The sequence below is a fragment of the Neodiprion virginianus genome, chromosome 2 (assembly GCF_021901495.1).
Source record: "Neodiprion virginianus isolate iyNeoVirg1 chromosome 2, iyNeoVirg1.1, whole genome shotgun sequence".
NCBI classification, from domain to species: domain Eukaryota; kingdom Metazoa; phylum Arthropoda; class Insecta; order Hymenoptera; family Diprionidae; genus Neodiprion; species Neodiprion virginianus.
Window position 1 is genome coordinate 24,870,353 of NC_060878.1, and position 1,153,433 is coordinate 26,023,785.

General features: G+C 38.3%; 9 protein-coding genes and 7 long non-coding RNA genes across 46 annotated transcripts in view; 6 read left to right on the top strand and 10 right to left on the bottom strand.

Moving 5' to 3' along the window:
- Positions 1-255: 255 nt before the first annotated feature.
- LOC124298042 (ubiquitin-conjugating enzyme E2 variant 2) lies at positions 256-12,625 on the bottom strand. Its single transcript, XM_046749599.1, has 4 exons — positions 12,370-12,625; positions 9,469-9,611; positions 2,444-2,569; positions 256-671 (listed from the first exon to the last, which is right to left on the bottom strand). Exons 1-4 carry the CDS (start codon positions 12,392-12,394, stop codon positions 531-533), a joined length of 435 nt encoding a protein of 144 aa, XP_046605555.1. The 5' UTR covers positions 12,395-12,625; the 3' UTR covers positions 256-530.
- Positions 12,626-15,899: 3,274 nt separating this feature from the next.
- Positions 15,900-31,630, bottom strand: LOC124298030 (zinc finger CCCH domain-containing protein 15 homolog). Its single transcript, XM_046749586.1, has 8 exons — positions 31,309-31,630; positions 27,866-28,073; positions 24,515-24,762; positions 24,120-24,323; positions 23,027-23,201; positions 17,262-17,459; positions 16,368-17,062; positions 15,900-15,948 (listed from the first exon to the last, which is right to left on the bottom strand). The coding sequence occupies exons 1-7, from the start codon at positions 31,375-31,377 to the stop codon at positions 16,947-16,949; spliced, it is 1,218 nt and encodes a 405-aa protein (XP_046605542.1). The 5' UTR covers positions 31,378-31,630; the 3' UTR covers positions 15,900-15,948; positions 16,368-16,946.
- On the bottom strand, positions 19,933-23,003 carry LOC124298046 (uncharacterized). Its single transcript, XR_006906714.1, has 3 exons — positions 21,347-23,003; positions 20,935-21,169; positions 19,933-20,820 (listed from the first exon to the last, which is right to left on the bottom strand). It is a non-coding gene; the product is annotated as an uncharacterized LOC124298046 (long non-coding RNA).
- Positions 31,631-36,795: 5,165 nt separating the features above from the next.
- On the bottom strand, positions 36,796-39,097 carry LOC124297790 (cleavage and polyadenylation specificity factor subunit 6-like). The gene is made up of 4 exons (XM_046749104.1): positions 39,003-39,097; positions 38,807-38,936; positions 37,001-37,257; positions 36,796-36,939 (listed from the first exon to the last, which is right to left on the bottom strand). Exons 2-4 carry the CDS (start codon positions 38,811-38,813, stop codon positions 36,796-36,798), a joined length of 408 nt encoding a protein of 135 aa, XP_046605060.1. The 5' UTR covers positions 38,814-38,936; positions 39,003-39,097.
- Positions 39,098-53,878: 14,781 nt separating this feature from the next.
- LOC124297586 (zwei Ig domain protein zig-8-like) lies at positions 53,879-237,020 on the top strand. Its single transcript, XM_046748772.1, has 7 exons — positions 53,879-53,995; positions 160,750-161,031; positions 216,816-217,006; positions 217,190-217,403; positions 228,264-228,450; positions 231,787-231,908; positions 235,970-237,020. Exons 2-7 carry the CDS (start codon positions 160,875-160,877, stop codon positions 236,095-236,097), a joined length of 999 nt encoding a protein of 332 aa, XP_046604728.1. The 5' UTR covers positions 53,879-53,995; positions 160,750-160,874; the 3' UTR covers positions 236,098-237,020.
- A 1,501-nt stretch (positions 237,021-238,521) lies between these two features.
- Positions 238,522-358,483, bottom strand: LOC124297587 (tRNA dimethylallyltransferase). 3 transcript variants are annotated; one of them, XM_046748773.1, is made up of 11 exons: positions 358,315-358,483; positions 322,684-322,821; positions 321,205-321,641; positions 289,222-289,357; positions 270,638-270,688; positions 257,001-257,116; positions 242,289-242,385; positions 240,968-241,081; positions 240,562-240,750; positions 240,255-240,378; positions 238,522-240,160 (listed from the first exon to the last, which is right to left on the bottom strand). In XM_046748773.1, exons 1-10 carry the CDS (start codon positions 358,432-358,434, stop codon positions 240,262-240,264), a joined length of 1,515 nt encoding a protein of 504 aa, XP_046604729.1. In that variant the 5' UTR covers positions 358,435-358,483; the 3' UTR covers positions 238,522-240,160; positions 240,255-240,261. The 3 variants fall into 3 exon arrangements, 2 of the variants coding, with proteins under 2 accessions (XP_046604729.1, XP_046604730.1); XR_006906638.1 differs by having other exon boundaries at positions 240,147-240,160; positions 240,480-240,750; XM_046748774.1 differs by lacking the exon at positions 270,638-270,688.
- A 23,078-nt stretch (positions 358,484-381,561) lies between these two features.
- On the bottom strand, positions 381,562-382,597 carry LOC124297561 (uncharacterized). The gene is made up of 2 exons (XR_006906632.1): positions 382,448-382,597; positions 381,562-382,415 (listed from the first exon to the last, which is right to left on the bottom strand). It is a non-coding gene; the product is annotated as an uncharacterized LOC124297561 (long non-coding RNA).
- A 1,523-nt stretch (positions 382,598-384,120) lies between these two features.
- On the bottom strand, positions 384,121-409,031 carry LOC124297562 (myc protein). The gene is made up of 3 exons (XM_046748725.1): positions 408,869-409,031; positions 403,678-404,520; positions 384,121-387,181 (listed from the first exon to the last, which is right to left on the bottom strand). Exons 2-3 carry the CDS (start codon positions 404,492-404,494, stop codon positions 386,436-386,438), a joined length of 1,563 nt encoding a protein of 520 aa, XP_046604681.1. The 5' UTR covers positions 404,495-404,520; positions 408,869-409,031; the 3' UTR covers positions 384,121-386,435.
- Positions 409,032-458,983: 49,952 nt separating this feature from the next.
- LOC124297616 (uncharacterized) lies at positions 458,984-460,866 on the top strand. Its single transcript, XR_006906647.1, has 5 exons — positions 458,984-459,105; positions 459,369-459,473; positions 459,738-459,899; positions 460,161-460,275; positions 460,844-460,866. It is a non-coding gene; the product is annotated as an uncharacterized LOC124297616 (long non-coding RNA).
- A 12,070-nt stretch (positions 460,867-472,936) lies between these two features.
- LOC124298141 (uncharacterized) lies at positions 472,937-473,934 on the bottom strand. The gene is made up of 3 exons (XR_006906735.1): positions 473,906-473,934; positions 473,530-473,644; positions 472,937-472,961 (listed from the first exon to the last, which is right to left on the bottom strand). It is a non-coding gene; the product is annotated as an uncharacterized LOC124298141 (long non-coding RNA).
- A 9,033-nt stretch (positions 473,935-482,967) lies between these two features.
- Positions 482,968-954,725, bottom strand: LOC124299065 (tyrosine-protein phosphatase Lar). Of its 12 annotated transcripts, XM_046751947.1 has the most exons (24): positions 954,238-954,725; positions 876,314-876,363; positions 786,071-786,113; positions 697,808-697,948; positions 601,830-601,868; positions 593,012-593,143; positions 591,949-592,107; positions 519,365-519,547; positions 501,902-502,012; positions 501,523-501,798; positions 500,844-501,128; positions 499,213-499,236; positions 498,751-498,851; positions 497,826-498,155; positions 497,558-497,708; positions 495,610-495,906; positions 490,193-490,201; positions 488,761-488,900; positions 488,461-488,660; positions 487,910-488,076; positions 486,266-487,626; positions 485,909-486,135; positions 484,005-485,811; positions 482,968-483,914 (listed from the first exon to the last, which is right to left on the bottom strand). In XM_046751947.1, exons 4-24 carry the CDS (start codon positions 697,866-697,868, stop codon positions 483,846-483,848), a joined length of 6,129 nt encoding a protein of 2,042 aa, XP_046607903.1. In that variant the 5' UTR covers positions 697,869-697,948; positions 786,071-786,113; positions 876,314-876,363; positions 954,238-954,725; the 3' UTR covers positions 482,968-483,845. The 12 variants fall into 12 exon arrangements, with proteins under 12 accessions (XP_046607903.1, XP_046607905.1, XP_046607904.1 ...); XM_046751949.1 differs by lacking the exons at positions 876,314-876,363; positions 954,238-954,725 and adding an exon at positions 788,164-788,385 and having other exon boundaries at positions 499,213-499,218; XM_046751948.1 differs by lacking the exons at positions 876,314-876,363; positions 954,238-954,725 and adding an exon at positions 788,164-788,385 and having other exon boundaries at positions 486,266-487,623.
- LOC124299070 (uncharacterized) lies at positions 700,821-782,244 on the top strand. Its single transcript, XR_006906938.1, has 5 exons — positions 700,821-700,917; positions 701,157-701,262; positions 770,473-770,692; positions 771,436-771,593; positions 780,942-782,244. It is a non-coding gene; the product is annotated as an uncharacterized LOC124299070 (long non-coding RNA).
- A 26,449-nt stretch (positions 954,726-981,174) lies between the features above and the next one.
- Positions 981,175-984,362, bottom strand: LOC124299067 (opsin, blue-sensitive). The gene is made up of 8 exons (XM_046751958.1): positions 984,045-984,362; positions 983,447-983,638; positions 983,135-983,350; positions 982,924-983,054; positions 982,328-982,500; positions 981,791-981,948; positions 981,623-981,718; positions 981,175-981,551 (listed from the first exon to the last, which is right to left on the bottom strand). The coding sequence occupies exons 1-8, from the start codon at positions 984,098-984,100 to the stop codon at positions 981,440-981,442; spliced, it is 1,134 nt and encodes a 377-aa protein (XP_046607914.1). The 5' UTR covers positions 984,101-984,362; the 3' UTR covers positions 981,175-981,439.
- Positions 984,363-1,012,353: 27,991 nt separating this feature from the next.
- LOC124299068 (uncharacterized) lies at positions 1,012,354-1,113,973 on the top strand. 18 transcript variants are annotated; one of them, XR_006906937.1, is made up of 11 exons: positions 1,013,032-1,013,523; positions 1,014,188-1,014,327; positions 1,014,857-1,015,395; positions 1,068,475-1,068,550; positions 1,079,055-1,079,181; positions 1,095,393-1,095,528; positions 1,096,298-1,096,431; positions 1,108,598-1,108,710; positions 1,109,115-1,109,188; positions 1,113,308-1,113,505; positions 1,113,637-1,113,973. XR_006906937.1 is itself a non-coding variant. In XM_046751974.1 (10 exons), the coding sequence occupies exons 3-10, from the start codon at positions 1,015,350-1,015,352 to the stop codon at positions 1,113,391-1,113,393; spliced, it is 792 nt and encodes a 263-aa protein (XP_046607930.1). In that variant the 5' UTR covers positions 1,012,354-1,012,813; positions 1,012,963-1,013,006; positions 1,015,014-1,015,349; the 3' UTR covers positions 1,113,394-1,113,973. The 18 variants fall into 18 exon arrangements, 17 of the variants coding, with proteins under 17 accessions (XP_046607930.1, XP_046607918.1, XP_046607928.1 ...); XM_046751974.1 differs by lacking the exons at positions 1,013,032-1,013,523; positions 1,014,188-1,014,327 and adding exons at positions 1,012,354-1,012,813; positions 1,012,963-1,013,006 and having other exon boundaries at positions 1,015,014-1,015,395; positions 1,113,308-1,113,973; XM_046751971.1 differs by having other exon boundaries at positions 1,014,188-1,014,620; positions 1,015,014-1,015,395; positions 1,113,308-1,113,973.
- A 16,565-nt stretch (positions 1,113,974-1,130,538) lies between these two features.
- On the top strand, positions 1,130,539-1,132,304 carry LOC124299072 (uncharacterized). The gene is made up of 3 exons (XR_006906940.1): positions 1,130,539-1,130,773; positions 1,131,104-1,131,222; positions 1,132,176-1,132,304. It is a non-coding gene; the product is annotated as an uncharacterized LOC124299072 (long non-coding RNA).
- A 20,356-nt stretch (positions 1,132,305-1,152,660) lies between these two features.
- The window catches only part of LOC124299071 (uncharacterized), a 2,106-nt gene continuing 1,333 nt past the window's right edge, over positions 1,152,661-1,153,433 (top strand). The window contains exon 1 of the long non-coding RNA XR_006906939.1: positions 1,152,661-1,153,030. This is a non-coding gene — a long non-coding RNA (uncharacterized LOC124299071). The remainder of the gene's footprint in view (positions 1,153,031-1,153,433) is intronic.

Below are 1,153,433 nucleotides of genomic sequence, written 5' to 3' on the forward strand. Positions count from 1 at the left end.
GTACCTAATTGTTATCAAATAACCATAGTTTGTCAATATTCATTTATCAAATTGTCATATATTACTTATTGTTTATGGTCTGAACATGAAACCGCAATGCTCTCTAATGTTTCGAAAAAGTAAACTATGTTTTCCTCTTTGCGGAAGGAAATATAAAGAATTGTAACGGCGACGAGAAGACAATAAAATTGTTGTGGAAACAATAATACAACCCGGCTACTTACCGCCTACAAATATAAAGAAATACCATACAAGTCTGATTGATAAGGTTTATTCGATGGCTAAAAACAATAACTGCTACCATCATCATTATTAAGATTAGTATTATAATTATTAATATTACTTAGTTTAAATTTAAATTTAAAAAAAAAAAAAAAAAGATCCGAATCTGATATCATCTTTACAAGCAAATATGTACCATTTGAATAAACTTCACCAGGGATTACCAAGAGCAGGGCTCTTTTATAACTTAATAAGGCCTGCCTTGTACTACCGGTAAAGGGTGAGACAACAGCATGCGCTTGGTTAAGCTAAAAGGTACTGCCTTCCGGTGGTTGAGAAAGTTTCATGTTTTCCTTAAGTGTCATAAGACGTCGAAGTTCTTGTAGTACAGTCTTGATTGTGTATTCTCGTTGCCACTTTGCAAGTACTGGTACACTGCGATTATCAACCTGTCACAATAATATTTGAATTTCATAAAATTTCGAGTTAAAGATTTTTGGTAATGACAAAACATGTGTCATCTTATTTAAAGAGGTAATATAAATTACGTGTCTGAAGTTTAGGTCGATCAAGCTTGATCGAAATGAATTCGAATAATACAACAACAAATCAATGCAATTTTCAATTCAATATTTCACCATTTTGCACTTTCAAATAGCAACCCAGGTTACTTTCACTCAGACATTCACCATTCATAAATTTATCATCTAATGGCAGTGTTAGCATCAATTTAAATTTTCCATCAAACTTGATCGACTGGAACTTCAGATACATTATCAATCATTTAGCATTTGAAGTGTTTGAACTTAAAGCCATGTAAATATACTTCCAATCTTTGACATTTATCGAGCAGAAAAAAAATATATTTTCTTATCACTTTAGAGGCGATCCACGGTAAAATTCAGGCGAGTTTTTATGCTATATGCATCGATACACAAGCACGAGTCAATTTCACGAACTAAATGAATAATTTTATTTGACTTGCTCCAGCTACCATTTTCTTTCACGTCGCAAAGTAGTTGTCAGTTTACGAATACTGCAAATTATCAAGGTCGTTTCCTACCAAATGTTACAATCAATTCATGCCCATATCCTATAACAGGCTGATTTTTTCAACTTCCTTTAATAATATGCAAAAAGATCTACCAAATATTATATTTTTCAACTTAATTGTGACAGAAATACCAATTTGAAACTGGTTTAGCGATAACAATGGCTTGTAAAATGTGACAAATGCTTATTCTTCTAAACTGAGAAAAGTGATCCCAGATCCAAAATTTAATTTCTCGGTTTCCAATACTAAAAAATTTCCAGCCAAGGTATATTTTGCGAAAGTGTGTACAAAAAAAAAGAAGATTTTTTTCAAGTAATTATTAGAAATACAATATAGTCACAATGTTTCCTACTTTAAATATGAAACATATTGAATCAGTCTCAAAAATAGAATTTGTTTGCAATTTCATCGATGTTTGAACTAAAAACTGAGAAAAACTTGCATTTTGTAGTTTTCTAAAGTTGTATTGATATTTAATGAAAACTAGATAAAATTTGACTAGAAAAACTTTGTAAAAGGTGTTCTCGGGAGTCAAAATGTCATTGTCAATTTGAATAGTTAATGAATATTACATCCTTCTGTGGTTAGAAAACTGATATTAACATAATAAAAAGTTAAGATAATTTGAGTGAAATAAAGTAGTGTTTGATAGTGTAATTAAATTCAGTAAAAAGTGCTCGTTTAATGTTTCAGTATGAAACATATTTTAGAATTATTATACATATCTTACAAATTCTCAAATTGCAATGTTTGTACTAAGCTGGAAAACTGAAAATACATCAGTACGCATACACAAACAAACTTTACTTGTATGTGTAAAAATTTCAAATCTTCATTTTTAGTATTTCAGAATCACAATAAAGTAACAAGCAGTTTAGTTATTTATTTGTGCTACTTTGTAAGAAAAGACGATGGTAGTGAAACAAAGTAACCACTGTTTTATTATTCGATATATCAAAGTTGAAGTACATATTTCAAGCGAAAACATAAAACACTCTTTTTCTAAATCAATGAAATTATCGTAAAAATACAGAACATCAATGAATCGAGAGAGCTTCATTGGTCTCTACTCTGATTGTGAGTGCATTACTTTGAAACCCATCCAACAACCAGAGTACGATTTCTAAATTCTAAAAGTATGTGGGTAGTTTGAGAATGATTACTTACGGCACCAGTAGTACTGTTAATACAGTTCATGTTGATTCGACTTAAGAATCTTACAGTAGGCGCATCGTCCGGATATCTTTGACCACAGTCAATTTTTAAACTATACATTCTATTTTCATAAGGTGTCTGAAAAAAAGAATGTTGCAATTCACTTTTGTATCTATGACCATTATTTAAAGGGGATCACCACTGTGTGGTGCAGAAGAGCGGAGTATTATTTTTAAAATGTATATTGCGGGTCAGGTTTGCGATTTGGATTAAAATTTGTGTACTACGGTTGTAGTTTTACTCAACCTTTCATGATATTTACTATTGGGTGTATTAATCTTTAGAGAGCTGAAATTTTCCCCTTGAAGTTTGATATTTTTTAAGAGGTATGATTTAGGCATATTTACTACAGTTTCCTCGTTAACTGCTGACTCCAAAAAGAGCCAGACCAGCTCTCCGAAGGTTAAATTTATGAAAAATATACACCTTTAGGGTGGGTGCGATACCTTTCTGAATTCGATATTAATTTTGTAAATCTTCAACGACTTTTAACTGGTCGTAACTCTTGTACTTTCACATCTAGATTCTCATAATGTTCTGAAAGCTAAGCGAGTTATAAAATACCTTTTGTATGTACAGCAAGTCTTATACGCAATTTGCTAAGGGTATTTTCTAGATTCCATGCCATGAGCTTATGCAAACATTCTGTATTTACTTTCTCATCGTCGGTTGCTCAATTACAAAAGTTGTTTTTTGGTTTTAATTTAAAGTTTGAGGTTAAATTTGCAATTAAACTTTTTGGTAATGCAGCTCAGATTTAATCCATCTTAAAACTAAGAAATATTTTGTTTTTTCATATTTGACAACGCCATGATACGAATACATTTTCCACTTTACAAGATTGGCATTAAATTTGACATGTTAGACTGACTTTGAAGGAGTGGATGGCTCTATTAAGATTACTAATTTCTAAAAATTGATATTTCTTCAGCAGTTTTTGATAGAATAAGTCATAAAAAGAATTTTGGTGAAACACGAGAAATTTATGTAGTTATTCAAATTTAGAGAATACAGCATCCACAGTAGAGCCAAAAGTATTTTTATTTAACTCAAATAACAGCTTAAGTGATATACTTTGAGATGAGAAACCCAAATTTTTAACCCTATCATAGTACCCTATCATTCACGTTTAAAACAATGCTTTGAGTTGGCTATTCATTTCTTCTAAGCAATATATATGTTCATAGAAATTTGCCTATCCAGTATGAGTGCATTTGCTAAGAATTAAAGTTCATTAATACCAGAATATAGCATCAAGAAAAAAAAAAGAAAAAAAGTTCTTTTTAAAACGTGATTGTGAATATTGATTTACTTGCCAATGAGCTGTAAACAATTAAACGCAATGGTGTTTCCTGAATTCAGACATTAACATGACGAGAAAAAAAATTCGTATTAATTAATACATCTCTCTTACGTTTACCTAGGTATTTTCACTGTCGCGATTCGTGTTGATTTCAACATGAATTTGCTTTGTGATTTCCATTATCTCTTTTTTTGTTTTAAACATTTTTTAGCTCATTCTGTGAGAGAAGTATTGCCCTTTAAAAAATTGACCAATGCATAAGTTTTGATTCACCTTCACATGGACAGATTAATGAGTGATTAATTGTCAGTAATATGTCAGTCGAAGCTGTATTGTTACAACTTCATACGTAAAGTATAATAATATGGTATAATTGAATACCGCTGGATTATAACTTTAGCATAAATAAAATTGCCACTCAACATGAGAATATAGTCAACAATTGCCAAAAATTTAACTTGTTTAATTCCAATGTATTCTGAAATTTATCTAAGAAACAAATTTTCGAAAAGTACTCACAGTTATGAAATTATCATGTTATTCATATATGTAGGTGGTAAATTCAAAAATTTTAGCCAACTAGAAAAATTCAAAAAACGAGAATCAAACCTGGCATTTATGTTTGCTTCGCTGCAGACTTAGCCCACTATACCACCTAGCCATCCTTATCACATTGACGTGTATTTTACATCACCTGGTTCCGAATTTGTTTTTCATGTGCATGTTAACTTACAATTAATAGTTTGTCGCATAAGCACAATATTGGCACTTGTTGGCAAGTGGAGTACACACGATGCAATACCTACGCATATTTTAGTCTTCACTGTGTAATAAAGTTTATTTTGCGAATAAGATATATCATATGTACATCAAGCCAAACAGACAGCCGTGTACATCCATACTGGCATAGGTAGTTTATCCTATGTATTATATGCACACTTGCCAACAAGTTTCAATATTGTGCTTATACAAAGAACCGTTAATTGTTATTTAGAGGATTTGCGTTTTTTTCCACAAGTTACCAACCATATTTATTCCATTTTGCTACACAGTAATGCCTCACAATAGTCAACTCATTGGGGCCTTCAAGCCCCTCAATAGTTTGCATATCCACCCCAATAGTCGAAACTCTCACATACACACAGTCTAGTAAGTCCCCGACGCGCCACTGACTACAGAAACCAAACGCCAAGTCACGCCGAACATATACACATCCATATTTACATACCCACTGCAGCGAGTGGTGAAATGCAAATAAAAAAGTATGATCGTGGAAGAATATAAATAATTGAAAGTAAGTTGATTAATTTGTATTTTTTGCTATTATACCAAACTGTGGCTCCGTCTGAGGTATTTGGGAAATATAAAAAGTATATTACAGTCTGCAGGAAAAATGAACCTTATCCAATGTAATCTCACTTTGTTACTTTTTCTCGAACTATGAGTCCTTGAAAAAGAATTTTCAATGCAAAGATCACGCCACATTTTACACATCTATATGAGAACACACTTCTAGTTTCTATCTTTTTCACTCAACCCACTTGTATTAATACTGAATAACTATGAACACTTGTATTAATACTGAATAACTTTGAATACATATTTTTCCGCTGTCTGTTTAAAATTGCAGTTCCAGTTTATTAAAAACCTCTCGAAAAACCTCATACGGAGGTCCTTTAATCCCAATATAGCCAATAATTTTTGGAAACAAAGGAAAAGAAGAAGGCTGACCATGGATGAGCAAGAAAAATTATTAATTGGTTGAATACTGGTAAGTCGGGCCATAAGATAGCGCGTGATTACGGTATCAAAAGATTGATTGTGACAAAAGTAAAAAAAAACTAGAAAAAACATAAATCACCAGCACCGCTTCCTTCAAGAGCAGCATGGACGTATAACGAAGAAGAAAATCTCAAACTTCGAAAATAGTGGTTTCGAAAAAGCAATTTACGAATGGTTCGTGCAACAGAGAACCTTAGGCCAATCTGTCTTATAGGAGATTCTAACTGAAAAAGCTTTAATATACCACCAACAAATTTTTGGCGCAGAATATAAGTTCAAGATAAATAACGGTTGGCTTGATCGCTTTAACAAACATCATGGCATTCGTAGTTTCACGATGCAAGGGGAACACCTATCAGCTGATTCTGCTAGCACTCAGGAGCTTATTGAGTCTTTTTCTACATTTCTATTAAAAAACGAGTATTGTCTTGATCATGTCTACAATGCAGATGAGACTGGTCTCTTGTGGAAAACCGTACCACCTTAGACATTGGCAGGACAATTTGAGATATCTGCTCCAGGGTGTAAGGTGATATAGGATCGTGTTATTATAATGGTGTGTGCCAATGCAAGTGGATCCCACAAAGTTTCTCTTTATTTAAAACGGTCACAAAAATACCTGGATGGACCGAGATCTTTTCCCAGAGAGGTATAGAGATGTTTTCCTACCTTACTGATAAAAGAGATTCTTCAGATAATTCTGCCTTATTTGACGGTGAGGAACCCATATGAGTATGCCAAACATGGTCTGAGATTACGAAGGCTATTCTATCGAGGACACACATGGCTAAATGAAGATGCAGCAGAGCCAGGATGGCCATGTTCAACTGACACCAAAATTATAAACAGCATGTTGGGGGAAATTACTGATGACATAGCTGCCGAAGAGATAAACATGGAAGAATGTAAGGAGAATGAGACTGATGAAAACAAAGATGTATCGCCCAAAAAAGGCGTAGCTGCAGTCAAGAAATCATCTAGATACATGGAAATTGGGACTCCACGCATAATCACATTTGTAATTTAAGCATTCGTGCAGTTATTAAAAACGATATTACCAGCGTAAATTTAATTTACGAATTTTGAAAGCTACTGATTGGGCGAAAGAATAGTAATTCAGTTTGACCCAATATATACAACCACATGCTGATTTTCAATTACAAAGTGCACGCATAAGTACGACTTTACGTTAAAAAATTATTTAGTCCTATGATAACTTTTTATTGTACTCTCGGAATAAATACTGTTCGATTCAGACAACAGCACCCTTTTACATTAGTACAAAACGGAAACAAAAACTGTTATGTGGTGGTATATGGAAGAGAAAACTGAAAATAATAAACAAAAAAATAATACATTTGCAATCATTACTTATACAAAAACAGTTTTTGGGATTGATGAGAGAGGGAAACAAAGTAGAATTACCTCCAGCCAATCAACATTATTGTACACAGCAAAGAAAGCCTATAAATAGACAAGCGAGAATCATAATTGTAATTAGAGTAGAAATACAAAATGTTGTGTCGCAATAGACGATTTAGAACGAAGAAACAGAACTTACGTAATACTTCACTACAATCAATATTATTATTCAAAATTTTGAAAACAAAAAATGCAGTGTTACTATAGTCATGATCTCAAAAATGCATGGTACTTCCCGATCCTATAGGCCACAAATCACAAAAATAATGATTTAGTTTCTCAAGTTTATTGATAACAGTGCAGGCCAAGGGCCTCCAGATAACTCGACAATAAAACAAACCGGGAAAGATGAACAAATACTATAGGGTAAGGAAGGTAATATCATTTTTGACCAATACAAATAATCACTTGACGATGTTGATCTTCCTAACAGATTTGGAGACAACGTAGTCAAGATATTTATTAAATGTCATTCTACTGTCAAAGTAAACCCCCAGGTCCTTCGCTTCTTTCACCTGCTTCAAAGTCGAATTGCCGAGTTTATAATAGGTTATGTCAGAAGTTGACAAGTGTTTGCCAAATGTAAGACAAAACATTTATCAACATTGCAAATTAACCCATTACGGCCAAACCAATAGAACATGCGGTTTAGTTCCTGCATGAGAATCCTGTCGTTACGATTTGCAATGACCCTAAGAATCTTGCCCTCATCAGCAAAGTATGGGAATTTGACAGACTTAAAAATCAGGTTAATATCACTGTAGATAAGGAATAACAGAGGATCCAGGTGTGTACGTTACCCTACTCTAGAAGTAACCAGAATAGCTGAGGATGTAAAGTTTAAAACTTTAGCAAACTGAACCCTATCACTAGGAAATTATTCGACCCAGTGGAGAAACGACCCTGCTATACTGCAAGCTGCAAGCTTCCTCACAAGTAATTCCTTGTTAAAAACATCAAAAGTGGTGGTGAGGTCAGTGTAACCAGAGTCAACTGTATTACCATCATATAAACTAAAGGTAATGTAGTCAGTGTGGATACCAAGATTTATTGCTGTGGAACGCCCGGACGAAAATCCAAGCTACTCAGGCATAATAAATTTATGGAAAAACGGCGTAAATGATTGTAACTCTAAACTAAATTATCAAATAGCTTACAGAATATATTACATTTACTAATAGGCCGATAATTGTTAGCGATTCTCCCTCTGAACAGTGGCGTGACAAAGCACTGCATCCAACAGACTAGAAAAAACCCAAGCACCAAAGACAAGTTAAAAACTCGTATTAGGATAGGGATAAATAAAGATGCACACCTTTCGACTAATAATAGGTGAACCCCATCTAGGCCCGCACAGGAAGTTCCATTTACATCAGAAATAGTCTTTAACACCTCACATTCATTAAACTGGAGAGTATTGAAACAATTAGGATGATAAAAATTACAATTTGTAGATGAGAGATTACTTATAAAATAAACATTACCAAACTTTTTAGCATGAAATTCTCGAATAGCTCGACAATTTCATGCCCCTCTTTGGCAACTTCAGTACCGTAACACATTAAGGAGGACAAGGACCGACTGTTATCAATCGAGTTGATAAGAATGAAAAAAATACTAAAGGTCACCAACAACAGAGTCATTCTCTGTTCATTCTCATCCTCGATGTTACGGATGTGAATATTTTCATCATGAGCACATATCATCTTACGCAAGGATCGCTTTTCTTTAAATAACTTTTAATAATATTGGGAATCAAACATCTTATACAGCCTGTAATACTTCTGTTTCTCTCCAAGCGAATTAATAAGTTTGACAGAGAACCACTTAGGGTAAGCACGGCCTAATAGTAACTTTAGGAATATACTTATCAACTAAATTTGATATCTGTGAATTTTTTTTTTTCAGACAGATTCAAAACTTGAAAGAAGTGAACATTCATGATTTGTTTCAGGTTATGCAGCACCTGTATTAATTTGATTATTTCGTGTAGGTTACGTTATTATTTTTTAAGTTTTGTAACTGCCATACACTTGACTGCTACGAAATTCAGTTGTGCGCATATTTTTATAAGCGTACTATGGAAGCAGAGCATCAGTGGCCGATTTCGGGGTCCTGTGAGAGGAAGTGTGAGTTGATTGTTGAGGGGTTGACTATTACGGAACATTACTGTATGTGCACATGCAAGAGATTTTCGTAGTTTAAATTATCAGTTATTGGAATTTAGTTGGAAGTGAAATTATACTTGAGCTGTTTTAGCTGCCATCTTGTTTGGTGTAAAATGCCATTTGCTATTTGATCTACAATTGCGAAAAGAAGCAGGTATGGTTGGCTTTTAATACCGCAACTTATTGGCTTGTAACATATCTATTATCCTGCAGGTAAATTCTTATTATCAGTCACAGAGTTTTTTGCTTTAAAAATGTTCTCCCGTTGACTAACAAATTATCACTAATCAAAGTCCACTCACTCTCGGTGGTCCAATTATCATTCCAGTCCAATGTGTTAAGGTCATATCATCGTCGTTTTCTAAACCCCAACTAATAGTTCCATCGCCAACACCTTTTTGCCCTTGTTCTAGCTCCTCGAGTAAGCGGAAATTTCTAGGGACAACTGAAACATAATGTGATAGCTCGTTGAGGCTGACAAATTCACATTTACAGTAAATCATTACACAGTGAGATATTTACATCCTCTTATTGGTGTTTGTGTAACTGAGGATTAATAAATCTTAGCATCACTACATATTCACAAATCTTCATGGGAATATTTAAGAATTTCCAGTAACACTACGCAAAATTGTATATCGTTTTATTAGAAAAACAGTTGGAAGCTAAAATTATGAATAACGAGATCGGGTTGAAATTGGTGTTAAGTTAACATAACAAGACTAGGGTCAAATGTGAATCATTAACTTTCAGTTATAGAAAAATGTAGTCACTGCAGTTGTGAAACAAGTACAGCTTGCTGTTTCAATAATACCGGTGATAGGGAATAATTTTGCGAAAAAAAGCAGTACCCTCACTCTCGATGTGAAGCAGTGACAAAAACATTTCAATCACTCTCTTTCAATACTGTCACAAAGCACTTAGCATAGGGCACTTTTGTAAAAGTCGAAGAGCTTGGCCATGAGTGAGGGAAGCACTCGAGCTCAAAATAGGGGAAGCGGCACTATTGTCAGAGCACATTGTACATCGCATTTTTGAAATTCTCAAGTTACAATATAGCTATTTTTTTAACATGCAAAAAACATGCAAGTAAAGTTAATCGAGGTGAATTTCAGTGAAAACGTAATTTTCACATAGAAATATGTAACAAATGTCAGGTAGAATAACCTAATTGCTAACTCCATAGTTTTTTCACCATCAAAAGCGTACTGAGCATTGTGTTGCTTACGTTGCAGAGTGACGAGATACCTATTGTTTACCTTATTAACCAACACTGTCGGATGTTTTAGTTACTTAATAACCCGGCAAGACATGTTACAAGGTTAACTATAGATAACTCGCTATGCTGCAACATAAGCAAGAAAACATATAGTGAAATTTATTTATCTCAAATGATACATACATAGTTCATTTTGTTCATGAAAAAATGAATTCTCTATGGTTCATTAAAGATAAATTACTGGCTCTAGTTACCGAGCAACTCTAAAGTTGTCTTACAAAATTCTAAGCTTGTGACTTTAAACTTTAAACTTTATCTTTCTGAAATTGTTGATGATATAATTTTTTTCGGTGTAATTTAAATTTCCAGTTTTCAAACTCTTTTGTGTCAAAATGAAATTTTCTCAATTTCTGACCATTTTCATAATGTATATAATAATGGGCTTATACAAGGGTAATTGTTTTACAAAACTTCTTCAGTTTCAGACAGATTTTTCCAAAGTTAGTACACATAGAAAAATATGTGATATAATTTTTCTAAAAGTTGGTCAAGCAAGTTGGTGTCGAAAAGTTGGTTGTATATTTGTTTTAATAAATCCTCGAAACTTCAGGCCCCTTAGGGGCGATTGTGTTTATTACACTCACATTGATTAACTTCAATTGCACCATTTAAGACATTTGAGATTTTTATTTGTATTGATTTTTGAGTAGATGATACAAGAAATGCGTCTGCAAGATCATTGGATGTTTAGTCGTTTATAAGACAATGACTTAAAAATTTTGGAAGAAGTTTAAGTAAGATACATTTGGTTCTATATATAAATTTTACTGAATTTGATAGCGTCATTTGCAAGTAATTAATCCTGAAAGATAATCAGTTATATGCAGGCTCTAATGGTTTGTACTATTTTAGTTTCTACATGATCAATTGAACTTTTCATTTACAACTCTCTATAAATTACCGCCTTATATTACAATTAAAACAAACGAAATTTAGAATAATTTAAAAGTTAGACAACTTTTATTATGTAGAAATTTTTATACATTATTCTCCACCAGTTGAATTGACAATGTTGTATAAATGAAAATGATATCGTCGATGGTAAATGACGTGGGTACAGATTGTAGCATTTGTAGCTTAGTTGCTAGATAAATAATTGTGCAAAATTGTAATGCAATTAAAATTTAATTAGTCAAGCATACTGGGAACTAGGACATGCCATTTCCTATACTCTGATCTAGTTTCATACAAAAACAAACATATCCATAAAAAATAAAACTGGACGGAAGGCCACTGTGTGCCACTACGTTTTCTATAGCTCAAAAATACATGAAAATGTTAGGCACGTCGTTAATAACATATTTTAAATATCAGATAATACCTAACATTTGTCTGAAATTAAAAAGCATATCAGAAAAGTATAAGGAGAATCGGTGATTAAGATCAAGGAAATAAGACATTTGGTTATTTCCAAATATGGAACAACTAAAAGGTAACGTTACAACACTAATGCTCGCAGTTTACGATACTAGACCACAAAATAATGAAAACATGTGTAATGGAGCGGAAGATGTTTGATGCATTTTGGTGGATACCAACGATGTGGATTCTTGACGTCGGAGATATACGTCAACTACGACGACACATAGAGAAGACTGATCTAAACAATTTGACGGGTTGAACTGGTAAAGTATGAGAAAGGGGGTCGTCAAATAGACGCAAATGCAAAATTATGTATATTCTTCATTCGACTATGGTTACTTACGAACTAAGGAACGATATGCAATTAGGGGACAGGGAAAAAACGTGATCTGTCAGGTGACTAGTACTCATTATTGTGGAATTAGTAATTGGTTTCAGGTGGGAATATGATTATTGGATAGTTCGTGAGACTCTAGAATGGTCAGGGAGATCATTGAAAATGTACAAGTATAAATAATGAATCACGAAAATACGTGTGGTTAATACCACGGTTAATACTGACCAACACCGGCCGTGGGTACCGCCATGATCTCAAAATTTGTGCGGCTTGATAAATGTTGGTTTTACTACGGTGTACAGTAATATTTTAGCGATATAACCACGTAATATTGAGTATTACTTTTCTTACGATAATCTCACGACAAAACCTTCCATTACCTATACCGGAGGCTGACAAAAATCAAGCTCTCAATTTCAAAGTAAACTCACGTCGCAAAACTTCGGGCAACCTCCGGGAGGTTGTCTAATTACGTTGGTTATGTGGCAAGTGGTGATAGGCGAGCTTACTATCATTATCTGGGCCGACATTTTGTCCATATGTATTGGTGATGCTACAGAACTGTAGATGGCATTACTTCACTCACCTGTAACATTGACAGCATTCCACGATGATTTCCAGATACTAGATACTAGGTTTGTTCGTGCTAGCTACACTTTCTACACTTGCGCGTTTGTTTTAGCGGACGTGACGTCGGATGGCGCTGTTTGTTTTACAAATGTCACTAGACTTTCGTTACACTTTGGTCGTGTTCGAAAATTGACAAACATTACTGTCAGCAATCTTTCATCTCTTTTGCGCTTCCAAGTTCGTGGATAGCTCTGACTCTGGCCTAGGGAATTTTCAGTACTATCAGTCAATTTACGAACACGGCCTTTGTGTACACTTTTTACACTCGGTCGAGACTAAAGCACACGAAAATAAAATAATCTCGAATACAGGTGATGAGAGAAATTAATGACACTGTAGTCAGGGCAGCTAGGTGGTCTAATGGAGTAAGTCTCCGGTAAAGCATCTCTAGATACCAAGTTCGATTCCTGGCTCCGTCGTTAATTTTTCAACTCACCTGAAAATTTTCGAAATTGTACTCTTTTGAGTATAAATATTACTGTTCCAGGTTACCGCCATTGCGAGAATCTTCGGAACCGATGCTACAAACCTATATGCAGGAACCATAATCCTTGTTAGTCATAATGCACCACTCCTAAGTGCATTTAGACATCGTGTGACGACGCATGGTCTGGCCGATATATCGTGGACAGAACGCCACTGCCTATACGACGAATCCGGTCGAAGCGAATACCTAAAGAGTATAGAATAGCGTAAAGGGCAGATCGCAGCCTGCCATTCCCCGACTTCCCGGCCAGGCGCCGGACCGACTTATAAGATCGCTGCTCCAGCGTTGAGCCATCGCTCCGAGGACCGATTCCGCGTACCTGTCGATAGTGACTATAATCACGGAGTATGGAGCCATACTCCACCACTCCAAGTTGAGAGTTACTGCAAGTTGTTGCTCCCCATTCGGCAACTTTGACCGGGAGGTATCCTCCTTGCTCCACACATGCTTTTGCCATAGGGTCCCCAACGATAGGCAACTTGGAAAGTAAGGTGCCGGCAACTGAAAATTTTGTGAGAGCTGGTATCAACGACGAAATCATGAGCGGAACATTACGTGTCATCTATCGGTAATTTTTGAAGATGCGTAACACAATCACAACTGATATTCGCCACAAGAGGAATGACCCAATTATAGTGGGGAATAAACGACCAATTACAGGAAGCAGGATTACCTGACGACATCAGCGAGAACGGCGAGCCAAACCCCGACCTCCATCTATTCTACGCTCATGAGATTGAGATAACTCTTTCTATCTCGCTCGTTACGTGTAGAAATTTCCTTCACTTAATTTTCCTTTCCTTCTTCTTTACTGCTATCGCTACCGTTTCTCTATCGTTTTATCGTTTTATATGACCGTTTAGCTCCTTTCCTTTTCTATTACCTTTTTTTTCTTACTATCGATAAATTTTATTTAAATTTAAATCAGTGCATGCGTGCCCGAGTCACCGGCTAAGATAAGGGTTCTCCAGTTGTATTGTTTCGTTACGAAGTTGCTCGTATCTTGTTTTCTTATATCTTAATTCTCTATTTTGGTTGCATCGTGTTATGCCAGTTTCTCTGTGAATCATGGTCCGCGTCTCTGAGTTGCTGTAGACCGTCGCGTGACTGCGTGATTTCTTTGATTAATTAATTCCGTTAAATATTATTGTTGAGCGACCTCGTAGCTACCGAATAAATATCTCTATCATCTGAATTTCTTATAATTTCATGCTGGAATCGCTTCCGTAATTTCTACCATCTTTTGCCATCGCTATTTATTTTTTCTCTTAATTTTCCATGCCAATAATGCTTACTGTGTTTTACTGTTTATTGTATCGTACTGCCGATTATAGTATATTTACTATCGAGCATGTTTTCTATCGGAAATCGTGATTCTTGAAGTACATCAGAGCGTAGATTAAGCCGCTGAATACTACCATACCCTTTCCATCGCTTATTAACAGTTTTGTATTGCTCTTACCTGCTAATTTTTTTTTTGTATTTCTCTGCAATACCGTATTTCTTTGTTAATTTAAGTTCTGCTTATTATGGCTGACTTTATTGTAATAACGTGTATTTAGTTTATTTGTTTATCTTACGACCCCTTGTCTAAATTTCTCACCCCCTCACAATTTTATATTTTGAATTTTGTTTGTGAATTCTCACAGTTTCTAAGCTTTGTAAATTATTAAATCTATTATCTATTAATAACACTGTAAATTGTCTCTCATACTTTACAGTAATTTATATTCTCTCATCTAAGCTAATTTTGTAAATTGTTAATTAACATCAATCTTTCTAATTAGTTAAAATCTATCATAAAGTCTGTCTTACTCTTTTGTTACTACCGTCTGAGTTATCGTCAATTCTGCTCTCAATTACTAATGAAGTTCTCACTCGTTATTAAAACGTAACAGACTGTTGATTACCGTAGCATCGTCTTTGGAAATTGGGTGAAATCATGTTGCCTAGTGACGCGTGGTTGTAAGTAAATTTTTGCATTATATTGCTTCGCTTGATCTACGTTCAGTTCTCTGTTAATACCTATCGACTTTTGGTCAAAGCTACCACTTTAACTTTATTCCATCAAAAATCTGGTGATTGTCGGATATGTCCGACTTATTGATCCTTGCTATCTTTTGTAATCTAACTTGACTGACTCGAATGTGTAAACCAAATCGACAATATACGAATAATTGACTTGTTAGTTTTTCCTGACTTGATTTTATTCTTTATTTCTTTAATTATCGTTAGCTGCCTTGAATATCTCCACTCTATGGGTTCGTGTGAGTACCTGAGCCTAGCCAGCCATACAATGGGTTCTCTAGTTATTTATCATATCGTATTATTGATTAAAAAACCACGCTGAAGCGTCTGGTGCCCAACCGTTATCATTTTGTTATAATTAGTTAGTTCAGAATAATTGGAGAATTGCGCCAAAGTGTAAACGGCAAGTCCTCATCTGAGGGTAACATAATTATACAATATATACAATGTATAATTGCCGCATCCCCCCACAGAGCTGGGTAATTGATCATTGAACCTGTCGTGCTTGATCTTTTATAATCGAAGCTCTTTTATCTACTGTCTAGGGTACAAGCTGTGACTGTCCGTGAGACTTGGGGTCCTCAAATAGTTGCCGTCAGACACAGATGACTCAGTTCTGTACACATATATTTGTCTCACCGTGCTGTAACTATCTGGTCCTATTCGAGTTTTACAAAAGCAACGTGTTGACGTTGTCAGATAAAATAACTTTGGTTAAATATAAATTTTAATCAACTAATTGCATTCTGTGCTTTTAGTTCTATGGTGTCACAAATGAATCATAAATGGAAATTACAATAAACGAATAAGAAAATATAAAACAAAATTTTTTAAATTAAATAATTAACTCACGCATAAACTAGACGATACAATTGTGTTTTACGCTTCTTTGTGGCTACTGTTTTACGTAAGTTAAAGTAGATAAGAACTGTACAGCGAGATTTCTGTACTCTTTTTTCAATATTCTTGTTCGGCTGTGTCTCATAAATATTGATCTTGTCGTATCACGAATAGCTGACAATTACTGATCAGTCACAGTGGTTATCATTATTATTCACCAATCATAGAAAATACCTACCGTACAGGGTGAGTTTGGGCAGATCCGAACGAGGGAGGGACTTATCTTCATCATCATCGATACCCCGCCCTTCTCTCAATGAAAATTTTATCAAAATGTTGATACTAAGCCTGGTGGTAGGACTTGAAAAAAGTATGATACAGCAAGGGAGCGAGTCATTCGTGGTGATGAGCCCCTCTTGCATTCAGGCCTGGAAAAAGCTCACCATGAACATAATAAACTTATACATGACTATAGTATCACAGGTTATTTTAATCGGTATAATTTGTTTATTCGAAAATTGATTTGAGCATATCAACGATTTTGCGAGTTACTGTTACCCATAGAACTATATATTCGTCTGTAATTGTAGACTTTCTTAAATTGTTGTTTAATATCTGATTATTTTGACGGTTAATAACACATGAGAGTCTATGCTGATTAAATACAGGAAATTGTTTCAATAAATATTTCTCGAAAAAATATCTTTACAGACTGTTAACATCGTAAGCAGTTTTCAAAGACCAAGAAAAGATATGAATCATCCAATCCGTTGAAGAAAAAATTTTGTGTGAGGAGAATATAATTGAGACAACTGGATTACTCCTCGAAATCCAGGTCTCCTAATTCTTCTTCAAGTCCTTCCAGATCTTCGTCAGTAAATAGATTTTCATTGATTGCCAGGGCCGTTGCGCCTTCACCAAGGATCGTTACTTCTATGCAACAAAAATTATTACTGTATCATTATCAAATAATCACATAGGTACATTTATATATTTAATATCTTTCTGATTCATAAGAAAGAACGTCAAGAAAAATTTTGATGATTGATAAAATATCTAACAATAGTTTTTAGTTAGACAGAAACTAATCATTCTCAACACGACTAGATTACCAAGATTTCAGTTTTCATACCTGTCGTTTCTCCATTCGTTTCCGCAGCCACATTACTTTTGAGTCGATCGTCAGTAGCAACTGTGATACCTTCTGTATCGGCTTCTATAGCATCGTAAACTAGTTCATCCATATTCAATTCTCTGTATTCTATTCCTTTACTATCTTCATCATCGCTCAAATCATATGAAGCAAATGCTTCGTCTCCATCTTCAATACCTGTAAGAAATTTTAAGAGAAGCAATGAAAATATTTTGTTCCTTTTGAGATTTCTTGGGCCTTATAATAGAGTCATTTCGCGCCGAACCGAACATTCTTGAAACATCACCATGTTTAATTTGCCTGAATTTCTAAAAATAATCGTCACAAAGGGCAATCAGGAATTGCACTGATAATGAAATAAATGGGTCCTCTGTGCTTATCAAGTAAACGTTAAACTAAAAAAAGTGCACAGCAGAGAAATATCAGATATAATGGGTATATAGGTCAAGTAAGTGTTCTTGTGTTCAAGTCTCGAAACTGACTGTTTTTTACAATAATAGCTTGGCTGATTGTGACTAATAGTACACGAAGAGAAAAATGATAGAACAGCCGATAAGGGACACAGATCGGTGATGGTATCAGCTGTGCCAGGGTGTACAAGGGTTGTAAACACAATTTAGTTATATTATCTGCTAACAAAAAAAATTGAGTATCGATATTATTGACTTTAGAATATTTATTTACATATTTAGTTAATATTTCAACGGGACAAGCCCAAATGCAACAGAGTTTAAAAAAACACTTTTGATAATACAAAAAAATATAAATATTTAAATATAGATGTATCTATAAGTTTCTTAACGAAAATAAACAGAAGTTGTACAAATCCAACCAGTTAGAATGAGCATTGCACAATAAACTTAATCTAATTACCGGTGAATGTGAACAAAAATCATTCCTCAAAGAGGAAATCAGAAAGCAATGGTTATTGTTGTTTAGTAATCTGTTAGAAATATTGAAATTAAATATAGAAAATAGATGCACACAGTCGATGATATTGGTAATAATTTGGAAAATTAAAATTAAATCAATTCTAACCAAGGCCGATCAATACTGGGGATCCCCAGGGATTTAGAAATTGATGTACAATTATAATGCAAGTAGCTTATGGGTTACCAATCTTATACCCAACATACCTTGAAAATAAACAGTTTAACTTTTTCACAGAACCGATCTGGTAGCGGAGATAGGGTCTCTGTTTGACAGGGCTATATGTCAGTTTCAGGTAAATGTAATCATAGTAGTGCATTAATAAAGACATCCCGATCTCGAAAAAATTGGGCGAATTTAAACAAAAAAAGCATTCTCAGCACCACGGTTCTAACACACTCAATATAAGTGTTGAAAGATATCCTTTTATCAAAGACGATGAATAAGTCCTTGATTTGGTTAACATGCGATAGACTAATATTATAAATAATAATAAATAATTAATTATAATATCCGAATTGTACATCAGATTTTCCAAAACGAATGCTATCACACTTTCTCAAATTACATTGATGCCAGCTATACTCTGGATCAAAAGGTGTGGAAAAGATGACCATACAAAAAAAAAGTGACCAAAATCCCCAGAGAATTATGCTTTCTGGCACTCACAAAGCATGAATGAGCTCAATAACTTTAAAATAATTGTATGGAAAGTGGTTTATAATAATCAAAATGCATGGTACGTGACACAACATAAATTTATTGGTACATACATACATACATACATCTATATTCAATACACGTAACATACACATATAAAACAAGTAATATTATTTTTTTTAATTCAAATAATATGTTTGTTCTGGTCGCAATTATTCAGTACGATAGAAATATCACATTGTTATTGCAACTCTGCTACTCACTGATACTACACTTGGAAATATTTCAGACTGCAATGTTATAGAAACTTTGTTTTCATACTTCTAATGTAACGCAACTGTATCAATTTCAATTTCAGAGTAAAACGTAGAAATATTTTTTTCTCTTATAACACGAATAATGTTATAACAGAACATAAATAAAAATCATTAAGATTAGAGGGCCTTATTCAGCATTCAACCCATATATATCTTCCTTATTACCACTTTGTTCCAGTTCTAATCGGGCCTTTTTAAAGAAGCTAGTGATAAGGCTTGACTTACCTTCTTCAATAATACTATGTAGTGACTTAATTTCAGAAGTGTCAAGGCCGACTTCATAGCTTGAACTCCTTTAAACAATCCATGAGCGACTTTGACTCATTGATTGTTATTTCGTTTCAGAGCAGTTTGAAATCGATCGACTGCTTCTTCCAATAGTTTTTCTCTGGCCTCTCTGCTGCTATCATTGTATTGCCTGTTTAGCTTTCATCAATTTATCTTCAACTTTAGTGATATCTTTTCTGTTTTTCCCGGTCTTTCAGTAGCTGCTGCTTAATTTTTTCGTCGTCTTCTTTTTGGTCTGCCTCTGGTGTTTCAATCAGCTTTTTTTGTCCTTCTTTCTCTAAGTACACCTTGTAATTACAGCGGGCTGAACGTCAAATGGCGATAACCTCTTTGGTAAAAAAAAATATGGCTTACCGTCATATGTCTTTAGACCATCTTTGATGACCATTCTAGCAGTTAGTGTTTTTATTGACATGGAAGCTCTATCTTCTGTTAGTTGATTGCCAGAGTCACTGAAACGTCTCTCTACATTGGCACTGCCATGTACAAGGCACAAACTCGCCTTGACAACTTTTGTGATCAATGGACACTTTGTTTCATCCATATCATTTTTTACATCGAATATCTTCCTCCAGTAGTGATCTATATGTTCTCACTCACAAGCAGGAGGAATTTTTTCTAGCTGAATAAGCCTCTTATCCAAGAGCTGTGCCATGGAAATGCCAAGAGTGTACACTCTATTAATTGCTGCGATATTGACAGTGCTTATCGAATATGTTAACAGTTGAGGTTGAACAAATCCGAAATGTTCAGCTGTAACAGATCTTAAAATAGATTTGACTGAAATGTGTTCAGTTGCTGCCGCCTTGCAGTGCAGCTGAGCACTATATCAAAATTACTGAATTTCTCTTTCACTCAATTTCTGGAGAGCAGTCTCAATCTTTTCAACACATAAAACATTTTTCACTTATCGCATGTTCTACAGCAAACAGATTGTTGAATTGCCAAAAGTTCTTTACTGGCTCTGGTTTACATATTTCATTTACAATGATGATAAACAAATTTTTATCTTCTTCGCAAAGAATATAAATAAGTAGTTCTTGTTTTCGAAAAATTTTGCAGGTGCGCTTAAACAGCTGGGTGCTTTTAATGACCAACAATATTTCTGCTATAGTGGAAGGATTTTTTAGGTCAGCGAAAATCTTGGCTAACCTATTGTCTTCTTCCAGTTGCTTTACTGAAGCCTTTTTGGCCACTGTTTCAAAACAGAAATGCTTCGCAGCTGGATATTGCTCGATTTTTTATTTTGACACTGGCCCTAATGAAAACCAGCGACATGCTTCATCAATGCATGCATCGGTACTCTCATCACTGCTTCACTCTTTCGATAATTTTCGTTCTTCCTAGAATAGAATAGTAGAACCAATTGATGTATAAGTCTTCGCCTTTTTTGCCACATTTATTGAGGCTCTTCTTGAATGCCTTATGTATGATATGAAGATTGCAGGTTCCAATACTTAGCAGACTTTTTTTTTATCATTTCGACTTCGAGCAAGATAACATTGACAATTTGGAACACTTTTAGGTTGATAGTAGGTCCATCGGATCCCAGCATCAACATGCGGGCCGATGGTAAGTTCACATTTGTGATAGCCTCCAATATAAGTTCATGGAGCACTTTTCCTGCGGCATATTCGATGAACAAAGTTTGAAGAAAGTTTAACGCAGTAGCATTCTCTACAAGACCAATATCTAAAATATAAAATACAATTTCGATATTTATTTTTTACTTTTATCTGGGTCATAATGGATGATTGAGGTAACTCAATTAAAAAATAGTTTAACTACAAAAGTGAATATTGAAAATTTAATGGTCATGACAACGTACAGGAAACAAAAAATGTACTGTGAACTGTTATCATATCACACCTTATGGAGACCTGATATTCTTCCATTTCTTCTTCAGACATACACTAATCAAACGCTATTGAGTAAAAGACGAATATCGTTCAGTAGTCACTGTCCGAAAAACAGTTCTATAGCATCGGTCATATAGTTGGTAACTTTTGTCCAACACAAGTTGAAATTTGTAGTATTTTTGAACATGGCTCTCAGGACATTGGTTATGTTATTGTATGCTGAACTTGAATTATTATGGCCAACTCCATTCATGGTCCATATTAGTTCAGTCTTAATAGCTTCATCTTTTCCAGAGTAGATATCTAAAAGCCTTGGGCCTGCATGTTACTGTTTTTGTTCAACTGTAGCTGCATTTCTTGCTGCAAGATGAAACTGAGTCGGGTTCAACTTTATTTTTACATTTTTGTTGTCCTTTCGCTTTTGGGTACACTGTGTAATAGCTTGGAATCCCTCGTTGCAAGTTAGAGACGTTTCACAGACTTTGCAGAAAACAGCATGTTTGTTTTCTATAGCAGTATGCTCGCTAACTTTTCTATCATTTGGGTCAGTTATTCTGAACTAGTCATTGTTCACATAACATTTCCTCATTTTACTTTCATTAGCCTAGTTCAAAAATATCGATATTCATAATCAATAATTTACCCAATGCAAGTTTTTACTAAAATATAAGTAAAAAATTGGGTAAGCGGCGGCAGTTGGTTTAACCTAATGTTGACTTGACAAAAATTGTAATGTGGTTAGTTTGTGAAAAAAAAAACCAGGACATACCATGTGCACATAAAATACATGAATAATTTAGGATTTTAAGATATACTTTAACCTGTATACGTACCTTTCGCAATCTGACAATTGTTGACACGACAATAGCACAATTGAAAAACCACATGACGTAATGTTTATGTATGAATATATATGTGTATAACTGACATTTTGGTGGCAGGGTATGCGTGCGAGTTGCGCGTGTCTAGTAAAGCTATGCCACACTAGCCAGGCACTATGGCGCGAAATTTAAAGCTATCAATATCTCTACAAAGCAATCAAATCCCAAGAAGAAGGTGTACTTGATTTAGGATTCGAATTTCAAGAACAAGAAAATGACCAATAGATAAAGAAAGTGGAAAAAGTGACTTGCTGCTAGCCCTGGAATTACCTTCTGACGCAGCTGGACACTCAGGTGCCACATTTGTACGTGGTCGTAAAAACTTACGCACGCATATCTCACGTATTTTTTATAACAGTGAGCGTATAGTGCTACTTTTTGGCATACCGTGCATAAAGTGGAGTCGTATCGATACTCGCACGCTGTTATACAATAGTTATTTTAGTGGCAAGTGCACATAAAATGGGGATTCCTTGACAAGCATTCAGTGGTGCACGAGCTGAAGGCTAATGGAAAACTCACACGAGTCAAGAAGTCCCTGTATGCGCACATACCGTAAATCTTATTTTCTGCGCTACCTCCTGTCAAACACAAAAATATTGTGTACAAATTAGTCGAGTTGTTGATAGAGGAGCACAGAATAATTATTATATTCTGACACAAACTACGTTTTTTTCGTCAACCACTTATTACTTTTTTTTTTTTGTTATTATATACATAAAAAAAATTCAAGCTTATTAAACTTGCTGATCGATATTTCAACTGTAAAATGTTAGGTTCAACATAGAATGACTGAATATCATGCTCACCGTCACCAGCTGCCAACGTAGGATCGAAGCTGAACATTTCTCTACCAGAAATGCCTACTTGATGACCAGCTTTGTAGTCATTGCGACGTTTTTCCTCGTCTTTGACAGCCTGATCTGCCTTTTGCTTCAACTTCCTCTTTTTCCAGGCCAAGAAACTGTTTAGAGTAATTTTCGTCTAGTTGGAAAATAAATATTAAAGAAATTATTATTCCGCGAATGCTGGATCTAGTACTTTTTATTCATTGGGTCACATTAAGGGGGAGGCCACTGTGACGGCCGAAAAATTAAGATTTTTAAGAATTTTTTCCACAGGAATAACTAATTGATAAAGAGAACGAATTGTTAATATCTTATTAAGTGTATATTAAACTTATTTTATATAAATTTTTATTAAAAAATATTTTAAGTCAACAAAGATATGGGCCTTGACTCAACGACTAATAAAAAAATTTCCCCTCTATCCTGGAATTGATATCTCGGTGAAGGGTTATCTATAGTATAAGGTAAGGGGGTATGTCAAATATCGGTGACAGTTTTTTTTAATATTATTATTTACAAAATGACGACGGCTGAATAAAAAAATGGGCCTTGGAAATAAACAATTTTTGGAATCCGCCGTAATTTTGTGAATAGAAAAAAAAAAAAAATGTATTGTATAGATTTGTATGGATATTGGTCAAATTTTTTTTTTTTTTTTTTGAGATAACCACGATACTATATGTCAGTGAACTGGGGACTGCGTTCATTTCTGACTTATTTGATGATTCTCATACCGTCATCTACTGCGCACATGGCATACAGCTTTGCCGGCTTTAGTATGGTACAGGGTATTTGTATATACATAGCGGTAACTGCTAATATATCTCGATAAACGGTCGCAGATCCACGCACGGAATGTGGGGATCCCAGGATGATGAAGACAGTGACAGTGCTGATAACAAGGTCATAACAGAAATACTAATACATAGTTATCTTAAAACGTTCATGCCAGACTCTACGAAACTCAATCCTAAATTAACGATAAGCGATTTCAGAATTGCAAGAGAGAGAGAGGGAGAGAGCCTTTTTAAAACATTTCTATGCAATATCTTACCTGATTTGGACCCAAGTTAGCCCTTTCTCTTTCGATAAGATCTTCAAGGGAGATTTCGTCTTTTTTTTCTTCCTTCTTTTTGTCTTTTTTCAGTACAAATCCTGGGGGCAGAGCATGCCTATATATGCATTTTAGGCCAGAAGGACATTCCCAGAACCAACCATACTTGGACTTCTCCACAGCTTCCAAGAAATGTTTGCAAATCTAAATACAATTAAATAGACGTATCAAACTGTCTACAGGGACCAAAATTATAAATAAAAGTGTGAACTATTTTCACATTCTATTAGTTGGATATTAAAAACAAGTAAGCTCATACAGCTACACTGATCATGTCAAATTTCGTCAATCAATAAAAAAATTATTTTTCTGGTATAGCGTAAAAGTAATATTACAATGTCAGTTGTAGGCTTGTTAGCTCCAGCTGCATGCTTTTTTTCTACAACTTCTTTGAGCTTATCTTCATCCCAGTTGTCCATGGTATCACCTTCCTTATCGTCGCCATCGTCACGCATATCACAGTAAAGAGATCGTTTTTCTGCCTTCCTTTCGATTGTCAAGTCATGGGAAAACTTGCATTTATCCCCTTTGGTGCACTGACCTTGCTTAAAGAATGCGCAGATCACAGACTTGGGATCGGTTCCTGAAAAAATATGATAGATTGAATCGAATGAAAAATAGAATATCACCGCTGTTTTGATTCAACTTATTTTTATTAGTAATTTTTTTTGTTATTTAGTCCTTAACTGGTTTTTATATACCTCTTCTCTACAAAGAAAGAGTGTCGAGCTGTACGTACTGATTGAGATTAACATGTATAGGGGATTGATCTGTGTTCACACAAGGACGCAACTCCAGAATGGGAAACAACTGGCCATTGGTTCACAAGAAATGAATAGTAGATTGGGTTTACTTTAACTGCCGAAATGATGCATTCCCTAACAGGTGCATCGGTGGTTGAGTGCATTAAAAAAAAAGCAGGAGGAATTGATCAGCCAGAACGGACCAGATTTAAAACTTGCAACTATTTCTATTCTTTGACATATATGAATAACTTGGGGAAAGCTAAGTCGATTTTCTTCAAAATCTTATTATTTCTAAATTGAAGGAAACCAAACTGATGCCATAGAGTAGAGATTAGCACTGGTGATGAAAATTCTCAGTCATTTCTGCCGTTTTTTCGATGGAATATAGAACGATGTATATACACATGTGAATATGTGTTACCAAAAACTAGCCATCTCTGAATTAATGTCCACATGTGTGCATTGGATTACGTGTAAACTTCTTTCATTTCAATAAGACTCAACAGTTTGTCTTGCCTCACCCTTGATTTAGAATAAAGGTAGGTACAGTGAATATGCGTTAGAAGGCAAGTGTCTGGTGAGTTTGTTGTATGATGATACTCCCATTCTTCCACAGCTCATTTGGCAGCGAAAGTAGGAATGAACACCTTTTGTTCAGAGAGAGCGCAGCTTCGCAAACTTGTTTTTAATGTGTAATATTAACTCGATCAACTCACTTTCAATAAATTCAGAAAACTATATTGTACTTTAATGATATTGTGATCGTTTCAAAAATGGCATGGAAGTTTTATAAAACAAGTTGTAAGCTTTTCTGAAGAAAATTTCAAACTGCCATAATAAATCTAGACCAACTTTGTTATACTTGCAATCTTCTCTTTGATTTGCTCTTGAACAATTCAATTATCATTACTCTATAATCAGAGTTCTGTTTTACAATGGTGGTTATCGCAACAACAGCGTGACGCAAGGTTTTTCGCAAGAGCGACGGAGTTCGCCTGAATGGTTCACACATGAGTGTCATATAATATTTTTCGACCCCTGTGAATAAAGTTTGTATCTATAGTGCCGATTTCTGAGTGAAAATGAGCTGTTGCACGCATTTTTGTAAAGTGACGATTTTACACTTTATACTCAGAAACACCAACTTTATGGACATGGGGAAGAAAAGATTATATAGCTGAAAATTAATTAATTTTCAAACCTTTTGGAAATAATAGATATTAATTTTTAAAATAAGCAAACATTAATGTTTTTCAGTGGTGCATCAAGAATGGTCTCAAATTTAATGCTAAAAAATTTGAAGGGATATCTTTCTCTAGCCCTGTTAGGTCTGACTCGGCTTACATTCATGACTCCTTGCATCTGGAGTCTATCAATAATATCAGGGATGTGGGAGTGATACTCGACTCTCGGTTTACTCTGTATTCACACATTCATTCCATCAAGAATTCTACTCTTAAGAAACTGTGATTTGTATCGACTTGCTCTAAATCCTTTAAATCTGTGGATACACTTGGGACTCCATATCTTACTTTAGTCCATCAACTAATGATGTACGCCAGTGTAATTTGGTATTTCTACTTTGAATTGCATGCTGTCATTCTGGAATGAATACAACGTAAATTTCTTAGGTAAGCTCCCTTCAAGATGGGGAGACCATTATTTGTTATTGGTCATAATTATTCTCAGGTCGGTGCCGCTATAGGCCTATGCTTGCTTATTGTTAGAGCGTACTCGGATATGATCTATCTGTATGAAACTCTCGGGCTACACAGTGGGTCCCCTATTACCCTAAAAGTACCCTTAGTACAGTCATATGAGATAAACAAAGGGCTGAACCTCAGAAAAAAAGATAACAAGCTATAAACTCGTATGAATCTTTCTTTTGACATTTTATAAGTTAGCTCAAAAGTCATAGAATCTCCTGTACGCGAGTCTAGATATTTAAGATCAAAGATTGCAAAAACTGTTTTTTGTTTTTTTTTTTGTAAATATCTTGTTTCTTTTGCTCTAAATGACATTTGGTGTTATTAGGAAAGTTGTAGAGCACAAAATTCTCTACAAATTTGGTCCGAAGCAATATTTTATACAATTAAATGTTCGTGAGATAGAGCGCAAAGAGTGCGAAGCTTCTAGCTGTATGTATGATAACGTTAGGTTAATTGTGGAATCCAATACATGATACGTTTTATAAAGTTAACTATTTACTAAAAATATTATAATTATGACGGAACTTTAGTTACTTACTGATAAAATAATTAAATGGAAATGAAATCGTACTGCACGCCATTTTAAAATTTATTCTCTCCACCTATCTCTTCTCATTCCCAGAGACCTGATTTTGCAGTCTGTTATTTGCCGTCACTTTCACTTTATTAAGCGGGTACCGAGTCATTTCTAATCTACCTTCTGAACTGTACACTTGGTCTCCACATTTCAAACAAATCGCCTCATACTAAATATTAAACTGATATCCTAATCATACCCATATTTATTCAACCCTATTTCTCAACATCCAGGTTATTCCCCTAATGTAGAAACAAATTAACAAATCTAAGATCGTCACAGTTTGCAGAACTGTTATTTTTCATGATCATTCCGGGAGATTGAAACTTAGTTTTTTATGAAGGACGTTGGACAGAAAGAACAAATAAATCGAAACACGCTAACAGACATTCATTCAAACATATTCAGAAATTATTCGGAAGGTTCTAAAATGTGAGTTACAGTGTCGATTTAAAGTTTTCTTTTAGTTTAGTACAATCATTCAGTTGTTTCGTCGAACCAGGAGTTGATTAATTAAAACAGTTACGACTAACAAGCACAGTTATGTTTTAGTAGCCTTTTGGACCTTAATTGGCTGGGGACGGAAGGCACTTGGCAATCTATTCATGTCGAATATCTTTAAGGATGTTTAAATTCGTATTCGTTGAAAATTACCTTTGTCTACCTTCTGTACTTGAACAGGTTTGAATATCAGGGCAAGTTCCTTCTGTTCTTTGAGCTTCTTTTCTTTCTCGAGTTTCTTGGCAGCCGGATCTTCGATCTTTCTCGGGTTGAGACCTCCAGTTTTAACCTGCTTCTCTACTTGCTGAATAAACTTTTGCTGTTTGGCTCCTTTTTTATTTTTTATACCAAAAGTTTTGTCCTGCAACATTGCAAACAGTGAAATACGTTAAACTTGAATTCCATTAAGAAACTAATGCAAACAAACATATACCCATAATTAGAGCCCTATAAATTTTTAGGCAACAAAACTGACCAATTAATTTATTACAGGGTTCAAAGTGCCTTCACAGACCAATTGAATAGGAGTAGGCATGATAACTGATTGTGAGATTTGAAACATACAAGAGTATCCCAGGTTCCTGACGGAATGGTTCAATTTTTACTCTTACTGTATCAGAATGAACTTGTATTTATGGAACATTAGACTGATTCTGGCTCATTCAAAGCCACCGATGTAGTCTGCTGCCACATGTTTAACATATGAAACAGATGCCACCCATGGCCTTGAATGTGTTAGAATCAATCTAAGGGGTCGTACATGATTACAAAACAATTAAAATTTTTGCTATTCAACTTTTCTAAAATAATTTTCTCAAGTTTTACAATATAATTATTTCAAAATTGGCATGATTTGAGAGACATCCATTGCCGTGGCTAGGTATAGTCAGATGGTTCGCATCGGGACGCCTTCAACCAAGGGGCACCTGAAAGCCATAAATATTTGGAAAGAAATCTTTATAAAGTATCCGCTCTTTTGAATTTTATTTGCTACATGAACATCGCACAGTGCTATCTTACATATTGTAATCTCGAATGAAAATAAGGATAAACCCACTCTGTGCTGGTTGTCAATTTTTAGTCAATTGTGCATCAAGAGGACACATACGTGAAACTTTATAATTTTTCGATCAAATCAGTTTTACTGATGACTGCCCTTGACGATGAAGCCAAAAATGAATATTGCAAAGACGTTAAGGGGTACAAATCTGTGCTTCTATGGTGCACATGATATTTCGTGTAACTCAAGTATGGTTCGCACACTTTTTTTAAAGATTCTCATTTAATGGCAAATGTGCACACGCAGACTACAAACTTAAGCATTTTCTAGTACTAGGACATTTTTTTTTTCTACTGTTGCAGAAACTGTTATTTTGAGTATGAAACGCAGGCACGAGAAAACACGTAGGACATGCTTGCGATACATGAAACATGTTTAGACTACGAGATGAACGTATATAAAATGGTTTAGAATGCCTAATTACTGTAGAATCGACGCAGTATAGGGTTCATTTTCTATGCAATAACTATATATGTATTCTTTAGTCTTTTTCTTATGGAAAGAAGTGACATGCGATCAAACTTCAGTTATGACTCGGAAGTTAGTAGCTATAAGCATTATTGTTGCTTGGAAAAGAGTAACGAATCCTAAAAATTGATAATTTTGTTGAATCTTATACAAATTTAACATCTCCATACAATCACGAGAATCGAATTGTCCTGCAGTATTCAATTAGAAATAAATTTAATGCATATTGCTACTAACTGCAGCCTCTTACATAACTTCAGCTTCAGCTCAAAATTTCTGTTATGCTTGATGGCAAAATAGTCTACCTAACACTAGGTAAAACAGTCGCTTTTCTGTGTGATTGCGCCAGGTCGCATTAGTCCTTGCCATGACTCACGAGACATCTCTCACAATAGCTAACGATTTCAAAAGTTTAAAACCAAATCAATCATATGAAGATTGTAAAATTGGGTAAGAATATGGTATAATAATATAATTTCAAATGGAGTAATTCACAAGTAGAAGACTTAATTTTTCGTTTACAAAGCATACAACTAATATTTCACCTGACATTATACAAGCATCTTTATTTATTGAAAGATCAAAATTAAAATTATACAACTCTCACAGAGTGACTATGACATATTATATTGGCATATTTTTAAAAAATGTCAAAGATTTTTAGGGAACGAAGAAGTTTAGGTGGAATGTATTTTCTGAAGTGACTACCATCAGTACGAGTACAAGTATGATAGAATACACGTCTTATTGATCAAAAGGTTTGATAAACTACAATTAAAAGCATAAGTAATTTGCTGTAATGGAACTGGGTTTTCTAAAATATTTGTCAATAGAATCTGGAGGTTATACCTCATAAATTTTACATAACCTACATGTGAAGAATACCGAAAATCTATTCCTAACAACTGGAAGTAATCACATTTTGGTGACTATTTGACCTCAAATTTTTTTTTTAATGAACATTATCTCTACCTTTCTCTATTATTAAACCACATTAAAAAGCCTGAGAAAAAGAAAAAACCACACATTTCCCTTAATATCCGAAATCTATTAACTGAAGACTAGTACAGTTAGCCAACCTTACTCAGCTTATTGTGATCGGTGATTTAAATACGAGTGGTGATGAACATTGAAGTTTCTTGTTGAAATCAAAATACTAACTCAATTCACACAAAGTATTACCCAAGTAGGTCTGAAATTGGAAAACTGGTCAAATTAGGCAGTCTTTTTATGGCTAACCATCTTTAGTATTTCTGTGTCAATTTAAGGTTACGAAAAGAAATAAGAGTTTGTTAATCGTACATTTAGTGTCGAGACATAAGAATCTCAAGAAGTTCCCATTTCTCAACTACTTACTTAGCCAAGTCGTTATTTATCAAGGGATAGAATTTTGTAAAACTTGTATTGCTTAACATAACATGTCAAGGGATGAACACAATGGAAAAGCCCATTCAATTTGTGTTTTGTAGTGATTGATATAATATAACAGAGAAAAGGTCTGTAATTTAGCTTACTTTTCATGTTGCGAGATAAGAGTATTGAGTCCGTGAATTCAACGCCGGTTGATGACGTGAGCGGACATAGTTCACTGTCGGCAGACTTATTCACCATACGAGAATAGAAAGTTAAAAAAATTGAGAAAACGAAGATTGCTGAGAAGTAACAATGTTAAAATGTACTTCACTTCAGTGGATATAGCTTCAAGAGGTCAACCCCACGTTATCGGGTGTTCGCTCGATCTTACAGAATTCGGACAGTTCATATGAACGCACATAGCAGCATCAGATCAAGTAGTCACATGGTGTAAGTCCAACGACAGCCTACGTAAAACGATATTCATGTAGACTTACAAATATGTGTGCATACATAGATATATGTTTGAAAATTTAATGGATATGCATTACTATTTCAAGATATCGTTATACAAGTAACCATGATAATGTGATTGTGCTCTTAGGAAGAATTGGGATTCAGAATAACTAAAGATTTCAAACAGCGAAAATTGTGGGGCAAATTTGTCTAGTCTTTTTTAATTCATTACTGGCATGCCTCTGCCCGAGCAGCTCACCTCTATCACTTTCTCCTTCTTTTTCATCTCCGTTTTTTTGTTCGGGGCTGGAACTTTTTTGGGTGGCATGTTTCACTCCTACGCAAAATTTCCGGGTTAATGAAAGTATGAAATCCACCGTCTGCACTTAGGACTTTTCGTACTTCTTCTTTTCATTAATAGCTATCGTTACCGCTGCGATGACACGCTCACGTATTAAACAGCTGACATACATGTGCCATCTTACTGTAATATCCAACCGGAAAGACCGTATGTTTTATTGATTATTATCATTAAATGTCATTTCTGCCAACTGATCCACTCTAAAGCTGAGATTTTATGAACAGCAAAAAGTAGCAGAAGTGCGTAGAGCATATAGGGACCGAGCGTGAATATGTTTAGCGCCGCGAGTGGCCAAAATTGTCCTTATCGACGGGACTTGCGTTAACTTTGACAAATGGTCCGGCGGTTGTTTGTCATCATTTTTCCGAAAAAACAAATATTTTTACCGAAAAAATGCCTCCTCCCGGTATAAGAAAAGTGAAGGTTAGCTGTTGCACTATCGGTTGTACCGAGTAAACTGTTATTAGCTATCCCTATGCGACTGGACGGTTCAAAACGATTGGTTAATTTTGTGCCATGGCATAACCACGGAAGTTTATGATTGAATGAGTCATTCAGTGTTGCCAGATTGAAATTCTTCGCCGTATTAGATGGCGCCACAAAACGTACCAGAATGGAAAATTTCGTACAAGAAATGTAATTATAATTATGACAATGGAATACTATAATTATCGACCATATTGATACCCATACTTGTCAATAATATCCTTTATGTTCTCTAAAACATAAATCAATTAAATACATGATACAGAGGTACGTGCCACCTATTATAAGTCTACAGGTTAACCCATATGGAGTACAACCATGAACGGACAACGTCCATGACTGTGTCACACTATACTCAAGTTGGAAAGGACGCATTTAAATGGCTAGTGGGCTAGTCTAGTTAAAAAAACAAATTTTTAACGCAATTACGAAAACGTACTAGATAGGAGAAAGTCGTATCAGCGTACTAGATTCCCCTGAATCCTACTAGATCTTGTACAATTGTACAAGACTGGCAACACTGGAGCCATTGGCGTAGACAGGGAAAAATGCCCGTCGGTTGGGACAAATAGAATCGATTTGGTGCAGCAATGAATTTTGCGCACGGTCTCTATATTACGGGAGGTAGTTACCCACGCCGTCAACCATGAGGAAACTGTGGCCGTAGTGATGAGAGCGAGATATAGATCCCCACTGAAATATCCCCAGGTTAACCTGGATTTTTCGTCTCTCTCACTTTGGATTTGATTGGCTGAGAGTAACTACCTCTAGTAGTATATGCTCTAAGCAGCAGTGTAATATCCTGCCAGAACGCTCATATGATTACGATTATCATTATCCTATATAATTATACTGACCCCCACAACTTGAATGTAAGAATCCTCCGACTAGTATCGAGACAAAATCGTCTAGCTAGTTAAATATCCCTAGATGCGATGACATTAAAATACATTAACTAAGAACTCAATATCAAAATTCGCAAGATCCTAACATCACGGAGATCTATCATATATATTATATATATATTAATATACCTTCATTACCATACACCTATGATATTGTTACGTGCCAGCCGGTATCTACGGCGGCACCCTTTCTGTGCCCTACCTTATCAGCGTGAAGTTACCATAAGAGAGCCTTACGTGCTCCTACCAATAGTCGTAGATCAATACCAACACACATAGTTACCATCGTAACGTCCAAATTCTTATATCGATAGTTCTCATACGCTAGATTAAACGTTATTTCATCAGTCAAATTCATAACATATATGGTATATATATTATTTCCCATTTAACCGTTATACCTTTCAACATTAGCTTTCACGTAAAATCTTTGATTTACAATCTCAACCGCAATAACCCAAAGTAACAAACACCTGCAATAGTTAAGATAATCGAGTAGACTAAACACCGGAAACGTGGGAAGAGAAATCATGGATAGCTCACAGAGAAAGAAACCCTTATTCTCAGAATTCAGGATAGCGCCTTCATTTTAATGACGATAAGACCAATTAGCGCTTCGCCGCTTGCTTCCCTAAACCAACCACCTCGCGCTAATCCACCACCGAGATCTCATTTGCTAACCAAAAACCTTACCCTCAACTTTTTCTTCATCCTTAACCAATCATCCGAGACCCGCGAAAAACCGCGACGCGGTTTGAACTCATCCTACTTTCCCTCTAATTCAACCCTTCCAGAGAACAGAATAGAAGAGAAGAACTTCAGACATCATAGAGTACACAAGAAAAGATTTAGACATCATAGAGAGCAGATCAGAACTTTACCGAAATCCTAGAATCAAATCATATTATAATTAATTCAGAATCTCCGAGACTTATTAACAGTTTGTGACTGCGATAGTGACTAACATTAGTTTGTACCACAACTGTAAACCTACCATTGAGAATTAGAAGAATTAGATTGTTAATAAATGTGTAGTTAACCCAAGTGTCTCTCTATCTAATAAAAAAGTTTCAAACAAATGAACGTAGAAAAATATTATAATAACAATAGTAAAAAAAAGACTATAATAACCATAGTATAAAAAAGATTATAATAACAATAGTATACGCATGAAGTTGGCGGTGGGGTGAGATCCCGAAAACAAAACAAAAAGCATCTAGCAAACCCTTTGACAGCTGTCATCGGCTGTTTATGACAGTCTTTGACAAATATCTTTATAGGTATCTGTTTCTGACGCGCAAAAAATGAACATGCAAACGAAAATTATCAAGATGATTCCCGACGGGAATTGTCTTTTTCGCGCGTTGGCGTATCGTGTATACGGCACTCAAGATCGACACGCAGAGGTGAGACTGAGTATCGTTTCAAATATAGTGGATAATTGGTCTAGATTTGCGGGTTTTATTACAGGTAATGAGTCAAACGGTGCTGTGATTAGGTCACCTGGTGATTACAAATCACATATGAATAAAAATGGAATATTCGGGGGAGAAGCAGAATTAGCTGCAGGTGCGGACATTTTTAAGATATGTTTAATCGTGTATCGCGAAGAACAAATTTATCCACACCGGATCGGATCACAAAATGAAACACAATTCTCGCTACTCTTCACCAGCGACGGAGACAGTGGACACTTTGATGTCTTGCAGAACCAAAATAAAATTCAGATAGTGAGTAATAAGTATGAAAAGTAACAATCAAATGATAGTAAATCTAAATATATCACCGAACAGTCAAAACGACAGCCAGGGTTTACGATGACAATGGAGAAAGGAGGAGTTTCAAGCAGCAGACAAGGCGATGAAGATGGTGGATGGTCGGAAGTATCACAAAAGAAAGAGGAAAATAAAATTGTAAGTGCGAAGAACCAAATAAGCCATAGAATAATATCCATCAAATATTCGTATAACCAGGCAAGAGGACGACCAGGATCGATGTTGACCACAAGAGAAAGAGGTGTTTTGCGGAATTAACAGTTTACAGCAACGCAAATATAGAGAAAAAAATAATATAAAGAAGGTGATTTTGGAGAATAACGGGCAGAGCGGTAGCAAAAATAATTCAGCAAGTCAAGGAGATAGATCGATATCAATAGAGAAGGAACACCAATTTTCAACCAGCGAATGGAAGCTTAGATTGATGAAAAAAAGAAAAGTAAGCACAGAAGGAATTGAAGTGGACAGCAAGTGCAGACCTGTCATCAAATCAACATGAAGGAATTCGCCTGTCTACTAGACAATGCGTAAGGAAATAGTGAGGCGCGTAGCGCCGAGATGGGGTTGGCGCGCGAAGCGCGCAGGGGCGAAGCCCCTAGTTGTTATAAATAATTATTTCAATCACGCGTAGTGATGGTTGGCACGAGCCTTACCTAACAAACTGTCAGAATTGTAGGCGAGTTGAACGAAGATCTGAGGAGCTGATCAGCGGATTCCCAAGATTTAGATATACCAACTACGTAAGTTAGGAGAATAATTTAAATCACGCAGCGAATCAGAATCGACTCAAAACGTTCCTCTCAGAACGTAACAATATCCAACTACAAATATCTATAAATTGTGATTGCAAACACGGAGTATTAGAGCCGTGTTATAGGCAACCTATATCGCGCCATATAATCTTAGGAATAAGACTGGAACTGTGACCGTCAAAAGCAGTCGACGCCAAGAGTGTTATCTAACTAACAGTATCAAATTTATAAGCATTATATTATAAAGATATTACGTACTATACTTAAATATAGAAATCACAACCGTAAAGCTTCCGAACTCGCAACTGGATTACCTAATGGTGCCGCCCCATGTATAAGGGTCGAATCAGCCCCCTCCGACGCCTAACGAATGCCGTCTTCAGTATGTTTACGATTATACTTGTTGTATACGTAGGTGTATACAACAAGTTTCGTGTTCCGTTCCGTCTATTTGCATCTCCCTAAACTCTCATGTACTCAGATTCCGGAACGGTGTGCCAGAGTATCAACTTTTATTCTATGAAATAATTAATCATAGTTGGAAAATTTTATCTTACATAAGAGCTAATTAGATAAATCTAGCTTTATCGAAACAGGCAACCGAAGCCGTATAGCACAAATATGAATCTAGGCCGTTCAATCATTCCATGAAATGTTGGTACACTTGGGGACCATGAATCTGAGACGGCTAATTTTTCACACTAGACAGTTATGTTGGAAACACAGAGAAATTTACAGAGCCATGGTCGGCCGAGCGCAAAACAAACTCAATCTCAATAAACAATATAACCCATGGCTGTCGAATCCAACCTTAGGATATGTGTCAATGAGTGAATCACGCTGAACTCTAAAGTTCAGTGGTGTCAATCTAGTTTTACAAAATTATATTTTATTTGAAAAAATAAAATTTAATAAAAATTGAACGTTCGCTGGTTGCGCCCCCCACTCCCGGCCCTGCGGTTTCCCCTACCACCTCCTCGACGGCGGCGGTGCCGGTTTCGGCGGCTGCCTTCCCCTCGAGGAACGGGACCGCCGGTGGTCATAGCGATTGCCACCGCCACCCGGACAGCCTCCGTGATCCGTTCCTATCAACAACCAAATAATTGTGATCCAATGTCACGAGCATATTTGACCGATGAGCAACTATTCTATATGAAATTATAAAATACGAAAACAGTGAAAAGTAAAACTGTTTCGCCACGGCAATAACAGTATATAGCGGTTCACACGCGGCGAGGGTATAACATCCCAACTCCTTGGGCAATAAAAATGTGTCAGAAAAATATGGTATGCTTCGCGAAGATATCTACTGACGGTCATCGTTACATTATACTGGCTACTGCGTAGTTTTTGAAAATTACACAATTAAACCACTTTTCAATTCTTAGACAGACTCTTTCAATAACTGCAAAAAAAAAAATTGGAAACAATCAAATATGTAGTTGAGGACGTACCTCTAGCGTCGGGCTAGCCGCGCGAGCAGGCCTCGCCACCGAGAGGCAGCAGGAGAGGGCGGCGGAACAGCATCATCGGGGACTGGAGTGGCGGCGGTGGCGGCTGAACAGCGGCCGCCATCAACAGCCCCTGTCGCTCGCCGTAGAGTTCCGGAATCTAGGCAAAGAAAATGCATAAGCACACGCATAATTGTGTACGAAAACACAAGATTACTTACCGGCGTTAGGGGCTGTTGAGGCTCCTGCCGCCATCCATACCACTGGGGCGGCGCGTTGCCCCAATGGTATCCCGGACGTGGGGGATTTGGGTTGACCCCCCACGCCACCCCCGGCTGCTGTAGCGGGACCGGGGGCCTCAGCCGCACACTTACACCTCCGGGACATTGAGGTTGCGCCTCAACGCCCGGAGGTGGTGGCTGGTTCGGATCCACCCGAATCCCCGCTGGATTCAAAATTCCTTCTTGATTGTTGTTTACTAAAAAATAAAGTTCGCAAAATTAGTCCTATGCCAAATCAACGATTTATCAAAATCAACGCGAGCGACCTTCCCTACATCCGCTTTGCTAGTGCGGCAGTTGCCAGGTGTTTAGGTATACATACAGTACTTGGAAATACAGAAAAATATATCGCTCACGAATAATAAAATTCATTCAAAATCTTGGTCCCGAATTCCCAGCCTATGTACCGCATCGCGATGGCCACTAAGCTAAAAATAATCGATGCATCGGTTAATCGAGTCGAAAAAAATTATGGAATAAGACTCGATTGAATCGGTAATAATTTATCGATTAATCGATCATTTGATATTTTATTGAAATTGTGCATTCGAATCCCTAATTTAGAGCGGTTTATAAATATTCTCGAGCTGCTGAAGCTGAATAGAGGGTGGCTCAAAAAAAAAAAAAAAAAAAAAAACAGAAAAATTAACGACCCAATTCAAAACCTGAATAAACTAAGATCGCGTTTCTCTATCCGCAAGATCTTTTTGAAGCGAAGGTTTCCAAATTAAAGCTCTTACGCACGTTTGTAATGGGGATCTAACTCACGAAAAGTGAAACGTCAGAAAGGGAAGTTGCAACGCGTATTGTTGCTGTGAGTAAAGCGAACCAGAGTACTAGAGAAGGTAACTGCGAAAGTTTCAGTGTAATCGGATTATAAATATTATAACTATGAATGATTTTATAAAAAAACGCTCGGTGCGCGAGCGGCTTGTACAGCGTTCGTACGCTGCGGTAACGGAATATTACGCGTTATTCGCAAATTTTGCTAACACTGCGATGGTACATTGCAAAGTTCATTGTCATTTAATTATTTACAATGTTTATGTGTATCGTTGATCGTACCCACGTACCATTCGTCTCGCCGTTAATTATTTTCAGACATGTGTGAAAATCAACATTTGTCATATGTTAATAAATATTTAACAACAGAGAGCGTAGAATAGGTATGCGAAAAAAATGATTAACGAGTACAAAATTATTGATTTCGATAATTTCGCGTGGATTTCGATGTAAAAAATGTTGAATTTTACAATGAAAACAGTGGGACGTATTTTTATAATAAAAAACATAGTTAACAATCCCCTGAGTTTCCGAAAAAAAAATCCATGACAGTTCCATGACTATTCCAGAATTTCCGAATTCCCAGGCTTTTACAGGTTTTCCAGAATTCCCTGACCAGTAGCGACCCTGTTATTTATAGCTTAAATGATATACATTCATTACATAAATAAAAAACCTAAAAAGATGTAGGATCAACGTTTTTCACGTATTATGTGAGGATTAACATAATTTTGATTATTATGGAATTTGGCTTTTTGCGAGTGGTATTGGGCCGGAGCTGCCATACATAAACATAGGCTCATTTCCCACCGCCCGTTACTCGCGGGCCCAGACCTACTAACTTAAAATATTTTGTACGCTATTGATGTTTTTCGATAACACCAATAATGCGAAAGAATGCATTTTCTGCGTGCAAAAAAGTATTTACGCGCCAAATATTATGATTGGTGACAAATTACTTACGGTTCATCGTTGCCGGTGGTTCGTGAACGACTGACTCTCTTCTGAGTCTTTTGTCGACGCTTGCGCTTCACACACGCCACTGTCCCCACTATCCGCACGGCCGTCACTTCTGCGTTTCCTCGCGTACCGTCTACATCCACGACTGTATAATGTATATATATGTATAAATACTCACCAGAGATAATCATGTATGTACCTCATGGAAAACCTCTGAAGAAGAATGAGAAATACTCTTTATTTTCGAAATACAAAATGTTCGAGCACAGTCGTCTGACGACACAAAGATTTTTTTTTCTCGCGCACAGCCGCCCGCTATCCGTGGACTGAGCGAATAATCGAATACAATGTTATGCACGGACGGAAAATAAACATGTCTATTCAAGTTTGCGACAAGGAGAAGCGGTGTTTGGGGGGGGGGGGGGGGCGACCGATGGCGTAACTTCGTAAAACGAGACCACAACGATTCGTACCCGTTTTGTTTCAATCGTATTTTTCGAACATATTTCCAAATATCTACAAATGGTGAATGGTGATATTTATGAGATCATTTTAAAATTACGTCGTGCTGTGTAAAACTAATATTGCGCGATATGATTTAATGTATATGGGACATTCGTTTACAAGCGAACACCTTTGTGACCGACACATTTTTGATTTAGCTGAAATTATTTTTTGACGGGTTCTATATCGAAAAAATAGGGATACGTATTCCAGGATTTTTTATTTCACATATTTCGTAAAATAGAGGGGATCGAAAGTTTGATAATTTGGTATTTTTTGGCTTGGAAGACTCACTTTCAAAAATTCATAACGCCGGTTCAATTTGAGCTGGAAAGTTCGTTTTTTTTTATCCCAAAGCTTATAAAATGAATTTTATTACAACAATTCTTTCATTAACGACTATTCCGAAGTTTATACTGTTATAGACAATTAATATGTTTCGATCGATTTTTAAAGATTGCCTCAACCTCGTAGCGAGTTCTTCGCACAACCATCGTATTCTACGTCAAATATTTTAACCATAACGTATTTTTAATTGATGGAGAAATTATTATTACTGGAGGAAAAGAATTTATCTAGCGCGGCACGTCACATCGGCGCGCGGGTTCCATTGCACGCCTCATAATCTTGCCTCGTATCGTTTTCCTCTGTAATATAAATGATTACTCAATATTTTTAATTGAATAATATTATTTATTAGCATATAAGACTTTATAAAAAATGTAACAAAAAAATAATAAAATACAAAATATTATTGTGGCAAATAAAAAATTAATTTACCAAGATTTTAATACATTATTATTAGTTAATAAACACCTCGTTCTGCATTACGTCTCACAATATTTACATTCAAATTTAATATGTATAGTATTTTTCGTTTAAAAATTTGTACAACCGTTTTTTTTTGACACAATTAGAATTGCTTTGCTTCCAATTCTTCAGGAGAGGTTGGAATCATACAATTTTTCAAGAATAAATGTAAATATTGTACGACGTACTGTAGGACGAGGTACTTATTAACTAAAAATAATGTATTAAAATCTTAATAAATTGATTTTTTATTTGACACAATAATATTTTGTATTTGATTATTTTTTTGTTACATTTTTTATAAAGTCTTACTTGCTATTGAATATTATTATTCAATTGAGAATATACAGTAATCATTTATATTACAGAAGAAAACGATACGAGGCAAGATGATGAGGCATGCAATGGAACTCGCGCGCCGATGTAACGTGCCGCGCTGGATAAATTAATTTTTTCCTACAGTAATAATAATTTCTCCACCAAATAAAAATGCGTTATTGATAGATAATTTGACGTAGAATACGATGATCGTGCTGAGAACTCGCTACGAGGTGAAGGCAATTGCTAAAAATCGATTTAAACATATTAATTATTTATAATAATATAAATTTCGGAATAATCGTAAATGAAACAATTGTTGCATTAAAATTCATTGTATTAGCTTTGGGTTGAAAAAACGAACTTTTCAGCTCAAACAGAATCGGCGTTATGAATTTTTGAAAATGAGTTCTCCATGCCAAAAAATACCAAATTATCAAATTTTCGATCCCCTCTATGTTACGAAATATGTAAAATAGAATAATCCTCGAATACGTATCTCTATTTTTTCGATATAGAACCCGTGAAAAAATTTTAAGCTACATCAAAATTGTGTCGGTCGATTTTTAACTAAATCTGTCCGATTCGTCAAAGAATGTCCCATATTCAAGGGTGTTTCACGGAACAATAAATTGAATTTGCTATATTCACCGTAAAACTATCAAAATAATCAGTTCGGTCGTGATGCAATCGCTACACACATAACGTCATCATTTGCATGCAAAATTCGGGTCAATCCTGTTGGTATGGTTACCGACTCAGATTCAGGTCTTTTACCGACCGCGTTTTGTCTAATATTGTGTTGCGCTACTCCCCGGTGGAGAGTACCACCTTCGAATGGTTCGGAACCGAGGAAACTTACGCAGAGGGCGCTTCGATCGATTACAACTTTCAGATCCAGGTCAGCGGCACCTTAGCTAAACTTGAGACTGCGTTTTCATCCATTGACTCTTTACCGTAAGTTGTTAGGAACTACTATATCACGTATTATGGAGAGTAGAGGTAACGAGGACTGTCTCCATGTATGTAACGTGTCCGTAAAGTAGAGGCAAATTAAGATGGTGTTGCTGCAGCAAAAGTTCCACGGAGCGCCAATCAGATTGGTACTCTTATTGCTTACGAGCGCAATTCTGGTGACTTGTTAAAGCACTATTTGCTGCTTTTTTCGGGCACGTTTTCAGTTGTTAACCCATATGAAATACTTTTCTTTACCTCTACCCTCTATATAACGTATAAAATGTGATTGCGCGTCTTTCCGAGTTATTTTATTGGCTAAGGATTAGCATCCATACAGCTGGTCTGCGATAGAGTACCAATGCTGCACTACGATTGGTATTAGGATATTAGTGTAGGATATCAACAAAAACAGATCACTTATTCTTTTGTATGTTATTCTTTATTTTATACCTTCTTAGTTTACGTACTGTGACACAACTGAACTCTGACTGACCGACTGACTAGCTTACTCTTTCCTTCTGTTTTATATATCATCCCTCCATCCAGAACTTTCTTACATCTCTTCTTTCTACATCTTTCTACACTGTTCCAAGTTCCTATTCGTACTCTACTTTACCGACTATTTTATAGTAACAGAAAACTTTTGTATTGCTCTTCTCAACAAGTGGGAAGCGAGCTACGGTATCTATAACTGTGCTTACGATTCACTACAATATCGTGTCAACATTTTAGCCCAGCACTTTATCAACATTCCGCGAGAGTATCTAACTGCGGTAGCGTTTTGTTCCAATGCTGTGCCGACCGGCGACCTTTTGAGATAGTACCGGTCAAGTATTTACTACCCACCGGTCTTTTCCTAATTGTAAACTTTCACACGGGTAATAGTATAAACCGATTGTTTCCGCATCGTCTTTGCACGCTTTTTGTTGAATCCGCATCCTTCCAAAGTGGAACTACAGAAAGTCTTTCAGGAAGATCTCTTTGACTAGAATTGCGTCGGAATATTATTCGGAATTTTACCCAAGCCATTACCGTTGCCTTATTTTTTTCCTGTTTCAGCGAAGATTCTTCCGGATATACTTTCATTGTAAGCGAGAAATCATCCAGGTTATCCCCGCAGCGTTCAGAATGGTGTGTTGATCATATCTATCCTTTATCGCACCTCTAACTGTCGTCAACGCCAGGCACAAGGGAAGGCAGCCCTGCCAGTCCTTTCGAAAATATTGGCGACCCACGTGTTTACGCCAAGATGGACAGTTTTTCTCTGTAACAATCATATTCTGATAAATTCGCGACCATGTCTCTCATGATTTGTGAAAGTTCGATAGGATCTTTTTGACCTGAAATCGGAGAATGTGAAGAGGTGCAGTCACCGATTCCAGAAAACAGTTTGAGTCGTTCTTGCAACTGTTCTTGCATAACAACTTCCACAAGCCATGGAAATTTTTCAGGAACGCTACCGGAAAAGGATCAACGTACTTTTCCCAGCTTGAGTGGGGTAGTTTATCCACTAACCAGTCTATAGTCTAGACATAAGTCCTTGACAGAAATAGATTTTTTTGCTCTCAGCAACTACTAGGCAACAACTTTCAAATTAAATCACGAATATTTCTTATAATCTACAAAAACCCATAATTTATTCAGTGCACATAAGAGTGAAGATAATTTGTGCAACATGATAATAATGTAATTGTTTTGCTGTTTGCCCAAGAAGTCCATAATCCTTATCCTTATGTTAAAAGACACTATGTATCATCCATTGATGAAATTGCAGCGAGGAAATTGTTAAAATTGTACATTCAATCCAAGCCCGATTCCTTGTGGTTAAGGATTCACATCCTTTACCACCTCCCACAAGTGGTCGGAGATCTAGCGAGGTGCAACAGCTGTTGCTTTCCTTTTTCTGATGATGATGAGAACTAAATAAAAAGTATGACGAATAATAAGATACAAAGTACAAAAAAAGAGAGAAGTATCTAAGGAAAGACTGGAACGGCGTTTCTATTTACCGAAAATTGTTTTCGAGGCTGCAGGTGCCTCGGAGGGTCAAGTCATCTCTGCGGGCTGGGATTCAAGCCCATTTTTGTAATAGTCCATTACCTCTGTAAGCTGTGATCATCAAAGCGATTATCCCGGGAAGCGTGTGTCGACTTTTCAACCTCAACGTCGCCGTCCATTATCAGGGTTTTCCGAGATGATTGCTGCTTTTTCATTTTTCCTCAGACGCCTGTGCTGACTAGAGGCTCAATTTGCTGCGTTCATTTCAGCGTATTGTATATTTCCTTGTATGTATCACAATGAATGAATCAGTATGTGCAGGCGCAGGCATGCATTTTACTCAGGCACCGATAAATAATCGTGGAAATAATAGTCGTTGTAGTTTCAAAATCAACTTAATCCAATCTACACCAGAACAGAGCCCAAAATTATGTTTGCATAATTGAAGCTTGCATATCAGGCTATGAAGAAATTTATATCTCTGTCAGACGGGTTTACAGCGAGGATACCAACGTACATGTCAGCTGTAGTTTAGGATAGATATGCGTGATACATTTTATCAAATTTTTCTTTCTTTGCTTTAAATTTCATTCATTCATCAGGATATTTTCGTGATAAGTTTTTGGTAAAGTTTGTGTGAAATTTATTTTATGCCATACACCAAGAAATTGAAAAAAAACATTGCGCTTATTTGACGCTACATTTATTTAATCAATTCTTCGTCAGTATTAATTTTCACGTACATGCAAGGCATCTTTCAAAAATTGTATTGCAATTATATTGTGAAAATTTTCTTATTTACTAGAAATAACCACATACTTTAGAATAGTAAATTAAAATTGAAAAGGTGAAGACAGTTTCACTTCACAATCTTTTTAAATATTGCAAATTTTATATTATAAAAATACGAATTTATGAAACTGCTTCTCCTGCTATAAGACGTATTTATAAACACTCATTGAACTAAAAGCTATACATGCGTGAAAGAAAAATTGATTTCAGTGGATTGTCACGCACGTTTGTGCACTAAAATAACTATGCGAAATGATTACGAGATGACCAAATGGAGCTACAAAGACGTTATTAAATGAAATTTCTCAGAATTAGTGCTCTTTCACAGAAAACATTGCACTGAGACAAAATTCGTCTGTTTGTCAATAAAAATCTAAAGAATACGCTTTCATATTAATTTTTTAGCGAAAAGCCGCTTAGAAAACGGATTCACATATTAGGTAAAAGATGCATTTCTGAAAATTGAGTATTCTGTGGATGAACATCAAGTTTATTTCACATGATCTGGGGTGCTTTTACGTTTTATAACTCATTGAGTAACTCTGAAGAAATTTCAAACAAATGCGAAATATTTGAACGTTCGAACGAACTTATCTTGAATGAAGTTCGATCGTAATTATATAAAATATCTTTTCCGAATAGATCACATGGTTGTAGCACTTGTGTTGCAAGTTTGTTCACAGTATTTAAAGAAATAAAAATAAACTGTACTTAGTTATATCGGTTAATAGTTCGTCACTTTAGAACCATCGTTGAATTTTTGAAGCCAGCGAAGTACAACACTCTGCACTACCTTATGCCGAAAAAACGTACACTGCCGTCTATGTGGTATATATGTATATGAATATAGCCGAGTAATAAATGATACTAACCAGTATATTTGGAAATGTTTGTGGCTTGAAAAAGTACCCGGCATCTATGGTTACTTAGCCGGAGACTTACTCCTCTAGAATACTTACATTGAAAGAAAAAAGTCGTTGACTGAAAAAAAAAAAAAAATGTTACGATCTAGTGAATGCGGCGTTTGTGGGCGGTGATATTAATCGACATACGTTTGTTGTTTGACATCCTCATTGTATAACTTTGTTAGTTTTAATTTTTTATGCATCTTAGTAGTCTTTAAAGCGTTTGTAACAAAATAAACAAAGTAGTGGTTATGCCACGTTTCAGCCGGTAATCGCGGTAGCATCCTCTTCGTGCCACTAATTACCGACGTGCGATTACCATAACAGCGTCTTGCACGCTGTTACCATTAGTTCTTAGATCCGTATCGATCTGCGCAGTTACCATCACAGCGTAAAGCATTCTTGCATTTATAATTCTTATGATGCACCATATCATTCGTTAGTAAGAAAAACTAATCTCGTAGCTATGCAATGGTAGCAGTTAGAGTGGTCCAAAAAAAAAAAATTTTTTTTTTTTCTCAAGTGCTATTTCCTGAAAACCTTCTTTTAGGTATAAAAAAATTCCCTCAAAAGTGCAGCTCGATATCTCAATTCTCCACTAAGCTCAATGAATTTTTATTTTCCCATTTAAATAACACGTATAAAATTTTTTTTCGTTTTTATCCGGTAAAACTACGAAAAATTTTTTTTTTTTAATTTCTCATGAATGATTCTTGTAGGAAATTTAATTTTCTACAAAACAGTCCTGAAGTAGTTTTTTCGTAATCCTAACGGGTAAAAAGTTATTAAGGGAGACTTTGCCCTTGAAATTTTCAAAAAATCAATTTTTTTTTTACTACGGATTCTTAATCTATATGTAAGTAGAAATAAATCTGTCGAAGCGTTTCCCGGATTTCGAACGTTTACGATATTTTAAAGGCGTTTGAAGTTGACACCGTCAGCGCGCTCTGACCGTCTCAGCAGAGGCAGGTGACCAACGCAGCAAAAAAGGCCCGGATTGAGTAGCGGGAGATGTTAGCGGCTCAACATGAGCAGCTAGAAGAAGAGGAGGGATGCCTCTATGGATCAGGCATTGCCGATTAGCGGTAATTATAAACACATTTGTGTAAACACATTACAAAACTTTAAACGCGTTTTTCTCGAAAACACGTTTTTAAAATTGGCCGCCATTCTCCTGATCGCTGTAATTAACATATCGACCTGAAATTTGGAGAGCATACTCAGAAAATATGTCTTCACGGAATGACGGATCGTTTTTTCGATAGATACATTTTTGCATTTATTATTTATCTTTTTATACGAAAAATAACGCGAAAATTCGATTTTTTGCTTTTAATTGCCGCCATTTTCCGAAATTTGTATTAAACGAAAAACCTATCCGTCATTCCATGACCAGAGGGTCACACATTGATAATATGCTTGGAATTTGGGTTTCAGATCAACAAAGAGGGGGCAGTGATGGCAGCCGTTTACTTGTTAACTTGTTTTCGCGGAGCTGCAACGGCCGCCATTTTGGTTTTTTTTTTTTTTTAATTTTTTATTACGTTCTGTATATCATGAATAAAAGCGAGAAAGAAACCGCACTCAAAAAGCTTTACTCGTTTCTTTAAAAAAAAAAAAAATGTAAACACCTGAAATATGGCACTCCAAGGGCAAGGTTTCCCTTAAGCTTCAAATACTTGCTACTTGGTACATTTGAAGGAAGATCGTTTCAAAGCAACTTTTTGAAGATATTGACATTATTTAGTACAGATAATTTATTTAATTTTTATAAATTTGAAATAATTTTCAACTTTTTGGAAATATTTTTGGTGACTGCATGTATTTATTTCAAAATTTATCAAACTCTAGACTGTTTATTATAATTGAATAATTTTTACGATTTTTTCACGGGAGCTCTATGGGACTTAAAGACTCGAATCAAACGGCATTCCCCTTCTCTGACCTTGTATTTTTAATAAAAAAATAGAGTTTCACTCCAAAGAAAAATCCAGTTTAATTAGGACCCTTTTCACGAACTACTATTTTAGCAAAATTTCGCATAACTTTGAAACCCTGCCAAGTCAAGAATTTTCCAAGTAGACGGCCAACCGACGGCTCAAATTTTTCTTCTAGGTATACTTTGTCACTATCTACACGAATTATTATTAATTATCGCGTTCCTTTTTATATACGGCTTCGCAAAACCAACTGATTTCTGAAAAATCGCTGTTTTCAGATAGCTGTAACTTTTTTCTATCAACTCGAAATCGCTTGAAATTTTCAGCGAAAATACTCCATTCTATCCCCAAACAACGCTGAAAATTTCCAACTAGGAGTCGAAGTTGTTAACGAGCTGTGAATTTTCAAAATGTTCAAGTTTCCCACATAATATTTCATATTTCATGGCATTATCAACGACTTCTTGAATTGCGCGTGGAAAATTTACACTTAGGACGTAATATATGGATCCGATTATACGCACAGCGAGTTCAAAGGTGGGCAAAAAATTGAGGGCCGGAATCACAATTTAAACCAAAATGTATTTCATTTTTTTTCCGCAGCTGCACGAACACCAACAAAGATATCAGAAACTGGCAAGATCCTTCTTTGTAGTGGACAGTAAGACGAACAAACTGAGCTTAAAATCGTTCTCCGAAAACAGTCAAATGATGAAAGATGCGACGTCAAAACCCGGTTTTCCATTTGTTTAAAATTCAAACGACAAATTCGTCACATTTTTCAATCGACAAGTATCTATAGGGTGTGGTCGTCCAGGTCATATTTTTTCTCACCAAAATCGCACTACCTGTGACTCTGCTGCGGAACAGAACTCATGTCTAATTTTGACGGGACTAAAAGATCGAAACACGATCATAGTCTCAAGAAAGAAAATTATCGAAAGAAGAGAAAATAAAAAACGTACCGGGTTAATTGTTGGTAGATCATTTGCATACATGGGCGCACAATACTTATTATCAGAGACTGCACGTGGTCTATGAAATTCTTTATTAATGTGATATATATTCAATTAATAGAAGATCTCTAAGTCAGGCTACTGCTGGATGATTTGTAACATTTCAGGACATCGTTGACGGTATAAAACAGAAGACCTATGTACATTAATCACAGTCTCGAACTCCTTCGAAATTGCGTTTAAGTAATTACTATAGCCCTACCGTATCACGCCTAGTCATTATAATTTTGCGCTTCTCGCAAATCAAAATGAAACATATGGAAACCCAGTGCAGCCATGATAATTCATTAAATGCTACGCTTTTAATTAACTTTCACTAGAATTTTTTAAACGACTACCTCCAGGAGAATGGTGCTTATTTGCTGACGAGTATACTTCAGACAATTTCCGATGATGATAAAGTGACCAATGGTAGAAGAAAAAGAACAACACATGATCGAATACCTTCATATAACAGCAATGAGCAGCAGGCCTGGCCGTCTGGCTAGCAAACGAATTGATAGAAGGTTCAATCCATCAAAGGTAATTGGAAAAAGAAGATAAATACGAAAAAGGAAAGGGATAGAAGAAAGTTCGCGTCAAGAATCTGCTCCGTATTCCTATTCCGCAGCCTTCTCTGACGTACGAGAGTATCATGTAGAAGATTGCTCTTTTGTGTAGCATATTATTCCACGTGAAGCAAGAAAGTCGGGTGAATTTCCCATTAAATTTACCAAAATTGCACCAAAGGAAATATTCAACGATTATACAAGTACAACTTTTTCATTCATAGTCGCTGAAGAACAAGTAGACGCTCATCAAAACACAATGTCACAGAGCTTTTATTTGCGGCAATAATTGATCATCCTCTGAGTATCCTTTTATTTGGCGTAGGACGTTGCAGCCTGCTCATAGGCTAGTAACTTTCATGCATCTCAACGCAACACAGAAATTGAAAGATTCAGTATTTGCAATTATTTTTTTTTTTCATCTATAAACCATGCTTCAAATCGTGGCATAGTCAGTATTTGGGTGGGGTTGAGGTCATGAAACCGCCTATTATTTCCTAGATTGATTGGTCTAATAAGGATGGAAACCGTGAACTTCAAGATTGAGAGAATCCTGCCAGACAACTGTTACAGGATCCCTAAATCTCTCCTCAAGGACTGTCACGTTCAGTTAAAGCACCGGAAGGGGATAAAGTTCCGAAAAGTCCATAACTCTGATTGATTTGAAATTTGGCATGTCCACGTATTTTGACGCTCCGATCGCGAATACGATAGTGAAAATAACCGCAAATTTGATTTTCAAGGTAAAAACTCACAAAATATTTCATTATGTAACAAGGGAATAAAGTCGAATTTTATTCCTCTGTTACGTTATAGAACTTTATATCCGACTCAACTCTGGCCGTAATATTTATTCGAAAATTGGGACTTTTAAATTGACTGAGGCTTAGGCGTTGCGATGCGTCTTGTGGGCAATTGTTTGGGCTCGCTTCTTTTGTTTTTTTAACTTCAGACGACACGAAAAATAAATTACAATTTTGTGGAGAGCCCCCCTAAAAAAATTACCTCAAATTTCCCAATAATTTGTATCTGCGTGAAATATGATCTCCAAATGCGCTTTCATTTTATTTTTAAAGTAAAAAAAGTTTACTTTATGGTTGAGTCGGAAATAAATTGATTTTCAAACAGTTATTTCATATTATTTTGATAAGTGTTGATCTTAGAGAAAAATATTTCCAAGAAAAGTTGTAGCTTATAGAAAGACTTGTCTTTTATGTGCCGTACAGTTTTTGCCTAAAACCATTCTGTTAAAAAAAAAAAAAAAAAAATGGGTTTCACCAAAGAAAAGTCATTACTTTCCATCAGTTTCGATCTTTTGCACTGACGTGCTTTACCGCGGGAAGGTTGGAGTTTGGTCTTTGAAGTGGTTTTTTTTTTTCTTACTTGTTTGTGGTTTTGTATTTTGTCTTGTTTTAGCTTTTTCCTTTGCAATTCATTTTATTTTTGGCTTTTCTTGCATCGTATTTTACTTCCAGAATTTTTTATAATTCATTTAATTTCACTCGTTTGTGATTTGTTGCGTTTTATGCGGATATGTTAAGCCTACATTTTTTTTTGATAAAGAGCGTAATTGGCGTCTTTTGGTATCTTGGCAAATTTGAATACGATAACTGTTGTCCTCTGTGAATCATTTTCAAGATCCTTTCGTACTTTCGACGACTTATCTTGCATTCGGCGATTTCCACGATTTCACCATTGCCGCATGTTTTATCTTCGTTTTCAAACTATTGGCCAAAGGCAACCTTCAAATTTCTCGACAAAAACAAACGCGATCGGTAATCGTTTCTATGGATACTTGTTGATCTTTCGCTTACAACACTACTTATTTCGCCAATAGTTCAATCGTTAAATTGACAGTAAAGCTGTACGTAATGGGACATCTTTCGGGTCAAGTATTTTCAGCCGCGTTTGCACAGTGATTGTGCTTGCCTTTTTTTACACATAAATTCACCACATATCAATCGCGATTCGTGTATAGTCATGTTTTTTTACGTGTTCCACAATGTCTGGTGCTTGGAATTAGTTCCATGTTGAGTAACCACTGGAGGGTTCTATCACGAAATTCGATCCATTATACACTGAGAAAAATTTCATTTAAGATGATTTAAGATGATTTCATTTAAGGGACTCTTTTAAGATGAAAAGGTTTTGACATGATACTATGCCCCCGTCATACGAATGCCGAACTTATTCCAACCTCTCGACTAAAGACCAAAGCCAAACCTTCCCGCGGTAAGGTGCATAAGTATACGGTATCGAAACTATTGGAGTTTTGGCAAAATGTAGTTACTGGAGCATCATCCCATTTTTCTCGAAACAGAATGGTTTTAGAAAAAAACTGTACGGAACATAAAAGATGAGTCGTTTTGTAAGCTGCATCTTTTGTGAAAATATTTTTCTCTAAGATCAACACTTACCAAAATAACGTGGAAAAACTGCTTAAAAATCAGTTTTAGTACGTTTTGACGTTGGAAATCAAATTCGCGGGTATTTTTACCATCATATTCGTGATTAATGCGTCAAAATACATGGGTCTATCAAATTTCAAATCGATCGGAGGTATGGGTTCTTCGGAACTACATCCGAAAAATCTCGACCTTACCCACGTAACAATGAATATTTCAGAAAACTTTCTGAAATCTTTCACGAAAGGAAAGAAACATTTCAAAAATATTTCAAAAAAAAAGGTTGCTGTAAGTTGAAAATGTCCGCGCCAGAAACTTGCAAAAGATTTCTTGATTGTTGTTGTTCTTGAAAAGGTTCTCGTAATCTTTCTACAAAATGTTTTATTGAAAGTTTCTTAGAAAGTTTTCATTTTATATGGGATAGTCCAAGCCTGGCTAAAAGCATGGCGCATTCAAATCAGCGAAACGAAATTAACGCCCGTAACCTTCACCGTGAAAAGGGAAACATGTCACCAGTTTATCTTAGCAGCCATCAACACCCAGAAGAAGACCACGTTAATTAATGACTAGGCTTACACCTGGATACAAGACTAACCTGTAAGATATACATGTGGAAGAAGAGGAAACAACTTGACTAAAAACTGCTACAGATGTACTGTCTCCTCGGTTGAAAACCTCAACTGTCAATCGACAATAAACCCCTCGTGTCCAAGCCATGTTGAAGCCCGCCTGGACCTGCCGTATACAACTGTCGTACACCCCGAACAATTCCAACACAGAAATCCTGGAACGCTTTCGGGCGAAGGTCCTGAATACCATAGTCAACACTCTGAAATACGTTCTCAACCAAGTACTGAGAAAAGACTCGCGTAAGAAATCAAAAATTACAGTGGAAAATGCCTGGTACGAATTGAAAACAGTCGTAAACGGTTAGCAGTACGATTACCAACTCACAAACATGTAAAGCGTATCAAACGACAAGATCCTCCAAACTTAACCGAAAGATATTTATAATATAGAAACCAAAGAGCTAGAAGAAAAAAACATTCATAAACCAGATAAAATACGAACATATGTTGAGTAAACAATAGAAATAATTGCCAACAAGGAATCCTTTCGAATGTTAATCACTCGCTGTCCCGATGCCAGTGGTAGGACCAGTCACGGATCCAAACTATTGGTCGAGGGGGTTATTAAATTGAACTTATTAAAATTGCAAACCACTTTGGAAAACAGTCGTTTTAAAATCGCGTGAAATTTCGCTTGAAATCACAGTTGACGTCGTATCAAAGCATGGAAATCATTGCAACCGCTTGTCACCCGATTTATGAGTGAATAGCCCCTCTCTAATCGCCTACGTCTGTTCTCCGCGATTAGCTTCTTGCTTCTCGATTAACTCTTCAAGCAAACACTGGCCGATCTGGACCTATACCTCAATTGTATGAATCGAAAATAACTTTTAAGCAGATTTATGTAAATTTTTACAAAATACTAAAATTTTTTCAATGCAAATTTTTTTCTAGAATACTTTTTCTCTTCGTAATTTTAAACTACTCTATCACATTCCAAGATGGTGAAAGTATGTCGCTGAATTTTTTCAGCTCTATCGAACGCGCATGTTTGGAGTGAAAACGTATGAAAAATGAGACAGGGTAATTTTGACCCAGAGTGTACTTGATGCTCGGAAAAAGAGACTTGTTCGTGAAGGGTTGAAAGGAAATTTATAAGCAACCTTGGCGGGGAATAAGGTGCAAAAGTAATCAAATCTAGGTGATAATTATACCTGTGCAAAAGTCGACACAGAGTGAAATAATAATTGTTAACAATGGTTTGACATTGCGGCCGTCCTGCTGTTTCTTTTTCGTCTGGCAACCCTTTGTGCTTCTGTTACCTCTTTTTCTCAATCTTACTTCGACGTCCTGGAGCTGGTGAACTGTTTTACTGGCACCAGGGGAATAGAGTGATAAACTGCGACTCGATTTTGCACGTTAGTTTACACAGTTTTATAAGGACAATCTATACGTCAAAGGGTTTTGTAATTGCTTACGGGGTCGGGAAACTTTTCTACGATATACATTTGGAAGAAAAAACTCTACCTGAGATCATTCTATTTCACTCTGATTTATTGAGAGTAAGCTCGTTTATTGGGTTTTCGCTCGAATATTATCATAACACTGCACCTTCCGACAATTTCGTTCATTTAGTGATAATTTTAAAGCCGTCCAGAATGAAGTATGTTTATGGGTATCGTAGACAAGTCAAGTTTCAAGTAGAAGGTTCTGAAGATTAGACAAAAATCGGTACGAATTGAATAGGTAAATATCGCGAACGATGCATGTGTGAACGGGTTGGGAAAAGGTGTGAGAAAATGATTCTTAAGAAAACATGGACGAGTCACCTCCTAATCCGATTTCTATTCGAAACGCATCTGCTTAAAAGATCTTAATTGGATTAAGTACTAGCGAAAATTTTTAAAAATCGATTCTCTGATCCGTTTTAATTTTTTTTTTTTGTGCACTACTGCTATGGAAGTACGGTTTAAACGGCTGGTGTAATGTTACATTTTTTAACGCAACTCATAATCGTTTGTGATAATTAGTGGTTTCTGCCCGGATTCGGAACTCAAAATGATTCGATCCTCACAGACATCCTTTCTGATTCTAGCTAGAACGCTGAAACTCGTTTACTAATTTTTTCCAACCGATCTAGGGTGAGCAGATTTAAGTCCAAAAACGACTTTCTTCAGAACCACACCGGTGCACATCGTATCAACTCGTTTGCCAAGTTCTGATAATTGCCGAGAGAAGCGCTGCTCCTGCCGTCTGACCACGTGGGGTAGAACGAAGCTTGCAAGCTCCTAGGGAGACAGTAGTCCGCGGACCGTCACACGGGTCTCAAGTTTGTCGTTCAAAGTTCGCTGGTTTTAAATGTAAGTTAAGAAAACAACCTGCGCCGTCAAATATTCGACGTCGATAATCGTCCGCGGACGGGATAAGCTGGTGAGTTTAATCGTACGTCGTAATTTGAGGTAAAAATTTGATCCGGATGAATGTCATCGCCTTGAGTACACGATGATAACGAGAGTTGTGATTATCGTGACACCAAGTATATAATTTACCCGAGATCGTAGACGTGATGGGTGAAGTATGCGAAGAGCAAATATTTCAGGATTAATTATGGAACGGTGTTTGTGAGTTTTGACAGGGATTGACATGCTTGCGATATTGACGTTTGAACGACGATTATTATTCCATTAAGATTATCAATTGATATTCGAAGTACTGTACTGGAAAAAAATTCGGTGTATGATATACGTTCAGAACAGCCGAGCCAGAATCACGAGCGTAAATTCTTAAATGTGGAAACAGCGGTAAAGCAATGAATTTATTCCTCGACTGATTAAATAGGCCTTATCGAGAACTCGTGGTCCTACAAGTCATTAGCGAATTATATAATAACATTTTAGAAAGAGAATGAATGAAAAATGATGAGCATAAAAAACGAAGAGTTTAACCCAGAAGAACGGTTTAATAATTTCATCAGGAAATACTGTTTTTTAAAACGTGTTTGTTTGATTAAAATAAAGTATTCTCGAGCAGGAATTATAAATATTGATTTCTCGCAACTGAGATGCCTATTTGTCTCAAATAATACATTCGAATAATGATTTATTACCTCTGAAGAAAAACGTTTGTTTCAGACGTGTTTATTTGCTTCAAATAGATCGTTTTCAAGTGGGACACCAATGTTCATTTCCCGTAATTAGTGATATTCACTTTTTATCAAGTCAGACAATCTGTTCGAAATTCATTTAACTACAATCAAATAAATTAGTGAGAAATATATTTTCACGAATTAGATATTTATTTTCACGTTGAATTCATGAATGCACGGAATGAATGAATCGAATATTCCTTTCTTAAAGGTATTGTATTTTTTACGAGGTTCGCGTGAATTTCAAAAATAATTGAAATTAATAATATTTCATTGACTGAAAGCATATCTACCATTTGTCGAAGAGCTTTTAGATAGTTGAAGAAACTGACGACACGTTAACATCCGAGCATTTTTTTTTATGAAATCCTCGAATATCTTCACGTGACAGCTTCGTATCATCGATATAAGTACGACTCGCAAAATGAATGAGAAAAATTTGACGCGGAGTTTGTGTAAAAGTTTGGTGAAATCGGCAAAGTTTCCTAAGGAACTCAAATGGTATTTTTTTCCATTTTTCGATCAACGATAAGTAGTTTCCGAGTCAAAAGGCATGTACGACGAATATTAAGTAACGATTGCAACAATCAGGTCGGAATTTTCAATTTTATATTCAATGAAACCAATTCCCTTTAATGTTACGTTCAGGGTATTCAAATGCAATATTTTTTCCATTAACAAAAATATTCATTCACTATAAATAAAATATTTATTTCGTATCACGACTTCCTGCTACTAAACATTTATTTACCGTATAGAAGAGATTTCAAATAGATCTTCACAGCAATGAGATGAATACATGTTTATCAGGTTCATATACTGACCTTTTTTTTTTCTTTGTGGTTAAAATTTATTTGAATGCACGATATTTCTTTATGGTTGTAAAGACAACACCGAGCCGTATCCATTTAAATCCGTCCACATTTATACGTATTCAATCAAGTGCGGAGTATGCAAAATAATAATCATCCTGTAAAAATTAAGCGTAATCTAGAATAAAATATTCACTCGATTAATAATTATTTTACGTGTTTTTCACGCGAGTGGAATCCGACCGAACAGAAACTTTGCGCATTGTTTTTATCTGAGATGGATACACAAATTGCGTAGCGGAATACTAAAAATGGCCAAAAAAAGAAAAAGGAAAGAAAAACGTGAAACAGAAAGAAAAAATCAATCCGAGAGGTGGAAAAAACATTTCGCCTACATTTAATTTTTTCCCGATAGTTGCAACGCCTGCAGCGAGATTGCACTGATAAATTATTTTCATATACGGTGTTGTTGCTGAAAAAGTTGGCGCGATCTCGGCACAGAAATTTGAGTAGGTACGGGAAATGAGTGGAAATGGAATGATTGTATAATTGATTCTTTGCATGAGAATATTTTATAGATGCTTATTATGCAGAGAGATAAAAACTAAAAGGACATGTTTCTTCTTTTCTCCACGAGTTAACAATAATTGAAGCAAAGACGGCAGATTGAAAACTGCAACAATGCGCTTGTACAACACCTGAAAATACTTTTTTCAACGTGAAAGACAAAATATGATCTCATGATTTTACGTTTTTTCTGCTTTATACACATCGTATCTTCCGAATGGATTTTTTTTACACGCGAAGCCTCGAATTCAAATTACTTCGATACCCGTAGCAGACGCTTGGCCCAAAGACTAACTAATTTGAACGGAGTTTGTCTTCACTGCGCGCTATCTTATTGTAAGAGCTAGACGTGATGTGAACAAGGATGCAAGTAGAATTAATATGCCCAGAGTATTGAATTGCGTGTATCGCAGTTGAAAATTACGTGTACACCGTGGCGGTAAAAAACTATAAATCATCTTTCGTCGAAGAATGTTATAAATTAATTAGATGTTAAAAAGAAAAAACGAAAGTCAGTCGAGTGATGTGACACCATTTTTATTATTTGTTTATTCAGCAAAGTTTCAATTCTCTTACGTAGTTCTTAGTTGAGAAGCCGAAAAGCAACGTCTTCTTAGAATTTACTACTATAAAATTCCAAAGTCTTACAATTAGTGTAAAACAGAAAATCGGTATATGCATTTACAAATATACCAAAGTTGTGTCGATTTCTTATTGTCTCATTTTATTATATTTTATTGTAAACTAAGATTCTGCGTAATGGCTTACAGAGGAATAAATAAATAAACGATCTCATTCGTCAGAATTTCACGACTTTGTATTAATTGTACCACTGTTTAGGGTTGATAAATTTCGAACCTGTAAGTTTAGAAAGTTTTGCGTGAGAAATTGTCAAAGTCTAATTACGTTTAGCTTTATATTTTTCTGAATCTATTGATGAGAATATTTGAGCTTCGAAAGTGAAATGAGATATGATTATGGAATCGTTTGAATATTGCCCCATTAATTTTCACCATGTAAAAAAAAAAAAAAAAAAAACGTGTTCAATTATATATCATATCAACATATAATATACCAACATATCGCGATGTAAAATAATTCTGTAAAAATGTCGAAATGACTTCTGACTCTATTCTGACAATGATACTGAAGGCTTTTGAGGCTGTTTTACAGTGCAAAACTTAAAAATATGCAAACATGACGAAAACTCTGTATAGTTAGCCAGAAACAAATAATAAGCAAGAACTTGGGGGATAAAATGAACGGTCAGCTTAGAGCGAATGAAAAATGGAAACAGTTAAATCAGTGGTAATGTATTTTCAGTCCGGCGGTTTTACTGTGTTTCCGTATAACTCTGTCGTTTTAATTCATCGTTACCGATCAGAATACGGATCTAGAAAACAGGGGTGCAAAATATAGCGCTTAACGATTTCACTCATACGTTTTTGTACTCAATATCTTGGCCTCAATTCCGTCGCACGGTGATTTTTGGGGTCGTTGGTCAGAAATCTGAAGTCAGAATTTGATGATTTCTGAATCCAAGACGGCGGATCCAATATGGAGAATGTAAAATCAACAAGCTATCAAAATTCGATGATTCTAGCAAAAAATGCCATATTTTCATATTGTTTGAAGCTGTAAATAAACTGTTATAAAGCTAGGATATGGAAATTTTTGAGTTGGGACGCTGAGTATCCGACTAAGAATGAAAGCGTTAGCTCTAACGGGACAGTTTGGTTAGGTCTCACGTTTTACGTCCCGGGGATTTGCACGTCTAATCCTTCAGGTCCGTGTAGATGTGGAAGCTAATTTCGAATTCGCGTTTTCGCGATGAACTTCCGGAAATTACCGAATGACGTCGAGCTGTCGGATGGACGTCGATACACCGTTTGAGAAAAAGTTTCTCTTTGCCGTGAGTTTTCGTTCCGTTTTTCCTAAGCCCATTATTAATACATTCACGTTTTCTACGCCAAGAGCTTCGCGTTGGTAGTTTTATCGTATAATGGCCCAGCTAGCTACACATTCGTTTTAATCAAGCCGGCTAACTCAGCTCGCTCACCTATTGACTGACTCGGATTGGATGACCGCTAACTAAACTCGTTCGGCTGAATAAACACGGAAAACATTCGTACTCGTTGCAGACTGCAGTGCAGCAGCCCTGAATCTGGGAACGCGTTTGTCTCACTGCACGGCGGACAGTCAGATTCGAAATTTGTTTGCCGTAATCGATATACAGCAGACCGGATCCTCTTGTTTTACATTGAATTCGACTGTTTTTCAACCAATTAACACTTCGACCGATCAGGCCAATCTACGACCGATCCAGTTTGACCAAAATTTCACTGCAAGTTGGACAGGATGCGTATCCCAATTGTTTCGCAATTGAATAACACGGCTCTACAAAAAAATTTTTGTTTTTCGTCCTAAAGTTTATTTTATGATATTCTGGTTAATTATGAACAAAAACGAAAATAAAATACCTTTTTTTGGTATAAAGTTTGCTTTTGTAATAGTTATAGTGAAAATACTCATTTTTAATTATTTTTTTTAAATATTAATTATTTTAAATACATTAAAAAATACCGCGCGATCAGAGTTAGGTTTTAACGTTCAGACAGTGCTTCTAGATGGCACTCGAGTGATAAACAACGATCAGGTGTTTTGTAGAAGTCCAGAATAACTGAAAATGTTCTCATTAAAAGTACATATGCTGCATGCTCATTTAGATAAATTTAAAAACAACATGGGAGCGTATTCAGAAGAGCAAGAAGAACGTTTTCATCGGGACATTTTGAGCTTCGAACAACGTTGTCAAGGCCAATGCAATGGAAACATGATCGGAGACTACATTTGGGGTTTATTGAGAGAAAGTACTTACGAACATAAAGGAAAAAGTAAAAGCGTGCACTTTTAAATTATTTTCTACTTTTTTGTAACTTATTTTGATAGTAAAACTTAATAAAAATAATAAAAATGTTTATTTAAATGGTTTCATCTTTAATTGATAATTAAAACCACAGATTTTGAAAAATATCGTTCAATCGGTCTCCTAAATACAAAACCAAAATTTTTAAAGCTATATATTTTTTTTTCGTCTAATTACGAACTAAAGAATCGAAATCTAATACTTTAAAGTCTAGGTAAAATTTTTTGTTGATCCGTGTAATAGATACGGATTTGCGGGAAGAGCTTTTTTGATATTTCAAAATAGCGCAGGTGTAATAAATTTTTCGCTACGAACAATATCGTCTTGAAAAATTCACGCACCGTGAGAAATTTTTAAATGTCTTTACCGCACGGTTCTTGACTATTTTCACGTTTTACCGTAAACGAAAAATGTAACGAAATAAAAACGAGTTTTTTTAGATGTTAACAGGAAATCTGGCGCGCGTTACTGTTTGCATTATGATCACTTGTGGTAGGTTTTCTTGTGACTATTGCAATATAATTTATTGCTAGTTCATCAATGAATTGACGTCAAGGCATTGTTTGACGTAAAAAAATTTAGCCAACTCAGCAAAGAGATCGAATGTCGCATTAACCAGAAAATGTAGCATTGATAATTATAATAACACTAAATTAGTAGGTTTCGGATCATTGAGGTTCCTTCACGGTCTTTTTACACTCAGCGTAAGATTGCAATACGAGTAAATAAAAAAAAAAAAAACAAATTGGAGAAACCCCAGTTTGATCATATCTGTTTCCAAGATAAGCAAACTTTTTCTGTTCGTCTCGCCTACACTTAAAAGTTCGAAAATATTAATTAATTATTTGATACTACGTGATCTGTCGTTTCATTAGAATTGAATTTGTTCACCAACATGGAGGATCAAACATATTCCACTCGACGGAACGAATGTTTCGTTCAAGTACAGACGTTTTCCGATACATTAGGAGCCTGATACATTTTTTAAAAATTAATTTCTGCATTAAATACGCGTTTCGATGATCATAAAATCGGTGACTAATTTCTCACCGAAGGTAACTTAGAATCAACTTCCGGCTTAAACCAGGCAGTTTTAAATCGGATTAATTTAGCTTTGCTCGTGAATCGGTTAAATGGAACTGAGAACAGTTTAATATCTTGGTCAATGTTAGCCTGAATATAAAGAACAGAAGATATTTTATTTTTTTACTTGAATTACAGAGCTCGGTTCTTTTTTCCAGGTATTGCAGGATTATTGTAATGTTCTGTAAAAAATTACGAGTTACATTCAAAATTGCACCAACAATGTCTACTCCGATTTAGTAAATTTTTCTTAAATTCGCTTCTGCATTGTTTTTTTTAACAAAATTGTGCAAGAGTAATCTGACACTTGAAGATTCAATCTTAGAAGCATGCGAAATTCCGTCTCTGCAGAAAATCCGCATTCATGAATTAGTTCAATGCGGGCGGATTCGCAAATAGATGCACATACTCGTATCATGTTCTGTTGTCCGTAAAAATTCGGTGCTTCTGCACTTTCATTACACATTTTTGCAAATATCCTAGAGCACTGGAATAGAAGAATGATAAAATTACGCCGTAAATTTATCGCCGTATTTCACCGTGGATTATTTGATTTATGGCGATAGCACAGTATTGAACGGTTATACCATGGAGTTCAATTCGCAGAGCGTGAATTATATCCGTTAGCGCTGAGTGTGAACGATTTTTCTTCCCTAACGGCAAATCACTAACAATGAATTTCAATCCTCAGTCATACTCGGAATTGAAAAACTCGGTTTTTTCGACGATATTTCCCAAATTCAAGTCAGTTCAAGATTCTATATTTCTCAAATAAACGTTCGCAATTTCATCATGATACTTCTTCGGAAATAATTATGGCCGTGAAAAATGATGTGCATAAAATCGAACACTGGGAGAAATTTTTAGTCCGGTTACCGCTCAGTCCTTGACTATCATCATTTTTTACCACAATCGAAAAATACAGTTCTTAGTTGTTTTACCGAATTTTTCTAGTCGTTGTAAAAAATGAAATTTTTCTCAGTGTACAATAGAAACACCAAAGTATCCGCACGCGGCAATATTACACCCCGGATAGTAATGAGGTGTATAAAAACGTGCAGGGAAATATTCTGCGAGTTGGCAATATTCATCGAATGGAAATTTATTTCTTTCACAATTTTCTTGCGCAATAGTACAGCCGGGATTCATGGTTCTACAGAATGAGAAATCAGCCCAGGCTTCTTTGACACTCGTGTATTTCAAGGGGTGGAATAACGAAGTGTGAAATTCAGAGAAAGAGCACAAAAACGTCGGGCATAAATGGAAATTCTTTTTTCACCTCGCCCCAAGCTGCAGTGGATTTTCAATTTCTGGTATACCTTCATCCTGCACCTGCCCTAGGGCACTCGCATTTTTCCCCTCATCGACAGACGCCAGTTTTCCGGTCAATTTTCCACCCAGGTATACGTTCACTTACATGTATAACGCCTCGTTGCTGAAAGACGTCACGAAAATGGATCAGCAATCGAGTTTGAGAAACTGAAAAACACCGGAATTTAAAGCACGCGTACATGATTAATTCGTTTCTTACTCCTGAGCCATGTTCCTCAATTAATTCGGTTTTTTTTTATTTTTCTTTCCCGACTTTTTCGCGTATCTATTATTTTCTCTTTACGTCTTACGTCACGATCACGCAGCGGAGCGCGTCTCTGACGTTACGGCTGTAAAAATTGGACAAATAACCTGTGAGATACGGAAATATTTTCCACTTGTAACGACCAGCAAAATATAAAAAAAAAATCACTATCGACATAGTTTTCTACATCGAACTGTCACGGAATTTTGAGAACGTATTTTCCAGTATTTTGTGTCTTTCCAAGGTATTGACAGAATATCAATTCATTGCCCGTGTATAAAATCATCCACGTCGGATAAGAAGTTCGGTAAACCAAAATTGCCGCGAATGTTTTGAAATCCTCGTCATTTGCAATCTGAAAATTGGCTATGTCCAAGGAACTTTCCGGAAATCAACAATTTTCACCTGTGAAAAAGAGGATTTTTGATTGCTCCCGTCTTCGAGCGTTCTTCTTCTTTGTTTTTGTTCGTTCACAGGTTTTTACTCGCATAATCTGAAATGAGTTGTTTGGCAGAGGCCAAGATTTAGTCGTGAAATGTTTGAATGACGCATGGTTCGCAGCGCTTTTGCGCAAAGCTTTCACCATTAACGGTAATAGGACAAAGACGTTTGTTGAATATAATCGGCTCGTGAGCTTGACTGGAAGCCACGCGGGTACCTACCGTTCTAGAGCAGACAATTAGATTAGGTATTCCGTTTGTCAGTTTAACTGTTAGAAATTCAACAGACGATGGAAATTGACGTCCTCAGATAAGGAACGACGCTCAAGCGACTCCGTCGTTCTCTGGATTTCTCCGAATTATCATTCGTCAGGTTATTATTGATCTTCCGAAATCGACAAATATGCATTTGACATGGTCGGAAATGGATACTTTTTACTGTTATCAGTATTCGTTAAATGATAAAGATCTCTTTGAAAATACAAAAATATTAAGTACTGGGATTACGAATAAGTGTTGATATCCACGCCCTATTTCAACTCATTAATTGCTAAAAATCTAGTAGATTCGTTCGTTTTCACTCTACGGTGGCTCAGTTTATTCAGAAGACTATTTTCTATAAATTCACTAAGGCAGATTCTAGCCGAGAGTCAACCGAATATGGCGGTTTGTTGATCAGAACTAATGTCGGTACAATATTGTCAAATTAATTGTTCAGCAATGCCAACATGATAGAAGAAACGTGTCTCAGTAAATATAGAAAAAGTAGTTTCCTGAATAAAATGAGTCTTATAAGACTTACTGCACTAATGTGAAATCGAACAACTCTACTAGATTTTAAACCATTTTCAAGTGATTAGAAACGAAGCATCGATATCTCGAGTTTTTTTATTACTATTTCAGTATTTTCGTAGCTATGACGAGATAAAATATCAGGAAATTAATAATTCGATAAATGTCCGGTTCACGGCTGCCTCATAATGTGAATAAAAATGATGGAATTTCAGCGAATCAGCCTCCGTTATTTGTATTTATTTTTGTTCAATAGCAGAATGCACTGAACTGTAACGAACATCGCGACCGCCTTTTTCATACATCGCAAGTTCGCGTTCAATTTTACTGCCGATGTAGTAAAACTCGCAATTAACTTTAAGGCGAGTGCAGTAAAGGATGAATTAAAAAAAAAAATGAAAAAAAAAAATAAAACGAACGAATCAATTAACGAGGGTGAGGCGCAGTGATCAGTCGTTTGTTTCAATTTTAGTATTTTCATCATAGCCGTTGTCGGGGGGGGGTTGAGTTTTTTTCATTAACTTTTTTCCCCCCGAAACCAGACACGCACGCAATTCCCCAAAAACATTTTCACGAAAATGAGAATTGTACACGCGGCACGGCGAGGGTCTAAACATCGAACCTCGATACATGCGGCTATTGGTGCAGCTTGGCAAATATACTCCGCGTAAAACTGGATCGTTTATTTTGATTGAAGCGTGATTGAGTGGGGGGGGTTTACCCAGCGTAAACCAATTAACGGTACACGGATCGATGAATGGAACCCTTTTCTAAACGAAAACGAATCGATTTCATTATGCAGTAGTGCAATTTCAAGGTACATCGCGATACTAAATTTAATTAGTAGCTTCAAGTATTTTCCTCGGTAAAAAAACAAGTATCGCGAAAGCTGAAATGGAATCCCAACGATTTTTTCCCCGAGGGTTGATTGCCTATTTTTGGGGGTTGTTTTCACCCCTTTAAACCGTTTTTTCGCCGACAAAAAAATATGCGAGTCTTTTAGTTTTCAATGTTCCACAATGTACATGTGTTATAACGAATTCGATGGGTGTCATCAAACTGGTGCTCCCTGTAAGTAGTTCAATGCACAATTACAATGTTTCGTTGAAGAATTCATTGCCACGTTTAAATCGTCGATTTCCTGGAGGTGTTTCACTGCCATTCAAAGAAATTTTCTAAAATATTGTTTGAAAAAGGGAACTCCCTCCATTATCATAAAGTTGTATCATTCTATCTTGGTGTTTATGATAGACTACACTGCACTAGAAAGATATCTCACCTCTGATAAGAAAAGTCATTTAAATTTGGAAGAAACACTTCGTGATATAATTGTAAATTAGTTTCGGGATATAGTGGATACACTTTTCAAAGGGATTACACACATCTTAAAGTTCACGTATTGGCCTTTTTCATCGGTACTTTCATTAGATAATAGTCTTTTCATAGTCATATTCAAAGTCAAAATAAACATTATTTTTTCAAAAACGTTCTTAGTTCGTGAAAAATCAAATCTATACAAAGAAATAACTCAAAAGTGACTCGACAAAAATGTTTTCTATACCTTATGGCTCGCATCGTAAGTTAGATCCATGCATCGATCCGAGATGAAAGATTATGGATAACTCGGTTTCTTTCAGATTATTGGTTCATGTGAAAACTGGTAAGAGGCCTGGAAAAGGACGTGAGTCTGATATGCGATATAACCGGTTGAAGATTGGATAAATTTTTAGTTATAGCCGTATAGTTTTGTAGAAAAAAACGTTACGTACAAACATAATAGTCGTTTTTATATAAATGCATTTTTTTTTCTCCGACAAAATCAAATTCTTGATCGCGGCCACGAAAATAACAGTTTCGGTAGACGTTCTAATATATATTCTAGATTTCTCTGTAGCAGTAAAATAATTGCGCGAACAGTTCCGCCGTACAGACGCAAATATCCACGCCTGCCAAGGGTGGATAAATTTTCGTATTACGAAGATTTCGGGTGGTGTCAGTAATTTGAAATGATTTTAGAAAATTTAAGAAAAATTCAATATTTTGTGCCATTTTGAAAAGGTGTTACTTGATTTACGTAATTTTCTAAATTTTCAAACATTCAATGGTATTGGACAAATTTTCAACGAACTTTACAGAAGTTTGTATGATTTGCAACAATTTGACACGATTTCAATCATTTCTTTTCGCATTCAAAGAATGCTTTGGCTTTTATAAGATTTCGGCTCATAATTCTAAGTGATACCTAAAGGTCTCATCGAAAAGTATGCGCAATATTGAAGAGTTATACCCAATTCTGCGCACTTTTTCTAGATTGAGTGAAATGAATCAAATGAACCGACAGAAGTATCTAATTGTGGTTATTACATATTCAATACTCAAGGGACGAGTATGGTGAAATTTTAATTATCTGTTGACAATTGTCGTATAACAAAAGCTTTCCACCAAATTTTGGATTAAATTTTTAGCCTCCTGCAATGAAAGTATATAAGCAAGGAATTTTTATCAGCGGTGGGCAGAATCACTTTGGAAAGGTTCCTTGTCCCCAATTGAAAAATTGGTGCAAGTATTTTCTTATACAACTATTTTCAATCAGTCAAGTATTAAAAATCGTTTTTTCGCCGAAATTTCGGGGTGGAGTCGAAGTTCCGAACCAAAAAAGCTCCGAGAGTTCAAATCCCTGGTATTATAAATTTCTTAAAGTAAAGTCCCGTAATCACGAAGCTTCGACCGGTGGAAATGCCGAATGCTCGAAGTTCCGAACGAAAAAGTTTCGAAATTGTACAGCTTCGACAGCTCAATGTTCCGTAATAAGCAAGCGCCTCAAGTAGTAATGCTGGTGCGTGTGTACGAAAAAACTGGTTTTCAGAACTTTGAATCGTCAAGAAATCGACGAAATCAATATATTCGGTTAAAGTTTCGATTCTTTACGTTTTGTCGAATTGCTGATAACTACATAAATGGGACTTTCTTTTAAAAATCCGCCAGATTTCGATAAAAATTGACCGACACATTCTTAATTTAGCTGAATTTTTTTTTACGGGATCTGTATCGAAAAAAAAGAGATACATATTCGAGGATTTTTTTCCACATATTTTGGAAACCAGAGGGTATCGAAAATTTGAGAACTTGGTAATTTCGGCTTGGAGACTTATTTTCAAAAATTTCATAACTCCGGTTCTAATTGAGCTAGAAAATTCTTTTTTTTACATTTTAAAGCTAAAAGAATGAATTTCAATACAAAAAAAGTTTTATTGAAAATTATTAATAAATTCATATTGTTATAAACAATTAAAATGTTTAGATCGATTTTTAACAATTGCCCGTCTCATTTTCTTGCCGTTGATTCTATATTTTTAATTAAATAATATTATTTATTAGCAAATAAAACTTTATTAAAAATTGAACAAAAAAATAAATAAATAATAAATATTATTGTAGAAAATAAAAAATCAATTCACTAAGATTTTAATACATTATATATTATTAGTCAATAAGTTCCTCGTGTTGCATTACATCGTACATACATGTTTGAAAAATGAGTGATCATGAAAGATATGAGTTTAAAAAAAATCCATCACTCCAAAGGCGTGACGGGTAAGATTTTGAAAAAAATCCAGAAGTCTTATTTCACAGAATGCAACAGGACAGCCAACTTTCAGCCATATCGTAAATATCAACTTTTAAATCCTCACCAAGTTGGCACGGGAAGCTCCGTACACAATCAAACCAAACAGTCGATTGTACCAAATTTATTTTTGACACCAACATACAATCCCTAGTTCATTAAAAATTTTCTAATAACGACGACAAATGCAATCAGGTAACACGTCTTGCGGGTAAGATCGATCATCGCGAAAGCTCCGACAATCAAAACGATCTCTGCAAAGGCGTGTAATTTCTTTCAGAGGTCAGAGTTGTAGTTAGCCGGGTCGAATGAACCGAAGCCGTGAATCACGCCCTTCGGTTCATTCCGGACGTGTAAGAAACTGGCCGTGGAATCCGGACGCGGTAAGGCAATCGGAATCCTTGGTACTTTCCGTGAGCCAAAGCGCTTCCTGCGGCCATACGGTCGGTCGGACTCGCGTTGGGCCGGCCGCAACACGAGATTAGATTACCTCACGATGGGATTAGGCGGGCCGGATGGGTAATAGATTTACCCGACCCGTGAAACCTCGCCAAAAACAGTCGGAGGTTCACTTTACTCCTTATTGCCTCGTCGTCGTCCCAGTCAGCGGCTCTTTCTTCCCAGCCAAGATAAAGACGAAGAGAAAACCGGAAGTGGAAGTGGTGGTGGTGGCTGCGGAGACGGAGATGAAGGGTAGCCAACCTCGCGGGAACCGCCTAGCTGCAGTTTGCAGAATGCTAATTGTCCCTAGGACAAAGGAACGGGAGGATTCCGTCTTCGCGGGTCTCCCTGCAATTACGTGCTCTCGCTGTTTTCCCTCTTTTTGTCATAACAGTTGCTCTTCTTTTTTTTTTCTCTTTTCTTTTCGTTTTTTATCGCGTCTTTTATTCACTTTCAGATATTTTGGTCTACCGAGAAAATTTTATCCTCCCGCAGGGAAAATTCCCAGGCCAGATAATTGCTTGTTCTACTTTGTCGCTTTAGAATTTGTCCCGTGGTAATTTTCAAAGGCTTAATATACCGCATGCTCATCGGTTTTCTTTCTACGTTCAGGTTTAGTTAGCTCCTTTACGAAGGTGGTGAAGAAAATCTGACGGAAATTAGCGTGCACTTTTTTTTCTTTTTTTTTTTTTTTTATTTTGCGGTAATTGCGGTTGCTGCTCCTTTTTCCTGTAAAGATATTCGAAACTCGCGTTGATTTCTGCAGATATTATTTTACGCTGTGCAAAATCTTCGACCAGATTCGTTGGTTTGTTTATATTGTTACAAAAGGTAACTCGCTTTGCGAAAACAACTATTTAGAAGATTCTTCGGATCAGCAATGTAATAGTTAGTCAATTAAAATAAAGACAATAACAAAATCTAGTAAAAGATATGAAAGGTACGATTTATACAACTTTTTATTATTATTTATACAACAATAACAGTATAGTCAAGTTTTACGATATTACGCAACCGAGAGTCTTAGAAGTTTAAAAAGTATTGTCGCACCAAATACTTGATGTGCAATTAAAATTACTCTCAAATCGGCGGAGCCATTCCTTTATAATTTAGATTACAGAAAAATAATTATAGAAACATTGAAAAATTCAACAAATAGTAACCGGAAGCGGTAGAAGCTTGGCAAATATTGTAGATCATCTCTAGCCCTTGATTTTTCACCCAATTCTCATTCGAATCGATGAACCTATTTTTCCTGGAATTGATGATTAAACATTCTCTATGCACGCACAAACACACACATGCGTACGTTCATTGGAAAATACCTACTATAAAACAATTTTACCAGTGATAACTAAAACGTTGTCAACAAACGGAAAATTGATTAATTTTTCAAATCAACATCTTTCGTAACGACACAAAGAGTTAATGGACACTTTACTTTTTGCGATCATGCCCGAGAAGGTAAAAAATTGGCACATTTTTTATTTAGCAAATTCTAGAACGTGTGCAAAACTTGCATCCGAAGATTAGATCTTATCAACGGCTTTTAGCCAAATCGAGCCGAGTCATGGGAAAGTAATATCTCGACGAGTGGTACGTGCATAGGAATTAGGTGTGATGTGAGTTCGTCCGAAAGATGGACATTATGATCACCTTCATCCCTTTCTGCCTGAGTTTGACGAGGGGCATCGCGATAGGGTCATTTTTTGCAAAGAAATATGCAGAGTGGTGTACAGACTGTATATCTATACAAATCTGGAGAGAAGAAGAAGGCATAGGAAGAATCCCTTCGTCGCAAGTACCATTCACACGCCTAAATAATCTACCTGAATAATCATTTCTATATTCACAAGCGCGCAATTAACAATGGAAATTCCATCTCTGGAAAAAAACTTAATCAAGCTTGAATATCCGCAACAATCACATTGAAAAAACGATTGTGTACCTCGTTGGTGACTTTGTGAATTACTATGTTAAAGCGTAATACCCACTTCCAGAGTCGAGTTAAAACTCAGCACTTTTTGATCGAGCTTAATGAGCAAAGAATCGTAGAATTTGTCAATTTTTCTAGACGAGATGAAAATACCTCGTTACCGTCGTCGATAATTAATTTAATAAAAATATCACTAATTTTAATAATGACAGTTAAATGTCAACATTGTTCGAAATCACGGTCGCAAAAATTTTACCACTCGTATCGGTAGAAAATTTTTCAACATCCCTTCTGTGCATGTTCCGAACGTGTAGTTTTTCCTGGCGTAGCTGCAGTTATACCGAGCATGAGGGATTATTAATTTATCCGTAGTCCTGGGTGATTCTTCACGGTGCAGATTACGCGGATAATGAATCGCAGGACGGCTTGCGCGAGCAGCAGAATCCGGTATAAGCCTTGTACATTACATACGCGTAGATGGAAAACCCGCGAAAATTTTTCCGAGTTCTATTTACTGCGCATTGTTCAGCGACTGTAACGCTCCGAATCAGTACGCGAAATTGTCGGCCCTAATTTTCGTATATCTCATCCATTGTTTCCAGAGAATCGACGCGGGTCTCTGTCGTCTTTACGCTTCATCGGTTCCATTCAAATTGATAATTTCAAAACCGGGCTTTCGCCCTTTGATCTCCTGTCGCTCACTTCCTGCTCTCGTACATGCACTTGGGGACAATGAATCTGTTACGGCTAATTTTTTACACTAGACAGTTACGTTGGCAAGACTGAGAAACCTACAGCGCCACAGTCGGCCGAGCGTGAAAACAAACTCAATCTCAATAAACGTAACATAACCCATGACCGTCGAATCTAACCTTAGAATACGTGTCGATCCAACAAGTCATTATCCCCGCGGTATTCTTAGGTTAGATTCGACGGTCATGGGTTATGTTACGTTTATTGAGATTGAATTTGTTTCGCGCTCCGCCGACTGTGGCGCTGCAGGTTTCTCAGTGTTGCCAACGTAACTATCTAGTGCAAAAAATTAGACGTCTCAGATTCATTGTCCTCAAGTCCTCAAGTGTATATTTCCAAAATTGAAGACATCGTCTTTACCTATTTTATAAACAAGGGTAGCCTATCTGCAGATACGATAAGCAGAAAATTAACACCGAGGAGAGTCGAATGCTGATTTGTACTTTTTATGCACGATCGTAAAGCGGAGTGCCTATCGTATTTGTCACAGGGAAAAATGTCGCTTGGAAAAAATGAGAATTCTCTTCGGCTTGGAAATATGTTTCATCACTCTCACAATTGTTTAATAGCATTGTCCAACATGCGAATGGGCGTGTATGTATGTGTGTACGCAGAAAATGTTTAATTCTGAGTGCCGGGAAAGCAGATTCACCAATTAGAATGAAAGCTGGATGAAAAATCAAAGGTTAGTACTTAGTGGATTAGATGATTCATGGAACTTGCGAAGCTTTCATCGCTTTCGGTTACCGTATGGCGAATTTGGGAATTTTTCAATAACTATTTTGGTGTAATTTAAATTACAGAGGAATAGCTCTACCGATTTTGAAATAATTTGAACGGGTCATCAAGTATTCGATATAGATCTGTCGCGAAAATTTTTAAACTTTTACGACTCTCGGTTGCGTATATTCTCAATATTGAGAAAACGGCCAAATAAGTTCGAATAAAATTTGGCAAGAAGATCAAGTATTCGGCCATGCATGCTGCAAGCAAGCTTAACATTTTTTTACATATGGCTGGATCTGTTCAGGCTCACCACCTGATATACAAAAGATGCAAAGACGAAGGTCTTATTCTAGCGAATGTTCACATTCTAGCTTGAATCGACCCTGGATTTTTCTTTATCTGCCTGATCACTCCAGCTTATTACGCCGAATGAAAACTTTTTTGCCTTTAATTTGCGGCTTTCACTTCAGTTTGAAATTATATAGTCCGTAAAAGAACTTGTGATATTTTAGATATACGTACGGTCTTTAGTGAAAAATTCAATTGTAATTTGTTCTTATCTTAAAAAGTGAAAAAAAAAAAATACTTGGACTACATAATACGTAATATTCATTTTGCAAGGAATTTTGACTTCCGGGGTACAAAAGTATTTGGCTAGTACTACGAGAGGAAAGTTGTATTTATCGCATATCGAAAATTATATCTCAGCTGAGAAGCGAGATGCGGCGTTCATACCGATAGTGAATCGGTTTTTATTAAGAAAATTATGAAATTATTTCACCAAATATCCTAGGACACCGTCGATAAGTAGAATTTCTTTTTTCTTAATTTGTTAATCCGACTCCGTTTCCGACATACGAGGACATAATTCGATGTAGAATTTTCCGTTTTACACAAAGATCAAATCATTTTTCATATATGGATAGTAGTTTTTACGGAATACCCAAAAAAATGTCAAATTCAACTGTTTTCTCGAAACAGCGGCTATGCAGCTCAGTGATGACTTTAGATTTGAGTTCCTTAGGGTCGAAACATTCCTTTACACAAAAACGCAGCCACATCACGAATATTTTCAATTCAGACCTATCTTGACTGGACTATTCAACTGACAATTAGACCGTCAGGCACGTGGTTATATTTCGAGTCCCGAAAGAAAGAGCAGAAACCACGCTGCCGGTACAAACGGTTCATGAACAGATTTTATTTCAGGCACGCTAACCCAAGCTGACCCTGTCGACTTTAGTTGACCTACCCTACACGGAAAAAAAAATTCAGCTCGTGGAACTAAATATTAGATAGTTACTTGTAAACAGTTCGTCGAACTAAACGTTCTGTTATTGGAAGAGCACTGCATGGTTCGTATAACTGACTGTTAGTCAGCTGTCATAGCTGTACGTTGTTCAGCTCTCTCAGCTAAACAGCTTCGTTCGAAGAGCTAGACCAGAATTTTTCGGCTCCGCTCACAGCGCTTATTATTAAATAGTACAATTATATTGCTATTAGTATTATTTTTCATCCTTATTATCATTATTTATTCAGTGTCATTTACATATTTGAATGGACTATTTAAACAATTATCTATCAACTGTATTTAAATCATACTCATGAAATTTGAAGGTTATGAAATATGTCAACGCACCAGAGCACAGCGCAACTTACAGCTCTTAGAGCAAAACCATTCAGCTGTGAGAGCTGAACAACTTGCAGCTATCAGAGCTGACTAATATATAGTTGCTGTAACTACAAGATAGACCGTAGAGTGCGTATAGTTACTGGAGCTGTAGAATACAGCTCGACGAACAGAATTTTTTTTTCCGTGTACTCGCAGCCTTTGTTCTTTCACCCTGTAATCGACTCGACTCATAGTTATTGTAGCAACTCTCTTCTCGGTTTTTGTATCCTTTGTTCTTTTTCTAGGCTCCTCTTTTTATACTTTCTCTTCCCGCAAGTGCCGGGTTCGCTATGTAAAAGCTTTTATCGATTCAGCCGGTGTCTTCAAAGGCAGTGAAAACATTTCAGTGTGTATGTATAATACATGTACATATACCACGAGCGTACGACGTTCGGCAACTAATGTATACGGTATATCAATCAGCTGCGACGTGAGGTAACGCGGTTGAATTGAGTTATCGGGTTTGTTATACGGCTATTGGCACTTTGGAATACCTCGCTTTTTTATTCGATTTTCTTGTTTCTTTTCTTGCGTTTTTATACATTCGTTTTAAAATCTGCCAGTCTGCTGATAGACAAAATTAATTACGTCGCTTTCAGTCTCGCTCGTTCGCAATTAAATTTCTCGTTTCCGTGAAAGCATATAAGTATGATATATGCGGCATTCCACGTGTGATCGTTCCGACCGAAGCCTTCACCCTCGCAGAACTAGTTCCAACTTTGTAAAATGTTTTTGTCAGCTGCGGACGGTTATGTATCATACAAGAAAAAGTTAAAACTATAAAAGTTTTGTTTTCAAATTAATTTGGAAGTCATAATACGCCAAAAAACCGCTGCTCCTGAAAGTGAATAAAAGAATGAAAAAATACCTCAGCTTTGTTAGATATCCAAAAAACAATACTATTTTTCGGCTAAACTTTGAAAAATATTCGTATGTATAAATTTTGTCATATAGGGCCGAATTTAGTTCAGAAATTATGAATTTTTTTACGAATTATATTCCGAGAGAATGAATACTGTGAAGGTCTCAAAGGAAACAAAATACACAATCAAAAGTTGTGCTTACTTCACACTTCCTGAGAACGTCGTGTTTCAAGACAAGGTCAGCTGTATCTCAAGAACATGCAATCCTGATCAAATAGTCCCATTTCGGATTCAAACTTTGTATCTATCCGTAAAATCTTCAGAAGTCATGAGCCAACTAAAACTTTTGATAACTGTATTTTCGTTGAAGTCTCACAATCCGAATGCTCTTCCTATGCTGAATATTTCTTCTCTTTTTTTCTTAGTATTTAAATTAAAACAAAATCAAAGCCTCTACCTGCATTCAGTTCCGCAATTGTCTAGAAGCTGGTGGTCATTTGACATACATCATGTCGTAAAAAAAATTTTCCATCTTATCTTACTCTCTTAATATCGCTGATAATTGATTCGGAAGTTTGCATGGCGTCCAGTGTTGGAGAGCGCAGCGGATGTCCGCTAAGGGTTAAAAAAAAATCAATTGAAAAACGTAATTTCATAAATTCTAGTCTTTGGTGTGGCAGCAGAGAATGATATTCCCAGTTGAGTAGTAAGAATGGCAGACCATTTGGTTTCTGGAAAATGGCGGCAGGCGGCAATAAAGCCTCGCGAAAATGTGTCTAACTTACTACGTGCCATAAGGGCTGGAACAAAGATAAATATTTACAGAAAGTTATACAAATTCTATATCCAAAAAGGCGGACCAAAATTATGATTCGAACGCTCTGGCATACGCCGAAAAAGAACGGTAAGCCGAGTAGATTCAGTCCAAGAGCCAGAGCAGAACAAGTAGGTGTTCATAATGGAATCTTCCACAGAATTGATTCTCTTATTGGAAAATGTTCAGGGGTGTCGCCAGAATGTAAATTCAACTTGTTGAGAAGGGGGGAAGAAGCGGAGGGGGGGTGAGCTTCAGCCGCCATCTTGAAAAAAAGTGTTTCATCGAATATCTCGTGAACTGTGCATCGTACGACACAAAACAGCAGAAATTGTTTCCGTATATAATAAAATCTTCTACAACTTTTATTGGAAACCTTTTCTATACAGTGCATAGGGTTTTATTTATAGCACACGAAACTTTATTTAACGTGGTTAATGCTAAGTATACAGTGAACGATCGATGAAACATTAAAAATGGTAATAACTAAACTTGTAGGACATAAAATTTCCAGTACTAAGCTTTGTTTCAAGTTTTTTTCCGTAAAATTTATTTACATATATAATTCTTATACCTAATCAAGAGCTATAGCCTGGTAGACGTTGAACCGCGTGAATTATTAGTGGAAATGTTGCTCGGAGTAGGTACACGAAAAATATTTCATAGCGCATAAAACGGCAAAAAGTGTTGCGCAAAATGATAACACTGTGTAGTGGATCTATTAAAATTATAAATAGTGTGTAGAACTACTAATAACTTACATAGATCCTTCTTACTTGCAAGGGTAGAAGGTATTATCATCAAACATTGTCAATGTATCAAGATACATCATGCTTTTACATCACGTTACATCGTAAAAATTAATAATGATAATAATAACAATAATAATAATAACAATAATAATAATGCGAAAGAAAATGTGGCGAAGGGGGTAACGCGGCGCAACGTTTACCAAGCTATAGCTCTCAAAGTATCAATTTTATGGAAAAAAACTTGAAACAACGCTTATTGGAAATTTTATGTCCTACAAGTTTAGTTATTACCATTTTTAATGTTTCATCGATCGTTCACTGTATACTTAGTATTAACCACGTCAAATAAAGTTTCGTGTGCTATAAATAAAACCCTATGCACTGTATAGAAAAGGTTTCCAATAAAAGTTGTAGAAGATTTTATTATTTACGGAAACAATTTTTGCCGTTTTGTGTCGTACGATGCACAGTTCACGAGATATTCGATGAAACACTTTTTTTCAAGATGGCGGCTGAAGCTCACCCCCCTCCGCTTCTTCCCCCCTTCTCAACAAGTTGAATTTACATTCTGGGGACACCCTTGAACATTTTCCAATAAGAAAATCAATTCTGTGGAAGATTCCATTATGAACACCTACTTGTTCTGCTCTGGCTCTTGGACTAAATCTACTCGGCTTACCGCTCTTTGTCGGCGTATGCCAGAGCGTTCGAGTCAGAATTTTGGTCCACCTTTTCGGATATAGAATTTGTATAACTTTCTGTAAATATTTATCTTTGTTCCAGCCCTTATGGCACGTAGTAAGTTAGACACATTTTCGCGTGGCTTTATTGCCGTCTGCCGCCATTTTCCAGAAACCAAATGGTCTGCCATTCTTAGTACTCAACTTGGAATATCATTCTCTGCTGCCACATTAAAAACCAGAATTTATGAAATTACGTTTTTCAATTGATTTTTTTTTAACCCTTAGCGGACATCCGCTGCGCTCTCCAGCACTGGACGCCATGCAAACTTCCGAATCAATTATCAGCGATATTAAGAGAGTTAGATAAGATGGAAAATTTTGTTTATAATTTGACGTATGTCATATGGTCACTAGCTCTCCGTCTACAAGGAAATTTCCACCCGCTTTTGTGGCCTGACAAAAAAGTGTGATCCGAAATTTCCAAAGATAAAAATGTATGGTTTTCGAACACTCTGAAAATTTATACACTTTTGATTATTTATCGACTTTGAAGAGCTACCGTATTGTTTTGCATACTTATTATGACTTCAAAATTTACTCAAGGCTAAAACTTTTTGATTTCCAACCTTTTTTCTCCGATGTAAAACTTTCAAGTTATGCTAAACTGAAAATCAGAGGTTGTCAATTTTCTAGTGTCAAATATTTTCCCTAATTTCAATCCACTTTGGATCACATGCAATTTCGATGAATAAATCAGGTTTTCCATATTTACGTAGATACATTTGCCTCGTATTTCGTGGTCAATCTACAAACGATAATGTAAAAATGAATGTATCATATTTCCAACCTCACCGTTGACATTACCTGCACTTTTTTTCTAAATAATCTCTAAAGCCTTAATACGATTCTAAATCTAGTTCCTTCTAGTGACTTTCCCGATATTCTATTTCATCTTTTTCGTATAATATTATGCAACTATAATGTATTGATTGTTGAAATAGTCACCACTCGTAATGAAAAAAATTAAGTTCGTATACATGTATTCACATATACTGATCTGCTTATAGGTTTATCAATGGTTTCATTTCCACTGATTCGCATTATAGTCCTATGCCAGCCTTGAGGAGGTGCCGTAAGCACAAACACCGAATGAGGTTTAACATTAGGATCCAATGAGCTACTATTTTTTACATTTTTTGTAGCTTTTATTACAGATAGTAACATAAGATTCTGAATTTCTCCAGCTGCTGTGGTTGAAAAATTAGCAGCAACTTTGAGTCACATCTTTGAATGTTGTGACATCGATGATCTTATCCAGGCTTTATTGTGAATAACAATTGTAATTCTCATAATGTTATTCTTGCTTATTGCTTGTTAAAAATTTGCGTGTATGTTAACATCTTCACCCGATCATTTGAAAAGTTGTCGAGCCTGAAGTACGCTATGAACGCGCATCGACATTCAAAGCCTGTGCAGCTTGCGGAAAGTGCTTCATTTCCAAAGAGTGCGATAAAACAACTTTGACGCATGTGCACAAGGGAAGAGCTCGATTTTACACACTATGGCTTTCTTTGATACACGCGTACTTTCGAATATCTCAATTTTACGTTATTTGATGTCATTGAACGTAAGTTACTTAACCCCAATTTACGTGATGTCAGTGACACCTTGAATGCTTCTTGAATCAAACTTTTCTTCATAGGTGTTGGAAGAAATAGTACGTGTCGCACGCTCAACCATTCTCGAGCTATAAATTTTCTGCGATTCAACATTTCACCAATTTTCCTTTTCTATTTATTTTTCTCCTCGTCAACTAATTTTTCACTATCGTCATTTCTTTAGACAATGACGAGCGTATTCCCAGATTTAATAATCGTCATGAACTTTTGCCACATTTTCCCTTTCAATTATTGTCAGCTATCATCTTTATTCAAAGAAATGGAATTATATGATCTAATTATTAACGGTCATGGGTTATGTTCCGTTTATTGAGATTGAGTTTGTTTCACGCTCGGCCGACTATGGCGCTGTAGGTCTCCCAGTGTTGCCAACGTAATTTTCTAGTGAAAAAAATTAGCCGTCTCAGATTCATTGTCCCCAAGTGTACATATTGTACGTTTATGGATATATAGTAAGATTTTGCAGTTTATCGTTTATTTCTTCATTTCCCTTCTTCGGATTAATCCCGTTCAGCGAAACCTTTCACATTCCCTTCGCTCTAAATTTTCCTTATTTCATGTTTTCCTAAATACAGACACGCAGTAATGTAATGCCCGCCAAAAAGCGGCGTTAACTTACTTGCGGACCAATTATGGCTGATCCTGACGATCGTTCACTTAGTAATTCTATATCTGGAAAACAGGGCCAGAGACAGCGGTCAAGTGCGTGGTCGACAGTAGTTAAGAAGACCCTAAAATAACCACAAAACTAATACGTAGGTATAGATTTATATCTGATTGAATAATTGGATTACAGAAAATCGACTGCTGTGTGGACAGAAATGTCTAGCACCTTGAGCATATATTATTTATGTCGGAAGTAATTTCATTTCATGTATTTGTATTATTCAAAACATCAAATATTTTGTGTCAAAAAGATTGCTTAGGCAAAAATCGATTCTTTTTTATCAATTATACTATTTAACAGTGGTTTTGTTGCCTTTGATATTTGTGTGGCCTTATTGTTTATTGATTTCAACGATCCTCGGAGTAAGCATAGTTTCCTTAAATTAGCTCTAGTTATTCATTTTATCGACATTTTTATACATGACTCAAAAAAGCAATATTTAGATGAAGAATTCGATTTTTTTAAATATCTAAGGTCTATCAAAAAAATTTTGCCGTTTGAGGACGAAGAATTTACGAATAAAATCATGACGTGTTGTTCGTAATCAATATCAGCGCAATGTTGTAAAATGAGGTATTTTACGATTCAATTACGATAAAACAGTGTCTCACATTCAATGACCTTGTGGAAAATACTCTTCCGAATATTACAAGTGATTGTGAATTTCCCTAACGATAATAAATTTCTAATGCAAAAATACAGTGTTTATTCATTTATATTGTAATAGATGAAATGAAAAATTCATTTGCAACAATCTTCCAAGTAAAGTTTAGTTTATTTCTTCCGACGTTCCAAACCAGCATGTCTCTTCATTTACTCTCGTCTCTTCACGAGAGCATCCTCTTGGGATTTTGTTTATATCTGAATCTTTTAATACGAATGCTCTCGGAGCAGTCTAGAAGCGAAGTATTTTTCTGACAGTTGAGTGAAACCCAATCAATCAACTGTTGATTACGACCAACAAACGTCGAGCCGGTTGAAAACAAGCCGGAAAAATAGTATTTTTTCTGTTAGTTTTAATCACTTCACAAACCAATTTCATTACTCGGAGAACCATCAAGTTTGATTACAATGTTTTATGGTTAATATTCTTATTTTTTTTTTTTTTTTATCAAGTGGTTGCTTCATTTTCCACGAAATTGTTTCCTATTACATTACTTCATTCGTTATTATAGCAACTTTTATAAAATTTTCTATGGTAATTATAAATGCCCATTAACCAAATCAATAATTTTCGTACATCATCCTAGGTACTGGCCGGGGTTTGGACACGCGAACTCCAGATTTGGAGACAGCGTGTCTAGCCTCTGAGCCACCGTAGATCTGATGAAAGGAAGAAAGAAAATAAAAAAAAAAAATGTCTAAATCGGTTTAGTATTTTTGGAGTTATAAGCGAACATACGGTTTTACGTACGTTGAGAAGAGAAGAGAAAAAGATGAAACGTTACGTTCGTCAATTCGACACTTCAGAATATCATCCATAGAATATATTTGGTACACCGCGAGTAAACAGGAAGGTTTTGTAGAGGAAAGTCTTGTGAAAGTTGAACGTGACGGAAAAATGATGACAGTGTTTATAGGCTTGCGCAACAAAATGTGCGTGTGTCAAAAGTAAGGAACGTATGGAAAAAAGCTCAGTGCTTGAAGGCAACTGTTGTCAAAAACACTACAGACTTTAACGACTACTCAGATCGTTTAAAAAATATGATTACTCGGTATAGAGGCCAATTTAATTTATCATTCGGTCTATTGCTAATTTACGTGTAACACAAACCGTCAAGCAAGTCAAACTAGCTCTTGATTCTTACGTCGATAAGCGATACTTGCTACCTGATACCGCAGACACGTTACCTTGGCGTCATTGTGAAATGAGAATCTTAACGGGTGTGAACACGGATATCTAGACAACAGAATTCGGAGTTAAGGGGAAATATTTTTAATAATTTTTAAGCGTACCAAGCTGCATGATGCGACATGTTTTATAAAATAAAGATTGCCATTCGATATTTCCTAGCGGTTTGATTGAATCGAAAAGAATACTCACCGGCGGATTCCTCTATGCAACTATTTGCGTGTTTTGACCTAATCTATCCACATCGAATATCGTTTCTTAGATCCTTTCCGAGTACCACTTCCAATAGATAAATGTTCGGATATCAAACGTTGAGAATTTCCTCTTAGGGGAAACTAAACCCGATAAACTCGATGGTCAAAAATGTATGATTCATCCACCACAAGATGTAATCGTATCCGCAAAAAGTATCTGTATGAGTATATTCAGTTTCTATTCATGAAACTGATTTCGAAACGCCGAACAAACGCTTTATGCATATTTCTGTTGTTTTCGCATCAGAACTCAAATCTCCACCAGAGAAGCACAGAAAAGAGCATATTGAAGTGGATGTTCCGAATGATGCGGCACAGGGGCCTGAAATATTCAAGGATGAGAAAGGGAAAAAATGGAAACATTAAGCGAAATGAGAAAATAGAAAAAGACATTGCGGGAAGTGGGGGAAAAAAAAAAAAACACTGCCATGCCGTTTGCGATCGATACAGTTTTCAAGGTATGTAGGTATCAGTCTCATCTATATTTCAGAGACAGATATATATGCCTTTCTTCGTTGATAACTTACATGTTGTATACGCTGGGTATAATACCGGTACTTTTTTTGGTCACAACAGGGAAACAGGAATTCGAACAATTTATTATCATCCATATGCATAGAATTCTCTTCTGACTGAAAATCATTCATTTTATTCGTTTCTAGGTTAACGAACGCGTTTGGCTCGATTCTAAATAATGGCAGGGATTGAGTATCAAAAAACTGTACAGAGTTTGCGACTAGACGTATTTTGTCGATAAAATTATATTCTAAAGTGTTTTCAAGTAACAATAATTCGTTGTTACCGCGGAATAAGAATTTAGACCCAATTTACAATCAATCATTAATTTTACAAAGCTATCTTTTCCTGCCCTCGAAAATTGTATCGATGAAAAAAGTTGTCATAGAACGGGGGTGACTCGTAAAATTGAGAACACGGATCATTTTTTATCAACATTGAAGGTTGTATGTTTAGTATAAGGGTCAGCTTCGTAAGTAAAAATTTCGGTTTCGTTGGAAGGCTACGATAAGCATAGTGAATCGGTCCGAGGAGGATATCTGTATCATCTTTTGAGGACACGTTGATACTAATAAGATGCGTTGATCCTACAAAAATTCCGGACCTCTGTCTATTTTGGTTTTTAAATAAATCGAAAAAACGTAAAATCAGAAAATAATTTTTTTTTCGCAAAAACGGCTTAACCGATTTCAATGAAATTTCGATATATTATAGAGGTATACGAAGGTTATACTCGTAAAAAATAACAACTCATAATCTTTATAACGATCATTAGAAACAGGTGATTTTTTCCGAAATTATTTTTTTTCTCTTTATGATAACGTTCTAGAACAATTTTGAAAACTAGCTCTTTTTTCTGTCTTCTTTGGTGTAGAATAACCCCTTAAATCTTTAAATTGATCAGAAGGGTATACCATATCGAAAAGAAATAAGAACCAATTTTTTTTTATAATAATCCATTTATTCCACTGTTGATAACTTCGTAACAACAGAAACGAAGCTTATTTGATTAATTTATGAGTGCGAATAACATTAAATATTATATTACAAACAATGATGTGAAAACAATTTTTTTTTAATCAATATATTGAAATATTCAAAAATGAATTATAAATTGTGTTGAAATGTTAATAATTTTATTCGAAATAAATAACCTTTTGCATTTGAAAACAAGAATATAAATATTATTTCAATCAGATTCAATTTTAATTTTTTATTCAATTAAACTACGATTTAGAGAATATTATAAGGATTCCCACTCGATTATAATTAATTATCAGTCTGTTCGAAAACCGTAAGAAAGTATTAAACACGTATAAGTAGATAGACGAGGGGATGTTATATGATAAAGATATTAATCTTATAAGTAGGTAGAAACGTTGATTTTAATAAATAAACATATTGCAGCATTAGTGTGTATAAACAGTGTTACCAGCATTAGGAAAACAGACTCCAGTCAATCGCCTCCATTTTGGCCGCTATTTTCTGATGAACCGGAATCGCGGTTATAAATAAACATATTACAATCTAATTCTTAATGATTACTAATTGTTGACATTAAATACAAGTTTTGTTTGAATAAAAATATATCCACGTTTAAAAGTTCATAATCCGAGTCGTTCCGTTTATTCGAAATTGACAAAAAAAAGTATCGAGTACTTCGAAAAATATAGATGCTAAAGATTTTTCGACAGTCTTTAAGCGTGCAATTGTAGTTGGTGATGTTGTGTGACCAAATGGCTGGGTAATGAAGTGCAAGAGAATAAAAATTGATGATGAGGAGCAGGCAGAGTCTTTGGGAGATGAATCATCTTCGGATACATTTGAGTTATTAGAAAAAACTGAATCAAGCTTATCATCGATGAGTGAAGCTCCGATGATCCATCGTTTAATCTGAATGTTGTACGAAATGATACCGAGTGTATTGAAGTTCAAATCAAAAGAATTGTTATAGCTCATAAATATTATCGTGTATGTTTTGCTCCAAATAGAAATCTAGCAGTTGTTACTCAAATTGCTCGTATGCGATCCATGATTATACGACGGATTATGAAGATCTCTATCAATTAAAAGTTCATTGTAATTTGAGCATTTTGAGGTCAACGGAGTTGACGAAAATTATGGAAAGCTTTCCTGCTGAATGTGACTCTACGCTGATCGATAAGATGGATGATTTCCGTATTCTTGATGAACAATTCGAGATTTATTAACAGCAATGAAAAATGCAGATTCTCGTACTGTAACTCAAGCTTTAATTCTATTCTTATTTAAACTTCGTGCCGGCAATTCAAACAAGTTTATGTCAGTGACTTTACAATTAGGAGATGAGCAGTTGGTTTCAAAATATTGTGAACAAGTGATGCAATCATTCGAAATAGATGCATTATCTCGTTACTTCGGTTTTCGATCTATGTCCAGAAAATAACGATCTCATTCAGGATAATTCAACACTATTAGTAAAACGTGTGTACGATGATTTTAATGATAAGCTTGTTTTGATTTGTGATGGAACATATGCTCGCCATTGGAAGAACTCTAATATCGAATATTAAAGCAAGTCTTTTTCTGGACAAAAAAAAAAAAAAAAGTACCACTACGTAAATCTTTTAATATTTGTACAACAAGTAGATACATAGTTGATAAGTTAAAGCCATATCACGCCAACCTAAATGATGCTGCTATAATGAAAAAAATTATTGGAACCGGGTGACGCTTTTGTTGTTGACCGAGGATCGCGTGACGTTCAAGAGCACTTGGAAAAAAATGGTTATCGAATACTAATGTCAGCATTAAGAGGAAAGCGAAAAAACTGCTGAATTAAACGCTTCAAGATATGTGAATAAAATTCGTTGGATAGGAGAAGCAACTCACAGAATGCTGATACAAAAATATCATCTACTTGATGAAAAATTCCACATCACTCCTGACTCGGAGTATTGAGATGAAATACACTAGCTGTTGAAGCAGCGAAATATGGTTGGCAGTGAAAAAAAACTTCTATTTGAGACAATCTCATTTTGTGATTTGATGGGATAGGAAAGGAAAGTATATGGCAGAAAAAAATGTGAAACTTTTAATAACTGGTTCTTATCAACATAAACAATTGGCAATATCACACTGAGCAGAAATGATAGACGAATCGGATAATATAACTATTATGTTTGTTACAGACGAAACCAATATACCAAAGGCTCAAGTACAATCTAGTCGTATTGTTGGAAAGGTTTATAGGTGTTTCATTGAATATACACTAAATACGGTTGGGTGGAGTGGAATATCAAGATATTGGTGTGAATGTGCAAATGGACCTTGTTGTTCACACGTTGCTGCAATAATTTTTCATTTAGCATAGGAACGATATTTGTCTAAAATCTCTAGACCAGCTGCAATACCTACTCAACACATTACGTAATAGAGATAATATTTCAACCGTTATTGACGAAGATAGCGACGAAGATTAGTCACGAAGATTAAAGGTAGTTTTATTATATAAGAAATGAAAATTGATCTGATTGGATCAGTATGATGATAAATGATATTTATATTAATGTTTTCATACGCAGAAGGAAGGAAACTTATTTCGAAAAAAATGATTAACATCTCAATATGGTTTAAAATAAATTTTTTAATATTTCAATACTCTAATTAAAGAAATAAAAAAATAAAAAATTGTTTTCGATATTTAATGTTATTTGCACTTATAAATTTATCAAATAAGCATTGTTTTTGTTGTTTCAAAGATACAAGGATTCAAGTAAATCGATTTTTATATAAAAAAATTGGTTCTTATTCTTTTCCAATATGGCGTAGCTTTCTGATCAATTTGAAGATTTGAGGGGTTATTCTAAATAAAAAAAAAAAAAAAAAAAGCTGAAAAAAGTTAGTTCCAAAATTGTACTAGAACGTTGTCATGAAGAAAAAAAAATAATTTCGAAAAAAATCACCTGTTTCTAATGACTGTTTTAAAGATTATGAGCTGCTATTTTTGTCGAGTATATCCTTCATATATTTCTATAATGTATCAAAATTTCGTTTAAATTGGCTGAGCCGTTTTTGGGACAAAAATTATTTTTTGATTTTACGTTTTTTTCGATTTATTCAAAAACCAAAATAGATAAAGGTGTGATACTTGCAGGATTAATCTTTGACTTTTTTAAATTTTCTTATATTTTTTTTTAATTTTAATAAATTTATTATAATTTTAATTAATAATTTAAAAATAATAAATTTGGATATGTACGGTGTAGGCATACGCGGAATCGCGAAAATCCTGTAATTTTCAGGTTTCTAAGCCTTGCTATTTACGAGAAACACGTTGATCGATTTTATCGCTTCATCAAATTGGACTTTCGCTTTCGGCTTCTTAACACTTTCTGCGGCCGGACAAATATGTGTTTATTTATACAGGATGAGTAAAACAAAAAAACTTGACCGATTTAAATCGTGTATAAAATCCGAACGCGTCGATCGATTTTTAGAAGCTTTTTCTCTGCTCGAAATTGGAAGAATAAGCCTTTCACTTCACGAGTGAAAATCTAAAAAAAAAAAAAAAAAACGGGATCTGGAAAATTCCTTGTGAGGATGAAAAAAATTAATATTAGAAAACGTTCAACTCAATTTCCACCCTAAATTGTGAATTGAAAATTAATTCTGAAATGTCAGCAATTCTTCTAGATTCTATTGACATGACATGAAACGTTTCTTGTAATAACAGAGTCAAAACACACGCTTTAAAATTGAGATTTTGTTTTTGGGACATTATCAAAAACGTCGACTGTAAATGATGTCGAGAAGTTACCAAAAACGATACGCCTCATATTAATGATTTGAATACTTCAGCCAACAGTTAATCAAAATTCAATCGGAATGAAATTGAGAACGAGTAACCACCGGGCAGGCGAAACGAACATTTTTAAGATTTTTTGTCACGGTGTTTTGCCTAATTTTTTTTTTAATATTGGTGAAATATCTAGGGCATCACATTTGCGGTCGAGGAAGAGCATTATTCAATGATCTGGGAAACTTGAAGTCACGCAGCCTGTTTTTACTCTTCAGTGAAACTTTGTTAAGAGCAGCATTTATGCTCTACTTTTTCACATCTCGTTTCAGATCACGTGAACAGAATCTAGGAGAGTTACTAAAATCCTAGAATCAAATTTCAAATTACAATTTAAGATGGAAATTAAGTTGAACATTCCTTAATTTAATTCCTTAACACGACTTTTCAAAATCGGTTTCCCTAAAGTTTATGTCTGAGCAATAAATAAAGAATTTTCGGATTTTCACACGCAAAATGAAAATATTATTCTTCTAATTTTAAGGAAGATGAGTTTCTGAAAATTGGTTCACGCGTTCGGATTTTATTCACGTTTTAAATTGGTCTGGTTTTTTTGGGACACCCTATGCAAAACCTCGTGAGTTTTTTATGTAAAAAAATAATCTGATCTCTCCGTTTATTAAATTCATTCTCAGGTATATGCTCAGGAAGCCCTGAAAAATATACTATTTTAATTTTCTTCTGTCAAAAAGTAGACATTTTGTAGTATATCCCTCATCTCTTCGAAAACTTCATTAAATGCCAGAAAATGTGTAGAATATTAAAAAAACAGATACGAAATTTTGGTTTTTCTTCGTTAATTTAGTTTTTGGAAATTGAAATATTTTCGTAAAATTTGAAAAGTTTTTTTTTTCATAAAGTTGGATTCCAAACTCTTAGAAAAAAGACTGGGTAATGTCGTAAAAGCGCAAAGACTTGCTTTGAAGCAGCCTGGGGCATTATTTAAAACAAAACAGACGAATCTGTTGACCATCTTTTTGCGTAGATACGACATTTCAATCCCGAGATAACATGGATAAAAAATTATCGGATATCGTAAACCAACAAATTTTGACTCTTGATAATTCACAAGCGGAGACCAAAAATATTCGGGCCATTGCATGAATGATCTTAATTTAATAACATAAAATTAATTATACGGCATATTTCTAATGATTAAAATACTTATCTCGATTAATATGCGAATTAGTAATTGTTAAATATATACGATTTTTTTTAGCAATTAAGTAATAATAATAATAAATTTAATTAATATCAAATAATTTTTTTTTTCATTTTTGTTTTATTAAAATTTATTCTTACTTCGTGTAAAAAAACAACCCTTGAATAAAAATCGAAGGTGTCGAGGTCTGGAGGTGGCCCATTTCACGCGGAAGGTTCCATATGCCGTTTTATTGTTAATAGTCACCACATTTTCGATATGCTTTAAAAATTTAATGGCATCCTCGAAATGTCTGCTTTTTCAAACAAACAAAAATTGAATAATTCAGTCTTTTGGGTCTTGGCGTACACGTGACTCTAAATATAAAAAATAGTGTTTTTTGCCATTACCTAAGGATCTACATGAGAATGAATTTCATATTCGGAAATATCGGACATGTTTATGCAAAAAACACATACAGTCATATTTTTTACGACGCAGAGTGCTAAAAATTCAAAGACCAAGTTCCAATTCATAAACGTAATAAAATGATGAACGTATTTTTTGTAAATGACGTATCCAAATTGCAGTCGGATCAAAAATTTTTACCTTAAAAGTCGAGCTCAGTCGATTGATCAGCCCGTACAAGTGTGACCGTAAGATTGAGCTCGAAGAAAGTATTTGGTAAATTCACATCTCAACTTCATTAGGACTAACATCTAAGAATGTTGTCTACATGAGTAATTCAAACAGGACATTTATTTTTATAAAAATTATCGTTGATTTTTGCGTTTGGCGTTTCACGTGGAAAAAACCGAATTACTTGTTTCAATGAAGTGTGAAGCGATCGCGTCCGTTCCGTGAAAGCTGAGTCTGGCTTGTTTTCGTAATCATTGTAGGTTGTCGAAATTTAATATCCACAGAAAAAACTCACACCAGTCCTGGAGTGTCCTGTTGAAGTATGACGCTCAAAGTGTGGGATAACCAGAGGAATACGGTTGACGATAAATGATTAAGTTTCGCGAACAATTCTACTCCGAGTTTCCAAAGTACTTACATAAGTACCTACGTGTACATACGCAACTTGGAAGGTTCGCTTGTACATATGTGACTACAAGATATATACGGCTAGTTCCGCGAACTGGATATGTAACTACAGCACCGTCTAACAGCTATCTAACGTGAGCGATGCCAGTCAGAACTAAACTTGTATGCAACTCGAGCCGCTCGCTCGCATCCCTGCGGAATTCTGTTTACTTGAAATACTGGAAATTCTCATCTAGCACCAGCGTCTATTATATTTCTCGGGCAAGTAGGCAGAACCGTGTTTTAATGAATTCCATCCTTCCGAAAGAGCTTCGTTCGAAATGTACAATCTTTCAGAAGCTTCGCTCGAGCGTTCTTAATTATTTTACAACCAAGTTTTGAACCAATATTTTTCCAATTTTACCAGCTGCTTTTCACTTACTTCAATTATTTGTCGATGGCAATAAATCGGATTTTTACAATTCTGATTTTTATTCAAATGGATTCGGACAAATCGACCAATGACAAATTTAGATTATAATCAAGTACCGGGACGATCTCTTGAAATTTGAAAATCAGCCGCGCATGCGCCAAATAATTCGATCTCATTGGCCGGCGAAATCTTCCCGCAGCCGCGCAGCGATATTCTTGTCTGCGATGCAGGCGGGCCAACGTACACGAAATATGCACGTTTGAAATTTCAAAATATTTTTTTTCCAATCTACAAGAATATGAAATAAAAAAATTTCAGTCAAATACTCAATTATTTGAGATTCTAACCTCGATAATTCGTATCAACTACTTTGCCTCCAGAAACAGTTTGACAGCTGAAACTCGGGATGGCCAGCCTGCACGAACAGCCGATACAACTCGCGCATGTGCAGTTGATTTTTAAGTTTCAAGAGATTGTCCCGGTATGAGATGAAATTTCGATAGCTGCATGAAAACGGTTTTATCACATCAAGAGTTGAAAACTAAAGGGGCGTAACTCACTGTTGTTTATTTTTTTTTGTATTCGCCGGACAAGTCCGCTTTTCTTGAATATTGTTAGTACGCCTTTATGGTAGTAATGTATTGATCGTTGAAAAACCATGTGTTAGAAACGCTATTTTGGTTCTAGCCTTTGATATCTTTCACCTCGAAAAATAGTTTATCGATTGTATGTCAATTTGTGAAAAATGCGTTCTGGCATTATTTACGATTTTTTTTTGTCGCTATTAATAACCAATCGTTGTTTGGTAGTCGTGACATTTATTATTCCATTACAGGAATCGAAATACCAGCTTCATTGAAGTACAATATCTTACAGCTTACAATATTTTTTCCCCTTGCAAATGAAAACTTATTCCTTGCAAAGAAGTTTTCCGATAGATTAAAATATTGTAGCTTCTTCTATTCTCTGACTGTAAAGAAGTAGCAAGTCAAACGCGCATTGTGTACAAAAAAAAAAAAAAAAAAAAAATTTACACATTGTCTTTAAATTTGATTTCAAAATACTCTCACTGATTTTGGTCGACAAAACTAAATTCGTTGCAGACAACTTCTGTTTCGATTCGTGTTATATTCATCTTGAACCTGTTTTGTTTTTCGTCTTGCCGTGAAGTCCAGTTGCGAGATTCATTTCTTCCCACATTAGTTTCTTGTATTCAATTGATATTTAGCTTAATAAATTACGGTACAAAACTTTTTGTTCCATTATCGAGGCTACGCAGATCAAAATTCTCACAAGTTTCTGACATTACTTATTTTCTGAATTTATTCCACATATTTTTCGTACAACTTACATTCAACAATTTTTTAACCTTCTGCGGCAAATTTTCACCACAAACACTCACTTTGTGATTCGACTTTGCGGTTTCACAATATTTACACAATTTTAATTGCAATGATTCAAGTGGCTGTGTCATTACAGCTGGGGCAACGTACCGTGGTTTGAAAGCCCTGATATATTCGTTGATAAATTCTGCAGTGTGATAAAAAGCTATAGAGGTGGTAGAAAACTGCACTGAGAAAAGAGTCTTGTTATAGTGAACAGGATTTATTTACTGTTAAAAAAATCGTATATTTGAATATGGTGAAATAAATATTTAGATATGGATAAGAAATCGCGGATTTGCTTATACGTCTTTGTGTGAAACGAAGAATTATTAATAGTTAATAAGTCATTAGTTTCTTTGGGAACAGTATCCTGTTATACAAAACAATCGAACACAATCTTCGACTACTTAAATATTGGTACCGAATGAATATTTATTAATAGTTAATCAATCATCTATTTTATTGAAAATCCTATTCAGTGATGGCAAACTACATGCTCGTTGCCTCGTTACCGTAATACGGATATAGCCGTTGTTACTTTTTTCAAACCGATTCACTCTGAAACGGCCGGAAAGCGCACATCGTTCTTGGAGCACGAACGTTACGTAACGTACACTTGGAGACAATGAATCTGAGACGGCTAATTTTTTTCACTAGACAGTTACGTTGGCAACACTGAGAAACCTGCAGCGCCACAGACGGCCGAGCGCGAAACGAACTCAATCTCAATAAACGTAACACAACCCATGATCTAACCAAGGTTAGATTCGACGGTCATGGGTTACGTTACGTTTATTGAGATTGAGTTCGTTTCGCGCTCGGCCGACTGTGGCGCTGCAGGTTTCTCAGTGTTGCCAACGTAACTGTCTAGTGTAAAAAATTAGCCGTCTCGGATTCATTGTCCCCAAGTGTACGTTTGAATCGAATCGGTGAGACGAACGTCCGAATGTCCCCCTGTGAGTCGGAAATAAATCTTACATCGCACACACCTAACCTCGAACATAATTTCGCATATCCGGATCAGGAATTTATAAATAAAAACACCCTGCACTAACATTTAAATATTGGAAGCAGCTCGGATAAGCCCCAAGATTGCAATATCAGTTCCGTAACATTATTGTCGCACTGACGGACTGGCTTTTATTATAAATCAACTGCTTGGCCTACGAACTGCGGCCAAAATGTAAAGAATGTGCTTGGAAGGTGCGATTGGTGGGCTTATGAACTTTGAATCTTCAAATAAGATTTGTTGACTGTTAATAAATCTTCATTTGTGATAACATGGTGTGAAATTCCTTACAATTAGTGCTAATTATTTGGTAAGAGAAAAAAACAAAAATTTGAATCAATTCTCACTTTATTCGCCACAATTTTGCACTATGTTTTGAATAATATACATATTTTAGTGAGAGGTTAATATTCAATTTGCTTCAAATACTACAAAATTTCGATTTTAGTTGTGACAGCACACATATTTATTACATGTTAATAAGTTTTCTAACAGTTAAAAAATGTTTCCTGAAAATAGTCAACGAAATATATTTATCTTTTATTCCACGACTCTTTTCTCAGTGTGGAACGGTCAATGGCTTGAGCCAAGTATTGGTATTTGTTTAGAAGACGTATCTCCAATGTTGTGAAAGTAAACTGTACCGTGTGCCCACATGAATTCGCAGATTGAGCTTCATGTACATTGTTATCCACACATTGAGACACCGCAGCCAGCACGAAATTTGTCAAGGTGCGCTGGTGCATCAGTCGTCGATGTGCAAACGTCTAAATTGCGCGTGGTATCACGTGCATTGGGTCACTGATCGTGAAACTCGAGCAAATAACTGATCTGCGGTATGATTCGTGATTTTAAGTTGGCAAATTCTTCCTGGGATATCAGACAATGAGAATGCTAATTTTTATTATCACGATTCGACATTAAGGTTTCAAGAACTTGTAATGCATGCAAAAAAGTTGCAGCTACAATGCAGCCATGTTTATAATTAATAGAACTTGTTGAAGATGTCGGCAAAAGCAGGACAATAATAGTCTAAATTCGTGGAAAGTATTCATCGGAAAAGTAATCCAATGTTAAACGTAGTAGAAAAGAATGTGCGAAACAAACGACCAAGTGATAATTAACTGCAGCTGTCGCAGTTGAGGAACTCGTAGTATTGCAACTGAAACGAACAGCAAACGTCGCTCAGGGATTCTATTTCGGGTATAATTGACTTTAGTAATTATATTTGCATCATATTCCAGCTATTTCAAGGAACAACTCGGTCAATTGTATTCAACTTTGAGCGTTCAAGTGTCCGATTTCACTTTGTGCAGCTTTCGAATGTGGCAGGTTTTTCACTTAACAATGTTGAATATTCGTAAACAGAGATGGTAATTTCTATTCCACGTGAAAAACTGTAAATGCCTGTAAATGAAAAAATAATCAAGCAGCGTCTGATCATTGAGAAAAATTCAGTTGATTTATTTTCAAATCTTATCCATTCGAGTATTTGGTAATATTTTTCACCTATCGACAAGGCTTACGAGGGTCAATTTTCTATAATTTGTACAGCAAAAGCCGCGTGATAATATTGACCTTATCCCCCTCTTCCTTTTTATTTTTCCGTATGAAATCTGATTTTTCATTCAGGGTGTCACACACTTTTGCTTCGAATGATGTTGAAGTATGATATTTGTGCTTGCTGAAACTTGGAATTCAGAAGAAAACGATTCTCGGATTTATAAACTCATTTTGCCATTCACAAAGAAAAACTGGGATTCAGGTAAGACAAGAAACGCGGAATCGTGCATGTATTACAAAACGAAACTTTTTTCGAAAGTAATATCAAGAAATTAATGAATACAAATGATAAAACAACTGAATTGATCTATCGTTCTTCGAGTTCCATTTCTTAGGAATAGAAGTCGCAAAGAAATCGCATCTTTTTGTCGTATCGCTGCTACTGTATTAAACATTTGTTTTTCTTGTACCATAATCTTCACTTCAAGTTTGCTTTTCGAAGAAATATTTTTCCGTGGCATCCTTGTACACGTGTAGAAAAAATTATATTTAATCGAGGACGTAACATGGAGTTAATATCACCCTGATTGTGAGTGCCAAATCACATTTCATAGTAAAAACAAATGTATCAAGACGCATTGTTCAAAAAGTTTTGGAGTTATTACCGAGTATATGAAAGACTCAGTAAAGTTACTTGAAAATATTGATTAAGAATTTCTGTTGTCTTAAATAGGAGGTATTTGTTTAGTTTCTTCATGTGATTATCGTCAATCGTGGTATGATCTTTTCAATTAAAGCTCAAACTTCACGATTTCGAGAGATTGGAAATTTTTTTTTATAAATCTCATAAAAAAAATATTGTTTTTTTTTTTTTTTACATAAAATATGCCGTCGGAGTTATCGTGGGATCACATCTCGTTTCGTTTTTATTTTTTTTTTTTTCAATTTGAAATTTCGTTCTGCAGAATAAGGCTTCTGTATCAGATTTTATCAGAAAACGAAGATTTCGTTAAATTTTGATTCCCTCTGGAACTCTTTCGACTTATTTTTACTGTTTTGAAGACTAGGGACTATTTTTCACTCATTAACTTTATTTTACTATTTCGTAAAATAGTAAAATTACTCGAATTAGTTTCAGAGGGAGTCAAAATTTAACGAAATCTTTCGGTCTAACTTTATACAGAAACCTTATTCTGTAGAAAGAAATTTCAAATTGAAAAAAAATAGACTGAGTTGTGACACGATAAATACGACGGCATGATTTGTAAAGAAAAAAAAAACAAGGTTATATATGAGTTTGAAAAAAAAAAATAATACAATTATCGGACATCTCGATATCGTGAAATTACACCTTTAAATAAAAAAACCATTCCATAATTTATAACAATTGTATGCAATTTCGTATACCGTTTTTCGTGTCTCTTTTTCTGAAATTATAGTGAATAAGAAAAATTTTGAAAAAAATACCTCGTTTGGTCAATTCTTCAACAAGTTGTGACTTGTCAAAAAAAAAAAAATTAAAAAATTCATATCTGAAAAACACATGACCAAAAAAAATCGAAAAAAGTCGTGAAAACTCCTATCATTAGGCGTAATCACCCATAAAAGTTTTTATGGAGTGAAAAATTTCGAATTATTATTTCCGTACGTTTTGACGGAAAATGCCCCATAAGTTGATTAATCTGATTCCCTTGAATCTTCAATTCATTTATTGTTTGTATCTTATATTAGGTGTTTAGGTCATTAGACTACAAATACAAGACTTTGGGCACTGTAACATTATCAATCACGCCTATAGACGCAAGGATGTATAAATAAGAGGCATCAATGGTTCTGCTCATCATTTTTTTTTCAGCAAATAAAAGTGGATCCTAGAAAGCAAAATTTCGTAAGGAACCAAGACTATTATTTTCCATGGATAGGAATATCGAGCTACTATACGACAACAATTACGATAAAAATAAAAAATATTCAGTAACCGATAAAATACAAGATTCGACCAGGAGTATTGAATACCACGATCTGATCCTAGTTGTGTTTAATTGCGGAGTGACCATCGAAAAAATCCCCAAACGTCTACCCTATCATCTTGAAAATGAAACTCTGGTTATCATTCCGTCCGAACTTCGCTCAGGTCAGATCATTTTATCAATAAATTACTTTCGTGTTTGAGTTGCCGCGATTCACCAAGCGCTTGAGCTTGCGGATTCCTGCAAGCGCAAATTCGTACCTACCGATCATGCAGAAGTTCATTAACGAGGTTGCGCTGTAGCAGAGAGATACTCTTTGACTGTACGTTCCATGTCGTCACTAACGTGCCAGTGTATTGAAACGTGTGAAAGGCACGGCAGGGTTCCACCACCAACAATTCCAACGACTCGGGAGCTTCCAGATTAATCAAGCGTTACCTTTGATGCGAAATAACTCAGGGTGGATCGGAAATCCAACGGGGGGGGGGGGGGGGGGGGGGGGGGTGGGAACACACGAGTAATTTTTGTCACAAGAAAAATTCAGTAAAACAGGTATTGTTAAAAAAACTGTTTGATAATTGTTGGAATTCCGAAAAACGAGGTACGCCTAATCATTTTGCGCTATTGTCGATCCTTTTTTGGTAAGTGCAACGCAAAATCAGTTTCTGAGGTTTACTCTACTTTTTTAGCTAAACAAGGCTTTAACGTCAATTTATTCTTGCACAAGCATTAAATTTTCGCAACAGTTACAAGAAAATACAGCAACAGTGATCGTAATGAAAAAGAGTAGTAACGGATACTAGACTTTCCGGTAACAGCTAGAAAACTAATTTTCATTTTCTACCCGGAACTATATTTTTCGATTCTTGTAAAAAATGAAAAAAGTCAAGCGCTGAGCGGTAACCGGAATTAAAAATTTCTCTCAGTGTACTCTCGGATTTGACACATTGACAAAAGTTTTGTTTTTTGTTACTTTTTCAACGTAAAACCATTTTTTTCGGACTTACACATTTCAGGTAATCAATGACCGACAATTGACCACTCACGACTTTCTTTTCCAAAGATGACTCAGTGTGAGGAAAAAATTTCCAAGACATAAAACGTTTGTTTTTATTTGGAGTTATCGAAAACAAATAATTTGAACTCCCAACGTAAGCAGTGACTAGAGACTTTCGAATTCAAACATAAAATGGAAGATTTACAAAATACGCTATTTTTCGTTTCGGTATTTTTTTCTTAAAAAAAAAAAAAAAAATTAAAGGAAAACCAACATTTTCACCCCTGCTTTATTGAAGAGGTTTTATTTTCGCATGTTTGAATTTTCGATATATCGGTCATTCGAAATATCGACCCTTTCAAGTTTTGACCCGCATCCAATTCTTCTTGATTTATTAGTCATTTTTTAATCAGTGTGTCTTCGGAAATAAAACTGACTAGGTATTGCATGCAGAATTTCTAGACATTCTAGTTAAATTTATCTGCAACAGTTTCAATTATAAGTATAGACAGTTTTTCCTGACCTTTACATATCCAATTAAAATGTGAACGTTTTTTGAGTCAAAGGTTGAAAATGACACGGCAAGATATGCCGACTTTTCGGCCCTTTGAAGGGAGCCTCCCTCAAAGTTAAACAATTTATTCAAATAAGAAATATAAAAAGCATGCCTTTGTTATAAAAAAGAGAAAAGAAAAGATGAATATATAACATCACAAGATGGCGTGCGAATCTATCTGTACTCGACATAGATGAACGAAACGACAAAAGTGACAAAAATCAATCATTTGATCGTCTATCTCGTTATTATAACCTTAGTGGAAATGTTTTTTATCCTAAAAATTTACCAAGAAAAGAGGACACCATTAATTTACTTGTCGGGATCTTTGAAAATCATTTTTTGGTTATGAAGGGAGTAAGAAAATCAAAAAGAGAGAGAAAATTATTTCTTTCGTTTCTTAAAGATTAAATTGTGTTATAAACTGCTAACGATAAGATTATCAGTGTTAGATTTAAGATTTAGCTAAACCTAACGCTAGTATAGTGGCCTAAATCCTACCGTTATTTTAGTCATTTTGAAATTTTTCCGACTCCCCTCAAAAATATGTTCATATTATAGAAACAAAATTTCCTGTGAATTATATAAAAATTTTCGGTCAATATTAACACGTGCTGTTCATCCTTTAGAATGTTCAATGCAAAACACATAAAAATTTCCGATGTTTGTCAATTATTTTTTTTCGTCAACGAAAATGAACTGAAAAAATCAAATCGATACTTGAAAACAATGTTTAGACTTCCAACTAAACGTAAGAAAAAAAACTTTAGAATGAACGCACATATTCCGTAAATAACAACACTCAATCAAACCAAAGTAAAACATTATAGATTTGTGAAGCATAAGAAAGTTTTCAGATTCGAAGGTAGAAAAAACGCACTCCTGGCAACGAAATTTCAGGATTAATTTACGTCGGACCGAACATTTTTTTCACCCAACCAAAAAGTTCAGTTTATTTTATATAGTGCGCAGAAATCGTAATATTTTAGTCATTTTTAAGAAGCTGTTTGCCAGCACTATCCCATAGATTCTGTTGCGATTGCAAAATCAGATCTACACAGCGAAATCATTTTATAAAAGATCGAAAAATGATAACGCGTTACAGAGATTATTTCACCATTTCGTGAAAAATTTTTGTAGATTTACGATGTAACATAATGTATTGTTTGATAGCGGTAATCAATTAGTGGATCTCGTAATTTCGTAAATTTTACCAATCTTCATCCACCGAACCAATTTAGTCAACCGTATGAAGCGATTTAGTTGAATCAACTAGAGCGTATTCAATATTTTGATAATACCGTGACGAAACTATTATTTCATTAAACTGACTATACACAGGTATTAAAATCGAGCTTTCGTTTTTATAAGTATATTTTGTTCAGTTGAATTTGTTTGCAATTTTGAAACAATTGCTTCATTAAATTTAGTATTTAGAACAAAATATTGTATTCCCGTGAGAAAATTCTCTAAAAAATGAGTTTACGAATAAATATTTTTACAAAAGCAAAAAGTTTTCTCTAAGTGAATTTTTTTTTTTTTTTGCTTCTCTCTTGAGTTGGGAGTATAAGCATTGTTCTGAAGCGTCGAGTTAATTTTTTCAGTCCATTTTTGTTTCTGAAAAATAATAATTGAAAAACATCGAAAATTAAAATGTATTTTACAATTTAAATTTGAACCATCCACCGGGGCTGATGGTGTTAATATCATCCAAAAAAATTTATGTTCACAGTTTTTTTTTTTATCTACAACGTGAAAATATTTTTGGGGGGGAACTGAAAAAATTCCAAAACAACCAAATCAACGGACACCCTAGTGTTTAATTAAAGCTGTCTGTTGTTCCGAAACTGCAAAAATGTTTCGCTCATGATCATTGATTTTAATTTTTAAAAGCGTTCTAGTTTATCATTGTAGCATTTATCACAGTCATTACACGGTGTTTCATATACCAAATTGGAACGATCTTCTTAACGAACTTCATCTTTTGAAAGATCAAACAGCCTAGACAAGTTAATAACGTTTTATACAAACACATTCGTTATCGAATGTCTTTAAAGCTCGTTCTATTCACTGCCGATGAGATAAACCTTAGACATAGGGGAAACTTCATGACAGAGTTGATCGCGGGAATATCATCATCATCATTTCAGATGATACCAGACTTAGCATGGAGTTTGTGACGCAAAAAAAAAAAAAAAAAAAATATCCGTCTAATCGTAATTCGGTACATTGGCCAATCAAATATAATGGATAACTTTTGGTTAGTATAACCTATCAAATTGATATTTTTGTCATGGAAGATACTTGCCAATGAAATCCCTCCGTTATACTGCAAATAATAGTTAATTTTTGTTTCGGAGGATGATGGAAATCGAAATTCGAATATCTTTGTCACTGTGTTTCTTTTTGGTACCAATCAGCAATTGTTGAACAATTATGTTTCATTATAGATACTTCTAGGAAACTGATCTTATCATTCGACTCAACTTCTGACGTACATTAAAGCCTATCATGAAAGCTATTGAGGACTTCAATAAAAAAAATCCAAACGGCCAGCTGGGATTGTTATCAAAATATCATGAACACGTGTTTAATAAAATGCCATTAAAACCACAAAGACTACAAAGATCTTAATTCCAGTTGTGACGAAGTTCAAGAAAATTGGCGACAGTGGGAATCACATCGCCGAGCCGAATATCTGTTTAAGTAAGTTGTCTTGTCAAATGTCGAAACAGCTGCATAAAAACACAGCTTAAAGGATTGCAGAAACTTTTCTAAAGGAATTTCTATATTATCTTTCTTTTTATCCCATATTTTGATAACAGAACTGATAGCCAGCTCTGTCGGAATATTGATAAAGATCGAAACCACATCGAAAGATCAGTTATAAAATAAAAAATTGGGATATTGCTATCTGCTCTAAAACTGATTGCATAATTTATACTGCATCCAGACTAGAGATGAGTTTTTAATTGTTTAGCTTTTTATTATATGCACTATCGGATGAAAGTCAGACTATACTCGTTAGGAACACCGACTGTATGTTTGTCACGTCTGTATCGCAGCTAGCTGCTCATCCGCGAGACACGAAACCCGATTCAATTACGTTAAACATATTTGCATTAATCAAGCTTTCTCGGGGGAAGAACGTAGAATTCATTCGAAATAAAATGATGAATTGTGTGAAAATTAGCCGTTAATCACGAGAGTTCGTTATCCTCGTTTGAAATACACCGAGTGGGCGGCTTCGCTTCGTTACAAAACATCCTGTCACCCAAATCCGGCAAATTAGTTGGCAGAGAAGCAAGGTGAGATACGATTATTAGTAAATTTGTCTTCGTCGCAATCTATATGAAAATTTTATGAAAGAAGAAATTATGTAAATACATTATCGAGATCGTTTCGATTTAGCCCGTTCAATTTAAAATGAAAATATCGACTCAAAACGCCTTTATCTCAGTAAACACTTTTTGGACGATATTTAAATGTTTTGATCATGTTTCAGAAATTGAATTTTTTTTGTCCAAATTTTGGGTTTTTTTCGCAAATGTGAGAATAATTCTGAGAAATAAATAGCGGCAATTGATTTGTAGGAAAATTTTATCCTCGTTTCATACAATTTTCAATTATCTCATGTGCAGTAAATCTCGGGAAATTCGTAAAAAACGAAAATCAAGACTGTACACTACAGTGTACAAAAAAGCGAATGGGTTAAACGTGAAACGCAATCACCGTAAAATTCTCATTCTCGAGTTCGATGTGTCAACTACATAGACTCGCTGCATGGAATAGAAAAACGTTTTGTCAACCTGACAAACGGGATAGGATATCAGTAGCGTGTGTTTTAAACAGAAAAACAGCCTGACGAAATTGATAGCAATACGATACGATACGTTGATCTCACAGTCAAAAACATTTTCCTGGGAAATAATCAGAATTCAATATTGCGGATTCTCTCACTGCACTTATTGTATTCATTTTCATGGATCAGCATTTTGAAGATTTTTGGGGTCAAACTTAAATTCACCGATGTGTTCACACCGAAATAAACTTTTAACTACAAAAGGTAAATTCGTATCGATTCGTGCCCAGTGCCCAGGATTAGGAGGTCACATTAAAATTATGGATTTATTCCTCGAGTTTTCTGCACCCTCTGTGATTCACGTGTATATAATGCGTACGTAACCAGTCGTTGCGAATTGATAAATTTCATTGAAAAATACAGAAATAGATGGAACAATGTAATATTCTGCATCAGTTTATAGGTATAACATCCCTGAAAAAGATGGAATGATGTCTTTTACGTGCAGGGACAATTGTCTTACATTAATGCAAAATATGGCATTATTAGTAACTTAATGGTTAATTTCCGAGATTAGAAGAAATCGATTTTAATTCCTACTGGTGTTTTGGTACAAATGTCATGAATGCTAATTCCAGTTGAATCACACTAGGTATGTAATATTCCCAACTAAACTCGAATCGCTCCGATTTAAGGGTATAAATCTTAACCATTGACGCCTACTCTCATTTCGTTTATTCATCTAATTAAACAGTTAAATTTGATATTTAATATTGTAAATATTTTTGTACAGAATGTAACCTGAGAATATCCGTAAATTTTATGGCGGTAGTGCGAAATATAAAGAAATGATTGTAATGCCGTAATTTAATTTCGGCCCATCTTTGCTGGGCTTCTGAGAACTTTACGTTCATTCACAGAATTTTTTGTAAAAAGTTTCGCAAAATTGAAACGAGGTATCGTTGGAACCCAATTTTTTTTTTTTTGGAGCCATTGAACCTTATCGTTATAAAAAATTGAATAAAACAAAAAAAAAAAAAAAAAAATAAGGACTCTACAGATTTTTCATACAAGACATTTTTCCATCTGACGTTTCGGTAACGAGTTAGAATCGTTCGAAATACAAACGACTTCCGAAGGTACAGATTTTGGAATTATCATAACTTTTAAACTAAATCACTAAAATTTCTGAAAAAATTGTTCAGTACTTTGGGACTTTCATACGGAAAACCAATTCGAAAATTGGAAAGACCGAGAATCGGAAACTTGTCAAAGTTTTCTTGGATTGTCTCATAGATACTTTCTAAGATTTTTGTTTTATCTCCATTTTCTCGCACAAGTTTATTAACCAAGATAGCAAGTACCAACAGATTCGCCTCAATGTCCCCCAACTTCCCCGGATATGCCTACGGTTATTTTCTTTCTTCCACCGAGTCCACTACAGTATTAAGAACGTTTCAAATAAATCACTATGCTCGGGCGAAACTGTGAACTTTACGACACTCGTTATTTTTACTTTCTTCAAAAGTTGTCACTGCAGTTCCACAAGCTGAAGAAAAAAGCTACAAGATCATGAAACATCACAATTACAAACCGATAACGGTCGTCTGCGAAAAGTTTTCCGTGTCTAAATTTTCTGAAATTCATTTTTGAAAATCATGCAGCAGGATAGATTTTCTGTTGTCCATTACAAACGCGAAGGTACAGCGATTTTTCGTTTGGAAGCTTTGTGAAAAAAAAAAAAAAAACCTCTTACAGTCCAAGGTCCGGATATCAAGGCGTCGCCATTAATATGAATGACTTACGCTCCTCTTGTCGCCCCAGCCGTCATTCTCTCTTCCGCCCTACTTCCGAATTCATTGTTACGCACTGTTATCATTCAGTGATATGCACCACCCGCATGTGTCATTTATTTCGATAGGATGGTTTCGAAAACGATTTGATAACGTTGGCGCGATCGAATGTACGCCGCTGTTTGATGCATTGCGACGCAGATATGCGGATATATAGATTCGTATGACGTACGAACATTGAAAAACAAACGGATTCAAACGTGTCCGCCGTTTAGTTATTTCTCCAACAACTCTTTTATTCGACGAACACGCGTGCGACTTGAACAGCCAATTCCTGAAGGAATATTTGTATGAAATTTCATTACTATGGTATTTTGTTTGATGAATTTTTCTACCGATGAATGAACGTCGGATCGATTCGACGATAATACTGGGAATTATTTGGCGGAGTACAAAATTCTGTACAATTGAGCCGACTTTAAATATCGTGGAAAGTTTTTGGGCGCAGGGTTGAAGTTCCGAATTTCAAAAGTTCCCAAAGCGTCTGATTCCTAATTATTTGGTGGTGAAACTTGAAGTAAAGAAATCAAACTTTTACAAATCAACAAGTTCGAATGGTCAGAAACCCGACGGCTCAAGGTTCCGAAATGCGAGATATCGAAAATTCAAGTTACGATAGATGAAAATTGTGAAAAATAAAGTTTCGATAGAGTAAAATTTGGAAAAATTGAAATATACTCACACAACGAGTGGGTGTAAAAAAATCAGAAAAACCGAAAATCAGAATGACCAGGATTCCGAACGTAAAAATATTGAAAATCCAAAGCAGAGAAAACTTGGCGGGCCTATTTCAAGGTATGAGACTCACATGAAGCAATAATGGTAGAATTTGATTTATTTCTGAAGGTATTTTTCTTTACTTTTTATACTTATTTTTCATTTGAAATGGGAAAAGTTTGGGGTCAGTCTGACCCCAGTGTGGCAGTGGTATGATTCCAGATAGATGTAGAAGCTAAGGGTCAAGTTTCAATCATGTTTTTATTGAGAATCAACAGACATGTACTTGACAGTAGTATGTGATTTGAATATTTTTTGATAAAGGATGAGATGACACATTTTTAATATACTTGGTGAAATGTTTTTGCACCAGGAGTGCTTTTTGGGAGGATATCACAACTTTTTGTATAAATTTATTTGTCACTCGTTCCTTAGTCTTATGTATAAACTACTTTTGTCAGACATTGATAACTTCGAAATCCAGAGAATTGTTTTGGCAAAAAATCATGGTTATTTTAAGATAGTTTCATTGCAGCATCTAGTTGGTTCAAAGGTGCTATATATAGTCAAACCAAGTTTACCTGATTACATGAATGTAATCTTAGGTTTTGCAAGACTATCAGCTCGTTATATTGTTTATATTGTATCGAAACAATTCTTTCGATGAAATTTATAAGTTTGTGCTGAGATTTATATTGCTGACTTTGCTTGTTCGAAACTTTATTTGTGCGGTGTCCCGGAAAATAAATTCAATTGGCAAGATATACTTTGTTAGTTCGACTTTATCCACCTGACTATGTTCGATACACTGAGCACTCAGTGCTACGTATATCGCTTCGTATACTTCAAGTTTCGATCGATCAAGTTTATTTGCAGAGTTTCAAGCTACCCAAGTTTCCGTCATTATTCAAATATTTATCACGGAATCTGGATATCAACATCAAATTGAGTTTTTGATTAAAGTTTATCGATCAAAACTCAAGGTAAATCTCGTTTCTAAATCAGACACTGTGAAATAAAAGATTTAGATAACAAAAGTCACATAGTACAAGACTTCATCGTTGAAAGCTATACAACATCAAGAGTAGACACGTTGGAACCAACTTCAATCCTGTGAAGTTTTATTTTAAAGAGACCAACACTTAATTACATGAAAATCAACACTATAATTTTTCTGAAAAACTCGACTTCAATTTCCGAATGTGCGAAAGTTCCAAATTTTCCTAAACCGATATTATAAAGCTACTTTTGATGCACTTTAAAGTTGTACGAAGAAATCTGTGGACTGATTCTACGGTGATGGTCGAAGGGGCAACACGCTTTGAAAATATCAACGACTGACAAGTGATTTCTCGATGATTTCTAATATTAAAGAATTATTTAAATTTCACTAGCCTTCAAGTGGTTCTCAAACGTTCGAAGATGTTCGACGTATTACTTATTTCCAAGTGATGTTTAATATTAAACTATGTTTCGAATTGCAGTGATTTCCAGTGATATTTAACTAATTCCTCAAGTAAATAGTCTCTCGATGCTGGTGTTTGATCCTAGCTGTCCATGCGCATGTCACACAAATTCTGTTTGAGTCGAAGCTTTTAGCATCTATAATATAGAAGGAATGTTTTAATGTTCAGGATAGATAGAAAAATAGACTACGTAAAACAGAGCACTGTACATTTCATACATGTTTTCACTCAGAGTTATGTCTTGAAGAATGTATTCAAACCATGAATAGTGTTCAAGTAATCATCTGCCGACCTTACAGCTTGCATTGTGTAGCACAAAAATTTCCAACCCCTATAATGATAAATGAATGAACAGAAACTGAACAAGAACAGACCTGGGACTAGCTCGCACAGAACACAATACAATCAACTTTTTGAGGTTACAAGGCCGAGAAAGGAGACACCAAGGCCAACAAATACTTGTACGATAACTCATTTGTTATACAGAATGGCGAACATCGTTTGCATTATGTGTCACGCAGCTAATGGATTGTTTACAAAATGCGTTGTTCTATGAGAGCATAGTTTTCTGTACATTCCAACCTTTGTCCTTCGCTTCTTGCCGGTATCAGCTGACTTCTGTAGGTGCCGGATCTACGCTTCTTCGGTGAACCCACATGAAAGAGGCGATAGCGTGCGTGCATCCACCCGCCAAATAAGATACTAAATTGATGATAGTTCACACATATTTTATGCCGAAACGTATAGCTTTGTACATACCATCAGTCACCGCACACTCGTGACATTCGGCAGATTTTATTGATTCTTGACCTTTGTCCGCCATCGATGTTCCGACTTTTGATTTGCGACGCACTTTGTGCTCTGGAGTGATTTTTGTTCCACAGTGCATGCTGAGCTCAGCGACGTACTTTCTCCTGCAAACCTAATTATATACATATAAGGTATATCTGTCGGGTTACGTACGTGGAAAACGTGGATGCTAATTGATATTAATAAATAAGTAATTTCTGTACCCTCTCCTGGGTATATAGAAGTATATAGAAAACACAATTAATGAAGCAGACTGCGATTCACGTTCATTGTGAAGTTATAAAGCACTTTCGAGAACTCGAAGCAAAATATTGAACTTTTTCATGAAAGAGAATCCACAATTTATGCCACTTACTTGCCGGTTTTACTCCATGTATTTGATTGTCAGCTCCGGCGGACTCAAGAAAAAATAATCGGATATGATCACATTGATCATATGTGGATTGATCATATCTGATCATGTACGAAAAGTTAAACAATGGATGCTTCTCTATGGTCGTATCAGCTCGTACACGAGGAAATATGAAGATACATCTCATGAAAAAATTTCCTGATGGGCACGATATGAAAATTGGCCCGATCGGACAATGGAAAAATTATTTTTAGTCAAATTTTTTTTATTCTTGATTAATAAGTAGCAGAATTTTTTTTCACCAGGGATGATTTTATATGATCTGATATGGACATATATACCTTGATTTTCTCATACATTTCTATATTAGAAAATATTTCGCAGTCATATACAAAACCACATGCGGACATATCTGGCTGTATGTATCAAAACTTGATTTTTCATCGACATTTCCGGACGTGAACATGTATTGAAACTTAAAGTCGTATACGATCATATCAGAAGATCTATTGCCAAGGAAAAAAGAAGCTATATGTAGCGATATATAGCCGGATTTACCTGTAAATGACGAAGTTGAAGTTAATGACATTATCGTAATAATGCACGTTTCCAAGAAATCGCTATTCCTCAATTTTAGGAATGTCTGAATTGCAGTAAATTATAACAAGACAAAAGAAATTCATATTTCAAAAACTTACCACTTCAAATTCACTGTAAAATTGCCAAATAGTGACTTTTTTTTGCAGCTGGAGTAACTAAACGTTGCATAGTTGTGTCAGCAAATATTTTCAGTTACGCACATTCGGTTCTGTATGAAGTTTCTGACATACCCTAAATTAAAATTATTGCCACAACGATGTTCACTACAGTTATAGACGCAGTTATTATTCACAACGAATACACTGCCGGCCATTACCTTCATTTTTGAGTACACTCTCTAATTTTTTAGTGCGGCAAGATATCTTAACTGGTGTACCCAAACTTTTGGCCGGCAGTGTATTTTACACAATTTATGACAATTTACAGATTCGAAATTTGTTCTAATCGTGAATTTTTCATGCCCTTAAACCTTCCATCAGTAAGTTCTTCAAAACCAAGTTCCTGTTTTCAACTTATAACAAAGCTTGGTCGCTGTTGAAACTACTGAATGAAAATAGTTAAAATTTATTTAGTTTTTATCATCCATTAGTGAATTCAATCATCAAAACGTTATTTGTATACGGGTAGTTATATTTCCGGTTAATTCTTCTCTCAGTGAACTGTTTTGTCACGGTATGCTAAAGCGTTCGGCCATCGCAACAAAATAAGCGACTAAGTGGTGGTTTTTCACGGAATGAGATTCAGCAGTAAAATCTATCGACAGCTATTTTTCAAGCAGTCTAATTATGCGATATAAATCAATAGTTTTCTTCACAGTGTGCTGATTTATTCGGCCCAAGATCCGTAAAAGGGTCTTAGGGGTGATTTTTCGTGGAAAGGGATGGAGCAACAAGTTCTGAAAGACGTTGCTCGAGGCGCAACTCTGTTCTGAGTTCTGAAAGAATGTAATTTCATACACTTTGCCCAGCTGTTTGGTCAATTTTCAGTTTTTGGGCCACAGAAATCGAGAGTTGTGAGTTAAAATCAGGCTAAGGGTTTTTTTTAAGTACTCTAAGCCACGAGCAATTCATTGGCAATAAAATATAGCATATTGAAAATTACCTCCGAGTCTCACGTTTTCATCGTATTTCCAACTTTTTTAATACCCAGAATTGCCGACGATTGCAGGGAAACGGCAGCAGCGACAAATTCCGGAGTATGGCAACTAATTAGCAACGAAAGAGGACTAATTGCCTGTATAAATCTGAATCGATTATGCTCGAGTGGTCGTGTCAGGTTTATAGACGTCGACTACGTCCTGAAAGTCTAGATCCCGGAATTACGGAAGTCATTTAGCTATGTGATAGCTAGTTTGTTGTAATAACGATTGGTTTCTCCCAGAAGCTTTTTTTTACATATTATCTTATCTTTCGACGGAACAGTGATTTTCATTGCTAAGAATTGTAACTGCATTTTCTAATGACCGCGTGAAAATTTTCTCAATTTTAATCTGTACTATATTACAAATTAAATGAAAGATGTCGAAAATAATTCTTGTTTAATTTCGTACGTAATATTGAAAAAAAAAAAAAATGTTGAAAAGCGTGTTTTTGGGAAAAAAATACTAATTAAATGCTTAACCATTCGTATAATTTTCATAAATCTATAATGTAAGTAATCTAGGAGTTAAGAATGGACTAAAAAATCAAAAAAAGAAGAAATAGTACGTAGACTTGAAATTGATTTTCTCGGAAACGGCTGTCCATTCGGAGTTTCTGCTTTGGGCAATTGAAATTTGAGTCATGGCCCACACGAGACATAAGTTTCATTGAAATCGGTGAGCGACGGACTGTAAGGTCTCCTTTTTAGAGCAATACCTCTAACGTCCACTCTGTTCAACTTCCGTAGAAGCTTACCGTGGTTCACAGCATCCAAAGTTTCACAATTAGTCCGATCCAGGAAAGCAATGAGGATATTTATTTACTCTTCTCAAGGCACAAGCATATGTATACCGTGAATTTTTTCCTATTGAAATAATTTCACACTCCGTTATAAACGCATATCAATAGTTGAGGTATATGCAAGTTTTTTAAATGCGAACAGAAAAAATTTAAAATAATACAAATGAATCAGAATTACACTGGATATTGGAATAAATGAAGCTGGGATCTTATTCCAGTGGTTTATTACTCAAGGAAACATTTTTCTCATTTGAAAACTCTTTGAATCAGCCATCTTTGATTTTGCAAACTTCTGAGTTTCGTAAATTTCAATTGCCGATCTTGGATACTGACTCATTCAAAAATGCTTAAAGAGGTATTAGCTATACGTTCTCAACCAAAAGTGAGTCTCCTTGACAATATTGAATACTTTATGATAAGATAAAAATCTGAAAAAAATCAATAACAATAAGAAAATTCAATTTGAATGATAATAATAATGAATGTTGATCGTGGTTATCGATGTCGTTGAAAGCAAAACAATCGGATAGTTGTTAACGTTTCGGCCCGAGTGGGGGCCCTCTTCAGAACGAAAATTAATTAGTTTATTGCCCACATCTTATCTGAAGATGTGTGTTGGATGAAAAAGGAGCCAAGAACAGACGAGCATCGCAGAATAAAAGGCAAAACAGGATGATCCGCCAACAATTAAAGAGCGGAAATATAACGAGATAATTTTCAAAGTAATACATATTGGTCAATTATTATTTAAAATTTGGCGTAGGTCAACTTTATAAAATGTTAAGTCGAAAATTTTAAAAACTTTGAAAATTATTATGACACCAGGAATGACGTAATTAGAGTCAGCAATAAGATTTTTATCTTATCATAAAGTATTCAATATTGTCGATGAGAGATTCATTTTCGGTTGAGAATGTACAGCCAATACATCATTAAGCGTTACAAGTTTTCAAAAAAACACCAGTCGGGTGACTTGCTTTCAAATGCCCACATGGGGAAAATTCTTCAAGAAAACAAGACTATCCAATCAATTGCAAAACTCATTTCCATTTTCAAACTCATTTACAGTTTCTTTTCCTCATTTGTTTTATACAATTTTCATTTCTCTCGTGTAAAAGCAAGCGTGTCGTATTTCCCAAGTCTCATTTTTCATTCGCATTTTCTTCATCCGAATACGTGAAATTTGTCCGAAAATGTAAGTTTGAAAAATGTTACAAAAACGATGAGATCGAAGTATATGTTGTCACAAATTGTGAAATAATGAAAGAAAGTCTTGAAGTATCCAGGGAAAATCGGTAAAACGTATTCTTGAAAGTTTCTCGAATTGATTTAGTAGTATAGCAAGGAGAGTTCTACACAGATTCCTGTTACCGACACTTACCGACATTCTCTCCAGACTCAAACCCTTTTCTGCGATGACGTCACAGTCTGCCGTACCGACTTGAGGTCAAAAACGTGCAGCCTTACCGACACTTACCGACATCCTCCCCAGACTCAAACTCTTTTTCCGCGATTTTTACCGTCGACCGATACAACTGTCGGTAAGGTTGCACGTTTTTGACCTCAAGTCGGTACGGCAGACTGTGACGTCATCGTGGAGAAGGGTTTGAGTCTGGGGAGAATGTCGGTAAGTGTCGGTAACAGGAATCTGCGTGTAGAACTCTCCTTGCTATACTACTTGATTTGTCGCTGATTTTTCACTCCGAACTGGGTACAATATGGACACCAAAAAAAATTTCTTGAAAAAGCCTGCAAGATTCTTAAGAAAAACACGAAATTTGAGATCCGCTATCCCGATGTTCTTGCTGCTTTTCGAACAGCCACGTGCCCAGGAATACTTACAGGAGTAATAAGGATTACGGGAGTATAATTTCCATGCTGATATCTCAAAAATCGGATAAGACGTTGAGCGAGGGTGACGTGCCGAGGTGGGGTAATCTGTCAAGCGACTAGCTACGCGTCATCGTTCGGTAACGAAATTACCCACACGAACGTGCGGCGGGGATGAAATGAAAATGCCGCTCACGAGTTAGGAGCGCTGCCAAAATTTGGTAATTATATCAAATCCACGCCATTGTCGGGAAGATGCGGTGACTGCTTCCACGACTTTGTCACCTCCGTGGGGCGCCTGTGTAATTCTAATCGATGGATACACGTATGAGAGATTCTATGATAAATCGATCATCTCAAGATCCCAATAAGCTAGAGGTAAGTGGTCATTACGAGTTAGAGGGGAAAGTAAGTTTGTTTTTGATATTTTTTCTTTAAACTCCGAGATCTTCTACGAGTGTTAAATAAATACGTGAAAGGTACATTATGTAAGATCTTTAATGAGAAGCATCGAAAATAAACATAATTTGGCCATTCTTCCGTAGGTCCTTGAAAAAAACCAGTTTTTCAATTACTAACTTTGCTCAGATTTTGATCTGAAAATAAAATGACTGATATTTATTTTGTATATTAAATTATGCTGTTTTTGTATGATTGGTTTTTCGAAATCTCGATTTGGGACCAAATTTTAATGGTGGGTGTTGTTAGTTGAAACTTTCGATTTTTGACGACAAAATCACTCGATTTCAGTCATAAAAAATGCAACGATGCATGATTACGAATATTTCTCGTTTTACGACTAGTTTTTTTGATTGTTAATTTTCGTCTATGAAGAGGTTACAAAATTCGAAGTAAATCAATGCAGTAGTCTTCCGTATGGGTATATTAATTTATGCTTAAACGATGTACTTGGCAACAAACATCGATGTCAATATCTTCTACAGCAAGAAAGTATTTTTGTGGGTGGCTATTTTCATGGTTTTTAACACAAAGAAAAACTGTTTTTTCACTCTTTCTAAATTCTGTCAGAGTCACTGAAACGACGTAATGAGAATCCCTCATCCATTTTGTCGATTCAATTGTTACTATCGGGTACAAAGTGATGGATATCTTATAATAGAGCACAGCAGATGTTGCAAATTTGGAATAAAAAATTTCAGGTCGGTCCGGTACCTAGATTGTTCAACCAGCTTATTGATAATTTATGAAAGGAGAAGAGCGCCGTACTCAAGCACCAAAAATGACTATCTAATATAAGGGGAGGTTCACATTGATTAGAATAGACTCGAGCTTTTCTAAGTAGCCCATCCAACCTGACGCTTTTCCCCTGTTTACCCTTCGATTTATTTTTTTAAATTTTACTCAGTTTTTCTTACTATCCAGTTCTTTCGTAACTTGTTACTTTGCATTCACGCCTGGGAAATCGTTTCACCACGACGCTGGCTAACAAACGACACTCCATCATCTGGTTTGTCTTTTATGGCAATGAATTTGTCCTCCATTTTGTAGCATCCAATGCGCATTCTTGAGTATTCAGTTGCGAGAAGTCTGATGAATGGAATAAACAAATGTTTCCAAATAATGAATATTCACCAGCTAGGGATATTTTTTTATCCACTTCCGAATAATGAAGCCTGGAAATTGTGGTTTAAAACTTAATGTAGTCGATTCTCTAATATAGCGTGTGTTACGTCCGCCACAATACGATCTATTGAATACCTTGCTAACAATAAGTTGTTCTCATTCTCTTCATGCATTTCTATATTCATATATTTTCGAATATTCGCACCTCCACTTTTGAAACTAATCACTCTTTTTAATCCTCCCTTATACCTACGAACCCTTCCTATCACCATGCCCAACGTTGTCCTTGCATCACATGTATTCTGGACTTTCCCTTCCTCGCTAACACTCTTACGTACTTTTTCCGCGAACACTCCACCCTATTCCCCTCATTTTCTAAGACCATATATTTGTAATTCAAAACTGGAAGGGTAGTCGCCGTTTTTTCATTACGATATAATCTAGTTTCAAGCTCGGTATTTTCTTATTCTTTTCTGGCATCACCCAATGATTTCTCTGGGTAATTAAAATTGGAGATCACTAGGCCCGTTGCATTAAACAATTGGACATTAATCTATCAATGTATCGACCTTGTCTCTTTCGTATCCAAGGAATCAGCCGGTGGATGTCATTGCGCAAGTTGACGGCTAACGGCAACACAAACCACCAACATCTCCAATGTTTTGAGGTTACGGATTTTCGATCCGACTAGTTGTTGGCAGATCCAGTTAACTAGCCTTGAATAAGTCAGGCTATCACGTACTGCCTCCACTCAAATATAACGACGAAGAAGAAGGAAAAAAGTAATTGCTAAATCTCAAGCTGGAACGAGAGGAGAAAAGTACGAAAGGGGGATCCCCGTAACTAGAATAATTGGCGAATCGTTGGCATCGGGGGATTACTTTATCGATACTCGCCGACTGGCTGGAAGAGCTTTAGCCGTTACTTACAACATGGCGAACTCCGTTGTTTTATTGCCAATCAAACCAATCCCGGTGAAAGCAAGTTGGATATGTACCTATATACGTCAGTGAACTTCTTTAATTATGGACGACTCGTCCCATTTATCCGAGCCTCCGATGGTCTTAATTTGCAAAAAACTAGAAACCGGTAAAATATACGAGGGTTAAGAAGTCTGAAGTGATATCCGATAGCAGGAAAAAAATTTGCATTGTTTTCGTCTGTGAAAATTTTGCTGTAAATCCGTATCTGTATACAAATATGTGTGTTTTTTTTTTCAAGACGCACTTTATGAAACGTTAAGATCTATTCTGTACTCTTCTGTGACTTCATTTCGAAACTTTACCGCGCTTTATGTTTTTGGGAAGTCGCATTTTGCTTATACCTACCAATCGGAAAAACGTCATTTCTCTACGAACTTCTTTGCAAGTAAGATCCATCTGGGAACATACCCAGAAGGAATTCCTTCAAAATAAAAAGCAAACAGATTATTATCACTTCGTTTGAAAATAAAATAAAAAAGTAGCTTTTAATTCTAAGCCTCAATAAAAAATGTCTAATTGACGTTAATAGAATCCGTTTTGATAAGGGTCATTTATGTGATATTTTTAATATTTTAACTCTGAATCAAGAAAATTCTATGCTCGGGACCGTATAATCGTTGATGTATATTGGCTTGCAAAAACTGTTTTTGGTAAGGCACATTTTTTTGAACACCCCCAAGCGTACAGAGTGTTGGATGAAAGTATTCCCATACTTATATTATTAATATTTGTCGACTTTTCGAAGCATTCACAAAACACGCGTGAAAATGAATCGATAGATTGAAGAGGCCCATTTGAGAAAACCACTAAGATATTAAAATCTCCGAAAATGCGTGTATTTGAACAGATTTAACTAAAACTAGTTAATTTTTCACTGGGCATTTCTCTTTTTTACATCTCATGCCGCACAATGGTTTCTGTTAAATTACACCTTAGATCCACAGTGAATATGCCCTTTTCTTAGCCGCAATATGAAACGTGAATTATTACTTAGGAAAACAGCAAAATTTACTTTAGAACCACCGTATAAATTATACGAAATCTTCATGCCTGTTGAAATTTTTTTCCGTAAATAACTCCACTGAAATATCTTTGCATAATTTTGGGTAGTGAGACTCCTAACTGCGGAGAAATATTGCTAAGTTAATAATGTAAAAAATTCTCGGAGAATTTTTGAGCTTCCCTTACGTGCCCTATCATTTCTCTGCATTCGACAATGATATTTTATTTTTCTCTTTAATATTCGTAAAATTTCGTATTGTTTCGAGGGTAACCTTATACGTATTTTTAGTAACATAGGAGGTATCTGATTACATTAAGTTTGTTGAAAAGTTATAGGTTTGAAAGAAATTTAAAGTTGCTCGTCGCATATTTCATGAATAAATAATACACATTGTAATTGTCGTGATTTGGAAAACTCATATCACGGTAAGAATTAAGTGGAACGTAGATTCGATATGGAAGTAGATGGTTAGTTCAAAAAATAGTCTTAATTGAATCATGAAAGTTGAAGGTATCCTCGAAGCTTTTCAATTGCTTGTACATTATTGGAAACTGAAGTATGTGAAATCTAAATTATCAATGCAATTCGACTTGATTATCTTCACTATAGTATTTTGATTCCTGTCAGTCATTCGTAAATGTCCTTCAATTTCGGAGTTCATTTATTAGTTTTAAAAAATACTTCTAACAATGAAACACAGCGAATTTAAGGTCCACATTCAACCCACATAATTTTGTACTTCAATCAAGTTCTAAAAATCTACAAATTTCTTATAATATATTCAAAATATTTGATTCCTTAAGTTCAAAAGTAACCCTCAGATCACAGATCTTCTTGGTAATTTCGTTTATTGTACACATATAGACCGTCATTCTGGCACGACTAATTTTTCGGCCCAGTCGATAACGTTGGTAATGCAGAATCTGCCCGCAGCGCCACCACCGGCCGGTTTCGATCGTGAAATATTCTCAATCTTCGTAAACATAGCATAACGCAAAAATGCAAAATTCGGCCGGCGGTAGCGCTGCGGGCAGATTCTGCATTGCCAACGTTACCGATTGGGCCGAAAAGTTAGCCGTGCCAGAATCACTGTCCACATGTGTACATAGGAAAAGAATCATACGAGGTTTCAAGTTCGTCGTGATCTAGGAATGCAGGTTATACAATAGAAAGGATTGTAACCTAGCAGAAGTACAGTCAAAAAATTATGTCGACAGTCCAATAATTACTATCGTCGATTGAGCAACAACAGTGTTAATTATATTCGACCAAAACATACATACATGAGCCGAATGATTTCTTTGACTCGGTATATTTGGTTATTTAAAAAAAATCGTTATTCGGATACTCAAAAAAATTCTAAGTTTTCATCAAAATGGCGAAAATTTGCAGTACCAATGACCTAAAGGAAAAAAAAAGTACGAATGGGTGTGAAACATGCTCAGTCTCTCTTCGGAGTCACGACTCATTCTTCGTCTCTCCTATCTAATAGACTCCATTCCACCTGACTATCGCCTTACATTCCTAGAATCCTGATCCTGCACTCTGCTCTTTGCATTCCCCAACGCTTCATTTCACTCGTCCCAAGACTCTACTAACCTATCCTTTGAATAGCACACCTCCTTTCAACTGTTCCGTAGACTTCCTTACAATAAACATATAATTTATATTCTAAACATACCTAGAGTTATTTATTCAACCCTTATCCTAACCTCCAAAAGCGAAACCGAACCAGCTATCTATTCCTTACCGCTTGGGAATAAACGACCTTCGGGTTATTACAGGTGTATGTATGCAAGGGTGAGAAACTTTACCAGTAGAAATTAACGATAACGATTTTCTTCTCTCTCTCTCTCAGTTTTCCTCTATCCCTGCTCGACGGAGGTACGGCGTCCATTTTGCTACCAGCAGTAAACTTTTTCTTTTCATTCTACTTTCCACCCTCTCAAGCGGCAAAAAATAAACAAATTTCTCGTTTCTCAATACCAGGGTCGGGGGTTCGCCCTTCCATTCGCCTACACAAATTTCTGGAGCTTTGCAATTTCACCATGTGGTCCGTGAGATGGGATGTGTGTATACATGTATGGAGCATTCCACGTCAAATTGACCTGGGTCTGGGACTCGATTTCTCCGAATTGACTTACGACTTTTTGTACGATTGTTTTGACTCTTGAAAGTACTTATATTTTTTCGGACTTTTAACAATTCTTTGCAATCAGCTAGAATTTTTCAAAATGACTATATTGATCAGCACAATTTAAAATCGGAAATACTTCAAATATTTTTATACGTAACACCAGATTTTTGAAATTTTTATCAAATTTTTCCAAACTGATTAATTGTTTACCATTTTTAAAAATAAGCATATTTTTCGGCATAATTTAAAAATTTTTAAAAATTCTTAAAAATTCAGGGTATATATACAACCTTTCAATCAGCAACTCATGGCGGATTCTTCTTTTTCACGCAAGAAAAATTACGAATAAAAATTTACAAAAATTACAAAATTTTCTCCAATGAGAAGGAAGAGTCACCGTGGTCTGTTGATTGAAAATTTGTACACGCAACACTGGATTTATAAGAACTTTTTCATATTTCTGACACTTGATATTTGAGAATTATTTCAGATTTTCAAATTGTGGCAATCAATATGGTCATCATCAAAAATTGTAACTAAATTCCACGGACTCGAAAAATTTCGAAAGAATGCGCTTTTAAGTGTCAAAACAATCGTATAAAAAATCGTGAGTCAAATCAGAAAGGTCAAAGTTTATACCCAGGTCGATATGACATTTAACGCCCTATAGGTACATGTATGTTACTGCTCGAGGTGATGTAACGTCGATACCGTGATTTGCACTTTGGTTTTAATCTCGTGAGGTCCGTTGCACGAATCCGCACATATTGCACCGGACGCAAGAAATCCGATATGTTTCATCGCATCGATAATCAGTCAAATTTCAATGAATAAAAAAGATTCATATAATAGACTAAATATTTTACATCCAAAAGAGGTTTTTTTTTTTGTTAGCGATCCAATTTGATAATTGTAGATAATCGTAAAATGGAGCGATTAGTTGAATACGACTGCACAACTTATTAATTACGTTCAAAAATGTACCGTTCAAAATATGCAACACATGAAGATATACATATGGGGTATTCCATGACAGCTCGATCAAGATTCTACGTCGATGTCTCAGTTTGTCTTTATAATTTTCTGTAGGAAAGTACGTAACGAAAAATGCAATCGTCATTTTTTCAGAATTTTTCGACCCAGTCTGAAGTACGATTTAAAAATTCAAAAAAAGACCCCACTTTCTAAAATCTAAAAAAATTTAGAGAAATCTCGTAGAATGTAAGAAAATTTTTTACACCTATTAGAAGATGGATATAATAAAAGAACAGCAAATAATAGCCTGAATTTCGTATCAGTCAAAATAAAGTTCATTTTCCATATCTTATCAATTTCAAAGAACTTTGGTTTCTTCCGACACCAGAAAAAAAAATTGCACACCTTTCCTGCAAGAAAAGGAATTGCACAACGGTTTTTATTTAATTACAGAAATATATTTCTTTCCGACGTGAGTAATTCGTATAATTTCCAATGAAAATCACCACGCCTTTGCTTTTCCGCCATCGTTTCTTTCATACATAAAACGTTACCACAGATATAATCATTTGTATAATATTGCAGAATTAGGTGTTCAAAAAAACAAACAATTAGTCTTTGCTTCTAAGAATCACCTATTCATATAAAGGTGAATTCAACAATATATGCCATAGATATTGTCTAAATACGCCAAGATCATACTCAAAAGATATAAAGTGTAACAGTCTTTCAATGACGTTCCGCTCTGTCCGCCAAGTACTGTGCTTCCATTCGGTAAGTTTTTCTTACGAGAGAGATACACTATCCAGAGGTATTTAAAAAACACTGTTTCATAGTTCGCGTGTCTAATGGCACAAGGTCGTAACCACCAAAAATGCGATTCTAGTGACAAAAGGGGGTATAATATTTTTTTACACCGTTCGTTCTGAAAACTAACTAAGTTATACCGTGAGAATTTCGATTTTCTGATCGCCAATTATGCAAATCGTTAATCCGATTACTCCAGCGGGAGGGGGGGTTTATTAGATCCAGGCCGGAATCGCAAACCTCCCCTACTGTCAGATTGAGCAAGGGGACGGGCGTTTTCTTCCACTTAAAAAAATTACACTCTCGGGTAGAAATCTCAGGCAGAGTTTCGACTCTCCACCCCCTATCAGTCAGCCATAGCGAGCGGTCGAATCTCGGTTCGGATCGATTCCACCCCCCACCCCCTAAAGTTAACGGTTACATTGTGACAGACAATAGTTCAGGTAAGTTTGTCATATCTCGTTTTTTTTTTTTTTTTGTACTAGTGATAGTACAATTTCATCGGATATTATTCAAATTAAAAAATCATGTCCCTGTGCGGTCGTGATTTAGATTGAAAAATGGCGAGACGCTCTGGTGACGATGTTGGTCGAACACTTCATACGTGTGAAGCTGTGAATTATTTTTAGGGCGAGAGCAAAGACGACTTTGATTTCGTAGTTGTAAATAGTTTTGGATCGAAAAACGTTTATAGTTTCTATTAAGACCTCCTTTATTCACACCTAAAAAAAATCAGGTGTTCGTATGGAAAAATTAAGGGTTCCAATTCGATCAAATTATTTTGTAATATTTTTTTCTTAAAAGGCGGGTGAGGGTCAAAATCACGAAAGACCAAATGTCGACTGGTTGGAAAACTGAAATTTTTGAGATACGAATTTTAAAACAACGAATGAAAAGCGTATCGAAGTTGGGATTTTCCTTAAATCATCCAGTAGAATAACTATTTTCCCAATGCACAGATTAAACTGATATTGAATTTCAACTTTTCTGTCCATATTTTCATGTTTCAAGCCTAAATACGATCAAAAATAATATATATTACGAGTAATTGATGTGCAAACCTAATTTTCCACGAAAATATGTATATTAGAGTTGTTGTCAAACAATGATTTTATAAAAATAACAAATTTTTCGATAAATTTTTATGAAGAAACGTCGATAAGAATAAATGTTGTCTTGGATTTGATGAATAACAAACTTCAGCTGTTAGATTATTATTTATTTGGCGTCATCATGCGATTTGCACATCAATTACTCGTAAGCCTTTGATTTTACAGATAAAAGTCAAGAGACATTTTTTGTAGAGAATTCGATTTCCTATAAAACCCTATAGGGAAAATACCGTACGATTTAATCAGACTTGGGAGAACCAATAATAGTGGAAAAAAAAAAAAATTTCCCATGTTAATCAAATGGGGAAACTTGAATGCCGTTCAGCTACGTCTAAATATTTTTTGACAGCGCTCCGATTGCGCGAGGATTTGTTTTTAGATTCGAACTAAAGACTTTTCGGGTGATGAGCAAAAAAAAAACATCGCCCTAAAATGACACACCCTAATATATATATGTACACGCGCTTTTCTCGTGAAAGTTTCGAAATCTTGCAGAAACTCATTTTCAGAAGCTGCTAAATTCCATAAAATATAATTCCCTTATGTTTGAGTGGTAAGTTTTCAACCCTTGTAAGAATTCACAGTTTTCTATAATTATCTTATTAACGTTGTGCGAATTTTGTCATTTTTTGTCGTAGAAAACTATCGGTTATCGTAATCTTTTGTAGAATTTTGTACACTTTTTCTAAAATTCACCGAATTTAGTTCCAGTTTCTTAAGGCAGTTGAATATTTTTCATTTTCATATAGATAATTACAACTTGTGTAGTTGTAAATGATAGTAACTTGGCATGATATTTAATCGTTTCTTACGAAAAATTGACAAAAAACAACGATTTTATAGTTTTCCGTGTTTTCTAACATTCTAATAGAAATTATTTCGATCAAGGTTTATCAAAAGTTTTGCATGACGGGTCGGATTTGAATTCATCTCTCAAGTTATGAAAATCTCACATGATGACCAGAATATCGAATTGACCTTACATCACACAAAGAATAGAAATTACCAGCAAAAGATCCAAAGAAATTTTCGCGACTCTTGCGGAATAAATCTCAAGAGCAATGATTACGATAAAATTGACAAATGCTGGGCGATTTTTTACAACTTTGCAATTAAATTCACAGACATATCTTCACGCACACAGGTTGGCATAAAGTTGTAACCTTAAGGCGAGAAATCAGGAAAAATCGTTTCTTCTAACTCGGAGTATAAGTTTTTAGCGTAGCGAGTTAACCCGGGGGTTGAAAAGCCGAGCCTTTTGTAATGAATTATAATTATGAAAAGCGCGTTCGAACTCTATCTTCTCTTGGCTTTCCTTTTTTTCGCTTATCTAACCCCTGCCTTTACCGGCAGCCATGCAAAACAATCGCTGGAAATCCTATTCCCCCTATCGAAACCATGAAACAGGAATGAAACTTCGAATGCTTTTTCAATTTAACTTATAAGTAAAATATCTCAAGGTGAACATACAGAAACATCGGTGCTAAAATTGGGTATTATATTTTTTTAAATACAAATGCTGGCGAAGCGAATGATTTACTCATCGTCACGATTTGATTTAGCGATTAAGCGGAGATCTGGGGACGTGTAAAATTCTGGTTAGTTGTTGTTTGTGCCGGTGCAGCAACTCTAGCAAAAGTCCAACGCAACCGAAAAAATGAGGGAGTTCAATCTTGCGTCTGAATGATCGGAAATTTAAACGAGAGAAAGAGCAGCGTGGATATCGCGAGAATCTATCCCCTTGTTCTATTTCGATACCCGATAAAAACAATACGTCGCACATTTGGCACGACTTTAACGGCACCTCATATATATGTATATTGTGCACGCGATACCAGAGTAGGTATCAGGAAACCTTTGAGGAGCTGAATTGATTTTAGATTGAGCCAAACTTCGACGTTCCCGTTCACATGATTACCTACTTTATATCCGACAATCGATTTCTGGCCGATGATTCAATTTGTGACCCACGAAACGAAAAACATCAAAATTGTACATCGTATGATCCACGTTTTATAGGTTTCATTTTCGTTCGTTCAGAAATTTGGTAATTGGAGTGTAAACTTATTGCATTAAGAAGAAAAAAAAAAAAAAAAAACAAATCGACAACAAAGTCAGTAGTTCCGGAATTTTTCACATCTCGGGATTCCCGATAAAATTTTCCATTGCCCCAGAAAGGTCCCTTAAAAAAACACTGTAAAAATTACCAATTTTCAATGAAATTCGTATACCAATCTTCTAAAACTTCACACAACTTCTATAAAAAATGTCTGCAACAATTCTTGACGCGTCACGAAATCTTCACGTGAAGAAAAATTTGTATATTTTTAAGATTCTCTGTGAATATATAATTGAATGAATTATCGGTAGAAGCATAAAATGATAACATTACGATTGAATATGCGGCGGTTTTTAACAAACAAAAGTGATCACGGCGAACAAAATTAGGTAAAATGGCGTGACATCGCCCCTTTAAGTAGGATAAAATGTATACAAATAGTTGGATTAAGGGATTTAAAAGCTTTGCAGCTTGGATATATTCTTTCCAATATGCGGTTAACGTTGCAAATTTACTTCAACCCACGACGCCGGGGCAACTACAATCAAATACGTGTTCCTATTTTCCTGGCTTACTCGAATATAACCTCCGTGAACAAACATTGCTAGCCTTAGCTCGGAGGATTTTTAGAGTAAATTCGATTTACGTAGACTAGACACAGATGAAAAGAAAAAGATTAAGAAAAAAACACAACTATACTAAACTTATTCGTAAACTTACAAGAGCAGTTTAGCGCTTCTATGAATAAAGAATTCGGGTGACTTAATACGAAATAAGAATTCCATCTTCGTCTTCAATTTTTCAGAATTTGCACAATTTATTTTTGATCGAAAATCTGTTCCGAACGAACAGGCCAAATTTTATGAGTACACATTTTTAAATTGAAACTTTTTCACCCAAGAAATCGGGAAAAAAGTAATTTTCTCAGAATCATTTTCGATGAAATACCAGATGCGTTCCGATAATGTTTGACGTTCGGGTCGGAAAGCCGGATTGAATTTGCTGTGGAAATTTTAAACAGCGTATAATTTATATTTGATAATTCTTTAATCGACTTTAAATTTCACAGAAATAATCTAGGGACTCTGACGGGTATAATTTAATCGCCCCCAAATTGAATTGAAATTTATCTTCTTTGTCGTCTTTCCATCATTTTCTCAACTTTGGTTATCGAAACTCTGAAGGGAGCAATACGGCGACTTTCAAAAAAAAAAAAAAAAATAAAGACTTCACACAATCGAATTATTTCTTGAGCAAATTTGTTTCGCGTCGAAAAAATGTTGGAAAAAAAATTTTACTATGAGATTTTTTCAACACCGATGGTCCATATTTTCATGTAATTTCTACAAATTGCAAGGTAGAAATTTGAACGAAACTTACCAACATGTATTTGGAACTCTTTTCTTCAGAACTGTACCGAATTAATGAATTTACAGCAAAGAATTATGTTTAATGTTTATAACTACACCGTCGGCCAAAAGTTTGGGTACATCATTCGAAATTTCTTGCCGCACTAAGCTCAGACAGCGTACTAAAAAATAGTATTTCTTAATATTACTGCAAGCATTAACCCTTTTTTCTATTCTGCTCAACTTTTTTATTCCTATTTTCTAATTCTTGCATTGTGATTAAGTATTTTTCCTCTTTTTCCTATTCCTTCTTCCACCTTTCTGTTCTGCCTGGTTTCCCACCGCTCTCATTTCTTTTCAAAAACGTTTCCTCCACGTCTTCACACTTATATTCATCAAGATTCCTGATCTTCTATCTCTCTGTTTGTTATTCATGTTACCGAATATTCTTCTTGCTTTGTCTTTGTTTGCTGTTTCCCATTCTTCTTGTGTCACCCTCTGCTTTTTCTCTTCTATTAATTCCTTGCATTTTCCTTTACTTTAAAATTATCCTTTTTTTCTTTCGTTATCTTCTATAAAAGCTGCCCTTTTTCTTTTTAGTTCTATTTTCGCATCATGACATTCTTTGACTGGACACTTTCTTCTCAAATTTCTCTCTCTCTCTCTCTCGTATTCTCTATTAATCAGCGCTTTGTTCATCCTACTTTTTAGTATCTCGCATCCTTCTCGTTTGCATTTTCCCTGCTTAGGTTTTCCTAATATTTTTCTATATCTTCTACCTTGAAGTTCATTCTTTCTTCTTTCTCGGTGTTTCCACCTTACCGGGCTACCACTTTTCTTTATATTATTTACGTTAGCAAAAAATAAAAAAAAAATAACAACTGTTTTGTACCGTTTAACTATTCTTTATACTTCGTTTTTGTTTTTTACTACACTCAGTTTATCTTCCATTTTGCTTGTATTATCGTAATGATTTATTTCTGGTTTTCTCTCTATCTTAATACGTCAATCATAGCTTAAAATTTTCTCCATTTAGTTATTATTTGTTATTCATTTTTTTCTACTTTATTGCCTTTTTACTTCTTCTCACTTTTATTTCTGCTTATTGTTAAAGTCTCGTTGTTGGTTCAAGTGAGTCTCCTGTTTCCTCCAGTTTTCCTTCTTCGCGACGCTTGCGTTTTGCATCTCTCGTTTTTTTTTAACTATCTTGGAATCTCTTCTATACTGCTGTTTTTCTCTACGTCGTATATCCTCTTCTTTGCTTCTTCTAACGCTTTCCTCTATTGACTAGTATGCGTTTCCTGCTCCGGACCCATCTGTTTCCTCTTGTTACTTGTTATTTCTTTGAATTCATCTAATACATTCGCTCTTCGCTTTTCTTCTTTTTTAAGGCAGGATCCCAAAGAATTTAATTTACTTGTTTTACTCTGTTTGATTTCTTCCTCGTGTTTATACGTTCTACTGCTTTTCTGCTCCCTTCACGGTCGTATTTTGAATTCTGAAAAAGTCTTGATCGTTTTGAAAAATATGAGTTCCAAAATTTTCAAAATCTGTTCCGTTTCACGTGGAATTTCCAGCGTATCGACACTGCGATAGTCGAGTATTCAGGATCGTCGTTTGCCTATTCATCAGTTGATTTTAAATCTGAAAACAAAAGTTACCAACAAATTTACTCGGGCTCGTTATACATATTGCACGTATATCCACGTACCTACCGTTGCGCTCGTAACCCTGGGCAAAATGTTCTCAAAGTTACAGCTCTGCTGCGATATAACAACAGATCAAAGTATTAATTAAGGGGGCTTAATATCAATTTCGTTATTCAATAACAACCGTAGGTAATCATGGCTCACTGAATTTCTCAATTTTGCATATAACGTCACAATGGGTGATTTTAGCAACGATGTAAAAAAGGTAACTGCCTGGCTCGTGCTCGATTCACATTCACGAGCAACATTCTTCGTCGGAATGAGAATTGCTTAACGCGATAAGAAAGAGACGCGAGTTATCCTGGATGTGTAGGTTCTTGAGTAGAATCAATTATGCAGCAAATTTTAAAAGAAAATCAATATTTTACAACAACACAAACCTAAATCTTTGGCATAATAATTTTTACTTACTCTCATGGTTTAACCAGTAGAATATATTCAGTGCAATATAATAAATAAAGTAATATATTTGGTATAATTGTTATGTGATAAAAGTTCGTGAACACAGAATATCGTTTCAATGGTACAATTTTGAGCTGAATCTACGAGACGTCGCAAGTATATGTTTTTAATTTTGCAAGCTGGTAGTTTTCCATGAGTCAAATTCTGCGTCAAAGTACAAACCTGATGCCACAAGATTCATCGAAATACTTAAAAAATATAGATTCAAGAGCGGTATCCTAAAGTTGATTCTTCAAATTTTCATTAATCAGCCAATCATTGAGCGAGAGTATTTTAAACATTGAGCTGGACGTTCGAAAAATCGGGGAAAATTTGGTCCGATAAACTTTAAGATGCATCAAAGTTCGAGAATCAAGAGCTTTCGAAAAAAACCAATGTTAAAGATCGCGCCAGGCCATAACTGGCACGCTAAGTTTCATTGATTTTCAGAGCGTCCTAAACAATTCAAAACAATGGAAAAAGTTGTACGCACTTGAACAACTAATTCGAATAATACTGAGATTTCAAGAATGCGGGCGCAACCGTTTTTGAGTTCCTACGATTCAAACTTTTCTGACGTGAATGGAAAACACTCCGTCTCGACAATACGTGATACTCATTTTCGAAAAAACATTGTTGATAATTTCAAGTTCACAATTTGAAAGTATAAATGATAAAAGGTTAGATTCGGCAGCGAGGAAACGTGGACTGGGGAACGTTCATAAATTACGTCGTCGAATTTTGAGGGTTTTTGACCCCTTCTTGTCATCTTCTGTCCAATACAAAGACCCCTCCCTTTGTCACTGAATTATCTGAAATTGTATTTCGTATTTAGAAAGATTAGAAATTTTATTACAAAAGAGCAGTCTTATCGAGTCTCATACTCGAGATGCACGTGCGATTTATGTGATCCTAAAACGTTTAAACTACAGATTTTGGGCTGCAATCCTCACCGTAAAAATTCGTCCCCGCTATGTGAAAAACTGCAAATTGTGTGGCTATGCTTTGTGAAATGCATGTACGATTCGTGTGCTTTGAAAATATTCAACCACCAACAAGTCGTTTCTATACTGTGCGGAAAAATTCGTGTATTCTATGTATATTACATTTATGAATTGTATAGATGAGGGCTTTGAAGATATGGCAAGTCTGTGAAATGAAAATCGGGACGGAGAAAAGTCGACAAAGCATAAATAGCGATGAATTCCTGTTGATTAGCAACGCGGCTTATTTCTGTTTGAAATTATTTTTTACTTGGTGTAAAATTGTTTATTATATTTTTAGGATGGTAAGATTTGGTTACGTCCCTCCCAGATGTTGGTGGTGGGATGCTATCTAAAGTTCACTTAGCGCCCCCACCGAAAATCGCATTTTCCCACTTATCTGTGAAAGCAAAAAAAAATTTGGGGTCAAAGCTGGTACATAAATAGTAGCAAATTTTAGTCCCAAGTTGTTTCGAATTTTCGTCAAGTGGGTACGATAATCTGAAGGATCCAGTGATACCTAAATTTCGATTGGTACGTGTATGTTGACTAATTTTTACAATACGATTCGTCATTTCGCATAAAAATCTAGCCCCCTTATAAAGATTATCGGTAGGTAGGCGAAATTTCAAAAACAATTCAAATCTCGAACAATCCATTTTGCATGGAATAGTTCACATACAATATCGATGGTAAAAATGTTCTTCCAATTTCGGATGATTTTTGCTATTGCGGGAATAAAAATGAATGAAATTCTGTGGTGAAAATTTATACTCTACATCTATCGGCGGTAGACTTTCGGGGCTTGAAATTATTGAAATTTGTTCAGGTGATGCAGAAAGAGTATTTTCTACCGCACGGCTTTCCCCACCAAATAAATAAAAACTCGATCGGTGAACGAAGAACAAGAATTTCCCATTTGTATGCATCAATGAGTATCAGTTCAAATCGCCCGAACGTCGACCAACCGTTCTCACATATCTGCGAGTATCGAATAATTTTCAGATTTCACGGGTTGTATGGCAGCTTGAAGTTTCTTTCTTCCACTTGCCTTTCTTTTCAAATAGAAAAGGAGAAAAAGGATAAAACCTCGTGTTGCAAGTGCTATAACATTTTATGACGGCAGTGAAAATATCTGTTTCAACCGTATCTGGTAATGAAAAAGCTACGCTTTGAAACGATTTGTGCACCTGTGATTTTATAAAACGACACGTCGCAAAAACTATACAAACTTTGTTTGAAAAATTTTAATAAATAACCATGCTCATGAAATCAAGTATGCTCTTTGTTTCTGTTTGAATTCGTCGTACTCAATATATTTCTAGACGGCAATCCCAATAAATTCGAGGAGCCTTTCACAAAAACATCGTACATCATAATTTTAGTTGCATATAGTCGTATAAATTTCACATTCATCACAAATAATTTGTATTTGTGTACAGTCAATGATATTCGTTCGGAAAAAATGACAATTGCAAGTGATATAGTGATATTCAGAATGGGATTAGTGGTTAGTTCTAACTTTGGATAGTAGCTTCTATTCATGGTTCTACGATGACTGTGGAATTAATATGAGTTTGGCTGGTGAAAATTTTGAAGAGTCAAAATATGTTCGTTACAGTGCTATTTTTAAAGACATGGGAATACAAATATATAAAAATATATTGAATTTCACCGATTCCCGATTCCGCCTCTAAATATTCCCATTAGTAAAAGACGGATTGTGGCGGTTGACATGATTCCATTACTTCCGACACAAAAGTCTGTCAAAAGTGAATATTTAGTATTTGAAAGTGAATTACTAAGCATTCTCATTAAATTTGCAACCAGTTTTCTTAATTTTGCTCAACTTGGTTAGAGAGACGCAATATCAGGTTTTATTTTTTTTTTATTATTTTTTTTTTTTATTATTTAAATAAATAATGTATCATGGCAAAAAGAATGAATACATCTCTACTAATGGTACTCAGTTCATCCCTATTCATTTCGCTCTGCGATTTCAAATACCCCGTAACTAGATTCAGGAATCACTTATGGTGAACTTTGAATTCCATCGTAGTCTGGTTTCGATTTTCCTAAAACTGAATTCCAAAATCACCACGAAGAATTTTAGTTTTACTTCATAGTGTATATTAAACGTAAATCATTTGAAAAATTGGCGAACAGTTTTTGGGAATCACGGTTTTTTTTTTGTGAATCTACTCAACCTGTCAGGTATCAGTTTTATTTATCGAAAAACAATTTTTTTGCACTTTAAACTCTAACGTCTATACAACGCCAGCATGGCTTCCATCCGAGGATACAGCGGAACCGAAAAGGGGAACACACACGATCCGTTACGATGTGTAGTAAATTGTATAGTAAATTCACAATAACAAAGGCGAATAATGTTCACTATAAATTTTTAGTAAATTTACAACAGGAATTTTGAACACTGTAGATTGGAATATCCCCTTAAATGACAAAATACTGTTTTGTATCCATATACATGTTAAAGATGGACAAATTATACCCGCGTGGAAAGTCCTCACCTCACGCATAATTTGATGCCACGAAGATAGGACGATGAAATACGATGTACATTTAGTTAGCGATGAAGTTATTCGCCCAGTCGACGCTATCCTCTCAATTTGCTTGACACGGTACACACAATACTCGACTTTTGTGATCACCGACGAGATTAATGCGCGTAAAGTGAACCCTGCCCCCAGGAATAATTCTCACGCACTTCGTCAGGGGAATTCGAAGGAAAATTTTGACAACGTTGAACAATTTGGTGAGTTCTACGAAAGACTTGTTCATCCAAAGCATTAATTTTATGTAGGTAAACGATTCTTATCTTTTGGTCTGTGTAGTATAGTTTTTATCTCACATCATATCATATATTCGTTCAAAACTCATTAGGTGAAGCTGAGTGAGACTGAAGTGTGATGAGTAATCAATAGTTCAAAAGAAGAACAAGAATTTTTATTAGATTCAAAGACGAAGATTTCAAAACCAAGCAAGTTAGGAATTGACTGCTGAATGTTCAGAATCCAAATCGAAATTTATCACCGTAGAAATTATAACAATCATCACTGATGTGTACTTTAATATTTCAATCTCAAATTCAAATCACATTCAACTTTAGCAGCCCTAGTCTAGATTTTGGCCTTAACGGTAGACATGCACTTATATGTACCAAGATCTCATTGAATCCTTTTTGGTCCTTGGTCCTATTCAGAACCTTGAGACCGACCTACCTACTCGTTATTTATATCTACTACGTTCTTCGATACCCTACTACAACATATTTTAGCTCTACATCTTCCAATCCTCCTTTTATTCATGACACTAATCCACTGGGCTTGGGGTGCACCCAGTGCGAGGTGTATCACTTAACGGCATTGCTTCAATTGCTTACACTTTACAGGGCGTGGCTGCGAGTGAAAAAGTTTTGGTAGATCAGGCCCCTCGGCATTTTCTCAACGCGGACTTGGGCCCAGCTACAGTGGCGACCCCTGGTTAGTTAGTGCGCCTCCTTCCAGGGGGCGTAAGGTGCCTAAACTATGAGGGTCTCACTATCCAGTGGCTTATTGTTTCACAATCACTATCAGTTTCTATCCCGTATTGTCTGTACTGTCTCCTTTCTGTCCTGCTGAATTTCTGTGTTTATTGTTCTCCTCTCTTCAGGACTCCCGGCTTTGCGTTATCGCGTCCATCAGGTCGTTTGAGCCCAGTAGTCCATGAATGCTGTCTCTCTGGTCGCCTCCGCTGCACTACGGTGAAATATCGAATGTTTAGCATCGTCATACTCTCCGCATACTCTTCCGAAGCAGTAGCGGTAGGCTTTGAACCAGCCATGGCCATTCAACGTCTGTGTCAGAGGGTACATGACATTTTGTTTTCTCTTATGCCATCGCCTTAGATCCGGTTCTAGCGTGCGTGTCTAGGTGCCTCTATCTTGCCCTTCACTGCTGTTACCAAATCCTCAGGGTCTTCTGTCGTTTTTCTTGGCGAATCCATTTCCCTTCGGCTTTTCTCAAGGACTATAAAGACGCGTTGTCGTTTTGTAAGTACCGCAAGCTGGCGGTATCGTTAGATTTTTTCACAGTATTTCAGGAACAGAAGGATTCCGCTTTGTTGAAGAGAAGTTCTTTCACACGGTTAATTTGTTCTTTTGGAACCCACCGCAATTTAAAGAAAGGATGGTTGACTGAAGCTAGTATGGCATCATTGATTTGTCACGAAAAAGAATGAAAATCGTGAAACTTCTTTAAGTTTTCTTAAAAGATCGTCACCAAATGTGAACAATACTTCAAATCTCGGAAATGTAACTTCCATAGCTGTTTTTGCATTTGGATCAGTATCGGAAACAGTTGGCCGTAAAAACAATTTTTTTCCCTTGTAGCCTATCTAAAGCTTCAACCAGTTGCGTAAGGAAAACTTGACGCTTTTCCCGTTATTTCTTTGTACTTCTCAACTGTTTCAGGAGATCTTGCGGTACGATTCCATATTGCAGAATGTTTTCCAAATGCAGAATGTTGAACTCTCTTATTATCGAAAACACCATCAACGTTGGATTCTATTATAACAGCTTTGATATACACGGAAGCTATGAGATTTAGTATACGGCTCGCAATGGGAGATTCACCCAGTGTGCAGTAACTTTGAGAAAACTTTGCTCTGACGATGACTAAATGTCTGCGGTTGTACATATATTAGTGAAAGAGTTCTTATCATTTCGGTATACATTAGGGTGGTCCTTATTCAGGGTGTCTACGAATTTTTGCCAGACCATCTGTAGCTTATTAATACATACAATATTCAATAAATCAATCTTCAGAAATATTTAAATAAGAACTTTCAGTGAATTAATGATGACTTGTGAAAAAGTTGTAAATACTTCAATCACAGGTATTTAGATCATTGTCTACAGTTGCATAGAGTTTCATTTCATTTCATAGTTATGGCTGAATTACTTCGATTATACAATTATATTACATTCACCAGAGATCAATTTCTTGAATGCTGCATATTCGACGATAGACTTCGGCGGCTTCGTCTCAACTACAAAAGAAAGGATTAATACTGAAAGTACTCAGAGAATAAAATGTTTTATCTTTGTTGGTGAAAAGAAAAACTCGTCATTTTCTGTTCAAAATGCACAAGTTTATCAAATGGTTAAAACAATGATTCGCACAATGTTCAAGAAAACTACATACATTACCTTATCTTTTCATATGGATGGATTGTCGAGACTGAGAGCCGTCAGGTGTACGTATATGTATAGTAGAAAATAATGAAAGTATTATGAATTAAATATATTAACATAATTGATTGTTATTAGCAACTTTTAATATAACCCGATTCTGTTGAATCTAGTTACGGAAATTGTAAAAATCACAAGGTGTCTTTTTCATCGAAACGATCTCATAATTGGTGAAGGAGGACAGTAAAAGATGAAATGAAAGTGATCGTGAGTCCTTCACAATTAACAGAATAAACTGAAGGCTCGGCTTGACAAATATACACGAAACTTATGCCAGTCACAATTAGGATTTTCCAACGCTACTCTGCTCGCTAATCTGGATAATCCAACGGTTTTCAGTCTCGCCTATTTTATAATTAGAATATTGACGAAAGATATTCTATTATAACTTTCATATATGCACTCACACTGTTTACTAATTACTCTTTTTTAATTTTGTGCGTCTGGCGTAAACAGTTAGTCCTGATTATGAATGTGAAAGAGAGATCTCGTAGTTGAGCTACAGGTAGCTATCTCAACGTTTCTTAGTTTAGTTCTTCGCATTTATTAACTAATACTGGCTAACTTGGCCATTTATGACATACTAGCTAACCCGTCCCGGCTTCGCACGGAAAGATAAATCTAAGTTAAATGTACACTTAATCACGTAATTATCTCTCCGCTTGAAGCTTGCACAAAAGATGGCTTTGCAACCCTGAAATGTAAAGTTATCCATCACATCACGCTAATGTTATATTTCACGTATGTCCAACCATTTGGTTAGCGCACATTGATATAACAGTCAAGCATTGCTTTTTCTTCCGACTTAATTTACTAATATTGAGAATTCAAACTAAAAACTTATTTTATCAGAATGAATTATAGCCTATGTTACTCAGTGATAGTTTAGCTTTTTATTAGTGACAGAATTTTCATAATCGGTTCAGTAGTTCAAGACGTTACTCCCTACATAAAAACACACAAAATTTACCTCGTTATAAATCAACGTGACTTTAGTGAGAGGGGTGCTTATGACTGTTATAAGAATATGAGGTTGAAAGTATTTGCGTAAGAACATGCAGCGTGCGAAACTATTGTGAATAAAACGGAATTTTGAAAAACATACGTCGGGATGTAACACGATAAATGCGCGTCACAGTTCATTCTGCTGTTAGTAGTCCTGCTAAATCTTATGAAGTTGGCTCAAATTTTGCAACAATTATGAATTTTGATAGCGATGTTTCACGATTTGTGGGTAATAACAATCAAAAACATGAAGTCTATCGAATCCGGAAATCGATCCATGTCGTCGTCCGGTGAATTTATCGTTGATTTCACTGTGTTTCATTGGCATAGATACATGTACACTTGGGGACTATTAATCTGAGATGTCTAGTTTTTTTTTACACTAGACAGTTATGTTGGCAACACTGAAAAACCTACAGCGCCATGGTCGGCAGAGCGCGAAACAAATTCAATCTCATTAAACGTAACATAACCCATGACCGTCGAATCTAACCTTTAAAAATATTTAATGTTACGTTTATCTTGAATGTTTGATTTGTGTAAATGCCGATTTTTTTTACCGGTATATGATATAAATATAGCATAATGTTTATTTTATACCCTTGTAACTATATTTTCAATGCATCCAATAGTTACACCGCGTGCAATATCTGAAGATTTTATTATTGTAATCGCGATTTTTATTCATGCGTTCTGCCGATTCATCTTCAGAATCAATTTGATTACTCGACATTTGTCCCTAGAATTAACTCGTAAATACCAGATCGGTGCAAATTCGCACCACCTAAATTTTCTTTCGTTGTGGTTCTGATTCTGAATTGTTCTGACTTTGATGGATTTTCAGTAAATTAATGTCATTTTTCGCATTCGAGACTATTATCATTGGATTCCTGGGAAAATTCAAACCCCAAGAAACATTGGTTATCGAATACTTCCCAACTGTATATACGAGAGTTATAGTACTTTGAAAATGGACTACTCCAAATCGCACTCGTGTGGTTTGTATGTATCCTCAGTCGAGGTGCGGTTACTACGGGTTAACCCTAGGACCCTACACTTCTGTGCGAAACAAATAACCCATCACAAGGGTTACGCGCGCCCCAGAACTGCAAATCAACGCTACTAACGAACCGTTTGTCGCAAAAGGGTCTTGTTTTTTTTTTTCATTTGAGAAGTAAACGACTGAATAGTAGAATAGTATATGCGACAATAACCTAATATGAATTTTGCACAGTGAAAAATCCGATCGAACGAAGTAAGAAAAATGATTTTTGCAGGCCGTAAGAATTATGTGGGGTTAGGGGTATCCATGTGTAGGGTCCTAAGGTTAACTACACATTAGTGTTCACTGGAAACTAGGAACTGACAATCAGTCGTAAAAAATCGATAAAAAAATATCGACCAAGAAGTTTTTTGGGAGAGTGTTACGGGGTAGAACACGTAGACGTTGATGAGCGGTAAACGAAACCTACTCTACGCCAAGCCAAGGTGTTATTTGGCTATTTTAGGATTCTTAAACGTCGATTACGCGCTAACGTGCCACTACTCCCAATGCAGGAAGTGATTGAAAAGACGGTTTAAACGGTATGGTTGGTTTATTATGAGTTTGAGAATTAATGTTCGTCGAAATGTAATTTATTTTAAAAAGTTGATCTGCAGATTATGTTATGAACAGAATTAAATGTAAAGTCTAGAAATGTGTCTTGAGAAAGACTTGGTTTTAGAGTGAGATGTGTGGTTGTTAAAAGTTGGAACACTAGTGAGCTTAGAGACAAAGCGAATGAGTGCAAGAAAGGTGTGAGAATCTAAAGTAGAGGGGAATAGAATTACCTGAGTAAAGGCGATAGCGAGTAGTGTCAGGCTGGATGAAGGTAGGAGGACCAGGATAGAGACTACAGCTTTAATATAATAAATGCGGGAAAGTTAGCAAATAGGACCGATAGACGAGAAAGGCATGTGTCGGTACGCCGGACGTAACTCCCGAGGGATAATTTTCACTAGTGAATTAACCCTGGCTAAAACCTTGCAGAAAACTAATTCAGACAGACTCATAAGCCATCTTTTAAAAAATGTCTCACTGATCGTAAATTTTTCAATCAGCTATGGTAAAGTTAGGATAGGTACCATAATTCGCTAACAATAAGTCACAAACCGACGCGAAAGAAGCTGAAATTTCATCGTGACGAGTTGGATAAATGTTATGAAGTACTCGGTGCCCCTGCTCAATTACTGTACTTAGTCATTGCCGCTACCGTTTTCTTTATTATTGTCATTGTTATTATTGCCATTACGATGATTATTATGATTATTATGGTGATTATTATTACCCAGAAACTGGCGAATATACTTCGTGCATAAAATAAGGCGAAAATTGAGTTAGAGTCTAATATGCGAAAAAGGGAGTCCGTGCTGTGAAAATTTTCCGCAGTATCGTCGCGTCGCGTCTCTTCACACCGGCTCTCCTCTGCAAGGTGGACTTAAAAAAATGACTTTAGAGACAAGGCCGGTAAAGTAACGCCAGCCTGTAGCTAAAGTGGGTTGGACGGTGTTAATTGATTGTGAATAGAAAGAAATAAGCATCGCAGAAACGTTATAGCGATGTCTGGCTCCATTAGGGGAATATTGCCTTGTGCATATTTTGTTAGCAGTTCGGTCAGGATCGAGTTCACACTTTGGAAGGCACATCACTTTTAGATATTCCAACTTGAGACTGGAGGAAAATTAATTCTGAAATCATTGCGAAGTAGGATTTGATGGACAGTGTTTTACTCCACAGGTCAAACTACACTTTACATGGAGTAAGGTTGAATTCTTGTTGAAAGTGGTTGATTATTCGAGTTTGCGAAAGTATAACTATATATTTACAGATTGAATTTAAAAGATTTTATTACGAAATTACAAACTGTCGTTAATACTAGTTGGTTGCATATAGCTTTTTTAAAATGTAAGATGTTGTTTGTTGAATAGTCTGTTTGACGAAATTTGATTGAAGTTTCGAACAGAAGTTTGATGTGGTATAAAATTATGTATTAGACAGTTGCCGATAATGTGACTGAGACTTGTTAGTTAGTTAGTTAGTCGTTGATGGTTTGAAAGATTGATGTGTACTAGTTTTCGTTGACAAATGACGTCAACAATAACAATAAAAATTGAAGGTTTAGTGCATGTAGCATGCAAAGACAGTGACAATGAAATCGTGAAAAAGATTCGAAATGAAATGGAATTTCAGAATCCTCATAGGATATAGATAAAAACCCTCATGGGAATTCTTGATACTTCAGAAATATGACTGAAGCTTGATTAAAAAATGTCCTAAAATTTCACAAAAAGAGGTGCAATCTTGTGGGAGTTTCGTTAAATTCCCGCAGGGCGATTCTTGGAATTTTAACACAATTTCTGATCCTACCATGAGAATTGCATTCCTTGTACCTCATGGAATCTCCATCCTTTGGGTCTCTTGAGTAAAATTGAAGGAAAAGTCGTCACAAAAATGTACGATTGATTAATGAATAAAAACAGAGCAAAATTTGAGAAACTATTAGTCAGTTACATCTATGAAATTATTTACCCAAATCAAACCACAGGAAATTTTTCGATGAAACAGCTAGTCCTTTTTCTTCCATAAAAGTCAAAAATCAAGTTTCGAGATTTTCGAAAATGACGAATCTAATTGATAGAATTTTGATCTTTCTCTTTTAAATCAGTTTCTGGTAGCCAAAATTTTTTCGTAAAATCCCAAATTTTTTGTCATTCAAATTTGCATTGAAGATAAATTTCTTAATTACGTTTGTTTTTTGACACGATTTTCTGACCCCGAGATCACGTCAGTTTCAAATTCTTGCATTTGATAAACCACCAAAATTTGACTTGTTTCAAAAGTCATATTATTGTACTAATCGTCTTGATTTGGTGAACATCGATGATTGTTTTTAGTTTTGTAAAAAAAAAAAAAAAACAGCTGTATTTCAATAGTGACTGCAGATTACCTTAAGGATCCGCAAGTTAATTCTTCAAGTAATTTTGATTGAATCAGTTTCCAGCTTTCTAAGTTTCTATATAAAATATTACAATCGTGTTCTCTTACTCTGGTGGAAAAATCTGCTTAAAAAATTTATAAAAGCACCCTGTCCCTTTTTCTTAATTTTCATTAAAATTCAAGTAATTCTAGTGTTTTTTGTTTCAAAATTTCGGTCAATATCAAGATTAAATATCACTGCCAAGTACCTGTAGGCCGGCTAGCGCTAGCCGAGAATCAAGTCAGCCCAATTCCTGCCCACAATCAGGGTCCCACATCTCTGGAAAAATTAAATATTTTCAAACAAAACTCCCACGATCCAGAGACCTTCCCCATCTGATCTTTATTGTTTTATAAATCTGATTGAAATCTGGACTACAGTTTTGATAATATTGGCGGTCAAAGTTGATGTAAAATGAAAATTTTTCCTCTTCTTCTTCTTCTTCCTCTTTCTCTTCTTCTTCTTCTTCTTCTTCTTCTTCTCCTTCGGCCCTGGTGCTTGGGACCTCAATAAGTGATAAACGGCTACATGCGTTGAATTTAAAATTATAAGACGGGTTAATGCCATAGAAACCTCACCTCTTCTTGAATCTGAAGTGAATCTGAACTCGCATTCGGACAGGAATAATTAATGAAATTCTGAGACATAAAACGCTGCCTGGGACCTCACTATGTATCGAACCGCTATGCATAATAAACTTCAATTTTGAAAAAGTAGTAAATGCCATCGAAATTTTGCTTCTTATTAATTTTGAAGTAAATTAGAACGCCTAATTAGACGGTATTATCGAAAGAATAAGTATTATCATAAAAACGGCCGCCCGTGAGCGCGGATGTAGCGCCACTATTGGTCATTTCCTAACCCAACGTAATCCTGCGCTCCATTCATCGACGCGAACAAGTCCTTGCTTTGGAGTTTCCATTCCGTCGACCGAATCAACCCTTAAGTCGCTATATAATACTCGTTTCACGGATTTATAGTTAATATTGTATCTTGCAGAGGATATGGGATATCTGCGTTTATTGTAAAAAATAGTTGCCAACGCAGCGCACCTTACATATTTATCGACAACACTGTTCACATACCTACTCATGATTCGGGATAACTAGAGATAACTGCAGCTAGGATTATATGCTGCAGTCGACATTAAAGAGTGAGAGACATTTAGTTTTGGAGATCTGCAGCTTTTTATTATGTAAAAATGTGAAGCTCATTCTAACGCCCTGGAACCGCAGGACTTATGTAAGTAAGAAAAATAACTGTCATAATGTTCAAACCATGGTTTGTTATGTAGACATATGATAATATGGAATAACTGTCTTGACTGAATCCATCTCGAGTCATTCAGGCCAGCGGGGGTAGTATTCCATCATTGCTCGTAACCGAAGTATATTATTCCTCGCCCAAAATACCCCGACACGTGTATTTTATTATTACCCGAATAAATTTTTGACGCTCGGTAATGATTTTTTAAGATTGCAAGATAAATGTGGGTTTTTTCTGATACTGAACGTATAATTTTCGGAACATAACCGCCAACCTGGCAAGTTTGGTTCCTTATCCACAAACTCGTCGTTACTCGTCGATATTCGTCGGTACTCGTCGTTACTCGGCGGTACTCGTCGATACTCGTCGATATTCGGCGGTGCTCGTCGTTACTCGGCGGTTACTCGTCGTTACTCGTCGGTACTCGTCGATACTCGTCGATACTCGGCGGTACTCGTCGATACTCGTCGTTACTCGTCGGTACTCGTCGATACTCGTCGATACTCGGCGGTACTCGTCGGTACTCGGTATCTCCTGCGTCTTCAATTAAAGTAAAATCATCCATTTCTTTATCAGTTTATTTTCATAGTCAATAGGCACGGATAAACGCAAAAGCGTGCGATACATTGCACCCTGGATGCAAAGGCTCAAGCGACGATTGAACATTTGGCGAGCAAATATTGAGTCATAATCTTGATGATACCTTCAGAATTAGAACTTCTCACTACATTCCTACGTGACTTTCTCGCAATATCTAAGGCTTCGCAAAAGCGGATAATAGCACATAAGATACATAACGGATTTGCTTTGAGACGGACAGGTAAATATTGCACGCGAGTGTGAGTGCATATGTGAGGATGATTTCAAATAACGAGTGAAATGAGAATGTGATGAGTGCGAAATACTTTCGTTCAAACTTACACATCCTTATTTTGCAGCAACAGTATCTTTATACACTGTTAGCAATTAACAGAGTCTAACTGAAATATACCTACAATCCATTAATTAATTAAAGTTTGGTATCAAAGTTTCTTTTGAAATCAAAATTTCCCAGATCATCAACTTTTTCGCAATTGAAAATTTACGTAGATTTTCTCAATCGTACATCAATGAGGTAATTCGACAATAAGTCACTTGTTGTGAAATTGGATAGCAACTTTTATTTTGAATGCAATGACTTGCAGAATAACTGTAGAATTTTTTCAAATTTTCCGGAGGAAAAGCACGACGCAGGCTAATGGCTTTTTGAAGAACACCAATTTTTAACGTTATTTGAAAAACATGATTTAGAAACAAAATAACACAATAGATTCAAACGGACAGGTTATAAATAGTTGCTTTATAAAACTTTGTTGCCAGATGAAATTTCAAGTCGGCCGAAAATTTCGGTATATCAGTGGCATGTGCCCTTCAGAGAATAAAAATAGGTACTTTTCTACAACTCATTTATTATCATATATATTAGGGTGGTCCTTGTTTAGGGTGTTGACGAATTTTTATCGCCCCATTACTGAAATCAATTTCAAATCATTTAAAAAGAGTCAACAAATTTTTTCAGATTCTTACAGCAAGTCTGAGATAGCCCGCATTATGATCGAAGTTTCTTATGGAAGTGACACGAGAAAAACTTTTTTTCGCACTATATATTTTATCGTGAAAGTAATAATGTTCTAAAAAATCTGTAACTGCGAGGTTTTAGTCGGCATTAGTGATGCTATATGAAAAAGAATACACATCATCGTACGAGGCAATCTAGACGAATTGCACTTCCTCTGAATAAAAAAAAAGTCAGGTTTCGAGGTTGTGCAATTCGTCTAGATTGCCTGGTACGATGATGTGTATTTTTTCCCACATAGTAGCGCTAATTCTCATCAAAACCTCGCGGTTACAGATTATTTGGAACATTATTACTCTTGCAATAAAATATATACTGAGAAAAAAAGTTTTACCCATGTTAATTTCCATAAGAAACTTCGATCACAATGCGGACCATCTTAGATTCGATGTAAAAATCTGAAAAAATTAGGCGATTGTTTTCGAATTATTTGAAGTTGATTTGGGGGATGGTCTGGCAAAAATTCGTCGACACCCTGAATAAGGACCACCCTAATATATACACAACTATCTACCTTAGGGGTATGGTAATGCAAGAAACTGAGACACAGATTTTTATTTCAAGTATATATATCAACAAGTAAATTGGCATTTATTAAAGACGACACTAATATCATTGTAACAAGAAATTGACAACAGCAGCAGGTTTTATAATAACTGAATCGAAACCATCTGTAATGTATAAAAGGCCGCCAAGTACCATAGCTACATTATAATGAAAAACTTATCGTCAATCTTTGTCGTGAAATCAGGAACAATGCCAAGCATGACCTCTCCGCACATATATATACGTCATAAAGTCGGACCTCGCTGTTCGTGTAGAGCTATCGAAACATCATCCCAAGAGTTACATTAAATTTCGGCATTTTGCCGTCAATACGTTTGTTTCTTAGCTGCGTTAATAATTAAGGAGAGGCATTAATAGATACGTTGATTGATTTTTCCATTAAGAATCTCGAGGTTCGAATAGCGACACTCTACATATCAAATAATTGCTGACATCTTTTCTTTAATGAGATATGTTTGGGTACCTAGCAGGATTTAAGATACACTACTGCCAGTACGACTTTTCATTTTTATACTTATGGTAAGTGGTTATTTAAAACTGGTTTTGTACATTTTTCACGTAATAGGTAGATTTGAATGAATACATTGATATTATTCATTGTTACTAGTCAGTGTTCATTCGGTAGTAAAATTGGAACGTGTTTTTCACCGATGAGAGATTCTGTTTTCCTATCTTCCAAATATATTTACAGTTGTTCTGGAAATTCGCAGAATCTTTTACGCGAATCATAAAAATCTTCGGGACAAACCCCACGTGATCCTGACTCTCACTCAGATGTACGAGTACTTCAAAACAATAGTAAACTATCGTGATAGATTTGCGTTGGGGGTCAAAACTCGAGACTATTTTAAAGATACACATTTTAAAGTCGAAGAACCTTCAGACTTTCATCAATAGACTCTGTGAAAAGAGCGAAAAAAATTATTCACGCTACTTGCGTGCCGGCATTCTGTGACGGAGTTACCTAAACTCGATTATAGTGGTAAAAAAAAGTTACAACCTTGCCCGAGAAAATACGTTGAAAAAAATTCTGGAATTAATATAATAATATAAAAAGTTGGTGTGAATAATAAAGGTGAGTACAGATTATCATCGATATGCGACGGATTCACGGTGAGTCTTAATATTTTTAAATGAAAAGTTCGAGGACCCCAAAGCTACGATTGGGAATTTGTTATAAATCGTCTCTATAATACATTTTTCATTAACTTGAAATAATCCCCTGGGCCGTTTTTTTTATTTCTTAAAAATTCGTCAAAATTGCTATGTATAATAACTTAAACGCTAAATAATAACAAAATACATACACGTTGTAAGTTCGTGTAACTTTTTTCAAATAAAAATTTCTTTTTCAAAAAAAAAAATTATTTTATTAATTTTATAAATATGGCTAGTTTTTAGTGATTGTTGAAAAATACTTGAATAAAATATTCATGTTACTATTACAATAATGATTTGCAAGTACTTTAACTTACTTAAATATTTATTCAAACTCGTATCATAAGAATGAACCAGCTTATTTAGCGTTTAAGTTATTATACATAGCAATTTTGACGAATTTTTAAGAAATAAAAAAAACGGCCCAGGGGATTATTTCAAGTTGATGAAAAATGTATTATAGAGACGATTTATAACAAATTCCCAATCGTAGCTTTGGGGTCCTCGAACTTTTCATTTAAAAATATTAAGACTCACCGTGGATTATAAGCCAATTTCAAAAAAAAATTACTGACTTAGTCTTTGATAAAAATTCTTCCGGCTGTGTATAATACACATAATTTTGAGAAAGAACCGATCCTACAGAAATCATTTGTACAGAAATACAATTCTACAGAATCTAGAGAACGTGCTTTTCATCGAATAATTCATCAAATCATAACGACTTCTTTTACGTTCACCCTTATTTGATGTTTGACAGAAGTTTTAAGGGGGGGGGGGGGGGGGGATAAGGGTTTCAGCGTAAAAAAAATACTTTTTTTGTGAATTTTTTTTAAAAGTATGGATTGAGCAAATTTAGTCAAATCTTTTGTACATTATTCAGTATATTTTTAACAATATTCTGTAATTTTTTCATGCGGAAATATTGAAAAACAAACTGGTGACAGAGCTTGCCCCAGAACGTCTCAGAAAAAAAACAATTTGCGATGTTCACTATATCTCGGTCGGAAATTATCCGATATCAAAAACCATTAAAATTTAGTCAAAGTATCATCAAATCCTCCCCCCAACGTTCTTTGATTCTTTTTTTTTTCATTTAAAAATTTTTGGCGGCCATCCAAAGTGTAAACTGCTATTTTCCACGCAAAATTCCGTCATTTTGTGGGTGGGAAACTCCCTTGATGTAAAGAAAAAAATTTAACTAAACGTTGGGGGGAGGTATTTTATATGTATAAAATGTGTACCAAGTTTGAAATGAATCGGTCGAGTAGTTTTCAAATTGCAGTGAACACGGACTTTGAAAAAGTAGTTTTGAGAAAAAATCACAAGCGCACGATCGAACGTACAACGACAAACTGACGCTCGTTTCTCGTTTTAAAATATTGTACAGTGTATAGTATATATACAAATATAAAAAATGTCTTTATGGCTTTACTTAACTGTCTTTACTAAGTAAAATATTCTCGAAACAGGATAGTGGACCAGAACGATAGAAGTATATAAGCCGTATACCTGCTGTCAGAGCTATAGTGTTAAAAGGCAGGAGACTAACTAGACAATAACTTCAAGAGTTGTGCTCAGATCGACTTAAAATTTTGGGAATATATTCTTGAAATGTTTAACAATAAGATAAGACAAAAAAAAATTCTTCAAAAGTGCAAACCCTTACCTCATCCCCCTTAAATCGATCAGGTTTGCTAGTCTGAAAGATATCGTTACCAGCAATGTTGATCGAATGTAATGTACGGAAACGTATTTATGAAGTTTTTTCCTTTCTTTGTGTAAAATGTTTGAGATTTTTTAAACGTCAAACTTGGATGCAGTAATAATTAAGCGGAGAACTTCTTGGCCGTGTTCCCATTTTCGCAGAATATTTATTCAGCGGATTTGATAAAAATCATCCATTGAGTAAACGTCGTTAAGACTTCTGGCTCTCGGAATATTTACACTATATATGTACCGATGGAAGCAAATTATCGGGATTCAATGGAAACCCTCTTAGGTATCTCGCGAGGGAACGGAGTTCATAGGACCGACGGATGCAGGACGGAACAAATCTTCTGATGGTTTTATTCTGCCAGGGAGAAGTTTGTTTAGAATTCAATTAGAGGACGGGTATAATTGCAGACAAGAAACGGGATCGAAAGACACGAAGAGAATCCGAGAAGGAATTGAAAACAAATTTTGAGTCTAGTGTGCGAAGTCAAGAGCCGGGTTCTGCGACACACCGACAACATTACAGCACAACTTTTGCAATTCTGATTTTCAAATCGAGTACGTTTCGCTCGAAATATTCGCAGACTTTGAAAGAAATATACTGAGAAATTTTCGCCTACTTATAAAACAGCAATACCTGCATATTACACTCGTTCATTCATATTTATATGGCGCCTGAAGGAATAACACGTTTCAACATTCTCCCTCCGTCAAAGGTATTAATTAAGTTTGAATTCTTCTGACTTGTTTGAACATTTTATTCGAATCACACTCAACGAATTTTGTTATGAATATAATTTTTGAAAAATATGTGACACGAGTTCTTACGATTCTTGTAAAAAAATATAACACCAAAAAAAAAAAAAAAGAAGAAGCTGGATCATAGGATACGTAAAAACGGATGGCTAAAAGAAATAAAGGATTTAACGAAATGTTGTTTTTTGATATTCCAAATCGAGTTTGGATTCAATTCTTTTGATTCATTAGTCAGGCAGTTAGCTAATTAGTTGAAAACCTATACGGTTAAACGACAGACATTCGGAAAAAGTGATATGTAGTTAGATGATTAGATATTTGGATGAATATTCTATTAGATAATTATTTATGCTTTTTCTTAAGATAATTTGATCTCTCGGTGGCTACCAATTCAATATTTCAGGAAAGAGTATTTATCAGAATTGTCCAAACGTGCCTAGAAAGCACCAATGTTTCTTAATTTTGAAATCTGACCCTTCGGCTGAAAGCGTAATTTTTCAACTGACAAGTGTTTCGAACATTCACCAATACTGAACATTTACAACGTGATTTCGTTATATTCATAGATGTGTTCCGGGTGAAAAACTCGACCCGTGAGAGGTCAAATTCAATAGAACTCGCACATCACCGAGCGAATACATAAATTTTTTAATCGTCATGTCACGGATCTGGGAGACAGTTCTCTGAACAAAACTTCTCTAAACAGAAGAAAGATTTTTCGAAATTCGATTCGATTTGACACCATTTCAAATGAGGAATTGTTACATTTGCAAGCTTCGAAGATATTTTTGAAAAATATAAGTATCTCGAATACTGGAATTATCAAAAGTCTGGGAAATCGAGCCTTCATTTCAAACCGCTCCAAAATTTTTTTAAATCTGGTAAGTGTGTTTTTCACTTTACGAATTTCAAAGCCATTTGAAACGAAGTATCGATACCCAAGTTTTTGTTGACAATTTTAGCTTTTTCTAATTTTATACTTTCATTGCTAATTTTGCAAATTACGTGTGGGATGACTTTCGATTCTGAGAACGTACAGGGTGGAAAGCTAAAGCTTTGAGAAAAATGATGTTACCGGCTATTTCCAAAAAGGTATAATTCAAGTTCTTACGAGAGACTGAGACGGAGAAAAATAAGAAGAAAGTAGAGCAAGAAATGGAATGAAAAAAGGGAAACGATTATAAATGAACTGCGTTCCACGTAATGCAGGGGTGTCAACAGCCCCTTTTCCTTTTAGCGCGTGGCACGATCTCTCACTTTTTCTTATCTCCTCTCTTTGTCTCTCCCACATATCTCTCTCTCTCTCTCTCTCTCTCTCTCTTTCCCTCGTGATCCGAGGCGCAGCACTCTAATTGACGGAGTCCACGTCCCGTCGAGGTTCTCAAATTTTGCTCAGTCTTGCTTCTCAGTCGCAGATAATGATAAGTGAATTTTTTGCCGTCGAGTCAATCGGACATTTAGATATTATATTAGAACAGTGTATTATGTTGTATGAAATTCTGTATTCCCATTTTACGAACTTTCTCAGAAAGATCGCCCAAAAATGCGAGTTTTCACAAGATTCACAGCGAAAAACACACCTAAGAACGAAATATAGCATGACAATATGGAAGAAAAATTTATTTTCAATTAATCACGTTTTTGAATCAATAAAAAGAATCATAAATAAAAATTATCACCCAACAGAAAAAAGTTTATTGAAAAAATTTACAACCTCGCAGATTTTTATATATTATTTTTAGACACGATCACTATCAACCGAGTACCTGTAAATACATTAAAGTATTTGTTGCTGCTGCTCCACGAATCTTCTTAACATTTCGGGAATTTCGGTGATGAAATAGCAGCAGGAGTGAATTTTCAGTAATCCGTAATTTCCCTAGTTTATAACGAATTTTCATGCACCATGAAAATATTTTGGAGTGTCTGTAGTGACAGTATTTGGAAAAAAAAATTGTATCAGCTGGTTGAAATGAATTTCTGACAAAAAATCATGTGTCGAACAGATGAGAACTGACATCCAATTATTTACACCTCTGTTATTTCGAAGGAACTAAATTTTGCCATTGTTATCGTTAACATTAACGAAATAGTCATTAATATTGATAAGCCTCGACGCGATCATGTCTTCTGCAAGAAAACAAAGTTTCTCCGTTCAGCTTCCAACTTGTTATTGTTTTTCCTGCTCTGAATGGATGAAAATATTGTTGTTACTAGGACCTGAACAGAAAACATGATGCGCCATACGGCAGGCAAAGTTTATATTACACAGGTTGGCTTTTTGAATCGCTTCAGGCTAATATCTCGAGTACTCGAAGAGATATCGGCATCATCTTTCCCCCTCAAAATCCTTTTTTTATTTGTATGAAACTTTGTTTCGTATCTTCTCTAGTTTCCGAGAAATGCACTTGAATCTTGAAACCTTGGTGGCAAAAGCCATTTTGCAAAAAAGCTGTCCGAGGTTCATACGATTTCGTGTAATATGGCAAAGTGCTAGATATTCTTTAATAATTATATTTTTGTACAAAATGTAATTTATATGATACTGATTTTCTCTCATTATCGCTTGGAAAAATTACGTCAGTCACAAGAAAGCTAATGATGTCGACTTCTCGTTTAAAATTAATTACCAACTCCACGTAATCTGAAGGCCTTCAGTTTCGACGAACGACTGAAATGCAAATCGTCGTATATTTTGCAAGTTGAAACGAAACTTTGTTGGAACGTCTGTGTAAGGTGGCAATGAAAGTAAGCAGAGTGACAATTTCATTAAGAAGAAAGCGAAAAAAAGTGTACTTGACTTCGGACACTGGGAGGGCTGAATTTGATTATGTCCTAAGTACAGCAAAAATGTACATCTAATGGCTTTGTAGGATGAAAAAATTCATGGTTAAATTAACAAATAATCACGTTGACACCAAATTACGCATTAGGTCTCTGATATAAAACATGCGGCAGTTACAGGGCGATTGTTCTTGAAAAATTCGTCGTGACATCTATATTTCAGAGCCAAAAATATACCCAACATTGAATGATTCGATCGTAATAACAAAATGAGATTTCAACCTTAATTCACGTTCATAGATCAACCTGTAATCATCAAATGATCGCTGCGAAGAAATAAGTTTCTCAGTACAACCTAACATCGATTTTTGTGTGTCGGTATTGCACAAAAATTCTATCTAATCACACTCGTATTCAACGTTTGCTTTGACCTTCATCCATTTGAATAACTATTTCCAACTCGCTTATCGGGCAAAAATACAAAACTTTTCGCATATGATGCGGAAACAGAATTAAAAGGGCCTCGTGTAATATGTTCGGATTATATTCCCCAATTTTTCTATCTCAAATCAAATCTCTTCTCCCTCTTTTACGGAAATATCTGCAATCCGGAAGTAATTCTGTCAAATGAACATTCCTGGAACGAACTCATATGCCATATATCATGAAGGGAGTATGCTGTTTTTCGTGAACTGAAGTACAGGAAAGAAATGCTTTCCACTCGACTCAGAATTTCTCTTGTTGTCATTCCTCACGCTGATTACTATTTTCCCGTATATTGTAACCTAAGTGGCGAACTAAATATAAAATTGCAAAGATTAGTCAATCCATCAGATTAACTAACAGTAAACGATCTGGTCGTCGGCTGAAATCATAACGGTTCGGAAACATTCGTGAATTTCTTGCATACTCTTTTAGAATTGCTCTCAAATTCCAGATGTAGAAAATATAAGTGCCTTTTAATTCAATACAAATTGTTATTGAGAATATTGAAGTTTCATACATTTCTTAAAATTTTTGTTACTGATAAACACCGACTTTCAGAATTGTATTCGGAAAACTTATTATTATCCATCTGTATCAATTTTTCACACAGATTCCTAACAGTAAATAATAGTATTTTTAAACTTACAGTACTACCTCTGGTTCGTTCGGATTTCAATAATTCATATATAAGTACTGTGATCTCTTATTATTGTAGAAATGACTATTACCGTACCTTGATTATCTCTGAATTAGTATATTTTATTGTAATTATGTATATGTATATATGAGGCTTTCCACGCTAACTCAGTAAACAGTTGACCATGATATTTTTTAATTTCACCAAGGATTTTTTCTACCTTAAGAAGACCCTGAAAAGCTTTCAATAATTTTTTCAAATATTTTTAATCACTCGTCTTTACCCTATGAATTTTTAAACCCATCTTAAAAACACCTAAGTTGATTTTTATGAAACAAGAAAAAAAAACATTTCACTTCCGAAATAAAACATTTTCACCCGAGGTTCAGAGTGGGATCTCGTTAATTCCTGTTTTTATTTTTAATCATTTCTTCTACTTTCATACCTGTTAAAAATATGTTATAATACATACCCCATCTTCGGTTTAATTACTGATTTTGCATATTGTTTCTCTAGTACTAAAACATACTATCATTTTTTTTCAACATTTTTTCAGAACATTTTATGTCAAGAATAATAAACAAATATAGCCAGAGGGAAAGGTGAGAATGAGAATTAACAAATTAACGAGAAAGGTAGTGTGTGATAAGTGAGAAATAGATGTCTATGTCTGTGATACTATTACTCGAAACAACAATAAGGAAGGCTTACAATAATCAGTTGAAGGTAGGCTAGCATTTAATGCACAATCTAAAATCCTTAAAACAAATATTAACAATCTAAGCAAAAGTAGTCTAATATATTGCGAGCATAGTATTATCACAGTAGGAAAACGGTCAAGATTATTCTCAGGTAAGACAATAAGATATTAGAAACGATACAGAAAAGCAGGAATTACAAGCCAATCAGGTATTATCGGAATTAAAGCAGAAATTTACAGAGACAAGGTAATCAAAAACTAATCAGAAAATAAATACTAGATCGTATATTATAAAATATAAGAAATAGCGAGAACAAGTAGAAAAGAGAAAGATAGTCGTAACGTATTAAGAAAAGAGAAGAGAGAAAATTATTATACAATATATTACAAGTTCGAGGGATTACGGACAGACTACGTGACAGAGGTATCAGAGAAGAAACGTAATTAGGAAATATGAGTTTCATCCTATTTGAATCTGGCGCCAGCCGCCATATTGTTTCTTGGGCTTTCATCGAGAGATATTGATTGGGTCAGGACCACTGTCTTATAGACCGATGTTGTGAATTTTCGCCGCTAGCGCTAGTGAGGGAGAGGCCTACTTAGTACGCATACACCGGCCTCGGAGATTGCAGCGCTTCGGTCTTTGGTGCACAAATTGAGAAACACAGGCTTCAAGACGGTCACTTTTATCAGACATTCCTTTTGAGGTTAGCAAGCCCGCGTGCAACAATGCAAATAACCAAAAATGGAACCTGAAGTGAGTAAAATCAGGAAGTTAAAAGATGCGGAAAACTGGTCACAATTTTCTCTCAGTCTTAATGCGAGATAAGATTGACATGAGGGTGGTTACTGGAGACTTCGTCAGGCTTACGCTCGACGACGAGCCAACAACGTCGCAGCAGCAGCAGCTGAGTTCCTGGATGAAAGCCGACAGTACTGCTTAGAAGATTATTGCATCGAGTGTCGCAAACTCTCAGCTGAATCATATCATGAAATGCACCTGCGCCAAGGATATGTAGAAAACTTTACACAAACTTTACGGACAAAAATCTGAGACAAGCATCCACATACTTGATCAAGAATGGTACCCGATCACCAAACAACAGACGAATGGCATGGTATCTCACATTGCAAGACTAAAGGACCTTGCGCACCGCTTAAAAGCACTAGGTTAGTCGATTGCAGATTCAGTGATAGTAATCAACATTCTTATGATACTGCCTGCAGCGTACAATCACTTCATTAGTGCGTGAGAATTCACCGCTCAAACTGACCTTACCTTGAGTAACCTGATCGAGAGCCTACGCGCAGAAGAAGCAAGATTTTCAACTCGAGAAAAAGGACAGTGAAGCAGATGAAGAAGAACAACCGAAGAGGAAAGCGAAACTCCAAACCCCCTCAGAAAGACGACCCTGAAGACAAAGCCAACTCAGATGTCTGTTACAAATCTAATAAACCAGGCCATTAGGCGAGTGGATGTTGAGCAGACAAAACGCAGAACCAGGGCCGAGAGGCCAAGACAAAGGACCACGCTCTTGTCAAACAAGCAGCGTTGCTTGTAGATCATCCCCAATGCAACACAGAGGTATGGTACGTCGATTCTGGAGCTACCGACCACATGTCGAATCAAAAGACGAGGTTTATTAATCTGAAGCTTTTTAATAAACCACAATCTGTCAACATTGGGAAGAGAGGCGAGACTGTCGGTGTTTTGGGTAGAGGACACATAAATATTCTAGCCTACGACGGAAACAAATGGATAGAGAAATATCTCTCTCAAATTCTTTTCATACCTAATCTACGCTACAACCTGTTTTCAGCCTTCTCATTGTTAGCGCTGGATAAAGCATTGCTGCAGATTTCGGATGCCAAAGGATGCCAAGTCAAACATGATGGGACTACTGTTACAGTGGGAGTACGAAAACACAAACTCTCTGAAATACTTTATAAAATATTTTAAACAGCGGACGATGAGATAGTAGCAAATCTTAACACAAAGGAAAGTTTCAAGTTATAGCCCGAGAAGTTGGGGCATTGGAACATCCCTCACACGAACCAATACTTGAAAACTCACGGGATTAAGGTAGACGATCAAGAAGATTTATTTTGCGATGGCTGCGTTTTCGGTAAAGCACACCGACTACCTTTTCCAAAACGTAGAACGAAAGATTGAATAACAATAGCTCCGGGTGAGCTTGTCCACACAGACTTGTGTGGACCTATGCAGAGGGAGTCTATAAACGATTCTCACTACTATTTATTGTTGAAAGATAATTACTCTCACTAAAGAACTGTATATTTTATCAGATTCAATACCGAGGCTGTTGCGCGAATCATGGATATCGTCGTCATGGCGAAAAACCAAGTCAGAAGAGACATGAGGGTTCTGCGAACAGATAACGCTTTGGAATTTGTAAATTCCGAGGTCAACGAACTACTGATAAATCGTGGGATATGACATCAGAGGACAGTAGTCTATACTCCGGAATAGAACGGCTTCGCCGAGAGGGAAACCGCACATTTGTCGAGACTGCGAGGGCTATGATACACGCAAGGAATCTTTTCGTCAGACTGTGGGCCAAGGCTGTAAATACGTCAGCTTACTTTCTTCACCGCACAGGTACAAGGACCATTCATCGAAAGACTCCGTATGAGCTGTGGTCCGATCAACCTGCTGAGCTGGATGAGCTAGTCAGTTTTGGAGCACTTGCATACGCATACATTCCAAAGCAGAAACGCCAGAAAGTTGACTGCAACACGGAGCAGGGATACTAAGTGAGCTACGACCAAGACGTAAAGGGATTAAGAATCTGGTTCCCAAACTCGGACAAGGTGAAACCCAGAAGAGACGTAGGTACAGTTCAGAGAAGACTACCGTTACCCAGATGACTTCAAGCAAGTCGCAGAAGCGGAACAGATACGTTTCTACGAATCTATAGAAGAAATCGCTGTCGAACCACTGGATTACGAGTTACAAGAACTCCAAGATGAGCTTCAAGACGAGCCTCTAGAAGAACATCAAAAATCAGGTCTGTCTGGCGATGAGGAGCCTGAAGTTCCCTTCGCAGATAAGGAGTCTGACGGTGGAAGGGAATGGGATTCGGCTAACGATGCTCTTGAACTACCAGAAGAAGAGCAAGAGCAAGCACCCCCAGACCTCCGGCTGCGAGAGCCTTGTTCGACACAAACGTGATCAGGCATCTAAGTAGATACCAAGACGGTGTCGGTCCCGAGACTGTCCTTCTAGCAGAAAAAGAAGAGCCGAAAACTTATCAAGAAGCCACCAACGCGCCATATGCAGCGCCGGGGAAGTGCGCGATGGGCGAAAAAGTTGCATCACTGAAGAAAAATAAGACTTGGAGTATTGTGAGACCTGAAGGCAACTGGAACGCGATAGGCAATTGTTGGGTATTCAAGTTGAAAAGGTACCCCGATCGACAAATCGATAGATTCAAGGCTAGACTTGGTGCCAAAGGCAGGGCAGGGGTCCATTGACATGACACCTTTAGCCCAATCGTCAAATTTAACTCAATCCGAGTCATCTTGGCCTTAGCAGTATCGAGAAAGATGATCTTGAAGCAGTTCGATATAAAAACTGCTCTCTTCAATGAAAAACTCAAAGAAACCATTTTCATGAAGCAGCCAGAAGGATACGAGAAAGGAACAGAACATATTTACGAACTGGAGCGAAACTTGTATGGACTAAAACAAGCTTTCAGATGCTCTCAACTCCTTGAGCAAGTTCAACCTACAACCAACGAAGTCGAACTCGTGCGTCTTCACCAATAATCAGGATGAAAGTACGCTAATCTTGGCCATCTACATAGACGATGGACTGGTTGCAGCGTCGAACAGCGATGGCGTGAATGCGTTGCCCTCTGAACTGAAGAAGTAGTTCGAGTTAACCGCTGGAAACTTTAATTTTTTTTTAGATTTCCCGATAGAATGTGGCACTGACGACTCTATTTTCCTTCACTACATGGACTATGCTAAGAAGATCCTTGAGCGTTTCAGCATGGACGATGCGATTACTGTAGCAGTTCCTATTGACAAGCATCAGGAGCTGAACGTACTGGTACATGGCAGACAGGAGTGAGCGGATTACGAGCCTCGTATAGAGAAGTCGTTTATTCGCTGATTTACTTGGCGATAGGGACCAGTTCGGATATGCTGTTTGCGCTCAGTACCGTAAGTGAATATTTAGAATCACCTGACGAAATTCACTGGAACGCTGTTAAGAAAATTCTGAAATACTTGAAAGGAACCGTGAATTACGGTTTAATGTCAAAGCAGGCGTGGATCTAAAATTACTAGCTTTCAGGAATGCTGATTACGCAGGCGATGTTGAAACACGTAGATCAACGACTGGCTACGTATTCAAGTTAGGTGAAGGCACTATCTCAGGGTGTTCGAAGAAATAAAAAGTCGTTGCACTTTCAACGACTGAATCAGATTATATAGCTGCGGTTCAGATAATCAAAGATCTAATTTGGCTAAAACGTTTGGTTTATGAGATCACTGGCGAAGAAATTGCAAAACCTATGGTTAAGATAGAAAAGCAAAGCACGATCAATCTTCTTGAAAATCCAGAATTTCACCAGCGATTAAAACACACTGACATAAAATATAATTTTGCTCGCAAGATGTATCATAAGAAATTTTTTAACTTGCTTAGCGATCCTACTGAAGAACAGCAAGCGGAGATCTTTACAAAGCCACTGGCAAGTTTAGCAATTTTGTTATATTCGTAAACTATTAAACACAGTTCCTAAAGCTTAAAGATAAGTTTCGATATCAACAAACCAAGTGTATTTCTGCTAACGTTAATAAGACTGATAAAGTTTAAACAAGAAATTGGTGGTAATAGGAATGATTGAAATGAATGATAGCACGAAAGATACCATGAAAAGTGGGAGTATTACAAATATGATTTTCATGCTATTTGAATCTGGCGCCAGCCAACATTTTGTTTTATGTTGTCATCGAGAGATATCGATTAGGTTAAGATCTTTTATTTCTTGTATCGATCTGTACTCTCTTCTTGGTCTCAGTTTTTGATAACGAAGACCTTTATATGGTTATCCAATAAATATTAATCAATCAACAACACGTGTAAATTAATTCATAACTCACAATAAAAAAGATGTTATTCAATACGGCGCCATACTCAAAAGTCTAAGAACGACGTATGATGCCGCGCAGCGATATAAAATCGCGTACATGGCACGCTTACGATATTAACTACTAAAAGATATTGAATAAGAAAGCAACTTATTTTCAAATCAGAAAATAAAGAGAAAAGATAGAGACAAAATAATAAGAAACGGAGATAAGGTGCGAGAATTTATAGGGTAAACAATTTATTAATCACTAATGAGCATCAATAGATAGTCAATTTCAAGTAAAGTAAGGCAGTTAAAGATATTCTAATCAAGCACGAGCAAATGGATAGTAAAGCGCTACTACTCAACGGTATTAGACAATTAGATAACTCAACAAAGCAAGATCCAGAAATTAAAAGAATAGCCGCTATTAAATAATTAAGTAAGCGCGAACCAGTCACGAAGTTGCTTCCGGTATTAGAGGAGAGAAGAAAAGATAAGGTACGAGCTCACGTGGCTCACGCCGAGCAAATTGCGAGAAAAGATAAGGAAAGAGAAAAGATATAATGCAAGTAGCTTCGTGGCTTCACAAAATAACAAAAGAAAACCTCACTTACCAGAACAGAAGATGAGATATAGAGAGAGGTAGAGATAGTACAGTAGAAAAGAAAATTATAGAAGGAAACTGATAGATATTAAAAGAAGCGATATGTGATAGACTGAAGTAACGATAAGTAACATTGAGCGAAACGAAAGCACGTCTGCGATGTAATTTCGTTGAACGTAGAATCTGCCGGGTCGAGCGGTGATTCTGGCGATCCTGGCCAATTTTCAGCGTCATGCTAAGCTATCACGTGATTGTCTCCGTGTCCTGAGCGATCGCTAATTGGACCAGCAGGTCACGTGCGACGAGTCAACAGGTAAGACGGGCGGTACCATCTTCGCTCGTCTGCTCCTGTTTCGTGGTCATATTTTGAATTATCGATCCGTTAGGCGATACTTAAGGAGGTTGAGGTCAGCTGCTTCGCGCTATGCGTGAGAGAGGAAGGCTTACCCCTCACAGTATTGTGGAAAAAACCAAACTGGTGCAGCTCAGTACTGGTCCAAGACAAGTATTGTACCGAAACATCCTGGTGGCGATGGCCTTCATACCAGATACCCATGTAGAATCTGCCAGGTTGACGAAGTCCAACACTTACGAACTCTGGGCTTGCCCTCACGCTGCAGCCCTTCGATAAAATGTGTGTAACAAACTGACACGTTCCTTTTGATAATTGACGGAATAACAGGCGGTATAATGGTTGGTTCAGCTCCAGGCTGACAAGTGTTGACGACGGAGAGCTCAGCCCATCGACGACGTATCCAAACGGTAGTAGCGTTATTTCTATGGTTCGGCTCTTGCCCGAGAAGTCTGATCATTGGAGGTCTGCTTTGGGCATTTTGCGACGTACACCAGGCATGGACCTTTTCATAATCGCTACATGTATCCACCTGGAGTCGGGTTGGCGATATTCTGTACTTAGTAACTGACGGTATGACGCTGTTGACACAGCTTCGTTGTTTTAAGCGCTGTTCTGTAGAAGAGGTTTTTTATTATAACCCATGTGACGGGGTACCTATAAAATACCACATCGCAATATATAATAATACAGTGTGTCTTAGAACCGGGCCCCTGGCACTTGACGAGATTCTTGTATAGCAAGCCGTCCCATTAATGTCCCCCGCCACTACGTGGCGCTAGTAGTCACCTATCACAATGCGTTCCTATTGGTGACACGAAGGTTAGAAACAACGCAACAAAAATGATAAAAAACGCAAAGAGCAGATTTACGGGTCGGTCGGAGGCGTCGGGGGTAGAGCAGGTGACTACTAGCGCCACGTAGTGGTGGAGGACACTAACGGGAATACGGTAAAACGAGGAGTGCCAATGACCTACCCAGAACTAACTACATAAAATGATAGGGGTTATAGAGGAAGTTGCGTCGAGTAAATAAACCTGTAGAATATGTGGTTTCCGAAGACACGTTTGCGAGATAAGACTGGTCAAAAAATCCCAATAAGCCCTGTCATGTAGGTAACCTAGTACACAGGAGCAGTCTTGGGCACCACTAATTACTTTACGTAATGAATTACATCCAAAATACTGCTAAAAAAAATGGACTCAAATATTGGCACTTTTGTGTGTCCGATATTGACCTAGTCAAGCTGTAAGTCAACACAAACTAAATGGTATTTTGGTTTCTCTTCCCTGTGCTAGTGTGCTGAAATCTCTTGCGCCACGCGGTGATCCCAATGATTTTCTTTTTCTCATATTCACAGTAAATGTAATATTTTCTTCTTCAATTTTTTTCCCAAGTCCTGTGTTAATTATTTTACCCTTTTTATCGCAAGAATTTCAACTATAACATACATAATACATTTGTAATTTGTAATTAGAATAAGATCCCATACTAATTACATTCTTAATTCGTTATTTGAATTTTTCTAATTAAAAATTACAATTGTAATTGTAGTATTTTCGTTTTACCAATGTAATTTGTAATTTATATGTAATTAATTATACAAAGTAGTAAATGTTGCCTAAGACTGCTCCTAACCGACACTTGCGTGTGTACTCGGTTACCTACACAACGACGCCTAGCGGGATTTTGTAATCAATCGTATCTCGTGAACGCATCTTCGGATACCGCATGTTCATCAGAATACTTTACTCAACTCGACCTCCTCTATTACTCCTATCATTTTGTGTACTCAGTTCTGGGACATCCTGTGTTCTCAAGACCTTCAAGACTCTGCTATACAACCACTAGTTCTTTTACTCTCAATAGTATTTGGATAAAAATAATCAAATCATTTCCAATCCAGTTGATTAATTTTAATATTGTGCATCTTGTTTATAAACTTTAAGTCGTCACACTTTGTATACTTGTACTATTCTTCATGCAATAGTACTGTCATTATTTTCATCTCTTCAAATGTATACAGTGTATGCTCCTTGTCCTTTGCTACACATAATCCAAGGACATAATAATTATGCAATTTATTCCAATTCAATTCTCATCTCTCTTCACATCTCTCCCTTCCGGATCGGTGCTCGTTACACGGGTAAGATACGCGAGCTTACAGCAATCGCGTAAATTGAAAGGTCGAGTGCCCATGCAACATTACTTTCGGAAGTTCCTTCGTGAATGGATGTGAGGGATTGAATGCACGCATGTGGGTATAACAATTTACGTATGTATTGGTATCTGTTCGTGTGAAGCCCTGCCCTTATAGAAATACCATATATTTGAAAATGTGAAAAATGGATATAAAAAATCAGAACATTTCTGAAGGTGAATTGGATTAATATTGGGATAGGATATACTGATAAAAATTATCTAATTTTGAAAACTCATACTACTCACGCAGAAAGCGGAAAGCGTAGCTAATGAATGAAAGTGAATGGATATAAATGGCATGAAACGCGAGCCTTGGGCAAGCTTTCAAAGGGTCTAAATTTATGTCCACCTGATATTTGGGTGTTACTGTGTACACTGTGTGAGGCGGTATTTGACGGATCGTCACAAGGGTGGAAGTAACGAACTTCCTCGCTTACCTTCAAAGCGATAAATACGACCAAGTTACGTCTGAGGCTAATACTCCACAGAAACGACTATATCCTGTTGAGAAAATATTATCAAGTAAGCTTAAATTTTGTGCGTGTTCGAACTTTAAACATCGCATCACGAAAACTGTCTTACTGGCTTGGATTCTTCGTAAACGGTGAATAGGGCAGTGCCAAAAATATGCAAAAAGCTTCCCGCTATCGAATATTATCGTCCTCGAACCGAACCATTCGTACCACTAACTGTTTTGTCGATTATCAAGCACGTCATGATTGTCTTATCTCACATGACTTGTAAATGAACTGTAGCGTGATGACAAGTGTTATGGGCCGGATTGACTCTAATTGTTGTTTATTTACGAAAGAACAAACCCGCCGCAATAATTTAACGCTCGTACTAGAACTGAACTGCTAAACACGGTTTACCTGAGAACGAATGCAAAGTTTTCCTCTCTTGGTTGAGGTCGTGTTGAGAGAAGATGAGCTGCTACGATAAAAAGACGCCACTTACTTTTCGTCGATCTTGATGATTCTGGCTTGATTACGATAAGAATTATCACTATTTACTCGCGATTGCTCTGGTTACGGCGACTGAATTATTGTTTTTGGCTGAATAAATTTCCTACAACAGGGTTGTTGTGGAAAGGTTTTTAAGAGAAAGAAGGATAATTCATTAATGACAAGCAGGCGTCGGTGGATTAGGTAAAAAGGATTTAGATAGGTAATTCAACGGGCCAGGTACATCCAAAATTCACGAATGACAAACAGGCGCCGGCGAATCAATCAGTGATACAAGAGCTATTACAAATAAAAGTAGAGTAAATAAAAGAATACACTAATGCGAAACAGGCGCTGGTGATGATATTAAAATGGATACGGAGCCAGTTTGGTAAATGTGCCAGTTTGATTTACTTACGTTGAAGGTTATTAATTAGGTTAGTCATTATTTAAATTGAGCACAATAATTAGTTTTATTCAAATTGAACTGAATTGAAATTATAATGTTTGGATATTGTTATGAAAAAATAATATTATTCGATATAATTAGAAGCACGGAATTTCTTGAGAGTTATTTACTCCGTCAAGATTTTAAACGCTTTTGTGAACTACTGTAATCGAAGGTTGACGAAGAACTTGCTCTGTTCAATGGATGATTTTGAAGTACCTAACATATTTCGTTAAAGGACATTTGATGAACTATCCAACGCTTCTGTTCACAAGGAAAGGTATCGAAGTGCCCCCCCCCCCCCCCCCCCCCCCCCCCAGGTTTGGTTCATTTTGGGATATGTTATTCTTCATTAAAATCTAAGAGACGCGTTTTTTTTTTCTTATTGGCTGAAAAACGGTTTAAAGGGGTAGATTCAACCCCCAAAGTTGGGCATCCTCAGTGGAAATTTCGCAGTTTCGCATGCTTCCAGTTGACATATTTGAATGAGACCAATTGGAGGATAATTCCCACAGCGAATAATGAAAAATGCATTTCGTCCAAATACGATGGGGTTAAATGTTTACAAATTACAGGGGTTGAAAGTTACAAATTAATTATAACCAAAAAACGGTTGCTCGTATTTGGCTGCAATTCATTGCATTTGAAAGAGCAAAATAAATTAGTAGACGCGTGTTTTTACGGATTCCGAAATAATGTCACATAGGGGGTGAACTACCCGTGTACACGTGCAACCAAGTTCCCGTTAAATTGGTACAACTTTGCTTCAGTTCGTCTCATTTAATATTACAAAGCACTTTATAAGCAACAATGGAGGAGCTTATTCGTTTGAATAACATTTGGTTGCATTAATGACAAAAACCACCCTCCGAAATATCCGACCGCCTTCGTGCAGAGTTGATTTCGCGATCTCGAAGTATTGCGGAACCCAGTATTTCAGGCGTTTCTGAGTTCACCGGAGTAGATTCTGACCTTGCAGTTTTTAAATTGAACCTGGCCAATGCTGTAAAAATGAAGGACTTTACTTCTTATTTCTTCCAAAGGGTTGCAAGAGATCGTCAAGTTAACCCTTTATTGCACGGTTCTTTCACCTATTTCATATCCATGTTTTGTATATTTAGAGAGCTTTTTAACATATTTCTTTGCTGTTGTTTGCTATTTCTAATCGTATACTAATAGGTTTTCAATACCCGAGAGTAATTATTGAGATATAATATAAATTATTATTGTTAGAAATAAATTGATTGAAAAAATTGATGAAAATTGAAGCAATACTTTATTTCCGAGAAAGTCACCACTCTACACATATACATGTTTTATATGAATTGCATATTTTCAGGACCTTTGATTACGAATCTGAAATCGAATTTTGAAAATCCAAGATGGCGAATCCAATCTCTCTCTCTCTCTTTCACACACACACGCATAATGGTCGCAGATACTTTGTCCGGAAATCTCTATGGAATTAGATCCTCGTTCATAAACGAGAGCTTCCTTACCCTTTCATCCCTAATTTATGAACAGTATCCTCGACCTAAAGGTTAATTGTAATACCCGAACTTTCACCGCCTACATAAATAGGAGAGAATTTGACTCAACAATTCCGATGCATGATTAAAGAAGCCAACCGAAGACTTTCTATAAGAGTTTGTTCGAAGTGCGCTCCGCATATTTAATCTGAAGAAGTTGAGACTCTGAATGACAAACGGAACTTAAGACAAGACTTGAAACCTGAAGCACGTGTGCAAGAACTCTTTCAATAAGACAGACAAACGATTAAAGTAGAATTTCGGCTTTTAGTTACTCTTTTCCGTGAATCTAGAGTCACACGTCAACATCGTCTTTATGTGACTGGTTCAAAAAAGATTCTTTTTCATAAACAAATTGTTAGCACTAATATTAGGATATCAACTAAAACTTTCGTACATATCCTTTAACACTGTTTAACACTACATAACATGTTTGAAATAATGTTCACGATATGCTGGATCGGCGGCAAAGTTGAAACTTAAATACAGTTTCCAAACCGAAAGTTTCAGTAGTTATATTCGAATTTATTATGTGTAGAAACTTAAATTAGTCAACGGATCGAATTATTGCTCAAAGAGCTTTTTGATGTTAAACTTTGTAGAGTTAGCGGAAGACTGACTTTCTATTAGTCGACGTTGAAAGGGAATTTTTTCGGTAATGATAGGAGTTTCTTTAAATTTGTAGATTGGTTCGTTATTCTGATACGTGAATTTTTAGGATTGGTCAGGATTTTTACAGTAGAATTTCTTATATAAAGAAAAGGTATGCCGATGAAAGCAACAAGAGAAAAAGTCGTCGGAAATTATGTACGAGGGTTATAAAAAGAATGGGAAATTTTCGTATTTATGAGTGCACATTTGCTCGCCAAATTTGCAGCTCCGAAGCCGTGCGAAATTATTATAATTGTTAAAATTATTTGACGATTTCGTTTTTGGATGATGGTCGGCTTTTTACGAGCTGTCACTAAAGGTACTTAAGCAATTTGCAGCTAGGTATGTGTGAGTGATACGATATTTCAACTCAAATTGTTCACAATCAGCTGTCAAGTCAAATATTAACGACGTTTATTCCCTAATATGCTTTTTCAAAAACTGTCATACCTCAAACTCAATAGTCAGAATAGAAAACTTGGTAGGTTCATCGTCGGATGCACTTAAAATGCAATGCAATGAAAAATATTTCGCGTTGATTTATCAATAATTCAACTATTTAAGGTAAGTGTCTCCTATTCAGTACGTCCTGTTTAAAGAAAACTAAGGATTCCAGGATTGTTTAGGTATGTATTAGAATTCTGCTGACAATGAGTCAAATACTACCGAAAATTTAGCTATTTCTCAAATGAAGTATTAAAATAAAAATTCAACATTCCGTTCATCGTTTGATGCTTGAGGCGTGTTGGAATCTCGCGAGCTTTTGACTATTTTAATATCAATGTGGCTTGTAAATAAATTTTAGCTCAATTCTGTGCGCAAGCTTTATTCACACGTGCATTTTTGTTTACGTAGAATTTCGTCCTGAAGACAATTTGGTTCGGTTTATTCTTGTCAGGCTTGCCTTTCATTCGGAAAAAAATGTCTGTTGCATTTGCTACTTTTGCAACCAGCGCCCTTTTGTTGTTGACATTACTACAATTCATGTAATTACAACTTTTCTCTATGATAAATTAGACTGTCGATCTAGTAACTCGGAGCATTTCTGCAGTAACTATGCGAATATAGTGTTTTTCGATACTAGTGCGCGAAGGTGACAATGCCCGCACAAGCGTGAAGGCGCAGCACGAGTCCGGAGACGAGTTGAAGGGCGAGTGTGGCGCATTCACGCGAGACAGGCATTGCCAACTTTCGCACTAGTATCGAACTCTATTTTTTGCTACACCTGTAACGGAAAGTCCGACATACACGATTATTTTTACACGAAACCACGGCACGATGTCTGTTCAGTGACGATGTAGAGCACGGCAAAGAGTGACAAACTATTCCGTCGGTGGCGCTAGTGCAGCTGTTTGCGAAATGCGCAACTGTGGATAAAAGCGCGACCGTCTTTTTCGCACACCGCTAGCAATGTGCGAAGGTTTTTTTCTCACACCCCTAGCAATGCGCGAAAGTTTTTCCCGCACATGTGTGTAAAAGACTACTTTCGGTGCTTGTAAATGGTGCATAAATATGGAGTTTTCGTGCAAGTGTTGCAAAAAACTATATATTAACTTCAACAGAAAACTGCGCCGGTACGTCGTTTTGCCAGCGGTAATTTTCTTCTCCGTATACCGATTTAATTAACGTTGGAGAAGAAAATTTCGTTTCCATTGTAAATTCGAAGCGAAAACGAGTAAAAAAAAAAAAAAAAAGAAAAAAAATGACCAAGTTTTGTTTTCGCAATCCCTGCATTTGTACGTTATATTCCGCGCAAGGCAGTTTAAACTCAGTTCCGCTCCGGGGTAGACTCACTCACACTAGCCAAAGCATGCGAAGGTCTGCAGAAGCCGCGGTTTGCATATACCTACCGACCATGAAGCCCGCTTAATCACTCTTTAAGTCACGGCTGAACTTTTGAAATTTCCGCTAACAACCGGGTTAATTACGGTAGCTCGGGACTTGCGGTTAAGAGTTAATTATAATAGAAGAATCATGCGCGAGGTTTGCCACCCAAAAATGCTAGGTATTCGATCGAAGAATCTGACAAGAAAATATCGTCTTACCGCATTGAAAAGCAGGTTGAAAGAGATAAGAAGTTCTTACTTATAAATTATTAGGAGTTTCCACACAGTCCGAATCCTAGGTCCGCAGATCCTACTCTTTGAATCAGCTCTTTTATCAACTGTTTATTCACGGTTGCTCCTTCAGCCAAAATTATTGTAAAAACAATCGTACTCTAAATCTCAACAGCAGACAACGCATTCCGAATATATATCGCATTTGCCGGATTCATCTTTGTCCGACTTCTATGGTTCATTTGCATTTAATTTACGCGGGAACCCTTTCACAATATTACTAACGCAATCTCAGAATGCCTTTTGTACCAACATATGTATCCTAGGGAAAAAACAAGCCGTAAATATAGCATTTTTTGCAATACTTTTCGAAGTACGATCGAATATTTTACTACCAATATTCTTTTTTCTCATAAAGTTCCTGTATTTTTTATGACATTGTTTACTATTGCATTATTTTATTCATTTCAAAACAATTTTTATGAAATGTTCTATTAGGATACTGTGAACTGTGTCGGAGTCTTTCAAGTTTAGCGAATATTTTTCTACATAAGCATATGGTCACAGAAAATGAGACACGGCAATTTTTAGTGCTCATCATTCGATTCTAAAATCGGATGAATTTGACATTTTTTCACGGGACTTTGTCGAATACAGAAATTTTGAATTTTACGCCAACGATAAAAGCACATTCAGAAAAAAAATGTGGCACGGCAATTTCTCACGTTCATTATTTTAATATGAAGTCGTGTGAGTTTCAGATTCAGAAGCCCAAAAACGCAAATTTACAGAAATTGAAAAAAAAAATCATTTTTTACCGAATCCAATATTCACCTTTGCATATATCACCATAGAAAAGCAATGAAAAGATAAAAAGAAACGCAGTCGATTCAGTAGCTTTATTTTCCTTTTATTTCATCAGTCTCGCAAGAAAAGTGCTTGTAGAAAAAGTGAATTACGCAAAATAAATATAATGTAGAAAAAAACGGTTATTTTTTTAGACAACCGACAAGTTTTTTGGTTTTTTTTTAATCGATGATTCTTCAAATTACCGGACAGAGTGACATGAATCATTTACCTTGATTTCATTCGTGTCACACCAACGAATGCTTTTCTTATTAGTTCTTCTTTTTCAAAATCCACAACTGTCCTCATTTTCAGTGCTAATGATGAGTCCTTCCCACCTTATTCACTTCAATTATTGCTAAACATTTACTCATTTTCTCTTGTTTTCGAATCATTTTTCCCACATGTGTACGTCTTGACCATCACGATAAAGAACGAATTACTCCCAAAAGAAAAAAAAAACATTAGATGAAAAAGGCCAGTATTTCATTACGAATCAAGATTTTTTCAAATTAACGAAACCCATCTAACTTTTTTCATTTCCAGTTTGTGAAGCGGAAGGATTAAATTTATCGAATCCTCGTGCAATCCCGTAAGGCCGGCTCGATCTGTGATTAACGGTCATACCGAAGCCGATAGAAAATTTCGGGGGATGCGACAGCCAAGGGACGATGCTGGGACCCGGGACGTGGGAGCCGTGGTTTCTTCTCCTAGTGGCCACCCTCTCCATCGTCATAGCGAACCAACATCATCAGTTCGATAATCACTCGGTTCATCTCCACGAAAGGACCACCACCAGGAAACCGAGGAACGAATCCTACTTCCAAGGCAAGTGATCATATTTCGGGGGCGCGGGTGAAAAATCAGAAAAATCGAATATGAGAATGGTCAGAATTCCGAACATAAATGTATCGAAAACTCACGATCACGAAAGAACACAGTGGTGAATCTTCATTAAGAGAAAAATAATGGAAATGGAATGTAAAAGTATCGAAATTCGAAGTTATAGAATTTAGAATACACAACTGGTGAAAATTCCGAAAGGCCATTAGCGGAATGAGGCAAATGCGGTTGCTCACAAACACAAATAAGTAACCTTCGGATGGATCATAAAGTAGAACTTTCATCTATCGAATTCACAAATGCGAAGGATCGAGAATCAGAATGGTTAGAACTCCGAATAGTAATCTCATAGAAGGCTCGGAATATGGAATTGCAGTATATGAGAATCGTCAGCACGAAGAATCGCAATGTGTGAGAAGAGTCAGGCGCGTCGTTGGCCACACTCTGAAGGCCTAACCCAACAGCTTTAACAACTCAAAGTTGTCCATTTGCATTGCCTTCTTTCTTCTTTATTAAGTATCGAGTAAAGAATTTGTTTGATTCTGTATCAAAAACATTTTACAACTCAGAATAGATTAGTTGGATAGACTCGGAATGTGAAATTCTGGTGATAAGCCATCGTTACGGTTACTTTCGGAATACCGATATTCCTGAATTGTAGGATTCTGAATAATGACCCTTCTACATTCTGGATATCTGTTTGCCGCAGTTTCTAGATGATCATGTTCTAAGTTTTAATTTCATAATAATTGGACATTTGAGAATATGAAACTTTCTCCAAATTCATTATCTGGAATATTGACTCTATACATTATTAAATTCTATATCTCTGAATTTTTGGAATAACGTTTTCTGAAGTAAGTCGGTTCGGATAATAAAGCCCTCTACTAAATACATTTCAGGTAAGCTGCAGTTTTTTATTGGTCACCATCCGGGACTTAAAATTTCTGATAATATCTGTTCTCTCATATTTGTTATTCAAGTTTATTAAATTCGGAATTCTGGCCATTCTGATTTTCGGTTTTTCTGATTTCTCACCCCCACCCATATTTCGGATAAAATAATTCAAACACATTATTTTTACAAACAAGACAAAGCTTCTAGAACATTATCAATTCGTCTAGAAGATATTTCGTACGTCGTGGTGAATCTCTGTTTTTGTTTCGTGCTCTTAACTTTCATTTTGCCTTCACTTTGTACCGCCAAGGATATTCAGGAGAAAAAAAAACACGCAAGCGTCAATAACGCCGCCTCTCAGACGGTTTAGTCCAGCGGTATAGTCGATCTTCAGGATCGAGACTCTTGGAGTATGAGAGCGGTTCTCCGACCCCTGTCGGAATCTTGCCTAGGACACGTCGTGAAATATACTCTTGATGCCAGCCTGCAACAAAACTGTAACAAATATTCGCGGACCGAAAGGTTTCGGTAACGGCGCAATTCGGTCTGGGGACAAATTAACCTTCGGTCTGCACCCTATTGCCCAAGTCCCGCCGTATCTCCCCCATTACAGATGATACCGCTGAAAAGTTGGACCCAATTTATTTTTTACCACCTATAAAATCCTAAATCAACTATTCACCCCAAATCAACCTGATTCACTGGTCAATTTCGGTACAGAATTTCAAGTTTTCAGTTTCAGTAAGTTCCTTCGTTTGGTGGTTGTAATCAAATGCATGGTAAATTTATATTCAGAAATGGTTTAATAAGTTCTTCCATATTTTTTCCCCAGGAGATGACGAGTAATAATTATGAATTCGTTGTCAGAACTTATAAAAACATAGGTGTAAAAAATTCAAATGTGTGATAAAAAAATACAGATTTTCTCAGGAAACAAAATCCAACGCATCCAACGTCAATCGATCAAGATTGATCAAGTTGTTCTCAAGCTGTGACATCGAGCACAACGAACGTCGTTTTTTGGATTAAACTTCAATTTTCACGCGTTGTTAGTACGAAAGTGCAAAAGAAAAATGAATGTCGATCATGGTGGAGAAAATAAGTAGGTAATGTACTTCGTTGCAGGGACCCTAAAAGGCTTGTAATTCTTTTTCACACGACCAACGCCTGGTCGAGGAAAGAATTGTGAGAAATTGATGTGCACAATTTGAGCCCTGCGTATTATGTGTCGAAATAAACGAAATGCAATCTCGTGTACCGTTCGTCGAGAATTTCTGTGTAACATGTTTCATCCGGAGCGAAGGTAACTATAACTTGCTCGACGTCTTACACACGTCAAACAAGGGGAGCAATTCAACCGGGGGTAACTTGACGTTTTAATTTATTAACCAACCCCGGAGGGAATAAACAATGAAATCATAAGACCTCTGTCAGCTGCACGCTAAGCCCGAATCAACTGTGGATACAAAGGATGTGGGCCGGTAACGTGGAAGTGTGATCCAAGAATTCAAGGAGAAAAAGTACGAGGCAACTGTAACAAATGAAGAGAATACAGACTTAGTCACACGATCAAGTTTTTCGGAACGGTTTGTTTTATGAACGGGTAAAAGAAATGGTTACGGGCGTGGAGGATCACGTTTTTTTGTATCTTTTTTCAGTCCACCTATAATCCACAATTCATGAGAGTCATCGACAGAGACGAACTGACTATCAATCTTGAACCAAGTATTTCAATTTTCGTACCGGTTAAAGTTATTCGTTCGCCTGAGTGTCGAAGAATCTAACTTTCCCAAACAGATGCTACCAAACTTTCAAATAAAATTTTAAATGCACGAACGATCGTGATTTTATCAGACGTCACTAACGTTATGGTTCTATCATTTCCATGTAGATTGCTACGGTGTCGTATGAAACATTAAAGGCGATTAATTACACGATTAAAAATATTGTACATATTTTACATTTCTACGACTTGTGTTGAGATTTTTTCTAATTCGAAAGCCTTTCGGAACCATTAAATTGTGACTTTAGGTTCAACACAGAATTCAGTTAAAATTCGAAATTGTATGCACTAAAATGTACTAAAATTTCAACCAATTCTACCGAGACCAATTCCCATACGGATTCTGCGGGGTCCTTTACAGAATATATATAAATGTGATGTGATGAAATTTCATATGGAACAGCTAAAAATTTCAACGATTGACTTGAAACTGACGATTGTCTTAAAATCTTACGATCAACGTGTTATTTTTCTGAAGATAATTTGCTGATGTCCATTTTTTTAAAGCGGAAGCTTGCCTCATGCCCTTGACTCTGCTTCTTTCATGTTTGACTTCACTTCACACACGTTTTACATCAGACGTTACGTGCAATTATTACACATAATCACCATTTTCTATACATCCATGAGAGCGCAGAACGCGTCTATTGTCCTTTTGCCGCCTCTCCACTAATTCTCCATACACAAAAGTGAAAAAACTAAACACGTATTTCTATACAGTGCGGAAAGTTCGCGAGCGTTGCAGTTGACGTGAAATGCGCGGGGTTCGTCGAGCACGCCGTTGAATCATATTTTATTAAGAGAAATGGTTCAAGTTTAGTTATAGATATCGTTCTTGTTGCCGTGACAGGTACGAATGCGATATATCTCTGCTAAAATAAATAAGCTCTTCGCGCTTTAAATATATTTCGCAAATAAAGCTAACCTCCGGCGGTTTAATCCCCGTGACGTTATTTTGTTTACACAAAACTTCAAATTGCAGTGCATTATACTGCGGTAAAATTTAAATCATACATTTGCTCGACTTAAGACTCGGCTTTTTTAGACTAAGACTAAGCTTTCAGCGTTTAAAACAGCTGTTTCAAGGTAAACGCAACGCAAGATTCACACACATCGAGTCTTTGGATGTATTGTTGATTCTTTGTAGAGAGAAAATTCCTCTCAAGTCTCCAAAATTCGAATCATCATCCGGCAGTTTAAAGTACGTTTACTGCATAAATTTGTGGAAAAGGAGCTTGAGGGCTCGACAAGTTCCTGCGAAATTAAATCTTATCACTTATGATACACGGTGACAATTTTCTAATCCTGAAAAGGATATTTGTCGCACAGGAAATTGTTCGCTGAATTTGTAAAATCTTGACAATCTCCGGTTTCTAGAGTTCTCAGATCCGATCCGTCTTTTTTACGTCGATTGCTGAACTGTAGGTACTAATTCACCTTGTTATCTTGGATCTTGTTGTAATTTACAAACGCTGGAATATTCTATTCGAGTCTTGAAAAAAACAAGTTGGTGTATTTATCCCCCAGAAGCGAAGTATCGAAAATATACATTTTTCACGGTACCTTTTTTGTTTAGAGTATTATTTGCGAGTGGCTTGATGAGGATGAAAAATAACGAGATATCATTTCTGCCATATTGTGTTAGCGGGTCTTTGCAAAAAAATTTATCCTCGTTATTTTACTTCAATACTTCGTTACGAGTTGTGATATTGAATCTCTGAAACAAGCTTTGATGCCGACAAATTAGACAGTTTTTTTTACGTTGATTGAATTTTTTTCTTACTGCACTGTATGTATCATAAGCAATGAATATATTATTTTTTATAGAACAGTTTCACTTCTTGTTGTATTTCAAAATAGTACTGTCCTTTAATTAAAGAAAATGAATTTTTGGATGTTGTAATAATGACGAAAAGTCTAGTCCGGTTATCTTGGAAAACTTTTCGCTTCACACCTGGACTCACATCTAGTATTATAAATATTCCAAATTGCAAAAAGAATGATATACAATGTTTTAAAAAAGAAATAAACTATCTTTAATGAATAAACGTAGAAAGTAAATTGATGTGATTTTCCCTGAATGAAATTGAAAGCTAAGGCTAAACAAATTAATATTTTATTAATGTCCGTTCATTCAATCATTCATTCACGTTAAAATATCCATTATCTGTTCGCAAAAAAATGCATGTAATGTTAAAAATGTATAACACAAATCACTTTCTTTCAGTTATAATTATATAAATAAATCGTTCTTCTTAGTTTTAATTGTATATATAAATTATCATTAGTTAGTTCAATTTGTCTGTGTAAATTGTCTTCCTTTGATTTAAATTCTCTCTGCTACATGGCGGTTATTTGAAAAAATTCTCCCCTCAATTTATATTTCACCTTGAAATTTGATCCGATGATGGGAACTCAACTGACTTAATTTTGTGATGCTCCTCTGTCGACGATCTCCAGTGACGACAGGTTCGTTTAAGATGTTTTTACCTAAAGGTGTTACGTTTCCGAAGAAACACCATAAAATCTCAAGATATTACTCCATCTTTTATTTAATGAGCATGTAGATCCTTCATACATAAACTTTGTATTAGAAAAATTTTTATGGTTCTTATTCACATTGCACTTTAGCAAGACATTCTATTGGAAGACGATTCAATACGTCGTGTTTCAAAGAGATTTTAGCAGAGAGAGAGAGAGAGAGAGAGAGAGGGGGAGCGCCTGTCTCTGGGAGGTCTGGTGAAGGCGGAAACCACGTGACAGAAGACACTCAGAGTCAATTCTAACTGAACGCTGGTTTTGACTTGAGGCGGACTTATTTGAATTGTTACAATGTGCCTGGACGTCGGATCATGAGCTCAATCATAATTTTGAAGTGGATGAGTTAAGGTGGGTTAGCTAACACGCAGAATGTCGGTTGAACCTTACGCTTGGTGCTCGTCAGTATTCAAATCGGCACTTAAGTTGATACGAGGGCAAACCTGCGGGTAACGACGGCTATACCCAAGACACGCTTCAGAACGAGTTTTGGTAAACTAAAGTGAGGAACTGAAGAAAAAAACTGGACAAGTGCGAGGAGGACTCGCGCCCTGAGGATTGCGGACAAACTTAAATATTTTTTTCTATGTGATATAAGTACAAATGAACTATTTTTGGACTTTTTCCTTCACTTGCTTCTCTGGAAATTTCACGATTCTAGGCCAACGGAAAGTATCCTGTAGGTTTTGACGAGTGAATCTGCGAGTATCAAAATATGTGACATAAATGGCCGTATCTTTTGATTGCGATGACTTGGAAGCTTGAATTTTTCACACCTCCAAGGGGCCGTAAACCTTAGCATTTGGTATTAATTTAAATTCGATACCTGTATCCGTTCCTGAGAAAAAGGGGTCTTGGTAGACGGACAGACGGATAACAAAGTGGTCATGTAAGGGTTCCGTTTTTTCGTTTCGAGGTACGGAACTCTAGGAACGTTAAATGTCGGTTTGAAGGATGACTTCGTGTCGATAATCGATTCGAAATTTTCGAAATAGTAAAAAAAAAGTACGCGTACTCAAACTCCTTGATTACATATTCAAAGAAAGAGAAATTGGAGTGATTATTTCAAAAATTTGGAATTCCCTTCTTGATTATCGAATTTGTTTCCTCATCGGGTGAAATAAATGTCAATAAATTTCATAATCGACAAAGCTTGTGTAAATAACCACCCAAGATGAAATGCCAAATTTTCAGCAAGACGAGAATTCAAATCAGTATTTTATTTATTACCAATGTTTTCCAATTGTCTAGAAAAGAGTTTCTCTGAAACGAAAATGTTCACGGTCGTCAAGGTTGTTAAGAAAAGAAGAAAGCAGCTGAAAATTCGGTCTGAAATATTTGAAATATCCTTAGAATATCAAGAGATGAAAAATTAAAAACTAAGCTAAAAAAATTTTGACCAACATTCAAGAACTGTGTTGCGAAGCATCGTTAACATTTTTTTGGGAAATGCGCATTATGCGAAGGAAATGAGTAAAATTTTTCCGTTGTACCCACTTTCCACAACCTTTTAAACGTCAAATAAACTTCCGTGAGTGAAAATACTTGAAATTCTTAGGAAGAAATTTATACGTAAGAACATTTTCGCTCGGCGTATTGTCGCGAAAGCTTTCTACTCCGTGCACAATAACCATCCTGTGCACAATAACCATTGTTGCAAGCTCAAGCTTATTTCGTACCAAAAATGGCGTAGGTTGATCGTTCTTTCGTCTGAATCGATTTTCAAGCCTGACAAAAGCTCTGCGCACAGTTTGTTTACGAGTATTTCCAAAGCTTTTCAAAGGCATGGCGAGTGACGCGGGGAAAGAAGGCATACGAGTGTGGGAAAAGTTTATTCTATTAAGTGCCTTGTTGATCGATGTTTTTTTTTTTCCCATTTGTTTTTTCTTCTACTTTCTTTTTCACAACTCTGCCACGGATTCTGCAGGATCCTCAAACTCGACTATTTTTCTATAAAAAAAAGTGCAGGTGGAAACTTTTTATCCACCTTTCCGAGTTGAAGATTCTGATGATAGCAGCGCAGTTTATTTTAACGCGTTACATCGGAACAGCAACATTTTTTTGCGCATCAAAAGCTCAACCGCGATTAATCAAATTAAAGCTTAGTTTTAAAATCTGGATTCACAGTCGACTTCAGAGTTCAAGAGAAGTAATTCTATGATTATTTGATTATTCATACTTGAAACATGTTTATTTTCAAGTTTTTCACTGCGTCCAGTAGTGTTCTATGGTAAAATAACCACACCCACGACACTTAAATTTTAGATTCAGAATGCTTCTACATTTTTCCCACGATAAACCTGCCTTGTTTTTTGTCTTTTGAAATAAAATACAACATAGGACTTGTAACCGAAACTTTGAGTTAGATTTTCAGTACCAGGCAACGTTTTAAAATTTGTCAAAATTCGTAATTAGATCGTAATCGATTTTTGATATTTATTGAAAGCGATTTCATCTCAGCCATTATCCCTTCCTTGGTAAGATTTGGGGCTGACGGAACTTTCATAGCATTCAGGAATTTTCTTGTTACTCAAAATTCATGAAGAAAGATGTAAAAGCTCTGGCTTGATAGTTATAATACAAGGCTCCAGAGTATGCAAACTCTGCCATTAATCTGAATGAATAATGGTAAGAGTTTTGATATCACACTCAATGCTCCATCAGTCAATAATTCAGATAACCGACGATGCGATGGGGTGCCTGCCACCCCTGTCACTTTATCGATCCTGCAAACAGTACGTTGGTTATTTTTTGAATTGAGGAATATGTGGAAAAAATTATTCCAGTAACAGTGGGTAAGTACATAAATCGTTACCGATTGCGAGTATTTGATTATTTTAGTAGTTGGTTGCATATTTTGACAAAAAATGTGTCGTTTTGTGCTTTTTTGTATTCTTTTAGCCACGATTGTAAAATCAAGAGTCTTTATACAGATGCGTTATTGTTGATGAATACTTTGATTTTCAGTGACTTTCATTATTATAAGATAGCTGCAAAGTCAACTTTGAAAGAATATATTATTCTTACAATTCACAATGAATTTACCCAGAATTTGATAAACGAGCTTTTTTTGCCGATACATGTCGTTTTTAATTCGTTGAATATCCCTAATCAACAGCTTTCGAAAAACGACGTCTCTGTTTAACGCTCTTGTCGTCTCTGGAAAAACAAACGCATTTAATACATTTAGATTTTTGCCAAGACTCCTGTGGAAAAGCAACACGGAAGGAAACGAATTCCGGAATCAACACAATAGATTTTGTCGGAGTCCATTCGCTTTAATGTAGTATCCCTTATTTGTTCCAAATACGATAACGACATTCCAACAATTTCGATGTATTTATTTTGTTAAAATGATTTAGTCGAGCAAAGATCGAGTGAAGTATTGATTCGAGTGAACCTTTTAACGTGTTTCCGAAATTAAGTCAACTAAATATCATTTCATTTGAAGATTATGTATTGTTTCTCCGAGTCGCATGCTCGTTGACTGAAGCAATTCGGTACCTATTTGAATTATAGTCATTACACGAATCTGGCCGACAAAAAATTTACATCGATCGAACGCCATACTTTGTTGATCCAACCGGAGCTTGTTTCGCGTAACTGGTTGAATCAGTTGCAATAATTTGTTCACGGTGTAAAAGAAACACGACATGCTCCGGAGCAAGCAGAGAATATATTAATCGTGAACCCCGGTATATCAGTACTACAAACGGCCGCTAGGCGGTGAACTTTCTCGCTACGGAAGTAACTTCAGATATAGTTATAAAATCAGGCAGTTGGTTAGGAAGTCAGATAAGGATAACGTTAAACAACTCGTCATCGGACCTGTTTAATAAAAATGAAGAAAGGATGATGCCAAGTTTCGATTCATCGAAATTAATACCGACGACAAATAAACATAAAAGTTTTCCGGATTTATCAATTTAATATCGAGTAAATCCCACAAAATTTGGAGTTGACAGAATTGTAAATGATATCACTCGAAGAATACGGTTTTGTGCGCTTGAATAACTCTTAATGTTTAGTCAATGCAAAATATTGTTGTAACAACAAATTTCCATTACCTGTTTCAACCATGGAACTCTATTGGCTGAACGATACATGATATAGAGAACAAGCTTAATTAGTTTTGATAAAAGAATTTCGAATTTTTTAAACAAATTGATTGTCCTGCGTTGTATCACATTTTTAGGCATATTCAATGGCACATTTTCTTGATGCAAAATTCACATTACCGGAAGGAAACTCGCGCTTTGTGATCTTGAATAAATTGACAGTGTCAGTACGATCATCGTTCAAAGGCTTGATTCAATTCTATATTTTAAGTTGTCACAAGTGTGCACCGATTCGTTCCGGTGGAGTTTGAAAAATTTGCGAACGTACATCAGAATATTGTGACAAAAACCGCGTTTCATTTAATTTTCATAAATTCTCTCCAGCCGTCATTTCACGGCCAAGGACACAATTACGACAGGCACTCTTTCTTTTTCCAAGATTAACACTGTGATGTATTTGTTTTACAGCCTTATGCCGCTGCTGGGTAACCCTGTTCACCCCTCGGGGATACCACGCCTTTGTACAACGTCGCGTGTGTAATAATTTCACGCACCTTGAGCCACCGTGAATGCAGAATGCGAAAAGGGAAATTTTTATTTTTTCATCTCTCCCTTTTTCACTGCGCAGCCATACATTTCTTTCATCCCATTTTCCTTTCATTTTAGCTTCGCTACACGATATTATAATCTTCCTAATTTCCTTGTCGCTTAAATACTTGGCTGGTATAAATAAGGCTTGAATAAAAGTGATTCACTGAGTAACGATCAAACCTCCTATAAGAGCTTCAAGCTGATTATTAATAAACTAAAAAATATGCTATAATTGTCAAGCTGCTGGTAAAATTCCAGCCAAATACGGTCAAATTTATTCACATTACACTGTTATCAATTGTTTACATAGTTATATATTGGAAAGAAAATAACGAAATTCTACGTTTAAAACTTTAATGTGTTTACTTTTTGCACATAATGTTTAACTATCGTTGTACTGTTAAATTTTTATTAATGCGCTCTTACACTTCACGTGAACGTGAAATCAAAAATTCGCAACATCGTCTACTCATTTATTACCGTTCAGATTAGAGTCTTTTGAAGCACATCACGGCGGATGTATAAGATCAGTTTAATTATAATGGACGTTATACCGCTGAACGAAGATTAAATCTCAACGTAATTGATAAGAGAAATTTGACGTTGAGCTGTGAATTTAATATCACGGTGTTAATTTTGCAGAAAAATATTAATTAAAAATTTCCGGAGCTGTTCCCTTTTACGAGTCCTAAATTTGAGTGAAAATTAGTTTCTTTACTTCATGCATGTACTAATGAATCAAAGTTTGGTGAAAAATGAGCACACTTACATGCCCATGAAAAGTTTGAAGCCTCGGCCGTATCCTCAGCAATTAGTGAGATATAACGTCTGCCTCGGTAATCGTACAGAAGGCAAAAGCGAGAAAGCTCTGGCAGCGGGGTCTCCACAGTCGGCCGATGTTGAAGAGAAGTAGATGCTCATTCGCGATGCAGCATATTTTTTACCCACGTTAAAACCATCGCCACAAATTTTTCCCTCAATTGCCACAAAAGAACTTAAATTATGCATCGCTCACCAGTAAGCTGGAATTTTGATTGAAACGATACACTAACGGAACAAAGCTAGAGCTTTATACGGGATAAGAAAACGGGAAATCGAGGCAATTTTTTCGTCGTTTAAGGTCATGTAGTACTCCGACATTTACCGACCGAGCAGACTCACATTGTTTCTTTCTATATTAAATAACCAATCGAACGGAAAGGGTTCAAATTTCGTCAATGCATCGCTACTTTGTAACGGAATTCAGGAAAGTTACTCATATCCCGAAAATCGGTACTTTTTGGTCAGTTTATTACAACGCAGTCGTACACTGAAATATTACGGTTTGTCTGGAATTTGGATATGTAGCAAAGTACATTGAATTATGAAAATTCTACAATCTTTAGGTCTCTTGGGGTTATCATTAACGAGACGTTGACGACGTTATTCAATTTTTTGACTTTTTCGGATTGGACCTTAGTTTTAGAACTTTCGATATTCCTTGTCAACCAAAAAAGAAAAAAAAAAAAAATTTGACCCAATGCATTTTTTATGTAATCGAACATGTCGACGGGATTCTAAGCACTTCGAAGTAACTCAAAACGAGGCATCACATTTAAACTTCTCTTTATAATTCCCGTGTTTTGTATTTCTGTATTTTTGAACAGATCCTTTAAGCTTACGAATACGATAATCCGATAAATGCTTTATGCACGACTATCTTGTAACAACATTAATAATAAGTATCAATTTTTTGTAAACGGCACACCACTGTCATAAATTAAATATTTTTTGAGTTTTTATAATATTTTTTTGCTCACCATTATCGTGCAAGATTTCATCCGACAAAATAGTTTCACCTGTTATTAATCTAAAAAGAAATTTCCCCAGAAGAAAGAAGGATTAAAAAAGTTCTTAAAAAAAAAAAAAATAAAAACCGCTCAAAGAGCATAAAAAGCTAGGAACTCCTTTTTTTCTCTAGTGCAATAAAACCAACTGTATATATACGCGTTGGGAAATCGCAGCAGGATGCTCGAAACTTGCAACTTTCCAAAGATATATTGTTGTTCGGTCCTGCAGGATTTGCGAACGAGTACCAACCGCCAAAGAGCCGATGCGAGTTTCTCCGCTCACGTCAGCGCAATGTATATCTATATTGTATACACGTTCTATGCTTCAGACGGTTTAATACTTTTAAGGGATACAAATCGGGGCCAGCTACAAACTTTGCGAAAGTTCAGACGACCTTACCTCAATCCTCTATATGTATAAGGGGATCGTCGGTGGGAATTTCACGATATTCTTATATTATACCGTGATGTACCCGAGAATCCAACGCGCTGTAAAGAATATCAGAAGAAGCCGCTTTTCCCTGCGAGATGAAACTCAATCTGCATGATTCAAATTTGCACTTAATTTTAGGGGGCACTTTCAAAGTTTCCCGCCATTCTCAACATTCATCTTATCGACGGAAAAATTTTCTCATCTTCTCCTTCCTCCTTACATCTTACGATATAGCGAATACACTAACAGTGTCGCGTAATTTCTGACCAATGATAGCCTTGATTAAAAAAAAAAAAAAAAAATACAACCAATACTTTTCATTTGAGTAATAAGTATTTAATTATACTGTAATGTTTTTGTGCACATACAGGTTGCGGTTGCGGAGATAAGATATGATTTATATTGATAACAAGATTATACACTATTTAAGAATAAACTTGTAATGCAGGAAGTGAGTATTACGAATGGAAACTTTTCTTTTTGATTTTGTCGGTCGACACTCGATTGCACGAATGATATGGCAGATTCCTATTTTTGCCGCTAATATTCAACAACATGCATGCAGCGGATTATTATACAAAAATTTTCTCAAACGCATTTCATTATTTCGAACAACTAATTCGTGTGGAATATTATTAGCAAGGCTTTGGAACGGAGATAAAATTTGTTCATTCTTCCATGTTTTTTCTATCATATTTGTATTTGAAAATTGTTTTTCTTCTTATTATATTGAATGAAAATAATGTTGTCACAGTAGTTGCCATTTCTTTAGAAACCATGCCTGATTAAAAGGACACGAAATAAAATAAAAAATATCTCATGTATTCGTGTATAAAAGTGTTTAAGTTGTCAGGTGCTGCACATAAATTCAAAGCCCTTGACTATCTTATTTGTTTCACCATCATGGAATGTTTTCCGGCAAAATTTCATCCTTTGTCTGAATTTGGTACTATGTACCCCGGATCCCGCGGTAAAGTGAATAATAATTGCACGAGGCTAATTGTGTAAGATCTCAGAGTAAGAACCCGGTAAACGCATGATTGCGGTGCAAAGAGGGTAATTAAGACGAGAACGAATTAGCACGGGACACGGCGTAATTAGCATTGAAACAACAAATAAGACACTTGCAAGCGAATTGTTGTCGCCGGAATAACAAGCGGTGCGGATTAATTTCCGACATTCGCAAAGTGCGGTGGAATTTACAGTTTGTCTCTTCGCTTGGTTTTAAACTCACAATCGGCTAACAATAAAAGATGTTTGAAAAACCTGGCAATGTTTTCTATTCATCTGAAATCTATTTTCAAACTTTTCATTTTTACTTGTTCATAAATTTTGATTTGAGACAGCCAGGTTTTTTTGAAAATACGTGCCTCGATAAATAGTTCACGTGATGAATATGCATGAGGAAGTAGAGCGAACGGTGCTGTAGCGTAAAGTAGGTGAAATTAATGCGAAATTTGTCAAAAAGTTTTGTTCAAATCACTCTCCCATGTCATAGAATGACTTACTGAAAAGAACGGTCACACTCATTAAAACTTGACAGATTTTAATCAAGACTGAATTTTAATATTTTTCTCTACTCGTTATCAGTAATTTTTCTGTACTTTAAAATATTTATTGACGTTTCTCAGGAAACAATTGAATCAAAGAAAAAAAAGGAAAGCTCTTTACTGCGGTTAAAAGCGAACGCCAAATCATTACACGGTTTTTGAATTTAGTGGCATATTATTGCTCACTTTTTTAAAACTAAATTCTGTACTTATCGTGTTGGTCAGATAACGCAGTTTCACAATTTTAATTAATTCTTTTTCAAATATAACAACAATATGACTTTACCGTTACAAACCTTAAATGATAATTTGATTTTAACCTGTTTTTTTACTACCCACCAGGTTAGGTAAATAATTAATTTCAGACAATGAGTTTCAAATCTACATGTTTCAGTTACAGAATACATAAAAATTGAAAAATCGACACGGTTTTTTTGGTTGCTAAGAAAAATTGCATTCGAAATTTCATACCTACTTTTCGTCAAATACAATTTCTCCACAATTCAGAATTATAGTTACTCGTTTTTGTTTTTTTTTTTCCTTAAATTCTTTGAAATTGTTTAACCTCATATTAAGATTTTACTTCTGGAAGAAAATTTGAAACAGACTTAAAATCATATCCATTTTATGTAATTAATGTAACTACGAATCTCTTTGTAATCATCGAAACGATACTCACACTGCTTCAAAGTTCTGACTAAAAAATGAAAAGGGTCTCAAGAAAACCTGAATTTTCCCCAACAATAGTAGAATCGAATAGAAGAACAAATACTCGTCGCGTGATTTCTTTTGTGTAATCTGTGATAGTACCAACCACCAACACGCGTTACAATAGTGGACACGTGGCAAAAAATAAAGCTTTCGAGATTTTTTCACGAGCTGTTGAAATATAGGCAAACATTGTTCAGTGTCTTGTTTCGAGGTGAGCTTTTAGTAACGCAATGCGTTAAGGTCCAAGGGTTTGCGGTAAAGTGTACGATGGCACCACTCGTACAATGTACACCTCCGTAAATATAACGCCTGTATGCCAAGTCATATAACGAGACGGCGTAGCTTACCGATAGACGTACATACAGGGTGTCCCATTTTAATCTTACATCTAAATTATCTCGAAAAATATTGCTCTGATTAAATTTTGTTTGAAACAAAAGCTTTAGAGTTCAAAGGAGGACGTTCAAAAAAAATTTTGTTGAAGGTCCCAAATTTACAATAGCGACGCTACGATGGCTGACATGGTTTTTTTTAATGGAAACCTAACTTTTTTTTATAACAAAACAATGCATTGCATTGAAACTAACAACTTTTGTGAGAAACATTTTTCGATTCAGATTGTGGTTTTCATGTAGGAACTCCATTTTTGACTATTTAGCGCTGTCCGGAAGCTACCATACAAAACCCAAACAAACCTGCCCACAATCGTGCAACCTCAGACACGCACACACAGATGCATGCACACTTTTGTTTCGGTTTGTTTGGGTTTGTTTGGGTTTGTTTGGGTTTTGTATGGTACCTTCCGGACAGCGCTAAATAGTCAAAAATGGAGTTCCAACATGAAAACCACTATCTGAATCGAAAAATGTTTCTTACAAAAGTTGTTAGTTTCAATGCAATGCATTGTTTTGTCATAAAAAAAAGTTAGGTTTCCATTAAAAAAAACCATGTCAGCCATCGTAGCGCCGCTATTGTAAATTTGAGACCTTCAACAAAATTTTTTTTGAACGTCCTCCTTTGAACTCTAAAACTTTTGTTTCAAACAAAATTTGATCAGAGCAATATTTTTCGAGATAATTTAGATGTAAGATTAAAATGGGACACCCTGTATATGTATGGGGCATTCGACATGTCGTCGAGCTGACGGATAATTTTTTATGATTTTTGGACATGTTCGTTAAAACTATAGATCGTGCATTCAAAATTCGAGTCTAATGAAAATTTCATTCCGAAGTTACAGTAACTGTGCAAAAAGACACGGAGACCTTTGAAAGTTGATGAATTTTCCGAAAAAAAAACTGAGTTCCTTGGGTTTTTTGGAAATCGCACATTTTCCCTTTGTTTCAGTGGATATTACTTACCGTGTCGGTGTAAGAAATTAAATACTTGACGAACGATACAGCGTGAGATTACAATTTCTATGAAAATCACGATAGAAAATGACTTGACAGTTTCTGAATTAATTCCGGGCCTGTTACGAAATTTATAAATGTTTTACACTGACACACACGTATTATCTAAAATTTCAAGCGTTGACAATTTACAGTTTTCGAGAAATCAAAGTTTTCAAATTCACCCAGCATTGAAACTTATCGATTCTCAGATTCTTCCTTTTTTATGATCCGCAGTTTTCTAACCCATACTCAATTGAAACTCGTGATATTTTATCAGCTTACCGTTTTTGCACGAAAATTCACAAGAAATCGCGCATAATCGTCTTAATCCAAAAGAAAAAAAATCAAAAAAAATGTGAATCCATTTAAGGAGTGTCAGGGTTTTGGTGAAGTGATTACACGTGGAATGCCCCATATACAACGTTGGGTTTATCGTTGGTTATTTTGAAACCGAGATGTGTATGGATGGTGTACATACACGAGCATGCATGTGTAATATCCATGAGCAGAGTCGTATCCTGACCAAACTACACAGCAGGCTGATGGCATTCGGGCTCAACCCTAGTTTCAAGAGGAAGTCCTTAAATTGCCGGTTACATCCCGAGCTTGCTCTAAAGTGAATCTTTAGCGTCATATCACCGCCGTATAATAATACGCCAGAGTTGTTGCCCCGTAGCTGGCAGAGGCGTAACTAGGCATTTAGGGGCCCCGGGACAAGGACGCAAATTGGGCCCCTTGGGTCGATAATGAAACACTTTTTTCCAGAGCTTCCCCTTTCAGGGTTCATAAATTTCTTCCCATTAAAACAGCAAGATATTCGCTTTATGCATTATGTTCATTGTAAAACAAAGTTACGATTAATCCAAAGAAGATATTTTACATTTTTGACTATACAGTCGATGTAACTATTAAAACAGTCACAATATTGAGATAAAATAAGCATTTCAAATGGAAAATATCAGAAGCACACTGACACGTTGTTAGATTGGCTAAATGACATGCTGACATCTGATGGTAAGCTAATGAACTATAAACAAATTTTGAGAAAACAAAAGAGCGAAACATCACGATCACGAATCCGAATGAAATATTTCGACTTCATTTTTTATCCACTGACTTCGTTACGCCTCTGGTAATTGGCAAAGTGAATGTGTAAACTACGTATGAAGACTCTGAGCAGAACACACTGACATCGAAGTTTGAATTTCCGGTTGACAAAAGCTGCACCGATTCGTCGAGGTAGGCATTGAAAACGGACTCTGTTCTCGCGTTGAGTGATTTTATTACCTTTTCCGAACGATATTGCGCCAGTTCTCAGAACTTATTTTGCAATAAACAATTTAAGAACAATACGGCGATATCGAATGTCAAACTTCTAAAATTTCACAGGTGCCGAATACGGAGGTATTGAATTTGGAACTTCTTGCGTCAAATTGATAAAATTGTAATAAAAAAGTTCTCACTGATGCTTAAAGAATATTTCCGGGTGTATCTTGAGCTTTGTTGATTCTTAGAATTCCTTGCCGGCCAAGTTTTACTGGAATTATCATCGCCAGTTTGAACCTGACTTAAAAAATGCTGCTTTGGATTGCGCGCATCAGTGTCAGATTTCGAACAAGCAGCAATTTTTCTGATGATTTCGTCACACCCTTGCCTCCAAACCGCTATCTTTTCACGGGTTACGACGTGTTTCTCAAAAGTTTTCAGAAATTACGTCACCAGCTTGGTGAAATCATCCTTGCAAGTTTCAACTTACTCGTCAGATCAAAAATTGACTATCCGAGGTATCAAATTACAGTTAGTTATTAACGTCGAACAATTTAAACTTTACTTTAGAGTTGTCTCCCAAAGTATTTTAAGGGAGTGTCAATGTCGATTTCGATTTTGTCGTATATGCCTCCAAATATCGATGTCCACGTATCTCAAACGCGAGAAAGAACTTAACAGCTCCATTCTGTACTCAATTCTGAACAAAAAATCTTCAACGTATTTTCACTCGTCACAGAAAAATAGAAATGGCATGAATTCTACGAATTTAGTATTGCGATTCCGTAGAATCCGTGCCATTTCTTTTCAGATAGTACGTGCCTACTTTCAAAATTTCTAGTCTAAATTTATAATGGTTTGGCTGGTGTTATGTTTTCTAAGGGCAAACTGCGACTTGCTATACAATCAATTGCTTCGTTGTGCGTCGTTCGATTTTTCTCCTAATCAGTAGGCTCTGATGTTTGGATTATAGGAATCTACTTTTTCAATTTCATGTTCACACTTGTCACGGTTTGATAGATATTGTAACGCAAAGAGCGATTTAAAGATTATCGAGTACGCGTACTCTTGATCGAGAGAGGAACAGCAACTAGTGAAACATCGATAATTTGGATTACCATAGAAATCAAATAGCCACCTTTTTCGTCTAATTAGGAAATCAGTTTTTGACACAAATTCCAATCTCATATTTTACCCTTAAATTCATTTTGGTTTCCTCTCAGACCAGCTATTTCACCAGAAAGCTGTTCACTGACTAAAGAAAACCGTTTTATTAACTAGCTACCCAGCCACCATTATCAATATTATTAATAAAAAGTCTGTATTGTTGAATGCATATGCATCCATGTTAAAAAAAATTGTTCCGCGAATAAAACAAATCAGCCAAAAAAAAAAATGATGTCAACGTGCTTTTCGCTTTCTCAGGTGATTTCTCAGGTACCCTCCCTTAAGAAGGTTGGTTGACCAAAGATCAACGTTTTTTTCAGTCAATTTGCTAACGAAATATCAATACTTTCAAAACTCATTAAATCATTATATTTGTGGGTTAGAAAGGTCTCTTCAAAAATTCAAATGGAGAAAATACTGAAATTACAAACATAAGCTCAGATGTCCATGTCTCATTCCAAATCACTTCGAAGTGGCTAACAATCTTGTGTCCTTGAACGTCTTTCAGCTATTGGCACTGGATTGCGTGTTTTTTCACAAAATATACCACTGTCTTCAAAGTACAGAACTGCGTATGGGGAGAAAAAGAAGAAGGTGAATATTTTCTCGTCATCTTTAAAGCTTAATGAATCGGGAATCACTGGGCCCATTTGTTCGGAATTCATAGAGAATTCTTCTCTGCCCTTCCCGATTGTGAGACTTTTGATTATGGAAGTTTGGCCGAAAAATATCTGGTCGTTTTCCAAATACGATGCATTATTTATACAGGTACGATGTAGCAGCTAGTTCGGCCGAGTAAACGATTCTGGCACTCATATCAGACAATTGTGATCTAGTATATCTAATGATTCGTGCTTTCGTAAATTATGAGGTCATTTCTTATATATATACTTCGTCGAATTTACAAGATAAATAAGTCTAATAAATTACATGCCGAATTCTTTCAAAATATTTTATGATTCAACATACGAACATTTTCAGTAGGGGATCCCATATTTTCTTTTTCGTAACTGATGTCAAATGTCGTTCTTTGCAAATACACGCTCCTCGGTAATGAGATAAAATCACCAGGGAGCACACCACGCGCTGTTTCTCTTCAACGCGCAGTCAATTCTTCGCCTCTCACCCGCAGTCCATACTTCACACGTTTGCTTTCGACGCTGAGAGTCCATCGATTTGACCGAGGATCTGAAAAGTTGGCACAACCGCGACTCACCGGGGTTTGAAACCGCGATTATGTTTGCCTGCAATCAAGATACGCCTGGGGTGTGAAAAGTGTTTCCCGGAGGTATCGAGCGTTCTGTAAAGGATGCCACTGTACCTCGGACAAAGGTCCACACGAGGTCCTAACCCTCCTCGACGGCCGCCACACCGTCATTATCATTGTTGAATATACTGCCGCGACATTGTTGGGGGTGCGGGTAAAAAATGAGAAAAATCAAATATCAGAATGGTCAGAATTCCGAACATAAATGTATCGAAAACTCACGATCACGAAAGAACACAGTGGTGAATCTTCATTAAGAGAGAAATAATGGAAATGGAATGTAAAAGTATCGAAATTCGAAGTTATAGAATTTAGAATATACAACTGGTGAAAATTTCGAAAGGCCATTAGCGGAATGAGGCAAATACGATTGCTCACAAACACAAATAAATAACCTTCGGATGGATCATATAGTAGAACTGTCATCTATTCGAATTCACAAATGCGAAGGATCGAGAATCAGAATGGTTAGAACTCCGAATAGTAATCTCATAGAAGGCTCGGAATATAGAATTGCAGTATATCAGAATCGTCAGCACGAAGAATCGCAATGTGTGAGAAGAGTCAGGCGCATCGTTGGCCACACTCTGAAGGCCTAACCCAACAGCTTTAAGAATTCAAAGTTGTCCATTTGCATTGCCTTCTTTCTTCTTTATTAATTATCGAGTAAAGAATTTGTTTGATTCTGTATAAAAAACATTTTACAACTCAGAATAGATTAGTTGGATAGACTCGGAATGTGAAATTCTGGTGGTAAGCCATCGATACGGTTACTTCCGGAATGCCAATCTTTCTGAATTGCAGGATTCTGAATAATGACCCTTCTACATTCTGGATATTTGTTTGCCGCAGTTTCTAGACGATCATGTTCTAAGTTTTAATTTCATAATAATTGGACATTTGAGAATATGACACTTTCTCCAAATTCATTATCTGGAATATTGACTCTATACATTATTAAATTCTACATCTCTGAATTTTTGGAATAACGTTTTCTGAAGCAAGTCGTTTCGGATAATAAAGCATTCTACTAAATACATTTCAGGTAAGCTGCAGCTTTTTATTGGTCACCATCCGGGACTTAAAATTTCTGATAATATCTGTTCTCTCATATTTGTTACTCGAGAATTTATTAAATTCGTAATTCTGGCCATTTTGATTTTCGATTTTTCTGATTTCTTACCCCCACCCTCATTGTTGACGTCGTTAAATATTGAAACGCGCCCTCCTCACCCTCCAAACTTGCCACTCCTCGCTTCTCTGCTGCAACGGTCTTTAAAAGCTCTGCATGGCGATCGCGGAGATCAATATTAATCTTGGGAGCGTGACTCGCGACCATTTGTTTAGACCTTACGCATTGTCTTCCGAGGAGACAGGCAAGGCTGTCCGCCATGAGCCGGAGAAGACTTTGGAAGTGGTCCATCCGTCTTCTCGACCCTGTCGCCTTGACGCCCTGTCGCTCTTCAGAATAAGCAGCTACCCCGACCGCCGGGGTTGTCTCGTGGCAAATGTTTTCACCAAAGATCACCGCCTGACCCCGTTTCCATCTTCTTTCGTCGTACTTTATTCCCGCGAGCCTCTCATGCCTGGAAGTACATCGTCGCATGGAATTTCCTGCCCTTCGTTCATCCCCAAGACCTTAAGACTGTGAACTGGGCTCAAATCGGTCATCGAAGACCGATTAGTAGGTACGGTACTCTATTTCAATCTTCAGAATTTGATCGTCTTTAGTTAGTTTAGGAGTGTATTTTTGTAAGAGCCTTTTAACTATTCCAATGAATAAAAATAAAAGTTTATTGTTTCTGTTGCACTAATGTGCCAGCACGTGGGTTTAAATAATATCCACAAGTTACGTTTACGGAGGTATTCTTTCATCGATAATTTATTTGTGGCAATCGTGAATTGTCGATTCTGTTTCATGATTATAGAAATCAAATTATCGAACAGTAATTCCGGTAGTCTTGTACAAAATCGGTTTTTTTTCCCTTTAATAAACATTCATACATACATTCATTTAGACGAATTACAAACGATTACTTTTGGAAAAAACGTGAAATGTTTTTTACTAATTAGTTATGTTAAAACGAGAATGTGACATTTTTATTATTCTTGCTTCAATTATGAATATAGAAATACGAAAAGCAAATTGTCGATCAACTTAACTTTTATTGAATATTTATTAAAGATGGTCGGCGATTTGTTTCTCATGGTGAGCTTCGTCAATTTCGTTTTCGTAGCTAATTATTTATTATAGTTAAACTGGACCAGATGTTATGATGGTATTATTTGGAGTTAATGTAAACATCGAACCTCCGACACGTTTTGACTTTGTTGGATTTAGATTGTTCGTTCGAAATTTAGAATTTGCACAGGTTTAAATTTTTACGCCTGACCACAAAAAGAATTAAAATGACCTATTGTTTGGGATTTTCCACATGAAATATTTTGGTAGATTAAAAACCTAAAACCTTCTTTTTTTTACTCTCAAGAGTTCAGCTACCTCTTAAATTCACGCCATCTACATATTTATATCAGCTCGTCTGCGAACTAATCATTTCTTCAGAGGAATTAAAGTTTAAATAGACCGTCCACTCAGCCTAAAAGAGCAAAAAAAAAACAACATCGTTATCATTTTTTTTGCTTCTCTCTGGCAGATCTTTCGTATTTATGTGTCCGGTTTTTTTCATACTGATTTTCATACATTCAACTATACGAAAGATATTTTTGTAAGTTGTTAAAATTCGTGGCTATGACAGCTGGTTAAAACCGACTGGTTTTTTTTTTTATCGCTGGTAGACATCTTTTTGGCCTAACGGCTGATCGGGTAAAACAGTCACCAGATGGGATTTCAAAGCTAAGATATGAAACTAAAAACTCGAGTTAGCCACATTTTGTATACATTTTTTTGGCTCTACTCTCTTAACTTATACAAAAATATGAAAAGTGAACCAAAAACCAATGTTTTTTTCCAATCAATTTGCTAACGTCATATCAATACTTTCAGTACTCACTAAATCATTATACTTGTGACCTGAAATGATCTCTTCAAAAATGCAAATGTAGAAAATACTGAAATTACAAACAGAAGCTTGGAGGTCGATGCTTCATTCCAAATGACTTTCAAGTGGTCAAGAATCTAGTCATTGGCTTCGATGGGCTTACTTCTCTGATCCCATCGGTAGCACATTCATCGCACACATGCATCCCAGATGGTAATTTATCGGTTGAGCTACCGGCTTTGACGTCTCACTGCCGATAGCGTTTGAGCATCGCATGTTCCCGATCAAATCAACTTCGAGGTTGCAGATTTCACTGATAATCGTCTGTCTCGAGGAATTTGAATTAAGTGCAACATGTAAGGATGATCTTTCGGTATTCCGATTACAGACAAAAGGTTGTTTCGTCGGCAAGTAGCTGGAGCATGAATTGAAGAGTGAAGTAAGATGGGTATTTTTTTTCCTCATAGGATTATTTGAATAATGTCAAAATGTAATAACGTCAAACCCGGTAAACTGTTCAAACAAGACTTCTGAAGCTAGATTTGAGTTGAAAAAAAATTGAGTGCAATCCCAACGATATATTTTTAAAACACTAAAGCATTTTAACCTCGCTTAATTCGAATCAAAGAATCCAGATGATTCAACATTAGTAACAATGAATAATTAAATTTCTTGAAAATCGATTTGTAGAGAAAATATTCGCAAACAAACTCAGCTTCTATTCATTCAAATCTGTCAAACAATACCATGAAACTTCTAAATTTACTAACAATTGATCTTTCCTCATCAGATAATGCAGTCTTTATATTTTTTCCCCCACGAAAAGGTAGAACATAAAAATTCAACACGATGAACGTTAGTTTTATTTTCCAGGGCACGATTGTTTTCCGTGTTTTATTTTCCGTTATAATGAATTTCCATCGTACCGTCCGGTACTGTGACGCAAAACGCGTTAAATAATCAATAAAAAATAAAAATAAAGTAAAAAGTAAACAACGAATGAAAACTATACTGAAATTGATCCGAGAGAAAGTGTATATCTCTCTCTCGCTTCGATAACCCCGCCTTCCCTGATGGGGCTATAATTTCCTTCTCGCGGTATCATTCCGCGGACAATGAATTCGGCCGGCGTTACGCCGAACCGTAACCGAATAGCGGTGTGGGTGAATTCGCTTGAGTGTTGATTACGACAGTTCGTATAATTGCTATCGGGAGACGGGGGGGGGGATGTGTACCGAACGATACAGGAAAGTAAATAGCGGGGTAAAAATGAAAGGGAGAAATGAAAATAAACAAGAACATGAATAGAAGGACAGAGGTAAACACAAATTATGCTTGCGACCAGCCGATTTTGCGGTCACTTTATCCTACCGGGTTCAATCGGTCGTGTAATTTGACCTTTCGATAACTCGCGGGACTCGCCTTTTGAGACCTGGGTAAGGGTTTCGGATAACGCGAATACCTGCGTAGGTACGCATAGCACGCATGTTTCGCGCCCTGAGCTTATTGCAAATACTCCGCTCAGCTTTATTCGCCACTTCCGGACCCCGCACCTTTGGAACTTCAGAAACGATGTAGGTATGATTGCACGTTCCAAAATTACGGTGTACTGTCAAAACTGCACGATTATCGTCAGTGTTTATATACCTTTTTTTTTCAACACGAAATAGGCCCGATTTTAGCGCGTGTAAAGTGGAGGGAAAATTGCTCATTTCGAGCATGGATTTCATTACGTCCCTAGGGATTTAACGTTACGCGATTTGGCTACAAAGTCACTTCTCCAGTTTCACGCCTTCGAACAACATCTCGATGCGTTAACAGAAGTCAAATTTTAACCGATGACGGATGCTCGTTCAAAGGTTGAAATCTGTGAGAGATTGTTATTTGAACAGAAATTTGTCGTGAAGATTTGTTCATCCGATCGTATAACTTGGCGAATAAATATCGTACCAATTGTGCGGTGAGCTGTGACTCCGATATGAAAATATATTTCTCGAAGCTTTCGTATCGAAACCTTTTGTTTATGATACCTTTGCGTACATGAAATAACACACCGTTGAGATTAAATACGTATCAGTGCATTGCTTCCAATATATAAGTTGACTTACATTACTGACATCCAGCTGAAACGATACCAAGCACACTATATTACGACGGAATGGAATGAATAGACATTTTTTCTATTCTGCGTACTATTTCCACTATCCTGTCTTGCAAGCTTCAGTCCGCTGCGAATCGATGCAGTTTTTAAACGAGGGAGAAATCGCGCAATGCATGCTGATTAGCTAGGAATTGATGTGGAATTTCTTCGAGGCGAGATTAGTTTTTTCCGCAAACAGTAAATTGATTGCGTTTTCCCAAGAGGAAGATGAACAATTTTAGTTTGTAAACTGTAAAACAAATTACCTACTTTTACGAGGTTTAATTTGCCTACGCTGTATGCAATTCCGTTATACGACCAATACGTTTCGAAATTGTAGCCCTGAATGCATTTCATTGTAAACAAAGCAATTAGTGCTTCAAAAATTGCTTCTATAATACGGATTTTTCATCAATTGTTCACAGTTCAAGTAAGCTTATGCAGACTTTAAGTCACCAGCTTGTCGGATTTTTTTTTTTGTTTATTTCACCTACATCGCTCAACATTCCCGATATATCGATCTTTTCAAATGATTATTTCAATTCATTATCACATTTCGATTGTTCTTTCAGATTTCACAAAAGCTTCGCAAATTAATGGAGAATTCACATTAAATTGTAAATGATTTGTAGCATTTTAGAATTGAAGAATATGCTTACATAGTACATAGTTAATGCAATTTTGGCGCTTTATTTTTAATATTCGAATATAGATATCATTATTATTTTCTTCATTCCGAAAATACAGAAGGCATCGGCATTGCTGGAAATAGAATCATTCGAATGGCAGAACCTGTATCATATAACGTTGCAAGAAAATTCAAACGTTTTTCGTTTTCGGCCTAATTTTGTGCAAACTATCGCTACTTTGTATGGTATGTTGTGAAATATCATTTGAAATGTAAGCAAACTATATTGACAGCACATCAGACAAAATCTATAACGAAATATTTTTTAACATATAGCGAAAAATTTCAGTCCTACAATGTGCGACCATCTCAACTCACGAAATGCAGTTTTCTGAGTTTTTATTGAATTCTACCATTGGCGAGAATGATAAAACATATTCTACAGAAAATTCAGATAAAGTGGTACTGAAAGTGTGATCGAAAAACAAATATGAACTTTTTTTTCAGATGCTAAAAAGATACAGCCTTTGTCTCAAAAAACTCCCCAATTAGCGGAAGTCAGAAATTCAGAATCCATGCCTATACCGATTGTGAGTATGAGTAAATGATGAGCAAATCCTTATCGTCAGTTCGGAGTCCTTGTCGATTCATTCGATCCCCAAAATATGCCAATGCATTACTGCCTTTTTCCAGACCTTTCTCGATCATACAATCCAATTTGAGTTCGTATATAAAATACGAAGTGCATAAATACTCAGCAATTGCGAAGAAGCCAAGGAGTCTCGAATTTTTCCAACCATGAATCCCTGCCTTTTTTCCCGGAGCAAATCGTGTGAATGGTAGAAACGGAGCTTGCGCTTTTGCCGGTTTCACGCCGATGTTAAAGTACAATAGCTTGTAGCTCGAATGCGCACCCTTAATTCCTGCATCGCGTGGAAACGTGCCCGGAGCCAGAGGTGCCTCGTATCGGATTACCGATTCAGTGAACGATGAACGTATAAACGCCGAACACCGAACGGAGAGTGAACAGTAACGGCACGATCTAAGTGCTAAGTCGAGCTTCTATACACGGCGGAGATGTTTTACGGGCCATTTTCTGATGTCGTATATATCTTGCACCTTTTCGCCTATCTCCGTGAACACGATTACGGATGTAGGTATGAGTAGGAGGGTTGGTACCTGCTCTGCATCTTCAATTGAGCGGCAGGATTTGAGCGACCATGTTACCGAGATTCATGTAGTATTGTAGTGTCGTGTAGAGTATGCTTTTCTACCGTACGGTTTCAGAAAAGCAGCCTCGAACTATCGACACTTGGTTTACGCAAGTACTTGAGCTTTTGTTGAGGTATTATCGGCTGAGTTTGTACCGACTGGTACATTCGATCGATCGAATGGTAGTAAATTTTTAAGTTGCCGTTGTATTGTTACGGAATATATGAGCAGCTCCGATGAGCCGTGATCGATGCTACCTCCACCCCCAGCGATGATGTTACTTTGGTCACCTTTTTTGCTTTTTATCCGTTGATTCGTTTTTTCCCCGTTTCTACCGTCGATACAGCGAAAGAAGAAAATTGGTGGAAATTAATCTTCAGGAAGGTGAACGATTGAATCGTGTTAAGGTTTACTTTATTGTTAATGGCTTGAGGCAGTGTCTTGAAAAAAGTCATTTTTGTTGATTTTTTTTTTTATTGGGAGAGAAACTGTAACATTCGAATAAGCCCGCCTAAATCGTATCAAGATTTGAATGTCGGTGGATGTAAAGGCTTGACCGTCGTAGCTAGGCTTATAAGTTTCGTCCTCACCATTCCTTGCTCTCACTTCCTCGACTAGAACCGAACCGGTGACACGTATCAAAGAAAAATATAATATATAGATGTATAAAAGTGGAGTAAACTCTTCGAACAATAATTGTCTGTACCATAGTGACCAGTATATCAAATTTAAACAAGCACCTGAGTTATTAAAAAAGAGAAACATATCTAATCAGTAAACTACGAAAAGGCAATAAGGGAAATTGAAAGAAATCAACGGACGAAACTGGACAAACACGAGGACACAATCATACTCGGATCGATATTGATAAGTTTACATTACACACCTATTTATATTATTTTTACACATATTCTACACATTTTATACAAATAATCACGAATTTACCATATACACAATAAGAAATAATATTTTAAACGATTTTATCAGCCGGTTATACGTTCTGTTTTTAACTTCTTTCTTGTTCTTTTATTAAACGTTGGCACGGAGATACGGCGAGTGTGATGAACAAAATTATTTGTTAATTTAATTTATGTATTGTATTGTAACGGAAAAAGGGCGTTCCGTTACAAAACGACGAAGTTTCTAAAAATTTAGAGTGTATTTTAACACACATATTAAAGAGGAAAAGACAATCTTTTCGTCATCGTATTGTCGCAAAATGGCGAAGTTATTAGCCGACCATTGAAGCGCCTCACCGCTGGAGTATCGAAGTAATTCTTGTCTGAAACGTAAAAACCAAAATTGTTTTTAATTGGCACATATTTTCACCATCGATATACAGGATTTTGAAGTTGTTATAAAACTTTTCAAGCTTATTTCTTCAGAATCCTGAGGACTTTTACAAAAATCACTATCCTTAATTTTTCATCACGTACACGTCACTTCTTCCAGACCTTAGATTCTTTTCCCGGACTCTTACAGCTATCTTATACCCTGCATTATTTTCTTATCGTCACCTCACTGCCTCGGATTCCATAACGCATCAGCATAATGCTCTCTTTACTAGTGAACTGCAACTAGCCAGTCAGTAGCATCCTTCCTCCCATGTACTTCATGTCAAATCATCTCCCGTTCGGTCAACATCTAAATTCAGCGCTCTTCCCTTTTTTCTCTTCCACATCTTCTCACTGTACTCTCCATATCTTTGACAATAAATCAATTATACATTGAAACATTCAACTACTCAATGCAAGTTCCTCTCATTTCTTCTGATCCTTCGCACGTACGCGCAGTCGACGGATTACGAACCCAAAATAGATCGTGATCACAATCGTTCAACTCGTAACCTAAAAAAAAAAAAAAAAAAAAAAAAAAACACACACTGAGAACATGGAATGATTCCGATTATTCAAAAAATCCGACTTTTCATGAGTTTGGTAAAGCCTGGAATTTCCGGTAAATCCTACACGTACCTCCGATTAAAGAGTTGAAAATTAATTCCGTACGAGGCTTGTACTTTTTCTTTTTCATCTTAAGTTTGTGAATAGCCTGTCCACGATCCCGAAGCCGTTGCGTTGGTAAACATTAATTTCACTTTGCATACAGGCAGGCTCTTTGATCGAACTATAAACAATCCGTATCGTAGAAAATGAAATTTCTTTTCTTCTCCTCCTCTTTTCTCTCTCGTCAAACAAGCAGCTGCACACCAACAGCGTAACGGAGCAAAGCCTCCCTCGATATTGGACTTGGAAAACTTTTTTTTTCATTACATCACAAGGTATGATTTTTGAACCAAAAAAATAACCATCAGAAATGCGAAGAACAAGTCATGGACATTTGTTTTCGGAGTAAAATAAATATTTGATAAAAAAGGACTATCGGTTTCAAATAATCTACAAATGTCCCGTTCCAAGATACTTCAAGATTCTTTTCATCTCAATATTTTCCTTTCCTCTCTCACTGTTTGCACGTTACCTGTTTTCTGTATTATGTTTTTCAACATCGTTGATCGGATTTGCATACCATGGATGATTAACATGGCCAAGAATACCAAAAAAAAACAAACTAAAGCTCTTTGCAGAGCTTATCTTTCGCTACGTGATCAAGTGTTTAAGCAATGTCGAAACAACGGTCGCACAGGTGTTGCACAATGTGCTTTGTGGTTTATTCGGGCTTAATCCCCGCAAGCTCGGCATTAGTTGTTGGAGCCGAACTCTGTTTACGCCTTGCTGTATACCGCGCACTGCGATATAACGAAACGAGGTGCATAAAGACCATAATGATCAGCAACGGCGTAATGAACCAGCAGCTTATTTCAGCTGGCTACTGGCGCAGTTTAAGCCCCATCCACAGACTATAATACACTACCGAAACAGTGCCACTCTACTGGTAGAGGTATCCACTCGTATTGTGTATACGATGATATGTGCCTTGAATCTCGATGAGGATTATTCCGGAACCGCAATTGTCAGATAACGTGTCAAATCACGTGTCTCGCGCAATATGTATAATTACCTAAACCGACTGTGAACGAAGTGAAAATATTGGAAACTAGTAATGTTCTTGATAAAAATACTAACGACATAATGGAGGGTCACCTGTTATAGTTCGATGCGCATGCGCTAAAATTCGAGAGCAGTTGTTTTCCAGGTTGACCAACCGTCGTGAACGTAACCTTAAAGTTTCGACAGTTGTCGCAGGCAGTTGTGTTCAACATCCGACAGCTTCTGTCAAAATTTTTGATCTTACATACATCACGACGAACTGTCGTCTAAAGGACCCTACGGAATCCTTATTGCAGGAGTCGGGGGGTTTCGTTTTTCATGCGAAATCTGACGTTGCAACTCCTTCCAGTAAACCAACGATGGAATTAATGGAATCAATCACAGCTTTCTGCCTATGTTTGAGGACCAACCGTGCAGTTTTTTTCAATGATTTGTCTGATTTCAAGTCCTCCTGAAGCTTTCTAATTCATGAACACCACGAGATTCATGGATATCAAAAAGCAGTGCCAAATCTATGGGGGCGCCGCTGTCTGGTGCGATGATAAGACATAGGAGACGAAGCCATTTCTGTTTCTTAGAAACATGGAATTTTTTTACAATATTAAAAAAATCTCCGAACGAAAAGAACTTGTAGCTTATAGGTTTCTGTGCTAACCTCAAACAAAAGCTTGCTCTTGATTCCAATTCTGACATGGACGGAAATTTATTGTGAATTAAGCTCGTAAGCCTCAACTACTTTCTTCCCGACAATTATATTACTTCCACTTGAATTTTGAAACTATCAAGCAGCGTAACATTCAGGAAATGTATCGGAATGTGGGGATAGCGTTTCGCATTTTGGTTGCTATTCCTGTAACGTTAGCCAGTGAAAAACGCAGTTTAAAACTTAAATTGATAAAAAGTTACCACAATCAGCAATTACACAGTCAAGGCTTCCTGACTTAGCGACGCTTTTCATTGAAAACGAAATTGCCGAATAATTAGAGTTTGCTAATTTGGTTTGCGTATTTGCTGATAAAAATGCCCGGAACGTGAAATTTCGTTAAACTCTTCTCATCTTTAAGAGCTTTGAGTCAACCTTGATTCTCTTAACAAAACAGAACTTGAAAGATACAGGTGTAAAAAAAAAAAAAAAAAAAATGTAAAACATGTGGAAAAAAAAGAATCAACTTGTAAAAAAGAAACAATCTAAAAGCAGAAAAAAAATACCATAAAGTTGTAAAAAAGGAGATACAAAACTTTCTACGTCCAAGTCGTTAGCTCTGGGTAAAGCTGAGAGAAAGTCTTAAAAATTCTCACATCGGTTCATTAATTTGTACCCGCTTGAATGGATCAAACAGAAAGCTGTTAATTTGTCCTGTAGGAAAGAAGCGCCACACAATCTTGGCTCGGGGCGTCGGTCATGGTAAAAACCGGCTCTGTCAAAAACTCTGAACACCCTTTTCCCGAAGGCTGTATCTCGAAAACTACTGATTTTCGGGGCTTGTATCCACGAGAACTTCGAATCTGGAGGTTGTGTACCATAACATACTGAAAATCCAGCTCATGCGACCGGAAGCCAATGTCCATAAGAATTCTGCGGGGTCCTTTATGACTACCGTTGGCTGCCCTGCCAAATAGCTTCTCTCGGATTGTAACGCATACGCATTAATCTATAGCATACGACATACCATTCAGTGGTTAGCAATTCGCACTGTATATGTTCGTGCCGATTAATCAATGGATGCACTTCAAAATTCTGACTGTCAATTATCTCGAATCACGATGGTTGAATTGGGGTCCCGCGAAATTTTGACCCTTTGTTAATTTTAACCCTCCGCAGTCACACTTCTTTTTGATCCCCTTTTACTTTGTTGCCAGGTGCATCACTGCACCAATTTTTAACTCTACTTCGCACATTCTATTCGCTACGCTTTGGATTTCGCCGTATGGTGGTGAGGGAATGGATAATTTGGGAAAAGAGAGAGACTCTTGACTCCACTCGCTAATTTACCAAAATAAAATAAAAATGGTATATTCTGCGTATTGGCGATGCAAAAAAAAATTATAATAAAACGAACAAAAGTTTTCGGAATGCTACGGCAATGCAAAAGAAATTAAACCGACAAATAATTTCGTTTTTTGCGAATTAACAGAATCAACTGCCGTAATCTAAATAATGAATTATCCTAATTAAGCTGATTAATTTGCGTTTCAAACGCGATACTAACTTCTGACTCAACACAACTTCAACAGAACTCGTCCTACTCATTGTCAGCCCAACTTAACGTAATGGTAGTTCCTAAACTTTACCAAACGTACGCAATCGTAATCGTAATTCTATCAAAGACAGAGTAATCACTGTCATCAATATTGTCCAACCAAGTATAATCCAAAGATATGTCAAAATTCAATTCACTATACTGTAATCTTCATCGTAATTGTCCTTAATCGTAATGGTAATTCTTTACTGCAACCTAATCGTCAGCTAAATCCGTAAACGTAACCAAATGAAATCGTAATCGTAGTCGCAAGCTCCTTCAAACATAGCGTAATAGTAACCGTAATCGTAATGTTCGTAATACGAAGCATGATCGTTGCCGTGAATTGTTGTTAACAAATCGTAATCGCAACGGTAACAAAATGCAGCAACGTAATCGAAATCATAAATTCAACCAATCGTAAACGCAATTCATCAGAAACTCGTAATTGCGTGAATTTAATAGTAAACTCAACGCATCAGAAATTCGTAGCACATTACTCGTAATATACGAAATAACTCAAACGCCTCTTCAAACTCTCGCACGTGATCATATCCGCGACACTAAAAGAAACAAAAAGCCTGAAACAAATCTTATTCGATACTGTGTAAATTATCCCCTCACGGAATTTCGGATGCTTGTTAGTAGTTTTGGGCTCCGTCTAAGGAAAGGGAGCTTTTTGTAACGTGCATTCGGAACGACACATTGCAACATACAGTCACGAGGTTTAACAACGGATCAATTTTATCTGTGATGACTAAGACGAGGTGACGCCTTCGGAGTCTTGACCCTACGGATTGATAATAGACATCGTAACATTCGCTCTGAACTTTGACGAATATAAGTTTGTCGTTGAAACAGTTTTTCAGTTACTTTAACCCGTTGAATAAATCATTCTGTGCGAGATTTGAAATCTCTACAAAAAATAAATATTTTAGTCTGGAACACGTCTCGTCAAATTTCCAGAATATTTTAAGCTTGAAAATCGTATACCATTCCACTCCAATATTCAAGCCGTACTTGACTTTGATTTCGGATTCTTTGCGACCAAAGGTGTATCATTGTATACTCCTACACGGTTGGAAGGATGTCGGAAATATTTCAGAAGTGTTACAACTTTTCAGATTCATTATATAATTTCAGGAATTTTTCTGAAAAGCGTCTAAAATATATAAATTACAATATAAGACCTTCGATACTTCAGAAGCGTTTCAGAAATATTATTTTAAACGAAACAGTTTCGTTATTTAAAAAGTATTTAAAAAATCTGATGATTCAAATACGCCGTTTCCAATATTTCTGAAATATTCTAGACGTATTCAAAATGCTACCCAACATTTACATTACTTTGGAAAACTTCGCTTGAAATTATATTTCTATAATATATTATCCATTTAACATACTGTGCCGATAGAATTGAATTTTTTTAAATAATAAATTATTTTATTATCGATGGACTTCATTATTGCTTCGGCAGAAATTATATAGGGAAAATTAGAAATGATTTTTCATCTCGGTTCAAATCCCGACTAGGACATAACATTAATGCGAAGTATTCACAGCTGTCCGTTGAACAGGCATTTTAATCGACATTCGGGACCAATGACAGATTACAATAATCTAAAAATCCCGTTGTCGCTTCATAAATACGTTTTCATTCCGCATGTTAACCACTCGCATGGCACAAAAAAAAAACATAGAAATGTTTCTTCAACGTGTCAAAAATATGTCTATTTCCGCATTTACAACTTGGAAAATATTTCCCAAGTTATACATACACTCAGACATGGATACAATCCTAACATATTTCTCAAATGTTGCAACAGAATATATAGCATGACTCGAATGTAGCATCTTTGAAACGTTTCCGTTATACTTCTGATATACATATACGAGTGAAATATTTCGACATATTTCAGACGTATGTCATCTATGCAACGTTATCTATACATGCGGACATGGACGTATCTCTGACATATTTCTGTAATACCGCATTGAACTATACCATGGTTTGAATTAAACATTTCCGAAACGTCTCTGAAATATTTCCGTGCCGTGTGAGTTGCGCCCACCTACGTAATATATACCACATGTTTGTTCTCATTTTCTAGTCTTTATTTCTATTCACAGGAATATATTATGCATGCACGAGAAGGGAAATCCTCCCGGTGTACATTAATACTCCTTTGAATTATTTATCCCTCCGTGCTGCACCTCGTACGTACTCCACAATACACGTCTCCAGTTCTGCACCAGGTTCCCTACCTTCTACTATATATATAATATATATATATATATATACATGTAATCCCCGTTCAGAATATTTGTCTTTAAAGTGTGTGCATTGATCTTCGGTTTGAGTAATAACGACGAGTCTGTACGCGTGTGCGTGTACGAATAAATAACATATATGCAAACCAAAAAAATATTTCTTATACAGAAATTGCCGGAGAGAGTAAAATACCCGTACCTTTATTTTGATTGACAATTTATTGAATGATTGATAAAGGCTTGGAATCCTAACGGTATGAAAAATGAGACTGAAATTTACCCGACACATCCTGTAGAACGAAAATTTGTTAGAAAACTTTCAAAGTTAACTGACAAAGTCAAAGATCTATTCAGTTTGTATTTCACGCATGGTTTACGTTTTTCAGTATTTATGGATTCTTTTTAAGACATAATAAGACATATTTGACTGAAATTAAAGCTTTCTTTGTGAGCTAAGAGGTTTTTTCCGCCTCATTGAATCTGCAGAATTATATCGAGAGTGTGAATTGTGTTGATTTTTTTTATTCAACCATTTCGGAAATGCTATATTTTTCCAAATTAACGTCGCTTGAAGACCATACAATCTGAAAATTTACTGTATCAAGAGTGAAATCCTACATGTTTTGCTGTCATATTTTGAAATTTTTCGGTATAAACGTGTGAATTAGATTTAAAAAAAAACCGTTCAGGTCGCCCCGAGTCCGCTTCTGGAGTAAAAACATCGAAATGATACATAAATTGTACCTCAAATTTTTACTTGAAGAAATCCAACATTTTTCAAACGGTTGGATTTAACAATCTTGAATGATTTACAGGTACTTTGATTTGCATTTAAAACTTCTTCAATTATACCGCTACAATGTGATAAAGTTTCAAAAATTTCATTTCAACGAAAAATTGAAGCTCTACTCAGAATCCTATTAATGATTATCGATTCCCCGATTCGTCTGAGGCTACGTTTTCCAAAATTAATTAAATCATTAACCGATGATCAAGAAAAGAGACAACTTGTCGTCTTCTGTAGCGGTGTAATTTTCTTTTTTTACTCACAGAATTTTCTGCGTTTGATCCGACTTTTTTCAGTTGCTTAAGAATTCTCCCATTTTTTGTTTTTACTCGAGCTTTGAAGTCCTTAGTAAATTACAAGGGTGATGTTATTCAAATGAAACTGAACAATAAAGAAGTTGTAGGATTGTTATTGCCACAGAAATATTTCCATTTTCGAAGAATGAATTTCGCTTAATGTTTACTCATACGTTTCACGCACGAAAGCGTTTCAGTTCGAATTTTACGTCGTTGTGTCGTAATTTTTATTGACATCGTTTCTCGCCGAAGCGTTGATTATAAAATGGCACTTACGAAATTATCGAAATTTGAGAATTCAGTATGTTACAGCCAGCATAGCGATTCTTTGAAAATTGAAATCACAAATGCACTGAAAGTATTCATATTCATTAGGGTGGGCCAAAAAAATCGAATATTTTTTTTTTTCACTTTGTAATCCGAAAACTTGGTTGGTAGAGACCTCAAAAACATTCTCTCCAAGTATGAGCTCTTAATTCAAATAGGAAGGTCCTTCGCCTCGCAGTTTTCTATTTTTTTCTTATGGCGAGGAAGAAAAATACGTATCTCGGTATCTACTATTTATAAAAAAAAAATGGATATCATATTTTCGTAGGAAATTGAATTCTCTACAAAAAAGGTCTCTTACCATTTTTTTGTATACCTCACTGTTCAGAAGATATTCACCGTCAAACTTCAATGCACACTATTTTTAACAAAAATAAATAAATAAATAAACAAATTGTTAGTCACGTCTCTCACCTCATCTGTACGAATTTTTCGTTGTGAAAAAACAATCGCATTTGCGTCAACCAGCCCATATTTATCGTGATATTCATTTTTTTGCAATAATCAGATGACATGCTTTGATTGCACAAAGTAATAATCATGCATCGTTTTTTAATACGATATGGGCTGGACGGTGCTGATCAAAATTTTTTTTACAACAAAAAACTAATATAGACGAGGTGGGAGCAAGTGTTAAAAATCAAGTTCAAAAGCTTCAAGTTTTTTCTTTTTAATGCGTAGTCGTAAATCCGATAGTTTTCCGGACACAACAAATCAATTAACGATGATTCTCCAAATTCCACGCGAAAAAATTTTCCTTGTACAAAAAAAATTTTGTGCGGCAAGAAATTTCGCATGGTGTCCCCAAACTTTTAGCCGGCAGTGTGCGTGAATGAAACCCGAGCTGTATCCGATGCTCAATAGAACTGAAGTAACCCAATCCGGAATATGAGCTGCAGATTTAGAACGGAAAATCAGCAAAAAAGTGCCACCTGGAAAAAAGCCGGGAGGTTTAACGCGTCAAAAAGTTCTGAATGATCTGCACACGGTATAAAAACGATTTGAAAGGGTGAAATTTTTTTTTTTTTTTTCTTTGTGACCCTATAAAACGCCATGTTAATTGCAATTTCCTGTCTCTCGTTTGTTTCGCTTGGTGTTGGTAACTCTAAAGGTATGAATTCCGCCGGATTCCACCATGCATATATTACATACAAAGATTTGAAAGTATGTTGAAAAAGGAATCTAAAAAACAAGTTAATATTATATAATTACATAGAAACGCGTAGAATTCATTTATATATTGCAAGTATCAGATATAGGCTCTTGCACATTTTTGTAAATCAATAATTTTCTTGTAATACCCATTTTGAAATTAGGATTACAGTTAATTGGCGATTCAGCGTTCGGAGTATCTTAAAGTCTCAGAGACCCATGAAGCAGGTTCTTACAAAGATATTTCGCAGTTTAGTCTGAAATTTTGATTACCTGTTTAAAAAGACATTCTTTTCGTCGGTGAAGTTCACGTTGTATAGAAAATATGCATAAATCATTTTCACCACAAAAATGCCGTGATCAATTTAAGAAAAATTTATACAGAATTCTTCTAATTCCGTAAATTCTGCGTAAGGGATCCTGTAGAATCCTTACAAGAAATTGGCTTCCGGTCGAATTGGCTGGATTTTCAGTATGTTGTAGAACACATCAAAATTTCTCATTACACAAATCCCAAAAATGTGATGGTGGAAAAAATGGAATTTCGCGAGTCGATATTCTATAAGGAATACCCCATACATTGTAATAATAAATTTACACTCTCAAATAGGTCCAAAGTTTAATTTCCAGCTTTACTTTGCTTCAAAGTTCCGAAAATGAGGTTGACCACTTTTTAACCTAATGTGGATTTGAAAGAAGTCACCAAAATGAGGTTCACAATCTATATCGGAAATTGACAAAGTTATATACATGAGATACATTTCGAAATTGGAAACAGAGGAAAGATTGTAACTTTTTGAAGTAAATGTTCTGCAACAATAAATTTAATAGGCACATGCTTCGCTGAATCATATGAAAAATTGGTCACTAGAAATCAAAGATTTTTGAAAAAATTTCGCACGTTATAGCTTCTAAACCAACTCTGCAGAATTTTTGGATCAGTAAAATTCGATACGAGGACAAAATAAAATACGTACATTCTTTTTTTTTAAGGAAGGGTACGCGAAAGACATTCAAAAATAAGCCTCGGGTGAAACTGTGCTGCCGGCTAATGGCCGGGGACATACGCAACTTACCTTTATTATACTCGGCCAAATAGAACAGGAGCGATCAATTTTCGCAAAGCTTATTGACCGTGAAACTCGACGCGATATGTAATAGAAACTGGTCAATAATGGACTATCGTTATTTCAGTCCACAGTACGGTGCTATACTAGTTTGTAGCCTGCGGTGACTCTGCGAATTCAGCCCAGCCAGGTGGCGCTAGTGCCGTTAGTCCATATGGGACATTTCAGTTGAAATCGAACGCATCTGTTCGGATTCAGTTTTGAATTTGATTTAGAAATTCCACTCACTCTGTAATGATTCGAATATAACCGCTCAATGAGCACAAGACGAGCGGATGAGATTAGACCCATGGAGTGGGACACCTGGTCACCAATTTAAAATCGAAGAAGAAAGGCTCTTGGTCAACGTCTCTCTAGGATGAAGGAGGTGCGGAGGTTCCCATCTCCGAAATTTTATATTAAAAACCGAAAATCGACGAACGTATATTAAAAGTAAATTTTACCACAAAGAAGAACATTTAGAACTAACTAGTAAAAACTCCAAAAGCCAAATAAAAATTAAAGAGAGACGATTTAAAACGAAGAAACAATTAAAACATAGTCCAATCCAAGAGTATAATGAAAGACAATTCTTTCCAATTAATTCTAGGTTTAACAATATACACCATTTTTAAACATTTAAAAACGACATTTTCAAGAAAAAGTAGCGCCAAAACGTGAAGCCTGACGATAAAATTTAATTCAAATAAAATACTCATTTTCAATTTGGTTCAAAGATTGATAAAATACGGTAAAATAATCCATAACCACCCGAAAAGTGATTCGCTTCGTTCTAACGTAAAAAACCAATTTTTTTGTCAAGTATAGAATGGTTGATTTGGCCCGAATTTTTTTCATAGACAGATTCATTGGTTACGAACATTTCAAGGTCCCGAACATTATGCCCCGACTCTTCGTTGAATAGTGGAAACGATTTCAAATCGATTTGGGAGAGTCATCGATATTCGAGACTAGAAAATATTTTGTGAAAAAATGTATAACCTGTCTCGGATGACGTAAAAAAGGTTATTAAGTCTTACTTTATATGGTAACATTTGAAAATGTTTTGGAACGTTTTTTTCTAACTTGTAGAATGAACTCGGGTAAGCCTGGAAAACGTTTTGGTAGTATCTAGAAACGTCAAGAATCCTCTAGGAACCTTTGAAAGTGATCTGAAACCTTGTACGAACTTCGGGGATACTCCGGTAACTCATAAAAATGTAACATTCTAGATCAGTTTCAAAGGTTACCAGACGATTCCCGACATTTCTAAATGACACCAGAACGTTTTCAAGAGTTTTTAAATTGGTTATTCGAATGTTTATCGGGCGTTGTTCGAAGAACTCTCACGAATCACGATTCAATATTGTGAAATATATAAAAAAAAAAAAAAAAAAAAAACACACGAGTCAGACGTTGAGAAAAAAATGACTCCGTTACATTTGCCACAGCTCTGTAGCGACCTTTTGAAATTAAAACTTCTCGGATGTCAGGTATCCACATCTGACGCATCCAGTCCTCTCGACACTGCACGCGAGCATATGTAATTTAGACCTTGCGATGTGGCGGACGGCCTGGAGCGGTAAATGGGATGAAAAGCCACGGGTACACAAGTAACGTGTGATATATGTGCCCCTATGTATACATGTGAGGTATTCCATGCCAACTGAGAGGACATTTTCCTTGGCCCCCGCCAATTTGCTTAATTATTTTTCATATGATTCTACAACCTAAAAAAAGCACTCACCATTTTTTTCAGATTTTTCGTCCCAACCGTTTTTTTTTTTTAAATGTTACAAACATAACATATGTTTTGTATACGTACAAAATAAGAAAAATTATTCCTCTAAAAATATTTTTAAAAAATACAAAAAATCAATTCTCCACTCTGAACTATGTCTCAAAATGTTTGTTTTGGGACTTGGAAATTATGTTGATTTTTGTAAAAAAATAAAATTGGCGTTATTTTTTTAGGACCATAAAAGGGTTTGTAACATTTTTTAAAGAAGAACGGTTGGGATGAAAAATGTGAAAAAAATGGTGAGTACTTTTTTTAGGTTGTAGAATCATATAAAAAATAATGAAGCAAATTGGCGGGGGTCAGGGAAAATGTCCTCTCAGTTGGCACGGAATACCTCATATGTATACTTATACCCTGAAGGCTCGCAAACGTATCAACGGTTACACGGGCTTCTTCCATAGCATGCGTTTCGTTTTACCCACCTCGCGGTCGAAATTTCATTCAAGAACAGCTTTACGCCGCTCCGTTTGAGCTGCGATAAATCCTGCAGTTAGAATTCACCCTCTATCTACGTATACCGGGCATTCCATGTCAGATCAGCTGACATGAATTTTGAACTATTACAAAGCTGGTTGATATTACTGGCCGTATCATTTTTCGGACTTTGAAATCTGAGTAACATTTTCTGTGCACTTTTTTTTGCTAATTATTATTTATTATTAATATTCCGTTCAACCGTGAGCTATATTTAAAATTCCATTTCTTCTCGCAATTTCGAAAAATTTGATCCGGTATGAATATATAGTGCGAATCGATACCATGGTTGTGGGAATATGGTAGAAATACTGACAAATACGGTTTATGATGATAAAAATTGTCGAACGGAAGAGATTTCGAAACAAGAGAGAAAGATCTTTTTAGAACATGTCCATTTTTAAATGAAATATCCACGATAATTTCTTCACAAAATTTTTTGGAAAGTACCATTCGGCGGTAATTCGTCCATTCTGAAAAAAAATCTCGAGACCTATTGGTACTACTTCTTTTACATAAAATCGGTAGTTATGAATAAAGTGAATTAAAAGAAACGTGAATTACATTCAAGTTCAAATTACGTAAAACACGTTTAAAAGTAGTTCAACGTAATGGACAATTGAAATATTTTTCTAAATATTCTAAGATTCCAAGAACATGGTTTGTTTTTTCCTTCAGCTTTAAATAGCTTCATGAACAATTTTCGAAAAAAGACTGAATGCCGCAGGTGCCTTCTAAGGTCCGCGAACGAGTACATAAAAACGGAGATAAGATCCAAAATCATCAGGATACAGAAATAGTGTGAATCAAGCGTGGAATGCCCCTTATGTACATGTATATTCACGTCACACATGTGAGTATGCGTGGCATTTGGAATATAGCCTCGGGTAAAATTGCAGCAAGCAACTCTTTCTCTTTCGATATTATGCAGTATACAAGAAATATTTTATCACACGTTGTCCAGAGAAAATCATCTTCTCGTCTCGCGAAGAGTGTCTGAAAAGATTCGAGAACTGTGGAATTATTAATTTCATGGTTATCAAGCTGTTATATACATTACATTGCTGTTTTGAAAACTTTCGTTTACTTTTGTCTTAGAAAATGTTGTTTTTTGTTGGGAAAATTTATAGCATAGTAAATATTTCACCACCGCTCTCAAGCAGACGACGTGTGTTGGAAAAACAAAAAAATTTATTCGCTAATTTTGTTTCAGGTTGAATTCTAACGATCGATTTGAATAGTTAGCACCGTTTTACCGTGGACTTTTGTTTCGAGCTTGGTTACGCGTTTTGGTTTCGCCGAGGGGTTATTCCCTCAAGGAATCACCGAAGAATTTTATGAGAAATTGCAAAGAAATAAGAAGAGATCCATAGGAAATCGTGAGAAATCGTTCTAAACCAAGTATAACGGTAATCCGGAATACAGATGATTTTGGTCAATTTCCGTCAACTTCTTGTGATTCCCAGTTGCAAGAAATCGCACCGAAAAAATTTGACAATAATTAATGATTCCCGATGCCACCCGATGGATCCTACCTGGAACGGAGACTACCTGGGATTTTCCACTTTCACTGATTGCCTACGAGTCTTCGGTTCATTCTCGATTGAAAACCTGAGTTTACCAAGCATATGCCCTTATCTTGTTGTGATTTATATTTTATATATATTCAGTGCACGCCATAAGGCTATAACCAGTCCTGACTTTCACGTTAGGTTTTTTCGTTTATGTATAAATCTCAAATTTGGCCACTGCGAAGATTTTACAGATCTTACATATCACTACCGAATTATTTTCAAAATGTGTTTCAATTATTTTCGGGGATGTTGCGACGAAAGAATAAGCCTTAGGCATCGCGTTTTTGTCAGTTGGTAAAACAAATGCTATAAGTTGGTTTGATCGCGAGTCATATTGAACTTTCGGCGTTTATGCGAATTGCATCTTCGCTCAACCAGACATACGGTCATAAGTTTCTGTCTTCTAAAAATTTTTTTAATTCGTTTACTCTACACGCGCCTTCTACAATGGAAATTGAACTACTATGGATAAAGCGACTAATGGAAGTGAGAAATGGGATTAGTAAATTTGCATATAATGTATTATAGACATGTATGCTAACAACAATTTCAATGTGTATTCGTATCGACAAGAACCTTTATTTTTTGTTAATTTTTGCTGACTAGTACGTATTAATACGTTTAAAAAAGTTGATCCGTACCTATCACTACCTATTTCGCGAACATGTTCCTCCACCTTTTCATTTTTGAAATTCTCTGTTCGAGAACTATTTCGAATGGTTTTCATGGATTCTCCTGTTACAGTTGTAGACGAGGTTGTAGACATAGTAGATAATTCACCGGAAGGATGGTTTTTCGACAGATCAAATATCACTCGAAATATCCAAGTACATAGTATGTGCTACATCACCAACTACGCTCGTTTACATTACAGTATAGGGCAAATCATAAAGTAATACATGGTGTAGCTTTCAAACCCCATATTCGGCTGAAAATTTTCAATGAATAACTCTAAATTTATTATATCACATGCAATTAACAATTTTTAATCACAAGTTCCGATACATTTGTAAAAAAAACTCTTTTAAATATTATTAGTACCAATGTTCAGGAGTAGATTCAAATGCAATCAACTTGAATAGGATGGAGAATTTAGTGTAGCATCCGTTTAAGCCTTAACTTCGCCATGTCACCCGGCTTTCCCCTAACTGCTGTAAATCTTACAACGTGGCTGTATGAGGGTAGGGTGAGAAAGTTTCAAGACTATTTCGCCAAGTTTAGCGTGACGCTAATGCGCATATATACACCAAGATGGAAGTCTTCTTCAGGTGACGAAAGTTCACCCAGCTAGTTTCCCCAGAACTTACATACTGTACGTGATTGCCGACACTTTTTTGCCGGAAGTCACAAGTCGCAGCTTGATACCAAGGGCTCCTTTCGTCTTTTCATTTTCAGAGGTGTACGTGTTTCCTTTGATTATTTACGCGTGAAGTTATCGCTGCAAAAGAATATTTATTCAAAGGTACATTCCTGTGCAATTCAACCAGCTTTAGAAACTGTAATATTCTTGGACGTTATAAATACTTGTATTGTTTTTGTTTTATTTTCTGTAACACCAATATGGGAATAATATCGCCCCCCGTGTTACGGGATTCCTCACTTAGGGTTTTAAAACAAACGTTATTTTTCGGAACGTGGGATTTACTTGGATTTAAAGTTTTTCGAAAGGACTTGCACGCGGCTTATGAAAAAATCGTATTCGTTATGAGGGACAAAATGATCCTATTTCAAGTGTATTCTTGATCGTTCTTGCGGGCAAAATCTCATTATGTAGAATTCAAAAGATGCATGTGTCGCAAAAATTTTATATTATACTTAATTTGAAACATAAAGAAAAATTTCTGTGTGACAAAATACAAACCTTCAGTTGCATTTATGAATGACATCAAGACCTTAAATTAAAAAATTGAAAATCTTCAGTGAAGTACAAAATTCGAGTACATGAACAATTGAAATTTATTAAATTCTCTAAAAAAAATGTACTCACTTCCTCGTATTTCAAATTCTTTCAGCAATTATTTGATTGATCGTGACAAGTTATCTGTTCTCAGAACGCAATCAACTTGGTTTGTAAGAAATATGTGTAAGCCTGGTCACGTAAGACTTGTTACATAAAAATTCATTTGATAAAATCTAAGTGCTACACATAATTTTTGCTTCAAATTGTCGGCTAGTCGCAAAATTCAATGTAAAAAGGATCTTAAATATTCCAGGCTGACACATCTAATGTGAATTTGAATTTATCGCGTTTAGAGGTTCAGAACTATTGTTTTTCGTATATACTTCGTGCCACAACGGAGGGACTAATAAGTACGTGATACCTGAAAGAAGTGAGCAGCTAAAGATTGGTTTAACTCAGAAATATAAAACAATTCTGAAAACACCTTTCACCCAGCATGTCGCAATCAGTCAAAACACCGTTATAAATCTTTGTCTTGGATTTAAACAGTTTTGGAGGCTGTTATCGAGTGAGTCGGGACGAATCTTCAGGCTCCTGTCAGCTCCATAAATTGAACTCTTGGGATGCGGACGTTGAAAGTTTCATCCAAGTAATTTTTTCCGCGACAAGCATACGAAATTTTCAATTCATTTCACCTTTTTCACCTCGCAATGGTCGTTTTTCCCTCCATTTCAAAACAGTAAATCACTCCTCTCAACGCTGGCTATACCCGAAAGCGGTGGGAACAAGACGTTTGAAATTCCTTATCATACAAATTATAATAAAACTCCTGTATAATCACTTTCACCGATCGTAAATCTTACGGTTCGCAGTAACGCCACGCATAGAAAAATGATACCGATTGTGTTGACACTGGTGCGAACCGCGAGCAAAATGAACGATCAAACTGGCTCGAAGCCAGAATGTCTCAAAAAGGTGGAAACAGTAAAAACTGTTTGATTCGTGGAGAAATCCCAGCATAGATCAGTGAATAAAAACGGGACATCCGAAGACGGGTCGGGAAGAGAGGCGCCGCTCAGCCACGGGAAAAAAAGGAGAGTGAAAAGATAGTTTTTTGCAATTTCTTGCCATTCATTGACCCACTTCTAGCTTCTCACATTTCGTAAATCTACTGGGTGACTTTCGTCTGTAGAAACGTCATCGTTAGTTCGTCACAGGTGAGAAAGTCTAGCTTAGTTTTGTCACAAGTGCACGTAATAAATTATTCCTTACTTTTATCCAAAAGCAAATAATTTCTTTTAATTGAGAAGAATATCGTTGACCAGACGTGGTAAATATGATTCATTGGTACCTATGAGAAAACACTCCTTCAATGCCGTGGAATAAAAGTATTTCATAAAATTAATCATTCGGAAGAAATTACTTGCTGTATAATAATGTCAATCTAATGGAAAAGCCATACAGGAAACAAAAAATACACACATGTGTATGTGCAGGCCTGAATTTGGTATATATTGTGAGTTTTCGGTAAACGGTCACGACACGAACAATGTGTTACTTGCAGGTAGACAACCGAAGTTACATCTCACACGCAGTAAGTACCTGTGATGTAACCTCGTTTACCTGCCGCCAACACATCGATCGCGACGGAAACCTTCACCGAAAACTCACGCTATAATGTATAATGTACGTGGTTGTGCAGAAGAAAAAGGTGACGCAATTTGTGGGCAAGTAAATAACCTCAGGCTGCATGTGGCGAGAAAAAATGCAATTCCGTGTTCATACAGGGTGTTTCCGGGTAAACGCCACAAAATGTTGGGTTGCCTAACACCAAGGTGCACAAATATAGGTAAAACAGACCTGCCAAGTTATCGGTAGGTAACTCGGTAGGTAATGCGTTTAAATCCCTCGCGAGTGAGCCGCACAGAATTTGGCAAAACCGAATCTTCCAGCTCACTCGCGAATACTTTAAACGCGCTACCTGCCGATAATTCAGTAGATCTGTCTTAACGGTATTTGTGCCCCTAAGCGGTAGACAACCCAATCGTGGCGTTGACTCGGAAACATCATATATAAGTAAATATGCTCTTGAGAAAATCCCATAAAATGATCGATTTAGGTAGTATTATGAAGAAACGGATATTTTCCGAAATTTGAAAAGCCTAATCCAGAAATTAAGCTCAACTTTCCTTTCCTCTATCTGTCTCTGGTGATGCTTGTAAAATAATAGGTTTTTCATTCATATCGCGAAGCCCGAAAACGTTGAACGAATATCGAGGGGAATGCTGTCGTGGCTTATTGATGGTGCTTTGAGATGCTGGGAAAATGACGATAGAACGAAGCAGGTTTACACAAGAAGCACGCTGAGTGAAATTTGAAATATACGAGAACTTTAAACAAGAATCCAATAACTATATTCAGTTCTAAGAATTTCGGCTCCAGTAATCACTTTGAGGAACTGTTTAGCCTCCCATAATTGCAGATGATCTGGAATGACACAGTTCTTCGGCTCCTGTTACGTCAACTTCATGAGCTTTCCTGTATTGACGACAAAATCGATTTCCACTATACAATTTTAATGTAAATTTTAAAAAATTTCAGAATTATTCGTCTCGCGAGAATTATTATTCTCACTGAATTCTAGAAAGTCAATCAGATATCGTTATGCACTGAAAAATTAACCTGGACAAGAGTCGAGAGTGTTTTGTTATTCGTCAATTTCTGAATTCATATGACTTGAATTATGAAATTATAGTGGCAATATCCGACATTAATAATTCTAAACTTGAAAAGTAACGCGGTTTGATCTTAACTCACACTTGGGTATATACCTTTAACTTTGCACGGGTTCTTTATTAGGTTTGGCAAATTATATAGCCGTTGTACGTGAATGAAATATTGTTCACCGCACCGAACTATAATTACAGATTATAACAATTGAGTGCCTTCCTGGAAGCTTGGGCTTTCAAAAGTCATACCTAGACGAGATCGTTTCGGATAAGGAATCGCCTCAGTGTGGATAAAAACGTTACAAGTTATGAAAAAATACGAGAACCTAATCCTCTGCAGTCTCCGCAATCGATATATTTACTCTTCAATGTCAGTTTTACGAGCGGTCTGATCCTTAACTAGATTTACTCACGCATAGCTACTAAAACCGCCGAGCGAATTTTAACTTCAATACTGCAGAGCTTTAGGATTGGTGGATAAATCATAAAATGTTCTAAGTAGCGAATGAGTATTTTCGACCTTCCGTAGAAAGAATGATCGGAATCTTAAGGATGCACGTAAAAAAGGAATGCTTAACGTAATTGATAAAAATCACTGTAGGTCCCGAGCAGAACTTACATCTTATAAATAACGCTACGAAATCTAGATAAGAACAGACTAGGTGAGACGCTGAATGATTAGTGCGTTACGATTTCCAAAATGATCCCGTTTGAAGTTGCTTCACGTTTGTACTTTTTGATTCATAAGTATTTGTTTTTGGAATGGACACGAGAAGCTTCTACGACCTTCTAACAGATTCTATGACTTTCTGTTAACTTCCAGGGTATTCTTCTTATTCTGGATGCTTCTATGTATAATCTTCTATGGGCTTGATTGTCATATCGATTTGCTAGAACGTTCCAGATTCGTATTGTGGGCATATTTTCTACATGTGGTGCAATATGTTCACGTCACAAAGAGGATTAATTCTTACTGACGAAGAAGCAGCTACTATTTAGCTACTATCTATCTTCTTGGAATGGCCATGGCTATTATCCTAACAATATGAAATGTGAATGAAAGAAATAAAAATCATCATCAACGCGGAGCCTCAACTGATTGAAAACCCCCTTCATCGGGCCCAGAAAGAGTCTACTCTGTATTATATACAACGTAAATGGACACAATAGGAACTGAAGGCATTGAACACCTTCAGGGAGTCAGTCTGTCAGAGGTTATAATAAATTATTGAGGAAACTAGAAAACTGACAAGAAATCCAGTTTGATGTTCCCCTCCGACTTCGTTGGAATGATTTTTTATGCGCTTGATGTATTTGAATGGAAGCAGCTCTGAAATGTTTTTATTGATGAATCAAACATTTCTATGTCAGTTTCATTCAAATACATCAAGCACTTCTATCTGAAATTAAGAAATTACACCATTGGGTGGCCATTTTTGGAAGTTGTTTTCCCTCTTCAAACCTGTTTTTTCGTCAATAAAAAAATACGTGTCATCTAGTTTTTAATTTTCTACAACATATAATTTACCTACTCAATAAAGACCGATCAGAGTGCAGTGGGGGCCGAGAAGTAAATTCAGATTCGTCAGCAATGAAATTTAGAGGAATGATTGAGGATTATGCAAATGGATGAAGGTAGATATCGAGTCACTACGTTTATAAATAATAAAAATTATATGAATGAAACGTGGCCCGAAATCATCAAAATTACGCGATGGGGTAGCTAACACAGTTGCAGGTTATCAGATGTGAGGCATTAATAAAAAATTCCGTGAGCCATACTGACAATGGATACATGAAAAAAAAAAAAAAAAAATACCGAATCGCCGTAGAAATGTGGATACATCAAGCAGGTGAATCAATACTCGAACTCGTTCAGAGTTGTCAACAGTTAAACGAAGTCTCGCGTGTCACCGGCTCGCAGTCCTGACGGATAAATTGAAGACGAATAACCTTCGCAGTTTGTATGTTTTCGAATTACCTGTTCTACGCGTGATCTGATAGTTGGTAACGCGATATAGCTGGTCGTGAAGAAAGCTTTAACAGCAAATTCGACGAGTGAAGTAGATAATGGACGATTGGATGGTAAATGACCAATTGGTTCAGAAACGCGTCTCCAGAAACGATCTTCAAACACAGAGGAAGAGAGTGTTGCAGGTCAATCTTCGACCGTCTTCCGTCACTCGAATCTAGGTGAAAAGGAAGGAAGGAAGGAAGGAAGGAACGAGAGTGCGGACAGACATTAGGAACCAAGAGACTCCTCGTCTAATTATCTAATGGAAGACAATGGCCCGGTATAAAACGAGTAGACCGTCTTCATCCCCGTCCTGGTATCATCTTCCTTGACCTAAAGGACCGTTTCGAAATACCCTCACACTCCGAATGCTCGATCCTACCGCAGCTCTACCCAAAGCCGGTTGGGTACTATCGTAGCTCGCCGCGTCGTCGACTTTTCCATCACTTATCTCGGTCACTAAAAGAAGAGAAACATAAAAGGGGAGTACAAGAGGAAAGGTAAGGAAAAACAGACACACACCGACACACAGATGCTTTCGAACCTCGAGGAGTGTGAGGCACTTTCATTCCTTCTCTTCTTTCCTCCTTTCATTTTTTGGTTAGAGCACTTGGCTTGGAAGGTCAGTTGGGGACCATTTACACCCCTACCTTTCGCCCCACTTTCACTACTCGGGCGGTTTTCTTTCTATCCTTAAAACGTGGTGCCAATTTGAGAAACAGCTCGCAGCTAAGTGGTCCAGCGATAAAGTGAAAACTTTTAACAAGATTCGGAGCATTGACTAGTTAAGAGGGGTAAGGTGTACGCACTCACTGTGATCTAACCTGTGAGTCTGTGACTAACAAGCTAACTTCTGAAAGCTTCGGAGCGGACTGTGTGGGGAATTCTCATCGTAAAGTCAATGAAGCAATATCCGATGCCAAGACTTGATGCTCAGATTATTCGAGGATCACCGCTCTGTAATGGGGGGGTAAAGCTCGCCACTTTATCGCATCCTTTCTTAATGCTCTAAGAAAATGACCAAGATCGGCATTGAATATGGTTTTATACATGCGCGAAAATGGGTCTCATAGCCCGGCTTCGGATATATCCTGACGATCGTACGGTAAAATATGAATTCATCGTCGTCAGGGTCACGAAGGAACAGATATTAAAAGTTTTTTTAAATTTATTTTCAGCCAGATAAATTACAACCTAGCATGAAGTAGTTAGAATTGATTATAGATTTGTTTCGAAACCGACAAGTTGACCTCAATTTTGAGGTTTCTAAAACTACGAAATATCTAGAATGAACTTGAGACATAATTATGGGATAACTTGATGGATCGAATAAAAGATGTAAAATGTAGAGGATAAAACGCGCGAGAACATTTTCAGCTAAGTATTGGAATGTTTGGCATTCTCTCTGCAAGATAATTCCAAATTTGTCTTATAATTTCATAGTTTTCAAGTATTTCTCGACAAGATATTTATGCAATTTTATCTTCGAAAATAATTTACGAAGTATTAAATTTAGCTATGAGGAGTGGAAGAAAATGGCTTCAACAAGTTCCAGCAGTATCAAATTACAGATGAGATACACAGATTCACCGTTCGTATATCACAAGCTCCGTGTGAAACGATTGATCAAATAATAACAGCTTTTTAGTGCATCCATACGTGCAGGAAATAAATCACACCCATTCAGATGTATTCCAAAGACGACTCGGCTTTCTTTCTTACGGTTCGTGTTACGACGGTGATAAAATTTACTCCACCCGTTAACATCGCAGTAAAACGACGTGGTATGAGGTTTCAGGCTGAAAAGCTCACCTGAACAAAGAAATACAAGTAAGACAAATCCTGAGACTTGACGCGCTACTGATGGTTTGAGAGATGGATTTGTATCAGACGCAAACTCCGAAAAAACCGTCGATACAAAACAGATAGTGAAACAAAAGTCCAAAGGCTGTGATTGAACTCTAACACGTTTCTGTATTCTGGACTAAACATTATCTGCAATGAATAACGAAAATTTAACACCTAAAAATGTGAACTGGAATGTGAGACTACTCGTAATTTATCGCAATTTCAGTTATTAGATTACTAGATAGTTTTTCCTATAATAGGCATTCATTGTAATACCTGATTTTAACCGTAACTCAATTTTCTGAAAATTAGCAATTGTTATTTTCCTCGAACCATCAATTATTCACAAAAATATTCTACGCAAAATCATCACAGACTATATTCAATAAACTTGAGCTTCATTAAAAAACTTTCTTTCAGAATTATCGTCAATGGTTTCGATACATTTTTATATTATAGAAAACATAGAAAAATTTATCACCGAATTGCACGTTTTAAAACACTGATGTAATAATTATATGAAATATGGTGTAAGCTTTAAAGCCCAAAATTATTGTTACAAAGGGTGAAATCACCCGTCTTACCTCCTTTTCTAATGATCCAGTAGTCATCATAGATAAGAGTAGTTTGTAAACGTCTTGTGTCTTAAAATGAATAAGGTTGCTGCGTCAACCAGCATTCTTGTAAAAACACTCTTGTTTCAGACTTTAAACGAGTAACACCGTTTTCAGCAATAAACATAATTTTCCCAAAATTTTCATTTTTCGCCACTCATTTGCCACATAAGCTCAAGTACCCACATTTTTATTTCATAACTCCAACGAGAGTTTCATTATCATTTCACGAACAAACTTTCCCTCCCTGATAAATGCGACTCTTTTGCAGAGAAAATAATTATACCTATTCCAAATCCCTGCGACGTTGATTCCACCCATCAACCGAACTTCGTGAAAAATTACACACCAAATACTCCCCTTAACGAATCGTTGCGGTATAAAGGTGGATTATATACGAGGAATTGGAGTTTTGAAAATATTAGTTCCCCCAGCATCGACATGCGGTTAAACTTCGGAAAGCAATCGACGTTTTCTTGTATACATGCCGGTAATGTATTTATGCTAATAACGTAAGAGTGGCGCTCTGGGCTGATGGCTGCGTACTTTACGTTATCTTTAACGCCGGGCGTATAGCGCTGATACAAGTACACGTGCCTTCCATTACGCAGGAAACTTTGCGGTAAATTTCACACCCTGTTTAGATTAAATAAAGTCGAACACGAGGCGGCGACGTGTTTCGTTGCGCTCTGAGCTCTTTCACTTTAAGCCTTACCGTACTTAAGCTGATGCTACAACCTGGACCGGGACTACCACCAAGTTTAATTGAAATTTATTTTACACGGAGATAACTGCATTTTCGGTACAACGTTAATTTCATGCTAATTACAACTTTGCCGTGTAACTGAAATTGTTCTTTCCTCTTACGGATGAATCGACGACCGTGTCTGGTCGCTGAAAAGAAAATACGTAGTGCAAATTTTCAGTATCTTCTTCAAAATTGTAGTACGTACTATAAAGTACTTGCAATTCCATTCAAGAGCTTTGAAATATTAAAATTATAGCCTATTTCGCAAATTGGATGGTTTTTCAATTACCTGCATAACCAGAAAAATAATATTTCGAACACATTCACAGTGGTTTAAATATGAAACATACGTTGTTTTAATTATTCTGTAATTAATTTCCTGTTAATCTATGACTTGTCTAGTTTCTTTCATGAAATTTTTTTCGCCAGCAAAAACGAAGGTTTTCTGTCAGAAGAAACTGCAAAGGGTCTTTTTTCGGTGATTGTTGTTTGAAGCAAATGAAGATTCTTTATCAGTAGATGTCTGTGAAAAGTTCAATTTCGGGAGTTACTTTTCTTGGAAAATGAGATCAATGTCTGCCAGTAGCTTTTATCGTTCCCTTACCGTCTACTTTTTCTTGTTAACGTTAAGTACTGGCTTTTTCATCTACTGTCACATGTAAAATGCAATATAGAGAGGCGAGTAAAATTAGCAAGATACTTGCAAATAAATTTTTAAGTGTATTTTAATCATTAAAGACTGATATCGTAATTCTTTTTGAGTCATTCCCCAGGCCAAGTAGCTGACTTTTAAATACAACTTCAGGTCAATCTGACTTTCCTAAACCAAAACCAGATCACTGATTAATGATATTTATGCTGATTCCGACAAAGGAAAGCTATTTAAATCAGCTACTGTCAGACAAATACCAGTCGCTTTCTTTTACGTTTACTTGACGTTTGCAATTTAAGTAAAATTATTACCCTAATCCTGAACTCATTGTCACGCACGTACACAGAAATACCGAATATTTTTACTGGCCCAGTTCACAAAATATGTTTAATGAATTCCCCTTGTGGAGAGTATGTAAGTTTCTATTATTCCCAACTCAACCATAAAGTTGACTTTTTTGACATCAAAAGTGGGACGAAAGTGGCGTATTTTTCGCTAAAATTCATTTGCGGGAAATGTGAACCCAACTTAAAAATCCCAATTTTCAAACAAATATTGCGGCCTGAGTCGAGTACTATTAAGTACTTACTTTATCTTGTGGCCGTTTTCCATCGTCGCTATACCTCTTCAGCCAAAATTCACCCCAAGATATTTCGTAAAAATTGTGCAGTAAAGGTATCGTCGTCATGCTGAAAATAGTAACAACCAACGAATTCCGCATTTGTCAAAACTAAGTCCACTAAAAATTTTTCGATGCGTTGTTAGGTTTTAAATAGAAATTCTGCGTAATTTTCTTGAGGACTAAGAATCCCGAACGCACTGATACTCACTTAGAATTAGTTCATCAGGAAGCGCAAAATCTCTGAGAAGAAATTTCGGACATAAAATTGATGGAGTTTTTCTGAAATGAAAATCCGATATATTTGTCTACGAAATTACGTTGCTTGAAAGTATTTCGGTGTAAAAATTTTGGCCAGGTCTCGGTATCTGCAGCACGTATCAAATTTCCTTCGCAATATTTAAATTACACATGACGCATGTTATGCATACATTTTTACACGTTGAGCCGCGACACATTGGACAAAAAACACGAGGCATAAGCTCATGGGTTTATACGTGATATGCCAAAAGTTTCCTCCAGTCGATGAATTTAAATGCTTAAATTCAAAATTCTCTACAACTCCATCAAAGTGTTTCGCGTTTCTTTACCGTTCGGCTAATCACCGTCAGCTACGCGAAAATAAGCCAAAAGTTTGCAGTCGATAATTTTTTGTCGAATTTAGATGGTTCTATCGGTAATATTTCTGAACTTTGAAACATGTAGAAAAGATATTACATAATGGTGTAAGATGAAAGTTTGAGATGCCATTAAAACAAATTATCGACATGGTAAAAAATCTTAGATGAATGTTATCGTGGTTCACGAAATGTTATTTTCACAGTATTGTTACGGTTCAGTAAAAATTATTATGCGGATATGAAGAATTTACGTGACCTGTGGAAACTAGACATCATCGACTGAAACTTGATGCCTTAGAAATTGAAGCAGTTTGAAGAAATGCGTGATAAAAAACCTCCTGAAGAATAAGTATTAAGTTATTTCATCGTAATGTACTCAAATACCTCAATTTTATATGTTTCCCGTTTTTGTGCCTCAGAATATTCGTTTTCTTACTAATATTTCACTGAACTATCAAAACCAAACCGTACTGTATACCTTAATTGGTTTTTTTTTCCAAATATCAGTTAAATCCAATCTTGAGTAATCCACCCGTCGATTTATCCTAAGCTGCGCTAGCAAATATGCGACTGAAGTTACGTTTTAGGTCTGTACTGTTATTTTTGAAATGTAAGCTTGGTTGCCTGTCTGCTGGCGAAGCTTTGAGAAAATTAAAGATAATAATCCGGTATGTGTGCATGGTACTTTAAAATAACATATATATTGCAGATCCGTCAGGTAGTCACTTATAAACAGATCAGAAATTTACAATTCGCAAACAAAGAGTGTAGAAATCTTTATATCCTAACAATTGAACTATTCATCCTCCTTTGATATTTGAATTGTCGTTTCTGATCTTCTTAGAAGTTTTAAATTCCAGTTGGCTCTTGAAGACATACTCATAAAAATTGGATTCAAGAGCAACAGTTTCATCGTCCAAAAATTTTGAAAATTAAAAAATTTCAATTTTTTGTCTTTGCCAAAAATTAAGCAATTTTGAAACTCGCTCAAATCAATTGTTTTGGAAAAGCAAGTCACTCGTTATTTCCATGCTTGGATTGTCGGATTCACTTCTCACAGCAACTCTGAAGATGTAAATTACGGTGATAAAATCGATAATAGGGAAATCCGTCAGTTTTACAGCCTCTTAAATTGATTTTTATTTTTCATTCTTATAATTTAGTAAAAACTTTGAATTAGCTACATGCGAAATAATTTAAATACATATTGATTCTCTTGAAATCGCGCAACTTTTACAATGTTGTACCTGAGGCCAAGGCTTCGTTAACTTTGCTTTAATTATGACGCCGTTTATTGTCAAAGAGATTTTATGTTCAACTCCTACGAGGTGTGGCAATTAGAAATAATCGCTTACTGTAGCATGTTGGTATATTTTAATCCCGTGAGTGAAAGAGCCCTGGTATTCGGAATCATCGTAGCTTAACATCGCAATTAGTTTCCACGCATGATTAACTCCTAATTTCGGCCTTCCGCGTACTATAAATTGTTGGTACAGCCGGACGTACCCATATTATACTTTATAACTTCTGTAAGAATAAAAAAAAAACGCGAAAATCACTTATTTTTCCTGATGATAAAATAAAGAGCCGACCCATACGTAACGGTCCAATAACAGATTAGAAACTTCAATGAACTACAACTGTGCGATCGTCAAAGAAAAGTACGTCGATGTTTTTGAAAATTGTGGGAAAGAAGCAAAGCATTCTCAGTATGATCAAGATGTAACTGACGCAGTCTTTTCACCATTAACAGCCATCATTTATTGTAAGAATATATTCACAAAAACGTGTCAGTAATTGATATAATAATATAGTATAGAATAAAATTATATCTGCTAATACGTAAATCTATTTTGAATGCACAAGTAAAGAAGAAGTTCTCTTGGAACTAAAACTCTTTCAAAACGATTGACGAATTAACACTTACCATTGGCATCAACTACTTATCAGTCATCTTTATTATCATCCGCCATTTATTAGTTGAACATTTTTTTTTACTTACTCACATCTCGTTATCCCATATCTTATATTTGGTTTTACCGATGACCACGACGCATTACGAAAAGGAAGCGAGAGCCACGTTACATGCGAAGTGTTCGCCCCGTTGGAAAATATTCTCATTACGTCGGAGTCTGGTTGTCGGCGCCATTTTATCACCACATAACCTAACTTTTTAATTTTAACGAAAGCAAATCGTAATTCTTGCGGTTTCAAACAACTCATGTCACATAAATTAATGAAACGTAATCAATAATATACCTGTTCTACCGTCCACGTACAAACAAAACACGGTCAACGGTCAGCTGTCAGCCTTGTTGCATCAGTTTCATTTTTTTACCACCAGATGACGCATCGCAAAGTGACAATCCCGATAGCAGGGATGGCCAACTTGATCAGACTCCAGATCTTCCGTTTATTCGCCAGACTCCGTGTGATCTACCAATCTCAACTCTTTGCCACAGAATTAAATCAAAATTTTTTTATAAAGTCAAAAATGCGTGTTTTCTAATCATTTTCTGTATTTCAAAGATGAACCGAGCCTGAAACTTCCTCCAATACGAATCCCGCACCTAAGGCATCACCACGTCACCCACTGGGGACCCTACTTCGAGAACGTGAAGAACGAGGATGTCAGCACCGGCGGTGTTCGCCACGTCGCTGTCCATCTAGGCACGACAGCAATGCTCGATTGTCGAGTCGCCATGCTGTCCGACAAGACGGTAAATATTTTTCCAAGCTCTCGTCTTCGCTTCTTTGCAACGTCGTTATTCGTCTCCTTTTGCTGTAATCTCAGTTGAAACCGTAATTGAAAGAAAAAGTGTCACTCGAATTCTGAAAATTTCTATTTATAATTCATGCAAAATCGAAGCTTACAATTAGTGGTAACTCTAGTATGAAATCAGGTTATGTGGATGAGACGAAACGGGGAAAGAGTTTCCCTGCTGACGGTCGCGAAAAATACCTACAGCTCGGATCTGCGGTACAGTTTGTACTTCCAATACCCGAACAACTGGAGGCTGGCCATATCTTCGGTGCGACGAGAAGACCATGGACTCTATGTCTGCCAGGTGAATACCCATCCCCCAAGAATGCTCACGACGAACGTCACGATTTTAGGTAATTATTAATCATCATTACTCACTAACATATCTTTTTCCAAACGAATCTTATTCGGGGTTTGAATTATAGACGAAAATTGATATTTTTTATGAATTTTATTACAAGATATTCTTATTCTTACATTGAGCGTTCATGTAATAATTTCAATACATTCGTAGGTTACGAAGGTGTCTCAGAATATAAGAATAAAAATGCTAGAATGATAATCGAAGGGTTTGATATCGATGCTTGGTTTGAATTCTTTTGAAAGTGGTTCAGCATCTACTGGATTCGTTCGACTTCACGCCTCGATGGCTCTTTTTATTCAGAAGACTAATTTCTACAAGGTTGATGAAACAGATTTTCTTTTTTTTTCAGTAGTCTCTCGAATATTGTCCTTTGTTAATCACAATTAATATCGACGTGATGTGGTAATATTAAGTATTTAACGATGCCAACATGATAAAAGTAAAATATTTCGGTGAATTTGTAGAAACTGGTCTTCTGAAAAAATGAGCCATCTTGGCGTGAAACAGAATGAATCTACTAGATCTTCAACCGTTTTGAAACGTTTTATCTAAGATTTTATTTATATTTCCAATGAACTCTATTCTTATCTTTTTAAAGAGATTCTAATGACCTACGAATATAATATTTTGGCAATCACTCGATGCACGACTATGAGGCAATAAAACCAATAAAAAGCATCGATTTTTGGCCGATTTCAAATAACCAACTGATTACCAATTTCGGCCAACTTCTTGATTAGTTCGATCTTAAATATCCGGGCATAAGTACCTCGGGTATATTAGATATATTTTAATATATCTGAATGCGTTTTGTACTCGTATATATTATTCATAAGTCGATCCATAAGTGAAAATACCGCAGAGTAACAAGTGGAATGAAAAATTTCGCAAGCAATTAAATTTTTCTAGAAACTCTTTCAGCGAAATATTTTTATAACGCGCCAAATCTATTTTATGTGAATTTTTTCACAATTTCAATATCAGCGAGATCTTTTTCAGAGCAGTGCGGCAAACGGACGTGTTCCAGGCATTGGAAACTTTGTTAAATCAATTTCTTAGCCTCTTCTTGCTCTCGTCTGGTCCAGATCACACAAGTCTGCAACTTTCCGTGTACGCAACTTTTCACACTCCGTTACCTCTCACGCGGCTATTCCTGCATGGATAAATTTGAATTTCTCTCAAACATTTGATGAATTTCAAGTATTGCCAGGGTATCCGGTGCTGCTGTGAAAACCGAACGGATCGAGTCGGTTGGCCGGTGCGAACGACGAGGGACAACTTTAAATTGGCCCTAAAGTTACACGTGCTTCCAGAGTTTACAGGATTTATGTGGGTGTACATGTATGGACGAATATACAGGGGAAGGTGCCCGTCTGCTCGTTCACGCTACACGCGACATCCCGGGATCAAGCATCCAAACCCCAGTTGGATCAGTAACATTATTCGAATAACGCGTCGAAAACGACACGTGTTCGGATACGGCAAGGACAAGAATTACTTCTGCATGGTCCTTCGGTGATGCCTCGCTGTGACGCAGTTTTGACACTTCTATCCTGTTTTTTTTTTTTTTTTTTTGCTGTAGATTGTAGCACGTGAAATATTACCAACGTGTTCACCGAAGCGAAGAAAATCGGGCGCCGAAGGAAGTTGGGCGCGAGAATGTGACAAACTAAAACAGAAGAAGATACGAAAAAAGAATCGTTCTCCTAGCTGTGAAGATCATTCTATCACGCTAGAACTGAACGACTGAACGAACTTACCTGTAACTTAAGTTCTATCGTTATTGTATGCAGGGCCTGTTTCTCTAGATCACACACGTGGATGTTCAAAGCTCGTTACGGCAGCCACGTTTCAGTTCAAATATACATATAGTCTCCAATATAATTCATCATTTCGTTAATCGTGCACTGTTATGCGATCATTTGAACTGACTGATATAACTTGTTTTTCCAAAATGGAGAAGCAGCAGTATCCTTGTCATACTTTACATGACGATTGAAGAGACCTGACTAGTTATCGAAAGTGAATAATTGATTCACGTTTGCATACTCGTGCACACATCTTGATGTAACCTGTAAGCTCCCGTCCTGTAAGATAAAGTTCCAAATCTGAGCAAAACTCACAGGAGTGCAGGACGAAATTGCCTTTTCTCCGATGGGCTGCGCTTCTGCCAGCGCCGAGCGCGACATTCTTTGTTTGACAAGAGACTAACTTTCCTTCTCTCTGTTCTACTGCTCTGCTACAGCAACCGACTCCACTGGCACAAGGCAAAGAATGGGGTTTTTACTCCTGGAAGTGGGTGTAAAAAGCTTAAAAACTGCGACGCCTTCGGTGGGAAAAGGAAGTAGTATGTATGTTATGTAGAGCAAGAGGTATGAAATACAATTTTTGTGTACGTAACTCAATGATACTTTTTTCAAAAACATGTGATTAATTTGAACACAGGCTCGAATTTGTGTGGAAAAATGTTGTAATTCTTTACTTGTATTATTCCGTCGTTATTTTGTTGGTTTTTGTATTTTTACGCAGGATTTTTGTTCCTATACGCTTCAGGGGATTCTTATTATTCGGAGTTTGACAGCATGCACCAAGTATATTCGTTGGTGAAAAAATAAAAAAATTCAATACGATCCGTCCATAAAAAATTCAAACGACCAAATTTATTGAACATATTGAAATGAACGTCACTTGAATCAAATAAATCGGAGAACTTGGCGACTGTTAGTTTTTTGCTTCTCGTTGTGCTACAGGTGTCAAGAGAAAAATAATTTTGCCAGTTTCGATTATTCGTAAGTTTCCGGCAAAATATACACAGTTAAAATTTATCAGTACAGGGCATAAATGTTTTAGACAAACATTGAGAAAAAATGAAAAAAAAAAAAACAAAACTTATACAGAAATAAAGAAAGTGTAAATGTAACCGATGTACGTGGAAGTTTTCACAGAGAGAAAAATTGTACGGAAATACATGAATATCTATGCGAACAATTTTCCCACGATTTGCCGAAGAAATGAAGAATTCTATGGAATGATTATTGAAAATTTAAAAATGAGAATCTATTGGTTGAATATGTATTCCTGTATGTTTTCCACAATCTCATGGAGCAGAGTTAAATATACAACTCATATTAGTTACTTATTAGAAGAGCTTAAGCAATAATTTACTCTGAGACTAATATACACGGAGACGTAAATTTTGAACATTTTCCTTTGAACAAAGTTCTACGGCACGCGAGTAGGGGCAAGCAGATTAAATCTCGTTCGCTTAAGATAATCAGGCTAATTCCATTCTTCGCTATGATTAATAGTATCGCCGTTTTCCGACTACAATAATTTATCATTTCCTATGTAACATTAAATTTGAGAAGCTCAATTTCGCTTTCATACACACACATAATCCGGTGACCGAAATTAAGGTACATTTCACGGTACCTTTTTTTCTCCTTTTACTGTACTAAAAAAATTGTTAAGTATAGATAACAGTCATTCAGTATACTATCAGTTTCGAAAAATTATTTTACTCTTAAGACTACAGCAGATTGTACAACGAAGTGTGAATTTTTGGATCGATGTTGTTCGCTACCGATTTAAATTACGGATAACTCACTGTTACCATGAAATCCTAAGCTGCAATGAATGCAAGTTAGCGGTGCAGAATTCGATCGGAAAATTTTAATCACTATCTTATTTGTAAGTTACAAGAAGTATTGATTAAATAGATATGGAACGTACTGACGGGTCGACAAACCGTGTTGACACTAAAACGTGATACAACAAAGTTTGGAATAGTGACACTGAAGCTAGTCTAGTTACATCCAACTGAAAAAGTTCCCGTAATACAGGAAAATATTTGAAAATTCTTAATTTAAACTGTAAACACCCAATCATCAAGAATCGCAGCCAAGTTCACGTAGTCCATGCCATAAGACTGAAACTTGCAGCCATAGTTAGCTTGTAGATAAAATTATGTAGCGCGGTTCAATGTTTACGAATTGATGAAAGTTTTAGATTTTCATGAAATTGAATGAAATTTTGCCTTATGCGATTCATTGCCCGCCTTTTTTAAAAAATATTAATGCGTATGGCCGCTAACTTTGGCTACTGATTTCAACTTCATGGCCGGCGCTTGCCAGCTGTTCCCGAGCAAACTCGACAGTGACGTCCCCACACGCGAAATCTCTCGAGACACTGAATATTTTTTGTAGAGATTCACACGGTAGCAAGAACTCGTATAGTATAGTATTACATTGATTTGATCCCGAAATTTTAATGCAATCGAACAAGTATGCCTTGAGTTATTTCCAATTGAAGATGACAAGTGGCAGACCATTGTAGATGTAAAACATTACTGCCAAGTTCCAGATTAATTACACCAGCCATAAAATTAAAACCTAGATCCTGGATGGCAAAAAAAGGACAAACGTATACCACTGAAAAACGAAGTACAAAAAGTTGTAAAATCGGGGTATGGCACCAAGCACACTGCGTCATATTAAAGTTATGCTTTATCTGATCAGAAATTGCTTTTGGATTACAAAGTAATAGGTGCAACCAACATTTGAAATTTCATGCATTTAATTAAAAAATTTCGTACTGATTGTTTGATTTCAATGACCAATAGTTGATTTCATTTGTAAGTGAATTTTTACCGATTATCCGAGTTAAACTGGGCTGGATGGCAGCTTTGTTTTTGTTCTGAAACACGAGTTTTTCATCTGTAAATCGAGACGACTATATGTATTCGATTTTTGTTTTACCAACTCACGAACTCAAAAAAAACCGTTTCAGACAATTTACAGGGTATTCATTCATAAATAGAATGAGCTATTACAAAAATAGAACCATGTGTTTTCTCTGCAGTTGTTATTAGGTATCAATATGTTTACAGTTAAAATACAATATAAAAAAAAAATCTGGTCAACAGGGACTTTTTCAATTAAATTTAACTAATTTGCTTCAATCGCACTTTCCAAGCCTTTGTTTTTTCATGTTTCGATTGCAACACATTTTTTATCAGGCTGTCTCTTATGACGTCTCATACATCCTTACGAATAAAAAACGGTATTCAAGTCGAGAAACAGCCCGATCGATAAAGAGCCGAAGGCTGACCTTTCTGTACAATGCCTGTTTTTGATCTGCCTTTTTAGGGCGTATGTCGAGAGTGCTAAACGTGGGTGAAACCACCTATCCGCACTCATATGGAGAGTACCAGACCTCCGGACCACAGATTGATCTGAAACTTCTAGGGGTGTGTTTCTTTCACCCAAAATAAGGAGCTTTTAAATATGAAGTTCTGTCCATTGTGCCTTCATTCGCTCTGTCTTCAATACATCAGATTGTAGAAAGTTCGCAGCTTATACTTCACTAGACTGTAAAAAAATGCGCCGTGAATTTCTAAAGAATATTTTTTAGCGTCAATCTAACACTATCTGACATTCAAGTTCTGAATTGACCACAAAAATTATTGTTCTATAGTAGTTCGCATTGGTCACTATTGGTAAACTTTAACACCGCCAATTTTTACAGTATATGACTCTGAAATGATAATATATCCGTTTACACTTGAAACTATGAGAACCTGACACGGACACTTCGAGAGAGGACAGTGAAAAGTAATACTTTAGCTGAAAATTCAATAGTACATAAGAATTTCAATTCCGAAAATTCAGATCCTTGAATTCTGACGCTGTACGTCCGTGATATTTTCCCTACAATTAGCCTTTCACCCTAACGCAATAAAACGAAAGTAAAGCCAATGGTTCACATGGAGATTGGATTTATTAAATTCACGGATTATGTTAACAATGTCACGTGGGCAATAATAAATCCAGAATAAATGATAGCATCCCGATTAAAAATGTGTCCATTCGGAAATTTTTACCGGCCTCGCAGCCCAATTATAAATCCATTTTTTACTCTTCATCTATACTTGGATACTTGCTCTAAAACATTTAGGTCGGATTTTCCGCACTTTTCGCTTCATTAGAGTACATGCATAAATATCTGGTAGGAACTTCGACTGTTTTTGCTAATTTGATGTCACCTCGAATTATTCTCTTTTTGGTCGTCAAATTAGAAATTTAGATTTTTTTTTTTTTTTTTCAACTTGATAGGCCAGTCATGGTAATTCGAGTGCATTAAACTCAACGAATAAATTACATTGACTGCCTGTTGTAGTGTTCATAATAATATGAAGCGAAATATGCTATTAATGATGCAATAAATCACTACGATAACGATTTATGATCGCGATTATACGGTAATAAAATAAGGATTCGTCAGTCGAGTCTTGAGATAAAAAATCGAATGCATGAAATGTCATTTTTCATCCCCCCCGGAGAGGGTGGAGGAAGTTATTAAGTTATGAACAACTGGGCAGATGTTCTTCTGACCTAAGAAACATTTCTGAACGGTTAGTTTGACAACCCCGAGACAGAGGCATTTGGCACCTTTTTTATTTAATTAACCAGGTATACCCTTTGGGAGGGTGGCTTTCGTCATCAATGCAACCGAATGTTATCTAAACGAATAAGCTCCCCAATTGTTGCTTGCGGAGAGCTTTGTTATATTAAATAAGACGAAGTGAATCAAAATAGTACCAATTCAATGGGAACTTGGTTGTACGTATATAGAGGTAGTTCACCCTCTATGTGACATTAATTCGAAAAACGCAAAAATACGTATCTCCTACTTTTTTCTGCTCTTTCAAATGCAATTAATTGCTTTCAAATACGAGCAACGGTTTTTTGCTTACAAATAATCCGTAACTTTCAACCCCTATAATTTTTGACCATTCAACCCCCGCCGTGACCGACAAAATGCATCTTTCATTACTCGCCACGACAATTATCCTCCAATTGGTTTCATTCAAATATCTCAATTAATAGCATGCGATTTTGGCCGTTTTAAAACGTTTTACCGTAGATAAAAAAACAAAAAAAAAAAAAAATACGTGATTCTTAGATTTCGATCAAGAATACCATATCCTAAAATGAACCATAGCGGTGGAGGGGGGCGTCTCGAGACTTTTTCTCGTGAGTCTGAGATCCGTATCTTATAATGTTACCGTAAATCAAGAAACGACTCTTTTCCTTTATGTCGTACACAAGAAATTTATGTAATCACGAAAAATCGTATCTAGGTATATTGTTCGTGTGTTCTCTCGACATTTCTAACATGAGTTTTACGGTACGACCTCTTGCAGAGCGATCGAACGTCCCGAGTCCGTTAATTTATATTTTTGCTCTCAAACGTACATCCTGTTCATTGACATTTCGCGTCTTGATCGCTCATCTGTACTCTGACGTCACGTAAACATTTCATTCCGAACGCAATGGTACAGAAATTGCAAGGCGAACAATTTCCGGCATACGTGACATATCGGATGCTTTATGTGCGGTCAATAGCGATGGATGTTAAACGTCATAACCAACAGATTACGATCGTCTGTCTATATTTATAATAAGATACGCGATGTTCACCGGGATTCCCAGATTAAAATAAGGAAACGATGGAAACTAGAGGTTAAATCGTAACACGCGTTACAGTTGCCAGGCGAAACTTATACGGAATGAAATGGAGAAAGACGGTCGAGATGGGTATGGGTATACATTTCTTCCGGGTGAATATATGCAGAAACGGTCTAGGCGGAATATCGTGCCCAGATACTGCCTGAAGGGGAAGCAGAATCACTCGGGAACGAGAAATATCAGACGGCGACAGAAAGCTCGCGAATTACAAAAAAAAAAAAAAAAACGGGGGGATAAAAAATATATTCGTCCGCGTCGCACGACGACGATGGTAAAAGATATTTGCCTTGAAGGAAGAAGGGATCTTTCATTTCTCTCGTAAAACGTCTATCTCGTACAGGTATGCAATGTAAATACAGACGTGTGTATATGATACACGTACAGGATTCTATAAATCTGTACCTACGTCGAATGGCAGATCCAAGTGTGCGTGAGAGGATTTTTTTTTAAATGGAGATGAGAAAGCTGAGGGATAATGATGGGAGTAAAGGTACGAAGAAGGTGGAGATATGGGAACTTGAAAACGAAAACGAACTTGATCCTGCGTTATTATAAAGTTGCCAGTTATTGATTATAATATCCCGTTAACAAAGCGGTTCGGATGAATCGCCAAGTAGGCCCGTAACTTTTCTTCTGTACGCAGTTTGAAGTAGATTTTTTTCCGCCTGCTCTTCTTTTCTCCTCCTCCCTACTTCCTGTCTACGTAATTCGGAAGCGGCAACGTAAACGCGGATGCTCACAAACCGCCGGAGTACCTGCGAAAGTAACCCAATTAAAAGCTACGCTTTGCTGTGCAGCGAGCTGATTTTATTCGATTAGGACGGAATTAATAAGAAGCAAAGCAAAGAGAACGGGGGAAAATTCGAATAAAATACGGGCAAACGTTGTTTTCATTGACTCGAGCTTAAAGCTCCGTGCGTAGAAATTTAGCGATGATTATTTGTTACTAGATTCAAAACCGCCACTCGCTGATGCTTTTTCCGGGTCACTTTACACTCAAAGCTCGAAACTTTGATTTCATTGCGTTACTGTAAAGTACATTGGACAATCGTTAAAACATTTTTGAAGACGGATTGCAGATCATAGATCTAAAATTAAATTTTAAGATTCTGACAGCTGTGCACTTGCATCCCATTTTCTTGTCTCAGGTCATAAGTTGTCAATCCATCAGTATCATTTGTAATCTCGACGTGAAAAGTTTTTCTGGAACATAATATGTAATAATTCACCACCTAGTTTGCAGATGTTGGGATATTTATTTTTCATTTCGCAATATTTAAAATTTCGACACACATAACCTCAATGATACGTTATAAGCTTCGATGCGATCAAAATTTTGCGAATCACACTTACTTTATTCAAGTTTGAATTAACTGCTCTGATTAACACGAATTTCGAGTCTAGGTTCTAGATTTCAAATTTTGATTTCTTCTACGTAACTAATGCATGAAAAAATAGTTTTATTAGATGAAGTTTGCTTTTTATATTTCAATGTGCTGCCACCTGCTGTTTATACTATCAAAAAAAAAATTAAAGACTTATTCATCAACGTAAAAAAATCAAACGCAAATTTTCCAAGTAATAAATGAATATGTTGTTTATTAATCTATATGTATAAAACTAAAATTTATTCATTTAAATATAAACTGAAAACAAAATTATTTTTTTTCTTTTGTGTTATTTCTATACAATGTCAAGCTAAACATTCAAAGAAAATATTAGAATTTATACAATGTTTTTCTAGCCTGAAGACGAACGGATTTGGAATACGATTTATTTAAGTTTCTTTATTCATGTAGGTTAAATTTAACACAAGATAAAATCCATTCAACAAAACAAACACATCTTTCCGGAATTTTCATTCAACAGAATTCCGTCAATTAACTTCATTTTTCATCTTCATCTAGATAAATCAGATTTTCATCTCCATCTTTTTTATGGTATGAAGACAAGATAATCAGCTTGTATTAAAACGACGGTGATACCATTCGGAGTCATTCTGCGAAAATAAATGGTTCAATGAAAACGTCTTTCTGGAAGAAACGCTTCGCAATCTACGATCATTGAGAGAGGGAGTCGAAAGATAATTTTTTTTTCAGTCAGTGAAAAAAATATTTTGTTGCTTGAATTAAACACTGACATGATCTCACCAAATCCTTTGGCGCTACGAAAGATCTGCGCTGTCTAATTGATCCTGCCGAATATTTTTCTGCCTCTGTAAAATGTTATTCGCAGAAACAACATTCGTTCGTGTGATACGCAAAGAACTGTTTTATGAAATAAATAATTATTGTTTTTTTTTTTTCAATTTTAATCTTGAATTTTTTAATTTTATGGAAAATTATCTTTCACCTTACGTAGATGAATTTTTATACTATTCGTATAACTTATCTTCCTCTAGACGATAACACTCATCATTTTGTACCACTGGCTGTTCTGTTGCGTAACCTATAAATTTGTCGGAAGGATTATGTACTTGTACATAGTTTAATTTCTTCATTGATTGTATCTACACAAACCGAGGTAAATGATAACCAATTCAAGGCCGTCAGTGTCGTCTGCTACCATCTATTTAACCCGCATAACAGACGCATGAGCGACTTTGAATCGGCAGGATCCACCTCTTCGTTTACTCGCATGCTTCAGAGGTACAGAAAATATTCATCCTCGCTTCAACACTGATTCTGTGTGAGATATTGACGATGAAGAAGGAGAAGACAAAAATTCCACGTTCATTTACGATCTAGGATTTTTGTCATCAAGAAAACAAGACAAAGTTACCGTATAAACACCACTGGAATAATATTGCACAGAATAGTTGAAAATTGTTATTATTGACTTGCGATGAGGTCTTGTTTTTGTTTGTATGTGCAGTTTTTATGGGGCCCTGAAATAGAGATGAAACTTCAACCCTGTTAATCATCTCCACACCCCGCCTTTAGCGCTATAAAATATATACTCAAATCATCACGGAAAATCATGAGAGAACCTTAACTCTCGTCTGACACTTTTAATTTTATTTCATACTGTGTTTTAGAACGTTTAAACATCATATCTCGAAATAATCAGGTCTCATTCTTCTCATTGTCAGTTGTTGCAAGATTTCAGGCTAGCGCGTCATCATTTCAACGACAGATGTTGCTGAAACACCAAAATTCGATCTATTATGTTACTATTGATATTAAATTTACGAAATTGTGCGTCACGTATCCTGAAAACGTTTCCTCGATTTTTCTCAAAGTTTTAGGCTTCTTGTAGTATACCAGCTGTAAAATTGTTTGAGCAAACCCTAACGAAAGGAAAAACAAACCTGATTCCAGCACCCGAGATAAGGATTCTGGACGAAGCGGGTCACGAGGTGAAGGACCGTTACTACAAGACAGGAAGTGGAGTGGAGCTTGCGTGTATTGTCCGAAGCTCGTGGCGCACGATTGGAAACCTGGTTCCCACGTGGTTGAAAAATGGTGCGAAAATTCCTGACCACGTAAAAATTTACCATGTCAACGGGTGAGCAAAACACTTTTAGTCATTTTCGTGTGTTAATGTATTCCGGTCAAGTTATTTTTATAGTTTGTAACCTAGCATTTCTCTGCATTTAACGTTCTTGCTTTCCAGAATCAAGAATTTGGTTGCACGAGGTTCCCTTTTTTCTGTTTTTTTCTTGGTATTTGCTCTTTGCGTACGGTAGACAAAAATGTTTTTTTCCAATCAAATTTTACTTAATTCATATACGTTAGATTGATTCTTTGTGCACCTAGAGAAAATTCGTAGTTGTTCCAAACCAAGTCTGAATGGGATTTTGCGAATTTTGAAAATAAAATTGGAAATTCCGACTGGACTATTTCTTTGTTTGTGTATCAAAAATTACGGTTCATTTTCAGGCATGATTTTGAAAATATTGAACGTTGTCGTAAAAAGTTTATGATGTAAAGAGGATCGAGGTTCGAATAGAGCGAAAGCCCGCAAAGTTGTGAAAAAAATTTATACAGATTTATAGCTTACAATTAGAAGTATATTACTTCGCAGTTCATAAAAATAGATTGTGGCAAACTCACAATCAGTAATCAAAAATTTGATAACCTTTACGATTTTTCAGAGAACACCGGTGTCAATTTTTATAATTCCCAATTTTTAAATACCATCAGTCATAATTTGAACGAATATTAGACGAAAAACACTATCTTGGTTAAAATTGTATTACATAACTTTTCAACCCTTCATTACTTCTGGATAAAAATTGCGAAAGTTTCAATATGATAAAAATATGTACATGCACATACCTACATAAGTAAAGCATCATCTCTTTTATTCTTCTTTTATAAAACAACAATTGTTTTAGACCAACAAAATATGTATGAAAAATTGAAAAGTCGTCAAACGTCGCAATCAATGTTCTGTTATAACTTTTTTATTCCACCAATAATCAGTCTTCCGATATTCCATCTCTGGTTAATCATCAACGGGGATTCTTCCGTCGAAAAATTAACAAGAATATGTGAACTCGTCGGTTACATTTTGCAATAAGTATAAAATGTTTTGGCATAGCTGTTACGCACATCCGTTTGACGGTGTGTCCGCAAAGTTCGTTGATTAGGTAACCCGTAACTTTTACATTTATACGGTGTGTAACGAAAATGAGACGGTCAAGAGCTACGGACGTGACAGAGAAAGAAACTCTCCAAAAAAATATTTGCAGGAGATCCCTCTCAGGGATCTCCTAGAGGAAATAGGTCAGGGATCGCCTGCAAGTATAAACTCCAAATTAAAGGTATACAGAGATAAATTCGTTTTCAACTTCGAGTAAAAGTTAGAAATTACACCCAACTTCTGGAGGTCAAAGAAGGAACATCGGTGTGGTGTCCCTCTTCGATTCCGTTACATCTCACGTGTGTTTCAGAACATTGAAAACTAAAGGACGCGTATTTTTTTATCGGATGGATTTTGTGAGTGATATCTCGATATGTCTTTCTGACAATGAGAATAATTTATCAAAATTTTAGACCTTTCGCATACTCGAAGTCAATACCAGCGCGTCTAGCAGAGCTGTAGATGAAAATTCCATGAATTTTCCAGGTTTTTCGAATCTGAAAATAGTTTTAACCTAACCGACGATGCGATATTACTTGGAGAATCGCACATAATTTACGAGTACGCGCTGTGCATCAGTTATTTAATCAAGTCAAATCACGAAGTCTGGAATCCTTTTATCTTGAGAATGTGGGGAATGAAAAAAAAATTTAACCGTGGAGATCGAAAATATATCTCACATTGTTCACGGTAAAGGAAATAAACGTGTATACATGTATAAAAAATGTTCGAATAATTCAGAAAATTATAAAATGAGAGAATTATTACACAATTTTCTTTAAATCTATAAATATTAATTAACCCTTTAGCAGTGTTGCGAGAATGAGATTTTCATGCCACTTTTGCGTGAAAAAAAAATTTGATAAATTTATCCTGTAATCTCAGTGTTACGGTTTCTGAGGCCGCAGAACTTGAATCTGAAATTAGATTTCCAAAATTCAAAATGGCCGATCCAAGTCGGATTTTTGATTTAGGTCTGACAATAAGATTCAGCTTGATACATCGCTAATCATCCTTTAATTAAGCATGTCACTAATTCAGCTATGATTGTTTTTGTATTAATTTGATAATTATACAAAAAATATTTATACAAATTGTTGAGGAAATTCTTGTTGAAATGATATATTTTTACGAAAAAATCATAACTAATCGCATCGTTATAGTACCCACCTAGATTATTCTTCAACATTTTGTGAGTTCCCGTTACAGAGTTTTCAGCAGCCAAAGTTCGATAGTTCTCAAAATCCAAGAATCTTCGACAACTTGGACACTTTTAATAATTTTTTTTGCGAAATTCTTTAAGGAAAGCAAAATATTTTAAGCGATTACTCGAGGATTGTACCTTCAATGGTTGACAAGTTATAAATTGTCCGTCGTATTTCGCTGAGAGTTTTCAAGATGAACGTTTTGTCTCTTGTTACATATTTTTCAATCGTTAGGTATTGCCTTTTGATTAGCGAATGGAGTTACTTCGAATTCATAGAAAATGTAACCATATGGCGAGAATAATCAACATTCCTTTCCCGTTTGTCTGAAGTGAACCAACGAAAAAATAAATATTGTGCGGCTTGGAGTTCACTTAAAAAAACCTCACGAAATCCATTCGACCTTACGAATTGCTCTAGGATCCATCGAATCCTCACGAAATTTAGTCAGGATCTTCGGGCCCGTTTCGCTTGATTCAATCAATAACTGAGATTGCATAAAATTCAAGGTACATACACGTATAGCAATTTTGTTGCAGTTACTTGTCGTTAAAGTGCGTGAAGTTCTTTTTTCGCACAAATTAATTACAGAGTACGTTAGAATAACGGCATAATATTCTTTAGTAAAAAGCATTCATTTTACACATAGTTACATATGCGAAGAACATTTTGTACAATTTATTTTTTCTTAATTACTTAAACTCGCTCATCAAATCCGGAAATCGTTGCGTTCGAATGATTCTAATTAATATCCCATGTACCGATGAAATATGTTCCACGGAAATCGTAACGTGACAATCCAATTACCGATTCTGTGCCAATTACGTAATTTCGTTTTCAAATATTCTCCAATAGGCGAATAACCAAGAATAGTTATTCTTTCGTCTCTGGATTTTTATACAATACCGGCAAAAGCTTTTGAAAATATTTTATTCGTCATTCGTCATCTTTCAAAATCAAATCCCTGGTGATAAAAATACTTTCCTGATACGCATTTAAACATAGCCACAAATTGGTGATCCCAATTTTTCATTCTTTCCTTTTTCATCAGATCTGCTGAAAAGCTCGTCACCAGAATCTACATAGAAAGCGCAGCAAAGAGCGACAGCGGTGAATACACCTGCAGCTTTGACCAGCACAGCACTTCTTTGGTGCATCTGCACGTTTTGAACGGTAAGTGATAGGAGTAAATTACTGCATCGTGAACATGGGAAAATACAATTATACGTCAAGGTCTTGCATTTTTTGGTTTCTCTTAGGTTGTTTAAACATTAATTTACGAATTCAAATGTCATTTTCTACATTGACCTTCGGTGTTTCTGACTTTTCAGAAACCATGTTGTATGCGTGTTTTTCTCACGATATAAAACTCGCCACAAAACCTGAGTATTGATGAAATTTGGAAAATAAATATACGATCAGCGATGAATTTTACACTTTGTGCACAATCCACTATTTCATTCAGTGAATTTGATAAGTTAACAGACAACCGATCATGCAAAAATTATTCACGAGAATTATATGTATAAAACGATAAAATCTGTGAGCGTTTGTCCATTCGTCCGGTAGTTTTGCCCCGAATATAAGGAAAGTTTCTTAGATTTCCGCAGATTCTCCGCATTGAAGCCGCAGAACTTTGCAGAAAACTTCTACAATTCAAGTTAAAATCATACGTAACCGTGGACTTCTTCCAGAAGTCGCATTTCATGCTTTAAGTGTAATTACGATTGATGTTCTTGTGATTATCATCGTTATTCTTATTAGTACTTGTATTTGTACTACTTACGATTTAGACTTAATGACTTATTATCGTTGACGTATTGTATTTCGGGTGGGTGTTAAAATCTCGAAAGACGAAAAAGTCGACTGGTCGAAAAGCCGGAATTTTCGTGATACGAATTTTGAAGGAACAGAATTTTGGCGGTTCTGTCTTCAGCGAGTTTCGGAATTTCGATCTTTCGATTCTTTGGTCAGTTCTTATTGATAAGATCGGATTGGTAGATTTTTGACAAAGGCACAAGTCTGACTTTTTGACTGTTCGGTTTTTCGCAATTCAATATTTTGCCCTTCATAATCTTGGCTATTCTCAAAAAAAGAATGTCGGTATAAATTTATTTATACATTTTTGCGTTATCAATTTTTATTTTTCTACAAGTCATGTTTTCGGATTTATGGTCTTTCTACGGTTTCAACCGTCGGTAGTTTGACTTTCAGGATTTCGCATCGTCGACTTTTTGATTCTTCGCCTTTTTATATCCCACTCTTATATATGTCCATCTATTGTTTTCCTTTTCTTTTTTTCTAATTTTCAAGGGGAATAAACCGTTGGTTATCAAATCATTAAATCCTGTTTCCAACGCAACATAATCCGTAAAGTCAGTTTTTATCCTGTCGGCTGTACGTACTAAGTATTTACTTCATGTACACAGTGTATATCGATCGGTGATTGAAGATATATATTCTTATCAACGTTGTCTAAAAGTACGTAGATCTACTTCACCTCTCACAAGTATACTTTTATTCCATATTCTAATAAGCCAATTTATAACTCATTACTCATCAAGTTCAACTCCTTTTATTCTCCAAGTTCTAATTACTCTGGAAGTATTGATCCTCAGAATCAACTTTCTGCGAATAACAATTTCACGCTCAACACTGTTTTCTTGAATGTTCAAAACTAATCATTGATATCAATTTAAACTAGTTTTTCCCGTTGATACTAATTGTTTTTTTGACCGTCCATTTAGAGGGTACAAATTTGTTGCTCAAAAAATTATGGCTAACCTCTTTGGATTTCTGCTGGAAATTTTGACTTTTGAATATCGAAATCAATTCTTGAGAGAAATCAATTGCACGCAGTCCGAATACGCTGCGAGCAACGGATCGAGAGTTAAAACCGAAAATCGAGGTAATCCCGCAGTATTTATCCAGCTGTTGGTCTAACGCTGTTTCAGATGTCTCATTCGCATCCCTCAGGAATCAATTAGTCTAATTAAAGTCGTACAAATTGCTTCTTGGCAGAAAAATTCCCGGGTTCTAAAATCGCAAAAAGCAACGCTAACCCTTTTGAACAACGGATCAAAAGTGACAGCAAAAACACATAAAATTTGTCTAGGATTTTTAAAAACACGAGAGAGTTAAATCACAAATTTATTGCTACCGAGTTTCAGCTGTTTATTCAATGTGCCCTAAATATTGTTACAAGTGTTCGGGTGTCGGTGTGTAGTAATTTAACAAGTTGCTGTATAGCGTAAAAGTAAAGACAAAAAAAAATGCAAAAGTATGATGAAACATTAAATAATAATTCTGATTATTGTAACATGAAAAGGGAGTGCAATACACATTATCTTACAAGCGGAATAAGAAAAATATTACATTCTCGTAGTTTGTAAGTATAGTTCAAGTTCTGTCTTACGTTATACAAGCGCAACGCACCTCTGCATGATTAAACGATATATTACGTATGATGTTGTATTGTTACTGTTTTCGTGTAACCTGGATTAAGATGAATAAATTACCGAATTATTCCATGTTTTATTTGTATTTTCTCAGCTGTTGGTCTCACGACGATTTAAACGCCCCTTTTGGAATCCTTGAGGTCGAATTAATCTCGCTCGAAAGAGTCTAATACCAAAAATTTTTTGCTCCTACAACCGCGAAAAGCAAGGCTAACCCGTTTGGATATTTTCTGAAAATTACAACGATTTTGAAAAATGCTTATCACTGTTCAAAAAAGTTTCATGAGTGTAACGAAGGACCGACGTGCGTTAAATTACTTTCAATTTTCATTTACTTCACATCGGCGAAACCTTATTTGTATACTATTTATCAGTGTGACTTTTGGTCTGTGTATACTTGGATTGCATGTTCCAACAATTGGATTGATACTGTAACTTTTTTCTTTTGTACTTCCAACATTTAACTAATAATTGTCTACCGAATTGGTCAATGAATGATTTTCATCGAAGTTGATCCATAATAATTTATAATTCTCACATGCTCAACACTAAAACACTCAGTAAACTTTCAACTTTCGTCGTTAACAACGGAATTGTAAATTATATCATTATTGCTATACGATGAAACTCCTTGTGATGAAAAATTTTTCACCTTGTACATTTTGACGATATTCCTTCGTGAAAATAGGAAAAGCTAATATTTTTTTCATAAATAACATCATAAAAATACCAGCGTTTTCTATAATTACGAGTGAAAAATATCGTCAAGGTTTACGGGGTGTCCGCGAATTTTCAATCAGTATGAGGATGTTCGTTACAAAAATTTTCTCGATGATAATATAGTTAACTATCCCACAGGCAAGATTCAGACAATGAAATTATTACAAAATTGTATCCTTTGCGTAATACAACATATTCTCAAACTCGAAATTCTTAATAGTGAACACGAGGACTGCCTCAGGTTTATAATAAAGCAGGCAAATATGAGTAATTCTCCGGGCCATTTAACCAATAAATTACCGAACAATCTTATATTTCAAGGTCGGTAACAGATTTCACCATTCAATAAAGCGATAGTAAAGGTGAAAGAATTTCAAAATTCAAGATGGCGGATCCAATATGGCGCAAAGTAGACATAAAAATTGATCGTGTTCACTTTGAATATGTTACCCGGGGGTTTTCGGGGTCGCTGAAAGCGGGTATGACGTCACAATTTCAAAATTCAACATGACGGATCCAATATGGCGGACAGTAAATATAAAAATTGATCCTATTCAGTTGAAATTTGTACAGATTATTACGTGCCAATAATGTATTCGCTAGCATGTTTTTGACTTGCTGTAACATCGGGTGATATTGAGAATAACTATTCACACAAACGTTGTATTGGTTAGTTTTCGTCCATGCGGCATCATTCTTGTATCTAGCAAAGTTCTCAAGTCTATAATGACTGTATAAACTGTAAAACTATACATGACATGGAATAGCTCATTTTCTGTGGAGAAGGGTTAATTGTTAAAATTGAAATCTCAAATAATTAACCGATTTTCTTACTCATTTATTTGGAACTAATTTTGACTAAGTTTGAATAGGTCGAGGGACTTGAGATTTTTAATCACCTTTTTTACATGATTTCGGTTCGCTCATCTGTGATGCGAGAAAATTGCAGCAAATTCGATCTTGTTTCGATTATAACAGAAATGCTCTATGTATGGAAGAAGAAAATATTTTCAACTTCTGTTGAACCTACAAATTGTTAATTTTTTCTGTTTGCAGGCGAGAAGCAAGCTGCTGTACACCATGACCAATGGAATTCCGGCAAGACGGAGAGACCGAACAGAAAAACTATTACAGTGTTTTTGGCTATCCTGTTAAGTGATTTACTCGCAGTGATCCAAAAGTGAGAAAAACTCGTTTTCGGCTTACCAATGATAGGGGAGCGTCCTTTATTCTACGTAAGATAATACACTGAGAAGAACATTCGTTAGATTCAAAGGAATAACGATTAATAAAAATTAATTGACTTCATGAGAATATTTTATCTTCAACTGAGCCCTACTTGAACTTATATAAAATCATTTCTTCTTCAACTACGAAACAACAAGCTATTCGAGTACCTTATTGAGTAAAGAAAATTGATCGCTGGTTGTTAAAAAATATTCTACAAGAAAAAAGTCTCAATTTTAGTGGAACAGAACCAAATTTGTTTAAACAATCAATACTCACTCATAGAGCTAGGTAAATATTTTGTGAGGTTGTAAATAGCGTAATAATATTGACTAAATTGCATTGACAGTTTGTAAAACAAAGTGGTTTCATTAGATAAAGGTGAATTTTCTCAACCGTGTTGAATTATTTTTTTATCTCATGGGTATAAGTAACGTTCAGTTGAAGTTGAAATATTTCATTGAATGCAATCAATTAAATGCTAGTCAAGTAAATTTTTTTCTCGTCGTGTATATACACGTAATAAAAAATAATATAACAGTATTATTCCATAAGTATCATTAAGTAAGTTTATACTCATACATGAACAAGATGAGGCATACGAGTCGTTGCAAGTTAATGTCTCAAAAGATCTGCGGAGTGTTGAAAAAATAAGCTGTATAAGTCGCAGAGATAAATGTGTACTGAACATGTTTCCTTTCTTTTTTTTCTGTTCAAATTTAAGTCGCACGCTCAATTTCTAATACAGAATTGTAGCACATGAACAACAAGTTAGCAATAGACTTAAAGTGTAAAAGCGAAAATTTTTTCAAGTAAATTTAAATGGACTACGAAAATTCCAATTCGGAATCTATTACACTGTAAGCAGGGATCGGCAATAATGATTTGAAACTCATTTTTCAGGTAACTTGACTTGTTTTTTGATTATTCAATTTACGAGTACCGATAAAATATTTGCCCGTGTAATTGTTAACTTTTCAGGCGACTGATCAATCACTTCAAGTAATTAGTCATTTTCTAACTAATTAAAAGATGAAAAATAATCTTTTTCAATCCTGATTCCGGACTGCCAATTTCCGTTACGAAAGTTTTTAGAGTACCGTGTTCAATTATAAAAGTGATTGTTCATTCGAATTTTCATTCCATGTCAGCTATGCGAATCGACGTAACAGCTTACACAACATTTTCCCAATATATGCTCTGGTATGATTCATCCGAATGATTCGATTGATGAGCATCTCTCTGATTAAAGTTACGGTCTTCGTCCAGCTATTGATATTTTAGCATAAACTTTTTTTTTTCGTTCCATTACCGCGACATATTTCGCAGGAGTTAACTCGTAACTTTTTCTGAGCCTCACTTTGTACATACGTATTTTAAAATCGTATGCGTATTTATGTATACATAGAAAGAATGCAAAAAAACTACGCATGAATAATTGACGTATTGACGGTAAAATAAGTGGTGACAGAATAATGAGAAAAAGAATTAATAACTGTATAATGAATTGTACATATTCGTGTAATCGAAAAAACGCGATACTTAAACGGGGCTTGATGAACTTGTTTTTGGTTTAATTGAATTCAATAAATGGGCGAATTGTTGGCAAAAACACTTCAATATTTCCAACTGATTTATGGTACATGAACTTTTGACAAACTCTCGAAGTTTAACGCAAAAAAAAAAGTGATCAGAGCGCTTTGGAGATTCACGTTTCAAGAGAACTTATAGTGATAGAGAACTACTATCCTTGGAATTGATGCCAAACAGTTTCTACTCATTACAAATGATTTCTGACCAACAAGACTTTAAATATTAATAACTGACAATCGTTTATCCGGGAAAACGTGACACAAGCTCGAAACCAACTTTGTGATTTATTCACTGAAAAGAATGCTGAACGTCAGAATTTGACTAACAAAGGATGACATAACTTCGAAAATTGAGCAACTCTGTAAGTAACGGATTTTTCTACAAATTTTCACAAAAGCAAAAGTTGCTCCAAGAAATCTGGATTTCAATTAACTTTAAAACATGGTTTATTGCATTTTGTTTCCTTCCATGTTATGAAAGTTTTCCTTGTTATCGAATGTGAAACACATTGCGTTTATTTACAACCACCCTGCGTATGTATCTGATGTATATTAAATTTAAATATATAATTACTGTGCATAAGTATTGTTAACGGATACGTTATTAAATTACGATGAATGTAATACGGACCATTCATTTTCTTACCTAATATATATATTCATATCGAAATGATATATTCCCACAATTGTACTCATTCGTCAAATATTTCGCTCACGTAGTACGATCGTTATCAACTAATCATACTACCTGAATCATAGGAGAAGGGAAACGAAAAGGAATACCTGTGATAAACAGTAATATTCAATATATTTATTTTGGTATTCATTCAAACAATATACAATAAATTTCAATACATATACATACATATACATACATCCCACATATGCGAGCTGTGCCAAATCTGTTGTTGGGAAAAAGCAAATTTCCGTACATGATTCAAACTGGCAAGATATAGAATCAACCTTTCTGGGTTTTTTAAAACTTTTGCAAGGCTATAAACGATTCATTTACCACAGGGTATTTTTCTTAAGCATAATTTTCTTTGGTGAATAGAATGTCAATAACAACGGAAAAAAAAAAAACTTGTTTGTTTCCAAGGGATTTTTGACCAACGTATTTAAATGCGGATGATTGAATGATACCTACTTCATTTTCGACTTAATTTCTTTCAATTCACAGTACCTCTGGACTCATCAATGATTTCAATGGTTTAGAAAAATGATATTTCAGATCTGAAATAACTATATCTTATTTTAATTGGTTCGCTCTTCTCTTTTTTATGATAGTATATGATTTAAAAATCCAAAAAGAAGAACTGGGTTTTATTTGATTCAAAGGACTTGAAAATCGAACGATATTTTTAAGACTGTTAGGTCGTCGGACATTATAATATTTCAAATTGAAACCAAATAGTTCCGTTGCCGTTATCAAGGAGTTACCCATCCGATTGTGGTTAATATGCCGACTTACGGTACATGCGGCCTTGTTTTACCGGCGGTATTTCGTCAGTCGGTACATGTATAACTACAAACGGTACTCGATTGTCGTATTCACTCCCGGGGGTTGATACAATGAATTTCAGCACTGTTTTACCGACTATTGGTTACAAAGCGAATAAATTCTAGTCGATGATCAAACCAGCAGATCATCATTCGATCAACTGATCTGAAACATGTTTAAACAAAACACATCGTTGATTGAAGATTGCTAAAGTCAGCCAGCTGAACGGGGTTATTTTGCAGCTTATTGTTAATGCAGTTCGGGAAGGGACGGAGCAAAGCGAAATTTAGTCCGGAAATTTTCTACAGTTACCGACTCAGTTAACACTGCTTAAGCGAGTCGGTAAGTGTCAAGTACTGCGATTACTTCCGCGCCCTTTTCCTTGCTTCCACAAAATACCTACGGCTTCCTGTTTTTAGGAATCTTTAGTAAATTGCCCCATTCAACTGAGGCGTTGACGCAAGGCAGATGGCAAGCGTATCAGACCCAGATTTAGAATCTTGTTTCTCGTTTCCACGCATGTCATATCAACTTGAGATAATAATTTTTATAAGATCTGGATTCAAAATTACTGAAAAAAAAAAATTAAAACATTGAAAGCGTGAGATTTTCGGTTATTGAAAGAAATTCTGGGCAACTTGTAAAGATGATTAATGCATCTGATTAATGCATTGATATCAAGTTTCTATTTCATTTTGTTCTCTAATCCCATCTCGGACAGATAAATTTATCACGAAAACGTCATATGCATAATTATATTATAAATTTGAAGAATTCCTGTTTTTTTCAACTCCGTTTTCTTAGCCTGAGATTTTTCTCAAGTCAACCCTGAGCATTGAGTTGATTGCGACCGGTTAAAGGTTTCGAAAAACTGAAGTTTGAGTACCAACCATCACTTTTACTCTGTACGTACATCACGTACGATTCCTGGTGATAATAAATCAAATTAGTAGAAACACCACGGTAAACAGTTTGTGAAAAAATAAGAGAGCTAGAGAGTGAAAGGAAAAATATATCGCACCTTTCAGCTACTTTGGATCCTGCATCAATTGGTTTATCTTCTTTCGTTTCGCCACTCTCTGATGCTTCTTGCCTTCCATGTGCGCCTTCCATTGAAAGTCGCCGACGAAGACCCTCTCGCACGTCTATATGGAAGTGTGAAAATTGATTTCCTTAGCATTGTTTTTCTTTTTTTTTTTTTTTTACTTCTTATAATTTCTTTCTAATATTACAATATCGTTTGAACCTGAATTTTATCTGACGGAAGAAGTGACGGCCAAAATTTCTCTCTTTTTATGATCAAATGAAAACCGTAAGGTGAAAATTACTTCGCAATAGCGAGTTCGCTCGGTGTTGCTGTCAGGTATCGCGAAGTTTTCAGTCTTATTGTTGTTCAGGGATTTATGGCTGGGCGTTTGACCCTCAAGCCTGTCGGTTATTATGGACATCGCAGGTCCCAGAACTTTCTGATCCCACTGAGCTACGTCTGTGCAGTCCAAGGGATAAACCGGGGGCACCTAAAGCACAGTTTAATAATATTCCCAATAAAGTTAGAGGATGAAATAATTTACTGCAATAGAAGTGCAGGTGCCAAGTTGTTACCCGTCTATGGGAGGGTGGAAGGAAACTCTTTTTTATTTTTTTATTTCACGTTATTCGTTTTATTTAATCATTTTCTTTCAGTTTTTTTTTAATAAATCGATACTGGCAACGGAAATATTGAGCAAAACATACCTGCCTGTCGAATCGGCGTATGAATCGATTCGTCACCCATCGCTGCTGCCTCCTAGCGTATCGCCTTGTGCGTAGTTTCAAATTCTCGATACCTAGTTTCAGCAGTTTTTCACCCTGGAATAAATGATGCAGGCATGAGAGGTATAAAAGTCAAGAAAATGAAGTTGTATTCTTTCCGAAATTATTGCGCAACGGTGCAAGTTTTCATTTATTTCGGATATCTTATTTTGAGCACGGTGACGTTTTGCAGTTAAAACTAAATATGCGGTCATGGAAAACAATTGTAAACCTGTATCATTGACTCTTTTCTCTAGATTTACTAAGAGTAACAAAATTAATAAGGAAAAAAATATTTTGCACCGAGAATTCGAGCTGAAAAAAAAATTAGTATTTCTCACAAAGCTTAGTGTTATTTTCCAGTCGAGACTGAGTGTCTCTAAGTATGCTCAAAGTGTCTCATTTTGTGGATAAATATTGTGAGGTGAAAAAATTTCAAATAATTCAATAAAACGTAATCTATGGTCGCTTCAAGGACCGAGTTGCGTGCTGAATACAATCCGTCTACAATCATTGTAACAATGGAATGATAGTAATTTTCCAGTTTACATTTTTAAAATTGTATTCCATTTGTTTTCTCATCCTAAAATCGAGCCTACAATAAGAGGTTACAGCGTTTATGAAATTCGCCTTTTCAAAATTGTTTTAGGTGTAACTATGACGATCGTTCAGCAACGTGATTATTTTAAGTTTTCTGATCGGATGACTCAAAATTTCCATCATGTTCTAAAATCGCAATAACAAAACTTTTTTTAGTGACTCGAAATTTCATTCCAATTCGCAATTACACGTATATGTAACGTTTTGAAAAGACCAAGTGACAAAACTCACAACCGTGTGATCAATATTACATAATAACGCTCGCCATAAATTTTATTAGATAACCTTTTTTTCCTTTTTTTTTTTTTTTTCATGCACCAGATTCTGCGTTTTAGTCTTATCTCTGAATAAGCCTAGTTACATACTTGCGGTATAATTATGCATGCGAATACTGTTTGCGCGGATCTGCAGATCCCAGAATACATAAAATACATCGTATTTTTTGTCATCAAAACTTAGTAGAATCATTCTTATTCAACCGTTCCACTATTTAATTATCTTGATGGGATGATTGACTTTGTTTGCAAATAAACACAAATATAGGTATACACCCGCGGAAAAACCAAAAGATGAAGATAGTTTTGGAAATGAATTTGAAGAGTTGTTGTTAAAACAATTTTATTGCGTTTTAGCTGTTTCTAATTTAAATAAGAATATTACTAACCATATCGGAGCTTCTCTGATCCTCGGGTAGGATCAAGTAGTCGTGAAACTCCTTGAAACCGATGCTCTGAAAGATCCCTTTCGTGTAATCGGGTAGTCTGTAATTTAAAAATAGACAACATAAATACAATGTCGTCAATAATTGAACAATCAGAGCAAAACACGTCTGGCGTGCATGTAGCAACGACCTTCGAGATAAAAATGATATATGCATCGCACGACAACAGCATCATTGTAAAATTTGATTGTTACTTTGTACTCGGTGCATTAAACCCGATCGATACATTATTTCCACTGTGGAGTTCATGTGCTGACGGGTCGGTTTGTAATCGGCATCGTGGTATTATAATACAGATACCATAGTACATCACATTCTGCTCCAGATATTCCATCTTTCTATTATGGAGATAGAAACTGGTCGCCGCTCTATTTCCTCTGCATGATCAGCTCTCGACCCGCATTCCCCGCATGAACTTACAGTCACTTCGTGCCGGGAGATCAAGCTTTGATTCGGTCATGCGAACCCGAGGCAGATAGATAGTTAGAATCAGAGTAGTTATAAATTTTTGTTAACAATTTTGAGTACGCTCGTCGTGAAAATACGAAGGAAAAACCTGTGAGAAAATCGTTACGTAATAATAAGATCGAAGATAATCGTAGATTTCCAACCAGTGATTAGACGGAGGCTGGAATTTATTTGAATTAAAATTCGTAGAAATAGATTTTTCACTTTCCTCGGAATATTTATAACGTATAAATACGCATGCCCATCTTGAACGCGCGGATAATCAATTTCGAATGAGCTTAGGATTCGCGGATCTGTATGACTTTTTGCATCGGTATCGCTTAACTTTAATTAGGTGTATCATATCTAATCCCACGTTGAAGTAGGTCAAGCGTTATCGTTACGCGTAGTTCACGAATTTGGCCCGGACTTAGTTACGGTATCGACAAAGCGACTATAAAATTTCGCGAATTCGCAGCATTTTTCTTAATTTGTTTAACTTTTCTGATTACAACTTTGAGGACGATCACGTGATACATCAGCAGCGCACGTCTCGTTTGCGATTCAAACGTTCGCGTTACTATGTCGAATATGTCGATACGACCTCGAACATAAATAATTAATGCGTCAAAACTTTTTTTAATCAAATTTATTACTTCTTTCTTTTTCTGTTAATCGTTGCTACTAATTCTCGTTGAATTATTTAATCAACTAATTATACCCTCAATTGTTGACCCGCATATTACTTAATTGCCTATATCATTTGAACTTCTTCAATTCGGCCCCTAACGCAGCAGAGCAGATATATGTACACTGTGACGGGTTTTCCCCGCAAGGAGAAAAATGGAATGTATGGATGGTATGCTGTGTGCCTGCATATAGACGACGATTGTATTGTCCTAAATTCGATTTGGATCGAGAAAGTTTATTACCAGTGAACTTCGTCAGGGGAAATCGCGAAACGGCGACAGGAGGAGATCGGTAAGCCGGATGTTGTACAAATCAATCGCGCTTGTCTAGCGATCGGCGTACAAGATAAGGATTAAGATTAGAAGGTGTTGCCTTAAGATAGCGATATTTGGACGTCCTATTCAAACAGCATCCGCAAAATGTGATGCCATGTGATCGTCTTGTTCTCATTTTCGTACGGAAACATTCACAAACTTACTTTCGGTCAGCTTTTTAGTGATAAAATTTCCATTTAGCTATATTTTGATGTATGCTGCAGTGTAGACTAAGATATAACTTTGCCATAATTTATAAATCTTCAAAAATTAACTAAGAACGCGTTTTTTTTTACGAAATTTTCAGTCCTGTGCATGCGAAAAACCGAAATAATAAATAATTTTATTTTTGTGTGGAGTATATCAAGTTTTCAGAGTAAAATGTCAATAAGATTGTAAAGAAATCGGTATGAATAAAAAATTTCTTATTGTTCCAAAAAATACTCCGGTATGTCTACTTTTTTACACATAAAAATAAATACAATTTATACCTTCGACGTCTTTTATAAGCACATAACTGAAAATGCACAAAAAAAAAAACGTGTTGTTTGGCAGTTCAATAAGGTCTATGTTAAAACGCACTCTGATAGATTTGAATTTTTTTTTTTTCACTCCGTGAAAACAAAACCAATGGTAACAAAATTCCCGTACATTCATTTCTTTTTTTCGACAGTACTTAAGAATGCAAAAGTCATAACCAAACGTACAATTTTTTTTATGTTAGTTTTCAAGTTCTCAAAAAAATTCAGACAGCAAAAAAGCGCGACAAATTCGCAGTTCTTATACGTCAAGTTTATTATATTTTTAATTACCATTGGCTTGAGATTGAACCGGTTCTACCGCAATTTATCCTACAGATTTTAAGTCCTACAGGGAACTGCCTCTATAATCGATCCGATGTTGAATTTATATTCTACAGAACTGTGGTATGTAGGGTAAATTTTCTAAAGAAAAGATCCTGCAGGATATTCTCGGTAGGACTTTTACTCTGTCAGATAAATTTCTGTAGAACCGAAGACCTCTCACTGGCTCTAATACGCCAGAAGGTGTAAAATAAATACAAAAGAGAGAGCATTAAAAAAAGAATTGACAGAAGTGGGTACAAGACTAGGATCAGGCGATTTGGTTGAACCGGAATTCCCCATTATATGTATGGGTGTACCCATGTTTACGATTGAAAAACGTTATCGCGAATAGTAGGAGTACCAATGAGATATATTTCGACGAAAATTGAGTCAATTGAATTACGTCACTGATTGCTATCTGACTTTCACATCTTGAAAGCGGAGCTAGTCTAGATGTCGAGAGGATTCCTAGAAGGGAAACGGTGCGAACGACGACGCGCCGGCAAATAGGCAACCAAAGTTGCATCTAATTTTTCGTAGGATGGTAAACGTGGAACCGTGCGCGCGCAACTATCGCAGTTGACACGGACTCCGTTAACAGAGGTTAGTTCGAGCTTTAAAGCATTGTGTTTCGTAAGATACCCTCTAAAATCACGCAATTTCGGAAAACTACTCAAAACTATGATACTGATGCAGCATCGAATCTAATAAATTTGAACATGACTGTTTGACGGCAAGTTGGATCGAAAACGGGTTCGTTAAAGTGGCAAATTAGTCGGAGAGTTCGATTCTTTGAGGAAACAGCGTCACGACCTGAACCAGGTCAAAAACTGTACCAAGAGACTCACCACTGGAATTTTCAAGGTCATAGGAGATGCCATACTCAACCGCTGATCGATGTGTCAAGTACTCGTAGATCGATTACATGCGCGCCATACTAAAGGTAGGTTAGTGGCACGTATCAATTTTTTATTTCAATGGATTCGATTGCCACCAGGCAAAAGAGATACCTCAAGTCGACTGACTCCCGTCATCTTCAGTTTTAAGAAGAATGATGGATTTCCTCTTGGCTCCTCTTGCTCATCTGACGATGATATAGTTTTACTGAACGTTGATCAACGTATCCTGCTCGTCGAAGCTTCAACAACATTTTTCTATTTGTGATCGTTGGAGGATTTGGTTTACTTGGATGCACTTCCGCGAAATGGTCGGCGATACGCTGATAACTAGTTGAAAGCTCTTGATGATCTTCTCCACTTTGTACGATGCTAAATAAAAATTCACAAACCGCAGTAAACAAATTTTTCTTCATTCACTGACTACAGATATGGTTATAAAACGATACATATAACTTGTTGAATTTTTTGAAGTTGGGTATATTAAATACTAGTTTCATTTTTTCGCGTCATTCAGGTTATTACCGAATATAAATCTACGCCCTGAGTCGACGATGGACGGGGATGTGTGATAAATTTCTAGCATTTTTTGCGTCTTTTCTAATTGATTCAAGTCCGATATAAAAGTTCAAATATTCAATTCAAGTCTTGTGTCTTATGTAGCAGCTTTGCAACAGCATCTGTAAGCTGGCCCAGCATCTGCTGACGTAGATGCCGAGACATTGTTGACCATGGATCGGAGCTTATACTAACTTATTGTTAGAAAAATATTATTTCTGTCCAACCTGCACCGAAAGTATGCCTTTTCGTGCATGTAAAGTGCACGAAAAGTGGCCTTTTCCCGACCGGTGACGAATGCCGGGCGCAAAATGAAGTTGTGTAGTGCACTCGAAGGCAAACTCGAAGGCAAACACAGTTTGTGGACTAAAAGTACCGTGTGCACCATGGGTGGAAAGCGATATACGCTCGTGCGTGTTTCAATCGCTCACTTTCCGCCCTAGATACATAATGTACTATTCCTTTGCCTGATCACAATCAAATCCATTGAAATAAAAAATTAAAACGCGCCAGTAACCTAACCTTTAACATGTCACAGTTGCAATTGACCTAATGAGTACTCGGACAAAAACACAAGTCTGTAACCAATAAATTGCACAGTTTTTTTATAATACCGTTTCTTATATATTTTCACTTACTGAAACCGGAAAAAATACTCAAAGACTTCCATCGCGTCAGGTTTTTTCTTTAACTCGTGTTTGTAGTTTCATTTACATTGAAACTCCCTTTTAATTCCAATTCTGGTATCCTATTCTTGATTCTAAAAATCCTATGCAAGAGTGATTTCTTACTTCCATTTAATACGTATTAGAGTGAGACTCAAGATTAAATACAAAGAAGGAAACAGAAAACGTTTAATTTTATAATAAGCATTGTTTAGTTCATTGTAATAAAATGGTGGTTTTTTTAATTATTAGTAATGCTTATTTTTTTATCTAAACATCTTGTATTTTGCAAGATTACGCGATGAAGGAAAAGCGAAGTCATTTTTGGATTCAGCACAACGAAGTTGAATGCATTTTGACATCGATCAGCGATTGATTATGGCATCTCCATGACCTTGCAAATTCCATCGGTGAGTCTCTTGGTACAGTTTTCGACCTAGTTCAGGTCGTGACGCTGTTTCCTCAAAGAATCGAGCTCTCCGACTAATTTGCCATATTAACGAAGCCGTTTTCAATCCCACAGGCCGTCAAACAACCATATTTAAATTTATTAGATTCGATGCTGCATTAGTATCATAGTTTTGCGTAGTTTTCCGAAATTGCGTGATTTTAGAGGGTATCTTACGAAACACAATACTTTAAAGCTCGAACTAACCTCTGTTAACGGAATTCGTGTCAATTGCGATAGCTGCGCGCGCACGGTTCCATGTTTACCATCCTACGAAAATTTACACGTAACTTCGGTTGCCTATCTGCCGGAGTATCGTCATTCGGATCGTTTCCCTTCTAGGAATCCTTTCTGTATTTTCCGATTGACGCTCCATGGAATTGTATTTCATCAATTTTTCGCAATATGTTCTCCTTAATTATTTTCTTTGAATAATGCAGACGAAGGTATTTAAAAATTCTGCATTCAACATTTTCTGATCAAAAACACAAATTGTTTTTATTTCGATTGATCGAACAATTTTTTTACACATCACCATCGACACATGTCCCTCAATGTGTATGCGGTGTACAGCAATGTATAGCAATAACAAAAGTGGTGACATAATGCATATGGTAGGTTCCCCGAGACAATTATAGAAAACGTAGAATCAATTGTGCAAAATCCGGACGACAATTAAAGCTGACGGATATTAAATATAGATTACAGCTGAATAACGTGATTGATCGAATAACGGTCGACTCAGTCAGATAAAGGAATGCGAGATTGTTGGGCGCCGTACTCGAAGATATAAAATTTCTTACATAATCGGCGAGATACGACGTATGAAATAATGTATTACACGGAAAAAAATAAGCAGTCCGACTCGCTATGCATCGTACGCGACTGTCTCAAACCCAGCAATTTTTTGTTTTTCTTTTTGCTATCACGTTGAGAATATTTATTAAATACATTGATAATAAAAGGTCGATAGCAGCACATACATTGTTTAATTGGTTTATAGCACGGGTTTTGATTAAAATTACTACTTAAATTCAGCAGAATTAACAACGGCTTCCGTCAATCGATTAAGACGATGATATATGTATTTGAGTGAATGCCATTGAAGACTTTTGGATTACTTACTCCGGGAATGAGCTATAACGTCATTTCAAATCTCCTTTTATCAATCAACAACTTAAATATTGTAGAATACCGCTTGCTATAACATGTAGATATGCATATCTATGATAACAATAACCTGCAAAATGTACTAAATGTCTAACAACATTGAAGGGATTGAAACTGAAACTGAAACTGAAACTTATAATTCCATTATTTTCTACTTAACTATTTGGGAGATCATCGTAGCTTACAAATGTAACGATTTGACGAATATTCAATCTGTGACTATTAGCGAGTGAAATTAATGAAAATTGCAAATTTTTTATCAACCAACCTCCGTAATATTCATTCGGCACAAGTCCATGTTACAAAATATTTGTCGAGCATTTTATATACATAGATGCACGGTGCGTAACTGGACTTCGTGAGAAAATTTCAACCTTGATCGATTATATGCAGGCAGACGGTGTTCGAAGAGCAACCAAATTTGGCACGTACAAAAACACGAAACGATTTCACAAGGCGGGGTCAAAAAGAAACGAAAGCCAATAAAAATGAGTAATCGTATGTACATTTGGGTATACATGTATATATAATATATTCATTCGGGACCAGTTTTTTGGCGACTCTCAATCACCTGAAGCAGTTTGTTCAACAGTGCCTCGCACTTACTTTTTATCATTCTCTATACGTATCTTCGATGATCTCTGTAATTTTTTTCGGCAATATGTTGCAAATTTTTTTTTTGTCTTTTTCTCAAAGTAAGCTTGACGGATTCGTTGGATGTAAAATAATCATGATGATGACGAGGATGATGATGATTATAATTCTAGAGTCAAGAGACGTGAAGATATTAAATTTATTGCTTTTACGAATGTACGTTTTACCAAATTTTGAATGTTATGCGATACCGCAATAGACGAACTTCGAATATTGAGACACTCCGGTTACAATAATGAAAAATCGATGATGTCGAAGGTTTACTAAAAACTGTTACAATAATGACTTGCCTGCGGAAAATGTTTAGTTTCTACTTCCTCTTTTTTTTTATTCGTGCACCTGCCAAAGTCGCTGAAGACGGAAAAATATTTTTGCAAAGAACTAAATATCAAGACTGAATAGTGCACACTCTATGAAAAAAAAAAAAAATGCAGGTGGACAAAAATAGGCTCGTCGGTGAAAAAAGGAAGCAATGAAAAATCGGCGTTTATCAACTTCAAAAAATTCGTATAAAAACGGGGTGGGAGAGATCATCGGGGACAGGAAAAAAGCACAAAAATAACCACGTCGATGATTTTTCGAAATCCAAGATATGAGTAATTCCATGTCAAACCACACGCTTCTGTTTCTCCATCCTCCATTCTCTCATCTCTCCGCCGCTTCTCCATCGTGAAAATTTCAGATTCTGTTAGAAATTGGACGATGAAAAAACTGGTATTTTTTTCAAATTTCGGGTAGCGTAGATCATGAAAAAAAAAATCCATTCGAATGTTTATAGCAATGAAAAAACAAGTTTGTTTGCAAGGAAAGTGTAATTTATATAGATATCATGACGTACATTTTTATGATCTTGAAAGTGAGCCCTATTCGAACCTTCTACGATGTATAAGTTTAAAAATATGAGAGTTTAAAGATCACTGTGCGCGACTATTTAGCTGGTTTTTTTTTTCAGCTTTCGATTCTGTGCAAGTCCGAAAATATTATGACATAAAAGTTCGCGAGAAGAATCAGCAAAATTTTCTCCTATCAAAGACAATATATCAACGATCTTTGATAAAATTTTCATACCTGATCGTTTCGAGAGGGTGCGGTTTGAAATTCGACGTGGAATGAATCATATGTGAAAATAAAAATGCTCCACGCGTGCAAGTATATATACATTTGATTGTCAATTTAAGTACCTATTATATGTATATAAGCGAGAAAGATGAAGGTGTAAAGTTGAATGAAATTGCTAGCAGATATCAACTTTAAATACGGGATGTTTCCGAGTAAACGACGCGGTATGTTGGGTTGCCAACGGCTAAGGAGAACAAATATCGGTAAAACAGACTTACCGAGTAATAATCTCTTTGGTCGAGTCAGGTCGTATAATTACTTCAACGTTACTCCGAAACGCGATGACTGATCGCTTTAGGATAAGGTTATAAATTAAATGCCCTACCTGCCGATAAACTCGTAACAACGTATGTTCCCCTTAGTGGTAGGCAACCCAACATACTGCGGCGTTTACTCGGAAACACTCTGTATAAGAACGTTATATAACCACATAGACGCGTGCGGATATTCGCTCGATTTCAATGCGTGATGACTAATTTCATTCGGAAGATTATTTTCTAAAAATTCACTGAATACTTGTCGTTCATTGTATGGATATTAATTGATATATAAGTAATTTGACAACATTTCACCAGTATCGATTGTGATCAATAAATGGCAATGTTGAATTGACTCCGGATTAAAAGAAAATCTGTTACAATGACACGATGAAAAATATTCTTCTGAATAGGATGGACGATCGTAGAGTGAAACTGATTTAACAGATTTTCAACAGTTCCGAAGCGATTCGAGATGAAATCGATACAGACATTTGTATCGCATTTATTTATAATTCGAGTATTTTCTATTTTTGTCCTTTTTAAAGTGATCGCAGCTTACGATTAAAATACTTTTTGCAAACACTCAACGCTCGACCAATCTCGTGGTAAAATTGATAACAATGATCGATTTTTGGCCAACCGGTCTCTCTAATTGAACGAAGGACGCTGTTCTGTGGCTGTGAAAAATATTTCTACATTTCTTAGCGAGTCGGCAGGGGTATTCAATGCACGGAGGTAAAGGTCCGGGGATCCAATGAACGAGAAAAAGGAAAAAAAAAAAAAAAAAAAGAAAGAAGGAAAGAAAGAAAAAAAAAACGTAAGAAAGTGCAAGCTGTCAGGCAGGATTTCGACAGCCACCCCTTTGTCACGCTCCTGCACTGTCAATTGTTGTGCCTTGTTACAGCAACGTAGGTAGATACGCGCTTACGCGCAGATATACGTGTATTGAAGTACAAAGGGCATTATTATACCTGTAAAGTGTTTAACAAGGAAAGGAAATAGAATCCTACACATTTATACCCTTGCATTTCCGTGGGAAATGAGAAGGATAATAAATCATTGCTCCAAGTCCAAAAATTTTCGTTATCGTATTACCAGGCAGGTATCAGATTGCAGGCCCACCCCATATTGCTTACCAGGATATGCAGTTCTGGCTGAGGGAAAAGTGAGAGAAATTAACGGCGGACGTTCTTCAAAATTTCAGCTGAATAGTCCAGTCAAATTGGATTGAAACGAGGAAGATAAAAAAATTAACCGGTAAAAAGCTAGAAATTAGTGGACACCTTTATTTTGGCATACTTTTGAAGATGTAATAGAAGATAAATATAAAAAAACTTGTTAATAACAGTGATTGAAGAATACCATGCTTTAATTTCAAGATCAACATGTAGCAAGGTCTAATGTTTAGTTCTTTATATCGATTTAGCGAAGTAAACGTTTACTACTTTAAAAAACTTATGACAAACAAACGAGGTGCGTAAAGATTTACAAAATTACAGCATAGTCGTAATTTATTTTGAATCAAACTTTATTGAATACGAATTTTTTACAGCAGTTGAGCTTATCGTTGTAATAATTTGTTCGGAAATACATTCCCTAAGAAAAAAAAAAAAAAAAAATTTACCTGACCGAATTTACACTCGTAAGAATTCTTTTTAAGAAGAGAGAATCGGCAGAAAAATAACCCAGTCTCGTTGTGAACTGAGCTTTAAGTAAACAATTAACGCGCAGTAAAAATTCATGCACAAAAAGAACTTGGGTCTGTAAAAATAATTACAAATTTCATTAAATCACCGGTTTCAAATTTTATAACGATTCAACCTGTGTCCGTAAGACTAATGAAACAAAATAAAAGCTCGTATAAAAACTCGACCAAATGAATGCGTCGCTGTAATAACCGCATTGCATTTATAGTCGTTACATAGTTATAACTAGTCAAAAGTTATAACCTACTCCGCTGGAAAAACGTATGCGTGAGGATAATGAGCGTGGAATATCTGACAATAAGGTGTTGAGGCGGTAGAAGAAAGGGAAGTTCAAAACTGTTTGGTCGACAGCTGTTTAATGCACGTGATGTCTGGTATGGTATTAAACAAATATGTACACAGAGGTGATGGTGGCGCCTAATAATTTTGCAGTTTGAATATTTATAACAAACATGCTTCTCGAACGGTTTTATAATATCCACGTATGCGATTGCCGTACAGAAGCCACGTAATAATTCGTACGTTTCGAAGAAAAAAATGCCGATTTTGATACGCGGCATTTTGCATTGATTATTTTATTTCAACACCAGCGTCGTGAAACTTGGTTGAAAAAATTCTTCACATTGTCTACATCTTCGATAAGGCGATACATATATCGTGTGTCTAATTACATAAGGTCGTAACCGCCAAAAATGCGATTTTAGTGACAAACGGGCGTATAATTTAAAAAAAAAAAAAAAAAAATTTATCCAAACGTATGATTCAGTCGAAATCAAACGTTTGAAAATATAAAGGCAAAAGATCGTATGTAAAGCAGATATGACCTTTTTCCATTAATAAGTATACGTGAAAAAAAAAAGATCAAGACGGAAGGTCGTAACAACAATTTTTTTTATGTTTCTGCAATCGCTCTAGAAACTATTGAAACGCATTTGAAATCTGTAAGAATTCAGAAATTTTATAAAAAAATGATCGAAGATAAGAACAAAAGGTCATAAGTGCCATTTTTTTCTAGCAAAAGCTCTGAAAACCACGGAAACGCATAAATAAGTCAAAATCTGTGAAAATTCGAAAATGTTGTGAAAAACAAAATTGTGGAAGGTAAAAACAAAAGACTGTAACCGCAATTCTTTTTTTTTATATATATTGCAAACGCTCTCAAACGGATAAACAATTGATACTAATAATATCATACAGTGAAGATATGTCATGGTGGAAAGGGAGATTTGTTGAATTCTGTTTTCCTTCATGTTTTAGTCGATTTCCACACTTTTCCCGAATATGAATATTTTCTGTGGTGATATAAAAATCGGATTACATACGTCCATGATCCATTCCGATCCAATAAAAGAGACTCGTTTGTAAAATTGAATAAATTTGTATTAGAGTCTTTTAAATTATTCAAGTTTCAAAATTTGGAACGGTAAGTTGTGAATTTTTCATGTTTCTCGAATGCAAAAAAAAATTAACAGGCCTAGAATAAAAGAATCCTATAACTTTACAAAAATCCATGAATAAAAATTTTTCTTATTAGCAGCATTACCCAGCGAACCTTCCTTGCTTTGGTTGATTTTTTCCGGAAACGTTGATAGACACAGCATTAAATAATAAACAAAAAAAAAAAAAAATGTTTACCTTCACGAATAAAAATGCAAATAATTTTCATCCCGACTATAAGCAGGATTATTTAGTGATCCGATACTCTGCCCCAAGAAATTTTTAATGAAAAAACAAATTATAAATACGAAAAAATCAGTGTCAAATCCTGCCATTTAACAGACCAAAAGTTTTTGAAAATAGAATAAGAAACGAGGAAAAAAGTGTCTCTTTCGGTAGCTCAAGGATCGGGACGTGAGGGCGCGACTCTTTATAGTTGAGTGTTCGAAAAACGTTCTCAAGCGTAGCGTGGATAGCTTGACAAAGTTTCCCCATAGAGAGTGGGAAAAAATCATTTCGATCATCTACGAAATTCCCGGCGAGGCCCCGACTGGAACCTCGTGGGAAATGTTTTGTTAAACAGATTTCGGGACACATCAAAGAACGGAAAAAGTTTCGACAGAAAGAAGAACTCTGATATTGCACCGAAAGATTGTTTCAACTAAGATAGCAAAATAGAATGCTCGTTGCACGTTTCAAATTGCAAAAAATTTCGATCTTTTCAAATAGAGATATTCTCATTTACGAATTCGTCAATGTAATTCCGAAAATTTTCGGACCACCGTCATATTTATTTACAAAATGGCCAAAATGGTGGTTAAAGTTGGAAACTATTATCACGTGTACACTAGACTGCCCCTTAACACAACTTTTTTTTTGTCATTTGCCACCTAATTTGGTTCAAAATAAATGGAAAAAAATGATGAGCCCAATCGGAGCCCTTTATTCCAAGGGGAAGGGCTGCCTGTGATCACGAAACTTTGTCTGTTAGAATAACATGATATTTCGACATATTCTGGTTTCTAATTTTTTTTTCACAAATCCTAGAGATATTAAAAAAATTTTGTACAATCATCAGAATCTACTCTATAATAGTGATAAACGTGGAAAAAACGTTGATCGGCTCCTCGTGAAATATTTTATATGATTTTAAACGCATCGAAAAATCGAGAAGAAAAATATTTGGCTAAAAACAGGTTTTTTCTAAACTGGGGTAAAATTTAAATTGTATCCTTGACGTTTTCAACCGATTCGACGTTATTCTGTTCAATTTCCATACTATTTGAGTATTTCCGAAGTTGCGTGGACTTGCGAGCGGAGCGAGCAGGGAATTTGAAATTAATATTACTTCGAATTAAATAGTAATAATTTATATTCAAATAACAATTGTTATTCAATTTTATTTCCTTTAACTCCCCCAGTTCAGAAAAACCCTGTTTTTGGCCGATGTTTTTTTTTTTTTTTTTTTGATTTTATACATACGTTTAAAATCATACGAAATATCTCACGAGAAGCCGTTCAAAATTTTTCTCGACTTTTTTAAACATATTTGGATTTTGGTAGAAATTAGTAGGCGAAGGTTTCTTGGATCAGTGATAACGAATCCAAGGTCGGACTTTCAAAATTCGTAACGATGAATTCATTAAAGTGGTTCAAAATAATAAAACGGTCGCAATATTTTCACGTATATTAACATGAAACCAAAGGGCTTTCAAATCGTTGATCTCGAATCCGAATTTGTAGTACGAAATTCCAATCGGATATTAATATTTTTTTCCTGCGAACTTCGAACCCGCGGTGCAAGAACGGGAAGTTCGAGGGTTAACTCATCGTCAGTGTAAAGCAGCTTGTTATCATTCATATCGCAAGTTGGACTTCATCGCCGAATATTATTCGTCGCAAATCTCCCACGAAATATTACGTATCTGGGTTTCGGAGTTTTGGAAAAAAAGGGTATCAATTATAGGATTTCGATTCTCTTTTTTTTTTTTCACTTCCAGCAATCTACTTGACGAGGGGAATTTAACTAATACATACACCTGTGGCAACAATACGACGTGTTTCTGACAACTTGATATAACCCAACTTGTATGTATATATATATATAGATACAACGTGTGTGTGAAACTCAGGGGTCACCCTGTAGTTAAATAAATTCTCCAAGGTAATCAATTCATTGTGAATATCATTGTTTATCAGTAGAATATGCAGCTAGGCAAGTAACGGAGGTAGGTAAAGGGTGAGAAAGTAACTTACAGCGGTTACTGGAATTTCAAAACTGTCAATTCGACGGAGAAAAAGGACAAGGGAAATCCGAGGTCGAAATTCTTTACGTTCAACGTAACCGATATTGATTTAAATATAATTTTTCTATTCAATAATGTGTAGTTAGAAAGCAAGTAAAGTATCCGTCGCTTTTTAATCCTATTGCGATTTGTAATTTTACTGCAGTTTTGTCAAGTCTAATTCTGAAAGTGGGAAGTGGCAATTTTTCCATCTTCCAACCTCCACCTTGGCCTTGTAAGGAAATTCCATCGCCAGCACGTACCGTCGACTTACTTCCCGTGTAACAATAGTGTGGGAATACGTAAAGTAGGCGTAACGTTTGGACAATGCCAACACAGCCAGGCCTCTCCGATAAATATTAATCTTAGGGGACTGCACAGACGTGTTTGACCTACGGTAAATATTAATATTACGGTCTGACCCATATATAACGAAAACATTATTTTCAAAGTGATTGGTAAGAATGAAGGGAAAATAAAAAGAGGAGGAATGCCTTGAATAAATAATTCGCTCTCAATTTTTTATTCCTCGCGAGGGACGTGCCGGGTCTGATAATAAATTCTGTACGATAAGCCTGAAAAGAATTGAGGATATTTTAATGAAAGAGGAGAATCGGTTGGAGAGTTTTCTGAATTTTGGAAACATTTCTTGAAATTAAGACGCGGAATATTTTAAGATCGTCAAAAGTTTTGACTTTATAGAATTTATATCTGATTGGAATTATTGATATTCGTAGAATAGAATTTTTATTTATTTATCTAATTTTTAATTTTACAATATGGTTTTCCAGTGACAATTCACGGAATAAAGTTTCAAACTAATTTGGTATGATTCTAAATTGTACGATCAAAGGCGATAAAATCGACATCGGTGTAAGTTTTCATAACCGAAATGGATATTCGGAAATTGATCTGCAAATATCATAAAATTTTAAACTTCACGTCAAGATTTTATTCACAAGCGAAAGATTCGAGACTTCTGACCCTGTTTTTCATTTTTTTCCATTGTCTTACAATTCTTCTCAAAATTTCCGTGAGACTTGAGTGTTTTTTTACTGAACTTGGAACAATCTACCAATATTTTTATCAGCTTGTGCGAAAAATTGCACACACATGTTGATATAACAGGTTACTTATTTCTTACTCATTTTTTATACTCACGCATTTTCCTTAATCCTTCCCTCGTTGTATCTGCGGTGAAAATCCAGCAGTTCCTCGACTAATCCTGCCTTCAGCATCGAATCTACTCTGTGATCGAGTCGTTTGTCCAACACCGCCTACAACAGAAACGAGACGCGAATCGTTAATAATGAAAAAAACAAAAAACAGAAAAGTATATATCGACGTATGATAGTCATTAAAATTTTTCGTAAATTTTTCATTCATATTGACTTTCAGAATCAAAATCTGTAACCAAATACATTTTTTGACCACAATTTTCCTCGGTTTTTGTGTTTATTGAATTATTTTAATTTCACTTTTTTTACGATCGCAAACAATTTGTTAAAAATATTTTAGCTGACAGCAGGAGAAAAAAATACAGACTCTAAATATCCGGTTCGAAATTTAATTTAAGATACCGACAAAGAAATTCTTTTCAGCGTCAAAACATTAGAAATTATTTCCAAAATAAGCACGCTGGAAAATGTTAGAACAATTGGTTTTTTTTTTTTTTTTTTCGGAAGCGACATTTTTCTCGATCAATTGGCGTAAAATCTTTGCATGCTTCGCGATCGTATCGCCACCAAATCGGTTGATTTTAAAACCTTCAAAGCTGACATAAGGTTTGAAAAAAAAATATATACAATAACTGAACACGTACGTTGTTCAAAAGTACAATTTTGACTCTTAGCAATCTCTAAAAAAAAAAAAACTTTCGTTCTAATAGCGCCAAAAAATCAGACACATCGTTTAAATATAAAGTGTAGTACAGGTTGAAAGGGGTATATTTTTTTTGCTTACGACGAAGAGTAACTGAAAAAAGAGGTATCCAAGTTTTCATTTACTTGGCGCGATGAGTCTGATGGTGGTAAAAAAACGCGATATTTTAAAAATTTATAAACAAAGTTCAGAGTTTCAATTAAAAAACGCTTTTAAGGTACGACTTCTGATCGAGAACTAAAATACGACTGGAAAAAAAAAATAAAAAAATAAAAAAAAAAAGGCAAGAAAGTCCGTCCGAACCAAAGGCTGAAACGTTCTCCTTTTCACAGAGAATGCTTCACGTATTATGCGAACATATATTGTACATTCAATTGATTCAAAAGTGGCCATCTCGTATCGCCAGGTGCGAGATATTGATTTAAGATTAAAATCTAATTTTTTTTTTTTTTTTTTTTTTTCTCCTCGTCAAGAATTAAGAAACCTTGAAGCGCCTATCTAGCATACAATACTCGCATAGTAACACCCGGTATGGCGGATTCTGCAGCTGCTACGCAAACTTTGCGTAAGAACATAAAATATCTGGATAAATAAAAACGGTTTTCCTGAGTAAACCTGTCCGAATCGGCACGCGGATGGAACTTTACGTCATTGAAGATGCGGCGAGAAATTGCCAACATTCATAATTCGTTTGGGAGTCGTATTTTTATACTTGAATTTCATTTTTAACAACACATTTTGGCGAGGATAAATGATGGAAAATCGATAAAACAGAATGACAGTCTAAACGCGATGATGTAAATAATCTATGGTGCTGAACCGACTCGTGTCAGACATTTAAACTTATGAGAAGCACGCTCACCTTTTGGTAAAACAATTTTTATCATTAATTAACGACTTTACGTTGCTCCGTTGCAATTCTTTTTTCCTCTTTGTTCGCTATTGTTTTTATAATCGCAATTTTTTTTTTTGTTTTTTTCAACTTCCCAAGAGTCCCGAACGTCGAATGACCCAGAAAAGTATATCTATAAGTGTGAAATAACAACGATGAAAAAGTTATCGGAGGGTGAATGATATTTTTATAGTTGGTTTAAATATGTACACAACGTTCTAATATTAGATGCACGGTCTGTTATCATCGAACGGAGACGCATATGCGTCGAAATTTGTTTGTGCCTGCGCGTGGTTGTTTACGAATTGAATGAACTGAGAAAAATTTCATTTGTTACGGTAACTAGAAAAATTACAGTAAAACAGGTATCGTTAGAAAAGCTGTTTGAATTACGAAAAACAATGTACACGTAACCATTTTGCGCTATTGTCGATCCTTTTCTGGCAATTGCAACGTAAAATCAGTTTGTTCGGTGTACTCTAATTTTTTATTTAAAATAAGGCTTTAACGTCAATTTATTGCTGAACAGGCATTAAATTTTCGCAACAGTGATCGTAATGAGAAAGAATAGTAACGGACACTAGACTTTCCGGTAACAGCTAGAAAACTAATTTTCATTTTCTACCTAGAACTGTATTTTTCGATCGTGTTAAAAAATGAAAACAGTTAATGACCGAGCGGTGATCTGAACTAAAAATTTCTCTCGGTATGCGATACGATACGAGGAAGTACGATGGAACTATTAGACTAACAATCACGCGTTGCACTTTTGTCGGAATTGAGATAAAATCGCGTTACAGTAATAACGTAGGCACGGCTAGGCGTATCAGTATACAAGGATTGAATGTTGATAAGCTAAATTTTCACAATAAATAAAAATTGGTAAAAACGAAAATAAATCGTGACATATCGATCGTTGATCGCAGGGATAATCGATGTAACAATCTTTTCGAACCACGGGCAGTGCGACGTTCTGATTATAGATCGATTAAATAGCCCTGATTATTCACACGTAATAGCTCGAGAATCAAGATTGATCAATTTTCGCGTCAGCCGACGAGTGCCTGTAAATTAATTACATCGACCGTTCTAATCCGCACCCTGTCAACCGTATCGATCGGCATACGTAGCCAATCGGACCTTAGAATCGATTGAGAAAACCCGGTTATTCTCAGTCGCGGTCGCGCTGACTGTTATATCTTTATCTTTACGATTAGACTTTATAGACGAGCACGCCGTCATCGCAGGAGAGGGATGCTGGTAATAGAATTCGCGTGCGAAAATGCGGCCAAGGACATTCTGCGCCGGCAACGCACGTGGACGATTTACTACGATTTTCGAACCACATAAATTTCATTCTTTTTCTCTATTTCTCTTTCTCCCCCCCCCCCCCCCCGGCCGCCGCCGCTTAAACATTATACACGAGTGTTAAATAAAATTTATTACTTCGGTTATCTGGCACACCTAGGTTTTCGTTTAGTGTTCGGAAAAATGAAAATAATTCATCGCTACGAATTCTGTTCCGTGTTTTATTTTATTTATTTATTTTTTTCTTCTATTCGAAAGTTGTTTTTTTTTTTTTTTCTTTTTTATTATTACCTCGGTTTCGTAATTCAGTATTTTAGGATTACAGTAAGCGTAGCTCGTGAACTGTATGCGAATAGAGCAAAAAATTATGCAGCTGTTACAAATTACTATCTTTGAGGTTGAACTAGGAATTAGGAAGAAAAGTTAACAAACACCTGGTTGGGAAAAGTGATGATTTTCTTATTATGTTCCAACAATTAGAGCATGTTGTGCACAGTGAAATTGTTATTTTCCATTTACGGGGGATTTGCGGTAAACTTTTTAAGCCTGTAAACGTTCATCGTATTCAATTGTTTGATAATCTAAAAACACGTAAACATGAGGGAATATCAAATTTTACACTTTTTTCTTTTTCGTTCTTGAGTGACAGAATCCTCTCAATCTTTGTTAAATGATAGCAGGTGCAATTGTGCTTGTACAGTCACGTAGAGAAGTTCAAAAAAATTACTGGCAACACTGTAAATAATTATTTTTCACTCGATTTTAGGTTATGTCATTTCTTGTGTGAATTTATCGAACTTAATCGTGTCATTTTTCAAAACTCGAAGTGATTCTGTCGTTCAGTAAAAGGAAAAGTTTAATATCGTACATGCAATTTGCGAAATTTGCTGAAAAGACTTGAAACTCTCGCATCGCCTTAGAAATAGATGAAACATCAAACATAGCGTTCTTTTATTTCACAAGCGTAGAATTAATAAAAAAAGAAGCAAAACGTGAAGACGACGAAGAGCCGAATTTTGCAAACGAGATGTACGTACACTCTTATCGCGATCCCAGCCAGCTGATAGCTGAATATGATCTCGAGAATGTGTCTAGAATACTATTTGCAAACGAAAGATTAGATACATTTAACTTTATACGCCCAAAGTCGGGTTCGCTGATTGTTGCACCGGTATCGTTACATTATCTCCGAAGTTATGTTGCCTTGACACAGTTACTTAAGCAACGATCTATATCATCGTGATAACTGATTACAACGATATTATACAAATTTTTCAGTCATCTATCCAAAGTTCACACGGTTTAGTTTTTCCTGCACGCTTCATATTTGTTTGCTTTTTTTTTTTTTTAATATATCTATCGTCGAGCAAACCGCGTCGTAGCGCTATTGTTACCTTTAAGCGAGTTTTAGTTTTACCTCGATTGCTGAATTTTTGCTTCTACCAAACACATGCCAGGAAATAAAATCTTGCTCCAAGAAAACGATGGGAAAAAACTATCATGGACATTGTAATAATCTGTGTGCATATTTGATAAGTTCCTTTCTTATTATTTTTACTTGCAGGTTATTCACAGCTACATCGTTCGATCGAGACTTGCGTTCCACAAATGTTTCCTGTCTATATTACCATATTTTTCCATCAACAGAAATTACGGTACTACAAGTAGGAACGTTCGATACACTTCAAGTTTCAATCGATAAAGATTGATTACAAGGCAGTTTCAACAATAAATACCTAAATCAATACAATATTTAACAATAAGTATGCCATTTCGTTTCGTTAAATAACTATAATCAGTGGCAACAAAATTTTTCGTCGCGTCTTGTATATTTGTTCTATGACATCAGTCCCATTCGCTGTGAATGTAATCAGGAAACGAAAACCGTGTAAACATTTGAAACAATAAGTTGCGGTCAAACGCAGCATTGAAAGTCTGGGGAAATATTTATCGTTAGAAAGGTATTCTAATCTGTACGTAACGATTATTATTATAACTGTTAAAACCTATACAAGTACAATTTATCCGTACAACGATGCGAATATCGTTGCGCCTTTCACAGATTTAACTAACGTAGAAATTTGTCTCATCGTACAACGAACGTCGATTGAATTTATCGCGAATAAAAGTATGCCTGAAAAAGATACGAATCGACGATATTTTCGCGCAACTTTCCGCCAAAAGTATGCAACGACACGACTTGAACGGACATAGAGAATAACGCTAAGACGGGTTACGACGGCGAAACAAAGAGGGCAGGTTGGCTGGAGGGTTTAGGGTTTCAAGCGAGAGTAAAAAAAAAAAGGCACAACAATCGGATCTTTTTATCGCCGCAACAGCGGGCCCAGTCTCAGACCCAGAGCCAGACGCGGTCGCAGACGGTGAAAATAGCGAGGAAATGAATATGGCGGGGGGGGGGGGGGGGGGGGGGTGAGAGGAGGCTCATTGGGCAAGGGATCAGGCATGGACACGCAGACACGGTTCCAAGGTCAAAGTTGTGCCGCAGCGAACGCGTGCGGTCAAAGTTTGTGGAATGCGTGTCGCGCTGCCTACCTTTATCGACCGAGTTGTTTTTCCATTTCCTAAGCATATTTGAATAAATGGTAAGTTAGCGTAGCGGACCCAAAAAGCTCGAGAAAATTTATCTCAGTGCGGCAATAATCTTATCGGAATTGGGTTTGCAGTGAAATTGGTTCGAATTTTTTGCATATCGTAGATCTCGTTATTTTGAACAAAAAAAAAAAAAAAAAACGTCTCCGCGGGCAAGAACCTCTGCTACGAATAGTTTAGGCGCTAAAAAAATGTTTATCCTATGTCCAGTATTCGTTTGTGTTAAGAAAAAGTGAGAAAAAAAATTATTGTTTTTAACAAATAAAACCTAGGCATGTAATCGGGCATGGTGACATTAAGTTTATGGACTCATCCCCCCGCTCCAACGTCAATGATTTTGCGACGAGAGAGGTAAACTGTGGTAGAAATTTAGAATTTAGTGCAAGTAAAAAATTAGCAACCGTGTTGAATGTCATTTATCTCAACTACTATCAACATTCCACAGTATTATTTACTTAATTCACACCCAATGCCGAAACCAATATCTAGAAAAACGTTTTTTGACACACAACGAATTGCGTGTAGAATTGGGGTTTATAATGAAATTTTTTTTATTTCACATTCTTGTAGATTGGAGAAAAATATTTTGGACGTATTTTTTTATTTTTTCGATTGAATCAAAATTGCCGTTAACATAACAGATTGAAAACTATCACATTGTGACGTCACCCACGTTAATATATATCTATATATATTAAAATCAATGAAATTCAATCACCTATGACATGGAAAATTATCATTTTTAACGAAAAACAAAAAAATACGTCCTCATTATTTTGGCTTGCGCTGCATTATGCACCCCTAAAAATGGAAAGAAAAAAACTTTCATTCAAAACCCCAATTGCGCTGACTGCGACATTTTCACATCGGTGTTGCGTGAACTGTGCTACTGGTAAAAAACAAGTGACATTTCACTCAGTCGGTAAAGACAGACCACAGCATCCTCTTAAGAGGATACTATTATCGTATAGTTCATCCACCACTGATGTTAAATTTCGGCAGACAGTCAAGTTCTACTGCATTCAATGCCGAATGAGAAATTTTTAAAACACACTTGTGGCATGCAAGAATATTACCAGAAAATACATTCATTCCTGCGATTCGTATGGCAATTCAAATTACGAGAATACACTTTTTTTTATCGTTACTATTACGCGATGCAAAACTTTTCGTATATTTATGCTCGGGATAATTTACATGTAACGTTTAGCGAGCCGCGACTTTTCGAGCCGACAATGCATGGCATACGCCTTTATAATAGCTAAAATAAGTGAAATTCAACGCGGTCGGTAAAGACAGACTGTACGGTATCCTCTTATTTTTAGCTGCGTCACTGAGACTTTTGTTTTGTATTTTTTTTTTCTTTTTCTTTTTCTTTACTTTTGTATTCTTGTTTGGGATCCCAAACTCATGAAACTATGTAGCCACGTCAGAGCCATTGATCAACACTATAATGTAGAGCGTGAGGTTTGAGGTAGGTAGAGGTCGACTTAAGGTTGCTTTATTAAGTGGCTGTGAAAAGTAAAATTTCGAATTCCCTGAATTTTCCATGAATTCTACAGTCAGAATTCAAGTTTTCACCCGATTACTTTACAACGAGAATTCCAAAGTACCTAAATTGAAGAAATTCGTTGTTTTGCGGATTGGAAAAATTTTAAAACTGGTTATTCGCTTACATTGTTCGCCGTGAATTTCAAGCCAATGCGGTATTTTGACGGCCTAAAGGTATTTTGGCGATCAATTTATTGAATGAGATGAATGGAATTTCTGACAAAATGTGGACCGGCTGTTTCATATTTTTATAAACCACACTCTGACTTTACGAATCGCAAGTTATTTGTTAACTCGATAAAGACAACAGTTTTTAACTACAGCTTGTTACACTTTATAATTCGTTAAGGATAATACAGATCATCGACATTTTGAAGTGGATGATAGTGACAACGCAGACAAACAATACGATATCTGACACAGTCTGGGTATATTCCAGCATTGCACATTGTTAGATGTTGACTCATCGTGCCACGCGTAGACTTGCACTGGTGTGCTAAGAATCTTCTAATCACGACATGTTCATTTATCCAAATTGGTCCATATATGGTCCTTACGCCAAGTGCAGAAGGATGAATGTCGAAGAGAGTTTTTGAAATTTTCAAGTACCTACGTAACTCGAAAATGTCCGAGAAGTGAAAAATTGAAGAATTCAATTGAAGACAAACTAGCAACGTTAAAATTCAAATTGAAAAAAATTCCGTTTAACGAATCGATGTAACGAACCTCAAACCTGACAAGACTCCAGTAATTCAATATATTCACAACGATTGAGAATGTTGAAATTTGAAATCACGATCTATTTTTAAATTAAAAGCGTTGCGAAAGTGGCCCTTTTACAGTATCTCCGTACAAAAATGATTGTAGAGTAAAAGATTCGCTTCCAAGCCTCATTGAAGATGTACAAATAATAAGGTGAACACGCCTTTCAATCTATGTTCGTAAATAACTGTTTGTAGGAAAAGCAATGTCTGTGTAGACATAGAAGAGAAAATGGAGAGGTACTTTTCGGGACGGGCAGAGGCGGAACCGTATCTCGTAGGACGTAATTCGTATAATAACATACGTTGGAATGGGTTACGAAGGCGTAAAACGGCTGGGGTGCGTCCCGTTCATCGCCATGGCTTATAACCTACACGAAAAACTAGAATGCAAAAAGTTGCACCACATCCTGCAACGCCGGCTGTGTTTTAATACTGGCGACGTAGAACGACGGCCGTCTACAATAGCTTGCACCACGTTTCGCAACGATTGTATACCATACCGTATCAAGAATAGCGACTCGTCGTTCGTGCACAATGTGTCGGAAAGACCTTCGGTTTGTTGATTGTGAAAAATGTTGAATCTTTGATCAAAAACGTATAGAGAAAGTACAAACAGGAAGATGGAAGCGACGAAAAAGCTCATTTGTTGAATTTTTTATGTTCTAAAAACCATTTTGCCACCACGATTGAACTCCTGTACCGTCCGTGACAACTTCGGGTTTAAAAAAATTTAGCAACATGCAAAAACAGCCTGACACGTTAAATTCTGTTATTCCGTGACAGGGATCATTGAGTAAAGTGGCAATTTCGAATGTTACTAAAAATTCGAAGATGAGAATCGCGGTTCGTTTTTTACTTTCCGAAAAATTACGTGACAAAAAATTGCTCGAAGTTGAATGTTATTATCATTGTTATGCAACTTTTTTCAAATTAATACGTAGCTGTAAATATCTTGGATTTCTTTTGTAGAAAAAGTCGATTGAAAAAATTCTATCATTTAATTATTGAATTTTGATTAAACAAATTTGGCTAATAATAAGCGCCAGTAACGAATTTAAAACTCTATAAGCTTTATCGAAAATGTGTGTATCGGCAGAAGTTAGCCAATATAATTACTAGATATAATTTTATCTTGCACACTACGAATGTTACCCAAGATCTTGTCAATGTGAGAAAACACAAATCTTGTCTACACCGATAATCTTAACGACTTTAGAGTAATTTTCGAAACTTTTCATTGTTTATATCTAACATAGGAAATTACAACAATATCGAATGCAATTTTTTCACACCTATTATATCCTTGAAATCGTTATTAAATAAGTTAATCGAAATATTCGAGATACGAAAGAGTTGATAAACAAAAAACAACTAATATTTACCAACCTACGAGATTTCGGATCATCACAACTTATTTCCTTATCATTCATCTATATTGGTATATTTCGATGAACTTTGCAGATTCTCCACAGGCTGCCAAAAAATCACGGTAATAATTTTCAGTAACCGCATTCAGAATATGCTAAAAAAAAATTTTTCTTCTATTTCCGAAAGTGTGTTTTTCAAGGAAGTAAAATTTCGGCTTATAAACGAATGGAAATATCCAAGTCAATTTTCAAGTTATCAGAAATACTCTTGAAGGATCCGATAGATCTTTTTGGGACGCTTATTTTTAAAACAAAATCATCCCTTAATCTTCTATTACAACTAAAAATGCAGGTGGTTTAACCTTTTATTTATTTATAATTTTCTTATTCAAAATTTTCGGTTAAATCAAAATCGTGAACGGCCTGTAAGCCTTCCGGCATCATTAAGATTATGTTTCATATTTCTTGCAAGTCCCGCCGGGCGGCGCCATTAATGATTATTTACAATTCTTACAATTCTTACAATAATTAATTGCGAGAAGAATAATAGAGGAATCTGATTACCGGTATAAATGTTGTAAGTAATTAAATTACAATAAATTTTGCAATTTGTTATCGTGTTAGTGTTAAAAAAAATCTGCCCGCGCCCGAGCGTTTTTCATAAAATCATTAATAGTTGCAATATTTATGACCCGATTACATTGAAATTTTTGGAAAGTTTTCCTCGAACATCACGAAAAAACGGCTCACTACAAGGTTTCTCAATAATTTCATCGCATACGTTTTTCCGCCAAACTTTCGGAAGCCTGGTTACCGATATCCCGCTATTTGTTATTAAATATAAGTAAACATATGCAATGTTTAAGTGTTTTATCGACTTTGAAGGTGTGACGTATGAATTCTGAAAAAAACTGTAAAGATTTCAAATCATTTCACCAGTTATTGAGCTGGAATCAACGAGTTGAGTTCTAAAAAACATCGGATTTGAATAACAATCTAATTTAAAAATTATACTGGCAAAGAATATCGACTTCTGACAGGTTTGGTTGATGGGATTTTCAATTTTTTTATTTCACACCTTTTTTTCAACTCGCTTTCTGCCTGCGGACAATACTTTGCGTGTTAAATTTGAAGCAAAAAAGTAAAAAAAGAAAAAGCAGCATAAACATTTACTGAAAATGGCAGTCTCTCAGCCGAGGCCAAATTGAAACCTTAGATTTTGACGAGTGTCGTTTCCTAAAAAAAAAAAAAAAAAAAAATAAATAAATAAATAACTACTCATCAGCGGTAGAAGATAATCAACTGTTGAATCCGGTTCACGATTACCCCATAAAATAAAGTTCATCGCAGAGTTGCAGATTCTGTAACGGAACACCGTGCAGCAGGCTGTTACACGGGTACGGCAGTGCGCAACGTATAACATAGTAAGTTCAGATTTCCTCAACATGAACGCGAATTAACGATCGCGGTGAAGCGAAGCGGAAGTGAGCAAGCAATGCACGAGCCGAAAGGAACGAGAAGAACGTGTGAAAGGAATGTAATATTGGCAAATATATGCGGCCGGGGCAGAAGGGGGAAAAACGTGAGCCAAAACGCGTCGCAGTGCGCAGAGAGAGAGAGAGAGACCAAGAGTAAGCGAATATCAATCTGCGCGACATGTGCCGGAGGGAATTATTCGCCAGGGCACAGCACGCGGTAAGCTTGCGTCTTCGTAAGAGTTCGAAATCCAAGACCGCAGAGCGAGGAACGCCCGACGTTTCCGGCAATGCGACGCGATGCCTCCTCCTCCCGCCGTCGTGGACCCGGCAAAACCGTGTTCTCAGCGCCTGGAAGAACCACTGAGAAGGTTCCCGAAACGACCGCAGCGCCACCGCTGCAGTTTGCGAGTGAGATCATCGGCCTGTGAGACTCACGTGCTCTTCGCGCCGGAAAGCGGATCTACTGCGCATGCGTCTCGGCGACTCGAGCCGTTTAAGGTCATGCAGTACTCCTACCTTTACCGACCGAGAAAACTCACCCTTTTACGCGAGCGATGCATCGTCGAAATTGGAAAACTTTCCGTTTGTTTGTTTGGGTAATGTAGGAATAAAGGGGGTGAGTTTGCTCGGTCGGTAAAGGTAGGAGTAGTACATTACCTTAATCACGATGTCAGCTACACCGATGGCATTCAAGGTGCGACGAGGATGCTCCGAGGAGTAATTAACTTGGAAATCGTAATGAATAATTCCTAATAATCGATATTGATTTCGACTGATTGTTATCAATTTCTGATTTTCGTCGATTTTCATTGATTTCGAGTGTTAGTTTTTATTTCGAGTGATATCCCATTTGGATACAATCACAGAAAATCATCTGCGTATGTATAAGAATGCTCGGAAGTAATGGAAGTCACTTGGTAAACTGGAAATCAACGACAACGCATGACAAGATGGAAGACAATGGAATGTGATGTACTTAAACCATTTGGCGTTTGAGGCACGACTTATGATTCTCATGATTTGCAACCCTTTCCGGACGATTTTTTCAACACCATTGTGTACAATTTCAAGTAATTCGCAACGATTTAGGTTGCTTCCAGCTATCTCGATTGATTCCTCGTTATTTCAACAGTACATTGTGTGACAAAGGACGAAATTCGGCAATCACACAAGCTACGATTACCAACTTTTGACCCGCGTCTAACACCATAGTTTCTTCAACAAGCGAATGAAAAGTGACGGGGCTTTGCGCAGCAGTTTGTAGACCGCAAATGGCCAATTTCTTCCCTGTAGGGATGAAAGTGAAGCAATCCTGGACTGCGCATGCGCGAATCCATCTTTACATCACTGAGATAAAATTGACCAGTTTCTTTTCGCCAAACTGCTCCGCAAGGCCCTACTTTGCATGCGCGTGTGATAAAAAGAATATTCCAGCCATTCAAGTTTTTTTTACTGACAATTCCATTTTAGAACGTCAAATTAATAACTTTCTTGGGTGAATGTTTGTCGGCTCCGGAGTAAACGCGCAGATATTAATGGGCGTCGACTATCATCCGTTACACGATGCATCGCGAAGATGACACTCTGCAACTGCGGTTTATAAGCTATTTCGGGAATTTGAATCAACGTTCAATCTTAAAATACATTTCTCTCCATTACTTGTACGAGCAATTTTCCTGCAGCGGTGAGTTTCCATGTTCTTGTCGGATTCCCCACGGTTTCGAGTGTGTAAAATTTTCCGCATTTTACCGGCATGATACTTAATTCGGGGAATCATACTTGCTGATAATTTGCCCGAATAAATGTTCTTCGAACTGTGTTTTGTTCGACACAAATTTATTTACTAATTAAAATGATGCATGCCCCATTTTAAAAGTGGCAAAAATAATACTTTAACAGCTTGCTTAGAATACTTTTCAAAGAATTACAGACAATCAGAGGAACATAAATCAAATTTCAAACTCCTGACTATAAATGGCCATATATTTTTGTTCACACTTTTTCCAATTCTGTGTAAGTTCGTGCCGTTTTCTTAAAATTCTTCCTTCGTCCTGTTCCGTTATTTTTCTCCGTTTCGTAGGGTCCCGTTCGTCGATCGGGCAAATCTTCTGAAAACTTGTGCCGACAAGCAAAAAGATAGGTAGGCAGGTAGGTAGGTAGGTAAGTAGATAACTTCAGAACTCGTTTTGGGTTGCAAGGGTCGATCGGTTAATTTACCTAGGTATAGGTACAGGAAGCAAACAAACAAAGAAAAGAGGTCTGGTCACGGTCGATGGGTGCGGCAAAAAACGTGTCTGCAGAACTGTTCACAGACCCCGAATAGACTGCAGGTATGAATTTCGAAGAAAGGTAAAAATACGTAGAGCCAAAAAAAAAAAAAAATTATAAGATTTGAAACCGAAGTGTAATGTATATATGAATAACCGAAATGAAAGATCCTATAATAGTACCTAATCAGACCCGTATATATATATACTTGAAGATTTGTAACAGAGAACTAAAAAATTTCACTCAAAACAAGCGAAGTTTCAGGCCCAAGCTTACACAAATTAATGAAAACTGAATGGATTTAAATTTGCAGAAACAATCCTGAACTTTGCACCGGATAATGTGAAATTTTGCGGCTAATTTCGCTTTAAGCTTTCCACCGTCGAATTTATATTAAAGAAATATCGGTTTTCGATAAATAATCAAAAATTGGATGGTTAAAACTTACTTTGGAAAAAAAAAAAAAATAAAAATATCCAATCGAAGGTCGAAGAGAAAAGAAAGAGTCTCAAACACAAGATTAACACATCAATTATTCAGGTTTAATTAATCCAAACTACATAGATAAGATTATAATTCAAATAATTTCAAACAAAAAATCCTGTACCGTGTTTGAAATATTTCATGTGAATCTTCGAAAATTTAATATTAGATCAATACGGATAATTTATGTACATAGGTATAAGCTTTGCCTCAATCCCAAATAATTTCTGCATTGATTGGTATTGTTCTGCAAGTAAATAATAATAAATAAATAAATAATAATAATTTATTGTATCCATGACAATGTTGGACAAATATGACATGATAAGAAAAAAGAGCACAATTCCTAAAACTAATTATGGTAATAAATAAGCCGAGTAAACGAAGAGTCAACGAGAGAAGAATCCCACGTGGGTGTGAATGGTTAAGGTCGCGTAGCACTCCTACCTTTACCGACCGAGCAAACTCACCCTTTTTCTTCCTGTATTAAATAAGCGGAAACGTTTCTTCGACGGTGCATCGCTCGCGAAAAATGGTGAGTTTTCTCGGTCGGTAAGGGTAGGAGTATTGCGTGATCTTAAATCAAGAAACGGCGAGTCCTCGCGCTGCAATTTACTGAATGATTGTGAATGCTTGCAAACGTCAGCTTTGTTTACGGATCGCGTTACGATCTCCGTAATACAATGTCGAGATGTAAGGTGTGCGTATCGAGGGTCATGCCACTTGCCGCAACCGCGGATCATTTTCCGCTTGCATTCGCTTTCGCACTTACATGGGTAATTCGATATTATGCTTAGCTCCGCTTAAATACGCTCTTCCGCCAACCATAATATGACTCTTTGTTATTACTGTATTCTGGTATTTATCATTTTGTTTTTATTAACAAACGTTCGTTGAATACGTGAGAAAACTTATCGTCAAATTTCGTAATCAACAACTAGCCGAATTATCTTGACAGTTTAGAAGTAATCTCGTTATTGAACGGCTTCCTCGCCCTTAAAAGCGAGGAATCGTTTCGAGTATCGTTCGTTCAATTTTGATGAATAAAAGATCATTTTATTCGTAAATCAATTATTCTCAAGTCTTTTAAAATTTTTTTATAACATCAACGGGTTTTCTACTAAAACATTGTATATAATTGTTTATAATTTGTAAAACTAACAAATATTGTCTCTTAGGTTAACTGAACAGTTGTAAAAAAAAATCGACCGTCGGTAATTCGTATGAAAGTCATTTGTGAACGGAATGAGGTATAGATCACGAAAATTGGGCAACCATATAATTTTGGCGTTAAATTGTATGATTCAGTTTCCACGAGAAGTTTTTTTACATGTTTTATTCGACTCCACTAGTCGCAATTTTTCTGCAAAACAATAGCGGCAACGTATCATTCAGGGAAGAATCGTTTCAATATCGGAAGGTTACTGCATTAAGCGATCTACACTTCCTCGCGCTTAAGGGGGTATTCTAGTGTAGAAATTTGAAAAAATCGATTTTTTTTTTTTTATATTTTCAAAGCTTAACCTTTCAAGAATGTGTCCTTAAAAGGACAAGTCAAAATTTCAATTATTTTCAGAGATATAGCTATTTTAGTGACACGTCTTCAATACTGGCGCGGCGGGAACGAATTTTACTCGAAACTTTAAACGCGTTTTTCTCAAAACTACATTTTTCAAAACGGTTGACATGATTTCTCAAGTTCTATTAAACCGATTTACTTGAAATTTGGTGAGAATCTTCTCAATACATGTCTCTATCGCACGAACTATTATTATAACGAAATAATAATTTTTACTATTTTTAAAAAATTCAGAAACGTCCAAAAAAGTAAAAAAAAACGTTATATTTTTTCGGACAGCCGTAATTTGGCAAAAAAAATAATTTTTTTCGACTTTTTTTTAGTTAGTACGATAGCTGCATTCATGTAGATTAATAATCTTTTTTTTTTTTTTTTTCTGATTTTGAAAATGCTTGCAATCGTGACAACATTGGCGCGCCATTTTTTTTGTACCCCCCACTTCAACAACTCATAGCACTTTCAATTTTGTATTTTTTGACTTGTTTTTTTTTTTTTTTTGTAATCGTGAAATAATAATAAACGCCTGATAAAAAAATGGATGGTAAAAATATTTTTTGTTTTTTGTTTATAGCACTTCAAAAAACACCTCAAATTCATGCCTCTACACTAGAATACCCCCTTAATTAGAGCTTTACAATTTATTACTCGCCTGAAGATGAAGTGACTCACAGATATTCGCTGTTAATCATCATCATAGCTCGTGAGCCGCCTGCAGACAATTTTTTACTGTGAGTTTTATTCCAAAACAGTTTCGAACACAAAACAAGAATTTAGATAGTACAAAAAAAAAAAAAACATATTTCATAAACTAATGTGCCTAAGTAGTAGTTTCATATCTTCGTAAGTTTATTTTGTCGTTTAACGTTTCTTTATGCATCTTTACAATACATCGTCATTCAAATTTCATGGATCATCCGATGATACCTACCGCAATAAATCTCATGACTGAATAATTATTTATATTTTTCTTCGTTTCTCATTTAGTAAACAAATTACATTAATTGTATTCTTCGAAGAATTATGATGTCACATTATTGAGGCAGTCACCGTGAAACTGAAAATAACCTTTTTATCAATGACTAATAAAATTCTGGAAACTTTTAGGCATTATTATACTAAATGAAAAGTTTGTATTTCTGGATGATTAATCGGCCGACTTTAATTCAGTAAACTTTGTAAAAACTACATGGCATAAAAATTTGAAGACGACTTAATATTTTCAAGTAAATTCCTTCTGCATCGATGAATTCAGAAAAGTTATTTAAACTTCGAAGGTTACTAAAAAAGTGTTTAGTTTCGTACCACATTTTCTTACTCACAGATTTTCTGGATTTTTGGGGTCGACGAAGTCCACTATAGTCAGATTTTAAGATGGGCACATAAATCAAAAAAACGCCAATCGTCATTTATGGCAAAAATTATTAGAAACTGTAGATCTCTTTTAGCGCATCTATGACATTAAAATACTACTGCGATGGCTTATCAGCTCTTCATTATCTTAAAAATGGCGCAACATTTCTCACCTATAGGCTCCGTTGCCCCAAAATGAAAAAAATTTCATAATAGAGTAACCCATGGCAACAAAACAACATATTTTCTAGTAATATTCCGGCTATAAATAATCTGTCCGAATTCAGTAAAATGAAAGTCATGTACTGTCCAAGTTTCAAGCTACCTCTAGCCATTTGTTAATTAAGTAAACAAAAAATAAGCATAAGATGACTCGGTTGGTAGCGCTTTAAGAGAATGTTAGTCACTCTTTAATGACCGCGTTAAATGTTGCTTATTTGGACTGTTATCAAGGCCTGATAATCATTCATGTAAAACTACCGTAGCCAGAGCAATTCCACACGCAGTGCCAACTACAAATATCTAAAAACGTTTATTTTTGCGCAAGAATAATGTTAAAGAAATGAATTCCTGTTATTGAAGTATCACTTATTGCAGGAATACATTTCGTCGCACTATTCTCGCGTAAAGCCAGAAAGTTTTTGGATAGTATTTGATACTGGTCAAAACAAGTGACGTTTAACTCGGTCGACGAAGACTGACGATATCATCCTCCTAATGCACTTCCTTTGTTGTTGGCACGATGGGAGGCGACTCCAATCTTTAACGATCAAGTACAAAGTGTAATGGTGTAATTCTCCGAAAAACCGACCAAGTCTATTCGTTAGGTCAACACCAGTTGGCCTCCTGACCGTGAAACGTGCAGAGGAAAATAAAAAGAAATTAAGAAGTAAAAAAAGCAAAGGACGGATACAATTCTGATACGTAAAGTAATGCGTAGAATGAAAAAAATTCGGGCTTTCGTAGCTGTATTCTCAGAGTTGAGGTCGTCAATTCGACTTTGCCAAGGATTTCGTTAATCAGCGTCTGCGACGGTTACCATATACACATGTTGTCGGACGTTGAATCTTACGGTCACTCGTAACGTGCAAGCATTCGTACCGCATACATAGTAGAAGCTGTGTAATTTTCCGCTACTATTTATTTACAAAGTTCAACCGTCAAAACTGATAATTTTTTTTTGTGTCACGCGGAACTGAGCTTGGGATAAACCTGATTCTTAAAAACGTGGTACATGAACTGTACGATTTGCAGGTTATAATCACCTTATTACAATGTGCCAAAATATAATTTGTATTCTGTGTTTTTCTAATTACAAAATACAAATGTAATTTTAACTACAACTTACTAATAAAATTATGATTTGTGATTGAGATGAAAATGGAACATAAATCGTATTGGCAATTCATGTTTGGACGCACGCAAAATGCAAATGTAATTTGTATTTTATTCGTTGTCCTCAGAATTACAAGTTGTATTTGTAATTTGTAACAGACTCCTTGAAATCACGCCCAAAATGTAATTTGCATTGTCTCTGCCTTTGATTACAAATTTCAAATGTGACATTTATTTCACTGTCGTCGCAATTACAAATTGTATTGGTAATGTGTGACAGACTCGCTGAAATCAGGCCTCAATGTTATTCGCATTTTGTGTGCCTTGAGTTACAAATTTCAAATGCGTCACGTATTTCACCGTCGTCTCAATTACAAATTGTAATTGTAATTTGTAACACTCATTGAAATTATGCCTAAATTTAATTAGCATATCGCGTGTCTTCAATTACAAATTTCAAATGTGACATGTATTTCACTGTCGTCTCGATTACAAATTTTAATTGTTATTTGTAACAGACTCGTTGAAATCAGGCTTGACGCACTTCGTGTGCTTTCAATTACAAATTTCAAATGTGTCGCGTATTTCACTGTCGTCTCAATTACAAATTGTAATTGTAATTTGTAACACTCATTGAAATTATGCCTAAATTTAATTAGCATATCGCGTGTCTACAATTACAAATTTCAAATGTGACATGTATTTCACTGTCGTCTCGATTACAAATTGTAATTGTTATTTGTAACGGGCTCACTGAAATCAGGCTTGACGCACTTTGTGTGCTTTCAATTACAAATTTCAAATGTGTCGCGTATTTCACTGTCATCTCAATTACAAATTGTATTTGTAATTTGTAGCAAACTCATTGAAGTTATACCTGGATGTGATTTGCATTTTTTTGTGTCTTCAATCACAAATTTCAAATGTGACATGTATCTCACTGTCGTCACGATTGAAAATTGTATTGGTAACGTGTAGCAGACTCACTGAAATCGGACCTGAATATTATTCGCATTTTGTGTGCCTTGAATTACAAATTTCGAGTGTGTCACGTATTTCACTGTCATCTCAATTACAAATTGTAATTGTGATTTGTAACAGACTCATTGTAATCATGCCTGGATGTAATTCTCATTTCGCGTGCCTTCGATAAAAAATTTCAAATGTGTCGTGTATTTCCTTGTCGTCCAAATTACAACTTATTTTTGTAGTTTTCAGCTTGTGACTGAGTAACAGCAGTTGCACCGATCACTGGCCCTGTAATCGGCGTCCTTCATCTCGTCTGTTCCTAACCGCGATTAACGTTGAACGGAAAATTCATGAAGGTTCTACTGTATCCATCGCACGCCCATGCACATACATTGTGTAGCTGGCTGCACACGGCACACATGCATGGTGAAAAAAACGTGTTCAGCATGTGGCAGTCGAAAATCCGCACGTATCCTCCTTGCCGCAAATACCGCAACGCACCACACCCATGCAGTAGTTCCCGCAAGCAGACATCGGCGGCCTCTGATAAGGACTCCGCATCGCGTCTCTGGTCGCGTCGTCTGACCGTCACTCCGACGGGGCGAAAGGGAGGGAGGGCAGCTGCGGCTCCGACGTATCAAGGCATCCGATGACGTCACTTCCCGTCTACAGTCCCCGTAATGATCTTACTTCTGCTGTTTCTTTTCTCACTGGATTCCCGCTCCTATTGCAGCTCAGCGCTTATGCTACTAATGCTGGTTACTTTGTTATTTATGCACGCGGACACGTGGAAGGTGGTGCATGTCACACGTGCAGGTGGTCCAAGGGAACGGATATATATCTTAAAATGCTATATGGATGCTTGCCTCCGTTCTTTCTCATCTGTGTAGGTGAATTTTTTTTACACTCAACACTACGCGGCGACAGGGGATTACGTTCTGGGAACTCGATACTCTGCTTTAAAATTCCGTGAGGTTTCTCGATTAGGTAAAAGAAGAAAACAAAAAAAAAAAAAAAACAGACGTTTCTTTCAGAATGCGTTTTAGGCCAGCATGACTGACAAACTCACTCGTACGGTGTAAATATCATTCACAGAACTCTCAGAGGCGTAGAAAATCGTAATTCTTTGACAATAGCCACGGTTTTCCATACCTATCAAAATTTCTCCCTTCAAAGAGCGAAACATCGTGTTTCTTTTAAACATAATCGTATGTCTACGAAAAGTGAATCCTTTCTTCTGCCTCCAATTGTCAGATTTACGCTATACTTTTGACTACGTTGCAAACTGCCAAATGGTGTATTTGAATTTTATTTGTTCAGATAAAAAAAACTGAAGAATCTCAAAACATCGTTCCCGATCAACGACGAATGATGAATGTTTGAGAAAGCAAATCATAGAACAAAGAAGATTCGATATAAATTATAATTTCATTGCTGTACGTAGAATAAAAAACTTTATTGGTAATAAAATTTTTTGTATCGTGAGTGTAATAGTCATTCCTATACTAAATTGTACGCCTTGCAGCGATAACTATACTTACTTTTTTTCAACCAGCCGATGTATGCCAAATACAACGAGTTCGATTTAAAAATTAATATTTACTCAAGTAACCGATCGATTCCCAGAGGTTATTTTAAATCACAGTTGAATCAGCGAGTTCAAAAATCTGTGGCGTAAATAGTTAAAACCCGATACAATGTTTACAGAATTTCCGAGAAACGAGTTATTTCCCTTCTTTCATCGCTTCGACAACAGATTGACGCGATGGCATAAATAGAAAATAAAAGAATCGAACGTGAATTGAAAGGGTGTTTCGAAGAGGCTCGTCGAGTAAAAGAAAACTAACAACGCGTTGCACGCTTTCGCGCCGTAGTCCCCAAATGTTTTCCTCGTCGGGCCCCGCGTGTCGCTGCTCTAGCCAGTCCCCTGTGTACAAGAGAGTTCGTGGTGCGAAAGATAATACGTTGGAGGATATTCTTAGAAAAGGCGCGGTTTCTACGGTTCCCCCGTAAAACGTCCTAGCTAAATATTTGACAAGTGAGACTGCATACCCACACTTTGCATATATGCAGAGGTACAAAATGTATAGAATCAGTGAATGCCGGCGTTTGCCGTTGCCATCGCAACGTAATATATTATACGTATATAATATATATATATACACATATATATAATATACATATGTGTGTGTAGGTATATATGCTGCCGTATCGGCGGTTCGCACAAGCCATTTTAACTGCAGCCACCGAAATATGAGATTATTTATTTATAAATTTTGCAAAATCAGTCTGTGAGAAGAGTAAGGTAATAATAATGGAGAGAGAGAGAGAGAGAGAGAGAGAGCCCTGACAAATATACTATGTATATTACGTATGTGAAAATGATACATTTTATAAATACATGAACTTTGGTGTTTTAAAATATCTGTACTGACATTGTTTAGAAATTCATACCGAATAATGTACTGTTTTAAATTTTGGAATTGAGAATAATCTTGTCAAATTTTTACTCGTAACTACAAATAACCGAAAATATATTGAAATATAAAATCGTAAGACGCAAAAGGACCGAAAGCATCTGAACAGCAGATGTAAGATAGCAAAAGAAGAACAGAACAATCGATGGATTCGATAATTAATTACATTGAAATTTTAGAATTTTGTACTTTGAGAGGCAGTGAAAAAGCATTAAATCGGGTTGACCCTGTAACTGTGATGAGGAAAATTCTGTTGTTTCATTCAGTAACATTAAAAAATGTTTGTTTTTTGTTTTTGCAAATTCATTTTAATTCATCGATCATCGACGATTCGTCTGTTATAATAACGATATAAATAAATCACTATTGAAACCTAGAGAATAATAACGGGTGCGTCGCAAGAACGCGACGAGTTGAACGTCAATCAGATTTCTACAACTCCAAGAATATCAGTTCAACTTGACTTATCAAACTAATAAAACAGATCAACGAGTAGCCAAATCTCTAAATATAAGTCGTAAAATTTCCGTACCAACAGCGAATTGCGCATACAATGTGCGTAGTAGACATGCATAATCCATGCGTTAAACCGTGTAGCGTCGGGGACCGCAGTGGCTGCACACGTGATCCGCATCGCAGGTTGAGTAAGAAGGCAGTAAAAAGAGAGAAGGAGGGGGGGGGGGGGGGGGGAGGTGGAGAAGAAACGAGGCAGCGATAAAGTCGGAGCGAGAAGAAAGGAGCAGAGCGCACAGCTCTCCCGTCATTCATAAAAATCTTAGAACTGCCGAGCGTGAGTGCGAGCGAACTTTGCGTTACACATGCGCGCATGCGCGCTCGGAAACGTCGCACGGCGAGTGCAGCGGGTCGCTGCGCTAGCGTACGAATCGCATGCAGCGTCGGCGCTTGCGTGCTTCGACGATCCCGTAAATGGGTCGAGAAAGGGAGACGCCGGCTAAACGGCAGCTGCCCACGCGCGTGGGTGGATGCGGGTAACTGGATGGGAGCCTTTGCTTCGCCCTCCGCGATTCTGCCTACTTCGAGACGAGAGAGACCGAGGATCGGCGGAGAAAATAGAATAGAATAGAGTAGAATAGAATAGAATAGAATAGAACGGAATAGGTATTGAGAGATTGTTCGCCACGGTGCCATGCTGCTCTGAGACCGAAGGAAGGGTGGAAGAGAAAGCCTGCGTGCCGTGGAGAATTGTGTCGGTAATAAATGGCATGTACGAGTAAAACTCCAAGCTTTTTTTACTGGCATAATATGTAACATGTAATTAACAAAGTTTAATGATAGAAATGTAGGGTTTTAAATTTACTCGGTAACTTTCCGGGCATTCGTTGCGATAACGTCGAAGACTGTGAGGCTGAAGTTAGTAACGTTGACGTAACGATAGATGGGAAGAAAAATTTATGATTGGACAATTTTGGGATGACTTTATAGGAGTTTGCTTTTCGGAATTGGTTTTATATTTTGTTTGTAATGATTTACTAAATTTCGAAGTCACGAAGATAATTAGCGATTTTTACTCAACACGCATCTTTACGGTAACGTTACTGAATTAATACTTATCAAAGACTGGGCTTTTTTAAAAAATCCCTCGAATACAACGCAATTCTTGCGATTAGAATTTAAAATATTTTGATAGTAGTTATCGTAGCATAGAAAACGACGTTCGATATCCAAATTCCAATTTGCTGAATACCATTACTTTGCAAGATATTTCATGATGTATTTCAATAGGTTTGTTTATTTTTATTTTTATTTTTTTGCTAATAAATGGCACAATCTAACGATAAATCATCGGATTTCACAGTGAGTGCGAGCTTCTGTTTTCTATTCTACCAGAATAGCTGTTGAATCATTTCACATTTCCTTCAGCAGCTCTCCGAAGATAACATAATTTTAACCCCGGTTAAACTTTACATTCAGGAACTTACCGAATAAGGTTAATCCAAAGAGGCAGAAAAATATTTGTGTAGTGAAACTTTTTGAATAGTTGAACTTTCACGCCGATGACAAAAATTTGGAGCTTTATTAGCCTGCCCCCTTAAGGGTGCATAATGGGAGGTACAGTCAGAACAAAAATATACCAAAACGAAAACATGAAATAATAAAAGTTTGAAAAGTTCAGTTGAAACGAATCAAGTTAAATCTGATGACGAATGAAAAATAAGTTCTTGCAACGCAGAAAAAGTTTGAAACGGAAAATTTCTAGTGTCAAATTCTTATTAGTAACAACATCACTACCGTAATCGCATTATTCTACTAATTTTTCGCCGAAAAATTCCTGTACTTAGTTCGTCCGATTTTAACGAAAAATATAGGTAATTTTAATCATAATTTAATTTCTTATAAATCGTTCGAAACAGATTTTTTCTTGATTTCGTATTGATTTATGGAGAATTCATTCATCATATTCAATTTATTCCTCGATTTATTCATATATTCACAAATAGAATCAGTTATCATTCATCAAAATCAAGCAAACAAAGTGAATTTTTCAGAGAAGAAAATTGCAATGTTATCAACACATTAATTAAAATTCAATGCGTTTACATTTTTTTTTTTTTTTTTTTGCATAACTAGGATTTTTTTTTAGTTTGATGTAACCTTTAGTGACGCTTTTAGACCTTCATTTGCACGTTTCTGCTTCGACACTTTTACAATCTGCCACATACATCAATACATCCTTAAGAGAATGCTGTAATCAGTTTTTACCGATCGCGTAAAATTTCACATGTTCTGACTATTACCCAGATTTACAAAGCGTCACTAAAGCAAAAAAGCTGAAAATAGCACTATTCTATACGCAACGTTGAGTATAAATATCCAACAAAAGTTGCCTCAAAATAAGCGAAACTTTACTCGGTCGATAAGGTGTGACTATACAATTCTCTTAAGATACAAAAGAATTAACGTATAGTGAAAATTATTGATTCGTCGTTGATATTGCTGTGCGAGAAAAAAAAAAAAAGAAAAATAATCTTACTGCATGAGAATAAGATGACGTAATATGATGTTTTAGTACGTATATGAGAATGAAATGGATTCACGAACATGGATGACTAAACAGAATTTCATTTCCAGCAGACAATGATACAATCATTTTGTTTCAAACCAAGTTGACAATTTACTATCTTTTCTACGTATTCCTAAAAAAAAGCTCCAGTTGTTTGCGGGTGATAGCAAGCTACGAAAAATCATAGGCGAAAATTGATATGCTTTCATACTAGCAATGTCAAAAATAAAAAAAAACTTACCGGTTGTTTCATCCGCATGAGAATAAATTTGTAAATGGGAGTAAAAACCAGTTTAACCCTTTAATACGTACATTTTTTCTTACGTGTGATTCACACTTCGCTGATTGTGAGTCTGAGCTCGAAATTCAAAAATTCATAATAGCGGGTCTAATATAGCGGACGTAAATTCAAACGGATTTTTTATTTTGATGAAATTTCATATTACATAATTTTTGGGATCACCGATTACGAATCTGAACTCGAGATACGAAAGTTCAAAACCGCGTATTCAATGCGGCGGACATAAATTGAAAAAGTTACGTGATTTCGATAAAAGTTATAGAACTTTTGGGATCACTTGTAACGAATCCGAACTCGAAATTCGAAATTTCAAAAATTCAAAATCGCGGTTCCAATATGGCAAAACAAACAAGAACATCAAAAAGAAAAACTTGAAAAAAAATTCTTTAAAACGTTACGATACGAATCAGGATTGCGTAAAAATTGTCATCCAAATTTTCGCGATAGATTGTCAGAAGATACTTTTTCCCTTATATTTTTTTGAGACTTGGAAATATTTAAGAGACCATGTGGTGCCAAAAAAAAAAAAAAAAAGTAGTGTAATAAATAAAAGTCTGTATAAAAAAAAAAAAAAAAAAAAAAAAAAGTTAACAAGAAAAGCTCTTCCATGCAAGAATGTTCGACGAACGACACTGTGCGAATACGTCTCGCTTGGCTTGCATGTAAATCCGCAATGTGCGGCATAGGCATACCGGGAAAACAAACTTACAACTTTGATAAGGCAGCCGAGTAACTTAGCCCGAGGGGCACTGCTCTCGTGATATCGTGAGCCACGTTTACGACTTTCCGGCTTAACCACAACGAGGTGCAATGCAATGCGGCGCGAGGCGGGCTGAGCTGCAAGAATTATTCGCGTATAACCGACGTAGGCAAGTCGCATTTATTCCTTCGCCAGACTTTCGCCCGCTGCATTGCACGCGCGCTCCCGTATTGCTATCACAAATTTCCCCCTCTTGCGCTCGTACATAAAAATAGTCGAGGAAATAAAGCAATGGACTGTCGATTTTTTGAGCAGTAAGACGGATTTTAATGCGGTTTTTTGCATTCGCTTCGTAAGAGCGCCTACAAACTTTGTGAACTAAATTGATTAATTAATTTTTTGAAAATGCATTACGGCATTAATAATATGCATTTTGCAAGTGCACTTCCAAGAGACACTAAATAAAAAATTTGCTACTCGGGGGTTTTTGGGGTCGCTGAACACGAATATCGCCACGGCAACCGTCTCCGAGGTACCTGGTGCCCAGGATGGACAGTATCAACGTCTTCTCTTAGAGTTTTGGCGAAAATTGTGATCGAATTTGTCGAAACTCGTTGCTCGGGGGTTTTTGGGGTCACTGAATACGAATATCGATACGGCAACCGTCTCCGAGGTACCTGGTGCCCAGGGTGAACGTTTCAACGTCTTTTTCTGGAATTATCTTGAGTATTATCATTTTTACCTCAATTAAAGTATATTGTTCTTAATTCAATCACAAATTCGATCACAATTTTCGCCAAAACTCTAGGAGAAGACGTTGATACTGTCCACCCTGGGCACCAGGTACCTCGGAGACGGTTGCCGTGGCGATATTCGTGTTCAGCGACCCCAAAAACCCCCGAGTAGCAAATTTTTTATTTAGTGTCTCTTGGAAGTGCACTTGCAAAATGCATATTATTAATGCCATAAGCATTTTCAAAAAATTAATTAATCAATTTAGTTCACAAAGTTTGTAGGCGCTCTTACGAATCGAATGCAAAAAGCCGCATTAAAATCCGTCTTACTGCTCAAAAAATCGACAGTTGGGCCGTTTTTAGTGCTTTATTTCCCCGACTAAAACGTGATATATACGCGCGCGCCTCGAAATTCTCAACATAGTTCGATACTTGAAGGCACACTTAACCGGGATCAGGAAATGTGTGATCTTGCAATAATTTAACAGTAAGAAAATATTACTGAATCTTTCGTATTCGACATTTTCGGTTGTAATTTAACCGTTTGTCATTTTTATTTGCAAATGGAATGTCTGGAACATCTGCTTTTGATGATTCCGCAATTACAGTCGGTGAAATTCGATAATAATATTGTTGAAAGTTATATTATGACATTTCGTACGAAAGAGGCCAATTTTTTTTTTTTTTTTTTTTTTTTTTTTGGATTTTGGGAGGTTAAACCGAACTTTGATTACATAGAACATATTTTCTCTAGAGATTGAACTACTGATTTTGTAAAAACAATATCTTGTAATATAAACAACTTGCATGTCTTTGTGTAAAAAGAGATTCGAAATAAAGTTTGCTAATTTTTAGTGAAATTCTGCAGCTGTTTATGAATCATCGACACTTTCGCCTTCGATTTTTTTTTTTTTCCACTTTTCTTCGTCTCCCCCTTCAGTTTATCTTTTCATCGCCAGTTTTGACAGGGTCTTGAATTCTGACAGTTTGAAAGACAAATGAAAGCAGCGACGACATGCAACGAACTTTTTCTGTCTTTCTTAATCTCTCTCTCTTTTTTTTTTTCATTTTGGCAAGAAATATAAATAAAAAAGCAATTTGAATTTTTGCCAAACTTCTGGAATACAGTCGATAAAAGTATTCTAAGGTCATCTTTACTTCTACCAACGCTTCGACGTTTTTGCTTTTGACTGCTGTTAGAATACTTAAAATTTGTACGCAATTGAAACGGGCTTTTATAAGTGGATTCATAAACAGTTGCTTGTTGGTCTGTTTTTTTTTTTTTTTTTGATCCATGAAAGGAAAGATGATCAAAATTCATTTTATATTGCAGAGATCTTCGTCGATCGAAGCGTTTCAGATTTTCATCTCTTCTTCAAACGAATCGTAAGAACTACGTAAGAAAACTACTGTTAAAAAATCTACTTCAAGACACGAAGTGTAAAATTTACTCAATGCTTCCTTTTGATGATATTTGTAAGCAAAGAATGTTTTCATAAATTATATTTTAAAACGTTTAAAGGATGAAAAAAATGACAAGAGTTCGACTGTAAAAAATTCTTCCAGAACTTTAACTTCGAGGCGACTAAAAAATAGATTGTCAATTATGAAAAAAAAAAAAAAAAATAGGATAAAAATTCTAATTCAAGTGAATAATTCTCAGCAGGAATAAGAATCTAGAATGATTGGACGATGGAATATTCACGATATCAAATTTTCAAAGAGGCAAAATTCTGTGTTTTAGAATTTCATAATGCAGAACATCGATGTAAGGAAGAGTCGAATTACATAAACAGAGAAATTTTTATGTACAGTTACTGTACAATCCTCAATTATGTTCATTTATTACCGTAAATGAAAAACATAATTCCAACTACAAATTAAACATAAATTTTGTAACTGTAAAGAGAAGAGATCTCTAAGTTTTACTGTTCTTCTTAATTCTAAATCGTCAGACATACACTCTATTTAAAATACTATGTGTGAAAAAATATTCAACTATACAGATTAAATGTTAAAAGCGTAAAGTTAATAACGTAACCGTATCGAAACGTTGAAACAAAAATTACTATTTCACACTTTTGGAATAATTAAAAAAATTGAATTTGAAAAATCTGAGTTTATTCGTGCTTTATCAACAATTTCCTAAATTTCAGATGATCCTCCAAGGTTACAAAATATAGAGTTTTTCTAAAGATGCATGCATATGTTTCAATAATAATAACCACATTCTTCAACAATTCGAACAATATCAAAACCAGCGATTGTCACGATACCCATTTTCCCATAATTTTCCAGAAACAAACTAAGATTGGCTTGCCAGGTCTCAAATAATATTTTGGTATTCCATACTTTGACCATTCTCGCGTATTCGAAAATGAAATATTCCAACCCTCCCATTTTCCAATCCTCCCAAATTTTCACCCGAATCCAATAAAAATTCCGTTCAATAATTAACAAATTATCAAACATCGACGCAGGTATGATAAAAGTCTGCGATACGAGGATAAAAAAATACACCGTCTGCAGCGGCTTGTTGCAGCCGCCAAAACCGGTCGGTGAAACTACCGCATTATACACACGAGGTACGGGAGCGCGGATACTTGCACGAGATACGTTGCGTTATATGCATGGTAATTTAACAGATTGGAATTTTCGCATTTGTCCGCAGGTGGGTCAGGCCGCGGCTGCGTTTATCGGTTGGTAATGCAGAGTGAGAGGCGAACCCGTCGTCTGTCCGTTGATTCGTCTGACAGTCCAACAAGCAAGTCGGCTACACTCTCCTCGTCTCTATCCGTTCCCCGGTCAGATTTCACGTCGGCTTATAATTATAACAGAGCCAATCTATCCGAGCCGAGCGTTGCGGCATTATAGACGCAAATGGAAACCTTGTTCGATTTTTGAAGGGTTAACCGTTACGAGGGAGTCGGACGATATCGCGTATAAGGAGAAAGTGCCGTGCTGCAGATTTTGCGCACCCGAGATTCCCGCTCAAAGATATTTACACCTAGATTCGACTGCTCCGATTAGTCGGAAACATTATTCTTATGTGACACGTATTATTCAGACCTCCGATATTGTTACGTATGAAACGAGATTCGAAAGTCGAACGGTTTTTCAGCGATTGGAAAATAAGAGAAAAAAAGAGAGAGACGAAAAGAAGAAAAAAAAAAAAAAAAAAACACCGTTCATTTGCGATTATTATTCTCAATCGTCTCGAATGAAATGCGAATCATTGTTTTAATCAATTGTCGAGTTCTGGATAAAACCGACCGCGGGATTATCGCGCTCTGCGTTACCGACCATCGCACGCTACGAAATAACGTTACACGAAATAACTCGTGTTTTATCAAAATGCTGTAACTCGCGATTGGTTTGTATGGAATTTATCAAACAACCAAGAGTCGACGAATTTTTCTGGACGTCGGTTGCAAGGAATAAATTTATATAGGTGATTTTTACGACGGGAAAGACGTAAAACGGTGAGATAATCTTGGTTCTGGCATTACTACTTGATTCTATAGACGAGATCGTAAAAGTGACAAGGAATGTGTATTTTTTATTCAGGGCATCTACTCAAATTCACTACTAAACAAAAACTTCCACATATTTCTAAAGACGATATTCACAAAGCACGGGTAAAATGATTCAATTTTTAGATGGTAATTGTATTTTCAATTCAACAGAGGCAGGACAATGTTGTTCTTTCCAAAAATCTTCCCGTACCTTTCCGTCTCTTTGGTTGTTCGATAATTGTTTAGAAAGCAGCCTTCGCTTAATAAAAAAAATTTCGTCGCGTGAAAACGTCCAATAATCTCGGAAGCGATTGATCAGAGATCGTTGATTCGAGTTCGTTAAATTTGTATGCGGAAGCTTTTCGTGAAAAGATTTGATTCTCTTTGTCGCGTCCCAAATACCACCGAACCAGCCAAATTTGACTCTTGTCACAAAGCATAGTTCAATCAGGGTCACATTTTCAAACGCGCTTGTGATTGACAAGTTTTCAACAAAAAAAATCACTTCCAATGTACACAGAGCATGCATGCCGATACAGCTAATTATCTGTTGACTTTTCGTGTGATTAGAAGGATGAAAGGCTTCACTTCTGTTCGGTATTACGAATAAATGTGACGTCACACTAACTCGGAACATTTACAACAGAATGAAGTTAAATAAATCGTCGCATCTTCGTGTTAATTAAATGGATTTCACGAGTGCGGGGAATCGTATATTTTTCTCAACTTGTAAAACTTGCATATTAAAAAAAAAAAAAAAAAAAAAAAATGTTCAACATGGAAAGTTTGATGATGTAAAAATTTAAAACCGTCCCGTTGTGACCGAATACGATAATATTGTACCGTCAAAGTTTGAATCTCTTTTGCAAAGTTAAATCAGAAACAGACTTGGCTCGAAAAATGTTGTAAAAAAAAAGAAAAAGAAGAAGAAAAAGTACTTCTCGGAATACACGATTATTCAAAATCAAATGTCGAAAAAAGTATAACGATAGCTGAACTTATACGTCACGCATACCATTTTGATTTCTCATCGTTTCGTTTCTCTCAAGCCCCCCCCCCCCCCCTCCACCATTTCGGCGGTAAATTTAAATGACGGTTGAAACGAACGCGCGTCGGTGCTTGAAATAATACGGAAGTTCAGTGACACCTCGTTCCGCGATGGTGACTTATTATTAGCCAGCGTGTGCCTCCGAACCTGACCTAGTTTTCTCCTGCGGGTTATTCCTCCTAGTGAGAGGGTTGGCCACGGCGAAAGATTTTTTTATTTTAGTAAACAAAACCAAAACGTCGGGTCAGGCACCTGTGCCTTGACGCAATTAGAGTCGGTCTCTGATGCCTCGTCTATTTTTGAGTCTCCGAAAATGAGTTTACTACGCTTTCCTTTTCGGTTTCTTTAAGGGAGCTTTCCAGTGTGACAGCCCAAAAAATCGCTGTTTTTCGCGATTTTTTTTTTTAAAGAAAAAATGATCTAATCGGTCTGGTTTTTTTTTTGTATATTAATTGGGTATTGAAGAATACTAAACAATTTTTTAAAGATCGATTTATTTATTAATTAATATCTATAAAAATGATGAAACAATTGTTACAGAAAATGCACTTGGATGTGGTGTCCACGTTGGGGGTCACAATTTTGATCTGAAACAAAAAACACAAAAAGATTATTGATCGGTATATAATTGGCTTTCGTGCTATGGAGGCTTTTTTCTTTTTTTTTCTTTTTGCAAAAATGGCGCCGGTTTGAACAAAAAGTATCGATTTTAGCATTTTTTTTGGCAGTTTTTTTTACAAAAAAATAGGAAGATGTCAAAAAAAAAAAAAAAGCTTCCATAGCACGATAAACAATGACGTTAAGAATATTGTGTAAAAAATTCAACTCGATAGCTTTAAAACTCTGCCCTCCAAGTTGGACACCGTTTTGAAAAATGCTGTTTCGAGAAAAACGCGTTCAAAGTTTCAAGTCAGGAAATTTTACATAAATCGTTTACTTACGGTCAATCAGCGATGCCAGGTCCGTACAATATCCCTTCTGCTTCTTCGAAAAGATCGTGCTCAATGGATTGTTCAGTCCGACGAGCTGTCCTCGCCTCTTTGCTGTCCAGGGACGCCTGGCGGTTTGCTTGGATGATGCGCGCATTCTTGTACTTAGCGGCGAAATCTGCGGCGCTCGGCCCTATCGTGCATCCCGTCGTCTCCAAAATTTTTAAAATTGGGTCGTAACCTTCATTGAAGGTGCACACAGCACACTGCGTAGCGATTTCTACTATCTGCTTGCCGCAGAATACGTGCTTTGGGGCTAGTTGCCACACACAGTGATTGATTGATTTTCAAGAATTTAGCACGCCATCCGCTTTTTTTTTGAAAATTGAGTGCGACAAAAAAATAAGTCGCGCGACTAATTTACGGCTAATTAACGGCAAATTATGCAATAGTCCGAATTCACATTTTCGACAATTGGCGAGCCAAGTTCATGTACGTGCAGGTAGGAACGAGACAATAGAAATAACAGTCGCACGGGCAGACGGCCGACGCGGCAGCTGTAGCGCTCCGTTGCCTTCTTCCAAAAAATGCTGTACAGTAACCGAAATAATCTGAATTTCGGCATGAAAATTTCAGAGAATATTCGGAAGAGTGTATACTATTCGATAAAGCAAAAAAAAAAAAATCGATTTTTTGAAAATTTCACACTGGAAAGCTCCCTTAAACTTCCGCCGTTCGATATTATACTTAAGTTTGAAGTGAGTTGAATTTTTTTCATCCCCATCGTTGATCTGGGAAGCGGATGACGCCGAATGACTCACCTGGTCGCATTGCAACCACAGTATGACGGAGTTGTGATAGCGAAGCGGACCTCCGAGGCCGGAACCCCCGGCAAGTTGCTGCTCCCTTAAAATTTCGGAATGTTTCGTACCAAACTGATCGAAGACCTGCAGCGATCTGCAAAATCGAAATTTTAACCAGGCATTAATTGTCGTGTCTAGTCGTGATTGACTCGGGTTTGCAGGGCTGTAGACGGAGCGGGGTTGAAATGTCGAATTTTTTTTATAACGAAACATCCAAGTTTCGAAAATTTAAAGTTCCGAAAGGCCAAAATGGCAAAAATTTCAAAATCTGAAATATCGAAATTTCACCACTTTCATCTTTCTTCGTGTTGGATTTTCTATATTTTTGCGTTCGGAATCGTGGTTATTCTGATTTTTCACACCCACTTGTTGATTAAACTACGCTGTGTGAGTATATTTTAATTTTCTGAATTTTACCCTATCGAAACTTTGTTGTTTTGCAAAAGTTCGATATATTCAATTCAAGTTTCGCCATCAAATACCTGATTCGGAATAAGACGCTTTGCGAACTTTTCAAATTCGAAACTTCATCCCCACCCTGGCTGTACGATCAATCGGTTATGGGATCGAACGATGGATCGATTAATTATTATAAGAAAAAAACTAAATCAAAGTACGGATTAACGATAATCAAGTAATGAAAGATACAAATTACTCGTTCTAAATATAAAAAAGGAAACCATTGTTGAAAAATAGCGATTGATCGGAAGAACATTTGATTGGAACCTTTGTTATAATACAGATTTGATACATCTACGCATTATTTTTGTTTATTTCATTTTTAATTTATTTTTTTTTACTTACCAAACATTCTGACTTCAGAATACGAGAAAAAAAATTGCCGAGGAAAATTACTACCTGATACCAGTAAAAATTTCGTAAATTAAGAAATTAAGAATACTCGAGTAATCTTGAAATTGTAGTAAGTATGATAAAAGGAAAAAAAAAAAAATTACAACAAGTTTATTTTTTGAAACAGGAAACCAGTTATCTGGATTGTCGGATGTTGCGTTAGCAAGCGTATCATAGCCAGTTTCCTGAATTGACGGAAGTTATAAGATCACGAATCAGAATGGCGAGTAACCGCTCTGACGATTGTTGCTCCAATTACGGATGTTAAAACTTAAAAAAGAAGCAAACAAACCAACGTACGCCGAAAGTACGTTGAAAATTTGAATCAAGGTCGTCGTGAAAATGACTACGTCATATTTTACTTGTTATCCAGGATCTTATAAAACGAAAATTAAACTTCTTTCGTCATTGTCTACAATTATACAATAAACACAAATGACACTCGAATAAAATGCTTGTCGGTTTCGATGCAATTTTCGAGTACTTTGAAAATTCATAACTTTTATCCTGGCTCGATACCAAAGTTGAATATAATAGACGAACTTTCCTGAAAATTTTTAGCAAATCGAAGTTCAAAGAAAAAAGTTACAGCTATCTGAAAATAGCGATTTTTCAAAAATCGATTGGCTTTTTGTGGCTGTATATTAAAGAAATAGAAGCAATTAACGAAATGTAGGCCGGATATCGATAGAATAGACCTCGATGAAAATCATCAGCAGTTAGTCAACCCTCTAGATTGAAAACTGTAGATTACAGAGCCTTTAAAAAAAACAGGTAAAATTTCGTTAAAACAGTGACGCAGTTGGAAGCTGGCCTCCAAGCCGGAGTTTGAACTGAAAATCTATTTTTTTCCTGAAAAATAGAAGGTCTACAGAGAAGAATACCGTTTCGAACGAGTCTCCAAGTTGATTAGAAGCTAAGATAAAAAAAAATGTTAAAATGACTAAAGGATCGACTTTTTTAAAATTTTTTAAATTTCTCCAGCGGCCAAATTTGATCGTATCGGGCTGAAATTTTCACGATCGTCTCCTTTTCTGCCGTACTTTCGAAGAAAACAATTACCATCAAAATCGCTGACCCAAGTGCGCACACTTTCGTCGAAAAGTAACGTATCTGCCCACCTATATATGTATACATACATAACATACAAGACTAATTTTTATTTTGCCATTTTTACAAAAAGTAAAATATACATAGGGGGGGGGGGAGGGGAAGGAAAAAAAAATCCGAAAATAATACATAGAGAAGAGCGAAAGGCCTGGAAAGAGAAGAAAAGGAATATAAACGAAGAAAATGCGTGAGAGCCAAAGTCTTCCGCGTATTACCCGCGATGGGAAATTGTTGGGCGGTCCGATGCCTCTGAACCGAAATAGAAAAGATGCGTGTTCGTCGGTAACCGTAGACGACGCCGGTTTCCGTTTCGTGTAGGAATATCACCAGACATCTTGATAAATCTTGCGAAGTAATCGGGAAAAAGGAATTTCCCTACTCAATTTTCACGTCCCATCGCACAACGAATGGTTATTACAGTAAAACCCAACGACCGGAAATCGCTGGATGACAATTTTCTTTCGTGAATATTCAACGCTTTTTATAACTTTTTTTTTAATCATCTCTTTCGTGCTTAAAATTCCGATAAATTTGTATTGTTTTATACGGTATTTTTGGAACGAATGTTTTCAGGCTGAGAATTTTTAGAAATTTCTGCAATCAAATTAGAAACATTAAATTATATGCTTTTCGATGTGATCGATGTATCAATTTTGAGTCACGATTTCATGTTGATAAAAATTTTTAATATGAAAAAAAGAATCATAAAACAACAATACCGAATACCGGAAAATGAATCAATCTACTCATTTTTAGCTGAAAATTGACCGAGTAACCATCAAGACGCAGATGTTCAGGAAAAAAAAATATGGAGATACTGCGCGATGAAAAATAAGTATTCATTTGAGTGAGTGAAGTTGAATTCTTGGAAGAATAATGAATTAACGATTTTTACGATATTTCATTATTTAGCGTGGATCAAATCAGACGATTTCAAATGTTTTTAGTATCGATTATACGGTGAAGATATATTTGGGGTCATTTTGATCCTGGTGTAAAAAAAAATGTCAAATTACGCAGGTAGACAAAAAAAAAAAGGTTTAAATTTTTTTTTTTTCTCTTTTATATTTAAATAGATATATTTTGATTCTATACATCGAATAATAACTAAAATCTCCATTCATTACCTCTAAAGTTTGCTCTTGTCTTTTTTACGTTGATAAATAACTTCGGTCAATACGAATTTTGAGTCTAGGTTCTAGATCTCAATTTTTGATTTCTTCCACATAGCTGATTAAAGAAAAAATAGTTCGATTGGATAAAATTGACTTTTTTTAAAAACCAGAACAATATTTCGTATTTAACAAAGAAAAAAAAATTACCTATATTCTCAAACATTTATTGTAAATAACAATTAGACGAACTTCGGTTTCGCATTTAGATGACTTTCGAATAAAACAGAAAAAATTTTGTATAAAAGTGATTCAAACGGAAAACAAAATTTTGTTCAACTGTCGTGTCCAATGAATATTTGTAAAAAAAATAGGTTATTTTTATTAAAATCCGAAATATCGTTCCGTTTTCTACAAAAGCAAACTTTACCCAATGAAACTATTTTCTTCTTTCATTAGTTACGGCGGACAAGATGAAAATTTAAGATCAAGAACCCGTACTCAAAATTCGTGTCCACCGGTGTTGTCAATATCTGAACGTGTGTCGTTCGAATTTGCTCAGACTTACTTTCGTTAAACTTAAAGAGATCCCCGCCATAAGTGTGTAGCGTTAAAGTCAAACATTGGTCCGCAACCGCAGGCGTGTAATAAAAATTTCGAAAGAACTTTCTTGCGATAGTAAGTTTCGTGGTTGGCGGTTAATTGAACGCCAGCAGCGTTTAAATAGACTTATCGCGGTTTGGGGCGGAAAAATAAGGTGGCGCAGTGTTTCCTGGAAACTGGAAGAAACCGGAAGTCCTTTGAAGATAGCTTGCTCACAGGCAATCGCTCGTACGGTACGCAACAAGATATCCTACATCGACCGGTACTTCCAAGGTTAGAAATGCGATAACAGTGGGGATGAGTTGGTGGAGTGGTGGTCAAAACTTGGAAGGATCAATATTTCGAAATTTGCAATAGCCGATGCATCGAAATTTGAAACATGCGGAAATAAAATAACGAATGATGAATTGTTCGAAATATTGATTTTCGAAAGTTCCACCGATTAGAATGACACATTTTTATTTCGAAAATATATTTTCAAGTCAGTTTTACTTTGACTAACGATAAGGAAGATATATGTTGTAATCAAAAATTAAGATCTCGAAGGAGCAAAATTTCTTGAGACCACAATAACGAAAAATTACATTTGTAACGTCTTTCCTTTGCAAACCACAATTTAGATATCGTTGAATTTATTGGAGGTGGAGGTGAAAAATAAAATAGAGAATGGCCGAATGATAGAAGGAGAAAAATGTCGATTTTTCAAAGACGCGAAAATCTAATTTGTAGTATTATACAAACTTGGAAGTTAACTGTTTAGAAACTCGATATACGGAAAAACGAAACTTGGAACACGAAAATCTAGAATCTGTATACGATTCTATATTATCGAAGCTATTTCTAAAGATTCTACATTTTGGCATTCTATAATTCTGACTTTTCTGTTGTTTTTTCTTTTTAATTTTTTGAAGTTGTACTTCTTTAGGCGCGTTATGAAAAACTGATGAGAGTGAAATTTCAAAATGCGCGCGCATCACTGTAATACAAAATTAACAGGATGAAGTTGCCCACTCAACCGAATTCATTAAGTCTCGAAAAAAAGCTAATGTTGGTACGCTTGTCGCCTCTGATCACTGTTTTCATATTTATTTATAATATTTATCCACATGGTTTTAGTTTTTACAGTCACAACACGTGTTTTATTTTAATACAAGTGCGAATTATATATGTGGCAATAAAATATATTCAGTAGTGATTTAAATTGAATATTTGGATTAATATTATTTACTATTTGTGAATATTAGTGAAAAAATTGTGCTAAAATACTTTTTCAAGTGCTCCAATATAATTGAGGTTAGTTATCCGTATGTATTATTTATTGATATAAATTAAAATATCATTATTTAATATAATTAATACTAAATATTATTAAATTATCGATGTTGAATATTTATTATTGGTTTTTTAAAATTTACAAAATAAAGAAATAAATTTAATAGAACATTTAATAAAAAGTTCGTGACAAAATTTAATAGATTATTTAAATATAATGTAAGACATCCGTTATTTGTTTTATTGTTTTTTAATGATGCCAAAGAAGTATAACTTCTCACGCGCGTACATAAGTACACGCACCCATTTTTTTCTTTTTAATTTTTTTAATTTTCATTTCCTACATTTCTCAGTCTTATAAATTAAATTTTCCTCCTAATTCCTGATCTTTTCACCTGCTTTTTTTCATATTTTGACTAGATGATAATAGGAGGATCCATCTTGCAAACGGCTGTTTCTGTCTATATAGTGTTCAAACATCGAACAATCACCTAACCGAGTGACTTATGAGGTGCTCAACCCGATAAGTCAAATCTATCAAACGCATGGAGAAAGTCAAGCAGCCGAAAGTTCTGCCAAAAAGTGGCATCATTTATTTTACAATCTGCAACTTTGGCTTTCCGATAATAATGGAAATAGTTTATTATGTTTGTTAAAAATTTTTAAACTCATGTTTTCGAAAGTTGATTCTCTTTTTTCGCCTGGATGTTTATTTGAGATTAGCACTATGAAACATAAAACTTGGCAAAGAGGAAAAAATCCACGATTTTCAATAATTATTTACACCGAATGAAATACAGTTCATTTTATTGAAAATACGCCCCGAACATAAACCGGACCGTTTTTGAATCAGACAAAACCAACACAGATTATTTTTAAAAAACTATCCGTTTGTCCAATATTCTTTATACTTTTGAAGGACGTAAAATAATTCATTGCGATATTTCTCAAACAAAAAGACATTTATATCTAGTTATTTATTTTTTCTACCATCAAAAAAATCAGTCATCATTTTTGAACGAATCAAGAATAGATGTTAAAAATTGTGTTAAAACCACCTTGAAAAAAAAAAAAAAAAAAAAATAAAAAACGACAAAGAAACTTCCATTTCCCTAGTGCCATACGTTGGGTATGGGAAATGGTTCGCTCTTCGACTCCGACGATACATGTGATCCGTTGTATACTCTAACGGAATTCGAATTCGAATGACAATTTCTTAGAAAAATCCAAGTTACAGAGCCTGGGCGAGACACTCGAGGTATAAATGGATATAATGTGTAATACGACGACCGTACGTATAAATTCTTCGGGCCGGAAGCGTGATTCGAATTGTTGAATGAATTATTTTGATCACGAAACTAGATACGAAAGACAGAGAGAGAGAGAGAGAGAGAGAGAGAGAGAGAGAGAGAGACAGACGTCGTGATCTGACTCACAGTCTTTTTCTTCCAGCATCGTCGAACTCGTGAAATGAAATTTAAAATAATTCTAACGACCGTATGGTGTCCGTATGTGTGTGTGTATATATATATATATATATATATATACACGGTTGCACACATGTTATTCGGGACACTAAAGCTCCTGAAATAAGAAGCATTTAATTTCGTGTTGCTGCGATTTATTGCTTAAAAGAAGAGAACGAGCCTCTAATTTAGACAAGTTCGTGATTTTTTCCATGCGACAGTTGCATACCTGTCAAGCAAAAACTTACGTACTTATTTATCAACGTAGAGTGAGAGAAAAAAAAAAGAAGGCAAATTTTATACGCAACGAATGAAAATTTTGATTATTATTCGATGTATGGAATCAAAATTTATCTATTAAAATATTAATTCCAAAAGATGAGATATTTTCTGCTCATCTCTGCGATAACTCATATGCGATTTTTATTGCCTGAAAAAAAAAACATGTTGGTAAAATTTTTTTTTTTAGATCGAATCTCATATTCTCCAGCAATAGGCAACGATTGTTTTTAATAATTTTACCGCGCAAACTGGTACATGCATTTTAAATATATACATTGATGAAAAAAAGGTAATTGGATCTTGAGGCTTAAATATAGCATTGTAAAAAAAATTCAATTCCAAACAAAGGTTGACTGTTTTTTTTTTCAAGTTTTTTTTAACAATTTTTTACAATGTTCTAAAATCGATCAATTGAATGGAAGAAAAATTAATTCCTTCGTTGAAAATGGCTCGTATAATTATTATTGGTCAACACAGAGTTTTTGAGAATTTTCTTTCTACGTATTCGAAATCAACGTACTTTCTTATCGAGGTATCCGGTATACTCTGCTATCCCTGTTGTTTCAATATCAATAGCGCGTAATTAATAAGGCGTGATCATTTTTAACACAGAGAATCTTACGAAGAAACTAAGAAAATTATAAAACGAAAAGACAAGATAAATACTCAAGTCTCTAAGAATTAACACTTTACATTTAGCGACAAATTTTAAGTTACAAAAAATGAATTCAATAATAAAATTCATTGACGAAGACAAAGTATTAAGTTCATGCTGGTCAATAATGTTGTCATGAAAGACATTTCTCTTCGACTACACATTTATATTCACCAATAAAATGAATTTGAAAAATCAAACGTTCAGTTCTGATTATGTCTGTCGTACGTTGAAAAAAAATTTTGAAATTTTTGTTCGCTGCACTGCAATCGAGACCGACCACAGACATTCGCTGAAAAGCATATACATTATGTGCATAAATTGATAATTTTGGTTAAACTGTAAAATATAACGATAAGAATTAAGTGTCTGCGGTCTGTGAGGTTATCTACAAATTCGATTCGAAACTGGACATATTATTTCGACCGATTGCGTAATACGTGGGTAATTAGCTCAGAATGCAAGTAAAATTCCAGTATATTTTCATATTATTTTACATTGCTATTTTATTATACATATGCAAGATTCAAAGATATTTTTCAAATTATCAGTAATTTTACGATTGCTGTGCGGAAACACCGAAGAACTACGAGAAAAAGTTTTTAGTTAACATTCCAGCGTCAACGATAAAAGAATAACAATTTAAACAACATGGGTTTTAAAAAAAAAAAAAAAAAAAAGAACATTCTCTATTACTTGTTTTTTTTTTTTTTTTTTTCATATCCACGATTCGCAAGCACGTAATGCTTTTTCATTAAGGAAAACGCTCGCCAGAACTTTTGAACAAAACTAACTCTGCGCTGAATAACTCTAAAGGGGCGTGTCGATGCTGCGTTAGAATACAGCTAGAAGCGATATTTCTACGGCTTTGCCAGACTCGAGTCATAACTCAAGCTCCAAGGCTGATAATGGCCGATAAAATTTGTATATATATAACGGATTGTCGGCAAGGGTGAAGTAGATGACGAAAAAACGAGCGTGATGGAAAAACTTCTTCGTATAATTTCATCGACGAGCCTGCGGGAAAATTTCCGCAAAATTACTGCAGACAATAATTAACAAAAAGTAAAATACAATAAAAAAAAAACAGTTGAAACGCAGTAATGGCGACATGTAAATCATTTTGGCTCTCGGCCATCTTCTGCCACAAATAGCGTTAAACGGCTTACAGATATTAGTCATAAGATTTTGGCTATTCCATTTTCTCTTCTCTTCTCCTCTCCACACGCGTAAAACTTAAAACTCCAGAACTACCGAACCGATTTTGATTTGTACTTTTTTGTGGATAACTGCGGAGTTTGGCCAAGTTTTAAGCCACATTTCGTTACAATTAGATCAATAGTTTTAGAGATATAACGATATATGTAAGCCAAGTCGAAGTGGGGTGACAAAGTTGTCACCTTTCAGTCACACATTTTTCAACTCAATATTTTTTTGCCCGAGGATTTTTGGGGTCGCTGATCACGAATCTGAAGTCGGAATTTCATAATTTCTGAATCCAAGATGGCGGATGCACTATATAGGATGTAAAATCGAAACACTATCAAAATTCGATGATTCGGGCCCAGACTTGTTACTTATTATTAATATTTTAACAGTCATACGAAGTAGCAAAGATCATTTTGAAGTTGTAAATAAGCTGTGATAAGGTTGTGACGTGGAAAGTTTTCCAGTTTCCTTTTCGTTTTGGCACCGTCCGATGAATGCGAGAGTCGCCAACTCCCTGCGAGACTGATTGTTTCATTTAAAAGTTTTGTTTTTATTTTCAATCCTTCTTTTCATCGGTCTTTTCGTGTTTCAATCTGAATATCGATGAGAAAATCGCCCGTAACTGGTTAACGTTGATAAAAGTAACAGTAAATTCTCGATTCTCATTCGTAACAATTATCTTTTACTCCATTTTCTATTTGCAAAAATACTGCTAACTCGACTAACAATAAGTTTCAATTCTCTGGGTATAAATCATTTGCAAGGTACGCCATAAATATCGTAATACGAGATTTTTCGCATTTTCTGTAACAATTGGATTTATCGGTGTATACGTAAATAGCACAGGTCAAGACGAGTTTCGATTTTGATAAGAAGGTATGAAATTTCGATAGATTTATCGACAGTTGGACGAAAAAAAAAATGTATATTCCCTGGAAAAGTTTGCTTTTGTATCCAGGAGAACGGTGGAAAAGTATTTTAGAAAATCCGTAGTTAAAATTTTTATTTATTGACAATTAGAAACAAATATATTTATATGTAATTTTTCATCAACTTTTCACTATCGTATCAAACAACAAAATAGTGGAAAAAAGTTTAAAAGTGAACCCTATTACTTTTTCTTTCATGTTCACAAGTACTTTCTCTCACTAAACCCCCAAATGTAGTCCCCCATCATATTTTCGTTGTATTAGCTCCCTGACAACGTTGTTCGAAGTTCATAATACCTTGATGAAAACGTTCTCCTTGTTCTTCAAAGTATGTTGTGTTCAAATTTATCGAAATGAACATGCGGCATATGTACTTTTGGAGAAATTCTGCAACCCGTGGTTTTAAAATTTTTCAACATGTTTTCAACTAGCTCTTGGTAATTTTCAACTTTGTTATTCTCTAAAAATCCAGAGACTACTTCTTTAAAATTATTCCACCTTTTTTTTTTTTTGACGGTACTTTTAAACATATCAGAATTATCAAAAATATCGACGATTACTAAAAAAAAAAATGTATCATCATGAAAACTACTACAAAAGCCAAACTTTATATGAAATATGGGTACTTTTCCTTTATTTTGGAGCGCAATGAATAGAAAAATCATAAAATAAATTTTAGAACAAAGACGAAAAAATTTCTTTGCAGAGTTGTGTAATATAACAAAACAGAGAAGCACGCGACGAGTTTCCTGCGTCAAACCTGCAACAGGTACATTTATTTCGTCCCCAAAGATCTGCTCAGCATCCGGCGGGAATCCGTACGACTGCCCATCGTTTATACACGAACGTCACGTGATATTCTACGATATACGTGAGGTTTATAGATCATATAACGCGACATTGATAACGTCAAGACAAGAAAATCAGGCTAGCACCATCTCCAAAGCCAAATTACGATATTAATCGTGTATAACTAACGTACAATACATGCAATATCATGCGATGTGACCCAATTATAAGCATCAACAGCTGTCAGCCAAAGCCAGTATTCGGCAGCTTGTCTGAAGCCAGCGAATTTCGCTTGCTTATCGACACCGCGTGCGATACGGAGTAAAAAAAAAATGAAAAAAATTTAATTAGCGCAAAAGACAAAAAAAGAAAAAAAAGAAAAGAGAAGAAAAAAATAATCAATTGATACGAAAAATTGATAACCGGAGAGAAAAAGATTCGTTCAAAGTTATTATTATTTTTTTTTTTTGTTCATTTCAGGTAACTTCTCTCCAAAATTATTTGTAATTAATTGTTTAATTTTTGACGTCACAGATTGGATGAGAGAAATTTGAGGAAAATTATAATGCGTCGGTAGAAATATCCTGACAATTATAATTCATCCGAGATTTCTGATGATTTCTGCGTTGTTTTAGTAACTAACGGAGGCTGCAAAAGATAGCAGCATATTTCGCAATCATACCGAAGCAATCGTGCGAAGACAAGGACGGTTCCTTATCTGAATGCCTCGGATTAAATTGAGTCCAAAATTCGTAATCAGCTCTCATTTCGGTATAATTGAGGATGAGTAAAGATAATCGCGGGTTATCGCACAGGCAAAAAAATAAAACGCCTCGTTTCTGACGCGTTAAAATTCATAATCATCTGTATCGGCTGCCAGATTGGCCGTTGCATTTAGTTATCGCAAAATACAGCGTCACCGTTATGAAATGAATGAAGAACCAGTTTGAAAAAAACATTTCTATAACGAATTTGTAGATTTGCAATAAAATTGAAAATTTAATTCTTGGTGTTCAATTACCTGTATATTCAATAAATGTAACGGTAAATTATTTACGTGCCGATAAAGTTTAGAATTACATAATTAAAAGCACATGCAAATGAATCTGCAATAATAACAAACAAAATTACTTTGATTTGATTAACTGATATCGAGTCAATAGATACGATATTAATAATAATTTGATGATGTAATCAAGGTATAATCTCACTATCGGTACTCAATCGCTGTAAAGATATTTTTTTAAATTGTAGATGATAAGCAAAAAATGATATCTATGGGGAATCATCTTTCTGCTTATATTTTCTGAAAAATTGCTGTATCTTACTTACCATTTACTAGGTTTAGATAAGCGAAGATACCTTCTTTTAATATTTGCGACGATGCTACGATTGATTTCATTGAAACTGTGAAAAATTTCAACCCATCAATCGTCCGACATATCTATGAGAACCTATACATTTCCATGACGAACGCAATCTGAAATAATTTGAATCAATAAACGCCGAACTAATTTAAACTTTGGCATAAAGTAAAATTATTAATAAAACCCAAATCGGTTCTAATTTATAAAATATAAAAACTTGATGAACCAACAAAAATTCAATTCAATTTCCCGCGAAAAATACGATAATACAGTTTCATGATTGCACAAATTAAAGTCTCACACGCTCCGTATCGAACACATACTCGGTAATCATCCAGAATTATTACATTCCGGTATCGATTTGTCGGAAGCGACTTGTCACGAAATTTGTCACAATTTCTTTCCGTTTATTGGGAATACATTTACACGTGACATGCATAACTATCATTATTTAAAAATATAGATCTTCGTTAAGAGGTGCGAAACGCGCGACGAAAAATGAGAAGCAGCTACCAAATTATGTCGGGCAATTATCTAAACTACATCTTAGTATTTCGCTTGATATTTGCTGCGATATCCACTCTGCCAGAGTTATCGACCAGCCAGATCTCTTCTCATATCTCTAACAGTCAGTCAGTCGGTTAGTACTGTATTCGGTGTATTCCATTCCGCGTAGAAAAATACGAGCTCTACGTAAGCTTTTCAAAAAGCCAAGTGTTTCGATTTTTTTATTTTTTAAATTTTATTTTTTTGTTTCAAGTACCAATTCCAACCAAGCACCAATGGCAGTGGTTAAGTCTGTACGTAGCCGATTTAAATTTTTTTAATCATTACTGTTATTACGAACTATTTGAATGAGAGAAAACGACCTTAAAGATACAAAAAAATTTTAATTCATCACCGTTTTGTAGATTGAAAAAAAAAGAAGCATAATAATAACAATAATACGGCTACGCATAACGATAGTTACATTTGTATAAACGTTGATAAAATTTTGTTTTTTATTTTCAGACCACCCTTCATCAAGATGTCAATGCCACAATGGAGAGGCGATTTTTTTATTAATCGTTAGTCAAGGCCCGCATGCTTGTTAATTTTTGAAATTTATATGAAACAAGTTTCGTATACACTTGATAAAATATCAACAATACGATGTCTTTGTTGATTAGTTATCTTCGTGAAAAAAATTCTTAAACATCTGTCATTTTTTCGGCCGTCACAGTGGCCTTCCTCCTTAAAGTGTAATTGCGTACATGACATATCATGACTTGTAATAATTACAATATAAATTTGCTCGAGTTGATGATTTATTAAATAACATGATTTTTTAAGCGATTAGAATGCTTGACAAAGAAATATTTTGCGATAAGTCGAGTATTTTCGCTGTCGGTCTCGGATAAAGTGAATTTTTACACGATTTCAACTTTAACCTTGAATAACTTTTGAAAGAGTTTAGTTGTCAAAAAATTATATGATATTCGTTTTGAAGAGAATTGTATTCCTTACAAAAACATGTATCGGGCATTTATGTACATTGCCTCGTTACCGGGCTACGAAAATTTCACAAATAACTAACATTAGTTTCTAACTGGAAAACAGAAAATTTCGGTCAGCAGCCAGTAAATATTAATATTAGTCTTATTTCCTCTTGCTACATTAATCATACGTGTGATTTAAAAAAAAAAAATATTCGATTTTTTGGACCACTCTAACGGATACGGCACAGTAGTAAGACAAAGACAACAAAATCTTGGTATTGTTGTTTTCAACGAAGAGAAAAGAACATAGTAGCGGGTCGGTCGGTATCGTTTTCGAAATGACTCATCATTTTTCACGACAGAACGATATGCCGCAAGTAATTAAAAGGACAATTAAGCAAGCGACTTTCTCTCGAAAGGGTTTCTCTTGCGGCGGGCATTCATAAAATTAAGGTCGAACTCGGGGGATGGTAGATATCGCGTGAGATAAAGAGTGGCTGCACGGATGGGTCCGCGATCAACATCCGGCGTCTCATTCGCCGCTCAAATGATATAAAATAAAAAAAAAAAAAAACACACACACACTAACCGACTGACCCTGAAACAGCCATGAAACGTGTGGGTGGGCGAAACTTCAGCCCACGGAGACGATATCTTTTCAAGATACTTCCGGACATCGCGTTACGGGACTCGCATAGAAGAGAATTACGAAGGTAGAATAAAAATTGAATATACAAATTTTCAAGCCCACTGGCTATGTAACGGAATGAGATTAAACTCTGCAAGTTATACAAAAAAATTGACCAAGGAAACGGGGGGAAAAAAAAAACAGACCAACTTTGGTAATTTTCAAGCATGATGAAAAAGAAATTAAGCGATTAATTTCAATGTAAATTTAATGAACCCAGAAAAAATAATAGAATACAAGCTTCCGTGTTTGCAGTGAGAAATTTCAAGATAAAATGATTCAATTTTTTTTTTTTCTTTTTTGTAACAAATCCGAACTAAAAGGGAGCATTCCATAAGTAAATATTCTTAAGCGCGCCAAAATAGTATATTGTGTTAAAAGTGCGGGAAGTGCGCTTGTGCCAAGAAAAGCCCTAGTGTGTAAAACCGAGCGATACAGTTGTGCGCATGCGCCAACGTAATTTCGCCGCACCGTTCGGAAACAGCGAATTTTGCGCACGCTCCAGAAGCTTCGTAAAACCGAAAATTTCAGGCAGATATCGGATAAACCATATTACCATTTTTGAAACTTTTAATTTGCTTTTGTTGGAAGCTAAAATATTATCTAGTAATACTGCAAAATCATTTTTTTATCGAGTCAACGTTTACATGAAACACTTAGATAAGACAAATATTGTAAGAATTCATGTTACGTAAGACAATAAATTGGAATCCATTTCCTTGAAATCATAATCGTCAAAATAGCTTGTACGTGATTAATAAAATGAAACGACCGGAATTCAACGATGAATGATGCTTTTTTTTTTATTTGTTTTTGCTGTCGTTATGTTTAAATATTTCTTGTATGGAAACCATCATCAATGTAGAAAATTTTAATTGATAAACGTCTGGAGTTTGGTAAATGATCTTTCGGATTGATGATCGATCGATATTTTACTTTTAAATTTTTAACTGAAAACCGTTAATACGAATGAGCAAACATTCGATTTTCCATGATGTATTTTAAAAATTGGAAGAACGCGCATCAATCGCCGCATTAAACCGTACGCATTGAATAATTGAATACGGTCGACGCTCTTTTTATCTGTTACAAGCGTCTTTGAACCTGACCTGCGCCTACGTATTTATGCTAGAAAAAAATCCTTGACGGAAGCGATAAGAACTGTACGTTGGTATTCAGTGGCGGAGAACGGAAAGTAGATGATAATTTTTTCGATGGAATTCGTTATTCATTGATGAAACGACGCTATGTATACACGTGACACAAGTATTTCATATATACATACTAACAAACATTTGATAGGAAGATTGAGCAACAATTATCGTCTATATTATCATTTTAAATGTCTGTAGATCCTTTGACTAGCGGCATATATCGCCCAGAGGATCAATTAAATAACCAAACCGAATTAGCTAAGACGCCGTTGTTGAGACAAATATGAGACGAACGATTAATTTGTGTTTATTAATGTGATCAATTTGAATGAAACAAAACGTTATAAATAAATAGAGAAATAAAAAACCCGTACCAGAAACGTTATGTGCATTTACGTTATGGTAATTTATGAAAATCGAAAAAAGTAAAAATTTTTTTGCCCCATCACTTTGCTTTTGAAGTTAGGGGAACGTGGAACACGACGGGCGTTGTTTTGATCTATCTCGAACAAATTGATCATTACATTGCCATAAGTTCAAAAAAAAAAAAGTTCTGGGACACGACGTATCTCTTCCAAAACATGATGAAAAAAAATTTTCATTTTTCATCAATGACCCTGCATCCTTTAATTCTACGACGATTTGTCTCACGATCAGCAGTGAGAGTTTCGATAAGATGAGGTAAAAGAGTTGAGAAATCGCGTGAAACTTGTGAATTTTCAAGTCTACGAAAGCTAGTGATATGCACGAAACCGGGTAAAACTCTTGCGAAATAACGTATGTCACAGGTACGAGGTACAAAAGGCCAAGAAACCGTCAAGTTTTATCTAAAGATCGTAATCACCAGGTGAAGCGGGGAAAGGCTTAGAAGAGCCGAAGTTTTCAGTTCGCCGGATTAACCGAGCACGGTCTATGGAATGAGCAAAAAATGGATGAAAATCCGTGCAAAAACGGCAACGATTCTTTGGTGCAGGGTGAACGGTGAAAGCAGGTGAGAAAACTACACCAAGTTTTACCTTGGAGGCCTGAACTAGAAAAGAAATGAGGGTTACGCTCGAAAGATCGAGGGATTTGGGTCATCAAGGTGGACTAAAGCAGTCCGGATACGGGAACAAAAAGCATCAAAGCTCGATCCGAGGATTTGAGGATGGCTGGTTACACTGAACTGCGTTTTACGGGGTCGAAATATTATTAAAGACTTTCTTGTGGATCCCATAGAACTACCTATCGATAGTTTCGATGTAACCAGGTTCGTAAAGTTCGATATTTGGTTAAAACTTTTTACGAAATGCAGACAATGGCAATGAAATTTGTTTGAGAGCGTTATAAAGAAATAATAAAAAGATGAACTTGTGTCCAATTGCCCAGCACACTTTGTACAACACTTTGTAGAATTTTTTCTATGTCCTAGAATTTGAGAGATTCGAACAAATTCAATCCATTTGAACACTGGATTACATTGAAAGTTGGTTTGTTCGGAATATTGCCGTTAAGTCGATACACCGATGAAACACTTTCGTGAAATGTGCCTCTTACGGAATGATAAAAAAACTGTGCAAACAGAAGGAATTCTTTTTCTTAACATCGAGTACCTACTTGAATTATAATGACCAAGCTTGTGATTGCAATATTGTACCCATGCCTGACGACTCGAACTTGAAGAGAACATTTTCATCCAGAATCTGAGATACCAAATCCAAGAACAAAGAACATTTACTTTACAATCACCCTGTATGTAACTTATGACGCCACAGGCAAGGTAGAAGCATTTTATAATATATATGTGTCTCGAAAAGTACCTGGGTGAGGTAAAAGGTAGGAGAGGTAGGGACGGTGCGGAGATTTATATGGCGAGAAGGATGAAGCAATAAGAAGGATGAGCAGGGCGTTTCATTATACGTGGAATGAATTGTCGAAAACAAGAGCCGGTTCACTGTTATAGAGGATTTCGAAGCCTAGCCGGTTGATTGTAACGAATGCATCGGGCATATTAATGCAAATTGGTGCATACACGCGACGCGGAACGATATCCAGTACTACCCAAGTACCAAAGGGCGTCGCGTCGTCTCTTTCGGAAGGAAACTGACAGAAGAAAGGTTCACGGCCCTGCAGGAGAGGCGGAGAGGCGTTGGGGCCCTCGAAAAAGCAGGGCGATTCATTTCGCACCTGGCCCTGGTTCTGGGGCCCGTGAAAGCCTCTTTCTTCCTTCTCTTAGGCCACGGTAGTGGGCACGGGTAGGTAGCAAGGTTGTGTACCTTGTGCCCACCCATTGCACTCGTCCGTGAATACCGTCAGGGTATAAAAATATTGGTGCGCAGTTAGCTGGGGCGAATTGCGGAATTCGTGGAAACATTGCAGTGCGAAAATGGAGCGAAGAAAAGAATACAGCCTCGAATGTAAAAGTTGCCGTGGTATCATTCGTACGCTCGAACACACTCTACCGAATCTGCACATTTTTCCGCATCGATCTTTGAACTTGGCGCATAGTGAGAAATCAGCAATTGGAAGTCTTGGTTGTGAGTGTCGTTTGGTGTTGTACCAGCTGATATCGAACGATTCCAAATTTAACAAATGATTCCAGACTTCCGACCATCGATGTGCTTGTTTTGAACGTTTCCATTGACGTTGCAAGACATAGTTGTGTAATTGGATGAATGCGTATTCTAGTACCGTACAGTATTAACGCGAATTTCATGTTTCGTATTACCAAGTTCCACGGCGGAGAAACACGTCGTTTTCCTTCCCAGAAAGTCCAACGTCCCAAAGTCCAACGTTTTCATCTTCTTATCGGACTCTCTACTCACGATGCGGTATAAGGTTACAAACCTGCGGATGGCTTTAAGAATGTTAATGTGAATGTTACTGTTACTGTGACCGTTAATTATTCATCGTTGAGCGTGTAAGATACCTCAGTTGGAGAGACGACAAATCCTAACGATGAAACTTTCACTAAATGCAATTTTTAGATTCCATGTGCTGTTGGTATGGTCCAACAAGTGATCCTCTCTTTATCAAAAGGTACCTTCGGGTATCTTCATGTTTATCATTCAAATTATCGAAGGCTACGACACAGGAAATCAGTCGATAACATTGAAATTTCCTGTAATTGTCGACAGACTGAAGGATCACTGTAAAAATTTTGAGAAATTCGTAAAGAATTGAGAAAAAATATTATCACAGTTATCTCGAAATCGATTGGAGTTGAGTCCAAAAATCATAAAAACGCGTTAAAGCCCCGTCAAAAATTTACTATAATCTGATAACCGTTTGAATTTATCTAATTAACAGAGCCTTGTTGTTTCAAAGATATTAAAATTCGTACGCTGAGACTTAATTACTGTCTGTGACTGGGCAGAGAGTCGTAGAGGTTTATCAAAATTGTAAAGGTTCTCACCACACCTCCGTAAACTCACAATCGTAACTTCGTCCCTCTATTACGTAAATTATTCCAAAACAATCACCGATCAACGAGCAACTTACAAACTCAAGTTGAACTGATTCCAGACGACTCGTAGTCACTTCTCGACAACGGTATTTCCGATTTGTTCGCTAGCATGATTATTACGTCAAATACGTTTTTCCGTAACTCTAAATCTGTTACGAATAAAGAATGAAACAATGAATAGAACATGATTGATTCGCACTTCATAAAATCGAAACAACTATACGTTATTACGAACAGAAATGGTCGTACAATTAATTGTTGGACTTCATAGGTGTGGGGAAAAAAATGGACCGAGAAATTGGCTCGTGGATGTAAAATGTACCATCGTACTAGATGCAACAATGTTTAAATTTCTCTGAAGGTTTCTTCCGTTTTTTTCGACCTTCTTTTGCAGACTAGTCGGCATACCTGCGGTAGTTCAAGGAATACTTTTACACAAATACAGCCAACTCCAGGCATTCGTGCGTATAGATTATTGTAGATACATACGTACACGTGTACACGGTACGTACTTAGGTACTTTAGGTGCAAGTATGCGCCCTCGGCCGTCTCCTCAGCAGCATTGTTGCACGGCCTTTCTTCGCTCATTCAGGTTTTTCCCTACCTCGCTTTTTCTCCCTGTCGCGACATCCTTCTTCTGTTCTTATTCTTATTCGTCTTCTTCTTCGTCTTCTTCTACTGCTTCTTCACCGAGGAGTCGCCGAACGGTAAACCGGTTCATCACCATAACGTATAAGTCATAGCATGCACCTTCCTCCACCACCGGGTATTACGTGTTGATGCAACTTCCTTGTGAACCAAAAGATGCGCCGCAATCTACAGGGTGACTTTTAATTCACCGGGGTGCTATCCAAGTGATTACATTAATCGTTAACTATTTCTACTGGCTTCAATTGTTTTAAGATTTGTCTTGTGAATAAATATTTAAATGCATCGAAGATTTTCACTTCTGATTATTCTTAAATTGATATACCAATAATTATACGTTCAGTTCCAATAACGTTCATTCACGCTATTAGCCATTATTGGAATTCCATTGCTCTGTGATGATTCGCAACGTGGTTTTCACATTTTTGAAATACTCATTTTCAAACACCTAATCACGTTTTGCATTTTTGTTTGATTATCGCTATAATTTTTAGCAAGAAATTGCTCTCCATAATTTCAAAACAAATCCAGGACTTGGTAAACCTCGATAATCTTCAAAACTAAAATTTCACATCGTTCTTTGCAAACTGAATGACGAATGCGGAATACGGTTGCTTGAATACAAATGTAAGAACATCGTAAATAAACTGTATAGTTCCAATTAAACCCACTGAGTTCATGTTAAAAAAAACATCTATAAATGCTGTATCTTCACGTTCTGTAAAGGTGCTTAATTCCTTGTAGAAACCAAGTATGGTTTATAAGATAAATTACTTGTCTGATAATTTCATTATTGTAAAAAAAAAAAAAAAAAATAACGATTCTGGTGAAAATTCGAGATAATTTCGGGGAAACATTACCGAAAAGGACACATGCAAAAAAAAGAATACACAGAATAGGATAAAAGAGACAAGAAAAAAATTTGCCTTTCCAAAATTTGCAGGAGAAACGTGGATTTCGTGAATCTTTGAACAGGCGTGAGAGGAAAGTCCTTGAGTTGACCATATTGGTACATATACATAGAAATATATCCATTGGGTAAGCAGGTAGGTAAGTAATTTTTGTTTAGCGCGGGTAGGCAGGATTTACGATCAGGATATAAGAATGAGAAAAGCATCCCGTTACAAAAGGGAAACGCGCATATTCTCCGTACTCGGCCTCTTCCTCGGTTCCCATTTTCCGAATCCTGTTGTTCCGTAAGTAAAAAAGAAAAACCTAACCGAGACCTTCGTCGTCGTCGTCGTTCCGCACCCTCGTCAACAAAAGCGACAAAGGTTCCAGGACCGCCTGGTCCGCGTCTTCCGACCTTACGACCTGCCATTCTTACCTCCGGATGTCATCGTCGCAGAGCCGAAACAGCTGCTGGCCGACCACCGAATTCAAAAGAATGGACTCTGAGGATTTAGCTGCTGCGCACTTTCGTGGTTCTATTTAGTGCGTGCACGCGATGCGCTGCACATACTTTCCAAGGTGCCCATATCAGGGTTTGGTACACTTCGATCCGTAGTTTTTATCTTGACGATCTTTCGATTGGGATGCACTGGACGACGCTCTCCGGCCGGTCGTCATGAATTTTCATCTTTGTTAACATCGGGCTTTCGGGAATGGAACGAGCATACACCCGTCGCATAGCGCATCAGAATTGAAAATACAACTGACTCCAGGTGTTCGTTTGACTAACACACGCTAGGATTGCCACCCCCAAAATCTGGAACGGACTAGTCAATATAATCCATTCCAGCTGTTTGAAAACCCTGAAGGTCCCTAAACTCCGTGACTTCAAATCGGGTGAAGTATTATTCGAATGTTTTCAAATCTCCGCAAATCCACGCGAAATCGGTTTTCTCAATTTCTCAAAACCTTTCTTCCATTCCCACGAGATTTCCTAAAACCATGGAAAAACCGTGGGAAAGCGGTCTAAGCTGTAGATTGAAAAATAGTTTGAGGTCATTGGATTTGTCTGAATCTTAAAATAGCGTCAAAACTTTTTCGAGATGCTTCAAAATCATCCGAACAACATTGCGAAACCATTTTAAATTCTTTCGAAATCCAAGAATCATTTAACCTTACGCGAATTGGTCAGACTGTTACATTATGATCGCAAGGATACTGCTTATCCGTTTCAGTAAAGGCCATATCCGGTTAAGAACGGATATCCGGCCTCCTCGCGGTTCAATCTGATTACGCAAACTGTCAGCTACCACTTCACTTGCGGTAAGTTCACTCTGAGTTGTAACCCCAAAACACCTCCCGATAAAGAACTAACAAATCAGATGTCAGTTTTTGATGTTATTTTTCAATTTCCCCACTATTATTTTTCCGAAGAGAAAAAAAAAATGAAAGGGAAGTTATCGCAAAAATTCCAAAGATGAAAGGTTTTAAGATCTAGATAATAACTTCCGACCATTATCGAATGGATGTTCGAACGGAATTAAATGACTACTCAGAACTGATTAGATTTTGGGCCTGATGAGTTCAGCAGTATTCAAGTTATTAGAATAAATAGATCAAAAAGTAGAAAAAAAAATTCTTCTGACTGGCAATATGGACGAATTACCGACGTCAGTTTCAATTTAGATGAACATTGAAGTAATATTCGCCGAAACCCAGCATTCCTATCATCGTATCGTCGTTAGAAAATCGTGTAATCTTTTCTTTTTGCCGTAATAAAATTGACGACGACATAGTGTAACCGTTTTTAACACTGCTGCGATCCGTTATTTTGTAAATAAAAACTGGCACCGCCTCAGGGCGAATGACACGTTATATATTTTATAAGTCACGTGCAAGAAGGTTTTCACACGGACAATTCAATCGATCATAGGCAGTACAATAAAAAAAAAAGACGTTGGCCATGACACTGATTAGATTTGGATCGAATGTCAATTTCAACCGATCTACTCGTATGCAACTAAAACGCAACCGGAATGAATCCGCATATTAATGCGCGTGTATGATGGACAAAAAAAACTCAGCTGCGCTTTTATACACGGTTGTAAATCCCCCTCAATACCTGTCCTAATTAGGAGAGTGGCTAATTCTAAGAATGTTTCGTCTTCCGACAAGCTCGTAATTGCTGTCAGTCATGTCATCGTATCGCTTGTTCATCAGTCATCTCATCAACTGCCCTATTCCTAAGAGTGCTTTATAAAACCAGTTCACAAAGCGTACAAAGCAATTTTGAAAAGTCGAGAAGGAAGAAAAGAAAACCAGCGGTAAGAAAAAGACGAGGAGAAAAAAAAAAAGCGAAGTAACAGTGAGTATGGACTATTCTTGGATATGGCAACCATTAGCACCGAGTGCCAAGTCTTCTTAAGTATCTAATACTACGAACAGCCTACCCATCACTACGTATTTTGAATCTGTGTACGCCTACGTACGTAACTGGCAAATGTACGCAATCGAGGCAATCACGTGTAAATATACACGGGAGTCAGTAACCTCGTCCACGTAATTGGTACGTGTGAGCTTGAATATTGGATTGAGTAAGTCGTGAAGATACACCTCGTCTCCTCCTGACGTGTGATCACATGGCATCATAAAGTGAATTGGATCATACGTAACGTCATCTTGGGAAAACATGATTCTTGAATAATTCATTAGACACTAAAGTAATAAATCTGATGTGCTGGTTGGAAAGACGCATGGATACACTTCGTTGAATTGAAATAGAAGTTAAAAGAGGATCCATCGTTTGAAAGGGAGAAAGATTCCGATTTTTGTTGATTTAGTATTTCATCTTCCTAACCCTAGAACGCTACACTGGAGTCTTAAAAGTCTCAAAGCTGAACCGTGAAAGACAGAGAGAAATTTTTTTTCCATGTATTATATATCAGAAGTCTCCAGATTTTGCAACTTTGTCAATGTCGGGATGGATTTCTCGACAAAGTGACTAATCTAATTAAAACAAAAAGAAACAACAAATCAAAATACGACTATTTTGGTGAAAGTTATGACATAAAATCGGATGTCGTAACACAGATCCAGGCATTGTAGGTATGTCGCGAAAAATAGGTATGGCATGGGTTAAGCATATCGGTATATGAAACCAAGCAATTCGAGAAGCTTGAGCGGCAGCAATATTAATTTATAAATGATATTTGAAATAATTCTGCCGTTAACTTTTTTCACTCACGTTTAATATTTACGGTTGTTTGATGCTACACTTCGTATATCTGGCGTAAATTACATGGAACGAACCGTTTTTACTTATTGTTCTTAAATAACATTTGCAGAAAATATATATTTATTTTCTAACAGTAGACAACGGTGATTATTTACAATCTATGTCACAGTGTGCAAGCAGTTGTACGTGATATTATACTTCAATGACAATACATTAAATTAAAATGTATAAGTTATTCCAAAGAACGTCGAAATGTATGGTACATCCTTGGATAATTGAAACATCATTGCACGTACAAAATTCATTTAGTGACTGTGTAACGGAACTGATTTAACAGATTGCAGTATAAAAAAAATTTTATTCTTAGAAAAGATTAGGGATTTTTTTTTCTTTGTTTTGTGAGAAAAATAATTCAAGTATTCTTGTCTGTTTTTTTTTTCGGTAAAAACAACATTTTCTGTCGAGGGAACAGCAAAACACGTGGAGTGAAGCGGGGTCGACCGATCGCAGGTAGTAAAACACCAAGCTTCAGCCTGAAAGTCTAGTTCTACGAATTCTAGGGCCCTTTTTCTTTACTACTCGGCTGAATGAAAAGAGCCTCTATTGGTATTTTTAGGTAGAAGTTATTAAAAAGCGTAAGTGCCACGGTTCTAACAAAAATTGAACAAAGACTTCGATCAAAAGTGATTACATGAAAAGTATATTTCTTGTCGGTGTTGTCACAATATTTCGACAACCGTTTAAGATCTCATATTCAATTTTGCGGAGAACTGTAGATAACACTCGAACATATATATTAACTATCTCTCTGCCTCAAAAAAATTTACACCGAGAATAATTTTCATTTTCATTCAATAATAACAAATAAACTCAATTTTTCTTACAGTTTTGCGTGATTTCGACACCTTTTTTTTTTGGGAGGGCGGAGGGGGGGGGGGGTGTAATCTTTTTTTTCTGGTATTTTTATACTTATTAACGATGGAATTAGCATCCCAAAAAATATCAACGATATATTGTAATGAACTCCCTTGTGACGAGCAACGAAAAACGAGACATTTTTTAGATATCGGACGATATTTAGTCTCTTGAATCCTGAAATTTACCCATATAGTTGAATAATTTCGGCTGTCAAGACTTGAAGATTTTGTCCAGTTTGGCCAAGAGTTACATCACGTATTTATTCGAATACTCGTCACTATCCAGCTTACGAAAATTAAGCCACATGGAGAAAATAGCTTTTGAAATCTGAATGCGTGTATTCCTCAAATTCATGAACATATTCTTCAAATTATTCCTCTGGCAAGATTCGGTATAATACTCGTACACTTGTGTACGTAATAGTGTATTTGATACGGAAATGGATTAATTATTTCCAACAGGCATCAAGTCTAAGAATTCATTTGGCGGTACAAGCAGCGACACACAAGTAACTTTGTAAGAAGAAGGTTCAAGTATCGTCTAAGGTTGAAATGCTCAATAAAAAAGAAAAAAAAAAAAGAAAATTATATAAGCATATAGTACAAGGTCAATGAAATACAATCCAGCAATGGAGTTAATTCTAACTCCCCTATTTCTCCCCAGGATTAGTGGCGAAATAAGATTGCCGTACTAAAAACTAGGAAACTTGAATAAACCTTACATTGATTGAAGTGTACAAAGGAAAGTAAGTGCTGCGAAAAATTGCAGGACGTTTCTTTTTACTGCTACTATTATTTCACATCGCGAATGAAATTTCTACTTTGTAGATGGCCACGATATATGATATAGAACAGTTCACTGTACTCCTGAACCTATGCAAATTAATGTCTAAGCTAGATAAGAAGATCTGAGTGTACTTGGTTGAAGGTACACTTGGGGACAATGAATCTGAGACGGTTAATTTTTACACTAGACAGTTACGTTGGCAACACAGAGAAACCTGCAGCGCCACAGTCGGCCGAGCGCGAAACCAACTCAATCTCAATAAACGTAACGTAACCCATGACCGTTGAATCTAACCTTAGAATACGTGTCGATCCAACAAGTCGTTATCTCCTTGGTATTCTAAGGTTAGATTCGATGGTCATGGGTTACGTTACGTTTATTGAGATTGAGTTTGTTGCGCGCCCGGCCGACTGTGGCGCTGTAGGTTTCTCTGCGTTGCCAACGTAACTGTCTGGTGCAAAAAATTGGCCGTCTCAGATTCATTGTCCCCAAGCGTACATTACCATCGGGGAGTCCCAGTCAGACGGTGGTTCAAGGACGAAGTAGTTCTAGCCGAACATAGAAGAGTAGAAGCGGTGAGTGGCCTTCCAAGTGTCTAATTCCACAGAACGGACGCCAATCTACTCAACTGTGCCGACAAGTACTTCGTCGATATAGCTGCAGGGTGTGAGTGTATGCAACAAAAGGATACACGCAGACACGCACATCCCTCTTCACAGGGGCTTTGACGATGCTCGTGATAATTTCCCAATTGCTATCTTATTTACATATGATACACTATACGCGGAAGACAAGTTGTTGCAACACACGCAGCAGCACCAGCAGCGGCAATAATCGTCGTACAAATTTTTCCTCCTACAATTACCCAATGAACTTCACTTGAAGAGTGACACAGATTTTTTCCACCGCGGTATCATCTACGCTACTGCTGATAGCTCATCAGACCGTGAAGAAATAATTCCAAGCGATAGGAAACCCGATCAACTTTGTAATACCGAATTCAACGAATCGTTTATCAACAACACGTGTACCTGTAGAGATGAAAGACGTAAGTTTCGACATGTTCACGGGGCGAGAGAGCGAAGAGTAAGGAAGAAGATGAAAAATAAGAATAAGAGTACGAGGGTCGTCGTGGTGGTGGTGGAGAAAAAATCGTTCCCAAGACGTCGCAGTGCGCTTAGGCGAAGTCGACGCCGACGTAGACGTAGACGAATCAGGATGAAAAGAAGGAGATAGAGAAGTCTCGGTCGGCAATCAAAGTTTGACTCCGTGCCAACATCCACCCTTCCGGCTAACCGACCGTGGGACGGACAGACAGACCGATAAACGGACAAATATAATCTGGGATGAAAACCTACTGGAAGGTAGTAGGTCGAGCACTTTTCGGTGGATACTCTACACCTAGACTTAAAAACAATGTCAAGTTACGGACGAGGTTGAAGTTAGCAGCTTCAACGATGCGCGTTTGGGAAAAAGTCGTTACTTTGATCCTCAGGATTGTCTGAAATTCAGCTAGTAAATCGCAACAAAGAAAACGTGTTCGTATTTCGAAAAGCCAAGTCCGTGAGAGTCGTTCTAAAATTGTACGACAGGATTTTCTTCCATCATGTTTCAAGGGTGCAAAAAGAAGCTGGGATTTTCAGGGTAGAAAAATGTTTGTTAGGTTTTTTTCTTTCTTTTGCTAGGCGACCAAAAGCTGCGAAGACCAGGCTGATGAAGCCTATGAGCACTGTGGTGGTCCTTATTTAGGATCCCGACAAATGATTTCCGTGCTTGTCCTCCAAATCGATTCCAAATTACTCAAAAACAATTCCTTAATTTTTTCAGATATTTACCTCCACTCCTTGTGGTACCTCACGAGACTTTTTCGCCATAAGAATAACATGGGATCTTATGGTCACTTCAAAGTTCAAACTTTATCTTTTTTTTCTCCGACAATTTAGGTGGGAATGATTTGAATCTGACGGGGATTTCTCAAGTATAATTAACTCTTTTCGAGGATATTTTTTTCTGAGAATCAGAATTATTTTCTATCAGAAATCTACTATATATATAACTGAAAAATGAAGCTATCAGAAAGAAAGAAATATCCGCGAAACGAGCTAATTATATTTGATAAATCACCGTTCGATTCAGATTATTTCCATGAAAATTGCGGTAGAAAAAAAAAAAATAAAGTTATGTAATCTTATTTTTATGGCGAAAAACGCCTCATGAGGCTCTATAAGGGGTAGATAAGAATCTGAAAATATTAGGGAATTGTTTTTTAATTATTTAGGGTCGATTTGAGGGGCGGCACGTAAAAAATTAATGGACAACTTAGATAAGTAATAACCAGCCTAATTCGAAAAAATTAGTGGACGCGTTAAATAAATAATAACCACCCTAATGAGCACAATGCGAAGCGAAAAGAGAATGTAATGACCCTTTTATATTGATTAATATTTCAAGTAATCCGCTGGAAAGAATATCACAGTGAAATTTCGAAATATCACCATAAAAACTTGTCCGTTACATTTTTCCATATTTCTATAAGAATGTTTCAGTACATATACAATAATTTTCTGGTAGATCTTTTTTGTTCATTGAATATTACTATTGTTATATTATTACTACATATTTTGTTTATAACCTTACATAATAGCAGGCGTTACTAAATTTTCTAACACTTGTCCCAACATATTCCGATGATGATGATGAAACTAAAAGGTGATATCCAACAGGTAATACTTTCATATATCAAGTAGTCAAAAAAACAGTTTTGAACTAACAAAAGACTTTTGATGTTCACCTCTTAGAAACCCTGAAGTTGCCCGAATTTCTCTAAAATTTTCGGGGATAGAAATTGTTATCGACTTATGGACAATGAATATGAAAAATGTCACTCATCGATCACGATATCGTTTTACAAACACCTTTCCGACGTTGAAAAAAAAAAATGTCAGACTTTATCCGAACTAGTAGATAAAATTAAAAAATTGCAACAATTGATGGTACAAATTTGAACTAGATTGAAATAGTCGTTTTCACGCTAACCTTTCTTTTGCGATATCGCAGTCTGTCTTCGAGTGACTTTTTTGTAACATTTGTTACCGGTATCAGAAGCGTTTCCAAGCATCAACGTTCTTAAGAGGTGACATAAGTAGGCTTTAAAGTCGGCCGAATTCTGCTCCAATTCTACACCGCAAAGTAGGTGGGAAAATACAATTTACGCGATCAACTGGAGAACGTAACTCGGTTGGTCCTTGACTGGGTCAAACACGTGTAACCGAGGCCGGGGCGGTTGGCTGGCCACGTGGCGATAGACTATCAAGCGTAAAACTTACGAAAGCAGTAAAAACGGAGATAGATATATCCCGTGAGGAGGAAAAAAAGAATTTAACCAGAACTATGCAACGCCCAATACGTTTCTGATTGTGACGATGAAACGATGCAAAATTGAAAAAGAAACTAAAAAGTTTTTCAACCGAATGTAGAACAACTCAAAATTCCCAGTTTGTTACTTTATTCAGTCTCAAAGACGATGGGAGAGAAGAACGTTTTAACCAATATCTAATGAAAACACAAATAAGGTGTAATAATAGACTGAAAATTACCGATACCATTACCGTGGCAAGTCTGAAAGAAGATCACCATCTTTTCTAAAATTTATGTAAAACTATCGGGAGAAAAACGGGATTTTCAACGTTCGGATGCAGTTCAATCGAGTGATCAGCAACGAATTCGTGACAGAGCAGGAAGTTTCTTACAATCTTCTAGGTTACACACGGAAGTCTGAGTCACGATCTAAAATCGCAAGACATCTGGTGGTGAAAATTAGCTCGTCGAAAACGGCTGACGATGAATAAAAAATGATCAGCAGCCAACGGGATGGATCCGAGTCATGCAAAATCGCAGGAAGTTTTAAAAAAAAAAAAAAAAAAAAAAACGCCAGTGCCAGAGTGATTCAAAGTGAATTGCAGTCATCGAGAGTTATTCTAATCGTAAATCGGAACATTATCACGCCTTCAACATTGATCCATCTCGTTATGTCCAAACCACATATTCGCCCTATCGTAACCTGATGATATTTTGAATTGCAAAAAAGTGACTAATCTATGTGGGACAATATCTCTGAGATATATTGGAAATGCCGAAGAGCCGGGCTGTTCGCAAAACTAGACTGAAGGACATACCGAGCTCGGATTTAAAGACATGCCGCGTCCTTGAACGGTGATTCGTTACCCTCGGCATAACAATACCAGAAATTGGTTCAATATTGAACATTCAAATTGATCCGACACATTCAAGCACCGGACATTTAGTGCCAAATCGACAACGTTCTGCGATATACGAGGAAACGAATTTCCTCGATAAAATCTGTGACAAGTTTTTCCCACCAAATGGAATGGAATGCCGTGCAGCCTCCGTACAACGCCCAACTTGGGTGACGACCACTCTTTACTTGGCTTTGTTCGTTTATTTATTTATTTACGCATCCTCTTCCCTCCTCCCTTAAATAGATTCACCGATCACTCGCCACTCCAACAGGTCTTTAGCGAAGAGACTAGACCCAGCGATACCCGGCTGTCTTTGCCCGTCACTCTCGCCGCCCACGTCGGGACTCCACGTGTCGCGGTGCCATGCCGGTACCACGCACACGCGTGCTGAATGCCATCTAAGATCCACACCACCATCGGACGGTATAACTTGAGTCACGCGACGTTAAAATCGTCGTCGGAACGGAGATCTGACCTGAAAAGAGGAGCCGCGTGCGAGACACGACCGACGAATACGTCCAACCAGAATCCAACAAAATTTTCACCTCCAAGTTTTGATGCTGGGCGAATCTTAAGCTCGGGATTGTGATGGTTGGGGACAGCTTTCGACATCTCCAATTGGAGAGTTCGAGGTCTTTTGCGTCTCTTTAGCTGAGATGCTTGCATAAACTCAAAGGTTTCGGAGCCTGCAAGAACGTTTCCAGGTCAGTGTATCCTACATATTAGACTATCGCTCGTTAGCTTCGAGTTGTCTGGTCGCTGCTGGTGCGTCTATCATGTGCCCAGACGATGTCCGAGGTTCTATGGGAACAGCAGTCGGTTCAGACGAAGGTTTAATTTGGTTTTGATGACATTCCCGGACGATAGATACCAGCACTCTTTCTTTGGGATCAAAGAATACGGTATTGTGTTACATGTTCCGTTTTGGCGATATTCAAATGACAATTGTCGCAGTGTAACCGAGCGTTAGATGTGCGTTTGAATGATTGAGCTGCGTGAAAAGTCACTGTTAGTTTTAGAATATTGAAAGTAAATCGAGCAGGTTTAAATTCCTTGTAAACATGTCCGGTACAAGGTTCACAGTCGAGTTCTACCTGGAAATGACCTCAAGTGACGCGATGATTTCCTGCGCAGTGTGTTTTTCGCCCCTCGCGTGGCAATTGCACTCGAAATAAGTGGCGCAAGTGTAAGCTAGTTAAATCAATGAATCTCAAATTTCACCAGAGCCAAATAACTTTCTTGACCATTTATTAACGAAATTGAGCCAAATTTGATGATTTCTAACAAAGGCAACAGCTTTTATTCACTCCAAACCCCCGGAAAAGACTTTCTGTTCAATCATCGATCACATGTAAATCGCTGGTATAACCTTATCAGCTTCCGAGGGGAACTCTCACTTCACTTCCGCCACTCCCAGTGACACCTTTAAGAAGTTGACATGGATCCAGTGGACTGAAGCAATTGCTCTCTTTTGTTTTTCAATGACTACCGATGAGTTTGTAACACGTATCAGTCAAGTTTCGAGTACCGTCATTATATATTTCAATGTCTTCCTTCGTTTTCAGACATTAGCTCACGCTAATTGAGAGCTTTCAAGAGACATTTATAATCCTTTACTTCGACTGTTCGTACACTATCGATCGTTTCGAGGGGTTGCCCAACGATTTATTTCCCGAGCTCGGGGTAGTCCCAACAAAATTGGTTTTACGGTACCCTCTAAGCGCTCTTCGTTGGCTTATCTCTGAAACCACGTGCACCTGACTTAACGTGTGAATATTTTCTCAATATTCCTTAATCCGAAGGCGTAAGTAATTTTCAATCAAAATTCACAGAAATTTGTTCTCTTTTTCAGCGCATCGCTCTTCTTCCGGTGATTCCGAGGACATTAAATCATCGCGTGTAAGAAATTGTCACTCAAACGAAGTGCGATACTCATCCAGTCGGTGTATTAGAACGCATGGATGAATTATGCGCGTATCTACAGATTCTCAACGTATTTTTACAGCACGGTAATCATCAAGGGGACGGGCGAGGGATCAGCCTCGAGAAAATCATCAGACCAGCAAAGTCAAGGCATGACCAATTACGAGGCTTACCTGGCCGCAACAATTAGTAGGTATACCGCATTATAATTAATATAGATGGCTACCGCCGGGACATTGTGGATATAGCCTTCTTCCCCTCAACTGCCGGTGAACTACGACTGACCTTTACTTTAACCAGGTACCCGGGTACTCACTCCATTAAAAATACAGATCAAAAAACTCGTGCGCGGTTTCTTACACATGATGCAATTAGTGTAATTGCTAGCCGTACATTCGTTTCATCCTTACGGAAGCGTATTGATTTCGAAGAGGAAATATTTTCTTCTTACCAACACCTGCTCGTGTATTCAAAATAAACCAATTTGAATTGAAATCAATAACTTCTACAGTTTTCAGTCTCATTAGTTTCAGCTTCCAAGTAAGCGAGCATGTCAGATTCGTTACGGTGAACCCAATAAAAGTTTTTGACAATCTCGATGAAACGAACACCAGATTGAAGTTAGTAACGTTGATGTAACGAAATATCGAAACTAAAGTCACTGTTTCGAAAATTTATAACGACTTTCTAATATTTTAATTTCCAAAATCCGAGTACGTTTTACTTTTTAAAAATATATCACTCAGTTCGAGACGATCCTACAGTTACGAAATAATTATTAATCCAAAAAACGAATCGTTACATCAACGTTACAAACTTCTTTCGACACTTCTCTCAAAAGGAAAACCACGATTCAAGCATTACACTGACCTTATAATTTTTCTCCGGTCATTCGGATGCAATCTGTCAGCCATTGTTGCGTCAACTTCTCTGAGCTTACGGTGCAGCTCGTCGGTGCTGATTGCGTCGTCGAATTTGATCTTCTTCGAAGCCGGGGCGTCGATATCGGCACTTTCGTATTCCTGTGTTTCACTTTCGCACACATCACTCACCCGATTTTCACCCACTGCACTACGATTTTCATCATCAACCACGACAACACTCGTCGCACGATCCGATTTAACAACATCACTACCTCGCATATTCACGAAACCATCGTCGCGGTCGAAAACTAAGGAAGAACACGGCTCGTCGATCGCCGTATCCTTTGGATCCTCGATGAGCACCTGCCACAGCAGAGATTCTATGTAATAATTCGTCCCACCGACGATTATTGGCACCTTTTCGACACTCAGGAGCTTGTCTATCTATGTCTATTAAGGAAATCGTAGTAGATTAGAATGGATTGAATGAGAAATTAATCGACTGGTTAAGATAAGGATATCGATATCATCTGTACGGCATATGGAAATACAGAATATATTGCGGGTTGATTGTTTTTCACAAGAAATAAAAAAAATTACCTCAACCCTGATCCGAATCTTTTCAAGTTTTTACTGTCGCAATTTTCAATTCTGACGTTTTACTCGTAAAGTTTCAAAATATTCAATCTGGATTCTCAGTATTTTTTTTTTTTTATTCCTTAGCAGATTTATATTCAACCAATTTTGAGTCCGAGGTGAGAAAAAAATTAATATGATATTCACTGTAACAACGATTTATAATCCTGAAATTCTATCTGGATTCTTCAAGGTACCAAAAGCATCGCGATAAAAACTAAAAGTATTTCAACCATCGATACGATTCGCCACGAAAAACTTGAGACGAATTGAAATCTTTTGTACCCACAGAATTTTTTTTTTACGGCTTTCTACGAAGTTGTATCGAGGGATTATTAGCTTTAATAATATATACGTACAGAACAGGTGTATAAAAATAACGTCCAGATCGACAGAGCGATAAATTTCTCCAGACACAAATTAAACTCATCGTGCTTATCTAGCTAACAGCGAGTTATCCTAGACATTCAAGCTGTGTTAAATGTATAATAGTAGCGTTTGACTCGAGGCAGGTGAAATTAAAGCAGATGAAATATGAGGGCAGTCGTAGTCCGCGTGTCACCAGGTGCACCAACACTCGGACAATTATGTGGTATTAATCAACACCCAAACGGACCAAATCTAACATCTACATTACGAGGCGGACAAAAAGTTCACTTCCCTGCCCACTGGGTGTATAATTGTGAGATTATATGGGCAAATAACAAGGACGAGATGAAAATTTACAAATTACTACCTTAAGCTTGATCATCGGATCATAAGCTCCATGACTCGTCCAATCGGCACACGATCAGGAAGCGCCGTGATGCCGACAATCATAGTCCGTCTACCTGATGGTATTAAAGGATACAACAGGCAATGCTCTGTTCCTGAAATCAACGACCGAGAACGTCGACAAGGGATCCACGACGTCGAGCATATGGTGCGGAGCCATGGCTTGCTCCTCTTTGGTTACCTTCGCTGTAATCACGTCCAACCCTTTGTAGACCTGAAAGTAGAAGAAGGGTCGTCGTTGAGGAAGATAAGAGGAAAAGCTACACGTCTGAAACACACCCGTAAGAGGTCCGTTTCCGTTTTAATCTATATTTTATTTCTACGGTGTTCCATTTTATTGGCAATTTCACCGTCGTCGGAGAAACATGACTTCAATTGTAAGGAATTTGGGATATTTGCTCAGTTCCCAACCAAATTACGGATTCGATTCAATTCTATCATTCATTCCTTGTTCTGTTTTTGTTGTAGCGATAAACGTTTATAAGTGGATTTCCTCATTACTTCAGTCTCGATTTACGAAAAGTTTAGATAGGGACTTATTATCGGCAGATACGGATTCTGCAAAGCACCTTTTTATTAAGTAACCGCTAGATTTATGACTTTTAACAGCATCATTCCACCTTCGGAATGCAACTCATGTTTATTGCAGACGTTGTCCCTCTAACCGTTATCCACTTCAAGTTCAATATTTTTCTATGACAAAAAATGTCAAATATACTGTTTCAAGTGATGATAATTTACAGACATTTCTCAAGAGAAAAATGATTTTGTTCTCTATTTATTTCACCAATTTTAAAAAAGCTTTACTTAGAAAACTTTCAACTAATGTACCGGGTCGTTATACCCGTACGATTTACAAATTACAAATGCATTGTCAATAAATAGTATTTTCCAAGACAATCGAACAGAGAAATTGAATATTACCGGCAAAAATTTGACTCGTTGAATAATTTACGTTTGAGGATAATTGCTTGCCAGTAATTTACATATGCTTTGAAAATTGAGTTTAATAAATAACTTTCTCCATTAATCGATGAAATAAATTAAAAAACTAGTTGTTCCCACGATTAACGATGACTTAAGATTATTTTCATCTGATTATACGACAGTATATTCGAAGTATCGAAAGAAAAGTATAAATTATAAAAAACGAGAATTATATCATTGATATTTCAGGTTGAAACATTCGTTAATAAATAACCATTCGAGTATAAAAGTTGTACAAAAATGTTTAATACTTTTCGGGCTAGGAAAGTGATGTGCGCAAACATTATCAAATCCTAGATGGTCTGGGTCAGGAATTAGTCGAGTTACGTTGCCGTGACCGGCGTTATTATTATTTTCGATGTTATTCCTGTTGTTTGTTGTAGTATAAAATGTTCATGAAGTGTGTAAAAATATATTGAATTAGTTATGTCGATTAAAAATTGTTTACATCTCAAAAAATTAGAATCTCCACGAGTCTCGAATGGAAAACTTTTTCGAATATCGTATTTTTACACTTCTTAAGTAAAAACTTCGAGGCTCTTGCCGGAGTTAAAAATGTCGACTAAATACAAATTCCAAATAGACGTTTCATTTTCATACATGTGCACAAATTTCGCTCACTTGAAGCATATCGATATTCAAAAATTTCGCGATATCGCGCCACCCCGTTTGGAATTTTTTTTTTTTTTTTTCTTTCTAACCGAGTAAATTATATGATACCAAACTTTATTTCACAGATAACAAAAAAACACTCTCAACATGTTGCTACATGAAAGATGTCGCGTGCGAGGAAAAATCATTAGCTGCAAGCTCCGAGGAAAAGATATAATGTTTGTAGGAACTGACTCGAGCAGAGCGCGGTTCCGAACACTGTTGGTAACACTGAGAAACCTGCAGCGCCACAGTCGGCGGAGCGCGAAACAAACTCAATCTCAATAAGCGTAACGTAACCCATGACCGTCGAATCTAACCTTAGAATACCGCGGGGATAATGAGTTGTTGAATCGATACGTATTCATTCTGACGTTAGATCCGACGGTTATGGGTTATGTTACGCTTATTGAGATTGAGTTAGTTTCGCGCTCCGCCGGCTGTGGCGCTGTAGGTCTCTCCGCGCTGCCAACGTAACTGTCTAGTGTAAAACATTAGCAGTCTCAGATTGATTGTCCCCAGGTGTACGTACGTGCATGGGACAAAGCCGGAATTTCGTCGGGGTTCGAATCTCCGATTTACCAAAAGGGGGGCCCGAGGCACGCGCCTCGGCGACGAGCGATGTTCGTCTCTGTAACCGGTACCGGTCCACCGTCAGGAACGAGACAAAGGGCGCTCTTCGCGTCACCTGTTCTTCCCCCGTTTTATACTCCCGATGCAGCCAACTCCTGTTGGGAAACACCTGCCGTCTCACTAAAAGCCCCGTGCGTATATCTATACGTGTATCATTATTACACCGCAAAGGCAGACGGAGAGGTTACCGAGGCGCGCTTCGAAGCTTTTCTCGGGTTCCCGGGGCGCCCTACTTTCTTCGTTTTTACGTAATCACAATTTTCTAGAATCACGAAAAAACGAGGAAACCTGCGCTGCGTTGTACTAATGAGGCAGAAGTAGATAAGAAGAGACTGTAATGAGCTGGGTGATGAAAAAAACTCACATTTTTTGCCACGGTCACAAACGGACGATGATCGTGTTTCTCGCGCTTAACACCGGCTCGGTTTAGTTCGTTAGACGATCGAATCGGAGAGACCGGGTCTAATCGACGTAGATTTCTATCTATACTCGAAGAATTTGGGAAGTGGTAAACGATATTCGCTCTCTTAATACGAATCAGTCGTAAGTATAACGCTGGAAAAAATCAGTGCGCATACAATGAAAATCAGTGAAAAGTCATTTTCACTCATTCAAATTTAGAGAGTAGGAAGAAACAGACGCGTGGACAACAAGTTTGTAGATGAAAATGTCTCGCCTACTTCTTGAAACCCTACAATTCTTATCTAAAACATATTTCCGCGAAGCCTAGATTCTTGAGAATATATTTGACCTACATTCCATTGAAAATGGGACACCTACAATGTATGACAGAATACGTCGTAACGTTTAAATCAAAAGCGAAAAGTCTTTTAGCAAACTTTATGAAAATACGTGGAAAATTCGAAGACTATGAAATTGTATTCGAATCGATCAGGCTGTTTTTCGGAATTCAATTCTGAAAATGTCCGGAACAATCTTAAGATTATTGATAAGTGAAAGAATTATACCGCGTTGTGTTACCGAAATATTGAACAATATACTACCCCACGCGCATTGCATACGACGAAAATGAATTCTGACCATTCTGAGCGTTTTCATAGAGTTCTGGGTAACTTGGAATAGATTCTAGAGATAATGAGCATTCATTTTTTCAACACGATAGGCGCTTGAAAAGTTCCTTGTGTTTTTTATTCCAATTAGGATCACTGGCTAATCGCAAGTACTGCAGTCAACATTCTTATAAGAGTTCCGGGAGTTTTAGCGAGTCTTCTTGGTAACTTACCAAGACCGGAGTTATAAATATAATCTGAATAAATTATTCCGACTCAATGAGAAATAAAAAATTTTCACGGGGTGATCAATTCGATTTATAAAGAAAAACATCACAAGGTTAAAGTTTGTAAGCGAGCATTTGAATTTTGCGGTTAAGAAAAAGTGAGTATGAAAAATTATAGTAACAATTGAACTTCCGCGGTGCCTTAGAATGAATATATATATAATAAAAGATTGGTTACAAAAATGTATTAACAAGTTATTTTTATGGAATATATTGCCAGGCAAGATTTTCAAACGTTTGAACGTTTGAACAAATTCTTTCATAGCATAATTGTAGATAAATTTTCTAATATTCTTTTTAGATTCAACGGAAAAAAATCATACACTCCCACAAATCGGTAATTGTCTACCGACGAGAAAAAAAAATTGCTAATTCGATTCAAACTGTTACGAATAAATTTGAGTCTGTACAATTAAGCACGATCAAACTTGAATTACATTCATTCACCAAGATTCAATTCCGTCAAATGAACATTTTTTTAGGTCACAAGAAAATTGATTAATCAATCAAGCGAGGCGTGATATAAAATGATTATAAATCCTGACGTAACGAATTAAATCTACGAACGAGCGTAGTTCGCAAAATTAGTTTCCGCGTCACGAGTTCAAAGCGTTGCTGAAAAGAAAAATGCTAAAGTAACATTATAAATTCCGAATTCCGGCCTTCTCTAGGTTTCTCGATTATCAAATAATTCTCGGAGTTGTACTTTTGACGCGGTCGCCGTGTTGGCACAAGTGTCGAAAAGACAATTAATCGTTGCGGAGCCATGCGCATCGACGTAAAATTGTCTAAGACTTGGCACAGCTGGTCGAACGAGTAACTCGCAATACCGAAAGTAAAATTTCCACGGAATACGATGAGCAAACGGGTGTATAATCGATGTTTAAAAAGGTGGTCTTCTAAGGCGACCACGTGCCCGGAATTAGAGCGGTGATAATCCGTTTGTACGCAGACGGCAGGTAGAATTTTGTGTTTCACAGTTGCACGAAGCTTAGGCGCAACTTTGGCGTACAAAGTACATCGAAGCGAACGAACGCCACGGAAGTAAATTTTCTACACACGGCGATTTTTTACACCGAGGATTGAGATGGCGAAACAGGGGCACAAAAACCAGACGACACGTATCTCATTGTTGGAGAAGAGGAGGATTAGCTCATTCTTGCTGGCGCAGCAGGCTCTTAAACTTCTACAAAACACGGACGCTTCTTCTATACTCGCTTTTAAAATCCATCGCGCTTGGGTTATAGTTACGTGTGTATTTTCGTGTGATACGAATGTACCAGCGATAATATGTATAACTAAACGAACGTTTCACGGTCGTCAATTTTTGCACGAGTCAAGCGTGCAACGTTGAAAAGCTTCTCTTCACTCTTGCTCAACGTGTCAAACTCTGCATTCCCGAATAAGTATCAAATGTTTTTTTTTCCATCCTCTATTTTTCAACACTGCGTATTTGTTATAACCTGGCGCATTAGACGAAACTCAAATCCATGATGGATTTTAAGGATACTGGGTAATTTTTACAATCAACAGAATTTCAGTTCATTCCGCATACTCGTGATTTTTAAACTTCTTTTATATGTCAAATGACGCGTACATGAAACTGCAAATTTCAACTCGTCCTAAAATTTATGACAAAAAGTATTTTTCATTGCTCGAATTCATTTTTATGTTTATTCTCGACTCAACCATATAGTCAACTTTTTTTTACCTGAAAGGCAGGTCGAAAAAGGTCGAATATTTAGTTGTTCTATTTTGTATTTCGTTAGATTTACTAACAATTTTCAAAAATAGATCAAGTAATATACGTATATATAATAACGTCTCAATCTTTTACGTTCATTTTGTCGAATTTATGAATTCGCAGGTACACATGATTTAGATCTGGCGTTTTAACGATTCGGGACCTACGGTGAACAACGAAGAAAATAAGATCCTTTCGAAGAAAATCGGTCCAGACTACGTGAAACGGTGACGTAGCAAAAAATAATGAACTTGGAGGCTTCGACAATTTATAAATCGAAATTGAAGAGGCCTAAAGAGCTGAAAGTTTCAGACAATCCATTTTTTGGGAATGCTTTCATTAAAATAAAAAAAATAAAAAATCGGTGACTTGAATGTGCAGGTTTGGATCAAAAATGAATGGATGTAGGTACCCGTCTATAATACATATGTAAAGTTACTCGATTTTCGTACAATTTGACTGATCTAAAAACGGATTGCGACAAGGAAATGTCCCCGCTTCTTGCCAATCAATCATAAGTAAAAAAGTTCCATAGTAGTTGAGTTTCAATAACAATAAAACTGTGGCGTACGCATGCGGGAAGAGAAGAAAAAAAAAGGGTCAAATTCATCCAGCATCTGCAATTGGATCCAATGCCGTATTCCATTAAAGACATTAAGTTCATTCTAAGTCTGCCTGAGGATGCCATTAACAAACAGGACACATGGTTAAATAGAGGATAGGATCCTCGGGATTCCGCGGTCGGAGCATCATACCTGCCCAAAAACCTGTTCGCAACCGTCAAGAGTTGTCCACCACCTAGAGGCACGTACAATACTGCCGCACGTATTGCAGACTCTATAAGAGAAGCATAACTAAAGTTTGCTCTAACAAATAGCACAATTCGAGCAAATTACGGTACTCGTGCGTCCTGACGTAGGATTAACAGAACACCAAGAGGACCAACGCACACAGAGAGGTATTAATCTGAGGAGAGAGAGAGAGAGAGAGAGAGAGAGCCGGAGCAAGCGACGAGCTCGATGTGCGATAAAACACGACGACTAACAGTACAAGGTGAAGGTATGTTTTCGGTGTGTTTGTGTGTGTGTAGAAATAGCTGCGGGAGAGTAGAGAAAAAAAAAAGGGATCAAACGCTAATAGAAAGATAGAAGGCTACGCGTGTCTTCCGATGTGTATAATATTTGACGGTGTGACTGATTGAGTGGGAGGATCGACGCGAGGGGGCAGAGAGATCGTAAGTCTGGTAGTAGACGTTTCGGAATTTCTCGCAAGGAACTACCCAACTACTTTTAATAGCCTCCGGGCTAGTTGCCCGCGATCTGACCGCAACGGCAGTCTCTCCTCCGGATCATGACGCCTTGTGAAACGGTATTAAACCGTTCGCTCTTTGGTCACTTTGTACCATACAGGGGATTGTTGTTCGGTATCTTTAGCATCCGGCATACGAAATTCATCGCATTCCTATTTGGGTTTTGGAATAAACTAAGGAACGAAATACTGAGACAATTGGATTGGAAAGCGATGTCATAAGAGAAGTCAGCATGGACTTACCGCCACAAATATCAAAGGAGGCGTTGAATCCAAAGTTGGCTGGCTACTGCGCCACAAAGGTTTCTGTGATTCGCAAGATTTGAATGATACGACAAGGCATGCCATGAATGTCCATCTTACGCGCGAAGAAGAAGTGAGCAAATAGGATTTGATAGATAACTTTTCAACAACGACCTGGAAGCTGGAATATTTGTATGGGAAAAAAGTAAGAAACAAGTTGAAGGAGGCCAAGAGGACCAAGCAAATAGGCGAAGACCTCAAAGTGTCGGTGCAAAAGGCATTCCAAAAACTAGCCGGTAGATATTTGACCTGGAAGTCCCTTCGTGCAAAGAACCAAAAATAATCACAGCGGGATGAGAGATCGAGAATCCCAACGACGATATTCAACAACAAATATTGATATTCAACATTCAGCATCAAGCATTTATCATCCAACCGCTACATCTCATGAAATTTTCAATATATGTATACATGCTATCCGGTATATGGAATTCATTGTTTAACATTGAAAATACAGCATTAGGCGTCTAGCATTATTAGTTATACTCGATATTTGTATAGTATTTTATATTCACCATGAGGCGTTAAAAACCTCTCACCCGTTGTATTGTTCATTCGATTCAATTTTTTAACACCGAATAAACGTAGAGTTCAACCTGTGAAAAATTATTTATTCACTACGTAGTACGCGGAATTTTATCCTTCACAGACTTGAATTCCATTTTCAACATTTAGCACTTATAATTTAAGTATTCGTAATCAGTATTCAGAAATTGAACATCTACCAATAATCCAAAGATCGCTACGCGGGATTTACTTTTCAGTATCTCGACATCAGAATATGTGTTTAAAATCAGTATTTACCATTCAGTACTCGGCAGTGTTAAGCATGTTTTTCATACTAACCAAATACACGAAGTCTCGAACAGTAGCAATTCAGTATTGAGTTATACTAATCTGACTCTACTATTTTATTATTATTATTATTATTATTTTTCGTTCAATCGAACCGATTTGAAAGCCGAGTATTACTTTGGTGCCGGTGTAATTACGACCGCACAAAATTGGCCATTGGCAAAGGTAAGAGTTAAGCAAAGAAAAGGAAGAAGAGAATCTGGCACACGTACGAGTGCGCCAAGCAAGAATCGAGATCAAGGATCGAGGAACAATTGAAGTGAAATGATCAGATACCTCGGGAAAAATAACTTTGACACAGAGATATCTGATATGAAAGATTTACGATTTTTTTAAAGACGTTAGGTCATCTTCGATTACTTGATAGGAAACATATCATTTTTTATTGAATATGATCGTAGCTGGCCCAATTAACTCTTTGACAGACAAATCTGATTGGGAAAAAAAATTGCATCTCATTTCAAAAACTCAGAAATTACGGTAGCGTTCAAGTCCGAAAAAGATTTATCCTAGAATTGCGAAAATTAGATCGTCTAGAATTTGCAATTATTCGAATTCTTTTAAACAAAATCTGGAGTTGATTTTTTTTCAACCCATTTGCCGGATAAGCGAAGGAGTGTGGTTTTTTTTTTTTGAAAAACCGAAAATTTACAAATTTAGTACAAACATAATTTCATTCTAATCGTTCATTATTGCAGACTCTAGTGCAAAGAAAACATTCAAATCATACGAAACTGAATTTTTTTAGATTTTTTGGTCTAAAAATGAATCAGAATTCCATTCTTCCCCTTGTTCCGCCTACGAGTAGAATTTAAAATCTTGTAAATTGAAAAGCGTCTTATCCTTTATCCCGTTAATGAATGTAAAAGGCAACGTGAAGTCAAACTCTCTTCACTGTATACACTGATAAAGTTGTTGATACGGTACAACCTCTCAATAATGCCGCTTGTCTAAATCTGTGCTCGCGTGCTTCCCCCACTACACTCCAAAGTTTTTCGCATTCTCTCGCAATAGTGCCAGTGGTGAAATACACACATACTTACTTCAGTGATTCGGTACGGAAATTCGTCACAAAGGTAGGAAAGTTACTTTTTCGCACGGAACTATTGAGAGGGTCGAGAACTAATTCGCGAGAATGAGGATTTGTAGTCGGAGTGAGGAAACCGAATTACTGAGAAATGTAATCCTCTCGCAGCCCGCGAGCGGCTCTATTGAGAGGTTGCAGTGAAGTACCGTCTGAAGTTTCCCTTCTAAGTAAGATTGTTATCGGAGACTTTTTCTTTAGTGAAAGTTATTTTTGCCAATATATCCTATAATATGTTACTCGAAATGGGCAGGGTTGAAGTTCGTAATTTGAAAACTTTCGAAAGTACTTGATTCCGAATTTTTTTGTGACGAAATATGGAGTAAAGAAATCAAACTTTTACGAAACAACAAAGTTTCGAGTGGTTGGAAAACCGAGGGCTCAAAGTTCCGAAGTGCAAGATTCCAAAAATTTAAGATACGATAGAGCAGAGTTCGGAAAAGTAAAGTCCCAGTAGAGAAAAATTCCAAGAAATAAAGTTTGGATAGGGTAAAATTTCGAAAATTAATATATACTCACACAGCGCAGTTTACTCATCAAGTTGGTGTAAAAAATCAGAAAAACCAAAAATCATAACAACCATGATTCAGAACGTAAGAATATCGAAGATCCAAAACAAAGACAAATCAAAGTGGTGAAATTTCAGATGTTTCCTTTCAAGTTTTGTGAATTTCTGAAATCTCCAGCTGGTTAAACCCTGGTCTTCAGTTCTCTCGTAAGACTTTTCCTCTTGGATAAACTAAAGTTGTCAGAATCTCTGGTGAACTTTTACATCAGAGGTGGAACGACTTAAATTGAATAATGAATTGAAATAAACTTTTCCAGTACACTCGATGATACCAGCGATATGAAATTCGTAAATGACTTTATTTATTATTCGCAAATCGTATCAATTTCAACAACATCTTTTACCGAATGTCTTCTCCTCCCTTTTCACAACAACCCCGTGAAAATAACTTTGTTTATTAAACTTGAACTTATTTTCTATCAATTAAACATTCACAAATTGAAACAACTCCAAACTAACCAAGAACTAATTTACAAACTATAAATCGATGAACAAGCCTTTCCTACGCAATCTCAAGTTTCGCCACAAAAAAATTCGGAATCCGGCGCTTCCGGAACTTTTGAAATTCGGTATTTCCTGCTGACGGAATGACAAGTTAGAGCAGAAATTAGACATTCGAAGGATGACACCGATCCCATCGACGACGTCCGACGGGCGCATGTGAAATGCGACGCACCTACGCAATCCCATAGAACCAAGTCCGGCTCGGGGCTAACCGAAGCAGAGCAAAGCGGTGTAAAGCAGAGCAGATCATGGACCAGGAAGAGGAGGCAGCCGGCTGTGGCGGACCGGTTCTCAGAGGCCGATAAAAGGAGCTGCGATCCGCGGAGGGCAGCTCGGATGATGAACGCTCCGCTTATCTCCCATTCCAATCTCGAGACCTAGCAATACAGCACTTTTCACATACCTACACCCATACCCACCTACCTCTCCATTTGTCAGGTTCGGGGGAACGAAAAGCGCGACTTTCAATGTCGGTCAAATAACTGGAACTGAAGGCACGAGAGTTTCCACGGTTTCCACGGTTTCCACGGTTTCCACCATGGAGAGTAGAGCAAAGGGGACGGACACCGTGGAGGTTCGAGATTTTGAAATTTTGCCACGCTTTGATCGTTGGTGACAACTGCTTGTTGACATGTTTGGAAATAATTACATTGTACGTCGTGGTTGTCAGGTCAATGATATTGGAACGGTTTCCCCCTTCGAATATGCATGTATTTATTTAATTAATAAAAACGAAGATCTCACGTTCCCTGACAACGAACGTCTTTTGGAATAAACGAGTATCTTGCGGGATTCCTGAAACGGACTTTAAAAACGTCTCCTTGTACTTTTGTCTTAAAATAAACCGCCCCAGTGTTTCGAATTCTCCTGATTATTTATTTCGCCCTCTCACGTGACAATGTGAAGGGTCTGGGTTTGAAAAATTTTCTTTTACCACGATTCCAACTGAACGAATAATCCAATCCGGAGTCTCTTTGCGCTGGAACTCTTTAACTTAATTCCTAGAAAATGTTGTCACGATTTTGTGATTACAAATGTCCGGATTTCTTCCTAATTTTTCGTTTTTTCATCTCCAGCTTCGTGATTTTCATCCGCTTTTCAGTTTTTCAGAGGGGATAGATAGCGACGGGTCCAGTAAAGAGATCCAGACAAAGAGACTCCGGATTGGATTATCCGTTCGGTTGGAATCGTGATAAAACCCAATTTTACCTCGTTGGACTAATTACGTTGGACCATCCATACTACCGACCTGAGAATCATGCCATGCGACACAATTATTCACAAGTATCCCAATAAACAATCCTGAAAGTATTAGCCGATTATATTTATCCGTACCAATGTTACAAACGATCGGTCAAACGAAGCTTCAAAATCTCGAACCTTCGATAAAAATCCACAATTAAAAAGTATGATGCTTTTTTCTATCTTTGCTAAATGACGTACAACCAATTCAATTTCGTACCTTAATATAATGACAATGATTAACACGGGAACGCGTGCTTGACGATATTCCCTTTCATATATAGTCAATTCTCACTAACTTCACTTCGGAAATTTACAATAACAGCGCTACTTTGGATGAAATTTAAAGTTACTAAGCGACAAATTTTCGAGGGTGAATTTTTCGTATGATCCCCGGCAAAGATCGGACTCCTTTACTCTAATCTCCAAACTTTCTACGGTGAGCAGAAATGTATACCAGCTGATATTTCAACTTGGTATTACCCATTCTCAACATCAGCGAAATTGCGAATAACTTCTCTTTCTCTATATTTTTTGATTCGGTGCATTTTTTATTTATTTTTTTTTCCGTCACGCTCGATCCGAGCGAGACGTTGAATTAATTCTTGATGGAGGAAAAAAGGTGCAATAATATACAAAAAAAAAAACCATTCCAAGTGATTCGAGATCACATCTCCTCTCCGTGCGACGATTAATTATCACCAATTAATCACTGCATCACGAAGTTTACTGGATTGAAATTCACTTCAACTCATGATTAAATACAAATGTACCGGTAATACCAGCCAAACTCACAATCTGTCACTTTTACCTCGTTATTCGTCGATTTTTGCCCTTCTTTCTTCAAAAAAAGGCAAACGGTGTACCTCGTCCGTAATTGCGGTGATCCAGTTAAACAAAAAAAAAAGAAAAGTAAAAAAGAAAAGAAATGAAGGAGAACTTTTCATGCAAACCGTAGCGTTTTCAATTCAGATTCATCCAATATCTCCTATTTGCCTTCAACTTTATCGAAATGTTTTGCGGATGCGTACGAAGATCGAAAGCTTCCGACATTTTTTCAACATTGCTAAAATAAGTGGCGAGGAAGATCAAGGGCGAAATTGTATTAAATGCCTGTATAATTGTAAAAGAAAGACACGCAAGGCTCTTCAAATTCGAAATTCATCGGTCAGCTAGAAATTAATACCTGTTAAAAATCGGTTCTAAATTCACCCCCACGCGAAGCTGTCCACGTACAGTCATCGGGCATAAGAAACTGAGCTCTGTAATTGAACCAAGATGAATATCGAGAAGGAGGACGTTATGGTGTTCGATTGATTTTTCCCCCCTAATACACGTGTACTTACATCGATATATAATATATATATATACCGATTAAAAAAAAAAAAAAATAAATAAAAAAATGATTCGCCGATCGTTCGTCGTACACAATACCTTTACATAGTATATGCCGTTCCAACTGTACGTATAATGCGCAATAAGCGTCGATTCCTTTTTTCCTTTTTAGAAACGCCTGGTTATCTATTTTCTCCTGCCAGCCTCGTATGAACACGATCGTGTATCGATGTTATAACAATATAAATAAGCTCCCGTCGGTTCGATTCGGGAGCAGAGACAGGAGAGTTACGCTTATTGTATACAGTCGCCTCAGGGTATAAATACTACATACGGGCATCCGATAAATGTGTAATACATGTAACTATGATATATTATAGAAATGAACTGCGTCGATCCGCGCAGAGTTTGTCGGTCTAGACTTCTTTTTTTTTGCACAATTTCTTTTCTTTTTCTTTCCATCTTTTATATACACTTTAAAGTTTCTTTTTCTTTTCTTTTTTGTTTTTTTTTTTTAATTTTTTTAATTTTTTTTTTAAGCAAGCAAATTTCAGTCGAACAACCGGCACACATTTACATAAGACTACACTGTGAGGCGCTCGGATCACGCGATCCTAGAAGCGTGAATGAATTTTAAAAGCAATACAACAAACAAAAATAGAAACGACCGCAACTTGGTGTGAGATGGGAGGAAAAAAAAAAAACAAAAAAAAATAGAAAGAACATACTTGAGTATGTGTGGATATAAAGTATCGTACCGGGGTCGTTGGAGAAAGAAGAAAAAAGAAAGAAAGAAAGAAAAAAAAAAATACCTTGACGATGATAGGAGAAAGAGAATAGAGTGAAAAAAGATAAAAAAAAAATAAATAAAAACAAGATTTAAAAAGAAAAAAAAAAAAAAAGTAGAAGAAACAAGGATATTATGTAGGTGTGAATATATTCTTGAACGCCGTGTCTGTAACTGTAACAATATATTGTATACAATCAAACGGCACGAACCAGAGTAATTCGTGTGGTAATCATATGCGAGTAGAAGAAAGAAAAAGAAATAGAAAAAAAAGGATTAAGAGAGAAGAAAAAAAAAAAACATCGATGAGAATAGTGATAATTAATTAGATATGAATTTCTTTTAATTTTAGTTGCTTCCCCGACGAATAGTATAATTTTTGCGTTTGCATAAATAATGTTTTCTGTTCAAAGGAGCCCCCCCCCCAGCCCCATGAAATGGCCGTAACGCAAATTTGACAATTCCTATAATAACCTTCGACATCGATAAAAACCCACACATACAACGATAATTAATACCTGGTTACATAGCATCGAGCGCTCTTGTACGTAACTCGTGCGAGTATAATAAAGAGAAGAAGAGGACGGCGATAAACGACGCGAATAATAACAATGACAATAACAATAATAATGATAATGATAAAAGGAAAAAAGAAAAATCCCCCCTGGTGTAAGTTAATATGCCCGTGTGTACGTACATGTATTTATGTATTCCGTGCGAGATTACGTAAAAACGTTTCAATACGTGACTCGGATTTGCAATTAAGTATTTTAGTTGAACAACCGGGTTTTTATAATATGTATTACATAAATCATATTCCTGCGGCGTGATATACGACGTCTTATAATTGTACGTTGATACGATTCTTCTTGGCATTTCTTGTACAAAGTTAAGGGTGACTTAGGCATAAGTCGTAGCGTTTCGAAACTTTTTTTTTTTTCGAAATAAGACGTGGAACAAAATTTTGCAATTTAAAATTTCACGATTAAAATTTTTCTCTTGAGAATATGATACCGTAGGTAATGATCAACATATAAATCGCTGAGTCGCATTTAAAGATGTGTTATTTAAAATATGTAGGAAGAAGAAAAATGTTATGCAATACATTTGTTAAAAACATGGGGGAAATTTTCAAACGTGTGAAATATTTGCTTACGATTTTTTACCGTCGATCTGGATCACTTTACACTTGCAAAATTTCATCGGATGAATCCTCGGTATTTCAAAAAGGTATATTTTGTACAAAAAAAAAATAAAAATTTATCGCGAGGTATTGACGGATAAAAACAAATGCAATAATTTCGGTTTTTTGTATATATTTTGCAACATGAATGGAATGTGAAAAAAAAAAAAAAAAAAAAAAAAACGACGACTCCTGCCAAAATAAAAACGGCATATTTTGGAATAAAATGATTCTCGTAAAAATTCAATCGGACGAACGGTGCTCCGATATTTTAACAAGGGGCTGATTATCTACCCTTCAAAAGTGATTCACTTATTTGCCAATTCTTTGCTGCTGTTTGTCATTAAATTTTTGTGCAAATTCTACAGATTGTGAAGCAGAAACGATCGACGTGAATCGTGACTACTTTTTCCAAATCTGGAAGACCAAGAGTATGTCAGAGAATGATTGGAATGTGGTTATTTGTACGTCTTCTGGCTTGTTAGAAAATCAGTTGCACAGCTGGTCGTCTTAATTAAAAGGAAAAAAAAAAATTGTACGACTCAATTATTTCACATTTCTCTGCGTAATAAAGATACGAACATTTTTCATGCAAAAACTGGATTGTGTGCCTGAACCGCAAGTTACCGTAAACAAAATACTTTATCATTTTAGCCAAACTATGCAAACTTTTCCGGCGTTTGAAATTATTCCAAGAACAATTCTAAACGTTCCGAATCTTAATAATCACATTAGTTAATATTCAGCTATTTGTTTGCTCAATTGATAAAAATACCCACCATCCCCATTATTCAAACTGACCAACCAAACTCATTTCAAACCTTTCCGTTCGATCGTTTATTTAATATAGAAAGAAACAGGATGAGTTTGCTCGGTCGGTAAAAGTAGGGCTACTAAATGACCTTAACAATTCGAATAGAGTGACAAGTTCCAGTGTCGATTCGTGCTTTCCGAAGAATTATTCAAGTTTACAGCGACATGTGGCAAAAGAAAATTAACCCAAACATGGAACATCAATGACTTGTGTAAGATTAGAGTATGCCAAAAATGGGCGAGTCCACTAATTTTTCAACCTCTGACTCGATGGTTTTACCGCACAGTTGAATTCCTTCCTGTCTTTTCTGTCGAACCTCACTTTCTGTTATCATTCGGCGAATCTTTCGGTTCGGTAAAACAGACTGGAAAAAAAAAATTCGACCAACTTTCACGTCGAGGGAGAAAATAAAAAATAAAATAAAATAAAATAAAATAAAAAAAAAACGAAGAAAAGGAATAAAAACTAAAAATGGGAAAAACCCGGTGAACGAGACTTCGGTTCGGGGTCATTTACCCCCGTGAATCGAGACAAGCTGCAGCCTGAGGAATGGCGGATAAGGTAGGTGGATAAGTAGTAGACTGATTGTGAATAGAGCGACAAGTTGTAATATCCATCAGAGTCAGAGACGGCCACACAGCGACCTCGGAAACCGGACTAGAGCTTGATGAAGCGCGACGAACTAACGTATGACTTATATATACACACGTCCGCATACGTATAAACACATACATGTATACACATACACATATAACGTAAAAGAATGAAGCTAAGAGCCTAATTCCAACAATGTTGAAACAGTTTTTCGACGATACCTGTTTTACTCAATTTTTCTAGTTACTGTAACAAATGAAATTTTTCCCAGTGCGATTTTTTTCCGCAAAGTCTGGCCAGATTTTAAGATACACTTAGTTACAACCAGATGAATAGTTTTGAATATAGAAGAATATTTTTAAGCCAAGTCGGATGACACGGTTATGCAAACGCTGACTAAACTCTCAGAGATGGAGAAAAGTTACGCGCAAGAGTTTTCAAGATCACAATGATCTCTGCAAAAAAGTCCCAGGGAGCGTATGGCTCTGTGTTTAATAGTTTGGAATCGAGAAGCATTTGAAATTATAAAACGGGCTGGTGGTTCAATCGTGAGAATGATAAGAAAAACAAACTATTGAGCGGATGTGAAAATTACAATGGAACACCAAAGATTGATACGTTTGATCGTTGATCGATATCGAAATCGCGACTTGGCACATGTTCACCGGTGTGTTGATTTTTCAAACTTTTCATACGGCTGATAGATTTTCACTGGGGAAAATCTCGACATTATGGAAATAAAAAAACATTCGTCAGAAATAATATGAAAATTTTCACACAGGTTCACGGTTAAATGTCGCAATACGTGCAATTGTAAAAACAAACTGACGCACAACGTACAAAACCCGATAAGAGAAACGTCAAAATTTTCTTTGACAAAGCTCAAATAATTTCTAATAATTAACCAAAAACTTGTTACGACTTGTTGTCGGCGAGGACGAGGTACATCGCATTCTTTTACAGTTCAACAAAATCGCTTGCGTAATTTGTCACCTCGTTCGTTTCTCGTAATCGCATTATCCGTGCGTAATTCGGTTGACGGAGAATCTACTATACGTTAAATATCGTTCTGCAATGCTTCGCGAAGGTCCTGAGCTCATCTATGTCAGATATTACACATTGGTAGTCGACGACGAATATTCCTTCAAGCAAAACCTGATAAGTTATAATAAGCTTTATACGACAGTTACACATTGCTTAAGTTTAAGCAAATATTTGATGTGAGCAAACGATTTCAAGGGAACAGAATCACCTGTAACGACACTTCACTCGTTGCCTAATCGAGAGCTTGACTAAATATCATACCCGGTTACATGTCTAAGTATCTGATTGTAAGTTTGCCAATTCGTTAATTCCACGATTCTCGATTCAATCGCTGTATTATCCCCACGATGGGGGTTTTCAAAAAACAAAATCAATCGGTAACGATTAGTCAAAATGGCGACAATTTTGCTGAAATAAAATTCTCTGGCCTTTCCCGTCAACGCAAAAAAAATAAAAAAATATCAGAATTCCCTGAAGTTTTCCCACGAAACTTAGATAATGTTGGGCAGCTTTTGTTATCAAAAGCTTCAGAAGTTGTATACAAATTTGGAACTAAGAAATAACCATTGTTGCTTCGTTTCGCATAAATAATTAAAAATTGAACAATACCATTTTCTAAAGTTTAAAGCTTACCCGAATTTACGAAGCTTGGCTGAAGTTTGAAGACGATTTTTAAACAAATTACGTTTTTTCTCTGTCGTTCATTATAGTTCCCTGAAATATCCCTGAATTTTCGAACTTTGAACCGCAGCTTCGCTGCCCCGGTGAGAAAATTAATTAAATTCGTTATAATTTCGTATTCGACGTTGAAAAGTTTCACATTCAAAACGGCGTAGCGAATAGAAGGCGAAGAAACTGATTTAGTTTTCAAAGGTTCTACACTGAAAGTTTCATCAAGATTGCTGATTTCAAATCCAATAACGAAGTTTTTATTTCATCACTTTGAAATAAGCGACACGAAAATTCTACATTGGCGTATTTCGACAAAAATCCGAACAATTTATCGTCTACAACGCGATGAGTAACGAAAAAAAAACACCTGTATTGGCGGCAAGTTTTATCGCCAAAAACAAAAATTACGCGACAGTGACGTAGGGCTACAACTTTTCGCGCGAAATTCAAATACATTATGAAACTCAATTGTTTCGAATCCCTCGTGAAAAAACGAATATGCCAAATCCATGAAACAGCAGCTGTTTACTCGTGCAAAAATTTGACATTTTATTTCCGTTGTCACAGATTATTTTTGTTGCGTGTCGGGTAATTGAATCCCAAATTCTTTCAAAATGTGTTACTTTCCTCAAAAGTCTCGCACCGTGTGAGAATGCAATATTAATCGACAACGAAACTGTAGAAGAAGTTGAGGAAAACACCAAAACATGTATTTATATTTAAAAAAAAAAAAGGAAAAAAAAAACCACGAAACGGTGTCAGTTTGAAATTTCCGAACTGTGCAGGAAACAGGAAGAAACTGTATCGTTTCCGTAATTAGCTTCGGACGCCGGCAATTAGGTAAAACCGCAGTGCACGTGGTCTGTGGCTTACAATATTCGAGATAACAAATGAGAATTCATGTTTTTAACTATTGAAGATAGAAATTCCTCGTAGCTTGCGGTTTGACGGTTTAGATATGATTACACAAACTTCGAGGAAAAAATTGGCACTATGTGTTGCTACCGGTTCGTCAGTTTTTCAAAATCACCAAATGTTGTAATAACTGTCGATTGACAAAAAAAAGTTTTCTCGTATCGTAGTACACGTTTAAAGAAAGGCTTGAACGGATTGTTTCAGATTTTTATTCCAAGCCATGCTGCGCGAATTAAAAGAAACAACGCGAAGTGGAAACGTTTGATTTTCTATTCGACAAAATGCACAAAGTTCCGGATCGAATACCCGATGTAAAAAAGCTCATCGGGCATTCACGTTCAAGATTAAATTTTACGTTAATTACCGAGAATAAAAGTAATTAAAAATTACTTCTGTAAATAATCATCTACTTAAAATAAACATCACATTAGATGATATAGATATAGGCTATGTAAGTTTTTCGTTTCACTCTTACCACATAATTAGATAGATTTACATAAAGTGCGTAAAACGAATAAAATGTTCACGAACACGTGAAACAAAATGATTAAGATAATATTTCGTGGCTTGGCTGCAGAGTAGAAGAAGAAACGTATAAAATAATTTTTCCAAGTTCTCAACTAAGAGATAATTCATTCAGGTGGAATAATTGAAGAAAAAAAAAACAAATCATTTATATTATTTTCAATACAATTGGAAAAAATCATCGGGTTCAGCTACGCTGGATAATTTAGCATTGACAATCGATGTCCCTGCACTTGGAGCCGACTTGTTCGCTTTTTTTTTTTTTTATTTTTTAATTTTTTTTTTTTTTTGTAAACCGCTCGCGTGCAAACCTCAAGTTGGATAAATTTTTGCCGCGGTATATATTATACGTTTTCGCGTTTAAATGAGGGCACCCAGGGTGACACGTGTTTACTACACAAGGTCAGTAGCGTGTATAATCACTGAGCAAAGTCACGAGCCTCGTGTTATTACGTAGTTGCAAACTATACTATCTAAGCCTCGTTACTTACGATTTGATGAATGCTTTTTAGAGGTTTGATTATTGATAGAATAATCGCGCAAATAAATTGAATATCAAATACGGACTCGAAATATTCACTCTCTAAATTACACAGAGTTGGAATAATTTTAAATCATTTAAAATAATTACTGATATTATCGTGTCCGGAAATACAATTCAACAATGCGATTGAATTACGTGAACAATCGACAACGTTGGATTTAATATTCAAGTCAGGACTGAATTTCATTTGTAATACAATGATTTCAACTCTGTGACAAGTCAACTCGAAAGTTAGTTTATACGGAAATCGAACGGTTGAATTTATACAGAGTCGAATGGTAGATTGGCGTAGCCAGCTTGACGGAGATCAGAAGTTACATGCTCCGGAAAGTTTATTTGACTGTTGTGTATTTTGAAAAAGTTTCAATCTGTCTATTAAATAATCAAAAAAAAAAAAAAAAAACATTGTATCGAATAAAAGAATAGAATTTGAATTGACTAGATAAATATGGGTACATAACTATAATTGTGTCAGCATAGCTTTGGGATGATAATTTTTACAATGCTAATTGAAATAAGAAAATTGTTTTGAATTAATTTAAGCACGTAGCTACGACGCGAAGCTAGGTGTAATTGCGCAGTGTTTTGTTAATCAATCGAATGAAATAACCGAAATAATATGAAAATGTTTAGGAAAAAGGATGTAAAATTGAGGCAAGTGGATAAAGAGAAGGTGGGATAAGGTATGTAAAAAAAAAAAAAAGAAAAAAAAGGTATAAAGAAAAGACAAAGTGGTAACAGGTTAATTCGTATCACGTGCACCGCGGTCTCCGAGAACGTTGAACTACTTCGAATTCAAGGTTCCGCAAGCCGCGAGCAACAGGCATGGCGACTAGAAGGGTCAATGGTACTATAAACTATCAACAAACCACGGCATGCGGCATGCAGAGAGGCATTCATTTGTTTCGCGATCATAATTACGCAATCGCGAAACGCGCCGGGCTGCGTCGTATTTACAGTGGGCTAATCGATAGATGGCTTGCCTTCCTCTTACGTTCGCCTACAAGGCATGTGCGCAAATTCTCTCATGCGGACTTGGGATCGGTGATTCGGAGATCGCTGATTTGTCGGACAAGAAGTCCGTTGCGTTGGCAATGCCGTGGAGAAACAGCCCGCAGCGCCACCAACGGTCGGCGGCGGAACTTATCTTTGTAAACATAACTCACGGAGAGAGAAATTTTCAGTTCCGGTTACCGCTCGTTGTCAGTCTTTGACTGTTTTCATTTCTTATCACAATCGAAAAATATGGTTCTAGGTAGAAAATGAAAATTAGTCTGGTATCCGTTACTATTCTTTCTCATTACGATAGTTGTTGCTATATTTTCTTGCAACTGTTGCGAAAATTTAATGCTTGTGCAACGATAAATTGACGTTAAAGCCTTGTTTGACTAAAAAAGTAGAGTAAACCGAACAAATTGATTTTGCGATGCAATTACCATAAAAGGATCGACGATAGCGCAAAATGGTTACGCGTACCTCGTTTTTCGTAATTCCAACGATATTCAAACAGTTTTCTTTTTTAACGATACCTGTTTTACTGATTTTTTCTCAGTGATTAACCCACGAATGTCGAATCTAACATAAAGATACCAAATTCTGTGTGAACGTAACGTAACCTATGACCGTCGAATGTAACCTAAAAGAAACAAAATTCTTTACGAACATAACGTAACCCATGATCCTCGAATCTAACGTAAAAATAGAAAAATTACAAAACAGACTCGACGTTTGTAAACACAACTTAACCCGTAACCGTCGAATCTAACCTGAAGATACCAAATTACGTGTGAACACAATGTTACCTGTGACCCTCAAATCTAACCTAAAAATATAAAATCCTTTGTGAATATAACGTAATTCATGACCGTAAAATCTAACCTAAAAATACAAAACTCCTTGTAAACATAACCTAACCCATGACCCTCGAGTCTAACCTAAAAAAAAAAAAAAAAAAAACTACAGAACATGCTCCATCTTTGGAAACGTAATGTAATCCATGAATCTAACCTAAAAATACAAAATTCTTTGTAAACATAACGTAATTCATGATCATCGAATCTAACCTAAAAATACAAAATCCTTTGTAAACGTAACATAAACTGCGACTGTTGAAAAGTTATGTTTACAAAGATTGATTGTGAGCATCTTTCTCGGCCGGCGAGCAGTGACGCTGCGGACAATTTCTCCACGGCATTGCCAACCTAACCGACTTGTTCAAGAAGAATTAGCTGTCTCTCCCGCTTAGCTAAATACCCCGGAAGTACTTCCTTTTCACCACGCAAAGTGATAAAGAAAACAACGAGAATCCGAATTCGATTATATCCTGCACGGATTTCGAAGACTGTACTTTATTTTCCTAGCCGTTACTAAGCCGATTCTATTTATTAAACGCAGGCATAATAGATCAAAGATTCTCTAAAAAATTGGATTAATCGACAAAGTATAGGTACGATTATTCTATTTGGCACGAAATGCGCCACGTGCCGTTGATGTTACGTGCGTTTCAAATTGTCATTTTATTTCGCATCGTCTTGAATATCGTGCCTTCGCAAAAGATATCGGAATCCGCACGAGCGCAACGCAGCAAGCACTAAACGTCGATGTGCACATTTCTTTTATGCTCGGCGAAAATTTTTCATAATTCCGGAAGTACAGGCTCGAGTTCCGTGTGTTTATGAGGCTTATAAAAATATCCGAGTTCCATAGGCGTGCGAATGAACCTTCGATACTTAAATAAGAAATCCGAAAATAACATTATTAACTCCAAGTTACGACACGTTTATATTTTTTTGCCGATTGACGTATCAACTTTCATTTCCAATGAATTTACCAGCTGACGCAGATTCACGTGCAATTCAAAATCCAGTCGTTTTTTCCACTCCTATACTTCGTTCATTTCGCATGATAAAATTTTATCGATATGCACACGGAAGACTAAATTTCTGTTTTTCAACATGGACTAGCTATTTAACGAATTTTATACCTCGTTTTATCGTTCTTTGTTTCAAAACAATTGTCTCATTTTTTTTATCCGAATATCGTAATTTGGAATTTGGAATTTCTGCACGATTTACAGATTTTGAGCTTAATCGATCAGAGTTTTTATTTCCTTGTATTTCTTTTAGAATTTTTCCAAATTAGTGGAATGATGTTTTTCGGCTGGAACAAAATCTAAACGCCACTTTTCACAGTGAACGAAAAATTCTCCCGAAGTAAAAGAATTCCAATCAAAGTCCAACAGTTGCCTCACAGGATGTATCTCTTTCCAATTCGAATATAACAAGTATAAAAACGCACTTATTCCAATTTCTGATTAAAAATTCAAAGATTGCCTTCAAACATGTCAAACGGCTATTTTTTACGTTGGAACAACCAGAAACCAGTTACTGGCAGCGTACTGAAGCAGACTGTAAAATCGACGAATAAAAGTGTGTCATTATTAACATGAAAATGAAACCAGTCCAACTATCAAACACCTTAATTAACGATGAAATTGGAAAATTGATTAAAAAAAGTTGAAACGATTACGCTTTGTTCCGTGGGAAATAATTCCCCTTAGACTTGATCTAAAAATTCTATAATTCAGGAAAATTTTTATATATATATATATATATATATATATATAACGGAACGCGTAACATTGAAGATAAGCAGAACCGCCAAGTTCGAAGGTGAGCGACCGATTGATTGAAGAAATGTTTCCATCCAATAAATATTTGCTAATTGCGTTATATATATAAACATGCATAAAAGTGTACAATTATACTCGTGTAGGTATAAACAACGCATTGGCAAGACCGACACGTAGAACCAGCCGAGGACGAGAGTACATTCACACTCTGGCTGTGGAATGTTGCTGAATACGCTGCCATTGCATCATGCGCATTACGTGCGATGACCAAGTTCACCACACAGAGGCATACCTACGTTATTACGAGAGAGTGAAGTTGGTAAAGTTGACGTCACCATTCGTTTTTAGGAAATATCGTTGGGTAATCTATTTTTAAAAATCGTACCGTATGATATTCACATTTTGGAAATTAAACTCCGTTTTGTTCCTTAAAATTTGTTCTAAATTTTAAAAACAATAATTTTAGTTTCGATGTTTCGTTACGTTAACGTTACTAGCTTCAATCTGGTGATATTGTACGATACGGTTGTAGAAAAGTTGGTGATAAAATGGAGGAATTTCTTTCGCAGCAAATAGATTCGATTAATGAAACTACGATGAGAATCTTTTGTCTCTAATGCTGTTATTCATAAAATTATTTCTATTATTATCGGTTTGATGTAATAAAAACTCTGTACGGTATAAGGTGCTTTGAATTTTATTTAATCGCTATCGAGGTCAGAAGATATATTTAGATTTTCACATTTCGACAATCGCTATGAATAAAAAAAGCCAAAAAAAAAAAAAAAAAATTTTTCGACGTTCGCTATAAAATAATAACAATATTCTATCATCGAAAAATCTACTTGACAGGAAATTTTTATTGAAATTGTAAAATTGACTCGTTTATTTGAAGAAAGAAATGAATATAATACAATTGTAAAAAAAATATCAATTAACAAACAGTAAATTATAATACTCCATGTTTTTTTTCCGGTAGAAGCGTACGTTAAAAAATAGGATATGCCAACTCTTCTCATGCCTATCATTTATTCCGTAACGTCTTGAATGTCAGATGTTTTTAACGACCCGTTTCCGAAATCACCGTGGGAGATTGTCGGGACTGAGAGAGACGTACGGAAAGACGAACCGACAATCTTTCTACAAACCTGTTTTCCGAATGAAGCTGAAACTAGCAGCCCGAGTTAGCAGCAGCCGGACGTGTTGTACTTTTTGGAAATAGAATAATGCAGTTCAATTCAGTCTTGTTCTCGTAATTCTTATAAAAGTTTTTCGACAAAATAATCAGGAGTTTACGGTATTTCAAAAAATTTTCATTTTGGGACTTCCTCATTTAAATGAACATCAGTCCCGTGTTTTCCGTACAAAAGAGGCCTGAAAACGTGAAGATTCGTTCCAATGAACGCCGGTTACTTTCACCGTAAACAAATACTTTTAAAGTTCAGTTAAAATAAAAATGAAAAGTAAAAACAAAAAATATACTCTCCATTCGTGCCGTGAAATTAATTTTCTGTTATAAACTCGTAATTTCTCGAGCGTATAAAAATTTGACAATTAAGATAACTTTTCGATAACGGATAAATGACAATTTTGACAAAAAATTTTCAACTCGTTGAAATTAATATATATTATATTAATATAATATTTAATTATAACATATAATAATATATTATAATTAAAAATATAATAAGCAAGACGAAATAGAAATTTACAAACGATGTGTTTCTTTTTAATCGAAAAATTGATGGCGGCAATTTTTCCATCTCCGGTGTAAATATCGTACCGATTTTCAGAGTTAGTTTTGAAAAGGCGAATTTCATTCATTCGTCGATTTGTACGCGCGTAAATGAATTACGACGAATGTGAGAGCCAAAGCGGCAAGTCTCTCAATGGCTAACAAGCACGTGGAGATACTACAATAATATTATGTTATATACTCGGTCTAGTATCCGTCGTAAGCATTTAACTTCCTGCCCAAGCAGAGGATGCTAAAAGTGCGATTAACCTACAACGAAGTGGCGACGCGACGCGATAACAAGAGACGGATATTCCTCGTGGTCGTAAACCGCTAACTTCGGGGTACTTGAATTACGATATATAAGCAATACAGCTATTATAAATAAATAACCATATATATATAAAATCGAATTTTAATGGTCTTATCCCCCAAATTGGCTCGTAATAATTCAAAAAAATATGTGATGACTGGATCAATTTTAACTTCTATATTTATAAACCAGAAGTTCTGTTCTATTATTATATAATAATAATAAAATATGTGATGACTGGATCAATTTTAACTTCTATATTTATAAACCAGAAGTTCTGTTCTATTATTATATAATAATAATAAAATGTGTGAAGACTTGACCGATTTTAACTTCTATACTTAGACCTCTGAAAGATACTTTTCGACTTTTTTTTACATTTTCAACGATTTCTGAGAATTTACCATCTTCAGCGAAAAGTTTCCTATTTTTTGTAACCTCTGCCATTTTATTCCTCCTATTTTTAACCCTCAAAACGACGTTCTTTGACTTTTTTGTTGCTTTTTTCCGCGTTTTTTCGCAACATACAGAGCATACCGACTATATGTATATATATATATATATGTATGTATGCATGTGTAATATCGTATGAAAATGTTTACTGGTAGGTATTATCAGGGTGCGACGGTTAACCGCGAAATTTATTCTTGCGTTTGTTTTCCTCCTTGGTTTCTTTAAAATAGTAAATATACATAGACAAAGAATGAATATTTGCAGAAATTTGTCTGCACAAGTAGTTTGAACAATGTTGAATCCATAAGGCAATGAATAAATTGAAGAATAAATAGTATCGAGGAAAAAAAAAAAAAAAACAATACGAGTGGAAAATTGACGAAAACAACTTTGAATATTCACCGTAGGAAATGAATGGCGACAAGTTTATTACACATGTATTCATCCTGCGTGAAGTGAATACAACAAGATAGGCGTATATTTTCGAATTAATACACGGTGTATTATGACAGAATTTAATGAGATTTTAGATTTGTTTGAGAATTTTTTTGGTTTTTTATACGAAAGTACGTGTCAAAAATATTACAGACCGGTTTCTTCAATCGCAGACAATTTAGAAAAATCTAGTAAACTATGACAGGATTTTTTATCACTTGTCGAAATATCTTTTCTTGTCTTTAGCCTGTAGCCTTGTGAGTGGAACTTGCATTACAGCAAAAGATCCACAATTTGCGTATAATATATACAATGTATGTTGAGAAAATGAATTAAAAAAATCCAAATCAAATATAAAATTACAATTTCCTATCTTGATCGATACCTTGCAGAATGCTCCATACATACGTAAATACGTGGGATTTCATTGATATTACCGACACGACTTATGAATCATATTTCTGGCAAGTTTATATATATATATATATAAATGCAACAATTTCTCAGAAGAAGGTAAAATTTTTCCTCGTTCAAATTTTTTCAAAATAACGTATATTTATCCTTGCACGTTGATTAATAACAGGAAATTTTTATCTGTAAATCTTACCGGCTAGATTCGAAATTCGTTCGGTCATCACTGAAAGCAAGACTACTTTTCATTGATGATAAAAAATTCTATATTTGACATCGTAACGTAAATATAAATAACGATCGATATCGATAAATTATTGCCGGCAGTGATCCAATTTATATAATTTACTCGTTGTTGGTCTTATGAAAGGTTGTGTAATTGGAAAAATTGATTGTTATCAAAAAAAAAAAAAAAAAAAAACATCTCATCTTAAGATAAGTTAAAATTCAATGAAAATATGTATTGAAAAATTTATTTCGCGGAGCATGGGAAACGAATCTCGCTTTCAGGATCAAAATCAAATCTTTTGCAGGGTTTCGTGGTTAACAAAAATAAACAAACAGTACGATATTCGCTTTACAGATCAAAGTTTTTTTTTATGAGAAATCCTGCATTTTTTTTTCATCCAAATTTTCCACCGTCGATAAATCTGCCAAGAATTCGAACAGAGGATGAATTAAAGAAAAAAGTGGCAAATTCGCGTAACGAATTTGATTAGCATCCGCTGTATAATAGAACGAAATCCCTTCTTTGGTATCGTCGTCGGCAAGTCGAGCGGTGACAACGGGTGGAATTTCCCACGCACACTTTTACTATAGATTTAAATAAAGCTGGATCGGCATTCAAGCACGGAAATGGGATGTTTATAGTCGTGAAAAATAAAGTATAAACGAACATCTCTGCGATAAACCGAGTGGTAGGTAAGTGGGAGTGCGTTACAACGAGATTCTACGACTGTAATGGTTCGCGACCCTGAAACATTATTATTTCTATGATATATATTAATAGCAGATGATTTTTTTTTTTTATTTTATTTTAACCACGCGCACTTTTATCGCACGCGTATGCGTGACGACTATTATTGTATACACGTGCATGCGTGTACAAGTATTCGTACGTATCCGTAGGCATATCGCAAGGTCGCGCACGAGTGATCAAAATTATCGGACGAGCAAACGTTAGGTATATTAGTTATCGTCGCTTGAATAAATTTTGTTACAAATTAAACAGCTGTTCAGAGCGAAACTAATACCGCGAAAAGTGGCAAACTTTCGACCAATTTGAAAGTATTTTCTCTCTTCTCGCGATCGTTCGTCGATCAGGCACTTTTCGTAAAATTACCTTGTCGAAATTTGAACCGAAAGATGAAAGATTGGTATGAAAAAATTTTTAAATCGATCGATTCGCCGCGACTGTATGAAACTTTTTAGAATTCATTTTTTTAATTTTATGTATCCTTATATTTTCTCAAATATCAGCAGCACGCTTCTATTATATCCTGAGGTGCGGAAATTTTATTGAGAAAATAAACGGATGAGACGTTTTAACCGACGTTTTCTTTCCGTTATCTTGAACGCGCGAATTTTTGTTTAAGGAAATATTTTAGTCTGAAAATTCGGAAAAATCGATTTTCATTTTGTGGCATGTTATTATGGCTAAATCTTTTGAGAATATTTTGGCCCGGAGCCGATGTGAAATTTCCAAAAATTGAGGAAGTTACGAGCACTTGAGTGAAAGAATCAGCCTATGAGGAATTCGCGAATGCGGCAGTGAGTCTCCTACATGACTCAGGAATTGCCAATTAAGGGTAAGAGAAATGTAATTTAATACAGAAATCAACGTCAGAACCGAAGCCAAAGCTTTAAAAACGCGTTCATCACCAAACTACGATTTTTTATCCGGTTGACCTAAAATCTTGAATTTCATCCAACCGACTGAGTTCAAATTTGGTACGGATCTTCGGTATTATACATCCCTCTATAGATCCTACCACGAACATTCCGAAATCATTATTGATCTGTTTTAAAGAAAATTGAAATCGTCGAAAGAAACGGGGAAAAAAATTAATTTTGCCTTAAAAGAGTTGCCATTTTCGTAATTTTTTTTTTTTTTTTTTACTTTTTGGTACAGGCTATAGCGAAATATTTCTTTTTTTAAACATTTTTCGTACCTTTTTCTTTTACATTGCGTATAAAAAAAAAACGCCCGAAGTCGATTCCTGTAGACTAGAATGTACAGGTATTTCTAATCGGACAAATTCTCAATATATATTTTATTGTAGGAGTAATAATGTGATAAAAAAAAAAAATTGTAACCACAAGGTTTTAGTGGGCATTGATGCTACTGTCAGAAATAATTCACATCATCATATTTAGAGGAAGTGGAATTTATCTAGTTTGCTTGGTATGATAATGGAAATATTGGCACTGACGCCCACTGAAACTTCGCGGTTAAAGATTTTTTTTTTAAACATTATTACTCTTACAATAAAATGTATAATGAAAATTTGTCCGAAGCACTTTTATTTAAATATGGAGAAATTTGAGGGGTGGGACAGTCGAAATTTATAGACCACTTTTTTAAGGACCACCCTAACATAGATTTACGTATATTTGTTATTTTTTATTTTTTACTTTTCCGGCAGCTAAGAATAATGTAACAATTTGTTAAATACCCAATGCGCGACTATGTCGTCAATAAAAAAAAAAAAAAAAATTATTTAAAACTATCGCTTTTTGTCTAACCAACCTACATAACAATAAATGAATAAACATCATTCGATACGTGCGACGAGTGGAACGTGACGATTTTCACAATGTAGAAGCTAGTTTGTTTTTTTTTACGACAGTTTGATTTTTTTCTTATAATTTATTCTATTTATTTGTTGTGTTTTTTTTTCGTCAAAAGTCGGAAACAGAGGGCTTGATATACATCTTTATTTGCGACTCGGCCGTTTGTCCTCGTGGACCAGTCGTCGGATAGTCCGGCCATCGAGCCATTCAGCCGACATGTTTATGGCGTTTATACGTAAGAGCCGCCACGGGGATTTCGTATATTTGTGCGCTGTGCCGATGGAGGCGTTGTGGGAGACACGAGTGGGCGGGAATGTCGAGGTCTAATTGAAACAGGGTTGTAAAACGATATCGGGTGCAAGATTTTACGTATTCGTCACAGATACCGCGACATCTGGTTTGATCGTTGATTGGGAGAAAATGACGGATTTCTCGCAATGTGTTTAAAAAAAAATTACAGCCAATTTCAACGCTAAATGGATGGTCAAACTCTGTGAAAAATGTAATATAATATGTTGGGGTGATTCGTCGGAATAAAAAAAAAAAAAATTATAATTTGGTTTTCCCTGCTGCTTCCTCATAAAACTTTTGTTTATAATGAAAAACAAATTCTTAAAGGTGTCCCGCTTTCGAGTTTTCGTTTTTAAATTGAAATAATACGTAGAAAAAAACAAAAAAAAAACGCATGCTTCAACTTATCGTCGATTTCGCGTGTAAATGTATAAACGAAAATGAAAAATATCAGGAGAACTTTTTGGGGGCAACAATATTTAGCACAAAAAAAGGTCTCCGGATATTTTGTTCGATTTTGCATATTTTGAGAGTTATTGTGACTTGAAACTGAAATAATTGTGCAATTTTAAAAAAACAATCCTATCAAGTCCAGTGAAAATAAAAATTTTCATCACTTTCCATTTTCTTTTATATTTTCACGCGTAATCGACGGTGAGTTAAGACGAGCATATTTTTATTTGTTTATTTATTTCTTTTCTCCGTGTTATTTCAACGTGAAAACGAAAACTCGAAAACGGGACCCCTAAATCTGATCCGATCCAACTGAATTTTTTCAGGGGATTTCGTTCTTCGTTACAAACAACAGTTTTACGAGAAATCAACACCGAAGAAAGCGAATAACGTTTTTTTTTTTTTTTTTTTTTTTTTTAAAACAATGCACGCGACAAAATTAAAAACGAAGTAACGTCGTCCGGAAAAAAACCTACAAATTCGATAAAAATACATCTGTCGTTCGATATTCCGACGACCCTCGAATAATCGTCGCGTGTATAAAAACCGCGAGAAAGAAACACAAGACAAACAAAAAAAAAAAAAAACTCGCGACGTTTGGTCTACGGAGGTGCGAATCGACTTAACTTACATACGAGACGACGCGAGATACGAATTCGAAGAAGAAAAATCGCGTAAGAGACGAAGGCCAAGTTGGCACGGAACGCCCTATAGGGAAGCACCGTAGTGTTGTACGTTAAACGCGCGTAAACCGATACGCGTACCACGTTGCTGTCTCGACAGCTTTTAAAACCATGATAGCACGAGCAACCACCACCACCACCACCACCACCACCACCTCTACTATACGCAACACACGTGCCGATGAGAAAATCAGTGTCGCGCAATATAACCGTGACCTTGAAGACGTTGGGTATACGTGTGTGTGTGTGTGTGTGTGTGTGTGTGTGTGTGTGTGTGTCTATATACCCAATGCCAATAACCTGTACAACGAAAGAGGAGGAATTTAAAACGTGCAAAAATTATTTCGTATTCGCGTCGTATTCGTTGTGAATGCGATTTCACAATATCCTGTCTGCCCCCCCCCCTCCCCCCCCCCCCTTCCACCCTTACTTCCTTCCTTCCTTCCTTCCTTTCCGCCCGAGAAAAGTAACTTTCTCTCACCGTGATCGTATGTTACATCACTGTATAATACATAATATTCGATTCGGTGTAAGACGGTTTCATTTCTTTTATATCGCATTATTGTTTCAATTTATTTATTTATTTATTTATTTTTTTTGGTTTTTATTTATTTATTTTTTTTTATTTTTTTTTTTTTATTGTATTAATTATTACCGATTCCTTTGTTCCGAGTATCACCGTTACGTTTATTTTCTCAACATTCGTTGTTGGAGTTTACGAATTTTTTGCAAAGAAAATCCGGTTCTTTTCATTTTCAAACGATTCCGATTAGTAAACAAATAATACATACACCGTACGCATGCGAGCGGGAGTTAATGCAAAATAGTCGGTAACCTAATTCTTTTATCGGTGTCACACGTGGGTATAGTTGTTTTCAAAAACCTAAATATAAAATACTTTAGTGTTATTTCTTTGTTTTTTTTTTCTTTTTCTTTTTTTTCCCCCTATTCTCTACCTTCAAACGCAGTTTTTTTTTGTTTTTTTTTTTTTGTTTCTTTTCCTCCTCCCGAAAGAAAAGGATGAAAAATTTTGTCCCCGTTTCGAGTGTTTGTTGTTTTCTAAACAATTTTTTTCCCTCGCTTCTTCGGTCGTTTGATCGAACGAAAAATTAAGCTTGAAACGCGATACGTGGACGGATAAAGAAATCGACTCGCTCGTTAGTTCTGCGCTAATTAAAGAAGAGGAAAATGAAAAAAAATAAAAAGAAAAGCACGACAACGTAACTTTGCAAAGAAGATTGAAATAATATTTTTACTTTTAATCGAGTCGAGTACCTGCTCCTCCTGTTCCTCATCCTCCTATTAATTGCACAGCGGTGTTTGCTCTGATGAAATGAAAAAATAGAATTCTAAGAAACAATTATGGAAATGAAAAAGGAAAAAAAAATTACAACCAACAACACCACCTTTAAGAGTGATGCCGTAATTATATTTTCCCCGTGTGTATTTCTCTTGTTGTTAGTCAAACAACATGATCGTAGAGAGCGTAATGAAGAGAATAAGGAAAAGTATAAATAAATAACACACGCATATCCAGGAGTGCGGTGGGAAGAAATATTTGCATTAACGTATACTTAAACCTACACCAGCAGAATTAGATTGTTTCTGCTTACCAATTTGTCGTTTAAATGCGTCTGACATTTCACACGGATTCGTAGAAATATCATGCAAGTTTTAATCCCAAGGATCGAACTGTAATATGAATAATAATATGAATAATAACGTCATTCTTGTACAATTTTCGGACTGCATAAATTGTGCGAAGAAATGATTTCAAGTTTGAGATTCGTTGAACGAACAATGGTGAAATCATCTTGTTCGGTACAGTGAAGGTACAAGATTATGGATGACGTCGTCGTTCAGTTCCAGGCACCAAGACCGAATGGGAATGACATTTCTAGAGTCGGTTGTTAGAGATCGTGTAATATGAGTTGGCCGGTTAGCAGCTATGGACGACAGTCAATGACGATAATAAACGGCTCAAGCATCGTACGAAGTCTGGTGGATTTTTACGCAGGAACGTAACGATGGCATGAAAAAGTGAAAAGAAAGAGGGATGGTGGCGAGTAAAAAAAGATAAAAAGATTGTACAAAAATTATTATTTTTTTTTAACCATTGTTTGCCGACGAAATGTTACAAGATGATTGAAAACTAAGGAAACACATCCAATCGTTTCGAGGCTGTGGATTTTTAAACTTAAAAAATACATTTTCACCATCGACCAAACAAAAGCAAAAGTAAGGATGTCGATTAATCGCGTCACATTGTTCAGACCTCGTTTTTTCACTATCAATGCTCAACTGTATTGTTTATTGTTTCTCATCACATTTTGAAATATAAATCCCGAATCATTAGTGCTGAATCACGTCCATTTGTTTATCGATGTAACGTTTTTACTTACATGCAAGTTATTGACACTGAGATTGTTAAAAACAAAAACCGAGATTTCGTTTTAAAAAAAAAAAAAAAAAAAGATGTGGTCCCTTAGTCCGAGACCAATAATAGGAAAGTTGTTTGTCTCAAATACAAGAATATTCTTATCTCTATATTATCTAGGTTAAATAAATAAATAAATTTTGATGAAACTCCAACGGAAATTTCGAATTTTCATAAGAAATACCCATAGAAGTTATTAACGCATTTACCGACGTTTTATGGGGGTGAAATTTTTTCTTGGTTATTTACTTCTCGGAAATGTTCATTCGAACGCTTCACAATTTTCACTGCGTCAAATATGCCAATGGTTCTCCGTACATCGATAATTATAAAAGTAAAAAAAAAACGAAACAACTCTCAGACCATTCAATTAGGACAACGCTACCTCCGTTTTACAGAAACTTCTCATACTGAAACTTTATCAGGGTTGTTCGAAAGTAAGAATCGTATGCAATTTAAAGATCTGCTTTTTCCACGACGGATTATGTATGTATCTCCAAATATCAAAGTCCGAGTATCCAAAACGCGAGAAAGGGCCCAACAGTCCCATTCTATACGCAATTCTGAAGAAAAACCATCCAATTAATTTTCATGTGACGTAGAAATAAAGAAATGGAATGGATTCTACGAAATCGCAACGGTAAATTCGATCCATTGGCTAACAATAAGCGTTAAATAATAATGAATATACATTCGGCAAAATTAAATAGCAAACAAAATTATGATTAAGATAACGCAAGCTGACAAAGTGTACTATATTTCAGCTGCCATAGATAAGTATAAGAAAAAAAGCTACTATCAAAATATAATTCAACCAGAATTAGACGCAGAGTGCTATGACTCACATGATACTCTCTGTCTAATAGCTGGTCTAACGCCCACACACACACACACACACACGTATGAATAACCCAAAATAGTTTACTATTGAGAGCGAATGACGATAGGTATACATGGAATGAATTTCTCCTTCAAGAACAATTTGTTATTCGAGATGTAACGAATTTTTTACTTTCATCCCCTAAATCCGCACCAGCAGAAGTAATTGAATTTTATGTTCATATTTCAGAATGCGTAATTTCTTCTACGGTATTGTATTTTGAAGATCATTTTTTCTGTTCGCTAAGTCACATGTAACTTAAGATTATATCCTAATACGTATACATGGTACCCTGAGTACGCGTTAGTTGATAGATAAAAGTGAAACAAAATTTACGAGAAACATATTTCTAGTGTGTGAAACGTGAAATAATAATAAAAATGTTGCAGAGAATTGAGTCAATAATGTGAATCTTTATGTTAATAGTTAAAAATTAGTCCATCACCTGCAAGGTTGTCTCAAAAAATTCTTTAACTGGCAAAAGATAATCCAAGAGGTTTAAATCTATAGTACTAATTTAAGATAGCGTTAGACAAGAAGCTGTATGTAAAAATCAGCAGAATGGTTCCTCATTTTTATTGATTTATTAGTTTCTTTTCTTTTTTTGTGCACAGATTCGATAAAACGACAAACAGCTCTTAATAATGCGATTGATTAGGTATGAATGAAGGAAATTTAAATTTCCAGCAATCGTTGCGGGAACCAAAGTTCATCGGTACACTTTTGCATTGTAAGATACTTTATGGAATTGAACATGAAAACTTAACGAGTCGCTGGAAGTGATCGGAGGGTTTGAAACTTATCTAATATTAATTAATTAATGCTCTGTACGCACAAGTCTAAATATAGAAAGTCGAGAAGGACTTCCGCAATTGTTACGAATTTATCAATTACTTTCTTATTTACAGCTATACAATTACAATATGCTGTTATTGAAAATCAAACAATCGTCAAAGTTAGTGCAAAATGTTCCTCGAATAGTTAGAATTCTGAGTAAATACCGCACGAAACTAAATTCTTCAGTCACCTTTTGCAGCGAGAAACCTTTCGGTCAACTTCGACTCCCCAAGTCTACTCGGACGTGCGAAAGCAGCTTTCAGCCTAGCTAGCACTTCTCGATCAGAAATTTTTATCTAGAAAACTTTCATATATAAAGTAGTCACGATACTCCGATGCACCATTCAGGAGAATGAAAGAATGTAGATATTTTCATGTAAAAAAGTCGATATCGATGAATTAAAATGTATAAACCGAGCGATGAGAGTTACAAGGATTGCGATGAATCCTTAGCTCCTCCTTTAACATCATTTAACACAGATCAATAGGCACCGGGCACGAAAGTAGATGAGAAAATTCCGTTCTCCACGTGCACGCGAACCTCAACAGAAACTCGAAGCCCTGTCGAAGGCAAATTGGTCGCCACGATACTCCGAAAATCTTGTAAATCGTCAGGCTTGTTTATACTCAGGATCTCGCGAGGACGTACGGAGTTGAAAATCCGGAAAATGAGCCGGAACAACCTGACTTGTCACAAGAACCTAACCTCAATCCTAACCTAAAAGCGCAACGTGGCGCGAGAAGACGAGAGCAAGAATGAACTCACCTGCATGCTGTCAGCGGAAATAATTTCGCCGCAGTATTTCTGGGCGAGTTGAATGGCCAGTTTCGATTTCCCGGTTCCCGTTGCTCCCAAAATCACAAGAATCGGCACGCGCGACGTCATAACGTGCTTTCGATCGCCTTTTCGCGCACCGCCGTCACACCCACACACCGACATGGCGCACAAACACGACGAACAGCGATCAACGCGACTTGAGGCCTGACAGCGAGAGTCGAGGTTCGAGACTATCGACGCGCATGCGCGCCAGATTCGATGCCGACTTCAAAGCGAACGGCGAAGCAGCGCGGACTTGCGACCAACTGGAATTCGACTGAGAGAAATTTCATTTCTCGCAGTGGCTAGAAAAGTTCAGTAAGACAGGTATCGTTAAAAAAACTTTGAATATTGTAGAATATTACGAAAAACGAGATACGCCTAACCATTTTCCGCTATTGCCGATTCTTTTTTGGTAATTGCAACGCAAAATCAGTTTCTGAGGTTTACTCTACTGTTTTGGTTAAATGAGGCTTTAACGTCAATTTATTGCTCCACGAGTATTAAGTTTTCGCTACAGTTACGAGAAAATATAGCGACAGTGATCGTAGTGAGAAAGAATAGTAACGGATACTAGACTTTCCGGTAACAGCTAAAAAACTAATTTTTATTTTCTACCTAGAACTGTATTTTTCGATTGTGGTAAAAGATGAAAATAGTTGAGGACTGAGCGGTAAGCGGAAATAAAAATTTCTCTCTGTGTATAATATGTACGACAGATGCACAGTTTGTCGCAACGTTCGTAAAATTATCTTTTCATTGATTTGACTTTTAACCCTTCGAGTCAGAGCGGTAAATATTCTCACCACCTATTTTACGTCAATTTTTTTCACATTTGTTGGACGACTTTTCAACATACCTCACTGGTAGTGTGCTGATGTTATGTCTTCAAAACTCGGTAGTAATTATTGCGATATATTGGACACTATTATTGCTATAAACAGATTGATTGATAAAAATCGTGAAAATTAAAGGACCGATTCGTTTTGTGAGAACATTAGACCTGTGAGCATTCTATTATACATAAATTGCATGTTTTTACAATTACAGATTCTGGATATTCGACATGGTGGATTCAATATGGCGGATGAAAAATTCTATGGTCTGATCAAATGTAGACAAAAAAGTACGTATAGGGTGTTTCAGAGGTCGCTGATTATGTTTAAATGAATAAATTTCGATTCTATACCGGGGATAGTAACAAAAATCTTCATTTCTTTTTTTCGTTTTTTTTTCTATTAGTCACGTGAAATAAATCTGAATCTGACATATAGAACCCAGCAAAATTTTGAAAATTTGAGATTGCGGATCCGATATCGAGTACAAAAATTTCATAAATTCATTGAATCTGGACGAAAGTCAGCGATTACTGAAATTTTAGGTCGCTAATTACGAATCTGACTGTAGATTTCGCCAATTCGCAACGGAGTCCAACATGGCAGACAAAATTTGTTAAAAAAAACATGCCAACTATTTGGATCCACTATTTTCAATTTTAATAACTAAACTTTGAGTTCGTCACAAGCAACCCAAAAAACTGTAGGGGAACTATATTATTGTGAAAGTTTACTTAGAACAATGTTGTGTGACTCGAAGGGTTAATCTCACCAATTGCTCGATTCGTGACTAAAACCCGATTAGGAGCAAGTTTGGTCGGAAGTTCTTGACCCTTAATTATACACTTAGTTGGTTGAAAATTAGTTCTTGTACGTAGATCAAAGCACTTTTATATCATTTGAAGTCATAACCCGAGTTTAGATGCAATGAATATGGTCACAGCCTGGTATCAAGGTGACCAAAAACGGTGAATCTACGAAAAACAAATACTTTTATTAATGATTTGCGCGCACATTATTACTAGAAAATCTCGAATTTTCCAGTCTCGTTATCAGAGTTCTCTGAATTAAGTTATTAGTAAAGGTTCTTTTCAGAATGAATAGGCCCCATCACCTGAACCAAAAGTTTAAAAGGGAGAAAAAAAAAAAAAAACTTCAAAAAATCACGAGCATAATCTCAATTGTCCCAATGATAGTCACCACGAACAAATAACAGGATAGCTAAGATATCAACAAATTAAAAAACGGTTTTATAATTAGGACGTTCGAGGGGATTAAACGCTGGTATTTCTGATCCTGCAGATACAATGTTTTGGCTTAATTTTTCTCGCTGAACAAATGGGTACACACAAATCGTCTAAAAACCACTTAAGAAAACTCACATCACAGTACAGTTATAACGCGTAAGCGAAATCATTGACGAACATCTGTTAAACCGTACTTACACAAACCTAGGTATATTTATCCACTCCGGGGATGACTGTACTTGTTAACTTTTTTTTTCATACTATCTCAAATGTATTATTATTCTTGACAAGCAACTACAGTTCATCATATCATCTTCTGTCATTGATGTTTCGAACGCTCTCATCTCTTTGAAAGCATTGGCTTCGTCTTCACGCATGCGGCATGGTCAAAACATTTCAATTAATATTAAAACTAAGCGAAGACCTGAGAACTGTAACATTACTTATTCCTATTTGAGAGACTCGTCCTAGAATATAAGCCACGGAATTTTTGGAAACGTATAAAATAGATTTGTGAACAACGGCGAATAGCTGAATACGTGCATTGTTCCATTTACAAAAAACTCTTGGAATTTATTAAAATTTGGCATTCTCGCAAATTAGGCGTCGATGGAAGACGGAAATATCGGAGAAATGAAAGCTGCAGCCTGTCGCGTCGCAGCAATACAACATCTAAAATACATCCCGAGTTAAAAAAGGTAGAATCGCGATTCACGCGTAAGTAATTTGAACTCGGTAATGGAATCCCGCGATGCGGGTGTCGTGTAAAATATCATGTCCATATCATTTATCATCATCCTTGATATTTGGACTTAAAGTTACAACAAGTGAAACCGCAACAAGACGCGCATCTTATTTCGCGAAAATAACCAACATTATTTGTGAACGCTTAAAAGTTCGCACTTTAAATCCCTCCACCGATAATCAAGATAGAAAGAGAAACGATTACGTAATTTGAAGAGTAAGGAAAGAAGACGACGAGTGTCTGGCAAATTTTCGAAGCGTCAGCTTTCGATCGGTAAGTAAAATTGCACGATATTTTTATACTCATCTAGCTGTGCATGTAACGCGTCTCAACAAATGTGCAAAGTTTTACGCGTACATGCGCACTACACGAGAAGCCTGCAGCAGAGGCGGTCTTGCGACACATTGCGAAACAGTAAATAATATAACTACACATATACACGGTGTACACATAGTTGGATACATATTATGTACGAACAGCGACAGCGACGATCGTGAGTCATGCAAATACTTATCGTATCGTACTCAATAGTGTGGTCCTACCTCACACTCGCACGAGTTGAATATAACTAGCTTCGAATAGAAGTCTAGAAAAAATAGATGAAAAAAAAAAAAAAAAAAAATGACAGGAATAGGTGTACGAGGCAAAAAGTAATCGACAATGTTCAGAGATTCTCGTGTGTAACGTGCGACGTATTATATCATCCGGTTCAACACCCGTCGAAGGTGTCAAGAGTTGTATACGTATACCGATTTCGATTTACGCCGAGTCGGAGTTAAAAAATTGTACCAATATTTCACCTTTATTTGCGGACGGACTCGTACACACACACACACATATATATATATATATATATATATGTATGTATATATATATATCTCATTGAAGGAAAAAACTTGTTCCAAATTCGTTGAGTCGTTGAACTACGGATTGCCGTGACAGTAATTTTATTGCTGTTTAACTGTGAGCTGGGATGTTTTTCTTATCTGTAAAACCGTTTCAGATTTCTTCCCGTCGAGACAATGCAAAAGTGAGGATTGCACGAAGTATTTGAGATATTGAACAATGAATGCGGTGAAGAAGCATAACCAACGGTTTATAGAAACATGGGGAAATTATTTTCCAGCTATTCTCGTCGACAGTCGACGTCGTGAAACTTAAAATTCATGAATTGTAATGAAATGCTTAGGAATGCAAGATACGATTTAAAACGATTCAAGAAGTCTACTCATCCTTGTTTACCGCGTGAAATATGATTCATAGTATTGGTGCATTCGAGGAAAGGAATAATATCGTTCTATTCCTCAGCCATCGCTGATAGTGAGAATCGAAGAAAACATTCGACCACGAAACTGGAAAACACGTGACGGTTTATGAAATTGCGCAATGTTTGAGTACAAGTTCTCGATAAATGTCACGCGTCAATTTCCTTAAATTCATTACGATAAGAATGAAATTAATGAAAAGCAATGTACTCCGAGCAGCAGATTTATGAATTTATCGCTGTACAGGTAGCACGAAAAAGTTTTCTTGTATAATAATTGTCGATATGATTTTTTGGAAAAATGAAAAAATCGAAATAAAAAAAAATTTCTCGTAGATATCAATACGAATTGAAGGCTGCAGAGAATTTATTGTCCAATTAATGCGATTTAATAGAACCCGATTTTCCGAACGTGTAAGGGAAAATCTCTATTATCATGCTTATTTGGCTTCCATCGAAAACTACAAATAGACCAGATGCAACCTCGTAAATATTATAATAAATTTTTTAAATTCAAATTAAATAATGGGGATTTCTTTCAATCGGAAGATGTTTCATACATTTTCCGACTTTACCGACTGTTATGTTGAACGATTGCATCGAGAGCACTGTGTTACACGTTATCGTGGTATCTTCTCGTGATTCGCATATTCATATTGCAACTGTTACATTCCTCTGGTGTATTTTTCCACACAATTTTGTTTACCGTTCCGGGAAACAAGCATTGTGTATTAATAACGCAAGCCTGCGAAGTATAATTTTTAATTTCCCCGACAAGTAATAATGCTTTTATTTTATAGGTATTTAGGTGCGTCGAACTGAAATATAGCGCTAGTTTTTTTACAGCGTGTCGAGATTCATTTTCATCCATTATTTTTAACTATTATTATGGAAAAAAAAAATAAAACGTATATAAAACTGAATGTTTAGGTATAAAATGATCAGCATTATGTTATACAATTACGAAACAAGGATAGGCAATAGAGCAAAATGGTTACGTGTACCTCGTTTTTCCTAATTCCGACTATATTCAAACAGTTTTATTAACGATACCTGTTTTACTCAATTTTTCTAGTTACTATAACAAATGAAATTTGTCTCAGTGTTGTTTGAACCTAATACTGATCATTTTATACGTAATCATTTAGTTTTTTTTTTTTTTTTTTGCATAAAAATAGTTCAAAAGTGCATAAAAATAAATATCGATGCGCTGTAACAAAAAACAAACGCTATGTTTTAGTTCAATAAACCTAAATTACTGAAAAAAAAAAACATTATCACTTAACGGTAAAATTAAAAGTTATACTTCGCAGGCCTGTCTAATCGATGAGAAAATTCTGCCCAGCTAGGAATTCCAGCTGTCTAATTGTTAATCTAGAACTGTCACATGCAGACTTATGTCTATTTATACTATACGTCTATTATTTACTGCACTCGAAAATGTGAACTCGTGTATATTTGAATGGAAAATTAATCGCGAATTCATGAAACTGATATACCGGCGCATAATCAATCAATCAATCAATCAATCAATAACCCTGAGCCAATTTTAGATATTCAAGGCGTAATTTACTTTGTACCTCGTTACCTAATTATCACAGTACCCGCACCGGTGTAATTGGTATATTTTATCATCACGCACTTTTCCACTCCGAGACTTGCAGCACCGGCTGAACACGTCGCCACATCGTCCGGGAATCACCGAAATACCTTCTTGAATTCAGAAATTTAACCCCTGAAATTTCCTCCCCGCAGTTTCGCCCCTTGCAGGCGAATAAAACGTCTATAGTCCCGTCCGTGATTGGACGACGGCGGTTTTCCGTCTCGCTCGTCGGACCCTCGGGGATCCTCCTTGAATTCTTGTTGGTATCCGATATTTTTTTCCTCTCCTTTTTTCTCCGTCTAAATTATGTCTGATTATGCAAAGCGTATCGGTTACAATTTTCAAATATGCCACGGGCTTGTACACAAAAATGGCCGGCGAACGATCTTACGCGTTATGAGAGGCCGCGATGCTACGAGAATTCGAGATGCCAGATGGTCTGAGATTCGCAGGTGATTCTCGAAAGCCGGTTATACCAATTAAACGAGGTAAATGTTAAAATATACACGTGAAGTTTCATCAATCGGGACAACTTTTGACCATGATATTAACTCGAGGAATACACCCAAGGTATCGACACGTGTGCTCGGAAATATCTTGTACAAATATGTGCCCAAGTAAATAGGGAGTCACAAGTTCTATGGACAAGTGTAAACACCGATGTAAGTCCAAGGTATAATCGCTAGCGTTCGGAATAAAAATCCATTACAACTGTACGCGATATTGCATCAAACTTACTAAATTACTGAAACAAAAAACCTAAAAAAGCTCCTCTCCTTTCCGTTTACAACTTTTCTTAGAAACGTTTGAGATATCGGTCTGATACGTTTTGGGAAATACAGCGGTACCAGAATTCGGTGTTAGTTCTTAATTTTTGGATGTATAAGAACAGCGTGGAAAATATGTCAAGCCATAAACTGTTAACAGTGGTTGGTGTGGGTGTAAGAACTTTCAATCGTGCTTAAATTAACACGCATTCTTGGAGTGCCGATTTATTTTTATCGTATTTTACAAACTTGAATCGCCTCTCAAATGTGTGTTGAAATATTGAAAAGTGTCAAATTGTATCGCTTAGTTTTAGCACGACACTTGATACGAGTTGTCAGCCATATTACGTTCTACAACTGACTCGACTGTGATCAGCAGGGTTCACAAATCGGATAAAAGTTACCCGATGAGTACTCGTTTACTCGTAATTAGAATTATATGAATGTAATTATGTAATTAGAGCCATATCAACAGTTAAAAAAATAAATAGTCAACCGAAAATTGAATTCACTTTTTATTTCAACTCAACGAACGTTTTTCTCTTGTTATTAACACACCATTGGTGCATAACGACTATTCGCTGATCGTAAGCTTTTGATAGTACGAATGAAAAATGATTGATGTTTCGTAATGTTGTAAACATCAATTTCAGCGTTGAATTATCACGACCGATCGATTCTACGTTATAAAATTTTAATAGGACAATATTCATCCTATCGGTCCGTTAAGGTGAGAAAATGATGGTGAAAATTTCTTGCGACATATATTCGATAGTATAGTTTTCGTAAGAGAGAATCGTTCGTTAAAGAAATACATAAAAATATGTGCATAGATCGACTATTTTCAAGTGAATCACCCCAACGAGTTTAAACATCTTCTTGTGTACGCTGAGAAATCAAGCAGAGTTTACATATTGATCTATGATTTAAAAATTCTACGCCTATGACGAGGAAGACTTTAAAGGTACAGGCTTACATCTTATCTCATATCTGACCTCATCTTATCTCGCTCGGCGTAATCTCTCTATTTTTGGTTTCCGCCGTATCGCACACCCCGCATTGTAGATTTTTTCATTAATCTTAGTCACCTCACGTTACATTATCATACGCGTGCCCATTTTTCTCGGTTCTAATTCTTACGCTCCCTCCCTCGCAACGTAACGAGCTTATCTCTGCCTGCGTATTACACGCGTGTGTATATAATACATCGTACATCTGTGCAGCGCACGTGTTTGTCTATTGCCATTCTGATATAACGATGGCGGGGAAAAAAGAAAAAAAGAAAAAAAGAATGAAAAAAAAAAAAACAACAACGAACGATTAGGACAATGCGATAAGAAAAAATACTCACCGTTCGCCAAAGATTACAATAATCAAACGTCTGCGTTCTATCGATATGTGACAATCTATCGAGCTTTTTTTTTTTTTTCGAACGATACGCTCTGGGCAAATTTCATCTCTGTACGAAATTGTTCGTACGGACGAGTCTGTTCTATTAAATAAGAATTGGCGCGTTTTCTTCACTTCCTTTTTCATTTTCGCTTCTAGTAATCTATCGCGTTGACTTGTCAACCTGTCAACTTGATCTCTGATTAATAAATAGAAATTTAAAACTGCAAAATACGACGATTAATACGTTGGAGAAAATTTCTTCCGTCAGATACACACGCGCATAGTTAACTGACTCTGCCTACGTGCTGAATGAGGTATTCACGATAAGCACTCGTTGTAAAACAAATGAAATATCTTTACCGTTGTTGCTAGATCGAGTATTTGTAAATCACCAGAGGCTGTCCGGCTGACCCCCGGGGCGGATATCGAAATTAAACTTTCTCTGTGACCTGCGGATATAATTGCTCAAGGTACACCAAGGCACACCACACACCTGCCTTCCCGCTTAGCCTGGGGTCAGCAATTACGGGGATGGGGTAAACAATTTATTTTTATTCCCTGTGTATTACCTGGAATGAAGATTCCTCCCCGTGTATAATTTTCTACTCAAACCGTTTAATATTGTATACGACGATACAGTCGATTATGTTATCCTAGAAAAATTTGGAATCCACTTTTGCCTTGAAATTTTTTATTTTGTTTATTTCATTTGTTATCGATCTACGGCATTTACATTTTTTTTTTTTTTTTTTTTTATGGTCACGTACCCCGAATCTCCCGCAACTAACTCGGGACAATTTTTACGAAGATTGTTTTTCATTGAAATCTGATGTCGATTTTATGAAGAAGAAAAAAAAAAGAAGAGTGTCTTTGTTGAAGAATAATTTGTATCTTATTCGAATGCAGGATTGATTTCGCAGAATACATCGAATGACTTTCACTGCAATTCAATTTTTATGTCATCCCTTTTTTTAATGCCAAGTATTTTCAATTAGTCAAAAGATGCTTAACGACTTAAGTGATTAGTGACACGTGAATGAAAGGCCGTTTAATATTAATTTCTGAATTTAAAATTACGACAAGACTTTGCTTACGTTTTTGTCGTCTAAATGTCAAGGATTGAAATTCTCCGGAATTTAGTAGAATGAAAGGAATTAATATCATCAAATTTTCTGCCAACTAAATTGAGGATATGTAGAGAAAAATCTTTCGACTCGAATCACTTCCAAAAGTAACTTTTACGGGAATCATAAGAATTATCGGAATTGGTTCATACCTTCAGACCATCACACTGATATGACTAATTTAAAGTGTATAGAATCATTCATAGGTAAAGAGAAATCGAAAACTACGACTGACAATGATATGGCAACCACAGTTTATAACGCAAAATCAGTAGGTACACGTATATATGTATAATGTATATCTCATACTCGCAATTGGAGATTTATAAGATCCGCAGGTCAGATATATATAGAACAAGATCAGAAGAAATTTAAACGACCTCGTTTAAGCTCTGCCCCTGATTGTGAGACCTTATAAAGATATCCGATAATTCTTTGACTCGTTCGAAGGACTGGAAGAACTCGCTTATCAACCAGACAACCAGACTTCCGTCCCGAGCGGATTGACATATACGGAGGTTAATTGGGGCAAAGGTTCGAGCCGCTTCGAAATTCGTGGGAAAGTACATCTCGCAGTCCACGATACTTCTTCAGGCTGCAGTGACCGGAACGTTTCCTCCCCCGTTTTCTTTTTCTTTCATTTTTTATTTTTTTTACTTATATTTTCGCTTTTTTTCTTTGCTAATGTCACCACCTCGCTGAGAGACGTTAGAAGAATATCACTCGCACGCGATAACGAATCGGCATAAATTGAACGGAAACAGTACATTGTTTTATTAATTTGTTGGTGCGGTAAATGGGCGATTTCCGATGAGTGTGAAGTTTGCGGCGTGAGCCGTAAAAGTGAGAGCTACGTGCACGCGAATAGAATTGAGAAGTTGGCGGATGTTTATGCGGCATTCTACGTCAATTCGACCGAGGTCTGATCCTTAAAGTCAATGAAATAGTGCGCACAATAGAGTCCCAGTGTGTAAAGGCGAGCATTTTAGTTGTGCGCATGCGCCAACGTTGAATTATCGCACTGCTTGGAAATGGGGCACTTTACGCACGCTCCACAGACTTTGAAAATCCAACTTTCTAAGCAGGGGTTCGAAAAAAATGTGCTGCTACGAAGTAACTCAAAGTTAGTAGTGCAAAATTTTTTCTCCAAAAGTAATTACAAAAACTGTATTACCATCGCGCAGTCACAATGACAATGATACTGACGTATACATATACGCTGTTAAATTAAGAGGTCTTTAGTTAGAGAAAACGTTAACAAGATTTCTACGGCAATTCGGACGAATAATGCAAATCATTTTTTGTACGACAGGTTTCGCTGATTGAAACCAAACCAACAGAAAATTTTTTCACTATTTGATATTCCGCAACATTTTCGAAAGACAAAAAACAATATTCGGCAAAAATAGCCATACATATGAGTTTACTTTTGAAATGTTCGTCTTTATGCTAATAATTTTTACATATCTTCTCAATAAAATTTAAACTCATAGTTTGCAAAAAATCGTGTTTCCAAATTTTGAGGTACAATTTCGTTGTTTTGAACACGTCATAAATTTTTTCAATTTTACTTTCAACAATTCAAGTTTCCAACTTTGATAATCCAATTTGGCGTTCAGACGTTACAGTCAATTGATAATATATTCTCCACAGCGAAAATCGTGAAAACTGTAAATCATATGTCGAAGAACAACGCAGCTTGAATTTTTTCTCAATACGTTGTATCCGTTTTGTCCTGAGAAATGTAATTTTAATTTAGCAAAAAATCAAAAGCGCCGCGCTTTGGACGATAGTTGAGTTTATCGCGACTTTTTCGTTCTGTTTTTACCGGACACACTGTACACGAATCGCGATTGGGTGATACATCCTCTGCTCGTATTGAGCCATCGGCAGTTTTATACCTGAACTATACGGACGCCATACCTACTGGCCTACCGACGGCACCTCAGAAGCTTACGAGTTCCGCGAAGGTGATCCTGGGCTGTTTTCTTTCGAAACAACGCAGGACACAGGTACATGGTCAAGCGGTCAATTTCTCCTCATTCCAACGCGTGATTCGAATCGTGAAAACGAAACGAAGAACAAGGACCCCTCGCCGGCCAATTTCCGATCAACCGTTCCGGAGATATGGGAATTTGAAATACCAGAAGCAATGCGAGGCGCGCGCGCAACCGCTGGAATGTGGTTATGTGCGCTTGTCTGGACAGAATGCGGAGCTGCGCAACGCGCATTGGCTCGCGATTAGAATTGCGATATCTCGGGAACCGTTGGTCAGAATTCGGAGTGCGACGTCGCGTTGGATTCGTCTCAATGTCGGCCAAAATCTGATACGGAATGGAATGTGAATTTCGATAACAGGACACCACTTTCACAGACAACAGTCAAAGCCCCCGAGTTGACTTTGTGCCAACATGAATACCTACCGCATGTTTACCTCTTCGGCCGACCTATTCTTTCTCTCAAATATCCTTTGGGCGAACGCCGGTGCGCGTCGGAGTCTCCTTTTAGTAAGGCTACGTGAACCTTTCCGAGGAAATAATCAGAGAGCCCCCCGTGCCGAGATTATCGCCTTTGTTGCGCGCTTAGAGAAATAAACTATTTACTAAGGACTGCAGGATCCTTTCCGTTTATCACCCTCTGCAGAAGTAAAAACCGTTTCACGCTTCGACCGCAATATCTATGTCTATCCTACACTCGCAGCTCGCCTCCGGTAGATCATCTGCGAAGATTATACGTATTTTGCCAAGAGCGGGACGATTTTATTTTGACGTAAATTGTGATTTGATAATTGCCGAGGTTGTTGTCACTTTCATGAGATCGCAGGGGTGAACGGATATCTTAGTTATAATATACCACGAGGGGCGCGTGACGATGGAAAGAACCGAACAGCCGTTACGGGAGGAGAACCCGGGATCTGCCGAGGACAGAATCTGTTTATTTACCTTATTAGATGGAACGAATTTCTTTAATGTCCGGGTGAAACCCGACCCGGAATGGACCGATCTCTATACCTTAGCTTGCCTAATACCGCCTGCGAAGCACACACTACGCTTCAGCTGAAATGTTTTTTTCATTAGCTTCAATCGTCGCCGGTAGTTAAGATCGGTATACCTATGAACGTGGAACTCTTCGTGACTGTTTAGATTATCAATTATTACCATGCTTCGTCGTTCACACACAATAGAGTAGTCAGATTTAACAAAAAACTCATTCTTATTCTATTCTACTCACATTATGGTCAGTTTCAAACTGCTGTTTGTTGATTCAACTTCGAATTTTCTCACTTGCGATTAGTTACGTTGTCTCTGCATTGATATACCGGGACAATCTCTTGAAATTTGAAAATCAACCGCGCATGCGCGAGTTTTATCGGCTGCTCGTGCAGGCTGGCCATCACGAGTTTTCAGCCGTCAAGCCGTTTCTGGCGGCGATGTAGTTGACACGAATTTTCTAGGTTAGAATCTCAAATAATTGAGGCAGTGACTCGGAAAGATTCGGGAAGCATTTGTTATTGGGTCGGAAAGTTGATTCTTCGAAGAACGATCGGATTTTAATGCTTGTGCTCTTTGAAAATTCAAATGTACACATTTTGTGTAGGTTGGCCCGCCTGCATCGCAGACAAGAATATCGCTGCGGGAAGATTTCGCCGACCAATGAGATTGAATTGTTTGGCGCATGCGCGGTTGATTTTCAAGTGTCAAGAGATTGTCCCGGTATAATTAAAATATGTTTGCAATCGTGAGCATGGATGCCACCTTCTTTAATTGGTTTTCTGGACTCGTAGGAAACTGATGGAATCTGTAATAAAACACCATCAAGCACGAAGTTGGGTTTAAGGATATGTTAAACGTTCAGTCTGATCAAGAGCTGCAGAGACAGAAATATGATATAACAAAAGTTTGAACGTGCACCCAAAGTTAACCGAGTTGACTTTAGTTGAAACAGTGTTGCCTTGACTCAAACAAAATATTGAAAAACCATAAATATCGGCTATATTAGCACGATTATTGACGACTTTGAAGAGATTCCATTATCGAATTACTTTCAATGAACTGGACCTTGTTTCGTTCGTAAATGAAATCTCTACAAACCTACAAAATCAGATTTTGGATAACGGCGGAGAATATTTTATTAAGACATAGGTCTACTATTAATCACTCATAACGATTTCACTGATCATGTATGTTCCGATTAACAGAGCGGCGAAATAAAAAATATAACTCTCTTGATTTGTAGAGAATTCATTCGCGAGCAAAATAAAACCTAGTTCATTGAAATCATTCAAACGCTGTGACTTTTTCCTTATAGAAATGACTTACATTTATTACAGATATTTCTAACAGAGTTATGAACAATTCTGATAGTGTAATTGAAATTTATGGTTTTTAAACTTTTTTCTTGTTCTAAGGAAATATCGTATCAACTAAACTGAACTCGATGAACTTCAGTTGCACTTTCAAACCTTCGTTACACGATATTTCTGTATAAATAGATTTTTGATTGGACTGTACATTTGGTATATTCTTAAAACATTCAGTATGAAAAAAGATGGAAACGGGAAAAGCCTATCTAAAACCAGTACCTATGCGAATCAAACAGTATTGTCAACTTTTTTTCCTCTTCCACGTAAGAAATGACATGCAGATTTATATTTAAATCAAAATTTTTCCCACTCTCATCTTGGTCTCAAAATTTACGTTTTTCAACAAAGAACTTACGGCAAAAGTTTGATGCCAATCGATTGGAGCTGTCGATTCAAAAATTGGGTTTTCGCTTTTATAGAAGCAGTAGAAGTCGAACCCGTGGTCCAAAAAATCCAAAACTCGGTAAAAGATGTATTTTTTTTCTGTACGCTCTACATCATACTTACAAAAAAATTTTAAATCCTCGATACCGAGGATCACACGCAGGTCGGCTTGGGATAGAATGCTTCATATGTATGCATCGGTATTCATTAATAGGTGATGTTTAACGGTTTCGCATTAGCCTCGCCTTCCAATAAGCACCTCCATATAAAATAGCGCTTATCTTACTTGATTCATTGATTCATGTTATGACAGCCCACCGCTCCGCGATATTTATTAGAGGTCATCGGATCCTTAATTTAAACAACATATTATTTTGGCCAATGTATTCGAACGAGCTAGAAATTTTGACAAGCTTAATTATTCCGAGTTAACAGCCGCTGATTATTGAGATAATTTTTTCACAAAGCGTAGTTTAACAAGCTGAAAATCCTCACATGGAACGTTAATCAAAGTTTCTTCGCGATCGTATCCGAAATTCTTGCTATATGTGTACCGGTCTACTGAACTAAAAAAAAAAAAAAAAAAAAAAAAAAAAAAAATTGCAACCGAGTATAGTAATTTTTGCAACGTCATTTATTTCGCGGGTGCCGAGATAAGTGGGTAACTAAATGCGTCAATCATTTGTCATCCGCGTACAAACTGGCGGGTACTCCATGTTTGGTCTTTACTTCGTGAAAAGAAACTCTCTAATGCGCTTCGAGGGAACTGGACTTTACTCCTCGATGTCTGCTCCGTCGACAGCGTTTAAACGAGCATTGGGGGACTTCGGGCCCCGGGCCTAACCTGACCCAACGTAAACCGAACTGAGCCACGGTTCGAAAACTATAGTCAGTCGGCGAGATGCGTCTTTTTCATTTCTTTTTTTTTTTTTTTCGAGGCTTGCCAAGCCGACACACTTACCGGACATAACAGTAGGTATGCAACAGCCGGCCAAACGACTACTAGGTTGTCTGGCCCGGAGCTCGTTACAGAGTAACCAACCACCGCTCATTGTCGGCTTGGTGTATGAACTCCCGAGGCCACCGCGGCGTACAACGAATGGAAAATTATATCCATTCATGTACCGTGACGCGGTGATCAGGACTCCAAAAAATGCGAGACGGACGGCGAGGATTGGCAATTAACATAACTGGTAATTTCAGATGCGGAAAGAAGCCGGGTATTCAACGAACTATGGACAAGAAGACTACAAGGAAAGACCGAGGCTCGTTGCAACAATTTCTACTAATTATCTCATTACCATATCGCTATGTGGCAAGTCTTACGGATCCCCGGTGTATACTTACATGTCTCGCTAACATGTCGCGGATTTATGGTTGTTATTAGTACGTTTGCGAAATCCCTGTCAACCTGCCTTGTAATCTATGATGGGTGTGGCGCAGGTACCTTGACGCGAAGATTACTGATTCTGAGATCTGGATGCACGAACGTTCGGCCTAGCAGGTATTCCAATGGACGGGGATGAACTGCGTAGTTTGAAACATTGTTAAAAATTACTTGTTCCCAGTTAGGAATAATTCTTGATACGTGATTGGTGTGTGTAATTGTCTAGGATTAAACTGAGAGTTATTACACACATTTCTAAGACATTGATAAGTGGAAACTATTCGATCTGTTACCCGGTGGAAAAAATGCTGAAACTGCTGTCTCCACGACTTGATTGGTAACAAGAAGGAGTACAAAGATATTAGTATTGATTCGTGAACACGAATGATAAATCAAAAGTATTAATATTCAAATACTTGTTGAGAATAATGCTACAAAATAGTAAAAACTAACGCAATAACATTTCTGGCGATAAGTAACAAATGACATGATTCATGCATCTGTTCGATTACAATGTACAATAGATATCCCCGACAGTTTTCCGATTTTTATGAAAATAATCAGCCTGAAAGTCAAGTTACCAATGATACTGGTAATTCATTATCACAAATAGAAAGCAGCGGTTGCACCATACGAAGTTAATTTCATTCCGACTTCTTATCCGTGAGATATCCGAGAATCCAAGTCGGCCAGTCCGTCTGTGCTAGCCAGATTTTTACTCAAAACAAAGACGAACTATGTACTCGGCAATCCATGAAAATGAGAAAAAACGTCGTAACCCATTACACGTGCCGAATTTGTACAAATATTAGTCAGTCAAGGAGGCTGCGGCTAAGTCGAGTCGAGCCGAACTACCAAGTCCCTTGGCATTTTTGAAGGTTGCGTAACTGCGTAGGTTCGGTCCAGTTCCTCAGGCACGAACCTCGATGTAACTAAAAGGTGAACGGAACTAGTTGGAAACGTAAAATGCTTGGTTGTTTGTTTTATCGGCGCGTGGCACGGGGCCGGGAAGATCCGAAAGTGGGTGCCAAGCTTCTTGACAACTTATCGAACCATGCAGTTTCCATGAGTTCCACGGTGTTGCGACCTTGGCGCGTAGAGGCGACGTCACGCCGACTTTCCATAATTATCGCATTTAACGATAAGTCCTAAATATCGACGGACGAGAGAGAGAAAAATCTACCGAGACGTAACCGTGAGTTTCGTAACAACCTCCGCAAGTCGCGTAGGACACGACGCATCATCGAATCGGAACACGCTACCGAATCGCCATAAAACGCGCGTTTATCATCCGTATTCACTCTGCGGAGGCTGTTTAGTCGCGTGGCGTGGGATTGGCGGATTCGCTAAAAGTTTGCACTGTTGTAGCCTCGATGAGCAACGACTCCGATTCAAGCCCGACTATGTACCGTGTTCTTATCCGACATTGCGTGAGAATGGAAACTGTACATCTATAATAAGGGTTCTTGACGCTATAGATTCGATCTCACATTTAAAAGGGTTGACAGAAATTTAGAACAATCCGATCACATCGGACACGTTTGAATTCCTTCGTGAAAATTACGACGTGCGGTATTGATATTATGAAAAGATCTCGGAAAAAAAACGAGGACAATTCATGGACGTCACTTTATTCAACGATCAATTTCGTTCAGAGATCTTAGACACGTCATCGATCTACTTTTACAACGAGGCTGATTGAATTTCACTTACAGCGAGACAATGAAAATAAAATAATACTGATCGAGTACCTATACCCACCTACCTACCTACCTACCTACCTACCTTCCTACCTACCTACTTTCTCCTGAAGTAAGCAGCAGCTGCGCGGGCGCTAAGATCAGCTCTCTTACCTTTGCCTCCAGGACTTGCCTTTCCGCAAGTAAGTATTCCTCGAGGAGAATTTATCATGGTTAGGTGCCTGCCGCATCACACGAGTGTAGTTGAACCGACAATTCAACGTTTACTCAATTTTTTTCATCCCCCGAAGCCTCCGTGTTCTCACTTTTTAGTGAAAAAAAAAATCAAACGTATTTATCACGGAAATCTTATAAAAATTATTATAAATCCAGTTTTGACAGATTCTCCAAAAATCATCGTGCAAAATAATCGTTCGTTATTCATTGGTTCTTACGGAGTTCGATGCAGTAAAAGTCGTTGTCTTTTGATCCTTGATCTCTAATTTTTAGCGGACAGATACTTGAACTGTTCGATACGCGCAGGGCTTCTTGAGACTGAATACAATATAATAACAATACGATCAATTTTGTAAACAAATTTTCAATAGTTATATTGCAAAAGTTCTTATTCTTCAATTGCTTCGGCTTAAGGCTGCGTTAACACTGTTAGCCTCTAACGGTCTAAATAAAAAATTAAGAAAAACGAAAAAAAGGAAAAAAAAAACATAAGATCCGAACATTCTAGACATGAAGAAATTATCTCAAATTATAGATATCTTCGATTGCGTTATTCGAATTTGCTCAGATAGATTTCTTTTACGTAATAGAAACGTTGTTTAATTCGTTTTCAGTATCAACGTCGTGAATAACATACCTGGCGATTCTTCAAGAAGCCTTTTTCTTCCACTCCCCAACTTTCATTCGGTCGAACAATTGTCGAACTTCGTCGCATGTGTGATATTTCAAAAAAATCGAGTGCGGTAGAAAAATGAATAATCAAAGCCGATTATTTCAACGTTCAAGTTGTAAAAAGTACCGTATCGTAGATTGAAAAATATGAAAAAAACCATTTTCTTATCTTCCTTTTTCATCTCCACCGCTCGGCCAACCGTTGATGTATCCAACAAATTCTATTTCTCCTAGCTACCGAACATATTATGATTAACGGTAGACGAAGTCGTAGTGAGTAGACCTGGACGCGGCATGCGACGTAGGTATGTTTGTCACAAAATCTATCAAGGACAGTCGTTGACCGGTATTAAAATGATCCGTGTAACAAAAAAGTTTCGGACTCATGTAGCATTCGGCTTAGCATTCGAGAGAGGTATGTCGAGACCAGCGGCAAACACGACGTAAAAACATGAGAGACAAGAAAAAAAAAATAAATAAATAAATAAAATAAAAAAATAAAAGATAATAAAATAAAATAAAACGATGAAACAGAAAAAAGCGATTTATATATCCAGACAAGTCGTACTTTGTGACAATTCCTCCGGGTCATCAACCGCGACTGAACCAGGTAGAAAAATTCATTTGCACGCGTGCAAGACGATTTTTTATTTTTTTTTTTTTTTTTCTCCACACGGATTACACAAGTATACGGGCAACGAAATTATCATCGCGAACAACAATATTATTAGAAACGTAATCTCAGTCAGATTCTTGGAGATAACTTTTCGAGGCTGAATATTGCGTGAAAAGATCGGTTAGGATGTGTAAGGAGGACGAGGACTTCTGAATAGATTATATTGGAATGAAATAATGAGAAGGTGGTAAAAGTTAAATGATATATATTTATTTATTAATTAATAATGTAAGATAATTTCATATAAACTGCCAAGGAACTGTATGACCCTTTCTACTGTATGTATATATATATGTATGTATGTATATATATATTTAAAAGAAAAAAAAAAAAAAATCATTGAATTTTCAACAAAATATTATTCCTGTCCTACATAATAAACCAATTGCGCCGATACCGTCGAACAGAGATACACGAATCGTTTGAATTTCGTTGAGATCGGTTCGAAGTGATCGGCGCGTGGTTTTTCAAAATTCGAGAAAAACAAGGAAAATCAATAATTTCGTTTAGCGAAACCGCAGCCGATCCTCGCCGACGTTGCATTTTGTGGCATTTTAGCAAAGCCGGAAATACACGATATAAATTTTTTATTCATTTTTTCTCTTTTAATTTCTCTTATCACGTAGCAACATTTTTCGACAACCGAGCGAATTACGAGTTACCGAATTAGTCGATTCGCCTGCTGTTCTTCCGGTACTATAGCCAGAAATACCTGAATGCCAGTTTCGCAGTATCAACAACACTTAAGTACAAGATAATTTTTATTATTATTATTAGTATTATTGATATCATTATTATTATCACTACTACCGTTACTATTACTATTATTATTACTACTACTACTACTAGTATTATTATTTACTTTGATAAAGAAGCTTTTATACAGGATTATTTACTTTATTCTTCAATCAACTCATCATAATATATAATATATATATATATATATATATATATATATATATATATATATATATATATATATATCATAGAGTATAATATATTATATATATAATATATAATATATAAGTATGTGTATATGCGTGTATTTTACAGTGGTTAGAAATATTATCTATAATATAACTATATAATTATATTAGTATATGGTGAACGGGTGAGTAAAAATGCTGTAATCTTTTAAATCGTATCATCATATTTTGTGTCGTTTGTTAATGTGCCTTGACCATTATTTTCAATAATACAAATAATTTTGCTGATTTTCATGAATATTTTTTCACCAGATTGCCGAGTTGCGGGATATTTTTTCTTTTTCTTTTTTTTTTTCCCCCACGTATAATTCTCATCAATAATATGTTCGAGAAAATTTTCATACGCATATGCGATTCACTTCTTGACGCGTGACAAAATTTCAATACCTTTCAAGTTTACACAGTAACTGGAATAAAACAAGAAGATTTTTCTATTTTCTCTCGTATATTCTCGAAATTGGTCATATTCGAAAACGGATCAGATCGTATTCTGAATTTCTTTTCTGACACAGTTTGTAGTTTTATGAAAAATTTATTAAGTATGAATTTTCACAACAATTTTCCCGTCGTTCATATGTTGTTCCATTTTTTTAAATGTCATTCTCTTCAAGAAAATACAGAGATTCTATTGATACATGTGTTTGGCAGTAAAGGTGTACGCGTGTGTGTGTGTGTGTGTGTGTGTATGTTTACATGTGGCTATTTTTATAACACACGTTTCCACGTTTGCCGTGTTTTGCTTTAATTTTATTACTTCCCGAATAATTGATTTAAAATCTGATCTCATGGATCGCGTATATCTCTATCTATTTAGGTTAAACGGCTAATACAATTTTCATTGCTTTTTTTCTTATCTAAGCGCATCTGGTTTGTTTAACCGCAGGTATGTGATTATTTATGATAGCCTCTATTGTATAAATTGAATATGTATATTACAAACTATTGTCCAGCTTTACACCATTGATAATATAAAGTTGAATACGATACGTTTATCAAAAACAAGTCGACATTAATTTATGTTAAACAACGTATTGTTAAAAATAGCCTGAAGTGATTTTGAAAAACTAAAAAAAAAACCAAAGACATATAAAGCGTTTTCAGACCATTATTATAGTATGAATATTATATACGACATAGTAAATTATTAAATTAAATGATACTTTTCTATCGTAATCTTCAGTCGGCAGACGTGAACAAGGCATGGGTTTCTGTTGTTTTTTTTTCCCTCTATTTTCATTTAATTTAAACTTTTTTCGATTTTTTTATTTTTTTTTTTTTTGCTTCTACTTTTTCTTAAAAAAAAAACCTCGAAACTTTTATCTCGTAGAGCTAAATCGGACTAGTTGTACCGGAACAATTCCGAGTCAGTTTAAACTCCCTTTAATAAGGCTATCTATTCCTTTTTTGGATCAACTATAGATCACTAAAATTTTGGGAATTTTTCATCAATAATCATCGTATCCGTCTTCGACTTGTGGTGGCTATTTCAAATATATATATATTATTCTATGTCGAATGTTATTAGTTTTTTAATTTTTTTTTTTGGTTTTTTATATTTTTCCCAACCATTTAAATTATATAATATTAACAGTTAGAACTATCATTTAATGTCTATGTGGGTATAAAGCAGGTACGTTGTACTTTTTCTTAAAGATAGCGCGAATTCTGCGGCGTGCAACGGGGGAAGATCTAGTTATTTTATAATCGAAAGTTCGTATTTGAAATACCGCCAGTCCGTCATTCATTACTTCGTGTTTGCGAATGAAAATGAAAATAAGGCAATATATCCTCGACCGGGTGAGTATTCGAAATGCCTTGTGCGAGGAGAATGGGGAGTAGAAAAAAAATTTTATAACAATAAAAAATAAAGAAACAAAAGAGGAAAATGAAAGTAGTCTGGAATGGAAAAAAAACAAAACATTGTACGTCTACAATATCCGCGGGTTAAAATCTCATGGCGGCATGGTGAACTTTCAGTATGAAAAATGTAATTCATATTCCCGCCATTAACACCGAGTGCATTCCGGTCATCGTCATCACATGTATGGTATAACGCGATGCGTTGTTATTGTTATTAAAAAAAATGTCGTAAAACTTGGTAAAAATTTGAAAGTTTGAACAATCGAAAATAAGACGACGGTAAAAAAAAAAATAATAGTAATAATAATAACAACAACAACAACGACAATAATAATAATTTAAAAAAAAAAAAATAACTGGGACGGTATTATATTCCTTCTGCGGGGTGATCACGTCCTATAACGGACAAAAAATGAAGAGGGGGAAAATAAGCAGTAAATACACGAGAGGTACTCGAGTTGCTCAGACTTTGGAAATGAGTTCCGACACGCCAAATAATAATAATAATAATGATGATAATAGTGATAATAGTGATATTAATAATATTAATAATAATGGTGATAATAGTGATATAGCAATTTCGAAGGGAGAAAAAAAAAATAATATAAAATAAAATAACCGTGACGAAATGACGAAGTAAAGAAATTTCAGTTCAACTGTAATCATCGATTTATCGCGTGATGTTTATTACATTTCTCCGGTTATTTTGGCACAATGTAAAATTACTATCGTGCACTTACGAATGAGGGAAAGCTGCTGCTTGTACGCCGCAAGGCACATTAAGACAAACCAAACGACGAGGGCGGTAAAGAAGAATGAAAAACTTGTACGCGGAGTTTTAGAATTTTAGTGAATTTTAACGGGGTAAGTTGGTTTATCGTATAGAACTGGATTGTTGTTATTGTTATTGATTTCCTACGCAGCTATATACCTATGAAGTATGGGGGGGGGGGGGGGGGGGGGGGGGTGTATATTTGATAACGATTATATATATTTAATACGAAGACGACAAACTTTATCTCACGGACCGTATGAAAATAAAAACGTATTAATAAACTCAAGATAGTATAGATATAATACATAATAATATTAGATTATTAATTAGTCATCATTGTTATACGCAATATAGACCAACCGTACATAGTAGTATAGGCATTTTATTTTAAGCTTGTAATAAGAATATGATTGGGGTATATTATTACATATTATATGTATGTATAAACAGGAAGGGTATAATTAACTTACGTTCAAAATTATGTATATAACGATTTTGTATATTTTAAATCTTTACAAAATACTAAAGAAACGAAGAAACAGAAGTAAAATCATAAATAGATTGATAAACAAAAGTAGAATTGTTTAAATATCATGTCCGCATATTGAATCATGAGACCCAAACGCGCGATGTGTCATGATAACTTTTAATCCATCATATCACGACGTAAAAGAAATAAGAAAAAGAATTGATGCTATTAAAAATCAATTATTTTCGTTTAAATTGACTTTCCCCATTACTTCGATAAAATAATTACCTATATGCGATATTGTTAGCGTGAAAGTGAACGGAATAGTAACAATAATCATCATCGTAACAACAACAGCAACAACAATAATTATGTTAATATTAATAATAACGGTAAGGTCCTGTCTTTCCCAAAATAGGGCGCTGTTATCAACTATCATAATTATCCTTATATCAATATCGTTTATTTATACACTCATGTATACCACCGCTTAATATCCTACATTCACGTATACGTATAATATTATATCATACCTATTTATAATATGCCTAACAATATATGCAAATATGTAGAAACTTAAATATTATATGCTAAAATGTGTTATCTAATTGAGTTATTTCCTCGTTCGGAGGATTTTTTTTTTTTCCTTCTTGCAAAAATGTCAAAACTATAGTATATTAAGGTGCATGTGCAATTTACGTGCTAGTCAATGTAAATCTTCACTTTAGTGTTTGTTTTTTTTTCTTTTTTTTTTTTCAAATTGTTTACTTATCCTTACTTTCATCATCTTGTTTTTCTATAATAAAAGTATACAGTATAATAACACATAATACAGCCATTGTAAAATTCTCATCTATTTAACAGACACACCTAAACATACATTTGGAGACAATGAATCTGAGACGTGTAATTTTTTGCACTAGATAGTTACGTTGGCAACACAGAGAAACCTGCAGCGCCACGGTCGGTCGAGCGCGAAACGAACTCAATCTCAATAAACGTAACATAACCAATAACCGTCGAATCTAACCTTAGAATACGTGTCGATCTAACAAGTCATTATCTCCGCGGTATTCTAAGGTCGGATTCGACGGTCATGGATTGTGTTACGCTTGTTGAGATTCGAGTTTGTTTCGCGCTAGGCCGACTGTGGCGCCGTAGGTTTCTCAGTGTTGCCAACGTAACTGTCTGGTGTAAAAAATGAGCCGTCTCAGATTCATTGTCCCCAAGTGTACATACAAAGCACTCCATGTTTCCTTACAACTCAGATCCAGTGCAGAAACAGCTGTAAACGATGTTACTTTTATATATATTCTACTAAGCGTGAATAGTTTTAACGCTGCATTTGATTAGTTCATTCTCTCTCTCTCTCTCTCTCTTTCTCTTTTTCTCTTACTCTTTCAATTCAGTATTTTTCGAGTTTTTTCTTTAAAAAAAATTCTGCTTCTTTTCATGTAAAATTTTATATCGTATATAAACGAATACTGAACTATATACACTCTATATGTTGATATACCTACCTACCTACCAATCTGTCTATCTATCTATCTATCTATCTATCTATCTATCTATCTATCTATCTATCTATCTATCTATCTATCTATCTATCTATCTACATAACTAACCAACTAACTACCTACGTACCTGTTTATCTACTCGCTTACTTACTTACCTACCTACCTACCTACCTACCTACCTACCTACCTACCTACCTACCTACCTACCTACCTACCTACCTTCCTTACCTTACCTAACCTAACCTAACCTAACCTAACCTAACCTAACCTAACCTAACCTAACCTAACCACCTACCTACACATGTAATGAACACATTTTTTAAACACCACTCGCTTGCAACTTTATGTTATTAATATTAATATTATTACTATAATCATCATCATTGTTATTATTATTACTTTTGTAATTGTTACACTTGATAAGAATAGTTTTATAATTATTACCATATCTTCGCTTATCGTTATCGTTGTTAATATTATTATTATCATCCCGTTCCTCAATTTATGTATTACTCCATAACTGTAGGTTATTCCAAGAAGTTTAATGTTGCGGTGCAACTCGGTAAATCGTTCAACGCGACAGCGTGCCAATATCTGTCTACGTGAGTATACGCCCAAAATTTTTTCAACTGTTTCATCTTCGACCGCATACCCGCCATACCACCACCGTCCCCTTAGGCAATTGGGTAGCGGAACGAAAGAGAAAAAAATGAAATTAGCGTAACAGAAAATCATCCAAAAAGCAGGGTAACTTCGTAACCATTGAGGAATAATGAAATGATAATATGCGTATCGTGCTATTACTGTCTCGGACCTCGGAGAAAATGAGGAATTTTTTAAAAAGTAATTTAACATTAGGGATTCACATTGTAACAAAACTTAAACCCGTTTCCAATTTGTACCGATAATATTGTGGCTGATTATCGAGGCACCTCGATTAATTTCACATCCGTCGTTAGAAAATATTAAACGCTTCGTCGGTTACGATTTTTATTCTCTTATCATCTACGCGGACGAATGAAAGAAAAAGAAAAAAAAACTTGTAACGTGTATAATATTAACTTACGCTGAGCAAAAAATTATCCAGCATTCATCGCTTCAATATGTTTTATCGTTATTACCATTGTTATTATTCAATAAGTGTTTATATAGGTATAATATATAGGGAGAAATATAAGTGCTGCAAAATAATTAAAATTAAAACTACGCTCACTGCTTCCGATGCAGGAAACTTCAAAAATTGATTACTAAACCCGATTTCAACTCTACGCCTACCGTACTAAATATTACACCTTTACACGTAGGCATATTATCATTAAATTCTAAGTTTTTGTTAAACGTACCCTACTTGAGAAATTAACTATGCAATATATGTTGTTGTTGTTGTTGTTGTTGTTGTTATCAGTATTGATAATATTATGTTTGTAAATATTTATACACACGTATTTTTAAATTTTATATAATGTAATACAATGTGACGTACCATAATAAGATTATTACTCCCGTGGATAAACGAGCAAGTGTACTAAACAGTTTGAAAATAAATTACCTGTCTTTGATGGCAACGTAAGCGGTCGAAATTGAAAAAAAAGAAGAATCATTCCCTTTCCTCTGCGCAAATTTCGCAAGATTGTTCCGGCATTTGGTTTTGGTATTTTTTCAAAATACTTTCCATCACTTTTTTTCTTTCTTTCGTTCTTCGCGTCGCTTGATACCGTTTTTTCTATTCATCTCTTTATCATAAGTTTATCTCACTATCTACATTCAACTACGTACTCATTTATTTATTAACTTATTTATTAATCAACTATAATTTATTTGCAGATTTTTTGTGCGTTTTTTTTTTTTTTTTTTTTTTTTATAGCGAGTTTCAAACAGACTTTGAACAGTTTTTGCGGACGTGTTTTTCATACGTGCTGCGAAGAGGTATATGAGTTTTCCTTTTTGTTTTTTTTTTGTTTTTTGTTTTTTTTTTGTTTTTTCTTTTTTCCACTACAAATGTATACAAACAAAGGCGATTTTCATGCCCCTGGAGCTAGTTTCGTGTTTTCCGTTATTTGAAACAATTATGACAGACGGGTTTATAATAACATACTCACAGCGCGCATGCCGGCGACAAACCGACGGGAAATCGAGCAAGCAAGTGCGCACAGCGTATATCATAATTCAGTTGCATAAATATTGAATGTTTTTTTTTTCTTTCATTTCGTTTCATTCCATCTCAATTCATTTCATTGCTGCTCCCTCTCTCTCTCTCTCTCTCTCTCTCTGTCTCTCTCTCTCTCTTTCTTTTTCTTTTACGCTTTATCGAAGCACATATCATATTATATGTATAGTTTGATAAGCGTGGTAAAAATGATCAACCGATAGGTACATGATTTACGGCAGAACTATATCCTTCAAATAGAAAATTCCAAAATATATGATATATCTGTAATATGCTCCGTTATTTCCTCGTTAAAAGGTATACAATAGCGTGTACTAGATATAATCAGAGCGCGTAGGATAGATATAGAAAAATATAAATGTTGCCGGTTATTATTTATTTATTTTTTTGTTTGTTTGTTTTTTTTTTTTTTTGTTTTTTTTTTTTTGCGTTTTTTGTATTCCTTTTTTGTCTGTGTAAAAAAGCTAATATCCGTATCGACCGTAATCAATTACATTATTTAACGCTAACTATTGTATAAGACGTACATGTTTGTCTATATATTTATATTTTATATATTGATATAACGTACGTTTGCCTATATATATATATATACACACGCAAACACACGTATATCAATATATAAGTATATTTATACATTTATTTATAAGAGAGGACATTTAGGTAAAAAGATATTGCCTTTCACATATACGTTGTCAATAATCGCGTATGCGACGTCTATAATATATTTAATTCAATGCTATATATGTACTGAACATGTATTTAGCGGTGGTCGTAAAACAGATTATTCACCCTTCGAAAATTCACAAGTTTTTCGTAGAAACTTTGGAAGAAATAAATTAAAATATCGTAAATCGTTCCAACGTTTCGTTTCAAATTTCGAGAATTTCTAGCCATGTTTCTATTTTCTATTTGTTTCTTCCTTTCACGAAATAATTCAAGTCAAACTGTTGAAAATCTCTGCAACAAGGGTTTCAATGCTGCAAAGGAATAAATATTGGATTCAAGATGAATTTTTACCGTTTGTATCATCAATCTTACGTCACAAGTTTTGCTTTTGGTTGATCGTGAACCATGAATGTCGCTTTTTAATAAACAATATAAATCGGAGGATTTTGATTAAGCATCGATTTGAGAATTTTTCCTTCATATTCTCAACAAAATTGTTTCAGCAAAACTTTTTCTTTCCTTCTCTTTGAAGTGTGAAATATATCGTACAGTTTCAACAATTCGTAGGGTAATTATTTCCTCACTTCCTAACCGGGGGGGGGGGTAATAATTTTTTCATGTCACTTGGAAAAATAAACTTAGAAAAGAGAAAAAACATCAAGATATAAAAATTTCACCGCGATTGACGCTGTCCTATATACATACTTATGTGTCTGTTACCGTGCGTACGTGACTATGTACATACATATATACACACGTATAAATTTTTAAAACTCGAAGTGTTCGCTACCAATTCCCGCAGCTGCCGAAACTACATCGCCGCGGGTTAGGCAATAAACTCGAATTCCTCGGTAAGAAAGACTGTGCTTTTTTTTTCTTCTTTTTTTTTTATCCTTTACCGTGTATTTTTTATCCGTCTCGAAATAAAAATGAAAAAGTAAAAATACCAAATAAAAACAAAAAGTAACATTCGCGGCGTTATAACCTCGAGGTTGAAACATCGTAGCATTCTATAAGGTAGAAATAAATCAATGAAACGAGTGTTCGAAAAATCCACGAACGTTCGCAACATCAATCCCATCCATCCGTGCTCGCACGGTTTTTTCACAATGAAAATGAATATACCGTAAAAGAAAGGAAGCGAAATCACATGCGTGCATCTCTCTCTCTCTCTCTCTCTCTCTCTCTCTCTCTATGCGGTACGTGTGTTTGTTAAGATAAGTAATATTCGAAATAAACCTTTTCCGCCGCCTAGCGACACGCCGCGAAGTTTCTCCTCAGCTGTCTGAGCTTTGACCTGAGGAGATCCTGCCGACTTTTTAGGTCCGAGACAGCGTCCGTATTTGTACGGTTCGTCTCGGTAAGCTTATTACAGTACACCGCGGCCTGGCGAAGGATCACAACCTTCGGCGCCTTCTCCTTCATCTGTACCTCCGGCACCAGGACTCTTAGATCCTCGAAGGCGTTCCTCAGTTCTATTCTCCTCTGGCGCTCCATGTTGTTGTGAAGGCTTCGCTTCTCCGTGTCGGGTTCGTCGTCGGAACTGCTCCGGGAAACCGTGCTGCTCGAGGCCTGCGATTTTCCTGATCCTCCACCGACTCGTTCCGAAAATCGCATGTGATGATGCTCGTTAACTTCGGCAACGTTTTTCGCACCGTCGATTGTATCCCCGATTCTGTCGCAGTTATCAAATCTGTCGACCTGCATGCTTTTCGAACTTCCGCTGCTGCTGCTGCTGCTGCTGCTGCCACTTCCGGGCTTTCCCCGCTTTTGATACGATTTGTGCCTCGGTCTTTTTGCCGGTCTTGACTCCGTTTGGGCCGAACGTTTTCGCGGAGGGTTGGAAGGTGGCCGACCTCGTGGCCGAGGTGGTGATTTATCCTTCAAAGCCGATGTGACAGTTTTTTGGAGGTGCTGTTTATCCGCCGCGCTTGGATTTGTTGGCAACGAGGCAGGCCTGCACGGTTTGTCAAACGTCACTACGTCGATCTCTTCTTCTGGAAAGAAAATTCAATAGTAGAAAAGAATTATTCCCCGCTTACGGCGTTTTTAGAAAATTTTTGCATCGTTTCATGTAAAATGTTCTCCGGCAGGTCCGACAAAAAATATCTACTCGATTTGATCATTTTGTAATACATCACCAAGCAAATAAGGAACGATTAGGAATTATATGTTGATATGACAATTCGAATGTTAAAATTACAAAAATTTTTCTCACACTTACTAACGGAAATGTAACAAATAATACAAATACAAAGTGAACCTGCCGGGACATTATTTTTAGTTCATTTTTTTCAACAGTCTACGGGTCGACAGAAATTTCGGTGTTTCGTTTAAAAGCAAGTTTCATGGGAAAGCGAAAAGAAATTCTCAAGCCGCTTTAAATTTTTCGAAAAATTATCATCAATTTTCGATCATATTTTGTGGAAATACGTTTCCAACATTCATTTTGCGACACATTTCAAATCGACTGTTTATTTATCAGTTTGTATATTTTCTATAACATCAAAAGTAACAATTACATCGAGTATAAAAATTCGAAATTTTCAATATTTTACTGCTCTTTTATACCGTCAGAACTCTTAGCGCCGTAGACTTGTTACGATGATATAATTGTTCAATTAAATTTTCATCGCACACAAAAGGCAAATTTGCATGTAACATAAAAAAAAAAAAAAATCATTCAAAAATTCAGGGGGGCTTACATTGTACTGAAACCGTGAAATCACCTTCAACTCCTTGAGACGGTTTAATATTTTCAAAAATATTTCTAAGATATGCATATTCGGAGAGATATTTGCATACGAACTCGTATATTATCGTCTCGCAGCGCTGGGTTCAAGTTTTCGAAATTAAGTGAATCGTCAATATTGAAAGACAAAGTTCGCTCCGTGACCGAACGATCTTCACGTTCGAGTACACAAATTATACCACCTATACATGCGCATGCATATACGTGTCCATGTAATAGAAAATGCACGGATTATTCTATGGGGGTAATTTGCCTCGTGTGATTCACCGAGCAGACACTGCATATTGTAAATTAATGTCTCGCAATTCAACAACAATAAGTCAATGTGAGATGAGTAATTTAAACACCCACGACATTACACGACGAATAAAGGAGGAACGATTAGGGTATTTAAATTGCTTTAATAAACACGATCTTAACTATCTCTACGTAGTTCCAAAGGAATGTCGTTCGTACTAGTCCAGTAGAGATAGGCGTTCAAATGGAAATAATTAGGGGGTTATTGGAAGTCTAAATCTCGATTTTCGGGAAAATCCCGCCATTGCGTTCGCCGTCATCTCGATTTAAAGTTCGATTTTTTCGTTTTTCCGAAATAACTCGTTAATTTACAACTTTAGAGCAAAAATGGTCAAATCCAAAGTTGTTGGAAATTCAATTTCCCACAAGTTTGGTCATTATCATTTTTACGCTAGGATAGATATTCGCAGAGTTATGCTATCAAGATTATCAAAAAAAAAAAATCGTAATGGGTGGAATTTTATTTCCTTCAACTTCGGTTCTCACACTTTTTTTAATCCACGATCAATATTTTCGAATTTATATATATATATATTTCTCTGCAAATATTGATCCCAGCGTAAAAATGATAATGACCAAACTTATGGGAAATTGAATTTCCAACAACTTTGGATTCTACCATTTTTGCTCTAAAGTTATAAATTAACGAGTTATTTCAGAAAAACGAAAAAATTGAACTTGTAAATCAAGATGACGGCGAACGCAATGGTGGGATTTTCCCGAAAATCGAGATTTAGACTTCCAACCACCCCCCCCCCCAACGAATTTAAAAAAAAAAAAAAAAAAAAACGCTCCCCCTGATTATTTCTATTTAAGGCTATTTTTATGTTTATCTCGACTGGACTGTACGTCAATTTCACAGACATGTGTCGGTATGCGGATTGTCGACCAAGAGAGTGGACGCAACTCTCTTATACGCCGAGGTGACAACGCGGGTGAAAATAACTCGACTTATCGCTCTCCCTACTTTACACACGTGGGGATGAGCATATAGATAAAAGATAGAGACGGATAATGCGCAGAGTTCGTACTTTCATAATGGAAATGTACAACTTCAGGGCACGGACACATACTTGAGAAACAATAACCAACGTGCAGGGAAGTTTCCAAGGAAGAATTCATTCGGACATTCCACACTGAGAGAAATTTTTATTTAGCTCAGTCCTTGACTATTTTCATTTTTTATCACAATCGAAATATATTGTTCTAGGTATAAAATGAAAATTAGTTTTCCAGTGTCCGATACTATTCTTTCTCATTACGATCACTGTTGCTATATCTTCTTGCAACTGTTGCAAAAATTTAATGCTTGTGCGAGAAGAAATTGACGTTGAAGCCTTATTCGACTAAAAAAGTAGAGTAAACCGAACAAACTTCGAATTGAGTGGTTGGTCATTTTTCTTTGGTGTCAAGGAGAGATTCATTTAATAAAATTACAATTCCATCGATATCAGTTTCAATTTTCAAACGTTTATTTGTAATTACCCATTCGCTTGTTTTTCTTTTTTACAACCGGTCGAACTCTTGTGGATAAGATTTTCAAAGAAAAAAGTCATCAAACGCGTGTACGAAATTATTCTTGTGAAGGATAATTTTTAACGAGGCTGAAGTTAGCAAGAATAATGTAATTAATGTTGAATTCAGAAAATCAGAATTTCTTCATTCCGTATTAACAGTTCCCTAAATCTCAAGTAATCCTAAAATTGCAAAATGAAGACTTTATCCAAATCTGCGTCGTTGCAATAATCGTTACAAGCCTCGCAGCCTGATAATTTCCGTCACTTATAGGTATGAAAAAGCGTATACATAAACGAGGCTTGAAAGAAAAATTCCCCACAAATCGAAATACTCTGTGGATCTTCGCTCCGCGTCGCAAATCAAATATACATAATATGCGCGATGTTTCGACCAAGTTCTCGCGAATTTTCAGCACACGTTTTTAACCTTGACGCTGCTGGTTAGGGCCAGTCACAGTTATTTGCATGGCGTGTACGAACAGCCGCGGTTACGCGTTCGGCTTGCTCGCTTTGTGACGTAGTCGATACCAACTTATTCATGAGTGATTTTATCATTCAATGAAACGATCCCTTTCCATTTTTCATTGAAAATAAACTCCACTTTGCTATTCAAAGAAAATATCTTCGTTGAATATTATTACTATAATTTTTTCCATTTTTTATTCTTTTTTTTTACCCCTATTCAAAACCAGGGTGGCCACAAATTTGTCGGGAAAAAAAATTCCGAGACATTCCCCCTGTTCTGGTAAGTTACCAAAACCAAAATCATTCAGTTCATCAACTATAATTATATTCGGTTCAAATTCGATTCGAATTGAAAAAAAAAATATAGATTACGAAAAAAGTCAGTTCAGGCAAATTTGTTTTTTTCGGCGATAAAAGTAAACTTGTTACACTGAGATAAATTTTTAGTTCCGGTTACCGCTCGGTTCTTAAATGTTTTCATTTTTTACCACAATCGGAATATATAGTTCTCCGTAGAAAATGAAAATTAGTTTTTTAGCTGTTGCTGGAAACTCTGGTATCCGTTACTATTCTTTTTCATTACGATCACTGTTTCTATATTTTCTTGCAACTGTTGCGAAAATTTAACGCTTGTGCAAGAATAAATTGACGTTAAAGCCTTGTTTAACTAAAAGAAAAGTAGAGTAAGCCTCACAAACCGATTTTGCGTTGCAATTACCAAAAAAAAAGATCGACAGTAATTCCAACAATATTTAAACAATTTTTTTTAACGATACCTGTTTTACTCAATTTTTCTAGTCACCGTGACAAATGAAATTTTTCTCAGTGTACCTCAAAAAATCATCTCTAATTCCTGTGGCAGAAAATAGTGATGTGTTCAGTTTTTCTTTCCATAGCCAAATTAAAAATCCCCTGACAGATCTAGGGTTTCCAGATGTTTGACCATCTCGACAACAGTTTGATCAATCAAACAGCAATATCGGCAAAGAATCGGGTTTCTCTAAACTTTCGCTTGTAAAAAACTACAAAGTAGCCGAGTTGTCGACGTCGTATTCTCAGCGAGGCTGATATCATCACGCTCAGAGTTTTCCAAATATTTTAAAACGTCACGTATTATTCTTACTATTACCCCACAATTTAAAGTTTAATTTGTCCACAGCGCGTGTATAAAATTTTCTGCTACCCTCGAATTTTACTCATCGCAAACAGTCGATTTCTTCAGGTAAGTACTTTTGATACTTCGATGCCAAGTATTACAAACCACGCGAAAGACGAAGCGATATTCATTGACGAACAACAACTCGAGATAGAACCGCTGTAGTTTTACTTTTTACGACTGTTTCGTTTGATATTCATGAAATTCTGTTCACAAACTTACACTATTATATGAATGAATAATATGCTCTTTGCACGCGTAGCTTCAATTAACTGGCAGAATAGGGTGGGAACAATATTTTCCTATTTTTGCAACTAGCCTTAGTTAGCGAAACGGTAAATAACCGAGGAGACGGTTGAAAAGACGGTAAATATTGATATTTTTCCCCAAGTTCGTTGAATTTCGTTGACGTATTCAATTTGCTAATTCGCCAAATACGCTTTGCTCGTTATACATCGTACGGCGACTCGTTTGAAAAACAGTGAAACTTCGCGTATTATTCGATGAAAAATGAAAATTTAACTAAAAATCTATCCCTTAATTATCAGACACGTTACATATTACATATGGTTGCGGATACGCAGCGGATGCTTTTAAAACGTAACGTGTACGTAAGTGCGAGTGATTGAATTCTCATCGACGACACGTGAGAAAAATTCTAAATGAGAAAAAAACCGAGCCTATAACCGCTGTGTGTATGCGTGTTTATATTCGTGTACGTAATACCATTTATTTCGTAACTTGCACTCGTTGACCGTCATCTTGCAGGAAAGCCTGTAGCAAGTCGTCACGATCTCAACGAAGCAAAAAAAAATTCCAAACCCAATGAAATTTTGGATAATTGACGTTAGAAAAATGAAATTGCGTTATTACAACGTCTCGGTAGCAGCATGTTGTTATTTTTTTAATTGTACGAAATCTTTCAAGAACGAAAAATTGACAGAATTCGTTGAATACTCATAGCGGTTATCCGTCAACGGAATCCACACCGTGATACTAAACCACACGGCCTTGGACTTAATTCACTTATGTATTAGTATATCACCGGGTGACACAGGCGATAAAACGACGTTATTTCGACCAACCGAAACGTAGTTAATAAAGAGAAACCTTCTTTTATCAATGAGGCTAAAAAATTGGCAACAGTACACGATGATCAATTTTTTTATTTTTTTCAAACTTTCAAAGCAAAATTAACCCAAAAACATTACAATCGAATGACAAACAAAAAAAAAAAAATTCAATCATTCTAAACATATCAATTATAAAACCTCTTCTCAAAACTTTAATACCTCATTATTACCTTGTATTATCAAAATTTACCCGAACCATTTTCATCGCACGTAATGGAAAGAAAAAAAAAGTGAAAAAAAGTAAAAAAAAAAAGACACCGTTTAATTCAGCAAAGTCAACAATCTTTGGCAAAAAAAAAATAGAAAAAAAACAAAAAAATGATTAATCATTAATGATTTTTACAAAAGATCTCCAACAATCATTCTATCCGCCTAATTAAATTTCCGATTCAAAGCGGCCACCGTTCATTTTTTTTTAAATATAACGACAGCCAACCGAATATCGCATGCCAGCCAGACGATTCGCCGTGCAGGAATTTCCCATATATGCGTGCGCCGCCGGTGTATATAGACACGCGTAAATCGACTAGGCGTCCCCCCCCCCCCCCCTCCTGCCGCCGATAGAACGGCACGTGTACAAAGGCTGAACAGTGACCGACGGAGGCGTAACGCCGTGACCTTGCTGTTGGGTCACTGGCCTTCGCGGTAACGTGAACCTCGTGTTGGGGTAGGCGTCTAGTCGCGTCGCTATCTTATCGACCGAGTCCACTGCCGCCAACATCCGCCACCCACCACCCTCGACCTCACCCTTGGCTCTGTCGCAAAACCTGACTGTGAAATCGACCTCGCCCCGAACGGGATTCGGATAATAATAACGATATTACGATACATCGATTACGGATTGTCGCGATTAACCTTTCGCCGGAAAACGTGGACGATATCGTTCATTCCAGGTTCCTCATTTATCGGTGTCTCGGGAATTTTTCATTGTTTAACGGTTTTTACTAATCGTGCGTACTTGTTCGACTCTTGCAGAGAAAGAAGATCCTTGAAACTGGGTGTACAACGGTCGTTGATTTGAAAAATGGGATCTGGGTAAATTTCAACATTCAAAATGGCCGATTTAAGATGAGCTAACAGGATCAATTTTTACATTTTCATTCCGCCATATTGGATCCGCCATCTTGAGGTTTTAAATTCTGACGTCGGATTAGTTTTCCTTAATGTATTGCGACATGTGTATTGGTAGTTCGTTAATTTAGTCGAGAGTCGTGATCTTGCTCTTTTTGTACGCGGTGGAAATCGAGAATGTCTTGAAGCCTTTTGGTTTTTCATTTCACTTAATTTCAAAGAATTTTTGGTAAAATATCACCTCAGACGGATAGTCAACAAACGATCGATCGTTAAACGGAACGAACGTTCGTTACAAAAATTACCAAGCGTAAGTTACGTACGCGCGATTTATCTCTCCACGTCAATTTGAACATCGCCGTAATATTTAATGAAATACAAAAAAAAAAAAAACGTCAATTTGAACATGTCATCATCGCCGTCCCTGTTTCGACTCGTTATATCCCCCTCATCCCAGTCATCCGTAACTTACGTTTCAATAATAATTACAAGCGACTTACTTGTTGAAACATTCGTAATAATTACAATCTCGGCAAAATACATTAACGCGCATTCGCATACATACTATGTATAACTGTTGCATTCTACGATTGAGCGAATGTCGGAATTGAAGGAGACTTCCTTTGATTGGTCCGTGGCAAATGAAAGTAGCATCGACACCGCAGGCCTGCGGTAAGATATCATCATCGACAAGATGTATCGTACACACGGCAGGGGCGGGGGGGGAGGGAGGATGAGGGGTCGGTGGCCGTTTACGTGACGCACAGGAAAATACTTGTTACTCGCATCACTTAGCAAGCTCAATCATATATGTATATAAGTTTCAGCGGCAACAGGATCGATATTTCGTTATCAAAGTCCTTTTTTTATATATATATATATACATGTATCTCATTTGCCAATCCAACGATAAGTTGGATCACGATTATCTTTGATTTATTCATATTTTTCTCATCTGCGAAAAATTTGATTACACGGATAAAAACTGTGTAAACGTTGTGGATTCGAACGTAAAATCGATGTGTAACGTGATACCTTTACGAAATGAAAAATAAAAAAAAAATAAATAATTACAAACCAAATTATTCCAATGAGAACAAGAAAAATAAGCTACAAAAATGTTTCAATCGATTCTCGTTATAAATTTGTAAAATGAACCGAAATAACCCATTATCAGGTCCATCTTCTTCGCTTCCTATCCGTAACGCAGGAAGGAATTGAACGAGAGACGAGGAGTAGACGATAAAACGCGGTAGAATAAAAAGGAAAAGTTATAAGTGGGCAGACGGGTAAACGGGACGGGTAAATCCACCCAGGGACATGTGTGAATACAGGTGCTCGTCTATGTGGGTACTTGAAAATCGAAAATTATAGCCCGTGGTTAAGCGGATGTGTACGCACAACCATTCAAGCCTCCTACCGCCGCGGTTAATAGTATACGCATAATATCTACACACTGGGTTTCCACGACGAGCCGACTGCCGCAGACTTTTAAATGCCCGAACGAGACGGTGACGACGTGTCGCGTCTTCCTTGTACATGCCTACCATCGTTGATTCACGGACGTGATATCAACGTTCGCCAGGTACAATGTGCGCGTTTGTAGTCAGCGAACCGAGGAATAAAAAGAGCGAGAGGCATGGCAAAGAAGCGGAGGAGAGTTGAGAGTGTTGGGCGGCCTTGGTGAGGACAACGAATCAGGCGGGACGGGAATATCCTAACATTTTTCTACCACGATTGGAATTTTTTTACGATTTTCAACGTGAAATACTGAAGTTCAATATTTTCAGACATTTCGAAACCTAATTTCAATCGCAGAGAATTATGGGGAAAGTCTGTAAATATCTTACACTGACAACGAGAGAAATTTTCAGTTCCGGTTACCGCTCGGTTCTTGACTGTTTTCATTTTATACCGTAATCGAAAAATGTAGTTCTGAGTGGAAAATGAAAATTAGTTTTATAGCTGTTACCGGAAAGTCTAGTATCCGTTACTTTTCTTTCTCATTACGATCGCTGTTGCGAAAATTTAACGCTCGTGCAAGAATAAATTGACGTTAAAGCCTTGTTTAACTAAAAAAAAAAAGTAGAGTAAACCGAACAAACTGATTTTGCGTCGCAATTATCAAAAAAGGATCGACGATAGCGCAAAATGGTTACGCGTACCACGTTTTTCGTAATTCCAACAATATTTTTTTTTTTATATTCCATGGAAAATCTTCCTTTTTTTCCATTTTCAGGTAAACTGAAAAACCGAATTGCGCGACTAAAAGGGTTAATATATACATAACGGTGGTTTTTCATGTAATTAAAAAAGTTTCGATCGACGGAATTGCGTTTTATACAACATTCGAATATCTGGATTGTTTGAAAAATTTTAATGATTCAAAATTTATACACAAATCTCGACGGAAAATTTAACGAAATTGATTTATTACATCATTTGCTCATTTTTGAGATCACACAGATTGCTGGATAGGCATTTGTTAGCTTCCACATTAACGCTGGAAGAGTAAACACGAAAACATAAAAAGGCTTTTAGACATTCTCGGTGTCCTCCGCGTACAAAGAGCAAGATTACGACTCGACTAAATTAAGAACTAAAATATACATATTACAATACCTTACAGGAAAGTCGTTGGGGTAGGAATTATGGTGTCGATGGCGATATGCGGTCAATCCCCCCCCCCCCCAAAAAAAACGGTCAAAAGCAATAAAAAAAATATCGATCTCTCAAAATATTTAAATCCTACATCGCTATTTCAAATCGAACGTAGATAAAACAACATCGAAATCGGCGTTAAAAAATAGTTCCGATAGCTGTATCTCTACACTTACGTAAAGGAGCAATTATCAGATTTTATAACATTGCAAACACACAACGACTGGATATGTACCCGATGTACCCACGTCTTAGAGAGGGTAAAAAAAAAAAAGAAAGAAGAAGCAAAAGAAAAAGACAAGTCTTGTAGTTGGAAAGAAACGATAATATAAAAAAAACTAAGAAAAAAAATTCAAAATACCATTCTCAACGGTAAGAAAAATGATAAATGCTACGAAACGGACCGAAAGAAAAAAAAGAAAGAAAAAATCCGACTATAGATGAAATCAGCAGACGTAAGCTCGAAGTATGTATCATCGGCATTCGGACGTGCAATTATTAATAATCTGAGAATAAAAAAAAAAAAAAACAACACTTGTACAGAAAAATCTGAGACAGAGTCTGGAGTTGAGAAAAAAAAAAATGAATGAAAAAAAAATTGGTAATCAGGGCATCGAACTTGTACAGCGCCTGCTCGTAGATCGCATGATTGATATTGATGTTAATATACACATACGTACGAATATTAACATTAATATTAATATGAATAAGGATGAATTTTCGTATTTCAAGACGGGCGTGTCGTGACGAACGATTTCGCGAATATCTTGCAAACTTCAGCAATGGTTGGAGAGGGGGGTGAAGGGGAGGGAAGTAAAAGTAGCAGCAGCAAGAGAAGGAGGAGGAGGAAGAACGCGGCGGCGAAGAGCGAGAGAATCGAAGTAAAGAGAGTCAACGAACTCTCCTCTCCGGTGAATTTAAATGCGGATAGTATGTACCGCTGCAGGGGATCGAGATACACATCCTCGTTCGTTGATTGCGAGTGTGTGTGTGTGTGTGTGTGTGTGCAGATCTGGAAGAGGAGAAACGAGAGACGTACGATTCGAGCGGGGCGAAGGAAGAACTGCTCTTGGTACTTTGGCCGCGAGGGGAGTGTATTATACCGGGACAATCTCTTGAAACTATACATACAATGCGCATGCGCCAAATAATTCAATCTCATTGGTCGGTGAAATCGCCCCGCGGCGATGTTTTCGAATAAAGCCAATTTTCAAAGAGCATTAGCATCAACTTTCCGAGTCACTATCTCGACTGTTTGAAATTCTAACCTTAAAAATTCGTATGAACTACATCGACGCCAGAAACAGGGTTTGACAGCTGAAACTCGGAGTGGCCAGCCTGCCCGTGCAGCCGATAAAACTCGCGCATGCGCATTATATGTATAGTTTCAAGAGATTGTCCCGGTAGGTACATAGTCGCGTTAGATCGTTGGACGATCACAGAATGTATGAAAAGTGGCAGAGGAGGATATAAACGTTATAACCGAGCACCCGGTAACGGTACGTGTAACAAAATGAATACGACATTTCGAACGAACGCGAAAACGAACAACGAACACGGACCTCCGATAATGAGCTTTTAAAATGTCACGTCGTCGTTCGACCGGGTCTCGATCAAACTTCCGGACCGGCGAACGATTCAGGGGTTGACTTGGTGAATTTCGACGTTGCCGTACACGCGTCTCTGATTATTGTCAAAGTTCAATCATTTACTCTTAATGTTTGCCTTGAAATGAATATTTATTGGAGTAACATTTGTAGCGCGTGAGTCGACAATTGTAACTAGATTGTGTTCTGCGATTTTGGGATCGCTGATTGCGAATCTGAGATTCCGATTTCGAAAATTCAAGATGGCGGATTCAATATGACGGAACAAAAATTTCTAATTTTCACGTTTTCGGTGGGAACTTTTTCCCATGACGGTAGAATTCCCAAAAATCTGACGGAAAAATTACGTCTTTGAAGCTTGTGAATTTTCAAACCTTTCTCAAAGACGTTCGCAATTGTTTACAAAAAAAAAAAAAGGAAAGAAAAAAAAAATTAATAAATAAATGGAATTACTTGATTTACGATTTAGAAACTTCAAAGTGGAAGTAATTTTTTTTCTATACTGTTGAAATCGGACACCCTGATTAAACGGTGATTCGGATCTCGAAAGGCGACGGTTACTTGGTGGTTCTTTGTTTTTTCAAAATCAGAAACCGTTCGCAAATTTCTGAAAAAATCATTACAGTGTTTTAGAACTGGAGAGACAATGAAGGAAATCACCGATTACATTCGAGGCGATACATTTTCGTACTAAATTAGTAACAAATTCTGAACTGAAACACGCGATAAATCTGTATGAAAATAAAAAAAATTCGATGAAATAATGTAAAAAACCTTACTTCCACTGCTTATAATTTTCACAATAAATTGGAAAGTTTCCGGGCACGATTTGAAATTTCACAGTACCGATCCGTGTTGTTAAAATAATATTGAGAATTCTTGGTTGAAATAAAAGAAGAAAAAAAAAAAAGAATAAAAAAACAATGTTACGGTCAATTGTTCACTGAGTAAGAATACGTACGCATATTCTTCGAAAATTTATATTCCTCTGTTGTTCGCTAAATTACATAAAACATACTGGTCGATTTTAAACGGAAAAAGAGATTACTCGGTCTCGTTTTTTCCATTCCGTTTTTTTTTTTTCAAGAAAGAAAACTAAAGCAGGATAATCAAGAGGGCGAAAAATACGGGCGACGTGGTCGTCACACGCATCAGTTTCTCTAAAGTGACTATCGGGACACCCGCTGCTCTGTCGCTTTCGTCTGTGCAACTAAAGCACATAAATCTTCCTAATTTACCACAATTCTCGGAAAAAGAAGCACGGCAGCGGTACCCGTATGCAATACGTGCATACATGCAGAAGCTGGAGGTTTCCCACAGATCTTACGCATACGCTCGACGACTGACGATTCACGTATTACGTATACGTGCACATGTGTAGAGGTAGAGAGGTGGAGAGGATGGGACAATTTTTTCACCCAAGTTTTTTCAACGTGCCTTTTTTCGGACGTTTCTATTCAAGATAGATTCGATATGGGAAAAATATGGTACGATGAAAAGTGGAATACATTTCATTCGTAAATATGTATACCGGGACAATCCGTTGACACTTGAAAATCAACCGCGCATGCGCTAAAAAATTCAATCTCAAGACGCAGGCGTGCCAACCTACGCAAAATGTGTACGTTTGAATTTTTCAAGAGCACCGGCATTAAATTCCGACCGTTCTTCGAAGAATCGACTTTCCGACTCGGTAACAAATGCTTCCCCAAACCTTCTCCGAGTCACTGCCTCAATCATTTGAGATTCTAACCTAGAAAATTCGTGTCAACTAAATCGCCGCCGGAAACGGTTTGACGGCTGAAAACTCGGGATTGGCCAGCCTGCGCGAACAGCCGATAAAACTCGCGCATGCGCGGTTGATTTTCAAGTTTCAAGAAATTTTCCCGGTGTGTATTTGTATCGAGTATTTCGTTCGGTTCGCTAAGCATTTGCGATTACGAAATTAATTGTGAAAGAAAAACTGTTGAGTAAATATCAATTTCAAAGTAAACAAGACGACAGAGCAGAACGGACGTTACAGGTATGAGATACTTTAGAATTTCAGTTGAAATACTATCTTGTTACGTTAAAATGAAAAAAAAATATAAAAAATGAATAACTACAGATTTCTTTTATTGAAAAACTTTTCGTCGTTTATTTGTTCTTGACAATCCGACCCAACAGAGGAATGCAAAAATAGACAACGGAGTCAAGAAGGGAAAATAAATTCGAATACAACAAGAATGTAACGAATAATCGAAATGATCGGTGTGTTCCGAAGAAAAAAAACTGCATCCCCGATACCGTCAGGGTATTTTTAACCACCCTGTGTAGACGCGTGTCGGAGTTTCATACGAAAGAGTTACGTCGCCCCGCCGCATTCCACGCGATTATCATTTAAACCGAGACTGAGCGCGAAAGAGAGAGAGAGAGAGAGAGAGAGACGAGACGAGAGAGCGAGAGAGCGAGAGAGACGAAAGAGAGAGACGAGCCTCCCACGGCCGTCAACTGGCCATGCTGGTTGGAATTTGGCGGGGACGAATGGTCGGAGGGGCGGAAGGAGGAGGAGGAGGAGGAGGAGGAGGAGGATGAAGGGGTGACGTCATCGGACCCCCTTCCCTGACCTCGATCATTCATTCGCAAATCGAGATATAGGCGCGGATATGTCCTGAGCGTGGGTGGGCGGCTTTATTCTCGCGAAGCGTCGTGTTCAATGGACTTACTTACGCACGGCTGCGCGTACGAGGAAAGAAAAAGGAAGAAGATACCAAGACGAGGAGGAGGATGAATAAGAGTAAGAATAAGAATAAGAATAAGAATAGGAATAGGAATAAGAAGAGGGAGAGAGGAATTAAGAAAATTACCTGCTGGCGTATTTATAAGCGTGTGTACGTATTGTGGCCGCGACGTGTGTTTCCCAATTAGAGCTCCTTTCTTTCCAACTTTTATTCGACTTGTATATCGGTATGACAAATCGTGCTACATTTTACCGCGTGATCGGTACGATATTGCGTTAAGCCAACCAAAGCGTGGAATTTCGTAGCGAGCCAAAATATAAATAAAACGAAGAAGAAGGGAAATCTATCTAATCTGCGGAGTATCGATTGCAAAATGGCGGTATAGTTAAGAGTTGGTACTTGAAACGAGAAATTTTTGACACATCGAACTGCAGGAAAGGAAAAACGACGATTTGAAATTAGTAACGTTAAAATAACAAAACGTAGAGTTGTTGATACATTATTTTTCACCTTCGGAGAAACTTGAAATTTCAAATTGAGTTCACCACGTATGAGCACTGATTTGTTTTATTACGGTTAAGCAAAGTTTATCTGCAATCTAAGGTTCTCGACTTTACAAACCGAGCTGCGAGCAGAGATGAAGGTTTTTTTATGCACGGACCAAAAGCCGTGCGAAGACCGAGACGAAGACAATTTTCAACTGTCTGTAACGAGGTTACATGTTTCCAAAAAATGGTTCAGTGAAAGAGACTCTCGGCTTATTTAAAACAAATCCTCCCGACTTCAAGCATATCGGTTTACCAACATTAATGTCCTCATGGTTAGAACATCTTGTCTTCTCTTCTCTCTTTCTCAACATACATAAAGCTCAGCGTCTCTCCGTAAGTTTGCTTATACCTCTAAAACTACCGAACCCACTTCGATTCCTTTTTTTCCCTGTGGATAGCTACAGAGTCTCGCCAAGTCTTAGGCTATATTTAGTTACAATCGGATCAATCATTTTAGAAGTCTATAAAACGATATTTGCAAGCGAATTCGGAAGCGGATAACACACAGAGTTTTCAATGTCTCGACGAGCTCTACATAGAAAAAAAAAAAAAAAACAAAACGCGAAAGCACGCCATCAGACTATGTCTGATAGTTTTTTCACAAGAAATATTTGAAAATATTCGCGAACGGTGTCGCGACTTGGTGCGCTGGTGGTAAACTAATCGATATTTTCGTAGTCGATAATCAGTAGTATCGATAATTTTACTGCAATATCGATAAGAGTGTATCGAAATCCCAACTGCGAAAGAACAAAGTGAAAATAATTCGATTTATAAAAGCCTGAAATAGCACAATAAAATTCAGCTTTCTACCCCAAGCGTATCGTTGTAGGATAAATTTAATTATCGAGTTGTTGTAATATTCTACTTGGATAATTGTAATAAATTTGCTTTATGGTAAAACGTTGCAGATAATAAGTAATTCTAACATTAAAGCAAGTCCAAATAAATAACTCAAGGTTCATTTTCCAAGTTACAGTATTTATCGATGTTCGGAGCAGCGATATATCGATAATATCGATATCGAAGAGCGCGATACTTATCGATATTTCGGCAAATATCGCGCGACGCTATCTGGCAGGCTTTCGCACATGTTCACCAAGAGACAACGAACCACTCCTCCGATGTTTAAGGAGGGGGAGATCCTGCGGGCGGCTCGGAGAGATCTCGCCGAGAGGATCGACCGCACTTGACATTCAGACTTTGTCTCGTCGCGTCGTTCGGGCGATGAACGCAGCACTGTAATTGCCTCCTCGTCTAGGGGTCATCGCGGACTATCCGGCGAACGGACAACCGGTACCTAATCTACTACCTGCGCTGATAGAATATAGACGTAGTAAAAAAAACACGCGTACATCCGCACCGAAGCCGGCGCCCGCAGGATTGACCGGGTCAAAGTACGTATTTCCGTTCCGAATATAATTCGGGCGAGCGAAATTCGCGGGACTTTTTACCCGGCCCAAAGCCGACGTAGCGACGGAGAGTAAAACTGTGTAAACAAGAGATTCGATTATCCGAATGACGCGCGATAATACACGCGCTAGTTGTTTTTACAGACGCCGGGTGTGTATCTCTTGTACACATGTATCGAGTAATAACAAAACGAGGAAGTAAAATATTATCTCTATACGCTACTTTCCGTTTATCGTACGTATTACACAACTTTCTTTTCTTTTTTGACATTCAACGTCATTTTCATTGGTCCGATAAACGGTTTCGAAATGACGCTCGCAAGTTTCGTCGATCGGAGACTTTTTTACCGTCGCGGAAAAGCTTCGCGATTGTCGCGCTCTCCCTTCGTAATTCAATTTTTCGACGTTCGTGGACAAATTTTTTTCACTCGTATTCGTTTTTGAGTTGGGAGCAAGTCCGACGATACGGATAAGGAAAGGATCTATGAGTAAACTTGGCACAGAATAATCGCCATTTTCTTAATCTTTTGTTATCGTAAATTCGTTAGTTTGCGTGAAATGACACTTGGTGAAAATAATTTGAAGGTTTCTTTTTTTTTTCAAGACATTTTTTTCCAACGCACAACGTTGGACAGACTGCCCAAATTTATACAATGTCCACCTCGAAATTGCCAATCTATATATAATTATGTACCGGATTAATTGGTATCTATTTATTTGATTCGACAGTTCCTCACTTTTCCAGACGTTGCGAGCGAATCTTATTCATCTTTCATACTGTACACGTGATTTTCATTACGGATTCCGCGATCAATCGAAATTCAAGGATACTTTGAACGATTTAAGGGTATGCGTTACTTCTACCTTTTCCTTCTTGTATTAAATTATCATTAAAAAAAGCTCATGTCCCGAAAATGATGAAAAAAATTCGGTGTTTTTTTTCCGTTAGGGGTAATATTCGTGAATTTCGCTACGAAGGAGCGATTCGTTCGTTTACTCAATATTAGGAAGGAAAAAAGAGTGAGTTTGTTCGGTCGGTAAAGGTAGGAGTGCTACATACCCTTAAAGACCAAATCCATGTGGCTAAAGCGGTACGTCGTCCGCCCGATTTTTCATTTTCAAAAAAGTATTGAGAGAAAGAGAGCGTCGCTTACCTGAATCCGAAGGTGTCTGTACTCCTAGGTGTTCGAGCTTTTTACTGCTGGAAGTCTGACTGAGGTAATAGCAGTGATCTCCGAGGGAAACGAGAGACTCTCTATGAGCGAGGCCCTCGGCATTGTGTCCTACACCGTGCGGTGTGTTGCTGGCTGTTTTCTTCGGCTCCTGGTGAACTTCGGTCCTTCGACCAGTCTCTCTGACCCTCAGGTCGCACTTTTTTCCCGGTATCGCGATCCGCCTGACGAGTTGACCGGTGACTTCGCTGACCGGAGCGGCTGCGGCGTCGCCCAAATACTCCGTCAACTTCTCGTTTATGCTTATCGAGTCGTGCCTGAACTGGGGTGGTTCCTGCTCCTCCTCCTGCTCCTCGTCCTCCTCGTCGCTCTCGGACTCGCAGCTCTGCGGCGTTTCGGGCCTTGTCGAGTCCCCGTCGCTCTCGAGGTTCTTAACCGCGGTGCAAGCCGGCGGCTTCCGGTTTATCAGGAGACTTCTGCCCGCCGGAACCTTCTTGCTGCTCATCTGTACGTCTTTCTTCGCCGGGTGGGTCCTGTTGTGCTCCTTGCTGATGCAAAGTCCGGCCCACATGCAGTCGTGGTGCCGAATCTCGCGCGCCTCGAGCCGCGACATCGAAGTCTTCTCGTAGGGCTCGGGCAGCATCGTACCCTCTGTCGTCCCGTAGTACTGCTCGGTTGTAAACGGCTGCGGAAAGTCCAGATCGAACTTCTTCCATATGTCCTCGGAGACGACGGTCGTCGTCTCTAACGGTTCCTCGAGGAGGCCCAATTCCGCACAATCCCAAGTCGGCACCGGCATGTTTCTCGGGTTTTCGTTCTCCAGAGCTGCTGGAAAATTTCATCAACATTAGTTACTTCTGCTGTTTACTCTTTCTCGCTTTTCCACCTTGTCACGTTTTTGTTTCAACCGATTGCCACGCGTTTCTTTCAACCTTTCGCGCTTGTCGCGATTCGTAAAATTTCGTTGGGTGAGCGGAAATCGTCGCTCGAGGTTAAACAAGGACATTAGCATCGAATTATCTTCGGAATTAATCAGGATATTCGAGATGGTCGATAAAATCGTGGATTTTATTCTTAATTCGTACGTTTTTTCTTCTTATACCCATACCAGGCTGAAGCTAGCCGGCCGAATTGGCAGGCAAACGTTCCAATGTTCACTCGAGTAAGACCGTTAAGTCCGAAAATCAACATTCTTCGAAATACCTTAAGCCGCCGATACTTTTCCATCGGGTTCCCAAAATTCCGGATAATCGAACTCGGGTTTGGAAAGGGTTTCTGGCAATCCCCAAATCTTTGGGTAACCCGAAATCTTCCAAGTATCTGAAATTTTCGGGTACCTGAACCGAAAGTAACACATTTTACCCGACCCGGCCCAAAGAATTTCAGTACTCGAACACCCCTACTGGTCGATAATAAAATTACTTCACCACGACGTGCTAATGAAGCAGATACGAAAGAATTCGAGAGTGTATTTTTCGGTGAGCCGCTAGTCTGATTTTTTGAGAATAAAATCTACGGAACTCACGATTCCAGACGACTGCGAAACGGTCCTTCAGATTGTCAGGAATTTCGGAAATGACATAAGCCTGAAATTTTCGATAATCTGTGTTCGCTTTAGAAATCCCGGTATTTTTGGAGGAAGCGAAAACAGTCGTGACCAAAATTTTCAGCCACTTGGGATTTCCGGGTACCCGGAATTTTTGGTAATCCGAAAGTAATCCATTTTACCCGACCCGACCCGACCCGAAGAATTTCAATATCCGCACACCCTTACTTTTCAAGAATTATGAGGATAAAACTGAACTGCATTTTCCTATTTCCCAAAAAGTTTTCCTTGGCTGCCAGCTTCAGCTTTATTATCGCCGTTCTTGTTTTGTGTTGCGTTATTACGGAAAATGAAACATCAATTATACGGATGTTTCAACTAACGATGGGCTTCGGAGAGCCTTGGAACAATTACTCTGACAGACGCGAGAGCTTGTTTCAGAAAGTATATAATTTATGTAAATTAAGAAGAGGGGAGAAAAACTTGACCCATCGACATCACGTTTTTGCAAAGTTATGATATCAATATCGCAATATTTAAAATACGCAAAGTGGAATGAAAAATGTACGCCGTGCGAAACCATCTGTAATCTTTGAAGGTATAAATAAATGTAGTATGAACTTTCAAAAAATCGTATTCGAATTAAAAAAATACGAAAAACCGAGACCTAAGTTATTCTGCGTAAAGGCGGCCGGTGCAAATTGAAGTATTTGAGCTTCATCAAACAACATTTGTATGTTTACTCTCTTGGTCGCTTGTAATCAATGAAAACGTTTTACTTCGAAGGCTGACAAAAGAAAAATGTTGAAAACCATTTGAAAAATTCATTCCTCTGGTTTTTCGGAAGAAAACCTCGGGCACCTTAAAAAACTTAACTAACAAGAAAAATCCTTGAAAATTATGAGCTTTACATACATCGATCGCGTATAACAGATAATTCCTTATTCCTAGTCTGTTATTACTCCGTCAACCTCTCGGAATATTAATAATCCGTTACGGTCTTTTGCGGTTTCCGGACTTTGGTTAATAAGTAAATATATATATACACATATATATGTACAAGTACAGTGAAGTCAAAGAAGGATGCGGATGTGGAGTTTTCTCCACCGAGTGCATTGCGCGTATCAACTAAGAAAGGAAGGGCATACACCTACGGGTGTATACAACATATGAGGTATTCCGTGCCAACTGAGAGGACATTTTCCCTGACCCCCGCCAATTTGCTTCATTATTTTTTATATGATTCTACAACCTAAAAAAAGCCCTAACCATTTTTTTCAGATTTTTCGTCCCAACCGTTCTTTTTTAAAAAATGTTACAAACCCTTTTATGGTCCCTAAAACAAAACGCCATTTTTTATTTTTTTTACAAAAATTAACATAATTTCTAGGTCCCAAAACAAACATTTTGAGCCATAGTTCAGAGTGGAGAATTGATTTTCCGTATTTTTTAAACGTTTTTTTAGAGGAATAATTTTTCTTATTTTGTACGTATACAAAACATATGTTACGTTTGTAACATTTTTTAAAAAAGAACGGTTGGGACGAAAAATCTGTAAAAAATGGTGACGGCTTTTTTTAGGTTTTAGAATCATGTAAAAAATAATGAAGCAAATTGGCGGGGGTCAGGGAAAATGTCCTCTCAGTTGGCATGGAATACCTCGTATACGTGTAACAAAAACCGACACGGTGTTAAAAGACGTTGCTTTTATTATCCTGCGGCGGCATCAGACACGTGCATGTGTCCAAAGAGTTTACACTGCGTGTCTACACACTGACCTCGATAAATTTGAACGAGAAATATAAGCTCCTTGGCGAAGATGCGCCTTCGCGCGGAAAAAAACAATGTTTACACACGTGACTATTCGAGCTCGGAGCTCTTCAACAGCCATTGTAAGTTTCAAAGTTTTCAAAGACGGTCGCCCATTGTACGACTGCATTTCTTACCGTTTAGAGGATGAAAAGAATGAATTATTATATCCTTCGTAACTTTCAACGAAAAGCTAACAATAAGAAAATGCAGAAGAGAAATAAAGATCCCCGTATATTCTTCTAAACTTCAATGGCTTGGTATTTAATTCTGCATTCGCAGATATAAATATACTTTAAATAAGTTGGACAATCTTCGGGTTGCATCAACAGCGTAATACGCGTTACAAATTTTTACGGAAAAATTAACGTTCAAGGGTATAATTGACTAGTATATCGTCAAACGATGCTTGTTTATCTCTTTTATTTTTCCAGCTGTATATTTTCTATGTTTTATTGTCGCTGTCATACGTTATGTCATATTTTCTCTCTCAACTTTACTCTTTATGTAATATTCTAATTTTAACTGCCACGCTTCGATTCCCGAGCTCGAAAATTATCCGTATTTCCGTATTTTTAATTCAACCAATTTCACAGATCGTTCGTCGCCGGTTGTTTCAACCTTCCTATCGTTAACATAAACAACAAGAAAAGAAGAATGCCACGAGTGGGATGAAGTTGAAAAAAAAATTACGACGGTACATCGCGTCGATAAGTAAACCAAGGATGAAAATAAAGAATCGGTCGGAAAGAAACCTCTACGGCGCAAACAATGAAGTGCATAAAAAAAGGTTAAGTCGGCCACACAATCGGCAATGGTAAGCGTATACGGGTCGGCCTGAAGTCGCCGAGTTTCAATGTCAAAATTTTATTTATCGGGGCAACATGTGTCGGAGGTCTTTAAAGTCGCGGCACGACGTTCCGCAATGGGTTGGGAATAGAAAAAAATAGCAACAACAATGATGATAAAAACGTGCCCGAATATATTTAAATACAAGATATTATAGAAAACGAGTTTGGTTATTTTTGATAAATTATTTTTAGACGCGTGTAGCACCGGCGTGCATTTTCGGTTCTTGTTCTCCAATTTCTATCAAAATATTTTAATAATCGGTGATAGAGTACTAATTTTACCGTCACTCTTATCAGACCAACATCAACGAAAATCTTCTCTGTGTATTTTTTCGGAATTGGTATTAAATAATCCCAGTTCGGTAATAATCTTTAGCAAGACAAAAATTATATCAGAAATGATACACGTATTCGGCACAAGATCGAAATAAAGAGATATATAAAAAGAAAAGTTAGTTTTCCAAACTGTATTGTTTCCTCGGAAAGAGGTGAGCTTGCAAATTGATTAGATATACCCGTACGAGTTCTGAAAAAGTTTGAAAAGAAAGATGGCGAAAATTGGCGGAAAAAAAACAACAACAACAACAACAACAACAAACAAAAACAACAACAGTACGGGGGATGGAAAAAAGAAACAATCGAGTTTATCTTTCTGACAATTATCATAACTAATCGCAACTATGTCGTAAATTGTTGCACTGCAGGAATAGAATTCGTATCGCGGCGAATCGACGATCCGATCAGCGGGGATATAATCACGTTGAAGTTGGTAACATTATCGTAAAAAACTGTTACTTTTCAATTTTGGAACTGTTTCAAATTGATTAAACCGTAACGAAACAAAACATACTTATATATTGCAATCCTGGTTACTCAAAAAAAATCATTGTAAAAATAAGAAAATAAGTGATTTTTATCTCGAACGTCTCGTTACGATAACGTAACCGAACTTCAGCTTCGTGAATACCGGATGCCGGTTGCCCGAGCGATTCGGGATTCTGTTGAACCGCCGACGATCGTTGGTTTATGAATAAATTGCGAATCGCATCGTCGGCGGTCGCTTTCAATTCGCGGAAGAATCTACTCGCGCAGTTTTCGAGAACCGAACCGCGGCCGCGACGAATGACGATGAGGGGGGGGGATCGAGAGGCCCCGACATCGCACGCGACGTTTTTCAAAGTATAAATTGGCGCGAGCGGCGATCGACTTTGACCGAATACGCGAACCGAAGTCGCCGCCTGGCGATTAATCTCGCTGCCGATCGTCGAATATTTACAATCGCGTACATGAATGGGTGATATTTCTTATTAATCTCCGGTATACAACCACCGCCTACTCCTGGGACGAATCGCCCGGTTAATCGATTTGAGAATTGGAAAAAGCCTCGTAGACTCGTCGCTACTCATTCACGTTTTACGCGTGCATGTATATGGATAGACGAACGAAGGGCGGGAAGAAACGGGGACGGAGAAGGAAAGAGATCGATGAGAGAGAGAGACAGAGAGAGAGAGAGAGAGATGGGGAGAGAGAGAGAGGTTGCGTTGGGTTAAATATTGTACGAACCTTGTTATGGATAATCCAAAAAAACAGAACCAACAATCGATCCGTGCACAAAACTTGCGGATTTCTTCCGGCTTCTTTAGCTATTTCTTTTTTTTTTTTTTTTTTTTGTTTTATATATTCTAACTTTGGCGGTGACGAGAGACGGATCGGAAAATTGAAAAGAGAAAACTTTTCAACCCGGCTAAATATCAGCGGTGTGAATTTTACCACGGATACGATGAAACTGTTTTGTTAAATTTTTCCGTTTGACTACGAGAGCCGAGTGATTCGCTCGGCTTTACAATCGAGTCCCGCGGCTTACGAATTCGATATATATCTCAGGATAAACGATTTCTGCTACGATACGATTGAAAACACACTTTCAATTTACCGAACGCGATGCCTTTACCATTGACAACGTGCAAGATCATTCTAGCGCACGGCGGTATTCGCGGTTTAACGACGCGCGAGTGAGACACGTTCGGTTGTTCAGCCCGGCTTGAGGCGACTGAACGATCCGAATTCCACTTTCTATGCTTGAGGAGCGAGCCGCCCGGCGCCAGGGGCGGCTCATTGCCACTGTCGCCCCATCCCCCCACCCCCTTCCTAGCGCGGACGCTTCTACCGCCCCCGCCCCCTCCCTCCTCCGCCGCCCCGTTTGGACACTGCAAACGGCACGTGCGTCTAAGGCCGTTTTCCCCCGTGACCTTTCCCGGCCGGTCTCATGATCCGCGGAAATCGATTTAATTGTTGCGATACGTGAGGACAGTTTTCCCGCCAGAACTGAACAGCGGGAAGAACCAAGTTCGGAAATGTCGAATCTTTACGGCGGAATTGAAAACCCGCTCGCATGCCCATCGTTCTTCGGTATCGTCGAGGCGCAATTTTTACCATTATCGTCGAATGCCTTGAGAATATTATCTGAAACGAAATCTGAACAACCGCCGATCGTTCGAGGGAGATTCGTGGAGCCACCGCACGTTGACACGGTGCTGGATGGTCCGCATGGGTGCCGCACCCGAATGAATTATTCCATAGTGCGGTTGAAATTGGAGAAACTATGTCACGCCGAGCTTCGAAAGTTGGATAACCTTGTAGAGGGTCGGTTATTACGTCGATGTGCGAAAGCTCACCGGTTGTCTTTGCGTACTTTTTTAGATATTCGACGATATCCATCGGCTCTTGAGATGCGGACTACTTTATGCGGCGGAGGCGCGCGTGGCGGGCGGAGACGGTGTCGCGCGGCCGGCGCGGCGGAGGCGAATTTTAGAGTCGGAGGGAATTCTGCTGCCCGCTGGTTGCTGGCTTTGCGGTGTAGAGGGCAGGAAATATCGCGGAAAATTAACGCCGAGCGAGGCGGGATGCCCGATGAATGTTAAAAACGACGAAGGACGCGTTCGGCGACAAGCTTGCACGCAGCGCGTCATCCTACGCCAGCGATCAAAATTAGGCGAGTCGGAGGTTTCGGCGGCTCGTTACGGCTAACTGTCTTACCGACCGAGTGGTAAATGCAGTTGGATAGTTTTATTTGAGCAGTGGAACGAGACTGCCGAGATTAATCGTACTTTTATTGATAACGAAGTCTTATTCGTACTGTACGGCTCGAGTTTCCTCAACCGATTACAATATGTATTGCAACGAATGCTACGACGAGGAAGATAAAGCGTAACAATCGAAGAATCGACTGTATGTTGCTGGGTATGTGTAGAAGCAGATTACCGCGTTATTGAATCAATTAGTTCGACGATCTTGACCCTCGAGACTATGAAACTTTATTTAAATATTATATCAAGGGGAGGCGGCCAATTCTCTCGCGTATTTTGCAAGCACGTATTTAAAAAGTGGAATAATGCCAGTAATCAAAATTAGATATAAGGTTGAAAGACCGTCTGTCACCTGCCTCTCGCCGTGACGATCCTAAAAAAATCGGACAATACAGGTCGGGAACTGAAACTTTGATATTTTTTGTTGGCTTTCTTCTGGCCATTTGAAAAAAAGTTTTCGTTCACTCACGTCTACGTTGTCCGTCAAATAATGACACACCGTGTCTTGTAGTTTTGTAAACATTACAACAAGGGTCAGTCGCAAGGATATGAGAAATAAGACGAGGGATTTTTAGAGGCATCGTCCAAAAGACCGCCGGCCATGCGTCTCTGTCATTGTCAACTAATTAAACAGAAGCCGGCGCACCGTTTGGTAACCTCCTAGGGCTATGATATAATGAATCCGCAATGCTCTATTTTGGGTAATATCAAGTTTCTTTGTTTTCACTCCACGACAGTAGATGGTCAAATGAATATGTGGGAATCAATCGCAGACTGTCTTTCTCCGAAGTAAGAATATGCTAATAAGCTGGACCTGCGTATTACCTTCTCGTTTTCGTTTGCCCCTCTACCTTCTTTAATGAAAATATTTCAAAAACCACTGAGATTGGTTGAAAAACTTGCGAAACCAACGGACGTCCATTTCCTATTCCATTCCAGCCTTTCGTCATTGGCCAGAGCTCGTCTGACGTCATCGCCATCGCGCCAGTATTTGAGTACTTCGTAACTGCAAACAATCGTTCGAAATTTTTTTTTGTCATTATTGATGAGATTTTTTGTTTTTCAAGGGAATGGTAATCGAAGCTAATTCCTACAGTTTGGCGACAACTTGAGCAAATATAACCTAATCTAACTAGAAACACATTTGTTTTTTTTTTTTTTTTTTTTTTTTTTTAACCAAAAAACCGATTTAGCTTGACGTTTTAGGGATATGAAAATGTCCGTTGGAGTTTGTCGGGATCTGTAGAAGTCCACACCTTCTACAATGTTGTATTGGCAAATCAGCCCTCGATAGAGTCATATTCTGTGGCAAAATGTACGGACCTGTGCACAACCCGAAAGTGCTTAGGTTCGACACAATTCTTTTAAGAGTGATAAGAGATAGATTGGTAAGTGTTATATACGTACGTACGGTAAGCATTCATGTACGTTTGATTATTGGAGCAAGATAACTGAAACGTAGCGCGTGCCATAGTTGCTTCTATAAGCGATAACGAGGAGAAATAACAATAATAATAGTAATAGTGACATAAGTATTTAAAAAAAAAAAAAAAGAAAAAAGAGAGGCGTCAGCGCGGCACCTTACAGGCGTTAGATAATGCTATACTCACACTGATTATATTACACTAACTATACCGTTATATAGCCTATAACCAGCGATAAACGAATGCTCGAATACCATCGACGATGTCGGGAACCTTCGTTTTGTTGCAATGCGGACACCGTGTATAACGTACGTGTTATACGCTTTGCGCGAACGAACGAAACGAGACCCAGACGTGGTTTACCGCAAGCAAGGGTTCGAAGGACGAAGGGCTGCGACACTTCAAATCTGCAACCGGTTTACCTTCAATCGTTACATCATCGATCCAAAAAATTGCTCTTCTATTTTCGCACCTTCCATTGGGCTACATTTAAACTCCAGGGCTGCCTCAAGAGCTCTCGAAGCCCCTATTAGCTTTGTAAAATCGATTTCGTGCCTTCTGTATGCTATGATAATTCTTATTCTCAGGTTCGAATATGTTTTAAATTTGAACGCGAGGTGAACATCCTCAAAATTAACAATTCAGATGAATAGCCTACATGAACTATGTAAATCACAAACATGAAATTGCCACGTAACTTCAATTCTGTTTCTTTCTATTCAGTGGTATTCCGCTGGAGGGGAGAAATTTGTATTTCACAATTCTGGAATCGGTTGACAGCAGTATCTAAGCATCAAGATGCTCAATTTAAAATATATCGATTAGCCGTTTTCCCGGTACGGCGTTTTTAAAGGCGAACGGAGTGATTTCGCAAAATCGACGATTGCTTGAATTTAATTTAAATTTGATATCAGTATTGATAAGATGAGTGTGCGTTAGCTTCGATAACTGTAATTGTGCAAACTGCAACATTTTTTAACGACTGCATTTGGTAAATAACTTTTTTCAACTATTAAACGCTGCAAGATTTCACGTATTAAACTTCCCAATATGTCCAACATTGTACTCATTTGTACTCCTATCGCAATTCTGTCCGCACGGCCATAACCTTGACAAGCACAAAAGTGTTTCACATTTTCCATTGGCTATTATTGTTTCAAAGTTACATTCTCACGAAATAAAGCAGACGCGAGCCACGAGTGTTGTATCGTACGATAATTTATTACGATACATCTGTATAATCATATTTTTTACAACTTTTTCAAATAGTTTTTTTCAGAAAATCACTAAAAATCACCAACTTCTAAGACTGTCCTCAGCATGGAAAGTCCATTAGTGAATGAATTGAATAAACCTGTACGTGCAATCAGGGCATGAATTATCAATGAATGAAATGTCGACTGTATTAATAGATGAGTATCATTTCAACGAAATGAAAGAATCAGAAACCACTTGATTTATATCAAATTATGGCTATCGCTATAAATGCCTGTGAGGAATTCTCCATCATCTCGGCAATTATTATTTTTCGCCGGTATCGCAGATATTATTTATATACCGTGGGTTTGCGGCTACTACGCGATAAAGCTTTCTGTGAATTATTTCCGATTTTACGAACGAACCGTTTGGGAGATACAATTTTTTTTTAAACACCGTATTGAGAGCAAGCAATTGGTCGTACAAAAAAACTTTCAGGGCAAAGAAGTTATCAAATTTGGTCAACAATCAAATGGATTTTTAAATGCTAATTTTATCTATATTGATATTGCCATTTATTGGCAAAAAAGTGATAAAATAATTTATATTAAAAAAAAAACGTTCCTGACAATGAGATATAAAATTATTTTCTAACTTTTCTGCCAAGAAATCGCAATCCCAACATTTCAGTGTATTTTACTCTCAAAGCGTAGTATCCGATGTTTAAATTAGATATTTTCGAAGCTCATCGGATAAAGTTCAAAATTCTCATTGTGTTTGTTTTTTTTTTTTTGTTTTTTTATGCCAGCGATCCGGCTGCCAGATCAGCTTCGAAAATCAGGCCGGGTTATTTTTTATCCATAACGGCTGACAGATTGACATAAAATCTGTTCAAGAGCAAAATCAATCGGTGTTTATTTTTCGACCACTTTCTCACGAGTCAATTTCTCAATAGTCGATTTATCCCGCATGCTCCAGTTTCACATGTACGATTTAATCAGCAGCGAAATAAAAAATTGGTGCATTCAACCTACCGTAAAACATCCCGTGCCTATAACCTAATTTTTTTCAACTTCCATGGAACAAAAATCACAGGCATTATCGTATTTTGTAGTCGTTTGCACAATTTCGTCATTTCATTTCCATGCGTAACAATTCATTTCGATATAAATTTATAATTCGTATGATTCGGGATTTTAACCACTCGTAAACTTTGATGTGGACCCGCCTTGGCCACTCGGCTCAATCTAACCTAACCTAATCCAAATATACGCATGCGTGAATGGACAGGATAACTATGTAAACATACACATGTCTGTACGTTGAACCGTGTCAGGGGTGTTTTAATCTTTTTTCAATGAACCGAAACTCATTAGCTGAGGAGGTAGACACGCACATATACATGACGGCGGTAACTCAAAGAGAAAGGCGCACAATGTGCTTGGCGCGAGTTCATCCTGGAATCGTCGAATATAGCTTAATTTTGAGGGTACATTGGTAGAGGAAAAATTTGAAAAGAAATTATATCAGTGAAATATGACACCCTGAAGATTTATGACTCGCGCACAAGCAAAGCAGCTCGACTGAAGCAAATCCCGCAATTATTCCCGCAGGAAAAGTCTGCCCTCCATAGAAAATCGGGGCCTCTACGACCCTTGACAAAACCCGGGGGAGGAAAATTCGAGGATCCCATGCGGATGCGGGTCTGAAAATGGGGTCTGGAAAAATTAGGGGCGTTATTCTCGCTGCGTCATTGCGGCTGGTTTGCGAACGCGTTGAGAAATAGGTTGACGGGCCCCGTCCCGATGGGACCAAGGATAACGTCATGGGGCCTTAGATAAACTCGAAACTCTGAGAAGTGTAACTGCACTCTCACGGAAGTGACTCGGTTATGCGTTGATCGCCGATTTTTTCACCCATAGTATAAAACGACTTGACTGTAATCATATTACTTCAATTAGAGAGAATTCCTAGCGACTGCATGGTCCGTTGGCTACTAAAATTGAATGCGCACGCGCTAGAATCTGAGAGAGCGACTGTCTCTAACCTCAAAAATTTTTGTTGTTAGAGACAGTTGGTCGCCCTGACGAAGAGCCGCTCTCGAATTGTAGCGCGTGCGCATTAAATTTTGGAAGACAACGAAGCGGGGAGTCGTTATGAATTCACTCTGTGTAGACTTCGTACAATTAAGCCTGATAAAAGGATCTTCTTTTCAAATCTACGCTGTGCCAATCATAATTGACTTACATTAGCGCAAAAATGATGCGTGGTAATGTTTCTATAGCAACGATCAAGAAGAAAAAAGTAAGCGAGACTTTAACATTATCATAAAATTAAGTTATTGGGATCGAAAGTGAGAGCGTGTCGTATCAATCTGACGTTACGATAAATTAATATAAAAAATCTGATTTCTTTAATTCATTACAACTTGAATCGTGAAATTTACGTATCTTTGTTACAAATAGAGCAATTCTTTATGATTTCTGTGCTGACCACAGCGAAAATAAAAATGATCGATTCCTTTTTGTGTCAGCATGTCACTCCCTTTTTTCGAAGAGTAAAAATAAGAAGGGACGTTATTATAATCACACCGTAAATAAAGAGTCGAGTTTTCACAAGATCTCGACTTTGAAAAACCTAGAGAATATCTTCCGACTATTTTCGGATTGACGTTTGAATTTTCTTTCAGTTTGGATGACTTTGGTCTCAATCGATGGGATTTTTTGAACTATCAGACCTGACTAGATTTTGGATATAATCGGTATATTAGTTCCAGAGATATATTAGATTAAAATCAATAAAACGGCAGTTATGAGATTTCGAGAGATTTTCTAAGTTTAGAAATGACTAATTTTTGTATTTATTCGGTCATGTAGTTTCCGAGTTACTTGAATAAAAAAATTGAAAAAAATGATAAAATTTCATTCTTCAATGTTTCACGGCTCGTAATGCATCCCAGCTTGAACTTCATAATTATAGATGTAATAAATCGGAAAGAGAAATTCTCGCCGGATCATAATCGATTGCATTCCTTATCGACATTATTACACCGTGAATAAATTTCGCGCAAACGGTCGTTACGGGTTGATGCACCCATCATTTCCTCCCATAACAAAGATTTCGATTAGGCACGTCTGGGCGCCAAAATCCCGGGGCTACCGGGATCTTCAGACTAGGATCTAGATTCTACCGCGGCTCGGCAAAGGGGGTCAGCGCCGTTAATTGCACGTCTGATTTCTCTAAGCCTGATAATATCGCGAAATCGATTCTCGGTATAGAGCAATGTGTGCGGATTACGCAGACATGCAAGTCGGTAGAAAAGACGGTGATTAGTCGTCAGGCTACAAACACGTGCGGAGTATCTTTGCGCTCACAAAGTACGTTACACGCATAATGCCTATGTATGCACATGAACGGAATTTACGGACGTTATTAACACACCGATATTCGCGCGCTAATTGTGCCCATGATAAATAACGTTGTTCCGAAAATCCCGTACCGAAATTGCTCGTCAAGTCCAGGGTCTATGCTCTGTAACCGTCTTTTGAAGGTAGGTATAACTTACAGCTATATTACACGCCGATTCTGTTCATCGATTAGTATATCGTGTAAGTAGGAAGCAAACTCGGTCTTTTCGGGCCGAGCGTAAGTTTGTAATATGAGGCGTAGGTGAGCCGAAGACGAGTATTGAAAATACGCGAGGCGTACAAGAGTATGCTTTGCTGTTTTTCACGAAGCACGAAATTGAGGTTAGGGTCGCGTAATGTCAGATTTGTTCGCGACTGCGCATGCGCGCAACTTAAAAGTGGTCTTTTCGGTACTCCGCGCATGCGCATACGCAGACTCACTTGACCCTCGTGGAAACGGGTGCTTTGTGTATGGGAAACACGCATGGAAAAACGCGAAAAACATGCTCGCGTTGGATGAAACATTGGGTGAAAACCTGAAATTTTCGAGATACGAATTTTAAAACAACGAATGATCAGCGTACCGAAGCTGGGATTTGCGATAAGTCATTCGGTAGAATAACTGTTTTCGCGAAAGTTCATTTAACCGATCGCTCTCTTATCTGAAAAAGTATTTTCAGAACAGTCGGCATTCCGAACGACCAAAGCACGGAATGTGGAGATATGTGAAAACGAGAGTTTCGAAATTAAATATTGAGAGCGGCTAATACTTCACACAGCCGCAAATCCGAAAAAATTAGTTTTCGACAATCAAAGTTCAGAAGGAGCAAAAGTACGCTCCGCAAAATGCAGAAGGGCCAGAAAGCCGAAAGTCCTTGCAAAGAATATATATATGAGTTTCTGACGTCATCCAACCTTTTGGCATTTTGGCCATTCTGTCTCTAGCGGGTTTCGGGATTTCGATCTTTCGACTATTTGGTCGATCGTTAGTGATAAATTCGGATTCGTAAATTTTCGACAAAGGCACGATTCTGACATTTGAAAAGTCGACTTTTTGACTCTTCGTTATTTTCGCAATTCAATATTTCGCCCTTCTTAATCTTGGCCATTCTCAAAAAAGAATGTCGGTATAAATTTATTTATACATTTTTGCGGTCTCAATTTTTATTTTTCTACAAGTTATTTTTTCGTATTTACAGACTTTCGGGATTTCGTCTCATCGACTTTTCAGTCTTTCCCATTTTTGTACCCAACCCTGAAATATTATACACGGCAATAATGTATTGAACTTCGCTCATACTTACCGTTAAGCATAATACGTTTGTACCCAGCTTTTGAGGGCACAACCACACACGCGTTATGAATCCTCGTAAGTCTACACACGCACAGGCATTTAATGTATATAGACCAGGGTCGATAATTTTTGAAACCAACAAAAATAATAGTAGGATGAAACCCATTGGAAAAGGAAGAGAATATACCAAAAGTGAAAGGAAAAATAAATTACGGGCGATCTGAGGTCGGGAAGTGGTAGGGGGTGAGTTTTTAAGGGTAAAAAACGGTTTATCTCGATTTCCGACAAAACTACAAGTCCTATGGAAAAAAGTTGAATGGCAAAGTTGCAGGTAATAAAAAGATCTACAACTTTTGTGTCTACACTTTTTTCACATAACCTCAAAATTTATGTGAAAAATTCAAATAACCAAGTTTTTGGTTTTTTATTTTTATCTATATATTGGTAAACGGATAGAGCTAGAGCTCTGAAAATTTTCACAAATCTTTTCTATGCTCACAATTAGTACTGTTATACATATTTTTTGCAAATTTTTTGGCCTGCGGTTATGTTGAAAAAAAATTTTGAATTTTGAATGCCCCAAATTTAAAGACAACGAAAAATCATTTTTCGAAGAATGAAAAAGATAACTTACCTCATAAAAATTGACATTTAAATTGGAATTTTGTTTATTTTATCTAGTTGATTGGTATTAAAAATAGAAATAAAATTGAAAATATTATAAAATTAATTATAAACCAAAGTTTAACGTTGAATAACTTTCGAAGGTGTAATTTCATCAAAAAATTATAAGAGACCTTTTTTGCAGAGCATTAAATTTCCTACAAAAACATGTAGCACCCAGTGTCGTGCTTCAACTTACTTCGGAGTAAAAAAATTAAATGAAAAAAGTTTCAAAATCCCATGTTATTCAAATGCAAAATATATCACGGTTTCGGCACGGTTTAAAGTGAAAATTAAGGGCTTATTTAGGGCCGATGTCTTTTTTTAGGACACAAACCATAGAGATTCAGGGAGCGATTGCTAAAAAAAAAAAAAAAATCGTTTTGGGAAATGACGGACACCCTAATGCATATGTGTATAATAATATATAATGTAACAGCTAATTGACGGAGGTCAAGAGTCCGACGACATGTTATCGGGCTGTGTCCGTTACGTAGGCATAACGTAGTTGCCTGCCTGGAACTGTCGTCCTATCGTTTCCTACCGTTATTGCAGCTTTCGCGATAGACGAGCGTACTTCGGCTCGTGAGAATTCAGTTCCTACTTGCGATAGGTTACGAGTACCCACCGGAGGTGATAACAATTGCCCGGAGCAATTTATGGCTTGACGAGCATATCCCAGGTATAATAGTAGGTTCATGCCTACCTACATCGGCGGTATCGCTTACCTGCGGGCGAGGTTTTTGTTCCGTTCTATTTCCGTCTTCCTTTTCTTTCCACATGTACGTATCCATGCACGCACACACGCTACAACCAAGTTCTTTAAGGCGTTCCTTCAACGAAATCGAATATTTTGCTATTTACTGATTTTTCTTTACAATAAATTACTGACACGTGCTACTGAATTAGAAATATTTCAAACCAAGTTACAGGAAATTTATCTAAAAATGACGACTTTGAACAGCTGTTTTCGTGTCAAGGGCGGAAAGTATTACAATATTTTTCGTCCTACGTAGGTGTAAAGTACCGTGGAAATACGATTTTTGGTGTATTACGACGATTATTTACACTTTACGATTACACTTTATGGAGACGGCATGCTGGCCGCATTTCTATTTGATAATTTGTATACCGAGTAATTCTGGATGTCTGATACAAACTGCCATGAGCATGGCATGTGAAAAATTCTAACGAATCTGTAACTGCGATAAAAACAGGGGTCACCGAATTTTTAAGAAAACAACAATGACGAAACTTGGAAAAATGTTGCGAGCAGAAGAATTTTCGTAACCGTAACTTTTTGCGGGTTATGTTTAGCGAAACGATTCACGAAAGATTTTCGATTCTAGTTTTTCGTTAGGTGAAATAATTAATCATACTTCATTTTTATTAAGAGCCAGTCTAATTTACGAATTTACTTTACGTAATTTATGCTAATTTAATTTACTTATGGGCCAACGAAATACTGAAATCCGCACAAGGAATGCTTTGTGGGAGAGTTTGTGGTGTAAGTGGTAAAAAAAATTTATACTTTTTTCCCTTCGCATAAATGAATTGTATACGGGCCAAAATTTGAAAGTGGAGTATTTGTCTGAAGATGAAATTTAATTGACGAAACGATCCCGTACAGTGATATCGAATTTCATCCAAATCGTGTTAGTTTTTGTTATCGAGGCTGGTATACGTTGCATCAACCATTTTTAATTTCGAAAATATGTAACCAAATTTCCATTCCGTTATCTTAAAACTTTTTGTACTGACATTTGTATGGAGATCCGAATGCTTTGTTCCAGTAGCCTTTCAGCATAATATAATATGTTATTTTTCGTCGGACAAAGACTCTACATTTTTCAACTCCGCGTTCAAGAAAACTCAAAATGCAACCAGCCATAGGACTTTCGCAAAATATGGTTGAATTGTTTATAGTTTTACCCAAGATTTTTACCAAGCGTTATAGTTTTTCATTCCAAGCTTCTTTACTTCTTGTTTAAAGCTTTGTACTTTGTACAAAAAATGATATATTTTTCGACAATTCTTAAATTTTTATCCTTCGATCGCAGGGCTCAATTGATTCGAGTCTTGCAGCACAAGCTAATCATTAATTTGTCGGTTTTCCATCAAATCGAGAATCTAAGATCTGAAATTCGTTTAAATAAATAAATTTACAAAAAATAAAAATTTCTTTCGCTGAATGAGCTATTTAAACCTTTTTTCAAAATTGGCACACCAATTTCGCTTTCATCTTCAACTAGAAGTCCAATAATTTCAATGGCAAATTTCAATTCACAATTTGTCTATAACATGTTGATCTTGTTCTGTAATTCACATGCTGCAGACTAATTTGAATAATATACAACGTTGCACACATTTTTCACATTGTTTGATAAAAATTTTCCTCTCCTAGCAAATCCTTTTTGATATTTAAAGTTACATTTATCGGACTCAAATCGTACTGATTTATTGCTTTGTCTAATCTTTTCAGAATATTCTCTAACGTCGACGTCCATAGAGGTTTGGTAAATTGAAAACTTTCAATCCAAGATGCATTAGCCACTGATTTCCCATTCACTCCTCTTGAATCAGAATCATACTCCTGAAGTTTGTTTGCACATTTGCTCGAAGTTATTTAAATTCCATTAAAAATGAATATTTCTGCATACTGTTCAAGGTACAAAAAAATGCATTTTGCAGTACTAGAACGTTGAGGTGTATTTTTTTCTTGAAATATAAAATTTTAATAGTATTATGAAATGCTCTTACAATATCTGAAACTCCATATATTTTCGTAGAAACATTCAAATTAATCGCACGAAGGATTTTGAAACCTTTGACTTCCGGTTAATCTTATACAATTTTCAACATTCACTGTGGAACTTCGTAATCAGGTTATAAATTCCGCGAATACAATTATCGAATTTTGAAAACTTTGACAAGATTTACTTTCTTCTTTGATATCAGGTGAACTGCTTATGAGATTTTTGAAGCAGCACGAAACTAAAATCGCTGAAGGGCGAAAGGAAACAGTAAAATTCTTTGAAATTCCTATCAAATCTCTGTTCGAAATATGTTGAATGTAATTCCGGTCACGTATCTAATGTCAAGATCCCAAATAACAGATAAATTCTTTGACATCTGCATTCGAGTTCGGTGCATGTGGAATTTTTTTTCGAAACGTCTAACCCGTAAACAGGCCTCCGTTGTTTTAAGTGTTCGATCAGTATTTCGTGTTTGAGTCTCGTTTACGAGCGATAAAAATCGCGCCTGCAAACGACGAGCCTAAAAAAGTAATGCCGAAGGAGAAAAAAAGCCGCTAAGAAAAATCATAAAAAGTGTACAAAAGAAAAACGCTTCGGGCCAGAGAGAAGACCGGAAACCGGATATCTCGTCACGTGATAATGACATTGTTTAAAGCATGCGCAGCCTGATCGGTACGTACGGTGCTTGTAACATTAGCAGTATCTACTCATCAGCCTGAACCCTCATCGATAACCCGCGGAGTCAACCAACTTCCGCAGCTGTCAAGAGGAAGGTGATTCCAAAGCTTGGAGGCGTGCATCTGTTTACATGAGATTATATTTATTTATGCGTGTGCATGTATACTTGAGCCTGGAAGAACGCGGTGAGCTTGACTGTTGATTAATTTAATTAGGTACAAGGAGGGAAAGGAATTCTTCGATCAACGAAACCGATTTTCTTGGACTCCATTCGCTTCAATCGAGTATCCCTTACTTGTTCCTACACTGAGAAAAATTTCATTTGTTACAAAGCTAATTTTCATTTTGTACCGCGAACTATATTTTTCGGTTGTAGTAAAAGATGAAAATAGTTAAGGACTGAGCTGTAACCGGAACTAAAAATTTCTCTCAGTGTAATACGACGAATCCGATTCAACAATTTTTATTCGGTCAATCTGTCAAAATGATTCAGCCAAGCGAATTCCTTGATTCAACAACATATTTTCTTGTCGCTATCTAGTGAAGTATTGATTCGATCGAACCTTTTCGTGTGCTTCTGAAATTGATTCAACTAAATATCATTTCACTTGAAGTTTATGCGTTGTTTCACCGATTCGGATGTTCGTTGACAGGAATAATTAGATACTTTTAACAAAGCAAGCACGTGAATCTAGGAAACAAAAAATTTACATCGATCGATTGTCATACTTTGTTCATCTAGCCGGAGCTTGTTTGGCGAAACTGGTTGAATCAGTGGCAGTAATTTGTTTACGACGTTAAAGAAACGCCACATGCTTTGTAAGAAATAGAGAATACCTTCATCGAAAACATCTGTATCCCAGTACTGCAAACGGTCACTAATTGTAAGCAGTCAACCTTTCTCCTACTCAGTTAGGAAGTCAGATACGGATAACATAAGATAGTCATCAGACCTATTACAAGCGAAGAGAGCATAATACCAAGTTTCGAATTATCGAAATTGACGGCGACGACAAATAATCAAAAAACTATTGACTCATTTTCGATTTATACTTCTACGTATACAACAATGAGTTCTAGGGTTTTACGCATTGAATATTGGGTAAATTTCTCAAGATTTTGAGTCAATAAAACTATAACTCATATCATTCGAATAATATATTTTGTGCGCTTGGATGGCAGTAATGTTCAGTCGATGCAGAAGATTTTAGTAACAACAAATTTCGCTAATTGTTTCAACCGTTGAGTTCTTGACTGAACAAAATATGAATTACCACAAGCTTAATTTGAGTTGGACACAACAATTTGATATCCTCTGATATTTCCAACATCACCGAAATCGTCAGTTCGATCAAGAATGATCAAAGATTTTACGACTAGATATGTGACATACACTTTTTGGTTTATATAGATTTACAATCGGTGATAAATACGGTTGACCATCTTGTATAATTGATCCGTGGAATTGTAAAATTTATACGAACACTTCTGGTGGCTTCAGTAATTTTTCTTCGTATCATTGAACAAGTAGTGTTTTTGCGAAATTATGACTGACATTGGTGTCCAAAAGGCAACTCCAAACAATGAGTCAAAATTGATGTGTGTATGGTGGCAAAGTTTTCGATAAAAACGAAGATTCCACCGAAGCTGAAAGATGTGGAGTAAAGCCGGCTGGTGAGTCATATCATGTTGGTGAGTTAGTGTATCATGTTGATCCGAATTTATGGTATTTGGTCGATAAACTGTAATACTTTACGTCCGGTTCTCGAAAGTGCCTCACAATACACGTGAATCGTAGTCTGCTTCATTAATTGTGTTTTCTATATACTTCTATATACCCAGGAGAGTGTACAGAAATTACTTATTTATTAATATCAATTAGCATCCACGTTTTCCACGTACGTAACCCGACAGATATACCTTATATGTATATAATTAGGTTTGCAGGAGAAAGTACGTCGCTGAGCTCAGCATGCACTGTGGAACAAAAGTCACTCCAGAGCACAAAGTGCGTCGCAAATCAAAAGTCGGAACATCGATGGCGGACAAAGGTCAAGAATCAATAAAATCTGCCGAATGTCACGAGTGTGCGGCGACTGATGGTATGTACAAAGCTATACGTTTCGGCATAAAATATGTGTGAACTATCATCAATTTAGTATCTTGTTTGGCGGGTGGATGCACGCACGCTATCGCCTCTTTCATGTGGGTTCACCGAAGAAGCGTAGATCCGGCACCTACAGAGGTCAGCTGATACCGGCAAGAAGCGAAGGACAAGGGTTGGAATGTACAGAAAACTATGCTCTCATAGAACAACGCATTTTGTAAACAATCCATTAGCTGCGTGACACATAATGCAAACGATGTTCGCCAGTCTGCATAACAAATGAGTTACTGTACAAGTATTTGCTGGCCTTGGTGTCTCCTTTTTCGACCTTGTTATCCCGAAAAGTTGATTGTATTGCATTCTGTACGAGTTACTTTTAGATCTGTTCTTGTTTGGTTTCTGTTCGTTCATTTATCATCACAAAGTTTGGAAATTTTTGTGATACACAACGCAAGCTGCAAAGTCAACAGATGATTGCTTGAACACTATTCATGGTTTCATATATTCTTCGAGACACAACTCTGAGCTAAAACATGTACGAAATGTACAGTGCTCTGTTTTACGTAAGGAGCCATCCATAAATTACGTCACACGAATTTTAGAACTTTTAATCCCTTCCCCCCGTCCTTGTCACAGGTTGTCACATTTTTAGAACCCCCTCCCCCCTGATGTGACGTCACAAATTTTTCAAACTTATGCATTTATTTAAAAATATTCAAAAGAAAACAGACATATTCATATTTTTCTTATTTTCATTAAATAATCTTTATATATAAATTTCGTGTTTTAGTATTTTAAATTTTAACGTGTGACGTAATTTATGGATGGCCCCTAATCTATTTAGTTTGTCTAGCCTGAATATTAAAACATTCTTTCTACATTTTAGACACTAAAAGCTTCGACTGAAGTACAAAATGAAAGTTAAGTGTGAATAAAGAACAAAATAACTCATACATTGATGAAAATCCACAAAAAAAGTAAATCAGTAGGTGATACTTTTAGGCGGTCCGTTTTAGAAAAATACCTTCAGGAATAAATCAAATTCTACGACTATCATTTCATGTAATTATCATGCCTTGAAAGAGGCCCTCCAAGTTTCACCCACTGATTTGATTTTTTTTTTCTGGATTTTCATTTTAGTATGAGTTATTTTGTTTTTATTCACACTTGACTCAAATAATCCTTTTCCTCCGTTTACGTACACAAGGTTGTAACTAGAGCATTATTTTTTAAATCGTGGACAACATCTTAAGATCTCGGATTTTGTATGTACTTCATTTTTCTCGAGTGATTTTTGGAAAAATATAACCTGCTTAAATCTTTGAAGTGAATATGGCTCGAAGTTTAAATGAGATATTTAAAAACATCGACGTCTGTGCGTTTTTCGTTCTGAGTCACAGATTCGTAAAGAATTACGAAAAAGTAACGTCTTTTAAAATTCACGTTTTTTTTTTTTTTTATTCGCAGGTACTTTTTCTTTGTCGTGATCTTCCTGTTTCATTCTCTTGTGAAAAATGTCTAAAAACATATTGTTTCCTTTTTTTTTCATAAATTTTAAGCCAAGTATCATTATGTGTTAATTTTTCGTTATATTTTTGTTCGACATTTGAACGGGAATGTGGTTGAATTTCTCTGCAAAAACTTCACATCCGGTCGTATCAGGAATGCATTTCATTATACTTTCAGTCGGTTGAGCTGTACTTTATGATGCTCATTTCTTTTTTTTCATCAGAGAGAAAAAACAAAAAAAAAAAGAAAGAAAAATATGCAACGAATAAATATTTGGCTACAAAGCATAGCTCAATCGACTAACTATCGACTTTAAAAAAATTAACTCAACAAAACTCACATACGGGTCAATAATAAAATTATAATTCGTAGTTACTCGGCCGATAGTGAAATTTGAATTAAAATCAAGAAAAAAATCAACAATATATTAAAGGATATTTTCCATCGAAGAATAAAATGGGAGCGACAAGATGAAATTTTTTTTTTTTTTCGTTTCAATTTTAAAAACGTTAGCAGTTTTCATTATTTAATGTAATATATTCAAAAGTTCATAACTTTATTTTCATGAATCGATGATTGGATACGAAACGGAACATGTCCAAATAATTTTTCTCAAGTACATATTTTTGAAAGGAAGTAAAATATTTTATATCGGTCATTTTGATACGAAGTTCACGAAGCCAGACTTTGAAAATTGTGGGAATGAAAGTAATCTAGTTGTAAAAAAATTATCCAAAAATCAAATCGATTTCCGATTCGCTTCTCTTGTGATCCGGTTTGATGTTCGGAATTGCATTATCGCGATCAAAATTTGTAGGTATTTAGGATCCTGCTAGATTCGTGTGGACGATATCCTCGGCATATATAAAGAATTTAAAAATCGAAAATTTCAACTTTAATGCAAACCAAATATAGATAACTTTGGGTCAATACCTATTATTGGGGGGTTTCTCCTACCCCTAAAGTCTAATCGTTTCACAAATTTTCTTGAAAAACAATTAACTTTATTCACGAACAAGTCTTTCGCAGATTGTCTACAGATTGCGAAACGATTTTTCAAATTAATTCTGTAATTTTGTTCGACAAACGGTTAATTTCATTAGTAAATAAGCTAATCCATGATTTATATGATTTTGACACGGTTTTCCAAATTGCTTCTCCGACCTCGTTCACTCGCTGTTAATTTCTTCGGTTAACGAGTTTTTCGTGTACCGGATTTCCAACACTAACAATTACACGATTTTCACATGCCACTAAAGCTGAAAAATTCCTATCTCAAGGATCCAACACATTATTCGCTGTACCGTGTTATTATTTCAATTCCAATTATACCGACAAGTTTATTATTTTATCAAGTGCTGAAATTCGCTGACTAGACGTATTAATTTCGTTTGACAAAAAAAAAAAAAAAAAAAAGAAAAAAAAAAAAAGAAAAATTTATAAACAAACTCGCTCCTCGGCGTGTCGACACTTTTTTTTTTTTTTTTTTATTTTTCATTGCAAACGATCAGCCGCGATACATCGTTAATTGTAAGGCGGCAATTATTTCCGACCCTTTCAACTGGCCGCCTCGAATTCTCGCGTGCCCGCCGAGATTTGGCAACGATGTTTAGCGTAAAGACTTCCCAGAAGGTCCTGCAAGGATCGCTGCCCATTCTGCGCCAAAGGACGAGGTGCGGATCGGAGAATTCCGTCTTCTGGGCCTGACCTGCAGGGCTAGTCTTCGGACTCGGGTTCTCCCCGCTGATCATTACGAAGTCCTGGCACGTCGAAATAGGGAGCCGGGTGCATCGGAGGACGGCGATTCGCCTCGCTAGTGTGGCCGGCTAACCTCTTCGTCTCGTTATGTGCGTCTGAAAAAGAAGATTTGTTGCCGTATGGACAGGAGGATTTTTTTGCTGCATTAGCGGACCTTTTGCAATACTGCAAAAAGGCTTCGCGCCGGCGCGGCGAACGGATTCACTGTTATACCATGTCTTATTGTCGATCCGTTGAGTCGCATGTTATTGTTGTATATTCTCTGGTTCTTGGGGTCGCTGATTACGAATCCAAAATTAGATTTTCAAAAATTCAATATGGCGGAGGAAAATTTCAAATTTTGATCGAATACGGTCAATATACCCTATGCAAGGATTTATGGGGTCGCTGATTCGATTCGCATTACTGAATTTTCAAAATTTGATTTCAGATTCGTAATCAAACCCCTGGACAGGGTTTGTGCGCCGGGTTCGATTGAATTGGAAATTTTTATCCGCCATATTGAATTTTTTAAACTGTAAAACTACACGTATTCATGCAAGACATGTATATGTACAGAAGAGTAAATTTCTCGGAAACGAATTATTCCTTCAATTTCCACGATTAATTTCACTCAATTTTGTTTCTAACAATAACAATTTACGTCAGATCGCAATTATTACTCTCAAACATTAAAAATCTATTAACATACTTTCAGAAATAGCAAAATACTGCGACGAAATGTATCGAAAACTTATCTAAATTTTCAGAATACACGTCACTACGACTCAAAGGTTTAAGGCGATGATGGAAGTGCAGTATTTACGCCAATGCGAAAGCTTCAGCTGCTCTCTGAACGTCATCGCAAATCGCCGCACGATAAAAGTGACCGTCGATTTATCAAAAATTTTTCGAAAGGTTTACGACGGTAAAACCATAGCGAAACTGTCTTCTCATCGTCAGTCGAACGATGAATCGTCAATTCTCTTTTGTCAATATTCCGTTACGGCGGAGGAAAGGAATTAGCATTATTGCCATACGGATGGGGCTTCGTCTATAGGAATACAAATGAACTCGAGTACCTACCTGATGTACGAAGTCTAAAATCAGGGCTGGATAATATTTCGTACATCTTGGTACAATATTTTAGATTAAAGCGAAGAACGATACATTCCTCGTTCTATCTTAAAATCATGTCGAATGAAAATTTTCTGAAATTATGCTTTAAAAATCTTCAAACGTTTTCAAAATGAAATTCAAACTTCTTCGGATTTCACAGTTGTAATTACAAAAGGTATAAAAAGCTTCCAAGAATTTTTCAAAAAAAAAACAAAATTGTCAAGTAAATTCACAAAGTCAGGGACTTGGCTACGATTTTTTTTTAATCTGTCTTTATCCGTCGAAAAATTCTCTGACAATCTATCGAGCCGTTGCAACACCGTGATGGAATCTCATCTGGATACGAAAGTAATATTTCATTCGCATCCGCGACGTCTAAGATACGAATTATACGAAAAGAGTTTCGATTTCGCAAAAATTCTTGCTCTCCTCCGCACTTTCGCAGCAACGTTGCAACGACCTTCCTGCACGGTTTTAAGACCTGGGTATTCCCACCGTTCCGTTAGGTGATTTATTCAAAAAGTTGGGTTGTTTCCGCTTCCCGTTTTACGGCTCAGACTCTCGTCTTGGATACGCAACTGTACACACCGCATTTCCAGTACCGAAGTCCTTAAATGTTTCAGGACGCCTTTTGTACGAGGCAATACAATGCTCCTCGGTTCTAATTCCTTGAAAGGTCGACACCGCCCGCAGGAAAAATTCGAAGGAACAACGGTGCCAGGGATGTTTGCTTTGCGGGTACGGCAAGTTGTAGAATTGTAGGTAAGGGATCATCCCTGAGTCCCGGGGTGTTCAAATGCCATCCTTGTCTTCCTTTCGAGAACCGACTCCCACTGAAATTATAAATGTGCAGTTACTTGGATATTTGTTTCGTTTTGCCCATTTACGAACGTACAATTAGTTTTACGAATGAACGTAGGTGCGTGTATAAGATTTTTGAAAAGCAGTCACGATTGATTTTTGTCAAGATTTTCGAAATCCGCTTCTCGAATGAGGAGAGGAAAATAAAATTATGTACAGCGAAAAGTTATTTTCTAGAACGAAGTTAGTTCTGATAGTTGTTTTTTTTCTATGTTTCTGTTCAAAGAGAAGTAAACTATCTATGTCGTGCGTGAAACGTGAGAAACTCATTTTTTGTTTTGAAACATGTAATCCGGATACGGGAATATTTGAATATATACCTAGCGACAGTTTGTTCGAGCGTTAAAAAAAGAAATCGAACAATTTACATCTGATCTTAATTTACAAAATACAAGTGCACCAAGTTTTGATTTTTAATCATGGAATGGACGATAACGTCGTTTTTCCGTTATGTAAAACACGTTGTTCTCCTTTCACGCATGCGTACCGCGGTGAAAGTTTCCCCGATACGAACCAGTTTTTGCTAGTTTTATAATAAAACGACGAGGAAAATAAATCGCATACTACCATTTTCGGCTAATGAACTCCTTCAAGAATTCCGTCAATTTTGTGAAAATTCGCCCGACGATAGGGCGAAAAAACTCCAATTTTGATAGGAAAAAAATTGAATTTGAAGGAGAGGAAAAAACTAGCAAATGTAATGACGAGTCGACGTTTCGTACGACGATGAAAGAAATGAAAATAATCTTGTTTTTGCGATGGTCTTGAGATTTATCTCCGATTGATGAGCCGCCGGTTTCCACAAGCACACGCATAATGAATAGGTAATTACCAATTACTAATTAACCCGACGCTTTACCCGTGATAGCAATCGCCGCGATCAGATTATGCGCAGACGCCCTTTCGAAAGAGTAAAGTGTAAATACTTACTTGCCTTATGGCTGTTAGATCGTGCGGGCATCGCATGATAAAATTGCACAGACAACGACGCAATACTTATCTCAATAATAATTACCTACCCAAATGATAGAATATGTAATGAGGTTTTATAATTGGAGTGTTTTATTAAGTAATTAGCTAATAACCGCCACATGTCTTGATTATTCGTATCCTGCGATCCCTCCGTTCTTACAATCAACGGAAAACAAACACAGGAATAAAAAAACAAGAGAAGGTAATATATGAAATTGTTTAAAAAATTCTACAACCTATGCAAAAGTATCGAATTCTTCGACAATCTGGGAAAGGATTTATTTCGCAAAAATATTGACGTCAAAAAGGAAATGGTTTCATTTATGCAATAATTTTTACTGCCCTTATATTGTTCTTTTTATCTTCTCAATTTCATAGTGGAGGTCATTGCTAGGAATTACTAAAGATAGCAAAAAAGTGCAATTGCAATTCCGCCCGAATTCATAGAATATACATATTTACAAATTTCCTTGGAAATATTCACATTCTTCTACCGTTCATTTTTCTTACCTCGAAGAAACGAAGATTCTTGATCTTTTTGATAAATCTCTAAAAAATTCGTTTACAGCTTGTTATTTTGAATCATTTTAACTCGTTTGGCCAGGGTTATATAAGTTATCCCAGATTCATCTAAATCAAAAGCATATATACAATATATATACACAACAATACTGCATAATAATAATTGTTCAAACTTGTACGTTTTTAATTGTAATAATGATTGAACACAACTTACACTTTCTTATCTATCGTCAAGTTAGATTCAATTTAAATTTCAACTAGTCATTGTGTTCTTTCTTCTATCCAATTACAATATTTATTAACGCAATAAATAACTGCATTAAATCCGAAATTTCTTGCATGCGAGTATCTACAAAAGTACATATACAGATTTGTTGAAACGTTTATGTGAGTATTGGTGTATGCACTAAGCATGTTCGCACGTACAAATTAATAATTTTGAATGCATCTTGTATTTCATTTTCGTATCAATTACAAATTATACCTGCAATTCGTAATTTGTAATTAACTTATTATAATTGTGTCCATTGCTCTGAAATAGGAATTCACTTGCTGCCTCAATCGATTGATTTCCTGTATATAAAATCATATATGAGAAGAATATGAATTACAGTCTCTGCGAATTGACATTTTCTCCACACAGATCTGATTAAAAGAATACATCTTGTACGATGTAATTTCTCAATCACGCATAATTATCGGTAATCGATGAACTTCGATTGCACTTTCAAACATTTTCTACATCATATATCTTTGACTACGTTTGATACATATTTAAAAGTACTAGTCAAATTCACGTTGAAGGATTTTTCTTTGTCTGCTAATAGTTGTAAATCGTTCTCATGTAAAAGGGCAAGGAACTACAAATCCTTTCATGAGATGCAAGTTTTGTTTTTTATTTTGTAATTGTGCATTTGGCCTTAAGAACTGCGAATTTTTATAAAAATATAATTTTCAAAATGGGAGTAGGACAATGTGGTGAAAATTTTTTCTCGTCCTAATTATGATCACGAAAATATACATATATTCACTGATTGCTGGTATACATTGTCACAATTAACTATGTAAAAATAAGAGTCTCGACAAGTATCGAAATTTGTCGATATTCGTAAAATAGAAAACAGAAGAACGTCGAAATCTTTGAACAACCAGTAAAAAGTATCGACATTAATTCATGCACAAATAAACTGAATTTTTCAAGCTGTTTTTCAATTTGTCAAGTCCAAGCGGATCAAGCCAAGTCAAAGTGATTGTTTTATCCGACTAGAAATTTCATTTTGTTGCATTAAGTTTGCCAGCGCATGAATATAACCGTGTGCGAAATAACGCATGCCAGTAAGACTGAAAATAGTGTTTTTCGATACTAGTGCGCGAAGGTTGCAATGCCGGACAAGCGTGAAGGCGCAGCACGAGCCCGGAAACGAGTTGAAGGGCGAGTGTGGCGCATTCACGCGAGACAGGCATTGCCAACTTTCGCGCGTGTATCGAACTCTATTTTTTGCTACACCTGTAACGGAAAGTCCGACATGCACGATTATTTTTACACGAAACCACGGCACGATGTCTGTTCAGTGACGATGTCGAGCACGGCAAAGAGTGACAAACTATTCCGTCGGTGGCGCTAGTGCAGCTGTTTGCGAAATGCGCAACTGTGGATAAAAGCGCGACCGTCTTTTTCGCACACCGCTAGCAATGTGCGAAGGTTTTTTTCTCACACCCCTAGCAATGCGCGAAAGTTTTTCCCGCACATGTGTATAAAAGACTACTTTCGGTGCTTGTAAATGGCGCATAAAAATGGACTTTCGATGCAGGTGTTGCAAAAAAGAAAATACAACCACAACAAAAATCGGGGGTCGGGCAAACCGGTAGTTATACCAAAGCGAGTGCCACGCTGCGGCGCATGGCGATTCGCAGGTCAGAAAGGCGCTCTTTCGGCTCGTTCCTTTTTGTTATTGTACATTATCCGCATACACATGTAGCCGTCGGAATTAGCCGGAATCATCCGAGAAACAGCTCTCTTATAAATTGCACCAGAGCGTGTTATGCGGAGCGCAGAAAGGGTCTAGACACGCACCTGTACCTTGATCCCAACGTCGCGTCATCCTTCCTTCCTTTCAGGTTCGGGAGCAGGGCCCTTCCTCCGGGGCATCATTCTATCCGCATGCTCCAGACTCGCGGATCTCAGGTAGGTACCGAAATTCGCGCGCATAAAGATAATAAAATTATGCGACTTGGGAGGCTTGTGAATACATATCGGGCGGACGTTATCCGATACTTGTTAAGTTCTTGTTCGAACGAGCGTGTAAACTGCTTGCCTTGAAAAATTAAGCGCTTTTCTCAAACGATTTAATCACGCAATGCCCGAGTCTTTGTAATTGTGCTTTTATTTGAAAAAGTATACGTTGCGTTGATTCGAACGAGGCCGTACGGATGAGAACCTGTCAAGTTGTAAATTCGTACTTGTAATTAAGCTTGCCTCTTTTACCGACGAAAATTCAACTGAATGCGAATAAATTTTCATTTAGTCGCAATTTGAATTCAGACGCGAAGAACCTGTGAATTTGACAGTGTATGTTTTTATTTAAGCTTACCTGTTTTACCGACGAATATTTAAGTCAATGTGAATAAATTTGAATTTTCTCGCAATTGCGATGCAGAGATAAAGAAGCTGCAAATTTGTCAATTAATCTTTTTATTTAAGCATACCTGCTTTACCGACAAAAATTGGAGTCAATATGTGAATAAATTTGAATTTTGTCGAAATTGCGATGCAGAGATAAAGAAGCTCTAAATTTATCGATTCGTCTTTTTATTTAAACCTACCTGTTTTGCCAATGAGAATTGAAATGAATACGAATAAATTTTCATTGCAACGCAATTTAAATTCAGACACGAAGAGCCTGTAAATTTGTCAATTCATATTTACGTTTAATCATACCTGTTTTACCGACAAAAATTGAAGTCAATACGAATAAATTTGAATTTTCTCGCAATTGCGATGCAGAGATAAAGAAGCTGCAAATTTGTCAAGTAATCTTTTCATTTAAGCATACCTGTTTTACCGACAAAAATTGGAGTCAATATGTGAATAAATTTGAATTTTGTCGCAATTGCGATGCAGAGATAAAGAAGCTCTAAATTTATCGATTCGTCTTTTTATTTAAACCTACCTGTTTTGCCAATGAGAATTCAAATGAATACGAATAAATTTTCATTCGGTCGCAATTTCAATTCAGACATAAAGAACCTGTAAATTTGTCAATTCGCATTTGTATTCCTCGCATACCTGTTTTACCGACGAAAATTAAATTGTATGCGAATGAATTTTTATTCGGCCGCAATTCCGATTGACGTATTTTAACACATCCAATATGTACAACACAATTAGATAAGAATGAGAACAAAGTACATCGCAGAGATAATGAAAGTCTATTGTATTCAGTCGTACGGATTGAATAAAAAAAGGTGAATGCTCAGTATTCAATTCCAGCATGTAAATTATGCAGATGACCAAGTTTCGTATCAATTTTATTCTCTCCCAAGTGTGAGTTACATTTCGCACAATGTACCATTTTTATGCAGCAATATATAATATGGTAAAATCTCATAAATCTTTTTCGTTCCCGTTGCAAATGTGAAATTACACATCTTTTTTGATTCTAGGAAACCTCTGCTGGATAAAAAATCGACAAGAAATAAGTTGCTTTCACCACGAAGCTTTTTTTCTCAGCGTGTCTGACTTTCGAGTTCATTTTTTTCGAATCCTATAAATCCTCCGTACCGGCTTGTCACTGCAGGTACGCCTTTCACTGCGATCGTTCGTCAAACAGCAGAACAAGTCTTCGCAAGTATTTCTCCTGTTTGTGAGTTTGTACAAGGATAAGACCGGATGCAGTTATCAAAGCGTTTCTCTGATAACCGGTGGGAAACGCACGTGTATTGCAATGCTAAGGTATCCCATCCAGCGTGATTCCCACGTTGAAACGAGTCAAAGAAAAGATTGTGGTTGCGGTATAGCCGTGAAACGACTATGATTATCTCTCAGTGCCAAACCTTGTGCCGCGTTATCATTGTTTCAGAAATCAAGTGAAATAAAAAAAAAAACCATGTTTAAAAAACAAAACGTGTGTTATACGAATGTCGGGAGAATCCAGCGTTCGCTGTTTGACCGGTAAATCGGTTAACTAGACCGGTTCATCGATTATTACTATAATTATCATAATCCTTGATTTAACATGCGCGCCACAGCTTTAATTAAGACGCATGAAGAACAATCGAATTGTACATTATGTAGATGGGACGCGGATCACACCTGTTACACAACGCGATCATTTCGATTGGCTAATCACGATTTGAAACCCGCAGCATATTTTACAGGTATTGAAATGTTCTGCAATCGCACGATGCGAAAAAAAAACCGTCGGCTGATTGAAGAGGTAACACTACTGTAAAAACAAAAGGAAAGCGCTTTTTTACCACTTTGTTTTTTTTTTTGCCGGAAGAATAGGTTAGAAGATAATAATATTTCAGGAAGTCATTGGGCATATATTTAAGGATAATATTAAAAATTACTGTCAACATGTATTCAAAAATGCCATTTTTGGGAGACATGTTGAATTCTGCGCCACGAAGTGTAAGTGGTGCAAATTTGAATCTAGAAAAAAAAACTGCTCAATCCACATGTCTAGAGGTAGAGAAAAATGCGCGGTGGATTTTAAAAATATTGAATTTTGTCTAATTGAGCAGTGTTTGAAAGTAAATGTTCAATTTTCAGCTGAAGAAAGGGCAATTCTTCGTTAATAAATAATGTTTAAGTTAATTTATGGAAAATCCCCTACGCGTTTCCGTAGCTATTGAAATGTAGATTAAACTGTTTTTTTTTTTTTTTTCACAAATTCAGATCTGTATTAGCAACATTGCGTGCCGCATGTTTCGCGATAATGTCTCCAGTGTCACCATTTTTGAATATTTGTCGATAATAATTTTTTTTTATCATACTCGAATATATGCCTAATCACTTCCTTAAATTTTACCTTAACTTTTCTCCCATCCGAAAAAAAAAAAAAAAAAACAATAGTGCATTTTTGAGATTTTTACAGCGGCGTTACCCCTTAACGAAGCAAACAGGTAAATATCCATCAGACAACTTCTTTGTCGTAGCAACTACTAAAAATCATAGAAAATATCGTGACGTAATTTATGGATGGCTCCAAGTGACCTATTTATTGCACTTGAAATAACGAATGAAATTTCTCTGTCTTGATGGCAACTAGTATGCTCGCTGGTAATAAAATTATGGCTATGTATCTGTGGCGATTAACTTTTTAACCATTGCTGTTTAGTTGTTATCATTGATTATTATAACTGCTTCCATTCAAATTAAAATGTTCGAATTACTATTACTTGATTATTAGCGTAAATTAAAATTGAGTTATGAAAATCTTCCGTAAGGCATTTATACTTGAGTATTCGCTATTGATGTTTTCCTTTGGTGGAAATACTTCGATATGTAGAAGCGTGAACTGATCGATCGTCACGACCTGATTTTCACAAAACAAACAATCAATAAATTTCGATCGCGGAATCGTAGGAAATCTGTTGCGCGCAGAAGGTCTTGACCAGAATTCGTTTTGTCTTTCCGAATAAAATGTCCCTTGGTGAGAATTTTGAAATTATTTTATTCAGAGAAGACGATCATTCGTAAATGCGATAAGCTTCGGACGATGTGATTTTTCCGTTGAAAATGAAAATTTGCAAAAGGTTGCACAGGAATAATAAAATAATATTTAACCGTAAACAATATGAACCTCTCTCTCTCTCTCTCTCTCTGGGACACATAAGTCCCATAAACCGATAACCCATACGGCCCAGGGCGTCCTTTGGAATAGCCCTGGGTGTGCGTTAGATCCCTCGCGGAAGTTGCTTCCGAGATTTGTTGGATCATTCGCTCGTGCACAGGTAAACCGTGTGTTAACCTGGGGCCGATTTTGGGGTTGCGAGCATGACAACGAGAGAGAGAGAGAGAGGGAGGGAGAGAAACAGAGAATTGAAATTACTACAATCAGAGGAGGTTTTCTTCTATCTGAGATTCGATGTCGTGATGACGCATGAAATGAAGATATTTATTCGATCCTGCGGAATCTTGATCCGAAAATATCACATTATGGGTTATTTACCGTAGCGCTGAATAATATATAAGTAATAAATGACAAATAAATAAGTATAGATTTAATTTATACCGAAATAAAGATTCTCGGGATGTCGAGCATTATCAGTTGCGTGCGCATACCTCCCCTCTCCGCGCTTGGCGACGGCAGGGGGGGGGGGGTCTAACCGTATAAACGAACGCGCTGAAGCGAGAGCGTCTGTCTACAGAGAACTTCGGTACTGAATACATCGTAACAATAAAGGAATTTAGAGACTAACCCTTCTTTCTTATATATATAACCTCTTTGCTTAACCTAACCCGAACAGTGGCTATGTAAAAAATAAATTCATTACACCACACGTTTTGCAGTAACGATTTTTTATCGTTGTTGTGTGTCCAGAAAATACAAAAAAAGTTTACAGAAGACTATACAAATTAACAATAATAAGTTTCTTTTTAGATATGGGGCAATGCTTGTGAAATTGGATAAGATATTGATCTGAAATTTTTCTTTGGCTTTGTTTAAAAAAAAATTTTATCCGGTTTATTGAAGGAGCATTCCTGATTTCTTTGCAAGTTTTATCTAAATTTTCTACTGAATTGTAAGTTTTTGAAAAATTTCCCGATCAAATTTTTCAAATGCATACAACTCGAAAACAGAAACAGATATTGAAAGAAATCAGAATATGTTTTTCCGACTTGAATCATAGATTAATAAGTAAAACATGAAGAAAATCACATCTCATTATAATCACTAACTTTTTTGAATCTCGAATAAAGAAACTATTTTTTTTCATCACGATGCTCTCGGGTTGTACTATTCAAAAAATATTCTTGATGACTTTGTATTTCCTACGAACTTAAACCTCACGTTATCATTATTGCTTGATTAATCGTAATATTTTAATTACTTGTTCGGATTCGAAATTTGTCTAGCTTCTTTCAGAAAGTTGAGTTGATTGATCAATTCTCACGCTTCAAATATTTTTACACAGAAGATTGAAACATCTTCCTATCTTACTTCGTATCATCGAACATCAAATTTTTTAGCTTCAACGAATCGTTACGCTTTATAACCTCTAAAACGCGAATAACAGGGTTTTGAAAATCGCCGGTATATCGGTCTGTCCAAAAAACTCCCACGATGATATTAGAAATAGTTCGACGAAAGAATTTGAAACTTAGGTATGAAAAATTGCCATGTCGCGTTTAATTTAAACTTCCGGTTCTATCGAAAATTAATCGATTCTCAATGCTTAATCGACAAATCTATACTTTTTCTTCTTAATTATTTTTTCTAAACGAAAGATCATGTATTTGTAATTTTAAAAAATATTTATCACGATAAACTTTCACGGTGATCTCGGAAACGGCTCGATGAAAAAATGTAAAGCTTACAGAAACTTACAACGAAATGATGGGCATGAAAAATTGCCATGTTCTGTTCTATTTGAACTTCTGATTCTACTGTAAATAAATTATTTTTAAATATTTCACCAACAAACCTATACTTTTTCCTCCTCAGTAATTTTTACAAATAAACGATTATGTTTTTCCAGTTTATTTATTTATATTTAAAAAATTATCAATTCTCTGTTGTTCAGAATTTTTTATTTTCAATTTTTCTTTTAAAACTTTTTCATTTATCTACCAAATCTGATCAGTTTCAGATCTTTGATTCGGCTGTTTCTGAGATCATCGCGGAAGTTTTCCGGACAGACCAACAGACTCTCCCCTGTTACGGTGATTAAAAGTATCGCGAAAAGACTGTTTTTCTGGCGTGTTCGTCGTGTAAGCGAATGGAACTGTTGGTTTGTTAAAAAATGCATATCGAACAAAAATTATTTTACATTTTTAAGAAACGAAACATAACAACATGTATCCATGTTTTTTTATGAGAAATAATTTTCGTGAAATGAACAGTAAGGCGACTTCTGGAGATCGAAATCGATCTCTTTTAGAGAATGAAACTTGTGGCCTTTGTCATAAAAAACTAAGACGATTTCAATTCGATCAACAACTGTCAGATTATTTTCGACCGATTCACAGCACTCCAGAGGTTGCAAAAAAAAGGAACAAGCAAGTTGAAAAAATGACCATTTCTCAACATTTTTTTAGTGTGTATTACTGAGGAAATGTTGATTTCAAAATCTGAAGACAATAAATCAATGAGTAAAATTTAGGTTAATTACAAATCCGTAGTCTGAAAATTCCAGCACACCTGCTTTTTCTAAAATCAAGATTATTACATTGGCCATTTTTACGATTTCCAAGTTTTATTTTCTTAAAATTTTAAATCCCGCAACCGACTGCAAAAATTACCGGTACGACGAAAAATATTGAATACCAACGTAATTTGTATTATCTTTTTTTTCTTAAATCGTGAAGTAAATTTCACATTATCCGTGTTTTATTCTCCCTATTATCGTACAATTTGCACACTGAGAAAAATTTCATTTGTTACAGTAACTAGAAAAATTGAGTAAAACAGGTATGGTTAAAAAAAACTGTTTGAATGTTGTTGGAATTACGAAAAACGAGGTACGCGTAACAATTTTGCGCTATCGTCGATCCTTTTTTGCTTATTGCAACGCTCTACTTTTTTAGTCAAACAAGGCTTTAACATCAATTTATTGTTGCACAAGCATTAAATTTTCGCAACAGTTGTACAAGAAAATATAACAACAGTGATCGTAATGAGAAAGAATAGTAATTAGCGGATACTAGATTTTCCGGTAACAGCTACAAAGCTAATATTCACTTTGTACCGCGAACTGTATTTTTCGGTTTTAGTAAAAAATGAAAATATTTAAGAACCGAGCGGTAACCGGAACTAAAAATTTCTTTCAGAGCAGTTTGCATTGAGTAATCGCAATTTTCGTCATCACTGATTAGCAGCATTCACCTTAAATGCGGCTTCTCCCGCGTTCGCTTGGTCGCCGTTCGATCAGGTATCCATGGAGACAGACACCCCCATAGCACAGCGACGCGCCCTTTTTCGGATTCTCCGCGAGCCACTTCCCGCCATGCCACCAGGCTGCTCTCGATACCCTCCGGTCAAAGGTCACGTAGTGCCGTTACCCCGCATCCCAGGGGTAGTGGAAATAATCACGTTACATCTAACTCGAAACGAGGGATTTCACTTTTCTGCAGGAGAAGCCGAACGGTTTGCACTAAAACTCGAAATTGTTTACCAATTTCCGTTGAATAATATTAGACCATGATTGGAGTGTTGCGGATCTTGCACGAATCGAAATTCAAGTCCTACTTGCAAGAAGGATATAAATGGGATTGAGGAGGTCTGATCCCTTTCGATTCCAATAATTATAAACTCGAAAACGTCGAACAAGTCTATTTTATTTTTGGATACAAGATAGCTTCAAGTTTGTTGAGTTTTTGGTGAAAAAATTATTTGTTTTTTATTGAAAATGACGCACTGCGACTGTTTTCGCAAATACCATCCGAGCCGCGGGCCGATCGAAAAACTGGTGGATCTGAAAAGAAGGATGTTCTTATTCGTGAATAGTTTGGTTACGATGTAGCGTTCAATTTTTGCGACAAGTTTATAATTTTTCTAATCGGACTGTATTTGCCGAAATTCTTGCTACTTGAAATTTTTTTTGCATTTTTCAGCCGCCATCTTCCGCCCCCTGTGCATTATCCATTGTACAAATTTTATCATTCTATCAATCTATCAAGTCCTATGACTATCTTAAAAGAAAGAATAAATCTAATTCTAATTTTTTATACAAACAATTAATATCATCAACGATTATCGTCGACTATTTTACACATCACAATCTACAGGAAAGAAATGTAAGGAAACCATTTGTTAAAGTTTTGGGAAACTTTTTGCTTTGAAAATAGCAATGATTCGCATCTAAATTTGTTGCAGTTATAAATTGGTTGACTACTATTTCAGTAATGATCGATGATTATCGCATTACCCCGCACTGCAATAATTACCAGTGCAATTGTAAGTTCATCGCTCATTAGTACATTAATACAGTGATGAGTAACGTAACTGTAAATTCATTGTTCCAATAATCATAAATGCGGTTGTCGATCCACTGTCAATAATTGCAACAGTAATGGCCAATGTAATTATAAACTCATTACTGTATTAATGATTAGTGCAAATGTAAATCATTTACCGTTATCCATTATTCTACGGCACGGAGAGGCAACGAGCCGAGAGAGATAGCGTCGTGACGTAGTCTCGTCTTTGCTTTATGACGTCGCGCATGCGCTCGTCACGGTATCAAAAAGCATCTGCAAAAAGTCAAGCTACGGTTAGTCCTTTGAGTCCTAGTAGGAAGGATTCTTACCACCTATTTTTTAACCACTTTTTGTATATTTAAACAACTTTTCAACATATTTCTTTGCGGTTTTTTTGCTATTTCTGATAGTATTCTAATAGGTTTTCAATACTCGAGAGTAATCATTGTGATATAATGTAAATTATTGTTGTTCATCACGAAAATTGAAGGATTCATTAATTTCCGAGAAAGTTACCCCTCTGCACATGTACGTGTTGTACGTAAATTACAAGTTTTTGGGGGTTTCAATTGATTGCGATTTTGAAAGTTAACTCAAAATGACGGATCCGATGGTGGACGAAAACTTCAAATCCCGGACAAAAAACTGTTCAGCTGTTTTTGCGGTTGGAGATTACGAATCTGAAATCAGATTTTGAAAGTTCAGTATGGCGAATCCAATCAGCGTTCCCGAAAACCCCTGCATAGCGTTTTTTGACCAGACTCGATCAAATTTGAAATTTTTGTCCACCATATTGAATCCGTCATCTCGACTTTCTGAAATTTGATTTCATATTAGTAATCAGTGATCTCAAAAACCACTGCATAGATTTTTTTGACCTGATTTGATGAAATTGTAATTTTTGTACACCATATTGGTTCAGCCATCTTGAATTTTTGAAATCTGGTTTCAGATTCGTAATCAGCGACTCCAAAAACCGTAGGATATATTGGATCCTGTTTTGTTATAAAAGTTGGCTCAGCACCGTAACGTGTGACTCAAGGGAATTTTCGTTCACTCAAAGTAGCATTTTGGAATGGACTGTACAAGGAGAACGCAACTACATCATGACGCTATCTCTTTCGGCCGGCGTCGGAAACATCGGAACACATTTCAGTCATATTATAATTCAGCGCTAACGATAGAATGGCCCATCGTCTGCTACAGTTTAATGCGCATGCGCCGCAATCCGTGAGCAGTTGTTTGCCAGTGCGACCAACCGTCATAAATATAACCTCAAAATTATTGACAGTCGTCACTGGCAATTGTGTTCGACACCGACCGCTGTCAAAATTTTTTGGGTTACATACATCGCGGCGAAATGTCGTCTAAATTTGTGACGGTTGGTTGCCCTGGTAAACAACTGCTCTCGGATTGTAGCGCATGCGTATCAAACAGCCAACGGACCGTTCTATCGTTATAAATGTAAATTGATAAAGAGTAATCTTTACACGATTTTGCTTCACGAAAATTCGATGCCTTTTTTTATATTTTATCACGAAATAAGCGTACATCAAGTATTTATCAGGTTATTAGACTCGTAAGCCACGTGACCCGTTTTATTCGGATGACTTATTACTATTTCCTACAAATTCACTGAGACCACGTTTTTGATCATGCTGGCATTATTAAATATCTAATGTACAGCATTCCACCGATACTGATTTTGATCAACAGATGGCGGGCGATATTGAATTGATGAGTGAAAAAAAAAAAAAAGTTATATTTTGTATCTGCAATTTCCTTGAAAATAACCTTTCGAATGAAAAAAGCCAATGGAGGGTAAAATCAAACGATTCTACTAGATTTTTAATCGATTGAAGCATCTTGATTTAAATCGAAGTGTCGAAAAGTCTAAGTTTTTGTTTTTATAATTTCAGTATTTTATATTTTTGTATTTTTAAACAGATCTTCGTAGCTTACGTGAGTACTTATTGTACGACTGTTTCGTAATAAAATTGATAAAAGCTATCAATTCTTGGCCAACTACCTCCTTCGGTGAAAAATTTTTAATATGACATTCCAAAATAAATTAGTAATTGTTCACCTTAAAAATAGTACTCGACTAATGAAAATGTTGACGATTTTATCGTAATCCATAGAAATTCAGTTGAGTCCGCGTTACAGGAAAATTTCTTATACTTGTGGGGGGATTTTCCACGTTGAATTGAAAAATCAAAAACCCCTCATCTTCGCTGTTTCCAACGGCAATTCCCCTCTGAATCACTCTTCTGATTTTACCAGATTTATTATTTCTGAACCGTTAACAAGTGAAAATTACGGCCACATTAACAATCTTGGTAGAATTCATCAAAATTTTATGGTCTTGCACACATAAAAATTTGAAAACATCAGAAGGGTGTTTCAGAGGAAGAACTATAATTAAAAAAAAAAGATCGCGGATCAAAACAGAGGTGAAGAGGGTCTTTGATTTGTAGATTTTACGAGATAAAATTCTGCCGCATTTCTTGATCGGAGAGTTCGTGGACGTAATTTTTCTCTCCTTCAAAGTGTGACCAATGAAATTCACTGGGCTCGTTGAGCTTGCGGAATGCCATGCGTGTCACAACGACGTTGTTATGTAATACAATGATTTTAGTGTCGCTTGAAAATTGACACGGGTTATAAGCTGCTATCCATCCGTTAAATAATTTATGGTTTTAAAAAAACTTAGGCGCATAAGTATTCTCGATAAACTTGTCGAGCGCAGGCAGCGCCGTGCCTAGCAGTTGGGGCGCCTGTGGCAGACTGAAGAAAACCGCCTTTTTCAATACAAAGATACGTATCTATGGGGAATTACATACACACAATTAACGTCTAACCCTCAACATGTTTGATTTTGTTTAAAATTTTTTCTGCGATTGACCCAACTCTGATACAGCACCCTATCAATTTTTTTAGATACGTTCTTCAACCGATCAATTATTTATAAATATTCAGAGTGATTTTGAAAAGGATCTTCATTAGAATTTTTACAAAAAATTTCAAAAACTGTATTTTCTGTTCCAAATATTTCAAGACTATTTTTTCGGTATTTTTATTTATTTTTTTTTTTTTTATCAACTAGTACGTTGTTTAAACGGTTCTGAAAATTCCCGAAAAATGCTCGAAACTTTTATTTCTCACTTAGAACATTTCTAGACCAATTCCATTATGCAGCGATTTTTGTCTACTTTTTTTGGTAAATCCAACTTGTGTTATCAACTTCACAATGAAACCAGTCTAGAAATGTTCCGAGTGAAAATTAGAAGTTTCGAGAATTTTCAGGAATTTTGATCAAAGACAGTCAAAGTGTTTAAAATTTTTTTTATTAAAACCAGCTTATCATAGGCTCGATGCCTTGGCAGGTTTCGAAAAGAAAATACAATTTTGGCGAGTTTTGCGATAATTTTAAAAAAAGGTCCTGTTCAAAATCACTATTAATATTTATAAATAATTAACCAGTTGGATAAAAATTTGAAAAAATTCGGGTTACTCTTTCAGAATTGAATATATAGTCTAACCTGTTATGGACGTCTGGGGTGTAAGCCACCCCATGCTAAGTAAGTGGCTCATATTACACTATTTCTGAGGAAAAACGGAGATTCTCACATATTTTCATTTCATTAAACGTCATTTCTGAGGTTTCAAAATTTTATTAAAATCGATCACTTCCAACTTTAAAATGTATTATATCGTTTTGCTCGGTTAGCCCTATGGAAACAAATTTTATCTTGAAGCGTGCTATGTTGAGAGTTTGTGGTTAAATATTGAGCAAAAAATATTTACACAATTTAACGTTTTATAAATATTATGGGGTGTGTGGTTTTATAAACATTAAGAAAACCTTAAACGAAAGCGTATTTCACTCAAGGAATCGTTGTGTTAATGTCATTCGAAATGTTTCCGTAACCTCCGAAATTACACTGAAATCAGTAATATTAAAATAACATTCTGCATTAATAATCATTGATAGTAATGAGAAATCATCTAGGATTACAGAAAGCTCCTCGCATTCATAGGAAATCGTGCGATATCTTAGTATTCGTGAGAAATTACTTAATCAAAGTGAAATTTATTCATCACGTAATCACTTCATAAAATGTGTAAAGAATCACGAAATATGGAATCATAGTGGCAATTTTATTTCTCAGTCAAACCCCCCTTGCTTTAAACCTCGTCCGGTTGAAAAATTCTTCAAATTCATTTGTATAATTTCATGAAATTTCTTCAACTATTAATTCGAAGCTATCTTCTACGTAATCATTATATCACAAAAAGAATCTCGATATTTTTCGAAACAAAAGAAGAGGATTTTAAGGCGACCCGCAAGTGAAATTCTAACCCAACGATACATGTATGCTACAAAGCTGCTGATTTTTTTTTGTAAATGACTTTGGATAAGAAATGATGACGCGTGTCGATAAATAATTCCAGCAAAATCTTCGTTATTTTCGAAATTGATGTTTTTGAACGAGCAAGAAAAATGTTGCAAAATTCATGCGTGATGTCGTTTGAAATAGTGAACGGGACATGTGAAGAAATCGGGGAATCTTGATAACAAGTATTGAAGGAGGAGATACGTTTTTAAGTAAACAAAAATGACTAAGAGGCCGTTTTTCGAATTAGCAAGCTCTTCAATTTCATGAGTGAAACGGGAAAGTAAAAAAAAAAAAAAAATGTTTAGTAACGGGGTGTGTATATTCATATAAATTTCATTCTTCTTCGTTCAAAAATATCAATTTTGAAAATAGCGAAGGTCTTGCTGTGATTATTTTTCGACATGGGACATTATTTCTTATCCAAAACCATGTTCAACAAAAAAATCAGCGGCTTTGTAGCATATACGTATCGTAGGGCTAGAATTTTATTTCCGGATTTGCGGGTCCCCTTACTGGATTCGTTTTTTTGACGTTATATCACTCAAAATTTATTTACCCATTAGTCATCTATTTATAGTTGTTACTCTCAATGTTCTTTATTACTAAATTTCTAAATCCAGTACTGTCGCATAGGGTGAAATTTATAGTTTTAGAAACTATACAGTTTTTTACTATTACGATATCTTCTGGTAACCGAAAAATACAGTTCTAGGTACAAAATGAAAATTACTTTCGAAGCTGTAGCTAGAAAATCTAGTATGAGTGTGTTACTTGTTATATATACATATATATATATATATATATATATATGAGTAACGAGATGACAGCACCTCCTAGTTCAGATAGAACCGCTGTAATCGAGAATGTAAGTGGTATCTCTCATGTATCAGAAAAAAAGTATTACATATCCGAGGGAGACATGAATGTTCCTTTCTTCTCTATCAAACACAACATTACTAGTTATTCTTTACGATTATGGTCACGCGGTAAAAATATGCCTGTAAGTATTGCGGTGATTTGATATTTGTACAACAATAAGTTAATGTTAATGTTATATTCAATTGACAAATTGTAGAAAACAAGAGAAACAGATTTAATATTACATCAAGAAAATGTAAAACTGATAACAATAATCACACTAACGTCGGTTACTTGTGCCCACATTTTCTTATAATTCCAAGAACGTTTCGAGATAACGATACCCATTTTACAAAGATTTCCTCGTAACTGTAATAAATAAAATTTTTGTCACAACGAATGCGGTTTATTTATCCGATTGATTTGTTTCATTTTATACGATCGTACGTAGAAGTATAGACGAAAATTAAAACTGTTTTCCCTTATACTGAACGATCGTTCATCGCTGGATTTATACATTTTGCTGCGCTACATGCTAGGCCGATAAATTTATGGCGCCCTTTACAAAAAACACACTATTTTTGACGGATATAATTTTTGACGGAACAAAGTTGTACAGCCATACATGGGTCATTCTTTTAATTCCGAAGCTAGTTCTCGGCCTGATGGTTTTTACACTTTCTGTAACTGAGCGTAGATCGTCGCGTCCGATGATGCCATGGATTTAAGGACTTGGATAATTTTTGAAAAAAATACTCGTCTCTTTGACAACCGAAGTCGCTCGGAAAATATTCTAGATTATAAATTTGTGGCAAGGGGTCGCAATAGGGGGGAATACTTTGAAATTCAGAACGTGACATCTTTAGTCAAGTTATTCCGTCTTACTGCTCATGGATCAATAAAGCTTTATGTATTCCTATACCTATATATTCACTGTTCTATTATGCAGCAAAATGAAGTGTGACGGGGATGCAGGTGGAACGAGATTTTGGTGGTCTAATTTTTTCGGTCGGTTTATTTTAAAATGGTTTATCCATAAATTATTTTTTTAAGAATTTCTACCGTGTCGATAAAATAGGGATCTCGTATAATTTCACCAGGCACAGTTTATCAAAAAATGACACATGATGCTAATTACAAAATTTTATTTCCAGAACCTCAAGACTTACACCATATAGATTTTAGGCACTATGAATATCTTCTTGCGATTACTTTCTCTTGAATATGACATTTAATCACAATTACTTCAGCCTGGAGCTCCAAATTTCTCTCAGCTCAATTAGCTCAATTCATCAGGTAAAAAACGGTATTAAGTAACCATCTACATCGATTTCTGAAAATAATTCACACAGTAGTTATACATATATGAATAGATACGATGCAGGAGTTAATTTTACGTTATAAACAGTAACTAACCAAATTCGTATACACGCCATGATTTCTTCGTCCAATTCTCATATTTTCACTCTGTGAGCCAGCAACCTTCGTTCTTGGACGTTAAACAAGTAAATCACTCGCCGTTGGAGAGGACATCTGTAAAGGCAGTTGTTTGGCGGGGATAAAAAAAGTTCAGCTTGAACCTGAAGGTGTTTTGAGATTCAGGAATCCATTTATAGATCTACGTAGTTAACATCACGTGGGCTGGAGCGGGGGGGCTTTTCAGATTTTAAAAGCACGTGTCGCCCGCGGTGCTTTTGTAGGTTGCCCCATACCGTGAGTCCATGTCTTCCTCCTGGCACCAATTTACCACACCTGTCTAGTAGAAGCCAGGCTACGGACCGCAAAATACCTAGACGGATACATTGGTACTCAGAACAGGGACGGGCAAGTGGAACCGGAAACACAAGCCTCAGAAATCCTGATTAGAATATACCGGGGCAATCTTTTGAAACTTGAAAATGAACCGCGCATGCGCCAAATAATTCAATCTCATTGGTCGGCGAAATCTTCCCGCAGCGATATTCTTGTCTGCGATGCAGGCGGGCCAACCTACGCAAAATGTGTACGTTTGAATTTTCAAAGAGCACAAGCATTAAAATCCGATCGTTCTTCGAAGAATCAACTTTCCGACCCAATGACAAATGCTTCCCAAATCTTTCCGAGTCACTGCCTCAATTATTTGAGATTCTAACCTCGAAAATTCATATCAACTACATCCCCGCCAGAAACAGTTTGAAGGCTGAAAACTCGGGATGGCCAGCCTGCACGAGCAGCCGATAAAATTCGCGCATGCGCCGTTGACTTTCAAGTTTCAAGTGATTGTCCCGGTATGTACATTTATTGTCATTTGACCCATAATTAGAAACGATTCTAACCGCGCTAATTTACATTTGTAATATTATAGCACGGCGAGAGTACTCTTACAGCTAAATATCAGGAAATACTGCGGCTGTTATTATGCAACGGTCTGTTCTCGAAGTGATAAAAATCTATGCATGGTTGAGTCTACAGGACAAGTTACAGATTCTTATGGTAGAAAGTGAACCGCATGCAGCGATGTGCCTGTGTCACGGGCTCGTGAAAAAAGGCCTTTAGAACCGTAGGATCGAATTTATGGCCCATCAAAGGACGATATCGGTTCGGTAACGGATGTTGGAACTAAGTGAATAGATCAAACCTGGATTACATATCGATATCCGTCGACTTATGGTCGATACGTGTATCAAAATTATATAGTTTATGCTGTTCTCATACATACAAGTATTGCGTCTCCGTATGAATACAAAATAGCAGTAACGCCATAATTTCGCAGTCGTCCCCATGGGACGGAATTTCATAACGAAATTCAGACGAATAACCGTTCTTCTTATCTGAACGCAATTCTCTCAGAACTTATTGTTAATGGATTCATATCACAGTTTTTGATTCAATGATAAAATTTTCGTTACAGATGTTTTAGCGTGCACTTTATAGTTGCTTCAATGCAATTACAAAACGATTTTTGAGTTCATAGGTACTGAAAAAATTCATGCGTTTCTACCCGGTGAGCTGAAAAGAGCGGCAACGCCCTATCGCTTGGAACACAGCATGCAGGAAAAATTATTACATTTTCCACGGACTCATTTCCTCGGACTTACGTAATTGAAACTATAATGCGTGTTATTATTATAATATTTTCTTGGCATTCTTACGTAATCGTCGGATCAGGGCGATTGTGAGGTTTACCACACAAGTTGTTTTCCTTTCTATTCATATCTTCCTTTTACTTATAGGGTAACGTGGGGCATGACGGTCCCCTACATTGAGAAAAATTTCATTTGTTACAGTAACTAGAAAAATTCAGCAAAACAGGTATCGTTAAAAAAACTGTTTCAATGTTGTTGGGATTACAAAAAATGAGGCACACGTAACCATTTTGAGCTATTGTCGATGCTTTTTTTGGTGATTGCAACGCAAAATCGGTTTGTTCGGTTATTGTACTTTTTTATTTAAGTAAGGCTTTAACATCAATATATTGTTGCACAAGCATTACATTTTCTCAATAGTTGCAAGAAAATATAGTCACAGTGATCGTAATGAGAAAGAATAATAACAGATCCTAGACTTTCTGGTAACAGCTACAAAACTAATTTTCATTTTCTACCTAGAACTATATTTCTCGATTGTGGTAAAAAATGAAAATAGGCAAGGACTGAGCGGTAACCGGAACTAAAAATTTCTCTCAGTATAAGCCGCTAATTATTTTTTGTGGCTTTTGAGCATCGGATTCAAGTTGTTTTGATCTATCTCAAACAAATTCATCATTATTTTACCATAATTCGAAGGAAAAATTTGTGGGGGATGACGAAACACCTCCAAAAATAATTTTTTTATTTTTTCTAAATCACTCTCTATCCTTTAATTTTCCCTATAATGAAAAATTCTTTGACTATTTGTCAATATGTATGACAAAAAATAAAAAAAAACGTATATTCCGGAGCAAATGGATTTGATATAAAATATCATTAGAAAAAAAAAAAAAAAAATTTCGTCCTAAAAGAATGTTGCGTACTTTGATTCAACAGATATTAAACAAACCTCTAATAATATCTTGACGTAAAAGACAAAAAAAATCATTTTTTTGCCCAACGTTACCCGACTCACGAGCACAACGGTTGTTAAATTTTTATTTCGTATTCCCCAACACGTGAGGCTTCTTATACCGGGTTGACCCGAGACTTTTATTTTCATTCGTGCCTTCAGCTGTCACCGTCCCTCATGTTCTGTACAAGCTAAGAAAAAGGATCATCTGATCTAACAAAATTTAATCTCCGTCAACAAAATCTCTTTTTTATTCGTGGTATGTGCAGTATGGGCATGAATTCATATACATTGATTCTACTCGTCAGCAGAATACTACCAAGAAAAATATGAGCCAGAATCCTCAGCAGTGAATGCATGCAAATATTCCGTATCACATTAATTGCAATTTCAAAATTGATCTTTCGAAATATTTCTATTAATTACAAAGTCTTCGCCTCGGACTCGCAGAGTTGGAACCATCAAACGTCTTATCATTAATTGCTTACCGAGTATCGAACCGAGATTGATTATGTAATAACATTTTTTTCACCTTTCTAATGACACTAATCGTTTTGTATTTCATAATAACCAAATTAAAATTTCGTTGCAGCAGGTGGAATTTATTGCAAACAATACAGATAAATTTCAGCGTTCCTACTGTGTAAAAATTTTGCGTACCAGATCTGATTTGCAGATATTTTTGAACTTTATACCGTTGATTTTTGTGATATCTTACACGTTTTGCATGGTTTTAATTCTGAAGATTCATACACTCTTTAAAATGACATCGGACATTTATTATTTTGTGTCAACCCACCGCAAGATGGTGGGCTGGATATGTAATACTTGACAATTTCCATGAATGGACCGTGCAACAGTGCTATGGACGGATTTTTCTATTTGTTTTTTAATCATTTGATATGTTAGAAATTTGCAAGCGAGGCTTTTGTCGTTTCGCCACCATTGCGTGACGGAAAAAGATTTCCACCTGGCTTGTATTTGGTACAGAATAAACAGATCATTTTGTTCTTCTTGGAAGTTTTATTTTTCTCTTGCGATTTCGTTTATCTTTAATAATGAAAAAAAGATGAACAGTGAAATATGGCACCATGTTTACCTAGTTTTTAATTAGTTTAGATGTAAAACATTGTTTCTTTGGTCACAATCATCTAAAATCAAAGCATTTCGTTTTTTCTCTGGTCTGTGATGCTTCCAAACAGATGAGTAAGTATATTCAAAAAGCTTTTCATCTAGCTTTCATTTGTTGACAGAATAAATAAAATAAATTGTTATTTTTTTTGTCGCAGATGTGGGAAATTAAAAATCAAAGATATTTGAATTAACTGTCGCAGTTGTAAAGTGATAAGATTATCTTACGTACTAATACACGTGCAATTTTACATGGTTTCATAACTTTTGAGAGTGCCGTTTTAACAAACTTCTATTTATACTTCAACTATTTATCATTTACACTGTTATATCACAATACATTGGTCGGCGGATTGTTCGTTATTTCGGTGGTCCACCAATGGACTAGATTAAAAAATGTAATATTACTTTTCTTGAATCGAAGGTTGACAAAATATTTCCCACATTCGAATGTTTTGTAAAGCAGGATTCAATGAGCGCATCAAAAATTGATTTTGTATCTCGTACTCAAAGTGCAACTTTTATTACCAGTTTATAAGAATATGTCAATAGGAACTTTACGCTATCCTTAAAAGAGAAGGCTCAAGTTATGCGTCTCTTGCGGTTTCTAAATTTCATAGAAAAATATTAGGAGACCGAATGACATAAAAACATTTCATTTCTGGGATAAAAAGTGATTTGTGAACAATTTTTAGGAAAATCGGAATAATTGCGAGGTTTGAAGTATCAAATAAATCAATACAAACGTTATTCAACTTTTTCTTTACGTTTGAAGATGTATTCATTCAAATAATATCCAGCTTCTGCTATCGCACCCATACAATTAGCTTCTTCTTGATGGTGTCACCTTAATATTATAATCTTACTAAAATATTTGGCTTCAGTTGCCAGTTTTGGCAAATTATAAAATATCTCTGAGAGGCGAACGGAAAAAGTTACTCGGTCGGTAAAACAGCTTCTCATAATTATTCATTTAAACATTTTCATTTCAGGCATTACAGACTTTTCGCATAACATAGCCTGGTTCATATTTTACGTTAATTACTAATGGCGCCTACGCAGAGGCATAAAAAAATACGCCACGTGTTATTACTTATCATTCAATTGACATACGGCATCTCATATGCTGTATAAGAGCCTGTTTGACCGGCTCTCGTTTATCCGGATATCCGGTTAGTATGGACCGGATATATTGAAGCATTATTATACATAATCTTGCGTACGCTCTTTGTCGCGATATTCCTTTTATAGAATACAATTTTCATATTTGTTTTATTATACTATGCCTTGTGGGATATTAAAGATCGAGGAAAACCGCAGAGTGTGGTGGGGTATGTTTCTCTTCGAGTGACACACATATATTTATATGTATACCGGGTGAGCCGAATTAACAAATGTCAATATTATCCGGATATCGAAAAAATCCGTCAATGAATGGATTCTTCAACCGATGTTACAATAAAAATTAATGCGAAACTTTCCTGTGACTTCTAGGCCTGCCATTTTTCAAAACAGATATTTTTCGATCATGTTTTTGAATTTCTGAGAAAATTTCAATTACGGGAGAAAATTAGCGATCAATAGGGCGGTGTATCAACAAGGGAGTCAAAATTGATGCTTTCAGCATGATACTGATAATTCGATTCCCCATGTTGCCTCGTTTCACCTACGACTAAACCGAATAGACGAACTGTAAAACACCTGATAGAACGGTACCTCATTCATCCTATCATCCTCTTTCTTCGCACGAACAACTCTTTTCTGTATAAATTCTTGTCGTAGGCTCTGCATCAGGATCGGGTTGAACGATTAAGTGACAAAGACGGTGATTTAAGACAACACTGAGTTGAATCGCGGGAACGGTATACATAAAAAATTAATATCATAAATAATCAAAGGATTTAAATGACGAACTGTAGCTTAATCGCTGTCGCATCACACGGTTTACCGAAATACAGTCTATTGCAGGTTTAACCCCGCATAGTGCATAATGAATGATAGACGCGTCCCACCATCTATTACAACGACGTACTCACTGATTCTTATCTTCAGCCACAAAAAATTACCCAGCCACAAAAGCCAGCGAGAGTTAGAAAACGGGAAAGAGAAAGAGATGGAGAAAGAAATGAAAAAAAAAAAAATAGAATAAAGTAAAAAAAACGATGTCAAGAATTTTTCCCTACTTTGAAAATTTAATGTTCCATATCAAGTGTACGCTATTTTCGTTAATATTTTATTCTAATCATTGACGCAGAATATCGCCGTATTCAACTTACAAAAAAAAAAAAAAATTGCGCAGTGAGTGTATCTTTCCTATTTTTTTGGTCTTTCTATTCGTGGGTATCGACGAAGCTGAATGATTGAAACTCGGCAGATACCGAGGGTCAAAAATAACGACCAGCCTAATTGAAATCATAAGTGTTACGACAGCGGCCGTTTTGATTTTGTGTGAATTTTCAGTCCGTCTCAGAAGTATTGTTACAGCCCTGGGTATAGAGCCTGGGTTCGTTTCCCCAATAATACATTACTGGTCACGCACTTTGCGGGACCGTATACCGAAGTCAAGAACACCAGCTCTGGCGGAAAATATACTTTTTGTCCGATCCCTTTGAAAACTCGAAATTTCTTGCGTGTAAAGTAGGTGCCAAGTAGCGCGTTTCAGATCCATTCGGAAGCGGGCGAACAAGGACTTTCCGCCCGGTTTTAGCGGGTGTAATGGTATAAGGTCGAAGCGAATACGGCGCCTCTTCGCGTGACAAATAGGAACTATCAATTGGTGTCATGTCAATAATTGTACCAACAATAAGAAATATATTTCACAAAACGTTAAACCGTCCATTTACTGCGTCGTTTTTTCCCGTGTATATATATATAGTTAAATAACTCAATGGCACTGATGTTTTGTTTCAGTACTTCGCCTTTTCAAAAGGGTTAGACAAAAAGTATCGTGTGCACCACGGGCGGTTTGCAATTTTGCCTCGCTTCGCTTGTGCGGCTAGCTTCACACTCCTCATAATCGCCTCTTTTCCACTCTTGATACACAATGCACTAATTTTCCAACACCAGCCTGGAACGGTCCACTTTCGGAACCTGTGTAGCGGGCGAAAAGTGACCCAATTTCGAAACGGTGTGGAAAAATGACGTTGGTGCATGCGCACAGCTGAAATGAAAAATCCATCTTCAATTTTGCGCGCTAACTATCAGCAGCATCTTTGGCGTTCCCAAATCAAACTTTGCTGCGCTGAGGTTGCGAAATATAGCCTGTGTTACACGTATGGATGGGCTGTTATGTCTTTACCCTATTTCTCTTTTACTTGGGGAATAAGATTTTAGCCTTTAATAACGTAAATACGTTTACATTAATTTCGTATGTTTATTCTTACATCACGGCGATACCTGATTCCATAATTATAGCGTTCGCCCTGGCTCATTACTGCGCTTACATTAGTCCTTTAGAGTCTTTTTAATATGATTTGTGCCACTGCATGATCTGTTTTTGTCGGCTGCTCGGATTCGACAATTAATGGCGGACTTCGATAGCTAGACAGTGCTAAAAAATCGAAACTAGCGTTAATCTATGTATGTACGTACACAAACTTCAACTTGCAACTTGGTCTTTCATGCGGATTGCGATAATCTGTTCATTCTAAACGTCACAAATCGTGTCGAAGGCTACCGACCGGAAGGATGCAAGCGGTAAAAATAGTGATTACCGCCATAAAGGCGTTTCCTCAACATCAACAGGTATGAGATCCAGACGGGATCTCAGCCACAAAAGCGTAAGCCACAATTATTTTGACCTTATTACTGCCAGAAGGGCGTATCCCAGGAAAATAAGAAAGAGAGAATACGCCCTTTTGGCCCAGTGAGGAGCTTTCGAAAATTGAAAAGATTCGATTCTACTGCTGCCAGAAGGACGTATTCCTAATTCTTTTTTCATTCTTTAATAAAACCTGGCAGAATACAGCGGGATGAAATGTTTTATATCAATTTGACCCAAAGTTAAAGTATTGAAGGTTTCTGTCAATACAGAGGGAATCTTCTGCTACTTCGTCGTGTTGTCGATAGCTTCGGTAATGTAGGGATCTGCTAAGTGCGAGCTTCATCCGCTCGCTGGCCTTGCATTCTGTGCGCACTCGAGTTGCCGGATCCCTACATTACCGAAGCTATCGACAACCTAAATTCAACGTGTCACTCTGGTTGCCTATTCCAGGCGAATCAGATCCGTGACCGCAGGTGCACACGTGAAGACGTATCGGCATATTATGCATCGTATATTCAACATAATTTTAGTGCATTCGACTTTAAACGTGCAGGTAAATTCAATGTGTAAGTGAACTTGGGTATATATAGGGCATTCCATTTCAAATCGACCAAATCTGACCAACACCATTATTGATTTTATTACATTTTTTTAACGTAATATGAGCATCTTTGGAACCCGTCATTTGCATTTTTTCTTTACAACTACTGATGAGTAACAAATATTTCAACCTTCTTAAAGTTGCACCTTCAGTAAAGTTTTCGAAAAATTCTCAGAAATTTAATATTTGCTCAATTCATTTCAAGATTGAGAACAATTTTGGTTTTAGCACCTCGAAAACTTCGGACTGACGAGAACGATGTCTGAAGTTTCGAAAATATCGAGAAAATTTGTAAGCATTTTCCGATCTAAGAGAAGTACGTGAAAAAATGAAGCGCTGTAAAAAATAACAATATCTATAACTGAAATTTACTTCTCAAAAATTTTGAACGTACTTAATAATGCTCGAATCAATTCTTTAATACACTACATCGACGTAAAGTTTCGAGAAAAATCGATTGCGCGCAGTCCAAATATGCTGCGAATAAATGATCAAGACTTACATTTTCTTCGTAATTTCCGTTGACTGAAGAACATACAAATACCCCTGGGTAAATTTATGTGACCAGTTTTCGGCGGGCAAGTGGGCCCAGGTGGGCCTGCGAGCGTAGGAGGGTTCTACTCTATCGACTCTACCTAACGAGCTCGCACCGACACTCGTAGTGGCCAAAGTAGTGTTGGTATGAAAGCTTGAGATTAAGTCTGTACAAAGTGAGTACGTAAGACTCTTTGTCAACTGCGACTTAGAAATGTCGATCAGCTCAATCATCTCTGTGAGAACAAGAGTAAACGCGTCCACCGCCAACCACCACCAACTATCTCCAAGCACGTCCAACCACCTCCGACCACCTTCGTCCACCTCCTACCACGCGCTGCCACCTCCGAACACCTCCTACAACCCCCTACGATCTCCTACCAGCGCCTACCACCTTCTACCGTTTCCGAATACCTCGGACCACCTCCAACCACCACCGACCACCTTCGTCCTTCTCGTCCACCTCGTCTGCGCCCTCCTCTTCCTCCCGCCCCTTGTCGTCCGCGTCAACATCGTCCTCATCGACCTCCTTCAATCACCGCCAACCACCACCAAACACCGCCTGCGTCGACTGAAGAATATGAAGACAGTTGCGCTAATGGGCTTTGGCGCGACAACCGAAAATCGTCCTGCGCTTGCGCTGCCTGAGATGTTCCAATGGTAGAGTTGAGAACTTATTGCAGAACATCAGGGAGGTACCGATTTCGACATGATGCTGGCTGCATTCACCTTCCGAGTAACACAGTCTTCGCAATGGTGCGCTCAAGCCAGTACTCAGCCTGTGTGTACTTACCGACTTGTCAGCGATACAAGGAATTAGTAATGAGCATAAATTTCTTCCAAAATTCTTAGCAAAACAGTGATTTAATTAGAGTATAGGTACCCGAGAGAAGAATGTATACGTAGATCATAAATAATAATAGATCAGACGTAATAATGATGCAGAGACCAAAATGTATATATGTATATGCGGCCCATGTACGATATTAATATGTATGATCCATTTACGATCAATACGTAATGCATACTGTAAATATGATGATTTTCCAGGAGACAAACTAGATTACCTACAATAATACTTTATAGTATGGAAACAGAAGACTTCTTCATTTCGAAATGGGATTCTATTCGACACGCGCTCGATGTATTCCATAACAATAATATTCATAATTGTTCCAACAACTTTTCATTTGCTCTCTCGATCTTGAATTTTCATAGGCATAGAATCGAAACGCTGTTTTAGCTGGTCGCAAGTGAAGCATCTGCGTTGGGTGGAGGAGCAGAATTGTTTTTCGAAAAGTATTCGGATGGAAAAAAATTCAGAGTAACTGTAATACATCACGGTTGCGCTAATTTTGAACGAGATGAAATGGATGCTTCGTATATGAGACAGTATTTAACGCTGCGTAGTGGTTTAAAGACCTAGAAAGGTGATAGGGAGAGAAAGAACGACGCTTCTTAACACTTCGAGTGTATTTTAACACACATTTGAAAGATACGAGGGAAATTTTTCATCACCCAACTGTCGCAGAACGGCAGCGTTATTAGCCGACCCGTTCACTGAAGAATATATCTGCAGTCAACGGCTGACCATCGAAGGGACTGGTCGCTTGAGTCTGGAATCGGCAGGAGAGATAAAGTGTGTATTTCTTGTATGAAACGTGAAAACTAAAATCATTATACATCATATCATATCATCATACATCGTACATCATACATCGTACATCATACATCATACATCGTACATTATACATCGTACATCATACATCATACATCGTACATTATACATCATACATCATCATACGTAGTATTACAGTTCGAAACCAAAGTTTGAATTTTCGGATGTTCGGAAAGTGACGTCACCAATCTAAAATCGGCTAGCCGAGTTCCTCAGTCGGGTAACAACCGCGCAGTAGAGCGGACGGATGAGAGTCGCGCTCCGCAAATTTCGAGTACCGGGTTCTCAACCTCACGGATCTCGCGCTTCGGGCCGCTACGTATTTCGAGTACCGGGTTCTCAACCTCCCGGATCCCGCGCTTCGGGTCCGCTACGCGGTGAAGCTCGACTTCCAGGACAAGCGCTCCGTAGTTCCTGGTTCATGTTTACAATAAATTATTTCAATTCGTTTTTCGCGCAAGCCGAAATTCAGTAGCTATCAATGCGCTAATCAAATTTTTACAATTTTCATAATTTTCTCATAATGTTCTTGTTCAAAGCTGTCAATAAAAAAATTATATCAATCCTTACACATTATTTTTGATGTGTTCTGATACTAAAAATATTTATTAGAATTCGAGGCGATTACCGGTGGTCGTTGGAGGTGGTTGGTCGTGGTTAGAGGTGGTTAGGAGTGGTTACGGGTGAATGAGGTGGACGAGGAGGAGGACTCGGAGGAGGAGGACGAGGGTTCGTGCACAGTGAGTATAACATTTTTATAATATTTCATGGCAATTATGATTATATTTTATCTCAAATTTTTCAAACTTGTCATATTTACAATAAATTATTTCAATTCATTTTTCGCGCGAGCCTAAATTCAGTAGCTATCAATGCGCCAATAATATTTCTACAATTTTCATAATTTTCTCATAATCTCCTTGGTCAAATCTGTGACTGAAAAAATTACATTATTCCTTACACAATATTCTAGATATGTTCTAATACTTGGATTATTTATTAGTATTCGATGTATAACCCGAGGTGGTTAGCAGTGGTCCTTGAAGGTGGTTGGAGACGGTTGTTCGTGATCGAGGTAGACGACGAGAAGGACGAGTATTTGTGCATGGTGAGTATAAGATTTTTATGATATTTAACGGGGATTGTGATTATATTTTATCTGAAATTTTTCAAACTTGTCATGTTTACAATAAACTGTTTCAGTTCATTTTTCGCGAAAGCCCAAATTCAGTAGCTATCAATGCGCTAGAGAAATTTCTATAATTTCTTATAATTTTCTCATAATCTTCTTGGTCAAACCTGTATATGAAAAAAATACATTGATCCTCAGACAATATTTTCCACGTGTTCTAATACTGAAATTATTTATTAGTATTCGAAGTATGACCCGAGGTGGTTGGAGGTGGTCGGAAGTGTTTAAGGGAGGTTGCGGGGGATCGAGGTGGATGAGGAGAAGGACGAAAAGGAGGAGGAGGAGATAGATGAGGAGAAAAAAGTGGACGAGGAGGACGAGGATAACGAGGATTTCTGCACTGTGAGTATAACATTTTTATAATATTTCATGGCTATTGTAATTATATTTCATCTGAAATTTTTTACACTTGTCATGTTTACAATGAATTATTTAAACTCATTTCCCGCGCAAGTCCAAATTCTATATCTATCAATGTGCTAATAAAATTTCTACAATGTTTTATAATTTTTCCATAATTTTCGTACAATGTGTCTATGCAAAAATTACATTAATGCTTACACAATATTTTTAATGTGTTCTAATACTGAAAACATTTATCAGTGATCGAGGTATAACCCGAGGTGGTTAGCCGTGGTCGTTAGAGGTGGTTGGCAGCGGTTGGAGGTGATCGGAGGTGGATGAGGAGGAGGACGAGGAAGACGAGGATTTGTGCTCGGTGAGTGAAACATTTTTATAATATTTGATGGCAATTGTAATTATATTTTATCAAAAATATTTCAAACTAGTCATGTTTACATTAAATTATTTCAATTCATTTTTCGCGCAAGCACATATTCAGTAGCTATGAATAAGCTCATATAATTTAATATATTATTAATTACTTAATTAATATTCTTATAATATTTGATGGCAATTGTAATTATGTTGTATCTGAAATTTTTCAAACTTATCATGCTTACATTAAATTATTTCAATTCATTTTTCGCGCAAGCACATATTCAGTAGCTATGAATAAGCTCATATAATTTATTATATTATTAATTAAATAATTAATATTCTTATAATATTTGATGACAATTGTCATTATGTTTTATTTAAAATTTTTCAAACTTGTCACGTTTACAACAAATTATTTCAATTTATTTCTCACGCAAGCACAAATTCAGTAGCTATCAATGCGCTAATAAAATTGATTATATTATTAATTAATTAATTAACTATATCAATCCTTGAACAGTGTTTTTGATGTGTTCTTATACTAAAAATATTCATTACTATTCAAGGTATAACCCGAGGCAGTTCGCGGTGGTTGCGGGTGATCGAGGTGGGCGAGGAGGAGGACGAGGATGACGAGGACTTGTACACTGTGAGTATAACATTTTTATTATATTCATTAGAGTAGGAGTAGGATCAGGAGTAGGAGTAGTGGGAGTTGAAGTAGAAGTGGTAGAAGTCGGAGTAGGAATAGGAGTAGTCGTAGTAGTAGGAGTTGGAGTAGAGTAGAAGTAGAAGTAGATGTATGCGGGGAGGGGCGGGGAGGGGATATTATCATATCAAGTTATCAGTAATAAGCAATTGCGGGTAAAATATTAGCTTACTTTCGTAAGTATTTATGAATATAGCCTCTACGAATATTCATTGTTGGTATATAAGGTCTGGCAACGTACCTACTTTCTGTAAGAGATATTGACGATTTTCAACACAATTATGTTTCAGTTCTGTGCCCCACCTAGTGATCCACTAGTACATATCCTCCGACGTGACATCGCTCCGCTACGTATGAAGAAGAAAAGATTTATTAAGATGCAAATTGCTCCTCTCTTCTTGCCATTGTGCTTTCAGCCATTGTTGTGCTGTGTGTTTAAAATTTAGGACAGTATATAAGATAGAATAACAGGTACAGCTACGAATACAGCACTACAATAAATCTTATAGAAATGAGCTTTCATTGAGATTTCTCTGTATTTATAACTCGACGCGAGAAGGCAAAAATCAATGTAATGCCATCTGTAAGGTAATTGGACTCGTATTTGCACTACGAGAACTTGTTGGGCATTTTGCGGTGAAATTTGAAAAATTGTTGTACAAGAAATTAAATAACTATAAAAATGGATGAAAAATATTATCTCTAATAGTGAATGTAGCTAATACACCTTTAACCGTATATTGATTATGTTAATGATCTATTGTGACAAGATCGGAATTAGATAAGCTCTCTAAATACTCTTTTCTAGTCTATTAATTTATATCATGTTTATGTAAATGTATATTTCTTCAGTTTGTACAATCACTGCACTAGGATTACCCTTGCCATGTTTTATGGTGCGCTTGTGTAATTTGTATATTATTAACCTTACGTTTTACTCCATTTGCGACAAGTTGTTAGTGTTTACATTTCTTGGCAATTATTTATGTACATGTATGTGTATATATGTATACGTATACTTATGCATGTGTATATAAATGTATACACATATTTAAAACTAGACTTTTACAATAAACACAGAGGTCTTAGTATATTCACATACGGATTTCTGTGTATAGGTGTACTTGAACTAAAATATCCTTACCTCTAATACGGATTTCTTCGTAATTCGCATTTGTTTTTGTAACCCAATGTCCTACGTATAATGGCAAAAATCGAGATCCAACTTAACTGAGTCTCAAAGCCCAGTTAACATAAAAGCAGCTGTTTGATAGAAATTATAGTTTGTAGTTTACACAGCCCATTGCATGATATTTCATTATAAATACATATGTTTCAATGTATTTAGGAATAATTTATCAAATGTACAGAGGTCATGTGCAAATAATAAATGAATTCGACCGCAGTTTGATGTATTCATTGGAGCTTTAACAATAAATTTAAGCTTTGTTACTTCTTTTATTTTATTATGGATAATCAAAAACATTTTCGACTATTCGTGCTGTGGAAGCATGGGGATTAAACCAAATGTAGCAAAAGATTAGAAACAGTGTATGTAGAGTACGGGTATTTTTCTAATAATGCAAACACGTGCCGCTAGCTTAGTTTTGACATATCTAGAATACCACGCCTTGCGAATTAGCTTTCCAGACAGAGATGAATTATGAATTTTAAGGACTGCATTATCGTTGTTGAATACTCTATGCTTCATGGGAAAAGAAAATCTGTAACGATAAAATTGATGCACCGGATCGTCGTCGACTTTAACTTTTGAAATGTCCTACCATTTCCGAACACCTCCAACCATCCTATCTACCTATATTACTAGATTAGCTATGATATGAAAAGAGAAGTATTTTTCATTTCGAAATGGGATTTTATTCGACGCGCGCTCGATGTATTCCATAACATTAGTATTCATAATTATTCCAACAACTTTTCATTTGCTCTCTCGATCTTGAATTTTCATAGGCATAGAATCGAAACGCTGTTTTAGCTGGTCGCAAGTGAAGCATCTGCGTTGGGTGAAGGAGCAGAATTGTTTTTCGAAAAGTATTCGGATGGAAAAAAATTCAGAGTAACTGTAATACATCACGGTTGCGCTAATTTTGAACGAGATGAAATGGATGCTTCGTATATGAGACAGTATTTAACGCTGCGTAGTGGTTTAAAGACCTAGAAAGGTGATAGGGGGAGAAAGAACGACGCTTCTTAACACTTCGAGTGTATTTTAACACGCATTTGAAAGATACGAGCGAAATTTTTCATCACCCAACTGTCGCAGAACGGCAGCGTTATTAGCCGACCCGTTCACTGAAGAATATATCTGCAGTCAACGGCTGACCGTCGAAGGGACTGGTCGCTTGAGTCTGGAATCGGCAGGAGAGATAAAGTGTGTATTTCTTGTATGAAACGTGAAAACTAAAATCATTATACATCATATCATATCATCATACATCGTACATCATACATCATACATCGTACATCATACATCGTACATCATACATCATGCATCGTACATCATACATCGTACATCATACATCATACATCGTACATCATACATCATACATCGTACATTATACATCATACATCATCATACGTAGTATTACAGTTCGAAACCAAAGTTTGAATTTTCGGATGTTCGGAAAGTGACGTCACCAATCTAAAATCGGCTAGCCGAGTTCCTCAGTCGGGTAACAACCGCGCAGTAGAGCGGACGGATGAGAGTCGCGCTCCGCAAATTTCGAGTACCGGGTTCTCAACCTCACGGATCCCGCGCTTCGGGCCGCTACGTATTTCGAGTACCGGGTTCTCAACCTCCCGGATCCTGCGCTTCGGGTCCGCTACGCGGTGAAGCTCGACTTCCAGGACAAGCGCTCCGTAGTTCCTGGTTCATGTTTACAATAAATTATTTCAATTCGTTTTTCGCGCAAGCCAAAATTCAGTAGCTGTCAGTCCGCTAATAAAATTTCTCGACTTCCAGGATAAGCGCTCCGTGGTTCCTGGTTCATGTTTACAATAAATTATTTCAATTCGTTTTTCGCGCAAGCCGAAATTCAGTAGCTGTCAGTCCGCTAATAAAATTTCTCGACTTCCAGGATAAGCGCTCCGTGGTTCCTGGTTCATGTTTACAATAAATTGTTTCAATTCGTTTTTCGCGCAAGCCGAAATTCAGTAGCTGTCAGTCCGCTAATAAAATTTCTCGACTTCCAGGATAAGCGCTCCGTGGTTCCTGGTTCATGTTTACAATAAATTATTTCAATTCGTTTTTCGCGCAAGCCGAAATTCAGTAGCTGTCAGTCCGCTAATAAAATTTCTCGACTTCCAGGATAAGCGCTCCGTGGTTCCTGGTTCATGTTTACAATAAATTATTTCAATTCGTTTTTCGCGCAAGCCGAAATTCAGTAGCTGTCAGTCCGCTAATAAAATTTCTCGACTTCCAGGATAAGCGCTCCGTGGTTCCTGGTTCATGTTTACAATAAATTATTTCAATTCGTTTTTCGCGCAAGCCGAAATTCAGTAGCTGTCAGTCCGCTAATAAAATTTCTCGACTTCCAGGATAAGCGCTCCGTGGTTCCTGGTTCATGTTTACAATAAATTATTTCAATTCGTTTTTCGCGCAAGCCGAAATTCAGTAGCTGTCAGTCCGCTAATAAAATTTCTCGACTTCCAGGATAAGCGCTCCGTGGTTCCTGGTTCATGTTTACAATAAATTGTTTCAATTCGTTTTTCGCGCAAGCCGAAATTCAGTAGCTGTCAGTCCGCTAATAAAATTTCTCGACTTCCAGGATAAGCGCTCCGTGGTTCCTGGTTCATGTTTACAATAAATTATTTCAATTCGTTTTTCGCGCAAGCCGAAATTCAGTAGCTGTCAGTCCGCTAATAAAATTTCTCGACTTCCAGGATAAGCGCTCCGTGGTTCCTGGTTCATGTTTACAATAAATTATTTCAATTCGTTTTTCGCGCAAGCCGAAATTCAGTAGCTGTCAGTACGCTAATAAAATGTCTATAACTTTATAATCTTCTCATAATCTTTTTGGTAAAATATGTCGATAAAAAAATTATATTAAACCTTACACATTATTTTTGATTTGTTCTCATGCTGAAAATATTTATTAGTATACGAGGTATAACTCGAGGTGGTTGGCGGTGGTCGTTGGAGGTGGATGGGGGTGGTTGCGGGTAATCTCGATAATTCAGGAGGAGGAGGACGAGGATTTGTGCTGGGTGAGTAAAACACTTTTATAACATTTGATGGCAATTGTAATTATATTTCATCTGAAATATTACAAACTTGTCGCGTTTACAATAAATTATTTCAATTTATCTTTCGTGCAAGCACATATTCAGTAGCTATGAATAATCTTGTACAATTTATTATATTATTAATTAATTAATTAGTATTCTTATAATATTTAATGGCAATTGTAATTATATTTCATCTGAAATATTACAAACTTGTCACGTTCACAATAAATTATTTCAATTCATCTTTCGTGCAAGCACATATTCAGCAGCTATGAATAATCTTGTACAATTTATTATATTATTAATTAAATAATTAGTATTCTTATAATATTTAATGACAATTGTAATTATATTTCATCTGAAATATTACAAACTTGTCACGTTTACAATAAATTATTTCAATTCATTTTTCGTGCAAGCACATATTCAGTAGCTATGAATAATCTTGTACAATTCATTATATTATTAATTAATTGATTAATTACATTAATCCTTACACAATATTTTTGATGTGTTCCTATACTAAAAATATTCATTACTATTCCAGGTATAACCCGAGGTGGCCGGAGGTGGACGAGGAGGAGGACGAGCTGGACGAGGAGGAGGACGAGGTGGACGAGGAGGAGGCGGGGTGGGTCGTGGGAGAGGACCTCTCCTCTCCTCAGAGGAGGGGAGGGGGAGGGGCAGTGAAGGGGGCGAGGTGGGCGGGGAGGGGGAAGGGAAGGGAAGGGAAGGGAAGGGATGGGAAGGGAAGGGAAGGGAAGGGAAGGGGAGGGGAGGGTGGCGGGGAGGGGCTGGGAGGGGGAGGGAGGAAGGGTGGGAGGGAGGGAGGAAGGGTGGGAGGGCGGGAGGGAGGGAGGGAGGGAGAGAGTAGAGGACAGGACGTATGTCGATGCGAGCCCGTTAGAGTTAATAGAGCAGTACACCCCCTCCCTCCCTCCCGCCCTCCCTCCCTCCCTCCCTCCCTCCCTTCCTCCCTCCCTCCCTACCCCTCCCAGCCCCTTCCCACCACCCTCCCCTCCCCTACCCTTCCCTTCCCTTCCCTTCCCATCCCTTCCCTTCCCTTCCCTTCCCTTCCCCCTCCCCGCCCACCTCGCCCCCTTCACTGCCCCTCCCCCTCCCCTCCTCTGAGGAGAGGAGAGGTCCTCTCCCACGACCCACCCCGCCTCCTCCTCGTCCACCTCGTCCTCCTCCTCGTCCAGCTCGTCCTCCTCCTCGTCCACCTCCGGCCACCTCGGGTTATACCTGGAATAGTAATGAATATTTTTAGTATAGGAACACATCAAAAATATTGTGTAAGGATTAATGTAATTAATCAATTAATTAATAATATAATGAATTGTACAAGATTATTCATAGCTACTGAATATGTGCTTGCACGAAAAATGAATTGAAATAATTTATTGTAAACGTGACAAGTTTGTAATATTTCAGATGAAATATAATTACAATTGTCATTAAATATTATAAGAATACTAATTAATTAATTAATAATATAATAAATTGTACAAGATTATTCATAGCTGCTGAATATGTGCTTGCACGAAAGATGAATTGAAATAATTTATTGTAAACGTGACAAGTTTGTAATATTTCAGATGAAATACAATTACAATTGCCATTAAATATTATAAGAATACTAATTAATTAATTAATAATATAATAAATTGTACAAGATTATTCATAGCTACTGAATATGTGCTTGCACGAAAGATGAATTGAAATAATTTATTGTAAACGTGACAAGTTTGTAATATTTCAGATGAAATATAATTACAATTGCCATTAAATATTATAAGAATATTAATTAATTAATTAATAATATAATAAATTGTACAAGATTATTCATAGCTACTGAATATGTGCTTGCACGAAAGATAAATTGAAATAATTTATTGTAAACGCGACAAGTTTGTAATATTTCAGATGAAATATAATTACAATTGCCATCAAATGTTATAAAAGTGTTTTACTCACCCAACACAAATCCTCGTCCTCCTCCTCCTGAATTATCGAGATTACCCGCAACCACCCCCATCCACCTCCAACGACCACCGCCAACCACCTCGAGTTATACCTCGTATACTAATAAATATTTTCAGCATGAGAACAAATCAAAAATAATGTGTAAGGTTTAATATAATTTTTTTATCGACATATTTTACCAAAAAGATTATGAGAAGATTATAAAGTTATAGACATTTTATTAGCGTACTGACAGCTACTGAATTTCGGCTTGCGCGAAAAACGAATTGAAATAATTTATTGTAAACATGAACCAGGAACCACGGAGCGCTTATCCTGGAAGTCGAGAAATTTTATTAGCGGACTGACAGCTACTGAATTTCGGCTTGCGCGAAAAACGAATTGAAATAATTTATTGTAAACATGAACCAGGAACCACGGAGCGCTTATCCTGGAAGTCGAGAAATTTTATTAGCGGACCGACAGCTACTGAATTTCGGCTTGCGCGAAAAACGAATTGAAATAATTTATTGTAAACATGAACCAGGAACCACGGAGCGCTTATCCTGGAAGTCGAGAAATTTTATTAGCGGACTGACAGCTACTGAATTTCGGCTTGCGCGAAAAACGAATTGAAACAATTTATTGTAAACATGAACCAGGAACCACGGAGCGCTTATCCTGGAAGTCGAGAAATTTTATTAGCGGACTGACAGCTACTGAATTTCGGCTTGCGCGAAAAACGAATTGAAATAATTTATTGTAAACATGAACCAGGAACCACGGAGCGCTTATCCTGGAAGTCGAGAAATTTTAGTAGCGGACTGACAGCTACTGAATTTCGGCTTGCGCGAAAAACGAATTGAAATAATTTATTGTAAACATGAACCAGGAACCACGGAGCGCTTATCCTGGAAGTCGAGAAATTTTATTAGCGGACTGACAGCTACTGAATTTCGGCTTGCGCGAAAAACGAATTGAAATAATTTATTGTAAACATGAACCAGGAACCACGGAGCGCTTATCCTGGAAGTCGAGAAATTTTATTAGCGGACTGACAGCTACTGAATTTCGGCTTGCGCGAAAAACGAATTGAAATAATTTATTGTAAACATGAACCAGGAACCACGGAGCGCTTATCCTGGAAGTCGAGAAATTTTATTAGCGGACTGACAGCTACTGAATTTCGGCTTGCGCGAAAAACGAATTGAAATAATTTATTGTAAACATGAACCAGGAACCACGGAGCGCTTATCCTGGAAGTCGAGAAATTTTATTAGCGGACTGACAGCTACTGACCTTCGGCTTGCGCGAAAAACGAATTGAAATAATTTATTGTAAACATGAACCAGGAACCACGGAGCGCTTATCCTGGAAGTCGAGAAATTTTATTAGCGGACTGACAGCTACTGAATTTCGGCTTGCGCGAAAAACGAATTGAAATAATTTATTGTAAACATGAACCAGGAACCACGGAGCGCTTATCCTGGAAGTCGAGAAATTTTATTAGCGGACTGACAGCTACTGAATTTCGGCTTGCGCGAAAAACGAATTGAAATAATTTATTGTAAACATGAACCAGGAACCACGGAGCGCTTATCCTGGAAGTCGAGAAATTTTATTAGCGGACTGACAGCTACTGAATTTCGGCTTGCGCGAAAAACGAATTGAAACAATTTATTGTAAACATGAACCAGGAACCACGGAGCGCTTATCCTGGAAGTCGAGAAATTTTATTAGCGGACTGACAGCTACTGAATTTCGGCTTGCGCGAAAAACGAATTGAAACAATTTATTGTAAACATGAACCAGGAACCACGGAGCGCTTATCCTGGAAGTCGAGAAATTTTATTAGCGGACTGACAGCTACTGAATTTCGGCTTGCGCGAAAAACGAATTGAAATAATTTATTGTAAACATGAACCAGGAACCACGGAGCGCTTATCCTGGAAGTCGAGAAATTTTATTAGCGGACTGACAGCTACTGAATTTCGGCTTGCGTGAAAAACGAATTGAAATAATTTATTGTAAACATGAACCAGGAACCACGGAGCGCTTATCCTGGAAGTCGAGAAATTTTATTAGCGGACTGACAGCTACTGAATTTCGGCTTGCGCGAAAAACGAATTGAAACAATTTATTGTAAACATGAACCAGGAACCACGGAGCGCTTATCCTGGAAGTCGAGAAATTTTATTAGCGGACTGACAGCTACTGAATTTCGGCTTGCGCGAAAAACGAATTGAAACAATTTATTGTAAACATGAACCAGGAACCACGGAGCGCTTATCCTGGAAGTCGAGAAATTTTATTAGCGGACTGACAGCTACTGAATTTCGGCTTGCGCGAAAAACGAATTGAAACAATTTATTGTAAACATGAACCAGGAACCACGGAGCGCTTATCCTGGAAGTCGAGAAATTTTATTAGCGGACTGACAGCTACTGAATTTCGGCTTGCGCGAAAAACGAATTGAAACAATTTATTGTAAACATGAACCAGGAACCACGGAGCGCTTATCCTGGAAGTCGAGAAATTTTATTAGCGGACTGACAGCTACTGAATTTCGGCTTGCGCGAAAAACGAATTGAAATAATTTATTGTAAACATGAACCAGGAACCACGGAGCGCTTATCCTGGAAGTCGAGAAATTTTATTAGCGGACTGACAGCTACTGAATTTTGGCTTGCGCGAAAAACGAATTGAAATAATTTATTGTAAACATGAACCAGGAACTACGGAGCGCTTGTCCTGGAAGTCGAGCTTCACCGCGTAGCGGACCCGAAGCGCAGGATCCGGGAGGTTGAGAACCCGGTACTCGAAATACGTAGCGGCCCGAAGCGCGGGATCCGTGAGGTTGAGAACCCGGTACTCGAAATTTGCGGAGCGCGACTCTCATCCGTCCGCTCTACTGCGCGGTTGTTACCCGACTGAGGAACTCGGCTAGCCGATTTTAGATTGGTGACGTCACTTTCCGAACATCCGAAAATTCAAACTTTGGTTTCGAACTGTAATACTACGTATGATGATGTATGATGTATAATGTACGATGTATGATGTATGATGTACGATGTATGATGTATGATGTACGATGTATGATGTACGATGCATGATGTATGATGTACGATGTATGATGTACGATGTATGATGTATGATGTACGATGTATGATGATATGATATGATGTATAATGATTTTAGTTTTCACGTTTCATACAAGAAATACACACTTTATCTCTCCTGCCGATTCCAGACTCAAGCGACCAGTCCCTTCGACGGTCAGCCGTTGACTGCAGATATATTCTTCAGTGAACGGGTCGGCTAATAACGCTGCCGTTCTGCGACAGTTGGGTGATGAAAAATTTCGCTCGTATCTTTCAAATGCGTGTTAAAATACACTCGAAGTGTTAAGAAGCGTCGTTCTTTCTCCCCCTATCACCTTTCTAGGTCTTTAAACCACTACGCAGCGTTAAATACTGTCTCATATACGAAGCATCCATTTCATCTCGTTCAAAATTAGCGCAACCGTGATGTATTACAGTTACTCTGAATTTTTTTCCATCCGAATACTTTTCGAAAAACAATTCTGCTCCTTCACCCAACGCAGATGCTTCACTTGCGACCAGCTAAAACAGCGTTTCGATTCTATGCCTATGAAAATTCAAGATCGAGAGAGCAAATGAAAAGTTGTTGGAATAATTATGAATACTAATGTTATGGAATACATCGAGCGCGCGTCGAATAAAATCCCATTTCGAAATGAAAAATACTTCTCTTTTCATATCATAGCTAATCTAGTAATATAGGTAGATAGGATGGTTGGAGGTGTTCGGAAATGGTAGGACATTTCAAAAGTTAAAGTCGACGACGATCCGGTGCATCAATTTTATCGTTACAGATTTTCTTTTCCCATGAAGCATAGAGTATTCAACAACGATAATGCAGTCCTTAAAATTCATAATTCATCTCTGTCTGGAAAGCTAATTCGCAAGGCGTGGTATTCTAGATATGTCAAAACTAAGCTAGCGGCACGTGTTTGCATTATTAGAAAAATACCCGTACTCTACATACACTGTTTCTAATCTTTTGCTACATTTGGTTTAATCCCCATGCTTCCACAGCACGAATAGTCGAAAATGTTTTTGATTATCCATAATAAAATAAAAGAAGTAACAAAGCTTAAATTTATTGTTAAAGCTCCAATGAATACATCAAACTGCGGTCGAATTCATTTATTATTTGCACATGACCTCTGTACATTTGATAAATTATTCCTAAATACATTGAAACATATGTATTTATAATGAAATATCATGCAATGGGCTGTGTAAACTACAAACTATAATTTCTATCAAACAGCTGCTTTTATGTTAACTGGGCTTTGAGACTCAGTTAAGTTGGATCTCGATTTTTGCCATTATACGTAGGACATTGGGTTACAAAAACAAATGCGAATTACGAAGAAATCCGTATTAGAGGTAAGGATATTTTAGTTCAAGTACACCTATACACAGAAATCCGTATGTGAATATACTAAGACCTCTGTGTTTATTGTAAAAGTCTAGTTTTAAATATGTGTATACATTTATATACACATGCATAAGTATACGTATACATATATACACATACATGTACATAAATAATTGCCAAGAAATGTAAACACTAACAACTTGTCGCAAATGGAGTAAAACGTAAGGTTAATAATATACAAATTACACAAGCGCACCATAAAACATGGCAAGGGTAATCCTAGTGCAGTGATTGTACAAACTGAAGAAATATACATTTACATAAACATGATATAAATTAATAGACTAGAAAAGAGTATTTAGAGAGCTTATCTAATTCCGATCTTGTCACAATAGATCATTAACATAATCAATATACGGTTAAAGGTGTATTAGCTACATTCACTATTAGAGATAATATTTTTCATCCATTTTTATAGTTATTTAATTTCTTGTACAACAATTTTTCAAATTTCACCGCAAAATGCCCAACAAGTTCTCGTAGTGCAAATACGAGTCCAATTACCTTACAGATGGCATTACATTGATTTTTGCCTTCTCGCGTCGAGTTATAAATACAGAGAAATCTCAATGAAAGCTCATTTCTATAAGATTTATTGTAGTGCTGTATTCGTAGCTGTACCTGTTATTCTATCTTATATACTGTCCTAAATTTTAAACACACAGCACAACAATGGCTGAAAGCACAATGGCAAGAAGAGAGGAGCAATTTGCATCTTAATAAATCTTTTCTTCTTCATACGTAGCGGAGCGATGTCACGTCGGAGGATATGTACTAGTGGATCACTAGGTGGGGCACAGAACTGAAACATAATTGTGTTGAAAATCGTCAATATCTCTTACAGAAAGTAGGTACGTTGCCAGACCTTATATACCAACAATGAATATTCGTAGAGGCTATATTCATAAATACTTACGAAAGTAAGCTAATATTTTACCCGCAATTGCTTATTACTGATAACTTGATATGATAATATCCCCTCCCCGCCCCTCCCCGCATACATCTACTTCTACTTCTACTCTACTCCAACTCCTACTACTACGACTACTCCTATTCCTACTCCGACTTCTACCACTTCTACTTCAACTCCCACTACTCCTACTCCTGATCCTACTCCTACTCTAATGAATATAATAAAAATGTTATACTCACAGTGTACAAGTCCTCGTCATCCTCGTCCTCCTCCTCGCCCACCTCGATCACCCGCAACCACCGCGAACTGCCTCGGGTTATACCTTGAATAGTAATGAATATTTTTAGTATAAGAACACATCAAAAACACTGTTCAAGGATTGATATAGTTAATTAATTAATTAATAATATAATCAATTTTATTAGCGCATTGATAGCTACTGAATTTGTGCTTGCGTGAGAAATAAATTGAAATAATTTGTTGTAAACGTGACAAGTTTGAAAAATTTTAAATAAAACATAATGACAATTGTCATCAAATATTATAAGAATATTAATTATTTAATTAATAATATAATAAATTATATGAGCTTATTCATAGCTACTGAATATGTGCTTGCGCGAAAAATGAATTGAAATAATTTAATGTAAGCATGATAAGTTTGAAAAATTTCAGATACAACATAATTACAATTGCCATCAAATATTATAAGAATATTAATTAAGTAATTAATAATATATTAAATTATATGAGCTTATTCATAGCTACTGAATATGTGCTTGCGCGAAAAATGAATTGAAATAATTTAATGTAAACATGACTAGTTTGAAATATTTTTGATAAAATATAATTACAATTGCCATCAAATATTATAAAAATGTTTCACTCACCGAGCACAAATCCTCGTCTTCCTCGTCCTCCTCCTCATCCACCTCCGATCACCTCCAACCGCTGCCAACCACCTCTAACGACCACGGCTAACCACCTCGGGTTATACCTCGATCACTGATAAATGTTTTCAGTATTAGAACACATTAAAAATATTGTGTAAGCATTAATGTAATTTTTGCATAGACACATTGTACGAAAATTATGGAAAAATTATAAAACATTGTAGAAATTTTATTAGCACATTGATAGATATAGAATTTGGACTTGCGCGGGAAATGAGTTTAAATAATTCATTGTAAACATGACAAGTGTAAAAAATTTCAGATGAAATATAATTACAATAGCCATGAAATATTATAAAAATGTTATACTCACAGTGCAGAAATCCTCGTTATCCACCTCCTGAATCACCGAGATTACCCGCAACCACCCCCATCCACCTCCAACGACCACCGCCAACCACCTCGAGTTATACCTCGAATACTAATAAATATTTTCAGCATGAGAACAAATCAAAAATAATGTGTAAGGTTTAATATAATTTCTTTATCGACATATTTTACCAAAAAGATTATGAGAAGATTATACAGTTATAGACATTTTATTAGCGTACTGACAGCTACTGAATTTCGGCTTGCGCGAAAAACGAATTGAAATAATTTATTGTAAACATGAACCAGGAACCACGGAGCGCTTATCCTGGAAGTCGAGAAATTTTATTAGCGGACTGGCAGCTACTGAATTTCGGCTTGCGCGAAAAACGAATTGAAATAATTTATTGTAAACATGAACCAGGAACCACGGAGCGCTTATCCTGGAAGTCGAGAAATTTTATTAGCGGACTGACAGCTACTGAATTTCGGCTTGCGCGAAAAACGAATTGAAATAATTTATTGTAAACATGAACCAGGAACCACGGAGCGCTTATCCTGGAAGTCGAGAAATTTTATTAGCGGACTGACAGCTACTGAATTTCGGCTTGCGCGAAAAACGAATTGAAACAATTTATTGTAAACATGAACCAGGAACCACGGAGCGCTTATCCTGGAAGTCGAGAAATTTTATTAGCGGACTGACAGCTACTGAATTTCGGCTTGCGCGAAAAACGAATTGAAAGAATTTATTGTAAACATGAACCAGGAACCACGGAGCGCTTATCCTGGAAGTCGAGAAATTTTATTAGCGGACTGACAGCTACTGAATTTCGGCTTGCGCGAAAAACGAATTGAAACAATTTATTGTGAACATGAACCAGGAACTACGGAGCGCTTGTCCTGGAAGTCGAGCTTCACCGCGTAGCGGACCCGAAGCGCAGGATCCGGGAGGTTGAGAACCCGGTACTCGAAATTTGCGGAGCGCGACTCTCATCCGTCCGCTCTACTGCGCGGTTGTTACCCGACTGAGGAACTCGGCTAGCCGATTTTAGATTGGTGACGTCACTTTCCGAACATCCGAAAATTCAAACTTTGGTTTCGAACTGTAATACTACGTATGATGATGTATGATGTATGATGTACGATGTACGATGTACGATGTATGATGTATGATGTATGATGTATGATGATATGATATGATGTATAATGATTTTAGTTTTCACGTTTCATACAAGAAATACACACTTTATCTCTCCTGTCGATTCCAGACTCAAGCGATTAGTCCCTTCGATGGTCAGCCGTTGACTGCAGATATATTCTTCAGTGAACGGCTCGGCTAATAACGCTGCCGTTCTGCGACAGTTGGATGATGAAAAATTTCGCTCGTATCTTTCAAATGTGTGTTAAAATACACTCGAAGTGTTAAGAAGCGTCGTTCTTTCTCTCCCTATCACCTTTCTAGGTCTTTAAAGCACTACGCAGCGTTAAATACTGTCTCATATACGAAGCATCCATTTCATCTCGTTCAAAATTAGCGCATCCGTGATGTATTACAGTTACTCTGAATTTTTTTCCATCCGAATACTTTTCGAAAAACAATTCTGCTCCTTCACCCAACGCAGATGCTTCACTTGCGACCAGCTAAAACAGCGTTTCGATTCTATGCCTATGAAAATTCAAGATCGAGAGAGCAAATGAAAAGTTGTTGGAACAATTATGAATATTATTGTTATGGAATACATCGAGCGCGTGTCGAATAGAATCTCATTTCGAAATGAAGAAGTCTTCTGTTTCCATACTATAAAGTATTATTGTAGGTAATCTAGTTTGTCTCCTGGAAAATCATCATATTTACAGTATGCATTACGTATTGATCGTAAATGGATCATACATATTAATATCGTACATGGGCCGCATATACATATATACATTTTGGTCTCTGCATCATTATTACGTCTGATCTATTATTATTTATGATCTACGTATACATTCTTCTCTCGGGTACCTATACTCTAATTAAATCACTGTTTTGCTAAGAATTTTGGAAGAAATTTATGCTCATTACTAATTCCTTGTATCGCTGACAAGTCGGTAAGTACACACAGGCTGAGTACTGGCTTGAGCGCACCATTGCGAAGACTGTGTTACTCGGAAGGTGAATGCAGCCAGCATCATGTCGAAATCGGTACCTCCCTGATGTTCTGCAATAAGTTCTCAACTCTACCATTGGAACATCTCAGGCAGCGCAAGCGCAGGACGATTTTCGGTTGTCGCGCCAAACCCCATTAGAGCAACTGTCTTCATATATTTCAGTCAACGTAATTTCTTTGCTGTTGGTCTTATCTGTATTCTGTGGGTTCAATCGGTTTGGAAACAATCGTACAAATCGTTTCTGAAACAAAACATTTTTTGCCTACTAAAAACGTAACGGTAACCCCTTTGGATTTCTGATGAAAATTTTCGCGAACTTGAAAAGTGCTTGAATCCATTCTTTGATGCACGATATCGACGTAATTTTGCGAGAGGATTCGATTGGGTGCAGTCTCAGTACGCCGCGAGTAACAAGTAAAAAGTTAGAGCTGAAAAACGAAATATTTCCTTCGTAATTTCTCTGCTGTTGGCCACACGCTCTTCTTGCGTTCCTGAGGTTCTTTGCCTCTGATGCCTCAAAAGGAAGAACCCCCCCCACCCTCACCATTGCCCATGAAAACAAACGTTGACCGATTTATCACAATAATACGGTACATGTCATTATTCGCTATACAAAAAAAGCGATCTGTAAAGAATGAGATATGACTGATCCAATGGTTGATGAAATTCTTTTGTTTTAATAGAAAATATTGTTCGATTCATATTCAAGATATTCAAGAATAGTTCTCCAGGTCAGGTTGCGCGGGCTCACCTTGTTTTCATTGTGAAGTTGTGGAGCCACTTTTTCTTGAGGGCCTATGTTGCAAAATAGTTAGATGAAAAAATCATTTTTTGTTGTGCCTAGCTCGGGTCCCTTTGATTCAGAGGCCCCTTTGGCGACCGCATTGGTTTCACCGGCATAACTACGTCACTGACCAGATAGTCAAGCTTCAACATTGTATACAATCAGTGACACAGGAATACCAGTGCCATAAGCTACGAAGATTACGCCCATCATACGTACAGTTCTTATGCATTTCAGTTACAGTTTCTTATACTTTAGTCTCCATGCTGCAGCGCTTGGGAATTTTATGTCTATACATAGGACCACTTTTAGCACTTACCGGTCATAACACCCGCTACATCACAGAACAGAATAACAAAAAGAATCGTTCAGTTCTAATTTCCCTTCGAAAGGCGTTGTAAGATCTGAAAATTAAGCCTGATAAATACTCTCGCACACGTGTGTGTACGTGATTATTCACAATTATTTCTCGTCGATCACAGATAAATGTAAAATTTTTTTTAACTCTTCATCTTTTTAAGACGTTAACTATCCTCATTCGGTTTGGTCACAATGTAATTTGGAATTCTCAATAATATACTCAAAACATTACTAACGTGTTTAGATGCGAGATTATTTTCGACGTGACGTAACTTTTTGAATTAACGTAGGGAGCGACTTGACCGAATACACATATTGTACCGTGATGAAGACTGCTGAGCTGCTCTGGTATGTATATTATGAAGACTTCAGATCACAGGTGCTGCTACCCAAGGATATTGCAACAGCTGCACAATTACTCGAGACGGATACCTCTTTTTACGTCCTTACCATGATCTTCTCTTTCCACCTGGCACAGATGTCCATTATCATTTACCGTTTCGAAAAAATTAATGATGTCAAGATCATAAAAAATCACTTGAAAAATCTTTACCAATGATGCAAGTAGCTAAGTACAAAAACTTACTAGTTTTGAGCCTATCTCGATATCCGTTAAATTTTATACATTGTTTTTAAACAATTGTTTCAGATTTTAGACAGAATAAAAATTGATTTTACAAAAAGATGCATAATATGTTGGTTGCTAGTTTATTGATGCCACGAGGCTATACATAATGTATATATATATATACATGGTATCTCTTTTTGTCAACAGACTTTTTCACGTTTGTCCCTATTATATACACATATATGTATACAATAATATTCGATTTGTATGGGTATGCGTGTGTGTTTGTGTGTTAATAATTGTAATTAGTAACTTGGCATTTTTTTTTCCATGTATGCCAACCGCAGTCTGTTGTACTCTTTCTTTTTATTTCCGTGTTCAAAATTTCATAGCCAAATTATACCCGAGAAACTATTAGTAATAGTGATTGTAATAAAAATGATATTAATTCTTTCAAGATGCTTTATTACAATTTTATAAATTATATTTGCCAATTATTACCCTTAAGTATATCTTTTATAATTCCAAGACTAAGCAATTTCATGATCATTCGGGATTAAATTTGTTTTCGATCCTGTTAAATTTCAGAGTTTTAGCATACAGTAGTGATTTACTATATTGACTAACTATATGCCACGAATTATTATACTCGGTGTCTTCGTTATTCGTGATATGAAATTCAGCTTCCCATAGATCTTCGCAATCGTTCAAGAAGAATACAACAAACCACATTATTACATATGCATGCATTCGTGAAACACTTTGGGTTATAAATAAAACTTAAAATTTATAACGATACTGGTAGCTAAAATACAACGTACACTCAAATTTAATTAATATATGGTGGCGATAAAACAATGTTGTAATTATGAGAAAAAAGTTTACAAAGAAAAAGATATTTAAAAAATGTGTAAAAAAAATATATATATGTATAGATATTATTATATAATATATTGTATATCATATAAGTATATATGGGTAATGGACTGTTGTATACAGATAAACGGTAAATGCATTTAATAAATGCTACACTTGCAGTTGATGCAAAAACATATATCATTTAACTATTCGTACACAATTCATTATTTGTTCATATTGTAGATATTTTAATGGAATTACGTTTTCTAGACGTGAGTTTTGAGAAATCTTAATTATATCAGAATAAAATCAAGATTCATAATCTCACCGCGTGTTAAGTAACTCTATTCTAGTATGGAAATTTCAAAAAAAATATTACAATCATTGAAGGTGTATAATACAATCCGAGGAAGAGATAGGAATGAGAAAAATATATTTCACTTTAATGAATAAAATTATTTTCTGTGGTTGTGAAAAAGTATAAGAGCGGTTTTCGGAACGTATATTGAGATATCATTAAAAATGTCTCAAAGCTCACCCTATGTGGCTGCATATCAGCTGCTCGACGTAAACTAAATAGATAATAACCCTTAAAAAATATAACATGCGATTATTGATTTGTAAAAATATATAAAAACGTGATGATACAAAGTATAAAAGAAGCGTGTTAAAATAATCATATTTTCTAAATGCTGCGCGAATATTGTTTTTCACCTTGATCGGGAGGTGTGCAGTCGATACGATAAGTCAAATACAGTTAATCGTAACTATATATATGTATATTATTATCGTAGTATCTTGATAGTCTTGAAAATATCCATCCGATCAGCTGCACTATGTTTATGTATGTATATGTATAATTCTATACTTTTAGAATAATATCATCGTCATCGTCTTAATCATCATCATTAATATTAATGATAAAATATGCATAATATATATACATATGTGTATTCATGTATATATATATGTATGTGTTATTCTTTCTACACGTATTATATGCTATTAAACGCTATCAATGATAGACGGTGCATTTTTTATGTACACATAAATGTGATAGCCTGGCCCTCGTTAATCGGTTATTACTAAATAATAAGTTTCGTGGACAACGATTTCATTTTAATTCCCTTACAATTCACACTTGGTAATTCATTTATTATCACTTTTGTGTGTGTGTATGTGTGTGTGTGTGTGTGTGTGTACGATGATTTATAGTATAGATATGGAATTCGTTTATAATGTTTAAAGTCGGAATGATAGAAGATGAGTTGATAATAACAAAATTATTACATATATCGTTTTGTACAGAAAAATAAAATTGCAAAGTGGATGACTAATTTCGCGAGGAATTTTATTTATATAGTAATGACAATTATCAGTCTTGAACAACGAAAGTAGAAAGAGAAGCTGCCAAAAAATTTCGCGAGCCTGGAGGGCATTGTTTCTTTTTTTTTTTTTATTCATAATTATTATTATCTTTAAATATGTATATATATTTATATCTACTAATGTACGCATATGTGTACACTATAAAGGTGCAGTACTGTAAATGTTAACAGGCACAATTAAATTTTTTTCATTGAAACATTATTGTCAGCAGTACTTATTATAATGTATATTAGCAACAAACGAGATCATAGAATTCGATCTGAATAAAGATATACATTTATGTACCCGTTAGGCTATTTACAAACAGCTCACCAGCTAAAATTTGAAGGAACTTTGTCGCGATTGTTAACTCAGAATTATACAATTTCTTGCAAAAATTTGACTATGTGGAGAAATAAAAAAATAAATAATGTAAAGATAAATTTCATTCATTATGGAAATTGGAATGCTATGAAGAAAACAAACGATGTTACATCAGCTGCGAATATTTTTGGCATTCTATACATAGTTTAACGTATGTATAAGTTGTACCTTCCTTGTAAACTGAGCTACTTTTTCCGTCAAACTTTTGAATATTTTTCACTTCTTTTCATATTTTTAGGTCCGACCATACGGGAAATTCGCCTTTTTTTTTATAAGCTGGCATGTTATTAGAAAATACTTGTAGTAAAATAAAATTTTACCTCACAGCGAAGATTCTGTTGACGGTATATGTACGGATTATATTTAACCGTCTCAATACTCAAAACGTATTTTTATCGTTGAATTTTTTCATAAATTCTCATTCATTTTCTTGGAAGTATACGAAATGTGTAACATGGTACTTCAAAAAACAATGTGTAACAAACAGAGAAATGTGTAACATGGTACTTCAAATAGTTTCGTTGTAATAAAATGAAAGCAAATGATGAATTACTACAAAATTATTTTGAGTTGATTGGTTTTTACACAATTCCGCATTAATAGTGGTTTTTCCGTTCGAAACTATCAGAATTACTGATATTACATATTTCCCTATGGATTCTGCACACAGTTAAAAAAAAATGAAATACAATTCACAGCTATTAACTTAAAGACGTTGAATCGAACGAATAGTCTGTTTTTAGAATATTTTTCCTTAAGACTGGTCTGCATGTCCTCGTTAAAATGATAAGCAGGTAGAATTGCAAAAAGCAGATGATAAGAATATCCTGGATTATTTCGATTCGCGTGATCTATCGCGTTCATGCCGTATTGCTTTGGAGGAGAAAAACGGATCTTGTGGTTGAGTATTAAAACATGTGGAAATACGTGAAAAATACCCAAGAAGTAAATAGGAAATGTAACTTATTGACAGTTGACAAAGAACGCTTTATATGCATATAGGCATGTTAAAGATAATTTGTGAGAAATTAATCGCGTATACGTACATCCTTATGCCTACATCGTACAATTTTTGAATGAAAAATTTGTCATTGTGATGAGACTGCAGTGTGTGGAGTGGGGCTATAAATAGTGATCGAGGGCGCAGGTAAACTTTACATGAAGTCAACATACAGTGTTCTACTTAAATAATAATTCATCAAATATTGTGCACCAATGAACCGTGCACCGTTCCTTAGTTAGAGGCACCGTACTTTCTTTCATATCGTTATCTCGCTCTATATTTCTATCTCTCACTCTTCTCGTTCACACCATTCATTTATTTACGACAACTTTTTTACTAACGGCTTTCCGTCTTAGTCCAAGCTTGTATAATGTTTCGCTTATTATATCTAATTTCAATTCATTAATATATGTATAATGTAACGTAATAATAATGTAGATAATTCATACGAATAGGAGATTACCTATAGTGCATAGTGGGGTATAATGTATACGTATATTTATAATAGTATTAATAATTGTCGATTTGGCAGTATGGCAATTTTCACCGTTGATAAATGGAAATTTTCATGTATTTGCAAGGAGTTATAATGTTATTACGTTTTACTCACTATTATAGTAATTGTAGAGTGTGAAGCATACGCTAGAAGTATAACTATTACACTTCGTCTAAAGTATAATTCGCATGCTCGTTCTTCTTTATTTAATTCTCATTATTAGTATTATTTATTTTTATTACTTTTTTTTTTTTCTATACAGTAGAAATATGGTCGTTTCAACATTATCGAATTTCTATGCTATATAATTGAACTAACTAGATATGACGAAGAAAGGTTTAAAAGGGCTCAAAAAATTTTACCCTCAAGGTAGGGTGAAAATTTAATTATCTATATCCCAATTTTAGATATGTCCGACTCCGATAGCTATATTTAGTAAGCCATTCTTTGATTTGTGTATAATTCCGCAGGTTTCAATTCGTTTTAATTTCATTTCCTTATTTATATCGTATATATATATAATGTTAAAAGTGCTAAAAATAATCGAAAAAAAATCAAACCATCATGGTCCAGGTGTCCATATGATCGAGATGAAAGACTCGATTTTTGAGACTTTTTGAAGATTTTTCATAACGTTTCAAGATGGCGTTTCGTATATATATATAAAGTTTATATACATATATGAAGTTTGTATATAAAGTTTATATACATATATGAAGTTTATATATGAAGTTTATGAAAAAGTCTCAAAAATCGAGTCTTTCATTTCGATCATATTGACACCTGGACCATGATGGTCCGATTTTTTTTCGATTGTTTTTAGCACTTTTAACATTTTCAACAACATTTTCAATGCATACCGTTGCAAGATGGAGTTTCCTTTGTTGAAAATGTTTAAAGTGCTAAGAAAAAAAAAAATAGAAAAAATCGGCCTATCATAGGCCAGGTGAGGGTATGATCGGAATGAGAAACTAGATTTTTCAGAATTTTTTAAAGTTTTTAAAAACGACCATTTTCGAAATGGGTTTGAATAACATTTAAAAAATACGGTTAGCGAAAAAAATTTGAAAAAAATCGGGGGTGCCTTTTTCAAATGGTAGAATCGTATAAAAAATCGCGGAACGAATCAAAAATGGTGAGAAAAAAGGGGTAAATTTGAAATGGAATGCCCGATATTCAATCTCTTTGTAACGATCCGTCGTGCTTCTGCGATTATAACGCGCATGGGTAATAATCTAGAAAATATTAACTAATTGTTGTAGATAGCTACTGGGGAAAAATTAGACAGACTCACAATCGGACGTCATTACTGTAAGCTGGAATGTAATTAAATTTTTTAAATTCATCACGTCGACAATATTAGATACTACAGTTGAGATGACTCTACATATGGTATTAATATAGTCCTAACAATAACGGTGGAATTGACGATACGCCAGTTATCGCTTGTCTACAGATCGTTAAATTTGCGGTAAAAATTGTTCTTTAGTAAACTACCGAATATTTTATCAAATTTTTTTTTAATTAATCATCGTTCTTCTTGGTTTTATTAATTCGTTTACTTTACCTTCTTTTCGTTACTATTACAGCGCAGACACTCATCACTCTACAAAACGATAACAATGAAAATTTCCTTTCGAAATTGCTTCTCCTGCATTCGCTTTTACTATTACTAATCATTATAACACTAACTACATAGTCACTGTTTTTAAACACTTGTTGGAACTTATCTTAACATTTTACTAAGCTACGATCGTAATATAAGTCTCTGTAAAATAAGAATATAACATCCTATGTGTTTCAGCCATCGCCAGTCATCGATAGCCATATTAATATCTTATTTGTCACATCGTTTTTCACACTCACCAACGAGTCACTCGCAATTCTATACACGACGTATTCTCGCCTGATCTCCGGAATCGTGATTTCGCTGCTGTTGCCTTTCCCTTCGATCGCATGTTTCTGCTCGTCAGTTGGCATAGTGATCGAAGGAGCCCAAATATTCAAGGCTTGCTCGATAGCAAAATTGGTATTGGTCCTGGAATGAAAAGGTGTGATTTACATTGTCGGTATCGTTGGTAACTTAAATTCGATAGTTTTCATTTTTTCAATCGTCGTTTCAACTCACCTCCGTTTGAACCATAGCAGGACGTTGCGTACGGAGTATTCTAACTGTTTGGAAGATATCGACAACACCCTCGTATTGCATACGCTCGAGGACGATGCTCAGGGTGATGAAAACACCGGTGCGCCCAACACCGGCACTGCAGTGAACCGTGATGGGTCCATCCTGGCCGAATTGTTCTTTCGTCTTGTGCACTTGTCCTATGAAGTCTATGAATCCATCTCCCGACTTGGGCACCCCTTGTTCCGGCCAGTCTATGAACTGGAATTGTCTAACCGTACGGCTGGCTCCGTCTCGTGCATCAGTCACTTTGAATTCCCTGAGTATGTACTGCGGCATGTTATATTCGGCGATTGGATCCACCACGAAACACTGGTACCTTATTGAGCGATCGGAGGGCCAGTACTGGTGGCATTTTTCCCTACCCATTTCCTTGAGCTTTGTTAACATAACGACTATCGTCGAATTGTGCTCCCACAGCATGCGCCAAAAGTCATCAGTCGTGTCGTTTAGCGGTCCTTGAGTGGCTATGTAGGCACCGCGGTATCTGTATCCGTCTATCAGACTGGCATTTATGTAGTCGGATCCCTCGATGTTTCGCTGCGGCTGAAGACAGACTCTAGTGCATTCGTATGGAAGAATATGAACTAGTCGATTTTTGTGCTTGTTGCACGCAAGGTTTGCAGATATGAACCTTGTCGAGTCAGCCTTTATGTTTGACAACTTTTTGAACTCAAGTTCCATTCCCGTTATATTGTCCAGTTCGGGTTGCATCAGCTTCTGAATGTGGGAGTGCAGGTTTCTCGCCGGTACCTCGGTGTTACCGCAAATCACAGCCTCCAGCAGTGCGTCATGGATGAAAATGTACTGGTCTTCGGTCTGGACCATGTAGTTTCTCTGCGCACGGAGACACGTTACGTGACCGTAAATGTCTATCATCTTCTCGTGCTTGATGCGTTCCAGCATGGAGTCAATGACGATGAAACAGCCTGTTCTTCCTACTCCGGCGCTGCAGTGAACCACTAGCGGCCCGCTGTCAGGTACATTGAGGGATTTGACGCGGCGTAAGAACTGCAAAAACGGTGCAGGATGTTCCGGTACCCCATGGTCAGGCCAAGCTGTGAACTGGAGCTGCTTGATCTCGCGTCGCTCAGAGTAGCCATTCCTGCATACTTGGAAGGTTCTGATGCAATACGTGGCCAGTTCCTGTACGTCGCTGATGGTTACCGTCATCTGACCATACGTGTCAGCGCCTCTGGTTGGCCAATACTGGTCGCACTTGATTCTGGTCCTCTCTTCGAGCTTCGTCATCATCACTATGGTGCTTGTCCTCAACTCCCAACACATTCTCCAGAAATCAGCAAACGTATCTTGGAGAGGACCCTGGGTCGCGACGTATGCGTTTTGCTTTCTGTACCCGTCGCAGTAGTTCGCGTTTATGTAGTCTGATCCCAGCATTCCGTCCAGGGACTGAAGAATCACCCGGGAATGATCATACGCGATTACGTTGGCGTAGCGATTCTTTGGCTTGTTTACTTCCATGTTTGAATGGTCCCATGTAAACTGCTGTCCCGGTTCAATCGACTCGTATTCTTGACTGAATTTCAAATTGTCATTGGCTTTCAAGCGCTCGATGTGGTTTCCTAGCTCGCTAATTGGTATCGGTGGGTGCGAGATCATTCCTGGTGTCTGGAAATTTAGTCGACGCATTTCGACGGGATCTGAAGGCGCGTGGCTTGAGCTTATGTCCGCTGCCATTAGAGGACGAGTGACGGCCGCCTGATCAGGAGCTTTGCAGGGCTGTCTGCGCCTGGAAGAGAATTATACGCATGGTCAACGGATGTTACTCCGATCCGCTATATTAAATTTAGTCGTGAGTTGGTATGATTTACATATGCTGTACTTACTTTCTTACAACGAACAGAAGTACCATGAATACGCTGCCCACAAGAGCTGCAATGATTGGACCGACCACCCAAACCATCCCTGGTTCTTGTCCGCTATTCGTAACGGACACTTCTGGATGTCCATCGACTGGAATGTTAGGGTTCGGCCTACTTGGTGGCTCACCAGGAGGAACTTCCCTCATGTCCAAAGACAGGTATTCCGAGAATGGGGACGACGTGTACAGATGCTAAAGAAAAACACAAACCGTTCATAAAGAATTTTCGTTTATCATCTATGATACAAAAGATTATATTTACAAATAATGAACTAACTAATTCAACTACTAATACTTCAACTTCTATTTCTGAATTAATTACCTTTCGTGGTGTGTCCACAATGGCACGTACAAAAATCCTGTATCGCTTGTTCCTGTCCAATTTCCTATTGACAAAACCTTCGTATAAGCCTCCACTGCCGAGGTGAAACGTGTAAGGGATATTCCTCTGCAAAAACTTGGCAGCAATGTAAGGCGCGTTTTCCCTTTCCTGTTTACCACCGAGGTTCGATATCGTATCTTCGGTCAATTCGTCCGGTTGTTTGTTAGCAGTTGCTGTATCTTCGGGCACAACGATCAAGTAGTAATGCGAAATAGGTCCATATTCTTCGGATGCCTGAGGTAATATCACTTGAATTTCTTCGCCGTTGACGACTCCATAAAAATCAGGCTTCACCATTGGCTTAGGTGCAGCCATCTGAGTAGTAACGGTGATTTTGGCAGGGGGTCTGTACTGCCCATCCGAAGGAACCGCCGTAACATTTACATTGTACGTTGTGAATGGAGCTAGTTCGTTTACGGTAGTTGTAGTGGTTTGTGGATCGACAACGATTTGTTTACGCTGAACTACCTGGATCTGAGTTATACCTTGAGAGTCAACAAATTCCTTGATTGCATCGAAGGATATAGTGTAGTTGGCTGGGTTCAGTCTTATCGGTGGCTTCCATAGCAGCGTCATTGAGTGGGTCGATACGTCAGGTGCTCTCAAGTTCAACGGCACGTCTTCTGGCTTTACCTTCACCGTGACCTTATCACTTAGCCTTCCGAGACCCGTTTTGTACCGGGCTGCTACGGCGACCGCGTATTGAGCATATTTTTCTAAATTAACTAGGTTTGCGGACTCCGTAACACCAACGGTCTTTTGTTGCCACTTGTCAAGATCCTCGACGGCTGTCATGGTGTAAAAAATTTTGTACCCAATTATTTTTCCCCGATTAGGTACAGGCTCCCACCACACTTCGACACTGGATTCTGAAGTAGCTACCGCTTTGACGGACATCGGAGCTCTTCCAACGTCTTTTTCAGTCAATATTGTGATCTTTTCAGAGAAGGGACCGGCACCCTTAGACGTGTAGGCTCTGACATGAAAAACATACTCCGTATTCTCTTCGAGATTTGTAAAAACAGCTCTCGTCTGCGTCGTGTTTCTATCTATTGTTGTTGTGTGGTCGTTTTTCTTGTTGAACTGTACATCGTAGCGAATTATCTGACCATTCCTATGGTGACGAGATGGCTGCTCCCAAGTGACACAGACGGTATCCCGCGTTTGAAAGTGGTACGACAAATTCGTAGGCGGTCCTGAAGGCGCATCCTCTGGACTGAACCAGTTCCGTACTGTTTCCTGACCAAAACCAATATGGTTTTGCCCAGCGACTCTGAACTCGTAATCTACACCTCGCTCTTCTCAAAAAGTAAGAAAAATTACACGTTGTCGCATTAAGGCCAAGCACCTACATTGTCTTGTAATATCAATTGTGTGGTGAAAAAAATGCAGACCCTCCACGAAAAAAATTTGTCAAGTATCCGGTGGGCTCATTTCAAATTTCATGGAGCGTTTAATTCTAACACTGTGTATACATTGTGGTATAGTGATTCGACTAGCTCTGCATTCTTCTCTATCCACATAATGTGACAGGCTTGATAAAAGAATTGCATTTTCAATAACTTTCCGATAATAAATATTTACCAAGATCCGTAATTTTGTGGGTATCTCTATGAGTACCCTCGAGGAATTCCTCCTTCAATGTCTGATTCTTGATACCGTATCGTATTCTATACCCCAAAAGTTCTCCGTAAGTCTCGCTTGGACGGCCCCATTCCAATTCTAGGACTATAGGGTTTCTCTCCATGACTCTGAGAAATGAGATATTTATTTATTTCAAGTTCACAGAATATTATCTTTTCTAGGTTTCATTTTATATTCAATTGTTTAATTAAGGGTTGAAGAAACCTGAAAAAGTTTGATAGGACATGAAAGATTCTGATAGAATATTCTATAGAATGGAATTCAGAAATATGACAGATTTATCGCTTTGTATCACGTTCCTGAATCCTATTTTACGATATTCTTTAACACTAAATCGTGATCTATCAAATCTTATCGGACTTTTTAAGCAGGAATGTACAAAGTTTCTTCAACTTTGTTATAGTTCTAAAATAATTGATGTCTAGTAAGCTTGATTAATTTTGACAAGCTAGAAGTTACCTTACTCAATATTGAAAAATAAAAACACATACTTTAAATTCACTTGCGGCCTGTTAGGTACACCGCCTGGAGTCTGAACATGGACTGGCGGAGACCGATCGCCGTCTCCTTTTCTAGTCAAAGCAGCGACTTGGACCGAGTACCTTGTGTCAGGTTGTAGCCCGGTAATGTTTAACTCCGAAACGTCTTCGAGAACTTCTCGACGCATGGGATCGTTCAAGAAACCTTTTCCCTGTAGCGAACGAATCAAAGTAAGAAAGATTCATCAGAAATGTTGAAAAGTATTACACGATGGAGGGAAGTTTTATTGGAAAAAATTTTGCATTACATACCTCTTCTCTTTCTTCTTGAACGTGTATATGATACCCACGAATCAGACCATTCCTGTCCTTTGCTAGGGGTGGTTTCCACACCACATGAATGGCTGTTGAGTTTATCGCAGTCGCTTTAACGTCTTGAGGGTCTCCGGGCACTGCAATGCAACTATATATTAGTATCCGGTTGTTTTTCACATACGTTAATGCACGCACACGCACAGACTCACAGTCACACACAGAGTCACGCTTATATTGGCTAATTAGGCAAAGCAAAAATAACTGGAACGCAAATTTGTAATGCGTATGCTGAAAATAAGTCATAATTTTTTTCGCGAACATAAATATAATAGGTAGAGGTACCGTGCTTGAAAAGTTTGACAAGATACATATGAAAGACGGCGATCAGGTATTGAAGAATATCATAGAATAGGAATAAAAAGTACCGTACAAATAATGAGTCTGTTGTGTTTCCGATTCCTATTCTAATAATATCCTATCGCAAACTTTCACGTTCTGTATCGAATTTTTGAAGCAGGACTGAAAACAAATATAACAATATCGGGTTTATTTAGTTATTACAATTAAATTATATGGCTAATAAAGAACGTTTTTTGAAGTTTATAAGTATTTAATTAGACTGGAAGAATTATTTCTCGATGCAACAAAGGAGGTAAGTGATAGCAGCATTGTTGATTGAAAGAGCAAAGAAAGAAGTTCAAACAAAATGAAGATCTCTTTTCGTCCTCTTTGAGTAAATTAATAAAATAAATTATAGTAGAAATCAACTGCAGTCACACATGGACGTCACAACACATAATATCCAGGTACTAAATACCTGTCTTCTACCTTCAATTCAAAATTTGCTCCATTTGAATACCAATAATTGTAAGCATTGTTTAATTTTTTTTTTCCTGCACGTTACTTTTTACACGAGATTTGCTCATATATAAAATAAGATATCTACCAGCATTAGACGGTCCATGATCTTTAACACTGTGGTGAAAAATAGCAATCGTGGAAATTCTTGGAACTTGATTTCCAACTATGTGAAAAATTCATACTTTATTTATGTATTGTGATACGACACAACGTTAAGTAATGTTCGATACAAATAATGCTAGAGTTTATGGACAATCTTATACGAAGCAGTAGAGAAAAAAAAAAATATATATATATATATATGACAGACGAAACAAAGTAGTGCCTGCCTAATTGGGATAAATAAGAAATTGAGTCAAATATATTCTACAGTGTATGAGTCAACTTGAGAAAATTTCTCTTACCACTCGCACAATGATCAAACACATTATATTCTACAGACACTCATATACATCTAACTGCCACTCACAGATAACAAAAATCCATAAAAACCGATCACCGCAGATGCCTGCAGGTGAGGAATCAAAAAATTTGAGGCACAACGCTTGAGAGTCGATAAAATACTCACTTTTTTCAGCTGCGCCCCAAAAGTCGCCAAAAAATTGAAAAAACAAAAAAAGTTGTCAAAATTCATGTCAATTTCGCTCGCATATTGATTATTAAATTATAGAATATTTATTCGATTAAATTTGACAAGTAGCATCTACTGTTATATTTGTTGTTGCATAAAAAATTTGTAGCTGGTTCTTTCTCTCTTTCATTTCTCTTTCTTTTCCTTCATTTCAAAAATGATCCTGATGGGAGGGAGAAAAAATTTCTCTGATTGGCTGACATAATGGCTTGGCCCTCAGTTTCGCAGATGATCGCAGAGAGGCGGGAGACGTGAGAATATCTTTAGCATGCGCAATCACTACTATCCAAATATAATAAAATGACTAAAACCCAATTCCACGACGTGGCGTACGTCGAATCTTTAATACGTAGCTCGAAGGAAATTGTTGTTTTTTTTCCTTTAAAAAATATGTATAATGATAATGTATATAGTTACAAAGAAACAAGGATTCGTATCTATTGCGTTATAAAATGCAAAGTATAACAAAAAAATGTATGCTTCATTTGAATAAGATTAATTAAAACGTCGCGCTGCAGTGTCTGCGTGTCAAAAAAACAACCATTGGCTGCAAGGATTTGCAAGTGGGCAAAAAATCGTGGTTAAAAAATCACCCAAAAAACGACCACAAAAAATTGGGCTCAAAAAAATTTTTCGAGAAGGGGGAACTTTTTTTTTTTTTATTTTTATAAAAAAGGATTTTTGTCAAAAAGGTACTTCAGGTACTTTTCTCTCATCCAAACCCACCCATTCATCATCCGTTCAAAAAATATTTCACAACCGATTATCACGGATGTGATATCAGTAATATTATTCACTGCTGCAAAATATTACCATTGTGCTTACGTACACGAGTTTATGATGCATATTAATTATTATTATCGAGCCTGCAGCGTTCTACGTACGTTAATTTAGAAATTGGCGAATTAAAATTGAATCATGCTTCTTACACGGTTGCAAACTCTGACTCAATTTATCAGCGTTTGTATAGAACTTTACGAAAAGAAAATATTTCAATTTCTTCATTACGATGATAATAGTCATGGTATCAGCATTATGAAAATTATCTGCTGTTGGCATGCAAAATTCACAATTCATTGATACATTAACAATACGTATATAATATATAAAATGTGTAATGCATTCTAACGAGCCTAAAATATTATGGAATTTCTCATACCAAAATTCGGGTAAAATCAAGACCAAAAATGAATACTGCTTTGATTATTGGTGTTTGCAATAAACAATTTTCGAATTGTAGAACACATATAGTATATAAACAAAAAAGAGAATTCAAAACTGAAGCCGCAGGCGTCATTACAGTGGCTGTTTGCATACTGAGAACTAAAATCTTCGCGTGTATTTGTTGACAAAGCGCTGTTGCTATTCAGTTTTCGTGTAATATGAACATTTTTTTTTTATATCACTCAATAATTGGGCATCGAATTGTGCAGAACGGAAGAAAAATGATTATATTATATATTCACTTGGTCAGATACTGGAGTAAATGTATTGGTATTCAAATGTATAAAAGTACTTGCTTCGTTGTATCACCTGTCTAATGAGAATAAAATTTTTTTTTTTTTCAATCTTCATCGAATAATTAGACTTTTTTGTTTTAAGAATCGTCGGTTCCTTTCTTTTTAATGTCATTTTAACCACAATCGCTCATCCATTCACACATTTTGCCTTTCGCAACGTGGCAAGCCAGCAATATCTTTTCGTTTCACGTACAAATATGAACTATAGGCAACGAAGCTTATCTATGCAACGTTGCGAAAGGCCAAGTACATTTCGCATGACAGTTGAAAGTGGGGTGCGTAGTATTATATAGGTGCTTTTATAATATTATAGTACTGTGCTGGTGCTTAGCACGATATTGTGCGCTTATGCGTACGTTAGATTTTACATCAATTGTGATAGACGTGATTTGTGCTCTGCGTATAAAGTTAAATATGGTGCAATAAAAGTGCAACCCAGCTGCAAGTGTGCGCTCAAGTACACAATCACGATGATTAAGTAGAACCAATTATCTTTGTGAGTTTAAGAGGTGTAGACAGGCTTTCCCAATAATAATATACAGGTGCTTTCAGCTGTGCTTATAGTTTTTAACCATTTTGCTGTTAAGCCGAGTCTGCAAATGTTTGAAATTCTGTTACTACAAAGATCAATAATAAGTGTGTTCGAATTGTTATAAATTATAACAGGGTTGAAGGATTTACAGTTAATCAATGTTCATTCTGTATGTTAATATTACTCTACGTGTATTCGACTAGTTTGCGATTTGGAAAAAAAACAAAAAAAAAAAAAAAACAAAACAAAACGAAACATGAGGAAACAATAACAAGGAAAAACTGGAACCTTTCCCACTTAAAACTTTTGGCACACCTAACAAAACTCGGAGCAAAAATATTTATCCTACATCTTCATGGAATATCTGGAGTCTCAAATTGAGGTGCATCCATTAACGATGTCTTTATCATTGCCGAAATTACTCACTATTTTCTGCAGCAAATTTTTCGAATAAGACATGTAAAGTACTTTTTGAAATTCCGATGAGCGAAAGTAAACATCAATTCTTAGGCCTTTATTCAATTCTTAGGTAAACATTTAATTTGGCCAATGTAAATTTAGGTGACATTTGTTAATGACCGAGAAAAACTCTACGACGATTTCGGTTGCCGTGGCATGTCACGCGTTATAATTATTGCATAACTGTGAAAAATAATTGAAGAATTCTGGAAATGAAAACTTTTGTAAACAGATTCGACATTCCGATTTCTAGATCTTTCAATGATGCGTATAGCAGAAAGAACAATATTCTTCACATGATTTAGTATGTTGAAAGCTTGAAATAAGATATGAATATTGAAAATGTAGGTATTAATGGTGTAAAACGAATTATAAACTTGATTATGTATTGAAATAATGAATGGAGGTGAGAAGGTGCAGGTGGTTCATTCGATGTTTGAAAAAAAGTTCCCCATGCATCGGCGTGCCATTCATTGGAATATATTGAACGTATTAACATGTGATACGTGTGTGTGAGAAAATTTGCAGACTCTGCTTTGTAAGTTTGTCGATGGGAGTTGAAAATTTTGTAGACGGATAAATTTGAGGTAAAAATTTTGGAAATTGCAGGATGAGGAGAGATATGTGATAAACAAATTAGTAAGGCATGCTCTAACATGTGCAAACAATAGAACTAAATTTAAACTAAAGAATATATCAGTCTTATATATTTGAGATAATATATATATATCAGTAATATATATGTTATATCAGAAAAGAGTTATAAGTGCGTTATTTGTGTGTCTGTTTCACATTTGCGTGTCGTGTGCTAGATGTAAGCGTTTAGTAATATAAATTTGAAATTTATTCTCAGCACGCTGTCATTGAGTTGTACGCCACTCGTACTTTGAGTTCTCTGTACAAAGAAAACTAGATATTTCATATAACTCGAGACAGTTAGCTATTTCTATCGTCATTACATGTGGCAAGAGTGAGTTAACAGTTAATAAATAAATAATGTAAAGTAATCAATAGAGATAAGTGGAAATAAGATTGAAAAAGAATATAAATTAAGTTAAATCAGAGAATGAAAAAAAAAAAAAAAAAACCATATCAATTAGTCACGTTAACCACCAGAAAAACATCGATTTACATATCATTATATGGATATATAATCTTAAAAACTAGCTGTTCAAAACCTGCGTCATCCTCCTGCAAAAGCTTCAAGGAAAGACAAAAATTGATGAATTATTATTCGACAAAAGATGTTATTCATATTATACTACAAAAACATGTTAGGCCCTGTAAAAAAATTTTTTCATTGTTTTTCTTTGTTTTTTTTTTTTTGTCAATGTACACATACATATGTGAACCAAAAACAAAATGTTATTTCGGCTGAATTCAAAAAATTGTTATCAGCATCCAAAAAAATCCGTGGCTGCGTAATAAACCTGGAAAAAAATTCTAGTGCGGAAAACACCATCGGTGGAGAAAAATTATGATTCTTTTGGTGCAAAAATTTTTTCCAAAAATATAAAATTCCGCCAGCCAAAAAATACGGCCAGTTTTTTTTTTTTTTTTTCACAATTATGAATATTGAGGCGCCAAATATGAAAAAATTGTAAAACGCCCACGATCGACAAAGTGTGGCGAAAAATATAATTTGCATCGTACGTGTACGTGCAAATATACTACGATATGGCCAAAATAAAACTGAAAATAAGAAAAATAAGAGAAAATCAAAAGAAAGTTGAAAACGAATAGTGTTTTGGAGAATTTGAACTTGTTAAAAATACTTTCTTAAAGAATAATAGTTATACGATGGAGGCGTACATGGAAAAATGAAACAGTGAAGAAAAAAAAAATTTTAGTGTATCAACGGATTAACTGACGTAAATAAACCAGGAGTGGTTGATCGATTGAGTAGGAAGAGGTTGAAGAGCGAGAGCGAAATCTGAAATTTAAAATATAATTAATTCGTATTTGGCATATCATTGTATCCCGCACATAAACGCGCAATTTGGAAAAATCGACATTTTTGGCGGGCTTTTATATTTTTGGGTGTTTTATACATATGATTGATGATTTCATGAGGTTATTATATTGATTTTGCAAGTTATGCCATCCGTAAAGTATGGTATTCAAAATATCAAACCGTAGGTTAGTATGCAACCAGTATAAAAAATGCGAACGTTAGAATTTCAACAATTTCAGTCAGCATAAAACGTTACATTCGTTATCTTCACGGGAATGTTTCAAATTTTTTCACTTCGTTTGAAAAGGAGGCAAAAATCGAAAAAACTATTAGTCAGTAATAAAGCTGCATATTTTCGCATAAAGCATTTATTAATCTTCCAAAAGTCAACAATATGTCGATTCGTCAAACGAATACAACAAAAATTTAGAAAGCTTTATGCCATACCTAATTGATGTGATCACCCAACATTGATTCGAATCGATTGTCAGTCGATTGACCGGTTGCGAGTAAGTCATTCGATCGTTTCGAAACCTGACGAGGGAAAATTGTGGACACAATGAGAATTGTATAAGCTAGTGATAACGCAGTTAACGCACCAGATTTTATGTATATTATTTTCCAAACTTCGTGGTAAATTTCCTTAACTTCATTCGAATCGATCGAATCGTTTCTGCGGAATGTTTTTCAAGTAATCATTTTCACAATTACGTATTTAAATATAAGGCCGATTCGACTGTAAATCTGTCGGTACTTATTATCGTGATTATTATACCGAAAGAAACAAACGCAACGTTTTCAAAGTACGTTGAGTGAAGTACAGATATGTTGAACACCAATGTTTGCGGGTGTTTTTCATAGACAAAATCGTACGATTACAGTTACATACCATCTTCGTGAGTGCGGACAGTGGTAGGAAAACTAGGGGGTCCGTCACCAACACTGGTGCCAGCCAAAACCCAAATCCGATACTGAGTCCACTTTTTAAGTTCGTCCATAACGAAGCTAGTTGCGTTGAGTTTGATAACGGAGGCCTCAGAGTCGGATCTCCCGCTTTCCACCGCGAACAGTTTGTAGTAGGCTATTCTTCCGTTTGACCTGTCAGCTGGCGGGGGTTCCCAAGAGACCAAAATTGCTGTCGGGCTGACAGCTTGTCCGGTTACATTGCGGGGCGGAGCGCCAGGGACTGTACAACACTCATTTTTAAGGGAAAACAAAATCGGGATAACGGGGATGCATGGTAGACACTGATCATTTTTGATTCCGAGTTAGTGGTACGTAATGTAGACCTCGTGAAACCGGCATGATAGTATTCTAGTTCAAAAGACGTCTAACCACAAGTTGGAAAGACTTGAGAAGACTCTGGGCGATGTTTATCTACAGAGTCGATAGAAAAAATCTTCCCTGACGGTGACTTTTCATCACCTGACAACAGACCTATGCAAGGTTTCGAATAATCTAGATTCCGATGTCACTTCTGATGGACTTACCTCAGAATGCTGCCAGGGCGGTTACGGTATATTTCAGATATAATCAAATTGTGATAAATCCATTCCCTGATTTCAAAAAGACGGTGCAGTTAAACAAGGGGATTTGACATTGAGTAGAAAAATCATTCTGAGATATTTTTTTTTACGGATTCGCAACATGTTAACATGCAGGTTTTTCTCGATGAAAAACCAGGTTACTTAAACCGTGTCAAAATTTGAAAAATTTGTCAAATGTTTCGATATTGCATTTGACTGTGTACTTTAAGCATGAACAAATGAAGAGAGTACTTCGCGCTCAGATAAAGTTGTATGTACGATGTGTAGGACAGTACAATATACGAGATGTCACATTGTAAAGATAATATTGAAAATACTCAAAAGTTTCAGGATGAGGAAGTGTGCTTTTGACAAGAAGATATTGTGGAGAATTTAGAGTCGGTGATTGGAAATCAGATAGTTAAAAATTCTTCAATTCAAAATGACAAATCTATCGCAATATCCCCATAATGGAAGTATATTTTTCAGGACAAAAACCGATTTATTTCACTAGTTATTTCGTGAATAGGAGTCTTTTGAACCAGTAACTTGTGGTAGACTTGAAAATGCATGTATGTAAAGCAAGTGTTGCCCCATGCAGATGATTAATGACTATTATTGCGGTAAATACTGACTTGCCTTTCGAAAACCTGTGACAAATACTCTTTATCCAAGAATCAACAGTGGCTACCAAAGGTTAATAAAATTTGAAAGTTAATACTAAGGAGAATGAATAAATGAAAATCCTTGAACACTTTGAAGAATATGTCGATTAGAAGTTGCCTAATGGTGAATAACGATTATTCAGTCATCATTTTTAAACGAAAAACCAAGGTAACGAACCTAAATTATAAATTTATTTATAATAAAAAGGTGCCCAAAATGCACACATATATCAATGCAGTGCATAAGTGCAATTTATATATATGTATATACGTATATATATATAAAATGGCATCCAAAAACGTTTTTGCAACACATGCAGTCATTCTCACTCTCCCACACTGATGTTTTTTTTTCTCATTTTTTTTTCTCTTTTTTTCGTCTTTCTCCTTGTCCTCTTTAAGAAAACAATTCCTTTTTAACTCTCATATTTCAATTGGTAGCTATGACATAATTCGTAGCTTAAGCTACTTGCGGGAGCATCTAGCGGGTGCTAAGTACCTCCTACCTGTTGTGCCACTTACAATGCCCAGTTCCTCATCAAAATAAAACCTTGTCGTGGAATTGTCGTTATATTTTGACGAGTAACGGGGCCGGTAAGCTGATCCGGCATTCCTCGCAGCATGTTTCGTTGGTTTTAGGGCTTACCGTACTGTTTGGTGCGAACAGGATAAGGGCTAGTCGTGGCACCTTCACCTCTCTGGCTTCTAGCTGCCAGCCAAACGTAGTAGAGAGTATTCGGGTACAACCCGGTCAGTGTATAAGTTTCACCGATCGGTATTCTTCGATGGTGCTTCTCCTAGGCGCCGGGAAATCACCATGAATAAGTTGCAGTAATTGTAAGATACGGTAATTCGCAAGATTGGAGAAAATGAGAAATCTACCGAGCATCGCCAACTGCGACCCCTCAACATACCTTTGCGTAGGTATCGTTCCAGTAAAGCTCATAGCTAAGAATGTTTTCTCCGCTATGAGCCGGTTTACTCCATTGGAGCGTTACGCTGGTCTCCCCAATTTCAGTCGCTCGCAGCATGTTTGGCTGACTGGGCACGCCTTGTTGTGTTTTCACCTGAACCGGAGTGCTCAGAGGTCCTGGACCGACGCTAGTCAGTGCCTGAACCCTGATCGTATAGATGGTGTGCGGAGTGAGGTCAGAAATAGTAGTCAACTGGTTGTTGTCTACCATTTGGGAGAGCCAGGATGCCATTTGCTGGTTCGAATCCGTCGTGTAGTAGACTTTGTACCCCTGATCGGTATAAGGAAATCGCTCGGTTACTAGACACCGTGTTTGTCACATTGTTCTCCACGGATTTTACATCACGAATAGAAAATACTGTCTCGTTTGAATTGATGGATCGACAATAGCTTCCTATTACAACGAACTCTAGACAAAATGGAAGCTAACGGATGCAGGAAAAAGATAAATGAAGATAAGCGGAGAGGGTAACCACTTCTGAAGTTGGGTGTACACTGATTTCGGACCTTCAGGATTCCGTGTCTTCAGCTGGCTTTACATGACTTCAGAAAATTTCACGTGACTTTACGTGACTCCAACCTACTCTAGGACTTTACGCAATTTCATGTGGTTTTAATTAACTTCACAAAAATTTTTTTTACAGTGTACAGATGACTTCGGGAATGGTAACCCTCTAGAGATAATCAAATTTTTCAAGCATTTTCAGGATAGCTTATCATGTATTAACTATTTTCACTTTGGTTGGGCTTGTGACATTGAAATTCAATAATTTTTTTTTTTTTTTTTAGAGTATAACGATTATTAAACTATTTGAGAGAGGTACTTGTGTGTGATTTGAAACGATTTTTTAATAAAAAAGACTAACCGTTACTTGACCGTTGGGTGTTTCTGGCTCATCCCATTGAATGACCATCGTGCTCGAGCTCAGCGGCCGAACCTGAACGTTGCGGGGTGCGGTTCCCGGTTCTGGAAACACCATGAATTTGACGTGTTATTTTACTCTACATGATACAGTATGGTGGAATCATACGAATTAAAAAATATCAACGACTATGCTCCGGTTAGTAATTGCACAAAAGTGAGAAACAAAACACAAAATGGTAACGCGTGCTTTGTGATAGTTTGTATAATCGAGCCGAGATTTCTATAAAGGATTATAAAAAGTAAATAGACGTCGTATGCATCATATTAAAAACTGTTACTGTTAAAGATCACAAGAACAGTTCTAGATGAAACATTAAAAAAAAAAAAAACACACATTTCGAGCAATAAAACATGTTTTTTTTTTACGTTTTTCTACTGACACACTTAGTACATAGTTACTTACTGGCACCTCCATATGTCGATTCCGCTACGGCAATGGCAAATGCAAAAATATTATCGATTACTACCAGTTCAATGATTTATTAATATTTTTTTTTTTTTTTTCAAGAATTATGAGGTGGTTTTTGGAAGTGTAGAGATTTTCAACGGGTTTGCTTACACACATAAACAGTGAACACACATACTTATTATCGGTAGATTGTGATTACAAAAACATCAAAGTGTTAAGAATTGAGAAAAGTCCAAAATATTGTACACGAACGTTGCTATGCAGCGTTCCTTTCTTTTTCCTTAAGTATTCTCATTCCGTTACTGACAGAAAAGTGAAGAGTTTGACGAGTTTTGTAATGGAAAAAAGCCAACTTCAAAAACAACTTTTTAAAAATACAGCAAAGTGCGACGAATAGGTGACCAGGAGATGAGGGATAGTGAAAATTCTTTCAGACTTACATGGATCAAAGTGTCCAAGGCCAAGCGAGCGGTTCGAGACCATGGACAGCATGAAAAAATGTCAAAGTACCCTCAAAAAATATTACAAAAACATTTCATCATGTTGGTGCAAAAATCTAGCTAGGTGCAAAAACTAAATTTCAAACAATTTACTTTAGAAAAATATTATTTCTCAAATTTCCGACCGTCCGCAATATTTTTTAACGATGACACAGAATCCGAGATGTGAAAATTGACGATGGACCGCGTTATGATACGATGATTATTATCGTTCAAGGCGAATATGCTTTGAGCCGCGATCGTGAATAATGCGCGTTAATCACATCTGCTACTGACGAAAGTAACAATAAAGTTATGTTATCCGGTAATAAAGAGTGCAGCATTAAACAATTTTCCAACAAAAATATTACGCCAACGTGAAGTTTTTTAGTCACTTGAATAACTGACGGATGGATGCCAAGCAGGATATCGATTCGTTTGTTCGAATACACAGTCTTTATACACCCCGACGTTTCCTGGATGTATACACGTATATTGATAATTCATCGCATTCAGTGCGACATGACATAATTAACGTTATTACTCATGCCAATTCCCTAATCGCTATACACATATGCAAACAGGTGTAAAATAAACATGACTCTCATCAAATTTTGTTTTGCGGCTGTCCTATCGCTGTAAATATAAACGTATAGGTCACGGATTATAGGCACTACAGCAGTGGTAGCTGCAGTTAGAGCCTTTGATCGTTGGTGTAGCTCCTTAAAAAACATTAACCGGTAAGACGGATCGATTTTTTCCATCTCAAGGTACACTTCAGCCGTTTATAATCCCGTAAAGGTAACGGAGTACTCTCACGTTGGATGAAACAATAATCGAGGTCTCCGTGTGAAATTGCAAAAATACTTTCGTACGACGTGTCTGAGGTATTTCGTTCGGTGAAAACGAAACTGACCGCGAAATTGCGAACCGGATACATCGAATTAAAAAAGTTAAAGCAAATTTCACGTGAAAATAGCTAAATTCAACATGAATGAAAAGTGATTTTCAAATACCGAATTTACTTCCGGTGAAAAAATCCACCCGCCTTCTTACCGTTTGTTCTCTTCTTAATTCTTACTGCTGAAACGAGCTTTGAACGAAGAATGGTAATTGGTTATAAGAGAGCATCGTGTTAATACTGACTTGTTTCACCCGTTGTAACAATCGCTGGCGCACTGGGGGGACCACGTCCGATGTTATTGACGGCAATGACGATGAGCTCGTACTCTGTGTAGGGGCTGAGACTTCGCACGTGATAGTACATGGTTGTGATTCCGGAAATCTCAGAATAAGCCTGGTTGGCATGCTTGGGTTTATGCTGGATTACGTAGTACTGTAACTCGTCGGGTCCCTTGTAGGACCAAGTCAGTTTAACAGACGTTGCCGTGATGTCAGATACTTGGATATTTTCCGGTGGCACTGGCAGAGCTACGCATAAGATGAGAAACATTCCACAGACGTTATTCGCAAAATTTATATTATACTCGAGAAATGAAAAATTCATCTCAAATGTTGCGGATTGGTGTAACTGTTTCTTGCCAGCTTCTCACAAAGCAAAATCATGGCGGCCTAGTCGAATCATTCTTAGATTAGTCTAGTTATCGTTTAAAGTTGAAGACATGTCGGAAACATTCACAGTTGAAATATTAGGGTACCTACTTGGAATAACTGGTTATAAAAGCATGTTCCTGAACGTGGGATCGGTTCTTGTTTAGACCCAGGAAAAGAAAACTAGTTGCCATTCAAAGTAGTTGAAATGAATTTGCTTCGTTGAAGCATTAGCTCGTCTTATTCCAAAAGCTCAGCAGTTCTGTTAACTCACATTGCACTTTGACCATAGTTCCAGCTTCAATGATTCCCAGATCGCTGGCAGCAATGCAAGTGTAGTTCGAGCTCTCTTGAATATCGGTTAAGTAGAGTACGTTCTTCCCGATAGGCAGGTTGTCCTCGGGTGTCAAATCGGTGGCTGGATCTTTACGCCATTTGACGTATGGCATCGGGGCGCCAAAAGCCACACACGTGATGTTCAAAGACGCGCCGAGAACAACGTCGTTCACCGCAGGCGGAGGTATGGAGAATTGGGGAGATACACGACGAACTGGATAATTGATAAATGTACGGTGTGAATTAATCAAGCACGAATATTGGTATAAGCATGAAGTACACCCTGCAGCCCTGGGTCAGTCGTTCTTCTAACTTACTTTTGACGTAGAGCAGAGTAGACTTGGAGTATTCCGTACCCACAGAATTGTTTGCGACGCATTCGTACTTCCCCTGATCCTCAACTTGAGATCCAGTGATCTGAAGAGCTCCTGAAATCAAGTCACAATATTTAGGTGGCAGCTATTCGTGACAAGACTTTGCTATAGCTGGTACATATTTTTTTCAGGATTCTCCGGTAAAGTAGTAATAGTTTTGCCTATTTTCTTCTTTAACGTTCTCGCAATTTTATCATTACACCAATCGGGTCATCTTCGGTACAAATTTTGTGTTCTGTAATTGCAACTTAATTCTCATTATTATATAATAGTAATTCTATGAGTGAAAAAGAAACCGTGACAATCGGAAGAGATAAATTTTTCGTAATATACTTGCAAGACGGATGTAATATTTAAGGTTTGCGCTACAGTTATTGTTGCATTGATTGGTACTAGGGTATGGAAATAACGAAGCGTGTAAGAACTTGTCAGGGGTTTCACCGAGCTCGTGAAGATTCGGTATTAATCTTTTGAAGAATTGATCTACTCCTGTGGAGATCGAAAAGTGATTACGTTTTTCAAATAAATAAAGGAAAACCTGACTGAATTTGAGTAGGGATTTCATCAGACAATAATGGGTCAGCCTGTACCGGCAGTATTAAAAAGCAAACGACACCGAAAACTTGGGGTTGATGGGTTAGAAGGGATAAAGAAAAAAAAAAAAAAAAGTTGTAGAATGGCGTGGTAAGGCGCTTAAACAGATTACCGCGTTTCAGAAAATGAGGGTGAGTCTTCTTCTCTTTATACTTTTCTTTTTTTTTTTTTCTCTTGTCAAATACTTCATAGCGTTCTCCGCCAAGCGTTCATCGAAATAACTGTCAAGATAACGAGAGCGGAGGAAAAGAATAAAGAAAAAAGCAAGAGGGGGGGAAAAAAATACATAGTAAGAGCTAATGATGGGATTAGGTTGAAATGTCGAGTTATTAACGCTCTTCGAAATTTCGTGTTTTATCGCAGCGACCAAGGGACCAAGCGTTCGAGGGGATACCGAGGATGGAGTTGATTAAATTACTTTGGCTCGTCTCCGCGACGTGGAAAAGTGAAACATAAATTAAAAAATAAGAATCGCGCAAGGTTTCATATCGATCCCCGGGGGGACGAAGCAGCAAAAAATATCCTCTTTTCGGCTCGATGCCTGCGTTCATACGCTGTATACATAGATATTGTTATCTCGCAATATTTTCCTATCTGTCAACGGTGGGGGTATATAATTATAATCTTGGTTAAACCAGCACCGTTACCAGCCTCCCCCGGCCGCTCACCCCCTGGGCGACCCTTCGCGTGTTTCGTCATTAATTATTTATGACGTACAACGGCAGCTTACTAATTGCGACTTAATTATTTCTCTAATTAGAATATAATGGTTGTGTTTCGCGAAGAAAAGAGTCATTACATTAGTACCAAGTCACGGCAAATTATACCGGTCGTCTACCATAACGTATTCCGATCCGCAATGATAGTGACTTTGTTCGCCCAGTGATGGAGTGCTTGGCTGGTACCGCCCTGCGATACCGCCACTGTGTCGTATCATTTGTAATGGTGTTCGTTGTCAAGGGGCTTGCATATCGCACCTTCGAGTAGGCAACGGTCAACGTCAAGGAGCAGCTATCCGTTTTACAAAAAGAAATTCTATCTATGCATACGTATATGAGGATTTTTTCGTAACATTGGAACAACCTTGCGATGTCTTTACTTCGACGTTGACGTGTATATCTCGAAATATCGAAGTCCACGTATCTGAAACGCGAAAAAGGGCTTAACGGCCCCATTCTATACGCAATTCTGAACAAAAACACTCGAATGCATTTTCGATTGAGGAAGAAATAAAGAAATGGCATTAATTCTACGAATTCACTATTGCGATTTCGTAGAATCCATGCCATTTCTTTATTTCTTCCTCAAATGAGAATGCATTCGAATGTTTTTGTTTAGAATTGCGTATAGAATGCGGCTATTGAGGATTTTTTTACATTTAAAATTTGTGGACTCCAATCCTTGGAGATATATACGACAACGTTGAAATCGACTAGGGTACCTCCTCAACGGTCTTTGCAGGCTGAATTATTATAAACAAAGTTCGGTGTTCTGTGGAGGATGAAAAATCGTTTCGGACCAACTGCATTATTAAACTAAAACCCAATATCCGAGCTGTGAAGATATTTTCAAAGATTGCGGAAATGTTTTTATATTCAACTAACCAAGTTCAACATGGCGGCCGAGATAGGAATCATTGTACGTACCAAGGTGACAACAACAACTGGAAAGCAGAAAAAAGGCAAAACTGATAGTTGAGTTATATTCCTGCCCGTGGATGCTACAGCAGCCGTTCTTGCAAACTTCTGAACGAATATTGAAATGTCTGCCTTGGAAGATTTAATATTACGTAGGCGAACGCAGGGCGCGAGCAGGATGCACGTTCGAGGCACCCTCTTCGTTTTTCCTGTTTCTCTCGTAAGTAAAACACAAATATTCTAATGGAAAATATGTTTACGAATCCGAAAGACGGATGCGGAGGAGGCGGCTCTGTTCGTCTTGTGGATATGGCCAAGAGACAACTGCGGGGAGCGCGGAAAATGGGAGCCATGATCGGAAATACTCTTCGCGGAAGCCTTTGCCGAACCCTTTTCAATGAGCATTCACCATGCAAACGTTCACTACGATACACCGAAGGGTCTCCTCTTAGCGATTAGGTCGAAATCAAAGAAGTCACCAATCGACGTTTCGGCCGACCTTTCCGAACCCTCGTTACAATTTATTTCATGCTCTATAAGGCCAAGCCACTTCACAGGAAAAAGGTAAGATTAGCTCGGGATGACAATTTTTTAGGGACTTTGAAGAAATTCGTAAACGGGGACGATTTTTTTTCACTCGTTGAGAATCGAATGCATTGTCCGTTCCGTTCATTTTATAAATTCTTTCGTATAATTCATCCTCTCGTTGCAACGTTTCTGTTTTTAGAAAATGTATTCCGAAGAAGGAATTTATTGTATTTTCCAAACGGATTTTAAAGTTATAACCTCTTACCATACATGTTTCACCTTATGGGAAGAGAGCGTAACGCTAGTAAAAAGCTGAACAGTAAAATTCAAGTATTAGGTACATGGATAAGCGATAAGTTTTAAGAAATGAGTTTTTTTAACTTTACGTTTGAATTTTCAGGGTTGCCATTAGATGGTAGAAATTTGAATCCGTAAAAACACTGTCAAATTAATATACATTGTAAAAAACTTGAATCATTTTCAAACCAAATATGTACTTGAGTATCATTGGATATGCTCACGAACTTCACGACATTTGACGTTTTAGACGCGAAGTGGCGTTGTCGGAAGCTCGGAGTTTTTGTTAGAAATGTCGCTCAGTTTTTGTAATAAATCAATTTACGGAAGCTGTTTGCGAGATATACCGTTTTGAACGTTGGTCCTATCTTGCTGCCACTTTGATCATTAATTGGTATTTGGTTTGTTTGAATAATACAAAAATGCGTGTACCTACACTGAATGTTCCTACTGTGTAAAAAAATGTTCATTAGGTTCATTGGAATCAGAGTTTGAGACTAGTACCTGATTTCGATTATCGCATTTACTTACTTACTTATTATTTTTAGCACTCAAGAAAAAGTTTGCTAAGCATTTTCAGAAGTGAATGTATGTGAGCACGGATTTCTCGCGAGTTGATTCCAGTCGAACCGCTGAAATGATTCGGCTGTAATTTGGATGGGCCACTGTTCTTATCCCGAAGATGTGCCAATAAGATTGTCGACTCAATCGCAAGCTTGGCAATGAGAATAAAACATAATACAGCGTGTTTCCAAGTAAACGTCGGAGTATGTGGGCTTGCCCAGACCTAAGGGGAATAAAAATCGGTAAAACAGACCTACACGGAAAAAAAAATTCTGTTCGGCGAGCTGTATTCTACAGCTCCAGTAACTATACGCACTCTACGGTCTATCTTGTAGTTACAGCAACTATATATTAGTCAGCTCTGATAGCTGCAAGTTGTTCAGCTCTCACAGCTGAATGGTTTTGCTCTAAGAGCTGTAAGTTGCGCTGTGCTCTGGTGCGTTGACATATTTCATAACCTTCAAATTTCATGAGTATGATTTAAATACAGTTGATAGAGAATTGTTTAAATAGTCCATTCAAATATGTAAATGACACTGAATAAATAATGATAATAATGATGAAAAATAATACTAATAGCAATATAATTGTACTATTTAATAATAAGCGCTGTGAGCGGAGCCGAAAAATTCTGGTCTAGCTCGTCGAACGAAGCTGTTTAGCTGAGAGAGCTGAACAACGTACAGCTATGACAGCTGACTAACAGTCAGTTATACGAACCATGCAGTGCTCTTCCAATAACAGAACGTTTAGTTCGACGAACTGTTTACAAGTAACTATCTAATATTTAGTTCCACGAGCTGAATTTTTTTTTCCGTGTACCGAGTCATCGTCACTTTAGTCAAGTCGAGTCATATAATCGCGATTCCGGAACGCGATCACTGATCACTTAAGCGTACGTTATAAACAGAGAAACAACAACTTGGCCAAATCCGCACAAAGTGAGCAGTTCCAGCTCGTTCGCAAGGACTTTAATCGCGCTACCTACCCATACCGATATTTATTCCCCTAAGTGGTAGGCAGCTCAACATACTGCGGCGTTTATTTGAAAACCTCCCGTTTATGGCAGTCCTCTTCTATGATCATATTGCGATCATGTGAGAATTTATCATCGAGGATTACTGATTGCTGCCCTGACCATGATCTAGTGAAATTGAAAAAATATGAATTTTAATCTGGAGAGTTGAGAAAAGCAGTATTGAAAGCTCGTGGACCCCTTAAGTGTTCTACGAATCGATCTGCAACGGGTTGGTATGTAAATGAGGGAGACTTCAATGGAAGGGCGTCGCCAGACGTCCATCAAAGAGTTAATCGTTCACCCGCCATCAACTTTGTTCCAACGAGCTTTCCCTTTGTCCTTTGCGAAATGAAACTCAAAGGTATTACAGGACGCGCGATCGGTAGGGCCGACTGCCAGCGTTACTCCGCCTTCGTGCGCCTGTAGATATAGTTGTTCGGTATCTCGTCGAACAGGTTTGAAGACAGGGTAGCTGATAAGTGCACCGACATTTTTCTCCCTCTCCACGAGGCCGAGGTGCGGGTAGGTTGCGCCCCCCAAGATAAGACGGGAAGAATCGTCGGGGAGGTTCCACGTCGGGGTGTTGCCGCGTTTGGGTTGGTATACGAAGACGGGATCTAGCCTCGGCAACCACCCCAGGTAACCTATACCGCCCCCGTAGATTACCATCGACGGGGTAACTCACTCGAGCCTCTGCGGCACCGTCATAAGTCAGTCCCTGAGGTACGAGGGGGGGATGCAGGGGCTAATGGCTCGAAGGGAGGGTGGTGGGCCGGCGCCTTGGCGTGCTTGAGCACAGGTGTTAAGCGGCCTTCATCTCTAGGCAGTAGGTACCCTTATAGGGGAGGGGGGGGGGGGATTGTATGCGTGTACCAGAGGCATGAACGAAGGGGTAAGTTGTATCTGGCGCTGTGTTGGCTCTGGGCGTAAGCTTAATGGGTGAAATTTCATGAGCTTTCAGTTTCAGCCCAGTGCCAAATATACGACGTCTTACAACGCGGGCGCGACAAAAATTATGATTCGGTGTCGACATCCACTGGTTAACAGCGTTTGCGTCATTGTTGTACATTTGTTTGGATATCAAGTGTGCGTGATTTCAATTGATGTTCATTGATTTCTGTCTCATCGTGTTATTTCTGTTAATGTTCAATGATTTTCTTATATTCTATAGGTAATTTACAGTTATATATGGGTTTTAAACTAGATCATCACATCATATGACGAATAAATAAGCCGTAAGGATAGTATTTTATGTGGTACTTTTCATCACCATACTAAGCAATCCAATTAGTGTAATTACCATCAAGTATGGTCCAAATCTTATGGCGTTTAAATTTTTATTTCTTCATAACGTCTTTCTTTTATTTCTTATGAAACTCTTCCTTATTGCAGTATTTTATTTGCATCATAGTGATTTTTATAAAATTTTCTATCAATTTTAGACCAAAGCCAATACGTTTTACTTTTAGTTTTACTACTAGATTAGCAAATCTGCAAGTACAGCTGATAATTTTTATCGATCTTTCCGGTACGAGAGGCGCTAACTTCCAACGAAACATGCCAAAAGTTATATCGAATCATTCCTATGTCACTGTGAAATATCGTGCGCATAAAATAAAACGCATGCCAGCCCTCGTAATAGAAAGAAAATAAAACAGGAAAATTAAATAATATACACATGTAGTTTTATAAATTGACAGCAGTGCATACACGTATGAAGAAAGAAAGTTGAATTTGCCAAATCTGGTGATTAAGCATGGCAAAAAGAACGATATGTTAGTTTAAAAAATTCTGGTTTCACTTGATAAAACACATTGTATGTATATATAAATGAAGAAAAAAAAAGAATAAATACACCAAGCGGCGAACATTTGACGTATAGTTAATGCGAGTTCGGGTAGAACACTGTGCGTGTTATCCTGCATGACAATTATTCCTGGCGTTAATATCGGAGCGATCAGCCAACGGAACTCGAAACGTATAACGTATCTGCGTACATATACGTGGGTTCGTTTACAGGCCTAAGTCGTATACGTATAATTTTATCCAAGGGCGTAGGTTCTTTCATCAGATTAGATTGGTAGATACATAGATAGATATAAATTTATTGTACAATAGGACTGTATTCGTTGTGCCGGTATTAGATCGCAGGTTCACACACAGGATAATGAATTATAGACAAATACTTACGACATATATAATTCCAAGTTCTTTGCCTAAACTAATTATAATTACAACTCGAGTTGTACCGCAAAGATAACGTTTTCATAATGATTTTATCGTATGCTTGTTACTCTACTGAGGGCTTGTTAACAAGCCTTTAGAGATTACACTGAAAGGATTTTTTAGTTCCGGTTGCCGCTCAGTCTTTCGACTATTTTCATTTTTTACCAGAATCGAAAAATATAGTTCTAGGTAGAAAATGAAAATTAGTTTTCTAGCTGTTACCGGAAAGTCTAGTATCCGTTCCTATTCTTTATCATTACGGTCACTGTTGCTATATTTTCTTGTAACTGTAGCGAAAATTTAATGCTTGTGTAACAATAAATTGACGTTAAAGCCTTATTTAACTGAAAAAGTAGAGTAAACCTCACAAACTGATTTTGCGTTGCAATTACCAAAAATGGATCGAAAATAGCGCAAAATAGTTACGCGTACCTCGTTTTACGTAATTCCAACAATATTCGAAGAGTTTTTTTCAACGATACCTGTTTTACTGAATTTTTCTAGTTACTATAAGAAATGAAATTTTTCTCAGTGTAACGAGTCACTGGTGATCCACGAACTCCAAACGCTATTCAGAAATTCTTAGATAGTAACAGTTAAGTTCTATCGGTGTAGCTACTTGTACCGTCAGTATTCTAATTTCGCGCCTAGGAACGCCTTGAAAATGAACGTAAAAACCAACTTCGGAATATTATTTTCGTACGAGATCTTGTAGTCCGGTCTTTAAAGGGTTGAATGATGGTTTAATTTTGATTAAAAGCAATACAGGAATTCAAGAGGCAGAGCTTTCCATATTATTGCCGGTGTTACAGCGGAAGATTTTCTCAAAAAATTTTTCTTCTGCATTTGCGTCACATTTGACTGATCTATAGCTGCGGTAGAAATGAAGTGAACCAAAATCCATTTGAAAGCTGCGGATTTTCGTTGTAAAATACAAAAAAAGTTTTTCAAGTCATCGCAAAAATCGACTCCTGTATGTCTGTTTAAGCGGAGCTTTGCGGCAACCGATCGGCAAAACGGTAACCACGTTTGTAGGTGAACGGAATATCCAAAATACAAAAACCAAGACTTTAGAATCGTCAATATATCTTCTAAGCTTCTATCGAACGGATCTTTGATAAATTGAAATTTGGCTTTTTGCTGTGACTTTTTCTTTTGGTCTCAAAGCGGAAACTTTGGCTCTCGAATACATTCTGTTTTATTCCATTCCAAAAATGATAATTTTTTACTGTTCTGGGAAACCCCCATAAAGACTGGATCGATTTAATAGTAGTGCAAATTAATATACTTTTTTTTCATTCAAATTTGTTCGTCTACCCTCTTTCAACTAGATGAGGATAAATCTCGAACGCTATGCACCTCGTTTGATTAAAATAGCACATAGTTAAATGAATTCAGGTCACATGAAACAGGTGACTTTTTTACCACTTTTTGTAGGCACGATGATATGAAATAAAATAAGAGGGCAAGCATCGTGCATATTATATAACTCGCAATGCAATTACTCGTTGATTAAAATTCTTTCCGTTCGTGTACCGATGCGGGATGCTTCATGGCTTACAATATCATCGTAGGATTGATGCCAGTGAGGCCGTGCGATTATGTAATATTTTTGTTTACAACTCATGAATAATGAATTCCCATGTACAATATGGTGGTCCTTAAAAAGTTCATTTTTTTATTTCGACTTTACTCACCCCCCAAATCGGCTCGAAATAATTCAAAAATAATGTCCTAATTTTTTCAATTTTTCATCTCAACTCTAACCCGTGCCGCCAGAGGGTTGACTTTGCAATTTAACCCTTTCTAACAGATCAGTAAATCTACCTAAGGGATTTAGAAGAAATTTGATAGGTTTCCGAGATGGCTGATTACGAATCCGGCCTCGAAATTTCGTAATTCAAAATAGCGGATCCAATGTAGCAGTACCAAGTGACTTTTGGGATGTTTGACGGTCACATTGGAACGACCATTTTGAATTTCCAAATTTCAAAACTAGATTCGTAATCAGCGATCTAAGAAGCCCGCCTCTATTAAATCTCATCAAAATCTGTTTCGGAGATTTACGGTTTCCTTGAAAAGGGTTAAACAGGGAAATAAATCCTCTGGCGGCACGGGTTAGAGTCGAGATAAAAAACAAATTTTAAATTGGGGAATTAGTTTTTAATTATTTGGAGGCAATTCGGTGGGAAGACAGTCAAAGTTCAAAAATTAGCTTTTTAAGAACCACCGGAATATACAGTTGGTACTTTTAGACGAATACTAGCGAAATATTGACTAGGGGGGATTAAATTAGATTATAACGGTATTTCTTGTTTCAGTTTAAATAAACATTTGTGCAAGCGAGAGAGAGAGAAAAAGAGAGGCAAGGAGGTAGGGAGTGAAAGTCAGTGTCACACACCCCTCGTATCTCTCACGCACGCGGTGACTCGGCTACATAACCATTCGCATTGACCTAAGTTTATATTCGCGTGTATTCTCCCTTACCGACGCAATATAACCGAGGTTTTCATATAGATATTATACTTCTCGGTAAAAGAAATGTGGATGTGTTCGTATCCCCGTATTTTGTATACGGGGGCAAGTGCGCGATGGTGGTTGTGAGCACATTACGTTTATCTATGTAAGGGATGCTTTATAGCTCGAACTTTTCTTCGAAAGCTATTCCGCTAAAACGAAAGTTTTTTTTTTTTTTGGTTCAGTTTCTTCTTACTATGGGTCTAATTCGTCGGTAGAACGGACTATTACCCCGTATTATCATGTCTTGGTATAATTATTATTTCATGCTAAACGTGCATGAATTTTTTAACTATTGAATTCGACGTGCTTCGCGTGGCAGTGGTATTATAAGCGAAAAAGACGGAAGTTTGACAAGTTTCGGGGAACCATGGGTAATATATGATTCGAGATTTATCATGATCGATTTACTTATTGTGTGTAGATACGGGGTTCGTTTTATAGGGAATAGTTAGACCGTCTGAATTGAGGGAACTTGGATTTCTTTCTTCATTTGTCGATGATATAATTTGTAACTCGTGCCTGAGATAGTATCTTATTTCGGCATTCGGAATGAGGAGACAAGCGACTGGCACGCGCATAGCGAAATCTTCGGATTTCCAAGGCAGGTTGGCATTTCTTCACCCGACCCTCTGCGGGGTGCAAAAAGAAAGGCGAGAACGTGAGGAGAAAATAAGAAAGAATTGTGGAAATATGTGGATTTGTTGCGTAGCTCGACCTTCGTGCTCGACGCGGAATAATCCAATAATATGTAAATGTAAGGGGAGCGGGTATTACGTTAAATTTACTATAATAATAACCAGGAATTGAGGAAAAGAAGGAGAAGTATGAAAAACCAGTGAAAACTGGAATACGAATACAGGATTCATTTCGTTTGGAAGTAAGTTGAATCTCAAATGAAAATCAGTAATTTCGAACGAACCCGGACGCCAGTCAGTTGTTTCCGTAATTTTTGAAGAATAAACCAGCACCCAAAATTTTAATGTTATGAAATCATCGAGTAAAACTCGACGAATCGCTGGGAGCGATTTTTTTTTTTTGCAGAGACCGACACGAGTTAAAAATTGTAGGCATTCGTCATATGCGGTATTGAAAATGAACATTTTGTTTAGTTTTGGTATCGAAGATTGTGAAATTTTTTTGCATATGAACTTTGAAAAATATTTTAGGGTGAAAGCTGTTACCAAATAGCGCGAGTACCTTGTTCTAACTTTTACCACATAGCAGAATTTCTAGCGGAAAAACAAATAGCAGCTCTGTTTTCCGAACGCTCAACTGCCTTTTACACGAGAAACGGAAAGAATTTCGTATCGACTAATATCAGCTGTGCGGAAACTACAGTAATATTATCAAACTATAAGTAAATACTCTCTCGTGTGTGATTTATTAAACAGAAATAACAAGAGTTACCGGCTTGTGGTTATTGCAGGTAAACGAAAACTGGCGAACAAATACCGTGGATTCGAAAGGAATCAGTTACTCCGAAGATTTCAGCTTCTATGACAAAGTACAAAGTTTTTTAACGCCAAGTTTACATTGTTTCAACATTTTTTATTTCAAGGATACCGACTATGATGAGAATCGATTGCCGAAAAGTCTATGTAAGTATTCAAAAGACACTAAACTCTGAAATTGAAACGTTATAACTAAAATACCTAACGATAAGGGGTTAAATATCTATGAAAATGTTCTGAAACCAACATTTTTGGAAGAGGTTGATTCGAGAAGAAAAACGGGATTTTAAAGTTCAAATATGCTCCACGTTGCTTATATGTATCGTCAAGCTGAGCCCTAATAGCATTCGACTTTGAACATAAACGAAACTTTTTAACCCGAACTTTTAAAGTGGATTTGGATTTCGACCTTGGAAAATTTATATTTATGACCGAAAGAGGAAATTTCGTTGCAAAAGTTATTTTCGGTTATTCTGACTTATGGCAGCGAAGACATGATTTAGTTGTTAAAAGTTTCGACCTTCAAACCATTCAAAGCTGTTATCGACACCGGAACTTCATTTTAACCCTCGATTTTTGCAGAGTAGAAAATCGCATATTTCTTCATATTCAACCCTCATCATGTATGGAAAATTGAAGCGGTTCTTTTTTTACGCATTTCGCGTTGATCCTCGGAAATATCGCGAACCGATCAAAGGGCGCATTAATTGGCTCGTGAACTTCGTCGTACCAAAACCCGTATGGTTAGGATTACGCACGCGGTTATTTGAGCCGTTAAATCTCGTGAGATCAATAACTTTAAACAAAGGGGATTATATATACCTATCGCCAGTATTAATGCACCGGCTGAAAGTTTGCCTCAGCGGAGAAGGAATGGGTGAAGTTTTGTCGCAGATGACAAGAGTAGCTCTGTACACGTGAGACGAGCATGGGGAACGTTTGGCCAGTTTTTTTAGAGTAGAAATTTCAATCTGGCTTCAGCTTGGATACGCTAAGAAAAATTTCATTTGTTATAGTAACTAGAAAAATTCAGTAAAACAGGTATCGTTAAAAAATCTCTTTGAATCTCGTTGGGATTACGAAAAACGAGGTATGCGTAACTATACAAAATCAGTTTGTGAGGTTTACTCTACTTTTTTAGTTAAATAAGGCTTTAACGTCAATTTAATGTTGCAAAATCATTAAATTTTCGCAACAATTACAAGAAAATATAGCAACAGTGATCGTAATGAGAAAGAATAGTAACGGATACTAGACTTTCCGGTAACAGCTAGAAAACTAATTTTCATTTTGTACCTAAAAATATATTTTTCGATTGTGGTAAAAACTGAAAATAGTCAAGGATTGAGCGGTAACCGGAATTAAAAATTTCTCTCAGTGTACGACGAAGCGTACGCACTAAAATATTGGAATCTTATAATCTTTAAGCTTTCAAACGAGAGACACGTTAATCAGTTTTAACCCATTTTTCAATTGAACCTCATCTCTTATATTTTTAGCACTTCTTGTCGTTGGAAAATAAATAAAAATTGACGTGATTTTTTGTTTTTTTTTTTTCCAAAAAGTGTCTAATATTTCCACATACGAAATATATTTATCGTAACTCCGCAAGATCAGTTGTGAAGAAATACGCATTTTCGGCATTTTTAGTCTTGTACATGGGAAGGACCGGAAAATTAGTTCGTTTTATTTATAGTCTGAAAAAGTAGGTGCTTTGGAATATATTGTAAAATTTTTAGAGAGCGATGAAGAGGGAACTATAATCAAATCAATATTTATAAATATTATAGTGAAAAGTAATATATTCAGAAAATTTGAGGTCCCTGGAATATCTACACCGATTTAATTATGATTCACTTTTCGTCTAAGTCTAAAAAAGTATTCAGTTCAAATCCTGAGAATTAATATTTTGGTTAGCTTTCGCATATAAGTGACTATAAATGTCGGAAAATATATTTTTTGTTAGTTCTTGTGGAATTTTTACCAGAGAATGAATTTCATATTTGAAAAGGTCAGTTTCTCCATGCAAAAAACACACCAGATCATAAAAAAAATTTGTTTTACAAAAAGTGCAAAAAATTTGAAGTCACAGGTTTAGTTGATTAATGGGATAAAATTGATAAACATATTTCTCGTAAATGATAAAGCTTGAATGTACACTACGACACACCAAAATTGCAGTCAGATAGAAATTCCCACCCCAAAAAGCTGACAAAAACTTGGTGGATCGGCCCAAGGACACGTATGGGTACAAAAACGTGTGGGGAAAACTTCTGGTACGGATATATCGTTCTTGGGACGAATTTGGCAGAACGAAAGTACGGATGGCAAACCTTCGCACGGGAACTCTGGAGAGTAGGCGCACGTAGAGGAAGACACGCGTTATATATCCGAACGCAACTAGACACCTAGCCGCGCTAAAGTGGATCCTGAGACGTACTTCCTGAACCACGACGTGTTCGACACCCTCTCCTACCCTCTTCGCTCCGAGTCTCGCAAAGGCATCTTTGAAACTTGATATCACCTTCGAGCGGAGCTACGGCGCAGAGGTGCAAGAAGGGTTTTGTACCTCGCGATATTTTGTAGGTACGTATCGCGGGACGCGTCCTGTCGGAACGAATTTTGAAAAATACTTTTTGCAACACCTGCATGGAAAGTCCATATTTATGCACTATTTACAAGCACCGAAATTAGTCTTTTATACACATGTGCGGGAAAAACTTTCGCGCATTGCTAGAGGTGTGAGAAAAAAACCTTCGCACATTGCTAGCGGTGTGCGAAAAAGACGGTCGCGCTTTTATCCACAGTTGCGCATTTCGCAAATAGCTGCACTAGCGCCACCGACGGAATAGTTTGTTACTCTTTTCCGTGCTCGCCATCGTCACTGAACAGACATCGTGCCGTGGTTTCGTGTAAAAATAATCGCGTATGTCGGACTTTCCATTACAGGTGTAGCAAAAAATAGAGTTCGATACATGCGCGAAAGTTGGCAATGCCTGTCTCGCGTGAATGCGCCTTCACGCTTGTGCGGGCATTGCCACCTTCGCGCACTAGTATCGAAAAACACTATTCCATGCTGGTGACTCCCGAGACCTCGAACTCGAGGAAAGTTGGAGGTTTTACTCTCTAGGCTCTACTCCTCTTTCTACAATCAGCACCGTGCGAATGTTTCTAGGAAAAGAAATATCACACGTAGGGGGAAAGGATTGTTTGAGTCAAGTAATATTCGTTTGATCCAACTAAATGCTTTAGCCAATACTTCCTTAATTTAACAAAACACTTTTGTCGGACGAAAATACTTTTGACAACTTAATACAGAATTGAATCAAGCCTTCGAATCAGACCATGCTGACTATCAATTTATTCAAGATAAGACGAGTTCTTCCTAGCAATAATGCGAATTTTCTATCAAGAAAATGTGGTGATTGAAATTACCAAAAATTTGCTTGAACGCACCTCAATCGTGTTGTTTTAAAAATATGACATTCTTGTATTAAAATAAATTGATCTTGTTTTAATTCACGTTCTGTTGAGTCAAGAGTTCAATGGTTGAATTGGGTAATGAAGTTTGTTGTTACAAAAATCCTTTGCATTGACTGAACATGAGAGTTCATTTATAGATATCATTTATATAATTTTGTTGACTCAATATTTTGTAGGATTTACCCGATATTTAACGAGTAAGACCCGAAAACTTATTGTCGTATACGTACAAGTATAAATTGAACATGTTTCAATAATTTTTGTCTGTTTGTAGTCAATATCAAATTCGATGACTCGAAACTCGGTGTGATACTTTCCTCGCTTTCAGTGGGTCTGACTATAAATTCATCTTACGTTACCCGAATCTGATTTCCTAGCCAACTACCCCGCTTTATGACTATCTCTGAAGCTACTTCCGTAGCGAGAAAGTTCACCGCCTAGCAGCCGTTTATAGTACTGATATACCGAAGTTGACGATCAGCATATTCTCTACTTGCTCCAAAGCATGTCATGTTACTTTTACCTCGTGAGCAAATTAGTGCAACTGATTCAACCAATTACGACTAACAGGCTCCGGTTGGATCAACTAAGAATGGCATTAGATAGTTGCAAATTTTTTGTCGGCTGGCTCATGTACTTATTTTATTTGAAGTATCTAATTATTTCTGTCAACGAACACCCGAATTGGATGAAAAATACATAAATTTCAAATGAAATGATATTTAGTCGAACGAATTTCGGAAACACATCGAAAGGTTCGCTCGAATCAATACTTGACTCGATCGCGACAAGAAACGATGTTGTTGAATTAAGAAATTCGCTTGACTAACTCATTTTGACAAACAAAATAAGGGATAAATAAGGGATAGATTGAAGTGAATGGACTCCAAGAAAATCTATTTTGTCGGTTCAAGAATTCCTTTCCCTCTGTGTGCAGGGTTTTCCGGTTCGTTAGTTTGCAAGGAAATGGTAAAAATTATTTTACCACTGGAACAAGGTCAAAACTATAGTTTTTGTCGAAATAATTTATTTAAAAATTAATTCTTACAAATTATAGAATTCTCAGCTCAGATCCACGAGGTTTCTTATTTCACGCGCTCTTTCCCATTTAAATGACGTCTAACGAAGTACACTTATTCCAGTTTGTCCGTCAAATCTTCTAAAATCACTTTGTAGTACGGTTTCATAACCAGACTGGCTTCGTTGAAATATAAATAGTAACATATTTTTTGTCGTAAATCTTAGAAGATCGGTTTTAGTCCATCATATTTAATAAAGTTGAAAAAAGTTTTGGTTCTGATAAGATCTGGTTTTTATTGATCCAACGTGGTAAAAGCTAGTAGAAAATTTTGAAAATAATTTAACGATCCATCATTATTATATTCATATAAGACGGTACTCGTGATTATTTTGGAAAATTCCGAAAAGATACTAGACTAAGTACGTTTTTTCGCACGTTGTGAGAATGGGAGAAAGTCACGTGCTGTTAGGAACCTTTTATACTTGAGCTAAAAACCTTAAACTTTGATGGATATTTTCTCACGGTAAAAGTTAATGTTCCAGCAAGAAAAAAAAAACTTTTACTACTTCAAAACACTGTATAATATATACGTTGCTCTGTGCTCTGTGACTTCGGAAGGTCTTGCGTGATTTCACATTTGTCTTCTTCTATTCCACATTGATGACGAATGTACGGAGTGTCCAATACGAGATTGTAAAATTGTGATAAATGAGTTGACAAAGTAAGTAACGCAAAAGGTTTTACTAAGATATCAACGTAATCTGAGAATCCGTCTTGAAAAAAATACACTCTGGGGTTCAATAAAAATTGTCGACTGAGTGATTTCCGATGACTTTGAGTTTATTACTAATTTCAGATAATTAGTAGTGTGATTCGAAATTTTGTCATTGGTTTCAAGTAATTTTGGGTAATTCCGAATGCAATTTACGTTTATTGGATGCACCAGAAATTTCAGAGACAGATAGCATCTCTGTTACAAATTCTCTCAATTTCGGGTCACATTGTTCGAAAGTGGAATGACAATTTTTAAAATTTTGCAGAACAGTCGATTATCGTTTTGATATTGTTCAAACTCTGTACATCAATCGATAAAAGATCTATAGTAATCCAAGTGCTCAAGCGTGATATTTTAATATAATTGCATAAAGTGCAAGTCGACTCATGGTTGACCGATGTGTTTTTCTCAGTACAGTTTTATTTGGTTCATTTTCGCGTTTATGAAGAAAAAACAAATTCAAATCAAAAGCAACGTCGTGTATTATAACCTTTAAATCAGAAACACTCGATCACAATTAAGTGAAGTTCGTTGAACGATTTGAAGGGTGTAGCTTAACTACATACAGCGTTAATGGTTTATCGAGCGTTTATATTTGCATTGATAATGTAAATATGTGCGAATGTAATAGCGCTAACGACGATGCAAATCAATTTATCGACGACTCGAAGCGAGTAGGGCGATATTGGCACTGCAGCAGAACTTGGCCGCATACGCGCGTTGTAATAACGAGGTTAAAAATTAAGCGGTAACGTTCGTTTGACGTGCACCCCTATACATTACTTGCACACATACGTTCTCCAGCCGTTCAAATGATATCCACATTCGTATACTCCATGTATTCGCGATTTCTATACCGGGGAAAAACTTTTGCGATTTGTCAAACCTCCTCCGCGTGCCGAGCGGGGTATAATATTTTCAAGAGTTTCTTCCGTTTTTTGCCTCACCCGGTACTCTCCTTCGCTAAAAGTTCAACGGTGTTACCAACTAAGGGATATCCGACTTTGCTTCCTTCTTTTCTTTCTCTTATTCTCTTTTTTTTTCCTTCTTCTCTGACCAATTAGCGTTAATTAGGAAGGATTCCACCGGGAGAAGGAATGAAAATTTTTCAATACGATCTACGAAGTTGAGAATGATAACTGATTGCGTATTAGAGCGGATTACAGTTCGAAAAGTATGTCTGGGCTGATTTAAATCAATCGTCTACGCAACAAACTCGATAATTCTTTCATCTAACTTGGCTTTTACATGCAGGTTGAGAAAATGAGTGAGAGAACTACGGAAACACTTACCGCTGTCCAGCACTGAGTATCGGGGATTATTCGTGTCGATGGGCATCATGTCTCGGACCCAAGAGATAATGGGTCTTGGCGATCCAACAGCGGCGCAAGATAGCACTGCGCTGTGCCCGATTTCAACTACCTTAGTCGTGGGCGCCTGAGTGATCATCGGAAAACCGGGAGGCAAATTTTCCGCTGTAAGCATAAAAACGTATGTCCAAAAATTAATTGCGATAAAACGGATCCGATTCAAAGATGATAATTATTCGATTTTGCTTCACTCGTTTTTACAAAGAGTGTAAGGTGTATCAGATGTTTCTTATATGTTTGTTACTTATATGTTTGTAGTAAAATTCAATTACCCTTGAACATAGAAATATTTTTCCAACGGCTGCGTGGAAAGTTTGATTTTTAATACGCGTGAAGCGTGCGCAAAGTGCCCCGTTTCCGTACAGTAAGGCAAAAGAACATTGGCGCATGCGCGCAAGTGAAATGCCATATTTTACACACCAGGACTTTATTTGGCGCATGCGCACGTTCGTGCAGCTCAATTTTACGCGCTCTGTTATTGAGCGTAAGTCGATTTTTTTTTTTTCAAAGTGACCTAACGTCAATTTTCGCGCTGTCAGTGGTATCTTCGTTGTTTCTCGAATGAAACTCTCCTTGACAGGTATCGGAAAAAATAGCGTGTGTCATATTTGCGAATTGACTGTATCTGAATTGCGTGAACGTAGCACTTGTGGTTCACGCTATAAATTTTATAATCATCGGAACTCCCTGAACTTCCGCACTTGTAACACGATATACTATTTAAGCATAAGATTTAAAAAATTGTGACCGACGTTTTCCAATATTTTCATTTTGTATTTCCACCCCTCAAATAATAATCTAAATTGCGTGAGTGAATTGATGTTTCTTTTATCTGTTACTAATTAGGTAAAAAACGAAATAAATCCTTTCTTTCCAAGCGATTGAACGAAATGTTTTGTATCTGATATCGATAAAATAATTTGAAATGACTGAATAACGTGACATGGCGTAACATGCAAAGAGAAGGAAACAAAACTATAAGATTTGACTAACCCACAAATGAATTGTTTATAATTTCGCGCTTGCAGAATTGGACGAATGTCACGTTGAAGAGAGAGAGAGAGAGAGAGAGAGAGAGAGAGAGACAGAGAGAACTGGGACAGTGGATCTTCAGGGAAGGAAAAGTTAGCAAAGGCTCTGTAGGTGGATACTGGCAGTCTTTCGATTTCATGGGGGAAGTTGGCTGGGCGGAGAGGAGAGGAGATGAGGGGAGAGGAGAGGAGAAGAGGGGAAAGGAGAGAAGAGTCCGACGATACGGCGATGGATACGGTACAGTGCCGAAGGAGTGGAGAGCAGGCCTCAGGATAGAATCAAAATTCAATATCTCGTATAAAACTTTTTTTTTTTTCCACCCCTCGCTCCCAACCCCCAGCTTTACCCTGCAGCAGCGGGTCTGAAGTAGCTCGGATATATGCAACCGCGCGATCGAGATTTAGCGAGGATATAAAGAGAGGAGATCAGCCGTTGTTTTCTTTTCTTTCCGCGTGTTACTCAAGCCCTCCGACCCCGGGTTTAATAGCGTCGCGATTCGGTTCTTCCGTGAATGTAGAAACGGAAAGAAACGAAGGAACAAAGGAAAAGGGCGGGGAAAGGGAAAAGGTAAAAAGCCTTGAAATATCCGATTCAGAGCGTCGTCGGCGAACAGTTTCCCGGCAATCCGAGGTCCTAGGAGACAAATGCAAGTTCAATGAGGCTCGGAAATAGGGTAGCGAAAAGTTGAGCCGTTGAAGAGTGCGAGCGGTGAAGCGAGGCGAGGCGTGGGCGATAACTCGAGGCGAGATTTAGAGTTGTCCGTAAAACTTTTGGTATTTATTTTTCTATTAGAATTTTCAAACTTCACTTTTCAAGTGGGTAGTTACGCAGGTATGTGTTGGCCGAGGGTTCACGACCGAGTTTTCAGATCCCCGGAAGGGTTTTAGTCGGACTCGGTTCACCGGAGCTGATAATTTATACGCGAAAGAACAGCGGTGATCTCGTCTGCTTCCTTCAACTCAACGTGATTCGATCCTGCGATCGAGGATGCGATAGTTGGATGTCGCAGGTTCACCCAGATAACTTATCAACTTATACTTATGCTGCTTTGAATTTTTTTTTATTTGACAAAAAAAGTGATTAGCGTATCGGAATAATTGACTTTTGGTGGATTTTCAAAGCTCTTGACTTACAGGTTTCAAATGTTGTAATCTTAACTCTTTATAAAAGAATACAAAATTTGATCTCTGAAAGTTCGTACCGTAATTGTAATAGTCGAAAGCACAGAAAATTTTTATCTTTTTCTTTGTACGCTTATGATCAACAACTGTTGATAAGTTTATTGAAAATGAGCTTTTGAAAGTGCAAATTTACATTCGATTTACTGACTTCTTAGCAACGACTTTGGAAATTAAATAATTCTCGCAGACTAAGTACCAGGAAATAACTATCGGTAGAGGTTGCGAAAATCTGTGCAGAAATAAAAGAACCTACTGGATCAGCAAGGAAAGTGTTGACGTTTAGTAAGTCTAAGATTTTGACGCGCTAACGGGAAGTGTGCAATAAGTAATATAAAATAACGAAGGAAAAAAATTAGAAAAAAATCACTTCCCGCTTGATACGAGTGTATAACGATAAGCATTTTCGGCTCAAGAGAAAATAAATTGTTTCATTTCATCAAAGATTCATTTTACGGTTAAAGAAATATTTTTCCTCACAACCGAGTACCCTCGGAAAATTCTTTTTCTCAATTGTCTGGATTAAAACTTTTAATTTCCGGCCAGTCCACTCAGCAGATTTATTTTTTTCGAGTCATCTTACAGAGGAAATCAGGATCTCCGGCAGGGTTAAGGATACTGCACGGAGCGGTGGATGAGTACGAAAAGAAATCGGGTGCGTGGTGAAGAGTTTTGTTGAATCAAAAAATTGTCATCCTCGGCGAAATACCCGGAGGGACATATTGTGGTCAAGTGTTGCGGGTAAAAAGGCACAAAAGACAAATTCCACGGAGGTTAACGGAAGAATCTCTCTCTCTCTCTCTCTCTCTCTCTCTCTATCCCTCTCTCTCCCTCCCTCTCTCTCTCTCTTCGAGTCGCGTCGGGCAAAGTCTGGCTCGAGAATGGCGTCGATCGCGGCTATATTCCCGGACAATAATTTCCCGGCCACCGGGTATTGTTTGGCTCCGAGTCCTGCTGGTGATTTCTATTGTCGGGTACATGGAAGCTACGGAGAGGCGAAGAGGAGCCAAAGAAGGGCGCGTAGCGAGGCGGCCGCGCAACTCCCCGACATAATTGGCATCACACAGCGGATAACGGAATGATAACAACGCGATAACGACCACAAAAGAAATCGCGGTAAAGCAAAACGAAACAATGAAAAATAATGCTGTATACCTATAGCGAATATTTTGTAAGGGATGACAGGAGCCATTCGGCTCGGATGCTGCATTGTCGCAACGAGCGAACGTCGCTAAAGGATAATGGCGGCCGATGAAACGAAATATAATAGAAAAATATGTCTCGTTTCTTCGATTTTTTTTTTTTTTTTTTTCACTTCCTTTCTCCTCCTCCTCCCAACGCTTCGTTAAACTTTATTTTTTTCTCGCGCCTGCAACACTTCTTCATCGATTTCTGTCTCGTCATATTTTCTTCTCTTACAAGACTTTCATCATTTTTATTATTCAACTATTCTTGTTCCGATTAAAGTCCACGTGATTTTAAAATGAACGTTGTGTTACTTGTAACTTTTAACTCGCCATTGATTTATTGAAATAATTTCGAGGACAAAGAGAGAGAAATATGGCAGTGCGGGACTAAATGCTACCCTCTTTCAAAGTTGAAGTGAAGGGTTAAAGGGACCCTTTCAGAAAGAATGAAATGTTTATAATTCATGGAGTGTGAATAAAGTATATCGAGGATCATAGTCTATGAATTTGTGACGTTGCAATCGACGTCGGTAAATAAAAAAATGCTACTTTTTTTTTCATTATTTTTTAAATCCGGGTGGCCATTTAGTCCTCTTTTTCCCACCTACCCTACATTTCTTCTTTGTCTGAATCGACCGTCACACTCTCGATTCTATCCTTGTATTATTTATGTTCTACCAAAAGGCAGACATAACAAACAAATTTCTTTTCTTGCACGAAATTGAACAGTAATTTATATTATTAATTTCAAGTTTAACCAGTTGTAATCAGAATATGGAATACCAAATTTAGATTGAGCAAAATTCAAGGTATAAATCATCGGTGAAGAAACTGTATCAGTTTAAAAATATGCTTCTAAATTTGTCTTTCCTTGTCGAAATTGTTTCTCTCTGCATTTATTTACTGAAATCTTCTTAACATTCTGACTTAGCTGTTATCTTTACGTTGTATACAGTCCTTGTTTTGAGTTTCGCCGGTACACTTGAATCGTTACATCCTTATCTCTACATCGACACGGTCGATAATGAAGCCAGATTTATACACTCCGAGAAAGAATTTGTACATTCAACGACATGTACTTTTATGAGCTTTATTTCTTTGAATTAAGCATAGTTTATTTGACTCAAGAATCGTGAATTTGGCTCGAAAATTTCTAGTAAGTTAAATTGACTGTATAATTTCGTCGAAAAGTTTTCTTAATTGAAATAAAGTACCTCTTGAATCAATAAGAAATCTTTTGATTCAATTAAACGTTACGTTAACTTGGAACGGTTGTTTCAGCTGACTGTGTTTTCGGTTATCGATAAAATGTAATACATCATTTTCCTGTAGATTAAACTTTTGTTCACTGCAACATTTCCACGCTTCAAAATCAAACATATACGATGATCCAATGAGCTGAATACTCGTTCTGTGTATACATAGTATTTTATTGACATGACTGAATTTGTATTAGCGTAACCGATAATTTAGTTCGACTAATCACCATGAAAATTGAGTCGATAGCGGGAATGATGTTGTTTCAAATGTTTAATCGTAAGAATCGAAATGATTTTCGATAACTCAAAGTTATTCCATACAAATATGAATTTCGCCGAAACAAGTGCAGTTTAATATTAGTGTTTCTATTTCTCAGATTTACTTGTGAATTCTTTTAAAAATAATTCCAGTATCATTCATCGTCGCATTGGAGTAACTCGTAGTGATGGAAATATTACTGACACGAATAAAGAGCTCCGTAGAAGACAGTGAAAATTGCCATATTCTCAAAGAGTTAGCTTTGTGTGGTAGTTATAAGAGCGTTATACGACTAGTAATGTAAGCGTCCCCGATTCAAGTCCCTCCGTATGATGTAAAATTACGTATGATAATTAAACATAAACTTATTTTTGTCGGATTTGTTTAACCAAAAGGCATACAATGGAGTTTGTGGTTCGTTGAAGAGTTTTATTAATGTCAAATTTATCGGTTTACTAAATTTAACGGTGTATATAGAATGTAAACAGGCGTATAGAGTATTAGGCTTCGCTTTGGAGCAGCGTTTGGTTTCAATGTACACAAGCGACTGACTTACTAGATCAACTTTTGTTTTGCTCTATATTCGTTCTAGAACCTTCCAGAAGGTAGAGGAATTCGTAACGCTATATTTTGGTAGCTCCGGTACACGCGCACTTTTACTATACATCGTCTTACGACTATACGTATAGTTTAAACTGCCATGTTCCCATTTGAAATACAACGATAAATTTATCGATCAATTCGTCATAATACTTTTAGTTGTAAATGACCAGTATTACCTCTACATTGTCTGTCCCATCTATTCAACCAAGATATTTAGCTGAATTGGAAAAGCATTTCTTTCGCCGTATTCGATCGCCATAATCGGCAGAGTCAAATAAACGGTAGTTGACTCAAACAATCCTTTCTCTGAGTATGATCGCGTTCATCAGCGATTGACAACAATAGAAGAACGGTCGAAGGCAATTGAGTCGCGATTTGCAGAGCGTGTAGTTGAGTAAGAAGAAAGAAAGAAAGAAAGAAAGAAAGAAGGGAAGAAATAAAGTGGAGAGAAAAACCAACGGAAAAATAAGACAAAAAGAGCGAAGGTGAGGGAGGGGAAAAAGTAAAGTACAGGAAACAAACGACTTTGGTTACACGATGTAGAGTCGGGCGAACAAAGAGGGAAGAGAAAGCGGCGAGCGAAGAATAGGCAGAGGAACGACTATACGTATAGTCTCAACGGTTCCTGAAGCAGCAAGCAGGAACCGGAGGCACCGCAGGATTCTTTTAATGCCGGGCGCGCGCCACGCCGGCGGTCCTTCCCGGGCTTAAAAATCTTTGAAACATGAGAATCGGAAAAGCGGAATAAAAAATAGGGCCCGCCCGGCGTTGAGATATTGCCGGAGTGTCGCGGAATGTATCACGCGGTCACCGCTCCCTTCCTTACGCAAGGGCTTAACTCCATCCAGATGCCGAAGACTTGGGCCCGGCGCTACTCTGAAATATAGAAATAATAACGGCGCATATATCTACATCGTTCAAGGGTGTGAAAAAAACCTTGATATGCCCTGCCGCCATAAATCAACCCCGTATCGTCTGGTGTAACAGATATGTGTGTTTTGTTTGCACTCCGTGTCTGACGATGAGTATATGGGTTCGAATGCGAGATAACGCCATCTAAGTTTACAGATTTTTCGCAAAATACAACTTTGAAAATGATCGTTGTCGTGATTGTGCGAGTGAATGCAAATAACGACGCAGACTTGTAGGAGCTGGTAGGCGATTTATTTACAAAAGTATGTACAGAAATTTGAGAGCTATGATATGAGAGGTCGAGTACTCAGATCGAGGGGACTGGTCGACTGCTCTGCACGAAAGTTGGTTAGAGACTGTGGCATCGTATGCAAGTAGGTAGTTAGGTACACTTGGGGACAATGAATCTGAGACGGCTAATTTTTTACACTAGACAGTTACGTTGGCAGCACAGAGAAACATACAGCGCCACAGTCGGCCGAGCGCGAAACAAACTCAATCTCAATAAACGTAACGTAACCCATGACCGCCGAATCTAACCTTAGAATACCTGTCAATCTGCCAAGTCATTATTCCCGCGGTATTCTCAGATTAGATTCGGCGGTCATGGGTTATGTTACGTTTATTGAGATTGAGTTTCTTTCGCGCTCGGCCGACTGTGGCGCTGTATGTTTCTCTGTGCTGCCAACGTAACTGTCTAGTGGAAAAAATTATCCGTCACAGATTCATTATCCCCAAGTGTACATACGTGCCGGAAAGCAATATTAGAAAAGGATAGAAAAGTTTTTTGAAAAGAGTGATAAAGAAGTCGGGAAACCGGAACCTGGAAAAAACCAGGCTCGCCAGTTGGTCGCCAGATTTTATATGACCCTGTGACGCTGACCGACGGCTACCCTTCCAGGTACCGCAGGATAGGGAAAAAACTCAAAAAAAGGTTTGCGGACAGGAAAGTCGAGAAGTATGGAGAATGGCGAAAGCAATAGAAAGAACAGAAATATATTTACAACCATAGATTTTTTCACTTTTTTTTAAGGCCCTGCTCGAAAAATGTGTGACATGAACCTGGAGTGGGTGGGAAAATATTTAGGGTCGCTAATAATTATTGTAATATGTATTATTTATTTTTATGTGTACACCTTACGGACTTGTTAGTAGTTTATTTTCTTGTGTATCGTGGCCCGGTTAATCGTTCACGAATCAACAGCAAACTGCGCGTAACAATTCCGCAGTTGGCTGTTCTCGCATTTTACCCGAAAGATTAATCGTCTCGGAGAAATTTGGATAACACTTTTTGCTATCGAAAAAGGAATCTCACATCATATTAGTATCCCTATTACGTTTTCAGTTCTGATTTTCATGAACAATGATTAATCGGACCACGATATGAAAAAAGTAAACTGATAATAAGTTCCTAAGATATACACGTAAAAATAAATAAAAAATATTTTAATAATTGGTGACGACCTCTAAATATTTTCCTACCTCCTCCAGGATTTACGACAATTTTTGTTACAGTATTTTTCATAAATTTTTCGAGTAGCACCTTAAAACAAAAAGATAAAAAATTAACCACCCTAATGTACATATATAGTGTACTATTTTCTGGAAACATCTTTGAAGCCAGGATTGCGGGTGCATCGCAGAAGATGAAAGTGCTGATTGCTTATGTTCTTTACGGGTTCCTGTTACCCAAAAAAGCCAATGACATTGAGAATTCAAAGTATGAAGGGTAGTAGAATGAGTCGATTGGCATAAATGGAACATATTCAGATTCTGTTGCATCGTAATCATTTAACGAAACACCAACATTTTTTGAAATAACGGGGATGTTTAGACACAATTTCCGAATACTTGACTAAATATGAAATGTTTCAGGCAGGGATGTGTTTCACCATAATTGCATTTCAGTTGCTCTACCAGGAAATTGAAATCGTACTATAACGATCATCTTCTCGAGAAGGAGGAATTAGACTCTCTTGTAGTTGTAATATAATTCCTGATGGTAGGTAAATGAACTGACAATAAATAAGTTTCAGAAAGTCTGATAACCTTTATGCACGCCACCGATTCATTTTTCGTTATGTGGTCTGAAAGATGCAGTTTTTTTGGAAATAAATTAAACTGCGACCGTATCTGCGTTCTCGCCTTAAATTTGTAATAACATCCGACTAAAGAGGACGTGAAATTTAGCAATTGATATTCTCTCCGTCAGCTCGACGTATGCAGTTTAAACTCAAGCTGTGACAGTGTAAACATTGTCGCTTAATCATAGAGTGTAAACGAGGCGTAAGTGTCTTGGGCGGTAGACGTTCAAGATACGTGAAGGTACAACATTCTCCTGCTACCTATCCCGAGCCAGACCTGAGATTAAGTGAGGACGGGGTGAATGTGTGTAGACTAGAGCGAAATACTATCTCTGCCGGAGCGCCTTTCGATTAGCTCCAGGAAGGCAGCGGCGGCGCGGCGTCTTTCCGTTGGATTTACAGCTGGGGGGTGGTTTTAGCTACCCTTCGTAGTTGCGCGAAAGGGCATTGGGGTTAAGAGAGGAGATGCTATACATGCTGGTCGGGCTGATGGAGGGGGCGTTTCCGATATCTCGGACACGCCACCGGTCTTAGAGTGGAAAAAAAGTGTCTTTAGGCCGGGCAACGGGCCCCGAGCTGCTTAGCCGCATCGGAAGAGCGAGAAATCGTTATTCCGCTATTAGATGCTATCAGTGATCTACGGGAATCCATTTCGACCGATTTTCAACACACCAGCGATTAAAACTCGAAATTAAACCATAAAAAGTGATTTCCCTGAATTACAGTGAAATCTTGCAAGGCCAAAATACTTCTTGTGATTAGTAAACCGCAAATGTTGGGCAGGCTCCTAATAGTTTCTTTCTCCTCATCGAGTTGGTACATGTTTCATTTTACAGCGAAATCCGTGCACAAATCTACCGTGAATCTTCATTTGTGAATCGAATAATGTACACGATAAATTGATTTCCAGCATACAAGTTTATTTTTGAACGATCAGTTCACAAAGTCAATTCAAAGTTGATGTCTTAATATAAGAAAATCGTAAAAGTACGAGCGAAAAAATTTCATTGCTTCTTGTACCTCACTAGAATTACACTTCGAAAATAGCCAACTTTTTCGGATTTCCAGGCTTTGGCTCTTCTTCTTAGGGTAGCTAGAGTTTTCTCCGTATCTTTGTGCAATCAAAAACTTACAACAGAGTTTTTAGGGAAGAACCATACGGTAGTACTAAAGCGTGAAAGATTTTAGTTCGCGAGAGTTCAGACTTGATCTTCCCATCCCCAGTCCGTCATGCGGGATAGTTTGGGGAAGACGTAGAGCACGAGTTTCCGGCAGAGACTCTCCGGAGCTTTCTCGAACGTTCCAGTCGAATCAGTCAAACCAGAGAACGTGTTTGCAAACCATTACGGTACAGTTTTAAACCCCGGATACCCTCCCGTGTTTGGACTCCAGTTCTCCCGACTACTCTTCTCCCCTTCCAGGCAAACCACCCACCCTCGGATTTCGGTTGGGTTGGATGGCGAATTTGGTGCAGACCAGGTTGGGCGTGGAATGTTTCCGTATTGTTCGACAGGTCCGTGCGTGAAAAGTTGGGGTAAAAGAGACATCGACATTTCCACAGATAAAATTTTAGAAATTTTTAATTGTAATTTGTATATCTTGAAAAAATATGTCTGTATAAATATTCTGTTCTCTTGAACCGATTGCTGTTAGTCTAATTCATACATATTTGAATTTCACGTTTACTTTATTTCACTACTGTTTCGTTTCGCGACACTACATAAATGAAACACCATAAACCTCTTCGTCCAAAAAGCTTCTGAGTCTGACTTAAACATTGGTTTAAGATGACTTCCGGCAGTGGTGTATGGTACCGATGATCGGTAATTTGGATTAGACCTCACAAAGAGGTCCGAAAATATCATGACATATCTCTAGACACATAAGCTTGGAGAGTATTGAACTAGACACCGCGATGAATCCACATTGGAAACATACCAGCCACTAAGAACACCGACTGATAGACGGTGGTGCATTAATTGCGGGAAATTGGGCTGTCCTGACTCGCCCCCATTTCACGGATGATATATACTGAACGGGAAAATCAAGGCGCGGGAAATTCCTGCGTGTATGGGTAGCAAAATGCTCCTACATATGCAGGCCCAACTCGGGAACAGGGAAGAAGGGTGACACCGTTTACCGGCATCTCTTGGTCATTTATACTTCCGGCCGGACGGAACTGCGTCTGAACCAATGCGACGCCGAGGCTAGTCGAGCCGCAGCGATCACTAGTTTCCGGTGATGAAATTGGCTAGAAGTTACTCGCGTCCTCTGCCCGTGCTATCGTCTGCCAAAGTTCCAGCACCGTATCATCGAGAGTCGTTTTCCTCGCTTCTCCCCACGCTGGGATTCCCCATTAAGTATCCTGGTTGCTGTTAAGTTCTAACCACCTACCAACTCATCCCCGTCTGCGCATCGCTCTTAATTGGCGAAAGGGACGGCGGAAGACCGTTCGCAGTGTACCACCAATCTTTGCCCTTCTCCAACAGGAGCCGAGGTCGGCGTAATCATCACTGATGTGAAGAAAACTGATACTGCTAAGATTAAATCGCTACTTGGGCGGAACTGATTCTGATACGGTACTAGCTTCAGTAAATATAGCATAAATTTTTGATAGGAATTACTCACTCTGGTGTTCGCACGTCACTTGATTACATTGCGGTGAATTCGTTGTGACTGATTCAACACATTGTGCTGGTGTTGGAAGGTCCGATTCTCGCGGTGTAAACATGTTGCGAAATCAACCCAGAATTACGCTAGCAGTATTGCACTGAGAAAAATTTTCAGTTCCGGATCAACTCCTTGACTATTTTCATTTTTTACCACAATCAAAAAATATAGTTTTAGGTAGAAAATGAAAATTAGTTTTCTAACTGTTACCGGAAAGTCTAGTATCCGTTACTATTCTTTCTCATTACGATCACTGTTACTATATTTTCTTGTAACTGTTGCGAAAATTTAATGCTTGGGCAAGAATAAATTGACGTAAAAGCCTTGTTTAACCAAAAAAGTAGAGTAAACCTCACAAACTGATTTTGCGTTACAATTACCAAAAAAGGATCGACAATAGCGCAAAATAGTTACGCGTACCTCGTTTTACGTAATTCCAACAATATTCAAACAGTTTTTTAACGAAACCTGTTTTACTGAATTTTCCTACTTACTATAACCAATGAAATTTTTCTCAGTGAAGGTATTTTTTTCTATTTTGACTTTAACCCCTTCGACGGCATTGACGCAATATCCCGTTGAAAAATCGATGTCTTTTTATGGGCACTAAGTTAACCCTGCCGTCGCAGGGGTTAAGCCTCGTCGCAACTCTACTCTGCATCTTTTCCTCTCCTTACCTATACTTTATACTCAGGAATCCTTGCAACCAACGTTTCCCACACACAGTATTTGCAGTTTCTCTTCCTCGCCTGCATTTTCAAAAACTTTTCCAAGAACTCCGACTTTCCACCCCTACATCCTACTACCAATCACCTCCACACGTTGTTAGACACTCGACCCAGTTTCCTTTATTTTTTTAAAAACAATCTTCAACAGGGATAAGCTGTTCGACGCCAAACGTCAACTAACTTTCATCTCTTTCAATATCAACTAATGGTCTCAGCCTTTTTTAGACTCCCCTGTAAACTATCACCATTCATCTTACATCACAATCATCACATTTCACATATTTAATAAACCAGTTATTTTTTTGTCGGTTAAATTCATCGTACATCGAACACTATTTCTCCTACAAATTCACACCATCCCCGTTTTAAGAAATTGTAGTAAGGAAGCTGCATAGCCGTAACGATAAGGAAACCCAGTTCTTTGCAGGTAAGGCCTTACAAATCTTGCCACCTCCCATAAATGATCGGAGCTTGTTAGGGCACTAAACCAAATATTTATGACATATCACGTACTGAAGAATATTTATAGAATATCTAATATTAATGTATATCGATAAACCGATCTGAAGTTCACAATAAACGCAGGAATAGTGCTGCGCAATATATTCCAGTGATCGTGGTATGGATGGACAAAATGATCTGATCCAGACGCAGTATAGCTGCATTGACCTTGGACAGCACTTCATGTGAAACAACAAAATTGAATTCTTCTTTTTAGAATACATTTTTAGAAAGGAAGATTTCAGAGGAGTTAATCACTTTATAGTATTCTCCTCAGTGGTTCATTCTTCTGGCGAAGCAACGATTGGAGAGTTGATTAATAAGGTAAGTTAGACAAGAAAAGGTAATTAAAAAATTCGGAATGGTTTTGGAAGACTTTAAATAACTTCAAAATAATTCCGTGGAACTTTACATGACTTGAAGTGACCTGACCTGCTCGCAATAAGCTTCTCACAAAGCCAAGTGAAGCGGTTTATAAAACTTCGAAAGATTTCATATGACACAAAGTGAAATCAAACGACTGTCACGAAGGTACGCGCCGGGTTTTAAGTATGGTTAACACCATGGATGAAACAGAATCTGCAAGCTTCCTCAAAGAGACCCTCTGTGTTGATCGTAGGAAAACAGGCGCGAGTTGTTTTGCAACGAGTTCTCTGCGACTGTGCCATGCACTTCCGATGATAGATGCAGACGTTGGTTGGTTTTACACGTGTATTTGCGTAGGTAGGTAGGTAGGTACCTCCTCGTGTTTGGGGACGACGGTGTATACGAGAGATGTTCACACAGAGGTACTTAATTAATTAATGAAAGTCTCACTGGCGGAGTCAGCCTCCCCACGCTAGGATGTTTTAATCCATCTCATTTTGCACGTACCTTTCTCTCCTTCCTCCCATTTCCCTATTCTCTGGTCCGCCAGCCCCATCCCCTGCAGGTGGTCCGGTGTTTACTCGACTTTCTGTTTGATCGCGAGCTTTTTGCTGCTGCTATTGTTGCGTCATCGCCATCACCGTTGCTTTTTCAGGGCAGTTTTCGGAACGAGTCCGTTGCTGACTTTTTTGTCAGCCTCCATACCTTTGTGCACGATGTGTTCTTGGGCTCAGTGCAGCGCAAAGTATAACGAGCTTTGCTAGAGTAGGTGCATTCCCAGCAGCGCCGCTCGCCTGCGGAGTGACAACTTCACTTGGCCAGTTTCGCAAGTCAGTCTGAGTTTCAGACTAACTTCGTTTATACCTGCTCAGGTGTTTCAACTGAATTGATTCGACGCCGCGTCTGATTGTAAGCCAAATGCAAACGCCCCTGCGCTCTGTGGGGTTCTCGTTATTATTATACCAGGACTTGTACCAGGTTTATAACCTCCGGCCGCAAGAGACATGCACGACCCAACCAATTTCTTCGTAGGCTTCTCAAGATCCTTGATTCCAATTGCTTCGGGCGATTTCCTCTACAAGCATCGTTGCTTACCGCGTGTTACCTGCGTTATTGACTTTCACACCTGGCTCACATGCTTCAGCCTTACTCTGCTACCTCCAACCTTTTCGGACCAACGATAATGTTCTTGATATTAACCTCTTTGTAAAAGGACGTATACACAGATGTTTCCATTCTTATCATAGAAATTTGTTTCGGGAATCTTGATATCTCACACACGTACCGACGCACGATTTTTCTTTTCCTTTTCTGTAGTTGGCGTGAATTTGAACTTCAAATACTTTTATAGATAACAATTGATTCTTCAAAAAAGCTAACAATAAAATTTGCATCAGGTTAATCTCTGTTATGTGTTGTCGCAGGAAGTATCATGTATTGAATAATCTACGAACTGGTTTAGACGTTAAAAAACTGCAAGTAAGATTATTATCCTTTCTGACTACATCATACCAAGTATTAAATTTCCCTTCATGAAAATTCTTATAGTCTTATTTGTCCAACGGATAGATTCGTTTCAGGAGTATTTGTGACGCTTGAACGCGAGAACTGACGCTTGTAAGATCATGACAGAATCACTGAATCACGTGTAGAACGTTAGAATTTTACTGGCCTTATTTTTGTCACGAATCATTAGCGGTGTTCGGTTTAATCTGTAAAAGAGATCCCTGATCGTTACGTAACGTTATCAGGGTATGCGGTATGGAATAGAGTAGCCTTAATACATGCGGGGCGAAACACGAAGAGCTTACAGGTTTTGCGTGCGAATGCTGAGTCCTTGAGGAGTTTCTATCGTGGTGAAGATTTCGTCGTTTATGCGCAAAGTCGGGTACACTGTATATTGTATCACCCGTTGCGCACGTCATGCACTGCACCAGGCGAACCTTTTATTGGCTGTATGCTTGTCGGGATCGATTGTTTTACGTAATCAATGTGCGTATTTCTTTATGGGTAGAACGAACAAGCTATTGGCTCATCCATTATTCCCTTGACGAATTAATTTAATGGCTCAAGTTACTTCCTCGCCGGACGTGTCCATCAAATCAATTCCCTAGTTTTCGGGCCAGAAGTCACGATTCAATCGAGTTACCAATAGACGCCTATAGTCGGCGCATAGTCGTAAGAAAATTCTTAACAGGCTGAGTACCTGTACTCTAACAAATTAATCACGTTAAAACAGGCAATTTTCCGCCACCTTGTGTCTCTGGCTGAACTGACTCCATTAAACATTTGCCCTCTGCATTTGATCCGAGTTTTGTTCAACAGCTTCATTACGAATGTTCACCAAATGTGTCGTGACACTTGAAATAAAATTCACAGGGTTGTTTCGGAGTGGGGAAGAACTATAACCGAAATTATGTAAAATTTTGTCACGAACACGGTTCGCGTGATGCACGAGTATTTGATGGCTGAATTTTTACACAGTTGAGGATTGGGAATTCATGATCAACACAGAGGGTTTATGGTACATTATGAATTTTACTTGAACGATGAATTTATTAAATCAGTGTTAAAGATGTAACAATAGAAATTATTATATAAGATGATATACTTTTCATTTTTTAATTATTCATGTTTGATCGATAAAGAACGAGAATCAATATTCCAGAATTTTTTTAGTCAATCAAGTAGTGATTTCAAAAAAAAAATACGTATAAAAATCACGTTGGAAATTTTTAAGCTGTTCTCTGGAATTTTTGGACTTTTTCGAGACTTAAAAGTTCAGTCTGATGTAACACAGCATGCATGTTCAACTGTTTTACATATAACCTCAGAGGTCAAAGAAAAGTGCTTTTGGTAGTAAAGTGATGTAAAAGTGGTGCTGTATACTGAAAATACGGTTAAAGAGGTGAACGTGCAATGATATCAAATTCTCGTATGTCGCGCAGTTAGTGATCGAGTCGCAAAAAAATCATTGGTGTTATGTAACACTCATTTTAGGCATTTTGATATTTGTGTCTTTTTTACCATCAAGCTTATTACTATAACACAGTGAAGGGATACTGACGCCTTACAACGGAGTATATTTTTCGTATTTTCAGAGTGTAAGAACAGTCAAAACATTCGGCATAAATTTCGTACTAATTATATGGCTGTGTTCTGCGATGGAAAAATAGTTTTGTTTACATAAGATTCGTCGATTTACGAAGATCACATTGCAGGTACCAATTCCCGATAGAAATTATGATTTTTACATCACCATTTAAATATCTGAATTGTATAGAGAGAAGAGCATTATGTATTCCGAAAGTTGAATATTTGTTTCTTATAATTTCACATTTTAGTAATTTGTCAATCGTTTCAGTTTCAGATATTCTCAACTACAAATGAATCTGAATTCGTGATAGGTGTATATTATTTCAAGCTGAGCAGTTTAGACGTAAGCTTCTAACCTCTAATCCCCACTCAACAAGGTAATATATATATATATATATATATTGAATGTAACGTGGCGTTTCGACGCTTGCGTTACAAAACTGTTTCCCGAATCTGCCTCTCTCCACCGTCCCTCCGCATCAACTGATCGCGAAATTTGGTGGAAATAACCGACTAGCAACGAGGACTGACCAGATTCGCTCAAAATTTCAATGGTGGGGGGTGTTCTCTTATTGGAGCATCGGCCGTTTCGCCTAGTGACCACGAGTGTCGCTGCTGTCGAGGGATTCAGGCTGAGTGAGAGAGACGGAAACAGATTTCGAAACCACGGATAGGCAACATCCTGCTTCCATCTCTCTCGCACAGCGTGAATCCCTCGATAGCAGCAACACTTGTGGTCACTAGGCGAAACGGTCGGTGCTTCAATAAGAGGACATAGTCCCATCACCAGTTTTCAAACCTGTATGTAAGACCGTGACCGGACCCGTCTTAACCGGGTTATCTAAGAGTTGCGCAAACGACGAAATTACGACGTAGCCTCAAGTTCTGCGTTAGCGACATTACAGAAGGTGCGCGACGAATTGCGCGATCAACGGATATGATTCAGAATCGATTGTCACGAATTCTGGCAAGTACGTGACGTCACTGAACGGATGGCGCAAAGGGGTCCGCGTTGAGGTAAGGTCCCTAGATTAGACAGGTCAAGACACGCGTGTTCCAGTTTCCCTCACTATAACGCGGGCAAAAATGTTCTATGCGCGTTCGCCCAAAAAGTATCCAACTTACATTACCGCATTAACCAGTTTTAACCAATCTTGCTCAATTTTTTGAGATTAAGCATTAACGAGTTGCGCCCTTAGTGTCCTGACGTTCACGAAATAAATAGAAGAACGTATATATTTTGAGGTTAATCATTGTGACAGGTCAGGAATCAGAACCACACCGAGTGCTTTCCATTTAGAGCACAGTGTGACACAGTGTACAAATTTCTATTGTAAGCGGTCAATCCGGGCAAAGGAATAGACCAGAAATGTTTACACCGTGTCATATTGTGCTCTAAACGGAAAGCATCCATTGTCATACGAAACTTTTGGCGCATTCTCACTAATTTTTTTGCCCACGCGTGTCTTGACTTGTCCAATCTAGGAACCTTGCGTTCAGGTAGTACGGAGAAAGATTCGACACTCTTCCTCGTTACTTTATCGATGGTAGACTGTTCGTTAGGAAACAGAAATTTTTTATAGTTCAAATTTTGGCAGCGAGTTTACCACGTAGAATACGTCACACGAGTAGATTGCGATGAATTTCGCCGTCTGAAGGATTCCGTTGTTTTGACTGAGAGGCGGTAATGAGATCGATTATACTTCTCGTGGTGGACTTTTGGAGCATATTTGGTTCTTTTTGAACTCCAGAGATTCAATACCGTTCTCCGACGTGTGACCGTAGCTCAGTTTTTGTTCGCGAGTCCAAGTTCCGACTCGGAGTATTATTTATCTCTTCTTTTGTTATTATCGAGACTTAATGTGTCTCGGAGGTTAGTTTTTTCGCGAGAATCGCGAGTCACCTCTCGCATAATTTATGGAACCGTAAAAGTAGCGTCGTTGTAGAATTTTTCGTGCTATCTTGAATCTCTTTTGATTTATCTTCAAGTTCGTTTACGCAATTAGCAACTTGCATTAGGTCTTGAGTTATAGACTTTGAGAGATATCAGCAGCGTAAATTTCCTAAGTTGGCTTATTTCTTTGTGATTTTAGTTGCGATTACGTTAGATTTTAAGTTCTTTTGTTATTATTTCGGTAAGTCATGTAATTTTGCTCGTGATTGCGCTGATAATATTGTAGTTTTTTATTCTTCTGTTATTTATTTCATAAATTTCGATTGTAAATTGTTGATTTTGGAAATTTCAATTACAGCGCAAGTACGTTAAATTTATTTCCCCGTATTTTCTCTGTCTTATTCTCTGTTTTCCGCAAATCGTCCCACCCTCTCTCCACAACATCGTGTTAGCCGGAGCTGTCGCGAAAGAGCCGATTGACCAGTAGTGTATTGAAAAATCGGTGTGGCAATACACCTGGCAGTGGTTTCCACAAGTCACTACGACAAATACTGAAAATGATATTTAGGGTCCGATGTACACGTCTGAATCCGACGCGTAGCATAGCTCACTGAGAGAAATTTTTAATTCCGGTTACCGCTCAGTCCTTAACTATGTTCATACTATGTTCATTTTTACCGCAATCGAAGAATATAGTTCCAGGTGCAAAATGAAAATTAGTTTTGTAGCCGTTACCAGAAAGTCTAGTATCCGTTACTATTGTTCCCATTATGATCACTGTTATTATATTTTCTTGTAACTGTTGCGAAAATTTAATGCTTGTGCAACAATAAATTGACGCCTTATTTAACTAAAAAAGTAGAGTAAACCGAAAAAACTAATTTTGCGTTGCAATTAGCAAAAACGGATCAACAATAGCGCAAAATGCTTATGCGTACCTCGTTTTTCATAATTCCAACAGTATTCAAACAGTTTTTTTAACGATACCTGTTTTACTGAATTTTTCTAGTTACTATAACAAATTAAATTTTTCTCAGTGCTCGCAAGTACCCGTCAAATCCCCATGCGTAGGTACGTTTCGAGTACTGAAAGTTTTTTTCAACTCACGTTCAATATTGCCCCTCGTTGTTAATGCGATTTGATGGCTCACTAATGAAAATTCGGGCATATTGCGACCATGAGATGGAAAATTTTAGATTTCCCGAGTTTGTTGTTTCGTTTTCTCTTTTTCCGCTTCTTCATTTGTTCATTTCGCCATTTTGGTTCGCCAGCTTTAACCATGATTAAGACTTATGTCAGACTTTAGTTTTGCCGTCAAGCATCAAGATATTATACCAACCACTTCCGGTTCCCGATACCGCAGGCAGGTGCGATGCTAAAATTGATAGGAATGGCACCGGAGACTGCAGAAACGTGGCGTTAGCGTCCGGCTAATTTGCCGGCTCTGGCCATTCCATTCATTTGTTTCGAGGTAATTTAGTGGGAAAATACCCGAAATACCGGATGTTCATTAGTTGCGCAGCCTAGTTGCTGCGCAAGCACATATGCCGAGGTCCACTGCCTAATACTACTAATAGGGGTTCTGTAGGTATTTTCTATTATATTATAATACAATGTGTAACCTAGGAAACGAATTTCATTACGTAACCGGCTAATTAATTTATGGTTGAGATATTTTGCCGCCACGCCTGTTTAGCGATCCGTTAAATTAACCGTACTCGGCCAATAATAATCTCCCGTGCAACGTTGATTAGCCATGGGGCCTCGTTCCTGGTCATTAAATCATCAAGACTTCACTGCACAGTCCAATTGTCATTTTAAATACGAATTTTTTATATATTTTTTTCCACTATACATATACACCGCTGAATCGCCTGCATTTGCGCTGGTACGAAATCGCACAAAATGCTAACAATGCGGAACGAAATTGTACGAATTACTGCAGTCCGACATGTTAAATGTATTTCAAAGATACGGAATTTTTATTAGAATCCACCAGTTCACGAAGCTTCTACAGATCTGAGAAGAAAAAAAAATATATGAAACGTATTGCCTAATTACGTGAATTCTAGGTCTTGACATCCGTTGGTTCGAACAGCTCGGAAGTTTTCTGCGCATCAACTTTTCACTCTCCGAAAATAAATTAAAATCCTTTTTTTCCGTAAATATCAGTCAACTTACACGATGGACTCTCCGTGAACTCGGTCACTTTTTTCACCCTCGTACATATTTAGATTTGCACCCTTTGATTTTGTCTGTAAAGTTTTTCCTTAGATTAACAGATCTTGAAAAAGGTCAATCTGGCAAGATTTTCCTCGATTCGCGGTAAATTCCAGATATATTCACAGAATTGCATGTCCGGGATTTCGAACGATGGCTGAGCCACTCGATTGTTGGTTGATCCTATTTGGCGACGCGTCACGGATCGTTGATCATATTCATTTGAGGATCGTTAGGTGAAAATGCACGAAGAACGGGTAAACAGATGGTGAAACGTGACGACGTATGTTCGCTTTTCACGAAATTTCTACTATTTAGCGAACGTATTATAGAAGGGGCGACGGTGCCTCGGGATCCACGTACAGAGGGTTTGGTGTTAATGAAATTCGCAGGTCATAGCTTCGGAGGCCCCAGGAGGAATCTGGAGCCCGGATGCTGGGGTGGACCGAGCCGAACTGGAGTGGCGATAACACAGTCACTTGTTTCATTCCGTCCTATTATAGCGATGGACTTGAGGCCAAGCAAGTCTGCCGGGCCCCGAGGGGCGTTTGGTGGTGGCTGTTAACACTAAACTGCAGATTTGTCGAGCGAACTAATCAAAGACTTTTGTTTGTTAATAAATACCGGTGGAAATGGCAGCGTTTCGCGAATAATAAAGCGAACCACGGGCCGGAAGTCATATACTCTGCGTGTTTATACTCTGAGTAAACAGAAACGGTAACAAGATGACGACGACTGCGAAGCTCCGGCTCTAACTTCACCTCGGTTCACCGACTCATTCCGGCTTTCTCGTCAATGTAGCCACCGGCGATCAAAGGGCCCTTCGACCACCGATGCTGCCTCTTCACCTGACTTTTCTAAGGGTCCTTCTACCTCGACGCAGAGGAGTCAACCCCGCAACTAAACGTCAGCTAAGGTTGCGACTACGTCTAGCTAGATACCCAGTGGTGGGTTCGTGACGACGACCAAGAAGCTACTTGTTAGTTTGATTCGTGACGAGTCTGGATACAAGCCAAATCTGGACTATATGAATCCAATAAGTTGTATCTTACGTTGTTTAGAAGCTATATTATCGATGACTGAAACGACTTCGACCAATTTTTTTAGTCAAGCTGTCATTTCAGTTCAGTTTCGATTAATTCAAAAAATTGAAACCTTCCAGTTAGAGGTAATCGAAAAAATGTTATCACAGGACTGTGAACGTTAATATTTTGTAAAATTACGTTTCATATTCGAGCGTGCAAAATGTTCACAAACGGAATTTAATATTACAAACGCCATTCAAGGACAGTGGTCATGGTTTGGCTCATCCTTTTTGAATATAATTATTAAATTGCAAGAGCCTCTGCAGACGAACAAGTGCGTTTCACACTGCAGGACAATCACTTTTAACCGAGTTGCCTCCGATTGTGAGTTTTATCCAACTGTACTTTAGAGTGTGAATAAACTGATGTGGAAAAACTTAAGTATTGAAAAATCCCTTCTATATGCAAAAATCAGATCTATAAGTGCAAGAATTATTTTTGAGTTCGGGTTGTACAAAGCTTAAGTAAAATTTTAACAATATTGGTGCATCTTATCTTAAATGCTAGTAGAAACATTACCAAGGCCTTGAAAAGACGGTAACATAAAGATGGAGATAGGTTTTCGGAATAAGATTTTATACATTTACATTATAATATATTTCTTCGAATCGGATACGTTGTTACAAAGAATTCATTGGAACAATTAGTGCAGTAAGATATTGAGGTCAAATTTAAGTAGAAATAAAATATTACTTTCAATTCTGCATTAATGCCAGCTTTTACTCAACGTCGCGACAATTTTTGCTTCTAGAAGTTGTAGAATATTTTTTAATTTGCACCGTGAAACAACTTATTGAATTTTAGAGGATTCACGTATAGAGTCTCTAGGGTAAAGGGGCAGCCAATAATACAATTTCTAATTGAAGTAAGAAGTAGAAAAAAGATTCGGTGTAACTCTCATCTTTTGAGAAGGGACGCTAGGAACATAACAGAAATGTAGTAAAAAATCGAGGGAAGATTGAAGTCTACCAAAAATTACCGCTTACTTCTGTACTCAGCTGTTGTTTTGCTCTGCTTAGCTCACTCAGTCCTAGTTCGCTTTGCTTTACTCCCTTTTGGCGTCGTGTTGCCCTTGTTATCATTATACCAGTTATTATTATCTCATAAAGTCTCGTTACCCGCTGATACAATAAAGCCATTATACGGTCGGGATTAGTTCGCAAACAATCTCCACGTCTATCGCGCCGGACCGCGAATTCTCTCTCCGTTTCTTTCTCTCTCTCTCTCACGTTTCCTATATCGAGGTACAGCTACTCTTACCAACGCAAGCGTAAAACTTTCCTGGATGTCTATTAAGCCGGCGTGGCATTCTGCGGCTTAAGTCGGGTATATGAAAGTGTCTAAAACGTTCATAAAATTATGCGAATTAAGAAAAAAGCGGTGTCAGTGTTTTATTGTTAGCGAGACTCGTCGTCTGATGAGGTAGCTCACTGTAAATGATCGAATTTTTGAAACCAATTGAGAGTGTGACGAAATATAAATGTAAACGAGTTGATTATTAGCTGGCAATTTTCTCAAGTGCAGATCTACAATTTAACTTATCGCGTAAAAAGCCCTAGGAATGAACGCTCAATAAATTGTCAATCGATAAAATATACGACAGCTGAAATAAAGGATGGCGAAACTCATTTGGAAGTGTCATAAAAATGTAATAACAATTATGATGAGCAAAAGACAAGAGGCAAACGTTGAAACTATTATGGCTGATTGGAACATTGGTCGACTCGAAGAGCAAGCAATGTACCGAACAACTTATTCAGCGTCGAACGATTTCGATTGATAGAAGTTTCCCCTATACTACCTATGTAACTTTGGTCGCTAAAAGCTCCGGGGCATTATGCTGTTCGCAGCGTTATCGTGGTCGCAAGCAAATAGTCGAGAGAATATCGAAAAGACAATACAGTACACGTGGGTCGAATGCTGGGTAGGCTAATGGTTCCATTTATTTTCAAGCAAGTTCATATCCATTCGCATCCATGATGGTTTGTTGTTCAAAAAGGGCAGAAATTTCGGAAATATCCCTCTGCAGAGTATACATACACATTCAGAATTAACCATCACTCAGCCAATTACGTACAACGATTATTGTAGGAAAGGGTTGAAGGTTTAAAACAGTTACACTATCGACAATTAATTTCTATTTTTTTGTATGATTGCCCAAGTATTGATTGATAGCGGTATAAAATTGTATAGTTGATTGAAAAATAAAAAATTAAAGAATTCTGTCAGAGTTACGACGAGAATAAAAAAAAAAAAAAAAAAATTGGAGCAAAGTATAAGAACAATTTGACAAAATTTTAGGGATCAAGTTTGATTACGTTCGGATAGTTTGTGAGTGTGAACGTTTGGCTATAAAGTAAATATCAAATAAAAACGTAGAAAGTGTAAAAAATGCATTATTCTTGAAACATTGTTAATTTTGAGTGTCAACCCTGAAAAAAATTAACCTCAACAAAAGTAGCAAAGAGCATCGATTGCTGTCAAAATATGTACTACACGTGATAGCCACCAGGAAATGTATTGGAAAAAAAAGGAAAACCAGTTGACTCGAGAAAAGTATTTGCAATTTGGATCAGATATTGCACTCACCTCTGTTTCATTAATATCATTTTAAGAAAGTTTCAACGGCGTTACATAGCTAGTCAAAATTCGGTTGCGTTGCGTGTCTGACTAGAGTATTAGGTGTTTGAGATTTTAGCAACGTCGCGTTATTGTGAAAGCTTTGTATATTCACTCCATACTCTTCCAAGATCTGTCATACGTGAAATCAATTTTTTTAAATTTATAACCGATAAGTAACTCTAATACAGTAATTTTATGTTTTACGCATGTGTCGCGCTGTTGCCACGTCACAACGTGTTACGGCCTGCACAGCTGGATACAACCTCAGACATGTATACATTTTTAAAAATAATTTTTCTCAATATCATGTGAGTGGTGAATAATTCTGGTTTTATCAATTATTATTAGACTTGCTTCTACTGCCTCAAAAAATTTCTATAATACTTCAATGTCACTTCATTACAAATTTAATCGATAACTTCAATTCTCGTCCATTCATCCATAAGAATACGTGTAGAATGTTTATTTTATAAACAATCCCGTCAATCGGTACGAAATTCTAATCTGGTCATTGAATTGCATAAATCCATTGAATTGTCAAATTTAATCGAGAATTGAATTTTAATTCTCGTATGGTTAAAACTCCGCCAAGTGACGATACTGGTATACCTTCCGAATAATCGTTTTTAAGGTAGGTATATAAATACTTCAACCCAGCAACTTTGCAGTGAAATTCAAGCGTTTGAGTTACGAAGCTTTTGATAAATTCAGTAAACGACCGTTATAAGTGTGGTCAGAACTCGAGAAGATCTTAGGCGCTCCGCGTGTGTCGTGCAAAGCGTCCCTAATACGTCAGTAAAGGTATACCTGAACACGGTGACAGGCATACGACCATATGGTAATGGTAAAGAAACGTTTTCAATTTTTTCGCTCCAAGTCTTCCAGCGCCGCGTTTCGCCGCTAGGCTCGCATATTTTTATGGGATGAAAACATCGCATTCCTCGTCTTCTCGCAGGGGAAAGGAGGCGCAGGGGTTGGCGGCGGAGGCTAGAAACACTTCGCCCGCTTTATTATTCATGAACCTGGAGCGGACGTTGCGTATAGTGGTGGTAAGGCGTGTTTCCCTATGACGTCACTTAGTGCCGGTGCACCGCACCCAGCAGATATCTAACGCTATACCCGGTGAACTATGCCGGTGCATTACTGCTGCTTGTCTCACGGCGCAACTCCGTCGGAAGCTCGGCTCGTCTTGTCTTTTGCTTCGCCTTTCCCTGCATCCTCTTCCGTAGCCGGATCCTGATGCGGCAGGTGCATTAGCTGCAAGCACCCGGGAGGAACTGTCACGGGAATATCGAGAGAAGAGAGAAAGTTTTTACCTTCGGTTTGGTTGCAGGTAGAGGAGCTCCGAGTGCAGGGCGAAGCCCGTCGAGGTGCGGAATTGGCCGGGTCGAATAGAGGGGCACGGAAAGTCTGTGAAGGATATTTTGAAAAGCGCGGGTACAAGCTCGGGAACCGCTTCCAGTTTCGCTTTTATCCCCAGCCCATTACCAAGCTTGGTAACGCGTCCTAGAACGGAGGAAACGAAGTGAGCTCAGCCAGTGCAGGCACCGTGGACCGGCGGAAAAAGACGCCTGTACTAAACCGCCCTGCTTTACGATCCGCGGCCTCTCGCTCGATGTTGGTACCAAGCTACGTTTTAGCGCTCAACGCCAAGGGCGCAAAGCCCAGGGACACGGCCCATGAGCTTGCAAGCTACGCCGGACCGCCACCTGGTTGTAGAATTCTGCAAGGGTTTCAGCCCCTCTCCTCCTCCTCCTCTTCCGCGTAAAGTGGGACAGATTACTGCAGAATATTCATCATTGAGATCGGGTATAGCGAAGACCATGACAGCTACGGAAATACTATGTCAAATACTCGACTGCCACCGTATGCTACTCTATTCAACGACACTCGACCGAGGGAAACCGTATCGTGTTCTGAAACGCAATGGAGTTTTGCTCTACTTTTGTTCGTATGAGAAACGTTTTAGCTCACCGCGTCGGCTAATGAAACGAGCGTGAAACAGGAAAAATGCATGAAGCATATGTGTTAAAAAGCGGACTTGATAAGGATGAATCTCGGTTGATGGATACCATTTATATTGTTCAATTTTTACAGCATATCGTTGGTCCAGTTACAGTGGATTATATGGCTCATTTGAACAAATAACGAAGTCTTCTCAATCCGTGAAAATAACTGTTTCACTTGGCTTTTCAGTTAGATCGAATACGAACATAAAATGATAGGTGGAATGATTAAGGATCAGATTACAAGCAACAAGCTTTTAATCTGTCGAAAAAACGTATATCCCATATATCGGGGAGATGCGACCAATTTCGACAAAACAATTTTTTTGTCCTTGGCCTAAAAATACATTTCAAGCGTTGTCGATATTTTTTGAAATCCTATTTTATTGTACAGGGATCTCATTTTGCCCGCTTCTCTCCTATAAATGAATGTTAGAAAATTCATTTCCGAGTAAAACGAGCCGTAGTTTGCCAGAGTGGAACAATACTACAGTCGCAACGCTGAAGTAACTATGAGAAAAAGGGAAAAAAAGGGAAAAAAAGAAACCGCACTAATCGCGGAGAAGGAAAATGAGATTAAGTCTCTGCTGCTCACAGGAGTTTTTTTCCATGTGATAATTCTATTCTAGTCACAGCCGATGACTGCTAGGGGGGGGGGGGGGGGGGAAGAGGTTTCGTATTAATTAGTCCTTGATTGAAAAAACTATTGTGAGTTTGCCAGGTAGGAGCGAGGTTCAGAATAGATATACGGGTTCAGTACTGAACTGGAGTCAGTCTAGGTTAGAGCAAGCGATGATAGAAGGCAACCAGACGTGAAGCGTCGAGACGGGGAGGTGGCGAGGATATTAAAGAGGTACCTTAACAAAAGGTTCCGTAAAAGGGAATGCCTATTTGTACTTCTTCGTCCCTGAAAACGGGCGGCGGAGTGAGCGCGCTCTTTACACTGCGAAAAGAGCCTATTTTCATTCTACTTACACCGTTGCTCTATATTACGTAACTATAGAGAAGCTCCCAATTTGCTGGATTGGTGACCTGAAATGTTTTTGTTTACTAGCTTTTTCTTTTAGGAAGCAGAGCTACGCCATCGTGAGTTTTTTTAGAGGTAAAAAGTATCAAGTTTTGGTGTCAGAGACAAGATACATCATCGAGTGATAGGAACGTTTAGAAGCGACTTACCATTGACCAGAAGTTGAAATTTATGACAACCAACCTGTCTAACCGGACACAAATTGGTCCAGGTCCTTGTTAAAAAACAAAAGATCAACGCATACGCACGAAATTGAAACATTTGAAATATAACAGAATTCTGGAAATTCAGCAGAATCCCGTAACATTTTCATGCTAAAGCTAAGAATACTTAGCAGTATTCAAAAAATTCATGTAGGTATTTTCGTCTGACAGTGAGGTTGTGTGCAGTATGCACTCCTTGCTCGTGACTGCGAGTCGCTGAAGTGAAAAGATGATGGAATATGGACATTCCTCGAAATCTCCACTCACAGAATTCTATGCTCACGATGTAAGACTCTACGTGAGATGAGTAATGTGCCTTCTAGGACCCACACCACCATTATGATTATCGCACAGAGATCCGCACGCTCTGTGAAATAAGACTGAATGAGTATGATGGTATGTTGTTGCGATACGAGTGCAAACAATCATCCACGACACCGTGCATAATTAACGTTTTTGTATTTTCATTATGTGGTGTCGAGGTTCGAAAGCACTCGAGTAATTGGGCACCAGACCTTCACATTCTTCAGTGTCTGGTCCTCCGACACTGTCGTAAGATTTTTAACGCTCACTTTGTCATCGGATGATTTCACCGTCATTTTATCGATAAATTACTGTAGTACAAAAACTTGACCAATTCTTATTAGTCGACACAGTAACGAGGTCAAGAAAGATGTATAAAGATTGACGATACCAATCCACGAAACAATGATTGAGAATTACTACAGTCGGACTATTGAAGAAGTGAAAAACATTAAATTCGATCAGACGTACGAAAGATCTGACCAGCTCGCTGCGCTACGTTGAAATTTTACGTTAAGAAACCGCGGATGGGTGGAATGGTGAGTCCACTAAGTTGCTCGACACGTAGGAGGACTAAGGTACAAACAGCAGTGGGCGGTTAAACATCTAACGATAAGTAGAGACTGCGAACGTGGGTTTACAATCAAGCTAGACGATAAAGAAACAAAATGAAAAGGAGAAGTGCGCGATTACGGGGTGATGAAAATTCCGGTAACAATGGCCGATTGTGGTCTCGAAGAACGAGCACGTTTCGTATGGTACGCGGGATACCTACGCATTAATTTATTCCCACTCGGGTGGCGATCGAGTCGGTGCGATTGCCGGGCTCCATCTCCACGGCTTCAAACAATCTCCGCCAATTTTGGGACGAAATTTGATTATACATACCTGGTTCTACCCCACCCGCTGTAAACTGGATTCGTAAAATTAATTATCAGGGTGGTAGAGCGCGGAGACGTGGCCGAGGTAGGCGTACCAATGGTGGGATGGAAGTTATACGAGATAGGGGTGAATCCCTTACTACGCTACGACTGTTCGCCGGGATTCACAGTCCCATTCCTCTCCCCTTGCAGGAAGGGACCCGGTACCACAATCAGCGAAAACGTCTCAGTCCTTCTCGACGTCAGTTTTATCCGCCAACTCCAACGGATTTGAGATTTTTCAAATTTTTCACATTACTTGTGTTATTTTTCCTTTTCCAAGACTCGGTGCATGATTGATGCGTTCATTTTTGTTGATTCAGGGAATATTTGTTGAAAACAACTTTATTTTTAAATCACCGGAGAACGGAACCAAGGAAAGAATACTTCTTAAAAGATTTCGATAATGGTACTATGTGTGCTGAACAAATATTCCATTCAATTTTCTGCAATGAACGTGTTAACGCAAGAAGCCTTTCGCAGAAGATTTCTCGCACAATAGTCGCAAAGTTTTTGTGCATCTACACTTTTATCGGAGATGATGGAATTTTTCTTTACAGTACACGAATTACCGTAATCAAAATTTTTTAGGATGCAATTTTTGATTACATGTTTCTTTAGGTATTTCATGAACTGTAAAAGCATTTTTACCAAGATTTCGTTAACCCCCCCTCCTGGAACAGAAATTTTTCTCGGCGTTTCAAGAACGGTAAATGAGCGATAATTTACTGTCCGCCTAAAATAAACTATTCTTGTCCGACCCCTCTGAAAACGCGTCATTTCATGCATGTAAAGCAGGCGCAAAGTAGCGCGTTTCAGGCCAATTTCAGCAGATTGATTTTTTGCGTGGTCCGCGATATAACGAAAATAACCATGTCGATAATAATGAAACTCGGCATTGTGTAATGGAAATGGGTTGTGTAAGATGTTTCATGGAATTGGGGATCAGTTGATAAATCCGAGCATAAACCGAGAGATATTTGCGGCTCCGAAATTATTGTTTCCAATTTGAGTCAACGCTTAAATTCTCTTGAATTTAGTTTCGTTATGCTGTGGAGTAAATTGCGATCTTTGGATGAGTAGTCAACCTTGTCTGGTCTGTAATCATGGCAATGTGGTTACAAAAATGGTGAAAAAGTTATTTTCGCTTAATTCAAATAGAGCTTTATCACAATTGCAACACAATGTGATGTCAGCGTTGGCAAAATTGCATTCAGCATAAAAAACAATAAAACATTAAAATAAGTTAAAAAAGTTAAATTGAGAAAAATTTCATTTGTTACAGTAACTAGAAAAATTCAGTAAAATAGGTACTGTTAAAAAAATTGTTTGAATATTGTTGGAATTACGAAAAACGAGGTACGCGTAACTTTCTGGTAACAGCTGCAAAACTAACTTTCATTTCGTACGTAGAACTATATTTTTCGATTCTGGTAAAAAGTGAAAATATTTGAGGACTGATCATTAACCGTAACTAAAAATTTTTCTCATTGAATTAACAAATCGAAGAAAAGTTCGAGCTCTTGACGTTCGGGAGGAACGTTAGACCGCGCAAGCTTTAAAAACGTCTTTTCTGATTTCGTGTTCCGCGGATGATAAGGCTGGCCAAGTCCCAGGGTCTGGTAGTCGGCAAACAATCGAATCGGGCTGTTGTTGTGGTCGGGTAGGACCAGCTCGCTGGTCGCTTTGTGAACGGTAACCGTGTTACCGTGCACTTTGCCGCGATAACTCTATTTCACCCCCTCGCACTCGACACCCTTCTATTCCCCAACTCACCTACCCCCCTTCCTCTCTCCGGCATGGTTATACCGCGTCTCGCCTGTGCCTTGGTTCCCAAGATATTGCCAACCAAACTAGCCAATATGCGCGCTCCCGCAGCGCCAAGTGCCATGGCGCGCTATAACGCGACCCCACACTCTGCGTACCCTGTACAAAGGTATAGTACACCACGACACATAACCGGGCGGTTTACTCGAGAAAGCGACTATGCCAGTGGTAATTATCGTCTCATAACATGTCGCGTTTTTTCGTTTTCCGATTCCTCCCATCGACGTATCGAGTCCCTAACGCGAAAAGTCTCACGCTGGCGGATCGTTTGGCTGATAGACAGGAAACGTGTAACCGTTTTAACGGAGTCCGTATTCAGGCTGCGTTGATTTATCATAGGATCAGGTGAAATTATCACGTCGACCTGGAACACGCGCGCCTCCATAGATCATATCGTTTGGTTTCCTGACCGCTTCCCGCTTCCCGCTTCCCTATTCCCTATTCTCATCCCTCCGTTTTACCTCTCTTCTCTCTCTTCTCTCTCTCTTTCGCCCGGTAACTCTCTCCAGCAACGGCAAGAGAGCAGTTGGGTCCGGTAGTTGCTTATATTACCATACGAATGGGCGATCGATCCAAGAGAGAACCTGCACACCACTAGACGCGGGAGCCAAGGTTGAGCTGCATCCACCGAACCACGAATTGCACCGCGTACTTGCTGCAGCTTGCGGATTGTCCCGAGCGTTAATCATTATTATTGGCATCGCTAACGCTGCCAACGCGATTCTGCAATTGCTTGCCAACCAATTCTCCAGATCGTACAGCCATCTGCCAATTTCGTCCAATCTTAAAAGCCCCGAGGAAGACGATCTACCTCCGTGAACGATATCTTTCAACGTCACCACTCAACAGTTCGAGATGCAGCTGAGGTCGTGAATGACGGTGGAGCGGTAGAAAGATTCAATCAGGTATCGAGAGATGGTGCAGTGAAAGTAATCCAAGGGTGAATAATATCTAGATCACTGATAGCGCGTGATACCGCTATTCAAGATTGCCGGTACGTCGTCTAGCATCCTTTATAATCCTTCGAGGATAAGAGAGCGGCGATTGAGGGTAGGTGGGTATTATTCATTCCTGAATTTGCTTGGGCGACGAGTCGAGAAGCGAGAAATCAATTCACTCTCGTTCCTGAAACTTCGACGACGTCTACTTGTTTTTTCATCTTCGTTCAACGATTTGGGAGCTTGGGTCGACTGGTCAGTGGGAGAGTGAGAAAGAATGCGCCGAGGGATGGGTAAAAATGAAAGGAACCGGGAGCAAGGGAGATAAAATAGAATCTGAAATCTAGAAGCCGGATCGAAGTGCAACGGTGTACGGATAGAAGAGGATGAATAGGTGAGCCAAGGGGTGAGTGATTCAGGGGTTTAGGGAAACGGGAAAGCACTCAATATTTGAGAAACCGAAACCTGACTTCCTCTCCCTCACTGCTCGTATAGTGTTGCTTTTACCTTCGTGTCTCGACTTCGATGTTCGAAGGTTTACAACCGAGAAAGTCCCAGAGAGCAGAGCCGCACACTATCTTAAATCGAAGGAAAAAGTATCGGTGTATCTGCGAGCAATACTACTGTAAAAGGAAAACATCACGATCGAACGTATGTCAAAGATGCGATAATAACTTTGAGTAACGCGGTTTCGTTTTAGATCGATGGACTAATAAAATTTGAGTATCGGTCAAGTGGAATTTCTGTGGATGAGTCAAATCATTGGACGTGACACAAGCTTAACACCTTTGCTTCGTTAATTAACGATCAATCTTTCAACGTACAGTAAAAATGAATTCCGCTGTAGTGGACAAGGTGAGTTTTTCAGTTTTTCACTAAAATTTATTCACATGTACCAAAGTTAAATGAAAATTCTAACGCAATAATTGATAAGATAGTTTTTCTACGTGGAAAATGTTTTTTGAAAAAGAGGCTCTTCAACTTAAAGGTCAGATTAAAACGTGAAATTTAGTCAATCGTTGGAAAAGGAATGTACTGGCTATAAGCTTCCAGCACACAATGACTGCATACCCTGAATATAATTTCATTCAAACAATTTCTTGAATAGCTACAAAGATTGCGAATCCGAGTCGATCGATGAAAATCGCGCCAGTTATGCAATGTATCGGGTGGCAGGAAGTCAGTGTTCATAACTAATTGTAAGTCGTTCGAGGAAAAGTTTCTAACGTCAGGATAATTTTGAACTCAACTTTCAAGACATTAAAAAATCATTGCTTTGATCCGAGGGGTTGTTCATTCTGTGATTGAGTATATACGCCTGACTTTGAAACTTTAAAGTGCCTTCGTGAATTTGGAATACTTGAGAACACCTCAAGAAATTTTAAACTGACTCCACGCGACTCCAGGGTGACCTTACATGACGTAGAGTATAATGAATCTCCCAATTCGTCATGGAATTGTTATCGTCGATGCAGATTGTCCACGGCAATCGTGAGAAAATAATTGAAAAATTTACGGACTTTAATTTCGTTTACTTAATTATTAAAAATGAAATGTCTCAGTTTTCAATCAAAAATTTATCATGTAAACTTTTCCAGGACTCGAGGAGTTCTTTTTGCTCTCCAGAATACTTCCAGGGTTTAAGGATATCGAGGAACAGTATAGATCACAATTCGAATATGGTCGAATTATTCGAACTTGGACTTGCACACCAGCATCCAACCTTTCATGGTGGTATTTTTGTTGTTTTTTTTCTCCATCTTTTCCAGATTACGTCGAACTGGTAATACCGAGGAGGCGTAACGACCCTACTTGACTTTCGGAGATTTAACGGGCATGGCAGAGCGCGGCCTAGCTCGGCGCCTGTAGAGGGTGGCGTTAAAACGGACTAATCTGTTTAATACGTCACGCAAGTAAGGTCGGAGCAGCATATGCACCACCACGTTTCATTATCAAAGTTGCGCTAATTACTTAACGACTCATTCTAGGCGACTGTTCGGGGTGAGGGGAGTAGGGCAGGTAGCCGGCACACGTAGCAACCTTCCAGGGAAGTGTTGGTCGTGCAAAGCACATACGTGCAGAGCTAGATTCGAGTGCGAGTACATGGCAAGGGAGAGAGATGCTTTCGTATTATAGTTACACGGCGGTGTGCAGGGTGCACATGGCTGGGCCAGGGAGGCGGGTAGGAGTTGCGGCCAACCGGCTCTGGCAAAGTGCAGCGTGCTAAAAAAGTTGAGGAAAAATATAGAAATTTATTACTTTGATGGCGGAGTGCCGGCTCCTGGGTCTGGTCTGCCAGTGCACGTCCTCCACTTCGTACGGAAGATGGAAAAAGCGGCTGGCTTTTAACGGTTCGCACCGGGGGTGTGTATAAACGTGAAGTTTTCTATATCCTTCTACCGCTTGGGTGTCGCTAATTTGAATTAACATCACGGTCGCCATTTCCGATCAGTGCACTGAGCTATGAAATTATCTTACATCTTAAAAACGCATGACTATGATTATTGCATGTACGAATAAATGATTGTTTTCGTCAGCAATTCGTTCGATCGTTTCCCGTCAAGAATTATTACAATGTTACAGTATTTGCCGGATTGCGACCAAACATATATGCGTTTTAATAATCGTCCAACATATCAACTCATAGGAAAAGCCATTTTGCGCGTAACGGTGTAATTAAAACACGGCTTGAATAGCTTGAATGTTAAAAGTTTCGTTTTGGTGTTATAGACCATAAAAATTGATCAAAAATATTCCGACGAAGGGACCGGTGTGAGTTAACATTGACAAATGGTAGAAATATTCATACCGGGTGCTCTTAACCTGGAGCTTTTTAATACCAAGCCATGTTTGGCTGAAATTTTTCAGCAATTTGTAGCGCTGTAAAAAAATTTCGTCGAGTTAACCGTTGAGATGTGGCTTGACGCTAGACGCTGTTGCCGAGTGAAATTAGGGCAAGCTTTCTTCTGTCGTTTCTTCTCCTTTTGCAAATTTCGGTTGCGTATTAACCGGCGTGCGAGATACGTGTGTCTGCACACATGGGAGCACTTTGTATATTTCGTTCGGTTCTCTCCCTTTAATCTCTCTCGCCCACCGCTTTTACCCCATCCGAAGCCCTTGATTAATCACTAGACTTTACATCTGGCCTGTGTTTTCAAGCATAACCACCACTGCTCCCGCTACCACCACCACCGCCACTACCACCACCAGCAACACCGCTTCGCTGTTAAGTATTGTCCACCCTCGGAGAAATATCCCCCTTTAGAGTAACCCCACGGTGTCCGTGTCTCTCTCCGTCTTTCTTTCTCTCGCTCTATGACCCTACCTAATTTGTGGTATTTGTGTAATCTCGGTCGCAGCTGTTCCTTGGCCCCGAATTACTCATATCTTGCGATCGAACAAAAGCTCTGGCAAACACGCCGAACGAGCTTCGCCGTTGGTAACGATTAAGACAGCGTGGCGCGGCGCTTTCTGACGTTACAATCGTCGGACTACGCCCGGACCAAGAAATGCTCAGAAATCGGCGTTATCGGATGTTTTGCAGCCTGCCGCCAGCGCCGTTTCTGCTTACGTGCCAACTCCAGAATTTCGGGACCCGAAAGACAAACAAACCGTAACACGCGCCCACGGACAATAGTTTGTCCATTCGAAGTCTGAGAGCTGCTTTCCTATACACCCGTAATACTGGTACACAGTGACTGGCGGCAAACGCGGATTGCGATACATTATACGGCGTGCTGCGAGGTGGGATAATGGATTACTTGTAATTAAGTAAACACCTGGATTATGTTGGCTAGTGCGCTGCTACACTACGCCTTTTCCATTTCGCCGTTCCCGCACGAATCCGCTCGAACCGCCTCGAGTTTACCTCACGATATACGAGTACGTCACAGAAGTTGCCGGATAACGAATATATTTATAGGAAAATACAATGGAATATTTTTGATGTATCGCGAACGTGGATCGTGATATTAAAATTTCTCACACCAATTTACAGATTAACCCTGAATAGTTTGATCAAAAACTTCGTCAGTGAACGTTTTTGTTTGAAAGAGTTGTGTCAGTTAAGAACTTCAAAGAACAACTTTCAAGTTATTTACTTGATTATTTTAAGATTGATAATTGACCTCAAGTTTTTGCAAAAGCAAGTGATTTAGACGAAAAGTATTTGGCAAATTCTTTCGAATAAATAAGATGTTTGAATTTCGATCAAAAATCTTGCTATTAGTCAACGGATTTATATTTACCCATAATACCCGAATTCCCAAATTTCGAGCTCAAGTGGCGTCGCTTCGAAATTATTCATCTCGGCTGAAATGGAATTGGTGAAACATTTTCTTCTCCCATAGCGAGTGGTAATATCCATGGGTATAAATGAGAATGCATCTCGTTGAAATCGTAATAACGTAAGATCAAACTTTTCTCGAGACGTCAGAGGGGGGAAGAGGGAGGGACGCTGCTCCCGCAATCCCGTTTGCACGAGTGCCCGCTAAAGTTTGCGAAAACTAATTTGAATTTTTATTCAATCCTCGAAACAAATAATTATCATGGCAATATAAGCCCCAGAGCGCCACGGATGAAGTTGAGTATGTACCCGCCCTGTGTATACGCAATAAGAAGGTCTCTTTTTCATTATAACAATACGTATAAATTATTTTTCCATTACAAAGGACAGCGGATGATACAGGCTGATTCTTGCGCCGAAGGTAAAATATACATCTTCACTTACTTTAAGAAATAGGGTGTGACGGACAGCGATAAACTTGCGGAAAGGTCATTATGTCGAAATATAACAAATCAAGTGCAGCCGTAAGAATGGAATTAGTGAGCCTTTAGGTATTTTCGGGGTGGTGGATTAGAAACTTCATTTTGCAACTTAAACATTGGTAAAAACGTGAAAGTTTCTTTTTAACTTCTGTATTTGATTTAAATCAATTTCTTGCGTATGTTGGGCTCTTGACCGAAATTCTGATCTCAAGACTGTTTATTCGAAAACTGAAACGCAATTAAAATTTGCACCAACAAAACATATATATATATATATATTTCACATTTCGATATACCTTTCAAAATATGCTATTCAAGTTTTTGTTCGAAGGTTTACATTTTCACGATGTCCGTTTTCTTTCTCAATTACGGATCAGCATTTTGGATTCGTTGATTTGCATTTTACTGCAATGTCGAGGTCTGCTTTGAAATCAATCACCGCCAAAACCCTTAACAACGAATTTTTAAGAAAGTTTTTCCGCTAGAATTCTTCTTCACGGACGAGGTGATTATGAACATGACCTTGGATACACGTACATTTTGCAGTTATCTAGGATAATTGTATTCGGCACAAGAAGTACTTTCCTACATCAAGTGAAATATTTTACCCGTTCTGTTTGACGTTTAATACACCCTAAAGATCTTTTGACTATCAAAACACATACAGGTGACCGTATACCGTGAAGAGATCATCTCTCCATGAAAAAGAATCTCAACGCGCGTCACGCATTGATATTTTGTTCGTCCGAGGAGAATCAAAGGGATACAAAGCTGTGAAAATTTACTGAACAAAATCAGGGCATTCAAAGGTAAGGAGCATATACCCGCGAAAAGGATGACGGCACAGTGTGAACAAAACTCCTGATTATAAACGTTAAGTGTGTATACCTGACAAGGAATATGGTGGAGATTTCCCCGCCTTACGGTAGTGGCCGGGATATTATACCACACCAGTGTAGATACACAGCGATGGAACATCCAATTTCAGACGTTACATACGCCATCGCGACAATGCGACAACGACAATGACAAGGACAACGACAACGACAACGATACCGACCAGGACGAGAAGTACTTGAGGTAGACTTAAAATTACACAACTCCCCGCTTACGGCCACCAGCTAACAATTGGTGAGCGTTATACTAATCTCTCTACGATAGTTGTGCGGGGCCGTTTGCCTGAAGAGTACAAAGCGACGAGTGGTCTTCGGCACTCGTCTCAACTCTCGTTCGAGAGGAACAATAGAAGTCTCACGGGGGGGGAGGACTTTCAACGGCTAGTGGAATATATGAATAAATAAATAAAGCGTGTGTCCCGGCTGTAGGAACGTGACGGAAGACGAAGAATAAGAATGAAAGAAAGAGAAAATTCGTGCAAGAAGTGGAAGTTTAGGCGACAGAGAGAGTCTTGGGCAGGATTAGTTGCGGTTCTTCGAGAGCTGTATGAAAAAGTTTTGAATTGAGTTAAAAATCGGCGAAATATTCTTTCGTACATTTGGGGAAAGCGGTGTTGCGAGTGGAGCAAAAGGTTTTTCAGCTCCTGAGGAGTTGAAGTGAGACACGCGCGACACCCTGTCTCTCTCATACTTCTTCTTCATGGTGGAGTGGAAAAGTTTAAGGGTTGATACAGCAAGGAGACCCACTCGGGTGGTTCGGGTTCTCACGAGAGATTTTCAGTTTGCTTAGGCCTGATTTTTATCCACTGCCACCCCAAGTCCAACGTCTTCCCGGCAAAAATGTCGAGCCGGTTCCTGCCCCCTTGCTTCGGTCTTTGCTTCTTCTGCTTCTGTTTCTTCTTCCTCTTCCTCTTCTTCTTCCTCTTCCTCTTCCTCTTCCTCTTCCTCTTCCTCTTCCTCTTCCTCTTCCTCTTCCTCTTCCTCTTCCTCTTCCTCTTCCTCTTCCTCTTCCTCTTCTTCCTCTTCCTCTTCCTCTTCTTCTTCTTCGTCGTGTTCCTTTTCTTGTTCGTGGTATTAACCGGTTGCCTGCGGGACGGATCTTACTGCCCATCTCTTATCCCGAGGGAGACAAGGGACTTTCATCTTTCAATCGAATCACCAAGGTAACTATATACGCGCTCCCACTCTTCGAGGCACCGCGGGTGATCCGATGTCTGCGTGGGTGGCTAGGTATAGAGGAAATAACATAAATAGATGTATGTGGGTGTATGGATGCGCACTGGTAGAGAAAGATAATAATAGTCCTGCGCGTCTGTGAAAGTCAATTTTAGTAATTTTATATTCCTGCACGTTGGATGGTCCGGGGTTCCCCCAGTTTGCCAGTGTTCTGGACGCGGGTAGCGCGTAACGGAATAGGTAACCTCGTCAGTCTAACTCAATAAAACATCGCTCTACCGTCATTCCGACTTTCGTATCTTCCCTTCGGTCGCTCGCCCACCAGCTCCAGTTCGTCTACTCAAAAAATCACAGGACTCCCGTCAAACTTGTAACGAAAATAACACAAATAAAACTATGAAAGTGTATGAGACGGAGAGGTGATTTTACCCTTTCCATGTTCGATACCTTAAGGGACATTCACTTATTCTTCATGGCCCCTGCTGTTCCTCTTGCTCTACATTTCTTGCATGTACAAAGACACAGTTTCGTCGAAAATGATGGTAGGTACATACTGGTCGTTAAGGATGCCAATATAGTTTAGAGTATCAGCCGGTCCAGCCGATTTTTAATGGAATGGATTGCCAGAAGTGTATAAGTACGAAGACTTGAAGAGTTCTGATCGAAATGTTCAAGGGATAACAGTGCATGATGTAAGTTGTACGGATGTTAAAAATTTTTGAAGTGAGCTTGATCCAAATGAGTCGAGTGGATAATTTTTTACTCACATCCAAATACCCGAAACACGATCTTCGGAAAGGTAAGCTCGGAAGAAGTGGAATGTGCAGGGTTTCCAAAAGTAGAGTCCGAAAGTGGATCATCCCATTCCGTAACATTAACCAGCAGTTTGCACGGCCAAATACCGAAGGTTTAAAATGTAGAATGCGCAGATTTCTGATCGACCGTAATTGGGAATAGCAGAGTGCTCGGTGTAGCAAAGTTACGATAGGTCTTCGTATAGAATCCACCGCAATCGCATAGGGCACACATGCTTACTGACAAGGAGAGTATCAGACTTCCGGATCACAGGTTCCGCTGAGACTTCTATGAATTTTTACTCTGCCCCAAAATATAGAGCTTCTGATATATAGTTCCATCCATGGGTTTTTCCTTCGACCGATTTAAAATACATCAGGTTGTCGAATATCAGCAGTTTTTGCTTTACTACGGCTTTGAAATAGTATTATATCAGTTTACACTTGAATTGCAATATTTCTTTCGCACATTCGGCTTGAAGATTCTCGGGTGTTTAGTAATTCGGAATTTCGGACTCCCACACGTAGCATCTTAATTTTATTGCGGCTTAGATTTTATAAGTCACTCTATTATTTATAATTCGATTTCAAGTTAATAGTAAAAGTTTATACAGCATTTTGATGTTTTTCCCCGTCTATGATATGTTCTCAAAATCTATGAGTATTAACGTCGTCTCTTCTGAAAACGAAGTCAATGGTTTTGTACCATGAATCGAGGACAGTGTAGGAGATTCGGAAGTTTGCTCATTAACGGTACTTCGAGCCAACGTTTATCTTGTTGAGAAACAGTCTGAGCCATGTCAAATAATATTTCAATTCTTTAACAAGTCGCGAAATTATCTCTTACATTTCATTAAAACTTACTTGTGATGTAGAATCATGATCGTGTTTTATAATTTATTTTGAACAAATTTTTCTCCATGAAGTCGTGCATTAAGCTGCTTCAAGTACTGCTAATCCGGTTCGTTAATTTGTTGATAATTAACACGTACTGTGTTGGTCGTTTCAATGCTAAATTGAAAATTATAGCTGCACTATACGGTTACAGATTAAGAGCAGACAAGCTCGGAAAGACAGCTTTTTCAACGTCTCCAGCTTTCGAGACAGTAAACAAAGGATGAAATAATCTCGCCTGGCTCTTAATCGTGTCCCGTTTTAATTACCATCGGGTGTCTTCGTAGATGAATTCAATTGAACCAACCTGAAGTCGAATCAAACGAACGAAATTACAACCCATTAAGCCAAGAAAGACGAGATTATTTCCAAGAGCTAAATTATGCGGAAAAAGATTTTTCCGGTTAATTCACTCGGCAGAGATCTTAATTAATGAATTACGCGGATAGCGTAAAAAAAAAACAAAAAACTGATCGCGAATTAAACTAAAAATGGAGATAAATAAGGTCACCACGAAGCAAGCTTGTGAAAGAAAAAAAAATTGGTTGGAAAAAGTTTTTTTTTCCGTAAACTGTGAATCCGCGAGGGGATTGAGATATTTTCTTTAAGAATATCGAGACACGCTTTTCGAATTCACCCAAGTGATGCATTAAAACATTTTGAAGTTATTGGGACGCGTAGCAGACATATCAACTCGCGACACGTAGAGGTTTGAATCGTTTCCCATTGGTTGCAAGGTTGTGGTGCATTCAGATCGTGACGCGGTTGGACTTTACGCGATTGGGGATGCAATTTTGATGTCAAATGCGGGGTGGAGGAGAGGCGTGGAGCATCGGATCGTGCGGAGGGAAACTGGAAAGAAGTAAACGATTGGAAGCGGATACACGCCTGTCCACTTTTCCACTCCCAACTCCTAACTTCCAGCCCCTGGAAGCCTGAAGGCAGGCCATTAGGGAGAGTAGGTTTTGACTTATGCCGTCGTTCTTGGTGGCCGATATATCTCTATAAACCGCTGCATAAAATATAGGAACGGTCCACGAAGATCTCGGGAATTCCCCTCGTTCACTGGGGAGTCTCGTTGGGGATGAAGCGAATCTTCGGTCAAAATTCCACCGCGGTACTTATATCACCCGGCAATAAGAATAAAGAGTAGGATGAACTAAATAGCTTTTCTACTTTGCATAAGATACGACCGCATCGAGTATTGCGGAAGTTATCAATTTTCGGAAAAATCAGAGGTTGGCAATGTTCTCGTTGGGAGTATTGAAGCCATCAAAAGTGTTGCAACTTTATTTATTCAATTAATCTCACATCAATTTCAATCGACTGACTTATTCAGCCGTCCAGAATCCCGGTGTCATTGAATTGGGAAAAATCACACGACGGCGTGAATGATTCATGAGCAGAATTGTTTGAGTGTCAGTCATTTTAAAAACTGAAGTGACGGGAACTTTGAAGGCACGTCACAATTCAGGGTGTAAAAGTGTTGACCTACATAGAAGCGTGCGTATATGTGCGAAATAGCCAGATACAAAAAGTTTTAATTAATCGACTGTGCCGCAAACTTCTAAGAGAAATGAAGAGATAAAGAGATGTAAAGAACAGGGGTGCAAAGTACGCTAGGCGTATTATTTGTCCATTGTTCACCTTCAAATCACACTTGTATCTGAAACAGCGAATATTGTGGGACGGTGGAAGTTGGAAGTTTCGAGGAAAAGTTGAACTAGCGGAGTGGTTGGACAACTTTGCGTCAACAAACTGGAGCGAATATGTGTGGCGATGAAATTTTGATAGAGCTTCCATACTCAGCTTAACGTGATGGAAGTGGAAACTGCAGTGATCGAAAATTGACCAACAGTGAACTGAAATCGTGTCTTTGAGGCTAGCTTCGATCAACTTTAGCTGTACTTCACATCGCTTGGCAAAATCGTACAGGGTAATAAATAACAGTCGTGCCTGTTCTGCTTCTAGCTCCGTGCAAAGCCAATGGCAGAAGAGTGATGGATGAAATTGGGAGGGGGAGCAGATAGCTGGTCTCTTACCTGCTATACATGTAACTGGCACTAAGATGGAGCTACATGTACACTGTCCCATCTTAATGTCGTCCGACAACTTATCCTTGATACTGATGGAGTGCTCCTCCGACTCATCTCTACTCTACTATTGAGCAGCCTTTCGGTACTTTTACACATCGATAACAGTGATCAAAATATTATTGTATTAGACGTTCATACATTAGCATGTAGCAGATGGCGGCGATAAGTATTAATGTCAAATCTATCGATCCTAATCATTGGGAGTGAGACAAGCACTTCATAGTGTCTTGAGTTTATAGATTAATTATTTTTCACATGTACGAAAGCTTTTTAAACTTCTACAAATAAACTTTCATGGATCACTATCTTTAACGTGTCCCCGCATCGGAGCTCGAAACAATTACTGAACTGATTATTGAGGGAGAGTTGGTTGTATTTATATGGAATGTAAGACTGTTAGAATATTTCATCAACTTTATGCTTGGGCACTTTTCAAATACCTACAATGACCCTGATGCCGCTAGCAAACGAATTTGTCACTGGTACTTACAATGTTATCTATTGTCTTTATGCTTACCTACATACTTCGGCATAAAAGATCGTGACGATTCTGAACAAGGTAACGGAGAGTCTCTGATAAGTTGGCGTGGAGAGTGAAAAGGTGGAATGCTAAAAGGTAGTGGGGACAAAAATTCCTGAACGTCATTAATGGAAGGTTGTGTACATTCGCAAGACACTCGAGGCAAGGTACAAGACTGTTTACTGTACTGTAAGCTTGCTTTTAAAATTTTATACGGTTTTATCGAAAGATAGCAATATTGCAATTCGTTGATATTATAAACGAGGGCACACCACTTTTAATGTGAAAGGAAATCAGTTTGCAGTTTCGAGTATAGGATAATAAGCGATGCTTCACACGTATGTATGTAAGTATCAAAGTAATTATGAAAGTGCGTCAGAAGAATGGAATCGTATCATGTGTGCGTGTGTGTGGGTATGTGAAATTTTACAAAATATGCGAAAATTAGTCAATTCCTCCCCTTTGTGGTGGGGGCACTGCCTTAATGAGGGTGGGACGGAGCTAGGCCCCCAGCCAAACCGTAGACTAATTAATAATATCTCGGAGGCATATACCTGCTATAGTTCAATGCCTCGACACGAGACTGGTAACCTCGAGTACGGAGGTAGTGAGCGTGGTTGGCGGCGTATGTGGCCGCACAGATACCAGATAACACTGGTAGACTCCGGTATCCTCGATATTCGAACGCGGGGCGCGTAGGTATAGTTCGACAAATCGAATCGTCCGGAGGCCGGTTGACGCCCAATTGCGTGTCTAATTATTAATTGCGGGTATGCAATTATGCCGGGTGCGGGATACGCGGATGTGTACCCTCCTACGATCTGCTGGACGTCAAGTCTACGATGAACTTGCAAACGTATGAGGGAGAAGCCATAGTTGCACGGTTACCTATTTATTTATGTTACTCAAACAATGCGCTGGCGATTCATTACCGGATGGGAATACAACGGTCTGCAAGGTTGACGGCTCCTGGAAGAAAGATAGAAACTTGACACGATTACTAGAGAACTTGAATGAATTATCATTAACTGGACACCGTACTTTGAGTACGGTTTGTCCTTGGGTTTTGACGTTGAGTTGCCAGCGAAACATTTAGCGACTGCAAAATTTTTCGTTTCAGGTTACGAGTGACGGCTGTTTGTGATACTAACAGGGGATTGAAAGTAGCGCGGGAAACAAAGTTCGACAAGTAACAAGAAAGAGTAACAAGAGTCGGCGGCAGTAACACTTGGTGTCGTAGTATTGTTGTTTTAGTGAGTTGAATTTAACGACGTCACGTTACAAAATTGGCTATTTGTTATTGCCGGGTAACTAAGCATAGTGGAAACTTTCAACCTCCACCACATCAACAACGCGGGGTTCGAACGTTGGAAACGATAGATTGCCTCGTAATTGGACCGGTTCTACCACCAGAATTTTATTGTTTCTAATTAAGCGACGTCGGGATACTGAATTTAATATTACCAATCTCTGTTGCGATCAATCAGGACCAAAACCATATTCATAACGTCAGCAATAGCTGGGACTTTTGCAGCAAACAATCATAGGTAGGTATAATAAAAAAAAAATGTGGCGAAAAATGTCACCAACCTTCAGTTGAGGTCAAGCCAATGAAAATGTCATCATGACCATAAAAATGGTCAAAGCAACCAGACTTTGGATACATTAGGCCGTAAATCAATTTTAATACCCTACATAGCCATACATGTATCAATATATTTTGCTGTTAGCGTGTAATACATTATTTGCAATAAGTCATAGGTATAAATCGTTCTTAATGGCGTTCTGTTTAAAGGAAAGGTTTACGGAACGACAAACATGCGTGTAGAAATTTCGTCAGGGTTGAAACGAGTTTTGGTCGAATCGGTTCGATTTGCAACGGAGCTCCCATTACGAGAAAGTATCAACCAGAATTTTAATCTGTGGCACAACGGATATTCATCAAGGTAGTCTATCAATCCTCAAGTCACCTCTAAGTGACCCGAATGTGTTCATTCCGTCAATGCCTATCATTTTCACAAATTAAGGGAATACTATCATTTACATCTGACGAGATCCTGACGGGGCAGTGATAGAGCAACGTTGTCGCGAAAGCCATGGCTACTCCTGATCTAAAATTTAGCATTCTTCAGATCTTCTCGAACCGAGCAGCTACCTTTCTCTTTTCCTTTCGCCAGGGCAAAGAACCACGTCATTCCATCGGCAGCTATCTTCCATATATGCGAAGGAATGCTGGGTCCGTGAAGACGTGAGGAATAATCGTTCGCCTAGCGTAAATCCTTCAGAGTGTAATCGGTTCTCGAGGTGATAAACGAGTCTCCTGGTACTCGTTCAGGGGTGTCGATGGGTAAGCGAGCACGGATTTGCTCGTGGAGTGGCGTTGGGAAGGCAGTTCTAGTCCCGGGTGGCGTTACGTTGCGTGGCCAGACTTCCAGGTTGACGTACGTAGCTATCCGTTAAAAGCAGCGAGGCAGCGAACGCGTCCCCGTAGGCGTTGGAAACGGGTAAACACTAGCTCACCTGGCATGTTTCGCTTCATTAGAGTCCACCAGGTCACGCGTGTCCCAAGTTTGCCGAGCCGGTGCATGAACCTTGCGTCAGAGACTGCCAGTGCAGAACTGCGTGGTGTTTATATACGTGCTCAAGGTGCCACGCATGCGCAGTCAATCTCAATTTAGAAGATGATAACATTCTGGTCGCAAACGACCCGAGAACCATGCTTCGGAATCTTCGAGGCGATCCTATCATCTCGGGACACTTTTTCCATGCAAATTCCGCAGGAGGTCAGACCCTTTAGTCCAGAAGTTAACGACACCTTTGATCATATCGGTTCAGAGAGGCACTTTTTTCTGCGCGGTAATAGTATGTAACCGATGATTATCGATAGTTTTGATATTTTTGAAACTCCTTCAGAATGAATATCTCTCGCAATTCTTTTGATGCCACAATTGACAGCCTATCTACATTATATGATTCGAGCCTTCGTACCAATTATGTTCCCTTAATGTATACTCTTATTGAAATGACTGTCATGAGCACTTATGCAATGCTGCTTGGTTTGTTCATCGGGGAACAGTGCCAAATTTTCAAATCAAACGAGGTATGGTACCCCGAAAGTGTTTTGGTCGCGAGTTCATGTGGGATAAAATACCGTACGGAGCTGAGCAGACTGTTGTCTACAAGTGTATCGAAATTTTTAAATAGACTATTTGAATAAGTATTTAGCTGAATACAAAGCTGGTGAATATAGATGTGTAGATAAGCTGCGGTGTAGACAAAAAAATAAGGTACGTACGTACGTGGAAATACGTACCATGAAAGGTTCGTGCTGGAATCTGAAGTCTCAAGATACGGGTGGTTCTCTGGCAATTACACTAATGGAGAGAGAAGGAGGAGAGGAGTTTGGCAGCACGGTTTGGGGTGGGTAAAAAGTGAGCAGTATTTGAAGGGGGCTCTCGTCTGCTCTGTGGTTATGTATTTCTGGTCGACGAGGTGGAAGGGTGGCTTCGGCTGTCCAGAATAAGAAGAGTATTAATGAATGAGACTTTCGCCGGGAGAAACGACCGAGGGCAGTTACATGGAAAAATTTCTGTAAAGAATATCGTTGCTACCGCTAATGAAAAGTATGCAGTGCTCGAGACTGTATCTTTAATCAGTCAGGAAAGGATCACGGATTCTATAACAGCAGCGTGAAGTGATATCTTACGTCTAAGTAGACTTCGGAGATCAAGGTACAGAATTGAATTCAACAAGATAAAGAGCACTTTGTCATATTTGAGAACAATCGCATATCGTTACGACGTCACGTGCTTACGTATCGGTGACCACTTGCCTTCCGTGGTTCCGTCGTTCGATTCCTTCCCCGTTTGCCGAAAAATATTCACAATAAAGGGGTGAAGCACGTATTCCTTTCGGCGAAGGTTGAAATACGGCATTCCCCTTGAATTTGTATGCTCGTAATGTGCGGGTTTAATCAGATAAATGCTACTACGCTCAGGAATTTTATTCACAGGACCTAGGATTGAATGCATTCCAGGCCGGTGAAGCAGTTATTCAATCCGTAGATACGACGGTGCAGACAGTGTGAGCTTTCAGTTATAACCGTGGTCGAAGATCGGTTTTTCGTCACGTGTAAATAATATCAGTGTACCGTGAATAGATTTCTTCGTCAAATGGATTTGGAGCCGTAAAAAAATCCAATCACCGGGTAATTTTACCCGTTTTTAAGCTCGAAACCTGCAGGAATGTTCGCCTGGAACTACGGGTCGGCAACCTGGTGAATGAATAGCAGCGTTCGTGAATTCTGATTGTGGTTATATGTGCATCAGAGGGGCCAACTTTCATAATATTCTCAGGCTCAGTTCCAGTAAACCTTTTATTCAATAAAAGTTGGAGAAATTTATCGGAGCTGTGTAACAGACTGAGCATTTCTACGCGCCTCTATACAGTGGCCATTGTGTCTGCAGCATTGTATTGCATTCACACATAGAGCCTTCCTCACCCTCATTCCAGTTCACCACTCCAGAACCAGAGACAGACGGGCTCAGGGAAACACATTTTCGTTCAATAGGTACACACTGGATATTTTCACGTATGTTGTTTCACTGGGAGCGCCAGGCTGTCCATAGATATACGAATACGTTCGGTCTTCGGGGAATCAATTAACAAACAGGTAAATTGATATTTATATTATATCCCAAGCCCAGCTATTGTTCGTAATGAAAAACAATGCAAGCTTACGGGGAATAAGATCATTGCAAAACAAAACGTTAAAAAAGTGAAGACGTGAAGAATATCACACTCTGATCCCAGTATCGAAAAAAAAATCGTCACATCATACCGCTTATCGTTAACCTTGAATCTTCGATGTTTATGGAAACAGTCAATTTTGCCTGATTGTCAAATAACGTCAAAATTTGACTTGTTATTTTTATGTGTTAAATAAAAATGTTCCAAGAATTCAGTAAAGCATTGAAAGCGATTATTATATCAATAATTCGTAAATGTCCGCGAACTTTTGGTATGAAAGTATTGTTTATAGACCGCAAAAGACATTGACAGCTGCCAAGATGAAAACAGTCGAACAGTTCGGTTCTTCTTATCGTTAGCTAAAATTGAATAAAAAACAACGCTCGATCAAAAGTCGGACAAAAGCGGCAGGATATCTGCCACTGTTCGGTCGAACGAATAGTCAGAGGTGCCCAGGCACGAACGGTCGCTGATACCTGAGCACAAGCGCAATGCTTATACGAAGTCGCCAGCGACTTTATTTACCACGATTATACTGCACGAAACAGTCAACACTCCCAGCGCAATTATATATAAACATAGATTCAATTCGGATGGTTCAAACGAAACCAGCAATCAATACAACCACATATATATAACGTCTCCTAATCGTAGATTTTTCCTCCGAAATAATTCATTGTGCAAAATATATTTGATATAATGAATATCCTATACACATTGTAAATTCATCATTTGAGAGGAGTTTTTTTCTCTGCGGTTCATACCTCAAAGATTTTCCTCTCTGAGCCATAATAAAACATAGAACTGATGGCTCAAAATGTGTGTTTATTTCATTTATTCCTATCCCCTAGATCCTTGTTTTCTAGAGTTGGAAATCGTGACCAATTTAAAAGAAATACGCGGCCTCGTTTTTATTAAAGAGGACGCGCCCCACGAAATCGACACTGTGCTCTAAGGTACGAAGAAGAGTCGGTGCAGTTTACGCATGTCTGACTTGAAAGGCGGAGGTACCTCCAAGTAGCACAATCAAGGTAAATGGGGTTGATAAAAGGGGAGAGCAGCAGTGGAACCCCATGCAAAGCACGACGAGAGCCCCTCCTCAAGATGCTAATCTCGTACGGTGCCAACGGCAAAACAAGTTTGACCTAATCCGGGAGTAGAGTAAGCATGTACAGGATGAGAGGGATGAAGAGGGAAGGAGTCAGGCCGGCAGGCAGGTACAAATCTGTCAACTTTGACCAGGGATTCCTGAGTTCTCAGTTCTCGTTCGAGAGTTGTTATACGCGCGTAGCGGCTATGCCTCCACCCCCGCCGCCCCTCCATCCCCGACGCCCAGCCCTCGAGCTTATAGTTTTAGGCTGTACAGTCGTCGGGTATAGATTCGAGGAAAGGTCGAACAACGTTGGGAATTCTCAGGCACGCGTACCTGTCATGATTCGCCAACCAATTAACCTGGTACCCAGGGCCACATCAGGCCGCCAGCACCGCCGTCCGGATTATAATTAGCCAATTTATAGTGGGTGCACTCGTACGCGAGGTGGCTCAGGATTGGGGGCGAAGGGAGCACGATTTAGATTAAAGGTCGTCCTCGTCGTCGTCGGCGTGTCTATCGTACAAAACGGCGCGGGAGAGGCGCGTTCTGCACGGTCTGGTCTGGGGGTTTCGTTCGTTCGGGACAAAGGAACCACCCGCGAGGATGATCGTAATCGAATATGATTATCTTGCCCCTTCATCAGCCCAACTCCTTTGCCGCTGCTTGGTTGTTCCGTTTCCCGTCGACGAACCGACCCGCTTACGGTAGATTCTATAAAGAAACCGACGTACAGGACACTCCGTCATGTTCTTATCATTTTTTCCTATCCGTTTAAAACATCGTTCCATTGGAAAATGTTTTCAAATATTTGCCGGGATATGACGGGATACTTTGAATTACTTATAACTCGTTTCCCAGAAGTACGTGCATGTTGAGCAAGAAGCCTTGTGAATTTACCTTTACGCGGACAGCAAAATACTTTGTTCAACTCTTGACGTAGTTAGCGAAATGACAAAACGTTTAATTTATTAATTGCCGTGGTTTTAATGGTTGTCGTGAGCTGAGAAGATCAATCCCGAGCTGAGTTCTCGCGGTTTTGTTTTAAATCGTACTGAAGACCTCCGGTACATTAGTTGTCTATTTTCGATTAAAAGTATGGGGCTTTTGAAGCTTTTACCGTCTCTTTTACATAGTTCTTCTAACCGAACGGGCGTTTGAAGAATTTTACTTTTATTCTTTTATCAATAAAGGTAAGTATTTCGGAGTCGTTCATGGCTGAGCTGCTCCTGCACTATTTCAGTCGACCCATAAACGTGAAAGGTAGGTATAATAAAGAAGTGGTATAAACGTAAATACTTTATGACTAGAGTTTTCTTCGTATTTTCAACTATTTTGTTTAAATTGATGGGAAGAAACGGGGCAGAGGAGAGGTGTAATCGGGTCTCGTTTTACCGAAAAGGGTGTCGAATTAAAAAAATTAAAAATCAACCCACGGTCGAGCAACAAATTTGGAAAGGTACCAAATACGGCCATTAAAATCAATGCGTGCTCATTGATTTTGGGAAGGCCTTAGAGGTTTAAGGGTTCCTCTCGAGTCCCGCATAACCCTTGGAACCGAGTGACGGATGGGGCTAGGTTAGCCATCTACGGGAGGTCGTAGGGTTGATGGCGGTTCGGGGTGGTTTAACGTGGTTGGAGGCTACTTAATATGACCGATAGGCGCCGGCCTAACCTATCAAAGTACCCTACATCTCTATCCCTGCTGCTACACCGTCGCTATCGCATCCTCGCGCCCTTATAATGCATAGTCAGCGCTCTCCTCCCAGCTGCTTCGAGAGTTGAGAACTAAGGGTGGAACTTACGGAGAGCCACTTTCTACTCTACGACAACGCGAGCTGACGAATAGGTGTCCAGTTACCAGATCTACCCGATACCGATGCACTAGATAATTTCACCCCCCCCCCCCCCCCCCCGCTCCCAGTCATCCGCGATACGCGCCGTTTCTTCATCCAGCTACAAGCGCAAAGTCCCCTTCGAAATAAATTTCGATCCGTTTTCTATCAGATATTTCAGCAAACGTCTGGATGACAGGGTTACGTATATCTTGTAGTCGAGGCCACGGTTGATCCCGGTCCAGGCCCTAACATTATTCACAGGATATTAATGGATAATTTTATTGGGTTAGCACCGGTTGTCACGTCCCTTGTTACTTGACATCGGCAAGGCTGCGCTCATTTCGAATCAAAAATCACCAGGAACTGGACAATTTTCTCGCACAGCATTGATGCATTGGAGTCACAGGCTGCCTTTTATCGATCGTCAGGTGTGTAAGTAGAAAGCTTTTGGACCGAGAATGAATCGGTGGAAATTGGTGGCTATAAAAATGTTACTCGGCGTTACTTCGAAGCGAAGCATGGAATCGCACTTAAGTCAGGTTGTATTCGTGTCTAGCACATGGGTCGTCTCGATTTTGCAGAAAATTTCTGAGCACTCGCAACGATTTATACATTTTCATCTACCGTGCATTTGCCGCGACTACCAACAAAGGAAAGTTAACGGCCTTCTCAACGGGCGTGGACTGACCCCCTGCGAAGTATCAGAATCAGCGTGATTTAAATCAAAGAGGATGACGCAGCTTCAGAACCAGAGATCTGCCCTGCGAACAATGTCTGTTGATGGGGGGCCATCGTTCAGCAAAACGACGCTCATCATATTTTCATTAGTGTAACAGTTGAACGGGGAGGAAGAGATAGAGAAGAAAAAAGGAGAGAAAGAAAGCGAGAAGGCGGTCAGGTCAGGTTGAAAATTACGAAAAATCGATTAGCTCAAATCGTGCCACGAGTTCGCATGATGGTTCATTTGCTTCTGATAAGTTTCTGCGGTGAGCTGTCAACTTCCCTATCTTTTATATTTGCCTTTTCGACGGATGAGAATCAGATGGTAAAATTCACCGATTTGTTTCAAGAAGCGCCGGTTGTTCTTCGAAAACTGCGATAAGAGCGACGAGTGGAAGGAGAATCAACGGCTATTTAGCAAAATTAGGGACATTGATTAAAATAGCGTCTTTCCAGAAATTCAACCACGTTAATTAACTGCTCTTTTGCCAGTGGTAACTTAGAAATTTCATTAATTCAAACTTCTTCACTTCATCACTCATCTGCCGTAGCGGGCGCGAATACGTATCGTTTCGTATTCTTGAAGGGGCCTCGTTAATCTCTCGCGGGAGACTGAAATGTATTGTCAGAGTTTTATTTCGCTGCATGTTTCACTGATTTGTGAATATTTACTTGACGGGACAAAATGTCTGCTGGAAATCTAACGAATTCAACCGTCTTAAACTCAAAAAATGTAAAAAAATATTCGAGTATAATTGAATATGAAGAACAAAGAAAAGACTTCGCAGTTATTTCCAGAGAATACGAGATTCCAGGTTCAATAAATCGACCCCTAATCGGAATCACATGCTCCAATTATCTTTCATGCTACGCAATACACGTATATGGGACAATAAGTATGGAAAGTACAAAAAATGTATGCGAATATAAGTCTTTACATTAATCTCAGTAGTTGAATATTATAATAATAAACATGATTCTGGTTAATATATATAAAAGATTAGCCACGCCTATTTTGCAAAAGCTTAATTTGTCAATCACGACCTCCGTTAAACTTGAGATTAAACTTTATCAGAAATTGAAGGAAATTAGTTTTCAGGTTAAGTCAACGATGGCACCGAATTTTCAGCAATTCAAAAATTATGAATTGCTTTCAAAGAACTTGGCTGCTAACGTGATTTGATAAAGAGGTAAGATTTTTCGAACACTATTTAAGAGAAAAATTGTATTTTGCGCCCCTTCCTCAAGATCAGAATGTAGTTATTTAAAGTTCGTTACGGCAGATATTCCATGACTCAGAAATTCGATATCCTTATATATTTATTTTTCAAACGTGTTATACAATGCTTCTATCCAAAATGGCTTTCGCGAACATGCCTTTACTCCCTACAACACGACGGTCGTAGAACCTAGCGAAGGTCCCCGAACGTTCTGTCCAGCCGGCGGCTTTTCTAATAGCATCTATATTGACCTCATTGTTTTTCGCGGACGAAGTTGATGCATGACGAGTGCTGTAAGCATCAAATACGTCTGTATCTATCCTGCTTTCCATAAGGGTCTTTTTTATCCATCTGCTCAATGTATGGGTCGATACCCCCTTGTGTGGTTTTTTCAGAGCTACAAACAGTCGAGTTTCCTTTCCTCGTAAATCGTTCGTCTCGTTTAAGTACGATTCCAGCACCGATGCTGCGCAAATACATTTATTCTCGATATAAAAAGGGATGCTTAAAACTGGCTGTGCTTTGTTCATTTTCGAAGTCTTTAACCGCGCCGGAATTTTAATTTCGATCAACCCCGTTGATTTTTCTATATTCCGAATATCGAGTGACGCCAGTGTCTGCATACGCTGCGCTGTGACTAGTGCCAACAATGTAACCAGCTTGAGGGTAAGTCTTTCTAACGACATTTCTTCGTTCGGTCCCCATTGCGCAACGTGGTTTAAAACAAGTTGTGGGTCCCATGTTGATTCGTATTTGGGCTTCGTCGGTCTGAGATTCGCGATGCCCTTGAAAAGTCTCCGTACTCTGGCGTCTTCTCCGAACTTGGGCCCCCGCAACAGCGCAATCGCGGATCGGCAGCTGTTCAGTGTGCCATAAGAAGCGCCCTTCTCAAATTCGGCAGACAAAAATCTTATTATTAGTGATGTGTCATATTTGTACGGATCTATGCCCTCTCCATGGCAAAATGACCACCACTTTTTTAGACAGCTGTCATATTGTCTGAGTGATGAATCCGACAACGAGGAGAGCATAATAGAAAGTGCTTCCTCCGGCACTCTTCTCCACTTCAGCGCTTCCCGGACAGCCATCCTGCAACCAGGGTAATCCTCCTCCAGATCGGGTGCGGTTGTCTATCGAGAGAGCGCAAAACGTTGACGTTCGGTTTAAAATAAATTGGTTCACAATCCAACATGGCGGTGAAGACGGGGAACCAAACCTGAGCTGGCCAATACGGTACAATTACGATACCTCTAGCACGGTCGTCTCTAAATTTTCTTAGAACGCGTAAAATTATTGCGAACGGCGGAAATGCATAACAAAACCATCGGCTCCAATCCACCGTGAATGCATCCACCGCAACTGAGCCTGGGTCTCGCGACCAAGAAATATATAGCCTACATTTCGCATTTGTTCTTGTTGCAAATGAACCTATTTCCGGCTCCTCCCATCTAACTTGAATCTCGCGAAAAGCCGAACTCGATAAAGCATATTCTGTTTCTGGCTCAAGTCGTCTCGATTCGAAGTCAGCTTCATAATTGTCCCGAGACGAAATATATGATGCGAAAATGTAAATATTTCTTCTCTCGCACCATTTACAAATTGTTTTTGCTAGCCTACTCAACACTGGAAATTGAATGCCGCCCATCTTATTGATATATGCAATCGCGGTAGTATTATCGATTCTCAATAATATATCGCAGTCTTTTAGGTTCTTCGCGAAACATTTTAAGGCAAACATGGCCGCCAATAATTCTAAATAATTAATGTGGTGAGCTTGTTCTTCTTGGCTCCAGCGACCATGCGTTCGGTTACCTTCACAACACGCCCCCCAAACCGGAGCGCAACGCGTCAGAGGAAATTTCGTGAGCTACTTTAAACGGCGTTATCGAACGCACTGCTTTGCGAATGTGAATTTTCCACCACTCAAAATCTGCCTGTAAATCGTCTGAGAGATACATGCGCGCCTCAAAACTTCCATGATTCGCCCCGAGAGCCAAGAATTCTGCTCGCTCAAAATTTTTCATAAGTCGGTTGCATAACGCTACGTGAAATATTGTATATGGCCAGCGGATCTTACACTCGCGACCGTTGGACGATCGTGAGACAGAATCCGCATGGCATAATGTACAGGGTTATGTACACATACGATGTTGCAAACATCGTTGTAACACATTCATGGTTTATGGTTGGACCAAAAAAACACATTTTTCCCTGTCGTACAATATGGAGTCCCACGAAGAATCTCAAATACTTACTACGCATGTCTTCGTGGTTTCCGTATATTTGCTTTTGGATTTGTTTCTCCAGCCATTCGACTCGATCTTGTAGTTTCTTTCGATCCTCGTCGTCCGACGAGCGATGCCTGTGTTTCTTTTTTCCCATTTCTCTTTCTTTTTCCTTTTCCAATTTCTGAGTAAACGTGTGACGTGATCGGCACAAAGAAGAAGAATGAGTTGCGTACCGGAATATACATGGAATAGGACCGGAACAAAAAACCTGAACTATAAAGATTGTGGCGACATCGGTGCATAGTAGGGGTACTACATTCTGATCTTGAGGAACAAGCGCAAAATACAATTGGCGGATATCACGCTCGATTTCTTCAACTTCATTTTAATTTCTATTGACTAATACCGACAGATTTGCAAAATCCCGCCTAAACTTGGAATTACTTTAGAATCCACAAAAATTCGCATATCAAATGCAAAAATTGAAATCCGTCGGTTGGGCCAGAAGTTGTATCACTTTTGAAAAAAGTACATATAAAAAAATCTATAAAGGTAGCGTTTTGTCAAGAAAAAGAATTTTATTCAGTAAAAAGTACGTGTGTGCGAAGGCCAGTGTTTTTTGTAGAGAAAATTAGCTTCTGGAAAAAAATGGCAACTACAGCCTCTTTTAATTCATCTCTTCAATTTAAAAACAAATCGGATAGCGGAGTAGCGACACTGTGATACACATCGCTGGTGCAGGAGGCAGGAAATGTTAATTCCGTATATACGCGCGTTTTTACTTTCCGTGGATCTCTATTAGCCCCGAGCCTCTCTTCCTCCATTTCACCCTCATGATCCAGTACTTTTTCGTCCTTTTTTCCGTTTCATTCTTGCGAGGGATTTCCGACGACGACTTAGCCGTAGGTATACGCTGCGAGTCTGATTTCACCTCGGGGTCTCTGGCACTTTGGCATAGAATTGTTTCAAAGTATGAATTTTAACACGTCGAAGTTGGGAGCCGCCCTTTTTTACGGGGTATTCCCCGCATCTCTCTGTCGCCTTTCTCCAACTTCTTTAATTCCGGCGCAAGACCCTCCGGAAGCTTCGCTCGGCACCAAACTCGCCCCCCACGGTTAAGGGTTGTGATTATTTCTTCAATTATATAAGAGGGGATGATCATTCCACCCGTTTCTCATGGGCGAGATGCGGCGGAAGTTTTCGAGGCTTCTCTGCCGCCGCGAGACTGAGGAGCCAATATATAATTCTTGTAATTTCTGAATCTCCTCCGGATCTCGTTCTCCCTCGCACCATCATCTCACGCGAGACGATAAGACGCTCCCTAACTTTCCGCCCCCCGTACATACCAACTAACACATCTTGTAGACACGATTCGTACGACGATGATTATCAGTTTTGAGATTTCGTTTACGTAGCTCATCCCCTTTCGGGTGACAAACTGAAGAGTAAGTGATTGATTATATATACTCATGTAACTCGACAATTTCGCCTGATCTTTATGGTAAAAATTGATACGCGTGCTTCGCACCGGTGTTTGTTTGTTCATTTTTGGTCTCAGTTCATAATCTTGCCGATAATTCCCTCCAGCACATTCGTATAAAATTCCGTATTTCGTGATATTCAGCTTAAATTATACAGAACTTGAGGAAAATATCTAATCATCTTCCAAATTGAAGAAACTTTGTACAAAAAAAAAGACGTTTCGAAGTTTTTATCCCGATAATGCGGCCAGATTCAGTCATGGCGAATGTCATCCTACACTGTATTGGAGGCATATATATATATATATATATATATATGTTTGAAACATCAGGAAAACGTTTAAAAAATGTTTTATCAATTGAGCATTTTTTAGAGTTCATTGGGACCAAGTAATAGCATGAAACTCATTTAGATCAGGATTTTCGGTTTTTATCATGAGTTTGAACGAATTGTTCATTTAATTTGAATAGAACGTTTCAACCCCAAAAATCGAACCAAGCTGTACTTTCAATTATTGCTTGTATTCGTTCACGAGACTCTTATACACCACAAGATAAAATTCGAGAGAAAACTAAACATGAATCAGGTGTAGATTGGGATTGTGGAAAACGTCCATCACTCATTTTCTGTAGAATACTCTCGCGGCTGCAGTCACAACAGGTAATACGGCCCCTGCTCATGTCGCTCGGCTGCTTCACGATGTTTCACAGCTTCTTCTTCCAGTTTGCGACATCGGGCCGCATGTTTCTGCATTGCTTCTTCTTCTTGTCGGCGAAGCGTATATCGCCAATGCTCATCAGCTAGCCGATGCTGCTCCAGAGCACGCCAATGCTGCTGGTCTTGTTGCTGCTCCTCTTCTGAACGACGGTCGTCATCTTGCCGGAGACTATATTCGTGTAGCGAGATCCCCTCCGGGGGGTCTACTGAATCGTCCATTATGAATGTGATACAGGAGACCAGCAACTGGTACGTGGTTACTCCGCAAGTGTTCGTCACAAACTGAGCTGTTCGACTCGTTATCTTACTATACCGTTGCGCTAACGGAAATAATGATTGCGTCATCCGTTCTCGAAACACAATTCTCTACCGAGCGGGCGAAAAGAACAAATGTACTTGGCCAGGCTTTTTCCCCGTCAAGGGGATTACGACGTGCACCGTCGTTTACTTTTGTAAACATCGAACTTTTGATATACAACTAGTGCACACTCGACTAGTTCCGTTTTTTGTCACCAGGCATTATGGCGTCATTGGCCAGATCCCATCGTCTGAACACGGCGAATGGATATAGTGTCGGTATTTATAGTGTGGTTGATCAGAGAAATATTTATTCGAGCTGCCCAGCGTTTCTCCGATACGGTGAATTTTCTTAACTCAGTGTTTTCTTCAAGCTCTACATATAATACGAAAAGACTTCGTGCCGGAGTGGTCGCACCATGGAGCTACCGATAAGACCGCGGCGCACGTGACTCTCCAACGCCGCATGGAGCTCCTGGTCACACAATAGATTGAGATGCAGCGACTGTGCTATCTTTGAAGAAAAAACCATGTATTTCTACTCAGGCGTATCAACAGTAGCTACAGCCCGTTACAGAGCACGTTGCAAAATACAAAAAGTTGAGCTCGCAACGGATTTTTAAACTTTGTATAATGCAAGCCTGAAAGCCTGTTGCACATAGCAACGTGCGTGTAGACATTCTTTTTAATTAATTAACCACACATGACCCACACGCGCTGAACTTTCGTGAAATTCTGAATAATATTATTGAGGACAACCACTAAGATTGATACCGAGCGATACGGTTACCGTTATCCTCATTTCGCAACGGAACTATATTTTTACATTTTTCTTATCGTCCGGCTGGAAGGTAAATTCCACCGAGATTTACAAAATCACATACCAATCACCCCGTGTAGTTATTGTAATATCCCGAGATTAGGTATTTGGTATCGTTTGGTTGCTATGGTCACAGAATAAGAGAAGTGACTACGGTGTTCACCAAGATGACAGAGGTTTCATAATGTTTGTGCATCTTTACATAACATTGTGTCTCAAGCATCGCTTCACATTACAGTACACAGAGAACCCATCAGACGTTCATACTTGCTGCCTCAAGCAAAAGGCATGTCTAACGTCACTATCATTGCTGAGTACCGGCATGACGACGGATCGTAACAAAGACACTGTTCACGTCATGTTCAGTTATGACCTGCGTCAAGCTTGTGTACGTGTACGACACATGAACACACACACGCACACGCATACAAGGAAAACGTGTTATGATTTCAGTAAATGTCAGGAACGTTTTAAGATAAAGTAATGTGTGTAGCAGAGGTCTGAGAGCAGGTGAGCCTGGCTCAGGTATGGTAGATTGCTGACGTTGACACTAGCCCTAGGATCGACGTTACGTTACTAGAAGTCAAAGTTTTGCGCCAAGGTGTTCGTTAGCTCTGCAGCGTTTATCTTCCTATCCTTCTGCAACACCTGAGAGTCCTATTTTGCAGAGATTCATGCCTAGACCTTATCCAGAAGCGTGCCAGGAGGCTGGCGACCATCGTTTGTGGTGAAAAAATTCAACTGCATTCTGAGCCAAATGCATCCCAATGCATCAGGTTGACATTGCAATGTCGAAATTCCTATTCTCACCTGATGGTGCATCTAGGAATTATGCACCGTACGTTATTGTGTTCCAAACTGTACGTTCTAAATGTACGACGATGTCAGATTTCAAGATCTCTCTACAATTAATGAAAAAAATATTGAGCTAGGAGCTAAACATAAATTTTCTACTCCACTTACAGTTGAATTTTTCTCCACCCATTCCATTTCTTAGTCCCCTTGGGCATGTTGGCACGAGGACCACGCGTGTATTCGTGGGTTCGGTATACGACGCGATGGGCGGAGTCGGGATGGCAAAGTGGTTGCTTCGCGTACAGAGAGCGACGACCAATCATGTGGAAAATTCAGTTTTCCTTGAAATTAAACGTGCAGGAGTGGCTGCAGAGAGGCTGAGAACAGGGTAGCGAAAGCCTTTACCGTATACATATTATACATGCGCGGAAAGGGGAAACTGGTAGCAGCTACACATCAGGGGATGCAACATGTTTTCAGCCGCGGGTGGTTAGGGAATTTTTTGAAGGAAGGACGAAATGGTCACGTATCGCCAATAACGCAATGCTTATCAAGTGACGATTCGGCTAAAGTATGGACAGCCATCATCAGCTATAGTGACGCCACATTCTCCACTTTTTCTCTGAAATAAACATACGGATACGGGTCGAAATTCAGAATTCTTGAAGTTCAGATTCACGGTTACATCGAACTATCGTAACTTCAAATGGTCGAAGCTCTGGATGATAGTGATGTTTACACATGCCGTGAAGCTTTCGCAGCATATGTGAAGGTTGGTAACGTTCGGAGTTTCAATATCTAAAAATTCGAAGTGTAGAGCATTCGAGGTTTTTTGAGCATTCAGACTGTCAATCATTTGGAATTTTCACCGGTTGTAGCTATGGCCATTCGAGGTTTTGACAATATAGAGTTTTGACCACTCGTTGGACGTAACGGTTAGTCTGAACCGTGTTGATTCTAAATTTTTACCCACACTCCCAAAGTTTTGCAGGCACGGTCCAGCTGACTATCTCACCTTCGTTTCGATGTGGCCAATCATTTTTAACTTATCCATACTGCAGAATTCGTACGTATTGCAAGCGGTTCACGGTCATGGCAAAGGAACGATTAGAAGTTCGTATTGAGCTTCGTGCACCGCGATACCTATCAACGATTGAAAAATGGTTTGGAGTTGGCTCTCGTCATTTTTCATCCCTTTTCGGTACGTCTAATATCGCTGCAGTTTGTCTGAACCCCGCTGACGCGGGAGATTCCGATCCTCCTGCTGGAGATCTTCGAAGAGAGGAGAGTGAGCGGAGAAGATTCAACCCTTAAGAAATTAGATATGTCTCCCGCTCCGTGCCCTTAACGCAAGGTTAAGTTGTTGAGTGTTCAGACCGGGAGATTAAAGTGCTCCGATGTCCATAGGGATGGGTAAGAGCAGCCTCCGGGGAATTCTAATGACCGGTTTTTTCTCTCTCTCTCTCTCTCCTTGCTGTCTTTCAATTCACTTCTTCCTTATTTCTTCCGCATTCTCATTCTCCTCCTCTGTGAGGTAGTACATTAGAGGTCGGTTAGTCGGTCTGAGCTACCGGATGTAACCGTCTCATTGTCAAACTTGTCCCGCAAGTTTCCCGCTGCTGTAATCCCTCTCCACTTTCTTCAACTATTCATCCCCTCGAGCCACTCTTTCCCAAGCTGCGGGTGGAAGAAACTAACAGGTGAGCACTCCAATTAGAGAAAGACCATAAACAGCGCGTTTCAAAAAAATAATAGCCGGAATACAGAGCCGCTTAACGTTTCATGGCCTCGTTACACGAGAAGGGTAATGTAAGCAGATCCTGATCCATCCGTGTTTACGGCGTGTGCTCCAGCCCTACATCCAGAAACCGACCGCCTCTCTGGCCTGCGGGCCAGGAGATACCTGGTCTCCCAGCGGGGCGGTGTCTTAGAATTAAGATGGTGGGTATTAAGATGATACGTGGGAGATATACCCGGCAACTTAGCACTTAACAGATGCTTTAAAGTTACGTGTTATCGAGAGGGGAGCTTGCCGGGCGAGATGGCGACGACCGGGCACATGAACACACCGGAAAGCGCCGCTTCTTCTTCCCTTCCATCCTCCTGCTCTTCCTCCTCCTTCTTGTTCTCGTTCACGGAGGGTCGGTCGAATCTGCTGAGTATCCCCGGCCGTCCCCGCTCCTTGACGGTGAAAGGGTCGGCTGCGGGCCTCCCTAGTTGACTCGAAGATTTTTATTGAGGGGCTTAAGGCGACGCCCGTAGAAAGTTGCCAGATCCAATTACAATCCGATACTAATTTTGATCCCTGTAGCAGCGCTTCTCCTGCACAAGATGACGTCGCGTCTTGTTTGTACGGCGCAAATTACCGGAGACAGATGGTGAACCCATTTTATACATCCGGCATATCGACGCTCACGGTTCTTGGATATTTCATATCTGGACATGTGTTTTGCTCTCGAAACTATCCATCATTAAACGCTGCAGAATATCTGCGAGGAACGTCAATTGCAGACTCTTTCTTGTTTTTTGGATATCACCCTTACAATGGAAAAGCGCGGAAAAGAAATGTGGGAAACGTGGGTTCGAAATTCGCGGAAATTGGCTAACGAAGTGGCATAAGTTATGCAAATCTGGCCAATTTTTTTTTACTTTGGATGAGGATGAACAAATTTTGTGAAAAGCACCGAAGTTGTGACGTGGTGGCGAATATCTTGGAGGTACGCGCTTCTGAATTTTCAACAATGGAACAAGCAGACTGCTGTATCATGTATGGTCACTTTTATGTAGAATTACAATGCAGGTAGTTGATCACGTTTGCAAAACAAATTGCACGCCACTTGGAGAGCAGCTGGTTTATGTGTAACATAATCCGTTCACAGAATGTCACGTTGCAAATAAGACACGTTGCAAATAAGACACGTCACCGAATGGAAAAAACGAAAGCTCACCCACAAAATAGAATTTGAAAATAGAAATTTTTCCTAACAATTTTGAGATGTAACTGGACAAAGATTTAGTTTCCATGATTCGCTGCATATAATAGTAGCGGGCTAGCTTTATTTCAAATGCTAAATGTGGCGTGTCTTACCCTGGCGTTATAGCTGGGTACGTGTTTATTTGAACGTCTCTCTGAATATAAACGTCATTTTTACCGGCTCTTGCAAATCCGTTTATCTCGCAAACCAGGGCGGATACATATTTTTTGTGCTCATCGGCTCTCGTAAAAAGCGGGAGGGAACGTATCGATCTTGGCCGATGCGTTTGTCGTTGGTGTCATATTTACATCGGGATTCGTCAAGTGCGCGAGAAGTCACCGTGCGACATGATTTCCCGCCGTTTCCGATCTCGTTTGCCGTAGTCGTTCGAAAGGGCAGGGGTGTCGAAATTTGAGAATAGAATACGAAAACGCCGACAAAACAGCCGAAATGGAGCATGAAATCATAAAGCGACTCTATAGGGTCTCGTGGATCGCGGATGGCGGTTCCATTGACTTCTCTGTATAGGCTTCCCACCACCTCTGACAAACCCAAAAACCTGGGGGTGTAACCAGCCGCCCTTGCTCCCGGTTTCAACCTCCCCCCTTTCTTCCACCCTTTCTCAACCGCTTCCAGAGGACCAAATAGCCTTTTGTTAAATGCCAGCATTATCCCCAATAACCTGAAAAGGTTCAATTTGTCCCATTTCCCCGAGACCATCGAGTGCGCCTGCTTTCACAGAGCGTGACAGAAGTCTCACCGTCCCATATAATTTCTCCGCTTCTCAACGTCTCAGTTTACCAGTTTGTCTTCCTTACGCGACTTTTTGTTATCATTCCAGAATCATGGCACCGTAATATCCTGGAACCAAGTACGTTGAAGTATACATCAACACGTTTATTCTGGCCCGTTGATCACGCGACGTGTCTACTTTAAACCTCTATTTTTTATTATTATAATTGAATATACATATATAATAATGTTATTATATATTAGAGTGTTTAAAAAAAAACCGAAAAAATTTTTTTTTTTAAATATAGAATTTTATTGCTCGAAAACGAATCGGTGTGAAGATATAAACAAAACACATTCTTGTAGGAAATTTTACGCTCTACAAAAAAGGTCAGAATAAAGATTTGCGTAAGATAAGTCGTTTCGGAGTTATCAGGCCTCAAACATCGAACCGTTTGAAAGAATGATGTTATTAATTTATAAATGCTACAAAACTGACTCATATCGTTGATTAATGAAATTTATTAATTAACATTTCGTTGGAAGTCTATAGTTTTAATTTTAAAACCAATAATATTGTGTATTTAAGTGATATGAGTCAGTATATACATATATATATATATGTATATCGACTTGCACATCTCGGAAAGCTCCACTCCCACCATCTTTAACGACGGAAAGTTGTGGAGTGGAGACTCGAACGTACAAAAAAATTACTCGCTAATGAGTGATTATATAAATCCAATTTCAGAAGTTGAAGAGGTCATCGAACATTATGCAAAATAAGATGGTTAATTTACACATTGAAAAAATATAGTTTAGACGCCTATAGACTATAATTTGGTATTTAATACTGAATTTGTGAATCGACTGCAAAAATCTTTCTTGGGTAAATCACACTTCGCGCTTGATTCAATCTACTTGACTAATGTTTAGATGATGTTTTACTCTTATTTTGGTAATACCGAAATATTGGCGAATGAGCACTACCAATAAAATAAAAATTATGTGTATACGCGGTCAGTGACCATATTCTTGACGATCATTGTCGTTCGCTTTGTAAAAAAAACTTTGAAGAATTTTTGATTCTAATCCCGTAAGAAAAATACCAAGTCGACAGGAATTTTCCGGCTCGAAGTTTTCGATCGGGAGTTTCTTCGCGAAGAGTGAAAAATCGCGCTCTGTAATATTGTGCAGTGTGCTCGGCGTGCCAAAGTGCAGGTGCAGAGAGAAGCGCGAAGGAATGAAAACAAGATAAAAATATCTGTCGTGAACTCTGATTAAAAGCTAATCTGAAGAAAAAAGAACGCCGAGTTCGCGAGACAGGGAGAGAGAGAGAGAGAAAGAGAGAGGGTAAAAGTTGGCGCCGCAAGGCACTGCGGGGCGGACGTCTGTAGCGTTTGCAAAGTCGCGGCTCGAAAGAAGAAGTAGGGGGAGGCGGAAGGGTGAATTTAATTTGGCCCAAAAAAGCAGTGCTTTAATTAGTAATTAATTGGCACATAAATTAGCCGTGAATTTTCACCCCGCCAACTTTTTTTCCACTATGTATATACGCGATAAGAACGCGAGAGCGCGACAACTATTTTAGTAATTTAACTTTGCGCCGCACCCTTCTCCTCTTCGAGGCTTACTCTATATCGCCCTCCAAGTACCCGGTACTCAGAGAGGATCTCTCAACGATAAACCAGCGATCTTCCGGCGTTATAACGCGCACGTTTCAGACCCCATAAGCAAATACCCGTCGATCCGTTTATCCGTCCATTTTCAACGATCTCTTATAAAAACGACGAATAGCGACGAACTGCACGGTTCTCAGAGAAATTCGAAGCGTCTGGAATATAAGTATGTATAAACGATGTACAGAATTGGGATATTGAGTATATTCTCAAAAGCGCGGTAAATTTACATAAATTTTCTATCGCCTTTCATTTTATTCCACAGATTTATTGAAAGTAAACTAAGAATTATTTAATTGCAAATTGCGGAACGTATAACCGATCGAAGATTGGAACTGGGTGGAAAATATACACTCTACCGTCAGCTTTCGTTGGAGGTTATCGAACCGCGAAATGATCTGAGATTTGAACAAATGAAAAGACAAATATTCATTAAGAAACAGAAGGTATAGATTCAAAATTAGCTAACGTCAATATCTCAATGCTGATTGATTTTTATTATACTCAATTATACTTGCTTACAAAACACCTTTTTTCGCATCGCAGATGCTTTTCCCTAAACGTATAACGACAAAAAAATTTAAGCTCAAAGCGGCTCCTTGTCTGTTTTTTTCAAAACTGTGAGAGTTATTCTCTAAAAAGAAAAGTGGGGAATCGGAATAATGGAATAAACGTCGTTGACGTAGGAAGACAGTGAGAAATGCAGTTGATCTAAACTACAAATTTGGCCAATTCAAATAATGAATTTGCTTCAACGAAGAAGTTCCAAGTGTAAAGTGAAGAATGCAGGAGATGAGAAATGAATCGGCGAAAAGAGATTGTCGTAAGATATTGAGCAAAATGGGGAATATCAGACCTGCGGATCACGGATTCTGCTCAAACCTCTAGGGGTCTTTCTTTGGGCCAAAATATGGAGCTTCTGACGCGTAATTCCATGCTAATAAAGTAATTTGGCCTTTCTTCGCTCCGATTAAAACTGATTAGGTACATAAGCAGTTTGATGAATGCAATGCCGTAACAACCGAAACCTGTTGTGTATTTCGCCTTAAATATTCACTTTCGTTCACTTCTGTTGGAGTTCCGATAACGGGATTTCATAGATTCAAATGTCAACGGATATAATATAACTTCAGAGCCATAGTGAAGTATAAATTGCCAATTTTCGACAACCTGATCACTTGTTAATTGGGCCGACGAAACGACCCTGAGAAGTTTCAACAGAATCTGTGATATCGATGTCTGATACTCTTGTAAGTCGAAATTCTTGCGATATTTCTCCAGCGCCGGAGACTTCTGATAATTTCGAGTGTGGAGTTGGAGCACGAGTATAAAAAGAGAAGTGGAACAATTTTTTTTCGTTTTTTATTTATCCATTGCGAACGTTGAATCTCTGACGAGGTTTTTATCATTTCATTTTATTTATTTTTGACAGGGTATATTGTATGAGACAGGGTATAGTTGATGCGCTTCTAGCGATTAAAGATGAACTATAGATTCTAAAACTGCAGACTAACTTATCCGCAAGGATAACGTCATCGGTATTGTAAGTTTAATATAGCCAAATATAAAAACGATGAGTTTAGGGGCAATTCCATATTTTTTCAGATTAAAACAAAATTGATATTCTTCGTACTTTCAATCGTAGGATTAGTCAGGAGAATTTCGAGTGTGGACATCTCCAAATCTTCCACACAACAGTCAACAACAGTCAATAGTCAATAAGAACAATTGATATTGTCAGTTATTTGTGCTTTAACGTTTCTGCAACATCAATTCCAAGGATTCGTCGATTCTTTTTTGAACTGTCTTTTCGCATTAGTTATTTTTCATCACGGTTGTTTTTTTTTTTTTTTTTTTCTCTTCAACTTAAATGAGGATGAGAAGTCGTTAGTGAGAAGGTATAAGTAGTCCTTTTACCAACAGCGCTGAGTACGAGCAGAGAGAGCAAAGTATAATGGAATATTTTCAGTTCGAGTGATTATACCTCGTTACTCGCAAAGTATCAAGCGGAGGTGAAGAGGAGGAGGGAAATAATTTGGCGACTCGGGGCGCTTTTGATGGTTATAAATTTAATTGGTGGTAATAATGGAAAGGATTCAAATATTTGCCAGAGCCTTTCTACCGGTTCAGCAGATACAGACGGAGGTAATCTGGGTAAGGAATCATCAAAGCGGAGAACTCGACCCTCGTCTTTTAAAAATCTTTCTAACGTAAAGTCGCTGATGAGTGCTCTTGAAATGTATTGCAAAATTTTTGTTTTTTTACACTCGCAAGCTAGTCAGCAACGTTCGAAAATGTTTTTCTACTTTAGATGTCGATTGAGAAAGTCGACTAGCAATTTTCCGCTACTGCCTGAACTTGCTGCTCCTTTGATAGCTAAATGGTGGGACGTTTTCACCAACCTAAAAACGCTTTTCGTCCCTCCTTTTCCCTAATCTCCCCAGTTACTTCCCTGGGCAAACACTTCGCTGTTCGCTGAATTGTTTCTAATTAAAATGTATATCAGCCCTGTTAAGTTTTGTCACCGAACCGTTATCGCGCCTCAAGTTTTACGCTGTGTACACAAGCGCTTTTGGATATTCAAAGAAAGAGAAAAAGACAGAAAGGGAGAGGGTGAAAAGGTTATTAAAACAAAACAGGAACCCTGGGAATTGCTGATAGCAAGTACCTTTTTTATGGGGTCTCATTAACAGAGCACTTACTCTGAGATGTAGTTATGTGATGCTCATACTGAACGTATCTCGTTCCGAAGGTTTTACGCAAGTCCGTTGCATACATACGCGTGTTGAAATTTGACACAGATAATTTTAAATAACAGTAACAAATGAACAGTTTCACAAATTTTACTGGTTTTATGCTATATTCGAAAGCAAGAGACTTTCTGAATTACAAAATTTCACCGTGTAAAAGAATGAGAGTAAAATTTTTTCCTTCTAACGAACATACGGTCTATTTCTTAGGTCAAAAAAAAAAAAAAAAAAAAAACTGAAGAGTATCTTGTATCTTGTAAAAGAGCTTTTTTATACCGCGTGGCCTTTCGTGGTTCCCTAAAAATATTGTTCACTTTACCCAACCATTGAATGTATTCATAACTTGGAGCGATCGTTCCGCAGAACAGTAATAACCCGGGGTGTAATTATTTCGACTAATTTCGACTTAAGAAGGAGCTGGCAATCAGCAGGGAGGTTGTAACAACCGTTTATTGCGAGAAATATTTTATATTTTTCGTTGGGGAAAGTGAAGTAGTTAGTAGAAAAGAGGATGCCGTACTTTTGAGGGTGTTGAACCTTTTTTTGTCTTGTGTTGAGAAACGTTGATCTTTTCTTCTTAAATAGTGTATCTTGACTTCATCTGTCACGGTTTAAAGTTTGGAAAAGATAACTTGCTTTCGAAGCTTGCCGTCAAGTACAAAGGTGAGATTGAAAAACGAGTAATTGCAACGTTATTCTTTTACTAGCTCTACAATTTTGATACAAGGAATTTCACACTGAATGGACAATTTTTCATTCCGTTTTCTCAATTTCTCTGGAGTAATGGAGGAAGCATGTATCTTATGATCCCTAAGTTGAGGAAATATCAGCGCCCGTCTTAAATCGCTCAAGGCTTGATGTTCAACGTCATTCAATTTTCTAACATATCTGTTTTAGTTTACGATTGTAAACAACAGTGAGACATTGAATTGCTCAACGATTATTACAGGCACCAAGGCTAGGTACGATTTGTGAAGATGTATCCTGTTCAAAATAAATAGTGAGAATATAAGGTCTCAGCGGATAAGTGAAGCAGTAGGCTTACATTTGAAGGAGAACGGTCTAATTTATATCTGTGCGAAACTATAAATTCCAAAAGTTTAATCTCACAAAATTAATCAACAGCCCGTTTAATTCGACGCTCAACGTGAAAAAAAAGGAAAAAGAACGGGAAAATCATTTTGAACACTCTAACTAGCAAATAATAATATCAATTATCGATGTCCATTCAATACACGACGTCATTAAAACGCTCTAGTCTCTCATATATATTTTAATTGTTATTGTTTTATTGCTTCATATTTCTCTGTATTTACAATACTTGTCGTTGTTTGTTAAAATTCAATTATAGTTTTATTTATACACTCTCTGCTGTCTATTTGTATTTCATATTTAGAACTATCAAGCCAAGTTTGTTAGCTTGCGACGAGTAGGAACGATTCAGTTTATGTTATATTACAAACTTTATGGTATGACTCGTTAATAATCAGCTAAATAAATGAAAAATCGGTTTTTCTTGACACTGTTTCAAACTATCTCGTGCATTTTTCTTATTGATTATTAAAACCTTACAAATTTAGTTCTCTCTTCACGATCTGGTCGCTGAATTATTTGATGAAATACATATACACGAACACTTGGTCCAACAAATTGTACATCAAGTGGCTATTACTATTCTTATTAGTCACACCCCTGTATCTTCAATCATTTATATCTTACAATTAAAGTGGTCGATCAAACGGTGTTTATTAATCGAAAGCTCAGACGGTATAGAAAAAGACAGTATTTGCGGAATGATTATGAAAAAAAAGAGATATGTCTTCATTTTGAAAATTGTCAAAATGTGACTTCATCCCTGGTTATCCCATACCCATTGCGCCTCTTGGTGGTTAAGATTTTTTTGCGATATCTAGAGCTATGCAGCCATTCGATTAATGGGATTTATTTCCTTCATAACTGTTTGGTCTGTACTTTCTATTACTAGCTCTTTTGGTCGAACTATTGACAAGTGAATCTTAAGCGGAGCATAGACACTAGATTTCCGAATGTTCGCAGTAAATCGGGCTTCAGTTTGAGTAGAAAACTGGACACCGGAAGAAAACAAGCGAGCAAATAGAAAATAGATACGTACGCGTATAAAAGATACGCCTCGAACGTTGACTCATTTGTAAAATTATTATGATTTCCTGAAAATTTGCGGTTTGAATTAATCGAAATTATAGCAAACAAGCAAGCTGGATCCACTTCGTACCGTCTGTGCGGTGATCGGAAAGTGGCAGGACCTTCCCAGTGGCCGCAACATATATACACCGTATGTAAAGGTGTACAGGTGTGTGCGTATATAGATAAAAGAGAGAAAGAGAGAGAGAGAGAGAGAGAGAGAGAGAGAGAGAGAGAGAGAAAGAGAGAGAACTCGGGACAGTGTGTATGAATTTCAATTTACGTTTTGGTCGCTTAATGGTCCGAATGGGACAAGCGCGAATGGAGAACGGTGCGTTATCGCATGGGATGAACGGAAGAGAGAGGAGTTGTACGCAGAAACTCCAATCAGTCGCTTTCATCGCGTTCACAAAATATTGGAAAATTTAATGGACGTGGGGTCTCGGAGTAGCGGGGGTCGACGAAAAAAAAAAAAAGAAAAAAAAAAGAAAAATTGAAATTGTACAATATCGAAAACAACCCTTTTACGAAAATATAATATTTATTCAACTTTATCCCCTATAGGCTACGTTCCTGATACGCGTGCTCCATTTCCTGCCGAGAAACGTACGAATAATCATCTTGATTAAATTTGCAGTCGTTCGGAGGAAATCTTTCGGACTTTTGGTTGCAATTTCATTGAGAGTCCTCAGTGTCATTTGCCAAAAACTTGAGTGATGTTGTTGCGTGAGTCCGAGTGTCATTGCTGATTTCGGAACGGTTGGACGGTTCTTTCTCCACAAACACGGATACTGGAGAGCGGCGAAATGCCAAGAGACCACTTTACGCCTTACATAAATTAAATTGAAAGCTCTAAGCTCCAAGATATCGGAGGCAAAATGTCACGTGCATACGTAAAATTCCGTACACTATTCTGATTCTTGACGAATCCAAGGAGGAGTGATTAACTTCACGGGAAAAAGGCCCCCCAAACAGAGTGAGAGAGACAGAGGTGGCTAAATGATCGCAACACGTCATGTTTGTTACACAATTACAAAATCATATTGTTGCTAGCCTGTTTATTTTGGGTAAAAAATACGCTCACTCTAAACCATTGAAGTTTCAGGTGTTAGAACATATCCTTTATCATCAACCGCGCTTCGGATGACTAATGAGAAAAATTAATTGAGTCGTGAAAATAATTAATAAAAAAGACACAGGTCAGTTTCATAGTTGCGTAAGAAAAAGTGTAAAATTTGATGCCATTTAGCGTCTCCGGTTGACGTAACTTCTAAAGTTGTTCAATCGCAGTTTATTTTTCCTATTATTTCGACAGATTTGCCATTGATTGTGATAAAGTATTCAACTTATCCAGAATCTGAGAATTTTCAAAATTTTACGACCATTCAAAATGTAGAAATTACACAAGTTTCACTGATCACCTTGCCGTGCTCTTTGAAGATAATTTCTTTGTCTGGCGATAAGATTTGGCCCCTTTAATCACGGCGTCAAATAATTAAGATATCTGTTGACTGTAGTCCGAATCAGGGTAGATCTGATCCTACTTTGAGAGAAGTTTTGTCTGTCGGTTTCTTATTGAGAATCGGATTTCAAGAAACACCACTACTGCGTTTCGCTTTGCAAAGGGTTTTCTCTGCACAATGCCAGGAAGTAAATAATTAATTTTGCATCGCACGCCCACCTGCCAGCAACGTGAGCAACGGCAGGAGTACTCGTCGAGCTCAAGACTCGTCAACGACAAACAATTTGTTTGAATCAACGAGGAAAAGTAGATATTGCGGACGCTTCAGTTTATCCACGACGGTGTATCAGTGTTCATTTTTACATTATCGATGGAGTTGGACTGACGAACTGAATCGAATGATTGGGCATTTTAAATTCCACAAAAAAACAGAAAGAAACATAGTCTGTGCTTATCTTCGGCAGAAGAGGTTATTAAATTCAATTAAACGCGGCACGAATATGTATATTGCATAAAAGGTTCTGAGGTGAAACGTAGCAAGAAACGGAGAGTTTTTCAAATTACCAAAAATATATTCGCGTACATGAGGGAGAAAGCAAAAACCAATGCAACGAGTTATTCGCTTGATAATTTTATTTGAAACGCGTATATTCAATTTAGTTTGATCATTTACGTTTATTCTGAAAGAGTTTTGCTCACTTGCAGCGAATCGTCGAGTTAAATATTAACAATTATTTTTCCAGCAAATCACGGCCGTTGTGCATGATATTACGCCCGCCCGATGGGATTCTACGGCTGGGCGAATCAAGTTTGCGCAACAAATAAATTGAAACTCGGTAGAAGTCCGCTATCACGATCCGTGTAAGCGGCGGGAAAGGGGGGTGGGGGGGGGGGGGAGGGGAGGGGATAACACCGTCCCTGGATCACGTACGCGCCCTGTTTTTTTTATTGACATATACACACGCGCACGGACAGAGAGATAAAATTTCAGGATGGTTGACAACCGGAAACCGCCGCCTTCTCCTTCCCACTTCGAAAACCGTGGATGCAAGGACTGGAATTCTTGCAGATGGAAATACTCTGGGGGCTAGTTGAGGAGGGGCGGAAGAACGGGCGTTGTCAGGTGTAGTTTTACGATTTGAGTTTTGGCAAGTTGCTCGCCTCGTAAACCCAAAACAACCCTAACTAGTGCCTACCTGATATCTTACCAACCCCCCAAAACACTCCATTCGCTTCCGTTTCTACCTATTTAAGCCTTTGTCAGGACTGAAAAGTTTAATCGTAAGTAAAAGTACGCCCTCCATATTATTCTCGTCGCGGTTTGCTAGCCATGCTTTAAAATAGTGCGGCTGGGGTTGATTTTGCACGTTTGTTTCAAACGCAATATTAACGAGATGAATTAACTAGAAATCAGAAATAGCAGTAGAGTGAGTTGAATTTGAAGGTTCTCCAAAACAACATAGTACATTATATATGTCGAGTATATTCACACTTACAGAGAAAGATATACTTGTTACAGTTCAATAATTTTTTTTTTTTTTTGCATCCACTATCTGGAAAGTTCGATTTACGAAACCTGTGGATCGTACGCAAGTGCTTTCTTTCCGCGCAGTGCGGAAAAACAGCTTATTTCTAAACGGGTGTTGTAAAATGTACTATTTCATGCTGCTGATTGGACGAGTCACAATACGGTTTTTTCTGTATCATATCAAGTACAAACAGTGGCATTGAGAACAATCAACGGTTATACCGAATCAAATGATTGGGTTATTTCGTATCGTTGTATTTTGTGTCAGTACGAACGAATTGCATATTTCTGGAATGTCAATATAGTCACTGATATCGTGTGTAGATTTGTAAATAGCTTCGGTGATGATCCATCGTTTACCGTGAACATTCGCATCGTTTAATGTAACAAAGTTGCGTTCACTTTTCACTGTTCAATATCGTCAGAATTACGCGAATTATATTTTCATCGGTATTATACCCTGTCATAGAGAACAGGCTGAATGCACCAATCAGTAAATGACCATTTCAATGAACTTATTAAAGCTTTCAAATAATCAATCAGTAAAGGAATTTGATCGGTTTGTATTTTCAATTGTGTAAAACTAAAATAAATTTCTGCAGCAGCTGGGAACAATGAATTCGTTATGTATTTGAACGTCACAATAGACTGCATTTTGAATAAGAACAAACTGCAAACGATTCCGGTTTTAGAGGATTAAATCCGCGCTGGCTGAACTGGTGGTCACATATGGTGGACGTAACATGTATAGAGACGACTGGTAAGACGAAGATAAAATGAGATGCTACGTACAAGTATTTTGGGTGTGTCCGTAATTTGGTCGATGATCAATCAGGTAGTGTGAAAACTTACGAGCAATAAAGTACAAATGTTTGTTCTTGATTTAGTTTCTCAATCGATCGTAATTGGATGACCGGCGTAGTTTGAGTTGTTTTGTGTAGGTAATATTGAGAATGTAATTTTTAAAGAAATTGCTTCATGGTTATAAAGGAGTGCATAAGTTGATAAGTAGTTCAACTGGCCTGGCTACTTAATCACCAGGCACACATGGTGCAACGTCATCGTCAGTCCAATCCTATAGACTTGGTGCTTGGTGCCTGTATTCCCACTTATAACATGCCAAATATTGAAACGATTTCCACACCACCGACGTATCGTAACAAATAATGAAAAGCAAATCAAAACAGATGTAAAAAGGACTCACGTTCGTGGACGGTGAGCTTGGCATCAGCCGAAACGGCATCGCCGACGCCATTTTCAGCAACACATTCGTAGGTAGCATCGTCTCGAACATCGCGCACAGGTTCGATCCTCAAAAAAGCACCACCGGGGTAGGATTGCACCAAGTAACGAGGCTGGGATGCTGCAAAAGAAATTGAGTCAGAACCAAGGATTCAAAGAAGTAGTTGCCAGATTCACGGGACATGAAGCAACGTGTTAATTGCAGGAAGTCAATTACCCGCAAAATAAGGCAAAATGTAATACTTTACTTGATTACAATTGAGAAAAGCTTGCGAGATTTCAATAACATCCAGTTCTCCAGCCTCAATTCCGTACCCCTCTCTGGTCCGTTACCTCAATTACTTCTACGACGCTCTTTGTTTGTGCGTTTACCCGATATGGAGCATAATTTCATTCCACTAGTGGTTGTCTGCTTATAAAAACTAGGTGCGATGAAGACGGTACGAAATTATCAACAACGGGAGAATTTCGAGATGTTTTGGTCATGCCGTACAGGTCAAAACCACATAGACCTTGAATAATTTTTGACGGACAAAGTACAGAAGCATCTAGAGCTTGTAAAATGGCTATCGTAGATTATTACAATATAAAAAACGAAACAAGCGAAAATAAAAAAAAAAAAAATAAATAAATAAAACCTTGTCTCTGAAATGACATGAATACCAGCAATAATGGTGAGGTAATGGAAAACCGTATGAAACCGAGGTGTTTGAACTAGCATGGAACTGTTCATTTCGCCCTAGCTTTGCAGTAATTTCAGTAAATCCTGAAAATTATTCAGCTGTGTACATTAAGCGTTCACCACCGGGCTAAAGTGCTTGTTCCGATTATAATAACATGCTTTGAAAATAATAAACAGAATTACTTTTGTTTGTTAATAAATTAAAAAAAAAAAAAAAAAGTCAGAAATCAAAATCATTCGAGATTATAAATTTTGTTCCTCAGCTTTTCTTTTGGAAAGATTGAAAAATAGATCGAAGGAGAGAGAAGGCAGAAGGGAAAAAATTGTTTGAATATTTACTCACTTGTTAATTTCTTGGTATTTTTTCGCCACTGTATCTGGGGCTGGGGATCCCCACGGGCGTCACAGTAAAACGACGCTATTCCACCAGCCTTGACATGCTGCGATCGCGGTCTTCTCAAAATTTCCGGTGGATCTGCGAACAAAAATAATTTCCCTCCTCTTAACATTCATTTCATTGCCATTATCCGCATGCGCAAAACAGAATTATATCGAAGGTAAAGTAGCGTTCAAAAGTATTTTGAAAAACATATTAATTGGATTAATTAAAAACAAATATGAAACATAAAAATCAATCATTTATTTTATTCATTGATATTCAATGTTCTACAGAACAGTGACCAAGTATAGCCCTTGTTCGCAACGTAATAGAGTGTGAACTTTTTTTTAATGAGGAAAATGGTGGAGCAAAAGTATTTTGACATTGTTGAAAAAAACGTATTTTTTAACACATAATTATTATCTACCGTAATAAGATAATAAATATTTAGTGGGATATCCTTTGGATTTTATGACAGCCTCACTGAGTCGATCAACTTTTGGAATCGATCCATCGGAATTTTATCCCACTCACTTTTGAGAACTTCATAAAAAGCGTCTTTGTTCGATTAATTTTTTATTCTTATTCTGCGATCCAACTGTTACCACAGATGTTATATAGAATTCAAATCTGGACTTTGACTTGACCACTCTAAAACCTTGACTCTTTCGCGTTTTAAAAAATCACTAACGTACTTGGACTTGCGTTTGGGATCATTATCTTGTTGAAAATACCGTCCAGCTGGCGCGTGGTGTTCAGCGTATGGTAGCATTTGAGTCTTCAATACTTTTTCGTAAACGAACCGATCCATATTTACTTCAATTCGAACAAACTGTCCAACTCCAGAGCGTGAAAAACATCCCCAAACCATCACACCGCCACCTCCATATCTGACCGTGGGAATTTGGTACCGATGGTAATATTTTTTATTTACAGGACGTCGAACATACTTGATACCATCAGGATGACATTAAATTAAATTTGCTCTCGTCACTCCAAAAAATTTTAAACTCTTTGTATCATTACAGCCGACTTGCGAACATCACTTGATGATAACTTTTTTATGATATGATCGAATTTAGGAGACGTTTTTTTTTTTTTTTGAACGTCCACTGCGAGGCTTATTTTCGACAGTCTTTTGTTTATTACACAATTTATTCCGTGCACTAGAGAGTTGACGAGACACTTTAAAAATATGAGCAACTTCGGTCTGTTTCAGTCCTTGCTTTGGTGCATTTATCACGGCTTTTCTGAAGTCACTGGAATATTCTTTACATTTCGGCATATTGAAATAATCGCTGTAAGTAAATATCCGTAGAAATCAGAACCAAGAAGCAACTAACGTCCACGAATTCACGGAGCTAACTGCGTATCAAAATACTCTTGAGCTCGCTGAAAGTTACATTCTCCCGGCAGCGCAAAGTGTAAACAAACAAGTCGAAACCTGACACGTTCAAATAATCGCAGTTATACTGCTCTTCACTATACTCAAGTCACTGTCCTATAGTGTTTTATTTTAAGAGAAATTTTATGTTATCAAAATAGTTTTGAGCGCTACTGTATTTTCATACGAATAACAATAAGAATAATGTCGACAATAATGATAATAATAAGGTAATAAATAATAATAATGATAATATCAACACAATAGCACGGTACAACGGCGGATTTGATCTATATTAAATATGACGATCACGTCCCTGACACGTGACGAAGAAAATGAATATATGACAATAAAATGAACGTGGATTGGATATAATATATGGATATAATGCAGTCCGTTGCAAGTTAGGATCAGGGATATTTTCTTCGATAGTTTGGTTTCCTTCTTTTTTTGTTTTTTTGTTTTTTAGAGAAATAAAAAATAATCTTGTGCTCTGCGCGCTGCGTTGCAGGTGGTGGGAAAATTTGTACATATGAAGCGTAATTTCATCCGGAATGAAAATTAGAGCAATGTCTGCGTGAGGTTGAAACGAAGGGATTAGGTACTCTCGGAAAATTGCCTTGGCGAAACCAGAAAAATGTTTAGTTTTGACAATCAAAATTTTTTCACCCTGAATAAATTTTGAGATTAATGTACAAACCACAAAAACCTTGTGCTGGAGTAATCACAAATTTTAATCAAACTATTTTGCATATACAAAACAACGATATTTTAGTCATGTCTAGGAGAAGGTTTGACACTGCATAGTTCTAAAGTTTTTTACAGAGAATATTTTACCACTTTAACATAACATTTTCTAGGTTCACGATGTATATGTTATTAGGTGAGTAAAATTATTTAATTGCGGTAATCAATTAGTGGTTTTCACGATTTTGTAAACTTGACTAATCCTGATCAGCTAGATGGACTTACTGAATTATTAGAAGCAATTTAGTCGAATCTACCGGGGAGTGCTTCAATATTTTGATAATACCACGAAAAAGTATTAGCATCTTAAATTTATAAAATTAAAGTCGACATTTCGTATTTACAAGTATATTTTATACGATGAAATTATGCTATTGGCAACAAAATATTAGATTCCCGCATAAAAAAAAAGAGAAAAAAAGCTCTAGAAATACGTCTACGAATTGATTTTTTTTAATAGAAAGAAATTTTCTCCGAGTGCTTAGGACAAAGCAGGGCGAACGTATCGGGCCGATAGGTATTTTAGATTATTGGCTTAATCGCACGATTTGTCCATAAATTTACAGCGCGTATGTTTATTTGTAATGACACGTTAAGCGCACCTGCGGGATCCGGTAATATAAGCATATAGATATAGATATATATATATATGTATATAGATATATGTATATATATATATACACCCATTAGAATAATTTATGACAAAATTAAAAATAAACGGATCAAATACCGGATCACGATTTAGGATTTAGTTTTTATTATCTGTGATTTCTTTTCACTTTTTTCTGTGCCATTTTTCTCCACAGTTTCTATTCCGTCAACAGTCAGCTGTCTCTCTTGATTGTATTTAATTGAATTTGGAAGTTTCGATGTGTCCGGTTTGGTTTCTGGTATGACTGAGCGTGAGAAACAAGTATTAGAAGAAAGTATGGAAGGCTGCCAATGCGCCGTAGGATGGGGTGAAAAACGATACACCTCGCTTCCAAACTTAGCTAAACACGTCTCGTCTTATTGCAAATTATTCACGTTCAGTAATTTTTCAAGTTATAGTGAACAAGTGAAAGGAATTGAAAGGAATTGAAAGGAAAAAATAGATTTTTCTCATTTGTTTTTTAAATTCCGCAATTTATTTTCAAACAATGTTAAAACTTAATTATCGACGTCAAGAGTGAACTAAAGGAAAGTTTTAAGAGACTAGTATAAGTTTACTTTGATAAATGATCAGAATACAAGAAAAATAGCTAAGTATTTTTTCATAACCCGTTAATTAAACAATATCATAGATAACTGCGTTTTTATCTACGAATACTATCTGCAATTTATTAAGTCACATTGTTGGTGTTCGTAAAAGTACCCTGTTCGGTCAATTCAACAAATTTGTTTAGGGACTCAATAAATCAATTTTAACAAACTATATGCTCGAAATTCAGTTTTCATCGAACAAAGTTATGTAATTTACGCTATTCGTCAAATCTAATCTACAACACTGCTCATTTCGACATCGCCAGCTAACAGTTCATATTCATTTGCCAATAAAAATGTACTTTGGAGAAAGGTGAGAGAATGCGAACAAAGCGATCCTCTCGATTCGCGGGCGTGAGGATAGAGAATCGAAACCGGCTTCGATACGTGACAAACAATGTGGACAGCGGGAGAGAAAATAATTGCAACTGTACAGTGGAACCGTTCGTTTATTCGTTTGCCCGTTTGTTTTCTGTTCAGGTGCAGGATAGCCATAGAGAGTTAGAGGTGCGTGGGAATACCTGGTGGCAGTGAAAAAATACAAACGAACAATAACGAAGATCAAAAACCGAAGCAATAAAAGTATAAAGGAAAAAAGGTGGAGCAAATAAAATGAAAACTGAAATTTGCACGAGAGCGAAGCCTCCTACGTACAGGAGCGGACGAGACAAAGCCTCGACTTGTGTCCTCTTGCACATATTCCTTCACTCAATATGACCTGTGCTGCCCGTCCACGTCAAACGAAAGAATCGCCAATGAATATTCGCTAATTAAAAGAAGCCACGATTCCGGAACATTCGAGAGGGTCACCCGAATTTTACGGAGAAAAGAATTTTTTTTTTTATGCACTGTGGAGGATCAAGAGGTCCTTTGTCATCGCTTTCTTCTTCGCGCATGCTTTCGATACTTCGTTCGGAAATTCATCCCGTTTTGGTATTGCCCAAACAAAGATCCGCAGTTTCTTCAGAATTTCGGAAAATTGTGACTGACTGTGAAAAATTGTTAATTTTTATGATGTAGTGACAGTCTGCGTGAGTAAATGCAATTCATTATTTATACTCAATGGTATTGGCTAAGCTTCGGTTACAGGATTACAACGTGTTTTTATAATTTTTTTGTTCTTTGCAATCCTTGGAAACCTTGGATTGGCTGCATGCCAATAATAGAAACCATAATGGGACGATTTCGTCGACATATGAATAATAGAAACCGAGATAAGAAATCTATTCCCTAAAAGCTTCGTCAATGAGTATAAAAATTATACAATATGATCGGAATAACAGTCACGGAAGGATTCGCGGTTTGAAGTGATGGAACTGTACATTGTTTTCAGTTTTGCCGTGGAAACAGAAACCGAAATACCGGAATGAAATGTCAACAAACACCATTGTGCATCCATAAGCCGAATGAAAATCTGATCAGTGCAGTTGCTGGATATAAATAAAAAATACATAACGCTCACTTTGTTTTTGAATAATTATTTCTGGACTTGTTGGCAAAGCAGCTTGGCTAAGTCAGCGTTACCGCATTGCTCGAATGCGGTGAACCAGGCGAGTTGGCTGGCTGGTCGGTTCGCAGGGTGCCTTTGAAAACACTCATGTATAGTTGTAATTACACGGCAAGGATATGTGGGTCGCGGCGAGAGCGCTTTTAAATTGAATTAATATTTGCTGGCAGCAACGAGTGCGGTTCGTCGCCCGATGGGTTTAGCCGCTCTGACGTGAATAAGACCCGTATAATTGTTTGCGATAAACCTGGCCACCCTCACCTTCCCTTCCTGGACTTCCATCCGCGCTTTCACCCCATGTGGACGAAAAATCGATCCGTTTATCCATTTACCCATCTCTACATAATGTGACAACAGTGATCAATGACGGCTCGAGTGCCACTAGCGGAGCTAATTTTGCCGGCAAGTGCTTAGTATCGGCTACTATTAACGCGCACCTTCAACACGACGGAATTTAATGCTTTTCGTGACCGTCAAGTGATTTAAAAAAAGATTACCGAACGAGTACTCGCAAGGAAAAGATCAGGTTTTGAAAAATTGAGCTTTTTTCGGTTACTGCCGCGCATATTCTTCATGTCAATTTGAGAAGAAGCACCGACAGATATAAGCTTCGGAAAACATTCCTGCAGTTGCTCTAAAAAATTCGAATTTAGACTAGATGGAGCAAATTACCGAGAAACTACTCGTTTATTCTTACAGCTTAGCAGTGAGGAATGCTTGGAATCACTCAGTTTTTTACGGAGCAAAGGTACGCTCCCTGTTTCTGCTCTGACGAAAATACCGATCCTTCGTTCCAAATTTTTCTTCACTATTCAACGCCTCGCGATAAATTATTCAGGTTCGCTGTTAACGGCCGATGTTTTTACGACTATCCAGGGTAGAGAGCTATGATCGAGGGAGCTCGGAGGCTGACAATGAGTCTTTGGAGCGGCTGCGAGTTTGAGTGGGATACGTATGCAAAACAGTTGTGTTTTAAACGAGTTCACGCCGAGCATTTCCATTAGCCCAACGAACGGTGCTCGAGCGTCAGAACGCTGCGTGGCATTGCATGGCTTTGGCTTAAGCGAATGATTTCAAATCAACGTGTCCGGTAGCGCGAGTAATTCAATTTGAATATGCATTTTGCAGCGGAGATCTCGCGTGGTCGTGGAATCTGCACAATAATCCGTGAATTTTTATCCTCGACGTTTTTCACCGAGTGTCTTCACGCAGGGCCCCAAACGGGTCAGCTGTTCATAGCGGCGAGCGAGGGATCCGACAGATAATCGGGATGCCTCTGATTCGCGGTTAGACAGCCGTCGTATCGCGGCGATATCTGTGCCATTAGTTACAATTTGCAGCCAATCGGGAGTCTGCGAGACTGATCTCGTCTATTCGCGGGTTGATTATGATTCCCGTCAGAAGTTGGCAAGCTCTCGTCAATCAAGCGTCAAATCTCGGGGGTCAGGCGTTGCGAATGGGGGTGAGTCTTGGGAACGGGGGACGCCAGTTTGCCGGGTTATAAACGCCCACCTACCAAATGCTGGGCGAAAGTACTGTCGGCTTGGGAAGACCTGCGCGAGATGTATGCAGATGTATGCCAATAATATTCTAAACAAGTAAGTGTCCCCTTCAGACCAGGGCAGCTCCTCTGCAGCCCTCGAGAAGCTCTGAATCAACGTAATGCTCATCCCCTCCTCCCAAACCCCCAGAATATGGATGGACGAACGAACAAACAAGCAAACAAACGTACGGGCAGCGCTGGGTTTGTACGAATCGTATCGCGTTTCGGACACTAAATACTCGAAATTTATCTGCGCTGATCTGGACAAGGAAAGGTTCGGCATTGCGCATATTTATTGGTCGAAATCACCGCGTAATTGATAGGGTTCATAGATGACCCGGTTTCCAGGTGGCTAACCACCAGCTACAGGCATGTAAAACGAACATGCTGGAATTGGCAAAAGATATGGCGTCGGGTCGAGTGGAACTGAGTGTGAAATTTCAATACGGTTGATAACTGTAGCGACAGGATCGAAATTGAAAGGTAATATTTTTTTTATTTTTTCACCAAGAAGTTATCCGTCACCCGAATATTATCTTATGACGCATGTTTTGAGGTAATATCATTTGGTTTAAGCGGTAGGCAAGAAAAAAAAAAAATATTCGGGAAAAACAAGGGATTCTGAGTTTTATCCGATCGTTACCATTCGTCTTGAGGTATTTGTTGCAAAATTGATCGACATCTCTGGGAAGAGCACCAAGTCGTATGTTCAAAAAATCAGGAATTAGAAGGCACTTGGGGGAAGTCGTTCCCACTGATCAGTTACTCAACGGAGTCATCGCGTCACTAATTGTGGAAAGATTAGCTTGTGCTTGTTCGAGTAGATAGAAAAAAAGAAAAGCGAGAGAAAAAAAAATTCCAGCCCGTGAAGTTTGTTAATTCACTTTCACCGAGCAAAAGCTGACGCGGGAGTGTTTTGGGTTACGGAAACGTGAAAACGTGAATTAACGCGAGGTAGCGAATGTGGAGTTGAAGGGAGGGCGAGGGAATTTCGTTAATGGGTATGAAATCGTAATCGCGAAGCATGACGTTGCGGAAGTAGACGAGATAAAAAAAAAAAAATAAAAATAAAAATAAAACGCAATCGAACATACAAAAATAAAGGCAATGCTGATGGCGGTCGGGCGGGCACAGCGCGTATAAATGTAAAAAAGAAGGGAATAAAAGAAAAATTAAATACCCATAAACAGACAGTATCGAAATTGAAAATGCAAAGCGGGTACTGGCAGAGGTATGGCATGGCGGCGTACCTCTGCACCGCTCTACCCAAGCCTCGGGAATAAATCACAAAATCAATTCTAGAACTGAAAGCACCATAAATAAAACGAGGATGTGAGTTGAACGAAACAAATGACAACAAACAGGAACATCCCAAGCTCGGCTTGAACCTTGCCAGCTGATTGGTCCGCTCACCGGTGGATATTTGAAATTCAAAGTACGTCGATAAGAGTGAGTGGGTCAAAAATACACATTAGCAGATTTGAAATTTAGATCGTTTAGCTATCAAACTGGAATTTCACCGATATTCGAGTACCGCTGTCGAAGTCTGTTAGTTCCTGGTTTGGGGTTGAGGCCAATCTCAGGCATCACGAAAAGAATATTACGAACCCTCGTAATCTGGACTAAGAACCGTCGGCTTATTTTTCGACTTCCCTACTCACTCAGTATCACCACTTTGCCGGTTACTTCGCTGGTGTGCTCTCGTTCAAAAGTTTGTATTGAGACAAGGCTTGTACCTTGGAGTAAACCTGTTACTGTTACAAATGGAAAGAAAGCGACAAGGTGATGAGGTTTCTGTTATCAAAAGCATGACTCATGTGTAACTCTGTGATTCGGACGTAGTTGTGTCAAACACCAGTTCTCTAACCTGAGTTGTTAATCTGCTACTAAACAAGCCACGTACGGGTAGGTATACTCTAATACATCCGTATTGTCAGTCTGAAATGCAATGCGAACTGGGTTTTCAGAAACATTCAATTTGATTTTCCGGAACCTTCTTGAACGTAACGAATTCTTTTAGTCTCGACTTAACTGCCCGGTTCTTGTTCGAGTACTCCACTCACTCATTATCGTTACTTAACGGTTCGTCATCTCATTGGCAAATTTTTTTGCGAAAGGTTGCAAGAAAGGATGAATAATGCCAATGGGATATCGACCTGAAAGAACTCTGATTGTGAGTCAAAAACGTCACTAGTGCGTTACTTGTAAGTTTTATATGCATACTTCATCAGGGTTTCGACGTTTGCAACTGTCGGTGAAGTCAGCATTTTTTGCATCTTTTATAAATGTCGCTGAGAGCTACGGACGGTTTTACTGTAAAACAAACATTAATATACTTACATCTAGTCATAATACTTACGCGTTAAATAATGGATGTAGGATAAGTCGCTGAAGTTCCCTGAAAAACACTGGATGGTCATCGTCGTGGACGAGTAATCGTCACCTAGCACGGGCCCGATACCATTGAATGACTATTTCAGCCATTCGAGAAAGTGGGAGTCGTTCGTGATGCGATTTTCGTTACAGGTGAATAACAGATTACAGAAATTATCTCTTATTGTGACTTTTGTGGGAAGGTTGAATATAACTGTGGTAAACGTGAAACGTGGCTGAAGGGATGAAAGTATCTCGTGTGTGTGTGTGTTACAGGGTGAAAGCATAAAAAAAATAAAAGAGAAAAAGAGAAAAAGAACTACAGAAATGAGCAGGTTTGATAAGAGAACAATAACGTCACTTTATTCGTTTGAATAAATGTGAAATGGAAACCTGATATTAGATTAGTCAAATCATCTTTAAATCTCGAGATGCACACCGCGGTTCCTTACAAAGGCCTACATATTTCGAGTCCCGACAAAGGCAAGGCTTCCACAATATTTTCCCCAGCGAATAACGTGATGGAAGCGTTGCTGCTTGTGCTGGTGCTCCTTCGAAGAATGAGGGAAAAATCCGAATATCTTTTTTTCACTCCATTAAACTCAAACCACCAAACTTACGGGACATAAGACAGAAGGCTATAACCCCTTACACCAATAGTGAACACACACCATTGCCCAATGTGCTAGTTCCACTGGCAAGGGATGCCAGTGACACATGCAGACTGCATTAGTCAATAATACTACCCTTTGTTCTTTTTTGCCGCGACAACTACATAGGTACATATGTATAGATATTAAACGGTCGAAGCAGGGTGAAAGGATTGCTATCCTACATCTTCCGGTTGAAAAAGGGTCCCTCTGTTGCAACGGGGTCAGACTCTGGGGGGGCAGGTCAAGAGGGAGGGAGGTGTAGGGAATGAAGGGACGAGATCAAACAGTACTGGTATCCAAGGTCGTCCCAGCGAGGGAGTGCTTCCATGCGACCAAAACTTAGATACAAGCCAGGCGGAAAGGGCCTTTGTTTCCCTTCTGTCTGTTTTATGGACGGACAGACGACGCGGAAGGGCTTCCCGGAGGGCGAGCAGAGAACGAGGAATACCGTAACCCGCGGACGGAAGTTAAAGCAGCTAAGCAGCTAGGTCACAGTGAAAATTAATTACCTACCAAAGTGTACACCGCTGTGACCAACTTTACAACTGGGCACAACGTTTATAATATTATTACGAATCACAAACTCGCATTTGCGGTTCGTCGTCAAATCTTCCAAGGTTTCGATAGTTTAAGCTTTGACATTCGGGGCTTCGTCTTAGTTAGGAATTTTTTCTGTAATTTCGGCAGCAATCACAGCGCGGCCTTACAGATTATGTCGACCATCAAGTTTTGAAGGTGTTGGTATGACATAAAAATCTACGTACAGCATGGAAGTACGAAAGTTTATGAATGCATTTTGTGCACTGTGATATCGATTTTTTGAGTCCGCTTTTCATATTAAAGGTAGGGCATTGATTTTTTGATGCTCAATTTAAAGAAAGAAAAGTTAAAATTTTGACCGATCAAGCTCCGTTCATTACAACGGCAGCTTTCGGTGAATCTCGATTATAAAAAAAAATTAAACTTGGCACCTGACGTGGATCAGTCAGGTGAGGTATCTTTTCAGAAATGGCAGTAGAGATCTAATATGCATCTGGCGCTCAGCCGGGAGGTACAAGTTGGGATTTTGTGGGAAGCGAAAAAATTAATAAAATTAAATTAAGGAGAAATCGATGGCGAGTAGCGACTAGTGGAGGGGCAGGGTGGTGAGTTGACTCTTATCAATTCTGGGAGGAGTTTGTCTCGTTAATAACCCATAGATGACGATCCGAAGAAACGCACGTACTTGAGTCGAAGTCTGCTCTATCTCGACCAAGCACGATGGGAGCTTTGCGAGGCTCTGCTCTGTCTGCGCTTCTTCTTACCCTCGTGTTTTTTCAATGTTCGGTTTCTGCTCGCAGAAGGTGCGTTTCACCCTCTACTAATACCGATATATTAGCGGTTAATTTTACGAGCCGAGTCAACTTGCGAGATACAGCAGCTCCGCATTTTACTTTGTGGAATAACCAAATTCAGTCGGTGATTGGGAAACGCTTGTACACACCCGGATGGGGACACGATTTCCAGATAAATTCTAAGGAGATTTTCGAGCCCTTCGACCAGTAGCAATATAGACGAATAAGCGATAAGGTATTTTCGTATTATACCTAAGACCAAGCAGCTGTTTAGGACAATCTGCGCGCGTGAAAAGGCGTAGAAAGGTGGTGATACTTTCCAAATCTTTAAAAGTAGAAAAGGACCGTGTACGTAGCCGTATCCCAGCGCAATCTGGTGTGTGCTCTTCGAGCTAGATGTCAAAGTTGTTCTGAATTATCGCTTTTATAATGTTCACACTGCGGAGTTTCGCCCAGGGTAAGTGAACGCCCGAGACTGCGTGCATTGGGGTCATAAATCTGGTCTGCACTGACTAGCTCGCTGACATCGTATCGACAACTTTTGAGAAACTGTAGAAACTGGAGATAGTGTCCCAAGTTCAGATGTGCGACTTGCGACCTATCAACAAATTTCAAGACCTTTCGTTTTCGTATTTCTATCGTAAAGTTTAGCAAAGGTCCGAACCAACCCTCGTCAATGTCGTAAGGGATCACCAAAAATCCCAATGCGGTATTTCTGGGCTGAGTACAACACGTTTGTTAGTCCACGTCAGATTTGGACAATTGAACCAATTCCTTCTGAATTTCTTATGAATTTATTATGTCAAAAAATTGTGTCAATCCTTGGCAAAGCTAGTCATAGGACACTTCATTTTCACTCGACGTTCAATATCTTAACGATGACAACCCCTGAATAGGATATATTACCGGAAGGCGTTTTGCTTTCCAAGTTCGTTTCCATCAAATGTACAATGTGTATAAATGTACTCTGAGTGGTAGGCATCTAGATGACGCTACGTAACATGCCAAGTTTTCCGTTATGAATTTGCGACAGCTTATCGTGAGGGTTGAAAATTGTACTTGGAATTTTTTCACATTGGAAAATTCTCCACCTTAGGTATTGCTCACAGCGCAAAGTACGTTCGAGACAATGATCCTGCTAGGAATCATGGAGGCTGGCGTAGTGATATTAGTTCTCTGGTCACGGAGATTGGCATATGATCGTGTTGCCGGTGGGACCGGACACCCGTTACATCGCAGATACGATTGTGGGCATTGTGGGTATCCATTGTGGATGGTTTGGTGCCGGCAGTTGACTCAACGGAGGCGTTCACCACGTGCCTAGAATCTCAGAATCCTTAGAGATGCCCCAAGTGTCCGTGTAGCCGGTGGGATATCGCGTGATCCTTATTGGATTACCTGCATCTCTCTCTCTGTCTCTCTTTCGCATCCAAGTTTCATCTCTTTTTGAGGTTTACTTTGGTACAGTTTAACATTTTATGGTGAACAGGTGGACGGGGAATCTAGGAAAGGAACGCAATTCTATTTCGAAGGTACTCCACGTCAGCCGATGTAATGGCAGAACTGGGCGACGTAATTAGCTCACACAAACCACCAGGTGCAGTGCAATGCGTCACTAGGCAGCAATTCACCCTCCGACCCTCAGCCATGGCATAATTCGAATCTATTACTCTGTTCACGCGTCTCATTACCGTAACGAGTCGCTAGAGACGATGAGATGGGTTCACGGAAGGCTAACTGGGTCGAAAATTACGGAGATAAGAGTTCTGTGAAATTTCAAGCTGAGTTAACGCAGAAATATTATGTTGCAGCTCTTCCTGGGTTAAACAACAGTTTCAACCCAGTCTATAGACCATATTCCACAGGGCAGCAAGCTTTACGGCTTTGAGCACGACTGAACGTTACCGCCAAAGATGAACAAATCGGTGCTTGGAATAATTCTAAGAGGCTCTTAACGTCGCTATACCGCAGAGGACATAAAATATGTGTAGTGTGCCGCACAGGCTTACGAGAATACACGTACGTGCACTGGGGTTCAACTTGGTATAGGCGTGGACTAAGCCTGAGGCAATGCCGTGCAACTAGCGTGCTTGCAGCGGAAGGAGATCCACGAAGGAAGCGGAAGGCGGAAGCCTCCTTCGTCTCAGCCGATATTTAAAATAGTTCCACCATAACTTTGGTGCCATTATTCTGATGCACGTTTCTGGCATCGTATAACTGACTACCGGCACTCAAAGTGCAGTTTATACATAGGTAACCGGCTCTCGTGCAATACAGAGTTCTTGGTTTTCGAACAACTTCAGCTTGATGACGTTTTAATACGCTATGGTTGGACTTAGTTTCGGTAAGGATATGAATCAAACTGCCAGGGATCAAAGAGCAGTGCACAAAGTGTTCGGAGAACAGGTTCTTTCTATCCGTTGCTTATTCCGAAGATGGGAATAACTATCCGTCGCATTATTCTAGAACGCTCAACGTCCTGGTATTTCTTGCGGCAGAGAGAGAGAGAGAGAGAGAGAGAGAGTTATTCTTCGTATGATGTATCGTGGCGGACTTACCCTGTACACGGGTCAAAGAATAACACGTATTTTCACAAATGAATAGAAGAAAAATGGTACAAGGTTAAGACAGTCTGCATGCAGAAAAATGTCTGCTCTTATACCACATTGAATAGAGGTGTACCATAAATCGTAAGAGATCGTGGAACGGATCAATACAAGGGCAAAGAAGCTCGTGCTATTATGAATATTATGAATATTTACTGGATACGATCATGCTAGTGTGAGCAAAATTCTACTCTTGACACTGTATTATGTATTTGACCTCGGGATCGATGGACCCAATTCGAACTCTATTTCAAAAGAAGACGTTTCCTTTGCCTTCAACATTGTGACAATGATATCTACTTTGACTAGGTGAGTTCACTTGAACGTTCATTAAGATTTTCTGTACATTAAAATAAATGAAATTGAATAGATACAATTGATGTCCATTGTAAGAAAAAACACAGTATCGAAAATGAATCGTATACAGAGGTTTTGACAACAATGAGCTTATTCATCTCAAAATAAATGTTTTTAAGATTCAAAGATTAAGTATAAAATTTTCACTACTGAATTCTAACAATCCCGAGACTTGCTGGACCTTGAGGTTTCCCTTGACATCTTGTCACCCCGGTATATTAGTTCTCTGAGCATCGGTGTGCAGTCGAGTAAGTTTCCGGTATTATATTCATAACTCGGTGGCCAAGTTTTTGCATGCCTGCAAGAGACCGACAGATAGTTATGCAAACTGGTGAGACCCCCACGTCAAGCCGAGGGTTAATGGTTAACGACTGTACTATTGTAGGGTTATGCATGTATTGGTATTCATCATACGTGACTCGCCTGATAATCAGCCTACTTTCGTATCCAACTTTGGCTGTCACATTGTATGCAATTCAGGCAGCGGCTTCTCGTCTCTGTAAAGTGTTACTTTGGACTTTAATTCCACGTCTGCTGTAGCAGTGTAGAATCGTTTGATGCACGGTTCTGCATTTTGAACGGCTGTTTAATCCGTCACGGCGATTTTCGAATCGACAGAAAACCGTTCGGGGAGAAAAAAAAATGCAAGGGTGCGTGGGTGAGATAGGGAGAGAGGGAGAGAGAGAGAGAAAGCTGGAATGTGGCATCGGCGAAGTGGGGATATCGCTCGCGTATGGAGAGGAAAATGAAGAAGCAGCTTTTCTGCCCAACGAACTTATCGAGATGAGAATCCTTCGCACGGGGGTCTTTTCACCGAAACAAATTCCAATATTCTTAGCATCGCGCGTTGAACGGTAGAATTTTTAACCTTCATAACTCTCTCCATCCTCTCATCCAACCTAACCTAACCACCCCTTTTCTGCTTTTGTATACACAAGTTAGCCAGTTGAGGAACGTTCGGTAAAACTGCCGGTTATATACTTCATCGTCAGTCTACCGAGAGGGCGTCATTTTATTATCAAGCAATCTTCCGTATTCATCCTTCCATCTTACATTCTCTGGTCGTCCAACCGAGTCGCCGTTATTCCGATCCAATCTCTTTATTCAATATCATTCATACCGCGGTTATAAATGAAATTTATATTTTAATGGAAATAAGACGATGAATTTCATTCACCGGGGGTTTGTTCTCCCTATCGGATGGGGGATTACGGCTCTTTACGAAGCGACTTCGATACTAACACTTCAAATAAGCGATTCTTCTCGCTGTAAAATATGATCGTGAGTTTATTTCATTTTGCACTTTTTACGCCGCTTGTCCCGAGTGCAAAACACCGACGTGGAACCGTATGGTGGACTTATACAGAGTATTTTCACGATTTCGGGCGAAGCTTAAGGCTACTAACACCCGCAAATGCTTTCCACGCCGCGCCAGCGACAATTCGCGAGAAGATATAACTGGCCGAAATTCCATTTTCGTTTTACCCGAAAAACGATTTGTCAAGCTTTCCATATTCCGCCCACGGAACTGCGCGTGCCGACCGACGCGGTTTCATCCCAACGCTTAGATCGCCGTCACTTTTTCCTGATGGCCTACTACTTCCGTCGGGACGTCCAAGACCCTCGATTCTACGAAGGTTTAAGGTTTCACTTAGGCATTGTCACGCGCTCGTAACCATTGGCGTGGTAACAGCTTGCTGCAGCAGAGCTGGCGCGAACATTCGGATTGATATTTCTGTGATTAATCGACTGGAATCACGCAAGAAAGAGGGTGGACGATACTCTAAGGTAATTTAGGACAAGTATTCTCCTCAGTGAGAACGAGCTATCTCAAAGTATACAAGACGAAGGGAAAGAGATGCGGCAAAGTTTCGTTTATTAGCTTTCGAGAAACATTCTCTCGTACAAAATCAACTCAAGGCATAAAACACACAGCTTATAGAGCTGCGATGCGAACTGAAGGGTGCAGGGGGGGGGGGGGGGGGGGGGGGAGCTGGACTGGAAGCTTCGCGAAAATACGAGATGTCAGACTGAGGATAAAGCATAACCGCGCGCAAGAACTTGCAGTCGTTATACATCGCTGGATTCCCCATTACAAAGTGAATAATACGTCGGTACAATCAGATACATTTCCTCTGAGCTGAGGTTACATTATGTCTTCCAAAAGCATCTCAAGTGCAAAAGCTTTGCGCCAAGTAGATTAAAGTGTAAACTACGAACAAAAATTCATTTTGCGACTCAGAAACCATCAAAATGATAACGTACATTCAAATAAGTCTTTTGATGAAATTCATCAATTTGTACTGACAATTAAATTCATATTGCTGATTGAGCTCGTTCGAAACTTTAAGTTACTTTTCGTGTCTCTTTGTGAATCAACCGTTCTCAAACGACTCAAACAAACGAAATATATCCACAATTGTGCATCTAGGTTAGGTTCGATGTGATAAAACAAGTTTTTGAATTGCATGGAAAACAATCGTGCTACCGCAGAAAGCTTAGCAGCTTTTATTTTATTACATCTTTCAGCCCAGTCTTAGTTTGAGTCTTTCATGTGAAAACTAATAATAATTCACAGTTTAGTACTCTCTAATCTTACGTCTTATCACAGACGCATTGCATATTAATTCGTGCCTGATGAAATGAAAATGTATTCCACAAAGCATGCTGTTCTGCGTCATACAAATTTTCTTACATATCAAGCTAAAAATAATCGCCCGGCGATTAGACTCATTGATAGAATAATTTTTTGAAGATTATTCGACAGGTAACTCTTCTTTCGTGTAAAATATACTTCATAAATTTTTCACACGAACGATCCAGAGCACTTTTGAATACTTTTTTATTCATTATCCCGACTATTTTAAAAACTATGCTTTTATAACCCTAAGAGTAAAGGCATTATTGTTCAAGAAAGCGAAGCCATATTCGGCGCAATTTTTATGCCGCAATATTGTTGTAGATAAAAAAATCGATGCAAATAATGTTCACCGATTTATTTCTTATATTTTAAAATTGTTTAACACTGACTCTTATGTTCTTTCCGTTCGTTCATTGGCATCATGTGTTACGCAGCTGACAGATTATTTACAAAACTTAATCGTGTACCGCATTGCTAGGTTACATTATTATCGACTAAGAGCGAGCGATCGACACGCCCTCTCTTGTGCTGTCTCCGTAAGCTTTTCGGATGGAGCTATTTTTATCATATATATTAAACGACAAGTTTATGCCTATGTCATATATGTATCTAGTTCAAAGTTTAAAAGTCGACGAAAATTCTTAATCGAACTGACGATTTCGACGATGTTGCAAATATTACAACTGGTATATTTCGGCTCTTCGTACATGGATCGTGTTGATATAGGGCTGAAACGAAAGCTCTTAAAGTCTAGAAATTCGCAAAACTTGTCAAATGTCAAATTTCATCGTGACAGGAGAGAAATATATGATAATATTTTCGTCGGGTAGGCCAAGGGCTTCTCTTCGCAGTAAAAGATAGTACGTCGGATCGCGCGCGTTCAATTTCTTTTTTCTAATGAACTTGGAGCGATCGGCTCTCACTTATTTTGCCTATCTTTAATGTAAAACTCATCGGTGAATCGAGGAAGTGAATTCACATCTTTCGCAAGAATACTGAAATATGGATTTTAGTTTAGCGGTCCGGAGACCGATGTGCCTCTCCAACTTGTTTCATGCATACCACTGATCGAAGAGTGGAACAGGCGGTCAATTATGACCTGATTAAACCCCGCACAGTTGCGAAATAAATACCGAATATCCGGGGGGTCTCTGTTGAAATGACACTTAAATCGGACAGTGAGGTTGTTTAGTGGTTTCGGGGCGGTTCCTCGAGGGGCTGGGTAGCAGTGATCTAATGTCCCCCGGAGCATTTTCCTCAACCACTCTAGCAGGTCTGGGTTCCAGCGTACCGTAGCAGCCCTTAAGCCTGGGGCGTACGGTTTTATATCTAATTGTTTGTGGCGTGATTGGGACGTGGTCGTTGCTTCGGCGTCGGGTGGGCCTCGGGGCGGTGCCGACTCCTGAGGGAGAGTATGGGACAGGATTTATTTCGAGGTTTTACAACTGACTCTTGTCGGCCTCTTGTCGGGCGTTTGTCGCTGAGGAGCCGCTGGGATTAGAGCATAATCGAGGACCCCACGAAGGAGGCGCGATCCGCTTAATGACCGTCTGCAAATCACGACCGACACGACTTTGGCCTCGCCTGTAAGGAACCTCGAAAGTGGAAGTAAAAATAAGCTCCAGAAGGAAAAAAGAAAGACTCCAGAATCATTCCTGTTCTTGATTTTGGCACGAACTCGATATTTCTCATTATTCAAAAGGGAAAAGTTTTCACGAGGAGTTCCCATTTGCTGGCGGAAGGGGGAAAATTCGTTAATCATTCATTAGCTAAGCTCGGGGGAGCAAACGTGGCGAGAGGCTGTAGCCACGACGACGTTTCGCTATCAAATGAGCTCACGGTTTTCCCAGGGGTAGCCGGCGGGCTGCTCAAGGCGTCCAAACTATCCGTACGCATTTCCCGCCATAATCGGCCTATGCTTAAGCCTCTGGAGCCGAGAGCTAGGGAAAAAGGAGATACCTGTTGAGTGAAGTTCAGCGAATCATAAATTTTAATATCAAGGCAAATACTGCAGCACGTTACGTATTCCAAGCTCTTGTAACTAAGAGTTCTGATCGATAAATGTCAAGGGTTTGGAGACGAAACTTCAAGTCTTGAAGGAGTGTTGCATTGAATTTATCCCGATTTATTTGACAGTATGTTTCCGATGGCATCGTTTCAGTAAAGTAAGCAAATGAATCTTTGGATTTTTGGTATGTTATAACAACTTTTGCCATGTTGCAGCTCGATCCTCATACGCCGTTTATGTACGGGTAGTGAATTCAAAACTTTCACTGTTTCTCATGGAGTCTTCAAGATTATATTGATATCAGGCGAATGATATCAATTTTAATAAAATGCGCTCCATTGGTCAATTCATGTTTGTTTGCCTTTGTCGATGATTACCTAATGGTCGGGTAGAATTGGTGACATTCTGACTTTGGAGTATTTTGTTAGCGGTCTGAATCTGCTTAGCGAAAATTATCCCTAGCGTTCGAAGCATGCTAGTCTAACGGATGATTTCAAGTCCACAATCCAGAGAAGAGAAATCTGTCTGAGGGAATGGGGGGACAGGCTGGTTGGTGGTGGCGGCGGCGTTCTCCGGTGTGGGGAGCGATTTCAATTGTCGCAGAAACTCCGAGACTCAGCTCAGCAAGGGGGGCGCGGGAGTACCGGACCGCTAAGAGGGTGGAATTGATTAAATAATTGGCCCCTTAGATCGGCAAGACGGCGAAAGGGAAGGGGTTAGTTTCAGGAATGAATACCCTGGCTCGAAGCCAACTCTGCCCGGTTATACCCGCGGAAGGACCGCAGCCACCACATTGCCCACCTACCAACCTAGCCGTCTATATCCAAGCGAACAAAGTGCGGGGATGAGCTTAATAATGGCTTTGATTGGGGCCGAAAATGTGGTTCTCGACTCCCGCGACGAGATCTTGCTCCGTTACTCCCTGGAAACTTGTCACTTCCGGTAAAGCCTTCTTCCGAACAACCGCAAACTACAACCGGTCCCGTCTCTGGGAATAAGAGAGTGGTTCGTTTCTGCCGGTATTTTCGACACCAGGGTGCGCAGTATGGTTGAAATAAAGCGGCAGCTGGGTAGCGCGGTAAGATAATGAGCATAAATTCACCGGGTTTTTCGGATTTATATTTTGCCCGGTATCAGCGATCTCATTTGCATCGAGAATTTACCACCGTCCACTCGGCGTCGCCGTGGATCGAGCACGCTTTCGGAGGACGTTATACCCGTACATCGCAGAGCCCGATAGGAATCGTACCGACATAAATGCTGGGTGCGCCGAAAACTATTGAAAAATGATACGAGCTCTGCACGTAAGTTATTGCCGCACCGTGCCCCACCCGATCCATCACCTCATTTTCTCTCCGCTCAAAATCTCCGTTCACTTTCTTATCACCGGAAAAATTTACCTTTGACGACTATTTAATTGCTTCGTGATTAATCAAGACTCCGCTGACCTTTGAGTACAGAATGGAATTACATAGTGAAACTTACAGATTTTAAACTACCCTGGAATAGCGCCTTGTATTTGAGTAGTAACGGATATCATTTTCGAAATGAGTCAGCACTGATAGATTTCTGATGAAGATATTGATAAAATGACGCGTATGGTATAAATACATTTTTAATGATAGAAATTTGTACCATTTTTCAAACCGAGTGCTCCATTGTTAGTGATTCCAGTTCATTTTGTGATCATAGAGTGCACTTGACTTTAGAGACTGCATTCTTGGATCTTAACTCAAAGACTCTTGAATCGAAAAGTATTGAAAATAAGGTGACATTAATTCTTGTCTGTAATACCGTGGAAAGGCAGGTCAGTTCGTCGGATTTTATGATTGTAAATAGAGTCAAGCATCGAAAACTCTTAGATTCGTAGCAATAGTATTCACACAAAATTTTAGATGGCTACATTGAAGGTTGATTATGCTGAATTTTCGTCGTCTAAGCATTGGCAACTCACACGGGGTGTTCCCATGACTTTTTTAATTGCGGAGGTTATCATGTTCAAGGAATGAAATGAACGGGTAAGTGTGGTTGGAATAAAAAAAAATCCGAGTGAATGAAGAAAATAAACAATACACGCGTCCAAAAAAACATAGAAATAATAAAGAAAGAAAAACGGAGATGACAGAATAAAATAAGGAAAATCAGGTATATAACTTTGATAGCAAGTCGCAAAGAAAACTCTGGCAGGAAATGAATGTATAAATTTGGGCTTAGTAACTATAGGGGCGCGGCGTTTCATCCTCGGATTGAAACGACTTATTACGTTTGAAACCTCTCGGGTTTGAACCCCGCTAGAAGCGACTCCACTCGACTTCTAATAAGAACGTCTTAAGCCATGCACATTGCTTCTGACAATACAGCAGCGGAGGTACGCGGTGAGGCAACAGGAAGGAATATTTTCAGATCTCGCACAAGAAGGCTCTCAACGATGCTCGGAAAGATCACTCGACCGCGCCAAGAAACTCGGTTCGCAGTTCAATTGTATCCAATAATCTCCACCGGCGACAGCTAAGTTTAACCAATAATAACAGCGTTTGATGTGCCCGGTAAACTCTGCGAGGCATGCGCTCTGAGAGCCTCTCGTGTATTTTTTTTCCCCCTGATTCCAACTTCACCTTTACTTCTCCCCCGAGACAGTTCTTCGATAGCATGAGCTCTAGTGTTTGAAAAATGCGAGGCTTGCGTGGGCTGCGTGAGTCCCGGGGTTGACCAGAGCCCTGGGGCTAGTGGCTACCGGCAAATCCCCCCTCCAAGATTACCATAACGACCTGAATGAGACTACGTTAAAACAACACTGCATCTTGATTCCTGGCTGCTATTAACCGAATACCGGGAAAAATACCCCCCCCCCCCCCCTCCCCTGCCCTGTTCGCCGCCCTTAAATCCACATCGTTCATGCGCTATGATTCTCTCTAACGACATCTCACAGGCCACGAAGGTAAGTAGAAATGGACGGAATTAAGTTATGCCATACTCGTATTTTCCTATTCATTCTCACCGATACGAAAGAATATGTGGCGAGTCGATAAAAAGACGTTAAGGGGAGGCCCTAGTCGACTTCAACGTTGTCGTATATACCACCAAATATCGAAGTCCATGTACCTATCTCGAACACAAGAAAGGGCTTAATAGCCCAATTATATACGCAATTCGAAACAAAGATACTCCGCATTTTTATTTTTGCGTTAAATGAAAATTTGTTGGAGTGTTTTTGCTGAGAATTGTGTATAGAATGGGGCTGTTGAGCTCTTTTCGCGTTTGTGATACGTGGACTTTGATATTTGGAGGTATATACGAAAACGTCGAAATCGATCACGACACCCCTTTAATGACAGGCTTGGATTTTGATTTATTTACTTTGCGAAAGTTTGTTTTTACTGTCATGGTTTTTAACTGCCCCTGGCTTCAGTTTTGAGTTGTGATATAAAAGCGTTTGCAAATTCGTCACGACAAGGATGTCTGACCAATTCGAAAGTCTCGTTGATGTGAGCGTTTTTTTGGGGGGATAAAAATACTGAGAAATAGTATTATTTGTTCCTCAAATGCGGAAAATAATGCCAAGGCTTACCAATATTACCATTGCTTCAGAGGTAATCACTGACCATTTGACTTCTGGTATTGTACGACAGTTATTTCTGATCTTGATTCTTTGCATGGTTCCTAGAGCGATATCATTATCATAACCTGTACGATAAATGTGATAAAAGCAAAGTGGAGAAAATTACTAACAGTTTTTGAACAGTAAAATTCTCGAGCATGCGATGTATGGCCGTAAAAAATTGGTGTCACAGATGGGATTGCGTTCGGGATAACCATACTCTTCTCACTGTTAGTGAGCTTCAAAATTGCGTGGAAATAAAACAAACTGTTCACCATAAATTTCCGATGAAATCACGCGAAAGGATGAGTTATTAAGTATATTGAAAAATTTGACATTATTAACAATTGTAACAAGCAGGTACTTGTGATTAAGAGAAAAAAAACCTCTGGACTAGTAATCCGTATAATTTTTCCGTTTCCAGCGTAAAACCGTTTACGTATTATATAACGAGCAATATATCCTAGAGATGGAAATACGTTGACTTAACGAGATGCGTCTAAAATGGTAGTGCTGAGAAGAAAAGAGGGCGCGTATATCCTGCTAGAGATCGGAGAGCAAAGTATAATACAGGGGAGCGCACGGAACCAACCGAATCGCACTCTTTCCACGTAGAGTAATAAAAAGTAAAGCATAAAATCAGACGCTGACTAGGGATTGCTGCAGTGGTGCAGGAATATGCGGAGTGCGCGATTTAAATCATAAAATTCGAATAAAAATCCAGCTTTTTGCACCACCGCGAAAATGCTTTCGAAGCGATTGCCCGCGCTTGAAAAAGAAATAGTTTATGTCCATGCATAAACATGGGGGTATAACCTGGCGTTTTGGCGCTTGCGTTGAAAATTACTCCTTGAACCCTGAGTTGCGTGAATAGGTAAAATTTCGACTGGAAAGCCTCGAAGTTAATGGCTACGGAACAACTAATCAGCAAACACTGATACTCCGTCGAGTGACGGTAGCGAATTATTGAGCGGACAATTTTTTTCCTTTTTGTATATTTCACTTTCCTGTACTGTACCACGCACGATGAACACACACACACGCACAGAGTACCTGCATACGGGTTGTGGAGGCACTTGTACGAAATTTGAGTCATAGCGCTTTTACCAATTCATCGTGTCTCGCTATTGTGCGAGCGAGCAAAGTGGAAGCAGAGCCAACCTCCAAGTTCGAGTCTCGTCTGATCGTGGCTGATCCTTGAGCCCTCGAGGCATTCGTCCGGCCAAGTTAACGTCCCAGATTGTCAACTGATTCCTAGGTCCGACAGAGATGTCAACGGGGAAAGTAGATGAATAAAACGGTAAAGGAAAATCGTATCTCTTTGTGAGAGATAGGTACGTTCCAACCGTCTACGGATGGTTTAACATCGTCTACATCGGTGCTTCTGATGTCTCTCCCATACCTACGCTAAGGTATTTTCAACTTGGACATTTCTCGTCCTCAGGCTAAAAGATTCAGCGTATAATCGTAAGTGTTCATCTGTCCGGGATATTCTTTCCCGGATGAACACTTCAATTGTGAAAAATATCGATGAATTTTCTCACGAAGGTAAGAAGATGGTCGATTTGTTAGTACCTGACCTAAATACGTGACTAGATTTACTTCTTGTTGCAAACATTTCGACTAATATTAAGTATAATAATAGCAGTGAAGGAGACAGCTTTTTCGGTGTTGCAAGTGACATCAGAGGTATTAGTGATTATGAAGACATCACAACCAAGAGAAATATCGAGTCACTGAACAAATCCGCTGTAGATATCCGAGAATCAACTTTTATTGACGAAAATATCTGTTCGTAATATTATTTAAAGGCCGCCACATGAACTTTTCTATTCAATTTCGATAACTCAGAGCCAATACTCAAAGTAAATAATGTATAGGACTCTTTGAAGCAAACCTTCGTCTGAATCTGATGGATTTGGCAAAGATATCAGATTGGACATTTTGGCTGGCCAAGATTGTGTTAGGCTGCGTTGGCGTAAAAAGCGAAGTCAACAATCCTAGTAGCCCCTACAGGAACGCTATTATTCCGTGAGTCATCCATGGGATGGATCATTGAGTTGGGTTACTGGACCACAGGGGAACCAAGAGCAGTTACCGGTGATCCGGAAGTCAGGAATCCGGCGTAACGAAATGGGCAATATCGATGCCCGTAGCGGTGCCAAATACGGTGCAATACGTCTCGCTGACCGCTCCCTGTAGGTCGCGGTTAGCGTCCATCTCTCTATCTACCTGCCGTCCGAGAGCCCCGGCCGCCCGCATGTGCCGAACCGGATTCCGTCCAGGGGTGATAAATGACGTGACACCCCAGCGCGGCGCCTGGATGCTAGGGGTGCGCGAGGGCGTCGTTAGGGGCAATTAGATTCTTGGGGTGCTACGCGGATGATGAAAAATCGCCGTCGTCTCGAGCGGCGGACGGCGTCATCACCGAGGCAGATCGGCAGGTCATCTGGGGCGTCGTCTACGCTGTGAAAGTCAGCGGTAAGTTGGCACGTCTAGGGGTGCGACTTTCCGCATTCGGAAATTCCGCAAGGTAGATGACGACGCCACTTGACCTCTACCGGGACTCGCACTACGTCGTCTATGCGTCCACGGAGGTTGGGAGGTTGGGAATATTATTGACCTGGTTGAACAGTACGTTGGTTTCGTGGCGGGTGCCGGGTCCTGTCTTTAAGAACTTGTTGTGCGTGCCGTCGAAACGACGACCGTATGGCCAGGTAGCTAAGGGCGACGGGGATGACTGACGGTGCGCGATCGATACGCACGCGAGACCCCGTTAACGGAAGCGGTTGCGCGGGGGGAAGGGTGACAGAGATTGACAGCGTGCACTGTTGATTTTAGCTAGCTACATTGGCCCTCCCGCAATTGATGAGTTGCGACACGCCGAGGAGACCTCGAAGGTCAGAGGAAATCCCAAGCAGTCGTGAGAATTGCCTACTTCTAGTGAAGGAATCAAGTCGTCAAGGATCGGGACAGGCGCGTTTTCATTCAGAAATGTACACGAGTCCGGGCTGCGAAAGACGCCCGCATTTCCACCTCGTCGCAGTGAACCGGGTTTGTAACACTGGCGGTGGTTCAGGTGCAGGGTAAATGGGGGTAGGGGAGATTGCAGCCCTCCATCCCAGGTGGGTCCTTCGTCATCATAAAGCCTACAGCGTAGCTACGACCACCAGTGCGCTATAACGTTGTTACCGCTCGGTTCAACTGGTACCGAGTGTCCAGACTCCCAAAACGGTAGTTAGTGCCGTTGCCGATTGTTGTTTATGGTAAAAAGTTATCCGGCGGATGACTTACTGTCAAAAACAATCAGCTGAGGTAGTTTTTCAGTTATACAGTTTAGGTGTCACCGTATTATGTGCCGGCACATAACTCTCGAATGTTTTGAATTGAAATTACTTTTCATTAATAATTCGGTTATGACGTGAGTAAACGTACACTATCGAGTCTTTCATCCATATTTTAACATGTGCACACGGCGCATGTGCTTGTGAGCTCGACTCCTTGTAGTTGGTTTTACGGTTAATTCAAGTCTCAGCTACTTGCAAAGTATTTTTTAAAGTATTCGAGCTAGCCTAATGATCTTTGGGCTATAGGATTCAGCGAATAATTAGCTCTGTGTCGAGTCTATCATTTTGGTACATTGAACTTGAATAAATCGGTGCGCGAAATACGTCCTCAATTTTTAACTCGGTTACTTCAATTTCATTGTCGAAACAATAATAAATGGTTTCAATTTAGAACGTTGAATGTGGAGGCGCCTCTTATTAACAGGTCTTTTGGTCTTGAACGAATCTCAAAATAATTCGTTGGGTCAGGGTTGGGGTTTGATAGCTGCCCAAAGTTTTTTTTTTATTCCCCGAGAAGTTTCGAGTTTGTGCAATTGTTTTAAATCTACTCTGAGTATGCGAAAGAGTTTCGGTACCGTAAATACACGTATAAGTTAGCCCGACAAGAGGGCTGCGCTCGCGACGATACCATTGGCCCGAATCACTCGGACATTTAGGATAAGAGCGGCAGTTTACTCCCTCTTAGACGGAGTTGACGGCGGTGGCAACATAAGCCTTGTTAAAAGGCAGGGCGACTACCTCGGGCTTTCCCCTCCACTGTTGAAAAATGCCACTGCCATTAGTTAACTATTATCGCGGTCTCTTTCGCTCATTATGTGCTTTTACGTTCATCTCCGATCCCACGTCTTCCCCACTACTTACTTATTCAGTTATATTTGTTTACGTGGAAGGAAACGTCGCAGGTTGTATGCATAGGACGATATTTGATCGTTGAAACTGAGAAGCCATTAAGGGATGAAATGATGTCGAATACGGTGGGAAACGCGGAAACTGAAAAGCTCAGAAAAGTTGAAATGGAGCATAATTTCTTGGTGACAGGGTGGTAGTAGCTTTTTAACCCTTGTAATATTTTCCATCTGTCCCCTTTCCCCCACTACTAGAACGAATACATTTGCATGCACCCCCCCCCCCCGGCATATCCGCAGTCTCAACGCTTTTGCTGTCCTTTCTTAAGTTTAATTACCAACTTTTCCTTGTTTCCTAGAATTTGCGCCGCAAGCTTTTTCCCACTTTCAAGCATCGCGCCGCTTTCAACTCATTTCCCTCCTAGATGCTCCGAAGGGACGGAGATAGGGTCCATGTCAATCGGTCCCGATTGTGGAATTCGGGGATATCCGCTGCCTTCCAACCAAAACCTCGGGGAGGACCTAGGATCTTTACTGGTCCTGAAGGTAACGAGCTTTTTCGATATAGTCAAGAAGAGTTTTCCCCAAGGAATAGTACCGTCAACGGTCTCCAGTTCTAGGACGAATCGCGTCAAGGACGAAGAAAGGTCAGGCGTATCTACTCATCCTGCAGGTACCGTAGCTTGGGCAGATAACGTGACATGAGAACAAATTAGAATTTAAAAAAAGGACGATAAAAGCCAGGATCTTTTGTTTGCAAACGACTAGTGCATGCGAGCATGGTTCACAGTTTAAAATTCAATTTCATTTTAAATCGCCTGATGGTGGTGAAAGGCAGAACACGTTGCTCTAAACGGCCGAAGAACGGGCGACGAACCAGCCACATGTACCTATCCCGTTGGTGCAATGCTCGTTCGAGCAAATGGACGATTGCGAGGGCAAGCTGTGGTGTAGGTATGTTCCTACAGCGACTGGGTTCGCGCTTAGCGGCACTTTTCTCAACGGTTCAGAATAATTGGTCTAGTACTAGATGAAATTTAGTCGCGGTTGTCAATTACCAAATAATTCCCCAACAGGCTTTACAATTTCCACCGCCATGTTACCTGGTCGGCGTGAGGTGCAGCTACCCGGCATTTTATATTACTTCGCATGTGCTTGAGGCAGGGAGTACCGGTTGAAGTGTCGGAATGAAATGTTATCGGGAAATGTTTGCCGAGGTGCACTTTTTTGAATCACCTTGAATTACGCTGATATCTCATATCCGCAAAAATATTCGGTTATTTTTGTCGGTAGATATCGTGTGCGAAGAATAACGGGTTGTAGCGGTTAGAGAGAAGAGAAATCTGGCAAAGACGTAAAGGGAATGAAGAACGCACGCTTGCGGAATACATTAATACATATTTATAGGTGGGCAGTAGCAACGGTAGCAGCAGAAGTAGGAACGGCATCTGCGAAAAATCGAAAACAGAAAAGCACGAAAATATGTCGGTGGAGACACGTGTATTATTTTACTACCAAAACAGTTGCGCGCCAGTTGCTCGATAAGTGTATCTACTTTTGCACCTTCGGGTTTGATATTGAAAACCACGAAACGGTTCCTGGTTTTTTTTTTTTTTTTATGTATAAGATTCGTTTCCCGGGCATTTCTTGGCTTTTTTCGCGGCCAGACGATCACTTTAATCTTGAACCAATCGAAACGGGACGGCGTCGTCTAAGTAGTTTGACGTTATTAAGATATTTCTGATAAGATCTGACGTCTATTGGTTATTATTCATTGATAATATTGTTTGTCAGACACCTGTGTCACTCTGTGTTTGCCCTATCGGAGTATCTGGCCGGTAAAATATGGTCGAGGCAACCGCGAGGGCAACGACAGTTTCGAAACGGGACAATACTTTTAGAGCTTACGAAAAACACAGCGTTATTCTGTCAGCCACAATCTGTCACTGTCACTATGCAATAACGCCCTACCGTCTCACGTTCTTCTCTGCCTCCTTTACCCGCCCATGTGACCCAGTCTTTCACCTTTCTATTCTTGCTACACGACCTCCGTTCTTTCCGCGGAAAATTTTTCATCACAGTCAACGCAACTCGTATGCCACGAAGCGATTATTCGCGGAAACATTGTTAAGTAAAATTAGAGATGGGGTGATGGGGGGCTATGTATGCGTACTCAAGAAGTTTAGAAAAATTTGGGATTCAACCATGCGTTGAATTGCATTGTTTTGCGACATCGATTTTGAGTGACTCTGAGTTAATTTTGGGTTGGTTTGCAGTATGGATACTCTACGTTGAATCATAAGTTGGCCATGCGCACAATAAAACAGACCTCATGTTCAATAATGCTCGTTTATCGTTTTAGGAATTTTCTAAAATTCACGCAATCTCACATTTCGGAGGCATTATCTAGGTTTAAATTTTTAACGTTTTCAGAAGAAGAGCTTTCTGGATCTGAAGATTTGAAGCTCGAGCGAATCGGGTTCCTCGATTGAAGGGAGGACCGTTCAAAGCGAATTTGTCCGAGGGAGTCGATTATTCGAGTCGAGTGATTCGGGTTCATAGCGATTATGCAAACGTAGCTAGTCTTGGCTGTCCCTCGCTTGCGTTTCCTCTACGTCGTATCTGTCTTCCAGGTGTTTCTTGCAGCGAGAAATTCACCGACCAGGTATGATCAATAGAAAGCTCCGCAGTCAGCTTGGAACTCTTTCAAAGATCGCAGTGTTCCACCGAACCTCGACGAAGTTTGGATACTACCTGTTATCTTTGTAATTTGTATCGAGATTAGGTGATCGCAACGCTAATCTCTCTCCTTGAGGCATCTCCTGCCTCTTGTGAGACAGTTAAGATCGACTTCGCATACACACCCCTGTGAGCCGATTACATTGAGTTAATTCAAATAATTGTGAGGGAGAGTAAATTCTTCGTTCTCTTCACCAAGCATGGGCGAAACATAACATGTTTCACCTTGTCTAGACGCCACGAACCTCGGACGTACGTGACGGATCGATTTTTTGCATTAAAGGTGAGAGAAGTAGAAAGGTACGTAGCTCCCGAGCGAAGCTTCTTGGCGAGGTATGTACGTCAAGCAGGATGAAATCCAAAATCTAGACAAATTCAATCTGGGCTCACAATTAAGAGATCAGACACGCGCGGACGGTCTGCCAAGCTCAGCGAAACAAACTTCTCCGTTCCTTCTGGTTTCTTCGGAGAAAACAAGAACTACCAAGTCTGGGTTACGTCCTGAAACACCCAACCACCCATCTCCCGCCCCTGCGACCCTCCGCTTCGTAGAAGTTGCTCCTCTTTTGCACGAGGTAAAAAGAGAGAAAGGGAACAGAACTCCGAGACGGGGACAGGATGGACGTAATATACCGTAGCTATGAAAAATAAATTAGTTGTAGGTACTAAAGTCGGCGCCGCTGCACGATGAAATCAGTGAACTTTTCGACTGGGTGCAGATTAAATTAACTCCTGCCCCATGTCCCAGTGGCACTCTTTACTTCTTCATTGCAGTGCTTCTTTTCTCAAATGATGAATTTCAATGAGTTTCCACGTCACTCACTTAGCCTGGTAGTCGTACTTCTGGGTACAAACGACTAGAACAAAGCTATAGCAATGACAAAAAACAGTTTTATGGACGTCGTTTGAGAGGTTTACGGTTTCAAATTGCGGACAATTGTGTCAAGAGCTTCGGGATCAATGTTATGAAGTTGAATAGCTATTATGGACTATCTGAGAATTGATTTTTATCAACGGTACAAGTCCACGTATCACATCAGCGTTACTGCAACATAACTCTGGTAGGAAGTAAAATTTCACGAATAACCGCACATGCAGTTCCATGTTTGAAATCGTAGCCTATTGGCCATGTACCGATGCGTATTCAATGTCTGGAAATGAAAATAAATCCAGCGAAAGAACGTCGACGCGGTGAGCGGACTTGGAGAGATGTTGAACCAACTTTGTTATAAACGGACTTGAGAGGCGTTCAAAACGTCAATTCTAACTTCGGAACGAAAACCTTTTGACATGCTAAGCGGTACGTAGACAGTTTCTCGACCGTTAAATTTCATGCGGCGTAAGGCGAGGTTACCTATTATATTGCCTATGCATACCATTTCCAGTAGTTCATGCTACCCCGAACAATCCGAACCACGTGTGCCAGTTCTGTAAGAAAAAATGGTAAAAGTAAAAGAAGAGACGGGATTAGGCCAGGGATGTATTACCTCCCTCTACTTCGAACCCCGTAGCATAACATTCCCTTGGTAATTGCTATTCCATTTTCGTTTCAACGTTTTGGCACAACTTTTCCATAGACCGATCCTCTCGGTGGTTCTCTAGCCGAGATTTCTGGCCTCCGGTACCCTGGCACTCTGGCTTGCTGGCGAGCTGGCTATCAGATGGTAAGATAATGTAAACTTATGCGAAGCACGCCCTTATTCCACCACCCCTCCAGCCCACCGTGCTCCGGCAAGCTCCAAACTTTACCACGTTTAAATATATCACCGGCCCATTACAGTTTAACCGTATGCTCGGCGTGCCCCGTGTCTCCCTCCAAGCTGCACTCCAGATATAGCTGGATATTCTCAGATTTACTTGCAGGACGTACGTTCGGCGTGCACGTGCATAGCCACACGGGCCACGAAATGTGCCTGGCCGAAGCGTGGCGATTCTTGTGGATCAACCGGTATAAATTCGATGCAGAATTCTCTGCGGTGGCAAGAGCTAGCCGGTATTGTTCCCCGATCCCCCGATTCAAGTGACTGTGATGCGACCAAAGAGAGAGAGCAAGTCAGGGAGTATGCTAAGCCTCTTAGCATATTTCGCGCACAACTTTGCTATTGTTATTGCTCCGTATATTTTTATTGCATTAATTATCGCTGATCCTCTTATGCGGAATTCGAATTAATTGGTTATTTTATAATGAGAACGCCCGCTCCGTATAAGAGTGTTTGGCTTCGTACTAACTTTCAGAGCTTAAGCCACCGCTAGCCTCCATTCGCCCGCCCCCTCTTCTTCGCTCGATCGGCGGATATTCTGAATAATCTCAACAATTTTATCAAATTAGCTTTCATTGATCCCAAAGTATACACGGAGATTTATTCTGACCGTTTTATAGACGCTGCCGTCTCATATCTTTCCACCACTTACACAACTTCTGCTCGAATAAGAGTCATCTATTCCTGCAGGATTATATATGATTTTAAGGTTTGACGCTTCATTCTACGTTACTTGAAATATACCGAATCATTTATGTATTTAATTCAATCAAACAGATTATAGAATAAATTATTCATTTGACATGAATTGATGTTACTTTCCGCGACTTTGAATGTACATAGAAAGCTGATTCAAATTGCTTAGCGTAATTACACGAGACATCCAAGGAATTAAACTAATTCCACGAAAATTCATCCAGTTTGAAATGAGATGTAACATACGATACTTGAAAAGTTCCTTTCGTTTTATTCCTACATTTTCTTTCATTGCATTCAATATAGTTATTAACTTGCGCCACAGATACCGAACAAAAAATGTTGACCGTAAAATAAGTAACAGTCTGAAAAACTAAACATATACTCATCTTCGTGAGAAAAGTATTATGGGGACGATTCTGAACGGTGGCTCGAGTATATTAAACTGAAAGCGCCACGTCATTTTTGCTGACAACTTGTTGAATGGCGACCGAGGTTCGCGCGTCAATTACAAAGACGGCGTGCCAGGGGTTAATTCGGACGATATCGTTTTTATTCTGTTGTTGTTATCGAAATTTGACGTTTCATTTTCACTCAGTCGACGGAAATATTACATAATTCAATGCGATGATATCAAGTCACGAATTCGACGAACTATAATTCACACATTGACGTGGCGCTACTACTTTAATGAAAATGTATAAATGAAAAGTTTTTCCCTTTAAAAGTACAAATGAATTTGCGAACTGGCCGATAGCTATCCTCCCATCGGAGAATTCGAGGCAATCAGAAGCAAGACCATATCTGTGTACAATGATACCAGGACGCTTGTGGATTTGGTGAAATTAATCTGCGGTTTGTCGTTCCGAGTTCGCACCACCGAGGCTGCTGCAAGCACCCACACTACGTTTACTCGTCGTAAGCATGGCCACGGTAAGTTTTAATTTTCATTCGAATCTCGAAATGCGCAGGAGGTACAGTCTGCCGCTAATGGCCGGCTAATTATTATTTAATATTTAAACGATTTTACGTGCTCTTCTTGTCGAATGTTCGCAATTGCCCGCATATGCAAATATTCTTCGTATAGGTACGAAGTCGATACGTCGATAGACGGACGTCCTACTTCGTAGAAAATTTACATAGGTATAAGACGCGTTGTACATGCCTTCCGCTCACCTATAAGTATAAAAACGAAAAAAAAAAAAATGTTACGGCCATACCAAATACTTTCAAGTACGCTTACATACGTGGATACAGATCCACGTTTACGTGTCCGACTGAACGAAGACGGCGCGAAGGGACGAAGCTATTCCACTTTGGCGAGCCAGAAAACTGCCCGTAAAAGTCGTTATTGAACATTAAAGATTCCATTAGAGATGTTACGCTACTACGGGATACGCAACCTGAGATGCGACCGACAGACCAACATTTTCAGTGCGCCTGTCTGTGTGGGCAATAAAAAAAAACTACAAAAATCATTTTTATTCCGCATTCGCATCGTCTAGTGTTTTGCGAAGACGAAACGCCTCTCTAAAATGTTATGAAATTAGGACTTTTCATAGAGCTTCGGAATTTCACGTAGAGAACTGATGTTTTCACGATTTCGAGTACTAATTTCGATTAGTGCGGTTAGTAACTAGCTGGTTTGAGGGGCAGGTGGGAGGGGGAGGGGGGGGGGGGTTAATGAAAGGCTATGCTAAACTAGATTGGGGGGCTGGCTGGGAAATGTCCACGATAGACGACACAGGGAGATAGGAGGGGTGGTTCAAAAGTTTCCAAAATAGAGCGACGTAGTTTACGGACAGCCCCCAAGTTGTTTCTCTACCCTAAGTCAATCTTGTGCAAAATAGTGAACATTCGTAGAGATATTATCGGAAAATTACGCTACCATGAAATATCTAATGCGTTCACTTTAACGCTTATACATACGTAATGTGGCCGAGGTATCATCGGGCGAGGATGGTTGACATCAGCTTGCCGAAAAGCTTGGTATGGGCAGCGATGTATTTAAGCCTTATTGGGCTCAACAACATCTCGTAGCTTTGGTCAGTACGGAATTATGTATTCTGTTTTGTTGGAATAAGTGATCCAACTTTACTTCGTTTTCAAGACGACTTTTGAGCGTGAAAATTGCGGCGACTATCTAAATGTTGTTTCCCATTTTTTTTTTAACAGCCTGATGATCGGAGATATTTTCCCTGACGCGGCGCCGATAAAACGCGAAGAGCAAAATACTAAAGTCTGATTAACAGGGGGTCATAATGTATCGACTTTATGCGGCGAATATAGCGACAATGATGGTGCCGCGGAGGGCTGGAGCTAAACTGTTCCACAATATCCAAGAGTTTACTACGGTTTTCTAACGGGCTTCTGTATATCACGAGACACATTTTATAGGTTCGTACTACAGGTACACGTGGCGTGTATTAATATCGAACGTTATTCACTACCCAAGTATAGAATATTACTTTTACGGAGTTAATTGCGATAGTCGAATAACCTCGTAGCAGTACCAAAGTTCGCTGGAACCATTCGAGAAACAAAATTACGCGGGGTGCCGTCTGTTTCTCGAGGACTGAGGACGTACAGATTTGACATCTGAAAACCCATTCTACTTGTGTTTTACTCTGAATTGTAAAATTCGGTTAGCAGTACCCGAGTAATTCGATTTAATTAGTCATTAAGAGACCACCGAAGACGTTTCTTCTTACTATCGCACGCGTTGTGGTTCGTTCACTAACGACCAATTTTGTTTTGTTTGACAACAAACGGATGTGCCTTTTCCGGAAACATTGATTTTTAGTGAAACTGACAATAACGCTAATGAGATCAGGTTCCTGACGACAGTTTGTCTGATTAGCCACACCCTTCTTTATAGTTGACAAAAGATAATGTGTTCGGAATTTTAAGCTTCACCGAATGTCAATAGTAATAAAAGAGCTCAGATTATGCTCGTGGTCAGGGATGCTATGTTCAATTCTGTAGTAATGCTTAGAGACTTTCTACGGGGTAGAATATTTTAATTTCAGAGTCAAAATCGATATTGTTCAGTTAAAGCGTAAGAGAACCAAAGATTATCTTTTCTTTTAAACTTGCTTTCCAAACAAGTGGTAATTTCTGGATGCAGGTGATATGGATGAACGGAATTCCAGTGTGATGAATTTGATAGAAATCTGACTTGATTGTTCAATTCATAATCCATTGAAATGAATTTCGTTAGGTTAGGTGACTTGCGTTGTGGGGTTACGTTGAGTTAGGTCAGGTTGAAATAGCTGCGTCCTCGTGCGAGTGAAAATGGCTTTTACAGCCGTATAAGCATCGCTGGCGATGGACCGAGTGTCTGCTGGCTCGCTCCCGTAAGAGCAAGGGTATTCAGAAGCTCGACAGTGTTTTGTTATGCGGTCCGGGGTTGATTACATTTTGTTTTATGACGCCATCCCGGCCATACCTGTGCTCCCGAGTTTCCGCTAACTTGTTTTCACTCTGGTTTCTTGATTAAGAATTTTGAACCTGTTCTTTTGCAGTACTGTGACCAATGGTTATGGCGCAGCCGAGCGACCAGTTTTCATCCCTCTTCTTCCCACCCCAACATGCGCGCCACCACGGATCGCACCTAATGTTTCATCGTATTGCATTGTCAGTTACAGGCATACATTTTTTCCCATGATCCTCATTACCAATTTTCGAATGGGTAATTCATTTCAAGCACTCGGAATTGGTACCATTTTTCATCATTTGCGGGTGAAGAAAACACCAAATACTCAGCATTCAAGTTACATATTCTGTCTTTCATAACGCAGCTGATATATCGTTTAGTTCAGCTGTATAGTGTCCTATTTGCTTATCCGAAAATTGGGATATTCCGTTTTTCAAAAGTTGGGAAAATCTATTTATTCAATACAACGAATTGATATTAGAGATATAACATTTCTGAATGCTGAGAAAGTTTTCGTCAGGCTGACATTTGTGAGTTTGGGAAATGTGGAAACTTGTGGTGTTTCTTGGTGTGCAAAAATAATAAAGAGAACTAAAAAATAAAGCCCTTGGTTCGTAAAATCATGCGTTTTCTTTTATTCATTGACTTTCTTCACCAAAATACTGTAGGGAAGTGGTTTCAATTCTAAGTAATAAAAATGTATGTAAACAGTTGAAATCATCACAAGTTAGAATCAGACTAATTTTACGATCGGTTCCTGTTTCGTTTCCTTTTATTGTCGAGTCAGTGCAGGAGGAATCAGGAATAGCGAGAAGGATTGCGATGCGATTCATCACGGGAAAAGAAAACGTTCTTATTTCCATTCTGATTATAGTGAAAAGTGGAGCGAGGTATAGATCTGCTGATCTAAAGAGAAAAAACGTGGAAAAACGGGTTTTCTGTACCTTACCACCGAAGATAGTAACAGCGAATTCGTGCAAGGGCAATCGGAAAAAGTTTGTTCGTAACGAACCGGGTCTCACTTAGCCGTTTGCTGTGCTCTTGTCCATCTATGCAGTTAGTACACACCGATCCCTGCCATTTATAGCTTTATATATACCTTCGCCCTGGCCCGGGTTTTCTGGGTTCCCCGGCCGTTATAAGGGTTGAGGCCTCAAACATACGAGTCCCACCCAACGGCTGGCTTTTATTATGTACTCTGCTATCTGCCTCCGTGAACGAGGGGCGGTCAGTTGCGCCGGAGACGGAAAGACAGTGTTATCATTTCCCCGATACGGTTGTATCACGAATGTATGGTGGCATATTCTTCGCACCACGGTGTCCCATCGCATAGTGACTGGTACCACTGAACGAGCATCTAACTTTCGATGAAATTGTCGTAGATTGGAAGAACGAGAGATAAAAAGTCGAAATGGATCTCAAGAAATGTATTCAACTATGAATTATACTGTACATAATTACCGGTGAAAAATTTAAATGCTTGTGCAATACGAGAACTGCCTTAAACTATACGTTTGTACGCTATGATATGGAAATAAAATTTGTTCGATGATGGCACGTTTGGAAAAGCATCGCATGTTATTCACGAATTTCCTAAAGTGTCCTGACTTTTCTGTAGCTCGACAGTTCTTCGACAGTAGCCCGTTTCCCAGGATCACGGCTTAAGCTTGTATCTCTGACTGTATTGAAATGCTGATTCCAGTATAGAATACCGCACGCGTAAGTACGGGGATAGATAAAAATGCCTACAGCGAATAGTGGGTAAGCTCGTTCTTGAAGCGCATCCAACCACCCGAGTAAAACCTCACCGCACTTGTGAAAATATTTTAAACGACACGGCGACGACGACAACGACGATGACGGGAATCGAAAAAAGAAACTACCCACTTGCCACGTTTGCAATATCACCCCGGATTCGGTTTGGGAGGGTTCGATTCAGTCCGTGTTTGAAGAGCCTTCAATCTGTCTGCCACAGTAGTCCTCACGAGCAGGTCTTGGGTTAGTTGGAGGCTCGGGGCACTCAACCGTCACTAGTCTCTCACCCCAAGGTGTACATATACATATACATGGGCGTCACAGGCGCACATTCACAACCGCAGTTCGGTGCACCAACGAGACACCGCAGGGAGCGTGGCTAATTCTCGAGAGAAGGAACGAGAAAGAGAGAGTGAGAGAGTTGGAAAGGATAGAGAATGAGAGAGATCTTTTATAGTGGTTGAGGGCGGGGGGCGATGTGGTGACCCTTTTCGAGAGGGTCGAAGGTCACTTCGGGGTTGACGTAAAGTCGTGGCTAAGGGCAATAAAAAACAACTGTCCCCCTCCAGGCGCTTTTCCTCTTCGTCGAATCTCAGCAAGGATGCTCTTGTTATATATGAAAACAACGAGGCTAAGAGTGGAATCGAGTATTCCGTGACTGGATCAACGGAAGGGAAACAAAAGCTTAGGCCGAGCCGTAAGCGCTTGGGGCGATTCGCGGTGAGAAGGAAAAAACAGCGGCGCGGTAACGTCAATAAAACGAGGTGGCCACATCGCGGTTTAAAACGCACTTAGTTTCTTTCATATCCGCCCGTGGAACGGCGCGGCATGCCCTGATTTGAAACAATTCCCATTCACGGTGCGGATCTCTCTCCACTCCCGCCTCCACCCGCGCCCCCGGCACCCGACTACCCACCCCTCGACGTCGCGACGCCACGGTCTACCGAGCCTTGTTCATCCGGGGAGCCAGCAGTGGGGGGGTTACGCCAGCGTTGGGGAATCGCGATCGAATGAAATTGAGCTTAAAATAGTTCGGCGAGGAAAGGGAACATCCCGAGGGATTTCTTGCCCCGTTCGAGAGGGTCATATTAAGAGGGGTATTTCGATTATTTTCATGCAGCTACCGTTAAGTAAATTTTCGGGTGCAGGAGATGCTGTTTCGAAAATGCGAAAGAACACCGTGGTCATCAATTCAACCGAGCACTTGAGGTGTCCATTGGTAGTTTCATGGGTTTTGGCTATTCGTATTCATCCCACGGCCAACTACTTTCGGAAAGTTTCTCCGCAACTTGAGGTCAATTTCCTTCCTCATCTTTTTGGGATTCCCCTGTTCAAGTCTGTGCCCTCGTGGTAAAACTGCTCTCAATACTTGCCTGATCTTTCGAGTTAATGAATGGTACATGATAATGGTTATTGAGGAGTCAGTTACTTGAGGATCGAAAGCACAATCTCAGTAATATTCATTCGAATTTGGAAAGCTGTCACTATAGGTACTTGATGTCTTAATAAGTGGTTCGAATTACGAATGAAATCTCGATGTAAAAGAACTATGTTATCCAATAGTCCGTAACACATAAATGTCGTTTAGTAGTATCAAATACAGTCATTTGTGTGATATAGGGTCCGACTATTTACGGAGAGTTATAAAGATACTTCGGAAGGAAATAATGTTTTCTTTTATGAGTAAGTGTAAATTATAGAAATATTTTCCAAAATACACGGAGCGAAAAGGTAGAGGCAGTCGAGCTTTGAGAGCTAGAAAAATGTGTTGCGTAAAGTGTCTACTGCTAGACGCTGCGACGAGATTTGAAATTGAATTGACATCGAGAGAGGTATGGATACGGGATGTATCATCCTCGTCGCCTGGTTCATATGTATATCTGCAGAAATGCTTTTGCATTTTTAACATCTACATCATAGCTATACCCTGCATTCGTGGATTTCATTCCCACGGCAAATATGGGCTAGAAATTTCGTACTCTATGTTGACACGGAGTAGAACGTATCACGCGGTATAAACGATTTCGTAATACCCGCTCGTCGAATTCGAAAGCGGCATTAACCTTTCAAACCGTGAATGAGACCAGATCTGTACGACGAAATTGGGAATGCAGACGCGCTTGTGAATTGGTCATGTCCTAAGATTGCGCGGTGCTGTTCCCACTGCGACGTGGATCTAAAATTGGTATTCTAGATCCCGGAGCTCGGATATCAAGTTTCGAATGACAGTTATACAGGAGGAACAAAAGGAGCAAGAGCCTTGACAATGGGACAGACGAGGTTGACGGGCTGTGAGACTGCTAGGGTGACGGCAGACAGGAAAACGCCAGGGTTACAATGCTGCTTCATTAGACTTTGGCCTCAGCCAACGTTTCCCGCTTCTGGACCATCCGAAAGACGGAGGCCGAGGCTCAGCTGCGTTAGTCGAGGAGGAGGAGGATGAAGATTGAGTTTGGGAATCCAATGGATCTGCCGTCGATTTTTTGCGCGAGTTAATCGAGGCTGATTGATTATAGCGTCGCGTCAAAAGTGGCCTCTGCTCCTTTCGTGGCAGGTCAAAGATGTCGAAGGAGAGTCGAGGGAGTGGAAGGCGAAGAACACTTCCTGGGAAATGAACCGAGTTCAAGTGAGCTGGTCGAGGCGGAGTCGAGCGAAGCGCTGGTGAAAGGGGGGGTACTAATGGACATTTTACGGCGTCAATTATACACAGTCATAAAATATGAATAATTACTCAGATTTATGGACATGCAAAATTTCGCAGGCCTTTATGCACTGTAAAATATATTAGCAAGTAAAAATTTTTTACGGTGTTTTCAGGATATAAAAAGCGTTTCGCGTTCCCGCAAGCTTGCGGACGAGGGGTTGCTATACCTAGATTTTCTCTATTAACCAAGTCTCGAAGGAACGGTAAGCCGAGAGTTGTCTCCAGCCTCCGGAGGGAAGCAAAACTATGTGTTATTTGAACCAAGCTTTTCATGCATAAGTCAAGCTAGTAAAAATTTTCGGACTACGAATTTGGCTGGCTAATAACATCACTAGGAATCACTCCTTTCGAAGAAAAAAAAGGAAGAAAAATTCAGCCTCGCAATTTCAACTTCTCAGAAATCTTGGGGTGTTGGAGTTAGAGCTGCTTTTCCAAGTGAGATGGTTAAGCTTACGTTTACACGAAAAGGGTATTCTAGAAGTCGCAGAAGTCGGGGTGTAAGTGAAAAATAATATGCAAAAAAAGATTTTCATTTGTAGTTTCCAAGAAGCGTATATAAAAATTTTAATTTCGAAAAGGCCATCTTGTAGCTGAGACACAGCCGACTTACCAGCTATGAGATAACAATTTTGCGGTGATGCCAAGCTATTAATCACCAGACGACATAGCCTGGCATCGTGGCAAGTTGAGGCGGGGTGAAGAAGCTTTTTGCGGCAAAAGTATTAACACTTTAACGCGATATATTATTGCTTCGAGAAGTTGACTCGGGAAAGTTTTACCCCACAAATTTGGTCGTCTGAAAGTAAACTATACATCTACGATCTACGTCTTTGCACAGAATATTATTTAATGCCTCAGAAACTGCAGCAGAGGATCAGAGCTGGAAATGTTGCATTCGATATATTTGTATTTTACATCTGTGGGTAAATTATGAATTACGTATTCAGAGCGCGGAATAAGTGGAAAGTTCTTGAGAGTTGTTCTATTTCGAGGACGAGGTTATCAAGGTTTTTTTTTAGAATTGCATGGAGAATAAAGAAGTTATTATGAAAATTGTAACGAGGAGTTTTATTATTCCTGACAAATTTTTCTATCAAATTGTTAGATTTTAATAATTGCGTGGTACACTAGATTGAACAGAGCAATATTATAGCTTTGTTGTTCTTTTTCAGATAATTTTTTCACAAAACAATGTACGGAAGGATTTTTTCAAACCGTTTTTAATGTTTGATTACAAAATATGTAAAATTATAAAACTAATAATCAATAAAAACGTGATGTTTGATGGGAAAATTTTATTTCTAAACATTATCACCACAGAAACATGAAATTATTTCATCGAGCCATCGTATGTGAAAATATGAATGTAAAGTATAGAAATACACGAAAACAAAATTGTCATCGGATCGGAATATGTACGGTTTCAAGCCTTACTCAATCTAATGGCAAAGAATCGTTCCATGACGTGTTCGAAACAGCGTTCACTACTAAACCTACCACGTCTGGATTTTACGCTTCGAATGACTTTCCGTGACGCTTTGCATTTAGCCAGGTTTGGAGATGCTAATTACTGGTGTTGTTTGTTGGGCGACATCGTGCATGTTCTTTAATTTCAGGTACCAGGAAACCCTTCGGATAAGATCCTCCTCACTTACACGAGTTCCGCGCTAAGTTTGTCAGTAGCTTCGCTCCTCGCTATATCCTCGAGTCCTAGGCTACGAGACGATATTAACGTTGTTTCTTACAATTTGCGGGGCAACAATTCGCGGGCGGCGTCTTGCGGCGCATGGTGCAGCTTAGCCCGCCGTAAATCTCACTTATTGCGTGGGACCAGAGCAAAACCAAGACGAGAGTAGAACGAGAGAAGCTGGTGCGATTTTGAAGTAAGGTGAGCAGAGGAGAGCCCTGCAAGCCCACGGAAGTCGCAATCAAGACTGACGTTCAGGGATTTAAACGCGTGCAATTAAACCAGAAGTAATATGCCCTAGCCGCTGATAAATTACTTACTCCGAGACGTTTTTATCAGCATGCGGAAGACCCGGAGAATGAACGTGACGATGAGCGAGAAGAGAGAAAATAAAAATGGCGCTGCGAACGCAGTTATCTCGGAGGTGGGAGGCGACGGTTGCCTCACGGTTGCCACGAGATTTCTGGTTGAGATTTTCCCAATCTACTCTGGCTATTCAACCATTATACGCCGCGGAGGTGGGAACGAGAAAAATCTCGAACCTCTTGGATGGCTTCGCAAACCGATCCGTTTCCATCAGTCGGAATGACTTCAATCAAATGTTTCGATAATTGGTGGATCTTCTTGAGTCAGTCCGTCCGAGAAGCTAGGTAACATCGAGGATTTCCGGACCGTAACTGCGGTACACGAGTCTGATTATCAGGCGATACTTCGTAATCGATTTTCTCCAAACAACGGTGGCGGTGGCGGGTGTTCAATCTGAGGTAATTAATTCCTTGTTGTTCTCAGGTCAAAAGTTCCCGGCTCGATTACCAATCAACGTCTGACTAATGATAGACCAACGTCGAGTCCGGTCTTCCTCCAGTTATTCTTCCGCTCCCGGTCGAGAGGACGGGGAAGCGCTACCGGCCAGAATCTCGTGATAAATGAAACTTAATGATACTAAAGCCAACCCCAGAGTCGAGGTACCTGTCTCTTCGGGTCCAGGGGCTGGATCAGAGGCAATGAGGCAGGTAGATGTCACATGTCGAAAGATTTTCGGAGGAACAGTGTGAGGTTACTTTGGCTAATGGAGGGGACAAACAGTGATTCTGTCACACTGAAATTCATTTTTCGTCATTGGAGTCCAATTTTTAAATAGATAAGAATAAATTATTTATGGGAATGAATTTTCACTGAAGCTTTTTGAAACTCATTTAAATTAAGTTCTTACTTCTTGAAAAGTTCCAAGTTTGACGTTGGTCGTATTCAATTGATGGTCTGGTTAAATTTTCAGAAAAAAATTTCTTAATCGTGTAAACAGAGCAAATTGTAACCGTATTTTTGTTCTAAACGAAGAATAGCAGGAAATGTTGGATGTTCTTGCACTCTTTCATTATTTTTGAATAAAGTTGAACTCTACCAAAAAGTGTGCGAAAGTTTCCTCAACTCACGCGATGGACACTTTTCTAATCGAATTAACGTGCGATTTTAAATCTGAGAACGACGTGTTTTGCTGCATATAAAGATATCTGTTGAAACTATACTCCTATTCAACTTCGAAGATATTGAATGAATGCTTCATGCATTACGGTCTGAGACGGTAGTTTTAACGAAATATGGGATTTACAAAGTAGGACTGAGGTTCGAGTGACATGATTATGCAGGTAATAATATTCAACTGGTCATACGGAGGACCGAAATATAGTAAAAAATCTGTCTCCATAGTTGGACAACGTCTTGCGTGGATATTTTTTGATATATTATTAAGATGTGGGATCTGCAATTAGGGTACCAAGGATGAAAAATGCTCCCGCTAACCGAAAATCTTTTGGCACATCAAGTAACCGCTTGTGCTATTTAACGGCACCATCATTTTCATATATTTTAATCGATTCGATATAACCTTTGGCATTGTGTGCGAACACTGAGCTGATCCACTATCGTTTGCATAGTTCGTCCTTTGTAAAAAAATTTCGAACACGGCGGCCGTGCTATTCGCGAACATCGCCCGCGCGGCACCTTTTTCTTTTTCTGTTCGAACTTTATTAGCATCCTCTACACACGGATAGAGATGTGAGTACAGGTACAAAGTAGATTTACCCTCACACGTGGACCCGCGCGTATCTGAAAAGTTCACGTGTAAATTCTGACCAAGCAGCGAAACAGGGCGTATACTTTGCCTGGCGTAGTCCATTTCCATCTACCGGACAACAAGAACAAATAAACTATGCACTTCCAGACCTGGCGTAGGTGCTGCCCGCCACCTTGCACTTTCTGCCTTTTCTCCTTCCCTTTCCTATTCGTCCCGCGGGATTTTAGACGGTGTTTTCTCATAAATTGAAAATGTCTTTTCTTCACCGTAGCTTTTTCTTTCCGTGTCATCTAATCCCGGTTGATGCACGACGAATGGTTGTTCATAGATTAACATGGACGTATATACGGGGCGGTGTACGCCAATGTCCAGCCTTGGATTCACAAAAACTGCAGCATAAGCGAGATTTTCGTTTTTCCAGACGTTTCAGGAGTGGTTCGATCGTATCTCGAAGCTCTTGAAACCAGAAGAACGTTGGTCACGAATTCACACTCTAAACGCCTCTCTACGAGCCTGAAATGGTACGACGAATTCACACTTTGAGGCCACTCCAGGTCATTGCTACGAACGGCACAGGATGTTTCAGGAAGGATTGCGGAATATTAACTGAAATCGGAGGAAGAGTTACCGTCTCTTCTAATTCTTTTAAACTACTCGGATAAATATTTCATGACAATGGCCTGCTTTTTTCAACCGATTCACGTTATAAGTTAATTATAATTATAGTCATTTTCCCATGCCTGAAAGAAACGCCGAAAAAGCTTATTTTGTACACACAACGATATTTGAATATTATACCCAGATGACAGTATAAGCCAGGTACAGTGGAGACGTAAAGGAATTACGAGAGTTGCCGTATAAATGTGGGCGCCAGTCTAACTTAAGCCGGGGGCAGAGACGGGAACAGGGGTAGGGGCGCGGGATAGAGAGGGTGGATTTCGCTTCTGCAAGGGGAACCCTTCTCTTATTAAAATATCTAACGTGATTACCGCAGACTTGGCAACTATAATAGACCGACTTGAAGTCGAGTTTGCGTAGGTTCCGTGACTGTAGACAGGAGAAGGACAGAGACTCATTGCGGTGCGGAATACGGAGTTCTCCGTGCTCTTTCCCGGAATATAGCACGGTGCGAGCACGAGGAGAGTGAAGAGCAGTTTCAGTTCACGGTTGATTATTACCACCGCCGACAGGGATTGTTAACCATTTTGCATTAATTTCACTTTTGTCGGTACCCATCAACCGCTCCCCTCGCCCTCGCACTCGTCCCGCTGACGCTGTTCGTCAAACTTTGGTCGGTACGGGCGGTAGGTTTTACACAGTGATAAATTTTACCCAGGAACGCACCAAGATCGACACCGTAATCCACAGGTGCGCGAAGTGTTTTCTCCACCGGTGCCGATTCTGGAAATGGTGGAGAATTTCCGTACAGAAATCTACGGCTATGGAGGAATCTGGGGGAAAAGAACCAAAGTTTGCAGCCCTTGGTCTGGGTATACCTATAGATGCGGAATGACACGAAGGAACGGTAGCGGATAAAAGTTTCCGCGGTACCACGTCGCCTGCACAATAGCTAGTTACGGGACAATGTGCGGACGGGATGGGCGAGGAAGGGGAACGGAATTTTGCCGAATTTAATTATGAAACGTCTTAGCTTTCGGAGCTGGAAACGACGGCCGAGACCCGTGTACACGTGTACATGTGGCTACAAGAGAAATTGAATACAAACTAATTTATCTCACAATATCCTGCAGCGTTTCAGCGCTACACTTTATTCACTTTCTTATTTATTTCCATACCCCCCCTCCCCCCCGCCTGTCTTTTCTTTATGCTTCATTTTTTATTCTCATTGTTTCTCTTTTCAGTCTCTTTTATTCGCCCTCTCTCATCTCTGCGTACTCCTATATATTGTTGTGCCACATTGTAAGAAGGAAGGTTAACGTGGAAGATCTAGAGACGAAGATCTACGTTCTGTAACTATTCACTCTTGTCCAGTAAGACTGGAACCACTTTGGTTCACAATTTATTCCTTGAGGCAATTGTTTTTGGGGTGAGGTGGTGATTCTATCAACTTTTCGTCTTTCAACCGGGAAGGGCTCTAAAAGCCTCTTTCTTTCGCAGACGAGACGCTCCGGCAGGAGGAGAAAAAGGGCCCGCGAGTTGGTCGAGGTTGAGTCAACATAAATTATGTCCGTTTAATCGAATCCTTCGCGGAAGATTTATACGGACTTTATTGCAGCGACTTAGTCTCCAGCACCGTCGCTGCTCCGTCGTTTTGCCTATTACTGTCTCTTCCATTTTGTCCTCACCCTACGGCATGTCGCCGGCGTCCAGTACACCGAATTCCGAAAACATGGTTCACGGTTTGAAACTTTTCAAAATCTCAACCCTCTCTCGGTATTTTAGATATTAGAGAAGATAAGGCTTCAGGACTTTCGGCAGGTGTACAGTTGACACATTGTTTCCATTTTACTATAGATCCGTGTACACTGAGTTGTGGAGTATTTCATAGACTCATTTGGCAGGGGCAAAAAATTCTGCCAACAACGTCTTAAAGCTTAACTGTACCGAATTTGAGGAAGCAAAGAAGATCCATCACCGCGTAAAGTAGGTCAGGATTAAATCGATTTCGGAATTTTAGTAGAACGATGAAGAAAAATGAAACCCACAGCGGAACCACCGCGAGGTGGTATCCCTGAATCTACTGGTCGACCGTGAAAGCCTAACAAAATTCCTTTCAAGCCAAAGCGTGCCTGGCTAAAGAGATGGGGTGTTTTACAGGGCAGTGAGTAAAAGAAAAAGAAGAGAATGAGGAAGGAAAAAATGGCGGTGGTTTTCGTTGAAAGCGGTAGTATCTAGTAGCCCGAGGTTGCCCCACGTTGGGGATGTAAGCAAGAACGCTGGGCAGAAGAACCCGCACCGCCGCCTTTTTGCACTATTCGCCAAAATGAAACACGCGAGGGATATACTCTATGGTTGCTTGCCTAGGAGGGTGCCGAGCAAAACACCGAAACCACCTACACCGCGTTATTCGGGTAAGACCTTTAGGTCACTCACCGAACGGGCTGAAGCGATCCGAAGTGTGTTTACGCGTACGGAATACGACGACCTCAAGGTGTCCCTAATTGGCAAAATGTCTATTGTCCTCGAAATCCTCGTCAACCTGGCTATTTATGTATCACAGCGATAAGCCTGATTTCAAAGGTATGAAGTTCACTCCCGCCAACTGCTGCCCAGTTTTTGCTCTGCAGTACTAGGTATTTACAGCAAAAACTAACAAGCAACAAAAAAAAAAAAGAAATCAGTAAACTGGTATAGAATACTTTATATTTACTAGATACTTGGCGATACTGGATTGAGGAAGTTGATAGTTTTCTTAAAAATTACTATAATTATGCACAGGCGTTTCTTCCAACTAGTTGGTGAAAATAACAGAGTAAAAATGTGAATATAGCAAGCAGGCAGTATTTAAAGTAAACAAAACTCGGAAAAGCTGTTTTTAAACAAATTCAGTGAAGATCTAAATTTCACAGTGTATTTCGTGGCATTTGTACGCCAGGTGATCGGTTCCCGACAATGTTCGTGGACACATACGTATACTTATGTAAGCACATAGGGGTTGGTTAGATATATCACGGGTTAGGTATACCTTAGCGTCGTTGGCGAATGCAGAGCGGGAGAGTAAGGGATTTGAGATATGCGGAAGGGTATCCATTGTCCCATTACCCGACCGAAATCGCGACGCTTACAATACGATTGTTTTAGGTCCTCGGTTTGGTCTTGAGCAAGCCTCTACCCTTCAAACTATTAAATTCGTTATTAATGTTACCGATGCGTTTGCTCACCCACAACCGTGCCCCCGTGATATTCTTGTAATTGCTTGGGAAAATATAATTCCCTAACCGTTTGTCATACGGACAGACAGAGGCGGGAGGCTAAGAGTCTGCTGTTAAAATGCAGGATGGGGAAAAATAAATCAAGCTTTAGATCCAAGTGATCGGCAGATAAAGGTATTAGAATTCTGTATTCCCATTGATCAGTCACCATACCATAATCTTGTACATTTCTATTCACTCCATAATTGGTATTTTACAAGGTATAGCAAACATAAATATCGCCAAAACATGATGACTACGATTGAAACGTGACGATCACGTGAACTGCACGTAACATATTAGTGGCAGTGGTGGGATAATGGACGTATATCTGATAGTGGACACCAGGAAATAATAGTCAAAAGCTCTTCACGGAAAACGACTGAATGGCCCGTTGGTATAAGCCGTGTATCAAAGTGGTGGACATCCATTAGTAAGATTACTACGGGGTACTCAGAGTTGACGAGTAAGGTATAAAATGATAATATTTACACATCAATATAGCCTAATGAAATTGCTCGATAAGCATAACAAAGCTGCGCAGCGCTCCGGAGCTGGTTCCACAGGTCATTGGTATTAGTAAATCCCGGGCAGGTAAAGTTGCGGGCAGAGACGGTTTAAGTTGAAAAGCAAAATCACTGACAAAAAGCGGGGCATCACCTTGGACGGACGAAATCTGTTACGTGTCAGTCTTAGGGAACAGCGAGGTGTTAGGCGAAAACCAATTTGCAAGATCACTATCGCAGCTCTATGCGATGCCAGGCGAGGCATCGTAAGGTGATTGACGCACCGATTCACGAAGGCATTGCTTGGGTGGGCGCCACCTGTAAATTTACTTCCCCCCCCCCCCCCCCCCCCAGCCACATTCTCATCCGTTTTTGGTGAATTAACGGGATCATGGTCTAGCAAACCACAGTACAAGCCGGGAGACCTTTGAGTTCACGTCAGTTTTCATTTCTCACGTAAAAGATGCCTTTTGTAATTCCGGGAACACGTGTATTGAAATTCAATCTGAATTAAAATGCAGCAAAATTTTCCTTCCAAAAGTGTTCGAGGTACGTAACTTTTTAGTTTTAAGTCGTTCAATATTGCCAGAGTTGCTGGTAGAGTTCTGAAATCATGCGTGTGCGTTACGACTCTTACGAGAATGTTACTATGCTGGTTTCATCGATTGTTTCAGAAACTGCCTACTCACTACTTTTCTATCCAATGTTCAGTGTTTTAGATATACGATATCACGTCTGGTGGAGCAGTTAGGGCAGAAGCGATTGCCGCAGAGCAGTAGAAGAACTGAAAATTTTTAATAAAACCTTATGAACCTTCGTACGTAGGATACGGCGTGAAATGATAGCAGGGACAGGCTTGTGCAGCGTGGGAAGCTTGGCACGTACGCGGCCCACCGTGCCGGCATTATGAGTTGAGCTAAATCTTCAGTTGCCGATATCGCGCTCAGTAGCAGTGCTACGTTGCCACCCGGGTGAATGCGGAGTGCCACCCGTTTACCCAGAGAATTGAGCTACGTTAGTCCTATCACCGGGTGTCTAGGTTTAGGAGAAATAAGCTTAGAGGGTTCTGAAAGAAATAAACGCTTCTGCTGTCGCTTATGGATCGTTGCTCAAGACCAAGGTTCTGGTACGTTCTGGTACGTTCTCCGAAAATACAAAAAAGATTCTGTGAATTGAGAAATTTGTTGTTTAATCTTCTTAGCGTTGATGACTTGTAGAGTTTCTGGTTTGTCTTACGGATCAAGCAGTCAACACGGGGTTTCTTGACAGTCCGAAAATAATGAAAATTAATCGCATGCACTGTATTGAGTCGCATGGTGAAAAGTGAGGGTACTGCACGAGTGTACCATTACATGCTCGTAAAGTAAGCTTACCGAACAATCTTGGCTCTTATAAGCCAATAATACAATGAACTTTGAAGTTGATTTCTGTCTAGTTATATGGCACCGACATATAAGATAGTCGAGACAAGCGTGACGTTGTATCAGTATTCACGGTTAATTTTATGGTTCACATTTTCAGCTGCCATGTAACATGTAATTGCAAAGCGATGGTTTACCAGGGTCGTCTTCGAAATTTCTATGATCATCGGTGTGTAATTGAAAAAAAGATGCGATGTTCGGTAACCCGTCGGTCGCTGGTGGTGGCCGTCGGAAGAAGCCAAGTGATAATTCTCGGATGGCTCAAATGAAAATGAACTCTTTGCCGAACAGAGTGTTGGATGTTTCGGCCCCCCGAGTCACCCTGCCTATGCGGGCGGGTAGCTGGTAACGCGGGAGATTTTTCCCGTGAGACTTGGCCTCCGTTGGAAGGGGGTCCACTAAGTGATACGAATGCGTTTGGGGCTTGTGGTTCCCCTAAACTATATTTAATGCCACGCCAAACCCTGCCTTCCCACCACCAGTTCTAGTGCTGCGCTTCGTATACTATATACCAGCAGCTGCTTCCCGGGTTCAAAATGGTGGGTGCAGGATGGATCCGTGTCTGACGTATATCGGGATTAAATAAAAGAAATGGACTATTTTCTACCTCGCTCTGACGTCTTCGATTTTTCGATCAGTACCAGAAGCAAGGAATCTATCGGTAGCTCTACCAGCTCTATTAAAAGAGAAAAGGCTAACTAGAGCAGTAACGGAGGTTAGAAGAGAGAATGTTTGAGTGATATTCGAGAACCGGTGTGCATCGGTCTGTCAATTATATTGAAATGTTTAAATCTGATCGGCAGAAAAACTGGTCAATTTACAAATGCCCGACGCCAGGGCAGATGATGGAAATCAATAGGGTTCTGAAAGACGACGATGTTTTGTCTGATTGGAGGGTTTGGTTTACCCACGAGAGTATATTGTATCCTATTACATAGTGAAGATTAAGTCACACAGGGGAAGTAAAGGCGCGTAGACGTGAGGGGCAACCCGTTGCTCGCTTGAAAAGTGTCGGTCGCAGGCAGGCAGCCAGGGGTAACTTCACTGGAGAGTCTTGCAAAGTGGTATTCTAGGAATTACGGCTCAAGTTTTACGCACGTAGTTTGCACGGATAAGAGGGAGCAGGCTTCTGGCAAAAAGCGGATCCGGACACTGATGTGACGTCAGCTTAGCTGCGTCTAACTTCACCGCAGGGCCTCCTCAAGACAGTTGAACAGTCCTTCGGTCTTCTGGAGTATCCAAGGAGGGGCAATTATAATCTGCCTTGAAACGCGTATTTTATTACCAGCTTGATGCCGTAGCGTTATTGATTACTTATTTGATCAAGTTTTAATCAAGTTTTAATCAAGTCTTCGACGGTTAATTTCAATGGCCGAAAAAGGAGGAAAGGCGGAACTGGGTTATATCGAGCGGTTGTCAACGATACACGCGCGGAGATGGACAGCTCTGTGTCGTGTTTGTGTTTATCGAACCACATGTGTGTACAGGGACACTTATTATGGGGCAGCGTTTCGAGATTAAATCTCCGTCCAAGGGCCGGCTCAGGAAGTCCAGCCAAAATTGAATCTAGGTGATGATGTTGACCTGGGCGATTGTGTGCCATCAGAAACAACGCTTCGGTTACATTGCAACGCACTCAGTCTTTGTGTCAGGTAGTTTCACGCTATCAAACTTGAGTTAAATTAATGCAGCGTGGATGGATATGAGGTTACACAATTCTATATGATAAAGTTTTACAAATCATAGTTTCACTTCTGCAGACGAGTTATTGAAGCCTCATGTTTATGTGAACGTGAATCTTGAATTGCTCGTTAACTTTGTACTGAATTAAAAGAAACGGGCTAATTTGACCTACCTCGAGCCGCTGTAAGATTGTCTGCCGCAACTTTGGGGATTGATTAAGCGGTGCCAGTTTTGCAAAGTCAGATTTCGTTACTGCGGGGGTAACATAAAAGACTCGCGTCTTTGCGCGACGCTACAGCTCGGACTACAAAGCTGAAAATTACGAAACCGTTTCACGTCACCACATGGTCGTACAAATCCGTGGTGCTTTCGTAGCACATAGCATATACGGGCAAGGCAAAACTGTGCTCGTAACCCTTTCGCGGTTGGGCTTCACGTTGAATTATAAAGTCAAAACTGTGGGAGGAGATGAAATAAATGCGACTATTATACGCGGTTTGAAGCAGCCCTCCTCATTCCATTCCACGGTATCCCATCCCGTTTCACCCCGCTGCACCGCTCCTCGACACACGATAAGTGTTTGAAATATTGAAAGCTGAAGCGTAGTCTCCCAACTACACCGACCAATAGTCGAGGGAGAGTAACAGCAGCAGCAGTAGCAGTCGTACTAGCTCGAACATAATGCTGTCATTTATACGGGAAACTGCGGCCTCCCGTGGGTTCGATGGGTGGGGTCGAGGGTAGGATTGGGGGAGGAAGAGCACTTGATATGCGTAGCGAACTGCCTTCCGCCTGGCGTGATTGATACCAGGCTTGTCTCCGAATATTTCAGATCGGGAGCTCAGAAGTTCGCGGTGGAACTCGCACGTTACAAGCGAAATATCACGAATACATTCGAATGATATGCCAACCCACGGCATGTACGTTATATGTTACATTAAAATAATCGCGTGAAATGTAGGTGCGGGACCAGTGTAAACACTTTCATAATTCGTGCGTAAAATTTTAACCAGATCACAAAGAGAATCTGGAATTGCGTTTTCGTTGCAATTATAAGCTGGGTAGTTATTGGTTGATTTTTTTTTTTCGTAGACAGTTGACACTTCGGTAGCGATGCATTTGCAGCAGCGTGCAGCAGTGCGACTGAGAAAGGCGGATGTTGGGTGTTTGTCAGTCTCCAGGATTTGCGATGTGGTTTCGACCGAGGTTGGAAGAGCGAAGCCAAACGGAAAGAACGCCAGAAGCAGAACGAACGACGCGAAGGAGATTTTTGTCCCATTCTCGGCGGCGTTGGAAGCAACAGCAGCAGCATCGTCTCGCTACTCTGCTCTGATACCCTGTGCATGACCATAGAAAAATACGGCTCTCCAAGGAGCACCTATATTCCAGCTGCTGCCGTCACTCGTCTACAATCATCCTCGCATCGGCTAGGTGCCTTTGCTTGATTGTTATTTATCACACGTAGAATAGTCTGTCAAGTTATCCAGACGTGACACGTGGGTAGTTTTACATGCTGGCATACTACTACGGCATGCTAATAATTCAACACCTTGCAACGAGTCGGTACATGCACGCATTAGTTTACAGCGTTACATATCAAGCTGTCAAACATTACGTTCCGTACCGTCAAGTTTTACATGGACGTTGAGAGAAAGGCGAGTCTCGGATTTACTTTAATTGATATTTGAGGTCAATAAATGAAAGTTGTCTATGATCATCTGGTTGGTTTCTCAATACCGGCTACATAAGTGATGAAGAACTTGCACTTTTTGAGTAGTGAGGCATGTTTATGCACGCCTTTATTCATACAACCTTGAACATCAATTCGAACTATAGAAGACTTATCCAATGATGTCGACAATAAAGTATTGAAATATCAAAAGTGAGAATTGCACAAAGATGCTCGTTACGAGACTCAGGACTTGTGGCATCTCAAGTTTATGGAGTACAGGCTACGCCTAGCTTTCTCGATGCAACAAAAGTTACATGTACATCCATTATATCTAACGTATTCACATTTTGTATGGCAGGTAGTAGCAGTCCAGGTGTTTTATAAGGTGTCCTAGATTGGCACACCGTTTCGATTGCACAATATTCCGATTGGAATAGAGTTTAAACAGCAAATAAATACATGCAGAAGATCCGTCTTCAAGTGCAAATTCATTTCCGCATGTAAAAATATGTTTTATCATGTTCTTCATTAATCACCAATTATTTATGATTTTTTTTCGTCCAGATTATACGAGTGAAATGCGCTAAGAAATTTGAAATGCGAACTGTATCAAAGCAAAATAAGATTTAGTATCCAGATGGAAATAAGAAAGCACTTGCGTGGGTAGAACTAACGTGAGTTCAGGGATGGTACTAGCTTTGAGAAAAAACACAAATCAGATTTTGTTCAGCAATTGGCACACCAGAATATAACAGAAAATTTTCGATAAAGTTTTTCGTTTATAAAGAGTAGCAGGCGTATTTGGTCCTCTCGCATAATGTGCTCAATGAGATTTTCTTTGGCTGACGAAAATCCTGGTATCAGAAGGGATTTATTATGTTGCCAGGCTGCATGTATTTCGTTGTAGATCGAAGACGCCTATATTGTCAAATGGTCCGGTTCGCGTTCAGAAACTCGGTGGGAGTTTTCACAACGCACATATGTAAACCGATCATTTTTCTGGGGCTTTATTTAAACCGGATCCCCATGTGTACCTTGGTGTCCAGAAACGCTACCACCCGGAGTGTCATTAGGTGCCTGCGGCTCGGTGTCAGGTTGTAAGGGTAGCTTTTATCCAGTTTAAAATTCCGTCTCTACGAGGAAATTCTTGCAGATACGAGAGCAGGTACCTGTTCTTAAATTATAAACGTAATCGAATCAGTCTAGCCCGCAGCTAGGGCATTATTGTCATTTGGCGGTCCCCCTCTGCCGGCTTTGTCCAATCAGCCCTTTGTTCCACAGTGTACCTAGCTTCCAACGAATTTTAAGACACTCAGCTACTCGGCGAGAACCTGGATTGCCAACTCGAGCACGTCACCAAAACGGTAATCGTAATCGGGTCTGGGTGAAAGCAAGCTATTTGGTAATTCTAGGAATTCTACCATCTACACGGTGCGAGTAAAAAGATGAAGCTGAAACTAGCAACCGGAGTTAGCAGCGAAACGTGTTGAACTTTAAAATGCAGTTCTCGGTCTTATCCTTGTAATTCTATAAAAGTAATGTGGGTTCAAGGTGTTGCTCAAAATTTTGATGTTGTGACTTATTCAAATGAACATAAGAACGTTTGGCTGTTAATTCTGGCTGCTAGTTTTAGCCTTGTATTAAAAATTATATGATTGGGGTAGAACAAAAGGGTGAAACGCGGAAATTAACTTGCTGGTAATGCAATCGATGTGGAATTTCGCTGAAAAAATTTGTGCTCAATCAAAACGTCACACGCTAAATAGTGCAGAAACATACTTAGGTAGTACGAGTTGACCTGAAAGTATGTCGCATACGGATTGTGACACGCTTCTTGTTCGCAGAAAATTTAATCTTCTCAAATTACTACTTCTATTCAAAAGAGAACAGAAACTGATTTCTCTTCAATTCATGTATTATAAATTCTAGGTGCCATAGTCCAAAATTTATCCATCTATTACACAAGAAAAATTTGCGAGCATAAACTTCAAATTATTGTTCTCCTTTGTCGTCGGTGCTGATTATACGCTTGTTCTTATTCGTTGAAATGGATGCTCAACGACCTGCGGGTGAATAACCGTTAGTTAAAGACACTATAGTTTCCGACGAATCTTTTCTGCGTAAATAAGTGCTTGTCACATCCGGGTTCAGTATATTTACGCAGCTATAGTGCAACATACGATATCCTATGCAATGCACATGAGAGAAAAAGTCACTCTCAGCAGACACCTGGCATACGGAGGATATACATTAAAAGTTTTCGGTGGATTTGCCGGAGGGTTTCGCCTTTGTGCAGTGTTGTAGGGGCAGAATATATATACATACAGTTGACTAAGCACAACTAAAGCATACCCTTTTATTAACTTGGTGTCTCCGATGCAGCAGAGACCGGCGCGTTTGTGCCGCCTCTGCGGTACCGTATTGTTTCGTATAATTCCAATTGATCTGGCTAGAACGACCCGAAACAAAGCGATCGACTATTCATTCCCTTCTCACTGATTGCGGAAGTTTAATCAGAAAGGGGAAAGAAAACTAAAAACAATAGAAAGCTGAAAGTTTGTAAAATGGCCAGTCGTTGATTTGGAGTTGGAAATGATCTCGAACGAATGTTTCGGAGAGGCTGGATTGCAGTACGTGAGAATATTCCGAGGAGTGCACAGTTGGGATTTGGTTGGAGTTCGCGTGCGGTTATAAAATAACATTACAAAACCAGAGGCTGCAATTCAAAGGCAATCAAGGTAGCGAAGGGTTTGTTGGCGTCTGGGGAGGCGGACGCCGCGGCGTGTCCTATTTATTCATTGTCATAGAAGAGTCGTTCCAATTTCCTGAGCAACCGGGACACTCAGGTTTATTTACTACAAGTTTCTTTCAACGTTACCAAAGAATGGACGAACGGGCTATTTCTGCCCTCTGAACACTCCAACGATACAGCGGTCCTAATACACCGGCATTTGTCGAAGCCAAGGGTCAAATGTCGTGCTGACCTACATCATAATATGAATCTCAATCGGGAGACGGACGTCACATGCCAGATTCAGAACAGCTACGTATTCCTCTTCGCGTATTTTACATAGAAAATTAGACCACACTGCAAGTTGTATTGCCTGTTTTTCAACGTTTGAATAGGAATCTCTCGTCTGACAATAATGCGGATAATGCAGGGAAAAATGCTTGATTCTGTCAATAATTGCTCTTTTAGGCCTCGAGTCGATGGACTAGATTCATAGTACAACTCTACTGCGGTAGTAACTCCAGTGTACATAAATCTAAATTATCGATGGCAGATATAACAAAGTTCTTCTGTTGATTTTTTTTTTTTCTACTGTTTGCAGAATCGAAATCCATTTGTGGTATTAGTCATCGCGAGAAAATAGAATTTTCCTTACTGTGATGAAATTTATAAGATGATAGAGTAATACGAGAAGTTTTCAATGTACAAAGTCGTGGTCAGTGTAGAAAAAAATAAAATCTCAAATAGCTAAGACATTTTAATATTGAATACCCCATTAGTCTAATTCATGCCTGACGGTGAAAAACTCTGTATTTTTGTTTGCGTACAGCGTCAGGAAACTTTTTATTAGCGTTTACTTAGTAAACACTCCAAATTATGCATGTTACGATATCTTGAAATAAAAGTTGGATTGAAAGTCGAAGAAAGTATAATACAATATCCGGAATGGAATCCGTTAGTAGCCGGAGGTGAAGCAAACCAGTGAAACCGTAGTTGCCATCAAAATGAATCTTGTAAAATATTGATACTTACTTTTGATTCTGAAACTTTTTCGATACCGACGCAAAGTGCACCAGCTTTTGAAGTCTTCAACGGAAAACGCAAACTATCACGACAAAAAGAAAAATACGATCACACGCATGGATCAAAAAATATTGTGAACACAATATGGCAAAAGGCATAAAAAAAAGCTCTAAAAACGAAGAATGCACTGTATAAAGAAACACAAGCATTCGACTTGGGTAGGTGGATTGGAAGTAAAAAAAAAAAAAAAAAATGAAAGGACTGGTTTCAACTCGAGCGCGTGGGCCCATCGTTACAAGGAGTTGGACGACGGGGGCGATTGTCAGAGGTCGAGACAGGGCAGGAGGGAGAATTGTTCTTGCATCTTACGGACGCCTTTCCAAAAACTCGACATGGCAGCGTAAGAACCCACACATTTGAACCGATAAATTCGGAGAAAGTTGCATGAGCCAACGACTGATCGCGACGAGGAGGATACATCCTGCCCTTCGTCTTTTCAAGTAGTTTTAAAATAGTGTAACCAGAGTCTGGAGGGCAAGCTCGCTGAGCGCTCATCTATGAGCCACAAATCAGAGAAAGTGGCCTGAGTCGAGTCCTTCAAAGAGATGCGTGAGTAGCTTCTTCGTATGCACTCAAGACGTGTGGCGAATTCACTACACTGAGTGTGGAAGGGTGGTTACCCGCGGTCGGCCCTTTTGGAAACATTCGACTTGACAATATATAGAAAAGGGATTTTGAAGAGAACAGTCACGTCTTCACCAACAGTTCCAACTTTCTTGACCATCTATTTCTACGTGATTTCACTAAATGCTGTTATCGTTGAAGTTTTAGTGTTTAAAATTTGTTCCATTTGACAGCGTGACATTGCACCTACCGAAACACTATCCTAACTAAAATATCAAACTTACTGGATGAAAATACGGTAACCCAAGGTTCTAGGGCTTTTATCTTACCCATGAGCGAGTCGGGACCGAAGAATCGCTATAAAGAAGATCCCCGAAGAAAAATTAAATATCTTTGGAACAGTGATAAAATGCGAAACTTTCAAAGATCGTGCTTGGCAAGGGATGGGGTGACCAGCAATAAAGGCAAGGCACACAGTGCCTAGTGCTCCCCGTTGACCATCATCGTACAACGTCGACCAAACTACCCACCTTCTCAGCTCACTACCCTTAAAATTTAGATCGAACTTACCTAGCCAGCCGGAAAATTCTCAATCAATCGGTGCGCCGCGGTGGATATAAATGCCGAGGTTCAGACGCTGGCTCGAAAAATTTCATCGCAGCTGATATTACCCGGCGATGTTCTTGTTTCCGATGCATCCAGAATTCTAATAAAAATTATACAAGGGAAAGAGGCGAAGATCCGCGCCCAAAGATGCCTGTGTAAGTGCAAACACAAACCAAGCCCCTGCAGGAAGATCGATAGATGTTGCGAGTCGCGTGCGGCTAAGTGACCAAGGAATTAATCGCTATCTCGACAGGAGTCAGAGGAAGAATATTATCTGGGTCGTTATGTTTCCCGAAAAGGGTGTCCGGTTGATAAGGAGGTCCACTTTTTTGTCAACAGGCCATAGCGAAACGTGTCACCTGGTAATTGAGAGAGTGACGGAAATTGGTTTTTTGTATACCGTACGGCATACAAAATATACAAAAAAGTTCACGAGTCTCTGTTATTATAAAAACAGTGAATTAGTTGCGTTAGAAAAATGATGATACGTTTATTCAAAACACAACGAAACTCAGATTTTGTTCAAATTCAAATTCATCATTGCATAACATGTCTCGAATTCGTTACAAGTTCGCGTGTATTGTGAGTCAGTGAATAATGTGCCATCACTTTGAATGTAAATCTTAATATTGGCCTAAGATCGTATGAGAATTTACTTCAAGTGATTCGGATTGGCAACCTCTTTTGAAAATGACGGCGTTTACAAGGTCGGAGTTGCCTCCTGCTGACTCGAGAGGCGACGATCAACAGCCAGGTATACACGACCCCGCAAAGAAGAGACGCGATAAACAAGAAGTCGGTATAACGTTATATTCGAGTTATAGCGACATAGACGGTGCCAGAGGCAGCCGATGTACAACGAAGCAAGCCAAAGAATCTGCGTAACGGGGAGATCCTTGAGTTGAAATGCGGGAGGGAGAGAGGAGAGAAAGTACCAGTTGGCTCGCAACTTTTTCCATTCGGATAATATGGGAAATATAATATTTCTCCTCCTGGAGTGTCTGGCGCGGTTCCAAGCAGCTCGTTGATCGGTAGTATTTCATGGATTTCCACCCTATCTATCGGTCTACACATATACAACGATGAAGCGTTTTGAAATATGGACATAACAGAAGTTATTATGGCAGGGTGTATGACGTTCGGAGGTCTGCTTACGGCAGGAACGCAATTAATCGTATCACCTACTCGCGCAACCAAATAAGCCTTGAATCGAGCTTAGCCGAAAGTGAAGAGCTCGGAGCCTGCGGGAGTAAAAACGGCAAGTAATTCCGTATGAAGAAATCAGTAAGGAGTTGAAAAAAAAAGGTTCGAGTCGACTGATCATTCGACAAAAAATGTGACGGAAGCTCAAACGGCGAGAGCATCCGTCGCCTCGCCCCGGATCGAGATGTGGAAAGGATAATAAATGGGACCGACAACAAGCGCGTTGCGTCGGTCTAATTTCGGTGTTGATTTCACCGAGTGGATGGAGGACCTCTTACGGGCTCAGGCACAGAGTCCTGTATCGCGTATCCAGTGGCTGCCTGTCACGTCACACGCACCTCGCGCCATGCCGATCGACGTGTGGATTTTTCACACTACACGGAGGTGTAATCGTGAACGTGTACCTACGACTGCGTCATATTGGAGAATCAAGGGGGTGTGCGTCTCGTAAGAGCTACTAGGGTAGTTGTGACGCGGCACGGTGGTCGGGGAGTGTGTTCATTTCATGGGCCGTCAGGTCGCGTCAGTCCAATGGCGCAGGGTGTGATTTTTCCGAACGAATTTCGCTCTGTTTAATAGAGATCCCGTATACGTGCATCTTGCCTCAGCTTCTTCTCGATATTTTTTTCCTTCTCTTTCCCATCCCACCTCTTGTTCTTTTTTTTCACCCTGCTCCGTCCCTGCATCTCCCTTTTCATGCCTCATCCTCGCACTCTCAACGTAGCCTGGAATTGTTTTCCGCTTTCATTGGATCACCGACTAATAGGTATACCTATTGCGACCCGTCTATCACTCTATTCTCTATCGAGAATTTCCACCGTTTTTATCCACCGACGCTTCTTCTTTCTCCACCCATCTTCTGGCAATCTTCCCTCGATCTCGGCATAGTTTTCTTCGTAACATCCAAGATACGGCAATGATTTCAGCTACCGGTATACTCTTATCGCACCCACATGCATACCGCCGACGAGAATCAAGGTAAAACATTCAGCGCGCGGCTTGAATCGCAACTTATTCTTATCGTCAAATAATTTTTTTCACACAGCCGAAACCGTTTGATTTATAGACAGCTATTGACCATCAAATTTTCTTAGTATCAAAGTTTCTTGGTGCCTACGATCGGTGAAACAAAAGGCTCAATATTTTGGACGTTTTGGTTTCACAACGAGAACCGTCTTCAGAAGACCCGAAAACTGTTCATGGGACCGAAACATAAAAAATCATGTGTTTTCGATTGTAACAGCAGCAGAGACGAAGAAACTTTAATACCAAAGCTGTCTGATGTTGAAACTTTACTGATACCATTATACATTTGTATGCAGTACAGCAATTACGAAAGCTTCTTATACTCTTGTCGCACATCAGAGTTCCAATGTCTAGTTTATTCACAGGTTGTGGTCGTGATGTCGATTGTTTGCTGCTATTCCGAAGCTCTATATTGCGGTCGGAAATAACTCTACCCCGGAGGTGGAGTTATGCAAAATTTGCAAACTACGACCGCCCCTATTTTCCAACTCCGCGCAGGTAACGCGTGGGTAATTATCCGTACCACGTATGTACGATGCTACAACCATATTAATAATAATGACGGCAATAATTTGTCCGCATTGTATTTTTTCGAACCGTTTTACGTGATGGCGTATAGCCGGTCCGGGATTTCATGAGCGACCAGTAAAGGGGACAAGGCGGGGTGTAACAGACGTCGCGACTAGGCAAAACATGAAACAGAAGCTGCTGCAAGCTATGGGGGAACTTCTTGCGCCGAGCTCGGTCGCGTTACTGTCCGACAAAACCGACCACTGTCACACTAAATACACCGCACGTATGTACACATAAAGCTTTATACCTACATTTGGGTACCGCGATCGGATAATATATTACATTGGGAGTCCTGCAAGCTCGTAGCAGATGAATGGTTCAGCGCACTAGCGCCAACTTCGCTGGTGTTGCGAGTGAAAGGAGAAGGTTGCAAAAACCTTTTGAAAAAGTATAGTGAGTACGAAATGAAGTGAAAAATAAAAAATGTCCGGTGGAAAAACGAACGTGCCGTTTCACGCGCGAGAGTAAAAATCATCCCAAATGTATGTGTCGGGGGCGTTGAGTTTGTGCACATCCCATAATCGCGTCGACCCAGCAGCGTGAAAGATACATTTTTGCGATAATCATCCGCTGTATTGTTACTCGCGTTTACAGTCGCTTACGGATGTTTTGCTAGCAGGGATGCGAGCACCAGCCTGACCCGGTGGTTCGTGCTCGACTCTTCTTTACATTTTGTTCTCCCTTTCTTCCGGATATTTGCAAGCTTCCCGGTATCTATGTGCCAGCCTGATTCCAGTTTCATCTCAGGGTGTAAATACGCGCTCTCCGTAACCGGAAGTACATTGATTAGAAGTAATGAATACTTTGCTATTTTGATTGCTGAATTGATCTTTACTCCGTGCGAATTGTAAACTACCTTGTAGTACAATCTTGAGTCATTGACACTGTCCATCATGACATGGAAAAAATTTCGTTCGATATTTATTAAAATGTATCTGGGTGGGCAAAACATTGTGTATAAAATGGATTTATCGGGTAAAAATTCTAATGCTGCAACTGTTAATTGTACGAAGATCATATTTTTGTGTCATAACTGTTATGAAACGAAGCAAACGTATCGATGATTCTATTTTACCATCAGTTTACATTAAAAATCCTCCAATGGTTTTTGGAATCACTCAATGTCTGGCGGTAACATCCGACTTGAGTAATTAATCAGTGGATAATAAGCTTACAAATACAACTAGCTGTGATACTTTAAAGCTTGCCAAACGATACAGAATTTTTATATGCTAAAAATCAGGTACTGCTTACTGAATTTAAATTGATAGAAGTCAAGTTGTGGTTTTAACATTTATGTGTTTGTTTTCGACGGTCACTCGATTTTGGGTAATCAAAATAACGACGATCAAGATTATATAAAGAATTGCTTATCCTTCAATTTACGGACGGGGACAATCAGAGAGCAAATTTTAAAGTAATTGAGACATATCACAGGAAAGATGATTCACAAGCTGTATACTTTGGCATTGATAATAATTGACGAGGTTAAAGTTATTACTTATAACGTAACAAACCACTGAAAATACAATCAGTGTTTAGCAATTTAAGAGTTGAGATTCTAAAGGAATTGAGATTTCAAATTATGAAGGTATTCTCCGTTGTTACGATTCACCAAAATAATCGGCCAAATAACAGTTTTCACCGAAAATTTGTCGTTTACATTGACGTTAAGATCTTCAATCTCACGATACTTAAGGATAAGAATTACGGACTTGATGCTTCAAGTTTGCAGCCTAACACTAGACATCGAAACCCAAATAAATGGTCCATCGTCACATAACTTACGAACATACAAAGACTTCCAGCAATTCCGTCGCAACGAAGTGAGTAGGTATAAATTGCAAACCGCGTGGTGCACCTAGGCATACGGAAAAAGGGGATGAGAAAAAGAGGATCATTTTGAAATCGTGGCTTCTAACGATGTCCCAGGGCGTATGAAGACGAGAGAAGAGACGACGAGTATGTACGTCTATATTCGCAGGTCCGGGTTGCTAATTCTGGCAAGAGTTAGTGCAGAGAGCAGAGAAGTTCCCGGTCCTTATTCTCGAGCATGCGGTTTTGTCAATGTGCCGGCTGGCTCTTGCCGCGACTTCATTTGCGTCACTCAAGTGCGCGCTTATCTTTTTTTTTTTTTGTTTATTTTTTTCTCTTTATTCTCGTTTCGTTTTTAGTTTCTTTTTCTCCCCGGCATCTCCTGACTTCCGAAGTGGCTGCGTTGCGCCTCTTGTTCCAGCACTCGCCGACTTGTCTACACCTGGCGACGTCAAGTTTTGACTACCGACATCGTGGTTATGTTTTTTTCGGTACCTTCAATTGACAGAGGGACACTGGGATACGGCAATGCGATCATATATCAGTACAAAATATCCAATCTCAGACAAAAATTTGACTACGATTTGGACAGTTTCTTGCTGTTGTTAAGTCACGGGAAAGCTCGATGTTACAAATTATTGCGGTTTCTGAACGAAAACCTATCTCGCCGGGTAGATTCTCTAATTTTTTCTACATCGGCGCAAGTAAAAAGTTTATTTAATACAATATGGTTAAAAAATAATTTGCTCTTTTTAATTTAACTTCTGACCTCTTCGTTGAGGCAAGCAAAGTTTTAAAAAAATTTCCATACCCGGTATTTGGAAGTAAGCATTTTCATTTGAAAACCAGAATTTTTTCTTCCACAATCTGGGAAATCGATGGTCCCTCAAACAACAGCTAACCATTTACACGCTTGATACGGGGCCAAGCCGTTCGAATAACCACGAAACCAGTTCAATGGAATTATCCGAATTACTTACGAGGTTCAAGTAAAAGCTTAGAGGCATGCGCAGAGGATAGTGAAAAAAGGTGGACAAAAAGAAAAAGGAAAGGACGAACGAGAGGGTAAAAAGAGGAAGTAAATCCGGGGGGGGGGGCGAAAGAACCGAGCAACCGAAGAATTTACCCGTTCCCTTGTTCCGGGGCTCGTTTCGTCGTATTTTCTCACCTTCCGCTTCGCGGCGTTCGCTCATCGACGACCGCCGTCCTGGACGCCGGCCCTCCACCGCGTATCCAATTTGGCCAAGTTCGAGAGCGGAGCCGAGTTCGAGTTTTACGCTGAACCCCGAACTCGGCCCGTCGTGTATTGGATCAGTCAACCGATGGCGGGTCGTCGAATCCCTCGGAGCTTTTCGCTCCCCTCCCGCCCTCACCGCGTATACATCGCGCAAGCACACAAGCATGTTGTAGGTGATCTTGCCGAGTAACGGAGGTCGTTGCAGGGGTCCGGACAGACATTGGCACGGCGCTGGGGAGGAGGCCGGAAACTGGGAGCCAAACGAGAATTTCCGCCTTTTGTCGCCACCCTCGACATCCGGTCACTCGACGGACTGGCATGCGGCACGGCGCTCCCGCTCGGCCCGTTCGCCGAACGAGCGAGTGAGCTTGTTTCTACAAAAGCTCTGCAAAGCTTCCCGAAGCTCCTGCGATCGCTTCAAATTGCAACGCTAACAGCTCCGCAACATCCCATCTTTGTCGCACTTTCGTCTCCTGTGGGATGTGATATAAGAATTTTTATATCCTTTCGCCGGAACAAAAAAGGAAGGGGCGTGTAGTGAACGAAATTTTCTAGTCTACCGGAGGCGCGGAAATTCAAGAGACAGGGTTAAGAAGAAAAAAAAAAAAAAACAACCCCGGCGTTGCTGCATGGTAGGTTCTACAGAAATCACTTTCTACCTGCCAATATCGAGGTTTTATCAATCCGAGTCGTGAAATAAATGGTAAAGAATATCAAATTGTTCTTCACAAACCGGATAACGCTGCTTGTTGAAAATTGAGATTTCCATTGACAGGCAAAATCTGGCAGTTTATGTGTGATGTAGAAGCGTTTTTCATAGCTCATGCACTCACAAGCTACATTGCATCTAGTCTATTACATGAATTTTTTGAAAATATTATCACAGTAGGGATCATGAACGCTTCTACCAAAGTGCTGAATAGATTTTAGAAGAATTGAAAACTTTAGGACTTTATTATTTATGGTTTTAAAAACACTTCAGAATTTTTTCATTGAAATTAATAACAAAATGGCGGGATGGCGCATATAAGTAGCGGATGACCACGTTTTCAAACCGGTGGCGTAGATTCCTCGGTTTATTTTTATTCGATCAACTTAAAATTTTAACACAATCTGTAAAGCTTGTTTATCGAATCGAGCTCGTGGTTAGATTTTCGAATTTCAATCCCGAAATAGTGTATAAAAATTTTGTTACGCATTTTTTAGTCGAAAATGGAAATTTTTCGTTCATAATCATACATATTGAAAAAAAATAAATGTTTTTTCAACATTTGGGCTACGAACTTGAACCCGAAAAAGCGTTTTGAACTCTGAAAAATTTTCTTTCCGTAACAATTTCGATAGTGCCATCAGGAGATGCGCCACCACAAAAGCCCTCGAATTCGGAATTGTTCGCTACTTATAAACGTCATACCGTCATTATGTTATCAATTCCAATAAAAAAATTGTTAAATGTTTTTGAAACTATAAATAATGACCCCCTGAAACTCAAATCGCTTCAAATGTTTTTTCATGAGTATACGTCAAACTTGTTTCAAGACCTACACCAGTCTTGCGAAAGGTTCTACCTATCACGGCCGTGTCTATTTTTCGTCAAAATTCGTTGGTTTGATGCGAGTCATATCAATAGTTCTTGGCTCTGATCGTAAGGTCAAAAAGACGGTGAAATATTTCCGGCCAAGTATAGATGTTATCCAATTTTGAACTCGCAAATGATGCGAGTGTGGAAAACTTTACTTTCTCCCCGACATTTTGCTGCCGTAGTTGATAGTTCACGAATTCACATTCATAGCTGTTCTCCACCACGTGGGGGAATAATATCGAAAATAGGTGAAGTAAAGAGAGAGAGAGAGAAAAAAAAGAAACTATAAACGAACCAAATGAATAAACGAGACCTTAACTCTCTTAAATTTCGGCAATTTTGTTTGATTACGCGCGGCTCTAGAGGAGCGCTGTCACGACGACCTTTGGCTCCGGATGCAGAGTCTGATGGAGCATAGCTCGGCTGGCTCACACACCAGGTCGGGAGCAGCGCAGCGTCTCACGTGCCTCGGGGTGTAAGGAGTAAATTGGTAAAAATGTCCAGCTAGGTTGTCCCCGGGCGACGGTCGACACGGATGCTACTGCCGGCTATCCTTTTAGCTGTCGACTCTCCCTGCCAGCCGACATCCCTTTGTTTTCCTCTCTCTCCTTTCGTGAAATAGAGAAGGAGAGGAAGCGAACTGGTGTTTTACCGCGGAAACTGTAGTCGGTCCGGCTATTCCATGAGACGGCTTCCAACATCTGCCTGTCACGGAAGATGGCGCAACACTTGTTTCGTGAATCCAAGCGGTAAATTAACTATTTCGTTTATACCAAAATGGTGATCCCATCGCTTCGCTTCTCCGGTATGCCCATGCCGGTGAGAAAGGAGAATGGAGCGGTTAAAAATTCATGGATCAGAGTTCTCTCTATTTGCTTCATTTTCAACCCTTACGATGCACACCTCCTGTGTACAATACTTGTGACATGCCGGGGCTTTGGAGACCCCGCGTCATAAATTAAATCGTAGGAACGGAGATATCGATTCAAATGAGTTGAAACAATCCTGGGATACTCTTTAAATGTTACATTTCAAGACGAATTAGTTATCGTTAGCAAAATAAAATTTTGAACATCGCGCGAAAAATGTCAAAAAATCATCACTTGCTGTATTTTTAGTGTTTTCAACTAAAAATTGACTGAGTAACTCTCAAAACACAGATATTTGAGAAAAAAATATGAAAATACTGCATGGTAAAAAAAAGCTATTTATTTGTGCGTGTGAAGTTGAACTTCTGGAAAAAGAATGAAGTAAAGATTTTTACGATATTTCATTATTTATCTTGGATGAAATGAATTTTGGATGTTTTTCATATGAAATTTACGGTGAAGAAGCCGTGGGATCATTTTTACCCTGATGTAAAGGTTAATGGGAGACACTTTCAACGAAACCGATTTTCTACCGCCACGAATAGTCGACTTTTTCACTATCCATTCCGGCTCTTTGTAGTAGAACTGATTTATTTCGTTATCATAATTTTTACACTATTGCGTGAAGTAGTAAATTTACGGCAACTTCGGAAGCTCCAATAGTTGAGATAGCGCTTCGGGTCTGATATTCAAAAATCGTCTTGGCAATAGCTTATACAGCAGCTCAATAGCTGATCAGTTTCTTGAATAGCTGCCATCAATTTCTTACACTATTTCAGTCGTTATTATTATCTCGAGTTTTCAGATCTCACGTTGTTCCTGAACGATACGTTCTTTGAATGGGGCACGTGCAGGCTGGAGATATAATGATCTAACCAGGGTCAAATGTTCACAGGTTATTTCTAACGTATTTTATCTAAAACGTAAGTATCCGAAACTCGTATATTTTCGTTACGCATCGAATTTTTATTTGATATTGCAATCAAGCTGTGCCGTGTTGGAATATTTAGTAGAAAAAAGTAAGATGCCTATTCACTGTTTCTGAAATGTTGAAAATATTAGTATGAGATTGAACTCGTACTATAAAAACACAGATTCAGACACGCTGCAGTCATTGTTTTGTAAAGATTTTAACATTTGGTCATTTTCCCAATGAACTAATGTCATAAACCATACTCACGTGAAGTTATTTTTGAGCAGGTAGTCCATGCACGAAAATCAACCTTCTGCTTTCAGTGTCGGTTACTTATACATATACCTATGGACGATATCCTTCGGCTATTTTTTTTTTTTCGATTTGATTTACAAGAAGTTTGAGAGAAAAAAAGTATTTCCAAGAATGAAAAAAATTCACTCCCACCACTGCTCACACTCACTCACCACAATCTTCTCGACAAAAGCAGACCCTGACCATTCTGCCATAGTCGCGTACCGGTAAAACAAATTCAGGCGTAATAAACCAGGACGTTACGCGTTATCCGAAGTCCAATGCGTGTCAAGTAAGCCTTTCGCGAACCCCTAATCTAGATATGACTCACACGCTTGACTGGACAGTCGGTGTATTATTTGTTTCACCTTTTATTCTGCAAGTACTCGCGGACAAGATGATAGGGCCAAGGTGTAACCCCCTGTAGGTACGCACCTACCACCCGTTAAATATAGATATGTTCACATGCCGACGCGGGCGAATGCGGAGAGAAGAGAGAGAAAGAAGAGAGAAGGCGAGAGGCAAGGAGAGGTGGAGAACCACCCTCATAAATATTCACGATGAAATCTACCCCTCGATAATAACGGGCCCCGAAATATACGAGGGCTCTATACGCTCTATCTGATGGAAAGCCGCCCTTGTCTGCGTTGGTGGCTCGCATAGCTCTCTTGCGGGTTGGGTTGGACCCGGCGTTGGGGGTTGGATAGGCGAGCCTGATTCCGGCGGGCGCACCTACGATTCTCCCAGGCCAGTTCACGAAATTTTAACTGATCGTTCGCAAGGGAGGTTCGCCGCACCCGGCGTAACGCCCTGTTTCAAGGAACACTAGGATCATTATGTTGCACGTTACACGGGCCGCTTTATATCGACGGTTAAGATTCAGCCTAACGAGAAAAACATTAAAGACAAATGCCGAGTTGTGCAGACTGTTCACGGTGAGGATCGTTGCGCTGAGAAATTCCGATGCCAATCGGATACCGCACTTTGAACTTTTGCGTAGTGGTCGGAGACGTTCATTGCTAAGCTTGAACGTTTCAACATTCCTGCAAGGTTGATTTTAGTATCTTCATTTGACGGAAAATTTTTAAATTAAACCGCAATAACAATTGCTGGCCGGCGCGGAGATGATTCAATGTTATTTGATGTTGCTAAATACAGAGAAGAGCTGAGGAGAGTAAGAAACTTTCTGTTACTCTTCTATACCTGCTAATAACAAAAAAGGTCTATTTTTATACAAAACAGGAATATTAATGACAAGATACATGTGTCCAGTGTTAAGTTTTGAGAAAATTGCGACACGTAGATCTGAAGCTGTATCTGTGAAATAGAATCTGGAGAAGTAGTACGGATCAGTGAAATGTCGTGTGTGAATTTTTGTCGATTACGCAGTGGAATTAGTGAGACAATTTTGAGCTCGATTACTTTTTAGAGTTTGCAATACAGGCAGAATTTTCAAATTTTGTATTCTTATGTTCATAAATAATAATGCTTGAGTGTTTTACATAACTTGAAATTCGCTGCAAGACGTACTTATTTCTTTTGAAACTGTTTTGTGAAGAAAAGGCATTTCAATCAGAGTTCCAGAAGTTAGGGATAATACGTTTTTTTTTTCTTCTATATTGTATCTTGTGTTCCACGCGGTTTCTTGCGTTATTTGACTTTTCATATTGAAACAAGAAATATGAATAAAAAATTGCTGTGCATTATGTGTGCAGCTAATAAATCCTAATTTATTACGGCGGATAAAACATGAGAGAGTAACAAATAAACGAAAGTGTACAGAATAAATGCCAGCGATTACAAGCCAATGAAATATGAATGCACTACAGTAAAAAAGTGACACAAACTTTTCAGCGTAATCGTACTTTTCCCGTAGCATTAACGAGTAGAAGACAAATTGCAAGATTAAAAGAAATAAATCGTTATACACTGCTTGGTTGACGGTGGCGACGGTTGTTACAACAGGAAACGGGGTAAAAGTTTTTTCCACCAAGTATCAAACGAAACGTTTTCTTCTTTTTAAAAATGAATGATACGAATAATACTCAGGTTTTCACGGTACGAGATTAAAGGTAAACGGATACGTATGCATATTATACACATTTATAAACAGACACCCGAGAGTAAGAGAGAAAAACAGGGAAATATAGTAATAATGACAAAAAAAAAAAAAAAAGTACAGACGCAGAAAAAAGTATTTACTCGAGAATTATTCATGCTGGGTAAAGGGTTTTGGCTCCTACGACGAGAATATCATCCAGCGGATGCGGGGGGCTGCATTCGGACGGAAAAAAGCACATACTCTGGTCCGTACGTTACTACGCGTACGTGCAACAAGCTGGATGTGTGAGACGCTAGGCAGATTTGGCTTACAGCATCGTGGATTGCAGAAAGAGAGAGAGAGAGAGAGAGATAGAGAGAGAGAATAGGATGCGAAAATGAAAGAGAAGCGTCACAGTAGAATGCATTTGCTCAGGTACTGCAGTCAGCCGTAACAGATTAATAGAGCGTAGCCACAAAGTTGCCTTTCAACACTAAACCGACCCTGTGAGGATGATGCCTTAATTGGACGGGGGTAGTTTTCACGAGTTTCAAGTCCCCCTTTCACCAGCTCATCGTCAACTTTCGGTGCCGCGGTTGAACGAGCCCTGGTAAATATCGCGTGCAAGTGCATCAGCAGCTTTATACGCAACACATGTGGACGTGCACTATGTAGATACGAATTGTGGAAAGTGCTATGTACGTGGACTCAGAATGTGCGTAGCAGTTACCTCATGAAAATATCAATTGTACGACGGTACTTTGCAGGCTAGCAGCGCGGCAGCGTGACTAATTGTAAACGTTACTGACGACTGGGAAAAATGCAAGTTTTCAGACCAATGGCAGAACGTCTACTTAACGGAACGAAAGTAAGTTTGGGCTTTAACGAAGTTTATCTCAGTCCGCTGATTATCGATAATTGATACAGGTGGTAAATAAGTCAATGAATTACCAATTTTCAGTCGAATAAATTTTTGATCACAACTTTTCAAGCTGTTCCCAATTTCACGTTTGATTTCAATCGACGGGATCTCCCGCAGCTCTTGAGAATTAGTCACGCAAGCAGCAAAAACTTTTATCAATTTTTTCTTTTCTCAAAGTGATTCCTGAGGAGTTGCAGTTGTTTCAATTTTGCCAAATTTCACTATTTCAACGAAAATGCGGTAAGCGGAAAAAACAAAAAACATAAAACAAAGCTGAACATCAAAATTTCACCAACGACGTAGATTAAATTCTCACCATAATGGTCAAATGTGTGTTGGTTAATCTTCTCATTGCTGTTTTATGGAATTAAAATATTTTCGATTTTCTGGAGTATGAGAACGATTTCGGTGTTCGTTTAATTCTTTTTCAATAAAGTTTCACGAAAATTAAAGTTTTTGAAAATGACTGTAGTATTTTTTCAACCAAGTCGTCAATACACGATCAATCATAAATCAAACCGCATACGGCTGCGTTGCTGTAGCTAATATCGGCAGTAATAAGGATTGCAGTTCCGTTTGGAATTGTGGGAATATTTGAGGCACACTTGGCACACACGTACGACGTCATTTTATATTGATTGCTCGGATCGGGAGAGCTCGTTATTAAAGCGAAGCAGCGAGATAGGGTGGAACGGACTCTTGAGGTCCGAACGATGCTGAAATAGTTTGCGAAGTTAAAAATCCCATCCCTCTTAAGCCACCCGGTATTGACCCGTTCACTCAACCGGGCCTCCCCGCCCGTCCTTTGGCTTTAACAAAACTATTTCAAAGTTTTTATATTTTCCGGGCAATTAAACATGAATTTTCCGCTCCACCCGTGGGCCACATATGTCCTGGTTAAATAGCTATGAAACTCGATGGTCCTTTCGTCGTTCACTTCGATATATCAAGTCACGGTGATCCGCCCTCGATTGGACCAGCTTGGATCGCACAAATATACGAAGGTGAGGCAGCTTCATCGAGATGGAGGTTAAAAAACTGAATAGTTCAAATTACCGTGTGGTAAAATCTTTGAAACTGATTACAATTGATCGTAAGAAGCTGTCGTATAGTATTGAGGTAATTTGACTGATAATTTTTCTAAAATTTGACTAATCATGATTTTTAAAATTCAGACGGCTGAAACTTGACAGGACTGATGACGGTCAATTTTGATTTTGATAATTCAGAATTCCGACCGACATCCGAGGATGGAAAGCCCGGGAGAGACGGTTGAACGAGAAAATAAGGCGACCTTCGTTGAATTTCAATTAAAGAGTGAGACGACGAGGGCGGAAGTCCTTGAAGAAGTGCTAAGATCAATTCTGGTTCACCCTTTGAGGCTCGACGCTGAGCCACGGCGAGGGAGTCTTTTTGAGCAAGCGTGAAAACGAGGAAGCCGGGAAAATCGCGGGAAAACGCCGAGAGGACGGATTGAGGAAAGTGAAGATAGCGGCGGAAAGGGGGAGAGGAAAAGGAAGTCGGAGTGACAGAGCCAGGGGGGCGCGGAAGAGCGTCCCAGCGTAACGCCGGCGAAAGGAAACGAGGAAAGGAAATTGGATGGTGTTTGGTGTTCGCCTCTGCAGCTTTGCAAACCTGCACCAGCAAGGACTTGCGTCCAACTCCGCTCAATTGCAGATATTGACTTTTAACTACCGAGACAAAGAGATTCAACCCTAGGTTCAACATTATATTTCATTTGGTCGGGGAATCGTTCCAGGAATGGAATGTAAGCCGTATAATTCTGGCACTTGATTGGCAATTTTCAAACGTCGAGACTTTCATATTTTTGTTTCATTTTCACGAACACCCAAATTCGTGGACCTGAAAATTTGATCAATTGTCGAAAAGTTTTTAGCTTCACGACGTTTCATTTTTGTCCGTGTTGTCAGATACGCGGATCCGATTTTTGACCATCGACAACTTTTATGACGCATCGCAAGAGGTTAGTAAAATGGATGTCATGAAATATTTGGTAAATCTTAGAACACTCTAGAGGAAATTCATTCAAATTTCACTCCGGTAGAAATATTTCTGATCAACAGACGAAATGCTATTGAGATTGAAAGGTATTTTATGCTAATTGTGGAATATTGCCAAGCTGCGAAAATATCTGTTTTAAATTTGGCGAACATCTTTCGGCTGATGATATTGCTTTGAATTATTATAAGGCATCAAACGTCTGATATTTTAGCACGGAGAAATGCTTAGCATGAAATCCATAAATTACACACACATAACTTTCGTGGAATGCTTGAATATTAGAAGTAAAATGAAGTGGACGGGTGAAAGCAGAGCCGGGGGTATGATAAGTAGTTTTAGAGTAGGTACCGCGGATAATCTTAGGGGAATGTATCGTGCACGCAGAATGGTAATCTGCTAAATTAAGAACTCCGTAGGTCGCACGCACTCTTTGTGCTGAGAAATTGCATAAATCATTCTGTCTTAAAAACAGTTTCCTCTGCATCAGGAGATTCATAAATAAGATACGGAAATTACGCCAAGAGGGGTTGGTTTGCGCCTACATCTCGTCGAGTGAAGTTACGTACACTGTCCTGAGAAAATATGAGTGTTGAGAAAATTAAGCGGAGGAAGGTGAAAGGGGTTAAGCCGGCTCACAAAACACGCCTGGTGAATATTGCGAAGTCGGCGTAGATATGAAGAAGAATTATGCGAATTGTACGCAGACAGGTGGACAAGGTATAACAACTACCGATACTCGCTCACGTATAATCATTTTGTATCAAGAGGTAAATGGAACCAAAACAAAAATAGATTCTATGTACATAAATGTATCTACGTACATTATTATCTCAACAAAAGATATCACACTCAAGTTGACTTAAGGCGAAGAAGCTACGGTGTCTAGAAATTTGGAATTCTCTCATGTTATCTGGGGCAAAACTTTGTTTCGATGCAGTGGGCATAGTAAAGCAGTGATAGAAGTAACAGTGAGAAACATCATGCTGGTGGGTTGTTCGTAAGATCAAACATCATCTCGAACTTGTGTCGCCTACGTTTTTTGAAACGTCCAGTGTTGATAGACAATAATGTCTATTTACGATAAATTTTATCCGGGAAATAATTTTTTTACGGACTAATCTAGTAGATGTAGAATTTCTAAATTAGAGATTTTGTTACAGTTAAAATGTATGAAAAAGCCTGACGTCACGTACTGTTGATTACTCTACACAAGCTGTCAATTGTAACACGTGATGGCAAATGGCGCCAAGAAAGTGTTTCCACGGAGTGTAAGATATTTTAGAACCAGTAGACTGCGATAAGCTTTGACATATAATTCCATATCTGTTCTTCAGCAATGATAACGTTGCCTGCATTTTATACCACTTTGTCAGTGTGAAATCTTCAAAACTGGACTACTGTAAAAACGTGTGGAAAATTTTTATTCCAGTTTTTGGAGCTCTATTGGTTAGTCGCAAGTTGATACAATCGTTCACCAATTCTCTCGAATACACCTATCTGAAGCATATCCGCTACTACAGTGTTTGCGAATTTGGCCCAATGTAAAGCGCAATTCCACATATTTCGTTGAATGCAACGCGTATCAAAATACATACAAATCGTAGTTTGAATAGGAACACCAAATGAAAATTGATTAAATCACTTTGAATTGGCTTAGGGCCAGATAAGGCACGATACATGAATACATGTACGTACATACGGTCTATTTATTTAATCAATTAACTCTATCAGCCTTTCTACATTGCGTTATTAATCAAACCGCCTGCCAACTGTAGTTTAAAACAAAACCCAACCTTCAAAAATTTCCAGTTTCTACGCTGCGAACAACCGCGGCTTGTTCTCAATATTGAAATTACTGCTTCGCAAACATAATCACTTTGGTGGTTGAGTTCGAAACAAACTTTCTTTTTCACTGGGGAGTTATGAAAAAAATTATCAGCACGACATTCGAACATTAAGCAATTATCAACTAACAGATATATGCCTCTGTTACAGATAATTAGTAGCAAATTTGCATTATTACACGCGGCTCACGTTTGAATCGCAAAATTTTGTGAAATAATACATTTTATTGGCATATGAATTTTTGCTTATAACGTATCGTTAGGATTCCAGGATTATGCGGCAAGTATTACTAAACAGGAATGATGTCCCGCAAGATAACTACTCACAATCATTCGTTAATTTACGGAAATCGTCAATGCGTCGAGTTCGAGGTCGGACCGAATAGCGGAGCTCTTTGAACACGTTGTATTCACTGCCGTGAAAGATAACGGTCAGCTGGATTGAGGGTACAAGAAGTGCTCGATCGCAGAGATTAAAGCTCGGCTAAATTGCAACGAAATCTATTGACGACCATTAACCAACACACCGAGGTATACCATAGTATACATCCGACGCAGGATGCAGACCGCGGATCATTCACATCGGAGAACACCGGGCCAAACTGAAAGCAGTTGGCGATCGCTCTGATCTCCTCCCAGCACACGATTGGAGCCTAGGCACTCAATATTCCAAGCTTCAAAGGCGAGGCAGGGAATTTCACCTCCTCATGGAACGCTTGAGCCGGCGTTCGACGCGAGCGGATGGTAAAAATACCAGCTAGACGTAAATTTTTCAAGAGTGAAACGCAGCACCTGAAAAGTAGATGCTCAGATATGCGAGCCAGCTATCATGTGGCCTCAATTTGTACATCAATTTTGGTTTATCATTTGCGGCACTCGAGAAGCACCCGGTTTTCTGAAACTGGAAGACTTATTACCTTTCACAATTTTACCAAACAGCATCTTAAACGTACCGCTCATGGTTTGAAAGGTGATGGGTCATTTGACTTTGTATGGTAAACGCATGCACGTATCAACTCTTGCATCATGCTGAACTTAAGAGTATCGTGACAAGTGATACGGTTTTATTGCTTGAACATATTAAATGGATTTGGGTGAAGTATAGCGTGCCCCATATTAAATGTATGAATTCTTCAATTTCAATTGCTGAAGTACGGAGCGTGACATTTTTTCGTTTCTTACTTTGCCAAAAATTTGGTACATCATTTTGATGTTTTTTCTGACGAATGATTCTTCAAGACTTTCTTCCGGTTCTTGAAACACTAATCGAATAACCTGTGCTTCAAGTCCAAGATTTTTTCGTTGCGATCCAGTTTCCCGTAGTACGGTATAAAAATAAATACACAGTTTCTTTCACCGTCTCATTTTTGCTGACATGGATAATTTGACGTAACCACTGAAAAGAAGATACTTTAAATCAAGCTTACAAGTCTCACCTGTTTCCCTTTCCCCATTAGATTTTATGATCAAACTGACAGTATGGAAGACAATTGAGCCAACCCGAGCGCCAATTGTTCATCATCTTTTCACGGGTCAGAGGAAAGAAGGGTGTCAAGATGTGTTTGGTGAACAAGGAAAGCCGGGATTGCTGGAGCGGAAGTTGGTAGTCGGCAGCCGGTGAAACAGGGGATGCGTGGGACCGCCGGTAAACAATGGCACGTATTGTTTCGCGTGCTTAAATAAGATATACAAATGGAAAAGTAGCCCGAACATCGCGCGAGGCGCGAGTACATAAACATGACCCTTGTCTAGACGGCGTATACCCGGGCACGACCCTTACTACACACACAGCGCGCCGCTTCCATTCCCATTTTTCACGAACATCCGCGCGTGTAATTGCAGTATTATCAGGAAAAATATTATCGCCGAGAGAAGATATATCTCTATTCTTTCCATTTTCCCTGGTTTATCTGCACCACAACTTGCAACGTCCACACGTACGATGTTGTATTACATCGCTGGATACAGGTAAAAAAGATAGCTGGTGTTCCGAAAATTCAATCGCGTCTCGAATTGCGATATCTTTTTATGGTCAAAAGTTTGTTTAATATATTTCGGGCTAAAGGTCGTCTAGGTCACGGTCGTGGAAAACGCTGATAATTTGAAAAAAAAAATAAATAAAAAAAATTAGTCTACGTACACCTTGGAATTTCGTTCGTTCACTACTTAAATCGATATTCCATTCGTCTTGAAAGGTTCAGCAGACTTTATGACCTAAAACTGAAAGATTTATGTTCAGTGGATGCGTGTAATGAAAAGGTCACCCATCACGTGAGGCTATTGTTATTGATTTGAATAAAGTTGAAAATTCATTTACATTTCTCTAACGATATGAACGGTGGCGAGTCCTTGCTGAAATTCTAAATGAACTTCAGAGAAAATATTGGCAGAGAAATCAGTATAGCACATTAGAGCAAACGTCGAGGGACTGACTTTCTTTGTTTAAAAATCACCGAGCATCATAGCACGTATCAGAGTTTAAATTCATTAGGCAGCGGCAGCATGGAAGAGTTATAATCGGGGGGTGCCAGCAGCTGGCGTATACCTATAGAGTCTGGTTCTGTAAGTTGGTTGTGGGAACTAATTTCTAATCGGGTAAAAACGGAAGCTCAAATTAACCTGGCGCGTTGATGGCGAGGTACGAGGAGGTCGGGTGGGTGGGTAATGCAAGGAAGACGATAGGTGCTTCTCGCATATCGTGCGCAGTACCGGGCACGAGAAACTTGGTACGGGAAACGGCGTCACATATCCGGTTTCGTTGAACTAACAAAGTTTCGCCGGCTCTCGATCCTCGTTCGCGAACCTCTCGAGCCTGAAAATCCTGGAACCGTAATTATCAGCCACAAAACAAGGGCGGTGGCCGGGGCGCAAGGGGGAATGGAAAGTGGTGTACCTGTACAAGGAGCCGAGGATGCTGATTTCTATATTAATTAATATAAGGGGTGTTTTGTGCCCGGCTCGGCATGCCGCTATGCCCGTTGAGCACGAGGGTTGCTCGTGGCACATCCCCGCGGGGATTCGAGGGTTTCTCACCGGCGTGGGCACACCGAAAGGTTTCAGCCGAGTGGCTGTCCTCGTCTTACCCTGGCATCTGCCTTCCTGCAGGGCTACTGTTTGATCAGGAAATAGGCCTTGGTCTATTGGTTATTTAATGGGGTGCTGGATGTGGAGGAGGAGAACTTTACCCCGCTTGTTTCAGGGCCGGGTTGATTAGGTTCCTACAAGTGCAACCCGATGAGGAATTTAGTGCCGGACACGAGAGCAAAACCGAACTTGGTCTCGCCTTGGTCTTGTTTGTTACAGACGAGACCGATACAAGATCACGATGAAGAAACTCCAAACGATACCAAGATTGGACAGTATTCAAAGGGAAGCCGTAGAGAATAATAACTGGCATTTGATTATTCTAATTTTATCATTTTTTATTTTAAATTCAAAGTTATGACTTTTTCATGTGAACGACTGGTGCATCATTACGAAAATTCGAAATTTATACAGGGTAACGCTCGACTAATTCAAGGCCAGGAATTGACCCAATCGAACCGAGACCGAGGCAAAACAAGTCCACGTGCAAGTCTGTGTCCGAGAAACACGCGCGGAGACCAAAAGTGAAAAATCGTAACGTATTTTCGTTCGAGCGTTACAGTTCCTCTTGAAAAACGTATATTCATTTGGTAAGCCAACGTCGGCTGCCCCGTTAACGACCGAACAATTAAACAGAGAACATCAGTTAAACGTGCTCGTTTGTTAACTGTTGTGTACTACCAACATTTGTGGTAGCGGGTAACCGGATATTAAGCTTTTGCTACCGAGCTGCACGCGTTCGAAAGCAATCGCTGTATCAAACCAACGCACTGGCATGTTTTCAGATCGGCATCATCAGCCGGATATGGCATTTTTAACACGATCTCGATGGCTGCAACAATTTCCGCACTGACTTTTTCCGTTTTCTCTTTTTCGATTACTCTTCTGTATATATTCATACCGTCATGCTATCCGCCGATAAATCAACCCCTGTCTTTTCGGTCCTCGCGCGTTACTCGACGCCCATTACTATATTTCAATCCTGATCCCCTCCTCCCGAGTAAAGTTTCGATTCTTCACCCACTCTACCTCTCTTCTCAAACTCAAACGTATTCTTTCGCCGACTCGAACAGCTCACCTCTAATCGCTTTGTTTGCGGTTTAACGGCACAGTTTTCGCGCGTCCGATACACCCGCGTTTCACAGGCAATAGGGCGGGACTCGGATCGAATAAATTACTCGAGGGCCTTGATGGAACAATAAAAATAAAAAATAAAAAAATGGATTTTATTCAATTGGAGAATTTTAGAGCTGACGGATTGTGGAAGTGAAGTGATCAAACATTCTGAAATAGATGTGGTTATCAGTTGGTGTGAAAAAACGCGGTTGAAATTAGATTTTTATAACCTTTTCAAGAATTTTGTACGTTCTGTTAGGTAATAGCTCCTGCTAAGTAAAATGTGGTCATTATTCTCTTCTTTTAGTTGCGATTTATGTCAAAAGCTGATACTTGCGACGGACGGTGGTATTTTTTCAAAAATGTTTTCTGCACCATTATAGACGTTATACGTTAACCATTACCGATTAAACCACATTTGAGTCGCATTGTCTGCCATACTCAATATTCAACGATTAAAGTCTTCTTCTTCAACGATTAAATCCCGATCCAAAGGCTTTGAAAACTCAGCAACATTGAAGTTGGTACGAATCGCGCGTAAATTGGGTAAGCGTACCAACCACTTACATCATTGCGACGTATGATCTCATCTTCGCTGAATCATTGCACCATGCGTTTTTCATAAACAGACACGATTGATTTTGCCATATCTTCTGCACTTCAGCCGAAGGTGTTTCGTCTTTGATAAAGGTCTCTAATAGATTTCGTCCGCAGCGTGTGAGCATGTGCATCGGAGGACGAATCGTAGGCAACGGTTGCTCGTCGGTAGATTCTGTGGGTTTGGAACCAATTATGGAAGGACGTGTAAGCCCCCACGAACGCAACCATCAGAAAATCGCCCAGCGTTCTTTCAACGCGCATGTGGGTACAGGGGCAGGTGGAATCACGCACACGTAGACAGGTATCCATCTAGTCACGTTGCTGGTTGGCTGGCCGATCGCCAAATGTAACAGACGTGTCCATTTTTGTATATACATGTGTATACACTGTGTTTGTTCGCTCTGGAGCGAGAGCGACGAGGTAAGGCGAAGCCAAGGTTAGAAAGAGAGAAGGGCGCCTACGTTTAATGTTGTAGAAAATGTGTGGTGGACCGACCTGCAGCTTAAACTGTGTGCCACTTTATACCTACACATGCCTCAACACACACACACGCACACTGTATTTGGATTACGTTGAACGGGAGACACGCAAAGTATTTTTCAACTATGTCGAAACGTGCTTTTCCTTTAAAGCCGGATCAACTTTGAACCCAGCTCCGTTTAGAGAGCGTTTATAAATCCGCATGCCGACCGTTTGCGACCATCTATCCGTCCCGGTCACGGACCTCAGTCCCTTGCTTTTGGGATAAACCGGGTAGCCGGTTGAGGAGCGCGACTCTTGGAAAGGGAAATATGAACCGCGGAAGGCAACAGGATTGAGAACCAATTACTGAGATTCGTAACCGTGTGTTGGCATAGCGGGCACTCGGACATGTCTGAAAAACAATGAAGTAAGCCGGTGGAAATTGGGGGATAAAAACAAAAATATTCATTAATTAATTGCGAAGTTTGAGGCAGTTTTTATACTCTCGTCCACCTCGAATTCCGCATCGTTTTTGCGTCACAAACGGAACGTATAAAATAAAAAAAAAAAAAAATTAAAAAAAAAAAAAAAACAAAACACGAAGCAGCTGCATGAAAGTTCTGGAAATTCAAATCATTTTTGCATGAAGCTACACCTTTTTGTAAAGCAGTGCCTTGTAGGGTCGCTGGAAAAGAATAAGAAATTAATCGGAATCATTCAGAAATAATGTAAACTTTTTTTTTTATAATCGGCTGAAAGTAGTTTAGGTTAGAGTTGGATCGGCTTCGTCAAACAAAGAGATTATGAGACCTTTGCGTTACAGAATCTACTTAAACTTTTAGGGTCGTTTTATTGGCCTAAAATATTAGACTTGTGATACGTAGTTTTCTATCATAGGCTTCTTTTCACTCTGGCTAAAATTGACTATAGCAGTAATTTGACGAGTGAAAGGTGAAATAAACAAAACTTGTTGCGTAGGGTTGCCTTGAATATTATTTTTCGTTATCTTCCGTTGAAGTTTTGATGACAGGATCTTACAAATTCAAGCGTAAATGGTTACATTATTAAATCAGAACTTTCGTCACTGCGAATTTTTTACAATCTAATTGCAAAGTAAACAAAGAAAATTTTGATTTTTGAATTTTTCCGTGCACATGTACATACCTTCCAAATGGCGAATAAAAATATTTTGAAACACCTGAAGAGATGCTCTTTTTGAAGAAATCAAACTTATGGCATATGCATGACTCAATTGATTGAATTCTTGACATCTGATGCAGTAAAGTGGAATGGTAAAAACTTGAGTACGTACGTCTCAATATATAATGAGAGGAAAAGCTTAAGCAACTGATGAAAAAGTGTGCGATCCTGAACGATACATGCAAATCTTCGATAGAACGTCTACATGTATAACAGTTTGTAAAGGGTTTTACCACTAGTTCACCCTGTCCCGCACCCGAAGAAACGGGGTTAAAGTTTTTCTTTACATTTTCATTTTTTCTTCTTGTTTCACCTGCAGGGTCGATACACGGGGTTGAAATTTAATGCACGAAGGACAGGAACGCGCCTCACGTTACTCGCCAGCGCAGAATTATCGATCTGGAGATGCAAACGACCCGATGATTCTTGGTCGACTGGAGACTTTGCGACGTTCGTTTTCCCTTTCGATCATTCCACTCTCAGTCACTCGTCAGTTTAGACGTCATGGCGAACTGGTGCAGATTCACTGTCAAAGAACATCGAATGACTACGCTCGGGGTTATGAAGTGAAAGAATTATTGAAAATGGCTATTTAAAAAACATGAAACGAAATCTACCCCGAACCTTGCCGCAATGTGATTACTTGCAGAAACTGAGCATTATGTATGACTGACCAGGGTGCTGTATACTATGAAGACAGAATGAGTGGTCACTTAACGAGCTTTTACTACGTTTCGAGCTCTTGGAGTTGGCAAAAGATGCAGTTGAAGTTTTTTTTTTTTTTAAATCACGCATAGATTTGTGAGTATTACTTCACGTTCTTCCAGTCACGCGTGATAAGCTGACGGGTGTGAAACGGACGTCACTGCGACTGAAATCCTCATTAAAAGGTAGCAGATAAATGAAGAAAGAAGGGTTAGAAAACTAAGTACATGTAATCTGTAGAGTAAGTGTAAATTCAACGATAGGTACGGAACGAATTTACCTGTGTCGGGCGAGGACAGTAATTCGGAACTTCGGGGCGGTCGCAAGCCATGTTTCAGGATTTCGTTTTCGGGAAGCACTATCTATTCACGAAGATGAGGGAGTATTCTTTGTTTAAACAATAGATAACGTTTAATCTCTCAAAAGTTGGTAAAATTGTGCCTTTATCACGCTCCGAAGTGGAGGGGGGTGAAGCGGGGTGCGGATGAGGGAGGAACGAGAAAAAAAAAGCAAAAACAAAACTGAAAAGAGAATTAAAAAACAGAAACTCCATGATTCCCTCTGTTGGGATTGGGGGACAGGGAAGTGGGGAAAGGGCAGACGAGTTTTCCGGATAAAAAGAAAATGGACTGGAGGTAGCGAGGACTGGATGGCGCTGTAAAAAAGCTCAAAACCCGGAGACAATGCAAGCTCGTTAATCAACTTGTGGAAAAACCAAGGGTGCCGGTACGTTGATCCGATCTTCCTTCGGATGCTTACCGCCTGCTCTGCTTTACGAACACCCGACACTTAGTTATACAGCGAGAAGTGGAAGTGCTATCGAGGGTGGCTGGCTTTAGCCAGTTGAAGGTTTCCAGGCTATCGATCGACTGATTCGAAATCGAAATAACTTGAAGACCAGTAAACGCTGCTTGGTTGATCGATCGACCATTCAAAATTTTCTCAATCATGTTTCTCGCTTATGAAATCTACCACCATCCGTGCGAAGTCACGAAAGAGCTGTCGCCTCGCTTCCGAAAGAACCAACCAATAAATTGTTTGATACAATGCCTGCTCGATAATTAAGATTTCTAACTACACTTTCCACGATTGAGTTGTATCTGTAGAGCGTAACTTGCAGATCAGCTATTTTGAATTTCTTGCCAATTCCATACGAACACTTTCAATTTCATGGTGCCGTGTAAGCAGCTTGGTAAAAAGTATAATTGATCGATGTCCGATCAGCTGCATAGCGCTAAATAATGTTTTAAAGGAAGAACGTTGAAGATGAACTGTAAAATTTACACTAAAATTGTACCTGCACGGAAAATCTAGCAGTTTCCATTCGAAACTTGCTTGCTGCGAAAAGTTTCGTGAAATATCTTTTAAAAACTGTACAAATGAGAATCCCTGCAACAGCTAGGCTTTCTGGGATTTTCAGGTCACTGAATATCCTGTAACACGAGCATAAAAAAACTTACACACAGGCACTCACACGCGACAGTTATGACTAGGTATAGAGAGAAGAGTTTAAGTAAGCTGATAAAAAGCTCTCGCAGTTTGTCTTGTAATAGATTCACTGCAAGCTTTGTTTGATGCATTTATTACAGTAGGTAAGGTATACTGTTTTTTTTTCCCACTTCGGTTTCCGTTTTCGTCGTTATTTTTCTCTCCTCCTGTTTGCACGGTAGTCGAACAATAAAAGTGGCAAGTTTACAACCTCTCGTGGCCTACGTCGGTTTACTTTTACAGTGTGTGACCAGTGCTGGTCCGTCGGCGACCAAGGGGTGGTAACGTCCTCCACCTGCCTCCAGAAAGGTGGCAGAGGACGGCCGGAGGGCGGGCGTGGGGCTACTCGGCACGCCACAAGTTGAGATCGCGTGCGAGTCGAAGGCTACGCATCGACCGGTCGAGGCCAACCGGCTGCCCAGCTCACGGAGGAGGGCTCGAGTTAAAAAGGAAGAGGGAAAGAGGAGCGCGATCCTCGAAGAGGAAAGAGCAAGCAGGAGAGAACGAGAAGGAGAGGAGGGCAGAGCGTGGGAGGGACTAGCGGGAACGATTCAAGCAGAACAGACCCAGCACAGACTTCTGGCCGAAGCTATTATATCTGAAATCGCACGCCGAACGCTAGTAAAACCAACCTCGAGAAATTGCCTACACAAATTTATGTGCCGTTGTGGTGCTCGAATTGTCGAGGGCGAAAGAAGAATCCAGAAAGCGTGTTCTGCACTTCGTGCAGGGGTAAGTACAGATAGAATAGTAATCAGCAGCGTGAATGCCAATTTTCTTTTTCTCAAACATGCCTGACCGTGCACAGTGGTTGCTGATTTTAAAACCCTCGGTGATTTCTGTCGTATCGTAGAAGTATCAACACTTGTGGGGGTATAATGGAACTGCGCAATCTGTTCAGTCCGAATTTAGGTAGAAGTAATCAGTGAATTATCCTGGCTAATGGTAGTATCGTGCGTCAGGAGTTGCAATAAGGAGTTATCGATGTATCTCGTCATGCACGTCTGCGCCAAAAACCGTGAAAATTATTTATTTGTTAAAAGTTTAAGGAATTGAAATTCCGAAACTCGAGGAAAGTTTCGTAGCACTTCCTAACCTAACCCGGCACATGATTTGTCTTCCAGTATTCATTGAAATTGGCCACGTCATTTTGCTGTTTTGAATATTGACCACTGGAAATTGTTGGAGAACTTAGAAAGAGACAAAGTTCAGTCTCGCATAAAAAGTGATATTTTCTATCGGGGAAACCGCGCAGAGTCACAATTTCATATCTAAGCAGTGGTGTATAAGGTGGAAACGTATGGTACATACGTAGCATCCATATTTAATTTTGACCGAATCATTCGAGGCGTGAGAATGAATAAGATATGACGAGATCGTGTTGTGTCGGAACGTGTAAAATGGAATATACCCGGACGTAAAACTCTCAGTCAACAAACTTACGATCACAACCACCTGCGTTTCATATTTGCATATGCTCCTAGCGTCGCGGAAAAGCTTGATCGTGAAATTCGCTTCTATCTCATGATTGAATTTCTTACCGTTATCGAGAATATCATTTCCAAATGAAAAAAAGACGTCCGGCTGTTACTCTCTCACTACGTTAGATTTAGTAATTTCGTCTAGAAAGTAAATTTTCTTGTCCACTTGGTAGTAAGAAATCTGCAGAATCGTCGAGATCCAGAAAAACGGCTGGTTGTAGCTCGTTGGAAACTTTACGATATAGCGGTGGCTTCTTGCGTGGTAAGTCTTGCTGGTAGAGATCTCTCTCCGTCTAACTGTGTAACCTTGTCAGCGTAAAAACGGGGAGTTACCAAGACGGGATAAGACGCCGATGGCAAGAGAGTAAAGTAAAAGGAAGGTGCAAGAAATCGTAGAGTAACGGGAAGTGGAAAGCATCGAGACAGAAGCTAGGCAGGCGGCAGGAAGAAACTGAGCGAATGAGTGAGGAGGGGAGAAAAATCCCCAGTTTTCTATTTCGCAGAAAGATCTCTCCCACACGGCATCGTCCCGGGCTGCGTGGCGATTGGACACAGGCCGTCCTAAGGCGAGATGTCACAGATGGCTCCCGGAGGGCCAGCCGTCCGCGAGGCCGGAAGAAAAGGTGGTGGCACTCTGTCGTCTGGCGCGAAAAAGAGTGGAAGGGGCCAAGAAATATATATGTGTAAATCTCATAAAACGCAAATCGGAAATGAATTGTTACCGTACCACCTCTTCACGCAGGCAGCCGCGCTGAAGATACAGACACCTACAATGGGTGTCATGTGACTGGGAGGGGGGGGGGGAGATTAATCGTGTGGTAGGCAAAAAACAATAAAATCTATACTAATATACTCCAACCCTCATAGGGGTTCGGGCAAGTTCGGTTCAGTTCGGGTTAGGTTAGGTTAGGTTAGGTTCGGGTATTTCCGGATAGATTCGGGCAAGTTTAGGTAACTTCGGCTAAGTTCGAATTAGGATGGGTTAAGTTAGGTTCGGGTATTTCCGAATAGATTCGGGCAAATTCGGGTAACTTCGGCCAAGTTCGGGTAGCTTCGGGATTCTCGACACACCAGCGGCGGCGGCGGCGGCGATATATCTTTATATAATATAGAACGATATTTTGTATACTTTACTCCCTGACTGAGCGAGCTTCTCTGACGTTCCCTTCCGAATCCTCCTCTTCTGGGAAGTCGGAACCATGGCGTCATAAAACAACCGTCATTTGTCATGCGACGTAGGGTTGAAGAGATTGGGCAACGTTGCGCTCTATGGGAGGGATGAAACGTGCAAAAAACTAACCCTGGTCCATCCGGATCCTACTTCGTGTCTGCTGCTTTACCGCGTATTGCTGCCCTTGGCGGTGACCCCGTCGTGGCACCCGTGTAGCCTATGAATGAATTTCTGAAATTTCTCACTGACAGGAGGCGAACCCAGTAGGCAGATTATCTATCGAGTACCCTAAGCACTGTTCGGAGTTTTTGTTGGTTCAGTGCTTCATCTCGTCGGCCTAAACCTTCGTAAAACACACTGATCACATTCTGCGATGCTCAAATACGACTGCGGTAGTATGGCAGAGGGCAGAGAGCAGCGCATGTGACTAACTCTCCGGCGAAATTTGCTTGCGCAACAGCAACGTGAACGCGTTCTGTCTAAATCAACCCGTCCTATATTTACACAATATTTGGCAACGTAGAATTTAGCTAGTGGATATGTTGAGACAAAGATTGTGCTTGGTTATAAATGTACAGCTTCGGTTTAATATGATTATAGATAATTAATCTTTTAATGAACACAATGCTAATGAATTTCAGCAATTTCACACAGGGGTCGAAACGGTGATGAAGTAGTACTATCCAAATTTCAGATTGTCATCAACTGATTTGATGTGATTTTGCATGACTTCAATCAAGTACCGCGAAATCGCTAATGGAAACGAAGTTTCAGGGTTCATGTTAGAAAGTCTGTACGATTCCACACGACAATGAATGAATCTCAGGTTACACTATGATGTCACGTAACAAAGCGTTCCTCATTGAGTGTTCACTATCTACACTACCGAGTACGAAGAACAAAAAGACGTTGTAACCGAGTGCTTAATTCGTGAGCTTTAATCAATGAGTAACATTCGTTACTTCCTTGAACTCTTTTGTATCAACGTTAACGTTCAACTCGACAATACATTCGCGGTAATCGTCCGGGTGTATAGATACGGGGCAAAGGTGAGGCTTGGTGCAGAATATAATGGGTAGGGACAAATCGATCGGAGTCAAATAATTGAATCGATTAAGTTGACCCGTGCTATCGGAGGATCCCGTCTGTCGTAGCGGGCCGCCTGACTGGCTATCGAGCTCCCGTCTATTGTATCCAATATCAGCACCGCGTCAGAATCGTCAGAGCGAGAGATGACCGATAGAAAGACGAGGACCAGAGAGAGGGAGACGGAGGTGCGCCGCTTGCCGGGCCGCCTCCACGGTGTGGTTTCCGGGGGAAATTATCAGGGCGATCCAACACGGGGGAGAAGTGAGTGCTCCGTTACGACATTCTTTGCACGACAGTTTCGCGGGCGAAAGGCCAGCCGCAACGACCCATTACGTGTTCGCAGCCCACCACCTTCTACCTCCCAGGATAGCTCCTTCTTCGTGTTGGTAACTGTCCGCTCACCCATAGACAGAGGACGTTGAACAAGGTGGTAGGCCTTCTGCCCTGACAACCACCGACATCGCCATCTAATCTATTATCATTAATGCTGCCACCTATTACCCCGAACCACACACAGCCTGACTGTGCACGCGTATGCGTAACATGTAACTCAAACGCGCGGAGCGACTACCCATCCGCCGTGGTACATTAAGCTTTGTTATTTCGGGCACCATTTTTTGATAACTCCTTGTTTGTAGCGGGGAAAATCCCCGGCAGCTGAGAATGTTCAGGATGTTGCATTTCGGGTTGTTAATTTTGGTGGACTGCAGCCGGGTGCAATTTCGTAATTACAAATATATCATGGCACTATGACGTATATTTTTCATGGTCCGTATGAGCACCCATTGCCAACATGTAAGCTTCATAATTAACTGTTTGTTCTTTTCAGGAGAGGATTTTCAGAATTGTCTCTCTCCGTAAAAGTAGAAATTAAATCACTGTAGTGTTACAAAATTTCAGTGGTATACGAACTTGAGAATATATGACTTAAATTATCCATCAAAGGTTAAACCCTTTGAGAAAGAAGTTTAGACTTTTTTCTTGTTCACGGAGTGAGTAATGAAATGCAATTTTTCTCATTAAGATTTCACTTTTGGTTAGTCTATTTGTATTTCGCTGAGGCGATACTTCCTGAAAGTCAAATATTATACGAGGTTTGGATGTCAATGGATTGTTTCCAAATTCATTTGTTCGACATTACACTGCAGGCAGTGCGAAAGTATGACCGGAAAAATTTTAATGACCGGCAAACTGGTCGTGAATTTTCATTCGCGAACCATAAACCTCTGAGAACTATTCGAAGTTTGTTATCAACACTAAAGATGAACACCGTTGAGTAGCAGTTTCAGCAACTTGGGCAGAATAGAACATACATTTCGCAGTGGGAAGTTCTGCCAAGTTTTCGCTGTAGTATGTAATTACGACGTTGTTCTTCATCCCCACGATTTTCAGTTATTGACAATTTCGCGCGTATCTTTGGACGTAGGAGAATAACCATCGAGGATAAAACTATCTATTACCAACACGTATCGCAACCCAATGGAATCATCGAACCGCACCTTCCCGCATGAGAACTGCGTCGTTCGCTTGGAACGTTTCTCACCTCGAAAATCCGAAGGAAAAAAATCGTCGCTTCTCCATCATATATCTGCTGCCGGACGGGATAGGGGTGTCCATTGAGCGTCGCGAGACATTAGTTTTACCAGCAATCAACGGGACACGTTGCGGGCAGGAGGATAGGTAGGTCGCACACACTCAACGTGGGATCGGTTTCCTCGAATTTAGTTACGAAAATTGCGAGCCAAGGGCAGTTCAGTGGCAGCGAGGGGGGGTGGGTGGGTAGAAGGACGGGGGTCCGCAAACGGTTAATTGAGGCCGCGGGTCCTCGAAAAACTCGATTCCCTCCCGCGTGCGCGTTCTTCCCTTCACTGGGAACTTCCCGAGTCTTCTTAATCAACAGTTACTTCACCGCAACTTCGAGTTCGACCGAGAAATACGTCGTTGGCACATCCGACCCGGTCTATAGCCAACACCCCGGACTAACCCGCAGAATCGCTGCCTATTTCTTCTCCCTCAGATCGATCCAAAAACCTTGTAATCAAGATCAAATGTTTGCCAAGAAAGAAACAGACGGAGTATAAGATGAAACATCTTCGAAGCGCTCCTTCTATTTTGCCTGTACGTTTCAGAAAGTTCTCGACTTCCGGAACTACGACGACCTATGGAATTATTGCTACGGTCAGAAGTGGCTGGGTTGCATCACGGTCAGATCTATCATGTTGAAGTTAGTAACGTTATCGTGACGATTAACGCTGAGGAAAAAGAGTTATTTCGCGATTTTGAAACTGTTTGAAATTCAGTAAACCGTAATAAAACGAAATATACTTATACTTTGCGATCCTAGTTTCTTCAACATCATTGTAAAAATGAGAAAATAGTGATTTTTTCTCAACGTTTCGATACGATAACGTTACTTACTTTAATCTCGTACACATTTTATAGTAACAAGTATTGTTTATGAGATCAGAATGCAATTATTTGTACAGGATTATATTGACCACATTTTTTTTCTTTCAATTTTGAATATTCGTACCAACATATGGCGTATATTCAGTTATGAAACAAAATTTTTTCAAATGATATTTCTGTTATTTGGTCTACTTCTTCCATACAATGTGTAAGATCCGTTGCATTTCGTATTCTGCAGACTATACTATTCGAGAGGGATGAGATAATTCGTTGAAAGGCGAAGAAGGCAGGGAAATTGAACTTTTGAACTGTCTCGCCTGTTCCGTGAACAATAGCCAAAAAAAAAGAAATGTTGAAAAAATTATAACGATGATAAAAGAAGGAGTAAAAGAGCGGGTTGAAAAACACATTGTTCAAGCTACTGATAAACGTGACGGTATCGTGTTGCGCTTCAGGGGAGACAGTCTTCAGACAATGTCGATGGGCTCTTGAGATAAGGAAACACGGAGTGGAATGATACGAGGATCTTAACATTCTTAACGTTGCTAAGAGAGCTTCGAGGTCAGGCTCGTCGACCTAAAGTTGTCTGAATAACTATTGCACAGTGCGACTGAGAGTAGCGCAACAAGAAAAATTAGAGGTTTGATCCAAAGGATAGCATAAAATTATGCGAAGACTGATTACAATTTCCAACGACTTTTTCCAATTACAATGTTTACGTATCTCAGGTAACGTTAATTTTTCTACGATGAAAATTTATCTCCATGCAACAGATAGGATAGATATGAAACTGCGCATGGTATTTGTGCCAACTGTGTTAATTGGACTGTTGATATTATTCCGGGAGGGCACATAGATTGCCACACGTGTATGTAGCGTCTGATGACATACCAAGCGTAAATTTATGCTTGTGTTATATATCTACGGATTTTGAGTCTAGATTAATTAATTGCGTTGATTAAGGTGTCCGACCCTCGTTAAATCATTTGACGGATTAAGCTCAAGCTTGGTTTAATTTACATGATCGATTTCGCGTTGTTAATGGCTTGGTAATTAGCACTTTGCTCAGCGGTGTGAGGCGTCTTCAAGTTCAAAGTCTTTATAACTATAACCAATTCCACGACCAGCCGCTTATCAAAGCCAATCCCCCTTCATCCTCACTTCTCGTTGTGTCAATCCCCCTCCCTTCCTCTCACTCTCTCTCTCTCTCTTCCACTTTCCCTCGGTTTCATATCTGTGTCTCGCTTTTACTATCTCTTTCCTTGCTTGTCAATTTGTAGAAAGACATTAAATTTCGAACAATTCGCATGTGTAACTGCAGTGAATAGTAAGTAGTTTACAATGGTTGAAAAATCCTCGTGTAGGCTCTTAGAAAAACTGGTTCAAATCCTCTCTTAAGGTACAGTAGACGGGAAACTCTGTTTCTAAATTGCACACAAGAACAGCATCGAATTTTATATCGGTCGTACGAACTACATGGTGATCCGTTTGCAGAGTTTATTGTTCGTGCACGAGTTTTTTCACCAATGGTTTACATGTTATTAATACAAGTCCACATTCGTCGTCCATAACAATACGTAGTGTGCAAAGAGCTGCATTCGAAATTCTGTACCTCGAAAATACAGAGAGAACGTAAACACGTTGACATTCATACGAAACATATACGATGTATAACCGAGTAGAACCCCCAAGGTACCTAAATATGGTAGTACCAAGTACCTCCCAACACGTAAAACTTCCCAATCTTCAACAATAAACTTATGATTCCGACATTTGCTCGCACGGCTCACGGTTTCAGGAATCATTAATTAATACATCTTGTTTACAGAACGAGAACACCGAGAAATGTTTCAGACAAACTTACAGTCTATGACCCCCATTTTGTAGTCGCTGCGTAAGGGTGTTTTAGTCACTCAAAATACGTATACTCGTGATTTTTTAATGGATTTTGGAAACAATTTATGTTTTCTCCTCAACTGCTAGTACGCCATACCATACCAATAATTTGTCTTGCTATGACACGGAATTAAGATGGAGAATATACGGATTATGTAATACATTCACATACAGTGTCCGATGAGTAAAAATTATAAATAAAGTAGGTAAGTTCTACTCATTCTGCATAATAGTCCAAATCAAAGTCTACGTGATATTAACGCAGATGTTACGTTTCAGTGATCAAAAAATAATATCCTTAACCTTATACAAAATCACGGTTACTAAAATTGGCACGAGGAAAACTGATCTTTAAAAGCGTTAGGTATTTATTATTCAATTCTCGATCGTGAATTTTCCATAAAAATTTGGTTTGAAATGGTTCATGAAAACAAATTGCCACGGTTCTAACTGAAAATTCTTGAGTTTCGTCAATTTTCACTCGATTGCTGGAGCACATAACTTCACCGATGCAAAGATTGGGTTCAAATTCTGAAGGCTAGCAATTTGGCTTCGAAATAAAATAAGTCCTTCAATATTCTGTCTATATTTTGGCACAAAGTAGCGGCTGATAAGGCGCGGTTTGACTACAGGCCCAAGAATTGGTCCAGGCCATCGCTCCTGGTAGTTCAAAGCGTGGTCGGAATCACATGGCTACTATGTCCGTACGGTTTTGGGTTATATTTATTTAGGTCAGGCAACGCTCACTGCGACAAGGGGAAAGGGAAGGTTCGCGAAAGACGAGGACGTATCCATCCTTTGCGTTAACGTTAACGTTTACGTGGCGAACGCCAGGTGCAAATCGACCCGCCACTCGACCTAATGCGTACTAGGCATCCACCTTGGCTACAACTCTCTTTCACAATTACAGGATCAATTCTCTTATACCGAGGCAGAGAGCGGCAAATGGTGAATGGTGAACCGTGAGACTCGCCTTGCCTGGCGGTCTATTAGGAGAACTTAGATCTAATCTTGGCGAATTGGATCGCGTTGTGGCGGGGCAAGCTGCGAGGTTATTGGAATATTTCGCGCCCCTCAGACCCCAGTAACTCACCGGCTTGATTATATCGGCGGAAAAATGTGTCTCAATCATCCCCCGATCATCGATTAACCTCGTAGAAATGTAGGGAATTGTTTGCTCCGGATATGCTGCAGCACAATTTTCTACTCATTTTCACCCAACAATCCGGCAGCAAAAATTTGATTTACCCGCCACGTCCATATCACATTCTATGAAATAACGGATAATGACTAAGAAAAAATTAGCTCCATAACGCTATCAATCTTCAAATATTCACCTGCATAGCATCTTGGACCTTGTTGAAATAATTTTCAGACCTATGAATGATTAGTAAAAGAAAAATGAAAAAAGCATTTTGATGTAAACAAGTTCAAGTTAGGGGTAGTTTTTACATTAAGAAATTTAATTTCTAAAGAAAAGTACATTTCCAGATTCTACGGCACAAAAAACTGTCTTAATTTTTCTCCCTGGAAGTCTGTGTTTTACTGTCAGTGACACTGAATTTCGTAAGATCCAATTTGAAAGGGACAATTACGATATAAAGCATTTTTTATCGTTCATTATTTCGATCTAAAATATTTTTTGCCAAAATGTCACCTATTTTAACATGAACAAGTTTGTTTGGCGACATCTATGATAAGAAGTTTTCGATGTATAAATTTTATAAATTTATACCTAAATCGCACGTAAAATTCAATAGATGATTGTGGGACCGATATAATTTCAACTAGTGAGAGATTTTACAAAAAAAAAACTCGATCGATCAAGAATTTTTTGTTTACTTTTAAATTGGTAAAATAGACAGATAGAAAAATAAATTTTCCGATTATAGAAATACTTGGGTTTTCATCAAAAATCTAACTTTTTCGGGGTGAGAACTGCGCCTATGGAAACAGTAATTTTTTTTTTTTCATATTCAACCTCCTTTTTTGACGTCGAAACTGCTTTCCATATTTTTTTCTTGCAAGTCGTTTGCAGGTATGAAAAATTACTGAACAAAGCCTAAATTGCTAATTTGCATAGAAATGACGAATAATCTCTACTGCGAAGGTCTATAAAGCTACTGTGCTGATATTGCAAAAATCACCTTTTAGATCGACGAAAAGGATACGAAAATAGTAAGCAAATGAAATTTTTCACGCTGAGTGAGAATTGGTGGAATGGGGGAAATACCGTACGCTTCATAATGATTTTATCGTAATTTCTGATACCGCGAATTCCGTCCAAAACTATTGTCCTTATCTAAATAGCTCCTGGAACATAAGCTGAGACTCCAAGACGCCTGCGATATACTCGGTCATATCGATCTGAAAAGAGTGCCCGCGGGGTCGGATTAGGTCTAAATGAATAAACCAAACTCGGTGCAGGCCGGCTGTTAAGGAATTCAGGAACAAGGCTATGTGAGAAGTGTTTGGGAATGTTTTGGTCGAGGTGGGATCGGTACGCGGCTGGTATATCGCCACGTAAGATGCGGGAGGCGTTGTTTGGAAAACACGACAGCGCCCTCTTGCCTCGTTACGTTAAATAGACAGCTATACGTGCTGGGCATGTGTATGCTGCGTAACATGCGCCCAAGCTTGGGAAAAGCGGCTCTGTTTTACCCTTAGACGACGTTGGGTTGCCTTGGGGTGCATGAGACCGGTGACAACGTCGAGTTTTTGCTCGCCTTTTCTATGGTCACCGAAGCAAATAGCGCTGTACGCGTCGACCTTTCACGAATTCATTAATCCTTCGAGTCGTGCTGGCAAGTATTCTTCTTACCACCTTCTTTTATATCCATTTTTTTTTTGCTTTATATATTTAGAGAATTTTTCGACATATTTCTTTGCGGTTTTTTGCGATTTCTGATAGTACATTGATAGGTTTTCAATATTTGATAATAATTATTTAAATATAACGTAAATTATTATAGTTACAAATAAATTGGTTGAAAAAAAATCGTAAAGGTTGAAGGAATAATTCGTTTCTGTCTCGACTTACAATAACATATGCTTTTTAAGGATCGACCGAAGCACAGTTTTCGGATGTTAATTGAGTCCCATAAAAACGGTCTTCAGGTTCTCGTCAGGCTTTCCAAGTACAGTAATTTGATAAATACCAAATTGTTCGACTGTTGATTCGAAATATGAGAAACAATATTGTAACGGCTCGACCAATAAACGGAACGGAGACAGCTTGGTATTTCATGTCAATTTCACTTCGTTTCGTGCTTCTTAGTCAGCCTTTCTCTGTGGATACGGAATATCAACAGCATCAGCTTGACCTCCTCGACGATGGGAAAGACTTTGAAACTCGATCAACGGTACAGCGTACAACTTGCAAATGTAATATCTTCGCAAAGGCGATATGGCGAGCGTGCTTGAATTTTCAGTGATCAAAGTTAAATGGTAAATCGCGTATTGAATTCCATCGCACTCAGGTATTTCTATACCGAATTTTTTCTCGCCTCATGCAGAGTGTTGACAAGGCGAAGCTGCTCTGAATTTAGGCAGATCAAGTCGTCAATTTGGTGCTTTGAAATATGAATCCGGGATTTTTGAAGTTCAATTTCAGAATTGTTTGTCTCTCAATAAGTAACAAGCATTTTCCATATTATTAGATAACAAACGATATTCAAATTCCCTACAACGTTGCGTCCATTAGTTTTACACAAAAGAAGAGGTGCGTCTGATCAAAATTTTGTACGCGCAATTTCATGTCTCGTATATTGAACACCGCAAAAACAATAAAATACGGTACTGAATCAGTTTCGAGATCTCCCGCCTCATTTACTTAGAAACTTAAATTCATTTTCGTGTTCAATTCGCTTAAGAATTTCGGAATAATTCAGCGGTTTTTTTCTCAGCAGATAAGGGGCACGTACGGCAGTTTCTTTATCAAAATAACCTAACGCTTCGTCGCTGTGGGTTTTCAGTGTGCACGCCCAGACTTTTGCTGCCTGAGAGTTAACCATCCCGTCCTCGGCCCTCGAAGGTAGCTAGTTGCTCTTTGGACAGGGATGTATAATAACAACTTTCGTACATAATGGTCGCCGGAACGACCGAGGGTGGTGGACGATAGTCGCGAGTCGCCTCGGGGTCGCAAGAGTACCACGAAGGCTTGATCATAACTGATTTTACGACGGCAAGAGAGCGCTAAACCAGATTAACTTTAAACGTGGACGGTGGTGTTCCTACGGCGCTTCTCCCGCTCTGTACTCGCTTCTGCTGCACCAAGCTTTCCAATGGCTCGTTCACCAATAACTCCGATAACTATCGAACGGAACACGACGATGTCGAGAATTGGGTTATCTCGATGCAGCTTGGTGTCCAAGGAATTACACGGATCGGTGAATTGGGTGGAAATTGGAAGACTGGACGCGCGTGGTGCTGTGGGAGGTTAGTGTAATGTAATACGGGTGTAATCGTCGAATTGAAAGAAAGAGCCGGTACATTCCCTTCGCAATTTTTAGAGCTGCATTCATCGATTTCATACTTGACGACTCGTACGGCAAAGATCTTCCAGATCAGAAGTATTTAATTTTTCGTCACCCTATCTGAATGCTGTTAATTAATAGCCTGGAGATTCTTGACACCGACAATTAACAAGTGGCCAATTTTAATCAGAGAATAAATTGGTAAGAAATATATTCAGAGTAGCAAAAAATATATATATTTTTTGTTTGTTCAGTTATTTCGACACGTGGTATCTGAACTGAGCGTTTTTAGGAACACACGATAAAGTAATGCATTGCTCATGGACGCACGTTTTTAAAAATTGCAAGATTCTTATCTTCCAAGTTTCTTGAGTTCCATTCGGTTTTCTTTTTTTCTGAAAGATTTTTTTTATCACATTTGCAGGACTCGCAAGACATAATTTGGACAAAGGTGCATCTTCGAAAAATCGCTACAAACAACAGAGTGAGAGAAATAGAAAATCACGCAATTGCAAAGATCGAGCACTTACCGAAACTTATCTTGAGCCAGACTTTGATTGGTGGATTGTGTACCAAGAAGGCAAAGTAGGTCTTTTTACGACTTTTTATCAATATTGCAAATACGCGAGGCGAAAAGACTTTGTCTCCATGATGCACACGGTACTTTGTGCAACGAAAGTACAATTATTTTACCTTTATAGCGGAGTAAAAGAAAGAGCACTTTCAAGTACTAAGACGTAAAAGTGCGCTCTTTTTTTCGCACTTTCGCTAAAACGATCATTTCAGGTACGGAACAGAGGCAAAAAAAGACGCGTGAACTATACTGTGTTAGAAACACCATATTACCCAATGAGATCTATAAAGTAAGTACATACGCCGTTGAAATGTCATAAAGCGGATATTTCACACGACTGAGTGACAACGATCTCAGTCGATAAACGTGAGATTAACCGCCCTTAGACGCCGGATTTTTTTTTTTTTTTTTTGTATCTATATTCATCTACATTCATTTTCCCGGGGGTAAATTCACAGCTTGGATCCTGCTTTGTGCTCGCGATTCTCGACGACACACGAATTTCACCCTTGTATTTATGAGCCCGGCCACGACCTTGGCAGCTTAACAAGGCTTTCAGAACGATGGCGGCCGCGGGGCAGCCGCGCAGGACGAACAAGGATATCGCCCAGTCTCCAGGGTGTCCAGATACGCAGAAAATGAGTCAGGTTCGTATCGGAACGTTTCCGTGTTTGATAACACCGGAATTATCGATTTTTGGATAAAACCTGTCTTCGTGACGAGAGATGAGGATCAAGCTCCTGCTTGTTTGAATTCGCACATCGAACGTTGCGTCTTTGACTCGATGGGGAAAATATAGAAAAGTGGGAACCGGTGCACCGCTTTTCCAGAATCTAGAGCAGCAGCAGCCGTGCCAACCAGCCAGACAGAAGCGACGTAGTTTATTTTCTCCTGGGTTCCCAGAGCAGGCCAAGAGTGGTCTCTGCCCCCCGCCTGCCTGCCTGCCTGGCTGCTTGCTCGGCCGGGTTTTCCCTCGCGAGTGGTGGAACGATCCATCACAAATTTAATACCCAAAATTTTGCAAATGTTCCAAACGTTTTAAGGGACCATTTGTTTCGGCGAATATTATTAACCGTTCGCGTTTATGCACCCGGTGGCCTCGAGGTTCGTGAATTTTTCATTCCGATCGTATTATACGTGTACGTACTACTACGCTGTACCCAAGACGGAGAGAAAGAGAGTGGCGGAGAGAGATAACGGAAGATAAGATAAAAAGCTGTGAAAAGTGAAAGAAAGAAAGTAAAAAAAAAAAGAAGAAGAAAAAAAGGAAAGAAAAATTATCCGGGGGAAAATACCGTCTGTAATTTTATCTCATATTGACTCCCCTTTTAATAATTTATGATCGTATAATACGCGAGACATATTCCCGCTTTCCCAGGGATGCGATGTTTAATAAACCATCCATCGATTCATCCAACCCAACCGTCGATATATCTTGGAGGGTTCCTTTGGTCCCAGATAAACTCTCTGCTCAGGAATGCTTCCATCCGCCTCGATTTATGTTGCTCAAAGTGCAATTCTGTGTACCTGGCGTCACTCGCACACGACCTGACCCTGCGTTGATTCGTACTATTTCCATCCACCGCGATAATTGCCTTTTAGTTACGCGAAGAACAGAAGAAACCGATTTTAAAAATTTTTTCTAAATTATTGCACGCGGCAGAAAAATATGCGAATTTAATGTTACGATTTCGTAAAATGTATCGGAATATTTTTATTCAGAACTGCGTTTAGAATGGGGCTGTTGAACCTATTTTCGCCTTTTGGATACGTGAACTTTGACATTTGGAGGTACATACGTCAACGTCAAAATCGACCAGGGTATCCCCTCGAAATAAAAATTTTGCCAACCAATGCAAAAGTTGGTCAACATTTCTGTGATACTTTGAGGTATTAGAGAATCACCGCTTTCAATACAGCCACCACGCGTATCGGTTGTCAGTATCAAATAGCAAATTATTTTCGGAAGCGAAATACAGCGCGACCGAATCCTTCCTCTAACGAAGTAGATGTTTTCGTGCCTCATTTTCCAGGGCATTATTTTTCGTAAACTGGGTGAGTAACGATGTGGTTACTGTTATAAGGGGAAATTTCGAAGGCTAAAAGCGGTCTTTCAGTGCTGGTCGGGCGCGAGAACTGAGCCCGGTTGACTGTTATCGGAGTATCGGCAAAGTTTTACGAACGCGATTGAAATTTCATCGAGCTGCAAGAGTCAGGGAGTTGATTACTTTCAACATTACAGCGGCGGGTTCATTAGCTTTAATTTAATGCTTCGAACGAATTGAACAAATGCTTCGGTTGGTTGGTCAGCGATCTGTACAAATTTAGTATGAGCTTCGATATGTTTCCACGGTTCACTTGCATAATTGCGGATATTACCTGTATATCCGATTCGAGACTGAATTCTGTGGCCAACTATTCCCGTAGTTTTACAAAATAGACAGGAACACACGATCGAAATTGACTCGACACTCAAATTCAGGTGAATCAATTATTCACTGATAGTTTGCAATTTCTCTTCATTTAATATCCCTACTTTTTGATTATTATGGTATTGGTATTAGGTTAGGACTCCATTTGAGAATAATACGACAACGAACATAAAGAATTTCTTGAACTCAATTCAACACACTATATATCGTACGGAGTTTTGGATATTTCTGAGTTCGTCAAAAATTTGTCTTACAGTTGAGTTTATTGGGCATTTTTAATGTCAAGTTTTTTTTTCCCCCTCGAAAAGAAAATAACATGGTGATACACATAAGAAACATGAAGCTGAAGCTAGCAGCCAGAATTAACAGCTAAGCGTGTTGAAATTTATGGAAACAGAAAAAGGTAGTTTAGTTTTAACCTCATAATTCTTTAAAAGTATCGGGAGTTCGAGGTATTTCAGAAAATTTTCATTTTCGGAATTTATTACCTTATTCGAATGAACATTAGAACGTTTGGCTGCAGCTAATTCTGGTTACCAGCTTCAGCTTCATGTGAAGAATTGGATACAAAAAGTGACTTATTTCACGTTAGACGATTTGAAAAGTGAATCGAGGTAAATCGGTTTGTTGAGCTGACAAACGATTACTCATTTTACCATACTTGCACGTGCATACGCAATTCCACGTATATTTTTAAACATTGACAAGAGAATCTGTTTTGCATGCCTTCGACTGGACTGCTCGGTGATCCCAGTGAGCAAAGTTTCGGGATGTCGTAAGCCCGCGAATGTACGAACCGAAGCTAAGCTTATAAGTCGAGGCCAGGGATAAGCTTGATTCCTTCTCTTTGAGGTAGTTCAGTTTTCCCCTTCCGGCGCCCCTTTTCTTTTCGCACTTTCTTTCCAGTCTCCGGCAAAAAGAAGAGAGCCTCCATAAAATAGGACTAACTTTTTTATTTTATAACCATCCGTAGCCAACCTTCAACCTTAAGTCTATAACCGCGTATCCTATAGACTGCGATAGACTGCCCGCCGTATCACGTTATGGGCATTCGCGATATACCGACGGAGCATGGGTACAGTTTATGCTAACGAACTTTGGGGTGCGATGATCGTGGGAAATATTGAAATACGATCCCGTTTATCGGGTATTCGAGTGTTCACCCCTTGTCGTATCGTGACCCCCGCCGACCGACAGCCAACCACCCCGGCTAACTGAATAAGTGACGTTGATCCAATCTACTTTCAAAGATTTCTTCCAAAGAATTCATACGCCTCGAACAAGGGTAGCGGGAATCGATTCTTTCGAAACTTTTTCAACTCTTGAGAACATCTCAACGAATGTACACTGAGAAGAATTTCATTTGTTACAGTAACTAGAAAAATTCAATAAAACGGGTATCGCTAAAAAAACTGTTTAAATATTGTTGGAATTACAAAAAATGAGGTACACGTAAGCATTTTGCGCCATTGTCGATCCTTTTTTGGTAATTCCGACGAAAAATCAGTTTGTTCGGTTTACTCTATTTTTTTAGTTAAATAAGGCTTTAACAGCAATTTATTCTTGCACAAGCATTAAATTTTCGCATCAGTTACAAGAAAATATAGTAACGGTGATCGTAATGAGGAAGAATAGTAACGGATAAAAACTAATTCTCATTTTGTATCTAGAACTATATTTTTCGATTGTGATAAGAAATGAAAATAGTTAAGGATTGAGCGGTAACCGGAACTAAAAATTTCTCTCAGTGTAGATATTCGATATTTGTACAATGGTTCTCTCATTGGAATCCACTTTCTACAGGACTTCTTTTATAATGCTGACTTTGAAAGTTTGCCTGCGATCCGATAAAAATCCAAATAGTTGAGTTTCAAACCAGTTTGATTTTTCAAAAGTTTCTCTGGAACGATAGTTCCGGTACCTTCCGCGATTTTTCAGAACCTCTAAAATTCGTAGCGAACTTTCAGCCCTCGATAATTTGAACCAGTTGAAATTTGATCCATCATAATTCCAAACCGATAGAAATTTAGTTTTTTCAGAAATTTGAGGCTGATCGGTACAAGCGGCTAGCATGACATAGTTTTGGAAGGTGTTACTCCCTTTACGGGGCTTACTAATTGACTGTAGATTCTCTCGAGAGTCAGAGGGATCCCAACTTCTCGTTTACTCGACTTAGTGAGCAACGGTACGACGATTCCAGCCAAAAGGCGCGTCAGTTTAAACTCTTACATTTTGAACAGGGTAAAACGTTCGAGTTACAAGTGTTTTATATTCCGGGGCAGCGGCAAATGGAAGGGGCATCAGTAGCAGCAGTTGCGTGTGATAAGGCAGTTCGTAGCACGCGGCGAAACGTTTACCGAGGAATGATTTTCGTCGCTGACTTGGGAGTAGGTATCTCTATGTACACCAAATGCGGCTACATAACCGAACCTGGCCCGACCTGACCCAACCGAAGTCAACCGCGTATCGGAAGACAGGCTTTGTCGTAGCAGAAGAGAAGAGAGAAGAAGCGAGATGGGGTGAATAAAGAATATTAGCACGCCTCAGCGCCAACGTCGGGGTTGGTAATATTTATCACCGCACGGGGAAGCCTCTCGAAAGTAACTGTGGCCTGGCCCACTTTTTATCCCTCCTCTCCTCCCGATATCCAAATTTAGTTAGGCATGGATTTGAATATATTCTAATTTATTCAGATCTAAAAGTCAGTTTATCTGAGTTTAGAGCTCCGACTCGATCCTGGATCCACGATCTACGGATCAAAGGTTGCCTCGCGCTTTTCCGCGGGGAAACAAAGACCGACGTACAACCTTTCCTATCGCGATGCATCAACGTCTGGTTGTCTCAATAGTGGCAAACTTTGTGCAGAAAATGAACCTTACACGGAGGAGAAGGATTATTTGAGTCAAGTGTTATTCGTTTGATTTAACTAAATGCTACGGTCAAACGCGGTGAACGCAATACTTACTTGATCCAACAAAACAAAATACTTGTGACAACTTAATACAGAATTGAATCACGCCTATGAATGATCTTGCCGACTATCAATTTATTCAAGATAACACGGCACGAGTTGGCATCTCATTGATGCAAATTTTTTGTTCGCTAGATTCATGATTTGCGACTTGAAGGAACAATGTATACTTTTCAAATGAAATGATATTTCGTTGACTCAATTTCGGAAACGAGTCAAAACGTTCGCTCGAATCAATACTTCACTCGGTAGAGACAAGAAAGGCTTTTCTTGAACCAAGGAATTCGCTGAATAAATCATTTTGGCAAACTAACAAAATCCAAAATTGTTGCATTCAATTAGATTGAAGTGAACGGAATCCAAAAAAATCTACTCGTATTTTATGGGTTCAAAAAACAAAAAAATTACTATGAAAAGAGTCGCAAGATTTAGCTATCATTTATATTAACGGAACTATTGAAACTCCATGTTGATAAATAAGTGCAGAAAAAATTTTACGCCTTGTTGCCTTACCTTAATTGGTCATGTTAGCGTAACAACGTTCAAAGCATTAATCAGTTCCTCAGTCTCTCGTGATCCTGACGTGAACGTCGACGAATAAGCGCGTTTTCGACATTTGCATGCGCGAGGTAGGCGAATCGTTACTTTGTTATTTCTTCTAAACTGTGTTTTCTCAAAAACCGCGACTATCCGCGGGGTTCAAGATCACCGGGTCACGTCAACGCCGAAAAAAGGTATAGTGGCGCCCCTGCCTAGCCACCCTGAATTCATCTCTCTTGGCGATAAATATCGACGGAAGAATTTCACGCGCTCAGAACGGTGCCCCAACGCTCTTCGCCAACTCTCGGGAATATAATGGTTCTGACGGTGAGGAGGGGGGATCGAAAGGGATGTGGGGTAAGGGAGAGGGGGTCACTTTGCAAAAAGTTGGTCTGCTCGGCTTCACCGAGAAAGTTAGGCAGCGTTGTTTCGACGGTGTTCCTACTACTTTTCAGAGAGGATTCGGCAGTCTGTGGCCTGCATTATTGAGTGACTTGGCTGGAGCCACGCTAGACAACTCCCGCTAATCAGGACGTTGATATAGTCGACGAAAGCAGGAGCTCCTGTTTAATAACTCACTGACCCGATGAGTTTTTAACGGGCCTCGGGGCTTACCGGGTCGGAATTCACCCTCAGCCTTCAGGAGCTGCCACGCGTCAATTTGCTCTGACCCAACATGTTTGGAAAATGGCAATTTTCGATGTTATTATTTCAACTTCTCCAACTGCCACATTTACGTACCCTCAAACAATACTGACTGCTTTATCGTATTTGATACGGTTAAATATTTTTTCACGTGTGTTTGTGTGTGTAATTTTTCCGCGTATTATTCGTTCAGGAAGTTCTAATAATTGGGTTGAATACGTACAAAAATTTAACTTTTTGAGTTCAATCTTCAAGTACACTTTTAGGACACTGGTCACCATGTGTTCAAGTCTTGAATCGACCAAATGAATTCAGTTTGAAAAAACGAGTGAAAAAGGAAATACTTTTTTACATATCTACATCATTCAATCAAAATCAAAGCTTATAATCATTCTGGTATTTTATGTCTAATTAATACAGAAGGGCTCTCATTTTCAAACGGATAAATAATTTCATGTGTTGTCAAGTGGATATGATAACTAATTTGATCTTATCCATCTGTGATTTCGTATTTACGACGCTTCACTTGAATGCGTTTAGGCAAACATGTACATATGATGCATGGTAGAGTGGAGAAAGAAGTTGAGGAAGCGCAAAAATGATTACCAGCTAACCGACAGTAGTGCAGAGATAGTTTGAAACGCGAATTACTAGAATTATAGTTACAAGACATCAGCCAGTAATTAAAAGAATTTTGGTTCGGTACAGAAAGATTCGACGAATGATAGAAAATTCAATTCAAATATAAAGTGATTCCTTTTTTTTAATCATGGTTGTAAAATTACTTTCTTGATATTTGATGCGCATATTTAGTGAATTTAAAACTATATAAAGCATGTTTCGAATAATAAATCGCGTTTGTATCATAAGTTTATTGAATTTGATAAGCAGCTGATTTTGTTATAACATTATCAAAAATGCATGGCAACCCCGCTTTGGTGGAGAATAATTCTACTTTGACAGCAATTTTGGGTGTAAAAAAGTGTACTGAAAACACAATTATTATCAACAGTGTAGCAGCCGAACAGACCGCAGAAAACAGAGAATCAAATTGTTCCAAGGTGGAATTGGAGATTGTACGAATCGTATTTAAGATCGAAAATCACGTTGAATTTTGAAGGGTTAGAGGATCGATTAGCTCACGAGCAATTGCGTTTCAAGGTTTTCGAACCCGTCTGGTGCCCAAAACCTCACATGTCGAAACGGTTGAATTTTTCACTTTTGAAGTTAGTATTGCAATAAAATAACGGAGAAATTTTTATGCTGATGATTCACCAATGCTTTCTAGAAGAAATTTTTTTTTATATAATACTCAAAGAAACTCGAAGAATTAGAATCTACGGTAACATGAAAAAATGTCAGTTATCAGGAAGGAAATCAAAGTTGCAAGCTCTTGAAAGAATTTTCAGAAGTATTTCTTTGCTGTAAACACGAACGTGGTTAAATTGAAACAAATGCATATCGGGATCGATGTTGGTGGATGTTAATTTGTCTTTTTTATCCGCATCAATCGCCGTCAGAGAATTGGTTTTAAATCGGCACCCGGTCGAAGGGGTAAAATTGGAAGTCTTATCGAAGGTGTGCGAAGGCGGAACGGCGTTCGAGGAGGAAATTGTTGGAAAATAATACGGAGCGGTTAGACTAAGGGTAAATGAGACGATTCCCTTGAATCAGTTCGTACCTACAAGCAGGCGTATTGTGAACGTTTGAATCGTTGCTTTAGTACTCTCCGAGGAAATCTTCGGTGCGATCTCCGATCTCCTCGTGGCTTCATCTCTGAAAGTTTTGCACTACCACGTGCCCGGCGGCAGAAGATGGTGATGCGGTGTATAAAAATTTTACATTTACTATGAACATCGCCGATTCTTGCCCTATGAAGCCTCTTCGACCCGGGATGGGTTAGGTGCCACAGCGGCCAACAACTCCCTCCGCGGCAGTCCGCTTCCAATCTGTCTCATTTCAGATTCAGGTGCCGAATAGCGGAGGACAGATCGATCGGCGATTAAAAATTGATTAAAAAAAGGGAGGAAAAAAAGTGAGAGAAGAACAAAGGAAGAACTAGAATGAAAGAAAGAGATTCTCCTCTACCCTCGCAGGGTTGTAAAAATAAAGAGCGTAGTCTGCGCGAAATCTAACGAGCGTTCGAGAAAAAGGATGAGGACGAGAATGGAAGAATAAGTGAGAAAGGGAAGAGGGAGAAGACGCTGGGAAAAACGCGTACAAAATAAAAGAAAAATACAGAAAAAGAAAAATACAGAAAAAGAAATGAGAGAGAATGGGAAGAAAAAAAAAAAATCAAAACCCGACGTTCATTTTCTTTTAATTATACAAAGAGCTTAAAGCTTAGTCATTAAAGAGAAGATTTTTAAACGCATCCGCTTCTTATTATTCTTGGCCTGTCCAACGTTCCTTTTAAATTCTGGATATTTTAAGAGACGTCGACGTCCCCGGGTAAATACCTCCGACTAATTTAAAATCAGTTCAGGTCACGGTTTATTACCTGTAAATTCTCCCTACTCTTAGCGTATAAACGAAACAAAAATATTTTCGAAAGGTGAGGGAAATATCTGTAAGAAGTGGAAGAGAAAAAAAGTATCGGTTTTGTTATTGGCTAATGCAGTACGAAAATCGCATCACTTCAGACTCGGTTTTCTTTTGGATCGAGCCCGGAAACTGGATGACGTTGTGATCACTTGCTGCAGCCGATGGTGACGACGAAGAGAATTCAAAGTCTCGTATATGCATGATCAAAAACACTGATCCGTCGCGACGTGACGATCTGATAGTCTTTGAACGAATTACGTGCGTAAAGTTCATCGAGTCCTTTCCGTTCTTCGAAATAGTCCGGATCTTGCACGGTCGTAAATGTCTTTAAACACTCTTAATCATTGTCGCAAGTTTACTCACCGTCTGCTGCCGTTAGGATTGGGTTGATCGCCACCAACAGTGCCAGGAAGACGAGGGTCATGTTGACCAGACTCGCCTTGCCCCGGGCAACCACCAGCTGCGCTGCACTTAGCACCTGAGCACCACCTCTCCTTGCGTTTCCTACAATGAGCAAAACAACACCAGTGTCAAAGACGTACCAACCAACCAATGGCTTGAATGATGAAGCTTTCTTCTGGTCAGCACGTTGAGCGAGGGTGCCGAACCTTTTCACACCCTCCAACGTCCCGAGGAATTCTTACATGTACGAGGACTCGTGTTTTGTGGGTGTATGTGTCGTGTATGTTTTGTGTTCCGTGTTTTGTGTACGTGTTTGTGAAAAACAGAAAAGAGCGGAACGTTTAAAAGCAGTTCAAGCACGGTGGTGCCAGTGTGAAATTCGAAAGATGTTAGTCGGTCGCTTGGAAATTTATACAAACTTTAAGCGTACTTTAATTCACACACTCTGTTTTCATTTATACTTATATTATCGAATTTATACACGGTTTCATTTATTTTACGTAAACAACACCAATCGTATTCCGGTATGAAAAAATATGCGTCTTGATAGCTGCTACGCTGGGCTGCATCTTCGCTCCGCAATCGACGGTCGATGATATGTACTGATGATCACCGGTGCCTCGGATGTGTTCGTTAAAAAAGCTTGTCTAACAACGTTGCACTATGTTGACTCTGACTTCTCTTTGGACTATTTCCACCACACCAGGACTCTGCTTCGGGAATGCTTCCCGGGGAAACAGAGTCAATTGCTATTGATGATCCGATATAAATAATTTTTGAGCTACCTGGGTCTGAAACCACTGCAGGCTATCGTCCTGACCAGTTTCGAACCAATAACTGTAAGTTGAACAGTCACAGTTTTACAGATTAAATTCGGGAGTTTGGCGTGGGTTGTCTCTACATCGATTGGTTTCTTCGGATCAGGATTTTCGAATCTTTTCAGAAAAAGCTGTCGTTCAAGGACCGAGCGTCGAAAGCCTGAAGTGTGCTTTTACAGGATTCTACTTCGAGCTGAAACCGAAGCTATATCATTACAGGGTCGCCGTGCGTAGTACCCCCATCGTCCCTTATCAGTGCTCTTTCCTTTTTACACACACCTACCGCTTTCCCTTATACTGTTATATTATATCGTTACATATCCTTTCTTCTCTTCTCTTATTCACTAGCTACTATGCACAACGACACATCCAGACTTTCGTAAAGCTGTGTAGTTTACGACTGCCTATTTACCGTTCAGGTAAAAGTTAGCAATTTCTATCCGTAGATCCGGCAAGATGTCAGTCAACTCTTCATCATCTTCAATTGTCGTTCCTCTGCCTTGGTGTACAGAAAGTCCGGTCCGGACGATCGCTGATTACTACTAAATTTCACTTCGATTTTAGATCATTTTTACGTTCATTCGTTGCATTTGTCACCCCAGCCTCTGTCTTTTCTCGTGTCTCACGTGTGATTTTCAATCTTTGCTAGAATTCTTTTTTCCTATGATTCCAAGACCATCCCATATTCTTGTCACTATTAGAAACGGACACTCGGAATTTTTCCAGACGTTTCTACGAAGACCCAGTAAAACTTTGAACCAGTAAATACATCTCGGATAACATAGTTCACGAATTTTCGCATGTGCCGGCATCATTTTGAGCGGGAGCTCCCCGCTCCCAAAGAATTTTCATTTTATTTCAACTCTTGTCTCTCTAATGCGGAAGCCACTGTATTAACTAATGAACCGCTCCTGTTCTATCTGCTGTTGCACAATTTGCCATCCAACGAATTTTTGCGATCCCGATCCTCTGCCTTTGCCTTCGCAAAGCAAAGCTTTGTCGGACTTCACCGGAAAACTAACACACGCGCACTCACAGTGCGCTCAACATTATTGGACATTTTTTTCTCCAACGTAGAAATTTCCAGCACTTTTTTATTGAAAAACTTGACTCGTATTCCTTGTGATTTTTCCAGATAATCGCTCAACGGATCAAAACATTTGAAGGAAAAATTCACCGAGTTAGCTGTGAATGTATGGAACAAAGAATTTCTGTGATTTTTTCACACTTAACGTTGACTGTTACCATAAAAAAAACCTGCCAACGCAAACAAAAAAACGATAATAATCACTCCACCACTCTTTGTCTTCTATCTTTCGCTAACACGAAAACACTTGGGAATATTTATACATAGGCCGTTGAACAGTCTTGATGTGATTAATCCAGGGGCTTTTTTTTTTTTCTTTCCTGACGGAGGATGGCTGCCTGTTTTTTTTCTCTCTTCAAATCGGTTAAAAACGGGTTCGGGAGATTGGCGCGTGTACTTGAATTCGTGACGTGGATTTATATTCTATCGGGATTTTGAAAAGCTGGCCGGGAAGTAGACCCGACCAAAGCACATAAGGGTAGTTCACAGAGCGCGCGCCGCGACCTCACTGACTCACCCCCGCACCCCGAACACAGCCGCTTCCTCTACCCCGCCGTAGGCGCCGCGACGCTCAGCGCCGGCGCATCAAAATCCACACACGAAGCACTCCGCGTGCACCCTCAAAGGAGGCGGTGACGGCACGCCACGATCATTTCTCCTTCATTTCACGATCACGCGAAACCCAGATGAAGAAGGAAGGCCAGCGATTCAGATCGCCCGGATCTCTGCCGGATCATAAATGTCATTACATACCCCATTTTTTTCGAGCTTTTTTTACCTCTTCGACTTGTGATCGTAGCACAGCTATTGGTCTAGGGGTTGTTCGGATTTCTGAAGGGTCACATTCGAAATTTCGGGTATTCCGGCGGCTGTGATCAGATTAGGGCGTATTCCAAGAACTTGGCCGAATAAAGGTGATGATCCTGCTGGGACGCAACAAACACCGGGGTAGGTTTTGACGGTTCAAAGCGACGCATGCGCCCCTTTATTCCCGCCCCCAGAGAGGGGGTGTGCAGCTCGAACAGCGGCCAAAGTATCGCAGTTTCTAGCCTGATGTTTGTCCGCGTGGTGCTCCCAGGGACCACTTCTGTCACGGCGTTGAAAGCACGAGGGTTGAAGTAACGTACTCTCGGGATCGGTCGAGTTTCAGGAAAAATATACAGGAAGTGCGTTATACATACAAGAAATTCAAAGGATTTTCTTATCCCGTTTTCCGACTGGCCCTGTCCTCCTTTATTTCTTCCCGCTTGGTGCATGCTCCATTCTCTACTACTTCCTCAAACCCCCATCGCAACCCCCTTACATCGCCCGCGAGCAAATACTCGCGATTCTTTCATCCCATCTCAAAACTTTTACTCATACTTTCCGCGTCCTTGCGATTTCGCTTCGATGAATTCGGTTCCAGTACCCTGGGAGTAACCTGTACTTCAACATTTTGCGGGCCTCCTCACTCCAAACCAGTACCACGAAGACGAAGCGCAGTTGGTGGAATCGACTTGTGATCATCGTGGGTGAGTACGTTTTTCTGTCTCTTAAGCACGAGTTTTTTCTCCACAGTTCATACCACATTTTCTGCCAAGGTGGCGCGGGATTGTTTTTCAAATTTTTCGCGGGAAACGCCGATTTGACCTACAAACAAATTCTCAACACTTTGGCACTTGATGCGATGAAAAAATGTGCTGCCACATTAACCACATCTCGAATCCTGTGACGGTACCTTCACTTTTTTGTGTCAGTAGATGAATAGTGACACTGGAAAACGTCATGATTTGACACTCGGAAATGTGTTACTTCCAGTAAATTACCACCGAAACACACGCAAAAAAATATGTTTCATGTCATACGTGTGTTGTTATCAGTTTACCAACGCATTTTTTTCATGCAAGTCACGGCAGGTGAGATAGGATTTACAACATGTTAAGGTTACTTTGAATGTGGAAGTTAAACTTATTGCAACTATCATTTTAATATCGTTGTTTGACATTGATGGTGAAAAAAAAAATACAACATATATCTGAATTTGATAATACAATTTTTTGAAAAAAACGTTGTTTCTATTTTTTCGCAACAGTTTGCATTAGCCAATCATATTAGTTTTTGTCTGTAAATTAATTCGCGTATTTATTTCGTTTCTAACATAGAATTAGAATGGAGAGAAAAAGAAAATTTGTTCAGTTAGCTTGTTAGATGATAGCCAAGATAGTCACTCCTTCAATTAGGTGGCTCGTCGATTCTCGTTGCGTGTTCTAGTTATATTTTAGATCTGACATTGACACGAATATGACGGTTTTTTTTGTTGATCAATTTATCACACAGCGTGATCGCGGAATACATGACATTTTGAAGTAGGAGAGTAGTTGTAGTTTAAGTGAACCAGACGGAGGCTCGCGTTTCCCTGGCACTTCAAAGTGCCGATATATTTTACAATCACATCGCGAAACATCCGCTGATCGGATCTGGTCTAGCCTGAATTCTTTCGAACATCAGTTGAAAGATTAAGAAAAGGTTCAGCGGTCTGTTGGAAAAATCTCGTAAAGGCATCTTCGTCGTATATCTCGTGAATCGATCGGCAAATCTGTATTCTATTTTCGCCATCCGATTCTCAGTGCGCAGAACTTGACGACGAAATTCACCTACGTTTGAAAATATACCCGTCTTATACAAGTAAGAGATTAAGGCTTGAATATTGAACGCGCTACTGCTAAAAACCAAGTGCTGGACTTTCGAATCGTTTCTTTTCACGGACTACAAGAAACAGTTTGAAATTTTTCAAGCAACGAATTCAAAGGATCTGCATCTCGAAAAAAAAATATTTTTTTTTTTTGTTGAAACCAGGTAAATTAATTCTTGGACCACCTTCGTCAAATATTGTCGAAAGAATTGAATTACAGAATTGGAATGATCATGAATCATAATGCGATGGTGGAACCAAATGTTACTATACTGTATGTGAATTTTGAGTACACATTTTTCTTCATGTAGAATCTAGCGACCTTGTTTGGATTTTTCTATTAACAAAAAAGACTGACCAGATCTTCGTGAAAAAACCGCGTTGTTTCTGAATCGATAAAATTTTTGATGTAGCGGAATAACTTCCAACCGATTAAACTTGGATACTATAGTGGCAATTTTATTCGATTGGAAAAATTTTACGTGTTTTGTCATTTTGATTGGTTGAACAGCACAGTCAACAGAATTAATTGAAAATGCAAGGTACCCGCAAAATTTAATTGACCTACCCTCAGGCGTACACCACGTAAATTTCGAATTAGTTGAATTCGTGAAAAAACTTTATTCCACAGTTAGGTATTTTTCGTCTGAGACATTTCCACGCGATGGTTTGCCTCAACTATTAACACTTCTTTGCATGAAACGCTATGCGTAAATTTCGAAACACATACGGTGTGTAATCGACGTTTGCTCATCAGACGCGTCTTGAACAGTCGATAATTTTCAGTCAGAAATTCAAGTTTGAAGTGACAAATTCGAAACAAATAAAGTGGCGGTAAAACGATACGAATCGTATAACGAAAGTGAAGTAAATTCATACAACGGTTCCGAAAAACTTGACAATAGTACCGTAACCTTATGCGGGGTCATTAATTCAACGATGACAAGGGCGCGTTGTCGCTTGTAATCGAATTTTACCAGTCGTTATTACTTCCGAACAATAACGATCGACATGATAATCCGAGGCAGGTACATAAAGTAAAAGTAGAAAAAGGAAAAAAAAAAAAAAATAAGAAAGAAAAAAAAAAAATACAGAATATACCCTGACGGATAAAAGTTGATACAAGAATATTCTCGCGTCAAGTGTTTTAATCTTTGCCGCTTCCGTCTCTCTCCCCATCTTGCTAGCACTCCCGGCTTTCGCATAAGGTAGAGACGTCGACGCCTGGGGCGAGTCGCAAAGTACGTCCTACAACGACGATGACGACGACGACGACGACGACGTCAAAAACAAAGTTTACGCGAGGGGATGGACGGGGTGGGGTGGCATGGATGTATCGGCGCGTGTGTTACACGTGGGGCGAGGGAGGGACGAGCCCGGCTATTAATTAATTATTCGAGATAATTGATCAATATTTATGATATTACAGCGGAAGTAATCTACTTTGTTTATGCTTTTATACGCGTCCGCCCAGCCTGACATAACCCGAAGCTCGACGCACCGCCGCTCCGCGTCATATACCAAGCCTATGTTATCATCATCGCATGCTCCCAGTTGCGTTATACGTCCCTCCGTCCCGCCGACGCGCCGTCACGAATACGTCGAGCTTAAAAGTTTACTGCTCTTTTCAGTGCCCATTTATGTACGTAGGCCGTGTACAGGGTGTTCGTGATAGTCTAGAAGCACACCGCCGTCTTCAGTTGACCCTGGAATAGATCCAAGCAGGGCCGGGAAAAGAGCGGATTACAGCTGCCCTCATTGGTTCTTCTGCAAGTCTTATACAAGCTTGGTTTTCGATGAATTGTCAGTAACGCGGCGGAATAAGATTCTGATCAGACGACTACGCGATTTCGTTCGATTCTGTACGCTTCAAATCATTGAAATCATTTTTTTCATCACTTCCTTCGTAAGGTGTGACGAATGGTATAATACGTTACGAGTCTTGAAGGTGGGTAATGTCGGATGAGTTTAAAGTCTGAGCATAAGCGGCAAAAACGAGTGCTCTAGATACACGAGTCTAATATCGCCTATCCGCACGTGTGACACACGGTATTTTGTCTTACACCTGTGATGGAAGATTACAATTGAAAAGCAACGAAGGTAAAATTGGGGTTAGGTAACTTACGCTGAATGATACAGTGCGTAAAATTGAGTTATTCGATAGTGCGCATTTGCCAGAAAGAGCCCTAGTGTGTAAAATCGAAAATTTCAGTTGCGCGCATGCGCCAACGTTCTCTTACCGCGCTGTTCAAAAATGGGGCACTTTACGCACGATCCCTAGAATTTGGAAATCTGACAAAAATTGTTAACCGATTTTAATAAACAAATTTCGAGCTGAGTCGAAGTAAGGTACAAGACAATCTGTTACCACATTGAAAAAGATTATTATACAACTTTGTGTTAATTACTTCGTATTCTGCAGCATTACTTCGTACGAAATTTATAGCATTCGGTGAAACCTACCGAACTCCATAGTCTTACTTAATAACAGTATATGGGAAATTCCATGCCAACCCAACCAACGTTTGACCCTCACCAATTTTGATTTTGTTCAAAATTTTCTCGACAACTGTTCCACCTCTGAAACAGTACCTTGAATTTTTTCGGATGATTTATTCAACTGATTGATTATTTATAAATGTTGAGAGTCACATTGAAAAAGACCTTTTTTACGATTTTCAAAAACGGCATTTTCTTTTCCAAACATTTCTTGACCAGTTTCATTATGAAGATGATAACAAAAGTTGAATGTGCCCAACAATACGCAAAAATCGATCCGTAATAGGACTAGTTTAGAAATGTTCTAAGTGACAGAATAGAAGTTTTGAGAATTTTTTGCGAATTTTCATATCGTTGATACAATGTTTTAGTTGACCAAAAAAGTTTAAAGTGCTGAAAAAAAAAAAAAAAAAATGTATTAAAATTCAGTCCATCATGGACCTGGTCTTGAAATGTTTGGGATAAAAAATAAAGTTTCTGAGCATCTTTTGAGAATTTTAAAAAAGGTCCTTTTCAAAATTACTCTCAACGTTTATAAATAATTAACCAGTTAAATAAAATATCTGAAGAAATTCAAGGTACTGTTTCAGACTTGGGACAATTGCAGAACATTTTTTAAACAGAATTAGAAATAGTGAGGGTCAGCCGTTGGTCGGGTTCAATGAAATCTTAATATATATTTTGACTGCCTGCATCGTTATTACTTCACTTTATTTCTGTCTTATTTTGGTTTCACTTCAATCTACATTTCCGCGAATGAGATATTTAATTCGAAGCGAACATTCGAAAACTAATTTTAAGTTTGCATTCTGAGTTCATCATAGTCGGATCAATGCAAACGGTTTCAGAGTAAAATTTTAAACGACAAATGCGTTTGCTTTCTTTCCGTTGCTTTACTCGCTCATGCCGTTCGTCGTAGTTTCGTTTCATTTTTTTCGCATTGCTTTTAGATAAATTGCAACAGGATACGGGGAAAATTTATTACCTACCTATGCGATACGGTTAGTTTCGACATGTAGATGTTCTGGTTGGGAAAAAAAAAAAGTCAATATATGGCAAAGAAAAATGTGCGTTTCGGTAAATGATTTGAGGAATATTTTTTAGGGGATTAAATACTGGTTGCGTTAAAGAAAGTTGAAATATCGTAGACATCGCGCGGAATCGAGCAGCTTCGCTGACTCGTCAATTCATCCGAGAGTCAAATTTCTCTCGAACAAATGAGGTATAAGATCGTCAACCTCCCTTTACTTCCGGGATGAAAAAAGTCCCGAATTTACTCGCGCGGTAAAGCGAATGTTCATGTTTCTTCACGTGTGTGTTTAGTGAGATGGATTTGAAACTAAGTATCAGAATTTGGCAACTACGCGACGCATTTGAAGTAGCGAGTAGTTCTAGCGTATAACATTTCTTTCCGACTAGACACTCATTAAGATTTTCAACGACTCATGTTCGTTAGTATCGCCAGCTACTCGCAACGTTCGCCGAGCCACGGTAATAAAGATTAACGCGATTATTTATATCCTCAAACGATTGTCGTAATCGAGTTTAATTTTTTCTCCTCAGCAGGCCGGCGTGTATATGGATTCGAGAATTGTTATTGTTATAAAATCATTAGAGATGTGGAAACACGCAGAGGGTGGGATTTGAAAGGGAGGCATTATAAGAGAGCCAACTGCACTGAAAATAGCTGATTTCTTATTTTTCACGTTACTTTATTCTCCTTATAAGAACTTTTATTCATCGCCCTGTTCCGGCAAGACTTTCATTACGTGGATAGATTCCTTTTAATTGATAGAAAAGGATTTAAATAAATTTTTTTACAATACAAAGAGAACCGGCGGGAATTCTCTGACTCTCGTAACTCGACGTAATAAAATTTGCAAATCATTTCAGTCCTGCAATTATTTTAGCATCAAATTTTACAGCGCCTTACGATACAGAATCTGTAATACAATATGTACTACAACTGAATATTCACGGCGATGATAATTTACAGTCAGGTCTGCGATCATTTCGTAGACGGTCAGTCTTTCAGTTGAACATTTTTATAAATTTGATTTTTAACGGGATTAAACACTGTGGAATTATGTACCGTGTAACGTCCTGAGATGTCTTTTATACCATTAATTGCAGTACTCAAGGAATACGACGTATGTCTTATACGTACATTTCCGATCGACTCAGGAAAATACGACTGCGTCGCCAAGATTGAGTGAGAGTATTTAATATACTGCACTGCTGTCAGCCAAACGTGTCTGTGTGAACATTTTCTTATTTTCACACAGTCTCTTCGACAGTGATGCGTATTTTCAATATCGGCATCTCGAATATAGGATAGATAACGCGCATATTCGGACCACTGCAAGTGTTGTAATTTGAAAACAGACTTGCATAGAAGCGATAATAAAGAAAAATATGACATCAAACTCGTAATGCAAGGTATTTCATTAAGAAAAATGTGCGGAACGTAAACTTGATAAGCGTAAATTAATAAGTCCTGATCCTTCTTGAAGTAATTATTTTCACTCTGTTGTTCAGTGACTTGAAATTCCGATGGAATGTGTCGTTCGTTTTCGAACTAATTTAAGATATTCCTACGTTTATACAATTATTCGTTTCATGAATTGTTTTTATCACTTTATTTTTGCAAATACTAGTTCTTATGGTCTTGGGGAAAAGTACCTCCTATCTCCTTGAGCATAAATAGAAAAAGTTACTTCTATACATAGAGTGTACAAGTTGTAAGATCAAAAATTAAGGAAAGTAATACGCATTCAAAGTCATTGAAAGAATTAACAATAAGATCGAGAGAGTTTTATTCATTTTTAAGATTTGATGATTTCAATCCAAGTCAATACGAGTAATCGTACAATCACTTTTCGAAATCTGCGATCAGCCACCGAATGCAATCAGATTTTCGAAATGAAGCCTTTATCCATTTTTGAATAACGAAGAAAAAAATTCAAAGCTGCAGTCTGATTACTAGATTACGCATAAATTCGCTGAGGAGGTTCAACTTCAAAGTTTCAACATCTTCGATCATCCAGTGCCTCAAAAAAAAGTACCTGAAATGTACCTCACCGATTTTCTTCCCTCTGTGATATGTTGCAGTACATCAAAAAACATTGGACACGTTTTTCATACGATAATTCGGCCATTTACAAGGTAGAAACCATTATTAATATCAATTCTCAGATATTCTCGATGACGATGTAGATTTTTTCGATGAAACTACAGTTGTGAATCATTCACAATTAACAAAAAATAGTATGCGAAATGTTTTTATCCTGATGGTGGTATCGCTAATTTTTCGAGGGTAAACTTTAGGGATGATTAAAGGCTAAATTATCACGTTAAAAGTGTCGAATACATTTTAATTCTATTACAACATACCACAAAAGTAAAAAGACCAATCAGTCATACCTGGAGTGGTTTCCTTGTCGGTGTCTTCAAGTTCATTTATTGCCGTGAAAATCGGGCAGGGTTGGAATTCCAAATTTGAAAAATTCCGAAAGTACCGAATTCTGAATTTATTGGTGGCGTAACTTAAAGTAAAGAAATCAAACTTTGACGAAACATCAAAATTCCGAAAGAACAAAAAAGGACGTAACTCGGACAAGTAAAAGTTTCGAAAGTGAAAAAATAAAAAAATCTGAAACACTGAAATTCTGAATGATCGAAGATTTTCAGTTCTGTGAATTTCTGTCTTGGTGAAATTTCACCGCTTTGATATTTCTTTGTTTTGGATTTTCTACATTTTCAAGTTCGGAATCCAGATCACTGTGATTTTCGGTGCCCACATAACATGAACTCTTTCTAAGAAACTTTGAATAAAATATCAAATTATGAGAATCTTTTTAAGAACAACAGCAATCAAGAAATCTTTTGCAAGTTTCTGGCGCGGACATTTTCAACTTGCAGCAACCTTTTTTTGAAATGTTTTTATCCTTTTATGAAAGATTTCATAAAGTTTTCTGAAATATTCATTGTTATGTGGGATGTTTCTGATTTTTTACACCCACTCGTTGAGTGCGCTAGGCAAAATATATTTAAACTTTCGGATTATTACTCCATCAAAACTTTATATTCGGAACTTTGCTCTATCGGAACTTGAATTTTCGGGATCTTGCATTTCGGAACTTTGAACCGTCGGCTTTTCGACCATTCGAAACTTTGTCTGTTCTTCAAAGTTTGATTTCTTTACTTCGAGCTTCGCCACGAAATTCGGAATCAGGCGCTGTCGGAACTTTTAAAATTCGGAACTTCAACCCCGCCCCGTGAAAATCCATGGCGATGATCAAGGACCGAGAGTGCCGAACTTCCGGTTGAATATCAACGTCAAGTGTTTATTTACGGTAAGGCCAAATATTGATTACTTTGATTTGAATTCCGGGGGTCGGAGCTTCGAGCTACGGTGTTGATGGCAGTCTTCAAGGAACCGTTATACCTACATACACGTATAACCACCGATGAGAACTTGGCAATAATTAACACGCGGTTCCCTGGCAATGCCACGTAGCGAATAAGGGGTGCGGGGTGGATAAACTCCCCGACGATACGCGCGTACCTATGCAAATACGCTCGTGTATGGACGTACAACACAAACCAGACGGGGTCCCCATAACCCGTTAATCGTAGCTCGCAGGTCACGTCAAGTTGATAATTTCGCTGACACGAATCAACGTCGACGATGACATGAACGACTAGTCGTTGCGAGGAATCGCGGCACCTATACGATATGCATATTATATACCGACACGCGTATGCGAGGCGGAATAAAGTTGCTCGAGGGGGTAAACGCGTAATAAATGGAGAGGTAATCGCACTGCTACAATCGCTCTAATTAATATACACGGACAACACATGTTCACATTCGCGTACGTAATTAGCTTTCGAATTATTGTAGCGAATTAATTGAACTGCTGATCCGGCTAAGTGCAATGCAGGAAACCGCTTTTTGGCACATTAAATTATACCTTATTGCCTTTCGCCTCGTTGCGATCGAACTCCTGAACTCAAGACCGGCATTTCAACGAAACATGGGACGCAATGCAAAAGCGTTAGGAAAATGAAATTTTTGTCAGGTCACGCTGTAATGATATTGCGAAAAACTTGAAACGAGTTCTTACGAGGACGCGAATCTAAAAATAAATCAATAAAATGAATCGATACAACAAATACAGAAAAATTTTCACTTCCCTTGGATTAAAAACGTCTGACTAAAGCTAATCGGCCGAGTCAAATTTGATACTAAAAAATTTCTACGATCTAGAGCTAAGGAATATATGCACTCAATTTCATCTGTAACACCATGTCATCGATACGACAGAGAGAACATTTTTCAATCATCATTTCACCGAAAACTATGTATGATTTGTTTATTCATAACTAAATTTCTCTACTAATTTTGTCTCGAGCATGTTAGAAGGAAATTTAATTCGTGTAATCATGACAATTTATCACAGACAATGAACTCATGATTAAGCAAGGAATAAATGACAAATTGTTATTCAAAATCTCATTCAGACACGATTCGTGAGGAAAATTCTCTCTCTTCTCTCTATACCATAAAATAGTTACAAAATTTGAAAATAAATCGAACATTTCTAACGATAAATATAACAATCGAAAAATCCACCACTATATGGTCTAACAATAGGGGAATGCGAAGTTATCTCGGAAAATGAACAAATCATGTGCACGAAGTTGCTATTTCAGCTACTATTCAAAGGGCTGAACTTGGGTTGAGTCACGGGTTTTTTCAGGAGCCTCGTTTGTAAAATATTCAAGTTTCGAGACAAGGCTCATTATATATTATTGAAAAAAAATTACTAACCGGAGGAAACGTGATTAAACCGACTGGATTTCGAAGATTGCGTTATTTCATTCATCCGTATGTCAAGAACTTTTCTTTCTGATTCTCTCTTTTCCCCCTTTTCATTTCGAGCAACGCGATGTGTGAACAGAATCACTCGTAGAATAATATTCTCAATATTTTTTAGGCCGACGGAAGTCGTATCTTTACACTGACACATAGCCGTATGTAATACACAATAAACGTCTGTGGTAGTTTCTTCGATAAATTTTCGCCTCTGCCGCGAGTAAAGAGCACCGCATTATTTTGATTAGGGAGAATGAAACCGCACGTATTCAAGGTAGCTCGGTTAATTTCCTTTCCCTGACTGAAATCGCTTTGCATTTGGCAAAAAGGGCAATTCTGCAATACTTCCGACCCCCCCCCCCCCCCGCCGGCTGTATTATTATATAGCCGGAAAAACGGCGCGGCAAAAGAGGCTCGAGGATCAGACGCTGAAACTGGACAACCGTATCACCACCCCCCCATCCCCCCCTTACACAGACGCACACAAAAAATATATAATATGCACCTAACGGCGTTTGGATAAAAGTTATGAATAAACATTTCGCGGGGTTAGCCTTACGAAAATGAGTTTAACGAGTTGAGCCACTTTATTCTTCTCACTCAAGCGCGGGAAACGAAATTTGCTAAACGCTACCCACCCTAACTTCCCACATCTTATATACCTGATATATAAAAACGTGTACATTATGTAAAAAAGTATATATACATATTTATACATGGCAGGTGTAAGGTATACAAGATTAGCATCCACGGAAAAGTAATTCCGAGTACCGACGAAATATGAATAATTAATTTACACAGACGGGTTCTTCTTCCCGTTTACTCATTTTTCACCCTCTCCTTACATCCCCCTTCTTGCAATCCTTCTTTGTCCTCGTCTCTTTCCGCAGCTTCGAGAAGACTTGAGAGCAAACTTTTCGGAAGTAGGTGAAGCGAAATGTGCTCTGTACCAACGTATGATAGGGTAGGTTAGAATTCAATGGATTATTATTGAGTGCGTTATTTAACGAACCCTTTTTCAAGCCGGGAGAAAATTAAAATCTATCGCTGGCCTTTGGCAAGAATTTGAAGAGAAAAAAATATTTGAACCGAATAAATTTCGAATCATAATTATCTCTCAGCTTCGGCGGTGATTACGTTAGAGGCATAAATTATAATTCAATTTCTCTAATGGAAATTTAGCAAAATCATCGTGATGATAATTTTTTTCAACTTTTACAGGCATAGCCAAACATCAGTGTTTTCCATGGTTTGAAACGAACCAAAAATTAGAATATTGCGGTATAAACCAATTGGACAATTCGCAAAAATGGATAAAATTCTGAAGGTTGTCAAATGATTTTGATGTAGGTAATTTTTATGCTTTGTATCACCTTAAACAGCATCGAATTTCTTTCCACCTCGTCAATTGGCTACCGCCGGTGAGATTGCACGAATTAAATAACCGTGGATGGACTTAACAATCTAACGTCAGAAAAGATCTAGATTTGGGGCAGTTTCGAATTGTACAAAGATCGCGAAAATTTTGCTATTAGCATCTGCCACAAACTTCTTGCGATCCTACATAAATAAATTTGAAAAAAACAAATATAATCATCGCGTTCGTAAGCACCGATATCGATTTAAATTGTCCATTGCTGGAAAAAGCTCGTTTTGTTTTCCCGTAAGCAACCTAATATGAAATAAGCAGTTTTCAAGCGATACAGGACCCGTATGGATATACCTATAGGTATAGTACATAAAGCGAAATGAATTTTGATAAGACGGAATTTTGCAAGATTAAAGCAAGTTTCCGCAGGTACATAGACGTGCCGTGGTTGGATCGAGCTGCAGCTTATGCACACATATATACACAAGCAAAGTGGGTATAGCGGAGATAGAAAGTAGTAGGGGTGGTGGTCGGGCTCGTTCTATACCGCGTAACCACTCCAATTAATAAGGGGGGGGGGGGGGGGGAGAGGGTAGCTGCGGTATAACTGTTTTCTTTTTTAAGATTACTTTTTAATGATATCGGCTGCGGGTATTTCATTTTAATTATTACTCAGAGGTAGACGCGAAGATATATGTTTGTACACAGTAAAACCGAGACGGGTTCACAGAGTTGGAACTTCGGCGAAGCTGAGGGTCGTCCAGCTTCGAGAAATGCAATGCAGCTGCAGGTTGTCTATTCCGTCCATTTTCCTGCAACGTCTGCACTTACATTTAATAATGATGATGCGAGGTTAAAACTCACGTTTGAACCAACGGTTAAAGTCTTCTCTCGTCACAAGGCCGATCATCGGGCTGTAAGAGAATGATATTCCAAGCAATGATGCGAGTTCAAATGTTTTTCAAATTAAATTGGTAAAATTTGGAGCTTGGATTACCTTTTAATCCTTACCTTTGTTAAGGTTGCGTAGTACGACTACCGTTACCGACCGAGCAAACTCACCCGGTTTATTTCTATATTAAATAACTAAACGAACGGAAAGGGTTGAAATTCTGACGGTGCATCGCTTTTTTGTAGCGGAATTCATAAAAGTTACTCATATCCCGAAAATCGTCGACGGTTGTTCGGTCGGTAAAGGTAGGAGTACTATACGACCTTGAACAAACCATGAAGCAATTGGAAAATACGGATTTCAGCATTGCATTAGTGAAAAATGATAAGGAAATAGAAAATAGGGCAAGGGTTGCGAAATTAAGCTTCACCCCAAAAAATAAGTTTGTATTATCGTAAACATGCACAACAAAATTTCCATATATAATTTTCGATCAATTTGTAAGGTAGAGTGAATTTATAATACGACGTATTATCTGGTGTTTCCGATACTACATCTATTTGAGCTGAACGAATTTGAGAATTAAGAAATAATGATGAGCTATGTGGACATAGGTAAGCATAGCTTTTTGAGATTAACTAATCTTCGCCGAAACTAATCTTATATTACCACGTCTCGGGAGTTCGATTCATTGATATTAAGGGGGGGGGGGGTCTGCCTCAGTTTTTCCGGTAATTAATAAAGTAACGTTTAATTGTGTCTTCGAAGACAGGCAATGCTATTAATCACTTGAAACTTGTAAGGTACAACTTATTATACTCCGGCGTTAATTAAGGTTATAAATTGAAGAAGATCGTTTCGCGGTATTGTACGAGGTTTTCTACACGCAGAAAAAGGAAGCTTTTTTTTCTCGCCAACAAGAATCGATAGAATGATTTATTTGCACAGAGAGAAAATTTCTCTTCATGACGATATTAAAAATCGATTATACAATGAAACACGAAAAAAGTGTCGCTAATCACAGGCATTTTAGGGCCGAATTAGTGGATCTTGTAATTCGGAAGGGGAACTGATTTCGATCAAATATCTTTGTCACGATGATACAGTCTACGTATTCCACTGACATTGATGGCAAAAAAATATGAATAGGTACTTCATAAAAAGCAGAAAAAAGGAAAAAAATTATTTATCTTGTTTTGCGATTGCAAATTTGTTTCTGGTGAACGGCAATCGAGCCATTGCGTTTGATTTGATGTTTTCTCCCTGTTTTTTCCCCTATAAAATCGAGACTCCGTACACACATAGAGGCGTTGTTTTTCGCTTTATAGCTTGCAGCAGCGGCGAAGCTGGGAGATTGAAAACTTTTATCCGCGGCACTTGTTGAAAAAATATCTTCAACCTCTCTATTGGGGCGAGCTCGGTTCTCGGAGAGCACAAAGGATTTCAATGTGTTTTGATGTAAGCTTCCGTATATTGTTGGTCTATAGATGCCTTCGTACGATGCATATGATGAATATACAGATATGTTTGAAACCCTTATCTATAAAAATAAGCGATTCTGTAGACGAGGATCGAGTCAGAATCAATAAATCATCTTCGTCAATGCCCGGTACTTCAAAGCTGTCCGTTGGAATCCAAATATCAGTTCTCATTCAATCCGGGAATGCTCAATCTTTGCGCCTCAAGGCTGATTTTTAGTATACGAAATACTTGAGAAGAATTCAGTCTAAGTATAGGTTTACAGAAGAAGGATTACTCTGTAGAAAAAAACGTTGATATAAAATTCTAGATTCAATTGAAAGAAAGTTTGGTTACGATAAGAAAAATTTTTATCCATTGGGAAAGAAAATTTCACAGAAAATGTTGTTTTCAACTTTCAAGTTGGCGAAAGATTACTTTATACGAATGCGATGTCAAACCCAATCGATGTTTTGGAAAGTTAACGGAATGTTTATACATTTTGAATTGATTTTTAAACTATCCGCGGATTCATGATCCATGCCCCGATCTTCCTACGTTTTTCGTAGGATACGTTAAAGTGCGATACTGATTCCAAGTTGTTCGTATACCTGTGATTCGTGCGAGAAGAGACTGAAAATTTGAAAGTATAATGTCAGTGATGATTATAATTTGAATATGAATATCGTGACGTGTGTATCAAGATCAGAACGGGATATTATACCCTGTATGCGTATCCTGGGGCGGTCGTTTCGTACGTGAGAATGCTTAATACAGATTCCGCACCTGAGGTGACAAGCAATAAAGGGTAAGAGGATACGCGTATCTCGTTACGCATTAATATCGACGACATACGATACCAGTAGCTGCTCCCAAGCTACGTGGCCACACTCGCGTGGAATTTTCCTCCAGATATTTGCCCGGTAGGCAAATTGATCTCGGCTTACACTATACGGAAAACATAAGACTTCTGACACACAAACACACACAGGTGTGATCTGAGAGAGTAAATAAGTAGAGAGGAGTATAATTTTTTTCTATCTCAACGTTACAAAGATCGAAGAAGGTTTTTAATCTAACATAATATATAGCGGTAGGTGATAATTAAAGAAAAATCTATCAGAAAAATTAAATTTTGTGGCATATCTGAGTCAGTCAGAAGTTCGTCGTTGTTTACTAGAAAACTATTAGAATTTAATAACATATTACATGCAGTGAATTTAATATTTTCTTTGACTTTTATTTCGAAATGCACGAGGAAGGACTGTATTTGCTTTTATAATTTCGCTAAGAGACTAAGGGCTGTTCGGACCCACTGACACCTTCGAGGGTCCAAAGGCTTCAGATTTCGACGGCTGGGTCGCAAAAGCAGCGTGAGATTTGAGAATAAGCAGATAACCACAGATTGAATAAAGAATCCTCTGTTAATGATTATATTGCCTCTTCGGTATTCTCCACGTCGAGTTATTTCCGAACCCATGATCTTAAGGGAACGTAATTCTAGGTACTGGTGCTTCAATAATCCAATAGAGATTGTAACAGAACCTTAATGATCGTACCTAAAGAGAAATGGAATGAAAAATTGTGATGGAAAGACGGATATGATGAGAAAATAAATCAAACTGCACCCAGTCACTGTCCGGACTTCTATTATGGGAATAATCTCACCGGCGAATATTGTATTTTTTCAACACCAACGCACTGTGATCAGATAGAAAATAAGGAATGAGAAAGCGAGCAAGCGAAATATTGGTTAGAAATATAGATCAATGCACGCGGAGAAAGATGAACGACTAATGACGTCAGACACGTATGACAGAAATAATGAAGAGGCGAAAGGCAAGGAGAAGCTTGTGGAACCGAAAACGCAAAGGGAGATAAGCAACTTTAAGAGATTAAAAAAGTTGAAGGAGTTGAGCATTCTGTGATCATATGAATTTAAAACCCCCAAAATGACTGATGAAATAAACATCTATAATCTGTTTAATTGAATTCTACTGACGTTCGAGGAAACGTACAGAATACAATAATAGTTTGCAAAAATTCATAAGCCTGTGTTTTATTGCTACGATTATTTCTAATTCGACTGTCTAATATATAAGAGATGAAATTGATATGCCGCAAATTCTAATATATGCCCGAGTCATACATCATCGATATTGAAGATGTCACGTTGATTAGAAAGAAACAATTCCAGGTACCTAATCTGGGAAACCCGATTGTACATCGATATTTACTATTTTACTGTCATTGATAAGAACTCCTCATATTTTTGCCAGAGGGTGTTTTTAAGTTGGTAACGGATCACAGCGGAGTCGAGGCGAACGTACGTGATCATAAATGCGTTGTAGCCAAATCAGACCACACGTTTACTGCCTGATACAATGCGGGGAGAATGTCGCGGTTGAAGATGTGTAAAAAGTGAAGCTTGTTAAGCACGTTGGGCGCATTGTTCGAATATTCGGTGGAAAACAAGGCGAACTCTGTTGTAGAATCGAGCACTAGCCGCGTGAAACATCGACCAAATGTTAACGAATGCTTTTAATCTAGTTCGGATCAGTACTCTCAGTCCCATATCAACGCTCCGCCTACGAATATACCTACCACTCTATACAGGTAGCGTTGGGTCGTGTAAATGTTTCATGACTGGTACAGCGGAACGTGTTTGCCGTCCTTCATTTAGATTTCCCTCTGTGACGCCACTACTGAGCTGCTGCGCTCGTCTGGCGACCAGACGTTCCGACAGTCGAACACAACGCAATTATCCCACAAATTCGAGCGTCATGAAAGATTTGGAAAAGAATCCAAAATCTCAGGCTCCGTTGAAATTCCATTCGCGATCGCATAAAGCGTGACAATTTCTACCTTCTCTTACATCATCGCGATTTTCCAACAATTTTAGTAATGGATTTATATCACGTCCTGATCCTACGCACTTCAGCGCGACGCTCGTCAACTCTTCCCTAACGAATAGATCTTTCCAAACTTGATATCAAAGACTACTCTTTTTGCGGGATGATATTTTTTCCCATGCTAGCCATTGTTCGTTCGTCATCTATCCATATTAATTGAAACTTTCTGACGGACGACAATACACCCGGCCGGGATATGGAGCTTGACGTGGTCACCAATAAGTACTCTGTATAGTGACGAGCACCACCACCGACCATTATTGTTAACGAGCTCCATCTTCACTGCAAGTTTCCCGCACTCTTTGATAACGCTATGACACTTTGTAGACTTCTGAATCGCGATCGAGTGATCCACACATCGTCAATGTTTTCGTAGGATTGACAAAAGCCACTTGTAGTTGGAACCGCAAGTCTAGAGTGTACACCGAGATCAATATCGATTTCCTGATTCGTTTCGTCTGATAGACTTCACCGAAGGTAACTGATAAAACAGCCACAGTTCCGGAAAGTGCCGGAGTGCGAGTTCGAGGTCAAAGGTGACTATTGTAAGTTCAGATCCGTCACGCAAACGACAAAGTTGGTCCTAGAAACAATTGAATTACTTCTGGCGAGGCAACGTTGATTTGAAAACTCGCCGGCTCGCCCGGGCTCGTTTGATAAGCAGGAAGTATCGAAGGGTGGTGAATGCGATGGGGTAGAAGACCCCCACGTATGCGTGTATGGGGTTGCGCGAAGCTCACCGGCCGAGCGACGCTTTCCGTTAATTAACGGGCACTCTGTTAGGCAGTGAATAAATAATGTGTCTACCCAGTCGCGCCACTTTAGGAGAAAAATTGGATTTGTGGAAAACCCCGTTAGCCGCTTGTTCAACGGGCGACACCACGCCCGACTCCCACTGTCACACGTTTACTATGAGCACACGCGTCAATTACCTACCGCATTATCTCCGATTAGCTATCTTAAATTTATGGAGAAATACGAGAAAATCTTGCTGGCTAACATTCTGACACGTAAATGATAAACAGGGGCAAACAAATTGACGTGAAACATCTACTGCGAATCCTCGCCCTTTTAGATATTTTCCCGCGGTGGGAATTAGAGTATTGATCTAAAATTCCAGCAAACCGGAATATTAAATCAACGTGCCAGCTGTTGTATTACCACAGGTCAAAGCTAGATAACAGTTGGAATGGCGATACAGACAATATTTTGCGAGAAGCTGAACTGAATTATTCAGTTTTCTCTGGAATATAAATTTGAATTGTGATTTGAACTCACACCAGAACACTTGAACCACGCAACAATTGAGAGTTTGCAAATTTAGTACAAGTAGGCGAAAGAATAGTATAAAAGTAGAAACGGAAACATTCTTACCAAAGTTCAATGAGTCAAATGGGAAAATGTGAAAGCATTGTAGATAACAAGTTTTTTCTCACTATTCACTCTGGACTCTACCGCTAATTGGAGAAAAATGTTTAAAATTTTGACGAGAAAACGAGCACTGGACTTCGTCACAAAAAAGAAAAAAAAAAAACTGCATGTGTTTCGTTAATTAACTATCTAGTATTTGCCATTCCGTGGCGAGCTGTCGACAGATTCGAAGCTTAAATTTTTTGTTGATGTTTTCTCCATACCAAGGATAAAAATCTACGACTGGGCGAACGTTGTCTCGACATTTTAATGGGAAGTTGGCCAACGTACCCAGTAGTACACTACATGCGGTCCACAGGGAGCTTACTGTTTGATTCGGGTTGGCTTTGCGTCAATTAAGGAACATGCGGTACCTCTGTGTGCACTTACCTATTTCCTATGGTTCCTAAGTAGGCTTTTATCCGCACGGAGGTCCCCGGGGACGATTACGTAGGTACACGTTCACGTACGTAGGTACGTGTCTATTCACTAACAGACTCCAACCATATATCGAGCAGCAAACTGACTTCGATGCAAACATGGGGTTAGAAGCTTCAGCGGCAGTCACTTGACTGCCGGCAGGAAGGAGTGGTTCAACATCCATGAATCCGTTTATTTGAATATTGCGCTAATTATGAGCTATTGCTTATTGGTGGATGTTGGTTGCTTCAGATGTCTACACCGGTAAGCATGCTGCGCGATTCCAGTTCGTTCTATCCTTTTTCGTTCTTCTGATTCCGAACCACTAATTCACTCCATCACCGACGCTTGAGTTATAAACCTGGTTAATTTCTGATACTGCTAACGCCCGAGTTTTCCGTGCCATGAGTGGTCGGAATGAACGGAGTTGTTGAAACGTGAGTTGAAATTAAATGAATTTGCCTGTAAATATATGCGAACAGTGCGGCGTGAACAGCCGTTTTTATAGTTTTCTATGGGCCTCGGTGGATGCACGTAAGTGCGGCTGGTTATTCTCGGTGTGGTGACGGCGATGGTGATGGGGATGGCTGGTGCCGGACAAAGATTCATTGTGGGTTACTGCTCAGCTTCCCTTCTCCGGTGAGCACATTCGCGGTTACTCAACGGTGAAAAGACGAAGGTTGTTTTTATGGCTCCTGAAAACATCTCGACTCTACGTGGCTGAAAGCTCTCACGCAATGAATAATTTATACATGATATATAAAGGAAGGAAGAAAAAGAAAAACGAAGGTGGACTAGATTAGAGATTTTTGTAGACTTCAACCATAAGGAGTCAGCACAGCCTGTTTCAAGGTGTCGGAATAGGTTGTTACCTAAGAATAGCCACCTCTCGAAAATTATATTGTCCATTACAACAGGACCTTGGGTCGTTATGTGGTAGTGAGAAGCTTTTTTGAAATGAAACTAGAACTACCGCAGTGTTTATTAAAAAATCGTAACTGACTTTGGTTTCCAACATAGAGAAGCAGAAAGAATTCGATGAAGAATAAAAGTGTTGATTTTGATAAAAGAAGGTGAGATGGAGAATAATCCGAAGCCAAGATAGAACTTATTTCAATTAACTAGAGCCGATCATCACCGAGGAACTGACAGATAGAACAGAGACGGGTAGAGGGAAAGAGAGAGAGAGAGAAAGAGAGAAAATGAAAACAATATTTCTGGTGAGTAAAAAATTGCCAACTTCTCACCGTAGCCCGGCAAAGGCGCCAACTTTGTCGTGGCGAGCGTTGGTGTAAAAAATTCATGAAAAATAAATCATTTTCTTCAACACGGCTTCGCGTAAGGTAGTCGGAGGTTTTCTTAATGTTGCGATATTTTACAGGAAAGTCTTTAAATCTAATATATTACCGACAGTAATTAAATATAAGTTATACCTCTTCGCCCCTGGAGTAGGAGGTGTGGTAGTGGAAGGAGAAGAAAGCAGCTGAGAAGCAAGGGAAGAGAGAAGCAAAAGTATTGCCACTTTCTTTGGACAGCTTTTACCAGGATGTTTCGAGGCGTTCTCTACACTCTGTGTTCTTTTGTTCTTGCCCAAATGCATATATTCTGACACGTTGTACAGTGTTGAGCCGGCGCGTAATGAGGCTCGCCGCAGCCAATGCATTCCCCTTTGTACTATCGGCTCACGGGGTGGGTCAGTTTTAGTCGGGACTAAGCGAAGTGATGAAAGGAAAATCCTTAGAATCACCTGCGACTACTGGAGAGCATTGGAAAAGTTGTATACCTATTAGGAAACAACGCAACTGCACTTCCACCTCTGCAGGTATTAAGCTAACATGCTATGGCTTGTAATTTGTAGACAAATCTTCGTCGATCAGCGAGGAATGCTGCTGGCCTACTTTTGATTATCAAGGAGGCTTGGACGAGATTATTAATAACTAAAGGTTCGTGGAATAAACGGTGAAGTAATATTATTTCATAGATAAATATAAGTTGTACTGACTCACACTGTATAGTGCAAGATGCCTGTCGAGGATTATGTCAAATAAAAAAAAGAAAGCGAATGTATGAAGAAACGTAAAACCAAAAGGCATCCGTGACTCGAAATCAAGTTTATTTACAGAAAAGAAGGCAAATGTTTGAAAATATAACTAAAGGCAATCAAAGGGACAGCGGATTTAAGAAGGAGCGTGTAGAAGGAAGACATTCTCTAATGGACGATGCGTTCAAAATAAGGTCGAACGCTGGATGCAAATAAGGGTACATAGAACAACCGACGTGGCTCTGATTGATACCAACTTGAGTGATGAAATTATATGCGTTGGTGACACAGTTACATTTATTATATCTTAAACTGTAGTCAGTTGGGCAACTTACGTTTAACACCGCCATCACTATTTGCACCCGAAATCAGCTCATTCCTTATAACCCTAAGATATAAAAATTTTGACCTTCTTCTACACGCTCCATATGTTGTCCGGTTAAGAAGTGACAGCACTTGGCAGAAAAAGGTAGTGTCACTGTAGGGGAGTCCAGATACCTAAAGACGTAACTTCTTTCCGATTGGCTGTGCCAAATCCCATATACATGCATGGGCAAATATGTGCAATGGTGAGTTGTGTTTCCATTTTCAATCGAACCGCGCTACGATTCTGATTTGGCAGAAAATGGCGGACGGTTAGGAGTGGGGGGTCGGTGGCGAGAGACTCTTGGAGTGACGTTAGAAAAAGATTAACACTACCATGAGAACTTGACTGGAAATATAATTGAGGATGAAAAAAAATGTCAAGATGTTACTGCATATAAATACTCTTCGTGTCACATAGTTTTACCATCAGCAACGTGATTCAAGTTAAAGAACTACTAACACGCCACTAAATGGTAATCCCTTGGGTTACGATAGCAAAACCTGACAGAACATGAAACGGAAAAAAAATTCATTTTCCGGTAGGGAGATTCCATAATTTTCCAGACCTTTTCTAAATTCCCCGACATTACCAGCATGCGGTTAATCCTCGATTGTCGTCTCCTTGGTGAACGTATTGCGAAATAACGTGTATACCCAAGACGGTAACTCTCCAAAGGCTATAGAAATGAAGAAGCATGCCACAAGAGGGGGACAACGATGTCGGATTACCGAGCTTGTCCCGTTTTCCCTTGTCGTCCAAGTCAGAACGCTTACCGAGGCGGACAGATTTCAGAGCTCCAGTAGTATAAGAGGGAAAGTTTCGGTAATAAATCGTGATTTACGGAGTGGAGTTAATTAAAGAAGAGGCAAAACGACGTGGAGAAAATTAATTTGTTCGATCGATCCATGGCTTAGCGAGCATCCAGGTCTCTGGATATATCATCAAATCAACCCAATCCCCACGTCTTAGAGTGTCCGCTGACACAAATATCATTTCTGGTGCACGTGCAAACACTTTTTCCCAATCTCCCGACTCTCCACCTATCTGAGCCACTTTTGATTGCCAAGTTGGTCCGCAATCTAGGCATGGACTGCGAAGGTACCTTGAGCTAAGGTCTGGGTCCACTGCGTAGATGGAGATTATATAGGTATGAGGATTTTTCCTTTTCCACTTTCTGTCACCCGCGTTGGCTTAACGTGTAAGCCTCGCGTCCCACCTTACGAGTTAAGCTCCGGTTTTCAATATATGATTCTCGCTCGCGTCGTCGTCGTCGTCGTCGTCGTCACCGTCACCGTCGCCGGATTACACCTTTAGCTGATATACATTTTTTGCGGTTTTTTTTTTCATCCTTTGTCGAAATGAAGACAGATGCGCGCCAACTTTTCTATACCCGGTAAAAATTCACACATCCGTAGATTCAACGACGCCACAGTCTCAGCCCCCAGCCTTCAGCTTCAGCGTTAGCCTCAGCATGTGCGTGATCTCTTACTTCCCGGGCCATTACCGAGATGATGCCAGGGTATCGCGATATTAATGCGCTATGCCGAGCCCTGAACGACGCCGGCGACCCCGGTATGAGTAAAAACTCACCGAGTAATATTTCACGCTTTATACTTTTCTACCTCGAGTTTCACGTACTCTAAACCCGAATGGTTGATCAATTCTTATATAAGCTCAGTGGACATAATGCTCACGGAAAACTATTATTCAGGGAAAATAACTTTTCCAACAGTCGATAACATACATATTTTATTGATTTAAATACGCCAGGATGTCTCTTTCAGAGGCAAGAAAAAAAAAAAAAAGTGCAGAAAAAAGGAAACAAAAGAGAAGAAATAAATTTGAAATGTACTTGTGGGTATTAAAGAGACAGGAATTTCCGGGAGATTTTTAGGACACCATTTTTCCTCGTATTCTGCAGAGGCACGTATACACGTACGCCTTTGAATCGACCAAACTTCTTCCGGGATTTTATTACTTCGAGTAAAGCAATAAAAAACATATCCGAAACCCTACGAATCTTCCGATCACTCTGATTTATCCTACTACGATTCGTGCAGTATGCTACCTCAAGCTGTGCGGTAGCAAATTGAACGGTGAAAAATATATCGGATTCAATACACGAGTGAGGATGGTTCAAGAGAAACTCCTATTTAGTGCAATGAGTGTTAAAAATTATATCTGTAACCTGAAAGATTCTTTTTATGAGGATTGCTTATAATTTTAGCTGCAAGGGTGCTTTCACAGAGATTTTAGTAGCTGCAACACTTTTTACGGTGATATAAAGAAAACTTTACTACCGCGTTTTTTTCATCATAAGAAATGTAAGGGATGACACAACAAGTATTACCAGCTCTACAATATAAATCGTCCGTTCCTTTTTTTTTCACATAAGTAATAACACGATAATTATTTGTTTCACATAAATTTTTCTCGATAGGGATTATTACTCACACAGTGATGACAAAAATATGAACGCATTTTTTTGGAATACTCCAGATTTGCATAATACCCAAAAATCACCGATGGTGATTATTCACTCGCACCCCATAAGCCTATGCATATCCCGACGCCCATCTTTGTTTTCATTGAATTTTTATCATCCGTACGAAAAGGATTTCTCCGGCACTCCTTTTCGTGGATTCTCTCTTTCTTATTACGGTGCGGTCGGTTCGGAGGAGGGTAACTTTTCCGGGCTCTCCGACACGCAGGGTGTCTGTAATACCGTGGCTATGTAAATAGTTAATAATGTTGCGGTACGGTGTGATTTAGGGGTCCAACGGAACAAAGAAGGAAACCTACCTTGGTGAAGGAGTAGAGCGAGATGAGAGAAATTTTCGGCGCACACGAGCGGGGGCGAGAGAGAGACGGACGCTTTTAATATAAAAGACTCAATAAATATACCTACCGCGTAGCTTGCGGCAAGACGAGAACAGCGGCAGCAACGAACGTTTCTTATGCTGGGGCAAGCAAGCCCCTGGTGTCGACCGAAAGCATCACCGTGTGAAAATGCCTTGAAACTTTTATCATTTAACCAAACCGGTAAATTTAGTACTCATATCTTCTAATTTTTGCCCGAGATCTTTGCGGGTAGACTTTTCTTTCGCTCTTTATTTTCCCCATTGCCATTCCCAGCTTTTTTTTATTCTTCCTAGAGTCGCCTACGGCAATGTTGACATTCTCTGTTTCAACGTACTAACCACTCATTCTGATGAAATACGATAGAAAGTATACGTTATGCTAGAAAACCTACCACTCCCTTATGAATAGATATCCGCGTGTAAATTACAAGAGAATTTTTAGATAGCACACTCAACCGGAAATTTTTTCTATTCGGCGGACTTCAAATTTTTTACCGAAAAACTGAAAAAAAAAAAAAAATGAATATTACGTATAGTATGAGATTAAAGAAAATGTTGTCTTCACAGTGACTTTGGTTGTTCAGCACGCGTTTTATACTCGGACTTAACATTGGTGCTTAAATAGTTAGACAATGATGGCGAATAAACTTGGCCTTCGATTTATTCTAAGTTTATTTAATACAATGTATACTATACACGAGTGATCTTAAAATGTTAAGAGTAGTGCAGAGTTCGAATTTGTTGCATCGTTTTTCACACCTACATTCGATCGCTGATGATGCTTTGCATTGAAGGAAGGTTATTATTCTTACATGGCATGAAAAATGGTGATTACTATTTATTTGAATTCTAAAGCGGAGGCTTTACGAAATTCTATTGGCTCAATTTTTTTCTCTCTAAAGGGATGGCGTGTCCTGCAGCGTTGAAGTTTCACAAATCAAGTATTTCACTACTTGTTTGCAGGATTGTTTGTGTTCTACGTAGTTTCTTGGATATTTGTGTTTATGACAAATTAACAATTCCACCGCAATCTTGATAACGTAGAGAGCAAAGGTTGCCACCCATTTTTCAATCCTACGAGGGGCAATTAATTACAGCCCTTTTTGAAAATGACATATGACTTTTTAATCGAAAAATTTGAAAAACACAAGAGTCCATTTTTCCTCACCAGAAAATCTTCTTCGTGCTGGTTCTACAACAGTGAGTACAGGACAACGGCTCTTGGCATTGCGGGCGCGGTTATCAGATATTAGAAAGTTTCCATGGTCTTCTTGTCGCGCGGGAAGAAAACGATGAAGACGGGTGCCTCAAGGGGTAACTACACATACTGTTCTAGCTACCGGCTAGATACCTAAGCACGCCACTGAAAGACGAGCTAACTTACCGTATAATGTCATTTCGATTTTCTCCGTGGAAGTTGAAGGAGAAAGAACCGGTGGAGTTCAGCTACCTAAGCGGCTGCCACAAAGATCCCGAAGTTTTTAGACTCAAGTTTTGTTTTCATACTTTGGTGTATAGAACCTCCGCAGCTACCTAGTCGACGCATTGCACTTTTACGTTGGTCAATCTTGACACCATTTTCGCAACAGAAATCAAAATTTCATAGGTCTTACTGTCGGAATACGACATGAAGATATGTCAAAAATATCCAACTTCTCAAGTGAATTATTATGATTTAAACTTTTAGACTTCTAGATTTTCTTATGAAACGCAGATATGTCGGTGTGAAGAACACCAAAACCAAAGGTGAACAGTTCTAAAATTGTGATAGGCGTTAAGATGATAAATCTCCAAAAATGTCGCGTCCATTCATGAATACGCTTTTCATATTACAAGATAGAACGAAGCCTTCAAGCACGTTCGATATCGATTCAGCGGAACAATATATCGTCGTGGATCGCAATAACAGTTGGCTAACTTGTTATTTGTTTTCCGTTTTTTAATACAGCTTTGAATCAAAAAATCCAATGCTATTTGCATGATAAACAGAACAAACAATCTCCAAACTTTGTGGGCAAACATGTTTATCAGAAAATTAATACAGTGAAAATTTTTCCTAAACTAAATTGACAGTACCGAACGAATGTGAGAGTAGATGAGTTAGTCCGATATCTCTATTTTAGAATCTGTCCGTGAAACCAAAAAAACGTAGGTCACATAAATCGGAATGAAATAACTGAATTTATTGCACATTCCCAGTATTACTGTCTTGCTACAGTAAATTTGTCTCCAAGCTATGACTCTCCACTTTATCATCAAGAGATAGAAAGCATAAGTGATTAAATATTTCAGTTTTCTCGGTTCTCGATAAAAGGAGAACGCGTAGTTTACCGTAGTTTCTAAAATGTCTATAAGAATGTATGAAAATGGAAATGCACAAGCTCATACAATCAGAACGTTATTCGCGAGGTAATTTTATACCCCCATAGAATAGACATACGCTGGATGTATGCAGAGTTACGAGGAAAGGCCAGCAACAGCAGCAGCAGCATCAGGCAGTAGCAACGGGGGTCCGACCTGATCTCGCTCGACAATACAGGTTATAATATCGCACGTGCCAGAAACTACCCTTTTCAGCGACTCACCGCAGCTTCAGCTCGCTGTAAGGTTCATAAAATGTAAATCCCTTAGCTTAGCCCGTTCACCCTCGCCCTCACCTTCTGGCTCCACTCTTCATTTTCCCTCTTTCTCTGTACGGGGGGTACATACACCGAACCATGGATATGAGGGCAGAGAGAAGCCTCGAGAGCTTGACACACTGCGTAGTTGAGTTTGGGTCATCTTTGTCAGCTGGTGTTTGCGAACAGCTTATGGAAGGGAGGTCTTTAAGACGGCCATTTGTATGTCCTTAGAGGAGTTTCAGTTTCAAAGCCTTACGGCCTGTCGCTAAACTGGCCTCTCACTCGTCCGGAGTGTCGTCTCGTCTTGCCTCGTCTCGTCTCGTGTCTTATCCTCTCCTCTTCTGCACACGGCTGGCGGTTTATGCGCGAAGGATGGGAAGCATTCCGTACGGAAGGGGATAAAAGGGATATCGTCCAAGCGAGGATTACGATGTTTAGAAAGCACTTAACACAAGCCCCCCACTCCAACTATCGACCAAAATTAATGCCACCCAGAGACAGTCTGGGAGTCCCTAGCGCTGATCCATCTCGGTTTTAGCACTAGTTGCACATCGCATCTTTACCGGTGTAATATCACTTGCTCCTTTCCCTTGCCCTCATCGTCGTTGCCGTAGATACGAAGGCTGAGGCACGTGCCAAGACACCACCGCGGTGAATTAACATCTCTTAGAAACTTTCGAAGAAGACGCATATCTGAACTGAGGACAAATTTCTGGCCCAAAATTATTTTTCACGATACCATTCAAATGTTACAGCTCCATTTTGTTTCGAAAGAACTTGACAGCTGAACTTAACAGAATGATACATATGTTGAATGCTGTACACAAGAATCTAAGAGTCAAATTTAATGAGCATTTGTTGTTATTTTGCAACAGAGAGACCGTAAACTTTTAATTATTCATAGTATATACTGCCAATTTCGGTAATACCAATGAGTTTATGTTTAAAATCCTCTATATACAATTGGATATACGCGTAAATGGCTCTACTGCAAACATCGAGCGTTACATGTCTACGCAGGTTCGCGCAGTATTGCAACGAAACGGGTTGTGTATTTTATTTCTTTTTCGAACCTTGCTACAGGCGATTAAACGCTGCGAAAAAACAAACGTAAAGGAAAAGAGGGGGCAAAAAACAAAGATAGGGAAGTGGCGGGAGTGGGAGCAGATGTATCACGGCTTGTGCAATCTGTAAAAATCACGAAACGGAGATTTGTCAGGCTGCAGCGGCCATTACGGTGAAGAATCGGGACACCACGGCGCCATAAACAAACAGAATTATACGGGTTGTTCCCCCATCTCTGCTTCTCTCGTCCTTCTCTCTTGCCAGGCCAGGGTAAATTCTCTCGTTTTGATACATCGGCTGGTGAATGTAACGGATTTCTATCCACGTGGTGACTCTACGTTCCATTGTTACCTGGTGAACGAAAAGCTGTAGCAGCATCAGTAGCGGTAGCAACGAGAAGGAAGCAGGACACATCGCCACCGTCGATGCGTGTATGGTAGAGTAGTGACAAAAACGTAACGCGGAGGGCGCAGTAATCTGGAATGGAAAATCGATCAAATGAAACGCGACGACGACGCCTGGCTTTAACCCCGGGACCATCACGGTCGAAGGACGAAAGAGGGAACAATTTCGTCGAAGCCCCATCGATGGGCTACTTTCCTACCGATTTAAGTAGTTCAAACTTTTGGTCCTGGTTATCCTCGAACTACCCCGTGCAATATCCGCCGGGGCTTATCCATGTATCAAGGAGAATCGATGAACGTCAGGATGATCTGTGACAAGTGGAGGAACCCAGCGGAAGTTTGGAATACAAATGGTGAGAAGAGGCGATAGCACGGAGAAACGTGGACAATGGACATTGACATTTTTTGGAATCACATGATCGAATTACGGGGGCAGTTACGCAGGGAATGCTGTATTCATATCCAAGTTGCTTGATTCAGGCGACGATGGATCGTAAACGGCGAGAAAATACGTAACGTTGAGGGTGGAAAAAATCGATAAGCGATCTCCCCTACCTGCTGCCTCAGAACAATACGTCAAACCCAAGCCTAATTAACAAAGTGCCCCCTGTTTATTTACGGGCTTAATTCGATAACTCGATTACACAACGCTCCGCCATCCACCTATAGTACTTCCATTTCGCGATCGAGTGGGACGAACAACCTAACGTGGTTACGGACCACCCACCAAATCTCGAATCCAGAGCGCGGGCTCCGCGTCCTCGAGCTCCAGCCCGGGTTCTAGATGTATACGAGGCAAAAGAGACTTCGAAAATTATCTTGATCCTGCACAGAGTGAGTTACAACGAAGGGCTAATAGAAAAGGTAGGAGCTACTGCCCGACACGTCTCAGTTCCAACACGTACTATCCCAAAATTGGACGATTGTATAGAGGGACGATGCATAATAAAAATGATAACTATTCTAGTCCAGGCTTTTGGATATTGGGATCAAATTTTCACCCCTGGTCCGTAAATCATAAAACACTTCTATACGCACTACTTGTCTTCAGAGATAAAATTGTCGTAAGAGTCTCAATATACTTTCACAATACCTACCCATGAGACGGAATTTTAGTACTACGTGGTTTCCAGTATGCACGCACACATTTCAATTTAATTCTCAAAAGTACAAAACTGTTGAGCGCACGAGATATAAAATTGATCAGGGTGGGCAAAAAGTAGAATGAATTTATAGCGGGTACAACAAGACGGGTGTGAATACTAATATTTTTCAAGCACTTTCGCTCAGTAGAAGAATTGTTCACATTACCCAATAACATGTAAGAATCTTGCTGGTATTTTTAAGGTAATTCACTCACGTGACCGTAACCGAGTTCTCATACGATTATTTAGTTTAGAATGTTATCGTCAAACAATAGTGAAATATACTGACTAGTATAATGTAAACAAATTACGCGTAAACTGTTTGATTTAATGTAGAAAAATTTCGCGGCAAGAGGGAAGAAAGCTTCAAGAAGTAAGCGGTAAACAAAATACTTAAAAAGTGCTCGATTTGAGCTGAAAATTTATCTGTTCAATTAAAATACTTGTTCGTGAAAAGTATCAGTGAAATGAAGAAACGAATCAGCGTCCATCTTCTACTTGACAGGTGCGGAAGCAGAGCATGAGGCGGTTAGTTCGACGTCTGGGTAGAGAGCAGTGGCCGTCAATAATAAGATTGAAGTAGGTGCGAGGCGTCGGGACGACGAACGTCATCTTCGTCGAGCTCGGTGTTCGTACGCATTACTGTTCGGAGCGATTTTATTAGATCTCACCACGCGAAGAGCGTGAGGGTCGGGGAGGCGGGAAATGCGGGCGAAGAAGAGAGAGTCGCTTGGAAAGCCACCCCTTCCTTCTGAAATAGGAGACAGAGAGCAGGGCGGCTTCATTTATTTGTAACGCCGAGCGACAGCCGGGAGAAAAATTGGTTCCACGCTTCTCCGGCGTCGGGAGAAAAGAAGAGGAAACCCAAGGAGAGAAAACATGGCGAAGCGCCGAGAAAGACCTTAGGACCGGGTGGATGAGAAAAGGAGGTGAGGCCTCATCTAACATCCAGTTATACTGTGGCATAATTGAGGATGTATGTAAAGTAAAAGTGTGTATGTAATACATATGGTACGTTATATTCACAGATGATCGGGAGGGAATGAAGAAGTCCGTGAAAACTATTGAATCTGTCGATGAAGAAGTGATTATAGGAGAGTGCATGGATTTGTCGTAACCGAATCTGTGAATGAAAAGTATCTTGTTGTGTCAAATTATTCATATCATTTTGATAGATTCTTTCCTTCTTTATGATTTGTGAAATATATCTGAAATTTTATGCCCAACTTAGTCATCGGCATAAGGAGAAGCGTCCAACGTGAACTTTAAGACAATGACAGTAGAGCATTTGTAACGTGAAGCTATTCATCCAAAAAAATCATAAAGTTTGAACAGCTTAAAATCGCAATAACATTAGCTAAAAATTCAATTTTGACTCAAACGAAATCTAATGATTGAAATTTTCTCTGAAATAATATAGGGAATTAACGAAAATACCCTAAACCGTTTACGGGAAATATTCAAATCAGAATGACATGGCTACATGTTGAAAATCATGGAAACTGCTGGAAGTCTTGCGACAAATGCCCAATGAATTGAATTCATAAATATTGTTTTCAAGTGGTTTCTGTTGATTTCGATATCGTATCACGCTATTTTCGATGTTTCCAAGTGATAATACTCTGTAATTCCAATATTTTTTTAACGTTTTAGGTGATTTCCGATCTTTATTGCCGATTTTTTATGATTGTATCCAAATTTGGAAAGAGGTGAAAACACCTGAAACGGTGGGTAATCATTGGAAATCGAAATTACTCAAAATCATTGTCATGGATTTGAATTTATTCATTTTGATTCCAAGTGAATGGACTTTAGACCTGTAAGTTAAATGGATTACTTGCATTAGACTTCCAGAATTTTTTTGTCGTGCATGTAATCTGAGTGAACTGAGCATGAATTTTTGATACCCTGTTTTCAGCCGACAATATAGTGGAACGGTATCGATGCATTCACACTACAGGAGCCTAATGAGAACTTCGCCTGCAGCACTGAATACACTGCCTCATAGTGCATTTACGATTAAACATATCAAGGTGCAACTTAGACACAACACAGACATTGAGCCGACCTGCATCATACGTAAGTAACAGTGATTTGCGTGCGTCACTTGAAGGTATTAAAGCTCGTCAAGAGACGTTTGATATTTTGGAATTAAGCGGCCAAGAAAACTCTACGTGGAAGTTTAATAAATGCAAATAGAGTTTCGGATTCGAGTCTACAGCATTGCCGCTTTGTACCAGTTTTATGACTTGCCGTTAAAGCTTGGCTCTAGCACAGCAGTCGACGGACATGCCCGCATCTATACGCTGTACTTAGATGCACTTGCGTCGTGGTTTCATGCGCTTCTCTTTCACTCCTTTCTACCACGCCTCTACTCTTATTCTCTATTTTATGCTTTGTTTCGCGTGCCGCCGCACCACCTTCTCCGGCATAGCTGTGGCTACAAAACACTGGCTACAATCTGACGCGTCGTCGTCTAGACTCTAGACAAATTAGTGACTTACAGAGTTTGAAAGGGGCGTCAGTTGCGGGGTGGTGAAGGGTATGTTTACTGAAAGAGCGCTTGTGTGCGCGATGAAATGCTTGGCAACCCTCACCGCCTCACGTTCCACGTTGCCCCACAGGATAGATAAAATCCTAATTAAATTCATTACGACGACATGCAGCCCGTTGCCTCACGCCTATCCACCGATTATACGCTCCCAGATAATAAGCGGTAATGGGGTAGATTGATAACGCAATTGGCGGATGCTTCGAACTGATCATCGTCACTGGTTACGTTACGGAATAATGGCGTGAACCTTGCTCTATGGAACCGAATAAGAAGAAAATGGAGAGTGGAAGAAAGGAACAAAGAATCTCGAGAGCTAAACTTTTCGGGACTGATCGAATGCGACAGCTTGAATTTCCTAAAGTACGTAAAAAAGAGGGGGAAGAAAATGCGGACATGGAAAAAGGATGCTAAAGTTGATGGTTGACAATAGAGTTTGTCCCATGGTAAGAAAGTTTCTTTGTTTTTTTTTTCGTGTCACGCAATGCACTACTTACAATGAAAGCATATCGAAAAGTGTGGAAACGAGTGGAAACCAAAGTTGTTAAGAAATTAAATCAGTGCTCACCGCTAGAATATTTCAGCACCGTGTTCTGTGGTACCAGTGCCTATTCTGCAAATAGAAGGAAAAAGTACTCTTGGCGGCTACGCAGCTGCAGACCCATTATTTCCACGCAGCTCGAATAAACCGTGGAATCGTCGATAGAGAGTTGTACGTCCGCGAGCTGATTGAGATTTGAGAAGAGAATGTTTACACTATTTTCTCCCTGCTTTTTCGCGTTTGCCTTTTCTTTTTAAACACAGTCCTGCCACTTCTATCCTATAAGCATAGCGAAAAATAAACGGTGTGCAAATGTTTTCTCTCAAGATTAAGGCCGAAATGTTTTCGAACTTGCTCGTATTCAATGTTTAACTAGATCATATAATCGTTTTTCCGTATTCAATTCACTTAATTGTTTGTAAGTTTGTCTAACTCTACTAGTGATGTTGGAAGTTTTCAGATTTCTCATCGTCTTTATCGGCACAATTGACTAACGTTATTTTTTATTAATTGGTTATTGATGGTACAATGAAGATCGATTTTTGTTGGCAGATAATTTATTACGTTGAGTAGTAGCACAAACATTTTTCATTACTTGGACAAACGCGATTAACAGAAGCACAACAACGTGCTCCGAGACATGGTTTTCAGAAAATTTAAGCTTCGCATTCACGTACAGTAGACAAGTCTGGATAGAATGATGATGCTGAAGCTATCGTCACATAATAGTGTGCTGTCAATTCACAGAAAGTTCTTACGAAAATTTTTTGAAAATCTTCGAACCATTTCATACCAACAGATGGGTGTAGAAACGCTCGAGCGTCATTGATTCGCGTAGTTTTCGCATTAAAAACAACGTGTGTAAGAACTCAGAGTCAGTGATGATATCGAGTTTTGAATCTAGTCTTGAATCTAACGTAGTTTTCAGAGTCGCGTAAGATCTGTCCGTCATTCTAGACCTCGGTTTCAGGCTCGAGTAAACCTTGCAAAACTTTGGACTGTATACAGCAGAACTCGGAGTTTATGATATAAATGCCGTGATTAACGATCCATCGTAATCATTGATCGTCACGTCTAACTCTAGACGATACCGAACTTTAACGTGATGAACGTAGTATACCATGTACACCACATCGGACATAAGGTTATGAAACCTTCCATCGAACTTCTTCGGTGACTTTTGTGAATATACAACGGTTGCTGATCGGCCTAAAATCTCCGAATCGCAGACAGACAGATTCTGTATCGCTTTGATCCACCATGAGTTCGATCATGAATCCTATACACCAAAAGCAACCGATGCTCTAAAGCTTAGGTTTTGCTTGATTAGGTGTCTGCAGTAACCGTCTATTGGGGGTGAAAGCCAACAGCCGGAAAAGAAATGGCACAACCTTCAGCCCCGCGTGTATTTGATTTTGTGCACAATCACCAGTGAATTGATGCCCGCCGTCAGATGTAATCTCCGGACGAACACATCAACTTGCCGATCAAGATCAGGGGTTTGATGTATTGCTGGATCTTAGATCGCGACAACGAACCCTTAAAGAGTTGCGAAGGCATTAACTCCACGGGAGGACGGCTTTTCGGCGAAAGATTAATAACGATGAGTGGTTAAGCGGTGTAAACTATAAAGTGAAGCCTCCGAAAGAGCACCTGGGCGCCTCATCTCGAAGAAAGTGGTCTTTATCCCGCACCCGTGACATCAGGGACTGCGGAGGCGTCAACGCAGATCATCTTCACCCGGGAGGGTAACTTCGAACTGGGTATAATTTGAATTATAAATTTTCCGACCTGAAAGCTTTTCGAAAGACGGCGTGCCACCCAAGCTTACTTGTGAGAAATGAAAATAACGACGTGCGACCGGAAAAATCTACTTTTTCTTATAACGTATAGACCGGGATTCTGCCAGGAACTTGACTACCGAAGAACAAATTCAAGAGTCGAAACAATTCAAGTCTGAACAATTTGTTTCTTATGGAATGACCGATTCTTTCAAATTCACGTGTGAATGAGTTCAATTTTAAAATAGATGCTTCACACACATATAAACGATTCGTTCAATATTTAAGAATAATCAGAAAGAAGCACACACATATACATATATATTAGGGTGGTTCATTTTACAAGTTTTTTTTTAAGGCGCTACTCGCAAAATTTGTGACAGATACGGAAGAAAAAAAAATCGTCGTAAATCCTGAAGGATATATATATATATATTAGAGTGTTTCAAAAAAACCGACTATTTTTTTTTTTTCGAAGAACATTGAAAAATCTTCCGAGTGTCCCTCAAAAATAACCTCGGTAAAATATGAGCTCTTAATATTGATATTTAAGGTGGCGATTCTTAATTTTCTATTTCCCATTTAAATAACATGGGCAATAATATTTTTTAAAAATTTAGAATTTTATTGCTCGAAAACGAATCAGTGTGAAGATATAAACAAAACATATTCTTGTAGGAAATTTTACGCTCTACAAAAGAGATCTGAATAAATATTTGCGTAAGGTAAGTCGTTTCGGAGTTATCAGGCCTCAAACATTGAACCGTTTGAAATAATGATGTTGAAAAAAAAAAAAGTAGTCGGTTTTTTTGAAACACTGTAATACATATCGTCATCATTCAAATTTTAAATCATTTTTTTTTAAGTTAAGCACGATTTAAAAACATGTACAAAAGTGAAAAATTAATGGTGGAAAATCGCAAAATATTTTTTTCCGAAACACCCGAATATATATGACACAATATATGTATATACTTAAAATGACACAAAAGATAATTTGAAAAATGTCCATTATTTTCGAATAAAATTAAAAGAGAAAGGGAGTAAAAGTGAAAGAAAATAATTGACTGACTGGTGCGCTTCTCAGTTGGTCTTCAGAATTAATAACCTAACAACTTTTCCCTTTGCGCAATTTGATTCCGGTGAAACTGGAGCGAAAAATATGCGCGCGGTGTTAAAAATCTGGCTTCTCTCCCTAAAGCACGGACCTGGAGACCCGATTAAATTTTACTACGAACTTCTGGTACGGGCTTGTAGTCCGTGTCCCGGGTGAAATTAAGCTCCTGTGGGAGAGAGTTCTGTCCCCCCACGTCCCAGGTTTCAGATCCCACGTCCCGGGGTGCGGGTCGCCGGACTCTGGATGACCAAAAAAATTCCACATACGTAAACGTATATACTACGGTATACGCGCAGGATTTTATAGCCTTCATACCCAGCTACCTGCAGAAGCAGAATAAAAAGAGCTGACAATCTACTAAATAATTGCGAGCAAAGCGATTTTATTTCACCAGCTGTTGTATACTTGGATACCTCGGGCCAGCTCGACTCTCCAGATTTAGATAACATCTTTTCACCCTCTTTCGCTCCTCTTCTCAAGGATCAATTCTCAATCAGGCAAACTTGTAGCAACCAATCACGTTCAACAGCGCGCCGGTCAAAAAATTATATCTATTCTAATTGGTTCCCAAGAAAGTAAGAAAAAAAAATGTTGATAGCATCCCTGAGTTTGTGAACGAGTTCAGAAATGATTAAGCATATGGTGAAAAATAAAATCTATCAGCATTTCAAAAAAATTAACTCAAACGACTTCAGGCAATCAACGACCGACGGCGGCGAGTACTTGGCTGATAGCCCAACTCTGGGAATCAATCAGTAGGATTTTATCGAGAGGCTACCTCAAGCTCCTGTCATACATGATCGATGAGAGTCATTCCAACGATTTTTGATTTTACAATGGCATAGTAAAAAGGTTTCGATATAATAATGTACAAGTACCTAAGCATTCCGCTGATTTTCCAGCCTGTTTACATCACCAAATGCGACTACGAAATTTGTAGGAACGGGAACTTGAACAGCACGAGTCATGTAAAAGTTGTTTATACGCGTGTGCGAACCATGAAAAAAGGTTCACGCACGAAGAGTTTGAATTTAGAAGGAGCTTCGGGCGTTGGAAGGTGAGTCTCAGCGGATGGCTAAAACTTCAAAGCTTAAAAACCCTGCAGGGGCAACAGGGGAAGGGGCGACGTCCTTTTGGCTTTCACTCCCGTGGCAATCACCGAGCCGTTTAGCCCACTTAGCCTTCCTGTTGGAATATTTAGGGAGCTTAATATTTTAACCCCTTCAGGCCACACGCTACTTTTGTCAGTCTTCATCTCCACTTCTCGCACCTTCGATGTGCAGTCAGACCACGCGGCGACTTTCCACCTGCGATTCGGGGTTATCGACTCCGCCATGGCCAAGAAGCAAAGGACAGGTGTTGTCAACTCCAAAGAAGCGTTAGTCATACACGGTTACAGCATGCTATGACGCCGGGTTTTATACCCACCATCGCAGAGACGCTGACGGATTAAGTTGCCCCTTAGTACCAAAAATGAGGATTACGATTCGCGTAATTGGCTCATATTTCACTTCTATACGATGGTTTAAACGGCAATTGAGGAACTACTCAATCCTTCCAAGTACATCTCCCACACCTGCTACGCATACACTTATAGACCTCGCTGTTTACCCGTGATTGCGTTTGTTGGTAAAATGTTGAGAGGGCTGGTGTTCAAACAAAAAATTTAGTCGAAAAATGAATTGTAATTTATTTCAATTTCGCAAGAATATCGAGATGGACATCCGAGTATGACGTTTCAATTAAACGAAAAAAAGGAAAAAAAAACAGAGCATCAAACCTTGTGATAGAGTATCAAATGAATTTTCGTCTCACGCAAATTGTTTTATCATTTTGTCATTGATATTTTGAATTGATTTTGAGATTGGATTGTTAAATTACAAGAGTATTAGCCGTCTTCTGTTCTTTGCTAGAAAAGCGTCCGGAGCAATTTCATTTCTAGTGCTTCCATTTCCAGTCAATTATGTTCCACTTGAAGAAAGAATCATGTTTACTCGTCAGATTAGTTCTACACGAAACGGAGTTTATGAGAGTTCTTCGAGCAGTGAAGGGAGCGTTTATTATCGGAGAATGAAAAGTACTCAGGGTTGAAATTCAGTAATCCATGTATTCGAAAATGAAGATCCGAGAGAAAATAAGTCCATGCTAATGACTCAAGGATTCGAATTAGCACAAAATCCTCAGGAAGAAGCCATTTAAAAGTGAAAAAAACTAGAAAAGATTCCCGTGGCGTTGGGATATGAGTCTTTCCCTTTTCAGATGGTGACAACGCCGCGTCGCGTCGGCACCGTGTAGTGTTAGAAGCGTTATCTCGTTGTGAGGTTATCTGAACGAAAGCGTGGATTAGAAAAGTGGGATCGACTAAAGGCGTCGTCAGGTAAGGTGGAGTGGGTATCAGGTGTTGAGAGCGCTCCGCCCGTGGCTGGTGAGCGGATGAATGGCGGTGTATATCCTTGGCAGACGGAGAGACAGGAAACTGTGGGGTCGCCGCGGCGCACGGGTGAGTTACAAGGGTGACACGGTGGTTGGATAAAAGCATCATGACTTAGTGATGAACTTGCCTCTTGCTCTCTCGCACTTCCACCCTCTGACGGGTCGTTCCCGGGTTAGGGATCCCCTGCCAAGACGAAGGACCTCCGCCCAAACAATTCTTGGCCTCGTATTTCCGGGAGAAAATCCAATTCACACCTCGCAGAAGCGCGGGCACCTTACGCAGTTTATAAAAGGAAGGAAAGAAAAACTTGGGACAATGATACCGTGTCGACAAGCAATGCGCGGGAACGTTTGCGACAATTTCAGAAACAGCGTAGCTCGCGTCGCATCCACGAATCACTACGCTTGGTGTGCTCTCCAGGCGAGTAGAGCCTCGCTTCAGAGATGTCGGAGAGGGTCGTTAAAGTTTGAAATAATGATTGGCAGAAGGTGTCGTTAAAACGTCGGCCCGCCACGGCATTGGAACGATTCAGGGCACGTTCCTCTTATCGACGGGGTGCAACGCGCCCGATATATCGGGAGATGACGATGCTGAGATGGCTCGGGCGTTGGAGTTAGAAGGGTGGAAGCTTGAGGGCGGAAGGTAGGCGTTGCCGCGTTGCGAGCTAATAAAGGCCACAGCGGGACGTCTAATAAACTGCCTCGTGGGCTTACCTTTTGCCTCCGCCACGCCGCTTCGTCGTGACCCCGCGGTTGGCTTCTCGAGACCCTCGCCGTGCCATCCCTTAGAATCGCCCAAGTTGCGCAGCGAGACGCTTGTTCGATGCCTGGGGAACGATGCTGGGAATGATACCGCGGTCGACCGAGGTATTGCAAAATTTCTAGTGCCCGTTTACCGGCTACCCGCAATTGGTCGCAATGTTATTTTGTAGTATTCCAACGATTATCATCGATCATCGTACGACGGCGTAAATCATTGGTATTATTACTGCGAATTAAGTTGTTAATAACTTTGTTTTCTAGATGTTCCATCATTATATCAGCTACAATGGGACTGATGATCGTCACTCCAAACGTTTGTTTGTAAAAGAAGTTATTATATTTAAAGTAACTGAACTTAAGGCAAATTTTGAGAGTGACTATGAACTCTTTTTTGTTGATCGTGGTATGAGTTTCGATTTCTGGTCACCTGTTTTTGACTGCAGCAATGATTACATTGGTTGGAATATTGGTGAACAATGATGTGGCATCTAGACATATTAGTACAAATTCCGTTGAAATAATCTTCCCTTTGATACTTTTTGTAAAGGACCACGTATATTTAACGTGTCTCTCTGTTTTTCGTACTATGTTCGATAATGTGCTAGGTAGAAATTTGGACAATTTGTACGTCGAAGAATTTATATTAAAGAGTATCGGCCTCGGAGGAATTTTTTCTTTGTGGATTTTTGGAAGAAAATAGATCTTGGGCGGCAACGAATTGCGTATTTTCAGATTTCTGGTAGACGTAGAAGTTATTAGGAATAATGTTATCATTCATCAACGGTTGATGCCAATTACCGAAGTGAAATACCAAATATTTTACATTTTGATCACGGATGCCACTAATTAATCATGTAGTAATCGACGAGGCTTTGAGAGATTTTATAAGATGGTAATTAATTCTCGAATCGTATGCCACAGAGAGTCTTTTACCATTTATTTGAAGACGCTACTGACAGTACATTGAGAAATCAACATATCGACAAGTTCAGAGCGTTGTCGATGTAAGCTACCAGTCGGTATCAAAAGTTTAGAAAAAGTTATTTTCGTATACAAGCATCAATTGCTAATGCTCTAATTAAATTTCCATTGGTTGAATAGTAGTCAATTGAGTCAGAATGCTTAACTTGAAACCACCAGACAGCGACAGCAAAGAACTCGAGCGTTTCAGAGAGTTGAACAAAAGAAGAAGCAACCGATAAAAATAATTTCACTGTCAGTTACCTGACTACGTCAAGCTGACAATCCTCGCGATAAAAGTTTGTACTGACGTACATAATTAATTCCGAAACACCCTTTTATCCTGAGAGTTATTCTCTGACAACCTCGAGCAGATGGAGAGCAAAAGTTCACCATCTATTTCGGTCGCTCGGACATAGATTGATCAAATTACGAATAGCCCGATAAAGACCATTGCTAATTAACAATTTGAAAACTAACAAATGGCACCACCTACAATCTTGCCTAAAACAATTATCTTCGGTTTAACGTGTTCAATGTGGATGGAATTAAAATAACAGTAGAGCGACGCGGTAGCTTCCTCTTTGTGTAGGGGACTGATTTCACTTGCCACGTTCTTATAACCTGCAATTTTTTATCAATTTCTACAGTCATCCCTAGTATAGGACGGCGGTCGACGACAGAGTCGGGTGACGCGTGACTGCCCATTTCGTGCGTGACTGTAACAAACGATCCCGTGCGACGAAAGTAGCCTTGTGAAAAAAAGAGTTATAGCGATTTTGCAATCTATACGGGGACAAGAGGGAGAAATTTTTCCTTTTTCACAGGTGTGCATAACCGTCACACGTACGTCGTGCATCATTTTCTAGTGTCAAAAAAAGTGATCGAACATTATGTGAATGTTAAAATTTTCAATCCAACGGCGGAACCGACTTTTGCCGACTGGTAAAGCCTCCTATTATATAATATCGTAATTAGAGGAAATTCAAGTGCGCTGGTATTACGTATTGAAATGGGAATTAATCAAGCAGTAAATGAATCTGGACCTCGGCTTTCGACTGCCAATTCACCATCCAGTTTTCAAGCTGGTATCGTTATTGAAATTAGATGTGTTTGCTACGCTCGATGATTAATTAAATCAGGGTTCGTATCTTCAACTGTAGCACATTTCGCCGAGTGCTTTTTACATGTAAAAAGGTTGACTAGGTTAACGGCCGTAGAGACACGGAAAAAGAGAAATAGTGAGTTAGTGACAAATTAATTACTAATATGTATGGAAAACGCTCGTATGAGTCAGAAAAAGATTATCCCATTTGCTTATTTTCGTTAGAGTACATTGCGAAGCATGGCGGCCTATTCGAATACGATCAAAGACGACTTCAAACATATCGGCTTTCAAAGGCGTACAATATTAATGATATTACATCGATATCGCCGGTTCATTCAAAGGCGAATAATTTCCTAATATCCTGAGAGCATGTTATATTACTCAAGGGTCGATTTGCTATTGGTGAAATGAGGTACCAAAGGTAAAGGTGAAATCATAAAATTCATGCGATTGGCGAGAATGAGAAAATAAATGTCAGCTGATGAATGGAGTTAGAAAAAGAATCGCAGCCAATGCCAGTAAGAAGCCACTGCGATGGTTTGGACTTTCGGAACGTTGCGACAGTCGGTAACATACAGGAACTTCAGGTCCGACTTGGCCATCACTATTACACATCAACGGTACCTGGCGTAGCAATATTTATTTAAAAGTAATGTCTTTTCTCTAATGGAAACGGGGAAGACGACACTGCAAATAAATCGTACCTTGTTATCCGCACATGAATATCTACACATCGCCGGAGCGATGAACACAATACCATCAGAGTTAATATTCGCTTGTTGTGAACCATTAACAGGTCTTATGCTAGTGAAGCCGGTGACTGTTAGGAACCGACGCCATGGGGTCGCTACGAATTTGCACATAAATGGCGCTCGCGAGGAATCCTGGTCTTACGTAGATGCGCTGATACTAATGCTCATGCCGACTGAGGTTGCCGTTGAGGGTCAGGAAGTAGCGAGCGGTACACTGTTAAAAATGTATGCTGTAAATTTACTGAACATGTATAGGAAGATGAAGGGATTTTTATTCACATACGGAATAGTGAATTCGCGAAAAATTTTTACTTTTTTTTTTTTAATTTAGTCGTATTAAAAAGCAAATCTGCGTATGGATTTTATGGAACATGGTAAACTGAATTTACCGTACATGCCAAGTAATTGCAAAAAATTAAGGATCGCCAAAGTTGCGTGTGTTTTTTGCTATTGTGAATAGAATCACGTCATTTTTTGTTAGTTCAGTCAACCGCCTACTGATAAAAAACGCCCACTGAGAGAAATTTCTAGTTCCGGTTATCGCTCAGTCCTTAACTATTTTGATTTTTTACTACAATCGAAAAATATAGCTCCAGGTACAAAACGAAAATTAGTTTTGTAGCTGTTACCAGAAAGTCTAGTATCCGTTACTATTCTTTCTCAACAGTTTTTTTTTCACGATACCAGTTTTACTGAATTTTTCTAGTTACTATAACAAGTGAAATTTTTCTCATTGCACTTTTAAACTGACTAACAAAAGTCTTGTGATTTGGTCGAGGCTCTAACCTGGACGGACGCAGCGCTCGAATTATCGAATGGTTGCGCTAAACGCTCGCGTGACAAGTGAACCAATCTTTCATAACTCATGTGCGTTTAGTATAAATTCTCATTCTCTTCTGTTCGAAAATTGTGTATCATCTGTAATCGAAAACATGATTAGTAAGACAATTTGTAGAGAGAAATTATCAATTTAAGGAGGTTCTTCAGTCAATACAAAGACTTTAACTATAATTGAGACGTGGACTGATTGTTAATAGGAACAAGGTGAATCCCTTCGTGGAACATCAGATCAGATTATCGGCCAAACACGTAGAAGCGAGCTTTTTGAAAATTTGATTTGAACTTATGGCCGTTTCAAGTTTTTAAACGAAAATGCTATCGCAATTTTTTTATGAAATCCATAGACCTAGGCAAAAAATGAAATAATCATATATCGAACGATATGCTGAATATTAGACATTGCCAACCATTTTGAAATAATCATTAATGATAAACACCACCATGGTGTAGAGGTTACAAATGTCACGTCCGAAATCTGATGATATGGGGCAGAATTTTAATATCGTAAATAGTATTTTTGCAAAACCTGAATAGATTTATTAATGATAATGACAAAACGAAGAATAAAACGTTCATTTTTGATTGAAAGAAATTTATTGTACATTCAACTGTATCCAAAAAAATGGAACTGTGCACTCGCTGTTAATTATATCTGATAACAACAGTGGGCAAATGAAAAACTATTGACAGAACGTAATTAATAAACCATCATCCAGGATGTTTTGAAAAATTCATGAATTTTATTTTCCTGCATTATTCCAATAGCTTTAATTTCAATTGTACACTTCTCCAAAATAATTTTTAATTGACTCCGAAGTCGCTGAAGTACCGCCTTAAATTCAAATAACAGAATTTTTTTTGTTTGTCGTCTCTTTTGCAAGAATAAGACGCTCTATATAGCTTTGTGGCCTTCTTTCATCGATTTGACACTTCGGGGCGAGTCGAAATGCAGTCAGGGTCTGTCCCAAAGCAACACGTGTCGCAGTTACAATCTAAGTAACACAGCTTCGAGGAGAGAGCAAACAACTGAGGGCGAGGTTGAAGATTCCAATGTTCAGTGAATAAAACACTCGGCAAACAACTCTTCGAAGATTGGGATTTCGGGTTTAGCGAACATGATACGTATTCTTCTGGTCAAAGATAGAGACTAGCGATTCAGGAACTAAATCGAAAAATCCAAGACGGGTTGCATTGAGGGAGCAAAAAAATTCAAACGAGCGTTTCGATTTTGACACAGTTTTAATTTTAATTTCAATTTTACCGTAATTTGGAATGCGAGACTAGGTCTCAGAAACGCATTAGTTTTAATGAAAGCTCTCGTTTTCCCTCCCTCGGAAACTCTGTGAATTCAGACCACCGATTTCTATCTCAGTGACGCATATTTAAAATGAGATTTCAGTGTGATTGACTTCTGTTGCGTCTCGCGAAGAATGGGCTCACGCTTTTCCAAAGTGAAAAGCCCTTGGAAACACATTGCTCTGAACTGACCGTTCCAAACTTGAGGTAATCTGCTCGGAAAAGGCAGGAAATTAGCTTATGCGACAGCTGAAAACCTCAAATATTCAAGCATTCTCGAAGTTTCCCGGGAGAATTTTACCATTCGCTCACACATTGCACGCTTGCGTCATTTTTAATTGCAGTTTTGTGGGGTATAGGAGAAGCGCATTCCGGAAGAGAGATCACTTGAACTTCAACGTCTAAATAGGTAGTTGGAAAATGTACATTAAAGAGAACGGCTGTGCCTTCGGTAGACTCGATTTTTGCACCGTCCATTTCATTATACCATTTAAATCAACCTCTTTTAACGTGCGTTCGTTTATAGAATATGTTATTATTCAACGTGATATATGACTATTCGTATCGTTATTTAAGATACCTAAGATACTATCGTGACAACATCTAACCTACCGGAGTGTAAATTCGAAAGCTCAGAGTTCTGCGGGCTTTTTCTTGACCATTCGCAAATTTGGTTCGAACAACATCCATTCGAGTTTTGAATACATGGCAGCTAGTTTCGGTTTTGAATTTGTATCGCTAAAATTTTTCAACCAGTTTGAGTAAAATTGATTTGATCGGTGAGAAAGTTTCAGTCACCACTTTAGTATTACGGAAACTCTAATTCAAATTTATGGTTTTTGTCCTAGTTTGATATGGCGATTAGAATTAAGATTTTTGAGATCCATATTATCCGTATCTCTTCAAAAATTACATACCGTCTTTCCCAAGAACATAATATCTATAACATATAAATTTCGATTGATCCAGAAGTGCTTCGATTTTGGCAGTCCCCGTCTCAGAGTAATTCCTGATGAACATTTCGCCGCAAATAATTATATCAAAGGCAAATGATGAGAGAGACGGAAAGACAGGGAAAGTGGAAGTTGATGAGAAGGAGAGAGGAGAGAAAGTCCACGAGCGAAGCAGTATTAGTTCAACCACTTTTGCCGCAACGAGGGTCCACGGTCTATGTTTACACAGTCGCGCATACATTACTTCAACGGTTAGCTAGACTTCCAAGGTACCATTGGGTTGAGCAACTTCAGGTGGTTGAGAAAAGCCGCTGCTACACTGTTGAATGATGAGGTTATTTTTAATTGCGTCTAACCCCCGCCATTTCTAGGAACTAACCTCCAAGTTAAAAACGATCTCGAATCTTTTCTGAGGAGAACCGTTTAAGACGCAAAAAACTCCGACGTCCGTGCATATTGCTTCAAAAGCTTTTATCCGTAGGCCAATCGAACGTTCCCAAAAGTTTTTCTAACGTCCAACCACGAGTGCGAAAAAAGGTCGGCAGTTTCTATCGACCGGTTGGGAACGGTGTCCATTTCGTCTAGTGTGCCAAAGCTGGAATTGAAAAATTATTGTCCACGGGTTATGAAGAACCAGAAGGTTTTTCAATTCCATTGGGGCACCAACTAGATGATCCGTGCTAGATCTGAATCCACATCCTGCATGCACGTTCGCATGCCAGTTACCAAGCACCGAGCACCGAGCATCGGGTGGTGCACTTGCGTGTTATCAACTATTCAAGCGTGTTTAACCCGAGTCAAAATGATTGCTGTAAGATTTGATTAGACCATAGAGCCACGATTAATCCCCGGAATTGCCGAGCAGAACACACAGCAAGTTGGCGAGTCTTTTTTTTGCGATTCAAATTACGTACTTGCTGCAAAGACGTCCGTCTGATTTCCCCAGCTCGTATAAGGCGTGTGGTTAATCTCTTAAATGTCTCCGCGGTTTCGTGTCAAACCATGGGTGAATATTTTGTGGAATATAAAGAACGAACAAGAATTTATCAGGCAGATTTTTTTTTAATCATCTACGCTGGGCTTCTTGATTGCATTTAGATAATTCCTATGACAATTTTTTTCATTTTTTCATCCTTCTACTTCAATTCTCTGAACCGAGGAATTGTTTAAAGTGGCTAATGAAATTTTAAGATAAATAACTTTTGATTATTCGCGCAGTTATTTAAATACGTAGAATGGACTGTTTGACATTGTTTGTGGAGATTATTTCTGAGAAGAAAATTAAAGAGATATTGTTCCGTGCTCTGTGAACGGTTTTCTCCGCGAGGGAAAAAAATCGATCTCCCGTATGGAGGCTACGCGGGAAGTAAATTACTTTCGCCGACTGTGCTGAGGCGAAATAACGCCTAATTAGCTTATTAGACCTGACACGCGAGGAGCGACTCTTGTGCCGACCCTAAACATGCCCAACCTCAATCGAATTCACTCTCTTGCAAAACGAAGGAAACGCAAACACCAAGATAAACCGTCATTACGCACTGTGAATAATGATTTACTGATAAAATTCCTGGAAGCATTTAAAAATAATTCTCTTCACTAATAATAAGAGCGAAGTGTTTTATTTTCTTTCTTCTACCAACGGCATGGTTAAAAAAATTAATCCAACTGCGTGCAAGGCGAAGGTAGACGATGAAAATCACGTGATAAATTTATTACACTGCTCGCCGTTGAATTATTGTAGCTAATAATTATTGACGAGGCGGTTAGGCGAAATTCGAATTTTTCAGTTCGCCGAATATTAAAGCCGCGGCTGCTGAGCTAATCCCACGTCAGTCAAGTGGAAATCCAGCAGATTTTGTCAGAACGCAGCTGCACCATCACTCAACTCGTTGCGTACTGCCTCATAAATCTCACGTGAATGTATAAATTTTAATTAAGCTCAGCGTATAAGACGAGAGCACGGGTCCACCGTGGACAAACTCATCGCATCGAACAATGGTGAATAGGAAACGATCCAGATAGATAAAGAAATATAGAGAAGAGGAAAACGGGGATTATAAAAGTAGCTGGAAACACGGTGGAAGCGAAGAGCGGTAGCGGTGTTCGTAAGATCAAACTGAAGTCTGTCGAATAAAAGCTGAGCTGAGCTGACATGCGGGATTGTGTCGGTGTCGCGTGAAACGTGAAGAATATTAGTTTCGTTTGGAATCCACACGATTTACCAACCTCCTATTTATCTATCGTTGCAGAGAGTCTCGAGCGTCGGGTGTAGAATATCGCGTTCTTTTCCTTTGACACGCTGAGCCACTGGTACTAGTGCTGCTACCACTGGCTGCAAGCCTCGCCTTCAAAAGTCTCGAAACTCGTTACAGTCAGTCAGTACAGAAATGCGCGAGAGGGATCCAGAGGCGATAACAAGCCGACTGCGAAGGAAAAAGGAACGAAAAAGTTACGTCAGAATTTTGGAATAGGGTGGTTGACAGACACCGGACACCATTCTTCGATAAACAGCGTAGCCATAACTTTTAACAACGGATCAACTACAGGTGAACTATTCATCTCTGCAGGGTCCTGAGATAACGAATACGGGGCTAAGTCCAGTTGGAAAGTTGGGATTTTTAACCTAAACGGCGGACCACTAACGGAAGATCTCCTAAGTCGAGCACGGAGTGACGTCTTTTCATCGGTTAATTTCTGGCCTGACGACCGATGGAGGGACATGGACTGAACCCTGCGGAGTTAACCGCCTTAATGACGAGCGTCACGCTATAAATGTTTCTTGTCGAACGTCCCTACGTTTCTTTCGTTTCAATTTTTGTAAATCTAGCCTCACGTTGCGGATTGATGGTGATATTTTGCAGTGCCGTCACCTATGACGAAAAATAGTCTGTTATACAACAAGTGAGCAAGTTGTAAGAAAAAGTTGCATACACTATGGCGAAAAACATTTCTGGTCAATTGTACACATATAGCACGATATAGCTGCATATAAAGAGTAATGTCATGTGTGGAGTTCCCTCACGTCTTTAGCAGTAATATCACGTGTAACAGTGAATAATAACATAAAGTCTAACCGAGATTTTTACGCGTCTTTTCGTTCAAGCAAAATAACGTCGGCGTTTCGATATTTGATTTTCTTCAACGAAATTAATTACATATTGTTAAACAAACCCACGAGTTCACGTCCGAATATAGTTTTGCGACATAATACGATTGAAGCGCGAACACAAACAACTTTTGACCGTTTGAATAATTCCAGCAGGCGGATACCCAAGTATCAAGCTAACCTGTCCAGCCAGCTATTTCCAACTTTGACCCAGTTCACTGCTGGTTATAGATTCATGTGGTATATTTGAAGTCGGTACAGTCTCATCTGATAAATTCAACTTACTTCCAGTTGAATATCGACCAAAGATAATTCCACTAATTGTAAGCGACAGTATCAAGTTGACATATCCATGACTAAGTCGGAATAGTCTCATCTGATAAATTCAACTTACTTCCAGTTGAATATCGACCAAAGCTAATTCCACTAATTTTAAGCGACAGTATCAAGTTGACATATCCATGACTAAGTACTCCCAGCTTCGGTTGACTGCACTATGTATTACGAGTTATAGCCGTTCAGTTTTAGCGAGCATGGAACACTTCCGACGCTTGCTGATATCCCCGAGCTTCTCGTATGAGTTTTCTGTCTTTACGTCACATGGCGACTGGTGACAGCGGTGGGATATAAGAATGTAATTATGATTTAAAAAAAGTAAATAAAACGGTCTAAAACATATGAAATAGGTTATTCAATACGAAACTACCTACGTATTCACTGTTCACAAACTTGTACATGCTCTGACGTATCAGTTTTCATCAAAAACCTGTCGAGCGTTCGTATTTTTCGCGGCCCTATCACTCTACAGCGTATTAATGTATTGTTAAGCCCCCAGGATGATTTCGTATATCACGGCAGCTGGGTTCATTCTATATACATATAAATATATAGGTACTTGGATACAAATGTATATAAGCAACGGAAACATCACACTCGTCATGACGTCATCATGATTAACTTTCCAAAGTCTCGAACCCACAATCTGGGAGGCTTAACAGATTCGCGGATTGCAGAATACTCGTTTTGCTCTCCTCCACCACGCACCCGCATTTTCCCTTAGGATTCTCATTGCACCAACACCACCCGATATTAAAACCCATTCGTTCCCCCATTTTTTCACCCTTGCTCTTTCCTCAAGCTGCGAAAGCTCGATTTGAAATTTCATTATTCTTTCAAGATCTGCAGTGCAGTGTCATCATATACAAGTCGGTAAATTTATTCTGCTTCACCTTACCCTTCTGCTTCCAACTACTGTGAGATATTGCGCAGCCTCTGACTGATTATTCATCTTACTAAGTCTGTAATCGCAATAAAACAATGGTTCAGTACCGACAAGCTGCTTCTACACAATTTTAAGCTGGCCACAGAATCGTACTACGAAAGAAAATGAATAAAATAAATACTCACACAATTTTTCTCTTGAGATGTTTTAAAGTGTTTCACTTCGCGAATTCTCTTGTTATAGTTCAGATGGATAGTTTTGACACGTTATTCGTAAAAAATACTTCCCGGGGGTGATAACATTCTCATTTTTGGTTACGACCGTTTGTAAACAGAGTGTCTTATAGTTTTCCCGTCGTAAAAAACTTCGGATTGAAAAAAAATTATAAAACTCCGCTGAAAACTCGTTTTGTCATCTACGAAAACATTTTCAAGTATTTTCAAAAAAGGATTTATATCTGTATGTGCGCGTGTCGAATGAAATTGGGACATTCAATTGTTCTTACCAAGACAAAATTCAAATAAGCTTTTTTTCTTATTACCACTTCCGGTTTAAAAATGTGGGATGCTCACTCTGAAATTTCTTGAGAAATCCAAGGAACTTTGAAACACAAATTTTTGGCACTAAAATATGTTTTCATGCATGTCATGTAAATATTCACATAAAAGGCCGTGAAATAAATTTTTCACACACCTTTACTGTACCTAATTTCCATGATTTTTTTTACCATCACGAAAATTGTCCAATACGAATTGTATCGATTATAAATTTTCAAGACTGTACATATAAGTCATTCACTACCATACTTTTATTCTTACTAGTATGAAGTCCTTGTACAAATGCGAATCTTCATTTGAAAAATGACGAACCCCACTCATCTATAAGCAAACAGTCATCAATGTGCTTTCTGAAAATTCAAAGCTAGCGTTAAAATGGTCTCTACCAGGACAGGTATGGGATCTCAGCATTTAGAGCCAGTTCTTTGTTCCCCGCAACGTTTACAATAAATACGAAGTTTTCAAACCACCGTTTCCCGGATGAGAACCAGTGTAATATATCAGATCTATCTGATTGGAAGCAGAAAAAGGAAAGAAGAAGATCAATTATTAAGACATTTTTATGATCATATAAACTTTTGCGCTGCCAGATCCTGCGTTATCCAAGTTGGAAAATTGTTCTTTCGTATATTGGCAATCCTACGTGTTATAGACGTTGACATTCACCCATAGCTTGAGAATAATTCCTGATCGCTAGCGAAATTTTCCGCCACACGTTAACAATTCTGAAAAAAATTCCTATCACTATTAGACTCAATCCGTGACTGTGGTGATTGAGACCAGTCTGGATCGATGTGACCAATACACAGGTGAGGACCACGGGACGTTGTGAGAAAAATTTCTTCGGTGGATACCTCTTTTGCGTTACCCGATATCTTGGACGCGCGTCACGTATTGCGGTGATGACGTCACGCGTGAAGGGCGCGAAATGCAAAGCCACCAGAGACCAGCCGCGGAGTCCTTCTTGTATATTGCCCACCCGCCTCTCTTTCACCCGGACCCCAGGGTGAGTATGGAAATGTACGTGGGAATATACGATGCTGAAAGGCCACGGGGTTTCCTTGTAAAACAGTCCCTAGGTACATCTGAAGACACACCGTTTCACGCGGTTCACCCTTTTCAGGTCGAAGTTTCCATCGTTTTCGGAAAGCCAGGTGCTTCAGCCAGCATGGGCCCTATGTATCTTCGATTGGAGTAAATGTCGGAGCGAAATCTTTCGCAAAAACAATGTCGATCGAACTGTCATTCACCGCAGGCACGTGTGAACAGGTATTTCGTCGGCAGTAGAAAACCAATTTTCGCGTCACTGCAATTATTTCACAGAACACTGAGCATCGTTTAACAATCTTCCACATTATTGGAATCGCTCAACACATCACGTCATGAAAATGCGAAGTTGACTGCAATTTATGCAGTGCGATATCGGTGCCGACCACTGAATAGTGTACACGGCGATTCTAGTGTCGTCATGTCGTACCAATCTAAATAAAATTTCAGGGATGGTTTGAAAAGAGCACCGGTCATCTATGGAACCTGTGGTTTGTGGTGCTGCAGTACAACAAAAGGACGGTTGAATGTCGCGTAGTAAATGGAATTACTCCAATCTGTACGGCAGTGTTTGCAATGCCTGAAGCTAGACAGATAACCACTCTTCTTGTCAAACTTGTCGACAATAATTTCATCATCGTAATCAATTCCAAAAAGTATTATAACAGTCTAGACAATAAATGTGTATGAACAAACATACCGTATCGAATACAAATCTATAAAGCACTTAGGCGATTGGATGCTGGTTCTGCACCAAAAAAAAGATATAATGATAGCTGGTTTGGAAAAATGTGTGCAAGGTAAGGCTTAATTAGTGCAATGAATAATTATCCGTTAAGACAGATGCAACGAATCGAAACAGATTTTAAACAGGACTGTAGTTGCGTGAAAATAAGAATAATAAAACAATATTATCATGTAAATATGCTGACTGTTGATATCACTAATTTTTCTATCAGCAACTTTTTTCCACACTAAGTTGAATGGATGATATGTCGTTTATTTTGCCACTTAAATAATTCTTAGCTATTTTGTTGAAGATTATAGTAAGTACAAAAGTAGCTTTTCTGCCTATCGCGATGTAATAAACTTTTTCGGAGAGTATTGCATTGCAGTACAGGGGATATTGAATATCATCGGATATGACGGTACAACGAGCAGAAAAACACTTGAACAAGCTATGAGGAACCGAGTATATAAAACGCGATGGAGGCGTATCGTTCTTTCCTTCTGATCAGGCGGCGCATAGGTACTTCCACAGTTGCAGAAACATCGCGGAATGATACTCGAAACCTTTCTCAACGCGGAAGCTACCGTTTTCATAATTACGGGAACGAGTGGATCGAATTTCACGATTGTGCGCTGTGCTATAGCAGATTCTCCATGCTGATGGGCACCCTCCTAAGTGTCACTGGTTCCACAAGGTTCCGTTTCTCATTCCCAAGTTCTTCTTTCGCGAATAAGAAGAAGCGACAGATAGACTCCACTGGAGGTGGAGTGGCGAAGTCTCGGGAATAAGGGATTCCTAAAGGTGACATTTTCAGAATCAATAAGCCCCGCGCGGGGCTTTGAGTGTTGGAAAACTATTGACCACTGATTCACAAGCAGAATGTTTTATACGGGTCAATTATTTACCCTTACTTATGTCGTCTTCAGGTTGAAAAATTAAGAGCTCTCAACGTCTCCAAGTATAGTATAGGTATCTCAACCTCTTCCTCTCTGGCCTCGTGTGTCTCGGCGGGAAAGAAAACAATAGAGCTGTAGGAATATGACGGTGTGAATCGTAACTGTTTTGTCTCCAAGTAATAGGGCAAGCCGGTGTATTGCGTGGTACACCCCGCATGATTTAATCGTAATAATTGGGTCTCATACTTTTTAATGTTAGGCTTACCAATATTTTATCGTTTTAATTTCACCCGCCTAATCTACTTTGTAGGCATAGAAAAGAAGGCTGTAAATCATTATGCAATGTTTCGTTTCGATGTGACATTTGGCGAAAATCATGCGCGGCCCTTAAACGAAGCCTTCAAACCTTTCGCCTTCGTTTATGACGCTTTTTCTCTTTTTCTAAGAGCCCTTACGCTATTGCCTTCCCTTACTGCAAACTTGAATCTACATTTGGCGACCAAAGCACTGAAAACTTTCTATCAAAATTTATGACCTTTTCTAACGTTGAAAGTCTTTGACTATTTTATTATATTGTCTTGTTTCGTTTCACTCTATCCCTGGGAACTTTTCTCCACGTTCCTCTTAAGGCAGACCTAATGTATCACGATCCTTAGTCCAACCCCTAAGAGTAAGCTCCAAAATTACAAATGACTAAGTACCCGAAAATTTTTTAGTGGAATACGCTAAATTTCGAATTGTCTTAATTTCGGCATACTAAGATCTCAAATTAAAAAATGCCAAAAGTACAAGGCTCTAAATATCAGAGCTGCGAAAAAGACAGCTCCCAAAGTTCCAAAATCACGCTGGCATGATATTCGAAGAGTTCGACGTTTTAAACAACAGGTTATCGAACGTTGTGGTAAAATCCCAAATCATTAATATGCATGTGTGTACTGAGTGAATTTGATGGAATCGATGCAAAGACGATTCGGAATTTTGCTATTTTTGCGTTTTTGCACAGCTATGGTCATTCAGAAATGTGCGCATTCTATATTTTAAACCTATCGTATTCGGCTGTTCAAACAGCTGTTCATTTAGTACGTAAAGAGATCGGGATTCTGTATTTTTAGAGCTCTATTTTTCGGAACCCTGCACATCCCTGCACCCATGCATTGTTTCCACTTCCAGGGTTTTTGAGGTTTCAGAATTCTCTACTTCAAAAGATCATGTGCGATTAAAAAATATGTTTTATAATTTCTTAATGATTGCACATTTATCCGCACGCTGCTTGTATAATATAAAATATTGTTAATTTTAAAAAATTAACGTATTTATAGCGATTTTCCGATAAATTTTTTCGTGTTACCACAGGTGCCAAATGTAACATTTACAGCTACGTCTTTCTTCGATTGTTAACAATAGTGGAGGTTACATTTTTGAAATGATATAAGCAATATCGCCACGAATAAAAATCAATGCACCCAGAAAAACATGTCAGTTATAAACAGCAAATTGCATGCGAGCAACAATATGTTTTTCAAACAGTTACAATCAACATGGGTCCCCCCCCTAGAAACTATCTACTTGATATCCGATTCTCGACGAAAGCCGTATAACCTGGAGGGAAAGGAGGAATGATCCAGATAAAGTTACAGGTCGAAGATGAATTGACGAGACTCCGATCCTTGGCACTACTCAATAATTAATTTCACCTTCCGTGAGACTCTCAACTTCAGCTCCCTTCATGACGCGGTTATGTTTCATGCATGTGCATGAAACAGTTCGAGAGTTGAGTTTGAGCTTCATGAGTTCTTCGCACAGTTACGAGGAGGCGGTACTCCGAACTTTATTCTGCTGGTATATGACAGGATCATTAATAACGCTGAAGTCGAAGAAGTCAAGTGACAGGGTCTGTTGGCGTTGAGTCGTTAATTTTTTTCTCCCTTAGAGTCAAAGAGCCTTACCACAAAGCACGTGCATCTAGGATCCCACTTACCTTCGATCGGTGTACACTCAGAGTCGACCAAAGTATTGGCATCGACGTACCGCCTTATATCCGGCTGGTAGGCGCAGAAATGGAATGGAAATAGAACTCAGCGGTGCAGGTAGAATGATGGCGTGCACGAAATTGCTCCGGAGCTAAGGCTCTCGACGGTTTTTTTTTTTTTTTTCTAACAAGTTTCGCTTACGCAAACCCACCTCGATGATATTACCGCATCACTGTCGCATGACTGGCAGCTCCCAAAACCGATCTGTACAATGATTTTAATTTTTTATTCTATCTACTATCAACGAACAATGATTATCTGCTACCAAGATCTATCGAAAAATAACGTCTTACACGACTACGGACATTAAAGTAAAACATTCATATAACGTACCATTCAATATATCGTCTGATTCCGAGTGATTGTTTCATGATTTCTGAGGATAGGAATCAATTGGTGTAATCATACCAAATATCAAGGTTAGTATTTTCCACGGTGCCAAATTACACTCATCTACGTAACTAAGATTGGTCTTGGAGATATGTTCTTGACAATGAAATGCCGTCACTATCAATCGTTGTAAAAGGAAGTGTTGTGCACCGAGTGAGATTATCCTGCGTCATAAGTTTTATTGCAATAAACAAATAGACCAAGAAAAGTTAAGACCAATATTTTCAGATAGAATAAAAATGTTAATACCAGAGGTAAATCAATTTTTTCCTAGGCAATAAATAGATACACTTGTATACCGACCGTTAGTGACGTATTTTGAGTCGATTCACGGGGATGAAGTTAGTAACGTCACCGTAACGATGCATGTTCAGGAAAAATCGCTAATTCGCATCTTTACGACTTTCCAAAATTTAATAAACCGTTATAAACGAAATATACACTAATTCTGAAAAGCCAACTCTATGAAAGTCACGGTAAAATTTTTTCTTCTCACATATCGTTAGGTTAACGTTACTAACTTCAGCCTCGTGTCAATTCCGGCTTACAGAAGGCGGGCAGAACGTACTTGTCGATAAAAGAGACGTTGCTTTTGTACAATTTAATAAATACACAGTTATAGGCACAAGAATTCGGGCTCTGACTCGCGTGTAAACGAGTGAACCAGTGTAGCATAAGGCCAAGCTAGGTGCGTGTAATCCTACAGGGGGAAGAAACGACAGTCGCGCGAAACCGCCCTGCCGACCACCTTAACCACCTTGGCGAGTTAACCGCACGCTATCAACCAGCCAATTACACAACCCCCTAATAATTTAGCCACATACTGGGCCTTGCCTAGATTCAACCACGATAGAAGTAGCATTCACTGTTATACGGTGTCGAGTGGTGGAGGAGATACGGAGTTACCGAGGGACGAGGTGGTGGCTCCTCCATAGGCGATTGCCGGTACGCCCACCCGGTACTATTTGGGAGCCAGTAGCGAGCGCGGTTATGGGTCCACCGATATTATATGGCGGGGTTATAGCTTACACTAACAACGTCTGGCTAATGCATATTAGACCCTATAATGATGGGTTACGGGACGTGGCACCAACTCAACTTTCTAATATCACTTTGACACGGTCGCGATGCACCTGCAACGCAATATGCTTGTATGTACGACCGAGCAGACAATGAGAAGTTTTCTGTCGTTTCCAAGCCTTCCAGAGAAATATACGACATCGCAAAGGTTTTCACATCAGGTTCGATCCATTGCGGTCAATGCCACAATGATAATTATTAGATACGAAAAGTAGTATCGCATTTTTTCGTGGAATAAAAATATACTTATAGAATACCAGCGGTGTGTTGAATAAAACGATCGGGCGGTCGTTCGACATCAGTTTATTTTGTTGATAATGAAAACCAGTTGCAGTGATATTCACAACTGTTTGATGTAATGTAACATCCGCTTAATTCTCGACGTCCTGCAATGTAGTTTCATTTCATCATTCCATTGCTGTTGTCTGCTAAGTGTACTGTGTGAATGAAAATCTTTATCACAGTGCGCAACGTCAATGCACCCACCATATCCTATTCGATTCATTTATACCCAAACGAGTTGCTATATACGCTAGAGGCTTACAGGGATTACCCTCTGTTCAGGGTTGACTTCCCACCTTTTTGACTCGTTGAAAAAGCGAGGATTATACTGACAGTGAGATCAAAGCTCAGTTTTATAGCTTATTATCGGACTAGCCGGTAGTATATAATTGGTTCGTACGTTTCATGACGGGGTTTTCGTACTTTATTTTTTCACTTGCTTGTTTGATATCCCATTCTCGTACCACGGATTAAGCGCCCAGTGATAAAGTCACTGCTTTTGATCTTTTTCTGAACCGAAATTAGCATGATGTCAAAATTTTACACATCCGTATAATTCGGTTTTATGCTATGGTAACCTAATACAATGTCAACTCATATCATGAGGGCACAGGTATGTAAACGTGACCTACTCGTACAAATGAATTGCAATTTCAAGTCATGACAATTTCCACGTTTATTACATTACAAAGTGGAGAACAAGCATTAGGTTTTGTGGGTCAGTGAGGTACGTTAAAACATTTTTTGTCAAATTTTCAGCCCAAGGTGATAATACACTACAGAGTTTGCGTTACTTTAGGTAATTGTAGTTCCGTTTGACCGAATTTGATCTAAAAGTCCATTTTCTACTGATATCTAGTCCCAAGGATAAGAGTGAATACTTTTCGAAGAGTGAATGAAGACTGGTTAGCTATTCGACGGAACAAAACGTTAGAGTTGTAGCTAAAAATTTCATTGATTGCTTCGTTTTTTATTGAAATACTTTTCAATTAATTTTGATCGTTCAAAACTTCATGAAGATTTTGCATTGCTGCAATTTGACAACTAATGAAATCTAATATCGTTAAGTAATTCCTTCTATTTGCTAGTAACTGCAATGACATTCTCTACCCGAATGGAAGTAAAAAAAAAAAATCAACGCCACTATTAATTTTCGGATATAGTGGAACTGATTAAAAATTGCACTTTTCGGTAAAGCGTCTCATTGAAACATTTAAAAAACGCATTTCTCGTAATATCCTACACTTGCGCATGTATTTAATACCGGTTGTTGGGGATTCTGTTTAACTGCCTGAATGTTGTCCCGTAGAAATCTTAATTCGTTGTCACAGCGGGGGTACGGACGTGTAGGGTAGTCGTGAGAATGAAATTTTATCAGGGTTTGGTCAGGCGCCTGTGTTTTTGGGGTGAAGAGTGAGAGACGGGGGATGGGTAGAGGTAGGGGGCGGACCAAGACGAGCTGGCTCACGGTTTGATGGTTTTCCTGATTAAATTTCAACGCACTTTAGGTGGCTTAATAACACAATACAAGCCAGCGCCCCATAGCTCCAGTCCCATAGCGCCGCGCGTAATTAGATACTCGGAATGCGACCGACGGGTGTCAAAACATCTCGCAACGTGGTGCCTCGCCGTACGGAAAACAGGGTCCACCTTTGCCCCACAGAATTATTAAAATGAAGTTTCTTTTTAAATTGTCGCCGGATGTACGACTTGGCTACAGCATTCCCGGCATGGCATCTCCTTACTTATACATGGGGCTCTATTTTCTGTACCAACTGAGTCCTTTTTCCACTAACCTATTTCACACTTTTTCTAACAATAAACCTTTCCAGTTCAAATTCTGACAACCGAAATTAGAATCCGACGACTTATGAAGGGTATCCAAAAGATAGACGCAAAAATTCTTCGGCGTCAATAGAGACCCGCATCTATGAATTGGTACCCAATTCTATACGGCGTGTCTTCAACAACGTGGCTCAGCAGATATGGAAGCAGAGGATTGCGTTGCTACGACTAAACTTGGAGGCGAATGTCCCGATTGCAACAGGACGAGGCATCGCAGCGCCACAGTGTACAGTGCAGTAGGCAAGAGCAGAGCAGCGCGGTTGGTTGTGTCATGAGAAACATGACGATGGGTGGTCTCCGATTAATTTGATCCCTCGCACACAACGCAATGGCCTGCACCGAGATCCAAGGCGATGTTTGCGGCAGTGCTAATCACCGCCTGCTGATGACTGCAGCAAGGACATAGTTTGATGAGAAATAACGGAGAAGAAATGCGCTGCGACGGTAGAACGAAGTTTCTGAATGCAATGTATTTGCACGCGATCCACGACTATAGAACTAGGAAGCTATCGAACACAATGAGAAAGAAAGGCACTGTTCGTTCGTGACAAACGAACGCGGGTTGCGATTTGGAAACGGACTTGATGTAGTGCAGTACGGTTTGTTGATAACTCAATTCTACCGTAATTTATGGCCATCAAACGCCACGATGCTTGTTCTTAAGTAAAAGTAAAAATTAGCCAAAGGAGAACCACAAAAAATGACCGTCAAAATTACCGTGAATTTCGAAAATGACGAATCAGAAGTTTTAATTTTCTCAATTTATCGAAACGACTTTGCAGTAAATGCACATTGCGCAGTTTGCAGTTGCGATATTCTGTGAGGTTTTCGGATCTTACTGTCCGCATTGATTCGAGTCGCGCAAAGAAAATGCGATTATTAAAATCGCCATATCAATTGATGCAAAGTTCTTCGAAATTGAACTTCGTTTTTACCCTACACTAAGACCACGGTTTTATTCCATGAATGACCAAACTTTTTAATTCGAAATTCGAATCCATGATTAGAATCAGCTAGAGAATTATTTAAATTATTTTTGCATCCTGTATGGATGCAGAGTTACGGTATAAGAATGACTGTGCAAGGTGACATCAGCTTTGTTAAATAACCAAACAAACAACCACCTTACCTGATAATATCACTCTGACGTGACGGTGGCCGATTAGAATCGAGTTATACATAATATCCTACTTCAAAATGAGCTGTAATTTGAAAACAAACAAAACAAAATGAAAAAAAAAGTTAAACAAAAAACCTACAAATTTCAGAAGCACGACGTGCGATAGTTTTCCAGATAACTTGCTTTGAAATTATTTCTCCAGCAGCCAAAACATGTCATGTGTCAAACGATAAAACGGAAGAAAGAAACACGATGTATGTTCGACGAAAAGAAAGTACGAAACACAGGTTTGGATAGCGATGGTAAAACGTGCAGAAAGAGTAATGCTACAGAGAGAAAAAAAAATCAAACAACGGCATCCCTTTGAAAAACAAGGATTGTTTTTTAATTGGAGCATTTTTTCAATTTGTTCGGTGCTACGTACGTTCGAAAACTGGAGCTTACTTCTTCTGACGAGATAACATATTCCTCTATGCCTATATATTACATAATAGCACACTTCACCTATCCCGTGTGTTCTGCAAACGTGATGAGTCGATAGAAAAATTACTGCACGTAGATTATTACAGCATGTGCCCAAAACGGCCGGAGATTGGAACACCTAAAAACGTAATACAATTTTCAAAAACGGTAGTCATGAAAGTGAACGACAAATGAGAAAGAAAAACTTTTTTTCAACAGAAAAAGTCGTCTTGTTTTGGAAACGTTGATGTACGCCTACTTTGGCGAAACAGTTGCGAGTTTTAGCAGTAGAGGAAAAGGGGGTTAAGATCGAATTAAGGCCCGGTTCAGTCGTTTTATCTACAAGATAAATTTCATCTCCTAGTTTTATATTTTATTCGACGCTCTGATTGGCAGCTAAGGAATTTAACGGTAACATAAAATTCATCTGGAATCCGAAACAACTTGTCTTTTACAGCTGTGTCATAAACTACCATTTCTAAAATTCTCTGAATACTGCAATCAATATTAGGATAGTGCAATTTTTATTCATTTTGATTGTTTAGTACAATTTTAGAAATCTACAATTCGACAAAATTTTATGTATCAACGGTATTCAATAATTAGAGCGTATTACACAGGCCTGCGAAATTTAACATTTAATTTCCCCTTAAAATAATAATGCATTTTTTTAGGTATTTAGGTATGTTGAATTAAAATATAGCGCTAAAATATGCGTATTTACAGATTTTTGAACAATTTATATGAAAAAATCAAATGTAATGAATTTATATATAACTGAATGTTTAGTTATAAAATGAACAGCATAAGGTTTAAAAAAGACTTGAGAGACTAGATAAATCAGAAAGACTTATGATATCTATTTCTACTTTCTCCAAAACTCCTGTTCAATCTGTTTCTCTCGCAATTACGCAGCTCTGAATATGCTTAAAATCACCAAAAACAACAACTAGTGAGGGTAGATATGCCGAAAGAAATTTTTGGTAGATTCAAATAAATGCGGTCTCACCTGATGACGAAAATTGTTGTTTTCACCACTTTTTTAAGTCAAATAACATTTTTGTGAATCTACAAACCTTATTTATCACTGTATTTCGTGAAGTCAACATTGAACACATATCAAAACTTCAACTAAATTTTGCACGTATTACTTCGTTTGTGTTAACTATCGATTGGTCAAGACAAGTTCACTGCGTAAAATATAAAGTTACGAATGTTCAAGAGGAATGTGTAAGAAGAAAATGAAAAAGAATAAAAAAAAAAATACCCAAATCCCACCTCGTCTGTAGTTAGCGATTGGTTCGACCCCTTCCAGGTGATATATTCCAGGAATAATTCTCCACCTAACGTTGTTCAATGTGGTAATGTCAAACCCATTATATTCGGGACATTATACGATCTGCAGATAGATGTGTGATATCCAAAAACAAGTGTCCAATGCCTACAGATGGCGTATCTCGTTGTTGGACAGTCACGCCTACTATACACAGACAGTACGACTCGGGCGAACAAAACTTCGCAGCCTTTTTCTCTGGACCCAGGGGAAAACGTTATCAGTCGATCGCCCCTATACAAGCGACAGCAAAAAGACCTAATTACGTAAAAACAGGCTTATCTACCCTCTTTCCGAGTGTTTGTACATGGGATAGTTAACGCGTGGTCAAAGACGGGCATGAAATCGATTATGACTTCCGTTCTGTTCTACGCACTTTCGATACGGTAATTGTGAATGTTACACGATGGGTTAACCAAACTTAAAACTGTCTTCTCAATTTGTCTTCGGTCACACGTGAAGTTACATGGATGCACTTGAAGTAACGTGACTTGTGGATGAAGACGTAAATTGGATACACATAGGTCAGGGAGCTTCGTTTGAATCATTGTGGAATCATTCGAATCCTTAGAATTAATGTAGTTATTGAAAAGGACACGAAAGGACACGGTATAAGAAAGTTGGGGAAATAAGCATATCGGATAAAAGACAAGTCTCTTATAGTGATGAACAGTTTGTCTCATAAAACCATTCTTTTGGTTATGTTGTCTCCTACCCCGAATACGTCACATCCAGTTAAACTAACTTGAAGTCATTTGAACACCTTGAAAGTCACCAGGTGCAGATAGACACTTGCATAATACACATCCAGAGAGAAGGTGTATCCTACACTCTGTACCCCCTGCGTCTTTCCAGTCTTGTTACGTGGAAGACAGGCGGGCGTGATGTGCAGGGATTAAAAGCTTACTCTCAAATTTCACGTCAATCAACCAGCAACGGATAATCCACCGCAATATCTCTTTTCGCGCCCGCAGCTTTGAGGATGGTGGTGGCGGTAACGAGGTTGGAGGATGAAATAAATATCAAGCCAGCTTAGACGATCCTTTAATAACATTTAATAATAATGCCTACCTGCACCGCCAGCTATATGTTACGTGGGCAATGATACGGATTAAACCTTTCAGCCGGTTCACGTCCGAATCAATTCACGAGGTGGAAAGGCGTCAACACTGTACGGGTTATACCGTATTCAGACACAACCCCCCGCAAACGCCAAATTACGATCTACGCCTGATTTACTTCCAAAATATCCAGCTTCTGGCTATAGACAGAGACACGTCGAAACGTTTTGTATTGCGGCTGCATATTGACCTGCGTTAATGCGGTTCGAAAACTAAACCAGATTATATTCGCTATATATATCATATCTATGCAGGATGTATTTTGAGCAAGTCTTTCATTTTTATTTCTAGTGTAGTTCGATAAATAAAATTTTTTACCGGAATGTTTGCGAGAATAGTAGATTTCAGATTAGCTCTTCCTTTCCGTTTGTTCTAAATTATAATATGCTACAATCGACTTCCTGAGTAGTATTGCGATTTCAACATCGGTCACCCCTACACGCCCGTCATTCGTGGTTAACCTCAGGTATTGACGAATCCGTACTATGTGCAATCTGAGTGAACGTACACCATGGCACAAGTCGAGTTCTCCCGTGCTTGTGATGGTTTGTAGCCACCCCGTAGATTGGAGCTCGTGCGGTGGTGCATAGTCGACCATTGGGTTGAGCACGGTGTTCGACAGGGGATGGAATCAAGGAGTAAGCAGCACGTACAGTGGCAGCAGTACGGGCTTATTCTAGATCTGGACCGATAAGAGATAAGCTGTACACTGATTGTGGAAAACAGAATCCTTACCTTTTGCAGAGGGCGAGGTATAGGTGCATTGCTTACTATGGAGAGTGAAACCGGGTTCGGTAAGAATGAAGGTGTTAAATCAGCACGGCGCACGGTAGTAAAGTGGTTGTATAAAGAAAAGTGGCCAAAGGGGGAGAGTGGTTGTATTTAGGAGGCCCCCGGCTACCGTTGTATTGATTATATTGTACTCGGTTAAGTGATAAACTAGTAAAGATAAGGATATATTTAGTGGAGGGTAGCTTTAGAACTTTATTGGAGAGTCACTACTTGGCACTCCCATGGGGTGTCCCGTTCGCAGCCTGCGCATTAATGCTTGATCCAAACAGCTTACAGCTTGGAAACAAATACCAGTACCGGAAAAAATAAAGGGAGTAACTGACCGTGAAGACGTCACAGGTACTGGTAATGCATCATGAAAGCATTTGTAACTTTTCTGTGCTGATCATGGTCATTCGAGGAGAAGAATATACTTTCTTGACACACTAGGTGTGGTGTGAATGAATCATGACGTGTAATTACGACGATCGCTGTAAGATATGTTCACTCCAAAGGAAGTACAGAAAGACGAGAATGAAGTTAATAACGTTAGCGTAACGATGCGTGTTCAGGAAAAATCGCCAATTTACATCATGACTTTGCAAAATTTAGTAAACCATTACAATTAGAATATATATTAATTCTGAAAAGCTAAATCCTTGGGTGTCATCCTAAAATTACCTATTGATAATCATTTCTCCTGGGGTATAGTTACGTTAACGTTACTAATTTCAGCCTCATACAAAAAGAAGAAGCGAATACAGAGAGAACTGAGAAGTAAGGAAACGGTTAAGAGTAAGAAAAGAAGAAGCTTAGTGATAAATTTTCAGGAAATAAATATCCAGCTTCGCGTACAAACATCTGTAAGATTTAATTAGCTGGGATTTGATACTATGTTGGCAGAAAATGAGCCGGTGGATGATCTAAATAATTTAAATGTTTTGTGTACTATATTGCATTCTGAGTATTTCAACACGTGATTTATTTCGAAAATTCGTAACAGAATGAAAAACCGGAATTCTGAGGCACCATTTTTTTTAAATTCATTTGTAAATTTACCCAAACATCCCATAGTAAAATATTTCAAGTTAGTTCGTTCATCTGCAAATAGGACGCTCGGCATAGTTTCTCAAAATACCCCAGTTTTCTTTCACTTCAAGGTCATAACTTGTTTTTCATCACAAAAAAAGTTTATAATTTGCACATACTTGTTCTCACATCAAGGTGATCAAACAATACCATTCCGATTAAGGAAAGGCGAAGAAAACTCGACTCAACTGAGAAGAAATAGTTGACTCCGAAGTGGAAGAAACCACAATGATCTTTTGACAGCATCCGAGCCTTTTGTCAAGTAGCTAATATCCAGCATGGATGAAACAAGACGACTAATCCTCATTCGATGAAGGTATTTCGTACCTTAAATCATATTTCCCGTATCATTTTTATGGAGAATATGAAAAATGTGATGCGCGACCTTTCAATTTTACTATCAAGAGCTCAAATTTGAACAGGCGTACATTTTTATACCTAAATCGAACTTTTGAACCTGTTTGGAAGAAGGAAAAAAAAAATCTTTTCGAAACACCCTAGTACTCAGGGATTTCAAAATAAACGTCTCATTCTTGGAACAGAGAAAAAAATTTTCTCAGCATTCCGAAGAAGGCACGCGTACGTATGTGAATCGACAGAGGAGGGAGAGATTTGGTTGACGAGAGTCACTCTGGGGTCGAAGGGACTTTTCCAGGAGTCCTGAAGAATCACGCGAGCTCGCGCAGAGCGGAAAGGGGGCGGAGAGGAATGCGTGTATTCGTGTTCCTGGACTGGTTTTCCTTAGCCCTTCTGTTCGGAGCCTCATCCCCGTCCTCGTGCTCGAGACCGTGTGGGGTCAGGCAACCGTAAGACGGATGGGGGCACTTACCGGCTGACTAGACTCTCTCTTACCCCGCAGCCCCTTATTCCGGTGGGTTTTTAGTTGAAGCAGGTCACGATGCGGCCGGACGGGCGGGGCGGGAGGGACAGGTACTAGATCCAAACTGGTCCGAGGGTTGTAAGTACCGCGTAAGACTTTATACTCGTTCGTTCACCCGCCTTCGCGGATATCGCGGAAAAGCTCAGGTCCCTTCTCCTGGAACACGGAGCCTAGGGAAGAGGCAATTTAGTACCAAGGCACTCCTACAGCAGCTCGACTCCTATCAATAAAATAGTCGAAAGGAGGAGGAGGAGTAAGCGCCGCGGCGTGTGCGGGCGGGGCGGAAGGGGGCAGCTATTACTCATTCCCTTTCAAGCCCTTTCTAGCCTTGTCGAGAGCTGATTCTTCCTTTCGCGAACTTTCGACCCAAGAATTTTTTTTCTAGGTTCTCTCTTCATTTTTTGGCCTCGTTATTTATGCACCGAGTCATTAAAAAATCATAGGTACCACCCGGAATTTGGAAAAACTGAAAGTTTGCACACCGGAGTGGGTTCACTAATTATTTCATTTTTCCAGTTTATCATATCACACTCACAATCTCGCATTTGAATCATTATCGCAAGCGGTTCAAATGTTTCAAAATATGACACTGTGTGGGCTTCAGATAGTGAAGGCGAGGCGTAAACTGACTTCCGATTCTAAGGGCTATGCAGAACGATTTTATCAGTTGGTAGCATGATGATTGACTTACAATTAGTAAGAGGTGCCAGCATTCATTGGGAAACGCATCAAGTCACCGAAGATACCGCAAAGCCGGCTGATAATTTCAGGGGACTTAAAGTGCGATTCGAGAACGCTACTTTTTTCGAATCCATTTCTGTGAATGGCACAATAAATTTTTAAACCGATAAGACGTTGTTGAAAATTAAAGCCATAAACGGTAACGAATGACGAGCGTCACGGACGAATAAATTCGATCTATTCGAGATCACTGTGTGATTTCTGTCTTATTGAGATTTTTTATTTTTTTGAGTCGAGTAATCTTCGCCGTCTCTCGCTGATAGGGCGGGTATTGCTTGAATACCTCAACGTGAGAGAAACCTCGTCGTCGTCGAAAATCGTTTTGGCGGGCTCGAAGAAGAGAATTGATTCCACGCATGACCACCTTTGTTTCCGTAACCCCTTCCGAACGACATTCCATCAGTGGGCATACATTTCAAGAATTCATAACAAAAATTTTACTTATAAGATTTGTTCAAAGCATCACTTTTGTCAAAAGTACCAATAACAATTTTATAGGCCATTTAAAATAGTCACAAATGTCATAAAAAAAATATGTAAGCTCTGCACCTATTAATGCCAAGTTATAAACTTAAAAAACATTACACGTTCACCGTAATAAACAGGCATATAACTTTTGATACAGTTTCAAAATGAGATACCTTAGTTGCAAGATACAGAATCGAAATGCGTTCAAAGAAAAAAGGTCCACCTCTAGATTTAATTCAATTCTGAAAGCGTCAAGCTCACAAGGTTACACCGTAGTTTTTCTGGCCTTGAAAAAAATTTCGGTTCATATTTGATTCATCCGAATAATCATTCAAAACAACAATTTTCTGACAATGATTGAAGAAATTCAGAACTTTTTCAGTGCCTCAGACAGACGGTTTTTTTACTCAATATTCGCATAGTTGGTAATTGAGAGGAAAGAGGGAAAAATTGATTAAAATAAACTATCTCAGTAGAGAATATAATGGGAATAAATGTTATACCTGGTGAAATTTACACATACAAATTAGTATAAATTACAATTATCATGATTAAAATGTGGTATAATGATTTCCGTTAGCGGCAGCTAGAATTGTTCAATGTTAACGGAATATTTCTAGGCGTTTATTTATCCTGGTTGGTAAAATTTTGTATTGGTTTCTATATTTATTATTCAAAGGTAGGAAACAACTTTTGTGTAAATTGGATTATTTTGATAATTCAACGGGCAAAATATTATTTCATTTCGTAAATGCGATCATTTTTGAAAAACTTTGCAAGTAGTCGAGTTAGTGGAGACTCTGACTAAAGTAAGTGCTTATATATATATGTACACAATCTATGACTAATATTTTGCTTCGACGCGACAGAGTATAACAACAATAAATCAATACCAAAAGTTGGTTCACCGTGGGTTGAAAATAAAACCAACTTTTCATCATTTTTTTGTGTTATTCGTTATTTGTATTTCTGTGTATTTTTTCAATTTTACTCTCGTTTGACTTTGTTTTATTTTCATCCTGTCATTTCAAAGGCTACTTGGCTCACTTGATACAGGTTCAAATGGGGTGACAGAGTCCCTATATACATCGCAAAATGTAGGCCCATGTCGGCAGCGGCGGCCGAGCAAAGCTGTGAAACAATGCCCGATATAAAAGAAACAAAAGCTTTAACCAACACTTGACGAAGTTACGAATGTATTCGTCAGAAAAAAAAACTATAATAATATCAACAACAGCAGCAAAAATAAAAGTATAATTATTTTGTGCAAATCAAAACAGAAAATAGAAACACAAAACAACCCTCGAATGACGACACGGCGCTCGAACGAACACATAAAATGTAATGCCAATAAGAGCTGCTGATTGATAATTGCGTCAAGTATAATTCCCGATGCCCAGAGAGGTGAATTGGCTCGAAGACAAATAAACAGTTTTTTTTTTTTTTGATCGGCCAACCATTCGCGAGTAACATTATCACGTAGTAGCAGTCGAAGGAATTTTCATTTTTTTTATGTATAAATAAATATACAGAATGAATATTTTTTCCATTGCTTGGTTGGCAAGAAAGAGAGTCGGAGGGCGAGTGGGATCTGGGACTTGAGATAAAATGGGTTCATTCGTCGTCGTCTTATTCACTGCCATCGATTTTTTCCACCCTTTTCGCCCCGCGTTTTTCTTTTTCATTCTCTGTTATTTTCTCGGCTTAAGAGTGAAAGAAAAAATCTTTTGCTTCGAAAAAGATTAAAACTGAGATAATCCAGCCGTCTGTGCCACATCTTATCAAATAAAATCTCATGCATTACAAAACAATTTGAATCAAATATCATAGACGCACATGTATTCGCTGTTAATGTCCGTAAGTATTACCATAAATTGGTAGGACTAGTTGATTCGTGAGATTTGTAAAGAATAAAAAAATACGCTTGGTATACAATATTCATACCGAGTGATAGCGGTTGAATTTAACAATTCAGTCCGTTTACCCTTAATTGAAGAACTACTCTTTCCAATTGTGATAAAAAATGAGAAGAGTTAAAGACTGAGCGTTGACCGGAATTAAAAATTTCTCTCAGTGTACACTTCCTCTATACGATACCGACATATCGCGGTAAAACTTAACCCGGGCAGAGAAGGGTATGTTTATAAAATGATCGATACGAATGTTGGTAAGTTCTTGAGAGCTTGCCAAACAAATGGCGTTTGTAGAACGTACGGCGTGCATTTCATGCAGGGTATTAAATTCAGCCCGTTATTCGATATGCGCGTATAGGTGGCACAACGCTGGGTTGGCATACCCTCAGGCTTGGGACCGGCCGACCACTCACCTACATTTTTGAGTATCCAACCCCACCGACGCGAGCTGCCTACCCCTGCCCTCCGGGGGAATTTTGCCAAGCGATATAGAATCCCAGCCGAGTGACGCGTGCCCTATCATATTCCCCGGTGTAAAAACGCTCGGCTATTTATGTCGGCTGACGTAACGACCATCCAATGCACCACGCCCCCATTATGCGATACCCACCCTTTCTACCCATCCCTGCGTCGCCGCACGCGCCGCTTGTTCATCCCAGCTATACCGCGAAATTTACCTCAGATTTCAGATACCAAAATGAATAATACCACCGCTTCGCTTCACCCGTTGGGGTCCCGCGCTTTACCTTCTTTAGGGGTTGGTAATTTTCTGGTTTCAACGTGAGAACAAAATTGATTAGGTATACCAGTTTCGAGTCGGTACACTGAGAAAAATTTCATTTGTTAGGGTAGCTAGAAAATATTGAGTAAAACAGGTATCGTTGAAAAAACTGTTCGAATATTGTTGGAATTACGAAAAACGAGGTACGCCTAACCATTTTGCACTATCGTCGATACTTTTTTGGTAATTGCAACGCAAAATCAGTTTCTTCGATTTACTCTACTTTTTTAGTTAAATAAGGCATTAACGTCAATTTATTGTTGGACAAGCATTAAATTTTCGCAACAGTTACAAGAAAATATAGTAAAAGTGGTATTAGGCTTTCTGGCAACAGCTACAAAACCAATTTTCACTTTGCACCTAGAACTATATTTTTCGATTGTGGTAAAAATTGAAAATAGTCAAGGACTGAGCGAAAACCGGTAGGTACTAAAAATTTCTCTCCGGGTAGAATCTTGAAGCTAGTCGAAGGGCGGTCGCTCCACCTTTATGTCAGTGTTCCAACTTTTTTCCCAATTCTTTATGTCCAGAAAAAAAAAACCATTTTTTCTTGATGCTCGTATAAGAGCATTTTAATCAGGTCAGATAAATATATCAATCATGTATACATAGTAGTGATAACGATAACTTTGCGTACGGGCAGAGAAGATAGATCGCTATTTATTTTTCAAAAACTCGCAAGCCCGACAACGACACTAAAATCTACAATCCGTGGCTGTACTGAATTCGGTCAATTGTGCAAACCTGAGGTTCGAGCAAACCTGAAATTAGGTTGCAGCGCGGACTAATTTGAGGCGCGTCAGCAAACGCGGCAAAACAATAAAGCTTATATAGTGGAGTGATCCTGGCTCGGTGCGCCGACATATATTCTTCCAACAACCCACCACCGCCAGGACGACACGAGTTGGAAACGTCCGTCGGCCGGTATTTTGGTAGTTTAATAACAGTAGAGGAGGAGCAGAGAGAAAGAGGCACCTGCGGCTAATTTCTAACAATAACCTGAGTTTAATAACCGCCATGAGGGAAGAATTCGTGTACCAGGAGAAACCCGCTGACAACTAGTTCCTAGGTAGGCTCAATGTTGAGTTAAGAACGTAGGATTTCGCTGCTGGTTACGAATATTTCGAGATCGTAGTCATCTGTCGGTAATCCGATGAGGGTAAAACGGAAAAAGTCGAGTACTACAAATTAATCTTTAGACTGTATGGTCCTAGAGCATTGTGAGGAGTAAAAACGCATATGCATGTTACCAAGTGGGTCTATCACGTAACCTGCAGACGCTGCGTCTTAATGCTGTTACACTTTCTACGTGAGTTTGCTTTTCTCTCTTTGCTCTCATTCTTTCCCAGAATGAAATCTTCAGCTACTGGATTACATGAAATTAGATTAGATGGCCGTAGTACCTGAACATGAGCTGAGAGGAAATTGAATCATACAAGTATTACTTGAAGCGTAGAGATCAAGAACTAATTCTCTTATTCCAAGACAATGTTAAACTCGTGAAAATCGGATGGCTGAATATCGATTCGACGATTGTCCAATGGGTCAACTAAGTTTACAGTAATTTCAACTTGAGACGCAAAATTACAATCGCTAAGATGCGTTGGCGGAGGAATAATTGCCAGCCTCGATGAGCCAGCCGAAAGTGATATTTTGAAGTTATCAAGTAGAGCGTTAAATTTTAACAGATACTCTTTACTCGAAACATGAGTATTTTCACTGAAACGGTATTTCTCTTTCATTTTAGCATCAATGACTTTGTCACGATTGCTGTTGGAAGAGAAGGCTTCCTGCATCATACGAAGGGGACGTATTACGAACACGCACGGGAGGCAGTGTCGACGAAGCATCCGGGTTACGAGGTTTTTGAGGTAGCCGGTTGACGACATTGTCCACTAAACCGCGTGACCACCGTAGCCAGAGGCTCAATATTGGATGCAGTGAGGCCGGTGTACCGGTTGCTGCAGGTGAACGGGGATGAATGGGGACGGATATGGTTGGAGAGAAGCGAGGTACGAGGAGGCAGAGAATCGCGTCACTAGCCACCCGAGCTTTAATGACTTTAATCATCTCCCAATGACGTGTATGTTCGATGCGATCGCGTATACCTCACGCTGATGAATAACACCGCGAAACATCGAACTGCATCCTACCACGTTATATACGTGCCTACACGGGTGCTGATTAGTAGTTAACTTCGCAGTGTGTGAAACGAAGAGAAGGTCGCGCGTAGTGGAAAGTAGAATCAATTGCATGATTTTTGGTATTTTACCGATGTATCGGACGACTAGTGCGAAAAAAATACTATGTGGAATAATATTTGAAACGAAATTGAAGGCGTTCAGTGTACCCTGTGGTGTTTCAATTATCACAACGTTCGACTGCCAGTGATGCAAGTAGCTTTTATCCAATCAATTTGGAAAAATTGTAACGTCTATCAAGGAACTGTCTTCGTTGGGGTGCGTCTTAATCAATCTTAATTTGATTAAGGTGTCATTTATCTGCGCCCTGATTTTGTTTGCAGATTTTGGGAGATGTAGAGTTTTCTTTTCAACCGTGGCCCCACTTGAATTAAGTCAGTCCGAAGTCTTGTCCGAATTACACCATCGATCGCTACAAAATGAATAAATGAAAGATGAAATACATTTACCGAACGTAACGAAATAACAGGAAAATCCACTTTATCGAGCTTTTTATCTTCCTTTTTTAGGTGACTGAGAGGAGGGAGGGCGCGGTGGACAGCCAAGGTGGCAAAGAGGGTCAAAACATAGACGGCATAATTGTATCTTGTTATCGCAATGCGAGGCTTATTGGACTGCGATAAGCTGAGAGCTGGGAAGCGGATCGAGGACAATGAAATACTCGACGGTAGGAAATTGAGCGGGAAAACTGACCTCTTGAGAAAACCCCAATATACCGGCTACTGTGTATCATACTGAATAGGAGAAAATTGGCGGGGAACGGTTTCAGAACTGCCCAATTGATTTAACAACGCGATTTATTCAGTTACAAAGTTCTGAACTCTGTCCTCCGGCCAATGCTACAATCCTTACGCCCCGGAACACTAACAAGTATCAACTTTGTCACTGCTTGCGGAACATACACACAGACTATGTTGCAGGGTAGAGTTCAAAAACGCTCTCCACACTTACGCCTATTTACCAAGTCGAATCAAAAGGCCGTTCGATCGTTTGAAATGGAGCTTGATTGAAAAATATTCAAAACGAAAAAATATGCATCATTCACAAAACCCCCATAAGCCGGTTTTGGTAGCTGAAACTTGTGATGACCGGCATGCATGAGAATCCGAAAAAGCACGCTGTTGTAAGCTTAACCCACTAAGTTTTACTGATTCTTTTCAGCACTGAGAGAAATTATTAGTTCCGGTCCTTAACTATATTCATTTTGTACCACAATCGAAAAATATAGTTCGAGGTACAAAATGAAAATTAGCTTTCTAGCTGTTACCGGAAAGTCTAACATTCGTTACTATTCTTTCTCATTACGATCACTGTTGCTATATTTTCTTGTTACGGTTGTGAAAATTTAATGCTTGTGCAACAATAAATTGACATTAAGGCCTTGTTTAACCAAAAAAGTAGAATAAAACGAAGAAACCGATTTTGCGTTGCAATTACCAAAAAAGGATCGACAATAGCGCAAAATGGTTACGCGTACCACGTTTTTCGTAATTCCAACTATATTCGAACAGTTTTTTTTAACGATACCTGTTTTACTGAATTTTTATAGTTACTATAACAAATGAAATGTTTCTCAATGAGTATATACCAATAACCCCTACGCTGCACACCTCTTATGCATAACATTGGTCACACACCACTCTTCATCGGAGACCCCACATCAAAAACCATTGCGTAGAAACGAAGATATCTATTCAAACAACTTGAAAAAAATCTGGGATATTCTTTTGACTGTTATATTTTAAGGCAAATGAATTATCTTTAGCAAAATGAAATTTTGAGTAAAAAAAAAAAAAAACATTCATGCAACGACAAAACACCAGAAAATTGATCTCATTCTACTCAATAAATCACAACTTACTGAAGTTTCAATATTTGTAACTAAAAATTGATACAGATATATATTTAAGGAAAAAAACATGTACATACATACTACGGAATGAAGATAAGAATTTTTGAAAAAAGAATAAAATCAACGTTTCTTACGATATTTCATTATTTACCTCGGATCAAATCAGATTATTTTGGATGTTGTTCGTATGAAATTTACAGTCAACATCTCATGGGGTTATTTTGTCCCGGTGTGAAGCTCAAGGAATAATCGTACAAAGCTGCACCTTTGCATGATACATTACACTTTAGAATTTGAACCATACTGAAATATAAAGCAAATTTCAAAGGGGGTTGACAACACAATGGAAAAAGTACGCAGGCGCAGCGATGTCGAAAATATAGCCTGGGGACGATCAAGCGGGAGCGGATGAGGCAGAAAGGTGTAGATCCCGGGCAGGTTGTTCAGCGTGTCCGCGTCCAAGACCCCGACTCTCGTCCCTGCACCGCCAAGAGCCATGAGCCAAGAGGCATGAGCCAAGAGCCAAGAGACAAGAGCCGGTAAAACCATGAAGCGAAAGAAAGGCCGGACCTCAGCTCGTGGGTCTGCGATGCCTCCTCACCTAGTGTAGTTAATTAAAGGATGCCCGGGAGACAGTGACGGGACAACGCCATGCGGAAGAATATTTCTAAAGCTTCCTACATTTCACGAAAGGGCTTAATTTTGCCTCAATTCCAGCTGCCATTTGGCAATGGAAATCGCAATTACATTGAACAACGTATAATTTACGATATTTATAACGATATCCGTTGGGAAAAGAATTTTGTAAATCAACCGAGTAGTCTTCAAGTTTTTGGCGAACATCCATGTATATAAAAAAATTTTACGTAGTAATAAAAACTGCGATCCTAAATGACAAGGAAAGTGTTCTCGCATTTGATGTTGGATTGATTCTAGTGTCGTTCAGATTCAGCTTCAGGGATCGGGATGAAACGAAGTGCAGGCGTTTTTTTTTAGAATGTCTACAAGAGAACAGTGCACGGTTCATTAAAATAAAGTAAGTAGTTTTCGTTCCAAGTCGAAATAAAACCAGACACTTTAAAATTTTATCATCAGTCAGGGTGGCCGCAAGTTTTTGCGAAAAAAAATTCCATGACATTTCCAGTTATTCAGAATCTAAGGCCCAGTTTTCCCTGACATTTCCCCGGTTCTAGTAAATTATCAAAACCTGAATTGTTCAGCTTATTAACTTTGTTCGGTTCAAATTAAATTCAAATTGAAGAAAAATATAATGTACAAAACAGTCGGTTTAAGCCAATTTGTTTTCTCGATGAAGTAAACTTGTTACCTCAAAAAATCATTTCCATTTCCCATGACAGAAAACTGATATTTTTAGTTTTTTACATGAACAAATTAAAAATCCCCTGACAGTTCCAGGTTTTCCATGACCCCTTTTATACATATACCCTGAAATATGCAGGTTTTCAAGTTTTTCCAGGTGCGTGACCGCTCTGTCAGTAATATATATTTTTTTCAAAATTTTCCGAAACAACACGTTACTTTTATGATTAAGAAGAATGTCTTATGAAAGGAGAATATGTGTATAAGTTTTCGTCAGCAAAAATGTCATGTTTTATTGAATTTTTATTCTAAATGAATAAGGTATCCTCGAATAAGGTTGAAATGATCGAAGAAGAGAAGCGCGCATATAAGGAAACTCTCGGAGCATTCTAATATTAGAATATTTATTACACGCGTTTCTTATCTCGGAAATTCGTTAAAGCTACATCTATAAGTCAGAATATTATAATAACATGCTAAAATATGCAGTGCTTGAAGCTTTGAGAGAGTGCATATTTTTACCCTTCGTTTCATATGGACCATTTTATGAGGCAATGAATTATGAAACTTGAGGAATCAAGATCCAAAGTTATATAACATATTTCCTGAATTGATTGAAAAGAAGTTCGTAGCTGCATTACCTTTGGCTAAATTGGATACATACGGTAGTGACAAATTTCTCAAAAAAAAAAAAGTAGCAAAGTAGAAAATCGTAACCAGGTCTGCTACCAATACAATAATTATCTACCACTCACAAAGTGAAGCAACATTATGCTACAAATATTATCAGCTACTCAGGTTAAACATTTCTAAATTTAAACAACAAGAAATGTCGGTGAGTTAGTTTTACTTGTATCGATGACACCGTGCACCCAAGTTAGCACACAGTTAAGAAAACGCATTCAACTTATGCGATGCAATTGTATATAATACAAAAAGAAGTGCTGAGTTTACAAAATTTGGTGTTATATTTATGTGTACATATATGTGAAGGGAGTGACGAGATAAATGAATAAGAGAAGAATGATAAAGACGATCGAACGTTGAAAAAAAAAAAAAAAAAAAAAACCACGGAAAGCCGCAAAGAAAGAGAATAAAAAAAAAAATAATGAGAGATAGCGGGAAAGTAAAAATGAAAAAGGTGTCGGATGTGAACAAATTTCCCCGGGATGAACGCGCGGTGAGAGGCAAACACTAGAGAATTTCTTAAAACACTTGTTAGCTTCATAATTTCACGGTTGACCTAGATATAAAGCGAGACTCGTCCGTTGTTGTTCCTAAGGCGAGAATGAAGCTTTTCTCTTCGGCACACATGCCTTCGTACCTATCCTAGCCAACTACTTCCCCTCCACCCACACCGATGTGTATACGACTCATTCTCGACGGGCTGCACCGTCGTCTACAGGCTGCACTGTCTAGCGGTTTAATTAAGGGCAACTAGAGCTTCGCGGCAGGGAATCGAGTTTCACTTGTACGTATAACCGGAAACGCAAGCAAAACCCTATACATAGGGTATTCCTCGACAATTTAATACAGCCTTTTACTTTAAATGCATCATTTTCGATACGTTTTTTTACGACGTTGTTTCGAATAACTCAAACAGGCGGATTCACGGTTGTTTCCTCAAACGTCATTCGTTTGTCAATTTTTCAAACCGACAATCGATCATACTGATGTTACTCATTTTAAATCACCGAGGGCGTGGGTTTTATAGGATTAAAAAAATTGAAAGATTGAGATGAGAAGTCGATGAATAAGTATCGAAAAAAAAATGTAAGTGATACAGAGGAAAGGGAAAATGGATTAAAGAGAGGTGATGAAACTTAGTCGTGGTCGAATTTGACTAGAATGTACTGTATAATTTACTATTCTCAGTCTCGCATCATTAAATAACGTCCCGTGGATATTCCCACTCGGCTTTCTCCAGTCCATTTGATTTTTTTTTTTTTTTTTTATGCGACATCAGAAACCATTTTCTAAATCTACTTTGCATAAAGATCGAGGGATCTTTTCCACATAGAAAAAGAATTTTGGGGAATAGAAATTCAGACTAAGTGTGTATGTAAAGTTTTTCTCGACCTATCCTTATACGTTTACGACGTTTTTTTGAACTACTGAATTTGTGTTAGAAAAAATGGAAAAAAAAGTTTCGACAAATTTTGAATTCGCGAATGTATTCTTGTCACGTACGAAAGAACGAGTCTGAATAATGTTTGAATCGACTACTAGAATATGAATATAGAACCCTTTTAAATTAAACGAGAACTACCAGTACATAAATATTGCTGGAGGAGTAAATTTAAAAAAAAAAGATTTACGAAAACTCACATGTTCATTTTTAAGGTTCAACCTGCAAACTTTCGCAGTATTTCGAACTGGCAATGAAAATACCAAGCATTCTACACTCGCATAATACAATCTGAGCCGAACTTTTTCGAATTTTCGACCCATGCCGTAAATTGACAAACCACTTGACTACCCTTACTCAAAGTTATGCGGGTAGGTGTAGTTTATGTTGTTTAGACTAGCATATTGTTCACAAAAAACTAGACTCGTGTCCCCGATTTCATATATGCAAAATCAAGGCACCGCCCAAAAGGATCACCTCATTTTCGTCGCATCAATATCGTTGCTTTTTATTTTACTTTGAATTTCGCAAGTCTCCCTTTGTATCATCTTCAACTTAACCGAACTGTTTCATAATCCAATTCACACACCAGTAACTTTTACATAATTGTCGAAATCAATATTTCCCAACATTTATCGGCGGTAGATTTAGATAACGCCACCAAGTATATGTCATAAAATGTTCGTTGAACTTCGCTATCTTTCCCTCTTTCTCTCACAGTTTATTCTATATCTTTATATATATATATATATGTATATATGTATCGTCACACACAGCGTGCCTCTTGGCGATATGCAGGTTCTCGTTGGTCGGCTACAGTCAACGGAATGATATTTCGTACCGAGAGAATGATGAAGGCGAAACAGCGTTAGCGAAAGTGGATTGACCGTAAAACGAGAATAACGGGCGTTAGTTTCGAGTTTATTTCATTTGTACTTCATTCGACGAACGAATCGCGTTTCTTTGCCGGGATTGAAAGACGGATAGAAGGAGCAAAAAAAAAAAAAGAAAGAGGAAAGGGAGAAGGAGAAGGAACCACCGATTTCCTGCAGCTATCTCTCGAATACTCTTCGATTCATTGTCTTTTTTTGCCTTTTTCCTTCTTATTTTCTCTTCTTAAGACACAATCTAGCTATTGGCAAGGGATAAAATTCTATTCTCCGACCTCGTTTTTTCGCTCTTCGTTGCCGTTGTCATCCTCGTCGTTTTACTCTTCCTTGGAACCGGATCCAATTGACATATGTACATGCACGCGATATTCGATCACAAATAAATCGCGAACTCTCTCCTAATCTGTCCACCTTATATAAGTACTCGTTCTACCCTCCTTGTTCGTCACGATTCACCGTATTTTCAGCATACGCTGCTCGCTGCATTTCTAACGAAACGCTGTAATACCTCCAAGGTACCCAATAAAATTCCAGATATCCACCTGATACTCAGAGCCATAAAATCACACTGACGTATCTTCCGGACATTTGTAATCCAGAATCATGTGCACACTAAACGATGTTGAAGCCGCATCTCACTGACGGTATCACGTCTGGTTGGCAACAATGAATTGTACAATATTCAAGCATCGAAGCTAATCCGTGCAATGAATAGGTTATCAATTTCAAACAACGGATATTAAGGTTAGACTTTTTTTCCTTCAGTTTACGAATTATTCTGGATCTTCTATTTTACCTTAACAAGGAATTATTCGAACTGCATTACCGGCGGAATCAACATCGTAATAATATAATGAAGAGCCACAGTTAATTTTTTTTTTTTTTTTTTGCGTTCCTGTTTATGTATCGAAAAACGGACATGATAGTCGGAACGTTCAGACTATTTTGCAAAAGGAAACATGTTAGGTCAAATTCTTCTTCTGACGACAGTATCTTGGAAATTTTTTCAAAAAGATTCAATTCCCAAAAATGAAAGAATTAATCAACGAATTCCTTATTAACAACAAAGCTTGAAGGTCTAAAAACTGGGGAATTTCCATACCTAATACACACAATAACATATCCAAATTGCAGCAAAATCAAACTTTCGGGAGCTGATCGTTGACCGATAATTATTGGACTGGTCTACATACGGGTCCTCGATTTTTTACTATTTTACGAAGACAATTTTTGCAAATTTTGCATCCGACCAAGTATCTGTGCAGAAAAGCCATATGCACCGACGTGTGTCACTTATTTAAAAAAATCTTGACCTTTGTCTCAACATCTTTTTTAGAATCACGTATAGAATTTGAAATTTCCGACATTTTAGATGTTAAAAATAATCTAATTCAAATTTTTCAGCAAACAAGTGAGTTTTTGCACCATTTTGATCGAGCCAAAAACTGAATTTTGAAGTTGTAGAGTGATTAGCGAAATGATTGATCCCGATAATTATGGTTAACGATAACAAGAAATTAATAGATGCTTTATCGAAACAGAGAACAAACGAGGTACCGAATTTACACGATTGATTGATGAGGGTACAGAAGGCAAAAGAATGAAGCTAGCTACTTGATGCGTATGTTACGAGAGCGCAACGAAGACTACTGAAAAAATATGAAAAAGTGTAGACTCGCCCCCGACTCGAGGCTAATGTAAGGGTCACGTCGCGCCATAAATGCCAGATGTAGGGAAATTCCAAGCGCGGTCAAACCCTTGACTCTCAGCTAGCGAGGCAAAGCCTGGACACTTGAAAGTTGTAAAAGACGTTCTGCAGAAAACGAAAAAATGAAATAATGTTCTAAGAATTTTTTCGCCATCTTTGCTGGTGGCGAATGGCCGCCAGATAAATACGAAGAAAATTTATTTCTAACGAGAATAGCAAAAGAAACAACTAAGAATCAGAGAAAAAACTTTACGCGAACGTTGATTATGTGACTTAGGAAAATCGATCACCAAACAAAAACCTTGCTGTTTTTGGCTTGGGACGACGGCATGTTTCCGAATAACTGCCATATCTAGATCTCAAATTCACCGCTGAAACCTCGTTACACTGAGAGAAATTTTTAGTTCCGGTTACCGCTCAGTCCTTAACTATTTTCATTTTTTACCACAATCGAAAAATATAGTTCTAGGTAAAAAATGAAAATTAGTTTTCTAGCTGTTACTGGAAAGTCTGGTATCCGTTACTATTATTTCTCATTACGATCACTGTTACTATATTTTTTTGTAACTTTTGCAAAAATGTAATGCTTGTGCAACAATAAATTGATGTCAAAGCTTTGTTTAGCTAAAAAAGTAGAGTAAACCTCATAAACTGATTTTGCGTTGCAATCACCAGAAAAGGATCGACAATATAATTCCAACAATAGCCAAACAGTTTTTTAACAATACCTGTTTTACTGAATTTTTCTAGTCACTGTAACATATGAAATTTTTCTCAGTGTAGTGTGAAGTATTTGTTCTTGATTAGAACAATTTAAATTGATAAAAAATAAAAGGAACTCCACTTTCGACGGGAAGAAAAGGTTCTACGTCATGCCTGCACAAAACACTTTGTTTAAATAAATAATTACGTTCACTGACTCTGGCAGGTTGAACTACCGTCACTACATTGTCACACACTTGGGATAGAATAGAAACACCGAAGCTGCATTCTATCACTTATCGGGGACTCGGGTAGATTATCTACGGTTGCTGCATCCCTTTACATCACTGGGCAACAGAGTTCCAAGCCTGTCGTGCCTAAACCGCAGAGTACGAGTTTTTCTAACTAGAAACCAGGACGTGAGCCGTGGTTGTCCATCACACTCGGCATCCCCAAACAAACGTCATCGGACACGGATCACTCACGATCAGTGCTGTAGGCATTTATCTGTTTCCCCGTTGATGTAACTGCTTGATCCTACTCGAACTTTATGGAAATAATCAAAGTTGTAGCGAGATAAGAGAAATAATTATTTGGTTAACGCTGAATTTTAATCAAACAGTTTGAATCCTAGCCCTCTGGCTTCAAGAAATTTTACACACAAGATTATGCAAGAGAAATGATAGTAGCTGAATTTTAAATCTATCGACTAAGCTAACCTACGCTTCACGCTTATCATTCACTCTGTTTAAGCTACGAGATTTCTATACTTTACAATTTTACTGGGTACAAAGATTCCTCTGATTCATCGCTTCGCGATTCTGACTAAAATTCATTTCAATGCAAGGTATGCGATATTTTCTAAGTGAGAATAACGAAGGAGAATCCAAATTATCGAACTGCCTCTCGATTAGTACAATCGATTATCAAAGTTAGTTGAGTGAGCGCTTTGCTGCACATTAATAATGGCCAAACATGAACGATTTTTGATTGAATCGATTATTTTTTTCTCGATTAATCGAGTATAACAGATCATTTTTCAAACTCGATTAATCAACCGACTCGATTATCTTTCATCAATTACTATAATTGTCTTACTTACTAAGTACTTACTGTGACTATAAACCATCAAAAAACTTTTCCGCTATTAAGACTACGTATCGAAATTTACCAAATTTTGGTTTCACGTGCATGATTTCGAGAAAAAAAAAATCGCAATAATCGATCAATCAATTAATTTTCACCGATTCAATCGAATCGTGTTCGATTATTTCTTTTTTTTTTAAGTTTGATTTCTTTACTTGGAGTTTCGCCATAAAATAATTCGGAATTAGGCGCTTTCGGAACTTTTCAAATTCTGAACTTCGATCCCGCCCCTTTTGAACTCGATTAATCGATGAACTGATTATTTATAGCTTAGTGGCAATCGTTACTACGCTGCTGAGCGCTGGTCAGTCCGTGAATCTATACCGAAAATCCAGTTCGATCTGGTTTCATCGCTGCGCCGCCGCTGCTAACGTCGACGAAGGAAAAGGATTATCTCCCGGTAAGGCTGGGTTCGTCCGTCGCTTCGAGCCGAGCTTTGGTGATTACTTCGCTGTGTTGGTGCTGGCTATTTGCACATGTGCCAAGCTGTATAGCTGGACACGTTACGGTACATTAAGATGCAAATTTGATTTTCTGATAAAGATTAAAATATCACAGTCGCATACCAATTATTCAAAGATTCCGGACAAATCTCACTTTTAACCATCACCACAGTATTTATTACGATAGAAACGATACCTCTTTTACTGAATTTTTCTAGTTACTATGACAAATGAAATTTTTCTCAGTGCAGGCATCCGAAGGATTCGCATTTATGATATCGGGTGTATAATAACATGCCGCGCCTCATTTCATGCTGCGGAATAAAATACAAAATGGGGATCAATGAGCTACGAATCACACGGTTAAAAATGGAATTCAATTAAGAGTGACGTAACAAGCGGCAGAACCGTGGCACACAGCGTCGGTGTTCTCTGGTCTTTGATTAAAAATGCATAGGTCGAGCCAAGCCCGAAAAAGGTGAGTTGAGTTTTATCTCTGGCCCCAATTTAAGCGGCAACGGTTTGCCTCGAGAGCCGGTTACAAGATGACGGGTGAACAGGCCTATATTGCAGCCATAAGACGAGGGGATAAAGGATTTCGTTAGATCCATTCTGGAGACCCTCGGGTCGATCAGGGCGAACGGAATCTAGTTTAAATCTGGATTCAGATCCGGCTACGCGACGTTAGAAGTTGAAAGCAAACCGGAAGAGACGGACACGGACCTTGATAAGAATTTCTTAACCAGGAATGAATGAACGAGCTATCGAGAGTCAGGATCACCGTACAACCGGATGTCCCCGGCTGCAGTGAGCTGCTTTTCCACCGGGGGGGTGAAAAGCCGAAAACGTACGTTTTCGCGTGTGTGCAAATTCGACGCGAATCCATCATTCGATTCGATTCGTTCTTCGAATGTACACACAGACGTACGTGTCCAAAATGACGCGTAAGCCCGCAGTGTTCACCCTCAGGACAGGCGGCAGAAGCGAGGCAAGGCAACCCCAGCATGACATCTGTCAATCCCCTGGTTTTGGATTAGTACGAATACCTCCGCTCCGCACTGTATGTGAGGCCTGGCACACACTGAGAAAAATTTCATTTTTAATAGTAACTAAAAAAAATTCGGTAAGACAGGTATCGTTAAAAAAACTGTTTGAATATTGTTGGAATTACGAAAAACGAGGTGCGCCTAACCATTTTGCGCTATTGTCGATCCTTTTTTAGTCAAATAAGGCTTTAACGTCAATTTATTGTTGCACAAGCACTAAATTTTCCCAACAGTTACAAGAAAATATAGCAACAGTGATCGTGATGAGAAAGAATAGTGACGGATACTAGACTTTCTGGTAACAGTTAGAAAACTAATTTTCATTTTTTACCTAGAACTATATTTTTCGATTGTGGTAAAAAATGAAAATAGTTAAGGACTGAGCGATAACCGGAACTAAAAATTTCTCTTACTGCAGTCGGAGGAAAGAGTTTGTTACAATAAATGGACGTTATATTCTTACGGGAATGTCGAATTGTTGCTCCGTAAGATAAGCCTGCGGGTACAATTATTTGATGAGACTCATCGTTTGCAGTTCACAGAGAAATATAAAATCTCCTTTCGGAGAAATCTTGACGTTCTATGGAATTAGAGGTATTGACAAGATATTTCAAAAGAATTACTTCGCGTTGTGAATTTACGAACATGAGAAGTGTATTCTACTCTACATTATTTTACATACCACGATCCAACTTTGAATTTGATTCATCACAACATTCTTCTCATGCTATCAAAGAGACGAATCAGTTTGTGATTATAACAAGTAAAAATACACATACAATTATTGTACCAGGAGCATAAAATGTACGGTACACACTGTTAAAAATTTCTGTATGGAACTTCCGACACTGTATTGTAAGTTTTATTCGGATATGGAAGAGTGAATTCACCATACATTTACTGTCTATTAAATTTACAAATATAATAAAATAACTACACAACTGAGTGAATTCAAATTACTTTGTTATATGTTTCCCATAAAGCTTCGTAAAATCAAAAATTTTTACAGTAAACTTGTGACAAATACACAGTAATTTATCTAGCTGCACCAAGTTTGTAAATTTGTAACCTAATTTGGTAAATTGACAACTCTGTTGTACAGTAAATGTGTGGTAAATTGACAATCAGTTCTAAAAGTGTGTTTAATAAACAGAAGCGTTTAACATTGTCTATTTCATGTTACTATTCGGTACGCCTAACCTAACTTTGCGCTACCATTCAAATCTATGAAACGCAGATTATCACATCAAATTCTCATGCTAGAATACTTGATAATGATTTAACGAGAGTGGCGCGCATTAACAAGTATCTTTGAGCCTCTAATATGAAAAAGTTAACAACTTCAACTGCAACATATAAAATCTCCATATGTCCTCCGTTAGTGGCTCACATCTTAGATTACCCCAAATAACTGAGAATCAATAAATAAATCCGTAAGCAGCCTCGTGTCGTTAGTCAGATTTTATTTAACTCCTTGTCTTCAGTTTCGGCATGTTCGTGATTGAAATATGCTCTTTCTGTCTGCCGAACATAAATCACAATTGGGAATTCGTAATTTTCTGTTAACGCAGTATACCTACATCAACTTATGTAAGATTCTGCTTTTTTCCAATATATTATCTGTCTTTCTTACGACACAGAGAATCAGACCTTCTGAATTCGAAGCGTGGTGTAGACTTGAGGACTGTCATGTTTGCGACGACTGAAATGCATTCACTGTCAGTCAAAGAAAAAACGCCGGCAACAAGTTCCAAAGAAGATAATCCGATGTGTTATCGTCTACAGTACTGGAGTGCTAAATTGGTATTTGAATAAAATACAGTTGGTTTTGGAAAAAACTATATCAAAGTCTAATATATGAAAATATATCGACGTTTCCGATTTCGTCCAATTTCGCATGGAATCGTACACGAAACCAAAATTAATTACGTCCAAACCAATTATCCACGTATGTTCAACAATTCTGAAATATTTGAAACGTGAATTCTGCCAATATTGCAAGTTCGTTCACTGTGGTGATTATACGCCTGGATAGACGTCTAATTGCAGTGACTAACCGATCCTGAACGATTGTCAATTTATACCATAACCGAAAAAGGTACAAGGTACAATAAGCGTCAGTTAGTCGATTCGATTGAAGTCAATCTATAGTTATCACGGCACATGCAAAATATGGGACTATAAATATTAATTAGACTTGCTTTTTCGACTTTCTTCGCCACGAACATCGGGGTTGAACTGCATCCAATCGGTTGCGTACGTGGAGTTTTTGGCCATAATAAAAGAACTCCTAGTCAACGATTGTCTTACGCGCGACTCCAACTGGTTGCGAATCACGAATTCATGTAAGATTTATATCGCATCCACGTCGATGAAGACTGAGATGAAAGCAAGTAACATTCTCAAAATAACCGAAATGCGTACAGGTCAAATGTCACTGTCAAATAGGTCAAAAAAATATGATAATTAACTGCAGCGATATGGTATCGCGCGGTTCGAAAAATAATGAGCAATAATGTGAATAAAAACACTGTGACAAAAAAATTTTCTCACAAAACCTCAATTAAAACACGTTTTTTCATCTGAGAACATCATTACTTTCAGTAGATACTGAAACAGAGCTTGGGCGACATCTAATAACCGAATTTGGTGTCGGTTTAGCCGATTGCGAACCGTACGTACCCTCAAAATACCTTCCCTTCCTCGCGAAAAAAGTATGCATTTGTACCAGTGGCCCTATCGACGGTAATCTTTTCAATGGTTGATAAGATAAAGGATGTAGCATCTTCTTTCGGTCAACAATACGAAGTTGAAGCACCGTAGATATATTACCGACTGAGCTAAAGCACAGTTGGTAAGGTAGAGGGGATGAAACTCGTGAAAATGCCTACACGCCTCAAGATGCCTCAAGAATGCCGACAGTCGCGTTTTTCGTGTTCCTTATAATCTAACAAAGCCGTCTGACACGAAATAGATTTTTGGAACTGATTTGCAAGATGCTTAGTCGGTATGCACATGTCGGTAACCAGGTAGGTACTCTGCCGTTTTTAGTATCACAAACGTAAATGGTACGGAACAATTTCTGAAGATGTGTAGTCGAAACCACACAAATTACAAGTATCAACTGCTTCCGTGATATTAGTATGAAAGCGTACAGATCCGTTACCGACATGCATTTACCGTCCAGGTACCTAGAAAATTGGTAAGGTAGAAATTCTCTTACGAAGGTTCAGGGTAATGAATCGATAAAAGAATGGGAAGGGAGTTTTAATACCACTGATGATAAAGATGACGAGCCTTGTAGCCAAAACATGAAGAAAAAGTGGTCCTCCGATTAAAGCTTGCTAAATAAATTGGTCTACTTGTAATTATAAGCGTGTCAATCGTAAATTACACAATATTTTTCGAGGCCAATGAATTTGAACATGAATCAAGCTATAGCTTTGGCTGACTACTGCAATAGATTGAATTGTTTCACTTTAAATCACGCTCAGTATAGACGAAAGTTTAATGCGCGTATGAGATAACTGGAGTTGTAACATTATTGTTTTCATCAGGCAATAGACACAGATAATTGTTCCATACAGCACAGAAAGTCCTTGAAACCATATAAGTTGTGTGATTTATATAAAACAGTGTTTGATAGACACGTTTGCCTGTGTTTAAAAGGGAAATTTTCCAGAAATTGAAGTTTCGATATCAGAACCACAATTCCAAATTCATTTTACAGGTACCACACATAACTATACATAAAAGTTTCATTACCACCAATACCCAGGTCACTGGATAACATAATGAAGGTCATAAGTCAATCAGACATCTTAATGGGATAATGGTGAGTGACAAATTAGACATGAAATTAAAGGAAAAGAAACGTAAGAGCATGTTATACAAGTGGTAAATACGTACCAGGCTAGTTTCTTCTGTAGATTCTCAACAAACTTCTCGCTCACTGCAAATAAAGAATAGAAAACCAACATTATTGTTAGAATTATAACAGTAGGCCGACACCATATCAATATGTGATACAAAATATATTTAATTGAGATAACGACAACAATTTCAAACTTCAAACCACAACGCTTTTTTTTTAATCATGACCAATCAATATTTGCCCACACTCCCTGTAGAACTGAGTTACTAATTGATTATTCTCGTGTTTTTTTCCCTTAAGTCAGAGAGTGGATGAAATATTGTAAAGCTCAAAGCCAAAGCAACATAAATTGATTAAGAAAAAGTCGCTCACACCATGGCTCTCTAATTTAAAAGTATTCAAACAGTTTGAAAACTTGAATTGGGAGTACTGCAACAGTATTTGATTTTCATTTGTCGTAGTTCGTCATTTATATTATTATTTATAAATATCATTTATAAATAGGCTGTAACTAGCTTGCAGTAATTTTATGGTCATGACTTTACAGATTACTCCTTCCAGTATCTATTCAGATGTTGTCCGAACTAGTTTTTAAAGTACACTCTACATCCAGGTAAATTGCAACACGGAATTTATGAAGATTGATGCTGAATCTTTGAGCATGTTTTGCAAAGGGTGAAAAAACTATAAAAAATATGACCAAGTTCTAAAAATTATTTTCGAGCAATGGCAAGAGCATCAATCATCGCTGAGTGATTGAAGCTACGAACAATTCACAACTGAATTTCATGCGTTTCATAGCTGTATATTACGTATACTGCGGCCATTTGATCAAAGGCACTATCTGAGCTTGAAACAGCCAACCTTCACAAACTCTATGAAGGAGAAAAAAAAAATAATGAATTTTCTCCATTATTGTACTATATATTTCCATAAGCAAACAACCAAGTTGAGTGGAAATCTTTGGAAGATATGTATGTATTTAAAAATATAAAGTGAATATAGAGACAGTGAGAGAAATTTAGTGAATAGCGTAAAATGGGAAGGGAGGAATATGGAGAACAGTTTCTTACACATTTATATTGATCTGTATCGCGATCTTGTTCGTTGCATTTACATTATCATACTGAAATTAAGAAGTCCAATGGTGAGCTATGACAGCCAGAATGATATGACAACCCATATAGAATATGTAAGAGAGAGATATGATAAAATAATCAGCAAGACGAGAACTCAGATAAGTCTGACATGAATCTCGATGTATTTACAAATCAAATATTATTCCATCAAGAAGTGAAAACCTTTCTCCATTTCATTCTCTTCTCATTCCAATTTTATTCTCTGCCTGAATTTGAGGTCAACGATTATGTAAAATATGACTGACAATCAAAGACATTGTTACCATACTATTATTCATGAAATTGTTACATTCTGAATGGTACCAACGATAAAAAACAAAAGGCAGAAGCCAATAGTATAAAACTCTTCACAAATTCTATTACATCTTTTTCGTTATAATAAAAAAACAATAAAACTACACAGACAATACTGTTAGCCGGTGCATGATAAGAAAAAAAGTATGTTTCAGTGAATAACACAACATAAAGTACGTTTATCAGAAAGGTGTGAAAAATTTGTGTTTCAAGACAATCCCCAAACTCCAGAATCAACCTCAACTCCGAGATCAGTATTTGCTGCTTAGTTTCAAGAATACGAACAACCGACATTTGAAAACTAGTAAGAAATCTGGACCTAGCTCAAACTGCAAGATGCTACATACTAGATGCAGAGAAAAGTGTAGCCCAGGTAGATATTCCAAACTTCCAATGCAATGTAGAAGCAGGTTAGGTCACTTTAGGTTAGGTTACATTGGCTGTCAAAGGTGAGAGGAGTCGCGTAGGGCAGCGTAGGGCCTGGAATACTAATTTATCGAGATCATGGGCCCGTAGGGCCGCTGCATCTGGTGCAGCTGCTTGCGGGAACGTAATATGTCGCTGCAGGAAAGTATTAGGTTAGGGCAGAGAGAAAAAGGGCCGAAGAGATGAAAACAAAGGAAGACTGAGCGCGTCTCGTTTGTTTACAACGGTTAGGTTGGTCGGTTCGGGCGACAGTGGAGAACGAGACTCACCGATTGTTGGTTGATGGGCCGAGGTTAGACCGGGGAAGGCAGGCGAGAAGAGTTTCACTTGTTTCCAGTTTCATAAGAGTGACAGACGACACTCGACGCGGCTATTTGGCCGTCGCACACATTGCAAATTTCGTTGAGATGAGAGAAAAAATTGTTTACGAAAAATACACATGCAAAGGCGCTCGCGGAAACGTCAGACCCAGCTCGACGTGACAGCATCGACACTAGGCGGCCATATTGTTTCTGTGCGTGTTGCCTGCCGCGTTTCTTGGCACCTGGCGCCAAGCTGCGAGTTTTTGCTGAAACTCGATACGAAATCTTCGTGACCGACCGCAGTCGGCTTCATCTGTTTTCACATCACCCTTTGATGTAACCGCTCTGAGCCATCGCCGTTCAAGAATGTAGCAGATCTGGTATGCGGTCTGTAGTACCGGCACGGATGAACGAAATACCGACAATGATGATCGGCCGTTTCGCATTTCACGTGTTAGAAAGAGAGGTTCGATCTGCTATTATCGGCCGAGTAACTTATCCACGCCCTCACTCATCGACAAACACCAAGAATTATCTGATGATAAGATACCGACGAACACTGTGCACATTTGAACTGACAAAAAATATTGCCCGGTGATGACTATTGTCTGAAAGATATGATTGCCAGTGATTTCTGAAACTACTTTTACCGGTGAATATTCAGGATTGCAAATGATTGTTGGTATCGTACTTAGTCAGCGATAAGGACTGACCCCCAAAGGGTTAACGATGCATCAAATAAACGTTTCGGTTAAAAGGCTTTCACCAAATAGGTATCGTAGTTTGGTACTATCACGTTTATTATAGCAATATTTAGCTATTGGAATTGTGACAAGGTTTTATATTCTAGTGGGTTTTTTTTCTCCTTCCATGCTTATTTCTTCGTTTATTTTTTTCGCTTATTTGTTCGTATTCCCGTGACGGTGAAAAATCATGACTCCATTGAAAAACGTTGCTCGCTAAGAAAATTTGTATGAAAAGGGAGCACATTCTAATATCTCGTCAATACATGGAAATATACGCAATTATTAAGAATCGTATTTGAATTTGCCAGCTCTATATTACATTATGTTGAATACCTTCGATATTTAAGAGCAGTCTAACTTATCATGGGATTACTTTAAAATCAATAACAATACACATATTTTGAAGAAAAAAAATCCTAAAATCCGACAATTGGTTCTAAACTTACAGGCTTGTTTTTTGCAAGGGGATTTACAAAATCTGTAACGACAGGGTTCTCTCAACAACACATAAATGATAATAGTCGTAATCTAAATCAGTTATATCAAAAACGTCTTCGAAGCGGAAAGATAACCGATCTCGTTAATAACGATCAATTAGTTATCCAACAACGGAATTCAGAGCGAATTCAAGACACCGTTAGATGACTTACACTTATTGTTGAACTGAAATGAATTGAAGAGAATTTAGTCCATCAATACCATTTTTTTGTAACCAGTATATAAATAGCGTTTTCTTAATCGTTTTTTGCTGGCATTTTTTCAATTCAATTTGAATTATCAACAACAAGTTTTCAAAACGATAATATTGATTGACACGATTCATAAATCTGGAATTATTCTGAAAAATCCTGCGTCATCAGAGTTTTGAAGCTTTCAGCTGAAATGGGCCGGCATTTTGCACTCATTTTTTTCAATTTTTTTTTTTTCTGAAAGACATGTTAAAAATATTTATAAGAAGGACTTAGTTCGTTATGGGTGGCTGCTCAAGCATTTCCTACGTAAATCTAGATTTTTGAGGAAAATTTCAAAATTTTGAACTCATTGAGAGAAATTGTTGAGAATTTTCTCAAGGTCTTTTATAAATCAAAATTTTACATTCATATTCAAATTACAAGATATGTTAGAAAAAATTTGAATAAATTCTCGAAAATTGGGTGTCACGTGTTAAAGCAAACTCTCGTTATGAACTGACCCTTACCTCTAATTTTGAAATGATTTTCCAAGAACTGATCGAAGAACAATAAAAATAATAAAATGCTGTAGATGAATACGTTAGCATTAAAAAATTGTAGATTATCCGAATCAATTTAAAACAAATCAGAACATCAGAAAATCAGAACAGTCATATGAAAAAACACGAGCCCAATACAAAAGGTAAAAAAGGGTCAGATCCAGGTCCAAGTTGTATGGAATGCCTCGTAAGTGTGGGAAAACGTGTAAGATAGACGTCAGACAGCACGGTAGAAACATGTTGATATCATCGCGACACTTCAATGGGGAAATCGTACAATTTATAAACTCGACTTTCGCGAAGTCTCTTGAGACTACTCGTGTGGTATTTAGATTTTTTACAACGCATTCTAAACAGAGTGGCATTTATACATATTGTGTTAAATTTCTATACAACCTTTACTGTACTGAAAAAGTTACTCCGGCTGTTGTACGAACTGAAATTATACAAAACGGTTAACGTTCACAAATAAACTATTGGATGACGTCAGATAACATGGGCTTTGGGAGCGTTCAAATATCAAATAACATTTTTTACGGCGGCAGGAGGAGGGGTTAAAAATGGCCATAGAAATCGTGATATTTTATCGGTCCATTCCAGTGGAGAAATAAATCCTCGATCGATGTGAAAGTGCAACTCGAAGGGTAAAAGCTTTGTTTCAGGTCAGTAGGCTGTAAAATTCTGGGCGTAAACAAGAGGCTGTAATACTTTTACTTTGTTTTACTTCCTATTAGTCCGTATAATTATTATTTCTGTAAAAGAAATTCAGATACCTGTGATATTTCGTTTAACGCACATTTATAGACTCCTGGAATGAACCATAGGTGCAAAAACCTCGTTTACGAATTAACAAAAAAAAACGCAAATGTCTCTTGTGTGCGGCAGTTTTTGATAAAATAAATGTACGGCAATTTAACACTCTGTCTCTTGTATCTTCAACCTGCTATCTGGTTGATGTAACTATTTTGTACAGCAAGCAGCCACTCAGTTTACATACCCATTAGTTTATCTAGACAGAAAATTGAGGCAAATCGATCACTTTTATTATTGCAGCAACAGAATATTTTACACCGACTCTTCGAGCCCAAGTTTTTTTTTTTTTCTCAGACTTCTACAGTTTTACGAAAAATGTGTAGAAAATACCAATTAATCGATCAAAATGAATTTCATTAATAAATCATGAAGAAAATAAATCAAACGGAATAATCGTTCGTGAGGAAAATATGAAGCAAAAAGAGTGAAAAATAGAATCGCTTATAATATCAGCTCTAATACCTGAGTGACGTCGGAAAGCTGTCTTTCTCTCTGCGAGTCATACTGTTTACACAAGGTAATTCTACCAGCTCTTCTGAATTTAAAATCAATGATTCTGTACACGAAGAGCAACGTTGTGAATCTTATTTGACTTTTTACGGGCTATACAGAGTATGACTACACAGTCCAACATGTTTTGACAAGACGGAATTTATTGCGATTTGTTCCTCCAGTCTTGTACATGATTTCGTGATTCGTTCCTCATATTAGATCTGCTGGTTTGGAGATCTAATAACCGTAATCATCAGAAATGGGCGCCGTGTGTGATTTTATCAAATATTATAACTTCGCACGTGATAGAATATGTTGATATTTTCAACTGCGGTGAACTACCTCGTTAAGGATTAATTTTTCTCATTTCAATGTAATCCTTAGATTGAAGGCTTTGCAAATGAAGCAAATGGTTTCGTCCAACGCAAAGATGAGAGAAGCAGTCATTCAAATTGATCAAATTTATCAAATCAAATAAGGACGAATGGTGATACGATTCAAGACGATAGCAAACCTACGAAGCATACAACGGACATCCGAGTTCAATCAGTATTAGAATTACAAATGCATCTTTAAAAGACTCGTGACAAAATGCTGGTATACCGGGACAATCTCTTGAAACTTGAAAATCAACTGCGCATGCGCGAGTTTTATCGGCTGTTCGTGCAGGCTGGCCATCTCGAGTTTCAGCTGTCAGACTGTTTCTGGCGGCGATGTAGTTGATACGAATTTTCGAGGTTAAAAAATAATTGAGGCAGTGACTCGGAAAGGTTTGGGAAGCATTTGTTATTGGGCCGGGAAGTTGATTCTTCAAAGAACGGTCGGAATTCAATGCTTGTGCTCTTTGAAAATTCAAACGTACACATTTTGTGTAGGTTGGCCCGCCTGCATCGCAAACAAGAACATCGCCGCGGGAAGATTTCGCCGACCAATGAGATTGAATTATTTGGCGCATGCGCGGTTGATTTTCAAGTTTCAAGAGATTTTCCCGGTATATACACCCTGTCACAGCTGATCTTAGTTTTGGGGAAGGTTCATTGAAATCAGGAGCAATTTCTACGCAATTATTGAACATGAGAGCATAAGAAATTCACAGACAACACGTGACACGCCTACTCGGCAGCTGAACTTCGGCTTAAAGCAGGAAGTGGGCGCGGCGTCCGCATTTTCTAATCAGAAGTCAGAACGGACCGTTGAATATGGAGTATGACATTTGAAATTTTATGCAAACTGGTACCCGTGTATAACGGGTGCGGTGGGGCAGCGCGGCTGTTTTAATACAAGGCATACCTAATCCCCGAAGCCGGTAGAAATTTCCAAGCTGCCAATATTCACGGGAAAACGTTACAACTTTCCAACTTTGACGGGGTGGAAAAGGGGAAACCGAATGGCAAAGAGACCCTGCGGCAGAGAGGAGCGACGAGGCGAGAGGGACGGACCCTGTGCCGAGGATGACATCCTCTTTGAACCTTCGTCACGTTGGCCAACTCGCAAACGAGCTCGTGTCTCGCGAATCTTTGCTTCAGATGCCGAGGGAAGAGCGACGAGGGACGCGGACAAAAGGCGCGAGGGACGTGTACAAACCAAACATGCATATGGGAAATTTCCACTGATTTTACTCAGCTTTCAACCATCCCCATTCCCAATTCTGATCATGCAAATTTGGCACTCCATGGTACTTTTGTACAGCTCAAGTACTCGTAACAGTATTTTATATTTCTCGCATTTTGGAGGAAGCTGTTCGGACTCACTAGCGTCTTGGAGGGCCCAAGGGCTTCAAGTTTCGATGTCTAGGTGGCAAAAACAGTGAGTGACTTGAGAAAGAGAAGTGAAACATATATCGTCAATTTACGATATTCAGAGAAAGAGAACTCTGCAGTCCTCGCTAAGCTAGCTGGAAAATTCCAATAACCAAAATTAAGGACTCTTCGTGTAAAAAAGACCAATTGGTAGTCAAAAAGGACCCTCTATCTTGCCCCTTTGTGTCCGTGAATAGGGTCTACGTGTCACTTAATATTTGAAAAACTCTGTAGTCAGTTAGAACCAAACTAGTATCAGGTCAACATCAATTATCCATAGTAAACATTACGAATTATATACTTTATATATTTTTTATGAAATTTCCTATTTAATTCAGATACCCATTAACCATCGAAACATTGAGAACTCATTGGGTTTATGTAAATAGTACAATATTTGTCAGTTATAAACACTAATTAGTACAATGTGCCAGCCTCCGATACTTTAATCAATTCTGTAAGATCGTGCGTCGATTACTAATAGTTACAGATTCTTCTTCTGCGATGCGATTATTGCATGAAACTCAATTATTTTTGCAGATCTGTGTTCGGTATTGAATGTAGAATGGGGCTATTATAAATAGGCTTGAAGAATAGACAAAATAAGTGACACGGACATACATGAAAAAGTAATATTTTCCAAATTTTGATGATTTTTATGACTTTTGTACATCCTGTTACTCATAAATCATCAAATTCCGAATGAACATTCCACTATGTAGCACCGTTTCGTATAGTTATAACCATTTTTTGTTAAAATGATGGGTTATATTCAACAGTTACTTCTTACGATACTTACAATATTCTGATAAGATTACATTGTAGTTTTCTATAAAAGTGGAGATGACTTGACGAGCAGTCAGGAATTCATGTGATTCACCATCGTGATTACCTGTTTTGAGGCTAAAGTACTCATGAAAATTCTAGCCTCCACTTTCGATTCCAGAACAACAGAATAATCACGAAGCCTCAGGATTCGATAATTTCACCATGGCAGGTAATTCGAAATGGTCTTTATGTTGACTTTCAATATCATGCAAGGATAATGGTCCCAAATTCCGACCGTTTATCAATTCTCGTTCTATTTAAAACACGTGTGAAGATACAATTAAGTTCGATAAACGATATAATTTTACCTTTTACAACCTGTCACACTGTGTCTTCTCGATCGAACGAGCAGCTACAGACTTGTGAACAAAACGAGCTCTCGTTTATCGATGTTAGGCGAAACACTGTGACATCCGTCGAGTTTTCATTAATTGAAAAGTATTTTACATTGGCAATATACATCCGAAAGATCGGCGAATGGCGCAAAGCCGAGTGAAATCAATTGGAATTACCCACGGATGCAAACACGCGTGAGAATGGACCGCACACTCGGATGAAGAACCTGCAACTGGTGGCCAGAACTTGAACACGAACGTGGTAACGGGGGTGGATCGTGGCTCCAAATTGAGGATGCGGACCTATCGAGGGATGTTTGCGACTTTGATCAGTTGGAACCCACCCCAGTGCCTCACGGGCCGTCGAAATGGCGGAGAGATTTTTCCGGAATAGAATAAGAGAAATCGGATTCCTGGATCACCACGACGCTGATCCCGAGTCAAGTCAACCGTTCAAACGATTCTTCCGCGCTCAACTACAACCGTATATATTTTCTGCAAACTTTTCGCAAACCCAGCAATATCTTCCAAATTCGTATACATACATATATATATATATATCCCTATGTGCCTTTTCGCGCAGCTGTGTACCAATTTTGGTGGATATCCGCCTGATTGGAGCCATGCAATGCCGCTGTTTGCAGAATGTCTTACAGATTTTGCGGAGAACCCTTGACCCCGAATCGTGCGTGAAAAGTGTAGAATATTAATCCAACGTTTGGCGAGAGAAACGTTGAGATCCCAGTTTGAGAGTGTGGCAAATTTCAAACGAACAATTATCCAACTCTCCGAGTACCCAAATGCCACGTGTGAAGCTGACCTGGGAAAAGGGTCGATTTAACCAAAACATTTGAACGTACGAAGAAAAGGTAATTATTTTGTCAGAGATTTTTTTTACCCCGTAGTCATCGTCTTTCGGTAAACCGAAACGTACGACTCGATTTGCTGAGTTCTTTTTTGTTGATAAAGCCATTCTTGGGTTTTTCTTTACCAAACCGTTGTACCAGCCATTCGTCGTGACACGATTGGTTCTCTCAGCGGGTTCTATTCGAATTTTTACCGTCGTCAAATCTGCCTTGAATCAAACTTGAAGTACAGTATACCAGAGATACGGGAATGGTGAAAAATGAAAGGGCATAAATTGTGCACCTGAAGGTAGCAAAAACTATGCCGATCTCGTTTTTACTACAAGACGAATGACACGAGTAATGAGGCGCAGCCTGCGCGGCCGTTTCGCTTCACTCTCTACACGTACCGTTGTTTATTCTGCATTTGTTGGTGGATTCAGGATGTAGTTACATACGGCTGAATGCAAATACGCGGATCACCAACTAATGAGTTAGGTCGTTACGACATGTCAGTCACAGGTGCGATCGATCGAGAATAACTGGGGCGAGGGGATCTCTACTCAATGGATGAATCCGTATCAGTGTGTCACCGCCGGGCGTGGCGCAATTTAACTTGCTGCATGATCAGTCCGCCCCAAGTTTACGCCACCTTCCAACCAAACCTCCGGTTCAAAGCCGATGCGTTACGCGTAGCTGACGAATTTTTAATCAGCCCGAGGAAAAACTTGTTAGGTGCCATTTTTATTTTTTTTTTTTCTTCTCTTTACTGGTTTTTCATTTTTAAGTCAACATTTACCATATTCCAACGAAAGCAAAAACTATCCTGAAAAATCCCGAACAACCCTTAACTCACTTCCGTTATAGAAGTGTTACATATTTGATTAATCTCATCGATAGAATAAGCTAATATATTTCTCTCAAAATATTAAAGAATTGCATCATTTTCTGAACTTTTCAGTTTATTTGCAATAACTAAAAATTGGAATAGACCATTTTTCATTATCAATAAATAATTCATGCTGCAATATACTGGAAGGTAATAACTAGAGTTAGCATCTAGAGTGAAGTCACTACAGGTACTCAAAACTTGAGAATTTCCGATTCTCAAAATCTTTTTTTGAACAATATATTCGAAATATACGTTCGTAATATATCTTCAACGTTTTAAACAAGACTGTTGGTACAATGTTGTTGGTTGACTCAGTCACGGCGTTGATTAAGACAGTTGATGAAACAGCTAATTCGAAGAGCCTAATCTGTGGATTGCATTGTGGTTATAATATTAATTATTGATGTTGTTATTTGTAATACATTGTAATTATTGATGATGATGTTGTTGGTTTTAGTAATTATTATTATAACTTTCATGGTTTTTGGTATGATTCTCATTTTTCGTACGGCCATCATTTCCATTATTTTATTATTTTCATCATTTCCATTTTTTTGCATTGTTATCGTTACAATATAGTTTGTTTTACAATCGTGCAATGTCTTCAATACTAGTACGTTAAAATCCGATTGATTACAATAATTCAGCTGTTGAATATATCCTTGATCAAATTTTTTCATTCTAGTTCACCATCTTGCTAACTTTGTGGGTAACGTTCTTCATAATTTTTCTGCATTTAGTATTCATTAATAAATACTCGTATAATCGTTGTAATTGATAGATACGATAAATAATAATCCTACAAACTTGTTAGTTTCATTAATTTAAGAACGTAAATCAATAAAAATTCAATTCCACAGTTATAATCGCGATATTGTACAAAATACACACATTCTACCTAATTGTCATTATTATTTTATTAGCTGTCAACAAACTGATGATTATGATTATTCTCTTCGGAATTAGTTCGGAAATGTGGCAAGTGGTGAATTCGTAACTGCCCTTTTTTCAAAACATTCGCAATGCCTCTATATCAGCGAACTGCGATCGGTATCCACGCCTGTTTTTTTTTTGTTTTTTTTTTTGTCACTTTCAAAAATCTCTGATACAAATATTGAGTCTTGTGTGTGTGAAATATGGTGGTTGCTTTTTAACTTTAAACCGGGTTCTTGTGATTTTTTGCGCATTCATCTAGAAATAAAATCAGAGGGCTTAGAGTTTTTTTAAGTCAAAGACATATTCTTTGGTATTTTATTTTTCATGATTCTTTAACTCTATATTTTCGAAATTCTGTGAGACTTACGAGTGTGAAGCGAAGGATTAATTCCCTTACGTAAATGAAATATGCAGAGTATCCATGGAGCGAAAATGTAAATTCAAACAATTTCACGTTCCTTGCAAAATTATTCGTTCCAATCTGCATTTCCTTACTTTTTTTCAACGCTCTATTCGCACTATGACTCAAAGCCAGTTACCAATGTACAGGAATGATAACATTTCATTTGAGTAACTATAGGTATGTTCCTTCCATGTATCCCACTTTATTCCAGTCTCTCCCATAATATATAGGAAAATGTTCTGAAATTTCTCTAGTCGTAACGTTACATCATTTAAATTGCCGAGTCATTCCTTGATATCCTTCACGATGTCTCGCTACTAAATTTTTTTTTTTTTCATTCGTTGAAATAACAGCAGTAAGAAACCCGGGTTACATTTCTAAAAGTTCTAACGTCGATGATCTAATCCAGGCTTGTTGTGAATAACAATTCTCAATCTAGCAAAATATTATCCTGCTTAATAATTATCAAATATTCTCAGTTTTTCATTCCGGTGCTCATCATTTGATAAGATTGTGAAGATACATCGGATCCCCCAGTGTTATGCAATCAAGAATTTATAATATTTATTGATCAAGTTGAAAATTTATTCTAATCTGTCTGCTTGCTTCAATATTCAAAATATTGAATTACACGTTTTCGAGTACAAGACAGTTTTAATTACTTATTGCAGGTAATTTTCTTCAACTCTTTAACCAAGTTTGGACATCACGTATTCTACATTTTTCATTGTTCGCATGTGTCATGTTCAATTATCTTATGCTTTGTTTTCGTCAAGGTATAGCGACTTGAATTCAGGTTACCATTCAGTTGATCGTTACATGCAGTGTTTGTGCAATTACCGTTCCATTTCCATCCACCATCGACAGAAATGTAACTCAGTCAATGTAGCCTGAACGAACTGATTGTCCCAATTACCATGGCAAGATCGATACAGATCTGTGCTTGCGCTTCATTCGATACCTTATTGTATTGTATTCTACCTTACCTATTGTTTAAAATTGCGCCTTTCGCCAGTATGTCTGATACTACTCAATAAATTTTTACGCACTGATTGCTAGCCTACGATTTATTTTTCCATCTCCATTTTGAGTTAATATCAATCGCTTACACCAAATGAATCCGACTCGTTCGGTTCGAGTGAACAAGTACTTTTTAAAAATCGGTTTATCAAATATTCCTAAAAACAATTCCCTGCGTTCGAGCGCTGAGAGCGATGAGGAGTAAGTTGATGACAAATCATGCCACGTTTCTAACTAATTTTGATAAATTTGTTCCCGAGTTGTGAGGCTGGTATACATCATACTGTCAGCAAAATTCGTGCTAGAACATTGTGCCGTTTGTCTACACATTAAATTACGCAGTCTGATTGGAATTTAGCCTAACTTTACTCCAGAGTGGTGGATACCACTAGGCAGGAAGTTGATCGCAGTTTCGGTGGAAAATGTACCTGCTTCGTACACACATTTTTGTGACGTACGTAAGGCATTTCATGCAAAGAGAGCAATTTCTTGTTTTATCAAGTATGTTGCGGAGTGCTCAAAGTATCAATTTACCAAAGATTACAAACGATTACAGAGATTATAAGTATTACAAGAGATTAAAAAAATTTCAGCTGTCACAAAAGATTACAAAGATCACAAGAATTACAGGAGATAAGAGAATACACAGGGTTGCAAAGAATACAAAAGATTACAAAGAATATATGCGCTTACAGTAACCTCTGTACATCAGATTGTTACAGTGATTAAGCTCTCGCCTATACACTGAGAGAAATTTTTAGTTCCGGTTACCGCTCAGTCCTTAACGATTTTCATTTTTTACCACAATCGAAAAATATAGACAAGTCTAGTTTCCGTTACTATTTTTTCTCACTACAATTACTGTTACTATATTTTCTTGTAACTGTTGCGAAATGTAATGCTTGTGCAACAATAAATTGACGTTCAAGCCTTATTTAACTAAAAAAGTAGAGTAAACCTCACAGACTGATTTTGCGTTGCAATTACCAAAAAAAGGATCGACAATAGCGCAAAATTGTTACGTGTACCTCGTTTTTCATAATCCCAACAATATTCAAACTGTTTTTTTTTTTTTTTCAACGATACCTGTTTTACTGAATTTTTCCAGTTACCGTAACAAATGAAATTTTTCTCAGTGTGAGCATCACTTTTCCTCTCTCTGAAGTGTTTACGGTAATAAAAATGCAGCATGCAGGTAAGGCTCACAGCGAAGTAGCGCTGGAATGAAACGCACGTTTGTATAATTTTTACTGAACAGCAGATCAATAAGTTGTTCGTCGCTTAGCCAAGGCCTTCCGATTCCAAGGGCGAAACAGTGAGAAGGTGCGGTGGTTTGTACCGCGGGCAGGTATTGCACCCCATATATTTTTTAGCCCATAAATAATGCAATTTCTCCATACACAATGCGATGCCAGCCCGGGAATCCCGCAATCAAAATGTACAGGCGGTCCGTATTGTGTTGGTCTTCTGGTTCTGGAACCACATAATATTGTCCCCGTCGTCCGTCTGCAGTCCTGCATGTCCCTCCACCCACTTCGCGTGCTTTGAATAAAGTATCCGACCCGCAATTCTGCATCTATATTTCATGTTTCAATGATATTTTCACTGCTATATGATACGGTGTACGCAAAGCCTGCAGTACTTTTCCAAATTTTTCACCCCTTATCGGTAGGTAGCCTCCACCTACTTCAAGGTCAATGAAGTAATAGGAAGCACTAATTCTACGATTGAAAAGCTCTACAAGTCCGATTCGATATTTATAGCGATTTCCAAGTTCTTTCAAATCTTTTGTATGGTCGAAAATAAGAATAACTTTTTTGAAATCACCACTTTTCGAGTTGTTTGCTTTTGTACTATCTGATTCATTTTTTGTGGATGGGTTTCAATTGTTTCGACAGAAAAATTGCACGATGATTTCAGTCCACAGATTTGCAGAAGTAAACTAATATAGGACAAATTTGTAATTCTTGTAACGGCTGTCCAATCTTGCAGGTAATTATAAATTTCACATTAAATATTCCTTCTCCATACTTCCTTGATTAGCGATTAGAATAAATTTGAAAAATCTGACGCCACGTGTGTAGGAGAGTATTATCAGTACTCGCGTATCGAACAGTCAAATCTAGCAACTGCTTTTTGACTATTTTGCAATTCAAATTCGTTTCTGGAGGCACAAAGTCTGAAGAAAGAATTCTGGCTATGCCTGCGAGGATTTCGAAGACTTTCCTTCATTTCACAGAGAATTTCGAAGGTCTTTATACTCTTATATCCTTTTGATTCTAAAAGTTCGTATCTATATTCTATGCACGTTTTGCATACATGTACATGTGTATCGTTGAAATTTGCATACTCTGCAGGGTGGCCTCGTATCATGTTTCGTAAAAGAAATTTTAGCCTCACTTCGTACAGCTTATTCTTCTCTTTCCTACTGATGTTTGAATCTCCCAAAATAAGTCTGCTCATAGTATTTTTTTGTAAGTTCTTCAAGCGGTATAAAAGTATCGAATACCCAAGTACTGCGCAAAAGTCGAATTTCATTTTTTTTTAATTTGGTAATCTTCCAATTGAAACAGAGGATTCCTGTCACTTACGAACCTCATGTACTGTAATCTCCACTATTAATGATCTCTAGGTGATAAAAATACAAGCTGAGTAAATATGGGCACGCAAAATCTCAAGTTCTTCTCAATTCTTGAATGATTCGTAGAGCCACGTCGAATCTTAGTATACCAAATGAGGCTTCAAGTATGACATTTTTTTGGGATCGGAAATTGACGAACCGAGAGATAGTTATTGTCATATGAATATTATTGAGAGGACGAATTATATAACATTGGATAAGTAAAAATGGACCATCGTTTCAGTTTTGAAGAGACAATGAAATTATTACGATAATACATTGTTAATGAGTTTCTGATGATCGTTATTTTTCTCAAGACAAGATCTAAACTATATTGAATGATAAGTCCGGGACCCAATAATTTTTGTTTACTTTTTGTATCACGCTAATTTGTTCGCCCTTGACCGTATTTACCTGTTATCGAAATAACTCTATAATTTACAAAAAAATGTTATCAGTCAGTATTATTAATTCATTTAAAAAATGACTGTGAATTAAATCACGATATTATCACACGAGGAGAAACACTCTTGAGACGAACGTCTCGAAATTTTTACTATAAGATAAAATCCCGCCCTTATCGGCACTTTGATCTCTACCCGCAAGCTTTGAAAGCTTATAATAGTTGTGCTTTTGTCTATAATAGAGTACTGCCAACAGATTTAGGCAGTGGCGCCATTTAGCTTTGATTTCCTCGAACTCTGCAAGAACTTACCACAAGAGTGCCACCTGTGGCATCATTTGGCCAAACATGACTAAATCCAGTCCATCGAAATCTTACGGAACATTCGAATTTTAGTCACGAAACCATTACTTCGACAATGGAACCACAGAATGGCCTAGGCAGAAATAAAAAAAAAAAAAAAGAAGCTGCGACTGAGCATTCCGAGTACCCAATATTTGATCATCAGTATGCAAAGAATTTGTTTCGGTAATACTAAAGCTACGAACTGACTCCTGTTTTGCTATATTTGTTTCTTGCTGAACGCGTTCGAAAGTCTTCAAAGCTTATCAGCAGTTATGGCGCTGGTCGAAACTCGGTGAAATTGGAAAAAATAACGACTCTGGAATAACGTCGACTGAATCGATGAAAAGTGAAAAATGAATAGCATCTTAAAAATTCTCTCAGATAGCTATTTCCCCAGGAAATGGTATTACCTTGCAGAGGTCGAGGCACGAAGGCATCGGCTGAAATGATATCGGACCTGCCAGAAGCAGCTCACAGCATGCACAACATACTTCGCGCATTGCTATGTACGTGTAATAAGGTGCACTTGCAATGGCTGTGCCAGATGTACATGGATTTGCATGAACGTGTGTCTGCCAGCATTTACAAGTGCACGCCCACGTATATAAGGAGTCAGGTGCTCCTGCAGTAACGTTGATTCAGTTAGTCGCGGAAATTTCAACTGCATCTCGAACACGTAGGTAATAGCTGTTGCTGCAGCCATGCTTTGCTCGCGAGAAACGCTGTAGTTTAATCAGTTTTCCATTGTCACTACACCGGCAGAGAGCGCTGTATGCGCGCGTTCTGACGTCAGCTACGAAATTAGTCGGAATGAAAGTCCCGTAAGTAATTATCAACCGTCTCCGGCATTAGCCTGGAATCTAGTTACCTTTTTCATTATATGCGAGCCTGTGAGCACTGAAGAACCACGGTAATCGGCTGTTCAACCATTACCATCGACTTAGTCGTGTCGTCTAATTCCTAATGGGAGACTCGTTGTCAGTCACATCGATGAAAATCGGAGAGTTTATGGAACACGGGTATTTTTGGTGACGTTGCGTCATATGGAACAGCGAAAGCTCTCGAATAATACTTCTGCGCATATTCACAGCCGCCTGTCATTCAAGTGAAAGAATAGAACCATTTAGAGAATTGTCGGCGTCCATTAACCTCGTGTTCGAAAACAGTTGCCATAATTCCCATAGCATGCTGGTTGCGCAGTTCAACGCTGCATCCTGTCGGAAATAATGAATAGGCGAACCCGTGATGGAACGGGGGAACCTACCTTATCTTCTAAGTAAAGCGCTTCCATCTATCGGAACTTCATAACCTTGTTTGTTAGTTACTAGGCAACGTAAACGTCCGTTGTTTCAGTTCCACTCTTACGTTACAAGTCCGTACTGAACATTTCCTACATTCACGCACTAAGCTCGTAAGAAACATGTGAACTCCGTCCCAGGGTAAGTGATACTTCATAATCGGAATAATTTCAGCCAGTCATTATATTCGATGTACAGATTCTCAACAATCTTATCACATCATTATTTAGACGAATTATTCCAATCGTACCTTCTATTCTCACAACTTAGCTAAAAGTGTAGGGCCTGAACGGCCCATTGTAACGGGCTATATTCGACTTGTGACGAAGGCCGGATTTCTTGTTCTCGGTGTCGAAAGCGGTCCCATAACTCACGTGCAAGTTTGGACGGCGAAAATAATTTGCCATACCGGCGCCTTTTTCAATAAACGCTCTTTTATACATTGCCGGTACATTAAACGTTCCTATTAATGAATTAATACTCAAAATCTCGTGTAAGGTACGTCATATCTAAATGTAAACAATAAAGAATGCTTTTTTTCACGAAACTATCCAACATTAAGTACCTCGTTTCGCCCTGCGTTCCCCTACACGGGATTGGGCTATTCGACAATTGAAGTTAAGGCACCAGTAAATGTTGCGTTGAATCAGATCAAAGCATGAACGGGTGGCCACTAGGATGTCATATTAAATGTCTTGGAGTGGTTAGAACGTTCTCTTCACGCGTGCAGCGTTTGTAATGGAATCGATGAAAAGAAGGTTAAATTAAAGACCACAGCTGTTAATTGAATTCTCCTTTCGCTGGTTACAGTCCACCCTCTGAATATCGAAGATAACCATAAGAGAAGCAAAAATCTAAATATACGGGTGAAAGGTCAGATCTTCCGAAGCATGTGTATCTTATATACCTACAGTGCACGGGTGGGTTTTATACCTAGCGGCGTTGCTGGATCAGCTGCCTTTCGACGTACGACCTTCTTCATCGATCTCAAAATCCGCTTAAATGACGCCCTTTCCGTAGCTCGAAGCGAGCTCAGTTGCGGGGGACATGACGTCTACCAAGGAACCTGGTCGGATTAGCATAGATATTGGGCACTGGGACTACCAACAGAAAAACATTTTAGACTTCGTAAAAGCAGACCGAGTCCTCGAAGCCCCACCTCCGACCTTCGATCTTCCGGCTCTTCGTATAGCCACCACCCCTGTAATAACCGTAGCGACTCTCTGTCCCGGAATCAGATACATGCCCGCAAATTGCCCCGCTTTACCGTGACGTCTACCAAAGCGGTTCGCCACTAGGCGGTTACACTAGCGACACTCAAGTTTCATTTGCATTTCAGAAAAACCATTTTATTTCTTCGTTTCGGCGATTAGAATGGGCGCTTCTTGGCAAACGAATTGGCCGGTTCAACTCGGGTGAAAAATAGTAAAAAATTGGGTCAAAGTTTGTCACCTTTTCTCAGATTTGCGAGCAATCGATCACGTTAATGGTAAATTAGAACACAGTAGTCTTAAGAATTGGATTGATCGTTCATATTTGTTTCTGGAATTGTTTTTGAGCATCGATAGTAATGTCGACTGATCATTGAAAAACTGCAGAGAGTTGTGAGAAATTCGGTGAAACCAGGTATAAGAATTTGGACTTATACTTAAACGTAAATAATAGTAGAGGGTAGCCAGGTTGAACCGTGACGCTTAGTAATTGCTCTGGGACACGGAGTCGAGAAAAAATCGTCGTAAAGGATAGACAAATTATAACCTTGCTGGTACAATTCATTTTATTCCCCGTTCCAGAAGTTGGACATAAACCATTTCTCCATCAAGTTCGTCTTTATTTTTTTTTAACTTGTATTAGAAAATGCATCGTAACATTGAAACTTTCACTTCATAACATCGATACTGTTGATATTAAAAAAACTTATTGCGTTACATAATTCAACATGATATCGGCATTTTACAGTTTACTTGTATATTACTCTTCTCCTAGTTTGATAAATCAGTTTATCATCAAGCTTATTTCTTTGTGTATTCGTAACATCGTATCGTGACCTATTCATTGGTTACAATACGGAAGCTAGTTTCAGATTCTAATAACTTTGTTGGATTTTTGGATTTTATTTTTTTCTGTAAAAAAATCTGGAAATTATAATCCAGAAAATATATTATCATTTTTCGAAATTGATACGCTTTTTAAAGAAACTGTACTTTGAAGTTTTAAGTATTTATTACCGCGGTTAAGGTGATACACGCAATTTAATATTAGTTTCCATGAAAAAGATTTCGAGTATCTGTAATGTAGTTTGTATCAAGCTGTTTTCAGAGAATTTATAAAGAAATAAACGTAATATGTACAGCGTAAATATATTAATAAAATAAAACAAGATTTTAAATAATACAACTTGAACATCTTTCAAGTGTTTTTAACTTTCTTTTTTGGGAACTTGACCATATAATCATGATAATTTCTGATAATATTCTACCGATCTCAGGATAAAGTTAAAAAAAAACCGTCACAGCAATGTCGAATTCTGAGCATTGATCCGATTTGTCTAGTCAAGTTATTACATTGTGAGTTAACGTGCCGTCAAGAAAGGAATTGCAAACGGGTTTATTACCGTACATTCTCAATGCTACGAAGAAAAATTAAAGGCGTCGTTTTTCCGTCACGACGTCGCCATGTGAACTTTCTTCGTCGGTAAAGTGACAAATAACATCTGTAATAAACATGAGTTTTTTCTTTATTTTTTTCTACTTTTTATTCTTGTTTTCACAACAAGACATCTTTTACCGCAATAGCTCACGGTGCTAGAAAGGAATTACCAGACGTAGATCAGAGGGTGGTAGCCAATTGCCTCGGGGCACGGTCAATACAGAAATAAATCGGAAGAAATAAAAGTGTAAACTAACTCGACTGCACGGCAGCTTTGAATTGTCGCAAGGACTACGGTGCAGTCGACTTGGTACGACTGCTGCTTCTGCTGTTAAAGACACCGGACAACGGTTGCCCGTTTGACTTGATCCATTTACAATTAATCGCATCTGTTCACCGCAGAAAAGCCAATAAAACGGTGAGCGATGGCGGAAGAGGTATTGACCATGGGACCGAGGAGGTAAAGAGAAACGAGGCGGTGCAAGGAGCTGGAAAGAAGGACGTAGCAAGGACACCCTCACCGAGAGGCAAGAGTGTCTAGTTTCCGAAGCTCCGCTGCACGGACAATTTGAGGGAATTTATTCAAAGTTATAACCCACTTCCGGTGGCGGAGCCGCCGACTGCTGAGGTGAGCCTTTAAAAACTTGACGAATAATCACTTATAGTTATTACACCGAGGCAGGGATTCTCACGCGGCATCTTCGGGTCCATTGTTAGGGGGTTTATACACTCTCCGAATTGAGCACCCAGCCCCGAGTTTCCGCAGTGTGGGGAAACCTTTGACGCACCTCTTCAAAGGAACGACTTATACTCTTACAATTCTTTTCAGGGGTACACTTGGATCAAATGACGCCCTCCTTTTACCGCCTTTTCTTACTCCTCTCGCCCTTCTATTCAACCAGAAATTGACTTTGTCATTTTTTTCCCCTTTTTCGTCCCTTTTGCATTCTCGCATACCCCGGAATTCTTTTTTGCCCTGCTTTGCCGCGTGATGGGCAAGAATAGTTTTGAGCTCACTAGCTCTGCGTGTGAACATGTAACGCGACGTGCGTACACTGGTTTTTAATAAAATCGAAAACACGTTTTACTAATTAACGTTCGTAATTAGCAAATACTGTACTATTTACACAAGCCCAATGGGTTCTTAATATGTCGATGTTTAATGACTGACTTCAGTAGGATATTTCAACATGTGTGAAGTGTATGTAAATATGTTACATGTTTGATGTGGATGTTTGGTTCTAACAGTAAGGAATTCGATTTCTAACCAACTCTAGATTTTGTTAAAACAATGTTATGCTCTGCTGACGTATCTCATGAATGGGTAGCAAGACTCGTGATTGGCTGAAGATCGCTGAGCTAGCTCCTTGTGTCTTGGAACTTTCCCCTTATGACCATCACGTAGCCTTTATGCTATTTTCACGAACTATACAATTTATATGTTTTTGACGGACTTCGAGAGATCCTGGCCAATATCTAAAACTAACACTAAGAGCAAAACTGAGGAAACCGCCCATAGAGTCGGTTTTCCAGAATCATACCACAAATCATCCTATGTAATATACAAAGGCGAAGCAAGGATCGTCACTTACAAATTCTGGTACTTATTAGCTCTAGAATAAATTTAATAAATTTTGCACTGTATGTCATAACAGAGAAATGTGACTTGGCACGGAACATGCTCCCCTCGGTTCATCCGATCCTAGGGTAGTGGATCCGAACAAATAGGAATCAAGCATTCTGATTTTCTGCTGAATATTTATGAAGCAGTTCTCCAATTTTTTCATCTTTTCTTGTATAATAGCGATTTACAACCGTTTGGTAATCAGATAGAATAAGGCTCTGATAAAAATAACTTTGACGAAGAGTTTGAAGATACAGTGTACAGGCGGTAGAGCACTCGTTTATTTAAAAATTGAACATGTGAAATTATTGTCAACGTATTGAAGAGCAATCTTTTTTCTTCATTTTGTTATCAGTTATCGCTGAATCTTTACAAACGACGTCAGAATGCCGTCCGCTGTTCAACCCGTATTATTGATTCATTTTTAGATACTTGCAGATTTCACTGAGAATTATTGTTGGAAATATGTTGCTCAAGATTCCAGACACCAAATGAGTAAGCTTTTTACTTCATGTTCCTATGGGCTTCTGCTTGAACATTATTATTTAAATAAGAAGCTATGCAAAATTTTCAATGCTTATAGAAGCTATTTTCCCAAAGTTAAAAAATATCTAATACTTCTAGTTTGACGAATATTTATTTTCTGGATCAACCATGGATCATTTATCGCCTGGCAAGTCAAAGTATAAGTATTAAAGGAACATGTCGAGGGCTTCAAACTAAAGGGACGTAATACAAATAATGGAAGCCAAGTGATTTGCAGTTACAAAAATCGAGTACCTACCAGTAAAGGTAAGATATAATCTTTAGGTTTGTTTAACAAACTTCATTCATCCTACTGTGTGTTAATGACAACGATAATGATGCTCTTCGAGCACATGATGAGTTACCGTTGATCAGGTAAACAGCTTCAACACTCTGGGGCAAGGCACGATCGTGTCACGAATTTGCCGGATATTTGATAGCGAACATATGAAAGACGCTCGGGAATTTAACCGTACTTGCTTTTCCACCTGCAACTGTGACTGAGGCATTTTCTAGAGTCGTTAAAACCACGCCTGCACGGGTCGGCTAGTCATTTTGAATCCAATTAGAATCTTGCTACGTGCTCGCAGCGTTAACAAGGGTCACGTCGAGATATGCCATGTGGATAATGAAAGTGTCTTCTTGATTAAAAAGTAGAAAAACACTGAAGGAGCAGATCCACTTGGCCAGAATTCAGCTAAAAAACCTTTCAAGTTCTCCCCTTCTAGTTGACGCTCGATAAAACATCCCGGTAACCCTTTCATGCCGGAAAAATCATTCGCGCAGCGATGATACGAAGCACCAAGAACGACGAAGTGTTCCATGGCGGTGCGCAGACCCAATAATCCAGACGGCTCGCAGGATAATTTTCATTTCCTCGATGATGTCGGATTACGCAGATAATTGAAGTGAGCCGACTACAACGAGTCGAGGTAAGCAAGTTGACGGGTGAATTAAGCCCTCAATAAAAGCCGCAAGCTTACGCACATTGTTCACTGTCATATTGTTTTACGTAGTTGGGCTGGAGGTCGTTCTGGAGATAAATTCCAAGCACCGTACGTAGCCGCATCTTTCAAAAGACTCACGCTCTGTTCTTTGCATTGTTTCGAGACGTATCTTGGAAGACTAGGCGAGCTGTAATAAAAATCATCGCACTGTTTAAACCAGCTTGCTTCAAAGTCTGAGGAACGCGGCTAACAAAAGCCAACTACGTTGCGTCGAATAATAATTTCAACTCGCGACCATTTCAAGCCAAGACATCGCGAGACTGGTCTTGTGCTCCGGAGTATTTACGCAACATCTTTTATTACGTTTCCCGAGTAAATACTTCTGGCTTTCTAAAGAGATATCACGGGAGCTTCTGTCAAGAGCTCAAAACACTTCAGGCTTATTTGAGGCATCCGTTCGGGGATGAAAACCGGAGTAACATGAAAATTCTACGAGATCTGGCCCTCTTTTAACTCCCAGACATTCTTCAAGGCTTCGCAGAAGTACTTTTGACTTCCGAATGACGATGCCGCAGCGACGTCTCTGACTTTCCAAGAATAACTGTCCCTCTCTTTCACTCTGGAATCCACCGCGTCATCCCGGATGTGACTCAATTGGTTTGACGCATCTTCGCCGTTAATCTAATATCCTTGAGAGGCTTGATGAGGGGAGCTTTACGCGCCCGGCATACTTCCAGACTTCGTTAAAACGTTACGAGAACTCCTCTGGGATATTCGATATTCCGTCAGACCTCCTCGGGGCGTCAGTGTGCTGGCACATGAGACAAATTGACGCAAACTTATTCAAGCCTGCATGCGTCAGCTGAGAGTTGGGGATGAACGCCACTCTAATTTAAAAATCACTTCCCGTATAAGCTTTAAAACTTTTCACGAAAATCTTCTCCGCCTGAACGATGCCTTTGATTCACAGAACGCGATATGTTCTCCCAGGTAATTCACTCTTGACTACTAAATCAACCCTGGATGAGAGTCTGATTGGTTCGAAGCATCTTCACCTTCGCTCTAAGACTACGGAACGGCTTGACGGAGGATACTTTTCACTCATGGAATACTCCTCTTCACTTTGCATTCAATATTCTTTTGGGCTGAGGATTGAAGAATCGAAGAAGTTCGTAAGCCGTACTGGCATTAAGACTTTGCGGAAACTGCAGACTCATCGGGATATCGACAGAGATGTGGGAGACCATTGCGGCCCGGTTCAACATCGGCGATGATCACCACTGGAATCGAATTAGCACGACTTCCATTATTTAAATTCAGTGAATATAAAGGAAGGATCAAGGCTAAGTCGCACTGCGAGACGTATTGGCTGCCGAAGCGTTCATGCTTAGTTAGCTTTATACCCTTCCTTTTTGAAAGGAGCTGCGGTGCTGTAACAGCGCGGGAAAAATCGACCTAATAAAGTGGACCAGCGGCGTATATCCGCGCTCTTCAAGTCCACGCCCAATCGAGGGCTCAACCAGCATCCAATGGGCCGACCCAAATCGGTGTTTGCAAAGCCCGAGCTGCACACGATGTTCCACTTTCATTAGGAAAAAACGGTTCAAGAATCGATCAAAGTTTCGTGTCATTCGAGTCGCACGCTTTACGGATCTTCTCTCTGCTTTCTCTCTCGCTCTGCTCGTTCCACCCTGTTTTTCTCCCCTTCTCGATCGGGATGACGTCGCAATGTTTCGGCCTTAAACGATACGCGATTTTTGATGACTGATCCAGACCAGCTACACGAATCTCAAAACAAAAGTTAGGTCAGCGTAAAAACAGATTGATCGAAATTCTAGATTGAAAAATGTGAATATTGCAATGACTTCAACTTTTTGTTTACAACAAGGCAAAATCGATGAAATTAACTCACCTCTCGATATGATATTTTATCGAGAACAACGACATCTCAAAATTTGCCAAACGTTGATTACAATAATTCAAAAAATCAATATTTTTTAAATCGAATTTCAGACGTTCACTGTTTGGCTTACTCACAAACAATGAATCAAAAATCAGATACGCACATCGAAATCCAAAATCTTGCAACGGTGAAATGTGGACTTCAAAAGTCAATATAACATATCATACGTACCTAACTGAAAATGGATTTACACAAGTTTTTAAATATAAAAAAAAAAAAACAACAAACTATCTTGACAGGTCAAAATGTAAGGAGATTAGACTTTTGGGAGATAATTTATCCATTCCTAAACAAATTGCACATTTATCTTTTCATAATCTACGTGTGTAATTAAACTGTTCGGATACATGTTGTGATAAATGAATTTGGATAAATAAAATGTCCATACGCGAATTTGCTAACAGAAACAAATTTTTCGCTCCTCGAGGCTTCTCGTTTTCCTCTAGCCTTGTTTTGTTCCTTTTCAGTCTATTTTCTGTTTCCAATTACCACGTGGAATTCTGCTTGATTTTATTTAAACAACTTATTTGCACTGCATACACGAAGTCGCTTGTCTGCCGCTCTGACGTCGCCAGCTTGCGTCTCGTCGCTTCGCTTGGCCCGGTTCTGCCGTAGCCAGCATCGCTTTTCCCGTCTACTATACACATAATTTTCATCCGAGGGAATCTAGAAAGTAGAACATGACGGAGCAGTTGATTAGAGGCTGTTTGTATGTAGTCTCGAGTAACAAAACTCATGTCCCTCTCTCTCTCTCTCTCTCTCTCTCTCTCTCTCTCTCTCTCTCTCTCTCTCTCTCTCTCTCTCTCTCTCTCTCTCTCTCTCTCTCTCTCTCTCTCTCACTCTTTCTCTCCCCCTCCCTCTCTCTCTCTCTCTCTCTCTCTCACTCTTTTTCTCCCCCTCCCTCTCTGAGCACTTTACACATCTTAGTTGCAGAATTTCGCATGTCTGTATATACAAGCCGAGTGCCTCTGCGTCTCACCCGCCACCGAAAAATTCAACCCTGCCATTCTCGCCTCGCTCTATATCACGATGAATTCCATGACGTGACCGGCGTTATAATCTCAAGAATGTAATCTATCCTTCAACTTTTCAGGCGCCTAAACAATGTCTGTTAAATCTCTGACATACGGTGGTAGCATTTTTTCTCTCTGGGTACACAGAACAGAGAAGAAGAAGAAGAAGAAGAAAGAGGAATTGCATTCTTCCGCATATCCGAAAGTGAGAATGCTTTCAGCCTTTACGAAAGCTTTCAATATTTAGTATGGATTTCTGCAAAAAAAAACATGTATGTATATATATATACATATCTTCGTCATCAAATTGAGTCATTAAAAAGTGAACTCTGTTCTTCCGTGATTCTCTTATTTTCCAAGCAACTCCAAGTACATGCTCAAAGCCCAGTGTGCAAGATATAAGTACGATTGAATGAATTTCTTCAAATTCAACGTTATAAAACTTACACTAGAGAAAAGTGTATTGAAAGCATGACGAAATGCAAATGTTCATATGGAGACAAAAATAATGATTGTATATAGATTTACCGATCAGGACTTCATATCGATTTTCATTAGATTTTGATTCACGATATTTCAACAAACGGCTATCGGAATCACCCAGTTGAATTTTCTTCTATACACAACACTCGTCGAATTCCATCACGTTTTGGTTGAAAAATTCCATCCCGTGAAAGTTGAGGTGTCCATGATTCTTTATCGGTTGGTGCAATTATATCCGATCTGATTTTTACGCGAGTATCGCGGTTGTTCAGTTTATGATACGAGTATAATATTCCGGAAGAAAAGGGTTCACCCCTGCCATGTAAAATTGCCGGTATCCCCCTGGCCGGGTTTTTATAGTCATCGTGAATAATCGCGGTGAGGTCAAACAACTCTGGTTTACTAGGCCTTAGCGAAGTTATAGCGCTGTACGCAGAGTGTGTATTATAAATATTTGTTTCGTGAACAAATTACGTATCTACATATGCGTGTGTAGGTAGTACGCGGAGCGAATTGCACGTGTAGTTAGTTACGGTCGGATGGAAATAAAAGGAAAATGGAAAAACGGAGGGAAAAACAGGAAAGAGTAAAAAAAAGAAAAAAACGGAATTCGTATATCGCACCCGGCTTCGTGCCTGCATTGATATGCACGTGTACATGCATACCTTGTACACGGTTGGATGGAAATGAAATTTTATTGTCAATGCATATATGCGCGGGCATCGCGAGCAGGAAACGCTTGTTGGGAAATCCCCGTGAAATTTGAAAATCGACCTATGCAGAAGCAGGTGGGTAGACATTCCGCATAGATAGAAACGCTTGACGATGCGGATAGTCAAATTAGCATTGACAAGCGGTGCCCAGAATTTTACAGCTTCATCGTCTTTTTCTATCTTGGTATAATCAGGGCAGGTATACGAGTCTTTCAATTTTAATTTAATCCCTCGTTTGAAACGTAATGCAAGGCAAAAAAAACAAAAATTCTTTCAAAAGTTTGAGAATCTCGACTTTTCGTAGAGTATAGTTTAGATGATCGCTAAGAAACAAATTTAATGTTTGCGGCTTTCGATTTTTTAACGCCTCGATAGTTTTAGCAAGTACACTCCGTTTTAGAATACAATATTATTTCTCAATAAGAAATGACCTTACAATTCATATATATCGTATGTACTGATCGCTTTCCTTATTGATTAAATAAATAATTATTGATAAGAACGACAGGAGCAATTTTTAATTTCACAAGTTTTCATGAAAAATTTGGGGTAAAACATGTTCACTGCGAATCAATGTGACATAGAAGATATTAGAAAATAATACAAAAAAAGTAGTAGCATAAACAAAAAAGTCTCTAATAATAAGAAAGACCGTATTATATGATGATGACGTAACCGAAAAAGATCATCTACGTAACTGGAAATATTAAAGGCTTGAAAAGTTTATGGAACAGTTTCATCGGATAATTTACTTGACCCTCAAATACAAATGTACCCAATACGCACTTTACTTTGCAGTCTTGCCTGAACAGGTGAAAGATAGTACATTATGGATCAAGGGAATAAAGTCGACGAATCCCCATATGGCCTCATATGTCCCGCAAATTCGTTAAGAGGGAATAATATGCTACTTCCGTCCCGCTTTTCATGTCAAAAAATTGACATTATGGTTGAGTTGGGAATGAAAGTACATTATGTCACAAGGGAATAAAGTTGACCTTCATTCCTGTGTTACATATAGGACTTTATTTTCGACTGAACTCTGCCCGCAATATTTCTTTGAAAACGGGGACTTTTAAATCGGGCTCATATTTTCCGCCGATTAGGATTTGGGGGAAAAATATACCACTTTTGTTCCGATTTTGAAGTCAAAAAAGTTAACTTTATGGTTGAGTCGGGAATAAACATAATTACGTTTCGAATCACTAATTCTTACATGTAATAATCGGTTCTAGGGCTTGATAAAGATCAATTTTTCAAATTCCCTTGTTCTCGTTTTTTTGAACACCGTGTTTCAGTTCAGGACTTGCGGGAATGGTGACTTCCAGCTGGGATAATAATCGCGGAGGGTAGTTTGGCGCCCGTCGTGGCTCGGCTACAGTTCTGGAATAATTTCCCGAGTAATTTTTCACCCCCACAAATTCGAGGGGCTTCGCACCGTGCTAATCTAACACCGAACGGAACAGATATTGTCCCGCTTATTAGGGGCCCAGGGCTATACGGGTTGGACGGTACTTAAGCAGCGCGGAAAATATGTTAAGTGCGTCGCGAACATGTGTCGCAAAAACTCGGAAGTTATGAATCAGCATAAACTGTAATTCTAATTGGCTCTACGAAGCTGTACCGATGCTGTATAAGGTCACGCTAAAAACTTAACAACTTTTAAATACTCGGTGAAGCAAAAGAGTGGAAAACACTGAATCATGTTATTAACTACTCACAATTGGATTAAACGTGCGTCCAAGCCTCGCTAAGCGCAAGAAACGCTGTCGATCCTGTAAAAAAAAAAAAATTGAGTATTGATGTTCGAGCGGTTCACAGAAAATTTAAGACAATTGATAAACTTCAAGAAAGGTGGATTTCAACGGGTTTTTGGTCGAAGTTATCTCACTTATCGGCTATGGCGGTTAACGAATGAATTAGGCGATGTTTTCCTTTGCTTTTTCCATAATGAGACACAAATTGAAAAGAAACAAGAGACGTTCATTGCACAATTTTTTCTTTTTCTTCACATAATTTCTACTAGTAACGAAATTTTATAATTTTATACTTTGCTCGTCACAATATATTAGCTATACGAATCTTTCATCTTTATAAGTACACTTGCAAAAAACAATTCCTGCGAGTTAAAAATTGTCCCTCAAGTTAGTCAGTTTCCATAAATGTATTGAATTGTGAGATAACTAGTATCGTAATAGTTTTAGGCATTGTAAAATTTAAAATTTCGCAATTCATCGGATCATTGTCATTTTCATTGCTTTTGCAGCGTTGGATTAGTATTTTAATATTGCCTATTTTTTTTTTAATTGTATTAATTATCTTTCAACCAAGTGTAACGAATCTACAGCACAATCATTGGATGCACTTTGGGATAAGTACTTGTGTCAGTTAATTTACGCTCAATTCTAATTATTTGCATTCAAAGCATTATTCTGGCAAATACACCATGAAAATTGAAAAAAGGCGTTGAATCAGTGTCAATGTTTAATACATTTCATTCATTGCAAGTGGTTAAATTGGTGTGAAATAGCGTATATATGTATAACTGTTTTGAGGATGAAAAATTTTTCAAATATAATTAATGATCCTTGTTTCAGTTGTGAAAATAGTCTGCAAATAGTCTGCGAGATATTTTAGTGCCAGAATAACTGAGATCAAAAAGCAGCCCTCGAAATTAAAGAAAAATCAATCACAAACAGTAGAACAAAATCAGCAACGAATACATCAACTTCAATTCCAAATTTCATTCCGCGTCAGCAATATTACTGCAACTGACAACGATTGAAACCTTGCAAGTCGTTCAGGTAAGTAAAGTGATAATTGCTGCCGAATGATTTTCCTATTTCTTGCATAAAGTCCGAATCTTTGAAACCTGAACACATCCATATTCCTTCGATGTTTTTTCTTTGCCTGAATTTTCTTTAGCAGAAAAAGTTCACTGTTGATAAGTTCATACATATATATTCAATTACTAATCTGTCCAATGGAAAACTGTGGCGGAAGTGATAAAATTCCCGGCGATATTCGGTACTGGGGGGTTCAATGACTGCGGACGAGTGATCAATGTATTAGCACAGCAAGTGTTTACTAAATACTGGTTTATTTGACAAATAACCACGCACGCTACCTGCATACTTGACAGTGCAGTTATAGCTCCGCCTATCTTTTGCTGCACCACTCTGTACAACCTGCGGACAGAGATGGGCACAATTACGTTTACATATCTCTTCCTGCCTCTCGTACAGGCCTGCTTATACACATGTGTACGCAGCACGAGCAAGCCGTGTGTAGATTGCATAATGAATTTTACTATCATCGTTAGCCCTGTTTATCCCCCAAACAACATATCGAAACGATCAGGATTGTCAATCACGGAGGCAAACCGATTGGTGCTTCCAAAACCACCTATATCTCTTTTTCACGACCTCACTCTCCAAGAGAATACAGTATATTTTGGAATTTAAGCTTTGACAATTTTCTTTTGATTTAATATTGTGTGAATCTGCAGCGTATTTCTAACAAGTTTGCGCGTTGTACCATTTTTACAATTTTGGTGTACAAATTTGATGCTTTTGTAAATGATGTAGTTATTACGTAAAAAGCGTAAAGCACACAAACAGCGAAGTCGTTAACGCATTTTCGAGTTAAAATGAAAAGAACCAGCTGTGCGTTACCGGCGTTTAGTCTTTAAAAAAAGAGTCGACAGCTTAATCCCAATAAACTTTAAAGAAACGTTTTTAAAGCAGGGTGTTTGTTAAATAAAGTTTTTCTTTTACACCAAATCAAATTCCAATCCTACTAGCGTACTTCCCCTTCGAGTTTCGTCACGATTTGTTACCGCGACATTATCTGAGATAGAAGAAGAAGTGCGCCATTTCACGTCGTGTTATTGAAATGGGAATATGATAGGTTGGATCAGGCAATTCTCGAACGATTTTATCGAATTTGAACACCAAGGGGAGATAAATAAGAATATACGCAGTTCTTCCTTTGCGAATAGGCCCGCTGATATTTTTTCTTCAGATAATAGGCAACACCTATTTATTTTATATTAAAGAAAGACATTTTCACATCAAAAATGTAACGGATGTCGTATTGCTCTACATTCCAAGCGATAATATCTAGTGACACTAGAATTTCTGACAGTCCAAGTACACGGGAATTTCCCGGAGTTCTTGAATTCCGCAAACTGTGTGGAAATTTACCACGCAATTTTACTTGTATCCTGAAAATTTCTGAACAGTAGAACCGGCAATACAAAAGAAAGATTTTTTTGGAGGCACCGTTTGCTCAAGGAGAATATAGTTGGGCCCCAATTCGGCCTTAGCTTATCGTTAAACAGACCCGGCTACGGATCGAGTATAAAGATTTTGTAGTCCTATAATCCTTGACGTGAGTGATCAATCTTAGGCATGATTTCTTCCAGATGTATCATTCATTTCATTGTACCGAGATTTTTTTTCGTACAGTTTACCGAGCAGAAAAAACGTTTCCATAGACTAACCTGCCGTGAATTCTGACCCGGAAAACCTTATTCAACCACCATTGCCCTGTGGCGAGAGAACGAATAGGTGTTGAGCCTTAGGGGTGGCTCCGTCATGTTGTAATCTCAAGAAAAGGGTCTACCGAGATTAGCCGCTGAGGACGCGCACTCGCCTAAGTACTCCGGGCAGTGAGACAGCTTTGCGGCGGAACAAGACGGGCATGGTCGATCCCGTAGTACAGGGTGTTTGAATGAAACTCTGGAAGGGCTTTTTGGTTGATATATTAAAGTGTAATATGCCTGTGAAGGTCAACGACTTATTTAGTGTTATTGTATAGGAGGATTCGAGACGCTTGGGAAAGTATCGAGATAAAGTTGATCACAATTTATTCTCCGCAACAGAGTGAAAGGTGAAAATTGGCTTTATAACGTTTGGAAGAGCTGATTTCGAAGCACTGCCTGTCTTTGACGATTTGAGTGCAATGATCTGAATTGACTTTTATACGTTCTAGCATCTGTCAATAAAGTTCTGAAATTGGCAAAAAATTGTGATGCTGACGGATGGATGTGGAAATAACTAATTATCCAGCAATTGCTTGGAGAGTTGGATTTTTTAAGCCTGTCAAGCCAAAGTGCTCCGTTTCTCAGCAGTGCGGTAAAACGATTTCGACGCATGCGCACAGCTGAAATTCTCGATTTTATACACTAAGGTGTTTTTCGGCGAATAGCACTTTCAATTAGCTTCATTCTACGCACCGTGTCATTGCGAATAAGTTATCCAACTCAAGTTTTACGCATTTTCAGTGGTACTTTCGGTACTTCTTAAATCGAACATTCCATTACAGGTGTTCAAAAAAGTAGCGCGTGTCACATGTACGGATGAACGATATCTGATTCGTGCTATTGCAGAAAAAGAGAGAACTTGATGGACAAAATGAAATTAGAAGTCATCAAGACAGCACACCACAATAGTGTGAAAAACGGATCTCGATTAAATTAAGCTCTTTCTAAAACCATGAATTTTTAGAGAACATTACAGTCCTGACTAAAAATTCTATCAGTCAAATACCGCGTGCTAAGAAAGTTTTGAGCAGTTCCAACAAATTATACTGTTCGTTTTTTCAATCCCAAGTTTCTTTCACTTTGCTCAAGCCGACCCTGTTTTTCAATCTTGACTATTTCGTTTCTCAACCGAATATCATAAAGATTCATTTATTCTACCTTGCGATTTGTGTTCGTAGGTCGACTTTTGTATCACGGCAATTTCAAAACACATTTGCGAAAGCTGTACTGGTTGGCCTACTTTAGAGTATGCACTCTTCTAACCTAACGTGAACGCTCCTGTATACACGTAGATAGAACAGGTGGAGGCAGATAGCCTTGCCTTATATCTACAAACGCGGAAGAGTTTTGGTACTAGGCCATGTGCCAGGATAGAGGCTGGTAGTAGCAGTGCGGTTTGTTGACTCTGGTCCGCAGTTCGACCTCATATCGTTTGTGGGGGTCGTAGAAGCCGGTATCTCGGCCCGTGAAAGATACTGGGTAGGTAGGTACGCCTAGCCAGTAACAAATTGTGGAGATATTCGCGCCGGTTGAGTCGTATTAAGACGAGATTCGACGGCGTCGCAACCACGACCTTAGTGGGAGTGGGAGAAGTTTCCCTTATTCCCGCGAGTACGGGACGTAAAAAGCAAGGTTCACGGCTAAGGCCTTGAGCGAGGATCACCGATCCAAACTCAAACCGAATCTACAACTTCCAAGACGTAATGAAATATTGAAATTCAGTTGGAAACAGACAGCGCGGTTATGTCTCGTACGTCATGCGCATGTTTGAACCCCGAAGTGCCTGAGGCGAATACGCAGCTTTGCAGTGTGATTTGGCGACTTGGGGAATCGTCGTTTCTGGTATTCAGTCATCAAGTTGCCATGTATAATAAGCGAAACAGTGGTTTCACAATAAGATAAAGAAATTCACAAGTTTCAGTCCGAGTTCGTGAAGCAATGGGCTTTTGAAGACGCTGCTCTGAGGGGACTTCCCTAAACTCGCTATTACCCGATAACCAAGTCGTTATATAGGCTTGAAATTTTTACAACGCACATAAAACATGCTCACTTTTGCGGTGAACTTCAATTCCACCTAAAAAGAATCACTGTTTATCGCATGAGAAATTTTGTCCAGCAAAAAGTTGCCTTTGAAAATTGAACTTTTTGAGGTTCATTGCCCACTGATTTGAACGAAATTCTTCTCTTTGATTCATACACTTTTCTCAGGATGCCAGTGATTACAAGGGTTCACTTTCAGGGATGAATGATCTTCGATGGGATCGACGACTAAGCCTCTGATATGGATGAATATGGATCTTAACAGCAGGCGTGGCTTTGTGAGGTTTGATTCTATCTTATCAATTTTCCTCTCCTTTTTGCTGCAAGATTCGTGTTCCAGAAGTTGACAAGATTGATGTAACTTTTCAAAATATTTATATTCGTTAATAATGGACATTAATTGCACAAACTATTCAACTTCATCCAACATATTCGATTGTGCAGTTGAGATCAAATGAAGAATGTTATGCTAAGGTTCGTTCGGCGCTGTCCCCAATGACGAGATATTGGTAAGGTTCACGTTGTACCGGTTCTCCTACTTATTGCCTATTCGTTGTCATAGCATTCTGCAGATAAGGTTCACGAGCGAGGAAACGATTGGAAATCACCTTCTTTCAGCTGCACTTTGATGCATCAACGATCACTGGCTCCTTCCCATTTCGTTCCAACGCGGGCTTGACCTCGTTTCTCGATATTTCATCGACCTCCCCAGGTCACGTGGCTATCGTCAAAGCATCCCGTAATAAAGATACCGACCAACGACATCGCGCACGCCACGTAGATACGAGTATCTTCACATTCCGTAGAACATAGACGTATAGACGCCTACACACTACATGAGCCATCGAACGAACGAAAGGGATAAAAACTTTGACGGCAAAATGGACGTACGTGGAAACACTTCGGATGCGACGATCTGCACTTCTGCACTGAACACTGTATAGATATCGCTACAGTCGACGAACATTGATAGGTTTACCCCTCACGGAAAGAAAACCCCACTTGGGTGTAAATTCGTACCCCCAACTCATAGATAATGCTAATTTCCCATAAGAAAAAAATTAGGGGTACGAATTTACACCCAATTTGGGGATTTTTTTCGTGAGGGACAGTAGTCACTCCCAGTAGTGGAAAAAAGAGAAAAATGAATCAGACACACGTTGGCATTTTTGGTATGGCCTCACTTTGGGCAACAAGGTGTAGGTGCTATACATATATAGGAGAACCTTCTTCAACGATTGAATCCATTAACGATACTTTGCTTGACGATTGGCTCGCTGTAAGGTTACCTCGATCCAATCAACGATGATGGACCCGTTACGAAACCTTGATTGAACTCACAATCTTCTAATCAATCCTCTACCACTATCCTCTTCTGCATTACCCAACTTAACTTCGACCACACCAACACCACTACGGATCCTTGTGAAAAGAGCGTCTCCTGGTAAACCAATTCAGGTATGAGGTGTAAGTGATGGAAAGTCCGATTCAAGTAGTTAGACCCCAAACAATGTATGCCAATGTGTAAGAATCCGAGATTCTCACGAACATGAAATGGAAACGGATAGATTGCGTACATTAATTGGAAATGTATGGAAAAAAAAGTAGACAGTGTCAGTTGTATTTTGATTTCTGTATAATCTACTGAAAGAACTTGACACAATACAAATTTCTCTACGATTATGAAACATTTTTGAAGTTTTGATCATTCGCTGCTAGGTAATCTTACAAAGAAAAAAAAAACAAACAATATATAATGCGACCATTTCGATTAACTTTTCTTAGAACAGTCACTGGATTCAGATTATTGATACAACCGACGATCGAATAATTCCGATGAAAATTGCAGAATATATACAATATATAAATATAATGGGTTCGGTTGAAAATCCCCGAATACCCCGAATTGTTCGTTCGCCAAATTTCCTGGCGAAATTCCACACGGTCAAGTGACTCGACCGAATTTCCCCATCCGAAAGGATCGGTTATATTTCGATTCAATTATTCATAATTTTCTCGCGCCCTTGGCAATATCCTAAAAATAACCGCGGCGTCGATACAACTTGTAGGGATTTGATTCCGCAGTGATGTGAAAGAAAGAACGAGATCGTTGCGGAAATGCTGCGGACCGTCTAGCTCGTCAGTGATTTGAATTTTTTTCATTTTACTTTCCATTTTTCACGGTTCAGGCCGATTCATCCGTATGTGCGTTCATTCACGTAGAGAATATCCCCTCTGCAACAATGGGCTTCTGTTCACTGACCTGATACATTTTTGATTCAATGCATTCTCTCAGCGGCAAGAATTACCGAATATACGCTGCTCGAATCAATTGATCGCATGTGCGGGGCCGACATTCAAACATTACTTAAAATACATCTCTGTTATAATAAATCATCCGTTCCTTACGCGACCATAATTATTTCCGAATCCTCTGATCTTAACTCAAAATCAGTTGGGGTGTTCATATATTGACATTCATCAAGCAGCTCATTAGGAACCGGCAGAGATAATTTTACATCTGCTTCTCGTATCTATTTCACTTAATTTCAGACGTATTGTTGTATCGAAAATTCACCCATACGTTTAATACTTTTTTCTCATTACAGAATATCCTACAATTAAAAAAATTGCACGTATGAGTGTTGACAATATTTTTCAGTGAATATCATTCAATAACTCAAATATAATATCTGTTTCCAGAAATGTAGAAACGCCGTTTCGGAACAGCGAAAGCTCCGTGCGTTGAAAGACGAAATATTTCTACAAAACAGCGCCATTCCCCAGAAATTACCCGTGTGTGATGTACGGTTTTCGGATACGAATCCAGACGAGATTCCATTGGACACAAAGGGCAGTTGGTAAAATGGTGCATCCGTGTACAGTTGGCTGCAAGCTGCTGCGGTTGAGAAATTTACTTGCATGAGAATTGTGCTTGAAAAAATGTGCTCCGAATCTAGGTTAGCATTCATTTCCTTCCCTGTGAATTGCAGAGTAAAGGTACATGGATATCTGTGTAATTTTCTTCCCGTCAAGGTCCAGTCCGCATATCGATCTCTCTCTATTTATGCATAATCCGAAACGAACTATGATATTGGAAACACATTCGATTTGCGATTTTTGCCAAAGCTTTGTATTACTCAAGAAAATTACAGTAGTTTTCGGATACACCGATAGCAAGGAGGATGAACAACTTCGTGGGATTGCACCTTCCATTCTGCCAGTTGATGCATAATTAATTTCAGACCTCCAACCTTCCCTCACCTTAACGTCGTTACTCCTCCTTCTTTCTTTATGGTACCTTATACCTTTTTTCCCTGGGACCAGCCACACTTGTATTCCAACCGTCGTTTATCACATGTAACAGTTGTTTTGCCAGCTTACAGCCATTGAATTCACACAGCATATTCTGCGCTTCTATAAGTATGTCACGTCGCGTCGCGTTACTATCAACGAATCCAGGAACTGGTCAAAGAGTTCCGAAGTTCGGATTTTCATCACCGAATTTAGGGTTGAATTTTACACAATTTTCTTGCTGTGAATTTGTCGTCTGTTCATCGTCAACGTTTGATCAAGATTCCCAAGCAATTGATGTATACCAGAGTATATTAAAGGATATTGGAGAAGATAAAAAGATTGCGGAAAATAAATTAAAGTACAGCTTTCCTTATCGCTATCTACACGGGTTATGTGAGTGTACAGGAAGACATAGAATCGCATGCGCAAGCAATAACCAATAACGACGTATGACGATGAGAAATCATGAGAAATAGAAGTTTCTGTAACATCGATGTGTACTTTGTGTTATTAAGACTGATCGAGCAACGAATCCGGGTTGTCAATTTCACTAATTTCTTATTTGAAAAATGGGACGCTTATCACTCGAAGTCGAATGATTTGCTTAATGAAAGACCGGTTCTGTGGATAAAGCTTCGACAATACGAATGATGTACATTTAAGGGGGATCCACGTGGCTGATATTAACCTTTTAAATAATGATTTCACAATACTGACATGGATTTCATTTATTATGGTTACGACAAAATTCTAGTGAAATGAATAGCGTTACAATAACAGTTCAAAAATCGTTGAAATTAAAATTAAATGGGGTTCAAATAACTATTTAGTCTTATTAAAGTTGTCTGTACTGCATTGTTAGTTTAGGATGTTCAATCTGTTACTTTACCACATTTTCTCAGTTGAATAAAACTTTAATAGTAATGTACTGCTGTACCAACATCAAACTGTGACAGTAGTTAAAAAGCTTATTCTTGTATTGTACCTAGAACTGTATTTTTCGGTTCAAATAGAAACTGTAATTTTTAAGAATTTTATATATATATATATTAGGGTGATTCAGAAAAAAAAAAATTTTTTTTTTTTTTTTCCAAACAGGTTCAAAAGTTTCATTTAGGTATACAAAGACACCAGTTAAAATTTTAGATTTTAATAATAATATTTAGGGGTGGCTCATCGCACTTTTCGATTTTCCATAAGAATAACATAGGAAAAATGTTGTTTGCTTCTTATAGTTTTTATAACTAGCTAAAGAAGCGTTGTAAAAAAAATCTAAAGACATATGTTTGTAGGAAATTGAATGCTCTACAAAAAAGGTCTCTTGTCAAAATTTCGTAAAACAAACTGTGTCAAAGTTACAGCCTGTCAAAAGTTGAGTTACTTATAATTTGACCTTTTTTGAATGTTATAGCGTAACTACCGGTCTTATAAAAAATTGTACATGAGTTTTTTTTGTGAAGCATACACTCGACTTTAAATAGATGATAAATGATAATTCATTTTTGCAACAATGAAAAAAAAACTATCTATAATGAATATATGTATATATATCAGGGTGATTCAGAAAAAAAAAATTTTAAATAACTGATAATTAATTTTTGCAACAACGAAAAAAACCGTACACTTTAAAAAAAATTTTAGCAGAAATCTGCTCTAAAATTGTTTTTCTCGTTATATTATTTTTTTTTTTTTATTAATGGTAAAAGATAGTTTTTTTTTCATTGTTGCAAAAATGAATTATCATTTATCATCTATTTAAAGTCGAGTGTATGCTTCACAAAAAAAACTCATGTACAATTTTTTATAAGACCGGTAGTTACGCTATAACATTCAAAAAAGGTCAAATTATAAGTAACTCAACTTTTGACAGGCTGTAACTTTGACACAGTTTGTTTTACGAAATTTTGACAAGAGACCTTTTTTGTAGAGCATTCAATTTCCTACAAACATATGTCTTTAGATTTTTTTTACAACGCTTCTTTAGCTAGTTATAAAAACTATAAGAAGCAAACAACATTTTTCCTATGTTATTCTTATGGAAAATCGAAAAGTGCGATGAGCCACCCCTAAATATTATTATTAAAATCTAAAATTTTAACTGGTGTCTTTGTATACCTAAATGAAACTTTTGAACCTGTTTGGAAAAAAAAAAAAAAAATTTTTTTTTCTGAATCACCCTAATATATATATATATATATGTAACCACGACAAGAAATTTTGCTCAATGAAGGTTGTGAATTTCGTAGGAAGTAATATTTTCTTCGTAGACTAATCTCGCAGAAACTCAAAACTACTTTGAATGTATCTGTATCGTTTTTCGAAATATAGTTTGAAAAAAAAATATCGATTTTACCAAATAAAATCTAAATTTGATATCTTATACCAGCTTTTTATAAACTTTATTTATCATCATCATAGATTTGGTATTCGAAGCTTTTTTATTACTAATGCTGAATATTATCATTTTGATGATTGAATACGCCGGATCCGCTCAAAGCCGCACAGTGGTCGGAAATAAAAAAAAGAAACCGATCGATGACTCAGTTTCAAAAACATTTCAATCAATTTGTGATTACTGTAGAAACTAATATCCGGGTTTTTAATAAATCATAATCAATAAGTATCGATATTTCCACTCTACCGTGACAAACATCAATCCAAACGAAATCAAATTTTAATTATTATGCACTGCCATTAGTCTGGACTTTTATAATCTCGAATTCCAACACGTGTTTCACATTGAAACATATGTATTCTGATTCCTTCAACACCAGCGACAGTTGGTTTTTTGTTCATATTGACAGTCTGACATAACTCGTGGAATTGAAAGTTGCTAACTTTTTGGCGTGTGTGGAATACTGTTTCTAAAAGCTTCTTTTTTGTGATTTTCGAATTTGATTTCACTTATTTCGGGTTTTCTCATAATGAGTACGAAAATTCTTTTACCTTGTGAAACAAAAAGTGTGACTACAGAATAACGAAGTTTCATTGATTTGTCCTCAATAGAAGAAACAAGGATTATCACAAAGCGGAGTAAAATTTCCTAAATTGTACACCTTGAATGAAATATGAATACTGTGAAATGCAAACGCGACATTGATTTCCGATCAAATGCCACTTGATGTAGCGGAAATGAAATTGAATATTAAAATTTGGCTCATTTATAGCTGCTAATTGGTGCAAATGGATGATTGAAGCTGAATTCGTTCACCTTTATTGAACGAAGAACGAATATTATAACGCTGAAATAATGTTTTCTTTGACGAGCTTGTGCGAAAAGTTGATTGGAGGGTATGCTAGTATCATCAATTTGTGGAGCAGCAGACTGTCATTAAACCGAAAATTGATAGCTGAAAATAAAAATCTATTAAGCTGTGTTCGACGAATATAAAACGTACGAAACGCTATTAAAGCGAGGTCGGTTCCCCAACGGTGAATGGAGAATTGAAAATAATTTTTGCTAACCGGTAATCGCTCGCCAATCAACAATCGTTGACCGAACATAAAATAAACTGTGAATAATCTCGTTAACTTCACGGTTTAAATATAAAACAGGAATAAAGAACGAACCGTCCACCGTAGCAAAGCATTGCTAATGACTGGTCGCGGAACAATTCAGTACGTTACAAAACCGAATAGAAAACCGGCAGGAAATCATTCACGAATGCCGGAAATTATTCAAAACTTTGAAAATTCGCGGTTACGACATTGTCGCATGAAGTATTTCCCGAAGTTGAATGAAAAGCGAGTAAATACAGGATGGAGAAAATTTTCCGACTCGGTGATCAAAAACTAATCGAAATGGGACTCCAGTTTGATCGATTTCTCCATCATTTATCTACCCTGGACTCAATTCGAACTTCCATAATACCGAGTCATATTTATTGCGAGGGAAGTTTTTTTTTTTTTTGTTTTTCCAGGGTTTGATAGCAGAGGCTTCACGCTGTGCGTGAAAAACAGCTCGTACCTACAGCCAGTTCTGCGCGCGATTGGTATCAATAACGTGGAACTTGCGTGAAGAAACAAAAGCTTTGGTGTTTTGGCCTATGCCCACCTGCCGGCTTTTGTTTCCCCCAGTTGTTTGGGGGAAAATAGCGAAGATTCCGACGGTTTGGTGCATGTTTAAACCTTATAACTTAACCCGTCGAGGCGTGCTAATAAATTCCTCTGCGGCATACGACGAATATGCTTATATACCGTATAACCGTGTTTAATAAAAATGCGAGCCGTTCTTTCCGGCCACCGACGATATTCCGTCGTAGCTGATACAAACTAACGGTGCTCCTGTAGAAGAATTTACCTACGTAACGAGATTTGCCTGATTACTCTTTACCTTGTTTCACTAATCATCTGCATATTACTGTTTCGTTTTTATTATTCAAATCCTTCTGCCTTTTCTTATCTCGTCAATTTATATCCTCCCCCATTCGCAAAATCTTTGTGCGAGATTTCATTTGTCCGTCGCAAAGTAGAAAAGAAGACACGGAGTTGGGTCTAACATTGTGAAAATAATAACCGCTTCGTGCTGAATGTTTAAAGTCATTAACCGTACTTGTAGAGATCTTCTCCGCTATTATACTTTCGAGAATTTTACATTTGTTTCAGAGGGTAACTAGCTTTGAAATATGAATTATTTGAATATTTATGCGATCTGCTCATTAGTCGGAATGTGGCTTAACATAGTAAGTCGGTTTCAACGGTTGCTGAAACAATTTCAACCTCTTAAGAAACAGCTCATCATTTTTCTTTTTCTTTTTTTTTTTTTCTTCAGTTCACATTTAGAAAGTCACACATCAAACAATTTTGTGCAGATGACAAAGTATTTACCAAATAAGTTTCTCATTTGATAAATAAATATGTTGCGGTTTGCTGCGAAATGCCACATAAATAATAATAATAAGACAACATTGTTCAATGCAATGATGAAAATCCATAGCTTATTTCCATAAAATAACCAAGCAAGAATTGCATGTACTCAACTACACTTTCTAGTGATGACGATTAACTGATTCGGTTTGTTCGTAAATGCATAAGAATCAGAATCAGAAATCTCAAACTTTTTCACGTCAAGAAATGTGTAATCACAGCGAGAAAATTAAATCCATTAGAAAAATTCGACGTGATAATTTGTCTGCAACTTTCTTCACGGCTTGTTTTGCGTTTTTATTCAACTGCATAACGTTAAGGTTATAGAATATATATTGCAGTGAAAATGGTTTTGCCAAGAAAGATGCGACCGGGTGTAATAACGGAATTGAAGAACAGACGAAGCCGCGTAATACGTCAGAATTCTTACAATTAAATCTTTTCAATGGCTCCAGCGGCGTTCCACGTGTATAATCAAAGGGATGAAAAGCGCGAGGGTGAGTTGACGCTGTGCAACGTCGCGTCGTGTCTGCGGTTTGAGGGTTGCGGAAAAGGGCGACGAGAGACGGAAGGCGAGAGGCGAGAGGCGAGGGATGGACGAAGACCGGGAAGCTGGAGTGACAGATTAAAGAGAAAACGTGTACAGTCAGTCTCGATACAGACCGTGCTAAAAAATTATACTTTCTCGGGCTTTTCGCCTTTCGATTTCTCCATTTGACGCCGCACCTACGAGTGTATGAGCTTACTTTCTTGCTCTCGGTCTCTCACTTCTTTGTTTGTTCTCTACTCTTATTTGCCTGAAATTACTTCCTTATAAACCAGTGATCATGAAGATCCTGCCCGAATTCCATTAGCGGAGAGCACGGCCAAATTATCGCACTAAGAGAAATCAAGGAAAAGTTAGGTTTGCAGGTCATTTTGTGCGTTATAATCTTTATCTTTCGGATATAAACACCGTGACTCTCATTCGACAAAGTTTCGAGACAGCAAGACTCAACCCATGTTGAGTAAATTTGATCCTCCAAAATTAATCAAAGAAACCGTAAATGCAGTATTTTTCGCGGTATTTTCATCGTCAGACGAATCCAATGCATTCTCCCATGTCCACAGTTTGAATTGATTGTGCTGTGAATATTACATATGTTTTTTCATCTTACTACCACCGAATTGATCGCGGGATTTTTTGGAACCGATGGACTCATCGAAATTTTTTTTAAATCCGATTTTCAAATATTAGACCCTCAAAAACCTAGAGATTCCTTGATAATAAACAGAGTTATTTTTCAAAGAAACCACCACTTTTTCGACATCGGCATTACATAGGTGCAGATTGAAAGTAAAAAATGTGAAAGCAAACATTCTATTGCATACCGAACGTGAAGATCATCAAAATTAAATGTGTTTAAATGTGAATTTTGTGCTGGTGTAGTTGATAAAGTAGTATTAAGAAGTGCAGTATGGTATGTTACTTTTTTTTTTCTATTCTCCAAGGTGTTTGATTTTTGAGAATGATGTGAAACGTTGTGTGCTGCGATAGTTGAGGATTTACCGTCTGTATACAAAATTCTTAAGCCCGATGAATTCTAAATGTAAGGAGGAGTTTACTCATTAGTTGATATTTTATTTGTTACTGCCTAAAAATATGTATACATAAATAAGAGGGTTCAAAAATTCAGTTGGTTTATAACCACAATCATCACTTACAACTATACCGGTTTTCTTTCGTCATGTATGTGTTAGATGTTCGGTTCAACGAATCCAAATTTCTCACAGTATCATCGAAATATGAGCCCCACATTAACAACCGTCGATACTTCTTCAATAATAAACTCGGCAATGGAGGAAAAAACAGATTCTAATTTCCAACGTTGCATCCATAAAAGTTTCAGAGATACCAAGTGTGATGAATTCTGAACTTCTGAAATTGGAAAACTCTCAACTAAGTTTAGACAAATGAAAAATACACAAGCCTCAAGTTGGTTCAGACTTGACTTGCGCATTGGCCTCTGAGGGTGAAACGTTGAGCTAAGCTTCAAGTGAGCATCAAGCTGCTTCACCCAGCAGTTATCGCATCAAAAATTCTTATACCAGTCTACTCTACTCGCCTGTTGAGTAACGTGGGTAATAATATTGTGAAAAAATAAGATGCCTAGAGATCATTGAAGACCAAGGTTAGTCTGTCTCCGTTTCTATCCTCCTTTACAAGGAACATTTCACGGACTCACCAACTGATAAGGTATTCCCAGTTATCATGGTAGCGTTATGCTGCGTCAAAATTAGTGATATATTTTCCTTGCGTGCCTCTGCGACGCGCCTAGCAGTTTCCTGTGCACACACTTCGTACTCTACACTGTTGCCCAGCCTGCACTTGGTGTACTTGGTACGCGGAGGAGGGTCCTTAAGAGTTGAGGCAAAGCCAGGCTCGTAAACGACTCATCGATCGGGCAATTAGCAATTAAACACTCGCCCGTACGGACAGGTAACTAGCGTAAATTTATTTTTAACGAGTCCCACGACTTTGCAGGTCTCGTTACACCTTCGTCAAATGTCCTTCCGCCCCCAATTATCTAGATTTCTCCCGACCTCGCCTCCGAATCGGGGGATCTCAAGAGCGCCTGATTCACTTCTAATCCTAAAAAATAGTCACGTGAAGCTTTAAAATGTTGGTAATTACCAGATTTCTTAAGTTCTGTTTCACTCGCTACGGCGACTTCTGTACCACGTTTAATATTGGCCTTCGTATTTTGGCTCATTGACAGTCATTGCCATATCTCAGGAGAATAATATTCGTTTTGCTGACTTCCTGCCAACTCGAAGACGAATTTTTCATCTATCGACATTACGTCTGTTTTAACTTGCCAGATGATAGTCGATATTTCGACAAGTGTGCTATCATGTTGCTCTTTGGTTTACTAGAATTCTGTGCATAAAAAAGTTTAACAGTATTTTTCATTCTTGTAATTTACGACCAAACTGTTAAACGAGAGTTTGAGTGGAAGGTTTTCTTAAAATTCATCACTTCTCGTTTATAAATCACAAGAAATGAGTTCTACCGGTTGCCTGTAAGTAAACAGTAGCACATGGACCGTTAATACTGAATAGAATCGAGCAGAAAATGCATGCGTTCCAAATTCTCAAGTATTTCATCCGGTGTATGACACGAGTGTACTTTTTGAGAGAAATTAATTTTCATCCCAGGAAATTGTCTGAATTCTTATAACGAAGGGTGATTGTTTGTTCGTCTTGAAGCAGCGCCGAGATATTGCGATATTGATTCTTAGGGTCCAGAGAGTGTCAAAAAAGTTTTAATTGTAATTTATACAACGGCTCGAGGCAATTTCACGTGTAAAATCGACTCTTTAAAAACAGCGAAGGCATTCGAGCGACAAACTCAATATTTATTTCCAATTCCGATAAAGTACTTAAAAACTCCTGTCACACAAAGTACAACGAATCCCATTAAAAATTAGTCTCAAACTTTCTATATCGTGCACGATACGCAGGTGATAGTAATAGTTTCTGGACTCAGTATAGTAACAAGTACTAACAGTGTTCCAAATACAACCCTAACCTTTTTACGACCGGAAGGCCTGTGGAGAAAATTTATTGGACGCAAGAAATCGATTGAATCTTATACGGTTGAATGAACTTTTATCGGTTAGGTGGAAAAAATATCAGTTAGCTGAGAGTTCGGTTGAAAATATTCAGCCGAATGGCGATGCCTTGCAATTACACAACAATCACAAGTATAATTTCATCTGTCTCAAGGTCTCTTGAGTCCTCGAACCCTTCATCAATGACAAAGTTATTGTGCTGTACTTATAAGAACATTTCAATTACCCATTCATGAATTAGTTCAAGTGGTGAAGTTGAATCGATGTGTGTTCATGAATCCTGTATCAAATGAAACTTTCTGAACCCATCCACTACCTTTGCACATTTTTCCAAGAAGCCATTGCCAACTCTTCAGTGACAATTGCTACTAAAACGGGGACCCAATGTGAACGACTCAAGCATACAGATATTAAATTGGCTGAATTATGAGCCAGCAGCCGTAATCTGCGTGTCAAATTTCAATACAATACTGATTAATATTATTGTTTCCCGAGGTGAGAGTTACGGCAATACTGGCCAAACGGTTAGCAATAGTATGAATTAGGGAGGGGTGGAAAACGGATGGAGGGAAAAAAATTTTCGGAGCTAATAAAGCTCGTTGGGTATAATGGCCCGGTATCATAATATTTATGCATCGTGGAGTAATATCTCTGAAGGGGGAGGTGAAAAGTTGTGCGCAGGGTATTATTATCCCGAAAAATTTCGCGGGGAATGCGTACTCTTCCTTGTATTATTCATTCCCTTGGGCCATTGCCTGTTGGGAAACTTTTTTTCTCCAAATGCTTCTTTTGTTTCGACAGGAAAAGATCCCTAAGCAAATCCAGAAGCGTTCGATGGCGTCCCTTGTAATTATAGTGTGCCTAACCAACCATTGCTTGATTAATATCCCACACAGGATTGGTGCGCAGCTTGTGAACCTAGGCAGGTGTGCAATCATCGGTCTAAGGGATTCTAGAGCGTCGCGTAATCCGTTAACGATTTTTCATAGTTGATTGAATAAAGTCGAGAAGCGATAACGAGTTTTCGTTAATCCATGTAAATCGTCCCCGTCGTTTTGTCTCTTAAATTCCTACTTTATTGCTAGAAATCTCTATTTACGATATCTTTTCATATAAGTTTAGTTCCTACGTACAGCGACTGAGTGAAACCCGTTTCACAGCCCCAGTGTGGTTTTCATTCTATGCTCAGTATCAACGAGATCTTTTCACAAATAAGATAGTAATAAATAAATATTGCCACTCGAAATGGCGCGTGATTAAAATCGATTGTCATACCGAATGTGTAATCAAGTACGAAAACACGACGAGGTGTGCAACTCTCCTAAGAATGAAGACATTTGAAAGTTCAAAGTGAAAATCTGAGACGCAAATTTTTCTTCAAAACACACAGTAAACAATCAGAACTACGATCCAGGTGAAACAGGCAACTGAAGAAACTGCGAGACAATGGCATTGCGAAACTCTGAATCAAACAGCCAGCCCAGCAGCTTCTGGGTACGTATTGTTCGCTGTTATAGCGCAGCTGGTTGCTCGTTTTCCTCCGCACTAACCCGTCGCGAGCACACGGCACTCACGGTTCGTGAAGCACATAGAGGCTGGGAATGAAAAGAAGCCCGCAAATTGGGCCTTGTTTCCTAGATTGGTCTCAACAGGCCTGTTTTCTGCGTCACACCGCACTCGTACGACCGAGATTTGCATCGTGCAATTGCTGAACTCGTATTCGTGTGAACGCAGCACGGGCCAAGAAAAGCGCTGCAAGCTTCACACTCGTCGGAAATTGCCCACTTTCCGCACTAGTCACATAAAACATCATTATTTTATCAGCTTCCAAGATGTGACACATATCTACGCAATCTCTTCAATGAAGATGGAACAAGCTTTTACCTAAATGCAACCATTGCCTAATCGTTCATCCGTCTTGGACGATTCCTTGCCATTTGGACTGCTTCAATCTACTCGGGTCACCCGGACACCTAAAGTAGAGCTTTCGTTTCTCCTCGAAATTATTTCCGTCCGTAGAAAATTAGTCAACTATCAACGGATGTCACCGCTTTTTCACAATTACATATGCAGGATTATTTTCGACGTATTTTAATTTCCATGCCTTGGGTTGGATCTTGTATTTTAACCTTTAACTCGCTTGTAAACGTCGTGGATCAATCGAAAATGAAGCCAATTGATTCAGTTATTTATAAGTGTCTTAACGTAGAGAAGCATAAAATAATAAGGTGGTACTTTTTCTGTTTTATTAAACAAAGAAGGTTAGTATTGTTATAAGTAAGCGAATTTCTCTGATTGAAAAAAAACAATAAAATACAACCCTATTACGTTGGTTGGTACGCTATTCATGAGTGACGTCATATCGTTACAGCTGTAGGCCTGTTATATTTTCGTTAAATTTTTTATAATCGAAAAAAGCAGTATAACCTAATCATTTATGGGTTCTCCTCTCAGTATGCATAGAAAATTTTTTCATGCAAAGACCTAATCAAGCCCAGCATATGTGGACCATAATCAAAGGCACTGCCCGTCACGGAATTCTCAAATCTCAGGATCTCGATACATCAGCATCGATGAATTTCAGGCCAAAATGTACGCACATTTTGTGTGGTATGCTAGGTTTAGACCCGAATTCCAAATAACCATCATCCCAATACTCATCATAGGTAATTCCAGTTTCCCATCAAATGAAAATCAAGATAAACATTGTTCTTCAAAGTTAGCACTTGATCCAAGCGCAAGCGGAAATTTCTCTGTAGCAACATGGCCAAAAAAATGGAAGAAACATTTATCCTCGAGTCGTACAGTGTACTGTGTTTTGTACCAGAGAGACGTGGAACAAAACGCAACTGCTTCATCGAAAACCTTTCGCGCGTCGAAGCGCCTTGGCGATCTGTCGGCTATGCACAGCCCCACGTACCTCTGTGGACGTGAACAAACATATATCTATGCAGGTACACACGTGAAAAAACTTGAGAAGTATCCGTGGGTGAAAATGCTTTTATCCGGTAGGAAAGTGCAACGCGAAGAAAATATTTATCTCGACCAAGGCACAAGGAAACCGGATTCTAGGTAGGAAACTGATTCTATTGGTGTAAGACACTTATGTCTATACGACTGCAGTTATACAACTTCACGAGCCTTGCCAGATGGACCACACTTTCCCAGGTACATTCGCTCCGGAAAGAAATCGATGATCGACACGATCTCCCGACTGATTTGAAAATGGAAACGACTCCCACTCTGGCCGTGAGGGCGGGACCTCTGCCGCCTTTCTGTCTGACAAAGAAAGGGCTTTGACCCTTCGCCTTTTCTTTTCCTGTTTCTTTTCTTTTTTTTGGCTTCGAATTCAAATTATTAGTTTCTTGTTCCTTTTCTTGCGTCTTTTGGTAGGTGATTGTTTTTTTTTTTTTTTGTTTTGATCTGTACTGAGGACACAGGGAATTGCATTCTTTAAGGCTGAATTGAAATTGCGACGGAGTGTGGATGTAAGTTTAGAGTCCAAGATTCGAAGTACTCAGTATTTATTTGATAGATTGCTTAAGATGGCGTTTGAATGGCATGTTGTGAAATTGATCGGAATGAGGAATGCTTGCGTAAAATATTCAAAGCTAGTTGTTCGTACAATTTTCAAGTCGTTTTATGCGCACGCTGACTCGTGACTTGTCGTTTCAATTAGATTGGAATTCCAATAAATGAATACTGAAAACATGATTAATTATGCACTGACGTATAACTTCGGAAACACTAGGAACGTATTTTCCATATTGTCTCGTAACAAGTTGAAGGTGATTTTCCTCGAACAATCAGTCTTGCGTTTTTTACAAAACAATTACGTCTAATACTGATAGTACGTCGGCTTTCGAAAGTGATCTCTTCTCATATAATCTTAACCAAGACCAACTCATCTCAACTAGGATCGAAAATTGTGCCTGATCTGTTTCACGACAAAGCTTTACGAGAAATTTCAAGAAGAAAATTTTTCCTCATTCTTATCGCCAAGTTTTTGCGGCCCGAGCTCGATTTTCAAACAATTCAGATAGAATTTCACCCTCCACAGCGCACGTGGCGATAAACTTGACGTACAGGTAAGTTTGCAAAAATTTCCATGAGATACGAGCGTGGCGACGGATGTATGGAGAAAAACATTTTTATCCCTTCACCACGATCTTAGAAACGGGAGCAAGTTTCCTCGATTTTATCATCACGTTACACGACGTGGCCCCTTCAATTTAAGCCGCAAAGCCGGGCGCTCTTTAGCGTTGCCTGTCGTCCAACGTATACTGGTTGATGAAGAGAAAAGGGGGAGATCCGAAAGAGATCCATCTTACTTCTTGACTCTTTGACGCTGGATGGTGCAGCTATCTCTTCCATACGGGAATTCCTGTACCTGTAATGCTGGCCCGGAAATTGGAAAAATCCCATTATCATACTCCTACTTACAGTGAGGAAGCTCCGTCCTGCACAACCACGACTTAATTGACAGATGTGCCCCGTTCTCGTTATAAACCTTCAGCGAGCTGTGAGGGCAATGTTGTTTGAAGTTTGATGCGCAGTTCGATGTGCGAAGTACCAATGAAATACTTTCTTCCTTCAGCGGTACTTCCAGGTCCCGAGGGGTACGAGTTGAAAAGTAGAACGGTCAATTCGCAGAAAAATCATGAAACCAATTTTAAAAAATGCGAAATTCAATGTTAGAAAAATGAAGGAAACGAAGAACGTTTAGCCAGTTTATCGAAAAAATACTTTCTAACACAGTCATTCAATTGTCCAAAATTGGATATTCAGAATCTAAATTTTAATTAGAAAATAGATACTTCTAATAGAATATAGTTTCTAAAGATAAATTAAAATTTTGATACGATCAGTCTTAAACTTAATTCGATAGTTCACGTGTTTAGATTTTTATTATCTTGAATCATCGAAAGGATTTACGGACCTTCATTTTTGGATTGTTATCAAGTCGATTAGATGGACTGTTATTTTATACTCCGTTTTTCTCTACCTCGAAAAATTTTTACATGGATCCTCCAGTTCGGATTGTCCGTCCTTCTATTCTGTAATATTTCTTGAACGTTTCGACCCTCATTCGCTTCCACGGACAGCTGCGCAAATCGAGTTCACCAGAGCTTTGTTGTTTCAAATTGAGTTCTCATGCCCTTGTATCCTTCAATCACTGTACCAAAAATGAAAGCATAGCTATAGTATATAGCCTGTCCCGTACCCTAAACAAAATTCGCGATGCAGAGCTTGTCTGAACATTCTGTGAAGTGAAAGTTTGAAGAATTTAGCGAAACAAAACGAAGATATGTGAAAAGGTCTGCTCCTACATGTGGTTATGCCTGAAACCTCCTGCGCCCCGTCTACCCTTTTTTCGTCGGCTGTCTCCTGGGGCAGTTTTAATCCAAATTTTATGCCCACAAAGGAACAGGTGAAACTTATTTCTTCTCGGCCCCTTTTTGTGGTTGAAATTTTTTTCTTTTTTCTGCGTTCTCGCAGTTTTTTGGCTGTTCCACTCGTTTTTTTTTTCTATTTTTCTTTTTTTTTAGGTCTTCCTTTTTACCCAGAAATATAACCGGTGATAAATTTTCACCGTATACCTTTACGGTCATTAGCAGAATGCGGCGTCAGCAAGCGTCAGCCGTATATCACAAAATTAAAATGCTGCCAAATAAGCTGATTAAGCTCCCCTTCGTATTCCCTTCTCTCCGCCCCCTTCCCTTTACCCGTAATTCGTCCACAGGCTACCAAATCCCTGGATTCCGGGAGAACGAGGGAAAACTAAATGCAGACCGGAAGAGAGGAGAGAAAAATCTTGACCATGGTACGCGACACGTGTGGCAAATGGGGAAAAAGCAAAAAGTATGAAAAAAATTCTGTCGTTTTATGAACAGACAAACGGAATGCTAACTGTTTTCTTTAAAAGAAATCGAACGCCAAATTAGGCTGGTAATTTTCTTATGCCTGAAATCGTAAAGGATTGTCCGAATTCTTCTGGAAATTCGACACCTTTTCATGTATGCATGCAAATATTCTAAAAGAAATTGCAACATTTCAACACGAACAGATTTTTGCCAGCTGTAAAGTGTTTTGAAGTGAGCATCGGAGAATTTTGTTATTCGTTTCAAAAACTAATTTTATTTGAAACGATGTTTAATATCACCACAACGATATCATAGACATACGGTGTAAGCTGGTAGTTCAGTAATAGTAAACGAGACGAGAGGTGCCTCGTTGTTTCCTTTTTTTTTTTGGTCGCGGGTTTATTTTATAATATTTTTATTGTGAACGCAAAACTGCGCAGCGCATAAGTGCTACAACTTATAGTTTGCATTAGTATCAACTACATCAGCTACCTTGTTGGATTTGTGAATTTTCATCGGACTCTTTTAGTCCGTGAGAAATTAGAATGTGGCTGTGATTTATTTGATTCTAGCATGTAAGGAATGGTCAGTTTGGAAGAACTGTTTCATATATTCTAACATTGCGTTTTATCCACGCATGTCATGGACCACCATGTCCGAACGGTCAAAACTATACTTCTAAAGAATATTTCTTACTTCTTTATTCTGTATACTTTTTCTGGTGTTCCATCTCACTTAACCTTCCCAAGAGCAGTGTGTACGAATTCAACGTTACCGACATATCAAATTTCAAACTAGCCGCTATTATATCACCATTGCATCTGTACCCAGTTTGAAAACAAGACACAAAGCTTTGTCGTTGCTGAAATGCGGTTATCGTTACATCCCTAGCAGGTACTTTTCTGCCTTTCCGCTCCCCCCCCCCCCCCCCCCCCAAAATCCGTGTCTGTGTCATCATCAGTTTAGGATCATTGTAATTAATACTGCTACCATCGTCGTTTGCTGCTCGACTACGCCAACCACCTGACTAGGGATCCAACACCGAGTTGGATCAAGGGCTGATATAACTGGGTCAGTCAGCACTGGTTTCTTCACCTCTGATGAAATCTGTCGTCAGAATAACAAACGATGGTTTCCGTCCGGAACTTTAAACCACCCCATCTGTTGGCGAGGGTTACTACTTTCTCTTCGGTGAGTTGAAAACCGCTCCATCTACCGGTACCATGTCGCAACTGTTCCTGCTTTGATGACGCTCAACCTGGCGACCTCACCAAGCTTTAAAACTTTTGACAGAGACACGGCGAAATCGTTGAGCACCGTGGATGCCTTGCAGGCCACCTAACGGCTATCTTGATCAACTCTAAAGTCCAAACAACATCGCCTCATATCTTCCTTTTTTTCGAGAGCTGCTAGAAGAAGAACGCTTTTAACTTCGCCATATCTCGACCTGTGACGGTGAAAACTTGAGAAACTGTTCGAATCATCTTTTGGGTATCGTACCTTGTTTGTATTTAATTCCGTTTGCGGTTTCTCAATGATCTATCGTATCGCCTCTGTGTCAATCTTGATGTAGATTATCGCGAGTAAGACTTGTCGTTTTTCTTCAATTATTGACGGAGTTTTCTTTGCGAAGAGGTTAGTACGTTTTACCTCCGCGACCCTCTTTTTCCCTCACAAACACTGGCTGCCTTTGTGTGTTTTGCGTTTATTCCTTGTATCGTGTACTCCCTGTAATTATTATTTGTCTTCAATCACATTATACACCCATTTCAATTTTTTAATTGTGATAAAACATCAAGTGATACGAAGATATATTTTCAATTGTGTCATCGAATCAAAACTCTTGTATCATCACGGATTTTGATTGTGTTACTGAAAAATTTACCGTATCATATCCTGTCAACATTGTTTTCACTCATTGTATTTCGACTTTTCTATTGAATACAATCATATTTGATTTATCTCTCCCCACTTCTGCCTGTGTTTTCTGCGACGTGAATGACGTAGTTTGTTTAAAATCTGCGTTACCATCTTTCTGGGACCGTTTGCACTGAGCAGTATAGTTGAAAACTGCTTTACCTATCCGGAATAAATCTCTCTTTACCCACTATTTTTATTTCGGTTGAGTGTACCTTTCTCTCCTCGGTCACTCGTTCTCCTCTACCAACTCCTGACGGTTGAACATATCTTTTGGTCGGTGCAAACTTTCTTTATTAAATTTTATCTTACTTTATAGTATTTTGTTTTGTCGATTAAATTTCGTTTCGTTGGCATTTAGTGCCTGGCACCAAACATTTATTCCGTATCTCTTTTTTCTGGGTCTCTTCATTTTATGTTTATTCTGATATTTTGTTTTTCTGATTTATTTTGGGTGTGCCTGCAAGCATACCCATGTGAGCCTTGATTCTCCGTAGGGTTCCCACAGCCGTTACCGTATATAGTTACCTATCGGAAGGCCGGCTCTCCATCTCGAAGCCGGACGATCACGGATAAGGGTCCGTGCAACATAAGCATGTCCATAACTGTAGAAATATTGTGAAAGGAAAAAAAAAAAAAAAACCCTGGCTGGCAGTCGTAGCACTGTGGGCAAATGCGTCCAGTTTCTAAAATCCTCTCCCTTCCTTTCGGCTCGGTAAACCTGCAGTACAATAATTTCACACCCTAAGGACAAAAAAACGAAAGACGACACACATATACTACATGTATGACCTACGCTCATGCACGGACAATGCGAAGCTTCTGAAACGGTGCCCTGTTTCCAGAAGCTTCATACTGATAGATGTCTTAGCTCTCTTTACAGTGCAGCAAAAGTTCCTAAAGTTTCGAGAGGAGTAATATAGGTCGAAGACAAAGAGGAAATAGAAAACACTCTAGACTTGTGGATTTTTCACGAGTTTCTTCTTCTCTTTTTTTCCTCAGTCTACATAGCCAGGTGACCCAGGCGGTTGAAAAAGTTTCACCAACAATTTCATGTCCCAGTTCTCAAGAGCCCAACGTTTTTACCACACGATATTCAGAGCCGTTTTTTCGCATGCTTCAAGGCGCGTGTATGCCAGACAATCGAGATTATGCACTTTCGCGAAATAAATGGTAGGTGAGCACAAACAGCTGGTGGTTGTCTATCTTCACCTTCGCTGCATAGAGGTGAATATTTTATCTACCAGTTTGAGACTATACCCAAAATATAAAATCGTGATGTATAGAACTATGATGGACAGGTTGGTGTTCGTGTAAGAAAAGAAAGCGAAAACGAGTGAAAACAGAGAGATAAAGAAAAAGGGAAAATATATTCTATCGGCCAGAAATTCAATGCCATAAAAATGAGTAACGATGGTAAATGGTATAAAACGTGCAGGCTTAAGCTTGTAAGAATCGCAGCTGTGTCTGACCAAACCCGACGGTTTCGGCGGTCGATGATGTTTGAAACTTACTGATGAGATCAGACGAGGAAGTCTTTCTCAGTAAATGACGGTTCGAGATAGCTCAAGATGGGCACTGACCTTATCGCTCGCATCTACCCTGCCAACAAATGAGACACTTCTTTGGAAGGCTGAACCTCGTTCAAGGCATATCGTCAAATATAATCTGTTGGATCTTTCGCGTGTCTTGATTTATGTGCGAAAATTCACTGGAGTTTTTGGAAATAATACAAAGTGAAGAATGCATGTTATTCCGTTGAATTAACTTTTTGCTGGGTTCTACTCATCGAGATTTTCCGCGGTGAATAATTTTTTGAAATTAAATGAATGCGTATCTACCTGTTGGAATAGTTTCCAGCTTAATATTTACTGCATGCATATTATATCACTGCTTTTTCACACAAATCATGAGTGTCCTGCAGTTTTTTCCGATATCGTAACAAAGATGGGTTCTCAACCTTGAAACATCCGCGATCTACAGGTTTTACTGTCCAAATTAGTTGCTTCATCAACTGTATTAATCAATAACCTCAGTTGTATCTCCGAATAACATTGTAACAGTAAAATCGGACAAGATTTTAAAGTCGAATTCTTGATTTGCCATTTTTTGTTTTCAATTTCACCCCACTTATCCAGCAAAAGAAGCATCCTTGAGTTTTGCGAAATACTCGACTCAATTTGTGCTTCGGCAACAATATTTTAAAAAGTTTTCTGTTTCAACACTCGCATATGGATATAATTCGAAACGACAGAGATTATGTAAACATCCGAAACCAGTTTCTTTGACATTGAAACAAAGGTTTATGAATATATACGAAATATATTCAATTGCTCTCTGTAAAAATATTTACTCAAATCAAGTAATATTCCCGAATTGAATTCACGTGAACTTCACGAGACATATCAAGGATGTTGAAATCGCTGTTTGCTTATAGCATAATCAGTTCATCATATTAAATCACAAAGATACTATAATACGAATCATTCCATGTGTTCAGAAACAGTAAACTTTGAGAAAAAGCGTTACCGAAAGTTTAGGTAGAGAAAATCGGAAGAAAAAACAAAACGATATAACAAAAATTATGAGAAGACCAACTTTGGAAATAAAAATAAGACAATTCGTCAAGGAAATTCTCGTGACAAGTTACAGAGGATCTCGAAAAGAGCGTCTGAGAGTTGAGAAACTAGGTGGACTGATCGATATGAGGAGGGTGGTGTCCAGGAGGGAGATGAAAAATTGTTGTCTTCTCGCGTCTGAGACGAGACTCGAAGGGAACTACCGGTCGTTGGTTCTTCCCATCGCGGTGGATCTCGGACCCTGCTGGGGAAGAAAACTGACGAGCAACAAGCCCGCCGACGGATGCATGTGTCTCGCTGGGCAGTTGAGAGTAATTAATCAAAAACATTTGACGATCAACCCCGAGACCAACGTCACCTGCCCACGTTTCCACGCTTCGCTCTCGGCTCTGAAACTCCACAGGAGAAAACACGGATAGATGGACTTCTGGGTTATTCCGAAGTCGCGATCGATGCTTTTGTCTCGTTTTCCCGCGCTTTTATGTAACCTCGAGAGACCCTCAAGCACGCCCGCTTCCTAGTTGCCTCGCGCACCCTTACCAGGCACTCTCGAGCCAAAGAGACACACCTAGGTACCACCCTGACGCGAAAATAAAAGCTTTTCTCTTCTTATGTACCGGTCTTCGTCACATTTTTCCAGTCCAGTTTCGTGTCGCCTTTCCTCTGTAGCCATGTAAGACTGCATCTTCCGACCCCATTTAACGGTACATCTTACAGCCGTATTTTTTTCACTTACACTTTGGTTTTCGCTTACATCATTGCGATTCAAGTAGTGAAACCGATGGTATGATTAAGAATGGTGATAGTCTTGGCATAGCGATACTAGCTGGAAACCTTCGGCGAACATTCGAAAGAATCTGCGTTCAGTAACCACGATCAAATATTCGGACGACGGATCGATAAACCCGAATCAAGCAAATCTTTTCTTTTCGCTAATGCAAACAAGTACTGTTTAGGTCGATGAAACGTTTTGCCTATTGGGTACATCGCTATGGTATCGCTACCGTTATTTTGCTTCTAGAAGGGAATGAAATCTTACCTGTATGCAAAGACGATATTTGCTTTCAAATTTATCTTCACAAGCTTCGATTGTACCTTGAAACTAAGATTGAATGGTTTGTGAAGTTGATACTTTCTTGATTAATAAAAAGTTCTACTCTAACCAGGCACTTCGATTCAAATAAAATTTCACATAGGTATATAAGTAGTATTCAATGTACTGATCGAAACAATGTACGGTGTTCGAGCAGCAGAAACCTAGAAGCCGATCAAAAAGAAAAAAAGTTCTACCACCAAACCTACCTATTTCGTTAAAACCGAGCAGATCATAACAACAATGAAAATTAAATAATGAGGTAACGCCAAGAACGAATTCAAAGTACATCTAGTCCGCGTATCTTAGGTCAAGAGAAGAACAGAAACAAGGAGGTGGGGGGTTGCGAATAAATAACCTTTGCTTTCTGCCGAACGACAGCTTAGTCAGTCAGATCATAACACCCGACGAGTTCGGACGCCCATCAGCGTCAAGTATCGAGAGTGAAGTGAGTGTGAGTGTGAGTGCCAGAGAGCCAAAAGAAAATTTACGACCATCTTGGAATTATATTATCACCAGCCAAGGTAATAAATAGTATAAACAATATCGACATCTCTCCTTAGTTAAGGCTTATTTGTGCTCCTCTCCTGCACTTCTTCCCTTGTAATTATCAGTCAGAGTTAGCCGGTATATCCTAGTTCGATTCGGGGATAGGTAAGGGAAATCTCATCCTATCTGGCTCTTAAGTAGTGTATCGCTGACACACGAGAAATAAGGCCCGAATTGTGCCCCTAGGACGCCTTCGAGGACTTTCCAATCGATTGCGGACAGGATGTTTTGCCAGAAAATATCCAACATCCTCGATTTCATGCTGTAAATCGGATAGTACGCTGACATCATTTGCATTTTCCAAACGCATCGCTGCAATCATCACGATAACATGTTTTCGTGGCGGTAATCAGTCAGAACTTGACTGGATGTTCAGTATTTTGAGAAGTTTGCAGCTGTACAGCAACTAACCTACCAAGAATAATGCCACACTTTTTCTTACCCCGGTGAACTGAACTTATCGAGAATTGACGATTGCGTTTAAGAAATATTGTCTCTTTGATTTACATTAAAATCCCTCTCTTCAAGCTGCACGCGATTACTCACAATTCCTTAAAACTTTTTCTCTGTACAGAAGTCTGAACAGAAATGAATGGAATTTTAAGAAATTCACGCTCGGGTGTAACTTTGTTGATATATAAGCAACGTTCCAGTTCAATTCCAATCCAGTTTATCACGGATATTCCTGACGTGCAAGTAGTTACGCAAATGTAAGCGCTCAAAACTCGGAACCTTTAGTCAAGTCCTTTTTCCAATATCGTTACAACTCATGTTACCACGATGATTCCAACGATGCATTCGGAGAACGTGAATGGTGTAAGCGTACAATCTGCTTTGGACATGGAATTGAGGATGTTCGTTATAGTACAACTTGTATTCCACGAGTATCCAATTGTTAAATTATTATTGTTATATTTATCTACTTGTTTCGAATGACATAGGCAGATTTAGTAGTAGATGTTTTCTTTCATTTGTTTGATCGGCTCCCAAGTCTTTACTACTCAAATATCATACATCATTTTAATCAGTACACGGAGTAATATAAATACGTATAAAATTTCATCAGAAGGTGATTGACTAGTTGAAGTTACTGTCTTTGTAAACGATAACGGAATTGCACCTTCTTATATGGATACAATTAATCTGTTTTTTTGGTTGACTTATATGATCCTGTTCCGGCAAAATACAAATTATCTCGAGCGTTTCTAAATCTGCCATATCTAAATATAGGAATTCTTATTTCTCGTGCATTCGTAACGGTTCCGAAACAGCCGTCTTCAGTTTACATCGCGTTCTCACCTCAAGCAAACAGGTACACTTACACTACAATTTATGTATACACACTCGGGCAGTGTCCCTCGAGGACAATCGAACGATTAGCACGCGTTTCTAAATAAAAGTTGGTCTCTCCTACAAACGTGTGTTATCAAAGTCGTTCTCTACTTCCGTCGCATGTTTTCTCGCATCCACTCTACCCACAGTTTCCATGTGAGATCTCGCTAAAACAAAACAGATCCACTGCCACATATATTATTCTTCATATTAACGCCGTTCCGTCTTTATAATTCTTGTGTTCAAGAGCTTGTAAGTATTATGGCTATCAGTTTATTGATATGTTCAGCTGCTATATCGATCGTGCAACCTTTTGGTAAGATGAATTTTGTACAAACGAAGAAAAAATGAAGTTCATAAAATATTATACTCTGAGCTGTATCTTTGATATCAATCTTTTGTGCCCTTCGGCCTTCCTCTGGGACTGACCAACTGCTACAAGAAAAAGGTTGGTTCCTCAGAATAGGTAGTCTTTGGCTCACTTCATTACCGCACTTGAATATTACATGTTATTTACGTGACTCCCGAAAGTTTTACTGTCTCTCTGATCCCTTTTAACACGCATGGATCATTGTTTATTATTATTATAATTACCGACTAATTATACTTGGATAATTGAATGCCCGTAGTCATAGTGGTGTGGTACCGATATCTTGAGGCAATATTATCAGATTCGGTTTGACAGGTATTAATTACAATAATTTGATGTTAGTCTTTGATTTTCAAGGTTACCCAATTTGCACTAGTAAATCTGCATATTGGGAGTTGTTTCACTTGATTGAATGCAGTTAGCATCGAATCCAAGTTGAACCGATAATCGAAAGCCTGCAAATAACACGTTTGATATTGGAAGACCGTTGTCAAGAATCAGCATTCGAATTCAGTTTGACACTGTTACCTACTTTTACGATATTCACTGTCACAGGGAAATCGAAATCACAAAAAATACTGCATATCTCGGATTCATTCAGATACGTTTTTTTACCTTCAACTGGCTGTCTTCTTCTTTTTCGTCGTATTCTTTTTCCAGGCAATGCAAGTCCGTATCCACTAAAAGGATCAGGAGAACGTCATCAAGATATATACATACAGATATATTCCCTTACACTCTGTTTCTCTGAGTCGGGTGAAATTTTGGACGTGGTAATGACCAGCAATTCTCTCGCTACAAAATTCATCCCCTAAGAGGGTCTGACGGCGCTAACGAGGATAATGTCCGAAGTATACTTTACCGAGTTTCATTATTCTGTGATATGTTGCAGTACGTTAGAAAACTTCTGACGTGTATTTTTTACGTGTTAATTGAACCATTTGATATCACCATTTTAAAATTGCTCGGTTATATCGTAAAATGTTTGTATAAAACCAGTTGGACCTCAGTCATTGTTACCAAATGATAATATTGTGTTATTGCGTATTTACCCTCAAGCGCTGCTTCCCTTATTTTTGGCTGTAAACTTTGGGGGTGATTTTTACCCCTTAAACAGCTGAATTGGTATCTGAATATCTGTGCTTTATGTTTTTAATTTACTACGGCATATCATATAATTAGACAAAATTGGTGAGGTAAATGTCGAATACTTTTCTCCTAAGTTTTGGAATCGAACGATTTTCATTTTCAATACGTTTTTCGACTTCATTCTCGTTTCTTTCCACTGGAAAAATTCTCGTTCATTTTCGCTACACGCAGACCCCGAATGCTAGTGTTTCACCACGAGCGAATCCCTGGAGACAGGTATTTCAATAGATCTCGAACGCTGTTGCTCTTTCCTCGTTATTACAGCCACACCAATGAAACATTTTCACCCGTCGTTGTTGTCGATTTCTCTTCTCTTCAGCTACACCGTCGTTTCTTGCCTGTTTCTTTTATTCTACCTTTTCATTATTTGTAGAAATTTTTTTCTTTCCAACGTCTCGGGGAGTGACGAGGTCGACAGATGTTTATAACGCTCGACATCGCTAACCTAAACCATTCCCAACCCGATTCCGATCAATAACTTTCTGACACGTGCCCCACAGCTTGAGAATCTGCGTATGTGTTGGTGGATTTACGTGTATTTTATATACGAGCACACTTCTGTGTAACGTCTATTACACCTATATGCAAGTGTGGTAGGCACATGCATTGGTACCGCCATACATATAAATACCTATACATACGTGTAAGGCAGGCATAAACTCAAGCCGGGAATTTAATCCGCCGGACGGAAATGATGCGAGATTTTAGTAGTAGGCGGGATTAAGTACCTTATTCAAACCTGTGAGCCTTGCTTGTACACCATTGTATCTAGACATTACCTTATTTCCGGAACGATGATTATTCATTCCTACGTCTATAATCGCGTTCCAAAACCCGCTGCACTGGAAGATACGTACGTAAATTGCTTGGTGGGTTTATGTTTGTTAAAGTGTTGAAGTATTGCCTTGATTATTTCTTTATTTTTTCAATTTAACTTAAAGAAAATGGGTCACTCTATGAGTGAAAAATTGTATTTTTAGGACAGTTGTAAGCAAAAAAAAAAAAACTGCAATCTCGGAATGCCATATATTTTTATCAAGTGTTTTGCACTCGATGGAAAAACATCTGTGAAGAAACCATGAAATGACAAATTGTATCAACCTTGGCGTGAAACCAGTTTTCCATTTGCAGTTTCACTATTTCCTCAACATCAATAGACGAGTCATTCTTCTTTCGGTTCACAGTTTGCCTTGATCTCAGACTAGAACTCCAATGATTGGAATATTGGTTATTTTCCACGAATCGTTGATTGTTAGCGATTTTCCAGTCATGTGAAATTACGATGTATCACATTACGCGTGAAAATTAAACGCTATCGCAGAGCGGACAATTTGATATTCATAGCATTTGAATTGATTAGTTTAACTCTACAATCCCTTCACGCACGTTTGGCCTGCAAATTCGCTGGTGAGCTAGCGTTGAGATTCGATTTGGGGGAGGGGGTTTTGCGGTGTCTGGATAGCTGGTCGAAGTGGCCGAGCGAGCTGGCTGCACGTTAGCATAATTATGAATTCATACATGCGGGTTTTATTGGAGTTGGCAGAAATTAATTAAGTACTTGTAACACACCCTTGCCTATCGCTTAGCTAACGGGACGATATAGCATCAGTACCGCTTCCGCATCTCATCATATATTTACTCCCCGTTTAATTGCTCCTCCTAGTACCAGGTTGACACTTTCTCAACCCCGCAGATATCAACCCGAACTTGACTCTTCTCGTACGGCTAACCATTCATCCTACAAATTCGTCTCCTCGTTCCTCAGCTCAGTAAAGTGTCATACGTACAGTCGGGTCACGAAACGTGTTGAAACAGAGGCTTGGAAAATGAATTCGAATCTGAATGATTCCGGTTTGAAACTGTCCAAATTAGTCTCCTTTGGTTAGAGAGATGATGAAAATATGTGAATCTCGACTAAGAAGGACAATAATTGAACTCTGAACAACATCGGTCAGATTGTTCCCAAATTGTTGACCGGACGCTGGATATTGTTTATCTGATTTTCACGAATAAGAGTTCGTCCTATTAATAAATCAATGCTCTACTAATCGCGCCGGATAGATTTTCTTCTTGAACTTCTAAAATCATCAGAAATCATCAGGGTTGAAAAATCCGTACCAATTGATAGGGTCGAGTTCGTTATTTATTAAAGAATGCATTATCGCTGCGGCGATTCGAAACCTTGTTAAAGAAAAAAATAAGCTACAATTTGAATGAAAATTCGACGATATTCAATAAGATGAAATACTCCCACCTTTCCAATGGCAATCATAATAAGGCTTTATCAATTTAAATCTATGATTTTATCGAAGAATAATTTTTTCAGTCGAAACAGTTTCAAAGAAACTTTGAAATTATTATTTTACACTTTCCTTTTGCTTTCCCCACATTTTTCCCCGTACTGTACTGATGATAAATCCTCAACTTTGCGGATCACTTTTACATCCCTTCGAAGAGAAAATAAAATATTTACCTCACCGTACGAGTGGAAGAGATAGGGAGAGAAAACGACAAAAGAGAACAATAACTCGCGTATCTTAGATTCATAATTTTAATATTTTATTTTGCTCGGAATAATTTTTTTTTTCTATTACTTTCTCCTTCACAAGATTACCGGTTGATCTGTTTCTCGGGGGTTGGATGCAAGGCCTATATCAATTTGACCATCCGTCTATGTGTGATACACGTATCAAGGATCGAGAATTATTGTTTAGCTACGTGCTACAGGGGGTACGAGTGGAAACATACGTGTCCACGTTACTAATGCCGGTTCCATCCAGCCGTACATAGGGGTAATTACCCAGTGTGGCTGAAAGTTCACGCGAGTCATAATTTCGAAGCGTATGTGCGCAGTTCGTATGTGTACGTACATTTATTTCACACACAGTCGTTTATATATGCACGGTGAGATTAATTAGGTTGCCCGATTATTTTATTTACTCTGTCTGTATCGTGTTGTTTTTGCTTCTCTTCCTCTTTTTCTCTCTACTTCTTTGTTTTTCACAGGTCTATAATTATTTATGCAGGGATCGTTAGGGTGCCTGCAGAGATGTAGATTAACCGTTACAAATTAAATTTACGAATGATGGACAAATTAGTTTATTCTCTTTGCCAATGTTTTTACAACCGCTGAACTGCGATAATTATCTCGGAGTAATAGTCCTTTTTTCAAATCTACACATCCATGTTTTTTCTAAGATCGGTCTAGAATGCGTTCATTCTTTTATTACAACGACTATGCTTCAAAAGTCTCGGTGTGGTTCAAATTAATTCACGTTTTCGTTCCTATTTTATTTTTATCTATTCTTCTATTTCTCTTTCATTTTCTCTCTTGTTCAACGCTTAATTTCATCGGGCTCGGTTATGAAAGTTTTATCATGAAACCTGTCAGGTTTCAGCGAAATACGTGTTTTGCACACTAAATTACACGAATAGACTAATTCGTTGAGGAGATCTGGACTTTATTCAGTCTTTTGGGTAACTTATCTCAAATTGAGACAACTCAAGTCGCGAGCGTAGAATACAACCAGAATTTTATGTTTTGTTACGAGTGCGGAAAGTAGGTGATTTCCGATTTGTGCGAATTTTGCAGCGTGAACCGCAAAGCCAAGTGCTATGTTTGCATGAATACCACTGCTGCAATAACAGGAGTCAGATATCACCCATCCCCGTTATTAACACAGTTATATTTTCCCACACTATATGTGAAGGAAAGTTTGATTTCGCAAGCAATGAAGGTGCCATTGACAGCGCGTGAAATTGGGTACGGGTAACTTACGCTCAATGACACTGTGCGTAAAATTGAACAGTTCGAAAGTGCGCATGCGCCAAAGAAAGCCCTAGTGCGTAAAATGCAGTATTTCAATTGTGCGCATGCGCCAACGTCATTTCACTACAATGTTCGAAAATGGGGCATTTTACACACGTTCCACAGTTTTTAAGGAGGTATGAAAATTTGTTGTTTTTTTTGTTTTTTATAATCTTGTGAAGTCGGGGGACATTTTTCCGAATTTCACTCTGGCCCTTGGAGCGGTGAATCGCTTTTACTCGAAGGTGTATAAGCTGTAGGTCGGCGGTTAGCCAGCGTTGTTAAATATGATTACGTTTACCAAGGGCCAATCATCGTCACGCAGGTCGGAAGATAACGTCAGACGCGACTCTCATGCAGCGTGACATTGATGACAATGAAAAAAAAAAAAACACGATATGCTGAAAAGAAAATAAAATTACGGTCTTCACCCGCGATAAAATTCAATGCATATTATGTTTATTGGCAGGCGGAAATTCTTGAACGTCGCGTCATTTACTGTGATGGAGCGAGGGTACAGCAGGAAAGTAAAAAAAACATGGTACGAACAAAAAGTAAGCAGAAAAGACGAAGAAGAAAAAGTAAAAGAAGACGTCGCGGCGTCGCGTCGTTGGCTTCGCATGTACTTGCGATAACATGACAGTTTGCTACGCAGGTCGATTTATCGTACCGATTTATTGCCAGCCAGCGGCTCTTGAGCGCGAACTTTAGACAAAGTTTTACGCAATGTTTAAAGCACACACGTCAAGACCGCGGTTTTTCTGATCTGCGGCTTCGCACGTAGGCTCAAGACACTTTCGTTTGCCTTGAATTGTTTCATTTACTTACTCCCCGAAGTCCAAGCTCGCCTCTCACCCCTATTATATCCAGCTCCCTTTCAACCTCGATGCCATTTACAAGTTTTGGTACAAACTGTCTTGGCAGCTTATGGGTATAATAAATTCGAAAACTCGAAACAACAACGACAATTGGGCGTGGAGTCGGTTGTTTGGGAATAACAGTTTTTTAAGAGAGAATGTGTATACTAGGGTCTTTCAAAAAAACAAAAAATAATCATCGATTTTCCACCGTCGCGCACCCTACAAAGTTTGTTTAGGCTAAAGGAAGGATTTCGTCAAAATGCGAGTTGTTCCACGTTATGTGGAGAAAGGCGCTTATTTATTTTTTACTTCCGTTCACATTTTCTTGAATTTGTGAAGAAACATGTTCATGAAAATTACGGTCCGCAACACATCAATACATCAAACGGGAAACTTATTCTCCTAAATTAAAGGTTCATATTAATTTACAACTACATTATGAGATTGAATTAATAAAGAAAACGTCATCGGATACACTTTTCAAACATCAACTGGAAACTCAATATTACAAACGTGCGATGTAAGCATTAAAAAAAAATCATATACACGATTCTTCGTAATTTAAAAAAATGTAAAAAATTGAAAAATCAATTGAGCGCGATCTTCCACATAACGTAGAACGCTCATCTTTCGGCAGAAACTTTCTTTTAACCTAAACAAACCTTTTAGGAGGTGCCACGGTGAAAAATCGCAAATTGTTTTCTTCCGAAACACCCTAATGTATACCCTGTCGTGAATACTTTTGACTTTCTAGTAAGTACATTTCGAACTTGAAATTCTATTGCCACTGAAGACTTGGTTCCACAGAATTGAACGATAAAAAATCTCACCAATTTTGTGGAAAAAACTACTGTAATTTCTGCAACCTTTATTGCAAATATATAAAATTGAGTGTGTTGTTGGGTATTTATTTACGAGTTGATGTGATTGTATCCACACGTCAAGTATCGGATTTCTAATTTGAACATTTTTTACACTTTGTTTCGGAACCAATGTACTCAACAGTTATACGAACTATGATCATCGTAAGAATTTGCCAGTCTCGAAGTTTCTTCTTGTTTTACAAAACACAGTTTCAATCCAAAAGTATGAAAAAAGTAACCAGTAGTCGGATAAACATTATTAAATCAACAAAATTAAGTCAGCTGATTCGTTCGAGTAAAATAAGGGATTGCTGCAGACGGTGGCGACGTACATGAAAAAAAAAAAAAAATGCATAACGTATTATAACTGTGGTATTGTCAAACGATCCGATATACTGTGAAAATTTTCTGAAATTTAAAAAGCTTGTTAGCAGGCCTCGACACTTTAAAATAAAAATACCATACGAATCATGTGGAGAATTTTTTTTATACTTTCAATCGATTTCATCTCAAGTGATAATCATACTCGAACAGCTACAACTTATAACTAAAAATGTAAATGAAATATTTAGTGCAAATATTAAGTCCTTTATCTCCACCTCAAAAGAGCTTAATCTTTTCAAGATGCGGATGAAAAATCAATGTGATAACAAAAACGCAGAATTATATACACGTTGTGATTTCGCGAAGTTGTGCTTATTATAGCCGAAAAAAGGCAGAGAGCTTGGGGCACGCATGTTTCATTAGCGGGGAATATAACAAAATTGCCGAAGCAATTCCTGCCAGTAAAGTTTAAAAATTAACTGAAACTCGCCAGGAGGCGACGAGGGGATGAGTGGCCAATGGTTTTGTCCCGTGACGCGGTCCGCAAACTGGTTCTCGTTTTTAATTCTCGCAGTTTTTTTCATCCCTCCTTACCCTTAGTTTTTTCTTTTCTCCTTGGTAGAAAGGACAATGGGGAGAAAAGTCCACGAAGAGAGGAGGCTCAAATGAGAACGACTGGAGCTTCAGAAAATGAGATAAGAGGGGGTGAAGTGAGCTGCACAAGGCTTTGCAGCCATGGCCCAACGACAAGAATATCAGAAGATCAAAAATTATAATTACCGCGAACATGGGATGGAAAATTTAAAAAAATTTAAAAAACAACGGTGGCCAAAATATCTAATTACAGAAATATCATGGCTTAAACACTCGAGCTATAATGAGTTCAGAAAGCTCGTGGTGTCGTAATCATAATGTGGAATCGACAATGTATGCATAAACACACAAAATATATAATTACACTGCAACTTCTGAAGCATGAGAAAAAAACAAAAGTACACGTTTCAGTAGGGAGATCATCGACCCTTGAAATCCATCACTCGGGATCCATTCGATGATTATGCTTACAAAATTTGAATTTTGAACATGGGTAAATCAATGAGATGAATGAAAAGAGGAGGACGAAAATATTGTGTTCCAGGGACCCTTGCTGATCAAATTTGTGCATGAATCTCATTATAGAACGAAAAGCATTGCAAAAATATTACGGAGCGATGTCGCAACAGTGTGTTCAAAATAAGTTTGACAATGGGTATGCGTATATATTCAAAATGGATGAATGGTTTGATACCCAATAAATAAAACACGAAGCACGGCAGTTGAAAGCAATATGAAATTCAAATAACGCTGAATCCTTTTTGTGAATCGGAATGAACGAATTTCACTTGATTGGCCGTAACAAATTAAATGCGTAAGAAATGTGATATCAAGTCTGACATCTAATACTCCCACTATGTGATAATTGTTTCATGTGATTAATTATTCTCAATGTTTCTATGTGGCAGAAGCGTAAAAAAACATGTTACGAGTAACCGCATAGTGCATGTCGAGATCAATTTTTGTTTATGGCCGTGATTTTTTTCGGTCTTAAGCACGTCAAACTCGCTTACACGTCTGGTGGCCGTCTGTGGAACTGACAGTAGAAACAAACTTCAAGCAAGTCTGAAAGAAATCTGTTCTAATATAAAATCGATTCACTCACGGCTTCGGATATTGAATACGTCGCGCACGGCGTGTTGATGTATTGATACAAAACATGCCATACGAGCATTATTTGTTTGTGAATTTAACGCAAATATGAATAAATTCAATGAAAAATTATAATAATGAAATTTAATGCAACTATGATGCATAAATTGGAAAAAATATATCATTCAAATATCAAAAAAATGTCTAACGGAACATTGTAATGTGACTTACAGGCATTACAAGGACAATATTGTCATGTCGTATTGCAGTCGATGATATTCACAACTGATATTCAATTTCACACACAATTTCTTGGAATGCGGATGATCTGAATTTGAAAAAGAAATAATGTTCGATGTATTATGAACTTGACGGATAACAAGACAATTGGCTTCTTAAATATGTAAGATGTGATAATTGTTCATGATGTAAAATGAATGGTGATAGTTATAACGGATGTCTAGAAAAGGCTAGTTTAGACCGTTATTCGACATTGAGAGAGACGTAGATGAGTTGACGGTTGGTGTGGTCTGCTTATCCTTGTTAGAGACCAGTTTGCAAAAGTTCGTGGTAAAGTTCTTAAGAATCCAGACGAGAAAGAGAGACTACAAATATTGTGTGTCGAAAGTATTGGGTATAAGGATTCCTAGGTATAAAAGACGGGTAGAAAGAGGAAAAGAAACAGAGCAGGGATGTGAGGAGGCTTGAAGTTAATGTAGAAGAAAGAAAAATACCTAACATTGTTAGCGTAATCCTAGGTTGGTTCTACAACACGGTTTTCATAAGTATAGTACATCGTATACTCTCGTAAGAACCGCTAGGATAAAAAAAAACCTGTACCGACTACTTTTTTTATTCTAAAAAATATACATAATAACTCAAAATATGTACATCTGTGCCTTGCTGTGGCACTCGCAAAATTTACCTTTTCACGATAGTGCCACCTACAGTATACTAAAAGTACATCTTTTATTTTTCGACTATTGAATCGACGTCGAATATTTTCCTCAATTTAATTCTTATGAAATTTTTTTGAAAGTCATACGAACCTAACATTTTCCCCACTATATTATATTCGTCGTTAGATTTTGATACTTTTGACCTTAGATTTGGAGTGAGGAAAATAAAAAAAAAAAAACACCAATGAAACGAATAAGTGTTCGAGAATTCGATCTTTCTTTGTTTTGAATCTTCATATCGCTGAGCTTTTCAGATTCTGCGTATATATTATCTCAACATAATTAGTTTCTATGACATTCGTTCAACTGAAAGCTCATCAAATTTTGTACAGTTTTTCTTCCTGACGTATTCGTTGTTTGCCCAGAATAACAGATCGTTGAATCAGGATGATTTCTACATCATTTGAATAGATTGTTTCGTACAATTATCTGCCTTTTAGAACCAAGGATTTGGGTGAATTGCAAACCTCGACCTAACCAACTATTCAATTTTCTTCAACTTTAAACTTTGATAAATCCATTTTTGTCGACTCCCTGCTTTTCTCATTCTCGTCTCCCACCCCGTGCAACTTAGCACCCACCCTGTAATACCAGCTCTGCAAAATAGGCTAAGCAGCCATTCTTATTCCTGGTTTAGGCTCGCGGTGAAAGGCGGCTGACGGCAAGAGTCTGCAAGGCCTAGCCCCTGGCTTTCTGTTGCGAATTAGTTCCCGTCCCTCGCGAAACGACCTTTCGCATGCATACTCTACCCCTAGGTAGATTTTTCCCCGTCACTCGGCTTCGATCGCTTTTCTCTGGGGCCGAAGGCTAATCGATGTGTTGAATATCGATCGAAACACTCGGGCCGTGGCTCAAGTGGGTGGAAAAGGGCCTCCGGCTCTCCTCGCCGCTCTTTCCTTTTCGGGTTCACGTTATTAGTACCGTTTTACAACTTTGACGGGGAGCTGACAGCTCCTCCTGCGCGCGTCAGCTACGCGATGACAACCCGACGCCTCAACTTCGAATAACTTATCGCTGACACTAAACGGCGACTGATATCAGGTCCGATATACCGAATTATATCATGGCTATCGTATCCACGTTAGTCACGTTTTGAAAATCAGGTTTCGGAAAGATATTTAAGCGTATGACAGCTAGGAGATACTTGCGAAAAAAAGCAAGAACACGAAGTTGATGGAAAAATGGTGGGACCTGCCGTTTATAATATGGTGTGATTGGAAAATCAATCGATACTAATTATTCAGTGTTAGGAATTTTCCGCACAAATTTTCGCACTGTATTGCTTTGAAATTAGCTCGTATACGAAACGGGTATCAAGTTTCGCATCGACTACAATTCATACGCGACAATTCAACACTGGTAAACTTTGCTATTACCTTCTAGAGTATCGAAAAGAGAGATCGTTCAGCGCGTTAATGATTTTTCTAGAAATTGGTGGTTTAATTAAATTTTCATATATCCGACAGCTTTTTTTTTTTTTTTTTTTTTCAGATTTAAATTTTCAGCATCCAAATTGGAAAGCATTTTTTCCCCATACCTGCGACATACAGACAATACAAACGTGGGGTGAAAATTACACGGCGGATGTTTGATATACGTAAAAGATACCGCAAGGGTGAGATAATTTCATAGAATGATAACGCGACATTTTTTTTTTTTTTGCTTCTCCATGTGTTGTCCTCATAAATCTCATTCTCAATGGAAAAAAGAAAAAATCTGGGAAAACTCGATGAACGGTATCACAAATGAAATATAACACGTATCCAGGTAGCTGAATTTATACGCGAATTACGGAGGGGATTGAGGGCCAAAGTTGCGCCAAAGGGGTCCTCTTGATTATGAATAATAAATTGATAATTATGTACCGCCGTACATATCGCTACTTCTCTTGAAATCCAGTCAGCGTCGGTACCTTATGATCATCGATCTGTAATCGACTGTAGGATATACTTGATGCTTGTATAAATAAGTATCGGATTGTACTTATGGGGATATTAATAAGACACGCATTACCTATATTGAAACGGAATTTTAAATTTTTTGGTGACTTATCAAACCAATTAATTGATCGATGAAACGGCCGGTGCCGTGCGATTAAATATCGGCGGAAATAACTCTGCGAGTATGAAATTATGTTTAACTACTGTAAACTTTAATTCAATAATGTTGAGTGTAACTGCTTTTAGAGTCGTGGTTTCGAGAACAATTACATTAGCGTGCTGTTGGGCGGTCACACCCATGGTGATTCCAGTTCACGAACCTCATATCTCATATGAAAAACTTTAGAAAACATGTTTTGCTGTTTCCCTAAAAAACGGCATTTTCTTGTTGTATCGTAAAAAGGGGGGAATTACGGGCCGTTTAGAAAAATTCTTAACCCTCTGTAAGTTAGGCATCCATAAAGAAGAAAAACGAGGCGAACAGCTCTCGTAATTGTTCAATATTGTACACTATGGATCATAGATACAAATGTTTTACAGAGTTATGAAGAGTAAAAAACAATTGTTTCCTATTTATCCCATTTTATGGTGGATGTTTTCATTGATAAATAAAAACTGAGGATTGTTTTCGGAAGAAAATAGTATTCATGATATATTCAAATTTCTGAGCTGGAAAGAACAAACGCAAGTATCTATACAGGGTGGTATTTTTTAATCGCCTCACGCGAATATCTCCGAAACTAGAAGAGATACGAGAAAACTTTTTATACAAAACTTCAAGCGAGTCGAGTGGGAAAGATAATGCGAATGTGCGTTGATTCGTGGATTGCGCTACTTTCGTGATTTTAGATTAATACATATTTTGACTATAACCAGCTGATAGCTTGTTGGAAAACGGATTCAAAACACAAAAAAAATATCAAATTTTTCACAATTTTCAGCAGTGAAGTACTAATGACCATGGTTCAAAAATATTAGAAATCGTATTTTCGGTGTAATCAACTGTCTCTGACAATATCTTGGACACGAAAAAGTACCAGAACTTCAGGGACTGATGTTTTATCTCAGAAAAAATGCCCGAGTACTAAAATTTTGAAACATTTTGAAAATCAGATATCGTTTTTTACATTTTTGAATCTGTCTTCAAACCCGCTATCAGATGATGATAGTCAAAATATGTGTTCCCTATCCAAAGTCATGATGTACTCAAAAACTGTTGAAAGTGGCGCAATTCACAAATAAATCCACATCAGCATTATCTTTTTCTCTCGAAACCCTCCGTCGTTTTTTTTTTTTTTTTAATCTTTTCCTTTCAAGTTTTCGAGATCTTCGCCTGGCGCGAATAAAAAATTCCACCCTGTATAAGCGACCATCACTTGATGAAGCATTTGAAAAACCGTCGAAAGAATAAAAGAAAAAACAGAAGAAAGGTACGAATGGAAAAAATCACCGGCTGTCGAATCCGATGACTGTCCGCAGTTCAAGTTAAGCCGTACAGTGAAAACCAACGAAACAATGAGAGAGACGGATAAAATTTTGTAAGAAATTGTATACAATACGTATTATACGCCTTGTCATCCTTCGAGGCGTAGAGAAGAGTCGGACCTGGAGGTTTTCGCCGAGCCAAGGAGAAGCAGGGGTGGCTTGCAGTGGGACCCTGGGATTAGTAAAAAAGGATGGAGGTAGACGGAAAAAAAAAGTAAAAACGAAACGCTGACAAAAAGCCCGCAAGGTAAAAGAAAAAGCAGATTGGTTGAACACGGGGGTGTTTCATGACGTCATCGATCACTGGCGTCCCTTTTTACTACATCCAGTATAGGGTAAAGATCCCCCAGTTAGGCTCGGTCGCTGGAGCAAATTTAGGTAGTTTTAACGCTACTTCTTTACTACTACAAGCGAATAGTATAAAGTCCCAACGACTATTCTAACCGCTAAAATCTCGGCAAGTACACACCCAATTCAACCTAAAGGAATCGGTTGTGAAATTATTAAAGAAATGTTCGTTAGCCATATTACATGAAATAAAAATTTAGCATAACCAAAAATACATGTACTGCAACTTGAATTTATGGTAATAACAGTTAAAATATTGATTATTCCGTAGAGAAGATGTTCGAATAATTTTAATTCGATCAATTAACCTGTGTTTGCCTATCTTTGCACAAAAATGTAGAAACTACTCGTGTGCGTAACGCAGCTATAAACCAGCATGGAATGTTCAAATACGATTCCAAACTAACTTGGTCGGTTCTTTCTCATCTGTATGCTGAATTTTCCTTATGATACTTCATTTCCTTTGTCATTTTATTAACAAATCTCTCGTTCTTGTCTTCATTAAAGTCGTTCTCATGTTTGACTGTCGGGTTTTAATCAACTCGTGACTGCGGTCAACTCCTAATCACATCTACCCAAAGACCCTGTAATAAACAGCAATGTGACTAAACAATTAGTCTTTAACCTTTTCAAAAGTGACGTAACATCTCCGAGTACACTTTGTAAAGCAATTTCATTCGACTCTTAAAACTATGGAGATGAAGTTTACTGCGTTTATGAAAACTTTCACCTCAAGTATCCTCCGAAGTAATCTCAAGGTAACGAATTACCGTTGTACTTCCAAAGAAAACTACACACTATTCAGTTCACGGTGAAAAGTTCAGGATGAATGTTACTCGATAAACTGCACAACTGACGATAATGGAAAACAGTTTTGCCGTCGTATTATTTACCGGTGTAGTCGTTCAGATCAAATCTGTTCTGTATTACTCTTCCGTCAACAGCCGTTCAAATTCTACCATCGATAATTGTTTCATGTTTTTGAACGAATGTGAAAACGCGGTCAGACCCGAGTGCTGTTCCGCAATTACAGGGAATACTGTCATGCCCACTTGCAATGATCGATCTTTGGCTCTTAATTGTCGTTGACATGAACTGCAGACCACAGACACGTGTGTCATCCATTTCCCTCGATCGTAGGAGCAACACGAGTAGCAGATTGACAGAAGTGGATAGAACATGTCTGGTTTTATTTACCTCATCAATGATGCTGCACATTCAAGTATTCACGTAATAGCGTACTAGTAGGTTCTCTCGTTGAGGTTCTACTCGTATGCAGAAGGGCTTCAAGTGTCTGATGATTTGGATGTGGGTATGTGCTTGTGGGCACGAATACGTACAGTTCAAGTTTAAAAGGATCCTTTGCGTTATATTCGGCTCGAGTGCAACTTGAATGGATTTAATTAAGCACCGGGTAATAAGCTTAAGCTGAACTCAGCAGAATCTCCAAGATCGCACGCAGGATGAATATTAACCAGCGGAAATTATTATGGAGCAGAAACTCACATCGATGCTTGTACAAATGAAAGGAATTTTCAACAGAGATAGAATTAACCATTCCGTAATATCACTTAAAACGTGAAACGGACGTAGCTTAAAATCTTCCCATAAAAGTGGCTACGTTTTCTCGATCTTCTTGCCGATCATGGTCAGTAATCATTGGTGAGAGTATAAGTTCAGAAAGAGAAAAAGCTAAACACAACAAAGGATCGTGAAGAAATTTCACGACCTTGCTCAACTTTCTTCACTAATACTTCCCAATAACTTAAAAACTATTCGACCAATGAATATCAATGGGTTAGGTAAACTCTTTAATGGTGAATGTAGTCACCTTGTACCGAAACATATTTTTTTTATTTGAGGTGAAGATTGCAGGTCACATCTCGAAAGCCAACGCTGTATTCAATGTTTACAGAACCGTAAACTAACCAATGACGGTGCTTAGCAGTTTGCGGAACACGTCGACTACACACCGCGATCACTTCAGCCTGACTAACTCTGCGCTTGTATCATCGCGTAAGACATACATAGTGAGTCTGCACGAATTTCGTCCTCGAACGCCATCTCGCACCAGTCTTCCTCGGCCGTGGAAGCTTCCTGGGCCAAGTTCGGCGGATCCTCACCCAGTATATCACGACTGGAGGCTACGATTGGTTTCCGGAGCTCAGCGCCTCCACCGGAAGTCGAGCTAGCAGCGTGCAGCACGCTACTTAGTACCGGGCAGAAGTGTGGGTATTATCAGCTCGGATTCTCTGAGGAAACAATTGTCTATTGCCAATTCACGGCCATGGGCCAAAATCACGTTACGAAGTTTCGATAGGAATTTTTTGTACCGTATTTTGGAGTCTCATAAGACACCAACAGCAAAATTCGACTAGCTGAGTCTTAATTTATCCTCCTGTTTAATGGGTGGACTACTGAGATGTGAGACGACGAAAGGACGGCAAGAGATGCAACTTCTTGGCAAGTGGGCATAAGACAATCTTTACATCCACTGATTGGGTATTCTTTCAGTGTATCTGTAGTCATCTAAAATTCACAATCTTCGATTGCTCCAAGTATAAAAACATCATTACGAATCAATAGTCCAGCAGATAGTAAACAATGTGCCCTTTTTGGTAGTAATACTCATAGGTACCGAATGCTAACTATTAGATCTGAACAGTTTTGACTAATCTATCGCAGTCTTTGCTGCTAAAATTTTAATGATACACATAGCGAATGTGAAGAATTTTTACATAGGGTATACTGCTTAGTCGAAAATTCACGCATAATACGTTGCCCATGTGATCAGGTTACCATGTTTCAAGTTTAGCAACAACATGAAAAACTGTTTCATTCTTTTTTTTCGAAAGAAAAAAAAAACTTAGCCAGTATTTCATCAGATCATCGCATCAAGATGGATTGCAAAGTGGTTATGCGTATTACCCGACCCAAGCTGCATGACGTGCGGTAAAATTCTGGTTAGTAAAAGCATTTTCATCGTTGGCGAGGTCGTCGTATTCTGCCGTTTCTGTCACGGCAATTCTCGATTCATTACGCGAGCTCCCCCTTTGAGCGCGTTTCATTATAATTGACGTAAGGCGGTTGTCTTGTGACGGTGTGAAAGAGCTCGTGCAAATGAAAATGAGATTGAGGGTAGAAGGTAGGACGAGGGCGAGGATGAAATGGTGGACGGACATAAAGTAAGCATGCGTTTCTGCGTGAATCGAATATATCCGGTTCTTTTGTAGAAAGCTTCAAGCTTTGAAAGACCAAAAGAGGAAAAGAAGAGTATCTCTCGAGAATAAAGACGAAAAACTGCCAAGAGTTGCGGTCCCGGCATAAGTCTCCGGAGTATATTCGCACTGTATTCATTACGAATGATGGAATTTAAATTTTACCTCAACTCTGCTAAAGTCAAAGTGCCCTTGACGATGCTTCAGAACCGTCCAGACATTTGCGAGCCGGATGCTGTCCCGAAAATCTCACTCGCCATGCGGCTGTGTTGTATTACCAAGAATGAATAATTGCTGGAGTGTAATAGCATCTCGGCCAGTCGGCGTATTTCTTGGTAAAAGATCATTATATATTTATGGAAGTTTATATTACGACTACTCTTCCTTTTTCGAACAACCGTAAGACCAAGTTTATCTTATTCTTATAAGTATTCAGCTCGTGTTTGCACAGACACCAATGGCGGTATTTATTCACGCACGCGTGCAATCGACGTACGCTTCATAACGATTCAGAAATTTGGTGGTACCGTGTTTCGGGCTCACAACGCTGCCTTGCAATCGAGGACTATCTGAAATCCATTCGTCACACGACGTAATCTTCATACAAGGATGAAATAGTGCTGATGAGTGATGAGAAATGAGTAGTGCTGGTTGGTTTCTAAATTTTCGTCTCAGTTAGCGCGTCAAGAAGCACAACAATTTGTGCATACAACTGCTGTCGAGTCATGACGAACATCCAACATGATAGACAAGCGTTGTCCAGTCGACGAATACTGCCTCATATAATATGAATGCTTACACTATTTGAAACCCTGAAAGGTCTCCACCGTCACTCGGTAGACCCAGTCTTTACTTATGGGATTTCAGGTCCACCAGGCACCTCGGGAGCAATCTTACTGCTAGCAAACAGGACCAACGATGTATAGTTGTATAATGGGAGCGGCTTTTAGGTCGGAGGTTTTGAGATAGGGATAGAAAGATAGGTGAAGGGGGTTGGCAGAGAGAGAGAGAGAGAGAGAGAGAGAGAGAGAGAGAGAGAGAGAGTAAGTCACACCCTGGACCAGGCGGTTGTGTGCCTTCACCCTGGTGATCAATATATCAGACCCAAGTTAGGCGAACCGTATGAAAAGCTATCACGATTTATACCCCGAGGAATCCATCCGGTATTCCATGCCCCAGACTGGTCTCCCCAGATAATTGCAGCACGCCACCTATTGTTGATTACCAATCACCTTCTTTTGCCAATTATTGCGCACGTGCGCCCAATGGCTTAACAGAACCGAAGTAATTAAGTGACGGTTACCATGAAAGGAATGAAAAAACCAACCACTCACAACGGGTGGTGACCGAGATTCGATCAACTCACGAACCTCATATTCGTTAATGGAAGAATAATCACATTTTGAATTCACACTGAGCTCTGAATTAATGAAGTCTCCTACGCCAGACAAGCCTTTCAGTAGTTTTCTCATCAAGAAAAAAGATTTGCTTGCCGCAGCACAAGTTCGTTGGACGGAAATGAAAAATTCTCTTACGGAGCAGCGTAAGCACTCCTACGTAAGGATGGTTCAGGTGGAATTGAACTGTTTTCAATTCACCCGGACGAAGTTAGTAAATTTGAGGAAGAAGTTCGTCGGGGACGATAAAAGAATAATTGATTGCAAAATTATTTACTAGTAATTTTGCAACGTTTCGGCTAGGCCCAGCCAGCTATCGTCAGGCTAATTATTTACAACAAACAAAACAAATAAACTAAAACTCAACAAAATGCGTGGTGCCATACATGTGTTAAGTACATATGAGGTTCAATCAATGTCATATTACAAGGTGGACAATTGACATAAAAGTGAAATTTGAATGCAATACGAAACGAAATATTATTTAAGTCTAAATTGACTTGTGGAAAATATAGTTGAATAACCATTGATGAAAAACTTTCGAAAAATGACTATCCCAAGTTCTTTGGATATTGATTACGTGGCAATCGGGGAGGAAGAGATATTTCGGATCGATATTCGAAATGATTGAGCGGAAATCGTACATTTTGTCTCAGGTAGTGCAACAGAGTCAAAGATCAAATTGAGTGGGTGGCAAATTCAAATTTAAAAAATTTGTAGTAAGCGTTGCTGTAAATTGATTGGCTAATTTAAACTTTAAATGACGTCAGAATATAGATAGCTGAGATTTTGAATATGTGTTCTTTTGTTAACAGTATGATGTGTGAAGATGTGGATCATTTCTTTATCATTTATTTGCTTTGCTTGCTGTAAACAAACAGCTTGATCATGGCTGGCTGAGCCCAGCCGAAAGTTCGCAAAATTGCAACTTAATAATTTTGCAATCCGTCAGTCTTCGACCTGCGACGACGAACTTCTTCCTCAAATTATTCTTCTCGGGTCACCAATTATACATTAATTATAATCATGCTGATCGAATAACTGTGTATCAACCCGAGAATTGGCACATACGTAAATTGATGGAAAAACGTTGTTTGTTTTAGACATTCACCATACGTCACACATTCTCAAAGTTGGGAAAAATTTGATTCCGGATGCTCACTGCACCTCGCGTTTTGCGGGGGTGAAGTATTACGTAACTCGGTATTGTTTCTATATAAATAGATGCACCGAATATCAGATACTTGTTCCAACGTCTAATGCCATTACGAATTTACAGCTCTTGGTGGATGAAAAGTTTACACTAGTGTTTCCCCCAGCTCACTGACGGTCCAACCCTAATTTGTCTGGACTAAATAAATCCCGAACCCCTGTGTTCACATGCACCACGGATTTTTATAGCGTACTCCTCGTGAATTTGAAATTCTCTAACATTTACTGGGTCGGTCGGTGTGTATTCGCCGTTATTTGCAGTCCTAAATTTGGCTCAGCGGTGACATTCAAATACGACGGTTCTGCTTTACAGAAAATACTTTCACAGGGCGGAAAATTGCCTGCCATTTCTCATTCACGTACCTGCTGAGTACTGATGACTGATGCTCGAGGGTGGATCGCATTCACCCATCAAGACGTGCGATTGTACTTTTTAATCAATTCGAGGAGCTGCCATTAATCATGATTACACAGACGCATTGCTCGCTATTCATTAGTCATCTATATTGAAAGCTTGATGCATAGTTTGTTGGAGCACTATGCATGGAGTTATCCTAATTATGAAATGGACGCAGAAAACCAAACTATTACAACTCCCAACTCTCGTGCATCAGAAAATTTTTATTCACCATCAGCTTCCCAACACTGATCGTGAGGGAACAATATGCATAAATTTTTCCATTAATTTACAACTCATCGTCCTGATCTCGATTAAGAATTTATCAGAGAATTTTCTTTTTTCAATTCGCGTGACATTTTACATCTTTCACGACTCTGAATAATTTGTTGAATGATTGCGTACCCTCGAATGGTCAATATATCAGCACACAGCTTGAAGCCGCGTATACTAGAGGTGTCTAATTGAATTACGATGACACGCGAGCAGTCAATTTGGACTGGCGTAGTGGGCGATCACAAATCACACGCAAAACGCGGTGGATGATGGTTGCAGGGGGTGGGTTGCAGGCGGCGCAGATATTAGGGGAAACTCGCGCTCGTAAAATCATTCGGATAAGAAAAACCAGGCAAATGTGCGATCGAATGTGGTGTGGAAATGAACGAGCCTACTGGCTGCTCAAAAAAGAAATGATGTGAGTACGTTACATGCATACCCAATACTGATTCGCTATTCTCGATGTTAGGTTTGTACGGGAACCTAATAAATTTTTCTGGTCACGTCCTATCCACTGATGTACAGTAATGTTCATTAATGGGTTCTCAGTGGCTCACTATTTTTTTTTCAAATCAAAACTGAAACAAGCTTTCTTTCTATAGAAATTCTTTGTATTGTTGGTACTCCTGTCTCTTGAGTTACTAGTCATTGGACATAGAATTTGCTTAAAAAGGAAACTGGTTCCAGTTTTGACTCCAAAAGAATAGTGAGTCACTGGGAACCCGTTAACGAACATTACTGTATGTGGTCGCACTTGCATGAATTCCTCAACATATCTAGTTATTAACTGGGAAAAGTGTGTTTGTTATTTCGATTATTCTACTCTACAAGATATCCTTTCAGTACAATGTTGTGTAGGAAATGTAACTGTCTGCACTGTGTGAAAAATAATGAGAAACTATATTTTTTTACGTATTCGTGTTTGCGGCTTCCATTCCATTCGTCACTATTAGTTCTTTTGGTCTAACTCATACTTGAATATGGTTTTAAGCTTTAAAAATTCTGAGCAGATTTTCAAATCGTGAAGTAGCATTGGACGAAGAAATTGTTTGATCCTGTAGATCACAAATGATCTCTGAATAACCAGTTTCGAAGTACGAACAAGGAGAAAATAGGCGTAAACCTGTTATATTAAACGAACTGTAGCAAAACCGTGAATTTGCAGAAAGTCATAGATATAATGTAAAGATGTCTGATATTAGCCACGCAATGAAACTGTGGTTACCATATTCTTGTTTTTTGTCACGTTGCATGCATCTGAATGCTCGCGCAGCCATTTTGCAAGCCTCGATCACTCTGACGTCCGGTAAATACGTACAAATTTTCAGGAACCATTGAAAAATCGGGATAATTCACTCTGCTTCCGTCAAACTTGAATATGAGCACAACTATTACCGAGGTCCGCGGCATCCAACGTTCTCTTATTACATCCTGACTTTCGCTCTGTCTTGCAAACTATGCACGCTGTTTCTGGTAATTCAGGCATCCAATTAAACTAAGCTCGGGATGTCCTAGTGGTTGACGTTTGCATAAATCCCACCACCTTCGCCATTGCAGGCAGACTTAGTTGTACTCAGGTTCGTGGGTTAGCTGGTATATAGCTGGATACCCACCGCGCTTCCATCTCGTCCGAATTTCCCGCTCGGTCTACCACTCTGTCAGGATTGTCGATCCACGGCAGATCCTCACCCAGTAGAGAGAAGCTCGCATCTGGATTACCTCAAATTCTGAGGCTGATGAAATGCACATCAAAAGTTATCCACATTGTGCCGTAATTATTTCGGATACCTGGCTAGTCTTCCACGTAGTAATTCATCCAATATTGCACCGTTTCAAATTCTCTATCAAATGGAAGTGAAACGATGGTGTTCCTCGTGTTATTTACCAAACCGAATGAAAAAGAGAGGATCCTCATCTTTTTCCACAGACTTGCCAAGAAGGTACATACTGGCAGTTGTTCAATCTACAAACCACGTTGCGTTATAAAAAATATCAAATTTTGAAATCACTACATGCACATGGTTAATAACGCGCGATTCTCAAATCATTTTCCGTTCAAAAGAAAAAGGAAACGACAAATACTAGCGAGTTCAGAATGAACTTACATCAGAATTAACTCACGAAGAAAATCAAGGAGGCTTAATCGAGTGGTTGGTGCGCGAAAGAAGAAATCAATTTGCGGTATGCGTCCAGTGTTCCCCTTTAACAAAGATCCAGCTACGCTTCGAGCACCAATGACTGGCTCGCCCGATTTATCACGACTGTATTCGTGCAATTCGGATAGAAACCTGGGCTCACACCCTAATATATAACTGGAAAAAAGTTTTCAAATCTCTGCTCCGTGATGTCGTACATTAGTCCTTGGTGCTCCTGGCTCACTGTCTGGAGAGCATCGTTACCTGGGGTAGGTATCTGATTATATATTTACGTCTACCGCACTTCGTAGATGGCTCCAAAAATGTACTTGTAACTTGTCAAGCTTTCGTTCAAGATTTCAGCTGTACAGGTCCGAGCCCTTAGAATCGATGCCCAAACGGTGAATAACACAGGGGATAGATCGAAGCGATCGATTTACATTTGTAGGGTGGTTTCGTGACCTGTGTTTTCACGGCATGGGATTCGTCGGAGACGAAGGGATGACCGGAGTCCATGGAAGAGAATACACGGCGATTCTAACTGGTTTATAATACTGGTAGGCGACACTGCGGGCAAAGTGGAGCGTGCGACATGGCCTTACAAAGCCGGGCTATAAATAATAAAGCGAAGTGGTAAGCCCCGCAGTTTGTATCATTGTCGTCCACTGGCTCATCCCATTTTTGTCTTGTCCCGGATAAGGTGTACCTCCAACCCTTCTTCCTGTTATCTACGTGGGATGAATGGCCGGAGATTTGCCGCAATGATAATTTTTTCACCCCCCTTTTTTCATCGCTTTCCCATTCATGTAGGCGATACGGACATGGGCTGCCAGCGTGTGTGCGAATCAATGAAAACTCCGCCATTACCGCTGCATCCCTCGTCACGGGACATCCGTGCCCGGTGTAATTGTAATGTGTAAACAGTTATTAAGATTGACGTTTTATCACCACCGCACCGTCACCACAGCTTGAGACTCTGCCAGTTCGATTCATCAATCTCAAATATACTGGCTAATTTGTAGTTAGACCGTGTTTTGCCTACTCAAATTCTAAACCTATGGGCTACGGGTGCTAATACTCCGTCCTTAATTACCGCCATCTGCATTCGAGCATTGGGCGACGCACCGAAATTGAGCATTTGCATAAGAATTTCGTGTCGTCTCGTAACATGATTATACTATATCCGCCATAGATACAGCCTCGGGAGATTTTTTCACTAGTATCAGTATATGAAGTGTTCTTGATTTGAAAATAATGGGTAAATTAAACGAAGAGACATGCAAAAGAGAACTTCAAGGGGTTTACAATTTGTACCGTTTCACCTCATGTTTCCATAACATTCGTTGGAGACCGTATGAGCTGTTAATCTGAACACACTTTGACTCGATAACTTTCTAGACAAATTTCTAAAGAAATCTGTATGAAAAAAATAATGAAAAAAAAGTATAACACAAATATGACAGTTTGAAATTGGAGAGATTTTTTACCAATACTTTAAAATGTAAGCTCGAGTTCTACAAAACGTAACTATTGATTTCAGAGGCCATCAATGAGTTATTAAAAAAACTTTTTTGTTACTAAGCCATGTCAGATGCAAGAAAATCAACTTACTTCATGTATTGTTCGAATGGTTCAAAGCTGACAATTTTGTCAAATCATGTCTTACGTCTTACGTCTTACGTTGTGTTTTAGAGATGACGAGGAAGGTACCCAAACAACCAACTCGCACTGCCACGTCAAGTTCGCACGCCCTCGCTCATGCCGAACCCATCAGCAAGGCCTCGTTTGTTCCCTTGCTATTGAATTTGAAATTAGCTTTCAACCAGATGCAATCACCTTTTATTAATTCACACTCCTCCGGAGACAGGGCCGCTTGAACGACGGTGCGCGTTTGGCGAAATGACTAATTATGTCCCCGACGGTATAAAATCACGGTAACGCGGTAATGGCTCCGATTTACTAGAACTGTAAGCGTGATATTAGGGCCTTCGAACTACCTTGGGCCAGGTTGGCCCGCGGGGAGGCCACGTTTCCTAGTCGGAGTTCGCACGCTATCGGCTTCATTTGTTTTCTCTTCTCCTGGGCAATTGCGTGCAACCACCTATCCTAACTTCAGATCAGACCGAACGATACCGGGGCTTTGTTAACAAATTGCTACGAAAATTTTGCTGCACTGTTCTGTCTGGGAAGACAACGTATTTCTCACTTACGAATCACGCCAGTTCTATCCTACAACTTCTTTTCGTTTCTCTTGCTCACTATTGAACAGCACGAATTTTCCTCGATTGATAATGTATTTGGAATCTCTTGTAGCATGTATTCGGACCTTTATGACAAATGTCTTTTGTGCAATCTGACGGTCAAATGTTTGCGATATCAGGCGCATAAGTATTTTTCAAGTTCATCGTAAGAACCTATGAGGACTTATAGTTCAAGAAAAGATTTAGAAATATGCAAATTGATGAGAGGAATCAAACGATCCTCAAAGATATTAGTGCTATACAAATATTCCGGAATCTATTATTCATCAAAACACTTTGGCAGTATTTTAAAATTCTGTTTCTGTTTACATAGCTGAAGAATTTTCGATTTTCAGCTGTTATTTAGTTTATATTCACATTATACCATATTACTTTCGATTTGAGTATAATAAATGAGTCGGAAGTTTATTACACTATGGTGGCGAAAAACATCTTTTGTCCATTTGTTGTTCTTCAAAAAGCTGTGAAATCTTGATTGATGATATTTCTCGGTGCGTTCAAAAACAAGGTAACACATGTTGAATCCAATTATAGAAAAACCGTGATATTCAAAGTGATCATCAGGCTGTAAGGGACTTTAAGAAGCAAGATTTTGACGCTTAATCAGCCAGGATCGAAGCCATGTTTTTGGGGAATCGTCCAGAAGAGAGACTTTTAATTTGCTTCTGAAACCGATGATGTGATATTCCTTGGAGTTCTTCAAAATGTAAAGGTGAAGTATGAAAACCCGAAAAACATGCTATACGGTTAATGAAAATAACTTTGCTACCAAAGAAAGACAAGAAACAGATTCTGATCCCAACAAAGCTCTTCGTATGTGACCAAATTTGCAATCGTCGGGGAATAAATCACCAGATTATCTCACTACTGTACAATTCGGTATAAAGACTTATGCCACTTTTCTGTACAGCACAAACATAACGACTGGGCGGATATTGCGTGGTTTCCATCCGAGGTGCCACCTTATAGATCATGAAGCAGTCAAGAGGAGATCTCTTTGAATGTTGGAACCGGCTCCCCACCCGGTTCACAGAGTATAACTCAGAGAGGTTGTGCGAACCCTTCGCGCCGCAACCAATCACATCGCATTACCGATTGCGACTTGCACTCGTAAATCATAAGGGTGAGCCAATGGGGGCCAGAGACGCATTCCCGAGCCAATCGTAACGGCGCTCCGGCGGGCTATCCTGTCGAATATATTCATACCCAGGAAATTACGTGTCCGAATCTAAACTCCGATGATTGATGGGTACAGCCATCGGTGGTTGGAACACCGCCACTAGAGCAGGGAATCCGACGCGGGCTAAAAGGCTGCGGGACTCTAACGCCCGATCGACCTAACCAGGCTGCGTTCTGCTCTGCAATAATTAGTCTCACCCGCAGTCACCTCAAAATTACTCCTGGGCCTTCGAGCCTCCCTCCGAAGGTCGGCCGGGATCGATTATTCCTTTAGACGTACCGGTCTGCGTCTTTATACAGAAACTCGGCCAGCCGTCCCACCGCTGCCACCAGAAACACACAGAGCAGCTACCGCTTTTTCCAGCTTAATTAACAGACAACACTCTGCAGGGGTACCATTTATCGAGGAACGGAATTCCACCACTACGTGAATCGGATATACGTGAGTCGATGTCAGTGGCTCTTCACTTCAGTCGATACTGTGCGAGGTACAGTTTAATTTATCGAAACGCTTTCCCTGATTCTGGTTGGTTTTGATTAATCCAAAGCTAACGCGGCTCGTTCCGTAACATTTTTTGCTCCGCGTCTTTAAATTTTCGTTCTTCTTCAGTTTGCTGATTGGTTGTGCAAGCATCCCGTTTTTTTATAAGTATGTGAGAATTCAAATAATCCAGAATCCAAAGTACAGTATAGATCGGTTTTTTCTACATGAGAGTTTAACTATAACGCGTGGGTATCGAACCAGCGTCTGCGTTACATGAATTCTCCTCCGTCGTCCCACCGAAGAACTTGAGCCATCTCATTTTCAGAATACTTTTTTACACATATTGAGTTTCCAGCTCTCCCGATTGGATTGAACCATGTAATCAACCTGAAACTGTTTTTAGGTTATCAGATTACTCATCGCTTTCAATCGGTGCATAGGAATACTTCTGATGTTATTTAGGTTCGTAGCTATTCGTTAGAATCAAGTGACAATAATAATGTGTTGATGAATATAATTTGACACATTTCAAGGCAAAATAATACCAATTGTAAAATAATTTCCACCGATTTGCTTTTCCACGCATGCAGATGTGATTTTTCGGAAATGACGTCTTGACATTCTTACCACATCTGAGAACCATTACACTCTCAATGATTGCCAAAGTTCACCAGTAGTTATCGTGTGAATCTCGACCGAGATATTTTTTTTAGACGGTGCGTTATTTTCCTTCACCTAACGTACCCGCGCATCGGAATTCGTGCAGAGATTCCAATGGCCGAAGAGATAACGAAATATATCGATTCCCCTCCAATGAAGCAAGGGCGTGATCCGTTGGTGCAGGTAATGGTAATCGGACTGGGAAAAGCTTGATTCGATTCGTGACTCTATTTGCTATTCTGGCTCTGCGATGCTATCGACTCGTTGATGACCATTGGACACGGGGCGGCTGCTCGAGAGAAGCAAATGTGAAGTGGAATACGTACGCAGTGTTTCAGTTCTACTTTATTAGTGGCTCGCCATGGGGTATCAATTACGTACCCACCTGCAATTTTTGGACAGCCAAAAACTCGGTGCTTCCTTCATTTCACTGACTGGTTGACTGAAAAACTTTCCGAGGACAGCTATTGATGTTCATATAGTCTATACCGAGTTGACATGGACTATTTCAATTTCCATTATTACTCACCTGACCAGTTTCTTATTCACCTCAACATAGTCAACAAACCACTGCACACCCGGAAGACGAATCCGTTTAATCAACTACAAAAACGCGACGGTCTCGAGAAGCGAATCAAGTATTTAGTCACTCCAACTAAACATAATATCAGTCGACTCAACATTTGACGTTTTCACGCAAACAAATGTTGAGTCATATCAACTGCCATGCGATTGAGATGACTGGATCCTCACTTCGCGGCCCATGATTGGTTGTAGTTGATCGACCGATTATTTTTCCGGCTATGCGTAGCTGGGCTTCATTCATGTTTCACAGTGTGTTGGAAGAAAACCTCGCCCACACTTATGACTAGCGGTTGTCTAGAAAAAAATCGAACCTCGTTTCAGTATTCTATGATTATTATAGTGACCTCCCGGGATATAACGGTGGCCTGAAAGAAGTCTCACTGCGTAGAGATCCGGTAAATATTTAATGCCACAGTAGGTTATATCCCAACCCTCAACCTTCGTTGCCGTTGGGAGCTATATTTCTCGTTTGCCGTTATTTGAACACCGCGAAATGAAAACGCTTGCGTTGAAAACCTGACGGGCTGTTGGATGTGGCGAAAAATTATGAAGGGCTCAAACACGGGGGATTTTTTTGAAGTGCAGTTTAGCGAGTGGGACCGATGGCGATGCATTTCAACGGGAGGCTCTTTACCGCTCGAGTAAATTTTCCGCCGCTTGATCACGCTCCGCAAAGTCCATTATGAACTTTTGCAGCCAACGTATAGTGTATAAGTGTTTTCACCGGACGTGTGAACGCTGCCCGATCCAGTAGAAAACCTACCGCCTACCCGGGTTGTTGCCAGATAATTCAATTATACGGACCTGAATTGAAATAGATGTAATTCTATATTTGTCGCAACCTATACGCTTCTAGTTTACAGTTCACGTACGATATATGGATCAATACAAAGTAACGATGCTTTCTCTTCTAGTCAGTGATTGGAACCTTTCAGAAAGTATTCTGATTTGTTTTTCTTTTTCTCATTTGTAAGAGTGAATACAAATTTACGAATCGAAAATTAATATTCAGATAAATAAAGTATTGGATGCGGTATTTCTTCCGAGCGGCAATAGCAGAGTTCCGTTTTTATCCGAGGTGCCAAAACCAACCCTGAGCTGAGAAAAAATTATCTGAAAATTGTGTCTCAGTGGAGCGAATTCGGATCCGTCAAATCAGGTGTGTTTAAAAAAGTCTTCACAGCTTGACATAAAGAAAAAATTGCAGGTTATCTAGTGGCGTTCTGCGCTAGTCATTTACAGCTAAATTTAGCCGTGACTCTATTGTTAAGGTCTGTTTAGAATATTGAATTTATGAGTAAAGTTTCGGCACCCCGTTGAATTCCCATCGCCTTCGTCTTCTCGTTTGCTTGCGCGTTTGTCTTTGCCTTACTACTCCATGCGACCCTAACTTCCGCCGTAAAACTTTCCACTGGCTCGGTTGAATTCTACCAGGCAAAGCCATCGAGTTCTTTTATCGCCTGGCCGCTGCAGCTTCATAAGGACAAGTTTACGGGATGGAATCGGGATGCCAGGGTCTCCGGTCGAAATTCTAAACCCGTATCAACTTACCACTTCCCTCCATGCATATTCTGACTTCTCTTGAATTAACTATGAGCGTGGGTACACAGCCATTCACCGGGGTTATACACTCGCGAATCTTTAACGGTGACCTAAAACCCCTGTAATTCTTCTGAATGCTTCAGAAGGAATTCGTCCAAGTATATTTCTGAATCACAGCAGCCGAAAGAGTTGAAAAACTCAGTGCTTCTGATTGCAAAAAGTAATGTCTTAAAAGCACAAGTACAACCTAGGCAAGCCTGTTTACCGATTCCAATGGAATAAGCCTTGTTCACTCTAAAATGAAAGTAATAACTCGAAATGCCTTTATTCGAATGAAAAAAACACCTTCAAATCAATTTTCAGATGTTTCGTACATGTTTCAGAAATTGAGTTTTGTTTCTTCAAAATTCACTTTTTTCTCACAATGTGAGATTAATTCTGCGAAATAAGTAGCGGGAATCGATTTATCAGAAAATTTTACTTCTATTTCATACAATTGACAATTATTTAATATAATTTACGTAATCATATCTCAAGAAAATCGTAAGAAACCGTAAGAAATCAAGATTTTACACCACAGTGTACAAAAAAGCGAATGGGTTAATTTTTCGCAGATGCCGAACGATAAAACATTTTTAGCTCCAAATTAACTAGCTCGTCATGCCAGTACGTAGAAAGCGAATGTTTAATCGTTGAGAAAAGTAGGTAGATCAGTTTGTCAATAACTGAGAATCCTGTTATAAACTACCAGAATCTTGTAGGTCTACCTCTTAGCCATAATTGACAGTAATATTGCCACGTTCGTGATACAAGGATCGCGGAATCGAATTCCGTTCAACATTCCGAGGCGAGCTAGTTCGAAATTCCCACGCGGAACCGATGCGAAGGAATTTCGAATGGGATCATCAGAGTTCACCTGGAAATGAGTGACCCGCATAATCTATGAATATTTTTTTTTTAACGTCATGATACAAAGCAATCATCGAAATTGATCCGTTCGGAATTGATAAGTACATTTTCTAAGCATCCTAAACTTATGGGAAATTGAACTAGGCCCGGCAGCCTTTGCGATCAAACGTAGATCATGAATTAATTGCTTCATCAGCGCCAGATTGACAGTATCACGTTGGCCGACTCAGGCCTTTGCGAAACCTTCCAAAGTTTCTATGCGGGAATTATCGCCGTTCTACCAAACCGACTGTAGAACTAGGTGTAACGACGATATCTTTCGAAAGCGGGAGTCTCTTGTGACAGTGGATCGGATACTTGAGTCCTAGATAACCTGATAATTGATCACTGCCGGATTAAACTTTCAGCCTATTCGAACGGCAGAAATTAAGCTGAAATTTATCAGGATTTCAGCTTTTCTAACCGAGAGGCGCGAGCCTTTCGAGATTTCAATGTAGGAAATTACGAATTTGGAACTTGGAATACGAAGGGAGAGAAATCAGACTAGGTTAGGTATTTACCGGTGGGTGGTCTGTTGTTCTAATGGTTTTCCTTTCGATTGGTTATCCGCGTGTAGAAAACCGTATCATCTATCGTAATTAACTACTTTTGTCATTCTCCGAAGGTGTTGTGTACGGGAGTAATAAGTCTTGAATAAATTTCACTTCATTGATCAAACGAAATTATTATAAACACTATTTGTGCAAGGGTAGCACCATTGAACGTATAATTTTCCGACATGGAATGAGATCAAAGAATTGCTCCACTTAATCTTCTACGTCTAATCCTCAGAAGCAAGTGTGAAAATTTCAATCCTTAGATCCTTACGTCACATCCCTTCCATTTTTTCTCACCAATGCGTATCTCAGTGAAATTCGGTAGAACATGGAAGCTTTCTTGAATCCGTCAAGCAGCATTGAATGAGCGCTTGCACACTCTTCTAGTTGTACTTTTTAACAGCATCTATTTAGATTTTATGACGTGGTTTATTAATCACGTGATTCATGGCAATAGTGTTGCAAACTCGTTATCGAAAATATTCACAATTTCTTTGCGCGTCACTGAATTTTTCCGAAACTCGACGGATGCTGAAATTTCGTTGCTACGATCTGACATGAAGAATCTTTCGCCTATTCGAGCAATGCTTCGATTTATCTCGTTACTCTACTTCGGTGTTCAGAACAAGGAAGGCGGACAGCAACAATTTTGTATTATTCCGAATTCTTGGTAACTCAGAAAGAAGTCAAACGATTTCATTGAAATTTACAATACATGGTTATATTCACTGGATGTCCGGTTGGTGCATATTTGATTGACAAGCTGCACGTGGTATTCGCGATTTGACACGACCGTATCGCCAAAATACCGGATGATATCGCGATTAAAATATAATATCTCAAATACAACTCACCGAAACTTTGCAGTTAGGGATTCACCGGAGCTTTTCGTTCCCAACTGCTGCTGCAATAAAGAAGGATAAATATTGCATGACTCGATTTGGCACATGTAGCTGATGAAATGAAAATGAAAAAAAAATATGATATTTTATAAATTTTTAAATACAAAAATTTCAGAAGCACAAAAAAGATTATGTCGACATATTTTAGACGGAATGATTAGTGCTTGGTTGATATTTTGTCGAGCGATGGTTGCAGCGTTCTAAAATTTTGTGAAAAGGTAGTGGAAACTGAAAAGAGTCTCATCGTTAGCTGAAATATTCTCAGTCCCATATACTGCATCCACACGTACAGTAAAATACTGATATAGCCTGAGCCATACCTATTTTCCTTTGAGATTTTCCGTCAGAAATTCAAACAAGTTGCCGGGCTCGTGTTTTCCACTCGTACCTACTTTCCACTTCTCGCTGTTTACTCGCTCTGTTTATACGTCCACGTCTCGGCCTCTTTGCTGCGACCAGATTCAGCATTGATCAAAGTTGCACATGGGCCACTATAGAGAGACACGCGCTGCAATCTGCGGACCAACCGGCGTGCAGCACATTTTATTAAATTTTCTTGAAAGTTTTCATTCCCAAGTATTTCCTTCTTCGGATTGAAATTCACTTATGATAAATATTGAGAAAACAACCGTTCACCTGGATAAGAGAGTTCCTTCTCTCAAAAACGTGATAACCATTTCTACATAGCTGATGAAAATAAATTATAATTAACAACGATGCCCGGATATTATTCAAACTAATTCGCTTTGCAACATTGAATCAAGAAAAATGACACTCATTAATTTCATGACTTATCTTTGAAAACTTACTGTGATTTTTTTTTTTTTTTTTTTTACTCACTTGAAATCCTGCAATTCTTTTACTTTTTATGAATAACGTAAATTAATCACGAAACATAGCCTCACTTTTCAGCTTTGAAATTGAATATCTGTTCGTACTATTCGGTGTTCCAAATGCTGTTCGATAAAATTTAGAATTCTTATGGAACGCACAGCAAAATCCTTGCTCTTTTGGTGATACCTGCGTTCCAAAAATACCTTCATGATTCAAAATAAGTTCCCCAAGAGCAACTATTCGGTTAGTTCTTGTACTGAAACCACAGGTTCAATATTTATTTTCATCACCTTTGGTGATGTAGGAAAAGTATTTGGTTTCGGTCGAAAATTACTTTATCTAAATTCAATGAATCTTTTCGAAACTCTAGAACCCGAAAACAGGTTTTTAGAAAAATGTTCAACTGGATGTCGGTCTGTACGAAAACTCCCGCGATGATCTCGGAAACGGCTCGATGAAAAAATTTGAAACTTACATGATTTTACAATCAAATGATGGACATAAAAAATTTCTATATCCCGTTCACTTTGAACTTTCAATTCTATCAAAAATGAGACGATTCTCAATATTTAACAGACAGATCTATGCTTTTTTCTTCTTATTACTTTTTCTGAATAAACGATTATGCCTTTCGAAGTTTATGTATTTATCTTTAAGTAAATTCTTAAATTTCTAGTTTTCAAAAAATAAAAATTTTCCGATTCTTCGACATTTTTTCATTTGGCTGCCAAGTTCCATCAGTTTCAAATTTTTCTCTCGGCTGTTTTCGAAATCATCGCGGAAGTTTGTCGTACAGACACCCTTTTTATAGATATGAAAAGTATCGCGAAAAAAGAATCTTTACGGTTTGCTTTTTCGTTGCAGTATTTAGTCGGTCACTAAGGTCTGGAGTTTCGCACATGCAGAGGCATAACTTTTAGTTTTGATATATTTCAATTTTAACCTGTTCCACGTATGATTCAGTGATGGTGCTACTTTAATTCACGCGAGTAGATTGGAATGAAAAAATAAAATCAGTCACCAATCGAATATTCCATTGTTTAGGTAATTTATGGAGATTCGTCTTTTTGGGTTTTTTCTCCAAGATCATTTCCAAGTTCTGCACGGGATATCTTAAATTTTGTCCGGAAACCTCATTTTGATAAATCTTGTAATTTTCCATCATTTTGAATACCTATACTTCCAGAGAAAAGTAAACCAATTTAATAAATTTGTTTTTACAACTTAAAAATAAAGAAGAGACTTGAAAGTAGCTGAGAATTGCGAATAAGATATTACACAGAAAAGAACGCGAAGGAAATTAGATGGAGTGTAAGTTAGGTGGAAGAATTTAGTGAGATGGCATTTTTTCTCTTTAAAATAAAAAACCACAAAGACGAAATTATCTGCTGGTACTTCTAACCTCTCGGGGTCCCAGCTGTGCGAAATGATTCGGCTGATTTCTACATTCGAAAATTTCCTTTGGATAGATGAGTAGAAAAAAAAGAGAAAAAGTTTATCGAATTTTTATCAGACTTTAAAAATGGTTGTGTTGCATTTCTGGACATGGATCTGACTCTGAACGAATAGCGACTACGATTTTTTTCTTGTGTGCTACGGTGGTTAAGAATAGCAGCCTGTAAACTTCTATGGACACTTGATCCGGTATTTCAACAGTGAATAAAAATCTGCGTTGTTGGATTCTTGAAACGAGCAAATTGTCCCTATTAATTGAAATAATTCGTACACTAGATTTTAACCCGGTATTATACAGACCACGATTCGATTCATGACTCCGGCCTTTATCTAAGAGTAGTAAGGCCTCTCCAACTGGACTTTCGTATGGTGAAAACTAAAATCTTGTTACGTACGCCAAATCGCGTCATCAGAAGTGTAACAATTCAGCCTTTGAGGTGCTTCGAACAAAGTTTGATTAACATGAGCAGAGATTACGATTGGTCACCACACGCAAATCGTTATCGAGCTTTGTAAGGATGCAAATTATGGCATAACTTGAACGATGTTGTAAATTTTTATGGGAAAAAATGTGACGCGAGAAGCTTGTCGAAGAACAATAATTTTTTACGTAAGAACTTCTTGAACGAAATAAATTTAAACTGGCATAAAAATACTTGTTCAAGCTGTCGATACTAGAAACTTAATGACATTAACTTCGCGTCAATCGAAAATGTTTACAGTTTCACTATCGTGTCACCTTGAGGACACGAATGTAGTGAATGTATCGTATCACAGAAGCGTCGCTTCAAAATTTCTCGTTAAAGTCACTTACCGGTATCAATTGTTAATTTTTTGTCAATATCCCCTCCCTCACGTCTCCTCCAAGGCACTCTAAGGATAATTATTTCAAGGACGTTTGTCGCCCTCTCTTACTCCGTGAAACCGAAGGGTTGGCAAAGGGTCTTTCAGAGCTGTACGTGCACCGACTTCAAGGAGTCGAAAATACGGAGGCGTTCTTCATTGCTAATTAAGCTCGTCGATATCGGTGGGGATCTGAAACCGCACACTGGGTAACACCTCGCCTCAGAGGCTGGAGGATCGCGGGGTGGTGAAGAGGAGGGGTCGGGGGAGGGGGAAGCTCGAGTGACAAACAAAACTGTCTCTCTTTTCCCGTATTCGTTTCCAGGAACGAGAATAAAAGCCGCGAGGGCCAGAATGCGAAGGGTGGGTGGGTGGGGGTGGAGGGTGAACTCGTACCGAAGTCGATAAATGTATAATACGCCCACCTTGTCCACCTGCCCCCACTTTCCTCTCGAGCCCAGCCCCTCCTTAGGGCTGGGTATCAGCAAATCTACGAAATTACCCCGTCGAATCCCTCTTTTTGCACTTCGGTCCTCTCCCTCCTTTTCTTTCCCCTTCGGCTCTCTGGCAGGAAGAAAGTTTAAAAGGACTTGAATTCACGTCAATCCGTGGAATTAAAACCCCTAGGAGTAAATTTAAGTTTGCTCCCCCGTGGATGGAATCGAAGTAAACCGAGGGCAGGACAGAGGGTAGAATATAGAAGGGGATGGGGGGACCGGAGGAGCCACTGTGTGTGGTGGAGGTGCCGGAAAGGTGGGAGAGTGGCGCGAGGGGGGCTAGATAAGATAAGGGTGAGAAATCGCACTTGCCTTCAGCTCCAACTACCGGCGTTGCGCTTGTATAACTAAAACCTCCTGCTAGACTTTGGCATAGCATTTGCGTACTTGGCAGAATTCCTCCTTGTTGCCCCGTTGTTTGTGCAATAAACAGCGTTGCTTTACGCTGTGATGTTTTCAAGAGAATAATTTCAGTCGCTATGCGACTTTTTGACAAAAAATTTTTCACTTTTGTTTATCAAGGATTTGGAATTCGGTTTCTAATCACATCGGGGTGTCAGCGAAACGAAAGAGAAGTTGCTGCTCTAGCAGCTTAAAATTAATACATTTGATTTGCAAAAATATTTGTTCCACAAAAAAACAGCGATTGATTATTGACGATGAAATTTTTTTTTTTTTTTTAAATCATCGTCATATTATATCGAATATCATCAGGAATAATGTTTTGGAAACGAAGAACTTGGAACTTTTGAATATAGAGCGATGACAGAATTTGAGAAAGACCATGACATGTCTTATTTTAATTTTTCAATGCGTATTCCAAGATTCATTACCCATTATTTTTCCCGTCGCACTTCATCGCTGTTTAAGTATTCTGCCCAGAAAATCATTTCGAATTGTACGAACTAAAATTATCCAACAATATTGTACAAGGACTGATATTATGTGTGGGTTCAACGCATTGAAATATGAGCTATTAAAAGTCCTGGAAGTATTTTGATCAACTGATAGCATGGTGGGGGTAAAAAGGAGACGAACAAACTGCGCCCATTGATAAATAAAGTTGTTGGAGAACCCAATTACTTAGTAAACATCAGTGTATGCGTATTACGTACACATGTATCGTGTTGTACTAATGTCCATACATGTATATATATACGTATTAGGGTGGCCCTTAATATTGGTGAAACAAATTTTTTTTTCTCTCACTCCTTAAATTGACTCAAAATACTAGAAAATAATACTTAAACGTGAAATGCGCCCTTAATTTTAATATTAACCCGCGCCCCAAAGTCCCTTTCAAGGAGTTAAAATCGATTAAGAGTGATTATCAAGGTACAAAATTTGAAAAAAAAAATAAGCTTGACAGAGTTTTTCTTGCGAAAATCAATGTCCTTATCCGTATTTCGACGGCATTACTTTTTTGACATGGAACAGATACGAGAAAATCGAAATATAATCGGATCAAAAAACCACAACGCTAGATTGGCAATAATTATGTTCCGAGATGTTATATTGATTTCTACCTCATTTTTGTAGAAGTTTCACCTTTTTTCATATTAAAAATTTTCCTCAAAGCATTCCTTATTTCCGCTCCTTAAATTCAAATGAAATGATCGTTTCATTTTATCTAATTAAAAACGATCGTTTTTTACGTATTTATTAGCGGTTAATAAGATATCAAAATTCAGCTTTTATCTTTACATTGCTCTAATGTCCGTATCACCTTAAGAAATTCAGATGAATTTGCGGAATGCGGTAAAATTACTGTCAGATTAATTTCAGTTACCACACAATATTATTTCATTGTTTATATGCATAAAAAAAATCGATTTTAACTCTTTTAAAGGGCCTTTGGGCCACGAGTTAGTATTAAAATTCTCAGCGGATTTCGCTTTATAAATTAATTTTTAGTATTTCGAGTCAATTTAAGGGGTGAGAGAAAAATTTTTTTTTTTTACCAATATTAAGGGCCACCCTAAATTATATATATATATACACACATATATACCTATGTATCTAATCTGAAGCTATTCCACGATATCTTTCAGCGGTTCGACCGTCTCCTTAGGCGGTGACGTTTACAACCAGATAGATAATTGCAGCAATTAATTTGATATCGTATTACGATGCCCACCCCCCACCCCTCGCCCTTCTCACCTCTCCGCCCCGGAAGTACGCGGTGATTCAGATAAACGTTAACGAACAGGCAATTATCGTGATTACTTTACTCAACTTTTGACTTACTGCTTGCCGTGGGAGAATCGATTTTTAACTTATTTTCACCAGAGTTACAATACCGTTCTTCACAATCAATACCATCAATTACCGAACGATTAATTAACCTTTCGATCTCTTGTCCCTTCACTTCCCCGTTATTACTTACCGGCATCGCGATTTAGCCTTTGTCAGACTGACGGGCAAATTTGCGGAAAACATTTCGATCGATATTTCGGCACCTTATCACTCCGTTTCATTGTTTCTATTCACGCATTCGGCTTTTCGTCGGAACGAGTGACTGACTGGGTTATTTATGATTCTGACAAATCAGAGATCGATCTTGTTTGGATGTTGATGGGTGAAATCAAACTTTTCACATATTTAAACAATAATATATAATATTTCTTTTCATCTCTTCTCCTTCATTGTGAAAGATTTCATACGCTGCAGTTTCTAGAAATTCTTATTCAAATCAATATCGTCGCGATAACTGTTCGAATGTTGTTGAAATTATACGAAAATATTAGATAAGTATCTATTTGGTGTGATTATAGTTAACGATAATACGTTTTCTGGTTATTGCAACATTAAACGTGTTTCTAAGGTATACCATATTTTTTGTTAGTTGAATTTTTTCCGACATCAATTTATTGTTACACCAACATCGAATTATTGTAATACTGACAAGAATGTTTGGTAAAAGTGACCATCGTAGTAATGAATTGTAACGCATTTCACATGTTATCGTACAGCTCAAAATCTCGTATTCATTTTACGTCCAGAATTATAGTTCTAAGTTACGGTAAAAAATGAAAATAGTTAGCGACTGGATACTAACTACTACTTAAAAGTTCTCTTTATGTACACCCGACTTCACGACTTCAAGCGACTTTAGATAATTTCTTCCGAAGTGATTTCATGTGACTTTAATCGGCTTCAAGTGCTTTCGAGTGACTTCACAACACTTTTTTTTATCCTGACCTTAGGAACGGTTATCCCCTGAATTCCTGATTACCTTCAGCAGACAACATTAAACCGTATATTTATTGGCTGACGTTAGATTTTTATTAATTATTTACAATCGAATTACTTTACAATCGTTTTAGAGGCATTGAAACAAACATCACGACGTCCTGGAACTGATTACTAAATACTGACTTTTATCAATTCGTTCTAAGTATTTCGAATACTCTCGGACGTTTTTAATCTTGAACACATTTTTGATCAGTTCTTTGCTCACGTAACAGGAAAGTAGGAATAAAAAACGACAACATATTCTAGAGTTAACGTCAAATTCAAATTTGCTAACAACATGGAAGTATGGAGGATTTCAATGACGTCATTTGATTCGACTATTCATTAGCAAGATATTTAATCGATTGAAAAGTTTTGCTTTCATTCTCTCGAGGCAGTGATTCTATTGTCATGTGTTTCCACCGCATAACGAGCAAGAAAAACAAAATACATAATCAAATTAGCAGATCCGTTGCCATTATATTAGCCAACTTGTCGCTCCCTGATGAATTCTTGAAGATATTGTTGCAGAATGAGAAGTATTATATAGTAAAAACAATTCAAGTGATTATTCGTACCCTAGAAAGATATGTTCAAGGCATCTTAAATTTCTTGTCATTTTGGAATACAATATAACATGCAGAGAAGTGAAATGCCCGGGTCCAAATATTTCTGAGCGTAAAAAAAAAAAAAAATACCCACTCGATTACACACCCAGGAACAACGATTTGAACGCTAATATTTCCAAACATTTATTGTTGCAAAGGTTTGTTGGATTCCAGGCTTATATTTGAAATGAAAAAAAATGAAAATAAAGATTTTTACCGAGACAATTTTAATAATGATTTTATTATAGTAGTATGCGTTACGATACTCTTTAAATATGGTAATTTCTACTTTATTTTTTTGTAATTATTACGGCAATAATTGAGTATTGGTGCAACGGTAAATCAGTGTTAGGGCTTTATTCGATTGAAAAATCATACATCATACAGATTTCACAGAACTATAATTACAGACTGAGAAAAATTTCATTTGTTACAGCAACTAGAAAAATTCAGTAAAACAAGTATCGTTGAAAAAAATGTTTAAATATTGTTGGAATTACGAATAACGAGTTAGGCGTAAACATTTCGCGCTATTGTCGATACTTTTTTGGTAATTGCAACGCAAAATCAGTTTCTGAGGTTAACTCTACTCTTTTAGTTAAATAAGGCTTTAACATGAATTTATTGTTGCACAAGCATTAAATTTTTGCAACAGTTACAAGAAAATATAGTAACAGTGATCCTAATGAGAAATAATAGTAACGGATACTAGACTTTCTGGTAACAGCTAGAAAACTAATTTTCATTTTCTACCTAGAACTGTATTTTACGATTGTGGTAAAAGCTGAAAATAATTAAGTACGGCGCGGTAACAAGAACTAAAAATTTCTCTCAGTGCACTGAATACTTACTTTCATCAAATTCTTTAGTCACTCTAGGAATACTAAAATCGTCGTCGTTACAATTTTTTATTAAACATACTAAGGCAAATTTCTCTCAATACTTTATTGCAAAATTTCAAATACCTCAACTGTCTGAAAAGAAAATTCAATCCACACAGTGAAACTTGCCTTACAATTAGTATCGCACACCGTCTACGTTACGGTGTTAAGTTAAATTTTTAATAAAAATTCGGTGACACGCGAGACGCGGGTGGTGAACCTCCTTTCTCGTCTTGTCTTATCGTGTTCTCGTCGCACAACATAACGTTGGATAGAATAGGATAGAGGGAGGTCGCGGCGTAAATACGCCCCATGAATATACCATGGCTTATTGTTAGCATGCAAGCAAAACCGCAACACTTCACGAAGCTCGCTCGCGGAGAGGCTGCTCGATGTGGGAGATGGGTCTTCGGGTACCTAACAGCTCCGCAGTATAGGTGTACACACCCACAAGGAGAGAGAGAGAGAGAGAGAGAGAGAGAGAGAGAGCGCTTTATTATTGTCTCCTCCTGACCGAGGCGTGATAAACTCGAATTATGGTCGTGATAGGTCAAAACTTGATCCAACTATCCCTCGTTTATTAGTTGTTACCAAGCCGCCGTTATCCTGCTCAAAACAAGTGTTGCCACCGTACGGTCAATCTGCTACGTTAGCTGAAAATTCTTCGGGAATTCCTTCCTTCTTCCAACGGAATGACTATGCGCAATTTTTCAACGATAAAACGTACGGATCATTGCAGCGGTAGTTTCGCCTTGATTACACTTGTATTGAGAAAGTGATTTTTAACTTCGATTGTTAGTGAAATTTAAGGTTTTATCCAGCGATTAGTAGCTGACTGTCAAGTATAGTCGTGACGTGCAAATTTGACGTATCGCCAGTCGATTTGAAAGGCAACTGGCATCTGAATTTCTAAATTAGTCGTAATTCTCACGCTTTTTTCAGCCAGTCTGGCTCTTTGAAGTGTGAATATTACGGTTGAGCGAGTAATCGATTGGTCAAAGAAGGGATTAGTTGAACGAGTGGTTTATTCTTTGACCAAGAATTGGATTGATTGATGTTGGCCAATAACAGAAGTATCCGAAATTTGACGTGACTATTTGTATTTACTGTTAGGCTTACTATTTGGATAAAAGAGGCTGTTGGTAAAAAATTTCAGGTTCTGAATGATAAGCCACTGCAAGTAAAATCAAATATCCTTTTCTATGCAACATGGTCAAGTTTTCGAATCACTAATTTATAGTTATGATGTCTAAACTACGAATTATTTCGAAAGGATTAAGCATTGAGAATTTTATTATTAACTCTGAATTTTTTTTTTTTTTTTTCAAATATCAACTATAACTTTATGTAGTGTGCGGATTCATCTGATTTGACCCTTATACTCCACCCCGGGGTCAAATTGCCCCCCCCCCCCCCGCCGGCATCGTCACCGTAAATTTCATATGAAAAACATCCAAAATAATCTGATTTGATCCAAGATAAATAATAAAATACCGTAAAAATAATTAGTTCATTTTTTGCCCGAAGTTCAACTTCGCTCATTGAAATATATACCTTTTTCTTTCATCGCGCAGTATCTCCGTATTTTCTTTATTAAATATTTGTGTCTTGATAGCTACTCAGTCAATTTTCAGCTCAAAATGCTGAAAATTCAGTGAGTTATAATTTTTTGAGCGGACTGATCTATTTTTCGGTATTTTGTTGTTTTACCAATTTCTTTTCGTATTCGAAATTTCATTTTGCCAGAAATAACTGATTTCCCTTGAAATATGATAGTTAAAGAGTATTCCATAACATTTTAAATATGCTCGAATCGATGTCTTCGTTGAGGTGTGTAACCTAAAGGTTTAAAATTGTGGTTTTCAACAGATGGAATCCCTGTGAGGAAATTCTATGAAAAAAGCTGCACTTTCTCAAACATCAATCCAAAATTCCCACATTTTTGCACATTTCTTTCGTTTTATACGAAATTTATCATTAAACTTTATGAAAGAGTCGAATTAAAACGTATCTAAAATCCTCAGAACATTCTCCGAATAATTTGAAAATATTTGAATTTGACAAAAAGGTGATATTTATTTGCAAGTATTTTTTTATTTTTTAAAAAAATCCCGTCACATATCACGATGAACACGAGTGATCGGAAATTTGAACTGAACTGTGAAATAACCCAGCTAGGAGGAAATCATTGAAGTTGGGTAAAGCTCAATCTTTAGCTATTGCGAGAGGCTTAATATCAATAATAAACGTTGCGGATGAGTTCTCGAATTTTTTCTTTCTTTTCTTTTCGTACGGTGCTCATCTCGTTGTTCTATTTTTCCCTTACGGCAAACTTGTATTACGATATGAGGCCAGTATGCTCGGGGCTATATTAGTAAGGGCTTAGTGGTTACTGGAAGGCTGGTGTAGTACATAAAATATAATAATTTAATATCAGCTAAAGTATCGGAAAACCGAAAGTAATAATAGCGAAGTATTTTCGCGAAGATTATTCCAGCCGCGGGGAGTTGCGAGGCAGGAAAACAGCCCTTAAGGTCAAGCCTCCGCGTCTTGGCCGGCGTACGGTTTTAATTGAAGAAATCTCGGACGGAGAAAAAAAAAATGAAAAAACGAGAAGAAGAAAAATAGAAATAGAGAACTGACATTCCGATATCGCTCGTATTACTTAACAACGGCAATCATCGCAGCGCGGTGAAATGATGGCGATAGAAATAATTCGATTTCGAGGGTTGTACGAACGGGCCCTTTCTTTCGACTTGAGACAATCGCGCCGCGAGCCCCGACGCTGAATTAGGCGTTTGATGCCCACTCGAGGAATGGACAGCAGTGGCTTAAATGGTCGGGTATGACCTGCCTGCGTTGAGTACCCCGGCTCGTGGAGGCAATTTTCTCGAGGACCCTTGCCCCGTTGTTTTTATTAGAGGATCACACCGGCTGAAACGGTGTTGGCTAACCCTGCCACTCTCGGACCCGGGTGAGAGGGTCGCCCTGAGAATGCCGGGGAGGGGAAAAAAGAGAAAAGAGGGAAGAGGGAAGGGATGCTGAGGGTAAAAAAATCAGCCAACCCTGGCCGACCGGCTCTTGGTGTGAACCGGCTACCGGCTAACTACGGACACTTACTCGCCGAAGTATCCTTGTTAACGGACTTTTTGTTAAAAACCCCTTCACGCTCGTAGATAACGGCCAAAGTATGATACTGTGTGTGCTCAATTTCGTAAGCGTGAATGGCCACGCGGAGGAAAGAAATTCTTCAACCAACAAAATAGATTTTTTCGTTCCTTGCTTTGTTCCAAATACGATGTTTGTCAAAGTAATTTCCTTGATTCTAAAAAAACCTTTCTTGTCGCGATCGAGTGAAACTTTTGAAGTTTATGTATCGCATGTCTTTTGAAAAAAACAAGAAGGTATTTGAAATAAAATAAGTACACGAATCCGGCGGACAAAAAATATGCATCGATCGAATGCCATACTTTGTTGATCCCACCGAAGCTTGATTGGCGTAACTGATTGAATCAGTTGCATTAATTTATTTACGATGTAAATGAAACACCACATGCCTTGAAGCGAATAGAGGATATATTCATCGAATCATCGGTATACTATTACTGTGTATAAACAGCCGCTATGCGGTGAACTTTCCCGATACGGAAATAGGTTCAGAGTCAGATACGGATAATTTATTCATCAGTCCTATTACAAATGACGAAAGCACAATACCAAGTTTCGAGTAATCGAAATTGATTTTGACGAAGAATAAACAAAAACTATCGACTCATGGTCAATTTATACTTTCACGTATACAAAATTATAAATAATGTCATTCGAAGAATATATTTTGTGCGCTTGGATAACACTAATGTTCACTAATTGAAAAAGATTTTTCTAACAACAAATTTCATTACCTGTTTCAACCATTGAACTCTTGACTCAACGAAACATGAATTAAAACAAGATCAATTTACTTTGATACAAGAATGTCATATTTTTAAAACAACACGATCGAGGTGCGTTCAATTAAATTTTTAGTAATTTCAATCACACATTTTCTTGATACAAAATTCACATTATTGCTAGAAACTCACGCCGTGTAACCTTCGATATATTGATATATAATCAGCATGATCTCATTCGAAGCCTTGATTCAATTCTGTATTAACTTGTCACAAGTATTTCGTCCGACAAAATTATTTTGTTGGATTAAGTAAGCATCGCGTTCGCCGCATTTATCGGTAGCATTTAGTCGAATCAAGTTAATGAAACTTGACTCAAATAATACTTTTCCTCTTTTCCTCCGTGCAGAACCGTCGAGTGGTTCTCTATTTATCTCTAGCAGTTCCAAGCAGACAGCAGTAGTCAGGAAATATTGGCTCGGGTTAGAAACGGTATTGGGAATTAAACCGGAACGTTAACGTCGCTGATTGACAGATTCACCTTTCACATGCAGCACCCAGTTATATTGGCTGGATGGTCGTTGTACAAGGCATGGTTGAGTATTTTTGCTGTCAGCTTCCGAATCGACTCCAAGGAGATTGAAAGAAAATCCCTTAAAAAATTTGCGCTATTTATCTCAATCCTAAAGCTGTCCTTTATCCGGACGAATCTCATTATTTCCGGGACATACGTTTTTCACTCTGAAAATTGGATCTAAGAATTGTTAAACCGTTGAAATGAGTCAAAAATATGTCAGGGAGAGGCTCACATTTATTTATTGACGATGAATATAATGGGATTCTCACGAGCAATGAAGACCGAAAAAGCTTGCCGGGTAGGGTTAAAAATTTGGAACTCGGAATTTTTAGAACCCTACCTACCTTATCCTGCAGAACGCTAGTGAATACAATCGAATTTTCATCGACGTTCGAAAAGAAATACTTTTAAAAATGCTTGAGCTATTTTTCAGTAATTTTTCGGTTAATAATTGTTTTGTATTTTTAATTATTCAAGCATTCCTAAAGACTAAAATTTTGGAAGCATTTTTCAGAATTACGTGTCGATTTCAGAAAATAGCTGTGCACAAATTTTGAGTGCTTTTGTAAAAACGTAATATGATGAAGTGCGATGAAACATTTTGACATCAGACATCTTGAGCTACATGAAATGCGATGCATGGGATATTCCATAAAATATATTCTTCAGAAAATTTAGTATTTTTCGCATTTTCAGTTTTCACAATTAGGGCGAATTGTTCACAAATTTCTACAGTTACTGCTCGTATGGAATTTTGAGGAAAAAATGTATTAAGATTAATTGAAAAGTAGTATATATATGACAGTTCTGGACCAAAACCCCCCCTAGTTCCCCCCTAGTTCCCCCCTAGCTCCCCCCTAGCTCCCCCCTACCCCCCCCCCCCCCGCGGCTCGCGACGCACCCCCCCCCCCCCGCGATTCGCGGCGCACTCCCCCCCCCCCCCCCCCGCGGCGCACCCTGTCTCACGCCCCCCCCCCCCCCCCCCCCCCCCCCGGTCATTTTTGGTGGCTATTTCCATAGGATTTGACACACACACACACTTACACACAAAAAATAATTCCTGTCGAGACTTGTTTGGCGCCGGAAAGCCGCACATAAATCGGATAGGGTAAATACCCGCTAGATCTATTGAAAAAATTCCAGGAAATGACCCCTGTAGCAAGGTTTAAAATGGCGTTTTGAATGCTTTTAACAATTTTTTTATTTAACATCAATTACATTTAGTTTTCTTATTCTATTCTCAATTATCTTATTCTAAATTTTAATGAGTAAAATTATACATATTATTTTCAATATCCATATTAATTAAACATATTATTATTCCAAAATTGACTTATACCAATTTTTTAACAGTACCACTGATCGGATTATATTCAACAATGCGATCATGCAAGATCATGCAGTAGGCAGAAGTGAGTGGTGGGAACGTAGTGCTAGAGTCAAATTCCAATCGAATGTCCACAGGTCCAGTTTTCAATGTTTCGTTCTGCTTGGAGCAATCGATGACGATAAGGGGAGCTTGGTTTATAAATTCACGCCTCGATAGCAAAGGCTCAGCTTCTTTGTTATAGTAGCTCATTTGAAACCGAACATACATATCATAGAGAATGGCGGGGGATGTGCAGGCTCGGACTTGTTCGCTATCAAGAGTCGTAAAACCCCAAAACTATGTGTACACATACCATCCGGTGAAGAGCAGGCAAGATAAGATTTTTCTTACACCAAACACTGTTCGCTACCTGCTTTTCGTTGACCGATTTTTCACACCACATGGCCCACGCTGCTTAAAGACTCATAAAACTCAAAAACTACATTAGGCGACGGTGGGTTCGTGGAGAGGGGGAGGGGGAGGGGGTGAAAACCTGTTCCAACACGCTTTAAGGCAAGATGCAGCTGCGGAACTGGGTGACTTCAAACTGGCAGATAAACCGCAAAAATTTAGGGATGGTGGGAGGGGGACTGCGGACCCCGTCGCCTCTGACGCCATTTTTTACATGAATTTCATCTTCTCTGCAGAGTCGGGAGGGTGATGAAGAGCGGGCAAGATAAGATTTTTCTGATACCAAACACTGTTCGCCACTCGCTTTTCGTTGACCGATTTTTCCCAACACATGGCCCACGCTGCTTAACGACTCATAAAACCCAAAAATTTAGGAATGGCGGGTCGGATAAAGGGCGGACCCAGTCGTCTCTGACGTCATTTTTCCCTCCGAGATGCGCAGAACGCAGTGCGCACCGCATCTCTGACGTCATTTTACCCTCCGATATGCGCAGAACGCAGTGCGCACAGTTCCCAAATTCTTGCGATCTATCGGCCTATATACATATAAGCTCAACGCATCCTATGCAGACTCGTCAGTCTTACACGATACGTGCAAGTCAAAAGAGTTATACAAAGTTCAGCTTATATCAACGTCAAAGTCATGGCAGTCGAAGCGTATATGGGACTTGCGGAGCAGATGGAGAGGACGTACAATTTGCTGAGAGAGCAACCACCCGGAGAAGAGAATGACGCCGTCATCAATCATTGGGCTGATATCGGAATTGCGAATATCCAAGTTCTGCGCGATATTTCCATGCAACGAGGAACAACCGTTGGTGCGAAAATACGGATCCAACATACGATCGCACTCCTGCAATCTTGGGTGACGAAGATCAAGCAGTTGCAGCAGCGCACAGTGGTGACGGGTGGAAATATCGGTACTCCTGCGGGTGTACAATGGGACGACGTGGATAGCGCTTTTGCCAGCCGAATCAGAACGGGGGTTGTCACAAATCTCCGTCATAAAAATTTGGACGCCTTTCTGGACGATGTGCAGCGCGTCGTCACCGAGAAGTTGGAGCTGATACTGCGCGAGGAGGGAAATGTGACGGTTAACCTCATATTATCGTGCAAATTCGAAAATGCCAAGCACGAAGAGATCTCCACTGAAGTTAAGAGTTTCAACACCTCCAACGTGGCGATTCTCCTCCCATCAAGCGATATAAATGGTTGGTTTATACGTGCACGGGGTGATCTGCAGTCAAAGGTGGAAGATTTCGAGCAACGCGATTCCGGCTGGAGTATGATTGAGATCCTTAACATCGCTGTAAATATCAATCGCTACCAGCCTCTCGCCGCGGGAGCTTCAACATTCGTCGACCTGCCCCAAGACATTCGACATAAAAAGGCTGTGATTAACGTGAGGAACGAGGACGAAAGATGCCTTCTCTGGTCCGTCACAGCAGCCCTCCACCCGGTCAACACCCACACCGATAGGACTCGCAACTATCGTCGATATATTTCCGAGTTGGACTGTACAGGTATCAATTTCCCTGCTACTCTACATGATGTGAAAAAGCTTGAGAGATTGAATAATTTGCGCATCAATGTATATGGTATAGAATCTCAAACTTTTTCGCATCATGCAAAATCAAATAAAAGCGTCATCGTGCCAATTTATTTGAGTAAAAATTTGCATAGCGTAAACATTGGCACGATTCATCTTCTAATGGTTGAGAGTAATCCGGAAGACGATATGACTGGTGAGTTTGCACCGAGATTCCATTTTGCTTGGATTAAAGATCTTTCCCGATTGGTGAGCAAACAATTGTCTGATCATGATGGTCGACTGTTTTTATGTGACAATTGTTTGTGCCACTTTAGCGTGAAACACGCCTACGACAATCATCGACAAGATTGTATTATGCTAAATAAAGTACGCATGGAATTTCCCAAGTGTAAAGATTTAGTATTTTCCAATTTTCAAAACAAAGGCACCGTTCCGTTTGTCGTATACGCCGATCTCGAATGTATATTAATCCCTGAATCTGTAGATGAATTTGAAACTCGTAAGACTTGTGAAATTCAAAAGCATATCCCGCACAGTGTAGCGTACTATGTACATTGCGCGTACGATGAGACTTTATCAGAGTTCCACGGTAAACGCGGTGTCGATTGCATAGATTGGTTTATGAAACAGCTTAAAGATTTATCAATTCAAGTAGAGTCACGCATCAAAAACATAATTCCGATGAAGTCTCTTACCCAAGTGCAACGCGATCGTCACATGCGCGCAAAGAATTGTTATATTTGTGAAAAACCGTTTACCCCTGAGGAGAAAAAGTGTTACGATCACTGTCACTTCACGGGTAAATATCGTGGTCCTGCTCATAATCGGTGTAATTTGAATTTCAGAGAGACGCACACAATTCCAATAGTTTTCCACAATTTGTCCGGTTACGATTCTCACTTTTTAATAAAATCCCTCGCGTCAACTTTTCCCGGTAAAATTACACTGCTACCCATAAATAAGGAAAAATATATATCCTTCACGAAACGCGTCGATGGAACAATGATGCACTTGAGATTCATCGATTCGTTCCGATTTATGGCTAGCAGCATCGATAAACTTTCCACATATTTGACCGATACCGATAAACACATAACACGCAAATTTTATAATAACCCGACTCAGTTCAGTTTGATGACCCGCAAAGGCGTTTTTCCCTATGAATACGTCGATTGTTGGGGGAAACTCGATGAACCGCGATTACCTGCAAAGAAGCATTTCTACTCGCGCCTCTGCGATGCAAATATTTCAGACATCGATTACGAGCACGCGAAAACTGTTTGGAGAGAATTCCATTTAGAGTCATTGGGGGGCTACTCAGATTTATATTTAAAGACCGATGTTCTTTTGCTTGCCGATATTTTCGAAAATTTCCGCGCTAGCTGCTTCAAAACATACAATTTAGATCCGTTGCACTACTACACTGCACCGGGGCTTGCTTTTGACGCGATGCTCAAGCATACTAATGTAAATTTGCAACTTTTAGACAACCCTGAAATGGTGTTATTTATTGAAAGAGCCATTCGAGGCGGCGTAGCGCAATGTTCCAATCGACACGCTCGGGCCAATAATAGATTCATGGGAACAGATTTTGATCCAAACAAAGCGGAATCGTATCTCACGTATTTTGATGTGAATAACCTGTACGGTGCAGCTATGAGCGTGCATTTACCAATCGGTTCGTTCGAGTGGGAATATCAGCACATCGATATAACGAACCATCCGGACGATTCGCCGATCGGTTACTTTCTGGAGGTAGATTTGGACTACCCTGTAGAACTCCACGAGGATCACAAAGACTTACCTCTTTGTCCAGAACATTTTACTCCTCCAGGTAGTAAAAATGCCAAACTCGCGACCACCCTTCACCCCAAAACAAAGTATATATTGCACTATAGAAATTTGAAACAGTGTTTGAGTTTAGGATTGAAATTAACGAAAGTGCATAGAATTTTGAAGTTTGCGCAATCTCCATGGCTCGAGCCTTACATCACGCTCAATACAGACATGCGTAAGCAATCTAGGAATGAATTTGAGAAAAACTTTTACAAACTCATGAATAACGCTGTGTTCGGCAAGACTATGGAGAATGTGCGAAATCATAAAGATGTTAAATTGGTTACAAAATGGGAGGGAAAAGGTGGTGCGAGAACGCTTATTGCCCGAGCAAACTTTCACAGCTGCACCGTATTTGACAGTGATATGGTTATCATTGAAATGAATCGTGTCAAAGTTCACTTCGCCAAACCTATTTACGTCGGCGCATCAATTCTAGATCTGTCAAAAATCTTTCTCTACGAATTCCACTATAATTATATTAAAACCAACTTTTCGAATAAACAGGCTAAATTGATGTATACCGACACAGACAGCCTTATTTATCAATTCAATGTGCCTAATATCTACGATATCATCAAACGTGATGTAGATACAATGTTTGACACCTCTGACTATCCGCCCGACAATGTGTATGGTATTCCCCTTAAAAACAAAAAACAACTAGGGCTAATGAAGGATGAAAATAATGGTAAAATTATGACAGAGTTTGTGGGACTGCGAGCAAAGCTGTACACATTTACTACGATGGGCGAGGATGGGGAAAAATATGACAGTGGTGTAAAAGTGAGTAAGCGTGCCAAGGGTGTAAGAAATTCAACGATAAATAGCATCACGTTTGATGATTATAAGCGCTGTCTGACGGCTTACCGAGAGTTGACTCTTCCACAGTGTTTAATACGCAGCAAAAAACACGAAGTAAGCACGATCGTACAAAAAAAATTGGCTCTGAGTTGGCAGGATGACAAGCGACAATTGATACCTGGACAGACCGACACCGTACCTTGGGGGTTTGTCCCAGCCCCCCAATAGCTATAGGATAAACTTTAAACATAGAATTGATGTAAATATTTGATGTTTGACGCCTCGAACGATCCACCATCGGGCGGAAACGTTTCATGATCAATACGATATTTAATGGATTTGAAGTTTCAAAAATGCGAATTCATATACTCAACAATTGTTTATTTATTTATTATTGATATATCAAGCAATTATTCATATTTATTCGTTTACCACGAGAAAAGTTTTCAGAAAATGAAAAAAAAATTTCAGGAAACGAAAAAACTTTTCAGAAAATGAAAAAAAGTTTTCAGAAAACGAAAAAAAGTTTTCAGAAAATGAAAAAAAGTTTTCCAAAAAATAAAATGTGTAATAATCGTATGGCAAAATTGCATATTATCATTATTATTATCACTATTATTATCATTATTATTATCATTATTATTTTCGTAGTACATGCGCGCACAAAGGAGATAAAATGTGGAAATATTTGTATATTCAAAATCTTTTATTGTAATTCGGAAAATACATACAAATTATGTTACATGTCTGTTTTATTTATCCAACTATTGTGCGAATTATCAAAACCCGACCACTTCACATAGAACAGATTCCCCCATTTGCGTAACACTTTCTCCACAAGGTAGCCGTCGGGATATTTCACTTTGGCGAGCTCTTCCTCGTAGAAGCCCCCCTCGATGGGATGATCTTGATAATCGGTAAGTTTGTAGGTGGGTGGATTGGTATTTTTCACCTCACTCACGGTGAATATTTCTGTCGTCCAATTGGATGTATAGCCTTTTTCGAATACATTCTTGTACTTGCTGATTCGAACTCGATCGCCTACACTGAATTTCCGCGCTCGATCACTTCGTTTGATTTGCCGAGGCTTGTACACGCCACGATACAGCTGTTTTTCATTCTCCGTGCTAACATCCTGTAAGTTTTATTCGAATCGTGCGATGTTTGGTATTGTTGTAGGACTTCATTAAATCATCCAAAATATTAATCCACTTGTGAAATCCTAGGAGAGTAAACCACGTCCACATTTTATTTTTTCAATGTTCGACTAAAAACGTTCGCATATCGACGCCTTTATGTTGCTGAGTGTCAAATACATGTTGATATTGTGCTGCATCATGAGGGCTTTCAATTTGATGTTGTGAAATTCTTTGCATTGATCAACGTATAGATGTGCAGGTATACGGCTCTGGGTTAGTACAGATTTCATAGCAGCAGCCGCATCTTTCCCCCCACCACGGATGAGGATGAAACAAAAATGTGACAACGGTGTTAAAGTGGGTAAGCGCGTCAAGGATGCGAAAACTGCAACGATAAATAACATCACGTTTAATGATTATAAGAACCGTCTGAGGGGCTTACCAAGAGTTGATCAACCCCACAGTGCTTAATACATAGTAAAAAAATGTGAGGTTAGCTCCAATGTACTGAAAAATTGATCATGAGTTGACAAGACGGTAATATGCAACCGATACCTGGGCAAACAGGCACCAGAACTTGGAGGGTGTGCTGCAACCCCGCAATAAACTAGCCGTAGGCTGGAACTGAGGGCATAGAACCGTTGTAAATATATGCGTTTGACATCCATGGCGATAGTTCATGAAGCAGAGACATTTCGCCGGCAATACGATATTGAGCAGATCGAAGTTTTAAAATTCGAATACCGTGTAAATTCATGTATTCACCAATTATTTATTTATTTATTATTAATATATTGAACAAATATTCATATTTATTCGTTTACCACGAGAAAAATTTTCAGAAAATGGAAAAAAGTTTCCAGAAAACGAAAAAAAGTTTTCAGAAAATGAAAAAAAGTTTCCAGAAAACGAAAAATAGTTTTCCGAAAACTTTTTTCCCATTTGATTAACACGTAAAAAAAGTTTTCAGAAAATGAAAAAAAGTTTCCAGAAAACGAAAAAAAGTTTCCAGAAAACGAAAAAAAGTTTTCAGAAAATGAAAAAAAGTTTCCAGAAAACGAAAAAAAGTTTTCCGAAAACTTTTTTCCCATTTGGTTAACACGTAAAAAAAGTTTTCAGAAAATGAAAAAAAGTTTCCAGAAAACGAAGAAAAATTTCAGAAAACGAAGAAAAATTTCAGAAAATGAAAAGAAGTTCATCAAAAAATAAACTGAGCATTAATCGTATGGAAAAATTATAGATTATCATTATTATTATTATTATCATCATCATTATTATCATCATTTGAAGACCTTTGATCACGGCAGGCGATGGTGGAGGTGCCCCCTGCTACCAGGGTCCGGCACTATCGACGTCGAGGCCACCTGCAGCCCCTCTCTTCCGCAGTCTAGGAGGACCGCGATCCTCGCCCCTTCCAAGGTCGTCGCAAGAGCTGTCATTGCTCGCGAAGTAATGACCCCCGGATTTAGAGTTCGCATGATTGAGCTACGCATCCGACGTCCTGGCGCGGAGCTTCGGGGCGGCACAGCCAAAATATTAGTCCACTTGTGAAATGCTAGGACACAGCCGCCCCTGAAGCTCCGCGCCAGGACGTCGGATGCGTAGCTCAATCATGCGAACTCTAAATCCGGGGGTCATTACTTCGCGAGCAATGACAGCTCTTGCGACGACCTTGGAAGGGGCGAGGATCGCGGTCCTCCTAGACTGCGGAAGAGAGGGGCTGCAGGTGGCCTCGACGTCGATAGTGCCGGACCCTGGTAGCAGGGGGCACCTCCACCATCGCCTGCCGTGATCAAAGGTCTTCAAATGATGATAATAATGATGATGATAATAATAATAATAATGATAATCTATAATTTTTCCATACGATTAATGCTCAGTTTATTTTTTGATGAACTTCTTTTCATTTTCTGAAATTTTTCTTCGTTTTCTGAAATTTTTCTTCGTTTTCTGGAAACTTTTTTTCATTTTCTGAAAACTTTTTTTACGTGTTAACCAAATGGGAAAAAAGTTTTCGGAAAACTTTTTTTCGTTTTCTGGAAACTTTTTTTCATTTTCTGAAAACTTTTTTTCGTTTTCTGGAAACTTTTTTTCGTTTTCTGGAAACTTTTTTTCATTTTCTGAAAACTTTTTTTACGTGTTAATCAAATGGGAAAAAAGTTTTCGGAAAACTATTTTTCGTTTTCTGGAAACTTTTTTTCATTTTCTGAAAACTTTTTTTCGTTTTCTGGAAACTTTTTTCCATTTTCTGAAAATTTTTCTCGTGGTAAACGAATAAATATGAATATTTGTTCAATATATTAATAATAAATAAATAAATAATTGGTGAATACATGAATTTACACGGTATTCGAATTTTAAAACTTCGATCTGCTCAATATCGTATTGCCGGCGAAATGTCTCTGCTTCATGAACTATCGCCATGGATGTCAAACGCATATATTTACAACGGTTCTATGCCCTCAGTTCCAGCCTACGGCTAGTTTATTGCGGGGTTGCAGCACACCCTCCAAGTTCTGGTGCCTGTTTGCCCAGGTATCGGTTGCATATTACCGTCTTGTCAACTCATGATCAATTTTTCAGTACATTGGAGCTAACCTCACATTTTTTTACTATGTATTAAGCACTGTGGGGTTGATCAACTCTTGGTAAGCCCCTCAGACGGTTCTTATAATCATTAAACGTGATGTTATTTATCGTTGCAGTTTTCGCATCCTTGACGCGCTTACCCACTTTAACACCGTTGTCACATTTTTGTTTCATCCTCATCCGTGGTGGGGGGAAAGATGCGGCTGCTGCTATGAAATCTGTACTAACCCAGAGCCGTATACCTGCACATCTATACGTTGATCAATGCAAAGAATTTCACAACATCAAATTGAAAGCCCTCATGATGCAGCACAATATCAACATGTATTTGACACTCAGCAACATAAAGGCGTCGATATGCGAACGTTTTTAGTCGAACATTGAAAAAATAAAATGTGGACGTGGTTTACTCTCCTAGGATTTCACAAGTGGATTAATATTTTGGATGATTTAATGAAGTCCTACAACAATACCAAACATCGCACGATTCGAATAAAACTTACAGGATGTTAGCACGGAGAATGAAAAACAGCTGTATCGTGGCGTGTACAAGCCTCGGCAAATCAAACGAAGTGATCGAGCGCGGAAATTCAGTGTAGGCGATCGAGTTCGAATCAGCAAGTACAAGAATGTATTCGAAAAAGGCTATACATCCAATTGGACGACAGAAATATTCACCGTGAGTGAGGTGAAAAATACCAATCCACCCACCTACAAACTTACCGATTATCAAGATCATCCCATCGAGGGGGGCTTCTACGAGGAAGAGCTCGCCAAAGTGAAATATCCCGACGGCTACCTTGTGGAGAAAGTGTTACGCAAATGGGGGAATCTGTTCTATGTGAAGTGGTCGGGTTTTGATAATTCGCACAATAGTTGGATAAATAAAACAGACATGTAACATAATTTGTATGTATTTTCCGAATTACAATAAAAGATTTTGAATATACAAATATTTCCACATTTTATCTCCTTTGTGCGCGCATGTACTACGAAAATAATAATGATAATAATAATGATAATAATAGTGATAATAATAATGATAATATGCAATTTTGCCATACGATTATTACACATTTTATTTTTTGGAAAACTTTTTTTCATTTTCTGAAAACTTTTTTTCGTTTTCTGAAAACTTTTTTTCATTTTCTGAAAAGTTTTTTCGTTTCCTGAAATTTTTTTTTCATTTTCTGAAAACTTTTCTCGTGGTAAACGAATAAATATGAATAATTGCTTGATATATCAATAATAAATAAATAAACAATTGTTGAGTATATGAATTCGCATTTTTGAAACTTCAAATCCATTAAATATCGTATTGATCATGAAACGTTTCCGCCCGATGGTGGATCGTTCGAGGCGTCAAACATCAAATATTTACATCAATTCTATGTTTAAAGTTTATCCTATAGCTATTGGGGGGCTGGGACAAACCCCCAAGGTACGGTGTCGGTCTGTCCAGGTATCAATTGTCGCTTGTCATCCTGCCAACTCAGAGCCAATTTTTTTTGTACGATCGTGCTTACTTCGTGTTTTTTGCTGCGTATTAAACACTGTGGAAGAGTCAACTCTCGGTAAGCCGTCAGACAGCGCTTATAATCATCAAACGTGATGCTATTTATCGTTGAATTTCTTACACCCTTGGCACGCTTACTCACTTTTACACCACTGTCATATTTTTCCCCATCCTCGCCCATCGTAGTAAATGTGTACAGCTTTGCTCGCAGTCCCACAAACTCTGTCATAATTTTACCATTATTTTCATCCTTCATTAGCCCTAGTTGTTTTTTGTTTTTAAGGGGAATACCATACACATTGTCGGGCGGATAGTCAGAGGTGTCAAACATTGTATCTACATCACGTTTGATGATATCGTAGATATTAGGCACATTGAATTGATAAATAAGGCTGTCTGTGTCGGTATACATCAATTTAGCCTGTTTATTCGAAAAGTTGGTTTTAATATAATTATAGTGGAATTCGTAGAGAAAGATTTTTGACAGATCTAGAATTGATGCGCCGACGTAAATAGGTTTGGCGAAGTGAACTTTGACACGATTCATTTCAATGATAACCATATCACTGTCAAATACGGTGCAGCTGTGAAAGTTTGCTCGGGCAATAAGCGTTCTCGCACCACCTTTTCCCTCCCATTTTGTAACCAATTTAACATCTTTATGATTTCGCACATTCTCCATAGTCTTGCCGAACACAGCGTTATTCATGAGTTTGTAAAAGTTTTTCTCAAATTCATTCCTAGATTGCTTACGCATGTCTGTATTGAGCGTGATGTAAGGCTCGAGCCATGGAGATTGCGCAAACTTCAAAATTCTATGCACTTTCGTTAATTTCAATCCTAAACTCAAACACTGTTTCAAATTTCTATAGTGCAATATATACTTTGTTTTGGGGTGAAGGGTGGTCGCGAGTTTGGCATTTTTACTACCTGGAGGAGTAAAATGTTCTGGACAAAGAGGTAAGTCTTTGTGATCCTCGTGGAGTTCTACAGGGTAGTCCAAATCTACCTCCAGAAAGTAACCGATCGGCGAATCGTCCGGATGGTTCGTTATATCGATGTGCTGATATTCCCACTCGAACGAACCGATTGGTAAATGCACGCTCATAGCTGCACCGTACAGGTTATTCACATCAAAATACGTGAGATACGATTCCGCTTTGTTTGGATCAAAATCTGTTCCCATGAATCTATTATTGGCCCGAGCGTGTCGATTGGAACATTGCGCTACGCCGCCTCGAATGGCTCTTTCAATAAATAACACCATTTCAGGGTTGTCTAAAAGTTGCAAATTTACATTAGTATGCTTGAGCATCGCGTCAAAAGCAAGCCCCGGTGCAGTGTAGTAGTGCAACGGATCTAAATTGTATGTTTTGAAGCAGCTAGCGCGGAAATTTTCGAAAATATCGGCAAGCAAAAGAACATCGGTCTTTAAATATAAATCTGAGTAGCCCCCCAATGACTCTAAATGGAATTCTCTCCAAACAGTTTTCGCGTGCTCGTAATCGATGTCTGAAATATTTGCATCGCAGAGGCGCGAGTAGAAATGCTTCTTTGCAGGTAATCGCGGTTCATCGAGTTTCCCCCAACAATCGACGTATTCATAGGGAAAAACGCCTTTGCGGGTCATCAAACTGAACTGAGTCGGGTTATTATAAAATTTGCGTGTTATGTGTTTATCGGTATCGGTCAAATATGTGGAAAGTTTATCGATGCTGCTAGCCATAAATCGGAACGAATCGATGAATCTCAAGTGCATCATTGTTCCATCGACGCGTTTCGTGAAGGATATATATTTTTCCTTATTTATGGGTAGCAGTGTAATTTTACCGGGAAAAGTTGACGCGAGGGATTTTATTAAAAAGTGAGAATCGTAACCGGACAAATTGTGGAAAACTATTGGAATTGTGTGCGTCTCTCTGAAATTCAAATTACACCGATTATGAGCAGGACCACGATATTTACCCGTGAAGTGACAGTGATCGTAACACTTTTTCTCCTCAGGGGTAAACGGTTTTTCACAAATATAACAATTCTTTGCGCGCATGTGACGATCGCGTTGCACTTGGGTAAGAGACTTCATCGGAATTATGTTTTTGATGCGTGACTCTACTTGAATTGATAAATCTTTAAGCTGTTTCATAAACCAATCTATGCAATCGACACCGCGTTTACCGTGGAACTCTGATAAAGTCTCATCGTACGCGCAATGTACATAGTACGCTACACTGTGCGGGATATGCTTTTGAATTTCACAAGTCTTACGAGTTTCAAATTCATCTACAGATTCAGGGATTAATATACATTCGAGATCGGCGTATACGACAAACGGAACGGTGCCTTTGTTTTGAAAATTGGAAAATACTAAATCTTTACACTTGGGAAATTCCATGCGTACTTTATTTAGCATAATACAATCTTGTCGATGATTGTCGTAGGCGTGTTTCACGCTAAAGTGGCACAAACAATTGTCACATAAAAACAGTCGACCATCATGATCAGACAATTGTTTGCTCACCAATCGGGAAAGATCTTTAATCCAAGCAAAATGGAATCTCGGTGCAAACTCACCAGTCATATCGTCTTCCGGATTACTCTCAACCATTAGAAGATGAATCGTGCCAATGTTTACGCTATGCAAATTTTTACTCAAATAAATTGGCACGATGACGCTTTTATTTGATTTTGCATGATGCGAAAAAGTTTGAGATTCTATACCATATACATTGATGCGCAAATTATTCAATCTCTCAAGCTTTTTCACATCATGTAGAGTAGCAGGGAAATTGATACCTGTACAGTCCAACTCGGAAATATATCGACGATAGTTGCGAGTCCTATCGGTGTGGGTGTTGACCGGGTGGAGGGCTGCTGTGACGGACCAGAGAAGGCATCTTTCGTCCTCGTTCCTCACGTTAATCACAGCCTTTTTATGTCGAATGTCTTGGGGCAGGTCGACGAATGTTGAAGCTCCCGCGGCGAGAGGCTGGTAGCGATTGATATTTACAGCGATGTTAAGGATCTCAATCATACTCCAGCCGGAATCGCGTTGCTCGAAATCTTCCACCTTTGACTGCAGATCACCCCGTGCACGTATAAACCAACCATTTATATCGCTTGATGGGAGGAGAATCGCCACGTTGGAGGTGTTGAAACTCTTAACTTCAGTGGAGATCTCTTCGTGCTTGGCATTTTCGAATTTGCACGATAATATGAGGTTAACCGTCACATTTCCCTCCTCGCGCAGTATCAGCTCCAACTTCTCGGTGACGACGCGCTGCACATCGTCCAGAAAGGCGTCCAAATTTTTATGACGGAGATTTGTGACAACCCCCGTTCTGATTCGGCTGGCAAAAGCGCTATCCACGTCGTCCCATTGTACACCCGCAGGAGTACCGATATTTCCACCCGTCACCACTGTGCGCTGCTGCAACTGCTTGATCTTCGTCACCCAAGATTGCAGGAGTGCGATCGTATGTTGGATCCGTATTTTCGCACCAACGGTTGTTCCTCGTTGCATGGAAATATCGCGCAGAACTTGGATATTCGCAATTCCGATATCAGCCCAATGATTGATGACGGCGTCATTCTCTTCTCCGGGTGGTTGCTCTCTCAGCAAATTGTACGTCCTCTCCATCTGCTCCGCAAGTCCCATATACGCTTCGACTGCCATGACTTTGACGTTGATATAAGCTGAACTTTGTATAACTCTTTTGACTTGCACGTATCGTGTAAGACTGACGAGTCTGCATAGGATGCGTTGAGCTTATATGTATATAGGCCGATAGATCGCAAGAATTTGGGAACTGTGCGCACTGCGTTCTGCGCATATCGGAGGGTAAAATGACGTCAGAGATGCGGTGCGCACTGCGTTCTGCGCATCTCGGAGGGAAAAATGACGTCAGAGACGACTGGGTCCGCCCTTTATCCGACCCGCCATTCCTAAATTTTTGGGTTTTATGAGTCGTTAAGCAGCGTGGGCCATGTGTTGGGAAAAATCGGTCAACGAAAAGCGAGTGGCGAACAGTGTTTGGTATCAGAAAAATCTTATCTTGCCCGCTCTTCATCACCCTCCCGACTCTGCAGAGAAGATGAAATTCATGTAAAAAATGGCGTCAGAGGCGACGGGGTCCGCAGTCCCCCTCCCACCATCCCTAAATTTTTGCGGTTTATCTGCCAGTTTGAAGTCACCCAGTTCCGCAGCTGCATCTTGCCTTAAAGCGTGTTGGAACAGGTTTTCACCCCCTCCCCCTCCCCCTCTCCACGAACCCACCGTCGCCTAATGTAGTTTTTGAGTTTTATGAGTCTTTAAGCAGCGTGGGCCATGTGGTGTGAAAAATCGGTCAACGAAAAGCAGGTAGCGAACAGTGTTTGGTGTAAGAAAAATCTTATCTTGCCTGCTCTTCACCGGATGGTATGTGTACACATAGTTTTGGGGTTTTACGACTCTTGATAGCGAACAAGTCCGAGCCTGCACATCCCCCGCCATTCTCTATGATATGTATGTTCGGTTTCAAATGAGCTACTATAACAAAGAAGCTGAGCCTTTGCTATCGAGGCGTGAATTTATAAACCAAGCTCCCCTTATCGTCATCGATTGCTCCAAGCAGAACGAAACATTGAAAACTGGACCTGTGGACATTCGATTGGAATTTGACTCTAGCACTACGTTCCCACCACTCACTTCTGCCTACTGCATGATCTTGCATGATCGCATTGTTGAATATAATCCGATCAGTGGTACTGTTAAAAAATTGGTATAAGTCAATTTTGGAATAATAATATGTTTAATTAATATGGATATTGAAAATAATATGTATAATTTTACTCATTAAAATTTAGAATAAGATAATTGAGAATAGAATAAGAAAACTAAATGTAATTGATGTTAAATAAAAAAATTGTTAAAAGCATTCAAAACGCCATTTTAAACCTTGCTACAGGGGTCATTTCCTGGAATTTTTTCAATAGATCTAGCGGGTATTTACCCTATCCGATTTATGTGCGGCTTTCCGGCGCCAAACAAGTCTCGACAGGAATTATTTTTTGTGTGTAAGTGTGTGTGTGTGTCAAATCCTATGGAAATAGCCACCAAAAATGACCGGGGGGGGGGGGGGGGGGGGGGGCGTGAGACAGGGTGCGCCGCGGGGGGGGGGGGGGGGAGTGCGCCGCGAATCGCGGGGGGGGGGGGTGCGTCGCGAGCCGCGGGGGGGGGGGGGTAGGGGGGAGCTAGGGGGGAGCTAGGGGGGAACTAGGGGGGAACTAGGGGGGGTTTTGGTCCAGAACTGTCATATATATACTACTTTGAAACACTTGCGAGGTTCAACTACACCTAAAAAAAATTTTGATCAAACAAAAAATGTTTTCGTCAGGACCCGTTTGATTTGATACCGAGTGAAACATATACATTCGATTCAATATGTGTGGAGTCACTCCAGTATTAACTCCTGCCCTATAATTTTTATAACAATTGAGACCCTTCGTTAGTCAGTTATTACATACGAACCAAATTCCACCTTCCCTGTCAAGTCCACCGCTTATCTCAATGAAATTCATCTGACAGAGTGAATGTATAAAGAGAAAACGGGGGTTTCCACGAATTGACTTCATTCGTTATGGATAGATACAGCAACGACAGAAGGGTAGAAGAACCAGCCTTGAAATTTCACGAGAACACGGAGCTTTCAGTCGTTAAAAAGCTTTTGTTCAGAACGCATCGATTGTGAAGTGGGCTTGAAAAATATGATTTTACTTTTGATCTCACTTTATCCGTAACGACAAGTTTTATACAAGCCACTCGGCACCACGTGGCCCTGTCTAATAAGCGAATACATAGTGCCCTTGATGAATGAATGCATGAGGTTAACTAACTCTAGCATGGTTACGATACCCGGAGGTGTTCAAACGTCCAACGTATCGCGTGACGAAGAATTCCTCGACTCCCTAGGCCTGCATTTAACGACTCTATGATCAAACTCAACTTCAGTATTGGATTGGAATTCAACTTAACGTTGGCTTAGAGCCAATTACGCGACAGTGTTACGTAACCACATTGCAAATTCGCTAAAATAGAATTTCTATGGATAGATAAATTCAACGACTGACGAGTGAATAATTTATGTATGTACGCCATACGCCATGCTGATATTGCGTCTGTGAATAATAAATAAATATCGAGTCTTCCATTTTAGTCGAAACAATTGAATATCTCGAAACAGAAACGGATTCAAACTAAAAGTTCCAGGCAAAAGTCTTAGGGCTTTTATTACTTCCGAGAATTTAGAGTAAAAACACTTAAAAAAAGGAAAAAAAAAACCAGGTATCTTCTTCCAGACAAAGGTTTTAGCGGACGTACGAAAAATCCCACGCATGTGTTTCTTTATAAAGTTCCTACATGAAAAGAAAAATTGTGCAAAGTTAATTGAATAAACTTTAGGGTTTTTTTGTTTATGACCTTATGCTGTTCTTCTGGCTTGACTTTTCATAACGGTTTTCTACTTTTCTGATGTTTTTTTCGTATACGAATTTTATAACGATTTTTTGTATTTCATCTTCTGAGGGCCGGAACGTTAAGCAATTGACAGTTTTTGATTTTTTTCCCAAGACACCGAGAACCTGCATTCACATTACATTGGATAAGGTTGGAAAAAACACATTAATGTTTCATTTTTTGTCTGGCGTAGATTTGATTATGAATCTTCCCTCGGAACATTGAACTTTTCATGATTCCAGTCTCATAGCTCGCTTTCCGGACCTACCGGGTCATGAAACGAACCGAGCATAACCGCAGAAACTCATAATTAGGTAACGCACAGATGTAATCAACAATTATAAAAAATTCAGACGTATCGAACAATTTTATTTTTCGACGAAAAGTGTACTTTCACTCTCAAGAACACGCTTTGAGCGTTTTTTTTTTCTTTTTCTTTCAATTGCAATCGTACAGAAGTTCATTGCACTGATTGAAAAAAGATTAAATAAAGCAGAAAATTTGCTAAAATTTTGCCACATGCCGCATTTCACCGAGTTCTCTCATGCTGTTACAACGGTGAGTCGGGCTTTGATACGCAATAGTACAGGTAGGAGAAAATTATACCGAGAGTGGTGTAAATCCGCCTGAGGTTGAAAGACAGATTCATAAATCCGTGCGTTTCCAGTAGCCTGTAGTACCGATGCTTACAGACGAGCGCTCCACCTCGTGATTCCGAAGAATTTAATTTTACACTTCTCAAACACGGATCTGTACTCGCCCTCCAAGCTGCCCTCAACCGATGCGAGACTTAATTGCTTTTCCCTCGTCAGAGAATGTCCGGGATCACGTATACTCGCTCAGAAGTGGGTGAAAATAAAAAGGAAACATGGCGAATTCGAGATCGTTGGCTAAATTTTGATCAACAGTCGTAGTACAATTTCCACACCGCGGTATTTGCAATAATATTCATCAATGCCTTGACCCTCCGGCTAACTTGTTTTCGGTCCGAAATAAAATTGACTTTCATTCCATATCGCTGAGAAAAATTTCATTTGTTACAGTAATTAGAAGAATTCAGTAAAACAGGTTTCGTTAAAGAAACTGTTTGAATATTGTTCGAATTACGAGCAACGAGGAACGCGTAAAGATTTTGCGCCATTGTTGATCTTTTTTTGGTAATTGCAGCGCAAAATCAGTTTGTGAGGTTTACTCTATTTTTAGTTAAATAAGGTTTTAACATCAATTTATTATTGCACGAGCATTGAATTTTCGCAACAGTTACGCGAAAATCTGGTAACAGTGATCGTAATGAGAAAGAATAGTAACGGATTCTAGACTTTCTGGTAAAGGCTAGAAAACTAATCTTCATTTTCTACCTAGAACTATATTTTTCGATTGTGGTAGAAAATGAAAAAAGCCGTAACAAAAATTTCTCTCAGTTTACGAATTATGTGACATTGCATCCGATTCTCTGAAAATGGTAAAATGCATCATCGGTCATTGTCACATAATTCTTGTAGAATCGAACGCGCATTACATCTTTCGAATCTTTCGAATCGAAAACAAGTTAGCCGTATGGTTATGGCATATCAATGAATATTACCGGTCTTTGCAACCTGGTGGTTGTTCCACCTCGAAATCTTTGCATAATATAAAAGAATTTATACAAACAATTGAAAGCGGAGCAAGCAAAAGAGAAAGAGAAAAGAAAGGAAAACACATTGCTTGCTTAATTGAAATAAATTGAATTTCCATGCAGCGATTTTCGCAGCTGCTGCGTACAACCCGTGAGACGGGCGGCGGCACGAGGTGGTAATATCCCTGAGGGCAGCTCTAATTCCACCCGGTTCCGGGGTCTGGTCGAGGTCGTGACGTCACACCTCCCGCGAGACCCTCTCTAAACAGGAAACTTCCGCCTCGTCCGACGGCACACGGTGGCCGGGAAGGCTTGTTTGGGACAAACCCTTCGCCGATAATTTCTCGCCTCGTAGCGGCCCCGAAGTCCTTGAATTTTAAGGTCACGCCTGCAGGTTTCGAGGGTCAAGAGGAGGCCATGCGCCAAGGTTTGTCCCAGAGTATACACAGCGCACCGTTGCCGAGGTTCTCTCTTTCCCCGTTGTTTTAGTTGATCGGAATTGATTAAAATTATACGAAGTTCTAATTAATAACGTCACACCCCGAGGCCACCCCGTCGGATCTGTGCAGGTTCGAAGCTTCGGCGAGGCTGGAAGGTTCTAATTGATAACCGCTCGCCCCTGGGTGGGAAGTTGCTTGTTGTTTCCGTCGAACCCAGCTGGGGGGTTGTTTGTTGTTGCAAGAGGAGTAGAGGCGGGGGGGGAAAGGCGGGAGATCAAAAAGGGAAGGAAAAATTAGAGTCGAAAATGTGTGGAGGGGGGGGAGCGGCGAAGAGGAAGAAATGAAAATGCCGCTTTTAAACTTCACCGGTCTGAGAGTTCTTCAACGTTGGACGGTGGATCGGATCCTGCAGGTATCTGCTAAATAATCAGAATATTCAGGACGACTTGCGGGTGTTGGTGGAGGCTATGGAGCGAAGCTCGGCTCTTCGGTGAATAACAATTAAAATGCCACTCCTTGAGGAAGGGCTCGCGTTTCTCGAGTGGTTATAACGTTTCAGACGCGAATTATCACGGCAGTTAAGAGATAAATAAGATAGATAAAGAATTATTAGTCGGCTGCTGCTCCGGCTCGAGAACTGCGGATTATAATTATTACCAAAGTAATTGCGAATTACAAAATTTTACACAGTACGGAGGGATAAGGCTCGAGAATTTTCTTAATCTACAATTTGTGAAAGCTAAATATATGTAACGACCTCCGCCTCCTGACACGCTACTATCTTGATCCTGCGATGCTGCCAGCAGCCGTGAAAATTCACCGTACAACGGCGGCCTGGCATGGTGTGGTCCATGGAAAAAATTCGCTCTTCGTTACACTTGTTTTAACAAAACTTGTGTGCAATCAACTAGAAACAGGTATTCTAATTCTACGCAAGAATTTGAACAACACTCGTACCGGAATCTTCATGTAAATCTGATTTTATAAAAATTTTCTTTTTTTTTTGTTTTCACCGTTACGCGAAATATATTCTGGGGACGTTGTGGTAGCAAGAAAATTATTTTCATGGATAATGAAAATTCCTTTCAAACGTTTATCCTGAATTTAAAATCGGGAGACGAAACTTTTCATCTCCCACAAAATATTCATATTTAGTGTCTTGGAAAATGTGATAAAACTATATTTCGATGAAAGGTCCATATTATTGTTTTTCAACAATTTATTTTTGAGAAAATTTTGGCAAGACTTTTAAAATAATACAAATTCTTTCCCATGAAACTCTGTAACAAAAAGAAGAGGATGACAAAGGAGAAGACATTTAATATAACATAATTCTCATTTGTGAATAACAAAAATGCAAGATATGCACAATAGCACAACGTACGTTTAATATTGTTGCACACGGGCCGCTCCTTGAACTTTCGGGCGGGTTTTAGGGGCAAATTTTCGATTACACTGATATTTGAATGTGTCGTAGTGTAAACTGAGATATGAAAATCTTGAAATTTTTATGCCTTCGAGAAAAAAAAGTTGATCAATTTTATTAGTGAATTGAATTGGACTTTCGTCTTTGAATTTTTAGTACTTTCTGCCGTCGGAAAACCCATATGACTTAACGTGTTTTATGTCTAAGAAAGACCGATCTTTCCGAATATGAAAACTTATTTGAGATCAACCAAAAAACCAGAGAAACATATACAGTTTAGTTATACGAAATAGTAAACATTTGCGAATATATCCTGAAGTTTTCAGCGTGAGATGAATATGGGATGATAGTGCATGATCAAAAAACGAAACCAAAAATTAACTGTATCAATTTTACTGTACGAAAGAGTACATATTGTGGAGTAAATCCTGAATCATTGATGTGGAACAAAAGCAAGGTCATTACTGATTAAATATTCCAACGATCTGAAATTTTTTGATAATATTCTACATCGGTAGAAAATCTATAATGATTTAATTATCGTCACATTCACATTCTACTTGAAAAACTTCAGAATGTACTTGAAAATGTCCATTCTTGAAAAAAAACAAACATTTTTTTTTCAGGTCTTCGCGTATACAGGTCTCAAAAAGTAAAAGCTAATATGCTTTTCCGAACTTATTAAGCATCCAGGATTATACTTTTTTTCAGACATAAAACACATCAAGCCATATTTTTCTTGCGACAGCAGAAAGTGCCAAAAATTCGAAGACAAAAGTCTTTTGTAGACGATAGGAATTTAAGACCTGAAAATTTCCGGATTTTCATAGCTCACTATCAGTTAACAATACACCGTATCTGAACTTCAGCCAGACTGAAATTTTTACCTAAAAAATCTGGCCGAAGGTGCGTGGATCAGTCCACATAATAGTGAAAAAGGTGAAAAAATGGATGTGATTGGTTCATGTATAATACATGAATTTATAAATTTCGTCAATAAGATTGTTTCATGAAATTTTTTTTTTTATCCAATATTGAGATATTATTAGATTTTTTATTTGTTTAATATGTGTTAAACCAAAGCACGCAACATTTTTTTAGGACAAAATAAACATTTAAAAAAAGATACTTTCGATAAAGGCCACTTGCTCCGGAATACACATTTTTTTTTTTTTGTCACACATATTGACAGATAATCAAGGATTTATTCGATATAGGTAAAATTAAAGTATGCAGAGTGATTTAGAAACAAAAAATTATAATGTGACGGCAATACCTACACGTGCTGTATCACCACTCAAAAACGTTGTTTCAAGAAGCATAGATAAAAGCGATTTTCCTGTGGCATATCAGATGTCATAATGGCAGGCGCCCTTACATCTTGATACACGATATTGCTGGAGTTTATTCAAAAATATCAAAAGTTTCAGGCGCAGGAAAATGCGATGGGTACGAGTTTCACCGAAGGTAATTTGACTCTGCCGTTATATTACGTTGAACAAATAATAATAAAAATAAAACTTTACTCAAGCTGCCTCAGCGCTGTTACTCATTGATTTAAGAAATGTTCCGTGTGAAAGTTGATAGTATCGATTGAATGCAAGCTCATATGCTTCTTTTAGAAGTACAGAAAATTGTCCAGATTTGTGAAAATTTCGGCACGTAAAGAGGAAATGGTAAGAATCCCGAGACGATCGGAATTGATCGACATTTCTCAATTGATCCTCCACTCTAAGCTTTATTAACTTTTATTCGAAGCTATTTTATTTTATACGATGGCAATATTTCGCTCTGCTGCAGCTCGTGGATTCTCCAGCGTTCGATTCTCGTCGTTTCAGAGGACACATTTGTCACGAGATCCTCGAGGAGTCGCAGTATTTCTGTCTCTACTGAGATTAGAAGTCGGAGGAAAAAAACTAACTTTCTCTCGCCACTGTTGAAGAAAATGAAAAACCGAGTAATGCAAGTACCGAGCAAAAGTAAATTTCAATTCCTGCATATCAATATGGAGAGTCATTTTAGCCAGAAAATGGCAGAGTAATATTTTTTTTTTAAATGTAAATTGAACGAGTTACGCTCATTCTCCGAAAATTCTTATCGTGATATGCACGAAAGCACGAACAAAATTTTTGTTGCTCTTTCTAAGAAGCTGAGAAAACTGAGTAGAATTTCGTTAGTTATTTATTAGCTACTGAAAACTGCAAATGAAATGAGTATCGATACGATAAGATTGAAACGCTATGTTAGAATCAGTAGAAAATGTGGTACAAGTGAGTAATTAGTCTGATTACAGTCGTAATTACTTCATTTTCTGATTACTGCAACATCAATTCTGTTTGTTTATTTTACTGCATTTTTTCAGTTGAACAAGCGCAAATCATCGCAATCGCTATGAGAACATATAGTTTGAGTAGCCATAACCAAAAAGAACAGTATCGCGTAGTACACCTTATAGTTATGGCTACAAAACTCATTTTGTACTGCGTTCTTCGGTTATGGTGAAAATTCGAAAAAGTTAAGGTGAGGAAAATTTTTCTCAATTAAAACGTGAATAAAAAAGTATAAGTGACGTCTATGGATCTCTCAGAATCGTACAACGTGCGATCTATTTTACGATACAACTTTCATCCGCATGCACGCGACGGTCAGGCCAAGGAATCTCGGAGTTGGTCGGGGCGAAGGCGACCCAAAGTGACCCACGACGACCCAAGTTTAATGCCATAATCCAGTGAGTGCTCCTCGCCTATTGGCAAGTCGGCGCCTATGGCCGAGTACGGAATGGATGGCACCCCTCGCAATTCAAAGCCCTACTTAGCGTCGGTCATTCCCCATTCTATGGGTCACTCGTGCTTCTCTTGCGGGATCCACGTGCCCGGTCATTGGTTTATTTCCTCGAAAATTGAACCCTGATTAGGTTAAGCTGAAACTTTTTTTCACTACCTCGGGCAAATCAGCCCCCAAATAAACCCCGGAAGCACGCCTGCGCAGAGTGTTCGTCGAAATACGTAATGCACTGCATTCATGTGCACCGATCAAACTATGACGTGAACGGTGATTCGTACCGATTATACGTGCCGGGACAATCTCTTGAAACTTGAAAATCAACCGCGCATGCGCGAGTTTTATCGGCTATTCGTGCAGGCTGGCCATCCCGAGCTTTCAGCCGTCACACAGTTTCTGGCGGCGATGTAGTTGATACGAATTTTCGAGGTTAGGATCTTAGATAATTGAGGTAGTGACTCGGAAAGGTTTGGGAAGAATTTGTTATTGGGTTGGAAAGTTGATTCTTCAAAGAGCGGTCGGATTTTAGTGCTTGTGCTCTTTGAAAATTCAAACGTACACATTTTGTGTAGGTTGGCCCGCCTGCATCGCAGACACGAATAGCGCCGCGGGAAGATTTCGCCGACCAATGAGATTGAATTATTTGGCGCATGCGCGATTGATTTTCAAGGTTCTGCGTTCCAAGTGTACTTTGCTTGGGTCCTTCAATACGAGACAATTTTCTATCTGTAGCGTGCACTCATACCAATGTTAATTTTAAGACCAGTCATGGCGACTATTTTTATCACATGCATATTTTTGCCTATCCTTTTTACATCTTTGATTGACACGTCTTTCGCTGTAAAAAGATCCGCCTGTTGCGGGTTCCATTTTCTTTGTTTCATCTAGATTAAAGTGAGAAATTCGGGTTCGTTGTATCAAATGTACAAACCAGGAATATGGCTATACTCTATTGGAATTCGGGTGACACGAACAAATTACGTAAAGGTCGAAGACAGTGTTTAAAACTTTCATTTTTCGATAGTCTTCTTTTCTTTCTGTCGCTCTGTTTTTCAACTTCCGTACATCAACACCAACAAACTTAAACGAAAGAGTGTAAGATACGCTGTTAGAACCGATCAGACTCGTTGCAAGCGTTAAAGAAACGGGTTGAAGGATGCATAAGTCCAAGTATTTTTTATCGTATATCTGACGGTAGTTAAAATGAATAAGACCTTGAGCGGGTTTCGAAGTTATATTTGGAAAACGGTTGAACGCGAAACTTCTCGAAAGCCGTGCCTGCGGGCACGATAAGCGAAACGAGATTTTATTCTGGCGGTTGTACAGGGCTTGCTGAAAATATCCCCACGGTAGTGCTCGCGCTTGTATCGGCCTAGTCTTGCGGGTAACTTCCCTAACTTCTCCAAGCACGCTCGTACCTGTCCGAACGGGGTTCGAGCATTACATGCAACCGCCTTGTTAGTACTTCCTCGGAGTCCCCAGGCTCCAATTTGCCCCCAGTTTTTCACCTCTGGCAAATGCAGCGGAACGTGAGCTGCACCCGATAATTCGAGGTTTAATTAGTTCCCGCCTCGTTCGAGGGAACCGCATCAACCACTGCCACCTCTAATCGCGGGCACGTGAAAAACTTACGACCACCTCTAAGACGTCATCCAAGATTTATTCCACCTAGACTGAAACTCACCCCTGCCCGACCGACGCGTCCATTTTCCCTCGACATGGAACACGCACGAGCTTTGCTAAGTTGAGGTTTTAATCGCCCAGAGCTGATCGTGAAATAGACAAGCGTTGAAAACGCGGGTTGGAATTATTTTTTCTCCATTATTTTGTTCGAGGTCTTTGCGAAAGAAATGGAATTTAAAATAACGATAACAATAATAGACTTTATTGTTTCATTTAGCCAGCGAATTTTGCAACAGAAGTTACAGTATTCACATTATTTATACATTGCTCATTTTTTTCCCGGACAAGGATTTTAAAAATGGCTAGATTTTTGGATAGTTTTAAGGGGGAGGGTGGTGGATTGTTGACAGTAATTATACGCTATAAAATGGTATTTAATAATAATATAAGTCACCATATGCTCAAATTTGACAATATATTTCATTTCGTGTACCAGACTATTTTTACAAGTTGTACAGGATTGCTCCACATTGGAAAGAGAAGTTTGTTTAATTTTTGTTATGCGAGAAACGATTTTAAAACTTACATTGATCTGGAAATTTACAATGAATATCGAAAATCAGATTTTTTTTCTCACATAGAGTTTTCGTAACCGTCGAAATAATTGTCTTTTGATATTCGAAACGAAGTAATGCGTGATATAGAATCAGCAGAAACAAGAAAAGTAACTTCGACGGTTTTTGTAGCAAGTTTGGGATAGTTGCTTCTTTTACTTTCGCATTAGCAAGGTGTGAGACTATTTAATGCAAAAATAACGAGCCATTGTTGGATACGAGTTATTATGAAAATGGACATTACATCTACGAGATGGAAAAATTACTTTGCCTTGTAATACATTGTGTTTTTTTATGTATTTAGGTGATTCTCGTGATCAGTTGCTGTGAAATTAGTGAAAATTCAGTTTCCTTCAAGGTCAATAATTAGTTGTTTGAAATCGTTGAGTACGGTATTACCAATTTTTCTCGAAATCAACTTATATCAAATTTTATAAACAGTAGACTACTCGAAAAAAAACTTTTTGTAGCAGTAATTATATATGCATCACTTTTTTGGAGTCAGAATTCATTTTTCGAACACCTGCTTAGAAAGTTCGATTTTCGAAATCTGTAACGCATGCCTAAAGCGCTCCATTATCGAACAGTGCGGTAAAACGACGTTGGCACAAGCATGGCGCACAACTTCAGTGCTCGATTTTACACACTAGAGCATTATTTGGCGCATGCGCACTTTGAAATAACACAATTTTGAAACAACTAAACCCAAGTCACCCGACACCAATTTCACGCGTTGTCAGTGACACCTTTGTTGCCTCTGAAATCAAAATTCCCTTCACAGGTGTCGGAAAAATTAAAATTTACGATATATAACTCGTTCGGTTACAGCACTCGTCTTGGCCGATACTGCAAGCCTTACACTCATCGGAAATCGCCCACTTTCCGGTCTTGTAACACCATATATGTACTATTTGTATTTGACGGTTTATCGTGGCACTCATAACCTAGCTGAAAACTATAATCCAATAAATAAGATCTTTCTACGCACTCATTCATATACTAATCCTACTAACTCTGTTGGTTCCCTTCGTTCCGGTATGGGAAAAGGTCAGAAGCGCGATTGCCACTGGCCTCAGAGTCCGATTTGCTTAACCGGGCGTCGTAGTTCACGTTATATTGTGCACATGTACCGAAGCATGTCGGGATTGCCGTGGATCAGCTCCCCGTGACGTGACCATCGTGCTACGGCAGTTCGTTGTGCAGCCCGCAACCGGAAGGAGGGGAGCATGTATCGATCATAGCGATAGTAGGGGCTTGCATACCGGCACAACGGAGAGTGGGCTGAAAGCTCGGGGAGCATGAGGCGCGAGGGAGAAATAGAGGAGGATACGAGCAGGGGAGCGACGTCGATCGAACCGTTCCTTTTCACCGACTCCGTGTACACTATAACAGACCCGTCGTGGAGTGCCGCGTGAAGGTTCTCCAGCTAGCAAATTCCTCCTTTCGTCAAACTGCACGAGCCGGGAGCTTTGATGTTCGGTACGGCGGAAAGAAATATCATAGTTTTCTATCGCATTTCCTTCTCACCTTCAGCCGAGATAAATTTCATTACAATGATATCCTATCGAGTTTACCATTGTGAAAATGAATGGTGCGAAACGAACGCTGTTCGAGTCAATCGAATGGAGAATCCATTAATAAATACTCTTCAATATTTTTGATTTCTATTTCGAGAAGTCGGCTGACGGAGAATGCCTCAGATTTATTGAGTCTGTTTTGATCCTGGTGTGATTGATAAATTTCACGATGAGATTGCAAGGAAAAATTGACTACTAGCCAAAATGTTTTGTTACTCGTTAATCACGTCCGAGTTGCTACTGGAAGCTATGGGCGTTAGGTTTGAGCTCTTCATTCTTGCGACATAGTGACACACTGGCGTGTAAGTCGACAAACTACGACATCGAGTCTGCCATCGATCGGATTGAATGAAACGTAGTAGTGACAGTCTCGTTTTACATCAAGTGGTAAACCCCTTACGTTAAGCTTTGCATTAGTTGCCGTTGACGCTTCTTCATCCGCTTCAACGATACTCCAGTGCCGGGCATGAACGTTGCAACAAACGCCTACCAGGACCGAGTAACACCGTTGGAAATTTAACTTATTGGATTTTTCATTCGATTGACTCGAACGGTCTCCGTTTTTCACCATTTTTCACCATTCTCGACTCAACGGAAAAGTTTGCCGAAGGATGCCGTATAACAACATTTTCTTCACCAGCGAGGGCCGGGCGCCGTATGAGTCAAAGCTGAGAAAAGCTCGCCTCTTATCTAGTCTGACGATGTGAACGCACCCGTTGATATTTAATGACGTGCCTATAACCTACATGCAACTACAGCTATGTGTAGTATGCCTTATGGACACACTTGGGAATTCAGGTTACGGGGGCCAGCTGCTGTTAAAGTATGCATGAGTAGAGCGACTGTCTTGTCTTATCTATACTGTGCCGTGTCCGACTAGATTGCTTCGCTATTGTGGTCGCTACGGCGAGGCTCCGTCTGACCTTTGCGGCCGTATCTACTTCGGAAGGCAGGAAGAGAAACGCTGCTCCCTCATCCCTCGTCATAAAACGCACTCGTTTCGCGATCATCTTCTCAACTCTCGGCTACTAATGGACTGACATGAGGCAAGGTTACTTTTTTACAATTTATCAGAAGATTTTCAAGGTATTGATTGAAATTTTTTTTATATACTTGTTTCGAAATCATCAAATACTCCAACAATATCTTCATCATACTATCGCTGAGAAAAATTTTTAGTTCCGGTTATCGATCAGTCCTTAACTATTCTCATTTTTTACCACGATAAGCCTCAGAAACTGATTTTGCGTTGCAATAACCAAAAAAGGATCGACAACAGCGCAAAATGGTTAGGCGTACCTCGTTTTTCCTAATTCCAACTGTTATTCAAACAGTTTTCTTTAACGATACTTGTTTTACTGAATTTTTCTAGTTAGTGTAACAAATGAAATTCTTCTCAGTGTACGTCAACGTAACGTAACGTTACCTACATTCCATAGTATTCCTGTTGTATCGTGTCAGCTCTTTCAAACCTTGTCATAATATCTCTCATGTTTTGCAACATTTACCGGGATACCCACATGTATTGAATGTCCCTGTTCCAACGTTAAACGCGATGCCTTTATTGCTCCACAATATTTCTGTCGCGCTATCAATATTTTATGGCTTTGTTGAAGTATCTTTAACACTTTGCAGCATTATGTTGCTTTGGTAAGCATTTTGCGCCACTTTATGGAATGGCGAACATGGTCAGCGTTGGATATTCGAACTTAAGATATTCCCCGATGAAAGTTGTTTTCAGAGAACCTACCCATGTTGTCCCAGAACGCAATAAATCCCTTTTTGCCTTTCCCTTTTCCCTCGCGTTCTTCTCCTTTATTCTTTCGCTCCAACGATACCCTGCCGCGTGGCCGCTTTTTCCTTTTCTCATCCAGCGGGTCGATTTCTTATCACCGCGCCAAGCTATCTGGACTCCGGCTCACCCCGCACGTTCGTTTCTTTCCCCTCTTTGTAATTAGAGATCTGTGGCTGAGCTCAGTGACCGTGTACGAATCGCAGCTTGGATATGTGGGTCGTCGCTTCGACGTCGACATCAACACGTAGGGAGCACCGCAAAACCTCGCCTTTCCACTCTGGGCCACATAGATTATTTCCTGAGTTAGTCTTTCTCAAAAGTTTTCAGCGAACCTTCTAACCACCTGATCACTTGGGTTCTAGAGTTGCGCGGTTTGAGAAAAGCCAAAGATCAGAACAGCTCTTTAGCCGCTTTAACCCAACGCGACTCAAAATAAGCAGGCACTAAATATTCATACAAAAAACCACCCAACCAGCAAAACACGGTGATAAATACCACAAAATTAATTACTTGAATATCAGATCCTATTACAGCGTTTTGAATAAATTTTTATGTTTGCTATAGTTTCAGGTCTGAATGAATCAGGTCATTCAATGAGCTTTAAAATAAAGCTCCGACAATTTGGCCAATTACTTATAGTATTAAAATATTGAAGCACGGAATCTTCAAGTGAAATTCCACGATTATCTCTTTCAGCAATACAATACTTTCAGCAGTTTTAGCCAACGGTACATTTCACGTCGGTCAAAAATATCAAGCCCCATATAAAAGTGGTTGAACCGCATCGCTATATCTGCATAAATTTGTAGTCTGAAAAAAGCGCTGAAAGTGCGCAGCCTACGAGTTGAAGGAAACTTCACACGTGCAAATTTCCCCTTTACTTGATTCGCTTAAAAAATAATGATCCGTTCATGACTGCAGACCTGACTGAGACACCTTCGGTGCTCGTGAAAGAGCAGCTCAGCACATTCCGTAAACCGAAGCTCTTGAGGCATAGACGAAGTGGAAAGGGAAAGAGGTTCTCGTCTCGTCTCGATGCGTTCGAGATTAAAAACGTTGCCCCTGGAAATGGGTGAAAAAACGAGATCCTAATTCGCCGGAGATCGCGAAGGTTTTCCACCCCGTTCATGCGAGGTGCTAATTGCCGGGGTAACATTATACGGTCACCTTCACGAGCGCTGGCCGACCTCTACTCGTCATTGCGCACCCTGAACACGGCGCTTCAATCCATTTGTCATTTTTAGCCGACCTGGTTCACGATTATCCTCAGCCCTCCATCTACTACAACATTCCCTCAAGCAGCTCCCACCATCTACCGGATACGTATTTGCGTCTATGTCCGTCCGATTGTATCCGGCACCCGGGTAATTAGCTTCGCTGTACAGTTGTAGACCAGCAGAGATGAGCCGACGGCCATGTAAACGCTGAAGAGGCTGTTGGGAGAGAAGATCCGGGTAATTCACCCATTATCCGTTTTCCGAAGGCACGCTGGGAAGGTATAGTGAGCCAGTGAGGTGGTCACACATTGCATTTGGTATTTGAATGGTCAACCATTGTTGCTTTTGAAATATGTATCTTATCTTAATGAATTTAATCTTAAATTACAGTATAACTTAAAGAAAGAGATCACGTTGAACTCGATATTGGTCATTTATATTCTAGAAATTGAACAGCTACGCTCAGTTATACGGATATCGGCATTTGTGCAGAAACTATTGAAATTAGCATTCGAAATAATTAAATAATTATTGGATATATCTTGTAGTCGTGAGAAGCCAAAGTATGAATTTTATTCGATTACCGTGTTCGGAGAAGAATCGAAATCAAGTGTAAAATAAATTTATCTCTCGTCAGGATAATGAACCTGCGTATAAGCGCGTATTACCTTAAAATAGAAAACTCACCTTTCGCAGATAAATCTCAAGTATTTGGATATGAATGTAAAAAGCTTTAGATCAGAACCTCCAACACAAAAAAAAAAAAAAAAAAAAAAAAAACAATGACAATTGAAGGTATGATAATTAAAATTTGTTATTGTTGTTATTTCATTTAGAGCAATGAAGGAATGCGATCAACATTCTAGCGTGCATCTCATTCTTTTCAAAGAAAAATAATAAACTTGAATATTTCTCAAACGAATAATGCTTGAGCTACATAGTTAGCTAGACTTTGTTCAGAACTTAAGGTAGACTATGAATTTGTAAAGTACAATTTATGAATAGATAATATTTGTTAAAACACTATATTTTTTATCGATAGAGATTCTGTTCAAAAATACGGGAATGGCAAATACTGAAATCAGGTATAAAGAAAAGCTTAGATATCGATACTTATTTTTGAATCGCTTCATTACGGTTAAAAATGTACTAAATTCGTCCGATTTCACTCTACGATGACTGATTTTATGCAGAAGACTATTTTTACAGAATCATTAAAATAGACGTTATTTTCTTCCAGTAATCAGTCCAATAAAAACAAAAGTGTTTCAGTGGCTTTCTAGAAAATAATCTTCTGCATAAGCTGAGCGATCGCGGAACGAACTCATACATTATTGGATCCTTAACCATTTTGAAGCGTTTTGAAACGAAGCACCGTTACCTGAGCTTTTATATATAATTACAGTATTTCCAATTTCTGCATTTTCAAATAGAAAATATTCATAGTTCACGATTATAAAAATTTGAAAAACATTCAGTGTACGACTATTTCGTAATATAATTATTGAAAAGTATTGATTTTCAGCTAACGAACCTCTTTAAGTCTCGACTACGTTGAGCTCGTGTTTCCTTCCGTGTGTCAGAGTTTTAATGGCCAAGAAAATACTCAGTGCTTACATCTCGTCTCAACAGGACGACGAAGGATAAGTCCTTCTCAACCCTAATCCATAAACGATCCAACAACCAACGACGAAGAAACTGAGTTACAGTATGCAAGGATGGCAACCATGGCGCGCTGTTTCAATCCGCTATATCGTGCGGACAGTTCCTGCTCCATTACCATCCCCTAAATCACACCGGTAACGTTTTTAGGACGGTCGTAATTCGAGTCTAATGTTTTTGGTCTCATTAGTAGCTCACAGCCCCCGTAAGCGAGGGCGAAGGTTGGGCTGCACAGAGGTTGAGGTTTCGGGAGAGGAAAACGCAGCGTACAGTAGCCGCGATTAATATTCGAGTTCAACTCCTACGGCTTCGGGGTATTTGCCAGCTCTACAAGGGGTCGTTTCTCGTACAGCAACTACACGGGAAACTATTTACACGCCGGTATTTCTATGTGGGTTTACTTTGCTCACTAAATTTTTATATCGATAGCCTGCTGACCTCGTATTTTTAGTGTCATTTTATTTATTTATTTATTTATTTTTCTTCTTCAATTCGATACGTGAAAGCCTACCAGTGATTATACTATCAGTATAATATTGAGAAGCATTTCCAATTCTTGCCTAAAACAAGTCTTTCGTGTACGACATAAATATTCGTTCGATTCAAATACTCTCGCAGATACTTACTTACATATTTTGCAATAATAATTGAATAATAATTTGTTCAAAGTGTTTGTTGAAAAAATCTGTTTTAGTATTGAAATTGGCGGTATGTAATAATACAATTTCATGTCGAGAGATGACGCCGTTTTGAATTGTCTGGTATGGTTTTGTTCCGCGAGAACAGACTCAAAGCAAATATCGACATTTGGCAAACTTCAGTCTTACTATGGAAATCGATATTGGTTGCCATTCTATCATTGAGATATCGTGCACGCATCGAAATTCAACGAATGAATACTTTTTATTGGAGTAATGTTTGTAAACAAATGAGGATTACTGATTATCACGATAATTATCAATATTATATCAATTGCTGCTTATAGTAATAAAATAACGTTTAATTTCCGCAGCTGTATAAGTGTGATATAAATTACTATAAAAACTGTTCTTTCGGGGGAGGTTTTATTATTTCAGTATTTTCTTTACATCGTAATCAATTTTGCAGATCTCATACGATCTTCAGTATATGGAATGAGTATCAAAAAGTGTAAAAATACGAATGACTACTGAATTACATTACTCTTTAAAAATATTTTGAATTTATATGAAAAACGTATATTTTTTTTTAATTAATAATTAAGGTAGAGTAGTTTCATTTCATTAAATCGAGAATGACCGACATGCATTCTCTTTAACTCTTTTTCATCAGCACACTCATACACGTAAGATTATATTTTTCATCCCAAGTTCTACAAAACAATAAGATATTCTATCGTTCAGAATTTTCTCATTACTTTGATATTTCCGTTTTCGAAAATTTTGTAAAGGCTGTATTTACGAAACTATTCGTTCAATGCTACGGAAACTTTGTAATTGTAACGTATAACGTTTTTATGAAAACGTATTCAAAATTCACGATTTTTCCTCCATTTTGCTAAATTTAAAATTGCGAAAATGGAAATTTCAAAGCGATGCAAAAATTCTTTAAAAATTCATGTGTATTCAGAAAAATCAAGGAATTTATTACATATTACAAAAAAAAAGAAAGATTTTTGGCAAAGTGGACAACTCAGCAAAAAAAAAAATGTAAAATTTATTGGCAATTTTTTTCAATACAAAGTTATTTCCTCATTTCATGAAACAATTTATTCGTACCTGAACCATTTCATAAGATCATCTGATCCAAAACGAGTCGTGATAATACTAGTTTAGGAAAAAATGTGTTTCGGAAGATCAGCACGAATTTTTGCGTTTATTTAAAAAATTTTCAACCGTATTATTGAAGCACAGAAATATATGAATTACAAATCAAATGTTAATACGGGAGAACTAATATTAAATTGAGACGATTTCAAAATAACACGAATACGGAGTGGACTTCGCTGGGATATGAAATATTCGACATCATGGGTAAAAATTTTATGAAATTGTTACGTCCTCCAGACCTCACATTCCTTTTCCACAATCGTATAGTCACTTTACACCCTGCATCCTCTCCTTATCTTCACCGAGTCAGCAGGTACATCTCTGAACTGCAACTAACGAGTCTTCCACCTTCTCTGAACTCTTCACATCCATCCTAGCTTCCACACAATTCAGTTAATTATATCTCTCTATGCAAAATAGAGAAAAGATTTTTTATAAAAATTTCGAAAATCAACAGTTTAAAACTATATTCTTATTTTCTCGGGTCGCCCACTTTGCTCCGGCCTCCAAATACACATGTATAAATGCGGGTGTAATTTGTTACACCTCCGATTCCTTGAGTCCTTAAGTAGCCGCATGCAATTAATGAAGTAGCCGAGTCGTTGCTTGAGAGACAATGCGCAAGACTTACACGTTTGAATCGGAACGACGTAGTCAGGGAGGACTTACAATTAGAGTCGAAAGTCCCGAGGCCTGAGACTCTACCGGTGTATTTCCTATCGGACAGCTATTCCAGAGAACGAATTAATCCGCTCTAGATTGCAAAGCGGGCACCGCGGCGTAACATGCGGAAGCCACTATCGGCTGGCCGTATTTCTTCCCGACGTTATTCCCCAGTCTACATCTACTTGTATAACTGTGCTCAGCAGCAGCGGCACGACGCTGTAACTTGTCCGGTATGTAGTTGCATGGTTGAGGCGCGAGTCCAGAGCGAGGCCAGAGCTTTTCATTCGGAATCTCTTTGTCAAATGCATTCCCTGGTTCAGAACGAACTTTTATCAAGTCTATTTTTTGCCAGAATTTAATTTCGTCAGCTGAAATGAAATTTTTTTTTCTTAACCCCGACGAATTTTTTCACGAAACACCGATGGAACGGCATCAATTACCCCAGACTCAAAGTGACACGTCTTTCGTGGGTCAGTTTTTGCCCGTCTCGCAACACTGTGTAAACGAAAAGCGGACGATTGATGAGTTCTTCGTATAAAATCAGTTCGGTCAAATGGGCTTTGGAGGAAAACTGTGCTTTGTCTCAGCTAATAGATTTCGGTTCTCTGATTATGAATTCAGTTTTTTGTTTCGTGAGGATCTTCCATGGATCACGTAATATTACAAATCGCAAGGTGTCGCAATACGAACATGTTGCAGACAGCTTGACGAAAATTGTCCCCATTGATAGAATATATTCAATCTGATTTGGCTTATCCCATCCCAACGGAATCCCCTTTTCCGATTTCATTTTCTATTGCACAGGATTCTCAGACCGCTACTCTATGCTTACTATTGTCGAATTTTATTTCGTAGTGCTGCAGTATTCGTGCCTTGACCACACTTATTCTACTTTTCTTATTCGTATTCCGCTGATTTTTATTCTCGATCGTTTCATCGAGGTGAAAAACCGGCCCGGATTTTTCAATAGGAGACGTGTCTTTATTCCGATATCGTGTTCGAGATGGAACTGCCAAGTACATCCAGACCAACTCCACGTAGATACGTACGTTGTCTACAAACATTGGCATACTTGTCGAAGTGTTCTCAACGATTCACCAGAACTGAATTGTATGTACACAAAACAGAAAAATCAATCATTCAAATCCTCACTCTGCTTGGATTCCTGAAAGCACGATATGCAACGTCTGCCGCACGAACAACTCTGCACTGCACAGGTCCGATTCCTTTCGATCGATAGCCACACTAGATACCATCATCAGCGTGCATCCGTCACTGCAAGCTGAGGCAAAGACATTAAGACATAGTACCAAGACGCGTACTGCATCCGGCTACGACGACTCAGCAGATCAAGTCAGCGAAGCCCGGTAGGAAATATTTCTTTCGCAAAGTCCGTGCATTCGGTACAAGAACCATTTCTTTCCGAAACTCTTCATCTTCTTCCAATCTTTTGGTGAAAGGGTCCGGTCGTGCATTCGATCGTCCGACTTCGTATTCGGTCCAGTGAAGCTTGCACCTCGCCGATCCGACCTCACATCGTATCGCAGAGTGTTACTCTTTCATTCGACCAAACTCGAGAGAGTTTGAACTTCCTCAAAACTCCCAAGTCGATTCGTTTCGATGTTTGCGTTTTTCCCGCAGAGTTTTCGCATTTATCAGGTAACCGACTCGTTCGGAAATTGTAACGCGTGGCACGACGGCTGAGAAGAGGTGGTAAAAAATTCAGGTCTGAGAGTAAAGTTTTGACGGTATAAGTCGGTGTAAACAAACTACACAGTGAGTGGCTGGTGCAGCGGAGCTGTGGTGCACTTGCCGCGGCAGTTGGAAGGTATTCTTGTTGATGAATACCTGAGGCTACCGCGCTCACATGCTGGCCGCAATAAATTCCTGTTAATTATTTAAACTGCCTTGAGGTGGCGTGATATTACAGCTTGCGCATAATCCGAATTGTTGCACTCGGCGCAGGGAAAAGAGCTTTAATCCAGTCGCGGCCGGGGACAAGCCGAGGCTGCGTAGCGGTACCTCGGTCCCAAAAGATGCTTCAAATTTCCCAAATATCTTCGCTCGGCAAAATACCTTCCTATCCGCGCGGTCCTCTTTCACCCAGCCGCAAGATACCTACCCTGGAGATATTCGTCGGTTGGGATACCGAATTCTGCCTAGCGTACGTCTAACGTGGCCATGTCAGGGTGCTCGATCGGTTCATCGATGCGAGGAAAACACTCGGATATGGACAGACCAATGGGCTCGACGTTGAATCGGGCCGGCACTGTAATTAGGGTAAGAGCCATTCTTATCCAATTCACGATACCCTGAGCACAGCTCTATACATAATCTCAACGTGCCTTGTTTCAGGTTTGCGGTTATCCAGTTACCGATTCTCACACACGGACTTTCGGAGCTGAGTTCAATATCGTTGAACAAAAGGTTTGCTTAAATTTATCTCGTGCGTAAGTGCATTTTCACACTGGGAGAAATATTTGAAAGAATTCAGTATGCTGTTCGATTTGTAAAAAAATTTACAAACTTTATCAATCAGTCGTTACACTTTACACCGTTTCAATTTATTGATGTATTGATTTGATTGCGGGGTTGAATATATGACAATCAGTCATTTTCAATTATTAGTATCTAGCACTAATTCATAATTTTCACTCACGTTATTCGATCGACTTCAGGCTAAATAATGTTGCATTTCATTCTCTTCACTTTGTCTACATATAATTTCGTGAGGTATAAAATCGCGTCAGTTATTTCGAAACATTACCGTTCACATGGAAAAATATATGAGTCATTCCACCAATTATTGACTGAAGTTGTGCCGGGAGGTCTGAACTCTATATAACAAAATCTGTATTATGCTATGCTGAATCGGTAATTCATCAAAAAGCTTTTAACTTTATTTTGCTATGGATTATTTTTAAATATTCCCGAGATAAAAAAATACACTTCCCGTGTAAAAAAGTCTGAACTTTTCGAAAAAATTATTTTAAAAAATACAAAAAATGATACATTGGTAGAAAAAGCGTCTTTTACTTTTTGACCTCACTTTTCAGGGTTTTCCCGACACTGGAGGAAATTGAAAGTATTTTTTTTCAGAAAGCTGAGATTTTTTTACACAAAATCCATTATTTAATATATTTTTAGAAATTTTACGAGGGATCGATATTTTTAATATCTAAAGTTAACAATTGCAAATCTTGCAATTTTCGATCTACTGTATCTTCGAAAAAGTTTAACGAAAAAATTTGAAAAAAATCATGAAAGTTCTCTTTGTTATGTACTGTCCAATAAAATTTTTTGTTATGTAGAGACAGACCCCCTGGTACAACTTCAGTCAATAATTGGTGGAATGCCACATATATATATTTTTTTTTGTTTTTGAATTATCATAATTCCTACTTCCGTATTGGGATTCAGAATGTGGAGTCGCAGACGGAAAAAGGTGCCAAGGTACCGCTTTGCGGTAACCGATAGTTATTATCTGAGTCTAATGGCTACTATCCAATTCCAGTAATAGGTTTTATACCTACCAATTTAACGGTGGATTTTCGTAGTGTCTGTGGACAAGAGTTTAAAGAATCGACGGTCGTCAGAGCTACTGTAATTACTCCAAGTCTTTTGGAAAATAGTTTCATGAATAATAAGCGTGATTGCCACCAAGCTTGAGCTGCGTTACAATTCACTGAAAAAGTTTGCTTCAGCGATTTTGGAAACTTCAGAGATTTTTGTTACCTAACAGCTATCTACCGGTAATATTTTTTCCTAGGTACGTAAAACAATTTCACGTATTTCGAAATAGATATATCGGATTCGTAAATAGGTGTTAATCGATTTGCATTTCCCTGCATAACATTTCGCGTGTTACGGATTGTATTCAAATTTCATTACGATGAAAGAAGGTTCTTGATGGGAGTTGAGATGCACACGAAGGAGTTCCCACTCCTTTACACAGGTTAAGTGAAATTTCTAACCGATCCTTCGAAATAACTTTTGTTGAAGTCGCGAATGCTAAACCAATCAGAGAACACCAAAGTGGCGCGCATTTCCTGGAGATCCATTATCACTTTCGCCGTGAAACGTGACTTGCGTTTGAGTCGAACGATGCCAATTGACTCTTTCGACACAACATATCTTACGCGTATGCCTCTGCGCTCTTGCATGAACCGATCAATTTCACGAAAATAATCGAACTAACTCACAGTATAAGGCTAAAATACGTCGATAAAAATTTTACAATAAACAATATCAACTTGGAACGAACGGTTGTAATTTGGGGTCAACATTTATACATTCAATACTGATAATTATAATCGAAAAGTCAACCCTTTCTTTCATTCTGTGAACGAATCTGTGCGTTTTGTCAAATTGAAAGGTTACATTTGACGAAGATCCAGGAAATCAATCATGCTCACCATACTTGCCGATAATTCGAGCATTCGATTATTTATCGAATGGAAGAATATTTTCCGCGGTGATGATAGAAGCTGCAAAGTGTTCGAAGATTTAAAAAGTTCGGTTTCTCCAGCGGCGAGTATGACGTAACGAATATAGTTGAATCGGGTTCTATACGTACTGCGGGAAAAGCTCGTCGTCGCGACGCGTCTCTGCAATGGCTTCCGGGTTGGAGATACGGGAAGAAGCGAGTGCGGGTCGAAGGGTAAGCACCTTGTGCCGCGCTATTGGCAGATAAGTTGGAGATCTCGTCCCCAGGGAGACTCCTAAACTACGAGATTCCCGGATATACATATACGTCGACACAAGAGAACACGGCTTCCTGATCGTTTCAGAACTCCTGTCCCGATCGAGCAAGAGAGGAAAAAAAAAAGAACGAAACCTGAAAAAGAGCAATTTCTAAACGCGTTGCAGATATATGCATTTTCATACCGTGTATTGGGATGTTTTCGATGTGTTTTTTGCGCGTTTATAACTGTTTTTTTTTTTTTTTTTTTGGTTTTTTCCAATACCACGGGACGTAGATGAAAAGTGAGGATGATAGTGAGGAACAGAAATTCCGAAATACAATACAAACGCGTTTAATGAGAGTAGCATAAATACAGCTTTTCTGAGCCACCGGAAAACTTTGCTTTAGGGCTCGCTCTGCGTACTCAAAGCCTACTCTCGTTACGGTGTAAAAAGGAGCTGAGAGCTTGGTTAATTAGAAAAATTTTCATACGACCCTGTTGACAAAGGCTATTTTCGAGAATGTCCCGTTGTGGCATGAATTGTTAAAAAGGTGAAACTGACCATTAGCACATACACGGATGGACGGTGGACCCGTATCGGACTAATGGACATCCAAATGGATGTCCTACGCGTAGTTCGATACCTAGATACGAGAATTCAGAAAATTTTCGGAGGCATGGAGACTTCTTTTTAATCACTGAAAACATTCCAGTCAAAGGACAGGCGGATTTCGTGAAAACAACGTGTGGAAAAATATTTCTTTCTGATTCTCTGATTTTCCGATTGTGAGTAAAAAGATCTTTCTTTCGAATCTTATACTCCACATGCCATTCTGTCAGTGTCACAAATTTGATGCATACTTTGGAACTAGCCGACGGATTTTAAACGCATATAATCTCACAAAAGTTGGAGCGAAAGTTTGATTTAACGTGGTATCAGATTAATGTGAGTAAACAATTTCAAACCTATGAATAATGATAATTAACTCCATGGGACATTCGACACCTGAAAAAGCGACGCTATTTTCCTGAATCTTCTTGTTTACTTAGTCCACCGAAATTTTTGCCACAAATTTATCTTTCGTTTTATCCATCCAGTGGTTCTTCACGGATGTTAGGGAAAACAACGTCTGTGACAAGAGCCACGGATTCCCGATAAAATTCTGGATGAATTTTGCAACAGATAGATTCAAAACGTTACAGTTAGCATATGAAAAAATTCGAATGTACGTGATACCGATTTTAATGTTTCATATGCATATTTGACCAAAAATCACGATTGATACTCGTGAAAAAATGATGAGGAAGATAGCGGGGAAGAGAAACTTCGAAATAAAATATACGCGCGATTAATAAGAATAGCATGAATTCAGTTTTTCTTATGACTATATGATACTCAGGATACGTGATACTGAAGGATTAATCACTAGATGCAAGAATAGCGTACACTCATTACAATCACAAAGGTCAGTTATTGATAACAATGATTACAGGGATGACGGAGAGGATTTGCAGTGAGATTATAAAGATCGCAGCAAGATTTCAAAAGATTAAAAACGATTAAAGAGGTTACAAGGGTTACAAAAAAAAAAAAAAATTGCAACGATGACAAAACATTACCTGCATCACATGATGATTTCAAAGATCATAGCAAGATTACAAAGGATGACAAACGATTACAGAGATTTCAAGGATGTAATTGCAAAGTTTACAATAGATTACAGAAATTATCTTATATTGAGAATAGATTTGCAGTAAGGTTACGAAGATCGCAGCAGTATTTCCAAAGATTAAAAGCGATTAAAGAGATTACAAGGAATACAAGAAAATAAATAACTTTCAAGGATTACAGACCATTACTGGGTTCACGTGGTGATTTCAAAGATGATTACAAAGGATGATAAGTGATTGCAGAGATTTCAAGGTTGTAATTGCAAAGATCAAAATAGATTACAGAAATTACGGAAAGATTACAGTGATTGCAAAGATTACAAAAAATTACAAAAATTCTGAGGATTATAAAAGAATATAAGAATTACGGTAATATAACAGAGATTAAAAGATTACTGGAGATTACAAAGATTACCGGAGATTACGTGAGATCAGAGTAACTTTTTACACCGCATTACAACAGTGATTAACCCTTCGTATGATGCATACATGTGACTGCATCTATCTAACAGTTTATTTTTTCGAATAAGAGCCCTACAATATCAGATTAGAGCGGATACGTTACATGTGAAATAAAAAATCAGTGTGGAGAAAGCAAAAATTATTTCGATACGGGAAAATGTTGAAAATTTTTATCGTATCAATCGACTACATACCGAGTTTTCATTCGTTTGAAGTATTTTTTCTGATGCATTAAAAATGAGAAAAACGGAGGACCGAACAGTGGAACAAAAAGAAGAGATTACGTTCTTAGTGACCGTTCGAAACACGCGTGCGGCTCATGGTGAAAGAAGAAAGGGGTGGATGTAATTCGTTTCGCACCTGCTCCGCAAACACTCCTTCAACGGCAGTAGATGACCAAATGATCGATAAATAACTGTCAAAAATTTAATTCCAATTTTCTTACCACCCGACACACTAATTCCCTCGGCTCCTTCTTTAACTCGAGAGATTTACGTTAATATTCTCGCTTATTAGCGCCGGCACCCGCCGCTGCCACGGAAAAACTATTGTCCCCAAAAGCAACCGTAAATCAATGCTGATTGGATACACCGAGAACTTTTTTCCCTCCCTTTTATCTCCCCCTTTCCACGGAGCAGGAAAAAATTAAATTGGCTCGTAGATATTCAGCCCGTGGAACTGGAGGGTTGGTCTAAAAAAAAAAGTTCCTGCCGGGCGATAACTCGATGGTCGTTTCGAAAGTAACTAGGAATTAAAAAGCGACTCGATGTCGTCGTCGCAACAATTGAATTCTTGTGGCATATTTGTTACATTATTCCGAGACTTTACTTCCGGCGCAAGATAATCCAAGGTGAAGTTTTTGAGTCATGTAATCTCTGATGCGGACTTTACTATAAAAATGAGATCAGGAGAAATATTTCCGAATTGCCGGTCAATCGGTTAATACACAAATCTTAAACCGTTGCAGTTTCACCATCCACTTGATAACAATCGATGAAATTATTGTCCCGTACAGATTTGCTAACCTTCAAGGTTTCACGTTATTAAACTTCAGTTCCACGTTTCCAGTAGAAATATTCTCTCCGACTGCAGACCATTCGACCGGAACTACCCTGTATATTCTCCGTCGGAGAGAAAACGGTTCACGCAAAATTATCAGTGCCCACATCGCTCGTATTATATATATATGTATATACACAGACGAAACGACCATAGATTTAATAAAGTTTTTCACATTAGGTGGATTCACGCGTCTATTTACGGCTCGGCGCAATGCTGTGGCATGTACAACGACTAGGCGGTGTTAAAAAAACATAATAATAAAAATTGTTGTTACCTCGTAAAATGATGGGCGCCCTTAAGAGAGAAGAAGCGGATGCTTGCGGTGGCGTAAACAGCATCGGTGGAGAGACGGGTATTAATACGGCGGTATAGCACGTTGGTGCAGGGCAGGTACGTAATACGTGTATGTAAAGCTGCATGTATGTTGGGGAAAACTGAGGGAGAGGCGATAGAATAAAGTCGTCAGCTCGGCGCATGGACATGTCGTCCAAACAGCCCCGTAAATCTCTTCAAAGCTCCGGCGAAAACGATTTTTCTCTCTTTTTTCTCTTCTACTTTTTCTCTACTCCTCTCCGTTTATTTTTCCACCCTTTCCCTTCTCTTGCCCCGCTTCATCCCTTGTACCCGCGGTACGCTCAAGACTCGGTCCTTGGTTCAAGACATTAACAGAGTCAATACTTTGCCTGCAATCGTAGCGCAGTTTTCACCCTGCGGGACAACTGTTCTCTTAATCCGGATTGATAAATCGCTTAAAACTCTCAGGGCGCTTAAATTTTTTTTTTTTTTCAATTTGTTCATTTTTATTTCGATTAATTTTTACACGCAACTTAGGTCTTCGAATTATTCCAACAGTGGGCGTACTTACGAATCGAAAGTTTGTCAACACCTTGTTTTCCGTGTTCTCAGGAATGATTTGTACGATTTTTTGTGCTTCGCGGAATTTTCCGGAATACGAGATTCTGCACAGGTAAAAGTTTTAAAATTCGTTGTTCACGATCCACGTTTCAACTTCAAATACTCATTTTTATACTACCTTCAAGTGTACTAGGGTCTTTATTCGCATTATAATATTTTTTGCTACAGACTCTCAACATCTCCGCAGCATGATTCAAATATTTTGAAATCCACCGGTCTGGAAAATAGAGATGTCATTATTTGATATACCGACAAAACTTGGGGAAGGGGAGATCTTAAAATTCATGGACGTTATATACAGAAAGTCGAATTCCCGTGACGTTAAAATTTCGCGTGGAAAATTTTTTTAAACAGTGTAAACGAGTACGATAAAAATTTTATCGCAAGGCTGAAAAAAGTGAGGAACTTAATTAGTCCCATTTCGAGAACACTCTTAGGGATACAAAACTTTGCAAACTATCGGTTCTTGGTACACGCACACTTAACGGAAATAATCTATATAAGTATAAAAATTTCCGTCTAGAATCGGCGATTCGTCAATAATGTAGAAAATTTATTTCCACCATACCTCAGCGCTGAAATATCATGCGATACTGAATTTCACCTTCCATTTATGATTACGATACGATATTTGAGTTCAGAGGCGAATCATTCCCTAGGCAAACGTTTTGGACGCAGTATAGGTTGAAAATCGAGGTGAAGTAAAATAATTTTTACCGTTAATTATCTCCACTCGTTTTTATTTGCTAATATCCTCAGACCGCGAAGTAGTTTTAAAAAGAAGGTGTGATATCCTTCCAGGATTCCTTCGAGCATGCTGTATTTTGAGCGTTGAATACCTGAAATTTCCATTTCCTAAAATTCACGTGGTATAGAATTTCCCCTAGATGAAGTTAGGCCTACAGGTAAAGACGTCTATCTGTATCCACATGTTGTTTTTATGTTCATATGCATATATCCGCCCGTATCTATCCGGCGAAGCCTACAATAGGAATCGCCCATCGCGCACCGAAGAGTTTGAGCACTACTTGAAATCGACGAGCGCACAGCCGACAGCTGGCTCGAGAGTATGCTCTTCCATTTTTATTCCTCATCCCGGCACTCAGCTGGGTATTTGCAACTGTTGTTAACAGAGCAGAAGAATAAAAAATCAATAGCGTGTTCGAGATCCGTGATGAGGAGTATTGCAAATGTAGCCCAGGAAAGTCACCTATGAATATTCGAGATCATATTTAAATCACCTGCTGCAGGAGGAGGACATGAGTGCAAAAAAACAGTGTCACTATGTTCATAATTTTAACCTTCTCGATTCGTTACGTCGAGTGGAATTTGATCAAGTGACTTAGCAAATGAGACTCGAGACCCACGGTTCAAAGATAAATTCGAAACCAATGTCTCTATCCTGAGCTTAATTTCTTGTCAGCCGAACTGACGTTTCCCTCAAGACGATATCTCCAATTTTATTATCTACATGATTCCATTATTCCAGCTCTGGTAAGATCTATCGATAGTTATACTTTTATATAGTAGCCAGATATTCATTTTATAAACCTAACTATACCGTCCTAGAGAAATATTTTTCCTGTATCGTCACTCCTGATGAAATGTGGATTTATGCGAGTGACCTAGAAAAAATAATTTTTCATATGATTTTCGGCCTATTACTGGACATCACAGAAATATTACGAAAATACATCCATTATACAGAATGCTTCACTACTTGTGACTCGTACAGAATATTGTTAAGTATCAAAATAAGGTTTCATTCGATTCCAAGTGGAAAACCTTGTGTATTGGCTTATATTGCCGAATAACACGTGGCTGTAATTTATTTCTTTGAATTGAGTAGAGTCAAGAATTAAACAAAAAGGAGAAAGAATAAACGACCCACGAATACAAATTTTTTCGAAGAATTTTTCATCTTCTTTCTAGAAACCAATTCAATTATTGGAAGTACCCTCATGCGTGATGAAAATCTTTTTCAATTGATACTTTCTTCTCTCCATGAAACGGTTTACTTGTTTGAAAAAAAAATTGTTTCTTCTTGTAGTATTTTATTGGTTTTGTAGTAATTTCTACTGAAGTTTTTATAAGTCTTAAAAACTGCGGCTGAGTGCTTTTTTCAATCGACTGTTCATCTAAAAGTCTCAACGTAAATTGTCTGTATTTTCTAGAAATTGTGAAAATTGAACACATTAGCGATTCACGAACTAATAATTCGCTATATTATTCGCATGATATTGTAACAGCAAAATGTTAAATAAGGCTTCTGAATTGAACGGAATATGACAATGTTTTATGTAAATTCAAAATCCCTTTCAAAAGCCGTTTCCGAGACTACCACGCGCTTTTGTGAAAACGGACTGACATACGAAAATCTTTCTAAGATCTATTTTTTGCAGACCATAGACTCGAAAACGTAAAGATTCGTCCAAAGTAAAATAAGTTATAATTCTTAAGTGAGGCCAATACATTTCTAACACTTGACCAGCGATCTTCGAATGCGTACAAACGAATTTACAATTTTAATTTGCATAAATGAAAACAAACCTGTTCGGTAGCATTCTCGCAAGCTGTTTGTTTGTGATGAACATTGTGCCTATTTTCATATTGGAAACGTAACAAATTCAAAATTATAGTGAATATTGATCGCTCACTGTAAAAAATCTGCGTAATTGGGATTCCTCTGGCAACAAAAATCATATTCACATCGTTATAAACGATAAAAAGTCAAAGGGTTAGGTTCAATGTAAAGTCAAAATTCTTTATGAATAATGTCTTGTATAGATATTACACATCGTATTGCTATGTTTCAAACAATTTGATCCGCAGGCTTGTACCAAAAGTGAGAATCACAATGTTATTCCTCGTTCTAGTATCGATTTCGTATCAGTTATACATGCGCCGCGATGGAGTGTTCGAAATTGAGCATCGAATGCTAATTAATTATCGGTAAGCTATAATCAGATAATGTCTCCAACTCCGGCGTGCCTCTCAAGACGCAGTTAAGAGCACCGATCCGATTAATCTTCTTGAATCAGAAGGGAACTTTGCGAAACGGACTTCTGATCGGAATTTCGGTGAATGAGGGTGATGACTGCTAAAAGTGCCTTTCCTTCTCTCGGCTAGCCATCCCCATGGCTTCCACCCCCATTGCCCTAGTCCTGATTTTCGTATCACGAGAGCGCATCGGGATTTCATCTCCAGCCTCGAACGTTTCGAAGTACTACGGCCTCTGGGGTGAATAAGCGTTCTCGCCTGAATGCGCCTCCCAAGAAATTACATTCGACCCCCACACAGCCGGAGCCAAGGCGGACGTCGAGTAGAAAATCAAGTAGAAAATTTCCGCTCCTCTTACTTTTTCTCAGGATCCTCTTCGCACTCCTCTTTCCGCGCTTCATCGCCACCGGAATCTTTGCTTTTAGACCTTGGATGAGACGATGTAATTTCCAAAGCGACGCCTGGAACTCGACAGGGACCTTTGCATCCTACGACGAATGTCTTTCGTCGATAAAACACTGACGTCGGTGTGCCATATGGGAAACATGGACGCGTATCGAGGTCTGTTTTGATTTTATTTATTCTTCAGAAGTTTGATGTAACGACCCAACGAGGTCGCAGGAGGTTAGAAAAAGCTGTGAGAACAGGGTTGTAGTTTGAGGGTTGCCAGACCGGAGACTGCCCCCTGTCAGGTTCTCTCAACCGGGTTGCCGCAGCGTTCCAACGTTGCCACGTTGCGTTTATCGCTACTTTCCACACTGCTATCGGAGAAGTTTGACTTTGAACGACGTCAAGGTATACCAACATAGTTTTGTAGTGGGCAGAGCAGCTTCTTCTACCCACTTCTCTTCAGTCCGCATTGACGAGAGATATAAACTAGACAAACGCACATGTCTCTGGCAAGTGAAACTTTGACAATTGCATCCGAGAGGAAACGTCGCTTTCACTATAGGACTAAACTCCAACTGCTCAGCGAGACGGTACGTTGATAGTTTGAGCAGAATTTCAACTCGTGTGTGGAAGAAAAACGGACAAGACAAAGCTCCACAGTTTTCATCAAGATATCTTACTTCTGCAGAGTAAACCGGGTGGTGAGTTGAGGTCAAGAGTTGTTTTCAGAATTCTTATCCAATCAGTGTATCCTTCTGAAACTCTTGCTTGTAAATGATGAAAGAGAACAAACAAGACCCTTCTTTCGATGCTTCAGTTGATTTTGAAAATGAAAATCAGGAAGCGGAAGCTGAGACGATAAAAATAGTCGAGAAACAAGCGTCTGAGAAGCTTAATATTTGGCTGGATCCTTTCACACGAATGTCCAACTTTGAAGTTGGTTACCATAAGGAGCCTAGAAGGGGGAAAGGAAGTTCGGTAGATTACAGGACCTTCGAAGTGGGAGAAACCTTTGAAGCTTACTCTCGTAACTCGGCAGAGGTTCGACACTGCGTCTATAAATTCTTCAATAACACTTTTTACTTTATCGGAGGACATGAAAACTCCGGAACAAGGTAAGACGTCAGAGAGAGCCTTGGAAGCCGAGCAAGAGGGCCGCGGTTATCCACTCTTTCGTAAGCGGAACGGACAGGCTGTTGGTACGCAAGCAGATACGGCAACACTGTCGGCGGTAAAATACAAGCCCTGGTTAAATAACCAGCCATCCAGCAGTCGCTGTTCTCCCGCACGCGGTTCAGCACGCTGAGTTTCGATTACCACGTTACTAGGGTGCGCGAGGCGCTGGATAGGCGCCGACGTCATTAACCGTAGGTCGCTCAACCACCCCTGCATCGAATCATCCTCAACGCCGTTGTCACCTCGCCTGTCGTACAAAGTGTAGGTATCATTGCGCGGAGCGGAGAACGAAATTTACCATTGCTCACAATTATTCACGATATTTCGTGACTGTAATGTGGCTTGGCCATAAGCCAGTGTCGGGATTGTTTTAAGACTTGCTCAATGTCAGATGTCGATTAGTCTGGCCAAGTTATGTCATAGCTTCGAGTTTTGAAGAGGCTGTAACGAAGCAAATGTACTCGTCTGAAGTTCAAACAACAATCAAATACAAGCTTGCTTTAACGCTTTGGAAAATGCATTTTTCTTTGATGTTAAATTCCTTGAAACTGGATGTGCAAGGGTTCTCGATGTCACTGATTTAAAAAATGGGGTCAGATCGAGGTCGTTTTTAAAATTCAAAACGGCGGATCTGATACGGTGGACTGAAAATGTGAAGGTGATCGGAATGGCTCGAAAATGCACATTCGGGAGCTTTTTGGGTCACCGATTACGGTTTGGTTCGCCATTTTAAATTTCTCCGTTCTGACGTTGGATTCGTTTTCAGTGACCCCGAAAATTCTCGAGTATCAAATTTCAAGCGAATAGGGTCAATTTTTATATTTTTAGTCCACCGTATTGGATCTGTTATTTTGGATTTTGAAATTTTCACCTCGGATTCGTTTTTAGCGATCCTAAAAGCCCAAGATTACCGATTCCCACTTTTCTAGTTCTCACGACCTTCCCGCAATTACATTAATTTTGTAAAAACAGGCATTTGCCACACTTTTTTTATTTGTCGCGCCACTATATTCGCGAAATCATCATAAAAATCTTAAAACACTAACATTAACATCTTAGAAGTTTAATTATGCAAAATAAAATGACTGCGATTTCTCAAAAATTGAATGTAAATTTGAATAACCGATTCAAAGAAGGTGTCTCATATATGATTCGCTGCGCCACAAGGCGTTAAATGTGGATTACGTATTACGAAACGATTACGTTCTAGAAGACTTGCTCTCGCTGCTGAACTCTCTTTGACGCGTGACGTGCTGAATCATTTCACAATAAAATGTCTTTCTAAATTATAATTTGAATAACAACTATAACCATTTTCTAATATAAAATGTTTTTACGAAGTATCTTCAAGATCATAATATAAAAGGTGATGTGATACCTTAGAAATTATTATATTCCTTCGGAAACGTAAAAACGTGATAAACATTTTTAACGCACTTGTCGCCATTGAAGAAGATCTTCGACAGAAGAGCGTTGCAAAATTAAGCACAAGTCAGATTACCATCATCGAAACAAATTTCACCGTAAGATATAAAATTAAAAAAGATTATTTGCAAATAAATGATAAACAGCAGAGATACAATTTAAATTAATGACAGATGATTTGCAGAGACAAATTAAACTAATTAAACCAAAGAAAGACGGATTTACATATACAATTCGAACTAAAGAAAGACGATTATAACTTTATACACATTTTTTTGAATAAATAATTGATATTTCAATCTGTGTGAATGATTGACTCGATGAGTGACAAACACGACGATTCGTAGTGCGTTCTTTGAATCATCATTCGGTGCGAATATTCATTCGATATATGAAGCATTTTTTGAAAAGTTAATTTACCATCTTCTACCTGTATCCCAAGATCATTGGACAGAAGCTGATACGAGTAAAGTTAACCAATGGCTTGCGTTATCGGAAATAATCTCGACGAACAAATATTTGATGTCAGAGGACAATTCCCAGGTTAATTTTCCAATATGCTTTGCTTTGAGTTTTTGGCACTAACACACTGTACAAAATTTCCCCGTCAAAACATCTGCATGGTACTGAAACCGTGTGTCCAATAACGTGCATTTTTGGTTCACTATAACCAAATTCGTCTATCGAAAATACCACGACACGTATGTATAACCATTGATTTCCGCCCATTCGTTTAAATAAACTTGGTATATGCAAAAACACGTATAGTATAAAAAATGCGTTCACTTTTGAAATCGTGTATTCTTTGTGACAAAGATGTCGTCTATGTTGTGAACCACAAGCAGCTGAAGATGCTTTAGCGGTTCCCTTCACTGCCAGACTTCTCCCAATGCTAGTGGTTAACGAAGTCCAATGTGAATTGCATTCATTGGACTGATTTGGAGAGCGGCTAGTAACGCTAACCATGCAGGAATATTGGAATGAAACCTGCAGAACGTCACCTGGGAACTGAACATGGCTTTGGAAGGCTGCGCTGCATTCCGAAGCGTTAGAAAGCGCTGTTTCAGCGCCCCGTATAATTTTGGTTCGCGTATGCGGGGTGCCGGTATTCATCTAGGATGACGGATCGGCCCTAATTTCGTGTACCAAAGGTCACGTGCCAGCGGTAAATCTCGCAGTTCACGGACGCGTACTTGTGTGTATGGATAAACAGTGGGTACAAGAGATGGGTTCATGTGTACCTCGGTACGTACGTACGTCCATGCCTATGTCGAACACCCAGTTCAGAGAGCGTGCATTGCGGAATGGCGAGCATACCCAGCGGACAAAATATTCACCGCGGTGAACTTAAATTGGAGGAATCGTTCCGCAGGTCGAAGTGCACCTCTGAATCATTTCAACACGCGAACCTCAACACATGCAACGCATTCCCGAACTTGTTTTTACCCCATAAATTAACCCTATTCGGTTCGCTCAATCGTCGAAGCATATATACGGGTTTACGGTATTTTCCACGCCCAGTAAATACACTCTTTTTTGCTTTTTCTCTCTCACTAACCACAGTGACACTCTGCCAGTGCTCTCCTGTTTCAATGAGATTAATGCCACCCTGGGGATACAAACGGACCAACTAATTTAGAAATTTTTAACGAGTTAGCACGCTGTCAATTCTTTCAGGACTTCGTCGGCTATGTTCATTGGGAAACGCAGATGAAAAAAGGGGCTCATTTTGGAATGAACAACTTGATATGAATTTCGTTTGGTTCAGCCGACTGGTATTGTGAAATGTTGAAGAAGAATTTAGGGCGTCAGTGAGAAGTAGAAGCGGAAGATTATTTATCATTGTCCTTACATCATGCGCCCACATCACAATTCTCGATCATCAAACAGGAGGATGAAGTAACAGCATAGCACAGATTCCTTGAATCGAGGGAACAAAGTTCAATGTCTTTTGTGGCTGCTGGCCAAGATCTTGTTTTTAAGAGTTCCTCTATTGTTATTTGTCTAAGAAAACAACACTAGCAGATAGCAATCAAAACTTGTACGTCCTAACGAAACGGTTCTCTTTTTGCTAACCAGTTCAAGAGAGCCACGAAGTGATACTTTATTTTTATTCATGACGAAAAACCTTCAAGTTGAACAATCTTTTCAAGCAGAATTTATCTTTTACATTTGACTAAGCGTCTTAGAAGCCACGAGAGATGTTGAAAAATTCTTTTCGTAAGCCTTGAAATGTACAAACAGACCTGAATAGGAATGACGTTGGCCCTATACATTTTTTCTCTCTACAGAATTTCACTTCCGCCAGCTGTCACTTCCGAAACATTTCTTCACTGTACTGGGAAGAGCAATAGGTGTTCGTTTTTGTCGGATGATGAATTTCCGTACAAGGCGGTGCTTCTGGTCCATTTCAGATTTGTGCCAAAAACAATTTGATAAAATTCATCTTACCGTAAATTGGAAAGAAAACTGTACGGCTACAATTGGCAATATTGAAGATTTTTTTTAAAATCTGATATTATAGTTCAGGCTGATTTTTGAATTTCCGTTACTAGGTCGTAACAATTTGGCTCCAGCGTTTGCACGACCATTCGAAAGTGCTAATCTTTTAATCTAGATTTTTGATCTTTAATAAGGGAATGACGTCTTTAGTATAAGCTACTCGTTATTAGATGAACCGCTTTTTAATAAGCGATGCTAGAATTGAGCTGATTGGAAAGCTCTCGAAGAAAAAAGCATGTATCGAAACTCTGCATCGACGTTTGACTCTCTCAGGGGAAAATAACAAAGCCAGAGCAGAAGATGTCACTTAGAATGCGGGTTGAAGAAAATAATAACACACCTTCGAGACTTGCCAAGACATTTATGCCAGCCCTGGAATGGCGGGATGCTGTGCCGCCCTAAGTCCTCTCCATACCGGGTACTTTATCGCTTCCTTCCTGCGTCGGAGTATCAAGAATATGAGGTACACACTCTAAAAAAGTGGGAAATCTCTGCACGTCTCTGAAATAGCGAGTGATTGACACCTTGAATCACTTGTCAAACGACAACTTTACACCCTCTTACCTTGAAACACGTTTGTTCGTCCTCAATTCTTCAGTCCTCTGTACCTACCAGCGTAGCTCTCGCTTTAGTACCGTTCAAAATAAATTTTTTACCTCCTTGGTGAGTTTAGCTCTGAACTTTTCTCAGTTCTGAACTTGCCCCCCTTCGACATGAGTCAAACTTTTGAGGTAACACACGTGGATGAAGTCAACCCTCCTTGGAATCCCTCGACTTGCCAAAGTGACCAATATTTATTGATAGTTCCATTAGAGTTGAAGGTGGTTCCCAGATCATGGTCTGTGAATGTGTCCACAGTCCATGTACGACGAATACCACTGACTCTCTTGTGAGAGTATTTGCGCTAGGCAATCGGTGACAGCTGATTGTGGGATTCGTTCTCGAAGCGAGCTAATCAGACGTGCAAACTTCACGAAGCTACGTTACGAGTCCAAGCGGAAACAGCAACGTGTGGCGTCTATTCTGAGATCTGGCCGTATATGCTCGACGTCGTACGACCACGCTGGATGCATTTCTCATTACGCTTCATAAGCTAAAAGTGAAATGAAGTTTCGTGAAGTACACAAAGTGCAGTGCACACGATTCAACTCTTTTACGAAACTGAATACTTTGCCTCGGATTACCACGATGGTTCTTACGTGAGTACCAGAAGCCTGCTAGGAATACTCATTGTTTCGATCACTCGGTACATATAACAGTTGTAACATCAAAAATAGTTTCATTTCCGATAAAGTTACCAAAATTTATGCGATGTAGGTATTTTATGATTATTCGTTGCAAAACATGGCCTCAAATACCATGGCTCACATGATACAGAAATAGTAGAATCATGAAATGATTTTGTCGGTGATGGAAAGCAATTATTTTGAAAGTGATGTGGTATGTTTTCAAACACTTTATTGATAAACGACTACACGTGTGACAAATACAACCATTTTTCACACAGTCGTTGGGCGCCGAGAAAATGCTGGCATCATTTTTTCACCCTTTTCATCGCTTTTCATTCAGGCCCAGTACCAACGCTGTTGACATAATTCCGGAAAGTGTATCTATACCTTCAATGAAGCAGTCCAGCTGCGAACTGAATCGCGAAACGATTCAAAATGATTCCAATCCAGTGGATCGAGAGGTAGTTTATGAAAGTGATTGCTTCCCAGTATGCGATTCTATTCAACCTCTCGAAAGCAGAAACGCTTCTTACCGTTCTCGGAACCGGATGACGCGGTACAAATGCATTTCATAATACACAAATAGGTTATTGCGAGATACAAAATGAGAATTGGAATTACGATTTCTTGAGAGATGGGATGGTCGAAATTCAAAAAGATTCTTGCTCACGTTTCAATAAAAGAACTTCGGAAGCTTGACAAGGTATTTCTTGTTATTCTTTGCTTGTATTCTTCAGGTTTCATTCAGGATACACTTATTTCTTCTCACTGGTTAAGACATATGATTCATGACAATTCGGAAAGGTGAGCCATGAACAGATGTGATATGGCTCAATTTCTCCAATTCCAGTTTTGATTCATTTTACATTGTAGAGAACTTATCAACATTCTCACGACCGAGTGAACTCTGCGTACATGGATTTATTTAATAAAACCCGACTCCCGTCAGGCTTGGTTCAGGGGCAGAAGAAACATATACATATATAACAATCTTCCGTCCTTTCTATGACATTGTATTTGTGTGCCGGCGCTTATCAATACTTTGACACTCAGCCATATGTAGTAATATGTGAATTGAAAGTTGGACGTTATGCTTGTAAATGTTGCTAAAATTGCTTAAAATTTTCAAATTGTACTATTCGAATTCGTAGAATATCTTTAGGTAATACAAAATACCAACAATTTATTCGGGTGACTTGAATTTTATAATTTTTTCCAATATCCTGGTTTGATCAAATTTCAGAGAAACGGTTGTGAAAAAAAAATTCCACAGACTTGAATACCAAAAGTTTGTCAATTCGAATTCGGAACAATTACAGCGTAACCGTGGCACAGAATTAAGCATCATTATCGCAGACCGGAATGAAAAATAGCTACCTTTCATCAGGGAGCCTCGCGTCGTGGTGAATTTCTTGAAATCGAATGTACGCAGTTTTGGGGCATCGCTTAATTGGAGAAATTGAACAAACCAACTTACACAAATTTAATTAAGCGAAGAATGAAATCGCCAATGAGAGGGTAACGATTGTTGAGCAGAGCGGGGTAAGATTTGTCGATTCGCGACTGATTTACTTCGCCTCAATGGTAACGAGGACGCTCCTTCTTCCGAATAAAGGAGTCGAGATAACGATAAGCGAATTGGTTCAGTGAAGTCTAAAGTTGATAAATTTCTGTCGAAAATTTTCTCAGGCTGGACGCATGAAATTTAACTGACGTGAACCGCGTGAAAATGTTTATTATGTTGCATTCTTGAGGTGGTATTGTATGAAAAATAAAGGAAAAGAGGGTGGAAAAAGACGAGACATACACGGGTAAATGAAATAAAAATACTGCAAGCACGCGGAATTTCCACTCACTGCCATGATAGACGTGTGCTCGGCAAAGAATATCCGTGAAGTGAAACTTGGAAACACATTTCCATTGTGTCTAAAGCAACATCTGTAAGAACGCCTTGATTTCGATAGAAAGGTCAAAGTATTTTACTTCGTTAAACAGGAGTCTGACTATCTTAACCCTTTTAGTCACGCAATTCAGTTACCTGAAAATGTAAAAAAAAAAATATTAGAAATTTTGAATGGAATGTAAGAAAACATGACAAAGAAAAGAAAAAAAAAAATTTTCCACTGTAGTGGATTCCGTGAGTGAAAGAGGTAAAAACGAGACCAGACGACGCTTGACAAAAGATCTTGGAGGCCATTCAAGTATTACGTCGCGGTTGTGGAGGGTAGAGGCAAGGAGAAGTATCTCAGACAGGTTATCAACTGAAAAAGGGTCTACCAAAAAGCAGGAAAAAGTAGTTCAACGAGTCACCAGAACGGCACTCATAAGGGGAAACAATGTGATTGGCGCCTGGAAATCCGGGTCCAATCGGGTTCAATTTAATTGGTACATTGTGAAACTTTTGCTGCGGCAACGCCATCTTAATTTCTCTCTGCTTTATGGACGTTTTCTATACACGGATATAATCCTTCTTACCTCTACCATCCATGGTCATGGTGTTTTCGGCCCTTTAGACCCCCCACATCGTGATGATTTAATTTAACAATTTAGATATACTTACAATTAATGAATCATGGATTCGAGTAATATCAAAAGTAATGTGTATCAAACATTTATTATAAATGAAAAATCTGCTGAATCGTGGAGACGAGGTGTACATGAGACATAAAGACACGTTCGTTCATTTTGATAAATAAATAAACAAGCGGCGCGTAATTGTAGAAATAAAAATTGTAAATATAAATCATTCATTCGTCTATCCATTCATTCGCAAGATTAAAACACGCCTTTTATGCATAAAACGTTCACTGTAAGATGTTTTGCTTTTCTATTTATCCCAATGCGTCTATGACTGTTATTCTTCTTCAAACCACCGCTCATCAGTTGTTCTTTTTCTTTTACTTAACTTTGGTTCTGTTTGTCGATGTTGAAGTCGGTTCGTCATCATGAATCGTCAAAGAATAATGGAAATAAGGACTGCGAGGTATTGAATCAACGTTGTTCCTTCGGCGTTTTCTCGTAGAGTCCTCAGGTTACAGCGAATTTCGTCTCGTACATGATCGTTGTCTTAAACGCCACGTCCGGCTTTTCACGGTACTACTCGACTCTCACAACGTCGTACATCATCATGTAGTTTACCTACCTCTCGGCACGATGTGATATGTGATCTACTTCGTCGTCACACATCCAACCCCCTCCCCTCATACAATTAACAATTTGTTAATGATATGACGGATAATGTTAGTTGTCCGATCAAAAAACAAATATATATGCATAAAACAGGGTGGCGTGACATTACAAATACATCCCTCCCCCTCCCCCCTCCCTGTCACAGATCGTCACAGTGAAACTAAACCCCCTCCAGCCCCTGAGTGAAAGAGTTATTCCATCGCTGACACTAATTTTCAACTTCTAATCAGCAGAAGTATTTCCTTTGGTTAAGGTCTGGAGATTTGTTCGATTATGTTGAACGGTAAAATGAAATTTTTTATTTACTATTCGCGTTAATAACGTTCATGATAAAAACTTTCAACGTTTTTCGCGCCGACCGCAGCCAGCAAAAAACGCTATTGAACAAAGTCTTGCGATTTTTTGTTTATTCAAAAAGGTACCGGAGGATAGTGTAACCCATTTTTCGCGATGACGAGAGGCCGACAAATTGCGTTTAATAGAAGCGTAAGCATCGGGATGACCGCGTGGAAATCGGACATGACGCCTACACCGCATTCCGTAACACCTGCTACAATACGGTGAAGCGAGGTAGCCCAGCTGAAAGCTGGGTCTACAGATAGCACGCGCAGGTTTCCAATTGAATTTGATCGAATATCTGTAATCTCAATGCGAAATAGCAAATATTAATCCAGGCAGAAACCACTGTCGGTATAAAGCGTTTATAATTTGTTTGTTGAAGAATCGAACACGCGGCATGACACGAAACGTAAATCGTTATTGTTTGCGTGAATGATCTTTAGTGGTGATTAATGTATCCAAAATTATATTGAAAATAATGGAAGATTGCAATATTCAGAAACTGTATCCGTTCGTTCAAGTAGACCAAACAACGTCTGGTTGCACTGGGCGATGATTTACCGATTCGGAAAATGTCGAGTTGTAAGTTAATGAAGAATGTCAGAAAGCCAAATTATGATTTCATTTTCTTATCATTGTTTCAAAAAATATATATATTATACAAGGTGTCCTAGAAGCTTTTCTATGTACATACGATGCGTGTAACAAGATATAGAAAGTGATAAAAGCGTGTAGAAGATTCTTGAAACAAATCGCAACAGTCAAAAACACCGAACATCCAAGAATCTCATAGAAAGTCGTAAAACATTCTAGATGACGAGAGAAAGCAATGAAGTCAATTATTCCGATAATATTAAACAAATAATGCAAGATCAATAGTTTATATAATAACAAATGAATGTGGTCAAAAAGCAGTGGCAAAAGTTGTTGAAATTTGAGTAATTAACATGAAATTATCTAGAATCATTACTTGCATAAAATATAGAATAGCATCAAAAGTTCTGTAAGAACCAATACTAGCCCAAAAAGGGCATCTAGATGTGTACTCGGGGTATGAGAGGAAGGTGCTCAGCTATTCATCAATTTAATAACAATTCGATAACAATAAATCAAACTAACAAGATTCTCGCGAAAGCCGGATTCTGAATGTGAGGTAAGCTTGATTCGGTGAAATAGGAAGCACTGAACTTCACGTATTGAGTCGTAATCACTATTGATATAAGCAATTAAAAGAATTGTCTCTCTGATCCGGGATAAAACGTCTTATTGCAGTATTATTTAAATAATTACTAATTGTCGATGATAAGTGGAACATTTTACGATTGGATACTGTGAAAAACAGTAGCGAGATATGAACGATCGTTTGCGCGATGATCGGTAATTATCGTGTGGTTTAGTTGAAAGGGACAAACTAAACAATAACCCCAATAACCAAACTCATCGCTGCATCGCTCATTTTCAAATTCTATTAATGGGATCAGTATCATTGAGATTGCACTGACCAGTCGCACCATCTCATGTTGATTCATCACCTCTGACTACAAGGTGGTAAGGTTCTATTTGATTCCGATCCGCAATGAAAATCAAACCGGTGATCGGACAAATTTAGTGATATGGCGTTTTGACAGAGGTCAACTCTATCCGAAAAACACGGACGGATATCACCCAAAACGTCATGCCACGCATTACGTGTGCATCGTGCCAAACTCCAAAACGAATGCGATTGCATAACCTGAGTACCATGGTAATGTGGAGTCGTTAAATAGAGCCGATAAGCTGTAACAGGCAATACACTACAGATAACGAAATTCGAAATTCAAGCCCAGCGCTATATATTCCAGAATTGTGTAACGTTCATCCACTGGGTGCGAATGAGAAGTAAAGAGGTGAGAGAATTTCTGGTTAATCGGCCAGCAGCCTCTGGTCAACTAACTCGCAAATCCATGAGTCTATGATTCAACACTTGCCGAAGTCTTCTAAATTTCTCGTTCTTTCCATAAATTGAATATTTGATACGAAGAGTGAGTTGAAGCTGCGAGACCCGTCGAGAATAATAAATTGTTAAACAAAAAATTGAGGAACTCTGTCAGGATTCAAAATAATTAATGCGTAACGAAAAGCGAGAGGAGTAAATTGAGCTGTGTGACTTGAAGACAAGAGGACTACGGATAATTGATATCATTTTATATGAAAACTGAGTTTAACCTATTGAGGGGGAATATCAGTGTGACAGGCTGAAAAATGAGGTATTTTTTGGGAATTTTTTTTGAAAAACGGCTCGATTGAATTATTTGGGATTTTGTGTATTTATTATTGAAGCATTGAAGTATACAAGGGAATTTTTTTTCTATTTTTAGTACATTTTATAAAGCAGAGAAGCGGTCGCAAAATGGCATCTCTAAAAAAAAAATCTTTCCGACGGTTGACTACATCTGCATCAGCAAGCATCTGAACTCAAGAATTCAAAAAGATTATGAAATTATAATAGTACAGATATCGCAGCATCGTAGGAAAATTGAAAATTTTGATTGAAAAAAAAATGGCGGCCATTTAAAAAAAAAATTGAATGTTACACAAAAAATTTGCAGTAAATTATGAATAAAAAAAGTAAACAATTTAAAAAAAAATTCTACGATGCGACGATAGCGATAAGTTTTCCGAAGAGAATCCTTTTTGAATGAAGTCGATTGGACAAAATTTGACAGAGTTATGCTGTCAACTAGGTCAAAAAACATGGTTTCGAGAAAAACGCGCTCAAACTATCGACAGGATAAAAATAGAATGATGTAACTTAAATGTGGTTATAAAACAAGCGTCGACGGTTGGTGCCAATTTCGAATACTTCTAAGCCGAATATTGTTTTTAAAATTTGTAGGCATATACTTAAAGGTCAAAACTATCTATTTAAGCAAAAAAAAAAATCGATTTTTTTTTCACACTGATATTCTCCCTTAAACTTACGCTTACGTACATTTTGTAATTTTTCATATTTACACCCTGATTTTATTTACACACCTTTATGGTGGTTCCGTATGTATATAAAGGCGTGTGTGCAAATACTAATCTCTGTTGTATACAAGGACGATATGTCGAACCTAGACTGTTTGTGTTTACATTGCGGTGTAATGTGTCCAGAGCGACAGGTAATGACTGATTCTTGTTCAGCGCCTGAGTTCGTCAGTCTTGTCGAATATTTGAGAGAAGGAAGACGTGATAAAACCTTGGTGTTATTTAAATTACACAACGCGCGTGTGCAGGGCTCGGTAATGACTGACCATCTTTCTCGTCGCGCAAAACCTTTGCATTCGCAGTTCGGTACAAAGTTTTTCGTCAAACCCTGAAATCGCTGAGAAGCCATGCTTTCATACCTGTATCAACGACAAACTTAAACGCAAATGAACGCTACTCGTTACACGAGAGAGCGAACCAGTGAGTTTATCATAAGTTAAAGTGGGACCAAATGTCATTCCAACTGCAGCTGTAAGCAAGGAAAAGCTCGATGCTTGCGAGCAGGCAACACGGATGCCTGAACGTCTTGAACGGAGGGAGACGTCGAAATGGAATAGAAGTGAAAACCGGGACAGCCAATCACCGCCAATAGCACCTGGATGAACGAGAAGATGGTAAGAAATAATATATTATTGTAAATTATTTCCAGTTACATTCTTTTTGTATTCTTTATAACTGCAAGCAGTCAAGATAGATTGCGGGGAAATAACCAGCTTAAAATTAACCCCTGATATAAAGCCTGCAAACCATCGTGTGACAGAGTTTGAATAAACGGAGATAAGCCAGCCAAACTCGTGCAATGAAAAAGCTCACCGACTCCGATTCCTCCGCGAGTTTTCGAGCTTTGCTTTCACCGACACTCGACAAGTGTAAGATCCGCAGTGAAAAGTAGAATTCCGAGGACACTATTTTTTTTTTTTTTACAATTTCGAACAAACTAGCACAGATGCTCCGAATCGTCTTTGCAATTTCATTTGTAGTTTTCCGTTTTTCCGTCGTTCAACTTGCTTCTCTCTCTTTACTTGATATTGATAGAAAAGATTCTTTTGCTTCATTCACCTGTTTGTTGTAAATCAGTGTTTTTTTTTTTTTTTCGTTTTTGTTTTTGGTCCCTACATTCTTCATTTTCACCTCTCTTCTCGTCTCTGCATACATAAAACTCAACGTCTTTCCGTCTGTCTGCCTGTCTGTATGTTCGGGTATCCGCCCAACTATCAAGGTACGGCATAGTTCGCGAAAAATATAGAGTAGCGGGATAAAGTCGATTCAATATTCGATAATATAAAAATTACGCAGTTGGTTAGAGTATAAAATAACGTGGCACTAAAGTTATTTTTATTTTGAGCTATAAATCAGTTGAACGACACTGTGATTCAGCCACAAATAGGTGTTTATTCACAGAAAACGTCCTATCACTGTTATTTGCAATAATCTTCGAATTACGCGGTAACTGTCACTGTTGAATCTGGAAGTCTCAGTGACGTTTTAGAGAGAGAGAGAGAGAGAGAGAGGTGTTCGTGATAGATGTCGTTGCATCGAACGTCAATGTAACAAGGATTTAGTAGATCGTTATTGTAATTATTATGTTCAGCGAGTCTCGCGTTGCTAAATAACGAATTACCCTTCATAACACTATATACGATAAAAATACTCAATTATTGTCGAAAGTTAGTAAGTGTATAGTTTCTTTACAAGAATAATGGTGCGATTAAGGCATTGATCGAGAATGCAGAAAGAAACTCAATTGCAATTTAACGGAGTATCGAAACAAAAAAACCATGTTAAAAAGTCAAGTATTTCTGAATATAATTTGATTGGGTATTTAAAATATACAGAAACTCATACTTTTTCTCAATTTTTAACTGTCAATTGTTCACATCAATTTAAACTGAAAACCATTCCAGCCTCGTGGAATATTTTGACGCCTGTTTGGAACTCACTCCAATGATTTGAAATTGAGATTTTTAATGCGTCGCGTCGCCAAGTAATTGTTCATTGAAATCGGAAAGATCGAACTTCGTTATTTTTCAGCGATTTCGCAATACGCACTAAAATAATTATTTCAGAATTTTCCGGAAGTCGTAAGTCATCGTTTTCAACGAAAGGCGCACAAAAATCGATTTTTCTGCAAAACTGCGTTCTTGAAAAATTTGAATTACGATTTGCAGACAATTTTGAAGAAATTATTTTCAACCAATTCAGAAAGAATCACGATTTTTCCCTCTTAACAATTTTTCTTCCAAATGTACAGTTTTCGAGTTATGAAAGATGAGATCTAAAATACCTACTCCTAAAGGGCACGTGCAAAAAGACTACAAACATTAGAAAATGTATATTTGACGGTGTAGAAATAGAAAATAAATCTGCGATCAATTCGGTGGGGCTCAGGATCAAACCTTGTTCACGTTTACTTGGACTACCATACGGACAGTAATCTTGGACAATCGGTGTTGTAATTATTTTGAACTAGTTTACGGCCATCCCGTATAAAGTCGAAAACGAAAAAGGTTACCAATACAATTACAACTACATAAATTCTACACTTTTACGACTAGAAATATTTAAAAATAATGGAGAACCAAACAGAAATTGCGTAAGCTCACGATGGGGAATTCTTAGAGGGGAGTCGAGTGATGCTGTTTATCTTGAAAAATACTTGAGGGTGGCTGTTATTCCCGTGCAAAACAATTTGCGAAAGCCAAAGAAAAAAGTGGCGGGGAAATCGAATAAATAAAATTCCTCAGTCAAGTTCGGTATTTCGTAAGCGTTTCATTCTCAGGCTGACACCGTGTCGTCTTTTGTGCGAAAGTAAACCCTCGCAAAATTACCTTCAAGTCAACTCGGCCGCGCGGTTTTCATCCTCTCTCGCAATTGGTGCTCGCAAGTTTTATAGTTGATGTGAATTTTATTTCGCGCTGCTTAACATACAGCCATAAGAGCACCCCTCACCGCGCAGCGCTGCACGTAGTAATCATTTGTCGTAAACTCGCTCGCCGCAGAGAAACTATTTCGAAGCTAGTCGGGCACCTTCGTATATCTCAAGCTGTTCCGGCCTTCCGGACAACGACACCGACACACGCGCCCAACCCCCGTGTCCTCGACAGATATTTCACGAAATTATACCAACGGAACCGGCTTAATAAGTTGAGGAAAAGAGCCATTAAGTATACTTGAACGAACTCTCACACTAAAGCTATGCGGCCTCGCCGCTTCTGCGGCTCTTCTACCTCAAAGCCATAAAATTCAGTAGAACTTCTCGCATACAATGTATGTTTGCGTGTGTGCATCAAGCACTGGATGTAAGTCTAACACAAGTGCATCCGTACCCCTCTGACCTGCAGCCCCGTCATGCCTCAGCTCTGCATAAAAGTGTAACGATTTGTCTTGCCTTGTGCGAATTCGCGGATAAGCATGTACATGGAGGATTCCAAGCCAACTCGCCGATCCGCCGCTGAAACACGCCATCTCAGATTTCTTCTTCCTATTTGTAAGCCGCGGGTTATCCGAGAAGCATCCGGAAGTGTTTCAGATTTCTTCGATATCTGGTTGTTGATGATTGATTTGATGCTCTGAAACGCTGCCGTTCTTCTCAATCTTTTACCTCCAACAAGGGTCTAACAGTTGGGTTGGAAGATATTCTGAACAATGAAGTTCAGTGATTAGATAAAACAACTTGAGGCAAAACACAGTCTTGGGTATTTTATAAAATGCTTATTGAAACATCGTTGAGATAAGTACAGTGTACCGTTTTCATGTATCGTCAAATTTAACGATGTATCTCGAATCCGAATTACAAAAGCTCGTATCACCGACTCGTTGATCATTGAAGGTCTTGAAAAAATGTGTCAAACGAAATTTCAACGGAATGAAATTACATTACAAAGATCAATGAACGACCTTCATGAGATCGAGAGTATTTGAAAATTCAAACGTTTGCCACTTTGAAATGGGATCAAGGAAAGGTCTGACCAACTTGAACCGAACCAACAAAGGTCTGAAACATCGTCCACATTCAGACAATCCACTGCATAAATTTCATACAAAGTGCTCCTGTTTACAAACAGATGTGCCTCTAAATCAATAATCAACCGTTAGGCAAGTCTGAAAGCTTGCGCAAGCTGTCTTTTTGATATGTTTCGCAACGTGCTAATTGGAAGCAGGAACCGAACATGGTGGAGGTGCAGGACGAGTTGAGTTGGCGCGGAATCCATCATACACATCGTGCACGAGTTAAATATGAAGTAGGATTTCTGCCCCATAAGTATACGTAAATGGTGGTGCACACGTATATATGGTGATACACCATCATACCGCACGAACGGATCCTCGCAGTACGTGTAGGCTTTTCCACGAGTTCGATAATATCACGGTAAGCGAGTACTTTATCGTATCTTTTCAACTTTTTCCCATCTTCTTACCTTTCATTTTTCCCCTCTTTCTCTTCTTTTGTTCTCGCACTTAATTTCAGGTATAGGTATACACAACGGCCCGCAGTGACTCGAGATGAATTGTACAAGTTCCCTTCGAAGTTAATGAACTTGAGCACCGCAATTAGCCCATATTAAAACTCAAATCAGACTATAAAAACGCTAAGTGTACTCTTGGTTCATTGTTCTCACGGTCGATTTGTTACCTTCGGACCGTAGCTCTCCGAGCACTCAATTTTACCGATCGCGAAAAATTTGAAGCGCAAGATTAGATGGTAGAGTTTAATTGGATTGAAATTTTTGATTCGAGAAGGGTCTCACGCTTGTTTGATGTGTGAGAAAGTAAACTTCACGAAGTCACGTTATACTTCGAGAAAGTTGCAGAATCGTAGCTAAGCTCACTTCTGAAAGGATCAACTGTACTACACAAACGATCAGCGAGTGGCCAAGTCGGACCGCGTAAGGCGATTAGGCAACCTCCTGCATATTCAGGCAGTAGTTTTGAAGTAACGTGAAAGTCCAGCGAGCCGTGACACGTGGGATCGATAAGCTCAACCGTTAAGAATTCTCAAAAGTACACCCCAACAACGAGTTGGAAGCGAAGAAAATAAAAAAAAAAGAATTATCGTAAATCGCCACTCACCAATGCCGGCGGTTGGGTGGAATCCTTTAAAAAATCAGCACATGTTTCCGAAGCTCAATACCTCGACGAGCGTAAGTAATCACTTTTCACAAGTACGTGTAATATCCTAGACGGTGCGTCAGCGCGTTGACTATACAATCAGCACAACAACCAACAATCACAAATTCAACTAACTAACTGATTACACAAAAACGCACTTGTCGACTGATATGAGAAAAATTCTTTTTCCTTCGTTTCTTGGGCACCTGAAAAACCCTCTTATTCTCTACGATTTCTAACCTCAGCGGGTGCCCTGAATCAAACAGGCTCGATCCCTTCTCGAACAGCTTTCGCACAGCGTGAGCCGATAATCGTCGAACGGGGTCGTATCAAGGTCGGGAAAACAACCCTCGAATAATGCTGACGTTAGCGATTCCAACGAGATCGGTACGAGCAATCGGAGAAACGCACGTTGACTTTATCTCCTCGCGAACGCGCAGCACCCCTTCCAAAAGTCAGGGTCTGACTGAGCCAAAATCAACCCTCTAACGGCTACGGCTTCCGCGCAGACGCCTTCGTCGCACCCTCCACCCCCCCTCCCCGCTCCCCGTCAAGTTCTCTTCACTGCATGTTATATTCCTGATGTGGGTAACGGGTGAGGGGTGGAGGGGGAGGTTAGAGGGTGGCGCTGGATCAGGGGGGGAGGGGGGAGGTTAAGGGCTGAAGGGTCGTCGCGCACTCTTTCCCCCTTCTCGTCACCCCCCACTCCCCCCTCCCCCCCCCCCCGCCACCCTCGCGGCATACGACATGTCTGAAGAGCGTAGATGACTGGACGTGTGACCATGCTCGGTTTACAACCCTTGAGCGTCTACGGATACCCGTGAAGGATATCCATGAGGATGGGGTCAGACGTTTGTACATTTTACAATACGCCGCCAATCTTTGCCGGGCATGTGTATGTATAAGGTAGAGCTTCGGAGTTTCGCAAGGATAGTCAAGTTCAGAGTATACCTGGTCAAAGGTGTATGTATACCCTAAATCCAACTGTACGTGATCGTAAAACCGACCTTGACAGCTGTAACGACTGACTGAGTTTAAGGTGTTTACGATACGTTTTGATACGACGTTGAAGAATTTGTGAGAATTTTACATAGTACTACGCGGGGAATCTAGATAGTTGTTATTTCGTTGGAAATGGAGGATTTTTGTTTGTCTGTTTCTTTTTTTTTTTTTTTTTTCTTTATATAGAAACATCGTACAGCGAATATTTGAAAATCGTTTTTCGAAGCGAGAAAAAAAAAATAAAAATTGTCACAGTTCGTGAAGTAATAGTTTTTTATTCATCGAGCAGACTCTTTGCTGCGCGATAAGTTGGAAATTTCGATCGATTATGCGAACCATTCTTTTTAATTTTTTTTCTTTTATTACTTTTAATATGAAATATCCAACGCAACTTGTCTCGCTACGGGACAATCCGTACAGATATTTTGCTCTCTCGAGTATTTACAAATGACTCTTGAATCGAATACTTCTTCCAAACACGGGTGCTTTCAACTCAGCAAGAAAAGTGTTAATTATGCATAGGTGAAAAACGAGAAGTTTCGGCTATGTTGATATAACCATTTCGCAAGTCTGACCGAGTTTTTTTTTATGGCGTAAGGTACAATAATACTTTATATTTCCATAAAAAAAAAAACTTTGGAGACACGGCTCCAACTCCTGTGAGAGAATCTTGCAACTGTTTAATATATCAACCAGCTTGTCTCTTTCCATCTCATCTTTATTCATGATTGATTATCAAGACGAATGTACAATGGTTTCCTAGGAAAAGTAATTTCCAGACTGCTTCGAGGGGGAGGGAACTTTGTTGAACATACGTAGTAAAAACATAATTCTGTTGCTAAGAAGGCTGAATTAAGAAATCTTGCCACGAAAATGTAGTATACGATATCATAATGTTCATATTTAATAGAAAATTATATTTTCTGATTACATGGTTAGAAAAAAGTGACTCAGAAGGTCCACTAATATTTTTGGGTTGATTTAACCTCTTTTTAATACATTACTCAACGAAATAAAAAACACAAATTGCAACAAATTTACAAATTAAAGGTTGATATGATAATTTGTGTGTTATAGTTACAACAACTTCTGTCGTATTTACCAACAGAAATATAAACTGGATCTGTTGGGACATTATATTTGGTTAAATTTTGCTAACAGTGATATGTGTTTGTACGAAATTGATTTTTCTTTTTCTAGATGATTGGTATTTTTGAAATGCTGGTAAAAACTTTAAATGATGTAGATTTGGCATTTAGCTGTTAGCTTCGAACTTTAAGCTTCATCCCTTTCCTGCACGGTGGCACATATGTATGTACCACCTATATTCCATGGCTCTGATTTCAGATTCGTGACCAACATCCCCGAAAACCCCCCGGAACACCCCTTACACACAAAAAATATGACTTACAAAAATGAGTGCGACAAAACGTTAAACTTTACCTGAGGATGATTTTCCACTCGTAGTTATCATTAATATACTCGCGAGTCAAACGTGGTGTGAGATGTACTGCTATTCAAACTAATAAGAAGAGCGAAATTACGGTCATCTCTGTGATGAAAATTTGCGGCATTCGTTGATCGACCAAATCGTTTCGGTGTTTACGCATTTACGTAGATTCGAAACCGTTCGGCAAAGGCGTCATGATCCATGCCTTGGATAACGTCAGAAAGAATAATTGTCCGAGCAGTGAAAAGTTGAAAATTATGACCGAGCATTAGCGCACCGTGTAAACATAATTGATTATACTTCGGCTGCCTATTAAAGTCTGAATTATCAGCGAGCAAGTGTCTAGCGTCTAATTATGGCTTTCCATTCCTTCGGAGCAATTCGCGGAATGTCGTGAATTTTGGTCGGTTCGAAGAATCGATGTGTTCACAATTAGTAAGTGATCATCTCTGTTTTTCTCGTTGAACAATCACCGTCCTTAGATATTAATTCGCACGTAATTATCAAACTGCGTGGGTACGCAGGAACGACTTTGGTGAATTTATGCCGATATTATTATATACCTACCCTGGGAATTATGATCCTTCCGCCAAAAAGATGAAAATATAAGCGGAGCTGAGGGGAAATCGTAACTACGCGCATAAATTTTTTGGGGTTATCCCTTACCCCTATTATTTTGTACCCATAATTTTAAGCCCGATATCGGTGTACGAGAAGTAGGTTTATTCACATATTAATTTGTGAATTTCCAGCTCCCCAAGGATTCTCACAATTGAGAGGGTCGCGTTAAACTGCAAAGCACAGATATTAGTAGGGCTTAAAGACAGTAGCACAGATTGAAGTCTTTCAATAGTCACGATTTTGTTCGCACAAATTGAAGATCATTCACTCTGGTGGAAAAGTTGCAGATCCCCAAGTCATTGATGAATGAAAAATCGAAGTATCGTTCTCGTTTTGAATATGAATTTTGGAAAACTCGGAGCCTCTCGAGATACATCGAAATCTAAAAATTGCACGATGAACTTACGGTTCAACGCGTATGTATCAGCACTATTTGGCGCGACGTCATAATCAAATATGGCGGGCACAGCGACGACGGCGCAGAGGGTGGGGGTCCAAGGAGGGATGAAGTGGGTACCCACCAGCCTAAGCCGAGTGACCTAATCGCTGTTTGACGAGCCGTGAAGCGGGAAATATTGGGACATGCGTGCAAGCTGGAAGGCGGATATTCAGCGGCCGCAGAGCTTTCGGAAAATCAATTTTGTTTGCGTAACGTTCTCGGCCTATTAGGGCCGGAAGCTTGTAGGTACATGCAAAGAAGAAGAAAAATGAGAGGAAAGAAATACAGAAGCTCGTCTAACGGAGCTTTGCGTGAAAGCTACGGGGTGCCGTTTCACACACTTGCACACTCGTCGTCCCGTCTCTCTGTGCCTTGCGCATAAATACTTCCATTGTACGGGATAAAGCAACTTCCGTACTTGCGTGAAGAGCCTTCGACCCAGTGACCCGGTAATTGTCGGGATTTCGTGTTTTCTCTTCTTTTTTTTTTTTCCGTCATTTCCCTTTTTTCATTTCTTTCATTAAATTCTCGACTTCTCTCGCGCGTCCATCGAGGTAGGAATTTTTCAATTATACCAGCATGGTGGACAGAGATCCATTCGTAATCAAAGCTCGCCCGTCGGCTACCAGTGTCCTTCGAATCCAACGGAGGATCCGATTCCGCGTCCCGCAACGCGGGAAGTTTACGCATTTTTATCGGGGACGGGTAAGCAATTTTTGAAAATGGGACCACTCGCCCCTTGGGCTAAACGCGGGCATTGCGCTCTAGGTCGTAACTCGAGCTTTATCGTATCCGTTTAATAAAAGTATTCCGTCGAAGATTGCCCAGCGCCCGCTGGCGGGACGCCGGAGAAACGACGCGAGAACCGTCAGGTGGGCCGCATTGGTATAATGCATACACGTATAGATATACACTCGCATATTTTCTGAGTATTTATTGTATTTTGCATACAGAGTGCGAAGTGGAAGCCCGGCGAGGATCAAAAGTCTGGTTCTTGTAGGATATTTTAGTGTTGCACGGGCGGGCGCCGTTTTGAAAGCGTGTTCGGCTTTTCACGTTATTGTGTATTATATGGTGCATGTATGCTTGTGATGAAAGGTGTTGTCTCCCGAATTTTTATCCACCACTTTATTTTGTTACGGTTGTTTATTTATTTTGTTCGTTACGAGAAGTCTTATAAATTTATCGTAAGATGAATTTGCGATTTGTTTAAGATGTTTCCTTCTTATTTTTTGTTGATTTCTGAAATCTCCAGCTGTTTGAATCCTGGTCTTTAGTTATCTTGACGAATTTTCCGTTTAGACAAACTAAAGTTGCCAGAATCTCTCTAGTGAACTTTTATAACAGAGATGGAACGACTTAAATTGAATAATGAATTCAGATATACTTTTCCAGTGCACTCGATGATACCAGTGATATGAAATTCGTAAATAACTTTATTTATTATTTCCAAAACGTCTCAATTTCTACAACATCTTTTATTGAATGCCTTTTCCTCCCTTTTCACAACAATCCCGCGAAAAGAACGTTGTTTATTAAACTTGAACTTATCTTCTAGCAATCAAACATTTACAAATAACTCTAAATTAACTTAGAACTAATTTAGAAACTTTAAACCAATGAACAAACCTTTCCTACACATGCTATACCTTGAAGAACTACGGTGTACGCAGCAAAAACTCGTTTCTTACGTGGGGAGGTAAATATTTATCAATTACATGGTTATTTGTACAAAATTGTGTTTGCTAACGTAATTTAGTGGCAAATTGTCTAGATTTCTGTGGAGATCTACGAATTTTAAAGAGTTCTTGAGCGACTACTTTCAATTACTTTGGAGATAGCTATTGTCGAGTATCTAATGGACTATGAATCAGTGTTATATTGTTAGTTGAGTATTCTAATACGGAAAAAAAGAATATCTAATTATATCAGAAGTATAAATTCTTTCAGGATGTAGTGCGAAGAATTTGCTAAACAGTGCTGACAAATACCGGAGGAAATCGATTTCTAGCTTATTTTTCAATTCCTAGTTGAAGTAACGTTGCGTTTTGAATGAAAAAGTATCGGATTCAGAGCAATCTACGATAATAACAATTCGTAACATGAAAGAAGAAAGATCCAAAAACAGTTAGTCTTAAATTTCAACTTTATCCATATACTTCCGAAAAAAGAAAAAATGTGATTAATTAACCGTTGAAAAGTATGAGTTTCTCATGAGTTCAAAGTACCGTGTCCTAACCGTAGAAAATATTTGAAATCACGAACAACTACCACAAGCGATCGTTAATGAATCGAATTAATTTTAGAAGTATAGTTTAAGGAGAGTGTCCTATTATTTTCGGCAAAACCGAGAGCTTTATTTTTGGATTTAATAAAAATTAAAATGTAGAATAAATAACTTCCAAATTTTCAGCGCATATTTATTGATATTTGTGTATGAACAAACAGTTATTAATTATTTTTATTAAAATTCCGCCGGCTTAACCTCCTCATTTGTTAACCTTCATTTCTTCACTTCTAGTAGTTCAAATAAAAACAAAACCAATCGGAATTTTAGTTTGTACACATGTAGATAACGTTCGGTGAACCAGAAAAAAAAGCTTCTTATGAAATGGTCATGACTCAAATGAACGATTTTGCACAAAAAAATTGTCCGATTGGGAGAAGAAAAAAAAAAAATGTATCCAGTATCGATTTTTTCGTTCATCAAACGATAAGAGGATGTATACTCTGCATGCTGTTGAAATTTGAAGTCGATCAGTTCTTTGGTTTTTCAAATATTGTGCACTCCAGTTGCGAAAAAGCTGTTTCCAGAAACATGTGTTCAAACTTTCAAGTAGAGCTACTCTGAGTCAATTTCACATGTTTCGAGTTGAAATTTGGTATAAATATACTTAATATCTCAAAGAATGAAATGAGGCACTAAAAAAATCGACGGTTAGAAAAAAAAATGGAACATCCCACTTTATTGACTCGGAGCGTTTAAACGTTTTGGGAGTAAATGTATTTCGGAACAAATTTTTAACGAGTTACGCAATGTTTCATAAAAAAAAAAAAAAAAAAGGTATAAATGTAACCCGCAGCCTCGTTTGGTTTTATTCCACCGCTTCCGTTATAGTCAGCATAAAATTTGCGGAAAGCAGTTATGCAAAATAGAATAAATGCCAGAAGAGTCTAAAGCTCTGATCTTTGATCCTTGAAATTAGTATCTGCGTCCCTGTACCGTTGCCGTTCTACTCGAGGGTGCGTAAAGTTGGGACTAAAGCTGTGGCCGACTCTTTAAGCCTCTATAGCTTACCCCGAGCTGTGCCGCGGAAATCTAGTCAGCCATCGAATTCCATCCTGAAAAGGTTGGGCTCGGCTTTTATCTTAAATTTTATTGGAAGACCTCCCAGTTTGACTTTCAGGAGCTGACAGATGCTGCAACTCAAAATCGTTCTACCGCGTAGGCGCACTGAGGAGGAATTATTCGGCTGTAGAAACGAAAAAAAAATACGTGCTGACGTTTTCGGAATTAAACATGGAGCGAGCGGCAATATTAACAAATGTCACGCTATGGTGCCAAAGCGACATTCATTACCTGCCGAAAAGGTGTCACGCGGCTAACGAGCTGAAACAGAGTGTACGTCACGAATTTATCTCCATTTGCTTCAGTTACAGCTCCCTCGATTCATTTCCATAAGTCTGTCCATGGCTTTGTTGAAGGGTGGAAATGGTAATCATGATCAACCGTATCACTAGAATTAAATGTCGGGCTTCTGCCAGCCGCGATCTTTACCAGGTGACTGTTCAAGTGCAAAGAACACTCCACCTGAGACAATGAAATTGTTCATTGAAGTTGCATCGCGCTGCAGCTGGGATTCTACCACGATTTTCACGCTCCAATTCATTCTACATCCGAGCTTATCTCAAATCAGCGTTCGCTATGGTTTTCATTTTTTGATACTTTTAGAACGCATCACATTTTTTAGACCCTTTACGGAAAGCGGTTACCTTGGACAGCCGACTTCACCGTCATTCAACTCCGCACTCTAAACCCGACTGGTGTATACAGCTTGTCGCGGTTCAAACACTTGGAAATATGCATTCGAGGGCGCTCGGTAGAAAGGCGGTCACAGCCCCAGAAGCTGAGTAAAAGGTTGCAGAGTCAAGGGTCCTCTGGACACTGAGTGCCACAACAGCCGTCTTTTGTGTCCCAGCTTCGCCTGCAGTCCTTAATAAAACCCGACATGCTGCAGTCTGCATCATCGCATGGCAGTAATTTTGATGCATGCACACAGAAGGTACCACCGGAAATATACTAAAATACCATACCGTTATGGTGACAATCTACTGTTTCATTTTCCCGTCCACACTATCTTCAAGTAATTGTTTCATGAAAGTAGAAACTACTTGTGACCAGATCTTGCGTAATCATTATCCTAAATTTCAATATATTGATCATTCTGAATCACAAATGGTTTGAATTTTTGAGGGTAAAAACTTCCAACGGCTTCCATTCAAATTCCTCACACAAATATGCTTTATTGGTTAAAGCTATTCGTCATTTCGGCACTTCAGTAATCCATTTGAAATCTTCATCGTTAATTAGGGCTCAGGAGGTTTGTCTTGATGGTAAATCCGAATATCGGTCGTTCTTCGTTTCTACCCACACTCTGCGATGGCTTCTCATCGTCGGTCTATTTGCGGAACGTCATTTTCCGAAATCGGATTGGCGATCATTCCTACGCACAGTTGCGAACCAATTAATGCGTCGGTACGACATCTGTTCCGATTACAGTGTCGGTGGGTTCATTAATAACTTACTCGTGTATCCCGTTGCTCCGTTCTTTCCATTTTATCCTCTTGTACGTTCGTCGAATCCTGAGCCGCACGTATGATGAAGCGTGGCGGAGCTCCCATAATTTTTATTCAACTGGTACGCAGTTGAGTTGCGTATCGCTGCGTTCGTGACTTGTATTCCGGAGGAGAATTTCGCTCATGTTTCAATTACTCGGGGGGTGGCAGGTGTGGGTGTCTTCGTGGATTGATCGTTGGCTGATAGCGCTTACCGGATACGCCTCTTCGACTTAGCAAAGAGCTTTCGTATATCTGCTCGGGTTCGCCGTTGCGCGAGTATGCGTCTCTAGATGCAGGCATTGCACTCGATTATCCGTCTGACGTGTGACTCCGGACCGAAGCATGCAGACTAACTGGTTCATTGACACCACGGCCAGGAACGAAGGAGTGACGTTATCGCGTTTTGCCGACAAATTCCCAGCAAACTCAACCACCCATAAATAAGTCCATTCAATGTTTTCGCAAAGATTCGTACTCGGGATAAAGAAGCTTGAGAAAGGACGTGGACCTCTCTGGTTTGCGGGATTCCCCGTTTACGTCGCAGCAACCGGCGAGTCTCCGTACTTTCCAGAATGAATCATCTGCAGCGTGTCCCCTCTTCCACACTTTCTCCTAGCTGTGTATAATGTAGCCGGTGGCGAGACGGAATCAATAATTATTCTGCAAACTGAAAGCTCCGCTAAATTACTCCCAGTTATTACCAGATGCCAATATCTAGCTGTAACTTGATGCTCCTTGAGCTCAAGTTCTTATTGACGGGTTAAAGGCGACAACGCAATTCATTTTGAGAAGCCAATCACAAGTATGCTCAAGTCGACGAACGTAGTGTTGTTGATACCTACCTTCGTACAGTTATTCGATGATACTTTTAAACCTCGCAAAATATCGAAAAACTTACCGAGTCATTCTATAAAACTCTAATTTACAGACGCGAGAAAAAGTCTTCAGATATATCATGTGCACCTACGTGATACTTGAATGAAAATTCAAGGTGATCGCAATTTCTGAGGTTGTCAAATCGGACTAACTCTGCTCACTGTTCCGAGTTGGCGCTAAAAAAATATTAAATTCTAATCAATAAATGCTGATGTGGTTGAATTTTCGTACATAGAGACTTACTAATTCTTACATGTAATCAGATTGATTTTGCTCAGTTAAAGGGTGTAGATTCTATAAAAAATGTTATTTACTTGCAGTTCGGTGTTAAAGGATATCTGTTTCTTTTTTTAAATAAGGCAAGTTTATCCAATCGCAATCTACCTTTATCGACAGGGCATTACAGGTGATGGCGCTTAGCGTAAACCCGGTGCCCATAAGTAGCTACTCAAGATAGTTTCTGAGTTCATATTCGATTAGCTTTTCGTTTTTGTTAGCTTTTCGGTGTAGCCGTCTTTCTGGTATATAGGGTGTTTTTCCTTCTTTAAATCGAACTTGTATTCCACATCGTAACTCCGGTCTGACTTTGTTCTACATCTTCAACCGAGGTCGATAATTTTTTCCCAAATTATCCGGATTATGTTCAACCCATTGTTCATGAAATAAAAACTTGAACCTTGAGGTGAGAATAGACGGATTAAATTGGAAGCTTAGAGTCATCCGGATGTCACGCCTTTGAGTTATGTCTGCGAAATATCAAGGTAAACGTTGGGGAGTTTTCGAGGACGACAAAGATTATCTAACGCGAAATCGTGTAAGTAACGTGGTGATTATCCGGCAACCAAAAACTGTATTCGTGGGAGTGTGTAGGTACATGTAGACGTTCGTACAACGTCCTTTCGGAGGGCCAATTTAATTATTAACAAGCTTTTGGGACTGGGAAAGCTCGAGACCAGGCCTGGCTCACTTGGCGCGATATCAAGCGATGCTTAGCATATTATCTCAGTGGGTCGGATACAACTTTGCCAGGTGTTAACTGCGAACTTTTACTATAATTACAGTTTAAACCGAGTGGATCCGCGCGGAGCCTGATCGTGACCAAAAGCTGTTTCGTAATATCCTTTCCCCTATCGTCTATTACAATATTTTTTTAATCTTTTTTTCGTTCGTTTCTAACTTTAATTTTTTTTCCTTGTATCCAGCAAGTTCGTCTTCCAGTAACCATGGCTGCGCTTCTTTTTCCCCGGAACTGTTGATTCCTTGGCAGGCTCAATGAACGTCTTTGTTCATTCAATGCAGGGCTGAAGAGCGTTCACCAGGTTTCAGGAATTCAACTCTCCTTCTCATATTTTACGCACTGCGAGTAATTGCCGACGAATTTTCCAGATAAGAGCTGCGCTTCGAATGTGACTTTGATATTACGAGGACGATCTTTGCGGCCCAACAAACTTTCCTCCAGCTCGCAACGACTAATTCCCCTAAGCGGTTTAAGCTCCGGCACCATGGCAACGCAGTGTACTTAAATCAACAGAGAAACTAACTAGCGGCCTCGGCTGGTCCGATTTCATAAAGTTTTCAAAAGTCTCTCAGAATTGAAGACCGCCGGTACGCCGACGCTTCACTCTGACGTTACGGCATGCTGAAATTTCTAAAACGATATAATTTAAAACTCTCTAAACTTTGAGGTAAATTTTTTTTGCCAAGGATTTCAGGTGGCTCGAGACTGATCGCGTTTCCAAAATTCAATTAAAAAATAGCCCACTCACCAATACCGTCAAAAATGCTTGATATAGAAACGCGGTTTTCGCTTGCCAGAAGAAGCTTTTTAGCGAAGATGATTTCGAGTAGAGAGTAAAACTCGAGAAATTTGCAAAGCCAATCATAACATAGATTTATTCTACAAAAAGCCTGCACATTTTACGTTTGAATATCTAACATGAATGATTGATCTGGTGAAAAAATATATCTGTCGTATTTTCGAAGAAATCCAAACTTTTTCTGAGTCTTCACTGAAGTTATAACTTAGACACAACTTTCATAGTTTCTCAAAATTTTTTAGATAGATTGAAAAAAATTATCCTTGTTTTTTAGATATCTATTGGGAACGAAGGAATAGCATTTTTAGTTTCAAGGATTTGGCAACATCTATTTTTCAATCCGATAACTGATTGATTGGTTGTACTTAAATTTCGACTCTTTTATTATTTTAGAATATGACGAGTTATTCTTTCTTAAAAAGACTAACTATATATATGTATAAACTGTTCTTTTTGCTCGATTCATCATGCCAAAAACCCCAAAATCCTCTGAAAATCCTCCGCTGAATTTACCAAGTTTCTTCGAAACTTCGCAAAAAAAGTTTAAGAATTATTTGAGAATCTTTGAATCTTTCCATTTCTCTACGCGACTATTTCAATTTCATTGATTTTAATGTCCAGAATATTTCTGAAAATTCTCAGATAGTATATTTCTTATCAATTAATCAGAAAACCTCACTAATTTTTCACAATTTGCAGAAACTATCTTCAGATTTTCTGCAGGAAATCTTTAAAACATTCTTTAATTCCACTGGTGCACATTTTCAATACGGTTTTGATTGCCTCCATTTTCTTTACATACCTATCTAGTAAGTTATCATTATGAAATGTTTGTGTGTAATTATGTTTACTTTCATTGAGAGTCTTCATAGAATATCTTAGACTGTTCAAATTTTGACACAGCTTCTTCAATCTGATTAACGGAGATATAAAGAAAATTTCACGAAACTCTTGAATACATTTTTTTTTTTTTTTGTACTCAAACAGAGTTGGTGATCTTTAAAGCATGTCAATACAACAAGTCCAAGATTCTGTAACTATCGATTGGAACACTTTTAGAGATTCTCTGAAAATTGAGGGCGAACTTTAGATACATTTTTTGCGTGCACTCAAACCGCCACACGTCATAATTTTCTGAAACACTAACAAAACATTATAAAAGGTTTCGATTTAACTTTACAAATGAACTTATGATTGCAAAATCGTGAAAATGAAAGGAATCAATCACGAAAAGTTTAGATAATTTTTTTCTCACTTGCAACAGCTGAAGACAACAAACGATTTCATAGTTGATTTATTTTCGACTGATTAAGAAGTGAATGGAAATTGTTTCCAGGCAGATAATCAATAGACAGCATTGTTTGACTTACCGTGAATTTCGACGTATACGAAATATCGTGCTTGAATGTCGGCGGTCGAATAACCGAAGTATAATCTTACTCGGTGACAGAACTATTGCGAAATACTGTAGCCACGCCACGATTCAGCGATGAATTCGGAGTGTGAGGAAAAATTAAAGTAAAGAAAATTTGCACGCATTTGACAAAGGGAATAAAAGTAGACACGCTGCACATGTAAGTATCGAAGTTGATTACTCTATCTTCCGGAAAACACCTAGCGTATTGTCATAAATAACGAGGTGGCAATAAATATGACTCCTTATCACGAGTGGTTTACCACCTTGTTAACGTCGATCGATTTTTCCCTCTGCTGCTGCAGCAGCAGCAGCAGCAGCGGTGCAGGAGTAGAATAAGAAAGAGTAAGAGGAACAAAATATAACGCGAACGGGGGCTTGCCGTTCATGCTATCAAATATAGGAGCACAGGGTAGCTTTTCTTCATTTCCGGGTCAACGATTCTCATCCTAAAATTATACCGCTACTGCGGACGGTGTGCGGTTGTTGAATAAATGAACATACCTTCGCGGAGAAGCAGATATTGTGTATAGATGTATGTATACCTATACGTATAATATCCTACGTGCGTATATACATACACATATTCCAGGCAATGAGCAAACGTTCAACGTTTTTCCTTCATCAAAGTGAAACTTCTGCAGTATTATATGCACACTACCTATTCCCCCCCCCCTTCCACAACCCCTCTACCGTTTCTGATTCAGCTTCAAATTTATTCCCGAGGCAGCGGCTCACTCACGTGTAACATTTCAATTACATCTGAAAACCGGCCGCGGTAATAAAAATACCGAAGAAACCTTATTTAGGATTAATCAAACCCGGCACGTGGCTTTTAGTCAATCGCTGATTCTCAACGATTTTCTGATTAGGAATTTTCAATCATGTTATCTTCCACGTCGGTTGGGTTGAACGATGGACGATAGAGGGAGTCAGCTAATACGGGGAGGATTACGATTTAGTTGGGGATCCGGCACCCTGTCCTAAATTATTTCGGAATATTTTCAATCAGCGAAATATGATTTTCACTTATAATCAGTGCTGAATGTTCTAGACTTGACAACGTTATCGCTCACTGAGAAAAATTTCATTTGTTATAGTAACTAGAAAAATTTAGTAAAACAGGTATCGTCAAAAAAACTGTTTGAATATTGTTGGAATTACAAAGAACGAGGTACGCGTAACTATTTTGCGTCATAGTTGATCCTTTTTTGGTAATAGCTACGCAAAATCTGTTTGTTCGGTTTGCTCTATATTTTTAGTTAAATAAGGCTTCAACATCAATTTATTGTCGCACGAGCATTAAATTTTCGCAACAGTTACAAGAAAATATAGTAACAGTAATCGTAGTGTGAAAGAATAGTAACGAATACTAGACTTTCTGTTAACAGCTACAAAACTAATTTTCATTTTGTACCTAGAACTATATTTTTCGATTGTGGTAAAAAATGAAAATAGTTAAGAACTGAGCGGTAATCGGAACTAAAAATTTCTCTCAGTGCTGTTTATGTTGAAAAAACAATTTGAGTCGATGAAATGGTTTCGAAGAATGAACTGGGCTACCGTGTAATGAGCATCCTCAAAGAGCTTACACGCACTGCAATTCGCTTACTCTGGTATTTTAATAGGATTATGCCTTACACGTTCACTTCTATACAACTAAATAAACGTAATATTTTCACTACTATGAATAACACCTCAGCCAGTTGAGTTCCTCGTTATCCTAATTAGGATTTAATTTATCTCCTGTATAAAATCAAAATAACATTTTTTTACGGAATATTTATTTATTTTGATAGACTTTAACATTAGTCAGTTCTTGCAAAAAGAGTATTCTGGCCACTTGAACGAATTTTAACAATGTAATATTGATTTTGTAAAAAACGTTGACAGTTCTTGATCATGATATCGAGTCGTCTAAGTATTTCGTCAGTCACCTATATCAGCTTCTCACTACAATTCAATACCAGTATGAACGATTGAAATAGGTATGATTCGGTTTCAAAGTTCCATTCAGTACCATGTAAATATTACGTGGTTTCGTAAATGAGATTGAGGTTCATACGGATAAATAACTGATTTGAAGATGTGATTTAGAACAACGATAAGATCATTTGAGAAAACTGTTCACAATAATAAACCAGACCCGTGTGACGCTCTGAAAAAAGGTGAGTTTTAGGAATTTTCCCTGAAGAAACCGTACGATTGATACTTTCGAAATTTTCAGGGTATTTTATTGTAAGTTTGAGCGAACAAATTATAAACTGATTTCTTTGGCGCGTAATCGTTCCTGCGATGACCTGGCGGGTTGTCGAGTGCTGATTATATTTATCAGAAATAAAAAATTAAAAAAAAAAACACTTTACTCGAAAAGTATACGCATGACTCAAACCAACGTTTACGATGATATTGTATGGTTACATTACTGTAATTGTATAATTAACGTGGACATTTTGTTTGTCGAAATCGCATTATTTTCTTCCAAGGATCATCATTGGTATAATTTGGCATATATTTTTTAGATTAGGTTTAAATCGTGCTTAAACTATTTGAGAAAAGTAATCGTTTGGAATTTTTTATTCCGGACAAATGCATCAGGCGAGTTCCCGCCAAATCGTGATGCTAACGGTTTCGCACCAAAGAAATCAGTTTGAAATTACTGTGATAAACTTTTTTGATACTAAACAAATTTGACTTTGTCCAATTGTCAATTTTGATCAATTGTATGGTACGTTGAAAAAGAAAAATCTTAAATATCACCTTCTTTTCACCGTGTCAAACGGGTCTCCACCTTTAATAACTACCGAAATTTGGTGAGAAATTTTCACAATCGCGAACCGCTTCTGATCCATCAGGCAAGACAATACGATTACGGGTTTTATCGTCCCGGTAAAGTAATGTCTGGGAAACGGTATTAGCAGCCCTTAATCCCGTTAAAGGCGACTTGGCCGAGGGACAACACATATCCCCCCGGCGGCTCTCCCTAGTTTATATGCAGTTAGTACGTCATTTGTTTCTCATCGCTCCTGGAGAAGGGCTTATCGTAAGCCGTGACGTCACAACTTCTGAAACCCCTGTCCCCGACTGCAACGCGCCGTTATCACTTGACGGTTTAAACTTTTTCGCGCTTCTTTTGTTTGAGGTACGGCTGAAGATGATCAGACGTAGACCTGGGGACAATGAATCTGAGACGGGTAATTTTTTACACTAGACAGTTACGTTGGCAACGCAAAGAAACCTACAGCGCCACAGCCGGCCGAGCGCGAAACAAACTGAATCTCAATAAACATAACGTAACCCATGACCGTCGAATCTAACCTTAAAATACCGCGGCGATGATGACTTGTTGGATTGACACGTATTCTAAGGTGAGATTTGACGGTCATGGGTTATGTTGTGTTTATTGAGATTGAGTTTGTTTCGCGTTCGGCCGACTGTGGCGCTGCAAGTTTCTCTATGTTGCCAACATAACTGTCTAGTGTAAAAAATTACCCGTCTCAAATTCATTGTTCCCAAGTGTACAATCCGGTTGACAATAAAAGTCGGATAACCGATAAGCAACAAAAAAAAATTTTTTTTTGAGAACCGACGGATCTTACGGCGAGCATCAAGCTACGTGGTTCAGGGTTAGAATCAATAAAACGACAAAAAGGAGAAAATGAATACATGAAATGTTGGTTGAATCGAATTCGATTAGAATAATTTCTCCTGAACGTCGTATTGATGTAAATAACGATTGTCAGAGATTTACAACGCTGATCAAACCTATGAAAATATAAATCCCGAACGAAGAGGAGGAAAGTTAAAAAATCAAAAACTCCAAAATTCCTTCATCGTCGATGGCGAAGAGTGGAAATAGGATATAAATTTTACCGTTCAAATCGAAGGCAAAGGATGAGTTGCGAAGATTCAGGTTTAAAAATTATTGCCCGAGAAATGTCCTCAGCTTTTTCCTGAACTTTTCCGCGCGCAACGAGCCGGTGTACCTGCAGAAGCCCGAGTGGTTTAAAAATTCAATTACCACCTTCGATTTATGACGGAACCTGGGAATATTTATCGTCCGAACAAATTAAATAGAATTTTTAATAGCGAAAAACGACATCGTCCTGCGGTTCTCAACTCCGCCGCCATCTTTCGCGTCTGACTATCGCACGGCGGTTGGATTCACGGGTAGGTGGAAGGTGGGTTATATATATATCGTGTGCGGAAGATTTTCACTGGTGGGATTTATCCCGAGATCGGGAAAAACGTACCCGTGAAACATTTGTTCGAGCTTTGTTGCGTGCTTAAGAGTAATTTACGGAAGGAATTATTCTAATGCGCTCGCCTCGTCGTTTTGCCGTTTTTTTTTTTGTTTTTTTGTCCTTGTGCTTTGTCCGCATTTTTTACTGACAATCTCGTTCTACATGCATCCGCCACTTTCTCTATGCAGTTACAATTCTATTCGAATAAATAACTTCACGCTTCTTTTTTCTCTTGTTTTCCATTCTGATCCACATATTGTGAACTCCTGTACGTCAACAGGGTTTTTTTTTCTCTTTCCTGCATAGGTTGAATATAAAATTTGATATATGCATAAAATAATATATTCCTGGGATAAAAACAGTGATTTATCAAACTTTAAAAAATCTTGATGCGTGCATTAATTGAAGCAATTATAAATCATGTTTATTCAAGGTGTGTGTAAAATATTGAGTGTTGACAAATGAGAAATTTCCAATTTTTTTATATTGACACGAAATGCGATTTTTGTTCAAAGTTTTGATAACGCAAACCAAAGAAATTCGAACCTGATTTGATAAAATCTCGATAGCATATAATTCTAATCATTTAATATCTATAAATCTAAAAAACCTAATTGGTGGAATGAAGTCTGCGCAAATCTATCAGATTAATTTTAATCAATGCATTTGTTCCGTGTGATTTACTGAAATAATAATTCTGACTGAGGAATTGGCTTGTAACTATGTAGTAACTACTAAGAATTAGGTGATAAGTAACGCACTAGAATTATCAACTAATAGTATATTATGCAACAAATCCGTTCATCTCACGCAAGTATCTTACACGCCATTTTTTCACATGGTGTGCGTAAAATTATTCGAACTTTTTAAGCACTGATATTAGCGCATAAAAAGTAATTTTACGTATGCGTATAATAATTTGAGAAGGTGCCATTTCCCTCAATCCACTTTGCACACAAACAGATGTGCGCACGATTTGATATCACACACAAAATTATAAAACACGACATGTTTCAACACGGGTATTATGAGATACGGGTGACATTTAGCAGCACGTTATTTTACTATTTGTATATAATTGCGCGTAGGATTGTGTTATGTGAGCACGTAATTACAATAAAACGTCTACGCAAATACTACTTACGGTAGAATAAAACCGTGTTAAGTAATCAGTCGTGTATAATATTCCATATCAAATAAAATCGATATGTAATAAGTCTGTATAGAATATAAACTTCGCGTTGAATAAGTCCACGGAAATCGCATTTCCGCACTTGTGACACAATGTGTTATTCCTCCTTCGGGAAATTTTCAATGAGGGAATTTCAAGTCAACTCGACTCGCTACTGGCCATCACCTTTGTCGATATCCTTGTTGATTTTGTGTAACATTCCACGAGGTAGGATATATTCCATTTTTTTTCTTTATCTTTCTCGAACAAAAATACTCGACCAATTTCTGTATCATAAAATATTGAAGATTCTCACCAATCATCACATGTTCAAATTGCTCGTAAATTCCAATCGTGAAATACATGGTATTTTTCTTACTTAAAAAAATGTTATGAGAATCAGTAAGGAAATCGAAAAGAGTAAGGGTTGAACTTTGGTTCTGTTAGTATGAAATTTTATGAAAATTACCTGGAAATTGACCGACGAGGAGTGACGCAAACGCCCCAGTTTCTGACCCTTTCTCTTCTCCAACATGATACAACGCTCCTTTCCCCCGCTACTCGATAAACAGCCAATGGCGGAAAGCAGTGAGAAATTGCAACGCCGTTACCTTCCTTGTTTATTCCTATCAATTCCCACCGGCAAAGTAACATGATTGCCTTTGAAAGTCAGTAGCTGGGGCTCTCACTTCAGTATATTGTATTACAAGTGCGGAAAGTAGGCAATTTCCGATGAGCGTAAGGCTTGCAACACCTGAAAAGAGAAGTTTGACGTCAGAAGTACCGGAGGTGCGATTGGCAGCACGTAACGTTGGGTTTGTCGAACTCACGTTCATTGAGACAGTAAACAAAATTGAGTTATTCGAAAGTGCGCGTGTGCAGACGAAAGATCTACAGTGGAGAATCATTCATTTTTCCGCACTGTTCAAAAATGTGCAGCCCTTTCCGCACGCTCTGATCTTCCCAAGCAGGCAAGTACAAAAAACTTACCACACCTCATGCCTACTGAAAATTGGATGGTTCACATTGTTCAGACCCTAAAATCCTTTAATACATCTTCAACTACACATTATAAAGGGCATTAGGTATACATTCTCTATATAATCCTAATGGTTCACTTTGTTCAGACCCCAAAACCGTTTAATGTATGTTCAACTACACACTATAAAGGGCGTTACGTGTACATTCTCTATATAATTGCTTATGAAATAGCTTAACGAACGCGAAGTGTTTGATGTGCCAGTTTCGAACCGTACAACTAATTACATCGTACTTTTGAGGATCGTTAAGGTGAAGTGTTAAATTTCATAATTGCCAACACCCAAGTGGTATTAGTTATATTCGTGCCGAAAACTTTCGCCAAGAGTTGACGCGAGATGGAAGAGACGCTGTTTCCAGTTATGCAAGCACTAGAAAACAGCCGAGAATTCACCCGTCAGAGGCATCACATCCTATTTATTTTCCAACCGTGTATCTCCAACTTAGAACGTGCTTAGTACCCCGAGGCTTTTACTCCGCCGCCTCAAGTTCCTCTGACAAATATCTGTGTCATTTATTTACGGGAAACACCCTGTAAGCTGCTATGGGCGAATTGGATATTCAGCATGTACCCTACACCCGCCAATTTCAGGCGTTCCTCACTCGTTCCAGTCATAGTTCCCGCGTATAATCAGGATTTCCCAATATGCAAATTCTTTGAACGAATTGACGCAGCCTGTATGATTAAAATGCATGAGCTTACGGGCGATTTTCACAAAAATTCACACATTATTACTCGGCTAATTCTCTCGCGTATTAATTCTGTCTTTTGCAGCTATGACGAGGGATTTAATATGCGCGCGATGGGACGTTGCATGTCAACCGCTAACTAACTTTGTTTACCTCTTCCTTATCACTACACATGCAGGCTGCTGTTTCCGCGCGTACAATTTTGTCAAAGCGACCCAGCAGCAGCTTTAGCCGTGATATTTCACCAACGACAATCACATTCTGTTTAGGGTAAGGATGAGACTCGAAACTTCTCCAAGCCACCCTTAGATCTGGCAGCTGTCTTCGAGCAGATCACAATGTAGGTTATATTGTACGGCTTCATGCTTGAGCGAAACGTTCTGAGGGAAACAGGATTAGACTTAGTATTGACGTTTTGTGTGCAATTGTTTCAGCAGAGCCAACAGAAACGTTAGGCGCAATATTTGGCTCGCTGATTTTGCTCATCTAGCCCTAAGGAGTTGCACATTGATAGTTTGCCCATTCATGGACGGTGATTACTTGCTCGAAAGAGATGAAAGGCTCGGATATGATGTCCTACCTTTGTTAGTCTGGTTGAAATAATCGATTCTCTCCAAACCAATGAAGAGAAGAAGCTTTGTGAGTCGCGAAAGCATTTGAATGCTTCTCGCAATCTTACTTATGTTACGTTGTAGCTAGCACTTTGGTTAATAAGCAGCGAAAGAATCCTTTCCTTTATTATTTCTAGGAGTATTTTCTTTGCAAATTGTCTCGTAACCGATTCACTTTCAAAACAAAAGCAATGAATAACGTTACGCGATGCTGTTTCCTCAGATCTTTGCCTGGAAACTTTTGCCGACCAAGAAACGTCGCTCGGTATGAGAAAAAAGCTGGGAAGGGTAAAGAAGGGAGAAAGAATCGTGAGAATCCGTTAAAACTTGAAAGTTGAGTTGACTTGAGTTCCGCGGAATTATATGTGAGCGCACTTCACACTGAGAAAAATAAAAACTACGTGGCCACTGCTCGGCAATCATCTAAGTGCAATATAGTCCGCGTACAGCAAGATCCGCGTATCGCTTGTGAGGGCGCCATGATATTTCAATAGTACGAGGCAGACTAAAAGGAGTTAATCGTTGTTGTAATGTGGCGTACAAAGGTTACCGTAATCTCATGTATTCTTTGTAATCTTTTGAATTTTTCACATTCTAGTGTATCCTCATTATCTTTTTACAATCTCCATGTAATCTCTGGTAATCATTTCGATTTCCAATAATCTGTGTAATCTATAGTTTTCCCGTAATTCCTGCAATCTTTTCCTTACAATTTTTATAATTTTTTGTAATTCTTGCAATTTCTGTAATCGTTTGTAACGTTGCTATAATCATCGCAATCTTCTTCTAATCTCAAGATTCTTTTGTAATCGTTACAACTTTTTTTTTGTAATTCTTGCAATGTCTGTGATTGTTTCTAGGCTTTTGCAATCTTGCTCCAATCTTTCCGATCTTGCTGCACTCCGTGCAATCATTGTAATCTATTGGTGATTTTTGCAATTGTAATCAGTGTACGTCATTTTTGTACAGCGATTAATCTCTTGGTAGACTATAATAACAAGAATGTTTCGCTGATAATAACAACGAATGCACGGCAGCAATATAACGCTGAAATCGCGACGCAATCATGCGCATAATAAACGGTGGAATGGTTAAATGTGGATTTTAGAGATTCCAAAAGCATTTCACGAGTTCGTACCGGTAGGTTATTCATGGATCAGATATCATTTTAGTGGTGTTTCGACACGATTTCATCACACCACTTCATAGATCTTGTAAGCGATTTCATAAATTTCACCAGACTTAAAATTTCGTGAATAGTTAGTGAGACTTACGCATTGGACATACTGTTCGGTTATTGTATCAGTTTTTCATATTGAATTCTTTGAAAATTGACACCAATTGAAAGAATTAAAAATTATTCAAAGACACCGAACTATCCGACTTGGGAATTTCCCGCTCAATTGGTACATTTAAACATATTTCCAGAAAATTTTGTTAATACAATCGAACCTCATGTATAAATGTCTCACTTGTCCATTTTCTTGTCTGTACATTGAATCCTCTTCATCCCGGCAGTTTTTGCTCAAAGACCATGCCAATAAATTTCATTTTTTTGTCACTCGATTACACATTTATTGCACTGAACAGTATTGATCGCGGCTTCTAGCGTTTTTTTTTTCTTCACCTGAACGATTAAAACTGAACTTTCATTCGAAACTTACATTTCGATGTTTCGTGCGCCCTCCATTAGATTTTCCAATCAGTAGAATGGATTAACTCTGAAGTAAAATTTATCGTAAACGTCATAAGCAAAATGTGATAGTTGAGTACAGAGTGGACTTATATAGAAACCTCCCACATTTATAGTAATGTGTCTAATGAATATTCATGCATGAATTATAATTCATGTTTAATTCATTCTGGGTTCCTATTTTATCTCGTAACAACTTTTAGGGGTTGCATGTCGAAGTTAATGTGAAACAAACTACAATATTTCTACCGCAGGATCTGCCATAATTTTTTCCCTGTGCAATAGTAGTCAAGATTGTGAAAGCTTACCGTATATTCACGTATGTTACGGATGAGCAATAGGTAAAGCTTTTATAAAGTTGATTAATCTGCCGATTATATATATTTATTTCATAATGTTAGTCAATTACACAACAAATGCAATTATAATGAAATGTCTACAATGAAGCAATTCAGAATCATAAATTGAGAGTGAATGATGAATTAGGAAAAAGTTCACTCTAATACTATTCTCAGTTATAAGTCACGATCGCTATGCCCATTGAAAAAATTATGACAGTTGTGTTCACAGTTGCAAGTGAACTGTGAACGATGGAAACCTTATGCGTGCCAATTTTAATTTTTCGTCAACCGTGACGTTACCTTAAACTACAGAAATGATGGACTGCATCTTTTTACTAGAAACATGGATATGCAATTTTTGTTCGTCAAGCACACTTTCCGTTTTCGAATCTAATAGTACTTGTACACCGTTTTTACGTTCCAACTTATTTAGACCCAAGTGAAGTTGTCCTCCCAACTTCTGATTATCCGACGTTTCTTTATAGAAATTTTCACTTTGGAAGTATGGTGACCAAAATTTTCTCGGAATTCTAGAATCGAAGTTAAACCGCCAATTTGAAGGCTTCTCTACCGACTTGTTTTTTTTTTCTCGTTTGGTGGTTGTGTGATGGTGATTGATATTCTACTTTTAACGTTCGGTAGTAAATGATTGGAAAATTAAAAAAATTAGTCGATCAAAAAATTTGAAATTCTATTTATACAACGAAAAAACGTGAAAATCTTGCGTTTTTGTAATTATCCAGCTTCATTATTCAGCCCATTTTGACGGATCTAGGCTCATTTTGTTTGCAAACCCACACTCAACGAATTGCCTAAGATTAATTTAATTCATCGGCTCTCATCGTCAGTTCATTTTAAGAACGTTGCACAGAAAGTCATTATTCGGTATAGTTGATTAACTTATGATTCTCTGAAAATCGAATGAAGGTTAAATTCATTTTTAAGTGATCTTCAGAGTGAACATTCACGAAGAAAATGAGCTCCAGTCCATAGAAATTCGTAGAATTATACGAATTTTAAATTATAAGAACGGAAAAATAACGTGACCTCTGAATATGATTATTAGGCAACTTGCCTCTGATTGAATTCGTGGTTTTTTTTTTCGATCAGAACGAGAGTTTACTGAAGAATTCTATGAAATGAGCCTAAGAATAAGTTCAGCGTTATTCATAAGCGACTTCAAAATTTCTCGTTTAATCAAATTTTCAAATATGCTGTACTAGTCCAATGTTTTCGTATTTCTTCAACATTGAAAAAAAAATACTCACTACCAAATGTTGCAAGTAGGCTGCCAATCACTTATAAATGAAACAAAAGAATTAAAATTTCAATAAGTTAATACAGGGGCTTCAAGTTGATGGTTAAAGTTTGATTTTTAAATTTTAGGAAAACTATTCGCGACCAAATTTCCAAAGTGGACTCAAAACACGACTAAATGATCACCCAACGTGTTCAATAAAGAGAGTCGAAAAATCAGAATCCGGAGGGTTAACTTCGCAAAGGTCTTATCTTAAGCCTTAGTGCCCCTGAAATTGATTCTTTTATAGAAGGCAGCTAGCTTGGATTCAGGTTTAGTAACGTTGTAAGTAACTTGATACATAATGGTTCTATCGAACACATCGTGACGCACATTCCCATTTTCAAATACGGTATAAACAGAACCCAATATTCTGAGGAATTCGTATTAAATTCGTATGAAAATTGTGAATAACCATGTGAACAATTGACGTACAGTGAATCATTTTCGAAACAATCTAGAAGTGCGTCAATGAATTACGCATGAATTTCGTCGATCTTACCAATCTTCGAAAGGATCTTCCATTACCCGGAAAAAAAAAAAAACGAGAAATACCCATAATTGTCATTATACACTCTATCACACTAATAATTGATCGCATATATACGTAAACAAAGAGATTAATCCAATTATTATACATATATATAACCATATAACCAATTATGTACTGGCCTTTATTGCATCATCGGGTATTGCATCGAAATATTTACTGCATTTTATCGGGCATATTATAGAAAACGATATTCATAGCATCTGTAGGTACGCCAAATAGAGAGTTAGAATATTAAAAGACACATTCCATGTCCTTTAGAGACGTGTGAGTCCGAACTTATAAATATGCGCAATGGTGTGTGTGTGTGTGTGTGTGCAGAGCATGGCTGGTCATATTTGTAGAATGTCTTGGGTCGGAACGACGCCTTGATGAAATTTTTCCAAGCTTTTCACAGTCACTGTTATTACCCTCGCACGGAGCAGACAATGGGGACTGGTCTGTGCCACCGATCGGTATGGCAGCCAAGCATAGCTTGGACGTTGGTAGGTAGATAGAGATCCATACATGGCTGTCCGCGAGTACGGCTGATCCCCTTTCAGAGTTCGGGGTACACAGGGAAAATTGTAGAAAAGTAAAGTCAGTCCATCATTCACATTTTCCAATTAACGACACCCCTGGAACCGTCCCCACACCCCGCGACTCGGGAATTTCGATTTCGATTCATTTCGTATCTACCATCGCTGCCATCGCCACCTCGACCGGGCGAGCTTTGATATATTGAAGCTTTTTTTTGCGGATATCTTAACCTCTCTTTTTCAATTATTTTTCCTGATTACACGCGTCGGATCTGATTAAGCGACTCCTCGTTGATCGCTTCCCGCACGAGAAGCCTTCACCACGAATAACGTTCCGGCCTTTGTTATGAGCTGGTTTATACCTAGAGGTAAAAGGCGTCGATTTCTTAAGCTGATTTAAGAGAGTACATGGCACAATGGTTGTTTATAACAGACTGCGAGCATCGCTTGTTCACTCTGGATCAAATTTCTCGCTTCGCATACCGTTGAGACAATCCCTTTGAAATCAGCCATGCTGCCTAATTACGTTGGAGGTAGGTTTAAGTGTGTTTAAAACTGTATTCAAATTGACCCAACGTTTCGCTGTTGCCACTCATAAAATTAAGGAATCCAGATACACCCACTCAAAATTTGAATGCGTTATGTTAAACACATAATATGGTTATACGTGTGCTCTTTTCACAGCGAAATAATGGAAATTCGGTTTGCTCACATTTGAAAATTCTTGGAAACCAATGAATAGAGCAACCACATTTGTTTCATAAAGGTTCGTAGAATTTGCTAATGGTAAATATTGTTGGAAATCAACGCTACGACGGTATCAACTTTGACCTATGAATCAATTCTCATGTTATTAAGCACGTTCGTAAGTATACGATTGATAAAAAGTCAGGTACGAAGATTTCGAAATACAGCTTCATTTACTTCAGAAGTGAGCTTTACGGTTTAGTCCAAGAAATTACGTGCAGAACTTGACTCCACAATTTTGGGATGGAACTGAGGCTGATGGAATCAGATTGACGTGATAGCATCTCGAGATTTTTTCATTCACTGGAAATAACGAGCTTCGTACGGAGAAAATAATGGAAAAGTGATCCAATTCTGAGTCTCAAGTGTCGAGCCACAATTATTCTCAGGACTTTGATAAATATCTAGAAAGCAACGGTTCTAGTCGGGGTAAAACAGCGAATGCAGCACAGTGGGTAATGTGGCGTGACCTTATTCAGACGAATCGGTTCTAATTGTGGAGCTCAAATCATGTTTGTGTGATTTATTCACTGGATACCACCCTGCAGAAAGTATTGATTGTTATACTATTGTCAACCATACATTATTGAATAAATTTGCTACAAGTCCGTGCTTGTGCACAACTAGTATGAAAAGAAGAGATAAGAATGGATTTCTGTAATCGGTGCCCAATTATATAACATTCGAAATTTATTGAGCCCAATTTTATTTATAATAAATTGGACTTTTTAAATCCAGGCAGCCTGCTTTTCTATATCATTTATATCTGGTGAATCGAGTATTGTTTTGGAGTGGCGGATGTGCTTTTCTGAATACCTTTATTAATACATTCATTAAAAGCTAAGGAATCATAGTGAAACTTTCTCCAAATTATAAAGAACATATCAAAGTATCGTATCGTTTTTATTGCACCGTGTTAGCAGATACCTCTTTTCTTCCATGTATGTTACAAATTCAGTATAGCGATGATACGATAATTGTGTAAATTAATTTGACAGCGTGTTAGGAAAGAGCTTTTTTCTGTTGAGGTGTTCACAAGCACCACCACCATACAAACAGATGAATGCGCCCCTCTGCAGAGTCTCAACGAATCTTCATTCCGACTACCTGTAATTATTTGAGTCGGTAATTTCATGTAACGTATCGTGATAAGGTAGATTACAGCAGTTCTGTTCAAGTCAGAAGCGACGGCGAAATGTGAACGTAGAAAATCGATCGGGTGGTTTGGGGTTACCCACCGTCGCGCAACAACCTACAGGTTTGTCAGTTTGTAGAAACTTCGATAGATGGTATTACCACCACTCATGTTGTGAATTTTAACTCATTGAACCACTTGGGACGTCTTCTTTGCAATGTCAATTATTTCATAGTTTTTATATTCATATTTTTCGACAACTTCAGGGCACCAATTCTTGACTTTCTTCTATCGATTACTACAGTGAGATCTATACTATGCGATTATTGATGAACGAAGAACCATAAAGTCTGGTGAAATAGGTCAAGGGCGTAGGTTTTTCGTAAATGGACAATTCCAATACAATTGCCTTTGAAATTGCTTTTATTGAATTTATACAACGGTGAGGGTAACGATGAGCATCACAAATAACAATGCTACAGCAACAGAGGAAGGTACTCGCGTGTCCATATAAGAGTTGTCCAAATTCAGCCAGTAATTCGTTGTCATTTACAATGTAGCCAGTGCAACACAGTGGATGATTCGTAAAGCTTGTACTTCTGGTGAAAATACAAGCTTTCCGTTGCATCGGAGAACTTCAGTTACACCCCTCTAAACAACAACTGTTCAATTAAGCGTCCTCGGTCTTAAGTTTCTCCGTAGTCGCGGATACCGTGTCATGCGTGGGTTCTGGTTCATGGATTCCCATCCATTGGCATCTCTTCTGGAGCTCTAATCTGTACCTGTTGATAGCACAGAATTATAGATCACTTCTTCTTTTATGGCATATTCAAAATGAAGATGCGCGTTTTACCTCGGGTGATTGATCGCGTATATCCAAGGGTCTATGCAGGACACCGTTTTTGCAAATAGAGCTGGTAACATCGTTGAAAACGGCGTCAGTGCTTCTCTGAGGAAAAAAAGCTCGTGATCAAAATGTTTTTTACCGCTTCAGGATGGGATAATGCGACTGATAATTTACCTGTTTCCAAAGGCACCGGTCATGGCCACAATAGCATATGGAGTCCAGGAGCAAAGGAACAGGAAGAATATCGTAAACGCCACTTTGGCAATTCGCATTTCCGTGCTTCTGTCTTTGTCTTGATTAGACACCAGGGACTTGACGTTCATTTTCTTAGCCTGTGAGGAGAACATTGAATACCAATGACCAACAACAAAAAGGACTCGATCAACGGGGAGCTCTGGTGGTGTTCATAATTCTACAACCTTCGAGGGATTCCAATCTCATGCATATGCAGCGTTCGTGATATTTCAACCGAGGTCGAATCAGATTATTATCCCATTTACTTACTCGGTTTCCACGTACTTCTGTTGTCTATCAATAAAACCGTGCAGCGTTGGACTAATGTTCAAGATGCATTGCTTATGCAAAGGCTTAGGGCAATCGGTGTCGAGAGCATCACTTGAACAGACAGCTGAAGCCCCACGCTTTTAGCATACTCACTCACTACAGCTCCCCTGTTAGTAAACGAACATTGTTAAGATGTTCAAAGTTCACCTGATCACGGAGCATCTTCTCGTGCCTGCGCACGCTTCCAATTAACTGAGAGTAGAAGTAGACGATCAAGCTAATGGGAATAGCGTAGGCCCAGACAAATATCGCTGCGACGAAGACCTTCGTATCCTGGTCTTCAGTGAGAAAATCGAAGCTGCAGGTGGTCAGGAAACCCTCTGTTGGAAGTGATACTGGCTGATGTAAGGTGTCGAAATTTCCATAAAATTAAAATTTCTCTACGGACTCGGTTACTTCGCTCACAATAGAGCCTGTCGCGAGTTTGACGTCTTACCGGTTGCACCGGAACGTCGGGGTTACCGATAACCGTGCATTGAGCTACCAACCAGCTGCATGCAGCCGTAATTAGGTGGCTGTGTAGCGTGTACGTAGGCCAGAACCGGCGTAGGCAAGTAAGTTCACCTTACGGTAACTGAGAACCTATTCTTGGGCTAATTTTACTCACAGCAATATATGCGCCGTGCAGCTGCCTGGGAGCGAAGCAACTTCGCCGTGGCGAAACCTACGTCGCGTAAGCTGACGAAGTGAACAAGACAATAGACCAAGGATCGAACGGGTATGGGTAAAAAACAACTTGTCACCTGGAACGTAGCGACCCCAGATGTTGCCGATGGGCAGAATGGAGAATGGCATAGACCAGAACCACGTGAAAGCCACAATGACTGCAGCCTGTTTTCCGTTCAGTCGGCCGTCTATCGGACAGGATATTGTTCTGAAATAGCGTCAAGAAGTATCTCAGTAATACCGACACTCCTGTGTCAGCGGAATACTTTAAAATTTATCAGAATGAACCTGTATCTGTCAAAGGCGATGGCCGCGTTGTTGATTGCTGAACCGATTCCCGAGATGCTGCCCAGGGCTGCATATATGTCACATCCAAGTTGCCAGCCAATCATGCGTTCGACGAAGCTGTTTGCTATGAACATTGGCATTTCAAGCATCATGAGGAGGTCGAACAATGCGAGGTTCACGATGAACATGTTGGACGCGGTCCTCAGTGACTTTGATCTGTGGAAGCACAGGGCGGAACAATTACCATTTATACCACTAGCCTCGACCGTGGAGAATCTCGTGAATTTCTACCCATGGAAGTGGTCTGCTCACGTTGTGAATATCCAAACGACGCAGCCATTTCCAACGACCGACATAATCATCAGCATGAAGTAGACCAGGGCTAAACTAATGTGCCAGTATTTTCCCGGAGCCAGGAATCCTCTCCAGTGAGGGTGAACCAAATCCGAATGTTCCGGTGGCACGTTCCAGCCCAAGAGTCTTTCCTGCATCTGTTGCACCTGCCTGAAATCGATGAAAACCGTGTTTAGTTAATATGTGATATTTGACATTGTAGTGGGTGAATTATGGATTGTGGTGCGTTCAGGAAAAAATGAATCTAAATTTTGAATTGATTAACGGAGTAACGAGAGAGAGACGGAGAATTCGTATTTTCACTTTTTTTTTTTTACACTCGTAACTTCATTTCGTGAGGAACGGTACGGCGGAAGCGTGAAGAGGGACCATAGTTAAATTTAAGCGTTGGAATCGAGCGAGGAAGAGGACACGATCGTTAGCGGTGAAGTGTTCCCGTTTAGCATATCGCATCCTACGCGGATACGTAAAAATGAATTTTCATATCCAGGGATCGATCAATCCTGGTAACCGGGAGGCACTTAATTATACAGAGTATAAGCGACGCAATACGAACCCGACACCACCGACAAAAGCCGCAGGGGTGATGAGGACAGACTCGTTGAAGTACATGTTAAATCTCTTCCTGCACACCAAACTACGGTACCAAAGCGCGAGGTTCGGCAAAAATTTGATTATGCGAGATGAGGACGTTCCTTCACCCCAATCGCGAATCCGTTTTTGCCAATTATTGTGGTTGATTTCGGAGAACGTTTGCAAACGTCTAATTGATTTTCATGTAAAGTCGTGTTCGCCGGGGGGCCGAGATTTTATTATTGAAGTGAGACGCGGTGCGACGGTTGGGATGGCGACCCGCTACTCACTTATTTGAACCCTGGGGACGCGTCGCTTTTATATCTAGACTGATGAAGATCGCCGATGGCGTGCCTGTTGATAATTTAATTCAATTTACAGATGGGGAAACCTTTTGTTTTGCTGAGTCTTACTGGTCACGCGACCAACTTTCGAATACCGTATGCCATGTGCCACCTTGTGGCTATATAGAATGAGAAAATTATCTCCACCTACGACGTATAAGGTAAATTATTCGATTTAATCCCCGCCCTGACCTCCGGCTGTCGTCGTACCCCCAGCTGTAGGTAACGTTTTTACTTTGATACTCGGTCTAAGGTGCCTTGACTCTGTTTCGAAAAGAATAGAGCATTCTACCGTACCCCGGATTTTCCACAAAGAAGCGCTCAAGCTTTGCACTCGCTAAGTGCCTCAGAATAGAGGTCAAGTTGAGTGTGAGGGAGGGCCTTCTCCACTGTCATTATTATTTTTATTCATTGTCATTTCTTCACCTTGATTCCTTCGCCACTTTGTGCAATGCGAACCACTTACACACGAGTGGTTTAACAATAAAAAAAAAAAATATGAAGAAGATCATACAGTCTTTTAGGGAATAACAATGTTTTTCTTGAAATGTATATTTCGGTCAAACACAAAAGACGCACACACCTTCATCTAGAATATCGTACGTGCCATTTTACAGGATTTAGCGGGTCGTTGAATAACTACCACTGGCGCATGAAATTCTGAGAGGTCACCTTGCAACCTCAGTGGATTCACCCTGAAATCTCGATGGTTGAACTAAAGAAATTTGGTATACAGTCTTCCATTTTCTCAAAGCTTATGCCTGAATGAATATTCTTTCAACAATTCCTTTGACATTTATTATTTGGCTAAATGATCAATCAGAATCTATTATTTGGCGGTATATTTATTTTGATTCCAAGTCTAAGTGGAAAGCAGAGAATTTTCTACAGAATACTAATGTACGTATCTCAAAACGAACGACGTGCTGCACAATTCTTCCGTGCCTACATTGTGATTCTGATGAAATTGATTTCTATTGAAAACTGAAATTCATACACAGCACACGCCATCGTGTGATCCAACAGTGAAAGCTCTTTAAAAATGCCTTAAAGTGAGGGTTGTTGTGTGGACGACGCTCGCTTTTTGCTTGACCCGCTCTCGAATATTGAGGTCAGAGTCTAGAGTGTTCCACTCTTTTAACACCGCCAAAAGGTATGAACAGCCCTTACACGTATGAACCCTGAGTATTTGTTTAAAGCCGAGCTGAAGTATTTTTAGCCTTCACACCGCGGTACGGCGTGTTTGTACTAACCGTGGGTAATTTTGTTCCCTACGCGTTTATTTGGGTATTTTTACAGGTATCATATTTATTCATGCGGTAAGGTTTACGTTTCTATAATATTGTTACAAGCACGCAGCACACGGTCGCACGGTCATCAAAATCACCGGCCATTCCGAAAGTAACGATCATATTCGCTGACCATTGCAGGCACCAGTTCAAACAACCGTCCAAAGAGGCATTTACGCGAAAATTTGAATGATCATGCTCACATGCTTCCGCTCTTCTCGTTTCATGTGCAAATATGACCCTTACCCATTAGAGAAAAGTCACATGACATACGAAGACTTTCTGTTTCGGCAAAGTGCGATACTTGGTTACAGTAATATAGTAGATCAAGACATTTTGCAACACCGCTCGTTACAGCTTGAAATGGGAGAATGGCAGTTATTTCCAGAAGGAATGACAAGGACTGGAGTAGAAGAAATTTGGTATTTGCATTCGAAAAAAAATCATTCTTGATATCTGTCTACCGCAGAGAAACACAAAATAATTAATTCATATTTTTTCTTCTTCAACTGAGGTAATGGCGGGCGTGACAAGCAATTGAATTTCACTGATTTCGTGAAGTATAGATAAACCTTAGCTATTTTTTTTACAATTATTGTTAGTTTCTCTGCCGAATACGCATATGACATTTTTTCATGTAAACACACAATCGGTCTCGTATATAGGTACAACATATCTGCTCAAATTTATGAAATTCTATATTTAATAATCTGATTATTCAATCGCTTAATTTATTACTGACAACCAACTCGAAGTAGCTTTTGAACAGCAGTTTCAAGCACTCGATACATTTTACTGTGTAAAAATTGGTATTCCCTCAAATCAAAATACCATGTATCATTTGTGGCCATGATCTTCAATCACCCATAATGAATATGGCCACAACGAGATGAAACAACGCCTCCAATACTGGTACCAAGGTTATCGAATGCGATCTAAAACACCAATTAGGCTTAAAAGTCATCCACAGCTATTTTGTCCAGGCTTTCGACGTGTCTATTTGAAATCCAGTCACTTTCAACTGCTGTCTAATGAACGTATTTTTTTTTTTGATATATAGAATGAATAATTGCATGGAGGCAAAAGAATTCTTGAACCAATAAAATAAATTTTTTGGAGTTCATTCCCTTCTATTTAGTATCCCTTATTTGTTCCAAATACGATGACTTCAATTCAACAATTTCGATTTAGTTAATTTTTCAAAATGATTTAGTTAATGAGGTAAAAGAAACATCATATTCTTTGAAACAGGTAAAGAATAAATTCATCGTAAATATCAGTATACTAGTACTGTAAATGGCCACTAGGCGGTGAACTCTCTTGCCGCGGAAATAGCATCAGAGAGAGTTATAAAACTGGGCAATCGGCTGAGAAGTTAGATTCGGATAACGTAATATATTTAAAGCACAATGACAAATTTCGAGTCATCGACAATGATATTGACGGCAAATAAAAAGAACTATTGATAAGTGCAAATTTTATAATTCTACTTATACAGCAAGTTATCGGGCTTACCGATTAAACATCCGGTAATTCCCACAATATTTGGACTCAAATAAACTATGAGTGACAGTATTCGAAGAATACGTTTTCTTCGCTTGAATAACTCTCATGTTCAGACAATGCAAAAGATTATTATAAACAATTCTGTAATAAGTTCATTACAAGTATATCATCCGGCAAAAGTATTTTGTTGAATTAGGCGAGTATCGTGTTCGCCGTATTCGACAATAGCATTTAGTTGATTCAAACTAACATCACTCGACTCAAAAAATCCGTTCCCTCCGTATGTCAGAGGAGCTACAGCGGTAGGATGTAAACGTATCGCAAATTTTTTATTGAACTACAAATACCAGAATCAATGTAGACCTGGTTGCCTACTGATGGAGAATAAATTCCATACATTGCCTCGATCATGCGTCTCTGAGAAACCGATAGACTAAACCGAATATAACGTTTGGCACGAAACCACGGGTGGCGGTGCTGGCTGCAATTGGTGGAGCATTAAAAAGCATAAAGGCTTATCCAATCTGAAAAGGTGCGTGACTACGTAGTTGCAGGTGACCAGGCTCGTCTGCACGCGAACAGCGTCGTCGATATTTAGAGATAGGGAACTGGATGCATGCATAAATAATTCAAGTCTCTGTGCGCGCAGGTTGAGGACAGTGGGTGGCAGCGTTGGCGGTGCGATTTAATCGGTCTATACCGAGAAAAACCGAAGGACTAAAGTTTTTTCAAACCACAGGTCTGAGTAATAGCTGTGTACCCACGTCTTTTCTACGTATACACGTTACAACGCAGGTACTTGTGAGCTTTTTCCAACCGCGTCTAAACAGCAGGCGGAAGTCCGCTCTGCCAACCAGAACACGAGTAAAGCGCGCTCCCGAATCACCCTGCAGGTTGACTTTGCTTACATCTAACTTTTTTCTACGAGCTGCACGTTTCACCGTGGATAACGTGGATTATCGCGAATCCTGCTTTCCGATTTCCCGTTGAAAACTTTGCGAAATGGACCGCTATTCTTGGATTTTCACGATTGCCTGCTTTTCTAAAACACTTCACTCGAGCCTGTCCAGCATCAAGAAAGTTGGATACTTTGGTTACGGTTAGTTGAAATTATTTACGATGAGATCGAAACTGTTTCTGGAATCGCATACAAATTTGTTGATTAGAATCGGATGTAACTAAGTCTGGCATGGCGTATGAATGAATTATGTGGCAGATCTTACCAGAGTCGCCCCTTAAAAAAAAAAACTTTAAATAAATAAATAAGAATCTGTACCAAGTAAACGCAACTCTGTATCTGAGTTAGAAATTATCCCTGTATGAAATTATTATTTTATTCCAAGTCATTCTCTTTTTCCAGCGTTACTGCATCGAAATGCAATTTTAGTTATGATTGAAATAAACATAGCATTTTGATAGTTATAATATAACGTTAGATCTAATCATTGCACACAATTTGATCTCAATGAATAGAAATTATACTTTACAAAAACTATAAAGTTTCACGATTCATTTCTAATTAAAGTCGTACGATATGATTAAACTGACAATTAAGGCTGATGGATACAAATCTGTGCGTGTCTGCTTTAAATTCTATTCTGTGATATATTTGAGATTATTTGTTTGTCAGAATTTCATTTCGCGAGACGGTAGTTCATAGAGAGTTTGAAATTGCCGGGACAAATATTTTCCTCTCAGCTACTTGCGTCGCTTTCTATGGCATGTGATTATGTTGATCGAACGATTGTTTCCCTGCAAACATTTGCCGATAAGTATAAAAGAGGGCGAATTTTTTTTCATACAAAATCAAGGCGGAGTCAAGGGTTTGTGGAATTCAAAAACGGACGATTACATGCCGAGCGCATATTTTTCATCTTGAGTCCTGATGCTTGCGAAGCGATTACGGGTTACAGATGTGCGTAAGATAGGTGTGATAATGACAGGACTCTCGATTTGGGACGGGGACAATATTTTACTGTAATATCCGCCTCATTTTGCTCGTCAATCACGCATAAATAAAAACAAGGGAACAAATGGAAGCCCGAAGGTACGCCGAAATACTTAGCGATGTATATACATAAATTTGATGGAGAATACGGCGCGAAAATATTTTGCATGTAATCTTTTTGTCGTACCGATTTCATTCCGTTTCAGTTTCATTTCGACAAAATCGTATATACTGCAGGTAAGCGTTCGCTGTTTTTACACTTTGCATTATTTTCCGGGAGTAGCGGGGCTTGAAGACCGTCTCGCTTTCAGTTTATGCGGGAATATTGAGTACAAAGTATTTGAATAATTTCTTTGTCTCTTGAATCGGAAAAAGTTCAATCGACGCGCCTTGCCGAGTTAGAGTTAATTCCTGTTCGTTTGTTTGTAATCTTTGTTCTTTGGTCGTCGGTCGTGAGTTACTTTTTGCTGCATTTCACCCGCAATCAGTCTCCTCTTTCTTCTCCTTTGCGCTCAAACTTCACTGAGATGAATGCAGTTTCAACTTGTTCCATAAATTCCTCGAATCATTTTGATGATTTTATTTTTCTTATTCTCAATTCATTTCTTTTTAATAATACATTTAAATTGTTTCCACATCCTCATCGATGACATAATAAATCAGCGGGAGCAACTTTTCGGTCTTAACTAAAATCTGTCTATGAAAGTATCGGTTGAGTTTGGTTGTTTTGAAAACTTGCCAAAACACGCTCAGCCCGAATAACCAAACCTTTAGTATTCAAAGACTTGTGACGAACCATGCATTCGTCACGGTAAATGAATGGTTTGGAGATCACCTCACTTACATAGTTTGACTTAGGCGATTTGATTGATTATTGACTAAATAATTGTCGCGATGGTTTTCAGTAACCTTGAACCAATGATTAATTGAAATTATTTCTATTCAAATACAACTTACCAGCTTTGCATACCATTATTCCTACAGAAATAAAATATCTGTGATTTCCTGTGGTAAGTCATTGCAGTGTGGTGTGCATGCATGAGAAGATTATATAACGTTCATTAACGCTGATTGTGTCTCAAGTTTTGTAACTCTAGTCTTGTGATTTATCTTTTTCTTCATTTGTTCGCGCAGCATGGAACTTCATAGTTTTGAAAGTTTCTATCTTGTAAAGATGGTTTGTGCTCCGCCAACGTTTAAAAATCAGTAGCCAGACGTTTGAGAAATAAGAAATTGATAATTGTTCACGTTTTTCCGTAATAATCGAGGAGAGCATTTTGGGATAAGATGTAATTAATGGGATGCGTTAAGTTATGAGAACGTATTGGGACAGTCAACAATATCCAAAGTTTACCCACTTTTCTAATACCATGAAAATTAAAATGAAATGACGAAATGCTCAGCAATAGTGATCCCAAAGTTTACACTATTGTACAGACAAAATTTGTGAATATTATACGTGTAGAAAGTAATTATACGAAGAACACAGATTTTTTATGGCTGTTCGATACCCTCGTGATCAAAGAGCTAGAACTTTTCTTCCTCAGGTTGCTAAGGTGTATGTGCGGGTCTTGAAACGCGATGCGTTCAGAGGATACGTAGGCTTCTCTTTGCGGAAGTAGGGTGGGACTTTTCTCGATTCCTGAAGCTAGCTAAGGATGCAGGGGCAAATGATAGTTACTGGCCCCCAGCTCTTTCATCTCGACATCAAAAGGGAATTGCGGAAATTATGGAGATTTTCTCGAAGAATTCCGCTGAATCGAAGTTCGAACGGCACCGTCTCTCTGTACTTTGTCTTCCTCTTTGTCGAAGGAACGAACGACCGGTTCGGAATAGAGTCTGTGAGAGTCAGACGCCGTTGAAACAAATGAGAGGTTACGAAACTGTTCCCCTAAACCAAGGTGGGCGAGGACGAGTGCAAAGGCTCCTTTATGCCTCCGATGGTTCGATTATCGATTCTCGATTGCCAATTGTCGCAGTCTTACTCCAAAAGTCTATCGATTAGACAACGAGGAGTTCTTTGTCGTTGTGAGTACGATGGTGTCAGGAGTCGGATCAATTATCGTATTACATTGTTATCGTGGAGGATTATTATTTGAACTTATTGACACTTGGAAATCGGGAGGTTCTCCAGGCGCAATAAACGATAAACCAGATTGATTGTCGAATCTAAGTACGGACTGCACGTTGTACCAAGATAGTACATTTTATAAACATACTTATATGATTATTTTGTGGTTTTACCAAGTACGGAAAATATATTTTTTTTAGCTTTGCTTTTCTAAGCTTGAATTGTCAGTTTGTTTTACACTAACGGTAATTTTTTTTTTTTTTTTTCAATTGCTTCTCTAGCTACGGTAAAACGTATCTTGCATTTGAACTCTTTGTGCTCAATTCCATTGTGGGATGATTTGACATCTTTTTCATGGTAATTAACCTGTCAGGGATAATTACACCATGAGACTAACTTCTTTGTGTTTTATGAAGACCTTGTGAAGGCGAAAGTCTCTTATCACATTTGATAACGTCGTTCAGTTGATTTCAAAGAACATTAGAATCGGATTATATGAGAACAATTCAAATTTAACCATGAACAAAATCAAGCCGACCAATAGAATGATAGCAATCTGCAACCGGGTATTTAAACATATTCACAGAAACTTAAAAATTATCGCATTAAATAGTAGTATTCCGAAATTGCGTGAATGGTTTTAAGAAGTTATATGAATTTTGAAGGTTAAAAAAAAAGCATTTTTCCTGTAATTTAAAAAAAATATAATCAATAAATTATTTGTGAGAAGTGCGAGAAGTGAGAAGAACAATTTTGGATACGAAAGAGAAATCGGTTCTGCTAATTTTGACATCAATTGAGAACCCTTGATCCTGGTTTTGGCCTAGTAATCGATTTTGTTGCAAACAATTTTCAGCAACTATTAGCGTTAAAAGTATCGAGCCACCGTGTGGCCGCCTCCCTTCTTTCTGTTATTATCATTTTTATTTTCCGGGCTGAACCTTTAATTGATTTCACTCAAAATTAATTGGACCCAGTCGATGAATATCTCGAAAACATAGAGGTCGATCCATAATTGGACCCATAACAATCATTGAATGAATCAAAACATTAGCAGAGTCAACTTACTGCGAAACGGATGAATGAGATTTATGCTGCAGTATTGTAAGTGACGTCAGTGAGCAGATGCAAAATGCATCCGCAGAACATAATTAAAGAGACGTGGAAGCTGCACTGATACCAACTAAGAATCAGATTCTTGACGTAGTTGGTACTAATATTCATATACGTATTAATTTGCAGAGTGGAAAAGTACGCTTCGCTTGTAATATTTATCAATAATTGCAAAATGGTTGGCGAAAGTTGTCTGTAGGCAACGCCAGATACGAGAGTCCATTCACTTACAAATTAACTGACAGACGATTTCGAACGGTATTAAAATGATTTCAAATGGTTTCCATCGATTGGAATATGATTCCGAGCTGTCTCAAACTGATTTCCAGTAGTTTCAAGCGATTTGTGTTTTTAAATCATTTGAAGCAGTTTCAAATGATTTCAAGCTGATTTCAAGAAGTTTTTGACGATTTCAAAATTGTTTCAAGCAATGATCTCAATAGTTGGAAACTGATTTTAAGCAGTTTCAAACAATAGCAAGTGGTTCTAAATGGTTTAAAGCAGTTTCAAATGATTTCAAACTGATTTCAAGAAGTTTTTGACGATTTCAAAGCTGTTTCAAACGATGTTCTCAACAGTTTGAAACTGATTTTAAGCAATAACCAATTAATTTCTAATGAATTGATGCTATTTCTGAGCGATTATGGTAAAAATTGGTTTATGATTTTAACGACTAAATAACCCCTTGATCATTTTTTCTTTTTCAATGCGTTGAAGCAAGTGAAAATGAAACGGCTTGAATGAAAAATAAAAGTGAAATGAAAAAATACGGAGATACGAACCGCACGCATGCTCTTCTTATACGCAAGCAATTTCCCGATTATTTGTGGATAAAATTGTACCCTTAACCGGAAATGCGCCGATACCGCCGAGCACGCAACGCCATCGCGGTAGTCCTTTCACCGCACTTGAATTCCTTCCTTGAGAATCTGTGATTAAATATCGATTTAAAGGGATTTTTAATTTCGAGAACGGCATTGTGTTTCTCAGTGCTATCGTGGGAAGTTGTCGGGTGTTCGCTATACGTCACAGTCAGGCCGACAATGGCCCGCATAGCTATATCAATTCCCTTTATTCCTTCAAACTTACAGTCCTCGTGGGACTAACTAACACTTGGGTAATAAGGTTTACGAAAATCCTCATACCGCAGTACGAGCCCGCTAAAAAGTCCCCCACTTTAAGCTGCGCATAGAACATTAGTCAAGAGTCCTTCTGTATCATCCCCCGAGACTTGAATATTTCTCGAGCATTCTTCAAAGGAGTTTCCACCCGATGAATCGATAGAGTAGCTGATCGCCCGATGCTCAAATCTACCAATTTTTAACATGGCGGACATAAGAAAGTTTTCAGGTCAACTTTGGCTCTGTCGTTTTCAGTATGGAGGATTTCGCTGCTCTGGAAACTCAATACAGAATCCCTATAAATCTCAATATCACAGGATACGCCTAAGCCGGCAGCCACCGATTTGTCATACTAAGTTTTACGTGATAGTAAAAAAACGCCTCGTGTTTCGACGGTATTTCGAATTGGCGAAAAAGTGGCACAGCCGTTTCTTGGGTGTATTATAGTTACTACATTTCCGTTGAATTCAAGCGAGTGCCTTGGTCGAAAATACCCACCCCTACAATTTTTTTACATGTATCAAAAACGGCGCATTCAAATAGTTTGTCCCTGTGCTCTCGGATGCTTCTCAAAAAAAAAAAAAAAAACAGATTTTGATGAAAATCTTAAATCAATCGCGTGAATCGTAAGATGTGAGCGTGTCACTTATGTCGATTAAAATCTAAAGCTAGGCATTTTGCATACAAAACAAAAACCAGACAAGTTCGAGTAGAACTCGCGTCCTGAGGGTTCCCTTCAAAATTGATTATTTTCTTTTATGTGATGTAACTATAAGTCAACTATTTTCAAACATTTTCTTTTGCTTGCTTCTCTCCAAAATTCCATGATTCTAGATCAACGGGAAATACTCTATAGGTTTTGATGAGTGAGTTTGCGAGTATCAAAATATAATGTGACATAAACGGCCGCATTTTTTGATTGCGTTTACTTGGAAGCTTGGATTTTTTACACATCCAAGGAACCGTAGACGTTGGTATTTGATATTAATTTCAACTTGATACATCTACCTGTTCCTGAGAAAGAGGGTTTCGACAGATGGATAGATAGACAGACGGACAACGAAGTGATCCTATAAGGGTTCCGTTTTTTCCTTTTGAGGTATGGAACCCTGAAAAGAGCATAACAGCCCCGTTCTACATGCATTTCCGAACAGATAGACCACAAAACATGTTCGTATCACGCTGAAATGAAAAATTCTGAGAAATTGTGACAATTGGTACTCCCCTTGAGGGGGTGCCCTGGTCGATTTCGACGTTGTCGTATACGTCTCTGGATATCGAAGTCCATGTATCTCAAATGCGAAAGAGAGCCGAAATAACCTGATTCTATCAGCAATTTTGGACAAGAAGAAAAACTGTAATACATTTTCATTTGACGCAGAAATAAATTAAATAAATAAACAAAAACTCTCTCATCGTTTCAACTTTGCTTGATATTTCACGTAAACTGAATTGGTTTTTAAAATGATTTGTATTACGAGGAAATTACACTCCGCAGATTGAAAAAGAAACGACTGATCGATCCATCGACAAACTCCGACTACATAAAATCTTCACTAAGTCGGTCTTGTACAATCGTAAAAAATTATCCCGCAACTTCTCTCGTGCGTGCTTTACGCGAAACGTCGAGATCAAATTATGGGATTAAACGTAAATGCTGATGTTCACGAGGAACTGTGGCACGTGAGCTGCAGCGTGCCGCATGGGTAATAACATCTGCACATAGACGCAGATGCGAGAGGAGATATCCAAGCGAGAGCCGCGTATGCGCTTCCTAATCCTATCAGCGGACTGTAAGTAGTCATATATAAACGAATAACAGGGTGCGATTTGCTAGTTGAATGGTAGGAAACAAGGAAGCAAAGAGAACGGAAGGGCATAATCAGTATGCAGGTAGAGGCATATAACGGCAGGATGTGTAACGGCAATTCCGTATCACGTGTTGTCAGCAGGTTTAATTTTCCCCCGGCCTGCAGGCGTGTTTCTAGCATTCAGAGTCGTCGACCGCCAAGAGTGCGCAAGGGTATGGGACGGTCGTATTGCCTCGGGTATCCGCCATCTTTTGTTTAGAAACAATAGCCCTCAAAGATCTCCTCCTGGCTTACGTACAGAGGAAAGTACAAAGAGCGGGGAAACTGACAAAGTGCCCGTAATATTCGCAAACACCGAACACAACAAGGATGTGAAACGGAGTGCCTGCAATGCTCACCCACATTCCTGCATCCCTGCAGCGATTTTTTCTATCTGCGGCTGTAAGATAGGCGCCGGACCGACAAACGCCGGCTGATGGTCACCGTTTCATTGATATTCCTAGAGTGGATGGAGGGCTCGGTATACACTTGCGGAAATAGGCTGAGTCTGTGTGCACGATGCCTCGACTGGCGGTATGCAGCTCATTCCGCAAACAAACAGGAGCCTAGACATTCGCTTTGTGTCGCCTAATGAGAAAGGCATCGTCTGTGCCTTTCCTTGCCGATCCTTTTTTCGTCCCTCACTCTCTCTCTTTCTCTCTCTTTCGTTCTTTCTTTGCCGCTTCTTTGTCTACTTCTGGTTTCGCGATAACGCAACTGCGACTACACGATAGACGGAGGTGAAAACGAACGAATGGTACATTCGATCATGGAAGTCGTTAAACAGTTGAAAATCAAATCGTATAGAGGAGAAATTCACAGGGTTAAAGTGTTTTGTGATGTCGAGAGGAGACTACCCAGATTATTAAAGTCGTGGGAAATCGTTGTAAGTCTTTTGCAGAAAACGCCGAATGATTTCAATTTGTTAATATCGATGTCGAGTGTTTTCTATTGATTTTATTCTCATTAGGTGCTTCGTTGTTGCTTCCACTTCACCATTAGAGTAGTTACCATTGATTTCGAATGATTTCTCAGCATTCCTGGTAATTTATAGTCATTTGTTGAAATTCTCCCGTAACTTGATCTGACTAATCCGAAAATCCCTGGGAATTGCCCAAATCAATGTTGACGGATTAAAATCAATTTAAAACATGGTCGCATATTCCGACAGCTAGGTTCTGCATTTGAACAAGAAACGTGACTTCTTCGAAGCATGAAATAACATTTCTTCAAACAAACGATCAATATCATTTTTGAGATATTAAAATCGATCAACCCATTTATTTATTTTTTTTTCCTACACTATAGCGTACAATATGGATTTTGGTTTATTGCGATTTTCTCGAAATATACTGCATATTAAATAATTTTCAAGGATATGAAATTGGGGTGAAATTGATTGCTGCTATTTATTTTGTAGTGTTATTCTCACATTGCGAAAAAAACGCAAATTTAAGAAAAAAAAAGCTTCATTTCTGAAACATGTCCAAAAAATCTCAAAATCGTCCAAAAATTGTTTCATTATTTAAATAAAGGTATTTTGAGTTAACATTTTCATTTTAAAGTGAACGGGTTAAAATATTGTCATGCTTTACAGGCACTTTTTTTCGAAAATATGATTTGTGAATTTGGTACTCGTTTGTTTGAAAGAATTGAAATTTCGTCTCCGAAGTTTTGAGGTTATACGAAACTGGAAAATTTTAGTCTTATCGAAATTCAAATGTTCAAACTTTGGTCGTCCAATGGCTGCGATAATAATAATTCTTGCTTAAAACTGGCAACTTCAACCATGAATCCAAGTTTCACCAAGCACTTTCAAATGCTCATTCAAAAATGTGTATAAACGCTTGGGAAAGACAAACAGGGATTACCATTACTTGATTCTATCGTTCCCAGTTGATTCTTTTGCTTTGTTCGCCAGCAGTGAATTTCACCGTTAAAAATGAGACTCTTTGGTTGTCGCCTCAGGTGGCCATGTTTAATGCAACATATATGTATAGGATCGCATTTCGGAAGACGGTGTTCACCATAATCCAATGATCCTACGTAAACATGAAACCGCGGTGGTCAGAGGCTTTGCGGATTCCTAAGCGGGAAAATTTCCGTGAGCTTTTTCTTTTACTTTTACTTCTTCCCCTCCGTCGCTTTTTTTTTTTTTTTTTTTCTTTTCCCTCTGGCTGTTTCACGGCAGTCTTCTTCCCCTCATCCCCCTATCCGCGGCATCGCCGTTGTGAGTAACTGTGCGTCCGTACGAACATTGATTGAATTTATCCAACGCGAAGTAGGAAAGTTCTCCGGAGCTGGCACTTTCACCCCCGTAGCGGCAGGACTACTTATTGAAGTTGAACAAGTTTCGCTAATTTGTGATATAAATAACGCCGCCTCCGCGCCAACTATCCAACCTACGCGATGCCACGCCGTACAACTCACGTATGTATGCCGTGTCTCCGGGTATTTGTACATCGAAATGGTACAAACAAATATACAGATAAACTGCTTGTGCCGAGGGCTGCACCGTTATGTGCACGGAGTATGTCAAACGGCGAAAATTCTGCGGGGGTTGATGTGTAAATTGATCGTGATAATTCAGCCGGTTGCGCTGGGCCAGCAGTGAAGAAAGTATACTGTTTCGGAGTTACAAGAAAACTGCTGTAACGAGTGAAGAATTTTTGTACGTCGTGCCGTAGACGAAAAATAGAATATAGAAAAAGAGTCTTGGCACCGAGTCTTAATTGAGTCTTCGCTGTACAGCGGATGACAATCACTGTACAAAAATTAAATCCATTACGTAGTTGCTCAACTTCCATCTAGATGTGCAAAGCAACCCCAGAAAGATATTATTCCAAATCCAATCATTAATTGCAGACATGGGTGTATCGCACATGCGTGATTTTATAGAATTTGACATTTTGTCTGTAATGAAGGTCTTGGAATAGTTCAAAACAGTCCTCAGACTTATCGTGCGAGGGAGGAAAAAGGTGGAGGTGTCAGACACTCGATACACCGTTTTAAGATTAATTCAGGGCGCGGTTTAAATTGCAGGGTATAAAATTCAAAATGAGAATACTATAGTAGTAAAGGATTTAGTGATGATTTTTTTATTCTGTGAAGATGTCTCTGATCAGTGAGTTGGAAGGTAACGAAAAAAAAAAAACTATTTTCCGCATGACAAGTCTTTGAATCATTAAATGAATGGATTTGACATTGTATAAGATGATAAAGTAGTCATTATTTTTGTAAATTATATATTCTCAATTTGGGCTACTTAAACGAGTGAGCTTGTTAAATGTGAATAATTTGAGAATTATTCGTTGGAGGATTGTTACATTGTGTGAAAAGCAATTAGTTACTTGCGACGAATAATCGGATGAACTTTGACACACTTGAATACGTGTCGTCTTATTGAAAAGCAGATCAGAGGTTCCGGAAGTATCCGCTTTTGCCGTTCACTCGAGCATCTGGTAAGCGGGTATCAAACAAAGTTCAATAATATAATAAAAGCGGGTAAGGGTGGATTGATTTGATAATATTTGAGAATCGATTATAAAATGATCTCCTTAGTCGAGCAGAAGTTCGAGGCGCATTTCTGTAACTGCTTCTCTGATTTTATGACGCACGTATAATAAAAAAAGCGACGGAGATATCAAGGGTGGAGGTCCAGAGAAGATATAAAGGTGACAATGAGAGAATTTCAAGAATTGAGAACGATGAAGCCGGCTCCGCGAACGGACGAGGAATCCTAAGCTTGCAGCTAAAAACAGTATATCAGGCTTAGAATTCAAGGCGCCGAATTTTTCAACGATGAAAATTAAACTTTCCGTTGATAATAATAATTCTGAAAATAATAATGATTTGGCGTCAGCAAAAATTCCCTCCCTTGAAGGTTTCGTCTCGTCGGAGAAAACACGCAGTAGTCATACTCGCAGCTGGCAGTTAGGTACCTGTATATACATATAGGTCATTCGATATGAAATAAGCCACGTCCAGAATACAAAATCCTTGATTTTGATTACCTTTCAAGATATCGCTACACTATATCAGAATGACTTCCTAGATTTCTTTAAAAATTTTTGAGCACTCTATCCAGAAATTCATAGTCAAATTTTGGTGGTCAAGAAAATTTGAAAAGTTTTGGTTGATAATATGTTGAAATTGGAATGATGTATGAACAGAAACAAGATTGTTGATAAAATCGTCTTGAGATTTTAGATGAAAAATATTTTAAAATTTTACGGAACACTTTTCATTGATAAAAATTAATCTGGAGGACAAAAAACAAAATTTGATCAATCGCGTGATCTTTTGGAATTGTGAAAACTGTTTTTCGTATTTCACACATTTTTTTTAAATATTGAAATATTTTTTGTGAAAAAGTTGGTTTGAAAACGAATCCATTGACTACCTCGATTTTGTTAATACACCATTCACAAAAACTGTAAAAACAGAAAGAGGTAAGGTACTCTCACATGGTGTAACAAAACCCGGAAATGGAAACAAAAATGAAAGTATCGAGGTCTGGAGGAATGCCCCATATAATATATACTACATGTGGACAAATTGAATTAATCTACAGGCGATGAGGGGCGCTGTGAGTGACTTTCGCGTTCCGATTCATCGTTAATCTTCATACCATAAAATGGAATGAAACAGCGTGGAAGAGGGAAAAGTGAGATGTACTTCACGCGGGATGAATAAATGAGTCGAAACTCGGTGTTGCCTAGGTTAGAATTTTCATGTGTATTCTCCTTCAATCAGATTTTCGAATCTGAAACGTATTCAGAAAGGTGTTTGCTAGTCGAGCGGGGCAAGAAACAATTTTGAAATGAAATGCGGAGCTAAACATCGTTAGTGATAAGCTGAATAGCTGATGGGGCACCGCATCGCGCGTTCCCTCTTTGCGTACGCGTAATCTGTTTATACCTTCAGTGCCTGTATTCGCGTACCTACATTTTAGTCTGAAAGCAGCAGGGTTGTAGCTGAAAAGTCGGATGAGCCAGTATATGAGATTTGAGACGTGTATTCGTTGGAGAGAAGACCGCAAAACAAACTATATTGAAGCGTCGTTGGTACTTCAATATTGATATCTTCGTGAATAAGGAGCTCATCCACCTAGTCATCGACTCTGCAAGCAGTCGTTCCAAATTATAGTTGAAATATGGCGAATTGTACAGAATTTTTTAACAGTGCGAGCTTGTACAGAGGTGAGTTTTATATTTTATCAAGATCATCCGTATTGCTACTGCGTGGAAAGAAATCTGTAAATTACCAGGGGGTGTAGTAATTTTTTCCCTGCCTCGCGAGACTTATTAAAAACTCGGCTAATTATAACGGCAACTAACGAGCAATAAATAACGCAAAGTCGGTACAGACGAACTAAGGTTGAGTAAAAGAGCCTAGTTCATACCGTACCGGGAAAATGAACATCCCTTTAATGGAATTAGTTATTGAGTAATAAAAACAATTACCGTTCTATTTTCGACACGCACCCCGTGCAATTAAAAGACACCCCCGAGAAACCGACGCGTTGTATTGTGGGGGATATATCCACTGTGGGCGTGCCGCAGAATTTTGAGCGTGATGATATATATATATACGTATGTACGTATATATATGACGTCGACCCGGAAGTCACGTACCGTGTTCTACAAGGGAAGCAAAAGAGAGGAAAAAGCGGGATATTCCTGTACAGGCGGGCGAGGTATGCATGCCAGATACACGTTTACAGCATCAGCCAACAGCCGAAAGTCGCGAGATCCTCGAAGTGGCTGACTAATGAGGGAAGCAGATTTCGCTAATCGCGACCCTTCTTCATAATTTTATTTCCCCCACGGTGAAAAAGAATCTCGAAACGCGTTGAGCCGGCTTCGGGCTGTTGCTGAATAATTAAGGCTCAAAGGGAGTCAGAGCGAGGTTCATTCTCTTTTCGATCTCTGACGAGTCAGAACGTAATTCAAGGAACCACGTTTTTAATTTCGCTTATTTAATGTGCCTGGAAGTGATTATTTATTTCTCGTTTTGTACGCGCGCCAGTCTGTACAACAAAATTGTTGTTCACATTTGCTTCAGTGTCCGCATGTGCCACGCGTACGAATCGTTCGTTGCACTAACTGAGCACGCGGGTCGTAAATTTTTTTATTTCGGGTAATTGCATTTCACTCACCGTCATTCTACCGCGTTTCTCGGCGAACCAATATCCGTTTCACCGAAGTTACACCAATGCTGCAATTATTATTCGAGATAAAGAGAGAATTTTACCGAGCTATCGAAACCGGTCATATTATTCTTGGAGCTGTCTCATTTCGAAACCTGAATTATGCAGACTGAGGTCGGGAGAAAGCATCTATTCCTTTTCGCGGGATGAGATATCGTGCTTATATATCATTCAAGTAAAGCGAACTAATGAAAATAGATCTAGCCGTACTCGGCGATCCAAACTCGGTTGCCATAATTGCATTTTTATCTCAGTATGTCTTCAATTGTCTCCAAGGAACAGCTAACGCCATCAGTCATTAGGTAACGTCGAAAGCGATGAGTTTTTAGAATCTCTTGGCACTCGTGAAATCGAAGTTCACCCATCGTTCTTCAAATATTTATTCTACGGTCATGCGATTCTCTTGCGGTCATGGCAGATAAATTGAATGAAAGTTAAAGTGAAAGAGAAAACGTCAGTCTCAACTAGAGCCTGATAAAAACTACCATCAGAAGTCTCCGAAGATTGATTGACACCGTCAAATTTGACGTTGCAGCGTACATTTGTATTGAGTAAGAATTCGATTGAACAACGCATATTGTTGAGTCTGAACATTCGGCTCTTCAGTCACATCAATGGAAAAGCTGTTGGATGGAATCTAATACATCAGCTAGAAGTTACTGTAATGAAAAATTAGTATTCTCTGATCTAAGTTTAACCACAATATCAAAGGAAGCATGAACTGTTTCATCAACCTCTTACCCTTAATCCAGTAAGACTCTTTACTTGTCGACGTCACATTGATAAGTGAACGAGAGTATGACTGGTTGCGTCAAACGAGTGAAGAATACTTGACTTGGTAAGTATACCGAGTACGAATTCTTTTGTAATCGCCTTGAAGTCACTTGAGGTATTTCGAATTTTTTTCAATTTACACGGAGTTGCTCCAACTCTCGAGGATGGGTGAACGTAAATTTCATGAAATTGTTCACAGACCGTACGGATTAGCCAACAAATACAAATGCTAATACAATTATTTTTGTTGTAATTGAAAGTCTTACAAACAAGGCCACAGCCAGTCACAGGACCATAATAAATCTACTACAGTGCTACTGCGATACTCATTAACACATGTTTTTTGCTGACACGAATGACACTCTTGAGTCTGCTGGATCCAGCTGCTTGTTTCTGCTAAAACTCCAGCTGGAATTACTTTTTTTTCGTCATGAAGCACTCATTACGCGTAACTATACGACAAGCATACTCAAGCATAAATAGGTGAACTTTAACAACGAGTGAATTAATTACACACCTATAACAGCTAACCCTTAGAATGTTTGCAAAATTATCGAAATTTCATTCGGCTGGTGATGTTTTCATAAGATTAAAAAAATGGTACAAGACTTCGATTTGATTTCAAGTCACAAGAACGCGATGGTGCAAAGTTCCTTCTGCTGTTAAAGAGACGTGTTGCGCCAATATCGTGACTGATCCCGACAATTTCGATATCCTGTATCCTGCTTTTTTCTTTCCTTTTTTGCGCAGGAAACGATTGAAATGGAGGCCATCTTGCAGGCAGGAGTAGGCAAGCGAGGGATAAATTGAAAGACAAAGATGCGCCCATTGGATGGATAGAAAGTTGAATCCGGCCAGCCGGCCAGCAGCCCCTGGGGTCTTCGCGATAGATTAACCGCCGAGGAGAACCGAGTTTGACCTGATTGTAGAACCAGCTCGCGTAGAGGAATCTTATCCACTAATTCCTTACCAAGTCCAACTTCACTTTTCTATCTACGAAGGCCTCGATCAATTTCTTACCGACAAATCGCTCCTCTTTAACTCGGGCTATTATGTCTTCCAATCACCGTGTTCCTAGACTTTTATTCAGGTTTTCACAGGCATTTTTTCACTTTTGAGTGCAAAAAATCTTCCGCGAGATCAACATTTCACTTAATTTGAACAAAGTTCGGTATTGTTGCGTTTGCATTCCGATATAGAGTGAAATCATTCGCATTTTATTGACGGTATGATCGGAGGTTGCGTCAAGGACAGCTGGCGGCGACTTTGGTACGGTACACCACATGATTTTGTCAGTAAAATTGATTTTTGATAAACTTTTACGATCTTTTGAATCGCATAAAAATTTTAGTAGGTAGTAACGCCAGCGGATCAGACAGTATTTGAAACTGTACTGTGAAACTGTGTTACAAGGTGAGTGCACGGCCGAGATCCTTGGGTTGCAATATGATCAACGGGTGACCGATGATCTCATTTGAAAGAGTCATGAAGAAGAAGTTATAGCAGAAGAAAGAATAGACGGAAATGAAATAGAAGAAGCAGAAAAATAAGAAGAAGAAGAATAAGAAGATAAGAAGATAAATAAGAGGATGTAGAGGAAGCAGAAGCAGAAGAAGGGTTAGAAGTAGAAGAGGAAGCAGCAGAAGAAGAAGTAGAAGAAGAAGAAGAAGAAGCAGGCATCATTGGGAATGAGCGACGGACGTGTATCTCCAGTGACGTTCAATTTGTCGTCGACATATCCATCCCCTCTTTACTAGCTCGATCCAACCCTCCTCTCCCTCTTCAAAGAAGTGGCACGGGGGTTGGTCTCACGGGTACTAACGACACCTTCTGAATCTCAAGCAAACTACATTATATAGCCTTTGCCTCGATCTCAGCCTTAGAGTCCTCTTCTTCCCGGAGACGGCCACGTCGCTTCTTATTTCTACCGTGAGCCAGGAGATGCTACGTGAGATCGGTGATAACGGAACGAATCTGTCGAAAATAAGCCGTATTGTAAATGCATCACCATCCTTGGCTGACCCGGCTCAAGTGGTAACCGGTTTACACCGGTTTCCCGGTTCGACGGAATTAAGTGACAAAGGTCCCCGGAAATAGAATGAACGTTCGGTAGATTGCCGAACCAGGTGACCCGGGTGAAAATTGATATTTGGAACCCTACCAAGAGGATTATTCAAGACTTGGCAGATGGTCAAGAGAACAAGCTTACGGCTAATTTGATGATTGCGTAAAAGCTTCGCCGTCACAGGTTCTTGGTTCAATATTGTAACGAACAACAAAAACGTTGGGCTTTTGAATCGAGGACAGGATTTGAAAGATATACTCCAGAGATTCCGTGGAATAATTTGTCAGAGTGATCCTCACGTTGTTCCACTATCATTTATCCTAATAAGTATAATCCTTGGTAGTACATGGTAGGACATGCAATATTCTTGAAAACCATTCTTGGATGGTGCATTCTGCCCACTTCACTTGTTCTAACACACAGAATATGCAGATACGGTAGCGGTTCACGATCAGTTTGTTACGGTAATAGTCTACCAAAAATGTTACGAATGGTCTCATTTCTACCCCAAACGGTATGTTAATCATGCCCGCTGCAAGAAGGAATTATCCAAAGTAGCGGTAAAAGCCAAACATGTTAAAGAATGTCGACGTCTCCCCAATTTTCTAATTGTCCGCAAAACGTGAGCAGTCGCAGAATGGTCTGCAACCGTTAACACAGACGATCCTTCCGTCTTGACGAAATGCATTACTCGCCGGCTAATTTGACTCAGTGTTTCATCGCGACTCCGAGTTGCTGTCGCGGTGCATGCTACACGGTGAATGGAAAGTCGGGACAAATAGTAGTCTAAAACTGGAACCATAGAAGAAGAGTAACCTACTGTAAAGAAAGCCAAAGTGCGGAGAGACTGACAATGAGGTGCAGAGTTGGTTGATGAGGGGGAACAAAGCCTTTACTTTATCCAAAGTTGGAAACATATCAACCGTAACTCAACCCGGCCGTGAGCCACAGTGTCAGCTTACCAGAGATTATAAAAAGAGATAACGCGGAGGAGGACTGGTCTCGGGACTCGTGTCAACCTCCGGCAAGGACGAGGACCGTGACAACGAGTTGGCCGGAAATGTTTTTGCATAATTGATTAAAGAGCGTCACCGTATGCCATTCGCCATGTGGATGCGAGACCGTACGCGCTCGTTGGTCTCTCCGACGTCGACGAAACGGGTGTACGGTTCGTGTAATTAGGGGACAGCAGCTATCTGGCCACCCACCTCTGCCCCATCATTTCGGTCGGCCAAAGACCGCAAGGCAGGCATTCCCGACAAGCTGTGAAATCTGAGACGGGCTATTTTGCATCGCATGATTTCAACCGGTGCATGTGTATACGGGACACCCGCACCCCGTATTAAATGGCACAGAAAATTATGTCAATGTTGTGTCTACCCGCGGTAAAAGGATTTCACGGACTGCAAAATTGGGTCGACTTCTCACAAGGGTACGTGGTTGCCTGGTCCCTACTTGGTTTGTTGAGCTCGACTCTTACGGGAACCAACCAACCGATTCTCAAAGCAGAAAGTGGCCTGTGTTTCTTTGCACATGTGGAAAAGACCTTCCCTTAGTATCAACGGATCCAATCAATTTACGTGAACTACGTCAGCGTTTGGTTTTAATTAGTTACGTATCTGTCGTTTATTTCCATAAATAATACTTTGTATCGACATATAGATAGAGGAACCTTGCCGTAGACTGGAATTTAAATCATGTCAATGTGTCCTTGTAAGGGAAAATACGAATGCGTTCACACACATGTAAGAGAGAAGGAGAGGCTTGGCTGAGCAACGATTATGGTCAGCTAGTCAGTTGGGTTTAAAGTCTGTAGCTATCATGCTTGGCCAAGCAAAGTATAAAATTTCTGCATTACCATTTTTCTTATATTCATAATTATAATAATTTCGATGTAAAAGAATTCTTTTGTATATACCCGGGTATATTCAACATTTGGAAGTTTCTCTACCAGTTCATATGTATGTGTTGTGAGGATGAATGAAGGTAATTAGTTAGATGATAGCGAAATGTGGGTTTTTAAACGAGCCTTCACTGAATAAAGTTGATTTCAAGTAAATAAATACAGGTCTGAGAGAAATCTGGATTATGTTTAATTTCTTACGTGCATTATTTTAGTAAATTCATAAATTTATTTATTGTATATTATTTAAATTCGATTACAATTTTTTGTCGCATTTATTGTTAGCTCCAAAGGAAACAGAACTACGTAGTGTCGTATCGCGAATACGATAGGTATCCACTTACACGGTTCATTAAAGTGATCTGATACCGTTAGATGGTGGTGTCAATTGGTCCTGTAAAAAAAATTAGACTTAGTTTCGTTCAATGAAATCTCACGTTGATCCTAAAACCAAATTTATATTGATATCTAGCGGCACAAGATTATTTGCTGTGACAAGAATATTCTATAAAATATATTTCACGGTGGTACATTTATAGTCCTTTAGAATATGACACAAGGATGTTCAGTCAAACGATTAGCTTTGTTTGTATGGCATTCTGTTGCATAGAGTCTGACGAATGATCGTGGCTCAAGTGTTCAAATGATACAAGTGTTTAGATGATAATCGATAAGATAGAGAAATGCATTATGAAGACATTGAACGTTGTCGTTATCTTCGTTGCTGTTGCTGCTGTTGTTGTTGTTATATAACGATATTAAAATTGCTCGAGTAATGTAGTAGAACGATATCATTCTATTGTATTTCACCCACCTTTAACTTCACTGCGAGAAAATCGCCAAAACTACGATCTTTCCAATCAGAATAATTATAATATTTGGTAGTATATTCGAATGATGTGGAGGTATTATCCAATTGCGCGTTGAAATTTTAAGAAGGTATATTCAAAAGATTTTGGGTGCAATTAGTTTTCCTTGTCCCGTTTCATTTTCCACACAACGGATATTGAGTAAAATCGATTGTTCAAGGGGTGAGAACTATCGAGTGCGGTGCTAGGCTGACATAATGTTTGATACGGATGATGGATCGTAATAAAGTGACTGTGGAAACCGGGAATCGCGTGAGCCAGTGAAAATCAATTGCCTTGGGAAAGGTCAATACGATCATCAAACTCCGTAAAGAAATGGCGCGTGGATTTTTCAGCAATGCTCAGCACGTCATCTCGGCAGGCAGATTTCGTGCAACTTCTATGAATATGTTAAGAGGGTCACATCGCCCCGTTGGGATAACGACTTTTTTGCTAAGGCCATTGCTGTAGCGAGGAAGGAGAAAGGGCTAATGACGGCTAAGCGAGAGAGTCATAAAAACGCAATCAGCCTCGATCTGCCGGGCACAATAAAACATCGGGACTAAATAATGTCTAATGTGTATAGAGGGAGATAAGATCTGTAGTGGGAAAGTTGTGCGTCGCTGTTGGCAGACCTGCCTCCGTCCGATAACAAATACTCCACTTCCGGAGGACTGAAGATATAGAGTCGTACTACTTTGCATGGATAAATAGGCTCGCTTCGTTTCAACCAAGATACTATCGCGCTCTCTCGCTGCCCTCTTACGTCGCGTCACTTCGCCTCGTTCTCTTTCACTCTTCCAGGTGATCGAGTTGCCTGCGCTGAAAAATATAAGGAGCAAGCGTTAAGTAGAGGCTACGTAAGCCTCCCCAAAGTGGCAACGGTTATCGACACGAACCATTAATCAAGAAAATAATCTCTTCGGAGTGATTACGGTGAACGGTTCTCAAATACATGTATTTGTTGCAATAGTTGTTACGACTATTCGTTACTTTTTCAACTACAAAAAGAACTCGCTTCAATTACCCGACACCCAGAGCTTGATGTTAATATTCAAGAAACTGAATCATTCTCACGTGATCGTAACTCAGTTAGATAACCACTTTCAATCGAATTGTGTTTTGTTACATTCACCACTGTATGAATTTTCCGTTCAGAAAAAAAAACAAGAAAAAAAAAAAAAAACTGCCAAATCAATAGCTTTGATTACAGATCTTGCCAACGGACTTTAATTCCGGAAAGTATGTTTCTCGCGTGTTTATCGGTTAAAAAGTACGAAAATCCAACGAGAAATTGAAAGTTAAAATGATAAAAAAAAAAAAAAAAACGTAATAAAGAAAATATCCATCGAAGACGAAATAGGGACAAGCTTTCATCCGAAGGATTCTCTCTCGCCTCTTCCGCATCTCTCAGTCCCCCATCAACATCGAGATATTCAATCTAACGGACTAATTTTACCGAGAAATGCAAAGAAGTACTGTATCAAAGAAACGCTTTTATCATCTGCATCGCGTTACGAATGATTCGGAATCTGCTCTCTCCGTCGTTCCGCCATTCTACTGTTTTTTTTTTTTATTTCATTTTTCAATCAAACTCAGCAGTCGCCTACAACCCTTGACACGTCTTTGTCTTCCAGTATACCACGTCTTCCGGAAAAGCTCGAACCCAAGACAAGGACTACGGATTATGGGTATTATATTTATAAAAAAGATAAATGTTACCAACTATCGAAAATTACTGCTTCTGTTAATTGGCCTGCAGGAAATCTCGTCAAATAATGCTTGAATGAGCTAGGCATGGATTCAGCGGATCTATTTCATTCCGGCGCCGGTTATTAGCCGAGAATTATAGCCAATACGGTTCAGCGTGCTGGATCAGAAAAGAGATAAGCTTGCTGAATAGAAAAGTGTGGCTACGTCCCTTGTGCCAGCAATGTGGAGTTGAAAATCAATGATTTAATCTCACCGGTCGAACCGTACGATGAAAAATTAATTGACCCGAGGATTACCAGACCATTTCAAAAGTTCGCGATACGCGCAATTGGAATCGAATCATTTTGCAAATCAAAATTTTGGCAAATGTTTTTCATGTTTCCACATGGTTCGATTCAATTGTCGGTACGATTTGTAAAAACGATGGCTTGACTTTAACGATTATTCCCGACGGAATTGTTGAACCTAAAAGTGATTTATGCGAGATTTTGTAAGGGCATAAATAACAACAGCCTTAGTTTGACCTCGTGTACTTCGAATTCACGAGCTCCTGTAATCAGTGGTACAGGTAGTACGACCTTCACCCTCAGCGAAGAAAGAGAAAACAGCGTAAACAGCACGAAACCCCGACGTATAAAACAAACCGGACTCCTCATTCAATATTACATAATATTTCTTTGTTTCTGAAATTGAACAATTTCGAAACAGCAGAGTGTATGCGTACCCTCATAATTTCCCCAATGGCTTACCTCGGGAGTGGGAAATTTCAACAACGCAAAATATCTGCGGTCTTCACTTTATCGTAACCGCAACGCCCCGCTGAAAGTCATCAATACCTCTGCCAGGCAAAGGGGCGCTTACCTGTCAGCCGTACGTGTACCGCGACTTCCCCAACTCCATTTTTCCGTTTTCAAATTGAGCTGTTTCACGAGGGTGCGCAGGTAGGATGTACATTTTACATGGAGAGATTGTTGCCCGGAGGTAAAATCTTTCCTCGACGCAGTTTCATTAAAGCTTACTCCATTGGTCTTTTCGGATATAACGAGCTGACGTTAGAGATCCGTAAGACATCGACACTCGGATTTTGTTGCATGAAAAGTTAGACTCGTAGATGCTGTTCTGATAAATGGAGTGAACGAGACGAAAAGGGTTCTATCGAATGTAATAGCTGTAATATTACGTATTGCGAAATTTCACCATATTTCCAACGAAATTATATGAGAACTGGATACACAAGGATAAGACTACGTCTACATTCTCTTTTGTAAGACGTGTACATACTCTGCGTCTCACAAGCAGCAGTTTATTACCCTTCGACTCCGTAGGATTACGAGTGAGATGGTTCAAAGGTACTAGACTGCCTCATTATTTTCCAGCGAACTATCAAATGCTACTTTAATTGAACTGCTCTGTTGAAATATGACCTATATCGCCGAGAATCTTTCATTTTAATACATGTAACTCTTGTACAACGTAATTGCAATAATGACGTGATATCGAATATAGTGCTTGATTCGCTTTACTAAAAATTGTTTAATAACGGACTGCATTGCGTTATAGATTCGTTACCATTTATACCCTGAATAAATGAAATACCGTAGATAAATTATACTTACCGAAACGAACGATATAAGTGATTTTCTCCGATCTAAGCATATGTTGACTTGAATATTTCACGAAAAAAATCTGTTGGCTGTTTTCAACAGTTCGTTGTTCCTCACGCTCCGTAATAGCACAACGATAATTGTCGTTGTTTGGATCAAAGGCGAAGCGCGAAATTTTGCATGATTGTCATCACCGACGAAAACTCGAATGTATATTCCGCTAGATTCTCGTTGTAATTTGCTTCGCGAGCACGTCCCACTAGCTTCTGTTTTACTCTAGTGTCACAACTCGATTACTGTGTGCAAATAGAATCGATAATTTTCGTTAGCCTGACAAAGCAGTATTAGGCGTTGCTACGATTGTGTCCAAAAGATAAAACCATTGTATTCCGGTGAATTTTGTTCAGTAAATTTTTTGGCGTAATTCCGCTTCATATTCTTTGCAGAATTCAGTCGATTGAGTATTTAGGTACTGGGGATGAAAATCGCAGAAATATTGAAAATAATTTTCCGATACACTCGGTATTACTTTTATTATTATCGTCTCAACTCGCGATTTCATCGCCGGAATTATCGATATCATTTTTGTTTCCATTTTTAAATAGTTTTAGGTATAGTCCTCTGTACGACATTCTGATGCGAATTACGACTTGTAGTGTTGTTGTAAGTTTTCAAATCTCTAGCATCGTAAACTTCGAGTTTTTTTGAAGGGAAATGAAAAACAAAATACCTGCTTACATCTACTTTGATGTCTAGGGTTGAATAATTATACTCGATTTGATTGAAGCTTGCTATTCAGATCAAGTGAAAGGTCAAGTTGAAAGAAGAAATTGGATTCATTGATGCTTTTTTAGTAGTACACTGCATATACCACATGGTGTAACAAACAATCTTAATTTCGTTAAACTCAAATCAGATTACTGCTTTCTGACGCGATAAACGACCATCCCTCAACCCTTTCTAAATTTCAGTACACTGGGTGATAACACCTGAGCTCATTCTTTGCAAATTTGCGATTTTTGTATTTTCAGAATCTTCTGTTTGATGATATATCGGAATTGGTCATTGGATTTACTGTCAATTGAATCTCTTGATAATTATTTTGTAAATCTACAGCAAATTAATAGTTGCCGAAAATTGATTCGAAAGGGAAGAGTGTGTTAATATTTTATATGATTTGTTTGCGCAAATGATAACGTTTCAACTTGTGGGGTTCAAATATCTAAAATCTTACCTAATAGATGAAAAGCTGTACAAAATTTTTTAAAAATATTCTTTGAACATTTTGACTGAAAACAGGAGAGCGTATGTTTCGAAAAATCTTACACAGAGTTCAGATTCTTTCAAGATAAAACGACGAGACGAATCTCACAAAAATATCAAGATTCTCAGGAAAAAAAGTAGCGAAACCTAAGTAATGAATTAATTAATGTTTCTTACTGTATCATGAAATCAAAATCGAATCGCAATTCTTATCACCGTAAAATCATATCAAAAGTCACCATAAAAACATGCCGGTTCCTCTTAAAATTTTCGTCAAATTTCTCACACTTTTTCTCCGAATGTATGCCAAACTTTGCGAAGCAATAAAAGATAGAAGTCGCATTTACTCGACGCGGACAATACAGGATATTTTTCTGCTGCGGTCACCTTGAATAACTACGATAAGACATCGACAAATAATAATGATTTATTCTTTGGCAAACGAAACTTAGACGCAGGTATACAGTGTGAAAAGTCATTGGAGATAATTTGCCGGCCGCAATTTGTGCACTGTGAGTTTAACTCGCCATACATACCCGAGTGCCGCAGGTATTCGAGTAAATAGGATATAACTCAAGTGCATACTAAGTGCATGAAATTGACGAAGACGCAGGCGCGCAGGTGGATTTCGCAGGCGCCGCGGCGTCAGGCGTCGCAGTCGGCAGTAGCCGCTCCTGTCGACAACCTGCAGCGTTGCGCGGAGGACGAATCGAGCTTGAAAGCTTGAAAAGTCGCGTGCGCGTGCCGGAGTGTTCAAACGTCGCGAATATCCGTATTAAAAGTGATATCGATCCTTTGTAAAGCCGAAAATAATTCTGTCAGAATCGATACGATAGAAGAAAATAGATAAATAAAAATCGCGTGAATTAAGCGCGTGGCGGGAATTTGGTTTCAGGTGAATTTCGGACTTTCGAATTCGTTTGGTGGTACACAAAGTAAAACACGAAACCTAAAAGAATAAAATTAATCTGCAATAATTCGGGGTCGAAGTTGGGGGTGACAAGTTTTTAAATCGCCGGAACGAACGATGGGATTATAAACGAAATACTGTACGATAAATGATTTCAAAAACGAGGAAATTATGCGGTCTCAATTTCTACTACGGCAAAGAAATTTTGATCCCACATTGGTATGATCGTTGGTATTTAACCGTTGTTCGTAATTAGTCCACGAGCATTTTCAGTAGATAATTAAGAAAAATTTCTGCAGCGATCGACGGCTAATTTGAGGTATTATGTGCGATAGGACTGTAATTTTCCAATTATTTGTGACCAGCAGCTAACCTTCGTTTGAAGTATGTATTTTCAATGCGATGATCAGAGGTCAGTGAATAGATAACGATATAATAGAGGGTCAACGACGGCGGAATTTTGTTTTTTATGCTTCACTCATTCGACTTACAGTGTTTGCAATGTGTACCTGTTGTAAGTGTGGATCGACGTCGTCAATTATTGAAAATGAGTCTTGACCAGTAACGAGACTGCACGGAATTGTGGAAATCTTTGTACGCGGAGAGATTAGATTACTTTTCATTTGAGTTCCGGCGGTTGAAAGAGAAACTCTCCGAATTCGAGGTGCAAAGCTTTGACTCAAAGCCACGTGGTTCCGAGATCCGTGCAAGCCTTCCGTTCAAGACGAGGCGGGTGGCTTTGTAACGCCGAGTGATATCGGACTTATTTCATTCTTACTATTTTATTTTTGCTATTTACGAATCGCGCTGTTTGCTTTAGATTAAGGCTAAGAAGATCCCGAGTGCTTCTTCAAGAAATACTCAGACCAAATGTCGGTTTCGGTACGTGAAATCCGGCTCGCACTTCCACGTCTGGGTTTGAATGGAATGTAAATTTGCATCGTCTCTAAATCTTTGAGTCAGCCCTTAAACCATGTTTACATTACGCGTTCATCAAACAATTTGTTTCTCAAAGTAATTCGCAACTGCAGTGTAACGTTGTACGTTTATAGCGAAGCAGCCTTGTTCATAAGTTCGAATTATACACCGCGATTATAATTGAATGTTTTTCTTATCGTATTACAAAAGGATTTTTTGAATTTTTTTTTTTTTTTGTTTCTTCTCTTTTCATTTATTTATTAATTTTTTTGCACTTCTGTAGATGCAGACTTCCCGAGGCGAAATAGGAATCATATTACTTGTAAAAAAGCCACGAAGCTTTCAACTGCATTTCACCGGCGAAGTCATTAGTCGCAATATTTTTAAAATGGACTCGCAATACGGATTCGTTACGGAGAAGAATATATTCCCGGAATTTAAACGATTTCTAATACGGTCGTTCTTTTCGAACCGTAAAATATTTTAAAAGATCAATTCCGCTCTATTTGGGGAGTAGAATTTTTTTTATTTTCAATTTCCTTTCGTTCCTTCCTCCATTCGGTTCACGTTGACGGCAAATGTGGTTACGGTAACGGCTACGACTTATTTGCGTCAAATATCGATCATCGCGGATTTAAAGTTTGGTGAAATTGATTAAAACTTTTTTCCCTGTAGTCGGAATCGCTGTGGGAAAATTGGAAGGTTAACAAATTGAAAAACATTCCACAACGTATTTGCACGAACAACTTGATGATTAGATTAATTGAATCCCACGAATTCCCAGCAGGGGATGAGCAGAAAGTAATTTTCAAAAAGTAAACAAAAACCACCAACACACACATGCGGTGGTAATAAAATACCTTTCATTCACCACATTCGGAATTTCCCACAGTCGTGAGTTTGCTTGTTTTTTCAAAAAATTCAAAACACCCACATGATTCACGACAAATTCGCGTCCATGGTTGGTTGGAATCCGCACTCCATTTTTCATATTTTCCACATCTGTTACTACTATCATGTTCCATTGTTTTCCTTCCTCGTCCATTCGTGGCAAATGTGATTTCCGAGAACGCAACGGCGAGTGGAATACTCCGCGATCTTGATCCAGGTAGACCGTCAAAGCTTTTGATAGCCTTCACTGTGCTTTGTACATATACCGATTACCGCAACAAACATAACGCGACGCAGCCCGGAATGCTTTCTTGGTCAAAAAATCAGGCATTCGGTATGCGGTATTTTATTACGACTGCGACGTATTAGTTTAACATGAGAATTATAACGATGTTTGATGGATGTATAACTTGCTTTCCACCCGCCTATCGCATTATCCGACGAATGTACCAGGCACAGGGATTGGATTATGCGTTAATGAAACAGCACAAAAAAGTGTTATCATTGTAACAGTAAAGCGGAATAAACATAATTGTCTATGATAATGATAATGACAATTACGAGAATAACAGTACCAGCAATAAAAACGATGATATGAATTTGTATACAGGGTCTTAAGTACCACCTCGAGTCATGAAATTTAATCAGGGTTTAAAGGCCGGTGTATAAAGCTCTGTACGGAGGAGTGATTCCATTTTATTAAAGTGTGTGTGTACCGGTGAAGGTATCGAATGTTATCGATGCATTTTTAGAAATAATCAGTTTTCCGTTAAACGAAACGTGCACAAACAAACTGCAGTGCGTGCTTCGGATTCTGTAATCTTGTGGAATGAGTTGAAAATCGCTCAGCCCTCGCAGAAACTAGAGTGACTAACGTGGTTATTAAAGAGACAGCAACTAAAGCTCGTAGAAAAAGCTAAAAAGTCACAAGAGTGTCATCTCAAAAATGGATTTCACCTTCGTTCTCTTCATCATTCTGCTCAGACATCAAGGTAAGCTTTTTACGGAAATATACACTGTGCGTACAAGTGTGCTGAGGTACGCATACGTTAATCGAGGTGTGGATGAGGCAGGCATATGAATTCAGCTTCCATGCCACGCCGGAACTATGAAATTTCATGGGCAAACATCCCTATCCGGCTCGCTGGAGGTCCTTTGACACGAACAAAAAACTGGCAAACAAAAACCTCTCAGCTGCCTGCTCGAAACAGCCAGTTGTGTGTGCATATCGTTACCATTTCAAATAAAACCTGCACGGATTCTTGAACCCTGTTACGGTTCGGATGAAAAATGAACTGACGCATACATGCCCGCAGAAATTAGGGATTGCACCTCGGAAGGTTATTTTTGTGTTTCAGCACACAATTTTGATATCAACACAACATATTCGCATAAAACGTCGAAACACTTTTATATCATATAACAACGTAACGTATATCAACATAGATTTAGCTTCTATAATTCAACAATTCAATTATATTCTATAAGGTATTGAAGAGGTGAACTATAAAAAGTAGTCACTGATATTTGAAAAGAAAAAAAAAATCTGTAGAAAACATTTGTCTTGGCAGATAATTACATTCTGGAGATTTTTTTTCTTTCTAAATGGCAATTACAGCCTTTTTTAACTCCCATCTTCAATTCCACGTCATATTCTTAAAACGGACACACTGACAATGAGTCTGGGATTTTCTACCCGACTCCGAGGTGAAATACATTTCCCTATAAGCCATGTCAGTCCGTACCGCGCTGTCCGGCAGCTGCAGCCAGCACACATCTGACAGTACAATCTGCTCACTCAGGAGTTTCCAATTAAACAAGAGATACCTTTTTCGACAATGAATCAAGATCCAAAAATTTCATACACGCGTGATTCACGATTCAGACTTTTCCCGTTTTACAACTCTCACGATCAGTTGGTCGTCAGATGTGGATGGTGACTAGACTGGGCAGCGTGGTTGCGAAAGGGCAGCGTATTGTTTAATCACAAAAATATAACTCACATATTTCCCAATTTTTTACGACGAACAAATTCACCAACCCCCTACTACTTTCCAGAAGCAATTTCCGTGACCAATCCAACCAATTAAAATCACCTAGATGTGACACCGTTTCACCCGTTCACTTTCCCAAAACACTTTCTAACTCTTGCTTCACTAAACTAACGTAAGACAGTTTGCATCAATGTTTCAAATCGACAACAATTGTTAAACTACTACAACTATTTTCGACCACCTTAGTACCTTCTGTGGTCGTTCATTGATGTCAGTGAGAACATGGCCACAAATGATGTAATCTGTTGAATCAGCTTTGATCACTCTTAGAATTGCTATTAAAATAGTTGATTATCGAAGTAATATCATCTACAGAGTAAGCTTTTGTAATAAATTCAATAATTGGATAGATTTGTAGCACTAGAAACAAGTAAAACATCATAAAAGGTGGCCAAAAATGGTGCAGTGGCCACAAATGGTGTTTCTACGCTATCTAATAATCAAATACCAAATGAAAATTCTGTTTGAAACCTGAATCAAAATTTGGCAGATAATCTGTTCAGCAAACAACATCTCATGTACATATAATGAACCGAAACTGTAACCAACCGTTGATACGTGCAATTTGTAATCCTGTGATCAAATCTCCCAAATTCAATATCTAAATATATAATTGTATTTCAGCAAATTCCATCAACCAACTAATTACAAGAAAACATCACCCTACTCCGTTTAAATTGTATTGCGAGACAAAGGACCTACAATTTGAATCGTGCTGTGATAAAATATGAGGGAAACTAGCAATCAGAAACAGGCAAACCAGTAATTATTACGAAAGATAAAATTAACATCATCTTTCGCAACCTGCTTTAACAGTTTGGGAAATTTTACCATTTGCACCGTGAATGTAGTATTATTCGTATATCGCAAAGAGGGAATATGGGATAGAGTGGATATTTGGCGGATATATCTGCTGCTAACGCTATCTCTCAGTTGCAAAGGCACGACTTTTCCTTACATTCGATAACATGGTAGGTATCGGAGTATATTTGTATGATGGAGTTGCCGGCGCAGTCAATTGTGTTACACGACATATATGCGAAAAAGGGGGATCTCATGCATTCTCAGACCCGATGAGTGGCTCTAAAATTTATACGTAAAGAAAAATTCATTTTGGCCTTATAGAAGTATCCACTTTGTACTATATACAGAGCGAACAAAAAAAAAAAAAAAAAAAACGGACCAATGTGAAACGTGAACAAAATCTGAAGGCTTCAACGGATTTTTATTTTTTTTTATCTCAAAACGAGAAGATCAAACCTTTCGTACTGCGTCCGGAAAGCCGAAAAATCTTCATTCCTTACTGAAATACACACCCTTGAAAAACGGGTTTTCAAATACGAGTAGTCGCTTGGAGGATGAATGGAATGAATATTGAAACAAGTTTTTGAAAATCAGTAGACGCATTCAGATTCTAGTCACGTGTTAAATTAGACACGTTTTTTCTCAGCCCATCCTGTCTATTTTTTTTTAGCCATTTCCTGCAGCAGCTAACAAGTACGACTCGCCAATGTTTGTCAATCTTAGCATACTTATAAAGCCGTAAGAAACGTTCAAAAAGTGCTTTTCAATTTTGAGAGTGAAAATCGCTCATTCTTCATTTCGCGTTGCGAATTGCCGCGTAACTCGAAAACAAGGCATTTCAGAAAAACTATTTCACACAAAAGTTGTAAGGATTTAAATAACGAATCAACTTGTGGTATTCGATTGACTTTGGTCAAAGGTGTCAATGTCAAGTAAAGTTCAACCTCGAATTCCCAAAGATAAATTTTCGTTTTGATTATGGTTTCAGTCCCATCATCATTTTGAATTTTGTAAATGTTATCCGAACGTAAGTCAAACTTCGATTTCTTCAGCTTGATATTTTTACATATGATCAGCAATTTTGTTCCCAAAACGATAAATTTTTGCGAAAAACCTGAAGAGAGTCTTTTTGATCCCATCATCCATAAACTGAGATGATTGAAAGTCTTATGCGGTACAAGGTCAGGAAGATATATCTCAGCGTATCTAATAGTTTTTCAGTTGGCAAAACTTGTAAATCACTTGACCACAATACTGCTTTTTCGATATTTAAGCGTGAAAAAAAATCATATTACTTGAATCGTAAAAAGATCTACTTCATCTTAGGTGTATATGAGGCATTACACACCAAATCGACCCATGTATTTGTATCCATCGGAATTTAACATTTTTTTAACTGTGGTGTAGAGTATACAAAAAACATCTTTCACCGGGTTTTGATTCTTACTGCTCCCATTAAACATCACGATAATGTCTCTACAATGTCACAGCCTGCGCTTTTAGAATGTCTGCGGTGTAAATATTGAATTCGAACTAACGACGCTGGATGATGCAATTGGATATCCAACCAGACCATTGTCTCGCTAACAATGCTCGGTGGTTCGTCTCTAAGTCCATGTGTTCGAAAATAATTACTCCACGCTAATCATCCATTAAGAACACGTTGAGAGTTTTCTCCCGTAAATACCGATCCTCTTTTATAATTCGACATCAGCAGCGTATTCCTGGGAAATTGCAGGATTCTACTGCACTGTCGAAACATTAACCACTGCGACTGGAAGTTTTATGTACTCCATGCACCGGATTAAGGCAATATCGTGAACTCGATCAGTGTTTGAACGTTTTACAGTAAACTTTCGCGAACTTGGGGTTGTTTACTGGGATATCAGTCTGTTGGAAAAGTTCATCCGTTGACATGTTCACTCTACGGTTTGAGCGGATGCCGAGGCTCCACACGAATGGGAAGTATTTGAAAATGCTTTCACCGGATGCCATCCGTTGGATGATTTCCCCCAGCACCGAAGCGTTACTTGTTGTCGTCGTGAGGTGAGGCAGTTACTTCGAGTCAAGTGTTTCCCTCGGGGTAACAAGTCACCGGGAATAAAAAAAAAAGGAGACAGGATGGTGAGAGAAAAAGAGAGAGAGAGAGAGGGTGCGGAAGTTCCAAGGCAAATCGTATTACGGTAATTGACCATCATCGTCCGTTGAGCTTAGATATCGATCGATCTAAGCCGGAGAATGAATACGTATAAAGCGCCCCTATTCATGCATGGATGTGTACAATATGGGCGACGTGGAGTCGATGGAATAAAACGAATATTTGAAAAAGGGGGGTGATGGTAGGTAACCGATAGGACCACGGTAACAGCTTGAATGCTTTGGTATTCCCGAAGCATATCGACTCACGGGTAAGTGCATTGAGCCCCATACACATATCGATATCAATATCGATATTGATATTGCGATGGAAAGTAATATGGAATTTTAAGACGGGAAAAACTTTGCCGATGAGTTTATCATAAATAAATAAAAGATGAACCTTCGCCATATAATAATAGAGATCAGGAGTGCAATGGTTCACCTCTCAAAATTGAATGATACACCTAGCGTCACCCTTATGGGATGACCGAGTCATCTCCCATTTTTATACATCCGTGAAATTTCGATTGCCTGTAAGACTAGACTTCCGCCTCGACAAGTTGCCTCCAAAGCTCATCGCCTATGAAATCAACTCCGCAGCTCGCATGACATAATTTACTATCGCGTCTCCATGTTCGGACTGACTTGCGTGCGAGTCTTGCCTCGTTGGCTGCTTTATCTGCACTCTTGATTATAAATTGCTTTATTTTCTCAAGGTAGTTATAAAATTAGCCTCACCATACACGCGTGCAACGAACCGACTAACAATAAGGCACACATCTTATCGGTCGGCACGGATTCGGAACAACATACTTGGGGTGATGCATTTTTTTTTTTTTTCTTGTGAAATATTGAAACCGTTCATGCGGAAAATGTGATCTCATGTTCAATAGCGACGAAATTTTATTATTGTTGATCCTCTTTGGTGCGAGATTTCAAAAAATTCGACGTAACCTTGAAACGCTACGCAGCTTTTCAAGGTCTGCTACGGCTCAAGTAAGTCTGTTCTATAATTTGGACTGTGGTTGTTTTCGTAAGGTTTAAAGTTGAAAAGTAGTTCGAAAACAACAGTCTTGACGATAGACCGAAGAGGTCTTGTGAATCTCAAGACAAGTGACAATTGGCTGCGGCTTGTCTTAGGTAAACTCAACAGTGGCATTCCTGGATTGACTAAGAGCAAAAGCATGAACGAAGCTTATTTTCGGCGAAGTAACCAGTTAGAACAACATTGATTCAGTACTACACTTGTGTTTCTCCTTTACCGTTATTCTTGAAACTATTTTTTCTATAAAAACGAAACGTTTTTGAATAAATACAGTTTTTATTCGAATAGCGCTTTATCAAGGTCTGTAGCTCCGCAACTACCAATGAATGACAGAAAAAGTGTTCCTAAATTTTTTCTTCCATTTGCAATGATTTATATTTATAAATGTTGAGGAATGGAAAAATAAAATGCTAAACTCAGGCAGCATGAAGATTGAAAGTTTCCCGAAAAGAAATTTAGTCAGGGTTCAATTCAGGCCCTGGATAATTAACCACGGTTTAGGTTTAGTGCATAGGGAATTCACTTTATCAGTCTGACAGCGCTACAGCGCCTCAGCAGGACTGCGATTTTTGGGTGACTTAGTTTGTCAAAATGATTTAGTCAAGCGAATTCATTGATTCATCTAAAGCATTTCTTGTCGCGATCGAGTGAATTAGTGATTCGAGAGAAACTTTTGATGTGTTTCCGAAATAGAGTCAACTAAATATCATTGCATTTAAAGTTTATATATTGTTCCTTCAAGTCGTATGTTCGTTGATAGAAACAATTAGATACTTCGAGTAACATAAAAACATAAATCTAGCCAACAAAAAATTTACATCTATTGAATGTCAGAATTTGTTGATCTAACCGGAGCTTGTTCGGCGTAACTGGTTGAATCAGTTACATCAATTTATTTACAAGGTAAAAGAAACACATGCTTTGAAACAAGTAGAGAATATAATATTCGTCGTAAATATCAGTATACTAGTACTAGAAACGGCCACTAGGTGATGACCTCTCTCACTACGGAAATAGTATTAGAGATAGTTATAAAACCGGGTAGTCGGCTAGAAAGTTAGATACGAATAACATTAAGTAAGATTGTCATCAGACCTATTACAAACGAAGAGAGCGTAATACCAAGTTTCGAGTCATTGTAATTCATATTGACGTCAAATAAACAAAAACTATTGATACCTGTTCAATTTATACTCCTACGTATACAATAATAATTTTTCGGGTTATACCCATTAAACATAGAATAAATCCCATAGACAGAATTATGAATGATATATGCGCTTGAATAACTCTAGTGCAAAAGATTTTTGCAACCACAAATTTCATTACTTGCTTCAACCATTGAACTCTTGACGCAACAAAACCTAAATGAAAACAAGCTTCATTTGTTTTGATACAGCAATTTGATATTTTCCAGACAAAACAGTCGAGGTCCGTTCAATCAAATTGTTTTGACATTTCAATCATACATTTTATTGATACGAAATTCACATTACCGCAAGGCATTCACGCCCTGTTATCTAGAATGATTTGATAATTTGCACGATTGTTCAAGTTGTCGCAAGTATTTCGTCCGAAAAAAGTATTTTGTTTGCAGTAAGTAAATACTATTCGCGTCGCATTGGACTATAGCATTTAGTCGAATCAAACGAATATCACTTAATTCAAATAATCCTCTCCCTCCGCGCAGTACTCCCAAAAAAATACCATTTAGTGCCTCTTTTTCAGATGCGGCCATATTTTTTGAAGCGATGGTTCAAAAGCTAAAACTTCCATCTGAAAGTGTTAAAATCCTGAACGTCACGATTTTCCAACCGTCGTAACTTTAGCAGAATCAATCCATATCACTGGTTCTGCCTGATCAACGTTGAGTGTAGCTGGAGTCGAGTTATGGATGAACCAATTCGTCCGTGGAGTGTTTCCTGGCCGATTGATCTTCTTCGCCGCGCTCTAGTGCCTATAACATGGGAATGATTCGGAGCCAGCTCACGATTGCACAAAGTCAAACTTTGGAATCACGGGCGTATGCCTTACTAACACAAACGCAACTAGGTTACTCTGGAGAGCAACAGGTTGCAAGCTCTGCGGCAGCTTCTCTCGCCGTAGCGTAAACAGAATTTTTATATTTTCATTTTGGTTGACGGGGAAATTTCATTGGTGTGCATACGCCTTGAGCAAAAATTAAAGGTGCGAGCTACGAATGCATACGCTCCTCTACACCGGAAACAGTTGCTTCTTGTGGCGGTGGAAAATCGTTGCTTGCTGCCTCGGGCATCTTGGCTGGACTCGAAATCACAGGGATGGGAGAGAGCCGATAACGGAATTACGCTAATCTCAATTGGGTTCACTTTATCGAGTAATTAGTCATTCGGTAAAAACCTCCTTCCGACCCGCACCTCAACTCTTCCTTGTTAAAGCCGCGTCTTTATCGCGCAGCTACCCTCGTTTCTTCCGCAAGTTATTTGATAAGTTTATGAAATTACACCGCAAAGTTAGACACCCTCGCCGATGATTCAAACGTCTACTGAAATTAAAGGTTTCTTTTTAACCCTTGCACCGAATGTTCGACGATTCGTCGAGATTCTTACAGCCGGAGAAAAACTTATTGGCATTATTTTTCAGCCAAATATGTAACGTATTTGTCAACTTTTAATACTCCAATAAACGATTTGAAAGGTGACTAAACATTCCTCAGCATAAAAATTATCGATCAGTCTATATTTTGTGGAAAACGGAGTCAAAGCACAATCGATGCCATTGAAATCCGAGCTATTCCGAGAGTTTAGAAATGTGCTCGGCAATTAAAGCACCAATCAATTTGCATTCAGTATTTATCAAGCCACGTAGTTCTTAATCGTGGTTCATTCGCATACTTGACGCTCTCTAATTATTATGATTAATACATAAGATTTTCCTGTCAAATGTCATTCGTATATTATGAATCTTAGTAACGGTCTTTCCTAATTGATTAATAAGCTTTACGTGTGTAGAATTGTTTAATCTATTATGTTTTTTGCTGGTGATGTTATCGCAATGATATTTTAGGTTATATTCTCATTTACCATTGCATATACGTGAATTATAGTAATTCATGTTTCAGAATGATTTTCTTACCCTCAAAATATAAAAAAAAAATATATATAATATACATATATTGGGATATTCGGTTATGTTGGTAAAGATATTGCATACAGTTGTTTAGCAGTTACAATCAAGTTGGTAGTTCATTATATGCACTGACTTAGATTCAGTTAGGCTGTGAAAGATTCGTTTTCGAAGTAAAAGGAACAAATTTTTCTTTTATATTTGTGTACTGATAAGCTACGATGTGCAATACATTTTGATACAGTTTAACAGACGTTGCATAATGCTCAGAGTCATTTGCAACGTTTTTCACTGAATAATTTTCTGAATGTCTACCTGATTGCTTGAAAGTGATTAAGAAAACGAGGAATTGTGTAGTTCGTCGAATTTCGTCAGAATTGGAAACTCACTTGCAATTCAAGTTGTCCTTAAATTTCACTTGACACTAGTGAAAGCTGGGCTATTGTGTTATATTCAAAATTGATAATTTCTCGAGCCCGATCAAAGGATATCCGTGAGCCGAATACAGAAGCCTGTAGTTCTATAAAATTATTCTTCATCGTTTTTCCGACAAAATCTTCCTTAACCTTTAACTGGCACCTTTATCTGGTATAACATTACTGACACCTTGGGGTCATGCACGGAAGCAACTTAATATTTTAACTCGAATGTTTTCTTGTTGGAGTATTCACTCAAGTGTGTTTTACCAGATCAAAAAACTCGTAACAATAATTTTTAATTTTAAGGTGCTAAAACATTTTTTAAAAGGCAGAAACTTTCAAGACACGAAAATCACGATTAAAAACCCTCAGGTCACGAACCACCCCAAGGTACCAGCTAAAGGTCAATGAAATTTGAACTGGATCTTGAATGCGGAGAAAAAGGCCCATACCTGAGGCATAAATGTACATCTGTAGTTTGGAATCGGATGCGAACCGAAATAGATAAAGAGAGGAAGCACAGTGTAACCTGGCGTAGGGTATTTTCCCCGAAGTCTGTGAAATGTAAAGTTGGAGTCGGTCTCATGTGCACCCATACACTGACATTCGGAGTTTGATAGTGTTTAGGAGAGGGTGACGGGTGACGGAAACACCCGCGGAAAGGAAAGACGGGGGTCGAGTGTCTGCAGGTCACCATCCAGACTCTAAAATATTCACGTGACCACCAGCTCCAGCCGAAAGGAGTCCCATGGGTGAAACACTGTTCGGCCGCATCCTGTCCCTGTTCCGGGCGGATACTCCGCATCTTTAGGAACGAGTTGCTCTCCCATGGTCTCTGCAGCACTCCAAGAGTCCATTCGTTCTGCGAGGTGGGGCCTCGAACGAGTTTGCGATATTTGTTGAATTGACCGTCGATGGCCTTTAATGCCCTATACGAATTTCAGTGGATACTCTTTTCTGCATCTAGGCGTAAAGCCCCAGCATGTTTATTTATACGATAACTACTGCAAGTTAACCAAAACAAGTGATAGTTCGGCGACGAGAAACTAAATTACTACAACTACACACGGAGGGAGAAGAATTCTTGAACTAATAAAATAGATTTTGTTGGAGTCCATTCATTCCAATCTAGTATCACTTATTTTTTCCAAATACAATGACTTCAGTTCAACGATTTCGATTTAGATAGTTTGTCAAAATGATTTAGTCGAGCGAATCCCTCGATTCAATGAAAGTCTTCTTTGTCGCGTTCGAGTGAACCTTTTGATGTGTTTGTAAAATTGAGTGAACTAAATATTATTTCATATAAAGTTTATGTATTGTTCCTCCAAGTCACATGTTCGTTTGTAGAAACAATTAGCTTCTTCAAATACAATAAGTATGCGTTGAAACAATTAGCGAATACATTTAAGTAAGCATCAGTACTCTAGTGCTATAAACGGCCACTAGGCGGTGAACTTTCTCGCTGCAAAAGTAGCCTCAGAGACAGTTGTAACGCCGGGTAGACAACTAGGAAGTCAGATATTGATAACGTGAGATAAATTTATCGTCAGACTCGTTACAAGCGACAGAAAGCTTAATACCAAGTTTCAACTCATCCAAACTGGTAATGACGATTCGTCGCCGCGAGTATCGCCGAGTATCGACGAATTCTTTGAATAGATGAGCAAAACAAGTTAAATAAGGTAACTACCTTAAGTAAGAAGCGACTATACTCGGGAGTGACTAGCCCCTTGTCAGGATCTAGAGAATCGTCGCTGACCATTTTTGAATGGACGTCTGTGTGTGCGTGAGTGCGTGTCTGTGATTAAATATTTGAAATAATCAGTAGTAGTTTTCGAGTCCATTAATCAACCACATCAAGGAAAAAAAATTATGAAATGTCTCGAGAGTGGATCAACGGAATTTATTGATTCTGGGCTCAGTCGACGCAGTTTTTCTTGGTTTAGGAAGTGAACATTTTTCTATTTGAATGACAAAACGAAAAAATTGAAATAATTCCATTTGTAAATATTTCGTTAGCCAAATCAACTACTTATTTACTTTTCTGCTGCACTTAGTATGAACTGAAATACACAGCCATCGATAATGTGATAAAGAAGTTTCGGGAATAATTCAGAACGCGAGTCGAATAACGTTAACCCTTTTGTATCCTATCAGCAGCTGCGATACCTGTAACGTATTGTTAATTGCATGCATAATCGTACAGCAGAACACAATTGCAAATGAGACACATACCTAATTTTAAGTAATAGAAACCAGCGAGTCACAAAGTAAATTTTTCGTTTTCTTTTCTTTTTTTTTTTTTTTTTGTTCAAATGAGTTTGAATCACTCAAATAAAATACGTTTTACATCTGTGCTGAATACGGTTGACTTTGTACATTTCTCGTACGAAAAATACTTCATAGGTTTCTATAAGAGGAATTTCTTTTATACGACGCGAGCATGGCTTGCGGGCTTTTCCATGCGTGTTTGCCGTACACAAAGTACCCGTTTCTATAACGGTCGAGTGAATCTGCGAATGCGCTGTCGCGAAAAAATCTGACATTACGCGACCCTAACCTCAATTTCGTGCTTCGTGAACAAACGCGTAACATACCATTGTTATGTAAAGAATTGTGTGCAACAAGGAAGCAACGGTCTTTTCGCCTCGCGTGCTTGCAATATTCGTTTTCGGATCACTTACGACTCATATTGCTAACTTGCACTAGACCCTAATAGACCGAGTTTACCTACTTGCTACACGTTATGCTATTTTTTAGTGTGATCTCGTATCAATCAGCCCATCATATCTTAGGACATGTCCAGTTCAGTTGCATGATCGCTCGTTAGAATAGACTCGGACACTGATCATGATGAACGATTCCCATCCTTAACGCGTAATGATCGGTCTAAAATATACATTACGAGTATATGATCATAAAGTTGGCTTGACGAAGACAAAATAGAACGAAGTTCACGTAAATCGGTGTTAATCTTTGAGGCACAGTCTCGACCAACCTGTGGCTGATCATTACTGCCAGGAGGCTCGAGTGCAATGCGCCATACCTCGGAGTCTGACGGTGGTATAACTCCAGTAGAAAAAGTGATTGTATAGTTAGACGTAAATATGTTTACCCTGTTTGGCATGATTGATGGCATGTAATAAAGTCGGAGTGGATTTTTATTTGAATTATGTAGAGAAACCGCCAATATACAGGCGGGACGCGATCCTCTTTGATAAATTCCACCCTTGTACGTTCTGCAGACTCTGTCATACCACGCGCGTTATATCGACATGAACGTTGTTAAGCTACTTTACGAATGAGCACAAAATTCATTTCCACCAGTTAATCTGCCGTCTACGTTAAACGTTGAAAAAAGACGAGAAACCGATCGGAGAAAGAAAAGTGGCTCCTTTTTCATTTCCCATTTGCCTTTTTCGATTCTACTTTTATTGGAATCTGCGGTTGATAGCTGACCGATGAACGCAGGGTTATTCATTGTGATCCCGGAGTGACTCCATATTCGCTGATTCGAACGTCCGTCACGAAGCTCTATTCGAGTCCGGACGAAAATAGCTGATTCGGAAAAAGACTGGTTCGATACTTGCAAACGAAACGCGCAACGTTCTACCACGTACATCCGTACTTGTGCTGTAACTAATGGTTCAAATTAATCATCTATTCAATTGGCCTCGATCTTACCCAAAATTATCAAATCGCCAAACTGATTACGCCTCACAATCGACGTTGCAGCGCGTTGTTTTCGATATGGAGTCGATCCAGACAATATTGTGAACGATAATTCAGCCCCAGCATCCAACGTGCGAAACATAAAGAGGCCCAAATTGAATTATGAAAATCGGGAAGCCGACTATTTGAAAAGCAAATGCGGACAATATCCACCCGGCTTGCTCCAGATATCTGCCTGATAGACTATTAATGGCCTCAGGCATTCTCCCCATTACTTTTTTGTTTTATCCCCCCGGCTCTGGAGAGGTCTTCCACTTTTCTGCTCTACTCGGCTCTTTATTTTATGCCTTATGGCTGGAGATTTGGGAAAAATGGGACGCGGTTATCACCGTTGGGTGTAGCTGGGGTGTCTTTTTCATGTCATATAGCCAGTTTAATTGCCACCTATGTGTTTCCCGTTTCGTCGGTGGTTCGCGGGGGCAATATCTTGGATATGCTTGTTACGCTGTACCGACGAACTCGTAAACAGTTTTTTCGCTGATAAAAGTAACACTTCGCAAGTCGCAAAATATACCAAGGGGCTTTCAAGTTTTCATGAAACAGGATGTGGATGTAAATTGGCTTTTCCCACCGATGTCGGGAAGCTCTACAGCCACGTACCGCGAACGGCACTAGTCAACCCGCGTGAAAGACGCAGGTTGGCCAAATCGCCACAGCATCCACAGATTATACCGAAATCTGTAATAACTTTTATCTCGGAACGTCGTTCACATTGTTCCTGGAAGGACACGCCAAATGAAACAGGAAACCGTGGAGAAATTATATTACCTCGAGCGGAAATCGAGGAGGGTTCCACCGGCTATTCAGCCAGCCGAACGCCTGCGATTCAAGGGCGGTCAAGTGTGTGTAGAGCAGATGCGCGAGGCGTGAGATACCGAGGGGTGACTCGGGGTCGAGGCGACGTTCAACCCCAGACATTAGACGACTTGGAACGTAAGAGATTCCGGCGTGCACCATTGGCTGAGATTTTAATCTCGACTTCATTGAGCTTCGCGTGCAGATTTAATTTTACTAGCCCTTCAGGGTGGGCTGATATTTGAAATGGTTTCATTCTCAATACGCAGGTAAAATGGAAAATGTCCTTTTCTATTTTTCATGCATTTTAAATAATCTCCGATTTATACCGTTTAAATAGGAAAGTGCTCGCTATTCGATTAATTTTTTAAGATTTTAGAATGGCGAATGGTTCTTTTAACCGTTAACAAATCCAAATTACTTGTACGTATATTGAAACATTTTTCTTACACACGAAACGTTATGTGTTCTGGTGTAAAAACCGATGTAAAAAGTGTACGACAAGAGTGGTGTCTTCTTTCCTTTACGTTGAAATATTTATGAAGACTTTTAGAGGATACTCAGAAAATTTCACGGGGTTTTCGAGAGATTACAGGACAACAAATACTCATAACATATGCGTAATGCTCTCGGTATTGTAACACCGATCCAACCCACTTCTAAAATTATGCTCTCAACATCTGCTGCAAGATTGAAATTACAGTAGTCTTCGTTAATATTCTAGATATGGCCACTTGAAAACAGGTCTTAAAGATACTCAAATTCAAAGTTGAAAAAATCTCAGATCAAGAGCTATGAACAGTAGATTCAAGGGCGGTTAAAGAAACCAATAAAAGCGGACGGAACAACAACAACGAATACAGAAGAATAAGAAAACTGCACTACGGAAAACGTCCATTCAATAGTCTTAGAAACCAAAGTAATTTGCAAAGAACTTTCAAAATGGCTTTTAGAATTCTCGCAACTCATCTCCAACGGCTTGGCTGTGCAGAAATAGTTTCAAAAAAATGGTCAATCAAAATACCCTGGTCCTGATACATTCAGGGTAAATTTTCTGTGGGCTGAAATGAATCGAATTGAATATATTCAATGTTCTCGATGCCCGTTGGACAGTGATATGCTCCGCACCGCGCCACGTTCGATATCCACGACAAACTGTTATTGGCACTTGATGTCATGGCTGGACAACCAACAACGTCCTGAACGCTCTTCATATACCCCAGACCGCATGAGGCTGACAGAGATGACACTCGACAGTTCTCGAAATTATTGCCCCGCGCCGTTTTCCTCCCCAAATCGTTATTCCGGTACCAGGGGTGTAATGGCTTGCCATAATAATAATAATCGATCATCGCTCAAGTGGATGTTATTCTGCACGAAATGAATTTTCGGCAGGGCTTGGGTTTCGATATTTCACTCTATGATTTTCGATAAAATCAAGCAGCTGTTTTGCGCATATTCTTATGCTATGAATCATTGCTGCATGGAGTTTAGCGTCCAGTATTTATTTAAAGGATCCGCTATGTCAAGAAAACCGATCATCTTGGGAGGCAAATATCGATTTTTTGCTCAATAATGAACGCGTATGGTCGACGTTTGCTGATCAAACATCATAAACCACGATTTACATAATATATTTACTGGCAGTACAAAGTTCAACGCATAGGCACATTTTACTGGTTTAAAAACAGTTGGTTGTCGTAAAGTTGAAAGTGCATCGTCGGTACAATTTTACTTAACAAGGCGCGTATTTGCCAGAAAACATGCGATTGTCACTACGGTGTAAAAATCTGCAATAAATAGTCTTCATAGAAAATACCGTCTGCTGCCTATTGACGAACAAAAAATCCCAAGAAAATACACGTTCAAACGCATCAAAGTGTCATAAAATAATTGAAATAGTTGTTGGATCACAAGTAGCAGACTGCCGTTAATATAAGAAAAACTCAAATAAGGCTGTATAAGAAATACGAAATTTAACAGGAAACTCGATCTACAAGAAATGCCGTTCACTTTTTACCTAGCAATGGATTACAGGGATAAGTGTTGTTCAGCTTGTGCCGTAATGTATTTTTCGTTTCATCGTTTATTTTTATGGATTGACGTGGCTATTCGTCTTTAGTAAACGGTAAGGTATCTAAGGAACAGAATTATATAGTTGTAGCGAGACTTTTTTTTGCCGTGAAGACGTTCTAAACTTATAAAGAAGTGAAAATGTAACGCAAAGTAAAAAATTTGCATGAAATTTTAAATTATGATGTCATTTAGAATTTTTCCAGGAACAAAAAAAACATGATAAAACAGTTGGAGATGAAAAAACAATTGATATCAACGTCTAATTCCATCATATGCTTGGACGTTATGTAAAGCAGAAAAGTCTCGAGTTTTATCGTTCTTTGGGTGAAAGTATCGGAAAAGAAGATACCTCGCTGAGAGAAAAAAAAAAAAAAATAACGTGAAGAATAAAATTTATTATCAGATAAAAAAACTCTTTCCCAAAAAATGCGACTGTGATAAATACGATACCAGTCGGGGCCTTAACTCTGAACGACCCGCACAGAAACAAAGTGCCTCACTACATTTCGCTTTCAAGATGAACTCGCCTTTTACTGCGAGTAGGATTACATTATTAAAATTCCTCACCAAGTGTGAGTGCAGGTAACTTTACGGCGTGAGAGAAAAAAAGATCGAAACGAGTGCAAAATATACTTTAAGGCTATTATTACGAGACAAATGATAAAAATTACCCATTCAGAAGGTACGGGTGTTACGTGTATACGAGTACATATAAGTGAAGTTCATTAATTGGTACGGACTTTCGGCTTCGAGCCGACTATCATACCAACATAAAAGATGAAGAATACAAGTAGATAATAATTCTCGACCATGAGAGGCTTTCAGCAAGGTTGCAAAAATATACGCGATGTATTATAGGCTGATATTTATACCGTGGATGAAATTGCTTGTCAGTTGTGAAAATCTGGTAGCGATTACCCACCGTGTGCCTATAGCACCCATAATCCCACCGCCCGAAGAGCAGTCCATTATCCGAGCGAAGTGGGGGGATACATGCGATTTGCTCTGGTTGATTTACTCTGGGGTATACTTTTCACCTACCGCCATGCCACGCTGTCACACACATCTTGAGGCGTGTGCGGAGCTCACCTACCACGGTATCGATATTGATCAGAATTTAATAGCAATCTCCCGTACGAGATTCAGGGCATATTCACAAATACCTCCTAGTGGCTAAAATATCGTTGCGAAAGGAATTTTTTTTTTTTCCTAATCCTCCTAAAACAGTAGATTGTGCGCCACTAGTGCGCAAAATAGATGATTCCCGCACGTGTTGGGCTTACCGTTTTTTCTAACTAAGAAAATTAAATTTCTTGGGTACGGAAAATCGAACTTTCTGCACTTGGTTAGGAAATGCCTATATTACGTTTCAGTGAGCCGAGTTTTTCGGCTCGTATTAACCGGCCCATTTGTAACACTGGACGCTTTCGAGCATTGCCTTTTCGATTGCAGACAGAAATTTTCGTTACAATACTTTGTATTGATCTGTACTATTATATTATTATTATTAAAACATTTTTATTAATTCACTTTTTTTTCTGTTTGTTTGACTATTCGGTTGAAATTTCGCAATCGATTTTAAATTAACTTCTCGATGAGTTAGATACTCGAAACTTTAAACATTGCTCCGAACTGGATGACAATGCAATATTATTCGTTTTTCTGGAGCTCGAACCCAGATTGTTCGATTATATGTCGAGGGCCCTGTCCAATTGAGCTATCTTATCGAGCTCTTTTCTCAATTTATCTGTAAGCTATTATTTAATCAATTTTATTCTTATTAAACTAATTAATTATCTATTGCATGCAGCCCACGGTTTTCGTTTTGTACCGTTATTTTATACGTCAAAGTCTGTTTTAATAATATTTAAAATCAGAAACTTTATTTTCAATCAAATGATTGTTTTATTTGTATACCACACGACGAATCGCGTCAACACGAGGGTGCGTTTCACGGAGAGAATTTGTTTATTGTGTTTCTTTACTTTTTCACAAAATAACGCATGCACGCTCAAAAAATGGCAGTTTGTTGTGAGCTGAAAATTTGTAAACATGGTAAAAGTTACGAAATTAATTTTTTATTGCACGCGTACGCGTCGATGAAACTGTACTTCAACTAGTAATTATTAATCCCTTGCTTTAAGAACACGCTCGAGAAAATGGTTCGTTCAAACGGAAATCTGTGTCGTGGAAAAAGGTCTTTTAATTCTTGATTTAGCTAGTTCGTTGCAATTACGCAAAATCCACACTTTTTGTTCACTGAAAACTTAATCCTGCAGTTCGTACTTTGATGCGAGTGTAAGTGGCCATCCGTACCAATTCAATATCTTCTACAGATTTTTATTTTGCATCGTTTTCTCGAACGTTATATTAAGAATTTCAATTTTTTACTTTCGAAATCACACTCGGCATAGAATTCGCACGAGAAATCATTGAAATTTATAAATTTATATCGCAAAATACGTAAAATGAAAATGTGGAAACAAAGTCCCAGAACTAACTCGGTTCCATGGAACGTAATAAGAAACTCGCAAAAAGGGACTTGGTACGGAATAATCCATGAATAGGATCTCTATCCGAAATTGTCTCTTATGCATTATTATCACGATGGACGTCGAAATAATGTAAAAACTACGGATTAGACATAATTGCGTATTTTTATTAACTTCGAGATTCTCACTTTAATCGACGATAATTACTTCTTTGAAGTTGATGTAAAATTTGATGGTTGTATAAAAATAGTGTGTAGACTACGACAGAATAAATTATTCACTACATATTTTTTTTTTTTTATTGTGCTTTCACCGAGTAATACAGTTGCACACAGACGTAAATCCGGGTGATATTTACCGAGCGAATAACCTGCAGTGCTAATACTGAAGCTTTTTCTGTTGTTTGGGTGAGCGGCTTTTTCGCCTCTTAACTTGAGGCTGGTCTTGCGAACGGATGGAATTAGTCGGTTAATCATAAGCAGGGTAATGAATTCTTTGGGTAAAGACTGATTTACAAAATCAACATCTTAATTTACATTCTGTCGCAGCGGCACGTTTATTCCTTCATTATACATTTTTCAATATTCAATTCATGTATATTTATTCATTCGTTTTTCTCATTTCATTCTCGAATCTAATCTGTTTCCTTTCCTGTATCCTCTCCCAACAAAATGATAGCGATCAAACATATTCGCAAATCATGCTCCATGCTTTGGGTCAAAGCTGTCCATGGATGTCAATCTACTCAAAGAGTTTCAATGAAATAAAGTAAACGAAAAGAAATGTCAATGTTGGACCTAAAGTTGATTGAAACTTCATCCACTTTGCACAGATAATTGAAATTATTGAAGTCTGAAGAATGATTCATACTACCGATTTATTTCGTCTGCAATTCGGAGTACGGATGTTTCCAAAAAAAGTGACACAAGCGTAACAAAATACTTACTCATTCATCACGCATAGAATTTTCAAATTTTTCCCTTACTGAATGCGCAGAATGAAACAAAAATTTGATGATGAAATTAAATGAGAGTACAAAAATTTCCATGTCCGTAAGATACACGTATAAATTTCTTCCGTTTCATCCGCACGCAATCACGCAAGAGAATTTTGACTGTGAACGGAAACGCTTGCTTCCGAATCGTGTGTAACACGTATCATGCAGCAAAACGAGCGTTTCTTTGGTTCACTTATACTCATGCGTTGTACGTGCGCAAACCAACGCTTTTCATACCGCCTAAATCCATTGTCTCAACTTTAATGTGGTTCATTTTTTTTTTCCCCCATTTACCTTTTTTCTTCGTTTCGTATTTTCATCCTCTCGACAGTTTGCCAAGCGCAAATAAACCTCGTGTAGAAATACGTGCAGCTATGGTGCCTGTGCCTACGGCATACGTAGGTACACGCACCTTCTTCATTCACCTGAAAAATTATACCTACCCTGCTCGAATATTACACGAATAAATATCTCTCTGCCGTTGCACGCACAACCCTGAAACACGAGGTTCATGCCTTTTGTATACGTTCACTCGCATCCGCAGTACTATCGGGTATTATACCTTGAATGTAACATGAAGAAAGTGCGCATGCTAAAGCTCAACGTTTGACAGTTGGAAGGGAAAAAAAGAAAAGTCGATTATTTTCATCCCACTTTTACGCGTGATGTCGAGGGAGCTATTAATTGAACTGGTCAAAAGTTACGAAATAACGTGTCACAGTCCCCAAACTGAAATACACTTCCAACCAACACTGACGGTGCACGTTGTACCTTTAACGACCTGACATGACATTAATGACCCTGGAAAGGTAGACACAATCGTTTGTGGCCGGAAACTGGGTGTCGCAGAAGCGAACTTCACCTTTGATTAAAATAGTCATGGAATAGTCTGATGGAATGTCGATAAAATGCTACGACGCTGCAGAGCACGAACTGTTTTGAACGATGGGATCTCAGGAGTTGTTTTGAAGTGACTTTAAGAAGGAAGTTTATTCTTGATTCGGACTAATGCTATGCCTCCACGTGCCAAACTTGCACTTGTATTTTGTTTGACATTATTTTCTTACATTTTCATCAAGAACACTCGAACTATTTTCACAGTTTTCTTTTTAATTTTCACTAGTAATTTTTCTCAAATCTACAAAACTAAAATTCATTCGTCTGGACTAAATTGTTACGTTGAATTGAGATACGATTTCGAGCCAGGTTTAAGAATGTATTCAAAGTATTCATGCTAATTTAACTGATTTCGAAAAACTCCGGCTAGATAGCATCGTGTTTTAAGAATGGATGAATCGTTGACGAATATTATTCTCGAAAGAAATCGTTAGAAGACTATCATTTTATATCTAAAGAGACATATTTTTTTATGATGATATTTTCATCAATCCTCACTGAAACATATTATTCTCGACAATTACTTTACATTGAAACATCGAAACGTCCGTTGACGCTCAGTTTGTTGAAATGACCATAATCGGTAAAAGGTATCGAAGAAATAATCATACCGTTGTTGAAAATGACTCGAAACAATAATTACCTAGCAGAGAAATTTTTAGTTTTTATTACTACATTACGAATCCAGGCCTTCGGTCAATATAAGAACAGACCAGAGGCAAATGAAGTTTCAGAAAAAAGAAAAGTTTGACGGCAATCTAAAAGTCAAAACACTGGCACAAAAGGATGAGTATCAGTTTCGTGAAAGGCAGAATTAAACATTAGTCCACTTCGCATGAAAACACTCGATGTTTTCTGTCCAAATGGCAGGAGAAACAGATGATTATTACAAAGAAGAATGAAAGGTTGGTATTCAGCATAATGAGAAGGGCATTTCACTGCGTGGTTACTACTACAATAATTGTAACCCGAAAAATAAATAAGATATCTCACGGTATCGTTAAAATTTGAGGAATCCAATCACAACCAAAATAAAACATGTTACAAAAAATTTATCGCCCTCGTGTGTGTTTCGTTGATGAAAACTCAGTCTTACTAATTATGAACAAAAAGTTCCGTCAGATCCAGTGAAAATTGGTAGAGACCGAAATTTGAACTTCCGGTGGTCCGATGAGGAGAAATTTTACCGTCGCAAATGATCACCGAAAAAAGCTTCTCTTTCATTTTTCTCCCCGTTGTTACGAGGCTAAAATTATACTTCTCATTTTCCTTCCTCTCCTTCCGTTATTGTCCTCGTTGTTTTATCCGGTGTGTTTCCTGGTTCCTTTTATATTTTATTAGCAAGAGTAGAAGGCAGGGACGGATGGTGGGGGAGGAGGGGGGCTAAAGGTTTTTCACATAGGATCGTGAATACTTGAAAAGCTTCTCACGTTTGTGCGCGGCCCGCGTCGTCTGCGGGATAAATTTTTCCAGTCGGCCTTGCATGTGAGCCGGTAATTAATATTAATGCTGCATTGTGTTGTAGCGATTGTGCGCCTGTGTGAGGGCTCGACCAGTGCGTGTGCCTTACTCTCAGGGTGACTCACAGGGGTGCAGAACCGACGGTTTTTGGGTGGTTGAAACCGGCGCGACGCCTCGGGGACGGGAAAATCGATAGTCGTAAAACACGTGAAAAACGGTCAGTAAAACGCGTCCGATGTTACACCAGAGGTGAAATGTTCAACGGTATTATAGCTATAGTCACGCTATAAATCGGAAGTTCGTCACCCAATCCCAGCCCTCCCCCCATTCACCCGCCCCTAGAAACCTGACACATCAACGTCATGCACGTCAACATCACGTGCGAAGATAAGCGGTTGAAAAGAACGTAGGAGAATGAAGAAAACCAGATTAGATTAATGAGGGAATTAAAAATACAGAAATTATTTCACCACGTACATGAAGGGTCGCCGTCGTTTGTACCACGTCGCGTCCTTTGTCAAAATTTTCTTACTTCATTTTCTTCTTCATTATTTTTCCCTCCGCTTATTTCTTCTCTTTTACCGGTTTATTTACGTATTGGACAAATTTTCTCACAGACGTGACAAGTATTCGGTCATCTATGTTCAACCGGCTCGGTGTCGGACTGCGCATGCGCGAACATTGTTATTTTTTCTAACAGGCTGGCCACCGCAAGCTTCAATTGCCAAACGAGACTTTTAGAGGTTATGTATGAGATTCAGCGTTTTTTTTTTTTTTTTTTGTTGCGCTGCGTAGTTTCTGAATAATTTATGCAGTGATTCGAGATAGCTTAGCAAACTTTTATCGTCAACACTGTCTGATGACTGATGATTACAGACGAATACGACACGTTTTGAGTGAGTATCGAAAATTGTACAATCTCGCTGAGCGATAGATTTCAATTATTCTGCGCATGAACAGTTAGTCACTCAGACTGTTGAGCTTCATCGTTTCCTTTCGGTATCTAAACCTCTTCTTCAGAGAAGTAATCGCATCTGTACCATGGCATTAATTTCTCATTTTTAAAAACGCGTAGATTTTTTAGACTAAGACGAATGTTTCTTGAGACTAAAATTTTGTATACATGAAAAGTTTATCAATTTATTTTTTCGGCTACGCAAGTTTCGATTAATGGATACATTGAGAAGAATTCGTAATCAAAATTTGGTACGAATAGTGATGGTAAAAATAGAAATTGAAAGAAGTCAAGTTGTACGTTCTATCTTGATTTCTTACTCTAAAATTTTTCGCTTTAGAAACTGGGTTCTACAGCTGATACCGCTATTTGACGAGAGGCTAAAATCCTGATGGTTTTCCAATACGGGTTTCAATTTAACAAACTTACCGGTACCTGCACAAAGCTACGATGATGATACGATGAGAATCGAGATTTTCGATTTCCGCTAAGGAGCCCTGAGAATTCTGTAAATCGCAATAGTAATACTATCAATGATTTGCCCATGACTAATCAAAGGCATTGTCACACAATTTGACAGTTCACATCTTTTGTTTCGAAAACTTAAATGCATTAACAAATGCGCACCGAGGTCTTAAAGCATGGAGCACGATAAAAAATGTCTAGTCATCACGTGTTTTCCGAATTCTCAAACCAAGGTTTTCGGTTCACAAAAAAGCTCGTTTTTCGTTATGCTTTAGCGGCGAGTGATCATAATTTACAAGATGAATGATCATAATACATGGATATTCAGCCATAAACATCAATGCAACAAAGCCAAAGTCTTTATATCACAACAATCCATTCTGTAGTAAAATGAACATCTCAAATTAGTGAAATTTATAAGAAAAAAATTTTAAAAAAAATGAATATAACAAAAGAATTGGAAAAAATAATGAAGCAACTTTTAGTTGTTTCGAGACTGCGTATTTCAACAAAATGATTTTTCCCATCAACTTAGCTGTCGGGATACCGCATTTACTTACCGCCGCTGTGAAAGCGAAAGATTCGTCGAGTAGACCGATGCTTATTTTGATAACCAAATGTGGCTATTACGTGAACGATGAAGCGAGTAAGTACCTTGTTTGAGAGAAAAAAGTCTTGAGAAAAAATGAATAAGTAAACAGAAAATCTATTTAAATAGAAAACGCGGTCTAGACGGTATTTTACATATTTTCAAAGGCAAAAGCTCAATCTACATACTGGGATCAAATGGAAAATAGGTGCCCGGTAGATACTTACAATTATTCCCGGCAGAAGGTGTTTAAGTGATGGAAAAGATTTGTTCTCTGCACACGTGTGACACATGTGTACGATATTTCTGATACGCATCAACGTGGCGTCGCGTAGAATTCCATTCTCCTCGAAAAACGATATCACCTGTGCTCTCGGGGAATGAAAAAAAAAATGTATACACGTATATCACGTATATATACGTGTATATACGTGTATGGGCTACGGTGTGCTAATAAAAAATTGATAGCTGTCATTTGAGGTGCGTCGAACGCCTGGGCATGAGGGTGATGTGGAAGTATACCCATAGTATCAACAAGGCTTATATTTTCACCGTAATCCGCTCGTTCGTCTGGAGGTTATTTACCGGATTTCGATATTGATTATTGCGTTAACCCGTACATCATACCGGGGAAGAGAGAGAGAGAGAGAGAGAGAGGATATGAAAACAAGAGGCTAAAAAAGAAAGAGAATCAAGAGGAGGAAAAAGAAATTTTGATAAAAGTAAACAAAACTGGGAAAAAGGTAATAATAAACGCATTTGACCGGCCATCGCGGTGGTTACCCATTCTATACGCGCACACATGGGAAATGTAGGCACGATCGGAATCGTTTCATGCACGCAAACTATTTACGGGCAACCCTCCGCAATCCAAACATTGGCACGCTATGCACGGTGCTGCGCCTTTGTACTTTGGCCGTATATTTTGAAATGAAAACGAATAAAGAGGATGGCTACAAAAATATTTATTTCCAAACGCAAGGGAAATAGTATTGAACTCTGTGTACAAGATTTATCGGCAATCCATTTCTCCCTCTTTCTTATTCGATTGACGAAAATCGCCAAATGATTGTCAGATTGAATATTGATGCTTTTCTCTGTATTTTTATACTTAACCGTAGGGTATTGTGGCAGAAACGGTTTTAATTACCTTTGATCACAAAGAAATAGTATATTGTGTAACAAGGAGGCAAACTCGGAAACTGGAGCTAAGAGAAATATGCGAGATGAAAAAACCGTTGCTTCCTTGTTGCAAACACTTCTTTACATAACAAGAGTATGTTGCGTGTTTTTTAACGAAGCATAAAATTGAGGTTAGGGTTGCGTAATGTTAGATCTGTTTGCGACAGCGCATGCGCGCAGTACAGAAAAACCACTTTTGACCATTAGCAGTTGAAAGTGGTACTTTCCGTACTTCACTCATGCCTGTTTGCAGATTCTCTTTACCGCCATAGAAACGGGTAATTTATGTACGAAAAACATGTAAAACATGCTCGCGTTATATAACAATATATTTTTGCATTTGAACTTGCCCACAAGTAAAATACTGGACAGATCTAAGTAAACTTAACACTCAAGTCAGCATACGCCAAGTTTATCGTTTGTTTAGATAGGCTGGCCAACTCAGTACGCTGAGAAAAATTTCGTTTGTCGTAGTAACTGGAAAAATTCAGTAAAACAGGTGTCGTTGGAAAAGCTGGTTGAATATCGTTGGAATTACGAAAAACCAGGTACGCGTAACCATTTTGCGATATTGTCGATCCTTTTTTTGGTAATTGCAACGCAAAATCAGTGTTTTCGGTTCACTCTACTTTTTTAGTTAAATAAGGCTTTAGCGTTAATTTATTGTTGCACAAGCATTAAATTTTCGCAACAGTTGCAAGAAAATATAGTAACAGTGATCGTATTGAGAAAAAATAGTAACGGACACTAGACTTTCTGGTAACAGCTAGGAAACTAATTTTCATTTTGTACCTAGAACTGTATTTTTCGATTATGGTAAATAATGAAAATAATGCAACACCACCTTCGTGTACTTGCAAATTTGAATAGCTAAATCTCGGCACGAATTTTTTGAATCTACTAATGGAATCTCGCGATTTGGCTCATGCCTATTTGGGTGTTCAGTTTCCTGAAACTGTTACCGTATATGTGTTCGTGTTCATTGTCAAAAATTTATCTCAATTTTGTTTCAGCACAAACCAAACGTTGTCTACTCTAGAAATATATTTGTTAGTGGAATTCTGGATAGTTTTGTTGGTCATTTTCAAACCAAATGCGTAGAGCAAAGTGGTTTGCAACAATGCTTTTACCTATCGCTGCAAAAACATATCCTGAACACTGATCAAGGTGCTGTTTTGTTCAGAACTAAAATAGCCTGACCCCAGAGGTCGCTTGATAGTTACACATTCGGATTTCCAATAACATAAAAGGAACCCAAAGAAACATCCAGTTAAAAAGTTGTTTTTTGCCACAACGCGTTCATCTTGGGTCTAGACGATGAAATTGAAGAACAAGGGTGAAAAGTAGCTGTCGAAAAAAGCTGATAGCTACGAAGCCGAATAAATCAGCGAAATTTACATGTTCGCATCTATTCTCCCTAAAGAACCGCCAATTTACTGGGTAAATTTTTTGAGCATATTTACCTTTCGGAGGTATTTTCAAAGATGTTAAACGATACGAGTGGGCGGTAAAGAGGGAAAAACACGCAGAAATAATAACCGAACTTGAAATTTACGGGTTGAATAATCACGGTGGATTTATCCGCTACCGATTGGTATAATAAATATTCCACGACGGTTTTCGGTACCCACGGATTTCTAAACCACTTCAGCCATCGTTATTCGGCTTTCGGCTCATTCGTCACCGATTTTCAGCACTGCAGCCAGTAAAACTAAATAATGAAACGAGTGGAATTGGGCCAAGATATTACATGTTTTTTTTTTTTTTTCTTTTTCTTTTCCGAGAGCACTACTCAAGGTGTGGGAACCAGACGGTGCAGAGAGGCACGTTCCTGCATTCTCTATGTATGTGTGAAAATAATTCTGCTGCCTCATGACAGTGATAACGTGAGCTATATTTCACCCCGGCAGCGTTCCTCACTGCTGCGTGAAATCTACCCAACAGTTATTACACGTATATACTTCGCTCGTATAAGTGAAACGCGAGTAGCGTGCTGCTCACGAAGTGTCCGCCTGCCTTATGACTTCTGTCCTTATGTAAGGCGTCATAATTCATTGATAGTTCGGACCTTAAATTGGATTCGTGCAGTGTTTGATGCTGGCTAATAAAGATAGTAGTTTTATTCATACGAGAGAAAATTTTCAACTTACAAATCTTACCTCTAAACTATCCCATTCGTTAGTCAACCAGGAATTGTCCTGAATTAGTTAAAGCTAATTGAAGAACTTGAACGGAATTCACTTGTAGAACCAAGTATTCAATGAATATTTGACTCGCCGTAAACCTTTTTACTCTTTCGAAACTTCAGGTCGCAGAACAAAACCTCTCAGAATCCTAAAACAATGAGGTGTAATAAGTGAATGAGAAATTGAAGGTGAGATTAGAAGACAAAGAGATTTTTAAGATACTTGGCGAATCACTTGGATGCATTATTCGTGTGTTTGATGGAAGCACAGTTGGGACTAGAAAAGAAGATTAGAATATTTGTCTTTTGAAAGTCAGCTCATTGGTAGTTGAAGGTGGAGAAAATCGAGGTCGAATATGGTTCTCGTGTGGCGGTTATTTCTAGATAGCCATCCTAAGCCGTTTGTGGAAAATCTTCACCCTGAAACAGGTGAATAATTAACGAAGATCGTATCCAAAGGTGGACGAAAACTGTCCCCGACTACTAACCCAAACTTGGCTTATCCAAGCGACACCTGTTTAGCGACACTTTCCCGACCAACGACCACGCCACTCCGTGACCATATAATAGGCCGAAATTAGGGGACGTGGGTTTCGCCAAACGACAACCGCGTATCACCGCTGTTATCCTCTTAGCGGTAGATGTTGACCGCCTCTTATCGCTTTGAGATTGGATGGCTTGATAGGGCTGGGTTGCGTATACAGTCTCGTGGACGAATGGGCGAAGCTATGGGGTAAGGATGGGAATTGGAGAATGCGAAAAACACAAGTTCGGAAAGAAGTATGGGAAGTGATATCGAGTCAAGAATGTGTCAAAGTGAAAATTTGAATGAACAAAGGTTTCAAAGTGGGACTGAAGACAATGAAGTTAATTATAATTAAAAATTTAAGAAAGATATGAGAAACGTATAATTGAAGGTTCGAATTTCAACCGTAGAAGACTTCGTATTAACGAGGCGAGGGAAAAATATTCAACTATTATTGAAACCAAGAATCCATAAATTCGTTCGATTTTGATCGACGTGAGTTTATTTTACTTATAAACGCATATACCAAAGATTGTCTGACGATGAGGCAGGTTTTTTATTGCTAGCTCGTTAGTCGGTAGGAGCTCAATATGTAAGTACATTAGTTGTAATTTACAGATGGTAAACCTTTGACTTAGCAATACATGCAACATTCGTAACCCAAACATAATTCAGAAGATCTATAGAAAATTAATTCACGGTAACTCGCCAAATAGCAAAATTCTACGAAATGAAATAAAAATGATAGTATCTTGAGAATAGGTGAACGGATTTGAATAAAATCTGTATAGTCGAGTTTTTTCAGATCGCTGATCACGAATCTGAAGATAAAGATGCAAAATTTAGAGTTGCCATATTCCATATGCTGAAAAAAAACTAAAAATATTTAGATTTTTTTAGAATTTTGTTGCTGATTACGAATCTGAGATCAGATTTGCGAAATCCAATATGGTGGAAAAAAACATTAACTCAATTCTCTCTACAAAACAGAACTAAATTGTGTACTTATACCTAGCACTAGATGTTATCCGGCTAGAATAGATACAACGCAGCGGCAAAAATTTACTTCGACGGGTATAATCTGATAAACATACCTACATATGTATGCGTAATACAGCGAATCGTGATTTATCGCGAAAGGTGGTTTGAATCAGGAGCCAGACACAAGAGCAATGTTGGTTATACCGAGGTGCACGAGGTGAAACTTTCATTCGCCAGTAAGATCTAGGAGTTCGAGAAGTACTTATCGACTTTTATTCAGTCTTTTCGTGTAGATAAACGGACGGGTATAAATCCGTCGTACGGCACAAGAGACAGGAGCGCCTTTTTTTACCGAAGAAATAAAACCAACTTGATGCCCGACGCCAATGGAAAGAAATTTGCCATTTCTTCATAACTTGGAACCGAATAGAGAGGATCACTGAAAATGATCAGACGCTGAGGAAAATTTCATTTGTTACAGTAAATAGCAAAATTCAGTGAAACAGGTATCGTTAAAAAAACTGTTTGAATATTGTTATAATATTGTTGTTTTCATTTTGTATCTAGAACTATATTTTTCGATTGTGGTAAATAATGAAAATAGTTAAGGACCGAGCGGTAACCGGAACTGAAAATTTCTCTCATTGTCAGTGTAGCTTATTCAAACAGATGATGAATGTCGATGACTTAAGAACTTTTTTCAGTCACGCTTTTTGTTTTTCGTTTCTATTCGTTCTCCACGATGAGTCACATCGGGCCTTGAAATAATCTAGCAAAAAATGTCACCTTCAGATTTTTGGTGGGTTAGAAAATTTTTTTTTTCTCCACCCGACGCGCCAAATAAGTCTTTGATACTAGGTTGGAAATTATCAGATAAAATATCGTACGAAGATGACATTTACTTTCGTTGTTTGTAAAAAGTAACGTCGTCACAAAAAACGGACACACGATCCTTACAGGTATTTGTCCGCAAGGGGATAATAGCAGGATTTATCGGACTATCGGTAAGCAATTAAAGATCGAGATCACACTCATTTGATGCCGCTACACCGCCAATCAACCCTGTTGTTAGCTTCACAGCCAATCTGCTAATTGCGTATTCCAATAATGCAGTATTGAATAACGGCAGTGTATTACCTGGCGTATACCGATAACTATTATGCAGATAAATTCTCATTCAAGTGCACACGCAGCCATTCGGTGAATATTATCATTCGATGTTACAACAACCCGGAATTCTATGCTCGGAGTGAGATCTAATTGCAACTCCGATTACGCTGTTTCGCAGTTTCACCCTGTTGAAAAATTGGCGAAGGAAATAATTTTGAAAAAATTACAAGTCTGTCACTGATATTTTGAGAAAGCACTTTTTGTGCCTCGGAGAGCCAGTATTGTACAAATTTACTTTATACAGTTCTCTTTACTCACCTGCAGACTGGACTCAGGTAACTCGAAATAATTATAACCAAGCAAAAATTAGTTCCCGGACTTAATGAGCAGTTCCGTTGAAATTTAGCGCCTTTGATGTAACTCTGCAACACTTCCTTTTTTTTTATTGAGCATTCTTTGCGAAATTTTTCATACCTTCGTGATTTTCTTTAACTTTTGGCTATGGTGAGGATAAACTGTCCAAACAAAAATGATAAGCCAACCGAGATTCACAATCCTCCGTAATTTTTTCACCCTCAGAATTTTTTAAGGCCTAAGATTTTTAGAAAGAAGCTCTTATGGGTATATTTGGCAGGTTTTTATGTACTCTTCAACCCCAGAGTAGTTTCAAAAATGATACATTTCAAAGTGGATTTGAAAGCAGAATTTTTATCCCCACAAACGGAAATCGTAGAATCAAAATTCCAATGTACCACACGAAAAAAAGCTTTTGTCAAGTGAATCGTTCTCCTCCGTTATGAAAATTATTCAGAAAGTATATCATTCGCGTATGAAGCGGAATCCTACTCGTTTAATTAAATGAATAAATACATTATTCCGCTGGGGGGAACACCACGAAAAAGATTTACGATCAGATTTTCCTCTCTTTCCGTTTCCGTAACTTCGAAAAAATTCCCCAAATAAGCTGAGTTACGGAAGACTTCAAGTCCAATCGAGGGGCGAAAGAAAGTTGACCGATAAATTATCAATTTTCGTAACCCGTAAAATACGGGAAAAATATATTTATATCAGAACAATGTATAATATATATATAACAATCTTAAGTACAGCAAGATAGCGTGGCTGATTCAGTGCGAAATTTATTAGTGAGAATAAAAACAAAGGTCGTTCTTGTAATTTTAGCCCAGCTCTTAAGGCACTGAGTGCGTGAGTTTACCATATTTTTTTTACATCTTTATGCATGAAGTTGTGTCGCACTCCGGCGTATCGCAATCATGGTATGTATAATGGCGGAGGTATTTTAACTTATGATTTTCCCCCACCTTCTTCATCCTCCAGAAACTAGTAAAAACCACATGTTTTACTAAACTACGCTGATCACGAGAAATGTAAATTTCTAGAAGCTATAAAGCTTTTTCTCTATCATCCTTCATCAAAAACTGATCTTCTCTCACTTGCTTAGCTGTTCAAATATGATAAATTGTGGCCCGATAAACGGTAAATCTATACACAAAGTAAGTCTACTTCCGTTTGATTTATTTCGTTTCATCATTGAATTAATGTTTTTTTGTTTTCGACATTTCCATATGAAATTATTATTGTATAAAATATACGAATTTTGTTATTCTAATTGAAAATAACTTCACAACTTCTTTGAACTTTTCCAAAATGCTTGACAGTTATGCATTTAATAATAGATACAATTTAAGAACTTTATTTCATAAGCTTTTAACGAAAATAGACACTTCTCTATTTAATCGTATACAGCTGTTTTCAATGTAAAAATATGATCAGTTTCGATTTTCAGACGAATAGTTCACATCTTATTCTTGGCGAACGAACAATTTTATCCAATTCGACCTGATTCCAAAATTGCTCTAAAAGTAGAAACGAAATTATCTTGTATTGAAAACCGAAAGTAACATCAATTTTTCACTACACCTTGTTCTTTAAAGTCAAGTCATCAGAGATCACAGAGATTAACCTCAAGCTTCGAGAGTTGTTTGATATATCAAATTTCAATATATGCATGATAGTTGAATATTAAATTTTCGTCGATACTCGCCCACCGCGGGTGGATCCTTTTCAAATTGGTGAGCAGGAATGCAGCGAATTGATAGACTTCAAGTCGCGTGATCCTTTTCGATGAACATCCTGAAATATCCGCCCGGAGAAATCTGAGAGGAAGATAACGCCACTGTCCTTCCTGGAACTAGATGAGAGTTTTTCGGTAGTTAGTAGACCGAAGTAATGAACGCAGACATGATCAGCTTTATCGACACTATCAAGAGCTTTAGGGGCTGATGCTGTAAATTTCTCTTCTACGTAACCACTGTATGAAAAGGAAAGAAAAAGTCCTGCAAAGCTTTCGACATGATGGAGGGTTCGAAAATTTTTCCCAAGATCGAATAATCGTAAAAACGGTCACACACGGTATTTGTGTCAGACTGGAAATTACTATTCAGTGTATTTAAGGTACGTGTTCGAGCTGTTGTTGTGAAGATGTTTAGTCAGGAATTGTGTTGCAACTGCAATTATGCTTCCGATCTGACACTTCGAGTAAATCCGAAGCAAATTAATTAGATGCGTAGCATAATTCCAAAAAATTTACCACGGATCCTGCTGAAGAAGTGCCGAGAATTTTACAGGAAAAATAGTCCAACAGGTTTCCAACCCCCTGCAAAATCCTTTCAATAGAAAATTTTATTCAACTCCACAGAATGTCGCAAAAATTTAAAGTTGCCAAAATCTCTCTGATCAAATTTTATAACAGAGGTAAAACGACTCAGATTAAATAATGAATTCAAATAAACTTTTCCAGTGCACTCGATGATACCAGAGATATGAAATTCGTAAATAACTTTATTTACTATTCCCAAAGCCTTCTCCTCCCTTTTCACAACAATCCCGTGAAAATGGCGTTTTTTATCAAACTTGAACTTATCTTCCATCAATCAATCATTTACAAATAACTCCAAATTAATTTAGAGCTAATTTACAAACTATAAACCAAAAAACAAGCCCTTCCATCAACATCAAGCCATCAATTTTTTCAATTTTTTGTAACGCCGATTCGAGTCATGACCGCGAAATGATTCTCCGAATTTTTCTTTTGTTGTTCCCACGATGTCTTACGGTCAGCAAAATATTGGCAGTCTATTTTGGCCGTAATCCCTTAAATTACCGAGTGTCCAACATTGCGCGATGCGTACACGGAGTTGCATCTGCCTCCGGAACAGCATACTGCAGGCCAATGTGTGCTCTCTGACAATTTGCGGTACACCGCTGGGCTGTCACATCGCAGGGTTTACTGTTTAGCATTGAAACGCGGTCAAACGGAGTCGGGTTTGCATTCTAATTAAACATCACGTCGGTCATCTGAACCACAGAAAACAATTTGACGATTAATTCCCGGCCCCGTCATACCCGGGTTAGATCGACAGCTGTGGCTTATTCCGCATCCCTTCACTGAAAATTTCATCGAGGCTTTGCAATGGGGCTTAATTCAAGCCCGCTATGATACGATAATTCTGGCATTGACATACCGAATATACCAAGGTGCTATTTGGGGGCGTGATTTTATCGGGTCAGCTGATCAAATCCGAGCCAGGATTCGTACTCCCTTTGGGGGAGGGGTTGAAATTCCGAATATGAAAGCTCCGAAAATGTCAAATTCGGAATTTTTCTTGCGGTGGAACTTAAAGTGAAGAAATCAAACTTTGCCGAAACGTCAAAGTTCCGAATGGTCCGAAACCCGACGCTCAAAGTTTGGAAATTCTAAAGTTCCGAAGGGATGAAATTACGAAAGGGCACAACTTCGACAGGCGAAAGTTCCGAAAGTGCAAAAATGAGAAAATTTAAAAATTTGAATCATCGAAATTTTGATTGACCGAACAGTTTTAGTTCTGTGAATTTCTGGTTTGGTGAAATTTCACCACTTTGATTTTTCTTAGTTTTGGATTCTCGATACTTTTACGTACGGAATTCTGGTCGTTCTGATTTTTTTCACCCACTTGCTGAGAGTGCTGCACAAACTACACTATGTGAGTATATTTTAACTTTCGGAACTTTACTTTTCGGCACTTTTCTCCATCTTAACTTGAATTTTATTAACCTTGCATTTCGAAACTTTGATCTGTCGGGTTTCCGGCCATTCGCAACTTTGCTGTTTTGTAAGATTTTGATTTCTTTACCTCAAGTTCTGCCACCGAATAATTCAGAATTAGGCTCTGTCGGAACTTCAACCCCGCCCATCAACGTGCGGTATTGTATTCACATCATTCTGTTCATTGGAACGTTAATGGGAGTCTAGTGCGATTCAACGATGAAGTGAATATAGCGATGAAAATAAATGTTACATTTCACTAGACAAAGTTAATAAAAACTGCATTTATTACAGTTCATAAGAAAAGATCTTAGTAAAATTCAATCGATTTACAAAAAAATTTGGTACAAGTAATTGTTTAGTGTAACTAGAGTTGTAATTTTTATATTACGGTAAAAAACAAAAGTATATCTACTCAAGGATTGTACGTAGTTACCACAACTATACAGTTAATATTGCATCACTCAAAAAATCCACGATCTTTCGGAAATCGACAGACTAACTCAAAATCAAACATGCCTGGTATGAAAATCTGCTATTATGATGAGACCGAACGAAATTCACACGTCCAGAAATATTGGGATCCAAATTTCCGTGTGGGTAAAGCAGTCGATTCACCGACTCAGGAACTCGCGGCGGGGTGAAAAAGTGCTTCTTAAGAGCCCCAAGTGCCCATACATATCAGGGAAAGTGGCGACTTGAATATCATATGAAAATAGTCGCGTTTCGCGCTTCTTATAGCCGGGTTAAGGAATTTCGACGGCAATAAAAGGAGGGCACTTCATACGGAACGCCAAATCATAATCGACTTTCAAATTTTTTTTTTTTTTTTTCTCAAGGTAAAGAATTTATATATCTTTTCAGGGTCATAGGCACTCTTTATTCCGTAATTCCAGTTTTTAAAACAATTTTTTGTGCTTAAAAACAGTTAGAAATGACGGAGATGTAACCAGTCGGCGTGAAGTTGTAAAGCTGAGATTTTTAGTCGGTCTTAGATTCATCAATTAGACATGAGTATCATAAAAACTTGTTTCAAACCTGAGCTTGATCGGTCAAATAGTTTTCGAGTAATCGTGTAGACCGATTTTGAAAGTCATTGAAAAAAAAGTTTCGAGGTAATCGCGTTCAACGCCTCAGGTACAGTATTTTCGTATCTTGATCTTTCAGCGTTCGGATTTCAGTTTTTCCTTGTAGTTCCAGGGACGAGGAAGTCAATACTTCCCAACTTTCGTTGCCATGCCTTCCTTTTTTTTTGTATAAGTTATATTTCGAATTAGAAATTAACGAGAACAGAACTTAACTTCCGGTCCATCGATCATCAGCGGTCAGCATTATATCGCTTTTCAAGTTCCGGAAAGTTGTTCGTACCGAATTTTTGACCGCAGCTAACATCGTTACTTCAATTAGGGTGGTTTTCAAAAAAATGAAAAAATTCTGATTGTATTTTTTTTTTTTTTTTTTTGACAGCAAATTCAACGCAACTTTTAAAATGTGTTTGATCATTTCGAGTAGTTTGTTGTTAGTCAATAAATAAATACTTGTGACGAAACTTTCGCAAACTGAATCATTTTCGAACTGAAGCCTGCATTTCGGAAAAATTTTGAAAAATTTGATACTTCGAGTATCACAGCAGATTCTGTATTGTTGGCTGAGTATCTACCCGATTAATTATCGTTGAATGTTCAGCTGGTTGAGCAAATGAATTCCAAGTCCATTCTTTAAACGCCTCCTGAATTGATTTTTTATTGATTATAAAATTTTGAAAAATGAACGCTCTCGCAAGGTGTGTTAAAAAATCTAAAGCAATGCTTACTCGTTTACTCATTCATTCCCATCGAGGTGAACAAATTTTATGAAAAACGTCGGAAGCGGTTATTCATAAAGCACCATCCCATTCCGTAACAAAATTTCTCGCTCTTTCCTCCATCCCTTTCTTTCTTTCAGAAACCCAAAAACGTGAGACCAATTCCAAATCGATTTCCATCCACGTGACAATATCTTTACCAACACAGTGCACGTATAGATAACCATGCAAGGCGGAGAAAATAAAAGAGATTGAACAAAACAAGAAACGATTTTCATCAATCCGGCTGACAGTGCATCGCACCGACGCGGAGTTCAAGTCGTCTGTAAAATTGCCGAAAGGTGAGGGAAATTTGCAAGGCAGGGTTCACCCTCTTGCCACCCTTTCCTTCTCAACTCCTTCGTACTGCCGACGGAATGCGGGCGTCAAGATTTTCAGATTTCCAGCGTCGCGTCGGAGGTCCAGAGACAGCCAAGGAGGACTCAGAACCAGACAAGAGCCGTCTGGATGTAATTTAATCTAGAGATCGGACTGATTACCGACTTGACGGACGTCTGGGGTGATGGTACGGCGTAGTTTTCCAAGCTGGGACTGAGTTCGCGCAAAGAAATAACCCCGCGTGAGTCTTGCATCCGCCGTTTCACGTCAATGGGCTGTTATTATAATCCCATTAAAGTTGACATATCTATCAATAATTACTGGCTGCCCACAGTGCTGAGGTGAAATTACGCCGTAGCGCGCGGTTTTAACGCCGAGAGAGAGAGAGAGAGAGAGAGAGAACACCGGGTTGGCGGTATGGCAGCCATCTTTGCCTCGACTGCACTATCTCGCGTGAGATAACGGCACGGGGCTGTAAATTTTCTTCAGCGAGATTGGTATTATTTAATGTACGGTAGCGGTGTACTTCGCTGATGGTTATCGGGTGAAGAACGATTCGAAAAAAGAGTCGGGCAGATTGGGATCTGCTGAAACCGTACAGCCACTCGTTACTGAATTTTTGAACGTCAAGTCCAAAACATGTCCCAGAAAGCACCTCGCAGAATCCTCATGGAAATTGGCTGGATTTTCAATATGCCATGGTATATATTCTCCCGATTGAAAATTCTCATGGGCACAAGTCCCAAAAATGCATTAAAAAAAATTTCATTTGTTACAGTAACTGGAAAAATTCAGTAAAACAGGTACCGTTACAAAAACTGTTTGAATATCGTTGGAATTACGAAAAACGAGGTACGCGTAACCATTTTGCGCTATTGTCCATCCTTTTTTGGTTATTGCAACGCGAAATCAGTGTGTTCGGTTTACTCTACTTTTTTAGTTAAATAAAATTAGAGTGTGTCGATTTTTTGATATTCATGAATAACGCGATTTTTACAAATAACAAAGCTTCAGGGGGACTTAAATCAAATGTATCACTCAAAAATTGTACGGTCGATTCGCAGAGACTCCGCACACGCGTGAAAAACAGGACGAGTCGAAATTTGACGTCGCATCTCCTTCGAGAAAACCAGCGAGTTCATGCATGGGATCAATCACAGCTTCTTGCCTATCTTTCAGAATCAACCGTGCAGTTTTTTGAGTGATTTGTTGGATTTCAAGTCCCCTTGAAACTTTGTAATTCATGAAAATCACTAAATCCATAGATATCTAAAAATCTCACAGCTTTCTTCCGAAGTCTGTATCTCGGAAACTACTGATTTTTGGGACTTGTGTCGATGAGAACTCATGATCGGGAGGATATGTACTATGACATGCTGAAAATCCAGCGAATCCAATTTCTGTAAGGATTCTGCGGGGTTCTTAGCCAAAATATACCAACCACGAACCCTGAAGAGAAACTGTCAAATTTAATCTTTAAAATCAAATGGATTAAAGCGCAGGTGACTGTAGTTCAAATTTCAAAGTCGAGAGACATGAGAGTTTAAATGTCAGTTGAACATCAGGTTCGAATTATAGAAATAGCCGTTCCACCAATCGTCTACGTGTTAGTAATTTGGGGCAGAAATGTCGAATTTTCCACAACTTTGATATTTTTTAGACAGTTCCTATTATAAGCGGGAATCCCGAATATGATCTAAGGTTTTTTCAAGCAAAAAAGTCTGAACTAGACCGTCAGAAACAATGGAAAACACGTTTGTCGATGTTTTCCAACTTTTGTCTCGGATTTGCTATTTTTATCTGAGAGCTAGCGGTTATTTACATGAAAGACTCATCATCCTGGAAAGTTCTAGAAATGAGATCATTGCGGAGGCTATAATAGATTTTATGAAGCATAATTTTTTATTTCTTTTTGTTTGGCGAGACATTTTCAATGTTATTTAGGTAGTAAAATATATTCATTATAGTCAAATTTTTGAAACTACATTCAGCTACAAATGTAACGAAAATAAAAATGTTGTACAATTTCATAAAGTCGATTGTAGTTTCCAGTATCTTCCAAAAAAATTAATTTTTCACGTGTAAAACTGCGACCTCCCTGATAAAAATCATAAATTTCAAATTGGAGTTGGAGGAGTTTTTTTTTTTTTTCAAGATTGTTGAAGGTTTGGACTGAAACGGATTCTATGGTTGAAAAAACCAGACGAGCTTCCTAAATCCAAGACACTTTGAATAATTAATTTTTATTCCGATATAAGAGTAGTACTATAAAAATACAAATATGGAAATCAATCTGATGAAAGTTTAAAAATTTATCCTGAAGGATTTTCACATCTCAATACGTGCTACGATATATAAAATTTTCGAATTGCAGTATAATATTCAAATCGAGACATCAGTCGTCTTTAGGAGGTTCTGAAAATATCTGCATATACAAAAAATAATAATTATTACTCTTGTACGCGAGGAGAAACATTCCATCAAAATTCCTGGGACGAGTCAAATTATAGAGGCGAGACCAGTGCTCGGAAGAAGAAGAATCATTGGCCCCTGACGTCAGCGATCCGAGTGCACTCTATCTGGGTACGAGTAAAAAATCACATCTGCAGGGAAACTTTTTTATTAATAGCACGGTCGAGTAGAGGTGCCGGTTCGCAATACAGGCGCATGCTGCGGGGAACAGAAACTCTCAAATCTGCGACTATACTGAACTTTCGACATTTATTATACTCGCCAAAGTTGAAAACTGAATTTACGTGCGAGCTCTGCTGCACAGGGACTACAGCGAATGGTACACGGGAGTTATGCAGTTTGCAAATAAACCCAGCACGTTCGCCACACGTTATGCAATACTCGACATCTGGCCTTCAATAGTGACACTAGTAATTCACAGACTTCGTGATAATCCAACGCTCAGCAGTTACGAAACCGAATTATTCCCTCCCGTTTTATACTCGAAGCTTTGAACGATCGAATCATAAATTCAATGTACGGTAAGCGCTGTCAATACGAAAAATCAATTGAGAATAAAGCAAAAATGTGACTAGTCGCGGGATTAGAAATTCTCGCTAAAGGTTCAAACAATGAAAAAGTCGATTTTACTCGAAAAAAAATTCCAAAACGATAAAGTTTTCATGTAAATACGCGATTTTGGTAACGATTTTAGAGAATTAACATTGATCTGTCACTTTGCACCGAGAAAATCCTCGCTGCTTGTCCGATTCTGTTTGATAACATCGCATTTTAACCGTAATAAACCAAATGAATCGTAAGTTTAACATTTGTAAATGTTAATGATTGCAGCTCATCCGATAATCCTTTACGAAGTAACGAGCTCAGAAGTGTACTCATTTAAATATTAGTGGAATAAACTATTAGTCATGAAAATCGGACGAATTACACGGATTAACGGACAATAACAGAATCTTTACAGTTGAAATCCAGGATTTATGTATTTTTTCTGAATCACAAGGAATTTCAAATTGTATCTAGTTCAATTAGCTTTAGCTTTACTCTTCGAACCTTTCTCGTGTCATGTTTTCATCACAACACATTTTTAGGCTGATTTCCGGGATTAAAATAAGCTCTCACCGTCTTAAACGTGAACATCATGTAAAAAACATGCAAAATAATTTAATTTGATCCAAGATAAATGATGAAATATCCTAAAAATCGTTGATTCATTCTTTTTCCAAAAATTCAACCTCACTCACTCAAATAAATATCTTTTCTTCATCACGCGGTATTGCCATATTTTTTTCTCAAATACTTGTGTTTCAAGAGGTACTCGATCAATTTTTAAAATATTAAATATTTGGCGAGTCACGATTTTTTGAGTGAATGATACATTTTTCGGTATTTTATTGTTTTTTGAATTTTTTCCCCTGAAAGTAACTAATTTGTTTTGAAACACTATAGTTAAAGATTATCCTAGAATTTCTTCAAGTTATTTGAATCGACATCTCCGTTTTTACGTGATGATTTTTGATTTCGGGTCCCCAGCGACTCCGGTGTGACACGAGTTTTATACACAGGATTTGTGCAGCGTAATGGCCAACCATGAAAGCACTCGTGAAATCCGAACTTGGAAAATTGCCATTCATGTAATGTTTCATATCAATTGACTTTCGAGCACTTCATAATCAATTGACCCGTATTGAACTTTCAACATCCGTAACCATTACTGACACTTCTATTCCGCCGTTCCGTATTATTTATGCATAACAGCCGATCGCATTTCTGGAAACGGCGATAACTCAATAATCTTCCCAACTGTCCAACTACAATTATTTCCCAATCGCATGCGGTGTCCATTATTGAGGAACCTCAAACAACGGAAGTAGAGCAGCCTACAAATCGTAAGAATTTGAGCATTAATAGTTGATATAAGAGCGGCACCTGTGACGAGAGAAAAGTCAGTTGTTCGATGTTCGAACCTTGTTGGAAAATCTATTTACATATTCCCTGGTAATTGTAAATTTTATACAACTGCAGATTAATACAATTGAAAAAACCAACGACTCGCACTAGAATTCAAGCAATTCAGCTGCAACGAAACCGACGCTTCTAAAAGATAAGTAAATACATTTAATTGTTAATTGTCCAAAATCCTCAATTCACAAATCAATGTAGCTTGTAATAATATTTCGTTAATAGATAAGTGTACATTCATGTTACCGATTTAAAAGAATTTTTTGAATTTATTTAATTAATTTACGAATAAACTTTACGCCTATTTCGTAAGGTACGACGAAAATAGGACGATTTCTTTAATTTTTTTCTTTACACACGTACAAAACATGAGCCGTCCTTAAATTTAAAATTCATTCGTTGATCCATTCCGTCATTCATTTCAGGTGTAAATTTTTTGAACCGGTATATATTGTTAAAATTGCAAACAACTGTCTTTTCATCGATACACTTGACTTTTGGATTTCACTTTAATTTATTTTGTTTCTTCCTTTCAAACAGTCTCTCTATAATGTTGATTCTGTTTTTGGAGTTTTCACTTTTTGGGTTCGAAATGTCCGTCTTGATGGTAACTTTGCTTTTTATAACACGTTAGTCGATCTTCGGTATCTGATGTTCTATCTTAACATCGGCTCACATCGGCTTTCGTTGTGTCCATTAGGCGGGTATATTCGAATCATTTATACAGACTCTTCACTGAATGTCTAAAAAAAATCAAACTGACAGAGCTGAGCAATTATCACGTGATCTCAATAAAAATTGTTACAGTTTCAAGAAATTCCTTACAAAGTACATCTTCTTCACTCCCGTTCGAGCGTTTAATTTCGCGATATTTCAGGCGAAGAACAAAGAAACAAGCGTGACATTTTCGCCACATTAAGGTTCCTGGTCCGCAATATCGGCGCGGATAATCGTCAGGCATCCAGGACCCGTAGGCTCGTATTCCCACGGTTTATTAGGGAGACTGTTAACTCCCCATTAAAGATCCTCCGCTGAGTAGCTGGCGGATGTATCGGCAGGGGTTTCTCCTCGCGCATTTCCCTCGTCGCGGCTCGACTTCCTTCACCCTCGGCTCTTGGAGCTCTTCCCTCTTCTCGTCCTCCTCCTTTGCGGGACACTCGACTTTCCGCTTTCCGCCGGCCCATGAGAAAAGAAAAGTTTACCTCGTAAAGCTCGCGGGCACAGGTAAGCGCCCAGGTGTGCAAAAGCTCGTGTAAACACCCTCGGATCAATAACGACCGCACTTCTCGACCAGCTGACGCTGATTTTGGCACTGCAGTCTCAAGGTGCCGGCTTATGCCCAACCAACAACTCTGCTACTCGAGTTGGAAAACATCCTGGAATAACTAATTAAACTCGAAGCCGACGCAATTAACGGCCCTGTATTGCTGATATGCTTTTCTGCTCCGTGTCTTCATTCTCGTCACTCCGCGGATCGAATCGTTGGGATAAAAGTGAATCTCAGCTCGAGAACTGTGTCATCCTTACTCGCATATTTCTGGGTTTTATTTTACACGTATTTCTATCAATGAAACTCATATTTCTTGTTCATTGTCTGAGACATCAATTTTTGAATTAAAAATACATGTCTGGCAATTTTTCATTCGTGAATCTTACCAAATTATTCGTTCACGTGATTTTTGGTAGGAAAATTTTCTATTTTGAAAAAATTCCAAGATTCACACGTGAAAAAAAATATTCTTCCATGGTAGGACGATTTTTGCGGATTAAGAGAATTTTGTTCTGAAATCACAGTCGAATAATGTTTGAGGGATTTGTGACGAACGGTGCACACTGATGAAGGGAATATTTTCTAAATGTCTTTGGAAAGATAATCAGGCAAAAGCAGGCATCTGTGAATACTCGCTTTCCACGCAGCTGGAGGCAACCGCAGGGAAAGTGGTTTTCGTATAAGTTAGAGACCACATCGTTCATCTCCGACCCTTGAAACTTTGTACGAATATTGCACTCCAACATTTCGGACCAAACGAAAGGTCAAATGTGAAACGCGATGTGTCTTCTTTCTTGAGCATTTGTGTAGCAGATTTTTTATTTCGCGCTCTGTATTATATGTTTGGTAAATTTTGTGGGGAAATAAAAATTTCATCGAGAATGTGAAGAGGCGTGAAAAGTTTAGTTGGAGAAAACAGAAGCGCTCATACATACACCATCCGTGTTTCTTAAAGTTGAGAATTTTATAAGATCTTATGAATCCAATTTATTTATAAGTCTTAAATAAAGATTCTCTTATCTGTTGGAGAATTGTTACTCTGAAAGTTTTTGTTGCAGGGTAGAAAAATTTTTCTTCGGAAACTTAAAACCTTGGTGAATGTCAATGCGATTAAAGCCCTTGACTGACGAAAAAGTGTATTTTCATCGTGATACATTGAAAGATTGATAGCTTGTAATAATTTTTATCACTTGATACTCGTGCACTTGGTATTCATCAAGTTATTATCTTTCTAAAAATACTAAAATAAAAAGTATTGAAGTCATACCGAAAAATTTCAAACTATTTCCAAACGGTTAAAAATTTATCAGCTCTGTTCGATTCAATTATACGATGATTCCTTTCATTCGGAAAACTATTTTACACAAAGTCACTTACATGCAAGAAATTCCTGACAGCCGACAAATACACCGAATACATGCCAAGGCGTGCTCGCAGCCCAAACGAAGCTCCGTGTTCCACTTGGGCAATTAACATTGAACGGTTTGAATGTGAGATTTAATGCCGGTCATGAATCAAGCGGAGCGGTCGTCTCGTCCTAGGGAATAAATCACAATAATAATTACCTAACTGTTATTTATATCCCCCTGACGACCTGCCCGCACGGCGTGCACATGCGATTTCAACTCCCAACCCTCTTTCCTCCGGCGCGGTTCGCCAGACATCCAGTCCAGAGAGCGGCAGAGGCGGAGAGTGAGTGACCCGTGGATTTTTCAATTCAAAGGAAAAGGCGCTGGTTACACTTGGGTCTCACCCTTGGCGTGTATCTCCTCTCCCAGATCTTGAAGAGGGTTGAGTGTCGGAGCTGCTTGCACCCGGGACAATAAGGCCGCCTGTTCTTGACGCCCCGAGATGCGAGTCAAAAGCCTATCGGAGGGATGACATCTTGTTCAACGAGCACCGAGATAAACGTAGCGTAGCTCAGCTCTCGGGTGTTCGTCATTGCCCCGTTGGCCCTTCATTTTTCCCATGTTTATGCATTTTAAACAGATGAGGCGTGCGCGAAATACGGAAATAATCTGTCGAAAAGGTGATTTTTTTTTTAAGTAAAACGAACCTCACTTTATGTGACATGTTGAGGTTTTGAAACCGTATCAGGTGAAACCGAAATTTTTACGTATCATTTCAAGTCTTAGCAGATGTTTACAAACCAGTGAATGTCAAATTGTTCTGATATTGGAGATCTGTGACGCTGATTTTTAAGTGTATACCTGTACAAGGTGTTTCCGAATAATCGTTGCAGTATGTTGGGTTGCCTACCACTGAGGGGCATAAATGTCGTTAAAACAGACCTGCGGAGTTATCGGTGAGTAACGCATTAAATTAACCTGTTCACTTCAAAATGAAAATATTCACTCAAAATTCCTTTATTTAAGTAACACTGTTTTGACAATTTCGAGATGTTTTAGGCACGTTTAAGAAGTAGAGTTCTTCTTCTCAAAATTTTGGGTTTTTCTCGCAGCGAGAGAATAATTCTACAAAATAAATAGCAGCAATCGATTTGTAAGAAAATCTTACCCCTATTTCATATACTTGAGAATTATTTAATATGCACTATATCTCGAGAATATCGTAAGAAAACGATAATCAAGGTCGTACATAATAGTGTACAAAAAAATGGATGGGTTGGGGTTCTCATGATAAGTTCTCTACCGATAACCCGGTAGGTCTGTCTTAACGATATTTATGCCCCTCGTGATCGGCAACCCAGAATAATACCACGTTTACTAGGAAGCACCCTGTATATGCGGTGCACATTTTTCGTCGAGTTGGTAAATTGTTAAAAACCGTTTAGATTCCTATAGGCTCTGTGAGATTTTTAAAAATTATGCGAACATTTTTGAGAAATTTACGGCTCGATTGGTATTACAGTTTTGAGAAAAATTTCAATCTGGCTCAATATTTTTTTAATGGTACGGTGGTAATAATTAATCGTAACATTATTTTACTGGAGAAAGATTGTTTTCTACTTTGTTAGAAAATTTTTAATTGTCAAAGCAAATGTGAAAGCATCCTTAAGATCTGCCAGAAACATGTGTTCTCAGATTTTTATTAGCCAAAAGTTTCCTCAAAGAATTTGCTCTGAAAGACTCTACCACACACGCGTTATTTATTATTACGGATAATTTTTGTCAAACGCCTGAGAATTCCCAGGCGTTGAAAAAACTAAAGCATATTTCTCAACGAAAGCATATTTTCACTAGAAAGTATGGTTCAAAACGATTAGTTAGTTGAGTTAAGCGAGTTACTAAAAATTCTCACGTGTCACCAATTTGTTGATTTCTTGTTCAAAAATCACATCCAGTCTTCCAGTGCGATCTTTACCTTCAGTGAGCGATCACTCATTCAGGGGACCCTTCAATAACAATTAGAATCCCCACCGCATCAAGTGGTAGACATGGTAGATTATGTCAATAACCCACGGTACGACCTTCCCTAGATCAGGACTAAATCCAGGGTTTAATGGATCTCTGAATCCTTGCGGTTTCGACTGTTTGAACTCCACAGTAAGTGTGAGCCTTCATTTTATGTAATTATAGTTGATGTGAAAACTCGCCACATTCATAATAAACAATTTTTCTTTTCAACCTATCTAGATTCGATAATTTAATGTTTGGTGTAACTTTTATGAGGTCCGGACTATGGCTCACTGCAGTCAACATGGAGACGGTAATCCGAACAGTGGTCAACAGTTTGATGGATTCTCTGTCCAGATCTTGACCCTTCAGGATATTGAACGCATCACTGTCTTCTACGAGTCGTACGAAATTGATATTTGTCTTGTTTACTGAAGTATTGGCAGATATTGAGACTGATGAAATGATTCCTGATTTACAACACTCGACCAAAATATGTCACTGCTCGGGACCACGATCTTTGAGTGGTAATTTCCCGTTACTGAGAAGGTGCTTGACGGGATGCTCGCGAATCCGTAATCATTCTGCGTTGAATTTTTGTGAACAAGCGCGTCAAGTATCTGCGGATAAGCTGATGGTGCGTAACGTAATATCCCCCTGAAAGTTGGTGCTTGAATGATCAACCAAACCAGTAAGCACGGTCTTTTTCTCCGCTCTTAAGTCACATTATGCAAGCTCATCTCGAATATCTTATCGCGTATACTATTAATCACAGCGATAAACGTTCTTATGATATTTTCAATGGTTAAAGGTACCAGTTCAGCCTGATTAATTATTCTTCGGATAATGCTAATCCAGTCACGATATCACTTTTGTTAATTCGATAATTTCTCGAGTAATTCTGACCACCAGTCAATTATGACCTTCGGAAAATCGGAAGCTGAGTATTAATGGCATCGTGTATTTTAGGAATTTAAATTTGTCCAATCGATTTTACCCGATTTTAATCGCGAGGTATCGAGGCCCGATAACCCAACTTCGGTCAACAGATTCACTGTAGGTATGTATAATTGTCACGCGCTGATGCCGCGGAGCTTAACGGGGTTGCAATATGGTAGGAAACCGAGGGTCGAGGTCTGATTTGATAACTCGGTATTATATACACAGATAAGCCGGGAAACATTCCCGACGAGAATCCGGTCGATAATTACCCAAAGCATCCTTGTCCTGTCAGGTATCCTTACGGACGCAGGATGCAGGGTTTCTGGCGAGTCGGGCGAGCTGCGCAACCTTTGCACTCTGCCCGCTTACGCGAATGAAGGAGGGTGAACACACATGCGTACTTTGAGATGAGGGAGGGCTGAGTCAACTTGAATAAGTAAACTTGTCCTTCTCGGGGGTGCGGAGGCGGAAGTGGAGGCAGCGGCTTGCCTACTACTTCTGTTTCTACTAGAGTCTGCGGCCCAGTTGCTTCGGGCCATCTCTCACCAAACTCGGCTACGTGCTTCAAGGATGGCTGAATAATTCATCCCGTTTAACATTCTCTGTATATATACACTTTTTGGGGATCATGCACGCGCATAAAGGCCGACGCTCCTTAGGCTTCGGCTTCATTGGAGTTGCGCCTCACCCCGCCTTACCGCTATCTTGGTAAACATGGGATACGTATTCTTCAAGAGCAGCAGCGTCTTCTACGGCAATCGCATCGCCGGCAAGTCTTCCCCGCAGTCACCCTGAACTACACGGTTTGGGTGGATAGTATTTCGGTTTTTAACACTTTCAGTTACATGGGATGCTCAGCGTCCAGCTTCAAAAATTTGCTTGTCCTAGCCTTAAAACACTTTATTTATAACTTCCAATGATATTTGTTACTCTCTTCAACCCCAAAAATCCCCGAGTAAACAAGTTTCGGTTGGAATCATCGAATTTTCATAGTTTTTTCGAGTTTACATCGGACAGATAGGAATCGCTATCTTTGATTTAGAAACTATCAAATTCTTGGTTCAGATTCGTGATCAGCGACCCTGAATACCTCTGAGCAACAGAATTCGAGCCAAAATATTGAGTTGATAAATGTGTCACTGAAAGAGTTAAGAAGGTTGAGAAAAATTTTATTTGTCGTAGTTTGTACTAAAAAATTTTTGTAAAATGACCAACGTTACACTCATATACTTTGAGTAGATATTGTAAGAATTGTAAGGGAACGTAGTTGAAGTAACTGCTAGTTCGTGTGACTATAATTATCAACACCAAATTTATAGTTATTGCGAGAATCAAATCTGTTTGTTTAATCAAATACGTTCTTTTAGTTAAAGGGTCGTGGCGTTAGTTTATTAATGCATCAATATCCAATCATTCCAATAGTGACAAAAGAATATAGAACGAGGAATCATAACAAACAGAATAGTTGTATATATTGTAACGTGGCATTTCGGTTAGGCATGCCCGTTACAAGGTACTCCCTGAACCTTGGGCGGAGTCCAGGAATAAGGGTTTCTGAGATCGAGTCGCGAAATAATAACAGAGAGCGCCAGAACTGGAGTCACGCATCCGAGCTTCGACAGGGACGCAACAGCGAATTACGACTAAGATATTGCAGGCGTTTGTTTTTATTTTATCTTTTTTTTTGAGTACACCGGCCACAAGCCAGCGACGAACTCCGACGCCAAAGATATTTCGAGGCAAGGCAAAACCGCGGAGATCTCGCGTGAAGGATACCCAGGCTGCGGAGGGGGAGCCAACGAAGATCCCTGCAGCGCGGGAATCCAAGGCGGACGCGATTTCCGCTGGCGGCCGGCGCACCGCAGCCTCCCCGCTCACTCCGCCTACACCTGACCGAGGCAACCGCGAAAGACCGGCTAGCGACGAGGGAGCACCACCCCGTTCAACCCCTGGACACCGTGGAGCTGCGCGGAAGACGAAATCGCGATTTAGCGTTAAGTTCTGCGCCGCGAAGCGACGACAGCTGCGCGTCAAGCTGCGCAATCTCCGAAATCGATGACAGATCGATTGTTGCGCATTCCAAGGGTGACGACGTCACGAAGGATTAGCGTGACGGCCGATCGGCCATCTGAGATCACTCTAGTTCTGGCGGTTAAGTGCAACGGTTACCCCTTTGACTTGGCGTTTTAGTTCCGTTTCTTTTTGAGTAGGCAAGGGTGAAGTGTTGTTGCGAGGCAAGATGGACGGACACGGGCGTGAGGGAGTGGGAAGCTTCGTGAGCTGGATGTGGAGCGGTGAGCGTTGCTGATATTCTTGCGATCGTATTTCGAGAGGAATTGAGCGAGGGCTTGTCCGAAAAAGGATAGCCATTTGTAATTTGCGTATCGAAAAATCCTCGGAATTTGTTTGCCGATTCTCTCGTTTGGTGACCGTAGCCTGTGTTGCGCGGAATAACGTAGAGCCGATTTTAGGTGCCCAAGCTGGTCGAGTAGCGTCACGAGTTTGAGTCACGGCAAGACAACTGCAATTTGAGAGTAACCAAATTCCGTTACCCTGGGTCACATCGAATCAAGTACGATAAAGTGTAACTTCGCGTGTAGGTCGCGAGTCGTCAAAGGGGGAGCGTTCGCACTCGCGAACTGCGTTAAGACTTAAAAATAACGGCTGGAGATGCGAATAGCGCGTCGAGTCACATTCTCTTTTGTTTTAGTATTGAATTATTGCTTATTAGTAAAGTGGCGATTAGCGCCCGTAGGCTTAACGAATTTTCTAGATTTAGTAACCATCGCGGTTAGCGCGTCGCGTAAAGTTTTGTTTGTAGTTTGAAATTATTGATAATCGTTAGAGCCGCGACTAGCGCAAGTAGGCATAAGAAGTCGTCTAGATTTAGTCCCATTTTCTTTCTTCTTTTCTGTTATATTATTCTTATTTTCTTTTGTTTGTTAACTCTAAGTAGTTGAGTATGAATCGCGAATAGCGAATTACGAATTAGTATTTCTATTGTTTAGCCTTTCGAATCGCGAAGAGCGACCGTGGCATTATTATTTCTCGTTTGTATTTGGAGTCGCCACAAGCGACATTTGAAGAATTATATTTTTTTTTTTTTGGTTTTGTATAATTTTTTTTGTTAGTACTATCATTGGAAGAAAATACATTAGTTGATTTTATCATTACTTCATAAAATAACGTGTTGGCGTTACGTATATATATATATATACATAGCAGATTTTCTGGTTAAGACTGAAAAACTTATATTCGTATCGTGCCGGAACTACATCGTTATAGATTATGGTGAAAAATGAAAATAATTGAGGGCAATAGTAACCGCAGAAGTAGAAGTTTTGCTCGATGTGGTAAAATTGAACAGATCACGGAGTTCTCTGTTTCAAAGCTTTTACCCGACATGACAAAATTAGCCCAAAAAAGCTCTGACTAACGATGAGGTTGACCGAGTTGAATTAATTTGACGAGACATCTCTTTGAGCTTTTCCTTCAGTTAAATGCCTTTTTGCAATTTCCTCAGCAGGAACTTGATTATCTGTACATGTGCGTATACCACTGTATACTGCATAGATATAGTTCAGAAATTGTTGACACTGAGAAACAAAATATAATACTCAATAATTTGAGGTAACATACGCGACTTGAACTGTGAAATTCAAGGTGATACTCAAGTGGTCGTAGTCGAAAAAGAGGCAAATCTTTTTTTTACTGGCTTTCACTCAGTTTGAGGATCACTGTGGGGATTATCTTTAGGGCTTAACGAATACCCTGTGAGTAAATAATCGTCTGTGACGTACAACTGTCTGAAAATTTCTCCATGTTTTGTTACTGGAATTGTGCGCGTTTGAGACGAAACTCCTTTCGTTAATTTGTTAAGGTTTCACGTAGGTAAAATTGATAATTGTGCTCGAGGATCCCATGAATAATGTCTAAATGTTCGGTTTATACGTATGCCTATAAAAAAGAATTTTTAATTAAGCTATTATTTCCACTTAATTTTTCGATTATAAAACAAAAATCATGTAATCCGATTCTTGATACCATAGGTTGAATCTTATGCGCATTACTAATAGTTTAGTGGCTGCTTAAGTAACTTCCAAGTACATATTAAAGGGAATGTTGCTGAAAAAAAGCCTTCATATAGGAGTTCGGCGATTATCCTTATTTACACTATTGTTCCATTTCTTTAAAATTAAAGTTCAATTATACTTTCATTCATACACTTCGTACTATACATTTATATTTGATGTTTAGAACTATATCAAGTCAGATTTGATGGCTTGTGACGACTGGGTATATTTTATTTTGGTTTTTATGAACTTCTCTGGTTTGAAATCATGAATAATCGCATAAATAAACGAATAATCTATTTTTTACACACTTCAAACTATTTTGTGCATTCTTATTCATTTTTCCATTTCATTTCATTTGAAAACCTGCAAAAAACTCCTATACAACGATCTTATGTTTGCATTGAAATATTTAACAAACATGAGAGTATCTAAGGTTAGCAATATAAACTAAATTTTCAGTTCTGTAGACTGTACATTGTCCCCTGAAGTATACATGAATACAATTTGGCTGTCTACAATGCAGACGTATCGATCCTCTGATTTAATAGAAAATATTTATAAAGTGACGTAATTAAAACTGTATGTTTTTTTTTCTTCAAAATTTCGGCCGACTAGACATTTTTTTGTGCGTTGTCTGGAATTATCAAAGCCTGTGACATATTGACTTTGCTTCTGCCAAATGTTTACTTACAAGGCTGGGGGGTACAGCTTGGACGGTCTAAAATTATACCTATTTTTAGGAGTTTTTTGAAAGAAAATGAAAACACTTGGAGCAATTTCAATTTGAGGGCTTTATTATTTATAGTTTTCAGACCATTTTAGAATTTTTTTTCATTGAAATTCATCACAAACTGGCAGCATGGCGCATATAAGTAGCGAACGACCACGTTTTCAATCCCGTGGCGCAGATAACTACGTCACTTTTTATCCGATCGACTTGAAATTTTGACACAATCTTTAAAACTTCTTTATCGAATCGAGCTCGTAGGTAGGATACATTTTTTTTTGTTTATAATAGTATATATTTGAAAAAAAAATTGTTTTTAATATTTGGGTTACGAGCTTGAATCCGAAAAGGTGTTTTTAACTCGAAAATTTTTTTCCACCTGTTACAAGTTAGACAGTGAAGACAGGAGAAACGCTACCGCAAAAGGTCACGAATTCGAAGCAATCAGCTAATTATATACACCATGCCGCTGTTTTGTTGATAATTTCAATGAAAAAATTTCAAAATGTTCTTGAAACAATAAGTAATAAAGCTCCAAGGTCAAATTGCTTCAAACGTTTTCAATTTCTTCGAAAAAAAAAAGAAATAGATGACAGAAATTTAATTTCCAAACGATAAGCTGCGTTTTCTTCTCATTTATTTGACAATCAAATTTGAAATTTCTCAAATAATGTACAAAGTTATATCTCAATTTCTACATATTCATAGATAATATTTTTCGACAGTCGATTTCGGCGAAGGACTACCTTACAATAATAATTTCCCATCCGTTCAGACTCAAACTAAAAAATTCCAATTTTCCACAATTTCAGAACAATTACACCAAATTATATCAGTCGAAATATGCTGATAGCCTAGAATAGATTCGAATTGATTTTATTAATTTTCGTACGTACGTTGCACTGTTTTGACACAATTACTCTACTTTCTCATAATAACTCACACACACACACACACACGCGCGAACGCAGACACCGTAAGCAAAGTGTCTCATGCATAAATCAGTCCTGTCCTATTTTCCTATCGATCTTCGCGCAGCAGCTTAGAAATGTGTCTGTATCTCTTATTGCGGAATTTTTCCGTCTCTTTCGAGGCTCGCGATTATACCTCGAGCATCCCCTGCACTATATATAATACATGGCTGGCATCGCGAGGGACAGATAACACCTGCTGTGGGGTTTGAATGAAACAGAAAACTGTTCTTCGCCAGCCTGCCCGCTGGACTGATCCGTTTACCGTACCCAGATATCGGGATTCATGGTCCTGCAAACACGATGCTTTCGTCTCACCAGCATATTATATATGAAATTTTATTGGAAAAATATCTGTGAGGATTTCAAATTGAAGTGGAATCAATTTGCTATTTGTTGTATCGAAGGATTAAGAAATTTAGAATTCACACGAAATTGTCTTTTCTGAAAAAAATTATAGCACGTGTGACTGGAATTTACACTGAGAGAAATTTTTAGTTTCGGTTACCGCTCAGTACTTGACTATTTTCATTTTTTACCAAAATTGAAAAATATAGTTCTAGGTAGAGAATGAAAATTTGTTTTCTAGCTGTTACCAGAAAGTCTAGTGTCTGTTACTATTCTTTATCATTACGATCACTGTTACTATATTTTCTTGTAACTGTTGCGATAATTCAATACTTGTGCAACAATAAATTGATGTCAAAGCCTTATTTAACTAAAAAAGTACAGTAAACCGATTTTCAAGGCAATGTGTCCTTTAAATTATACATTGAAACAAGTGGTGGAAATACATGCTTCTATTCGCACATACGAAAAAACTATTTCTTTTTTCACCATTCAGGATGAAATGGATTGGATTTCTTTTTGAAACCTAAAATCGTTTTGTTCACATATTGCAATGAGGGAGCGAAGATGAGGGAGTTGAAAAAGAAGTCAACCACTATACGAAGTTTTATGTACTATTTCCATTTCCTCGATTTTGAAGATCAGATATTATACATACATATACATATGTGTATAATAAATAAACTTTGGGTGCTTATTGTAACGATTGTGACCCAAAAAAAAAGAGAAAACTTATTATTTATGATACAAGACTCAAACAGGAAACAACGTTCTTCAGACATATACTCATAGATGTAAAATCAGTCAGTTTAGTTTTATTATCAATTTTGAGTGAATTTCTTTCTTTTTAGGTAAACTGTATACATTTTTTTTGTGTTTTATAAGCGAATAAATCACAGGTGTATAAACTTGTAGAAACAAAATTGTCATTATTAATTATTGTGGATAATTCATTCATCTATTCATTCCTTGGCAAGATTAAAATATGCTTTTTCTGTATATAAATGTTAATTTTCAAATTTAATTTGAATATTTTTACGCAACTGGTCTTTTATTTAAACATTACCAGTTTTCTGTTTTACTTAGCTTACACCTACTTTTCCTTATTGTTGTCGAAGCAGGTTCGTAGTTTCTTCGTGAAAACGGAGGCAGATATTTCAAGACGGATTTTGTCAAGCCGTTGAACCACATTTTCAATTTATATTATATATTTCGTTTCCGTCGACTGCTTTTCACTCTCAACTGTTATAAACTTGTTAAAATTGCTACGATTTCACTTACAGTTTTAGAAAAAATGTAGCTAGACTTTGTAATATGAAAAAAAAAAAATATAGATTGTAAAATTGGATACATCTAAATGTGCGATAAATAGATTTAAAATGTGGATTACGAAGTATTGATTAGATGTTGATTCTTCGGCGCCTTCTCGCAGAGTTTATGAACCGGTGGTAATAGGCGCGCTATTTAAACCGTCACAATCTCTTTTATAGTGAAATATACACGCCGACGAAAATCTGATTCTTAAATTGCAAACTGTTTATTAATCAAATGAATAATCGATGATCGTTGTGAACGATGAGCTACGATGCTCTGTTTCGGGCTAATTCTTATTTATTGTTTTCTAAAACTTCCTCTCACTTCTTTGTTACAGCCGACGCTGTCAAGCTTCTCCATATCCACGTACCACCTTATACTATCAAGGGGGAAAATGCGATTCTTCATTGCAGGTAAGGACTAGTTGGCCAATGGATGCGTGGAGCTTGGTGTGAAGAGGTGATATACCATTATACACCGAGAGAAATTTTTAGTTCCGGTTACCGCTCAGTCCTTAACTATTTTCATTTTTTACCACGATCGAAAAATATAGTTATAGGTACAAAATAAAAATTAGTTTTCTAGCTGCTACCGGAAAGTCTAGAAACCGTTACTATTCTTTCTCATTACGATCACTGTTACTATATTTTCTTGTTACTGTTGCGAAAATTTAATGCTTGTGCAACAATAAATTGATGTTAAAGCCTTATTTAAATAATTTCTCGTCAAGATTCTTAAAAACGATGTATTGTCTTCAACAATCAAGCTATTTAAAAAATCCTGTTATAATTTGTGGGCATTTGTAAGTACATTATGCCGAAAAAATCCGTACGCTACGCTACAAATATTAAGTGAGAAACCTTGCACGCAATGAATTGTCACCGTTTTACACTATATCAATATTGCTCTCTGTGCATCACCCTGATACATTTAAATGAGGAAGTAATGAGGCAAATTCACTCTAAACGATCTAAGAAATTCATACTTGAAACCTCTAAAATTTTTTTAACTTTTCCTGCGTGAGAAAAAAATGAACTGAAATATCCAGGAATTTCCGAAAATCTCTGTAAATTCCCCCTTAAACGCTCTTAATTTTCCGCCCTACTACGGTACCTTAACACCTGACTCTTCTACCATCGGTAGGAGGGTAGAAATGAAAAGGAAATTCTGTGACGATGCAATAAACTTATGGTTCAGTCAAAGAAACGTGAAAACAGGTATAAAAATTGAACGAAGATTCCCGACGTGAAAACAAATTTCGTAAGATTTCAGTCAATTGGAAAAACATTCCCTGTTAAGCACAACATAAAAAGAAATTTTTCAGGGAATTCCGATGGTAAAAGCTCTGTTATTGAAGATTTTAAGCAGTCAACTTAAATTATTCTTCATTTCCATCACGTCAAAAGGGCATTGTCGGTGTTACAATTTGCGTAGATTAAAATAAATTTACCGAAATTTGAATACATTAAACTGAATACTGCGTATCTTAGCGCGTGTCAGATCAATTTTTTGTACAACCATATATCGACAACGAATGAAAGGATTTGGTTGATTTTGAGCTCAATCGACGGGAATATTCTTAACTTTGCACTGATTAGATTTTGTATATGATTGCCAGAGTAGTTTTTGCGTTACTTGAATAAAAAGATCCCCCCTCCCCCCCCCCCCAAAAAAAAAAAAATTAAAAAAATTATGTCTCGAGATAGTCCAAGCGGATTTTGATGATTTTCGTTTTAGTCGACGCGGCTTTTCCTAGCCAAAAACAGGATGAATTTTGGATTTTATCGACCAATTAGTTATCGAATTATTCGAATAGCAAGATGGAACAGATAAAACATTACATTTGTTAATGTTTCACGGGCTTGGATTGCATTAGAGTCGTAATTTTTTCACACGGCGATAGGTGAAACTAGATAAAAAATATGCTCAGTATCTGATAAATTTTCTATTTAAAGTTGCAGTTCGACTATTGTTATAATCTGTAACGGTAGACATTGAATACGACTTTTCTCACAATTAAGAAAAAATCAAAACTCACCACAAGGCTAACTATCCGCGAGGCTCTTTGAATGCAGATTCGGATCTTGTGCTCAACTGCAACTTTTTCTTAGACGATAAAACGACAAATTCCTGATTGTGTATGCTCGTCACTCGTAAATTAGATACAGTGGTTATGATGAAAAAAATGGAATAGAATAATAGTATATTACTTTTATTCCTGTCTTACATATAAGACTTTATTTCCAACTCAACTCTGGCCAGATTATTGACTTGAAAGTGTTTTCCTTTAACGTGCGAGTGTTATCTATAAGTCTTAAAGTTATTATATTATCGAAAGTTTCTAATTAATACCGAGAGCATGTAGTTCAAAATGGAAACGAAAGAGAGAAAACTAGAAAAGACAGAAAATTTATTGGTGAGAAATATGATATTATGCATATTTCCCGCTAATTTGAATTTGCGGGAAATATAAGGTCATATTTCCCGCAGATGAGAAATAATAGTAAAGAGGGAGTAATGTACCAATTCCGACCCGCTTCACGGGTAAAAAAAAAGTGAACATTCGTTGAGTTGAGCAAAGTTGAGTCGAGAATAAAATATAAAAGAAAACGTAGCTTCGGAGAGATAGAACTTTCTACTTCACGAGGGTCAGTGGTGGTCCCAGAGTCCCGCGGTTCAGCTCACGCGTTTCTGTAATTGCGCGATTGGATCATAATCCCCAATCCCAACTAATAACGTACTACTCGCGTAATCCGGGTACCAATAAGTTTTCTCGTGCGAGTTCCTGACAACTACAGTACCGCCTACTAATGAAAAGGAGAGGAGGTATACAGGCTGGATGGAAGCAGAGAGTAAGAGAAAGAGAAAGAGAATGAGACAGGGAGCAGGAAAAGATCTGAATTTTCATTCGGGTGGGATTATGGGTCCGGACTCTGGATCAGGTCAGAATTAGGCGGAGTATATACAGAGACTAATTCTAACGTCCACCAAGTTCAAATCCCTTCTCAATCTTCCTGATTATTATCCCCATTGATTCTCGTCCGCACAGTTACACGGGGGTATTTCGGTATACGGCTGATCACTAATGCATTAGCTGCGTCCTTGAGCATATAACAAGACTGCTGATACTTGCGGGAAACTGAGGAGGAAAGGAGACGGGCGTAGGGGGATGAGAATAACACAAACAGACGACAACGAAAAACCGAAAAAGCAATAACAACAAAACAGCACACCGGAGCTTGGAATTTCTCCGCGTTCGGTACGTGCCTTCTTCTAATTGGCAACCTTCTACAGCGAACATGGGCACGTTTCTCGCCAATTTTACCACCAAATCGATTTCGCAACTCTCGCTGCAGGGCGAGAAACTGTGTTATTACGGCCAGCCGGGAAAAGATTGGGATTTTTAGAAAACCGGAATCCACATACCTATACGTTCGTGCCTTATTCGAAATACTCATGGGGAATTCAAATTTGGTCTCGTGTCTTTTAGCAGTCGCTGCAAAAACTCTGGCGAAGATACACGTAGCGATAGAGTGAGGTATTGATTTATTTTTTTACTTCATCAGTCAGCGATATTGAAATATTAATATATCAATAATCTTCACGATATTCTTACAATTCCATTTTACTCCGTACAGTGATAATTACGTAACTTGAGAGAAAAATAATCTGTTTTTTTTTTTTTTTTATGGCAAACCATGTTCTGTCCTGATATGAACGGGAGGTTCGCAAAAAATTATACGGACAGTGAAATAAAATAATGTATGTTAATCACTGACTCGCGATACAAATTTCGAGCTTCTGCGGTTCTGTGCTGAAAAATTATGACCATGCGAAACGTTATTACTATTTATTTTATGCACTGAAGCAAGCACTTCCGCTTAGTTTCATGAAATTTGTTATTTTCGAAGTCAGAGTCAGAGAAATATTTTATAGAAACGCTATAGTTTCTGCGGAATGGGGAAATATAAATAATACTGAAAAAAAAAAACAAGAAAGAAATATCACAAAATTCGCTGGAGATTTCCGAAATACTGAATTTCCTTTCTAAATTACCGTCTCCAAAATATTTTGCCTTTAAATTGAAATGGTGAATATCTTACTGACAAATGTAGATAAGTTTCAGTTGAAGGGTACGTTTGAGGTTGTGAAATAGAAGATAGAGAATATATAATATTATGTACGTAATCCAAGGTATTAATTTACGAAACGTCAACCTTTGTGAAAGTATTTTTGTATAAATACGATGTTTTCAGCGCGATAAAATCAATCTCAATAAAATCAACAAACCCTTTAAACTCATACCTTGAGAATTAAGAAATATTTGGATCCCTATAATAACAATATATGTATATATAGAAACAGTTACTAAACATAAATGATAAACTTATTATTATTTTTATGGGATCGTTGTTGCAAGAATAAGAATAATATTTTCTCATTCACGAGCAGTTGAAAAATTTATTGAACCAATTAATTCAACGACCACAGACCACCACCGAATGAGAATTTACTCGCTGTAATAAAATTTCATCGTCAGTTGGTTTTACCGAACATCTATTTACGCACTGATACCACTAAATAAATCAACCGATGTTCAATTCCGATAACTGAATCATTTATTCGGCAGACCATGATCGTGAATTCAATGCGTTCAACCATATCCATGTACTCGATGGAACCGCAGTTACACCAAGCGTAGTAGAGAGTCATATTCAACCAAAGTGACAAAACAAATGTACTAAATATCACAAATGACTGTTCAAATAACTCTTAAATATTTATACAATAATTCTCACTGCAAAATTCACCCAATTTTTTCAATACCTATCTTCGTACAACTGTGTATCGATGGAAAACTGATTAGGATTTACATTAATAAATGAGTAAGCGCTGCCGAAAGAATTTCGCTCCGACAGTGAGTGAGAAGATGAGGACGCGTAGTTGACGCGCTAAAATTCGGACATTCGCGTGATTCGCGTTGCAGCAGCGATCGGTGTGGAGATGCATCTGGCAGGAAACGAGGCACGTATCGACAGAACGAAATGCCTCGGTTGTGAATAGCAGACCAAAGTCAGCATAGAGAGAGAGAGAGAGAGAGAGAGAGAGAGAGAGAGAGAGAGAGAGAGAGAGAGAGAGAGAGAGAGAGAGTTTCGATCGACAGCCTATCCACACTTATCGCCGATCTGGTTCGATGCTCATCCGGAGCCGGCGGAAGTTGCGGACGTTGTCGTTCCCGGGATCTCTCCCTTCTTCTCTACATGCTGCCAACGGCAACCGGCTTATTTTACGAATTCTAGAAGCGTTCCTGGCTTCGACTAATGCAGTTGGTGTACGCGAAATGGAACGACGCGACGCAGCGCGGAAGGGGCGAACGGAAAAGGGGAGGATGGGGTTGAACGGCATGGAAGAGGAGCTGCGCTCCGCCCTTACCTTCCATTCCCTTCCCTTACCTTCTTCGCCGAGTCTCGGGCACGCCTGACAACGTCCTCCTAAATTATGATACAATTATCTCAGATTTTTCCATATACCATCCGCGTGCGCGAGCGCAAGAACCGGGGAGGCAGGCAGTCGAGTAATCTGGTAATGAAATTTTCAGCCATGTCTTCGGCGAATGCGACTCACCAGGCATCTAACGAACTCAATAACATCTCTTCTCGTAATTTACATTCCCACCCGATCTCTCGGTCCACCTCAGCTCCGATATTCACGCTTCAACGTAAAATGATCTCTTCGCAATCAGTTGCGGGATAGGAAGGATGAGAATTCTTGGGTGCAACGGTCAGTTGCCAATAATAAGAATACTTTGTTGACACGTTTCGGTCGGAGCATTGCCTGCCATCCTCGGTTCTGCGAATAGTGATTTTAATCGCGTAAGGTTGAAATTTATTTTAACGGAAATACTACGATGATCTGGAATTGGTGGAAGGATTTCCTTATACGACTTTTTATAATCAGTCAAGAATTACGAAAATCGTTTTTTGGACAAAATTTCACCAAAGTGTCCTCTTAAAATATTTAACCCAAGTTGTTACGCACTGCATCGAAAAATCAATTAAATTTTGATGTATCCTGCTGCTTGTTCATTTCCAAAAAAGGTCAGTCTGAATCTCTGATTTACTGTTGATTCCTGAGTACCAGCTAGTTCTCCAATTTCCTATTCTACATGTTTTTCATCCCACTTGTAACTAACAATAAAATTTTTATCTGTGTTGCACAGTTATCGTAAGTTTGGAATCAAATGAACATCTGCAACACTTTTTATACGATGAATAAGAGATCTACCGGCTTCGAAGTGAATCAATTTCGCTTCCAGACGTACCCGAATTGTATAACTGTGTGATTTTCAACCACAAATACGCTAGTAGCTGTACAACATGATAGTGAAATTTATTATCAGTGACACCAGCGTAAATGTCTTCATTATCGGAGCGCCGAATTTCACATGAAGATTGTAGAATTATCGATATCGTATGCGGAAGCAGATTTTCATCACTGCATTATGTCGCAGTGTTACCGGTGCATTGGAACGCACACAGCATTGTCATGACAGTCTGCGATAACTAGCATAGACGAAATGCCTAAACATTACGAATGGCACACTGCCAGTGGTCTTTTGGTAGTAGACACATTTGCCGAAACAATTATATCCAGAGAATCCAAAAGGATCCGAGATGGTCGGAAGAGTCCCGAGTGTCCCGACAATCCAGTTTCAAGATAGTCTTCCGCCAGTTCTCTGGGGTGATTCTATACTTGCCTAAACTGTAACCCGTTCGCAATTAAGTTTTCTCAAGAACTCCTCGTTCCGAACGACGAGCTGAACAATATGGCGTTAATTCCTCGATCCTCAGCCCAGCTTCCAGCTTCGTTGAGACTTTCGCCTACACTCACCGATTCCGTCTCGGTCTGATTCACCCTCTCTTAGTTCCTCCGTCTCTTTTGACCCGGCTGTTGTACAAGCGCTTCTTGCGTTTCTGTCAAATTTACACCATCTCTGAATTCTGCCGTCGCCCTGACGCGATCGGGCCTCCGCGATATATATATATACATGTTAGGTTACACGTAGACGGACGTATAATTTGACGTCAGCACTGCTCGTGGCAGATTCCGCCTACTTCGGCTCTCTATTTTCTTAGCCGCGGGGGCTCTCTTATCTATATGATCTTCAAGACGGTGAAGCGGCGTCAGCAGTACTCGGGTGAAAAATAACACGCGCCCCCAAGCACGTACACGATGATATGAAAGATTTTACAAGCGCCCCAGCTCTCCTCTCCGCATCTATCAACCGCGGATTGTGGACCAGCACGCGACTTGAAGGCACGTAAAACCGTTTTGGGCGAAGTGTACACAATTTTCCATTCCTCAATCCTTAACTAACCACCTTTACGGCTTGCGTTACAATCCGATAACGTAAATTGCGGGCTTGATGAGACTGAATGTTAGCCGAAAAATGGTCATGGTGAAGCTTGCTATTCGAGTATCGAACCAATGAAGAATGCAGCCCGATATCAAAACGGAAAATCCGAAAATGAATCACTAGAGTAAACCTTTGGCATGAACGTTGGGAAACGTATTCGTGAACACAAAGTCCTTCAAAGCCAGAGGGATACTCGAGTGTCGTCCAGTTTTTATGGGCTTCGTAGCGTAAAGTGCAGTCCAGGGATTACCAAGCGAGCGTTTGTAATTAACCGTAGCCGCAAGTGCAACAGTTTCCGAAGGTGAAAAGAGCTGCGTCTGGTATTCTGCACGTATAGAAAGCCGAGTTCCCATTGAATCGGTGAAAATTGTAGGTGGAACTAACGATTGCAAGAGCAACTGTGGATCGTCAAGGAACTTGTTTCACATAAGCATGTGCTTGGGGTAAAAGCTGCTTTTGGAAAGCAGAAAAGTCGCCATTCAGATCGGAAGCTTTGGACCGCGGAGAGCTCACGTCACATAATAATGGATCCTAGCGATCCATGCAGAGAATTTTATAGTGCGACGTTCATCCTAGCCGGTAAAACCGCGGGCAACAGTTTGTATAATATCGCGGTATATAATGGTACCGCGAAGCTGTATTTCAATACTGCATGTTCATCAATTGATGGTCGGGTTGAACCACCCCTGGGATGTGACCCGGCAAATAAGCCGGAGGATGCAAATCAATTCCAGTGTAGAGCGCACCAAATTGTGCGTCCGTATTCACGCCTCGATACTCGCGCACGATTCACCCACACATCCCAGGTTCCTCGATTCCCTTTGTATTCTCGTTGCACGCCCATTCAACGTCCCGTTGCAGTTATTGCTCGCGATTCGACTTTTTCTAATAATTTATTGTTGCACTAGACGCGTTCGACACGGGCCAAGATCGTTATGAGATTATAAGGCACGTAGCCAATCGGAAATTAAATAAACATAAAGTGATTTACGTCCTCCGGAGCCTTGCGTGCTGGAAACTTCCGGAATAACATATTTTTCTGTGTATATACGTGGATAATATATACCGTGCGGAAACGAAGCTTCACTGTAACCTAACTTCTAGCCTTCGTTGCGAGGGGTGCACCACCCTTGTGGCTCAAGGCGATGAGCCTTCGAGTGCGGAAAGCCGATTAAAAATTGACGGCCCCCTAGGTACTGTTCTCTAAAAGCCTGTTTGTTGGCCATAGACAAGCTTTTGGATGAGCTAAAGACGAGCGCCTTGTTACAGTTTTCCTTTCACGCGAAACATCGACGTTCCTCGGAGGAATCATCTTGTGCGATGATAATGATTCGACTTCTTAGTTTCACTCTAGTGCTCGATGCTCGCAGCTGTGTGTCCATCTACCACCAAACTTTATCTTTCGAGTAGAGTTCAACGACATTCATCGCGTGCAAACAGTTTGCAATTACTATTTGAGTACGAAGTGTTTGAACCCAGAATCTGATGCCTGGATGTGGTGATCCAGGTACTACAGTCGAAAGCCAACTCGGAGGGAGACGAATCTTGTTATTACGCAAGCGCTGAACAGCAGGGGTGAAACTTCATCGACACATATGCCGATACTTATTCCAGGATCACTTTGTATCCGAAATTGAAATCCATTTCAGATACTGCGAATAAACCATGTGAGACTTCCAAGTGCAGTTATATCGAGATGCGTCAAAAGAGTACGAGATTAACTTGGGTAACGTCCGTTTATGGTACCGTAAATATGCGGAGTGACAAATTCTGAGGGTTGTAGGTCAATCTAATTGGAACGTTGAAATTTATCACAACCCACTTACATATTGCAAGATTTATTGGTTCTGAATTGGATTTGGACAACATCTGAAAACCTCTCTCCAAAACATACGTGAAAACTGATCTTCGCGATGGAGCCAACAGAGGTAATAACTGTTTCGCTCGTCTCTATTCGTTGGGATTCTCGGATACACGGAGTACAGAAACACACATTCAGCTATTTCGGAGTGAGGACCAATTCTGCATAAGGCATCATATCCCAATGCAACTGCACAGACAAAGGCTTCACCGTGGCGCTTTCTGCGGGACGCTGGTGCTTTGTATTGTTATTCATGTGGTGCAGTAGCGGAGATATAGGAACGTTCTCCAGGGAGGTCAACACCTAGTAAGGCAGTTCTGATGGTGCAACGGTGGCTTTGGAAGTCGGAACGAGCGCATCAGATTTCCAGATGATGAATATTACCCACTATCCGCACTCGCACCCTTAAGCAAACTGCTCGGTGACTACAGGTTTCAGTTGTTCACAGCTCTCCCGCGAGGAAACAAACTGTTCACATCCATACGTGTGCATGTATTTGTCTAACAATCCACGAATTAATTAAACCCTCAGAAATACCGACAGTGTGTTTTTCTTATTATAAGCAGTTTTTATTCGTTTCATCCGAGGTATTCCACAGGATGTCATTCTGTGTCGCTTAAATAATAAACGACAAAATTCTGCGGAAACTTTTTTGCACTGAGTATTATGGACAATTTTTCGGAATCGGAAACCATTTCACTTGTCGGAATGTGTAAGAACGTAGATCGAGAGTTTCATGCGATTTGACCTAGCGTCAAACGGTCACTGTTCCTCATTTTTTGAAACTTTGACACAGGGTAGTATCCTCAAATCAAACTATTCACATTTTTCTCACCTATACGCCATTTATCATTGGTTAAACTACCTGATTATTCATTGGCAGCTCGAGCTAATAAAATGGACATGACGTTTGACCTTAGTTTTCATTTTGTGGAACAAATTTTCAACTACAGAATATCACCAACCAGATTTTGAAACTTTGTATTGGGCTGCCCCCATATTATAAGTGTGTTGAACAGACTGCTTAGAATTTCTGGAAAATTAAATGAGGCTTTTTTAAATTCAGGAATCTTGTTGTGAAGTCGAACCTGTTTCTTCGACTTTCATTAAGGTGCTAATATTCTGAACTTCAAAATCTTGGAAATTAAATCGAAGCTCACTGCAACCTTGAAACCAACTTTTCATGAAAATCGAAACTGGTTTTTACGCATTCCTCTATCCTTACAGCCTGAAAGCGAGCTCTGACCCGGAATCAGGAACTCAAGAAACACAAGACCATTTAATCGAAAACAGATTTCTCTACACACGTCAAAGATTGCTGCAGACACTCATATTCTTTCACTCTGAAAACTCTCGTCAGACACAATTGAGAACGCCTGAATTCTTACGATCAAAATCAAAATTATAATCACAACGTGTCGAAAGGAATTTAACGGCAGAAAGGTCGAAGGTATCAGGTAGAAATTTGCTTCCACTTCGTACCGCGTGCGATAATCTCACTAGACTTGTTAAATCGAAACCCCGCGTGGTGAGATAAGTACAATAACCAGCGTGAGAGACGTTTGGTGTCTGTTGTGCGACTCGAATTAATTTCACGATTCAATGTAGATTAACCCTTTCTAACCCTTTGTGTTTACAGATACGACTTGGGCCTAGACAAACTCTACTCAGTGACGTGGTACAAGGACCACGAAGAGTTCTACAGATACGTGCCCCGGTCCAATCCAACCCAGCACAGTTATCTCGTCGACGGGGTTAAAGTTGACGTGAGTATCCCTGCCCGCCCCTCAGGCCCTCGGGACTATTGGCTACGGACAGTCACTTCTCCATCCGTTTTCTCCCCCATTCCATCCCTTATTCCTCCGCTACAAACACGTTCACCTACCGCACCCACCACATCAACGCCCACTCGCAAACTCCCTACATGTGTCTTTGACCCCCGATCGGAACGGGTCTTCCATTCTGTGGCGTGAAGGTGTTCCCTGCCTCTAACCTGCTATCAACTTCTTACACTTGCACGGAAAATCTTTTTGAATTTACTCCTAGTCGCACGCATCCGATATTCGAGGTACACAGCTTTCCGAGAACGAACGATTTCGGTCTTCGATTATTGATAAGATTGAAGCTCCACTGTGGAACATAATTTATTAAGTTATGAGAATCCATCAGCCAGAATATGACACTCGCGGTTAGTTTATGAACAGACAATTTAACGGTACGTTTCTAATCCAACTACGCTATAGAGGCAAGGATAAAGCATTTTCATACATTATAATGATCCAACTATGGTACAACTTTTCTTAGGAACAAATTCTGATTGAAAGACATGTGTGTCCAAATGTTATCAAAGAGACTATAATACCCGACAGATCAGTATATTGTATTTCAAGTGCGGAAAGAGGATGATTTTCGATGGTTTGAGCCAAAATGAGCGCTGTAATCACGCAAGTCTCTCTTCGATGACTTCTCGTTGTTGATTTTAGTCATGTGGACTGGACAGTGTAACACTTTCGATAAATCGATTTCTCTCAAATTTCCTTGTAAATTGTTTTTCAATTTCTTTCATGGAAGTAGTTCTAATGAAATTATCTATTTCGACATCAAATTTCATGTTGCCCAAAAATTACCCTACAATTATGCTTACGTATACTGCATCGAGGTGTTATTTATCGCGGAGATTAGCTCTGGAAAGCCGTCTTGAAAAAGCAATGATCAGATAAACGGATACTAAACGCAGCTGATGATTTAAAATTTATGTAACTTTCGATAGTTGTTACCCTGCCCATACCGAGCATGTAAGACTCAAGTATGAATGTGTTCTTCTCCAGTTGTATCAATTAAAATATTCAGGATAGAGTAGTTGGAGGTGGCATGTTGGATCTCTACGTATCCCAAGGCTGATTAAGAATTCAATGATGGTGTGTGAGACGGAGTAGGGTTTGGTTAGGATGGCTACCTTAGGCGATACCTTTACGGACCACCGGGAAACTTTTCAGGGAAAAGCAAATGTGCACCGAAAACGCCGAGTGTCGGAACATTGGTGAATGGCACGCAGTTATTTTTTATGCTATAATTTCGAGTCAATTTCACGAGTCATGAAATAAAATACAGTTGGGATTTGTTTCCTTCCCAGGTATGGAGGTCCACATATGAGAATCGTGAATTTTACATATGTGAAACGGGTCTCCGATAAAATAAGCTGAGTACAGTAAACACAGAAAATATGGGGCAAAATGTGTATTTTATAAATACATGCTCTCGTGTTAAAGTCTTAAGAGTGACCGTTCAAAAAAATACAGCCCAGCAGTTCATCTATTTATGACATAAATTCATTTCTAAGGGCTGAGATTTCCTTCTATTGTTATACAGGGTGAGAGGGTACCTTTGTAACAATATGATATGCAAGATGTTTAGTTCTGCGTACAGCTTTTCATTCGTCTTTGCTTTCCTTTCGAGTTAAGAAAAATAGAGATCATCAAATATTAGAGCCACGCGATTAGTTGACTTATTGTCGACAATTGATTCGTCAACTAGTCGGTTAATCGAGACTTTGACTAATCGATATTTAGAAATTTTTTCTCATTGGTATTTCAGAGTTATCGTTCTCTTGATTTATTGAGTAATCGACCCTTTCAATTGATTATTTTTAATGAAACTGTTTTTTTTGTGATCATAGGAACAGAATACGAAGGTATGTGTTTTAGCATTTTTTTTTTTCAAATACTGTTGAGAAATAATACTTTTAGTCTATCTTCTAAATGTCAGCAATTCTTAAATTCCAAGACAAATGTGTTCTAATATGACCGTTGACCTCCATTCTCTTGCAATCAACAGAATTATTTTCTCAAAATTATACAGATTCCATCAAGATTTTTGCAATAAATAATTCCTAATTGTTCATTTTTATGAGATTAAATCGCTGATTGATTTTATTCAAATACTTCACGTAAATACTTCTGAAATTTCAAACAGTTTGCTGCCCAACTTCCGATAACGCAGAATTTTGTGCATTTGTTTAAACAAAATGGCTGCAGCAGAGTTCAATTCCAATCAGCTTATTGCTTTCGAAGAATGGTGCAGAACAAAATTATATTGGAACTTTCATACGAAAATCATACTTATGATTTGCTTTCAATTGCTTAGACCACTTTATTATTGTTAAGATTTTTACGCAGGCTGCTAATGAGAAGATACAGCCATATCAAGTAAAAGAACTAATGTAATGACTGATTCGGGAAACCTCAGTACATAGCGTAACGAATCGTTAGTCATGACCAAAACGTAGTTGACTGTGAGATTATACACCTGGTTTAAGTAAAACGAAAATAAGTAGAAAAGACTGACGCAGGAATAAGAATATACCATATTTGATTGTTAGTTAACTGCACTTGAACTCATGAACATTGTATATTGGGAGTTAAAATTGCAATGCGACACTACCGGGCAATCCGCAAACTAACAGTAATGCGTTTACACGCGCCTGCACGATACATAACTAATTAATCACCTTTTGGCTTTCAATCACGTTCTGTGATGATGGCATCGCTTTCGCCCAATTATAAGTTATATTCGAGCGTGATGACAACATGATCGTGATTTTTGTTAATTAACAATACACTATTTCCTATCATACTCCCATGTAAATACATTCTGAAATGTATACTCCGAGCAGTCATATTGACCAGAGTCCCTATCATAGCCAATGGTATCAACACAATCTTAAAAACTGTCTTTAGATCCAATAAAAATTACCAAACATTCGCTAGAAAATTGTATAATCTTATTGACGGATAGCATCGTTAAAGATACGATAAGTTATATATATATAGATTGAATGGAAAACTATCTCTGCTACGTCCATGGTTCTACCCTTCTATCCGCATTCGTGAAATCATGTTGTGCAAGTGTGCGGTGTAGGCGTATTCGTGAAGTACGTACTTGACGCAGACATGTGTGTTTATATTGTTATATGCGAACTGCAGGGTTGTGTACGATTATGCACAATGGATGGCGAGTGGAAGCATGTCCGATCTGGACAGTGCGAATAATTAGGTCAATTTTGTTCAACCGCCTGAGCCGCAGATCCCTCGGCTCAACGGATGCACATTATACGTACGCGGTGAATGAATTACGGATAGAATAGCAATTTACACATTTTCACATCGACCGTGGTTACCAGGGATTTCATCCGAGGACTAGAAGTATAGGTATACAGTGATTCAGCTCATCATCCTCGTCGCTACGGCTCGTTCTTGTTTCTCTTCTATTCATTGAAATATAACCTCGTTGGAGGCACCGGTACAAATTAAGACAACATAATATTTGTGCAATTCTCGTTCGAAGATTAGCTCGTGTAAATCGACAAGTTTCTATCGAATAAGCGTACGATGGTAAAAAATGTTTCACTTACGAACGACCCCAAACCTGTTTTGCAGTGGTACACTGAGAGAAATTTTTAGTTCCGGTTACCGCTCAGTCCTTAACTATTTTCATTTTTACCGCAATCAAAAATATAGTTCTCGGTACAAAATGGAAATTAGTTTTCTAACTGTTACCGGAAAGTCTAGTATCCGTTACTATCCTTTCTCATTACGATCGCTGTTACTAGATTTTCTTTGCGGAAGTTTAATGCTCGTGCGACAATAAATTGACGTTAAAACCTTGTTTAGCTAAAAAAGTAGAGTAAACCTTAGAAACTGATTTTGCGTTGCAATAACCAAAAAAAGATCGACAATAGCGCAAAATGGTTAGGCGTGCCTCGTTTTTCGTAATTCCAACGATATTCAAACAATTTTTGTAACGATACCTGTTTTACTGAATTTTTCTAGTTACTGTAACAAATGAAATTTTTCTCAGTGTATCATACTCGTATCTTCTCTGGAAATAAGATGGCTATGCCGAAAGAAATAACTTGACATTCATTGAACAGTGTCCCCTCGTTGTTGGTGGTCATCCATACCTTTGACGTCCGAGAGCAATTACCTCTCGAAAAGAAAACACTCTTATACAATTCGAAAACGATTCCCATGCGAATACCGGAAGCTCTCAATCCAGACTCCAACGCACGGGGGTTGCGGTTGGCGTCGGATTGGATTGGATGAAAGTCAACAACGAAAAATTGTGACACACGTTAGGCTTGGCTCGCAGGGAGAACTTCTGATCTCAGTGATTGCCCGAAGAGTTCGCGGACTTTTTGTCTTCGGAGATTCAGCAGGTTGGGATTCGTTCAAACGGTTATCGGCTCATCCTTTTCTCGCACTTCCGTTACCATTACCGTTACCGTGGTTATAGCTGTAGTTCGTTCTTCGTGTCCGTCTCCTATTTTTTTTCCATTCTGTTTTCCTCCTTCATCGCAGTACAACCCACTCGCATCACCGCCAACTTATTCAATTCGGCATTTCGGCACTGCGGAGAATTCCGGATTTTCCGATACGCGTATTTCAATTCGATTCAATCGCGGCCACGTGGAGGGATTACCCGTTCCATCACGCTCCCAAAAACTACGCCAATAGTCGCTCCGTCAAATAGGACGCAAATTCGACCCACTGTTGCTGAATCCTGTGCTTAGAATCAGTTCCGGATTCTGGCGGCTTATGCAGGGAACACTTTTAAAATTAATGCACCGAGATATAATGCTGAATATTGTTTAAAATAGGATCGAGTGAGCTGGACAGCAAAAGTGTATCCCTAACCATGGGAGAAATTTTTATCACAAGACAAATCATATCATTATACGGAAATTTACCTCAACTGTTGACCTTCATAAACGAAAAATCAACGTCACATATCCCGCCACTGTCCCGAATGTGTTACGATTCATTTGGTCACGCCTGGTTTGTTGTAGCTAAAAATTGTTGTCGCATGGTCAATATTTGAAGGTATTTTAGTAATTGAACGTAGCTGGTGACATTAATTAAAAATTAATAGTTTCTCGAAGCCGACAAAAATTATTGTAACCCACTCCACAATCTGACTGAAAAAACAAATTGAAAATTTTCATTCCAAAATTACTCTGGATTAATAAGTTTCATTACATCTATTTCACTCCAGGAGTTTGCATATTGAAAAAAAATTTTTTTTAATTTTTTGTACCAGAAATAAATTGATATTCTTTAGCATTCGGCGGTTATTCATTGCACAAAAGTAACAATTGGCTGACGAAATTTCGCGAAAAGGTTTCACATAGTGTATATGTATATACGCGTATAAACCGGAAACGGCGGCACTTTTCCAGTCTGACAAGTAGCCCCGGTAATAGACTTAGCTCCCTATTACAAGATAGATTTGTGCTGTAAGAAGTCGATCAGTTGGGGGTTGCCCAGTCAGGCAGCTGCGAGCCCTCCAATTTGGTGGAAAGGGGCGCAGACAAAGTACACCTTTCCGGCTGATGTGTGGCCTCAATCTTCTCGAGAAATCTTCAACCTATAACCAATACCCGGCAATAGCTGTCAGCCTTTATTTCCTGGTTGCATTTCGATTTATCGTTAGTGTTCGCTACGAGAGAATAATCCCGCACGAATTCATTTGCACTGCGGAGTTCGGAATGCGTTTCACGATCCTGCAAACGCGTTCGTATTTCTAGTTTTAAACTCGGCCCGCGATAATATAGTCGTGAGGAAAGTTTTACCTTGGTATTAACTCAATTTCCTGTTGGGGCAAAAAGTTTCGTTCGCCAGGGAGAAAGTCTGGTGCACACGACGATGTAGCGGATAGGGCATGGATACGCGTAAAGGTGGTTCATGGTTGTCATTCCCGCATGCACGTTATAACTTATAAGTAGCGTAAACGACGCGGTTGTGACTGTAAAATGAAACTCTGTATCGTGACACATGAAATGAATAATGTGCCGGGCTGGGGAAGGAATTGCTGCAGGAGCGTTAGTTTAATTAAGAGACTTAAGTGGCAGGTCTCTGTAGTAAATTCGAGACAAGGTTTCGCGTAATTTGAGCTGAGATAACCGGAATGGGTTCAGTGGCTAAACAGCAATTGATAAAGCAGCTTGTAGGAACTTTTCTTTCTCTAGCTGACTACGATTCATGCATCCTGACATCATTAGTCACGTGCGGAATTATCGACGTACAAAATAGTCAATGTTTTTCTGAACGTTCACTGTTAAAAATTTCTGTATCGAAATTCTTACACTGCATTAGACGTTTTATTCGGATACCGAACAATGAATTCACCATACATTTACTGTGTATACAATTTATGAACACGATAAATTTCCTACAAAATTTAGTGAAATCAACAATTTCAATTGTAAATTTCAAACAAATGCATGGTAATTTACGTTGCTGAACTGAATTTGTAAATTTATTTACACCTCTTTTGTACAGTAAATGTTTAGTAAATTGAAAATCATTTTTAATGGTGCTGTTTAGTGTTTTGAAAAACATAGCGTTAAACTGAACCCTGCCATCGAGGAACTAACGGGGCTGTATTTTCTAAATTGGGCTGAAAAAAAGTATGGAAGATCCATAAAAAGAGATACTTGGAGTGATAAACTGAGAGTGCACACGAATAATCGTAGAAAAATCTAAAAAAAAAAAACTCGTAAGTTAATAAATAGTAAATCAGTCAACATTGTATTGTGGCAATAAAACGCAGGTATTTCGATCATGATTAGACGACAAAAAAATATTTTGAAGATTATTCTAATACTCCGAGCATATTCACTCAAAGTCAAACCTGAACCTCGTCTAAGGTTGGTGTTCATGTCGTTATTTCCGCATGAAAGCTTGACGGCGAATAAGGAGAATGAAAAAATTCATTATACGCATCATCCCTAAGCTTCATCTTTCTGTATCCTTTTCTTATACACTATTATTGTTTCACAATACTGTACAGTGCGTCTGTTGTTTATAGTTTTTTAATCGCATCTTATCGGTGCTTGCAATCGTAATTGTGAGCTCGAAGAGCACAAGGAAATCAAGTAGAAAATTTCAATGAGCTGAGCGAATTATCGAAGTCGAAAGTGACAAAATTACATGCTCAATCGATCGTCTGCTATATCTAGAATAATGGATTACATAAGGTGACCTGGCATCTGAAGTCGGACCGTAATCACGTAAGGACATTTGTATATATTTTTTTTTTTTTTTTTGCAAGATCGTTAGTAAACAACCTTATACATTGTGCATCGTAATAAACTTCAGTTTAGGTTGAAATCCTAAAATCACCTACGAAGTGCATTTTAGTACTCAAAAGAGAAAGTTAGCAAGTATTTTCAGAAGCGGATATATGTTTGCATGGACTCCTTGTAAGCAGGATTCCAATCGAACTGCGGAATCGATTAGGATGAAATATGGACATAGCATTATTTTTGTCACTACGTCATTTTTCGATATTTTCAAACGAGCTTTGGAATACGGTCTGTCAACATTGAAAAAAAATTACCGAACTTCTTTGGATGTTTTTGTCTCACGAGTACGGGTATGACTTTTTTGTGAACAGGATTTCAGCAAAATCGCTAAACTGGTTTGAAAAAAGCTTTGTACGGGATGGTATTTTTGTTGTTACGAAAATAGGCCAATAAGGTTTCGAGCTCAATCGCATCTCCGGATTTGAAAAGGTTATCGATATCACTCATCTATTTTCATTTAGAAATTATGCAACGACCTTTGCAATGTAATTCAACAGAGTTATCTATTAACTCAAAAGTTTCTTGGACTAGCCGCTCGAATCGGGCGCTACAATCGGGGAGAAACGAAACGAGCTGGAGGTAGCACGATGATTTTCAGATTTTCAGTTGAGCTCTAGACATCGTGACAACCAGAAGTGCTCGAGACAGTTAAGTAGATATCGGTTTCCAATCAACAGCGATACGAGGGGAGGGGAGTCCGTCAATTTGAAGTTGAATACGAGTATGTGGTGATGTATATCAGAAGCGCCTGGTTCTCTGCGGCGTAGTCACCGAGATATTCATGTGACCGCGTAGAGATCCCGGCGTCTGATTATGAGCAGATTGCACGTATCGAATCGGCCATTGTTCCCAATTGTTGTCATCATTGAAAGAAAGCTTTAACCCCTCTCGTGGCTAAATATAGAAAAGTCTTTGGGTTTGAGGCGTGTGTGCATATGTGTGCCGGAGCTCTTGACGCCACGATTGATAAGTCAGTGGCGACGATGTGGACTCAATGTCGACGTGACTGCGTTGGGACTTCGGCTTGGTGCACGTTGTGTACATAAGGTACGTTTAGAATTTGTTGCTTCTTGATCAAGAATCAAGACATTTGGATGCACTGCCGTGTATTGTGACGATCGTGTGTGACACGTGTGTACAACAGATTGTAAAGAATTATGTACACCGGAATAAAAGAGTATTTGGACAAGATTGAAAGATAATTTTGAATGTAACGACGGCTCTCTATATTATGAACCCGTTAGTCGGTGACGTGGAGGTCCTTGGTGACCTGATTCGAGAGCATCCCCTTGCATATAACATATGCAATTGTCACTTTTAAGTGAAATTAAAAAACATGCCATCATTATTTTAACGTACTTGAGCAAATGCGCATATTCAGATTCGAAAACAAATCTTAGGATGTGCTGATTTTTTGCAGATTGCTTCATCATTAGCAAGAATATCAGGTAAACCAGCTTTGAGTAATCGTGCCTTTTGCAAACAAAAACTGACGAGCTTTTCAGCTGAAATTTGCTCGTTAACCGTGAAAAAAAATTTTAAATTTGGAAAAACGTCAACATCTCGACACTCTTTACATCTAACGATCTAAAATCTATATTGATTTTGTGTGAAACCTATTTCACTGGAGTAACAAATTGCAAAACAGCGATATATAATTTCCAGCACAGTAAAGAATCGGGTCGGAAAACTAAATTGTATACTTTTACCTTCGGATGTTAAGGCGGCGGATTTCTAGTGCCAATCCAGTGTGGCTGGGTTACTTTCAAACGTGATGCATTGTGGTGAGGCTGACGGAATGCCGACGAGGAAAAATTCAATACCAGGTGCTCGATCTACTTTTTTCTTTCTTTTACAATTCCTGTGTGATTTCCTCTTTTGACTTTCCCACCGTGTAAAAATAGTGCATAAATTAGCCTCGTTATAAAATTCCACCAAGATCAAAGGCGCTGCACCTCACCTGCAATCTCCCACCACCTCGGGCGGCTGTGTGAAATCGTAGTACGGTACAACTTATCCGGTGCGTTGGCGCCGACTTGCAAAATTTCCTAACGAATACCTAACGTCGCAGCGCAGTTGGTTGCAGTATTGAATTTCGCCACGGTGGAAAAGTGTTTGACGATGGAAATAGGGGGGTAACTACGCTGTGCGGTGAACATCCCTGCAGACGTAATGAGTTCTACGTGGGATGTCTGACAACTATCCGGATCCCTGAATTCCGAAAGAAGTTACATTCGCATCCAGATCGCCAAATCTCACGTTGAACTTCTTACGGCTCTCTGGGGTGTTGATCAGCCATACTGCGGAAACTCTTTTTAACAGTATCCATCAGACTCCATTTCTTTACCTTGTTCTTTTTACCGTCATGCTTTCCCGTACAATATTTACTTCACGAGAAATTCATTGAGGCCTGAGAACACGTGACGTCGTGATGAATCTATCTTGTTTGCATCTCAGATATTGCAAATCTGGTGTGATTTATATAGGAATGAAAAAACGCTACAGGATCTCAGACGGGCATCAGACGTAAGCGAGCAAATATTTGCCAAAGTAGGCCAACTGCAGTTGATTAGTAATGAAAATACGCAACACCTCAAAACGGTATAGATAGGGTAACGTTTAAACTTTATAGTTGAGAGTTTACAAGACATTTGTAAACAAAATAGAGTATTTCGGGTAAAATACAATACCCCAATAGTTTTAAAAAATAAAAATATTTCTTTGATCATTTTTTGGAGGAGTCCGTCGTGCTCTGGAAATTTTTTTTTTTTTTTAGTTCAAGTTATGGCAATATAATGATGAATTTGTTAGAGATATATCAAAACAACTTGCACCCGGTGCTGAAAAGCGACAAATAATAATTAGCGGCCTAGTGGGTTCGTCGTATCCCACAATACCCTATATAAAATATGTTCGAGTACCTCTCAAATAAAACTTATTATTAGGTAAGTTTCGGTTTGATGCTTCCGTAATCTGAGCAGCGTGATTTGGAAAATCGATTTTCGTAATTCCAACAATATTCAAACAGTTTTTTTAACGATACCTGTTTTACTGAATTTTTCGAGTTACTATAACAAATGAAATTTTTCTCCATGTAGATTATATCGCACCATTTTGGACTTTGTATGTTTTCAAATATTATTTTTAATTCCGATGTCATGGACATATTTTTGGATGGTGGTCAAGACTTGAAAGGGTCAATATTTCGAATTGCCGATACATGAAAATTTCAAACATGCGTATATAAAATAACGAAAGATGTATTATTCGAAATCTTAACTTTCGAAAGTGTCACTGATCAGAATCAAATTCCACAGTACCATTCTTCTTCATCAATGTCAATCGTGAAATTCTTTTTTAATATAGATGCGACGGGCTTGACAGTTTTTGGCAACGAATTCATTTGTTTCTACTATCTTTTCACCTTTTGGTGTTACTTTGTCTTTCTGGTTTTTTTCTTTTATCTGCAAATCGTCTTGGCAGTTCGTAACGAAGACAATTTCGATTTCTTGACTTTTTTGTCCTTTGGTTTCACCTTTTGTTTATGGTTTTCCTTTTTCACATGCAAGTCATTTTTGTATGGACTGCTAATAAGTTCTACAGCACGTTGTGCTTCTTTTTTCATTAGTTCTTATTGTATCCGCTGAGGCAGAAGTGTTATTTAGTATCCCGGTACAGTTTACCGGAACAGCATTGGTACGAATTAGCCAACTACGTGTTGTTTTGCGAAAACATTTCGCATTTGACTCATAGCAACTGTAACGTAAGTACCAGCGCGGTAAAATAACCAGGAAGGATCACACTTTTGACGTATTAATACTGAAAAGCATTAGGATTTACTGTCAAAAGCCTTATCGAGTACTAGTGAAATAAATAATTATGCGAACCTTTTCGAGGATTGCATCCAGCAGCGTCTAATTTCATTTTCGCGCTTGTCAACATAGTGGTGGTACGACATAGCCTATTCCCACCTAAGAGAAAACAGAAAGTAGCAAAAGTAATGATGGAGATCTAGCTACAGGAGTGACTTAAACAAGATGAATATTAACGATGGCAACTTATTTAATTATGAATTTAATATTCTGGTAGTATACTTAAACTCCTCGACTTCTACATCAATTTTATCCCAAAGTAATATTTCAAACACATCTTCGGAAACAGTATCGCGTAATAACTTTTGGGCAGACGTATAACTAGTTTTCTGTAAAGAATTAAGTCTAAGTCATTGTCCAAGTATAATATTTATATTTTCACGATTCGTTATACTGGAGAATACTGAAAACATGGTCAACATTCATGTGCGAAACCGTAAACTTGAGTTTATCGTCGACTCCATCTTACATCAAATCAACTGACCCACCGTAGGCAAACTTATTCTCTTAAGAAGAAATAACGTAATACTATAAAATTAGAACATTGTATTATGAAGTTACTGGTTTAAGCATTGGAAATCGTTCCCGCACACAGTTCTTCAATATCCTGGTCTGGATCCCTTTTCCTGTTTCGAACGTTTTTTTTCTCGAGTCACTGCGCAGTCTTGCACTCCCACACTTTACAGCGGGTAGGCACTATCATTCTTCTTAAGGTTCCACTTCCAAGTTTCTGCTCGCGAGTCCCCTGCAGTGAACTTCTTGAAATCAAAAAACTGAATTACAACTTTAGCCCCCAGCTGGTCGGAAGATTGAGGAGCATGGCTGTACGATGACGACTCCCCTGGGCAGTGGAGCATCCCTGAAATCCCAACACCAAGCTACACGACGAGCGACGCGTACATTGTACTTTTCGATCGGACACACAGCGACCACGCAGAAACCAGGAATCGGTAAAAATAGGAATGAAAAATCCATCCACGGTTATAGATGGCGTGATTTACTCTCCGCTAAGGTTGTGATTGTCAAGTGATTTGCTGCGAAGGATGTCGTATGACGTCTTATAATTGGATTGGCACGACGAAACCCACCGATCCGTGCGGACTCAATTTGCGTAGAAGGTACACAAGCGCGTGTACATCGATTTGCCGTGATATCTTCGATTCGATATTGCTTATCGAATTACACCTGGTAGGTTACCAGCAATATTGTGCGTTGTGTTCGAGTATCCTGATCTTGTCGAACCACGCCTCGGATAAAGCAGTTCAATTAGACTTCATAGGTGAATTCCGATTATCCGTAACTGCTCTACTAATTGCTGATGCTGAAATTAGCCCAATTATTTTATCTGAGTAGCCTGTACGTTGCGTGCTCGAGCTGATGCAAATACCGCGGATATCAGAACACATACTAACTGGATATGTGGTGATCCATAACGTAGGAACTGATCCATTTTGGATATTAGTAAACGTCCTCTTGATCGGGGAGTGCCAACCGATCCAAGGATGAAAGACAGCTAATTGTAAGAGGAACGTGCCTCTCTTTCTTCTCAGCGATTTATTACTTTCAGTTTCAATATTTCCTTTAAGTGGTTATCGAGTCTTTTTCACCAAGTGCCATGATTTCCCGTGGGTCGATGATTGAGTAGATTGAGGATAAGTGATGCAAAGCAGCCTGCCATGTTACTTGGCCGAAATGTATTTCGATTGCCTACGTGGAGCGTCGCGGTTTAATTTAAATGTCCAAGGCTCGTTATTGGTGCCGTGTTTGCAGAGTCGATAACGAATTTTTACCATGTACAGTAAAAATTGTTGTTTTTTCAACATGTGTTCACTGATGATGATCTGTAATCGCAGATGTTTTCAATGATTCAAAAATTGGCGTCATCGCATCTTCCGAACTGAAAGTCATAATGAGTGGGGAATTCATATTGTGAGTTGGATTCTCGGCATTACAAACATCACAAACTCGACAAATTTCAACCAGCCGTAGGTACTTGCTTGATGTTAAAGTAATTTGGAATAATGTTATCAGTTTTCTCGTTATCTAATTATTGGATAATATACCAAATAATACTTGAGACTCAGGCTGTTAGTTTGGTTAGACAAACACTTGGTTTTATAAAGTACCTATAACCTGCAGACTTGCTTCAATACTTATACAGTCAATTAATGAAAACGAATTATGAAATTTGTGATCGGTAGAAAATCGGAACGTCTAGCTTCCACAGATTTTTTTATCAACGGCTTACTTCGCCAGAGGCTCGTGTTTATGGACGTGTGCTTGATGATCTAGAAGATGTTGAGCAGTTTCGCTTCTTTCGATGAAGATTGTGGTAGCAAGATCCAGGAATGAATTTTGTTATCAGTGTTTTCATTTAAATCGATAAGATTTTTTAAGTGAATCTCGTCATTCGCAATGAGAAGGTACAACTACTGTATTTGGAAAACTGTTTCGCGGTCTTCAACCAATCATTGCTCCAATGATGCTCGACAATTTACGCCGTTCCACATTTGGGATAATACCTTTTTTTTTTTTTTTACTTGTGTTTATATTTAAATGAACAAATTTTGGTTCTATAGAACGAATAATAACCAAAATCTTGATGCATTACTTCTAAAGTTTGTTTTTGTCTTTCTTACGTTGATAAAAACAAGTCTTGATGTTTTCGATGGACAGCATAAGGAGCAGGTAGCAGCACGTTGAAATAAAGAACTTTATGTCACAAAACTATTTTTCCTTGATTAGTTACGTGGAAGAAATCACAATTTGATGTATAGAACCCATACTCAAAATTCATGTTGACCAGTGTTATCGGCGTGTATATAATTCAACGCACTCTGACACTCAAAATCGTAGTACGTCAGTGAGTACGCGCTACTGGCACAGTGATACCTTGACATGTATCAGCTCTGGCTCTTCAGCGACGGATCCAAAGTAATCCACATCCCTTATCCCTTGTCAGGAAGAAACGTAGAAGCCCCCGATCCCCGGGTTGAGATACCCAACTTCATGGTCAAATTGTGACGCTCTTTCAAGACTCCGCGAGAGTCACGTGATGGTCAACAACGTACGAAAGTTATATAAAATCGAACAAACAATACGCGAGTATCGATCTCATCAAGGTGTACAGAAAATAGATTTCGTTACCCCGGTGTTTGTTTTGTCTGCGGCACCGTATTTGCCAAATGGTGCTTAATCGATCTCGCAGTTTTCGGTACAACTACGAAATCACGCTTGCATTATATTTGCAGTGGATGAATCGTGATACAAACTGCCAAAGATTATCGCAATGAGATCCATTTTGCAACTGCATCGAGTTTGAGACTTTTCCACACGGGTTCAACGACGACGTTACTTTGTGGCACGGTAGAAGTTTGGTAGAAGGTGGCGAGACACTTCCAAATTATTCTCTTTATTTTCAAACGAGACAAATTATTCCGGTGAATAATTTCCATGGCTTAACTGCGAGAATTATTTATTCGATTTTCTCGTAAAGGCTACACAGTATATTTTGTCGTGATGAAATTGTACCTAATTGCATTTCGTTTAGGCATATCGTTGATCTCGATACGAATGTATAATTTAGCGCACAAGTCTGAGTTCGAATTCAAGTATGAACACCGTTTGCGTATTTTTCATCGTATCTATAAATTAACGCTAAACACTTACTTTTTCGCGTTGGCTGTGAAGTGTGAACGACATACCTCGTTATGTGTTCAATTCTTTAGATTGAATTTTTACTTATAAAGGGGAGGAATAGTATGGTATACCCATAAATAAATAAATAACAGAAAAACGAGGAAAAGAAAAAAAGTTTACACAAGGGAGCATTAACCTCTCACAATTAGTAAAACTATATCAAGGATCACACGATCTGTGATGATTCATTAGCATTTAAAAACAGACGACAAAATATTGATTACCTGCAAAAAAGTAGATTTATACAATGTTTATTTGTTTATACAACAGTTGGTGTTATTGAATATATCTGAAAACGTTTTGTAGGTCTGAAATCATTGCTAAAGAACTAATAATGCTTGCTAGAACGTATCGATGGACAGTAGCATTTGAAAAAGTATACTTTGTAACGATGGTGAGTAAAAATAACACTTATCTGCCTAGGTAAAATGAACTTGCGTTTTTTTACACCGCTGTAGGAGAATAACGGAATATTAGAAGTAACCGGTGAAAAGAAGGAAAAAGATTTCTTTTCCTTTTGCATAAGATACCAAAACCGCATCATGAGTTACAATAGCTTATAGGTTTCTCAAATGTTGAGATAGTGGAAATATAAAAAATTGTAACACCAAAAGCTTTTATGGAATAGATACTTCAAAGAACAGTTCAGGAGGGCGTGTAAAGTAATAGAATCATACGAGACGCGACAGTTTACGCAGGTTTACGGATAATCACAGAAATTCAATCAATTTTCATCAAGTTTAACAAAATTTGCGATGTTTCATCAAGTACACACCTCCACCAGATTGATTGTTCAGCCAAATTTCAATCCAATTGCTTCAGGTATTTTTTAGAAAGTCGGAACGAAAAATCTTTTCTGTACAGATATACCTACAAATATGTAGAAACAAGTTCAAAAACCAACCCGCGTATGATACGAAACAGATTTTCAAGCAAAGAAAGTCATTATAAAGACAGTCGCAGGCACTTTGAAACTGATGCAAATTTTATACCATGCGAAAGCAACTCAAAGTAGGTGGCTGAGTAAGCGGATTAATTGTCAGGTTCTTGTCGATCGGCTAATTCAGCATTGGCAAAACTTTTTTGCCCATGAAATTGGCTACATATAGCCTGAAGGGAAGGTTTAAGACACAAAACAATTCGTGCAAGCTCTAATCGGTCCGACCAGCTGCGTAATTGTTCACAGAATTTTATCGTTTCTCACCAGCGGGACGAATGCCTCAATCGCTTTAAATTTTCTCAAGCATCCAATCATTTGTTACAGGCGCACATGTCGGACAGCCAGCAGGTCTTCTTGAGGCACGTAAGCTTACGCACGAGTGGACTCTACAGATGTGAAGTGAGCGCAGAGGCGCCGAGCTTCACTTCCGTTCATGGCGACGGCCACATGGAAGTTATTTGTGAGTATAAGAACCATTGGATGACATTGGATTTAACGACAATGAAATTCTCACGATCAATCAATCGCCAGTGAGAAAAGAGATGGGACTTTGGTGTTCTGCAAAACATGAACGCAGCTTCTCATTGGACTTTAACATGAGGTGAAGACTCCCTTTTCCGAGTACTTCGGTGGTCTAAAGTAAAACTCTAGACCGAGGCCTTTGTTCCATTTGAATTTTTGAATTACGATTCAAAGCACCTAATCACCGGCATCGTAATACACTGGAAAAAATGCAACACCACATATTCGACTACTTGACGTTGAACCTTAACCAATTTAAATTCTGTAGTCTATGTTCTACAAGTGACTCTGTTTAGGTCGATCTAAGTGTTTCAATCTACAACATGACACAAGAACATATCCAATTCACTAACAAACTGCTGGTATTCTTTTTTGGTGGTAGTATTTGTTCGTGATATACTCTTTTCTGAAGCACAATGATGGCTGTTGTATTGTAGAAGAATTTCCAAATAGGCACTATAAAAGTATCTATAAGAGTTTATTTACTTTACCTTTTTTTTTGTATAGTTTTTTTTCAAATGCTAGGGTAAAGTAGAGGCAGCTTCCACACTTAGATTCATTTCCCTGACAAACATTGGGAGTCAAAGCTTGGAACCAGGACTTTCTAACCTACATCTCAAGCTTGTGAAACGATATTTCCACTGAGCGCCACAATTTAGCATAGTTATATATGCATGTTGTCAAATATGTGCATTTCCTTGTTACAGCGCTCCCTCAAGAGGATCCGCAGATCACGGGGGAGGAAAAAGTCTATGCCAGTGGGGATATCCTGGCGCTAAATTGTACGAGTAGCAAATCCTTTCCACCAGCACGGCTCAAGTGGTTTATCAACGGCGTTCCGGTAATATTTTAGATCTATGCTGCATCACATTGCATTCTATCTGAAATGTTTATTTGCTGTTTTCACTTTTCGTTAACCTTAATAGCACGGTGATCACTTTTGTACGTTATGTATACAATTTTTATCCGAGATAATAATCTAAGATACATTCACCTCGTTTTTTATCTCATAGATCATGGTGACACAAGTTGAAAATCATTTAACATCTTCGTCTACATAAATCTGCAATCGCAACTCATCTTTTTTTCTTGTAAAGATAAGATGAACTGTTTACTGAAACATGGGTGACGCCATTGAAAGTCAATTTAGTACACAGAACAAAAAAAAACATTGTTCCAGAAAAACATATTTGTGTTCACTGGTGACGTGGAATAGTATATTATGTTACGATGAGTGTGAAATTCGCAATGTGAGCCGCAAAAGTGAGTGCTGAGTTTACGCTATTCTGTCCGAGATCTGAGAAGGAAAATTTGATCTGAAAAGCAACGAAGGCGCCACTGACAGCGCGTAAAATTGAGGTAAAGTAACTCCTGCTGGGTTATACAGCGCGTAAAATCGAGTAACTCGAAAGGGCGCATGCGCCAAGTAAAGCCGTGGAGTGTAAAATTGACTGTGCGCATGCGCCAACGTTGTTTCGCTGCACTATTCGGAAATAGGGTACTTTTTGCACGCTCGACAGGCTTCAAAAATCGACGTACCCAAACAGTAAATTTTCCATTGTTTCAACAAAAAGGTATTCGTGACAAAAATGTATGTATCAACAATGTTTTTTCCTCTGTGATACGAAGAGTCTCTCGATTTTGTCGTTATCTGTTTGATTATCCAGATGAGAATGAGGTTAATATTATCTTTCATAGAAATAATTGCAAGATAAAATAATTTTGTTCGTATCCAGGTGAAACTTCGTATGAACAATCTTGCCTTCATTTAAATAATAATACTTATCTTATACAATACCGGGGGTGAACTGAGAAAAGATTGAAGACGTGGTCGCGTAGAACGCGGGTAACAATACGGGTTTCCGTTTGTTGTCGCGGAAACCGTTATCGCGATGTTCGCCGATAAGCCCGCTTCGGCAGGGGGCGAGTAACACGACGCGAACGGACACGTGGGTGCTCTGAAAACACCCTGTGTATCTATACGCGGATGTACGGAGGGTGCCGTCTTCCTGAGAATATTGGGACGCGATAAGGTCGACGATGCGGTTGAACCTGTCGATAAAATTGATCGAGCGCTCAGTGAACCACCGAGCTGCACACTTCCGATAAAATAGATTTTACAAGCAGCAAATCCTCTCCGCTCTCTCGCGCTATCTCCGATCCGCTCAGCTCTTCCTCAGCTACGAAAGTGAAGAGGATTGAACCGCGCCGCGGCGTAGAGAAACCTTTTATCGACCATTCTCGGTACCTCGCAATTTTTAATTCCCACACCTGTCTATCCCCATTACGTGTGTGTATAGACGGCTGCAATAGCCTTGGAAATGTATCAGTAGAACTGGATCAACTTGATATACCCGCTGGACTAGGAATATTCTAAAGGCGTTCGACTTGCCCCGATCTATGCATGCGTATTGAGACCACCAACTACCAAGCAACTTTTCAGGATAAGCGATTTCATTTTTCCAGAACCAGTATGTTATAGGATAATATTCATAATATTTACGACATAAATATCGATAATAGATTGTTCCAAATAACGTGAGTGAACCTGAATTGAACGATTTTGCACATGGTGTCCCAGAACCAAGTGCAGAAATTTAAGGGGGCACTAGAAAGTATCGAACTGAGTAAATTGAACAACAGAACATGTGGTCACTCCAGTTGACTATATATGCTGATCCGAGCGCTTTCAAATTTGAAAACATCAAACTAAAGTACTCTTAGTATCAAATTTAAGTTAAAGAAGAAGCCAGTCGTTACTAAAATTCGCTTAAAATTACGTTCTTCAATTTTGACGCACAATTCACTTGCATGAAGTAGTGACTGACGCATCGAATCGATAATGTTATCCGTCTTTTTGTTCGGTTGTATCTCGCAAAAGCTGCTTTGGAGACCACATGTTCTATGGGACAATTTACTCAGCTGGGACACCGTGTATACAATAAATTGCATCCTCCGGTGAAGCTTCGCCTGCTACGTTTCGAGCAGACTTCGGAATGATGTATGTCCAATAGATATTTGGAACGCGGGAACGACTTTTGACCTACCGCTATCTGGCGAAGGATCTTAAACTAAGACGCACTTACCACGAAACGTCTTCGACTATCACCAAGCTGTTGAATATTGTTAATAATAGCAGCTTCATAAGATATATAACTGTAGTTTATACCTTCTATAGTCATCCGCAGATATTGCAGAAAATTCTGTTGAAATATCATAATAATCGGTTTAGCAGTTTTTTAGATCATTGATAACAAACACAAACGCTCTTTCTTTATAATGGTAGGGCAAGACATGCTAGTCTTCGCAACACCTGCACAGGAAACTTAAATTTGAGAAGCAGACGAATAGTGTAAGATAGCTTAAACGAAGTAGAAGGCTGATTGTGAGCCACACTCACGATCAGTAACGTCACTGACGCATAGCGGTGCGAAAAGTGATCGTGAAAAATTGCCATACTATGAAAAGTTATGTAGAAGGTTTCTTCTCCGCACCGTTTAAAAAAAAGAGTATTTTACGCACGCTCTATAGACTCCGAAAATTGAACCTTCCAAGCAAGTATTGCAAATGATTGATTTCGAAAGTTCAGGTTCGTTTTTTGTTCTAGATCCTTTTCCTCTCCCGTAGTTGCTTCTTTGTAGTTTTCTGAATTTATCGGATTCAACGATGCTAAATTTTCTGCGCTGTCGTACCTATCTTGTGGTACTCCTACATTTTTCGGTCTTCTGTTTGTTTTTCTCGTTATTCAGCTTTTCTTTTTCTTCAGCTCATTCATTTTCATCTGCTTCATCTTCGTTATTCAAATTTATTCAAACTCGGTTTCTGGCTTTACTTCAATATTCTCATGCTCATCATTATGTTTAATCAACCCCTTAACGTCACTGCTGATCGTGACGTAGTCATTACTTTCATTCAATATGCTTTCAATTGTTTTGCATATCCGTCGAAAATTAATTTTCCCACTTTTTCGCAAATATTTTTGATGTAATCTGCTTTATTACAGAAGAAACCATTTCTTTGCGTACAATTCTAATTTTTATTTCAATTCTTCACTTGAAACTGTAACGCGAATAGTTGTTGTTTGAAAATTTTTTTCATCATTGTATTTAGGCCTCTTATACTCGTCTATGAGTTTATGTTTGACTAATTCTAAAGTGAGATCTTCCGAAGGTCTACTCTGTACAGTAATGATGAAAGTATTATGGGATTGAGGTAGATTGCATAAGAAAATTTGCCACTGCCATTTCTACCTTCAAAGTTTTCCCGAATTCCGTCAGCTGATTATTCAAGTTTAACAACGTATTTCTGTGTTCCGCCATATCTCCTTCCTCCGATAATCTCAAATTACAAATCCTTTTCAGCATGTAAACCTTATTGTCAAGTATTGCCTTTCGGCGCTAATGGCAGGATTATTATCAGCTGCTCGTAACAATACTTCGCTCGGAATGGATCCGACTCTATTTGATCAAAAGATGTTTTTCTTGTCATACGCTGCATACGACGTTCAAAAATAAATCCATGTAATTAAATGCAAAAGAATGTAGCATCAAAGTTGAAAAACGCGTGTTCAATATTGCGTGCCAAATACATTATAGGCTTATATAACCTTTCATGTTGATTTAATATTCAGGATTTATTCATGAATAGCCTGCAAGCTCAAGATCTAAGACTTTATTATTTGTATTACATGCTAAGCCTACTTACGTCGGTGCCTTATGTCGTAACGATTCTAAATGTAAAGAAATTGTGTTGTTTGTTTGAATTATTATTTTTGCGTTATTTCGAGAATAAAATAACACGACTTAGGAGTACTTTATTCTGGGAAACTCTGTACAGTTCGCATGAAACTTCTCAAACAGGACAACAGGTCAAAATGTAAAGTTGAACTCAATGGTATCAATAACTCTAACTTTGCCATCAGCTACTACTTTAATTGTAAAAACAAATAGAAGACTAATATCATGTACAAAACGTGGGCAAAGTTTTAAGTCGTAAGAAAGACCATCGGATTCAAGTCGCAAAAACCGGTCCGTTATTTCGTGAACTTGTCTGCGAATTCGATTTTCACATTTACACATTTTAGAGAACTAAACCAGTGAAAAGCTTAAGCTTATTATATAAGAATGTTTGAATAGCGTTTGAAGTTCATGGGTCACCAGTGTAGCCCATTGATCTCTAAAGGATTAATTTACTATAGTTTGGAATGTTTTTATGAACTAATACTTGACAGTTTTCCGGCTTTAAGCCTAACATTGGCAACAAGATGTTTTCAGCTAATCAAATCATTCTCTTCACTATCGCTCTATTCAAGTGATGAATAGCCTGCAATTTGACATTTCTTCGTACGTCCATTTTTATTCGGTATTCTTCACTCCACTCCTCTGCATGTAGATGATTACATGAAAAGGGCTTGAAACGAGTGAATTACACAAGCGTTGCCGGCAAATTGCTGATGTTTCACCAAGCAGAACATGAGTAAAGCCAACCCCTTTTCCATCATCGCTCTAAACCGTGCATTCAAGCTTTCGCGTTTTCATCCGTAGTGACAAACGCACTCGGAGTGAAAAAGTAGCGTGTACCCTGAACTGAAGATAGTAGGTACTTGTTTTGAATGTAATAATGTTACACAGCCCGTTGAGTTTGATTGAACATTGTTGACACAGATGAAAGCAAAATATACTATTGCTAATATAACTCGAGATTTCGGTATTATATGGGTATGAATATTCGTTTCGTCTGTTCAAGTATCTTCAACTAAACTTTGAAGTCGACATTCCCCATTCTACCACATTTTCCCTACATGCGTTTGCATGGAAGAAAAACGTCAAAGTCACAGAAGGGATTCTTAACAATGTGGTGTACCAGCCGTTAGTCTTCATTGTTTGAGAATATATCTCTCGGGATCATTAATCACGAGTATGTGTATTACCTAGCTCACCATCAGTTACCGAGTAAAAGAACCAATGTCGTTTAACCACATCAATCAATACATCGTCATTGACTTTGTTCATCCGTTATTCTAATCCTCGATGAAATTATGAACCGTCACGATCGTGTTACGTCTTTATTTGACGTTTGGGGAAAAGGTGCCAAAATTTTTTTGTTTCATCATACAAACGGCTGATGACGAGATCGCAGATTTTCAGCGTAGCCTTTCACCAGATGCGTCGCAGATGATTGACTACCACGCGGCTTGTCTTTTCGCCCATGAAAAAGTTGCACCTATACACTGACCGCGTCTGGTTCCCTCATTGCGCCCTCGGCTCGGGAGATTACAATTAACTTTCATCCAGCAGCGGGAGCGATGAGGGCTCTTTTCGTCTCGGCGTTTTTTGATCAGATCGATTCTGCGGGCCTTAATGAGGCGTGGATGCCTCGACTTCTTCCTTTCCTCCATTCTTTCTTATCCTGCATCCATCCTTACGCACGATCGAGGATAACTTCAGGAGCCACTTGTCGGGCCTCGTTCAGGGGTCGAAAATAGCCCAGCTGTCACCGTCGAATTTCTGAAGGAGCCCGGGTAGGGTGGAGGACACGATTAAAATATGTCTCGGCGTTACTTAATTGCTAATCTTTTAACCGGTTCTGGAATTGATCCTGGGGATATTATTACCAAAGCTGTTAGAAGAGTCTCGAGCTAATTGGCAAAAATTTTTACAGAATTATGGAACATTATTCTTAGCTGATCTGTACACACACGTATACACCATTTTCAAAATTAACCGGAGATCAAAGGACCCCGAAGAAAATTGTCGATGCTAAGAATTTTCACCTTAATTTCCACGGCGATTTAAGCTATCTCCTCGTAAGGCTGCTACGTGAACCAAAACTCGGTCTCTACGCGCTAATTGGGACTGAGCTTTGGTTCATCAACCATACCGGCACTTCCAGTGGTTCAGAATATTTCCGCCCTCTTCCCCATGGCTCGCACGCTTGTTGGAATAGACTCTTGGGGCCCCGTGATATAACCCGGTCTTCTTACTCCTAATGACGACAGGGGCGTGTCAGTTGATAAATTCTTAAGCGAATTGAAAAGAGTCACTCGTCAACTTGAATCAGACGACGAAGATGACGAGGATGAAAAAGAGGTGGGCTCAAACTGATTGCTGTGAGATTATTAAATATTCTGACGACGCTGCGTCTTATTAAACTCGGATTTGCTGCTGGGAATTTTTAAATAACACGACCCCCGCCCCCCTTTTATCACGCCTCATTCCATACCCATAAGCGAAATTCTACGATTTTATTTCATTTGGTTTCATTTCACACGCTCATCTTCCCCGTATTCTATGTGTTGCCTTCATTTTACTTATCGATTTGCTTCTGCCTCGTCCGTGACCTTTTCCTGCCTTGAATTTATTCATTGGAAATTATTAAAAATCACAATGAATATTTCAGACAGCGATCATCGTGATCAGAGGCACTTCTCGAGTGCAGGAGAAAATGTCGTTCCAGTGATGAAGTGCTTTTTTATTTTACTGTTCTTAGCAAGATTAAAAATATATACTTTGTCTGTGGTATCAGAGTTTATAATCTTAGTAAAAATTATTGTAAAAAATTTTTCAAACTTTTTGAATCCTAAAAATTGTGATCAAATTTTTGCATCCATATAAGGCTAACATCCCAAATGAAATGGCAATTTTGTTCGATGCTCCAAAATTTTTTTTGAGAAACATTGATACAAGAAAGATCGTCACCAAACTGTTTCCTTGGTTCACAGAATCGATGCCTTATTTCGACAAGTTATAGAGCCAAACATTTGAATTATCTCATCGATCGACTTTGGACATTACAAGACTGCTTCGATCACCGAGTAAATCTCTCGAAAAACAGTGATTCGTTAATATCCGAGCAATTAACATAATCTTAAACTACTTACGAAATAAATGATCAAGTCTGGTTCCTCTGGTGCGTTTTTATCGTAAACTTATAAGTAAAAATCTAATTAAAAAAAAAATTCCTTTCCCCATTTGTCAAAGCAAACTTCATACCGGTTCCCCGTAAATTTGTATTCAAGCATAGCGTGGGCCGTTAATCGTTCGCCTCTTCCACCCCTGCATAAGGCTGCAGCAAGGCACGCCGATGTAATTGAATTTTCGTTCGGGGCTCCTTATTTAATTACCATAAATCATATTACATCCAAATAATTCAACTGATCCCGGCTCCCCTCCCACTCGTTTTGCAGACGTCAATATCGTGGAATAACAAGGCTCGTTACGAACCGGCTCATTCTAATGTCAACCAGACACGCCAACTGGTGAGGGCTGAACCAGTCCTTCAGAGAATCTGGCGGTCGAGATTCAGATATTAGAGAGTCTAGACTCACCGGAACTCCATCCATAATCCGATTAGAGATTTTAACGGACCAGTCTGATGTCCCAGCCCAGTACCTGATCCGGTTGAAATCAGAAGTGCCTTGTTAAGGCAGGCTGATCAGGTTAATATCAGTCACGTATAAGTAGGGCATGCTTGATCTGGTCCTGAGCAGGCTCAGGTCAGGCAAACTCTACTACGGTACACCTGATCCAACCCTGACTAAACCTGGCGCATATATTGCAAGTACCGCGAGCAGCCGCCAGGTGTCGTGAAAGTTCTTGGCGTTCTCATTAAAACAGACTCGGATGAATTGTAACAAAGTGTGGCCATCCACTTGCACAATCAATAAACCTGATCAACCGTTTCCCGATTCTGACCAGCTACCGCATTTATATGTTCTAATCGAATTCTGATCAACACCTGATCTGGGTCTGACCAACGTACTTGAATTCAGGTTAATCAGGCATTCCAGAACGTGTTACGTGACATTTCTGCTCAGGCCCCGATCAGACGGTAAGGCAAGCCTGATCATGGCCTTATCTCTAAGCTTGATGAAAATCTCTACTTGGATAAACTCTTTGATAGAAAAACTGATCTGAATAGAATTTCAGATTTTGAATCGCGTGGATGTTACGGGTATGTGTATGCGGGTACTGACGGGAAATGAAATGGAATCAGTTTTTGAAAGTTCAAACATCTTCGTCTCGCATAGGAGATGGACGTGTGGGCGGTCTCAAAGAAATTCAAGTGAGCGCGGCTTGACGGATAGTTGCTTTTCAGGGGATCTTTGCTCGACGTAGAATGATGCCGGTCCGAGCCTCGGGATTCCCAGAACCACGGTCAGGTCCGACAATCCCAACTTGAACGTCAAGAGACTGCAAAGACGCGGTCGGCTGCCTTCTAGAGTTTCCTTTATTTTCAATCATACTATAGAATTCAACCTTTCACATTTTCCTCTCAAAGTTTACTAGTCGTACCCACTTTTCACATCACTCGCAATCAAAATTTAAACGTCTCCAGGCTTCTTGGTCATACGGAGTATGAACTACTCTTTGAATATCGAATGGCAGAGCAACTTGACTTTTATCTTTGAGAAATGTTATTTACATCGTAAAGTCGCATTCCGTTCAAAAGGACCTTCATTACAATTTCACTATTCAAACGAATAAAAATATGAAATAATTAACTCATGCGTCACGATGTTTAATGTATATTGCACATAATTCGGAATAAAACGAGATTCTCGGAGTCATACGTGTAGGGCTTATACAAACTAGTTTTTGTATTTGCAGTGCGATTGAGTCAATAAACAATGACCTAATTTGCTAAATTCCGAAGGTTAATAGAATTAAATTGAGCTGATTCTTGAATTAATTGAGAATTGCGTCAGACAGAACGAATTGAAACGTCGTTCACTGATTTCTCATTTCGAAATTAAGATAAGTTACACGTGCGAGTAGCACGCACAACGTGACATCACGCTAGGCCAGACCCTTCAACCCTTGAAGTCACAATTTATCATGCTACCAATCCTCCCACTCACTTGTGGGTGTGACATCATTGGTGAATTTCAGTAGAAGGTTTATAATAATCATGCAAAAGTTATTACGACAAGATTTAATCCCGAAATATTTAGTGAAGGAAGGAAAAAAAAAATAAAAATTTCTGCAAAAAAATGCAATATATTTCAGTGGATTATTGTACTTCATATTAATTCTTCACATTAAGAGTTAACCAATTTCAAGTGAATGTGCAAGAAATGAAAAGATTTTTTTTTGAATATGCCTGTGGAAAAGAGGGAAAAAACTGATTCATTCTCCATAAAAGATTTGAAGCGAGAATCTTCGGCTTAATACACGTTAAGTCTCTGCGGCTAAAATTGAGTTCTTGGTAAACGCAAATTTTCGTGGCTGAGTAAAGGCCGCGACATAATTGATAGGAAAACTCTTGATCTTCCAGAGCGAACCGAGCAATGAGTAGGCAGATTTCGAGTCTTTAGAAGCGGATAAGATTTTAGTACGACGTTTGGGGTTAGCAAGAGTCTGGCAGAAGTTCCGGTTGAACTTTGGTAAATTTAGCGTCAAAGTTTTATCCGTATCGGATAAACCCGTGCGGTGAACTTTCTCAAACATTCCTTAAACTATTTCGACGGTAAATTTCCCGCCAATATTGCTTATTAGCTGTATCGGACGCCGCGCTGGGCCCGCCTGACTATTTTGGAAAATTTGATTCCTCCTCCCTCGGCTCAGAGCTCGCGATAGTAACTTGGGATAAAATCCCTCCACACCCACTCACCGACCTACTACAGAATTAAACTTTTTTTTTTCCCGCATTTTTCGCCAACTCTGCGCACCGCTTCCATTATTATACATTCCCACGCGGAAAATTGCTTCCCTCGCTTATTCTTGCCGAGTCAATTAATTTTAAACGCCCCTGGATTCTCAAGAATTTATACCGATGAATGTCATCATCTCGAGTTAACAGTTTATTCGAAAGAAAATTCATTTTACCCATAACGCTTTTTCTACGTTATAGAAAATCATACTTCACGCCGATGTAATTTAACTTCCAATCTGAAATCAGCTTTCCGACAATACCGAATATCCAAGATCATAATCGGAAGTCGAGTAGTATCCGACTCGAGATATACCAATCGAGGTGTGCAAATGCGCGAATATACAGATACATCTCGAGAAGAGAGAGGATGAGAGAGATTCGAGTAAAATCGCAAGCAGAGCTTGAAATTAATGATATCCTTAACTGGGTTCCAAGGTTCGTTTGATACTCTGATTTCCTTGCAGTAATGTAGAAAGTTTAAAAAGATCTAACGGCAGGATAAAGACGAAATAAAATGATGAACGAGATGAAAAAAAAAAAATAAATAAATAAATAAAAATACATCAGGCAAAGTGCGTTACCGACGAAACCAGAAATTAATATTTCTCAGTATTTTGCTAATTGCTCCATCTCATTATTCTTTAATTTTTTCTCATTTCACTCAGTCTCTATTTGCGTGGGATTATTGCCGGCAGATTTCACGCTCGAGATTCACTGATCCGATATTTCATTTCGATAGCTTCGCTCTAGCAAATGAATAATCGCGTATCTATATAGTTGGGAAATATCCTCATGGTGTCGGAGCCCATAACCTAGTTTTGTACTCATTCCAGTCGTAGCTTTTTTGAGTCTCATACCACCAATATCGCATTCAATCATTACACATAACAAATAATATACTTGTTCAAGCAAACCGCACGCAAAAGAACTCGTTTTTCGAAGAGGGCATTTCTTTTTAGTGAAGTTTATCCTCATGGACTTTGAATCCAAATCTAATCGCGATGAGACGCGACATAATTGTTCCAGATTTATAACATCGTTAGTCAAGATTGAGTCAAAATCCAGAGAAGCCGCAGATATTTTGAAAAATTATTCTGAAATTCAAAACCATTATTATTTGTCGTTTAATTTTTTTGTTCTTCTTTCTCCCGATTGTGTTATCAAGCCATGACTTTGCTAAATTTAATTCGCAGTTAGTAATTTGAACGCAAGTTCTGCACAATTCTACTTCGGTAACAAAGTTTGAATCTTTGATTCATTTTTCTTTAGAATATTCTAAATCTGTAATTGAGTGCGGATGTTTTATTTCTACCCTCGAGTTGCTGGACTGTGAAATGTCTTTCGGTAAACTCTTGCCTATATTTTGACCGGTAAACTAATAACAGGAAAGTTTCGACCTCGGACAAACTTGTAAATTAAAGTCAGGGCTGAAGTTGAAACACAGCGAAAGTCTACCCGTCGTACTTTCCGCGCCTATGCGCAGTAAGTTATGTTCTGACTTATAACCTTCTGCTGCTCGACTGCGTAGGCGTCACGTTTGGACAGTTATAATTGACTTAATTAACACCATACACACTCGTAAATACACCCAGAGATGCTGATTAAACTTCCGGTGAAAAGGTACGAGAAGATAATTAGTACTACTTTCAACAGAAATAAAAACACGTAAGAACCGAAGAAGTTGAACACTTGCAGTTGTGAAAAACAGTGCGAGACATCATCGCGCACTTACAGACTGTCGAAAATGACTGGAAATTTTTTTCTCTCGGACCAACTCCTTTACGAAACTGATTTGAACTTGGTATCTTTACGTAAACTCTGTGCAACTCCTTTTTGTCCAGTTAACGAAAATCACAAATTGAAACAACTTTGAGTAAAATTAAAATTCTCTACAAATTAGAATCACTTTCCAATAAATACGCCCTACAGTAATACTAGCACACAGTACGAAATTGAAATGTTCGTTTAGCTCGAAGAGATAAGCACCGGGGACCAAGTTGATTTCAATTCGAATTGAAAACAGCGGAAATGTGGGGGAAATGAGCAGAACATTAATTTCCTGTATGCAGCTGCCGGCTGCTAGGCCGAAAGGCGTTTTCACTTAAATTTTGGAATTTGAATGCATCGCTGCTACACGTGTAGTTGTAGTTGTCCAAGCAAGGTTAGTCCGTCATCTATGCATTGGGATCCATGGAGAAGGGAGTAGGAAAAAAATTGGTCACAATTTCGCCGTCTAACATTCCTTTCTATCGATATTATCAATTTCTGAAATTCATCAATCATCCCAAAACTACCCTACGCAATTCCTTCAATTTCTCTAATTTCTCTTTATCGCCATTTTCTGTATTTTTCAGGCACGCTCGGACTACGAGGCGCTGATACAACAGCACGGTTTGGTTTCGTCCGTGTCGGGTCTTCGTCTGGAAGTTGGACCGCATCACCTCACGGAGGGAAAAATAAACGTGAGGTAATATTCCAATCGGTTAAATCTGACCCTCGGAAATATAAAAATACGTTGCGGCGAGGGAAACTGAACTTTGTTTGCCAATTTATCGCACTGGGAAAAGTGGATGATAAATAATTATATCTGAAAATTGAAACTGTCTGATTTACCTTGCCTCGTGATTGAAAATAACAGAGAACTTTTCGTACTGATATACAAAGTAAACCTGAATTATGACACAGTGAAATGCGCAGAAATGAACAGGTTCTTTTCCTTTGTAAAGTGTAGACAATTACTGCGCATCCCTCGGTAAATTTTCTAACAATGAATTAATTTTCCGCGGTACTCGAGCCTGTGATAACGTAATATCTTGAAGCAAACTAACATTGATTTTTCTATCATCTCCTTTTTACTTCCCTGTTATAAAGGTGTGAGGCAACAGTGCAATCAAGTCGTCCAATCAAGGAGCCGCTGATTGATTATCGAAAGGCGCAAGTATTCGGTAAGTTTTAATGAAAAATTAAACCTACCGTTCAATAAAGAAACATATATTTGTATACTTCAATGAAACATTTACGACTTTCAAGATTTGTGGTAGATCCAAAAACGAACTTATTCCTCTTGATGGCAAAGTTATGCAGGACATATTTATACTCTATTTGATAAAGAAGTGGGGATAAAATTTTTATTTTAAAACGGATGCAAAGATCGTTTTTTTTTTTTTTGGTTTTGTTTTGCTGAATTAGTACTTTGGCGAGTAATTTCGTAAGTACGTATCACTGATTCACAGTATATTGGTACAAGATGCAGCATTACTTGTTCAATGGTTGCGTAAAATTGACGTTGCTTTGACAGAGAAAAAAATACCACCACCAGATAATCGAATAACGAATAAAAAAGTTCCACCGAACTTTGCTCTCAAAAAGATCGTTAGGATGCTACGGCTTGTTAAGTACCAATTTAGCAAAAAACGAACTTTGTTTCGGTATAAAAATAAAACGTAAAAAACAATCTCTACATAATCGAATTAGGAAGTAAAAAAATCCTTCACAACTTTCCTCTCAGAATGGTCATGCAGTAATTACTGCTTGCCAAAAGTTCACTTTTACAGATGCAGAAGTCTTGAATATCGTTAAACATTTTTATGATCATAATTTGATCACATTTACCGTAAATTCATATGATTATCAGAGCAATATCGCGGAATGCGTCCAGCCTATATCATTTTCTCATTAACGTACACCGATGGAATGCACTTTATTCGCAGCTTATAAGGTGTATCTAAGCTTTGGCTGTGTATGTTTATGTATATATTGTTTATACGGGTTGTTCACAGCCCAGTGTGTACGTTACACAGTTTACGGCTTAATCAAAATCAAGAGACTCTAGTTGCACGGTGAAATTTATTCATGACATTTGGTTAAATTTATTCACGGCTCTGGAGCCGTCGGCGTATATACCAGCCGGTTTTTGCCCGAATGCGCTGATGTTCATAACGCTGGGCTAAATAAGTAGCTGAACCCACCCTGTCCCAAAAAGTTGCTATAATTACCCGCTCGTGTCAGTTTTTGAATAAGCAACTTCTGAATATTACTCCTTAAACTGATGCCGAAATTGTGAAATAGCCGTCACGCGCCCTGGCTGCAATATCGATTGTTACGAGGGGGAATCAACTTGTTGAAATCGCCATTCACTTTGGAAAGAACTCACTTTAGAATTGCTTGAAATTAGTTGAAACGATAGAAGATGATAATGTAATTGCGTGAAATGACACGTGTATTCGCTTTGATAAAATCGCAAATCACTTTGGAAAACAGTCATCGTTTGATGTCACTTGAAATCACTTGAAATCGTATGAAATCGTATGAAATCCCTTGAAATCGTGTGAAATCGCTTGATATCGCGCTAAATCGCACGTGTATTCATTTGTTGAAAGCGCAAATCACTTTGGAAACAGTCATCGCTTGATATCACTTGAAATCGAATGAAATCCCTTGAAATCATGTGAAATCGCTTGACATCGCATTAAATTTGACGTGTATTCACTTATTGAAATTGCAAATCACTCTGGAAAGCAGTCATCGTTTGATATCACTTGAAATCACTTGAAATCGTATGAAATCGAATGAAAGTGCTTGATATCGAATTAAATTACACACGTATTCACTTGTCGAACTCGCAAATCAGTTTGCAGAACAGTCACTGCTTGAAATTACTTGAAACCACTTGAAATCATATGAAATCACTTGAAATCGTGTGAAATCGCTTGATGTCACTTGAAATCATTGAAATCATGATAATCGCTTGTCACCCAATTTACGATAATTTGATTCCCCCCTCGCTCTTTTATCTTTTTCTGAAATTTTCGTTTCCATCCTCCATGTCAACGTTAAATAATAATTATATTAAAAAATTCCGTGATAGATTATCTGAATCATCGCTGGCGGATCATGATAAAGTGTAACGGACGTTTGATTTCCTCTAATTGTTGTTACTATTGTTTGTAACGGCACTAGTAGGTACGACCGCGGGTGTGATTTACGAACAAATTCCGACCCTCCGTGACCATATTTCTCAATTCTAACTTGTTCTTTATTGCGCCAGTGAACTGTACGTACGCTTATAATAAGACAATCTGCCACTGGGTCTAATTTAAGAAGCAATTAGGCACAGCGTATACATTTACCATAGACAATACGATTGAAGAGAACCGCCGGCCGAGAATCGGAGCATACTGAAACGGGAGAACACCCTGCTCACCCAAGGGTTAATTAATGTTACAAATTCTCCGAGAAATTTCAATATGTCCACGTTACAGGCTAACTAGCTACGTATACTGTATTATATGACTGTCTACACCCAGTGCTAGCGGCTATACTCATTCCCTCGATGCCAAAAAGAAGAAACTACTTTTTATCGTTACTTATACCCAACAGAAACGGTTCAAATGCATTGCAATACAGAGTTTTTTTTAATATTTCTTATTAGGTTTATAACAACAAACATATGTTGTAACAAAAGATTGTGGAATATCTCCATCAGCAGTACCTAGTTGAACAAATAGCTTCATTACATCTGGGAAAATTATAACGTCGTTGTTTTGTAACAGATTTGAAAGTGAATAATGACTGCGTTTTTTGAGATTTGTTGAGACTCGATCGTCATTATTCGTTGTTCGTTTTTTTGTCTCTTCACTCGTCATCTGTTACGATTTGGTGACCACATTACTGTCGCGAATTATGCGATCAATGATTGTTAATGTTTCACAATCTAGCTTACAATTTGCGCGTAATCGATGATCTGCTCTTTTATTTGCATCAATAACGAAGGTATAGCTGAAACTGGGCCACTCATTAACTACAGGATGTAACACTGTGTTAATTTATGTTAGTAAATCCGTGCATGAATTTTGAAACAGTACGGCCCAAATCTATTGATTATGCATGATTGTTTAAAAATAACGATACCAATTCTTTCGGTGAAATTGATGTAATTTCGGGAAACTCGTCACTGTGAGAACAGCAATCATTGAGAAAATCTTTATTGAATACCTTTTCTGTCTGCGTTCATAATTCCAGTATTGTTCATTTTTGCATTTTCAAAGAATTTTTCATAGCTTACAAATACTATAATTTGACAAATCCTGAATTACGTACGACTATCTTGTAATGAAATAAACGATTAGTAACGATTGTTAGCAAATGAACCTCATTCATGTCGAACAAGTTCACGAGCCATTGATCTTTCTACTGAATCATTTTTCCATTTTTCTGTTCATTTTTCCTCTGTTATCCTCATTGGGGCGACAAATAAAGTGAAAATTTTATACAAACGCTAGATCGCCTGATTCGCAGGACAACGATTTGAAGACCTTTAAACATCACTTTTTATAATTCCATCTTGGGCGAATCATGGCGTTCCCATCATAAAATGCAAATGAAATTGGAATGATATTTGACGCTGTAATTGTTCGGGCGTATACATCACGAGTCCTTGCAGAAAAACATAAATCGTCTCCATTCTGCCAGGATGAATCTGATGGGGAAGCTGCGAGGCATTCTCATTGGGTACAAACGTGTTCAACGTTTCCGTATCTTCGTCTCCCAGCTATGTGGCTGCGCTCACGTACACGTAACGAACTTTCATTCCACTTTTCACCCATTATATTGGCCTCTCCTCGTCCACACAAAGATCTCCCATTGTTCCGAATTACCTCGAAAAGTTGAACAGCAATACCATTCGAGGCGCCCCATCCTTCATTCGGACCGTTGGAGAGGCCCAACAGCTTTTGTATAAATAATTCTTCGAATTCACCACTGTATACAAAATTTTTTTTTCTTTTCCATTTTTCTCTTGGTATTTATATTTTCTCAGTTCATTTATTCCGAGATGAGAGAATCGTCTATTCAAAGCAGGGAATAAATTTGTTTGCAATTACTTGGAAACGAGTTGTTGGAATGCGATTACGTATTGTCTACTCAAACCTCGTCTAATCCGATCAAATTTCAAGTCGACTTCTCATAAAACTTGTTTTATACGGGTGTTGTCAGCTTCTGAATAAAAACACGTTGGGCAGAATGGAAATGTTTGTATAAATCGAATACGTTGTTTTATTTTACAGTTCAGGGCAGCGCGTATCTCCCGAGGCCATGCTTGATGTTGCTGGTTGGATTTTTGACGGTCACTCGGCTACTTGCGCTTTCGTAAATTCGGAATGCGAGTACGGTGAGGAAGAACATGAAGAAGAAAAAATTCGTGACTAAAGACAATCAGAGCAGCTGCGAAAAATCGAAGTGGATAATCATAGAGCTGCGGTCAGGTTAATACATCAATAATTATATGTATATGTATATATATATATATATAAAACATATATATACGAAGTGTACAGAAAGTACGTGTGCAATGTGGATAGTTGAATCGTCATATCAGTTTTGTAATTAATTATAGTTAACGGTATTCCTGTTCGATCTAAACGAAGAGTAAACGTCGTGCTTTTCCTGAATTATACGGGGCTTGACTTGGAAAATTTCTACCATGAATTTGGTAAGATAATTCATCCGAATTTGTTCAAATACTTCCGTAAAACGTGTTTTGTATTGTTGTAGGTTATAATCTTATAACCGGACTGAACATGATAAAGCTTTTTGACAAAACAAAGCTGTGAAATACAGATAAGGAAATAAGTGGACGAATTGTGATGATTTTTTATGTCTTGAAATTTTTGTCACAACAATGCTTGAAAAAAACGACAGACACTGTAAAAAAATAAATTGTACTAATAATACTTTGGTTAATCGTCTTACGTGGCTTTGTGATATATCTGCGCTAGACATTTAATGAAATAAACATATCTTCGAAATCATGTATACCGCGAATGAAACCAATTGTGTGTATGTATATACATGTATATTCTGTAGTGATATTATTGAGGGTGGAATCAGCGCACACGTACTGCGTAGATAAATAAATAAATATATTACATATATAATATTCATAAGCGAGGAGAATAATCTGCGACACATGCTAACCGTAAAACGCTGTACAACGTTAAGCCTAAAACAAGCTCTGTACCTACTCACAGGATGTAAGAATAGGGGCTTTTTTTTTTTTCTTTAGGAGCCCCGAGCATCGAAAAAGCGCCTTTGCTTTCTTTTTTTGCGTGACGATTTCACCTTAAGCCTGAAAATATGAATGTCGTGGATTTAGTATTTGTTGAATCGTTGATACAAGCCACCGAAAGAGACAATGTTGAAAAAGATTGTATGTTGTGTTACGTCCATCCACGCTTGTGATACACGCTATCTTTCCGAGCACCTGTGAAGAAAAGTTTCGTTCGAAAAGCAACAAAGATACCACTAACAGCGCGTTAATTTAGGGTCAGATATGTTACGCTCAATGACGCAGTGCGTAAAATTGAGTTGATCGAAAGTGCGAATAAGCACGAAGAGTAGGCGCTAGTGTGTAAAATTGAGCATGTCGATGGTGCGCATGCGCCAACGTTGTTTTACCGCGCCGTTCAGAAATGGGATACTTTACGCACGCTCCACGGGCTGCGAAAATAAAAATTTCCAAGCAGGTGTTGAAAAATCATATACAGACACGTCTCGAGAACAAAGTTGTACTTGTATTTGACGTACTGCGGACAGATAATGCGAACAACAAAACAGAGATGACGGGACCTCTTGAAAGGGAAGCTTTTCTAAGAAATTCATTTCATCAAACGCAAAAGCGTGATATGATAATAGAATGAAACGTAATTAGAAATAGATACATAACGAATGAAACACACTAACGAATAACTCTGATCGCCCATTGGTTCTCATTCCGAAAGAGCTGCAGCTATACACCATAGACACGCATATTTATGTATACCTATCCCTGCGTTAAAGTAGTTAGAACCTTCAATAAATATGGAATTGTACATGTATATATATATGATATGTATGGTGCATATAATATACATATATGTATGCAATATATACTTATGTGTACGGCCTAATGTATATAATTCGCAAGTTTAGTAATAAATCAATATTTCATTACAGCTGCAATGTTCGCACATCAATTGACCTAACTTCACCCGAATCCGAACAATATTCAGTCAGCAGGACGATAGTCAAAGGCGGTATCAATATTTCAAGGTAACTGCTAAATAAAGACGTTTTTTTCGATTTTTCAGATATTCCGCAGGATTGATTTTACGTTCGTAACTTTCAAAAGCAGAATCTTGACTGTTTTGAAAATCATGGGAATATGTATTTAGACGATAAAATAAGAAATGAAAAATTACTTTCCTCCAACAGAGAACCCTGAGTGTATTTTGAAATGGTCTAATTTCAATCAAGACACCTCTCATTCTTTCGTATTATTTAAAAAAAAAAAAAAAAAATTATGCCGCAGCCAATTTCACGATATTAAAGGACATCGGAAACCAGCGAGTGAACAAACCGATGAATTAGTACAAGTTGTCGTGAATGGGATCAGCGATTTTCAATAACGTCGACCAGCGTGCATATCTCGTCGTTCAAAGTCATTAGGCATAAATCAATAATGCCCACTCGGGTAGAATCACGAGACGCTGAATATCTTCGGAAATAACGATTGGCAGGAGATAAAGTTAAATGAATAATTGGTGGATCCCTAATATTTGCGTACCAGGCAGCGCTTCGACGTTGTATAAATCCGAGAGCCCAGCGTTACCTTGTCGGTAAAGAAGATATCCGATACTTCTTATCGGCTGGAAAGAATTTCATTTCCACTGTTTCAGAAATCGGGTGGAAAGTTCCAATCCGCGACAGGTTTTTTTCGCCGTTTTTAATGTTTCAGGGAAGTCCCATGAACGTATTCAGTCTCTTGACGTCTTCGATGGAATAGAAGAAGTTGAAGTTTGAACGGAAGAACAAAACTGGCCGGTCCACAATTCGACGTAATAATTTTATCTTGGCAACTGATCACCACCAGTCGGGCTTCTGTTCTTAATTCCTGCGGTATCCGTCACGCGAGGGGTTCACAGTAATTCAATTAATTTCATGAATTATGAAACTTATAGGGGTTGCGTGACACTGATTTAAGCAAATACGAACCTGATGCAAGCTCTGAATTATTGATTGCAACAACTCGACTAAAAATAACATCAGCACACGTTATGATATTCGGGCTCCAACCGCTGAGTTTAGATTAAAAAAAAACCCCGCGGCAAAAACATTCCCCGCTTATAATTGGTTATCTCGTTCTTCAAAATGTTTTTAGAAATACAAGCACTGTGCGTATCACATGATTTAAAATTCGTTGATTAGCCTCTCTGTTACATATTTTCGGTAATTAGAAAACCACGACGAAAATTAAAATATTACGTAAAGTTTGTAAATCCACGTATTTTGATACCTGAAGCGAGGCAGAAATGGTGCACTTTTACAACACTCGTCCCTTAGATCGGCCCATAAAACGCTAAAATGGTCGTCACAAGATATGAATACAGAAGGCTCACGAAGAGGGACGAAAGATTTTGCAAAATCAATCGTGCCAAAGTGCTGAAATAAGATTTACTCGTAAGTCGCCAATGAAGCGATGTCTGTAATCCTTTTGCTTTCTTACTGAAAATTAGAAAATATGAAAAACGTGTCGATTCATCAAAAAAGCCAACTGCGTTGGGTCCCAAGTTGTTTTATTAATAGTAAAATAAAATTTTACCCTACGTCAACTTTGGGGTAAACAGTTTTTGGACTCAAGAATCGCAAAAATTAGGTATTTACAGTTTCCAATTGCCAGATAAAAAACAAAATGTGACGATGTCGACTCTAAAATTAAAAGCTTTTGGTCCTATAAATTTCGAAATTAGTGAGGCGGATTAAGGCTTCTAGCAATACAAAGTTCTAAGCAATATAAAGGACCTTTGATATTTGTTTGTACGGTAGTTTTGAATTTTTGGGATCTCAATTGGTGGCAAAAGGTCTCTGTAAATAGGTTCGGTGGCTAAAGGTTTGTCAGCCTGAAAAACTTTGACAATTAATTGTAAATACTGAGATTGAAGGATTGTGAATATGCCTAAATCAACTATTCAAGACTCTATCTTTGATGGAAAAATTTTATAGTAACGGTAACTAAAATTATAGTTACGGTTACCAGAGAAACATGGTAAATAAGTATCAGGTTTGCCATTTTGGTGCTCCGAAGTATGCAAGCATAGTAACTGTTACCGCGTGATATGCGTACTATCTGTTACTATAGTCACATAGTAGCCACTCCGCGTCACATTGTGGCGGTTACAATATCGACATTATTCCCGCAACTTCGCACATAGTCTTGGCAACTACATGTTGCGAATGTATAAAATCTGCCGAGATTCCGTATCACGGTAACGACCAATAAATTAGGAAAGAACGTAACTAGTCCATGATATAAAACTTGGCTGACTCACGAAGTCCCACAAGCGTAAACGCCTTTATAAATTCTCAGTTAACGATTCAGAGATTACGTACTATAATATTGATGATACACGAATTTCAGTTTATTTTTATTATTCCGGTTAGCCTTTAATTTTCCTCATTTGTGTGTCATTCACATAAAATAAAATAATTATGTTCAGTTACTCGATTCGTTTGAAGAGAGGCCGTTGCCCGCGAGAGTAGGCCGAACGAATGGCATATAGTAGAAAAAAGGGTTCAGAACCGAGTAGGTAATCGTAAACACGACATGACCTATGTAATCAGCGCCACGTTCGGCTAACCGGATGAGCCGACAATATCTGCTCAGTATTGCTCCGAACGGCGCGCCAGCAAGTAGTAAGTGCTGAAGGAAAATTTGTCTAGGCATAAATACGCGGTCAGTGTGGCATTGCGGGAGTGAACGGCTGTCGGCGTGTCGATCGGGACGACTTGCGTGATGAAATTAATTTGCTGCTAACCATGAGACGAGGGCGAGTCTGTGCGGAGTACGGGATTCGCGAGCTGGCCTCCTGGGGACCCGATACGAGGGGTTACACCAGGGTGGTTGACACACGGATGGAAATTGCAGTCCGCGAATCGGTAGTGGAAGCGAAAATTATTGGCGCGGGTTGCCCTTCACGAATGGGTCTCGCAACCGCTAGGAGATTCTCGTGATGGTTGACATGCTGGGAAACCAGCATGGGTATGAGAACCGAGACCTTCCCGGAGCTTGGCTCTGGGGTGGTTACGTAGCCCGCGGGATAAGTAACGGTAGTGACCGATTATGTTCGGGATAAACTTGTGCCAATATCATTTACCGACACGCCGCATAGACTTCGCCAGTTAGATTTCACAATCGGCAAAGTTAACAAAGGGAGAACGTGTGAGATTGGTAAGTGATGTCGTTTTCATTAGATTGTTACTACTACTTGGAGTATTTTAATGTGCAATAAACACAGATAAATTCACTTCACCCTTAATTGAATGCTTGAAGTTATTAAGTTATTAGCGAGATCTGTTCTCGACATTGTTGTCCTGAGTCTATTAGTATATCGACGGTTGAATCCAGGCCCGTCGTTAAGACGTACCTAAAACAAAAAAATAACATTTATTCCAAATTTTACATTACGGAGCTTTCATAAATTACGCAACGCGCTCGCGGGGGGGGGGGGGGGGGGAGGGGGTCAAGAAATTCGTTACGCTTTAATTGTTACACTAGGGAAGGGGGCGGCTTGATATCGTTGTTGCGTAACGATATTTTCTTGTTGAACAATTCATTTATCTCTTATCAATAATTAGCTTCAAACTCTTCCGATAAACGGGGCTCATTGACGGAATGTGTTATGTCACATTGGGAGGGGGTGGGGTTCAAAAATTCAAATTTTCGCGTTACGTAATTTATGGAAGCCCCCTTAAACAAAGTTGATAAAATTCCAAAGTAACATTGCGTAACTTGGCATAGTATCTGTTACTACGTGCCGATAGTAATGATTACTGTATTGGACAGTGAAGGTAATTATGTGGTTGCATAGTATCCGTTACTATACAAATGGTACTGTTACTACATTTTCATGAATTGGACACTATAATCCATAATTACACCTTCTTCACTTGCACGTACTATCGATTACTATGTCAAAATAGTAAGCGTTTCTACGAAATTTTATCAGTGTTGATGCGACGATCAGATAGAAAGCGATGGCTATTTGCGGTTGTTCAAAGGATGTCGAAGTCTCAGTCAAAACATAGACAAACCTCTAATTTTTATCCCATTGGACGGGCCTTCGTTGTTTCAGTTACTAGTACAGAATTTCCTGGGTTTTTATGAGCTTAAAGAGGGTTTTCAAACTATTAATATTATACAGATTGTAATTTGGATTGCGCTAGCATAGATGACAATGATGAAAAAGGTGAGACGCAAATTTGACTATTTCTCTGAATTCTTCGGTTTATTATTGTTCCTTTTTTTTATTGATTTATTATATTGATCAGGCAATTATACAAAGTGAATTCTATAAACTCCAGACGGAATTCTTGTTCTGATGACATGATTTTCATAAACATTGGAAAATTGACGATTTTCACGCAAAATGGGAATATTCGCTTTTGTCTTGGTATGCGAATGTTTTATGACATGGTTCCCAATCAGGTTAAAATTGAAGAAGAATAATACCTACTTCGTCGATTTAGATGCAAGACATTGAATTCCATCATCGACAGGTCTAAGAACTCCACGAAATACGAAAATATAATGCAACTACATTGATTCAAATAAAAAATCAACAGGCCTCCTCTAATACTATTTGTGATTGTGATGAATCACTTTATTTTGATTGAATGCATAATTGATGAAAATACTGGATAAACATATATGTGTTTTTTTTTTTCGAATTTATAGTTGCGTATCAATAATCAGTTTGGCAACTGTTTCGAACATTTCCTAATACGCTTACTAAATATTCGTCTCGTGGAGTAAATACTTACACCTTTCAAGCATTCGGAAATTTTACTGAAATTCAAAAATCTTTCAGAAAAGATACTCCAGAGAAGTTCAGATTATTGCAAAAACCTTGTGAAGAAACTTTCGCTGATTTGTATTCATAATCATTATTCTACCGTCAGAATTTGGCACATTCCTGTTAATCCATTTCTATTTCACTCAAATTTTCACTGACATGTCCCATGTAATTTCTGAGAATAACCGAAAGTGTACCAACCAAAAAAACAAAAAATAAAGCACATTATAGAAGGCTATTATACCGGACGTATTTTTTACGTAATTTTTTTTCATCTAATCGCATTATGACAAACCTTATTCCAAGAAACTCTTTTGAAATATTACCACGAAACTATCTGACAAACATCAGAAGCCGTTTAGGATTTGACAATATTACAGAACTGGTTTAAAATCTGCGAACTGACTCTAGCTTCCCATCATCGATTCAGAAGTGATGTAATTATCTAGTTTGTACTGATTGTAGAATAATCAAAGCAATATTTGAATCAGCGGCGGCTGATATCCGGTTGAATAAAATAGGACATGTCGGATGAAACAGCATAGAGGATGCAGCGGGAAGTAAAATAAAAACGGTAAATCCTAGAATGACAAACTTATGCGCGTGGGTGTAAAGGAGGGTGACTTCATCCGGGTGAATGTATCTTGGTTTGCCTATAGATCACCCAGGAGAGACGCATGGTATATTGGAAAGTCGGCGAATTCTGAATCCTCTTATACGACCTATTCCCTCCTTCGGTTGCCCACTGCTCAACCAGTGATTCTTCTCTAGTCCACTGTCGAGGGTTGTTAGGAAGCGATGCGGCTAGAGATAACGGGCGGCAAGGTTTCTTCGTTGGTATCCAGCGCCGTGATATGCCAGATTTTATGCCTGTGGTGTGATTGAGGTTTAATATACGATTAGTTTGGCTCTGTACGTAATCGTCTCTTTCAATTAGTTAATTAATCTGGTTGTTCGTCTCAACGATTATTGAGTTAAGCAGGATTTTCAGGGGCTTGACTGAAATTCCTCCTTTGAAAATTTCCGAAAGCGACTAATTCCGAATTATTTGGTAGCGAAGCTTGACGTGAAGAAATCAAAGTTTTACGAAATATCAAAAGACTTCTTTCCAAAACTTACTCAAATTTGTAGTTCAGTAATGAATTCAGCATAACTAAAGAAATCCCAATTCTCGTCAATTAACACAGAATTTCATAAAAGCTCCCATAAATCCCAAAGAAACCACAAATTGTGCGTCTAATTTAGTTAACGTGCTTGTTTGTTGTTAAAATTTTTTTGCATCAAGGAACATTTCACGCTCTCAGTAAATTGGGCCCAGCAATTCTATCGCTGTAGTTACGCTGCTGCTCGTAATACTAACAATAAGTTATCAGCGATAATTATGCCTGTGGGCATCACGCAGGTCCAATGAGACATCAGTGAAGAAGTTATAGGACGGTTTGTCACCTTGGTTCGCGGCATCCTTGAGTTGGTAGCAAAAGTGCAATATCAAGCCGCCGCCTGGCGTTATACGACTTGTTAGAAAGCAATCCAGCCCGGTTTGCCGGACAGAGACATTGCAATCTCACGGGTTCTTGCGCCTAAACGGATTTCCGAGGCTCGACTGAGTACTCGGGCATTCCGCGCATCGTATCTCATGCAGCATTCTACGATTAGCTATGCTGCGTCAAGTGTACAGGATGGATATTCTCTGATCGTTAACGTGCCGCAAGGCATCGAGGCGATGGGATAGTTGTGGCAGCTACGTGCGAGAGGAGTTAGAACAGAGGTGGGAAAAATGAAAACTTCAGCAAAATTTAATTCATACTTTATCGGTCCATTTGTTTCTTGTTTCCACTGGTCGTTTGATAACGGCATCTATTTCATAGCGTGTTTTCAGAGTCTTGAACGGTTGAAAAGAAAAAATGAGAAAGTTTCTCATCGTCTTTCGAGTTGATAAAAAAAAAAAAAAGAAATTTGGATCCCAAATCATTTGCAAGAAATAAGTAGAAATAAACTCATACTATTTTCGGTCTGCGGATAATTTGAGTAAGGAGTATTTGAATTCGATTTTAAATGTAGCGATAAGTCAATGTGTAATTAATTCAAAATATATATGAATCCAAAAAATACTACACACATTATCAATATTGTTGAAGTTTTTTACGAAAAAGAAAAGTGTGTCACTTAACAACAGTTTAGTAATATATTGCGAGGATTAATTCCACAACATAATCTCGTGCTTCGGTACAGGTATTTAATTAAAGTCAACGTCTGCTATTGGGTCGTTCTCCGAATTCTTCAAATACTATTTTCCCTCACCCCGACAAACGTGATTCTAATTTTTGTGTAAATAGTATACATCAGAAAGTACAGTTCGTAATTTTTCAAAATTTCATGGTTCTTCATTTCGTCAAAACAGTGACACTAATTTTTCGGATAATCGAAATCCTGCGATTCTTCCAATTTTCAGTAAATTGGATTTGAAAAGTACATTTCGATTATTCAAAACATCGGTACTATGATTCTGTTAAATGGAAGCGTTCGGGTGAACAGAAAGTGGTGAGGGTTTGGACCAAGGGGACCGGATCGGAGCCACGAGAACCTAGCTATCGACTTGTGTTTACCTGAAAAGTCTAACTACGAAGTCCAGTTCCGGATCGCTGCCTTGCTATATTATATAAAAGCCAGTTGTCTTCGCTAGAGTTCAGTTCAAGATCGTCTCTAGACGAGATCACATCTGACGATCAAGTACGATTGTTAGTAGTGTTGTGTCGAATTATCATTAATAATCAAATTGGTGGGGGTGAGGTACAAAAGGGTTCTGATAATTCGAAAAATGACCCCATTACAGAAAATATCAATATTGTATAGACTGACATGATATTCTTGACGGTGTCTGTATAATGTGCACCAGATACGTTCGTAAATATTCAACACCCTGAATATATTATTAATCTACTGACCATAAGTGTAAAATATTGTGTAAGAAGGGCGGAAAGTAAGCGATTTCCGACAAGTGTGAAGTTTGCAGCATAAGCCAAGCTGTAAACAGCACAATAGACTCTTTTCTTCCTACACCCGTAAAGGAAAGTTCGATTTAAAAAACAAACGAATCTAATACAATTATTTGTAATAAGTAAATTAAGGGCGATCATGAGGTCCAGAAGCATAGACAGTTTCATGAAACCTAATCTAAACATGCAAACTTCGGAATAAACTCAGCCGAATGATGTCACTGGTGGTGCGTAAAATTAAATTATCGGAAAGCACGCATGTGCCAAGAAAGCCCTAGTGTGGAAAATGAAAATTTCCAGTAAGCGCATGCGCAAGCGTCGTTTTACCGAACTGTTCAGAAATAGGGCATTTACTACTTAGAAAATTCCAACTTTCCGAACATGTGCTACAAAAATGTTTTTTCATAGTTTTTCACACAAATAACTGATTTGGTCAAACACAAACGAACAAAAGTCCGTTACAACTAGTCAAAGTTTTGATTCCTGTTTTCCGTCTGAAGCTGACATATTTTTTAAACAGGCATCTCGCAGTTTGCAGCTGTATTAATGTAAGTAATGTACTGAACTAAATCTGTCTGAAAATTAACTGTAATCATGATCGTCTAAACTTTGAGCGAATTTTACTTTCCATCGGCAGTCGCCTCGCAATGCAGAAATTAGCCGAAGCTTGTGGGCGTGCCAATGTTCGGTTTTCGCAAAAAGATGTGGCGGTTAGCAGTTGAACAGTTATAGTGATGGCGCAGCTTGGAGCGATTAATGGTAATGAGGAGGAAAACGGGGCAACGCCATTTGAATATATGCATATTCCGATCGCGAGCGAAGCAAACCATTCGAAAAGTACAGTGTGGGAAATGTACCAATTTATACCCACCATTCGCATGGGTATCTCTGCTAGATATTGATAGTTCCCTGCGGTCTTGATTTCCCTCCAGTTTGTTTTCCCGTTTCAATCTTTACCTCGCGTGAAAAAAGTTCTATTTAATACGTACGCTTGCATGGTTCGCTCCAGAGACTCGATGCTTGTTTTATTTCGAAAATATGTGTAACCCAACTTATGAAAGAAGCAGCGAAAGAACGCCTAGATGAACAAGGATTTACTCCAGGTTCCGCTAGCACTCGGGAATGGAGATTCTGAATCGTACCGGCGCAGAAGTGACTGTCTGATTTCCCAGAGCAATTTTGCCAAAAACTTGTGTAGTTAACCTCTGGAATGTTTTGGATACGTGCTTCGAGTGCGCAAATTCTGCGCCATGCTTGTTTGACGATTCACAGCATTTCCTACGCTCTTCAATGCCGGTGCGTCATTCCAATGTACGAATTTTAATGTACTTGGTTATTTTGCGAGAGATAAACGAGTGCGGAAAGAGGTGAGGTAAAATATCGCGAAGAAAAACGGCGATTGCGAAAAGAAAGGTGGAATTTGAGTTCGACCGAAACGTCACGTAGCGTGTTGTAAAATTGGAACAACTTAACCCTCGATAAAATAATGATCGAATGATTAAATACGGAGATTTAACGAGACACTCGCTAAACGCGTTTATTAATTTGATGAATATTCGTACGAATTACCCTCGGGCTGGCTCGAATTTGCGAGATCGATCGAACAAATTAACGGAGAATGGATATACTACCTCGGTACATACGCTGAATTTAATCTGTCTCACACATACTGCAGGGACTCACGCTGTTGGACACAATTAGTACGAATTAATTTATCATTTGCTACTCGGTTTTATTTAGGATACGTAGCTATTCGATATCCACACAATATTCTTCGGCTGATTGCCAACGGTTTATACGTTCATCACAATCATACGAAAGTTTTCAAACCACGAATACAAAACAAAGGTCCGCATATGCCATCACTAGGAAACGTAGGGAGCATAAACTGAAAAACTTGATATTGATTGGTGGAAGGAAATGAGAGAAAAATATGTATGAGGAAGATTATACTGTGAAGTGTGAGGGATGGAAAAGTCCAGTCTTGGAGTTGGTTGATTTCTAGGTAGACTTTGGATACGTCGTGTTACGGGTTTCGAGGTTGGATTTTGCGTCTGATCCCGCATCCCAAAAAGGATCCAAGTACGCATGCCATAAATGAAGTAACTCTCAAATTTCTATATTCGAATCTTGACAGGACGTCAATAGCACACCGTCGAGTAACCGGTGCCTGGACTGAGTCGGGGATGCAGGTCTTATCTCGAACTAAACGTCGTTTGCCAACGGATCCGATAATATCTGGAGCTGCATCGCTGGTACATAGCATTGGGTTGCGATCGAATAAAGAAATCCGTAGACCGCGGAGGGTTGAAATTGGTTCTCGGTTCGAGAGGATGGTGGTAGGAACTCTTAATGTGATTGCGATTGTGCAGGTCCGCATGCAGAAATCGGCTGCAGTAAAATTCGAATATTCATATTGAATCCGAGCCTCGAGCATTAATCTCGTGATATAGAAATTTTTACTTTTGCAATAAAAGTTGCGAGTTCAGAGAAAGCGGCAAACAAGAAATCATACATTTTTTAGTAAAGGAAACTCGTGAAACCGGTATGGCTGCTGCGTGTAGATCCTGCACGTGTTATATACAGTGTATTCAAAGAAAAGAAACTTCTCGAAGTTACGGTACACACTGAAAAGAATAATGTACATTACTGTATACTTTTAATTCGGAAGGAATTATTATACTTCTTTCCAAGAGTTGCTACGAACTTTCCAAGAGTTACTCAAGTTGGGGGGAAGGGTGGGTCGTCACCCACTTTGAAATAAGACCAGCTCGTCTCAAGGTACGCGTATGCGTACGTGTATTATTCATAGCACACGTCGTACCGTATTCCTTCAAAGTTGGATGGTCTTCTCGAAGGTTTAACACTCAGTCGTCCTCTTGAATATACAGGCACGTGATATTAGAGCTTTACTCTGCACTTGACACGATATCAATATTCAGTTAAATGTCACAAATAGAAAGAGGCTACCTGTATGATCTCTAGAATATTGAAACATGAATCGATTGGAAACCTGGATATACAGCAACAGTGACAAATTCAATCGGTCTCTGATATCGAGTAAAAAACCATTGTCAGCAACCATGACTAGAAATTTGAAAAATTCCATGAGTGGTGGTCAAACTTTGAAGCATCGGTGTATTTTGTAAAGTAATATTTCTGACAACTAAGGAATCTTCTCGAAAGCTGATAAGGCTGATGTATGTATTTCTTTGACAATGAAAGTTATCACGATTCTGATTTGAAATTATCGTGCAATAAGCATCCGTAGCTAAACAATCTTCAGAATAGCTTTGAAAATGTTTCAAAACAGCGCATAAGTATCTTCAAAACGCATAGTTTTTGAGAATTCATCCATTGAAAGTAAGGAAAAAAACTTTGAATATCCGATTATGAGATGTTTTAATTTAACCTTACAAACGAGGTGAGAGCAGGATACGCATCACGTGCATAGACGTTTGAAGCGTAAAGGTCATACGGAGGGTTAACGTTCTCAGAAGCCTTCTAAAGTTCACCATGCCAAAGCTAAGTTGCGTTTACTTATACTTCATGGACATGTCTTCATGTTTCATTCCCTCTTTGACAACCATCGTCTCTCTTAACTGTACCTTAAAGATGGTTCGGATCGTCTAATGATTAGAGAATAGTGCAGCGTTTACCGAGTTCTGCATCTTCATTATTTAGGAAGTTTTATAATAATAGAAATTAATAAAATTACATTCATGGAATAAATTGGGGATAACTATACCTGCCTATAAACCTGTTTGTGACAATTCAAGTTCGCATTTGAGCACATAAATCAAGATATTTGCTTGCTTGAGGAAGATCAAATTACGGGTGGAAATAGATAAAAATCATACTTGAGCACAGGACAGTTTTATATAGGCATGCACGTTAGCTAAGCTTGGGCGGGATTGAATTTCGAATTTGAAAAGTTCCGAAAATGATAAATTACGAATTTTTTGGCGGGGAAACTTAAAGTAAAGAAACCAAAATTTGTCGAATCATCAAAGTTTCGAATGAACCAAAACCCGACAAATCAAACTTCCTAAAGTGCGGAAATAAGAAATGTGAAAAATTTGAAACATAAAAATTCCGAATGATCGAAGATTTTCAGTTCAGATCTATATTTTAATTTTCGATATTTTACTCTATCGGAACTTTACTTTTCGAAACGTTGCTAGATTGTAACTTAAATTTTCGAAATCTTGTAAGTTTTAAGTCGTCGAGTTTCCCACCATTTGAAACTTTGTTGTTTCGTGAAAGTCTTATTTCTTTACTTCAAGTTTCACCACCAAATAATTCGGAATAAGGTGGTTTCGGAACTTTTCAAAATCGGAACTTCAACCCTGCCCCACTAAGCTAATTCTACTATTATGCAACTTTGCCGTGTTGTACTGCAGAAGAATTCTCACATGAAAAAAAATTTCAGTATCACGACACCGTAGAAACGCTGAATAATGATAATCTTGATCGATTAAGGGGTTACATGTACCTGGTACGGCTAAAACTAAGGTTATATTTAAGATTTTTTTTCGTCTATAAAACTCTATTTTATTGAATAACCATTACATATTTTTTAAAGTATAACATTTTATCTATATTGTTTGAAAATTTCAGTCATTCTTCTGGGACGGTTTTGTTGATAGCGTTTGCGATGCCAGACATGTCTCCGCCACTTTTTATGTGAAAACAAAATTTCATATAGGTAGATAAAAGTAATACTTATTCAGCCGGATTGTAAAAATTTAATTTTTTCGAATAAAACACACGATTTTTCGCCTCAAAATTGTTCAGTACTAACGATGAAAAAAAAAAAAAAAAAAAAAAAAACTAAGCCGGGGATGGAAAAAACGGTTCGATAAATACTGGATTATAGTGTGAAACCTAACTGTGCAAAATTAGATCCCGATAGATCCAGTAGTCGCGGACATATTTGTGGAACCGATTTTGAAAACACTGTTTCGAAAAAAACGCGTTTACAGTTTTGAGTACAGCTTACACTAATAGTGAAATAACTGGTTCATTCTAATCTTGTATAAAACCGTCGATTCCTAGGACACATGATGGATCTTCCTGAGATGTCGATGCTTCCATTAGACCTTTTTTCTTTTGCTGTGTCAACCTCATTCTTTCGTTTTTGATGCCCTTGTGGCTGCTCAACGAATCGGTTACAAAACGCTATAACTTCGTCATTACTGCGAGTTTTCCTGGCGAAATTTCTAGGTTAGACACTCAAAGGATGGTACTTTCGATTGAACACTTAGAAAAAAAATCGATTTGTTTTTTCTACCTACCCAGGTATATCTAACCCCTTAACAGAGATGCAGTCGGAAACCGACGACGCGAGAATGCATGCAAAATTCATAGACTTGAATATAGGGTAAGTGTACTCAGGAAGAGTAGTTGGAATAGGGAGAATGAGGCAGAAAATAGTTAGAAAGCCGCCAACATAAAATGATTCCAGTGATTAGGCATAGCAAGTACATACATAACAAAGAAACCGTTGAAATCGATCATAATTAGAATAGAATCGTCTTCGTTTTGTTATTATTTAGCTCTTCAACTCATTCTTTTTGACTAGTCCTTGGTATAGGTAAAACAAAGCTATTTCTTATTTTTGTTTATGCCATGATAATTCGGAAATTATTTGATCTTTTACACCTGGAATCGAACACGTTCTGGGCTGAAGAACATATTCAAGTACGGATAGTTTAACATTACTACCAAATCGGAAATACTAACTATTCAAATTGAACTCAGACGCCCAACATCGCTAACACATCCTACCCAGCAGCCCCAAATGATTTGAATATACCAGCGCAAGCAAATAAATGCAAATGATTATTGGCTATAATATTGTTGCAAGTGCGTGGCAATTGGTATTAGTCAATCGGGTTTCATGATTTGCGTATAGTCATTGCGACCTTGACAGTGCATCACGGAGGTACACATACACGAAACACTCGACACATCTCATTTATGTGCAAGGAGTTTCCAAGTGAACACCGTCGTATGTTGGGGTGCCTACTACTAAGGGGAACAAATATCGGTAAAACAGACTTACCGAGTCATTACCATTCCAGTCAAGTCATGTCGTATAATGATTTAACGTTTCGCCAGAACGCAGTCAATGAACGGTTAAACATAAGTTATAAACAACGAAACGACTGCTTGGCCAAATCCGCACAAGTTGCAGTGTATTGGTATGAATGCGATGAGATTTTTTAGTATTCGAAGTGGAAGTACTCTTTTTCAGTCTCGCTTCGTTTCACGAGCTTTTTGTTCGATCACTTTCAGCTGTACAATGTTTCGCTGACAAACTCATGGAACCCTGAAAATACCCGAATTGTGTAAAACTTGCGAATGAAAAAATTGATTGACTTCGAGTAGCGTTTAAATCGACACCGATTAACGTGTTACAATTCACAACGTTGTTAATTATGGCCTAAATCCGCTACTGCAATTATTATAATCTTTAAATTCCAATCCACATCACTTTTAGTCAATTATGGTTCGGGTCAATTTCGGATAAGACTTACACTTTACACTCTGAAAAAAAAACCAAAAACAAAAAAGAACCAGACACAGCATAGAAATGACTTCGTTCAACTTTGCCAAATATTGATCGATGCAATAACGGCACAGATGGTCACATGTATCGATACACGGATTGACGCTAATATCCTCGCATGATGACGGAGTAATAATTCTGTTTTACAATTGACGCCTGTTGCAATTTACACTGGTATTGAATATGCAGAACTTCCGTGAAAGAATACTTTGGTATATGATAATGACTCCTGATTACAATTGTTATTCAGAGATAACATTCTGTATCAACCAACCGTAATTTGATGTAATAATTGTGTAAGCCTATTGACGGAACTTTTCGTAACTAGGGTTTTTTTTTTTTTTTTATCGACATTACAATATCAAAATATGGAAACAATAGGAGAAACGACAAACTCGTGTGAATTTCGAATCAACCCAATGTTTTTAGGATAATTTTTTAGCGAGGCCCAAGGAGAATACGTACATTTACTTTCCCTTGCAACGCCATAGGCATACTACAGACAGTAATGGAGGAGTTTTCTTGAAGTAATTCAGATACTCTGAGCTATCACAGAAGGGCAGAGTATGATGCAGAGGCTGTTGATCGGACTGCCGGGAAGTTTGAAGTGGGTATACAATATACATACATAGGCGAAGGCGGGCAGTATTGGTGAGTATATGAGCTTGTTATAAACTACCCATATTGGTTCGCGCATGTGATGTGGAACATGGCCTCGCCTTTCAGGAGAGCTCGCAGTTTGCTTTCAATAAATTTCTGAGGTCAGGGGGGTCTCCACGGATGGGGAGGGGGGGGGGGGGGGGAGACAGACTTATAGCCTTCCTCAATCGATATCATTCTCTACTTCAAGTTTCAATTTGCTTGAAACGAATCGTTGAAGAGCTACCCACGATGTAGAGATTTATCAAATTCACATTCCAGCTACAGACCCCGACTGATATGTGGTCTCTGAAATCTCTCTGGACGCCGAAAATTTATCATACGCTCAAACTTTTACCCAACATATATGAGGTGAGGTACTGCCGTGGATTTTTTACCCCCGGACTACCAACGTGAATCGACGAAAATAAATCGGTGTGTCTTCGAATTACATCGTCTGTATAGACCTGAGAAAAAATTATATGCGAAGAATTACATGCGGTTTTTGACGGTACAAGTCGACGTAGGGTTGCATTGGTATTTGATGATGTTTTTGGATACAACCTACACCGTTAGAAAGTTAATGTTATCTAAAGTTATTCGTAATTTTTCACTGATTTTTTAGAACGCAGATACAGAACGACAAATTGAATAGTAACGGTAGTGTTTTTATAATTAATCCTTTTCAAGCCAGTGAAAATAATACTTCCTGCAAGGCTTGAAAATATTTCTAGCTTTGCGTAGAATTCATTGTAATTGTTTCAGATTTTGAAACATGATCTGAAAGTTGAAAGTTCAGCGGGTTCTGGTTTCGTTGTGGTGAGGAACGTCGAAAAGAAAACGGCGGTTGTTGGAGTTGAGAGTCCGACCATACCTATATTGAAGTAAGGATAAAATTTGAACGCTATCTGAAACCTCTAGAAATACTCCTTGTACAATGCAAAATAATGGGGAATCGGAATTATCACTTTCCCCAGAAAAAGAAAATGCTTTGTATTTTGCCAAAAAAATGTTCACGGAACCCTCTTTTTTCAAATTTGAATTATTGTGGTTCCATTTGTTAGTCAAATGTATTTAAAATAACGTAAATTATGTCACGTGCTGAACCTAACTTTATAAAAACGATTTTTTTCATCGCTGATCGTGCTTTATTGATTGTTCAGATATCGATTAATCTTCGTTCACGCCTCACGAGGAAGATGAGGATGTTGATATAATCAGTAGCAAAATGAGTAAATAAACTCTTCGGGTTGTATTGAATTATTTTACCGCTCAGATCCTAAATCATTAACCTTCAAAATAAATATGATTTTTGAAACACACTGTATCAAGCGATTTTTTTAAAAATTTAATACAACTTTCGAGTACCGTATCGAAATTTTGCGAAGTAATATTAAAATTGAAAAACTTATAAATTCAAGAGTGAGGATCCACGTTCTTTTGCAAAAAATGTTATGAATTTATTTCAGACTATCAAGACAGTATTTTACAATTCATTCAGCGAGAACATATTTTCCAATGTTCAAATTGTGTCTCTAAATTTTTTCACGGCAATGTAATGCGTCGTCCTGCCCCAGTAATCGCTCAAAGATTCCCCGGGTCAAATTGAACCGGTGTAATCTGTTTTAAACTGTACTGAAGTGTGATCATTACAGGTTAATATACCTAACCAACAGATCCTTCAAGATAATTTCATCCTTCCATAGGTTATGACAGGTTAGCATAGACAAGAGCAAGGGTATATATTTCTGTATTTTTGTTTTCCTTTTTCTCTGGCATCTAAAAAATCTTGAGATACTCAATCTGAACACCTCTCACTGGGGTTTATTTCGTTAAGCTTCAGAGTGGCCGTTGCAGTGTTGGAATGGCTAGGTTCAACTCGACCGAATAGAATTTCAGTTTATGAATAAAACCGATGGCGATAGACACGTAAAAACTCTCAATCTGCCAAACTGTCAATTGGAAGTGGCATGTGGACTGTCCAACCAAAATAATACAATATTGACGGTCTGATTTGACCGCATGCATTTGTTATATCTTTATACATGTATTATATTATTATATTTGTCTTATAAACCATGCTAGGATAAATGAAAAATGACATGTAATCGGAAAAGATTCCCATCTCTCGCTATTCCATGCAAATTCACCAAAGATTCTAATCAAAGATAAACGATCAACAAAAGACAACCGAAAACCTCATCAACCTATGAAGTTTGTGATCCGAAGTGAATTGTACAACCACGTCTAGGATGTATCATCAGTCCTGGAAGTCTGGAATCTAACCCATGCGTGCTACCAAATGTTTATCTTGAATGATTTATCACCGATATCGCTTCGTTACTTTACGAGTAAGTACTTTAACGTTTCTTCAGTCCTGGCATGCACAGAGTCGATGCTCTGTATAAGGTGAAAATTAGATGCCAAGCGTGGCACGGATTTGTTGACGGCAACAACTCCTCGGTTCTTTTTTCAACACTGATTTTAATTGATATAAAAAATATCATACACCTTACAGATAATGCCAATCGGGACTTTTTGATACTCTGAAATTTTTACAAACTAATGCATACAATTATTGAAACTGATCGAACAGTTTTGTACTATTTTTGGTCGCATCCTCATTTCCATACAATATACACATATAATTTATACGACCGCAAATGAATCAATCGACGGATATTATTGTTGCATAAACTAATTTGGGAGCTGGCAGATTCGCGTTACAGAAATAACTGCAATTTTTCTCCATGACAAATCGTACCGTCGATCAAGTAACTCGCAATAAATATACCGCAGGACCTATCTAGCTTCAACAGTAATCTGTACCAGTCCCCCATTTTTCCAGATATTGTAGTAAATTCAGCGACAATTTTGTTTCCGTTGTGACATCGATATTTTGCATAAAATTTGTTTGTAGCTTGCATTTACATCAGCATAAATTGCATACTTCAGCTTGTTGAATGATTATCAATAAATAATGGAAGCTTTCTTTTGATGTGGGCATGATATTTCAGGGATCAAAGCTACGGCATCTTTTATTTTTACGTTACATGCTTCTCTGTGGTTGTCACCCGTATAACATGGTTTATATACTACATGAATATTGCATGAATCTTTTATAATTCTGAAAGAAGAATATGAATTCTGTCCCAAACTGTCATTTCGGAGTCCCATGCATAATGAAATTCTGAGGTCAACAATAGTGAACAGCGTTTTTGGATGCGTAATTTTCTATCGTATTAGATAAAAGTTCATTTTGATTCAACGAAAACCTCATTGATGTGTGCATAAATCCCAAGTAAAGCTAATTCAACAAACCAAGATTCTTAACTGAACCTGGTTATTATCGAATACAGCTAAATTCCAACAGAGGCTAATTTATTAGGTTTATGTGACTCCATTCAGCCAGTCGAAAAATATTTCTCTTGATAATCCCTTGTTTCAAACGCATACCATTCAGCCTGGAATCCACTTATATATCCACTGGGACAGGCAACCATCACACCGTCCGCGTAAAAGATACCAAAGACACCATAGTCAAGTAATTTCGTACGTAGTCAAGAGGTATAAAGGCGAATTCGAGACGGACCGATACGCAATTATCGACATTTCATCGACGACGCGCCAATCTTTTCGCGCGTCACCAACGCCGTTTAGGATAATTATATCATCTGCGGCGTGTGATCTCCTTTGCTGGCGGTAACGAGCGGTTTAGCCCAGTATTTACTCAATCTCGTGTGTCACTAGAGTCATTGATTAGAACGTGTGTACCAAGTTTGGGTCGAATTACTGCCGGCTACGCGGCTAGGAAATCATTCCCTGTTACGCTACGAAATTTTATACTCTTTTATCAACCCAGTTCGCGGTCTGCTCAAAATTATTTACCCCAAAACAAATAAACAGTGGTCGGATGTGACCTCAAACGAGAGGGCCGCATTCCGTTTAATAACCGAGTGAACTCTGGAATTTTTATATTTTTATCTACAGCTGTTTCGGAGGTAATCAAGTTCATTTGAAAAACGGTACGATAGACCGAGAACCGATTTGAAAATGGTGGACACTGCTCCGACATGTTTCGAGATAATTTAACGCAGTCTGAAATACAATTTTTTGACGTTGAAATATGTTTTTACGCACGTCATGTACATATTTAGATAAAAGATTATAAAAAAAATTCGGCATACATCTCTACTGCACTTAATTTCTATGATTTTTGCTATCATCATCCAAATTGTTAAATACACAAACGAAAAACAAAAAGCAAAGCCTTTTAGCCAGACTGCTTTTTTTTAACTCTATTTGAAGCGTGATCGGACCACTCACAATAAGTTTCATTCGACTTGATGATTTTTTAAATTTAACGAGGCTCAAATCTACATCGGACATGGAGCGGATTTGTATAACTAAATTTTACCACTTTTCATCCAGTTAAAACATGATTTCTCTTTCGGTGCTCGTTCCCATAGACCAACACGTTTCACAATTACTAGTATTGAAAAATAGATATTATAAAACCAATGCGTGTTACTTTTTTTCATCGAAACCACGTTTTTCACGCTGAAAAATCTAATCAGTATTGGAAAATCTAATTGAGCCTGTTATAATCTTGAACAAAGAAGTACCAAAACAAATTAAAAGAAACAAATAAATATTACCAAATAACACAGTCATATCGATGTGAAGGGGAGATATAAATGGAAGAGAAATCGAGATCGTACGGAGATCGACAGAATGTCTGTTCTATTAGTGTAATAATTTTCCAACACAGTGCGGCAGTTACGAAGCTTTGTGGTAATAAGTTTTTGAAGTTGTTTGTATCGAGAGAGAAGTCAAAACACTGTTGTAAGTTGGGGAAATTAAATTTTCTGCTCTCCGATTAAAATTCGTTTGAGCAAAAGGAATCGTATAACGATAATAATAATCAAAGTGAAACAAAATTAAATTAAAAATGCTTCATACACGCAGATAGAAACAAGCCAAGAGGCTTGTGCGGGGAGAAACGGACGCTTTTTTAATACTGTGATCGTGACGGTGATTGCGCTTCATCGACCGGAATGTAGCCACATTTTCCAACATTATGCCAGCCCTTGAATGTTATACGTATACCTGTACATATGTACATATTTCCAACACCTGCTAAGACAAATCAATTTTCGAAGTCTCCGAAGCGTGCTTAAAGTACTACATTTCTTAAGAGTGCGGTAAAATGACGTTGGCGCATGCGCGCAACTAAAATGCTTGACTTTCTACACAACGGCTTTCTTTAACGCGTTCGCACCTTCTAATGACTCAATTTTAACAGCTATCAAATGTACGGCCATCTTGTGATAATATTGGTAACAATTATCGATCTTCGGTTGGGCAACTTTCTCAAATTTATAGTATATTAAGATTTTTGCGACATAATGAGCACAGGGATTTTGTCAAATTTGGTCGAAACTCTAGTGTAAAAAAGCTCCGTCATTTCTGCATTGTTTCTCTGAAAAACTATACCAATGAATAAGTAGAAACAAAAAACATAGTCTTAAAGATATCTGAACTCTAGGAAAAAAACCCAAAAATGCTACTAAATCTGTAAAGTTCTGTTACAGGATAGAGGGGTTGGTATTAACGAGCGAGTATCAATACGCTTTCACGCCCACCCAAGATGTTGTTTTGGGTTTCTTTGGGTTCTTTCTCGTCAGTACCCTTGGCTCGGGGAAAAATGGAAGGAGCAATAAATGAGATTGAGAAGGTCAAATTGACCGCGTAAACGATTTATTGAACTACTGATTGTCAGTCTAAATGTGTAAACGAAGTGAATTTTGGAATAGATGAAATTGGAATTTGTAATTAAAAGTTCAGTTGGTTGGACGTAGGAATAGAAGTTGATTAGACGAACGTTGGAATTGAAGTGTATTTGATGAAGGGTGGATTAGAAATGGTCTTGAGAGAAAGAGTATGAATGCACGAAAGATGCGAGAATCCAGAATGGTGGGAAATAGAATAAGGGTGATAACGAGTGGCGTAAGGCTGGGTGGAAATAGGAGGATCGAATGGAGACCATAAAGTTACTACATGAAATGTGGAAGAGTTGGCAAGTAGAGGGAAGACGTGGAAGAAGAAGATGGGAAAGATATGTGGTGGTACGCTGGACGTAACAATTCTGTGAAAATCAGCCGAGTATCCCAAAGAATATATCTTGAATCAAAATTTTCGAACTTCTGATGTTCCAATTAATTAACAAATAATACAAAAGTTTAACTAAAAAAAAATGATTCATACTCTATAATTTTAACTTTCAAAAATCAAGGCCATCTTCCAAATACAGTTTGACAAAAAGATTGTTTATTAACGAGTAGATCAAAATTTTGAGCGTGATATCCTCTCTCGCAGATGGTGCAATATTTCAAGCTCAGTATATATAAAAGTTTCCAAAACCTTCTGTCATTTTTATATGTATCTACGTTTGAGTTAAAAGTTTAAAGTAAATATGCAATGCGTTGTATTAGTTTTGTGGTTCCATACGATTGACAATTGCAGAGACATTTTGCAGCCTTTCATGGAAATGTTTTAACCAGTGATATTGAACAGAGTTTTGAAGAAAAAGTTTGACTTTTCTCTGACAAATATTCCAAACAACACACGAAAGCTGAGTTTTCAGCAACGATTTCCACAGTAATTTTTATTCACCAGGGAAAGCAGACTGGGAATTAGTTTCTCTTAGTAAAGTGCCCAGAGCATGTTTGATTTGTTGTTGCCAGGTACATATTTCGAAAAATTTTATTCGTCGGCGAGCAGCGTTGAGTTTACACAAAGCTGTCAGTCGACTGTCTGAAACATTTGGAAGGTGTCAAATTGAAGTTTTTTTTTTTTTCCATTGTGACCTACGTGGCTAGGAGAAAAATCCGACCACTAGCCTTGGTAACACGTGCGTGTCGTGGAATATGAACTTCGCTCCTCTCTTATCCTTTTCAAACTTTATTTACAGTCATTTTACATGCGACATACACTCATCTCTGCCATTAAACTTGTTCTTCATCTTTTCTAGTGACATTTTTTCCGGCAGAGATGAATAGACAGATAACTATTTCCACGATAAAGCGATCGCTTAACTTCAGATGTAGAGTTGACATATTGCAGACGAATATATGGTACATGTCTGGTGGACAATGGTGGGGAGAAGACTATTTTTGTCACCACCTACAGGTAATAAGTAAATTGTAATTCTATTCGTTTCACGTTACAGGCAGAAACTGTGAAACTGAGCAAAGCTGGTAGCCCATCTCACCGGTGAAGTAAGAGGTATTTGCAGAGCAAGGTATATTTGCAAAGGCAACCTCTGCCATGCGAGCCCGGAACCGACCTGTTGTTTCGATCCTTCTCAGTTCATGGTTTTCATCTGTGGTTTAGAGATTAACTACAAAGGTTTGAAACGTTACCGCGAGCACAGATCTGTGTAGGTGTTGGTCGAACAGCCCGAACGTAGAACGAAATTATTTTCTCGAAACACAATTTATCTTTCCTTGGCAGCTTTCTGTAACAGCCACATCCAGACAGATGGATATTTTTCACATTTTTCGACTCAAAGTTGTATAGATGAACGAATGATTGGATTTCGTTTATCACGCCCTGGCCTAGAGATGAGCTAATGAAAGGATACAGTGAAATGCAGGCGGGCTAGAATTTCAAATAAGAAGATAAAGAGAGATACAAATTTAAAATAAACTTATGAAAATATGGCATGGAAATAACAATTCATCAAAGTACAAAAACGTAACAGTGCACAATTTACACATGCAAAATGTTTTTTCTTTGAATTGTATAGAATATGACAAGTCTCATTGTACGAGATCTTGCCGATCATTGTCTCGAAAATGGAATTGCAATTAGTAGTGAACAGGAAAAGCTGTGTAAAAAGAATCAATCTGTTACAGTTCAGGCCTTCATACATAATCTAGTTATATCCTTGTTTCATGTTTACACATAATTTCCGTTTCCGTTCCCCGGGATGGTGATCGTTGTTCGTTCAAGCCTATAGCTCGCCCCGCAGGGAACGTGAACCCGCTTTCCGATTGCTTTGCCATTTACAAATAATAAATGAGATTGCCAACAGTCAACAATTGCACTACAGTGCAAATTTCATCTAGCCCACCACAACGCGCATACGGTTTTCCACCGGTGGACTGATCATCAAATCAAAATTACATAAATCATGTGAAATATCATATTTCATCTTTTCAACTTCGTCATTAAAGTATTTGAAATCTGCGGCAAGGCTGCGTTGACTAACAGCACGGCTGAAAAGAGTGCTAAGTAAATAATTGTTAGCAAAGTGCTAAATGGTTAGAATTTTCCTGAGAATTCGAAGTTTTTCAAAGATGCGAGTGTTTTAAATCTTCCATAAAAATCCACTTTCAGGAACCCAAAACTATACGTTGTGAAAAATCTTTTGGGGGGCTTTCACCTAAGCGGTTATATGACATATGTATAGGCAATCGATCGAGAAGTGTAAGCGATAGACGACGGATGAGCGGTCGATCGTCGTCAGAGTGCGCTCTAAAATAAAGAAATCATAACGAACGAATAAATACAACCGACGAAAAATGAAGTAAAACGCATACGGATTCTATTGCGAGAACGAAGGACTCGTAGCAGCGACCCATCTTTTACGGATTCCCGATCAAGGAAAAACCACCTAGATATGACGGACGAGGGGAGTCAAATTGGCCGGGCACGGAATTAGCGAGCGCAACTGAGGAAATGGAAACTGGGATTTGAAGAATATCCCCAAAGACACGCTTATGATAAGTTTTATATTCTGACCTGTACTATTTTATCTGTAATTTTACGAGTATGCCGTTTATGGAATTGTTATTGTCCTAGATGTCCGCCGTGCCCATTTTATTTATACAATTTATTTATTATTTTCTCTCATATTTATACTTTTCTTTTATTCGGTTTCCATTTATAGATGCATGTCATATCGACATCCGAAATTCCGTTTTAAATAAAAAAAAATAAAAAACAATAAAAAGTAAATTGATAGCGGATGATTTTTGTTAATTGCGAGAGGCTCCGCAGTTGGAGTTAATCCTGGTCGAAGCAAACCGCGAAAACGAAAAGACCGTTACATGGCCGAGTGTACAGGATGACATTCCATTACGACGATGAAACACGATTCGGCAACGGTAACGGATATTCGATACAACCGTGTCGTAAACTTTTCCCAGAGGTATTTTCTGCTTCTTGTATTATACATGTCCGTACACGTGAACGACGTACCATACATACATATGACCGAGTATCTGAACGAAAATACCATCGCATGTGTACAATTCGTCCTGATACGAAATATGATTGTTGTGGCGTTTTCCAAGTAAACATTAGCTTTAATTTCATCGCGAGCCATTAATTCTTCCAATAAATCAATCGTACCATTCACAGGCCAGTGTTACGAATTATATCTAAAAGCACCGTTACAGCCGTCCAAGTGCCAATTGAGAGAAATTAATCCGTGGGTTTGTAGGATTTTCTGTTTCCTCGGGCAGGTAACTTGATACCATTCAAGAAAGATAATTTTCTCGAAGTTAAGTAAACTCCTTAGGAGTCGAGTTCTTCGGAGAAGGCTAATTGGGATTTGGAAGTGAAGAAAGAGAAACAAATCAACGGCCCGCCACATCATATATATATATATATATATATATATTAGAGTGTTTCAAAAAAACCGACTATTTTTTTTTTCGTGCATTCCGTATATTGAATTTTGTCATTTCGACGTTTAATTCGTCTTCAGCGACTGTGAAAACCCCCGGTCAACAAATTTCAAGAGAAAAAAATCAATTTTCATATTTTTTGTCCACTATCTTGGATCCGCCATCTTGAATTTTGAAATTCTGACGTCAGATTCATTCTCAGCGACCCCGAAAACCCTCGTATACTCAGTATCAAGGAATTAGACTGTTAGGAAAAATGTATGCTTCAAAGTGTTTCAGGTCAAACTTTCGGATGCGCGAAGACGTATTGTACACATTATTATACGTGTATTGATCTATGGAGAGAACAAAAAGAAAAAATCAAAAAAATAGAAAAACGGTAAAAAAAATGTTAACTTTTTAAAAGCTGAGGAACTCCGCGGGCATGTGGAGCGGTAAGTGGAAGCTTAACTTTTGAAATCGTATAAAAACAACGCCCAAAGAATGGATATAGCTACGTATGATATAGGTATGCCGGGAAAAGGAAGATAAAAGTATTTCTCAAGTAACTATGGGTAAAAGAAATCGCGAGTAGAGACTCTCCTGTCTGATACTTGAGCGCCGAACTGAAGCCTCATGAATTTCGTACCAGCATCCGCTTCCCGTGCTCGCAATTATTGTCAAATCGTTTATGTGTCTCGTTGTCAGTGATTAATTTCATTTGGATTCAATCGAAGAACAGGACACCAGAGAGGTCAGCGCATCAAACGAGCAACTGCGTTTCCTTCATTTTTTAAAGTGTATTTAAGTACAGCTGGATCTCAGTCGGTCAATTCACACAATCGGATGTCAAATTTAAATAACAGTGATACTCGTGTCCGCGTCACCTCTGATCGTTCATCTTGATAGTATAAACGGGTCGACGAGAATGTGACAGATGTTCTTCCCACAGCTCCGACTTTGGCAAGAGATAAGATGAAGGCGAGCGTGACTCTAGCCGCGTGGGATTAGTCGATTAGCTGCGATCACTGGCTGATCTTCTCCTGACGGGCTTAAGCCGTTTGATTCCTCTCCTGAAGTTCACGACACTCGTTTTCGTTTTAGATTTCTCACGATCCACACATTCTAGTACTTATCAGTTACCAACAGAAAGACACAGGGCTGCTGGTTTAAGAAACTGGCATTCGAAGTGTACAAGCGATTACTGTGACGTAGATATTTAACTAGAACGTCAATTCAGGGACAAGGCGTTTCGATTCAATTGGTATGTTGTTTTTTGTTTTTTCACATGTTTCATTTTTTTGCCGTATCGCAATTGGAACGCTTTAGGGCTCACGAATCACCGTATTGGGAATGAGACAGCCGAAAACAATATCGTAGCGTTACTTAGGGTATAGGATTACACGAGGGAACATCAAATCAAATTTACCACTCGCCTGCTCGTTCGATACTCATTTACATTCGAATGAACGATTCCGGGAATTCCACGCGGTGATCACATCGCGTTTTCTGTTCTGTTACTGTCTCCGAAAGTAATTTTTTGCTAGAGATTCATTGTCGCTGTCGGTACAAAATGCCCAAACAATGTTAGGTAATCAGGCGCAGCCTTGAACCAATCTTAACAAGGCTTACTTTTTGCAGTTTTTCCAAGCTCGTTCAAGTCTCTGAAAATCAGAAACACATTCAACATTCCGCGTTTCGTAATCCAATCACTAATTCATGGTTGGCATAGTCAAGAACAGTGCCTAAAAAGGGAGACAAGAAGAGACACCGCAACCGCATCTGTAATATCTGAAAGTGGAAGATGATGTGCCAACTAACTTGCTTCCTCGTGACGCGAAAAATCGAAGCGAACCCACCTTATCTGACATTCAGATTCGCGCGCCAAGTCTTCATTATTAAAAGTTGGTCGGCAAGAATCGAGGAAAATGCTGGAGAAGAGACCAGGTGATGGGATGAGGGTGGGGGGCGGGGGGAAAAGGTAGGTGGGAAGAGATAGAAATTGACGATGAGATGTTGAGCTAGAGAAGCATTGCATATCGATATTCTTCCGGGCCAAACGCGCCGGGGTCGTTGAGTTCAGTCAGTTGGTAGGTTGACAGTGTTCAGCCTCGGTATATCCAGTCCTGTCGAACATGTAGGAGGGTCGAAGCGGTTCTTCGCAGATCACGAGACAATACACCTACTTTCGATCAGGGTCTGAGTCCAAGGTGGATGGATAAGTGTTTCTTACTCTGGTATCCTATCGTTATATGCGTGAACTTCACTGTCTCCATCCGTCTCTCTGTTTTCACTTTCGTCCACAAATATATTTTCCCGAGATGGACTTGATTACTCTGTCTTCAGTAAATGAAATTTGATACCTTGTGAACTTCGCGATCACACTTGGCAACGCGAGTTGGTTGTTAAAACTGCACGAAGAACTTATGGTGTGATACTCTAATCGAAATGGTTGAACAAACGATGCGGTGTCTAAGGGCACGTGACAGAAGCTCTTTATATCGTATCTACATCAGAGAACTATCGAAAAACTATGATTGGGAGTCCAATTCTGGAGTTTACTTTTCATATGATCTGAGCCAAAAGTTTTCTTCTTTCGCGATGAATTATTGTTACGGAACGGTGTGGCGTGATTTGGATGCAAATATTTTGCTGCTGGCTCCCGGAGTGATGTTATCACGAATCGTTGAGAATTATCTCTGAAAGTAGCTTTTACGCTTCTTATGAAGAGGGATTCACCTCATCGGGGTGGAAAAATGCCGGAACGCTAGCCAACGCGATGCTCGGTCGTTCTCCATCCTAACACAAAGACAACGCGAGAAGCTTTCAGTAATCACTTCAGCAGTCGAAGAGCTGAACGGTGATCTTCAGATCGCGAAGAGAGCACTAAGTTTGAAAGCAAGAGATAAGGAATAAGGAAAGACGAAGACATTAAATAAAGACGGAAGCTGTATTTTCTGACGAGAAAGCTGTTCGACCAATTCCAAGTTCTTTTTCCATCGGGCAAAGGTGTAGCCCGTAACTGCGAAACAGAATGTAGCACAATGCGCCATATCGTCAGAATGCGCGATTCACTGCCATTCGTACTTGTTAGACTGAATGCAATTGTGAACAATCCGCTTCGAATTACGATGTTTCCATCAATTCCATCCAATAAGATGCCGAAGAAACGCTTCGAACTATTGAAAGCTAATTATTGGTTAAGCGCGAACCATAAGTTTACTAACATTCCTTAGATTGCCAATTAACAATCACATACAAGTCGTCAGTGGATTGATTTGTCGTTATCAAAAAACTGGTAAAAAAAACTTATCAATTTGAACTGATCTGTTTTTACTATTCATCATTTATGGTGATACAAGCAAAGTATTGGTTTCGGAAAAAACCGTCTCTTGCCAATGTCAAAAATTTTTTACGTTTTCAGAACACGCCGATCCAAAAAATCAGATTCATAGAAAAACGTCGACATGTCTGTCTACCTCTCTGTCCCAACAAATTCCCGTGACGATCTTGAATATGGCTGGATGAATAATTAAAAATTTACTAGACTTCACATTCAAATGATGTGTATTAAAAATTGCCATCACCAATTTTTTTTACGAATGCTTGTAACGAAAGAAATCGAAATTCAAACGACTCGAAGCAATCTGACACAGCTTATCCGATGTAGATAAAAAGTATTATACAAATCAGTACGAAACGAAGGAACTAATGGAATGGGAAACAATTTTATGAAGCGCAAAGAAATCATTTTACGAAAAGAAATAGAATCTTAATGACAAAATACTTTTATCATAATTGATGGCACTTCTAGGAAATGAATTGGTTCCGAAAGTGATGGAAGGTATCTTAAAAATACTGTTTTTACGACTTTTTTTATAATACCCTTTGTTTTGATCATTATAGAGTACACCGTGGAGATAATTTTGACAAAGCTCTAACTTTGGGATTATTGACTGTCAGTTATAGAGCTCCGACAAATAGTCGCTGTTCTGTTGATCGTATGCGGGCTATAAATGGTCAAATGATGATAGTCGTACCGACAAACATGTGACTTGGGTTTGCACAGGATTACCTGCTCCATCAACTTTAACGATTAAACACCGAATAGAAAACAGAAATTGTGATTTTTGAATTATTTACAATTTTTGTAATATTTGCACTGTCAAATTTCATCTGCACCGGTTACGTAACAGGTGTACTAGTTTCAGTCAGTTAAGTATCAGTTGCATATGTTTTCATTCAGTCTCAACCATGTATATGCGTTACGTACAATGCCAGGTTTTGAAAAATGATGCATTGGCCAAAAATCTTGCATCTATCCTACACGCGACCAATAATCAATTAGACGAGAGCAGCAGTCACTCGATTGTTCACGTAATTTCTGTTGCTCGATAACTTTCGTAATTGAAGAACAATCGAAGCCTTGTAAACAGAAACTATTCCAATCGATTCAGATCGTCTTTGACGACATCGAAAATTAACGGCATTTGTTCCTTCAATTGGCTTTCATGACTAGCTAAACTTTGGAAGTTTAACTAGCTTTGTGGGAATCGAAGCATGATATAACTGAAGCCAATTTTCAATCGACACCTGCCTTTCAAGATTTATGACGTATGGATGAAGAAACAAAATAATAAAAGAAAACAGAGTTGATGGAAACTGACCAAAGTATCAAGTCGTTAATTTTCAAGTAAATTTTTTAGAGGTGTAACGATGACCTCGCGGTAAAGAAAAGTGGAGAGCCAGTAGATAATCCGGAACTTTTTTCAATTCTTGATCTCGAGCGAATCTCCTGCGCCGTTGTATCGTAATGATTCGTTTCACCCTCGAAATTTAACTTCACGAAACCTTGACTCGCTTATTGGCAACATGTTTTTCTTTCGTTAAAATAATTGTTTCGCTCGTTGGAGTTGGACTGGAGTTAAAAAAACAATAAATCACAAGTTTACCCCTCGATTAATTTTTGCTTCTCATGAAAATTTCGTAATACTTCGAGTCCTCATTGGACATCTTAGTCTGCAGCAATTTTCCGAAACCTTATCGATTTCAAATTTGCATATTTCTGTTAAATTCGCTGTTCATAAAATATTTCAGGCCATTCAATGATGTGAATAAGAAATCTGAAGCCTCTAACTTTGAACACGTGTTTAACAAATTGTTAGTGAACCACAGAGATGGATTTTCATCGAGCTCAATATTCTCCCCACGTTTAATATCAACCTACAGTTTGATCCTTTGCGGACAACCTGTAGGCTTGATACAGAGTGTTGGTCGCTTGTGAAAGGTGTGCTGGAGCCGTAGGGCCCCACCTAATCAGATTACACGAAGGCCGATCGATATTTTCGCGTGAGTTTTCCAGGCAATTGGTGCCACGATAGCGTGGTTGGCATATTTTATACTCCCACAGTTTCTGCCCTTTCTAGGGGTGCAATATTCTGGTACACAACCCCCTAAAGGCGATTCTTCCCACCCGGCTGACTGGCCGTCTGATCCTCGAGCCTTCTTTTTCTCTTTATTCTTTTGTTATGTATTTTATCATTTTTATTTTACGCCCTCCTCTCGTTCTGTCATCCTCATTCTCTGTCCTTCGTTTTATCTTTCTGATCCCTATCAACGCTCCATTTCGCAAAATCCATATTTCGCATTCCGTAGGCCGTCAGCTTCGATGGTCCTCTGAATAATTGCGGTGACGCCTCTTCTCGCCGACGATAAATTTGGTGCAAAAAAAAAAAAAAACAGTTTTGCCTACACAGTTAGGTACGCGGGATATAAATTTCACCGTTTGAGCTACGATCATCTTTGGTTTTCAGACGATTCGTACGTACGAGAATAAATATGATTCAGAAAAAGTTTTTACGAATTGCCTCGATATTTTCTGTCACATGCGAATGCAAAGACACAAGGTACATGTACGCGAAAATGTCTTGCGCGTGTGTGATGAGCGAAAGCAATGTATGACGGATCTTATAATTTTTCGCTCCCTTTTCCATTATTTCGCACGAAGTACAAACTCCGTGTAGTTGAAGTTGCGTTATGATTCATGTCATTTTTTTCACAAAAAGAATGATCCTAGTTAATAATCTTTAATACAATAGTGGACAGAATTTACAAAAGGTTTCACATTTGACACCATATATTATCGTTATTGTCTTCACTGATCTTAATGAATGAAAGAACGAAATAATCTCCTTTATAAAACGCTTTACTTTTCACAGTCGAAATTACCGAAATGAGTATCGATGACTGGCTGATTTCAGTTCCAGCACCGTAAGAACTCCTTTAATTTTCCTCTACCATGGGTATATAAACACGATGTATCTATCAAAGTATACTTTACGTTGTTAACTTGAGGGTCAGGGCGGCAGTGAAAAGCTGGAAACAAATCGTCGACCAGTAGAGATGCGGTGAATTTATTGGGTTCGGTAATAATTTTGGAAACAAGGTTGTAATTGTGCACCCGTGGCCTGCGAACTCTGGCGCCAAGGCAAAAGGAAAGCGGGGGGGCTGGTAAAGGAGGGAAGATTTGTTACCTAATCGAAGTACGGTGTGATAAGCTTGATATAAGGGGGTGTAAAATGTATGACCGCGTTACCGGCGGTATTACGTTGTTCGCTCTTCGCGCTCCTCGTTCCTCGCTGTTGTGATACTTGCGGTGCCGAAGCCGCACTCCTCGCCTCTGGAGTCGCACTATCTTCACCCCAAACCCCGACTTCCATGTGGGGTTTCGTACCCCGGCTTTCCTTGTAATATTGCAACGCCATTATAAACTGGGAGACTTACCGTTCCCCCTTACCGCCGTGAGATGCGCGATTCAGAAGCTCCGTTCCAGTTTGCCGAAATCATTCCGAACGCCTTTCAAAACTGACCCCTTGACTGCACTTCGAAAGAATTAATTATTTCTGAGGGTAAAAATACCTACTCACTATTGCACAGAATTCGTAATACCCTCAGTTGCCGCAAAGCGAATGTCGTCGTTGCAACTCGCCTAGTTTCCGGTTCGAAAAATTTCTGCCAGCCAATTTTACGTCGCATTCGTTAATCTGCAGTCGGGATTTGTTTCGTTTCCAAGGATATAGGAGTCTAAAGTAAGATTTCATGCTGCGCTCTAGGTACAACTGTGTCAATGCAGCGTACCGAAAGGAAGTGAGTTAACTGGTGAATTCACCGTGCCGAGCTAAGGCATGGCGGGGATTGTGGATGGCTAAAGTAAGCAGCTCCTTCTAGTCGAGAAAGCGAACCCGAAGAGAATCCAAATGGTAGAGAGCGAGAGAGAAAGGGGGCATGGGAAGGGGCAGATTGCTACCGTTGTCTTAAGATTTGTCGAGCGAAGCAGCTGCAGCTTTTGGCTGAACTCTGCAGGGATTCCACTCTCGGTATGGCCACCACGCAGCGCCAGACTTGATCCTTACCCAGAAAATTTACTCCGTATTTTATATCCCTCCCCCCGCCCCTTCCCTCACTCCGCGACTTTGCTCTTTGCAGGGAAAAGGTCAATAAGATTAGGCATTCGAGTTACGATAATTACACACGTGTCATTGGACAGTAATTTTGAATATAAAGTTAGTCGATGTTGAGTTGGGTGGTCCTTGTTTAGGGCGTTGATGAATTTTCACCGCCCCATCACTGAAATCAATTTCAAAATCATTTAAAAAGAGTCGCCAAATTTTTTCAGATTCTTACAGAAAATCTGACATAGCCCGCATTGTGATCCAAGTTTCTTATGGAAATGACATGAGAAAAACTTTTTTTCGCATTATATATTTTATCGTGACAGTGATCATCTTCCAAAAAATCTGTAACTGCGAGGTTTTAGTCGGCATTAGTGATGCTATATGAAAAAAAAAAATACACATCATCGTACGAGGCAATCTAGACGAATTGCACTTCCTCTAAATGAAAAAAAAAAAGTCAGGTTTAGAGGTTGTGCAATTCATCTAGATTGCCTGGTACGATGATGTATATTTTTTCCCAGATAGTAGCACTAATTCTCACCAAAACCTCGCGCTTACAGATTATTTGGAACATTATTACTCTTGCAATAAAATATATACTGAGAAAAAGAGTTTTACCCATGTTAATTTCCATAAGAAACTTCGATCACAATGCGGACTATCTTAGATTCGATGTAAGAATCTGAAAAAATCGGGCGATTGTTTTCGAATTATTTAAAGTTGATTTGGGGAATGGTCTGGCAAAAATTCGTCAACACCCTGAATAAGGACCACCTTAATGTTGAGTCATTGAATGAGTAGCTAGTCTTTCAAAGTGTCATACCAATTGAGTAAAACGGCATGTCACAACATTTGAATGCGTGAGCCATTCTGTCTTGAGAGTCGATTAATGCAAACGTTCCGAAAAATCAAAATTGAAATAAATCTGTACGGTAATATGTTAAGAATGTCAATTGGTCATTATATTTTATCATTCGTCCTGTAATCATCCGCCGAAAAAAGGGCACCAAGGTAATATGTTCGTTAAAACCTATCATTGGTAATATAATTGCCACTTAATCCAGGAGTTGCGGATCCTTTGTAACAGAAAGACCTGCAAGCTCATTAAACAAAGATAATTTTATTTCCAGGTAACCTCGCTACAAAATCATTACTGATGATCACACAAAAGATCTCAAGTAATGACCATTCACGAACTTACAGTTTGCTCTCACATTTGTAACCAACCAGATGATTCCTTCAGGAGGTGGGTTTGTGGTCGTCAAACTTCATCGGACATCAAATGGTATTTACACACTTACGGAAGTGGTAGTCTCACTGCATATTCTGGGTATTCCACGCGGAAATTTGTCATCATCAGAATCAATAATCGTGTCTGTTACGGTACATCCAGCACACCAATGGTCCATAGGCAAACCATTAACGATAACCAACCTCCAGTATTTGGCACTCACGGTCGAGTCTGTGCGTCCTAACTATATAAGCCGCATTAACGGTCAAATCTCCGGATAATCTACTGCACCCTAATTGATAATAGAAAATGATTTTACTTCGCATAAGATTATACGTCAAGCCACGAGTTGTGAAATAAGATCAATACATCAGCGGTTCATTCGAAATCTTCAAAGTCTAATACAAAATTTAGTGTTGATTCCTCAAATTTGGTTGTCGACCATTGAAAAAGACAGCGATTTTTGGTGGTAAGAACGAACACAAACTTGTGCAGTAAACAACGTGAATTCGTCTCGTTAATTTCCATCCAGCCGATGGACAAAACTGGTAATCAATATTGATCAGAGTTATAGTACGAACTCCAACTCGCCGAGACAAGACCAGAGAAGAAAGGGACGTAACATGAGCTTCGGGAACTTGGAGATCGATCATAAAGTCTAGCTGTTCGTGACAATGCCGATCCACTGAGAAGACAACAAATATTATATTATTCATGGGAAAAAACATGACTATCACCTGAGGTGGACACACGCATGCAACAGATCACGATACAGAGATAACTTGCAGGGATGAAGGTACAGCGGTAGCGTTCGGTGGCGGTGTATATTCTCGTACTGAGTTTGGTCCCCGTGGATGTAGGATACACAAATACGGCTGGTCGGGGGATATTTATTCACATTTTAGCAATTAGCCACCCATTAGACGCGCATCCGGGGACCGAAACCCCCGTCGAAACCAGCCGGCATTCCGACTGCTCGCACGGCACGACGGAAATACGGACCTGGGTATTGAAATATATTCAATGACTGGGATGACAGAGTGCCTGGAAAGCCACTGGAATGCGATGCGTGAGGCTGCTGAAGCTCGATTTTGCGCTTTTAAAACAGACCAGTACAGTACAGGTACACCTTCCAAGGTAGATGGATGGTGACGGACGACCTTGGTGGCCTTAAATGGATCAGAATCCATCTCGGGAAGTGTAAAACTGCATGTGAAAACAACAATTCTAACGAATGTTATACAATTTAGTAAAGCAAGGGTTGATTCAGGGATGATAAACATTTTTGTTGTTTATCTTCGTCGTTAAATAACACTAGGCCTTGATTATTAAGCAGGCGGTAATATTCAGCGATGGTGAAGTCGGGCATGGAAAACGAAGATATTAAGCAACGAGGCGGCGGTTGAAAGTTGGGTAACGAAAGTCTCAGCAATTTGCATTCGCTTGAGTCACGCCCCGGAGTCAGAGTCCAGGCAACAATTGCGCATGAAAAAAGTTACCCTGCAGAGACTGAGCTTCATCGACGGCAATGGGGTGAAAAAAAGGGAAGACAAAAAAACAAGAAATAATGTCAAGGAAAAAAAGGGGCAGAGGGGGAAAAATACGCGTCTCGAGTTAACGAAGTAACGAGGCTAAAGTTTAAGGAAATAATAAAGGAATTACGACGGTATGATTGCCGGGCAACGGGCGTTAAAGGAAATTTCTTATCGATCCCCATTAAGCTCCAACGTTAACGAGACAATTAAGACTGGCTTCACAACTTTTTATACGCCCTTATCCTGATTTTTCAACATTATTTCTCGTAACAATTATTACATAAGTACTGAACATTCGAAATCAATATTCATACATAAATGAGTATTGATTCTTGTCTGTTATAGCACTTGCGGATAAAATAAAAATCAAAGTTTCCTGCTACACTAATTGTTTGGAATGTTTGACTTTTGAAACCTGTGCAGCGTGCGTCAAGTGCTTCATTTCCGAACAGTGTGATAAAACGGGATTGACGCATGCGCTCAACTGAAATACTTGACTTTCCACACCAGGGCTTTTTTTGCGCATACGGAGGTTCAAATGAGTCAATTTTACGGACTGTGGCATTGAGTGTAAGTTACATAAACCTCGAAACCTTCGATCTACTTCCTTTTTACGGTTTTGTTACACTAACAAGAAGAGTAGAGGCTTGACGTTGTGAATTGAGTTGTCCTCGTACGTGGCGAAAGGTGAAGATCCCCGATTTAACGTGATTTTTGATTTTCAATCCAATAGGCCAACCCAATAATGTGAGCCAAAACCCTCCAGAAAATCGAAAAATTTCAAATCGTGATATCTCAGCAACCAAGGCTCATTGGATTGAAAATCAAAATCCACGTTAAATCAGGGTGTCTTTAACTTTCACCACGTGTAAGGACAACCCGATGGCGTCAGCAAGCCTCCCTACTCTCCTTGTGAGGAAGTATCTTTCGGGCTTAAATTTTGGAGTTCTGAAAAGGCAACATTTTACGTTTCATGAAATCGAGAATTTTCGGTAAATGTTGTCCCGAAATTAAAATGCTGTATCAATAAGAACAAGATTGTTGATAGATTTGGATCGAATTCGACTACTCCAAAGCAAATGGTTTGAATTTTTTTCACCACCTATTGGTTGCTAGAAATTTATTTGAAGGAAAACAACAAGATTTAGTCGAATAATCATGTTTAGACATTTTGACATGAACTCTACACATTCTTACACATATAAACGAACACCCAAATTTTTTTTGAAGAAATACGAAATTTACTCTTACATAATATAAGAATCAACAAAACCTTGAAAATGAAACAAAATTAAAGGTACTTGGGTTTGGATCTGGCACATCTCATGTGGATGATCCAAATTTATATACGGGATCTGATAAGTAAGTTTCACTCATCCCAATTTATTGACCCTTTAACTGATTTTCCAGTTCTTATCCTCTTGAAAAAGTTTTTAGGAGAATGGTCAATTTGCGGGCAAATTTTCACAAGTCAGATCCAAGCCCTTATGGGAAGCTAAACGGGTAGAATATTGGAGAATATATCTAATACAATGACACATGATATTGTTTTGCATGAATGTCACTCATTATGATGCATTACATCCATGATCGGAAGATGTCACGCGATGAAAACTTGGAAAAACTACAAATTAGATGAGATATGTTTCATTCATCGATCATCAGATCATGCTGTGAGACTTCCAAATCAAAAACACTTCTCATATTGGCTGATGTCTTTTCACATTGCGGAAGGGCATTGGTCAAGAATATACTAGTGGCGCAGCGGCTATAACACGTCACGTCCGAAGCCTCGAGGGGTCGTTCGATGACGGGAAAGAAGGTACACAATCTGGAGATTTATGGTGATCCTGGATCGTCGAGCAGTGCAGTTTCGTGATTTAAGAAAATGGTTGGAAAGATTTCCAGACCGAGGAAACTTCAGATGGATAGATGGATTTAGAGAGCTGTTTACCTGTGCCGTTAATCGATTGCACGACGCATTTCCCACGCGAATTTTCGTTATTTCCAGGTGAGACTAAGTGGTGCGCGGATGCGCAGGAACCAAAGAGGAAAGGTTCTTCTCACGACCAGTCTGGGATAGTCACAAAAACCGGTGTGTGAACACCGACACCAACGCTGATCAAAAAATGTCTCAGGAATGAAGGAGATTGAATTAAAACCGACGAAGATCAATATGTCGTATGTCGTAATCATGTCATCAATGTATAATGAGCATGAGTTTCCCATGCTGAAGAAACAAGTATGCAAATTTAGTCACGAGCTTGAGAATACCGAAACTTTCACGTCTATTCTTCAACAATAAATATACGTACATATTCGTTTCTGGAACATCTGTAATGAAATTATACTTGACTTAGCTTGTATATTTTTTATTTTAACATTTTTTCATTTACTTAACTTTTTTGTTTCATATTACCGACTAATTACTCTGGAAGTTGTATGTATCGGATCACGATCAGGGACAATCGATTTTAATGGAAGTGAATGTGCAGAGTGGAATTACGAACCAACCGAATTCTTTTATTTTTAACAATGGGTGAATGTAATATTCAATGATGTACTATCATAGACACGTTATTTCTGAAAGCAGCCGGTGAATCGAATGTGCGTTCTTAGGCAATTACAGCCCTGAATAACCGATTCACTCTTTCTCTTCCACCTCGCACCATTGCGTGGGATTCTCTTCTTTCCTCTTTTACAGTTATGGGACTGAACTATGGGGTTCTGGAAATGACTGAATTGCGAACAGAGCAGGTGGATCATTATTGCCGATATGAAGATAGCCGACTAGCGTAGGTAGATTATAGATGCTTTTAAGGCAATGTTATAACTTTACCCGCAGCTCTACGCAGACACACGCATTCCCTTGAGCTATGAGCCGGGTGGAGGGCCAGAGGCTCCAGATCCTTTAAAACCTCAAAGTTAGAATATCCTGGGTATGGGAACGTAACGTCCTTTGAAATTTTATTACGTCGTTTCCATGGGGTTCCAGTATATGTTGATCTATTCGCTGGAGACTCGTTGTAGCCTGAAACTCAGATATGTATACAAAGCTGCATGCATCCTGCAGGAGTCTTTTATGAGAGATAATATTTTCGAAAAGATTGCATTTGATATTCAGTATTTTTCTTTGCATCTGCCTAAACTGAGATAATATACAAAGCTGTAAAGTGCTTTCGTTGAAAACTGAAAAAA

Excerpts from the sequence above, each read along its gene's own strand:
- LOC124298042 (XM_046749599.1), bottom strand. The coding sequence starts at position 12,394 with ATGGCGGTACCCACGGCCGGTGTTG. Across the intron at positions 9,612-12,369 it reads GGTACCCACGGCCGGTGTTG|TTGTCCCTAGAAATTTCCGC; the intron begins GTCAGTATTAAC and ends ATTATGTTTCAG. Across the intron at positions 672-2,443 it reads TTAACAGTACTACTGGTGCC|GTTGATAATCGCAGTGTACC; the intron begins GTAAGTAATCAT and ends TTATTGTGACAG.
- LOC124298030 (XM_046749586.1), bottom strand. The coding sequence starts at position 31,377 with ATGCCACCCAAAAAAGTTCCAGCCCCGAACAAAAAAACGGAGATGAAA. Across the intron at positions 28,074-31,308 it reads AGAAGGAGAAAGTGATAGAG|GACAAAACTTTTGGTATAAA; the intron begins GTGAGCTGCTCG and ends GCAATGTTGCAG. Across the intron at positions 24,324-24,514 it reads ACAAGCCTACAACTGACATT|ATTTGCAAACATTTCTTGGA; the intron begins GTAATATTACTT and ends AATTGTATTTAG.
- LOC124297790 (XM_046749104.1), bottom strand. Across the intron at positions 36,940-37,000 it reads CTCAACAGCCCCTAACGCCG|ATTCCGGAACTCTACGGCGA; the intron begins GTAAGTAATCTT and ends TTCTTTGCCTAG.
- LOC124297586 (XM_046748772.1), top strand. The coding sequence starts at position 160,875 with ATGCTGGGACCCGGGACGTGGGAGCCGTGGTTTCTTCTCCTAGTGGCC. Across the intron at positions 161,032-216,815 it reads GAACGAATCCTACTTCCAAG|ATGAACCGAGCCTGAAACTT; the intron begins GCAAGTGATCAT and ends TGTATTTCAAAG. Across the intron at positions 231,909-235,969 it reads GCATCTGCACGTTTTGAACG|GCGAGAAGCAAGCTGCTGTA; the intron begins GTAAGTGATAGG and ends TTCTGTTTGCAG.
- LOC124297587 (XM_046748773.1), bottom strand. The coding sequence starts at position 358,434 with ATGACGTCGCGCGTGCCGATTCTTGTGATTTTGGGAGCAACGGGAACC. Across the intron at positions 322,822-358,314 it reads TTTCCGCTGACAGCATGCAG|GTCTACAAAGGGTTGGACGT; the intron begins GTGAGTTCATTC and ends TTCTACTTTCAG. Across the intron at positions 270,689-289,221 it reads TGTGGTTGCAATGCGACCAG|AACAATACCAATCAATGCAG; the intron begins GTGAGTCATTCG and ends ATTTACTTGCAG.
- LOC124297562 (XM_046748725.1), bottom strand. The coding sequence starts at position 404,494 with ATGCCGGTGCCGACTTGGGATTGTGCGGAATTGGGCCTCCTCGAGGAA. Across the intron at positions 387,182-403,677 it reads ACAGACACCTTCGGATTCAG|AAGAAGAGATCGACGTAGTG; the intron begins GTAAGCGACGCT and ends TTTTCTTTCCAG.
- LOC124299065 (XM_046751947.1), bottom strand. The coding sequence starts at position 697,868 with ATGACCCTCGTCTTCCTGGCACTGTTGGTGGCGATCAACCCAATCCTA. Across the intron at positions 501,129-501,522 it reads AACTATGGTCAAAGTGCAAT|CTCTGCCAGTGCCACCGGAA; the intron begins GTGAGTTAACAG and ends TCTTATGCGTAG. Across the intron at positions 487,627-487,909 it reads CCACAAAATTACGGATCTTG|AAGAGCGAGGTGTAGATTAC; the intron begins GTAAATATTTAT and ends TTACTTTTTGAG.
- LOC124299067 (XM_046751958.1), bottom strand. The coding sequence starts at position 984,100 with ATGTACTTCAACGAGTCTGTCCTCATCACCCCTGCGGCTTTTGTCGGT. Across the intron at positions 983,639-984,044 it reads GCTTTTGTCGGTGGTGTCGG|GCAGGTGCAACAGATGCAGG; the intron begins GTTCGTATTGCG and ends CATCGATTTCAG. Across the intron at positions 981,552-981,622 it reads TACGCGATCAATCACCCGAG|GTACAGATTAGAGCTCCAGA; the intron begins GTAAAACGCGCA and ends TGCTATCAACAG.
- LOC124299068 (XM_046751962.1), top strand. The coding sequence starts at position 1,015,350 with ATGGATTTCACCTTCGTTCTCTTCATCATTCTGCTCAGACATCAAG. Across the intron at positions 1,068,551-1,079,054 it reads AATGCGATTCTTCATTGCAG|ATACGACTTGGGCCTAGACA; the intron begins GTAAGGACTAGT and ends TTGTGTTTACAG. Across the intron at positions 1,108,711-1,109,114 it reads GAGGGAAAAATAAACGTGAG|GTGTGAGGCAACAGTGCAAT; the intron begins GTAATATTCCAA and ends CCTGTTATAAAG.